This window comes from Erpetoichthys calabaricus, chromosome 12, assembly GCF_900747795.2.
Source record: "Erpetoichthys calabaricus chromosome 12, fErpCal1.3, whole genome shotgun sequence".
NCBI classification, from domain to species: domain Eukaryota; kingdom Metazoa; phylum Chordata; class Cladistia; order Polypteriformes; family Polypteridae; genus Erpetoichthys; species Erpetoichthys calabaricus.
The window spans coordinates 159,969,885-161,052,328 of record NC_041405.2 but is presented as its reverse complement, the minus strand read 5'-3'; the positions used below and the strand labels follow the sequence as shown (position 1 = coordinate 161,052,328).

Below are 1,082,444 nucleotides of genomic sequence, written 5' to 3'. Positions count from 1 at the left end.
ACCCCCGTTTGAGTCTTTGAGATTCTTCTGTACATTCTGTCAGTACAAGTAAGCCCACGATTCTCTAGAGAATCGTAAATCCAAGAATGGCAATCAGTTTCTGTTCCGTCCGATATTTGGATGGATGACATATCATGGAGGGTGGGTGCGTCTGGGGAAATGTCATTTAATTCAATAAGCATATCTGTACTAAGGCAGTTTCGTTTTGTGGAGACGTGATTCTGTTGCCTTTGCTGACACCGACTGCCGGCAGAGTGGAGCACAGCAAGTTTAGTTTACAGGTTGTGGTGTTCGTGTGCCAGCCGCTGGGTTTGAGTCTGTGACCGTTATGTGATCTGTATTACTGGCACAGTGGATTAGAGCAAGTGTAGTGAACAGGTTGTGTTGTTTGGGTGCCACCTACTGACTGGGAAGCCGCTGCGTTTGACTCTGGGGCGCGCGCCACGGTGCAGTACGTATGCGCCTCGGTGGGAAGCCGCTGCGTGATGCAATACCATGGAGGGTGGGTGCGTCCTGGGACAGTTCATTTCAACGCGCTTCTGTTATTGTCTGTCTTCATGCAGTCTCGTTTTTGTTTTTTTATGGCTGTGTCGTCGTATATGCGGTGGTGTGGGCGGTCGCGTCCGGGCAGCTGTAGAACCTGGCGTGCACGCTTTACCTCAGGTTTAGTTCACAGGTTGTAGGCATGGTAAAGTTTCCATTTAATTCAATAACCCTATTTAAACTAAAGCAAAGCCGCTGCGTTTGACTCTGGGGCGCCGTGCCACAGTGCGCATGCGCCACGTCCGCCGTGCATAAATTAAATGTTGTTTAGTAATATAGATTTGCCCACTCAGTCAGACTGGATGGGTGACCGTTGGTGGACTTCAGTCTTCAAGTCATGCCGCAGATTTTCAGTTGGGTTCAGGTGTTGTGGCCACTGTGTGCTTCGGCTTATTGTCATTGGCCCATTGACGACTTTCTGGCGGAGGGCAGCAGGTTTTCCTCATGAATTTGACGTTATTTCGCCCCCTCCATTATTAGTGCTTATACCCTGACAAGTACCCCGGTCCCTGCTGCAGAGAAACACCCCCTGTATCAGGACACTAGCCCCTCCATGTTTTACTGCAGGAATGGTGCACTTTAGATGGCGGGCTGTCCACCTGGTATATCGTTTACCGTTGAGGCCACGTAGTTCCATGTTGGTCTCGTCTGACCTTTAACACTTTTAACACTCTCCCTCGCCACCCAGAGTTGGTTGTCTGCTTTCAGTTGCACTTCCAAGCAGTGGGATGCACCAGGAACAGCAAAACGAATGGGACCGATTAGAGCGGATCACAGGTGGAGCCCAGCTAGCTTGGTGAGCGATGGAGAATGGAGGAGGTTAGTGACACCTGATTGAGTTTACAAGGAGGGGGTGAGTGGTCCTTGAACCCTTTCTGGAATTCTGTTTGGTTATTTCTTACTTTTTCTAAACTGTTGCTATTTTCTCTTTCACTTGACTGTCATAAGTTGCACCGAGTACTCTGGAGACGTATTGTTGTGCGTATCTTCATTTCAGGCTTGAAAGCAACAATATGTGAATATTTTGAAGGGGGGGGGGGGGGGGGATTCTTTTCTATGCCCACCGTAGGTACAAATCTGAAATGTTCTTTCCACCTGAGCGTCTTTACTTAAGTAAGTGAACTTTATTGTTATTTATACCATACAACAGTACAACAGCGGATGCATAGCTGAACGAAATTGCGTTTCTCCAGGCTCAATGTGCGGACATAAAAGACAACATACAGACATTACAAACATTTCACTTTTTACACAGAAAGTAGGTAAGACAGCACAAGGCAGCACAGTACAAACAATAAAAACAAAAGATATATATAAATGTGAGCCAGTCAGTGGGTGAAATATAATATGAAAGAAAATATTGCACATCATTTCACAGTGATTGTGATATTGCACTATATGGATACAATATTTATACATAATATATCCTGTACAATATATACAAGGTAATATTGTATGATATTACAATATAATGTAAACTTAAGACCTATTTGTGGTAATGAAGTGCACAGTAAGAAAGAGAGCAAAAGGTCAAAGGTTATTTAACAGAGTTTAGTATTCTGATGGCCTGTTACTTCTGGTCACTCTGCAGTGCATACTGAGGTAACGTTTTCCAGAGGGCAGAAGTTCAAACAGCCCATGTGCCGGGTGTGTGGGGTCTTTTATGACCTTAATTGGATCTGCTTTTCTTTCACTCGTAATGTCTATTTACACAACTCCAGTGAAGCGTCTTACTGGGCAGGACCAGACGTACAGTGGGTATGGAAAAGAATCCCCCGTTTTGAAATATTCCCATTTGTTTTGCTTTACAGCCTTAACACACAAACTAATATTTCTTTCCAGCTTTGCTTACTCAATGCCGCCTCTAACATCCAAGTGAAAGATATCACAGCTGCAGTTCAGAAGAATTATTAAAAATCAAAAACAATAAATCCTGAGATGAATAAAGGACCCCCCTTCCTAAACTCAGTCAGGTGTCAGTGCCCCCCATTGCGGTTACTGGCTTTCTCCCACCTGTGATTAGTGAAGCTGGTCCATTCATTCCCTTGCTTGGTAGTGCAACTGACAGCACACAACTGACTGTGGGTGGCAGGTCACTTTCAAAAGATCTCAGGGATAGAGTTGTGGATGGACATAAGGCAGGAGATGGAGACAAAAACATCTCAAAGATTTCATCAATCCCAAGGAGCCCAGTAAAGTCCATCATAAAGAAGTGTTTGGTACTACTAGGACCCTCCAAACTGGATGGAAGAGCAAGGAGGAAACTGGTAAGAGAGGCCACTTTGAAGGAGTTACTGGATTTGATGGCACAGAGTGGTCATTAACACTAGAATTACCAGAGCCTACGAAAAAACTCGTAGATCCATCCCACCTTTAAATCGCTTCGCACCTCTCCGTCAGCGTCTTTTGTAAATGTGTCGATCAGCAGAAGCAGCCTGCTATCCCATCCTCCCACCGCCGCTACACAGTTTTCTCAGCTCAAGTCTGTTTACCTGTGTGTCAGTTGCTTGGAGTTGTATAGAGTGAGAAGTCAAGCAAAATGACTCCTTTTATAAATACTATATCGTTATTTGGAACACTTGCATTTCATGTGTGTTCCGTGTCTACAACAATTTATGTACAGTAAACACATCATTAAAACAAAAACGTTTTTCATGTTTTAGTAATAATTGACAAAATGTAGACATGAAGTGCATAATGTGTGAAGCCTGCAGTCCAAATATCAAAACACTTTCACAAAAGATACAAATATAACAGAACAAGTGCACTTCTATTCAAAAATATACCTGCAGAAAAAAGAACCCGCGTTAGGGTGACACGTATTTACTACGACCGCTTTGGTGGCACAACGGTATCAGCTGTTGACTGATAATCAAATCTTCACGGGTTTGACCCCGGACGAGTCCTTTTGAGAAGTGAGCTGCTAGTATTCTTACTATTTTAGAATAAAAACATACATGTGATTTCAGTCTGTAACAGCCGCTGTAAATGTTTGATACTTGTGAAGGTTAGCTTTGTTTTTTTTATTCAGTTTCATTCTCTCAGTCGCGTTCACAATTCCACCCTACCCAAATCTGACACTGCTGTTTTCACATAAAGACGTGCTATAGCTCTGCAGTCTACTTGTGACTTTACGCTGTAAGAAGTAAGTAAATAACATTTGATCTGTGCTCTTACATACAAAGTACAGCGATGGCAGCTTCCACCTGCAGCTATGTAGTCTTCAGTATGCGAGCGACTCTCCACGCTACGGTGTTTGTGCCCTAAAAAGAAGTCTGACTGCATTCTCGTACCAATGCTTGCCAACTGAAGTGTCTGCGTGCACGTTTCATGGCATTACACGTGTACCTTTTGAGCATGGAAAGGAGATGCAGCATCAACAAGCTTCAGTTCTAAGACCTCCGCTTCCCACAGGGAAGAAAATACAGTGCCAGGTGCTCGTTCAGTGTAATAGGAACCACAGCACAGACAGGTGTGTACACATGTCGTAAATGTAGGAAGGATGGTCCTTGCGTGTGTGGGATCTGTTAATATTTGAATGTGATGCTTTTATATAGCACGGAACGGAAATCAGTTCTTAGCATTGCACCACACAAGCTGTCGTATCAACCGCCTACTGTAACTTGCTTCCTTTTTTCTTCGGTTATAGTCTTGAATAAAAGTGCACTTGTTTTGTTATACTCGTACATCAACATTTATATGTTACTTACATAAAAGCCAGATCGAATGTTATTAATTTGGATTTAGTTACTTACTTCCTACAGCGTAAAGTCACAAGTAGACTGCAGAGCTGTTGCGCGTATGTGAAAACAGCAGTGTCAGATTAGGGTAGGGTGGAATCGTGAACGCGACTGAGAGAATGAAACTGAATTAAAAAAACAAAGCTAACCTTCACAAGTATCATATATTTACAGCGGGTGTTGCAGACTGAAATCACATGTATGTTTTTATTCTAAAATAGTAAGAATACCAGCAGCTCACCTCCCAAAATGGACTTGTCTGGGATTGAACCCGTGAAGTTTTGATTACCAGTCAACAGCTGATACGTTGCACCATGGAAGCGGTCGTAGCAAATGCGTGTCACCCTAACGCGGGTTCTTTTTTTGCAGTTATATTCTTGAATAGAAGTGCACTTGTTCTGAAAGTGTTTTACTTGATATTTGGAGTTCAGGCGTCACACATTACAAACTTCATGTCTACATTTTGTCAATTATTACTAAAACGTGAAAAACGTTTGTTTTAATGATGTGTTTACATAGATCATTGTAGACACAGAACATACATGAAATGCATGTGTTCCAAATAACGATCTAGTATTTATATAAGGTGCCATTTTGCTTGACTTCTCCCTCTATACAACTCTAAGCAACTGTCATGCAGGTAAACAGACTTGAGCTGAGAAAACTGTGGCGGTGGGGAATGTGATAGCAGGCTGCTTGTGCTGTTCGACACATTTACAGGAGAAAAGACGCTGATGGAGAGGTGCGAAGCGATTTAAGGTGGGACACATCTATGAGTTTTTTCGTAGGCTCTGGTAATTCTAGTGTTAATGGTGTGTACGTGACAACAATTTCACCAGCACTCCACCATTGTGGCTTGTTCAGGAGGGTCGCACTTCTCAAGAAAGACCACATTAAGGCTCGTTTGAGCTTTCCCAGAATGGACCTTGAAGATTCGGATGCCAAGGGGAAAAGAGGTGTTATGGTCAGTCGAGACCAAAACCAAACTATTTGAACTCGATACCAAACAGTCCACCAATGCAGCTCACCATCCACAGCACACCATACCGACAGTAAAGCATGGAGGGGGGCTGCATCCTGGTGTGGGGGGCCTGGGGGCTCTCGTTAGGGTAGAAGGAAAAATGGGACAAAATAGCGTCAAGTTCTTGAAGAAAACCTGCTACCCTCTGCCAGAAAGTTGAAGATGGGCAGAATGTTCACCTTTCAACACCACAACGACCCGAAGCATGCAGCAAAATTGACCACCTGGTGGCTGAAGAAGAAAGTGAATGTCCTGGTGTGGCCAGTCAGAGCCCAGAGCTAAATCACAGTGACAATCTGTGGAAAGATCTGAAGATAGCAGACCATCAACGCTCATCATCCAATGTGACCGAACTTGAACAGTCAAACTGTAAAGAATGGGGGGGGGGGGGGGGGGGAATATTACTCAATCTAGGTGTGCAAAGCTGATAGAGAAGAATCAACAGACTGTCATTAAAGGAAATGGGGGGGTTAACAAAATGACATTGACATGGGGGGTCCTTTATTAATCTCAGTAGGTCTTGTTTTTGATTTTTTTATACTTCTTCTGAACTGTAGCTGTGATGTCTTTCACTTGGATGTTAGAGGTGGCATTGAGTAAGTAAAGCTGGGAAGAAATATCAGTGTGTGTGTTTACATTGAAGGGTGTAAAGCAAAAAAAAAGGAATATTCTGAAGGGGGGGGTTCTTTTCTTTGCCCACCGTAGGCACAAATCTGAAATATTCTTTCCACCTGAGTGTGTCTTTACTCGCTTTTCTTACACAACTCTGTCTCCTGTGAAGCGCCTTGGTAGCCATTGCAGGAGATCTTACTGGGCAGGACCAGATGTAATTCTTGGAATGAGAAGACACATCTGGAGACGAGTCCCTAAATTCGGTAGAGGATGGCAGCGAAGTCCGCCATTTAAGAAGGGTTCACCCACGGGGCTTTTTACAAAAATCCGCAGCCCAGTCTCCTCCACTCTGAGTAACAAGCAAACAAAAAAACAACATCACGATGTCTGGCAAAACGGGCTGAATCAGTTAAGGCAACATTAACGGTAACCTCTCCGAATGGTAATAGCAAGTCACCCCGTTCACCTCGATTATGTAAAACGGGGCTTCTTAAATTTCTTTGTTTTTCTCTCAACCCAATCTTGTCCTTCTTAGTGTCTTCGGTGACCCAGTCTGTGACAGATCGGGCGGAGAGTTTGTCCTCCTTGGAGAGTCGACGTCATGGCAGAGAAACATGGATTGTTTAACATAGACCTGCGGCAGCCCCTCACGAGACGCTTTGTAAACCGTATGCCGCCCACTGTCATTAAATACAACGGTGAGTCGCGACCCAACCCATAGTTTAAGAAACTGCGATCTACAATGACATCGAGATTTGAAGGTCTCTGCTGTCTGCCACACTACCTGGTCGTTGATTCATCGAGTCTTTGATGCTTCGTGTGAAGAAAAATTGTTTTCCCTTAAAGTTTCCAACCGTGTTCCTGTGATCTCGTTGGGAGGATTTATTATAAAAGTAACAGCTGGGATCAACTGTGCTAATTCCACGGTTGGTCTCCACCACCACTTTAAAATGAATTCCTTAACAAGAACACGGGGACACGGAGAGAAAACCTGCCAAGAGCAAACTTTACACAAATGCCACAATGCTTTAGTGACGGCCCGGTGTGGTGGGCAGCAGAAGCCAAAGTAGACGTGCAGGCCTAAGAACAGAAGACATTCGACAAGCGAGAGGAGACCACTCAGTCCATCGAGCTAACGCCTAAGCTGCCCCAAAAAGTCAGCGATTGACTGGGTGCCCCTGTGGAGTCGTTGGGCACGCTTATCGTTTTGAGTTGACTGACTACAGAAATCCGCGCCTCCGTCTCTCTTTTGTCATCGGCTCACTTGTTGGGAGTCCTTTTTAAAGGGGGAGGAGGGCGACGGCCTGTCGTTTGATTCTCTCAGTGAGGCTGACCACATCATTGTGATTACGAGTGACCAAGTGCTCATCCTTGGCTCTGACCGCTAGTCCGGTGACGTCTTCAAGTGACAAAGCGTAGGCTGGCCTGATGGCAGGTTCTGTTTGGTGTTGGCATATAATATGTTCTGTGCATGCAGGGCACGCATTTACGAAGAGGGACCCAAAAAGTCCTGTTAAGGTGCAATTCTCGAATACACCACTAGATGTCATGTGTTTATAGTGCGGGTAATCAGTCCACCGAGTGGCATTGTGCCGAATTATTAAGTGCGCATTTCTGCCATTTATTGTACAAACATGTAGATGACTTGGGCTTATTTATTTATTTATGATGCTGATCGCGCTTTTCAACATTAACAGACTTTAGCACTCTATTCATAAACCGTTCAGCACAATCAGTGATGTTACACTGAAGTGCTCGGGCGTCTGGGGGTGCATCAGGAACAACTGTTTAGAGGCTCGTCTGTCGCACCTAAAACTGGATTGTGCTTCATGAGGGCCCACCCGCTCACATCGTGCTGTCAGCATGAGCTTTTTTTACACACCACAAGGTGGTTGCTGCTTTGCTCTCCCCCAATACTTCGACAGATCTAATTAGCAGTGACTTCTTTTTGTTCTCAAATATTAAAATTGAGACTGAATGGAAGAAGATTTACCACCATAAAAAAAAAAATGAAGGAAAGGCCCCAGATACTTGTCAGTCTTCACCAGTTTAGCCGTGGTAACCACAGGCCTGCTATTGGTCAGAGGACGTTGACGTGTGCCTTTGCTCATTAATGTTCAGCCCTGACTTTGGGCTCCGCCTTCATCATTGGTTTAAAAACGTGACACTCGGTGGACTGGCTGACTGTTTTCACTCGCATTTAAGCCGAATTCATTCCTGCTGCTCACCGGGTGTATTATTGAGTATACTGTGTGGGCCTGGCCCTGCGAGAGTACTGACCAATGACTGACTGGAGAGAGGTGTGGCCATGATTCAGAAGTTTGACTAATGACTGACTGACGGGAGGTGTGGCCACGATTCAGAAGTTTGACTAATGACTGACTGGAGAGAGGTGTGGCCATGATTCAGAAGTTTGACTAATGACTGACTGACGGGAGGTGTGGCCACGATTCAGAAGTTTGATCAATGACTGACTGGATGGAGGTGTGGCCACGATTCAGAAGTTTGATCAATGACTGACTGGAGGGAGGTGTGGCCACGATTCAGAAGTTTGATCAATGACTGACTGGAGGGAGGTGTGGCCACGATTCAGAAGTTTGACCAATGACTGACTGATGGGAGGTGTGGCCACGATTCAGAAGTTTGATCAATGACTGACTGGAGGGAGGTGTGGCCACGATTCAGAAGTTTGATCAATGACTGACTGGAGGGAGGTGTGGCCACGATTCAGAAGCTTGACCAATGACTGACTGGAGGGAGGTGTGGCCATGACTTAAGAAGCTTGACCAATGACTGACTGGAGGGAGGTGTGGCCACGATTCAGAAGTTTGCCCAATGACTGACTGGAGGGAGGCGTGGCCACAATTCAGAAGCTCCACCTCATTTCTGAACATCTAAATGCCAGATATGATTTGGGTTTTTGCCAACCAAGTACTTTGAACTTTTTTTTGCAGTTTCTTTATCGTTTTCTACTGTTCAAGCCCGTTGTATCAGAAAGTTTATCTCGTTACTCTATGAAAACGTGTTTCAAATTTTTTCTCGGCCAACACTACAAACAACACGGGGTGAGTGGCAGATAATCAAACTTTTAACACTTTTGAATGGAGTCTTCCTTTAACACATTGACTGGTAAATGTGAGTTAACTCGATGGGTGCCCCCTGTGTGTCGTCTTTGGGGATTTAGCGACAGATACGAGCGTGTTGAGGGGTAACGGACGTCAGTAGAGGAGAGTGGGCATCTGAAATGAGTGTGAAAGAGCAGCGTGTGGTCACAGGACAGAAGAGTTCACTTTCACTTATTTGTTTTCTTCTCTGTATGTGTAAAAGGGAGGTCTGCCATGAGATTACGTGTGGACCAGTGGGGCCAGAACTTTGATCTTGGTCTTAATCGAAAGCTTATGACGTGAAAAAAAAATGTGGCTAGTGACCACCTCAGTGAAGTTACCCGAGTTTGACCGAAGTGTTTAAAATGATGAAAGGCATGAGCTCATGGAGAACACGGGGGCACCGCTGTTAAGGGTACATTTCAGACCATCATTAGGAAGTTCTTCGCAAAGAGAACCACAGACACGTGGAGTAAGTGAGCAACTAGTGTGGTGGGCAGCAGGACCTTCAAAACTCAACTTGAGGTCATTTTAGAAGAATTCAGTGGACAGGACTGGCAGGCTTTGTTGGGCTGAATGGCCTGCTCTCATCCCGATTGTTCTGATGAGTCTTTTCTACAGCAAACTAATCAACGAAGGCGACATGGCAGAAAGAAAAAGAAGAGCAGCGGCATCTGCCGAGTGTGAAGCAAACTGCAGAATCCAATTACATGATGGGAAGAAGATGGGCAGCTCTGGCATCTGCACTCTTAATGACGTGATAAGTTCTGGTGAAACAAAAATGTGGCTAGTGGCAACCTCAGCACAGTTAGCAGGATTCACGTCTTTCTTGCAGCCACTGCGGCCCCCCAGGACCAGTTTGAGACCATTGAGCTACGACGACTCGCACCCGCCCCCCACTCTGACGACTTTCAGGGCAGACCAGGTAAAGAAACAAACTGCAGAAACTCGGCGGAGGCAAAGCTGCCAGACCCGCCGGTGCCAACCCTGAAAGTGTGTGCTGGACGACTGCGTCTACTTTTCAGGCGTATCTTTGAACGAGTCCAAATTCTACAAAGGGTCCCAGCCCCCAAGATAGTGCAGCTGGACATCACTCACCTTGGAAAGGCTGGCATTGGCTCACCTGTAAGCCCTGGACCCTCTGCAGTCTGCCTATCTGAACAACACAGAGGGGGGGCGATGCTGTTGGGCATCTGCTGGGTCACTACTGGAGACACAGGGCAGCAAGGTGAGCATCTCGATTGTTGAATTCAATACCCCATACGGCCCAAACTGCTGGGGGAGAAGCTGCGGTCGGTGAGGGGTGATGCCACTACCGTGTCCTGGATTATGGACCACTTAACTGGTAGAATATGGTCGGATGTGGCCATGAGTGGCACAGGGAGCTGTAACAACAACATTTACGTCTATGGCACATTTTCATACAACCAACGTAACTCAAAGTGCTTTACACGACGAAACAAAAGGACAAGTGAACATGAAACACCAACAAACAAGAGCAGGCAATAAGACGTAAACTCCCTTCCTGCTCGAGCGTCCAACCCTTAGATACAAACTCAATCATCCCATTTTAAGATGGCACAGCCACAGTTAGGTGCATCAGAAGAATCGACGACCCAGGGCACCAGTGAAGGTCGCTGGCATCAGTAAGACAAAGGAGATGAGCGCAGACCCCTCTGCCCCCCAGCCAGATCATGCTGGTGGTGAAGATGTGGAGGTGGCGAGGACACGCAAGTACCTTTAATGATGTAAAATTAAATTTGGCCAAAGAGCTGACATTCATATGCCTTTGGTGCGTTCTTAATAAAGTGACTGTGTTTACGGTAATATCCATCCATCCATTATCCAACCCGCTATATCCGAACTACAGGGTCACGGGGGGGCTGCTGGAGCCAATTCCAGCCAACACAGGGCGCAAGGCAGGACACAAACCCCGGGGTAGGGTGCCAACCCACCGCAGGGCACACACACTAGGGACAATTTAGGATCGTCAATGCACCTAACCTGCATGTCTTTGGACTCTGGGAGGAAACCCACGCAGACACGGGGAGAACATGCAAAACCCGGGTCTCCTAAGTGTGAGGCAGCAGCGCTTCCCACTGCGCCACCGTGCTGCCCTATCGTTATTATAAATGTAAGCTGCTCAGTAAAGTCCGCACTTCATTTATTTATAAATTCAACAAAGTGTGTGATGTAAAGGCCTGGCGCCCAATTTGCTCGCTGAAGAAGAAAACGTTGGGATTTTTAAAACGAGCACGTGGCTTAAAGGTACAGAAAGTTTTGATCGTCCACAAATCCTACGCAGGCTCCCCCCAGACCACACCCCACCATAACTTAACAGCCTGTGCTGACTACTGAGGATCTGTTTGCTGACTGCGTCTAAAAGAAGAAACTACTGAATACAAAATCTGCAGATTAAAATCGCTTCTGTCAAGCTAAATCAGAAACGGTGAATTAACCTGGAACTGGCGAGGATTCCTCTGTTTAGCGACGTACAAGTGAGGCAGTTTAGAGCATTCGTTGATCTATCCATCCTCCAAACCGGCTTACTCAGGGCAGGGGCAGCTACAGCCCATCCTAGCCTGCAACTGGCACGGGCAGGAACAACCACTGGACAGGGTGCCAGCTCATTGCAGGGTCAACACACACCAGGGGGCGATTTAGCACCGGCAGATCACCAAACCTGCATATCTTTGGACTGTGGGAGGAGCCGGGCACAGACCCACCTGCAATCTCCACACAGGGTGCATCCGGGATGCGACCATCAGACTCCTTAATACAAGGCAGCAGCGCTGTCACTGCGCGTCTAATTGCTTAACATACTTGCCTTAAAAACTGAGCAAAAATCTCCTTGATATGAAACTCATTTTAGTAACGTAGTGCATCTTTTTAAGTGGGGGGGGGGGGAGACCCCCAGTGACACGTCAGTAACACCTCAAGTTTACATTCTCGGAAGTTTCGTCTTCTGTGTTCTCTCATGGTTTGAAAGTAGACACGTCACTCAGTAACACCGCCAAATGTATATGCTGATTAGGTCATGAATATTCAAACAGGGCGTTACTGGTGGGAGGTGACGAGGAAAGGCTAAAAGCGCGTGCACGAGCGCGTAGTTTGAAATTGATCTCAAGATTTATTAAAGAACATGGCGTGCATATGGATTTAAGAATCTGGGTATTTTATGTATATGTTTTAATGGAGTCTAAGTAGGTTTTCATACATGAGACCCCCGGTTAAAGACGGCAAATCACCGAGTGGTCTTAAGGCATTTATGCCAATTCCACATACTGCCAACGTGTATATTGGGTTGGGAGGATGCTCTGATACAGGAAACATCCAAAAATAAACCTTACCTCGTATGGAGGAATATTTCGGACATATATCCATAAATAAATGTATGTATATACTGTGAAACGTGACAATAAATAAAGAAATAGAGCCCACCCTCTCCGCTTTGAGTGAAAGTGCCAGGTTTAATAATAATAATACATTTTATTTCTATTGCACTTTATATTTTAGCAATCCCAAAGTGCTACAGAGTAAAAATAGAAAATAAAAACTGAGGAATCTATAAAATAATTTAACAAAATGTCTTTCTAAAAAGATGAGTTTTAAAGATGAGTTTAAATTCCGGTCGTATTTCATGCTGCGTTTGGGGGAATATTACGGACAAAATGGAATAAAAAAGCAAACAAAAATCCGTCACACATTTCTTTCTTTATACTCTCGTTTCATTCTCTCATTCTTTATTTACTGTCACGTTTCATTATCATTATTAATTTTCCATTTATGTGGTTAGCAGACGCTTTTACCCAACCCGACTTACAAAAAAAAAGGTGAGCACAATCGAGTAACATCAGTTCGGAGACCTAACATCGCAGTGCTTTTATTTATTTGCGTGTGTATTTACTTAAATGTGTCCTAAATATTCCTCCATAGTCTCGAATCAACGAATAGCTCGGCGATTCGTGAAGCTTCGTGTCACCATCACTAGTTTCCATCTATCTGTTTACTCGATGCTTAAGTTTCAAAATGCAATCAAAATATAAAAACATTTTATGGCGAAGATCGGTTTAAGTATTTTTTATATAAAAACAGCTAAACTGTTACAGAATTGACACCACCAAAGCCAGTTGTATTAAGCTTTCTAAGCCCTCCAGATGCGATGCAGCCTGCCAATGTGAGCGCGCCGGTCCTGCACCGGAAATGCCTTGGACGCGCTGGCGGAAGTGCGCGCCAGTTCCCGGTTATGTAGCATCGCGAGAGTGAAGTTTTTCCTTTCCTGCGCGATCTCGGCAAAATGGTGGGTGATGTGAATTTGTGCTTTAAGTTTTTCAAATGTAATCGTGTTCAATCCTTATAAAAGAAACGTAGACAACAACCATCGAAAGAAAATAGGGGCTTTTTATTGCTACGCGAACATTTTTTGCTTAGCTAGTTTAAGTTCTTCAGAGATTTTAAACGTATTTGCAGCTTTGAGGCACAGCAGTCTCTCTGGCGTAGTACTGACTCGGCGAGGCCGGCCATGGGCTCGTGGGCTTTATATTTTCTAGCTTTACGTATTAACAATGTGAAATTTAGTCGTTTAAATTTGAGGAAGAATGGAACGTGGCCGTGGTGTTTCGGCGTTAGGGGAGCAAATGCTTAATGTGGCCTAAGTGTAATGTGTTGTGTTGGGCCCTTAATCGAGTTGTAAATATGGCTGAATAGACGACTCTGTGAAAACACAAGAGGTTTCAAACGCAGCCGATTTCCAGTGTGCGAAACTCATTTAAAATGTCTGTTTTAACATTGCAGTGTCTCGAGCATTTAGTAGGGCGTACGACCCAACCTCTCCCCGTAGTAGACGGAGGCGCTTACGTCTTCTGAATGAACGCGAGTCGGTGAAATGGTCATTTTCAGGGGTGGACATCTGGGCAGGGGTTTGACGCTGAGCGGCACGAAATGAAGAACGTATTGTAATCGAGACAGTTTCTGGACTCACAGGGTACTTTGTAGCTGGTATGTCAGACATGAATGGGCATAAGTGTTATCTGTTGAGGTGGGCATCTTAGTACAACCTCCACAGATAATCCTAGCAGGTCAGTTTTATACTTGTTGAGGCCCCAAGCTAGAATAAGGTTACACTAAAGCGTGTCGCAGAGGCAGGGGTGTCATTTGGGGGGAAAAAAAGGGAAGGGGTTCATCTTGGATGTGCTGATCACGTTTGAACATTGAGAGGGTTGGAAAATCTACTCCAGAGCCTAAGTCTCTTTTGTCAACTTTCAGTTTACCACTGTGGGCAGCAGGGCCCAATGCACCCACTTGTGTCTTGAGCTGGCAGGGTGTGCATCCATCCAATCATTTTCTTAAGATGGACAAGATCAAGTCTTTACAAGCATGGGACACAAAGCAGGAAGATTACCTGGACTGGGTTGAGTGGCGATGCTAAATTGGCAATATGCGAGTGTCTGTGTATTTACCCAGCTATACTAGAGCCAGGATAAAACGCCAGCTCCTTTTGTAGTCAAAAGATCAGATGTTACTTGGTTGGGGTAAAATAGAATTCTAAATCTTAAACTTCAGTGTATATGAAAATTAGTTTAAGCTTTTGATGTTGAGGTGGAAATTTCAGTTGCAGGCAGAAACAGACTGTCCTCTGCGTATTCAGCATTAGTTTAGTTTTCTGGATGAAACCAAGCCGTGTAGGTTTTAGTAATTGAGTGGCATTGGCAAGCAAGTGTACCAGCTGTGTCGGGATGAAACGTGAGTGTTAAAAAGTCCACTTATTAGATAAAGTTTTGTATGTTAATTTGTGATTGGGAAAAGCTTCTGTCTATCCCTTATGCAGAATCGTTCCTTGTTTTGATCAGAGATTCCAATCTGTTCTCTTCACAGGCGGACGTGGAACAGAAGAAGAAGCGTACGTTTAAGAAGTACACTTACAGAGGTGTCGACCTCGACCAGCTCCTCGATATGTCATAGTAAGGAAATCATTTAACGGCTCTAAATCAGTGGATTTCATAAGTGAATTCTGTGAACATCTCTTTTGTGTGAAGTATTCTGTGGCTGACACACTGGTGAATGTTGTGGAAGCAAAATCAGAATTCCTCATTGCTTCATATTTATGTGCTTGTCCTGCATATGCACTGTCAAATGAACTGAATGTCTTTGAACCCTGGCATTACGGTCTGTTGCGGTGCGAGATTAAACCCAGCTTGCAGATGGGCTGGGCCTCTGATCAGTAGCCTATCCCATTCGAAGGTTGGGAACATTTAACCTGCACATGCAGACTCCAGTGTGTTGTGCTGTCATTGACTTGTGGTTTGAGCCTTTGCTAACTTGTCTTTAATGGCCTGGGGTTTTCAAATGAATACTTTTTATTTTAGAGTCTAGTAAAGGGGTTGTTGAGAGTATCTTGCATTGTTAATGAACATCAGCGTGATCAAGTCCACTTGACCCATTCAGTTTTAGCCTTTCCTGGTCCTGTTTGGAACAGGAACTTAGTGGCATTAGCTTAGTGATCCTTAGCCCTTAACATTTCTATTGCAAGACAAGTCTGGAAATTAAATTGCTGATGGCCTTTATTGGGCTGTCCATTTTATTTATTTACATGTTAATCTTGGGAATTTCATTCAAAAAGGGATGCGTGTGTATGTGGCGCGCTTAATCTTGTTTGCATGTCTAACTATGTATTGGAGCATAAAAACAAAATTCCACCTCCATATTCTGATTTTTTTTCACATGTAACTTAGCCACCCTGTGCCATGAAATCCATAAAGTGAATACTAAAGTTATTCTGCAGTTTGAGCTTAAATTTGAGACGACATGGTGGCTCAGTTACAAGTGTTACCGCTTCATAATTAAGAGGTCTGGGTTTTACTCCTCCATCCCCAAAGATGTGCAGGTTAGGATAATGTGCCAGGATAGGCACAGCCGCACATAACACTAAATTGATTTCAGTGAGGCTGAGAATTTAATGAAAATAAAAGACAGTTTTGTTTCAGACTACTACTTCCACTTTGGTTTTTCTCCCTTATAAAATGTTATGTTCACTTTCTCAGTGAGCAGCTCATGCAGCTGTACTGTGCCCGTCAGAGGAGACGACTAAATCGTGGTCTTCGACGCAAACAGCAGTCTCTCTTGAAGCGTCTCCGCAAAGCCAAGAAAGAAGCTCCTCCAATGGAGAAACCAGAAGTAGTAAAGACTCATTTGCGAGACATGGTCATTCTCCCAGAGATGGTGGGCAGCATGGTTGGAGTGTACAATGGCAAGACCTTCAACCAGGTGGAAATCAAGGCAAGTGTCTTTTCAGCATCCAGCCCTTTCTTCTTTTGATGCCATTTCAGGTCTCTTCAAATCTTTTATGTATTTTTTCCTGTTAAATGTTTGGTTGTCTAAACAAGATCTATGCTGCATTATGTTTGAAGTGGGAAGTCAGATTTCCAACTCGGAATCTCAGGGCTGGTCTGTCAAGTCTGAGTTTGACCAACTTCACATCATGACGTCCATTCAAAATGGCGATGTACACCATGGCCTTTAGTGAAAACTGTAGTATTCTACTGTTAGCATTTGTGTCTAGTAAATCAGTGTACTTTAATCAGTACTGTTCAGCTTCTATCTGTGGACGTGTTGCTACTTTGTTTGGATACACAATACCAGGTGATGTGTTGTTATCAACTGCTGCTTTATTCTGATGAAGTAAGCACAACAAAGATTTTCCTTGACTCGTCCATGTTGGTTTTCCAAATGTTCTACTGGGACATGGTGAACTAGAGTGTGAGTGGGGTAGTGGCTCTGAGTCTAAGGATCTGCGCTGGTATCCAGAAGGTTGCCTGTTCGAATCCCCGTCACTGCCAAAAGAGATCTTGCTCTGCTGGGCCCTTGAGCAAGGCCCTTAACCTGTAATCGCTCCAGGGGTGCTGTACAATGGCTGACCCTGCTCTCTGACCCCAAGGGGTATGCGAAAACTAACAAATTCCTAATACATGTAATAATGTATAAGGCAAAATAAAGAACAAAAAAAAAAAAAAAATAAGACATTATTTGTACCTCTGACATCCAACTTGCAAGGTAAACGGAACATCACTAGTCAGGCTGTGAAGGATGTCGGACGGAGGATCTGCAGTAATGTCTAATGCATATCCTGTTAAGCAGGGGCAGGTGGACTGGTTGAGTGGAAAACTGATGTTAAACTTCCAATATAGGAATAATCCTGAAATGCTGGTACCATACCATTTTAAAATTTGGGTTGTTGGTACTTTTCCTGTACTGGTATGCTGTGCAACCCTACTTTGCAAACTCTTGAGTTCAATATTAAAGTCAAATGTTACTTCAAAGAATTTAGTGCATTTATAAATGTGAAACGCTTCCTGCACATACGTCCTTCATAGTAGTATGCACTTTTGTAATGTTAACACAGTTGAGGTAGCAGAAGGTAGCATATGCCATTTAACTTGACTAATTCTGTTTTATGCACAATAAATACATATAGGCACAACTACTTTATACCGTATAATAATAATTCATTACATTTATATAGCGCTTTTCTCAGTACTCAAAGCGCTATCCACACAGGGAGGAACCGGGAAGCGAGCCCACAATCATTCACAGTCTCCTTACTGCAAAGCAGCAGCACTACCACTGTGCCACCTGGGAGGACTTACTATATACTTTATACTGTATGCATTAATGGGTTGCATACATGGTGACTGGAAAAAAGACACCTGTTGGTGATGGTCTAGTGCTGGGCGGTATGACCAAAACTCTATATCACGGTTTTTTTCAAAATTTATACCAGTTTCACTGTATTTTTTTTCCTCATGCATGAGTGGATGTTAACCACATTTTCCACTGCAATTACTGCAGTAGACTAGCTAAGAATAACCTACTCCACTGTCATGAGAATTGTACAAAAAAACATTTTAATGTGCACACAAGTATTAAAACAGGTTTGCATGGCCCATAAAGTGATCATTTTCAAGGGCTGGCACTAATGAAGAGAAGTAATCACATTGCATAACAGTTGCGGTCAAAATATATAACCTTATTATTGAACAAATTTTCATCCATCCATCCATCCTCTTCCGCTTATCCGTGAACAAATTTTTCAAAACTAAATTTTTGACAACATATTTTCAACCATTCAAAGAGGCATTTAGACTTAGTAAAATATCCAGAGGTGCTTGTCTTAGAAAATGAATAAATAGTAAATATTTTTTGTAAACCAACTACGCTTTCTGTTAATGACAATCTCTGTCCCCAGACAACGTTAAAGTGACTTTTTAACAACTTTACCATCACTAAACTGCATAATAATTTAAACTAATAAATAATAACAATAAAATAAATGAGAGTGCAACTTACAGTAATACTATTATTTCAAGACTTCAAGCCCAGGTGCATTACACAGTATTCACCAATTAAAAATAAAATAAAACCAGTGCAACTTGGTGTTGACTTCTTTACCAACTGAACCATCATTAAGGCAAACTGAATTAATATGGAACTTGCTTCAAGCTAAGCTATAATCATAAATAATAAAACTGCAACTTGCATTTATAATGCTATTTGTGGTATAGCCCTACGGAAGCATATTAGGCAAACGGTGAAGAAGAAAAAAAAAACTATTTCCACTTTATTCTCGCCATTTATGTTGAGATTAAAGTTGACATTTCCACTTTATTCTAATAGTTTATTTTGTCATTAAGGTAGAATGTCGTAAACTAAACTTCATCCTAAAATCAATGTTTAATTTACTAGATTTCTCAAACCCCGTCATAAGTTAAAGTAGCACATTAAGTGCTTTGTGTTGCGTGTTCCCCGACCCGGTCGTTAATCGCTGCGCGCTTCTTAAAATGACTTCTTCTGCACTAAGAGGAGGCGCAGGCAGTGATCGCCGCACAGAATCCATTCACTTCATGATATTCCTGCTCTCTGAAAATTTAGAATGCTAAGATAAATACTTGATATCATTTTCATGATGAAATGCATTAAAGCAGGTATTAAACATGCACGGTAGTGTGGCGGTGGTGCTCCTCCCTAGCAGTAAGGGGTCCCCAGGTGTACGTTCAGTGTAGAGAACTTTACGGCAGGTGTGACGAGGCTCCAAAAAAACTGGATGTATGAATGGGTATCGCACAGGTTTAACTTAAATATCGTGTGAATGTTGGGTTTGTGATCTGGTGGTCGGAGACACGAACACAGAATTCAGTGGATGTTCTTCTGAGCGGGCTTTCTTTATTGCATGTGTGCTGTCTCTATCTGACGTACCAAACCCCCAGTTCCTATCCTTCCTTTTTCTTTCTCCACATAACCAATCACCACATGATACACGTCTTTGTGAACTTTATATAAAAAAATTTTTAAAAAATCTTGTTTAATTATGCCATCCATTCAGGGTTGCACTCATCCCAGTAATCATCGTGTGCAAGGCAGGAGCAAATCCTGAACGGGACGGCAGCACATTGCTGAGTTGTGCCATTTTATAACTACTCGAAGTTAAAAGGTTTATGCCTGTATTTTTACAGATCAGTGTTTTGATTTCAATGGTGTCGATAGAAAAAAAATTGCATTATAAATTTAACTAAACATTGACAGTAGCTGCAATACTATACTATTTAATGCTAAGATTTCTCCAATGACACGTTTTTCTTAAATTTCAGGGTCCCTTCCATCACGACAGACTGAAATTTGTTAGCCTTGATGTTCGTTTATCTTTATTGAAGATGTTGCTTTGTCTTTTACTGAGAACTTTCAAACAGCCTGAAAATGTGAAAGCGACCAATGGGATCTCTGGCCTTTCCAGAAAAAGATCATGGAGAGTTCTGAGTAGTGTAACGTTTTGTAACTTAGGGCTGCAGCTGCTTTGCACATTTGTCTTTAACACAAAGTGACACGTTTGCCTCATTCTTTTGAAACATGTTTTGAATAACTTATTTTTGTTGACAGATGCAAATACTCTGAAGCAGGTCCTGCAGTATCTTTATTGTTGCTTTAGATCCAGGTGTCGGACTGCCTAAATGACGCATCCCTTGCCAAAAATGCCAAATCTAAAATTCCTGGAGGGTGGTGGAGCTCAGGATAGTCTTTGTTCTTCCACTCAACAGTTTTGCTGCATTCAGTAGTTCCAAGAAACTAAGAAAGCAGTTACATTTTTGAAAGTAGTGGGTCTGTGGGGAAATCTTTGTTGGCCTCAGCAATGAGATTTTTAAACTGTAATTGAGACCACATGTGTGATTGACAATTTCCAGCATTGGTGTCAATGTGGTATAAATTCAGCTTTTTAGACACAAGATGCTCATAATGAATGATGTAAACTTCACGATCTTGGAAGTTTGTCATCGGCTTTATGCAGTCCAACCAGGATGTTCGGAGATCTGACTATAGAAGGGGCTCAGCTCAGTTCATAGCAGTTGGTACCTGTTTTGGTAACGGCGAGCTTTGTTTTTCACATTGATACAGTAGGTCCTGTCTTTTAATGAGTTGGTATGCAGTAGTCATTTTATTATACGATCTTCTCACACAAACAATAAAAATATTGTCTTGAACATCACAAAACTTCCAGTGAATGCAAAGCTCACACTGACATTTGTGGAGATGAAAATGCAGTTGTGTTCACTGCTCAGTTCAAATTATCCTTTGTCTTGAGAAAGTATTGTAGCAACATTACTGAGGCACCTTCTTGTAGAGTCGCAGTATGTTTTTGTGACATGGTTTTGTCTGAGTGCATGAAAAACTTGGAACAGTTTGGTCTCCCTTGATGTTTTAAATGTATTAGTTTGTGTGCATGGAGTCCAGTGCCTTTTGAGAAATTCCAAGTTCATGTTAAAATAAAGTGAAGTGAAGTGAGATGTGGCGGAGGATAAGAAGGCTGGAGCATACAAATGTGATGGTGAAATCTGGCGTATCAAGGATAACGGATTTCAGTTCATCAAAATACAAATCCCTCCCATGCTTTTAAAAACGTGTTCATATTCATGTATGTGCTTAGCTTTACGCTTCATGGTCCTGCAACATCGACTGTCTCATTCACCATGACAGTCTGTTCTTGCTCCTTTTTCTCATGATATTAGCATTCATTATAAGGCATATTTTTAAATGAATAATTGAAGCTACAAACGGGCAAATAACACTACTAAAAATAAGACAATGTTAACTAGCGAGTTGCATATAAATAGACAGCTGCATGTGGCTCAGGAGCTCATGAATATCAAGTATCAGAAGATTGGCCCTATTGGTGTTGTCCAAATACGTGCAAAATATGTGTGTGTTGTGTTCAGTGGAAGAGACAATCGGGCATCCATGATGTTCATAGATGTGCTTCAATGGATGCTAGCTAATAAGATTTTAAACAAGATTTTTGAAATGGTCAAAACTGACCTTTTGGTAAATTAAGGTGAATAATCTTCCAGTTATATCGGATCTTGCAAACATGTTTTGCATTTTGTGATATTGACTGGCTTGGTGTTTAGCTTTAGGCAGAATTTTGTTTTTCATTCTTCTACCTGCATGGTTGGGTTTAGTTTTTTTTTTTTTAACACAGGCCTCTGTTTCCTCTGCTTAGTTTAAGCAGCAGCAGCAACATTTATTTATATAGCATATTTTCATAAAAATAATGTGCTTGAGCGAGTCTTGACACTTCTGATGAGTGAGCTTCTGGTGATTATCCATTGTGAATTTTTTTTTTATTGTGCATTTAAGAATAAAATGCTTTGTCTTTAACTGAAGAGATTAAAAGCAACTGTTCAGTATATCAATATATGGGTACTCGTAAGTGAAAGAGAGATGAGAATTCTACCAAACGATATCCCAGTTAGGCAAGTTGTAGACTTTATTCCCACATAGAATATGCTATGCTGTAGGTCTGTTAAATATTATGCACTATTAATACATTTTCAACACATTTGTCGGACTCTTCTTTTATGATCAGGTGAATTGTTTAAAATTTTTATCTTGGTTGCAATAAGTCAAGGAAAATGAGGCATTTTATTGGCTATCTGAACAGATCACCGTATGCAGTGTCATTTTGCTTGACTTCTTTGCATCCATAATGGCACCCATACTGACTAACGCGGTACAACACCCTACTTCTGTACAGTTATCTTGGCTGAAATGTCTTCATTGATGTTGTTAGTCACTATGTGGGGTTTGTGACGTTGTTTTCTTTTCTTCTCTGTTGCAGCCTGAGATGATTGGTCATTACCTGGGCGAGTTCTCCATTACCTACAAACCAGTCAAGCACGGTCGTCCAGGTATTGGTGCCACTCACTCCTCCCGCTTCATCCCTCTGAAGTAATTTTTTACCAACTCGTATGTAAATAAAGATTTACACCCAGAAGTATGGGCTCTCATTGTCTGTTTTTCAATGTATATGTGAGGACCTGGCTAGAAAATGTGTTTACTCCTCCTAGTACTGCCCCAAAAATGTGTTGACGTGTTAAGTTTGATATCTGGATGTCGATAAACTGATCCTTCTTTAGAAGGAATTGATTTATTAGTTTGTTTCAGAATGTATATTAAATGGTAAGCCCCATTTTAATATTTCATTATCAGTAGCAGTTTATGGAATTGATCACATTTTCTGTAGTTTTTCTTGAGTCCCTTTTTGTAGTAGAAGATAATTTTAAAGCTCTTATTGTTGTTAATAATGCTACTCTGAGCCATATTCTCTTCAGTGTATCAGACCCCATAAAGACCCTGTGTTTAGTCCTGGAACTGGTCTGGGGTGTGACGGTGGCTGAAGGCTTTTCTGCAACTTAACCACAGCAAGTAAGCTGTTGAGTGGCACTCGCCTTTTGAATAACCTTCTGTTCCTACGAGTGTACATAGTCATTTTCCACCTGAATGTTTCCTTCTTCCCTATAAATAAAAAATTTACGAAATGGCCTACATAATGATTAACTTACAGGTCAGAGGATTAAGGTTCCTACTTTATCTGCATGATAGTGGTAATGGAGGAATGCAATTCTTAAACGAGAAGAATTAAAAGTGAATTAAAAACTAAAACTGGGTGGTGTCCCGTACACTAACTGTCATGATGGCAGTAACAATCTTTTATCAATTTTAAGGAGGAAAGTTAGTAGTAACATAAATTTGAGGATTTCCTGAGTAAGTCATCTGATTTTTTTATTAATATATAATATAAAATATATAGTTTTACTGTCAAATAATGCAAAGAGTACGCAACACATGTTTTGCCCTAATTCTTGGCTCATCAGGCGTACACACTCACTGCACTCCCTTACAGGAATTGAACCTCAGACGTCAGTGCTAGAGGCGAAGCCCCTAACATTGCGCCACGGCGTGTGGTTCGTTTATTTGACAGCATGTAGATCGGAGTAATTACATTCACGGCATTCGTAGTCTGAATCACAATCTGATTGTATGGGTGGTTACCTACCAGGTAACGCTTGTGGTTGGTCAGCAAGTCGGCTAACATCCGCCATGGTACCCTCAGTTGTGAGAAGAAGATCATTGAATGGTTGACATCCGAGGTTCGACTCCCGTAAGGGAGTGCAGTGAGTGTGTACGCCTGATGAGCCCAGAATTAGGGCGAAACACGTATCGCGTACTCTTTGCATTGACAGTAAACTATTTTCAACCACTCTATGATCTGCTTCTCACAACTGAGGGCATCATGGCGGATGTTAGCTGACTTGCTGACCAACCACAAGCGTTACCTGGTAGGTAACCACCCATACAATTAGATTGTGATTCAGACTACGAATGCCGTGAATATGTATAATATATATATAAACCCTACTCTGGACTTGAAACTCCAGGACTTTATATTTTTGCCCCCCAGTGTGGTGTCACTCACTGAAAGTGGAGACAAATATCCTTCAGCTTTTCAGGCCTGCTTGTCCAAAGCCGGGTAGCTGGGAAAACTGCAGCCTGTCCCAACAAGCATCAGGCGCAAGGCAGGAACGATCCCATGATGGGGTGCCAGTCTATTGTAGGGTGAACATAAGTGCCAACTCAGCAATGCCAATCTACCTAACCTGCATCAGATTGTAATTTATTGATGAATAACTAATTCAATGTGATGTAGAAGCTGTTGGTCATTTTGTTTCTGGCATTCAAAACTCTAAACTTGCCCGTCAGTTGTATGGAGCCCCCTGTAGTTTTATCTGCAGGACTTGAAGATGACTGAAATACCAGCTGGTAGAGCAAAAGGTGTGTGTGTGTGTGTGTGAGAGTGAATGCAACAAAGAATCGGTCGAGGCGGAGAGGAACTGGTGCGGCTGAATCCAGCAGTGGGCACATCAGAGGGTCCTGCGCCTGGGAATTCGGTGGTCACAACTTAATGAATGCCTGATGTGTTTTTCATGCCATGTTGTGTAGTGAAATGTTTCGATTTGCTGTTTTGTGTTTTTTTTGCTGTGGTGTTTTCAAAGGATAAGTGCAGCCATCTAAACCTGCCCACCACATCCACTTAGAGCGGTCAAACTGAGCTTTCATTCCAAACCTCCCCAATCTGGACAATGACATCAGCAAAACTCTATGGTGGGGAGTCAGTGCCAGTCGACGATGTCATTCATGGTGCTGGTCCGCAGTGCCATGAGGTGGGCTTTCAGTTGTAATTGGACCTGGTGACCCCACCGTTCCGACCTGCGGCAGATAAGGACAGGTGGGCTGTGCAAATCCCAAACTTTGGAGATCCTTTCATTTTATTGCTAAATTCAGACACTGAAATCAGTTCTTACATTCAGGCAAGGACAGTAACTCAATTTGAACGTTTTATTGTGTAGGTGCCAGGGAGGAAGGGCACCCATCCTGGCAGGGATAAAGGAGGCTCAGGTGAGTTGGCAGGCCAGGAGCAGTTTGTCTCCCACATGACAGGTGCCAGCGTTTCTCAGGCCTGGGCCAGATTAAGACACCTGCAGGGTGGCATGGGAGTTGGAGCCTGGAAACGCAGCCCTGGTGGAGTCTTTGGATGGCACTGCCAAGAGGAGGAGTGCCACCCTGGTTTCTGTACAAGCCAGAAATGCTTCAGACACCCTGGGTATGAGACTGGAAGAGATTCCCAGGTCTTGTTTAAAGCAGAGCCCACTGCCTCACTAAAACGAGACGGGGGGGCAGCGGGCAGCACTCTTGGAGGTGGAAGTGTGACTTGTGATCTGGTGTGCTGGAGAAGGAGTTTGTGACAAATAAAATCCTCCATTTGCGCCTGGAGTTGTGTTGGCCGTCACTGTGGCTGAGGTTTGGGGCTCAGTGACGCCCCCTTGTGGTTACAATCATTGACAGTGTGGCTTGTATGTTGTTAAGACTTCATTGCTGTAATGTCTGTATCTGCTTGTTTTTCTGCACTCTTCTCAAAATTCAAAACCTCATTACTGTTATTTTTCAGGGTAGCAGTTAGGGTCCCGGGGCGGCAGGGGGATTATGGTGTGGCCCACAGGGACACATCTAGAGCAATGGCCATTTCATTCATTTGAAAGAAACTGCTGCTGTTTGGCTGACCACAATGGACCACAGAGGATGTTCTCATCATCTTCTCAATGTGTCCTGTCTGTGCCAGGGGTCCGCCTGTTTGCTGTCCCTTGTACTCGTTTGTGATTTTCTTGCTTGTTTCCTTCGTGTTTGCTTTTGTTCTTTTCCCTGTGCTTCATGGGTGGGGCCGCCTGTCAATCACCGCCAGAAACTGTCCTGTGAATGTAGAGGGTCTCCGCAGCTCCTGGTGGTCCGAGGTGAGTTCTTGTGCTTTCCTGCTTGGTTTGTGTCTACACCTTGGACTCTCATAAAGGGTCTCAGCGGTGGGTCGCACTCACTCAGGGTGTCCTGGTGGGCCCTGTCAGTTTCTTCAGTTTTTTTTTCTACCTCCTTTAGGGAGACCCCATCACGTCTTTCGTTAAGACAAACCTTTTAATTTTATAAACGTTCAACGAGGGCCCCCCTGAGCCATTGTTGGAAGTGCTTTGCCACTCTTTAGTTGTAGATGGTCCCCCTCGTTGCCCACAGCAGTGGGTTCAGCTTGTTATGCCCCTAGTGCCAGGGATGGTGCCCAAACCTCCTCCACCCTTGCATGCTGGGCTCGGTGGGTGTGTGTCAGTCACAGTGGCAGGAGCTCAGGGGACACAGAGCGAGTGAGACAAAGGACTTGAGGCTATGGCTGACTTGGAGGGGGCATGGTGGTGCAGTGGTTAGTGCTGCTGCTTCACAGCTCCGGTAACATTTCTGGGCACATCTCTAACCCCTAAGGGACTCTTAAAAGACCCCTGCGCCATCATAATCTGCTCGAGACGAGTTCAGTTTCTCAGAGTTTGACAAAATTCCCGAATATTTCCGTGTTTTCACCGAACTCGAAGTGAAGTGAATTCAAGAGGTTTGCTCACCACGACTGAGCCGTCCTGTCCAGTAGACCTCCGAGGGGCTGCAACGTGACACTCCATCTTCTGACTTTTTGGAGACTCGTGTGGCTCTTCTGCTGAACGGCGACTGAGAATTTATAAAGAAATGGACGCCTCATCAGCACGAGTGGGTAACACGATGGGCAGCGTTTGTGCTGGATGGCACACGCAAGCCGATTTCATTCCAGCTCTTTATTGGGGTCCCCCTCGTGCTGTTAGAATGAGTGACATCTTGATGGTGACCTCAGGTTGTCCCCTGCAGGGTGAGTTCCCGTCTCAGGCCTGATGACCTCCAGCTTTCCTGAAGACCCTTAATGGATCAAGAGGGCTTTGAAAATGTTTAAATGAACGGCGCCACCAAGAGCCACCCTGAGGGGTCTGCGCTTCCCGAATTTTTTTTTTTTCTTTCTAGCCAGGGCTTTGTCGGCCCCAAGAATCATCTTCCATCTGCACGGTCAGCAACTTGGCGAGGAGATGAGTGAGATGACGTGAATTGGCATTAAGGGAGCACAAGGTGACAGTGACAGGTGGGTCACTTTGTGAAAAGACTGCAGCAGCGTTTTGAGGGATTAGTGGGTTGAGTCCGTGTTTGGCAAAGGCGCTTACTTGAATTGATTCACTTGGCTTGTTGGGCACAGGTCCGTGATGAGTGGGGTCTCGTACGCCATTTGTGTGGGTGTCACCCCCCTGAGAGCCCCCAGGTGTCACAAACCCCGGTGCTGTCAGTCCGCTTTGACCAAGCAGTTGTTCTGCATTCCTTCTGCTTCTCCGAAGGTTTCTAACTGATGCCAACTTTAAGTGCCCTGTGCCCACCTCGTCACCCTGGTAATCAGGTGACCACACGGAAAAGAGTGGGTGGGGGGGCATCAAGAATACTTAAAGGGTCCAAAATGGTGACAAACAACCAGGGAACAAAAGTAACACAGTAGTGACAAATACTCGTGGCCCCCCTAATTAAACCCATGGACCCCCTGAAAGCTTACCTATTGATGGTCTTGGTGGTCTTGTAGGGTCAATACTGTCATACGTCACACCTCAGGATTAGCAAGTGAGACCCTCTGACGTTTATTTTTTCTTCAAAACTGGCTTCGGACTGAAACCAGGCGGTTTGGTGGCAACCATAACACTGGATTGGGGGTCTTGAAGATCTCGGGGGTGGCATTGCGCCAGTTGCCCCCATGTCACATTGCTGTCTCTGTGCTCTTTTATTCCAAGCTTGGGGTCACGTTTGTCCATCACCATAAGTCAATTTACAACTCTGTGTTGACCCTGAGTGATGGGGTGGGTGCATTCAGGCAGGGGGCAGCTCTAGAGTGGCACCCCCCCCGGTGGCCCTCACCTTTAAACTTACAAGGCACCAATGAGCAGCGCTGCCTGTGATTACCTCCCTTCTCGTCCAAGTCTGTATCTCTGCAGCCTCCACCCTGGACCTCCAAGTAGGTGGCATTGATGCCCATTGGCACCAGTAGAGACTCCAGCTGCAGCCCTCTGGCACTCCGGCAGGTCACATTGTGGTTAAGATTAGAGTTGTGGGGGGCTTATGTAGCTCAGATAATGAAGACCACCCAATGAAGTCAACTCCAGGGTGGAGGCTCCCCAACTCTCCTTGGCTGTGGGTGATTCTGCTCCACTCTGCCCCCTTGAGGTCTGACACCTGCACTGTTAGTGGGGTAGACAGACAGACAGACAGACTACTCCCTGATTTGGAGGACGCTTTGGATTAAAGAGAGTAGCAGTGGTGTGAGGCACTTAATGACCTCCACGGCAGTGGGCTCTTAAAAGGTCTCAGCGGCAGGTGACACACTCAGTCGTGGTGTCCTGGTGGGTCCCGTCAGAGTCTTCAGTTTTATCTCCATATTTAGTGCTTGTGTGTAATTGGGACCCCCGTGTGTCACTTTGGGGTTCAAGATTGAGGATACATTTCAGAGTGACGTTACCACAGTTTAGAAGATGGTTCAGTTATGACTTGCAGGAGGTGCCCACCCTTTGAATGTGTGCTTCACATTTCCATTTATTTGTTTAGCAAAGCGACTTACAAAGGAGGACAACATAATGGAGTAAACATCCATCTGGGAGCCTGGGTAGGACCGACTGGTACAGGACAAGGGTACAAGGTTGGGCATCACAAGTGAAGAGCTCAGCTTGTTACAAGAACCCACCAAAGCCATGGTGAAGGGTCTTCAAATGCTTCTTAAGCCCCTTAAGGGAGTCAGCAGCTTGAATGGAGGTGGGCAGCTTGTGCCACCAGCCAGGAGATCCACAGTCTGCATTGAGGTTTGATGGCATGCAGAGGTGGCATCACCAGATGCCGTTCATCAGCAGACCTGAGCAGAGGACCACTCAAGTGTCTCCATAGCTACGAGTGGACAGGATTTGAACCTAATAGGTGCCGCTGCTGGGAGTTCCTGTTGTGACATGTGACGTCTCAGCCAAGCCCCTGTAGATGATTTCAAATCCACCTGCCAATGTGGGCACACGTCACTCCTCTCCTCAGACCACTGCACTGGCCCCCTTTAGCAGCACCCGTTAAGTTCAAATCCCTGATGCTCACCTGCCCATATGGAGACCCTTGTGGGGTCCTCTGTTCCTCCTTGACTACTCCGGTCTGCTGATGCCACCTCTGCGTGCCATCAAACCTCAATGCAGACTGTGGAGCTCCTGGCTGGTGGCACAAGCTGCCCACCTCCTCAATGTGTGTAAGAAGCGTTTGAAGACCCTCACCTTGTTTGGTGGATTTTGTTGTGAGCTCTTCACTCGTGATGGTCACTGTTGGGCACTTGTCCTGTCACACTTATGTCGACTCCTTTTGTAAGTCGCTTTGGATAAAAAGCGTCTGCTAACCAAGTAAATGTAAATGTGAACCCGAGCCCATCCAGCATGTGATCGTCGCTGCTTTTTCACCTTCTGCTCAGAGGCTCTTTGAGGTCCTAACAGGGGGGCTTGGGCCACTTTGGGCTCCTCTTGGTTTGCGTCGTCGCCGTTTCTTTGGAGAGTTCACCTCGATGACCTTTCATGGCCGCTTTCTCTTTCTCCGCAGGATCTCCTCACTCATCCCCTACGCTCACGAGAAGGATTAGGCGCAGGATGAGATGAGGGCCCCTAATCGCCACTAATCCGCTGATCGTCTTAGACGAGGGGTCCGTCTATATATACACTCACAGGGCGAGAGGGAGGGCACCAAAGACCGTTTAGAGCCTGAACAGCAGTTCATCCGCCCGAGCCGCCATGCTCCATCCAATCATGATCGGCATCTGCACCATCAACACGTACATGTCGCTCTTCTACTGGAAATTCCTACTGGGGCAATTATTTGAGAAAAAGAAGGTCGAGGATGAAGAAAACGTCAAAGACAACCCAGCTTAGCAGACGACAGACGATGTGAGGAGCGCACAGTAGACCGGCTGCAGCTGGACCCCCCCACACCCCTCCATGCTTGGCTTTCTTCTTTCTTCATCTGAGCTCCTTTTGAAAAGCTTTTACTTTCTGTCCCCACGTTGGTCTCTCCGAGCCGGCGAAGTGGAGAAGCTCGTCGCCCCCTTCACCTTCCCAGCACCTCCAGTTTGTCAAATTTCAGGCGGATGCCAACTTCCAGAACGACTGGAAGAAAACGGACGGAGCGCCGGGCTGTCAAGGTAACGTGACCAAAGACCCCCCGGGAACGTTGGCGGGTGGTATTGGGGGGGCGGAGGCGATTCTGGGTGACCTGTCTGATCCCCACCTTTGATCGGAAAAGTGAATTTAATGAAACGCCTGCCACTTAACCTGAAAACGATTCTGATGTTCATTATGCACGGGCAGTTAAAGCTGCTGGCACACGAGTCGGGCGCTGTGGGGTCAGATTGAGAGCTGAGGGGGGTCTGCATGTTCTCCCTGGGACCCTGGGGGGCTTTCCTCCTTATCCCAAAGATAAGGTTAGGAGCAGCACTGATGCAGAGCGTCACCGCACCCGCCACGTGACAAACCAACTCAGGGTCCCAGATTAGGACCCGAGGGCAGCCATGCGACAGGTGACACCACACCAGTTCAGACTGGAATGGAACTGGCGTGAGGTTTGTTATGGTGGCTGTGTAGTAAGAGTAGAAGTCTAATATGTCGCCGTGCTCTGTGCACATCTGTCTTCTAAATCTGCACGCACAGTCGACACAGAGCCAGATTTAGCACCGTATAGAACTGACTGGCAAGCATTAGAAGACAAGACAGTGAGGGGCAACTGGGAGATGGGCAGTCAGACGGAGGACCACTGGGTACTATCTATGTGTGTCAAACTCCGCATGAATGACATTTTGAGGATGACATGCATTTTGGTGTTGAAACTGAACCCACAGTACATGTGCATATGTCACAGCCAGACGTTTGTTGAGTCCCCAATGTTTGCCCGTGTGTGAATGGAGTGCCCAGAGAGTGGGTTACACTTCTGCTTTTCTCTTATCATTATCACCAAAAATAACTGGCAAGTCTTTCCCACTGCCAGGTGCTCTTGGCCTAACACATTTATATTATTATATTTAATTATCGGTATTTGGACTGCTCAGCCCAATTTATATCAGCGTTAAATTAATCTAGTATAAGCAAGCGCAGGTATGCTCGTGGCACAAGTGCAACCTGTCATGGATTTGCACTCCATGTGGGGTTGATGCTTGCCTTGCAACGGCCACTGCCAGGTATGGTTTTGGAGGCCACTTACACCCTTTAAACTGGATTACAAAGATCCATCCATCCATTCATTTTCCAACCCGCTGAATCCTAACACAGGGTCACGGGGGTCTGCCGGAGCCAATCCCAGCCAACACAGGGCGCAGGCAGGAAACAATCCCGGGCAGGGTGCCAACCCACCGCAAAGAAACAATCGGGTATCCGCAAATCAAAATGACCAAGAGGAGCCCACCCCCCTGCTTGAGGAAACAATCGAGTATCTGGGAGTCCAAATGACGGGAGGGGTTGGGGTGGGATGAGGGGGTTGGGGGTCTCAAAGCTCAATGACGTGATTGAGTGTGGAGCCAAAATGATCAATGGGAGCAAATCTGCTCAGTGAAATGATTGAGTACAACCAAGGGGACACCCCCACACCCCCAAGTATCAAGTATTATCAATGTGACTAAAGGGAGACCCCCCCCCCTTAGTATCTGCGAATTGAAATGACAAAGATGGGGGCTACAAAGCTCAATGAAACAATCAGGTCTTGAGTCGAAATGACCAAGGGGGAGTCCACCCTCCCCGGGCAGCTCACCCCCCAAAGTCAATTCAATGACTTGCATTGTTAAAAGTCTAATCAACTCTCAGTTAAAGAGCCAAGTCACCTAGGGGTCTGTGGTGGTCTTAATCCAGCCTTGGAGATGTGCAGTGGACTTTTCTTCTGTCAGTGGCAGAAACTGGTGGGGGTGGCACTGGAAACCATTCTGTGGGCGAGCCACTGGTCTCCGTCACAGTAAAGTGAATGAGTCTTCCTCAACGCCGATCACGCCACTCCGCACCATACCACTCAGGTCTTCAACAGCGGCACACTCTCCAAACTGCTGTGCCCCTTTGCCCGCTCATACAGTACACTCCACCCGGGGTCAGAGGCAACCCGTATGCCGCGCTACTCCCCTCGAGACCATCTACAGGAATCGCAGTTTGCCCTCTGGTGAGGCTGAGAATGCCTCACCAATTCTCTTCTCCAGTTCAATATAACGGGGCGGCCGCTTTGTGCCCTGGGAATCAATCCTAGTTGGAGTGCCAGCTCATCCCAGGGCACACTCAAGGATCATTTAAAACAAAACACACACACACACTTATATTGGAGGACAGACCACCACATGCACATGGCGAGAACTCACAAAGTCCAGATAGACAGCGAGTGGGCCGGGATCAGAACAGAGGGCTACAAAGCTGTGAGTTCATTTGCGGTTCCAATTTATTTGTGCAAACCCGAGAGCGACTGTGGGCCGAGGGGGGCGGGGCCCTCCTCACTCTCTCTCCAGCCTTAAGGGCGTGTCTTACATCCGCTTAGCTAGCGAACGAGAGGACGACTTCACGGATTTAGATTGTTGTATTTTCTAGAATTTTCTTGAACATTCCGTTGATTTTGCAACTTCTCTCATCACACAAAGTACCAGAGTTCGCTTGCAGGTGGGATATATTGGCGCAAAGCCGAGGGGAGGGGGACACGTGACATCAGGGTGGGGTCCTCCTCACTCACATGCCAGCCTCCGTTCCAGTCGGTGTACCTCTGAGTTTTGGGGCGCACCTCGCCTCCGCTTAGCCAGTGATTCCTGTTTGTTTGTTCATTTTTAACGTTTGTCTGGTGTCACTAGGGGGACGGCTAGTACTGTATAAATAAATACGTCAAATTACAAATGTAGAGGGCAGTCCAGCTGTAATGTGCAGTAGGATTTCACATAAACCAGCTGGTGGGTACAGCACTGGGCAGGTAAGTTCAGTGACCTTCTGGCCTGAAGCAGGTGGAGCGAGTGCCAAGGCTTCCCAGAATCCAGAAGTGAAAACGGGATGCGCAGAGCGGCTGGCATCCGAGGTGACGGACTGAGGTCTCCTGGTGGGGTAGGTGGTATGACGGCGTGTAAAGTCGGCCCCTGTGATTGGAGAAGCCGATGGAGGAGTCTGTGATCCTGGCAAGTCAGGCTACCAAACCACGCGGGTCAGGATACTCTCAGAAGTGTTTTGGTTCCCACCCCAACGCTCTTTAGCTTCCTTGGGAAAGCGAGCCGTTTTTGAGAAATCACGTGATGTTGACTGACTGTGATGTGGACACCCAGGAACCCGGAGCTGCTAACTGCTGGACTGATGTGGAGTGGAGCGCGACTGCCTCTGCTCCTTCTGACGTCAGCAATGACCTCCTTTGTTCTGTCGACATTCAGGGAGAGGTTGTTGTTGCGAGAACTTTAGAACAATCCGGATGAGAAGAGGCCATTGGGCCCAACAGAGCTCACCAGCCCTGTCCACTTAATTCTTCTAAATTACATTAAGTTGAGTTATGGCACCATACGGTCAGGTCTTCACTATTGTCTCTGATGAGGTCATCCACAATGGTGTCCTTGGTGATAGTAATAATAATAATAATATTTATATAGTGCCTTTCCCAAGCTCAGGGTGTTGCCCTCACGCTTTGCCACACAGTCACAGGATATCAGCGGGCTGAGGCAGAATGCTGACGTTGGTGAACCCTGACTGAGGTCCATTTTGTTAGGAAGTCAAACACCCAGGCACAGGTAGAGCTGCTCAGACCAAGACCTCTGAACACCAGTGACGGGCAGGAGGGCACAGTGGTGCTGACGTCAGAAGTGTAGTCCATGAAGGGCCTCCTGACAAAAAGGTGTTCTCCCGTTCCAGATATGCCAGTGCAGTGTGAAAGGTGAGTGAGATGACATCATCCACAGATCTGTTATGCTGGTATGCAGCAGACCCTGAACAGCTGGGATGCTGTGGATCATGACCAGTTTCTCCAGGCACTTCATCACCACAGGGGTTAATGCTGTGACAGATAGGGGGCGCCACCAAGCCCCAAACCCTGTTGACGTTTTTGTTATCCAAATACCTCACAAACATTTCTAAGCTTGGACAAGCACAGTTCCAGTCAAGCTCTTCATCCTTCTCTTCTCTTCTCTCTCCATCCACCTCCCTCCCTGGTGGTCCTTCCTCCCGACTCTGACTCCCATGGAGAATGCTGGACGGCTTCCTTTTATGTCGGACCTGGGAGTACTTCCGGTGCCAGGGCATGGCCCGACTTCTGGGTCAAAAGGAAGTCCCAAGAAACTGGGATCATGAATCCCAGCAGCCATGGGACTCAGCCGGGCTGACTCAGAGCACTACAACTCCCATCATGCCCTGCAGGCGTCCACATGGTTACTGAGGCTCTGGGATGCTTCCACCTAGTGGATGTGGCACAAACATACTCTGAAATTGGAGCCTTTGCCCAGTGCTCCTTTGCTTTGTGCTCCTGTCCAGGTGAGGGACTCCAGACGGGATGCCAGGCCAATGCTGTCGTTCCATTCAGGCTTCCCTTCTCAGCAAGGGGGGGTCCCCCTTTTCTCCTGGACAGGATGCTGGATAATCCTGCCTGGCATTTACAAAGTGATGGGCCGATAGTCATTCGGGCAGGAAATGGCACACTTCGTTGGCATAGGCACAACTGTGGTACATAAAGATAGGGACAAATTGAAGATGACAGCTGGGTGGCACGTGGCACGGGAGGCTCAAAACAAGCAAAGAAACCATTCAGCTCGAAAACGAGGTGGTGGTGGTGTCAGTGGGCACAGCTGGTGAGTTTTGTAGTCCATGACCACCAGCAGACCTTTCCACAGTCCATGTGGATCATTTTCCAGCCCCCTTCCATGCTGTGATTGCACCTCCGTAGCTCAGTCCTGGAGCTCTCGTGACACTCGGTGACATTTGAATTAAAAGCAGCAGCCCGCTCCCTCAGGCACTGCCAGCCATACAGCGCTGTTCACCCACCCGGGGTTCTGGTTTGGGTAGGTGGAGGCCATTATGAGAAGTAGAACCGCAGCCTCATGCCTTTTCACAGAAATCATCGTCCCAAAATGCTTGGCTTGCCTTGCAGACGTCTCTCCGTGTGACACCGGGCTGCTTAGGTGGCAGAGTCCCAGTCGCCGCAGTCGTATTCTTGCTGCTTTATGTTGCGCCCGCCTCTGCACAGGCACTGAACATTTGAGGTGGGCTAATTTCCTTGTCCCTGTCATGTCCCACCACCCTTGCTGTCCCGCACTCTAATCTCCATTCCACGGTTATTTCTTGACAGGTGAGGACTCGTCGTTTCCCGGCCCCTCCACATCCACATGGAGCCAGTTAGGTACAGCGAGGACCCCTCCAGTGGTGTCGCCTACAAATTCTTATCGAATTACTCGTCTCTGACTTTTCGGGGGATGCGCCTTTTCCAGTACGCCGACAGTGAGGAGGACGAGCAGGACGTCTACTTCTTGGATTACACCCCTCCGGCCCGAGATGCCATCCACATGCCCAGATACTTCGTCTATGTGCTCGTGGCGGCTCTCATCATCATCACGTTTGCTTACGCCATCGTTGGACATCTCATTGATGATCTGCTGCATGACTTTGCTGGTAGGACTCGTTTTTATTTTGTCTCGTAGCTGTGGTGGGCACAGCCCCACGCTGTGCCAGTGCCTGCTCCCCATCCTGACCCGACCTGACCTGACCTTGTTGTAGTGGCGTGGAGCTCAAGGGTCAGGACTGGAGTGGACATCTTTGTGGTTTCCTTTGGCTTTCCCCTAAATTTGACAAATGAGGGGAGACCACTCACTCCATCAGGCTCACCGGTTTAGCTGAGTGGTCCCAAACCTGCTGGTGGCCGTCACTGCAGATATGCAGTAAAGTTAAGAGGGGACTCGAGTCATTTGGTCGTAACCTGGTCTGTCCCAAGGTTTGAACTGGTCACTGGGGCCATCCCCTTCTAACCTGGAGGTCACAATTTAGGCTTTAAGCCCAAGAATGGAAGCAGCAGGACTTTAACTAGAGCCGTCCTTCTGGTCAGGCAGGTGACAAGAATCCAACTGTCACTTTAACAGAGCTTCACAAGTCCTGATCCATTCAGAGTAAATTCATGAAGTCTTCAGGCTCCTTCACGTTCTGCACACTTTAGTGTTGTAGACTTCATTTTCAGTGGATTCCTTTTTCCATTTTTTCCCAACAATCTGCACTCGGTAGCCCACAATGACACCGTGAGGAGATGTTTTCAGAAAGTTTCACAAATTGATTAACTCTTTGAGGGCCGAATATTTTTTCCAGTTTTCTGAAAAGCACACCAAGCAATGGTTTGACACCTAAGTCGATATTAAACGTCTTTTAACGGCTGCACACCGTGGCTGCTGTTGGTGCCCAGTCAGCGACTCTGGCAGCAGGGGGGCAGCTCATTGACCAGCGGGAATACGCGATGGGCCGGCAGCAGTAGCAGTTGCAGTGTGGGACACAATCTGGTTTGTACCTCTTGTCATCGTAAGAGGTGGTCCGTCCTCCGGGGTGAACGTTGGCGTAGGTGCATTAGCTACACTGGCACGCTCAGCGCCACAATAACTCACTTTTGTCTTCAATCTCCAGATCACGTCCATCAAAATCCGACAACTCAGAGTCTGACTCGGCGATGCGATACGCAAAACGTCGTCCACGGAGTATTTTGCTTTGCACATTCGCTTTGGTCTTTCGCCAGATGTCGATGCCATTTGAGGGGTTGTCTGCTCTTCGTTGCTCATGTGCGGTCAAATCAACAAAGCTAACTTTAAAGAGAGTCGAACTAAAACATAATGGTCAGGTTTGTCACAGTTTACAGCCGATTACCGTCCTCTGTTCCCAAATTTCGACAAAAGTCAACATCCGCCCTGAAAGAGTCAGTCAGTCATCATCCAACCTGCCATATCCTAACTACAGGGTCACGGGGGTCTGCTGGAGCCAACACAGGGCACAAGGCAGGAACAAACCCTGGGCAGAGCGCCAGCCTAAGGACAATTTAGGACCACCAATGCACCTGACCTGCATGTCTTTGGACTGTGGGAGGAAACCCACGCAGACACAGGGAGAACATGCAAACTTCACGCACCTGGAAAGAAAACCCAGATGGGTCTCCTTACTGCGAGGCATCAGCAATACCACTGTGCCACCATGCCACCCCCTGAAAGAGTTAAAACTCAAAAACCTAAATCTCATTCCTAGACCGGCTCAGACCCTTCATTCAGAACTTTGTAGAAGCCCCTTTGGCAGCAGTTCCAGCTCTGAGTCTTCTTAGTTAGTCCCTGCAAGCTTTGCCCACCTGGATTTGGGCAGTGTATCCCATTGTTCCAGCTCTGTTAGATTGGATGGGAAGCATCTGCCATCTTCAGGTGTCTCCACACTCGTTCTATGGGGTTTATGTCTGGACCACCCAATAACACTTACAGACTTGTCTTGAAGCCACTCCAGCACAGTCTTGGTTTATGCTTCAGGATTCTGAACCCTTATCCCAGCCTGAGGTCTTCAAGGGCCTGTCTGGATTGGGCTGCATTCACCGTTCCCTCACTTTTGCTCCATCTCCTTGTCCCCCATAGCATGATGCTATCATCACTATGTTTCATCTTCAGGATGATGTTAGGCAGCTGATGAGCAGTGGCTGATCTTCACCAGACACAGTGCTTGGATGTCCACCCAAGATGTTGAATCTTTGTCATATTAGACCAGAGAGAATCTTTTTCCTTGCTGATAGGACATTGCTGCACCCACCACAGGCTGAACCACCTGGATTGGGACCCGAGTGCTGCGGGTGACATCTCAGCACCTGCCTGTAACTCCAGGGTGCCTTCCATCACACCACTCTACCATAAACACCTGACTGATGGAGTGCTGCCTGGGCACTCGTACTTCTGACTGGTCCTCCCTTCTCAGTGAAGCTCTATTAGAATGACCATTGGGTTTGTGGTCACCTTCCTGACCCAAGGCCCTTCCTTCCCGGTTACTCAAATTGACTGGAAGGCCAACTCTGGGAAGAGTCCTGCTGGTTCCAGACTTCTTCGGTTCACAATTCATGAGGCCACTGTGCTCCTGAGACCACTCAGTGCTTTACAAATGGCTTGATCCCCTTGCCTTGATGTGTGCCTCACCACAGTTTGATCTTGGTGGTCTACAGAGAGTTCCTTGGGCTTTATGGCTTGGTTTTTTGACCTGTCAGACAGTGTGAATTGTGGGAAGGTCCTAATGATGTCCAGTCAATTCAGTTGGCCACAGGTGGACTCCTGTCAAGTTCAAGAAACATCTCAAGGAGAACTAAAGCACACAGGAGACCCCTAAGAACAATATGGAGGGCCACAGCAGAGGGGCGGATGAGGTTTTTGATTTCAGTGTTTAAGAGAGTTGCTTAGGGTCGCATGGATTTAATTATCATATTCGGAGATCATTAGCATATTAACATTAGCTGTGGCCTTGAAAAGAGAAATAATCAAATTAAAGAGAAAAACGGACCCTTTACTGGAGATTGATTTAGTGACAGGGTGGCACGGTGGCGCAGTGGGTAGCGCTGCTGCCTCGCAGTTAGGAGACCTCCCTGCGTGGAGTTTGCATGTTCTCCCCGTGTCTGCGTGGGTTTCCTCCCACAGTCCAAAGACATGCAGGTCAGGTGCATTGGTGGTCCTAAATTGTCCTTAGTGTGTGCATTTGTGTGCCATGTGGTGGGCTGGCACCCTGCCCGGGGGTTTGTTTCCTGCCTTGTGCCCTGTGTTGGCTGGGATTGGCTCCAGCAGACCCCCATGACCCTGTAGTTAGGATATAGCGGGTTTGGTAATGACTGACTGACTGGTTTAGTGACAGAGGGCATCTGTTGCAGGCCCCTCAGAGTTACCCCGAAAACTCTGCCCATGAGTGAGACGCACCACTGGGCTTGTGATGATTTTCTTTCTTTCTTTCTTTCTTTCTTTCTTTCTTTCTGTCTGTCTGTCTGTCTGTCTTCATGTTGAGTAGACATCATGTCAGTTGCTCTCCTCTCCTTTTTATTTTCCGCTAAGGGCTCCGCGCTCCTCTCTTGCCTTTCCAGCCTCCTGAATTCCAATGCCGTCTTTTTGTTTCATTTATTCATTTTTTTGCGCTTTCTCCTCTTCTCCATTTTGTTTTGGACTCACCGATCCCGACGTGTGATATCAAGTTAAACGGCCACAGTAAACTGGGGAGGTGTGTGACGTCACTGACTGGCTCGTCGCCCGTGTCCCACCTTTAAGCTCCGCATGCTCGCCTTATGGAGGTGACGGGTGTGCTGAACTGCGGACAAAGTGCAACGCTTATTGACGGAGTCACCAGGAGGCTTTGATCCGTAATAATCAGTGGTGTGTCAGCAAATGTTACGGGTGCCAAGGGCAAAGTAAAGAAGACAAGTTCATGCCCACCAAATCCCACTGAGGGTCAACAGGGGCTGCTCCGGTAACAAAAGGCAGGAACTGACCCAGGACACATCGGTGGAGTTGGGCGCTTAGCCTTGGTGGGGAACCCTAAAATACAATTACATTTCTTAGAGTCTCGACTGTACTGCGCCATTCCATGTCAAATATGGTAAACTCTTCTTAATGTACCTTTACAATATGAACTTATATTAAGATGTTTACAACTTTGAAATTCTGACTACACTGCATTATCGTCTTTACTAAAACCACTGTGCGCGTCCAGTGTCCGTGTGTGTCTTCTGGTGAAGTGCGCATGCGCGGGTCACGGTGCAACGCTTCAAAGGCCGCCTGAAGCGTCACAGAAGACAGAGAGGGCGGGACCTATGAAATATCGCGCGGCCGATCCAATCGGATTTCGGTAAATGAGGTAAGACCTAAAACATAACGCACGAAAAATCCAATCGGGTACTGAGACGCGGAGACCAGCTTCCCCAAAGAGGTGGGATTAGTGTTTGTGGTGCAAGTGTTCACTCTGAGGATGTCAGATTTGCGATTAAGAAGCTTGGCCCGGTAAAGTGTAAAGTGTCAGTCGTTGAAGGGGTTTTCCTAAATATACAAATTTTCATGATATTACAATACGATGACTTTTAAAAGTAGATTTATTTTTGCACACATTACATCAGTTGCTGGAGAGAATCTGCTGATTGCCCACTGTTGTGACAGAAAATTAAACGCATATTACAGACAGCAAAGCCAGTATTACTGTCAGAGAAAATTACAGGCATTTTACGGGAAAAATTTAATGAGGTAAAAGGTCCCTTACCATTTAATATAGACTGTACCTACTAATGCTTATGGACTACTGCTCTAGCGCCCGTTATTGTAACGGGCTTAATGTCTAGTAATTTTAATAAAAACCATAGACTTTTAGAAGAGCTAAGATGGTTTGGCCGTGTCGTGTCTTGCACACAATCAAAAAAAAAAATGTAAATGGCTGAGCGTACAGTACAGCAGATTGAAGCCCCCAAACAAACGATCACATTTTGTAATGCATCACAAATCAGTCTCACTGACAATACAGTAATTAAAGAATGGAGCACAATGTCTGCGTAAATTCACTAACTCTGATGCCAATCGATCTGTAAACCCGGGCAGACCCCATGGAGGAGATGGCATTGTGAGACATAAATGATGGCCCATCCTTCATATGTGAAGACCTCCGCAGTCAACTTACTAAACGTCAGCCTGATTAAGCGGAGGTGAACTGGCGTTGCTGAAGCCCTCTCATGGGTGTGTGTGTGACCTGCGCTGAACTGGTGGACTCGTTCCTGTCTCATTCAGATTGGCACCAGCTGGACTGCAGCCCTGCCGCAGATAAGTGGGTTCAGAAGAAGGATGGATGCATGGATGTTTGCAGGCCTTGAAATGGGCATGCGGGGCAGGATGTGCGCCCATGACGTCTGATCAGTTCTTGCCACTTCATTGCCTGCTATGCTGCTCAGTGTTTTCTGCATGCTAGAAAACCCTCAAATAAAGCTGAATTACAACAATTTTGCAAAGATGAGTGGGCCAAAATTCCTCCAGAGCGCTGTAAAAGACTCATTGCAAGTTATCGCAAACGCTTGATTGCAGTTATTGCTGCTAAGGGTGGCCCAACCAGTTATTAGGTTCAGGGGGCAATTACTTTTTCACACAGGGCCATGTAGGTTTGGATTTTTTTTTCTCCCTAAATAATAAAAACCACCATTTACAAACTGCATTTTGTGTTTACTTGTGTTATATTTGACTAATGGTTAAATGTGTTTGATGATCAGAAAAATTTTGTGTGACAAACATGCAAAAGAATAAGAAATCAGGAAGGGGGCAAATAGTTTTTCACACCACTGTATATATCAAGGGAAAGCAAGGGTACCGTGGAGTACGACAAACTGGAAAGTTGGCAAAAACGTGAGGCTCCTTTTCCAATGGCTGACTCTCACATCGGTGGTTTGCTTTGTGCTGCTTCTTCCTTTTTAACGACATGGATACTCTGTGTTGCAATGTGCTTGGCATCTCAAGATGAAGATCGATACTCAATGAGATTTTTGGCTTGGAAAATGAGCGTATTCAGTAAGCGTAGACTTGGAGTTCCATAGAGGCCCATTGAAAGCTACAGGAACAGATGAAGTATTCTTAAAACTTATAAAACACCATATAAAATTTTATGTGGCAAATATATCCATCCATCCATTTTCCAACCCGCTGAATCCGAACACAGGGTCACGGGGGTCTGCTGGAGCCAATCCCAGCCAACACAGGGCACAAGGCAGGAACCAATCCTGGGCAGGGTGCCAACCCACCGCAGGACACACACAAACACACCCACACACCAAGCACACACCTAACCTGCATGTCTTTGGACTGTGGGAGGAAACTGGAGCGCCCGGAGGAAACCCACGCAGACACGGGGAGAACATGCAAACTCCACGCAGGGAGGACCCGGGAAGCGAACCCGGGTCCCCAGGTCTCCCAACTGCGAGGCAGCAGCGCTACCCACTGCGCCACCGTGCCGCCCTGGCAAATATATAGATATAGCTATTTATCTACTCAATATATATAAAATCCTAACCCTAAAAGTACAACAATTTTGTGCAACAATTTTATGTGACATTTTCATGTCATGTTTTTTGTCACACTTTAAATCAGGCTTATTTTAAAACCTACATATACTGTATATGTTTGGTATCATTTGAGTACTGAGAAAAGCACTATATAAATGTAATGAATTATTATTATTATTATTATTATTAATGAATTATTATCATTCTTTTCAGAATTAATTGAACTGTAATGTGATGTTGTTAGATTTTCAGATTCTTATTCTGTTTTTAAATTATAAACTAAAATATATGAAGAACTCATGTCTCACGAGACAAGACTTTGTGCCAAGAGATTTAACCCACGACTGGGCCGGAAATAAAAGACAAAGAGTAGGACGGCCGCTGTACAGAATTTAAACGTTCGAAGCGCCGCGTGAGATGAAGATCACCAGCAGCTGATCGAGTAAAGAGGAGGTAAAAATAAAAACTGTATTTGTGTCCCATTGTGTCAGAGGGGGTGTCGGAGGAGCAACTGGGTCTCCTTGGGGTGCGTTCAGCCCACCTCAGTGGCTGGCGAGCGAAGCAAGCAGGGGGGAACCCCATAATATATATATATTGTCACAAACTCCACTCTGAGTCATAGCAAGGTTTGGGGCAGCCACTCATATATTTGGTATCCTGGCCACAAAGTTGCAAAAATGTAAACAGCACTGATGTGCACAAAACCAGAACTGAGGGAGTAAGGAAAAGGGGGAGACAAGAAGTGAAGTCAAAGGGGTCGGGCTCTAAAGGGTCTTCAGCCATAGGCTCGAACCCGGACGTGACATCACAGGTGCCGGGACCGGAAGTGACGTCAAGAGGGCCAGGTGAGATCTCCCGTGAATGGTCTACAGAAAAGGGAGAAAAAGAGTCCGAGCACTCTGTCACATCCTGGTCTGGTTCGGAATTGCCCTTTAGCTGCCTCCCATGCGCACGTGTGTGACAATATATACATGCATACATATCTATATATACTGTATATAGTGCCTTTCACAGGAGGCTACTGATGACACAACTGACTGTAGACATGGGGACACTTGCGTCATATGTGACTTTCTAACCTTCATTATTTTTTTTACTTTTGTTGCAGATTGGATTTTTGGAGCAGAGGAGGATCCTGATGAGAAGCTATGCTCAGTTACAGGAAAGGAGGAAGAAGGCGAGGAGGAAAATGACAATGAAGGAATCAAAGAGATGGATGTGGTGGTCCAGGTGGAGAAGAAGGAGATCACGGCAGAGCACAGTGAGACAGAATCCACAACCCCATTAAACAAATTTGAACAAGTGGGCTATGTGAGTACGCTCTCCACCTGGCCGTGACTCTTTGAACTACTCTGTTTGGAAAGGCTGAGCCTCAGGGAAAATGGCTGCCACACCTCAGGGCAACTCCCTGGTCTGATGTGGTCCCTCACTGGACTCAGCCTGGGAAGGAAGACACAAGACACATGAAATATAAAGCAGACCTGTCCATTAGGGTGGACTCCTTTCATATTCAGGGCTGAAACTGGACAATCTGACCATGAGCGTCGACTTGTTATAATCTGTGTAGGGACGAGGCTATAGACGGTCCTGTTATGCTTCATGGCCTCATGAGTGATGTACAGTATATCATCTCCTGTTATGACAGTTGTGTCAGCATTGTGTATCAGTTCTAGAGTTATTTAATGGCATCATCAGCAGGATCCATCAGGTCCTATCATGGGTCTCATAAAGAACTTCCTGTTATGTTTCATGGCTACTTCAGTGGGACGTACAGTATAATATCTTTTCATGATACATTTAATGGTGTCATCAGAGGGTCCTATCCTGCCCTGTCAGTGTGGTGTATCTGTTCTTGTTGTATTTAATGGCATCATCATCAGGATCCATCAGTTAATGTCAAGATTCCTGTAAACCACACCACCCTATGAAGTTTCACGACTCCTTCAGTGCAATGCATATCTTCCTGTTATATTTAACACCACCATTAGTGGGATCTGTCACTTTTGTCAGTATGGTGTAACACCTCCTGGTGTATTTAGTGGCATTATCAGCAGGATCTATCAGTTCTTATTAGTGTGGTTTATTACTTCATGTCATATTTAATGGTGTCAGTAGTGGGATCTATCAGTTCTTGTCAGTGTGGTTTGTCACTTAATGCCATAGTTAATGGTGTCAGCAGTGGGATCTATCAGTTCTTATCAGTGTGGTTTATTACTTCATGTCATATTTAATGGTGTCAGTAGTGGGATCTATCAGTTCTTGTCAGTGTGGTTTGTCACTTCATGCCATAGTTAATGGTGTCAGCGGTGGGATCTATCAGTTCTTATTAGTGTGGTTTATCACTTCATGTCGTATTTAATGGTGTCAGTAGTGGGATCTATCAGTTCTTGTCAGTGTGGTTTGTCACTTCATGTCATAGTTAATGGTGTCAGCAGTGGGATCTATCAGTTCCAGTTAGTGGGGTGTATCACTTTGTGTTGTCAGTAATAACATCACCAGTGGGATCTGTCAATGTGTGTTAATAGGGTGTATCCCTTCTTCATAAGTGTCATCACTGAGATCTGTCAGTTCCTGTGAGTATGGTGTATCACTTCATGTTGTATTTATTGGCGTCATCAGTTGGATGTTTCAGTGTGTTTTAATAGGGTGTACCAGTTCTTGTTATATTTAACAGTACGGTCAGTAAGATCTACCGATTCCTGCCAGTGTGGCATATCACTTGCTCTTGTGTTTTATTGTCTTATCAACAGGATTCATCAGTTCCTCTCACCAGTTTCACAAACCGCTTCCAGTTATGTTTCTACATTTGTTACATTTAACAGTGTCATGAGCTGGATCCATGAGTCTCCATGCAGTGTGTCACTTTGTGTTCTGTTTAACGGCATCATGGGCAGGAGCAATCATTTCCTGCTATCTGGGTTGATCACTGCATATCGTATCTAATGGTGTCAGCAGTGGGATCTCTAAGTTCCTGTCACAAATACCCTGCAGTACTTCCTATTACATTGAAAGGCTCAATTTGTTGAAGTTGTGCCTAACAGCACATCCAGTTATTCTGCAGTGTCCCACAGGTCAGGTCAGGTAGGGGGGTCATACACAGCATGTTGCCGCACCCACCACACAACGAAACAGCTTGGGATCCTGGTTTGCACACAACTCTACCCTACTATTGGCCGTAGTCCCTCACAATGCAGGTCATGTGCCTCATTCGAGACTCCATGAGCAGCATAAAGTCACACCAGCGGGACCCAAGGATTCTCCGGACAGACACACATGGAGGAGTCCAGTCTTCATCTCAGGTCACTGGAGAGCGTCCATGTCTCACAAACAGAAAGCACCAGGACACTAAAGACTTGGACCTTCGTCCTTTTGCGCCATACACCCCTTTCCAGCGACCTCATGACGCCCTCTATGCCCTCCCAATCCATCTACTGACATCATAGGAAGAGTCACCAGAGTCAATAATGTCGCTGCTGAGGTAAGCAGACCTCTCGACAAGTACCATTATTTACATTTCGCCCCCTGATCAGCGTGACGTGAGACTCTGAAACACAACCTCAAGTGACAGGTAGCACTTTTCGTTGAACCTCGCACTCTCACCATCACTTCCTATAGTTTCATGTCTTACTTCTCATGACCTTCACACTCCCACCTCCACCCTCTACCTTTCCACGGTGTTGTTGACCAGTTCCTGTGAGCCAGGAGAACTGGAATTCCACATACAGATAAGCCTCAGCATTTTGTTGGTTGGGGGGGTGGGAGGGTGGATATGGGGGGGGAGGTGGGGGAACAACACTCTAGATAATCGGGTTCAAGTCAAACTTTTGAATTGGGGTCTCCAGACTGGACAGCTTACTCTTCCTGAGTACCCCCAAATTCCAGTATGGCCAAGGTGCAGTAGAGCCCAGAAACAAGTCCAGGGGGCCTCATTTGCTTTGCTAGGCATTTCAATAAACGCGTTTGGTCAAAACTTTTATTATTTATGTGTGTTTTGTTAAATAAATCAAAGCCCTGAGCCCCAAGCTCTTGAGACCAACTCTGAATTGCCAGCGGGTAATAAACTGGTGGGTGCCAGAGTCCCAGCTGATAACATGGTGGCGTCGCTCCGCCCTGTGACTCTGTACTTTGGACGCAGAGACTTCAGTGAGAGGGGTGGTGAGGGGGGCACGATGGTAAACGCGGTCAGACACTCCAGCACACAGGGCACCATGTCTACCCAGGCTCTCTGTCTCTGCTTCCTGATCTCTAGTGTGGCCGCACAGCAAGGTAAGTCTCTGGCCTGATCACCGCTTCTGTACCCTTGGGGATGGCGGGTAGGGGGGTCCTCATTTTCTCAACCACCTCTGTATCCGTAGGAAGTGAACATGGAGAGCACTGTGCCAGGTTTAGGACAAATGGTAGATAATGCTGGTCACAGTCCAAGCACTCTGTGGTGACATGGAACTTCAAGCTCTGGAGGTGTGCGCTCACCATGCTGAGCTGATTTCTTGAGACCTTGCAGTCTTCCACACACACACTTTGTATTCTGACAGGACAATTTACAGATGGCTACTCCTTCTGGCAGGAATCAAAGACCAAGCTTCCACTTCTTGTTTATGTCTGAGGGTGACCTGAGGGACGTGGGAGAGCACCTAGCATGGCCAGCACTTGGGGGCTCAGTGTGGTATGTGGTGCTGCCTCCAGACAAACTGAACCTTAGTGGAGAATTTAAAGAAAACGTAGGACAGCCATAGAGATGCCATCTGCAGCAGCGCATCACAGGGACCAACGTGTCACCAGGTGCAGGTAATTAGGGGCATTGGGACTCACTGGAAAGGAAAAGAGAAAGTAAAACAACTCAGTAAGAGGTGGGAGACCTTCAGACTGCAGGCCAAGTACAGCGACCCTTGAGAACCAGACCACCAGACCAGAAGGCGAGGCCACCACAGATAAGACAAGACGGCAGTGGAATAAGAAGGAATCACAATAAGATGGGATGGTGACTCTTCAGAACGGGTTCAAGCAGCAGGCAGCAAAGATCCGAGAAAAACAGAAAAGATGGGATGGGCTGGCAAATAAAAAGAAAGAAAGAATAAAAACAGCAGAGGACAGAAGGACCAGTGACCACCAATAATGGCACCTGGCATCAGCCAGCAGTGGGCACCATAAAAAAAAAAAAAACACAAAACAAAATCTAAGAAATATAAACATGGGAAAGGGTGGATAATTATATAGTGCCTTTTGTGTCAAAGTATCTGTTATCTAGTGCCTACCTACGATAGAGCACCTTTCAATACTGTTATTTAGTGTCTTTTCTATCTGTCTGTTAAATAGAGTCTTCACTTTTTAACTATCAGTCATATAATGCCAGTCCATCGATTATTACATGGTGCCTTCTACCCATCTGTTATATAGTGCCATTCAAAGCCATCGAATTGGGTGTTTGTTTGTTTATCTGTTGTTATGCAGTTTCTTCTGTTTTACAAAGCCTTTTCTTTTTATCTATCTATCTGTTAAATAGTGCCTTTCTTATCTATCTAGTTATGAATTATATTGTGTCTTTCAAGACGACATCTATATCTGTTTTATATCTATACTAGTCATTTAGCCCGTTACAATAACGGGCGCTAGAACAGTAGTGCATAAACATTAGTAGGAACAGTCTATATTAAATGGCAAAGGACTTTGACCTCATTCTTTTTGTTGGTCGTATTTTTCTTTCTTTAAGCCTTTCTTTTGTTGATGTTTACTTGCTGAGCTGACCGTTCTTCGTGGGCTGCCGCCGTGTATTGTGTGTCTTTAATTTTCTCTGGCGGTAATACAGGCGTGCGCGTCGGTAATATGCCTTTAATCTCCTCTGACAGTAATACTGGCTTGTATGTGGCTGTAATATGCGTCACTGTATTGTGTACCTTTAATTTCCTCTTGCAGTAATACTGGTTTGTATTTCCGTAAAACGCCTCTAACTCTCTGACAGTAATATCGCGCATCACACCGTGTCCTGCGCATGCGCACTTCACCAGAGGACACACACGGACACCTGGACGCACAAAGGGATTTTATTAAAGAGGATAGTGTCTTTTAAGACCATTATATAGTGCCTTTTCTATCTTTCTATTATATAGTGTCTTTAAGATTTCTATAAACCATTTAGTGCCTTTCAAGACTATTATGTAGTGCCTTTTCTATCTGTTATAGCGCCTTTCTTATTTAACTATCAATCATATAGTGCCTATCTATCATATGATGCCCTTTTCTCTATCCACTTCTGTGTTATATAGTGCCTTTCAAGGTATCTGCTTTACAGTATCTTTTCTATAGATCTGTCTGTGTTATATAGCGCCTTTCTCAGATATTTATCTACTATAGTGCCTTTTAAAAGTATCTGCCCATTTTAATTGATCTGTTATGCAATGCCGTTTTAAACCTGTCTCTATATGTATTTAGTATAAAGTGCATTTTCTATTAATTTGCCTTTGAAGACTATATTTGTTTTATTTGACTTTTTCTCCCTCTCTGTTATATAGTGCCTTTCATATCTATCAATTAATTATATGCAATAATAATCTGTTGTTTTATTATATCTGTTATAGTTTTAGTTATAGTTGTTTGTTGCTTTGCACAAATTAGTTATACAGTTATAATACAAACTATTAGTTATAGTTATTTGTTACTTTGTAACTAGAGTTATTTTGGTTTTCTGTTTGCACTATTACTACTGTTCTTTTAAAACTCTTTACTACCTTATCTTTATTCCTCTTGTTGCACTGAGCATGTATATGACAAAAGAATTTCCCTCGGGATAAATAAAGTTCTTATCTATCTATCTATCTATCTATCTATCTATCTATCTATCTATCTATCTATCTATCTATCTATCTATCTATCTATCTATCTATCTATCTATCTATCATATAGTACCTTTTATCTATCTATCTATCTATCTATCTATCTATCTATCTATCTATCTATCTATCTATCTATCTATTATATAGCGCCTTCTATCTATCTATCTATCTATCTATCTATCTATCTATCTATCTATCTATCTATCTATCTATTATATAGCGCCTTCTATCTATCTATCTATCTATTATATAGATAGATAGATAGATAGATAGATAGATAGATAGATAGAAGGTGCTATCTATCTATCTATCTATCTATCTATCTATCTATCTATTATATAGCGCCTTCTATCTCTCTATCTATCTATCTCTCTATCTATCTATTATATAGCACCTTCTATCTATCTATCTATCTATCTATCTATGTATTATATAGCGCCTTCTATCTATCTATCTATCTATCTATCTATCTATCTATCTATCTATCTATCTATCTATCTATCTATCTATTATATAGCACCTTGTATCTATCTATCTATCTATCTATCTATCTATCTATTATATAGCACCTTGTATCTATCTATCTATCTATCTATGTATTATATAGCACCTTCTATCTATCTATCTATCTATCTATTTATCTATCTATCTATCTATCTATGTATTATATAGCGCCTTCTATCTATCTATCTATCTATCTATCTATCTATCTATCTATCTATCTATCTTATATAACTCATTTCTCGCCCTTTTCATATCTTTTTCATGTCGCGTTTCTTTCACTGGCCACACACATTCAGACTGATTTTCATACCACGGGCCGTCTTTTCACTTTTACCGACTTCATCTTTGAATAGAAATCCCAGTGAAATTCAAACACAAACGTGAGGACAGTAGCAGGTCTGTGTGTCAATGACAGTTGGACCCCCATTTATTTTCTTGTCCTGGCCGGTCTTCTCCTGGCACCCCCTGAATTCACTCTGTGTTTATTCTGCCACATTAAACATCAATCTGAATGAAGTGTAATAAAGTGGACCTTAATGTGGCCAATCAGAGCTCTGGTGAGCGGCTCATGTCACCTGACCAGAGGAGGTCAAGTGTCACTGCGAATAATAAACACACACACACACACACACACACACACACACACACACACTCCTGTCCTTGTTCTTGCACTTTCCTTTCTCTCTCTAATCAGTTTAAATTTCATCCTGGTTCTCGTTCTTCATGTGGACTTCACAGTTCTAACAGTCTGAGCAGTCAAACTGAGCAGCGTCTGCCTCTCTGGTGGGCTCAGTACAAATGGCCTGTGATTCTCCCCTCAAACAGGTTTACATTGTAAGGGTGGTCTTACATGCATGTGACAGATGACAACCAATGAGTGCTCAGCCATGCATGTACTGCCCTGATGAGGAATTAGGAACACCACAGGGGTGTGCTGACCTCACAGACAGAAAGGCCGAGAATGGAGCTGAACTCACCATACCAGTTAACCCTTTGTACACCACTGCCTCTGCCAAGCAGCACACTATTGGCTGTCAGGATACCACTGAGCTGAAAAATCGTCAGGCAGTTGCTAAATTTAATGTTATCTGTTCCTGGGGTGGGTGGGCGGCACGGTGGCACAGTGGGTAGCGCTGCTGCCTCACAGTTAGGAGACCTGGGTGTTCACTTCCCGGGTCCTCCCTGTGTGGAGTTTGCATGTTCTCCCCGTGTCTGCGTGGGTTTCCTCCCACAGTCCAAAGACATGCAGGTCAGATGGATTGGTGATTCTAAATTGGCCCGTGTGTGTGCTTGGTGTGTATGTGTGTGTGTCCTGTGGTGGGTTGGCACCCTGCCCGGGATTGGTTCCTGCCTTGTGCCCTGTGTTGGCTGGGATTGGCTCCAGCAGACCCCCGTGACCCTGTGTTCGGATTCAGCAGATTGGAAAATGGATGGACGGATGATTATAATGTATGTTGACGTGACAAACATTGCATACTCAAAAATGATGAATATGGCATACAGATTTTATTTTAGTTCCCATTAAGGACAGCCAATGCTGGTTATTTGCACTGAAGAACTTTTTTGGCTTTTCATCAGTTTATATCAAGTACCAGTGGTCACTTCTCAGGGAACTGGCTGACAGGTCAGGAATATCTCAGCCAAGCTTCACTCCGTCATGCCTGCTGTGCTGGAAACCATTAACTAACCAGCAAGGCACTACATCAGAAAATTAGAACATCTGGACAAGAACGGGCCATTCAGGCCAACAAAGCTCACCAGTCCTACCTGCTTAATTCTTCTAAAATAACATCAAGTCGAGTTTTCAAAGTCCCTAAAGTCCTCCTGACCACCACACTAATTGGTCACTTGTTCCAGAAGTCTGTGGTTCTCTGTGTAAAGAATAACATCCTAATGTTTGTGTGACACTTACCTTTAAGTTTCCAGCTGTGTCCCCGTGTTCTTGATGAGCTCATTTTAAAGTCACCGTCTCGATCCACTGGACTGATTCCCTTCATCATTTTAAACACTTCAGTCAGGTCTGAATGACCTCTTGGGCACGGCCATCAGCAGTGTGCCTGTCTGCAGAGAGAGCGTCGACCTCGTTGAGAGGTTTACTTACCTCAGCAGTGACATTCATGGCTCTGCCGACTCTTCCTATCAAGTCAGTAGACAGACTGGGAGAGCATGGGGGGGTCATGAGGTTGCTGCAAAGGGGTGTGTGACACCAAAGGACGAAGGTCCAAGTCTTTAAAGTCCTGGTGCTCCCTGTTTGTGAGACATGAACGCTATCCAGTGACCTGAGAGGCAGACTGGACTCCTTCAAGTGTGTCTCTTCAGAGAATCCTTGGGTCCCGCTGGTCTGACTTTGTGTTGCTCATGGAGTCCTGAATGAGGCACATGACCTGCATGGTGAGGGAGCGTCAGGCACTACGGCCATGTGGCGTGTTTCAGCTCGTAAGATCCTCATTGTTGGCTGGACCAGGCCAAGGGGTTACCCACTTAACACCTGGCTGCAGCAGACAGAGGGTCATTTCCAGAGGGTGGGACTGGACCGCGTGTCTGCCTGGGGGGTTGCCAACTGGGATCCCGAGTTGTTTCATCGTGTGGTTGGGGCAGCAATGCCCTGTACCAGTGCATGCTCCCCAACTTGACTTGACTCAGGTCTCCTCTTCATCACTGTAAAGGCTCAGCTCTTTTAATCTTTCCTCATAACTCATCCCCTGTAGCCCTGAATCAGCCGAGTCGCTCTTCTCTGGACCTTCTCTTGTGCTGCTATGTCTTTATGGAGACCCAAACTGCACACAGGACTCCAGATGAGGCCTCACCAGTGTGTTATAAAGCTTGAGCAGAACCTCCTGTGACTTGCACTCCACACATCAAGGTGCTATAAAACCTGACATTCTGTTAGCCTTCTTAATGGTTTCTGAACACTGACAGTTGATAGTGATGAGTCCACTACGACTCCTCAGTCCTTCTCATAAGGTGGACTCTCGATTTTCAGACCTCCCATTGTGTATTCAAACCTCACATTTTTACTTCCTATGTGTAATTCTTTACATTTACTGACATTAAATCTCATCGTCCACAAATCTGCCCAAACCTGTCTGCTATCCAAGTCCTTCTGTGATGATATAACGGATTCCAGATGATCTGCTAATCTACCTATCTTGGTATCATCTGCAATCACCAGCTTGTTACTTACTGTATATTCCTATCATATCATTTAAATTTATTAAAATTAGCAGCCGCCCCCGCACTGCCCTCTGCTGGTCACCACTCTTAACATCACCAATTCTGATGAGGCTCCTCACACCATCACCCTCTGCTTCCTGTGTCTGAGCCAATTCTGCACCCACCTAAAAACATCACCCTGCACTGCCACTTCTTTTAGTTTGATGCCCACCCTCTCATGTGGCACCTTATCAAATACTTTTTGAAAGTCCAGATAAATAATCTCATAAACTGCACTTTGATCGTATCCTTTTGTTACTTCCTTATAAAATCCAGACATGTTAGTCAGACACGACCTCCCTCTTCTGAGCCCACGCTGACTGTTCCTAATAACTCCTGTTCTTGCCATTTGTTGCTCAATCTTCTCCTTGATAGATAGATAGATAGATAGATAGATAGATAGATAGATAGATAGATAGATAGATAGATAGATAGATAGATAGATAGATAGATAGATAGATAGATAGATAGATATGAAAGTCACTATATAATAGATAGATAGATATGAAAGGCACTATATAATAGATAGATAGATATGTGAAAGGCACTATATAATAGATAGATAGATAGATATGTGAAAGGCACTATATAATAGATAGATAGATAGATAGATAGATAGATAGATAGATAGATAGATAGATAGATAGATAGATAGATAGATAGATATGAAAGGCACTATATAATAGATAGATAGATAGATAGATAGATAGATAGATAGATAGATAGATAGATAGATAGATAGATAGATAGATAGATAGATATGAAAGGCACTATATAATAGATAGATAGATAGATATGAAAGGCACTATATAATAGATAGATAGATAGATATGAAAGGTACTATATAATAGATAGATAGATAGATAGATAGATAGATATGAAAGTCACTATATAATAGATAAATAGATATGAAAGGCACTATATAATAGATAGATAGATAGATATGAAAGGTACTATATAATAGATAGATAGATAGATAGATAGATAGATAGATAGATAGATAGATATGAAAGGCACTATATAATAGATAGATAGATAGATATGAAAGGCACTATATAATAGATAGATAGATAGATATGAAAGGTACTATATAATAGATAGATAGATAGATAGATAGATAGATAGATAGATAGATAGATAGATAGATAGATGTGAAAGGCACTATATAATAGATAGATAGATAGATAGATAGATAGATAGATAGATAGATAGATAGATAGATAGATAGATAGATAGATAGATAGATAGATATGAAAGGCACTATATGATAGATAGATAGATAGATAGATAGATAGATAGATAGATAGATAGATTCTTTATAATTCCTTCCATTAATTTCCCTGTGATGTTTCATGTTAACCTTACTGGCTTATAGTTGCTCTGATCTGCCCGACACCCTTTTTATATAACGTGATGATATTTCCCATTTTCCAGTCCTTCAGAATCTCTCCAGTGCTCAGTGACTTCCTAAAAATGGGTGTCAAGAGTTTCTATCTGTACTTGCTAACCTCCTTAAGAACTCGAGGGTCAATATTCTCTGGTCCTGGTGATTTTCTTGATTTCAGCCTATTTAATCTCCGCAGCTCTTCTCTCTCTACAATTTCCAAATCCCTCAGTGCCTCCTTAGCAGTCTGTTAAATTTGGGAGGTGATCGACTTCTTCACACTATAAACTTCAATCAAGTGCAAGTTTGAAACATTTGCTATTTCATGTAGATTTGAGCTTTTTCGTTCCTAATCCTCTTCCCCTCCTTGTTGTTTGTTCTTTTAATAGTAAAATGATGAAAGGGTTTCTTTGGGTCATCTTTCACCTTTTCTGCAGTGTTTCTCTCCAACTGTCTTTTAACTTTCCTAATAGCCTTTTATAAACGTTGCTCTTATATGCCCTGTGCTTTGTGTTATTAATCTTATAAGTTTCTTTTTTAACTTCCTTTTTAAAACCCTTCCAATTCACGTTGGAGTTTTCTTTAAATTCTTACTGCTTCTAAATTTTGGGATGAACTTGTCCTTCATTATATATAAAACACTTTTAAGCCTGCTCCACACTTCAGCTGTCCCCTCACACACTTACTTGTTCCTCTTGTCCCCTCACTTTGTCATCAGGCTTTGACAAATCTTCTCAAAAGAGCCTTCGACCTCTTGCCACCTTCATCCTCCTCTCATGATACCACCTGAGTCCTAAGTGTCACTAACCTGCCATAACTGCTGGTCCCTCTTGTCCTCGAGTGTCCCCTCCAGCTCTCACTCTGTCTTCTTCCTTGCAGGGCGTGCCAGCTCGACATCAAGTACCAAGAGTCTGCAGCCGTGGCTTGTCGGGCTCATTGCGGTGGTGGGCTTCCTCTTCCTTGTCTTCACTCTGATGATCCTCAACAGGCTCTTCTGTAAGAAGGAAACGTAAGTATGTCGATTAGAAGACCAGACTTTAACGTGAAGTGACTTCATCACCAGCCTTAACTCCAGCCAGGGGTGCTGTTAGAGATATTGTGCCCCCCACCCAGACCAAACCAGCTCGTACCCTATGTAAACTACCCCCCTTGACTCATCTGAAGCTTTTTAGAATTTCATGTACACAGACTGGTTTAACTCTAGTTGAGTACCACACTTACTGTACATAGACAAATTAGCCCAAAACATAAGATTTGAGCATTCTAATTAAAAATAAGCAAATATTCAAGTATATTCTAACAGGGCAAAAATTCTAGCTGTTACCTGATAGTACGTGCTTGACATAAATTATTATTATGGTACCAGTGTCAACATCAAGAACAAAAGGCAGCAGAAAAAACATAATAGTGATGTTCTGGCAACTGCTATATTTAAATACAGGCTGCGCTACTCATAAGACGGGTTGAAATCTAAATAATCAACGTAGACCTCCGCATATTCAGCATTAACATCTGCAGGACATCATCTATTGGAATGAATTTTGTAATTCATGTACTAATAAAATGCATTGCATTTGTCATTCTAACAGAGAGCACATTCCAAACATTTGTAGTAATAAAATACATGACTACAAATGGTTGTGATGCGCCATCTGTTGGAATGGCAAGTGCAATGCATGTGTCTCTGTTCCATGCTGATATGGTATAGGATCTGTTGGAATCATGAATTCAACGCATTTTATTACTACAAATGTCTGTGATGTGCCATCTGTTGGAATGGCACATGTAATGCATGTGTCTCTGTTACATGCTGATATGGTACAGGATCTGTTGGAATCATGAATTCAACACATTTTATTACTACAAATGTCTGTGATGCGCCATCTGTTGGAATGGCACATGTAATGCACGTGTCTCTGTTACATGCTGATATGGTACAGGATCTGTTGGAATGACAATTTTTTTATTACTACAAATGTCTGTGATGCACCATCTGTTGGAATGGCACATGTAATGCACGTGTCTCTGTTACATGCTGATATGGTACAGGATCTGTTGGAATGACAATTTTTTTATTACTACAAATGTCTGTGATGCGCCATCTGTTGGAATGGCACATGTAATGCACGTGTCTCTGTTACATGCTGATATGGTACAGGATCTGTTGGAATGACAATTTTTTTATTACTACAAATGTCTGTGATGCGCCATCTGTTGGAATGGCACATGTAATGCACGTGTCTCTGTTACATGCTGATATGGTACAGGATCTGTTGGAATGACAATTTTTTTATTACTACAAATGTCTGTGATGCGCCATCTGTTGGAATGGCACATGTAATGCACGTGTCTCTGTTACATGCTGATATGGTACAGGATCTGTTGGAATCATGAATTCAACGCATTTTATTACTACAAATGTCTGTGATGTGCCATCTGTTGGAATGGCACATGTAATGCACGTGTCTCTGTTACATGCTGATATGGTACAGGATCTGTTGGAATGACAATTTTTTTATTACTACAAATGTCTGTGATGCGCCATCTGTTGGAATGACACATGTAATGCACATGTCTCTGTTTATATCCCCTTTGGTGTAGGATTCATAAAAGCAGTGGCAATGTTTGAGATACATCATCTGTTTGGTTGACAAATGCAATGCATTTATTTACTAGAAATGTTTGTGATGTGCCATCTGTTGGAATGACAGACACACAGCACCTAGACGGGCACAAGGATACACAAATATACAGACACTTGTCACCTGTAAAAGAGAAGCCACTGCACAGCAGTCTTGTCTTCAGTCTGGACCTGACGGTTGGGTGAGTGAGAAGTGTTTAGGGAAGCGACCCATAAAATGAGCCACGATAAGGAGCCCAAATCGATATGAGCCCTGCGTGCTGCCACCGCGCTCTGCTGAATTCTTATTAAGGTTACGTTCTTAAGAATTACTTCTGAATGCTTCCATTTTTTTTTTTGTTCAGCACCTCCTGATTTACCAGTACAAAAAAGCCCCCACATATAGTATACCATTGGACTCATCTCGATGTCTAGGTACACAAGACATCAAGCTTTTTTGGAGTTCCCCATATTTTTGGCCCTCTAGGCCCCAAAAACTCCCCATTGCTTGGCCATTTCTGAATCACGTGTGCAGGAAACGACACCCTTGTGAGAAAAACAAAAAAATAATAAACCAATAGGTGACTTCAGCAAAAATGATCAGGAGGAGCTGAAGTAGTGCAGGCCTCATCAACTGACCCCTAATTAGGATACGAGGGGTCAAAGTCACGCCTTTTAACAAAACTTCAAAAAACTGTAGATTGGTAATTCAGACAATGAGGAGTGTCACTTTATACAATTTGAAGGTTGCTGGTCACGAGTAGAATAATGTTTTTGATATTAGGGTCTTTACCGGTGGTCCTCACCCTGTAAGAGTCATTCACGCATATGGGGTATCACTTATATCATTTCAAGGTCAGTGCTAATGAGTATGAGGTTATTTGAGATTTCTGATCCTTTGTTCGAGATCAAGTCCCCCACGGACCACCCGCACTTCACAACTGGTGATCCACCTGAAGCTAAGCACGTTTGGGCTCAGCCATTACTTGGATACGTGACCACCTAGGAGAAGCTGGGCTGGCTGTTGTTAGTGGTGTTGGTGGGGCCAGCAGGGAGGGCTAACCCTGTGGTCTGTGAGAGGATCCCAATGCCCCAGTGCAGTGACGGGGACACTGTGCTGTCAAAATGGTGCCATCATCCAGATGTGACGTAAAACCGAGGTCCTGACCCTCTGTGCTCACAAAAGACCACCGGGCATCTTTGGAAAAGAGTGGGGTGTATCCTGACCTCCTGACTAAACTCCTCACCACAGCCTTGTCAATTCTGGCCCCCCCTAATCAGTGCCCTCTACATCTCATGTGTGGGGAGCGGACTGGCACAATAATGGCTGCTGTGGCATCATGCAGGTGGGCACTGCACTTTGGTGGTAGTTGAAACGGCTCCCCTCTGTCTACGTAAAGTGCTTTGAGTCCTGAGAAAATAATAATTATGATTACTATTAATATATCAGAGGGTCATAAATAACACATTTCTGTTCCAATCAAAAATATCCATCCATTATCCAACCCGCTATATCCTAACTAAAGGGTCACAGGGGTCTGCTGGAGCCAATCCCAGCCAACACAGGAAACAAATCCCGGGGAGGGCGCCAGCCCACCGCAGGGCACACACACACACGGGACAATTTAGGATCACCAATCCAGCTAACCTGCATGTCTTTGGACTGTGGGAGGAAACCCACGGGGACACGGGGAGAACCCGGAAAGTGAACTCAGGTCTCCTAACTGCGAGGCAGCAGCGCTACCCACTGCGCCACCGTGCCGCCCATCGAAAATATTTACACACCTAAACATATTTCAGATATTGCACTCTATTAGCTCTTCATTTTATACTTCCACCTCATGAAGTAATTCGTTACATTTTTACGAACGCCTAGAATTAGGGTCTCTTACGCCAATTCAGACTTCTCCTTTACTTTATTTTTTGACTGGCAGTGTGTCTGCAGATCATGAAGCGCTTATGACACTGCATGCTGTGTGGCTGCTGCAGCCTTCAAACGTGAGGCCCAGTGGCGTAGCTGGCATGCTGAAGACCCCCATGAGGTGGGCAAACCCCCCGTCTCTCATAACTCTTAGTAATTTATTCACAATCTGATCTTAGGGGCCGGCTGGGCAGTGGTGTCCAGGACCGCGTCACCATCAGATCACATGCTGGGTGACAAACAAACCGGCTCTCTAAATGGAATTTGTAATACGTTTTTTAATCGCTTTATTACAGCAGATGTAAGTTAGCAAAAATAAAATAAATGGTGCGAATGGAATGTGGGAGGTGTGGGTAGTCGTGGTACATAAATATATGGAACATGTGGACCCGCTTACTGTTCCAAGACAACTTTGTGGAGGAAGATGATTAAAATGTAAAGAAAGCCAGAAAGTAGAAACTGTTCTGTGCTATAAATGAAGCCATTTCTGTTTGTGACAAATTAAAATGACAACACCGGCTGACGGGACACCACTGCACAATCGACCCGTTTTACACAAGTTCTGAGAAAACGGACGTCATAAAGTGGTGACAACTCCTCACAGTAGTGACACTAACGCACAGTCTGCCATACTAAGGGACACAATTAATCAGATTACAGATACGTCTGTTAAACTGTTACAGTTTATAAAAATGGAACTCACTGACTGACAAGTCACAAATCATATTACTTATAATATTATTAATATGGTAAAATACTCAACTTGGTAGTAGAGCAGTGGCACCAACTGCCACATGAGGATACTGAGAAGAGAAACAGAACAGAGGAGGACAATGACAAGTTATAAATTAGGACACTTGAACATTAGAACACTCTGGATGAGAACAGACCACTCGGCCCATCAAAGCTCGCCAGTCCTCTCCACTTAATTCTTCTAAAATTACATCAAGTCGAGTCTTGAAAGTCCTTCAAGTCCTCCTGCCCACCACACTACTTGGTCGCTTATTCCAAGTGTCTATCATTCTTTGTGTAAAGTAAAACTTCCTAATGTTGTGGCTTTTCAAGTACCAGTGGTCACTTCTCAAGGAACTGGCCGGCAGGTCAGGAATTTCTCAGCCAAGCTTCACTCCGTCATGCCTGCTGTGCTGGAAGCCATTAACTAACCAGCAAGGCACTACATCAGAAAATTAGAACATCTGGATGAGAACGGGCCATTCAGGCCAACAAAGCTCGCCAGTCCTACCTGCTTAATTCTTCTAAAAAAACATCAAGTCGAGTTTTGAAAGTCTATAAAGTCCTCCTGACCACCACACTACTTGGTCACTTGTTCCAGAAGTCTGTGGTTCTCTGTGTAAAGAATAACATCCTAATGTTTGTGTGAAACTTACCTTTAAGTTTCCAACTGTGTCCCCGTGTTCTTGATGAGCTCATTTTAAAGTCACCGTCTCGATCCACCGGACTGATTCCCTTCATCATTTTAAACACTTCAGTCAGGTCTGAATGACCTCTTGGACCCGGCCATCATCAGTGTGTCTGTCTGCAGAGAGAGCGTCGACCTCATCGAGAGGTTTACTTACCTTGGCAGTCACATTCATGGCTCTGGTGACTCTTCCTATGAAGTCAGTAGATGGATTGGGAGAACATGGGGGGTCATGAGGTTGCTGCAAAGGGGTGTGTGACACCAAAGGACGAAGGTCCAAGTCTTTAGAGTCCTGGTGCTCCCTGTTTGTGAGACATGGATGCTCTCCAGTGACCTGAGATGAAGACTGGACTCCTTCTTGTGTGTCTCTTCAGAGAATCCTTGGGTCCTGCTGGTCTGACTTAGTGTTGCTCTCGGAGTCCCAAATGAGGGACAAGACCTGCATGGTGATGGAGTGTCAGTTACAACACTACGGCCACGTGGCGTGTTTCCCCGAGGGTGACCCAGCTCGTAAAATCCTCATTGTTGGGGACCTGACTGGCTGGACCAGACCAAGGGGGTCACCCACATAACACCTGGCTGTGGCAGATAGAGGGACATTTCTGGAGGGTGGGACTGGACCGCGTGTCTGCCTGGGGGGGTTACCAACGGGGATCCCGAGTTGTTTCATCGTGTGCTGTACCAGTGCAGGCTCCCCAACTTGACTTGACTTGACTCAGGTCTCCTCTTCATCTCCTGTAATCTCTCCTCATCACTCACCCCCTGTAGACCTCAATCAGCCCAGTCGCTCTTCTTTGGACCTTCTCCAGTCCTGCTCTGTCTTTATGGAGACCAAAACTGCACCCAGAACTCCAGATGAGGCCTCACCAGTGTGTTATAAAGCTTGAGCAGAACCTCCTGTGACTTGTACTCCACACATCAAGGCGCTATATAACCTGACATTCTGTGAGCCTTCTTAATGGCTTCTGAACACTGACGTGAAGTTGATAGCTTAGAGATCACTACAGCTCCTTAATCCTTTTCATAAGGTGGGCTTTCGACTTCTTCTCATTTTAAAGTCACCTTCTCGATCCACTGCACTAATTCCCTTCATCATTTTAAACATTTCAGTCAGGTCTCCTCTTCATCGTTCTAAAGCCTCAGCTCTTTTTAATCTTTCCTCCTAACTCATCCCCTGTTACCATCTAATCAGCCCAGTTGCTCTTCTCTGAACCTTTTCTGGTGCTGCTTTGTCCTTTTTGTAGCCTGGAGACCAAATGACTCCAGATGAGGTCTCACCAGTGAGTTATAAAGCTTGAGCAGACCCTCCTGTGACTTGTACTCCACACATCAAGGCGCTATATAACCTGACATTCTGTTAGCCTTCTTAATGGCCTCTGAACACTGTCGGGAAGTCGATAGCTTAGAGTCCACTGTGACTCCAAACTCCTTCTCATAAGGTGGGCTCTCGATTTTCCGACCTCCCATTTTGTATTCAAACCTAACCTAACCAAAGGCTTGCCTGCCTTATGTTGTGCCGAAGTCTCACCAGTGTTTGTCACGTCCAGTTGTCCGACACGCTTGTTTTCGATTGAGAGTCCTGCCGAACCACTGAGTCCGTCTTGTGATGTGGTGCTTCTGAGGCTGGAGGACGATCGTTCACACTCATGCCACAGTCATTGGTGTAGTCAGCAGTAACATGTAAGCCATGCAGACGTCACTTAAAGTAGATGACAGTCCACAGTGACCTATCAGCAACAGTTCAGCCTCTTCAACAACAGTCCACTTGGTTGACAGGATGAGCGGAAAACGCCGGTGAAATGTCGGTGCTGTAGCATTCAACGAGAAGATCGGCAGCAGCATACAATTCATCGTCAGCCATCAAGGTCAGAGTTGATGATGACAAGACATTGAACGATGAAGCCAGTGCTTCAAGTCTGTGAAACTGCAGTTTTAGTTAAGTTATTAAAAACATTTTTAAAATCTATCCAGCCCTGAGTGGGCGCCCCACGCTCGTAGGCCCTTGTGCTTTGCACAATCTGCACAATCGATTGCTACACCGTAGGTGAAAACACCGCTCTGAGTGCACATAGAGACGTGACCACAATGTCCGCATGTGTGTTACTCGCTCGTGTGAAATCACCCAGGATTACTTAAACAAGCTAAATGCTCTCATTATTTGACTTTCTGCCCAGCTGGGCTGCTTTTAGCTCCTTGAGGCCAGAAGATGATCTCTGTGATGACCAGGGGTGGACCTGCCACCCTGACCCGACACAAACGGGCAACGACTGCAGTTCAGTCCAACACAAAGCCTTTCATTCATACCAGCAGTCACAAGCACAGTAAAGCCTTGCAGCCCCCTTCCTTCTCCACACCTCATAGGTGGGCTTCTTCCACCTCCTCCCGATTCAGGCTCTCTTCAGTGAGGTAGTTGACTCTTTTTAAGTCGCACCCAGGTGTCTGGAGACCAGGAATTACTCACAGGTGTGGCCGAAGCCCAAAGTAGGTCTCTGCAGCTCCCCCTGGTGGCACCCCTGGAACCCAACAGGGCTGAGCCGCCCAATACCAAGCGTTGTATAGCCCTGTGGGACTCTGAGGGGCCGTTACACCCCAGGGGACTGCCAAACAGCAGTTTGGGGGAGATAACATCCTTCCATTACAGAGACGTCCCTGTCGGGTAATGGCGCCCGCCGTCATCCATCACATCTCTTTTATACAATGGAGGTGTTGTGACTCAGACAAATAAGATGGTGTCTGTGTCCGCGTCTCCAGGACCAAGTACTGTACTGATATAACGAGCTCAGCCCGCCGGTGAATATCCCGCTGTCAATCACCTGTCGAGACCCCGCCCATCTCTAGAGTCACAATGCTGGCCGTTAAAATACAAACAGCGTGAGTTTAATGCAACACGCTGGTTATTTGAAAAACTATACTCACAGTTTAAACAGTAACAGTAAAGCGCATCCTATAATATCCAGACATGCAGACAGGTGAACACCCCCTTAGTATTCCCAATTTCCTACATTTCTTGACCTATCATACATTTCACACCCTACCGAAGGAAAAATCCTGTAAAAGTCCATCCATCAATTATCCAACCCGCTATTTCCTAACTACAGGGTCACGGGGTCTGCTGGAGCCAATCCCAGCCAACACAGGGCACAAGGCAGGAAACAAACCCCAGGCAGGGTGCCAGCCCACCGCAGGACACACACACACACACACACACACCATGCACACACCGGGGACAATTCAGAATCGCCAATGCACCTAACCTGCATGTCTTTGGACTGTGGGAGGACACCCACGCGGACACGGGGAGAACATAACACAAAAGTCGTTTCGATGTCCTCGATGGCACCTTGAAGGTAAAAGCTTTTCGTCCGGTTGTTGACCTGCAGTTCCAGTTAACGAGGCGTCCGTCACTCCGAAATAAAAACTGCGAAGTCTCATCGAGGTTCCACCGAAAGTCCTCTGTCGGCGTCTTATCCTTGATATCGAAAATAAAGAAAAGAAAAGATCAGCTTCCTCCAGAGACTTTTATAACTTCGATTTGGGGCACCTTGGCATTACCTGTCGGCGGTGGTCGCCCAGCTTTTTTTTTCCTCATAGACGAAGAATATCGCGAGTACTGCTTATAATAAAAACTGCAATGGCGGCACCGAACCCTAAACGCGCTTTACCACGTCGGCCCTTCTTTCTTTCTTTCTTTCTTTCTTTCTTTCTTTCTTTCTTGTTGCGCTTTGCCCTTTCCTATCAAAGGCACTAAACGCACTCGGCTGCCAGTACTGATGTCGCGCTGTTTGTCGCTGCTGCCCCGGTGGTCCGTGCGGGGTCTTCATGTTCTGTATGTTCTGCATGCTGAAGCGACGTGGAGCTGCTGAGAAACACTTTACGTCGAGGAGGTGACCAGGGTGAGCAGTGGGCGCCAGTGCCCACTCTTTGTTTCGTACAGCACCACGCGCTATGGAGCTGGGAGGAATGGCCACCTCTTAGCCGCAGCTGACTAGCCGAGGTGCTTTTGAATGAATTTCGTGGCCTTCCAGTCTCAGGTGGTTTTAAAGGACCCCCCACTGCGTTATTTGAGGGGCTCCACTGAAACGACGGTATTGTCATAACTCTCAGGGGGCGCGAGTTTACTTTGGGATGCCGTGTGGCGCAGTGGTTAAGTTCGTGGGCTCAGATCTCGCTGCGGACACGAGCAGGTCACTTCACCAGTCTGGGCGCCAATTTGAAAAATAAAAACAAAAGGAGCGGAGCCATTCATTGTTGTGAGTCGGGAGTCCCCTGGCATGATTGCTTTTCCTGGAGCGCCCCCTAGTGACAAGATATAAGCAAAGCCAGGCTGCTCTTGTTGCTCGTGGCCATCCATTCTCACATCACTGACCTTCGATGCGCTTCTGCATTTCAGATCTGAAGAAGAAAGCAACATCAACACAGAGGGACGAGACAACCCGGGCCTGGAGACCGAACTGGACGAAGTGGATACGAATAACTGCCAGCATTCTGATTTTTAGCCGAGCTGGGAAAGAGCCATTTGGGAAAAAAAGAAGAAAAAAAACAAATCACTCCTAAAATGTTTCTAACGAATAAAGATGGAGAGGACACAGGAGGCTTCACAAAGGGTTTGTGGGTTGGGGGTGGGTGGGTCACCATTTCCATGGTCGCCATTGCTTTGACTGCCTTCCTCCGCCGGACTCCTCCAATCCAATCGTTCCTTTGAATTTCTGAACGGCAAACCAGGCGAGTCAGGCGGAATGCGAGTTCTGTCGCCCTCTGGTGGTTTCGATGGAGAACTGCATGCCGGCGGAGACGTCCTCGCGCATGCCTGGATTTCGTAATTTAATAAAGGAATCTTATCTGTAGCCAAGTCAGAAGTTCTCATCTTTGTTGTAATTCTGTGTGTATTCGACGAGGGTTGTTGTTGTTTGTTTTAATATTTTGGTTTTTCTTGACCTTCTGGAAAAAGCTAAATTTCCCACTTGGGACAAATAAAGTCTTATCTATGAATGGGGAGCCGCAGACACAAATTCATTCATTCTTTAAGTTTCAAATCTGCTTGTGAGAAACAGCCCTGGATGGAATGGTGGGGCCCATTTAAGCAGCATGCATGGAGCAAAGTATGGGAAACGTGGGAGACACGAGGAGAACAAGCAAGGTGTGAGATCTGAACCCAGGATGATGGAGCTGTGAGGCGGCGGCGCTAACCAATGCACTCCTGTGAAATTCTCGATGCGCAGCCCACTTTGGGACCCCAATGAGTATAAAAGACACCTCAAGAGCACAACAAGCGAGGGGCTTCTCCGTAATCACTGAGACGCCAACAATTCTCTGTTTGGACAAAGCATTTATATGGTAGTGTGAAAAAGTAAATGCACCCTTGGAAATTGCTGACCTTTTCAAATTCTTTGAAGAGGCAAACAGCAGATCTTCATGAAGGCAGTGCCTGCACACAAAGGCGATGTCTGCTATATATATATATATATATATATATCTATTATATAAAAAAATCTTGGGTCAAGATGTGATTTTGTCGGAGACACTTTAACGTCCCACAAGACAAGGAGGACAGCTGCTGTAGGGGCTTTTAAGTGTTTGAAGTGCTGTGAGACCTGCAGATCACACAGTGCGGCACAAGTAGCAGCTGATCGAGCAAAGAGGAGGTAAAACTAAACTGTATTTGTATGCCATCATGTCACCGGTTAAGAGGGGGTGTCGGAGGAGCGAGTGCGTCTCCTTGGGGTGCATTCAGCCCCTGTCTTCACAACATGGCTGGTGTATAGTCCGTCCAGGGGGGAGCGGGACAAGTGAAGCAAGCTGTCAGCCCCCTAGTGTATATATATATATATATATATATATTGTGACTGATGGCCGGGGTCCATGCCTGACCGGGATGCACCTTCACCACATCTGCAAGGGTGGGAAGCCCAGTATCTCCCCCTGGATGCTAGATGGCAGCCTCCCTGGGTTGCAGTGGTGCTTCAGACTCCCCCAAGGCTTCATGGGGGTTGGAGTCCTGTGCAGCTTTGTGGGGTTCCATAGGTGACGCCAGGGGGTGCTGCAGCAGGAACTGTTGGTCCCTTTTGGGCACCGGTTACGCCACACCTGGAAGTGCAGCCGGATGTCAGCATTCAAACACCTGGAGCTCTGCTGAGTACTCAATAAAAGGGAGCCAGCGACCACACCACTCAGCGACTAGTCGGGTGGAGGAGGAGGACGAGGCTGCCAGGGAGGAGAAGAAGAGTAGTGCTTGGTGACTGTACTGTGCTTTGGGACTGTGTTGTGGCTGGAGGGATTACGGGGAAGACGTGCCCTCCAGCTGAAGAAAAAGAAACAGTTTGTTTTTATATGTGTGTCCGTGTCAATCTGTGTCAGGTCGGGCGCAATATAGCGCCTTTCTTACAATATACAGTACTGTGCAAAAGTTTTAGGCAGGTGTGAAAAAAATGCTTTCAGAAATCTAAATAATGATTGTTTATTGTTATCAATGTACAAAATGCAAAGTAAGTGAACAAAAGAAAACTCGAAATCAAATCAATATTTGGTGTTCCTACCTTCTGCCTTCAAACCAGCATCAATTCTTAGAGGTCCACTTGCACAAAGTCAGGGATTTTGTAGGATTCTAGTCAGGTGTCTGATCAGCCAGTTCTACCAAACAGGTGCTGATGATCATCAATGTCACACGTAGGTTGAAACACAGTCATTAACTGAAACAGAAACAGCTTCAAACTGGGTGAAGAACAGCCAAACTCTGCTACCAAGGTGAGGTTGTGGAAGACAGTTTCATGTCATGGCAAGATTGAGCACAGCAACAAGACACAAGGTAGTTCTACTGCATCAGCAAGGTCTCTCCCAGACAAAGATTTCAAAGCAGACTGGGGTTTCAAGATGTGCTGTTCAAGCTCTTTTGAAGAAGCACAAAGAAACGGGCAACGTTGAGGATCGTAGACGCAGTGGTCAGCCAAGGAAACTTAGTGCAGCAGATGAAAGACACATCAAGCTTATTACCCTTCGAAATCAGAAGATGTCCAGCAGTGCCATCAGCTCAGAACTGGCGGAAACCAGTGGGACCCAGGTACACCCATCTACTGTCCGGAGAAGTCTGGCCAGAAGTGGTCTTCATGGAAGAGTTGCAGCCAAAAAGCCATACCTCCGACGTGGAAACAAGGCCAAGCGACTCAAGTATACACGAAAACATAGGAACTGGGGGTGCAGAAAAATGGCAGCAGGTGCTCTGGACTGATGAGTCAAAATTTGAAATATTTGGCTGTAGCAGAAGGCAGTTTGTTCGTCGAAGGGCTGGAGAGCGGTACAATAATGAGTGTCTGCAGGCAACAGTGAAGCATGGTGGAGATTCCTTGAACATTTGGGGCTGCATTTCTGTAAATGGAGTTGGAGATTTGGTCAGGATTAATGGTGTTCTCAATGATGAGAAATACAGGCAGATACTTATCCATCATGCAATACCATCAGGGAGGCGTATGATTGGCCCCAAATTTATTCTACAGCAGGACAACGACCCCAAACATAGAGCCAAAGTCATTAAGAACTATCTTCAGCGTAGAGAAGAACAAGAAGTCCTGGAAGTGATGGTATGGCCCCCACAGAGCCCTGATCTCAACATCATCGAGTGTGTCTGGGATTACATGAAGAGACAGAAGGATGTGAGGAAGCCGACATCCACAGAAGATCTGGGGTTAGTTCTCCAAGATGTTTGGAACAACCTGCCAGCCGAGTTCCTTCAAAAACTGTGTGCAAGTGTACCTAGAAGAACTGATGTTGTTTTGAAGGCAGAGGGTGGTCACACCAAATATTGATTTGATTTACATTTCTCTTTTGTTCATTCACTGCATAAAATAAATGATTAACACGTCCATTTTTGATAGCATTCTTTGTTTACAGTATTTTTTCACACCTGCCTAATACTTTTACACAGTACTGTATAATATATATATAGAAATACACTAAGGAGCTCCAGCTTTTCTCTCCATCGCTTTTGGGTCTCTTTTCAAAGCGCTGCTCTTTCTTCTTTGCTTAGTCGTTGACGTGTCATCTAGAACGTATAAATTTATTATCCTGATAAAACTTACAAGAGCTGAGAGCGCAGTAAGTGTGTCTGCCAAAGGCATTCACACGACTGAGGGGGTGAGAGGAGCGGGACGCCCTTCTAAAGATTGTAAGCATGATGTGACTTTAAAGAGTCTCATGTTAAAAGCCTCCATCTCACAGGACTTCATTCCAAAAAGTCTCATCAAAAAGTCACGTCTCGTCTCCCAAGATTCTTTTAATAACATAGAGAGAGAAATTTGAAACATTGTACGAGATGTCTGTCTGGCACAGCCCTGGCCACTGAAGCTTTTCCTCGGTCTCAATCAACAGCTTATGCTGTGACACTTGCAACGCAACCCACAATTTTGACATGCGGCCCCCAGCAGCCCCAGAGTTGGACTTTGACTCCTTCTCGCCACAAGTGCTGATGTGGGTATGCACTGCATAAGATACGACGGGCAAGAAAAACAGCTGCACGCTCTCCTGGGCCGACAGGTAAACAGCAGCCGCTCAATCCTGGCACATTTCTGGCATGAAACTGAAAGTGAGCTTTGAGTCTTTCAGTGACGGTGACATGAAAACACAATGGGGGCTCTGCAACTACGAACATCTCTGTCAGTACATTATGGTGGCCACTTCGGTGCCCCACTTGTCATCCGTGTTTCCGTGCCACCTGCTGTGCGTCACTTACAAGATACGGACTTCAAACAAAGTGATACACACTAGCGGCGACGTCACGTGGGACCCTCTATCGACGATCCTAATGCAAACCTGTCTCCCCGTTTGCTTCAAAAGGTGCAGGATTTCAATAATCGAGCAGCCCTCACGGGCGAAGTTTAACAAGCAGAGAACAAGTCGAGCAAACACGAAAACGACAAATCGCAGGCAGACGTCACTCCGGTTCACGAAGGTACAACGGACCCCCTCAGCACTTTCACACGACGCCAATGTCGTGATAACGTGCAGTACATTCTGTAGCGGTCACAAGATGCGCAGATTCACATCGTCCTACGACGGTGATTTGTTTAGATTATTTCGGGGACCCCAGGAATGCACCCCCAGTTCGCCCGCTCAAAAACAGACACACATAACACAGAGGCAGAAATAACTGAAAATAGCGAATGCATTAAAGAAATAAAGATGGCAAAGCAATTAAACAAACCCCACCCTGTTTTTCAATGGTGATAATTACTTCAGTAACACCGAACAAAAACGAACAACGATAAGCAGCCCACACAAACACTCCGGGTCTGCAGATGTAAGTGAGGACGATCAGGACAAGTGCCTCCTGGGTGTTACGACTGATGTTTTGTCCTGGCGAGTTGCCGATTTTACACGAAGATTTGAAGTGGTCAGGAGCGCTCAGCTCAGACAAAATCACATGAACACAAGAACGTCAGTCCACCAAAATTGTAATCCAACGGAGGGTGAAGCGTCAAAACACCTAAACAGAGACGACTGCGGTCCTGTCTGGCGTCTTATGGCTCCTCCTTCAGATTGGCGCCTCATTACATTTCGTTCTTCTAGCAAACCCTGAAGTAGCACAACGTGGCACAATGGCTTCCAGGGCTGCTGGGATTTGAAGTCCATACTAAGTAGCCAGCCACGATTTGATGAGCACAACTTCACTAGTAGTGAGGCTATAAGACGTGACTGTGGTAAACGCACTCAGGGAAAGCCCACTTGCAAAGGGCAATCAAATACAAAATAAGCCCCCTCTCAAAGTTTCCCAGAGTGGGGTCTGCACGTGAGGCAGTTGGCGCACTGCGTTTGGAGGATTTAAAGCCCACTCACTAACCTGTTGTCCGGCCCACCCGCGGCTCCACTCCTGTCGCTGCTCCCGAGGAAGACGTCTTCGAGTTCATTAAATCTGAAGGGGGACCACTGGAGTTAGGGAGACCACTAGGACGATGTCAGCTGTTCCCAGAGCCACGACGCCTGCTGCCGAAAGCGAAAATAAGCGCCGTTCTTCAATCAAAATGGATGAAACAAATTTATTGTTATTATTATTAATTATGTTTGAATGTTATTTATTTACATAAACAAATTACTAAACTTTTGATAAAATTAACACAATATATAAAAAAAAATAGTAAAGATTTGGGACAGAACAAAATGTGGCCGTGTGTAAAGAGATGAACGCTTGGCTCCCTATCAGGTGTGACAGGTGACCTCAGTCACTACGCAGTCGGGACACCACCTGGATGGAAGGACCGGGGGGGTGAGGATGGGGGGAGTGCATTGGTGAGGCGGTATGTCCCCCGGGACACTAGGGGGCAGTCCCCTTGGGTGGCTGTGGCACCACGGATTCCCACAGGGCATGCTGGGAGTAGGAGTTTGGTACAGCCCTGTTGGGTTCCATGGGTGCTGCCAGGGGGCTGCAGAGCTCTTTAGTGGACCTCCAACACACACTGACGAGAACACCCAGGACAACAACAACATTTATTTCTGTCGCAAATTTTCATACCAAAGATGAGCTCAAAGTGCTTTACAGGATGAAGAAAGAGAAAAAAGACAAAATAAATAAGAAAATAAAATTAGGGAATCCTAATTAACAAAAAACAAAGTAATGTTCGAAGACCAGGAGGACAGAAAAAGCAAAAGTCTAGGGGGCTGGAGAAACAAAATCTGCAGGGGTTCCAAGGCCACGAGACCACCCAGCCCCCCAAACTTGACATCAATGATCTCAATCAGGGTTTTCAGGCTTCACTTGGAAGAATTAGACGATGATGATGATGATGGTCATGTGGACCTCTGGCCTTCAATCCGTCAATGGAGGGACTGCACTCTGTTTGGAGAGCCAGAGTCGGGAGGAAGGAAGGAAGGAAGGAAGGAAGGAAGGAAGGAAGACGAAGCTGGCTGGGAGAGGAGAGGAGTGAGGAGGAGGAAGAAAGAGAAAGACGGGACTGAGTATTGTGTGCCGAGGATTACAAATTAAAGGAGTGTTGTGTGGCAAATGCGTGTCTGCCTGTCTGTGTCGGGTCAGGGCGGCTGGACGTGCCCTGGGAGTCCACACGGAAAATCTAATGAGCTTCAAAGGACCGAATTTGGAACTCAGATATCAAGTTTCATCAAAATCCGTTGTGGAAGATGAATGTTCTCTTCGTTCTCTTGTACTAATCCTTGTCTAAGGAGTTAAGCAGAAGTAAGCTTTAAAAACATGATTTGCTGAGCAAACAGAAAAAATATTTGTCAGAAGGCCTCAAGGTCTAAGCTTCCACACTGAGACTGCCTTATCACGTTCTCCCTTTGTTTACATCTGAACGCCGTAACAAGGAGCCAAGGAATCAATTTGCACAAGGAGCATTGAAGGGGCTCAAGGATTGTGTATAATAAAGTGTTGACTGTTGCATTTTCATAATGAATATTAAATCACGCATTCTAGGGGTATAAAAACCTGCCCCACCCAATAAGCCAGCGGACGTACAAGACGGTATCCTTCAATAAGGGCGCACAAAAAGGCGAGCCTCAAAAAGACGACCTCAATTGGGCGCAGCGAATAAAGGCGCTCGTAAATAAAGATCTGCACCTTTGTTGCTCTTCACATATTCCAGAGCCATTTGAACTAAATTATCTACGAACGTCTTTATTCGCTGCACTCAATTGAGGTCGCCCTTTTGAAGCTCGCCTTTTTGTGCGCGCCCTTATTGAATAGAGCCGTACAAGACAGTATTACTGTCACAGAAAATTAAAGACACACAGTACACGGCGGCAGCCCACGAAGAACGGTCAGCTCAGCAAGTAAACATCAACAAAAGAAAGAAAAATACGACCAACAAAAAGAATGAGGTCAAAGTCCCTTGCCATTTAATATAGACTGTTCCTACTAATGTTCATGCACTGCTGTTCTAGCGCCCGTTATTGTAACGGGCTAAATGTCTACTTCTTCTATAATTGAAATAAGAAGCGTTTGACTTGACTGATTAATACGACGAGCAGACAGAGAGGACCCCGCTGAGAGCGCAGTGACGGTTTGTGCAGCGCCATCCTGACCGCTCCGTTTTGTGTTTCCAACTTAGTGGCGCATGTGCCGTCCTTCTCATTGTTATTTTACCGAGAGCTGCACTTTTATTTCCAATAATTCGGCTGTGATTGTAAAACACAACATAAACACAATTCAATGTGCAAGTTGTTTACAAAATCATAAAATGGAAACATCTAGAAATGTTTTACTCATTTTTATTAATTTGTTTGTCTTCTTTTTAACCCGAAACAACCACGTCATCGATTGGCGCAAAGTGCGCACCACCCACGCTATGGCGTTGACTGTTCCTTCAAGTGCCAGCGCTCAGGTCCGTTTGCCCAGTTCTCTCCTAATTTTAACAGCGCAGGTGCAGCATCGACATCTCCTTCTCTTTCCCATCCACAGACGATTCTATCGACAATCCACCAGGACGCAGTGCTTTTGAGTTCTGAATTTCTTGGTCATTGGTTCCTGCCTTGTGCCCTGTGTTGTCTGGGATTGGCTCCAGCAGACCCCCGTGACCCTGTGTTCAGATTCAGCGGGTTGGATAATGGATGGATGGATGGATGGATTTCTTGGTCAGGTTCATCCTTCTGCTGGTCAACTGCCCTCCTTCTAAGGCCTATGCCAGCGTGGACCTTCGTGATCTTCATGAAAGGTTCACACAAACACTTTCAAGGCCTCAAACCGACGACGTCTTCTCCTCATTTGTCTTCAAAAACCGCAAGGATTCACTGACACTCACAAAACTGAACGGCACAAAAAGTAAAAATCACAGACGGACGGCACACACGAGCTCAAGGAGTTTTCGTAACATCGATGGCGTCATCTCGTCCTCACTGCAAATGCTGTGCTGATGTGTTCACCACAAACAACAGGCAAACAGCAACAGAAACAGATCCAGTCGTTCACTGCAAAGACGACCAACCCTGACGCCTTCTCGTGTCGACCCCTCTGTGTGTCCCTTTACTGGTGACACTCGGTGAACGTGGCTGGAGTCTTCCTCTTAAAACAACCGATGGCCAACAAGCAAGACATCCCCCCCAAGCTTTTCAGCAGGACAACAACAGCCTCCATTAATAATCCCAGAGGACACGGAGCCTGCATGTCCATAATTCATCATTACATTTATCACTGGGCCACCGGTGGGCCCCAAACAAATAACGGGTTTGAACAGAGTGCCTTATTATTAAGAGATGTTATCTCCACAGCTCAGAAAACAATCATCTTTCTTCACACTCATCCTGTAAAGCCTCGTCCACCTCGTCACCTCACAACAGTTCCAGGACTAGGACACAGTCCATAGGAAGCACTTCTGGGTCAGACAAGAGTCCCAAAGTAAGGAACACATGTCCCCCTGCAGTGACCCCAGGTGGCACCCACAGAAAGTAACAGGGCTGTGTCCAAGAACTCCAATTCCCATGATGCCCTGTGGGTATCGGAGTCCCAGGGATGCTGCCCTCTAGCGTATTGGAGGACGTAGTACCCGGACACTGGTGTCTCTCCTGGTCCTCCCTGCCAGGTAAGGATTCCTGTCCTGTCCTTTCCTTTTCTTTTCTCATGGCGTCCCATCCAGACAAGGAATCACCTTCTGGGACGCCCACCCATCTCCTGCAGCATCCACACACTCCATTCCCCCTTTTCAGTTCCCTTATATGTGAGGAGCAGAGGTCTGCACACTCCACTGGTACCTGAATGCAAACACCAGGAAAACTCGCCTCTTCAATCGTTTATTCAACTGAAACATCACTACATGGAGTGTTGGAAAACCTACAGTAAGTCCACCCTTGGTGTCAGAAGCCCCCTTTAGCAGATATGACTTCCTGTAGGTGTTTGGCTGAACTGCCCACCTCGTCTCTGACATTTTTGACCTCTTGTCCACTGTGCAGATGTTTGTGGGTTTCCTTGCTTGTCCTTCCTGCTTCAACATCTCAACGAGGTTCAGATCAGGACTTTGACTCAACCGCTCCATAGCCCTCCATCCATCCATCCATTATCCAACCTGCTGAATCCGAACAAAGGGTCACGGGGGTCTGCTGGAGCCAATCCCAGCCAACACAGGGCACAAGGCAGGAACCAATCCCGGGCAGGGTGCCAACCCACCACAGGACACACACAAACACACCAAGCTCACACACACACTAGGGCCAATTTAGAATCGCCAATCCACCTAACCAGCATGTCTTTGGACTGTGGGAGGAAACCCATGCAGACACGGGGAGAACATGCAAACTCCACGCAGGGAGGACCCTGGGAAGCGAACCTCAGATCCCCGGGTTTACCAACTGTGAGGCAGCAGTGCTACCCACTGTGCCACCGTGCCACCTAGCTCTCCATTTCTTTTTTTTATTGAGCCATTCCTTGGTGGATTTGCCAGTTTGTACTTCAGATCATTGGTATGTTGAAATGTCCATTCCTGCCCGGGGTTTGTTTCCTGCCTTGCGCCCTGTGTTGGCTGAGATTGGCTCCAGCAGACCCCCGTGACCTTGTAGTTAGGATATAGCGGGTTGGACAATGACTGACTGACTGACTAAAGTAAGGTCCGATGGGCAGGAGGGCAAAAAAAAAAAAAAAAAAACACAAAATCTGCAGGGGGTCCGAGGCCACGAGACCACCCAGCCCCCATTAGGCAGTCTACTTAACATCAATGATGGCGCCGCCCGGTGACCCCATATAATTGAAAAGCTGATAAACAAGCAATAACTGCACAGAATGGCTTATCAGGCGCGAGTTCCACAGTGAACTGACCTCAAAACGGCCGAACTTCAGACTGTCTGCTCTTCTGACAGGAAGAGGCGGGTCCAGGCGGTCGGACACCGGAAGTGATGTCAGAGATGTCACAGCTGTCAGTCATCCAGTCTGCAGAGGGAGGAAGAGGACAGTCACCAGAGCCCTCACGCTGTCCCTGTGCTCACGTGTGTGACGACAGTCAGAAGAGCCTTGTGAGCCGAAGACTCCCGGATGCTAAACGGCAATTAGAAGATTTTCTGCTACGACACTTAAATGGTGCTGGCTATCTATATAGTGCCTTTTATAGCGCACTGTCCTGGGAGGTGATGGATGTGACAACAAACATAAATATTTCAAAAACAGGAGAAAAAGAATTTGGCGATCAACTGACCTGCTTGGCTCGAGGTTCGCTGTTAACATTTGGTTTATTGTCTTAGTTTGAGATTTCGCCCCTCAATGGCCGCTCTGCCCGACTCCTCCGTCTGACCTTGTCACCTTGACACATGACAAGAACTCCTGGGTCCAGCACAAGAAGGGGCTGCCAGTGTCCACTGGGTGGTCAGAGTCGGGAGGAAGTGAGGGAGACTGCATGGGGGGAGAGGAAGGAGAAACTGAGGGCTTGTTGTCCTGTGGGGGGGGGGGGGGGGGGGTTATTATCTGAAATATTTGAACCCAGGACTGTGTTGTGAAGTTGCATCTGGAGTTTTGTGGTGCTGCAACGCCCCCCTCAGGCCACAATGGAAGAAAGAAATAAAAAAAGGGGCAGACATTGAGGCTGAACTCCTGGCACCTGTGACCCCTTCGTATAGCAGCGGGTGTGTCGGGCGCCACGCTATGCCCTGTCAGACGAGAGGGCCGGTGTGACTGTCCAGGAAAGTCGTCACCCACTTGTTCGACGTGACGCGCCCAGCAATTTTCAGTTGACATAGTCTGGTGATGACATCAGCCACTCGATCGGTAAAACTGACATAAGCCCTCGACTAGAAGTCGTGTAATGTGACACCAGGTTAGCCTCCTTAGCGCTGGGTCTGCCCCCGAAAAGCAAGGCCAAAAACCGAGAAACACGTGAATATCAAAACATCAGCATTAGTCACAGTAGGACACGTAGGCTGGGTGTCCACAGCTGTACTGAGGCTGGCTTAGCTCGCGTCCTTCGTGTTTTAGGACAGTCACCAGAGCTCAGCCTGATGTCACAATCAGGGCAGTAGATGCCTGCTTCTTGGCGCACCTTTCTTCGTAAATGTTTCTGTTGCTTGTGCACGAGAGACTAGAAGGTCACTTCCCGATGTCCACGGTGGACACCGCAGCACAACTCTTTGTGACTTCCACAATGACAGCTGTGACACTGTTATCAGTGCCCAGGGGGCTAACATCCTCCTTGTCCTTCCACTTGATCGCACTTGACCGTTTTACGTGACAGAATTGGCCGGGCATATCATGGCGGTTCAGTTTCACTTCATCTGCTGACCGATTCACATCCTCATCCATCCATCCATCCATTTTCCAACCCGCTGAATCCGAACACAGGGTCACGGGGGTCTGCTGGAGCCAATCCCAGCCAACACAGGGCACAAGGCAGGAACCAATCCCGGGCAGGGTACCAACCCACCGCAGGACACACACAAACACACCCACACACCAAGCACACACACGGGCCAATTTAGAATCGCCAATCCACCTAACCTGCATGTCTTTGGACTGTGGGAGGAAACCGGAGCGCCCGGAGGAAACCCACGCAGACACGGGGAGAACATGCAAACTCCACGCAGGGAGGACCCGGAAAGCGAACCCGGGTCTCCTTACTGTGAGGCAGCAGCGCTACCACTGCGCCACCGTGCCGCCCTCACATCCTCATCTCGTCGCTTAATTCAGTTCAGTTTGTTCTAAAACTGACTTTACAGCCTCCGCCCCACTCATGAATATTGATGAGTTAACAGAGTGCATTGATATCTTCATCTTTTTTTGCAGCTTCATGTTAATTTTATCCACTAGAGGGCAGTAGAGTACCATCCTGAGTGTTATTAGGATCATAGCAGCTTAACATGAGAGACCCTCGGGGTTAGCTGTGTGTTCACATAGCAATCCAAGCCCAAGAGACGCTCAGGGTTAATGCCGCGGAGGTTAAAGTGCATGAGGGTCCGGGTCTATGTGTCTTTGTATGGGACACACACCACATGTTGTGAAGGAATAACAGAACAAGGTCAGAGATTTGGGGCACCTTGCAGCCCACCCCGTTATAATACAAAAAGTGAGTTGTCCTGATGTCTGTCTTAGGTAGACTGACTAGGAAGGCGGCTCCTCCAGGTTTAAGGCATTCTGGGAGGAAGGGGCGGGTCCAGGTGGATGAACCCCAGGAAGTGACCTCAGATGGAGCAGCGCCAATCATTCAGCACAAAGGGTAAAAGAGCAGTTGTTAGTGCACAGCGCCACCTCCTGTCTCGGTGGGGAGTTACCGTCACCCAAGCCTTAGAGCTGTTTCACTTGTGTGACAATGTGACATTAAAAAAAAACATGTACTGGTCTCACTGGTGGTGAGAATGAGAGGCGCAAATAAAATACATGTTAAAGATTACACGTTACACGACTGTTAAAAAGAACACGGAAGTGTGAAGGGGGCTTTAGAGGGCAGGATTTACAAAAAAAAAAATCCCTTAAAATACCAAAAATCTTTTTAGTGAGCGTCACGCTTTAAAAGTTGCAAAATCGTCTGTCAGTTTAATGAAGCCGAACTCTCGACTCGCCGTTTTCTTTCGCTCGTCACATCAGTCACAAGCAGAGGATCAGACAACGTTAGCAAAAGCGGAAATCGCAGCCAAACGAACGGAGCAGAAGTGCGAAGAGCTGCGATTTAAGAAAAGTCGAGAATCCTCGGCGGTCACGAGAGGAAGCAGCAGGGCTGTGACGTCGTGCTGCGTCTCCCAGGTAACGGTAAACCAACGGTTACCTCGGCGACAAAACGCGTCTGGCTTCAAGCAACGGTGCGGAAATCCTTCAAACCTAATAAACGTAAAAAACGAAATGCAATCTCCAAATAACCATAAAAAAAAAAAAAAAAAACGTTCGCTCTTCACAAAACGGTCACCGAAAAAAATGACAAGTTAGGCGTCTTGTGTCTTATTTGTGGAAGCGTTTCATTTCTCGATTGATTGCGTTAAATTGATTCCTTTAGATTTCGATTTAATGTTTTAAACTTCAGCCATTTTGCTTTGAGTTGGGGAACCCCCCCCCCCCAACCCCTGCTTTTGACGCCAGTTCTGCTTCACTCTAAATAATGAAAGGGGTGGTCCTGCAAAGCAATGCCATGGGTGATGGGGGGCATTTGTGGTTCCCAAAAGACCCCTCGCTGTGAAGGTTCCAGAAAGAAGGTTTACTTTATTGAGGTCTGAATAGCCAGGACTGGACGGCCAATGGCTCCTGATTTTTATAGGACCCTCACTGCATACGAGATCAAGACCACCTGTCAAGTCCTGCAGCCCACCATACGTGTGAGATTTCAGTTTTGTTTTTTTGTTCCTACATATTAGAAAGTTTTTGAGAGCAAAAAGAGCCAACTTCATACACAAAGACCCCGTCCCAGAATGAGGTGGTCCTCCGTCAGGCAGTGGCATTCCATGCCAGCCAGTAAAGGACCATAAAGAGCCCGCATTTCTGAAAGTGTGGGGCCACCTCTGTTTGAGACCCCTGGCGTGGGGTGGCTTTGTGCCCTCTGCGCGGTCCTCTCCTCATCCAGGGTCTTCAGTCTCACCTGTCTGATTGGTGGTCTCGCCTCAGCTCTGGCGTGCTACACGTGTCCACAGACGACTCCCAGCGTGTCACGTTTGGCGCCTTTGGTTTGTCTTTTTATTTCATGTTCTTACAGAGTCACACCGCAGGACGCCGACTTTTTATGATGTTTTTATTTTATTTTATTATTAATACGCCAGTTTCTCTCTTGGCTTCCTTACAATTCTGAGACCTGATGGATATCACATTGCAATAAAAGGAAAAAAAGAAAGAAAAGCAGCCGGACATCTGGAACCCATCATGGAGAGCAGAGTGTGATTTGAATTATTGAAGTCAGAAGAAGGAGAAGAAAAGGCATCAGTGCGACATCCTCATCAGCGGCTAGCAGGGGGCACTGTGTTCAGCTCAGTGGTGTTGACCGGTCAGTGACCATCAGCGTGGTGAGCCAATCAGTGAGCACTGAAGAGCTGGGGGGTCTTGGGGGGCACAATTATAGTGGGAAGAGGAGATGAGAAATAAATAAATCTTCTTCTTTTGGCTGCTCCCATTAGGGGTCACCACAGCAGATCATCTTCTTCCATATCTTCCTCTCCTCGTCATCTTGCTCTGTCACATCTGTCACCTGCATGTCCTCTCTCATCACATCCATAAACCTCCTCTTAGGCCTTCCTCTTCTCCTCTGGCCTGGCAGCTCTTTCCTTAGTACCCTTCTCTCATTATACCCCTCATCTCTCCTCTGCACATGTCCAAACCAACGCCATGTCGCCTCTCTGACTTTGTCTCCAAACCGTCCCACCTGAGCTGACCCTCTAATGTCCTCATTTCTAATCTTGTCCATCCTCGTCACACCCAAAGCAAATCTTAGCGTCTTTAACTCTGCCACCTCCAGCTCTGCCTCCTGTGCCACCGTCTCCAGCCCGTATAACACAGCTGGTCTCACTGCCGTCCTGTAGACCTTCCCTTTCACTCTTGCTGATGCCAGTCTGTCACAAATCACTCCTGACACTCTTCTCCACCCACTCCACCCTGCCTGCACTATCTTCTTCACTTCTCTTCCACAATCCCCATTACTCTGTACTGTTGATCCCAAGTATTTAACCTCATCCACCTTCGCCAACTCTACTCCCCTCATCCCCACCATTCCACTGACCTCCCTCTCATTCACACACAAGTATTCTGTCCTGGTGGTCCTACTGACCTTCATTCCTATTCCTCTCATATGTCCACCTCTCCAGGGTCTCCTCAACCTGCAGATCACAATGTCATCAGCAAACATCACAGTCCACGGTGACTCCTGTCTAATTTCGTCTGCCAACCTGTCCATCACCATTGCAAATAAGAAAGGGCTCAGAGCCGATCCATGATGTAATCCCACCTCTGTCACTCCTACCGCAGACCTCACCACGGTCACACTTCCCTCGTGCATATCCTGTACAACTCTTACGTACTTCTCTGCCACTCCCAACTTCCTCATACAATACCACAGCTCCTCTCAGTCACCCTGTCATTTGCTTTCTCCAGGTCCACAAAGACACAATGAAAGTCATTCTGGCCTTCTCTAAACTTCTCCATCAACACTCTCAGAGCAAACATCTCATCTGTGGTGCTCTTTTTTGGCATGAAACCATCCTGCTGCTCACTAATCATCACCTCACTTCTTAACTGATCTTCCACTACTCTTTCCCATAACTTCATGCTGTGGCTCATCAGTTTTATCCCCTGTAGTTACTACAGTCCTGCACATCCCCCTTATTCTTAAATATCGGCCCACCAGTACACTTCTTCTCCACTCCTCAGGCATCCTCTCACTTTGCAAGATTCCATTAAACAATCTGGTGACAAACTCCACTGCCATCTCTCCTAAACACCTCCGTGTTTCCACATTGGTCATCTGGACCAACAGCTTTTCCATTCTTCATCCTCTTCATCGCCGTCCTCACTTCCTCCTTGCTAATCCGCTGCACTTCCTGATTCACTATCTCCACATCATCCAACCTCTTCTCTCTCTCGTTCTCTTCATTCATCAGCCTCTCAAAGTACTCTTTCCATCTTCTCATCACACTCTCCTCACTTGTGAGTACGTTTCCATCTTTATCCTTTATCACCCTAACCTGCTGCTCATCTTTCCCAGCTCTGCCCCTCTCTGTAGCCCACAGGTCCTTTTCTCTCTCCTTAGTGTCCAACCTCTCATACAACTCATCATACACTTTTTCTTTAGCCTTCGCCACCTCTCTCTTCACCTTGCACCTTATCTCCTTGTACTCTTGTCTACTTTCTGCATCTCTCTGACTATCCCACTTCTTCATAACCATCCTCTTCCTCTGTATGTTCTCCTGTATTTCCTTATTCCACCACCAGCTTTCCTTTTCCTCCTTCCTCTGTCCAGATGTCACGCCAAGCACCCTTCTTGCTGTCACCCTCACTACATCTGCTGTAGTTTCCCAGCTGTCTGGTGACTCTTCACTGCCACCCAGTGCCAGTCTCACCTCCTCCCTAAACTCCACCTTGTTGTCTTCCTTTTTCAACTTCCACCATTTGATCCTTGGCTCTGCCCTCACTCTGTTCCTCTTCTTAATCTCCAATGTCATCCTACAGGCCACCATCCCATGCTGCTTGACTACACTTTCCCCTGCCACTACTTTGGTGTCTCCAATCTCCTTCAGATTGACTCTTCTGCATTGGATGTCATCTACCTGTCTGCATCTTCCTCCACTCTTGTACGTCACCCAGTGTTCCTCCCTCTTCTTAAAATAAGTAATCACCACAGTCATGTCCATCCTTTTGGCAAAATCCACTATCCTCTGACCTTCTTCATTCCTCTCCTTTACACCACACCTACCCATCACCTCCTCATCTCCTCTGTTCCCTTCACCAACATGCCCATTGAAATCCACTCCAATCACCACTTTCTGTCCCTTGGGTACACTGATCATCACTTCATCCAACTCAATCCAAAAATCTTCTTTCTCACCCATTGCACACCCAACTTGCCGTGTATATGCACTAACAACATTCATCATCACACCTCCAATTTCCAGCTTCATAATCATCACTCTGCCTGACACTCTTTTCACCTCTTGACATGCTGTTCCTTCACAATAACTCCTACTCCATTTCTCCTCCCATCCACAGCATGATAGAACAATTTGAATCCACCACCGATCCACCTGGCCTTACTCCCCTTCCATTTAGTGTCTTCATACACAATACTGTATATCAACCTTCCTTCTCTCCATCATATCTGCTAACTCTCTCCCTTTACCAGTTATACTGCCAACATTCAAAGTTCCTACCTTCAGTTCCACTCTCTTTACCTTCCTCCTCTCCTCCTGCCTCTGGACACGTCTCCCCCCTCTTCTTCTTCTTCTTCGGCCAACAGTAGCCCGATTTCCACCAGCACCCTGTTGGCTAACAGTACTGGTGACAGTCGTTGTTAACCCGGGGCTCGACCGATGCGCTATGGAAATTTGTATTGTTGTCCGCATATTGATTTGGCAAAATTTTACACGGGATGCCCTTCCTGACCTAACCCTCCCCACCTCACAGGTGGTGCAGTGGTGGTGCTGCTGCTTTGCAGTGAGGAGATTGTGGGTTCACTTCCCAGGTCCTCCCTGTGTGGAGAGCACTTTGAGTAGTGAGAAAAGCGCTATATAAATGTGAAGAATTATTATTATTATTTATCAGGGCTTGGGACTGGCACGAAGAAACACACTGGTTTGTGCATCCCCTGTGGCTGGGTTGAGAAATAAATAATTAATAATAATAACGGTAATAATAATAGACAAGTGCAAAGGTGAAAGGTGCTATAATACAAAGGAAGGTCAGAGATGCTTTGTAACAGAAAGGCGCTATATAAGAGACAGACGTCAAAGGAGCTTCTGTGATCAGTAGAGAGATACAAGTTAGTGGGGCAATAAAATAAAGAAACACTCACAAGGAGAAAGAAATATAAAAGGTCCTAAATAACAGACAGAAAGAGTGAGAGAACATGTGAAAGGCACTATAAGATAGATAGATAGATAGATAGATAGATAGATAGATAGATAGATTTGAAAGGCACTATATGATAGATAGATAGATAGATAGATAGATAGATAGATAGATAGATAGATAGATAGATAGATAGATAGATAGATAGATTTGAAAGGCACTATATGATAGATTGATAGATAGATAGATAGATAGATAGATAGATAGATAGATAGATAGATAGATAGATAGAAAGATGTGAAAGGCACTATATAATACATAGATAGATAGATAGATAGATAGATAGATAGATAGATAGATAGATAGATAGATAGATAGATAGATAGATTTGAAAGGCACTATATAGTATACAGAGACAAATGTAAAATAGGAACACTGCTCAATATTGTGCAGTATATGAGAGATATTTTATGAACTATGTAATACAAATGAGATCTATACAGTAAGACGGCACTATAGTAGTAGATTGTTAGACATGAAAGGCACTATAAAACAGATTAAGCTAAAACATACATAGATGTTAGTGTCCAAAGGCATCAGATAGGTGCCATGGGAGATGTGTAATAAATCGACGTGAAAGGCACTATAAAACAAATATTTGACAGAACACACATACAGCTAGATAGCTACTGTAACTGTACTATATATTGAGAGTACTCTGTAATGTAAAGCAGACATTTGCTGCACATCACCCTGTTAACATTTGTCTATCACTGGCACCAAACCCATCCCGCAGGAGGTGCCAGGCCATCACTGTAAGCCAGGAGCATTGCTGAGGTCACACACAGAAGTGACAAACCAACTGACGTCCAAACCCCAAACGCTGGCCCGGAGTCTTAAACTGTTTCTGTCTTCACTCACACCACACATCACACTTTGAGTTTCTTTGTTTATCCACAACATTGGCCGCCATCAAAAGCGCACTGCCAGTTTATAAAGTGGTGTACGGGTGACGTCACATGACATGATGGCCGAGACCACACAAGCCATCGTGACAGCAGGACCACCACGTGGTGTCACCCAAATCCAAACAAAATGAAAACGTAACGTGAAGGAATATTAAGAAAAGTCCAGACACTATGACTCAGAAGATAAAGCCTCCACAGAGCATCCAGCCTGATAGTTGAAACTGCACCGCTGAGTTTCCTTCCCTTCGAGCGCTACTTATGTGTTTTGTGGAGCAGAACAGATTTGAACGTTACGCTCCTTCCAGTTCCTCTCTCATTTACATCTAAACTTTTGTAACGCGGTGCCTCATGTTGTTTCACAGGAGAGCTGCAGGTTTATTGGTTGCCAGCATTTCAGTAATAATTGAAGTCTGGTTAAGAAAACGGGTAACAATTCACAAGTGAATTTCAATAATAAACGCTGCTAAACACTAAAAGAGACAATGAAGGGTTCTGAATTCTGACAACTAAAATGAAGCCCCAAACACGTCTTGCTTTAGTAATAAATAAATGGACTCTAATTATGACGTCTGTAGAAGTGAAAACCTGCAGCCACTGCGGCCCACCAGGACCGTGATGGAGGACCCCTGGTGCAGACTGTGACTCCCCTTCTATACTTGTCCACCTAAGCTGTGACAGTGTGAGCCCCCCATCCTAACCATAAATAATATTAATCCAGTTTATTTATATAGCGCCTTTCCGATGCTATGCTAATATTCTGCCGAGTCCAGCCAAGTGAATTAAGCTTTCTGATATCTGTAAAGACTGAGTTCACTTCTGTAGTCATTTCTTAGGATTGGGGGGCTCCTCTTCTGCATGCTTCAGTCTGTGATCAGAGCATGTGAGGCCCCCCTTCCTAACATGTCGCCACATTTTACAGTTTCAAATATCGTTGTGTGCCTCCCCTTCTGTGCACATCGACCGAAGCTGTCACAGTGCGACTCCCCTTCCTAATGTGAGCGAAGTAATCATCTTCAGACGCTAAGCGTGTCACACGGCTCCGTTTTTTCCTAACATGCGGCCCAACGTGCCAAGAGACCACCCGCAGTGCCCGCGTGAGGATGGCGCCTCCCCTTCTGTATGCTTCAGTCTGATTGTGACGTCAGCGTTCAAACGTTTCCAGCCTGTCTCAGGAGCTCAGGTCGCCCCGCTTTGAGGACTTCGTTCTTTCAAATGTCCTTGCGTGACTCCCCTTCCGTATACGTCAGCCTAAACGGTCACAAAGAGACCCCACTTCTGATCAGTCGCAGTCTGCTACAGATGAGTCGGGTAAATCCCTTTGGCCTTTTAGTTAACTTTGTGTCTGAGCCGACGTGTGAGGACGGTGGATGCCCCTTTCACAGAAAGTGCGCCCCCCTTTCTAACGTTGTCACAGTCGACGGAGTCGCCCCACTTTAATGGATTCATTCTCTCAAGCATCTCTTGTGACCCACGTCTGCATATGTCAGCCTAAGTGGTCACAGTGAGACCCCACCAACTCCAAATAAGTTTGACCTATACCCTCAACATCAGGTAAAGACATTTTGGGGGGGTCTCCCCTTCTGTTAACTTCCATCTATGATGACAGACTGAGACCCCACTTCCTAACATCTCCAGCCTGACACAGAAGACTGCGTTGCTTCATTTTGGAGAACTCCTCCACTCGTTACGTTTCAGCCGTCATAAAGTGACTCCACTTCCTAAGCCCCTCTGTCATTAGGTGAGCCCCCCGGCCAGTTTTATTCCTTTTGAAGTCTGTGATTCCACGATGATCAGGACCTGGAACAACGGGAGGGATGAAAGTCACACGACATTGCAAATATCCACGAAGAGAGGAGTCGCGTTCAAATCTGCAGACGTCTTTCTTAAGTCCATGACTAACTTTTCAGAACCAAACGTCACGTCTTGCAGGCAAGTATCTCGGGTCAGTTCAAGGCTGATAGGACCTCAGTGGAGAAGCCGACACTTTCTGTGCAATGATCCGTTTTTAGGAGTTGTGGAAATTTCAATCTTGACGTTTACGCAGCTGGAATGTCTAACGACGGCTCTGCGATGGAATTTCCTGGCTCCACTGTTCTTGAAATGCGTTTCATCTTCCTCCAGATGGTCTGCTAAGCTGCAGATTCTCCAGTCGACGAACGAGCCCCCTGATATTTTATCGAGGAGCTGGAAAGTCAAATCTGCTGAAGGAAGCCTCTCAGTGTCGACAGGGGAGGACGTCACACTGTCCCCACCGATGACAAATGTCACCTACAGATGGAGGCCAAGTGGTCTGTTGAAGTGAATCCTGAGACCCCCCTATAGTGTCCCTGTTGTTGGACTAAACTTTCACTACACTTTGACCTTCCAGAAGGACAGCAAAGAAAGAGCTCCACAAGTCTCTTCATCCACAGCCTTGGAAAGAATTCACGCTGTGTGTGTGTGAGATACCCAGAGGCAGTCCAGAGGTCCCATTTCTCCATGTGAGTTGGTGGGCACCAAGGATCCACTGTTACTCTTCATCATCTCCATGGACACTGCCATGGGAACACCCAGGTGCTACACCCGTGGACATGATGAGGATGTCCTGTTCATGAAGGAGTTGTGCCAAGACCTCGAGCCCAGCAGTGGAACACGGGACTGGAACTGAACATGTGGGGGGGGGGGGGGGGGGCCTATTATCGGATTGTACAATCAGTCCCCCAATTCCAATATCTTGGTCCACTCGTCCGCACAAGAGCACAAGTCAATGCCGCATGGCACCAAATCACCCCAAGGCAAAGTGTACAAGACAGATGTCCTCCCCCCCAGCCCACCTGTGCTAACCGGTGACAACGAGACTTGCTTCCCACCAAGGATATGTGTTTGCTGGAGTCCCAACCTGGCCCATCTCAACCACATCATGAGTGAGGATGTGACAAGGATCATGGGAGCTGGCCGATCACTGAGGACTCTGGTGGTACGACCGTGTGGCGCACAGTAATCACAAATCACCGAGGTGGGCACTGACAGCTCCTGTTTCACTGAATTTAATCCTCAGTGGACTATGAAGAAGCTTCACCCCCCATGCCTGCCACTTGAGCATCAAGCCCCTCCCCATCACTCCGCCACTCAAACATGTAGCCCCGCCCAACCTTCCAGCCCAACCCCCATTAGAAGTTTTACGCCAACTTTAAACGCCATAACTTATTTTCAGGGTTCCCACACAATTTGGATTTTCATTCTTTCAGGAGGGTCCAAAGGATGAATGGAGGGTGTTATACATGTCACATGTTGCACGTTGGATCCTCATCTACCTCCTCTGTGGTTTGTCCACCTCGTCCTTTCCTTTCCTGATCCTCCTGCTCTCCCTGCACCACATATCCCTTACTGGGACAGTCTAAGGCTGGCGCTCACCGGACCCCCAGTGTCCTTGAACACCTCCAGGTCTCTCTGGGGTCAGAGTCCCCAAGCTGGCTGTGATGCAGGGGTCACAGTAAGGGAGCAGCCCTCAAATCACCCGCCACCTTTAGGGGACTTTTGTGGCACTCTGGGGCTCTTTGTCCAGCTGTCCGCCTTACAGGAGGACCCCGTTGACCTTGGTGGTGGACTAGGGGGGCTCATCTCAACTCAAAAAAAGTTTTTTTGTTGTCTTCATAAGAATCCCATTCATTATATGAACACTTCAGTTTTTTTTGTGCAGCACCTCCTGACCCACCGCTAAGAGGAAAGCCCCACACAGGAGGTACAGCTGGACCCTTGATGTCCAATTATGCGAGACGTCAAAACGTTTTGGCCCTCTGGACTTGAAAAGCCCACATCATTAGGCCAGAAATGACACCCTTATGATAGAAGAGTAAACCAGCAGGTGTCTTCAGCAAAAACGACCAGAAGAACCTGAAGGTGTGCAGGCCACAGTGACAGACCCCAGGGGTTCAGCGATTAAAGTCACTCCTTTCAACTAAACCTCCAAAAAATGGGGACTGGAAATACAGACATGTGGAGCGTCGCGTTACGATATTTCCATGTTGCTGATCATGAATGGGATTTAATATTTGATTCTTTCTCGGTGGTCCAGAAGGTGAAATATGCAAACCTAAGCATGCAGGTCACGGATTACGAATCTGAGGTTATTGTTGAGCTTAGTAGCCCACCACGGACCCCTAACAGGGTAGACAAATGACAACATTTTAATATTTTAAAATATCTGACGCCACTCTTGTTTGTTATGTGCTTCTACCTCATGAGGTGAATCGTTACATTTGTTAGGAACGCCACGACGGTTTATGCAAATTTGCACTTTTTAATTTTTTACATTTTTTGACCTCCTCTTCCCTTCCAGTCCTTCCTCATGAAACCTTTCTGGCTTTCATTTTGAAGTTCGCACATGTAGCACAGTGGCACACACGCAGATAAGATGGGAAATTAGAATACCAAGTCTGGAAGCAGTGGGACTGAAGGTGACAGTCCAAAGTTCTGAAGAAAATCGTATTTAACGAAAAGTAAAATGAACAAACAGTGTGGCGGGCGCGAGAGTCACACGTTGTTTCAGATGATGCTTTGTTTAAAACCTCCTTCCAATGACCAGCCCCGCCACAGCTCCTACCACGTCACCTAGATTGGAATAAGTGACAAGTGCCAAGCCCACCTCCGACCACCAGGGTGCACCATCCATAACTGAAGACAGACGAAGGAGACGACTGAGGAAGCTACCGGGACCCCAGATGGAGTCGGTCCTCGAGTTCTTAAGGCCTGTGCTGACCACCTTTGTGGTGTCCTCAGTCACCTGGTCACTCTGTCCCCAAGACTCCAAAAAGTGTGGCTGCTGGGGAGAAGATTCTGCATTGTAAGGCAGGCTCCTCCTCAGCTAATGACCACAGACCAGACATCATAGAGACCTTTGAGAGATTGGACTATAAGAGGCCTCTTGTGGTAGAGCACCTGGACCCACCGCAGTTAGCCAATCAGACAAAGACTGAAGAGGAAGATGAAGTTATCAATCTGCTCCACGAGGCTGGACAAGCTGTGAGGATGAGGTGTGTGGATTTCTACCAGCATCACACACGTGTGTTTAGGAGGCAGTCAAAGAGCCTAAAGGTGAGTGAAACATCGCGAGACGAGGGGTTGTCACGTGGTACTTACCTGAATCTCTTGATCTCCCAACAGAAAAACCGAAGAAAAATAACTCCATCCATTTCCGGGTTCCAAAATGGCCATCATGACGTCACTTCTGGCCCCCCCCCCCAACCCCCACTGACATCACGTCCGGCCACCATAGATGACTTCACTTCTGGCTCCTGAATTCAATGTCATTTCCTGCCAACCACTTCCTGTACTCCTTTCCCATCTGTGTTTAAATGCCATCTTGTTTCATGAACTTTGTCAAACGTCACCGATCATTTACACCATTTTTCATTGCTTTATTTTGTCCGTTGGACAATATACGGGGACAGTCCCCTAAAACTTTATTTTTGTGGAGCTTCTTGTTTTCGTTATTTCCACACCATCCAGCCATCTCTGTTAAGGGGTCAACTAAGACATGTGGTGTTCTGATGATGACCTATGATGATGGTCAGGCAGACCACGGTGTGTGAGGGTTAAGGACTGAGTGAGCAACGCTGGAACACCTCAAGGAACGGGCCTGTCTGCTTTACTCCTCAGTCTCTACAAATAGAAGAGCAGGTCAGGTCAGGTCAGATCAGGGAGCATGTGCTGGTACACTGCATTACTGCACCCACCATACGATGAAACATCCCAGATGGTAAACCCCCTGGGGCAGAAACACGGTCCAATCCCACCCTCTGGAAATGACCATCTATCTGCTGCAGCCAGGTGTTACGTGGGCATCCCCTTGGCCTGGTCCAGCCATTTGGGTCCTCAACAATGAAGTCATTGTGCCACGTGGCCGTAGTGCCGTAACCGACGCCCCCTCACCATGCAGGTCATGTGCCTCATTCAGGACGCCGAGAGCAACACAAAGTCAGACCAGCGGGACCCGAGGACCCTCTGAAGAGACACATGAAGGAGTCGAGTCTTCGTCTCCGGTCACTGGATAGTGTCCATGACTCAGAAACAGGAAGCACCAGGACTCTAAGTCTTGGACCTTCGTCTTTTTGTGTCACACACCCCTGTCCAGGACCTCATGACCCCCCATGCTCTCCCAATCTGTCTATTGACTTCATAGGAAGAGAGTCACCAGAGACATGAATGTCACTGCCCAGGTAAGTAAACCTCTCAACAAGGTCGACACTCTCTCCGCAGACAGACACGCTGCTGATGGCCGTGCCCAAGAGGTCATTAAAGGCCTGGCTGTTGGTTTTTATCAGGACCCTCACAAGTCCAGACACTCAGACCCCTCACTCAGTCTCTTGAGAGCCCCCATCAGAGCCTCCATTGACTCACAGCATCGTCAGCAAAGTCAAGATCAGTGAATCTCTCTTCACCAACAGATGCCCCACAGCTGCTGGACCCCACAACACTCAGTCCATACAAGCATTGACCAGAGTAGGAGAAGAACACCCCCTGATGGACCCCAGAATCAACTGAGAGGTCCTGCCTCCACTCTGCACAGCACTCACAGTACCAGCGTACAGGCCGGCCATGATATCCAGCAACCTCGAGGAGATCCCGTGAAGTCTCAGGTGGTCCCACAGGGCAACTCGATCAACTGAGTCAAGCAATTTATGAAAATCGACAAAGGCTGCAAAGAAACTCGGCTGATATTCACATTTACAATCTATGAGAACCTTCAGTGCCAGGATGCAGTTGATGGTTGACTTCTTAGGCGTAAAACCAGACTGTTCCGGTCGCTGGTAGGTGAGCAAGTGATCATAGATCCTATTGAGGATGACCCTAGCGAGGACCTCACCAAGAGCAGTGTTATCCCCCTGTAGTTGCTGCAATCCAGGTGATCCCCCTTCCCTTTCAAGACAGGGACCACAAGTCCCATTTTCCAGTTAGTTGGGATGATGCCCGTCTCCCAGATGGAAGCAAAGATTGCTTGCAGTGCAAGGAGGACAGTATGACCACCAGCTTGGAGAAGTTCACCCCAGATACCACAGACCCCTGCTGCCTTCCCTACCTTCAGCTGGTTCACCACCTGTGCCATCTCAGTGAGACTGGGGGTTCACAGCTAATTGGAGGATCAGCCTCAAGGTCTGTGGACTCAGAGATATCCAACGTCCGAGCCGGAGAATCAGCTTAACGTAGGCAGCCAAGCGGTCACAACTGCAGTGTCATCTGTAAGGACCGTTCCATCAGTCACCTGACTGCGACTCTCCGGGGAACAGATTCAGATGTGTGTGATGCTTCGATTCCTCTGTAAGCAGGACGTGGGTCACTAGACCACAGATGGTGGGTCACCTGCTCACAGATTCCTCCTTATGTGTCTTCAGTATGATATTAAACTGCATCTGGTCCTGCAAGTGGTCCTCCAACTGCCAGGGAAAACTTAGGGGTTGGAGGCAGGATTGGCACTCCAGCAACCATAAAAACTTCACGCAGCCCTGAGACTTTCATCCCTAGAAGAGTCGAAACCACTATTGGAGACGTCTCTTCTTCACCACCCAATACCACCACCATCTCTCTCTTCCTCTTTTTCCAGGTTAAATCCCCTTTAGGAAATCAGTCCCATCCACGCTGTGTCTCCTCCATTATGGGGCAACCCGTTTTTTCTGGGATTCATTAAGGAGAGTGAAACTAACAAAAGGCCAACAGTACATGTGGCACCCACTACCCCTCAGCTCAATGGCCACATCCTCCTACCACCAGGCAGCGTTGGGCACACGTCCCATCACTCTTTTTTTATTTGATACACCACATTCATCCCCGAGGAGAAGTTGTCTTTTCTCATGCCCTTTGGGGGTCAGAGCACAGAGTCAGCCATTGTACGGAGTCATTTTCAGATTAAGGGTCTTGCTTATGGGCCCAACAGAGCAGGACCCCCTCCTGGCAGCAATGGGACTTGAACCAGCAATCTTCCAGATACCAGCGCAGACCCTGAGCCACAGAGCCGCCACGTCGAAGTCACTATGGTGTTTCACCGACTCTGTGATGGGAAGGCCGCTGCGGTGGATCTCCGAGCACAGATGTTGAACATCGTTGGGATAGCACGATGAATGTGTCTCTTCGATGTCCCACAGAAGGCGAGTAAAGCTTTCTCTTTAATGGCAGACTGGTATGGAGGTCCCCAGCCACAGTGGGCTTACCCAGGTGAGGCCTATGAAAGTGTGCTGGAGGGAAGAATCCATCCGATGGCTGAGCCAAAGACACAGCAGGGACAACGTGGACTCCGTCTTGGCCATGGGTCAGAAGACCAGTTCTACTCCCTGGCACAGTTGCTGGAGGATGAGAAACCAGTCTACACGTCATTTCATAGATTTGGAAAAAGCATCCGACCGCGTCACTCGGCAGGAATTTGAGGTAACTGGGCCTATGAACGCAGTGAGCGCCGTGTCCGAGTACCTGGCGTTAAGTCAAATTCGTTCACTGTGAGCGATGGACTCCGTCAGGGCCGTGTCGTGTCACACTCCAATCTGTCAAGGTGGGCGGCTGGGTGGCACCGCTGCATTATACATCCGACTGTGACCTTTGGCACGCATTCGAGTGATTTGCTGCCGAGTGTGAAGCAGCGGGGATGAGGACCGGCATCTCCAAGTCCGAGGTCACCGAGATCAGTGAGGGAGTCGGAGTCTGAGATCGACAAGTAAACTGGAGTGGCGCTGGCCGCTCTACAGGCGTCTAAAGACAAATCTCTTGGTTTATCGGCGATGATTAAAAGCGCCTTGAGCATGGGGAAGGCGCTATATAAATAAAATGTATTATTATTAAAATAGGGAAACAAACCAAACAGTATGGAAAATGATAAGGTGAATATATATTAATGAAAAGAAATGAAACGAAACCCCAAACAATATCTATAGACTAGACAAAGAGCCCGTTTGACAACGTAAGATGAGACGGGCACGAGTGGAATAGTAAGAAGTATAAGCACCACAGACCTGATATACAGTAGGTGTATTGAAAGAATGCGTAATTAGGCCTGGAACTGTAGTCGAAATCGCCTTTCAGGCCTCTAGAGCTTTAATCGAAGTCGCCTTTCTCTTTGAATTTTCGTGGGCGTAAATCCGCCGCCTGCCGCGATGTCGGTCTCGTTAAGGTTTTTCGGATGTGCGCAGAAGGCGACTGTGCATCACGGGATGGAAGGACAATCTCGACTGCTTTTATATAGTGAGATACAATTCACTAAGCTGACAGAACAAGCAAGACAACCATGGGATACGCACGGCATGGCCACGCCCTCCAACTCACAGAGCCCCGCCCACCAACGCTAAGACCATGGGATATGAGGACAACTCACAGAGCCCCGCCCACCAACAATTCACTAAGCAGCTGACCATGGCACACGCCCTCCAACTCACAGAGCCCCGCCCACCAACAATTCACTAAGCAGCTGACCATGGCACACGCCCTCCAACTCACAGAGCCCCGCCCACCAACAATTCACTAAGCAGCTGACCATGGCACACGCCCTCCAACTCACAGAGCCCCGCCCACCAGCAATTCACTAAGCAGCTGACCATGGCACACGCCCTCCAACTCACAGAGCCCCGCCCACCAACAATTCACTAAGCAGCTGACCATGGCACACGCCTGACCACAATTCGTGTGAGAGCGAAAGCATTTGCCAAGAATGTTTTCATTAATCAAGAACAAAAGTCGAAAGACGGTCACATACCGTCATAGTTCCGACCATAAACGATGCCGACTGGCAATCTGGTGGCGTTATTCTCATGACCCGCCGGGCGGCCAACTGGGTAACCAAACTCTTTGGGTTCGGGGGGGGGGAGTATGGTTGCAAAGCTGAAACTTAAAGGAATTGACGGATGGGCACCGCCAGGTGTGGAGCCTTTCGCTTCATTTGACTCAACACGGGAAACTTCACCCGGCCCGGACACGGAGAGGATTGACAGACTGATGGCTCTTTCTCCATTCTGTGTGTGGTGGTGCATGGCCGTTCTTAGTTGGTGGAGTGATTTGTCTGTTTAATTCAGAAAATGAACAAGACTCCTGCCTGCTAAAAAGTTACGCGACCCAAGAGCGGTCAGCGTCCAACTTCTTAGAGGGACAAGTGGCTTTCAGCTACGTGACATTGAGCATTAACAGGTCTGTGATGCCCTTGGATGTCCGGTGCTGCACGCGCGCCACACTGAATGGATCAACGTGTGTCTACCCGGCACCGACAGGCGTGGGTAAGCCATTGAACTCCATTCGTCTCTTGGTTTATCACCGATGATTAAAAGCGCCTTGAGCATGGGGAAGGCGCTATATAAATAAAATGTATTATTATTAAAATAGGGAAACAAACCAAACAGTATGGAAAATGATAAGGTGAATATATATTAATGAAAAGAAATGAAACGAAACCCCAAACAGCATACATCTTACTCCCTGACAAGCCCAAAAGTGAACGGCGCTACGTAATAATAAAGAGAGTATCGATGAATACGCAACACAAACCCTCTGTGGTCCCCACACTGAACAAGAACAAACACGACACACACAGAGAACACGGAAACACAAGACAGTCCAGAAGATTCAACTGAAGACGATCACCGAGAGTGGACCTGGAAATGTCCTACGGCAAATCTGACACAGATAACATGCTGCTGTGCTTCTTCCCCAAATGACATAAAAGAGTCTCAACGCATTATCCTCGGCGTGTCGGGATGATCCAGAACCCGGGGGTTTGTGTAGCGATGAGGATGCAGTTAAATGTCTGGCGTCGGAAAGCAGTCAGCGAGAAAAGGGTGCAAATTCTGTATTGGCTTTCCTGCTTTGGTCTTTGGTGAAATATCCGGGTTGTACTGTAAGAGTTGAATTCCTTTTTTTGTTTTCTTTCATTCTCTCGTTCTTATATCTAACTAGCCGCCCCCCGCAGCTCCACCCACTCATGACATCACGCTTGCCCCTCCCCTCGGCCCACAGCCTCTCTCTCAGATTAGCGTGAATATGTCGCTGAAATGAGAGAAGTCGCAAAATCAACCGGAATGTTCAAGCAAATTATAGAAAAAAACGCAATCTACAGTGCGGTCCATAAATATTTGGACAGAGACAACTTTTGTCTAATTTTGGTTCTGTACATTACCACAATGAATTTGAAATGAAACAACTCAGATGCAGTTGAAGTGCAGACTTTCAGCTTTCATTCAGTGGGGTGAACAAAACGATTGTATAAAAATGTGAGGCAACTAAAGCATTTTGTGAACACAATCCCTTCTTCATTTCAGGGGCTCAGAAGTAATTGGACAATTGAAATAACTGGAAATCAAATGTTCATTTCTAATACTTGTTTGAAAACCCTTAGCTAGCAATGACAGCCTGAAGTCTTGAACTCCTGGACATCACCAGATGTTGGGTTTCCTCCTTTTTAATGCTCTGCCAGGCCTTTACTTTCAGTTGCTGTTTGTTTGTGGGTCTTTCTGTCTGAAGTTTAGTCTTCAACAAGTGAAATGTCTGCTCAGTTGGGTTAAGATCAGGTGACTGACTTGGCCATTCAAGAATCTTCCACTTCTTTGCTTTAATAAACTCCTGGGTTGCTTTGGCTGTATGTTTTGGGTCATTGTCCATCTGGATCATGAATCAATTTGACTGCTGTATTTAGCTGGATTTGAGCAGACAGTATGTCTCTGAACACCTCAGAATTCATTCGGCTGCTTCTGTCCTGTGTCACATCATCAATAAACACTAGTGTCCCAGTGGCACTGGCAGCCATCACACTGCCTCCCTCCACCGTGTTTTACAGATGATGTGCTATGCTTTGGATAATGAGCTGTTCCACGCCTTCTCCATACTTTTTTCTTGCCATCATTCTGGTAGAGGTTATCTTGGTTTCATCTGTCCAAAGAATGTTTGTCCAGAACTGTGCTGGCTTTTTTAGATGTTCTCTAGCAAAGTCCAATCTCGCCTTTCTATTCTTGAGGCTTATGAGTGGCTTGTACCTTGCAGTGCACCCTCTGTATTTACTTTCATGCAGTCTTCTCTTTATGGTAGACTTGGATATCGATACACCCGCCTACCCCCTGGAGAGTGTTGTTCACTTGGTTGACTGTTGTGAAGCCATGGAAATGATTCTGCGATCATCCACCACTGTTGTCTTCCGTGGACGTCCAGGTCTTTTTGCGTTGCCGAGTTCACCAGTGCTTGCTTTCTTTCTCAGGATGTACCAAACTGTAGATTTTGCCCCTCGTAATATTGGAGCAATTTCTCAGATGGGTTTTTTCTGCTTTCGCAGCTTAAGGATGGCTTCTTTCACCTGCATGGAGAGCTCCTTTGACCGCATGTTGTCTGTTCACAGAAAAATCTTCCACATGCAAGCACCACACCTCAAATCAACTCCAGGCCTTTTATCTGCTTAATTGATAAGGACATAATGACAGACTTGACCACACCTGCCCATGAAATAGCCTTTGAGTCAATTGTCCAATTACTTTTGAGCCCCTGAAATGAAGGGATTGTGTTACAAAATGTTTTAGTTGCCTCACATTTTTATGTAATCGTTTTGTTTTCCCCACTGAATTAAAGCTGAAAGTCTGCACTTCAACTGCATCGGAGTTGTTTCATTTCAAATTTATTGTGGTAATGTACAGAACCAAAATTAGAAAAAAGTGGTCTCTGTCCAAATATTTATGGACCTAACTGTAAATCCGTGAAGTCGTTCTCTCGTGACAAGCAGACAGACATACAAATGGGTCTAAAAAACTATAAGAAATTTCGTGCTTGGACCACAAAATTTTTAAAACCGTTTCTTACTGAGCACCAATGGGCCGAGGGTAACCTCCATTCCAGATGGAGACTTCGTGATGAGTGAGTCCGTGGTGTTTGACTTTTAGAGACAGAGATTCGCTGTGTAACCCTGTGTTGTCAAACTCCTAGAAACTATGGATTGTGGCACTTCAATCAATCGATCGATCGGCTTGCTTGTCTATCAGCGGCTAAGCGAGTTTCCCTTTTGTCGGCGGTTTGGTGACAGAGTCGCTTTCTTTGAGCGTTGTGCTGTAGCCTCGCACTTTCAGGACGGACAGACACACACACTTCCATGTAGACATTTCTATATAAGATGACCCGGATGAAATCGATGAGATTACTTTGAGAGGCCACAATTCCATAGCGATCTCCTTCCCCCTTTGTCAAACAGACACAACAGACCATATAAATGGGACAACGCTACAAAAGACGCGACTCAGCACAAAGCACCCTTAAGACGCCCCCCATTCATGTAGCACCGCTACAAATCTACATCCCTGTCCTCACCTGTGGCCATGAGCCGAGGGTAAATGACGCAAAGAATGAGATGACAAGTACAAGCGGCAGAAATGACACCGACGATATGACGAGAAGCTTCTCCACATCGAGAGGAGCCAGTTGAGGTGGTCTGAGAAAGTCATAAAGATGAACCCCCTGTGTGACCCCGACTAGAGCTGCTCCAGGCCTATCCCACTAGGGCACACTCGAGGGATTATATCTCTCGATCAGCTTGGGAACACCTGGGAATTCTCCAGGAAGAGCTGGGATCTGTAGGTGAGGAATGGGAAGTCTGAGCTGACCTGCTGCCACCACAACCCACAGCAGCAAAAGCAGCCAAGAAGATGAGATGTTAGGTATATTTATGATGTAGTGTGTATCTACGTTGTCTGAATATTACCCTTGTGTTTCAGGGATGGAAACCCCCCCCCCCCATGATGTCACTACTGTGGGACGGCCTTCAGCCTTTATGATATTTTGAGGAAGTAACACTGGGAGAGCTTCATTGCACATCTGGACCTGGACCTCACCCAGGTCTTCAAAATCCTCAAAGGCGTCGATAAACTTAACGGTGAATGATGAAGGTGAAGACACCGGTAGGAGATAAGGAGTGAAGCCAGGAAGCAATTCTCTACACAAAGAGAGTTGAGAATCAGAAACCAACAATCGAGACTTGGAGTGAAGCAGAGACCTGGACCAGGATGGGACACAAGCAAGTGACAAAGGGACTGAGTGGGCTCCTCTCGTTTGTCACATTGTGGTCTTCTGTTTTTTTATCTCAGGTTTCTGATTTCTGGACTGGACTTTTTAACAGCAAACCCTTTTGGTTTATTTTTGTTGCCTTTCTTTTATTATTTGAGTACATTTTGAAAATATTCTTCATTTATCATTTTTTTCTGAGGCTAGAGGTTTAATTACTTCCTTTCCCCTGTAGCACATTTTGTAGTTTCTAGACATTCTGAATATTTATAAACCACTAAACGCCTTGTACCTCGAGTCTGGGGTCAGGCTCGTGACGCTGCGGGTCCTGCTCCACACTCCGTCTTCTTTGGTTTGGGGGCCCTCGAACCCGACACCGTCGATAATGTAACCGGACGAGCTGTGCAACGAGGACAAATCAAACTGAGGAAGGGGAAGGTGCGAACGGTTCGAGTGCTTTAATTAAAACAGAAACAAACAAAATCAGTGGCCAAATAAAAGGGCAGTCTCCAAAGTGTTCAACCAATAAATAAAACGAGAACAAAAACCTGCAGCTGCCCACCAGCCAAGCACAGCTCACCCAAAGCTCACTCAGCTGGAGAGACTTCAGCCGTTGTGGTCCTCACACTACCAACCAGACCGCTCAGGGTTGGTGGTCCTCCCGTCTGCCTTCTCGCACACGCAGCTGTCCCTCAGGTCTTAGGGTGGACTCCATCGTCCCCCAAACACCGACACTTCGCTCCTCACGGGACCCCTGACCGCACTGACCTCCCTATTTCAGCTGGCTGGCTCGTCCACTCTTTCACTGCCCGATGGTGCTGTAAGCCTCTTTCGTTCTTTTCTTTTACATCCCTCTTTCTCTGTGCCGGCCCGTACTTATATGGGCGCTGGGTCTTAATTACGCACCGCAGGAAGCCGATGAAGCAATTGAGAACGATCGCACCCTCACGTGCAGGTCTGACTCGCCCCAGTTACCTTATTAACTTATCGTGCCCACGGAGACTGACACGGCTATTTGGATTATTTAAAACGCGGACCCGCTATATCTCAAGGCTGCCTTGGGTGAGGCCATCACTAGGCAGACTGGTGAAAGTCCTGCTCTGCTTTTGCTCCTTTTTTGAAGCCTTACACCTGTTGATGCATTTGGCACGCAAGAGAATTGCTGCAAGATTTCAATTCACTAGGAGATGGCTAGCATGAAGCAGAGATGCGGTTAAATCCAGCAAGTGTAATGCCATGAGACTGTATCAGCATCAACAGGGGTCAAAATGAGAATCAGAAATCACGAACAGAAGGAAGCTGAAATGAAAAACGCTAACTACACTATACAGAGACATTGAAAACCACGTGTCCAATGTAGGAGGAGAACGGGCATCCCAGCCGGACCAGACAATGTTTCATTACCTGGATGGGAGGCCAGTACAGGGATGCAAATGAATTGGCCGGTGGGATGACAGAATAAATTTGTACCTGGCTGTGATGATTTAACAGACAGACTAAGAAAAGCAGAGGATCAGGAGTCGTTCCATTCCCCATACACTAGGTGGCAGTGGTCCTCATATGGCAACCCAGTCTGGACACCTGCAGGGGTTGCTGGGAGTTGGAGTCCAGAAATGCAGCCCTGTTGAGTCTCCATGGTATCAAAGGAGGGTGCTTTTATGCGAGGACCCCCCCCCTATTTTTTCTAGTAAAATTGGGGAGTCAGCGGAGGAAGAATCGCGTAGTCGGTATTGTTATTGTGGCTGATTACTGGAGAAGTGCCTTGTGACAATGAAAGTTCTTTATTTTATCACATCAACGTGTGCTGTGTTATGGTGTCTTGGGTTTGGGGCTCAGTGGCACCCCCTTGTGGCATAACAAAAGCTGAATAATATCATGTGGACACGAATTTAACAAACGGTTGGTAGTTGGAGATGGAGGTGGGCAGACTCATTCCACATGAAAAGTATCTGGACTGAGGTTTGATGTCACCACTAGACGCCATTCATCAGCAGACCTGAGTGGCTGAGAAGGAGCACTGGACCTCAAAAGTGTCTCCATATATAAAAGTGCTGACCCATTGACTACTCTGTAGGCAAGGCATCCATGATTTGAACTTAACAGGTGCCACCTCAGGAAGTAAATTTAGTGATCTGAAAAGAGGAGTGACACGTGCCCACCGCTGCTGGTTGAACACCAGATGTGCCAGCACTTTTTGAATCATCGGCAGCGGCTTGGTGACCCATGCCAGTATTCCTGCCAGCGGAGAGTTGCAGTAGTCCAGAGATGAGAGGACCAAAGTCAAATCAGAAACAGTCTGATCTGCCAGACCGAGCAGCAGGCGCGTGTGAATCTGATCTGAGGTGAGAGACACTCAAATAAATTGGGCTTTGTGAGGCGAGGAGATGGAGCGTTGTTGATTTGAAGGCCTTTGTCAGAACGACGTGAAACGTGTCATGTAAGAGTAAATTGATTTCAGGTGGGCTCTGTATGAAAACACGGAAGAGTTTCAGACCCCAATCATGTGTCACGGGGTCAAAAAGTGCCGACAATGGAAATGTCTGGAGTGAGGAAAATGTGAACCTGGAGGAGTCAAACTCCAGCAGAAGCTTCACAAAGGACAAATAGGGAGTGCTGGAAGGCAACCACATCAGCAAAAAAGTCATCCTTCTGAAAAAACAAAAGTCAGCCGTTCAGAATAAACGTGGTAGTCATCACCCACATGCGGAAGAGAACTGAAAGCCATAAAACGCTAATAAAAATGAGAATTATTTTCCAAGAGAAATGTTATTTTTCCATCCAAAGCTCCAAAAAAAGTTGTATCATAGGTAAGAGGATGATTGAAATCAGGTGCCGAGGGCCGGGAGCCAGCGCTAATCCGCAACAGAAGGGAAGAGCAGGCTGCTTAAATGAAATGGGCCATTGACTTTGATTTTAGGAACAGGGGGTCCGAGTCACCTGCTTGTGAATTCACAAAGGGTGCGAGAGATCATCCGTACAATTAAAGAGGCGCCGTCTTCTGTCCCGACTCTGAAAATCTGAGCAAACCCAGGAAAAGGCACAGCGTTACTGAACACACGCACTCCTCTCCACTGTCCTCCCGCGTCTGCATTTGCTCTCATATACACAACGCTGCCGTAAAATTCTCTAAAAGTAAGGTAAAAATGATAAATGAATTATAAATATTAATTATCCATACATAATTAAGTGCCTTGAGCATGGGAAAGGCGCTATATAAATAAAATGTATTATTATTATCCAACCCGCTATATCCCAACTACAGGGTCACGGGGTTCTGCTGGAGCCAACCCCAGCCAACACAGGGCACAAGGCAGGAAACAAACCCCGGGCAGGGTGCCAGCCCACCACAGAATATTAATTATATTTTATAAATTATAAACAAAAAAAAACAAACAAGACATTTGCCAGCTGACAAAAGAGGGAATGTGTGGCAGAATTCCTGGAGCCACCATCCTGTAAAACGTGATGGCTACACAGGTTCAGACCGCCAGCGATATTCCATACTTTGCTAAGCATTTTCATTCATTCTTTCTCAGCTCAGCGTAGGCAGTTCGTGAGAGATCTGTGTTTCTTGGCCCACCCAGGGACGCCAAATAAATGTAGGAAAATGTGTAATGATGGGTGAAGAAGAAATGGTTGAGTGATGTCAAGCAGTCAGTGAATTACTTGTCAGCAATGCCTTTGCCAATGCGGCAATCGATTAAACAATTTGATACGGCGCCCATTTTGATTTCCTTACCTTTCTCTATAGAAAGTGGACTCTGACCATCAGATGCCTGTTAATGTTCAGAAACACAACGATACAATTTACTGATAAATGCAAAGATTACAGAAATATGGTAACTGCATATACATCGACTGTGGTCGAGTGAGGAATCACAAGTGACAACCCATAAATGTTGGGGTGTCAATCCGGTCGTCCCTGTTTACTTTAAACCAAAATGAAAGCAATAAAGAAGCGTCCAACGGCGTGCTGGCAAAACAAAAGCACACAAAAGCCACCAATCGGGCTTTTTGGCTGGTGGACCGCACAGGAGCTCCGGCCTGTGCTGTGCTCTGTTCCCAAAGTGACGCCTCGTCCTGCCATCGACCCAGTGGTCTATAAGGTGGGAGACTGGAAGAGGCGGGCAGCGATCTTGTTTTGAAAGCTTTTTCTTTTGGCACACATAGCGGCCCTAATATTTATTGAATTAACACAAAGTATCCTGTTTGGAATTAAATGCGGACGACCGTGTTGGCGCCCCAACATTTTCCAGTGGTGACCTGCAGTTCCATCTCTCGACCACAGGGGTCAAAAACAAAAAATGTCAAAAGGAAATAAATATTGGGGCCAAAACGTAACCCGACAACTCAAAGGCAGAGCTTCAATGCAAATAACCAGCAATCAAAACTTCAAATTAAAGTAAATAACCAGGCTCGGTCCAATCCCAGATGCCAGTGATGGGCTTGAGGTGTCCTTTACACCAGCGCGTTGATGAGGTCACCAGCACTGGTGCATCATGGGAAAACACAACAGCCACAAAATGATGGCATCCATAACCAAAACTCAATGACGTCGAGAAAGACGTTAAAAAAATAAACAACACCTAAATGGGAGCTCTAAGGAAAATTCTGATTGGGGTTAAGACCCCTAAAACCTAAGATGATTTTTCTTGCACAAGGAAAAACTGAAGAAAAATAAAAATGAAACTCAAATCACAACAGGGCCTTTTTGTTAGTTTTGGCCTTTTGTTTATTTAATAACAGTTCACCGATTGATTTGTTTCTTTTTCATAATCACTTATGGTTAACGAAGGCCTTGGTTTATTATTTGTGCGATGCTTTTCCTGCTGATGAAAACTAACTTATTAGCTGAAAAAGCGAAACTACTTGAGAAACAAGAGAGAGAAGATCCAAGCTTTAATTTAAAGCATCAGTCGAGTTTATTTGTGGATGTATTCTAGAAGTCTGCTGGGTGGTCTTTTGACTTTGGAACCCCAACAGATTTTGATTTTTATCTCCTGTTCTTATCATTGGATTTGTCTTTGGAGACGACTCTCAATTCTATATATAGGGACACTACTTCTCTATTAATTAAATATCTATCACAGGGAAGTGTGTTTTATTTATTTCTTGCATGTGTAGGAGGCACACAAGACGGACAAGTGGCTTGTCCAGAAGATCCCTTACCTGGATGGGAGGACATGGACTTTATACCTTCCCTGGCCGGGGAGGACTGTCCCTGTGGGATTTGTATTCCCTCCAGGTGCTAGATGGCAGCAGCTCTCCAGGGAATGCTGGGAGTTGTAGTCCGGCAGCACAGCCCTGCTGGGGTCTGTGGGTGCCGCAAGGAGGTACTGCAGGGAGATGTGCTACCTAAAATACGGGACTTCCATATGGCCTGGAAGTACTTCCATCAGGCAGTGGCACCAGAAGTACTCCTGGGTCTTTAATAAAAGGGACTGCACTCCCTTAAGCTGGCGAGTTGGTGCTGGGAGGCCGCGGAGCAACACTTGACTGGAGGATGGCAGTGTGGTGGTGAGAAAAGACAGAGCATTGTGACAAGAGAGGACCTGTGATTAGTGCTTGCGTTTTGCAACTTTGGAAGTAATTTTGGTTAATAAACCTTCCATTATTTGAACCCAGGACTTTTTGTGGGTTTGAGGCTTGTTGATGGCCCGATTTCTATCACACTTGTTATTTATTCATTCTTATTCTGTTTAATTTTAATTTGCTTTTCTTTTTTTTTGCAACTCTTTCTTTGACATCTTGAAAAGCTACAGCCTGTGTATGAAGATGTCCGATAAAAATCAAACTTGTGTTGTTGTTGTAGGAGTCAAAAGTAGAAGAAAACGAACAACCTGAACGATTCAAATCAACTTCCATAACCAGGAGAGAGAGACGTGCGTGTGATTCAAAGAGTCCATTCTTCTTAATCCAGCTGCGTTGTCATGACGTTGCCTTGGTTGTCCTCTCCTTCGCTCGTTTCCATTTTCTAGGAGGCCTTGGGCTTTTGCTCTCAGACAGCATGCAGTGTTGGTGCGGCCTCCGCACTTGTGTGTCACACCAACGCTGTGCTCTCACGTCAAGCATGCGTGTCCTCCCTCCATTTCATCTGCCGGCCTCTCTCCACCTAAACTGTCATCAGACACGTGAGGTGCAGCCGTGGCAGTCGGGGTTTAGGACAGCTGATGTTACAGGGAAGAATTTGGATGTGAACTGACATTCGACCACTTTAAAATGGAGGAGTGTGACTTCTGCACAGCTGTTGTGATTGGTGTTCTTTATTAATTTCTTCACTTTTTCCTAAGGAGTTTTGGGACTGCTTGGTGGCTCCTGTGGTTCAGGAATTTTTGGCCGATCCTGGCTCCTCACTATGCTGTAAGTTTTAAGTGTCTCATCACAGCTCTATTCTGACAGGTGGCACAGTTTTATGACTTTCGCAATGGCCTTCCAGAAGTCTCCAGCAGTATGAGGACTCTTCAAGGAGGTCATTTATGCACAATTCGGGCATCCGTGTTTTGGATAAAACTAAATGACTTAACGTGTGTTTTTCAGTATTTTCTGACTGTCTTTCTGGTTTATGAGTCGCGTTTCTGGCTTGACGAGAGATGGGTTTGCCTCTTTGGTTTTGACCCTGGCGTGTACTCTGTTTTGTTTGCCGTTCATCTTGTGGTCCCAGCTTCGGCTGAACACCAGCGTGATGAACTCACCACCCCCTTCCGCTCCACCTCACTATTTAAGGCCACCTGACCCAAGAGATCACTGTCAGACTGGACCAAACACCCAACAAGAGAGGACCTCTCCGAGAGCTAAACAAACTTATGTTCTCCACTTGATATTTTTTTACCATTTTTAAAACTAATCTTGGTCACCCCTGGTGCCCCAACTCTCTTTTTGATTATCTTGTCTCCTTTTACACTATGGACGGCCTTTTATACTGAGGCTTGATGGCTGTTGTTAGTAAGTTAAATCATTCTAAAATCACACAATTGACAATTTCCCTCAGTTTTATGTTACCTGTCCACCTGGAATTATTTTAAGTTAATTATAAGATACAAGTTTGCTTCCCAGGTCCTCCCTGCGTGGAGTTTGCATGTTCTCCCTGTGTCTGTGTACTCCAGTTTCCTCCCACAGTCCAAAGACATGCAGGTTAGGTGCGTTGGCGATTCTAAATTGTGTGTGTGTGTGTGTGTGTGCGCCCTGTGGTGAGCTGGCACCCTGCCCGGGGTTTGTTTCCTGCCTTGTGCCCTGTGTTGGCTGGGATTGGCTCTAGCAGACCCCCGTGACCCTGTAGTTAGGATATAGCGGGTTGGATAATGGATGGATAAGACACAAGTTAAATAAAGTCCAAGAAAAACTTCCATTTCACATCTTCTTACAGACATATACACACTGGTTAGTTTATCTAGGCTTAAACATACAGTAGATAACAGCACATCTTCCTACTGTTTGCTTTAAATTTACATATCCTTCCCATGATGCTTGCCTCATTTTCATATCCAAAACACCTTTTTTATCCTCGTCAATTTGTTTAGCTGGTGGTTCAAAAGAACAGCAGATTTTGCAGAGATCTCTGTTAACTTTTGAACTTTATATGTTTATCTTTTTTCAGTGTCAAAAACACTCAAATGAAACTCCACTGAGACTCAATGTGAAAACTTCCAAGGGGGTTGTGATCAGTGGGTAGGGGACCATTTCAAACCAGCAAGAATTGTTGGGGTACCACCCTGGTAACCCTGTTTAATTCTAGCAAAAGGTTGACAGAAAAGCACAACAAAAAAAGACGCTGACCACAAAATATTTTGATCTTTTATCTCGCACTGGAGCCCAGTTGTGAGTGAGACGCCACGTTCTGGGGACGTCCCTTTTTATGCTGTCCCAACTGGAAGGGGAGGGGCCTAATCCGGGCGTCACAGTTGAATGCCCTCACTGGGTGTCTTCTCGATGCTGTGGGAGAAAGAGAAGATATCATTAGTGACAGCGCCCCCTCTCGCCCCGGAGTGGTATTGCTTACCTCTGCTGAGTCCAAAAGATGATCCCCAGTCGCACTTCTGTGACAGAATGAATACATTTTAATACAATGTTAAAATTTACCTGAGCGTTCTCTTAATTTCAACACACTTACCTAGATGATGGTATCATTTCTCACCCTCTGTACACTAACAAGTAATGAAGGTCTCTCAGCTACATCTGCAATAACTGAATGTTCATTCGCCATTAAGGAGCAGAGTCTCGCTGCTAGAAGCCTGAACGGTTTGATTAGCGGCACACGGCTTTCTGACCATATGAACGTATACACTGAACCACAGGAGGTCCTGCAAGTGTAGCATCAGAATGAAAACAAATGCAGCATCACCAGAACGTTCTTTATATAAGAACCTTTCTCTGTTTTGTATTATCACCAATCTTAAACATACGGAGCCCATGAAGTAACACGAGAAAACAAAAATCTTGTGCGCATGGAGGACCTCTGGAGTGCTCCCGGGATATTTTTGTGTCTGCACAGGAAACGTTTTTGTACTCTCACGACATTTTACACTTTCTGGTGCGCATACAAGACTATCTTGTGAATACGCAAAACTTTGTTGTCTGCATGTGAAACATTTTTTTCTTTTAATGAATAGAACTCTCTTTTTTTGTATTATCGATAGTCTTAAGTATACAAAGGCTGTGAATTGATGTGCGTGAAAAAATATCCTGTGCTCACAAGATAAATGTGTGTGTGGACGAGAAACCTTTCAGCGCTCACAACATTTTACGTTTTCTGTTGAATGCGCAAAAAAATTTCTTGTGCACCCAAGAAATGTTTTATTTCTTTTTTTTTTTTTGCTCATGTACTTTTAGGGGCTCAATATAAACAGGACTTTCTTTATACAGGAACTTGTTTTGTATAATCAACAGTCTTAAACATACAGTGCATCCAGAAAGTATTCCCAGCGCTTCATCACTTTGTCCACATTTTGTTATGTCACAGCCTTATTCCAAAATGGATTAAATTCATTTTTTTCCTCAGAATTCTACACACAACACCCCATAATGACAATGTGGAAAAAGTTTACTTGAGGTTTTTGCAAATTTATTAAAAATAAAAAAACTGAGAAATCACATGTCCATAAGTATTCACAGCCTTTGCTCAATACTTTGTCGATGCCCCTTTGGCAGCAATTCCAGCCTCAAGTCTTGTTGAATATGATGCCACAAGCTTGGCACACCTATCCTTGGACAGTTTGGCCCATTGCTCTTTGCAGCACCTCTCAAGCTCCATCAGGTTGGATGGGAAGCGTCGGTGCACAGCCATTTTAAGATCTCTCCAGAGATGTTCAATGGGATTCAAGTCTGGGCTCTGGCTGGGCCACTCAAGGACATTCACAGAGTTGTCCTGAAGCCACTCCTTTGATATCTTGGCTGTGTGCTTAGGGTCGTTGTCCTGCTGAAAGATGAACCGTCGCCCCAGTCTGAGGTCAAGAGCGCTCTGGAGCAGGTTTTCATCCAGGATGTCTCTGTACATTGCTGCAGTCATCTTTCCCTTTATCCTGACTAGTCTCCCAGTTCCTGCCACTGATAAACATCCCCACAGCATGATGCTGCCACCACCATGCTTCACTGTAGGGATGGTATTGTCCTGGTGATGAGTGGTGCCTGGTTTCCTCCAAACGTGACGCCTGGCATTCACACCAAAGAGTTCAATCTTTGTCTCATCGGACCAGAGAATTTTCTTTCTCATGGTCTGAGAGTCCTTCAGGTGCCTTTTGGCAAACTCCAGGTGGGCTGCCATGTGCCTTTTACTAAGGAGTGGCTTCCGTCTGGCCACTCTACCATACAGGCCTGATTGGTGGATTGCTGCAGAGATGGTTGTCCTTCTGGAAGGTTCTCCTCTCTCCACAGAGGACCTCTGGAGCTCTGACAGAGTGACCATTGGGTTCTTGGTCACCTCCCTGACTAAGGCCCTTCTCCCCCGATCGCTCAGTTTAGATGGCCGGCCAGCTCTAGGAAGAGTCCTGGTGGTTTCGAACTTCTTCCACTTACAGATGATGGAGGCCACTGTGCTCATTGGGACCTTCAAAGCAGCAGAAATTTTTCTGTAACCTTCCCCAGATTTGTGGCTCGAGACAATCCTGTCTCAGAGGTCTACAGACAATTCCTTTGACTTCATGCTTGGTTTGTGCTCTGACATGAACTGTCAACTGTGGGACCTTCTATAGACAGGTGTGTGCCTTTCCAAATCATGTCCAGTCAACTGAATTTACCACAGGTGGACTCCAATGAAGCTGCAGAAACATCTCAAGGATGATCAGGGGAAACAGGAGGCACCTGAGCTCAATTTAGAGCTTCATGGCAAAGGCTGTGAATACTTATGGACATGGGATTTCTCAAGTTTTTTATTTTCAATAAGTTTGCAAAAATCTCAAGTAAACTTTGTGGGGTGTTGTGTGTAGAATTCTGAGGAAAAAAATGAATTGATTCCATTTTGGAATAAGGCTGTAACATAACAACATGTGGAAAAAGTGATGAAGCGCTGGGAATACTTTACGGATGCACTGTATGGAGCCCATGAAGTAACGAGAACGGGGAAACAAATTTCTCTTTTCTCGTGCGTATGAAAAAATATCCCGGGGCTCCCAAGCTAATTTCTTTCTTTTTTTTTTTGATTTTATTAAAATCAAATTAACATTCCATACAAATAAATCAAGTTTTACAAAATAAAAGGGTCAAAACAAATCAACCCTAACCCTCAATTTCTACTGCTCACAAGAAACTTCTTGCAGGCTCACGACATTTTACTTTCTCACGAGAGTGCAGAACTTTCTGTTTTTTGTTTGATTTTTTGCTCACATCCCTTTAGGCACTCGGTATAAATGAGACTTTCTTTATATAAGAACTATTCATTTTTCTTATGTATTATCAATTTTTCTCTCTATTTTTGCGTGAATCGGTTCTGCTTAGAACGTTGCTAAATCTTTTAAAACAAAGACGCCTGCTCACACTCACGGCCTCAATCCTTCTAGAAGGTAAGTTGAAGCTTCCGAATTTTGGAAACCCTGGACAAACACAACTAAACTCTACAGAACTATAAGAAGGATAACAACATAAACTCTAATACTCCAATGTCGTTATTAATAAACAAAGCTTTACAAAATAACCCCTGTGCCCACACAGCCCATACTTACGCCACCTCGCCAAACGCTGGTGATGCCTGCTGATTCCTCGGAGTTTGGGCAAGGAGAGGAGACCATGGAGATTCTGCGGCGCCCCGCACTCTCAAGTCACACGAAGTCACCTTTTGGGACCACCCACAGACCACACGGGAGCGTCGGACTCAGTTTTAGCATAGCTTGTTTATTTTTTTTTATACATTTTGTTTTTTTTTCTTTTTTTGCATAGGGAAACATACTCACTTCCAGTAATTGTATGAAGTTACGAGCATATGCTAACAGTAATGGCTGAATACAATGATATAATCAAATATTGTCAAAGCTGTTTCTTCACACCAGTTGAAAACGAGTGGCCATTTAGTTCCTGTTGATCAGCACTCAAGGAAAGCAAACGCAGCTTTATCTGGAAAATGTCTGCAGGGACCACCGAGGTCCATTCTGAAAAGATAAAAACAGAAGCCCACCCCAGCTAATTGAGGTGGGGCAATATGAACGAAAGTTGGATGAAGGGAAGGCCAATGGAGTGCCGTCAAGTCGGCAGACGTTCTCAATACCTGAGCGAGAAAGGACAATTGCTCTTGTTTGAAACGGTCAACTAAATGGCCACAGGTTCTCGCTGGTGTGTGTGTTTGTAAAGCAAGCAAGCGATAAATGATAATCTACTATGGTAATATTTGTAAAGTATAATGCAAAAAATAAAACCCTTAAAAGTTAACACTGCATCTATGTGTTCTCAGAGAAATATCTCGAAAACCTCCTCAATTTTGTTTTTGTTCCCCCGAATGTTCACAACAACGTCCAGTCGAAAAAGAAAGAGAAGAAGCAAAATAAAATGACATGCTCAGAACAAAAACAAAAAAAGGCTAATAAACCAAAATAAATAAGGCGCTGGCATCGTCATGATAGGACAAGCATCTGCCACATCGGCCCACGTGCCAGGCTGGCTTGAGTCGTTTCCGGGAGGTTTCCAAGAGTGCAGCAGTTTTGGAAACGATGAAGTGGGCTGCAAAGGTTCAAAAGAAATGTAAAAAAATACAATCGTGCCAGCCTGGGGGTGGGCCACACGGGCACCCCGGGCGCTGTGGCGGAGCGGTGCCTTACAGTATCATGACAACGCAAGCCGCACAGGGGTCGGCAAACACAGTCTGAGTATGCAGATGATAAGGCGGCTTTCTGATTACCCAGAAGCCCTTCAAAGAAAAGGTGATGCAACTATCTATGCATATATATATATTATGTTATATATATATATATATATTTGATATATCAGACTGTCAATATATAAAAGAGGAACCAGCAGTAAAATGACAGGCACTGCTTTTTAAATGATTTTTGGTATATTATTTTGTATTGTTATTAATATTTATTTTATTTTTCCTGCTGGCATATTACATTTTTATCAATAAAAAGAACAGAAGATTGCGGAATGCACTGCCATTCCAGAAAGCAATCAGCACAAGTGCTAAATCGAGTCTAACTTGAAGCCAAGGTGCAATGGAACAGGTCAGGCCGAAAGTCAGCCCGAGGAGTCGCCCTGCCGCAGCAGTGGGCTGTGTAATAAAAAATAATAATAATAAAAAAAAAAAAATATACACACACACACACACACGCACACACACCTCACGTTTGTCCAATCGTTCTGAGAAAGAAGCGCTTCTGCCGAATTTGTGAGGAGGAGCAGGGATGAGAGTCTGACATCTGATGACGACCCTTTGCGGGCTCTTCTATGGATGCTCAGCTCTTCAAGACAAAGCCCCATGGCGACATGATGGAGCAATTCGAGAAAGTGGGCTTCAAACTGACTCTTGGATCTGCGACCCCCTTGTCAGAAGCCATCACTTCTTTCTGCTCCCCTACTCGGCGGTGGCACAGCTCCCCACCTGCTCCTCACACGTTCTTAACGTGAGACGGCGCACTTAACCAGACCTTCCAGATTCGTTCTTAGCACCCTTAACATTGGGAAGTTGATAAAGTGCAAAGTTCAGGGAGAAGCGTTTGCTTGCGCGGTGTGAGAAGATGACAACCCTTTCCTGGCTCTTCTGAACAGTTAAGCGGGACCAAACCCCAAGGTGATACGCCAAAACAATCTGGGCCAACTTTGTTTCAAACCCACTCTTGGAACCACAGCCCCTCGTCCCAATTCTCCACTTCGTCGAGCCACATGTCGCCATTTCAAACATGTAGTGAGGCTCTTTGCATTTTCTCATCGCCGGTTGAGCTGAGAAGAGACTAAAATGGCCCCCTGCTGTTGGACACAAGTGGCCTTCCCTCGAAGTGCACGTTCAGGGTTTTGGAGCATCTACAGCCAGACGGAGTTGTGTTCCTTTATAGCCCTTGATATTGATGTCTGCAGAGTTCCCCCCCCAAGGGAACCTCCTTGAAGCAATTGCTTCCAAAATGGCAACATCCGCGTCAAACTGACTCGGACACTTTAGACAATCACAGGCATGATGACCAGACTGAACATGTTTACTAACCTGTAAAGGAGTTTCTCCCAGCTTGGGTGAACCTTGAGTTTGTGGCACATCCAGTTGTCCGTGGAGTTCCTACATCCACAAGCTGTCCTCATCTGCAGTGTCTCCAAGTCCAATATAGTGCCTTTCACATTACTTAATTACTGTGCATGTGCAGCTGGAGGGAAGGAAGGTGTGCTACAGGGTTCACTCAAGCTAAAAGAAAGTCTCTGTGCGATGAATTAAACCGCGCAAAACTCACAAAACCGGCAAATCGCATGTCACGCCAGCAAAGGCACCAGGACCGGGTACGCCAAAGAGCTTGGGTCGCGTACACAAGACAACACGAAATGCCGACTTTGTGTGATGATTGTCAACAACTGATCAAGCAAACATGTCCATCAACTCACAAAACAAAACCAAAAAAAGGAAACAGTAAGGATGTGCACAGTGAAGCCTGCTGTCAGTTTTATAACATTTGGTCAGCCATCTGATTAAGAGACCAGTTAACAAAAGGTTAGCAACGACGAGCTTCTGCTTTCTTTCTTTCTCTCTGAAGGTTGCATTTCAAAGATATTTCTAAAGACTCACACATTTAGGTTTCTTTCTTCTATGAAAAAATATCAATGCCAGTTAAAGTTCACACCTGTACGGCCTTGGCCCGGTTCTCCTCGTCTAACGGGATTGCACATCAGAAAAGAAACAAGTGAATTATGGGAAGGAACGGGAAATATGGGATTTGCATATTCCCTCCAGGCTAACTGAAGCAACTGGCATAGACGGGCGGACAGAAAGGCCGATAAGGCGCCCTTTGTCACGTTTATCTCGATTATAAAAAGGAAGCAAAAAATAAAATAAAATCGGAAATTCAAATATTAGAAAAAAAAAAAAAAAAAATAACAAATTTGAACTCTCGTCAACCTAACAAATAAAATTGGCTCTTCACTACTGCTGTGGCACCTGGCGATGACGGTTGTCCTGCTGCTCCACCGAATGGCACCTGGGTGAAGTGCTACTTTGAATGAACTGGCTGAGAGAAGTGATGGAGTAATGGGGCAGTGCAAATTCTCACAGGACAGGAGGTGAGGGACGAGGTTTATCACAGGCTGCTCTCGGGCAGGGTACAGGTCACCCTCTCAGGTGGTCTCGTCGGCAGTAAAGAGTTAGCTTACGCTTGGTTTGGAACGCTTCTTACATCCTTCGATTGAATCACTGCTACATGGAGTAAGTGAGAAAGCAGATTTTGGGCATCATCAAAACTTGAATTCTAATGGAACGTCATTTTTGTTATCCTCTTCTGTGGTGGCATTGCGTTTCTGCTCAAATATGTACGTGACAGACTAGATAACCTGTGACTGCAAGCGGGCTTTCCAATGGTGATCAAAATGCTGATGCCTTGAAACTGAATTAAAAGGGGCTGAGAATGTCATGTTGGCATAAAGGTGTGGCTGCAGGGGGAAGGCTGGCCGTTTTTGGCTTTAGTACATCAGAGTGACGTTTGTAACTCTTCACAAGGAGGGGTCCGCATTTCACTCGGGACAATCATCTCCACCTTGAGGAGTGAAATGTTCTTGCCACACTGGTAAAGCGAATGCAGGATGGTGCTGCTTGACCGCAAGTGGGCCTCACTGTCAGGGGCAGATCTACCATTTGGGTCTTGTGTGGGCACGTGCTGGGTAGTTCTTACTAATACAAACTCGAGGAAACGATGGTGTACCCGCAGGCCAAAATGGTCAAAGCGGACTCCCCCAGTTTGATGACACAATTGAGTATGTGCAAGCTGAAATTAAGAGTGAAAAATTCTGTGCTGCATTAAACATCCCAGTGTCCGCTCCCAGCGTTGTTCAAAGTGGGATCAGCTTTCTGCTAAGGAGCAAAGTCAGCCAGGGGCCTGTAAGGGTCTTTCTACTGGCCTTACCCACTGTAGAAGAGAGTGGGACTTGGGAGGGCAAAAGTGGTTTTTCACTTACTTAACTTAGACCCTAAAATAGTTGCACTTCATCACCGATCACAGAGCCACACTAACTCCTAATTTACATCAAAAGTGACCTGTCGGCACAGGGTCAGCCGTTATCTGTCCAATTCACTCCAGGGTCATTCCATATGTCACGTCTGCAAGTGGGAATAACAAACAACCATTTCTGGCAATTTCTCATCATTGGTGTATCAGAGCAAGAATGATAATTCTTTTTTGTCTCGAGTCTATGGTCAATTCATTTCGTCTTCAATAATAATAATTCTTTGCATTTATATAGCGCTTTTCTCACTACTCAAAGCGCTCAGCAATTGCAGGTTAAGGGCCTTGCTGAAGTGCCCAACAGAGCAGAGTCCTTTTTGACATTTACGGGATTCGAACCAGCAACCTTCCGATTGCCAGTGCAGATCCCTAATCTCAGAGCCACCACTCCATAGTAGGGGAGGTCAGCTAAAGGCATTAACGATAAGTGGGTTTTCATCTCTAGCTATGCCTGACCCTGCCTTGTCGTAACGTTTTTCCTTTTATTCTTCTGTTCCAGTTCTGTATAACAATATAATAGGAGGCCAGTTCAACATGCGCTGGCTACCTCTGCAAACTACAGGACAGTGTCAACCAATGAGTCTGTGGTGACACCGCAACACACAAGTCTCCTCACAACATCCATGGTTCCTTGTATGTCTGTATGTTCTTTATAAACTGATCTGGATATCCGCGGATGGGTATTGCAATCCTTGTTTTTATTTCTGGACCTTACAGCCTAGTGGGGTCACGGTCTGCAGCCCCCGAACATAACGTATAATAACCGATTTATTCATAGACATCTGCTCAATGAGTTCTAATCAAATCGACTGTGTTGTGTAACAGTAATGAAGTTATTTGCTGGTGTTTTCTCTTTCTCGCTTGCTTCTTCTTATGTGTTGAATTTAAATCGAAAGCTGTAACATAACAATCAACCCTCATCCTTATTTTAATGGTCTTGTTTGACATTTGTTCTTTTACATTGACTTTAGTTGAACTTCATTGGGAGCTCATTGGAAATAATTCTTCATACAGTCCAAACCGGGGTCCCTGCAGTTTGGTCCTGGATGGCCACAGCGGCTGAAGGTTTTTATTCCAACACAATGTTTGAATTTGAAGCCAATTATGGCAGAGAGCAGAACTTGTTGTTTAGCTCTATGGCTTTCATTCTGCCACATCTGAGGAGATCATTCATGTGACTTATGGCCCAGAGCAAATTAATAAATTGAAGTATTTCAGATATATTCTAAATATCGCATTCAATCAGATAATTTGTGATGAACACAAACACAGGTGCAAATGAGACCAACTTAGATGGTGTGCTGCTTGTCACTTTCATCTTATTGCTTATTAGCTGTTGGTTAAGTAAACAAGTAGCAATTAATGGAGAATATCGCTGTTTAAGACCGAAGAAAGCGACGCAGGGAATCTTAAAAAGCAGGTTAACAAAAATAAAGCGCAAAAACGTCACATGGGTAATAAATAAAGAAAATGGGTTGGAATAAAAACCCCTTCAGGACTGTACTTGAGGATCTCTGATTTTAACAGTACTTTTGTTTATGGGATTTAATTAAAATATCTTTAGACCCGGGAGCCTAGGGAGAGTCTTCAGGGATTCAGAGATTAGGGTGACGCAGCTTGTGACTCCGTTTCTCCCCGTCTGTCCACAGACCATAAGACGATTTGCACAGGAAACTCTGATGTCACTTCTGGTGCCGTCTCTCCTGTCCAGCTGACTATTTCAGAATACGTCAGACCGGAAGTCGACGTTCACTTTGTAAAGCGACGGTCTGCAGGAGACGGATTTCATCCTCAGACGTGCCCGAAGTCTTATGGGCCGAATCGTTTCTTGTGTTAATCTTTATGAATTTTCGTTTGGCTTCATTAAACAGGATGACCATGGCAGTCCCCGATCCTTCAATGTGTTCATTTCTCCTTTGTTACAATATATACAGTAACATCGACCTACCCCAGCTTCTCGTCTTACTTATTATTCGGTATTAAGAGTATAGAAGGACTGATATTTAGTGAATCAAATGAGCTTCCTAATTATGACTGAAGTGCAGCATTAACATTTATAATTATGTTGTCCCTGTGGTGGGCTGGCACCCTGCCCGGGGTTGGTTTCCTGCCTTGCACCCTGTGTTGGCTGGGATTGACTCCAGCAGACCCCGTGACCCTGCAGTTAGGATATAGCGGGTTGGATAATGGATGGAAGAATTATGTTGTCTTGAACTATAAATCAGTTAAGGAAAGCGAGTGTTTGAGGGATTCCCTAAGCCTAACCCATACCGCCATGTGAAATATCAATCACATACATAAATAACCAACTGATTTTATGATATCAGATTTCAGCAGTGAGAATTTATTGCCAATTTACGCTTTATTCAGAATGAAAAGTGAAAGTAATTGCAAAAGCTCTGATTTACCCACCTTGGAGTTTAAGGAGGTGCCAGCTCCGATATCCTCATTCAGGTGCAGCTCTTTAAAATTATTAGCTGGTGAAGACTTTTTGAGTTTTATTTGAATGGCTGCACTGTAGTGAGACAAGGGCCAAAATGAACCTGGTGAGTCCAGTAGGCCGCTTTTTCCATTTTGTATCTACTGTCCAATCTGAATTGTATTTCACGGTTGCCACCGTATGTACTGCCTGGCGTTGCCTGCAGTGATCTGACCCTTCCCTGCTCCGCTCGCCGCCATAAGCTGACGTCTCGACTTCTGCCCGCCTAAACCTCGCCCCCACCTCATGTGCTGTTCAGTACGATAGAAGCTGCTACTGGGGGTTGAGCAGCACGTCCGCTTTGTTGGTGAGTCTGAGGTGAGAACACCAAAAGGTACTGAATGCGTTTTCTTAATTATAAAAAAACAATTTCATCAGGCAGGTGCCATGCGGGAGCAGGACGCTCATCGTCATTGCCAACACTTAAGACAGGCATGTAAACAACATCTCTCCTTCTGCCTAATCATCACATATTTATATAAACTACTGTAGCTATCGGCACAGCGTTGCCTTTTTGCAGCTTCACGGCTGCACATTGCATAAACACTTCACGCGGTCGCCTCTCGCAGTTTTACTACAAGATACAGCAAAACCATTTCCCATACACCCATCACGCTTAACAGTTAAAAACTGTCAACTATATCATCATGTCCCATCAATAAAAAACTGAAAAGGTATTAAAATTGAGAAACAATAAATAAATCTCTGTCACACTCTCTCTCTCTCTCCATCTCTTTTTCGTGACAACAGCTTCTTATTTTTATTTTTTGTCTTTTTTTTTTTTTCATGTCCATATCCGTTGGTTCACATCAGTAGCCTACACCTACAACGCAGGAATATACAAAACCAGAAGAGGAAGGTCAGCCTTTTCTAATTTCAACACGCCATCAAAACACCTCAGACATCTACCCACCCCGTCCTTTATAAAGAGGTGGCACTCGACCGTCCAGATGTCTCCCTGAATTCATTTACAGGCAGATGAGAGACGTGCCGCTCTCGCTAGGATTAGCCGACGGCCGATTGGTTATTTTTCATGCATTTTACTGTGACAGTATTTCTTCATGGTTACTTTGCATTTCAATTTTTTCAGGGGACTTCTGAACAGATTCTGAATAGGCCACCGTCAAGCTGTAAGTGGCAGAGCAGTTCGCTCGGCAGAAATACACCGAGATGTAAGGGGAGTAAACGAATTTGCATTCTTCGCAAAAGAATTTGTCTAGACGCTTAGGGTCACAAGTATGTACAAACAAACTACGGGAAAATGAGACGCGGACCAGGTTTGGGACAGACGGAGGTGACTGGGTGAGTTACTATGAGAGCTTTCTTCCACAAGCAGCAGACAGAAGAAGAAGAAGAAGCCCATCCTGGAGATTTATTGGGATTTATGGGAACCCTTGGCAAGTCTGGAGCACAACGGCGACTCTACAACGCAACACGCTTACCATGAATCTGAAATCGTCGAGTTTACGTTGTTCCAGGAACAAAACATCAGCCATTCACCTTTAGCCAATCAGCTTTAAACGCACCCTCTGACATCACAAACCGGGGCGTGCATGAAAAAGAATGCAAAATGTCTAGTTAGAAGAAATAAATCGATGCCAATGTTCTGCTGGCCAGGAATGGAAGTCTTAATGTCAGCAACACAAATAGAATAAATCAAATTGCATAATGAAGCAAAAAATAAAGTCTGAACACTCCAATCTCATTGACCTGGTAGGACAAAACATTGGAATAGAAGACGCCATTCAGCTCAACGAAGCTCGCCTGTCCGAGGAGTACAGACAACAGGGTGGATTTTTTTTAGACGGGACACACCCACTGCATTGTCCATTGCAGTTGTTGCCATCAGGTCACAGGTTTAACATCCCAAGGATAAAAAGCAACCAAAGACTCCTTCATCCCAACTGCTGTCGACCTTCTAAATAAGTTCAGTTTTAATAAAGATGCACAGACTTAAATCAGAGAATGAACATTTGTATCAGTCATAAGTCTACATGTTGGTTTAATTTTTATGTTTAAAACTCTTACTTAGTGTAAGCCGCCATAATTCAGGGTGTTCATAATAAATTAAATGATTCACGATGAGGTAGAAATACAGAATAAACAAGAATAGCTGGGTCAAACATTTAAAATATTCAAATGTGGGCTTCAATTCAAATGTTTTTAAAAGTCTGAATATTCTCGATTGGAAGATAAATGTGTCATACGTCACCCTCTGATAGAGGTCCACTCAGGGCTAGACCCCTAGTGAAGGATCAAAAACCAAAAATAGCATCATATTCGTAGTTACTGAGCCTAAAACAGTGCTTCTCAACCAATGGGTCACAACCAACGTCTGGGTCATGGCTGGCGCTTGTGGGTCATCACTTGGTATTGTGTACAGTGGTAGTGGGTTGCCGATCCGACAACAACCAGGCTCGTCCAATTGACGATTAATCTGCTCTGATGATCAGGCTCAATTCACCAATAGGGACCCCATCGATTGTGCTCGATTTATTAATGAGGACCCCCCCCAACAGTAAAGACACATGAAAAATAGTGGTTCGTGACACCAGGAAGGTTGAGAAACACCCCACATGCCTTATGTTTAAAATTTGTCATTTTTCTTAGAGGGTTAGCGACACTGGTAAAGAATCTCATATCACAAATACGATCATATTCGTGATCAGCGACCTCGAAAGGGCTTGAAATGACACCCTACATGCTTGTATTACGGATCCCCACTTTTTGAAATTTTGTGAAAAGGAGTGACTCTGGGGGGCTGGTTGATGTGATGTGCATAACTTTGAGTCGTTCTGATCATTAGTGCTGAAGACACCTATTAGTTGACTCCTTGTCGTAAGGGTGTCATTTCTAACACAACATATGATCCAAAAGTGGCCTAAAAATGACGGTTTTTCAGATCTACAGGGCTTTGCATAACTAGACGAGCTGAATGGTGTATGATATTTGGGATTTTTGGGATATGGGATTTTTTCTTGTACTGCTGGGTCAGGAGACATCGGTCAAGAAAGGCTGAAGTGAGCTTAAAGCTTTCAAAAGTAATTCTTATTAACACAATACTTTGAAGCCTATCTAAATTCTTAGAGAAATTAGTTTTTTTTCGTTTTTGTTTTAATTCACTGCAAAGAGATTACTGCCTTCAAGGACTACGTCCCTCCTTGAAGACGTCGGAGGCTAACTTTACAGCTGATTGGCTAAAGGTGGACGACAGTCCTAGGGCTAACAACAGAATCCCGAGGACAGCAGATCAACCTACGCTCACCGTGTTCAGAGGACTCGCTGATGTCAGCCGCCATGCAGAGCACGCAGGAGATCACCTGACACCTTATCCAACAAAGACACTGAATGGCTCTCCTCCTCAGACAGATGTCTGATTTCCTTTCTCACGCTCTGATTGGCTGGAACGACAACCACTGTCACTGCAGCCCACCGGGCTCGAGTTTGCCCACAAACTGACGTAAATCAATAAGAGCGAGATCAAAGTGCAGCCAACCTGCATGAATCATAACAGTCAGAGAGCGTTTCATCATCAAGACACAAAAAACGGGCGGACAGAGCAACGAGCACAAAAAAGGGATGGAGAAACAGCTCATTTCATTTAAAAACAGGATTCTAGTTAGTGCCTCTAAAATATTCAAAAAGATTCAAAAAATGTATTTGTTGTATGTATTTAAATTCCTTTTTTTTATATATAAATGGCAACTTTTTGTTTCTAGCCAAGACATCACATGCAGCCGTACGTACTATGCAGTGATTCTGACTACAAGGAAAATAAATTACCAAAAAGCAAGGCACATAATGTGGTGTGTGTGTGTACACACTTATAAATATACGTGTGTGTGTGTGTGTGTGTGTATAGAGTGAGAGATAGAGCGAGCTCCGTGCAAATTATGAAGTGATAAAAACAGAAGTTGGGTGGGTTGGGGACAGGGGTACAATCAGAAGGGACTGGAAGCCAGTAGGCAGAGTCGTTTCCTGGCATAAGCGAGCTGGGCGAAAAAAGGCGTTTGTGCACTTCATCCCAAAAACGGGCTTAGAGCCACATAAAAAAAAAAAAACGGGGCTGGAAAAAGCCCTGGCCAGTGAGGAGTACGCTGTCAGAAAAACAGGCATTGGTAACGGATTACAAAATACCGTCGTGTGCAGCTGTAGGGAGCCACTGGATATCACTGTATTGTCGTCGAAAAAGCACCATGCATTAGTTATTTAATTCGTTTATCTGAGCACCTTTAAAATGAGATTCTCTTAACTAAATACTGATTGTTTGCAGCAGTCCTCCTATTTATTTGCAAAGCACTAACCTGCGGATACAAAAAAACAAAAAATGAACCGAGATGCTCAGGCCATAGCAGTTCATCAGCAGTATATTGCTTCTGATATGTGTCAGTTTTTCTTCTGGTAGCGCAGACAGCAAGAATATAGGCGTCACCACTAGTACGATTCTATTAATTTATTAATTTACGTATCATAGATGAAAGTGTCCAGTTCAGACTTGTTAAAAAAGTGTATAAAAGATACAGTCGACTCAGTCAGCGGGAGAACCGTGCTCTCCCCACCACTGAGGTATGTTTTTTTATTATATATGTATATATCTATATATAGTCTCGTTCACTTTAAGTAGCGCATATATATATATATATATATATACACATACATACATATATAGGCCTTTATGTACACCACGGGAGAGCCAAGTAAGTTCACCTGTTGGTATCTCACAAGCAGAAAGACTACATGCAGAAGCCTGTTACGCCATTCAGTGCCACAGCCTGGATTTGTTTTTTTGTTTCTGATGGCTTTTCGGTGACCACGTGGAGCGAAGGCAGGGGACGTCGGAGAAGCCGTAACAGCTGCATGCAGTTTTGCACTTTCAGTAGCCTACTGGTTGAGAGATAAAAGAGTGCGATGGTCTGGTCGGCTTGCTTTGTGACCAGTATGCATATATCATTCATTTCTTTCAGTTTCCTTTTACTTGATTCTTAATAAAATCTCGAGTTAAGAAAAAAAAAAAAATAAAAATAGCAAGCTTAAAAAAAAAATAAGTTGTATTTATAGGCACTTTTCATGGCTAATGGTAGGGTTTGGTAAAATTGTCTAAAGCCCTGACAAAGTAGTTCTTTCATTTATTTATTAATTTTTTCTGTAGCTGAAAAACGCTATACAATATACACAAACGGGGCCGTCTAACTAGTGTTCAGTCACTAACTAGGAAGGGCAAAGCATCGCCCCTTGCTGCTTGCTCGAATCTACAGCAATTAACGCCTCAGCCTACAGCCCCCATTACGAAATCTGCAAGCGAGCTGAAAGCAGCAAAAACCAAACAAATAGCTTAAAAAACAAACAATACAAAAAGTCTTTAAAATTAATTTCTATTCTGGATTTTACATCACGCTGATAATGTGCCACCAAAATGTTTCTTAGAAAAGTCTCCATAAAGGAAAGTGAAACAGAATTCTGGGGGGGTGGGGGGGTGGAGAGAGGTGGATTATGGGACGGGAAGGTGCAGATGCGTCCGCTAAGGCATCTAGATCTTCACAGATTAAAATGAAATGAGCCCATTTTATTGATGGCTATGGGAACGTTTCGACTAAAGAAGAATGCTTTGCGTAAAGAAAGACACAAAAAAGTACCCTCCATAATTACAGTCCTGGGGTTTTGGGACCATGTTGATGATGACGAGTGTTTTCATTTGATTGCACACACCTCGGTGACCTCAATGTCTTTTATTATTATTATTATTATTAAAAAAACACGCACACTGAGGGTAAACCGGTTGAGGTTTACACATTACGATGAGATGGTTAGCACTCCGAGTCTGAGGTGCTCTCGTGGTTAAATGATAATTTCCATCGTGGACGGGTGTAAGAGGAATGTTCTCGAAATGGCCACAGAGGAGTGCAGTGGTTGCTGTTTGAATACTCGGGTGTCTGTAGAGAATTGGTGTCCTTTGGAAAACAATTCATAAGGAGGCTGGTTTGTGGAGTAAAGGAGCAGCCGAACCTGCAGGGGGCGCCATTTAAAGAGCCAAGGTGCAAGATGAGGGGTCAGTCCAGCAGCGTGAATGTCTTTGCCCTCCGGCTGTGTTTCTCATTGGCTGATTTAGTGTTTGACTGAACTTCTATGTCATGCATGGTGGTGGTGGTGGTGGTGGTGGTGATCGGCTCGCCACTCTGGAACGAGTCCCTCTGTGAAGAGCACTACATCAGAAATTAATTGATCTTGTTGTTGAGTTTTCCAAAAAAAAACAAAACAAAAAAGTTTGGGGAAAAAAAAATAAAAATGACAGACACAAACACAGACTTCATCTTCTGTAGTGAACACCACTCTAAGGTGCATAGTGGGTACGGTAACAAGGAGAGCTGAGGGAATCAGTGGTGGGGACAGGACTGAGAGAGGCCAAACTGCAGGCCACGTCCACCATGACTGTTAATGTCACTTGCGACACACCCACTGTCACCATTTTTAGATGTCAGTTTGTTGAGTAAACGTGATGGAGTCAGAAACGCAATACATACGTGAAGATGTTGGTGTGCCAGATCCGTGATGAAAACTTCAGAGGATTGAAAGTGGGCATCGTGCAAGCGGCACCGTAGGAAAGGGCAATGGGTGTGCCGCGAGTGACACCGTGGGTATTGCGGACTGCAGTACTGGCTGGACCTTGACCACTAGGGGGCCTCCCAGCTTGTCCTTCAGGCTGCCCACTGACTCTCTGCAGGCGTCAATTCCACTGATTGGCTCATTACTCATCAGTAATACAAAGTGGGTAGCCTAACCAAAGCTGTACAGCATATACACATAGATATGTACAGGTACAAAACACAAAAAAAAGGCAGTTAAAAAAAAAAATCACCAAAATGTGGGCAAAAACGCAGCGCATTCATCAAGAGGACACCCTGCTCCCTTTAAATGCCAGTCACTAGATGAACGAAACAAAACACTATGACTAACTCGGACTAGGACTATGCCAAAAAGTGTTTTAGCTGCTAAAGAAGAAAATCTCTCTATATATAGTAGTGCAATCCTTTTCATTTTTTAAAGAACTTTGTACTAAAATACACAAAAAAAAAACTTTTCAGTTCTCTCCTCCACTTCCAATACTGCAGCAACAAAATGCAATCCTGTGCAGCAACACACGCCGAGGCCGCGCTGCTGCGACATCATGCCAAAAAAAAATAAAAAATAAACCAAAGAATTATCATAATAATAATAATCATAATAATCAGTCAGCTAGATTAATGGTTAATCACTGTAGGAAAAACTAAAGAGCAAGTCGAAGGATGGGAAGAACATTCAATAAGACCTTCATTGGCATCGCTTTTTTTTTTTCTGGACGAGTCCCTTTATGTGTTCAGTTGGTGACACCGTCGGCTGCACAAGAGCAAATGGATGTGGCGATCAGACGACGCACAGTCATCGCCCTCCCATTTGACACACCTACCTCCATGCCAAGCTGCGCACAGACACACACACCCGTCACCTCTCCTGGGGGGCACAGGCAGTGGCAGACAGACCCCAAGCAGCATGGACAGCACGGCTCTTCAGCTGCACGTTCCTGATTTGTTTGCCATCGCCTGAGCTGGGTTTGTTTTTTTTTCTTGTTGCTTTGGAGAGAAGGACGTGCAGTCGGTAAAAGACGACTTTCAGGAGCTGAGTGATCAATCAGTGGCTTGGAAAACTTGTGTTACTTTGCATTTTTATTCCGGCTTGTTTTGTGATGTGCTTACTGTGCCAGGTGCCATGTCAAATCAGGGAGGGTCCACTGTAATAATTCTAACATAAAGCATCATGTGATAAGCTCTATATATAAAAAAAAGAACTGAATTAACGTAAGTCACCATGACTTAGGGTTGTGTTAAATATCTGAAATATTCAAATGTGTCTATCAGTTATATAGTGCCTTTCACATCTATCTATCTATCTATCTATCTATCTATCTATCTATCTATCTATCTATCTATCTATCTATCTATCTATCTATCTATCTATCTATCTATCTATCTATCTATCTATCATATAGTGCCTTTCACATCTACCCATCTGTGATGTGCTCATGTGAGTTGCTCGTCCTGAAACAGCGGAGTATGAAGTTCTTGCTCTCCCTGCTACTGGTAAAACTGAGTTAGAAGTTCCAGCCTGAAATGGCGTTCTTGTGTATTCAAACAGAACGCCCCGCACAACTCAAGTCGGATTTGTAGTGATGGAGGTCAGTTTAAAGGCCACTCTGAGAGGCCAGCTGGAGCCACAGGCCTTGGAAGCCCCGATTTAAAGTGCAAAGCTGGCCGAGCTGCAGGAGCACAACTGACTGCAGGGCCGTGGTGAAGGTGGAGTTCCGCGAGGGGAGGTGAAGGAAGTGTGCAGATGGCTTGGTGGCACGTCTTGTGATAGTGGGAGTCGATGTGAGATCCGACAAATGCCCCACTAGCTGGTGTACGCGGAGCTGACTGAATTTTACACTTTTACTGGAACTTCATTCCCAATTCGATGAGCTCCATGTGAAATGAGACGTGGTGGGGAATGGGTGACAGTAAGTGGTGGTGTGGCGGCACTGCAGATAAATTTTGACAGAGGGGCTGATCAAAGCAAATGATGCCAAATATAAATTAAGAGTCCTACTTAAGCTTGACTCAGTGCCCGTTTGTGCCTCCTAGCTCTGTATCGTTCACTCATCCTCAGTACCCCTGGTGCCAGAGAGGGGTGATGTGCTGCATGTTGGCTGGACTTGCCAGTAAAAACCTCATTGTATAAAAAAGACAGTAATCTACCATATTGGCAGTCCAATCAAAACGGCTTTGAAGTTCTAAGGACATGTGGCCTGGCATACTGGTGGAACTAATTATAATTAAATATAAAAAAGGCAGACCAAAAAGCAGTCCAGTCAGAGGCTATGGGGTCGCCTGTCATGGCAGTGAGGCCAAGCCCTGTTCCACAGCCCATGTGCTGGACAGACGTGGTAATCATTAGGTCATATCTGTACATCTATGAAACATCTAGTGCTGCCCTCACTCCTCAGGATGCTTTGCTGCTTTCCTTTGGCACATCCCTGAATGTTAAACGAGTGACACTGATGATCAGCAGTCATCTGAATGAAGACTTCATTACCGCCTGTAATTGGTTTGGTTTGGTTTAGGTTTATTTGTCATATATAGGTTAACACAGGGTCAACATACAATGAAATGTGTATGACGAGAAAAACAAGTCACTCAGCCTAGATCCAATAAAGCTAAAAAAAAATAATAATAATTAATTAATTGGTCAGCAAATTAATAAATAATTGAAGAATGAATGAATCAATTGGAGTTGAAGTCCTTAGAATCTCAAGGGGCCAATCAGAATTTTTTTTTTTCAACTGCGCAGACCAATGGGGAGTGACCTGGAGCGGCCCAGCTCTGCACGTCGTCCTTCTAGTCAAACCTCCTCTAAGGTGGAGGGAAGATTTGGAAAAGCAAACCCCAAAACGTGTGTGTCTGGCATGCTGGGCATAGCGGGTGTCACCAAACTGGGTCTCACAGACCTAGCTGACTGGGACTTGACGCGCCTCAAGGCTGACAGAAAAATGAGCTAAAGCCAAAGCAGTCACTTGAGTACGTACTATGGCGGGTTGCTTTTCATCCCCCCCCCCCCCCCCCCCCCCTTAAATTTGAAAAATAACGTTGTGATTGTCTAGGAAAAATGAAATGTAAGAAATGCTGATGTTTGAGTCGAGATCGTATTGTTTTGTTTTCCCATCCCTTTGTCAAAAGCAGGAATAACAAACAGTTGTCATTTCACTCACGCGCTCTCTCTCTCTCTGTTTTACTTTAAGAAAATAAAGCCTTATTATTGTTTTGCATATATGAGCAATGCGGCACCTGACATGGTGGCCGGGGAAGAAGTGACATTGAAGTCCTTGTTTTGTTTTTTTTTTTCTTTCTTCTTCTTCTTTCATTTCAATTTATTCTTACATAGTGCTCTTCTCATAAGACAGGCACGGTGGGCTCGTGTCGCGGGTGGTAGTGTTCCTGCAGCTTCGCTCTTTTCCTCTTCCAGTTTCACTCTTTTCCGTTTTTTTCCATCTTTTCATTAAAAGGCGGGTTGCAGCATCCTTACAAATATAAATTGTATTCCCTCTTGAAAATTTTTGTTTCTTTTTTTTTTGTTCACGATTTCCCACAAAATTAAAAAGAAAATTGCAAATCTGTGTCCGTTCTCTAAGGGTGCTCCTTAACATTCAGTTACCCAGATACCAAGACTGAAAGACACAAAGAGAGAAAAACACAGGGTTAACATCAAATTGAAAATGACTTAAAAAATAATACAATGTGTGGGTTCATTTTGAAAAAAAACAACAAAACTTTTAAAGCACAATTCTCAAAACCATGCAGGAGTTACAGATATGGTGCACGTGAAAGACACCTCACCTTCTGTCAGCAGGGCACTGGCAACCCAGCATAGCAGACCATTAAGGCACTGATGCAGAAAAGTGACAGCTCAGCGCCATACAATGAAAGACGTCGTACCCACAATAAAGGTACACACACTTAATCAAATCTAACTCACTCTAATAAGTAGGCATTCCAACACAGGGTGCCTGTAAAAAGTGTTCACCACCTGAATCACACTGGGCTTTCTGGACACCGAGCAACATAAAAAGTCAAAGTGAAAACTTTAATTACAAATATGAAACACAAAATTAATGGATCTCATAAGAACTCACGCCCTTTAATATGACAGCCCTAAATCCACCGGGGCAGCCAGCTTTCTATAAGCAGGCCTCATTATTCTTACAGCCAATGAGTATTGTGCATCATCACATGACATAACGGAATGTGACATCACAGCACATTCTTAAGCCCATTTCATTTATTTCAGGGTCACAGGAGGCTGGAGCCCAAACTGGAAGCATCGACTACAACACGTTTTTATGGTTAATTGTAATTAGATTATGGACATATTGAGTTTAACTTATTTACTTCATCTTTGTATATTCTGTGTACTGTTCATGTGCTGGTGGCTGTAATGCTGCAGTTTCTCTTTCGATTAACAATCTCTATCTATCTATCTATCTATTATATAGTGCCTTTCACATCTATCTATCTATTATATAGTGCCTTTCACATCTATCTATCTATTATATAGTGCCTTTCACATCTATCTATCTATCTATCTATCTATCTATCTATCTATCTATCTATCTATCTATCTATCTATCTATCTATCTATCATACAATACCTTTCTCATCTATCTATCTATTTATTATATAGTGTAATTCACATCTATCTATCTATCTATCTATCTATCTATCTATCTATCTATCTATCTATCTATCTATCATACAATACCTTTCCCATCTATCTATCTATTTATTATATAGTGCCTTTCACATCCATCTATCTATCTATTATATAGTGTAATTCACATCTATCTATCTATCTATCTATCTATCTATCTATCTATCTATCTATCTATCTATCTATCTATCTATCTATCTATCAGTACCTTTCCCATCTATCTATCTATCCATTAATTATATAGTGCCTTTCATCTATCTATCTATCTATCTATCTATTATATAGTGCCTTTCACATCTATCTATCATACAATACCTTTCCCATCTATCTATCTATTTATTATATAGTGCCTTTCACATCTATCTATCTATCTATCTATCTATCTATCTATCTATCTATCTATCTATCTATCTATCTATCTATCTATCTATCTATCTATCATACAGTATCTTTCCCATCTACATATCTATTATATAGTGCCTTTCCTTTTTACGTAGTTATCAAACAAGCAATACGACGTGTCTAATGTCTCTACTACTCATAAATCAGACATTTCAAGGTTCTTTAAAATGCTTGTAAAATGAGAAAATCTGACCACAGAGTCTGAGAGGTAAAAGCTGCAGTCCAAACTTTTATGTGTCATGTCAAACCAACGCCATCAAAGGCCACCATATGCCAGCTTATGTGCCCTGTAGCTCTTCCCTTTGGATAGCAGTGGGAATAAGAAACGCTGCGGCATCTGTTGAATGGAGAGCTTTGGCGAGATGTCACACGTGCAAGTTCACGGCACACGTTTTCTGTCGTTAGAAATCATCAATATTTTTGGCTGTTCAGTTGCCCTCGCACTTTAGCCGGGTCACCAAGGATTTCTTTGACAGAGCAGAGGTGCCACTAGGCCCTTGTTTAAACAGAGATGTTATAAGACAGGAGGGCAACGGCAGAGGTCCAGGCCAAACCAAGCCTGAGGTGCAAAGCACACAAAGGAGGCTGGCAGTTATGAATGTGCTTATTTGGACGGTCAAGGGCGTCAGCATTAAAAAGTCGATGTTGCGTACTCACCAGCCGTTGGCAAGCAGCACAAAATAGAATGGCGCGTGGTATGGATCACATGAGTGCAACATGAGGGCCAAACAGAGCACTTTGTCATTTCTAGTGACTCGAGGCTCAAACATGCCTTCATGAAATAAATCAGAACCCGACTCTCAGGTGGCACTTGGCCGAGTTCTCCCCCTCCCTCTCTCGTCTCCTGGCGGGCACTGAGCAGCAGATGACGGTCTGTTTGGTGCGAATGAGGAGATGTGCCCTGGCACAGGCTCCAGTTTATATGGATGTAATAAAGTCAGCTCCATCTCAGCGTGCGTAAATGTTATATTTGTAAAGCGTCTCAAAGTCTGGCAGGCTTCACGCGGCATCCCCTTGAGCCGCCCACTCCGAAGTGAACGTGTCTTTACAGCTTTTGGCACGAGCCGCATGGGACAGAAGGCAAAACTGTTGCAATACAGAAAGGCTGCTAAAACAATCTGAAGGAAAGCCCAGCAGGAGCTTGGGCGCTACGCTTGATGAAATAGGCCTTAATAAGATTTTGGCGTGTCTTCCAGATCATTACAGCCTTTTAATGTTCTATAAAGGCAGAAGTGGGCCATTTTATTTCCCTTCAAGACATTCGTCATTTTGCCAAATGAAAAGCACATCTCTGTAGACACGTCATTGGGGGGCCGGCTGAAATACATGCGTCGTCTAACCTGCTAAACTCAATTTAGGGTCACAAGGGTGGATCTTAGCCCAGTAGCACAGACCCCAGGCAGGAACCAACTGTAAACAGGACACACGTCCATCGCAGCAGACACATAAACACACTCTAGACTTGTGTGATACACTAACATGGTAGAGTGCCAGCAGTAAATGGTCGGCTTGACAGACCTTGTGTTGAGCACGCTGGAGGGAGACCCCATGGGATCCACCACCCGCACTCTTGGCCATTTTGGAGACTCCATGGGGGACACCCCCCCCCCATCCTTTTGACACACTGGAAACTGGGGAACTGTGGAGTGTGTCAAAGTAGCAAGTGCAACAGGTGATGCACGTGATGGTGTGTTTCACTGGATAGGCGTCCCTGAGGGGGTTTTATCTGTCATTTGCATACGCTGGCATCAATAGAGGGGGGACTTCAAGAGGAGAGATGGAATTCCTCCAGTGTGACCTCCCTGTTGGACGTGGCTCAAACAGCTGCCCAGGGAGCTCCTTTTCAACGCGGAGGACCAGAGGCTCTACTGGATACCCTGTGAAAAAAGCTCATTTCTGCTGCTTGTATTTGTGATCTCGTTCTTTCAGTTGCTGCCTAAAGCTTGTGGCCATCGGTGAGGGTAGCAACAAATCGCGCGTGTTGCCTTTCAGCTCAAATCTCTTGTCACCGTGGTGGACCAGAACAAAGTCTGCATGACTGTGGACGCCACTCAATCTCGCTGTCACTCGTAAACATGACCCTGAGAAGCTTGAGGCAGGATGAGGTTCAGCAGAAGTGATAAAACACTCACACATGCTAACGCTCACTTACTGTGACCACCTGAGGACCACTGTGGAATTTTTGGATGAATCACAAATCAAAGCCTCCCTGATGCTAGAATGTCATTGGCTTTTTCAAAGCCTCTTATTGTTTGTGCACGACCAGAAAAATGAAACGTTTCCGAAAGCCAAGCCGACATTCTTTAACCAAAAGCCCATCCTATCTTTCGAGCTGAGCTGAGGGTCCTAAACAAAGCTTTAAACAAGCAAAGATTCTGTTAAATCAGCAAATACACAAGAATGGAGAAAAATACATGTAATCTTGGATACCAGGAATTGTATCTTACATACAAATAAGAATGTCACTGTACTCTACGTGACAACCTGCATTACGGGACTGACACGCTACCATTCACAATGACAGAAGCAGCGTTAAATACGGTAACGGCCATTAGACTCCCAGCAAACCGCACAGCAAGACCCAACGCCATTTCCTGGCTGCCCTCATTATCTCCCTTGGCTATTATACGTCCATCCCATTGCGAGGTATCCATAAATAGGCAACGGTTTCTTTTGTTAGAATTAGTGAGGACCGTGCTTGCTTAATTCTATTGATTACGTTGAACACGACAGGCTCTTGTGTGTCATTAATTCATCTTGGGTACTGGGAGAGGTACGTTGGACCCACAGGAGCACCACAACAGTTGACTCGGGGTCTGTGGTGATTATGGAATGCAAAGCTGACTGGTCTTGTTGCTTAACACAAAGCTCCATTCTTATGAAAGTTGAGGATACGGAGACAAACAGAGGAAGCTATTGGCCTGCTGCATGATAGGACCCCATGGGTGAGCTGACAACAGAAGGGCGCAGTGTGGATGAACTTGATATCAAACCAAGTAAATGCACGACACCCTGAGGAGCAGATCTGGGCGGCCCACACTGAGCAGCAGGACAGCAAAGTGCTACTGAAGAAAGGAAGGGCTGCTAAAGGACATTACTGTTAAAAGATAGATAGATAGATAGATAGATAGATAGATAGATAGATAGATAGATAGATAGATAGATAGATAGATAGATAGATAGATAGATAGATAGATAGATAGATAGATAGATAGATAGATACTTTATTAATTCCAAGGGGAAATTCACATACTCCAGCAGCAGCATACTGATAAAGAACAATATTAAATTAAAGAGTGATAACAATGCAGGTATACAGACAGACAATATCTTTGTATAATGTTAACGTTTACCCCCCCGGGTGGAATTGAAGAGTCTCATAGTGTGGGGGAGGAACGATCTCCTCAGTCTGTCAGTGGAGCAGGACGGTGACAGCAGTCTGTCACTGAAGCTGCTCCTCTGTCTGGAGATGATCCTGTTCAGTGGATGCAGTGGATTCTCCATGATTGACAGGAGTCTGCTCAGCGCCCGTCGCTCTGCCACAGATGTCAAACTGTCTAGCTCCATGCCTACAATACAGCCTGCCATCCTCACCAGTTTGTCCAGGCATGAGGCGTCCTTCTTCTTTATGCTGCCTCCCCAGCACACCACCGCATAGAAAAGGGCACTCGCCACAACTGTCTGATAGAACATCTGCAGCATCTTATTGCAGATGTTGAAGGACGCCAGTCTTCTAAGGAAGTATAGTCGACTCTGTCCTTTCTTACACAGAGCATCGGTATTGGCAGTCCAGTACAGTTTATCATCCAGCTGCACTCCCAGGTATTTATAGGTCTGCACCCTCTGCACACAGTCACCTCTGATGATCACGGGGTCCATGAGGGGCCTGGTCCTCCTAAAATCCACCACCAGCTCCTTGGTTTTGCTGGTGTTCAGTTGTAGGTGGTTTGAGTCGCACCATTTAATAAAGTCATTGATTAGGTTCCTATACTGCTCCTCCTGCCCACTCCTGATACAGCCCAGGACAGCAGGGTCGTCAGCAAACTTTTGCACGTGGCAGGACTTCGAGTTGTATTGGAGGTGGACTTTATAATAAGTGATGGATATTTGTGTACGGAGTAACCAATCGGGCCACTGATCGGGCCTAGTGGTGTCAAAATGAAATGCAATCCAACGTGTTACTTACATCACACTGCAATGCATATGCATGGGGTGCTTTTCATTTTGACCTGTTTTTCATGGCAAATGGTTGACTGCTTTTCAATACAGCATGTAATTTTCATGTCACTTTAAAATGCAATACAAAATTGTATCACATTTTAAGTCATGTCCACAGCTCGAGCGTCATCACTGTGCAATGCAAACTTATTGCACCACAAGCGTAATGTGTTTCAATTGTCAGGTCTGGGAGTCCCAAAGTCTCAAAAATGTCCACTAGAGGGGGCTACACCACCAAACTACAACTAGACAAACATACCAACTTTATAAAAATAAAAAGTGATGCTCTGTAATACCGTGAGGCTCCGAAGAGCACAATGGCAAAATGGAGTGGCCTATGACAGAAGGTGACTGAGCAAACCAAGCCCCCAATTACAAATCTAAAGAATGGCCAAAAGAAATAGAGCAAGAGAGGGTAAAAATTCCAAAATTCTTAAAAGCACAGCAAAAGCTCCAAGTACATTCAAAATGAACTGCTGGGAACTGTGGGAGACCCTCCAGATTGAAAGGGTGGAGGGCAATTCTTGGCGATGATTGGCAGGTGGTCCCGCCTCTTGGGGAACCTCCCACAAAACACATGGAACATCACCAAGGCAGACACACTATGCACATAATACATGACAGTAACATTAACATAAAACAACGGTGCAAAAGTTACGTAAAACAAGACTGGAACCCCAGCTGAAATATAACAATGACACATTAGTCACCAGCAAAGAGAATGTAATCAAAGGGCCATTCAGTGCTTCTCTCTCTCCGTGACATCTGGGTTTATTAGTGAAACAGAGCTACACTTAAGTACTCAACATCCATACTTGTGTTTACACGCACATACATTTACTCAGTGAACCAACGTTTCAGACCTGTGGATCCACCGAGAGACACAGGTGCCAAGATTCTCCACTTCACACCTCCAGCCACAGGCCCCTGAATGATGTCACAGAGGGGTCTCCCATTGGAGTTGTGCAGCCGGACCCTTCTCTTACCGTGAGAGCTGCATGCCACATTAAAGAGTCCAAGAGGTGCGTCACCTTGACGTCACCCGAGTGTTCAGACTTGGGACAAGTCAAATCTGCTTCTTTCCCTGGTAAGTGGGCCAGCAGCATGTAGGGGAGAGAAAACCACTGGGACTCATTTTGTTGTTTCAGCCAGGGCTCCTCTCCTGGTTGAGGTTCATATTGTTTTTTTGTTCATTTTGGATCCTTTTGTTTATGCTAATATTGTTGTTTATGTTTATTATTTGTATAATTAAGAATGAGGGGGAACACAAAAAATTCCCAGAAATGTTAAAAAAAAACTTTATTAAACAACTTATGGCAATTTTCTTTTAGACACAGTCAAAATACTCTGCTCAAGTTGCATGACAGCTTGTCCCAGTGCTTCTTCTACTCATCAACATTTCCTGTACTCGTCTTTTTCTTTACCGTGTTTAGAGCCTCCTGCGATATTTTTTTTCCCCCTGGATTTTTAATATGGTGGCAAATCGTCTTCCCTTCACTCTCAAAATTTAATTTTGGGAACAAAACAAAAATTCACAGGGAGCGAGATCAGCTGAATAAGGGAGGTGTTGATCAACAGCCACGTGTGTGCTCATGATGTGCGTGCAGGTCTGCAGTCAAGCACAAAATTCAGCTTCACGCGTGCCGCTGCTCCCGATGCTTTCCCGCAGATGCCTCAGCAGTTCAGTGTAATGTTGCTGATTAATTGTCTGTTCACGGGGAACACTGTAGGGTGTATCCGGATGTCCTGGTTAAATTGAAGAGCTCAGTTCCAAAATCAGCTAAGTACAAAAGATAAATGTTGGAGATAAATAGGAAAATCTGGGTCCGTAAGCAGATTCTGAAACTAAATCCCTAAAACTATAGCGCTACACTGCTGCAATTAGCAACAGTGTTTGTGAAGCTGAAACATATTTTCGGCGCATGACCAACTGCATGAAAAGTCACAATCACGTGTTCACTAAATTTTACCAAAAGGTGTAATTAGCAGATTTTGGAACTCACATCTTCAATTGCCCACCATGGCCTAGTCATTCTGGACCCCCAATCATTCCCTGTCTCTCTTCTCTTACCTCTTCATCACCTTACAGTTAATGTGTGGTGAGGATTCTGGCACAATAATGGCTGCCATTGCATCAGCCAGGTGGGTGCTACACATCGGTGGAGGTTGAAGTGGCTCCACACTCACCATGTAAAGTGCTATATACAGTAAATGTAATTAACTAATATTATTATTTAGTTTCTATGTGTCAATTTATTTGTTTACTATGTTCTATGTACTTTGTGGGTGTTTCCCTACGAGGCAGGGCCAGCTGTCCATTTCCACCCCTATGAAGGCTGAGCAAACAAGCAGTCCTTTGCGGTTCATTAACACTTAATATTAATAATGGGCCCAAAAAGAAGAAGCCTTTGATTTGAGTCTGTAACAACCAGTGTAAAGTTTAGACACATACACCGTCAGCACAGCGATGTCAGAGCTAAACACTAGTATGGCGAACTGCTCGCGTACTGAAGTGACTTTAGCTGCAGGTGGAAGTCTCATTTTACTTTATGGTGCCAAGCAGAGTTGTGTTACATTTCAGCTGTCTATTAGCCGGTGAAAGTAAGGTGAAGAAGCTGTCTGTTGCTACGGTCCTGCCTTTGTCCAGTCTGATAGCGGTCATGGGACAACAAATAGTTCTGAGCAGGCATCAGTCCCAGCGCTGCTCTTGTAAAAAGAATGGAGATAAATGTCATCAACTCAGAGAGGGAGAGGCAAGTTTGTTGTACCACACGAACGTCACTGAGAGAATAAAACTGAATAATAAAAAAAAGAGCTAACTTTTACAAGTAGCCAAAATTTACACCGGGTGTTATAGACTCAAATGAAATGCATGTTTTTATTATATTGTAGAAATAATAATAATAATAATAATAGCAGCCCCCTCCTTTAACCGCCACCTTATCGTGGTGGAGGGGTTTGCGTGTCCCAATGATCCTAGGAGCTCTGTTGTCCGGGGCTTTATGCCCCTGATAGGGCCACCCAAGGCAAACTGGTCCTAGGTGAGGGATGAGACAAAGAGCGGTTAAACAAACCTCCTATGAAGAAAAACAATTTTGGACGGCGTTTTCCCTTGCCCGGACGCGGGTCACCGGGGCCCCACTCTGGAGCCAGGCCTGGAGGTGGGGCTCGATGGCGAGCGCCTGGTGGCCGGACCTGCACCCATGGGGCTCGGCCGGGCACAGCCCGAAGAGGCAACGTGGGTCCCCCTTCCCATGGGCTCACCACCTATGGGAGGGGCCAAGGAGGTCGGGTGCAGTGTGAGTTGGGTGGTGGCCGAAGGCGGGGACCTTGGCGGTCCGATCCTCGGTTACAGAAGCTGGCTCTTGGGACGTGGAATGTCACCTCTCTGAAGGGGAAGGAGCCTGAGATAGTGCGCGAAGTTGAGAGGTTCTGGCTAGATATAGTCGGACTCACCTCGACGCACAGCTTGGACTCTGGAACCAATCTCCTTGAGAGGGGCTGGACTCTCTACCACTCTGGAGTTGCCCCCGGTGAGAGGCGCCGAGCGGGTGTGGGTATACTTATTGCCCCCCGACTTGGAGCCTGTACATTGGGGTTTACCCCGGTGGACGAGAGGGTAGCCTCCCTCCGCCTTCGGGTGGGGGGACGGGTCCTAACTGTTGTTTGTGCGTATGCACCGAACAGCAGTTCGGAGTACCCACCCTTTTTGGAGTCCCTGGAGGGGGTGCTAGAGGGCATACCTTCTGGGGACTCCCTCGTTCTGCTGGGAGACTTCAATGCTCACGTGGGCAATGACAGTGAGACCTGGAAGGGCGTGATTCGGAGGAATGGCCCCCCTGATCTGAACCCGAGTGGTGTTTTGTTATTGGACTTCTGTGCTCGTCACGGATTGTCCATAACGAACACCATGTTCAAGCATAGGGGTGTTCATATGTGCACTTGGCACCAGGACACCCTAGGCCTGAGTTCAATGATCGACTTTGTGGTCGTGTCGTCGGACTTGCGGCCACATGTCTTGGACACTTGGGTGAAGAGAGGGGCGGAGCTGTCAACTGATCACCACCTGGTGGTGAGTTGGCTTCGATGGTGGGGGAGGATGCCGGTCAGGCGTGGTAGGCCCAAACGTGTTGTGAGGGTCTGCTGGGAACGTCTGGCAGAGCCCCCTGTCAGAAGTAGCTTCAACTCCCACCTCCGGCAGAACTTCGACCACATCCCGAGGGAGGTGGGGGACATTGAGTCCAAATGGGCCATGTTCCGTGCCTCCATTGTTGAGGCAGCTGACCGGAGCTGTGGCCGTAAGGTGGTCGGTGCCTGTCGTGGCGGCAATCCCCGAACCCGTTGGTGGACACCGGCGGTGAAGGATGCCGTCAAGCTGAAGAAGGAGTCCTACGGGACCCTTTTGTCCTGTGGGACCCTGGAAGCAGCTGATAGGTACCGGCAGGCCAAGCGGAATGTGGCTTTGGTGGTTGCTGAGGCAAAATCTCGGGCGTGGGAGGAGTTTGGGGAGGCCATGGAGAACGACTTTCGGACGGCTTCGAGGAGATTCTGGTCCACCATCCGGCGTCTCAGGAAGGGGAAGCAGTGCAGTGTCAACACTGTATATGGTGGGGATGGTGCGCTGCTGACCTCGACTCGGGACGTTGTGGGTCGGTGGGGGGAGTACTTCGAAGACCTCCTCAATCCCATTAACATGCCTTCCAATGAGGAAGCAGAGCCTGGGGACTCAGGGGTGGGCTCCCCCATCTCTGGGACTGAGGTCACCGAGGTGGTCAAAAAACTCCTTGGTGGCAGGGCCCCGGGGGTGGATGAGATATGCCCGGAGTTCCTCAAGGCTCTGGATGTTGTAGGACTGTCTTGGTTGACACGCCTCTGCAACATCGCATGGACATCAGGGACAGTGCCTCTGGATTGGCAGACCGGGGTGGTGGTCCCCCTCTTTAAGAAGGGGGATCGGAGGGTGTGTTCCAACTACAGAGGGATCACACTCCTCAGCCTCCCTGGAAAAGTCTATTCAGGGGTCCTGGAGAGGAGGGTCCGTCGGATAGTCGAGCCTCGGATTCAGGAGGAACAGTGTGGTTTTCGTCCTGGTCGCGGAACAGTGGACCAGCTCTGTACCCTTAGCAGGGTCCTGGAGGGTGCATGGGAGTTTGCCCAACCAGTCTACATGTGTTTTGTGGACTTGGAAAAGGCGTTCGACCGTGTTCCTCGGGGAATCCTGTGGGGGGTACTCCGAGAGTATGGGGTACCGGCCCCCCTGATAAGGACTGTTCGGTCCCTGTACGATCGGTGCCAGAGCTTGGTCCGCATTGCCGGAAGTAAGTCGAACCCGTTTCCAGTGAGAGTTGGACTCCGCCAGGGCTGCCCTTTGTCACCGATTCTGTTCATAACTTTTATGGACAGAATTTCTAGGCGCAGCCAGGGCGTTGAGGGGGTCCGGTTTGGTGGGCTCAGGATTGGGTCACTGCTTTTTGCAGATGATGTTGTCCTGTTTGCTTCATCAGGCCGTGATCTTCAGCTCTCTCTGGATCGGTTTGCAGCTGAGTGTGAAGCGGTTGGGATGAGAATCAGCACCTCCAAATCCGAGACCATGGTCCTCAGCCGGAAAAAGGTGGAGTGCCCTCTCAGGGTTGGTAGCGAGATCCTGCCCCAAGTGGAGGAGTTCAAGTATCTCGGGGTCTTGTTCACGAGTGAGGGAAGAATGGAGCGTGAGATCGACAGGCGGATCGGTGCGGCATCCGCAGTAATGCGGGCGCTGCATCGGTCTGTCGTGGTGAAAAAGAAGCTGAGCCGCAAGGCAAAGCTCTCAATTTACCAGTCGATCTATGTTCCTACCCTCACCTATGGTCATGAGCTATGGGTAGTGACCGAAAGAACGAGATCGCGAATACAAGCGGCTGAAATGAGTTTCCTCCGCAGGGTGTCTGGGCTTTCCCTTAAAGATAGGGTGAGAAGCTCAGTCATCCGGGAGGGGCTCAGAGTAGAGCCGCTGCTCCTCCGCATCGAGAGGTGTCAGATGAGGTGGCTCGGGCATCTGATCAGGATGCCTCCTGGACGCCTCCCTGGTGAGGTGTTCCGGGCACGTCTAACCGGGAGGAGGCCCGGGGAAGACCCAGGACACGCTGGAGGGACTATGTCTCTCGACTGGCCTGGGAACGCCTTGGGATTCTCCCGGAAGAGCTAGAAGAAGTGGCCGGGGAGAGGGAAGTCTGGGCATCTCTGCTCAAGCTGCTGCCCCCGCGACCCGACCTCGGATAAGCGGGAGACAATGGATGGATGGATAATAGCAGCTCACTACTCAAAACGGACAGCACCCAATCTCGAACCCAGGACCTTCAGGTTATAAGGCAGCAGTTCTTAGCTCTGCACCATTCAAGATTACGTGTGTAAACTTCCTGACGATTGACATTTGAGCTCGAGTTTTTAACTCATTGACAGCCACATGTAAACTGAATGATTCTTTTTTCTTTGGTTATATTCGGGATTAATAAAGTATCTATCTATCTATCTATCTATCTATCTATCTATCTATCTATCTATCTATCTATCTATCTATCTATCTATCTATCTATCTATCTATCTATCTATCTATCTATCTATTCTTGAATAAAAGCGCACGTGTTTATGTGATTTTTGGACTGTGGCAGGCGTTTGGCAGCTTATCCCAGTTGGGACGCCCCTGTGATGGAAGGATGGTGGGAAAGGCAGCTTTTTCAAGACACTGCCTCCCCCAAAACGCTAGATGGCAGCTCCCCTGTTGTGTAGCGGTGCCTCGGATTCCCACAGGGCATCCTGGGACATGGAGTCCGGTTTCTAAGCCCTGTTGGGTGCTGCCAGGAGGAGCTGTGAAAGGACCTGGGGAGTCATGCTTCTCTTGCAGCCCGGAAGTGCTTCGAAGTCATGAGGGCTGATTAAAGAGCTGGGATTCTCCATCTGACCCGGTAGTGCTGGTAAGTCACAGAGATGGAAGAACGGAAGCACTTGCAGGTCAAGGACTGTTGGGAACACAGCAAGGGAGCCGGAGTTGGGAGGGAGTGAGACCGAGCTTGCTGGGAGGTGTGGAGGAGAATTTAGTGATTAGTTGTGCCGATTTATTGCTGTTTATTGTGGTGGAGGTGCTTTGGGGCACAACACAAAGAAGAAGAAAGAAAATAAATATCTTTTTGGTGATTTTATCCCGTGTCCTGCGTACTGTCTGTTGGGTAAAGGTGGGCAACAGTGACACCTAGCGTCCACTCTATTACAGGACTAAAGTCTTCACACATTATACACTTCACGTCATTATTAGTATAACACGGAAAAAGTTTCTACTTTAGGTACTCAGATTTTTGTAGACACCTAAAATACATGTCTTCCAAATAACGAGATTCTGTATTATTTACCCTCTACAACTCCAGGAACGTCACAAGCAGATAAGGAGCCTTGACTTGAGCTGGGGGAGCTGTCAGGGTGGGACAGCAGGCTGCTTGCTGCTTGTGCTGATTGACGCATTTACAAAACAAAAGACGCTGCTGGAGTGGTGTGAAGGGATTTAAGGTGGGCCGGGATTACACGTTTTTTCGTAGGCTTTCAGGAATTCTAGTGTTAATTTTTTTTCTGTGCTTTTGTGGATTCCTGGATTATCTGACATTTTTGGAATTGTAATAATAATAATAATAATTCTTTACATTTATATAGCGCTTTTCTCACTACTCAAAGCGCTCTCCACACAGGGAGGACCCGGGAAGTGAACCCACAATCTCCTTACTGCAAAGCAACAGCACCACCACTGCACCACCTGTGAGGAATTGTCTGCTACTGAATTGTCTATTGCAGACAACTTCTTTTGTGCTCATGGCATTTCTGCAAAATAAATATTTTCATTTATCAGCATGCTTTGTTTGCCCCTTCCAGCTGAAGGGTGATGGATCCTTCCACTCATTGCTACCGTTCTTTGTGCTTAGGAATTCTCTTGAACAATTTAAAAAAACGCCACAGTGACGTTGATGCCAGCTTTAGACATTACGGACATCTATCACCACGAATCACCTGCACAGCATGACACGAGGTGACTCACCGGCCCTCACCACCTGCCTGTCGTGCGGCGCCTTTGATGAGCAAACACACAAATATGCGGAGACGCCGCACATGTGCTCGTGTAAGGGAGCACGGGCACAAAAAACTGCTGGGAGAAAATAAAAGAAATGCTAGCAGGTGGGTGGGCCACGGCTTTATAGCTCCCTTTGAAATACAAATTCCCTTTCGACCGCAACCAGAGAAGGGGGTAAGAAAAAAAAAAAGGTATGTAATTTACAAGCCTGCACTGTAATTAGAGTGATTTGCGCCTCTTTTTAAACGTCGCTGCCAAGAACCCAGGGAAGCCTGACAACGAATTCCTGAGGTTTCTTGTTTATTATGCTCTGCGGTAGAGGAGCGCTTTGGTGCGGAGGGCAGGCTGTTATCATTTCTACTCAGATATTCCAACGCCATGCTCTGGCAACGGCTCCGTCCTCCTTCTCCACTCATTTGGGGTTTGACTGCATTCTGGGCTGAAGCCATGGGTGGCTTGAAAGAGATGAAGGCAGACCTCATTGAAGAACTCACTTGCTGAGCCTGGAACGTCACCCTGCAATCAAACCCATCAGGCACAGCGCAGGATTCTGGCGCAGAGCTTGAGGCCAGCTGGGAATGTGTCTGCTGGGCGCGGCTCTCGCCCCAGGATCATGGAGAATGAACTGTGGAGGAAGTATAGGATAGGGTCGCTACCGGTGGACTGCCTAAGGCCCGGGGGTGAAGGAGAGCGTCTTGAGCCCCCATCTAACCACACAACTTTTTTCAGTGATTTTCAGTCTTGGCCTTGTTGTGGATGGATGCCAGTTGTGTACTACGCCAAAGTCTAACAGGTCAGACTTTGTCACAAGTTGTAGCGGTGGACTTCTGTGTGAGGGAGAGCGAGGTGATAGACCACTGACAGCCCAAAGTGCACAACCATACAACCCTGTCTTTCTCTCCCCAATGAAAGTGGTCTCCAGGATTTACAGTACAGCCCATTATATAGGAACGCACAGACATCAATGGCCTGAAGGTTCTCCATGTTGTTTGTTCACATCAGCATTGTGCCCTGAGTTTTACTCCAGCATGTTGCACAATGATTTCATAGCGTTTGATCCTGTCAAGCACGATATGCTACTGTCCAGAACAAGAGAACATTCTGGGTATCTCTGGAACTCTCCGCCACTGGTTTCAGTCCTGTCTGACACATGGCCACAGCAGGTCCAGGTCAGCACTGGTCACACTAGGAGTTCCTCAAGGCTCTGCCCTCAGCTCTTCTGTGTCTACAGGTTTCCCTTGGCCATATTATTTGTAGTTTTGGGATTTGGATTCTTTGGACTATGAAAAGGGTTTTGGGAATCTGGAACAAACTGCCGATTCACGTAGCTGAAGCAGAAGGCTCGATAACCTTTAAGAAGAGACACTGGGACCACTTAGCTATTAGCTGGACAAGCAAGCTCGATGGAGTGACGGTCTCCTGTCATTTGTCAGACTTCTTGTGTTCTTATGGGTTATCATTTTTATGTGGATGACACTCCAATCTGCTTCAGTGTTAAAAGTGAGCGTTCATCAAAGCTTCTTCAGCGAAATTAAAACCTGGATGACACAGAACTCTTTGAAATGAAACTGCAAGAAAGCTGAAATCCTGCTAATTGGCACTAAAGCTCAGCTTAACTTCCCTGGCGTTAACCCCGAGCGTCTCTTGGGCTCAGAATTCTATGTAAGAATGGTTAACCCAGAGTGTCTCTTGTGTTAAGATGTTATGATTCGATGTAAAGTGTTAAGCCCTCATGAACGTTCGGGACAGCATGCTGTTGCTACCTAGTGGATAAAATAACATTGTGCTGCAAAAAAATAAATCATGAATATTGCTCTATGGTGACTCATCAATAGACATGAGTGGGGCCGAGCCTCTAACCGAAATACACAACGGCAGTTTTAGAACAAACTGAAAGTGAACCACTGGTTGAATCAAGCGGTAGTGGTGAGAATCTGAACTGGTCAACAGATATTGACATGGATAGTGGAACTGTGTGACAGTTGACCTGCCATCCCAGTTGGTATGGACACCGTGCCAAGATGACCTTGATCATGGAAGGCCAGGGAGGGAGCGATGTCTCCTTTCCATGCCAGGATGTGGAGGAGGAAGGATGTTACAGCGACTACATCGGGAGTGGCGGCCTTACAACCACTGGATGGCATCTGGGATGGACTACACAGTGATCGACCCCTGTACACTGGGTGGCAACCTTCTGTCTGGCAAGCCCCAGTATGGACATCCGCAGGGCAGTATGGGAGTTGTGGTCCCATAAGCCCGACCTGTTAGGTTTTGAGAGGGCTGCCAGGGGGAGCTCTTGGATACTAATGTTTCAAGGACCATGGTGGTCCTGCCTGACCCGGAAGTGCTTCCTGGAGGCAATAGACTAAGCACTGGAAGTACTCCTGGGTCTGCAGTTAAAAGAGAGCCCCCCATTGACTCAGGAGAAGATGGAGTTGGGTGTGGAGGTGGAGAAAAAGAAAAGGAAGAAAAGAAGAGCAAGAGCTACGCTGCATTAAGAACAAAATAAGCCTCAATTAAAAACACTTTCTTTGAACTGGGATTGTTGTGGTGCTATTGTGTCGGGGGTTAGGGGCTCAGCAGCACCCCATACAGGCCACAAGCTGATACACATATGTCCGGTAAATGCAGTCGCATAACGCTTCAGTGGGGCAAAAGTGCAAAAAGACAGCAATCGGGTGGAAGGACAAGAAAGATAACGTCTGCACACTGTTCACAAAATGCAGCAGCGGTCGATGTTCGTGTCGTTAAGCCTTGTGTTGTGGTAGCCGACAAGAACACAAGGGGGACGTCAATCGTGCAGATCAGGCACTGCCACTCTACCCTCTCATGCACAGGCAACAGAAAAAAATATAAGAAAAGTGTGCAAAGTAACCCACGTCTACTGTCCTGGTTGTGGCATCAGTCTGGGCCTTGGTGACTGTCACAGGAAGGACATTTACTAAGTCTGCATCAGTATGGCACTGGACACGTGACAGACCTCTCCTATGGTATTTAGATAGACAGATAGATAGACAGACAGATAGATAGATAGATAATATAAGGCACTATATGACAGATAGATAGATAGATAGATAATATAAGGCACTATATAACAGACGATAATTTATTAATCCAAAGGGAAAAGCCAAGCAAAATGACACCTTTTATTGGCTAACTAGAAAGATTACAATATGCAAGCTTTCGAGGCAACTCAGGCCCCTTCTTCAGTTACATCTTGCCTGAAGAAGGGGCCTGAGTTGCCTCGAAAGCTTGCATATTGTAATCTTTCTAGTTAGCCAATAAAAGGTGTCATTTTGCTTGGCTTTTCTCTACATTCATAATGGCTAACACGGTACAACACCCTATTAATCCAAAGGGGAAATTCACATTTTATTCATTTAGGTGACCATTTTGCTATTCACCTGTTTCTGTTACACGTTACAACATGAAAACACTTCATATTTTCGGTTCATTTTTCAGGGGTAAACGTTGACGCCAAGGACGTTAAATGAACGGGCTCCTTTTCAATCACTCTTGGCGATGAGCTCATCAGACCTTCATCTTCTGCTAGGAATCTCGTTGTCACTTTTGATTGCTCCCTTTTTTTTTTTTTTTTTTAATCCTTCCCCACATAAATCACATTAACAAACTTTCCTACTTCTGCCTCCATAACATATCCCGTGTTTGTTCATTTGACCTCCTCTTCTGTCCTCTGATTACAGATTACGTCTCATCTTTCTTGGCTCCTTTCTTTTTTTTGGCTTATGATTTTCCACTATAGTTCTGGCTACACGTACCGAGTTTTGTTACTGAATTGTCATTTTCCCAGGGGTTGAATTATGAGGAAAAATTAAAAGAGCTGAGCCTTTATAGTTTAAGCAAAAGAAAATTAAGAGGTGACCTGATTGAAGTGTTTAAAATTATGAAGGGAATGAAACCAGTGGATCGAGACTGTTATTTTAAAATGAGTTCATCAAGAACACGGGGACACAGTTGGAAACTTGTGAAGGGGAAATTTCGCACAAACATTAGGAAGTTTTTCTTTACACAAAGAGCGACAGACACTTGGAATAAGCGACCAAGTAGTGTGGCAGACAGTCAGACATTGGGGACTTTCAAAACTCGACTTGATGTTTTTTTGGAAGAAATAAGTGGACAGGACTGGCGAGCTTTGTTGGGCTGAATGGCCAGTTCTCGTCTCGAGTGTTGTAATGTTCCCGGTACGACCTCTGTGTGTATTTTGACTTCTCGGTGGTTTTTCCCCCCGATTCTGTTTCCTCTCTAACTGGATGTCGAACTTGCAGTACACCGATGTCGTTTTTGGAATGTCCAAGAAAAGAGAGAAGGCAGCTTCAAAAGGGGCACGAGGCGGGGCATACGAGTGTGTAATGGCTGAGGGTTGCCCGTGTGTCTCTTTATTGTAGGGAGTTGTTTGCTGAGGTCTGCCAGCTGGCGTTGGGCAGCTAAGGACAGCTTGGCTTTCTCTACCTGTTCTTTTTAGCCTCTACAGGTGTACAGTAGGGCCCGCTACCATCGGCTGTGTAACAACCTGGTGGGCACTTGCACGGCAGGACAGAGGATTGTGAAGGTGGCAGGACAAATGCCGTCTGTTCAGCCCATACATAAGACAGGCATGCCATAGGAAGGCCAACAGGAGTGTCAAAGGCCTCAGCACAGCCACTTGTCTCACCATTAAGACTCACACCAGCAGATCCCGAGATGGTTGCTATCTGCAGGCTGTAAGGTTACAGTAAGAAGAGGAAGAGGGCGATTGTTTTGTTTTTTGGTCTAATTTTATGTGCTGTAATGTGTTAAGAAGGACTACAGACAATACTAATGGTAGGCTTAAACTGGAAGTGCAGTTTTCTCTGACTTGAAAGCAGCTTATCTAAACATAGAAATGGAAAGTGTTAGTACAGGCAGTGACTTGAGGGTGGGGGGATCAGGACGGGCAGTTTAACAGCGAGGGGGTTTGTCTGCAGTCAGAAGAGCAGACAGATAGACACGTCTAGTAAAACGAAAGGTCAGACCCTTAAACAGCTCCCTTTTTCTGGACTTTCCACACACTCTTGAACCACTGATTACCTTCATGTATGCTCTGGTACTGTCAAAATGACATTGGTCAGAACATGACTGGGGGGCATAGGTCACCTCGGCCATGACAGCCTTTTAAAAGTCAGCTTTCAAGGAAGAAAAGACAGAAGAACCAGGATGGAGGAGAATAGGAAGGGAGAACCAAGAAGAGATGCCATGAGGCCAGCAAGGTGACCTTAAGAGACTCAAAGACACACACAACGAGTGCGTCGGCCAGCATCGTCCTATGACAGGTCCTGAAATATTTTATGGAACTTTTTATTTCCTTTTGATTTTTTAGCACATTAAGAATCTTTAAGAATTTTAAGATCAACAAAGTGTGAATAAAAAGTTTAGCACCTGCTCCTCTTGCCTGTATTTAGTATTCACCCTACCCTGGTGTGTAAATGAATAAAGAGGAGATGTGGAGCACAGCAGCAGTCAGTCCTGGTGAGTGCAGGGATAAGAGAACAAGATCATTAGCTGGGGTGGAGGACATTATGTGTGGATCTACGTAACAAAAGATCTGGGGCTAGGAATAAAAGTTCCTTAACTCTTAACATGTTAGCGTCGTCATGCAACTGCCGGCCGCTACACAAACAAATTCAGCACTACGACCAGCTGATGCTCCAACATCATTTTTGTTTTCGATCTCCAGATCACTTGCCTCAAAATTGGAACGCAGTAAGTCAGAGCCCGACTTAGCAATAATATGAAAAACGCTCTCCACGGAGTATTTCGCTTTGTGCATTTGCTTTGCTCTTTTGCCAGATTCGCCTTTAGCTCCGGTGAACAGCGCCTTCATGAAGACAACTCCGGTGGCTGACAGCTGCCCGAAAAAATATTCAGTGCACAAAGAGTTAAAAAAAGAATAAGCATTTGTGTGTCCATCCGGTTGCTACGTCTCTGTCATTCCAAAAGATGGTGCATCACAAACATTTGTAGGACTAAAATGCATTGCGTCTATCATTCCAACAGATGGCGTGTCACAAACATTAACACTGCTTTTACAAATCCCAAACCAAATGGCATATAACAAAGACATATACAATGCAACTGTCATTCCAACAGATGGCACATCACAAATATTTGTAGTAATAAAATGCATTGAATTTGTCATTCCAGAAGGTGGCACATTACAAACATTTGCAGCAATGCATTTTATTACTACAAATGTTTGTGATGCGCCATCTCTTGGAATGACAAACTCAATTAATTTTATTACTACATGCATTACAAAAATATTCCAATAGACGGCGCACTTTAAACATTAACGCTGAGGTCTACATACCTGTCTTAGATGGTTAGCACAGCTAATGACCCTATAAATGCTATATACACAGTGAAGTGAAAACGTATTTGCCCCCCTTTGTGATTTCCTTATGGGTGTGTCCAATCTAATTTAACTCATTATCATTTCAATTTGGTTCATTGGTTGACTGAGTGATTAAGGAGGCAATTACTTTTTCACACAGGTTATATAGGTGTTGGTGAACTTTGCTCATTCGATAAATCAAATAATTTAAAAACCATGCATTGTTTTTACTCAGGTTGCCTTTTGTTTTAGAGATCTGAAACAATTATGTATTATGAAAAAGCAGAAACAGAGGGGATCAGGAAAGGGCACATACTTTTACATGGCACAGTATGATGCACCCTATATATTTTTTGAGTGCATATGTCTTTTTTGCTATTGTGTTATTGATGGTGTTCTGAGGAGACATGCAAGTAAGAATTTGAGCAGACATGACAAGAAACTTGAAATTTGAAAACAAATTTTTTTTAACTGTACCCCGCCTGGACTACCTGCTGATTCTGTAAAGGCTCTTGTGTTTGCATGAAGCGATTCTGGAGTCCTCAGCTCACATCAGCAATCATCAGAATCGAATCTTCTCAGAAGAAGTGGACTGTGAGTCTGCATCATAGGTGCATCACATGCCTTTGTCCTTTAGGTGGCAGCATTCATCACATATTCAGCACACTTCATGTCTTTATTTCCAGCTGCACGTTGTGGCCTTCTGATTAAACTTGAACAACTTGACTTGAGCTAAAGAGACCTCGCCTCTGTTTTTGGTGCAAATAAACTACTCCTGGGTTGCCATCTTTCTATAAATGTATCTAGTATATAGTCCCTTTCCTGTCTATCTATTGTCAAGGATGGACAGTATCCCAATGGATGTGGACTTCATTCCCTTTACCGAGATGGAAGGCTGACATAGGGGGTGGTCTTCACCAACCAAACAGAAGATGCAGCCAGACTGGTGTCCTAGTAAGGGATGGATGGGACACCAGTATAACGGATGAACTCAGTGCAGGAATCCCGACCGAGATGGTCAGTATACCTTTTCCAGTTGGGACACCAGAATGAGTGAAGGGTACTGGATGGCTGCCTCCCTTGTTCATAATGCTCCCCCAGCTTTCGGAGTAGGGAGCCCTACTTTGTGATTCCAAGCTATGACTTTCAAACACCAAAAGTGCTTCCGGGTGTAACATAAAAGGAGATGGCCGCCACTGCTCAGAGACCCAGAGTCAGGAGAAAGGAGACGAAGCTCGTGTGAGGAGCAGAGGAGGCCATGGCACAGAGAAACTGGAAAAGAAGGCAAAGGGTAGCAAAGTACTTGAGTATCGTGTGCTGCTTTGTGACTGTGTTGTGGGAAATGCTTGGAAGAAGCGTTTCAGATGAATAAAATCCTCTCGTTGAGTGCAACTTGTAGCAGAGCCTGTCTGTAGTTGGGCATTTGGGGAGCTGGAGCAGCCCCTGGTGGCCACTATATAGTATACACATACTGTACACACATACATATATATATATATATATATATATATATATATACACAGTATACACAAATATATCATATAGTGCCTTTCATATCTTTCTATGCACTTATTATGTAGCGTCTTTCAAATCTACCTCTGTATTACATAATGACTTTCCCATCTATCTTTCTATCATATGCAGTCATGTGAAAAAGTAAGTGCACCCCATGGAAACTGTCGACTTTTCCAACATATTTGAACAGGCAAACAGCAGGTGATTAGTGTCTACAGATAAAAGGGACCTACTCAAACAAAAACACAAGGAAAAATGGCCTTTTCAATCATTATTTCAACAAAAATATCAAAAGATGGGGTACAAAAGTGAGTCTACCCTTGGCCTCAGAAGATGGCATTGCCCCTGTTCAGGTGAAAGGACTCCTTGGAGGCGTTTTGCAGTCTGTGACATCAACTCAGTGACATTTTGGACTTCTCCTTCTCTATGCAAAATTCCTTCAGTTCCAAGATGTTAGTGGATTTTTTTGCATGTCCTATCCATGGCAAATCCCCCCACATCATTTCAATCAGGGCTGTGACTCAGCCAGTCCATAAGCCTCCATTTTGTCTTGCTGAGTCACTCCTTGGTGCATTTGCCAGTGTGCTTCTAATCATTATTGTGTTGGAAGGACCATTTCTGGTTCAACTTGATCTTTCAGACAGATGGCCACCTCACATCCTCCTCAAGCACACTTTGATATGATGCTGAATTCATAGTTGATTTGATGACTGCAAGCAGTCCTGACCCCGAGGCAGCAAAGCAACCCCAAACTAGAACATTTCCACCACCAGGCTTCACAGCTGGTATGAGGTTCTTCTCCTGAAACACTTTCAAACGTGTCTGTTACTGTGTTATCTTTGACTCATCTTCTCCAGAGCACCTTATTTCAGAAGGCCTGGTCTTTACCTCGATGTTCAATGGCAAACTGTGGTCGTCTTCTTCTGATGTACTTTTTGGATGGCAAAGACGTTTTCTTGACACACCTGGCATGATGGTCAAATTTGTGCCAACTTCATTCTGAATGTATACGACTGCACTTTGACACCAACTTTTGTAAGAGTTACCTTGAGATCTCAAAATGAAATTGTGGGTCCCTTTGAGACTTCTAGTTTCAAATGGCCAGATGAATTCGCTGGGCTGGTCAGCCCTGGACAAATCAGCAGTCATTTGACATCAACGCCACATGGAGGTGATTTTTCTTACAGTAGGATGGTTGATTTCAGATCATTTGGAGATCTTCTGAAATCTCTTGTCAGACTCCTAGTCATCTACAACCTTTCTTCTGTGGATTTTAGATAGCTTTTTGGACCTTGGGATGATGATGCCACACACATGAATAGCAAAGAGAACACCAGACCCTCAATATCTGCTCTTTAAATAAGACAGTCAGGTCCACCTGCAGGCTCCCTGAGGCGGCTCTAATCATTGGTACCTCACCTAGAGCACCTAATTCAAACATTATGAATTTGAAGTGATGATAAATGTAGTGGTGCACTTACTATTTCCTGGTGACAGATCTGTGTATTTGTTCATTTAGATTATGAGAATGAAGGCACCAGGTCAATGTGATGGTGAATGTGAGGTGTCATTTGTTTGCTATATCACCTTTATCTGTAGGCCTGTCTGAATGAAGATCAAATGTTTGCTTGTTCAAATATACTAAAAAAGTCAACGGTTTCTGTGGGTTGTTCTTACCTTTTCAGATCTTTTCTAACTAGTCTAATTCAGAGTGGTCAGGACTCATGCTGGAAGACTTAGGAAGCCCCTCACCAAGGTCTACTACCTCTTCACATTCTTTTCATCTAATGCTAAACCCAATATACCACTTGCCCTTCAGATCTGATGATCCACCTGAAGCTAAACATATTTGGGCCCGGCCAGTTCTTGAATGGGAGACCCTCAGGGAGAAGCTTGGGATGCTGTCCAGTAGGTGTAATTCATGGAACTGCCATATTCACAGCATCACATGACTTATACCGGTGTGCAGAACCCCCTCAAGACCCCTAAGTATTATGAACACCTAGAGAGGCTGCGCACACACAAGCCTATTTTTAAATGAAATTATTTGCCTCTTTTGTTCTGAGTGCCCAAAAGGAAATGTGCACGGTATAGAAAGATGCAGGCACATGTTTCATTATAGGAGAGGAACGTCACGTAAATCTTGTCATAAGTCACCAGATTTATGTGTTAATGCATTATGCTTCCTGGTTCAAAAGTGTCCACTATAGTTTTGTTTGCAATTTACCTGCTCAAACAGAGCAAAAATGTTTTATTGATATTTGCAAAATATTACCGACGTTTATCGTTTCCATTGCCTGTGCCAAAAAACATTTCAAAGCATTACAACACTTTTCACAAAACATCATATGGATAGAGAAACGGCTGATTGAGTCGAATCCAAAAGTAAGAGTGATAACAGAATCTGATCACTCGATCATGCATGAAAGGCCTCTTGGAATTTTTTTTTCTGCTGTGCATGGCTGTGAATGTAACCCCTGATTGTCCATTCCTGCCTCATCCCGTGGCCTGCAGTGAGGACCGTACCAGTGGACAGGTTCGATTAGACTGCTGGTTTTGTGAAATGAGTTACATTTTTATAATAGTGGATAAGCAAATTCATGGGTACAGCATCAGTGGATAGGGAGGATTTACTCTCTCTGTCTCTAATATATATATATATATATATATATATATATATATATATATATATATATATATGTCACACATGCTTGTAAGAGGACCACCTTCCAGGATCATCAAGGTATGTAATACCACTACGGGACTAGAGGTGGCGCTGTTGCTAACAGTATCATCTCTTTTCTCATCCACAGTACTGTCCCTCTCGGGGATTAACAAATTCTAAGAAATCAAAAATCAAAATCAAAGAAGATGCATGAATGAGGGCACTTGACTCCGCCCCTTCCAGTCAGCACCCTCTACAAGCCAGACATCCCCTGAAGGAGGCGTCTCATTTGGAACTGAGCTGGTCACAGGATGGAGCTCCGCCAAGACAGACCCACTCTACTGAGCAGTGTTCTTATAACTGACCTACCTAAGTCGTCTACTGCCTGATGTTTATGTTGTTTCGGCGATATCGTCTGTCTGTTTTCTTTGTCTACACAGGGCGACCAGACCACCAGACACCTTAAAACTGGCACTTTGTCATTCTTCGGATCCTGTTATTTTTTTTCTCCTTTTCTCTGGTGTCCTTTAAATCCAATTTTATTAAAGACGCAGAATTTGGAGTGCACATTAATAAAAAAAAATAAAAAAGAAACACTAAACAGCCGTGCGCCGGAAGACTGGTTATCTTAACAGGCTACCTATCACATCAGACAAAAAAAAAAAATGAAATAACATCAACTTCCTGTGCTCCGTCTCCAACTCCCAGCTCAGCATGGACGATGGCTGCTATCTTGAAGAGAAGCAGAAGGCATTGATTGCTCTGGCCTACTGCTCCATTTTCCAGTCCCTGGAGTTCAAGTTCACTCTGCAATTACATCATGTCTGGTTTCCCATAGCAACCAGACAACTCCAGACGTGACCACTACGCTGTGTGTGTATAAAGGCTCTCCTTGTCTTACCTTCTCTCCAGCCCGTCGAGACACTCGTGGTGCTAAAATGCAGCTTGGGCAAGAGCACACGGAGCTTAGGAGGCTCTGGTCCGTGGCCTTCATCGCAGGTTTCTAATTGGACTTCGGTGACCTGAACAAAGTTTTTATTACTCCTGGCTGACCTTAAGCAAGCAGACTTACTGTGACAGTCGAAGTGACCATGTGTGGTTTAAAAAGTTTAAAAACGGTGTGGTGAGGCCATGTCAGACTTCATGGTTAGTGGGACAGCAGCCTAGTCTGCCATGTCAGTCCCTGAAGAGAGCAGCTGGATACCGAGACGAAAGCAAGAAACCTCGGCGACAGAGCATCTAGTGTGGAGGAAACAAGCAATGCTTTGTGGCGGCCTTGCTGCTTTAAATAAAACACTTAAAAAAGACTGCAGGCCCCAAGAGGTAACCTGAGGACACACTTGTTCGCCTGATGGACTTAATAAAGAAGGAGTCAAGCAGACCGACAGATAAGAAGCCACCCTGTCCCAGGAGCATCAATGGAAGCAATGTCAAGGCACCAAGGCTCTCTGGGGCCATCACAAGGAAAGTTCTAGATACACTAGATCACTCTAGATACACTTTGCTGTCCAGAAGATCATCCACAGGTGGAAAAGATTTCAAACAGCTGCCAACTTGTCCAGACCAGGCTGCCACAGGAAGTTCAACCCAACAGCAGCATGCAGGACTCTAAGAAGCTCAGAAATTCACCACGGGACCTTCAGATAGTTCTTACCACTGTTGATGTTAAAGTGCATGAGTCTACCATTAGGAAGAGGCGGCACAAATTAAGATCTGTATGGAAGTTGTGCCAGGAGGAAATTAGGAGAACATCAGGGCAAGACTAAAGTTTGCCCATTTGAACACCTAAGGAAAAGTCCAGGGGTTTAGGAACAATGTTCCCTGTAGGGATGAGGAAAAGACAACTATCTGGCCACAGTACCAGAAGACAGGTTTGGTGCAAACAAAAGACAGCAATTGACCAGGAGAACCTGATAGACACTGTGGCACCTGTAAAGCAGTGTGTTGGAAATGGCTGCTTGGCTACATCAGAGCCTGGGTGGTTTACTATCACAGAATCCCCTAGGAATTTTTCATTGTACCAAAGGGTGCTTGAGGATAATGTGAGACCATCTGTCAGAAGACTGAAGCTCAACCAAAAGTGGACATTGCAACATGACAAGGACCCTAAAGATACTAATAAATCCAATCAGGAATGGCTGAAATGAAACAAATGAAGGGATCTGGAATGGCCAAGTCAAAGCCCAGATTTGAGTCCCATTGAGATGACGTGTGGGGATGGGGGGGATTTGAAAGGGGCTCTGCACGTTGGATAGCCTTGAAACATCACACAGCTGTATGAAGGAGTAAGAAAACCTTTCTCCCAGTTGCTAGACAGTTATAAGAAACTCCAACCTGAGGGCGCAATAACAGCTATTAGAGCCAAGGGTGGGCTTGTTTTATCCACAGAAGGAAATGGCATATCTGTAAATGATTCATTGCTTTGTTTCAGTTATGTCACCTTTATCTGTAGATAATGTGGAAATGAAGATCAGATCAAGAAAAATGGGGGTGCACTTACTTTTTCACATGACAGTACATGCACTGTAGAGTGCTCAGAGTAGAGTGTGTGTGGGTCTCCATTGGCAGTCCTTGAACAAAGGCGTGAACATAGAGAGGTGTCTCCACATGGGGATCCTCCTAACCCCTGTGGGATCGGCTGTGGTTAAACGATCTCTAAACAGAATCGGATGGAAGACCACCCCTCACAATACGTACCCCGCGGCCGGAACTGCAAAAGATTACAGACATTCAGAACCAAATCAGGGGAGGATTGAGCAGCTACGTAACACTGTCTGACGAGTTCATTGACAGAAGAAAGGGCTGGCGGTTTTGAACATACAGAACCCACCCCATTCACGGTTTTATTGGAAGATGTGGGCAAGACCCTGAGCAGAATAAACCCATGGAAAGCTGTGGGTCCACATAAACTCCCTGGGCGTCCACTCTGAGCTTGTTCATCAGTGCTGGCAGGCGTCTTTACAGACCTGTTTAATGTCCTCTGAACATGCCTCAGTCTCCACTTGCTTCAGAACAATGAAGAAGAAGAAGAAGACGATATTGCAGTTATATGGCGACATTCAAGACACTCAAAACACTTTACATCGAGAGGAGGGAGCCACTTCAACAAGCACCAATGGGCAGCATCCACCAGAATGACCAGGTAATTTAGCTAATACATTGAGGTACATGGCCCCATCATCACCACCCAACTCTAACTGGCTAACCATCTCTCACCCCTTCACCACCTAACAGCTGATGTGGGCCGAGCATACTGGCGCAAGAATGGCTGCCGCTGCATCATCCAGGTGGATGCTACACATTGGTGGTGCTTGAAGTGGTTTTCCTCTGTCTCTGTACTTTGAGTAGCAAGAAAAGTTCTATATAAATGTAATTCAATATTAATATTATTATTATCCTGCTGGCCTCTCAAACACCTATTCCTGCAGCAACCCCAGCTTTTTCTAGATGGTCTCCCAACCAAGTGCTGGCCCAGCCCAAACATGCTTAACTTCAGGTGGAAGACTTGTTCTGAAGTGCAGGTGGGATGGCTGCTGGCTCTGGTGGGCACTGTGAAGATGAGCATGGTGACTTGTCTCCATGCCCAGACTCCCGTTGTGATGAAGTGCTTCAAAAGTGATGAAGTGCTTCAAAAGGCTGGCTATGACTTACATCCAGAGCATCACGCCAGTCAGTTTTAGGTCAACAGAGGCCGCCGTCAGTACAGCCACATCTGCAGTTCTCTCACACCCTGAGAACAATAGCAGCTACAGGACGTGAGAATGCTATTTACTGATTATACAGTAGCTCTGCATTCAACACAGTGAAACAAACCATCAAGAGTGACAGACGAGCTCCTCACGTCTGGACTGCCATCCAACATCTGTAACGGGGTTCTGGACTTTCTAACAGGCAGACCTCATGTAGTCCTCTACGACCAAGCCTTAAAAAAACAACTTAAGAACATTTACTGTATGTTAGGCAGAACGCCCACCCAATGCGGGATGGATGGTCTTTTGGCCCCCTCGAATCCCTCTAGCTTAAATGGAGTTTTTTCATTTTTGTCTGTTCACCCTGGCTGTCTGAGTTTATCACCAGAATGTCATTTGAAAGAAAAAAAAATACAATTTTATATTTAAAGTCTCTTTTTCTCTTAATTATACAACAATCTTATATTAAGTGTGCTTTATTTTTTTTTTTAATACTACCGTATATACTCATTAGGGAAGCATTTCATCTCACATGTGAACGGTTTGAGAACGAGCGACACTTATCTTATATATAATTTGCCAGTCTCCTCACTCACTCACTCACGTCCGTCCGAAGCCGAATGTGCAGTCGCCTTCTGAGCAGCTGCCCGAAAAACCTTACGAGACCAACATCGCGGCAGGCGGCGGATTTACGGCCGCAAAAATTCAAAGAGAAAGGTGACTAAGATTAAAGCTCTAGAAGCCTGAAAGGCAATTTGGACTACAGCTCCAGGCCTAATTACGCATTCATTCGATACACCTATATCAGGTTTGTGGTACTTATACTTATTGCTTACTATTCCACTCATGCCCATTTCATCTTACGTTGTCGAAACGGGCTGTTTGTCTAGTTTTTAATAAAACTACTGCAGTATGTTGACACCAATAAAAGACTAACCTTATCTACAAGCAGTTCATGCTCTCATATAAGTACAAGTATCTTTAGTTGCGGTAATAAGAGTGTAGAAAGCACAACGTGTCGAGCGTGCGGTCGTCCAGGCGAGAGCGCACCTTCGTGCAGAGTACGCCAGCTGCTGAGAAAGCACGCTCTGCCTCCACTGAAGTAGGCGGCACAGTCATTAGATACTGATACACTTGTTCTAAACAACGCCCGCGCTTGCCGTTGCTCTGAAACACCGCCATTTCAGCTTTTACTGATGCATCCAGTTTCTTGTCATCATTCTGTGATGGCAAGTTTCTTGGCACAGATAATGCCGATGCAACAGACTGACGCATTGCAATTTCAAGCTGCTGTTCAAAGCTGTTGTCTGATGAAGTGCAAGCTGCAGCAATGGTGCCACCTTAATTATTTTCAGCTATAACTCTGCTATTTCTTGATCGATTTTTACACTTTTACATGCTATATATACGGGCTTGGCCGTTCCTATTTTCCCGGGAATTATAGCAGTTTCATTCCCGGGAATGAAAAATGTCCAGAAATTCCCTAATACTCATGTATAAGTCAGGTCTTGAAACCCAAAAAATCGATCATAAAATCAGACCCGACTTGTATGGCACTTAAATTGCCTCCTCCAATCTCGTATCCGTTTCTCAGGTGTATCGAAGTTTGTTGCAGAAGCATCGTTACCAATTTCTTTCGCCACTTCAACGATTTCTTCTGATCGAATGCTCCATCGTAGATAAGGGATGCTCTTACGATAAAGGTGTATGAGGGTGTGAGATACAAAAAATACAAAACAGTGCAAATGTCACCTCGGAATAGGTCGGGTATTAGCGTGTGGTCACGTAGGCACAATACATAGGGAAAAAAAAGGCAGCGTGTGCCGTGGTTACTCTCTCAGGTATGGAAGTGTATTAGGGCCACAGAGAAGAAAAAAAAGTATATGTCGAGAATAAAGTCGAGGAGAGGAAGAGAGCAAGTTTGTTTAAGAGGCATGTACCAAGTAACCTGGCTCAGGGAACACTTCACACAAAGCATTTAATGTGCTACATTACATATGACGGGGTGTGAGAAAATCTAGTAAATTAAATCAGGGCTGTGGAGTCGGAGCCGAAGTCGAGGAGTCAGAGTTGGAGACAATTTTGGGTATCTAGAGTCATTGAAAATGTACTGACTCTGACTCCTAATAAATTTAAATTGTAATGAAAAAAAATACAGCAAGTTTAAATGTCCCAAACAATAGTCCTAATCAAGTACTTCTGTGATGTAAGAATAAAGCTCAGTGCATAGTTGTGTTACTACAAGTGTGAAGCTCATCTGAGCAATTATACAACCTGACACTCACAAACTGTAATCTGGATTATGGGACATTACAAAAAGTGTTTTCATTTGATTTCAGATACAATGTGTTTAACAAGTTCATGTGAGTGTAAACACGTGTAATGATGGAGGTGGAGGTGTGTGCTATGGCCTGACGTGTGTTCAGGGGTTCAAACTGGCCAATACAATAGAGAGTCGGCTTCCTAGCCAGTAGTTCTCTGGTTAAATGACGACGTGCGTGTTGCCTTCCTTCAATCAACATGGAGTCAGAGGTACCAGAAACTAAGGAGTCGGAGTCGAAGGATTTATCTACCGACTTCACAGTCCTGAATTAAACATTGATTTCCAAATGACGTTTTACGACGTTAATGACAAAATAAACTACGAGAATAAAGTCAACATGTCAAGTCTAATCTTGACATAAACTTCGAGAATAAGGTGGAAATGTCGAGAATAAAGTCAATGCGTCAACTTTATTCTTGACATACACTTTTTTTTCTTCTCCGTGGCCCTAATACGCTTATGTATTCAGGTCGGTGTTAGCATATCGTAATCTCGTGGACCAATAGCGTGACTTTTCCGCATTACGACTTACACGATCGACATTATAAAAAAACAGAAATTATACAGTAAAATCAAGCCCTTACTTATCCGCAGGAGAACTTAAATGCGAGTTATATATGGTATTTATGCTTTATTTTCTTATCTAATTTTAATGACCTTTTACTATGCATTGTGGGTGTCCAAGAAGGTGAAAAGGCATCCTGGCTAGGAATAAGGATAGCTTCTTACATGGATGGGTGGCCAGAGCGGAAGGACAGATGGGTTGGCTGGCTGGGTGAAGAGAACAACTTTATGCCCAGTCGGAATAATATGATGGTTAGACCAGTGGAAGCCAGAAGGTGAGAGCAGCTCCATCTTCCATACTGCGAGTGTCAGTGGTCCTCTTGTATGGGCACAGCTGGGACACCCGCATGGGTGCTTGGGAGTTTTGAGTCTAGAAGTCCAATGCTTCTGGGGGCCCTGGTTACCACTAGAGGGCACTGTTGGGGGAAGACCTCTCTACTTTCCATATGACTCTAAAGTATTTCCAAGTGAACACACTGTGGTAGCGGAAAAATGCCAGTATCTGGCTCGAAAAGGAGCCTACCACCTCAAATTGTGGAAACAGAGCCGGGAAGCAGCGGACAACACTCAAAGGAGGAGTGGATGAGGAGAAAGAAGAGGCACCAGTAATAATTATAACCAGTAACGACGCACTGCACCTCATACACTTGACTCGACATTCCTAGTTTTCCTCCTCTTTCTCTGTACGTTTATCATTTGTTTGCTCAGAGGTTGATGTCCTTCCTGAGCAGCTCTTCTTTTCTCCACCCTAGCGGCCCGCTTCTTCTCTTCTTTCTCATCTTTTTGCGTTAAAACTGATTAAGTCTGTGTTTGTGTTGCAATTACTTCGTACGTTTTCTTAATTTTTCACTTAAGCTGGCACTTAAGTCTTCAACCTGCCTCAAGAATGATTTAAGATATGAAGAGGTAGGGGAAGTGACGGCGAAGGTGGTAGGGATGAGAATGGTGCCCGTATGCTTGTGCCGCCCTGCTGGCCGCTGCCGGGAGTTGATTCTACAATAAAATAAAATAAAAATAAAAGGGGAATAACCTTGGAGGTCAATCATCAGCTCGAAAGCGGATAGTAGACGTCATGTAGTATAATGTATGTGTACCAAATTTCAGGTCAATACGTCAAACGGTTTGTGAGCTACCGTGATTTAAAATCCTGGACAGACAAATGGACAGCCACGGTAGCGTATTATATAAGAAGATTATGGTTGGTCATTACTGCATTGGTGATGTATTTATAATAAAAATACTTCATTTGAACCTGGGACTGTGAGGAACACTATTGTGTGTGAGTTTTAGGGACCTCAATGGCGCCCCCTTGTGGTCACGGCCTGTAACTACTTCTTTGAGATCTTGTAAAGCACTTTAAGCTCATTATTTGAATGAAAGTGTGCTCTAGAAATAAAAGTTGTTCGTTGTAGTCTGAATTGGGAACTGCATTTCCAACATATGGGTTGAAACATAACGATTTACTTCATGGGTTAGCCCCTCATTATCTGTCGGAGCTGCTGCTTCAGTCAGACTGATGTGAAAACAAAATTATTGAATATGTGTAATAACCTCACGCTACCTCACTTCACTTATCATGTAAATGACGAGTGAAAAATGTGCAATATTTTAACTGGGCTTTTTTTTTTAAATGTTTTACTATGACTCAGACAGAGCTCTGCACAAGAATTCCAATGTGCTTTAACTGTTGATTTTATGCACAAATGGCAAATAAAAGAACCTTGCTTCCTTACACTCCTGCCCGTGCATTACGATCATCAGACACCAAGTTACTCACTGTACCTAAATACAGGTCAGTAACGATGGGTGGCAGAGCTTTCAGTGTGACAGCCCCCAAAATTTAGAATTCTCTCCCTCTCGGTCTTCGTGAGGAAAAATCTGATATTAATTTCAAACTTCTGTTAAAAACACATCTTTTCAATGAGTATTTTTCTTTTTTGTGTATGTAATTTCTACTGTCTTGTTAATGTGTGTATTGAATTGTAAAGTGTCCTTGAGTGTATGAAAGGCGCGACATAAATAAAACTTATTATTAAATTTATAATTACATAATAAACAAGAAAGGTTGTGTCAAATATTTGAAATATTAAGATGTGTGCTTCAATTGAAATGTTTACAGTCTAAATATTCTTAATTATAAAAGAAATTTGCCATTTTTCACCTTCTGATGGAGGTCCATAGAGGGCTAGACCCCTAGTAATGGACCAAACATCAAAAATAACCACATATTCATAACCACTGTCCTTGAATGAGTCTAAAATGATACCCTACATGCTTATGTTTAAAAATTGTCATTTTTAACCCTATCAGAGTGGCTCTTAGAGGGTGAGGACCACCAGTAAAGAATCAAATGTCAAAAATATGATCATATTCCTGAACAGCAACCATGAAATAGCAATAAATGACACTCCACATGCCTATGACCCCTCTCATGTCCCATTAGGAGGCAAACCCCAGCGGACAGCAGATGTGCCCTGCACAACTTCAAGTCCTTCTGATCAATTCTGTCGAAGACACTTATTTATTGGTTGACCTATTGGTCACTTCCTGCACAAAATATGGTCCAAAATTGGCCTAAAAACAAGAGTGTTTTTGGTCTAGAGTGACAAAAATAGGACGGGAACCCCCAAAGGCTTGATATCTTCCACAACCAGACATCAAGATGAGTTGAACGGTATATCATGTGTGCGGATTTTCTCGTGCTGGTCAGTTAAGAGACACCAGACAAAAAAAACGGAGGCAATTTCAAAGAAAACTTTTAAGGGTTCGTGTATACTTCACACTGAGAATGCATACGCACACACACATCATGGCTGCCACGTGTTCCCAGTGTTCATTTGAAGCATCTCTGAGCAAGTCCTCAGAGGCAGCATTAAGAGGAAAGATGCCTCATGCCTGGACAAACTGGTGAGGAAGGCAGGCTCTATTGTTGGCATGGAGCTGGACAGTTTGACATCTGTGGCACAGCGAAGGGCGCTGAGCAGGCTCCTATCAATCATGGAGAATCCACTGCATCCACTAAATAGTGTCATCTCCAGACAGAAGAGCAGCTTCAGCGACAGACTGCTGTCACTGTCCTGCTCCACTGACAGACTGAGGAGATTGTTCCTCCCCCAAACTATGCGACTCTTCAATTCCACCCGGGGGGGTAAACATTAACATTATACAAAGTTATTGTCTGTTTTTCACCTGCATTATTGTCATTATTTAATTTAATATTATTTATTGTATCAGTATGCTGCTGCTGGAGAATGCGAATTTCCCATTGGGATTAATAAAGTATCTATCTATCTATCTATCTATCTATCTATCTATCTATCTATCTATCTATCTATCTATCTATCTATCTATCTATCTATCTATCTATCTATCTATCTATCTATCTATCTATCTATCTATCTATCTATCTATCTATCTATCTATCTATCTATCTATCTATCTATCTATCTATCTATCTATCTATCTATCTATCTATCTGACGCGTGCGCAAGTTACAGTCCCTGCAAAAAGTCGGGGGGCATAGTGTGATCAAGTCAGAATGTGACGTCAAGAGTCTCTGCTGACTGTCTACAAGCCACTATGCGGATCCTCAGGGATTGATGTGCCTGCTTCCATGTTTGATGAATGGTTCCATGTGGTGAAGCAAAATGCCGACATGCAAATGCATTTGTGGTACTTTTATATCCAAGCGTCGCATATTATCCATCGTAGGAACACGACACATTTTAAAAGTCTCACATACCGTCATCTGTGCCGTCTTTTTTTTTTTTTTGCACCTTCACAGTACCATCAGAATGTATGATGGTGTATTTGAGCCACAGAGGAAAAAATTAAGGACATGGTGAAAAGGTCTATTTTGTGATTAAAGTGGAAATTTCAGCTTTAATCTTGAACTGTTCATTTTAACCACCTCGTAGTTTATTTTATCATTAAAGCAGACTGTCGTAAACGTCATCTTAAAACCGACTCAGTTGTTAATCACTACATGCGCTTCTGGGGCTTCCTCCTGACCTGACAGCAGCAGTCGCCACACGCAACACGTTACATTTGATATGATATTCAAGCTCTCTGCACATTCAGAATCCTGATATCATTTACATGATGAAATGCATTAAATTATTTATGTTAGATTTTACAGATAAGTCATTAACTTCATTTAAATAATGAATACTGTTAATAATTACACATTTGGGGGTGACATGGTGGTAGAGCAGTAGTGCTGCTGTCACACTGGGAGTTACGTCCCTAGTGTTCCCTGTCTGGAGTTTGCATGTTTCTCAGATAGATAGATAGATAGATAGATAGATAGATAGATAGATACTTTATTAATCCCAAGTGGAAATTCCCATACTCCAGCAGCAGCATACTGATAATAACAATATTAAATTAAAGAGTGATAACAATGCAGGTGTACAGACAGACAATAACTTTATAGAATGTTAACGTTTACCCCCCCGGGTGGAACTGAAGAGTCACATAGTGTGGTTGAGGAACGATCTCCTCAGTCTGTCAGTGGAGCAGGACAGTGACAGCAGTCTGTCACTGAAGCTGCTCCTCTGTCTGGAGATGATCCTGTTTAGTGGATGCAGTGGATTCTCCATGATTGACAGGAGTCTGCTCAGCGCCCGTCACTCTGCCACGGATGTCAAACTGTCCAGCTCCATGCCTACAATAGAGCCTGCCTTCCTCACCAGTTTGTCCAGGTGTGAGGTGTCCTTCTTCTTAATGCTGCCTCCCCACCACACCACCGAGTAGAAGAAGGCGCTCGCCACAACCGTCTGATAGAACATCTGCAGCATCTTATTGCAGATGTTGAAGGACGCCAGCCTTCTAAGGAAGTATAGTCGGCTCTGTCCTCTCTTACACAGAGCATCAGTATTGGCAGTCCAGTCCAGTTTATCATCCAGCTGCACTCCCAGGTATTTATAGGTCTGCACCCTCTGCACACAGTCACCTCTGATGATCACAGGGTCCATGAGGGGCCTGGGCCTCCTAAAATCCACCACCAGCTCCTTGGTTTTGCTGGTGTTCAGGTGTAGGTGGTTTGAGTCGCACCATTTAACAAAGTCCTTGATGAGGTTCCTATACTCCTCCTCCTGCCCACGATAGCAGTGTCGTCAGAGAACTTTTGCACGGGCAGGACTCCGAGTTGTATTGGAAGTCCGATGTATATAGGCTGAACAGGACCATAGAAAGTACAGTCCCCTGTGGCACTCCTGTGCTGCTGACCACAATGTCAGACCTGCAGTTCCCGAGGCGCACATACTGAGGTCTGTCTGTAAGATAGTCCACGATCCATGACACCAGGTGTGAATCTATTCCCATCTCTGTCAGCTTGTCCCTAAGGAGCAGAGGTTGGATGGTGTTGAAGGCGCTGGTGGGTTTCCACTGGTTTCCTTCCAAAGACATGAAGGTTTGGGGATTTGGCAATGATGAAATGATGCCAGTGTGTGTGTCTGCTTGTGTTCACCTTGCGATGAGCTGATGCCCTGTCTTTCTCGCACCTAATGCTTGCTGGAATTGGGCACATCCCCGGATTGATGGATGTGTCCTCGGAATTTAATGGATGTTTCAGGCAATTCACAACACAGCAAAGCCAAACGTTTTCTTGCCGTGATGATATCTCGCACTGCCACTTGGTGGAATCTTCCAGATTTACGTAAAGTATGCGTGGAAGTATAAACAGCTCAACACTTCGTAGCAGAAGCGTCCACTGGAGCATGCGTCACGAGAAGTATACACCTACCCTTATGGACATCATTGAAAGAAAGAAAGAAAGAAAGAAAGAAAGAAAGAAAGAAAGAAAGAAAGAAAGAAAGAATAAATGGAAACAGGCTGTGGGCACCTGTGGCGTTAAAGGGAAGGTTTCATTGTCGTCTGAAGCACATTTCTTTCTTTCTGGTCGCACTGTTTTTCTGTTATGATGCACACATTGCAGCCCATGTCGGCATATCAAAGGTCTGTGGCACTTTGCCGCGCGGGTACATGAGCCTTGGTTGTAAGGAATGAAGCGTGACGCACGCTGTGAACACTCCACTTTGCTGTCTCTTGTGGCCTTTTGATGATTACATGGCTGCTCGCTGCTGTGATAATTGCCCGTGTATTATAACCTTGCGTCTTCAGAGAAAAAGAAACAATGCTGTTTAGAAAATGTCACATAAAACAGTGCACCGAAATTGCTGTGTAGACAAACCAAAGACAGTGAAATTAGTAGGCGGCAGGTCACCTCCTGCTATCTTCTGAAGCCGTTCAGCTCCAAGGTCTCTCTCTTTTTTTTTTCGGTTAGACTCTGGCAGTGTGCAGTTTCTTTGAAATGGGGGCCGCCTATTGCTTGTGGCCCAAGTGGCATTACTGCTCATTTAGTGGAAGTTCAAGTTAAACATTTGATGCTGCGTTTTCTGTATTAGGAGTTTCCTGCCCACTTTGTTTCATTCCAGTGAATTGGCAGTCAAATCTTTGACCTCGTATTACCCCAATTTATTAATTTGCTCTTTGACTTGCACACAAAGCAATTAAAGATAAGCTGTCACGTCTTTTCAGGAAAATAAGGAGTGAGTTAAACAGATTAAACAGAGTGCGTCAAGTCACTCCAAATACTATTTGAGCCCCAAATCGCCATTTCTGCCTGACAGGTGACACTCACCAGTGTCTGGGGGAACGTGTTTGCTAATGGTCTCTCTTCTTTCACATGCAGCCGGGAAGGCACAATCCACTGATGCCTCCTTCAGTTTGATCCACCGTGCAGGATATTTAAACAACAGGACTGCCACAAGTCGGCACGTTCAGACCGACCTCGAGACCGATGAGTACGGAGCTCTGCTCGGATGAAACAAATCCCTTAGCGTGAATGGAGTTGCGGAAGGACGCACAACTCCACGATCGTATACTATTTGCATTATATGTGATGTCGGCTGGACGCCCCAACCCTTTGTTTTCTCCCTCTTGGTTATTCATGTTACTTTTTTATTTCTTAACTTTTAGATGATTGACTGAGTTGAAAGTCAGCATTGTGTCACAAGTTGGGGGAATTCAGGTAGCATCGTGTTCGACTCAAAGCATGTTCAAGAAGAAACATAAGAGGAGACCATTCAGTACATTTGTTGCTTGCTTATCAGCTGCCCCCACTCATCTAGATCACTCTTAATGGTTGTCGAGGTTTCTGCTTCAACTCCGTCTCTCAGTAGTCTGTGCATCCTGGCTTCAATCCTAAATGCACATCCCAATAATTTCCAGTGATGTCTTCAAGTATTTGATTCACCATTAAGATGAAAGAATTCTGCTCGATTTTCTTTATCAATGCATTGTGAGAGATTTGAAGACCTGGATGAGATCCTCACGCTATCTCCTCTGCTCGAGACTAAACAGGTTTAATTCTCAGAGTCTGTCACAGCAGGACATGTCCTTAAGTCCTGGGATGTGCCTGGTTGTTCTCCTCCATACAGCTTTAAGTGCTGCTATGTCATTCTTATACCGTAGCGACCACAACTACACACAAAACTCCAGATGTGGTCTTACTAGTGCACTATATAGTTTAAGCATAGCGTCCTTTGGTTTATATTCAACAGTTTTTATGATATAACCCGCCTTTTAAAATCCTTCTGCACCTCACTTAGACAATGAGAACATTGTGCCAACATAACCCAGAGGTTGTTTCCTGTAGCTCAGCGTCTTCCATCTTGTATTGAATATCATTGACGTTCCTTTTGTGCACGTGTATCACTTTTCACTTTTCTTCATTAAACTCCATTTTCTAAGTGTTTGCCCAGTTCTGAAGCTTGCCCAGCTGTTTTTGCTGCCTCTTCAGTGTCTGCTGTGCCTCCAGAATTAGTATAATCTGTGGATTTCTCAACTCACTACCCCGAAATAAATGTCAGCAAATTAATGGAACAAAACCAGAGCTCCGAGGGACCCCACTGACGCTCCCATTCTCCTCTTATCTGTACTCGTTGTCTCCTGCCAGTTAACCGACTTGAGCTCCAGTTTTGTAGGTCGCCTCTGATGCCAACAGCTTTTCATTTCAGAAAGAATCTTCAGTGTGCGATGACCAAGGCAAAGGCTTTTTGAGATTTGAAGCCCATTCTGTTGCATGCTTTGCTTTTCTCAACAACAAACTGCAGTTTCCTGTTCAAAAAGATTGGCAAAGCTCTTATAAGCTCATGCTGGCGGTTATTTAGCACCGTATATACTCACGTATAAGTCGGGTCTTGAAACCCGAAAAATTGATCACAAAATCAGACCCGACTTATACGCCCGCTCAAAAATGTGACACTTCATTTTTTTTTTTTACTTCTTCTTGCCTCCTCTAATCTCACACCAGTTTCTCAGATGCATCGAATTTTGTTGCAGCACTTCAGTTACCGATTTTTTCGCTACTTCAATGACGTTTCATTTAAAACCAGCTTCATATTTTCTGCTGATCGAATGCTCCATCGTAGATAAGGGATGCTCTTATGATAAAGGTGTGTGGTGAGGGTGTAAACAGTGCAAACGTCGCTTCAGAATAGTTTGGGTATTACCATGTGGTCACGTAGGCACAATAGAGAGACAGAGAGAGGTTAGGAGCACACGCTGATACAGCGCATTGCCGTACCCACATAGAAACAAAAGGCCGTGTGCTCCATGGTGACTCTCTCAGGTCGGTGTTAGCATATCGTAATCTCTTGGACCAACAGCGGGAGTTTTCTGCATTCGACTTATACACCCGACATTATGAAATACCAAAAATTATACGGTAAAATCAATTCCCGACTTATTTGAGAGTATATATGGTATCTTATTTTCATATAGTGACTTTTCTAATTGATTTCTTTTTATGGTTTCCATAATTTTGCATGGGACAGAAATAAGACTTACTGGTCTGTAATTACTAGGAATCATTTGGTCTCCGTTCTAAGAGACTGGAGTCACACTTGCAACTTTCCAGTCCTCTGGTATTTCTCTCCGTTCTCAAGTGACTGCTCAAATCTGATGTCTTTCATTTCTTTCTATACGATTGATTCCATCTTGCTTGAAGAGAGGGGCCTGAGTTGCCTCGAAAGCCTGCATATTATAATCTTTTTAATTGGCCAATAAAAGGGGTCATTTTGCTTGACTTCTCTACACGATTGGTTAAATCCCATCAGGTGCAGGAGCTTCATTAGTCTTCATCTTATCGGGGCTTGAAGCACATCTTGTCATTTTTACTTCTGCACGGGACATTCCTTTTGTCCCTTCCTTTACAAGTACTTGGGTTAAACATTCATTCACTCTGTTTGCCATTTTCTTCTCATTTACAATAATTTCTTCTGTTGTGTCCCTGAGGTTTCTTAACTTCTCTTTCTTTTTGCTGGAGTTGTAATCAAAAAATTGCTTCACGCTTCTTTTCGGCTTTACTAGCCATTTTTTTCTCTTTTGACCTTTGTCACACACGTGCGCATGGGAGGCAGCTGAAGGGCTTGAGTAAGGGCAGTTCCGAGTCATACCGGGATGTGACAGAGTGCACTGACTGTTTTTCTCCCTTTCCTGTAGACCATTCACGGGAGATTCTACCTGGCCCTCTTGACGTCACTTCCGGGACTGAGCCTATGGAAGGAGACCTTGCCCCTGTGATGTCACGTCCAGGCTGGAACCAATGGCTGAAGATCTTCATGAGCCGACCCCTATGACCTCACTTCCTGTCTTCCCCTTTAAAAGCCTCCACCTTTTCCCTATTCCCTCAGTTTTGTTTTGGACTCGGTTTTGTGCACAGCAGTGCTATCATTTAAACGACGACCAAATATATGGGTGGCTGCCCCAAACCTTGCTATGGCTCTTTGTGGCTTTTGTGACACCTTTCAAATACTTTTTTTGATCTCTTGCTGTAAAGTCCCATATTTTTTTTTTTAATTTTCTTGTATAATGATCTTTTCAGTTTTACCTTTTAAGTTGTTCTACCTCACAAGAGACCGTAAAATAAAAATGAAAAATGATTAGAAGAAGAATCATAGTCAGGGAATGGGCAAAAGGTCAAAACTGGGAGTCAAAACGATTGAGTGTCAAAACCGAAACGAGAACCAGAAATCATAGTAAAAAAAATAAAATAATCAAGAGCAGAGATCCAGAAGCTGGGAAGAGCACAAAAACAGATTATTTTTCTTTTTTCACAGTGAAACAAGGGTTTATGTTTCAAACTCAGATACCCCGTGTGACGGGCAGCTGGGGCTGATGCCCAGCCTGGGATGCCCCTTCTGCATATAATCCTGGGGAACAGTCATGGGCTGCACAATATCTTCCCTGGGTTGCTAGATGGCAGCCCCCCCTGGGTGGCAGTGGTGCCTCAGATTCCTGCAGGGCTCCATGGGAGATGGAGTCCTCCACAGCCCTGTTGGGACCCAGGTTGGCCACCAGGGGGTGCTGCAAGGATTCCTGAGCCCATCTGGGCGGTTCTTCAGCCACACCCGGAAGTGCAACCGGAAATGGGTGATCAAGCACCTGGAGCACTTCCAGGTAAGACTATAAAAGGAACCAGCAGCCACCACTTCGGGAAGCCAGAATCGGGAGGAGGAGGAGGAGGAGGAGGAGGATGAAGCTGCCTGGGAGGAGTGGTGGTGAAGAGAGTACTGTGCCTTTTGTTTTGCTTTGTGGGACTGTGCTGTGGCTGAGGGGCAGAGTTCGCTTGCAGCACCGAATAATTTGCGCAAATCCAAGAGAGATGCAGTGGGCTGAGGGGAGTGTGGTGGGGCCCTCTTCACTAATGCGACAGCCTCCATTCAAGTCACTCTACCTCTCACCACGTGTTGGAGTGTACCTTGCCTCCTCTTACCTGATGATTCTTGTTTGTTCAGCAGACATTATTATCTAGAGAGTGTTAAGGAGTAACGTTTGATGTTTTTGAGAGACAGAGATCAGAGCTCCATGTGTTTTAGAGGGTAGCTGCTGATTGCCAGAGATATCACAGCCATGTACTTTTCTCCCCACGTAGGGGATGCTCTCCCATCACAGTACCTTCCCCTTAGCCAGAATTACATTTTACATTTTTTTTATTGATTTTTAAAGTTTGTCCTGTTTCATTACTACTTGAGCAGAGCCGCGAGGGACAGCTAGTCATTTACACAACTAAATTTGTTTCAGGAATTTTCTTGCCTTGTTGCACTGCAACACCTAATAGAGACTTACTTTGAGTCATGTGGCTTGAGGAGTGGGCTGTATGGCCAAAAATTCATATCATGGCATACTAAAAAAAAATTGTATGGTACTGGTAGACACTGGTATGATGGTGGGCCTCAGGTTACAATGGAGTTCTGTTCCTGTCTCCATTTTTTATGCAATGGGCAAGTTGCATTGAAACTGTTACTTCACAGAAATACTGTCAAAAATGCAAAATGCTGTTTTATTTATTTTACGGAAAAACATTGCAGACTTATTAATATAACTAGACATTAAGCCTGTTACAATAAAGGGCGCTAGAACAGTAGTCCATAAACATTAGTAGGAACAGTCTATATTAAATGGCAAGAGACCTTTTACCTCATTAAATTTTTTCCGTAAAATGCCTGTAATTTTCTCTGACAGTAATACTGGCTTTGCTGTCTGTAATATGCGTTTAATTTTCTTTCACAACTGTGGGCAATCAGCAGATTCTCCCCAGCAACTGATTTAATGTGCGGGAAAATAAATCTACTTTTAAAAGTCATTGTATTGTAATATCATGAAAATTCGTATATTTAGGAAAACCCCTTACACTTTACCGGGGCAAGCTTCTTAATCGCAAATCTGACATCCTCAGAGTGAACATTTGCACAACAATGGGGAAGCTGGTCTCGGCGTCTCAGTACCCAATTGGATTTATCGTGTTTTATGTTTACCAAAATCCGATTGGATCGACCGCGTGATATTTTATAGGTCCCGCCCTCTCTGTCTTGTGTGATGCGTCAGGCGGCCTTTGAAGCATCTGCTTTGAAGCATCGCATCGTGCCCCGCGCATGCGCACTTCACCAGAAGACACACACACACGGACACTGGACGCACACAGGGGTTTTATTAAAGAGGATAACAGTGAGGCAATATTACTGGCCTTCACTAAAACAAAAAACGTAAACTAAAATGAATCACATTATGTTCACTTTATTCTTACTGTAAATACCTTGCCGTGCATCAGAGTTGGAAAAGGCACAATGATGGCAAGAAAACTCCCCACTAACTGAAGGTTGATCCCTCAGCAGAGATGCACTGTTCCCTCCTGAGTGTCTCTATGTGTCACCCACCCCCCCATCAGCCCCCATGGCTGAAACACTTACTTAGGATGCTGGGAATTGTAAGTAGTGGTGCGTTGCTGTGGATTCACACCATATGGAGACCTGCCAGTGATCAGCTGCACATTTGCGATGTCTGGCTCAGCATCGGACTCCTTACATCATAAGCTAATTGGAGAACTCCTAGTCTTAGCCACACAGGTGCCCCTTGTGAACCCTGGGAGCAGAACGCTTCCTGGTGATGTCAGCTGAGCCACCTCTCCACCACTACACCCCACCCATCCACAGTGCAAATCCCACCCTTGTCACCAAGTGTATCACTGTGGACTCCCAGCACAAAGAATCTCAGTTCCTTGCATTATTTTGTCTGTTATTAAGTGTATCATTTCAACAATTAACGGTTATTATTGGAAGTGGCTTTACCATCAATTATGAAATGTTATGAAAATTTTCATTCCTTTGTCTCTACAATACAGAACAATTGTGCATTAAGATCATGAATGAACGCAGCAGCTGGGGCAAATGGGAAGTCTGGCAACATTGTGCCTTTTAACTTCTAAAAAGGCCTCTTCAACTGCAATGTCAAGGTAGCCTGACGAACATGAATAATTTGTGAGGTAAGAAGGTTTATTTGTACCGGCAATGTCAGCTTTAAAGCTCCTCATTAATATTTATCAGCTATCAGCATTGCACTCTCTGTTGGGCTACACTTAAAAATTTCACGAAACCTGACCTTGGAGTTCATTAACGACACCACTAAGAATGCAAACCAGCACCTCATCGCCATGGCACACATGAAGGTTCTGCGGACAAACTCACAGCGATGGATTGAACGGGGTCCTCAGACCTCTTCTGGAACTGGAAATATAAGATGTAATTCCACCGTGGGTATCATTTGGAGACCACCTTAGGGCACACACATTCACACCAGGCCTGTCAAGTCACCAGTTTACCTGACACACACACACACACACACACACTTGGGATCAGCTGGAAAACCTGAGACACTGGAGAAAAACCTCCATAGTGTAATATTACAGCCAGGGCCGCATCTCTGGTTTAAGCTACTTTTCCATTTGTGTTATTACTTTATTTTTCTTTATGTATTCTTTTATGGATTATGTTTCTAATAATGATTTTGTTTCCCCTCTTCTTTGAATTATTTTGTGTAGTTAAGTTCATGTATTTATCTTCTACTTCCATTTAGTTAACATTTGTCCAAAGGTTAGGTGCACTGGCGAGGATAAATTGGCCATAATGTATGATTGGTGTGTGTGTGTGTGCATTCACCCTGTGATGGACTGGTGTCCTGTCCAGGGTTTGTTCCTGCCTCGTGTCCTACACTAACTTGAATTGGCTGCAGCACCCCACATGAGCCTGTTCAGGACTAAGCGACTTAGAAAATGACATGACATTCCTTGTCCTTTGTGTTTTGAGCCTTAAGGGGCAGGCCCACCACCCTTACATAAGCTGCAGTTTTATACCTCATTAGTGTGTTGCCATTGCCTTGCACTTCTGTTATTGGCTCACTCTTTTTTTTTGATTTTGTATTATTTCTGATTCTTTTGGTTTGTGAACTTTGGCTTGTCATGAATTATGGACTTGTGCATGTACAGTATATATCAAGGGTCTCAGGATTACTTGTAGGAATTCCACTAAAAGTAGGACTGCGATAACAATTTGTATTAAAAGTACAAAGTTGGACATGAGGAAGTATTTATGAAGTGTCCTACAACTACTCTCAGTTAGGAGTAGGAGTTCACGTTTGAGAACAAGCGTCGTCACGATTTTATGGCAACCCAAGCCGCAAGCTGGCACTCCTGAAGGCATTTTGTATTTTTACTGGAAATCATGATGACATTTCGTCATTATACAAAGATAATAATAACCATCAAAGTAGTAAGAGAAGAAAAAGATGAAGAAGAAGAAGGAAAAAATACTAAGGTAGGATACTGCACTATGTTGCACGTAATTGTTACCACTTCACAAAACAACACGAAAAATAATGCTGTAAGAAACACCAAGATGGAAAGACCGAGACGCAAACACAGAATGAGACCAAAGCCCGATAACGGGCACGTTTATTTAACAATGAATGATCCACAGCTGCACTTTCAGAAGAATCACCTGCCCGCTGTTATAGCAATAGGAAACGCCTCATAAAGTAACAATTATGGAAGCTAGCCACATCTAGTGCTGTTTCTAAACTCAAGGTCACACTTCCAGTGTCCCTCTCTGTGATTCCCCCACCTTATCTCCCTGTGTGGCCTGGGAGTCTGAGCCTGTCTTTTTGAGACTTGACGGGCTTGCAAAGCGTAACATGAAAATTGCAGGGATTTGTGGAATTCACAGCTCATCGTACCTGTGTGGCATTTCACTGTCCTCACGCATGTTCAGGGTAACATGCTGTCTATATAATACAGAATGTACCCATGTGTGTCGATTGTATGATTTTACTTGCAATTTACATATAAAGAGGGAAGTGGTACAAAGTGGCGGAGTAAGCGGAGGGGCTTTTAGATTTATCTGTTATTTGCTTCGGAAACATTTTGGGACCAGTGAAGAATTCCGCAAGGTGGTACCAATACCAAAGTCAAAATTGTACTGCTGATCCAACAACGCATTGGGCAGATCTTCACTTTGGTATTACAAAACAGCCAGTTTTCTTCTTTCTTTGCAGTCCATTGTATGCCATGCACTTCAGGCTGAGGGCTCACTGGGTGCCAACTTTCATCTGCCACTATTGTTAGGTTCTGCTCATGTATCTTCTTACTTTCCTGGTCAAGTTCCTTTTTTATGTCTTTGCATTTTTAAGTTCAAGTATTTTTTTTTTGTTTATCGTGTCCATCTCTATTTTATCTCTATATAATCTTCATTTGGATCTTGATCTTTGTTTGTCCGCAAATGAATTAGAAGAAGAAGCACTAGATGGCAGTAGAGAGACAGCTAAAACATAGGCGTTGCATTAAGAATCTCCTCCAGGCTTATACTACTGAAGACTGTAGTACTCCAGTCACACCTCAAAACAGAGACATTCAAACTAAACAAATTGTTGTGCTTTAAATTAACTAATCTTTATATATAATCTTCATTTGGATCTTGATCTTTGTTTGTCCGCGAATTCCACGCATGCGTAGACCACCTTGCAGTTTAGTACGTTGTTGTTACTCACGGATGTCAACAATGTGCCGGAATAACGAAAGGGGTGGTGGACAGTGTTACGCTGGTTAGCTCCTGAGGCCTGGATAGAGAATGAGATTGTCAAAGATAAAAGGTACGTGCCTACGTAACATATGAGTGACAACGTAACAGCACGTTCCGGAAATTATTATTGTTATGTTGTAGCCGGCGGGTGCTGCGCGTCTCACAGTTGTACCGTGGCTTGCTCACATGTCGGTGAAGTGATCCCTGTTTATGCTTTAAAGAGCCTGGATACCTATGTGTCCCCCTTTTATAACCATTGCTCCGTGTATATTGCCTTACTCTTTGGATTGCCACAAAGCAACCTGCGAGATTGGAGAAAGGTTGAGAAGAGATCGTGAGAGGAAACGACAGCGTCGTGAAAACGAGATGGACTGTGAACGGAGAGAAGCAGAAATGCTCCTACACCACCACATAATTACTATTTGGACAGTGATTCCGAGTAGGCTGTTCCTATCAAAGCAATGTCCAAGGGTTTTGTTTTGTAATTTTGTTTCCCTTATAAAAAATCATAATGCTGTGTGACGAAGGGCCCAGTTTACGACTGGCAGCCGCGTTTAAACAGGGAGCCCTTCACAGACAACTTTAACACGCGCAACGTAGTTGGGCGCACATGGCTAGTTTATAATATTGCATTAGTATGTAGTTTAGTTTACATGTATTGTCACGTGCTCTGACATGTCCCTTGTGCTTTATGGGTGGTCTGTGTGGAAACTGCCCTCAACCCTTTAAAAGCTGGGGAGACCAACTGGTCCACTGTGATTCATTCGTCTGTTCTTGCTGTTGGTGAGTTCTCTTGTGTTTTTACAATTACTGGATTTCTGACCTCAGCTCTGTTTTTCACCACATTTATTTCATTTTGTTTCTGGGACTTTGTTTACTCTCAGAATGCCTTTGGCTGTATCCAGTTTTGCCTTTTTGTGCAATTGGAATTACAGCGCCTTGTGATTTTTATAAAGATCCTTCACCTGCCCTTTATCATACAGTCAGAGGTTTACGGTTATCCTCACCCTAGTCAGGGCAATTGCTAATGTATCATGGGTCTTTTAGCTTTGGGGCAAGTTTCCTACTTTGAGGGCCTGCTCCCTGCAGAAGCCAGCAGATGGGCTTCGGGACCTGACCAGATTCAGTGTGGGTGCACCAGTAAGGAAACCAGTCTGCTGTTTCCCAGCCATTGTGGAGGCCATTTTGGCAAATTTTGCTTCGGATGAACTCCCACACCATAACACCTACAACTTAAAAGACTGTTATGATGGGTGGCATTTCTTAATTTTTCATGCACCTCCCTCTATACGTCTATGCTAGGGTTTTGATACACTAAGAATTCCACACTGGTAATTTTTTTTCTCTTTTAAGACATCCTGAGAGAGTCTAATATTTTTAGCACATGTCATTTTATTTTTCATGTGGGTGCCACTGTTTTCTGTCATTTGCCAGGAGTGTGAGGTGTATGACGACGTCATTGACGTGACCTTATAAGGGTCGATGCCGGCACTTCTTTTTCATCTGGATATAAAGTGTACTTTGCAGATCGTTTCTTTGGCGTGTTTTTGGTTTAAAGACTTCATTTTCTGACTTTGACTTGATGAAGGATGGGCTTGATTCCCAGTTAATGAACTCATCACGACTTCTGCTTACGTCTCCTGTCCCGGGCCTCTTACTATTATTCCATATGGTCTCTTTGAGTGAGAACAACAACAAAACCCTGTTTGATTTTTGTCAATGGTGAGATGCAGAGCGTTATGACTGAGTGGGATACTGGCAGTCGTGGCCATGCGTCACCATCACTGTCCACAACTCGATAAGGTTAAGTAAATTGAGGCTACCACTGAAAACCTCAGGAGAAGACACAAATGCAGTGCCAACTGTACTTTGAATGTAGCCTGTGATTAGACAGGCCAGGCACTCCTAAGCATGTGCTTCAGTTAAGGAAGCCTGCAGTGGAAGTCAGATGGCTGTTAGATATCCCAAAACCAGGGCTGTTCCTGCCTTTATTCGTTTTTATCTTTTAAAGGATGACGCTGTGTTTTCAGTGTCTCTTGTTCCTGCGGGATTTTGCTTTGGTCTCAATGTCAATGGTAGGAATTCTTCTATCTGTAGATCGAGGAGTCAACTGGCGGAGACTGCAGGGCCTCAGGTGGCTTCCAGGAGAGAGCTCTGGCCTAAACGCACGTCCTAACAGGTAACATCTATTTGTTTTTAAATAATTTTACAAAAACACATTACATCAGCTCTCGTTTGAACCTCCTTACCAGAACCTTCCAGCCTCAGGAAAGAAGGCAGAGCTGCACAATTTGAGTAACATAAAAGCTGAGGAAATATTAAAAAAAAAAAAAAGGCGTCACTTTTTAACTTTGGATTATGAGAAAGTGAGAGTTAGAATGGAGAGGAAACCATATGGATTTGATATCTCACGTTGGCTGTTCGGGTGTGTCCTGCTCGGTTTTATGTCAGTCTTAACTCGTTGAACACTAAAGTGCCTGAGCTCTGCACGTTAATGAAATTACAAGCACCATGTGGACCCTCACCATCAGCTCAACATGAAACAAAGAGACTCCAAGCCCAGCATACACCCTACAGAATAAAAGGGAAGGAGGAGCACAGGGAGTCACGTGCCAGTCCCTAGATAAGCCGCACTAGGCCTGAATGCACCAAGTGGCTTTTCTTCTATTGTGGTGCATTCACAAAGTCATCAGACCCCTTCATGGCATATTACAGCTGGGGTTTAATGTCTTGTTTTACACCCATTTATTTATGTTAATTATCTGCTGCATTTTCTTTGCCCGTGTTATGCCCCGTGTGATTTGTGGGTGCTCCCCCAAAAGGTTCTGCTGTACAAATTGTCTCCCACAATTCCTGGCGGCTCATTTCAAATGCGCTGAGGAGTGATGAGTTCTTGTGCTTTTCATAAATTCAATGTGCTTTGTGATTTTACGCTCTGTGCTTTGACCTCGCTATCAGGACTTGCTTGATTAGGATTGCCTTCTTGTTTCAGGCAATTCCATTTTGCCTTTGAGCTCCATGGAGTTTCATTGCTATTGGAGAAAATTTTATTGTGAAGAATAAACTTTTCATTTATAAAGATTCTTCAAGGCTCTTTGTGTGTCCGGCTGGGGTTTTTGACTGGAATTCCACCTCTAGGGGGCATATTTGAAAGTGCTTTTGGAATTTACATACTCTGGGACCCTAACTTCATGGCACGTCACTTTTTATACATATTGTTATGCTGTGACCTTGTGTTAAAATCACTTAAATTTATTTTGTCTCTCATCACGCAACACTAAATACCTTAGGGTGACAAAGCAAAAACAAGATTTTTGAAATATTTTCAGATTAATTGAAAATAAACAACTGAAGAAGTCTGAATTAGCATAAGCTGCCCTAATTTGGGGCATTCATAACAAATGCAATGATTTACTCTGTGAGGTAGAAGGACATAATAAACAAGAATAGTTGTGTCAGACATTTGAAATATTAAAATGTGTGTTTCAATTCAAATATTTAAAGTCTAAATATACGCAGGTGAAGTGAACTGGCGACCCTAAATTGGCCCTGGTGTGTGGTTGGTGTGTGTTTGCTCTGCGATGGACCAGCATCCTGTCCTGGGCTTGTTCCTGCCTTGCACCCTTTGCTAGCAGGGATAGAACCTGTTCAGGACTAAGTGAGTTTGAAAATGACTGACTGTTCTCAATGAAACAGAAATTTATCATTTTTTAACCTTCTGATGGAGATCCATAGTGGGCTAGATGGTCCCTGGTAGAGGATCAAACATCAAAAACAACATCACATTTGTAATCACTGACCTTGAAATAGTCCTAAATGATACCACGTCTATGTTTGAAATTCATCTTTTTAATTTTTTTTTACTCTTGGTGGGCTACGATAGTGAGTGTTGTTCGGAAATGAGCTGATTCTTTGTAGTGAATGAGAAGAGCAGACTCCCGTCGAGGAGAGCCAAATTCTCAGCTCTGCTGAGAATCCATGCAGGCAGGGGCGGGACTTTATTTTGATGGGCACACCATGCGGCAAATCACTAAAGACTTTTATCTAAATTGTCATAGTGTTAAGATGACCTGTCATAGTGTTAAGATGGCCTTTACTGATTTGATTTGGTTGCTGTGTTTCTGTGTTCAGTTGTTCATTTAAAGGTTTGATTAAAATGTTAAACAGCAGCAAGGAGACCTGGGTTCGCTTCCTGGGGGCGTGGAGTTTGCATGTTCTCCTCATGTCTGCGTGGGTTTCCTCCCACAGTCCAAAGATGTGCAGGTTAGGTGCACTGGCGATCCTAAATTGTCCCTAGTGTGTGCTTGGTATGTGTGTGTGTGTGTATGTGCCCTGCCCGGGGTTTGTTCCTGCCTTGTGCCCTGTGCTGGCTGGGATTGGCTCCAGCAGACCCCCGTGACCCTGTGTTAGGATATAGCGGGTTGGATAATGACTGACAATAGTAACTGTGTATTTTTTTGTAATGAAAAAATGCATAAAAATAAGGCTTTTATGAAAACTCTGAGTAAAAAATTGCTTACCAACACACAAACCAGTCATAACTGCTAAATCAGGCTAAAACAGAAGGCTCTGAGTGATACTAAATGAAGAGCCATTTGGGAGCCGTAAGAGACGAATCTTTGAAAAGCTCTGGACCTCCCATCACTGGGCGAGGACCACAGCTGAAGAATCAAACATCACAAATATTATCATATTCATGATTAGCATCCTTGAAATAGAATAAAATGACACTCCACATACCAATAGACTGATCTCCATTTTTTTTTTTTAAAGTTTTGAGAAAAGGAGTGACTTTGACCCTTATATGCCATTAGTGGGGTTCAGCTGATGTGGCCTGGACAACTGCAACTCCTTCTGATCATTTTTATTGCAGACAACTATTGGTTGGCCTTTTTGTCAAAATGGACTATTAAGGAGGCTTTCTCTGGTCTAGACAGCTAAAAATAGGAAAGAGCAGCCCAAAAAGCTTGAGGTCTTGCATAACAAGACATCAAGACAAGTCGAAAGTTATAAAAATAAAAAAACTGAAGGGATTTCAAAGCATTGAGAAGTTATTACTATGAGCACAATAGCCCATTGACCCAAGGCTTCAGAGCCTTTGCCTTGGCTCGGGTGCATCCTGCTCTGTTGATCGTTGTTGAGATGTTTGGAGATGTTTTCCAATTATTAGGAAAGTCCCACAGTTAAGCAAAAGCAAAGCCATGTGGTTGAAGGAATTGCCTGCAGAGCTCACAGACAGCACTGTGTTGAGGCACAGATCTGGGAAGGCTGTAGTCTACCACAGAAGGTTCCCAAGAGCACAGTGTTCTCCATCATTCTTAAATAGAAGACGTTTGGAACAACCACGACTCTTCCAAGAGCTGCTGGCCTGAGTTAACAGCAATCAGGGGAGAAGGGCCTTGGTAAGAGAGGTGACCAAGAACCTCAGGCCAAGCTTCAGAGAATCTGTGTGGAGAAACTTCCAGAAGGACAACCTGAGTCTTACCACAGAGCAGCCAGACAGAAGCCAATCATCAGTAAAAGACACCTGAAGGCCCACTTGGAGTTTGAAAAAAGTCAACTAAAAGACTCTCTCATCTGAAGAAACTCAAGACTGGACCGCTTGGCCTCAATTCTAAGTGTCATGTCTGGAAGAAACCAGGCACCACTCATTACTAGGATGGGACCACTATTAAGGACATAATGACAGGGCAAACATTTCTATCAAAGATCATAGCGAGAGGGTCTGGAGTGTGGGAATTCAAAGAGAGGAAACTTAAAATGAAAAAATAAACAGAAAACATGAGGTAACAAAGTAGGAGCAAATGCAGAATCGTCAACGCTTGGAAAACAAATGAGTCTTAGAGAGGGTGGCATTGTGAAAGGTGCTGCTGACCAACAGGAGATGGCTCAGACTCCAATGGGCGTGGCCACTGCTGAGAACCGGCACAGACACCCGTGACCCTAACCAGGAAAAGGCAAGTCAATAAAATGGACTGAGTCAAAATAACAGGAAAGAACTTCATAAATAAGACGCTTCCCGTCTACCCTAAGTTCTTGTCTATAAGCCGGACTCATGTATTAGCCGGAGACCAAAAATCATACGAATTTTTAAAATAAAATCGTATCATAGATAAGCCGGACTCATGGATAAGCCGAACGTACTATAACCTATAACTAATAGAAGGGAGGGAGGTCAGTGGTCTCACTCGCGCCCATTTAATTTCTTTAAGGGGGGAGAGAGTGTGAGATATTGCCGTCTCTCTCACTCCCCGCATGGCGCGGTTGGAGCGGCCGGAGCGCGTTCTTTCTGCTCTGGGCGTCGCCGAGTCAACACGAGCGCGTAGCGGTCATTTAAATTGTGATTTTATATGTAAGCATATTTAAATATATATCGCGGATTTCTGCGGACAATGGGTCTTTTAATTTCTGGTACATGCTTCCTCAGTTGGTTTGCCCAGTTGATTTCATACAAGGGACGCTATTGGCAGATGGCTGAGAAGCTACCCAACTTACTTTTCTCTTTCTCTCTCTTGCGCTTTCTCTGATCCTGACATATGGGGATTGAGCAGGGGGGCTGTTTGCACACCTAGACGATACGGACGCTCGTCTAAAAATGCTGAAAGATTATCTTCACGTTGCTATCTTTTGTAAAGCTGATTCCTGAAAAGACATGCTGCACAGTGCTTCGCATACTTAAAAGCTCGAAGGGCACGTATTGATTTTTGACTGAAAAACAAACTCTCCCTCTCTCTCTCTTTGTCTGCTCCTGACGGAGGGGGTGTGAGCTGCCGCCTTCAACAGCTTTGTGCCGCGGTGCTTCGCATACTTAAAAGCCAAACAGACATATTGATTTGTTTGCTTCACTCCTTTGAAGAGGAAGATATGTTTGCATTCTTTTAATTGTGAGACGGAACTGTCATCTCTGTCTTGTCATGGAGCACAGTTTAAACTTTTGAAAAAGAGACAAATGTTTGTTTGCAGTGTTTGAATAACGTTCCTGTCTCTCTACAACCTCCTGTGTTTCTGTGCAAATCTGTGACCCAAGCATGACAATATAAAAATAACCATATAAACATATGGTTTCTACTTCGCGGATATTCTTATTTCGCGGGTGGCTCTGGAACGCAACCCCCGCGATGGATGTATAAGCCGGACTTATGTATAAGCCGATATTCTATTTTTTCATTTTCACAACTTTTTTCCTTAGATAAGCCGCGGCTTATTGACAAGAACTTAGGGTACTTATCTTAACCGATTCAGGCCTTGTTGTTATGGATTGGCACCGAGATGAAAACACGGCTACTTAACAACATAAAAACAAATCATATTTCATTGTGTTCCTTTAATTCTTCACCCTCTGATGCACTGAACTGTACATGAATGCATCACCAAGTACCTTCAGCTGAGAGTCAAGCCATAGATAAATCGCATTTGATCCTGGCTCTCTAATCCAGGAATCTCAGTCTGTCAGTGGAGCAGGACGGTGACAGCAGTCTGTCGCTGAAGCTGCTCCTCTGTCTGGAGATGATCCTGTTCAGTGGATGCAGTGGATTCTCCATGATTGACAGGAGTCTGCTCAGCACCCATCGCTCTGCCACAGATGTCAAACTGTCCAGCTCCGTGCCTACAATAGAGCCTGCCTTCCTCACCAGCTTGTCCAGGCGTGAGGCGTCCGTCTTCTTTATGCTGCCTCCCCAGCACACCACTGTGTAGAAGAGGGCACTCGCCACAACCGTCTGATAGAACATCTGCAGCATCTTATTGCAGATGCTGAAGGACGCCAGCCTTCTAAGGAAGTATAGTCAGCTCTGTCCTCTCTTGTACAGAGCATCAGTATTGGCAGTCCAGTCTAATTTATCATCCAGCTGCACTCCCAGGTATTTACAGGTCTGCACCATCTGCACACAGTCACCTCTGATGATCATGGGGTCCATGAGGGGCCTGCTCCTCCTAAAATCCACCACCAGCTCCTTGGTTTTGCTGGTGTTCAGGTGTAGGTGGTTTGAGTCGCACCATTTAACAAAGTCCTTGATTAGGTTCCTATACTCCTCGTCCTGCCTGCCCACTCCTGATGCAGCCCACCATAGCAGTGTCGTCAGCGAACTTTTGCACGTGGCAGGACTCCGAGTTGTATTGGAAGTCCGATGTATATAGGCTGAACAGGACCGGAGAAAGTACAGTCCCCTGCGGCGCTCCTCCCCCACACTATGTGACTCTTCAATTCCACCCGGGGGGGTAAACGTTAACATTATTCAAAGTTATTGTCTGTCTGTATACCTGCATTGTTATCACTCTTTAATTTAATATTTTCTTTTATCAGTATGCTGCTGCTGGAGTACGTATGTGAATTTCCCTTTCTATCTATCTATCTATCTATCTATCTATCTATCTATCTATCTATCTATCTATCTATCTATCTATCTATCTATCTATCTATCTATCTATCTATCTATCTATCTATCTATCTATCTATCTATCTATCTATCTATCTATCTATCTATCTATCTATCTATCTATCTCACCTTGTGACATTTCCACATCATCTAGTGCTACAGCATTTTATTTAGTCGTGCCTGTTCTGTTAAATTGTAAACTTGTTTACAATAAAAATTAATAAAATAGGAAAAAAGCAATAACCCTTCTCCTGCAGTATCACTAGATATGCAACATATACCTGCACAAACAGGCTGAGCCAATGCTTAAATACACCTGTACACCTGCTTATATATAAATGCAGTTCTCTCATCAGCCAATCACGTGGCAGCAGTGCAATGCATCAGACCAGGCAGGACCAGGTCAGCAGACTCAGCTAATGTCCACATCAAACAATGTGACGTCAGTGAATACGACTGTGGCATGACCGTTGTTGTCAGAAGGGCTGCTTTGAGTATTTCTGGAGCTGCTCATATACTTTAACACACAACAGGCTCCAGAGATTATGACGAATGGAAGAAAAGCCAAAAAATGTCCAGTGAGAAACACCTTGTTGATGAGAGGTCGGGTCAGGGTGGGGAATAGCCAGGCTGGGTTGAGCTTACAGAAACTCCAATAACCACTCTGTACAAGTGTGGTGAGCAGAAAAGCATCTCAGTATGCACAACATGGCAGACCTTAAGGCAGACGGGCTACAACGGCAAAAGACCTTCTGAGGCAGCAGTGGGCACAGGCTCACCAAAACTAGACAGCTGAAGACAGGAGAAACACAGGCTGGTCTGATAAATGTTCTGAGCCACACAGATGGTTGGGTCAGGATAGCATGAATCCTGCCTTGTGCAGGGTAATAGTCTAGGCTGGTGGTGTAATGGTGTGGGGAATGCCCTCTGGGAACACTCTGGGCCCATTCACACTAACCAATTATCACTTGAATGCCACAGCCTCTTTGGGTATTGCTGCTGACCATATGCACCCCTCTGTGGCCACAAATTTATATGTCTTCCAAAGTTTATCGCCCAGCATGATAATCCATCATGTCACGAAAAAAAACTGGTTTCAAGAACATGACAGTGAGTTCTTCTGTGTCTTTCCCAGTCACTAGATCGGGATGTGGTTCATTTTGCACGGCCCACAAAACCCCGGGGATGACGCGTTTGGTTTCATTTCGAAGCCAGTTATGCCTGCTTTAAATCGAACCCAATTATATGTTTGTGTTTCGATTCACCAGCAGGATGAATGTGCAGCTGACAAATTTGCAGAAGTTATCATATACAGACAACAATCTCAAAGGAATGTTTCCAACATTTTGTGGAATCCATAGCAGTGCCAAAGGAGTCCAGTACACACCTTTGGTACTGCGTCTCTTCGGAGAATCCTCGGGTCCCGCTGGTCTAACTTTCTTTTACTCATGGAGTCCCAAATGAGGCACATGACCTGCATTGTGAGGGAGCGTCAGTTATGGCACTACGGCCATGTGGTGACATTACCCGAGGGTGATCCGGCTCGCAGGACCCTCATTGTTGAGGACCTGAGCGGCTGGACCAGGCTAAGGGGAGGCCCATGTAACACCTGGCTGTGGCAGATAGAGGGTCGTTTCTTAAAGGTGGGACTGGACCACGTGTCTGACTGGGGAGTTGCCAACCAGGATCCCAAGGTGTTTCGTCATGTGGTAGGTGTGGCAATGTGCTGTACCAGCGCTTGCTCCCTGACCTGACCTGTGGAATCCATGCCATTAAGAATTGAAGACTGTTTTGAGAGTAAAAGAAGGCTTAGCCAGTGCCAGTGTGGTGCATCTAAAAATTTGCTCAGTGAGCTTTTGGGGTGCTGCTACTTTATCTACATGGACTTTGATTGTGTATTATAGACTATTCCAATTATAATTATTGTCTTATATTGCACTACATGTAGTTGTGTGTGTAGCGCTCCTGATTTTACATTCGCACTACGTGGCAGTAAAGCTGACTTTGTTATGATCGGTGATTTTCATTTCATTTTTTATCTGAGGTGCTGAAGGGTTTTTGAGCAAATTATGCGTCCCAACCTACCTGGAAAGGGGTCTCTCTTTGAACGGCCTTTCCTGAGGTTTCTTCCATTTTTCCCTACTAGGTTTTTTTGGGAGTTTTTCCTTGTCTTCTTAGAGAGTCAAAGCTGGGGGGCTGTCAAGAGGCAGGGCCTGTTAAAGCCCATTGCGGCACTTCCTGTGTGATTTTGGGCTATACAAAAATAAACTGTATTGTATTGTTTGGGGTTTGATTACCTGAAGAATTCAATTCTAGCCTTTGTTTTTAACCAGGTGCTTAAAAAGTTGATTCATTTTACCGTTAGTGTTTGGATATTATTAGTTTCTATGGTGCGCGGCATGGTGGCACAGTGGTAATAATAAATAATAATAATAATTCATTACATTTATATAGCGCTTTTCTCAGTACTCAAAGCGCTATCCACACAGGGAGGAACCGGGAAGCGAACCCACAATCTACCACTGCGCCACCTGTGAGGACGCGCTGCTGCCTCGCAGTAACGAGACCTGGGTTCACTTCCCGGGTCCTCCCTGCGTGGAGTTTGCATGTTCTCCCCGTGTCTGCGTGGGTTTCCTCCCACAGTCCAAAGACATGCTGGTTAGGTGTACTAGCGATCCTAAATTGTGCTTGGTGTGTGTGCCCTGCGGTGGTCTGGCACCCTGCCCAGGGTTTGTTCCCTGCCTTGCGCCCTGTGTTGGCTGGAATTGGCTCCAGCAGACCCCCGTGACCCTGTAGTTAGGATATAGTGGGCTGGATAATGGATGGATGGATAGTTTCTATGGCAATTTTCCCAGAATGCTGTGGGAATCTGAGACATGTGGCATCATCGGAGTGACGGTGCATGCATTTCTGGGATATCTGAGGTTAGGATAAAAACAGTTCTGGTGTGTGATTCTTGCAATGAAAACATTTTTCAAATGTTAACAAATGTGCTTTAGGTGTTAAGGTCTTTGAATTTTGATTAGTGTTCTGAACGTGAAGAAACCTCAGTGAGACTTTTGGTAACGACTTTGGCCTCACATTTTCACTACGTCTTATTTCCTGAACATTTTGATTAAAGAATCCCCACTGCCTCCTTCTGAGTCAGCAGAGACCTGACTTGAACCCGCACGACGACATTTTGTTTATCAATATACTGTATGTGTGATCACCGCCATTTTGTGGTTGTTATTCAGGGCAGTGTCCATACTGCTTATAGTCACTTTGTCCAGTACTGGTCATGTTGAATGGTGCGTGATGTCAGTTCTGCAGAGCAGATGGAGTGACCCGAGACCAGAAGAGTACATGTGTCACAAGTGAAATGAAGATTAAACGATCTTTCACCAAATTACAAAACAAAACTGTAAATTGTTGTTGAAGTTTGTGCCTAAATGTCCACAGCTAGAAAGCAGACAAAACAACATAACAGCATCACATGAGAGTGACCAGTAATTTCACCAGTATAAAAGAAGGAGGCATGCAGCATTCAAACTCTTGGGATATTATAAAGACTAATCATCTAACCGGGACCTTCGGAACGCACTCAAGTGATTCACCGCTGACTGTGAAGTGGCCGGGATGAGGATCAGCACCTGCAAGTCTGACATCAAGGTTTACTCTTAGAAAAGAGTGGATTGCTCTCTGCAAGGTGAGGGTGGGCAACCGCCCTTAGTGGAGGAGTTGAAAATCTCAGGATCAAGGAGACAAGGGAACGTGAGCTCGACAAGCGGACTGGAGCAGCGGCATCTGCTCTAAAGCGTCTTACTGGTCTGTGGTAGTGAAGCGGGAGCCGAGTCTAAAGATAAAAGTTGATCTGTATCCCTTTCTCACCACTGGTTATGAGCTCTGGGTCAAGACCAAAAGAATGAGAGTGAGAGCACAAGCAGCAGACAGGGCCACTGGGTGGACTCTCCCTTGACAGGGTGAGAATCGTAGTGATTCAGGAGAGCCCCAGAGTGGAGCTGCTGCTCCTTCGGATTGAGAGGAGATACTTTGGGGTGGCTCGGACATGTCGTAAGACGGGTAGACAATCACAAGGCGAGAATTGTAGAGAAAAGAAACATGAGCGAACGCAGCACAGTGGCAAACCAGAAATCAAAGTCAACGTCAACCTGTGTACCCTTTAGCCTCCCTGCAAGAACAGAAAAGGCATTTTTAAAATTTATAAAAAACACAACTTTTTGCGGCAAATGAATACATACCATGTGTCACGTACGCATGTCAGAGGATCTCCTGACGGGCTCTGCTGAGGCATGTAATAACCTGCTGGGATGAGAGAGGGCGCTATCGCTGATGTCACCTTCACCTTCTCTCCCTGCAGCACTGAGAAACCACCCAGTGAAGACACCTGACTCCGCCCCTTCTGGGTCCTCGTCCATAAGAGTGCCGAATTCCTGGAAGGAGGCGCCATATTGCTATATGGACGAACCAGCAATTAAAGGGGCATACAAGGTTTGTGGTTCAATTTTGGTCCGAAACCCTGGCCATTTCAATGCCAAGATGGCCACCCCACAACCCCCTAGCCCCTGTTGGAGCCCCAAATTTTAAATCTGCCAGAATCTGTCATTCCTGCACCCGGCCACCAGGGATTGTGAAAAATACCAAACTTATCCTTTAATGAGAAGGAAGCTCCTTTGTAATGAAGCCTGCATAAAACGCATTGGCGCAAGTGCAGAGTCAAGTGCCAGTGTGCTGCCATTGCCGAGTTAATGTGGTGGGTACCGTAGAAGTCCGTTTTTATATGTCAGTGCTTAGTTATTTTACATATACTGTGGATATATTCATATTTTTTTAAATAAATAAATATAATTTGCCTTATATGTGCTAAAAATATAAAGAAATATCTTTACAAGCTAAAATACAAATTATAAAGAGGGCAGAAATTGGAGAAATAAAACATGTCACGTAGCAGAGTCAGTGGGGTTTGAATAGAACCACTGTGGAGCATTGAGGAAGGGCGTAGATGGACACCACACACTTGCAAACCTTCAGAGACGCTTCTCTGCTGATGGATGTGCAGCCACAGAACTGGGCCACCACGTCACACAGGTGGAGTGGCCTCTGAGCCCAAGTGAGTTGTGAGGTGGAGCTGGTGCTGTGAATGCGTACAGTGAAAGTGGCAGATGAGAGCACGTGCGCCACATGGAAGTTGCTGCTGGTGGTCACACATGGCAGAGGCGCTGTAGGCTGGCCAAAGCAGGAGAAAGCATGAACCTCGTAACATCCACACAAACCACCCACTCCAGCCCCTGGAGCTGTGTCAAGATGTACCCATAATCCTCTTATCAACTCTTTGGCTTTATTGTCATACCATCCATACTCCGTATTGCAGCATACAGTGACACGAAATAACAGGGCCTCGCAGTGTGACATACACAAAACACAGCACAAGTGTAAGACAAGTACAGAACTATACTATATAATATGAATAAATACATTAATAACATAGTAATAATGTGAAATAGTAATAAATAACTCAATAACAAGTAATATTAGAAAACAACAGTAGTAGTAAGTACAACAAATGCTCTGCATATAAATAATCTATTAGGAACAGATCTGAGGGCAAAGGGGGCAGCACAAAGTTCAGAGTCGGGACCACCGAGGTGAAGAAGCTGCCACAGGACTTGCCAGAACTGGTTCATGTCAAATCCACCGAGTCACAATGAACTACAATCCCTAAATATTTTTACGTCATTACCTAAGGTGTGACTTCATTCACATCCAACAACATGCACTACTGCAAAATGACCAGAAGTTGACCTACCTGCGGTTGATAAAGGCTCCCAGGGTCCCGCGGTCCTATTCCCACAAATGAACGGTTGGAAGGGGGTGTGCCCGGGGCTGAGTACGCTAAAGGATGAGGGGAGAGGGAAGAGGAACAGAAAGAAAGAAAAATAAAGACAGTTAGACTGGGACTGCAAGGGAAAGAACACCAAAAATAATCTCATCAAACATCCAGCAAAGGACTTGGATTTAGCTGGAGGGGAACACTGGCTGGGGCAGGTCACCTCTGAGCCCACCTGAAATTCACTTCCCTCTGTAAATAGTAAGCAATGTCTGCCTCAGTGAGGTGCCACCCAACAGAGAGAATTGGCATCTAACCTCGACCCAGAAACCAACACAAAATCTAAGCGAGAAAGAAGAGGTGGCAGTGGACACACCACACTGATGAAGATGAGGAGAAAAACAAAACAAAACGTCACTACCCTTTGGCTCCTACAGATTTGCTATCATGTTTTCGTATTAATGTTTCCTGCATTCTCATTCAAGACATCTATCTATTATATAGTGCCTTTCACTCTATCTGTCTGTTATAAAGTGCCTTTTATATCTCTCCTTTTCTATATATGCCTATCTATCAGTTATATAGTGTCATTCATATGCTGTATAGATGTTATATAGTGCCTTACTTTTCTCTTACTGAGTTTCATCTATCAGTCATTTATTTTTACTCATTTGGCTTACACCTTTAGCCAAGGTGACTTACAACATCTGAGCTGCAACTGGATTTGTTTCTTTGGTTTGACCAAATGGAAAGGTGACGTGACTTGCTCGGGGTCACTTTGCTTATCATGACAGATATGAAAATGTCAGAAAGACCATAGATTCCTGCGGTGGGCTTTGGTGTAAAGTGTCACTGGAGAATGGAAGAACAGGTACATAGAAAATAAAAACAACTAAACAAGAATTCATTCCGGCCAGGTATAAAACAAAATGAGGGTTAGATATGTCAAAAAAAGTCGATGGACACCTTCATGTACTCCCCCATGGGATAGCAGTATTGTACTTCTGGCTAATTAATCCACAAAGGCTTTCTCCAGAAGTTGTCACTTTTGACCCAAAAGATCTACTGCAGATGGCTGCTTTGGCAATCAAATGACCAGATCTCTGCTTTTGGTAATAAGTAAAGATGAGCTGACCACACAGAATGACCCGATGATCTTGATGCCCGCTGTCAAATCTGCACTGTATTTCAACCCAATCATGGGTTCTAGCAGACCTCTCAATGGGAATCTCTTTTCGGCTTTCCTCCCACACCTCAATGCCCTGCAGATTAGGTTGATCCCTCGCTTCTTTCTAACAACTCCACTTCCCCTCCTGCCAGCTCACTGCCATATTGGGCTGCCCATTGTCACCACTGAACTCTTGGGCTATTCTTCATTTTCCCTATAATTGAAATGTATGGTGGATTCAGAAAGCATTCAGACGCCTTCACTTGCTGCATTGTGTTGCACTTTATTGTGTTGTAATTTTCATTTGAAACAGATGCAATTGCCATTTGTGCCCATCAGTCTACACTCAATAACCCATAATGACAAAGTGACAACAACTTGTTTTAGAGAGGTTTGCAAATTCATTAAAAATTAAAGATTGAAATCTCGCATTCCTACAAGCATTCAGACCCTTCATTCAGTAGTTTGTAGAAGTCCCTTTGGCAGCAATTCCAGCTTTGAGTCATCTTGGATCATCTTTACAAGCTTTGCACTCCTAGATTTGGACAGTCTGCCTACTGGCAGAACCTCTTGAGCTCCGTTAGACTGGATGGGAAGTGTCTGTAAATGGCCATCTTCAAGTCTCTCGTTACGCAAGTCCTATTGGGGGGTAAGTCTGGGCCACTCAGAGACTTGTCCCAAAGCCACTCCAGCATTGTTGAACTGTATGCTTCAGCTCATTGAATTGTTGTCCCTGTCTGAGGTGGCAAGCACTAACAAGCAGGTGTTCTTCAAAGACCTCTCTGTATTTGGTTGCATTCATCCTTCCCTCTATTCCGACTGGGGTCTCATGTCATGATAGCATGATGCTGCCACCCACCACTGACACTCTTTGTATTGGGGATGGTACTTGGCAGGTGATGAGCAGTGTCTGGACTTCACCAGTCATCATGTGTGAAGTTCTGCCCAACGAGTTTGGTTTTTGTTTCATCAGACCTTTTTTTTTTTTTCTTCTCAGCTTGGAGTCCTTTGAAGGCAGTTTGGCAAATTCCGAGTGGACGGTGAAGAGTGGCTGCTGTCTGACTGATAAAGTGCTGCTGAGATGGTCACCCTTCTGACAGGTCCTCTCATCTCAACATAGGACTTCCAAAGCATAGTCAGAGAGACCATTAGGTTCTTGGTTACCTCCCTTGACCAAGGCCCTTCTTGTCAGGGTAACTCAGTTTGGCCGGCTGGCCAACTATAGGAAGGATCCTGGTGTCTCCAAATGCCTTCCATTTCACAACTACTGGGGCCGCTGTGCTCATAGAGACACTCACAGCGTTGAAAATGTTCAGCTCTCATGTACACAGAGGCCTGCTCCTATGACTTAAGGCACAATCAGGTCTTGGGCAGCCACTGGGTATGTCACACTACACGACTAGTCATCATAGGCACTCGGAGTGATTACCTCTGACTGACAAGCCGAGTAGTGTGACACGGCCTTTAGTAAAAATCATGGGATGTAAAGTTTCATTTGTATTAGCCATTAGTTGAGTCTTAATGGTTGTAATTATCTGTGTGATATGCAGAATCTGACGTTATATTGTAAGTATTACGTTTAGTGCTATATTATATTTATTTGTGCAAATTTTATGTTTACATTTATGGCTGTGTTCTATGCAATGTGCTTTTAATGTTATGTCACACTCTCTCTGTAAAACCTTCCAGCAAACCCAGTTTCCCTCAGGGATCAATAAAACTCAATTGAATTCAATAGTCTTCCTTTCTTCTTTTTACATATCATCTATAAGCTGCCATTCTGGAAATACAGACATGCATATACAGTAATTTGTACCTTACTAGGTAAACCTGACTAGAATTAAGCATGACCATCAACTGCCTTATTTAAACTAGAAAGTCCATGCTGTGTCAAAGGATGGAAAATAGAAGAAAATGACAAAAAAGACCAGAAGAAGAGGTAGCGTCGGAAAAAAAAGCTAGGATTGTAATTGGGATTTCTATGACCTGGTGACAAAACCAAAACGTGTATTAAAAATGGAAATTGAACAAACAAAGACAAAAAAAAATGTCAACCAGGTAAGTATTTGAACCTCCTTGACGTTAACCCTGAGAGCCTTTTGGGCTCTGATTTCTGTGTAAAGACGGTTAACCCTGAATGTCTCTCTGGCTTTAGCTGTTACAATCCAATGTAGGGCGTTAAAGAATGAGTAATGCAGGTGAGAGTATTCTGCTGCCATCTAGTGGATAAAATAACATCATGCAGCAACAAATAGCAATATTTTCATGTGTTTTACCTCTCAATATTCATGTGTGCGGTGGAGTCTTCAAGCAAAACACAATGGCATGAAAATGAGAAGATGTAAAGCCAGTTTTAGAACAAACTGAAACTGAACCATCAGTAGAGGTGATGATGATGTGAACTGATCAGACACTGACATGGATGGTGGAACTGATGGAGGGTCCTATTGCTATTTTCTGTATAAGACACCATTTTGCATATCATTGCTAGGCTTGCCTTTTATATTTCTAGGGGCATCGTTTCTGAAGTCACAACCACGGGTTCATCAACACAATGGGATTAAAAATCAGCGTAACGCACTAGGCTTTATCCAAAAAATCCTCTTTGTGTCTTGCCTGATTTTTGACTTTGATTCTCACTTCTTGTCTGGGTTTCAGTCTCTGCATTTATTTTTTTTATTTGTTTTGTTATGCTTTTTTCATGCAAGTCTCCCAGTTTGTCTCAAAAATTAATTAATCTGTTTCCTGCTGGGACAAGCAGATACGCCACTGTACAACCAAACTGCCGTAATATGCCTCGTGAATTTGGTCCCATGAAGATTCACTGTGGTGCAAGTACAGTAGCTTTGCAGTAAAAGAGGCAAAATTTCTGCAATCAAGTAGAAGAACAAGAAAGATGTTAGGCTCCTAATCACTGTTCATAATGTCACAACGTTCAATGCTCATGTCAGGGGAAATGTGGAAGTCATAAAGCCTTGGGATATGGTAAGGTATAGTAACACAATGGGCGACATCGCTCGAGCAGATCAAGTGCTGACATTCCATCCTGTCATGCGCAAGAAACAGAAAAAATTATAAGGAATGCGCAAAAATGAAACAGACGTCTACTGTCTGATCGTGATGTTGGGCTGTACGTGGGTGACCGTTTCAAAATATGTCACATGATAGATAGATATGAAATGCACTATATAATAAATAGACAGAGTCAAAGGCACTATATGATAGAGTGAAAGGCACTATATAATAGATAGATAGATAGATAGATATGAAAGGCACTATATGATTGATAGATAGATAGATAGATAGATATGAAAGGCACTATATGATAGATAGATATGAAAGGCACTATATAATAGATAGAGTGAAAGGCGATAGATAGATTGAAAGGCACTATACGATAGACCAGGGGTCGGCAACCCGTGGCTCTGGAGCCACATGCGGCTCTTCAGCCTCCTTGCAGTGGCTCCCTTTGGCCTTGACAAAAAAATAAAAACCATGAAAATGAATAATGGCAATTTCTTAATTTAACTTGTATTTATATATATATATATATATATATATATATATATATATATATATATATATATATATATATATATATATGTTTATTTACTACTACTACTACTGTTATACATTTTAACATCTAATTTAGAGAGTTTAATTCTGCGTGGACAGAAGCATTTGCCTTCACCGCCAACGACGCTGGCTTACCGGTGTGCTTAATATGTGGCGATAAATTATCGAACAACAAAAAATGTAACGTTGAAAAACATTTTCAAAACAAGCTCTCAGCATTCACTGAAAAATACCCAAGTGAAGATAAGCGAAAGAGAGCAATTTCAGAACTGCAACGGAAAGCTGAACAGAGCAAACATACTTTCAAAAAGTGGATCACTTCTACACAGTCAACTACAGCTGCTAGTTTTGTGGCAGCTCAAGAGATCGTAAGGAGGGGTAAGCCATTCACAGACGGAGAATACATGAAAGAATCGTTCATAAAAATATCAGAGCATCTATTCTCCGACTTTAAAAACAAACGGGAAATTGTTCAGAAAATGCAAGCTGCATTTAGAGAAAGATTCAGTGAGTTCAGAAAGGAAAAACACACACTCCCTCCTTCCCTGTCACACCCCTGGACATCGACCCATCCCTGCTGAACACATCCGCATTCACAGGAGTAAGCCCGATCTAGAAATTGAACTGGACGACATAGCAGATAAAGATTAATGGGTGTCCAAGTTCAAATGCCTGACAGCGGATCTTGAAGAAGTCACCCATCAGAAGGCTACTTTCGCTAAAGAGCACAAATGGAGTGATATTGAAAACCTCCCCAAACCCGACAAATTTGTTTTCGACACATGGAGTGCCATTCCTGAAACGTATATGAACATGAAAAAATATGCATTTGGAGTCCTGTCCATCTTTGGCTCAACATACTTAAGTGAGCAAGTTTTCTCAAGCATGAACTTCATAAAGTCCAACTATCGCTCCCGCCTCACACATGAGAGCCTGCAGTCCTGTGTGAAGGTCAAAGTCACATTGTACAGCCCCGACATAGAGATGATCAGCAGCGAACTTCAGAAACAGAAGTCACTTTAAACAGGTGACAACAATAGCATTTAATAAGCTATTATTTTTCAGAAAAACAAAACACATTCATTTCGGACCCGGAGCTGATGTAGGTTTTTTTGTATGTTCAGGTGCTTCAGTTGATTCAGCACACTGAAATGGAATTTAATGTTTACTTTTTTAAAGCTGCTAAGCTACAGCTAAATGTTTTATTTATATTAAAGTGGGCTAGTTTTTATTTTAATTTTACACAGGTATAGGAAGGACCCAAATAGGCCTGCATAGTTCAGTTTAATTTATTATAAAGTAGCCCTACACATGCACACTGCACTTCTGTTTGTTGTATTCCGTGGTTGTAACATGTAAAATCTAAAAAAAGATTAAAACTTTTGAAAGTTTATAAGCTGTGTTATGTTTTGCGGCTCCAGACTATTTTTCTTTGGAGGAAGGGGGGGCAAAATGGCTCTTTTGATAGTGAAGGTTGCAGACCCCTGACAGACAGACAGACAGATGGATAGTGAAAGGTGCTAATCTGGGGTTCTTTTTTTATAGACTTCCTACAGAAAATAAGTCTCTGTGGTTTTTATTGAGACATGGACCTGCAGTCCATGAAAAGTTACTGATATGACGATTCAGACAGGACTAAAATGACTGAAATCCCCCCTTTTAAAATGACTTTAGCCCACCTCCTAATGTAAAGCTAATCTCGATCGAACAGGGCCTGCACTCAGTAAGAAGCTTTACACAAAAAAAAACAAAAAACAACTGAATCCTAACAGTGTCAGGATGAGGCCAGGCCCCGCCCCTAGTCCATCTTGTATGTCAGTGATTGGCTGGGCCTTTCCCCCATCACCCTTCTTTTCCTATCTCATTTGCCCTAGCCCCGTCCATTCATGTCTGTTGCTATGTAACAATTACTGCCCACCAAACACATGATGGTGGGGCAGGTGACATAAATGGAGGGTGCTCAGACAGTGCCTGGCTGAAGTTTTGTGTTCTACGTCTGTGCAGTAGCCCATCTTGTGTCCCGCTCCCTTAAGCGTTTTGTCTAGACTTTTCTCTTTGGCACGTGTTTGGATTTTTTGTGTTTTTTCGGGTGTTTTTCATACCTATTTGGATATCTTGTATTTTTTTTGACCTCCGGCTTAGTTTTTGGTTATTGTTTTTGGAAGTGGCCTCTGTGCCATCTGCTGTTCTGTGTGTGGTCTCCTCATGCCTGTCCGATTATGGACTTCTGTAAATAACTCATATGTACTTTCTGATGAGGCCTGCTTGTCCCATTCTTCAATTTCACTTTGGTGCACAGTTGACTTTACAGAGAAACACATTGTGTAGAGTTTCCCCGTAAAGTACAAACCCCCCCCCCCCAACCCCTCTGTATGTGCGGTGAGTGTGACACATAATATTATCATTATTGTAAAGGAAACAGTGAATTTTTAGAGGTAGACATTACAAATAATTATAATAAAGATATACACATACAGTGCCTTCAGAAAGTCCTCAGACCGACTTCAGTGTTTCACATTTTTCTACTTTGCAGCCTTATGGTAAAATCCTGACATGTCATTTTCTGACCTGCTTTATTCAGACAAGGGTGTTGAGGAGCCTATCCCAGCTAGCCCAGGGTGCAAGGCAGGAACAACTCACAGACAGGGTGCTAGTCCATCGCAGGGCGACAACACATACATACACACACACACACCCTAAACACAACAGGGCCAAATTAGCATCATCAGTTCATCTAACCTGCAAGTCTAACCCACTCAGACATTGGGAGAACGTTCAAAGTCCACACAGGGAGGGCCCAGGATGTGCACCCTGGTTTCCTTACTTAGAAACAACACTCAATACCTCCAGAATGACAAAGTGACAGGATTTTAGATTTTTTTTTGAAAACTACTAAAAATAAAAAGCTGAAATATCTCATTGATTTGGAGTATTGCTTTGGCCCAGGCATATCCCATTCACTGAGATGTTTCAATACCTTGTTTGAAGTCCACTTGTGGTCAGCTCAATTTATTGGACATGTCTACCGAAGGTCCCACGGGTGATCAAAAACAAAGTGATCAGATTGGAGGAACTACCTGTAGATTGTAGGCCTTGAGAGGGGGACAGGAGCAATATAAATAAAATGTCTTATCCATCCATCCATCCATTTTCCAACCCGCTGAATCCGAACACAGTGTCACGGGGGTCTGCTGGAGCCAATCCCAGTCAACATAGGGCACAAGGCAGGAACCAATCCCGGGCAGGGTGCCAACCCACCGCAGGACACACACAAACACACCAAGCACACACTAGGGCCAATTTAGAATCGCCAATCCACCTAACCTGCATGTCTTTGGACTGTGGGAGGAAACCGGAGCGCCCGGAGGAAACCCACGCAGACACGGGGAGAACATGCAAACTCCACACAGGGAGGACTCGGGAAGTGAACCCAGGTCCCCAGATCTCCCAACTGCGAGGCAGCAGCGCTACCCACTGCGCCACTGTGCCGCCCAAATGTTTTATTATTATTATTATTATTTTTATTATAGGATTGTGTTGAGGCACAGATCCAGGGAAGGCTGCAAAAAATTCTGCAAAATTGGAGTTTCCCAAGAGTGCAGTGGTCTCCATAGTTCTTTAAGAAGTTTAGAAACAAACACAATGCCTCCTAGAGCTGTTTGCCTGGCTAAACTGAGCAATTGTGAGAGAATAGCTGAGCTCCAGAGAACCTGTGTGGAAATGGGAGAAATTTCCAGAAGGACCACCACCGCTGCAGCACTCCACTAACCTAGGCTTGATGGAAACATGGCTAGAGGACACATGAAAGCCTGCTTGGAGTTTGCAAACAGGCACCTTAAGGACTCTCCGACTATGAGAAACAGCAAACCGAGACTGAAGTGTGTGTCCTCAATTCTAAGTGTCACATCTGAAGGAAGTCTGGCCCCACTCATCACCTGTGCAATTCCACTCCACCGGTGAAGCATTGAGGTTGTAGCACCAGAGCCTAAGAAGACTAGACAGGGTTGAGGGAAATCTGAATGGACAAAGTACTGGGAGATCCTTAGCAAAGTCCTGCTCACTCCAAAGCACTCCAGTTGTCAGAATGGGCTGAAGGTTTGTCTTCTAACATGACGATGTCCACTAAACACAAAGCAAAGACAACACGGGAGCGACTTAGGGACAACTCTGTGAATGTTCTTGAGTTGCCCGGCCAGAGCCCAGACTTGAACGCAATCAAACATCTTTGGACAGATCTGAAAGTAGCTTTCCGTAAACGGTGACAGGGCTCTGCAGGGAAGAATGGCAGAAACTATCCAGATCCAATTGTGTGGAGCCAGTCATGTCAGACTCGAGAAAACTCCAAGCCCTAATGGCTGCCACAACCACAACACAAAAGAGTGCTGTGAGTGAAGGGGTCCGAAGACTTTCTGAAGGCACGGTAAATACAGTGGTGTGAAAAACTATTTGCCCCCTTCCTGATTTCTTATTCTTTTGCATGTTTGTCACACAAAATGTTTCTGATCATCAAACACAATTAACCATTAGTCAAATATAACACAAGTAAACACAAAATGCAGTTTGTAAATGGTGGTTTTTATTATTTAGGGAGAAAAAAAAATCCAAACCTACATGGCCGTGTGTGAAAAAGTAATTGCCCCCTGAACCTAATAACTGGTTGGGCCACCCTTAGCAGCAATAACTGCAATCAAGTGTTTGCGATAACTTGCAATGAGTCTTTTACAGCGCTCTGGAGGAATTTTGGCCCACTCATCTTTGCAAAATTGTTGTAATTCAGCTTTATTTGAGGGTTTTCTAGCATGAACCGCCTTTTTAAGGTCATGCCATAGCATCTCAATTGGATTCAGGTCAGGACTTTGACTAGGCCACTCCAAAGTCTTCATTTTGTTTTTCTTCAGCCATTCAGAGGTGGATTTGCTGGTGTGTTTTGGGTCATTGTCCTGTTGCAGCACCCAAGATCGCTTCAGCTTGAGTTGACGAACAGATGGCCGGACATTCTCCTTCAGGAGAATGGTAGACAGTAGAATTCATGGTTCCATCTATCACAGCAAGCTTTCCAGGTCCAGAAGCAGCAAAACAACCCCAGACCATCACACTACCACCACCATATTTTACTGTTGGTATGATGTTCTTTTTCTGAAATGCTGTGTTCCTTTTACGCCAGATGTAACGGGACATTTGCTTTCCAAAAAGTTCAACTTTTGTCTCATCAGTCCACAAGGTATTTTCCCAAAAGTCTTGGCAATCATTGAGATGTTTCTTAGCAAAATTGAGACGAGCCCTAATGTTCTTTTTGCTTAACAGTGGTTTGCGTCTTGGAAATCTGCCATGCAGGCCGTTTTTGCCCAGTCTCTTTCTTATGGTGGAGTCGTGAACACTGACCTTAATTGAGGCAAGTGAGGCCTGCAGTTCTTTAGACGTTGTCCTGGGGTCTTTTGTGACCTCTCGGATGAGTCGTCTCTGCGCTCTTGGGGTAATTTTGGTCGGCCGGCCACTCCTGGGAAGGTTCACCACTGTTCCATGTTTTTGCCATTTGTGGATAATGGCTCTCACTGTGGTTCGCTGGAGTCCCAAAGCTTTAGAAATGGCTTTATAACCTTTACCAGACTGATAGATCTCAATTACTTCTGTTCTCATTTGTTCCTGAATTTCTTTGGATCTTGGCATGATGTCTAGCTTTTGAGGTGCTTTTGGTCTACTTCTCTGTGTCAGGCAGCTCCTATTTAAGTGATTTCTTGATTGAAACAGGTGTGGCAGTAATCAGGCCTGGGGGTGGCTACGGAAATTGAACTCGGGTGTGATACACCACAGTTAGGTTATTTTTTAACAAGGGGGCAATTACATTTTCACACAGGGCCATGTAGGTTTGGATTTTTTTTCTCCCTAAATAATAAAAACCATCATTTAAAAACTGCATTTTGTGTTTACTTGTGTTATATTTGACTAATGGTTAAATGTGTTTGATGATCAGAAACATTTTGTGTGACAAACATGCAAAAGAATAAGAAATCAGGAAGGGGGCAAATAGTTTTTCACACCACTGTACCTACAGTATATGTAGACAGTGTCACACGCTTGGAAAACAGCTTAAGGGCCTCAGTGATTGTAATTCTCCTCTGAGACATGAGGTGGCACTGCAAAGTAACAAGCTCTCTTCTCCTCTCTTCTGTAGAAAAGATTACTGATACCATTCAATCTAAGAGGTCACGTTCGGGGAAATCGAGGAAATGCCATCTGATGGCTTTGTTGTGTTGTTAACGTGTTTTTTTTTTCCCAATTCCAATATGTTTAATTATATGGGTTTGGCCACAGGGTGCCCCCAAAACTCTTTCTGTGTCTGCTGTCTACATGACAGTTGTCTGTATGAAGCTGCTTCCATACAACAGTGTATGTGGTGTCATGGCGGTGCTGCTCTGCTCTCTCATTACAATACAAAACAATACAATTTACTTTTGTATAGCCCAAAATCACACAAGAAGTGCCGCAATGGGCTTTTACAGGCCCTGCCTCTCGACGGCCCCCCAGCCTTGACTCTCTAAGAAGACAACGAAAAACTCCCAAGAAAACCCTAGTAGGGAAAAAAAATGGAAGAAACCTCAGGAAAGGCAGTTCAAAGGGAGACCCCTTTCCAGGTAGGTGGGGCGTGCAGTGGGTGTCAAAAAGAAGGGGGGGTCAACAAAATACACAGAACAGAACAAATCCTCAATACAGTATAAAAGTAGAAAGTTTACAAGTACGGAGCAGAATTTAACAGTAGATGATATCACATAATATGACCCTGAGACCCAGCCTATAGAAATGAGGGACGTGACCCTGACAACAGTACACAATATGGCTTCTCTTAAAGGAAAAGGCTCCAAAGCATCTGTCTTCAGCCTAAATCATGACAAACGCAGTGTTTCTAAAACATTTTTTCTTCTTGCAACCCAATTTAGCCCTTCTTAGTGTCTGTGAGTCCCATTAGAACATTAGAACACTGTGGACGAGAACAGGCCATTCAGCCCATCAAAGCTCGCCAGTCCTTTCCACTTATTTCTTCCAAAATAACATCCAGTCAAATTTTGAAAGTCTCTAAAGTCTTACTGTCTACCACACTACTTGGTTGCTTATTCCAAGTGTCCGTCATTCTTTGTGTAAAGAAAAACTTCCTAATGTTTGTGTGACATTTCCCCTTCACAAGTTTCCAACTGTGTCCATATGTTCTCGATGAACTCATTTTAAAGTCACCGTCTCGGCCCACTGCACTAATTCCCTTCATCACTTTAAACACTTCACTCAGGTCTCCTCTTCATCACTCCCTCATAACTCATCCCCTGTAGTCCTCTAATCAGCCCAGTCGCTCTTCTCTGGACCTTCTCTTGTGCTGCTGTGTCCTTTTTGTAACCAAAGACCCAAACTGCACACAGGACTCCGGATGAGGCCTCACCAGTGTGTTATAAAGCTTGAGCAGAACCTCCTGTGACTTGTACTCCACACAACAAGGCGCTATATAACCTGACATTCTGTTAGCCTTCTTAATGGCTTCTGGACACTGTCTGAAAGTCGATAGCTTAGAGTCCACTATGACTCCTAAATCCTTCTCATAAGGTGGACTCTCGATTTTCAGACCTCCCACTGTGTATTCAAACATCACATTTTTACTTCCTATGTGTAATTCTTTACATTTACTGACATTAAATTTCATCTGCCACACATCTGCCCAAGCCTGTCTGCTGTCCAAGTCCTTCTGTGATGATATAACGGATTCCAAATTATCTGCTAATCCACCTATCTTGGTATCATCTGCCAATTTAACCAGCTTATTACGTATATTCCTATCTAACTCATTTATAGATATTAAAAATGTATCCGGTGTTATGGGTCTGAACTCTAAACATGGTCGCTGTCTTTGTGGTTTTTGTATATTCTGTCCAGACATGGTTCCTGCCTGGTGGGACGGGCACTGACTCCTGTAATCCTGTATTGGATTACGTGGGCTTGAGTAGGTCATGTTGGCGGTGCAGCAGGCAGTGCTTCTGCCTCCTGGGTTTGAATCCAATGCCTGGACATTTCTTGTGTAATGTGTGAGTTTTACATCCACATTACCAAAGACGTGCAGGTGAGGTAACATGTCCCTGTGGGTGTACCAGAGGCTGGGCACTATAGTGTCAGTTTTCTGTCCTGTTATGACCCTGAACGGGATTGAGTAGGTAGTAAGAATGAGATTATGTCGTCTAAATACACAGGGTGATTCAAAAAGATTCATCCGATTTCAAAATGATTTATTTCACTTGTAAATCATTACAGAACAATGCAGTAAATTGTAAAAGTTTAGGTGAGCGTAAAGTTTATTATGTAATTTGACAAGCGCTCAATATGACCTCCTCCAGCTCGTACGGACAACATCAAGGCGACAGTCAAATTCAGCCCGGACCCGATTGAGCGTGTCGGGTGTCACTGTACAGTGTGTTCGGAGATCATCCAGTGTTGTTGGGAGTGGTGGCACATACACAGAATCCTTATTGTACCCCCACAAAAAAAAAAAAAGGCACACGGCGTGAGATCTGTGGATCTTGGGGGCCAGAGGTGGAGTGTCAAATGGTTTACGGCCAATCCAGAGATGAGGAAGCTCGTTGTTGAGAAATGCGCAGACTGAAGGGATCCCGCTTACGATGACAGTCAGAAGCTCTAGGACCCCCTCTTTCAATTGGTGTGTGATTGGTTTCTGGGTGCCTCACGGCTGTAAACATACGGCACTTTGAAATCGGATGAATCTTTTTGAATCACCCTGTATATAGCGGGATACCAACGATGACCTTTCAAATATTTCTGCCAATCAATATAGCGCCTTTCACAGAGCCCACCATAAGAAGGAGCTTCAATTATGACAAACTCTTTCCACACATCGGCCTCAATCCCTGACTAATCAAAAGAGAGCATAAATGAGGCTTGTAATGAAACAAAGACGTGAAGTGGCATCAGAATAAGAAATCAATTGAAATTTAAACAGCAGGGAGCAGAAGTTAGTCTATTAAAACTCTTACCGATACATTTATACCCAAAAATAAAAACGAGATCAAAATGAAAAGAAACCACAACAACCTGCATCCCTTCTGAGGCCCGCAGAGTGTCATAAGCGGGTCACCAAGGGGCACAAGGCCTTTGTTGGGTTACGAGATGTTGAGTTTAGTCTGTGCAGGGCTGCCAAGGCTCTGTGAGCAAACACAACATGAGGCGGGGTGGGGGACATAATTAAATAAAAATGTAATTAAATGTCAGTATCTGGTTTCAGGCACCAGTCACCATTCAGATATTTTCCCAAACATAATAGCTAAGTGTATAATAAAAGTATCACCTTGGTGTAAAAGCTCGCTTTAAGGTGTATGAGTCATACGTCTACTTTATACTTCCTTTTGTTTTGTAATTTTTAAGGGTACCCAGAAGTAATTTTAAACGGAGTCAGACTCGAGCAAGAAGCACACAAATTAATTTCATTCAGGATCATTTTACATTATAAACCTGGGTGTCAAACTTCAAAACAGATGCTTTGCCCATGGGAGTCTGTCCTGCCACCTGAGCTGCCCACAGTAATGGCTCTGGCATCGGTGTGACTGGGGCAAGTTGTGCTGTGTTGGGAAAAGAAAAAAAAAAAAAAAAAAAAAAAAGAAAGAAACGGAAGGGGAGGAGAGACACACTGGGGGCGGGGCATAGCCCTTCATCTGCCCTGCACTCGTCTTCACCTTTTAGGATGTCGTTTATTAACTCTTTGAGGGCTGAATATTTTTTGGCAGCTGGCAGGAATGCACAGCAGAGCAGCCTTTTCTTCCCGACCGAGCTGTCTTCACGCGGGCGCCCTCCGGATCTGGTGAGACAGCGAAGCGAATGTGCAAAGCAAAATGCTCCATGGACAGCGTTTTGCATATTACTGCTGAATGGGACTCTGACTTATTGGACTCTGATTTTGAAGTGATCTGGAGATCAAAAACGAAAGTGATGTACCAGTCTCAGCTGACCGGTCCCCAGCTGATCGTAGTGCTGATCACGTTTGTGTAGCAGCCAGCAGCTGTGTGCAGACACTCCTACATGTCATTGAATGTCGACATCCGCCTTGAAAGAGTTAATGTCATGGAAATACAAGGTGTCCACAAAGTTTATCAAAAATACAAAAAACTCTGTGCAATTATTAATATATTAAAAAGTAAGTTTCAAAGTTGCATTTTTTATTGGTCAGCTTCAGATCAATTCAGTAGAAGTGAGTAAAGAAACACGGCAGGGGCTCCTCGATACCAAAAGGGAATACACCAGTATAGCACCTCACTGGGACTGGGACTGGGACTGCTGAGCCAGACGTTTTCATCTTTTTAAAATTTTCTTCCTGTTTAGTCACTCTGGTGCGTGTTCAGACCATAGTGTGTGTCTACCTATCTATCTATGCATATATAGAGCCTTTCATATCTATCTATCTATCTATCTATCTATCTATCTATCTATCTATCTATCTATCTATCTATCTATCTATCTATCTATCTATCTATCTATCTATCTATCTATCTATTATATAGTGCCTTTCATATCTATCTATCTATCTATCTATCTATGCATATATAGAGCCTTTCACATCTATCTATCTATCTATCTATCTATCTATCTATCTATCTATCTATCTATCTATCTATCTATCTATCTATCTATCTATCTATCTATCTATCTATCTATCTATCTATCTATTATATAGTGCCTTTCATATCTATCTATCTATCTATCTATCTATCTATCTATCTATCTATCTATCTATCTATCTATGCATATATAGAGCCTTTCACATCTATCTATCTATCTATCTATCTATCTATCTATCTATCTATCTATCTATCTATCTATCTATCTATCTATCTATCTATCTATCTATTATATAGTGCCTTTCATATCTATCTATGCATATATAGAGCCTTTCACATCTATCTATCTATCTATCTATCTATCTATCTATCTATCTATCTATCTATCTATCTATCTATCTATCTATCTATCTATCTATCTATCTATCTATCTATTATATAGTGCCTTTCATATCTATCTATGCATATATAGAGCCTTTCACGTCTATCTATCTATCTATCTATCTATCTATCTATCTATCTATCTATCTATCTATCTATCTATCTATCTATCTATCTATCTATCTATCTATCTATCTATCTATCTATCTATCTATCTATCTATGAGAGGTATATTAACTGATAGTTGGAAATGGCTTCTCCTAGGGGAATTGTACAATGTGTATTCTAGTTTTTTGAAACAAAATCAGATCCACAGGTTTGAAGGAACTTCAGGGCTAAATATGGAAAAAATCCACCATCAAGTCTGACACACCTCACTGACACCATTATCACCATCAGCAAAGCAATGTTAGAGGAAATACAAATGAAAATTGAATACTGTGTTGATGTTTTATGTGTAAGCAATAGTGCCAATGAATACTCTGTGGGCAAAGGTTTGTGAAAAGTAAATGTGAAGCAAGTGCCGGGGTCTGAATACTTTCTGAGGGCACTGTACACAGACAGATCAAATCTGGATAGACATTGATCCTCCACATCATTGCGTTCAGGTGACTCAGCCGCACACGCTGTTAACAGATCCTTGAAAATGACCTTAAGGAAAGTATCAATGACGCCACTGCCACCACTGATGGTTACAGCAAACATAAATGGAGAGAAGTCTGAATTAGTGCAAGCTGCTGTAATTTGGGGTGTTCATAAGAAATGTAACAATTTATTTCATGGGTTAGGAGTACAAAATAAACAAGAAGAGTTAAGTGAAATACTTGAAAAATTAAAAACTGTGTGCTTTAATTTAAATGTTTAAAGTCTAAACATTCCTGACTGTGGTAGATGTTTGTCATTCGTCATCCTCTGATGTTCCAAAGAGTACAAGTATAGGATCAAAAATCACATTCATAATGACTGGCCCTGAAATAGTCTAACATGATACCCCACATACTTATGTTTGACATTTGTCATTTATAACCTTCTCAGAGTGGTTTTCTCAGGGGGTGAGGACAATCAGTAAAGATTTAAATATCAAGAATATGATCATATTCATGCTTATCAATATCGAATGAGCATCATATGATATTCCACATACTGGTCCTCATCTTTTCAAAGTTTTTTGAAATGAAGTAACTTTGACCCCTCATAGGGGGGTGAACCCAGGCGTCAGTTAATGTGGCCTGCACAACTTTTAAGTCATTCTGATCATTTCTGCTGAAGACACCAATTGGTTGACCTCTTGGTCACTTCCTGCACAATATATGGTCCAAAAACAAGTGTATTAATGAGGATTTTTCTGGTCTTGAGAGCCATAAATAGGGGGAACCCCTTGCATGTCTTGCATTAGGACGAGTTGAACAATATATACACACGGTGGGGTTTTCTAGTACCGGTGAGTTAGGGGTAACCGGATTAAAAAAAAAAAAACTGAAGAGATTTCAAAGCATTCAGAAGTAATTTTTATGAATACATTTGAAACCGTGTTGATTATTCTTCATGCAACCAATGGTACCAACATACAGTACACTAGAAGGCCAAAAGTATGTATGGAGTTCAGGTGTTTAAGCTCATCCATTGTAAGATCAAGCACATGCCCAAGGAATCTCCATTAACAAACACTGAGTGATACTGAAGATCTCAGCGATGTCATGAACTTGAAGTTCCTTAGCACAATTAGTCTCAAAAATGACTCAAAATGTCCACTTGATGGGGGAAACCATCAAACCCTTGCTAGTAATGGCAGGGCAAACACAGCATCTCTACAAATAAAAAATGTATTTTCAACAAAAGTGCTCTGGAATAATCAAAGTTCCAAAGAGCACAAAAGGGTGAGAAGGAATTTTCCAAGACAGGAAACCAAATAGTAAACAATGTCCCAAAACACAAATCCAAGAAAGAGTCGAATAAAAAAGAGCACCGAAGTCAAAAATCCAGCAAGTCACAAGAGCACAGAAAAACCACAACAGAAACTCACCAACTCCATGAGTGCATTCAATGAACCGTAAGGGACTGTGGGCATTCCTCAGCCTTGGTAGGGCTGAAAGCCGTCTCTTGACAATGACGGCCAGGTCGCCCAGCCTGCTGTGGGACCTCCCACAAAACACATGGCATGTTAAATTGTAGCGCTGCCACATAAAGATAATGTTTTCTGCTGTCGATCGGTTGTTGGGGGGAACAGTCTTCCGACAGAGATTGACAGCGGTACCCCAGAGGTGGAACTTCCGGTTGGTTCGGAGATTCATTTTCATAAACAGCGCCGTTTTAGAGGGAAGAGAAAAGAGGAGAAGGGGTGTGAAAGAAGAACATCGTTTGATAAAAAAGGCAGATCAGCTACTGCACTGGCCATGGGAAAAGCCTAGGAGCTCCTACAGTCCTGTCAGAAGGTGGATGGTCTTCTCTTATGTACCTGGGAATTGATCGTTCCGCTATTACCTACGGACTTGGGTGAGCTATCAAAACGGACTTACTATACTTTAATCATGGCGCAAGTCTGACTGTATGTCTTTTATGACGAAGAGGAGATTGGATGTATAGTCTGCTATTTTCAGGACTCTTCATCAGCTCGACGGCCGTTATGGGAGTATTACAGTGGACAATCTGCGGATCTATTTATTATCTCTGGAACGGGAATTGGGGGAATGAATACTGTTGATGTGTAGATACATGTATATGTGTGTGGCGCTGCAAATTAAGGGTTACTTAGGTTCGGGCGGGTCGATCCATGTGTATGGGATTGTTTTTCTATTTGTTGTTTATTTGATGGACTGCAAGGATAAATATGGACTATGGTGTGCAGTGACCTATAAATGCATTGATATTAAGGGATTGTTTTTATTAGAATAAAGGCTATACGGGAAATTTATTAAGGTGTGATATTGGCCTATCCTGTTATCATCTGCCTTTAGCTAGGACAGAATACTGGTAGCAATAATCTCAGGCTAGTGCTCAAGACGAATTGTTACAAAATAATCAACAATGTTATTATAAAAACAGATATGAATGAGAAATTTTAGCCCTATGTCCCGGGGGAACCCCCACTGAAACATAGCTTGTGATGTTAAACATGGCACTTGCATAAGGTACCACCTTTACCACAGGTTGGTATATGAAATGTCTGCTCTGCTAGATCTGTCCGTGGTCAACTGAAAGTGTCCTGTTATTGTAAAGTGATAACACTGAGGAGCAACAACAGCTTAGCCGTGAATTGGTAGACCACAAAAAAACTCACAGTGCAGAAGCACATATTGAGTAAACATTGTCCATCCTCTGTGGCATCACTCGCAACAGAATTCGAAACTTCCTCTGAAAGCAACATCAAGAACTGTGCATCAGGACCTTCATGAAGTGCGCTTCCATGGCCGAGCCTAAGATCGGCTAGAGTGGTGTAAATCACAATGCCCGCCATTGGGCCCTGGAGCAGAGGAAACGTAGGGATGAGTCACGCTTCAGTATTCGGCAGTCCAATGGACCAATCTGGATTTGGCAGATGTCAGGAGGACACTACCTTTGGACTACATTGTGCATAAAGTTTGGTGGACGAGAGATAATGGCAGGGTTTGGGCTAAGCTTTTTGGTTCTGGTGAAGGGTAATGTTAATACCACATCAGAAAAAGACATTTCAGACAGCTGTGGGCTTCCAGTTTGGGGAAGGCCCCTTTCTGTGCCCCTGTGCACAAAATCATCCATCCATCCATTATCCAACCCGCTATATCCTAACTACAGGGTCACGGGGGTCTGCTGGAGCCAATCCCAGCCAACACAGGGCGCAAGGCAGGAAACAAACCCCGGGCAGGGCGCCAGCCCACCACAGTGTGCACAAAACCAGTAACCATAAATTCATGGAGAAACTCAAGTTATGACCTCAACCCTAACCAAACACATTTGGGATGAACTGGTGAGTGTGGTCTTCTCATCCAGTGTTGGCGCCTGACCTCACAAACACTCTTTTGGCTGAATGGGCAGAAATTCTCACAGACACACTGTTGTAGTGGAGGTAACTCCATATTAACGTCTTTAGTTTTGGAAAAGGATGTCCAAAAAGCTCATATAGGCGTGATGGTCAGGTGTCCACAAACCTTAGACCGTATAGTGTAGAAGTTTACTGAAGTTATGGATATGTGCCGAATAAATTCAGGTAACGTCTAACCACATTTACATCCTTGGCAGCAGCAGCCAATCTCACAAACTGCTCGTCTCGAGTGTTGTAGCTTTACCTCGGTTTCATTTTCTAAAAATATTACTGTGAAGTACATCATGGCTCCCAAATGCAGCAACACCAGGCTAAGGAGACGTACAATTTGTAAGTGAAACAAAAGGTTATTAAACAACATGAAGGTGGAAAACAATCGGTGAATGCGACTGCTCATGTCTTTTGGCATATTGCACTTGACCATTATGAGGGTCGTCAAAAGCAATGAAAAAAATCTACAAACCATTAAAGGATCAGCTCCACTGCAAGCTACAAGGCTAATGAAAATGTGAGAGGGATTTGAGAAATGTTGCATACGCACATTTGGGGCCTCTTTTTGTGCGTACGCAAGCTTTATAAATGAGGCCTCTGGCCGACACACTACCAGAAAGACAGAGAAGCACTTGAACATAAGAAATCAGACAAATGAGAGGAGACCATTCCAGTCCATCAGTCGCTAAGCTGTTCCAACATCTCATCCTGAACCTTCTTAAAGGTTGTCAAGGTTTCTGCTTCCACTCCATGTCTCGGTAGTTTGTTCCAGAGTCCCAGAAGTGCTTCCTTGCTTCAGTATTAAATGCACTTCCCTTTAACTTCCTCTGGTATTGGAAGCTGTGCAGAGGAGAAGGACCAGGTACATCTCAGGACCTAAGGACACGTCCTACTGTGAGACACTCAGGGAATTAAATCTCTTTAGTCCCAGGCAGAGGGAGGCTACATGAGGACCTAACTGAGGTCTTCAACATCCTCAAAGGCACTGAGGACACCAGTGGAAATTAAGGACAAGTGTAGCTAACCCGGACGTAAAGGAAGTTCTTTTTGAGGAAAACTGTTGTGGGAATCTGGAACTAACATGCAGAGCCACATAGCTAGAGCAGAAACCTTGAAAACCGATAACCCTTACAATGTCTTCAGGTTAGATCTGACCTGGTTTTGTGTTTGAAAGCAGTAAAAGCACCGAAAATTTCATCTGCTCATCACAAAGTTTTGTGACTTTTCCTACATTTTCCCTAATTAACAATTTATTAAATTGTCATTAATCATTCCTTCACATTAAGCTCACTGGCCTACACCTACTGGTGCTGGGGACCTTTGCCCTGAGTGTCATCACCAGGCACTCTAAAAATCAAACAGGACCACAATGCCAGTCATACGACTGGTTGACCTTCATTTTACTGAACCCTTCTGCAGAATGCTCTACCACAATGCCACACAATCATAAGTTTTCACTCAAAAAGCTAATAAAATATCATGTTGTGCCTGTCCCTGCAGAGAGGACACTGTCACCAGATGCTTTGTCCATCAATCTTCTGTCGTTTTTCTCTGGACTTTCTATAGTGCTGCTTTGTCTTTTTGGTGACCCAGAGTCCTAAACTGCACACAGAACTCCAGATGAGGCCTCACTAGCGCGTTATAAAGCTTAAGTACAACAATCCAACCTCTGCTCCTTAGGGACAAGCTGACAGAGATGGGAGTTGATTCATACCTGGTGGCATGGATCGTGGACTATCTTAAAGACAGACCTCAGTATGTGCGTCTTGGGAACTGCCCGTCTGACATTGTGGTCAGCAACACAGGAGTGCCACAGGGGACTGGACTTTCTCCGGTCCTGTTCAGCCTATATACATCGGACTTCCAATACAACTCAGAGTCCTGCCACGTGCAAAAGTTCGCTGATGACACTGCTATCGTGGGCTGCATCAGGAATGGGCTGGAGGAGGAGTATAGGGACCTAATCAAGGACTTTGTTAAATGGTGCGATTCAAAGTAAAACCAAGGAGCTGGTGGTGGATTTTAGGAGGACCAGGCCCCTCATGGACCCCGTGATCATCAGAGGTGACTGTGTGCAGATGGTGCAGACCTATAAATACCTGGGAGTGCAGCTGGATGATAAATTAGACTGGACTGCCAATACTGATGCTCTGTGAAAGAGAGGACAGAGTCGACTATACTTCCTTAGAAGGCTGGCGTCCTTCAACATCTGCAATAAGATGCTGCAGATGTTCTACCAGACGGTTGTGGCGAGCGCCCTCTTCTACGCGGTGGTGTGCTGGGGAGGCAGCATTAAAAAGAGAGATGCCTCACACCTGGACAAACTGGTGAGGAAGGCAGGCTCTATTGTTGGCATGGAGCTGGACAGTTTGACATCTGTGGCAGAGCGACGGGCGCTCAGCAGGCTCCTGTCAATGATGGAGAATCCACTGCATCCACTGAACAGGATCATCTCCAGACAGAGGAGCAGCTTCAGTGACAGAATGCTGTCACCGTCCTGCTCCACTGACAGATTGAGGAGATCGTTCCTCCCCCAAACTATGCGACTCTTCAATTCCACCCGGGGGGGTAAACGTTAACATTTAACATTATACAAAGTTATTGTCTGTTTTTCACCTGCATTATTATCATTCTTTAATTTAATATTGTTTATTGTATCAGTATGCTGCTGCTGGAAAATGTGAATTTCCCATTGGGATTAATAAAGTATCTATCTATCTATCTATCTATCTATCTATCTATCTATCTATCTATCTATCTATCTATCTATCTATCTATCTATCTATCTATCTATCTATCTATCTATCTATCTATCTATCTATCTATCTATCTATCTATCTATCTATCTTTGACTTGTACTCCAACATCAGGGCACTAAATAATCTACTCCACTTGTTATTAATTGTCATTATTATTACTACATAATTAAGGGAGATGTGAATGAATAAAAAATTTTAAAGCTTAAAGAGAGAGCAAAAACACAAATATTTCTAAGTTTCTTATAAATTTACATACGAACGTAAGAGACCATTCAGTTCATTTGTCGCTCATTTGTTTTGCTAATAGTCAAGCTGTCCCAAATGTCACACTCCTGTTATATTCTAGATACAGAAAAACATTTTTGGCTGACACCTTACCCAAGCTGACATACAACATCTGAGCTGGTTCCATTTTTTTTGTTTTTCCAATTGAAGCACAGGCAGGTGAAGTGACTTCCTCAGGGTCACGGCGTGTCAATATCAGAATGTGAATCCACAACCTTGGAGTCCAAAGCCTTAACCACTGTGCTACACTGCCAACTAACAATGAGCTCAATTAGAGGGACAATGACTGTGAAATGGCCGAGTACCAAAACCAGCAGCCACCCCAGGACTGTATAACGTGGCCCAGTCCTGCCGGGCACATCCACATAATGCCACACCATTCTGATAGTGGGTCTCTGGACTGAAAACACATAACAAGGATGGGCTGCACACTCAAGAATCACACTGGGGTCCAAGTGTTGTGAGATTACTCAGTTTCCCACTGTGGGGGCCCAAGTGTTACGATGTTGTGAGGCCCCACCTGAAGTGCTGTGGTTTCTGGGCTACAAAAAGAGACATAGCAGCACCAGAGAAAATCCAGACAACAGCGACACGGCTGGCTCCCGGACTGTAGGACATGTGATACGAGGAGAGGTTCATACAGAGATTAAGAGGGGACATGATGGAAGTGTTCAAAATTGTGAAAGGAATTAGTAGAGTGGATCCAGGCTGTTACTTTGAAATGAGTTCAATAAGAACTTAGTTTACACCAGTAGCCAATATATGTTCATACTGACCGCTTTTGTGTTTACAGAGTGTGCCCCACTTTAGCTGCTTATCAATCTGGCTGAGGTGAAATCTCCGATTCTGAAAACAGCCGGAAAGGTCATGAGATGAATTATCCCAAGTCAGGGCACCATTTAGACTGTATGTGGTTTGAGGATATGCTGGCAGCTTTGTGACCACTGTCAGTGAACTGTGGCTTCAGGTGCCAGTTTAAGACAAATTATTTTTTTTGACGTTGCCCATCAAACCACGTTGGTGAGTCATTAGTCACTCAGTTCAGAGTATTTGAGTGGCAGCAATTCACTTGGAATGAGAGTAAACAAAACATTTGGCATTAATATCTACAACATATGAATATATAATAATTTATTTCTAAATAAAATATGCACAGTCTCCTCACAGTAATCCAGCACCTTACGTAGTATCTTGCTCAGCATGCAAAGTCATGAAGTGCGTTTGACTGAATGGAAAAATGCAGCATTCCAGGAGCTTATTATTATTTTTCAGCATGCATAAAATGAACAATACTCAGCTGTTTTCATCTTCACAAGGTAAATAATGGAGAAGGATTAGTCTGGGATCATCTGCTTGACTTTCTCATTTTAGTGCTCATCTGTCATATACCTTAATGAAAGGCAAAGTGTCTGTGTATCTGTGTGTCCGTCTGGTTGCTGAGCCTCTGTCCTTTCAAAAGAAGGTGCATCACAAACATTTTTTTTGCAATAAAATACATTGCGTTTTTCATTTCAACAGATGGCACATCACAAACATTAACACTGCTGTTATGAATTCCATTCCAAATAGCATATAACATAGACAAAGGCATTACATGGTGCACTGCAGACATTAAAGGGGACGTTAATCTACGTTGATTACTTAGATTTTAACCTGTCATAGATAGATAGCATACAGTAGCTAGTATATATTATATATATATATATATACTGTATATATATATTTGTAGCTGGAGATCCACAAAGGGAGAAAATGAATCATTTTCTCCCTTTGTGGATCTCTAGCTACACATAGGCAAACCATATCACAGACCTTCACTTCCACTTATATATATATATATATATATATATATATATATATATATATATATATATATATATATATATATATATATATATATATACACACACACATATACATATATACAGTATATATATAATATATACAAAAATTTTGTAACATTTTCTAAACCCACTTAATCCCACGCAGGGCTGCAGGAGCCTATCCCAGCAAGTACAGGGCTCAAAGTGAGAGAAAGACCCTATTCAGGGCGGCAGCCCACCACTGGGTAGCACAATCACTAGAGCCAATTTAGCGTCACCAATCCACCTGACCTGCATGTCTTTGGACTGTAGAAAGAAACCCACGTGGCCACAGGGAGAACATACAAACTCCATGTAGAGAAGAACTGGGACACATATACAGCATTTGTTTAAAAACTAAAATCTATTAATGTGTACAATATCAGTTTTTCTGCATTGAACAATTTTCGTCCTCCAGTAAATGTTGAAGTGGTTCAATTGATAGCACAGGGGGCTGTGTTAGTTCTCCAGCGACAGTCCAGCCATTTGAAGTGATATTCTTACACGGCTATGTGTGTGTGTGTATGTGTGTGTGTGTGTGTGTCTGCACATGTGCACCATGCTTGTATATGACAGGAAACTGTATAAAAAAACAACAACATTTACATTTCAGTTTTGGATTTTTAATACCTTTTCTAAAAACATGTTCCTTCTTTGTCATTATGAGTTCTTGAGATATATACATTTAAAATGAAATTTACGAAAGGATGTGCAGAAAGTGAAGGGGTCTGAAGACTTTCTAAATCTGCTGCATGTAATCCCGTTGTGTCAGGCTGATCATTTCCTAAAACACTCAGAGCAGATTAGTGAGTGACACACCTACGGCAATCCGCCATTGTAAGGCCTCACTCTGTCTGCCGTCTCATCCTGAACGCAGTCAGAGATGTCTTCTTTTTTGCAATTCTTTATGTGTATTTGAGGGGGCTCTTCTTGTTGTTTATTTTGACATTTCTTGAGCTTCAGTAAACCTAAATTTCCCCTTTGGGACAAATATAATCCTGTCTGTATATCTGAGTGAGAACTCCAGTGTGCTCTGCACATGTGACAGTAACAGCCCTCACTTCGCTTGTGTACTCACAGATGCGTTGTGCCTTTTTCAGACTAGACCCTAACAAGTTAATATTTTGTGGTAAAGTTGCTATTTCAGGTCAGTGAAGCTCCTTCAGTCTCGGCATTTAAAGCGAGGCTCTTGTCTCCTTATTTTAACACAGCGCTGCTGCTCAGATCACTAGACTTGTGGTGACAGCACTGGAAGACAACAGTGTTGAGGTCATGTAGTCAGTGCGCCTCTAAAAGGTCTTCACCTCCTTGGAAGTTTCCACATTGTATTGTTATAAAACGTTAAATTACAGGGAACTGAATTAGCCTTTTTTGACCCCGATCAACAGATAAAGATTCTTTGATGTCAAAGCGAATGTCACGTTGAAGTTTCTGTTGATCGGGGTCAAAAGAAAAAAAAAAAGCCAAATCACATCCGCTGTGGTTTAACGTTGTACACGGCTAAATCTGTTAATACTGAAATTGCCTTTACTTTTTGATTTACCCTCGTACAATGTTAAACCACAGTGGATTTAATTTGCCTTTTTTGACACCAAAACTGCGACACAACACTCACTTTGACATTCATTTCTGTTGATGGGTGTCAAAAAAGCCAAATTAACTTCCCTATGATTTAATATACAGGTTGTATGGTGTCATCTTCTATCCATTGTAGTTACCGTGTAATTTTTCAAATTGCCTTTACATTTTGATTTTCCCTTGCATAATAATAAAATATGAAAACTTTCACTTGGGGGTGAATACTTTATATAAAGTAGGCACTGCATACTCGCTAATCATGGCATGGTGGTGACGTGTTGCATGTTGGTTAGCACAAGTAAGCTCTGCACACGTGACAGTAATGGCCCTCTAAACATTTCTTTTCACTACGCTCTTTGTGCCCTTTTCAGACTAGACCCTAAAAAGCAATTATTTCGTGGTAGGGTCCCTATTTCAGGTTAGTGAAGACCCTTCGACCTCAGCATTTATATCAAGGCTCTTAGTTTAGCACAGTTGTTGAGATCGCTAGGCTGGTGGTGCCAGTGATGTAAGACTAAAGTTTTGAGGTCTATAAAAAGTCTTCACCCCCTTGGAAGTTTTCACACCACGCTGACTCACAGTGGACTTCATTTGACGTTTTTGATGCTGATCAGTCGAAAAGGACTCTTTAGTGTCAAAGCGAGCATCATGTGTCAGAGATCTGTTCTCATGTTTGACACCCTGTTGATCAGTAAGGAAGTTTAATTCTCTTGGCCCATCACAGTAGGACATGTCCTTCAGCCTCGGGATGCACTTGCTTGCTCTTCTCAGCACGGCTCCTAGAGCTGCGATGCTGTTAAGAAGATGGGAGTCATGCGCACACAACTGGAAAGGCAGAGCAGATGTAATAGCAGGGAACATGACAGTCAGAACAAAAGAACAAAACTCCATGCAGTAAGCATACACCCGTGGAACATTCATTTCTTCTAAAATATCAGTCTGACCCAGTTTCAAATCCACCCCAATAACGTGCAAGGCTCAAGCGATTTCTAACCAGCGCAAAAGGCGCAGCCTGGATGGCATTAAGGCTCAGAAGAGCTAAGGCAGGGCCTCAGACATGGCGGGGTCCGAGAGCCCCCGGTACAGCCTGGGTAAATCAGCTTGAACCGCAGGCACTTACTGGGTGACGTTGGAGAATTAGCTCCTCCCTCTGTGGTGGTCGTGGAAGATTTGGTGTCGGGTGGTAATGCCAGTCGGGACATGCCAGGGGGAGGTGGTGGCGCCAGCATCTGCGAGGAAATGAAGTGGCCGGGCACTTTTACTTGACCACTGCCGTTTAACTGGAAAGAGAGAGAGACCAAAAATGTACTGACATGAACTAACATGGAAACGATTCAAGGGTGCAGTGGGCCCGTCTGGAGCGGGTGCTTATCATCCTTAACACTGCAGGCACTCCCGGCGCAGGCGCAAAAGACATCCAACTCTCTGGTCTTTGGTTGAATACTGAGCACTCAGACCACCCCAGGCTAGCTTGCTTGCCCTCCATTTGCTAATCTGTTCTTACTGGTCAGAGCTCTCATGCTACTGTGTGGTGACCAATCCCTGACTGGCCTGATGTTAAGCAAAAGAAGATGCGCACCCATCCATCCATCCATCCTTCTCCTATCTCTAATTCTCCTGGTCTAGGTTACGAAATTGAGTAAACCTACCCCTGTCCCACAAGTCAACGTATTTAAAACAAAAAAACTGCATTCTGGGTATGAATGAAGTTAGGAGTGCGCGCCGATACAGCGCATTGCCACAGCCACACGACAAATCAACTCAAGATCCCAGATTAGGACCCGAGTGCAGCCATGCGACGGGTGACACCTCAGCACCACACTAGTTCAGATGGAGTGAAACCAGCGTGAGGTTTTTTATGGTGGCTGGAGTGCCACCAACCCCCAGGTTTTTCCCTGCAGGGTGGAGGGCCTACATGCAGGTTAACGTCATACCCAGAACGGAACAATTGCAGGTTAAGAGTCTTACTCAAGGGTCCAATGGAGTACAGTCACTTCTGGCGTTTACGGGATTCGAACCGTCAACCTTCTGATTGCCAGCGCAGATCCCTAGCCTCAGAGCCACCACTCCCCCTTGGTAAGAATGGAAGTTCACAAATTTGTGGACATCAATAACAAAAGGATTCTGAACATCAATTCTGATACATTTTAGCTCATTTCCTTGTTTGTGTCCGAGGCAGACAGTGTGCCCTCTTAGGAGTTAAGATGCAACAAAGTGTCACTGAAAAGAGTAAATTTGAAAAGCATGGACTAGAAAATGACAGAAATGAAAAGGGCAAGATGGACAAGAATGGTGTAAAGAGGTAAGGGGCTTAACCAGAAATTAAATGGATCGACTGCCAAAGTTTCATTTGCCACGATAGATTTTTTTAATCATAAAAATGATGGAAGATTAAAATGTTCAGGATACTGAGAAATTCATGTATGCGTTTATTTCTGAATTTTCTCTTCAGTGCTGAATTTCTGTATGAATGGGCTGAGTGGTCTGCTCTCGACCAGATTATTTTGATGTGCTAGCAAAATTGACTTCTGCAGTACGTTATTCACTGGCTGCTCTAATCATTTTTAATGCAACTTTCAGTTAATTAAAAATGCTGTGGCAAGAATTACTATACAAACCAGAAAAACAAATTGGGAATTTCCCCTTGGGATTAATAAAGTATCTATCTATCTATCTATCTATCTATCTATCTATCTATCTATCTATCTATCTATCTATCTATCTATCTATCTATCTATCTATCTATCTATCTATATATCTATCTTTCTATCTATCTATCTATCTATCTATCTATCTATCTATCTATCTATCTATCTATCTATCTATCTATCTATCTATCTATCTATCTATCTATCTATCTATCTATCTATCTATCTATCTATCATATAGTGTCTTTAATATCTATCTATCTATCTATCTATCTATCTATCTATCTATCTATCTATCTATCTATCTATCTATCATATAGCGCCTTTCACATCTATCTATCTATCTATCTATCTATCTATCTATCTATCTATCTATCTATCTATCTATCTATCTATCTATCTATCTATCTATCTATCAAATTAACCCTGTCCTCAAGTCCTGGCAATGGTTTCCATTTAAATTTAGGGCAGATTTCAAAATCCACCAATTAGTGTGGCAGGTAGTAGGTCTATAGGGACTTTCAAAACTAGACTTGATATTATTTTGGAAAATGTATGCGGTTAGGACTGGCGAGCTTTGTTGTGCTGAATGGCCTGTTCTCATCTGCACCGTTCTGATGTTCTAATGTTTCTCCTTTAAATAGGCCAAAAATTGGCCTATTTAACTATCTGAAATTATCATAGCTTACAAAAACCAGACTGCACATTGAGATCTCAAGATTCCGGCCTACTTAAGATTCTAGTGATTTATAAAATAACAGCAGGAGGTAGAGATTTTAGTTACAGGGCCCTGAATACACGGAATGATCTGCCTGCTGTGGAAGAATAATTTTAGGGTGACAGAGCATTCGTTTTAAAGAAATGGCATAAAGGGTTAATAAATGTCAGAAATCAGATAAAGGTCAAGTGAACAATAAAATGTACTGAAAGATGACTAAGAAGTCCTGTAAAGAACCAGAATGGACAGTTGTTACATGTACAGAAATTGCAAGGGTGGTGGCTCAACTGAAAGGTATAAGAAGAACCAGAATATAACAGAATAGACTTTTATTTTATATGTCATTTGGGTGTAAACCAACAAACCAACCAGAGTAAATGTATGCATTGATTGACATTGTATGTAAATTCAATAGTTTATAAAATTAACCTCTATCCTTTGTTTCTTTGATCATGCTGGCCATGCTGTAACAGACTGCTTTTGATGAATGCTCCCTCTAAGGCATTTTGCCGAGGAGTAATTAAAAGATACAATGAACAGCTTTCACCCTGCCTGTTTACTGATTTGTCCTGTTAGAGGATGTTTCGTTCTTCAATAAGATGTTAAATTTCTAGCCTTCTACACTGCTTATACAAGTTATGCCCCTTCAGTCTCAGGCTGAAGACCCACGACTTTACTCTGGGATACCCTGACTAGAGCTGCTGATCAGCTGTGCACACTACATTTAGGTCTGTTAGTCATTTGTACAGAAACATAAGTAACACGATATTTATAAACCGTTACTAACCCTCCTCTATTCTGTTTCTCATCTTGGTATCTGTACTTGTATTTTAATGGAGAGCCACAGTGCTCTGTCCCTGCACTCAGTGAAGAATGCTTTTCCAAAAAAATTACATTTACTTATCTGGTTGACGCCTTTATCCAAGACAACTTACAATTGGTTACATTTCTTTTAGCTTTCTAAGAGGAGCACCAGCAGGTCAGATAACTTGCTCAGGGTCACACAGTGTCAATAGCAGGATTTGAACCCCCAAGTTCAAAGCCTTCACCACACTGCCTGTATAAAAATGTGTTGTAATAAATTTCAGAGGTCACGAAACAAGTCCTGTCTACCTGAAAATCCTCTCCATACGTAACTACAAACACAAAGACACACACAAAGATTTGTACTTTTGAATTTCCTGTAAATGTGGACAAAGAACTTACTGCGACGCCATCTTAAATACTCTCAGGTGATGATGTTACACCAGACAACTTCTTGTTGTCACATGGTAACAACTCATAAAATGGTGGTGTCTGTGATCCAAAATTCCAAACAAAATGGTGCTGTGGTAGCATCAAGAAACAACATATTTTTTTAATCAGGCTAACAGAACAATACAAATTCAATGTTATGTTCCAAAAACTTTAAATCGGAACACAAGGCCATAGGGTCACATTGGAGAGACAAACTGAGCAAAGCTCTACTGCCAAGGTGAAGCAAGAGCAAGACTGTAAAGAAAATAGGACCAGACTATGACACCCAGCTCCTAGCTGTTCTGCTCAGGGGCATTGAGACACAACAGGGAGAAGATATTTGCCCCTTTGAGGTTTATGGGCAGATGAATAGCAGAGGGGACCACCATGGGGTTTAATCATATAGAAACCAATATACTGGGGCCCGGGGACTCTTTTAGCTTTATTGCTGGGCCTAATTCCACTACAGAACTCATGAGAGCTTTCTGAAAAGCAACCAGGAGAAAAGACACAGCCAACAGCCGAAGAGAGTCGAAAACTGGGAAGTCAGACGTATCGTTGATCAAAGCTAAACCACAAGACACAAAAGTCTGAATTAGTGTGAGCCGTCCTAATTTGGGGTGTTCATAAGAAACGTCAGGACTGACTTCATGAGGAAGAAGTGCATAATAAACATGATGAGTTGTGTCAAATATTTGAAATACAGTGGAACCTCAGTTTGCAAGCATAATTCGTTCCGGAGACGTGCTCGTAGTCCAAAGCACTCGTATATCAAAGTGAATTTCCCCATAAGAAATAATGGAAACTCAGATGATTTGTTCCACAACCCAAAACTATTCATATAAAAATGATTAATACAAAATATAAAGTAAAAATACATAAAACAAATTAACCTGCACTTTACCTTTGAAAAGAATCATGGCTGGTGTGAGTGAGTTTCTAAACTCTTGTGGGATTGCACCCAACAGGACGACACGCGGAAGAGCGTCCCAAAGTAACCGCAGTCTCCCAGCGCTGTAGCAGTTCTCTGTAAAAGCGAATCCGAAAAGATCGCGGACATGTTATAAGCGCCTGCCGTCGATGGGTGATACAAGGAACATTATAAATGTGCAGGGCCCTGCCTGACTGCTGTGTCTGTGTGTAGGAGAGCGCAGATCCCGCTACAATAAATAACCGCGCTGTTGCTGTTTCAAGCTGAATAAAGCTGCTGTTGCTAAAGTACTGAGACTCAGCTTCGTGTTTTAGGGTGCAAGACGGGGACTCACACGTCACAGCACACACACACACACATACACGAGCACGCACGTGCACACACACATACATGCGAGCGAGCACACACAGTCACAATGACAATGCTGTAGTAAACAGTATACACGTGTATGGATGTTGACTATATGAGTGAGGCACGCCGACTCAGACGGAGAATAGGAGACGATTACCCACAATCCTGCCGAGAGAGAGAAGAACCATCAGCTCAGTTGTGATCACATGACACTCAGCAGACAAAGCGTATACGTACTACTCGTACTGCAAGACCTCGCTCGTTTATCAAGTCAAAATTTATTAAACATTTTTGCTCGTCTTGCAAAACACTCGTAAACCAAGTTACTCGCAAACCGAGGTTCCACTGTATTAAAATGTGTACTTCAGTTTAAATATTTAACGTCTAAATATTCTCAATTGTAATAATAATTTGTCATTTTTCACCCTTGGATAAAAGTAATAATTATAATTAATTACATTTATATAGCACTTTTCTCTCTACTAAAAGCACTTTACATAGACGGAGGGGAACCACTTCAACCACCGACCAAGATAATGTGACAGCAGCCATTCTTGTGCCAGTACGCTCACCACATATTAGCGATTAGGTATTGAAGGGGTGACAGAGACAAATTAGGGGCCAGGATGGACGAGGTTGTGGTGGCTATCAGGATAAACCCTACTCTTTTCCAAGGATGCCCAGGGATCTTTAATGACCGTTTTTACAGCCCAGTGTCCCTGTCACGGCACTGAGATCCACACACAGACCACACAGTAAGTGCCCCGTGATGGCCTCACCAACACCACTAACAGCAGTACCTCAATTGTTTCCTAGATGGTTTTCATTCAAGTACTGGCTGGGCCTGAACGGGCTTAACTTCAAGTGGATCACCTGTTCTGAAGCATAGGTGGTATGAGGTTCATGAAAGGCTATAGGCCCTAGTAGGATCAAAATTAAAAAAATAACACTGTATTCATAATCAGTGACCATAAATTTGTCTAAAATATATTTTTAATTTGACTTGGACAGGAATATAAGTATCATGCTGGTTAAATTTGCAGATGATACCAAGCTAGGAGGATTGGCAGATAATCCAGAATTTGTTAAATCTTTGTAGAGGGACTTGGACAGCAGAATTGAGGATGATGAAATTTAATGTCAGTAAACATAAAGAATTACATGTAGGAAGTAAAATATGAGGCTTCAATACAATGTGGGAGGTCTGAAAATCGAGTGTACACCTTATGAGAAGGATTTAGGAGTCATAGTGGACTCATTACTATCAACTGCCAGACTGTGTTCAGAAGCCATTAAGAAGGCTCACAGAATGTCAGGTTATATAGCGCCTTGATGTGTGGAGTACATGTCACAGGAGGTTCTGCTCAACCTTTATAATGCACTGGTGAGGCCTCATCTGGAGTCCTGGGTGCAGTTTTGTTCTCCAGGCTACAAAAAGGACACAGCAGCACTAGAGAAGGTCCTGAGAAGAGCAACTGGGCTGATTCAGGGCTACAGGGGATGAGTTATGAGGAAAGATTAAAAGAGCTGAGCCTTTACAGTTTAACCAAAAGAAGATTAAGAGGAGACCTGACTGAAGTGTTTAAAATTATGAAGGGAATTAGTCCAGTGGATCAAGATGGTGACTTTAAAATGGATTCATCAAGAACATGGGGACACAGTTGGAAACTTGCTAAGGGTAAATTTTGCTCCAACATTTGCAAGTGTTTCTTTACACAAAGAACGATAGACACTTGGAATAAGTGACCAAGTACTGTGGTAGACAGTAGGACTTTAGGGACCTTCAAAACTCAACTTGATGTTATTTTACAAGAATTAAGTGGCCAGCATTGGTGGGCTGAATGGCCCGTTCTTGTCCAGATTGTTCTAATGTTCAAAAATGACAACATACTTGTGTTTGAAATTTGTCATTTTTAACCTTTTGGGAGTTGCTCTTAGGTTGCTAGAACTACCAGTAAGGAATCAAATATCAAAAGCATGACCATATTTGTGATTGTCTACCTTGAAATGGCATAAAATGACACACCACAGGCCTACATTACCAAATCTCTGTGTTTCTGAGGTTTTATAGAAGTAACTTTGATCATTCATATCCCGGGGTCAGTGGATGTGACACGTACAACTTCAAGTCCTTCTGACCATTTTTGATGAGGACACCTACTGGTTTACTCTTTACTATAACGGTGTCATTTCCTACACAAAATATGGCCCAAAAAAAGAGCCTAAAAATGAGGGATTTTCATGTCTGGGGAAGTCATAAATAAGGGTAAACCCCCAAAAGATCCCATTATTGGACACTGAGAAAAGTCAGATGGGGTATCATATATGGGGGGTTTTCTCACATCAGTGAGTCAGGAGGCACAAGGCAAAAAAAGCTCGAGGGATTTCAAAGCATGCCAAGGTAATTCTTATGAGCACAATAAATGAAAATGAAATAAATCACCAAGTAGTCTGATAACGAGTAGGACTGTTGGGAACCTTCAGAACTCAACTGGATGATATTTTCACAAATTGTATTTTGTGGAATATGGCCGGCAGTTTATCCCAGCCAATACCCCCAAGCCACCAGATGGAGCCATCCCTGCAACATGGAGGGGCCCCGAATTCCAGCAGGGCATCATGGAACTTGGAGTCTTTCATCACAGCCCTGCTGGATACAGTGGGGGCCGCCAGGGGACGCTGCAGGGAGGCTCAAGGACTTGTATTTTCCATATAACCCGGAAGTACGTCCTAGTCACAGGGACAGAGGAAATGGCGTACTTCCGGGCTGAAGAAAAGGAGTTTTCACCCGACCCGGAAGTGTTATAAAGTCACATGGACTGAGAGACAGAAACACTTCCGGGTCAAGGACTTTAAAAGGACTGTGGGAAATCCCAGCAGGGTGCCGAGTTGGGAGGAAGGGTGACTGAGCTGCTGGGAGTGGAGGATTGTGTATTAATTAATTGTAGTTATTATTGATCGTTTATTGGAGTATTGTGGAGTGGATGGTGCTTTGTGCACTTTAATTATTATAATAAATGTAATTATTGGACTTTTATCTGGTTTCTGACGAGTGGTCTGAGGGTTCAAGGGGACAACAGCGCCCCCTATTTGTCACAATGTAAACCGGGTTAACAAACTACTGCATGTTGGCTGGAACGGCCTGGTGGTTTCAGACCAAACTGATTGATGTCGACTTGATACTGCAGACTCAGCTCCACATAAGCCATACTTAGAGGTCACAGCACACTGCAGAGCATGTGCTTGGCGTGGCTAAAGATTTTATTGTTAAGAAATCTCTTACCCTAAAATAGACGCAGAGAAGACGGTTCACCTCAGATGGCTCTCCACAAATCCTAATGGCTCCTTGCAGAAACGACTGAAAGGAGATCTCTCCCCTCTCTGAGAGCGCTTTGTGTAATCGGAGTCAGACAGCAATCAAGAAGAACTCTAACCAGGCCCCGTGTACACAAGTGGTTAACTCTGAGGGAGGCAGCTTTCATTTCTCTTTTTTTGTTTCCAGGCCAGAAGTACAACTCCAGGGCTGCTCACACTATGGAGAAGAAGTCTTCTCCTTTACGCAGGATTTCAGTTGTGTTCAAAACTACCCAAAACCCAACCTGTGCTGCTCGTGGGGTCTACTCACAACCTTGATGGTGGACGCCCACTCTGTGCAGAGCTCAAAGAAGTTAAACTGACCCAGTCTGTCCGTGTGTGTGTGTCTGTGTGTGTGCGCGAGCTCAGGGTGCTCTGTAGTCCTGACTGTACACAGCAGATGGTCTGCATTCACCGGAGATTTAGGGTGACATTACAGACCCTTAAGTTTGGAAAGCCCACCATATGCATACTAATGCAGATATGACACTGGGATAAACAGATGGATAAAAATGATATGGTGTGTATACCATATGTACACTTCATATACATGAATATATGTGTGTGTGCGTGTGTGTGTGTGCCAAAAAATGGAAAATTATTCATATTCCATCAACTGTATCACTAAATCAAGAATATAAACTTTATAAGTTCATACTTAGACTGTTTTAATTGTAATAAACAGTGTATTGGTGTTTTAGAGTCGATTTGTCATTTTTGTACTCATTAGAATATGCTCTGATGGTTTCCTTGTTATTGTATTTTCTGTGTCACATGAAAAATTTAGATATAAAAAATATGATCATATTCATGATCAGCAACCTTGAAATAGCATCAAACGACACTCCATGTGCCTTTATTATCAAATCCCATTTCTTTCAAACATTTTGTAAAAAGGAGTAACTTTAACCCCTTCTATCCTTATTAGGGGGTCAGATGACGTGGCCTGCACAATTGTCAAGTCCTTCTGATCATTTTGGCTGATGACACCTTTTGGTTTACTGTTTTCTTCACAAAACATGATCCAAAAATGGCATTAAAATGTGTTTTTTTAGGCTCAGAGGGGCAAAAATAGGGGGAAACCCCAAAGAGTTTGATGTCTTGCATAAGTAGAGATTGAGACGAGTTGAATGGTGTGTCACATGTGGGGGGGTTCTCATACTGGTAAACTGGGGGTGCCAGAGAAACAAAACAGACGTGATTTCAAAGTCATTCTTATGAAGCTGAGACTTTGTGGGATCCCCCCAAAGTTACTAGATATCATGGGCGGCCTGTACACTGGTACTGTGAGTGCTGTGCGGAGTGGAGGCAGAACCTCTGCATTTTTTCCAGTTGATTCTGTTGTCCGTCAGCAGGGTGTTCTGCTCCTACTTTCTTCAATGCTTGCATGGACTGGGTGTTGGTCAGGGTTGTGGGGTCCAGCGGCTGGGGTGGCATCTGTTGGTAAAGAGAGATTCACTGATCTTGACTTTGCTGACGATGCTGTGATCTTCGCTGAGTCAATGGAGGCTCTGATCAGGGATCTCGAGAGACTGAGTGAGGAGTCTGAGTGTCTGGGCTTGTGAGGGTTCTGATAAAAACCAAAGAGCCAGGCCTTTAATGACCTCTTGGGCACGGCCATCAGCAGTGTGTCTGTCTGCGGAGAGAGTGTCGACCTCATCATTTACTTACCTCCGCAGTGACATTCATGTCTCTGGTGACTCTTCCTATGAAGTCAATAGATGGATTGGGAGAGCATGGGGGGGTCATGAGGTCAAAAGGATGAAGGTCCAAGTCTTTAGAGACCTGGTGGTTCCTGTTTTGCTATATGGTTGCAAGACATGGACGCTATCCAATGACCTAAGAGGAAGACTGGACTCCTTCGGTACTGTGCCTTTGGCGAATCCTTGGCCACTGCTGCTGTTTTGACTTTGCGTCTAACAAGTGATAGCTCATGGAGTCCCGAATGAGGCACACTACCTGCATTTTTGAGGGAGCGTCAGTTACGGCACTATGGTCATGTAAGGCCATTCCCTGAGGGATCCACAGGATCCTCATTGTTGAGGACCGGAGCAACTGGACCAGGCCAACGGGACACCCATGTGACACATGGCTGTGGCAGGTCCAGTCATTTCTGGGTGGTGGGACTGGACCACGTGTCTGTCTGGGGGATTGCCAACCAGCTGTTTCATGGTGGGGTGGATGCAGCAACATACTGTACCAGTGCATGTACCTCTACCTGACCTGACCTGTACCCGTGAGCTCCATTATAAAAGCTGGCTAGTTATTTTTTTGTTTTTTAAATATATAAAATATGCTTCAGTTGTGAACACAATTTCAGTTGGCATACTAATATATATGAAGAAGTAATTTTAACTTGAAGAATACCAAAGTTCACCTTTAATAAAGAGATGCCTTTGCACACAACGTGTATTCACATACACACATTCACGGCCTCAGACAAAATGAGCGCCAACGAGCAGTTAGCTGTAAAACCAAAATTCCACAAGACAAAATGCTTACTTTACGCTTTTCTGCCTCTCCTGGTGCTACAAACTGGTTTGGTTGAAGAAGGCAGAGTAACAGAAAGAAAGAAAGTTAAGTAGAACTTCAAAAGTAAATAATTAATGAGCACAAAAAAAAGATTTAAAATACAAAAAAGGGAAAACTGAGGTAGCCAAGAACAGACTTCAGTTGCCCACGCAACAATGCCTACAAAACAAAAACTGTTCAAAGACTGAACGGCATTACTCCAATGTCTCATCTTAACTTCTCAGCCGCCTTCCCTGGTTAGGGTCATAGAGGTGGCAGCAGGCCAAGCAGCGCATCCAAGACTTCTCACAGATTCCAACTCTAATGGAGAATTCTCAGGCATTTGTAAACCTGCCACTGTGTCCTGGGTCTGCTTCAGGGTTCAGGGTCTTTACCCAGTGGGACATGCCTGGAGCAGCGTTAGGGTTATCCTTGTGACATGCCCGAACCACCTGAACTGGATCCTCTCAATCCAACAACAACAACGTTTATTTCTATTGTACATTTTCCTACAAGTGGTGTAATCCAGGAGCAGCAACTCCACCCTGAGGCTCTCTTGAATCACTGAGCTTCTCACCTTACCATGAAGTGTCAGGTCAGCCACTCTATGAAGAAACCTCATTTCTGGTGTTTGTGCTCACGGTGTCACTCTTTCAGTCATCACTCACAGCTCATGATCATAGGTGAGGACGTGGATGTACATCGACCGGTAAATCGAGAGTTTTGTCTTTAGACTCAGCTCCCGCTTCACCATCCTGGACCAGTACAGCAAACACAGAACAGCTGCTGCATCTCCAATCTGCTCTTTTTTCCGTCACTTGTGAACAAGATCCTGTGATATATGGCGTCCTCAACTAAAGGCAGTTGTTCCCCTCTAAAGAGAGCACCGTGACCTCAGACCTGGAGGTGCCGATCCTCATACCTGCCACTTCACACTCAGCAGTGAATCACTCAAATGTATGCCAAAGGTCACAGTCAGATGACACAAAGAGGACAACATCATCTGCATAAAGCAACAATGCTACCCTTAGCCTCCCCCAAATGGACACCTTCATAGTCTCGACTGTGCCCTAACATCCTGTCCCATTACTCTAATGTCATAAAAATAAAACAAAAAATGTAAACATTTTTGTTAAAAAAACTCAGGCAATTTCAATTCCAACTTTGAATAATCGTCACACTCATTTATTAAAGTGGGCTTAATGGTACGACCGCAAGTCCATCTGCTTTGATTTAAATATCAGAGGCCCTACTTACCTATCTGAACTCATTATTGCATATAAACTGCAGTGCACATTAAGATTTCGGCCTACTAAATCAACCAAGGGTTAATAAAATAACAGTAGAAGCTTACAGTTGTGCTTCAAAGTTTGTGAACCCTTTAGAATTTTCTATATTTCTGCATAAATATGACCTAAAACATCATCAGATTTTCACTCAAGTCCTAAAAGTAGATAAAGAGAAACCAATTAAACAAATGAGATAAAAATATTATACTTGGTCATTTATTTATTGAGGAAAATGATCAAATATTCCATATTTGTGAGTGGCAAAAGTATGTGACCCTCTAGGATTAGCAGTTAGTTTGAAGGTGAAATTCGAGTCTGGTGTTGTCAATCAATGGAATGACAATCAGGTGTGAGTGGGCACCCTGTGTTATTTAAAGAGCAGGATCTATCAAAGTCTGCTCTTCACAACACATGTTTGTGGAAGTGTATCATGGCACAAACAAAGGAGATTTCTGAGGACCTCACAAAGAGAGTTGTTGATGCTCATCAGGCTGGAAAAGGTTACAAAACCATCTCTAAAGAGTTTGGACTCCACCAATCCACAGTCAGACAGATTGTGTACAAATGGAGGAAATTCAAGACCATTGTTACCCTCCCCAGGAGTGGTCGACCAACAAAGATCACTCCAAGAGCAAGGTGTGTAATAGTCGGCAAGGTCACAAAAGATCCCAACGTTACTTCAAAGCAACTGAAGGCCTCTCTCACATTGGCTAATGTTCATGTTCATGAGTCCACCATCAGGAGAACACTGAACAACAATGGTGTGCATTGCAGGGTTGCAAGGAGAAAGTCACTGCTCTCCAAAAAAAACATTGCTGCTCGTCTGCAGTTTGCCAAAGATCACGTGGACAAACCAGAAGGCTATTGGAAGAATGTTTTGTGGACGGATGAGACCAAAATAGAACTTATTGGTTTAAATGAAAAGCGTTATGTTTGGAGAAAGGAAAACACTGCATTCCAGCATAAGAACCTTATCCCATCTGTGAAACATGGTGGTGGTAGTATAATGGTTTGGGCCTGCTTTGCTGCATCTGGACCAGGACGGCTTGTCTTCATTGATGGAACAATGAATTCTGAATTATATCAGAGAATTCTAAAGGAAAATGTCAGGACATCTGTCCATGAACTGAATCTCAAGAGAAGGTGGGTCATGCAGCCAGACAGCGACCCTAAGCACACAAGTCGTTCTACCAAAGAATGGTTAAAGAAGAATAAAGTTCATGTTTTGGAATGGCCAAGTCAAAGTCCTGACCTTAATCCAATTGAAATGTTGTGGAAGGACCTGAAGTGAGCAGTTAATGTGAGCAAACCCACCAACATCCCAGAGTTGAAGCTGTTCTGTACGGAGGAATGGGCGAAAATTCCTCCAAGCCAGTGTGCAGGACTGATCAACAGTTACTGGAAACGTTTAGTTGTAGTTATTACTGCAAAGGGGGGTCACACCAGATACTGAAAGCAAACGTTCACATACTTTTGCCACTCACAAATATGTAATATTCAATCATTTTCCTCAATAAATAAATGACCAAGTATAATATTTTTGTCTCATTTGTTTAACTGGTTTCTCTTTATCTACTTTTAGGTCTTGAGTGAAACTCTGATGATGTTTTAGGTCATATTTATGCAGAAATATAGAAAATTCTAAAGGGTTCACAAACTTTCAAGCACAACTGTGTTTAACTCCTGGGCTCCAAAGATTTGGAAAAATCTTCCTGCTTATACAAGAGATGCCCCTTTAATCCTGGCTGAACACTCACTACCTTAGTCAGCACACCCCGATTAGAAATGCTGATTAGCTCGGCATACTGCACCTCTGTTTGCTAGTTATTTTGTATAAAAATAAAATTATTAAAGTAATTATGAACCACTGCTAACACTCCTCTGTTTCTCTCCGCGGAATCCTGCTGTACCACTGCCCTACTTCCAAGCTGTTTTCCTGCCCATGGAAAAGACACCTGGGATACTTTAGGTATTGGAATCAATGCATGAAAAGATTCTGTGGTCATATTAGATGGTGCAGAGCTGAGTTGTTACACTGTAGTATGATCAGGAGGGGGTGTGCAGCCAGTTGCCCAGATTGACCGTGTCTGACTTTGCCTAATAACTATGGAAGATTATTTGTGCCAAAATTAAATGTAATCCAACATGTTAACTACATTCCAAACATGTGCATGTGGTGAATTTAGTGTTGGTATGGTTTTATTGTTTCATAGCTATGTTATATGGGTTGCAGACGGTGGCACGGACCAGAAAGCAGGAGTCAGAGCTGGAGGTGGCAGAGTTAAAGATGCTAAGATTTGCATTGGGTGTGACGAGGATGGACAGGATTAGAAATGAGAACATTAGAGGGTGAGCTCAGGTTGGACAGGTGGGAGACAAAGTCAGAGAGGCGAGATTGCATTGGTTTGGACATGTGCAGAGGAGAGATGCTGAGTATATTGGGAGAAGGATGCGAAGGACAGAGCTGCCGGGTAAAAAGAAAAAGATGGAGGCCTAAGAGAAAGTTTGTGGATGTGGTGAGAGAGGACATGCAGGTGACAGGTGTGACAGAGCAAGATGATGAGGACAGAAAGATATGGAAGAAGATGATCTGCTGTGGAGACCCCTAACAGGAGCAGACGAAAGAAGAAGAAGACGATGGTTTTATTGTTTCATAATTTAACATATATCAGACAAATGATCGATTGCTTTTCACCACAGCATGTAATTTTTCATGCCACTTTAAAATGTATACAAAAGTATATTGCATTTTATTTCATATCCATAAATAGCACCTCACAACTAAAAAGTAGAAAAAGGGGCTGCTCCAAGTGTATTGAATTTCAATTCAAGACCACCCCTTAATCATTAATTATGCCAAAAGTGAATGTCAGTCAATTGACCAATCAGTGTCAAGAGGTGGGGCATTCCAATCTCGAGTGTGTTCACCCAGCACTAAAGAGGGCGAACAGGGAGCTGATAAGGCAGGGGATCCGCTGTCTCATTGAACATATGGAAGCTGATGATGTAAATGACTAGTTTACTCTCGTCTCTGTTGATTGGTTGCTGGAGATGGCTGGTGAGACAGAAGCAGCAGCAGCAGAATTTCCAGCTGCTACTGTAACATCCTTAGAACACATTCAAGAGCTAATGGCCTGAAGAGGTGCAGCGTGTAGATAATTAACTGGGGTGTCTGTGCACCAATATTCAACTAAATATGGGCTGCAAATACTTGCAGATGGGGATGCCCATACTGACTATTGCTAAACTTGACTTATCGGTCAGGACTAGTCGAAGAAGAATAGCACAACAGCGTATAAGGCAAGCATAACACATTAGTTAGACAATTGAACACAGGAATGAACTTTTTGAGCGAGATCGTAAACATACATGGAGCTGGACAGTCTGACATCCGTGGCAGAGCGACGGGCGCTGAGCAGACTCCTGTCAATCATGGAGAATCCACTGCATCCACTGAACAGGATCATCTCCAGACAGAAGAGCAGCTTCAGCGACAGACTGCTGTCACCATCCTGCTCCACTGACAGACTGGGGAGATCGTTCCTCCCCCACACTATGTGACTCTTCAATTCCACCCGGGGGGGTAAACGTTAACATTATTCAAAGTTATTGTCTGTCTGTATACCTGCATTGTTATCACTCTTTAATTTAATATTGTTATTATCAGTATGGTGCTGCTGGAGTATGGGAATTTCCCCTTGGGATTAATAAAGTATCTATCTATCCAACAGAGCACAAAAATGTTTAGCAATGGAACGTCTCTTATTAAACTGTTGACTCTGCTTGCCCCACTTTTTGATGCCAATTGGCCATTTGATTATAATCATTTTTGGCTGATTAATGCCTGGTCTTGAATCGAAATGCAATCCACTCCGAGCAGCAATTAAGCAAAACGCAATACTTTGAATTGTAATACGCGATCTATGGATATGCTTTTGTATTGCATTTGAAACTGACAAGAAATGTGTGCCCCTTAGTGAGAAGAAATCGCTCCTTTGGTTTATTATGTTGGTAATGATGACACCATAAAGCTGTGTCAAAATGAAATGCACCACCTGCATATGCATAGTATTGCAATGTAATTAACACGCTGACTTGTACTTCATTTTCACGCACATAATCTTCCATCATTAGCTGAATGTGAAGCCCAGGGATTCTGCTAACTTGAGTTTTTATTTTCCTCTCCTATGTTGCAAACTGGCCAGAGTTCAATGCTAGTATTAATGGACAGATATCGTTAGGTTTCACTAAGTGATGCATTTCCTTGTGTTTAAACAAATCTGTACTGTATCTTTATGTGTGTGTATTATGGAATTAGTAATTTGTAAAGTTTGTAATTACATTTACCTGTGAATATATTACAGCACCCTGAGTCTACACTCAGTGAAGAGCATCAGACAAAAATAATCTGAATTAAATTTTGTGTGCATATATCTATTATTATATCTATTATATAAAATAATCCTGGGATGAGACGAGACTTTTTCAGAGAGATAATTTCAAGTCCCGCGAGACGAGACTTTGTGCCAGGTGATTTAACCAGGCCCATGGTCCACTCACCTCTCATTCGTGTGAATGCTATTGTCAGACACAGTTCCTGTGCTCTCAGCTCTTATAAATTTTTACATTTTCCTCATTTTAATACAAGACATACAATCTAATAGTTTCCTTCGATGTAGTCCTTTTCTGGACAATAATTTTATACATTCTACATGAAATGTCAACGACTAAGTGAAAAAGAAAGGGTAGTGCAGCGAAAAGAGGCCCAAAAGCGTTGGTGAGAAAAGAATTCAAAAAAAGAACAATAATAATCCAAGTGCAAATTTGGCAAATAAGGAAAGTAATAATCAGCCCGGACCAAGTGGAAATGAAAACCTAACAGGTCCAAGCCGGGGTGAAAAGACAAAGAGTAGATGACAAAGTAGAACGTAGTAAACAGGTTCAAAAACGTTGGCGCGATACACATGCAGAGCAGGTTAGAGATTATGAAAGTACTAAAATTCGAAAGTCTCAAATAACTGATATTAAAGATCGTATTAGCACTAACAAACGGAAATTATTACTCGTGAAATAACGGAACAGCGAGAAGAGATTGAATATATGGACATAAGTGATATGACAGAAGTATGTAGATATTGTTTGGCTTTAAAGTTTAAGTCGGAGACTTGTAGCTCGTCTAATTCGTGCAGCCATCGGGGAAAAGTAGTGTTTCTACACAATAAAGAGGTGTATCCGCGAGAAATAAAAGATTTGTTATTTGGAGAAAATGAAATCCACAAACACTACAGGCAAAATATTTGAATCTACAATAATCTGTTCACATTTGCATCATTCAATGCTCAACTTGTAGATTTACACGATTCAGGACCACACGCTATGAGAATCTGTGGTCCTGCAACAATTTAAGCTACTGCAAGTTTAATTTCAAAGAAACCACAATTCGGTCAGGTTTATATTTATGATTACGAGAAGCAATGCAACATAGTATCGAAAGAGTTAAATGATCGGACGTATTAGAAATTCTACAGCCAGTAATGGGTACAAATCCATACGTCCAAAGATATCGCACTTTACACGAAATTTATCTGAAAAACACGGACAAAGAAGTTTTCTTGGATTTCCATATGAATCTGAAAGATCACACTCGCATATATAATAAACCACCATGTGATGAATTATCAGCGATAACAGTTTTGAAAGATGGAGATATCAAAGACAGAGCTGACATTCTTGTTTATCCAAAGGTACAGCACGATTCGTTGCAAGCCGCAGATCCAGGAAATGAAGAGCGCGTAGGGCCCGCATGGGGGTTGGCGAGTGAAGCGAGCAGGGGGCAGAGCCCCCTAGTATATAAATAAAACAAACTAAACACACTGTATATACATACACACATATGTATTCAAACACACCCAATGCACACATATGCAAATAAAGAAATACTTTCCTGTACTTGTACTAACACTAAAACAAATTCTTAAATCGCAGAAATACAATAAACACAATAACATCATATAAAGGAGCAAATAAAGTTATCACAAGAAAAACACATCTGTAGCGGTAATGCTGTCCATTTCATATCATCAATATGTATGTCAGACATACTCTGCTTACTTAGTGTAGCTGTCTGTTATTCCAGATGATCAGGCATACAAATATAAAAGAACAGCAGAAGGTCCCACCTATGTATTAGTATATTACACATTTCTATCTATCTATGAATAATATATACATAATATAATCTATCAATCATACTGTGCCTTTCCTATTTATCTATTGTGTGTGGTGGGCAGTGCTGTTGAGTAACCCCTCACATAAAATGACCTACAGACACCAAACAGTCAAATCACAAGGGGTTTTACTTATAGAAAGAAGGGTTCCAGGAAGGTACAGGGCACGGGTTATATGAAGATAGGACAAACAACACTTGCCATTTTAATGCCTGAGGTCACAATTTTTTGTCATTAGCCTCCCTTTTCCACCTCCTATTTACTATCTAAGCAAGGGTACTGGGGGGGTCTCTCCTTTCTCTCCACTTTCATGCTAAGCAAGCCCCTACCTCCACTTCATTCCTGACTACAAGCTGACCTGACTGAGGGAATGAGGCTTCTATTAAAGTGTTGTCCTTGACTTCTTCTGGAGTTACGGCCAACTGGCTGATCAACAGTTAATCGTCACTCCCCCTTGGTTGGTATAAAGTCATCTACTTAAAGGAGTAGGCGCACCTATGTTTGACTACAACTTGAGTGTTGCTTCCTGCTGCTCCCTTGTGGACAGAAGCACTAATAGGTGGTCTCAAGTTCTCCTTTAGCCACCTTCACTACTCCATCCCAGACGGGAACTTCAAGACCCAGATTGCTCCTTTGCATTCCATCCAGGCAGTGGCACTGACCAGCTGCCTGGACAGCACATAGACTTCCTGTCTAGGGCAGTGGTATCAAACAGCTCCCAGATGGCATAAAACATCTGCAGTGTGTCTCTGTGCCCTGCTGACAATCACACTGTCTATCCATTGCATACTGCCTTTCATATCTATCTATCTATCTATCTATCTATCTATCTATCTATCTATCTATCTATCTATCTATCTATCTATCTATCTATCTATCTATCTATCTATCTATCTATCTATCTATCTATCTATCTATCTATCTATCTATCTAATCCTGCCAACTACGCTATCTATCTATCTATCTATCTATCTATCTATCTATCTATCTATCTATCTATCTATCTATCTATCTATCTATCTATCTAATCCTGCCAACTATGCTATTTATCTATCTATCTATCTAATCCTATCTAATCTGTCTATCTAATTTATCTAGCTGTTATATGGTGCCTTTCATATCTATCTATCTATCTATCTATCTATCTATCTATCTATCTATCTATCTATCTATCTATCTATCTATCTATTACATAGTGGCTTTGAATCTATCTATCTATCTATCTATCTATCTATCTATCTATCTATCTATCTATCTATCTATCTATCTATCTATCTATCTATCTATCTATCTATCTATCTATCTATCTATCTATCTATCTATCTATCTATCTAGCTGTTATATCTGTCTGTCTAATCTATCTGCATTTTGTCTATCTATCTATTTAATCATCTATCTACTGTATCTATCTATCAGCTGCCATTTAATATTTGTTGTATATTTTAGGGGTGCAGCTGTCAATGTGGTCAGTGAGTTTTCGGTGTTAACTATTTTAATTCTGAAGGTTAATTTCCTCTGTGTATTCGTGACTTGAATGCAGTATGTATAAATATGAACAGTGAAGTTCCATCACCAGCTTGTCAGCTTATTGTTCTTATCTTTAAGGTTTCTCCGAACTACCAGGTACTGAAATAAGGCAAAGCAGGGATAAAACTTTCAGTTTTGGATGGACAGGCTGATGACAGCTGTCAGTTGAAAAGATGGCAAAAGGATGTTAGCCATTTGGATGAGACGTCCTTTTCAAGAGAGTTTAAAGAAGCACTATGTCTAAAAGACCTTAGGCAGATGGCTATTATGGGCAAACTATGTTTTATGCTGCATTCAAGTGTCCCTATGCTGGGTTCTGTGGTATTCAAAAGACTTCAAGAGGGAACACTTTCTGTTTGTTAACACTTAATTTCAAACCCAAAAAGAGTAATGGGGAAAGTTGGAAATACTTCAGTTCACGCTGACACAGCAAACCATAGTAGTGAACATTCTCCTTGGACCGGCAGGCTCAGTAGACCAGAGAAACTTACGAAGATGAGATGTCCTCGTGAGCAAAAGTAAAAGTGGCAAAACAAAATATGACCGGGTGACTCTTAAATGTTTTATTCATTGTGACAGCCTGGAGGTCCAGAAATTTCTGTCAATCTGCCGCTTTGTTTCCCATTGTAACTTTTACCAGAGTTAAACTCTTAAGAGGTTTCAGCCTCACATGAAGATGTAAACTCTGCTTACTTAGTGCCACAATTTACCTTAAAGTAAACATTTAGCTGTCTGTCGAGGAGCCATGAGCTGCACTGCTCAGCCTCTCCAGGTGAACAAAGCAAGGTGCTCACCTTTTTAGTCACAAAAGCCATGTGACTTCCAAAAGGAGCTGTACAATAAAGGCCAGGTTTGACAGCAGTTACACTCCTCAGTCTCCCTGGATATGCTATGCTAAGGTACTGTAATGAAGAGACTTTGCCTGATAGTAGAACCTCGGGTTCAGAAAAGGCAAAATGTATTCCGCTCTGGCCAAGGAGTGGTGGACAAGTTATTGGTCAATGTACACTTAACTTGAAGTGTAATGGGAGTTTGTCAATCCTGTCCACGTCTGCTTTATGGATTTGGAAAAAGCTCCTGACTGTCTAGCCATGGTATCTTGTGGACATATAATAATAAGAATAGGAGGATAAGGAGCCACTGCTGCTTGCTATCTTGTCCCTGTGTTTGTGGACTGGAAGCTGTGTTTGTATTCTTAGAAGTAAATCAAGATTAGTCAAAGTGGGCACTGGATTTCTGTTCATGATTTTTACAGACACACAATAAAGGCACAGCAGAGGTTTGGAGGGCATCAACTTTGAGGACCTAATGGGTCATCTCTGCCCTCTTCATTTCTCTTCTGTTTGCAGAAGATTCTGTCCCCTTGATCACCTCAGACGATGATCTCTGGTCACAATGGAATGGTTCACAGCTAAATGTTGATACAGTGAGAATGAGAATAAGGATCTTCAAATCTGAGGTCACAATCTTCTCCTCATGGTCCTGTTCTCTTCATGCGAGAGAAGAGCAGCTGCCTTGGGTGGAAGAAATCAAGTACCTCAGGGTCTTGATCATGAGTGAGGGTAGAGATACCCGAGAGACTGACCAATGAATTGGTGCAGCAGCAGCAGTTTTAGAAGCACTATGAGGTGAACAGGAAGCTAACTTAACGGATGGAGCTTTTGATTTACCGGGCAGTGGACATCTGAATCTTCACCCATAGTCATGAATTCTGGGTGGTGAGCGAAAGAATGAGAATGCGCGTATGAACAGCCAAAATGAGATTCCTATGTGGGGTTACTGGGCTCACCCTCTGTGACAGGGTAAGGAGCTCAGCAATACATGAAGACCCTGAAGAACAGGCATGTAGTTCTCACTGCTGCCTCCTATGGGTTGTGTACTGGGTGTGATTTACTGGGAAAAAGCAGGGGCAGATCTTGGACATGCTAGGGAGATCTCAACTGTCTTATCTTGACACCATCTGGGTATTCTCCTGGAAAGGCTGGAGAGATTTGTGGGGATTGGGACACCTAATCAGACCAGGACAGCATGTCGTTACTGCAACCCTCACCAGGAAAAGTTGAACAAAAAAGAAGTTAGTGATTTATGAGAGAGAGAGAGAGAGAGAAGGACAGAAAAATGATACTGGTTTGGAATTTAAGAAGAGTCATAGACCTTTACATACTGTACTTACCTGTCAGATATCGCCTAGTCTTCTGCTTACTGCAATTAACCACAGTCATGCTACACTGTGTATCATGTGATCATTCTGTTACACAAGCTGCCATTATGTACTGGCCCTACCGTAACTAACTCAGTATCTGCCATTAGGAAATAAACAGGCATGTTGCTTACCGGTCCAGGCTGCTGACTCGAGGGATCACAGGCGAGTGATACCAGGTCCTTCAGAGGATCTTGTGTGCTGAGATGGGGTGGATATCGTATTGCCGTGTGTGGAAAATATGAAGACCCCGTCTGGGGCAAGATGGAGGTGGTGGGGAAGTGTAGAGATGATGATGGGTGAGGACTTCTGGCAATAGCTGCAGACAGGAAACAGAAAGAAAAATATTTTTTTCACAAATGTATTTATCACTGAATGTTTAATAATGAAGAAGCAAGTATTATAAAAAAAACATCTGAGGGCAGGTTCATCACCAAGTGTTCACATCTAATCAGAGTTTATATTGACACGTGTACACAGGAAAGGAATTAGTCAAGACTGGAGAAGAAAGACCAAGTGCACAGAGCTCCATGGATCACCCAGTGACCGGTTGGCAGAATCCAAACGCTGGTGTGAACCTACAGGACCGTAAATGGCGTTGCCTTTAACCGTGTCCAGTCTTTGGTATCTCTACAGATCCCTGCAAGAAAACTCCATTCTACCTTATTTGAGAAAGGTCTCACTGCAGACCTCCAGTGACAAACCCCTCGGTGTGTCCTCCAGCCCCAGGACCCTGTGACGTTGTTCAGAAGCCTGCAGCTGGCACGGGTTCTCTTGAAAAACGAGCCATTCAGTTGAGTCCACGTGAGTAAAGCATTGGTGTGGTGGATAAGCATTCGTGTGCATATAAAGGCCGACGTGGATGCTGAGCATACACAAGTGTAGCTGTCTTTCTCTAATAAAACTAAATACCATAAATTAACAAGTGTAGGATTTTACTAACTAAAGATTACTCTTACACTTTCTACATTTGTAACGCAGTGGAAACCTACATTAGACTAGTTAAATTATGTGTGTGCTTAACTAGCGAATATCTAAAGGTCCTCTTAAATAAACTAAGAAAAACTGAGATGGAAAGAGTAAGGCACACTCTGAAGAGCAACAACGTTAAGTTAAGCCCAATGATGGACATGTTTATTTAATGACAAATTGCCTGTCCAGACTTTGGGAAGCCTGGTGTCCTTAGTGGAAGGCAGGCAGTAGTGTGGTGGTTAAGGCTTTGGACTGTAAACCCTGAGGTTGTGGGTTTGAGTCCCATGACTGACAATGTGTGAGCCTGAGCAAGTCACTTCACCCACCTATGCGCCAATTGGAAAAAAAAGTCACTTTGGATAAAAAAAAGCGTCAGCCAAATAAATAAATGTAAAAAATGCAGAGGCACTTTTCTAGCTGTTACAGGGCACAGGACACGCCTCACGAAACAACACGTGTGCACCTATCTCTAACGTGTGTTCTCCACTGTCCCCCAGGATCTCTGATAATCTGTCCTGCTGTCAGGTTTTTTCCCTGCAATCAATAAAAGTCTATCTTCATCTTCAGGATGGGGCTCATGTTTATTCTCTCTTCTGTGCCATGAACTAGGAGTTCTGAAAAGCACGTCACCAAAAAAAAAAAAAGGCCCACTAGAGGGGGAGAGCACCGTCAAACCCTGGCCAGTAATAAGGGCAAACACCAAATCTTTAGAAATAAATAAAGCGTTTATTCTCACGAAATGGTCTTCAATAACAATGAAGCTTCATGGAGCACATGAAGCAAAGGAATTGCCCAAAAAAACCAAAGGCAATTCAATGCAAATCAAGTCCAGAAATGGGTTAAAAACAGAGTACGTAATAATAATACTACAGTAATGGTGCTCACCATGAGCACTGTATTGGAAAGAATCCTGTAATAATAAAAATAACTCATGTGCTAACTATGAAAGACAAAATATGAACTTTGTAACAGCTGTTACTGTAAAAGGAACTACTGTGTATGATAAAGAATTTTGCATAATTGGTCAGCGTAAAAGACACTATATTATAACAAATCAAGTTCTCGTCATGAAAGATGTTCTATGATAAAGAACTACTGTTGTAATAATAATAATAGTAATGCTCACCATGAGCACTATATGTCCATCCATTATCCAACCCACTATATCCTAACTACAGGGTCAAGGGGGTCTGCTGGAGCCAATCCCAGCCAACACAGGGCGCAAGGCCGGAGACAAACCCTGAGCAGGGCGCCAGCCTACCCCAGGCACTATATGTTAAATACCTTAATAATGGTGCTTACTGTGAAAGGCGCTATATGATAAAGAACTTTGTCAAAGAGCTCACTGTGAAACACCTGCAGGATAGCCCACCACACCACAGCGTCCTGCACGTAAGACACAGTTCTGCACTGCTAATGCGCCCCCTCCCTACATTCATTATAAAAGGCACCTGGCTCGTGTACACCTTTTTTTTTTTTTTAATGTGTTTTAGTGTGACTGTTCTCCAGCCATGTTAACCTTGACATTGTTCTTTTCTCGCTGTAGCACCTTTCATAGCATCCATAAAGCACTTTGTAAAGCGATTTGTCCACATGAGAGATCACATCTGTAGCCTCCACCTCAATGTGTGAAGTGCAGGGCTCCAATTTTTCGAGATTCACTCTGCATTCTCAAATGTCAAAGGCATGCAAGACAAATCAACGCGAGGGCCACGGTGTGCCGAGGCAGTAGACTGGCTAACAGACCCCCCCTCCCCCTCGCCCCCCCACCCCCACCCCCACTCAGTTTAACATCCCCTGAACTCCTTGTTCTGGTGTCACAACATGTCTCTAATCAAGAGTGAAACTGGCCATAAGCGAAGTGAGAAGAAGGGGTTGGATAAACTCACCGCTGTGCACAGCGATGACGGGCCGGTGGTGCTGGGTAAAGCTGCTAACCCGTGGAGAGCTGTCCTGTGGAGACGGGCTGTTGAATGGGGACTTGTCCATCTCAGTCTTCTTCACTGTGGGAGAGATTCCTGCAGACCGAGACAGGGCATCAGCATTACAAAACTGCAGCAAGACAGGCACAGAGAAACCTGAGCGTGAATCAATCAACCTGATATAGCGCCTTTCACGGCAAGCCCCACAAGTGAAGGTACAGGCATGACTCTAGAGCTCCTGCTGCAGAAAAACAGAGGGGCTTTAGGGGAATCAGCCCCTCACAACTGTGGGGACAAGCTCTCATTCATCATATAAAATGGCAGGGAGGCGAGGTGGAGTTGGAGTCTGCAGGATGTGCCGTCGGCCATATTTAGTTCCATTAATTTTAATATGGCACCACTTCCTACCTGGCTCAGAATGCTATGTGAAGTAAATGAACCCCCCGCAGAAGAGCAACAGCAGCACTTAAAACAAGAAGAAGTACGCCCTCTGATTATGGGGGCTCCATTCACACTTACATAAAGTATTCGGACCCCTTCACTTTGTTCACATTTTGTTACGTTGCAGTCTTTTGCTAAAATCATTTCAATTCACTTTCTCCCATATCAAGCCATACTCGATACTCCAAAATAACAAAGGAAAAGCAGGATTTTAGAAATGTCGACATATATTTAATAAAAATTAAAAACTTAAATATCCCATTGACACAAATATTCAGGCCGTTTACTATGACACTTGAAATATGGCGCAGGTGCGTCCCATTCCACTAATTATCGCTGAGATCTTTGGTGTCCACCTGTGGTCAGTTCTACTGATTGGACTGAATAGGAAAGGCACACGCTTGCCTGCTGAAGGTCACAGGAGAGGAAAAGACAAGCCATGAGGTCCAAGGAATTGCCTGCAGAGCTTACAGACACAATTGTGTCAAGGCACAGTTCTGAAGAAGACCACCATATTGAAGATTCCCAAGAGCACTGTAGTCTCCATAATTCCAAAATGAAAGAAGTTTAGAACAACCACGACTCCTCCTAGAGCTGGCCAGACCTGGCCAAACTAAGCAGTTGTGGGAGAAGGGCTTTGGTAAGAGAGAAGGCCGAGAGCTCAATGGTCACACTGGCTGAGCTTCAGAATACCTTTGTGGAAATGGGAGAAACATCACTAAGAACAAGATGTTGCAAAAAAGGCACCTAAAGGACTCTCAGGCCTTGAGAAATGAGACTCTCTGGTCTGACAGAACCAAGAACAACATCATGCCTAGAGGAAGTCAGGCGCCTGTGCAAAACCATCCCAGTGGTGAAGCATGAAGATGGCAGCAGCAGGGACTGGGAGACTAATCAGGGTTGAGGGAAAGCTGAATGGGGCAAAGAACAGAGGCATCCTTAATGAAAACCTGCTCTAGAGCGCCCTGGACTTCAGGCTGGGATGAATGTCCACATTCCAGCAGGACAGAGCAAAGACAACAAAGGGGTGGTTTAGGGACAACTCTCAGAGTGTCATTGAGTAGCCCAGCCACAGTGTAGACTTGAACCCAACTGAACATCTCTGGAGAGACCTGAGTGTAGCTGTCCATTGATGGACTCCACGTAACCTGACAGAGCTTGAGAGGATCTGCAGAGAAGAATGGAAGAAGATCCCCAAATGAAGGTGTGTGAACACTCTGGGCTGGAATCGCTGCCACTGGGGCTTCATTAACTAAGCGCTGAACTGACTTAAGGCTTTAATTACTTGTGTCCATGTGATTGTTCTCTTTTTAATTTTAAATTAATCTGCTAGAAATTCTAAAGTCCCGTTTTCGCTTTGTCATTCGGAGTATTGAGTGATGCTTGATGTGTGAAAAAATGGCTGCAATATAACAAAATGTAACAAAGTGAAGGCGTTTGAAGACTTTCCGAGTGCACTGAGGGCACCTGTGACTGCGAAGTGGTCTACTGTTTAGTGGGTGTATCCTCATCTGGGGCATTGGGTGCAGTGCTGGTCACCACAGCGGCACTTGAAGAGACATCTCAGGACTGAATGTCATCTTCTACTCTGACAGGCTCAGAGAACTTAAACTGTTTAGTCTCGAGTAGAGGAGACTGTGTGAGGACCTAATGGAGGTCTTCAACATTCTCAAAGGCATTGAGTAGATCCAGCAGAGGTCTTTCAACTAAATGACGAATCACATACACAAGGACACCAGTGGATGTGCATTTAGGACTGAAGTAAGGAAGCACTTCTTTGCTCCAAGGATTATAGGAACCAGGAAGAAACTACCAAGTCACTGCATCAGAAACTTTCACAACCTTCAAGAAGTACCATGATGAGATACTGGAACAGCATAGCCATTAGCTAAATAAACAAGCTTCATAGTCTCCTGTTGCTGGCTAAATGTCTACAGGAGCTGACTTTGGAATAACCGAATAAGCAGAAGAGCTCAAACACAAAGACCGAATCCTGCTGTTCCTCGATGGCTTGGAAAGTCTATGGCTGTGACTTCTTTATAGCCTGTCGCCTGTGGTGGGACTCAAATTGCTGTGCTTAGCCAGCTGCTCTTTGGCAATGAAACACAGAGTGGCCCTTTCTGGACAATGACCACAATTCAGTGGTGAATAAATTGCTGGACTAAAAAGCTGGGCCAAGGACGGGACTGGCATTGTGGGTGGGGTGACTGGTGGTGTCGAGGGACAGGCTGTGTGAGATTATTGTATTGAGTGGTGGCAGCAGGGACAAGTACTGAGGTAATGAAATATCTGTCTAGGCGACCTGCACAGTCTTCGCTGATGGTGCCAGTACAACAGTAGCACATGTCCCTGCTAGCATCTTTGTCATCAGGATCCTAACCTGTCTGCTCACCTTTCCAAACTGCCACATTTGTACTCTCACTCTTTCTGCTCCCCCTTTCCTTTCCACTGGCTACCTTTTTTTTATCCCAGGCACGTTTCCCAATACATTTTAGCTTACAAAAGATGAACCATGACAAGGGCATCAAACCTAAATCCCGTTGGGCCGCAGTGTCTGCAGATTTTTTGTTTAGTCACTTTCTTCATTAGTAATCAATTACTGCTGCTAACGGAACAGATTGCTAGGCATGTGTGACGGTCCGGCTGGTCTGCGGTTGCCTTAACCCCCTCGAACCCAGGACCGTCAGTAGACATGAATCAAGATGAGCCATTTACAGTACACCATGCAATGCCTATGTCTGTGTTATAGGCAATGTGGGACATGCAGGAGCAGAGTTAAAGTTGGTGAAGCACCATCTGTTGGAATGACAAATGCAACGCATTTCATTACTAAAAATGTTTGTGATGCACCATCTTTTGGAATGAAAGAGACATAGCAACCAGACAAGACACACAGACATTTATCCTTTTATGAAGGTTGACTAACTGTGCTACCCAGCTAAGACAGGTTGAAATCTAAGTAATCAATGTAGACCTAAGCATTAGCATTTGCAGTGCACCATCTATTGGAATGTATTTTGTAATGTGTTTAGAAAAAAAATGCATTGTGTTTGTTATTCTCACAGATGGCACAACACAAATACTTGTAGTAATAAAATTCTTTACTACAAATGCTTGTGATGCACCATCTGTTGGAATGGAAAATACAAATCATGTGTATTATAGGCAATTTGGAACGAGATTCATGAAAGCAGTGTTAATGTCTGTGACGTGCCCTCTGTTGGAATGATAAATGCAATGTATTTTATTACTAAAAATATGATGAGCCACCTTCTGGAATGACAGAGGCATGGACACACAGACACACACACACACACACACACACACACTTATCCTTTTATTAAGGTGGACTAAGGCAGTGTCCTCAAACAAGTGCAGTATAATCTGTCTACAATAGATCATGTCAATAAATAATCCATAAAAACACTGTCAAAGTGGAGGTTAAAAAGTCTAATAAATAAATAAATAAATCAATAAACCTTTGAAGCAGTTAAAATCCCAAGGTTAAAACACTGTCAGGAACTTGTTTTAAACCTACCATGACCCTTAGTGCCTCCCTCTAAAATGAATGTCTCCTCAGCTCACTGTTATCGGCCTCCTCAACATGCACAGTCATACTTCTGTTTAACTTGAGCTCCAGCAACCTCAGGCAGTACCCACTGGTGTACCCCCTGCCCAGCTTGTGCCCTTACCATCATCCCTTGGGGTCAGCAGGGACCCCATGAGCCCTGCTCCTGTCTCCCGCCCCCTTCCCTCAAGCGTCTGCGAGAGCCCACTTGGAGGAGCTGATCACTTCTGCTCCTGGGATGCTGAAGAGGAGTAAGTGATGCTGCCCCTCAAGTGCCAACTGAGGAGTTGTAGAGGACTCACTCATCTCTGGGGGTCTCCCCATAACGGCACTAGCTCTGTTACGATCCTGACCCCTTTTCTGTTTTTCTTCCCTTTAGCCTGCATCTTTACTTTTCCCATTTTCCTCGATGTCATCAGGCCCCCTTTTATATACCTGTGGATGTGGCAACCAAATTACCATCTATGAAGTGCCGATGAGGGACAGTTGACCTAATTTAACTCGCCTTCGCACCGAACACCACAAGGCCATACCCACAGACCCCGAGACGAACTGCTTTTGTTTTTTTTGTTTTTTTTTTGCTATTTTAAGCTTGTGCTACCATTGACCCCTTTCACCACAGAGTTTTAAAATGAAAAGACCCTACTGCAACAGCCATGTCCATGTGTGTTTCTGTTTATTGAATCGGCTGGTACCTTGAAGGTGGTGTAACTGATAGGGGCGTCTCGTACCCCAAACACAGAACACAACGACGCGATACAACAACAGGTCCATAAAAGACTTTAATTTTTATTACTGCTTCTCATTGTCTTCTCTTCACACTTGTGCCTTCTCTTTGCTCTCCCAACTCCAGCTTACCTACCCAAGGAGGAAACATAGACATGATATGGGCACGGATGATGTCTCTGGGGGGGGGGCACATCTCGGAGCAACGCTATGGTGAAATGACCTGAAACGTTCACACCTGGGGTGTTTGAGTCCATATGTTGCTAAAGGCTCCTAAAGCTGCATTTAGACTGGGAGGAAAAAGTGTCTGAATTCTAATGTGTGGCTCAGAACAGTCACAGGGACAGGAGTGCAGCACTGGACCATTAAGGAGCACTCAGTCCTTGTGTCGCTGGACAGAATAAACTAAAAAAATAAAAAGGCAATTATGAAATAAGCAATCACACAGAAGAGTGAAACAGTAAATATAAATGAGTCATTAAACTGAGACAAATCGAATAAACAAACAAAAGTCATCTAACTTTTATGCAATACAATTTTATCAATTTATTTTCTTTCAATAACATAGCTATGGGTTTTGGTTTTACTTTTTTTAAATGGCCTCATTTTTTCCAGATTGGGACTTTTCCGCGCAGCTCTTTTAATTTGTTTCAATAAACAAATAGTGAAGAACAAACAGGATTATTAAAGAGCTCAATGATCCTGCATGGTCGCTAATCCATAAGGCGACATAGGAGGCCACCTTCTGTCTGAGGGCTGACATTTATGAAAGTTAAGGGGAGCGCACTCCAGACACCAAAGGGGACAAACGGGTCGTCAAAGTCTGATGATACTGAGCAGAAAGCAGTTACCAGCTGGGCACTGTTTATAAAAGTAAAAGCGTGCATGCTTCATGTACCAAGGGGCGGGTGCTCCTTAAAGTTCACACTGTATACCAAGTGGCACCGATGAGCAAGCATTTGATAAGGTGCCACAGGAGAGGCTGGCTATCCAACTAAAAGAAGTGGGAGTTCAGGGTCTGCTCCGCAGATGAGGGCAAAATTGGCTCAGACACAGGAAGCAGAGGGTGATGGTGTGAGGAACCTCATCAGAATTGGCTGATGTTAAGAGTGGTGACCAGCAGGGGTCAGTGCTGGGGCGGCTGCTATTTTTTTTAATATATACGAGGGGGAGTCAAGCTAAAGTTAGAAAATGGGATTTATCAGCAATGGAACGAACCTTCACAAAACTGATGCTGTCATTTCTCAATGTCATCTCCACACTTCTCAATGCACTTGTGCCACCTGCCTGGAAGTGCCTGGATTCCAGCAAAATAAAAGGTTTTGTCTTGTCCTCGCCACCACTCGTGCACCGCTTTCTTAACGTTGTCATCTATCTTGAATCGATGACCACCCGGATGTTTTTTGAGCGGTCCAAAGAAGGTGGCAATCACTGGTTGCCAAATCTGGTGAATAAGGAAGATGTGGCAATACCTCAAACTTCAGTTTCTTCAGACAAGCCTTGGTATTCTTAGCAGTATGTTTTGGGGTGGGCATTGTCTTATAGCAAAAGACAGCAGTCCCTGACACTTGGATCGAATAGCAGGCTTCACATTGGTCTCCAGCAAGTCACAGTAACTTGCACTAGTGACTGTAGTACCCCCTCAGCATGTAGTGTCCAACATGAGTGGTTGTGAGGACGAGAGAAAACCTTTTACTCTGCTGGATCAGGCACTTCCAGGCAGGTGGCGCAAGGGCATTGAGAAATGACATTGGCAGTTTTGTTAAGGTTCGTTCCATTTTCTAATAAATCCCATTTTCTAACTTTAGCTTGACCCCCCCCCCCCCCTCGTATAAATGATTTAAATAGCAAAAAAAGTAACAAGTTGGTTGAGTATGCAGATGATACCGAGATATGAAACTCGCTGAATCATCACGGAGGGACTTGGATAGCAGACAAGCTTGGGTAGAATTGTGGACAATGAAATTTAATGTCAGTAAATGTAACATATTACACGTAGGAAGTAAAAATGTGAGGTTTGAATACACAATGGGAGGTCTGAACATTGAAATTCCACCTTATGAGAAGGACAGAGAAGTCCTAGAGGACCTGACACTATCAACTGCCAGACAGAAGGCAAACAGACTGTCAGGTTATATAGCGCCTTGATGTGTGGAGTACAAGTCACAGGAGGTTCTGCTCAAGCTTTATAACACACTGGTGAGGCCTCATCTGGAGTCCTGTGTGCAGTTTGGGTCTTTGGCTACAAAAAGGACATAGCAGCACTAGAAATAGTCCAGAGAAGAGCGACTAGGCTGATTCAGGGCTACAGGAGATGAGTGATGAGGAAAGATTAAAAGAGCTGAGCCTTTACAGTTCAAGCAAAAGAAGATAAAGAGGTGACCTGACTGAAGTGTTTAAAATGATGAAAGGAATTAGTTGAGTGGATCGAGGCAGTGACTTTAAAATGACTTCATCAAGAACACAGGGATGCAGTCGGAAACTTGTTAAGTGTAAATTTCACACAAATGTTACAAAGGGTTTTCTTCATATGGGGAGCCATAGACACATGGAACAAGCAACCAAGTACTGTAGTGGAGACTTTTCAAAACTCAACTTGATATTATGTTGGAAGAATTAGATGGACAGGACTGGCACGTTTTGTTGGGCTAAATGGCCTGTTCTCGTCCAGATTGCTCTAACATTTGTGTTACTGAAAGGACTTTCACGCTGGACACTAAGGGGGTAAACGTCATCCAAGTCTAATAATCCTGACTACCCTCTATGGACAACGAGAGACAACATCTGTCCATCCCGCCTATGGCTCCAAATGGGCTTTGACCGGCAATGACAGTCGCTTTTCTCACTCCTTCTTTATGACCATTGGCATTCGCACTAGTTGGTTCCCAGACAGTTTGCATCTACAAGTTATAAGGTTACCCAGCAGAATAGACGATACAATACAAACCAACACATGACCAGGTCACCTGTGTCTATCACACAATTTCTATATAAATCTATAAAATTATGACACCAACAATTTATTAGCATGCACAACATGAAGTACACTAATGGTTCTTTTTTCCCAGTTGAGACACTAAGTAAAGTAATTACTACAGGAGGACCTCTGTAACTGAATGACAAAATGACAGAAATTTACTGACACGTCTATTTGCACAGGCCTAGTTTGATCTGCGGTTATTGTTAGTGAACCTTTTACAGAATTTAAAAGTCTCTGTAAGTTTTACTGAGATGTGAATGCACAGTCATTGAAAAGCTACTGTCACAAACAAGTCGGATGGGACTAAATTAACAATAAACATGACTTCATCTCATTTCCTGGTATAAAATCTAATTCTGTTCGAATAGGGCTTTAGGCTACCATTTTTTTTCACAGCGCCCCATGATGGTTTGAGAGGCCCACGTGACATCACAGAGCTGTAGCAGCCCTGCACAGAATGTGTATTGTAAGACTGCTGCTCGATCTGCTTCACGCACGCGTGATGTCATGACTTGATCCAGGCTTATTTGCACCCTTCATGCATTTAAAAATAAGTAAATAAATAAAACTTGTCATATTTTTACTTGATGGGTACATTATCTAACTATAATGAGAACATTACGAGTACTGCAAACGGATATATAACACTGATCACATGCAGCACTGCAGTCAAAACAAGCCTTAAAGGAGCCGCCACCTCTCCGAGTCAGAAAACACTTTTGACCTGTGAGAGAATCATACTACTAATACTAATAATATTAAGAAGAATAAGAAAAGATTTTTTACTATTTACAAGGCATTTGTCTCCTTAATGGAAGAAAAAAAGTGTGAAGCAAATACACAGATGGACTGGAAACAAAAGTGATGTTCTAGCTGTACCCAGAGCCACAACCTCAAAGAAATGAACAAGCCAGACTGGCGCTGCCACAATGTCTGCCCCAAGACTGGAATGCTCTGAGTGCAATCATAGTTATTTTTACTTATTGCTAGTTTGCGGTCTTTTGTTGCATTTCGTTTGCGGTCATTATCGTCTGCGTCCGTTGTTATTTAAGGTGTACTGGTGCAGTGGGTAGCAGTGCTGCCTCACAGCTCAGAACACACGTTTGGCCACAATAATCGTTTTTTTTTTATTTATGCAGTTTTTTCACAAATTAACGACACTTTTGTATATACCAATGCATTATTTAATTTGTTATTGAATAATTTCCCTGTTTTTAATTAACACGTTGACTGCCACAGTAATAACAGGTAAATTTGTTCCTAACGCCATTGTAAAATGAGGGTGCTATTTTAATATACTGGATAAAAGCATTTTGTTATTGGGCAAAACTTAACAATAAAAATGTACTTTCTCTAAAACTAAAGTGAATTCATAGTTGGCGTATGGCAAAGAAAAGTCTCAAAACCTTAAGTAGGCAGTCTATGTGTTAATTTGGCACAAGCTGCACACTATTGATTTACTGTTAATGGTAATATGAACAAGGCTGCTTATCAATATTATTGAGCACTGATATTGTAATTACAGTGAATGCTCACATCGTGGATACAGTTGAAGTTAAAGCAGAACTTGTGAGTCGGCCTCAAACACAATGGAGTCTCAGTTTAGCGCAGCCCCTGTTACCGTCTGCAAAGGACCCTCACATTCAGCTGGAAAGCAACAGCTTATGGCATACTTAGCCCGGCGGCCTGAATTATTCAGGTTCTGCTAGACTTTGACTGACGGCTGACCACCATCCATTAGCTGCACGATTGAGAAGTTGGGCAGTAGTTAATGACGGTCCGCTCATGGATGTGTCACAATAAAGCCATTAGGTCAAGGGTGCTTTCTACAGTTCCTTGAAAGACTGCACTTTTATTATTTTTTGAAGTTCTCGAAAGGTTTTTAGAATTTGTAGAATTTCTTGATATAATTTATTTTTGTAGATTGGTTTGTTTTCTGTACATACAGTAGGTTTGGTCTTTTTATTACTGTCATCCAGCTGCATACATTTAGAGCCAATGTGCCACTTAGTACCTTAGAAAGGCCGACTTTAGGCTCCATTTTGGACCCACCATTTGTTCTGATCTCTGACTGGGTCACCGGTATGCATACTTTGGCTGTAGGGAGTCACACAAACTGATCTTGGCGTCTAAGCGGCTGCACACTGGGCCCGTGTAAGGCAGTGTTTCTCAACAACTGGATTACGCAGCAACTGGGGGTTGTGGATTGTTCTCATTGGTTCAGGAGTGGATCATGATGGGTCACATCTGGGCTGCCTAAGTTATCTACAGTGTTGTGCGATATGTTTCCCTGTTTCTAAGTAAGCTCATTTTACTACAGGGTTCCCCGATGATGCTCGTTTCACCAAGGGGGCAGATTGCAATTGCTGCTAGTGAGTTACCAATCATTTAAAAAGGCAAAACTGGGGTGCAGAACCACAAAGGCTGAGAAATTCTGGTGTAAGGAAGGCTGTGTGGGTCTAATACATAGGGACTGGCCCTGTGGAACAGCACTGATAAAAAAAAATGACATTACGTGGTCCCTCAAGAGTCAGAAGACATATCAGACCCTGTGAGATAATAATAATAATAATAAAAAGATATACAACTGTGGATGGTACTGGCAATTTCTAGAACATTCTTGTCCTTTTGTTTTCCCATGGACCTCAGCCGTAATTACGAATCACCTCCACTTGTTCAGCAGTAAACTGGCGCAACTGTACTGTGTTCTGACAAATGGCACAAGACCACCAGCACATTCATAAATATCCACAGGTCATAAGGTTACTGAGCGGCTAGTCTAAAAGGAATATCCCAGCCAAAAATGATATTTTTCTTATATGTTAATTACCTCATTTACTTTGCAGTGGCAGCTAAGAAAAATTTTAATCTCATGTTTTCATGCAGAATGGAGAGAGAGATATTTTTTTTTATCACATTACTGAATGCATACAACAGAAAACAATGTGAAAAAAAAATGTCAGGTTACTTGTGTTGCATAATCCACAGCTCTGTTATTCTGTTGTTTGATCAAAACGTGCAAATCAAATTCCTTTTTCGCTAAAATGTTGTTAAGTAGAAGCTTGCAGAGTCATTTGTGTGTACATCAACAGAAAAACCAAAAACTCACAGGAAGAAGTTTGCGAACTGAAGACAGGTCTGTTGACCAATGATTGATGCGGATTGGTGGGTCTTAAAGTCAAAAATAGCCTTAGCTCCAATTCTGGGCCTGTGTAGACTGTAAGCCTGCAACTAGAGTTTGGGACGAGGCTGCACGAGGAGCTGATGCCAGCTGTTCTGGTCAGACTTTGCTACTTGGGGCCTTTACCCTTTTTTGAGATTTGGAATTGGCAAGATCATAACCACCAGTCCACTTTGAGGATTTGAAAGACCTAAACTAGGTTCCTGTTATGTTTCAGCCATAGTCTCTCCCCTGACTTGGGCTTAAAATGCCTTTTTGTTCATTTTTGATTCTTTTGATTATGACGGTATTATTTATGTTTATTATTTGGTTAACTATGAATTTATCAGTTTTGTGTACCTGTACTTGTCTTGCTGTATTCCATGTGTTTTGTGGGTGTTTACCCAAGAGGCAGGACCACCTGCAAACGTTAGTCAAACAAGCAGTCTCTTGTGGTTCACTGCATGTGTTTGATGGTTTAGGGGAGTTCTCTTGTGATTATTGCTTTGTTTATTAACGATTCTCTGAATTTGTGTGACATCTTGCTCTGTTTCTCGACTTCTCTTTGGTTCTGTGCTTTTTGGGACTTGTTTGCCAGTAGATTGACTATTGTGTGAAGACAACTCCTTCTGGGCCATTTGTGCTCCTCAGAGCACATGGTCTTGTGTTACAAACCATTTTTGATAAATATTTTATTTTATAAGGATTCTTCATTTGCCCTTTTCAATTTACAAGCCAAAGGTTGACAGATCTTTTCATGCTTCCAGAAGCAAAGCATACAACATACAGGTAATCTACTTGGACTTTCAAAAAGCCTTTGATTACATTGTCCAACCAGGAAGATCAATTCTAAAACTAGAAGCTGTAGGCAATCAGAGGTGGCCTACAAAGCTGGATCTCAAGTTTGGTTAACTAGCCATGGAGACAAAGACTACAGAGAAGATGAGCAAGGAGTGAGGTCATCAGTGGGGGCCCTCAGGGGTCTGTCCTTCGTCCCTTATTATTTTTTCGGATTAATATTACAGACAAAGATTCTGGTATTGTTAGTAAACTGGTAAAATTTGTAGATGACACTAAAATTTGAGCAATGGCAGATCCTTGAGGAGGCAGCAAAAAGAATTTAGAAGATATCAAAACTGGTCAAAGACTCAGAAAATGCATTTTAATATAGAAAAGTGGGCAAAAGGGATATCAATTATTGATTAAACATTAATAACATTAATGATCAATTAAAGGATTTAAGGGTTTATGTTAACACAATGTTTTCATCATCTCAGCAATTTGCAGAAGCAATTAAAAATAAAATAATAATTCATTACATATATACTGTATAGCGCTTTTCTCAGTACTCAAAGTACTATCCACACAGGGAGGAACTGGGAAGCGAACCCACAACCTTCCACAGTCTCCTTACTGCAAAGCAGCAGCACTACCACTGCACCACCTGTGAGGACCTCACTCCTTGCTCAAAATGTTAGGTTGTATCATAAAACTGCTGAATAGAAATCAAAGGACATTCTGCCCAGACTACATAATGCAATAATGAGACCACATCTGGAGTTTTGTGTGCAGTTTTGGTCACCACACTCCAAGAAAGACATAGCAGCACTTGAAGCTGTGCAGAGGAGAGCAACCAAGTGCATCATGGGACTTAAGACATGTTCTACTTTGATAGACCCATTGCATTAAGCCTGTTTAGTCTGAGCAGAGGAGACTACATGAGGTTCAGGTCTTCAAAATAGTCAAAGGCATCGATATTGCAGATCTAGCTGAATTCTTCCAAGTTAATGGTGAATCACAGACTCAAGGACACTGGTGGACATTAAAGGGGAGTACATTTAGGCCTGAAGCCAGGAAGCACTTCTTTACATAAAGAGTTGTGGCAATCTGTAACAAACTACCAAGACATGGAGATGAAGCAGATCATCTCCTGTAAGAAGGATCTGGATGAGACATTGGGTGCAGCTTAACTGTTAGCTAAACAAACAAGCGACAAATGGACTGATGGTCTCCTTTTGTTTGTCACACTTCTTATGTTCTTATCTCCTTTTTTCCAAGTACAATTAGACTTGCATTTAATTTGGACCTACAATTTAATCCATTTTATGGTATATGAAGTTTACCTAAAGTGTTAACATATCTACAATACAAGTTGATTTCTTGCAGCAATGCACCACAATTAAATTTTTTGGCTACATTAGAATAAACTGAGCCAAATCCTGAAACCCTTGTAGTTAAAACAGAAACCTTGAAGGAGGATCTGGATGAGATGCTGGGACAGCTTAGGTATTAGCTAAACAAACGAGCAACAAATGGACTGAATGGTCTCCTCTTGTTTGTCACACTTCTTATGTGACTTTCTACTACAATTTTTGGGACTGTGCTAAGGGCTCCCTGGTTCATGACAGCTCCCTCATAGCCTACTGCCCCCAGGACTAAGCCTGCTACAGTAGGACATGCCCCTTAGGCCTCTAGTGCACTTGGTGGCTCTCCTCTGTCCTTCTAGTGCTCTCCTCTCTCTTTTTTTTTTTGCAGCGTAGTGACCTGAAATACACACAGGACTCCAGATGTGGTCTCACTTGTGCCACCTACAGACTGACAATAATGACTCTTGATCTATATTCAACAACTTTTTAACAATAAGGGTGGTAAGTGTAACATGAGGTCAGGCTAAGATTAATATGGACACCTTGAGCTGCATAGGGGGCTGCAGTATAACTGGAGAGGCCTTCACTCTCTTTTCAATTCATCATTAAAGGCTGACATGGGGTGGTGGGTTTAAGACACAACAATGGGTGAGCGTGTCTGTGTATGTTTTTTGGGCCCACTGACTTGTTCCATTGTGGTCTCCTCACTGATTAGAGTGTTACCTCCTCCAGTCTAATGTGGTGCGTCTACTCCTCCACACACAAAGCTTGATTTTCAGAAGTGATTTTTCCAGGACCACTTGGAAGACACAGTGAGTTGTCTGCGTGCCTTGTTCACTTTAGTGTGTGTAACAATATCCGTCCCAGTAATGCTTATAATGAAGGGCCTTTCAAAATTAGGACCTTACACAGAGTATTGAGTTTCTTAACATGTAATCACTGGAAAGCAATTGCATTTGCCAAATCAATCCCATAAGCCACAAATTAGAAACACAAATTCCGAAATCAACAGAAATTTGCCAGCTGAATGTTTTCTGTAGTGGTTGCAGGTGCGTCTGCCACAGTGCAGCATGCTGAGGCCGGGCACTAATCATGTATCACATGGAAGACCGGAAATCACATCTGATGGCTGACAGAGAGCAGCCGGACGAAACGGCAAGCAGCAAATCTTTCCCTCCACTCTTATTAACGCAAGAGGCTAAACCCTCATTTAAGAGAAGCTCATTAGGCCTGTCTAGACAGGAAAGGAGATCCACTGAGCCAGACAGAGGAAGTGGGGACTCTCTGTGGCACTGGGGTCACCAAGGGACAGGACAGTGCACTCAAGTGTCCTTGAGCTGACACACCTGAAATTAGCTGTCCACCAACGGTCTCGATCCAACGTGATAGTGCTTGACAGGAAGAACTGCAGAAAATTCCCAAATCCAGGTGTGCAAAGCTTGTTGCTTCACATCCCAGGAGACTTCTGGCTGAAACTGCTACAACAGGACAGTTATCCCTTGTGATTCACGGGGGTTAGGGGCACAGGACCACTGCCAATGTGGGCCCATGATCATACAGTATTGTACATTCACTGTAGAGAATAAGATGCAAAAAGTTGCGAGAAACACATGATAGAATGATCACGGCTCAAGCAAATCATGTGTGTAAGGCTGGCTGCCGAGACAAACATGCATGGAGCCCCCCAGAAAAAGTGCATACTGTATATACTCTTGTATAAGTTGGGTCTTGAAACCCAAAAAATCGATCATGAAATCAGACCCTGACTTATACGTCCATTCAAAAATACAACACTTCAATTTTTTTTTGCATCCTCTTGTCTCCTCTAATCTCACATCAGTTTCTAAGGCATGTTGAATTTTGTTGCAGCAGCGCTGTCACCGATTTCTTTCGCCACTTCAAATATTTTTAATTTAAAACCAGCTTCATATTTTCTTCTGATCGAATGCTCCATTGTAGATAAGGGATGCTCTTACGATAAAGGTGTATGAGGGTGTGAGATACAAAAACACAAAACAGTGCAGAACGTCACTTCGGAATAGTGCGGGTATTACCGTGTGGTCACGTAGGCACAATACATAGAAAAAACAAAGGCCGTGTGCTCCATGGTTACTCTCTCAGGTGGGCGTTGGCATATCGTAATCTCTTGGACCAATAGTGTGAGTTTTCTGCATTCGACTTATATGACCGACATTATAAAATACTGGAAATTATACGGTAAAATCAAGCCCCGATTTATATGCGGGAGAACTTAAATGCGAATATATACGGTAGTTTTGTAGTTCTTTAGTGAGCTGTGACTTTTTTACAAAATGTAACTTATGATAAATTAGTGCGTATATTTATAGTAGTAAATGATAAAAATTATTCATTTTACAGATACAAAAAAAAATCCAACAAAACACTAAGCACATAACGAAAAACGATAAACACTCACGACACAACCCAGTCTGGCAGATGCAGATTATGGTGGTGTAGTTGTAAAGTGAACAGCCTCTTGAAAGTGATGTGGAGTTTTGCTCTACCGTACTGCCAAAGGTGGGAATGCTCTCCAGACAAAGATGTCTTCCAACCAACACGAAATCACACAAACATGTGGGTACAGGTGATTATGATGATGACTATGTGCCAAAGGTATCACGTCCTAGTGAGCTGAATGACTTCCGGCCTGTCGCTCTGACGTCACATGTGATGAAGACCATGGAGCGGCTGCTGCTTCACCACCTGAGGCCACAGGTCAGACACGCCCTCGACCCTCTGCAGTTTGCATACCAGGAGAAGGTGGGAGCAGAGGATGCCATCATCTACATGCTACACTGATCCCTCCCCCACTTGGACAGAGGCAGAGGTGCTGTAAGAATTATGTTTCTAGACTTTTCTAGCGCCTTCAAACCATCCAACCTCTGCTCCTTAGGGACAAGCTGACAGAGATAGGAGTAGATTCATACCTGGTGGCATGGATCGTGGACTATCTTACAGACAGACCTCATGTGCGTCTCGGGAACTGCACGTCTGACATTGTGGTCAGCACCACAGGAGCGCCACAGGGGACTGTACTTTCTCCTGAAGGTCCTGTTCAGCCTATATACATCGGACTTCCAATACAACTCGGAGTTCTGCCACATGCAAAAGTTCGCTGACGACACTGCTATCGTGGGCTTTTTAATATATTTTAATTTCTTATTTTGTCTTTTATTTTTCTTTTCTTCATTATGTAAAGCACTTTGAGCTACTTTTTGTATGAAAATGTGCTATAGAAATAAATGTTGTTGTTGTTGTTGTGGGCTGCATCAGGAATGGGCAGGAGGAGGAGTATAGGAACCTAATCAAGGACTTTGTTAAATGGTGCGACTCAAACCACCTACACCTGAACACCAGCAAAACCAAGGAGCTGGTGGTGGATTTTAGGAGGACCAGGCCCCTCATGGACCCCGTGATCATCAGAGGTGACTGTGTGCAGAGGGTGCAGACCTATAAATACCTGGGAGTGCAGCTGGATGATAAATTAGACTGGACTGCCAATACTGATGCTCTGTGCAAGAAAGGACAGAGCCGACTATACTTTCTTAGAAGGCTGGCGTCCTTCAACATCTGCAATACGATGCTGCAGATGTTCTATCAGACGGTTGTGGCGAGCGCCCTCTTCTACATGGTGGTGTGCTGGGGAGGCAGCATAAAGAAGAAGGAAACCTCACGCCTGGACAAACTGGTGAGGAAGTCAGGCTCTATTGTAGGCACAGATCTGGACAGTTTCACTTCAGCGACAGACTGCTGTCACCGTCCTGCTCCACTGACAGACTGAGGAGATCGTTCCTCCCCCACACTATGCGACTCTTCAATTCCACTGGGGGGGGGGTAAACGTTAACATTATACAAAGTTATTGTGTCTGTTATACCTGCATTGTTATCACTCTTTAATTTAATATTGTTATTATCAGTATGCTGCTGCTGGAGTATGGGAATTTCCCCTTGGGATTAATAAAGTATCTATGTTGGTTTCAACTCCTAGCGACCACATTGACAGATTTTCTCCAAGATGATCTTCCCTTCATTTGTTCTTTTAAGTCTCTCAATGGTGCACTCATGGCCTCTATAACTGAATCCATCTTGTTGGTGGTTGTCCTCTTCTTTTGTTTCCTTCTGCCTTTCCACCATTAGAGTATTTTCCAGAGAGCTAGATCTTCGTGCAATGTGTCCAAAGGTAGGCTAGTTTGAGCTGGCATAGGAAAAGAACATAAATCCAGAGGAAACTAATCTGATGGCAATTGTGCAATGAAGCATTGAAACAAAAGGACACCAGATGATCTTATTGCTCCCTTTGAAAAGTTGCACTTCATCTTGTATTACCCAGCAGCGCACATGGCAACTACAGAAGCTGCCCAATTATGCATTACCCCTAGGGCTACTGGGATTTGTAGTCCATTTATGCAGCGCTGCTACAGTGTCATCTGTGGTTTTCTGCAAAACACAGGAAATCATTTCCATTTACTTCTTAATGACAAACCCGCGAACAGGCAGATCCACGCATTGCAAGGGCCGACCTGTACTGAGTGAAGAGTCGGAATAATACATTTGCAAACATTCCTAAAATACGGTTCTTGATTTGTCATTTTGGGTTATTGAGTTTTGTGGATGTGGAGAGAAAATGAAACAAAATGGTAGTAGTATAAAGCAGCAGAAGAATGAAGGGGTCTCAAGACTTTCTGAATGCAGTGTGTGTCAGTATATTCAGAATTTATTAGACTTAGAGCCTTAAAGTTTACACACCACACCAGGCCAATGTGTCTCTCCACTGCCATCATCAGCTAAAAACAAAGGGATGGCTCCAAATTCACCAATCAGACTGCTACTTAAAAAAAAAATAAATAAATAACAGAGCCAAAAAAGGAGGGGAGTGGCATCTGTCGACAAAAGTCTGCCAAGAGAGGAACAGCAAAGGCACCTTTGTTAAAAAGTGACATGAGGTGACTGTCTCAGAGCTGGCACAGAAGAGCAAAGGTCCGGAGATGATGCAACAGCTGGACTTTGTCCGTCTGCCTTCCAGCCTGTCATCAAATGGATTACAACCGAGATATAAAAGTTCTGCTTGTCACATAAAACATTCTCAGAAGACTTGTACATCATGGTGGCCAACATTTCACATCAAAAGATTTTACGCATCTACCAAAATTCAGTTTATTTTCAGTTCATCACTGTCAGAGTTTATGGATAACACGTGGATTTGTGAGATTAATAAAGCTGGTAGCCAGAACTCTGTTTTGATTAATCCTACTTCTTACATTCTTAAATCTACTAAAGTATGACTGGTGCAGGATTCCTTTTAAAATGACTCTAAAGGAGGCAGATTTATGATATAAACTGAACGTGGGAACCACCTTCCTGTCTCTGGCAAGACAAGTGATTCCACCCTGGCATGAAAGGGGGCGCTAACGCTAACAATATCATGTCTTTCGCCAGTAGCCTCGAAGGGCACAATGAAGGAATACGTGCAGCTCTGCACCATGTCCTGATGGCGCTGACACTATAAAAAACCAGGGAGTCGGGCGTCAGACCTTGACTGGTGAAAGAGGAAGACAGAACATTTGAATCCCAAGCCACAAATAAGAACATGCGACAGAATGAAACTAACCAGAGCCTTTTTCATTTTTATGTATTTTTTGGTGATGTTAAACAGGTTGACCCCATTTAGCTCCCCAACGTTTAGCCTGCCTATGTTACAAGATTTACAGTAACGTTATCAGATTTTGAATTGATAGCACTATGATGATGGTAGAGAAGGGCTGCAGTTTTTCTCAGGATTTTTTCCACAAGCTTTCAGGTAATGGGAGCACAAAAACAAGAGTAAGGAGTACATCAGGTGAACTGATTTCTATTTTCTATTGCATAAAATGAAGGTCTGTGATTTAATATGTTCTCCTTTACCCTGGTATTGTGTGCACATAAGAATGTTGCCTGTTTGTCAGACACGCTGGAGAGTAGGGATGAGGGACAATCACGCTCGGGCAGGGTACAGAACAAGCGTGCCTAGGCTGAGTACACCCTAATATAGCCGCCGTTCTACCTCTCACAAATGATCTGACAGGTGATGACCAGCAGGATGTTCGTTCTACCATTTCTTCTCTCATCCAGTGCTAAGCACATCAATGTTAAAAACCCACAGATAGCTCTGTTTTACCTTCTCCCAAAATCAACTAATCGGCAATCCTGAAACCCCTTATCGTTTCAGCATGCAACTGTCCAACCATTCACATTTCCAGCTTTCTTCAACAGTCCTATGAGCCCGCTGGTTGAACATCTCCCTTCATATATAAAAGATGCTAACCATGCTCTCCAGTTGTTTGACAGCTTTAGGTTTCACTGTGCTGACCGTGTTATCTTTACCATGGACATCACCTCTCTGCATACACTCATTTCTCATGATGAAGATCTCATTGTCCTCAGCCAGGCATTTGCAGACACCCAGCCCAGGATCGTCCCAAGAACATCTTCATCAGACTGGCAGAATCGTTTTTTACTCTCAATGCCCTCTCCTTTGATAAATCCACCAGCACCTCCCATATTTCGCACCTCAGAAGTACACCAATCAGAGTTTGCTGCTCATCTTCTACACACAACTGTCCCTTTTTCACAAATTTATTATTATTATTTTGAAAACAGGTTCTCCCTTTAAGGAACAGCCATTCATTTTGTGTTGATTAAAAGTTAAGGTTACTTCCACACTGAAAAGGAAAGAAGGGAGAAGACACAACATTTGGGCTCTAAAGCCTTCATCAGGCATGCAACTGAAAAAGGAAAAAGAAGGCGGGAAAGGAAGGGACAAACCCAGAGAAGATGAAAAGAGAAGGTGTGAAAAAGCTGCCATGAGAGAAGATGAAGAGAGAAATTAAAAAGTCAGTCGGTCATTAAGACCTCCAGAAATGTGTGGACCCCCAGACTGAGAATCAGCTGAGCTGTTGTGGTGTAAAACCCACCGCCACTGGGCTCTGAAGCAGCATCTGCAGGGAGCTAAGATATGCAGCCGGTTACCATTCCGCTTTTGTGGAAATATGAACAATAGGTTATTGCATTCTTCTATAGCCATAGTCATTTTTCATTTTATAATGATTTATTTGTGTTCAAAGATGCAGTTACTCTAGCCAGTTACAGTTTTAGCCTCACAATACTTTTGTTTACGGTCTTTTAATTGTTCATTTTTATTTGTTCATATTACACTAATAGATTTTGTTTAAAATGATACAGACTACTGTAGTTAATCCTGCGTAATAAATAAATATACATGTTTCTGATTTAAGGCAATTCTTTGTTTTAATACCATAGGTTATTTCCCATAAGCAACATAGCTTATCATCATATGCAAACAGCGTTATTAACTGACCTTTAATTTCATTCTAACTGGTCCATCTACAGAAAGATGGGTGGAACTCTGGAGCAGGAACATAAAATGATAATTTCTGATAACTGATCAAAATGAAAAGGTAATTGTTTCTAATCCTTGTTCAATATCACCCACAGCACACTCTGTGCAAGACAGACATGCTCTATTTGTCTGCCAGGTCATTACTGCACTAAGAATAAGACCAGAGACAACTGATCGACTGAGTGTTGGCCTTTCCTTGCCCACCTCCTAAATGCAGGTCGGGTTCTGGTCGTCATCATCATTCCCCCTGAAGACAAATAAAGTTCTGTCTATCTTGGTGTTGGCAGGACTTCACAACTCACACACTCCACTTCATTTCCCTTCACCAGCTGCGACATGTGCCAGTTTCTGAGCCCTGCTATTGTCTTACTAAACCCATGCTTCTCCTGAACCTTATTACATCAAATCCACCATGCAGGGCTCTACCAGGGGTGCTTCACATGTCTCCTAATATTGGATAATAAATTAGACTGGACTGCCAATACTGATGCACTGTGTAAGAGAGGACAGAGCCGACTATACTTCCTTAGAAGGCGGGCGTCCTTCAACATCTGCAATAAGATGCTGCAGATGTTCTATCAGACGGTTGTGGTGAGTGCCCTCTTCTACACAGTGGTGTGCTGGGGAGGAAGCATAAAGAAGAGGGACGCCTCACACCTGGACAAACTGGTGAGGAAGGCAGGCTCTATTGTTGGCATGGAGCTGGACAGTCTGACATCCGTGGCAGAGAGACGGGCGCTGAGCAGACTCCTGTCAATCATGGAGAATCCACTGCATCCACTGAACAGGATCATCTCCAGACAGAGGAGCAGCTTCAGTGACGGACTGCTGTCACCGTCCTGCTCCACTGACAGACTGGGGAGATCGTTCCTCCACCACAGTATGCGACTCTTGAGTTCCACTCGGGGGGGTAAACGTTAACATTATTCAAAGTTATTGTCTGTTATACCTGCATTGTTATCACTCTTTAATTTAATATTGTTCTTTATCAGTATGTTGCTCCTAGAGTATGTAAATTTCCCCTTGGGATTAATAAAGTATCTATCTATCTATCTATCTATCTATCTATCTATCTATCTATCTATCTATCTATCTATCTATCTATCTATCTATCTATCTATCTATCTATCTATCTATCTATCTATCTATCTATCTATCTATCTATCTATCTATCTATCTATCTATCTATCTATCTATCGAGACCACTTCTGTGAGACTGCAAATCTGTGGCACTGTCTGCTCCTCAGTATGTGACTTCAAGTCCATTCTATTCACCGCCTGCAGCCTGACACTAGGGTGCCTTGAATGGGACTGCTACAGTCATATGATTCTATGCATAGCCCCCTTCAGCACTTTTAATATAATTTATTGTCATTTTATTGTCCTTTTTGTCAACTTTAAAACTCTTTCTTCTTCTTTCACTTTTGCTAGAAGTAACTTTTTGACCTTTATGTCACAATTTTCATATGATAACCAATAACTTAGGGGCAACATGGTGGCAAAGGGGTACCTTGCTGCCTTGGAGTAAAAACACCAGGGTTTGCTCCCCAGGTTCTCCCCGTGTCTGCATGGGTTTCCACCTCTTGTCCAAAGACATGCAGATTAGGTGAATCGGTGACAACCTAGAGTGTGTCTGGTGTGTGTGTGTGTGTGTGTGTTTGCCCTGTGATGGACTGGTAACCTGTCCAACGTTTGGTCCTTCCTTGCACTCTATGCCAGCTGGGATAGGGTCCAGCACCCCTCACGACCCTGGTCTGGATTAAGTGGGCTATAAAATGACATGACATGACCACTATCTTAGTATTTGCATAGCACCCTTGCATTTGTCATCACATGCTTTAAAAATGCCAGTAGCTTTGGACAAAAGTGATTGCTAAATAAAGAGGTGAAATGTAAGTAAGTAGATGTGCTCACATTTATTCACAGATAAACAGAATGTTTTTTCCTCGCATTCATATTTGTTGCTCACCCGTTATACAAAAATCTTCTTGACCACCTACCTCCCTCTATGTCCTCTGGCCAGTTCCTGCTGCTGCTGGCCGGGGAATTTGGAGACGTGTAAAATTCTCCACTTGGACTCGTGTCGATGTCCTCTTCCATGGATCCAGACTTATGCCGTTTACTCCTGTGGAAAATGACGGACAGACTACAATGAGAATGTAGAAAATATGAGAAAGCAGCACTTGAACATGTTAAAGGGTACAGTGGCTAACACCCTAGACTCTACACTGCCTGCTCAATCCACCATACAGACTTCTCATGAGGCCCTGGAAGAGGAAGTTTACCAGAAAACTGGAGAAATACAGGGAACAATGATGGTGGAGTCCACTAACAATGAAAGTCATTATATAGCATCAAATGGTGTCTCTGATTGGTCTTGTGACCAAGCTGTCGCGTTAGCAGTTTGTTCAGTGCTTCTCTGTTTCTTAAAATGCTTTTTGTTGCGACCTAGTCTTTCCCTTCTTAGTGTCATTGAGGCCCATTCCATGTTAAATACCTGGGCGACTGTCACAACTTACTGGTCCAGTTGTGCTGATGATATTGTGTTGTGTTGCATCAGAAACGATTCAGTGGAGAGGAAGTTTGAAGAAAGGAGAAGGGCTCTGGAAGATGGAGGGTTGAAGACAAATAGGAAGAAGAAGAAGACAGAATACATGAAGTTTAATGATGATCAGGATTTAGGGAGAGCTATTAAAAAATGAGTGGGCATATTTAAATATCTAGGATCGGTGCTAGACCAAGATGGAGAATTAGATGCAGAGATAAAAGACAAAGTGTAGTGTGGATGGAACAATTTGAAGATGGTTATCAGGAGTATTGTGTGATTGGAGAATGAAGGTGAGGGTTAAAGCTGTGGTTTTTAAAACAGTGATAAGACCAACAAAGATGTGTGGAGATGAGATGTGGGCAGTAAAGGGAGTGCAGGAGAAGTTGGATGTGGCAGAAATGAGAATGTGGAGATGGATATGTTGGGTTACCAAGGAAGGACAGAATAAGAAATGCAAAAGTAGGAGAGCCATTTAAAAAAGTACAGCAGCGTAGTCTGAGGTGGTATGGACATGTGATGAGGAGAGACATTGAATATGAGGGCAGAAGAGTGATGGGAATGGAAGGAAAAAATGAAGGAGGCCAAAGCAGAGGTGGATGGATAAAGTAAAATCTGAAGAAAAATGGCTTCACACAGAAGTGGGAAAGAAGAAGCATTTGAAATTGGTGGAGCGTTATTTGGTTCTCCAGGTTATGAACTTTGCTAGCTTATGATTCTGAATCTTCATCTTCATGTTTGCAGTTTCTTCATTACAGATTGCATGCTCACTAACAGTAAGAGGTGAGTATATTGAGGAGGTAAATGTGACAAGAACTCTCTACACACGTGCCCTTTTACAGAATCAAACCTGTCCTGTAGTTTGCCTCTGAACTGCTTCTATTAGCAGCTCCTCCTGTGTGAAAGTCTGCTTGTAAGTTGAAGCAGGAGCACTGAATGGTAGTCATTTCAATAATAACGATAACTCACTGAAACATACAAACTTATCTCTTGCTTTGAGGAGCTACTCTGGTCTCAACTGAGTCGATGGGGATGTCCAACTACACATTATGTAAATGAAGATCGCCCCTGAAAATGGCTGAAAACATTGTTTATTGTGACAGGACATTTAGTTGTTCCTCACTATAAGAAACATGAGCTTCACATTGCTGGAGTGGCCTACTTTGCTTTTTCAGAATGATGAACAGCATCACTTGTTTTCCTGAGATTGTTACCAAAGTCTTTTCTTCTTGGCATGGTCATCTTACCACACACCAGTTCCAGACTGAACTTTCACATGTTTTTTCTTTTATATCTGGTTGGTAGGAAATTAGCCAATCAAGAACATAAGAAATCTGATAAATGAGAAGAGACCTTTCGGTCCATTTGTTGTTCGTTTGCTTAGCTGATAGCTAAGCTGTCCCAATAGCTCATCCAGATCCTTCTTAAAGGTTTTCCAGGTTTTTGCTTCAACTCCACGTCTCGGTAGCTTGCTCCAGACTCCGATAACCCTTTGCATAAGGAAGTGTTTGCTGATATCAGTACTATATGCACTCCACCTTCATTTCCACTTGTGTCCTTGAGTATGAGATCCACACCTAAGTTAAAAGAATTCTGCTGGATCTATTTTATCAACACCTTTAAGGAGTTTGAAGACCTGGATGAGGTGCCCATGCAGTCTCCTCTGCTCGAGACTAAACAGGTTTATTTCTAGGAGTCTGTCACAGTACAACATATCTTGAAGTCCTTGGATGACCCTGGTTGTTCTCCTCTGCACAACATCAAGTGCTCCTATGTTTTTCTTTGAGTGTGATGGCCAGAACTGCCCTCAGTACTCCTGATGTGGTCTCACTAATGCGTTGTATAGTCTGAGCAGATTGTTCCTCGATTTCTATTCAACAGTTTTTACAATATAACCTAACATTCATTTGATGAGCCCCGAATACCTTCTTAAATTCTGTAAAGATTCCTTCTCCAAGTATCAGACCCAACTCCAAGATCATCAGTTCAATTCCTTGAGTGTGCAACTCACCTAACGCGACTGTGCTCTCAATCTGTACAAAAATGCGTGTAAACAACCACATCATAATAGCCAAACAGCAGTAATAATAATAATAATAATAACTCTCCTCTTTTAAGTCAGTGGATAACTGATTTTATATACTACAGTGGTACCTCGGTATACGTCTGCTTTGGAATAAGTCCAACTTGGTATACGTCCTGTTTGGACGCGAAAAGTTTTGCTTGGTATACAACCTTTGTTTGGAATACAACTCGCATGCTAGAACACCACGTGTGGTATAGCGGGTCCGTGGCGTCAAAAAAAGGGCCAGGTTTTAACCCGTATAGCCGGGTCGTTTTCCGTGGGCGCGATTGCACAACCGCGGGGAAGTTAATGAGGTAGTTGGAGCGAGTCGCACCTGCACAGTTGGGCTGTGATTGGGAAGAGTGAGACTGCATTTTTAACCTCGGATTTTATCGGATTTATTTATTGTTGTTTTTATCCCCATAAGAACACTTGTTTTTATGGATATTTATTAAATAATTATTTATTGAAACCAGATGCACTGCACTTTTTGTTTGGACACTGATTTTTGTTTGAAATAAAAGCACTTGGCATTCTTGCACTATCCCCTGGCTTCATTTGAGAATTGTCCTCATTTGTCAGGTCATCTCGGTGACATTGCCGACACTGTCGGGTTCAGGACTCCCTGCAAGGACGTATGGGAGCGTGGAGTGGACCTGCATCGTCACACCGTGTGCTACCCAATGTTGCCCACGAGCGTTATTACATCAGTTGCTAGCATTCAGTGAACAACCCGTGCTATAACTCTATGTGAACTTTCACGTGATTTTGTGTTTTTTTGCGTAAATTTGAATTGATTGTTGAAAAGTATGAAGGTGGCATGTGTATTCGGGACATGGCTGCTGCATACCATATGCCAAGAACGACAGTATCTACGATTCTGAAAAACAAGGACGTTATTAAAAAGTAAAGTGAGGTTAAATTTTAATTTATTTCATCTAATTGCTTTTGTATTTATGTATTTTAGTATTAAGCAGTGTTTAAATTATTTTATACAACCCCATCAATGTATAATATGCCAATAACGATAGGATTTTTTTTCATGGGAACGAATTAATCATTTCCCTTTTATTTCTTATGGGAAAAATTCGTTTGGTATACGTCCTGTTTGGTATAAGTCAAAGGATCTGGAACGGATTAAGGACGTATACCGAGTTAGCACTGTATTTGAAATTGGAAAAAGTCAAATTCTCACTTAGTGGATCTGTGCAAAACCTTGTTAAAACTTGGCAGGATGTAATTAATAACATTTTAGAATACACCTTTAAATTGAGGAAGCGGATTCTCTTCCCTTTTTTATCTTATTTTATTTTTTATTTCTCCTACTATTAAAGTTTTACTCTGTTGGCCTAGCTCTATTTCTCCTGGGTGGGGGATGATTTGACTTGAACTTAGCTCTGTCAAATTTGACTTGCCTGTATGGAATGTGATTTGCTTTTAAGAAATTCAATAAAATGCTAAAAAAAAATAAAATAATAATACTAAAGTGTACTCACCCACTGGACGAGGTGCTGGGCAGGGTTCTTCTCATTCCCGCACCAGAAGGGTTCAAGTCATAGGCCAGGTGACCCTGGAGTTCCCCCAAAGAGAAACTGGGCCCTGTCCCAGTGACAACAGGAGCTGCAGGCAGACAAGAAGGCAAATTTAAAATAATGTATGGAAAGGGTGGGGTGTTGTCTAAGTCATGATCTAAAGAGAAGTGAACAAGAAGAAACCCTTGTGGTCGCGTCACCTAAGTGATCCTTGTGCAGCGGTGACGTCAAAGCCTCACCCCAGGCCTTTCTAAGCTGTACAGAATTTCTCAGCATTTGGTTCTTCATCTAAGGTAACTGGTAAAGGAGTCTCTCAGTGAGGGAGGCACAGTAGACGGGGTCACTGCCTCAGTGGTCCCGAGTCTGAATACTGTGGCCAGGCTTTGCCTGTGAGGAGTTTGCATGTTCTACTTGTGTCTGAATCTCTTTCTCTTCAGGTATTCTTCCTTCTCACATCCAAAAGACAAGAGTGTCAGGTGAACTGACTGCGCAGTACATTTAAGTGTATACGCCATGAGCTGGACTGGTATCACATCAGTGATTCGTCCTTGCCTTATGTTTGATGCAGCGGGTTTCCGTCCCCTAAGAGCAGACACACACTAGGTGACTTTCTCAAGTGTGATGACATCAGGAGTTCAGGTGCCCTCTCACAATGACCCATTTGTACTCACGACCGACTAGAGGTAGGCATCCAGTGTGCAATTTTATGGACTCCTCAAAAGCTGGAGGTCACTTCAACAATCTCAGATGACTTTTCGTCGACACTTTGGGTTACCCCCACAATTTGACATTTTAATGAATTACGTGATACCGTATTTTGACGTATTTCTGTTTTTAAAATGGGCTAAAAATTCTTCATAACTAGTCTCGTGACTATTGCGCTTCATTGATTTCAACAAATTGTCAGAAGTACAAACTCACAACATTATTAGAAATGTATAGCTGTTGGCCAATGACCATCAATATTTCTTCTTTGAAGACCCAATCATGATACCCTCAGAGGAAATATCACATGGTGGATGGGCCTCTTGCCACAGACTGAGGTGTCTATCCTCCCACAACTGTTTACAAAAGAATAAACATGGAGTCGTTTCCTGATTGATTAACCGCACTTCAAATGTAGAATCAGCTCCCAGATGAACTTAGGCCAACGACCCCCGAAATGTTTTGACATGTTAGAAAGCCATAAGGAGTCTGTAAGCTGCGTGGATCAAGTCGGAAAATATCCCATAACTAGCGAGTGACGACTTTATGGTGTTCAAGGACTTTCTTGTGATTTTAAGCTATGTTGTAAAATGTAACTGGGACGTAAATCGTATGTAGGATATGTGTGCCCTAAGATTCTGAACTGGATGGAAAGGTGTAAATAAATTTCTAAATCAAATACCTGGGAAACGCACAACACAGGATTTAATAAAACTTGTTGTTTTTTTTATGCTATCTTGTGCAAACATTGACTTTGCTTTATTTTTGCAGTGAATTTCATATTTACTTTCAGAACACATAACAGCTTGTCAAATAAGACCAACACCATCCATCCATCCATCCATCCTCTTCCGGTTATCCGAGGTCGGGTCGCGGGGGCAGCAGCTTGAGCGAAGATGCCCAGACTTCCCTCTCCCCGGCCACTTCTTCTAGCTCTTCTGGGAGAATCCCGAGGCATTCCCAGGCCAGCCGGGAGACATAGTCCCTCCAGCGTGTCCTGGGTCTTCCCCGGGGCCTCCTACCTGTTAGACGTGCCCAGAACACCTCACCAGGGAGGCGTCCAGGAGGCATCCTGATCAGATGCCCGAGCCACCTCATCTGACTCCTCTCAATGCGGAGGAGCAGCGGCTCTACTCTGAACTTCTCACCCTATCTTTAAGGGAGAGCCCAGACACCCTGCGGAGGAAACTCATTTCAGCCGCTTGTATTCATGATCTCGTTCTTTTGGTCACTACCCATAGCTCATGAGCATAGGTGAGGGTAGGAACATAAATCGACTGGTAAATTGAGAGCTTTGCCTTACGGCTCAGCTCCTTTTTCACTGTGACAGACCGATGCAGAGCCCGCATCACTACGGACGCCACACTGATCCACCTGTCGATCTTACGCTCCATTCTTCCCTCACTCGTGAACAAGACCCCGAGATACTTGAACTCCTCCACTTGGGGCAGGATCTCGCTCCCAATCCTGAGAGGGCACACCACCCTTTTCCGGCTGAGGACCATGGTCTCGGATTTGGAGGTGCTGATTCCCATCCCAGCCGCTTCACACTCGGCTGCGAACTGATCCAGAAAGAGCTGAAGATCACAGCCTGATGAAGCAAACAGGACATCATCATCTGCAAAAAGCAGTGACCCAATCCTCAGTCCACCAAACCGGACCCTCTCAATGCCCTGGCTGCGCCTAGAAATTCTGTCCATAAAAGACCAACACCATCACATCCAAAAGTGCCATTTAAAGAATGCTGATCACATTCCACAGTCACAGAATACATCAGTGCCGAGCCTGGCACAGACTTGGAAAAGTGAACATGAAGAGAAAAGACAGAAGTGCTGTGGGGTCCTCCACTCCTCCAACCCACTGGGCTCGCAGCACAGGGTCTGGGGGGATTTCAACAGAATGTGCTGCTGGAAATATCCAACCGGTTATTTCATCATGAATAACTGAGACTGGGAGGGCATTTTTTTCAGCTCGGCGTACAACAAGATAAGTCCCTCATACAAACAGGAAGAAGCCTCTGGTCTGGAGTCTGCTTACAAAGCAGCGGAAATCCACAGAGAAAACACACAGCACAGGGTCGCACCAAATAAGGACACTGGCTTGTCATGGCTGCTCTGCAACTATTGACCTGTGCTTTTATCTGACAAGCGGATCCTGTTTGAGTTTTATCAGTGCTGGCTCGTTACTCCTCTTCTTTATAAATACAACATGATATGAACACTGTATACATGTACTGTCATGTCATGTCATGTCATCTTCTAATCCGCTTTATCCAGACCAGGGTCGCAGGAGTTGGGGGGGTGCACTAGAGCCTATCCAATCTAGTATAAGGCACAAGGCAGGAACAAACTCTGGACAGACATGGTGCCAGTCAATCACAGGGTGAACACACACACACACGGGCCAGGTTAGTGTCACCAATTCACATAACCTGCATGTCACTGGACGGCAGGAGGAAACCCATGCAGATGTGGGGAGAACATGCAAACTCCACAAAGAAATGCAAACTGGTCTCCTTACTGCAAGGCAGCGGCACTACTGCTGTGCCACCCATGTTTATGTACAGTTTATATTCTATGCAGTGCATATAAAATATATATTTGTGCACAGAAAGGGATGCATACATACATACATGCTGATTCAATTAAAGGGAAAACACACTTTCTCACAGTTGGCACTTTGACAGTACAGGATCAGCTGTGTGCAGCTGCCACCTGGCACCCCACCTTGCATATCTCACGCTAGCAGAAACCTCTAAAGCTCAGAGACTTACTGCATTTTTGGTTCACTATCCAGCTGAGGGCACAGAGTGCATTATGTCTGATAAAGACGCCTGTGAATTCTTTTAATTTCCAGGAAGAGATGACTGGAGTCAAACGAGTCAAGAAGTTTATCCTGATTGTAATCTGACTTTTAAAGACTCCAACACTGTTCTTTCAAGTTCAAGAGCAAAGTGTGTTTAAAAGTATTTTTCTGTGTATTCTTTGTGCAACTCTGGACCCGAAACAAGACAAGCCGTACCAGAAGCAAAATGTCCAGCTATCTCCTAACCCGTGGAGAGGGCCCTTATCCCTAACTGGGCTAGAGATATGCTACAGAAAGTGTCCCTACTGATAACATTTCTGGTAGAACTTGTCGAATTTGGGTGGGGAGGTACTGTGCCGAATAGAAAAGGATCTGGTGGACTACACCCTATGTCTTGATCAGTAGTTAGGAGACACCCCTGCCATCTACTGTATATATATATATATATATATATATATATATATATATATATATATATATATATATATATATATGGCAGCACGGTGGCGCAGTGGGTAGCGCTGCTGCCTCGCAGTTGGGAAATCTGGGGACCTGGGTTCGATTCCTGGGTCCTCCCTGCGTGGAGTTTGCATGTTCTCCCCGTGTCTGCGTGGGTTTCCTCCGGGCGCTCCGGTTTCCTCCCACATTCCAAAGACATGCAGGTTAGGTGGATTGGCGATTCTAAAATTGGCCCTAGTGTGTGCTTGGTGTGTGTTTGTGTGTGTCCTGCGGTGGGTTGGCACCCTGCCCAGGATTGTTTCCTGCCTTGTGCCCTGTGTTGGCTGGGATTGGCTCCAGCAGACCCCTGTGACCCTGTGTTCAGATTCAGCGGGTTGGAAAATGGATGGATATATATATATATATAAATATATATATAAATATATATATATATATATATATATATATATATAAATATATATATATATATATATATATATATATATATTGTGGCAGGCGGCCAGGGTCCATGCCCAGCGGGACGCCCCTGCACACTATATTCAGGGGGAGCATCCCTGGACAGTGCAATACCTCCCCCTGGACGCTAGATGGCCGCCCCCCCTGGGTTGGAGCAGTACCTCGGTTTTCCACAGGCCTCCATGGGAATTGGAGTTGGGTGCAGCCCTGTTGGGTCCCGCAGGCACCGCCAGGGGGTGCTGTGTTTGGGACTCCTGAGTCCGTGTGGGCAGCCTGTCCATCACACCTGGAAGTGCAGCCAGAACTCGGTGAGCAAGCACCTGGAGCACTTCCGGATGGACTATAAAAGAAGCCAGCAACCACCACTCAGCGGCCAGAGTCGGATGGAGGAGGACAAGGTTGCCTGGGAGGATTGGTGGTGCCAGAGAGGTGTGCTTGTACTTGGGATTGTGTTGTGTCTGTGGGTACGGGAAAGACGTAACCCACAGACGAAGAAAAATAAACAGTTTATTTATTATACACGTGTCTCCCATGTGTCGGATCGGGCGCTATATAGCGTCTTCTTACAATAAAGACAAGCAGCCTGCTATTCCATCCTCCACCGCCACAGAACGTGCACAAAGTTCTCCCAGCTCATGCCTTGATTATCTGGGAGTGAAGTGCTGGAGTTTTAGAGTGGAAATAATAGATTGTTATTTGGAACACATGCATTTCATGTTTGTTCCGTTTCTACAATAATCTGTGTAAACACATTGTTAAAACAGAAACGTTTTGGGACGTGTATAAATTTATGGTACTTGTAAAAGTTAGCTTTTTTCAGTTTTATTCTCTCAATCACGATCACGATTCCTCTGCATGTCCTGGAGATACAAAAGAAACAGCACCATACAGCAACATGTGGGGACTGGCAAGATCGGGGTGGGGGAACACCACGCTGTCACGGATTATAACCACAAGATGTTATGCGAATGAATATGAATAATATAAATAATGTTGCATCCGTGCCAACAACAACAACAACATTTATTTCTATAGCACATTTTCATACAAATAATGTAGACAAAAAAGACAAAGTAAGAATTAAAATAAGACAACACTAATTAACATAGAATAAGAGTACGGTCCGATGGCCAGGGGGGACAGAAAAAACAAAAAAACTCCAGACGGCTGGAGGAAAAAAAAAAAAAATCTGCAGGGGTTCCAGACCATGAGACCACCCAGTCCCCTCTGGGCAGACAATGCTTTCCGAAATGTAGTATACAGGTCATAAAATGAGTTATTCCAAATATCATATATACAGTATCTATGTCTGTTTTTTTTGTCAGTGCGGCTTTGACATCATGGACCATGAGGTGCATACTAATTCAGTGTGAGCAGGAACACTCAATAAAACTGAATAAAAATAAAAATCAAATGAGGGTTAGATACAAAGAAGGCCGATTCACCAGCGTTTGTGTGTCAGCTTTAATCCCTCCAGATCAGAGAAGGTCCAGTTCCATTGCCTCAAAACACCACTCACATCTACAGTTATTCCCAGTTTCAGATAAAAACTAACAGCGTCAGATCCCTGGGTGGGGGTGCGGTAGCATGTATCGTGATCGTCACTGAGAGAATAAAAGTGAAGAAAAAAAAAACGGTAACTTTTACAAGTCCTATAAATGTACACCGGCTGCTACAGACGCAAATCAAATGTATGTGTTTATTGTATAACTAGCCATGTGCGCCCAACTACGGTGCACGTGTTAAAGTTGTCTGTGAAGGGCTCCCTGTTTAAACGCGGCTGCCAGTCTTGAACTGGACCCTTCGTCGCACAGCATTATGATTTTTTATAAGGCAAACAAAATTACAAAAGAAAACCCTTGGACATTGATTCGATAGGAACGGCCTACTCGGAATCACTGTCCAAATAGTAATCATGTGGTGGTGTAGGAGCATTTCTGCTTCTCTCCGTTCACAGTCTGTCTCGTTTTCACGACGCTGTCGTTTCTTCTCACGATCTCATCTCAACCTTTCTCCAATCTCGCAGGTTGCTTTGTGGCAATCCAAAGAGTAAGGCAATATACACAGAGCAATGGTTATAAAAGGGGGACACATAGGTATCCAGGCTGACATGTGAGCAAGCCAGGGTACAACTGTGAGACGCGCAGCACTCGCATGCTACAACATAACAATAACAATTTCCGGAACGTGCTGTTACTTTGTCATTCATTTTACCCACTGTCTTTCTTTCATTCATATGTTACGTAGGCACGTACCTTTTATCTTCGGCAATCTCATTCTCTATCCAGGCCTCAGGAGCTAACCAGCGTAACACTGTCCACCACCCCTTTCGTTATTTCGGCACATTATTGACATCCGTGAGTAACAACAACGTACTAAACTGGAAGGTGGTCTACACATGCATGGAATTTGCGGACAAACAAAGATCAAGATGCAGATGAAGATTATATATAAAAATTAGTTAATTTAAAGCACAACAATTTGTTTAGTTTGAATGTCTGTGTTTTGAGGTGTGACTGGAGTACTACAGTCTTCAGTAGTATAAGCCTGGAGGAGATTCTTAATGCAATGCCTATGTTTTAGCTGTCTCTCTACTGCCATCTTGTGCTTCTTCTTCTAATTCATTCGCGGACAAACAAAGATCAAGATCCAAATGAAGATTATATATAGAGATATTAACAATAAGAGCAGCTCACTACTGAAAACAGCAAATATAGGAGGCAGTCGGGACTGAACCGGGGACTCTTGATTACAAGTCAGCAAATCTTACCGCTACGCCACAGAAGCTGTTGTAACGTTCTTGAACCTTTTGTGAAAGTGTTTATTTCATCTTTAGACTTCAGGCTTCACACATTATATAGTTTATGCCTACATTTTGTCATTTACTACTAAAATAAGAAAAACGTTTCTGTTTTAACAATGTGTTTACACAGATTATTGTAGAAACCGGACACACATGAAATGCATGTGTTCCAAATAACAATCTATTATTTCCACTCTAAAAGTCCAGCACTTCACTCCCAGATAATCAAAGCATGAGCTGGGAGAACTTTGTGCACGTTCTGCGGCGGTGGGGGATGGAATAGCAGGCTGCTTGTCTTTATTGGCACATTTACAGGACAAAACATGCTAACAGAGAGGTGTGAAGGGATTTAAGGTGGGCTAGATTTTGTAGGCTTTGGTAATTCTAGTGTTAACAAGAAGTCTGTTAGGAGGTATTCACTGTAATAAACTTTGTGTTTGCACCCGGGACATGTGTCTGGTCTTAAGGTGCTGCAGTGCCCCCCAGTAGTCACAGTATATATAGTACACATTCTGTGTATACTTTTCTTGGTGTGTGTGTGTTTTCTTGGTATTTTTGTCAGTGTTCTGAGGAGACACTTTCACTGCACTGAAGACACTGTGACCGAAGGCCTTAACTTACTTTATCTCATTGGCAGCAGGCAGAAGCTGAGCCGAGTGGGAAGAACATCACTGTTAGGTTTACAGTGCATGCACCGAGGGTTTATTTGTCACTACAGACCCCTTAGACTCTCTTAAACCAAACTGTACATCTGTTAGTCATAGAAAGCACCCCCATAGAGCCTCATCTGCACCTTTGTCACTTTGCTCGCATGCTGAGCATTCTTTCTCATCAGTACTGGCAGGTGTTAAAAGTGCCTAAATGAAACGGAATTGAGAAAGTTACAGGAAAGGAACATGATAAAAGGAAATAAAAAAAAGGATTCTTACTTCTGGAGACTTGAACCAGCTCTGTTACGCTAAAGACTCCTGAAGTCACAAAGCTCTCCTGAAACTCCGGGGTATCTGCAAAAAGATAGCAGAGACATTACAGCTATGGTGTGAGAGGGCTGGCGCCAGGAAGAGTTCTGATGTATTTGTTGTAAAACAAAAAAAAAAAAAAATTAACATTTACGAGAGCGTATTTTATTAAAATAATGGGTCAAATGACTCATAGCACCTTTCATATTAGGCAGCGTTCCAAAGTGTTTTACATGAACTATAAAATCAACTTACTTGCACATTCTGCAGCACCCTTTACTTACAGGTTTGTTGAGTTGTTCCAATCTCACAAAATTCTTACTTACATGTTAATCAAAATCACCAGACTGAAGGATGAATCTGTGGACCTAAATTATGCCAAAACTTGTTTGGATAAAACTTAATTGGTTACAAAATATATGACTATGTTAACCTATAGCCTGATTGGTTAGCCCAAATGCAAACGCCTATGAATTCTTTCAATAGTCACGTCCTTCAGTGGCCCACCCTTCCAGTATCTTTCATATTAATATTTATATTTACTTGCTTAGCGGACGCTTTTATCCAAAGTGACTTACCAAAGAGGTCAACATAATGGAGTAAACATCAGTCTGGGGGACTGTTTGGGAACAAGTGTGACAGGATGAGGTGACAGAATTGACTACTACAAGTGAAGAGCTCAGAACAAATTGCCAATGAGTTACAAATCTAACATTACAAAGTGTAGGTGCCAGGGAGGAAGAACAGGCATCCTGGCTGGGATAAAGTGTGGATTCATACCCAGGCCAGGAGGCCAAAATGGATGGACTGGGCAAAGGGGCTTATCGAGAGCAGTTCATTCCCCCATACAAGAGGTGGCAGTGTTCCTCAAGGCTGGACCAGATTAAGACACATGCAGGGAGTCTGGAAAATGGGGCCCTGTTGGGGTCTTTGGATAGCACCAGATGGCACTGCCAAGGGCAGGACTGCCCTGGTTTCAGGATGAGCTGGGCATGAGACCAGAAGCAGTTCCCCACTTTCATTTAAAAGACAGCCCCACTTAAATCGAGTCAGGAGGCAGCAGGCAACACTCTTGGAGCAGGAAAGAGTGAGCTGTGAATGGTATGGTATTTTCTGGTGTTCTGGAAAAGGAGGTATTTTGTCAAATAAAAAATGTATTTATTTAACCTTGAATTGTGTTGGGTATTACTATGTCTGTGGCTTGGGGCTCAGTGGCTCCTCCTTGTGGTTACAAAACTCTAATAGGCTCTAAGAGGGCATTTAAATGCTTCTCAAACACACTGAGGGAGTTAGAATTTCAAATGGAGGTCAGCAGGTCCTTCCATCAGCCAGGCGCTTCATAAGAAGAGAGTCTGGACTGAGATTTGATGCCACACAGAGGTGGCATCACCAGACTCAGTTCAACAGCAGACCTGAGTGGTGAAGAAGGAGCAGGGGACCTTAGAAGTGTCTCCAAATACTTGGGAGCTGACCCACTGACCACTCTGTAGGCAAGCATCATGGCTTTGAACCTAATGTGTGCCGCTACAGGTAGCCAATATAGTGAAGTGAAGAGAGGAGTGATGTGGGCCTGCCTTGGCTGGTTGAACGTCTGACGTGCCGTTGCATTTTGCCTCATATGCAGCAGCTTAGTGACACACGTTGAGTGGCAATAGTCCAGGCATGACCAAGACCAAAGCCTGGACCAGGAGTTGTGCTCCATCACATACGGTCTGATCTTGTTGACATTGTACAGAGTGAATAATGCCGACAGAGAGACCATAGCAACATGCTCTCTGAAGGACAGCTGGTGATTGATCACCACCTCAAGGTTGAGTAACGACATGGCCAGCGTTAGTGATAATAGGCCAAGCTGAACTGAATAGATGTATGAAATAATAAGAAGGTCTTTGCCAGGTTGAGCTGGAGATGGTGTTCCATCATCCAGGCGTCATATCATTGAGACTGGCAGAGATACTAGCTGATAGTGTGCGGTCCTCTGGGGGGAATTGACAGTTTATAGCTGTGTATCATCAGCATAGCACTGACAGGAAAATCCATGAAATCCCACGACAGGGCTTTGTGAGGAAATATAGAGAGAGAAGAGGAGCTGGCCCAACACCAATCCTTGGATCACCTACGTGTTTGCCTGGAGCATGTGTGACATCTCTCCATGCCAGGACACCTGGCAGAACTCACACCACATTAGGGCAGACCCAGGGATGCTGAGGTTAGAGAGGGAGGTGAGGTGGACCTGGTGGTTGACCAAGTTGAAGAAGAAATCTAAGCAGGATGAGCACAGGTGACAATGCTGGTAGCTCTAGCTTGCTGGAATGTGTCGATGACAGTAACTCGAGCCGTTGGTACTTCACTTTTGTTGAAGTGTGCTCACTTGGTTTGGTGTCGAGTCCACTCAGCTGTGCTCTTATGTACTCTGTGTACCCTTGAGGTCCTCTAATGCAGCAGGTCCACAAGCGGTTTGTCTCAGTATCTTCAACCTTCATAATAATGGAAGCAACATGTCCAGCCAGCTATGCATCTGCATTCCATAATAATTACAAGCACCTACCTTCAAATACATCTGGAATACAGCCTTGTTTCTAATATAATTAAACCTTAATTTTTTGGCTACTTTGAAATCCTTTGCCCTTTACAGTAAAACCTTTATTTGAGAACCTCTTACAATGAGGGTTTCAGGCTGAATGGTAGTCAGCTGGCAATGGACCCTGAACCTGTGACACCTCCTGGACTCTAGTGTGACATTAGTGAGCTCAGCATGTGTACGTGAGACTCTTCCAAGAAGAGACCAAGATAACCGTTCATGAACCACATTGGTGTCACTTTCAGAGCAAACCAAGAACGGCTTACAAACCTCTTTGCCTACCAGAACACATGACGGGCTCCGAGTGTATTTCCACCCATGAACCCTCTGGCACCCTAAACTTGTTGGCACTCTAACGCACCTTGCAGTGGTGTCTTCCTGCTTCAAAAGGAACTGAGTGAGTGCAAAAATTGTGTTACTTTGTGTTTTAATTACCACTTTTTTGTGACATGTTTAAGGTGGCAGGTGTTACCTGCATTATCAAATAAGGCTTTCCTATTCAAGTGATTCACACTGTAATGGCTTTTACTTTGCATAGTGTTATGTGAAGAGTTCATTGTATAATAACTGTATTTGATTCACCTCGTGTTTGTGCCCACTAAGGCGGATTGACTGACTGGTTAAATTATATTTTATCTCCATCCAGTTCCTTTTCCAAATTTTCACCAATTTCGTCTCCATTTATGAATGACTTGTTCTGCAAGATGAAGCTTACTATTTGCGTACTGCACCACACTTCTAAAAATCCTGTCTTCATGCTATAAATCCGGCTGTTATGACATTAACGAATAATGGGTCTGTGTCAGCTATTTTGAAAATCGCTTCTGTAACTCAAACATTAAAACAAGTCCCGTCTTGATGTGACAATTTGAACAATTCCTGGTCCATCTCTCACTTACCTTTTCTGTCTAACATTCTCAAGCGTGTTATGGCCTTCCATGTATTAACTTGTAATCAGGTGATGGAGACCCATCAGTCTGGTTTGAGAGAAACTGCTCTGGTTTGTCCATTGCGGCACTTCTTGTGTGATTTTGGGCTATGCAAAAATAAATTGTATTGTATTGTTTGAGTCACTCATGATTTGCTTATGGCAGCAGACTCAGGGCACACCAGCACATGAATTCTGTTAGACCTCAATGAAGCACTTGATCCTGTCAAGCATGCTATGCTACTGTCCATAATGGAGAATATTCTGGGTATCTCTGGCATTGCTCTTAAATAGTTTGTCTTAGCTGACTGATAGGCAGGAGTTTGACAGTCTTGGCCACAGTAGGTCCAGCTCAGTGCTGGTCCCTCACGGTTCTGTCCTCGGCCCTCTGCTCTTCAGCATCTAGAGCAGGGGTGTCGAACTCCGGGGCCTGGAGGGCCGCAGTGGCTAAAGGTTTTTATCCTAACCCTTTCCCTAATCAGTGAGTAGTTTTCACTGCTAATTAACTCCTTTTCCCTTCATTTCAATAGCCCTGTTTTTAAGGATTCAGTCCTCTGAATTGATTTGTTTCTTCATTAAATGGCAGCCAAACAGAAATGAGACGTGAAACGAGCCAACAGATGACCAGCTAAACTGGGATTTCAAACTCCAACCAATTTCACTCCGACCAGTCTCTTAATGAGAAGCTGATTCTTGCTGTTAATTAAGCCCGTTATTTAATTCAATGGCTTGTTGCTGCTCTCATTCTGCCACAGTAGACATTTCCAAATCTGTTGATTTTTCTGTTTTTTCTGTCATATGGTGGCTTGTTTGATGTCTCATTATTGTTTGGCTACTAATTAAGGAAAAAGAGACAATTAAGGGGCCTGAGCCAAGTTAATTAAAACTAAAGCATAAGAAGTTAATTAGCAGTAAAAACGGCTCACTAATGAAGAAGATGGTTAGAATGAAAACATGCAGCCACTGCGGCCCTCGAGGACCGGAGTTCGACACCTGTGGTCTAGAGCACGGGTGTCGAACTCCAGTCATAGGGGGCCGCAGTGGCTTCAGGTTTTCATTCTAACAATCTTTTTAATTAGTGACCAGTTTTTACTGCTAATTAACTTCCATCCATCCATTTTCCAACCTGCTGAATCTGAACACAGGGTCACGGGGGTCTGCTGGAGCCAATCCCAGCCAAAACAGGGCACAAGGCAGGAACCAACCCCGTGCAGGGTGCCAACCCACCGCAGATTAACTTCTTTTGCCTTAGTTTTAATTAACTTCCCCTCAGTTGTCTCTTTTTCCTTAATTAGCAGCCAAACAATAATGAGATACAAAACGAACCGCCACATGAGCAGCTCAATGATGCTCATCACACAAAATCTGAAAATAAAGAAAGGTGAAGGTCTCAGTAAGGCTGATCTCTCAGGTCACCAAAACATTTTGACGGTGTTCTTAGAAAAAAACACAAAATCAACAGTTTTCGAAATGTCTGCTATGGCAGAATGAGAGCAACAAGTCATGGTATTCAATAACGAGTTTAATTAACAGCAAGAATCGGCTTCTCATTAAGAAAGTGATTGGAATGAAATTGGTTGGAGTTTGAAGCACTAACTTAGCTGGTCATTTGTTGGCTTGTTTTACGTCTCATTTCTGTTTGGCTGTCATTTAATGAAGAAAAGAATCAATTCAAGACACTGAATCCTTAAAAACAGAGCTTTTAAAATGAAGGGAAAAAGAATTTAATTAGCAGTGAAAACTGGTCAGTGATTAAGAAAAGGGTTAGAATGAAAACCTGCAGCCACTGCGGCCCTCCAGGCCCGGAGTTCGATACCCCTGGTCTAGAGGCTTACCCTTGGCCATATTATTCATTGCTTTGCAACAAGTTTTCATTTTTACACAGATAATACTCAGATCTGTTTCAGCATTATAAACACGAAAGTTCAGAGTTTCTTCAGCTTACAATGTGCCTCAGTGAGATTAAAACCTGGATGGCACAGAACTCTTTAAAATTAAACTGTAACAAAGCCAAAGTCCTACTAATTGGCACTAAAGCTCATCTTAAAAACATGAGCTCCTTTGCAATCACTCATGGTGATGAGATCATCACACCTTGGTGTCGTTTTTGATTCCTTCCTTTCTTATTCTACACACGTACACCACATTAAGAAACTTTTGTACTTCTACCTCCATAACATATCCTGTGTTCATTCATTCCTCCTCCTTTTCATGATTTCATTCAGAGCTGTGGAACTGGAGTCAGAAGCAAGGATTTGAAGTATGCTCATTCCAATTACAGGGCCTCAAAAGAGTCCTACGTTGCTACAGTATTTTTCGTCACTACCTCTCCCTTAAGCAACTTGCACACCTGGTGCCTTCCTTGGATGTGGTAGCCATTTCTCAGGCTCCCCCTCCAGAATCAAACCCTGAAGCACTTAATGGGTTACTGGAGTCGGAGCTGGTATATACAGTATATTGTGCCGACTCCAACTTAATGTAAATAGGAATATGTGGACCTTCCAGTCTTTGACTGGATGCTCAGGATGACTTACAATGTTAGTCTCAGATACACAATGGGAGGTCTGAAAATTGAAAGTACACCACATGAGAAGGAGTCGTAGTGGACTCTACGCTATCAACTGCCAGACAGTATTCAGAAGCCATTAAGAAGGCTAACAGAATGTCAGGTTATATAGCGCCTTGATGTGTGGAGTACAAGTCACAGGAGGTTCTGCTCAAGCTTTATAACACAATGGCGAGGCCTCATCTGGAGTCCTGGGTGCAGTTTGGGTCTCCAGGCTACAAAAAGGACATAACAGCACTAGAGAAGGTCCAGAGAAGAACGACTAGGCTGATTCAGGGATACAGGGGATGAGTTATGAGGAAAGATTAAAAGAGCTGAGCCTTTAAAGAATATTAAGAGGAGACCTGACTGAAGTGTTTAAAATGATGAAGGGAGTTTGTCCAGTGAAGTGAGATGGTGACTTTAAAATTAATTCAACAAGAAGACAGGGACACAGTTGGAAACTTGTTTAGGGTAAATTACACACAAACCTTAAAAGTTTTTCTTTACAAAGAGAAGCACAGACACATGGAATAAGTGACCAAGTGGGGTGCTGGACAATAGAAATTTAGGGGCCTTCAAAACCTGACTTGATGTTATTGTTGTGGATTTAACACTAGAATCCCTGAAGCCTATGAAAAAACTCCCGGGCCACCTTAAATTCCTTTGCACCTCTCTATTAGCATCTTTTGTTTTGTAAATGTGTCGATCAGCACAAGCAGAAAGCAGCCTGCTATCCCATCCCCCAACCGATGGAGCTCAAGACGCACAGAAGATTCTCCCAGCTCAAGTCTGTGTATCTGGCTGTGAGGTGTCTGGAGTTGTATAGAGTAAACAACATATCGTTATTTGGAATACATACATTTCATGTGTGTCCCGTGTCTACAACGATCTGTGTAAATGTAGGATGACAGGAAATGAAGGGCAGGAATCGTTGAACACATACCTAAAACAGAAACATTTTTCATGTTTTAGTAATAATTGACAAAATGGAGATGTGAAGTGTATAATGTGTGAAGACTGAAGTCCAAATATCAAATAAACACTTTCACAAAAGGTACAACTATAACAAAACAAGTGCGTTTTTATTGAAGAATATAACCGAAGAAAAAGAAATCAGGTCAGGGTGCAATGCTGACACGACTGCTTGGGTGGTGCAGCGGTAAGTACTGCTGACTCATAATCAAGAGGTTGTGGGTTTGATCCCGGGCTCTTCCTAGATTTACCATTTTGAGTAGTGAGGTTCTCTTATTGTTACTATTGTAGAATAAAAACATACATTTCATGGCATTGTAGTGTAGTGGATAGGACTTGTGAACTTCTGCGGTGGGCTGGTGCCCTGTCTGGGGTTTGTTTCCTGCCTTGCACCCTGTGTTGGCTGGGATTGGTGCCAGCAGACCCCCCCGAGACCCTGTAGTTAGGATATAGCAGGTTGGATAATGGATGGTTGGATGGTTAGATGGATGGATGGATGTACTTGTGAACTTCGTGGGCTGAATGGTCTGTTCTCGTCTACATTGTTCTAATGATTTGCATTAGTATAACAAATTATGTTATGCCCTCTTGTTAACTCCCTCACATTAAGCTATGAAAGTTAGGTTCTCATTCTAGTTATTATTACTATTACAGGTTTAGAATTCTATTAATGATTTTTGAATTTATAAAGTTACAAGGAGGCTTTGCCCCCTGCTTACTTCGCTTGCCAACCCTTGGGCCGGCGCTACGCGCTACCCAGTTTGCGTTTCTGCTGCTCGCGTTTGGGGATGAAGATGTACAATTTAAACAGATTGTTATTTTCATGGGAATTAGTTCTATCATGCATATGTAACAACTATTTTACATTACAGCGAGTAACGTATAACAGCCCGTGAGTGAATTTCGTTTCTTTCTGTCTAACAAATACACCGACTTTTTCAAATGTTTATCTCTGTTATTTGTTAATTTTCTTTGCAAAAGCATTTTTCACAGGAAACCGTTAACGTTTTAATACGAAAGGCATATCAAGATCTCCTTTGGTGTCTAATGCACTACATTACCTTTCTTGGATACATCCTTCTTTCAACAGTAATTGATGTTTTCATCTATCGCACAATCACCACAGACTTTTTCAGCATAGTCTTGATTGATACGCATTTAACCAATGTGCCGTGTAACCGATTGACAATTTTCGTGTTAATTCGTTTGACTTCATCGTTTCTCAGTGCTAGGATTTGCCCGTGTACTAATTTCTTTGGTTGAATACTCTTCGGGATGAAATTCTTCAATAAGATTTGGACATAATAAGTCTTCTTTATTTGGGATCATAACGTGAGTAAAACGTAAAAATTTATAAGAGCTGAGAGAGCAAGAACTGTGTCTGTCAAAAGCATTCATACGAATGAGAGGTGTGAGGACCGTGTGTGTGGATGGATATGGTTTAGAGGAGGGTGGGACTTGATAAAATCTCATGGCGGAAGTCTCGTCTTGCGGGACTTGAAAAAATCTCTCTTAGAAAAACTCTCGTCTCGTCTCAGGATTTCCTTTTATAATAGACAGACATATTTTTATTGTCCTTTTATATTTGTCTCAAGGCACAGACTTAGGAGCTGAGCTGCTAAGCATTTCACTGCATATTGTACTGTATTGCCTCGATTACTGCAACTCGCTGTATTCTGGGATTAATAAATCCCTGATACACAAGTTACAGTTGGTCCAAAATGCTGCCGCTCGCTTTCTGGTTGGGGCAAGAAAGTATAACTCTGTTTCTCCAATATTAGCTTCTTTACACTGGCTGCCTGTCAGTTTTCGAATTGATTTTAAAATCTTGCTGCTAGTTTTTAAATCTTTACATGGGCTTGCTCCTGCCTATTTATCTGAACTGTGTGTTTTACATCAGCCATCTAGAGTGCTTAGATCTTCTGGTCAGCTGTCTCTGGTTGTCCCTCGTACCAAGTGTAAAACTAAGGGGGACAGGGCTTTTGCAGCTGCTGCGCCTCGCCTGTGGAACGCTTTATGTCATCACATAAAGGAGTCGTCGACAATTGAACTGTTCAAAACAAGACTAAAGACTCATTTCTATTCACTTGCATTCCATGACCTTCAGTAATTCTGATGGTTTCCTCTTTGTGATTATATAACATTACTTCTATTTTTTATGTATATAACATTACTTCTATTTATTATGTATTTTATTTTATGTTTATATATTTTATTTCTATTTATGTTTTATGTTAATTTGTTTTGTTTTTCTTTTATTGTAAAGCACTTTGGCCACAGCATTACTATGTTGTTTTAAATGTGCTATATAAATAAATTGACATTGACATTGTATGTTTAATTTGTATGTGACAAATAAATTTGATTTGATTTGTTTGGGGTGTTCTTATAGTGTTTTGTTTTCTTTGTATTTTTATTCTGGTTTATTTTTATTTTTTCAAATTAAAAGCTTTGTGTTCCCTGTAATTATCTTTATTTAGTGTTTTATCATTCGTTTCCAACATTATTTATGCCCTGTCGTTCATTCTAAATTTCTATGAAGTACTTTGAGCATGGGAAAGAGAGCTATATACATAAAATGTATTGTTATTCTTAAACCCCTAACTCTGCGGCTCACACCAGTACAGTTCTGTGCCATCAATATCCCAAAAAAAAGCAAGGGGCTGGAAGTCAGAGTTCAACTCCAAACTCCACACCATTCAGAGCAATGAACAACAGTTCCAAATTCCCCCAAGAGCCAGTGTTTATTTTGTTGGCAGGAGACTTGACTGAAATCACAAAGAGCAGGGCTTTGAAAACATCACAGAAAAAAAAAGAAACTCTGACTTGAGAAAAAGAAAGCAAGTGACGTACTTTCCCAGAGGCCTCTGCTCCCCGAAACAAAGTTAGAAAGCAGGAAGGGGATTCACAGGTCTGCTCTTACTGTAAATTGTTTCAAGAGGCTCCAGGAAAACCCTGTGGACCGAGTGCTGATGCAATGTGGCTTCTGTGGTCTTCCTTATTTGTGAAACTGGTGCAGAGGTTCCACCCGTTAACACACTTTGTTTGCGCGCACGCAGCCGCAAGACAGCTGTCTTCCTGTGTCCCGCTGCCACCACCAGGGAGCTGTCTTCTCAGGCCTCGTGTTTTGTTATATTTTGAATTTTTGGATGCTTTGCATTGAGATTCTTTTGGCAATATCATTACGCTGCTCTGTACAAGATATATAAAATAAACTTATAAACTAATTTGATAAGGTGATTCATTTTGCAAAGTACAAAAAGTTACTGTGCGCCACCCAATTCGGAGTGTTAATAAGTAATGTAATGATTTAATTTTTATTATATTATTTATATATTTATTATTTATTAATTATATTATTTAATATTTCCCCTTGGGATTAATAAAGTATCTATCTATCTATCTATCTATCTATCTATCTATCTATCTATCTATCTATCTATCTATCTATCTATCTAATTCATGAAGTAGAAGTACATAATAAGCAAGAATAGTTGCATTAAATGTCTGCAATATTCAAATGTGTGTGTTTCAATATAAATGTTAAAGTGTAAATGATCTCAACATTAATAGAAATTTGTTATTTGTTACCCTCTAATGGAGGTCCATAGAGGGCTAGATCTCTAGTAAACGATCAAACATCAAAAACAACATTATATTCATTTGACTGTCCTACAAATAGCCTAACACAATACCTCACAAGCTTAAACTTGAAATTTGTCATTTCTGTCACTAGGAGTCGCTCTTAGAGGGCTAGGACCACCGCTAAAGAATCAAATATCAAAAACATGACTGTATTCATGATCAACAACTTCGAAACAGCATCAAATGACATTGCACACAACTAGATCACTGGTCTCCACTTCTCCTGATCCCTCATGTCCCATGACAGGGTGACCCCCTGAGGTTAATTAATGTGGCCTGCACAACTTGAAGTCCTTACAATCATTTTTATCATAAGGGTGTATTTTCCTACGCAAAGATGACCTAAAAGGAGGGGGTTTGGGATCTAGAGGACGAAAAATATGGGAGAAAACCAAAAAACTTGTCGTGCAGAACTAGACATCAAGACAAGTTGAACGGTATATCATATGTGTGGACTTTCTCATTCAGGAGGTACCACACATAAAACCTGAAGTGATTACAAAGCATTCAGAAGTAGTTCTTATGAACACATGTGAAAGATCATTGTAAATACAATTTGAGGGTAGAGATATCCAGCATCGGGTGACACCAGCACAATCTTGGGTTAATCGAGATATTTCTTTTTTTTAGAATTAAGGAAGTTCGTTCTCCCCTGGCCACCACAGGGCAGTGTAAGATACATCCAAATGGTCACCCTAATACACCTCAGTAGGAAAGAGAGCATGCAAGGACACCTGGTCCTGCTACTAGGATAGTCGCCAAAAACACCTTCAGGCTTCTGAATGACCACCTCATGAAGAGTTACCCGGAAGTACCTGATGGAGCCATTTCAACTGGCCATAGCTCAGCAATAATGCTAATGGACTGATATGGTAAGGTCAAAATACAAGAGAGGAATGGTGAGTTTAAGGCCATTTAAATGTGGTCACCGATGGGGCTTCATCAGCAGGCCTAGTGAGAAAGATCCACAAAAGTAAATGACCATTCGCCAAAGGTCTTTGGAACTATGAGAGGTCCAGCGTTGGATAATCTCACAAGCCTAACAGGAAGGTACAACCAAAGATGTCCGGTCATCTGGTAAGAGAAGATACTCTTATGAAATAAGACCATACAGTGTGTATAAAAAAACAACCGGAACTGATGCAGCCACTTGGTGTTACAAGTCCCATCAGCAGTTCAATGAAGAGCACCTGTCTGAGGTTTCAACCGATGGTGTCTGAAAGATCCAGACATGTGGTGAGTCAGTAAGGTGGTCTAACCGACACACTGTAGAAAAAATAAAACTCAAGCAACTTTGTGTAAAGAGCAAGTCAGAGAATGGAGACAAGAAACTCTTCAAGTTGCTAAATATTCAGTTAAATTAAACATTAAGAAATGGAAAGAGTATGTCACAGCTTTAAATCTGAGAAAGCAGGTCTTCCACAAAAATTGAGAAAAAAGAGACCTTTGCGAACTACAAAGGAATCACAATCTACAGTGGCAGACACTGGAGAAACGGGGCAGAAAACAATTGTACCCGGGTGCTTGACCAGTCCCAGCTTTATGGGAGAGTGACAACAGAGAAAATAAAAAGCACATGACACTACAGGTATAGTTTGCCAGAAGACTGGAAGAATGCTCTGTGGCTTGATGAGACCAAGATGTCAGCTTTTTGGCTATTAGATTTGTCACATACTGTATATGTGATTGGGACACAGCTAAAGGGCCTGAATGATAGCAGTACCATGCCAGAACAGGGGATGGCGAGCTGCACTGACTTTCTCTGCCAGATACCGGTGCCATTGATGAGGTCACTTCCAGTCCTGGTCCTGATGATGTCACTTCCTGTCCCGGCCTTTAAAGCCACCATATTCTCACTCTCTCATCAGTTCTGTTCTGGATTCAAACCTGAATACAACTCATCAAAAAACACAACCCTTTTGCAGGCAGGGCACAATATTGGGGTGGCTGCCCCAAATCTTTTTGATGTCTTCGTGTTATTCTTGTGACAGACTAAACACCACCTTTGAACACTGCACATTACCACAAGCACACCATATCCACTGGGAAGCATGCGGGTAGCAGTATCAGGCTGTGGGAATACTTGTCTGCAGTAGGCTCTGCAAGGCTTATGAGGGTCAAATGAATGCAGCAAAATATGGGGAACACCCTGAGAGAAGACCAGAAAGACAATTGGCCCAAACATAAAGCTAAAGGTACACAGGAATGGCTGCAAAACAACAAAGATCTCAATCCAATTCAGAACTTGTGTCTGGACTTGACAATGGATGTTCACTCACAATCACCATGACACTTGACAGAACCTGAGCAGTTTAGCAAAGAAGAATGGAGAAAAAATGGTAGAACCAATAGAGACAGAGAAATATATGAGCAAACAGACTCAAGGCTATTATGTCTGCCGTCTACTAAATGCTGACTTGAAGGGGGTTGTGGTCGGGTGCAGAAATAACAGGTCACGCAAAATTAAAAGTTGGGATGCCAACCTAAACATTCTACCAAAAAATGAATGCCTCTTGGCAATTGTGCATCCTGCCCTCAGGCTCAATACAAACAAACGGCTTTGGCTCTCGTGGCTGATTTAGGATCTATCACACAGGAGCTCGGTCTAGTGGGTCGCTTTGGTCACAAAAGGTGTCTCCTTCTGGGCAGCCAGGTTTCTTATATAGCTGGTGAACTGGAAGGGGCGAGGCTAAGTGCCCTCACTGGGCAGTTTCTTGGTGCAGTGTGAAGGGAATGTCAGCGGCAGCTCCACTTCTCGTCCCGGTGGATTATCACACACCACAATCGAGCCCGGGATGAGATCCTCAGACTCACATGTGTGACACGGTGAATACTTGCACCATCAATTATTTTATGTTTGTAATTAATTTTGACCAATTTGAATCAGTGTGCATTTGCTTTGACATTAAGGAGCCTTCCTCTGTTGATCGATTTGAAAAAAGCCAAATTAATTCCACTGGGATTCAACGTGAAAAAACTTCCAGGGGGCTGAATATTTTTGAAAAGCACTGCACTGCCAATGATATTCCAGGACCACCCTCTCAAAGGTCTTCATGGTGTGGCAGGTAAGTGGGCACTGGTCTGAAGACATTTGGTGAGGAGGCGCCCACCTTATAATGCTGAGTGTTTTCCACAGCAGCTGCACTTTTTTTGGGTCAAAATCTTTCTTAGCATGCTTGTCCTTCACGAAAACATGAGACTTAAAATTATTCTCGATCATCACGGCAAACTACGTGGGATAAGCAACATATCAGAAAACAAAAAATCATTTTTGATGATATATTCTTTTACCAAAGGGAAAGGGTTTGTTTTAATGATTAATTGTATTATTTGAAATAATTGTGTCCATTTTCATGTATTTTTTGGTGTTATCTGAGCAAAAAGGGGGCTTATTGTTGGGTGCCAAGGAAGCTTAAAATGTTTTCCATTTAAAATAATATTCATTTTGTGTTAGTGTTACAGAAATTCAACTTACTTTATAGGAACAACATATCATCACATAAGGGGTGAACCTGCACTAATAATAATAAAAATAATTCATTACATTTATATAGCGCTTTTCTCAGTACTCAACTAAGGCCAACAGCAGTCACTATTCTCTGAAAAATCGCCAACAAACCAATCAGAACACAGACTGTAAACCTGCTTTCAAACAGACTTTGTAGTCGTATATATATATATATAAAATAAAATAACAGCGTGACTTTAAGTTCAGGATGCTAAACGGGTTTAATTCTACTATTATTCAGTTATACACGTAGGTCTACCGAAGCTCAGGTCTCAACAGAGTGAACAGAAGATGTGCCGAGTGCCGTCTCTCACTCCCATTTCTGCAGATAATACAGTACGTTTGCACAGCTGCTGCCAATCTCACATGGCGCTGAATTCAAAGTGACTCCTGGAACGTGTCTGCACCTCTTATGACTGTTGTATGTAGAGTCAGAGCGGCAGACAACATCTGCAAATAAACACAGTGGCCCAGGAAAGGGCAAAAATAGAAACCCCCAAATTATGCATTATCAGGCCACTCAATTAAAGGTATTTAAAGTGCTACAAAAGTCCTCTAAATGGTTCCACATGTTCACTGCTCTTGGCGCCGTTGTGCGAGCTCCACTCTTGTCTTTAGCTGCATTAACATAGCTCTCCAAATCTCCACTATTACGACTCATGTGCACTTGAGAGGTTTCCATTAAATCACTTCTTGGTCCGGAAGACAAAAGCTGATTAAAGCAGGCAAGTGGGCACAATGGTAGGGAAAGGACTGAACAGAACTTGCTATTTGCCATAATGTAGTCAAAATGGATAATAAGAGCCTCGCCAGTCCTATGGTCCCACTCTCATGCTCACTCCGTAACGGCTGTGGAAGATGCGACTGCTTTCAAATGTTTAAGAAGGGTAACAGAAATCTTTGATGAGAACAGGCCACTCAGTTAGCTCACAAATGTCTGTTAGCTTAACATCCCCCAGTGACACCAAATGAAGAGTCGAAAGCAGATCTGGCCCTTGAACCTTTCTAAAGTGGCCTGACTTATTACATACGGCTTGCAATGTTAGTTTATATTCTCAAAGACCCTCCTCACTCCCACCTCATGTTAATCTCATACATAAATTGTGTCCTTATATAATCAGGTTACATTTATACCTGCCATTAAAATGCATTTTTAGTGTCTGCTTGTATTTAACTGTATAATGACTCAAACCACCTACAACTGAACACCAGCAAAACCAAGGAGCTGGTGGTGGATTTTAGGAGACCCAGGCCCATTATTATGGACCCCGTGATCATCAGAGGTGACTGTGTGCAGAGGGTGCAGACCTATAAATACCTGGGAGTGCAGCTGGATGATAAACTGGACTGGACTGCCAATACTGATGCTCTGTGCAAGACAGGACAGAGCCGACTATACTTCCTTAGAAGGCTGGCGTCCTTCAATATCTGCAATAAGATGCTGCAGATGTTCTATCAGACGGTTGTGGCGAGCGCCCTCTTCTACACAGTGGTGTGCTGGGGAGGCAGCATAAAGAAGAGGGACGCCTCACGCCTGGACAAACTGGTGAGGAAGGCAGGCTCTATTGTAGGCATGGAGCTGGACAGTTTGACATCCGTGGCAGAGCGACGGGCGCTGAGCAGACTCCTGTCAATCATGGAGAATCCACTGCATCCACTGAACAGGATCATCTCCAGACAGAGGAGCAGCTTCAGCGACAGACTGCTGTCACCGTCCTGCTCCACTGACAGACTGAGGAGATCGTTCCTCCACCACAGTATGTGACTCTTCGGTTCCACCCGGGGGGGTAAACGTTAACATTATACAAAGTTATTGTCTGTCTGTTATACCTGCATTGTTATCACTCTTTAATTTAATATTGTTATTATCAGTATGGTGCTGCTGGAATATGTGAATTTCCCCTTGGGATTAATAAAGTATCTATCTATCTATCTATCTATCTATCTATCTATCTATCTATCTATCTATCTATCTATCTATCTATCTATCTATCTATCTATCTATCTATCTATCTATCTATCTATCTATCTATCTATCTATCTATCTATCTATCTATCGGAATGGGCAGGCTGGACGATGCCCACACATTAATTCTTGGGTATTAAGTTCTTCTAATGGCTCAGCTCTAGATCAGTAATAACAGTGGCTTGATCTTTTATTGACAATTCTTACAAAAATGACTTCATTGTTATGCATTTAAAAGATAGCAAAATGTGGCTGTTTCCCCTTTAAACTTACCTGTGACAGGTGAACCTAACTGACATGTGGTAAGCACATCTAATTTTTTACACAATTAGACAACATCGGGATTTCCTTGGTTTGCAGTGACCATTGATTTTTATTTGTCTCCCTCATGAAGCAGGCAGGCTGATGTAAAAGTCGATTAAAACATTGTTTGGCAATGTCACTGATGCCACTTACCCAATGAGGCTGTCTTGCTGTCCTCCTGGTCGGAGCCAATGCCAGTTCTGGGGCTGCTGCTCTGCTCGGATTCTGTAAAACAAAAACAAGGAAAAATGTCTCATTAGACACTATAAAGTGTAATAACAATGTCAATAGAACACACCCAAGATGGAAGAAATGGCAGCCAGCACACAGTATCACTGTACTCGATGGAAGACATCCACTGGAGCCACTGATTGGATTTACAGGGCGAGTTTCAGGCAGCAGCCCCCCCACATCTTTCCATGGAGAGTATTCAGTGTTAACTCAGTGAAAGTTTGAAATGCAATCCTGTACAAAAAGTGAAGATGCTTTCAAAAATAATGAAATGAAGTTTTCAAATATCAACACATTTAATATGAAAAGCACAAATCAGTAAAAGACAGAGTCAAATCAATATTTGGTGTGCTCATCCAAAACAAAGCCAGGGGGCAGTAGAGGCTAACAATTCACTCTTCACTGAGGCTGCCTGTGTGCAGCTCACCACATGCCACCAAATCACAAGTGTGAAAAGTTTAAAGAAGAGCTTCAGAACGCTAAGGAGATGCTGGCAGGGTGAGGGCAGGTGGTGTCTCCGACTCTGAGGTGAGGTTCCGGATGTCTCAATGGCACCGACAATGAAAGAGTTTGCTCTATTGATCAGGGAAACCTGGTAGAAGAGGAAGAAGAGGAGATTCAAACAGGAAGCACTTCTTCACAGAGTGAAGCGCCAGTGAGACGCTAAAAGCTGTCCTCTGAGTCATGATTACGACAAGAAGATGAAGATAAAGAAGATGACATTGCATTTATACAACACCTTGAGACACTCAAAGTGCTTCACACAGAGAGAGGTGGGCCACTCCAGCCACCACCAATGTGCAGCATTCACCTGGACGATGCAACGGCAGCCATTTTACACACATACGCTCACCACATTAGCTATTAGGTGGTGAAGAGCAGAGAAAGACAGACAGCCAAATAAAGATGGGGGATGATTAGGAGGCCAGAATGACTAGGACATGATGGGCAATTTGGCCTGGACATCGGGAAACAAACTGGAAACACTGGTGTGATTCTCGAGTAGGTCAGTTGTCAGCTGAGAAGAAGAGCAGTGATACCCAAACACATCTGAAGTCTCATGTCACATGTTCATTTTACCTTTGAGTTTCATGACCTCGCTTTACAGACTGTTAGTTGGATGATCTTATCTGCTAAAGGCGCTATATAAAATGAAAAATTCACTCCTCCATACTATGTGAATGGATGCTATGAAAGTCACAATGCAATATCACCCATTTTGTTTTGTTATCAAATTTTTATTAAGCAAACTAGGGGGCTTTGCCCTCTGCTCGCCAATCCCCCGGCCTGCACTACGCACCAACCACTCCGCGTCTTGGCCGCTTGCGTATGTGAATTTCACTTTCACCAAACAACAAATCTTTTAATTCTCACGGATACGCCTCTTCATTGGGAAGAAACCTTACTTTTCCCTGATGGCAACACGAATTAGACGATCTACAAGTCTCTGACTTAAAGTTTAAAGCCAAACAATATCTACATACTTCTGTCATATCACCTATATCCACATATTCGATCTCTTTTCACTGTTCCGTTATTTCACCGAGTAATAATTTCCGTTTGTTAGCACTAATGCGATCTTTACTATCATTTTTTTGAGACTTTCAAATTTTAGTACTTCCATTATCTCTAACCTGCTCTGCATGTGTATCGCGCCAACGTTTTCGAACCTCTTTACGACGTTCTACTTTGTCTTCTACTCTTTGTCTTTTATTTCCGACCCTGCTTGGAGCTGAGAGCACAGGAACTGTGTCTGACCACAGCATTCACACGAATGAGAAGTGATTGGACTTATTGGTTGTAAATGTTTGAGAGGAGCGAGACTTGTCAATATCTCTTGGCAATAAGTCTCATCTCGCAGGACCTGAAATTATCTCTGAGAAAGTCTCGTTCCAGGAGATCCTTTTATAATAGAGAGATATGCAAATACAGGTTACAGTAAATCAAACATAACCATGAAAATGCCAATATAAAATAAAACATCCAACCCATTGCCCCCAAGTTAATCGTTGCAGCTGCACACAGGACCTACTACAGTAACTGGCCATTAAATAAAGCTCTCATCCAGGTGGGTCCAAACAAGAGGGATATAGGATTGATACTTAGATACAATGACAGGTGAGGCAAGATGACTCCTAACTGAATAGATGACAATATGCTAGCATTTCGAGGCAGTTCAGCCCCCATGATTGCCACTAATTCTAGCAGCAGATAGCTCAAGAAGCATATGGCTGTAAAAAAGAGGATTTCCAGAAGCAAAACGACTGAGAGTCAGGAGATCTCTAACTTAAAACTCAGGCTAACTTTGTAGTGATTGAGCCCAAACAGAACAATCTGCTGCAAAGAGGAAAACAGCAGAAAGAACCCAAAGAAGGAAAATTTGTGGAGTACATGGAACATAATAGGATAGGACAGAAGAAAGAAACTGCGGCAGACAAAAGGCTGAAAGTTTCAGTATGGGCAGTAGATGCGAACAATCTGAGAAACAGCTGGGGTATCAACCGGGTCACCCCGTTTAATTAGAACAAGAAAGATCTCTGTTAGGATCCAAGTGACAAATGATAATAACTGGCTTTTCTCTGTGAGAGCAAAATAAGGTCGGATGTCTACCTTTCGGGAGTGACGTCTTTTTAATATTGCCGGGACCAGAAGGGGCGGAGCCTTCTCAAGACTGAGCGGCTGTTTGATGCTGCAGGGAAAGGAGAAGATACTGTTACGAGTCTGTGCCCCGCTTGTCTCACGATATTACTGCAAACCTCCACAGTTCCTGGATGGTGCTCAAGTGGTGCCCATATATTACAATTGGTACTGAAAAAAATACCAAAAAAAACAATTTTTAAAGGGGTACAATTCCACCATTTCTATATTTTCGAAACTGGAAAGAAACACATCCAGACCCCTTTCCACTACACCAGGGAAAGTTTTAACATGATGAAGACTACACAGGGGAAAAACATAATTCAAGGTACTAGAGGCTTCACGGGGGACTCCTCTGCTTTGACGTTCCTTGTATTGAAGCGGAGAGCTGTCCGATGGTGTGTTGCATCAAGGAGGCTGGAGTGACACAGTGGGGGGATTGTGAGTTATACCAGCTGGTGTCGATACCGAAGTCAAATAATTTGCACGGATCCAACACTAATTCTCAGTATATCTGTAAAAAAGTACCTGGGGGTTTAGAAGAGCAAAGAGAACAGAGGGGATCGTTAGAAAGGCCCAAAAGCAAACGTTTACAGGGAAGTGACACACAGTGGAACCTCAGGTCACGAATGTCTCAGATCACATACAAATCGGGTTACGACCAAAAAGTTCGCCAAACTTTTGTATCTGTTCACAACCACACACTCGGGTGACGAACAAGCCAGTTTCCCTTCCGGTTCGTACGCGCTGATGATTTCCGCACGTGTTCAGTCTCTCCCTGGTTTATTCCTTTCCCAAAGAGAAATACAGACCATGAAATGAAGTGCTGTATCCACCATACACCTTCTGGGCTATTGGGAGATGCAGCACACAGAAGACAGACTAAGGCAGGGGAAAGGTGGCCGGGGGTCACTTGTCCGACTCTTAAATAAACAGAAAGACAGCTGGACCCGCCAGGGAAGATCCCATTCGTCTTCCTTCCCTGATGATAGCTGCCTGCTTCTTGTCGCTAAGCCCTTCAACTCACTTCCAGCCAGCCATCCATCTGACCTGCTTTTACAGGAATAAACTGTAAAGGCCAAAGCCTTCTACAACAGGGGTTTCCCGTCTCCATTTTGGGAAACCCATGTGTCTACAGGTTTTGGTTCCAACCAGTCAAACATTTTTCCTCAAACAGGTCAAATTTCTTAATGCTGTCCTGACTCAGCAGGAAAATAAGATGACTGATTTTGTGAGTAAACCGGGAGAAGCGGGCAAAAGGCAAAACAAAAGAAAATAACCCAGACAGGAGGACTAATAACAGGCAATAAGTCTAAACCAGGCAACACAAGAAGAGAAAACACACAACAGATCAAAATGAAATTAAGGATTTTACCTGCAGATTGGGTAAGATTCATAGTGAAAGGATGACCTTTTACACCGGTTGTTGATTAAGTCACAGTCATGACCCTGAGACCCAGCCTATAGAAATGAGGGACGTGACCCTGACAACAGTACACAATATGGCTTCTCTTAAAGGAAAAGGCTCCAAAGCATCTGTCTTCAGCCTAAATCATGACAAACGCAGTGTTTCTAAAACATTTTTTCTTCTTGCAACCCAATTTAGCCCTTCTTAGTGTCTGTGAGTCCCATTAGAACATTAGAACACTCTAGACGAGGACAGGCCATTCAGCCCAACAAAGCTCGCCAGTCCTATCCACTTATTTCTTCCAAAAAAACATCAAGTCGAGTTATGAAAGTCCCCAACGTCTTACTGTCTACCACACTACTTGGTCGCTTATTCCAAGTGTCTTATCATTCTTTGTATCAAGTAAAACTTCCTAATATTTGTGCGAAATTTACCCTTAACAAGTTTCCAACTGTGTCCCCGTGTTCTTGATGAACTCATTTTAAAATGACAGTCTCAATCCACTGTACTAATTCCCTTCATAATTTTAAACACTTCACTCAGGTCACCTCTTAATCTTCTTTTGCTTAAACTGTAAAGGCTCAGTTCTTTTAATCTTTCCTCATAATTCAACCCCTGTAGCCCTGGAATTAGCCCAGTCGCTCTTCTCTGGATCTTCTCTAGTGCTGCTATGTCCTTTTTGTCTCACCAGTGTGTTATAAAGTTTGAGCAGAACCTCCTGCGACTTGTACTGCACACATCAAGGCACTATATAACCTGACATTCTGTTAGCCTTCTTAATGGCTTCTGAACATTGTCGGGAAGTCGATAGCTTAGAGTCCACTACGCCTCCTAAATCCTTCTCATAAGGTGGACTCTCGATTTTCTGACCGCCCATCGTGTATTCAAACCTAACATTTTTACTTCCTACGTGTAATTCTTTACATTTACTGACATTAAATTTCATCTGCCACAAATCTGCCCAAGTCTGTCTGCTATCCAAGTCCTTCTGTAATGATATAACTGATTCCAAATTATCTGCTAATCCACTTATCTTGGTATCATCTGCAAACTTAACCAGCTTGTTCCTTATATTCCTATCTAAAAATATTTATAGATATTAAAAATAGAATCGGCCCTAGCACTGACAACAACAACATTTATTTATATAGCACATTTTCATACTGACCCCTGCTGGTCACCACTCTTAACATCACCAATTCTGATGAGGTTCCTCACACCATCACCCTCTGCTTCCTGCGTCTGAGCCAATTCTGCACCCATCTAAAAACATCACCCTGAACTCCCACTTCTTTTAATTTGATGCCCAACCTCTCATGTGGCACCTTATCAAATGCTTTCTGAAAGTCCAGATAAATAATCTCATCTGCTCCACTTTGATCGAATCCTTTTGTTGCCTCCTCATAGAATTCCAGCCTGTTAGTAAAACATGACCTTCCTCTTCTGACCCCACGCTGACTGTTCCTAATAACTCCTGTCCTTGCCAGGTTTTGCTCAATCTTCTCCTTAATAATTCCTTCCATTGATTTTCCTGTGATGCATGTTAAGCTTACTGGCCTGTAGTTGCTCTGATCTGCCCTGTCACCCTTTTTATATAATGGAATGATATTTGCCATTTTCCAGTCCTTTGGAATCCCTCCAGTATGCAGTGACTTGCTAAAAATGTGTCAAGGGTTTATATACTGAATGTACTCGCTAGCCTCCTAAAGAACTCGAGGGTAAATATTATCTGGTCCTGGTGATTTGTTTGATTTCAAACCAATGGACCCAGTCCATAAAGACCAGATCTAATTGGGTGGGGGTCCCCCTTGCAGATTTGGAACTGACAGTCATAGCATTACGAGACAATCTGCATACCCTAAGAAAAAGGTGGTGAGTTATGAACCAGGGTGAACCAAAAGGCGGTTTAATGAGCTGGTCATTTATCCTGCATTTAAAAATTAGGAGATTTACATTATGTTGGAGAAAAAAAACTAACATATGTATATATACAGTATATATTTATTATTAATGTCTAACAATATCATACTTTAAAATGCACAGAAGCTGTCTAAGCCAGTCCTTGCTGGAGGGAACATTTACAACTTTCTAGATCTGATGAGAATTTCTCTGGTTATGTGTGATGGGGAGGGGGACAGGTGATAAGTGGGGGCCAGGTGTGCAGGGACACTTTACATTCTATTAGTAACCCCCCCGTCAAAGAAGAAAGCCTAGACTAGAAAGGGACAAGTAAACGTATGACTGTGACATAAAGCAGGTCTAAGAAGGCAGTTTAGGATTTATTAAATCTCGTTTGTCTGAAACTACGTTTGTGCATCCTTTGAAATCACAAGTGATAGGACATGAGCGTCACATGGAATGGGCACCGATTCTACTTGATCGAGAGACGTACCGAGGACGACAAGACTGGGCTTAAATGGAAGGCATAGAAAAGGCAAAATATAGAGGGACATTCTGTCTGTGCCAGTTCCAGCCGTGATGTTCTATGCTGTTGACATGCTGGTTCATGCGTCATACTGGATGAAGCTGGGCCAGAAGCCATTTGGAGAGTTAAGCATATTGGATGCTTAATGTGACCAAAATTGTTTTATTATTATTTTGCTATAGTTTGGGGATATTACCTCTAATGCATGAATAACTTTGTCACTTTTTCCGCTTGTCTACTACTTTTTGAGACCTGACCACTGGTTCTGTTGCTCCAACTAATTTCTTGGAGGTATAGCATGTAAAAGACAGGGGGAGACGTGTTGTAGTCCTGACAGTGTGTAAGTGTATGGGATTTGGGGCCTTCTATTATGGTCTACGCAATAAAGTGTATAAGGAGGAATAGAGTCACCCCTAGGACCATGTCACAACAAAACAACATTCATTGGAAATGTAGACACATTCATATTTTTAATTACTTTACTCTCTTTTTCTCATCTTCCTATTAATGAACCTTTATACTGTTGAGTTTGCTCTCTTAAGTCAATGGCACATTACATGACCTCTACAGCAGTGGCTAAAAGTTTTGGCAGTGACACAAATGTTGTGTTTTGCAAACTTTTGATGATTCAACATTTTCAGATTATTTATTTATTTTTACACATTTCTATGGTATACTGAAGAACAATTATAAACATTTCATAACATAGTGCATCCACTGAACAGTGTCATCTCCAGACAGAGGAGCAGCTTCAGCGACAGACTGCTGTCACCGTCCTGCTTCACTGACAGACTGAGGAGATCGTTCCTCCCCCTCACTATGCGACTCTTCAATTCCACCCGGGGGGGTAAACGTTAACATTATACAAAGTTATTATCTGTTTTTACGTGCATTTTTATTACTCTTTAATTTAATATTGTTTTTTGTATCAGTATGCTGCTGCTGGACAATGCGAATTTCCCCTTGGGATTAATAAAGTATCTATCTATCTAATAGATAGATAGATAGATAGATAGATAGATAGATAGATAGATAGATAGATAGATATGTGAAAGGCACTATATGATAGATAGATAGATAGATAGATAGATAGATAGATAGATAGATAGATAGATAGATATAGATAGATAGATAGATAGATAGATAGATAGATACTTTATTAATCCCAAGGGTAAATTCACATACTCCAGCAGCAGCATACTGATAATAACAATATTAAATTAAAGGAGGAGCCCTCCGGACAGCAAATTCGAGCCCCGAGCTCCAGCAGGGCCTCATGGACTTTGTAGTGTTGTCACACAGCCCTGCTGGATACCTTGGGGGCCACCAGGAGTCGCTGTAGGGGGGCTAGTGGGCCCTTACGTGCCCTATAACCCGGGAGTGCGTCATCACCACGTGACTGAAAGAAACGACGTGCTCCCAGGCTGAAAAGACTGTTTACCCTGACCCGGAAGGGATAAGGACTTGGGGGTTTGGCCAGGAACCACTTCCGGGTCAGGGGCTATAAAAGGACTCTGGGTAAGCCCAGACATTTGAGCTGAGCTGGGAGGTAGGGTGGCGACGTGTCTGGGCGAGGAGGATTGGTTTGTTTATAGAGAGAGAATTGTGATTTATGAATAGTGTGGTAGGGAGAGTGCTTGGTGCACTGTATAACAGTAGAAAAATAAAATATTGTTGTACTTTTACCTCGTGTTCAGAGTGGTACCTGAGGGTTCAAGAGGTGGACAAAAGCCTCAACTGCTACACTATCTATCTATCTATCTATCTATCTATCTATCTATCTATCTATCTATCTATCTATCTATCTATCTATCTATCTGCAAATACATCAAATTTGTGTAAATAGTCAGTATCGGGTCCAAATTTTCAACGTTCTGATCTCCGAGCCACTTCGTTATCACTTGTGTCTTGTGACGTGGTGCTCCATCATGCTGTAAAATACACAGATCATCACCAAATTGTGCCTGGACTGTTGGGAAAAGTCGCTCTTGGAGGACATTTTGATGCCATTCTTTATTTATGGCAGTGTTTTTGGGCAGAATTGTGAGAGGAGAAGGAACCCCACACATGGATGGTCTCAGGATGCTTCACTGTTGGCACAGTGACACAGGACTCATGTTATAGCGTTCACATTTTAAATTCAGTTTTCCAGATGTCCTAAAAAGTCAGAAGGTGGATTCATCCAAAGAAATAACTTTGCACCAGTCATCTGCTCTCAGGTCCTTGTACTTCCTGCAGAATTTCAGCCTGTCCTTGATGTTTTTCTTGGAAAGACGTGGCTTCTTTGCTGCCCTTCTTGACACAAGGCCGTTGTCCAAAAGTCTTCACCTCAATTCACACCCACCTGCTGCCAATACTGAGCAGGCTCTGCACGGGTGGCAACATGATTCTGTAGCGGACTCCTCAGGAGGAGACGAGCCTGGCGCTTGCTGTGCACTTTTAGCTGATCATTTTGTGCCAGGGTCCAAAATAAGTGAAAATGGGTTTTTGGAATAAAGTGAACTTCTTATGCTAATAAAGCTCTTTGCAATGAATGAATATCTATCTGATCACTTGGCACAATAACATAAAAACAATGTGAATTGCCACCACAAAACCTGAAGTACTGTAAAACACAACAATATTTCTGTCACTGCCAAAACTTTTAGCCACTATTGTAGACATGAGGGCACAGCAAGCTTAACAACTGCAGCTACTTGGTCACATCAGCTTAATGAATTCATTTTACATGATTAGGAAACACAGACCTCCATGATGACCTTTTAGTACACTTTCAAATTTCCAGAGTCTCATGAGCTTGCTGCATGTTGGAAGCCAATAAACGTGCTGCTCGTCCAAATGCTTTCCAGGTACGGCGAGTTCATCCAACATCCTGGCACTTAATTTTTCTGTTTTTCCATCCTGTTGTAGAATGACAGGCACGGGACAGCAGAGAGACAGACCCCTGCTCTGTTTGCAGTCCGAAACACCCGTTTTCATTCCTTCCTTGAAGCCGCATTGTACTTGCAGCATTGTATTTGTCGACAGATGAATGTGCCCTTCTGCTCCTCCGCAACGTTGCACACCTCCCTGCCTTGCCTCACTCTACCATTCAATACAAAGAGTGGAGAAAAATGGGGTGATCTGGGTCCTGCTTCAAGTCTCCAGCAACTTTTATACTAATACTAGGTGGTCCAAGCCCCCCTGCCGCCTATGGCGCCCAAACCCCAGTTGCGGCCTGGTAGGCTTCCTCACTTGTGGTCTGGTAGACCCTGGTAGGCTTCTTCGGTTGCGCCTTGGATGAAATAGATTCATTGTAAATATCTCGAACGATGTTTGAAGATTTCCAGCTATCTAGAATTTCTAAAGTCTCACTAATGCCGTCACCGATGTCTAATAGCCAGTTTGCATGTTCGACATCAGACGATCTCATTAAAAACCATGACTTTCTTGATATTTTAGTTTAGAATTTAAAAACGGAATAAGAATCTGAAAATCTAACAAAATCACATTAAAGTTTGATAAATTCTGAAAAGAATACCAAACATATATATGTAGGTTTTAAAATAAGCCCGATTTAAAGCGTGACAAAAAACATTGCACTTTTAGGCTTAGGATTTTATATATAGAGAGTAGATATACATTTGAAAAGGTATGGCCATTCATTTTAGGCTTGTGGCCACATAGTGAACTCTAGCTGGATGAATTGCAAAATAAGACACCAGCAAGTAAGCACTGGATCAGTAACTGGAAGTGAATTTTGTCCAATCATCAGAGTTCATAGGTTCCTTCAAAACGAGCTGCATTCATCTCTTCTGTCTCTCTGTGGTGCTAAAAGTTGACAAGCCTCTCTGTCTGGGCTGAGAAGCCACCCATTCTCTGTTCATAAACTTTCTTTGGTAATGCAAGATCCTCTCCAAAGAGCCCTGGAGATGGATGTCCTGAGCAAGCTCTACGATCCACTGTGCCAGTGACTGGGCCCAGTCTGAGCAGCAGACATTACTTCAAAAAGGGATCTTCAGCACCTACACTCTTGAGCAAGAAAGAGTAACGCTATCCCCTATGAAGTTGCAGATGACACTGCAAAGAGACAAACAGCAGGCTGAGAAAGGCTGCATCACGCCACACCACAAACAAAGGACCATGTAGCAAAAACCAAGAGGGCAATCCAATGCCAAGAACAGTCCTCCACTTGAACACGGAGTAACAACTCCACACAGCATCCTTGAAGGCTCAGTATTGAAAAACTGTTTATTTGTGCCAAGATAAATTAGAACTCTAAAGGCCAAGAAACAGCCAGCCTCTTCTCTAGTGTTATGTCTGTCTGTCTGTCTTGTGTACTGACTTCTATGTCGATGTATATGAAGTTATATTTCTATAGTCTTCATCTTTATCAGTTAATTATATTATTCTGTTTCTTAAAACAAGTGGGCTTCAGTTAACTTGATATAAGTCTAACAGGTGGAGAGCGCCTCCTACAGAGAAAGGTAAGGAAAACAAAGTGGGAGCCTTACTAAAGTACTTATTGGCATTGCCAAAGGTAAAACTGATAATACATTAACTGATTGACTTCAATCAAGCAATTTCTTCATCTCAGATTGTATAAAAAGTCCCTACATTTATTTGGCACCCCTAGATGGGCACTGGCCCCCTAATACAGGACCCCTATATATTATCAAATAGAGCATAAATCTTATTTATATAACTGAAGTGCTGCCTCTGTCGAGTCCTCAGCATGTCCAGAAGAGGCAGAGGGAAATGGCCTAAGTATCGATGTCACTAGATGGGGGACACTTCATGAATGGTGGTATCAATTTCTGTTGTGTATGGAGCTTCTTTTTATTTATTCTTGGATTTCCTTGAAGTTGGAATGTTAATCTTGGTGCCATTTTGGAGGTTTACAAAAGCCGAGGATTCAAGTTCTGAAGCCAAAACAAAGCTTTGGTTCAGAAGTTATATATATATACTGTATATATATATGTATATATATATATATATATATATATACACACACACACACACACACACAGTATATCCATCCATTATCCAACCCGCTATATCCTAACTACAGAGTCACGGGGGTCTGCTGGAGCCAATCTCAGCCAACACAGGGCGCATATATATATATATATATATATATATATATATATATATATATATATATATATATTGTCACATATGTGCAACTAGGAAGACGTTGTATGGACCAAGAAAAGGTAAATCCACGCCAGGCCAGGGGGTGGTGGGGTGCACTAAACCTTCTCCTGTTATCTCTACAGACCAGTCGAGGGAAAACCTGTCTGATTTAAAACAGATGATGTCAGTTCCGGTTTATTATCACTTCCGGCACCTGCTCTGACCAATGGAGAACATCACATCCGGTCCCCTTACATCACTTCCTGTCCTATTCCTTAAAGCCGCCATCTTGACAAACCTTCATCAGTTCTGTTTTGAACTCGATATAGAGAACATCTCTGTATTTTTCAAAGACTCTGTTGCAGCCAGGAATAGATAGATAGATAGATAGATAGATAGATAGATAGATAGATAGATAGATAGATAGATAGATAGATAGATAGATAGATAGATAGATAGATAGATAGATAGATACTTATACGGGTGGCTGCCCCAAACTTTTTTAAGTGTGTCGAGTCAATTCCTTTTAATATATTATATAAATAGTTTTTCTGTCTTTTTCTGACATCATTTTTTGGTTTATTTTCCATGGGTATTTCTCACAAAGCACTCTGGCCCGTTCCTCTTGTCGTCCATATAAAGATCACCCTAAAATATTCACGAGTATCCAGGAGCGTACTCCTTACTTTGAGATTACCGGTATTTTGAAACAAAGCTCCGCCCACCCTTTGACTACAATCTGTTTGGTTTATGATTTGGCTTTGACGTTTCTCCCTTTTTGACCCTGGCTTAGACCTTTGACTCAGTTCTTTGGTTCTGAATCTCACTCGTTAATATTTCAGACCAGTACAGCTGGGGAAGAAAGCAGAGAGACATGTGACATTCTGCCCTCTGTCTGTGTCACCTCAAAATCTACCCCTGTCAGGACCTCAGCCTGGTCACACTAAGGACAAGACAGAGAACAGAGCAGATGATGAGCACCATGGATTTCACATTTAAAAATGAAGACTGCCAAGCCATGTTTGGTTTGTGAAATGTTCGAGATTGTTATTTATGGTCCCATTCACCAAAATAACATTCTCAGGTGTGTTTCCGACCCGGCCTGTTTCCTGCATTGCATTCAGTGTTGCTGTGCCTCTGGCCTCGTTAATCTAATTTAGGGTGGCTGGGGCCAGAATGTACGGCATGCACAATGACGACAGTAGCAACTGACATGTTAAACACTGAATACCTGGATTGAAGGGACGCGGAGGACAGTGGACTGTCCACTCTCATTCCAAACAGAAACACTGAATGGCTACTAGAGGCGCGCACATTAAGCTGGCTGGTCTGCAGTGTCACTCTTCCTCACAGGCGTCCAAGGAGATGCTTGGACGTTTTTCAGATCTGTACACTAAATAATAAATGAAAGTGTCATGAGGCCCAGGACTCATCGTGTTTATTTATTAATGAAGTCTTGTAAGCTCACTCTGTGCTGTCTGACATTCGGGGCACATGTGAGCAGCTCTGCAGATTCCCTGGAATACAAGCGTCATTGTGCGTCGGTGCTTTTCTGTCCCATTTGGATGTCAGGCACTGAAAGGCCACATTGTCCCAACAGGAAGCGAAAGTTCAAGGCAGTAGCCCGCCAAGCAGTGTTTTCTTATGACGATGGGGGGGGGTCAGCTAGTTTTGGGTGCTTTTTTTTTTTTTTAATTTTTGCACTGCCAGCTTATGAAGCAGAAAAAAGAGGAGGCAGTGAACCTTCAGACGAGTTAAAAATAGACAGCCATGAAAGTGTCAGCAGCCAGGGACGGCCACAGACTGGCACTGGAACAGCCTGCTGGTGATTGTTGTTGTTACTTGAGCCATGGCCGAGCAAAGAACTCTGACAATGAGTCAGACCTTGGCAGACGCCCACAGGATGTTGGGCGCTCCCAGCCGTAAGCATGGAGTCCTCACTTGAAATGAGTGCGGCTGCCACGCCACCATGTGCAGTGCTGTCGAAGGAAAGTGCAGAAGGAGAAGGAAAGAAGAAAGTCTGACTTTTAAAAAAGAAGTTTCACAAGGAAGATTATGTGACAGGTTTGAAATGACACCTCCTAAAGGAAAATGTGGGTACTGAATTTCACAGCTGACAATAAAGAAATGGCAACAAAGGACAGACAATAATACAATCATGTGAAAAAGTAAGTACACCCCTATGGAAACTGCTATCTCCTTCAATGTATTTGAACAGGCAAACAGCAGGTGGTTCATACACAGAGAGCCTACAGATAAAGAGGACTGACTTGAATAAAAATAGAAGGAAAATTTCACTTGTTTATTCAACAAAAATATCACAAGATGGAAAGACGGAAAAAGTAAATCCATCCTTGGCTGCCGAAGCTGGCATCACTCCCTTTAGCAGAAATGACGGGCTTGTAGGCGTTCTGCAGTTTCTGACATCGAGTCGGTGACATTTTGGATCACTTGTATTCCATGAAAAATTTGTTCAGTTCCAAGATGTCTGCGGGTCTTCTTACATGTCCTGCTTGTTTCAACATACCAGTGGGATTCAAATCAGGGCTTTGACCAGGCCAGTCCATAATCGTCCATGTCTTTGTTTTGAGCCATTCCTGGGTGGAATTGCTAGATTTTTTTGGATCATTTTCATGTTTCAACTTCAACTTTGGGACAGATGATCTCATGTTCTTCTCAAGTACACGTTGCACAAATTCATAGTAGACTTGACGACTGCAGGCTCCTCAGACCTTAAAGCAGCAAAGCAACCCCAAATCAGAACATTTCCACCACCATACATCATATGGTTTGAGGTTCTTCTCCAGAAATGCTGTTAATACTGTTACTGTGGCCAAACAACTCCATCTTTGATTCATCTATAAAGAGCACATTGTTCTAGAAGTCCTGGTCCTTGCCTAGATATTCAATGGCAAAGTTCTTTTTGGACAGCAAAGGCATTTTCCAGGTACACCTTTCATGCAGATCAAATCTGTGCAAACCTCTTTCTGATTGTAGATACAGGCACTTTGACATAAGCTTTTGGAGACTTCTTTTAAGATCAACAGTCAGCTCTTGGACCAAATTTCCTGGACAAATGAGCAGTTGTTTAAAATTTACACCACTTGTAGATGATGTTCCTCACAGTGGAATGATTTTACATAATTTGGCCATCTTTATGAATTCCTTACCAGACCCCTAGGCATCCAGAACCTTCCTTCTGTGGGCCTTTGATAGCTCTTGGGCCTTGGCACGATGACACCAGCACAGGTCAATAGGAAAGAGAACACCAAACCCTCAATATCTATGGTTTAAATAAGACAGTCACGTTCACCCTGCAGACTGTTTAAGGAGGTTCTGACCACTGACACCTCATCTGGAACACCTGATTTACATTGGTAGATTTGAAGTGATGAGAAATGTAGGGGTGCACTTTTCTTTTCCACATGACAAACCTGCATTTTTTTTTTCATTCAGATTATGAAAATGAAGACAGCATGTCAATGTGATGTGCCATTTGTTCAGGTCTATCACCTTCATCTGTAGACACTGGCTGTTCAAATATGTTGAGAAAGTCATCAATTTCCATGGGGGTGCACTTACTGTTACACAGATCATTGGGGAGCTTAGGGGATGTATATTTATAGTTATTTCACTTAATCTGACAGTTTTACGGATTCCTGAACTTTGTGATTTCACGTATTTTACTTATATTTTCACATATTTTACACATATTAGGCTTTCACACATTTTGTGTGGTGAAAGCAGGGCTGACCTCATGAATTTTACAGTTGACTCGGAGAGTTCAGAATGGCAGCTCTTATTTCTAAAACTTTGCTCTTCTCAAAACTGACAGCCTGAATGAAAAAACATAATTTTTTTTCTCTGCATTATTTGATTTCTTTTTCTTGGCTTATTAAGGCACTTAGAGGCTGGTCCTGGACCACCAGGGCACACTGCAGTTTGCCTATAAGACAAAGATTGGAGTGGGAGACGCAATTTATCTGTCTGCGCCACAAGGCTGGACAAAGCCTGCAGCAATGAGGATGATGTGTTTGGATTCCCTTAGTGCCTTCAATACCGTCCAGTCATTCCTGTTGAGGGGTCAGCTCTGAGATATGCAGCTAGATGAGCCTGTGGTGTCTTGGAGAATGGGCCACCTGTCCAGAAGACCACAGTTTCTGAGGCTCAAGGAGTGTGTGAGCAACAGTGGAGCAACACAAGGAACAGGCCTGTCTCTTTCCTCCTTCACTCTGTACACCTCCGACTATAAATATAACAGAAGACTGTGTCACTTATAGAAATTCTCAGATAATTCTGCACTTATGGGGTGTATAGATAAGGGGGATGAGACAGAGAAGAGGAGACAGCAGAACTTTGAGAATTGTCTGCAATTTAAGAGTCAACAAAACCAAAAAAAAAAATGCATATTGACCACAGATCCTCTATGTCTGGTCACGATTCAGGTAGTGGATGTCGAGGTGGCGTACTGCTACAAGTGGTTGGGGGTCCTCATCAATGACAGGCCGGACTGGTCTTTTAACACAGAGGGGCTACAGAAGAAAGAACATAGCAGACTCTTCTTTCTTAGGAGACTGTATTATTCCTTTAATGTGAGTATTGATATCCTTCACATCTTCTACAACTTTGTGATAGCCAGCTGTGTGCTGGGCTTTTAACATCTCCTCAAGAAAAGCAAACTGAATCAACCTGAGCTAATTAAAAAGGCAGGCTCAGTTATGGGATGCACTCTGGACCCCTGGAGGTAGAAAAGGAGGAGGGAATTAAAACAAAACTGAGTGCCATTATGGCTAATGCTGCACATCTCCTCTCTGACACAACACCACTGATGACTTTCAGTCAACAAATTATTCAGCAGAACTGTGTCAATAAAATGTTGCTGGGGCTTCTTTATACTAAAACGAATAAACCTGTATAGCTCCTCACGGGCACTGCCCAGTCAGTTTCCTTTCTTTTCAATATTTTTCCTTAGTCATTTCAGGGTGTGTTCAGCTCATTGTGTGTTTGTGTGACTATCTATCAATCATATGGGAGACCAACCAGAAAAACTTAGGGTTGCTGCTGGAAGAGATGTTGGCAAGGCCATCACAGGGCACTTGCCCTACTGTTTCAATGTGGATCCCAATGCCAAGGTGCAGTGACAGGGACACTGTGCTATGAAAATAATGTTCCTCACTCTCTGTGGTCATAAAAGACCCATGGGAATACTTTAAGAAGAGTAGGGTATATCCCAAAGTATCCTATTGTCCTGGCTAAATTGCCCACCATGGCCTAGCCATCCTGGCTCCCTTGTCATCCACTGTCTCCATTTGGCTAATTATCTCTCACCATTTCACCACCTAACTGTTAAAGTGTGGTGAGCATACTGGTACAAAAATGGCTGCCATTGCGTCATCCAGGTGGATGCAGCGCATTAGTGGTGGTTGAAATGGCTCCCCACTCACTGCACTTTGAGTAGCAAAAAAAGCACTATAGAAATGTAAAGAATTATCTATCTATCTATCTATCTATCTATCTATCTATCTATCTATCTATCTATCTATCTATCTATCTATCTATCTATCTATCTATCTATCATATAGTGCCTTTCACATATCTATCTATCTATCTATCTATCTATCTATCTATCTATCTATCTATCTATCTATCTATCTATCTATCTATCATATAGTGCCTTTCACATATCTATCTATCTATCTATCTATCTATCTATCTATCTATCTATCTATCTATCTATCTATCTATCTATCTATCTATCTATCTATCTATCTATCTTATAGTGCCTTTCACATATCTATCTATCTATCTATCTATCTATCTATCTATCTATCTATCTATCTATCTATCTATCTATCTATCTATCTATCTATCTATCTATCTTATAGTGCCTTTCACATATCTATCTATCTATCTATCTATCTATCTATCTATCTATCTATCTATCTATCTATCTATCTATCTATCTATCTATCTATCTATCTATCATATAGTAGCCTTTCATATCACTCTATTACATCTCGCCTGAAGATGGGGCCTGAGTTGCCTCAAAAGCTGGCATATTGTAATCTTTTTAGTTAGCCAACAGAAGGTGTCATTTTGCTTGACTTCTCACTTCATTCATAATGGCTAACACGGTACAACACCCTAGTACTACATATCACTCTATCTAAGTTCTAACTGGACAAGTGGTGATAAGTAGTGGTGGTTAGGATGCTGCCACAAATTCAGCCACCAAGAGAATTTCACATGGTGTTCTTTTAGTGTCGTAGTTCAGTAGTGCAATGTCACCAGCAAATAAGAGGCAGAGAGACAGACAATCATGGAGCTGGTCTGACTGTACACACATTCGAACTGAAGGTTTTGTCACAATTTCCTCCACAAAAAAAGGCCACAAATTAGGAGACACAAAGTGAGGCGGCGTTAAAGCAGCACTGGAAACCAGGCAGTATGGCCAAAAATCCATGTCACGTTATAATTAACAATCCTGATGGTTTCAAAAGATGCCAGTGTAATCTATTTATATATAAGAATGGTTCTCAAGTTGTGGCTGCGAGTTTTTGTTCTACTTCTTTGAATTGGACTCCCATCCCAATTATGCAAGCTGTTATTTTCCAATTTCTGTGTTTTAGGGTCTTTCTCACTAGGGTCTCTGCCAAGCAAGCACAGAATAAGACGCAGTGGCAGTTTCAAATCAGCCCCCAGTAACACTCCTGCTTTGCCAATTGTGATTTATCCAATGCAGAGCTGCTGAGAGCTGAGGTGACCTCCACTCACCAATCATACTGAATCGCCCAGAGCATTCTGGGTAATACACTTAAAGGAGTCGGCCCTCTGATCACACAAAAGTCCACACGCAAATACATTACCTTTACGACAATACGACCCCAAATCAGATTTTCCATTTCCTGTTGCGTTCCACAGATTTGCATGCTTTGTCTTGGGACGTGTTTTACATTTAAATGTGTTTGACAAGTGATATCGAAAGATGAAACAGCAGACAACAGAACTTTCAAAGCTTTCCTGGACTGTAACACATATTTATTTATGTGAGCTGGACTGAGCTCATTTAGTGTTTTGTATTATGGTTGACAGGATTATCAACATCATCGTGGATTTTTGTTCTGCTTTGCCAGATTTTCTATTTAATCAGGGGGTCTGCAGGGTTGATACTGGCGGGCTGTAGTAGCTGCTGTTTTTTTTTGTCCAGCCCTAATTTCTTACTGAGAAGTCAATTTTTCTGCTCAATTTTAGTCATCTTGCTTGCTAAGGCTCCCCACCTCTAATTGCTTCCTATAATCTTCGAGATCTGAATTCTCTGTTAACAGCAATAAGACTCCGATGACTAAGACTCTAGTGGTTCTCCATCTAGCTTGTTTCCATTCACACCTGTGTTGTATTCCTCTGGTTTAAATAAAATATTTGGAAAGAAACTGAAGAGAAGAAAAAAGCAAAGGATTGAGAATTACTTGCCTGCTTCGGGCTACAAATCACCTGGACGATAAAAACCTGAGCTGACATGGCTGAATGAAAACACTGGCAAGCCGTAAAATGATCACGTTGACGCATAGATGCGAGTTAACTTGTAGTAGGCCATCTACAGACAAATACCACCTACGGGTTTATCTCGTAAATCATCTTCAGGGCTGCAGAGCTAAATGCCCACGTATTTGTGGGTAACGCATGTAAACAGAGGACAGTGGACATCTGAAATAAGAATGAAAAAATCAGCCGGTGTCACAGAACAGAAGATTTCACTTTCAGTTGTTTTTTCTTATTAGCCGTATACCGGATAACATTTCTTTTTCACAAAACTGATTTACATGTGTAGAGCTATCTGACTATCTCTCAATGATTAGAGTTACCCCACAATGCAGTTCAAATTAAACTGCAGTGTTCAAGTGAAACAATCTACCTGGTCAGACCCGGCCAAGTTATTGTGCCGCTGACGTGCACAAAGAATTTTCTGTTCCATTTCTCGAACTATGAGGTAACTCCAATAGATTTTTTTTTAGAGAAAACAAATGTTGATGGTGTGTTTGGCTCAAAAACAAAATGCATTTAATTGGCATATTAAAATAACACCATGATTTTATATTGACATCTGAAGCAGATTTACTGGTTTTCACTTGACAGTCAAGTGTTAAATCAGATCGGTTATTGGCGAGGATGGGCATCCAATTAAACAAAAACCTGCAGCCACTACAGTGCTCTAGCGCAGACTTTGCAGACCCCCGACTTGAGCCGTTATTTGTTATAGACCACACTAGATGGTCTGATGCAGACATAGTTGCAGCCTTTCATCATTCAGAGTTGCTTGCCCTGTTAGAACATTAGAATGAAGCTCACCAGTCCTATCCACTTAATTCTTCTACAATAACATAACGTCGAGTTTTGAACATTCCTAGAGTCCAATTGTCCACCACACTAAATGGTCACTTATTTCATGCATCTGTGGTTCTCTGTGTGATGTAAAACTTCCTAATGTTTGAGCGAAGGTTTCCAACTGTGTCCACGTGTTTTTGATGAACTCATTTTAAAGTCATCAGTTGCCAGTCCTGTCCACTTAATTCTTGTAAAATAACATCAAGTTGAGTTTTGAAGGTCCCTAAAGTCCTACTGTCTACCACACTACTTGGTCGCTTATTCCAAGTGTCTATCGTTCTGTGTGTAAAGAAAAACTTCCTTATGTGAGTGTGCGAAATTTCCCCTTCACAAGTTTCCAACTGTGTCCCCGTGTTCTTGATGAACTCATTTTAAAGTCACCGTCTCGATCCGCTGCACTAATTCCCTTCATAATTTTAAACACTTCAGTCAGGTCACCTCTTAATCTTCTTTTGGTTAAACTGTAAAGGCTCAGCTCTTTTAGTCTTTCCTCATAACTCATCTCCTGTAGCCCTGAATCAGCCTAGTCGTTCTTCTCTGGACCTTCTCTAGTGCTGCTATGTCCTTTTTGTAGCCTGGAGACCAAAACTGCACCCAGGACTCCAGGTGAGGCCTCACCAGTGTGTTATAAAGGTTGAGCAGAACCTCCTGTGACTTGTACTCCACACATCAAGGCGCTATATAACCTGACATTCTGTGAGCCTTCTTAATGGCTTCTGTTCACCGTCTGGCAGTCGATAGCTTAGAGTCCACTATGACTCCTAAATCTTTCTCATAAGGTGGACTCTCGATTTTCAGACCTCCCATGGTGTATTCAGACCTGACATTTTACTTCTTACATGTAATACTTTACATTTACTTCTGTAAATAATTTCCTTCTGTCACCAGAATGCCAAGGAAACACCAAATGAGGGCAGCTGACTCTGAATCTTCTGGTCCAAGCCCTATAAAACCCAGATGACCCCGTAGGGAGGCGTCTCATTTGGAATCAAGCAGACCACAGCATGGAGCTTCTCCCAAGAGAGACCCACTCAACGTAACACAACTTATCCTCCAATTATTTTCTACGCTCTCGTGCACCTGCTTTATTTTACAAGCCACTTTGACTTAAATTGGGTAACCCAGCTGGCACCCCAACATTTCTTTTGGACTCGCTCCTTGCTTTACTCGACCACATTGTGTTATTGTACAGTATTGTATTGTAACATGACTTCTGCTCATGGAGTATGTAAGATTTGCCAACTACAGTCTCTGACCTCGTTGCTGGACCATGTCAATTTAAATGACTGAAAATCTTTGCCCATGTCTACTTTACCAGCCAACACACCAACACACCCCTTTAAGTGACATCCAAAAGCGTGCCGCCTGACAGAGTTGGCACGTCGCAAAGGGTTAATAGTTAAACATGTATAGCTAGTTTGGCCTCCGTCTCTGCCCTTTTTTCTCTTCTGTTTTAGAACATAAAGCACGAAACATCAGAAAGATGATCCTCTCTTCTGTTTGCAAGGTTTAAAACTCCCGCCGTGTTCCTTATTTCTCCAGCCGTCTGGAGTTTTTTTTGTTTTTTCTGTCCCGCCTGGCCATCGGACCTTACTCTTACTCTATGTTAATTAGTGTTGTCTTATTTTAATTCTTACTTTGTCTTTTATTTTTCTTTTCTTCATCATGTAAAGCACTTTGAGCTACATTATTTGTATGAAAATGTGCTATATAAATAAATGTTGTTGTTGTCACAGCATTATACAGTATTAATTGCACTTCTGGATGAGCACTTACTGGTTGTCAGCTGTCACATGCACACAGCGCACACCCCCTAACTACTAAAAACAAAACCAAACCTGTTTGAGGGGTGAGTCGCATGCTAGTTGGAGTGAGCCGCTGAGTATGTTACATTACACAACTGCTCTTCACAGGAGGGCACCACAAAATGAGGGCCAGGACTGAAAATTGTTGGAAAAGTCACCTAATGTGGACCAGGGACCAAACCCCACAGGTGACAGTGGCTTAATAGGAAAGCAAGTAAAAAAATTCAAAATAAGCACATTTCTTCTAAATGTAAATCTCCCACTACTGTGCTTTATAGTCGTGTCAACAAGGACCAGAAATTCCAAGGAATGTTTTCTAACGTCTTGTGGAATCCATGCCACAAACAATCAAGGCCATTTCGAGAGCAAAAGGAGGTCCTGTCCAATATGAGAGTTGTGGTCCTCAGAATCATCCTCTGCCAGCAGAGGACGCTCTAAAGACCAGTAATGAGAACCGTTTCCCTTCCCTTTACTCTCTGCTCCATCATCCCGCAGATCTATTTCAAACACATTCGCTCCCATTCATCAGCGTAGGGCCTACGGGGGACGGTAGGAGCAGAAGATGTTTTGCCTCCAGCCAATTGAGGCTTAAGAAGGGAAGCCAAAACTTGCAAGTTCAAGAGGCTGCAATGGAGCCGCCTGCCAGCACAGCAGTTGTTTTTAGCTCGGCAGATTTGGCACTCGGTGACAAACCGCCACAAAGCCCTCCCATCTGCCTTCTCTTCACATTCAGCTTGGAAGATATTAAAAAAAAATAAAAAGTTTCAGTTTTTTCGTTCTTTTAAATCCTAGATTTTTTATAAAATGCTTTTAGGAAAGCGATTTTTGCATAGTCGAAAAAAGAATCTAACTGAAGTGTTAAAATGAAAATGGAGAGACAGAGAGAGAGAGAGAGAGAAGAAAGTAAGTGCCTGGCGTTGGCGGCCATTTTCTTGGCAGAGTGAATGGGGCGGCCATTTTGTGCAGAGTCTGGCACCCTTTATTTTGTTTTATATATATATATATATATATTTGTAACTTTCCGGTTGACTGAGGATTTACTGCCTTGCCGTGATGTTTAGCCAAACTAATGTGCAGTACAGCCCTGCTTGTCGCCCTTTATTTTTTATTTATTTATTTTTCATTTAGCCCTCCTGCTTTCTTTTTCTTTCTCTTATATGATGCAACAAGACGGTAAACGGCAAAACAAAATGTCCCTGTTAATCACAGGATTGGGGCTATCTGGATGTGGAACCCATGCTGCAATCCTCTGGGGTGGGCAACAAGAGCACATCAGTATTAATTCTAAAGTCCAAATGGCCCACCGGTCTGGCAGAGCCGGCCTTCTCTCCTGTTTCCCTCAGCATGGCTCACTGTAAATATTTTCTTTTTGCTCTTTTTTTTTTCTTTTTTTTTGGCTGGAGTTTGCAGCGCGCCGGGGAACTTTTCTTGGCAGACATTTCATGTGCGGAGGAGAAGAAAGTGCAGCTGGCAGCCATTTTAGAGCTCTCCCCTCTCCCCCGTCAGCCCCCCTCCCTCTCGCGCGATTGCTCAGTGTACAAAGTAACACCGGCCCGTTGTGCCAAGTTCACATGTGTGCCAAAACAACACCCACTTCCAAAAAAAAAAAATAGACGAGAAAGAGCTGGCAGAGAGAGAGAGGGAAAGGACCCAAAAGAATGAGGCATGATGGGAATGACACCCAGAGACGTCCTGGCAGTAAGTTACCACCGCGAACACATGTGCGCGCCTGTGTGATACGCTATGCCACTTTTAATCAAGCCTTTCCCACTCAGGTGCCTGGCAGTTTCTGCCATTCTCTTGATTACTCGGTTTGCTTTCTGCTATGTCGTGGTGGGGTCCGAAGGTGACCCTGTTCTCTGCTTTAGTACTCCTTGATTATAAAGACTGTGTCTACAAATGTATCAAATCACATACCCTTAGCACACTGTCAGGTACACTGGCTCAGCTCAGCCCCATTCCCTTCTATACTGAGAACCACAGGCAGCCAGATGGAGTGACAGAACTGGTTACACACTTAATTATTTATTACAAAATTCAAATGAATGTTGAAAAAGTAATAATAATAATAATAATAATAACAACAACAACAACATGACTTGGGGAATCACCAGTTCACCTTGCTTATACTTCCAGGTGGCTCATTGCTTGATTAGTCTTTAGACTGGCTTAGTCCAGCATGGCCTTTGAATGGAGTCAGTGAATACGTGGCCTCTTACATGAATGAGACGTGCTTGCTCTTATTGTGACTCTGCATCCCCATACTCACAAACGACTCAGAAAACCACTCAGAAAGACGTAAACCCTCAACCCAAATCCAGGATTTTGTCTAGATTCAAACAAACAATAAGGATAGAATGCAATCCACCTTAATAAAAGAATGTGTGTCCATTTGGTTGCTATGTAAGTCATTCCAACAGATGGCACATTGCAAACGCATTGGATTTGTCATTCCAGCAAATGGTGCATTACAAACCTTAGCACTTCTTTTATGAATCCCATACCAAACAGCATATAACAACAGATGGCATTTTGATGCATTATAATGGGTTTTATTATCAGAAATGTTAGTGGTGTGCCATCTGCTGGAAAAGACAAATGTAATGCATTTAATTAGTACAAATGTTTGTGATGTGCCGTCTGCTGGAACAACAAATACAACATATATGTCTTTGGTATGTGTTGTTTGGATTTGGGATTTGTAAAAGCAATGTTAATGTTTGTAATGTGTCAACTGTTGAAACGACAAATGCAATGCATTTTATTATTACAAATGTCTGTGATGTGGCATCTTTTGGAATGAGAAATACAATGTATAGGTCTCTGTTATATGACACTTGGTATGGGATTTGTAAAATCAGTGTTAATGTTTGTGATTGACCATGTGTTGGAATGACTACTGGAATGCATTGTATTTCTACAAATGATTGTGCTGTGCCATCTTTTGGAATGACAGAGACATAGCAATTTGGACAGACACACAGACATGAATCCTTTTACTAAGGTGGATATTTGTGATATGCCACCTGTTGGAATGACAAATGTAATGCATTTTATTATTATATGCGTTACAAAATATATTCCAATAGATGGTGCACTATAAAACGGTAATGTTAAAGTCTACATTGATTACATAGATTCCAAGCAGTTCTAGATGGGTAGCACAGCTAAGTTATGCCATAAAACTGACCCACTCTGGTCAATTCTTATCAATGAAACCCTGAGGATACCAAAAAAATCAGTTTTCCAGATTTCTTCCATTATACATTTATATAGTGAGGCAATTTTTAAACATTTATATTGTTAGACATTAATGATAAAAAAAAAATCAACCGATATGCCGGATATTATGCTCTCCATTACACTTTCTTTTTCTTCCCAGAATGCTATGCACTTAGTTACTCATCAGCCTGAATGCCCTCGCCCTACCCGCATCTTGCGTAACGTGGCTCAGTGCACTCTAATGAAATGCCAAATGCTGCAAGCCCCATCAAAGAGTCTCCCGTGAATTTATTTGAGCTTCTAGTTAAATTATTGTCTGCCTCACCACCTTGACTTCTTGTGCATTGTCTTCTGTGTGAGAGTGCCCGCTGTGGACAGTGCCATAAAAAACAAAGCCTGACTGATTTATTGCCTCCTGCAACTCTGTGCTGGAATGAGCAGGTCTGGAAATGAATGAATGACTGAATGAATGAATGATTTATAGATGGGAGGAAGACGAGTTGCAGTCACAGACAACGCCGCACCACACCTCGCGGACTGGGCTTTGATTCCTGAGCCTGATCACTATGTGTGTGTGTGGAGACATCACGTCCTCTCCATGTTTAGGTGTACCTTCTCATGCTATTCCACATATGGAACTATGACGTGAGTCAGTGTGTGTGACCTCTCCTGGTTCCTGCTATGTGATGGAAGCTGTAGGGTTAGGCGTTGGTTAGAGGGAGAGAGAGAGGATGGGAGCCTGCGCTGATAGGGCATTGCCTCACCCATCACATGACAAACCACCTGGATTGGGACCAAAGTGCAGCGGGTGACACCTCAGCACTACTAATGTCATACCCAGGGGCTGTAATCTTAGAATTAAGGGTTGAAAAAAGGGATGGATGAATGATTAACAAATTGGTGTAACAATTTTGTGTTCTTTATAACAAGAACTCTAATTTCAGCTCCTAATCTGGGGTGTTTATAAGAAATGAACTCATTTATTTCATGAGGTAGAAGTACAAAATAAACAACAATAGTGAGCTTCAATTAAAAGTCACTTTCTAACCTGCTTAATCCAGGCCAGGACCACTGGGGATGCTAGAACCTATCCCAGCCAGCAGAAGGTGCAAGCAAGTAACAAACCCTGAACAGGATGCCAGTCCATCGCATGGTGAACTCACACCAAAGACACACATGGGCCAATTCACCCAACCTGCATATCGTTGGACAGTGGGAGGAAACTGGACCACCCAGAGGAAAAATACACGGACACAGAGGAGAACATGCAGACTCCATGTAGGGAGGGATAATCTAGAATGTGAACCCTGGTCTCCTTACTGCGAGGCAGCAGCGCTACCACTGTGCCACCCTCAATTTAAATGTTCAAAGTCTAAACATTCTTGATTGTAATTGAAATGTGTCTTTTTCACCCTCTGATGGAGGTCCATAGAGGGCTAGTAAAGGATCAATAATCAAAAATCACATCGCATGTGTAATCACCAACCTTGAAATAGTCAAAACCACTTTTGGGTCACAGGCTGCTGGTAGGTCACGAGTTACTATTGTCGTGGTGGCTCTCAAAGTGGGTTGCCGATTTTGCTGATCATGCTCGATTACATGCCCCAATCTGACGATCACGCTCAATTAAACCCCCTATGCCCCCCAAATGAGCACGTCTATCTATAAGAAACCGCTCTCCTATCATTTGTGAGAGAGAATTGTCTGTAGGAGTAAAATAAAACCGGGAAGGACTTGTGCTACTGTGATGGCGCCACAGACAGAGACAGAGGAGTTGCAACATCCATGTGGAAGGTTCCAGCAGACAGAGCTCAGACCTCAAGTGGTCTCCGAGCCTCAGCGGCGTTGACAGTGTTGACGTCAAGGCCTGTTTCATATTAGAAAAGTTAGTTACATTTTCCTACAAAGCCGAGAAGGGGAAGTGTTGGCTCAACGCTGTCAAATCTAAAAATAGCCTCCTTAGACATGCCATCTCACTTGGTGCCCGCTTCCCTTTTTCTTTATAAATGCTTCCCCTCTCCTCCAGTCTCTCCGACGGGCCGCCCGCATCTCTAAATTTAGTCACCTTCTCTCATTTTCTCCCTCTACTCAGTCCTAGTTTGGAAGAGTTGTGATGGCAGGATGATTAAGGCATCTCCGCTGTGGCAAAGTCTTCAGTCCCAAATCTCATTTGATTTTATCCTTTTTTTTTTTTCTGGTTGAGGGAGGCAGTTGTGAGCACTGTACCATAATTGTCAGTCTAATAAGTGTTCCAGTTGACCTTTTTCTCAAAATTGGACCTTCCATAGCCATTTACATCCAGGGGGCAATTACTGTAATAACACAGAAGGCATCCTAAGGATGTGTTTAAAGGGCACACAGCTGCCAGCTGGAAAGTGAACGACACTCCCCTGCTAAAAGAAAAGATAAGACACGCGGCTTTGGGTTGTTGGGGGTGCCGCCTTCTGGTGTCTTTGTAGCTTTGATACAATGCCCTTAATTAAATGTGCCAATGAATTCAAACACTGGATAGATGACAGACAGTTAGAGAGGAATGCAGCAGATAATGCGAAAGACGGCCCAAAGAGATTTGTTCAGAATTTTAGTTGTAAAAGAACAAGCAAGGAGGAGGTGAAGTGCATCAGGAATAGCAAAAGGGAAAGAAAAAATACAGACAGAGAAACAGAAGATGTTCTAAACTGGCAATTTTTTTGAGGTCTTCACCTGTGAGGAAGTGGATAACCTCCAGCGGTAAAAGGGACTACTAAGTGATTTGGGAATTGTAGAGGGAGAAGCGCTGCTGAGATTAAATAGGCTGAAATTAAACAAATCACCAGGTCCAGATAATATTTACCCTCGAGTTCTTAAGAAAGTTAGTGAGTACAAATATAAAGCAGTGACACGTACATTTAGGAAGTCACTGCACACTGGAGAAATTCCGCAAAATGGAAAATATTATCTTGTTATATAAAAATGGGTGATCAGGCAGATCCAAGCAACTCTATGCCAGTAAGCTTAACATCACAGGTAAAGTAATGGGGAGGAATTATAATGGAACACATGGCAAGAACAGGAGTTTTACTGAACAGTCAGCATGGGTTCAGACGAGGAGATTGTGTGTGACTAACATGCTGGGATTATATAAGGAAAAAGTTAAAGGATACCATCGGAGTGGTGCATATGATATTACTTAACTTGACTTTCAGAAAGCATTTGATAAGGCACCACATGAGAGGTTGGGCATCAAACTAAAAGAAGTGGGAGTTGTAGATGGGCGCAAAATTGGCTCAGGCACAGAAGGCAGAAGGTTATGGTGTGGGGAACCTTATCAGAGTTGGGTGACATGTCCAACTGGGGTCAGTGCTACGGTGCTGCTATTGTAAATATATATATATAAATTATTTAAATAGCAATATACCATATATACTCATGTATAGGGGCGTCACGTTGGCGCAGTGGTAGTGCTGCTGCCTCGCAGTTAGGAGACGCGGGTTCGCTTGCATGTTCTCCCCGTGACTGTGTGGGTTTCCTCCGGGTACTCCGGTTTCCTCCCACAGTCCAAAGACATGCAGGTTCGGTCGATTGGTGATTCTAAATTGGCCCTAGTGTGTGCTTGGTGGTGTGTGGGTGTATATGTGTGTCCTGGGGTGGGCTGGCGCCCTGCCCAGGATTTGATCCCTGCCTTGCACCCTGTGTTGGCTGGGATTGGCTCCAGCAGACCCCCGTGACCCTGTGTTCGGATTCAGTGGGTTGGAAAATAGATGGATACTCACATATAAGTCGGGCCTTGAAACCCGAAAATTCTATCATAAAATCAGACCTCGACTTATACGGCCATTCAAAAATGCGACACTTAAATGTTTATTTATTTATTTTTTACATCTTCTTGTCTCCTCCAATCTCACACCAGTTTCTCAGACACGTCAAATTTTGTTTAAGTACCAATTTCTTTCGCTACTTCAACGATGTTTAATTTAAAACCAGCTTCATATTTTCTTCTGATTGAACACTCCATCGTAGATAAGGGATGCTCTTACGATCAAGGTGTATGAGGGGGTGAGATACAAAAAACATAAATCAGTGCAAACGTTGCTTCAGAACAGTTCAGGTATTACTGTGAGGTCACGTAGGCACGACAGAGAAAGGGTAGGAGCACACGCTGATACAGCGCATTGCTGCACCCATATAGAAGGCTAAGGATCTGTGCTGGTATCCAGAAGGTTGCCGGTTCGAATCCCCGTCACTGCCAAAAGAGATCCTACTCTGCTGGGCCCTTGAGCAAGACCCTTAACCTGTAATTGCTCCACACAGGTGGCGCAGTGGTAGTGCTGCTGCTTTGCAGTAAGGAGACTGTGGAAGATTGTGGGTTCGCTTCCCGGTTCCTCCCTGTGTGGATAGCGCTTTGAGTACTGAGAAAAGCGCTATATAAATGTAATGAATTATTATTATTATTAGGGGCGCTGTACAATGGCTGACCCTACGCTCTGACCCCAAGGGGTATGCGAAATCTAACAAATTCCTAATACAAGAAATTGTATAAGGTGAAATAAAGAACAAAAAAAAAAAGGTCATGTGCTCCGTGGTGACTCTCTCAGGTGGGCGCTAGCAGATCGTAATCTCTTGGACCAATAGTGTGAGTTTTCCGCATTCAATTTAAATGACCGACATTATAAAATACCAGAAATTATACAGTAAAACCAAACCCCGAGTTATCCATGAGTATATGTGGTAAGTAACAAGCCGGTGAAGTTTGAAGATGATACCAAACTGGGTGGATTGGCATGTAATCTCAAATCCATTGAATTGTCACAGAAGAAACTGGACAGCATACAGGCTTGGGCAGATTTGTTTGGATGGTGACATTTAATGGCAGTAAATGTAAGGTTTTTGTTGATGTCAAACAAATAGTAAAGTAACAAAAAAGAAGACATTTCATACTGAAATTATGAAGAAAAAAAAAAAAACACCCCCACCGGGCCCACCCAACACCCTCCCCATCCCAGAGCTATTTAAGAAAATACATACTAAATTAGGACTGATGGTACACACAGTTAATGTCAGGGCCATGAGGCCCGCATGGCTTAAAAGTGTCAGACTGAAATGAAGGGTTTGCAGTCAGCCGTGACTTGTTTTCTCAGGCGGTAAATGTAAGGTACTACACATGGGAAGTAAAAATGTGAGGTTTCCATAGACAATAGGAGGCCAGAACACTGAAAGGACCCCTTATGAGAGTTGTAGTCCAAGGAGGTTATGCTGAAGCTTTATAACACCCTGGTTTCTCAACTTTAAAGACCTTTATTTTTAAATTTCCAGGTCTGAAATCATTTGCTCTTGACTGCGACTATTTTTTGTTACATTTCAGCCAGGGTTCCTATCCATGTTTTATGTGATTTTTTCTTTGTTGAACAATTTATTTATGTTAATTTTACTTGAATATATTATCTGCTGTATTTTCTTTGTCTGTGTTATGTTCCACGTATGTTGTTGGGGGTCCTCCCAGGGCTGTGGAGTCAGAAGTTGGTCAAAATATACTGATTGTGACTAAATATAAACCATAATAAAATGTCTGCTTTTACATATACTCATTCAATTAAACTATTTTTTCTTATAGACTTTTGATAAAAATTTGGTAAGTTTAGTTTTATGTGTAATGTTATTCAGCATTTGTAAGCCATAACCACGTCGCTACAGCCTTTACACCCAAACTTTAACAGGTTAGAGTAACGTAATGATTCCAGTGTCGTGCATCGTGTATATTATGTGCTTTCAATCAATATACAAGTCTAATTACAAACAGAGCAGTCGGAGTCAGTGGTACCACAAATTGAGGCTTTATGTACCGAATCCACAGCCAAGAGGCAGGGCCTCCCACCAATTAACCGCCAGGAGCTGCCCTCCACCCCCTAAAAGCAGAGGATCTCCCACAGTTGTTGGCGGTTCACAGTGGATGTGCTCTGGAGTTGGCGAGTTTGTGTGTCTGTTGCTGTGCTTATGCTTGTGTCACTTTCTGGATTTTTGACCTTCTGCTCTGTGTTTTGGCCTTTCCTATCGGATTCAGTTACAGGACTGTGTCTGCTTTGGATTGTCTTATTGTTAGGCGACTCCTTTTTGCCTTCTGTGCTCCACTGAGCTTCTTATGTGTTACACAGCATTTGAGAAAATAAATCTTTCTATTTTATAGAGGCTCTGTAGTTATATCTAGCTGGTGTTTGGTGGTATAGCCCCCTCTAGTGGACAATTTTGGAACTATGTGCTTTGGAACTCTTAAGTAGTTTGACCTCCCAAGTTTATATAACAGTTTTTTGACTTCATGTATGTCACAGTCCTTTTCATAAAAAATACATGGTCTCTCGTTGAGTTAGTAAAACTTGTATTAGGAGTTAAAATTAAAAACTATAACTATAAATAAATGAATGAAAGTATACAGAAAGTTATAAAAAAAAAACCAACAGAAGCAAACAACATTCAAAATAGGAGTTCATGAAAGCAACAAAAGACAGAGAATCCAACAGAAAAACTAACGAAAAACTCAAACAAGAGAATGACTCCCAACTCCTCAGCCTTCTCAACGTACATATGCATCCAGATGGAGGGCCTAGGACAGGAAAAGTGATGCCAGGGTGGTCCCACCTTTTGCGGCCATTTAAATGGACAGTACATGATTATAACATGACATACTGTATAAAATCAACAGAAATGACACAAACGATAAGAGAAGTACGCATTGAGTATTGACAAAAACAACAATTAAACATAATATACACACAACTTTCGCCTGATACAAAACACTACAGTCACCACAGACCAAGCAGCCCCTCAGATGGCCCTTTCTGACAATTACATGTGAAATATCACTGCAATTGTCTCACAATGAAATTGAACTTTTCTGGGCCTCAGGACCATGAAATTGCCGCATTAGTGAAAAACATTTTTCCTTGGATGTCAGCAAACAGCCAAGAATTTCTTGTCAGCTAGTGAGCGAGTCAATCAGGGACACATTGCCTTATAGATACAGACGTGGATATTTACTGTCAAAGTGATGGTTCAGTGAAAACAGAACATTTTATAACTTCAGGTTATGTTGCAGCCAGACAAAATGAAGGTGCCATCTGATCTTGGTTAATATTATGCTGCACATTTTATTTAATTTACTCCTGTAAATGCGTTCACCTGCTTTCCAGACCAGATGGATTTTTTCCTTTTCGCCCACCTCATTCTAGATTGGGAGCCCCCATGCCCCGTCCAAAAGCTGAGCTCTCAGCGACCATTTTCCTTGTCCTTTTGCACATTCGCACACAGCCCTGCTTGTATTCTGTTGTCATGTCTGTAATCCTCCTAGTCTTTTGACAAAATCTCTAATGCGACAGTTTGGTGGCTGCTGTGTAATCGGCTCTTGTATGGCAGCATCAAACACTTTGGGTGAGGGTTCACCTTGAAAGACGCTATAAGCCGACAGATCTTTTTATTATTTACCTTAATGCATTTGATAAAAACTGGCAACTTCCATGGATGGATTGTAACACTCACATCATGGCCTTTGCATTTTTGACTGTCTGCTCCTTTGCTTAATAATTTTACAACAGAATACCACTGCCAGACAAAGTGCAGTGACTCCATCAAACTACTGCCTGCTTGTCTAATTTGGCTTCTTGTTAGTTACTGAATCATCTGTTCTTATGAAGCTGTCTGTTTTAACGGGTTGCACGGTACACCACTACTGATAACGGAACGAAAATCCTTATTTTTTTAAAAATGGTAAGGTGCCAGCATTTTGTTAATTTCATTACTGGAAGGAAAAGGAGCATAGTTTTCAAATACCTCTTATTTAGTCGTTTATTAGCACAATCGTTGAAATATACATATGACAACTAGCTCAATTTCCCATGGGGGACCCTCCACTAGTCACATGTATAGATTAATACAGACATCCCAGAGACTTCGAGGGGGACTCTGCCATGCATTGATTTGGAGAGTGTGGCAAGGCAGTGGAGCAAAGGGATGCTGTGATGCGGTGGCTATGACACAGGAGATTTGGCTGGTGAGTTATTTCCTTCAGTACTGCTGTCTGAAAGTTGATATGGATGGCAAAGTAGATATTTTAGCACAGATCCAACTTGGTGCTTACACCGTATGAACCCCCTTAGACATGTGGAATCTTCTGAGCCTGGCCATCTTACTGTTTCTGAGGCTTCGTCAAATTCGGACCACCTTTTCAACTGCTGCGCCTTCATTCGTGGTACACTACAGTTACTCATCAATGTGTTATCAGTACCAGGGTGGGCCCTGCCTTGTTGGGCTAAGATATTTACTCTGTGTGTCTACTAACAGAAAAGCTGCATGCAATCCAGCATCTGTGTTATTGCATAATGGCTGTTATGTTACTAATAAATTGGCAGCACAACTGTGCTTTGCCTAGAACATCTGAATGGCAAGTATCGGCCCACTTTTATCATGGGCTAGTCACAGAGAGACCCACCTCACCTATAATATCCTCAATTTAACTTCTACCCATTTATCTATTATAATCAGATGTCAGGCTGCCATATCATTCACTGACACCAATCACAGACAGACCAGCCCAGGACTGACCGCAGTGTCATTTATCCCAACTTACTCAGAGACAGGAAACAGAATGTAAAGAAATCAAGCAGGGGAGCAGGTACAATTTTACTCACTTATTGTAAGTCTTAAGCATAAAATGTCATGAAGTCCTAAAATGTGCCTAAAGCTGAAGCGAAGTGATTACATGTGGATGTGCCTTTTACCCCTAATAGATAGCAGTGTTTCTCATTGAAGGCTAGACACCCAGGTAGAAGGCCTTCTTGCATTACGCAATGAATTGGTCAGGCTTTCTGGCAGGGCCTCTGGCCACAATGGCTTGGGGTGGTCACAGACTGTTAATGTGCCCTGGAATGTACGTCTTTTTCACACGATGCACATTTTTAGGCCAAAGGGTTATTGAAGTATAGGAGTGAGCACAGTTTCCACGGTGGCCTCTAGACCCTTGACTGACCCTGTCCAGGTCCTACTTTTTTTCATTGGCCTCGATTCTCCCCTCAATGAACCTTTATATTTATACTAATGCAGTAAAAACATGGAGATGGACTGACCCACTTCCCTGCTTCTCATTAATATATCAGGAGTGAGGCAGAACCGGGAGGCAGGCGTGTGTGTGTGTGGGTAAGGGGAACAAAGCGGCTGGGAGTTACTTGCATTGGTATCACTTTGGTCTCGGTACTGAGAGGTGAAAACTAGCATCGGCACCAAAGTCAAAATTTCAGTACCGATCCAACAGTTCTGCAGACACAATGATGCGGATTTAAAAGGCTCTGTTTCTTACATATTTAATGTGTCTGAACAGCGATGAAAGAATTCAACATACATAATGGTGGATTTTAGTCATTGTAATAATAATAAATAATAATATATTTTATTTATATAGTGCCTTTCACATGCTCAAGGCACTTACAGAATATAAGAAGAATGGCAGGGTATACAGTATATAGCATTGTACAAACCAGATAAATAAATAAAGAAGATTACGACAGTGAATTCAGAGAAAAAAGCCTAACAGACAACATAATTGGTGGTCTCACACACACACATACAGGTTGCATGAGCATCCTGACAGAGAAGCAAACTGAGAGAAGGTAATAAAGTCAAGTAGAGCTAACAGCCTACCTGGACAGATGAGTTTTGAGTTGTTTTTTAAAAGATTTCATGGAGTCAGCTGATCTCATTAATTTTGGTAGGTCATTCCAGAAGCCTGGGTGCTATACAGCTGAAGGCCCTGTCACCCATAGAGCGTAGATTAGTGTGGGGCACAACAAGATTGCCAGAATCAGAGAACCTTAGTGGGCGGACAGGCACATAGTGATGGAGAAGGTCACTGATGTAGTTTGGTGTGAGGTTATTTAAGGCGTTGTAGGTTATTAGTAGGATTTTATATTCGATTCTAGAGAAAAGCCAAGCAAAATGACACCTTTTATTGGCTAACTAAAAAGATTACAATATGCAAGCTTTCGGGGCAACTCAGGCCCCTTCTTCAGGCAAGATGCTTTTTAGTTAGCCAATAAAAGGTGTCATTTTGCTTGGCTTTTCTCTACATTTCATAATGGCTAACACGGTACAACACCCTAGTACTACAGATATTCGATTCTGTAAGACACAGGGAGCCAGTGGAGACGGAGCAGGATGGGTGTGATGTGCTTGCTGCTGCTGGTCCGTGTAAGGACTCTTGCAGCTGAGTTTTGAATAAGCTGGAGCTGTGATATAAGATTAGAAGGGGCACCTGCCAGTAGGGAATTACAATAATCGATGTGGGATGTGATAAAAGCATGGACAAGTTTCTCAGCATTAGAGAATGAGAGGAAGGAGCAAACAATTGTAAATATATAATGAATTAGATCAGATAGAACTTTATTTGTCCCCAAGGGGAAATTTGGAATTACAACATATCTACCTCCACATTTCCGTTTGATGTGGTCAAATGTTTAACACTTCATTGGCCAAGAAGAATGAGATGTCTGTTGATGCAAGAAGTTGTTAAAGCAGCCTACACAAAAAAGTGTTGATAGCTCAGCTTAAAAGTATTTGGATAGAGAAGCAAAAAACTTGTGATGCCAAGGGCAGTAATGGCAAAATAATGGCTTGCAATGGTTAATGTTTTAAAAAAAACAAGGAAAAACCACAAAGGGCTGTGCCAGTTAAATTACTTATGCCAGCCTATCTTACATAAGGTGTGTCTAAATGCCTGCTGTCGCATAAAACTAAACTGACATTGCGGTTAGAGACCAGCAGAGTGGCGAGCAGCGTCTGGCATCCCTCAAAAAGCACGTTGGTCCTGCCTCTAGTTGGCCCTTCACAATCAGCCTTATGGCAAACAGCCCACATGTGACACACAAGGCCACTTCTGCATCACTACATGCAAGGCAGTACAGGGCACAAAAGCTTGACAAAAAACTGATAGATTTTTTTTTTATTGCTTTTATTAACAAAATGTAAAAGAGAATTCCAAACAGCTTCTTGAAAGACTCAATGCATGGACTAAAATTGTTAGGTTTAAATTCGGTAAGGCAAAGTCTAAGGTGGATAAGACTGGGATAAGCTTTTAAAGGAGAAGCAGTGAAACAGGTTTAAAAAATCTGACATGTAATGCAGGATAGGTACATACCTAAATTTGTATATTAAGAAGAAATTAAAAAAAAAACTCCACATTGGGTTAATAAAGAGTTAAAAAAGAAGCAGCAAAGGAAAAAACAGACAAATAAGACATAGGAGACTAATAACTCCAAGGTGAATCGTAGGGCATATGAGAACATGAGGGCAACGATTAAGAAAAATATCAGGGAGGCTGAAAGGCAGTAAGAGAGAGGAACACAGCAGATAAGGCAAAAGACGACCCAAAGAGATTCTTTCAGCACTTTATTAGTAAAGAAACAGTCAAGGAGGAGGTGAAGTGCATCATAAATAGTAAAGGGGAATTAAAAAGGAAAGACAGTGAAATAGCAGACACTCTAAACTTGCATTTCTCTGAGGCCTTCAAAAGTGAAGAGGTGGATAATCTCTCAGCGGTAACAGGGACTATTAAGGAGGTTCTGAATGATTTAGAAATTGTACAGGGTGGTCCAGATCTAATTATGCAACTGTTTGACTGACAACCGTCCCCCTATCGGCAACAAAAAGAATTTTAAGTAAAATCTCTATGTGCAGGGCAGGTGCTGTGAATTCTCTATGTAATAAACTTAATAAGTTATAGCGTAATGAAATTTGCACAATTAGATCTGGACCACCCTAGAGAAGAGCTGCTCAGATTAAATAGGCTGAAATCAAACAAATCACCAGGGCCACATAATATTTAAACCTCGAGTTCTTAAGGAGTTTAGCGAGTACAGATATAAACCCTTGACACACATTATTTGGAAGTCACTGCACACTGGGGATTTTCTGAAGGACTGGAAAATGAAAATATTATCCTGTTATATAAAAAGGGTGACCAGGCAGGTCCAAGCAACTATAGGCCGTTAAGCTTAACATGCATCACAGAAAAATGAATGGAAGGAATTATTAAGGATAAGATTGAGCGGCATATGGCAAGGACAGGAGGCTTTCTGAACAGTCAGCATTGGTTCAGAAGAGGGAGGTCACAGTTTACCAACATGCTGCAATTCTACGAGGAAGGTACAAAAGGATACGATCAAAGTGGAGCTTATGATATTATGTATCATGACTTTCAGAAAGCACTTGATAAGGTGTCACATGAGAGATTGGGCACCAAACTAAATGAAGTGGCAGTCCAGGGTGATGTTTTTAGATGGGTGCAGAATTGCCTCAGACACAGGGAGTAGGGGGTGATGGTGTGAGGAGCCTGTGAATTTCCCTTTGGGATTAATAAAGTATCTATCTATCTATCTATCTATCTATCTATCTATCTATCTATCTATCTATCTATTTATCTATCTATCTATCTATCTATCTATCTATCTATCTATCAGAATTGGGTGATGTTAAGAGTGGTGACCAGCAGGGGCCAGTGCTAGGGCTGTTGTTATTTATAATATACATAACCGATTTAGATAGGAAAATAAGTAGCAAGCTGGTTAAGAATGCAGATGATACCAAGAATGGAGAATTGGCAGATAATTTGGAATCAGTTAAATCAAGGATCAAGGATTTGGACAGCAAAAGCTCGGGCAGATTTGTGCCAAATGATATTTGTAAAGTATTACACACAGGAAGTAAAAATGTGAGGTCTGAATTGTGAATTTCCCCTTGGGATTAATAAAGTATCTATCTATCTATCTATCTATCTATCTATCTATCTATCTATCTATCTATCTATCTATCTATCTATCTATCTATCTATCTATCTATCTATCTATCTATCTATCTATCTATCTACACAATGGGAGGTCTGCAAATCGAGAGTCCACCTTATGAAAAGGATTTAGGAGTCATAGTGGACTCTACACTATCAAATTCTGGGCAGTGTTCAGAGTCCATTAAGAAGGCTAACAGACTGTCAGGTTATATAGCGCCCTTATGTGTGGAGTACAAGTCACAGGAGGTTCTGCTCAAGCTTTATAACACACTGGTGTGGCCTAATCTGGAGAACTGTGTGCAGTTTTGGTCTGCAGGCTACAAAAAAAGGACATAGCAGCGCTAGAAACAGTCCAGAGAAGGCTCTAGAAGGCTCATTGCAGGGCTACAGGGAATGAATTATGAAGAAAGATTAAATGATGAGCCTTTTCAATTTAATCAAAAGAAGATTACACTCACAGCAGTCAAAGACCACTTCTTCCCACAGGATGCAAGATTACTGAACAGTCAGTCATAACAGGCAGTGAGGCACAGTGGTTAAGGCAGGTGGCAAACTCTGAGGTTGTGGGTTCACATCCTGCTTCTGACACTGTGTGACCACGAGCAAGTCACTTCACTTGACTTCATTTCTTTCCTCCAGGTGGAGCGTAGGCAATTGTATCTCAAAAGTTCTACGCTACCTTGGATAAAGGCGTCAGCCAAATAAAGTCAATGTCAATACAATGCCCAGTTGCTTAAACATGACACTAAAATTGGTTTGTAAGTACAAAAGCTGGAAATACTCATCCCTATTGATATTCCAGTCTCTTGAATCAATTCATAGTCCGTACACAAAACCTTTGACTTTGACTCCTCAGTTTATGGTATCTCCGACTCATATATTTACTCCAGAGCACATTCACAATGAACTGCCAGGAACTATGGAAGACCCTCTGGTTTTAGAGGGTGGAGGCAGATCCTGGCAGTTAAATGGCAGGAGGCCCTGCCTGCCTCTTGGGTGTGGAGTTGGTGCATACAACTCCAACTTTGACTCCTGAATTTATGGTACCACTGACTCAGACTCCTCACATATTTATTGTGTCGATTGAAAGCACATAACAAACACAATACACAGCAATTCATCACTGCCATTGTGAATCATCAGGATACTTTTAGCATGTTAAAGTTTGGGTTTAAAGGCTGTAGAGATGCCACTGTGTTTTTTTATATTATTAATGAAATAATACTTAAAGTTAACAACGAGGCTATATTTTTAACAAAAGGCTAGTAGAAAAGATAGTATAATTGAAATTGTATAAGCAAAATGGGAAATTTTAACATATTTTATTACAATTTAAATTTAGCAGGAATTGTCGCATTTTTACCGACTTCGACTCCAGTAAACCAATATTTGCATCAGACATAGCCTGGGCTCAGACTTTTGTTAGCATAAAAGCCAAATTTGTTAATTTCACATGTGTTCTGGAGTGTAAAATTGTCATATTTTGAAATTTCAGACTGCAATTTTAATTTTGCTCAAACAAACCAGGATGAACTGAATTTACAGGACCCTTAATGTAATTTAACTACGGGGGCAATTCTGTTAAAGTTTTGGTTAAAAGTGATGCCATTTTTATATGATTTATTAAAGAAGATACAAACATTAAGTAACATTAAACAAACAACAGCCTATATTTTTATGAAAAGGCAAGAAGAAAAAAATTTTTTTTGATGCCTATTCCAGTAACCCAGTAATTGGTTTCGACTCCTGCTTGTCAGAAGGGGAGCTTGGTGCTAAATGTCCAGGTGATAAGCAAAAGGCCATTAGGGATCTTCTATAGACCTTGTGGCCAAGGGGCACACAGGATGCTTATGCCTGGTCCAACTCTGGGGTGTGTCAGATGGCAAGGGATGGTGTGTCTACTAGTGGCAGGTTACAGGGAGACAGTGGGTGTCCTTTTTAAATCCGGCGTCTCCAGGTGGGTTACATAATTCTGTGGATAGCTGCCATTGTCATTGCTGGTACTAAGGGGCAATTCACCTTCACACTTTAATGGACGGGACTGATAACTGAGCAAATTTTACTGGTTAACTCATTACATACTCAAACTATCTACAGGTGTTAAATCTATATCCTACATTATAATTTTATATTTATATTGCAACATCGACCTGTTACTATTATTGTTGTTGCTGATTTTGTCATTACGTTCTCCAAATAGATAGATAGATAGATAGATAGATAGATAGATAGATAGATAGATAGATAGATAGATAGATAGATAGATAGATAGATAGATAGATAGATAGATAGATAGATAGATAGATACTTTATTAATCCCAATGGGAAATAACTGCGTCAGTGTTTCCTGTGGTCTAATTTGGGTGACTGCTGCTTCTCTGTGGCAGAATCACAAGCAAAAGTCAAAACAGATTAGACAGACAGACAGATAAAAGGCGCTATATGATAGACAGATAGATACATAGACAGATAAAACAAACTTTATTTGTCCCCAGGGGAATTTTTGCTTTTTATAAAGAACAACATTAAAAATAACCAGTGGGTCAGTTCACTTGTTAATTTACAAATGAGATCAAGTACTACTTTAATTATGAAGGGCTTCAGGAAACACTTGCTAATTCACAAAGTATGAGATAACAAAGCACTTAGCATTACAAAGCTTAAGGAAACACACCCCTGATAGATGCCATAGGCCAATGACTCCATGACACATTCTGAAGAGAGGTAAGCCGCTGGTTGTATGTAATAGTAGGGCTAATAGGCCAATGGCCAACTACATCTCATCATCAACTGCTTTATGTTGGAAATGTCAAGAGTGGACAACCAAAAACAACCAGAAATGCAATGCTGGTGACTGAACAGTTGTGCACAACCTACTATGTATAACTGGCATCTAAAACACTATGACTACCAGCTCATGTCCATATTTAGTATATAGCAAAACACTACTGTCTGTCTGTGTAAGTGTGTGTCCAGTCCTTCTGAGCAATGTGATTGGTCAGTTTGGCCTTGGCTGCTCCCTCACAGCAGTCTGATCAGTCAGCATCATATTGGTCTGATTGGTCGGTTTGGCCTTTGCTGCTCCCTCAGAGCAATCTGATTGGTCAGTTTCATATTGGTCTGATTGGTCGGTTTGGCCTTGGCTTCTCCCTCAGAGCAATCTGATTGGTCAGTTTCATATTGGTCTGGCTGGTCGGTTTGGCCTTTGCTGCTCCCTCAGCGCAATCTGATTGGTCAGTTTCATATTGGTCTGATTGGTCAGTTTGGCCTTGGCTTCTCCCTCAGAGCAATCTGATTGGTCAGTTTCATATTGGTCTGGCTGGTCGGTTTGGCCTTTGCTGCTCACTCAGAGCAATCTGATTGGTCAGTTTCATATTGGTCTGATTGGTCAGTTTGGCCTTGGCTTCTCCCTCAGAGCAATCTGATTGGTCAGTTTCATATTGGTCTGATTGGTCAGTTTGGCCTTGGCTTCTCCCTCAGAACAATCTGATTGGTCAGTTTCATATTGGTCTGATTGGTCAGTTTGGCTTTGATTGCTCACTGGTAGGGATGATGACACTATACTTTAGGAGTGAAAAGTTCAGTTCCTCATTGTGACAAATTTTTTCTTATTCTTAAAAAAAGAAAATAAGGAATTTCAACAACAAAGTAAATAACCTACAGAGCAACGTTCACTCACTAAATTCTAACGGGGCACTACCCAAGTCACCTTCAGAGATGGGAAGTATTCTCATGAATACAACTGATGTTTTCACAGACGGTAGGTAACGGGGGCCGTCTAAAATTGGTGGCAGTCAGAAACCAGAGAGGAGGCAAGTATTCGAAATGACAGAGTTGGAGAAGAAGAACTACTGGGCCATAGAGGATGAGACAGAGGGAGGTCGAGGAAAGGCGACAGAAGAAAACACGTAGTGCAACACAAGTTCAGGCATGTGAAGACACCGAGGAGAGACATAGGAGCAACACTATTTGTAAATTAATTCTATTATCTGTCTTCAATATGGAAGCATTGCTATTTCAAAATAATACTCAACAAAATACCCCCAATGCTAAAAAAGGTACATATACCCTCGTGAATACATTTTTGTGTGCCAGCCTCCATTTCAAATTTTAATCAATAATGCTTTGAGAAGTTCCTATTACTAAAAGGTTTGACATACACATAAGAAGCCAAACATCCGAGCAGACTGCAGCAGTCAGTACTAGGAGGTCTCATGGTTTCAGTTTTCCAAGGGCTCGTTTTTTTTTTTTTTTTATGGTGGGTTTGCTTTCTTGCCATCTTTATATCTCCGGGATTTCTACTTGCAAAATAAATAAACAGAGAATTTTAGGAAGGTTACCCTGCCTGCAAAGAAAACAGAGCCGCACTACCACGGAATCGTTCTGTTTTCCCTCTGAAAACACTTTCATTGATTTCCCAATACATGACGTGTTTATAAAATAAAAGGAAATGAGTGCTTTCTTTCCCAACTTCTGCAATTCATTCAAGGGTGGATGTTATTCTTTCTAAAGTTTAAATAAAAAATAAAATCAAGCCGTAGATTACAGTAATCAGTGGGGCCTCAGAGGACCCCAGCGTCTGTATCATTAACATCTGACAGCGTCGATGGGATTCATGGGACTTGCGCTCAGATGTAAACGCCTATTAAATAACAATACCGGCTGGCCCACAATTGAGTCCTGTCAAAGAAACACTGTCGGTATTGAATGCAAGGAATTATGGAGAAGAAGAAATATATAAATGTGGAATACGCTCACAAACCACAATATAGAAGCCAGACGTGAAGGCTGCGTTATGTTAAAACGGTTATTTCTGGACAGCTTTTACAGCCGATGCCACCCACACTCCTTCCCAAGAGAAGCAGGAGTCAATCCGAGCAACCACAGGCACAAGGCAGGAGACTTCTAGACACACCTCGGTGACTGACCCAGCAGCTTGGGGAAGGAAAACCACCCAAGACCAGTGGGCACCTCGAAAACCTCCACAGAGGAAGGAACCAACCAGCATCGTCAAGTGGCAGTGCTGCCCCGCCGTGCTCTTATTTAATTCACTTCATCTTTACACCCCAGGCTTAGCTCAGAGTGCTGCAACAAATTATGAAAAATAAAAACAGAACAGCAACCAGAGGTGGAGGAAATAAAGCAAATGGAGATTTAGGCAACGTGCTTAAGTTTAAGCGAAGTGTTTAAAATTACGAACGGAATTAGTACTGTGGATCCCAGCTGATGCTATAAAATAAATTCTGCTACAAGAAGACAGGGACATGGCTAGAAACGTGTCAAGAGCAGATTCTGCACAAACCTTAGAACCACAGTAGTGCTGGACTGGAATTAAGACTTTGGTATCGATGCCACTTTTTGGACCTGCACAGCTGGCGCTGAGATGCCCTTCAGACAAGCAGGGCTGGGGAGTTTTCACCACAGGCTGCACATGGAGAGTGACAATCGATTATTTCTGGAACTTTCCATTTAACATTTTCAGGCCATGGCAAAACACAGATAACTGAAACAGCGGAAACTGAATCAGCAGACAAGGAGGATCTACCGCATCAACGGACAGATATTGTTAGGATTTATTTATGTTAATCACTTTGTTTTACTGTGTGCCTAAACAAATCTGTTTTCTTTATGTGATTAGCTCTTTTTAAAGTCTGTCACTCTGTGTAGTCATTTCAGCGCTCTGACCCTTCACTCGACGAAGAGTGGAATTCAACTGAATCAGTGAACTCGACAAAGCCCAGAAAATGGTCATTAAGCTGGTGACAATGAAGATGAAGACGCCACACATTTGTCCACTGCTTGTTCTGCTTTACGATTTTCTCTCATCCTCTGCTCGATGGCACTCAGCCCCTTGCCAGGACACCCTGGTGACGCCTCTCACGGGACTCATCTGAGTGAGTGACGGGGTGGAAGACGTGGGCTTATTCTGTCACTCGCCTTTTTTGCTTGCTGTGCTGAGGTAGCCAGTAAATTTGATTTTCTTTTGCTAATTTGGTCTTATTTTGCAGTAATTAGAAATGCATCAAGAAGTGAGTCATGAGATAAACATGTATGCCTCCAGAAAAAATAGAAGGTTTTGCATTTGAAAGAGACAAAGTGTGAATAATTTAAGTACAACATCTGTTTGCAGGCAATTATCTTCAGGGTGCAGCACGTTCCAGTGCTGGAAAAATGATCTGCTCATCTGGGATTTGGAGCTGCTGCTTGATGCCTTCCATGTGATACAACTGCTTACCACAAAGTCCATAGAAAAAGAAAAGCAGGGGGTGCCAGTGCCGAGTGGTAACTGTCTGCTCCTGGCAGTGCTTAAGGTCTACTGTAACGGAGGAAACAAAGGCGCTATAAAAACCAGCTACACTTTACGGCATCAATTGAAGATCCAGTCCTTATTTCAAAGTCATTTCATTTTTTTTCATGGAATGGACAACACAGTCATCATGCTGGTACACACAGGAACAGAGAAATTAACGAAATACTAATGGGGCACGAATGAACCCGAGTGGTCATTTAAAACTCCCAGCTAAATAATCAAGCCAAAGCAAAACAGACATGTGAGCTGATGAAGAACAATGCAGGACAGGTGAAGATGGCAATGGGTCAGGCTTAAAAGAACTGGTGAGGCGGGTGTTATAATGGGAGTTCTTCTGTCACTTTTTGTGAATCATTGGTTCAGAAATTACACAACGTTTATGTGTATTGTGGAGCTTTTAATCCTCAGGAATTATTTATTTTGCTCCTAAAAATGTTTCTGAGAAGTATTAAATTATCCAGCACTTTAACACAATGCATTTTGTTTATGTTTGGGCACTGAAACTTTCTATTGCTTAGCATCACTTGTTACCATTACACTCGTTCCTCGAATCTCATTGGGAATGTGCGATGTGTGACATTATCAACGTTTAAATTATCCAAGATTAGGAAACTGTGAACAACACATCTTTATTTGGTTACAATCTATGGCTGTATCTGTGTATACTTTATGGGTGTATACAGTATATATATATATATATATATATATATACATACACATAGTATATATGTGTGTGCGAGTGTATATATGCAGTATATATATATTTATATATAAATAAATATATATGTGTACTATATATATGTATTGTCTGTGGTGGGCTGGCACCCTGCCCGGGGTTTGTTTCCTGCCTTGCGCCCGGTGTTGGCTGGGATTGGCTCCAGCGGACCCCCCGTGACCCTGTGGTTAGGATATAGAGGGTTGGATAATGGATGGATATATGTATTGTCACGTGCATGCACACAGGGGACTGCTTAAGGACACTGGTGATTGTATTTACCCGCCTCTCCGAGGGTCGCGATGTGTTCCAACGTCTTTCCTCTTCCTTCCTCTGCAGACCAGATGATTGACAGCTGCACCATCTCTGATGTCACTTCTGGTGTCCATTCACCTGCACTTCACCTCTTCCTGCCAGTGGGACATTTGACTGGACATTCGGCCACTTTGAAGGCAGTTTAGTTTAGAACTCATGTCTGAAAAGACGTTATTGCAAATTTTGCTCGTTTTCTTTTGTATGGCTGCATTCCAATTATGCTCTATATTGTGGTCTATTCTCTCATATATAAATATATATATATGGTATATACTGTATATTTATAGAGAAGGGAGTGTTGAGTGTAAGCATCCACAGTTCATAAATGACATTGAAGAGAGAGTCCGCATTGGAGATGGGAATGCTCGGGACCACATGTGACATCCCCTTGGTGATCATCATGCTTGGGACTGCATGTGACATCGGTTTGGATTGGGGTTTGGCACAAAGTCATGGAACCCTCATGTCTAGAGCTGGCCCTGACTGCAGTGATTGTTTAATGGATACAAGAGACTTAAACAAAGCATTCAGCAACAACTTATATCCAATAATCAGGTGGAGTACGGAGCAGACATTCAGGATTTTTGAACAGCAGCATTTCTTGTTATTTCTTTAAGAACAAAATTATCTTTCAGTGTTTCAATACGTCCTCAACAGATGTACCAAAATCTCTTCAGCTCCGACTGTCTCATTTCTAGGTCTTGTTAATTAATAGCACACCACTGGATAAGAGAACACGAGAAAGGCAGGGAAAAGGAGGCCATACAGCCCATAGGGCTTTGGGTGAAACACCAACACGCAACTTAGCAGGCAAAGGAGAAAGGCACGACAGGGCCTGCATTATCCTGTCATTTTCCTAAATAACTTGAGTTGTGTTGCTTTCAGTTGCATTCTTGTGTGCTTTCTGCAGTGCCTTCTGACGCATGTTTTGATGATCATTATTTTAAATTAAAAAAAAAAAAAAACATCACTGCGTACTGCCTGAAGAATAAAAAAAAGAAAAACATGGACTGTAGCTGGAATCAGCATGACGGGATGCAGAACTTCTGCATCTACATTACAAACAGTATTCTGGGTAGAAATCGTTGCAGCGGTCCGGCGCCGCTACGATTCACACTGTCGATGAGACTGTGATTTATTTATTTGGTGGAGATTCTAGGGACGCACCCAGCCTTGGCTCGACCCGTACACACTCACAAGCAGAGACACAAAACCAATGAATGAATAAATAATATATTAAATGAAAACCCAATACACAACAACAACAATTCGACAAACCTCCCCTTTACACTACGGCGACACAGTTGTAAAATAACAATAAACCGCAACCATAAACACTCACGACAACATCCTAATACAGTCCAATACAGCAAAAGCAGGTGAAATGGTTTGGCGTGAAGATGAAAATCCTGAGAACAGCTTCCGTAGAAAATGAGTGAAACAGTCCTACCGGTGGTCCTGAGCGGCGAGGGGTGAAATTTGCAGGAGTGCTCCTTTTGAAGACACATGACGATTGATCCATCGACAGGCAGGCACGAGACAGTTCATTCATTCTAACGGGAAACGATCTGGGGCACTATTGACTTTTCAGACAACACATTGGGTAGGATACACAACAACACCAATGTCTCGTTGCTACACCAGGCCTCCCTTTTCAACTTTCCCGCTGGTCTCTTTCCTCCCCAGCAGCCCCTGCTTCCGTTTCAGTCTTCCTATGCGGGTAATCCCCCTTGGGCTGCTGGGAAATGAAGTTCTTCCCACGGCAGCACTGCCACACCATGAAAACCACATTTACAGGGCCGTGATGTTGGAGCTTTCCATGAATGGTGCTTGCATCGTCTCACAGTCTCTCTTATACCCCAACACTCTGTAATACTACTTTGCAATTTTCAGAGTGTTTCAAATATGAATGTGAGCAACACTGGCGCACCATCAGAAACAGGCCTGTCTCCTTGTCTCACTCTCTACACCTCAGATCATAAATATGACACCAGGACACCAGAAATTGCAGAAATTCCCAGATGATTCTGCACTAATTGGGAGGGGGTCTACTGATGAAAGGAATGAGAAAGAGGAGAGGAGTCAGGTGGAAAACTTTGAGAATTAACTGCAACTCAGCATCAGCAACACTAAGGAACTGCTTATTGATTTTCACCGCAGCAAACAGCCTCTATGTCTGGCCAATACACAGGGAGTAAAAGTGGAGAGAAGTGCACCCCTACTAGTACTGTACTTGGGGGTCCACATCAGTGTCAGGCTGGAGAGGGCTCGTAATACAGAGGAATGAGAGACTTTGTGACTTTCCAGTCTATCAATCAATCAATTATATACAGTACTGCCTTTCATATCTATCTTTTACATTATATCGTTTGTATCTGTTTATACAGTGTCTTTCATCGGTCTGTATGTCAGATTGTGCCTTTCACATTTACGTATCTAGGCATCTATCTATTATCTATTGTAGCTGTCATATCTATGCTATATAGTACCTGTCTATCTACAATGCCTTTCTATCCATCTACAGTATAGCATCTATCTGTTATATAGTGCCTTTCTGTCTATTCCTCTATCTAACTGTAGTGTCTTTCATTTCTATACCAAAAGTTTATTTATATCATATAATGCCTTTCACATCTATCTATTATTATATAAAATCTTTCATGTCTTTATTATATATTATATATCATACCTATTATACAGTGCCTTTCACATCTATCTATTATTATATATTGCCTTTCATATATCTCTATTATATATTATATCTATTATACAGTGCCCTTCACATCTATCTATTATTATATAAAACCTTTCATATATCTCTATTATATATTATATACTGTATCATATCTATTATACAGTGCCTTTCACATCTATCTATTATTATGTATTGCCTTTTATATATCCATCCATCCATTATCCAACACGTTATATCCTAACACAGGGTCACGGGGGTCTGCTGGAGCCAATCCCAGCCAACACAGGGCACAAGGCAGGAACAGTCCCCAGGCAGGGCTCACACACACACACACACACACACACATATACATCAAGCACACACACACCGGACAATTTAGGATGGCCAAAGCACCTAACCTGCATGTCTTTGGACTGTGGGAGGAAACCCACGCAGACACGAGGAGAACATGCAAACTCCACGCAGGGAGGACCAGGGAAGCAAACCCGGGTCTCCTAACTGTGAGGCAGCAGCGCTACCACTGTGCCACCGTGCCCCCACCTTTTATATACAGTATCTCTATTATATATTATACATCATATCTATTATACAGTGCCTTTCACATCAATCTATTATTATATATTGCCGTTTATATATCTCTATTATATATTATATACCATATCTAATATATGTTGTGCCTTTCACATCTATCCATCCACCTATTCATGTCTTGTTTCAGAGACACACAAGAAGTGGTGTGATCTCCTGTCACAGGTATTAATGCCATGTCTAACCTGCCCCAAACCCATTCAGATGCCCTGGAGCAGTGGGCTGCTACATGGACACCGACTACAGAACTACATCATCTGTGATTACTATCCCAACACTCGGTTTCGGTGGCTCTAATCTATTGTTTCTTCCGCTGTGATGTCATGGCTTGATTGACTCCTTCTACAGAAGGGTCAGAGCAGAAGCATCACACTGTGACTGTGGTGCCATCTGTCAGACTGTATGCCAAACTCTAATGGATTGTCCAAACATTGCCTACCCTGGAGACCTTCAAGATTTTGTTTCATGTTCCCTGGTGCATTAAGATGGCTTCACCATCTAGATATTAATATTTAGATTTCTGAGCACTGCTATGTTGCTATAATGTACTTCTGTGTATTTACATATATTTATTGTAATGTATTTCACTTGCTCATATTTCATTGTGATAACCTACACACTAAACAAAAACAAATATCCCAAGAACTAACCTATTCTTGCATGTACAGCTCATAAATGGACCACTTACAGTAAATCAACAATGACCTGGCTGTGAGTATTTAAAGAAAACGAACTATGGAGGAAGTATCCTGGCTAGTGGGGTTCAGCATGTTGGCTTCTTTGCAAGGGCTGCTTTCCCTGCATTACTTACTGTACTGCCAGAGAGTGCAATGGAACATGGCAGGCCACAAGAGCAAAGTAAAAAGGACCAGAACACGAGAGGGGGTCATTATCAGAAAGAGCAAACCAATGTGAGACAAAGCCCAAAATGCGATCAGAAAGTCAAAGTTGACTATTTCATCCACGGACTTGAATGAGGATCATTTTGGGATGCTGTCTTTTTACACCATCGCCCCGATGATTCTGAGGCAACACCCCTAGCAACAGACAAGCACATCTTGACGACAGGGACTCACAACAGTGGCGGCTACTAAAACCAAGAACACGAGGATCGTTGTGACTAATTCACCTTGCATTTCTGCATTTTACATGGCTGACTTTGGTTAATCACCACCCAGTATTCTTCACTATGAATCGGCCTGTCCATCACCATCCTCATTTCCGGGTCAGACGAGCTCAGTGTTATACTGGTCGTGACACTCGTGTCCTGTTCCGACTCTACATAGACTGAAGGTTGCACTGCTCTTACTTCCTTGTCCACATACAGGACCCATGGTTCACCAAATAATCACAGAAGACCTTTGTTAGAAGGGTGAAGAGTTTTGGCTATAATGATTTTTAGCTAAAATAATACAAGAGTGGTTTTTGGACTGGTAGGATGGAGCGTCACGCATCACGGTACTAGAGACAGTGCAGCCCACTTGTGGTTCATCCCTTGTGTGGTCCTCAGTGTGTCACTTTGTTTCCCAGTGTTTACTTTGCTGTAATCAGTAAGCAGCCTTTCTGCGTCTACACGTGGTTAGAGTTCACTAAGGGATGGTGCTACGTAAACCTATCGTCCCGCCAGTTCAGTGCCCCCACTGCGTCAGTATACAAAACAAATGGTGACTGATGGGCCGCAGCTTGGCATCTCACTTTCATTACTCATCTGTTTTTAATGAGAAGTCTGTCCGTGGTTTCCATCTAACCATTCTGGAAGGATTGCTTTGCATCTCCTGTAAGCGGGATGAGGAGGAGGAGGAAGGGCTGGAGGAGGATCAACAGCCCGTTTGTTGACTTTTCACAGGCGCCTTGGCCAGAATGGGTGATGCTGTTTTTCTTGGGAATGTCAGGAAATCCACTGTGCATGGAGGTGAAGTGAAGTAGCAGAGTCAAAAAAAAAATGGAAATCTCTGCCATGGAAATGAGAGATGCTTGGCAGACAGACAGGAACAAATTAGTTTGCCGAGGTTAGGGTGGTGGAACTCAAAATGTAGACTCCTTGTGTGGTCTTGCTGCTTTCCAGATTGTTCAATTTTTATTTTTGTATAGGTGTCGTTCATCATGCTACATGAATATTCAACGGCAGACAAATCATCAGTCACACAGAGATGATCAAGTGCAGAACTAGCGCACTGTTTCATGATGTGTATCATCAAAAACCTCGCGCTCATTGCTGTTTGACTTGGACTGGCTGTTAGTGGGGAGGAACGGCAGGACCACGAGCACTAATAAGGGGGGTTTATTAATCAGGGGGATGAGACACAGGAGACGAGTCAGGTGGAGATCTTTGAGAATTCTCTGCAACTCAACACCAGAAAAATCAAATGTTGATTTATCAAGCGTTTTTTGTTTGAAACGGTAACACATCTTACAAGACCATCTAAACGTATTTTTAGGACGGTTGAGTGCCGATGCTGAGCAAGCACTTCCTTCTGTCTCTTAAATCCTCTGTCATCAGTCCCCTCTCTGTCCAAATTCCTTGCTCACCCCACAATTTCCTTCTCCAGGACCTTTCCACGCTCCGTGTTCATCCAATCCAGCAGAGATTGTTTTTCCTGGGTAGCATTGGCGCCATGCTGGCGCTGACCTCTCTCTGGAAAGCCCCTCCGTCTTGCTCTGCAGTCTCTTGGAAATCTTCTTTCCACAGTCTGATTCTTGGTGAGCTCTTGCCGTTATTATTGGAAGTTTTGAATCATTATGTCTTGGTTTTGATTTCACTTTCTGGATGTTGCTGTTGTAATTATACCTTAATTATAGCTCTGTGTACGCTGCAGTTTAGTTGTTTCATGTGCGTCACTTCATTTTGTTTGTTGTTTTCCTGAAGGCCAGCTGATTGCCTGGGGAGTGTCTTCATCTTGTATGGCGTCATCGGCATGACATGTTAAAATTGCGGCACCCTGATCACCTCGTTATCTGTGTTTGGCTAAACAAAGAAACAACCTTTGATTTGTATTGTGCATCTTTATTCCGTTTTTCTGCAGTGTCCTACCGACTTTGAGCTCTGTCCTCCTGGTAAAGAATTTTTCCAACCTGATTACATTATCTGTGTTCTTCTTACTAGTTTGGCTCGGCCATGAAGTCTCAAAGCAAGAAGTCCAAATAAGTTCCAAAGGCTCTTCCACTAGAGGGGGATATCACTGTCAAACCCTGGCTAGTAATGAGTGCAAGTATTAAATAAGAAGGATTATTTCACAAAAAGCTCTGTAAATACATGAAGCACACAAGGCAAACAAGTCCTAAAAACTGAAATCCAAGGCCAGGTCAAAAGCTAAGCGAACAGGTTGACAATCAAGAAATTCACAAAAAGCCTAAACAAAGTCAGAAGGACAACTCCACAGTGCATTCACAATGAACCACCAGGAAATGTGAAAGACCCTCTGGATTTATAGGGTGTTAGGCAGTTCCAGTGGGTGACTGAGAGGTGGTGCCCCACAAAAATAACAGAACATAGCAAAGGTAACTGACAAAACTGAACAAAACCAAAAAACAATAAACGAATATTGCACATAATCAACGTAAATAAAAATCAAAAAAGAACAAAAGTGATTTTCAAACATGAATCAGAATGCCAGCAGAGGGAGGAACCCGAGCTGAGAAGTGACAGCGGATATGCGCTTTTGGGACTTGTCTGCTTCTAGTGTGTCTATTTCAGGAAACTCATTCTGTGCATTTGGAGGGTTTTGCTCAGAATAAAACTTTTACAGTAAAGCCTTGGATTGCAAATAACTTAGTGTGCAAGTGTTTTGCAAGACAAGCTAAATTTTTTAATAAATTTTAACTTGATAAACGAGCGAAGTCTCGCAATGCAAGCCCAGGTAAGCAGAGAGCTGAGGAGACTTCGTGCCAGCAAAGCAGCGGGTCCAGATGGAGTATCACCATGACTGCTGAAGGTCTGTGCGCTGGAGCTGGGGAGTCCTCTACAGCGCATCTTCAACCTGAGCCTGGAACAGGGGAGAGTCCCGAGGCGTTGGAAAACATCTTGCATCACCCCAGTCCCAAAGGTATCATGTCCAAGTGAGCTGAATGACTTCTGGCCTGTCGCTCTGACGTTGCATGTGATGAAGACCATGGAGTGGCTGCTGCTTCACCATCTGAGGCCACAGGTCCACCATACCCTCAACCCTCTGCAGTTCGCATACCAGGAGAAGGTGGGAGAGAAGGATGCCATCATCTACATGCTACACTGTTCCCTCTCCCACTTGGACAGAGGCAGTGGTGCTGTAAGAATTATGTTTCTGGACTTCTCTAGCGCCTTCAACACCATCCAACCTCTGCTCCTCAGGGACAAGCTTAGAGAGATGGGAGTAGATTCATACCTGGTAGCAGGAATCATGGACCATCTTAAAGACAGACCTCAGTACGTGGTCCTGTTCAGCCTATATACATCGGACTTCCAATACAACTCGGAGTCCTGCCACGTGTAAAACTTCGCTGACGACACTGCTATCGTGGGCTGCATCAGGAGTGGGCAGGAGGAGGAGTATAGGAACCTAATCAAGGACTTTGTTAAATGGTGTGACTCAAACCACCTACAACTGAACACCAGCAAAACCAAGGAGCTGGTGGTGGAGTTTAGGAGGACCAGGCCCCTCATGGACCCTGTGATCATCAGAGGTGACTGTGTGCAGAGGGTACAGACCTAAAAATACATGGGAGTGCAGCTGGATGATAAACTGGACTGGACTTCCAATACTGATGCTCTGTGTAAGAAAGGACAGAGCCAACTATACTTCCTTAGAAGGCTGGAGTCCTTCAACATCTGCAATAAGATGCTGCAGATGTTCTATCAGACGGTTGTGGCGAGTGCCCTCTTCCACGCGGTGGTGTGCTGGGGAGGCAGCACAAAGAAGAGGAACGCCTCATGCCTGGACAAACTGGTGAGGAAGGCAGGCTCTATTGTAGGCACGGAGCTGGACAGTTTGACATCCATGGCAGAGCGACGGGTGCTGAGCAGACTCCTGTCAATCATGGAGAATCCACTGCATCCACTGAACAGGATCATCTCCAGACAGAGGAGCAGCTTCAGTGACAGACTGCTGTCACCGTCCTGCTCCACTGACAGACTGAGGAGATTGTTCCTCCCCCACACTATGCGACTCTTCAATTCCACCCGGGGGGGTAAACGTTAACATTATACAAAGTTATTGTCTGTCTGTATACCTGCATTATTATCAATCTTTAATTTAATGTTGTTTTTTTGTATCAGTAAGGTGCTGCTGGAGTATGTGAATTTCCCCTTGGGATTAATAAAGTATCTATCTATCTATCTATCTATCTATCTATCTATCATATAGTGCCTTTCACTCTATCTATCTATCTATCTATCTATCTATCTAGTCTGTATACGCTTTGTCTGCTGAGCGTCACGTGATCTCTCTGCAGGTAATCGTGTCTCATGCGCGGTCTCACTCATATAGTTAACATCCGTAGGAGCGTATACTGTTTACTATAGCCTTGTGACCACGTGTGTGTGCTGTAATGCGTGAGTCCCTGTCTTGCACCCCAAAACACGAGGCTGAGTCTCAGTACTTTAGCAACACTAGCTTTTATTCTGCTTGAAACTGGACCAGCACGGTTACTTATTGTAGCGGGATCTGCCGCTCTCCTATACACAGACACAGCAATCAGGCAGGGTTGTGACCAGGTTAGTGGCCAAGTAATACTGTGCCCTGCGCATTTATAATGTTCCTTGCCTCACCCAACGATTGTAGGCGCTTTTCGCTTTTGCGGTGGACTGCTAGAGCACTGGAAGCCTACGGTTGCTTTGGGACGCTCTTCGGCATTGGGGTGTAGTGACTCTTCAGGCAAAAGCAACTGTCATTGGAGAGGTTCCTTGTTAAAGTTGCAAAAAAAGAAAAAGATTCCAGTGAGCCAACAGAGAGCAGGGATTCCGTTAGTTAGAGTGAAAGTCGTCCTACACAATAACCCTCCTCCTCCTCCTTCTCTTCTCTCTCATCTCCCTCACACCAGCCATGATTCTTTTCAAAGAAAGGTAAAGTGAAGGTTAATTTGTTTGATGTATTTTTACTTTATATTTTGTATTAATCATTTTTATATGAATATTTTTGGGATGTAGAATGAACCATCTGAGTTTCCATTACTTCTTATGGGGAAATTCGCTTTGATATACGAGTTGCTTTGGATTACAAGCATGTTTCCAAAAGGAATTATGCTCTCAAACCGAGGCACCACTGCATTTATAAAGTTTTTGTTTGCCCCTTTTTGCTTTGTGCCGAAGGTAGACGGATCCTTCCAACTGTGGATTGGATTTTGGTGCTTAGGAACTCCTTATTCATAACGACAGGGTACGCAACAAATAAAAAAAATGACCATTTTTGGGTGGGTGTTCCTTTAGTGACAGTTGCCAATGTGAGGATGGCACGCAAATAAAGGAGACGCTTACTTCCTTCTGGATGTTTTCTTTACTTTGCCCAATGGGAAAAGCCCATTCCTGATTAGTGATGTTTTCACGTTGTGACAGATAGTGGGTGCTGTCGACCCCTTGAACCCTCAAACAACACATGCTGACACCAGGTAAAAGTCCAAATAATTGAATTTATTATAATAATAGTGTGCACCAAGCACCTTCACTCCACAATACTCCAATAAATCAACAATACACTAGTCAATAAACAAATCCTCCACTCCACCCAGCAGCTGTCGCACTCCCTCCCAACTCCGGCTCAGTCTGCTGGGTTTCCCACAGTCCTTTTTATAGTCCTTAACCCGGAAGTGTTTCTGTCCTTCACTTCCTGGTCAGATGAACTCTTCTTTTCCTTCAGCCCAGAAGTACTTCAGTTCTTCCATCCCTGTGACGAGGCAGTACTTCCGGGCTATAATAGAAACACTTGTGCCTCCCTGCAGCGTCCCCTGGTGGCCCCCATGGTATCCAGCTGGGCTGTGCAGCCGAACTCCATAGTCCATAATGCCCTGTGGGAATTTGGGGCACCTCCATGTTACAGGGAGGACTCCCTCTAGCGGCCTGGGGGTGTTGGCCGGGATAAACTGCCGGCCATCCCTCAATGCGTCCATCATATTTTGCTCGTATTTGGACTGTAGGCTGTGGATGTAAAGTCCAAACAGGGAGGGTTCATTGGACTGCATGGAGGCGAGCTCTTCAAACAGACCAGGGCTTGCTTGGCGAGTCCCACACAGGCCCTTAACACGACGGACGCCCCACGTGTATCTGTTTTCAAAAGTCGAGCTCACAGCTTGTGGCGTGCCACCACACACGGCCAAATGAGGGCCTGCTGCTCTTTATTTACCGCCTCATTACGGTGCTTTATCTCTCACTTGCACTGAACTTGGAGTGACTTTCAAAAAAAAAAAAAAAAAAGCGACGAGATAGAGAAAAAGAAAAAAAATTAAATAAATAACAGCCTGCAGCATCAAGTATGAAACTGATAAGTTAAAATATGGCTGTGGCTGCTCCCTTGTCCTGAAATGCCCTCTGCACAATAAATGCTTGTCTCTCCCCGGCCGGGCCCTCACTCCCCACTGCAGTCAGTCATTCTCCTCTGCCTGCCTGAGTCTTTCTCTCTTTTATTCTTTCTCTCTCGGTCGCCGTGCCAAAGATCTGCTGTGTTTCTGAAATGTGGCAAACATTAGGATCGACCCCAAGCCATCTGGAGGCCTCATTACAAAAACAACAGCTTTTTTTTTTGCTTTTTTTTCTTTTTTCGCAGCCGCATTGACCTAAATTGTCAGTTTCCTGGTTATATTCCAGGTACAAATATTAATTTTGCATTAGGCAGTGAAAGTAGGACAGCCAACTGAGGAGCTGAAGGAGGATGAAGATGATGCCACCTCCATTCAAACAACGTAAGCCTGCCAGCTCTTTTGACGCAGTTCACTGAAACTGACTCAGGAAATGGAGAACTCCACGTGTGCAACTTGTACGCGGCACCGAGTCTCCGGGCTGAGCGCACGTCAAGGGAGCTGACTGACGAGGCTTCTGTTAGTGATGGGCAACTTGGCACTCATTGTTTTGCTACATTCAAGCTTTTGAGTCATCGTATTTACTACACCTTGGCACAGACCCTGGTCATAATAAAGGATCCCAAACACAGACGAACGCTGAGCCAAGACTGCCTGAGCTGCCACCCCCCTGGCAAGTGAGACTGGCAGTCACTGCCAAACATGGAGGTAGGAGAAGGACTGAGCGGCGTGTCAGTCAGGCAGAGGGCAAGGATAACACTGCTGTATAGCATGGCGAGAGACTGCCACTGCCACACATTCAAGGAAACCTCAATAGAAGTCACAGTCCAGATGTAAAATTAACGAGTGGTTTTGACCATACTTATAATTTATGTGGAACTCTTCCAGGTTTTCCCTGCGTGGAGTTTGCATGTTCTCCCCAAGTCTGAGTGGGTTTTCTCCCACAGTCCAAAGATATGTAGGTTAGGTGGATTGCCCATTTTAAATTATCCCTAGTGTGTGCGCTCTGCAATGGACTGGTGCCCCATCCAGGGTTTGTTCCTGTCTTATGCCCTGTGCTAGCTGGAATGGGCTTCAGCACCCCCAAAAACCCTGTTCAGGATGAAGCAGTTCAGAAAACGACTGACTGTTCCTGATGGGACTCCCACTCGGGGTGCCAAATCAATAATAATAATTGAAGAACCCCTAAATGTAACTATTCTGGGGTTGATATTATAATGGAAGGACTGGTGATACAAGAATAGAGGTTCTCCCAGCCTGTAGCTGGCAGCAGAGAGCCCCAATTTATACTTGGGCTTTTACGAGTTATATCATGCAGACTTCTGGCCCTTGTAGGATAGACTAGGGCTTATGGTAAGGACTGCAGGGACACATGGGAATGCTGGAGGAACTCTGTTGGGGGACGGAAGTCTCGAGGAGTTTGACGGGGTACTCTGGGAATGGCTCAGGGTCATGGTCCATAAGTGGCTCCCAAAGGAAGCTTAAGGGTTCCTTCCAATGTGTATCATTTGAGCCTGGAGTCAGAGTGCAAGAGGAGGACAGTTTGGGACATTTGGTTTGGGGCAAGAAGGAACACCTTTGTGGTTCTTGGTGTGGCCAAGAGGTCCTGCTCCCCCACTGTGTAGTCAAGTCATGTGACTTTGTCATACCTTCCATACACCATATTGCAGCACACAGTCACACGAGATTAACAGGACCACTGAAGTGCAACATACAAATAAACACAGGACAAGTGCAAGACAGGTAAGGATCTATACTATAAATACAAAATAAATAATAGGTAAGTGAATAGACAGTAATAATCTGAAGTATAGAGTAATAAACAAACAATTAAAAAATAATAATAGTAAACTAGTAATAAAAAACAACACTGTAGTAGTGACAAGTGTAACATATGTACTGCATAGAAATTCACTACTAAAGGCAGATCTGAGGGCAGAGGGGCAGCACAAAGTTTAGAGTCTGGACCACCAAGGGGTAATAGCTGTTGCAGAACCTCCCAGAACTGGAGTGGATGCTAAAGAACGTTCTGCCAGAAGGAAGTGGAACAAAGAGACCGTGGGAGGGGGTGGCATTAAGTGGTCCTTAACAAAGCTGTGGGCTTTGCGGATGCATCGGTTTACAAAAATGTCTTCAATGGAGGGCAGACAATCTTTTCTGTTGTGCGCACTATTTGTTGTTGGACCTTACACGAGCCAGCTGGTCAGGACCCTCTCGATGGTGGCCCCTAGAGAATGTGATGAGAATAGGATGAGGAAGGCTTGCCTTTTTCGGCCACCAAACGCAGTGTGAAGATGCTGCTGTGCCTGCTTGGCTATGGAGGTACTGGTATTTGACCACGTAAAGTCAGCTGGCAGGGGTACATCAAGAAATTTAGTGCTTTTGACCAATTCCACCGCAGAGCCCTCGATGCACAGGGGTGTGAGGATGGCACGGGCGTTCCTGATTTCAACAATCAACTCTGTGGTCCCGTCCACATTAAGAGACTGATTGTCGCACTTGCACCAGTCCACTAAACATCGCATCTCCATTCTAGTTAGGGTCCCTTTACTATACTAGGGCAGGGCCACAAAGTATAAGGCGCTCTTTTGTTTGGTTATTATTGTTGTACCTGTTCTTTTTTATTTAGCCTGGTTTTCGGGGTCAATGTACTGTACAACTGGCTTTAAGAAGGCCACACTGACTAACAACACCAAATTCCAAGAAGCTTCAAGCTAAAATGCATTTTATACAATAGGGGGTCAATTTTAGGTCCATCATACAGTATATATGGCTACTCAGTCAGTAACAACATCAGTGTCAATAGGTAGGTGACAATTGGGTTTGTCATCAAGGACATTTTCTAGGGACGACCAGCAGGACTTAAAATTTAAGACAGCTGAACATGGCAGAGTAATGGGAGCCAGAAGTATGAGTACCGCTGCACTGGAAGTAGCAGCACGCACAACAGTGTCACGGTTACGTCAGCAATGGATCACAAACAAGACAATATGAACCCGATAGAGTACAGGCTGAAGTATCTGTTTTAAACTATGAAGTCAGAAGCTATTGGGATACACCGTTTTCCAGATGCTGTACCTGTCCACTTTGCTACAAATTGGGGGAAAGACTGCTGTGGTGTTAACAGAAAAATAATGAGTGTTACAGTTTCGCGAGGGTCTTATACCCGGTTCATGTAAAGCTTTCTTTAATTTAATAGTTTTACTGTCTTTGAATGGTTCAAGATGTATCCACCATTCTGCCTCACTAACTGGGGAAAAGACTCCCAGATCATGGACTCCCTGACCAACAGACTGAAGTCTGTGAGGGTGAGGGACTGAGTGTCAGAAATGGTGTCGTGTAACACTTGGGGCACCTCAAGGAACCATCCTGTTCACTCTCGACACAACAGACTTGCAGTAAAACATTGCCGCTTGACATCTACAGAAATTCTCTGATGACTCCTCCATCATAGGCTGTGTTAATAATGGAGTACAGGAGGCTTGTGTGGGCCTCCATCTTGCGGGGCAAGGAAAAGCACCTGCAGCTAAACATCAGCAAGACAAAAGAGCTGGTGGTGGAACTCCATCGTGCCAAGGTGCCACTCAAGGAGAGGACGTGGAACTGGTGCAGAGCTACAAGAACCTGGGGGGTCCACATAAACAACAAACTGAACTAGTCTGACAACACAAGGAGGGCTGGAGCAAACTGGATGTTCTAAGAAGGCTCAGATCTTTTAATGTGTACAGCAAGCTGCTGCAAATGTTCTCCCAGTCCATAGTAGCCAGTGCGGTGTTTTATGCTGTGCTCTCCTGGGGAAGCCACTTGAGTTCAAATGACACACAATGTCTGAACTAACTTAAACAGGAAAGCCTGCACCATCACAGGGCAAACCCTGGACACACTGGATGTTGTGGTGGCAATGTTGGGTGCCATCACGAAACGTCTAATCCATGTCCTCCACGTGACGCTCTCTTGGAGTACGTTTTGCCACAGGCTCATTCCACCACGGTGTGCTAAGAGGCACCTCTTGGGAGTCTTTTCTGCCCGCTGCTACAGTATATCAGGCAATTCAATGCTTGCCTCTCGCCTGCTTCTTTTACTTTGCTCGTTGTTCTCGCCCTGTCACAGTCTTACTAACTGATGTGTATTCCTCCTGATCACAATATGTTTGCACTGCAGGACTCCAGACAAGTGTTGCTAGTGGGACCCAGGCTAAAGTGTCATAAACGCGCTTCATGATTCGAAGATGCATGAGTGCAAAAAAAGTTTAAATTATCTCTCCATATGTAAAGCAATAAGACGTGTGTTTGTCTGGCATCAGTGCCCTTGTCGATTATAATGTCATCCAGCCTATTATCCATAAGAGGGTGGGAATGCCCAATGAACAAATGGAAGTAGCTGGTGTAAGATAGCAAGACGTGTGCGGCATACGCTTGTGCGTTCGGACATTACGCCATCCACAATGGGGCTGAAATGTTCGATGAAGAAAGGCTGTGAAAAGCACCAAGGAGGAGGAGGAGGAACGTAAGAGTTGACATATCCAGGGAACCAAAGTTCATAAATGCAGGACGAGATGGAAACAGAAGGACTTCCCACTGTACCACTAAACCCATTTTAATAAACAGGCTTTTCGCTCTGCTAGTTATTAATAATGTAGCAAAGTGCACAGCCAGCATGTGTGGCTCATATGAATTTCAGCTCCTTTTTCGTGGCTGCTTTTATAGCCCACTGTCCTGAGGAGGATTTTCACATTCAGCTGTCAGTACTGGACTGAAAAAAAGATGCCATTGCAGATGCTTGGGATTTTTATCGCTTTTATATTTAAACAACATTTGCCAGAGCTGTTTGTGTTTGTTCTTGCTGTTGGGTACACTAATAATAAAGTATAAATAAAGCTTGTGCAAACAAATATGTAACATCCATGGATTTGTGCATGTGGGGGTTAAAGTAACAGGGCATAAACATGTTAAAGTATTTGTCTTAAACTGCATTACCCTGGTGGGCTCTCTCGGCGACTCGAACGCAGCTTGAATAGGGACACGTGAGCGGATGGAAAGAACGTCAAAAATCCGTTGAGACAACACTTGCGCATGCAGCATCCAATCGTGAGGCACATTTTCCTAATGGCAGGAATCCCAACAACCCGACAAATACCCCTTTAAGTCTTGAAAGTCTTTCCTGGTGACATATTGTAAATGCCAAGGTCTCACCTGCGGGTTTTTCCGCCATACACAATGCAAAAGCAAACATTACCCAAAAACAAAAGAGCCATCAGAAATCCACAGAGAACAGGCCGCGTCTCCAGTTCCCACGGCAATTCATTAATTAAGCCGCACTCCCCACCACGGCTCGCTTTTCAGCGCCGGTCAATGCCATAATTAGCATGTCTTTCCTTGCTTCTGATGGCTTGTGGAGGGCTTGGGGGATTCGGGGGAGACTCTTTTGCTTTGATGTGGTCTGACGCCCTGCTTCATGGTCAGACGTTTTACGTTAACAGATGGATTTGTTTGTCTTCCATCTTCCTCAGACCCACTCATCTTACCATTCTCTTCACCACACTTTACCTTTAGGGTTCAGCCAGCCTGTGTCAGGGTCCTTCAGTTAACCGTAAAACCCAGAGACTGCCGGGTAAGCTACTAAAACTGAATCCTGGTGGGACTCTGGAAGGTTCACTTAATGTGCAATTATGGATCATGGAACAAATTATACTTTATATGCATGATTTATTTGCTTTGCATGCATACATATGTTTTATTATTTAAAAAAATAGAACTATAGGAATGGGGTGTCAAATCTGTAAAACAAGTACTGATGTCAGGGAGAAAGAGCGAGAATGGTCAGAGTGTGCGGCACACAGAAAAGTGAGAGGCAAACTGCTCATTACATGTCACTATTTTTAGCCTTTCTAAGTGTTTATGACCTACACCTGCTTCTGCTTAGCGAACGCTATTAGATGCCGCTTGCACCCACAGGCATATCGTCCACTTCAAAGCAGAAAATCTTTCATTCATCTGCTAGCCTTGCACAAGCTGACAGAGTTCAAGAGAAGTTTACCCACCATGTTACTATGTGGACAACAGGACAGACACGCTCCTGGCTGATTCACTGCCCAGCTTACACGAAGGCCTGAGTCAGTCAATTCACTTAGTATCTCAATTTGCAGATTGAAGAGTCCGAAGAGAAGGAATTGTTTCTCATTATTTCGCTGTGATGACACTAATGTTCATTTGACAGCTGCTTCATTCTCAGGTTCGGGTTTTGGAATTGGGATGGATGTCCAGCAGAGGGACACCAACAGAACAGGCAAGGGCAGGAGATCGCCTGGGGCCCCAGTACAGCATCGACACACTACAACAACACAGACAGATACCCTGCTAAGAGGGGGGGACCCCCCAACCTCCATAGCGAAAGTGTCAGTGTTTGTAATGAATATTACTTTATTAGTTTTGTTAAATGTAATCCAAGCCTTCTTCATAAATCTTGAAGAGCATTTAGTGTACATGTCTGGAAGCAAAAAATGGATTGACTCGGTTTGTTCAGTTTGGCACTTTCTGATTCTTTCTGAAAACTTGCCGTTCCTAGTTAAGTGATAAAGTGAGTGGATAACAGTGAGATGGGGGTCTACGAAGTCCAAATGTTGTCCGGCACTAGTCCTGAGTCATCCTATCACTGGTGCCATCTTTAAAGCTGTTTAAACCTACCACGAGATCCACCAGGAGCTCCAACTTCAGTAACACACAGCGTTTGAAGGTCCGTGGACCTCAAGGACATGATGGCTGCATTTAATGCGGCCAAATCCTACAAACTACGATTTTGAAAGCTACCTTTATGACCATCCATCCATCCATTTTCCAACCCGCTGAATCCAAACACAGGGTCACGGGGGTCTGCGGGAGCCAATCCCAGCCAACACAGGGCACAAGGCAGGAACTAATCCTGAGCAGGGTGCCAACTCACCACAAGACACACACAAACACACCCACACACCAAGCACACACTCATATTTCATTTCTATTGTGTGAACTTTGTATTTTTGCTTTGCGCCCTCCCCGTCCACCCTATCTATGGGGGAAGAGTGAAAGCTTTAGATTTGTCAAAAATTTCGATCTCCAGTTTTTCGATGAATCTCGACGTTTTAGGGTGCTGAAAACATCAAGCTCTTGATGATGAGTGTGTGTCTGTCTGTCTATCTGTCTGTGTGTGTCACGGTGCCTTGATGAGAGTCTAGAACTCAAACGGCTAGACAGAAAACTGCCAAACTGGAAAATGAAGCCTGTTTTGAGATGACAATGTGCTGATTAGTTTTTGAGCCAAATTGTGCAAGAGAAAGAGGCGCTCTAGAGGGACACTCAAATACAGTAATTCTGCAGTTAATTATGAAGTCTTCTTGTAAATTGCTATCTTAATGACCTATTTAATGATCAGAAAGATCAGCACCAGAGTGGTAAATAATTGCTGAAATGTTAAAGAATAGTCTGGGTAACTTGGTTCCGAAGGCACAAAGCCTACTGACGCTCACATCCAAATTTTTTTTTTTAATACTACAATGTGCAGTTTGTACTTACTTTTTATTACATTGTGCAAGTAACATTTATTTCCATTTTATATATTTTTTCATTTATTTAGATTTTTATAATTTATTATTGTTTTTCTATTTTCTATACAAATGCATTTATTGCCATTGTTTCATTTTATCTGATTTTAATCAAATTAAAATAAAGATGTTGTATGAATGAAATCCTCCATGCTGACTTTATTAATTTATACTTTTCTCTAAAATACACTTTACCACGTTGAGACTCAGCTGAAGGTAAGCTGGAGGTCCCCATTGAGGTTCCTAGAATGGCCTCAGGTGTCCGGTGATCCCGAGCTCCTTATTAATCATCGTGTCCCAGAGCTCACGGCTTGAGCTGTGCACTTTCCCTTGGCCTGGCTGGGCATCGTCAGCCTAGGAATTTCCCACTGCCAGCTATACAGGACTCTCATAAACCTGAGTAGGTTCCAGGGGATTGGCAGCCTCTTATTACCATTATTGAATCCTTTTACTTATCCTTTACTTACACTTGGCCTTCGTTTCTAATACCGTATATACTCACGTATGAGTTGGATCTTGAAACCCGAAAAATTGATCATAAAATCAGACCCCGACTTATACGCCCGTTCAAAAATGCGAAACTTCTTTTTCTTGCCTCCTCCAATCTAGCATCAATCTCTCAGACGCATCGAATTTTGTTGCAGCAGCGCAGTCACCAATTTTGTTCGCTACTTCAACGATGTTTAATTTAAAACCAGCTTCATATTTTCTTCTGATCGAATGCTTCATCATAGATAAGGGATGCTCTTACAATAAAGGTGTATGAGGGTTTTGAGACACAAAAAACACAAAACAGTGCAAACATCGCTTCAAAATAGTTCAGGTATTACCGTGTGTTCATGTAGGCACAATGCATAAAAAAACAAGCCAGTGTGCGCCGTGGTTACTCTCTCAGGTGAGCGTTAGCATATCATAATCTCTTGGACCAATAGCGTGAGTTTTCTGCATTCAACTTATACGACTGACATTATAAAATAAATCAAAATCAAGTCCCAACTTATCCGCGAGTATTAACGGTATTTATTTCTGTGAATCTAGTGCCTTTTCTAGACAAACATTCATTTTGGTTAATGTTTAGCAATTGTGCTCATTGACCTCCTTGGTGTTAACCCTGAGTGTGGCTGGGCCTTTGAATTCTATGTAAATACGGTTAAGTCCAAGTCAGACTCGGGGTGACAGTAATGATCTGCTTTTACAGAGTAAAGCCCGGATAATTCTCAGGACAATATTCTGCTGCCATTTAGTGGATGTAATAACAAAGTCTGGGAAGATACAAGACATTTGGAGTGCTATGCCTCGGCCAGGGTTACTCCCATGGTTGGTGTTCCAATTCATATTTAATGTCTCTTTAATTCATTTTTGATTCATTTATTTATGCTGTTTATGAGCGCAGCATATATAAGCTGTCTTTGTTATGTTCCATGTGTTTTGTGGTGGTCCCCGAAGAGATGGGGCCACTTGTCAATCACTGCTCTATAAATCTGGAGGGTCTTCCACACTTCCTGGTGGTTCACTGTGAAATACGCCAGGGAGCTGGTGAGCGTACTTGTGTTTACAGTGAATTATCGGAGTGCTGGCATTTGAAGATAACCTGCCTACCATGTGGCATAACAGCTGGTGTTGAAACACTTCTTGAGCTGAGCCACTGAACTGCTTCAGCAAAGGGACAAAGAATCAAAGAGGAGGGAAGGATGCAACACCACTGCAGGTACAAAGTTCTTGATGTGCCTCATGGTTAGGAGTTGATGATTTCAGATATCTTGTTCAGTTTCTTTGTTCGCTTCAAATTCATTTTGTGCTGCTGCTATACTGAGGAAGCTTTATGCAACAGTGAATATTGATTACTGTTTTTTTTAAATGAATAAATTAACTGACTTTTACTATTGTTATTTGCTGCACTGCTACTTTGTTACCTTCAAGAGATCAAGAGAGCTGCAACAAAACCCAAGCGTGAAACAAAATCAAAATCAAAATTTCTTAGCAACAGGCAATAATAAGATATCTTTCTAGCAAGGATTTAACATCCCTGAGAACACGGGATGTGTTCCAAGTGTAGACCGAAAAAAAAAAGTCAGTGATCATAAAGAATTATACAACTCCAAAAGTATTTGGAGAATTGAAGAGTAAACACCACAAATGAATTCTCTGGCTAACAAACCCCATGATGGAATATGTGAGCATGCACAATGATGAGAAAATGAGCATAAGAAATTATTAACAAAATCCTTATCACACCACCCAGAAGGCACAATGAGACACAACACAGATGCTTCGCTTTACAACCCTGCACCACATTCAGAGCGGCATCCGAGGTTACGGATCCAAACCTTGAATGGTTTTGGTGTGTGCTTTCAGTTTTGAGCATCTTTTGATTGTTGATTCATTGCAATTCCCCTTTCAGCACCATTTTGTCTTTATGTTTTGGTGACAACATATCTTTTGATTTTTGACTGTGGTCATTCATCTTTCGACTCCATTAACAGTTTTGCTTTTAGTTTTTGGAAACAGTATGTTTTTTGATTTATAACTTATGCCCATTTATCTTTTGACACTTTATTGACAATTTGCATCAAGATTTTAGATGACAGCTTGTTTTTTGATTTTCTTCTTGTCGATTCACCTTTTGACTCCATTAACAATTTTGCTTCTAGTTTTTGAAGACAGTATCTCTTTTGATTTTTGACTTGAGGCGGATTTACCTTTTAACTCCATTAACAGTTTTGCTTCTAGTTTTTGAAGACGGTACATGTTTTGATTTTTGATTTAAATTTCACTGTCATTTTTTGCGCTTCGATTTTGTGACGGCACATCTTGGGATGATCAACTTCTGACTATTCTCCTTTTGAATTGATGGTCCTTTGCCTCTGACAACAGTTCCCCTGACTGTCGATATCAAGCCTCGCTATAGCCCCCTATATAAATGCACATATCATGATCTGGCTACCCCACACTGGTGGTTTGCTTCATTCGAACTTGCCAGCAGGTGACTCAGGAAGGTCTGCTGGAACTAAAAAAGCTGGTGGGCAATGTCCATGCTGAAGATCACATCTGTATAAACAGACTGGCATAACGCTCATGGACAGAGGAGGCTTGTTTCACACTAGGGAGTGAAGTACAGGTGGAAATGCCAGCACAAATGCATGAATACACAAATGGAACAGTTTCATCTTCTGACTCTATACCTTTAAGGAGCACCTTGACTTACTTTACCACATGATATGGCAAAGTGTAAGAAGATTTGTGTATTCATTTGAACACAGCCAGCATCAGACTTTGTAAAACTAGAGTCTTGAAACAATGGAGAATTAATAGGCATGTCTTCTCAGTAGTACCTGATACATAACAGAGGCATGGCATATTATAAACCACTTGATCCAATTCAGGGTTTTGGGGTGCCCAAGACAGTGGGAGGTGCAACTCAGGGAACAATGCTGGACAAGATGCCAGTCCATCACAGAGCCCGCTTAACTGTATGCTTGGCCAACTTAGAACCGCCAATCAATCCAGCATGAGTGGCTTTGGGATTTTGGGAGGAAAATCAAAGCACACCTGAACAAGATACAAGAAGAACTGGCAAGCTACTCAAGAATAGCTGGGCCTATGAGGCAACCACAGCTATACCACGACAGTCACTTTAAAGGTAAAGTGTATTACCGGGAACCATTTTTTTTTTTTTTTTGGACGTGCTTACTTGCTTCATCAAAGGATCTTTTAGGGCTTTTTTGCCGTCCTCATGCCAGATTTCTGTGAACAACAGTATTACATAAACATGTGCAGGGGCCAGGGTGCCACTCCAGGCGATGGAAGCAATCAACAGCAAATCTTCAGTTAATTGAAGCAGAAAGTTACTTTTACTCTGCCGCTCACTGCAGGACACTCCGGCCTCATCGGCGGAAGTCAAAGGGCAAGCCAGCATAATGAAAAGGAAATGAACGAGAAATTTATGGAATTGTCTTTGTGGGAACCACTCATCATATACTGCTGTGGAAATGCAGGAAATGCCGAAAATCACAGAGAATGCTTTTTAAAACTCATAGATTTCATGCTAGAGTGTCACTTTATACAACAAAGGTAATAGAATCGGGTATAAAATGAGGGCAAAGGTCAAAAGAACTATGCTATGAAGGCTGCACTCCTACCTTCTGCTGGGAAACCTTCACCCAGCAAGAAATGAACACAAATGAGACCATAACCACCTGTAAATGTGCTATTAAAGTCTAGGTTAGCCTGAACTGCATTATATGCCACAAGTTAGGAAAAAAAGATTAAAAATCACTTCTATGCGTACAACATTCCCACATTACACTGCACACACTGTATGCCACAAGGTGAATGAGGTCAGCCGCTTACCGCACTTATAGGACCGAGGGGAGGCCACGCGGTAGAAACGGGTAGGCAGTGTGTCGTAGTGGTTAAAGCTTTGGACCTCCAGCCTTGAGGCTGTGGGTTCAGACCCCGCTACTCACACTGTGTGACCACGAGCAAGTCACTTCACCTGCCTGTGCTCCAACTGGAAAACAAGCATAAGCTGTCCTCAACCGTGGAGTTCATAACAAATGATTGATTTCATGAGCTACAAGTTTATAATAAACATGAAGGGTCATGTCATGCTATATAAATGTAATGAATTATTATTATTATTATTATTATATAGTTGAAATATTCAAATATATATATATATATATTTAATGTGTGCCTCGCAGAGGCGCTGCTGGTCCTCCCCATGTCTGTGTGGGTTTCCTTCCACTGTTGAAAGACAAGCAGGTTAGGTGAACTCATAATGCTAAATTGGCCCAAGCGTGTGTGAGTGTGTGTGTGCGTTTGCCTGAGGAGTACCCTGCCTTGCACCGTATGGTATCTGGGATTGGCTCCAGCATCCCCGACGACTCCTGTCCTGGATTAAGCAGGTTAAGAGATGAAAAAAATGTGTGCTTCAATTCAATCGCTTAAAGTCTAAATATTCTTTTTGATTGTAATAGGAATCTGTCATTTTTCACCCTCTGCTGGAGGTCCATCGTGGGCTAGTACAGGATCAGAAATCAAAAATAACCTCATATTCATAACTGCTAAACTTGAAATTGTCTAAAACGATACCCCTCATCCCTAACTTGAAACAACATAAAATGACACTCTACATTATCGATACTTGTTTTATGAAAAGGAGTAACTTTGACCCCTCATATCTCATTAAGGGGGTCACAGTTGATATGGCCCACACAACTTCAAATCCTTCTGATTGCTTTTGTTGAAGACATGTATTGGATTTGCTCTTTAAGTGCTTAAAGTGGAGAAGGACAAACAAACTGTAATGGCCTTTACTTCACGACTGGCACGTAGACTTATCTCGCTCAACTGGAAGAATCCTAACTCTCCTATTCTAAGTCAGCGGGTAACGGATGTTAAATACTCTTTGAAACTGGAAAAAAATCAAATTTACACTTAGAGGATCTGTGCAGAACGTTTTCAAAACCTGGCAGGATCTGATCAATAATATTTTAGAATAAGCATTTAAATTGAGGAAGCAGGTTCTCGCCCTTGTTTTACTCCATTTATCTTTATTCATTTATTAATTTATCTATTTACTTATTTTTACTAGCATAAAGTTTTTACGCTGCTGGCCTAGCTCTCTTTCTCAAGGGTGGGGGCTGATTTGTTTGGAACCTTTTTGTTTTTTTGTAAAAATGAATGTTATTTGATTTTAATACATCAATAAAATTATAATAGAAAAAAAAAACTCATATTCATAACTGCTAAACTTGAAATTGTCTAAAACGATACCCCACATGCTTATATTTGAAATTTGTCACTTTAGATAGATAGATAGATAGATAGATACTTTATTAATCCCAATGGGAAATTCACATTCTTCAGCAGCAGCATACTGATACAATAAATAATATTAAATTAAAGAATGATAATAATACAGGTGAAAAAAACAGACAATAACTATGTATAATGTTAAATATTAACGTTTACCCCCCCTGGTGGAATTAAAGAGTCGCATAGTTTGGGGGAGGAACGATCTCCTCAATCTGTCTGTGGAGCAGGACAGTGACAGCAGTCTGTCGCTGAAGCTGCTCTTCTGTCTGGAGATGACATTATTTAATGGATGCAGTGGATTCTCCATAATTGATAGGAGCCTGCTGAGCGCCCTTCGCTCTGCCACAGATGTTAAACTGTCCAGCTCCATGCCAACAATAGAGCCTGCCTTCCTCACCAGTTTGTCCAGGCGTGAGGCGTCTTTCCTCTTAATGCTGCCTCCCCAGCACACCACTGCGTAGAAGAGGGCGCTCGCCACAACTGTTTGATAGAACATCTGCAGCATCTTATTGCAGATGTTGAAGGAAGCCAGCCTTCTAAGGAAGTATAACCGGCTTTGTCCTTTCTTGCACAGCGCATCAGTATTGGCAGTCCAGTCTAATTTATCATCCAGCTGCACTCCCAGGTATTTATAGGTCTGCACCATCTGCACACAGTCACCTTTGATGATCACTGGGTCTATGAGGGGTCTGGGCCTCCTAAAATCCACCACCAGCTCTTTGGTTTTGCTGGTGTTCAGGTGTAGGTGGTTTGAGTCGGACCATTTAACAAAGTCATTGATTAGGTCCCTATACTCCTCCTCCAGCCCATTCCTGATACAGCCCACGATAGCAGTGTCATCAGCGAACTTTTGCACATGGCAGGACTCCGAGTTGTATTGGAAGTCCGATGTATATAGGCTGAACAGGACCGGAGAAAGTACAGTCCCTTGTGGCGCTCCTGTGTTGCTGACCACAATGTCAGACGTGCAGTTCCCAAGACGCACATACTGAGGTCTGTCTTTAAGATAGTCCACGATCCATGCCACTAGGCATGAATCTAATCCCATCTCTGTCAGCTTGTCCCTAAGGAGCAGAGGTTGGATTGTGTTGAAGGCGCTAGAGAAGTCTAGAAACATAATTCTTACAGCACCACTGCCTCTGTCCAAGTGAGAGAGGGATCGGTGTAGCATATAGATGATGGCATCTTCCGCTCCCACCTTCTCCTGATATGCAAACTGCAGAGGGTCAAGGGCGTGTTGAACCTGTGGCCTAAGGTGGTGAAGCAGCAGCCTCTCCATGGTCTTCATCACATGTGATGTCAGAGCAACAGGCCGAAAGTCATTCAGCTCACTAGGACGTGATACCTTTGGGACTGGGGTGATACAAGATGTTTTCCAAAGCCTCGGGACTCTCCCCTGTTCCAGGCTCAGGTTGAAGATGCGCTGTAGAGGACCCCCCAGCTCCGATGCACAGACCTTCAGCAGTCGTGGCGATACTCCATCTGGACCCGCTGCTTTGCTGGCACGAAGTCTCCTCAGCTCTCTGCTCACTTGCGCTGTTGTTATTATGGGTGGGGATGTTTTTCCTATGCTGGTATCAGCAGAAGGATGTGTGGAGGGTGCAGTACTCCGAGGTGAGAGTGAGAGTGGGTTAGGGTGGTCAAACCTGTTAAAAAAGTTGTTCATTTGGTTTGCTCTCTTCACGTCTCTCTCAATGGTGGTACCCCGCTTCGAGCTGCAGCCAGTGATGATCTTCATCCCATCCCACACTTCCTTCATGCTGTTATTCTGCAACTTCTGCTCCAGCTTTCTCCTGTACTGCTCCTTCGCCGCCCTGAGTTGGACTCGGAGTTCCTTCTGCACGCGCTTGAGCTCATGCTGATCACCGTCTTTAAAAGCCCTTTTCTTCTGATTCAAAAGGCCCTTGATGTCACTTGTAATCCATGGCTTGTTGTTAGCATAGCAGCGTACTGTTCTTACTGGAACTACAATGTCCATACAGAAGTTGATGTAGTCAGTAGTGCAGTCAACAACTTCCTCAATGTTCTCATTATGAGATCCCTGCAGGATATCCCAGTCTGTAGTTCCAAAAAGTTCTCTCAGAGTATTCTCAGCCTCCAGGGTCCACTTCCTGAATGATCGTGTGGTTGTAGGTAGGACTCTAACTTTTGGTTTATAGTGAGGCTGAAGCTGAACCAGGTTATGATCTCCTTTCCCAAGCGCAGGTAGCGGGGTGGCGCTGTATGCGTCTTTAACGTTTGCATACAGTAAATCAATAGTCTTATTTCCCCGGGTGTTACAGTGCACATACTGGGAGAATGCAGGTAATGTTTTGTCCAGCGTCACATGGTTAAAGTCTCCAGCGATTAGCACAAGCGCCTCAGGGTGCTGCGTTTGTAACTTAGCAACAGCGGAATGGATGATGTCACTCGCTGACTCCTGAAAGAGGCTCTTAGAGGGCGAGGGCCCCTCCCCATTGTAACTTCACAAGACCCTGTTGACCAGTCTCCTTATCAGAAGATCTAGATCATACATTGATGTCCTCTCTTGCTAAATGAAGCAGCTTAGGGTGGAGAAGTCTGTTAATGTTTGACACACCTGGTGTGTGTATATAAACACTGAGAACTCCAGTCTCTGTATTACACCTGACATGGAGAAGGGGCCTGAGCTGCCATGAAAACTTGCATATTGTAATCTTCTCAGTTGTCATTTTGCTTCACTTCTTACTGCCTCCATAAATGGCTAACATGGCACAATCACTCCACTATTCATGACAGGACAAATCAGATGCGTACTCTCCCTGCCTTTGGTCAAGAAAAGGATGTCCACAGGGGCACCTGGATAACAGAGAGGGTACTGTAAGGTGGGCCTACACAAACTCCACATTTCTTACATTTTTTTATTTTTAATTCCAGCTAATCATAAGGGGGTCTCAAGTTCATCAGAGGGCACACACCAGTCAACCTGTTGGCATGTCTATGAAGTACAGAGGGAGCCAAACGAGACACAGACTCAGCCGAGGCCTTACTGTGGGTGCCTTGCAAATGAAAGGTTTTGGTGATGGTCGACATGTGTGTGTGTGTGTGTGTGTATGAACGCTGACAAAGCCTCCTTGGGTACTCCCTAACGGTTCAGCAGCTCAGTGACAGGTGTGTGCAGCAGATGGCGGGATTCCTTCTCACTCACGGTGCTCAGCGACTCCTTCTTGTCAGGTGACATAACAGCAAGTGTTCAATCAGCACTTTCTGCTGAATCACCAAGCAATCGCTTGCTGAAATGTTTCTGCTCTCACTCCTCAGGGGGTCGGAGAGGCACTTGAACGAGGACCCCCCACACACACGACCAGTGAGCCGGTTGCCAAGTCTGCACAGCCACCATTCACAGCGCGCTCCCTCCTGCTCCATCTGTTTCTTACCAGCTGCTTCCAATGCTGCTGCCATCATGCTGCCAAGAAGCCATCGTTTGTGTTTACAGTCTGCAGATATCATCTGTCACACACAATTAATGCTGCATAGAAGGTGCACACAATAGCTCCACGAGCTGGCGGCGGGGCGGGAGTGTGTGGTGAGCTAGGAGACTCCCTGCTGAGCCTTAAATGGACGGCATGCTGAGCTCCGCGGGCAGGAGATGAGCCTCTCCACATCAATATTTTCATTCCACATTTTAGCTGGCGTGAGCTGCTGCATCGATCTGTCTGAAATTTCATCATGTGAAGCGGGAGCGGTGCAGACGGGCGTGAAGCGCTTCTCAAAAGGCAGCTCTCCATTCAACTCTGCCTTTTGTGCAATGGGTCTCCCCTGAAATTAAAAGGGGGATCCACTAGAAAGGGCAGCCTTGAAAATGCCCATCCCTCCTCATAATGGTTAGAATAAACCCACACTTTACTTCTCACTTCACTCTTAGCGCCTGCACCGCTTTATCTGATTAGTGCACAGACTCTCAAGTTTTATATAGCGCCTTTCACAGCTGGGAAATTTACGTTCATGACAAAAATGAAGTGAGAAGAAATTCCAGCACTCTGCATTCTAAGTAGGGCCTTGAGCAGGAACACCAAGTACAAAGTTACTTCAGAGTGCAAACTCACTGTACTAAAGTCATGTGAAAATGTAAGTACACCTCACGGAAACTTTGACGGTTTAAAGATATCTGAACAGGCACATAGTGGATCTTCATGGACACAGAGCCTACTGGTAAAGCTGACCGACTTGAATCAAAACGCAAGGAAAATTTGCCTCCTCATTCACTAATTCAACAAAAATATTAGTAGATGTAATGGTCTACTGGAGAACATGAAACCCCACTTTTGGCCTCAGAAGCTGGCATTGCCCCTGTAAGCAGAAATGACTTTACAAATAATAATTTTGCATGACTTCCCACGAGTCCTTGACATCAACTCTGTGACATTTTTGACCACTCCTTTCCTCCATGCAAAGTTTCTTCGATTGCAAGATGTCTGTGGGGTTTCTCGAGTGTCCTGCATCTTTCAGCATTTCAATAGGATTCAAATCAGGGCTTTGACTAGGCCAGTCCATAACAACTCATTGGTGAATTTGCCAGTGTGCTTTGGATCACTATCTTTACATTTCACACAGACGGCCTCACATTCACCTCAAGCACACTTTCTGATACGATGCACAGTTCATAGTTGACTCGATGACTGCAAGCTGCCCAGGCTCTGAAGCATCACAACAACTCCAGACCAGAACATTTCCACCACCATGCTTGACAGACAGTATGACGTTCTTCTCCCGAAATAATGTCAAACATGTCAACTGTTACTGTGCTTGCCAAACAACTCTACCTTGGATTCATCTGTCCAGAGCACATTGCTCCAGATGGCCTGGTTTGCTTAGATGTTCAACAGCAAACATTAGTCTTGCTCTGATATTATTTTTGGACAGTGAAGGCTTTTCCTGTGCCAATCTCCTTCTGATTGTAGATGCAGACAGTTTGACACTAACCTTTGTAAGAGTTACCTGCTGATCCTGTCAAGAAATTCTGTGGCTCTTGGAGACTTCTTTTAGTATCAAACAGTAAGCTCTTGGGCTGAATTTGCTAGGCTGGTCAGTCCTGGACAAATTACATCCATCCATCCATCCATTTTCCAACCCGCTGAATCCGAACATAGGGTCACGGGGGTCTGCTGGAGCCAATCCCAGCCAACACAGGGCACAAGGCAGGAACCAATCCCGGGCAGGGCGCCAACCCACCGCAGGAAACACACAAACACACCCACACATCAAGCACACACTAGGGCCAATTTAGAATTGCCAATCCACCTAACCAGCATGTCTTTGGACTGTGGGAGGAAACCGGAGCGCCCGGAGGAAACCCACGCAGACACGGGGAGAACATGCAAACTCCACGCAGGGAGGACCCGGGAAGCGAACCTGGGTCTCCTAACTGCGAGGCAGCAGCGCTACCACTGCACCACCGTGCCACCCGGACAAATTACATTCATTTGAAATCTGTGCCACTTGTAGGTGATTTTACTTACAGTGGAAAGATTGATTTGGCCAACATTTTCAGTCCCTTGCCAGACTCCTAGGCATCCACAACCTTCATTCTGAGGGCCTTAGAGAGCTCTTTTGATTTAGGCAGGATGACACCACACACGTTGATAGCAAATAGAACGCTAGAACCTTGATATCTGTGGTTTAAATTGGGCAGTCATGTCCACCTGCTTACACACTAAGAAAGTTCTTATCACTGGCACCTAATCTGGAACACCTAATTCTAACTTCATGGATTTGAATTGGTGAGAAATGTAGGGGTTGCCACGTACGTGTATAGGGGATAATTTATAGGCTAAATTCGTGGCGATTCCCTGCCACTCCAGGGGTTGGCGCTGTGTGCTAATGTCATTTCTCTTCTTCCCTCTGGAGAGTGGAAGACTGATGGCTGTACATGGCTGACATGACTTCTGGTGTCTGTCCACCTGGTCCCACCTCCTCTTGCCAGAAGGAGTTAAAACCAGAAGATCCACCATGTTGAGTTAATTCTGTTATGAACTCATGTTTGTGAAGAGGTTTCCTTTTGCTTTAAACCATTCAGGTATACAGAGTTACGAAGGTGGTACCCCAAATCTTTGTTGTGGTCTTGTCTTTCTCTTACAGGATGCACTTACATTTTGAATGTGACAAATCTTCATTTTTGTTCATTTAGATTATGAGAATGAATTCACCATGTCAATTCGATGTTCCATTTCGTCAGCTACTTCACCCTTTATCTCTAGGCCCTGTTAGCATGAAGACCTACTGTTTGCCTGTTCAAATATCTTGTGAAGGTCAACAGTTTCTACAGAGAGCACTTTCTTTTCACATGATTTTAAGCCCACATGTAATTTTCACAGTTGAGTTGTGAGGTGACCAGAAGCTGGAGGATAAAATACGTGACTGAGTCCGGAACCAAAGATCTAGCCTGTCTATCTGTCACACCCCTGATGGGTTGAGAAAGTCACACTTAAGTTATATAACACACTAGTGAGTCTGGAGTTCTGTGGCGAGTTTTGGTCAACATGTTCCAGAAAAGACACAGCAGAAACTACAAAAGATCCAGAGAAGAGCAACAAGTTAGATTTCAGGACTAAATTGTATGAGTTATGAGGAGAGGCTGAAAGAGCTTTTCAGTTTAAGCAAACATAGACAGACAGACAGACAGAGATCATTTATGTGTCCCTCAGAGGAAATTTGGCTTTTTACACATGGTAAGTGTTCAAAATTATGAAGGGAATTAGTCTCATGTATCCTTAATAAATTCCTCTGAAAAACGAGACACTACTTAAGAGCAATTTTTAAAAAAAAAACGTCAGAAGGTTTTTCTTCACAGAAGGAACCGCAGCCACATGGTCTAAGTGTGTAAGTAGTGTGGGTACAGAGTAGGACTTTAGGGACCTTCAAATGTTGTTTTGGAGAATCTGGGAAAATAGGATGGGCGAGCTTGTTAGCTGAATGGCTTCTTCTTATCAAATTTCTTCTAATTTCCTGTCTAAGCAGACTGAACTGAAGCTGTTCGTGTCACAAAGATACAGTTCATATGAAAAAGTCTGGGAACCCCTCTCAGCCTGCATAATAATCGACTCTCCTTTCAACCAAAAAGATAACAGTGGTATGTCTTTTATTTCCTAGGAACATCTGAGTACTGCGGTGTTTTCCGAACAAAGATTTTTAGTGACGCAGTATTTAGTTGTATGAAATGAAATCAAATGTGAAAAACTGCCTGTGCACAAATGTGGGTCCCCTTGAATTTTGCTGATTTTAATGCCTGTCACTGCTCAATGCTGATTGGTTGGATGAGATCGTTAAGCCTTGAACTTCATAGTCAGGTGTGTCCAATCATGAGATATAAAGGGATTTAAGGTGGTCAATTACAAGTTGGGCTTCCTTCCCTTTGACTCTCCTCTGAAGAGCGACAGCATGTCATCCTCAAAGCAACTCTCCAAGGATCTGAAAACAAAGATTGTTGAGTCTCATGGTTTAGGGGAAGGCTACAAAAAGCCATCTCAGAGGTTTAAACTGTCAGTTTCAACTGTAAGGAATGGAATCAGGAAATGGAAGGCCACAGGCACATTTGACGTTAAACCAGCAGGTCTGGCAGGCCAAGAAAAATACAGGAGCGACATATGAGCAGGATTGTGAGAATGGTGACAGACAACCCACAGATCACCTCCAAAGACCTGCAAGAACATCTGGCTGCAGATGGTGTATCTGTACATCGTTCTACAATTCAGCGCAATTTGCACAAAGAACACCAGTATGGCAGGGTGATGAGAAAGAAGCCCTTTCTGCACTCACACCACAAACAGAGTCACTTGTTGTATGCCAATGCTCATTTAGACAAGTCAGATTAATTTTGGAACAAAGTGCTTTGGACTGAAGAAACAGAAATTGAGTTATTTGGTCATAACAAAAAGCACTTTGCACGGCGGAAGAAGAACACCGCATTCCAAGACAAACACCTGCTACCTACTGTCAAATTTGGTGGAGGTTCCATCATGCTGTGGGGCTGTGTGGCCAGTTCAGGGACTGGGGCCCTTGTTAAAGTTGAGGGTCACATGAATTCAACCCAATATCAACAAATTCTTCAGGATAATGTTCAAGCATCAGTCACAAAGATGAAGTTACGCAGGGGTTGGATATTCCAACAAGAGAATGACCCAAAACACAGTTGGAAATCTACAAAGGCATTCATGAAGATGGAGAAGTACAATGTTCTGGAATGGCCGTCACAGTCCTCTGACTTGAATACCATCGAAAATCTATGGGATGATTTGAAGCAGGCTGTCCATCAAATTGAACTGAACTGGAGAGATTTTGTATGAAGAATGGTGAACAATACCTCCATCCAGAATCAGACACTCATCAAAGGCTATAGGACAGCGTCTAGAGGCCAAAAGGAGGCTCAACTAAGTATTGATGTCATATCTCTGTTGGGGGCCCACATTTATGCACCTGTCTAATTTAGTTATGATGCATATTACATATTTTCTGTTAATCCAATCAACTTAATGTCACTGCTGAAATCCTACTGTCTCCATAAGGCATGTCAGATATTAAAAGGAAGTTCAGCCAATGAGAAACAAAAATCTGAAGAATTAAGAGGGGTTCCCAAACTTTTTCATATGACTGTAGATGCAGTATGGGCAGCTCAAAGAAATCTTTATATTTATTAGGTAGATTAAAACAAAAACCCTGTGATGAAAGAATGGGGAATATCCTGAAGTAACTAACCAGTGGATTGGCGTCTTACTTGAAAATGAAGAACATAAAAAAACAGCACCAGCAGTTAATAAAAAAACAGCCTGAAATGAGCCGAAGAACACCCAGTTTCCAAAAGTCAGTCTGCTGCTTACTCCATTTAGAAAAGTGCCACCCTGACGATGGCTGACTGAAGTGTGTGGCAATGTAATAGTACATAACTTTGATTTTAGTTTTATATGGTTATGCACACATCATTTCTGCTATATGTATTTTATAATATTCTGCATAGATAGTGGATTTAGAAATTATTCCCCTTCACTTTCTGCACACTTACTGTGTTTTACATGTAGATTTCATTTTAAATGGATAAATTTACCATTTTTGCCAATCAATCTACAATCAGTTACCCATCATGCCAGAGTGAAAGCATGCTTTCAGAAAGATTTGCAAATTTATAACAAATCAAACATTGAAATCTCTCATTCCTACAAGTATTCAGGACCTCTGCTATGTTCTTCCACATTGTGCTCAGGTGCCTCCCGTTTGCTTTAATTATCCTTGAGATGTTTCTAGAACTTTACTGAAGTCCACCTACGGTAAACTGAATTTATTGGCCATCATTTAGAAAGGTCCACAAGTACCTGTGTGACACCTTTCCACAATTCATGCTGCATGTGAGGACAAAAACCAAGCCATGAAGTTCAAGGAAGTCTTTGTAGAATCAAATTGTGGCGAGGCATAGATCAGGGCAAGGGGATCAATCCATAGCTAAAGCTTCAACTGTTGCCATGAACACAGTGGCCTCAATAATTATGAAATGGAAGACGTTTGGGATCAAGAGCTGGGTGTCCGGTCAGACTGAGTAACCGGGCAAGAAGCGCCTTAGTCAAAAAGGGGATCAAGGATCCAAAGTTCACACTAAGTGAGCTTCAGAAGTCCTCTGCTGACATGGGAGAACCTGTTAGAAGGAAGACCATCTCAGCAGCACTCCGTCAATTAGGTGTATGTAACAGCCCACTTAGAGTTTGGCAAACGTCATTCAAAGGACTATTAGAAAAAAAGGAGGAGCATAAAAAAATACTTACGAGACAAAAATTGAACTCTTTGAGCTGAACCTCAAGCACTATGCCTGGTGAAAACCAGGAAGTGCTCATATCACCCCTACAGTGAAGTATGGTGGTGGCAGAATCAACCTGTGTGGGTGCTTCTCAGCAGCAAGGACAGGGAAACTGTTCAGAGTTGTGGGAAGGATGAATGCAGCCAAAAAACAGAGAGGTCCTTGAAGAAAACTTGCACCAGAGTCCTGCGTGATGCACTTCACCTCCTCCTTGACTGTTCTTTTACTACTAAAATACTGAAGGAATCTTGTTGGGTTGTCCTTCGCCTTATCTGCGGTGTTCCTCCCTAACTGTCTTTCAGTCTCCCTAATATCCTTCTTAATGGTAGCCTTCATGTTCTCATACGCCCTACGATTCACATTGGAGTTATCAGTTTTATACACCATATTCATCTGTTTTTCTCTTTGCCTCTTCTTTTTCAAGTGTTTATTAACCCACTGCAGTTTTTTTTTTAATTTCCCACTAATTCTAGACAGGCTACACCCCGTGTTTGTGTGTTAAAAAACAGTCACTGATTATGTCTAACAACTCCTGCTCTTGTGCTCTGCTATTTGTAAGGTTAGCCCAGTTAATATTCGGTAGTTAAAGTCGCCCATGACTATAACATCCCCCTGTAATTTGCCTTTTTAATATTACTAAAAAGATGTGAACTGAAATTACTGTCTGAATTGGGCGTGTATAACACACTTCTCCATATACCTGCCATAACTGCCTTTACACGGACCAGTGCCTGTCCATGGGAAAAACTGGCTTAAAGCACTGGGGGTATGAAATGCTGTTGCTCTGGTTGTGTTTTTTTGCGCTAACGTTGGTGGGAAGGGTTCATAAATAAGAAACAACATACTGATAGAAAAGTTTCCACGCATGGCCAGCGGGACTTGCAGATGACAAATTGACCTCCTTCTCAGCTGCCCATATAAAAAGCCAGTGACAGTGAATAGCTTTCTACCCATGCACACAGTCTGCTGGTGCTTCATTAACTTGCACTGGAGATCTGTTTGCCGTAAGTAGTGGCTATGGGAGGTGAAAAAGAGGAAAATATAAAAAATATCAAGTTGGTGTATCCACTATTGAGGTAGAATTGAAATACTAAACTGATCTATAGTTGAAGTCTCATGGTTTTAAGATAGACGAGTTCCCAGAATCGCCAATACTTTTTAATAGGTCATTTTGAAATTTTAAAACTTTGTACTGGGCGATCTGTTTAAGATATCTCAATGAAAGCTGAACTGTCTTGACAAATCAAAGATTACTTTTGCCACATTTCAACACAATTGGTCCACTGGGGACAACTTACAGTAGGGGTGTACAAATCAAACATTGAAATCTCTCATTCCTAGAAATATTCAGGACCTTTGCTATGTTCTTCCACATTGTGCTCAGGTGATATTGGCGAAAATTATATCTTGATATTATCTGGGAGTTTGACGATAAAGATAACTAGACGATATTTTGTATCCTTTAAAAAACGTGTTTGTGAAAGTCTTATTGATGTAGCTTGGTCTTGTTAATAGGATATTAATTGTAGCTTACTAATGAGATTAATGGAAACAACAGTTAAGGAAAACAGGTCTTAATTATTTACTTAAAACTGCAGTAAAATAACACACAAACATTAAAACCACCAGTCAGAGTATTACTGAGATCAAACAGTGCAAGTAGGAGTAAACCATTTCAAAGGGGCCTACAGGATTTACACAAATAATTACACTAAGACCAACAAAACTATTATAATGAGACCACTTTAAACAGACACTTACCCTTCATGTAAACAAGATATGAATCCAAAGGGATTAAAATACTAATCATAACTGAACTACAGGGCCTGAACATTACAATCTGGATAAACAAACTGTGCTACTGTAATGTGAATTGTGCAGCATACAAGCAAGAACAAAAATCGAACATACTGCACTGTAGTGCAAAAATCCAAAGATCTGTCAAACACTGCAAAGGAAATTAAAAAAAACAAATTATAGCATATATAAACCAGTTCTGTCTTATATTGCCCAAAGATGGCAAAAAAATCAAACATTTTTAAACAAATGACTAACTTCAAGTTCTGTCCAATATTGCACACAGATATCCATCCATCGATTTTCCAACCCGCTGAATCCGAACACAGGGTCACGCTGGAGCCAATCCCAGCCAACACAGGGCACAAGGCAGGAACCAATCCCGGGCAGGGTGCCAACCCACCGCAGGACACACACAAACACACCAAGCACACACTAGGGCCAATTTAGAATCGCCAATCCACCTAACCTGCATGTCTTTGGACTGTGGGAGAAAACCAGCGCGCCCGGAGGAAACCCACGCAGACACGGGGAGAACATGCAAACTCCACGCAGGGAGGACCCGGGAAGCGAACCCAGGTCCCCAGGTCTCCCAACTGCGAGGCAGCAGCGCAACCCACTGTGCCACCGTGCCGCCCCACACAGATATCAGAAAAAATAAAACACTTTTAAAATTCTACTGAGGAAACGTCCATTTGTGTGACAGAAGCAGCAGTCTGTCCACAGCTTGTGGCTTCACAACAGCATGGCTTCCTGTGACATTTCCTCCCATGCTGAGAGCCCCCTCAGAAGGGCTGCTTAAGGCAGGGATGCACTCGTACTTTTTTGCAAGTTTCCCTACTTTGGGAAAATTGTACTTCTTGTGTTTTCCACCACTCCAGTGGATTTACATCACCGTTCACCTCAGGTATAATCGAGCAGATCTTGACGTTTTTTTTCCCCCAATGGCACAGACTCACCTTCTCTGAATTCCTGTGTGTGTGTGTGTGTCTTTTTGTTTAATAGCCGCTAAAAGGCTTTCTTTTTTTTTGCTCCTTCTCTTGTGTCATCACAGCGGGCCGAGGAGGCGGGTATCTATCTGTACGAGTGTCTTAAACAATGAAAGCAAAAAAAAAAAAAAAAAAAAAACGCTTTAGAATCAAGGACCCCTACAACCAAGACAGCTTGCGAAATAAAACGCGCCAGAGACGGCATATGCTTCTTATGGAAATAAAAATAATCTGTTTGAACAAATTACGTGATTTGTTTGAACTGATTTTTTTTTTTTTTTTGGCCTGACACCACGGGCTCTGTACTAGATCTATTTCACTTCTCAGATGGTGAAACAAGTTAGTTGTTGACCTGTCTTTAGTGGTAAACAAATTCCGACATAGTTTGCAGATTGCCGTCTTTAAAGCAACATCAGTCTTTTCAAAACCAAACCACCTCCACGTGAGTGAGGATGATCCACGTCTTGCAATTAAATCTAATGATGTAGATTGCGAGGCTGTTTATGCCCTGGCACTGTTAGCTCTCTCAGTATTAGGCAGCTACGCTAACTTCACTTGTGGCGCGCTGATTGTGCACACCCACACAGCAGTAGTCTATCCTGGTAGGTTACATGAGACCGTGAATGTGTGGACTCTCAAGGCATCTTTTTGATTGTTTTTTTGCAAAGCAAGTGACCTACTCGATAATTTCAGCTCGCATATCGTTAAAACAACAATGAAGATATTATCGCAGACAATACATATCGCACACTCCTAGCAGACAGACATGGGCTATCGCAATAGGTGCTCTGCATATTATATGCAAATGCACCTAAAATGGGCAGAACAGGGGGGATATGAAACTTTGGCACTTACAAGGTCTTTTGAAAGGTCTGTTGTATAAACTTGGGGTAGGTCAGGATCTTGAAGACAGGGATGCTAGTGAAATAACAGAAGGTACCGATAACATCAATGACAGCTGACCAGGCCAGTTAGGCAGCTTATTCATCACCTCAATGCCATGCCCTTCTGTCACCACTGCACATATGAATTGTGCCCTGCGGCCTGCTGTCCCCTTACAATGGCACTGGTAGTGGTAGCTGTAGCAGTAGCTGTGTTATCATATGTACTGAGTACAGTCAAATCCTCCTACAGCATACTTTACATTCACACAAGAATCCACACATTAGACTGTGAAATTTATTACTGTAACAGGGCACGCGTGGGTGCCACCCTCAACTACAGCAAAATTCCCAAAAGAGAGATCTTCAACTAAACTATTGGGTTTACTGAAGTAGAAATGAAAACAGCCAGTCTATTGGCACACAGCGTGCCTATCAGAAGGTTTGTCTCATTTTCAATGTTTGAGTCTTTTCTTTCAATCAAAGCATCAATCTACTCTAAACATCTTTATTTCTGTATTGTGCTTTTCACAGTAAGTCACCTCACAAAGGCACAAGATGGGAATGTGCATCATCATCATCATCGATTGATAAGCTTTATCACCACAGGGCACCCTATGCTTCAAACATTCAGTGAGCGGCAGCCCTAATGTCTGGACTTGTTCATGCTAACAGGAAAGCCACAATCCTAACATAACAGCCCTTTACAGAAAAGGAGGGTTGAAGCGCATCTGTGAACACACAATGCATCTGACCATGATGTGGATGAGCTATGGCAACAGCAGCAGCAGCACCAAGGGGCCAAGACCCCTTGGACTGCTTTTCAGTACAAATTCTTCAAGCTATGAATTCATAAAAATGATTTACGAGACATTCCTTAAGGATTTTGGTCCATGCTGACTCGACTTATCCCACAGATTTTTTTCAGCCACTAGTACGGGTATGACCAGTTGACACAAGGTAGGATGGCTTTATGAATTAATTCTGTTTACGTCAAATTATGACCCTACTACTGTTAGGGACCTTTCAGAGTCTTACCCTGGCAGCAACGCCAGATGACGGATGATTAGAATACTGTCACACAGTCTCAACTACTGCTGCGTAATGTAGATGCTGTATCAGGGCCAATAAAGGAAGTAAACAGAATGGATTCTTGGACAGATCCTTCTTTAAGTCAACGGTACGGACTGATGGTGGGTAGTGCTAGTGTCCGTAAAAGAAAAGTTAAGTATTTTTCAAGTCACACATCGAGGACTTTCAGTCAACAAATTACCTGACAGAAGTGTGTCAAGAAACTTATGTTGGTTTGTTAATCAAAATTTGACTTTGGTATCGACAGCAGCCTTCAGTACTGGCACCAAAACCATTATAGAGCAAATAATGGATAACTCCAACACCCCATCTTACTTCAGCCTCCCTGGTGTGCCACTTCCCCTTTGATTGCTGTGAAGTCTTGATAATGTTGAAGCAGGCAGTTTTGTTTCATTAACACTGATGGTGGAAGTGCTCATGGTTGCAAAATCTGTGATGAATATGTGATGTTACCGACTTAAAAGATGTTTAGTATTATTCAAGTCACACATTAATAACTTTTAATCAATGAATTACTAATCAGAAACTGGATCAGTTCTCAGATTGTGACTTTGGTATTGACACCAGCTTTTGGACCACGAGTCGATGGTGATATTGCTAGTGGGATGCAAAATCTGTGGGAAAATGTGATGTTATCTCGTTAGAATGGACCAGAACTCCTAAAAGATAAGTTTGGTATTTTTCAGGTTGAAGTTATTTCCTCACAAACATGGTATATATATAATTGCCACATGAAATTGTGTGTTAATGTTAAGCTTTTCTATAAATTAAAAAAAATATTTGTCCACACTGGTGTTTGACATTGGAACAAAAGGGACACTTCTATAGCCGGAAAACAAAAGCTGTAAAACTTAACAAAAATGTTCATTGTCAAATGCTGATTTGCACCTTGTGATTGTACACGCATTGTAAAATAGCTTATACATGTTATTTTTCAACAAAAAAAACACCAACATTATAAGCCTCCACAGTTTTAAATTAAACCAGCTGTGTGCGCTACCTTGTCGCCTTCTGCATTAACTTTTCACCACGGGTGTGGTTATCGCGAAAGACCAAATCACAGTAAATTGTTTGCACCATGCGGTTGGTTTACAGATTACAGATTTATATGAAAACTCACACAAGAGAATAGAAAACATATCACTTACCTTGAGAAAATTAATACCACGAAAATACGGTAAAATAATTATTTCCTGATCCCTTATTTTGTCACAAACGTGTTGGAAACACAGAAGTTCCGTTTTCATACACTGAAACTCAAAGAGGATGTATTTGGTGAGTTTTTGTGCTTTTCTTTTCTGGTGGTGCTTCATACTCCATTGCTTCTGTTGTGGTGTGGAATTTTGTATACAGTGGAACCTCGGGTCACGACCGTAATTCGTTCCAAAACTCTGGTCGCAACCCGATTTGGTCGTGACCCGAAGTAATTTCCCCCATAGGATTGTATGTAAATACAGTTAATCCGTTCTGGACCATACGAGCTGTATGTAAATATATTTTTTTAAAGATTTTTAAGCACAAAAATAGTTAATTATACCATAGAATGCACAGTGTGACAGTAAACTAAATGTAAAAACATTGAGTAACACTGAGAAAACCTTGAACAGAGAAAACTAACATAGCAAGAGTTCACACTATATAGCCTTACAAACCGCTCGCTGTAAACACTTTTTTTTAATGAGTTTTAGGCACAGGGAAAAAAATGAACATTTGAAAAATCCGTAATTTATACAAAAACTAACCATAAACAACCAAGAAAACTAACCTTGCATGAGTTGAGTTCTGGCATGAAGGAAGTGAGGAGGAACTGGGTGGAGAGGATATTACAGTTTTGAGGTAAAGTCCCTCTTAGTGATGCACGTCTGACCGAGAACAATGTACTGTACAGGGAGAGACTGAACACGTGCGTAAATCACCGGCCCGTACGAACCGGAAACGAAATAGAGCACAAAGAGTTCACAGCGAATGCACGGGGAGAGACTGAACACATGAGGAAATCATTGGCGCATACGAACCGGAAGGGAAACTGGCTTGTTCGTCACCTGAGTGTGTGGTCGTGAACAGATGCAACTTAGACAAAGAAATGTAATATTAGTGTAACATTATTGATAACAGCAGCAATCGTTTGATGGTTAAGAAGCAACCCGCATCTTTAGGACTGAGTCTTTGTAATTTTATGACAGGGTCGGGGTTAGGGCCTAAAACCAGCTGGGCAAGTGATTCTCTGCAGGACTCCCTCAATCAACCCCTGCATGGAAGCCAACTACCTAGCTGGTAAGCTTCACCTTAACTAATGGTATTGAGGGCAGGCGTGAAACCCATTGTGAACCCACCAGAATTCTATTGGTCTAAAGTTGCCTGTTTGGTTTTAAATCAGAAGCCATGAATTACTATGACACCCTATTGGCTGTAGGGTTTGGACAGAGAATCTATAAATTTCCTTGCTTTACCCCTCCCTCCCTCTCTCTCACACCATCACCATGAATCATCTCTCTGTCACACCATTGCCATGAGGAGCACAGCTCAGCAGCCATACTGAGACAGGCATACGGCCCATTCTGAAGAAAGCCGACCACAAATGAGGCCTTAACTGGAGACATTTGAAGTAACAAACAAGTCTGTGTGATGCCTGAAACTACACCTCAGCATTTATCAGGTTGTATGGTTGCCAATATTCACTTGTACCTTGCTTATTGTTATTATTTATGAGTATTATCAATAATACATTATTTAAAGTGTAACTTAAATCCTGCTTGTCTTTTACTATGCCTAATTGCCTGAGGTTATAAATGTAGAAGGGAAGGTGCGGAGAAGTTACAGTATATACTAAAATACCTTATAAATGGTGGTAAGTCTGTGAGATTTGAGGCCTTCTGAAAAAGGCTACATATTAATAATACAAAAGTGGAAAGTAGAGGAATAGAGAACTCTACCAAGACAAAACAGCTTCCACTGTAAAGTGCCAAATATTTTTTAAAATTTATTGAAACTGCTGGAGCACAATTCCATGTGTCAAATACATACATATTATATTTGTGAAGAAGAAACGTCAACTAGAAAAATACCAAACTTATCCTTTCAGGAGTGTTTCACACACCTTTTTGAATGTGAGCTGTTCTGGGGACCAAGGGGGTCCTACTGGTTGTAGACAGGCAGACCTTCTAAAGGGGCTACTGAGTGTAATGTGACGTATGGAAGAAGGCCAGATAAGCAGATCACTCATACTTTATAGCAGACTTGCTGAAGACTCCCAATTCTCCCACCTTTAGGTCACAAAAAAAGAAGTAATAAGCCAGCCACTAACTAACGGACAGATATTGTTGGTTTCTATTTATGATTAATAATTCTCTACCTTGTTCTTTTGTGTGTTTTAACTAATGTGTATTTATATATGTACCAGTTCTGTAATTAGTATCATCTGTACTTGTATTTTAACTGAGAATTGTTCACAGCGCTCTGCACCTGCACTCGGTGAAAGGTGCTATACAAGAAATCGATTGCACCCCCAAACACAAATCAAAGCACATTGCACAGCATAGGGGACACGACTGGGGAGCATTCTCAACGTGTAATTATTTTGAACATTTGCCTCTCATTAGGCAGCTGCTACTAGCAGCCAGATGTAGAGGAGAGGACTTTAATCAGCTTAAATGAATTGGGAAAGTCTGGGCTCGGAAAACGCCATGTAATTACCTATTCTGCTGCTCCTCTCTTTCTGTCTCTCATCCTTTTTTTTTTATTTTCCAAAAACTCGGCCACGTGCCAAGAGCACCATTCCATCCATGGCAATTTCATGTTCTCAGTGCCACCAGTACTACCAGCTGCTAAGCTTGGCAAAGTTCCACAGGAGAAACAGACATCTGCTTGTCTCTTATAGGCATGTGAAAGATGCAGGAGAAGCTCAAGAGCATGAAATTGACTCAGACAGAGAGAAAGAAGTGCTGTGCCAGGTCACAAATGCTCAAACAAAAGGGCCATACATCTCACAGAAGACAGTTGGCATGGCGCTCCTTTCCCAGCCCTGGGCTTGCAGTAATGCAGGTGCATGGCCATTGTTACTTGAAAAAGATGCTGCATTAGACAAATACTAAGAGGGGTTGGTTGGCACTGATAGGATTAATGTTAAGTGGTGGCCTGAAAGACAGCGAACATACAGTGAAAATCAGACACAAACCAAAAGAGCAAATTCCAGGTCTCTACAATGGCTGATGGCCGAGGTGATGCCGATGGTCACTAAGATCACGGAGGTCTACTAATTGTTATTGTGTGAAGCAAAACATTAAAATGCACAAAGAGTGAGTGTTAAAGGGCCCTTTGGAAATGGCATTATAAAATAAAGACTGAATCCCAAAACTATAAGCTCGTAATGAAACACTCTTTTTGTAACTTTCACTTTTATTTTCAATCTTGAACTGTGCAGAGTGTAAACTGCCATAGTCTACTTTAACTGAAACTAGAGTGTGAATCAATACACATCATTTATGTCGCCATCACATCACCGTCATCTCTCTTTGTACTTGTACACTTGCATAAATGGTTATGGTACTCTTAAAGTTATCGGAATTCTTTGGGGAATCATTTTTTGCAATAAACATTCAACGATTTTAGATAAACACAGCGAGTTGCAAGGTTGTCACTGTGACCTTCCCTGTCGTTCAAAGAGTTTGCTGCGTGATTGTTGATATTATTCACTGTCGGTAATTTAGTCGTTTTCTGATTCTGAATTTGTTTTTTAGTGTTTCAAAAAACACTTAAAAGTTCTGAAAGCTTTGAAATCACGTCAGTTTGTATTTTGGTCTCACCGGTACGAGGAACCTCAGACATGTGAGTGGTCTTGATGTCGATGTGTTTTTTGTGTTATCTTTTATTTTCGCCTCAATAGACCAGAAAACTCTTCATTTTTAGACCAAACGTTCAACAGGAAATGACAATCTTATGTATTGGTTTTGCTCTTTACCATGTCTTCAACACAAACAATCAGAAGGACTTGAAGTTGTGCAGGGCCAAATCAACTGACCCCCTTAATGAGATATGAGGGGTCAAAGTTACTCCTTTTCACTAAACAAGTATCGGTAATGTAGAATGTCATTTTATGTTATTTCAAGTTAGGCAAGAGGGGTATCGTTTTAGACAAATTCAAGGTCAGTAATTACAAATATGAGGTTACTGTTGATTTCTGAGCTTTTACCAGCCCATTATGGACCTCCAACAGTGGGAGAAAAATGACAGATTTCTATTACAATCGAGAATATTTTCGTTTTAAATGTTTAAATTGAAACACGCATTTTAATTTTTTATTTTTCTAACCCACTTAATCCAGCCCAAAGTCATGTGGGGTGCTGGAGCCTATCCAAGCTAGCAGAGGGCACAAGACAGGAACAAACTCTGGAAGGGTCCCCAAGTCCATTGCAGGGCAAACACACACACACACACTCCTGGGCCAATTTAGCTTCAGCAATTCACCTAAACTGCATGTTTTCGGAACAGCAGGAAGAAACCCATGCAGGCCCAGGAAGAACATGCAAACGCCACAAATTTAAAAATTACATTGACGCACATATCTTAATATTTCAAATATTTTACGAAGCTATTTTTGTTTGTTATGTACTTCCACCTTATAAAGTAAATAATGACATTTCTTATGAACATCTCAAATTATTGTGGCTTCTGCTTATTCAGACTTTTTAGTTTAGCATTTAGGATAAACAAAAGACAGGCCAGATGCTTGGTTATGATCTTTTGGCTTGTACTTTTAGGACACCTTGTTCTTCATTACTCCACAGGTTTGCTCTTTGCTTTGGTAGACACAACAACAGCAATGAAATGTGTCTTCTGAATTACATAAAAAAACATCCTCAGCCCTAATCAATCTAATTCAGGGACAGACCTGAAGAGGTGGTCTGGGCGTTTGGGGAGCAAAGTCTATTCCAGCAGTATATGGTGCAAAACAGGAAAAAACTATGAACCTGGTGGAAGTTCCTCAAACGGCTTGGGAAGAATCTTTTCCCTTAGGAAACCGCACTCCTTAATTGTGGGAAGTGACATCCTTCACATCTTCCGCAACTCGGTGATGGCCCGTGCAATTTTATATGCTGTGGTGTGCTGGGCCGGTAACATCGTTTCAAGAGAGGTCAGTCGAATCAAAAAGCTAATTATGACGGCAGGCTCAGCTATGAGACACACTCTGGAGCTCGTAGTGGAGGACAGAATGAAGACAGAACCGATGGAAATCATGAACAATGCCGCACATCCTCCTTCTGGCGTACATGCACTAAGGACTCTTAGTCAACAAATTACACGTCATAAATGTGTCAAAAAAGCTTGTGTTCGATTGGTACTGAAATTTTGATTTCAGTATTGATACCAGCTTTATGAAATCGATAGCTGGTAACTTCAAAACGTCCAGCCTCTCTGGTGCGCCACACCACTTCCATTTTGAAGTCACAGTCATGTTGAAGCAGATGGATTTGTTTCGTGAAGTCTACAAAACAGATGTTATTCAACATCTACAATTGTGAGTGACGAGGGAAGGGTGGTCAGGATCGATAAGAAACCTGACGTTTACGTCCAGTCTGGAAAATCCCAAAATGATGCCGCAAAATTCATTTAACATTTGTTGTTTTTGGTACTTTTTCAGTAATAGTATACCATGGAACGCTACAAGAACTGCTACTGGAGCTCACTCACTACCTATGGAAATACTCCTGCATAAAACCTCACTGGGACAGCAACTGCCAAGTCAGAGGTTTTCTGTTCTTCCTAGTCATTCTGGTGTGTATTTGAGGGGTCTGTCTATCTATCTATCTATGATTAGGTTCAAATTTAAATTATTTATCATCTCTTTCAGCTATCTTAGTCACACTTTGTGTATCATGTTGTAGGTTTATGGGGTTGTCACCCAATGTTAGCATCAGTTTTTCTGAATAGAAATCATTTTTTAATGGTTGCATGTTTTTTTTGTTAGGCATTGCCATTTTGACATTTTAACACCCTCCAAGGTATGCAGTGCTGATGTTTCATCATTAAAGATCAGCCCGGTCACTTCCTGGTCATCTGAATTTGCAGCATGACTGTTATTTTCCATTGTTGGTTCTTTTGACTAACAACGTCTTCGACTTTGATTTACGGTTTAAGATCAAAGTGAAAGGTTGGGCAGATTCCTGGTTATCATTTTTTGGATGTCTCATGGTCACTTCCGCCACTCTAAAGATTGTCCTTTCTTTTGGTGGACACAGCAGTTGTGACAGAAATGTGTTAAGGACTCAAGTGGCACCTTTTTAATTGTAAATGTTTTAGTGAAGGTCCTTACATCTTGTAAGCACACATCGGATATCGTTAGTGTTTATAGCTAACTGACTTCAAACCTTCATAAATCCCTGAGCAAAGCAAATTCATCGTGATAACCTCGAAGAATTACACCCAGTTGATATTCATGGTCAATTGTACATTATCATAGAAATAAATAATAATCATCATAAGCATAATATAATATTACTACAAAGGCAATAACTTGTACAAAGCTTATTAAATCTCCTTTCAAGTTTCAGTGAATGCTTCGTTTTAGCAGCATGTCTCAACACAAAGCATCATCTTGGAGTCTCCTTTACATAGAAGAAATTCACGATGAGTCTGAATGTTGTTGTTCTCTGTAGAATATCCTAATTCCAAAAAAAAAAAACGGGACAGTATGGAACATACTAATAAAAACATAAAGGAGGAACTTACAAATTCTATTGAGCCTGAACTACATTGAAAACACCACCAGCCTATATTACTCGATGTTTTACGTTAGGAAATTCTTCATTTTTGTTATTATCTACACACATCAAACACGCACCAAAACGTTGGGACAGTCAAGTGTTTGCCACTGATTCACATCACTATTGTTGGTAAGTTGTCCCCATTCATCCATTATGCAAGTCTTCAGCTGTGCAAATGGACGGGGCCTTTGTTGGCATATTCTGCACTTCATGGTGAGACGGACATTCTTAATAAGAGACACGGCAGCACTGCAGCAATGCCAACTGAGTACCTGCACTCTCTGCTCACACAGCCATGCACTGGTAATCCAGCAGAATGTGCTTTGATTTTGTTCTGTCAGAAAATACAGGGATGTCTTTGGGAAAAAAAAAAAAAAAGACGTCTGGATGGCAGCAGATGTTGCTCCAAAATATATGCATATCTTTCTGCTTTAACGGTGCCCTCACAGATGTCATGGGCAATAACACACCCTCACGTCATCACAGACACTGGCATCTGGACTGAGCGCTGATAACAGTAAACTCAGAGATAAGCAGGTGGATGAGCTTGTGGTGTCCTGGATCTTGGACTATCTGTCAGGCAGACCGCAGTTTGTGAGACCCTGGAGCACCAGAAGATACAGGCCTGTCGGCTTCACTCTGTACACCTCCAATTACAAACAGAAGAGCAGCTCAGGTCACTTGTAGAAATTCTCAGATGATTCTGCACTTATGGGATGAATAGATAAGGGGATGCGACAGAGGAATGGAGTCAGGGGGTGAACTTTGTTTCTTGGTGCAAAGAGAATGCCTCCAAGTTAACATAAGCAAAACCAAGGAACTGATTACTGACTTTGCCACACCAAAAAGCCTCAATGTCCGGTCACTCACTATTCAGAGAGTCAATGTAGAGGTGGTCCACTCTTACAAGTACTCGGGGGTTCGTATCAATGACAGGTTAAATTGGTCATGTAACACAGAACAGCAGTAGAAGAAATGGCAGAGCAGGCCATTGTTCCTTAGGAATCTGTACTCCATCACATCTTCTAAAACTCTGTGATGGCCAGTGACTTCACTTCAAGAGAGGTCTACCCAACCTAATTAAAAGGGTAATCCCAATCGTGGGACACCCTCTGGATCCACAGATGTTTGTAGCAAAGGAAAGAATGAACACAAAACTGAGTGCCATTATGAACAATGTTGCACATAGCCAGTAGGACACACCAACACTGAGGACTTTCAGCCAATGAATTATTCAGCAAAAGTGTGTCAACAGCAATATGTCTATAAAGCGCCTCACTGGGACTGGGACTGGCAAGTCAGAAGTTTTATTTCTTTTTAATTTTGTTCTTTGTTCTGACCAAAGTGTAATATATTTATTTATCTATAATATAGTGCCTTTCATATCTGTCTATCTATCAGTTTGTGCGGTCCTTTTTCACCTTTGTCCTGGAGAACACAACTACCACTTTTTCCAAAAAAAATATTCAAAATGTCAACTTGTTGGACAACACAATACAAATCCACTGTGACACTTTCCGACTTGGATGGAGCCCAATGAAGTTGGAGGCACCTTTGGATAGTTTTGATATTTGGATTCTGCTTTGCATAGTCAACCACTAAATTTCATCTGTGGAGGCAGCAGCAAATGGCATTAATTGACAAAAGTTTACTAAAGTATTGCCAAGCCCAAGTCATGATATCCATGACAGACGCTTGTCGCTTTTTAAGACATGGACGTCTGACGTATCAGAAGATGACGTGCATTCAGAAGTGGCCTTGCCCTTTATGGACTGAATCTCTTCATGATTCTGTAGAGAATCAAATGGCCAAAATCTTACCCATCTGTCATGTGAGAACGTTACCTGTGTTGGATTACTCACTGACACATCAGTTGGCACACTGGCAAGCCTCGACCCATCCTTGCTCTTGAAGGACAGGGCCATTTTTGGAGGCTCCTTATATCATGGAACATGATGGTCTCACCTGTTCCACATCACCTTCTTATTTCAAGTCAAAGTAAATTTAAAAATCACAAAGAAAGCACATTTCATACTGTCCCAACTTGTTTAGAATTATGGGCTGTCTTACAAATGCCACGTTGACTGGTGTTACGTTTAACTGCATTCTCATTTATTTAACAAAGGATCAGTGAAATTGGCTAAATAAAATAAAAATGGACAAATTCGTGCAACAATTGATTTTTCGTCAAGCTGTGTTGCCCAATTGTTCATAAAAGGGAAATGCCTTGGGATGAGAAGACGATTTTAATATTATAATAAAACAAAACAACTGAAGGCGTGCATTTGAATAGCCTAACAGACGGTCCTTTCATCCACTGCTGTCTTGTTGATCTGCAAAAATACAGCTGGCTGTAGTGAAAGACGCCATTTAAGATAGCAGGGCTGATTCGTTGATTGATTTTTTAACCTTGTTAGCTTTTTAAACTATTGTGTAGGTGAATGGCAGTGAAATGTGCCATAGAAAGAAAATATCAGTTGATTGATTTATGCAGAGACTTACTCGTTAGAAAGCAAGTCACTAAAAGAATCACCAGAGTGTCACATCAACAAGACTTTGTCTTACTGCGGGCCCATTCTGGGCTAGCGTCAGCCTGGCATCTACTGCTACTGGCGTCTCACAGCCTAGAAGTCGTATCAAACCAATCACGGGAAGTTTAATTTAAACAAGATTTAACCCTTTAATTTAAGAATAGCTGTTCTACCCATTTAAGATGAGATGAAATCTAAGTGGTCAACGTGGAGCTTAGCATTAACATTTGCAATGCACCATCTCTATTGGAATGTATTTTGTGATGCATGTAGTAATAAAATGCATTTCATTTGTTATTCCAAAAGATGGCACATTACTTTAAAATGCATTAATACAAATGTTTGTGATGTACTGTCTGTTGCAATGGTAAATGCAATGCATGTATCTATACTCTATACCATGTGAAAGACGCCCCGAATACAGACAGAGATGGACTCAGAGTGTCCCAAAACACATGCTTTTATTATTTTTCTTCTGCACACACAAAACAGTGCACCAAACAGCCACAATAAACTCACTGTCCTTTTCCTTCTATTATCGTTCTCCATATTCGTCTGCAGCCTCCACTCCTCTCCTCTCCTTGTAAGCTCTGTCCTCTGCCTCCAGACTCCGTGAATGGAGAGGGACGGACCCTTTTATACTACATCCAGATGTGCTCCAGGTGCTCCCTGATTCCTGGTGTGAAGGAAGTGTTGCAGTCCATGGCTCTGGAACCAGCCAGGCACCCCCTGGTGGTGGCCACAGCTTCCTACAGGGTTGAGTGTCCAAGGTCCGTGGCCCCCATGCAATCCAGGGGGGCTGCCCTCTGGCGTCACAGGCAAGATGCTGCCCATCTCCCTGTCTTTCCCTTCTCCAGGCGTCCCAGTGGGGCAAGGTATCCAGTCGTCTATCACAAACATTTGGTATGGGATTTGCAAAAATAGAATTAATGTTTCTCATGTACTGTTTCTTTTTTTATTTTTAAAAACTTATGTGTTTTAGGACTATTAGTCTGTCATTCAGGTAGATGGTGCATCACAAACATTTGTAGAATAAAATGCTCTACTGCAAATGTTTGCAATGCATCATCTGTTGGAGAGACAAATGCAATGCCTTTTTATTACTATAAATGTTTGATGCTCCATCTGTTGGAATGACAAATGCATTGCACTTTATTATTACAAATGGTTGTAATGTACCATCTGATGGAATGACAGAGACATAGCAACCAGGCTGACACACAGGCACTTGTCCTTTAATTACGGAGGACTGGCTGTGCTACCCGTTTAAGACGGGTTGAAATCTAAGTAAACCATGTAGACGTTTTAATGTTTGCAGTGCACCATCTGTTGGAATGACAGAAACATATCAACCGGATAAACAAAAAGATACACAGACACCTGTTCTTTTATTAAACATCACATGAATTTTCACGAAACTAGAAAGAAGTATCAAGTAGTTGGCTGAACAAAGTTAAACCCAAAAATGGTGACCCTACCCAACCAAAATGAAAAGTCACAAATCACACAATCAGGGATAATCAACAGAATACTAAATTAGAGTGAAAGAGTTTTATGTTCGTCAGTCAGTCAGTCATTATCCAACCTGCTATATCCTAACACAGGGTCACAGGGGTCTGCTAGAGCCAATACTAGCCAACACAGGGCACAAGGCTAAAATGATAAATTACATGTGTCCTATAACCCACTTTCTGGTCACAGTTCAAATCCTAAGCTCTAAATTAAAGTATCTATCTATCTCTCTATATATCTATCTATCTATCTATCTATCTATCTATCTATCTATCTATCTATCTATCTATCTATCTATCTATCTATCTATCTATCTAAATGACGTGGCGTGTCACGGCCGGGCAAGAAGTCATATAAGGTGCGTCTGGAGTTGGAGGTGCCAGGTCTGAACTTGAAAGACTGCCCTGCTGTTTAGGAGGGCAGTGCAGAAGGTCTTGTCCAAGTCGAAGATTACAAGACCAAAGCAGGCCTTTCACTGGATTAGGATGTCACCAAGGAGATATGGCACAGGCCATAAACTGCTCTCTTAAGACACTCAGATAAACGGCTCAATAAACCCATTATTAGAGGGAGCTTTGCAAAGTGCAGAAGAATGGCTCAAGTGCGTCACCCTTTCTCTGACTAACCTGTACCCACCTCCCACAACCCCCCACCACTGTCTACACCCCATCAGAGGGTAAAGAAACACAGCTGCTGGTGCCTTTTCTTCCCCTTGGTTCTTACTGATGATTCCCTTTCCCATCAAACCTCCCACTGCACACTCGGAAAGGCTCTGAATATCACTTAGTCAACTGAGGTTCCGAGGGATGATCATCCAGACCAGGCCCAAATCAGCGTCTTTTCACTGTGCTTTACACAGTTATTGTCCTGCAGGCTAATCAGTTCATCCCCCCCACCACCTCCAGACGGAAGAGTGTGGGAAACGGCTGAGGCGGTAATTCAGTCATGAAAGCTCCTGTTTGCTTGCTGGGAGTTGTCGTCGACGTCGTCTCTTTCCAGCTTCTGCCACAGCGCATGATGGCCTCCACTAGTTTCTATGTTTTCGGTGGGGAATACTTGAGGGTATCACTTTGCACTAACCCCACTCCAGGCATCATTCTGCTATTCTTCTAGACAGTCACGCCCACCCCACACTCATTAAGTGCCACCGTCCTGCACCGAGTGAAATTTCTAATTAGCGTGGGAAAGATGTCATTAGACGACAAGCCTCGCCAGCCTCTGTGGTAATGAATATATCATAGCAAACTATGGGGGGCTACAGCAGGTGCCGTTCGCATTGTGCCCGTTTCATCTTTAATTCATGAAGCTCATAAGTATTGACGTCTCACGCATCTTTTCATACAGCAATCTTTTCCCAGTTATCAAAGGTGATGCTCTGTAATTTTAGGCCTGATTAAAAACGATCAGCCTGAGGAATCATTTTGGAGGGTTGGTCAGAGATTCCAAAATGATACCTGAGTGGGTGGCATTAGGAACAGGGAGGTGGGCAGCATACCACATGTTTAATATTAAGAAAATGAATAGAAACCAGGTGAATTAGAGTAGTCTGCTGGAGCAAAGGGGTTGGCTCTGTCCACTATGAAACGGACTCCTTTCTTCACAGCTTTCACATTTGGAAAATCGATACTGTCACTTGTGTGTGTCTGAAGACCACCTAATCAGCTCTGATCAGGTATGTAGTACCACCCCAGGGCGAGGGGGGGGGGGTGCTGATGCTAACTGTCTGGTCTCTTGACCCTCCACAGAACAGAGAAGGTGTCCTGGAAAGCCAAACTCTCTGGTCTGATACATAAAAAGGTGGCGTCTCACTTCGACAGGAACTTGCAGCAGGACGGAGCTCCCAGTTGGGTGAAAGCTGAAGACCATTTTGTGTTCTAGCACCCCGTGCTCCTGTTCGTTTAATTGCAGCTTTTGATCGATTCTGCCATTTCAGTTGTTCACGACATCACATGATCCCACAGTACCTCAATATTGTAATAAATGTTGCTTTTTGAGCACTAGAATGAGTTAAATACTTTTCTCAAATTATGAAACAGGACAAGAAGTTTGAAAATTCTCCTGAGACTTTGTCATTTTATTACACATGGCTTCTGTAAGGGTTCAGCAGGGGGGTCTTATGCTAGATTTGAATTTCCAGCTATCTCAATTGCAACATGGAAAAGAATTACAGCTTTTCAAATTACACACACACACAAAAATGCAGAATATTATTTTGCAAAACCATGCGTCTGCTAATGTCCCAAAAAATCTAAAAAAATAAAGAAAAAAATGCCGGTATGTGTACTTGCCACAGTCAGCTGGCAAAGCAAGCTGCTACTAGTCTGGCCCACAGATGGCGGTGCCTTTGAAATGAAACCCGACACAAAGAAACAAACAGAAAGAAGAGGCCGGGCAATTTGGAGAGCACCCTGCCTATTTGCTTCAAGGCATGAGCTCTGCCCTCTCATTAAGTCGCTCGCTCAGGCTGTGCCCTCACCACAACACAGAACCCAGCCGAACCCCCTGGCACAGAGAGACACCTACAGCAGGTGTTTGCTGACTGCGGCAATGGAGTCTTGCTGAAGGCGGCGTTCTCTTCAGTACAGTACAGCTTTAAAGGCACCACCTTGTTGAAGAGGCACAGAACAGCTTTGGCACTACAAGGGCCTTGGCTTGCCATTTCTTACAAAATAAAGTGTCTTTTCGCAAGACCACATTAGGCAGTTGATTAAGAAGGTGGTGTCAATTAGCCTCAAGTGCCACTGAGTCAAAATAAACCCAGCCTACTTTATTAAGGCCAAAAAAAAAATACCTAAATGCCAATAAGAAGAGCCATTTCCTCACAGGGCACCAGGCACACCTTAAAGACAGGGCAGCAACTGGCACCATAATGTTTTATTCAAATTGCACACCACCCCATTATGCTGTGCTCTGAATAGTTTCACTTTCATCACAAACGGCCATCAAGTAAGTTGTGCCTTCTGCCAAATGTTGCCAAACTGTAGACACAAACACACACAAACTGGATTTTCCAAATCAAAGTTATTTCTTCACAAACATGCTATATACACATTCGACATGCAAAATTGTGTTCCAACAGTAAGCGTGTTTTAAAAGTTTACTATATTCCTGTTATATGCCATTTAACATGGACGTCATAAATGCACCATCTGTTGGAGTGACAAAAGCAAGGTATTTTATTACTACAAATGTTTGCAATATGCCGTCTCTTAGAAAAACAAATGCACTTAATTGTACTACTACAAATGTTTGTGAAGTGCCATCTGTTGGAATGACCAACACAATGCAGGTGTCTCTGGTATGTGTGATTTGCTATGGGATTCGTAAAAGCAGTGTTAATGTTTGTGATGCGCCATCTGTTGGAGTAACAAATGCAATGAATTTTCTTACTACAAATGTTTGTTATGTGCCATCTATTGGAATGAAAAATGCAATGCTCATGTCATTATATATATATGCCATTTAATATGGGAGTCATAAAAGCAGTGTTAATGTTTGTGATGTGCCATCTGTTGAAGTGACAAAAGCAATGCATTTTATTACTACAAATGTTTGAGATGTTCCATCTGTTGGAAAGACAAATGCAATGCATTTTATTACTACAAATGTGTGTGATGTAGCATCTCTTTGAATGACAGAGACATAGACACTGGACACACATGAAGACACACAGACACGTATCCTTTTATTAAAGTGGATAGCTTATACATTTCAGTTTTGAACATAAAAACAGCACTGTTATGAGATTCGGCCATTTTAAAACAGGAGCAGCTATGCACGATAGCTCAGCACTTGTAGTCTTCCTACCCACAGCCTTTGACCCCTCAGTCAAAAAAAGCACAAGAACTCACCAACTCCGTCCTCAAAGAACCGCCAGGAACTGTGGGAGACCCTGCAGATCTATAAGGCTTGGGGGAGAGTCAGTACCTGGCAGTGATTGTCAGGTTGGCCCACCTCTTGCGGGGGTGAACTACCCACAAAACACAAAGGAACATCGCACAGGTATAGAAAGCAAAGTAGATAATAAATAAAAGTCACATTAACATCCATCAATGACTCAAAATTGAACAAAAAAAGACATCAAACAAGACTCTGAACTCCAGTCAGGATACAACACTAGTAAATAAGTGGAAGTTTCCAGAACAGTCTAGGCAGACAGTGTGGTGCAATAGTTAAGGCCTTGGACTTCAAACCCTGAGGCTGTGGTCTCAGATCCTGACACTGTGTGACCCTGAGTAAGTCACTTCAACTACCTGTGCTCCAATTAGAAAAACAAAAGGAACAGAACCATCTGTATCTGAAATGTTGTAAGTCGTCTTGGATAAAAACATCAGCCAAATAAGTAAATAAACAATAAATAATTCTAGTATTAAGTAGGAGCTTCAAGGCCATTCTAGTAGTAAGTAGGGTTTATAATTTAGCCCTTTTTGATGACAGAGTCTTAGCTGAAACAAAGGAAAAGATGGTGCAAACCCTGCAGTGGCCACCTCTACCAGACAACTGTTCTTAAGCTAACAAATTAATCTGAGCAGCTGAAGTCAAAAGTGATGTCATCACGGAAAAAGGCAAAGAACGGGCTCAACCGTTTCTCAAGAAACCACCTGAACCACCAGTGGACAGATGAACCAATCTTCAAGGGATTTCGTGGAACTGTTGGCATGAGGAACAGAAACAGTGGCTTCTTTCAATGGCCACAAATCATTGCACAAACTTTCTAACTTATTAGTTGTAAATGTTAAACATTGTAACAGTTGTGTATCAGTTATCTGCTGTTCACTTCAGATGACATGAAAGCTGCCAAACCCTGTGTAGTGGGAATGATGGCACCAGACTACACACTGGGTGTCTTGTAGTTCAGGACCGGCCGGGATCAGAATGGAGAGAAGTTAGACAGAGTCATAGACACAAAAAGATGGCATTGCAAAAAAAAAAATAAATAGTGGGTTTAATTTATAGGTGCACAAAAAAAATGGGATCAGGTGGGCGTTTGTAACACAGTTCTCATCACAACTAACAAACAAAACACAAAAAGCAATGTCCCAATCAAAAATACTGAATAATATTTACAGTGACTATTGCCAGTCCCCAAAGAATCAAAAACAATAAATGTAACTATACAAAAAATAAGTTGTAGTCTTCCTAAATAGAAAATGCAGTCAGGAAGATTCTACAGAAAACAAAGTCCTTCCAATGATCCCAAAAAATATTTACAAAGACAAATCCATCCATCCATCCATTTACCAACTAGCTGAATCCAAACACAGGGTCACGGGGGTCTGCTGGAGCCAATCCCAGCCAACACAGGGCACAAGGCAGGAACCAATCCCGGGCAGGGTGCCAGCCCACCACAGTACAAAGACAAATAATTGGTGTAAATACAAATAAGACAGAAAAATGCACCACAAACCCAAATTGTATAAATTCCTCCATTAATACTCTTATAACTAGGAGATATCTATGGCTATATACTGAATATTCAAAAAGAAAATCTACACAAAATGAGGCACAAGACGCTACACTCGACGTACTTTGAGATATAAGCTGCACCAAACGCACTCTCCCCACGACCGAGTCAACCGACGACCCCTGTAGGCAGGAAGTGCCGTTTATACTGGGGTGTGAAACTTCCAGCCAATCCTGGGTCAGATGCTGACTGCGTTCTCGGTACGTGCCACTCCCAGGTCCTGTGTTAAATAACACCCATGATGGAGTTACTATGGCAAATTGTCCTTTTCTTACTCTGCAGCGACAGGTGGCTATACAGACATTTATACAGGCTATTTTGACTTGGCAAACGCAAAGTCCAGTAAGCCTTTCCTGGATGTGCGTCTACCCCACTATCACTGTCACACAGCGCTGTCCTGCCGGAGTGAAACTTAATAATCACAGAAGTGCAAGTGTCTTTAATTGTGATAAGTTGAAATCTTTTTCACACTAGTCTAAACGCTTTTCTATTGAACTGGTAATGCCTGGCAAACACATTACCACAAGGGATCTCTAAATGTTGTTCACTTTCTTTAAAATTTTGTATGTCTGTTGTAAATATGATAAAGAATAAAACTAGCATTGTGGAGAACTTGGGACTGCTGGAGGGCTGGTAACCGAATCCTCCAGCGGTCAGTTAGCGGACCTCCCCTTGATCAAGTGCAGGCTTCAGCTCTAAAGCTTCAACAAAAGAAAGTCTTCTTGGCCACCAACAGGATACTCTGACAGCGGGCTCATTCAGCCCCCAAAATTAACATTTACTCTCTGACCCACCACAGATACACCACATGACCAGTAATAAAACTCAAGGCACGCTCTTGTGTGCGGCTGCCTAAATCAAACAATGTCTGTTCATGATTGCCAGATTTCACAAAATTAAAGCAAAGCAAAAAAAAAAAAAAAAAGCAGCCCACCAATTAACATTTCTTGCTCTAAAATAAAAATAAAAAAAAAGTTTCAAGGAGGTCTTCAAATACTTACTGACAGACGTGAACTCACATCGTTGAAGACTGTAGCTTCTGCCACTTCTCTCCTCTGTTCATTAAAAACAAGGATAATCACAATCAATTACAATACTCCGGCTCAGTGTCATTTTTTTTTCTTTTCTTTATATACAGTTAGTGATGCACAGGTTCACTGAAACAAGAAGAAACAGATCAAATGATGGCCGGCAGGGGCTCTCCTTCACAAACCAAAAAACCGCAACATTTAAATGAGAGATGCGGTTGGTTGGGTGTAGCAGCGAGAAAAAAAAAACAAAAAACCTCCGCTTCAAGCGGTCCGCTGAAGACCTCCATGATATGTCAGATGTTAATTAAGCTCTAGGCCTTGGCAACCTGTCTGATGAAAGAAAAAAGAGCAAAACGAACCCTGGACAAAGGTGGAAAGCTTGGAAGAAATGTGACATTCTGAGACGTTGCGTCAAATATACTTGAACTGGCCCAAGACTTTCATTATATTTTTTGGGTACTAGATAGACCCCAGGGAAAATTGCAGCATAAAAAACAACTCTACAACAAAATTGGCATATAAGCTACATATAAAGATGTCTAATAATAATAAAACTAATAATACATTTTATTACTATAGTCATTTATACAATATATTTGAATTGTAAAGAGTAACATGTATTACATCAGTGGTCTGACAATTTCAAATGCTAATAATTCATACAAAGTGTGATAGAGGCAAACAGTTCACCTGTTGATGCACTTTCTGATCCTCTATATTGCATTACATAGTCACAGAAATGTGACAATTGCCCCAACAGCACCCAGCGCAAGGTGAACCCACCTTGGCCAGGATGCCAGTTAATGGCAGGGCTTACTCACACACACATCCACTTCACTCCAGTGAATCAGGCCTGATGGAAATAAAAGCACCTGAAGAAACCCTGCATGGACACTTGGGAGGGAGCTGGAAATGAATAAACTTGGCACAAGCCATTCATGCCCAAGTCCACCAAGCTGTGAGGAAACAGTCCTAACTGCAGTGCCACTATAACAACGTACTTACTCCAGATTAATGGGTGACAACAGAAGTTACCTCTTCTACATGGCTGAGTACTGGTGCTAATTTAACAAACAGGAACTCCAAACTGCCAAGGAAAATGCCTGCAAAGATCACTGGCACTGACTTCACTTTTTTAGTGGTAAAATAGATGATACAGCGCCAGCTGGAGAAATGTAAAGCAGACTGCCTGCCATTAGACTCTGGAGGAGTGAAAACTACAGTGATGAATCAGGCGTCACTATCCGGCAGTCTGATGTTCCAATCTGTGGTTGGCAGATGCCAGGAGAACCCTAACCTTCTGGACTGCCTAGTGCCTACTGTAAAGTCATATCATGGAGGCGATATTAGGGTGTCAAACCCTATCTGTCTGTGTGTAAATCTCTAAAACAAAGCCTGCATCCTGATTCTTAGATTCAGCCAACGGAAAGCTCAGTAGCTGCCCTGGCAGCATCTCCACTGACTGGCACAGACTTGTTATGGCTGAGCGACAAGATGTCACATGCATATAATGGTAATTTAAGACATTTTTTTTTTTATTTTAGTTCAAAAATGCCACTCTTTTCTAACAGAGTTTAGTTGTTGTGGCACCCAAGATATGCTGAAACATTTAAAACATAAAGCTGCAAAGACCTCACCTCAGTGGTGTAATTCATGGAACTAAAACTATAATGAATATTTAGCACTGTGTTTCATGACTTAATCTTGGGTAGGGGGCTGCCGCTGGTGGGTCGCAGGTTGCTATTGTTTATAATGGTAGTGGCTTGTGGTGTGTTGCCACTCCAACAATCGCATTCACCAGTCCCAAGATCTATCGATCCCGCGCAAAGTCACCAAGTGGGAAGCTCTAATGTTCGTACTCAGTTCCCCGAGGGAGACCCTTGTAAGTGTCACAAAGACACTGACTGGGAAAGATGGGTCATGACGTTAGAAAGACTGAGAAACACAAACACCTATGGAACATTCGAACACACTTCACAATGCACATTTTAAAGTCAAAATTTATGAAAAGCAAACTAAATATGTATGTTACGTCTTATAATTTTCAACAATTATGTTGAATTGTTTCAAGTTATTTCCAATTTTTGATTTGATGCTTGGTATAATGTACAACCTTGTTTTAAAAAAACATGGGACACTGCATAAAAAATGTAAATTAAAACAAAATATGACTATTTGTAAATCATGTCAAGTAAATACATGATTTACAATATTACAACCTATCAAATGCTAAAATTGAGAAATATTACCCTTTCATGAGAGATGTATGCTTCTTTTAACTTTTAAATTTAAAAAAAAGTTAGGACAGGGCCTGCTCACCACTGTGTCGCATCTCCTCATCTTTTAACAATGGTCCGTAAACATTCCTGAACTGAGGAGATCAATGCCTGAAATCAAACAATGCCTGAAAGTGAAACGTCATCCCATTCTTGCCCAGTGTAAGATAATAATAATAATAATTCATTACATTTATATAGCGCTTTTCTCAGTACTCAAAGCGCTATCCACACAGGGAGGAACCGGGAAGTGAACCCACAATCTCCCACCGTCTCCTTACTGCAAAGCAGCAGCACTACCACTGCGCCACCTGTGAGGACAATGTCAGCTGCTTAACAGTTCGGGGTCTCCTTGGTTGAATTTTTCGTTTTATAATGCGTCAAACATTTTCAATGGGTGACAGGTCTGGACTGCAGGAAAGCCATTTTCGCACTCCAACCTGGACAGAAGGTTTACCTTCCAACAGGACACAGAAAAGACAACACAGGAGAGACTCAGGATTAACTCTGTGAATGCTCTTGAGAGGCCCACACAGAGCATCTCTGGAGAGACCTGAAAAACAGCTGTCCATTATCTAATGTGACAGAGTTTGAGCAGATCTCCAGAGAAGAATGGCAGAAAAGCTCGAATTTCAGGTGTGTGAAGCTTGTTGCGTCAAACCAAGACAACTCCAGCAAGGAGTCTTTGCCAAATTGGCTTCAATTAGGTAATGATTAACAGGTATGGGTACTTGTGTCAATGGGATGGTTCAGTGTTTAATTTCAAATAAATGTGAAAAAATTCCTACATATATATTGTGGACAGGTCAAAAATTCTTGTATGCAGTATATATTTTGCCCACTTGTGGCTAATATCCAACAAAAAGCTACAGATAGATAGATAGATAGATAGATAGATAGATAGATAGATAGATAGATAGATAGATAGATAGATAGATAGATAGATAGATAGATAGATAGATAGATAGATAGATAGATATTTCAGGAGTGTAGAATGAAAACATGAAAAATAAATTTTAAATGATTTTAGATGAAGGCTGCACAATATAAAAATACCTGCAAACATTCATATATATATATATACACACATACTGTCACAAGAAGGTCTCAAGAGCAAGGAGAAGCTACACAAGGAGAGCTGGGGACATGTGGGACAGTAAATGGCGTTAGTATCTTTGTCATCCAGAAACTGCCTACACACTGGTCATATGAGGCCAGGCATTGTCCTACACCAGGAGGAACCCAGGGCCCATTGCACCAGCTTAAGGTCTGACAATAGCTCTAAGGGTTTCATCCCACTATCTAACAGCAGTCAGGGTATCACTGCCTAGCACGTGGAGGTCTGTTTGACACTCTAAGGAAATGCCCCCCTAGACCGTCATGGACCCACTGCCAAACTGGTCATGCCCATTGGGGGCAATTGACTTTACCCCTTCCAGCCAGTGTCCTATACAAGAGCAGACGCCCCAGAGAATGGCATATCATTTGACCTGTGTATATATATATATATATATATATACACACACACACACACACACACTAGGGGGCTGTGCCCCCTACTTTCACCCAGGGGCGTGCTTCATGCTAGCCATTTCGCGTCTCTGCTGCTCACATTGTGAAGGGGGGGTTTGGGTGAAGCTGAACGCACGCTAAAGACGAATCAGCTGCTGGCCTGCAGCTTGCTGCTACCGTGCTGCATGATCTGCATGTCGCGGTGCGCGTCGATCATTTAAAAGCCTGTACAGCAGCTGTCCTTTTGTCTCACTTCTTTGTCTCGCGGGACGTTAGTGTCTCCAAGAAATTGTTTGTAAGTAGGGCGTGACGTGCAAGTCTGAGATGATCATGTCTCAACCCAAGATTTTTTATAGATAGATAGATAGATAGATAAGATAGATAGACCGACCCTCCATTTCCTCGGACGACCACAAAAGGCTCATATATCTAAAAACTAATAGGCCACACATGTCCGGTTGTTTTCATTTTACTTTTCTGCTTTAGCACATTTCTTTAACACATACTCAAATGTTCCACTGACTGGGGCCTAACTGTAACTAGAATATTGTAAAATGCAATCAGCAGATCATTATCTTGTATAAATAAGTTTTATTAAAATGTGGCCAGGCGTGATATGAAGGTAATCACCTTCTAAACAGAACAGGAATGTGCAGGGAGATAAGCAAGAGAGCGTTGCATCATTTTTAATTGCTGGTGGTCTTATGTATTTTTTCAGTCCTTTTCTCAATATATTGCATATTTTTTATTTCAAGTTTGTTAATGTCATTTGTATGCTACACCTTCGAAGTGATGCACTGTTACAAGGCCATAATAAAACTTAATTGACCCATCTCCACAGTGAGTAAGCACAATGCCATTGCAGCTATGCAGCAGTACTGTGTGAAAGCAGACACTTTTCCTGAAGCACATGTCCAGTATATGAGGCACATGTTACACACACATTTGCATGCATAACAAATCCAAAATCATTAAGCAGGTGAATTAAGGGGCAGGAGAATTTGGTGCTTTTCATTCTAAGATCTTCTTTAAACAGTTAGCAACTATACAAATAATTTGAGTTCAAGCCAGAAACCCAGCCCAAGAAACGAGCTAAAGATACCCACTGCTAACTGGGCCAGGGTGATAAAAAATAGGAAGAGGATTTGCAGCTGCTGAGTATACTTGATTGACTGTTTAATATATACAAGTGATAAGTTGTATCATCAAGAACCAAAAAATAAATAGAAATGCAAAATAGAAAGCTTGAAGCACACTGGAAATGACTGAAAACTTTATGTTGACAAAACACCTTTCGGGAAAACTAGAAATCCAGTTACTGAAGCTAATAAAACCCAAGGTTCTACCAAACAGAGCACTGAATGCCATCGATTTGGATTTACACTGCGATCAAAATCCCTACAGGTAGCTGGCAAATGTCTGGAATGATTTGAAACAACGGGGTGAACAACGGCAGACAAGGCAGAGTTTGACGCCGGCTACTGAATGGCAATCAGCAGCCCCTTGACAAACTCCTTCTTTATCTCTTCCCACATCTGTAGTACTAGGGTGTTGTACCGTGTTAGCCATTATGAATGTAGAGAAAAGCCAAGCAAAATGACACCTTATGCAAGATGTAAGATGTAGATGCCTGAAGAAGAGGCCTGAGTTGCCTCGAAAGCTTGCATATTGTAATCTTTTTAGTTAGCCAATAAAAGGTATCATTTTGCTTGGCTTTTCTCTTCCCACATCTGAAAAGAACTTCAGAAAGGTGAGTGATAACTTTCTTTAAAGTATCAGTGTTGCCTTGTTTTGAAGTTGACAAGAGAGCATTGCCTTTGTTCTCTTTAATGCTTATCACTTGTTTGCTAAAAGGCAGATTACTTGTCCAGGTGAAAGTAAACTTTGTTACTCCACATCTGGAAACTGCCACAGAAAGACAGACTTTCACTTGAATTGCAGTCGGCTGTGCATGAAAGCCATTGGGCCACCACAAACCACTTTGTGCTCCATTTTTAGCTCCACTGTAAAGTGCTATTAAAAAGTGTGGATGTAATGGAGTCTACTAACATGTGGAGTCGCAAGTATTGCTGTTACTTCTGATTATGACTCATTGTTACAAAACTATTCAAAAAACAAAAATGGAACAACTGACTCTTGGATGAAGTAAATAAAAATGTGAAATGCTCCAACTTTCATATCCATTAACTTAGTCACTGCATACAGCTGAATGTTACGCCACTCTTTCATTGTTGAATTGTGGAGCAGCAAAAGACAGAAAATCTTGGCAGATTGGGGAGTTTTGAGCATCCAGATTTTACTAACATTATATTGAAGAACTAGAGGGGCCAAGTCCCCCTGGCGCCTTTGACGTCCAACCACCAGTTACGGCCAGAATATTAGTAAAATCTGTACATGTACAAAAGAAAAATGATTATTTATTGGAGTCAAAAATCACAAAATTCTATAAATATGTAAAAGAAAAATTAATTATTATTTAACGGAGTAAAAATCATGAAATTAGAATAAAATATTTACTCTCTTACCGATTGGAGTATTCCCATTAAACTGAGGTCCACTATGCTCGATGAGCATTTATAAGAGACTAAATAAACGATCCATTCGTTTTAACTGACATTCTTATAGATAAAAAAAAAACTATTTAAAAAAAAAAATCACGTGAAAACTAAAGTGGTATGCAATGGGTCATCGTAACTCGACCTTCTTGATATTTTAGTTAATAATTTAAAAACGGAATAAGAATCTGAAAATCTAACAACATCACATTAAAGTTTGGTAAATTCTGAAAAGAATGATACCAAACATATACAGTATATGTAGGTTTTAAAATAAGCCCAGTTTAAAGCGTGACATAAATTCGTTGCACAAAATCGTTGCACTTTTAGGCTTAGGATTTTATATATATATATATATATATATATATATATATATAGAGAGAGAGAGAGAGAGAGAGAGAGTAGATTTGGGGTTGGAGGGTGGGGTAGGGTGGTGTGGGTGCCCCCCCCCCACAGAGTTTTTGAGTATTAGCATTCACTAACATTGTATCAGATGTCCTCAAGTGTCGATCACCCAGATTTACCAACCTAAGATCGGAGAGCTTTCCTTGGTTTTTCCAACATGGAGGAGATTTAATAACAGATCAGATGTGCGGGTCCTCATGTAAGCGTTGATCATCCAGGTTTAGAAACATTACAGGAGACAGATAGGGGAACGGAGAATCCCTTCGGAGGTCCAACAGTCCAGACACAAACGACATACTGTTTTGACTAAAATGTGATCTTAAAATTGTTTACATTGGCTAACAGATATAGCCAGGCAAGTCACTCAGGGATTTCCACGGACAAGGAAAAAAATATACTAAGGACGAGAACCAGTCCGTAGGTAGGCAGGCAGGTGAGAAACACTACTATAGAGGCTGATGGAAAGTGCTGTCCTTCATGGTACATTTAATGCACCGTGTGTTGGTGAGTTCTCTTCTAATTGTTTACTAGCTGTGCTACCCATCTAAGATGGCATAAAATCGAAGTAATCAACATAAATTTACACATTAATGTTTGCAGCGCAACATGCAATGCCTTTATCTCTGTCATTTGAAATGGGATTTAAATAAATGTGAAAATGAGTTTGACTTTTGAAGAAATGACTTTAGTAGTAGTTGGAGTGAAAGGCATGATCTTGTAAAACTCTTCTAATTTCCTAACTCCCTGCTGTCATAAGTTATCCAAATCTCTTATCCTGAGTAGGGTTACGGGGAAGTCAGAGCCTATCCCAACAAGCAGTGGGCGCAAAGCAGGAAGAATTCCTGGACAGAATGCCAGTCCATTGACAATACTGAAGCAAGCAAACCAGTGCTAACTTAACTTCCTTAATGTTTTCCTTTGTGACTTCACAATTATGCCATTTGTCACTCTTTTGGCAGATTACAAACTCTTTACCTTGACGCCAACGATGCACAGACAGGAAGACGGGAAATAAAACTGTCTGTGATAGTGAGTGGGAGTGCAGAGAGATATGAGGAGACAAAGAGGTTGGTAGGAATGGAAGAGATCAGCCATTTGACAGCTGAATAAAAAAACAAAAAAAGATCACCCCTAACAAAATCCGGTCATGGCCACCTCCAGCTTTTTACTGCATTTTTAAATGTGTTCTTGAAGAAAGCAACCTTTGCCATTACTTCCATGTGCTACAAATGGAGTTTGAGGCTCGGCCTTGACATCAAGTGGCCTTGTTCTACCCAGTGACTCAAAGCTGCCTCTCGCTGGCTGTCATCCCACCACTGAGGGAAGGCCATTTTATTTATCCCGGAACTGGTGTCGTGCAGCTTGGCACCCCATTTGTGTTTTATATGCAGGACTTGCTGTCAGTTCTCAACATTTGCTGCTTCTTCTTTAACTATAAATGTTGTACTCATCAGGCTAACTGAAGCCTTTCATCTCCTGAAGTTTGGCTTTGTCTTTGTTGCCATTAAGAGTACTTTTAAAAAGACAGTTCTGCTTATGACTACAAGACTGGACGTCAAATGGGTTGTGCTAAATATGGCAAAAACAAATTGCACAGCAGGTACCGTAGACTTCAATTAAGCACTTTAATGCTTAGGAAAAGATCACATCCATTTACGTTTGATACGGCTCTTTAAACCATTACTTGGCTCAGAGCAGAGCAGGTCATCAAAGTGCAAATGTTGGAAAGACAAATGTGAAATCTCGAAACCCCCAAGACATGTCTACTTTCTAAAGCACTAATGTGAACAAAGCACCCCCCTTCAAATTCATTGACTGCTGGATGATGAACAAAGAGGAGCTGGAGCTGGCCTGGAAATTTCACTGAAGGTGAAGCAGCCAGCATTCAATAAGCGCACATTCAAACTGGCTTAAGAATATGTTCCTTTATTTTGATGTTTTAAAATCATTGTTAGCAATGGTGTCAGGTGGGCCCTGCCTCCTGGGGCTTCACCCACAAAGATCAAGAAACAGCAGAACATTAAAAAATGTAAAGAGACAGAGCACAGGTATAGAACTGCAAACTAAGACCACAAGAAAACAACATAAATACAAGAAAAATGATAACTCAAAAGTAACAAAACCAACAATGAAACATAAATTACACACAAATTCAAGTTGATACAAAACAGTAAGCATTGTGTTTGGAATTCCTTGATTATTATTTGTTTGTTGTTTTTTTTTGTTTTTTTTTTGCTTTTGGTCTTTAATTACCAATTTTTGATTTGCAACTTTGCCAATATTTTTATCTTTATCTTTCTTTTTGGTTTATTTAAATAAAGTCTTTGAATTTAATGAACACATTTTTGTCTTTTTCATTTCAAGCTGGAGTTTACAACTATCATCTCCTTTAAAAGTTAACATACAAAGATGCCTTTCAAAGTCTGTCACCCCATTTTGGGCCTGTGCAGGCCATGAAAGCCTGCCTTTGAAGTTTGGGGTCTGGAATGAGGCCTGTTTTTGAGGCACACATCAGAGGGTCCTGGTCCTTTTTTGATGTCTGTCATCCCTTTTCCCTATCTTGTGTGCTGTGTCATGATATTAGGAGCATGATAAGAGATAATTACAGAGAAACATTCTTTTGGACACAACCTAATGCTGATCTGAGACTGGGTACCTACAATACAGCCAGGCTAAGCTGTTCTGTTATGTAATCCAGTATGCATACTGAAGGTTAGAGGATCAAAGAGTGGCCACCATGAAACTACCACACATCATCAAATCAGCTCCTTACTAAAACTGGCAGCTTCCATTCTTTTCACAGTACAACTTCTGTGTCCGGCAGGTGGTGTATGCTCCCTGGGAATGTGGTCTTTTTAGAAAAGCAAGTCATAGCTTGAACCTTCAGTAACCATGACAGAGATACAAGACAAGAACACTGTGGTACAAAAGAAAAGATATATATGTATATTTAACTTGCTCTAGAATGCAGCATTCACTCTCAATATACACTGTACTACAATCATGTGTACATACAAATATGGCCAAAGAGGAGACACTGGAACAGTGCAATCATTGCTTGGTTTTTCAGTGGGGATCACTGACGATTGCAGCTGCATTTCATTGGAGTGCGGGAGTCCATCTGTAAGAAGAATGCCTCCTGCACTCGACCGAATGGAACTTCAATTGTCACCGACCCCAAGGGGAGAACCAAACAATGATTACACTGTTCCAAAGCAAATGGAAAGTACAGCTTCACTTTAGTGCACACTTTTTTTACAGCACATTGACTGAACTGGGCACTGTCCAATATCTGATTCTTTTGAGTTGAAACTGAATCACCACCTGAGAACCAATTGCACAATCCTTGTTCATTTGACTCACGAATGAATCATTATCAGAAAACCAGTTGAACCATTCTCATTCATTTGATTTATGAACGAGTCACCACCTGAGAACCAGTTCCCTGATTCTTACAGGAAAACCTGTTGCATGATTCTTGATAATTGGATTCATTAACAAATCATTACAATTCACGTTCATTTGATTTGTGAATGAACTTGTGATTCCGTAACGCAACGTCTTATTTTAATTATGCAGCTTAAATGCGATGTTATGCTTTATGTAGTGAAACAGGGCAAAATCATGTGAAATATCCTAATGTAAAATATGTAACTATATTTAAATACACACACATTTACAAAATAATTTTTGAATAATTAAAGTATATACTGCATTTGCATTGTAGACTTTATGCATGCGCCAGTGTCTAATCCAAAAAATGAATCAATTGAATCAAAGGAATCGATGCCCTTAAATGGGTAGATTGAAAGTATTGATGTGTTATGTTGGGCAGCACAGTGGTACAGTGGGTAGCGCTGCTGCCTCGCAGTTAGGAGTCCCGGGTTCGCTTCCCGGGTCCTCCCTGCATGGAGTTTGCATGTTCTCCCCGTGTCTGCGTGGGTTTCCTCTGGGTACTCCGGTTTCCTCCCGCAGACATGCAGGTTAGGTGCACTGGCGATTCTAAATTGTCCCTAGTGTGTGCGCGCCCTGTTTTGGGCTGGCACCCTGCCCGGGGTTTGTTTCCTGCCTTGCACCCTGTGTTGGCTGGGATTGGCTCCAGCAGACCCCCGTGACCCTGTAGTTAGGATATAGCGGGTTGGATGATGGATGGATGGATGGATGTGTTATGTTTCAGCCAAGTATTTCTTCCAGCTTTGGTTTTAATTCCTTTTGTAGGCCGTTGCTGTGCAGGTTGACTTTTGTTAATGTTAATATGTTTATTATTTGTCTGATTTTCTATTGTTTGTCAGTATTGCTGACCACTTCATGTTGATGTGTCTATGTATTTTTTTTTTTTTTTTTAATAAGGAGGTAGCGCCATCTGTCTCTCTCTCCCATTTGGAATTGCCTCCAGTCCTATAAAGGCTGTGGAGTCCAACTGTCTAACACGGTTCATTTCAATGTGTTAACTGTGTTGGTGAGTTCTTGCAATTATATTAATTATTACTGGCTTTTCTAGATTTCTGATCATTTTGCTCTGTTATTTTGACCTCTCTACTGGATTGTGTTATTGCATAGAAGATGCCTATTTTACGACACCCTTTTGTGCTCTTTGGAGCTTCTTGTTAAGAAAAGCATTCTTGATTAATAAATCATTTATTTATAAAGATTCTTTTTTTTGTCCTTTCATGACTAGTTCTTTGAAGGCCTTACACCATTACAGTGTTCCTGGAGCTGGAAAATGAATCAAAATGTCCATCACTAGCCATCTCATCCACCAGAATGTAAAGGTGGTAGGCAGTCTGTCAGGTGTAACATCATGGTGGCCCCGCCTCTTGAGGCTACACCCTCAGAACACATGGAATATATATAAACTTAAAGACACTATGCAAATATTATTTAATAAACAATTCCATACAGAAAAACAAACCATAAAAACTTGAAAAATAATAATTAAACAAACAAAACACATAAGTCAAAGAATAAAACCAGGCTGAAACTTAACACATATGACTGTGGATCTTTTCATGTTCCCTCAACACCACTTATCTTCATAGAAATCACTACACCTTTGAAGGGTCTCTGCAGATGCCCACTGAATGTGGAGAACATGTTGAATAGCTGACTCAAAGTGTGGCACGGTAACTGAACTTTGGCAGACCACAAAGCCCTGCAGCAGGGGGTTACAACAGACCAGTTGATCATGCAGCACCTGCCCTCATCCATGAAGAATACTTCTTAAAAGAATTACCTGTAGAAAGAACATGCCCCAGTAACCAACTGCCACCCTATAAACAACAGTATGGCATCTGACATAGTGCCAGCGGCCTCACCAACTCTTTTACTGCCGGGCCGTTAAATCGTCAACTGCCATTCAGTCGTCTGCTTTGTCTATGGCCAAGAATCCATTAGGTAAGCATCTGCACTACTGATTTAATATTGCTGACCATTCACAGTTCAGTCACTCGCATTAACCAGTTCACTGGCTACGCCGTCTGATCCATGTTTCACGTCTATATCTGATGTTTGTTCATTTATATGTTTTTATTTTGATATGGTTACATATTTATTGATTTTATTATCTCTGAGCTGTTTAAGTGGTAGCAAAACCAATGTGGCTTCTCAGAAATTTCAGAAGTAGAATGTGGAAGTACCTATGGTACATTGGAGGGGATGCTACTGAGAAGGTCAGCATTGCCACATTCTTAGTCTACTTGCTTTGTGCAGATAGGAGATGTTTTGTTACTTTGTTTCAATCTCCAGTTGATTAGGTTTGCGTTTCACACAGCAAACCAATGCCCTGCGGCTGTGTTGTGGACTTCATTAATTAGGCAGAAACACATTTTTTTCTGGGAGAAATCATCCTAAAGTTTTAACAAGAGCTGTGCTTGTGCTCCAGCACATTTGAGATGATTATGTGGTTTGCTTACCAAGTCTTTTATCTGGTAACTAGAAGAGAACATGAAAATGCATTACTTTAAACACTGCCGAAAGGGCAAATTTCATCTGGAAACTCTAAGAGAAGCACTGATGACAGCATACAGTGGTGTTCCTTCATTTCCTTTAGACACATTGGACTGTCATGCATGTGTATCAGAGAATCTCGTCACAGGCTCGATCAAGGTATGTGACGACCCACTGAGGCACGAGGGGACGCTGTCGCTAACATTCTCTTCTCCTTCTCTCCCTGAACCTCCAAGAAACCGTCCAATGAGGGCACTTAGCCTCACCCCTTCCGGTTTGTCCGCTATAAGAAGCCTGGCTGCCCAGAAGGAGGTGTCTTTTGTGATTAGAGACACCCGCCGGATGGAGCTCAGTAAAACAACTCTCAGTTCTGTGGCTGAAAGCTGAGTACTGTTGTTATTATTTCGCCCAACGGTTGGTTGTACCTACACCAAGAGGCAGGCTTTTTGTTGGATTTTGATCAATTAATTGGGACGACCCGGTTGGGGTTCGAAATTTTTACTCTTTCTGCGACCTGTGACCCGGCCACACAGACAAACAGTTTCACTAAATGATGTTCTGTATTTATTCTCAAACAGAATGAATGTCACCTTTGTTTAGGTTATCTTAAATCACCTGTCCAAGGCTTTAGGACAGTAAATATTTGTTAATAATGTACACTTGGGAATGTTTGATTCCCATTTACCATATAGTATCAGAGTTAATGGGCCACCAGAGTCCACATTGTGCTAGAAGTGGGATCGCATTGAGAAGACCCCCCACCTGTGTGTGTGTCACTCTTGCAGTGTAACATTATGGAGTTTAATCGTCAGCCGCAAAAGGCAATCATTTCTCACCATTTCTGTAAGTGTATGTGGCGATCTTCCCAATCACAAGTGAACCAAAATCTTTTTTTTTTTTTGTGCCGTGGGTAACTGCTATCCAATCCGATGCAACTGTGAGAGAGAAAAAGAGGTTCTGAGGATGAATGAGGTCTGATGAATCTGATTGACTGGTACGAAATGTTTTCATGCAAACTTGTATGTATGTGTGGATTTATTTTTACAGGTAGAAATTCCACAATGCACAGTGTTCCCTGTAGTTAGATTGATCCTGTGTCAGATCATACTCACACTTCCTGCGAACCACTTCACAGTTTGCTTGGTACTGAACAGAGTCCACCATTTCCAAAAATGTATCACTGTGGTTTGAAAGGCGTGTTCATGTCTACCTAAACGAACTGGACAAGGAGGGAAATTACTTCAGAGTTTAAAAATAATGACCTAGGTGTGAAAACTGGTTTTGGTTGGTTGTTACTCTTAGAAAATCACTTCTGATCCTTGTCTCTTGTTCTCCTCAGAGAATCACAGGCGTGGGCTATTTTTTTTAAGCTGCCCACAGCAACCAATCACAAGGCATTTCACAAACCAATCCCAACCCTCTACAATTCAGTACTATCGTGATTCATGACTCGGCGCAACCCAAAGTTAGACAACACTGGGTTACGGAATGGAGCTCACACCTCCTTCCAGCTACCTCAAAGGACCAGAAAGTACAGCAGATGCAAAATGAAAGCCTGTAAGAAACTCAGATTGAGAAACTTCGAGAGATCCACCAGGTAGTGGTCCTCTGTATTACTTAAAACAAAATATGTTGTGAAACCATTCGTTAAATTCCTTACAAGTTACCTCTTATTTCCCTTTCTGTGAGAAGGCGTCTCACATACTACTGAAATCTCACAGCAGATCATTCAAGAATTAGGGACAGAAGTTCGTTCCCAGAGAGCCATATAAAAGAAAGGCAGCCTCTTACCTAATACTCCTCATGTAAAAGTGCAGGAGCTGAGAGATGAGATTATCTCCTTAAAGATGCAATTAGGACCGGTAATTGAATCATCAGTTGGCATCACAGCTAATTAATTAAGCAGTCTCTCTGGAAATGATGTGGAGATTCTGCGCATGTCTCCCTTAACGAGAACATTCTCACCTTCTCATCCTATGTTAGTAATTGTAGGGAAGTGTGAAACTGCCTGCTCGTCTCCCAGAAGATGAAAGCACTCATGTTTGAGGTGAAAAGAAAATGAACAATACACTAGTAGCTGGACGGAGGATGCTGACCTATGTTACCTGATCACATGGTAAACCACCAGAGTGATTGGACAGGGGCAGGTCCAATCATTCTTCTCTGCTGCAATGCCTGTCACTATGGCAAACAAACAATTCAAAGAAACGTTGTAAGGTAGTCACAAATTTCCAAATGAAGATCTAAAATTTGTGGAGTAATAGTGATAAATGATGCCTTAATTAAGAAACAGACAAACAAGCATTTGGGGGTGAAGGCCTAGTGGTCCACCTGTGCTCAGTGGAAGAGTCACTACCAAACTCGGCACAAGTTTGCACTGTCCTGGAGGGGCAGAATGTCTCAGTATGCTTATTTTAAAATTAGGGAACAGCAAGATCATTCATTACAATTCTTAGAAGCAGTAATAATAGTAGTAGTGGTTATGATACTATCATGGGTACAGAGTTCAGTGAAATCCTTAGCTGTGCACCCAGGCGGCCTCTTAATACCAACTGAGCATCATTTAAATGCCACAGCGGTCACACTGGCTCACTGTGCACTTCATTCCTTTATGGGCACAGTGTACCCTTTTCACGAATTGATAATGTGCCATGTCACAAAGCTGCCTCCACCACTGCAACAGGGACAGTACAGTATACTCCAATGTCCTGCACAGTCCCCAAATCTCACTCTTAAAAGAGTACTTTTATGATGAAGTGGAATGGAAGGTTCACAGCTGAAATGCCTGCAGGAGCTGTGTGATACTATCAAATCACCGTGGAGCAAAATTCCTAAGGTAAGTTCCCAGCAAGTTGTTGAATCCATAAAGAAGAAGAAGAATTCAGGCTGTTTTTGAGGCAAATTGGGAGTTGGGTGGCTAACATAACTTATAGCAGCCACCTAATTCCTACTTTGCATCCAGAACAGTCTGAATAATGGGTAGTCTATAGGGGCTTACTACCTGCTACTAAATAGTATAGTGGGGTCGGGACTAAAATTTTGACTTTGGTTATTGATGCAAACTATCAATACCAAAATGGTGCCAGAGCAAATCATGGATAACTCCCCCATATTCCCTCTGCCCGCAAACACAAGCACCTTACTTGTAGGCCACACTCCTCAAAAGTATTGAGAGGGGCCTCACCCATAGAGTCTCCAGGACATTCACATAGATTCATACTTTTAAAGAGCGGGGAGGTAGGTTCCTCTTGCTGCTTCAAGCAAATTATAATACATACTGTCACATGTGTTCTTGGGAGACAACTTCAGGGCTTGTAATCCAACCCCGAGTAAAGGCATGGTGCTGTCTTATAACGCCTCTCCTCTCCTTCCCTCTGCCAATATATCTAGGGCTCATGACATCACTTCTGGTCCTGAGGCTCCTGAGCCCACCCATTCCCCCTCATCGCTTTCATAACTGGCATCACTGCGATCTTACTTCAGTCTGATCATAGATTCACATCTGCAAAGACTTTACTCATTATACAGTACTAGTGAAACCGTGTTTGTTATTCTGCCGGAGGGTGTCCCAAACCCTTTTCTTTGTTCTATGCTTCATTTACAATATATTACATCAAAGAGTGAGTGGTCCAATCAGGCGCTGGAAAACTATGACTTATTTTCTTCATTCACCCACCTGCACCTTCCACCATACAAACGCGTGCCGCACTCTGTGAAACAATATAAGGAGCAGAGGGGGCTTCTTCCATGGAGTCTCCAGACCATTTATATTCACAAAAACAGGAAAGTGGTGGTGGTGGAGGGGTGTCCTCCTTTCTGACTCAAGTTAAAGTAGATGGTATACATATACTAAATCAAAAAGCTGATCTTGAGCTAGCTTATAAACCATGGAACATGAGGTGCTGGAGAACTTGCATTTACTTCTGGTGCCAAAATGAACAAAATGTTGGTACTGTTCCACTATAGAAATTGCTTATTTTCGTATTTTTTGGTAGTGGAACACAGTGCCACTCTACTAGATACATGAACCAAATAAACTAGAGCTTTGAGTGCCACTCAGACTGTACTGACTCGGGAATGAGACAGTAAAATCCTTTAAATGACAAAGGAGACAAAACACACTCAAGAGTCGTAAACCAGAACATTATGTTAAGTCAGGGTCACTACCCTTTTTATGTCATTTTTTGTTAATTTCTTATAATCATTAATATTATCATATATTATCATGTATCATTTATTTATTTATATCATTATGTTTATTATTTGTATAAGAATATATTCTTTAACAATTCTTGTTTAATCTTTGGTTTCTATTTGTGTATACAGTGATCCCTCCTCGATCGCAGGGGTTACGTTCCAGAACCCCCTGCGAAAGGTGAAAATCCGCAAAGTAAAAACCATATGTTTATATGGTGTGAAGGATTGCCGGCTTTCTACTCCTGCCCTCACCCCCAGGCCGCCAGGAGGAGCTCTCCCAGCAGCGTGGACGTGCCCCGAGTTCCAGCAGGGCCTCATGGACTATGTAGTTTTTATACACAGCCCTGCTGGATACCTTGGGGGCCACCGGTAGTCGCTGTAAGGGGGCTCGTGGACTCTTATGTGCCCTATAACCCGGGAGTACATCACGGTCACGTGACAGGAAGGAATGATGTGCTCCCGGGGTGAAGAAAAGGACTGTTTACCCTGACCCGGAAGGGAAAAGGAACTGTGGACTGGTTGGCCAGGAACACCTCCGGGTCAGGGTGTATAAAAGGATTGTGGGAAAGCCCAGACACTGAGCTGAGCTGGGAGGTAGGGTGGCAAGTGTCTGGGCGAGGAGGAGAGAGTATTGTTTAGAGAGAATAGTGTTTATATGAGTGTGGTGTGGAGAGTGCTTTGTGCACGGTTTATTTATAAAATAAATAATATTTATACATTCACCTGATGTTCAGAGTGGTACCTGAGGGTTCAAAAGGTGGACCACGCCTCAATCTGTTACAATGGGTATTTTTATATTGTCACGTTTGGGTCACAGATTTGCACTGCAACACAGGAGGTTGTAGGGACAGGAACTGCAAACAAATATTTGTCTCTTTTTCAAAAGTTTAAAAGTGCTTCGTGACAAGACAGAGATTAAAACAATTAAATGAATGCAAACATATCTTCCTCTTCAAAGGAGTGCGCGATAGGAGCAGATAATGTCAGAGAGAGAGAGAAAAGCAAACAATTAAAAATCAATAGGTGCTGTTCGGGCTTTTAAGTATGCAAAGCACCTTGCGGGAAGCATATCGCGTGACAAAGCAGCCGCAAGTAAGCCCAGCAAGGAAGAGAGCAATGTGAAGGTAGTCTTTCAGCATTTTTTGAGGAGCGTCCGTATCCTCTAGGGGTGCAAACAGCCCCCCGGCTCACAATTTATTTGAGGAGTTTTATTTAATACGTAATACGTGCTCTGATTGGGTAGCTTCTAAGCCATCCGCCAATAGCGTCCCTTGTATGAAATCAACTGGGCAAACCAACTGAGGAAGCGTGTACCAGAAATTAAAAGACCCATTGTCCACTGAAACCCACGAACCAGCGAAAAGTCCGCGATATATATTTAAATATGCTTACATATAAAATCCGTGATAGAGTGAAGCCGCGACAGTCGAAGCATGATTTAGCGAGGGATTACTGTACTTGTTCTGCCATGTCACTTGTGTTTTGAGAATGGCTCCTCAAGTGGCAGGCCCACCTGTTACTCTCCATTAAGGGACTGCTCCCAACCATTTAAAGGAACATATGAAGTGCAGTATGAGTATGTGCTTTGGAGGTGGGCGAGTTCAAATTGCTATTTCTCTGGTTTGTGGTTTACCTGTGCTCTTATTTCTTAGATTATGAGTTAAAAAGTATGGATTGGACTTGTTTGCTGTGTGTTAATTTTTAGGCAAATCCTTTTGCCTACTTTTTGATTTTATTTTTTGAGTATTTTGTTATTTTTGTTAATATTCTTTTTTAATTAATATTTTCTGTTGCTTTGTTTTGTACTAGATAGGGGTTTACGGTATATCCCCTCCCTTGTGGGACATTTTGGGTGTATTTTGGGATAATTCAGAGTATACAATTGAACTTTAGGAGTTAAGAAAATTTTAGCCTAGTGTACGCCAAAGCCACCCACTCAAGTGGAAGCTAGGCTCCCTCTCAGAGCACCCACTCTGGGCTGGCTGGTTAGAGTCAAGCTTGCTTCCCTGACTATCCACACGCCACTTTGGCTGTTTAGTATAAGTGGAGCAGAACATGGACAGTCTAAATGATCATTCATCAAGCCCACAATATTGTGAAATCCTGCCACCAAACATGTTTCTAAGAAGTTGTACTGATGGCGTAGGGCGGCAGTTCTTTGTAATAACTGAATCAGAAGAAAGAGTGAGAAAAAAGCCACAATAATGCACGTAATTGGGTCAAAGCAAGAGACGTGAATTGTAGTTAGGGACTGAAAAGATTTTGAAACAAGAAGCCTTTCAGAAGAACAAACAATCAGAGCGCCAAGTCTTTTTAGTGGAGCCAAACTTGGACAACCAGGAAGTCCAAAGGGCTGATCTTTATACCCCTTGACCTGTGATGTCATGCTGTCTGTGACTCCTGATGTCACCCGTAACAAGCACATAGCAACCATCAACAGTGACAAGCAAACACATTTGCAGAAATATAAACATAAATGAAAACTCCCATGAAACGAACTGCTAAACAAAAATAGAAAGCACACATTAATTGAAAACAAAAGCAACTAACAAAGAGGCATGTTCTCTTATTTACGAACTCGCTCAGCGTCCTAGAGTGCAAAAGACAAAACAAAAGACTCTCGTTAAATGAGCTTCTCTTTTAATCTCTGTTGAGGACATGTCTGTCTTTTCTTCCACTTCATGTTCAGCTGGACAAAACATACTTCTGCTGTTCCCCTCCATGCACAGGACGACTCCTCAGATCCCCCTTTCTCAGTTTATTATTCCACTTTCTTTAATATTAAGGCTGATTCATACTTCTGCAATGATCCTACATTATAGCTTGCTTAGCCTACAGCGTTGTTTGATGCGCACCTCCGCAAAAATGTGACTAAGCATTGGATTGATGCAAACTCTACAAAGACCCCCAAGACTCTGATTGCTGATTTTATTAATAATATATTTCCTGAAATGTGTTTCCATTCATCTTCAATTGTTTGAAACTCTGCGAATGTATGAAAAAGTGGTACGTTTGCCTACAGAAGAAAATATGTAGAAAGAAGGGGGGGGATCCTGAAAGGCAACAACTGACTGCATTTGAATGGGTCATTTGCTTTTCTTGCGTACAACAAACACTGTCAACTAAAGTTCAGGATTGTGCCTGCGGCATGGTGGGATGCAGAAGTATCAGCTGCTTCTGATGGTGTAGTCTACGCACATATAGACTTCCCCTCCTCTTCCCATCCAGCAGTTCAGACAGGCAGCTCCAGGATTACTGCCACCATCCACTCTGAGATGGCTCCGCCTCTTCCAGTCAAGGCACAATGAAAAGGGCCACCGCAAAGGATGGCAGATGATTCTGAGACCTACTATGAAAGTTTGGGCAACTGTTTTGACCACATGAGTGAAACACTTCTGATTTACCTTTTAAGTTTTCTGACAATGATAACAATTCAACCAGGTAGCCCGGCTGGTGCTCTTAGTCTGTCCACCACCACATCTCCCATTTTTCAAGCAGTCACATTTTTGACTACCACCAAGAAGAAGATTTCTTGCATTTATTTTAATTTTTGCCAATTTCCATATATGGGGATTGCTTCAGCACCCCAACTCTTTTTCATCTTGTTTTGCCTTTTATTACAATATACATATTGTGTATATATATATATATATATATATATATATAATATATAAATATCCATCTTACTAACCGAAGGTTGTAAGTTGTAAACCGGATGTCACGCGCACTGCAACGAGCCCGCCACCTGTAAACTACACTTGCTCTAATCCACTGTGCCAGTAATGTAGATCACATAACGGTCATTCAGTTTGGCGTCCACCCCAGAGTTCAGAGTCAAACGCAGTGGCGTCCCAAAACGCTGTGGCGCCTGCTGCGCGTGCCTACAATGCGCTTACGAAAGGAGTCACGGCTCAAACCAAAGAAAACACAGAAACAAGACTACGACCTGTGAACTACACCTGAGGTAAAGCATGCACGCCAGGTTGTACAGCCACCCGGACGCGACCGCCCACACCACCGCATATACCCTCCATGATATGTCTTCACGCAGCGGCTTCCCACGGTGGCGCATATTGCGCTGTGGCGCTCGCCCCACAGTCAGACGCAGCGGCTTCCCAGAGTCAGTAGGTGGCCCCCAAACAACACAACCTGTTCAAGCAGTCGGTGTCAGCAAAGGCAACAGACTCGCGTCTCCACAAAACGAAACCGCTTTAGTACAGATATGCTTATTGGATTAAATGACATTTCCCCAGACGCACCCGCCCTCCATGATATGTCATCCATCCACATATCGGACGGAACAGAAACTGATTGGCATTCTAGGATTTACGATTCGCTAGCGAATCGCGGGCTTACTTGTATATATTAATATACAATATATATATATATATATATACTAGGGTGCTTTGCCCCCTGCTCACTTCACTCGCCAACCCCCCAGCATGTGCTACGCACAAGCCACTTCACATCTCTGCTGCTCGCGTATGTGGATTTCACTTTCACCAAACAACAAATCTTTTAATTCTCACAGATAGGCCTTTTCATTGTGTAGAAACACTACTTTTCCCTGATGGCAACACAAATTAGACAATCTACAAGTCTCAGACATAAAGTTTAAATCCAAATAATATATTTGATCTCTTTTCTCTGTTCCGTTATTTCACCGAGTAATAATTTCCATTTGTTAGCGCTAATGCGCTTTCCAATTTTAGTACTTTCATTATCTGTAACCTGCTCTGCATGTGTATCGCACCAACATTTTTGAACCTTCTACTTTGTCATCTACTCTTGTCTTTTATTTCCAGCCCCAGCCGTGGTTAAATCTCTTGGTACAAAGTCTTGTCTCGTGGAACTTGAAAGTATCTCTCTGAAAAAGTCACGTCTCGTCCCAGGATTTTTTTATATAATAGAGAGAAAATATATATTAGCATGCATGCAGTTGAGTAAGCAGACTAAGGTAAGCAACTGGGCAAACCCGTTTAGTCAAAATAAAGAAAAATCTCAGCTAGCAAACAGTCAGAGGGGCTTCTCAAAGAGCCAACAATTAAAGCATCGATATTAGCTGGAACGAGTCCTCCTTCAAGGCTAGGGTCCAAACCTCCTTCTGGATCAGGGCACCATTTATATCATCTGGACTGGAAGAGGCAGGGCTTCACCTGGGCATTGTCCAGTGTTACAGAAAAAGGAAAAGAGATTGCTAGCCTCTCGTCCCATGGTAGAATTGCTCTCTAGAGCCAAGAAGATGGTCACCAGGTGCTGATGTGTGATATATTATATATATATATAATATATAAAATGCATAAAAAATCTTTTCCTTCACACCTTCCAGCTGTCCCAGAATACAGTGCACACCTGCTCAGCATGACAGTACTTTCAGACTCAGGCCTCTTACCTGAAATCTGTCCGCTATAACAGAGTATTCTCCATTAACCAGATATTTAGCCCTTGGCTATGGGGTTCTCAACTCTGGATGGAAAGGATGCTCCAGTTGTCTCACCATTTAACTTCAATTAGAAGAAAAGTTTCTTTGTCCTAAGATATTGAAGAACTGACTATGATGTTCCCAATGTATTACCATGTTATTCTTTATCCTTAAATAAAATCACCATTGTCAAGGACATCACAGTGGCACAATGACTGCTTTTTCACAGCTTCACAAACCTGACCCAGTAAAGTCTCCATCAGACTTTCACAACTTCTCTCCAGGTCAGTAGGTTGATGTCTGCGGCACTCTGGTTTCCTCTCACATGCCAAAGACGTGCTGAACAGGCGTGTGTGAGAGACACCCTGTGACTCTGATTCAGGGGTAAGCAAGTGAATGAATCTATTAACGCATGAGCAGATGAAAGCAGCTTGACCACCTGTCACTGAATTATATTTCCTTCTTTGTATCATCTGTGATGACTGAGGCCACTGCTGGCTGAGCTACTGTGCTACTCCTGGCTATGGAACAAAACATTGGAAATGTTAGAAACCTTTGGCATCAACAGTGACAGGCTGCTCACAAGGCCATCACGTGGCTATACTGCAGTGGCGGCCCTTTAACACAGGTGGTATGCCATTTTGGGATTCTTTATTTATTCCAAAACACCTTAGGACCAGCAGATGTTTATCTTTAACTTGTCAGGCACTTATTTTTGGTTTATGTGAATCCATCAATGAAGATTTTCATGTTAAAATTGTCCTTGAAAACATTACTTTTCCCTCTGGTATATCGGATAGTTAATTTTATATTATCATCAAAGCCCACCAACTAAAGCACAATAAGAAATGCACAACAACAAAAAACACTGTGAAAAAAAGCATGTATGAAAAAATGGGCTTATCTAGTGGGGTGCTCTCTTCATCTAGGACAGGCGCTATAGTAAAAGGTGCAGGAATTGAATTCAATGGACATTTACAACAGTGATGAAAAGGTCCCCTTGCATGTCTGAATTTTATTAGCATTACGTTTTATGCCTTGTGGTGATGCTGCTTTGAAATTGCATTGATTTGGAAAAGCTTACGGATTCTTTTCCTCCAGAGCTGGAGGCAGCCAAATCGGACTGGGTGATAAACCAGTTAATCCAGTATACTATTTAAAATTTTTCTTGTGAGATAGATAAAAAAAATACTCTTATACTATACATTAGGGGAAAATATGTAAAATATGTTCTTTCACAAAACGTGCAGAAGGAAATGGGAAACGTTGTTTGCTTCTGGGACGCTACAGTGTTAAAAGTTATGTCTTTGTGTGAGGACTTGTGTGTGTAATAAGTGAAATGACCCTTTAGAAAAATATTATTAGGAGTGCTGTAAGGTCCAACCTGATTGATGAATCTAGCCCACTGTGACTCTGTTAAGGGGGTTTGGACATTGTCACGCATGGACACCTGAGTATCATCTTCATGGCTCACCTGAGGCATGAGGTATTACTCCAGGACGACGGGAGCACTGTCACTAACTGTTCTGTCTCTTCACAAAGTGCAGCTCCAAAAAGAGACGAAATGAAGGCATATGTACCATCAACAGTAACCAGAGAAGGCCCCCTGGAAGGATGTGTCACTTTTGGACCCGAGCCTGTGACAGGACGGAGCTCCCAGCCTGACCCACTCAGAGACAACAGTCCTTTTTGAGATGGCCATCGAGGGCCTGTGTGTTTTATGACATACAGTAATCTCTCACTTATCGCGGGAGATAGGTTCCAAGGCCGACCGCGATAACTGAATTTCCGCGAAGTAGGGACACCATATTTATTTAATTATTTAACGTGTATTTGGACGTTTTTAAACCCTCCCTGTATTGTTTACAACCCACCCTTTACTCTATTAATAACAGGGACAACTGCTAAGCAATATGAAATCGGTAGATAAGTTTACACTTACTGTATAGGGAAGTACACGTAGTTATATATGACGTGATGATAGTGATGAATATGCTGCGCAGTAAAAATGAGGATGATGAAGGTGATAATCCCCTGAATGCAGTAGCAGGAGCACGTTAATGCTGAATGAGTGAGGTGAGACTTCCTGGTTAATGCAGCACTCCGTCGCTGAGCCAATCAGCAGCACACAGGAACTTAACTGCATGCTCTGATTGGGTAGCTTCTCAGCCATCCGCCAATAGCATCTCTTGTATGAAATCAACTGGGCAAACCAACTGAGGAAGCAAATACCAGAAGTAAAAAGACCCATTGTCCGCAGAAACCCGCAAAGCAGCGAAAAATCCGCGTTATATATTTAGATATGCTTACATATAAAATCCGTGAAGTCGTGAATCTGCGAAAAGTGAACCGCGAAGTAGCGAGGGATTACTGTATTGCACTTGTTTTTTTTGTTTTTTTCTTGTGCCTCAGAATTAAACAGTAAACCTGTAAACCTCTATTGAAAACAACGGTTTAATGATACACAGTATCTTGGAATGAAATTCATCTTAAATGTACCTCATGTGTTTAAAACAATGAAATCTGAGCACCTCTTACTGCCACCTGTAATCCTGTGACTGGCAGCAGCAGCTCTCCTGTTCAAGCCACAAGTTCCTATGTGTGTTTGGGGGGGAGACTGTTGCTTACTTGTTACATATAAAGTATAAAGAATAAATAAATTAGATCTATCTATCATATAGTGCCTTTCCCATATCTATCTATCTATCTATCTATCTATCTATCTATCTATCTATCTATCTATCTATCTATCTATCTATCTATCTATCTATCTATCTATCTATCTATCTATCATGTAGTGCCTTTCCTATCTAACTTTTCTATTTGTCACTCAAAAATTATGACTTTTGTGTTTTAGCATGTAAAACAAGTAATGAGATTAGAAAGAATAACAAAACAGTAATTAAAAATATTACATACTAGATTAATACAACAGCTTTAGCAAAAACTAGATTAGAAAATGTCTGCATGGTATTACATTAAAGTGCATTTGAGTACTCGGTAACTGATTTGAAAATTGAATCATTTTATATTTTTTTAGTACTTCATCAAACATTCAATTATATTTTGTCTAATAAATATTTTTGGAACAGTGAGTCATATTCAAAAACAACAGTGAAAACAGAATGTAATTGTATGTATTAATCGACAACATTAGATACATGCTTTTAATAGAACTTCCACCTTAATAAAAAGATACATGTCTGTGTAACTGTCCAGCTGCTATGTCTCTGTCATTTCAAAAGATGGCACATCACAAATATTTTTAGTAAATAAATGCATTGTATTTGTCAAATCTCAACATAACAGAGACATATGAATTGCACTTGTTATTCCAACAGATGGTGCATCATAAACAGGAACACTTCTTTTACAAATCCCATACACCAAATAGCACATAACAGAGACATATGCATTACATGGTGCACAACAAATGTGAACACTAAGGTCTACATAGTTGATTACATCAATTTTCAACCCGCCTCTAATGGGTAGCACAGCTAGTGACAATGTAATGCAGATAAAAGCAGAATCCAAATAAGCTTGTGGGAACCCTAACCCTAAACCTAATTTTTTTAAAAAGTAGAGTCCAACTAAAGTGAAAATGACTTATCAATGTGCTGTTGTGAACTGTTGGTTTCTCTTAAACATAACATTTTTAAAAGCCATACATAGAGGAGATTTAAAATCTCTGTTCTGAAGGTAAACCTTTTGGCTATTGTGGCCCATGATGGACAGCAGGTCTGGAGCTTTGCTGATAAATGACAGAGCCAGAAAAACACTGAGTTATTAGAATGTGCAGATTATGTAACTGTAAGGTTATTTTTCAGAGTAACAGAAGTCCTCAGTATGTACTGTTTCGCTGTATGCATGACATGTTACTGAACCACAGCTAGGAAGCTTGTTTCCTCATTCATTCATTTCTGCATAAGTTACTGTAAATTTGTTTATTCTTACTGAGTGATGTTTATATAATTCCTGTCCTGTTACCTTCATTTCTACATTGGTGACACTTCGGTATTTTTTTTTGTAATTTTATGGTACATTTACCTCAAGCAGCAGGAAAACTGAGCTGGTGTAAATCAGCTTGCACACACACACACCTCCCCCTGGTGGTTGGAGATCTGTTTTGCTGATGGCGGGGGGGCAGATATCACTGCCTATCACAGCTATCACTAATACTCAAAACACACAGGTTGAAGTGAACTCTCTCAAGATGAATTTAAAACAGTAAACTCTAACCCAAAATTGGAGTCGCACCAAATGTTTCTCTATTATTCTAAGATAAATTAATTGGCAACCTTGCTAATGTTTTTCAATGGGAGATTTTGAAATTTGAAAAATGCTTTATTTGAGATATCTCAACAGTAACAGAACTTTCCTGATAAATTCCTTGAAGAATACTCTTGCCAGATTTCAACGAAAATGGTCTGGGAGCCGAGTTGTTTTCATGCAGACAGACTAACAGACATGGCAACCACGGTAGGCGCTTTTCACATTATATACGAATGCACCACAAAAACATTCAGAACACTTTTCCAGCTATTGAGTGAAACAGGAATGCAAGGAAAGAAGCAGAAAATTAGGCAAAGTAAACACCATAAAAACAATTCTATATTATGAAGAAAAAAAAAACTGTTAGAAAGAACCCATGAAGTTCAAATCCCGCCATTCTCGAAGACGTTGCCTCCACAAAGGCCTGAATTAACTAGCGGCTCACAAACTGAGCGACTCGGGCAGGCTGCCAGGTTAAGCCCACCACAGACTGACTCCCAGTGTTACCCTGGGTTATTCCCCAATATGGAAATAATTGTAATGTTTAAATGCACTTCATAAGTTGATTTGGAAAAAAAATGTCAACAATAGAAAGGCAATTTATTTAATGCTTCACTGAATTTCTAAAGGCTTAGTAGACATTAACTGAAGGAACTGTTCTCAGATGTCCTTGGACAAAATTAAGGGAACACTGGCATGAAGCAATACACCAAAGGCTAGGGAATGAAATCCAAAGTTATTTTATTCACTGACTTGTTTTACTCAAGATGCAAACCAAAGCGATACGATTTAATTCTCTCAATTAGTGTGTCGGTGTAATTTCATTCTGGCATTTGCTTCCAGCATTTGGTATTATGCTGGCTTATTTATTCTGTTGTCTCATCCAGGGTTAGGGTACCCACTGATGCCAGGACAGTTCCAGTTTCCCGTACTTAATAAAGCAGGTGTAGAAAGATTATAAGCTGATGAATAAATGAATGAATGGCTTATTTGAAAATTGAAAAGAGTGTATTTAAATCCATAGTAAAGACTCAAAAAAATCTGATATTCAGTCATTGTTATTTCAGCACAAGTAACAAAGTGTGTGTGTGTGTTTTTTTAGTCTCCTTTAAAGAAAAAAACATGTTAAACAGAATCTATTAAGTCACTTAGGTCCTCGTGATTTTAATTGCACATTTAAAAGGCAACAGCTGGCTCCATATCGCTATAAATAGAGAATGGGCTTGGCTAAAATCCCACCACTGCCACCACAAAGACATTCCCTCCTATTGCGGTACCCACAGCAGATGAGGTCATTGATGCAAACAGCTCCCAACTGTTGTGTCCTGCCAAAACCTCCAAATATGAAACAACTGACCCAAAACACAATCAGGACCATTCAGTAAACGTCTATTTATTGTTTCTTATTGGGCCACAGGACAATCCTGAACATCATGGCTATCTTGTTAATACACTTATTAATATTGGATTCCCAATGCCATTTGCCTAATTTAAAAGAGAGTCTTGCCAGAGCGCTAATTCTGAAAAAGCTGGTTACTTCAGTTTTGTTTTAGATTACTTTTTGACTTCTTTTAGGGGGAGTTTACAGGCTGACCAAGTGCCAGACCACATTGGAGTCTTGGCACTATCAGAGCCAAGCATGTGATTTTACTCTTTGCCAGATTAATTGCCATTAGGTGTGTAATAATGTGACTTTGTCAGTAATGGATGTATTAAAAAGCCACGGGGCCCTTTCACACACCAGAAGGACACTTTCAAGCCTGAAACCTGTCTGACCGCCACAACTGTGGAAAAACCTTTAGTGCTTCCATAACACGTCAGTGGGTAAAGCATGCATAGATACAAAAGTGTCAGATGCACCTCTGATAAAGAAGCATCAAGACGGTGCACCATCAGTGGCTCCTCTACCCGGCTCTCAGCTTACTTACCAGTAACTGATCCACTCACATGGTGGGCAGTGGCTGAAAAGGTGAGTAGGACCACATTACATTTGTTACATTACATTATTACTATTCTTGATAAGTTTTATTCAGGTTTTAGAACAAATCATCATGCAGAAATGCCATTGGTTAAAGTTGAAAACGGCTTGTGCATTAATTCTGACACAAAGATCTTACTTATCCGTTCTTGTTCACTTAGGCCTGAGTGCATCAATTGACACTTTAGACCACACTACTCCCAAAAATGGCCTCACACAATGGGCGAGTCTTTCTGCAAGTGTCCTAAATTGGTTTCATTCTTACTTAACCAGTAGAAAATTCTTTATTAGTTATGATGATTTTTAGTTCAGGGATCTGTGATATTGTAAATGGTGGACTGCAAGGATCGGCCACTAGTACAAGAGTAGGATGTAGTTATAGAATATGCCACTAGGCATTGTGTGCCTACAGGTTTAAGGGTTCGAGGCTAACATTGTGTGTCATTTAAAACTTCAGACTGTGGTGCACAGCAGAACAAAACTGTGTCACCTGGCCCAATTATGTATAAGAACAGACAACAAAAATAATCACGAACAATAACGAGAATAAACAAGAATAAACATTTCATTTAATACTGTGATCATTATGAGTGCTAAGGGTTGTCTGTCAGGCAAAAACTATGGCCAGATTAAGGGTATATGGCACCCTCTAGGCCACACCAACTAATGGCGTCCACTTTGAGAAATTTGATTCTTTAAAATAATTTTACAAAAAATGTTACAGTGGAACCAAAACACCAGCGATACTCCAGCAGTTTTGTTGGTGCCTTGTTCCTCCTTGCGATGCATGATTATTTGTAAACGTCATATCAGTTATTAGTGCTACCTTGAAGGCGGAAGCGCGTTGATATTAGAATTATATGGCATCTAAGAAAGGCCGACATGATACACTGACATTCAGTCAAAGAGTGGGCCGTGGCACCCCTAAGCTGTAGCCCAGAGCTGGTCCTGGCTTAGGAATTATCACTTTGTTAGTTGGTCTCCTTGAACTTTTGCTAATCTGATTCTGTCCTAGTAATTTGTCATAATTGGTAGATTTCCTTGCCTGAGTTTCCCAACTACAAGTTTGCCTGCTCCCTTGTAACCATCACCTCCTGGTCCTTTTCTTGAAATGTGTTTCCCAGTCAGAGTGTTCATTGCAGCACATTTGTAATGAGTAAATCAGGTTGGCTAAGGTGTCTGATAAATGGAACGCAAATATTCAAGTATGCTTTCCAATCCTGAACTTCCCAGGGGTAGACTTTACTTTCGTACCTAAACAGTATATGTGGGCAGGTGAAGCCTCTCCCAGTAATCTCTGGCTGCAAGGCAGGAACAACACCTGGACAGCACACCAGTCCATTACAGGGTGAACACACGCACACCTATGCACTCACTAGAGGATAAACAGATTAAGGAGATGGATGGATGGATGGATGGTGTCACGCAGGCTCATTGGAGGATCCACTTCAGAGTTCACGTAGAGTAAGACAAGGTAACAGGGAGCACTGTCACTAAGAGTACTGTCTCTTCTTTTTCTCCCACAGCATCCAGAAGTCACCCACTGAGGACAGCTGACTCACTCCATTCGGTCAGAGACTAATAAGATCCAGTTGTCCCTGCATGGTGGCATCTCAGTTGATCACGGAATTACTAAAAGAACAGACCTCCACGTTCCAGACCTGCTCAAACAAGGAGACAGTTTTTACACTGCTAACTCTTTAATTAGCTGCTTGTGCTTTGTGCACTTATTTTGTTTGACCTGCCAAAAGTATTAAAAGGGGCAACCCGCTTGCACCCCAATGCATTTCTGGACAAAATCTGCAATTGTTACACTCATCTACAGTATACAGCTGCAGAGATGAGTGTTAGATGGTGAAGAGGCAGAATCCGGAGTGTTGGCCTATAATGAGACTTAGTGCATTATTCCAGAACAGTAAGGGACAGTGACAAAGAAATAAGTGATAAATAAAGAATATCATTATTAGCAAACTGAATAAATCAATACACATCTAACAATGGACTTTGCTTATGTGTTAACACTTGGACATCATGTCACTTTGTCAATGACAAGTGACACCACATTACAGCCAGCCAATCATATGTGACTCCCATTGCCGGGCTACTGAGAAACGTTCTTGTGTCTTTCAGACTTGTACTCTACTTATGCTCAAACATCCTTCTAAAATAAAAGCAACAGAGCAGACAAGGCATGCTGGATTGCAATATATTTTAGCTATGGACAGACTGACATGAGAGAAGAGTTAACTGCATAATGTCAAAGGTTACAAAAAGGAAAAGCTTGCACAGATAATTAAAGTCACGGGGAAAGCAAGCTGTACGTCGTCTTTAATGGTTTCGGGAGGAGAAATAAAAGCTTTTAAGGCCCAGCAGCACGCACCATAACATCACCCAGAATGTAAGGCGACGTTTTGGGCTGAGCGGCAGTGTTTATGTTTTCACGAGCCATCAAGGAAGCCTGACTCACTTCTGGAAAAGCTGTGCTGCTAACCACCCAGCATAAACAGCTGCTGCCAAAGGAAGGGAATTAAGCAGACGCAATCCTTCACAGGGGCCGTTACACTGTAGGCAGAGACAGTCAAAATCCCATTCCCACCATCCCGCCCCCCCCTTTATCTAATACCCCCCCAATCCCTTCTCACTCTCCTCCACACCATCTGCTCAGGCCTTGTCAGGCCTTAACCCTTGCAAGTAAGTCATGTGAATAGGTACAAAGCAAGTAGGATGAGCAAAGCAATTCAGTGGATGAGACGAAGAGGGGCAGTGGCAGCTCAATCAGTTATCCCACAGATTATTCCAGCAATTAATCAAGTAATTGGATATGAAATACTTTTTCTTTTGCTATTAAACAGAAACAGGAACTATACAAAAGATAAGACAGATTTCTAGTGAAATGAACAGCTAATTGGTTTCCATTTTAGAAAAATCAACACGTGTATTGTTTAAATCTTTCAAAATTAACCCACTTAGTGAATGTACAGTGCCCACCATAAAGTTTGGGACAACAACCGGCTTCTCCTTAATTTCTTCAAAACAATCAAACAATTCAGACATGAAAAATTTCATTTCATTTGCACACATTTTGATCACACAACACTTTATCTACATGGTCCCCCTATTTCAGGGTGGTCACACAGCAATGGCAGGTCTGTTAAAGCTGTCATGTTTAGGACTTTGTCACACTTCCCAGCATGCAATGACTGCTTGAAGTCTGCGATTCACAGACGTCACCAGGTGCTGAGGAGCTTCTCTGGTGATGCTCTGCCAAGCCTCTAATGCTCCTGCTTGTTTTGGGGGCTTGTCCTCCAGTATATGGAAGGCCTGCTCAGCTGGACTGAAATCAGGTGACTGGCTTGGCCATTCAGGAATTTTCCATGTTTTAGCCTTGCTGTGTTGCCTCATCAGTATGTTTGGATCATTATCTTGTTGTAGGATGAAGTGCTGTCCAATGAGCTTGAAGGCATTTACTGGAAATTGAGCAGATCAGATGTTTCTGTATGACTCAGAATTCATTGTGCCACTGCTGTCAGCAGTTCCATCATCAATGAAGAGAAGTGTGCCAGGACCTGTGGCAGCCATACATGCCCAAGCCATAACACCACCAGTGCCATGTTTAATAGATGAGGTGGTCTGCTTTGGATCTTGGGCAGTTCCTACTCGATTCCACACTTTGCGCTTTCCATCACTGCCATGAGGTTCATCTTTGTCTCGTCTGTCCACAAGGCCTTTCCCAGACTTCTGCAAGCTCTTTGAAGTCCCTTTTCACAAACTATAATCTGACCATCCTGTTTTGTGGCTAACTAGTGATTTGTATCTTGCAGTTTGGCCTCTGTATTTCTGTTCATTAAGTCTTCTGCACATAGTGGTCTCTGACATGTCCACATCTGCCTTCTGAAGAGTGTTTCTGATCTGTTTCTTAACCATAGTGAGGATTCTTCTGTCATCAGCAGTGGAGGACTTCCTTGGCCCACCAGTCCCCTTATGATTACTGAGCTCACCAGTATGTTCCTTCTTCTTCATGATATTCCAGACACTTGATTTTGGTTATCCTAAGGTTTTACCAAAGTTTTTAATAGTTTTCATTTTTTATTTATCAGACTCATAATGACTTCTTTGACTTTCACTGTCACAGCTCTTGTCTTCATGCTGAGCAATGGCAACTACAGACTCCAAAGGGTAGAAGCAAACAAAGTTATCTTATGAAGCAATCAAACTGACCTGAGGAATCACAAACACCCATGACGCCAATTGTCCCTAACATTATGGTGCTCTGAAAAGGGGGGGACCATGTTGAAAAAGTGCTGTGTGACTAAAAGGTTTGTAAATACCCTTAAATGAATGTGTGCAATGCGTACTTCAATCTGTCTGAATTGTTTGATTTGTAATATTAAACTGTGGAGCAGAGGGGAAAATCAAGGAAAAATGAGACTGTTTCAAACATAAGTGTCATATTACATTCTCAGTTTTAAAGAAAACATTGTCTGAAATGCATAAACAAACAAATGAAAAAAATAATAAATTAATTTCAATGTACTTTAAAAAGCCATACATAGAACCTAAAAAAAACTAAGGCATAAATTAATAAGAAGAAGAAGAATACATAAAAATTACATTCAAGTTGTGCAATTTAACTTTCAGAACTGTAACTTTGACCTCAGTGCATCTCAGGCTTAACACGGGCCTTTACTGTTTTCTGGGAAGGCTTTGTGGTATTTGAGTTCTGGCATATCATATCCCCGGGACGAGGTAGTGTGTGACTAATATAATAGCAACATGAATGAAGCCCAGGCTTTCACAAATTGACAGCAGCATTTTATTTTCTGTGGTTATTTTCTGGAACTACATAGCAATCATACTGATTTACGTTAAATGCTAACGTTAATGTTACCTTGTGTTGGGTCCGCTCTGTGGACTGGATGCTTTCTGCAAAGATGCTGAAGCATTGACGTAGTGCTATTGTGGTTCTGTTTTATGATAGACGCGAAATGATGCCAAACTCTGTACACTTTCTATCATTTTGTCTGGCCCGTCTTTAATGACATAGCCCCTCAATATTTTCTCTATATTCTGTAATCTGTGCCATCAAATCACGTTTTCTTCATGTCAGGTATCCTTGGCGAAAGCACATTGTGCAGTAGTAATAATCATCTGTGTTAAACACAATAAGCTCACTGAGCTGTAGTGAAATGGATTAAACAAAGCTTTAACGCAAATTGTTTTTAGTAGTTACTTGAGGAATTGTTTCAGCCCTAGTGTTCACCCTGTGACAGACTGACACCCTGTCCAAGTGTTGCTCCTGCCTTGCAACCAATGACTGCTGGGATTGGCTCCAGCTGCACCTTTGAACCGGTCCGCATCAATAAGTACTGTGACACACGCATTTCAGAGAGTCACCAACCAAGTTTTTCACAGGTATGTGATGCCACTCCAAGCCAAAAGGGGGCACTGCCCTTGTGTTCACTTTGTTCCAAAACATAGAAAGACCGCCCAGTGAAGACAACTAATTCCGCTCATTTCGGTCTCTGAGCTATAAAAAAGGCGACCACCAAGGGGGAGGCATCACACATGGCTTAAGAGGCCCGTACTTAGGAGATCCACAGCTTGGCCGTAAGATTCTTGTTAAACCCTTTGATTAGCCCGATTGCTAAAGTGCAAACTTGTATTGTTTAGAACTTTGTTGAATGCCGTCACGTGTTATTTTTCTTTGAATTTCCTGCAAGTAAACGGGGACAGCTGGGTTGGTATCCCAAAATTCTGCAGTTGTACCAACCTGTTATTACTTCTATAACCACAATATGAAATATTAGCATTACATTACAAGTGATTTACTCGTTACCAATGTACTGCTATGAACACTCTGACTGGGGAACACATTTCAAGCAAAAGACTGGGAGGGAGGTGATGGATGAAAAGCAGCAGGCAAACTTGAAGTCAGACAAATCAGGCATAGGGTTTACTGTTCTTTTTAGGCTGAAAATGTATTGCCCTCCTTCCTATTGCTCAGCCATTTGTCTCTCTTATCCACATCTTCAGTTTTATAAGCCCACCTATGCTCTCACAGCCTCATATCCTTCTGTCTTTCTGTTTAGGCCATTCTTCCCCTTCTAATATCACTAATTTGCTCTGCCCTCATCTACCTATGAGGCCAGCTCTATGAAAAGAGCCACAGCCAGCACCTCCACCACCTGTGGCAGACCCACCCTTTTCACTCTAACTGCCCACTTTTGCTGCATGCAAGGAATGTGGACCAGACGCAGAGGGTACATTGTAACAATGCCAAACACAGTGTCATGTCTTTGTGTAATTGTTTTCTATTTTTACTCATTTGAGTTAATTCTGTCGTTTTGCCGATTAAGATCTTTAATTGTGAAGTGCCCTTGAGGTGTGGTCAATAATGTGTTTAACTGTTGGGCAGTCACCTGAAGGGCATCTGATCAATGGCAGAGCACTGCTTTATGTCAACGTCCCTGCATTCACACATCTCACTTGCCAATGCCACCACCATTTTAAGTCTGTGCCAGGGCCTTGCTAGGCCCGTGTCCTTGGATTTAGTTTTCATCTGTTTCCCCCTTTTCTTTGCATTTTTTTTCCTTAATTGCTCTTAGTTGTGGTTTAGTTAATAGTTTTTATTAGGTTTAGTTTTATTTTTTTTATTGCTTTGCCTTAGTTAACTGTGTTCTTCTTTTTCTTATTGTGATTTACAATAGCCTGTTGTATCCAGCAGGGGGCGGTAGCTCCCTTGTTGGAATGAGTTCTTTCATGTGACATGCCAGCAGGGAATTATGGACAGTGGACTTTTAATTCACCGCCCTGCTGGACACCATGGGGGCCGCCAGAGGACTCTGCAGGGAGGAGTAAGGACTAATTTCCCTACACTCCGGAAGTACGTCCCAGTCACATGGACAGAAGAAATGACGTGCTTCCGGGATGAAAAAGAAGAGTTTATGATCTGACCCGGAAGTACTAAGAAGTCACATGGACTGAGGGTTCAGAAGAACTTCCGGGTCAAGGACTATAAAGGACTCTGGGAAATCCCAGACAGATGAGCTGAGCTGGGTGGAAGGGTGGCAACGCATCTGGGAGAGTGGAGGATTATTGATTATTGTGTATTGTTTATTGGAGTATAGTGGAGGGTGCTTTGTGCACATTTATTATTAATAATAAAGTCATTTTGGACTTTTATCTGGTGTCTGACATGGTGTCTAAGGGTTCAAGGGAGCGAGAGCACCCTTATCTATCACACAACCCGAAACTATCCTCTTTAATAAAATCCCTGTGTGCGTCCAGGTGTCCGTGTGTGTGTGTGTGTGTGTCTTCTGGTGAAGTGCGCATGCGCAGGGCACGGTGCGATACGCAATATTACTGTCAGAGAAAGTTACAGGCATTTTTACGGAAATACAAACCAGTATTACTGCAAGAGGAAATTAAAGATACACAATACAGTGACGCATATTACAGCCACATACAAGCCAGTATTACTATCAGAGGAAATTAAAGGCATATTACCGACTGCACACCTATATTACCGCCAGAGAAAATCAAAAGTATATTACGGACGTACAAGCCAGTGGACGTACAAGACAGTATTACTGTCACAGAAAATTAAAGACACACAATACACGGCGGCAGCCCACGAAGAACGGTCATCTCAGCAAGTAAACATCAACAAAAGAAAGGCTGAAAGAAAGAAAAATACGAGCAACAAAAAGAATGAGGTCAAAGTCCCTTGCCATTTAATATAGACTGTTCCTACTAATGTTTATGCACTACTGTTCTAGCGCCCGTTATTGTAACGGGCTTAATGACTAGTATAGATATAATGGTATAAAAAGGCGATACCCCTCTCTTAGTAATACGGCAGTAAGAAATCACATAGGAGAAATAACTTCGCTTTCTTTAATGACGGCTTACACGGCATAACAGACGAAGCAAGCCATGACAAAAACCCATTTTGGGAGTGGGGGCCCAATGTATAGAGTCTGCCATGTTCATCTCTGTGTTGGAAGGATTTTCCGGATCAGATGACGTTATCTCCCATCCGTCCGTCGGCTTCAAAGGTGTGCCGGGCAATGTGCCAAGACTTTATACTCTTTCTTCATGTGCAGGCTCCCACATAAGTGAATCATGCCATTCCAAACAAGGCAAAAGAGCATACAGTTTCATGCTGAGTTTGACACACATAAATAGTATACAATGGTCATCAGTCGCAGTTGTCCCTAACTTGTCTTGTCTTAAAATGCTTGCCTAGCAGTTCTAAATGATGAGCCCCTGTGTTAAATCTGTGTCCACTGTGCATGTGAGTAGAAAGAAAATTTATAAAATATTTGTGTACAGTGACATATTAAACTTATGTTACACCTGTCGAGTGAGGATTCCAAATCATTCAGGCGTGCCGTGACATTGGCCGAGAGGAATGCACAAGTCTAAATGGAATGCTGGGGTGCCCATCAGGTCAATTGGTTTAGTGAATCAATAAATTTAACCAAAATAACAGGTGTATGGTGGTGCAAAAATTGAACAACAATGGTTTCTGCCATTGGCTAAAGCAAAAAGGCTGTGAAGAGCGGTCAGGCATCAGGTTGGAACTCCATCCAGACAGGTTGCTTATACCCAAATGAGACGTCTCCTTCCAGGATGTGCCCTGCTCTTATAATCCCTGGACAGGAAGAGGTGGAGTCACCAGCCCTCATTGAATGGACTCTCAGGTCTGTAGTTGGGATAAAGAGACAAGATGGTTCTTACCTCTGACAAGCGTGGAAAATGACCCTCTGACACTCATGACTGACAACTGCCATAAAGACACTCATTCAAGGCTGCCCTGTTTAAGTAGTTAATAGTTTTTGTTCACTTTCTTTTCATTTTTTTAAGCTTTACATTAGTTAACTGTATTCCTCTTTTTCGTAACGCAATTGTATCCAGGGAGTGGGACCTCCAAATCTTCAGGTGTACGGCAATAAGGACCATCACTGAAGTGCCCAGTGTTGTTGCTGGGGCATTCAATGAGTTCCTTTGTTTCTCTGCTTGGGGCTCCCCTACCCTTAGTGGGGTCTTCCTCAGTTATTATTCCTCTTCTTATTTGCTGGCCATCGCATTAAAACACTCTCAAGACTACAATATGTTCATGATGGTTCATGGCTACTGCTCTCTCCGCTCAGCTGCTCCTACTCTTGCTTTCATTTTTTCTTTTATTTGTGACTCAACAGAGAGGCCCGCAAAAAGAATGTCTGTGTGATTCTCCACTTTAGTCAGCCATAACTGAAGCTGAAATTCACTGAAGTTTCTTTTTCTGGGTTGTTTTCTCCTTTGTTCTTCCATGGTTTGTAGTAAAGAGGTCACTCAGGAACAGGAATAAATATGTATGGTGATTAGATCATGAATATTCAAAAAAGGCGTTTTGCAAGCCATATATGGTTACTGATGGGCAGTGACGGGGAGTGGCTAAGAGTGCGTGGTCAAGTGCATAGTTTTAAGTTGATATGAGATTTATAAAGGAACTTGGCCGTTGCACGTGGAATACATAGTTTTAAAAATGTTATTTTTTTGGCACGCACAATATTTTTGCCTTTCAAGCATAAGTAAAATTTTTATATGGAATCTAAGCAAGGTTTATACATGAAGTCCCTGGAGACCTCGACCAACTGTCTACCCACCCCTTGCTAGTCATCTTGCAGCAGAAGTCTGTCATGAACATCAGAATTGCTTCCTCTTTTGATTCCATGGCTCCTGGTATCACAGATGTCTTTCCATGGTAGTTTGTTAACTATTGTCAGGTGCTTAATTATTTCCTTAATTAGTCATTTTGCTCATTTTTTTCTTAATTAAACAATTATCTGTGTCAGGTGTTCTGAGATTATCACCACAGTTCTCGGCCTTTCATTCAGCCTCCTGTTTCACGACTGTCATCTCTACACATACATATTACATAACATAGTGCTACCCCTGAACATACATCCTGGTTTTTAGACTGAAGAACGTCAGGGCTCTGAGAAGATCGCGCATATTTTCAAAGCACATAAATTTAGGTTTGTGTTTTGAAATCGCATTTTTATTTATTTAGATAATGAGAATGGATATGCCACGTCAGTGTTTGTGCCATTTGTTCAAATAGTTTCCCTTTATCTGTAGACACAGGTTTGCCTGTTCTGATATGCTGAAAAAGTCAACCATTTCCATGGGGTGTACTTACTTATTCACATAGCTATAAGTAACAATAATGACATAAACAAAAGAATCAAAAATAAACAACATTAAAAATTTAAACACAAGCCTATGTGGCAGCCCTGACTGAAACATCACACTCAGTAAACTTTGCACTGTCACTGTCACGTGAAATGCAATGTTAGCCAATGAAGAAGCTGTTACTGAGCTGGACTTGTGACCAATGAATGATGGGGAGGAGTCGGATCTTCGGATCAAGTGCTCGGGCACAACTGAACATCTGATTAAAACTTTTCCTTGTCCATCACTACAACATAGATGGGATTAGAAACAGATGAAAATACTGTATATCATTTTAAGTGGAGTATTCCTTTAATATTAGATCTTTATAAAGAACTCCCAGATGAGCTAATCACTTCAGTCAGGGCCTGGTGCAGATGAATTGGGCCAGTAGTACAATGCCAAACATGAAATGCAATTTGTAGTACAATATGGAGCTCTCATAAGCTGCTGAATAGCAACATGACAATTAAATCCATAAGAAAGGCATCTGAAAATAGGGAGGTGTGATGTGAAACAAGTGAATGAAACACCTCCTTCTAATTCAGACTAGAATAGGGCGTCAAACTCAAATTCAGGAGGGCTGCAGTGACAGCAGGTCATCATTACCATCACTGTAAAAATTGAGTAACCAGTTAAAACTGCTAATTTAACAGAATTCTTTGATCATTTGCACCATACAATTAGTGGATCAAGACCAGTACCAGGTATGAAGAGCAGAGAATACTCGGCCCCAAAGTATAGCCACCTTAATATTAACTCTAATTCTATGTAACTTCAGTTAAGCCTGAGTCAGGCTCGAGGTGACGTGTAATGATACGCTTTATAGTGTTAAGCTCAAATATCTTTTGGAACAGTAGTATCATGCTGGGGAAAAAAAATATTTCTATACTTTCCGCCCCTTTATAGTAACTCTAAGGTAACTCGTCAACATTCGTGAATGGGGTGGAGCCTCCAACAAAAAACAAAATGGCAAATGAAATGCTGTAAAGGTAGTTTTAGAACAAACTGAAAATTAAATTTTGCTCAAATTGAGCGATATTACTATCGATAGGATGTAAATTTGAAAGTGAAACTGACACATTATACGACCCACTGTATGACCAAACCACCGTGATATGCACAGTGAATTCAGCCATGTGAAGTTTCACTGTGGTGCAACAGTAGCTATGTGACAAAAATGCAAAATAACCATGATCAAATGTGGGGACAAACAAGACGCTAGCCCTCTAAGCTCTGTTCACAATGCAGCAACTGTCAATGCTCGTGTCAAGGGAATCATGGAAGTCACTAAGCCTTGCGCTAAGGTAGCCTGTAATAACACAAGGGACTTTCTCCAACTGACCGTATCATTGAATTGTCATTTAGTTACAGTGGAGAAGGAGAAAAAAAAATATCCCATATTTAAGAGCTCTGTTTCTTTTAATTATATACTTGCATTATTTTTCTTTGTATACTATTTATGCTTTATTTTTCTTATATACATTTACTTTGTTTTTCTTTTACATGTAATTACATCCTTGACATGTTGTAATGCACTTTGAGCTCATGTACTATAGAAATAAATGTGGTTATTGTTGTACTAGGCTCTATTTAGGAGGGTATGGGAGTGTGGTTTTGAGGGGGGTATGGGAGTGAAGCTTTAGGGGTTTGGGGGAGTGGCTTTCGGGAGGTACCGGGCACCATTTTTACTATAAGAGATGGCCCTTCAGTCTCAGCTTTTAAATCCCGGCTGAAGACTCACTACTTCAGTTTAGCACACCCTGACTAGAGCTGCTGATTAACTGTACAGACTGCATCTCTGTTGTTAGTCATTAGCACTAAAACATAAGTAACATGATAGTTAGAGTTGGATACTAACCCTCACCTATTCTGTTTCTCTTCTCAGTACTCAAATGTGCCACGGCCCACCTGCCAATTTGTTTTGCCTGCCTAAGGTAAAGACATCCCTGATGAAGGATCGCAGGAATCGTGGGAAAGTGCGGTCCTTTCATCAGATTGGCTGGCCCAGCGCTGTTTCAGCTGTGGAATGGCCAAATGGGGGAGGCAGCTTGATGTCCGAGGTCTCCAGGACTCTAAACAAATCCAAATCATATTATGTGATATCATCTACTGTTAAATTCTGGTCCATACCTGTAAAATTTTTATTTGTATACTGCACTGAGGATTTGTTCTGTTCTGTGTATTGTACTGTATTGTATTGACCCCCTTTTCTTTTTGACACCCACTGCACGCCCAACCTACCTGGAAAGGGGTCTCTCTTTGAACTGCCTTTCCTGAGGTTTTTTCCATTTGTTCCCTAAAAGGGTTTTTTTGGGAGTTTTTCCTTGTCTTCTTAGAGAGTCAAGGCTGGGGGGCTGTCAAAAGGCAGGGCCTGTTGTGAGATATGGCCGGTCATTCATCCCGGCCAATACCTCCAGGCCACTAGATGGAGCTCTCCTTGCAGCATGGTGGTGCCCCGAATGCCAGCAGGGAATTATGGACAACGAAGTTTTTATGCACAGCCCTGCTGGCTACCATGGGGACTGCCAGGAGTCGCTGCAGGGAGGCACAAGGACATATATTTTCCCTACACCCCGGAAGTACATCCCAGTCACATGGACAGAAGGAATGACATGCTTCTGGGATGAAAAAGAAGAGTTTTTGATCTGACCCGGAAGTACTAAGAAGTCACATGGACTGAGGGTTCAGAAGAACTTCCGGGTCACGGACTATAAAGGACTCTGGGAAATCCCAGACAAACGAGCTGAGCTGGATGAAAGAGTGGCAACGCGTCTGGGAGAGTGGAGGATTATTGATTATTGATTGTGTATTGTTTATTGAAGTATAGTGGAGGTGCTTTGTGCACGTATTTATTACAATAAAGACAATATTTGGACTTTTACCTGGTGTCTGGCATGGTGTCCGAGGGTTCAAGGGAGCGAAAGCGCCCCTATCTGTCAAAGTTGGTGTAGTCTCGACAGGATTCTCTGGCCGTCAGTTTGGCAAAGGATCTGTATTTAAAAATTTACTGTGGACAGAACCCTAAGAAGGCAGCGTCACAACACGTGGAAAAAATCGTCACAAGCCCCGTTTTCCAAGACCGTCATGGGGAAAAAGAAGAACAAGCAAAGCAGTAACACAAGTGGAGGTCTAGCACTTGGCATTGCTTGCGCTCAAGACGAGCCATGGAGCGGTTACGTGCTTCAGGAGAAGCATCCAGAAGAGGACGATGGCAATGAGGTATGTGCCGGGAGCGAATTTGAAAACTTATTTAAAATAACGCATTTTGTCCCGTGCGCATACATCCCAGGGTTCTATCCGGAGGTTCTGCGGGAGGCAGGAAAGAATCCCGAAGATGGTGACGGTGACGGGCACTCACAACCATGGAGCCGACGAGCGAGAAAGACTTCCGCATGCTGGGTGCCGGCGACGGACACGTGACCCACCCCGAAGGATTGTGGGAAGGAGAAGGTCCGTGTCCAGCTGCTTGTGGCTTCACCCAGGAAAAGACGGACTTGTTTTTTCCGAAGGGGAAAGGGGAGGCGAGCAAAGCACCGCTCTCCCTACAAAAAGGTAAGGAGGTCCGGGAAGTGACTGATCGGTCCGTCAATAAATTGAGACAGACGGATCGCAGTCAGCCAAAAGCAGCACCGCGGATCTCCAAGGAGAACTCCAAATCCCAGGCTCCTTGCGGAACCTGTCAGAGCACGTGCCAGGAGCGGGCGTGCTCATTGGCTCCCAGCCGGAGGGTAAGGCTAGTGATCTCCTGAGCATACCTCTGGATGAATTAAGTAACTTTTTGGATGTGCGCGAGCTGGAGAAGTTGCTTCAGCCCGTGCACAGTTTCTTACAGGTTGTGCAGACAATCCAGAAGATCGTTGCGGACTTGGGAGCAGCAGCTGAAGCTCCTATAAAAAGATTGGACGAATACCTGCGGCGATCCTCTCGGGAGCCACCTGTATTAATTAATGCGGTGGTACAGGTAAGTGAGACCCGTACCGTAAATCATAGAGGGACACAGTGTGAACCGGGCCCACGATTAATTAGTAGCGGGTGCCAAGTCACTACAAGCCCTACATGAGAGTATGGAGTGATGACAGAAGGGACAGGGGAAGCACCAATCGAACTGGAGCAGCTGAAAAGTGCTGTCTCCCGGAGCGAAGCAGTGCTGAAGACGCCGCCCCAGGTTAATTATAAATCGAAGGGGACGCAGACAGTAAAAGGGCTCTCTTGTACCCATAGAGAGACCCAAACTGTGGTCAAGCCCCAGAGTAAAAAGAAGATCCCAAAAATAAAACAGGGGTCTCCTGACAAAGTAGAGCAGAGAACTGAGAGCTTCTGCGTCTGGGAGGGTGGAGGATTATTGATTATTGATTGTGTATTGTTTATTGAAGTATAGTGGAGGCACTTCTTGTGTGATTTTGGGTTATTGTACAAAAATAAATTGTATTGTATTGTATTGTATATAGTGCTTCTTTTTTCAATTGATCTTCATGTGTATTAAAGTCCTACTTCAATAAAAAATAAATAATCAATAAACAAAAATGATCACAAAAAAAAAAAAAACAAAAAAACAAGACCCAGGTGTAAGTGGGATCAAAGTCAGCCTGGTCATTAGTTGACTCAGTTTGAATCTTATTCTTGTTTGGCTGCTGGTGAAAGAAAAAAAAACAAAACACTTGAGATGCAAGTCAATAAAAATCAAGGCAAACATACGATGTTCCATTAGCATTAGCAATAGGTTACTAATGGAGAAAGTGGCAGTGTTTGGCTGCTGTCAAATTCAGAATCCTAAATCTGAGAGCATGGGAGAAAAATCAGCACTTAACCATTTTAACAAGCAGAAGGATCAACAAGAGCCAACTACTCAAAGCGAGTTCAATCAATCAATGGATATCTTATTCCATTTACAGCACACTTCATGACAAGGCAGGGAAACAGTTGACAATCAAGATCACCCAACACATAATCAATTATAAGGAAGCAAAGTCTGGAGTAAATTGTGAGATAATGGAGTATTTGAGCATGGTATAAAAAGTGCAGGGTAACCAGAAGGATATCTCATTTGAGAATATTTACAGAAAAAGAAGCTGGTTAAAAAGAAAGGCAGATGTGTCCAGCAAAGAGAGTGAGATCCATGGGTGGAGCAGGTTCAGTCATTGCAGCTCCTGAGTCGCCTCCAAGCCACAACAACAACAAAATAACCACAACAACAGAAACCACGCAAATCAATCATAACACAAATAATAAAATGTCTGAATTAGCACATGCCGCCTTCATTTGGGGTGTCCATAAGAAATGTAACGACTGACTTCATGCGGTAGGAGGACATAATGAACAACAACATTTATATCTAGAGTTCATGTTGATGCAAGAGACAAATTCAAAGTGCTTTACAAGATGTCAAAGTAGTAGTTATATGCAAACAAATTCAAATTAAATAAGAAAAATGATGCACAACTAGTATACAAAAATAAGTAACGCACACTTACATAAGACAGATATATAATTAAGAGAAACAGAGTCCTTAAAAATTGATTTTTTTTTTTTTTTTTTTATGTCTCTGAATGACGGATTGATGATTAGGTCAGTTGGCCAGGGTGGACAGACAAAAAATAAATAAAACAAGAATAATCACAGCATAGACTGGAAATACTAAACTGTGTGCTTCAATTTAAATGTCTAAATACTCTCGATTGCAATAGAAGTTTGTCATTTTCACCCTCTGATACAGGTCCATAGTGGGCTAGATGGTGCCTAGTAAAGGATCAAACATCATAATATTCATGATTGTTGACCATGAAATAGTCTAAAACTATCCCCCCACATGCTCATGTCTGACGTTTGTCTTTTTAAACCTTCTAGGAGTAGCTCTAAGAGGACAAGGACCTCCAGTAAGTAATTAAAAATTCATATTCATGATCAGCAACCTCAAAATAACATAAAACGACACTCCACATGCCTAGATTACCAGTCTTTTTCAAAGTTTAGTGAAAAGGGGTAACTTTGACCCTTCGTATTCCATTAGGGGATCGGATTATGTGGCCTGCATAACTTCAAGTCCTTCTGATAACCTTTTTGCTAAAGACAACTATTGCTTGACTTTTTACCATAAGTGTATCATTTCCTGTAAAAAATATGGTCCAAAATTGCCTCAGAATAAGGGTTTTTCAGGGCAAGAGGGCCAAAAATAGGGAGGAGGGGCCACAAAATACTTGATGTCTTGCATAAGTAGACATCAAGACAACTCAAATAGTATATCATACAGTATGTGAGGGTTTACTTGTACCACTGAGTCAGAAGGCTCCGGACAAACAAAAAGCGATTTCATGGCATTCACAATTTTCTGCTTACAGTTAGGCCCATAAATATTTGGACAGAGACAACTTTTTTCTAATTTTGGTTCTGTACATCACCACAATGAATTTTAAATGAAACAACTCAGATGCAGTTGAAGTGCAGACTTTCAGCTTTAATTCAGTGGGGTGAACAAAACGATTGCATAAAAATGTGAGGCAACTAAAGCATTTTTTCAACACAATCCCTTCATTTCAGGGGCTCAGAAGTAATCGGACAATTGACTCAAAGGCTATTTCATGGGCAGGTGTGGGCAAGTCCGTCGTTATGTCCTTATCAATTAATCAGATAAAAGGCCTGGAGTTGATTTGAGGTGTGGTGCTTGCATGTGGAAGATTTTGCTGTGAACAGACAACATGCGGTCAAAGGAGCTCTCCATGCAGGTGAAAGAAGCCATCCTTAAGCTGTGAAAACAGAAAAAACCCATCCAAGAAATTGCTCCAATATTACGAGTGGCAAAATCTACAGTTTGGTACATCCTGAGAAAGAAAGCAAGCACTGGTGAACTCAGCAACGCAAAAAGACCTGGATGTCCAAGGAAGACAACAGTGGTGGATGATCGCAGAATCATTTCCATGGCTTCACAACAGCCAACCAAGTGAACAACACTCTCCAGGGGGTAGGCGGGCGTATCGATATCCAAGTCTACCATAAAGAGAAGACTGCATGAAAGTAAATCCAGAGGGTGCACTGCAAGGTGCAAGCCACTCATAAGCCTCAAGAATAGAAAGGCGAGATTGGACTTTGCTAAAGAACATCTAAAAAAGCCAGCATAGTTCTGGAAAAACATTCTTTGGACAGATGAAACCAAGATCAACCTCTACCAGAATGACGGCAAGAAAAAAGTATGGAGAAGGTGTGGAACAGCTCATTATCCAAAGCATAGCACATCATCTGTAAAACACGGTGGAGGGAGGCAGTGTGATGCCTCCTTGGGCGTGCATGGCTGCCAGTGGCACTGGGACACTCGTGTTTATTGATGATGTGACACAGGACAGAAGCAGCAGAATGAATTCTGAGGTGTTCAGAGACATCCTGTCTGCTCAAATCCAGCTAAATACAGCAGTCAAATTGATTCATGATCCAGATGGACAATGACCCAAAACATACAGCTAAAGCAACCCAGGAGTTTATTAAAGCAAAGAAGTGGAAGATTATTGAATGGCCAAGTCAGTCACCTGATCTTAACCCAACTGAGCAGGCATTTCACTTGTTGAAGACTAAACTTCAGACAGAAAGGCCCACAAACAAACAGCAACTGAAAGCCGCTGCAGTAAAGGTCTGGCAGAGCATTAAAAAGGAGGAAACCCAACATCTGGTGATGTCCAGGAGTTCAAGACTTCAGGCTGTCATTGCCAGTAAAGGATTTTCAACCAAGTATTAGAAATGAACATTTGATTTCCAGTTATTTAATTTGTCCAATTACTTTTGAGCCCCTGAAATGAAGGGATTGTGTTAAAGAAATGCTTTAGTTGCCTCACATTTTTATGCAATCATTTTGTTTACCCCACTGAATTAAAGCTGAAAGTCTGCACTTCAACTGCATCTGAGTTGTTTCATTTAAAATTCATTGTGGTAATGTACAGAACCAAAATTAGACAAAAGTTGTCTCTGTCCAAATATTTATGGACCTTACTGTAGCTCATATCAAAGAATCTTTCATCACAAAAGTAGAAATCCACAATCAGGACCTGCAAGGATAAAATTTAATAGCACTGCACACAGGAGTTAGCTGAGGTGCTGCAGCCATTGTTCTCTTTGGACGGTGTCAAAGTTTGGAGGTTGGAAAGCTACAGATGGCCACAATTCTAAATTCTCAGGGTTACTTACGCAGGTAGTCAGCTATGATTGTTCAGTGTGGTGAGGCCAGGGTGCAGTAACACTTTTTAATAACTTTTTTTTAACTTTAAGAGAATACTCTTGTGCTACACCATGTACCAAAAATTTTAAGAGAAAAGACAAAAAAATGAAGATGATGTTCAAAACCGCAGATCAATGACATAAATGACCAAAACCACTTCAGAGCCAAAGTCAGTTCCAGAAGATTCCCAAAATAAAGCACGACGTTCACAAAAAATGAAACTAATCTCAGATAAATGAGAGGCTGCGAGAGTTAAATTTTAAGCAGTCACACCAAAAACATCCCAACTCGGTGCACTGTCATAAGGATTTTCATGACAACAGACAACGTGCTAACCTTGATACAGTGGTGCATGGAAGAAAAACAAAATGGCTTTGAAAAAGATAGGGGGAAAAATTGTAAACATCAAAATAAAGACTCAGAATACAAAACTGACAGCATAAAATGAATTCCTGGGTTGGAAAACTATAGAACACATGTATTTATGAATTTTTTTTTTTAGAAAAGCCTGACAAAACACTAAATGGAAACAGAAATTATAACACACTAAATCAATGCGTGTTTAACAAGGAGCCCCAAGTTTGTGCGTGGGTTTCATCTCATAGTCCAAAGACATGCAGCTTATGTGGATTGGGAATGGTAAATCGACCCTGGATGTATGTGTTCACCCTCTGATGGACTGTCCAGGGATTGTTCCTGCCTTGAACCCGATGCTTCCTGGGATAAGCTCCACCTTCCCTGCAATCCTGCTCTGGATAAGCAGGTTAGAAAAATGGAATGGATGGATGAAAAAGGACCTTCACTCATTTCCCCACCATCCAATGCTAAGAATCACTGGAAATAAAGCTTAGTGAACATTTCTCCTTACATTAGATCAGACATTAGATGTTAGATTATCCTATATACCCTATATTTGTCCCAAACAAAAAATGAAAACTTTACAGAAGCTCAACAGTGTATTTATACAGTATATCTAATTTGTGGCCATACGACATGAATGAGAGCAGTCAGATTAGAATTCATGAGTTTTTTATTGCCCATACACATGGGCTGTGCTCTGGCAGCACGACAAATCAACACCAGCATTGCAGACTCCTTTCTCGTACCCACACACCTACTGGTGCAGCAATGCCAGAAACAGCTGTGAAAACAGAAAAAGTGAGCCGTCTATCTTCTTATTGCCTTCTTGACCTAACTACGTACAGCAGACAAACTGTTTGATGCCTGCACTAGCTGCTAGTGTGTCAGTTTTGTGGGTTTTAAAACCACGAGTCATCTCACAAACATGATGTTTTTTGCTGTTGGTGACACAGATGACTCATGCACTAACATACAGTATCAATATGCGCATGCATGCCATTTCAGAGGACATACGCATTCACATTACAGTTAGATCCCCAAGTCACTTGTACTTATGAATGAGAACCATCAAGATCTGAGCAAAACTTCTGAATTAAGCAATGAAGCCTGTATGTATCTGAATGTATCTACTCAGCTCTTAAACAGGAGTTCTGTTAGTCAGAACTGTTAGCCACTCCACTGCTAGGGTCATTATAAAAGGGGAAAAAGGAAAGATAAGATGAATAGCATTTGTAAAAACAAGAAAAACGGCTTACTAGATAACAAACAGAAACTAGAAAACTTAATGAAATACAATGACAAAAAAAGGATAACTAAAGAACATACCACCATTAATAAGATTAACAAATCCATTTATTAGCAGATTAAGAAAACCAATAAGATTAACAAGACCAGCGCTCAGAAGTCATTAATAATAATAATAATTCTTTGCATTTATATAGCGCTTTTCTCACTACTCAAAGTGCTCAGCAATTGCAGGTTCAGGGCCTTCCTTGCTCAAGGGCTCAACAGAGCAGAGTCCCTATTGGCATTTACGGGATTCGTACTGGCAACCTTCTGATTGCCAGTGCAGATCCCTAGCCTCAGAGCCAACTTGATGAACGCCCTGATGTGTACATAGAGGTTCTGCTCAAGCTTTATAATGCACTGGTGAGGCCTCAGCTGGAGTACTGTGTTCAGTTCTGATATCCATAAAAACATAGCAGCACTAGAAAAAGTTCAGGGAAGAGCGACCAGGTTGATTCCAGGACTGCAGGGGATGAATTATGAGGAAAAGTGAAAAGAGCTGAGCCTTTACAGTTGAATTAAACAGAGATTAAGAGGAAACATGATTGAAGTGTTTAAAATTATGAAAGGAATTAGTCCACTGAATCAAGATGGTGAGTTTAAAATAAGTTCATCAAGAACACGGGGGACACAGTAAATCTCACACAAACATTAGTAAGTTCTCCTTTACACAGAGAACCATGGACACATGGAATAAATGACCAAGTAGTGTGGCAGAGAGGAAAAACACAACTTTTTGTTTTTTGGAAGAATTCAATGGATAAGACTAGTGAGCTTTGTTTGGCTGAATGGTCCGTTTTTGTCCAGATCTCTCTCTATCTATGTATGTCTACAAGTCCAAGGAGGTTCTGCTCAAGCTTTATAGCACACTGGTGAGGTTTCATCTGGAGTTCTGTGTGCAGTTTTGGTCTCCAGGGATCAAAAAGACAATGCAGCTCTAAAAAAAGTCCAGAGAAGGCCGGCTGATTCCAGGACTGCAAGGTATGAGTTATGAGAAAGGCTGATGAGTTGAACCTATTCAGTTTGTGCAAACAGAGATTAGAAGGAGACATGATTGAAGTGTTTAAAATTATAAAGGAAATTAGTACAGTGGATCGAGACTGTGACTGTACATTGAGTTCATCGAGGACATTGTTGGACACTTGTTAAAGGTAAATTTTGCACAAATATTAGGAAGGTCTTCTTCACACAGAGAACTATAGACCCTTAGATAAAGTGACCAAGCAGTGTGGTAGAGAGGAGTACTTTAGGGACTTTTAACACTCGACTTACGTGGATAGGACTGGCGAGCTCTGCTAGGCCAAATGGCTTGTTCTCATCCAGATTGTTCTAATTTGCAAAAAATAACAGAATAAACAAATGAAACTAATTTAGGACAAAGTCCAGGCAAAACCATAGCAAATGGAAGAATAACAAAAAAGCATAATACCATTAAAGGGGACAAGAGTACTCCCCTCAAACCAAAGGCTTGTGGTCCCGTATCAAAACCCAACCCCAGTAATCTTATTCCAGGTACAGCTGTTCGTTTTTTGCTTCTTGGAGAAGCAGAGGCCCAAAGCCAGTGGCCTTCTTAAAGACGGCAGCAGCACAGCCCCCTTTGCTGCCCGATGTATTTTCAGCAAAGTAGTTTGGTAAAGTGACTCAAGTGAAACCATAATCCTCTGTGTTAATTCCACAGGGTCGGCCACTAAGATAAAAGACTGTAAACTGCCTCAGTAGGCTGAAGAAAGAAAGAAAGAAAAAAAAAGCCGGACTCGGACTTCCTCCCAGTGTCCATTCTCTCCCCCTCCAGTTCCCTCTCAACCCCACTGTTATTCTTTTGATAAACAGACTTGAAGAATTTGCTGGGCCATGGAAGACAAGAGTTATTTGTTGCAGCAAGGAAATCCTTTCACAGACCCTCCTGAAATGTTGCAAGTGTCAGCAGAGATTTCTAAACCGGCTGTTTAATCAAAAGCATTCAAATGTGGAAAGGTTCCGGCTAGTCTGCTACGAGCAATCCAGAGGAAACCCACTGCAAACTGTAAAGTGAAGCCTGCGTGCATTACTTTAACTGTGCTATGTTCTGTAAACGCAACTGTATGTGACAAGATATTTGTCTTTAATTAAATAAAAGATAAAACACAAAAATGTCACAGGTAAATTATCTTCTTTAAAACTGTAGTGCACTCATAAGGACTCACAAACACACAGGGCTTGGACTTGATTGATTATTTCCATTATAAAAGGCAGTGAGGCTTAACGGTGAAGGCTGTCAGTTCAATCTCCTTCACTAAACTCACTACAGGACTCTGACAGGGTCACTTCACCTGATAGTATTTACATAATTATTTTTGTGAAGTGTCAGATTCGATTTCGGTATAATTTATGTTTTACTTGATGTCATTTATGCTCTGTGTCTTTAAAAGTTTTTCTGTTCCATATTCTTTGTGGGTAGAGCCTCAGGAGGTGGGGGTCACCCTGACATCACTGCTACTGCATCCTCCCTCTAGCTATAAAAACGCTGAGAGCTGGAGAAGTCCAGTGGAGATCCACCAAAGTGTACTTTGTGTTGGTGTTGGGCCAATGCTAAAAGTCTGACTTCGGTACTGATACCAGCTTTCATACCTCAGTACCGGTACCAAAACAGTACCAAGATGCTTCATTCTCTCTGCCTCATCTACGCCTGCACCCTAGGGTTGCACGGTATACCGATACTGAAAGAGTACCAAAAAAAAACAATATTTAAAAATTTACGGTACCAGCATGTTTATTAACTTAAGTACTGGAAGTAAATGGTAGTTTTCAAGCACATTGCACTCAGTTGTTTATTAGTGCAATTAATTGCAAACCCACCACCCCACATTTTAAATAAATATATAAATTACTGTATTAAATCCAGCCTGATTCATCCCGGGGGAAACACTCTTTGAACATATATTGATATAAACGTGCTGGAGACTCCTAAGAGAGAAATCCAAAAATACACCCCCAACCGCACCCCCACATACTGATTTATGTGGTTTGTCCAAGCAGAAGGCACGTGATTGTGTGGCAGAGGCTGCAGCGCCTCACCGGGACTGGGACTGCCAAGTCAGGAGTTTTCTTTCTTTTTAGTCATTCCAGTGTGTGTGTATTCATTTATCTATCTATTTATGTATTAATTCATTTAAAAAGCTTCTGTAAAAAGCCCAACTTCACCCTGGGGACAAATAAAGATCTATGTATTTTTCTATCATACAGTGCCTTTCCTGTCTATCTATCTATTATATAGTACCCTTCCTATCTATCTATTATATATCTAAGTTTTCTTTTTTTTAATTTTCTTCCTTTTTTAGTCATTCTGGTATGTGGTCTGTGGGTGTCGTTTTTGGTGATTTCAAAGTCAGTGATTACAAAAGTGATGTTATTTTTGAATTCTGATGCTTTAGTAGGGACTATCTAGCCCTCTATGGACCTCCATCAGAGGGTGGAAAATGACAAATTTCTACTATTCTACTGTAATATAAAGAGGTGTATTGGGTGAGGATCAATCGAGAGTGAAATTGCAGCACGACACAAAGGAGAATCCAAGGGCTGTAGTTGAACTCTTGCTTTGTTAGTTTTTCTTCATAATGTAAGCACTATAAAGTGTCCACCTTGAACTAAGAGGACTAGTCAGACATGACAGCATGCATTGTTACAACCAGCAAAGGGGTTACTATAATTTTGGAATCCAGCTGGACCCAAAAAGAACAAATTCTTGACTTCTGAGTACAGAGACATCAAGGGAGAGGCTGTGTGGATGACTGATGGGACAGCTAGCAATAACAACAGGGTCACCGTTTAAAACTGCATAAACCTTTGCTTTCTTTCCTCAACCCATTCAACAAATAAACCTGGGCAATGCCGGCTATTTTGACTAGATATGGTAATTAAATGTCTTGGCTGTTCCAATATTTAATATATTTAATAAATAATATATGGCAGAACAACTGGGTGAAGGGGTGGAGGGGTATAACCTGGAAAATGGCTGTTAAGTTAGTGATGATGATAATGATGATGATGATGATGATGACAGAAGCAACAAGGATAAAACCACAGTTCGACAGTCACGAGCCTGCAGCATGACCTGTTGAAGCATTTTGCTGTTCCTGCTCCTGGATTTATATCTGTAACCGAGGGTTTGAATAAATGGATTTTTTTCACTCACTGTGTTCATTACATTCAGCCTCACACCAACAAGCTCAGATTAAGATCTCGGACTGCCATGTCTGATATGTTGCACCACTTTCTACTGGACTAGTTGCCCAATGGAAACTTAACTACTTTTTAACTCCTATTTGTAATAATAGTATAAAATTGTTTTGCCTGGAAGAACAGCATCTCAGACTTAGAAGGTGAACCATTAAGTAGCAACTTGGCAGCTCCCCTCCTAACCCCCCTTTGTCAGTTCAGTCCCCTCTAAGTTTTTTTTTTTTTTGTCCAGCACTTCATGTTTCAGATTTTTTATCCTTTTTTCTCCTTTACCTCCCTGCAAAATGACTGCAGCTCAGATCATTTAGTCAGCACAATCTTCCCTCCCTTCTGCCTGGCTGGGCACATCTCATCGATCTGCAAGGCATTACTGTAACACTGCAAATGTCTTTGACTTTCATCAATGACCTTTCTGTCTCCCGGCCCCTTTTACTCCTCCCTCCAAGAATGAAGATCTCTGCTTCTAGCAGAAGGCGGACTGGGACATGTGGTGTCTATGCTGCTTCTGGCAAACAAGCGCTCCCTTCATTCAGTCACAGATTTGCTTTTTGGACCCCTTCTGGGTAGTGCTGCCCAGAGAGGCTGACTGAGGTTCATGGAAGTGTACAGTAAAGGCCTGAATGGCAGATGGAAAAAGAAAATTCACAAAAAAAAATTAAATTAAAGCCACTGAGATAAAGAAAAATAGGTAGATGGGTACTGGATAATCAAGATATTAAAAAGCCAGGCACGTGTGGCTGTACAGCTTGTCCTCTGTGTCCCACATATGGTGGGTTCTCAGCTACTGAAGAACAAGGAAAAATATTCAGAGAAAAGTGGCCCCAGTTTGCCAAAACAGCTTCTCTAATCCGAGCCCATCTACCCCCAACTGCCTCTTACTGTGGCATTGTAAAGGAACTCACCATGTGGTTAGACCCTGATGAGTGGGACACAGTATCCGGGTGTCGCATTATCTTTCATCAATTGACGCAGTTGCTCTGTGGCCCACTGATAAAGTCACTAAACAGGAGGTAGAGATAAAGTGTGGATTTTCTCACCCTCAGCCATAGAGAGCTGTGAATCTGGACAATAAGCAGTTTACAGGACTCACACCGTGACTAGACATGACACAGTTCAATGTCAGGGCCAGTGATCTATTTAGTGAAGCTGTCCTCATATGAACCTTCAGGTCAGCTTCTAACTTAATGAAGGAGCAGGGTCATGGTCACAATATTATGTTTATTTGACTTCAACAACAGTCCGAGACAACATTCTGGACCAACCTAATGTGGGGGGCACTGTGACAACTTTAATAAGCTGAAAATGTGAACATATTTTATACATTTAAATATAAAGCTGAGGTGCAAGTACAATCTGAGCAGGTCGGGCCTCATCTTACAAGCCTGGTATGGACAGCAGCTCTCAGATATCCAAGGCAAAAGTTGTGATGGGTGTTTTTGGGGGTCAGGGGATTTGTTGTTTGTTTGTTTGTTTATTTATTTGCTGGAACTTCTGTAAAATTTTGACTTTCCCTTGGGAACAAATAAAGTATAATCTATATATCTATCTATAATGACTTCTTAACAGCTACAGTATGTGTTCAATTTCAACCAGGGTTTATTTTCCTTATTATTGTGGTGCCTGTGTTACACTCAGCAAGAAGCAATGCACAAAAGAGGAAATGGAGGTGCCCAGGAGAAGAAACATCAAGAAAGCTAATAATAATAATGTTAACAAAAAGTTTGAACACATATTTTATCACAGCAAAATGCTAGAATTGTAGTCTTTATTGCCTGAAGTAACAGTTGAAACTGAAACATCGGTCCAATCTACTAGGCACACCTGCACAGACGATTCTTTGTTTCGAATCCAGAAACTCAGATGACTAGGAGTTCAATAGAGCAAACCTTTTATTCTACTGGGACAATGATGTCAGTACCACACTCTCCTGGGTGAAGCTGCATAGCGACTGTTGTGAATGAGGAGTCCCAAGCACTAAAGAGTTCCAAAGCATGAAGTTCCAATCACTTCCAGCAACGTAAACTAGAGGGCGATATAATCTGTCAAACCTTGGGTAGCAAGCACCGAATCTTTATAGAATAAAAAAGGTGTATTTCTCAAAAAGCCCTGTAACTACATGAAGCTCCGCAGAGCACACAAGGCAAAATGGGGTTGCCAGCAAGATCAATCCAAGGTGAGCAAGTCTTAATACATAATCCACTGGCAAAATCAAAAAACTGAGCAAAATGATCAAAAATCCAAGGAATCACAAAAGCACAGAACTAAACTGAGAAACACTCACCAAACTCCCAAGAACATTCAAAATGAAGCACTAGGAACTACGGAAGACCCCCTGGATATACAGGGCAGAAGGCAGTTCCTAGTGGTGATTGGCAGGTGGCCCCACCACTTGGGACCAATCACAAAACATAATACAGCAGAGTCGAAAACAAGGAACAATGTAAATAATTAACAAAAGTAAAAATGAACATCCCGTGTCTGCGTGGGTTTCCTTCGGGTACTCCGGTTTCCTCCCACAGTCCAAAGACATGCAGGTTAGGTGCATTGGCGATTCTAAATTGTCCCTAGTGTGTGCTTGGTGTGTGTGTGTGTGTGTGTGTGTGTGCCCTGTAGTGGGCTGGCGCCCTGCTCGGGGTTTGTTTCCTGCCTTGCGCCCTGTGTTGGCTGGGATTGGCTCCAGCAGACCCCCGTGACCCTGTAGTTAGGATATAGCGGGTTGGATGATGGATGGATAGAAAAATGAACATAAAGGACATGAAACAAGGACATGAACCTCAGTCAGGGGAAGAACCCTGGCTGAAATATAACAGCAATGTTAAAGCAACAACTGCTGAAAACAACGGCAATAAAACCAAAATGGTACCAGAAAACTTACAACTACCTGAAAATAAACAAAAAAAATGTCAGAATTTGATACTGCAAACCAAAAAAAAAACCCTATATTTACAAACAGCGCAACTCAGAATAAGTCCTGGAAGACGCATAAAAAAAAATGAGTAATGAATAGGAAACATAACCCAATCTTCATTTGTTTTTAGGTATTATGCAATTTTTGTTAATATTGTTTGATGTAAATATTGTTTAGTTTGTGCATATGCATCAAACTTTTGTGGTAGGATTCCCCAAAATGCAGGGCCAACATGACATCATTACTAAGAGACCGCCCCCAGTCTATTAGAAGTCAGGTACATGACATGGTTCTGAGATGCCCTGAGCCTGCAGCCATGGTCACCCACTCCAGCTGGGGCATCTAGTAGTTCATGAACTGGCAGCCAGGGATGAGGGAGACTCCAGTCTGAGGTGCCAAAAGGAAAAGTTCATTCAGGAAGTGCTAAATGTGCACACAGTGTGATACGATTCAATTTAAATAGCACATCATGTTTTTTTAAAATCCTAAATATTCATTTCAAATCATGGGGGACACATATTTATTATTATTATTATTATTATTATTATTATTAGTAATAACAGGGGCAGATCTTTGGCATGCACCCTGTAACTTGTTAAAGCACTGCTCAGATAGTCTGGGCAAAGACCTCAGCAGTGGCCGGAGCCAACTCAGCTGACAGCTTTGCCTTTGGACTCTTTTAGCTCTGAGGATTTCCTCTTTGCCTCTTGTGGCTTTCTGTGCTCTCTTTAAAATTCTCGACAGATCAGTGCAACCCATGCCAAGAACACCTGAACGCAGACGCTGTCTGTCTCCTCTCTTTCTTTAACGGTGCACCACATTGATCGCGCTGTCGCTACTTCTCAAAGGTCTCAAGGCAGGACGTCTCCTATCTCTTCTCCCAGTGTTAACATTCAGCTTGAATGTTTTTATTTATTAAATAGTTTTGCAACAATGAGTCACATCCAAAAGTAATCATGGTAACAGAATGCAACTCTGTGTGTTAGTAGGTGATATTAAACCTGCACTTTTTAACAGTACTTTACAATGGAGTTTAAAATGAAGCACAAAGAGGCTTGTGGTGGCTCAATGACTTTCATATACAGCAGACTGCAATTACAGTCACATGAAAATAGCTTCAACTGTTGTGTATTAGCAGTGAAGTGTCTGTGACTTGTTTAATTTTCTTAAACATAACATTTTAATTTTCTTAAACATAATATTTTTCAAAGTATACCCAATAAAGTAGTACCTGATAATTACCAATTGAAAAATATCTACTTATACAAAATGACAAACACTAGCATAAAATCCGTATCAATATAAGTCAAAGTGTCAAAGTCAAAGTGAACTTTATTGTCATCTCAACCATATACAAGTATACAGATAGACGAAATTGCAAAGCTCAGGGTCCACAGTATAACAACATGACGTGCAAATAATAAATTAAAAATAGAATTAAAATTTAAATTTAAAATTAAAAAACACAAACAAGATATTTTGCAAAGACAAGACAAAGAAGTAGCAGCAATATTGATATGTAAGATATGTAATATAATAAATAGATAAATAAATAATAGATATAGATAATACAGAAGTGATCAGTGTATGATAATAGTTGTTTAAGATGTGTAAACAATGACAGGTCAGAATGTTTCACAGCTAAAGGATTTCAAGAGTGTCAAAATACTGAAAGGTCAGTAGGAGATTTTCAGTTCTTTTCTACCTGCACACTCGTCTTTGCAGGACAGTGGCTCGCATGTATAAAAGTTCTGTTTTTAAAGGTGGTTGAGGCCGTGTGGAAGATCCCAGGGAGCAGCCTGGTGTTAAGGAGTCTAACAGCTTGGTAGTAAAAACTCTCCTGCAGCCTGGCAGATCTGGCTTTGATGCTGCAGTATCTTCTCTTGGATGGCAGAAGTGTGAAAATTCCATATGAGGGGTGTAATGGGTCCTGCACAATGCTGCAGGCCTTGTGGACACTGCATTTGTAAAATATGTCCTGTAGTGAAGGGAGAGGCACCCTAATAATGTTCTCTGCTATCTTCACTATCCTTTGCAGGCACTTGCGGTCAGATATGTTGCAGTTGCCATACCGGACAGTGATGCAGCTGGTCAGAACACTCTCAATGGTGCCTCTGTAGAACATGGTGAGGATGGAAGAGGGAAGATAATTGCATAAAAGTGGAAAAGGGACTGAAATAAGTTTCCATTTAACTATTATAATTAGTTAAAACACAGTAACCCATTAAAATTACATAAACGAGTAAGAACTTGGAAAGGAACTGATTTGTCATATAACGGGATTGCGATTGGCACATGAAAGGCTTGCCGTGATTGTTCATGCACATCTGGGACAGAGATCAGAGTCTTAAGCCACTGAAGGCGCCCGCCGCTTGACATCTCTGTCCATTTTTAAACCCGTCCTGTGTTTATATCAGTTAGGGCAGCTGCGCCTTTTCCGTGATATTAATGAGTTCAAACGGCATTTAGGTGCAGGATAATAATGTTGGTTCTTTGCAAAAATAATACACAAATAACACTGTATAATCAATTCAGTCTTACATGTGTTGACATAATCGCTTACCTCTTCCATTTATCTCCAGAGAACTGACTTTTTTTGTGCTCTACTAAACTATTACTAAAGCACCAGGAGAGCGCGCTGCTGTGTGAGCTGTTTGTGCAAGTGTGGCCTGCCCTGGTGTCTGACTGACTTGCATTGAGATGGGCCTAACTACAGCCTGCAATAATTATGATGTAGGACAGGTAATGCCCACAAAGTCCATCATGAAACGCCCTTTGAGTCAGATAACCCTCTTACAGCTCTAATCTTAACCAGGCATGCGATGGGTGTTTTGTGATGTTGGGGTGTTACGTGACTGACCTCACAGGCACTGTAGTCTGAAATTACACTCTGTTGCTCGCACTGGGCATCCGAATGGCAGTCATAAGAGCAGGAGGAAAATACACAAAATCTACACGTCCAAGGTAAAACTGAAAGAGAAAACGCGTTCCTAATTGAAGTCACACAGAACGTTTTTCTGCTTTAAAATGAATGAATTTGCAAATTCTCCAATGCTTTCAATAGGAAATTTTGAAAATTTTAAACTTTGTACAGCGTAATCTGTTTGAGATATTCAGAACGAAAAATCAAACTGTCTTGACAAATTTCTTGGAAGAACAAGTGTGCCACATCTCAACAAAATTGGTCCACAGGGGGCCGAGTTGTTTCATGTGGACAGACTGATGGACAGACAGACATCGCCTTTTGCAATTGGTGCTTCATACATTACATGCGGACGCACCTAAAAACAGTTATGGCAACTCTTCATGTGATAGAATGTATGATGAAGCCACTGATGAAGAACAGACTCACTGATTGATGAAGAGCCACAGAAATGCACAGCAGACTGTTTCCAGAGATGGAAAATGTTGGTTCTGTTCCTACAGGGGATCACTTGTTAGGCAAATTTTAGAATACCATGCCACCACTTACAAAAATGAAAGGACACTATAAATGTGGCACAAGAACAAGAAGTCCTGCTTTTTTTTCCACTACTGTTTTGTAACTGTGGATGTTAAAAGTGAAACATTTTGGTGACTGCACCTTTAAATTTGTCCACCCTTCCCCAGAGCCTACCTAACAAAAAAAAAAAACCACCAAGCCTCTTATCAGTGGCCAAGCATTTTTAAACCTATTATGGAGGTCAAGTAACCTACAGGCTATCCCTGGGACCCAAACATCTTGGGTTAAGGGCACATAGGGGGGAGGGAGAAGAAAGGACCCGGTGGCAGCAGCCGAGGGCCCTCAAAGCATCACAGACAGGAGGCGGCTTGAAGGAAAAAGAATGCCATTTGTTTCCACTGCCAACGCCTGTATGATATTTACAGCTAATCAATCATGTTGCAGAGTAAACGTAAGTCAGTTCAGATTCAGATTATTTTCTTAGCCAAAAACAAATAGGAAGACATTTATTAAATAAAAATGCAAGCCATGCATTTAATTGTGTAGTCCATCAACTTAATAATCACATCACTGAAGCTGTCTGCAATCAGCAGCGCTAACAGAACTCTTAAAAGAGCATGCAAAACAACTTCACTCAATAAACAAAAAAAAATAAAACAGCCTGCATACTGCTTTTGTTTCGCTGTCACAATTATGGACTGCTTTGCCACATAATAAATGGCAATGTATAAGAACCTGAGAACTAATTACTATCTTGCAGCCGGAACTGCTCATCTTTTGGTTCACGCTAACTGATCCTGTCAAATCTCAGTGACCTGTGTGAGTTCTGAACTGCAAAGCGACCGTGACGGATTATCGACTGCAGGAGAACTTCATCCTCTCCGTCATTCTGCAAGGACTGTGATACTGTCAGACCTGAGTGAGACTCATGGATTTTGAATGCTCTATAGATGGACTCGGTCAGAACTTGGCATGCTTCTGTCTGATGCCAGAGTACAGGACTTCTGTCAGATCTCACAATCAAATATTTTCATACACTACCAGTCAAAAGTTTTACAACACCTCAGTTTTTTTTTCAGTTTTAATGGAAAAGCACACAGTTTAACGACTTAATGTTTCATGAAATCAAGGCATACAACAAATAAAAAATAAGTCAAGGAATCATTAAGTGTACAAAATTGTATTCATATTTTTAATCCAACACAGTAGCTACAGTAGTAGGCAGACCCTCTGTGTTTTTCCCAGTTGATTCTGGGGTTCGTCAGGGGTGTGTTCTGCTCCTACTCTGTTCAATGCTGGCATGGACTGGGTGTTGGTGTTGGTCGTGGGGTCCAGTGGCTGTGGGGCATCTGTTGGTGAAGGAAGATTCATGGATCATGACTTTGCTGTCGATGCTGTGATCATTGCACAGTCAATGGAGGCTCTGATCAGGGCACTCAAGAGACTGAGTGAGGAGTCTGAGTGTCTGGGCTTGCGAGTGTCCTGATAAAAACCAAGAGCCAGGTCTTTAATGACCTCTTGGGCACGGCCATCAGCAGTGTGTCTGTCTGCGGAGAGAGTGTCGACCTTGTTGAGAGGTTTACTTACCTCGGCAGTGACATTCAGGTCTCTGGTGACTCTTCCTATGAAGTCAGTAGACGGATTGGGAGAGCATGGGGGGGTCATGAGGTCGCTGGAAACGGGTGTGTGGCACTCCCAATATCTAAGTCCAAGTGTAAGGAGTCCTGGTGCTTCCTGTCTTGTTATATCCAGTGACCTGAGACAAAGACTGGACTCCTTTGTACTGTGTCTCTCCGGAAAATCCTTTGTGTTGCTCACGGGGTCCCGAATGTGGCACATTACCTGCATTGTGAGGGAGCGTCAGTTACGGCACTACAGCCATGTGGCGCGTTTCCCCAAGGGTGATCCGGCTCGTAAGATCATCATTGTCGGGGACCTGAGTGGCTGGACCAGGCCAAGGGGTTACCCACTTAACACCTGGCTACGGCAGATAGAGGGTCATTTCCGGAGGGTGGGACTGGACCACGTGTCTGCCTGGGTGGTTGCAAACCGGGATCCAGAGTTGTTTCGTCGTGTAGTGGGTGCGGCAATGTGCTGTACCAATGCATGCTCCCCAACTTGACTTGACTTGACAGTCGCCACCATTTTCTGATATAACAGCTAAACTGTACTAGCCCTTTTGACTCAGAGTGCCAGTCACTCTCTGCCAGTCACCAAGTTTGCCTCCAGCAAAAGAATCACAGACCATCACACTTCCTCCTCCATGTCTGACAGTTGGTGTCACACACTGAGGAACCATCACCATCACCATCTCAATGATGTATAAACACCCTGCATGATGAACCGAAGATTTCAAAGTTTGCTTCATCAGTCCATAAGACTTGCTTCTAGTCTGCAGTAGTCCACAGCTGGTATTTCAAGGCCCCATTTTGTCTTTTAAAGAATGGCTTTCTAACTGCCACTTGCCCTGTCAAACCTGCAGCACAAAGTCTCCTCTTCATAGTAGAAACTGAAACTTGCTTTTGTCAACCCGCTCTGTTAAGCTGTTGGGCTGTGAAGTGTGTACGATAACGCAAGCCTGTGACCCTCAGAAACGTGTCTTCTGATTGGCTGGTGACTTTGACTCTGACAGATCTCTTCCAGTTTTCAATTGCCATGGGATTGTGTAGGACACCATTTCTCTAAATGAAAGGCCTACACTTCTAAGGGTGATAATGCTCTGTCTAATTTCATTTGTTAACTGCAGTTTTCCTGCCATTATACAGTGTAATATTGTCCAAGTAGTACTTCAGAGGGTGTAGCAACACGGCCTGTTCCGACTCTGCTTTAAGAGAGACAGAGGGTGTTTAAGGAACCAACGAAAGTTGGGACACCTCTGCAGACTGTTTGCTTCAACTTGCAAGGCTTCATTTACTTTAATTTACTATAAAACATCTGTAGGCTGTAACCTATTAGTTGCTCCCCGAAGAAGGCTCATTTGTAATATTCTAAAATTTACTATATTTTCAGTTTTTGCTAACATAAATTTTAAATTTAAACCTCTAAGAGTTTACTGATTACCTTTCCACCATTTTAAGCCATTCATTGCATTTCAACTGATTACATTTGTAGAAAAACTGGAGTGTTCTAAAACTTTTGACCAGTAGTATACATATTGTAGTGGGCTTGATCTTGGTTACACAGGGAGATGGAGTCTGTGGCTGAGCTGGAAACCTTGTGGACCCCAGCCCACTCAAGCACACTACAGAATCATACATTCTAACTTCTTTTAGACTGATCTTGGCAAATCTCAGTGTCCTGCACTGATGTAGGGTAATAACCAGCAAATGGTATTCTTGCTGAAGAGAATCCTCCCAGCACCTTCAGAGACTCTCATGAACTTAGACCTCATCATCCAAGAAATTATCTACCCACAATCAAACTGACTACAGCAGGTCCCCTTAATTCATGTATAAATTCAAGAGGAGGATTAAATCCTGTCTTACCTGAACACCCATGTGAAACTGCAAAGCAGTCCTTACAAGCAACAACAGTCATGGTTGTCTGCTTTTAACTACTAAGTCTTACAAACCCTCTACGACCCCCAAATATTGTGTTTTAATTTTTATCTGCTGGACTACTTTGGCCAAAGCAGCTTACCGAATCATAATACTGTTGCTACAACTCTTTAGATATACTGTATACATAAATTTGAGCAGCCCAAGCAATTTCAATTTAACTGACATGGATGCCAATTAGGCCAAATCTCAACACACATTCGGGTTTATTAGCTTGATGAAGATTATGTACTGAAAAATGGAAGTCAGGACTGAGCAGAAATCCTGGTAATTTGAAGTTCAACTTTTGCAGCAATAAGCCCAGATGGCTTTCAAATGGATCCTGTTCGATAGATATGTAAGGCAGTATATATAGATATACTGTAGAGAGATATAGATAGACATATATAGATATAGCTGCGGTGGGCTGGCGCCCTGCCCGGGATTGGTTCCTGACTTGTGCCCTGTGTTGGCTGGGATTGGCTCAAGCAGACCCCCGTGACCCTATGCTCGGATTCAGCGGGTTGGAAAATGGATGGATGGATATATAGATATAGATAGATAAATATGCCTGTTGGGGTAATGTGCCAGTCTAGATTCTCGCAGGGCTACATGGGGTTGTAACTGGGGCAGGCAACCCTGTAGGGGGGTTCAGGGCCCACTAGAGGGAGCTGTTGGGGGTGATCAGTTTCCCTGCCCTGTTCTGTCTGACCTGGAAGTGCTTCCAGTGCTTTGTTACCCACATTTGTTATTTCGGTGTTTTGAGTACTGAAATCTGTGTCTCCTGTGACTCTTTGTTATCAGCTCTCTCCTCTTAACAGCAGTCCTTTTGATGGAGTGTGATGCATCGCTTAATTCAAGTGCATATTTTGCAATTAATATTTCCATGAATAACGCTGCAAATTCTATCAAACATACATCAACTACTACAGTATCATAACGCTGAACAGAGAGCACACAAAGCACCTGCCACACAATATAGTTCATGCTTACCATTCGTCTGTTGATGCTGTTGAATGCCAACATATAATCTGATGCTTCAGAGAAGTGTTTCCCTTGCATTAGGTTATGTTTTTTTAAGACATGTAATGTGCTCTCTGCACATGTAACACAATTTAAATGTCTTGTAGGGATTTTTTAGGAGACTTTACAAGTGCAGATGGCTCTTTGCAAACAGAAGATGAGAGCACCTCTGATCTTTGCAGTTCAGATTCACCATCCTACTTTGAGCACTGCCTTCATGAAGCTTTGGACTGGTTTAGAAATGTTACACTCAGTGAGATGTTTAATTGTCCTCACCCAGTTTTAAGCAAAATCACTTGTGGTTGTTTCCAGATATGTATATTATACATCTAGCTTCAGTGACACTAGCTCTGACATTTCCAATATAGTTCCTCTGTGTTATGGCACTAGTCCAGCCTGTCACTGATGTAGACCCCCAAGTATAAATATTTGGACTTCAGTGCTGCTGTCAAAACACCACCTGTACCAGGATTAGAACTACTTAATTCTACCATTAATTCTTCAAGGAGTCTCACCCTCTCAGATCTCATTGTCCTGTGCATTTTTTCTTTCTACTTTTAAACTGATTAGGCATCTTGTGCCACCTTTACCTTCCTCCTTTTGAAACTGACATTGTCAAATCTTCCTGTCCTGCACCAGAGCAAAACAGCCAACCAATCCTGACAGATATCATTATCCAGTACATTTTTTTCCTTAATCCCACAGCGACAGTAATCCTGTCAGACATTAATATCCTCCACCACTGCCAGGCTGCAAATCAGTTTTAACAGATTTCAAGTACCCATCTTGCATTTAAAGGCCCAGCCACCCACAGGTACTGCTGTCCTCCATCATCAAATATCAAGTGTAAAGGGACCGTCTTCAGAGACAGGTCATGCAACTCTCCCCCAAGAGCACTTCTTTTCAAAATGCCCTTTTCTTTGGGGATCAGACAGTCTTCTGGGTGATTGCAGGCCCTTTTTACATGTTGATTCTCCCAGAAACGTTTCCCTTTACTGTGTCCTCATAATGTCATCCCCAAACACTCCCCCACCCCCAATTCACACACAAACATCACATACACAGTAGTACACAAAATTTTTCAAATGATGCTTACAGGTCTTGAATGTTTTTACGAACTCACATGCTAAAGAAGCAACTTTATAAGACACGTTTAGTTCATTTTCAGTAAGTATTTTGAATTTGCCACACTAACGACATTAACCCTTTAAATTTAGCCTTATTTGTGTCTGTTTTCTGCTACTTTGACTTAACTGGCTATAATATCATCATCATCTTTCACTTAATATTCATCTTCTACACCCCAAAGTAAAGGTCAGACACTACTCTTTCAGAATGCGTTTAACCCAAAAATGCACTTTGAATGTTATTCTTATTTTCATAAATGTTGGAGTAAGCTTCCAAAAACAACAAAAGTCAGTCATTGTCCAACCTGCCATATCCTAACACAGGGTCACTGGGGTCTGCTGGAGCCAGTCCCAGCCAGCACAGGGCACAAGGCAGGAACAAATCCCAGGCAGGGCGCCAGCCCACCGCAGGGCACACACACACATACACAACAAGCACACACACTAGGGACAATTTTAGGATTGCCAATGCACCTAACCTGCATGTCTTTGGACTGTGGGAAAAAACTGGAGTATCTGGAGGAAACTCACACAGAATGTTGGACTGTGGGAAGTGAACACAGGCCTCCTTATTGCGAGGCAGCAATGCTACCCACTGTGCCACCGTGCTGCCCCCGCTACAAAAGTGTCACCAAATATGTCAGGAACACCCAGAAAAAACTATTATTAAATATCTACAAGTATCATGTCTAGTTTTACTATTTGGAAGTAGTACAAAAAACAAGATTTTTTTCCTCTGCTCTTACTGTTTTCAAAGAAGTGTCCACAGCATAAATAGGCATTATTGAAGATCATTGGCATTGTACCATATTGAAGGGCAGAACTTACTGTCAGAGTACATATAGTTGGTAAATATTATATATATATATATATATATATATATATATATATATATATATATATATATATATATATAGTTGAAATAGTTTACTGTCAAATAAATGCAAAGAGTACACGACACATGTTTCGCCCTCATATATATATATATATATATATATATATATATATATATATATATATATACACACACAGTATATATATATTATATATATATAAAATCCAACATCTGTCTGTCTGTCTGTCTGGTTTTCACAAGAGAACTACTTAACAAATTTAGATTGTTTTTTTTTCTAGAATTTGCTTGAACATTCTGGTTGATTTTGTGTCTTCTCTCATATATAATACACTACCGTGGCTGTCCGTTTGTCTGTCCAGGATTTTAAATCACCGGTAGCTCGCAAACCATTTGAAATATTGACCAGAAATTTGGTCTACGATCCTCTTTCGGGGTGATGATTGACCTCCAGGATTATTCCTCTTTTTATTTTTATTTTATTTTATTGTAGAATCAACTCTTGGCGGGGCCAGTAGGGTGGCCATGCGGCGCATGCATACGGGCACCATTTTCATCCCTACCACCTTTGCCATCACTTCCTCTACTTATTCATATCTTAAATCATTCTTGAGGCAGCTTCAAGACTTAAGTGCCGGCCTAAATGAAAAATTAAAGAAAACGTACTAAGTAATTGCAACACAAACACTGACTTATTCAGTTTTAATGCGAAAAGATGCCGGCAGAAGAGAAGACGCGAGCCGCTAGGGTGGAGAAAAGAGCTGCTCAGGAAACAGCAAGTGCATCAACCTCTGAGTAAACGAATGGTAAATGTACAGAGAAAGAGAATGAGAACTACAAGTCAAGTGTATTCACTGCACGTTATCATTATAGCAGTGCGCCGTTACTGGTGTATCATAGTTTGCTTGTGGCACCGATTTATTTGCACGAATCTGAGAGAGACCAGTGGGCCGAGGGTAGGGGGGCGGGCACCAGCCTCCGGGGTGCTCCTTACCTCTGCTTAGCTAGCGAACGAGAGAACAGATTTAGATCAGGTTTTTTTGTATAATTTGCTGAAAATTCTGGTTGATTTTGTGACTTCGCTCATTGCGCTAAGAATCACAGTTCACTTGCAGGAGCGATATGTTCACGCTAATCTGAGACAGAGGCTGCAGGCCGAGGGGAGGGGGAATCGCAATGTCTCCTCGCTCTCCTGTTTCACTATTACGTGGGTGGAGCTGCGGGGGACGGCAAGTATTATATAAATGATACTGCATATCCAAATTACAACACAAATAGTTGCAAGATTCAAAAACATCTTTCAATCCTATTTTTTGTAAAAACTGATTTATTTGTATGGAATGATAAAAATTACACAAAAAAAAAAAAAAACATCTTTACAAAATAAAAAAAATCCTTAAATATAGAAAGCTGAAAATCCCCTCGCCGTCAGCTTGTATGCATTTCCATCAGGATGTTCAAGAAAGCCATTAGGAAGGTTGGAGTCAGATGTAGCCAGGATTACAAAAATTCAGCAGTCTTTGAGGGGAAAAAAGAAAAACATTGCCACGTGGCATCGAGTATGCAATATGGACAGCATTTTAACAGCAAAATACTGTGCTTTAATTACAGCAGTGAGTACATTCATGATTTCATGTAGTTTAAAAAAAAATATGATGTGACACCATTTCCAAAACAATGCGGCTGAGTTTAAAGGGTTAAGCTTTTGGGACGTCTATAAATCTATGAGCTCATTCCTCTTATCACGTATGGTCTAGCTTATCTGAGTTTAGGATTTTGAGTGGGAGACTAAAGGACATTCATCAATTTAAAACTGGGGTGCCCTATGCTTGAAATCACAATTCTAGTGAGAGCAGAATCCTCCATTTATTTACCAAACTAAAACAAGTTTCTTTGCAATTTTTCTCTGGATTTCTAACAGGACCCGGCCTCTGCTCTGATCAGAAGCACCTCTACACCACAAAGCTGTCCCCGCATACTTCACTGTAGGGATTTTGTTTCTTCAGGGATGGTCGTTTTTGATTTGAGCTTTGAATTTTGTCTAGAAAGCTCAGTCTCATCTGACCTCAAGGTCTCTACTCAAACGTATTTCTGTCTACTCTTGCGCTTTCTGTCAAACTACAGATGATTCTTCTTGAGTTACCGTCTCTGTAACACTGGCTGCTGTTACTCAGAGCCCCTTAAATCACTGACTGATGGGCTTTTACTCCAATCTCAACTTGGGAGGTCTTTTAAGGTGACTGGTGGCTTCCTGACAAGTCTCGCTGCTCAAAGTTTTGCTCAGAGTTTTGACAGATGTGTTCAGGTGGTGTGGACTTTAGGGGTGCTCAACAGCTGACCCTGAACTCAAATGATCATTGGGAAGACAAAGGTAACAACAAAAAATGGGAATGTATTAACTAAAAAAGAAAACGTAATGCAATCAACAGGGTGCAGAGTACAACAGGGCATAAACAGCAAAGCCTTTACCTGCATGGCCCACAGTGCTCAGCATAAATGAGTATGACCCTTTGTTCTGATGTTCACTGAGAAATGAATGAAAATGTCAAGTTTTCAATTTGCAGAGTTTTGAAATGAAATTTATTAAACATTTATTTAATTAACAACATAAAAGCCTGGTCACCAAAAATAATAAAATTTATTGAAATAAGGTGCTGCAAAAATGAACACACTCTATAACAAATCCCACCAAACATAATATCTAATACAGCCTCTATTATTTTAACAACAGTACCAACTCTTCTAGACACAAGTTGTTGACATACTGCCACGTTTATCATTAGAACTTTAGATCAATCTATACGAGCACAGGCCATTTAGCTCAACAAAGCTTGCCAACTTGAACCACTTAATTCCTCAAAAATAACACTAGGTCAAGTTTTAAATGTCCCTAAATCTCTACTGTCTACCACACTACTTGGCCACTTATTCCTTGTGTCTGTGGTTCTCTGAGTGAAGAAAAACGTCCGAATGATTGTGTGACATTTAACCTTAACAAGCTTCCATCTGTGTCCCCGTGTTCTCGATGAACTCATTTTAAAATCACAGTCTCGATCCACTGGACTAATTCCCTTCAGAATTCTAAACACTTTTATCATGTCTCCTCTTAATGTCTGAAAAGGCTCAGCTCTTTTAATCTTTCCTCATTACTCATCTCCTGTAGTCCTGGAATCAGCCTAGTTACTCTTCTTTGGACTTTTTACAGCACTGCTATGTCCTTTATGTAGCCTGGAAACCAACAGAACTCCAGATGAAGGCATCACCAGTGCATTACAAAGCCTGAACATAACCTCCCTAGACCTGTACTATGTGCATCAGGGCACCATATACATCTGTGAGACTTCTTAAAGGTTTCTGGAACTGTCTGGAAGTTGAGATCACTTCTACTCCTATATCTTTTTCATGTGGTGACTTTTCAGACCTCCCATTGTGTATTCAAACCTCACATTTTTACTTCATACTGTAATTCTTTTCCAGCTGTGTCCCCATGTTCTTGATGAACTCATTTTAAGATCACAGTCTCGATCCACTGGACTAATTCCCTTCATCATTTTAAACACTTCACTCATGTCACTTCTTGATCTCCTTTTGCTCAGCTCTTTTAATCTCTCCTCATAACTCATCCTCTGTAGCCTTGGAATCAGCCTAGTTGCACTTCTCTGGAGTTTATCCAGTGCTGCTATGCTGTTCTTGTAGACTGGAGACCAAAACTACACACAGTACTCCAGATGAGGCCTTATGAGTGTGTTATAAGGCTTGACTAGAAACTCCTTGGACTTGAACTCCACACATCAAGGCGCTATACTGTATAACCTGACATTCTGTTAGTCTTCTTAATGGATTCTGAACACTCTCTGGCAGTTGATAGTGTACACTACAACTCCTAAATTCTTCTCATAAGGTGCTTTCAATTCCATACATCCCATTGTGTATTCAGAGTTCCTATGTGTAATATTTACATTTACTGACATTAAATTTCATCGGGCACAAATCTGTCCAAGCTTGAATACTATCCAAGTTCCCCCTGTGATGATTCGACACATTCTTGATTATCTGCCAATCCACCTTGCGTCATATCATCTGTAAACGTAACCAGCTTATTATTTATATTCCTATCCAAATCATTTATAAATATTAAAAACCGCAGCGGCCCCAACACTGACCCCTACTGGACACCATTCTTAACATCAGCCAATTCTGATAGAGTTACTTGCACCATCACCTTCTGCTTCCTGTGATTTAGTCAATTCTGCATCCATCGACACAACACACCCTGAGTTCTCAAATCCTTTAGTTTGATGCTCAACTTCTCATGTGACACCCTATCAAATTCTTTCCTAAAGTTAAAAGAAATAAAACATGAGCTCCACTTAAATAGACAGACAGACAGACAGACAGACAGACAGACAGACAGACAGACAGACAGACAGACAGATAGATAGATAGATAGATAGATAGATAGATAGATAGATAGATAGATAGATAGATAGATAGATAGATAGATAGATAGATAGATAGATAGATAGATAGATAGACACTTTATTAATCCCAAGGGGAAATTCACATACTCCAGCAGCAGCACACTGATAAAGAAAATATTAAATTAAAGAGTGATCGCATTCTTTTGTTGCTTCCTCACAGAATTCTAGCATGTTGGTAAAACACGACCTCCTCATCTGAACCCATGTTCACTGTTCAGTAGAACTCCCCTTCTTGCCATGTGTTGCTCAATCTTTCCCTTAATAATTCCTTCCATTAATTTACCTGGGATGCACGTTAAGCTTGCTGGTCTAGAGTTGCTTGGATCTTCCCGGTCGGTCTTTTTATATAATGAGATAATATTTGCCATCCTGTTCTTCCTCAGAAATGCAGCGGTGACCTTGGATATATGTTTTATGTCATTATCATGTTAACAGAGTACTCGGTGACCCAGGGCATGGGCAGATGGAAGCAACTTCTCCTTCAGTGTTTCACTGTTCAGCTGTGAATTCGTGATACATAATAAACTCAATGAAGCGCAATTCCCCAACACCTGCAGCACTCACACAACCCCACAGCAGAACACTACAACCACTATGTTTTATTGTGGGTGCCATGCATTTTTAATTGTACTCCTCACCCTTTGTGATGCCATCAGTTCCTAAAAGATTAACCTTTGTCTCCATCATTCTCAAGTATAGAGTCTCAGCCATCTTCACCTTTGTCAGCATGGGTCCTGGCAAATACTAAACTGGCTTTTTTGTACATGGACTTTAACAGTGTCTTCCTCCTTGCATGCTAGTCCTCTGCAGTGTTGTGTCATGGTAAACAGCCATCCCGGTTTGCCTTTCTACTGCTTTAGTTAACTGTGATGAACTTGCATGGAAATTTTCCTCAACTGTTCTTGTCACAAATCTCTCAGGTTGAGGTGTTCGCATCAGTGGACAACCTGGACGTCTCAAATCCATCCTTTTGAAGTTCAGAATCATTTGTGCTGCTGTATTCCTGACTGACTAACTAGCAAAGCTTTTAATAATTTTCTTGAAACCGTGACCTTTTTTCGTTTGAAGAAATGACTTTATTTCTCAAGTCTTGTGACATTTATCTTGGTGGTGCAATTATGATCAACACTGAATGGAAAGGGATTTAACTTGTTAAAGACCACCCTTAATTATCAGTTATCTCGTGGTCTCCTGTGTAATGATTGATTTGACTCATTTGTTGTTGAATTCCTGTTAATGAACATTTTTTTCAAGTGTTATTCCTAAGATCTTCATTGGAGTGGACCCATTTTGGCACCCTGGTCTTAAATCATTTTGTTATGACGGATTCCAATTTTTTTGTACTGACAAATCTCATTTGCAATCACTAAACCAGACTTTTTTTATGATACAGGAGCCCATAGAAAGTGTTCATTCTAAAGGGAGACATGATTTTTTTGAAAAATCTTTGGGGGGGGGGGGTCTATTCACTTATGCTGGGCTCTGCACAATAAAAGACCCTAGCTATGCTGCAGAAAGACTGGTCTACTTACCAAGTGCTATGAACACTCCTGCTCCTCAATTCTTCAGTCTTCTTTCCTCCCACCAGTTGAGCCCTTGTTGCCAAACTAAGCAATTTAGGCCTCTGACTGGAAGAACCTTTTAAGGCCAGAGTAAGTAAAACTTTAAGGGTAACCCATGAGAAGTTCTTCTGGGTTAGAAGGTTCAGTGTCCAGGTAGTGCTTATGAGGAGCTCCTCTAGTGTCAACAGGTGTCCCTGCTTCTTTGTCACCCCACACAGTTGTACTGGGGAGTGCCAGACTGGCTGTCCTCCCCAATAGCCTTGCGTGCTGGACACACACCACACCGTTCTGATTAATTGTATTTACAGATAGATAGATAGATAGATAGATAGATAGATAGATAGATAGATAGATAGATAGATAGATAGATAGATAGATAGATAGATAGATAGATACTTTATTAATCCCAATGGGAAGTTCACAATATATATCCTATGGGGGAAATTACTTCGGGTCATGACCAAATCGGATTGCGACCAGAGTTTTGAAACAAATTACGGTCATGACCCGAGGTTCCGCTGTATTAGGGAAAAAGTTACATACACTCTCTCTCTCTCCTACAGGTCATTAAACAAAATTTCACCATTTTGCAGACTGATCCTGCCACAGAAGCCCTTCTTTCCTAATTCTGCCTTAATCTCCTTCCAGTGACCACATAACCTACGCAAACTTATGGTCCACAGCTTGCTTCACAGAGGAGAGCTACCAGGCAATAGGGCCATTGCGCCACTTGCAAATCTGTCACCAACAATATCATCATATCTAGTAAGTTCAATATTAAAATATAGGCCTCTGGCCAGTCTAAAATTCAAATGTACTGCATTTCTTGTAGGACATGTCCAGCCATTCACAATCTTGTAGCAGAGATCGTTTCAGAAAGAATGTTTGAGCCTTTAAAATGAAAGATCTTATAAAGCCTTTTGTAGCACACTACACATCCCGTGATCACAGCCACACTTACCTTTCTGTTTGTGTTCTTTCACAAGACTTAAAGACACTTTTAAAAGAAAATCAGGATAAGCTCAGCTCATCCTCACATTGGGATCACACCTTCCTCCAGGTCTCAATGACAGACTAACTTTTTAATCTCTCATTTCAACTTCTCTTAAAGGTCTTATGACTGAGAGCCCCAGCGCACTACAGAGGGGAAAATCCCTTCAAAAACCCTGGCTAGATACAAAAATGGGCCACATAGATGCTTTACAATAAAAAGTATTATTATTGCAAAATTGCTCAGTAAATACATGAAATGTACTAATATGCTGCGTGGCAAGCTACTGCTGCTCCACTTTGGATTCTTACAGGGATACATGGGAATGGTAGTTGAAGAGGGCAGCCCAGTTAGGGATCTCTGGGGCCACTGGAGGGAGATGTCTTGGATTGGGGGGGGGGGGGGGGTCTTGGAGGGTTGCGGTCAGATTCCCTAACCTGTTCTGTCTGATCAGGAAGTGTGAACACATATGAAAGGCACTACATGTTAGATTGACAGATGGATGCGAAACACGCTATACTATAACAGACAGATGTAATATACAATCATTTTATTTTTTTTAACAGAAAGGCGACATATTTTAATCATTACTTCTACAACTTCAAGACATACAATTTACAACAAAACATCTTATATCTGACAAATAAAATAATATAAATAAATCTCTCTCTTAAATCTATCTTTATTTAAGCATGCATTATTTATGTTTTGTATGCCATTTATTCATTATTATTCTTAACTCATTTTCATGTTTTTTCTTTTCTTGTTATTGTTTCTTTGTCATCATGTAAAGCATACTGAGCAACATCCATTGTATGAAAAGGAATTATACAGTAGAAAGAAATGATGTTGTTGTTAAAGATCACTTTTTGAGCAGGAGTTCTGCTTGTTACTTACAAAACAAAATCTACAGCCAACCTTCCCTAAAACTCCTGTGTCATAGTGACATTTTTTTACATTTATATTTTTATTTCAGTACATTTACCCCAAAAGACAAGCCTGTAAATTTAAAAAAGCAAAGGACATTCATATTTGGAGTCTTTTCTTCACTGTCACGCTCTCGTCTTTCCAGAGCTCTTTGAAAGGCTAAGCAGCCTTGTGCACCCACACAAGCAGGCAGCTGGCCTGCAACACTTTTCTTCTTTCATACTGTGAAGCGCACTGTTTATAAAATATTTTCAAAGAATGACACAACAACATAAACACAGCTTTCAAAAAGTTATTTTCTCGCGCCCACATCAGAAGATCCCTTTGCATGCCTAGAGTACACACTCTCTGTTTCTTGCTTAGACTGCAGTGCAATGTACAATTCAAAAAGCTGAACACGCAAAACAGAAAACAAAAACCACCTGATTTGCATCATTAGTAATTTCATGCTGAAGTGACTGTGCCAAGCCAGGCGTTAGCGGGCTTCTGATCTCACACTTTCCTTCAAAGAATGTCACTTCAGATGGGTCCTGAGGCAGAGGAGAGACTTTGTCCTGCTCTACTTTAACTAAACGCGTGCCCTAGTTTACAAAACAAGCGTGGGCCAAGCAGACTTTCATTACCACATGCATGCACCCATACTTTGATCATTCTATTTTTCCTTTCATTCAGCAATTGCAGTGTTATTCACCATTTTTGTTTTGTATTGGTTCTCTGGGTATCAGCCCCAGGTTAACAACGACCGCCATCAGTACTGTTAGCCAACAGCGTGCTGGCATTAATTGGGCTACTGTTGGCCGAAGAAGAAGAAGGAAAAGAAGAGGGGGGTGATGTGTCCTGAGGCAGGAGGAGAGAAGGAAAGTAAAGAGAGTGGAACTGAGGATAGGAGCTTTGAATGTTGGCGGTATGACTGGTAAGGGGATAGAGTTAGCAGATATGATGGAGAGAAGGAAGGTTGATATGTTGTGTGTGAAGAGACTAAACGGAAGGGGAGTAAGGCCAGGTGGATCGGAGGTGGATTCAAATTGTTCTATCATGGTGTGGATGGAAGGAGAAATGGAGTAGGAGTTATTCTGAAGGAACAGCATGTCAAGAGTGTTCTGGAGGTGAAAAGAGTGTCAGTCAGAGTAATGATTATGAAGCTGGAAATTGGAGGTGTGATGATGAATGTTGTTAGTGCATATACACCACAAGCTGGGTGTGCAATGGGTGAGAAAGAAGATTTTTGGATTGAGTTGGATGAAGTGATGGACAGTGTACCCAAGGGACAGAAAGTGGTGATTGGAGCGGATTTCAATGGGCATGTTGGTGAAGGGAAAAGTGGAGACGAGGAGGTGATAGGTAGGTATACTGTCAAGGAGAGGATTGAAGATGGTCAGAGGATTGTGGATTTTGCCAAAAGGATGGACATGGCTGTGGTGAATACGTACTTTAAGAAGAGGGAGGAGCACAGGGTGACGTACAAGAGTGGAGGAAGATCACATCCTATGCAGAAGAATTGATCTGAAGGAGATTGAAGACTACAAAGTAGTGGCAGGGGAAAGTGTAGTTAAGCAGCATAGGATGGTGGTCTGTAGGATGACGTTGGAAATCAAGAAAAGGAAGAGAGTGAGGGCAGAGCCAAGGATCAAATGGTGGAATTTGAAAAAGGAAGACTGCAAGGTTGAGTTTAGGGAGGAGGTGAGACAGGCACTGGGTGGTAGTAAAGAGTCACCAGACAGCTGGGAAACTACAGCAGATGTAGTAAGGGTGAAAGCAAGAAGGGTGCTTGGTGTGACATCTGGAAAGAGGAAGGAGGAAAAGGAAACCTGATGGTGGAATGAGGAAATACAGGAGAGTATATAGAGGAAGAGGATGGCAAAGAAGAAGTGGGATAGTCAGAGAAATGCAGAAAGTAGACAAGAGTACAAGGAGATAAGGCGCAAGGTGAAGAGAAAGGTGGCGAAGGTAAAGAAAAGGCGTATGATGAGTTGTATGAGAGGTTGGACTCTAAAGAGAGAGAAAAGGACCGGTGGGCTACAGAGAGGGGCAGAGCTGGGAAAGATGTGCAGCAGGTTAGGGTGATAAAGGATAAAGATGGAAGTGTACTCACAAGAAAGGACAGTGTGTTGAGCAGATGGAAAGAGTACTTTGAGAGGCTGATGAATGAAGAGAACGAGAGAGAGAAGAGGTTGGATGATGTGGAGATAGTGAATCAGGAAGTGCAACGGATTAGCAAGGAGGAAGTAAGGACAGCCATGAAGAGGATGAAGAATGGAAAAGCCGTTGGTCCAGATGACATACCTGTGGAAGAATGGAGGTGTTTAGGAGAGATGGCAGTGGAGTTTCTAACCAGATTGTTTAATGGAATCTTGCAAAGTGAGAGGATGCCTGAGGAGTGGAGAAGAAGTGGACTGGTGCTGATATTTAAGAATAAGGGGGGATGTGCAGGACTGCAGTAACTACAGGGGGATAAAGCTGATGAGTCACAGCATGAAGTTATGGGAAAGAGTAGTGGAAGCTCAGTTAAGAAGGGAGGTGATGATTAGTGAGCAGCAGGATGGTTTCATGCCAAGAAAGAGCACCACAGATGAGATGTTTGCTCTGTGTTGATGGAGAAGTTTAGAGAAGGCCAGAAGGAGTTGCATCTTTGTGGACCTGGAGAAAGCATATGACAGGGGGCCTCGAGAGGAGCTGTGGTATTGTATGAGGAAGTTGGGAGTGACAGAGAAGTATGTAAGAGTGATACAGGATATGTACGAGAGAAGTCTGACAGTGGTGAGGTCTGCGGTGGGAGCGACGGAGGTGGGATTACATCAAATGGGATTACATCAGCCATTTCTTATTTGCAATGGTGATGGATAGGTTGACAGACGAGATTAGACAGGAGTCCCTGTGGTTAATGATGTTTGCTGATGCCATTGTGATCTGTAGCGATAGTAGGGAGCAGGTTGAGGAGACCCTGGAGAGGTGGAGATATGCTCTAGAGAAGACAGGAATGAAGGTCAGTAGGAACAAGACAGAATACATGTGTGTGAATGAGAGGGAGGTCAGTTGAATGGTGAGGATGCAGGGAGTAGAGTTGGCGAAGGTGGATGAGTTTAAATACTTGGGATCAACAGTACAGAGTAATGGGGATTGTGGAAGAGAGGTGAAGAAGAGAGTGCAGGCAGGGTGGAGAAGAGTGTCAGGAGTAATTTGTGACAGATGGGTATCAGCAAGAGTGAAAGGGAAGGTCTACAGGACGGTAGTGAGACCAGCTGTGTTATATGCGTTGGAGACAGTGGCACTGACCAGAAAGCAGGAGACAGATCTGGAGGTAGCAGAGTTAAAGATGCTAAGATTTGCATTGGGTGTGACTAGGATGGACAGGATTAGAAATGAGGACATTAGAGGGTCAGCTCAGGTGGGACAGTTGGGAGACAAAGGCAGAGAGGTGAGATTGCGTTGGTTTGGACATGCGCAGAGGAGAGATGCTGGGTATATTGGGAGAAGTGTGCTAAGGATAGTGCTGCCAGGCAAGAGAAAAAGAGGAAAGCCTAAGCAAAGGTTTATGGATGTGGTGAGAGAGGACTTGCAGGTGATGGGTGTAACTGAACAAGATACAGAGGACAGGAAGATATGGAAGAAGATGATCTGCTGTGGCAACCCCTAATGGGAGCAGCCGAAAGAAGAAGATTGGTTCTCTGGGTATCACAGCCCATCAGGGCAGACTCTCCATTGTCAAGCTACTTTACCCTTTTTGCTAATGTGATAAAGCTAATCAAATGTAGAGTATTGATCCTGGTCTGTCCTCTGAGCCCAAGTCTGCCTGATGCCTTTACTAATGCCCACCACTTACTATAACTGGGCACCATGACACACTGTTATTAATGGACAAATATAACTTCCGGAGACAACTCACCACCATTTCTTTACTTTATGTAGCACTTCTCACATCTACCCATTAATATAATGAAATCTGAGGTATTGGTCAAGACTACTGACTGATTGAGATTAGCTCATATTTATTCCTTTTTCAGTCAGTCAGTCATTTTCCAACCTGCGATATCCTAACACAGGATCACGGGGGTCTGCTGGAGCCAATCCCAGCCAGCACAGGGCGCTAGGCAGGAACAAATCCCAGGCAGGGCGCCAGCCAACCGCAGGGCACACACAAACCCACCCACACACACTAGGGATAATTTAGAATCGCCAAGCCACCTAACCTGCATGTCTTTGGACTGACTGTGGGAGGAAACTGGTGCACCCAGAGGAAACCCACACAGACACGGGGAGAACATGCAAACTCCACACAGTGAGGACCTGGGAAGTGAACCCAGCTCTCCTTACTGCGAGGAAGCAGCGCTACCACTGCGCCACCGTACCGCCCTATTCCTTTTTCATTTATTAATTTTCTATTACTTGGCTGATGCCTTTATCTAAGGTGACTTACAACGTCTGAGATACAGTTGGTTCAGCTGGTACTATCACACAGTGACAGCAGTGGGATTTGAACCCAAAGTCCAAAGCCTTAACCACTACACAACACTGCATAAGCATTAAAATTCTATACAAACCCATCTACATAATACTGACTTTAACATCTATCATTATGCAGTCTTTCTTATATATTTTCCAAATATTGTACCATTCATATCTAATTATTATTATTATTATTACTTATTTGACCCCTTTAAACAAGGTGACTTACAACATTCGAGACATGGTTGTTTTTTGTTTTTTCAATTAGAGCAGAAGGAGGTGAAGTGACTTGCTCAGGGTTATATAGGGTCAATGGTGGGATTTGAACCAGCAACCTCAGGATTTGAAGACCAATGTCCAAAACCTTAACAACTACATCACACTTTCTGATACATACATACACCACTCATCGCTAACTCTTATGTCTCGTTTCACAAACAGTTCTGAGAGGATTCACATTGAGGGCAACTGATTCCACCCCTTCTGGCCTTGGGAAGCCTGACCGCTCTTTAAAGCCATTTGGCCACAGTCAACGGCTAACCATTGCTTCTATTTCTTATCATGAGATCATGCGCCTGTTATTATTTTTAGTAAATGGGTTGGCCCTGCTGGCACCCCAAAATTTAATCGTTCATTTCATTTTATCTTAAGTCTTGTTTTACTCACAGTTGACAATAATATATATATATTGCCACATGCATGTGCTTAGGGGGCAGCTTAAAGGCTCTTGTGATGGTAATTTCCTGCCAAGTTCTGATGCTTTCAGTCTTCCTTCCTTAACAGGACAGAAGATTCACAGCTGTTTCACCACTGACATCACTTCTGTTGTCCACCCTCCTGGACCCACCCCTTCCTGCCTGGAAACCATATGACTGGAGGTTTGGTCATTTGGAGTCAGTACACTCTTGGACTCCAGTCTGAAAAGACAGCAATTTTATCTTTGCAAAAATATTTCTGCTTTCATTTCTTTTCATTATATATATATATATATATATATATATATATATATATATATATATATATATATATATATATACACACACACACACACACACACACAACATGTAAATACAGTAAATAGTGTAAACTTAGGGCTGATGGCAGGCACTCTTAGAGCTGTGTGTGAAAAAGAAGATAATGTTAGTGAGTGTACCCCGTCTTGTTGTGGGGTGGTACCGCTTACCTTGACTGAGCCATGAAGGTGATTGCCAGGCACACACGTGTGAATATATATACTGTAAATATAAAATAGTCACGGTAACTGTCGAAGAAGAATCAATTAAAATTATTTCCTATCTCTTGCCCTATGTGTACCTTAAGCAGCTTTCCTCTGTTGTCATCTGTTTCTGAACGTCTCTTCAATGGTACTCCCTTTCTCAAGTGTGTTCCCGCTGTTTTCGAGGCACCTATATTGCCTTCCATCCGGTTTAATACTTACCGTCTTTGAAGACAAAGCTCTCCTTTTTGTGAGTCTCCCACTCCCCCTTCCACCTTTCATCAGGCCACCAAAGCCCAAATTGACCATCAAACTGCTCTGAGGGACTTTACTCACAGACCTTAATGTGTTAATAGGTAGTCGCTAGATAGATGTACTGTGGTGGGCTGGCGCCCTGCCCTGGGTTTGTTTCCTGCCTTGCACCCAGTGTTGGCTGGGATTGGCTCCAGCAGACCCCGTGACCCTGTAGTTAGGATATAGCGGATTGGATAATGGATGGACGGATGGATAGATAGATAGATGTACTTATAGGGCACCAACAGGAATTGCAGAAGACACATAATATTATTCTGTGTCAAGAGGGGGTGCTGTTGCTAACACACTCCTTAAGGACGTCAACTAGAAGACACTTCAAATCACTTCATCTCTAGCCCAGGAAGTCCTGCTCCTTCCTTAATCTGTATAAGCAAAGCATTCACTCCTGGATCTGTGTGCAGGGTGGAGGAGCTCCGGCTCAGAAGCAGCTCTTTTAGCCCCATCTTTCTCAATGTCAGTGACAGTATTGTAAAAGGGTCTTCCTCAAAACGTGTCTGAGTCCAAAGAAGCAGCTAAGTGCAAATCTATTCAACATGTACAGCATGTTCTGAACGGATTTTACTTTTGAGTTGTTGCTCCTGTGTTTACTATTTATATTTTGTACTTTATATGTACTAAAGCCTTTGGTCCAGAAAAGTCACGTTACAACATTTAATTTTCATTTTTACTATGTTAGATGTCACTGCAGAAATGGACACCAGTTATTCCTGATTTCCCACAAGTCCACACCCTGTTGGATGCCATTAGAGCTTTGCAGCACATATTTGGGCAAGCAGACAGATGGTCTGAAGTAATTTACTAAAGATGGAGGTCATGAAGAACTTGTGGTTTATACTCTTTGGAAATGTAAAACACAGATGTATCTACATTTAGTCCCTGACCCAGTGTTTCCATTCACACACTCGCTCACAGGATTAAAAAAAAAAAAAAAAAACTTGGAATTGCAATTATTCAGACAGAAATTGGACCATTTTGCATGTGCTACTAAATCTGTGATAGAAACATGCAACTTCAACCTTTGTTTGAATGTTTGAATCAGATTGGTCTGGACATTTGCACTTTCCCACTAATCTCACATCACCGTTTCATGCTATTTTTGTACTGAAAATAAAGATGGATGACAGCAGTGACTTAGCATGCCAATAGAGAGAAAGCAAGGTGGTAGACTTCATAAGCACTTGGGGTGCCTGTTCCTATTCACTACACTCCAAATGCTTAACACTGTGTGATGAAATGATGCGCCTCAAACATGTATTTCATCTGAGATCTTGTGATTAGATCTTGACATAAGTAATTGAACGTCCACCTCTGCACCCTGAAATTGTCAATCCACTGTTTCCAATCACAATCCTCCACATCTTAGGCGCCTCTCTCACATTTCTATTAATGGCTACCACAGTGATAATTGCGCTCTAAGAAACAGGCACAACATTTGGTTTTCTATTTCTTTTCCTTGCAATCGTGAGCTGATGAATTCACAAATATCCTGCATCAAAAACAATGTGAAATATCGCTTGCAATTGGCATTAAGGTGGCTCTATAAGGAGGCATCTCTTTGAGGAATTTGTCGTTATTAATTTTGCACACGCAGGGCACGTTCAGAGTAGATAACTGTGCACGCTTATATCAGATTTGGATTACTTGAAAGGTTAATTTGAGTGGTCAAACAGAAAAATCGGAATTGAGTCACTTTTAGATACAGTGTGAAGATACAGTAGCCATTTATACTAACCAGAAGCAGGCCAAGAAACATCTGTGGTGAGGAGTCATTACCAGAGAAAAATTAGAGAGTTAAAGAATCCCCTTATATGTGTCTTGTGAAATACCAAACACTGTATCACTTCTAGTCACAAATTCAAGTCACACCAATCGGGTGGTTTAAAAAGGCTGAAAGTGGAAATAAATTCCAAAGCAAAACAACAGCCCTGGCCTCTTCAGGAGACCTATCTGTTCTTCTGGTGGTGAAGCTGAGATCCTGACAGCATGAATTATGTCTCAATATGATTCATGAAAGAAAGGGAAAAAGCAAACAATTGAGGCAGCACTTGTACAGACCTCTTCCTATTGAGCGGTCATACTGAGCGCGTGCGTCAACTCGAGGCAGCATTATTTAGAGAGGACTCGGTCACTGGGGCATCTGCCTGAGCCAAATGTGATTTGGATTTATACATTGCCTAAGGCTAATGAAGGTGTGACAGAGTGAAACACCAATGGTGCTTCAGGCAGCTTGACCTCTCTAAGTCTTTGTTTGTCATGACAGAGCCTAAGAAAGTTGGCGAATGAAATGGCAGCCTGCAGAACCTGCCATCTGTACTTTGGTACTTGGCCTGGCCTCAGAGCTGAGGCTGTAGCACATAGAAGCCAAGGAAAAGATCAGTCGGTTGATGCTTAGATGGGCTTTTCTGTAAGCATCTGGAAAACTAACCTGAAATACTGGAAAAAGGAAGGAATGTAAAATGAACTGCCACAAAACCACACAAGCAGGCCATGCCAAGAAGAGGGTACTTTATTTCTTTCAAAAGCTGGTATGAGTGAAGGGAGGGAGGGAATACCGTATTACAAAGTAACCCAAATTCACTCTCGTGACATATTACAGGGTCATTTAGAATTACCACTGAGGCTGGAGGAACAACTGTTTTACGACATAATGGGAAATACAGAGTGGCTGTATGTGTACTTTATGTGCAAATTAAATACACCACAGATCACATCAAAATACAATAAATATAGAGCCGATGACAAGTGTTCACCCCCTTGAAGGGTCTCACATTTTATTGTCACACAACACTAAGTCCACTATTTTTCAATTTGGCTTTTTGACGCTGATCAACAGCAAGACTCTTTAAAGTCAGAATGAAAACACATCACTGCAAAGTGATCTAAACTGATTAAAAATAAATATTAAAAGTAATCAATGATATAAGTATTCACCCCCTTTGACATTTATCTATTAGATAATATAAATAGTGTCTTTCATATCTAATAATCTATATATATAATTCACTAAGTCCATGGCAAGCAAGACAGCCCCGCCCACCAACAATTCACTAAACAGCTGACCATGGTGCGAGAGCGAAAGCATTTGCCAAGAATGTGTTCATTAATCAAGAACGAAAGTCGGAGGTTCGAAGAAGATCACATACCGTCGTAGTTCCAACCATACACGATGCCGACTGGCGATCCGGCGGCGTTATTCCCATGACCCGCCGTGCAGCCAACCGGGTAACCAAAGTCTTTGGGTTCTGGGGGGAGTATGGTTGCAAAGCTGAAACTGAAAGGAATTGACGTAAGGGCACCACCAGGTGTGGAGCCTGTGGCTTAATTTGACTCAACACAGGAAACCTCACCCGGCCTGAACGTGGCTAACAGGTGTATGCGACTGAGGCGGTGTGTGGAAAATGAACAGTCAACGTGACTCACAAGTGCATGTGGACTGTACACAGACGAAAGCAATTCAGGTGAGGAGTTGGGGGCGGACACATGAGCAGGCAGTGCGTACTGAACGATGACTAAGAGATGACTTAAGAAATCGGCAGACTTGAATGGCAGGGGCGGAATGGGCGTCAGACGATCAAACGTGCCTATCTAGAGGATGTAAATGTCCTAACACGGGTTCCGTAGGTGAACCAGCGGAAGGATCGTTACCGGTTGTGTCGTTGGACGGTTAGGACCCGAAACCTCTCGGGCCCGCTTCCCTGCCCTCTCTACAGAGTTAAATAATAATAATTCATTACATTTATATAGCGCTTTTCTCAGTACTCAAAGCGCTATCCACACAGGGAGGAACTGGGAAGCGAACCCACAATCTTCCACAGTCTCCTTACTGCACAGCCATGACACCCGATAAAGCCTGAGCAGTTGCACAAAGAAGAGAAATGAGAAAGATGAGAGACTTGTGCACATAGACTAAAGGCTGTCATGGCTGCCATCTACTAAAAACTGACATGAAGGGGGTCAATTACTTATGCCAGCAATGATCTTGTGTTTTATATTTCCAATTAGTTTGGACCACTTTTCACTTCGACATTAGAGTCTTTTTCTGCTGATTGGTGTGTTGTACAACGACAATATAGAAGATGACAGTGATAAAGTTATTGTGATCCACCCTGTAAGGATATTCACAACTACATCAAAAATTGTAGATACGTAAAAAGAGAAAAAAGGAAAGAAGCCAGACTCTTGAGCCAGTGGAAAAGGTCAATGTTTAGTATAAGGAAGGAACAGACCGTCTGTTGTAGAGTCAAGTGTCAGTAATATGTTGACACAATCCAAATGACACATTTTCACCAAGGTGTCTGCTGGGAAGGCTACTTACAGTTTTCAGTTTTTCATTGTGACTAATGCCTTCTGGTAAGTGCCGGCCACACTGTATACAGTAAATTGACACTGTGAATTCACACGGAGACCTTCTTTATTAAAATGTGTAAACAAACAATGGCCCCCTATATGTGAAAGAGAAACTGATGTGATCATCAAAGCACAAAGCACACCCGGGCTTTGTATCTGAGGCATTTACCACAACAGGGGAAAACACATGACAAGTTTCCCCTCAACAAAATGCCAAAGGTGCGCTCTTGCTCAGATATACAAAAAAAAAAAAAATTGCGTTAATAAGTTCTGAGTGTGATGAAGACTTGTGGCAATAGATGGTTAACACGCTCCCAATTTTGCGAGTCTTGGAATTCAAAAACTGACTGCACGCATCAAAAATGCATTTGTAACAAAAACTACAATAATAAACATCTCCTAGGCATCACTGCGTTATGTCTCAGCCAGAGTTCCTCCCCTGGTTGGGGTTTCGAGGTCTAGTTTTATGTCCTTTCTTGTTCAATTTTGACTGCTTGAGTTACATAAACATTGATTGTGTTTAATGTCTTCTTTTTAAGACTGTGCTATGTTTCATGGGTTTTGAGGGTGGTTCCCCAGAAACAGGAGCAAAATGCCAATCACAGCCCTCCATCCTATAAATCTGTAGGCCCTACAGTGTAGGGTCTCCCTCAGTTCCTGACGGTTCATTTTGAATGTGCTTGGGAGTTTAGTAAATGTTTCTTAGTTTAGTTCTGTTCTTTTGTGATTCGATTGTGGACCATTTTGCAGGCGGAGTGGTGACTCTGAGGCTAGGGATCTGCACTGTCAATCGGAAGGTTGCCGGTTCGAATCCCATAAATGCCAAAAGAGACTCTGCTCTGTTGGGCCCTTGAGCAAGACCCTTAACCTGCAATTGCCGAGCGCTTTGAGTAGTGAGAAAAAGTTCTATATAAATGCAAAGAATTATTATTTTGTTCTGTTTCTTTGACTTCGCCTTTATAGAACTGAAGCCAAGATGCTAATCCACAAGCTAATGGTGACATTGGATCCAAGGGTATAAAAAAATACGCAAAATGAGTCCAAGAGCTCACAAAAGGCTGGTAGGTTTTATACAAATAAAATATAAAAAGAAAAAACATATTATAATGACAGAGACCTCACACACACACAGAGTCATGTCTCAGCTTGGGTTCCTCCCTTGCCTTAGGTTCAAAATTATGTTTGGTGCTTCTTTTGTTTATTTTTAATTCTTTTATTTATGTTGACTATGTACATAATTCTTAATTTTTGGTTTTGTCAATGTACAGTATATCAGTTGCCTTTGCTATGTTCAGTACGTTTTGTGGGTGGTCCAATCACTGTCAGGAACTGCCCTCCACCCTAAAATTCCAGAGGGTCCCCACAGTTCATTTCGAATGTGCTTGGGAGTTTGGTTAATGCTTCTTAGTTTAGCGCTTGTGAGATTCACTGGATATTCGGCCATTTTGCTCTGTTTTTTCAACATTAGAAAAACAGAACAATCTGGACAAGAAAAGGCCATTCAGCCCAACAAAGCTCATGAACCCTGTCCACCAAATTCCTCCAAAATAACATCAAGTCGAGTTTTGAAAGTCCCTAAAGTCCTCCTATCCACCATACTACTTGGTCACTTATTCCATGTGTCTAAGGTCCTCTGTGTGAAGAAAAACTTACTATTGTTTGTGTGAAATTTACCCTCAATAAATTTCCAACTGTGTCCCCATGTTCTTGATCAACTCATTTTGAAGTCACTTCATAATTTTAAACACTTCAATCACGTCTCCTCTTAATCTCTGAGAAGACTCCACTGTTTTAATCTTTCCTCATTACTCTTCTCCTGTACTCCTGGAATCAGCCTAGTTGCTCTTCTTTGGACTTTTTACAGCACTGCTATGTCCTTTTTGTAGCCTGATGAAGGCCTCACCAGTGCATTAAAAAGCCTGAACATAACCTCCCTAGACTTGTACTATGTGCATCAGGGTGCCATATAGATCACTTTTACTCCTATATCTTTTTCATGTGGTGACTTTCCAGACCTGCCATTGTGTATTCTAACCTCACATTTTTATTTCATACATGTAATTCTTTATGTTTACTGACATTAAATTTCATCGGCCAAAAATCTGCCCAAGTCCCTCTATAATCACTCAACGTATTCTTGATTATCTGGCAGTCATTTGCAAACTTAACCAGCTTGGTATTTATAATATATCCAAATCATTTATATATTAAAAATAGCACAGGCCCCAGCAATGATCCCTGAGGGGGATCATCACTCTTAACATCAGACAATTCTGTTAAGGTTCCTCACACTATAACCTAAGTAACCCAAACGTGTCTGCCTTCAGTCACAGCTACATTGCACTGAGAAAAAAGAAGACACTGACAAATTTGTGACAAGATAAGAATAAAAAAAAAAAAAAAAAAGGAGTGACATTGTAGATGGACATTATTTTAAAGCCAATGGGAACTTCTGCAGTTTGCATTCACTTTTATTCAATTAGCAGATGCTTTAATCCAAAGCGACTTATAAAAGTGGTCAACCTAATCAGTGTTGCCAAGTCCATGGCTTTCCCACCCAACTTGGTGATTTTTGATTTGGACTTTTACATGTTGTGGTTTTCTTTTAGACTGTAAATTGTGAATTTCCCCTTGGGGATTAATAAAGTATCTATCTTCTTTTTAAAATAAAACACAGCATTTTGGGACATTTTTCAAACGTGTTCCTCCACGTTTTCAGAATGCTCTTAGCCCATTTTGAACTCCCTCCCCTGCACTTCGGACCTTTATACTGCACATATTTCATTGCTCTCAAATCTCCAAAGGGGAACCATCCACTGCTTTCCAAGGGGTTACTTTGTACACATTAGGAATTGGGCTAGCTTCTTATGTCACTATGTTGCTTTTGATCTGTCCATGGACCAGGCAACACTGAACTTAACAGTTAAGCAATAATTGAGATTGGACTGAATGGTTGAGTAATAGTTGAGATTGGACTCAATGATAAAGAAGAGCCTAAAATCTTAAAAGACGCTATAAAGGCAGTCGTCAAATTTTCAGATACACGCAATTTGTGGGCACACGTCAAACACAATGGCCTTAATGCTTTGCGCCGTCAATGCTCTCCACTTTTTCCCCCATCGGCTTCACCATCCACGATAACACATCATAAGTTTATAACGTGTCTGACTGTATTATTGTTACGATTCATTTATATAAAAAGTTACAACTTGTTTATTGCCTGTAGGCAGATTCTACCACTTGCTTGTTTAAATAAATAAATAAAAATCACACCTTTTGTAATATAAAATATTCTAAAGGCTACTTTTACTAGTCTGACGCTCTAATGATCATATGGTAACCACACCCGATAATCACACTAAATTCCCACTCCCCCCTCTCAGACAATCACGCTAAATTCAGGGAGGGGGGCAGAACCCCAAGGTTGGTTGCAAACACACTGCCATGTGAAAAAGTGGGTTGTGACAGCACAAAGATTGGGAAATACTGAAATTGACTTAACATCTAAGGAAGAGTGAACATTCTAGCATTTAATGGCAATCCAGGTGATTTTGATTAGATAAACTTTATCAATTCCTGAGGTGAATTGCCTTTTCACATGACACTTTTGTGGTCAAATCACATGGTCAGCCATTGTACAGCACTCCTTTAGCAATTGTTCAGGCTAAGGGCCTTGCTCAAGAGCACAGTAAGCTCCCTTTAGGTAGAAATGTTATCTGAACCGGCAATCCTCTTCCAGATACCAGCGCAAATCCAGGAGATGCAGTTCAGAACTGGGAATTCTACATTTCAATTATGCATTTTTAAGTTTCATTAAATACATAATTTAGCTGAACATTTCTGTAGCAGTAGTTCTGAGATGTATTGTACATCTTGTCTGTACTTTACTCCTTTCTAAAATACTTATCATCTGTCACTCAATTTTAATAAAGCATATGGCCCACACAGTCAACAGGGAGATGTTATTAAGATATAATGGCACTTCGCATGCTTATTTGCTTACAATATCATGGACTGCACTGCTCACAACTGCAACAGACAGCTCCCGCTCATCTCACGCATCTTCTCGTTTTTAATTTGATCTCTTTGCTATAGGCCAGTGTATCTATCTCACCAAAACAATTTGACAAAGCCATCTACTAAATATTGTCTTGAAGGGGCTGTAATGCTTATGCCATCAATTATTTTGTGTTTTACATTCGTAATTACTTGATGCCACTTTGCAAAGTTCTGTTTTCACTTCGACATTAAAGAGTCTTTTTCTGCTGATCGGCAACAACAATTGGGAAAAATTAGGTAAATTGATAAAACGCTTTTACCAAATTTGCATAATTCTGGGATTTTTGAGCTAGCTAGGACCATTTTCCTACAGAAATGCTTGATAAATACAGGCACAGATCTCAGGTTAATGGAGAATTTGTGGCCAAACTTGACAAAGGCTGGTTGCTCATGACCACCATGACAGCTGACACAGCTTGAGCAGTTTTGCAAAGAAGAAAAATGAAGGAAAATGGCAGAGCTGCTAAAGAAAGACTTGTGCACACAGACTCAAGGCAGGCTGCCAAAGGTGTATCTACTAAATACTGATGTATAGGGGGTGAATACTTACGTGAATGTGCTTTATATTTGTAATTAGTTAAGACCGCTTTGCAGAGACTTTGACTTTAAAGAGTCTTTTGGCAGTTTTGACATTGGTCAACAGATAGAAAACTAAACCCACTGTGATTCAGTGCTGTACATCAATACAATGTGGAAACTTCTAAGGGGTGAATACTTTTATAGGTGCTGCATATTGCCTTAACAAGCATGGGATTTATTTTAGATAAAAGCATCACCTACATAAACTTTTACAAACAAAAATATTTTCATCCACAATCAATTTCAGATTTTATTTATTTATATTCCAAACCTAAAATATACAAATCGAAAACAATCCAGCCCTTTTTCAGTAAAGAGCTGTGGTAGGCCAGAGCCTATTCCAGCAGCGATCTCATAAGGCAGGAAACAGACGTGCAGGGATGTGCACCCACTGCAGAGCTTATGTGGACACACACACAACAGGAAAATGAATTGGATGGTGGAAACAGACACACAACCACACTTTGTACAAGCATTCAGATGACACTCAAGAAACTAGGTGTCATCCCATGGTCCAACCTCTGTGACATATCTGATATAGCAATACATTTTATTGCACTTTTGATATAGACATACTCATATATAGTAAATATTTTAAGAAATGTATGATCAAGCATGTACTGTACATCAAAAGGCCTTTTAACTGTCTTTTGCACTAGTATTAAAACATTACATTTTAATCTGGTGATTACCCGCAAGATTTTTGCAGAACAAAAGCTTCACAATTCAGTATGGACTTTAAGCCAAAACCAAATTCTTTATAGCATCATGGAAGAATATCAGTCTGCAATCTGACAAACTATAAAAGTAAAAGTTTACGTCTTTCTGTAGTACCTGACGAAAAATGTGCTGCCACTGGGGAATGATAATCTTAGGAATGCAGATGATTTCCATCCTGCGCATTCTTCCTGTTCTTTATGCTGCACCTAAAAGTCAAGCTGTTTCACCAACAGGTCTTGCTTAGCAAAGCTGGCAAATGTAACACGTCTTGTGATTTAATTTTTTTCCCTTCTTGTGATTTAATTTTTTCCCCTACCAACCGTAACAAGATTGAACTGATCTGGTTGATCTATGCAGAAGAACAATCAATGAAATCTCAAGAAGCCCCTGTACACATCACCTTATAATCTCAATGTTATGTGATAAGAAGGACCACCGCCTTACCTCTTTCTCGCACAAAGTACGCCAGGTATAAGTCCAGCTCCTTGACTGACACGCTGATGTGCTGTGGCTGTACACACAGGATTGGATTGGTGCACTGGCCTGCTTTGACCAGTCTTTCTCCATCGGTGCTCTCCAAAGGAATACCTTTGAAGAGGATAACCATAACCAGGTCTAGCCTCCACACCTTATCGGCCTGACGTAGACAGTCAATGCGCCGCATTTTGCCCTTCTGGTCAGGGTTAGAGAGGACACAACAGGAGGCCTTCTTGCCAGTGATGGAGAGCACAAAATCCTCACGGCATTCTGGTCGGATGTCCTTTCGGAGCTTTGCCAGCAGTCGTGATGCCCACTTCTGCTTAACCTCTGGTTTCTCATTGAGCAGCTCGTCCTTGACCGCCCGTTCTTCATCCTTGGTCATGCGCTTCTCGTGCTTTTTGAAGTACTTGCGTTTGCGGGCCTGAAGGTTAAACCATGTGTAGGCAAAAGCACGTACATGTGGAAGAAGAGCCTCAATGAAGGGATGAAACTCATCCTAAAAAAAGATAATAAAAGAGAAGATCAAAATCTGACAAACAGTACAGAGCACAGTGTTTTGTTATTGTGAATGGAATGAAACAGCAGAATCATTTGTTGTTAAGAACTGTCACACACATGCGCATGGGAGACAGAGAGGCTCAGGTGATGGTAATACTCCACCAGTCCAAGGGCTGGTATGGAGAAATAACGTTTTCTAAGACAGGAAGGTTGACAGCTCTCTTACATTAACATCACTTCTGGTGTCCATCCACTTGGACTCGCCTCTACCTGCCAGGCTGCCATATGACCAGAAGACTCACTATCTTGTGCAGTCAGATTAGAACTCAATTTTGCGTTTTCACATACTTGACTTAAATCAAAATAAACTTCAATTATACAGGGTTTGTCCACAGGTGCCCCAACACTCTGCCTGTCTCTGTTTATCTAATTACAGTATTTATATACTCTTCTGCCAGTTCTGCTACTGTTGGGGCACAGACATGTGCAATAAAATGCAAAATCATCACCTCTGTAGAGCAAAATCTCCATGGCTCAATAAACTTCTAGCCTTGCATAGTTTTAACAACTGAGCTGAGCTTCATTTGGACTGTGCGATTCATTTTCAGCTACTGTGTCCACAGAGCTCACAGTGTAACACACAGACACACTCAGAGAGACATCACTTCAAGAGTGTTCAGCGATGGCTAACACTTGTGTATTCGCAGAAAACTGACAAGTGAACCTTATATGATTTTCCGATATATATGCACCTGAGGTATATGAGTAAAAGGAACGTAAATAGGAACAAAATAAGGGCAGCAATCAAGAGGTTTGGAAACTTGGCCAAAAACTTGCTTTCATTGCAGGCCCCATGAAGCAATGTGATGAGGCCTGACAGAATACGAACCCCACCCAATCCAAGCGCTCATTTGTGCGCCAAGACAAATCAAGAAATATGCCGGTAAATAGGAAATGGGGGAGGGGGCAGAGGGGCTTGCAAAGATTCAAGTAGACTCAATAAATCCCCCTTTAATCCCAAGGTGCATAGTAATCTCAGTCTAATCTCCGGAAGGACTCACATATGTTGAGAGGTAGAGCTGGGGGCGGCAGGGGCAGGTTTAGTTATCAATGTGGGAAGAAAGCATTCAGGCATCTGTTCTTTGCTTGCTTTACAGGCCGCAGGATTCCATTCAGTTTAGGCTGGAAACTGGACTGAGGCCACGTCCACACAAAAAGACGAAACACTAAACTGCTGGCTATTAACTGTGAAGACTCAGAGGGTGCATAAAAGAAAACAAAAAAATAACAATATGTGATGTGACTTCAAGTATCAAGCCATTCATTTCAAGGTGCTTCTCGATGACAACACAACAACTAGGTGGCATGTCTCTGGTGAAAACCACATGGACATCTGCAGAACATGCAATCTGTGTGTATATGTATTTGGATGGATTAGCATCCCGACTGGGATGGAGGACGATTATTTGCCTGGGCAGGGTACCATAATGAAAGAAAATGGATGAATGGTTGGTTATTGATATCATAGCAGGAGGCCATAGTGGAAGGACACTTGATGTCTGCTTCACAGGGTAATATATTTCCCTGATAAACTGAGTAACAGCATTCCACTCGTGGAGGTCCCATTTGTACACCCGCTGGGCATGATAGATAGATAGATAGATAGATAGATAGATAGATAGATAGATAGATAGATAGATAGATAGATAGATAGATAGATAGATAGATAGATAGATAGATAGATAGATAGATAGATAGATAGACAGACAGACAGACAGACAGACAGACAGACAGACAGACAGATAGATAGATAGATAGATGTAAGGCACTATATGATAGACAGACAGACAGACAGACAGACAGACAGACAGACAGACAGACAGACAGACAGACAGACAGAACAGAACAGAACAGAAAGATAGATAGATAGATAGATAGATAGATAGATAGATAGATAGATAGATAGATGTAAGGCACTATATGATAGACAGACAGACAGACAGACAGACAGACAGACAGATAGATAGATAGAAGTGAAAGGCACTATATGATAGATAGATAGATAGATAGATAGATAGATAGATAGATAGATAGATAGATAGATAGATAGATAGATAGATAGATACTTTATTAATCCCAAGGGGAAATTCACATGGTTGTAGTCTGTTGGGGTACTTAGGTATCACCAAGGGGAGCTGCAGGGGAGTGATGGCTCTACCTTAGAGGTGCTTCTCCTTCACCCGGAAGTGCTCCCAATGTGAAACGTCAATGAATCAGGAGTTCTGACAAATTAAATAGGGGAGGGCTGGTGGGTCTTTATGTCAAATGCTCGTTCGCGTGGGAACAAGCACATTCCAGAAGCAGATTATTTAAAAATTACAAACTAACTGAAGAAGGAGCCTGAGTTGCCTCGAAAGCTTGCATATTATTATCTTTTTAGTTAGCCAATAAAAGGTGTCATTTTGCTTGACTTCTCATTACTCATGGCCAATGTAAAGTTGGGTCTTCAGTTCAAACGCTTGTTTTATATGTGTGTGCGTGTGTGCACATGAGTTATTCTTTCTGGAAATTATTTATTTAAAAATATTTTAGTAAAAAAATATGTCTTGGACGTTGTAACTAAATGACTGAATGACTTTGCATGTGGGTTACGAGTAACACGGGACATTTTTCATGGAAGTTTTGATATTGTTTGCTGTTGTACTGCATTGTACAGCCGAATCAAAAACTTTGTTCCCTCTTTTATGCATGAAAACTCAAGATTAAACATTTTGTCTTGGCCATCACTACTACGCACATGGGGAAAGCAACATTTAAGAAAAATACCTTTTTTGGTTGGAATACTCATTTAAGACCCCACACAGGCCCCGGGGGACTTCGCTCCTTAACACAAAGTAGATCATACTTTAAACAATGTAACGCATGAACAACACAGTCATGTCAAAAGCAGCAATTTTTTTCTCATTTTTCATTGTAGCATGAATAATCGATTACTTTAATCGAGCAGTGAGAATGGCCCTTGGACATTTTGACTCGCTGATACTCAATCGTTCCATCAAGCATGAGGGGCCCAGTACCCCTTGATCATTTAAGTGGACAGATACTCAATCATTTAGACAAGCGTTCATGGTGAAAAAGCACCTTTACATCATGGGCCCCTGGGCAAGCACCAGGAACACCCTGGTGGTAGGTTCGTCTATATACTGTATATTAGGACTATTACATATAAATGAGGTCTGGAAATCAAATAAAAAATATAATTAATGGTATACATAAATCATGAAGTAAATACATGCTGAATCACAAATTTAATGTAGAATCAACACAAAGGAATTAAAAGATTTAATGGCATAGTTTAAACTTAAACAATGACCTTAAACCTGAACTTTTAACAAAGCACTACTGGAGCAAGTACAACCTGAATTTGAACGCCTTCCTAAAAGGCAAGTTGAAAAGAAGGCAAAATGAAAAGTCCAATGTATTAATTATCAAATTGGCATAGCAAATGAGACACAGGTCTGTCAAAGTAAAAATTAAACGACTGTTGACTTTGAATGCGCTGCTGAAGACTGCTTTAATTGAAATAATAAATATCTCTTAAATTGGCATACATTAAAATGTGTTAAAACTCCGTAAATACTCTCCTCAGTACACCTGGTGAAATAACAGTGTAGTGCCCCTGGGTCCAGACCTGACACAGTCACGCTCCTCAGGTGGTCGAGACTTGTCTGAGCACAGTGGGACGACCTGGAGAAGCCAACATAAGAGCAGCTCTGTGATTGCCGTTTTGCACGTGTGCAGATTTAATGCTTTTGTGGTTGGTAGAATAGAATCTTGGTGTGCCTTGGGATTTCTTGGGCTACAAAAAATGTGCAACCACAGAAATATGGTTGGAAAACACTGCTCTACCTACATTACATCGTAGCTGCTATCTTGCCTAAAAGCTGAAACTATGCATTACTTGGATGGTTATATTACATTCTTTGCATAAATTAGTGAAGATACTGCAAACTTGTATCATGGGTAGGGATAATCATTACACTTTTATTTCATAGAATTCTGTCACTATATTAGGGCTGTCAGCACTTTAACCTGGCTGGCAGACCGGCGAGTTAAATACAGAGATACTATAGACTTTTTGGGTTTTAGTGCCACTCAAAGATACTGTAACTTATTTTAGTACTTATGTGATATGACTTTGATTTATCTTTTTACAGAAATATGAAAAAAAAAAGAGAGAGAGAACGTAAATTTTACCTTCGCAACTTTTCCCTAGCATTGCACCAGGACTGCTGTAAACCCACCTCCCCGTCCCCTTTCCTCCCACTCCCCTGCATCTACGTCAGTGCTACGTATTGAAATGGGGTGGATTGTTGTAATACAAAATGTTAAACCTTTAAATGAAAATTTGATTTCATGAAATTTGAGAAGGTAGTATATATATACAGTACTAGATGTGTGTAATTCTTTAGGTACACAACTTAAAATTATTTGTATTAATGTTTTGTATTGTTTAAAAAAATAAAAATACATGAAAATGCCACCCTGACCAAACACTGCCAGGGACAATTTGCTTCATTGCTTGCCCAGGATATGACAATATATATATATATATATATATATATATATATATATATATATATATATACAGTAATCCCTCCTCCATCGCGGGGGTTGCGTTCCAGAGCCACCCGCGAAATAAGAAAATCCGCGAAGTAGAAACCATATGTTTATATGGTTATTTTTATATTGTCATGCTTGGGTCACAGATTTGCGCAGAAACACAGGAGGTTGTAGAGAGACAGGAACGTTATTCAAACACTGCAAACAAACATTTGTCTCTTTTTCAAAAGTTTAAACTGTGCTCCATGACAAAACAGAGATGACAGTTCTGTCTCACAATTAAAAGAATGCAAACATATCTTCCTCTTCAAAGGAGTGCGTGTCAGGAGCACAGAATGTCAATAGATAGAGAAAACAATCTCTAGCAAACAAATCAATAGGGCTGTTTGGCTTTTAAGTATGCGAAGCACCGCGGCACAAAGCTGTTGAAGGCGGCAGCTCACACCCCCTCTGTCAGGAGCAGAGAGAGAGAGAGAGTGAGAGTGAGAGTGAGAGAGAGAGAGAGAGAGAGAGAGAGAGAGAGAGAGAGAGAGACAGAGAAAAACAAACAATCAAAAATCAATACGTGCCCTTCGAGCTTTTAAGTATGCGAAGCACCAGGCAGCATGTCGTTTTCAGGAAGCAGCTGCACAAAAGATAGCAACGTAAAGATAATCTTTCAGCATTTTTAGACGAGCGTCCGTATCGTCTAGGTGTGCGAACAGCCCCCCTGCTCAATCCCCATACGTCAGGATCAGAGAAAGTCAGCACAAGAGAGAGAGAAAAGTAAGCAATCTAGCTTCTCAGCCATCTGCCAATAGCGTCCCTTGTATGAAATCAACTGGGCAAACCAACTGAGGAAGCATGTACCAGAAATTAAAAGACCCATTGTCCGCAGAAATCCGCGAACCAGCAAAAAATCTGCGATATATATTTAAATATGCTTACATATAAAATCCGCTATGGAGTGAAGCCGCGAAAGGCGAAGCGCGATATAGCGAGTGATCACTGTGTATATATATATATATATATATATATATATATATATATATATATATATATATATATATTTTAATCTTAATAATAATTAATCTTGTTTATTACAAAATGGTAAAACATTATAACCTAAACTCTCCATTGAAAATGAACATTTAAATTATGTCATTCTTTTATCACCTTCTTTGTCAAATTCTAATTATTGCTGTATAGTCACACTTTTGTTTCAATTAATAAGTCATTGTGTATTACGAAGAAGGCCTTTAAACCAGCAACACAAATAAGGATTTGAAAGAAAGGCCAATGTCACTTATGGTACAAATCATTACAGTATTTGTATGTACATTGTGAAATAATAAATAGTAACAAATATATAGATTGATCTGCACACCTCAATAATTAAATGCATTTGACCTCTTTATTATTTTATAATAGGACTATTATTTTTACCACTAGTAAAATATTAAAAATGCAAAAAGTTCAGTAATTGGGGAAGGGTCTGTATAATAGTAACATTCACAATAAAATTTGTCATCACTGGTCTGATACTCGTCCTGACGATTCTCCCACGAATGCTTGTGGTTCAATTCAATGCCTAAAAAGTCAGGTTGCTTTAAACAATATGTGGGATTATCTGTGGCGTGTCTGTTTCTTAAAAATTCAATGAACAAAGAGCTTGGATTGTCTGTACCAAATAGTTGATGGACAGCACAGACCCCTTGGCATTTCCTAACAACTAGAAAATCAGAAGAAACAATTTTATATGCAGTTAGTTGAAGCCAAAGTGAAGTCAACTTACCACAGTAAATGCCTGACCACTGACCAAACAGTTCACATCAATGTGATTTTTTTTTGGACTCTGTGTAAAACATATTTATTATTCCCAAGCATTATAAACGCAATAGACTGCACTCATGTGTGAATGATGACACGGCCAAGCTAAACAATATTTTTTAACACATTAAACATTAGTCACAAAAATTAACGTGTTAACTTTCCCAGGCCTAATATATGCAAAATTCACTCACTCATCGACAAAAACACTATTTCCCATTTAGTTACGAAGCTGAAATGTGGCAGGATTGTATATCTAAGGCAGAAGCCATCTGCTAAGAGAAAGACATTTCGATAGATTGATATTTAGGGGTCAAACCCTCCACAACTATAGAAAATGTAAATACCTCAAAATCTCAAAACTGCTTTGACCGATTTGATTTCAATTGGGTGATGTTATAGAAAAAAGAAAATAAGCAGATCTGCATTTTATTTGTCGACATTTGTCAATATTATGCTAATGTACATGCTCTGCACTGCCCTGAAAGGGGGATTTATGCAAACAAAGGGCACCCCAAAAGTGTCTGACTATATTTTATATAGTGCCTTTTCCATCTATCTATCCATCCATGTAATCAACATGAAGCATCACCAATCTGCAGTGCCATGATTAGTGAGTATTACTACAATACCTTAAAACTTACGTCGTCCTTATCTGAAATGACTACGTGACCTTGAAGTTAGAGTTTTAATGGGATGTAAAGTTTTAAAGTTGGTATGTATACTTCTCAAGACATGGACCATCATGATCTTGGGAATAAACAAGATTTATGGAAGAATTCTTTTATTTTATTTTCAAACAGACCAACTAACCCGTTTTTTATATTTTTTTTTATGTTACACTAGCCGTTCCCTACAGATCCGCCTGCGTAGTAGTGAAACAGGACAAACTTTAAAAATCAATAAACAAAAAGGTATTGCTAGCTAAGCAGAGGCAAGTGATGCTCCAAAACACAGAGGTAGACCGACTCCCCCCTCCTGACGTCACGCTTCCGCCTCCCCTCGACCCGCAGCCTCTGTCTTGGATTACTGCGAATACATCGCTCCTGCAAGGGAACTATGATCCTTAGCGCGATAAGAATAGTTGCAAAATCAACCAGAATGTTCAAGCAAATTATAGAAAAAAAATCTGATCTAAATCCATTAAGCAGTTCTCTCGTGAAAAGTGGACAGACATACAGGCGTTGGATTTTATATATAGAGAGATTAGCAAGGATACCGGGTGGTGCTCGGAGTGGAAGCAATGGGTGCACTCACAGTAAAGTTCAGAATGAAACCCAGCCAGTGGTGCTCGTCTGTAAAGATGGGGAAGTCTATGCAAAATGTGGTGGATAAGGTTAAATGGTGTGAATTCGCATTCTGAACAAACACAAGCAGGGGTACTCGGCACTTCCCAGGATGGGAACACTGACTACATTTTGGAACAAAACATAGCCTTCATAGTTCTTCCCCTGTAGAAATGGGGATCTGTGCACAACGTGGTGACAACAGATTCAAACACACATTCAGCTTTGAATATCAGAGTGCCTTTAACTAAGCAAAGCAGATTCTAAAATAAGAGAGCACACTTTCCTACCTACTCTTTTTAAGCATTGCAGATACAAATTTGATTTTGTTTTCCCCTTTTTCTTGGCAGCTTTCTAATATAAACACTAATTAAGACCCCACTTTGTGCCCCAGACTTGTCGCTTGACATCTTGCACAAAGAGTGGAAAAGTTGCTGTTATATATATTTCAAAGTAATGAGTCTCGGTGGCAGCTTGGGAGGGGACTGAAATAAGGAAGATGGGCTCCTCAGTCTGCATTTCGTTCCCCCAGGAATGCCAGCCTAAAGGTGCCTCAAACCAGGCACACAAGCTGTCTGACTGATCTGACAAAGCTGAGCTTTTAAGATGAAGAAGACAGAAATCAGAGCTGGAAAAAAAGAGGGCTCTGCAGTAACCTAATCCATCCGCTGGTGAGAGACAAGTGAGGCGCCATTGATTGACTGTTTTATTCTTTATTGGGCTAAGAATCTAACACCTTTAAACATGGCGTGGAGTGTGTGCTTCTGCACTTACTGTGCATACATTTAAAGCTATGTCCACTTTTAAAATTAAGGGGGCAACCAAAAAAATAAATAAATAAAGGACATTAAAAAAAAAAGCAGAACACTACCAGTCTGTCTCTATGGCCAGCTGCCACAATCAGAGAGGTGTTTACTGTATGGGAAAGAGTTTAGGAGCATCATGGAAACAGGCGCATGAGGGCTTTGAATTCTGTTGGAACTGTGAAGACGTTAAGCCTTTCAGACCAAGCCTGACGCCCAACTCCTGTTCCATCTTTTATTTTATAACTTCTTTTCCCAGTAATGAATTCTTGCTTAATTGACTCTGGGATCCGCTGTGCCATCAGTCAACTCTGGATGACATCCAATTCACAAACCTCAGGCTGCTGTTTTTAAAAGGGTATTCATCTTGGGTTTTAATTACCGCATATTCAACCTTCTTTTGTGCATTGCTCTACATGCGATGGGACCTTCTGCAGAGAGCACTATATTGAGAAAACAATTGTTCATTATTAAATTAGCCAAGACATAAAATGCAAATACCACTGTTGTATGTGAAGCCACCAGTGGACCGATGGAAATGACTTCAATTTATTTAAAAAAGTTTAGAAAGGATTCAGATGTCTTTACTTTTTTCACATTTTGTTATGTTATGATAAAAACATTTAAATTCATTTTCTCCCTCATCAAGCAACACTCCACACCCCAGAAGGAAAAAGCGGAAAAAATATCTGAATTTTTCACAAATTTATTAGAAATAAGAGCCTATTATTTCCACTTTTTGAAATATGAGCATGAGAAATTTGACAAACAAGAGGAAACCATTCAGTCCATCAAGCCTGACTGGTGGTTTTGCTGGTAGCTAAGCTGTCCTGGTACCTCATCTAGATTCTTCTTAAAGATTGTCAGGTTGTCTGCTTCAACTCTATGTTTCAGTAGTTTGTTCTAGAGTCCCACAACTCCTTGTGTAAAGAAGTGATTCCTGGCTTATTTTTAAATGTAATTTCCACCAGTGTCCTTGAGTATGTGAACATGAACATCATTAACAAATATTTACAGGCCTAATGAGCGTAGACGTGTGAAGTTCCGATTATATAGTCAGCTAATGTGGAGAAAATATGCAACATCACAGAATAAAATGAAATTCAGCGGATATGTCTACGTCTGAATGAAACAGAATCCCATCGTGGAGTGCCCTCTTGCCTTCTTCTGTCGAGTCAAAGTAGCAAAGTTGCTCATCATTTTCACATACTCTTCGAGTTATGAGATAATAGGCATTCTGTTCACCGAGCTGCAGTTCACAAATAAACTGCTTACCACCTACTTAATGTACATGCAGTGGTGGGTGACCCTCCAAGTTGATTTTTTTTCCCCCCGGATAAAAAAATGTTTTGTACCCAATGCAAGAAGCCCATGACACTCCTGAGAGGAGTTTATTGTCACTTTTGATTCATGTGAAAGTTTACTGGGTGAAATACAACCAAACTAACTGGAGACTGAAATAAATTAAATAATCATGTTCTCGTTCAGCCCAAAGCAAAGTATGCGTATGAGGATGCCTTAAGACTCACTGTTCAGAATTTGCCCCTTTGAAGCTTTTTAAAGTAAAAGGTTTTTGCCAGAAGACTAACTTTTATGTTATTACTGATGTTTGGTAACACAATTCTGAATTCTGCCTTTCTACGGTGCCTTTGCATGAAGCACATTTTGTGAAAGCCCATGTCTATCTGTCTGTCTGTCCACATGAAACAACTCAGCCCCCTGCAGACCAATTTTATTAAGATGTGGCACATATATCAATTCAGTTTTCATTCAGATATCTCGAAGAGATCACAACGTAAAAGGTTTTAAAATTTCAAAATTCCCTATTGAAATGCATTGGCAAATTTACAAAGTCGTCCATATTTTACAGCGGAGAAATGTTCTGTGCAACTTTAATCAGGAATGGTCAATGGTTTCAGTTTTACCTAAAGATCTGTTGCCTGAACTTGTATATTTTGAGTATTTTCCTCTTTTACTCATTTGGCAGCTGTTCGGATGCCCAATTCAAGTCAGTCAGATGCTGGGCAAAGTACATGGGCACGGCAGCGCCCTCTCCTGGTGCTTCAGGTATAAGTTAACTAATAGAGCACAATAAAAGTCACTCTGAAAATAAATGGAAGGGGAAAGCAATTATGTAAGCATAAATAAAACTGAATTGATTGAACGAATATTACATGCAGCTTACTACTGTAAAGAATTGATGCTATCGACCTGCAGCTTAACAGTGTTAAAACTAATTAATAACACAGAAAAGGTGCAGCTGCCCTAACTGAACTAAACAGAGGATGGGTTTAAAAATGGACAGTGGCTCCTGGATGTAGGGGGCTACAGTGACTTAAAGCCCCTGATCTTTTAGTCCCAGGTGTGCGCTGACGATCTCAGCAGACCTCTATTCATTTTGCCCATCATGTACCATTCACATTCCCGTTATACAACAAATCAGTTCCTTCCCAAGTTCTTACTTATTTATTTATGCACACATCTGTTGATGCCATTTTCACATCATGTGAATTACTGTCTGCTGTGTATGAAAGCCAAACCAGTGAGCCTCCATGAGCTGCCTTGTGCTCCATTTTCACCTGCACTGTAAAGTGCTGTTAAAAAGTGTGTTTTTAATGCCGTCTAAGACAAGGAGTTGCATTGTGTTATCACTATTACTTCTGAATATGACTCATTGTTATAAAAATACTTAATAAAGAAAAAAGTAACAGACAGCTCACTTAGTCGCCGAACACACCTGAATGATACAAACGTACCAACATTGTGTCATTTTTTTTGGTAAACATGTACTTGTACTGGCGGTGGGGGGTGTGGGGGGGGGGGCCGGGCTGCAGCAGTTTAAAGTACAATGGAATCGGAAGATGGATCTTAATAGCAATATCGAGCCAAGGTTGTAACCTAGAAGACCAGAATTAAATAAGCAAAGGCCAGGACATGAGGCAAAACTGCAGATCAAGAAGCCTAATTGCAGTATTTCATGTAGCGGAAGTGCAAAACATAAATCACAGTCAAAGAACAGAAAGAATCTGTAACCAGAAATGTCTCCACAATAATAACGTAAAGGTTTTTGATTGTCTGTTTCAATTTACTCGCAAACATGGACAGTTACAAAGTGCACGACGCTGACCTTCAGACCATTGTGGTAAGGATGTAAAGTGCTGCACACGCCTGATCATCCCACCTAGCAACAGTCTGGTAACCCTGCGCCACAAACAACCTTAGTGAACGTGTCTGCGTGTCCATCCGGTTGCTATGTCTAATAATACATGGAATTGCATTCTGTTATTGCCATTACTTTTGAATATGACTCGTTACAAAACTACTTAATAAATAAAAATGTAAGAAGCGACTCTTGGATGAAGTAAATGAAAAATGTGAAATGCTCCAACTTCTATATCCGTTAACTTAGTCGCAGACACACCTGAATGTTATGCCATGCCAACATTAATAATAATAATTCTTTACATTTATATAGTGTTTTTCACTACTTTAGTGCTTCTCTAGTGCTTTAGCCAGTGGGGAGCCACTTCAATCATCACCAACATGTAGCATCCACCTAGATGATGCACCGGCAGCCATTTTGTACCAGTACGCTCACCACACATTAGCTGTTAGGTGGTGAAGTGATGAGAGACAGTGAGAGACAATTAGAGACAGTGAATGATTAGGGGGCCAGAATGACTAGGCTAAGGAGGGCGATTTAGTCTGGACATCGGTACACCCTGCTATTTATGAAGGATGCCCTGGGATCTTTAATGACTACAGATAATCACCTGAAGGGCGGCACTGTTTTTATAGCATAGTGTAACTGTCACTGCACTGGGGCATTGGGATCCACATTCAGACCACAGGGTAAGCAACACTGCTGGATTCATTAACACCTCTTCTGGAAGCAACCCAAGCTTTTCCTAGATGATCTCCCATACAAGTTCTGGCCAGGCCCAAACGTGCTTGGCTTTAGGTGGATGACCTGTTCCGAAGTTCATGTGGTACAGCAGCTGGCAATGTCTAACTTGTCCGTCACAGAATGTTCCATCCAGACAGAACCCTCACTCTTGTGGTGATTAGACCTACTGAGTTAAAGAAAATCACTCACTACTTCCCACTTAAACAAAATTAAGTTTAGTCATTCTGACGCCATGCCCATCTTCATCATGCACTGCTCTGAATTGTTGCACTCATTTACAGATTTAACAAGATACTAGTTTGCCTGTCAGTGTTAGCCCCTTTTTTTTCAATACCAGGAATCTCCTCAAAAATATCATTAGGTCAAATCTTTAAGGTTGTGTGAACATGTGTGACAAGACATCTCATACTCATAACCATTCAGAAACTCTTGTAACGTCAGTCGAGGAGATCCCCAGTGACTCATGTGGTGAAGACTCAGCCGCATGATTCAAATAAGGAGCAGCACCAGATGCATGACGGTGCAGAGTTTCAGTACACAAACAAAGATTTTCCAAATTTGAATTTGCGCCTACCTCTCTGTCTACCTATAGACGTGCGTCAGCCTTCACGGTTAAGTACCATGAGCAATCAGCTTTAGAGTAAGAAAAGCTATGCCCAGACCAACATCTGCTAAAATGAAAACTTAGCATGGGGGTGTCTAGAGAACAGCATGCAGAAATGTGCTTAGATACGCCATCAGTGCCAAACGATAAATCACTGACCTTTATAGCCAGTCAGTTCTTAAGTGCTTAGATACCATTAAGGACTGCAAAAAGTTTGGAGCAATAAGCTGACTCTCACTTTGGGTCAAACATTTTTTTTTTTTGCCTTTGCAATGTGAGCAATGCAGGCAGAGTGGATTGGGTGGAGAAGAGTGACAGGAGAGATTTGTGATAGATAAGTACCTGCAAGAGAAAAAGGGAAGGTCTATAAAACAGTAGTGACACCAGCTATGTCGAAAGGTTTGGAGATGGTGGCACTGACAAAAAGACAAGAGGCAGAACTGGAAGTGGCAGAGTTGAAGCTGCTACAATTTTCGCTCGGAGTAATGAGGGTAGACAGGATTAGGAATGAGCATAATAGAGGGACAACACACGTACAACAGTGAGAGGGGAGAGACTGAGATGGTTTGATCATGTGCAGAGGATGGAACCACCAGGCAAGAGGAAAAGAGCAAGGCCAAAGAGGAGATTTATGGATGTGGTAAGGGAGGACATGAAGGCAGACCGGTGTGGCAGAAAATGATGTAAAAAGACAGGGATAGATGGAGACGGATGTGGCAAACCCTAAATTGGAGCAGTCAAAAGAAGAAGAAGAAGAAGAAGAAGAAGAAGAAGAAGAAGATAGAATTAAAAAGAATGAAAATCTCAAATGGAAAATGGGAGTCTAACACTGTGACATTAAAATTTCCACCTCAATCTCAGGGAAATGGACAATAAGTTGTAATAATAAACAAACAAACAAACAAATGAAATAAAATAGCACAATGAGGAAAGGGCCAATTTTAAAGATCTGTCTAGGTAAGATACATGGGCATATGATAAGGAAAATCCATCAGATTCCTGTGAGAGGAAATAGAGAGGCCTTCAATTCACAAGGTCATTATGAAATCCTATCAAGAAGATATTATCGGAAGGGACACACACCCGCATGCAGAATCAAGGCATTTGCTTAATCGGACTTGAACCCCAAATAGATCAAGGTGCTCTTAGACCACATTGAAAAAGTGACAGAGAGAGAGACTATTATTATGACGAAAGTATTATGTAGTAAAACTAGGTGTCCAGTCCCTAAGAGCACTCTGATTGGTCAGTTTGGCTCTAATGACACAATAAAAGAGGAAGTGCAAGTGTGAGACTCAAGAGCACAAGAGGAGGAGTACAGGCATATAAGGCACACCGAGAGAGTCGCTAAGTACAAAGCCAGATAGGAGACAAAGGCGCCTCAAAAATGACAGAATCTGAGAATTAGGCTTTACGGGAACATGCTTGAGAGAGGAAGTGTCTGTGATGAGACATTGAGACGCACGCAGATACAGAGGAAACACACTGAAGGTTCACGTAAGGTTATAGACTGCAAATATATTTTAACTATTCTATTACTTGCCTTCAATGGGTAATGTGGCTAGTATTACTATAATTCATCCTCCTGCCTGCTTTTGGCTGTTTCTGGGCAGTCCAGACATCAACAAGACATCAAAGTGTTCCACCCGAGCACCTTTCTGAGAATGTGTGCAATGCCCATGAGTGCAGTCTTCTGCTTTTCACAAGCTGATGGATGGCCTGGGAGCACTCAAAGCTACTTACTGAAACCCTTCCTAAGTGTGCCTAATTCTCCCACTGTCAACTGGAACCACTCTTGTCTTCACATTCCAAAACCAGCTGATCTTGATTTCCAGATGCTTGTAATGGCTGAGCATCTCTGACTCTTTCAGCAAGATGTTCACATCGTAAGAAATTTGACAAACAATAGGAGACCATTCAGTCCATTTGTCGCTTGTTTGTTTAGCTAATAGCTGAGCTACCCAGTGTCTCATCCAGATCTTTCTCAAAGGGTCTCATGGTTTCTGCTTCAACTCCATGTCTCAGTAGTTTGTTGCAGATTCCCACAACTCTTTGCATAAAAAAAGATTTTCTGATTTCACTCCTAAATGTGCTTCCCTTTAATTTCTCCTGGTGTCCTCAAGTACGTGATTCACCCCTAAAGTTGAAAGAATTCTGCTGGATCTACTTTATCAGTGCCTTTGAGGATTCTGAAGACCTGGATTAGGTTCCATTGCCGTCTCTTATGCTCAGATTGAACAGGTTTAATTCTCTAAATCTGTACAACATGTCCTTAAGTCCCATGACGCACTTGGTTGCTCTCCTCTGCACAGCTTCAAGTACTGCTATGTCTTTCTTGTATTGTGGTGACCAGAACTGCATAAAGTACTCCAGATGTGGTCTCACTTCTGCATTATATAGTCTGATTAGAACGTCCCTTAATTATTATTCAGCAGTATTTATGATAGAACCTATCTTTTTATTTTATTTGCCTTTCATTCCCTTCTGTACATTGCTTAGATGAAAATGTTATGTCAACATAACCCCCTGACTCCTTTCTGAGGTTGCTTCCTGTAGCTCAGTGTCTCACATCTTGTATTTATAACTGATATTCATGTTTGTCCATGTGTAGCATTTTGCACTTTTCTTCATTAAACTCTGTTTTCCAAGTGTTCGTCCAGTTCTGAAGCTTGTCCAGGTCTTTTTGAATACATTTTGCTGCTTCCTGGGTGTCTGCTATTCTTTCTACTTTAGTATCATCTGCTAATTTCACAAGTTTACTGACAATACCGAAATCAATGCCATTAATATAAATCAGAAAAAGTAATGGACCAAGGACAAACCCCGAGGGTCTCCGCTGATGACTTCCCTCCATTTTCTTCCATCTGTACTTTTTGCCTCCTGCCAGTTAACTAACTTGAGATCCAGTTTCGTAGGTCACCTCTGATGCCAGCAGCTTCTAGCTTAAGAATTAATCTTCAGTGTGGGAAAACAGAGTCAAAGGCTTTTTAAAAGTCCAAATAAATTATGTCATAACTATGTCCTAATAATTGAATTATATATTAATATATGGATCAGTAGGCATGTCCTATCTTTCTTGTTGTGCATTATAATATCCAGATAGCTGGCTAGCATCATCCAGTCAATAAATATGGGTAAGCCCCACATGATGCTGGTGGTGAAGTTGACTACCTTGACTGGGATGTATTTATCAGGCACTTGTACCCCTAACATGCTTGCACAAGTCTCAAAAGACATAACTGCCCACTTCTGTAAGTATCTTGAGATGGTGTGAGCAATGTGCACCCAGTGACTATCTTGAGATGGCATGAGCGTTGTGCAATTAGCATCTCTGCTTTGTGGCACATCCTGCACTGGCCACCAACTGCCTGCTTTAGGATGTCCTTCTGTTGGTACCTGGTGCTGAGTGCTACGATTATCAGACTTTCTGCTTCTCCTTTGAGACTAAAATAGCACAACTATGCCATGGATTCTTCTGTGTCGACTGCTGGTCTATTGAGATCCCACTTCTAGAATCTTGACAGACTAGCAGTTGACACTGAAGCGTCCATGGCACGGCTACACTGTTCTGGTGGCAGTTCCATCTTCTCTTATTATTATTAGTAGTAGTATTAGTAGTGGTGTATGTAACTGAAAACAATTACATCATCATGGTATTCATTTTCTTGGGTTGGTAAATTGCTTTACTAAAGGTGACTTTCAAAAATCAGAATTCAAAGAAATAAGCTGAAATCCCATTCTTGCCTCAAACTGTAAAGCCCTGGGTTTGATTCCCAGCCAGAGGACCATCTTTGTGACATCTGCTTGCTCTCCTGCACTCCAGAGGTAAGGTGATTTTTGAGTTCTTGCACATGTACACAGTTTGCTGAATGGTGAATTAATATTAAGGACCATCAAGAGTTCTGCATTCTTATTTGTACAAATCTTACAGGGCTGTCATGTAATGTCTCTTGGTTTATCTTCTTATATATGTTTACCAGTGTCCTGTGTTTTGTATTTTTCTGCTGCAAACAAATTTTCCACTGGAATAAGGAAGGACTACTGTCACACGCAGAAGCCTCAGGAGTGCTCCACCGACTCTGGTCACATATTAATGATGGGGAAGGAAAAGGATGTAGCACAGACAGTAACAGCCTTTACCTCATTTCCTTTAGAATGGAGGCAGACACTGGCCTCACCTTCGCCATGTTGCTGGAATTTCCACCGCGTTTGGCCTATTTAAGAAGAAGGACAACCAGATGTCAGCATTCATTTTGGACCGTGATCCTGAACAGCACAGACCTCTCATGGAGACAACTTGATCAAAGTACACTGGAAGTACCAGAGCAGTGCAGGATTGACATTCCTACGCTTTTTGTGATTGTGTTTCATTTGGATTCTCTTTGCTTTATTGTCTTTTCATTAAACAGGCTTACCAAGCTGGTTCCCAAAATCTTATCTCTACACTCTTATCTTACAGTACCAACCTATGTAATATGTGTGTGTCGAGAATGAGATGTACCAAAGCTCACAAGACTCAATAAGTTCCAAAAGCATTTGCAATAATACTGACTCAAAATGGGATATTATCATCAAACCCCGGCTAGTAATAATGGCAAGCATCAAATCAAGGTTTTATTTTTATAAAATGATCATCCGACAACAATGAATCTCCGTGGAGCACAAAAAGCAAAGAAACTTCCCAAAACACAAAGCCAAACAAGTTTCAAAAAACATTAACCCCGTAACACAGTCAAAAACAAAACATTAAGGTTTGTCATGAGTGGGCTCATCTAAGGTATGCAATACTCTGCTGGGGCGAGAGGGAGCACTGACCCCAACAGTGTCACCTTTTTCAGTTGGAGGACTTTAAGAATCCAACGCCCTGAATGTGGTCGTATCATTTGGACTCAGAATTACCAACGATCGTAGCTCCTGCTGATCAACACGCATGTTTAGAGAAGTCAAGAAGGCTATGTTATTTCACTTTTATGCCTGTTTTGTTTAAAGGTTTGCTTTGCAGTTAAAAGAAGAGACGCAGATGGCACATTAACACTTCTTGGGATTCGCTTTGTGTTCCTTCCACCTGTCCACAGGTTAAAAAATCCAGGAATACAAAAAAACAATGAAACACAAATAAATTCACCAACTGTCTAGCATATTGGAAATTAACCACCAGGAACTCTGGAAGACACTTCAGAATTGTAAGGTGGTTCCTGGGTGTGACTGACAGGCAACTGATATACACAGACAAAACCAAAAATAAAGAATGATGTACATAATCAGCATAAATAAAGCAATCAAAAATGAATGACAGTGACACCAGACATGAATTTGAACACAAGCCTGCTGGTGGAGGAACCCTGGCTGAGATATGACTGTGTGTGTGTGTGTGTGTGTGTGTGTGTGTGTGTGTGTGTGAGAGAGAGAGAGAGCTACCTGTGGCTATGAGTTCTCTTTACATTTTTTGTATAAAATCCACCACTTTTTGTGAGTTCTTGGACTCTTTTTTTGGATGTTTTTCATTCCCTGAGAACTCGATGAAACTGTTCATTTGTGGATTAGCATCTCGGCTTCAATTCTATAAATTTCTTTGGACCGTTCTCCCCACCCATTTTGGTTGTTTCACTGTCATTGCCATTTGCACTCTATAGTCATTGGGAAGTTTCCCTTGTTGTCAGCGACTTGTTCTCAAGGGCTGCAATGATGACGCTCCAATTCTGGTTTCTTTTTTTGTTTTTTTAAAGGCCAATACTTATCACCAATTTTCATGTTGCTTCATCAGCTGATTCCGATATTTTTTCTTTACCCTTTTAAAAAGCTCCTGCTTTTTAAGAAGCCTCATGTCCTATATTAAAGTCAGTAAGTTAGTCATTTTCCAACCCGCTATATCCTAACACAGGGTCACAGGGGTCTGCTGGAGCCAATCCCAGCCAGCACAGGGCGCAAGGCAGGAAACAAACCCCGGGCAGGGTGCCAGCCCATCGCAGGACACACACACACACACACACACACACACACACCAAGCACACACTAGGGACAATGTAGGACCGCCAATGCACCTAACCTGCATGTCTTTGGGCTGTGGGAGGAAACCCACACAGACACGGGGAGAACATGCAAACTCCACGCAGGGAGGACCCGGGATGCCAAACCAGGTCTCCTTACTGCGAGGCAGCACCACTACCACTGCGCCACTGTGCCACCCTATATTAAAGTGTATTTTTATAATAAAACTATAGACCACAGGTGTTAACTGTTCATTTTTATTAACAAAATTAAATTCTGTAGGCTTATTGTTCTGTGACCATGAAATACTAAAATAAATAATTTCCTTAAAATATATACTTTAACTAATAAAATATGTACAAAAATATTAATCCATAATACATATAGCATAAAAGAAAAGGAAATACTTCTCATAATTACAAGATGTCATATTGTCTCATTTTTTCTGAATAGTTTTCACCATTTCTCTTAACAAAAATATATAAATATACTAGCTGTGTAAGCCTGTGCTGTTAAAAGCCCAGGGTCCTGGAAATGATTGAAATTGTCAGAAAAATAAAAATGAAATGTAGCGATGTCAGGTAATTGAAAGGAACTACTCTGGGCATCTCTCTCCTAGGAGGTTCCGTTTTGCTGACATGCTGCTCGCATTGCTTGTGCATAAGCGGCTAAGCAAGTGTCTCTTTCTTCAGAGGTTTTGTTTTGCCGATGTGCTCACCTCGCTTGTGTATTAGCAGCTAAGTGACTTTCTGTTTCCTTGGAGGAACTTACGCCGACTCCACCTCTCAGTTCTGGGCTAAACAGTCAGACACACACACTTCCACGCATAGACGTTTATACAGTATATACCCTCTATATATAAAATCCTAAGCCTAAAAGTGCAACGATTTTGTGGAAATGATTTTATGTGACTTTTTGTATGTACAGTATCTGGCTTTATTATGATGATTTTTATCTAGCTTACTTTAAAACCTACATATATATGTTTGGTATCATTCTTTTCAGAATTTATCGAACTAGATTTTCAGATTCTTATTCTATTTTTAAATTATAAACTAAAATATCAAGAAAGTCGTGGTTTTTATTTTTGATCAAGTAAACTTTCTTTCACAGGAACAAACTATTAAAAAAATTATCTACTCATAACACCAATGTTTGTATTTACGTGATTTAGTTAGCTGAAGGTCGAGGAGCAGAAGGTACCAGGGGAGCTTGCCACCCTAGTATAAGATATATGTATATATATATATATATATATATATATATATATATATATATATATATATATATATATATATATATATATATATATATATATATTCTCACAAAATCAATTAATTGATATTGGCATTTGAACACTGTTTAAATTTAAATATACACGCACTCATAATTTTCAGTCATTTTAATTCATTAATTGTACTAAAGCTTTTTGCTGTTAAAATATACATTTAAATATATTTATACAGGTATTTTATTTTTCCTTCAGTGTATCAGGTAGCTGCGGTGGGTTGGCACCCTCCCCGGGATTGGTTCCTGCCTTGTGCCCTGTGTTGGCTGGGATTGGCTCCAGCAGACCCCCGTGACCCTGTGTTCGGATTCAGCGGGTTGGAAAATGGATGGATGGATGGATGTATCAGGTAGACATTCATAATTCTTGGATGTAATTATAAAACCTGAATTTCCATTTTAATCATGTAGTACTTGTTTCTTAACAAAATGTATGATGTATGACACACAGCAATAAGTAATAAACATGGTAAAACTCTTAAAAAGAGCCTATTGTTTACTAAGCAGCAATTTCAAATTCATTTTTATCTTTTCTTTTTCCAATTAAAAGCGTAAGCTGCTGCATTTTAAACAAGTTCACTGTTCAAACTCAGGCGGTGTCCGTTTTAATTTAAAGGGCAAAATAAAGGTCAGAATTCCTTAAAGTAGCTTTTCTTGTTGTTTGTCTGTTTGCACAAGACGACTTCTCAGATTACCGTTTTCCAGTTTATTACTCCATTTTCTTTAACATAACCTCATTCACTGATAAGACAAGCCTCTACTTGCTGCTGTTTGTTTTTGCTGCAGGAAGTTTGCTGCAAAAGAAAATGCTGGCTCAACTACCGTACTACCTCGCAAAAAAGGGGCACTGCAACTAAATTACCATAAAGCTCAGAAAAGCGGAGGCAGAAAATATTGGTTCTGGTGATCAGACTTTTTACAGATCGAGACTTTTTTTTTTTGTGAAAATCGTCCGATTCCGATTGGTGGCCAATCAATCAGAGCATCCCTAGTTGTAACATTAACCAACGACAGAATGGTTTTAAAAGGTCATCTTAAAGTTACCGGTAATTTCTTATTCGAGTTGGCAGATACCAGAATCCTTTTTTTTTTGTCAATTGCTCATTTGTTGAAATCAAATCCTTTTAATAAAAGTTTCCTTCTGGTTTCATTCATGCTAGTATTTTAGTCTCACAATTTGGCTTTAGTAACAGTACATCCAACTTCCTGGCTTTTAATTCTTTTTGGATTTCAGCTATGGCTTTTCTCACAATTACTTGTCAAAAAGTTCTCACCTTCTCTAGCAGAAGATCATTGATGAGCTCCTGCATCCTGTGAAACTTGGATTTGCTTTACCATAGAGTAACTCAGACAGGGTTACGGTGGCATTGACAATAGTGAACAGTAACAGTGGTTCTAAAAATGGAGTGTCGTGGCACAGTACAGTACCACAAGTGGCAGCCACAAATATTATGGAAGTAATAAACTCCCCACACCAGTCCAACACAAATATCAATCTCCAAGGGTAAATTAAAAATGTCCATATCTTTATCAGTGCGCTGAAAACAAAAAGGTTATATGCATATTACACGCGTGCATTGGGCGCAACTTAAAGACCCAGATAATGGTCATTTCCCACTAGAACACAAGACAGCACTGTTGACTAACATCTCATTTCTTTCTTCCTTTGCAGACTGGAACATTGACGGCTTTACCGTCCTTGACGTCACTTCCAGAAGAGGCCTGGACCCGCCTCTTCCTGCTGGAAGTCCTTATCAGAGAAAGCTCCACCATCTTGAACTAGTCTACTTGGAGACTTGTGTCTGCAACAACTTTTTTTTTTAATTTCCAATGCATTTTATAACCCGTGTTTTGCTTAAATTAAATGAGGTTTACCTTCACACTTGTCTGTGTTCTTTCTTACAGTATATAATATGAATTTAGTGCTGTTGCTTCACAGCTCCAGATATCTGCGTCTAATAGCCTGGCGTGCTGCTGTCTATTTACTGGTCTCTGATGATTGTAGTAGGACTGTCCGGCCAATAACTGAATGTTTCAGATTTAAAATGTGTATGAACTAAATATACAAAAATAGTTTCAAATTAGTAACATATACAGTATGTTGTTAAAATTCTACCTTCACAATAAATTATTGATTGAACTGTCACATGTAGAATGCTGTTAAGCTGTTAAACACCAATGTAAGTTTGTTCTCAATGATTCCTGTGGGAGAAGCATCCTGTGATGGTTCACATCCTCTTGCTCATTGTCTTTTGATTCTCTCAGCTACAAATTACAGTTGCAGAGATGAACTCTGGCCATTCATTGTGCAGGAACACTGTGGCTAAGTATGATAATAGATTTCAGCCAAGGTTTTCTCTACAAAAAATACTCATTTTATGTGCATGACGAAAAACAAGACCATTCTCTTTAATTGTGCACATGACAAAATGAAAAATTCAGTAAAATTCAGTGTCAAACTGTTTGATTTTAAATGATAATGCTTTCAAATTGTACATTTCAAATCAAGTACTTCATGCAAAAAAAAAACACTATACCCAAACCTTTGACTTAAAAGTGGAGTGAGCATTTATTATGGAATTTCAACAGCATTAGAAGAGTTGATGATGGCCAACTTTAGCACTTTCCTTCGTGTATGAATGATGCACAATACCCTCCCATAATGTGTGAGACAAAGACATGCTTCTCCTTGATGTATCCCTCTGCTCACAGTTTCAAATTACAAATCAAAAGTTCAGACTTGTGATTAAAGTGCACATGGCAGACTTTCATTTAAGGGGATTTGCACACAACTCTTTTCTACATGTATCATGTTATAAGTGTATTGTCTCATGCCTGGTATCGGTGCTAAACACCTGATCAGAGCATCCTTAATGCTAAAATGGTTCATTCCTTTCTTGCGTCTCTTAGTTAGTGTTGTGTTTTAGCAATGCCTGTGCCACCGTGATTAGGTTGCATGGAGGGTTTTTGTTTTCTTTTGTTTAGAGTGCATTACTGAGTTGAATTATGTAGATTTGCACTTTGTAGTGTTAGGAGTTTGTGTATTTTTTTAAAGCACAGAGTTAATTGATTGACTTTACATGTGCTTTGTAATTATAGCTCTAATTAAACAGGGTGGGAACTTCATAGAAGAGAGACTCTGAGAGAGACAGACAAACATGGAGGAGCTCTTTTGCGAAGCGGTCACCATGGAGGAGGCTGGAGGTATTGTCAGAGCACCACTGAAGGAAATCTGACTGCTGAAGATTTGTTCCCAATTTGCTGAACGTGTGCTACAATCAGGGCTGGATTTTGTGCTGGAAGTGTGTAGCCATCATCGTAAATGTAAGTGCTTTTGAAATCGGGGATCGAGTTTCTGATAGCGGCCAATCGATACCCTGTTTTAACTGGTGGTTATTGGTGGCTGTGACCTGTCAATGTAAAGGTTTTCTTTAGTTTCTGTCTGTGGTGCAGTCTTCTTCCTTTATACAGACAACATTCGCAAGTGGGCAACGGAGGACACTAAAATGTCAGGATCAAGTTCTTCTCTTTTAGTCAATTAGGACTTTTTGGCTTGCTTCTCCAGGTATTGAAGCTCCATCCTACACCCGAGTGTAACTTCATTCACCAATATAGAATCTTGTTTGTATCTCATGGTACAGTGATAAAATTTTGCCGGCCAACCTAAAGATTGTAAAAATGTGGATTTTGTTGGTGGATTGTAAATTTTAATTTGGGAAGTGTGTTTATTAATTATTATTAATTTATTTTATTATTTTAAATAAATTTGGTGAAAAGGGGTTTTGACTGGTCTGCTCTTCATATCGTGTGCCAGTTTCCAGTTCCCAGGGTTGAACAAACCAAACAAAAGGGGGAGGAAGGTTCCCAGTACCCACAATTCTTCTAGGTGGTACAGTCAGGACTGACTGGTGACCCTTGTACGACACAGTAGTTTGTATATTAGAATAAGCTGAACTGAAATCGCAGGTGGCACAGTGGTTACTGCTGCTGTCTCACAACTGCCTTTCTAATCTGCATCGCGTTTTCACATTTCCCAAGTGAGCACATTTTCCCCAGGTATTGAAGTTCCATCTGACTGTACTTGCTTATTCCCCCATTCATTTTCCATTATGGACTCCTGTATGCATCTCATGGTGCTGTGATAAACCCTCATATAATGTAAAAAGCACTACAGGAAAATGAATGAATGTTGCTACAAGATTATTGTATGGAATGTGCTTAAAATATGAAATAATAAAAAGAACTGTTAAGGCATATAAAAAAAACAAACAAAAATGAATATTTTTCCTAAACTTTCTATTGACACAAAGCAGCACAAACTGTTTAGGATATCAAGTGCAACCTAAAATTGAGATAGAAATGTGATTACAGCACACAAATTCCAGAGTTACTCAGCGTGAAGTGCTTTGAACTTACTGAACCTGATATGCCAATAACAGTCAAAAAATAGGAAGTTTATGAAGCCCCTAGCAGAGCAGGGCATGTCAGGCAGCCACAGGATGTCACCAATTGGATTGTGAAAACAGTTTAACAAGGATTTTAAATTGCATTCTATTAATGGCCCTAAAAAGTCCTTAACGGTATCCTGTTGTACTCGTTTGAGAGTAAGCTGGCAGCCTGCTAGCCACACTGCTGAGTCATGGGGAGAGGCCAAGTGCAGGCTGGGCACCGCATCACATCACTCTCACTGAGATAAAAATGACAGGCCCTCTGGGGTTGCTAGCTTGGTTCACGTTGTTCTCTTGCATGGCAGTGGCCTGAGTCAGCGAGTTGAAAAGTGAAAGGCAATGGATGACTCAGAAGTAGGAAGGACGCAAATGGTCCTCTTTAACCTACTGTATAACAGTGAGTTACAGGGTTGGAAGAGGAGTGGGTGGTAACGAGTTCCCAACAGGACTTCACCCTGTGACCTGTGAAAAGAAAACAGTCCAGCTGCCAAAATGGCGCAGCTCCCCTTAAAAATGATGCTGGCGGGCTCAGAATACTTTTGACAGTGACAGTAGCAATTTCAAAAATGCCATAATAACCCTCTATGTTCAACTATGGAGTTGCCCGCTTAGATTGCACAACTCTTATTTATAACAAAACAAAAAAAAAAAACTGAAAAGACATGAGGGATGAGGAAGACTGAATTTAAACCTCAAAACGAGGAGTGCTGGGAGATCAGAAAGCCTTGGTCATAGCCAGACTGCAGAATTTCAGGAGCCGCATGGTATGAGTGTGTATACTATGGATGGCTCCATGCAATATCCACCTTCACCAACCCCAGTAATTTATAAACACTGCTGCAAGCTCAAACGTGTCTTGCAGGCTTCCAAGCACCTTATCAACATAAAGTTATGACCTGTGAAATTGTTGCTTAAAATTACATAGGCAGAGCAAAGGAGCAGCAAATACAAGCATTTCAATTATCTATCAGGCACACAGATGTAGTGGAACTTATTGCCACCTCACATATCTGGCATCCTGGCTTTGATTTCTGCACCTGAACTGTGACCATGTACAGTTTGGATGCTCATCCATTGTCTGTTTGGGTTTTTCTCCCATAGCCCCAAAAATGGGCAGGTTATGTTAAATAGCAATTTGAGTCTGTGGGTTTGTGCGTTAGTGGGCTCAGTGATGGCCTGGTGAACCCTCCAGGCTTGCTTTCTGCTTTGCACCCGTTATTTTACAGTCAGGATTTGTTCATTTTTCATATTTGTGTCTTTTATTTATTTCTAAATTATTAATCATACAGTATATTTATGGCAATTATGCACTTTTTGTTAACCTTGTTCAATCTATGTATTGTGTTTTTATGCTCTCTTGTGTTACTTGCATTTTGTGGTTGGAGCCACCCTGATGTCACCAATATATTGCAGGGTAGGTTAGTAGGGAACGAGTGGGTAGGGAAGTGGACCCTACAGTGGTTCATTGATGTTTGGAGTGTGCTTTTGTTTTCTTGTGAGTACTGATTTTTTTGGTTTCTTGGATTATTGATTCTGTTCTCGGGTTTTACTCTTGTAAAATGGATTTCAAAATTTTTAGGAAAGTCCTTTTGCCGTTTTTGTCATTTTTGTCTTTTTTTATGCAAATATATTCTTTTATAAAGATTCTTTTTGCACTTGTTTCTCAAGCGTTAAGGGTTTGTTTTCCTTTCCCTTGAAATACATTTTGAGCAATTTTAACATAATTTGTCCTTTTTGGGGCCTGGACAGGTCAAATTCTACATGTGGAGTTGGAAGGTCAGGCTGAATAAGGTGAGGCTTATTCTAGACAGGCCCTGGTTTTGAGCATTTTTTAGAGGTCTTACACCATTTCTGCTTCCATAAGAATTCCTTCTGCACACTTTGAAATCATTTCAGTTTTTTGTGTTGTCCAGCACCTCTTAACTCACCAGTATGACAAAAACCCCACATATATATATATGTATACCTTTTGACTCATCTTGATGTCTAGATAACAATGATACAGTTTTTTAGTGTTCCACTCTTGGCTCTCTAAACCCCAAAAAAATCTAATGTTTAGACCATTTTTGGAAAATATTTTGTGTCGGAAATTATACCCTGTCACACACGTGCGCATGGGAGGCAGCTAAAGGGCTTGAGTGAAGGCAGTCTGAGGCATGCCGGGATGTGGCAGAGTGCACGGACTCTTTTTTTCCCTTACCTATAGACCATTCCCGGGAGATTCCATCTGGCTCTCTTGACGTCACTTCCGGGACCGAGCCAATGGAAGAAGACCTTACCGGCTCTGGCCCTTGTGATGTCACGTCCGGGCTCGAACCAATGGCTGAAGAACATGAGCCAGATCCCTATGACCTCACTTCCTGTCTTTCCCTTTAAAAGTCTACACCTTTTCCCTATTCCCTCAGTCTTGTTCTGGACTCAGTTGCATGCACATCAGTGCTGTTTATTGATAAAAAACGACTTTGCAGCCAGGATACCATATTATACGGGTGGCTGCCCCAAACGTTTATCTGTTTATGTCTCATTTTTGTGACAACCCTCATGATAAGGAATAAATGCATTACTTAATCTGATTACTTTTTAAATCAATAATGTAATGAAGTATTTATCTCATTGAAGTAAAATTACCTGCGCTATTAATTATTCCAGCAGCACTGGGTGTAAGGTCAGAAGCACATGTATCTGTATGCTGGTCCTTTGCAAGGCTCAATTGCACAGCAAAGCAGGAAATAGTGTGCTATGTGCAATTCGTTAAGAGCAGCATCAATTTCACTAAACATATTTATAAAACACAACAAAATGGTGTCAGGCTTATTTTCAAATTCACAGTGGCCAATGATGATGTTTAACTCATTTTTGTGCAGTTTAATGAAGCTGGAGTGTTTAGTCAAATGAGAACTCCAGAAGATTTGCCCATGTAAACGCAGATTATGAAGAAATCAGGTTTCTGCCTTAGCTGGGTTATTCGCCTTAACCCGGGAATGTGTGTACATGTAAATACACTGATTGAGATCAATTAGAGGGAAAATGACCGACTGATTGGAAAACTGGGCGCTTGGGGGCCAGACAGCCACAAGGGGTTTCTAGGACTGGGGTTGGGAACTGTTGATGTAGAGTAAATAAGTCACACCAGAATGTACAGTGCCAACCATCTACATCATCAGTGATTGACATATACAGCTCAATGCCTTTGCTGCTAAAGGGCACATTCTTTACTTCTGCCAAGTGTGCCCATTTTTCTCTCCTCCTTCAGGTCCAGTCATGAGTTAGTGTACTTCTGTTTTTGTAAATGTGTACCTTCGTCTATTTCCTCCGGAGCTATAAGGTAATAAAATTTTAAAGAAAGGAAAAGCACCATGAAAGTGAGCACATACGGTGCATTGCTAACCAGTGATGTAATGCTCAGTATTGCCAAGTGTTTAAAAAGCATTGAAACAGAAATAAAAAATGTAGAATAACATGAAGTGCAACTAAAATAACAACAATAACAAATTATTTTCTTGACTGCCCCCCAGCCTTGACTCCCTAAGAAAAGCAAACTGTCCCCACTTGAAAGGCATGTTAGCTGAGATTATAGCATGCCTTATCGTCACATGGGAGTGGGCACACCTACAGCCCTGGGACAGGCTGGCTCAACTCTGCCATGCTAATCAAGGTGGTTATCAAGTCTGGATGATAAGGATGACTGTACTTTACAGGCTGGAAATAATGGCCTTCAAATTCACTCTGACATACAGTACATATACAGAGGTGGGCCAGAGTCTTCAGACAAATTCTATGTTTCAGCCTGGCTTATACTTTTATACTCTGTTTTCTTGTTTTTGTTAATTTTGAGTTATCATTTTTCTGTTATTAGATATGTTTATTACTTGTTTATTATGTGCTGTCTCTTTAAAGTGACATTCTTTCCTTGTTCTTTGTGGATGGAACCCTAGGAGGCAGGCCCACCCTGACGTCAATGCTGCTGGGTCCTCCCTCTAGCTTTATAACATTTTTTATGATACCATTTATATCCAGTACTTCCTCCTGATGTCCTGTATGAAATACTTGTACTCTTTAAGTTTACTCAGATTTACTTTGCTGTTTCTGTACAATCTATACCATACACCATGCTATTTTCTAAGCCTACTTAATTCTGAGCAGGGTTGGAGTTGGGTTGGAGCCCATCCTAGCAGGTATTAGGGCTTTGTATTGGCAAGAATTTTGTGATACGATACGTATCATAATAAAGGGGTTACGATTCAATATATTGCGATATACTACAATATTCTAAGCAAGGTGATATATTAACATTTTTTTTTAATCTAATTTTAGGAAAACTATCATAGTATGATGAACACACCACTATATGCATTAAAAAATTAAAAAAACTTTAAAGTTAAAAAAGTTAAGAGTTAAAAAACACTACTTTTTTATGCAATCAGAACAATGGGATCTTCAACAGCAGATGTTGTCTTTAATTAGTTGTGTTAGCGAATTAAAGGAGTGGATGAATGAGAATTACTTGTCTTTAAATACAGATAAAACAGAGATGTTAATTGTTGGAGGGAATGATGCTGATCACAACAATATTTTGTCATCGTTTAACTCCGTTGGAATCCCAATTAATTTTACTGAATCAGCCTGCAATCTAGGAGTTATCTTTGACTCTAGCATGTCATTTAAAGCGCATATTACAAAGTTGTCCAAAACATGCTTCTTCCATCTTAAAAATGTTAGGAAATTAAGGCGCTTTCTAAATAAACAGGATTCTGAGAAATTAATTCATGCATTTATCTCTAGTAGGATTGACTACTGCAATGCGGTGTTCACTGGATGTTCAAACTATTCTTTATACAGCCTCCAGTTAATACAAAATGCGGCTGCAAGAATTATTACAAGAACAAGAAAATACGAACACATAACTCCAGTTCTTAAATCCTTACACTGGCTCCCGGTTGAGTTTAGGGCAGATTTCAAAATTCTTCTTTTAACATATGAAGCATTAAATGGCGGAGGTCCGGCTTACTTGTCTGAACCTATCATGACTTACAAACCTGAGCGCACATTAAGATCTCAAGGTGCTGGTCTGTTTACGGTTCCAAGGATTAATAAAATAACAGTGGGAAGTCGAGCTTTTAGTTACAGGGCCCCTAAACTGTGGAATGGTCTGCCTGCTACTATAAGAGATGCCCCTTCGGTCTCAGCTATTAAATCCCGGCTGAAGACTCACTACTTCAGTTTAGCATATCCTGACTAGAGCTGCTGATTAACTGTACATACTGCATCTCTGTTATTAATCATTAGCACTAAAACATAAGTAACATGATAGTTAGAATTGGATACTAACCCTCACCTCTTCCGTTTCTCTTCTCGGTACTCAAATGTGGCACTTGGTGCCACGGCCCAACTGCCAAGTTGTTTTGCCTGCCTAAGGTAACGTCATCTCTGATGGAGGATCGCAGGAATCGTGAGAAAGAGGGGTCCTTTCATCGGATTGGCTGGCCCAACACTGTTTCAGCCGTGGAATGGCCAAATGGGGGAGGCAGCTTGATGAATGAGGTCTCCAGGACTTTGAACTAATCCAAATCTTATTATGTGATATCATCTACTGTTAAATTCTGCTCCGTACTTCTAAAAAATTTTTATTCTTTATTTTTTATTGAGGATTTGTTCTGTTCTGTGTATTGTATTGTATTGACCCCCTTCTTTTGACACTCACTGAACGCCCAACCTACCTGGAAAGGGGTCTCTCTTTGAACTGCCTTTCCCAAGGTTTCTTCTATTTTTTTTTACCTAAAAGGTTTTTTTTGGGAGTTTTTTTCTTGTCTTCTTAGAGAGTCAAGGCTGGGGGGCTGTCAAGAGGCAGGGGGCCTGTTAAAGCCCATTGCGACACTTCCTGTGTGATTTTGGGCTATACAAAAATAAATGGTATTGTATTGTATTGTATTTATGACAGTCCCATTAACTTCAGACATCATAGCAATCAATATCTTTTGTGCAATCTGAGGAAAGGAATTAACATGTTCCTATATCACTAAAAAAATCACTGTACTTTTTGATCCTGCTTTAAAAGTTCACAGTATGCCACACTATGTTTCAAGTAGTTTATAAGAAAATGCATAACATCATAGCACTGTAATCTGAACAAAGGAATTAACATTTGTTTACAGTATATCAGTAAAAAATAAAAGTGCTTGCAGGATTCTTTAAATAAACAAATTGAGTAAATTAAAAAAATCAAACAGTATTACATATAAATTCAGACAGTATATATATTAAATTCTGCTTTAACGGTTCACATTCTATTGTATGTAGGCCATTTTTTAATTTTTCAATCTCAAGTGGTTAATAAAAGAAAATGCATTGTCCTTGTAACATCTAACATCATAACACTATATTTTCTGAAATCTTAAAAAAGTAACTACATCTGCCTATATCAGTGAAAATTAAAAGTGCTTGCAGGATTCCTAAAGAAAATATTAAACAAATGTAAGAAAATACGTATATATTGATAGTGAACATTTTCAGATCTTAAACTTAGATTGCACATGTTATTTCAGTTTGTATGTATGTCAGTGTTTATTTTTTAATGTCAAGGTTTTTGTGGAGGAAAATGAGCAGGTCAACATGCCCAGCTTTCAGAACACTTTTCTGTGGTAACAATCTCTTGTGGTGGAGCTGAGAGACTCCAATACCTTCATTTTTAACTCCTCGTACAACTTGGGCACAGCGATGTCAGTGATGTGTTGTCGGGAGGGTATAATATAACGAGGCTCCATTGTTTTCACCATATTTTGGAAGGCTTCATTCTCTACAACACTCAGAGGGCGCATATCTTTGCAAATGAAATAGAGTATTGATTGAGTTATTTTGTTAGCATGACTTGAGGACTGTTTGCTAACTTCAATGTGTGAACTTGTTCCATAGTGAGTAGAGAGGGACCCACTTTTTTAACGCTTGCCGTTTGCTGCTCCTTTATCTGTATATCAAAATGGTGTCTTGCTAAGTGTGCTCTCAGATTCATTGTGTTCCCCGAATATTTGATTTTGGCATGGCACAATTTGCAGATGGCATGGCTCTTATCTATCTCATTAGTGCCTTCTTTATTGTGAAAGCCAAAATGAGTCCACACTTCTGCTTTGTACACCGCAGGAGCCGGTCTAACTCCTCTGGATTCAGTCATCGGTTGTCATGTTACTAGTCAGCCTGGTTTGTCACTGTACGATGCACATTGTCTGCCAGTATTGAAAGCCTACATACGTCAACTCTTATGCTATTTCCTGTCTCAATTTATGTTGTTACGTTAGCTGCTATCTTGCGATCGGGGATTTAAACGCAAACTGAACTGTGTGCCTTGAATCTTTGAATGTAAACTAGTAATTAAAAATCGATACTATGTTTTTGAGAATCGATGCACTATCAAAAAACATAATATTGCAATACTGAAGTGTATCGATATTTTTTTACACCCTAGCAGGCATGGGGCACAAGGCAGGAACAATCCCCAGGACAGGGCACCAGTCCATCACAGAGGAACACACTGACTCACACACAAACTTATACACAAGGGACATTCAACATAGTCCCCTTCATTTGTGATGCAATTTTCCCAGCGTCATACCAGCTTTTTAATGCCCAATTACTACTCCTCCTTACCGTTTCCATCGAACACATAAAAGTGGAGAAAATTTTTGAACGTCCCTGGTATTTACACAACAACATATAAATTGTCATGCATGTACGCAAGCCTTCCGAGCTTGTCAGAGGTAAGCAATACCACCTTTGGACATTAGGTAGTCAGCCAGTAGCCAGTCAAGTAAGCCACAACTGACTCCACCCCTTCCAGTGTGTGTGTGTACAGTATTTTATATATATATATATATATATATATATAGTGATGAGTTGCATGTTGATCAGCACAAGGACTCTGTATGCATGACAGTGGTGACCATATAAGCTTAATAACTATTTTCTCTCAAAAATCTTGTGTCACCTAGCTTTCAAGTGAAATGTTATTATCTGTCGAATGAATGTTCTTCATGCAGAACAATCTGTACAAAATTAAGTTAAAGAAACCTTGACGAAGGAGATAAAAAGCATGAAAATACAGAACACAAGGTACAATGTGGAAGCGATGATTGATTGTACAGACTCTCTGCCTTCTGACAGGCTCTGAGTGAACGTATATAGTAAAACATTCTTATTGAGTTGTCCTTCCTCTTTTTTTAACTTGATTTGAAATCGAAGCCATTGACACTTGATGGCTTTGTCCACTTAAGGTCACCATGGCCAACGCCTGTCCTCCATTTCAGAGTATCGCTTTTTTAGATTGATGCTTTATTCAGTGTCCCACATAAGATGTCAGGAGATAAGTACAGTGGTTTCTTAGTCTCATTATAAATCGGTCCAGATGGGAACAACTTGTCAATATACAAATAAGAAACAGGCTAAGCTCTCATGACTTGTAATTCAGAATCATGCGCCATACTTCAAAGCTTTGATCTTGTGTTTTCTCATTAAATAATCCAACTGATGATCAGCATTTAAGAATCACAGCCTCAATCAATACATGAAGATCTGCTCAGTAGCCAGCTCAATTGCTCAACCACATTTTGATCTTGAATATAAACTTGGGTATCTCAAGAGTTTTCACGGCTCACGTGAAGTTTCTTTGGATTGCACTTAATAATAATGATACTATTGATAAATAATAATCAATATTAATTGTGTTTTTCTATGTAAGGATAGGCAAAGCAGCATTCTTTGACACCCAGGCCAAGGAGTGTCCTGTGCTCTCAATTTGAATAATGAATGGACCCTGGGAACAATTCACTAGAGAAACCAGTCAAGTCTTATGCAAGCCAAATAACATCTAGAATGAAGAAAATATATATCTAATTTTTACTGCTATGCCAATGCAGATCTATCCATAAATATTCACTGTCTATCTGGGTGGCGTTTATGAGTGAGAGAAAGCTTTCATTAGGGTCAGAAGTCAAGAACAGGTCAGAATGCTAGAACTTGAGATCAATCACCATGTCATAAGGTTGTAACGACAATTCAAATGTGCTATTATGAAATTTTTAAAGAGATTTTACTTTTGAAAGCACAAAGTAAAAACTTCTTTTAACCTAACCCTACCTTAAAAATGGCTATAGTGACGTCTCAGACTGGCACTTACAAATCCGTTGTCATCATGCAAACAAAAGGTGATAGATAATAATAGGTTGATAAATATCATACAGATAAGCATTAAAAAAGGACACCAACAAAACTGTAGACATCTGCAGAATGTGACATTGACAATCAGCAAACTGTATGAGTAAAGTCTAAGAAAGAATCAGACTACAAACATGAATAGGATCAAACAAAGGTAATAAAACAATAAAAGGACAATCACCCTAAAGTGCCCAGTAACATCACACTGCAGTCATTGACGGTGTCAGATTTGCACAAAATAAAGGCAGGGAAGTGATGTGATTCACTCAGGATGGCATACTGAAGGAGTTGTGGAGACTGAACCTTTGATTTCATGGTTTGTAGTCCAATGTCTTACTAACCGGAACACCTCACGCAAATGATAAAACCTTTCATCTAAAAGATGACAACTTAAACTGAAGTGAACTGCTTTATAAAGGTTTATCATTTGTTGTGAGATACGCACTCAGACTTTCCCATTCTTCACAAAATTCCAAATGTTTGCACCTTTCAGAAGAACACAGTTGTGCAAATCACCATTCCCCCTGGTACAAATTCAAAGGTAAATGGAAAGAACGAGGTCAAAGTGGCCAGTCATGGATATGAATGGCAGATGGACGGATGAATGAATGCATAAATGAAACCTATATGCCTCTGCTAGCAAACACCAAATATAAACCTCTTAAGACCCATCTGGCTGATGCAAGATGAACTGTACAAGCTTTTTAGCAATGTTTTTAGAAAAGAAGCAACAAAAGTATGAAAGTATCATCATTGTTGTCTGATCATCACTGAAATGTGTCAAGCGAGTTTTCCTCTATCCAGCACATACAACATCGCAGCAATCTACATTCTCTCTGTGGTAAGCAGAATGACATCAAAATGACTCTATTACTTTCACAAATTTAACAGAATGAATGAAATGGATTAATTTTACATGAATATTGAAAGACTCCCTAAATGTTAAAATTCCATGAGATTTCTCAGACTCAACTATCATTTAACAAAATGCAATTCCACCTTCACTAAAACGTAAAAAGAAAAAAGATCAGAAGAAAGGCATCAGAATTAGAAGAAGCATGACAAGCTAAGGTTCTCTTTCATTCATGCATAAACAAACGTCACCAAATGACAAAAAGTCGGTTGTGATGGGCAAACCTACAATGTTACACTGTCATTTGAGATCATTCACCTTCTCCAGAATGACTGGGTGACTGATACATGCTTTAAATCAACCAGGAAACTGACACAAGTTATTTTTCTTGTCAACAATGATTCCTGCCTGAATACCACCGAGTTAGGCTCTCATTCTGCCACGTCTCAAAAACTGGATAAAGAGGGAGGAAACCAAAAAATAATAATAATTAAGAAAAGGGTCCAATTAAAAGCAGACATTGGTTGGGACAAAAATCAGCAGCCACAGTGGTCCCCCGGGCCTGAAATTGGCAACCACTGCATTAAGCAAAAACATAATTGGAAACTGAGGACAAAACACAAAGACAAAGAGCACAACGTAGGCAACATCACATCAGATCAAATGAAAACTGAATTACAGACAGACAGATGGACAGAGTCACGCATGAGCATTTGGGGTTTGCCTTCCAGGCTCAACTCTGGGACATGAGGAGGCACTGTTGCTGATGATAGCATGGACTTGACTAGAAGAATAATAAGAAGACACTTAAAATAAATTCCTCAGACCATAAAGCAGTAATAGAGTAAAAGCAGCAGTGTTAGGACAGCTCTGACAGAACACAAACTTCAGAATATTTCTGACAGAAACCACATCATCAGGACAGAAAAGGGAACGGAGGGGAAACACAATTAGTGGTAGGAACAAAACGATCACTTCTTGAAACTGGAAAAAGAAAGCATTGGGTAATGTTTTCCTCCAGGCTGGGAATGTATAACCCAACATTAGGAATTCAAATGTCTATGGTGCCGTTTTCCTCAGGACTGGTAACAAGTGAAACAAAACAAGGAGACAAAGATTCAGGGATAAGGCACCTAAACTGCTGCCTGGTACCTGTAATTCAGAGGTGTAAACTCCACACAGTGTGAAAAAAATGATGGAAGACAAACTATAAAAACTGGGAAGACAAGAAAAACAAAGTGCATAGCGAGCCATCAGCTGTCCTTCTATGTTCAGACATTTTCACATCTACCAAAAGTTCCTGGATCCCAGATCATCACACCTGTATGAGCTTGTTGGATATCACATTCCAAAACCATGGGTGTTAATATGGGGTTGTGATCCTAGAATTGCACCTAGAACAGCCTCCACATCACTAGGAAGGCTTTCTATAAGATTTCTGGAGTGTAGTGTGCCGAGGGGAACTTGTACCCATTTGTGAGGTCAGGTACCGAGGCTGGATGAGAAGACCTGCCTCTCAATCAGCATTCGAATTAATTCCAAAGGTGATCAGTAGGGTTGAGGTCAGGGCTCAGTACAGGTCACTTTGATTGCTCTGTGTAACAGTCATGCTGAAACAGAAAAGGGTCTCCCCCAAACTGTTGCCACAAATCAGGAAGTGCACAGATCTCTACAATGTCTTTGTACGCTTACCAAACTGGGGTGGTGGTCCCATTCTTTAAGAAAGTCAACCAACTTCTGGAGGAACACACTCCTCAACACACCCTATGCCAGGGTTCTGAAAAGGAGGGTCCAGGTGTTAGATGAACCTAACGAGGAACAATGTGGATTTCATCCAAGTCATGGAACACTGAACCAGTTTTTTACCCTCACAGGGATTCTGGAGGGTTCATAGGAGTATGGCCAACCATTCTATACGTGTATATTGGACTTGGAAAAAGGCATCACTATCCTGTGAGGGGTGCTTCAAAAATAAGGGGTACCGGGCCTGCTGTTAGCTATTCAGTCCTTGTACAACCAAAGAAATTGCATTGCCGGCAATAAGTCAGATTTGTTTCGGGTTGGGTATGGCACTTTGTCAGGGCTGCCCTCTGTCACTGATTCTGATCATAATTTTTATGGACAGAATTTCAAGGCGCAGCCAGGTGCACACTGCACTCAACATACACAATGGATGATAAGTCTTGCATCAGTCAGGGATGATGTCAGTGCTGAGTCAGCAGCAGCATGAGCTGACATTCCATATTGAAATGTGACTTCAGTGCCAACTGCCGAGGAGCCTATAAAAAGAGTAAGCCTGTCGCAATCACACAATTCCTAACCAGTGTGGCAAAAGTGATTCGTCCTTCTAAGATAGCAACCTAATAATAATAATGATTTTTTACATTTATATAACACGTTTCTCACTACTTAAAGAGCTTTTTTTCCCATAGTGAGTGGTGAGCCACTTCAACCACTACTAAGGTATGCAACACCAGCCATTGTTGCACCAGTACAGTCACCACAAATTAGCCATTAGGTGGTGAACTGGTGAAAACTACTTAGCCAATTAGAGTTACCTAAAAGAGCAATGAAATAAGCAAAAATCCACTGGGTTGGTGCTAGCAAGCACTGCACAGTGCTAAATTGGTGTAAGGAGCGAGACGTGTTGAAGACCTACTGCAAGAACAGCAGAAATGCAACAAATGACCTTGTGGGCTTTTCTGAGTTATTAATGGATATTTGTTGGGCTGAATGAATGGCCTGCTCTTTTCAGGACTGTCTTAATTCTTTAAAAAAACTGAATAAAATCATCATTTCCTTGCTGTTATAATTAAAATACAGTGTTTTATCGTTAAAATGTCATATTGCATACCTGGTACCACATTGCAATGTTTTTTTTTTTTACCTTCTCTCAAAGATGGCCAAATTGCAGCAGCTGTACACAATGGCTCTCTTGAACGTCCCGATTCAATTTATACAATTTAGCGGACAGACTATCATCTACTAAATCAGAGTGGTGTTTCATCTTTCAAATACCATATTCCACTTTCTATGTTTTCCACTTCCTATATTTTAGAATTTTTTTAAGACATTTTTGAATCTTACAGCTATTGGTGTTGCAATATGGATACACAAGAGTAATTTCTTTATCAACTGTACATGTTCAGACAGAGTAAGATCTGCCCTTCACAATGATACATAAGCCAAGGGTCTTCAATAATAGATATTTATGCTATGAAAACAGTGAAAGCAGAGGGGAAAAAAAGAGTCCTGTTTCCTGTAATGCTTCATAGCAGTAAAACAAGACGTATTACTTGTAGATAATTCATGACCATGTTTTTGACACATTCAATGAAACTTTTATAGTTTTTGGAAGCTTATTCCAACACCTATGAAAACAAGAATAACGTTTAAAGTGCATTTTTGTTTTGCTAATTATTCTGCTGTAACATATGTGTACAGCATAACTAATTCTCCAACTTTCTGACCCTTACTTTGAAGTACAGAAGACGAATATTCAGTAAAAAATGATGAAGTTATGGCCAATTAAATGAAAGTAGCAGAAAACCGGCGGGAAAAAAGGGGGCTGAGTTTAAAGGGTTAATGCTCTAACTCCAAGGGGCACTAATCATACTAAATGTCTCACCCTCAGATTGGGGGTGAGAGCCTGTAACCTAAGGATTTTTATATAGCGCCTAGGCCTAGTAAACAGTATCCACAGGAGGTCAAAGATACAGCTGAATCCTTTCTATGTTACGCACTGTAGGAAGAAGTGACCTACACAGTCAGTGATGGGGATTAAATCTCCAATATTATGATCTTACTGTATATTATGCCTATACAAACTGAAGACCCTACCGAAATATCTTACAGAAAATTTCTCCCATATTTCTGCAGTTTTAAAGCCAAAGCAATCTGTTTGGGATCATAATATGCAACGAGTGAGTGATGAGGAGTTAAAACTGTGAGCTTCTGGCTTTACTATCCAGTGCCTTATCCATCAGGCCACACTGTCTACCAACATATGAGAATAGCAGAGCTTCATTTGATACTTGCCTGAGTGGGGTCAGGGTGGGGTAACACAAATGACAGTATTGCCAGTACACAATCCTTATGATCTCCTTTGGTTAATTGCCTGCTACTGATTACCAAACAACAGCCAATTTTATTCAGATAGCCAAATGAAGCCTAAATAAGTTCTGTTGTACACTTGCACCTGAGCTTCATGGCAAGAGTTGACCTCTGACCTGTACATGAAAGGTGCTTAAACCTGAGGTATGGGCTCAACCTAGAATACCATGTAACACTAACAGGACGCAGCAGTCCAGATGATTACTGTCTATGTAGGTCAAACGACACAGACTTGAAGGGATACGCATCTATGACAGGAGATTTATTTTTCTGGTATTATATTTTATTACACGTGACGGATTTAAAATTTCTGTACAGTCTCTCTCTCTCTCTCTCTCTCGCTTTTTCTTCATTCTGCTAGTTAATGTTTTGGGTATGGATGACTCACAAATATCTACTAATGCACATCAGTAGTCATAAAAAGGCAAAAAATATGTCTGGAAATTCCACACCTACTTATTCATGACTCCATTTTGATGCCTAAAACTCAGGAGGATAAACATGCTAACCAGTGTCCCTCTTATATGGTGTGTTGCTTCTCTTATACGATCCTCCTAGAAGTGTCATCAGTGACACTTCCCACTGTGGATGAGTAGAGTTTGTGGCCCCTGGTACAGCTTTAAATCCAACTACATAATCCACCAGCACTAAGCTCCAATTGCTTTTATATGCCAGGGATCTGAAAGGATCAAATTTCAACAGCAGTACGCATGCAGCCACTCAAAGATCTAACAACATTAAGAATCCAAAGTAAAAAAAACACAAAACCACTCAGCCATGATAATGCAGCCCTTTAAAATGAAGCACAAGGAATCGATGGACTGTTCCAAATGATCACTGGTGGCCAAAGCTCTCCAGAGGAAGGCATCAGACAAATCTTTAATCTGCTGCACACAACCTCTCCACCATCAAAAAGAGACTTTACTTTATCACTTTAGGGCGACTAACATCAAACTGTCCTGCTGCATCATGTGATGATAACGTCCTGCATGAATCAGCATTCAGTTATCCACTACTTACACACAAGGATTAGATTCTGTGCTTTTATAAATTAGAGGTTAAAAGTATGATTTTTAATTAGACCGTTATTTCTTTTGCAATGAACTGGCACTTCATCAAGTGTTGATTTCTACTTCTGGATAGGCAGGCGCTACCTCACCATGACATGAAACTTACTAGATATTACTTCACTAAAATGCAAACATTATGCACATAACTTCACACTGTTAGTCAATGTTATCATTATAGCAGTTATAATGGTTCATTAATTTAATATGCAACTGCCATGCATCAATTATTTTTCACTTTACCTTTGTAGAAGGGTATCAAATTTCACAACCAACACATGTTTTTCCATAAACCACAACTAAACACATAAAGAAATTACACATTAGGAACATAGGAAAATTGTTGACAAGACCCAATTGCTTATTAATTTCTGTTGGTTTAAAGTTTAAAAGAAACTGTCCACTATATTATTTGGTAGCTTATAAATATACAGTATTACAATTGTCTTTGTGTTATGAATTATACAAGTAAGCCCGCGATTCTCTAGAGGATCGTAAATCCAAGAATTGCAATCAGTGTCTGTTCCGTCCGATATTTGGATGTATGACATATCATATATTACTGGCACAGTGGATTAGAGCAAGTGTAGTGTACAGGTTGTGTTGTGTGGGTGCCACGTACTGACTCTGGGAAGCCGCTGCGTTTGACTGTGGGTTGTGGTGTTTGGGCGCCACGTACTGACTCTGGGAAGCCGCTGCGTTTGACTCTGGGGCGCCGCGGCGTAGTGCGCATGCGTTTCGATGCGTCCGTGCATAAATTAAAACTGTGGTTTAGTAATATAGATATAAAGTAGAATGTCTGTCTGGCTGTCAGTATGACCCCTATACAATCCTATCTGGACCAAATCTGGCATAGTTCCTCTCTAGGACCATATGGACAAGATAGACTATTTTGGAACCCAAATTTTTGACCACAGGGTGTCAGTGGGTTTTTTGTTTGCTATGTGGTACAGTTTTCACACTAATGTCAATGTTGTATAGTTGTTCTCTAGGTCTACGTGAACAAGAAAGACTATTTTGAAACCCAAATTTTTCTTCCCTGTGGTTTCTGGTGGGTTTTTTTCCCCCTGTGTGCTACAGTTTGCACACTAGTGCCACCTGCTGGCTCTGAGCAACACAATAACCAAACAAACTGAAGCCAGAGTAGCAGAAAAAATGACCAGAGCTTAACATTACTTACCCATTCAACACCACGTGTTGCTTCTATCTACTGTAATATAAAAAGGAATATCACACACTTTTGGTTGGGTAAGGCTTGATTGAGAGTGGAACAAAGGAGAATCAAAAGGTTGCTGTTTCATTCCTGCATTGTAGCCTTGAACTAAGTGGGCGAGTCAAACATGACAGCATTCATGGTTCCAACCCAGCCTTACCACAATTCTTTAATCCAATCATACCCAATAGAGAAGAAATTCTCAACCTCATGAAAGCACGCACAGACAGACAGACAGACAGACAGACAGACAGACAGACAGACAGACAGACAGACAGACAGACAGACAGATAGATAGATAGATAGATAGATAGATAGATAGATAGATAGATAGATAGATAGATAGATAGATAGATAGATAGAGCTAGGAATAATAACAGGGCCACCATTTATAACCCATTCTACAGATTTAACTGGACAATGCTGGGTACTTCAGCCACTTAGGTAAAAACAACAAAGGATTTTAAATAAATCTTTCTACTAAAGACTGTCTTACGGTGCTGCAAAGACAAAAATCACAATGAATTGTCAACTGAACATAAACAATCAAATAACTATTACTTAAACAGCTGCAAACAGAAGATGCTAGCCAGATACTGAATCCCGAAGCTTACCTTTTGGGAACTATATAAAAGGCAAAAATGTTGGCTGCCAAAAAGGCTGCCTGCAGTTGTAGCTGATGAAATAATAAAATAAAACTCCTGCATTCCACCAACTTATACATTCCAATATGAGAAGGTTCTCATTTAATAAATGAGGGCAACTGCACATAAATTCCTTCACGCTCATTGCTTTCACTCCCAGCACAAACTCAGTGACAGAGGAGGAGATTGTCTGTGTTGTACTTTACTTTTTTCTGTCCTACTCGTGAACAGCAAGTACAGTTCTTGACCTTTTCAACTCTGGTCACAACACACAGTACTTTGGCCTTCATAGAAGGCAAGAAAAAAGTAAAATTAATGATGACATCTAACATGGAAATACTCAAGAGTCATATCCTCCTGATTGTCTGCTATTGTAATCCCAACTATGCTCTCTGAGTCATTTCATTTTATAGAGGTTTTAATTTGTAGACAAAACTGCCTTGTTATGCATTACAAAAATTGTGAAGAGAACAGGCCATTCAGCCCAACAAACTCATCTATCGTATTCACTAAGATTGTCTAAAATAACACACAAGTCGAGGTGTGAAGATCACTAAATCCCTACTCTCCATCACACTGTGGCATTTTGTACTTTGTGTCTATGGCTCTTTACATGAAGAAAAACTTTCTAACATTTGAACAAAATCTGCCCTGAACAAGTTTGCCTGTCTCCATGTTCTGATTGCAAAACTGATTTTAAACTAACAGCTGGGATCCACTGTACTAATTACTTTCATACTGTAATTTTAAACACTTCAGTCACACCATCTCTTGAATCTCCTTTTGCTTAAATGGAAAAGGTTCAGTTCCTTCAATCTCTCACCATAGCACATACAACTTAGTCCTGGAATCAGCCTAGTCACTCTTGTCTGGAATTTATATGGCATTGTTATATCTTTTTTTCTAATAAGTAGACCAAAAGTTTACACGGTACTCTAGGTGAGGCCTTACTAGAGCATCAAATAACTTAAGCATAACCACCTTTGACTTATACCATTGGCAAGTCAAGTCACTTTTATTTATAGAGTACATGTAAAATAACAGATGTTGACCAAAGTGTTGTAAAGCTTCCATAAATACACTAATACATTTTATATATGCAGTAAATAAATTCACCAAAATAAATACTCACATACAAGTTTAAAAAGCTAAGGCAAAAGGTTTTCAGGCAGGATTTAAAAGTGACCAAAGTTGCTGCTGACCTAATATTAACAGGTCAATTATTCCAAAGCTTAGGGGCTGCTCTGCAAAAGCACGATGTCTTTTAACCATATGTCTAGAACTCAGCACAACCAATAGTTTCTGGCCATAGGACCTCAGTGACCATGAAGGAGAGTAAGGGTATAAGAGGTCAGTAAGATAAAAGGGGGCTAAATCATTCAGGGACTTGAAAACAAACAGTAACATTTTAAACTCAATATTGTAACAAACAGGAAGCCAGCGTTCTGGACTAGCTGAAGATGAGCAAGGGATGACTGATCAACACCAATGTATAAAGAGTTGCAATAGTCATCCTATGTCTTGTTAATGGCTTCTGTACACTGTCTGGATGTAGACAGTGACTAGTCCACTGTGGATCCTAGGTCCTTCTCATTAGGGGTACTTTCAAGTTTCAGACCTCCATCCATCCATCCATCCATTTTCCAACCCGCTGAATCCAAACAGGGTCACGGGGGTCTGCTGGCCCCATTGTGTATTCAAATCTAACATCTCCCTTCCTACATGTAATGATTTACATTTACTTACATTAAATTTCATCTTTCACAAAGCCTAAGCCTGTATGCTATGTAGGTCACTCTGTAACAGTTCTACCAAGTATCCATCATCTGTATCCTCCAAGTTTAGTGTCATCTGAAAGCTTAACCAGCTTGTTCTTTATATTCTTATGTAATTACAGGTGTGTGCAACTTAATGTCTGGATGGATGAATCAAAGATAGAGTTCTTTGGCCAAAATAACAGTAGACATGTTTTGACAGTATTTTAGGAGAAGAACCTCATACCAGCTTTGAGGCATTGTGTTGGAAATGTTCTGGTTTGGAGTTTCCAACAATCTAGATGAGAACAGGCCATTATGGCCAACAAAGCCTGGCATTCCTATCCACTAAATTCTTCTAAAATAACATCAAGTTGAGTTTTGAATGTTCCAAACATCTTATTGTAGCCCTGGAATCAGCCTCCCCACTGTCCTCTTTTTTCTAGCACTGCTATGTCTTTTTGTAGTCTGGAGACCAAAACTGTACACAGGACTCCAGATGAGGCCTCACCAGTGTGTTATAAAGCTTGAGCAGAACCTCCTGTGACTTGGACTCCACACATCAAGGCGCTATATAACCTGACATTCTGTGAGCCTTCTTAATGGCTTCTGAACACTGCCTGGCAGTTGATACAGTTGAGTCCACTACAACTCCGAAATTCTTCTCATAAGGTGGACTTTCAATTTTTTGACCCCCCATTGTGTATTCAAATCTCACCTTTGTACTTTCTACATGTTATACTTTACATTTACTGACATTAACTTTCATCTACCACAAACCTGCCCAAGCCTGTCTGCTGTCCAAGTCCCTTTGCGACGATTCAACGGAGTTGCATTGCCACCTCAAGGTCTGGGCAGTTGCAGTCAACTATTAATTCTGGACTTGAGGAGAATGTGAGACCATCTGTCCCAAAGTTGAAGCTGAATCAAATATGGACTTTTCAGCACAACAAGAATCTGAAGCACACTAGCAAATCCACTAAGAAATTCGTCAAAAAAAAAAAAAAAAAAGAAATGGAGGATTATGCACTGGTGTAGTCAATACCCTGATTTTTAATCCTATTGAAATGTTGAAATGGGAAGAACATGGAAAAGAAAAACCCTGCAAACATCTTGCAAATGAAGGAATTTTGCATGGAGGAGAGGAGTGTAAAAAATTTCAATAAGTTGATGTCAGAGACTGCAAAACGCCTACAAGAAGTAATTTCTGCTAAACACAGCAACACCAGCTTCTGAGGCCAAGAGTGGACTTGTTTATTCGCCATTTCATCTTTTGGAATTTTTGTTGAATAAACAATGGAAAAGGCTAGTCTTTCCTGGTGTTTTTATTTAAGTATGTCACCTTTATCTGTAGTCACTGTTTGCGTGAATATCTTCTGTTTGCCTGTTCAAATATGTTAAAAAGTCAACTGTTTTCTTGGGTTATACTTAATTTTTCACCTGGCTGTTCATCATAGAAACTAAGGGATTATGTCAGGATAAGGAACCATGACAGCTCCTGTCTGCAGCTACTGTGATTTTACATTGTGAGCAAAAAAACAAATTATTTCGTTTTCATTACATTACAGCGAAGGTACATTGGCTAGGAATGTGCAAAGCTTAATTTTACCTGTGGACGATTTTATTTTTAGATGTTAGTTTCAAATGTACTGTCAGATCCATAAGTATCTGGACAGTGGCACAATTTTCATCATTTTGGGTCTGCATGCCACCACAATGCATTTGAAATAAAATAATCAAGATGTGATTGAAGTGTAAACTTTCAGCCTTAACTGATGGTCATTCTTCTGGACAATCTCCCCATTTTCCAGGGGTCCAAAAGTATTTGGACGTTTGACTGACAAGCTGTTTCCTAATCAAGTGTGAGCAGGTCCCTCATTATTTCATTAATTGTTAAGCAGGTAAAAGGTCTAAAATTGATTTCAAGTGTGGATATTTGCATTTGGAAGCTGTCACTGTGAACCCTCAATATGAGGTCCAAAGAGCTGTCCGTGCAAGTAAAACATGGCCATCATTAGGCTGAGAAAACAAAACAAACCCTTTTGAGAGATAGCAAAAACACAAGGAGTGGTCAAATCAAGCATCTGGCACTTTCTTAAAAAGAAGGAACACACTGGTGAGCTCAACACCACCAGAAGGTTTGAACAATCATGGAAAACAACTGTGCTGGATGATCACAGAATTCTGTCCTTGGTGAAGAAGAACCATTGAATGACATTTAACATAATGAAGAACACTGTCCAGTAGGCAGGCCTATCATTGCCAAAGTCTACAATCAAGAGAAGGCTTCATGAAAGTAAAGACAGAGGGTTTACCACAAGGTGCAGACCACTGGCAAACATTAAGCATAGAAAGGATAGATTAGACTTTGCCAGAAAACATTTTGTAAAAGCCAATCCAGCTGTGGAAAAAAAATCTTTCCACAAAGGAAACTAAGATCAATATGTACCAGAATGATGGAAATAGAAACGTATGGAGAAGAGAAGAAGCGGCTCATGATCCAATGAATACCACATCATCTGTGAAACATGCTGGGGGCAGTTTTATAGCATGACTGTGCATGGCTGCCAATGGAAGTCAGTCACTAGTGTTTATTGAGGATATGACTGTTGACAGAAGTAGCAGGATGAATTCTGAAGTGTACAGGGCGCTATACTGTCTGCTCAGATTCTGACAAACTGATAGGACGACACTTCACAGTACAGATGGACAATGAGCCAAGTCATACTGTGAAAGCAAACCAAGAGCTTTATAAAGCAAAGCAGTGGAATATTCTTCAAAGGCCAAGTCAATCAACTGAGCTCAACCCAACTGGACATGCAGGTCACTTACCGAATACAAAACTCAAGGAAGAAAGTCCAATGAACAAAGAAAAGGCCTGGAGAAACATCACTGGAGTGGAAACCCAGCACTTGGAGATGACCATGGGTTCAGACTTCAGGCAGTCACTGACTGTAAAGGAGTTTCAACCAAATATTATATTTATAGTTATGTTAGTTTATCCAATACTTTTGAACCCCTGAAAATAGGGGGACCATGTAAGAAAATGGCTGTTTTTTCTAAACAGCTCGTGAATTTTTTTGGTAAACCCCTTGAATTAAAGCTGAAAGTCTACACTTCAAACACATCTTGTTTGCTTTGTTTCAAATCCATTGTGGTGATGCAGAGTCAAAATTATGAATATTGTGTCACTGTTCAAATACTTATGGACCTGATTGTATGTGACTGATTTCACCACTAAAATAAAAGTAACATTTAAAACTAACCTGGGTGCATAGCATACAGCATGCCACTCTCAGTGTGCACATTTGCTGTTCTCACCATGCAGACTCTTTGTTTCTGACCACCTGATGCTAATATCTACATCGTTACCCATTGTGATCTATTTCTCCTGACGACTGGCATGCTGATGAGTGCTCCCCAAACTGCCACAAAGGGAGTCTCCATGAGCTTAGTGCAGCCACTTACTTTCACAGTTAGGAATTATTTGCATTAGTCCTTGCAGTCTGAAATCAAGCACTTGGGTCAAGTGCATGGTGCTATTTTAAGCAAATCCTGATCGCTGATGAGCTACTGTTGTCTAATAATTCACACACCAAATCCAAGTGAGCTCACAATATACGCTTGGCTAAAGTCTGCCCACCATCCTTTTTACTTCAAGCATTTTAATGCTGAATCACTCCATCTAGTAGTTCAGCACAGCTTTGCTCAACAGAAAGCCTGTATGAAAAGACAACTAGAAGTCTGACGTTCATATTCGTGTGAGGTGGGAGGGAGTTTGTGGGGGGTGAAGGGTACAGACGTCTATGCAGCAGGGCTGCACATGGCATCATTCTCTTGGGAGCTGACTGCGGCCTAGCAGCAGCCTGATAACTTAACACAGACATTTTGGAGTATGGCTTCTCAGATAAACAGCAGTCGGCAAGCTCTTTTCTGGCTTGCACTCCCAAATGTACGAGGCACCCGATGGGAGCTGAAGGCCGTTCATATTCTCTACTGCCAATTTCAACCCAGAATTACTACAACAGTTTCTTCTCAATTCTGAAGCAATCCTCTCTTTTAACTACACCCAAAGTGAGAGAATGATGGAAACAGGGGAACCCAGAAAGACATCAGCAGTTAAAGTGTTCGTAGGGAAGAAACTCAGCTACATGAGACAAGTATTTGTAAACTAGACACCTTTATTTTATACACTACATTTCAGATGGTGCATCTGCAATAACATACTTATTTATTTCCTTACATGTATTTATTTGACTGACGCCTTTATCACAGGAGACTTACAACATCGGAGATACATTTGGTTCCATTTCTTTCTGATTTTTTTCCAGTTGGAGCATAGGCAGGTGAAGTGACCTGCTCATTGTCACACTGCATTAAGTAGCAGGATTTGCACCCACAACTGCAGGGTTTGAAATCCAAAGTCTTAACCACTATGCCACATAACTCAAAACTTGTCGAGTTAAAGAGAATTATTCCTGAAAGTTTTGAAATCACTTTTCAAACAATTTTATTTTGTGCTTAAGAACCAAAGTGATCATTTTAGACTGCTTGCATAAATCATTGTGCTGGAGCAAGTCAGACAGATAAAAAAAAAGACATAGGTGGGACTTACAGTCAGTCGTGCTACCACCTGTGCTGCTCTGCTACTGCCATGAACTTGCACTAACATTACATTTTTCACCTATTAAATTCAAAGCATTGTCAAGGTTGTCTTAAAATGTTTTATGAATACATAAACTTTTTGGTGAGTTTAAGTTTTTCTGAGCCTCAGGGCCAAGAGATTGATCATTTAGTGAAAAAATGTTCCTCCTTAGTATGTCTCCATGGTTGTACATATACCTAAGAACTCCTTGTTAGTCAGTCACTGGTAAAATCAGGGATATGTACCATTATACCTATACTGCATATATTGTCAGGCATGTGTGTCAGAAGATCACTTTCATTCTGAGGTGTGTAAACACCACCCCAGGGCACAGGGGGTACTGTAGCTAACTGTGTTGTCTCCCGTTCCCTGCACAGTGCCAAGAAGGGCAACCGACTCCACCCATTCCAGTCCAATGGCTATAAAGACCGGGCGCTCCAAAAAGGTGGTGTTTACTTTTGGGCTGAGTGCACCGCTGGAGGGAACTCTGACACAAACACACCAGCTCAAGAGAATTGAATAAGAGCTGCACAAAGGCTACACTTAGTTATTCTTGCCCAAAGTCTTTTATTTCTCTCTTGTTTTCCCTTAAGTATTTTTAAGGAATTAAACCAGATGACACGTTTGGTGTCCCAACCTTTCTTTTGGATTTGGTGATTCCATTGCCCAGTAATGACAACAATGTACATGCATGTAGTACTTCAGCTGGGAGTGCACACAGTCTGATAGCTGTGCCATGATGTCCACCACCACAGGGTTTTGACCAGCTGCTCTATACACAGTGTGTGCTCCTGGTGAGCTGAGAGTTAGTGCAACAACAGCCAGCTAACTGCATATGAAGAAGCATGATCACAATTGTTCTCTAATGAATAGGTGCACACAAACATATGGTGAAAAACGAGTCCTGCATTCATTCAGCAGCAGACAATTACAGATAGTAGGACATGAGGACACTAGGGAATGAGGGAGTAGGTCAAAATTCATGACAGAAGCTTGGAACACTCTGTGTGTCTCAATGTTAACAGTTTCAACACAAAAAATGACATAAGGTTTCTTCTACTTTTTTCAACTTTTCAACTGAAATGAAAGGATTGCGTTCAAAAAATGCTTTCGTTGCCTCACATTTTTATGCAATCGTTTTGTTCACTCCGCTGAATTAAAGCTGAAAGTCTGCACTTCAACTGCATCTGAGTTGTTTCATTTAAAATTCATTGTGGTAATGTACAGAACCAAAATTAGAAAAAAGTTATCTCTGTCCAAATATTTATGGACCTAACTGTATGTTGTAATCAGAGAACTAAGCTGACTTTCAGCACCAAGGTTATTATAGTTAATGAAAACTAAAATGAAAACTGAAACTAATATTAAAAAAACATTTTCGTAAACTGAAATAAAATAATTAAAGCCAAAATGAAAAACTAAAACTAAACAAAACTATTAATGTAGCTGGAAAGACTAACTGAAACAAAATAATAATATACTAAAATATTTTTAGTTTTCATTTTTGAATGAATATTCTTCCCATTAGTCTTTAACCCTTGTAACTTTTAACTCCAAAACAGAAAGTAGTCCTCCCTGAGCCACCTCTATATATTCATTCAGTGAACAGAGGCTGGTGTCAGGTGATCATACAGTATTTGTGGTGACAAATCGAGCTGAATACGGGCATGTAAAGCTTGTGAAATAGAAAGCAAGTTACTGTGCCGTCTTTTTTTGTACTTGTTGTATATCAAGACGTAATTTAAACGCCAAAAATCGAAATGTGCTGGTCAATAAAACCTGTACCATATGGATGGAAAAATCATGAGTGAATAACATTTCAATTTATTTCTCAGGTGCCTGCTTTTTGTTGACAGTAATTTACCTGCCACTTCGCACAGAAGAATCCTTCCTGAAAATAAAACAGCACTGATCGATAGACTGAGTAGGTCATCATACAAGATCAGCATATTGTTACTGACCAATCACTTTTGCTTTAAAAATAGTCGCTTAACAACGAAGCGATACAAACTTTGGAAAATTCCAGAGTTGGCAATGTCTCTACTGAACTACAGGTAGTTAGGCGAAGAAAGTCTGCCAACTGGTGAAAACCTAAACAAACTAATGTGTTTTGGTATTTATTCTATATTTACTAATGTATCTTTTTTTAGTTTCCTATCCCATCTGACACTGCTGTTTTCACATAAAGACGCGCTATAGCTCTGCAGTGTATCACGATACATACGACCGTGTGTTTTTTTTTCCCCCAATCTTGCCAGTCCCCACACGTTGCTGTATGCTGTTTCTTTTGTACTCCAGGACATGCAGAGGAAAGCATAGTAAAGAGTATTAACTTCAGCACTATATGCAATCATCAGACACTCCCCATCTGACACTGCTGTTTTCACATAAAGACGCGCTATAGCTCACCCAAGGAGCGCCCTTCCTACATTTACATGTGTACTTGTTGCAGTGTACACACCTCTCTGTGCTATGGTTTCTATTACACTGAGCAAGCACCTGTAATTCGCAGCTCTATTCATTATCTCAAAACACCACACACATTCACAGTAATTCCCAGTTATGTCCACCACTCACACCCACGCCCACAACCATACAGAACTGATTCCACATCAGAGTATTTCAAGTTCCAGCATAAATTCACAAACGATCTGACGCTGTTCGTTTTCAAATAATATTGCATTAGTGCGATGTTTTCACATATATTGTCTTTCTTTCAGGTGTGTAATAGAAACCACAGCATAGAGAGAAGTGAATACACTGTAACAGGTACACACGTTGTAAATGTAAGAAAGACGATCCTTGCGTGTGTGTGAACTGTGAACTGTTAACATTTGAATCTGATGATTGCATATAGCGCTGTCTTATTCAGTGCGCTTATTCACTGCGTGCAAGAACATGCAGTTCCAGTTGCTATGTGCTACAACATGCTGGTGGTGATCAACGCACATTTTTAAAAAAGAAAGAGACAAATATATGTGACATTTTGAAGAAATCATTTTATGACGACGCGAATAGTACCAATCAGAAAACATCATCGCACTAGTACAATATTATTTGAAAACAAACAGCGTCAGATTGGGTGTGAATTTATACTGTGGCGCTGTTAGAGTCAGATCAGAAGCTGAATAAGCTCCTGTTCTGACTCTTAAGTAAAAATGTATGAATTAATCAACAGAAATAACTGCGATCGACATTTTAAACGTAACGATTTACAGTGCATACCAATTTATAAATTTTATGTCCGTTTGAGGTTACAAAGAAAAAAAAACACTTCCTCCCCAGCGGGGAATCGAACTCGGGTCTGTAATGCACGGCAAGGCTGCTGTAGCACTAAGTCAGCAAATCTTACTGCTACACCACGGAAGGTGTTGTAGCATCGTTGAATCTTTTGTAAAAGTGTTTATTTGATGTTTGGATGTCAGGCTTCACAAATGCTATAGTTTATGCCACATTTTGTAACATTTATTACTAAAATATGAAAAAGTTTCTGTTTTAACAATGTGTTTACACAGATTACTGTAGAAACAGAACACGCATGAAATGCGTGTGTTCCAAATAACGATCTATTATTTCCACTCTAAAACTCTAGCAGTTCAGTCACTCCCAGATAATCAAACAAGGCATGAGCTGGGAAAACTTAGTGAACGTTCTGCGACGGTGGTGGATAGAATAGCCGGCTGCTTCTGGCTCGTCTTAATCGGCTCATTTAGAAGACAAAAGAGAGGTGAGAATGGTTTTAAGGTGGGCCAGATCTACGAGTTTTTTCGTAGACTCTGGTAATTCTAGTGTTAAGGGTTTACTGTTCTTATGAATGGGCTATTCAAGTTTCACTGCCCCTAACCTTGACACTCAATGCTTGTTTTTCTTTGTTTCCCTCAAAACAGCTAAGTGGGGTCTGCTCACTGATTCAAGCCTAAGAGCCATGTTCTTCCTAAGCCTCCATGAGTTTCATGATCACACCTGTCAGAACAAAGTAGAATCTATTTTTGATGTTTGATATCTTTTCAGGCCTGCAGCTGGCAAAATTTTGTCTATAAATTGTATGTGCTTGAGATAGAATCAGAGATCAATATGGCTGGCAGAAAATAAAAAAGCCCAATATGGAAGATTTTTGATTGCAATATTGAAGGCATTCATTATAAGCACATTGTCTTGGAGCGAGATATGTTTTGTGGTATAGACATTTAAAGTAAAAAACCCCCAAACCTTAAAATTCACCTAAATTTCATTACAAATTGGCCCATTTTGGGCAATAAATGGAAAAGATAAAAAGTGCCAACAATCAGTGCAAATTTGTTCAGCACAAATGACATAGAAAACATTTTAAAAAATTATAAAATTGTATAAAATTGTTCATATTCAGTATCTGGTTTTGATTATGCTTGTTTTTATCAGACAAAAAACAAAACCAGATAGTAAACCATGTAGTGGAGTAAGCGTCCACTAACATACCTAAATCCATTAAATCTACAGTTCTGCCTGATTGTGACACAAAACTAAACTCTATAGTAGCTCTTTAACCATACCATAATTGCTAAATCTAAAACTGAAACTAATAGATATAAAAATAAAATAGAAATGTCTTTGTGACATAAAATCTACATTAAAACCAAAAATACACAATAAAGAACAACTAAAACTAAACTGAATTTCCAAGTAAGGTAAGAAAAAAATATAAAAATAAAAACTCATATAAGAAGGCAAAACTATAATCACCTTGTTCAGCACCATTCATGTGCTCACTAATGTAAATCTCTCTATAGTTTTATAACACTGACATACAGTATTGTTGCACTGTCATAGATAAACAAGGCTTAACAAAAATAATAAAATGTCTGTTTTAAAAAAAGGAAGTCATGCCCTCTGCATTAGATCCAAAGATGCAACCCTTTCTAATGATTAGAAAGTTTCGCTCAATTTCATTTCAAATATTTTCTGTGTTTCCTCCAGGTATTCAGGTTTCCCATGTACATTCCAGAGATGTGCAGATTACACGCTGAATTAATTACCAACTCTACCATGGCCCATATTGGGTGTGTTTGTGGGTGGGCCCTATTTAGGGATGGCTCCTACTTAACACAGTTGGGATGAGCTCATTTCATCCCGCCACTTTGACTGAAGACAGCTTCACAAAATTAACAGGTGTCTATCAACACATACTAAAAGCCATGCTTGCCACAATACATCATGGCCTTTCATATTTATCACAAGGATAGCCAACAGCTAACCTGTCCCCATATCTCATCCAGATCCTTTATAAAGGTTGGGAGGTCTGAATATCAAAAGTACCCCTTCTGAGAAGGATTTAGGAACTGCAGTGGATGTGTCATTTTTAACTTTCAGACAGTGCTCAGAAGCCATTAAGTAAACTAGCAGAATAGCAGAGTACAAGTCTGAGCCTTTTCAGTTTAAGTAAAAGAAGATGAAGAGGAGACATGACTGAAGTGTTTAAAATTGTGAAGTGAATTAGTCCAGTGGAGTGAGACTGTGACTTTAAACTAAGTTCATCAAGATCATGGGGGCACAGTTGGAAACTGGTTGATGGTAAATTTCACATAAACATTAGGAAGTTTTTCTTAACACAGATAACCACATTGAATAAGTGATTGAGTAGTGTGGTGGTCTGTAGAACTTTCAAAACTCAAGTTAATGTTATTTTGGAAGAATTAACTGGACAGAACTGGCAAGCTTCATTGGGCTGAATAGCCTGTTCTCTTTCAGGTTGTTCTAATTTTCTTGCCAAGTTTTCTGCTTCAACTCCATGTCTCAGTATTTTGTTTTTGATTCACACAACTCTTTGAATTAAGAAGTGGTTTCCAGCAACAGTCCTTTCGTTTCATTTCCACTGACATCCTCAAATAAGAGATTCACTATTAATTGGAACAGATTCTGTTGGATCTAATTTATCAATGCCTTTGAGGATTTTGAAGACCTGAATTAGGTCCCCACACAGACTCCTCTGATTGAGACCAAACAGATTTAATTCTCCAAATCTGTCCTGGGATGCACTTGGTTGATCTCCTCTGAACATCTTCAAGTGCTTTTCTGTCTTTTTTGTATCGTGCTGACCACAACTGCACACAATACTCCAGATGAGGTACCATCAGTCCATAATATGGTCTAAGCAAAACATCCCTTGATGTATATTCAACAATTTTTAAGATTAAGTCTAGCATTTTATTTGGCTTTTAAATCATTTCTGCACATTACTTAGATCAGGGGTGAGCAAAATCGATCCTTGAGGGCTGCAGTGGCTGCAGGTTTTTGTTCCAACCAAATTTCTTAAGAGTGGTTTTACGGGTTTATGTTGACACATCTTTAAGAAATACAACTCAACAGAAGAAGGGGAATTAAAAAGAAAATGGCCAGGAGAAAAAAAACATTTCAGGTTTTGACAAAAATACAAATATTTCAGAATTTTCTAGAATAAGAGAATGAAGGGGCCCTTCACTAAACAATGAAATCGATTAAAAGTAACAACGATTACTTAACTTTGTTTTTTTTCTCAATGTAATTACTTATCCAGAAACATCTTGTAATATGTGAAACTGACTGGCCTGTAGTATTCTCTATACCCTAACCAACCTGAAATTTCAAGCTTAGCAATGGGACTTGTAAGTCATTAACTGTTTTAAAACGGGGACCACCAGCTGTTCTTGTTTTAATTTTTTTTTTTTTTTTTTTTTATTGTTCTTGCACTTCCTGTTCAAGCTTTTCCCAGTCAAAGCCAAGCAGTATACACCAGTAAAGAGGTAAGGAAATCCAGGACCGTTTGCTCCCTTAAAAGTAACCACAATAATTTAAAAAAAAAAGAAGGAAAGATCAATATCAGCAATGCATCATTCAAAAGATTAAGCTGCATTTTGATTTTCACCTACTGTCACCAACTGAGCTAAATTTGAAAAAGGCACCAAGGATTCATATGTGTGCTCCTTCACTTCATGGAAAAGAAAACAGGAGTGTAATAAAGAGGTCTGCTTGGAGAAAATCATTTTATCAAAAAAAAAAACACAAGTGTATTTGCAAGCTTCATGTTGACCCAAACACTTGGCCACATGGTTTTATAGCGCTAGTGCCAAACATGCAGTGTGCAATTCGAGTTGTGGAGTGTATGTGGTCAGCATGTTGCATTTGTCATTGTGGCTTGTCCTTCTTCACCTTAAACCTGCTTGATCCTAAACATGAAGTGTTGGCTGCAAGGCTCTCACTTTACTTTCATGTTTAAATCTCTATGGCTGTATTTAGTCAGATGGGTGTCACAATGATCCGTGTCAACTGAGACAGACCAGACACCAGCATCCCATTGTTTGTCAGATTTTGTGTGGCGTGAAAGGTGCATGAAATTGCGTGTTTTGCTAGTCATTAATCAAAGAGGGACATACATGATTGCTCGGGTAAGAAAATGCTTACATTACAGAAGTCTGCACTCATCTATGAAATTATGTACCAATATTTACAGGGTTGTAAATCCAAGACTAAATCTGGTTTCCTCCAGGTGCTCCAGTTTCCTTCCACATTCCAAAGACATGCAGGTGAATTGGTGACAGTACCTTGGCCTTAGTATGTGTGTCCGTCCAACAATTGACTGACACCCTATCCAGGGGTTGTTCCTGCCTTACGCCCTATGCTAGTTGGGACAGGCTCCAGCACCACCGTAACCATGGTCTGGATTAAGCAGATTAGAAAATGACAAATGACATGACAAAGTTCTAAGAACTACTTCATCAGGTTCAGGGTGGTAGAGGAAAGGGCCTGTGTCTGCAGCCTCAGGCAAGATGCAAATCAACCACTGGGACAATTCATGCAAAGAACCTGTAAAATATGTAATAGCCTATAATACTTCAATAAAAGTCACTGAGTCTCGACTGGCTATTAGTTACAATGTTCTAAATCTGAGAACTCTAAAGCAGTCAGGAACATTGGCGTCATCTACAACATCTAAAACAATGCATCAGTACAAAGTAGTAATTTGGTGAATGCACCAACATCTCATCATGTCCTCAAAGCAGCTGGTAGTTTTCATCGTCCCTACTAATGCCAAGATTCCCTGTCTGTGCCAAGCAGACCATTATAAATCCTTTAGATGTTTTCTTGGTGTACAACCAATTACTATACTCAATGTTATATTTCACTTGACCTTCTTCCACTGGATGCCAGCTATAGTCTGCCACGATTTCAAAACATTTGTTCAGCAAACTGGCCATGAAAGAGTATTCTCCCTACTTATTTCAGACCATGGTCACTCAGTATGTTTCAGTCATATCCCTACAATGAACTTCTACTGGCCATTTGGAATGACCGAATTTGCTCAGTGATTTTCAGCCTCAGTCCCATACTGTGAAAGAGCCTGCCTGCCCTAACAAAGGCCTCATATGCTGTTATTTATCCTCTGAGACCTCACACCATAGCATTTCTAGCACTGACCACTGTGGTTTTCTCTTTCCTAGTTTTTAACCTTTTGTTACACTTTTAATATTTTTATTACTATTATTTAATTTTTTTGTACTGAATATGTCAATAGCCTCAAAAATATTTTTGTTTGTGGTTTATGCATAACTGATGTGGCCATCACAGAAAAAAAATGTCTGAAACTTAACATCAGTAAAACCAACGAAGTGGTTATTGACTTTTGCAATACCAAAGAACCTCTATGTCCAGTCACTTATTTGGCGAGTGGATGTAGTGGTGGTCAACGTGTACAATTACTTGGTGGTCCACATCAATGACAGGTTGGGCTAGTCTTATAACAATTAAAATATAAATCAGGGAACTTTATGCTCAAACTATACAATACACTAAATGAGTACTGAGTACTGAATACAATTCTGGCAACCATGCTACAAGAAAGACATAGCAGAACTTGAAGCTGTGCAAAGAAGAGCAACCACGTACATCCCAGGACTTAAGAACAAGTTCAACTCAAACAGACTCATAGAATTAAACCTGTTTAGTCTCAAGTGGGGGCCTAACCCAGGTATTTAAAATCATCAAAAGCATTAATAAAGTAGATCCAGCAACATTCTTTCAGCTTAAAGGTAAATCACATACTCAAGAATATCAGTGGAAATTAAGTGGAAGTGCGTATAGGACTGAAGCCAGGAAGCACTTCTTTACACAAAGAGTTGTGGGACCCTGGAACAAACAAGCAAGACATGCAGTGGAAGCAGAACCCTTAACAACCGATCGATCGATCGATAGATAGACTTTATTAATCCCAAGGGAAATTCACACACTCCAGTAGCAGCATATTGATAAAAAACAATATTAAATTAAACAGTGATCAAAATGCAGGTATAATAGACAATAATCTTGCATTGTGTTAATGTTTACAAACCCCCCCCGTTGCTCTTCCACAGATGTCAGACTGTCCAGCTCCGTGCCTACAATAGAGCCTGCCTTCCTCACCAGTTTGTCCAGGTGTGAGGTGTCCCTCTTCTTTATGCTGCCTCCCCAGCACACCACTGTGTAGTAGAGGGCGCTCGCCACAACCATCTGATAGAACATCTGCAGCATCTTATTGCAGATGTTGAAGGACGCCAGCCTTCTAAGTAAGTATAGTCAGCTCTGTCCTCTCTTGCACAGAGCATCAGTAAGAAGAAGTTTAAGAAGAATCTAGATGATATATTAGGACATCTTAGCTATTAGCTAAACAAACAGGCTTGATGGACTGAGTGGTTTTCTCTCGTTTGTCAAATTTCTTATGTTCAAAGGATTGTAAGCTAGCTCCTTCTTTTTTGGTAGTCAATAACATGATGCCTTACCACACTAGTGGCACACAAAGGCTTTTTGGGTTCGGCAAATTCAGACACAATTTCTGCTCTTCCCCCCCCCCCATTCTGTCGTGGCATGTAAAGCATGAGACAGACTGAGCAGTCTCTTCTGTTTGCGAGGTCCAAAACATGTGATTCTCCTGTCTAACTTTAGAGGCACTGCATGAATTGAGCCTCCAGGTGAGGAGTTATTGGTTGTCAGCTCTCACATGCACACACGGCCTACCTCTACAACTTAACACCAAAATCAAACCTGGGAAACCATCCCAATAGTACTCATATCTATGTATATATCAGTGCTGTAAACATTCTTTTCATTTTATACTTTGGTGTGCTTCGGACATTGTCAAATCTGGCACAATCTTGACAGTGGGCCTGAGAAACCGTCATTCACAAACCTTCCATAACAGTAAACAATGTAAATCCAAGTAAAGAGCAACACGTTTGGGTGGCTCATATGCATGTAAATAATACATCAAAACTTAATATTATGAAACCCATTTATTTCATTTCAGCTTCGAGGGGCTGGAACATACCCCAGGCACACCACATAGATACCAGGAACTGAGCAAAGACAAGGTGACAGTCCATCACAGGGTCAGCTCATCCACATACAATCATGCTGGGCCAAATTTAAAGTCACCACATAACCTAACCTGTATGACCTTTGAAATGTGAAAGGAGAAACGGGTAACCAGAGGCCCAAGAAACAAACTCTACATGGTCGACAAGCACATGTGGTGCGCTCTATCAGCACTAGCCCCTGTGCCACCATGCCAACAAGCAGGGCACCCAATGCTTCGAACATTTCCCAGAAACTCAAGTCAAAATCATGTGACATCCCACTGCCCAATAAAAATGGAAATGTCTGACATTTGAAATCATTATTATGGGACACCATGTTCAACTTATGACATATTCAGACAAAATTATAAGATGCTACATCAAAATTATGAAGTAGTAAATAATGAAGTACTAAGTCAAAATTACACTTTATATGTCATGATTATACAATACTAATACAAAATTATGAGATTGTATGTCATAATAATAAGATATTAAATTGGAATTATGAGTTGGTAAGTCATAATAATGAGATACTCATCTAAAATGATGAGATAGTAAGTCATACGTTTGAGACACAAACTCATAATTATAAAAGAGTAATTATTTATTATATGATGTACTCATTTGTTATTTAGTTGAAATATGTTCTGTACATGACAGCACACATCTAGGCCCGAATAAACTTTACTCTTACCTGTACTTGACCTGTCACTGAAACCAGGACTCAGAGACTCATTAGAACAATCTAGATGAGAACAGGCCATTTAGCCAAAACAAAGCTCACCAGTCCAAGCCACTTAATTCTTCTAAAATAACATCAAGTGGAGTTGTGAAAGTCCCTAAAGTCCTCCTGTCTACCATACTACTTGGTCACTTATTCCATGTGTCTGTGGTTCTCTGTGTAAACAAAAACTTCCTAATATTTGTGCAAAAAAAAAAAATCACCCTTAAATTTCCAACTGTGTCCTAGATGAACTCATTTTAAAGTCACAGTCTCGATCCACTGGACTAATTCCCTTCATCATTTCAAACACTTCAATTATGTGTCCTTCTTAGCCTGCTTTTGCTTAAACTGAAAATGTTCAGCTATTTTAATCTTTCCTCATAATTCATCCCCTGTAGCCCTGGAATCAGCTAGTTGCTCTTCTCTGAACTTTTTCTATTGCTGTTATGTCCTTTTCACATCCTGGAGACCAAAACTGAACACAGAACTCCAGACGAAGGCCTCACTATTGCATTATAAAGCTATTTAACCTGACATTCTGTTAGCCTTCTTAATGGTTTCTGAACACTGTCTGGCAGTTTATAGTGTTGAGTCAAATGTGACTCCTAAATCCTTCTCATATGATGTATTTTCAATTTTCAGACCTCCATTGTGTGTTCAAATCTCACAATCTAACTACCTATATGTAATAATACTTTTATATGTAACAATACCATTTACTGATATTAAATCTGCCAATCCACCTAGCTTGGTAGACTCGGTCATTTTGGTTTTCTCAGTGGGGTTCACTACCCCAGTCCATCTACTGATTAGGATTTTCTTGTATATTTCTACCAGAGTAGTAAAACTGACTGCCAGTAGATTTTTATCATAGTATGTGTGACAGAAACAAGACATTGCCGTTTTCTAAGTTCACATTACGCTCTTTAATGCTTTTATTGATTGCCTTATGCTGCAATATTTACATACCTGCATTACAATGCATGATTAGCTTGCCAGTCCCTGCTGCTGACTCGGCTGTCTGATGACAGTGATGGAGTAAACGAGAGAGGTGAACTGCTGGAAAATTACTGGAGCAATTTCATGCCGGGGACATCCATACAATCTTCAGCATTGTATGATGAGAACAGGAGTGGTGAGTGAGCAGTGTGTGTTTAACAAGAGTAAACTGTTTTTTTATTGGGTGTTGAAGGAAAGGTTTGAGAATGGAGCTTGCAGTTTTGACATTTTTAGGCACATAATGCACTATAACTCATTATGATGTTTACAGTAAATATCTTTTTCAAAAGAACTCCTATTAATTCATCAGCCCACTCTGTAATCTTATTTTTCTGATATCTTAACGTTATCAAACTGCATCTGTGGGCACCAAGTATGGAACCATTAAAAATTACTTAATATAATATTTATCAAGCTGCTATGCAGTCCATCAGTTAATACCTTAGCTTGAAATCAGAGGATTAAATGTTTTTTCAGTTAAGCAATGACTTGCTGTGAGACTCCGAGTCAGATTTGTATTTCCATAAAATAAAAATTCCCCCTTTTGAATACCACTAAGTGTGATAATTGATTATGGTTCAATATACTCGTGACTTTACAAATGAAAATTTAAGCATTATGTTTCAAAATTCCTCAAGCATGGTCAATACAAACTGTAGATGACAATCCACTCACACATTCATTTTCTAAACTTACTTTGTCCACCACAACAAATGTTGTCTGAGCATCAGTAGGCACGTTTACATGCATCTCTCATTATTCACTAAATCTGTTTCTAAAATGACATGTAAAAGAGAAATCGGGTTATTGGCCTCTGAAAAACCTGATTAATGGACATGGATTTCTGTTTGAATAATCCAATTTAATGACCAAGTTAACCAGGTTACTGTTCATGATCTTGTAGTCTGTACATGTCCATTGCACTCTGTCAGTCTGCACATGTATTTTCCTCACGAATGCTTTCAGCAGCCACAGGTAGAAATGTCCACAAAAGAAGGCAAACGTTTGGGTGATCACAATATTCCTTCTCCTAGCTAAAACAATCTGTTTCAGTATTTCAGAAATTGCTAAATTTATGTTGAGCTGAACATACAATGCTAAATTCAGCAACACAATCTGAAGAGCAGTAGGTAACACAGAAACGCATTACATAGTCTTGTAGCGGTCAGGGGCCGCTAAGATTCACACCGTCCAGGCTGACGGTGATTTATTTATTTTAATACAAGAGATCCCAGGAACGTCCCCAGCCTTGGATCGACCCACACACACTCACGACAGAGACCAATAAAGCACACTGGGAAAGGCAAACAATTAAGAGTATAATGAAACACAATTAACTAAATGAAAACAGTAATACCACCCCTGACCCCTTCGGCGATATTACATTTAACATATATACACACAAACACCACACAGCAAAGTCCATGAAACCAAACTGGATGAAATGAGAAGTGATGAAGTTAAGTCCAGCGATCTGTATGTTGAAAGGATGAAAGAAAACACAGTCCTACCGGTAGTTACTGAAAGGATGAAATCGGATGGATGGTTCAGGAGCGCTCCACTCTTCCGGAAAACCAATGAATCCAAACGCAGTCTTCAGTGCACAGGTAGACAGTGATCCAGACTCCAACAAACGAATACAGTCCAGGACACAATGATTAATTAAAAGTTCCAACAATAGCAGGCAGCACAACAGATAAACGCAACACACAACGCACCAAACAAAACAAACTTTCTCCCTTTCCTTTTGCCCTCTTTTAAACCTCTTTTGACCACCTTTGACCCCAGCAGCCCCTGCAAGGACTGCTGGGAGATGCAGTTCTTAGAAAGTAGCACTGCTACAGTCTAAATACTTGTTTAAAGTAATGAGTAACCTAACGGAATACTTATCTTGTTAAAGTAAAAATACCTGAGTTATTACTCTAGCTGCACTGGGTGTAAGGCCAGAAGTACATTTATCGTATGTCAGTCCTTTGCAGAGCTCAACTGTACAGTCAAATACAAAAAAGGTTTGCTGCATTGCTGCATGCAATCCAGTAATAGAAAACTTTTAAACAAGAGTCAGTTTGACTAACCATATTTATAAAGCATAAGAAAATGATCACAGGAGTCAGGCCTATTTTCAAATACACGGTGGCTAACAAAGACGTTGTGACTCTTTTCTGTGTAGTTTAATGACATCAGAGCATTCTGACAACAGTGAAATCCAGACTACTTGCCCATGTTAACACAGATTATTAAGAAACCAGGTTTCTGGGTTTCCTGGCAGAATTTATTCACCTTAACCTGGTTTTACAGTATATCTGCATGTAAACGTGCTCAGTGAGTGCAAGGCAGCAACACAGACTTGAACAAGCCACCAGTACATGACATTCAGACTTAAGATTATTTAAAGTCAACTATTAATCTAAAGTGCACATCTTCTGCATGTGAGAAGCAAGCCTGGATTAAGATGCCAACAGGCACCTGGGTGACTTAGCACGTTAGCAGAGAGTTGATCATTTTCTTTAATAGTTCAGTATGTGGACACCCGGTTGTTTAATGCAGTGTGGTATTTACAACTCTTGCTTTCGGTGTGCAAAGACTCGATTCTTTCACAGAGCAGCAGGGTTTGGAAAATTGGTGAAAAGCCCCTTGCCATCACAGGCCCCTGGGCATACACACTGAATACCCTAAAGGGAGATCCACCCCTGGTGGGTAGAAACCAAAGTACCTGGAGAAAACCCAAATAGGAAACACAGGTACCTTAAGAAACCCCATGCAGACACCACACAGGCAGAAGATGGCTTGAGAAATGAACTGCAGCACCTTGAGAAGTGAGGCAGCACTTCTAAATTCTGCACCATTTTACATTTACATTTATTGTGTTAAGTAAGGTTAACTTCTGAATGCTTCAAAATCACTACAAGTTTTTTTTTGTCTGGTACCTACTGATTAACTAGTGCATTACAACCTCAACACATGAGATACAATTCTAGTTGTCTTGACGTCGTTATGCAAGACATCAAGCTTTTTTAGGGGCTCACCCCTACTATTGGGCTTCTAGACTCGAAAAACCCTAATTTTCAGGCCAATTTAGGACCATGTTTTGTGCTAGAAATTATAATAAGAAGTAAACCAATATGTGTCTTTAGCAAAAAAGATCAGAAGGACTTACTGACCCAGGGATTCACTCTCTAATGGGATGCAAGGGGTCAACGTTACTCCTTTTCACAAAACTTTGAAAAAATGGGGATTAGTTATATAGGCATGTGGAGCGTCTTTTTATGCTATTTCAAGGTGGCTGATCACAAATATAATACTTTTGAGATTTTTAGACTTGATTCTTTACTGGTGGTCCCTCTAACAGCCACTCCCAGAATGTTCAGAATGACAAATGTCAAACATAAGCATGTGGGTGGGGGTCATGTGTTAGACAATTTCAAGGTCAGTGATTATGAATCTGATGTTATTTTGGATTTAACAAACCTTACAAACATCCAGAATAGCCAAGTTGAGAGATTTCTGTTCAAGATTGTCAGTAGTCTGATCTCTGCCTGGGTCCCCAACCCCCAGTCCGCAGCCGTCTGACAGCCGGGCCGCGAGAGAACTGCCGGCAACGGAGACTCACTCAGACTTTTCAGAACGCTTGGCGGGCGGGGCTTTGCAGAGGCGCAGAGAGAGGAGAGAGACCGAGGTGAGAGAGTATTACAACACAGTATTTTTATGGTCCCGACAGTTTCTCCATATGACGCGAGTCTATAGAAATCGCGTTACTATGAAGTACATTCAGCAGATGCTTTCATTACAACGAAGTGACCTTGAAATGCTTGAACGAATCATCCACAGAGCAGTTAGATCTGTGGTCACAGCTCAGTTGTACACGTTTGCACAACGATCCCCAAACAGAAACATTGTACTTTTTTTTTTTTTTTTTGCTGTTTTGGTTTCTGTGGTTTTCAGTGATACCTTTTGCTTATTGCTTGTCAACATCTGAAAAACATCCATTGGAATTTAACTCATTGTCACCCTCCTATAGAAACGGCAGACACGAAAAAAAGATTGCAGTGTTAATGTTTGTGATGTGCAATCTGTTGGATTGGCAAATGCAAAGCATATGTCTTTGTTATATGCAAAAAAAGAAGAAAAATCTCGGGTTGCAAACGTATGCGAACTGCTTAATAACTTAATAATAATAGAAATGTTATGCAAATTGTGTATAAAACTGCTCCCCCATCTAATAAAGTGGTCCCTGCTGTCAAAAAGGTTGGGGACCACTGCCCTAAAGTATTGGATTTCACATTAATCAGGCAATTGTTAACAGTGCAGTAAAACTGTGAAATTATTTTGTGATTAATATTAATTTGTTCTACAGAGTAATCAATCCAGCTTACTATCTTACTAAGAAGAAATGAAGTCAAAAACTAATAAAGAAATAAAGTCAAGAAGTCTTTTAGAGGTGGGGACACATTACAAATGTGCGTTGACAAAAAAAAAGAATTTGGAATTTCACTGGTGTATATTGTGCAAAGTAAATCGATACATTAAATGACAAAAACTTTCAATAACAACCACTACAAGGTGACACTACAGGCAGCCAGTTTTTGTAATGTTGCATTTAAGTGCCAATCCAGTGCTAGCTAACATCGGTGAATAAAAAGATTATGTAAGAGAGATGGTTGAAGTGTTTACTATTTCCACACAGATGCTGCCTACCCCATGACCCTGAACTGGATTAAGCGGGTTTGATAAGCGTAGACTGAAATGCTGCCTACCAGCCATCATAATACTCAAAGCAAAACATCTGTGCACCGAGGAATATGACGAGAGTTCAAATGGAATACAGTAATACTAAAAAATACTACAGGCGATACATTAGTGAAATATAAACAGTATGCACCACTCTTCTTGCTTCTTTTGCTCATTAAAAGTACAAGGAACAAAGAGTATACCAAAAAGCCTTTCTCAATAGATACATATTTATGATGACAGAACAGTATTAACAATGTGATTAACTGGAAAAAATAAAAGCAAAATATGTCAAAAGCAGAAAATACTATTCTACTTACTACATATTTGAATTAAGACTACTTAGACAGTAGTTTTATTATCACAGATGGAAATTTGTAGACTAGTACAACACAGAGGAAAAAAGACTGCTTCATTTTAACTATTTAATTCAACAGAATTATTGAAATACTGTACGCTGACATGTGAAGACAATCATTTAATTTTGTTTTTATATGAAGCAAAGAATCAGAAACGCTACTGTGGCTCCTTCATATCCCAGACAGTAAGCCTTTGTGCAAATTTGACTGAGGTTGTTGGTTGTTTGTTATAATGTTTCTTAAGCTTCTGTAAAATGTCAAATTTACCTCTTGGGACAAATAAAGCGGTATCTATCTATTATACAGTGCCTTTCCAATCTATCATCTGCTATACAGTGCCTTTCATATTTGTCTATCGGTCTTTTACATAGTCTAAATTCATTCCACTATATAGCACCTTTCATGTCTGTCTATCAATCAGTACCTTTCTATTTATTAAATAATGCCTTTCACAACCACAGTTGTATTATACAATAATTTTTATTATATATTATATAGATAAACCTGTCTACCCATCATATACTGCCTTCCCTATACTGTATATACATCTATCTATTACATAGTGCCTTTATCTATCCCTCTATCTATCGATCTATCTACTTAAGCATTATCATTACAAGTTGGAGGAAGCCTCTTGTTCATCTCTTTTGTGGTTCAGGGACAAAGGTACTGGAGGGGCAGGAGATTCAGAAGCCAGGGCCCCTCATTCATTAGCCAGACCCCTCCCTAATGTTTTTATTTGATTTAAGTTAGTCGTCAATTGAGAATTATTTTAGTCGCTCACCGCAAATGGGGGACAAGGACCTTAATTCAATCATCAATATAATGAGCCACTCTAACATACAGAAGGGAAATCTTCCATTCCCAGCTGTGTCATTGCTTGTCTACCCAGTTGTTTCCAGGCCCACCCACTTTGAAATTTCTGGCTTTTGCCACCGCTGTATGTAAATCATTTTGTATCACTACTATTACATCCCTAATATAAAATTCAAGTACAGAATACATAATACTGTACATTGTCAGGCATGGAGATCAGAAGGTAGTCATCTTGGCTCAACTGAGGTATATAATACCAACTTGAAATGAGAGGGAGCACTGCCACTAACTTTGTCACCTATTTCTACATCCACAGACAACAAGTGAGGACAACTGACTCCACCCCTTCCAGGCCAAGTCCTATAAAGCCAGGCACCCCAAGAAGGAGGAGTCGCACTTTGAGTCGAGCCAGATCGAAGGATGGAGCTCCACAATAAGACAAGACCCGCTCAATCGAACAGCATTACTGAATTAAAGAAAAAGCTAGCATACATGTGGGATACAACGACCATAAAGCAGAAGGCACAGAACACGATGAGTGCTTTGTTGACTGCAGCACAACTGTGGTCTCCTGCTCTGCACAGTTCTTCATAGATCATTCTTGATAAATCAGTCTGCTCATACACAAAGTTGAAAGGTACATTCAGTTAATACTTAATGGTTCTCCCCAGTGTTATTTCTTTCCCCTCAACTGCACAAATTGCAGCCATTGATATAATCAAGGAATATCATTGTCTGACAAGAGATGTCCTTACTGATGATGACCTTCTCTCAGAGATTTATGCTGACATTGCCTTATTGAGAAGTTCCTTATAAAATTTCAACAAGCTGAAAGCAAACTTTTGTCATAGTTGCTGAACTACCTGCTGAATCCAAACACAGGTCACGGAGGTCTGCTGGAGCCAATCCCAGACAACACAGGACACAAGGCAGGGGAACCAATCCTGGGCAGGGCGCCAACCCACCGCAGGCCACAAACACACACACACACACACTAGGGACAATTTAGAATCGCCAGTCCACCTAACCTGCATGTCTTTGGACTGTGGGAGGAAACCCATGCAGACACAGGGAGAACATGCAAACTCCACGCAGGGAGGACCCGGGAAGCGAACCCAGGTCTCCTTACTGCGAAGCAGCAGCGCTACCACTGTGCCACCATGCCGCCCTATTATTGATACTTTTATAACAAAATGCATTACCTCTGCATTTCCATAGATAGCACATTACAACTAAAATTAAACTAGATAAATTTATTAATCCCGAAGATAAATTCAGAATACACTGCTTCTACTGTCAGAAGAGTTTAAAATCTTTTGTAATAAAAGGAAGCAGAAAAAACAAATAAAATTCAACACTTTTGTTTTGAACATTAGAACAATCTGGAACAGGCCATTCTGCCTAACAAAGCTTCTCAGTCCTATCCACTTAATTCTTCCAAAATAACATCTAATTGAGTTTTAAAAGTTGCTTAAGTCCTACTGCCTACCACACTACTTGGTCACTTATTCCAAGTGTCTTTGGTTCTCTCTGTAAAGAAAAAGTTCCTAATGTTTGCGCGAAATTTGCCCTTCACAAGTTTCCAACTGTGTCAGAGTGTTCTTGATGAACGAATTCCCTTCATCATTTTAAACACTTCAGTCAGGTCTCCTCTTCATCTTCTTTTTCTTAAACTGTAAAGGCTCAGCTCTTTTAATCTTTCCTCAGAATTCATCCCCTGCAGCCCTGGAATCAGCCTAGTCGCTCGTCTTTGGAATTTTTTAGTACTGCTATGTCCTTTTTGTAGCCTAGAGACCAAGACTGCATACAGGACTCCAGATGAGACCTCACCAGTGTGTTATAAAGCTTCAGCAAAACCTCCTGTGACTTGTACTCCACACATCAGGGCGCTATATAACCTGACATTCTGTTAGCCTTCTTAATGGCTTCTGAACACCATCTTGCAATTGCTAGTGTTGAATCCACTACAACTTCTCAATCCTTCTCAAAAAGGTGTATTTTCGATTTTCATACCTCCCATTGTGTATTCATACCTCACATTGTTACTTCCCACATGTAGTACTTAACATTTAGTTACATTAAATTTAATCTCCCATAAATCTGTCCAGATCCCTCTGCCATGATTCAAAGGATTCTTGATGATCTGTCAATTCACCTAGCTTGGTATCATCTTCACGAGCTTGTTACTTAAATTCTTATTTAAATCATTTATATATATATATATATATATATATTAAAAATAGTAGCAGCCTTAGCACTGACCCCTGCTGGACACCATCAAATTCTGATAAGGTTCCTCGCAACATCTCTCTCTGCTTTTCGTGTCTGAGCCAATTCTGCACCCATCTACACACTCCCACTTCTTTTACCACAGTATCAAATGCTTTCTGAAAGTCAAGATAAATAATATCATATGCTTCACTCTGATCGTATCCTTTTGTGTTATCCTCATAGAAATCCAGCATGTTAGTCAAACATGACCTTCCTCTTTTGAACCCATGCTGACTGTTCAGTAATACTACGGTTGTTCAACCTTTCCCTTAATAATTCCTTCCATTAGTTTCCTTGTGATGCACATTAAGGTTAATGGCCTATAGTTGCTTGGATCTGCCCAACCAACCCTTTTTATATAATGGGATGATATTTGCCATTTTACAGTCCTTCGGAACTTTTTCCCCGTTCCTAAAAATATGCGTCAAGGGTATACATGTGTACTTGCTAACTTTAAGAAATTAAGGATAAATATTCTCTGGCCCTGGTGATTTGTTCAATTTCAGCTAATTTTACCTAAGCAGCATTTCTTCCTCCTTAGTAGCCACTGTTACCACCGTGAGGTTATCTACATTCAGACCTCAGAAAAATGTAAGTTTAGAGTATATGCTATTTCACTGGGATTTACATGAAATTGTTGTTTTTCCAACTGCTTTTTTATGCGAAACCTCATCATGCACTGTATATTTGTAACAGTATAAGATCTGTCATGGTCATTAAAATAAGGGTAAAGTATTCGGCCGCATCTTACAGATGATGTCAATCCTACATTTTAGTGGAAAATAATGGTGCCTGTGATGTTCCTATGATATAAGGACTATGGAAGACAATGCATAAAGAGGTACACATTTTCTACAGGAAGCAGTATGCTGTTACATTGTTTTATGTTTTTGTCTCTTCATGTCTATTTTTATTCAGGTCCCTGTAGGGCTGCCTAGACCTCAGGCTTGCAGGGAAACCCAAGTCTGCCACTGGGAGCCCGGCAGGTTTAAGTGAGGTCCAAAAGTACTTCTGAAGATATCAGAAATGGCTCCGGAAGTGCTCATGGATCCAGGCTTAAAACTTCAAAATCAGTTGTCAAGGGCTTGCCTGGTGGGAGAAAGAGTGGCCAGTATTATTCTAGGAGGAGGAAAAGGAGATGACAGAGTGCTACTGAGCTACATCGGTGGGCAAGAGGACCAGTGGCAACTCTACTGTAGTGTGTAGGAGAGAGAGAATTAGTCTTGTTGTTTTGTGTACATCACGTTGTATTGTGTCTCTTGGTATATTTCTTCCTCCTGACAGTACTACTACTTTCACTACCATCCCTCAATCTTTACATAGACCTCCTTTGTCACTTTGGGCTTTGAAATTTGCTTGACACAGCCACTTATAAGCCACAATGTTTATACTTTTGTGGCTCTGTTGGATTGTTACGTTGATGGATATACTGTATTTGGTTATTTGTAAACCACCCTGAAGACATTCATGCTTAATCATGCATATAATAAAAGCTGAACATGTTGTAAAGAGGGAGTGCTGCTGTAGTCACAATGACCCTGAATGATACTGAGGAAGCTAAAATGTGCAAAAATAATAAATTTATTAAATAAATAAACACAAAGAGGAAAGAACTGTGGAAGAAAATGTACACAATGAACACCATAACCAAATAAACCAAGCTGATGTTATAGAAATATACCTACATGAATATTACTGGTTATTTTTATATACAATCATACGGGATAAGTAAAATAAGTGCTTAATCATGGTATACATTCTACTATCTGTGCATACTATATTCGGATAACCCAGTGTGATTCTACAGTATATAAAAATATCCAGTAAATATTCATGTAGATATATTTCCATATGCTATACTTCACCAGTCTACATACTCCACAGAAATGTAATGTGACAGGCCACTAACAAACCCAACAGCATTTTCCCTGAAAGTACTCTCCCTTCTTAAGGCAGATTTCTAATGAAATAGTGATAATACAGTATTAAAGGATTATTACTAAGGAAGAATCAACCATTGACACAGCGACATGACATGTAATGTCATATCACCCCAACTGCAAAGCTATTGTGAACAAATCGCTGCAAAATAATTACAGTGACCATAAAGCCCAATGACTTCCCAAACATCTGCCAGTCCTTGTAAGTCTTATTAAGGATTGTATAGTAGAAGAAATATCCATCCATCCATTATCCAACCCGCTATATCCTAACAGGGTCACGGGGGATCTGCTGGAGCCAATCCCAGCCAACACAGGGCGCAAGACAGGAAACAAATCCCGGGCAGGGCGCCAGCCCACCACAGGGCACACACACCCACACACCAAGCACACACTAGGGACAATTTAGAATCGCCAATGCACCTAACCTGCATGTCTTTGGACTGTGGGAGGAAGCCGGAGTACCCAGAGGAAACCCACGCAGACACGGGGAGAACATGCAAACTCCATGCAGGGAGGACCCGGGAAGCAAACCTGGGTCTCCTAACTACCCACTGCGCCACCGTGCCGCACTAGAAGAAATATGCAGGTAATAATTGGAATGGACATTGAATGGTAATTGGCTTCTGGGAAAACAGGCCCTGTCCTGTAAATAAAACAAGTTATAGCTCATCTGAACAAACAATTCTTTGTTCAGCCACGTGGAGTTGCTTAGATAAAGCTGAAGGCCTGTTAACCTGGTAAATTAAATTTGCCACAACTATGAAATCTTCAAAAAAAAAACCTAGAATCTCCTACAAAATCCCTTCTTGATCTTATAATCCACAATTGTGGTTGATTGCTTAATTACAGTAATGCCAGTTGCTGATCCTCTTTTCCTTCTTTCCTCTCTTCTTCACTGTTTAAAAATGGTGTTCTTTTTTATTGTGGTTCATTGATACCTTCAGAACAATGAAAGTTCACCTGGAAGTTCTACATCTAAAGACTCCACTCTAAATCATAAAACTTCTATTCTACAGCTTAACCAAGGCTAGGAAATACATTGAAATATGTCATCTTTTTTCTTTTTTAGGTGCGTTCGCATATAATGCACAAAGTACCTATTGCAAAAGCCAATGTCTGTCTGTCTGTCTGTCTGTCCACATGAAACAACTAAGCCACCATGGACCAATTTTGTTGAGATGTGGTGCACTAATTTTTCAAATAAATTTGCTGAGACAGTCTAATTTTTGTTGCGATATCTCAAACAAACCACACTGTGCATAGTTTTAAAATTTGAAAATCTCCTGTTAACAAGCTCTTGCGAATTTGAAAACTCATCCATCTTAAAACAGAGAAACATTCTGTGCGACACTCAACTGGGAATGAGCTTACTGTTTTCATTTTACCTTCAGAGTATTTCTTAAACTTGTATATTTTGTAAATTTTCCTCTTTTACTCATTTGACAGCCGCTTGAATGCCCAAAGCAAATGAGTCAAATGCCAGACAGACAGCGCAGACATAAAGATCACACAGCAGCGCCTTCCTCCTGCTGCTTTAGATAAGTTAACTAAGACAGCACAAAAAAGTCACTTCTCTGGAAATAATTGGAAGGGGAAGCAGTTAAAAAAGCATAAATAAATAATAATTTGAATTGATTGAACTAATATTACCTGCAGATTGTTATTGTAAAGAACAAACATCATCAACCTGCAGCTAAATGGCATTTGAACTAACACAGGAAAGGTGCAGCTGCCATAAATGATATAAAAACAGGACAGGTTTATAAACTAGACAGTGCCATTGTGTGGTTGTGATATAAAACAAACAATCACGACAAAGCCCCTGATCATCTTGCCCATCATGTGCCAGTCGTACTCTCCGCTATACAATAAATCAGTTCATTTCCAAGTTCTTACTTATTTATATAATTTTGGTGGATTACTGCATTTTAATTAATATTAACAGCTAGATGGGGAACTTATTTCAGTTCCTTTCAGAGGATAATATCGATAAGGATTATATGCTAGCATTAGTCTTTTTGTATTAATAGATATTTTTCAATTGCTAATTATTTGATAGAACTCTATTGGGTATACTGTTAAAAACTGAACACCTATTAGCGATAGACCCTCCAACACTACCACACACCAATCAATGCCATTTTCACATCACTTGTATTGCAGTCTACTGTGTATGAGAAGCCATTGAGCCACCACAAGCCTCTTTGTGCTCTCCATTGTAAAGTGCTGTTTAAAAGTGCATACTTAATGGCGTCTACTAATCCATGGAATTGCATTCTGTTATTGCTGTTACTTTTAAACATGACTCACTGTTACAAAACTATTTCATAAACAAAAATGTAAGCAATCCCTCAAACCTATTTGAGCAAAGTAGTCTTTTCTCTCCCAGCCTGGGACCATGCGTTGACCAGGATCTTCGCAGTCACTGTTTAATCCCTGTATGGCCTCATCAGGTGGGCCAGGTTCCCATAATAACTGGCACTTCACGTCCTCCAGGCATTCTGGGGTAATGTTACATACTTTGATTTGTGATTATGAGGAAGCAACTGATTGTCTAAACTGACAGATACTGATAAAGGCAATAAAACAGATACAGTAAGTGCAGATTGAAAAGATGCAAGGCTGAAAGCACACTTATTTATAGAGCAGCCTGCAAGAATAAGAATAAAAGAAGGGCTAGGACTATCATGGTCTAAAGGGATGAGGGCATGGCAAGGTGACAGAGAATGTAAAGAAGAGAGTGAAAGTAATAAGGAAATTGCTAGAGATGCAGCGATTTGCTGATTAATTTTCTGCCAGGTTGATGAAAGGCAGAAACAGATGAAAAAGGACCAGGAAATGAAGTGAGGAAAAAAAATCAAGGTCAGAAACTAACAAGGCCAAAAGCCAAAGAAGTTAAAACTAACAGCTATGCCAAAGCCCAAAATGAAACACAAAAATCTTAAACTGCAAACACTTAAAAGTTGTGATTCAGTGAAAAGATTTGACCACTAACTACACTTATGTTCTGCTAGGAGTGAACAATGGGGGCAAGGTGAACAAAAAAAAATGGGTAAGGAGAAAAGACGCAGTTCAGAGACAGACAAGGATTAAAACCTGAAAATCAAAAATGTGTATGTCCTAAACTTAAAACATGAAGGAAAAATCAAAGTGAAAAGAATATGGCAAAAATTTGTTAACTAGAAAGTCAGGAAACTATTTTATACATTCAGAACAAAGTGTGGACTTCTCTGTAATCTAACAAACGACTAATAAAATGAAAGTGAAACAGACTTCAGGTTTCTAATTAAGCAGCTATGTTGAAACAAAACCCTGCTCCCACTGCAGCCCACCAGGACCGATGTTGCTCAGCACTGCTGATGGATGTCAAGGCAATGCACCCCAGTATTATCCCAAGTTCCACTTCAGTGTGAATTTTATCGATACAACCACATAAAGGTTGACGCAACCACTAGGTTGTACCCAAGATTGAATAAGCCATGTTGTTTTTTTGTGATGGTACTTTTTCAGGTGAGAGAGTTTTCTGAACTCTTTACTTTGATTCATGTTCCACTCCCTTGTTATTACAAAAACTAGGCTTGATTCATGGTTTTCAATTCTTGTACAGCTTTGGCCATGGTCCTTTACGCAAAATGTGTAGAGAAAAATTAACCTTATTCTACCAGGAGGTGGTGGAGTCAAGGCTTAGAGATACTTTGCTACTTCAGTTTTTACCCCTCTTGTCAGCATTGAAGGAATTAAGGTTTTAGCTCTTTATCAGGGTATTCAATTTACCTAGGATGTATGGCTAATGCACAACTAAATAATGCAATAAGACCTTAATTCAATATACAAATCTCTAAGCCAACACTAGAATGTTTTACCAAAAAAAAAAAAAAAAAAATCTTCAGTTTTAAATACAGTAGTCATGTCAAAGTGCAGAACTAAACCCAGTAAGTGTTACTGCAGAACCTGGAACAAGCAAACCTTTAATCTTACCCAGACTCCCTCGGGAACTGCTCACATACTTGCTTTGTTTTTAACTGCCTACTTTCTTTAAATAGCACTGTCGGTCATTGATGGAGCAGTCAATTACACAGGAAGGGTAAGTGCAGGTGCACCTAATAAAGCGGCTGCTTAGTCGAATACGCCACGTGGGGAGTGAAATGGGGGAGCACTGCTTCTGGAAGAAAGCGTTACAATCTGTATATCACTTAGCACAACGAGGGAAGACATTAATTTACAAACCATTAACCTTTCCTAACAAACATATAAACTGACAGCTTGTAAGCAGCAAATGCTTCCCGTAATTTTCAAGCAAGCATATGTAGAGTTGTAACAACAAATATGTACATCTCGCACTATTATATTCTATTCTATTCTTTCAGGTTTCTTCCCACTGAGTTGTTGAAATTCCAGGGACGCTTTTGGCTTCAATGTATAAGCATATAATGATTTAATACAATGCCAGTGGGGGTATGAGAGCATGTGTATGTGCCAGTATGTCCTCAGATGTTCATTTCTATGCTATCCCTGATGTTTCCAATGCAGGTTTTAGTTTCCTGTGACCATGAACTGGACTAAGTATGTTTCTGAAATACAAAATATACAGTACTGCTTAAATAAAATTAAGGGAACACCTAATCATCACAGTCTAACACCAGGTCAGTTAAGCTTCAGGGATATCAACTTGCCCAGTTAGGAAGAATAAGCAGTATCTGCTCCTTTGTGTACTGCCAGAGCCCTACAGAATGACGTTCACACTGAGCACACGTGACAGACTTGTAAGAGCCTGAGACACTGTGGTGAACATTATGCAGCCTGCAACATCACTGGTATGACCAGTTTGGTGATGAGTCACTAATGATCGATCTATCCTTGGAGGGTCACACAGACCTCCACATGCTAGGCAACTTTACCCTGATTACTGTTAGGAACTGGAATGAAATCCTCAGAGCCACTGTCAGATCTTATATTGGTGTAGTGGGCCCTGGGTTCCATCTGGTGCAGAACAATGCCCAGTCTCATTGTGGCCAGAGTGCAGAGGCATTTTCTGGATGACGAAGGCATTGATGCCATTGACTGGCCTACACATCCCTCAGCTCTCCTCATGTAAAGCCCCATCTCCTGGTATCTCCTCCATGCTCTTCAGACTCTGCTGGGAGACACTGCAAACTTTCCTGTAACAGCACGTATGGATGTTCCATCCTGGAGGAGCTGGACTATCTGTGCAACATGAACCAGCTGCAGGTACAGCCTCATGTTATCAGTACTGACGACGACAATAGCACAACACAAAACTAGAGAAGAATCAGTCACGAAGGATAAGGAGAGAGCAATTGTCTGTGGCCAGCATTCCTATTTTGGGGTTGTCTTGCTGTTGCCTCTCCAGTGCACCTGTTGTCACTTTCATTTGCACCAAAGCAGGTCAAGTCAATTCACAATCACTTATACTTCCTAACTGAACAAATTGATATCTCTGAAGTTTCACTGACTTGCTGTTAGACAGTCATGATGAAGTGCTCCCTTCATTTTTTTCTGCAGTGTATTTGTATTTACTTAGCAACTTGATCAGAAATTACTTAAAAAACATAGGTGCATGTTGATGACAAAAGTATTAGGACCATACAAGAACTAAATCCTAGGAAATCTGTTTACACATTTTTTAAAGTCAGTCTGTTATAAAGAAGTAAAAATAACAAGTAATGAAAGCTTTATGTACAAAAGAAAATAAAACGACCAGTTCTTAACCTCCTTGGGGTTGTCTCAGGCTCAGAATTCTATGTAATTAGTTATTCTCAAGTAACACTTGGGGTTGACATGTGATGATCCACTTATGAGTGTTAAGCCCGAATAACCCCTGGGACAGTATTGCTCTGCCATCTAGTGAATACAATAACATCATGTTGCAAAATATCATGAATATTCTTATCCATTTTGTCACTCTAAGGTAACTCATCAATAATCACGAGTGGGGTAAAGCCTTCAAACAAAACAAAACGGCATTTAGACGAGAACAATAAAGCCAGTTTTAGAACAAACTGAAACCGAACCTTTAGTTGAATCAAGCAGTAGTGATGACAACATAAATTGGTCATCAGATGTTGACACAGATAGAAAAGGTGATGCACACGGCACTGCACGACCGAACCTGAAGTCTGTCGGTCACCTGAAGGTCCACTTTGGTGCAAGTAGCATGGCAAAAATGGAAAATGATTGCAATTTAAGGTCAAAGGACAAGAAAGATGTTAACCCCCTAAGCACTTCACAAAGCATCTGTCATTTGTGTCAGGGGAAATATAGAAGTCACTAAGCCTTGCACTGTGGTAGCCTAATAACACAAGGGACTCATTGATCATTCAGATCAGACTGACATTCTACACGTTTACATGCAAGCAACAGAAAAAATATTATAAGTGCTCAAAGAAACAAGCATCCACTCTCACAACTGCTGCATCAGCCTGTATGCTGGTGACAGTTCCAAAACATGAAAGAAAAAGACTTGTAGGTTGTTTACTTAATTTGCTTTGTTACAGCAGTGGACAATCGACACACGTTTCCTATTGTACATATGTTGACATTTGGGTATTTGTATGTTTCTGTTACATATAATAATTTTTTTTATTGAAAAAAAAAATCATTGTATTTGACTTGTTCCTGGGAGTAAACATCACATTAAGGAAGCTACATGGGTCATTGCAGACAGTATGGTGTAGAAGTTAATGGTCTAGACTTCAGACCCTGAGACTGAGGGTTCAAATTCCACTATCAGCACTATGTGAGCAAGTCGCTTTGGCTGCCTGTGCTTCAATTGAATAAAACTAAAGAAATGGAACCAATTGTAACTATCCAATATAGTAAGTCACCTTGGATAAAGGTGTCAGGCAAATAAAAATAATGTTATTGTATTTGCTTCTGATAGAAAGTACATCTTGCCTGAAGAAGGGGCCTGAGTTGCCTCGAAAGCTTGCATATTGTAATCTTTTTAGTTAGCCAATAAAAGGTGTCATTTTGCTTGGCTTTTCTCTTCTGATAGAAATAAACTTTTAAAAGAGAGAGCAGTAAAGAATTGAGAATACAGCTTGGTTTAAATGATTTATTCACATTATTTGACACCGATGTCTTACTTATCTTGGACATAAATGAAAAACAAGTGTTGCTACAATCTTCCCCTTCAAGTATAACACATTTCAATATAATGTAGGCAACACCTACACATTCTTTTAATAAGCTATTAATAATCGCATAATACATTATCTTTTATTGTCTTCACACAAACTGGTACCTCACTATATACTGTATGGTTAAATCTGCAATTCATCAATTTTCCACCCTTACTTTTTTTTTTCCCTAGCCAACATGACTAAAAGTAAGGGATATGAGGCTAACAACTGGAAACCACAAAGCTCCCAGAGAGATGTATGCAACTATGATTTGGGTTGTTCTGCCTCAGGCAAGATCTCTTCATTTGCTATTTCAGACTGCTTTTCTAGCCCAGGGCTGCCTAAAAAAAATACAAGCTGCAGAAGATTAAAAGAGGGAGCACGCTCAACATACTTTGAAATATGCTTAACATAAGCTTTTCACATAAACAATACAATTGCTCTCTTTGTATCCAGCCTCATAATTTGTTCAACACCTGTATATCAGGTGACTCTAATCAAGTGAGACAAATGCTTGGTCTGCGTATTGTACTGTCAGACTGTTACGCATTAATTAAATGGTTTTTTTTCTATATGTTCTGGAAGTCTAATATTGAAGCATGTGTCTCCCAATTTATTGAAATGCACCCCATCGTGTTAGCCTTTATGATTTTCAAAATGGCCTTTTTAAACATATATCATGACAAATTGTGCCTTTGCATAATTGAAAATTTCCCCAAGGGAAAACAGCCACAATGCAATTGTTTCCACATACTTACAACTGAACAACTTTGTGCAAACACAAAGTACTGTATACTTCAAGCACATACTGCATGTCTACAGATAATTACAGAATAACTACTTTACTTCTGACAGTTTTGTCATCACATTAAGTTGAGATGTACTACATCTCACTACTCTATCCTTTAAAATGTGTCAATCATTATCAGTGTCACGCATGCATGCCAAGGGCTCCCTGACAAGCTCAGACGAGTAAAGCAGTACCACTCCCAGGTGAGAGGGGGCACTTTCGCGAACGTCCTCCTCTGCTTTGTCCACAGCATAGAAAACATGCCCAGTGAGGACAACCAAGATTGGCAGTAAGGTCCCAGGCCTTCCAATTCAAGAGACATAAAAAGCAGAACTATGGAAAGGTGGTGTTGTCTTTGAGGGAACCAATGAAAAAAGGAGCTCCGAGAAGCATTACTTGATTTGCCTGGAAATTTATTAATTAATTTTTTTGATCCTGAGTTGTTTGACTTTTGGGACTATTTCTGTTATCGTTTTCCCTTTATTTTGTGTTCTGATGTAAATGAATGCTGTTTTACATCCTCTGTTGTTACCTGGCTTTATTCTTCATTAGATGGATCTCCATAAATACAACGTCAGTAAAACTTTAGACGGAGTTTATGGATCTCTCTATTACTTGCGATTTATCTTTATATGAGCGTAGTATGTATAGTAATGTCATTTCCTACTGCTGTGTTAAATTTTGTTAGCACACTTTGCATGTTTGTTTACTGAAATAACCATACAAAAAATATTTGAATTGCTAAACTTGGCCTGGAGATATAGACACCATTCACTTATATGTTATTTTTATTTTTTGGTATTGCACTATAGGTTCCTGCCTTGCGCCCTGTGTTGGCTGGGATTGGCTCCAGCAGACCCCTGTGACCCTATACTTAGGCTTCAGCGGGTTGGAAAATGGATGGATGGATGGTAAACTTGTTGCAAAACAGTATGTATAAATGAACTTAAAAAATCTCCAAAAACTGTTAGCCTGCACTCTTCTTAATGTTTGATTTCAAAGCCAAAACATTCGTAGCTACTGTATATTAATTTACAGACCTCCCAGACCATATTTGTTATGTTAAAATCAAGGTGCGTTTCCTGGCTTATGTTGATTTTCCTTCTTCTTTCTTTATTCTAAAACATTATTTTTTGTGTGTTCATTGTAACTATGCAGAGGTTAACACCACTCTTTATTTATTATTTACAAATGATGCGTTTATTCCCCCAAGAGTTGGGACCACCCTGATGTCAAGAGCCACCCTCAACCCATATATCTGAGGCTGGTGAGCAGGTTCTTCAGTAGGTCACTGTAATTAATTGTGAACATTTGGAGAAAGTGCACTATTTTGTGAGCATTATCTTTTTCTGGCTTTTCAATTTTTTTTCTGTCTTGGGTTTATGATTACTGGATTTAGGATTAGGAATTGTTTGCTGTGAGATGCCTTTTTAGGAAAACCTTTACCGGTATATTATTTTGATCTTTTTTGATTACAGTAAAATTATTTTTTTATATAAATATTTTATAAAAATATTAATTTTGGACTTGTTCCTCAAGGCAAAGTTTTGATGGTCATTCCTCATTAGAACTACTTTATAATCATTCTGTTGATCTCATTACCACTCAATTGTTGGTGTTTATATTAAAAATGTTAACTAAAATGAACTATCCTTCTGTTAATTAAACAATTTAGATCAATAATTGATTACTTTAATCTGATCCTGCCCTTGCCAATTGTTCTGTTGAGAACCAGACAGGTGATTATTTTCTCAGCTAAACCAGGGGAAGAGAGTAAAAAATGAAACCAAAACAATTTATAATAAGCCTAGCTACAATTCCCAATTAGAGACAAGAATTGAAGTCAAAAAACAAGCCAGTGTCAAACCAAACGAAACTCACAAGAAGCACAATAACAGAAGATTTAAATATTTTTTTTAGCATAACAAAAAGAACCACCAGCCAAACTTTTATCCCATCATGCTGATTATCCTCTGGTCACAACCCCAGAAGCCACACCTACTGCAACATGGGTAGCGGTGCCAACGACAAACCCTCAAAAAGGCGGCAAAGACAGACCTAAAAAACAACGTTCAAGCCATTTAAAAATGCTAAATAAATTCACACACACTTTAATCATAACATCAATTAATTCTCAGTTAAGGATCAAAACTGTATAGCACCTCAATAATAACAGCACTTCAAGATTTAATGATTTCCAGAGAATCTCAAACATAAACTATGTGGTTAAGTCTAATTGTGCATGAGCTTACAAATAAACCTTAAATAGGAAGGTTTTCTCAGAACAAGAATAATTACAGTGAACTATGTTACAATTTAAATAGAAAAATGTAACATGTTCATTTTATTTACTATTTGCTTATTTATTACATTTGATCATCATTTTGAATTCTGGTCACTAAGATGCCACTGGGTGTGAGGGAGTATGGGCGGAGCTGGTCTAGGCAACACTGGCAGCTGCCAAGGATGACATTACATAAGGTGTGCCATTTATGAAAGTTAAAAGGGTACCAAGGTGGTAGTCGTCAAACTATGATGATGCTGAGTGGCCATTGTTACTGTTTACAGACAAAAAGTACACCAAGGGGCATGCACTCCTTATAGTCTGTAGTATATACAAAAAAGGGGGGCTGTTTGTGCTAATGGAGGGGCGTGTGCTCTGGACACCTGGGGAGAAGTCTCCAAAGTCTAATAATACTGACTACCTGCTATGAACAATGAGGGGTGATGTCCATTAGACCTGCCTAGGGCTCCAAATGGGCTTTGACTGGCACTGGGTATGGGTATGTGTCGATTTGTCTTTGTGGGGTCATTGCAGCTCTCTAATTTAAGGTTACGCCATATGTTCTGGAATTGTCTGAACCTTTAGTCAAAGGTAAGACCATTAGTGATATGAAGCCAGTTTCTCTACCGATTTCTGTTCAAATACTTTGCAGTTTTGGCTGCTGTTTGAGCCTAATGTTTCTCTCCTGCTTGAATTCTGCTCAACGTTAACTCCTTTTCTTCTAAGCCCTCATCAACCACAGTGTTTCATTCAAATACAGTTTACATTCTGTTACAAAAGGTTAAATCACTTATAACAAAAAGAGAATCACTGTGTTTAATGATGGCTTAGACTAAAGAATAAATGAAGTACAAGAAAACTGAATGGGCTATAAGTATTACACAATCTAAGAAAATCCACTACGTGGCTTGCTCTATGTAGAGGATGAAAACATTAAGAAACCTCAATAACTTGGTAACAAAACCCAACTTGACAAATAAAAAGCTGGATCCAGAAGCCTGGCATCATTTCACTTCATATTAGCAGATTAAGTGAATTGACGTCTTTCTAAACAAACTACAAAGAAGAAAGTGGAAAATGAATTCAAAGTCTAAATCTAGCATTGATGAATCACAGTACGACTCCTACAGTACGCATACTTTCTGAAATTAATAACAGAACAGGAAATTTTATGACTGATTTCTCAAATGATACCCACTACTGGTAACACAGCCCATGCTCATTCAATTAATACACCATTGTCCAAAATTCCTTCAAAGTACTGAATTTGTTTAACCTTAATTAAAGAAATAAAATTTAGATATGAATGATCCAAACAATTTTGGGTAAATTTCAAACTAAATATTTCGTTCTTAAACATTTAGAGTAAATTATAATCTTACAACTCAAACTTCACCTTAAAACACTACATCTTCATCAACAGTATTAGTGCATCATTCATTTTGGTAGAGGTAACATAAAGACAGTTATCTAGTATTTTAATCCCCTCAGTTACAATAATTATACAGTGTGTTATTTTTGATTAAGTATTTTCTGTCAAAAGAGCATCATGAAACTACATTCTCTACCCTCCTCTACCCACACTGTAAGCGCTTTGTCAAACCCACACAAACGCACGTCCAACATCACCTCAACCCCTAGCACCAAACCGATTTCTTCAGCCATGAAATCTGAAGTGCAGGCCTTCAAGGCCTGTGGGGTTTCAGCTTGATCACTTGCCTTGAAATGTCAATCAAGTGCTATGTAAATTCAGTGACATCTTAGTCAGAAACTGTTCCCATAGGGTCAAATATCTTGAGCATAAAGTCCAAACGTTTATTTATTGATTTATTTGTTTGCTGTACATTGAGGTCACATCTGTGTTTATTATGAATGTATGCCGAGCTTCTTCTTTTAGAGGAGCACATGATGTAGTGTATTTATGGCCTATTGCATGTCAATACTTTAATACAGACACTGCACAAAGTAAATGGCTGCTGGTTTCTTCTCTTATTAATAACAATATAACATTTACTGCAATATTACTGATTTTTCTTTTTATATTCTAAAGTGTTAAAATTGTGATTTTTGAGAGAGTTTTCAACAATTACAGCAGTTTTTTTTTAGCAACATGCATCCTCCCACTAATTTAAGTACAGCTTCTGAAATCTATTGTTTTCGCCATCCTCAGTGCCAATAGTTCTGGTAGACACTTTGAAAACTGTGAGCTGTAGTTTTGATTTCAGGCAGGCACAAATAAAAGTGACACAATTGGTACATAAATCCAAAAGTCATGGTTTTCTTCTGGAAAAGGGTGAGCATAGTATCTGTAATTAAGGGGACAGCCCTAAATAAATGTGTTAAAGCATCTTAAAGTCTTTGGACAAGGGTATAAAATGAGATTTATGAACTTGCAGTAATTATGCTGGGTGCTGTACCAATATAAACTTAAAGAAAGGCTTTAAATAAGATTGGAAACGATCATACACCAATTAAATAAGTCATTGGAAAATGGAAGGGCCTTCCAAATCATGTACAGTTGCTTTGTATCATAATATGAATTCATAACTCATAACTGTATAACGTCTCAAAGTGACTGTGGCCGCCAAGTCAAAGGTTTTCTTTTTTTGTTTAATTTTCTTTCTTTTTAGTCATTCTAGTGTGTGTTCAGGCCGTAGTTTGTGTCTACATACTGTATCTATTTATGTATTTATTTATTTAAAAAGCTTCTAAAAAGCTTCTGTAAAAAGCCAAATTTCTCATAATGTAGTGCCTTTCACATCTATCTATCTCTCCATTATATAGTGACTCTCACATCTCTCTATCTATCTATCGAATGCCAATAATCAGTTGCTCAGTGATTGCTCTCAATTCTATGAGACACATATAAACCTTGAACTTGCTCAGCTATCCACCGTTTGGATTAGATGAAGGTTTGTTCAATCAAGAGAGTAGAACACTTTTGGAAGTTTCTGAATTTCAGTTTATTTCCTTAGCTGACCTGAATGGGTGTCTTTTATTAAACAGAATAAGTGAACATCTTCAAGAATGTTTCAACAAGCCAAGCTCAAGCACCTGTGATCCCATCTTATCGAAAGCTACCACCACTTTATATTTAAAGCATGTAACTGTACAGAATTCTCAAGGCTGAGTGAAGCACAGGGACTGTGGTAATTTACTAGCAGATGGCATATGCTGGGTGACGTGCGGCGGATGTGAATCTTTGGTCAAGTTTCACTTAGCTGAATTGTTGCTTTTATTTGATGGTGTGCATTACGTTAGTTGATCGACAGTAAATGCCACATGCGTCAGGTATTTTTCCAGACTGTTTTGTTTTCTTTTATGGCAGATATGGTTATGTAAACAAGAAGTATGTTTTAGCTTTCACGTCTAATTTGTAAGAAGGCAATTTTCTCAAACTCTGAATCATTTCACACGTATTATTTGGTTTATTTATTCAAGGTGTTAAATCTACATTAGAACAGACACAGGCGCGGTTCAGTTTCAAAAAGCCCGTACAAAAAGCTGTGCAATTTCCAGTTAGTCAGTGAGCACACTTAGGAGCAGGGTGAAATGTTAACCATGAAACAGCCCTGGCGGCAGACACAGAGTCAAGAGGAACTTTGTCTTAAAAAAAAAAATCGAAAAAAAAACCTCACAAATTATATTAAACAATGTTAATATTACCCAGTATGCAACACATTTGATTCTGACAATTTAAATATTATGATTGTAGGAACAGTTACAATTAAAGCAATGTGAAACCTATACCTTTATCAGTAATGCAATAAATTTAGCCGTCTCTAACTTACACTCACAATCTACTTTGTGTTTTTTGACTTGTACCAGACGAGTCTATTTTTTTTTACCCCTCTTAAATAGCTGATTTCATAAAGAAAAGCACAAACTCTAAAGGCAGCATTCTGGATTGACAAATCCTTACACTCATACAAACACAAATACTGATTCCTTACATTAGACAGATTTTTGTCCTAAAGGGGAATTTAGCTTTTTACAGAAGCTTCACAATAAATAAATATAATAACAAACAACAACCACCACCACCTTCAAATGCACACTACCATTAATTAAAAGAAAGAAAACTTTATTTGTTCCTGGGGGAAAATTGGAAATTACAGAAAGCAGGTATGCAATTACAAAAGTATCTCATGATGCAGAGAAACTAAACTGTGCTGCTTTATTTTCTTATTATCTTTACTATAATTTTAAGTAAACAGTGAAAGAGTTATTAAGATACCAAATCAGTGAATAAAGGAAAACCAAAGACATTTCTTTTAAAAATTTAAAACTTGAAAAAGGAGAACATAAAGTCAAGACAAAAGATGCAGAAATGAAATCAAAGGACTCTGTGTGTGAAAAACTCCATCACAAGATTAGGGAGTTAGTTTGCTCTGCTCTGCTCTGCTCTGCTCAGCTTGCAATATGAAGAGACACATCAAGGTTTCAACCATAGGGAATGGGAACACTGCAACCTTGTATTTGATGAAACCCAGTTTAAATAATGAATGGGCTGTATTTATAGTATTGAGTGAATATCAAAGAAAGGAAATGTATTATCTGCACCAACCTGACATAACTGTTTGAAAAGGGCATCAGTGCTGCTGGGATAGGCTTTGGCTTCCTGTGACCAAAACTGGATTTAGTAAGGAGAAAAGAAAAAAAAATAAAAGAATGTGTTGTTGGACAAAAACTTCATGCATTTAAAATTGTGTCACAGTTTTTTGCTTTTTTTTTAATTTAGATTAGCAAAACTTTATTAATCCCATAGGGAAATTCAAATGCATACAGCAGCAGAAACATAACAAACAAGAATACAGACTCATAGGATAGATAATACATCCAATCAATCAATAAAAATATATTTAACAGGTACATCGAGTGGAAGCATTGAATGGCCGGAAAAGACCCCCAAAGAGGCGCTTCTTAGCGTACCGTGCTGGGATAATGCTGTGGCCAAAAGTGCTTTAAAAGAGCATCTAATAGCGTTGAAATGTCCTCATTTTTTGTGTGTTTGCAAATAGGTTTCTCCTAAAATAAAATTGTTAACTGTGATACTTTTTATTGATTAAAGTGATTAAAGGTTTATAAGCAAATTCCTGTGTAATGGAAATACAATCATAATTTGTCTTTTCATTTATTATCTTCTTCGTCAGTTTCATAATGTCTGGAGATTTAGTTATACTGTATAAGAACATCTGACAAACAAGAGAAGACCATTTAGTCCATCAAGTTCGTTTGTTTAGCTAACAGCTAAGCTGTCCCAATAACTCTTCTGGATTTTCTTAACATTTGTCAAAGATTCTGCTTCAAATCCATGTCTCAGTAGTTTGTTCCAGTGTCCCACATCTGTTTTATTAATGAAGTGGTTCCTGGCTTCAGTTTTAAACGCACTTCCCCTTAATTTCCATTGATGTCCTCGAGTACCTGATTCACCCTTAAGCTGAAAGAATGTTTGCTGGATTGACTTCATCAATGCATTTAAGGATTTTAAGAACCTGGATTAGGTCCCCATGCAGTTTCCAGGTTTAATTCTCTGAGTCTATCACAGTAGGACATGTCCTTAAGTACTGGGATGCACTTAGATGCTCTGCTCTGCACAGTTTCAAGTGCTGCTATGTCTTTCTTGTACCGTGGTGACCAGAATTGCACACAATACTCCAGATGCAGTCTTACTAGTGCATTGCTTAGTTAAATGTTCTCCTACAACTACGTGATGGCCACTACAACTTCCTACCCTGTGGTGTGCTATACTGGTAACATCACTTCAAATGAGATCCACCAAATCAAAAAAATAATTAAAACGGTAGACTAAGTTATGGGATACACTCTGGACCCCCTGGAGGTAGTAGAGGAGAAGAGAATGAAGAGAAAACTGAGTGCAATTATGAGAAACACTGCACATCCTCTCTCTGACACACCAACACTGAGGACTTTCAGCCAACAAATCATTCAGCTGAAGTGTGTGAAGAAACACGAGGGGGCTCCTTTACAACAAAAGATAATACGCCTGTCAAGTGTCGCACTGGGACTGAAACTGCCATGCCAAAGGTTTTCTTTTTCGTTACTCATTCTGGTGTTTGTTCAGGCCATACTGTATGTGTGTATATTTATTTATTTATTTATCTGAAGAGCTTCTGTAAAAAGCTACATTTCTCTTTGGGTACAAATAAAGTTCTATTTACAGTTACCTATCTGTCTATCTAAAGGACTTACAGCATCTTATTTAAAGGTTATACCCAACATGCACAGAGTGGTGGTGGGATGAGGTTAACTGCTACATTTGAAGAGGTACATTGTGCATGAAAAGTCATGAGTACTGATCTAACACTGAGAAAACGTGCAGGCTGAATAGAAGAAAGCAGACCAGGAAATGAAATGCAAGTCAAATAGAAGTCAAAACTATTCGTTGTCAAGCCAAAGGAGTAATCAAAAATCAAGGTCATGAGGAAAAGTGCTAGGATTTTTTTGCCAGAAATGAATTACAAAAATTAGAACTTTTAAAAAATATCCACAAACTTGGACAAAGAATGCTATGTGGCACCAGCTTATTAAAAATTGTGCCACACCCCTAGTAAACCACCCTTGCATCATAAATATAGAGAGACAAAACACAGTCACTATGGCACTTAAGAGAAAAAAAAATCACTAAATAGATTCAATTTATAAAAAATAACTTCTAAATATGTCAAATAACATTAAATCTAAAACCTCTTTTTGTTCAAAACATAAGATAGCACCAAAATGAATCACCAAACATATATTAAGCGCAAAAAGAAATGAAAACAGAAATGAAATCTCAACAGGTAGAAGTATCTAAATACCATTCTTTATCATTATTACAATATTTCTATTAGCAAAGCTTTGCCAAGCCTGGCGGACACAGGTGGAGATAGTGGTCTATTTGAGGAATATGTCAAAAATATGATTTTTATTTATGTTATCTGCATGATGGTGGCTTTCAGTTCTTGTTACTGATTTTATGCATTTTCTGTGATGGTTTCCAACAACGTTACATTTTCCACAGGGATCTTCTGATTTCAAATGCCAACAAGTTCACCTACATGTTTATTCCCCCTCGTAATTTACCCTCTGACTGACTCTGTGTGATTCCAGTCAGCTCTGACCTGAACCAAAACTACTGAATCTGCAGTTAACAATATGGTAGTAATCCTGTTCAGCACCATTATTCTAAAAGAACTAATATCTTCTACTCTGTTTTGACGTCCTTCTATTGCATTTGGAAAGTCCTTTACTTTAACTAATGAGAAATACAGTATGCTGTTAATATATTTTTGTCACTCATGCCGATTATTTAAGCAAAGAACATATATACTTTCAGTATGTTTTACTTTATTATCTTTTTTGGGGTATTGTGTATTTGTACCAGTGTCTTCTGAGTTGATGATGAAAGCTTAATATTCATAGATATATCCATTATATTTTGTATAATACCCATTACTGAACACATATTGATACAGGCTATGGGTGACTACCATAATAAATTGAATTTTTTATTTTGAATATATATTTTACTACATGCACAAATGAAAACATCTTTCTTATGATACAGTACTCTATATTTAGTATGATAAAACTTAAAAACTCCAACATCATAACTCTTGACAATCAGAACACTGGAGGTAGGATCGTGTCATCATCTCAATTTGTGCTATTGTTTGTCTTTGTTTTAGGTTCTTATTTATTCTTTTTTTTGTATTAGTATTTTGGCACTTGTAGCCCACAAAATAAATATACCATACGACCATATACGTGCCATGAAGGACACATTCCCACATCAGGTGTGTTACTACCAAACACTTTGACTTGGTATGTCACAATGAGCTTTATCATACTTGCTGTCGCATACATGCCCTTGAAGGTCATCTACAAGGATCCAACAAGGTAGGCATGCTGACACCAGGGAAGTGCCACTCTATTCTTTCCCCCACAGACCAGACAATGAGTCCCCCGACGAGATCCGACTTCACTTCAAGTTTTGTGGAAGTCCTACCCCTTCTGCCCTTGGGGCTATTTAAAGAGTGGAGGCACTGGAAGTCAGCACTCATTGACGAACCCAAAGACAACAATTGTGAATTTCCCCTTGGGATTAATAAAGTATCTATCTATCTATCTATCTATCTATCTATCTATCTATCTATCTATCTATCTATCTATCTATCTATCTATCTATCTATCTGTCTATCTATCTATCTATCTATCTATCTAATCCAGCCAAAGGGAAAGGCTTAGGGGACATGTGCCGTCAACAATATAGTTTGAACTTTATGTTCACATTTTTTTGTTTCATAATACACTGGAACAACACTTTATCATCTCCCCGTCATTTTTCTTATAATTCACAAAATGATCTCTGCATTCCTGAATGGGTCTCTGAACTGTGATGACTGCAGAAGCTGTTGCTGTTCTATACATTTAAAAATTATTTATTGTTTTATTACAGGAAAATGTTTGGCTTTAAATAAAGAAGAATTTTACTTTTGCTTCAGAGGTTTGGATATTCCTCTTCATTTTCAATATTTACAAAGGCTCAAAAAATGTCTTGTTGACACAGCCTGCTTTTTGCTACTAGAATCTGATTCTATCCAGTAGGCCAGTAGTTAATATCTGCAGGTGGAAAACAAAATTAGTAGTACTAGCGTGTTAAAATAGCAAATTTTTTATTATTGAAAGAGTAAAATTCAGTTGCCTGGGAAATAAAAAATAGGTTTGGTGGGTAAAAACAAATGTCAGTGATTGTTTCATGAGAGTTGTTGAAGGCTGTGTAGAAAACTGTCCACAATTGGAAAAAATATGTTTAGCCCCAATCCGTCTTTCTCATTTCCTTCGCTCCAATGGTTGTCAGAATACAGGCAATGCAAGAATCATTTCCTAAGTGATTCACAAAACTTTGTACTCCATGTCACTGAAACACATAAACTTAACAATTTATAGAAAAAAAAATGTAAGCATCAGATTAAGAATGTGTTTGTGTCGTTTGTTACTGAAAGCTTAAATACTTCAACCATTCACACAAAATCTGTTGATAGATTCTACCTGTGTGGGAAGTCAGTGAATCGCCTTCTTTAAATTAATCTGTGTGGATAAATCACTCTCTCTGTTAAGTTCTCCCCGGCACGGCAGAGACTTGCAAATGAAAGCTTTGAAACAAAGACAAAAGAACACTCTAAGCAAGTCAGAGATCTGATTCAAGAGAAGCACAAGCCAAGGGAAAAGTACACAACTATCTGGATGGCGGTGAATATCCTCCGGCGCTCACAAGGCCATTCATTCTGCAATTAAAAATTATGTTTACAGATCAACAATCACCTAGGCTTTCCCCACAAAAGGACCTTTGTGGAAGAATGGCAGGGTTTGAAAACGTTATCCTGAAGATGACTCTTCAAATACTACACATGGTGGAATGGAGGTCTGAAATCTTGAAATAGGACTTTGTAATGAGCGTGTCTGGTCACATCATCTCCACCATGAAATGGTGTTATTTTCCTCATGCTATGGTGATAGTTTACAGAAGAAGACTGGGGATCTCATCACAATTGAAAGAATAGCATGAACAAAAATACTTCATGAGACTCATGAGAATCTGTGTCCGACTGACACAAAAGTGAAAAGGTGCAGGAAGACGCAGCCACACAACATCAATTAAAAATGAAAAAGTAAAGCGTTGCTGAGTTGCAAGTCCATTGAGAGTGCCAACTTTAAATCCACCTAAAATCTGTAATATCTCAGAATGTCTGTTCATCCCTATTTCTCAGTATGAGAGGCTCTGTGAAGAAGAAATAGAATTTCCCCGTAGCTTGTCCTAGTAAGACAGACCCTCAAGTCTCCAGGATGTATTTGATTGCTCTACATAGCTCCTAGTCTTGCTTTGTCTTATTTGTATTATGGTGAGAAAAACTGCACGAAGATCTCTAGATGTGGCCTCATTTGTGCCCTTGAGTTTGTATCATTAAACATTCTCATTTTATTTACACAATGAGACTGTTCTGTTAATGTAAACCCCTAAATTCTTTTCACAGGTTGGTTCCTTTAGGTTAATGCTGCCTACCTTATTTTTCATAATTAATATTAATAACACTTTAGATACTGTATAAATTTATCTATTCCTCATTTACTTTTATGTAACAAAGCTTTCACAAGGGCTTCGTTTTGGTCTTCCTAACACTTAAACATCAGTAGACAGTTTATTCAGCTATATGCAGTGTGGCATATTATCATGATGATAATTTACTTGTTCAAAGGAAGTCTTGTACTAAATATGGAATATCTAGAGACATGTGTCTCAGTTAGGCTACCTCAGACCACTCCAAAGTGAAGTTTTGTTAGTTGGCCACATTGCAGAGATGAAGAAACGCTTCACTGATGCTTTGTAAGTGTCATGAAGACCCAAAAAAGTACCAACTAAGGTCTTTTTCCACAGTAGTAAATGTCAATGTCAATTTATTTATATAGCACATTTAAAACAACATAGAAATGCTTTGGCCAAAGTGCTTTATAATAAAAGAAGAAAAAAACATACAATTAACATAAATAGCATAAATAGAAATAAAATAAATGAACATAAATAAAATAAATAATAAATAAAAGTAAGATTACATCATCCTCACAATGAGGAAATCATCAGTATTACTAAAGGTCACGGAAAGCAAGTGAATAGAAATGAGTCTTTAATCTTGTTTTGAACAGTTCAATTGTCGACGACTCCTTTATGTGATGAGGTAAAGAGTTCCACAGATGAGGTGCCACAGCTGTCCACCTTAGTTTTACACTTGGTACGAGGGACAACAACAGAAAACTGACCAGAAGATCTAAGCACTCCGGATGGCTGGTGTAAAGCACACAATTCAGATAAATAGGCAGGAGCAAGCCCATGTAAAGATTTAAAAACTAGCAGCAAGATTTTAAAATCAATTCGAAAACAGACAAGCAGCCAGTATAAAGAAGCTAATATTGGAGAAACAGAATCAGACTTTCTTGCCCCAACCAGAAAGCGAGCGGCAGCATTCTGGACCAACTGTAACCTGCATATCAGGGATTTGCTAATCCCAGAATACAGTAATCAAGGCGAGAAAAGATAAAAACAGGAGTAGCTTTCTCAAGATCCCTAGAAGATAAAAAAGGCTTAATCTTACCTAAAATACGAAGCTGGAAAAAGCAACTCTTGACTACAGAATTAATCTGTTCCTCAAAAGAGGGGTTACTGTCAAAGATAACACCAAAATTGCGGGCTTGAGGTTTGCAAAAGACAGAGAAAGAGCAGAGAAGTCACAGACCAATTTGGTCTTTACCTGATGGAACCACTATAAGCACCTCTGTTTTATTTTGATTCAGATCAAGAAAATTATTAGCCATCCAGGATCTTAGTTCAAAAAGACAGTTGTGCAGTTGATTCATTGCAGAGTTACAGAAGGGAATATAAACCTGTGTATCATCAGCATAGCAATGAAAAGAAATGTTAAATTTCCTAAAAATAGCTCCAATAGGGTGAAGGTATATAGAGAATAAAATAGGACCCAAAATGGATCACTGAGGAACACCACATTTAAGAGGAGCAGTAGACGAAAAAGAGGAATTTAAAGTCACTGAAAAGTGTCTACCAATTAGATATGACCTGAACCACTTAAGAACGACCCCTTTAAGCCCAACAAGATGTTCAAGCAGCAATATCTCATGGTCAATAGCGTTAAAGGCAGCGGACAGGTCAAGGAGGACAATGACTGTAGCGCCACCTAAGTCAGTAATAATAGAGATGTCACTGAATACTTTCAGGAGGAACATCTCAATACCATGATAACGCCTAAAGCCAGATTGGTAGATCTCAAATAAATTATTGGAGTTAAGGTGATCACCAATTGATTATAAATAATTCTTTCTAATATTTTAACCAGAAGTGGCAATTGGGAAATTGGGCAAAAACTGGCTAAAATTCCAGGATCTAATTCTGCCTTTTTTAGACAGCATGTTTAAAAAATGAGGGCACAACCCCCTCACTAATAGAACCATTGACAATGGCTAGTAAAGATGGACCCAAAACATCAAAGGCTTCCACAAAGAGGCATGGTTGTACAATATCAAGAGGACTGAGAGTTGGTTTAAGGGGGTCAATAGTACTTTTTAACTGTGAAAGTGAGACAAGATCAAAAGATTCCAAGACAATGCATGATTAACAGTAGGACGTTCATAGCCAGTTTGAACAATACCACAGCGGATTGTATCAATTTTTACTGACAAAGAATGAAAGAAACTGCTCACATGAAAGAACAGTACTATTTAATCCCGTCACTGAATGAGGGTGAATGGCCGCATTAATTGAATTAAATAAGACCCTAGGATTCTTAGAATGACGGGATGCTAAATCAGTGAAGAAATCATGATTAGCTTTCTTAACTGCAACCTGGAAGTTGAATAGAGAAGTCCTAAAAATCTGTTTAGAAACAATCAGTCCATCTTTTTTCCAACGCAGTCCTGCAGTTTGACAGGCGCGGCGTAGCAGTCGCGTAGTTTCATTTAGCCAGGGAGGAGGTCTTCCCTTATTACTGCGTATCTTGAGCAGGGCAATTGAGTCTAAAACCGTATTACAAGAAGAATTAAATTCTAAAACAGAATCATCGATACCATCATACTGAACATATACATCAAGACTAGTGAGTACATCAAGACTAGTGAATATGGTTTTAAAATCGGATATAATAGAAGAATTTAAAAAGCGAGAGCCATGTGGAGGACAACTAGTAGTAGGAACATCAACAGTAATATTCAAATGCATCATTATAGAAAAGTGATCAGTAAAAGAAACATCACATAAATCAATATTATTAACTGAAATATCACGTGTAAGAACGAGATCAAGGGTGTGAACGAGAGAGTGAGCTGGCGTATTAATATGCTAGATAAAATCAAATGAGTCCAATAGTGATAAAAAGTCATTAACAAAAGGTTTTGATTGACAACAAACGTGAATGTTAAAATCACCAACAATAAATACTTTGTCATGGGAAGGGGTGATATCAGCCAGAAGATCAGAGAATTCAGAAATGAAGATATCATTATTAATTACAGGAGGTCTATAAACCACAGCAAACAACAAAGAAGGAGAGCTGCACACTTTGAAAAGTTGCAGTTCGAAGCTACTAAACGGACCCCTTGTAAGGCTTTGACACAAGAACATACTTTTAAAAAAAGTGGCAATGCCCCCACCACGACAAGTCAGCCGAGGAGAGTTTAAAAATGAATAATCTGATGGTACCATGTCAGTAAAATATGAAGAGTCATCATTTACAATCCAGGTCTCAGTGATGAAAAAGAAATCCAGTTTATTTGAGATAATAAAGTCTTGCAGAATAAAAGTTTTATTAGACACTGATCTCACATTCAAGAGAGCAGCCTTGAAAGAAGTAGAAGAGCTTGCTGTGGGACGAGCATGGGTGAGCGTGCGAAGATTAGCAGCGTTTACTCCCCGAGAGCACACAGAGGAAGAGTGATGCCACCTTGAGATGGAGAAATTAAATCTGGTATTCAGTGCCCATGGACCAGGGATGGAGTCCTGTGCAGGAGAAGATGGGTCATAGATGACTCACAGGCATCGGGAATCCAAGCTCTGGGACTTGAGTCAGCATTGTTTAACAGCAATACTGGCTTTTTTTCCACAGTGGCAGCGGGAGCGTTTGCGTCTCTGAGAGGCATACAGCTCACTGATACAGGTGAACATCGGTGACCAGGTGAAGAAGTGAGGAGATGAACAAAACAAAGGTGGAGGTTCACCTAATATCACATCAGGAAATGAAAATTGAGAGGAAAGCAAGCAAGAAAATATTTTAAGTAAAGAATCACGATCATAGGAAAGTTGCCGTTGAGATAAACGAATACATAAAAACAAAGTTAAAACATAGATTAGCAAGACGAGCAGACGACCAGCCACACCAGTCAGCGCCATCTTGGTATCTATCTAAATGAGTAACAGATACATTTTTGCAGTACCTAAACTAATGTGCTACCTTAATATTATGTTTGCCTACTTTTTACTTTTAAGCTTTATGAACCCTATCCTGGTCTTGTTCAGTATGTGCCATCTCTCCATTTTGGTGTCATCTTTAAACTTCCTAGTCTTGCTAACTATATAAGAATCAAAGTTCTGAATATCCATCCATCCATCCATTTTCCAACCCGCTGAATCCAAACAGGGTCACGGGGGTCTGTTGGAGCCAATCCCAGCCAACACAGGGCACAAGGCAGGGAACCAATCCCAGGCAGGGTGCCAACCCACCGCAGAGTTCTGAATATAAAATATCAAAAAGTAACAGTCTGAAAAGGGACTTCTGGGGGACTCCACTGATGGCCTCACTCTACACTCTTAAACACAGAGACCAGAGTGATTATATAAAGAGATGCCATATGAAGGTTCCAGAAAGGACGTCAATTTATTTAGATCTGTAACAGGCCCCTTAGAGTAAATAACCATGAACAGATGGCAACAGATTTGTGAAATACCAATGGATTATGAGTTTAAAAGGACTCTCACTGCATACAACAGTGCAGGCCAAGTTCAGGTTTTCTTAATCTGCTAGGTAACCTGCCATATATTGAAAATTTCTTCATTTTTCTACTTATTAGGATGTTTTTCAAAGCACAAAGAACCAACTTCATATGCAAAGATCCCCTCCTAGAATGAAATGGTGTTTGGTCAAGCAATGGTTCAATGAGGAACCACACAACCCAGTAAAGAAGCAAAGTTCCATTAAAAACCCAGAATATATTAAGAGTGCATGTGGAACATTCTCTTCTTATGTGTGCCACCAATTAATCAACAGCTGAAAGAGTCAAGAGCTGGAGGACTGCTCTTACTTAGCTTTTTTTTTTTTTCAATCTGACTTGAAGTACAACACGCCTTTATATTTCCATTTTAATTGAACAAGAACATCTGCATATTATTTGAAAAGCAGTGGGCCATTTGACTAAGGCATGGATAGTCTCCCATAATTTGTACTCAAGTTACAATCAAAACATCAGAGTACAAAATCCTATTGATTTCCTACAGTATAAAGGTTTAGCTAGCCACCACTAATCTCCGTTATCACTATAGTTGCGTCTGCACACTCCAGTTAACCTAGATTTGTAAGAATTTCTAAGATGTGTCTTGCTCAACCAATCCTCCATTTATCTGAGTAGATTGGACTAGTGTCTTTATTTCTAAAGCCTGTGGCCATCTCATTTCTTTTCTTCACATTTACCTTGAGACTGTACTATTTCATAAAATTTGATGTTTGAGCTAAAAGTGTCAGATTTAAGAAAATAGAAAAAATAAAATCATGAGTCATCTATGAAACTTATCTGTGTACTTCATTCATAATACTTTAAAGAAAACACAATTCAATTTTGAGCCATTTTTAATACTTCAGATTAGAAGTGACAGACCTAAATCTTACTTATTGCTATTCGAAAAGAAATTGTAAAACCACAGAATTAGTTTGGAATTACCTGGATGTTGCATTAAATTCTCAGTTAGCAGATGCATCAGAACTCAACTGAAAACCGTGCTGAAATATATAAAGAGAATCTTCACTGGATATCATCCTTACTCTAGATATTCAAAGGATACTGTCTGGCATTATTAATGGTGCATCTTCAACTCCCCTTAATGCTTGACAGACATACTAGGTGGGATCTACAGCTGGAGCAGCCTCTGGGAAAATGTGTTTCAATGTGAATTCCTCAAACCATTTAATTGCTACTGCAGTCTAACCAACTGAACTTGCATCATTCATTTCATTTGTTCTTTTGGGACAATCACTGAGTGCATTCACGAGTACACTCATAACCAGTTTACAGGTGAATAACCCACTTAAGGCAGAAACGCCATTTCTTAAAGATCAACTTTTACATGTGAAAGTAAACTTCTGGAGTTCTCCTTTGTCAAAACACTTCGACATCATACACTTCAGAAATTATATGTCATCTTCGGACACCAAGAATCCAGAAATAAGAATGACACCTAGAAATATTTTCTTGTGCTTTATAAACAAGTCAAACTGACTATTTATGAATTTCTGTTACCAGTTTGCACGCAGCTCACTATTTTCTGCTTGACTGTGAGACTAAGCCCCGCAAAGGAGTGGCATACCGGTATGTGTGCTTCTTGCCTTACACCCAGTGTTGCTTGAATAATAACGTAGGTATTTGTACTTCAGTAAGACACACGTTAGGTTACTTGTTACTTTAAAAAGTAAACAGGATACTTGAGGCATGCGATTCTTACCCTACTGCTCTCAAGATTGTGTTGCAGAGTTTAGCACTGCACATTCAGTTCATTAACATTAATTTAGCCATTTCTGAGATTCTGAGACAGATTACTTCAGATAGTAGAAGAAACAAGACGATTACCTGAAAATATCCCTTGTGGACATGTCTACCTGAGGCTGCTGAAACTGTGTGCAAAGCAAATACAAGCACAGACTGACAAGGTGCCACGGACAAGTGCAGACTACAAAATCCTGAGCAGTAATCCAGTTAAGGGTTTACAAGGCCTCATAATCTGATTATTCACAGAGAAATCCACCTGTTAATCAGGTTTCTCAGAGGCCAATAACCCAATTTTTCTAACCAAAATAAGAGTTTTCACAGCATTTTAGAGATCAGGTTTCTGTGAATAACCAAGTTATTGAAGCCAATGTCATTGCATTGACTGATGACTTCCAAAGGTCAGGTGCTGTTAAACTACGAAGGTAAATTAAAAAGTGAAGGCAATTTGAAAATGACACAGTAACCATAATGGAAAGAAGCTGACATAATACAACACACTCACGATGGCTTATGGGTAGTTCATCCATGCACAGCACATCACTCTATCATTAGTCTAGTTGAAGCCAAGGTCAAATGAACATGGACGCTCCACTGCAGGATTGCACCACTGTTGAACAACACATCATAGTGAGATTTCTTTGGGTAGAGGGAGTTAAAACCTGCTGAAATTCACATTAGGATATTGGTGCAGTACAAAAGTGAAAACAGCAGGACTCAACATAAAGTTTATAAAAGGGAGAAAAGTTTTAAGAGGGAAGAACAAATGTAACTGATGAAGCTCAGTCTGGTCAACCATCAACATTGTGCACACAAGCCCACATTGACATGGAGAATGCTTTCATCAGAGAAGACCGACGGATTATGTTGTCTGCTGTTGTAGCACTTGTGGATATCAGCTATGCATCTTCACATGCCATAGTGCAGGATGACTTGCGGTGCCGTAAAATTGCACAAGATGGGTACTCACAAAGCTTACTGATCTGCACAAGCATTTGCACATGGAAGTTGCGACTCAATTCCTGAAATGTCATGAAGAAAATCCAAGTGTTTTGTAGTGGATTATTATCAAAGATGAGACATGGGTCCATCACTATAAGCCGGAAAGCAAAAGACAAAGCATGCAGTTGAAACACCCATCGTCTCCAAAAGAAATTCAAACAACAGCCCTTGCTACATGAAGGATCCTATTCTGGGGCATTTTCACGAACACTGACAATCAGTGATCAGTGCAACGAACTGTGCTATGCTTAGTGAGAAAAGGAAACTTGAATTTCGCAGAGAAGGAAGACGAAGGCTGTCAAAAACAATCTAGCAGCTCCAAGATAGCACACGACCCCATGCAGCGGCCACAAAGGTAGAGTCAGTGCAGCTTCTGCGGTTTGAATGTCTTCCGCTTTGTCCGTAGTCTAGCACTATGCGACTATAACGTCTTCCACTTAAAGAGGCTCTATGCAGTTGCAGGTTCACATCTAATGATGAAGTTAAGGAAGAGGTGCAGACCTGGATTTGGGAGCCACTAAAAAGCTTCTTTTCCCAAGGAATGAAGAAGTTAGTGGAACAATACAAGAGCACATCGACCTGGTAGGGAGACGATGTGGAGAAGAGATAGAATTGTGAGGTCTATCTGCTCATAGTTCCCGGATTAAAGGGTAAGTTGCCTTTACTTTTGATTCTCCCTCGTATCTGACAACCAGTAAACCAGCTCCTCTAAAGGGTGCACTACTTGGCCTATACATACTTGTGAGGAGTTTCATCTGATGCCATTTGAGTTATGAGCTTTTGTGGGTTTTAACTATCGAAATTCTAAACTTACAATATCAGTATTTTACCAACTTGATTCAGTTAAGGGTTATGGGAGCTGCAGCCAAGTGCAGGTATGTGTTTGTGCATGTTGCAATTGACAGCTTCAACAGTTATTTCAATAGCTTTACCAAAAAATGGGAACATAAGGTAAAATTTGTTTGCAACTGTTCTGTTATTATAAATGAGGATCAATAAATACAAACCAATAAATAAACAAATAAATGTCACTTGCAAGTCAGAGGATTAATGACATACCTCCCTTTAATGTCTGCTTGAGAAAAAGGTGATGTAGGATCAGCTGGCAGTTTGTGCAAATGTTTTCCCTCCATACTGTTCCCATCTGTAGAGCTGTCAGCAAACAATCTGTTAGTATCCCATTTCTTTCTCCCAAAGAGGGTAACCAATAACTGTGCAGATGAGCAAGAAGCCCCAGTTTCCTTTCCTTTCCTTGTGTTCCTTAATGTGCTGTACCAATACTGACAGGCCAGAGGGTATTTACTGTATAGTTGACCATTTCTGTAGAACTGTGCAGCAAGAACAGTGAAAGCAGCTATCCAACGAGCAAGCCACCTTTTATAAATCCTGTTTTGATTTTTAAGCATTCCATTAACTTGAAATTGTACAGTATTGTGTTAATAGTGGCATTGCACAGACCTGCCTTTGTTCTTCAGATTTTTAATTGTGCTTTGGCTTGCTCAGTCAGGTTGCTGGTATTGAAATGTCTTGGAACAGAAGAAAACTGGGTCAGTAGAAAATGTTTTGCATCAGCATGTTTGATAGGCTCTACAGTATAATCTAACATATAAAACTGAAGGAGTTTCTAGTTTGTCCAGTATACAACTCCACACCGTTGGACCCATATCTGCCAAATTTTTCACAGATTCCCTATTTGTACAGGGGGAGATGAAAGACTGTTTTGGTCAAAAATTGTGGCCCTTGGGGAATTTTATTTAATGACCGCACCTAGGGAAGTGCTCCAGGAGGTATTTATGGGACTTCAATTAGATTAGATAAACTATTTAAACTTTAAAATGATCTGTGGCTAAAAGTGCATCAAGAGAGCGCCTCATGGAGGGAATGGTTTGATGGCATCCAATTTTGCCACCATCCTCTTCTCCACACAGCTTATGGTGTATCCAGGGTTCACCCTGTGATGGAGCAGGGTTTCCTAATAAGTTTGCTCAGGTATTGTGCATTGTCTGAGCTCAAGTTCCTTCCCCAGGAGACCACAGTATAGAGCAACACACAGGCTAACAGCAGTTTGCTGCAAACATCAAAAGACCCGAGTCTCCTTAGGAAGTACAGTGAGCTCAGGCCTTTCTTGCCCAGCACCACTGTGTTGTCAGAGCAGTCCAGTTTGCTGTTTATGTGGACCCCCTGGTACTTGGCAGAGGTATGCAAAGTTGCTCCCCACAGTGGGTTTAGTCAGTAAAAGTTTGGTTTGGGTTCAGAATTTTTACACTTAGGTTAGTTTTTTAGCATTAGCACCTGCATTATATTCCACCCTGGGCAGCACACACATTACAAGCTACTCAGGCTGACAGAGGTAGAATACACAGGAAATAAGCACAATTTCCTCACAGTGTAGTAGGTATCTGTGAAAAAGAAATGGAATCCTCAGTGGAAGAATTTGCATTGAACTTCACCAGCCAAATCACTGGAGGAGCCAGATTTGTGAGTGGGCTGGAAATGAAACTAAAAAATTATCCCTGAGGTTGCCTCAATAGAAGGGACTCCTGTCTGAGCAGGTAGTAATTTAGAGATGTTTTTCGTCTCATTTTAATTTATGAAGCAAAACTGGAAAATGCTAACTTACTACTCATCGCTTGTGTAAAAGGGACAGTGTGGAATTTTAGTTAAGGTGTTAGACAATAATAACTGGTAAGATCTGTGCTGACCCTGACTCACCATGTGCCATGAGCAAGTCACTCAAAATAAGACACAGAAATAACTGCAACAGATAGAAATTCTCAGGAAAAAAAAAAAGTTGTCACATACATGCATCTATGGATCATCTTGTCTGCTCAAATCGGACATACAATACCACTCTGGGAAGAGAGGGGGTACTGTGGCTAATAGTCTTGTCTCTTCCCTCTGCAGCTCCAAGAAGACACCCCATGATGGTGATTGACCCAGCCCCAGGTGCTCCGAGATGTCCCATCCTTTGAGGTCCAAACCATATAAAGGTGCCATTCCCTGAAGGAGGTGGCGCAATCTTGACCTGAGCCTGAAACAGGACAGAGCTTCATAGACAGACCCTTGGCACAGAGCCATCTCAGGATAAGGATCTTTTGTTGCTTGCACCATTGAGCATCAATTTTTTTTGGTTGCCAAGTGTTTTTTTTTTGTTTTTTTTTTTGCTGCTTGCAATTAAACAGGGCAAACATTTTTTAAACTCTGCCAGTCACTCATGTTCCTCTATATATACTCTTATATATGACTGTCTGAGGCCTACCATCCTGACTCTGGTGAGGTAAGCACCCCTACACAAGAGGTGGCACTAACGCCAACATTGTCTTCCAACCCCTGTAGCCAAGAAAGAATGCCCAACAAGAATGTCTAACACTGCCTTGATGCCCAGAGATGTATCTACCCTTTCTAGTACCAGCCCTATAAAACTGGTCTGCTCCCTGAAGGTGGCAAGAGATGTTTGACTGATACTTGACAACAACAGAACTACTAGTACTTTTTTATGTCCATAGCGAGAGAACAGATTGTTACTTTTTACTTTTTTTTTTTTTTTGAGTTGTTGGGCAGATGTCTTTTCAGTTATTACTAGGCTGTTATTAAAAGGGGTTACCAGGCTGTTACCCCAACCTTTCTTGGTTGTCTCCCACAGTCTGTCTTTCCCAGTGCTACATTTACTATATTTACACATACACAGTATATATTGTCATTTTTATTTTAGAAGAATTAAGTGGATAGGACTGGCGAGCTTTGATGGGCTGAATAGCCTGTTCTCGTCTAGATTGTTCTAATGTTAAGGGTAAATTTTGCAAAACATTAGGAAGTTTTTGTTTACATAGAGAACCATAGACACATGGAATAAGGTACCAAGTACCGCAGTGTTTTAGACGGTAGGACTTTAGGGACTTTCAAAACTTGACGATGTTTATATATATTGTGAATTTCCCATTGGGATTAATAAAGTATCTATCTATCTATCTATTATACATATATATACACATACACACATATAGTCGCAACCGAGACTTCAGCTCCTCCCCTTCTCTGCCTTTCACATTTGAACAACTGTGATGAGAACGGGCCCCTTAGCCCAACAAGCTCTTAGATTCCATTGACCTACATTGTTCAAAATAACATCAAGTCCAGATTTGAAGGTCTCTAAAGACCTACTCTCCACCACACTACATGGTAATTTACTCCATGTGTCCATTCTTCCATGAAGAAAAACTTTCTGACATTTGTGTGAAATCTGTCCTCAATAAATTTCTAAACCATGTCGCAGTGTTCTTATTCCAGAATGTATTTAAAAGTAACAGCTGGACTCCACTATACTACAGTAATTACTTTCATAATTTTAAACATTTCGATCCTGTCACCACTTAATCTCTGTTTGCTTGCAGGTGCAGGTTTCCCCCTTCCTTCTCTGTTTATTATTCAGCTATGTTAATCTTATAGTCATGTGATAGGAGGGAAAAGGAAAATAAAATAGAAAGCCTGACTGCAGCACTTTGCTCAAACACTGTTCCTCATTTGCCTTTACAAAGTTCTGTTGCTTTCCTGTTTAGTATTTTATGGGCCTTTTGTCTGGTTTTGATCACCTGGCCTGCATTTGAATTTTACCCTTTGGTTTAGGAATTGTGTTGCTTTAAACTTTTGCTTTGCCTGATTGCGATGTTGGACACACTGCCTATTCTCAACTCTGCTTTTGGATTTACAGACTTACACAAAAGTCTTTCGTGTTCTTACATTCACTCCATCGTCAATGCTACCTGCCAAGCATGACAGGACCAGGCTCTGTTCTCATGCCTCATGGCTTGACTTGCTCTAAAGGTGTATTTTGGTATCAACAATATTGACAGATATGAGCTCATTTGCACCTTCAGCAATTGGGCAATAAAGGGTTTTTTTAAACTATGGGTCGCGGCTTGCCATCGTTGGGTCGCAAGTCAGTGTTGTATTTTATGGGACTGGTTTATGCATATGGTTTGTGAAGTGTTTAGCCGTGGGCTGCTGTGGGTTGATTAAGCACTTGACATTGCTCTGACAATCATCCTCGATTTCCCAACGATCGGCGGTGATTCTCCAAGGGGAAGCCTACACCCCCACGTCACCACTCTGATGATCGGTGATGATTCTCCAAAGAGAATCTGTTCACTTTTGGATTGTCTTGCAGAAACTTCAATGCTTCCCCTAGAAAAGTTTCTATTAGCAGGGTATCATTGGTTGACCGGAAACTGGGGTGGATTGGTATGTTCCCTTTTAAAGAAGTGCCATCAATAATCAATTAAATAATAGCCATCACAAATAAATACTGCCAAAAACATGTTCATGGAACAAAAAAGGAATACACACGATTTTTCATTCAATTATAATAAATGCATATACTCAAAAAACTATACATACAAATTTTAAATTGAATCACATTTTCTAACCTTGTGTGAGGTGTGAATAATATTGTTTACTTTGCATTACACATTACATTTTTGAAAAGGTTTTAGAATTGTGGGAATGTGTTTGGTTTGGCAGCAAGGGGGGGGTTAATGTTATTACCTAAAGGCACTGCCAGATTTTCTGTAGATCTCAAAACAACTCACAGAAGAAACATCACATTTAAGGAATGAAGTTGCTGAAACCTCACCACTCCTCAGATGCTGGAGCATTATCTTTAGTGAATTGCAGTGTGTTAATAGCTGCAATATCATTTCTGAGTTTTCATATTCATTCTCAGATCCATATTGTATCACTTCAGTAATGCAAGGTGTGGACCACTTTGGCAGCCAACTGACATAAAGAACCCTGGTAAAATGCTGCATTAACCATTCAACAGAGCTGGGAAGTCACAATTGCATCATTTGCGACATCCACCCATTTGGTACATATGGATGCCTCTATGAAAGCTGCTGCTTGGCTGGTGGTTCAGTAAGAAATGCTACGTAATAGCTCTATAGTCCAGATTGAAGAAGAAACCAATGCATAAGAAAGGTGCAAAAAATATGTTGTCATGTCTCAAAAAGATTTTTATGCTCCTGGCTACGATAAATAGTACTATTTGTGCTTGTAGGCTGCAATTAAAAAACTGCAAAAAATAACAATTGAGTGCAATGAAGGAACAGCGGCACACATAAAGCTAACATCAGGTAATCCTTTATTATTTGTTCTAGTAATGTTAACGTTTACCTTCTCAATATTCAGTACTAGTTGAAATACCCAGCGTTGCCTGGGAGGAAAAGAAAGTGTTTTTTTTTTTAATTATTTGAGAAAAATATAATAAAAAAAAACTTTAAAAATAAAAATAAATTAACAAACAATGAAGACTCGTTAATGTGCTTGTCTTACGGTCTTGTACGTATGTTATCATCCAGTTGACTGTATTAAAATGCAAAAGCAACAGGAGCATGGCGGTGCTCAAACAGAGAATGCTGGCAGTCACCTCCAGTTCGCCCTCTGGTGGTCGTTCCGAGTGTCAATTGGATGATAACATGCATACAAGACAGAAAAAGATCATTCCCCCTCCCGCCCCCCTACCCTACCCAGAAGGGGGCGGGTTAGGGTTGATTTCACCCTACAGTATTTGTAGTCGACCAATGAGAAACATGTGTACCAAGTTTCATGAAGATCACACCAGCCATTCAGGAGTGATGCTGGAACGAACATACATACATACACACACACACACACACACACACACACACGTACATTGATAAAAAGTTGGAAATTGCGAGTTCTGAGTCTTAATCGAACGCAGCATGAGAACAAGGGCACTAGACGAAAGTAAGCAAACACCACAGACAACTCAGTTACAGTATGGGATGGAATTGCCTAACTTCCAGTTTTACTACTGGGTGGCAAATATACACATTCTGAGGAAAACAAATCCTGTTAAATTCCTACTTTTGTGTCTGTATACCCACAACTACTAAAGACAGCTAATTAAGTAGGTGTTTAGTTTTTCAGAGTATGCTACCTAGTACATGATGCCACTGTCAATCCTCAAACTTTAAACACAGTCGGAAAAGGATGTTCTACTTAGCTTAAAAGACAGGAACAAAAAATAATTTTTCACCTGAGAAACTCTCCAAAGCTTCTTTGGAAAAAGCCAAGAACCTTTCAATACTTTAGTATCTCACCACTTCATTTTGGGTTATCCAAGTGCAAAACTCTCCTAATGGGTAATTTTAAATTAAATTTTAATTAATCAAAGTATCAAGGTTTTTATTTAGCCATGCTTACAAAAGACAACATGAAATGTGCCTTATTATTCACATTTAATCACTTACTATATGTTCAGTTTCTCTATCATATTTAAAGTAATGTAATTTTATAAAACTAATAATTAAAAATACAACCGGGTGGTAAAAAATAAAATAAAGGAATGGATTAATTACTGTATATGTAATGCATTTACTTTTACTCAGTCACTTCCCAAACTTGTTTGTTCTGTAACAGAAGCCAGATATTATTAACCCAGAGTGTTCATAAGTCATTGCCGTTTCTCTATTAGGGGGACTCCCACACAAAGCAGCACACATGGTCAATTTTAAGGCTGCAATTAACCCAACATCTACATGTCGGGATGTGGGAGAAAAATATCTAGGAGGACACAAGGAGAACAAACTCCACCAAACCACAGACAAGACCAATAATCAAGCCCAGGCCCTGGAAAATATGGCTCAGCAAAGACTTGCCCATCTACTCAGGTTTGACATTATTTTAGGTTAAATTAAGAATACAGATTATTCTAGAGCATTAAGGAGGTTCTTGGTTATAAATGCAGCACACTGAGCAGTTAATATACATTACTCTGTTGCATTCAGACATTTACATTTACAATGGTTTGCAGTACCTATACATTAACATTTACAATTACTTCAATCAACAATGAGACAAGCTTGTGAATGAAAACTTACAGAGAGAGTTAAATCAAATTTAAAATACTGAATGAAACACCCAGAACAATTTAAAGTAATAGCATGGAGTCCAAAGGTTTTAAATGACTATTGAATCAAGCCTAAGCACCAAATGTAGTAATCGGTATAAAAGCAAAGTCCAGATTAGATAGATAAAAAGTGTACAAAAAACTTTATTTCAAAGAATATAAATTACCCCCACAATAGTTAACAACAGCAGCTCTATGATCAATAAGAGAAGCAATATCCAACATCCTGTACTGCATTCTTGAGAGGAAAAGCTACAGTGTCAGTGTTAAGGAGATCAAAATTGCACCCAAATAGATTTAAAAATCTTAAATGTGTTCCTGCTTCCCTCTCTCGTAGTCACTTCATCTTTGTCTTTACACCCTCAGCAACATTCCAAGTAATGCCTTGTTAAATCAGACTACTAACTGTTACAGATTAACCTTTAAACATTCTATGAGGGGGGTGCCCTTGCCTCAGGTAACCTCATACCAGTTAGACACTTCATCACTTCCTCGCAGCTTGTTTAAAAAAAGCCCAGAAAAAAAAGAATGTTTCATTATAATATGCATCATTGATGCATCTAGAATTATTAAAAATTGCTATAATGTACATCAAATGCTTATAAAGAATTGATAAATAGATAGATAATTTCCCAATGGAGAATTTACCTTTTTACACAAACTTAATAATAAATAAATATTATAGCAAAAAACAAAAATCACCCTCAAATACACACTACCATTACAAAAAGGAAAGAAAACTTTTGCCTTGGCTATTGATAAAAGAGCACTCACTGTCAAAGTGAGATGATTGATAGATAGATAGATAGATAGATAGATAGATAGATAGATAGATAGATAGATAGATAGATAGATAGATAGATAGATAGATAGATAGATACTTTATTAATCCCAAGGGGAAATTCACATACTCCAGCAGCAGCATACTGATACAAAAAAAAATATTAAATTAAAGAGTAATAAACATGTAGGTAAAAACAGACAATAACTTTGAATAATGTTAATGTTTACCCCCCCCCCCGGGTGGAATGCTATATAGATGTATTATAAAACTACAATATGAAAACAACTTTATAATGCAGTATGTGTACAGTATATTGTGTCTCTCCAAATACATTGTGTTTTAGAATGACGGACCATCCTTCATTTATATACAAACCACTGTCCTCTCCATATCTTCATGCATATTTCTCCTCCACCTACCAACAGTGCAAGTTAACCTCCCCTTCTCAAACTTTATTTAAACATTCATGTTTCAAACAGTATTCACCTGTTGACTGTCTCTTTCTAAGGTTGTCTAAATTTTGCAATTAATAAGTATTACTGCACATTATTAGAACTAATATTCATTACAAAGTCACTTGTTATGTACTAAATAATAATTACAGACCAAAATTCATCACATCATGAAATACGCAAAGCAAAGCATTTTGGATATTTAACACAAAAGTTAATCTGAAGTTAATTAACAACATACGCAATGTGAATCTTTAATGTTAGATGCAGAAACAATGGACTAAAATAGCATAACACTCTCAGAATTGGTTAGGGATAGGCAACAGCACTGAGTGCAATGCATGAAATAACCCTGAATGGAGAACCCAAACATAGGGCCAATTTAGAATCTCCAGTCAGTTTAACACAAATGTCTTTGGCAAGTGGGAGGAAATCTGGAGTACCTGGAGTAAACCTGCACAGACACAGCGAGAAGTAACCAAGCACTGTGAGGCTGCAGCAGGCCACTGGAATAATACATTCTGGGGTTGGTCAGATGTATCCGGATGTTGGTCGGCGGGAAATGACTGGATTTCCAAATACAATTTGCAAATCCACAATCCACAGTATTCTCTATTGCCCAAAGCACTTTATACTTTATCTGCAGCATGGATATGTATTCATACAATTAGACTCCAGAAGTTTACTGGATTTTATTACAGGTTGAGGCCCAAATCTATGACCTACTAATTTGAATGTGTATCACTTAAAACAAACTGATAAAAAAACTTAGGTATCTATTACATGAAAACCAGTATGACAGGCTAACAGCCTAAGTCACATGCACAAACAAGAGAACTAACTGGAATACCAGTACATTATCTTGTAAAGAACCATCTAGAGCCAATTCTAAGAATTCTACATACTGCACAGTGACATATTTGTCAAGGAATGTTTTCAAATAGTACACTCATCTTAAACTGCATTTGCAATTCATCCAACAAGATTTAAACAGCCAAACTTTTTGGCATAGGGCTATTAGTTACTTAATGCAAGTCTTTTTGAGTTATAAAAAAAATGTATTAATTTAATTAAAAACTAAAATAACATAAAGCACCTTTGAAATATAAGCCCATAGGTAAATAAACAAATAAAAAAATGTTGCACTAAAAACATGAGCATCTTTTATTTTATTTGATTTTATGTTTGATGTCCAAAGCAGCTATTTAACACCATAAACATAACAATTATATGGCGATACTAATTGTAGGTGACAGTTATTATACGCGACGCCTCTGGTTATAGATTTCAACAAACTCGTTTTCTGAGACTTCTAATAAACTGAAGTGGCCCCTCTCCAACTTGCACAGGGGCGCAAAAGAGGATAAAAAAATACAGTATAGTACTGAGGTAAACTGCCTGTGATTAAAATAAAAATGCTCTCCACAAATGGTTTACACTTTTAAAGATATAAGAAAGATCTCCATTTTACTTGAATGACTTGCAATTAAAAAATATATATAATTTGTGTGTTGTATTTGGCCTCCAATTGTAATGATAATTAGGGGCAGACTCCAGATCTGTCACAAAGCCATTTGATATAAAGCAGGTACAAGCATTTTACGCACACATGCTTAGTGTAATTTCCATCTGATGCAACAAACATTTGCTCTTTATTAGCGGAGTACCCATTTGATAAATATTCTTTTTTATTGTTTTTGTTAATAAAAGCATGATTCAGGTTATTTTATTTTGCTCTGTTTTACTTTGTTCCAGAGAATACAAAACTGAAAACTGCTCTCATATTTACTGCTTCCTTCAAGACTCTTTATCTCTTTCACAAGAAAGGGACTGATAACATTTAAGTAACTTTGTTCTTAATATTAGGTTACTTAAAGACTAAGCGGCTCTGGTGTGAATGTGGGTATGAGAGTGCCCCAAAATGGACTGGTACTCCATCCAGGGCTAGTTCCTGCCCCAGGATCCTGAATTGGACTAGACACAACAGAAAACAAATGGATGGATTTTTGTTGTTAGTCTCGTCTAAGTTACATGAAAAGAAAAGAAGAAAAAAAAAAACCTCACTTGCGTGGCTCATCTTATTACAAACGCTCACAATGCCAAAGAAGAATCTAGACAAGAAAGTGAGCAGTAAAATAAAAACTTTTTAAATGTCTGCTACTGTGGCCTTTGCAGTCAAATAGAGAACAAAGATCCACTGCTTTTAGCAAGCTAGGCATTTCATTAGGTGGCTGAGATTGCACATTTTCATAATGTTGACAGTAAAAGTGCACTTGAAAAATTTCTAGTGTTTTTTCCTTCCTCCCAGTACACTTTCAATGCTCTCACTTGTCCATCCTGCTGCTCAGCCTATTGCAGCTGCTTCAACATAGAAGAATATTCAAAGGATTAGTGGGTTTGCAGTGACTTTTTTCTGTTGAAATTTGCACAGCAGACCTTCAAACCCCCACCAACTTGGGCTCAAACAGCAACAGTGAAATTTAAAAATATGAGACGCTAACACAAAGTTCATATTATCAAAAGCAGCATGCAACGAAAGTTTGCTTCAGCAGCACATTCCCTTAAACCCACCATCACCAAAATGAGATTTACTGTGGGTAACTATTGCAAGCCCTGCACCACCTCAATAGGACGACATTACTGCCTTGAGGGACATCACACATCAGGGAGTTGGACTGTCTTAAGAAAGCAGTTTAGTCAACAAACACTACCAGAAGGCGGACAAGTGGCTTTTCCAGTGTTGCTTTCCTTTTTTAATGATTAAAAAAGCAGTGTCTTTAAGAACTACAAGAGTAAAGTAGGCTGTTGTGAGTTTACCAATGTAGTGGACTTTAGCCATGCTTAACTGGGCATAGTACCAATAATTAAAAGTAGATGAAAAGAAGAAAAAAAATTATTTTGGAACCAATCACCTTTAAAAGAAAATTGATATAAACAAAATAATTTTATACTGGAAAGACGCCAGAGAGTATACTAAAAACATAGCCAAGTCTTCTGCAATATTACATTCTATGGATTTATGCTTTAATTTGCCGACAGACAACATACTTTACCATTCTTTTTATTTTTTTGTTTGCTTTAGGAAAAACTAAATATACTGCTTTATTTATTGTTTAAGATTATGGAGATTTATAAAACACATATACAAATGATGCTCTGCAAACACTCAATTACACAGTGCTAAAATAGACAGATGTGAAGTTGTGCGATATGAAAATGTCTCACAAAATTGACATTTCAAATTGAAAAAGTTTGAATTAATTCCGTAAATAATAATTTACATTTTCTTTCATGACATTTATACTGCAGCACTTTTATAGTGTAGTAATATATTCATAATCTTGATATAGGTCAACAGCTGAAGGTCTACATATTTTTGTTTTGTTTTGCATTGTAAAATTAACCTTTACTTCACGTCATATATCCCCCTTCCTGGACCTGCTTAATCCATAACACGGACACAGTAAACAACCACACACAGCCTATCACAAGGTATATGAATATATAAATATATATAAGAGGATTTATTAAACGTTGTCAACCTTATTTTAAAGTCATTGGGAAGCCTGTTTCAGCAGCACTGGGGTGCCAGTCTGCTACACAGCACGATCACACATACACACAATAACACACACGGCCAAACATGTACAAATATGCATGCCTACAGGATGTATAAGGAAAACAGGAGGATCTGGAGAAGAAACAAGGTGCCCAGAAAAAAATCCAGCACAATCACATGGAGAACATGCCAACTACAAACATGGACTGGCCAGTCTGGGTTTCAAACCCAGTCCCTGGCCTGGCATACATACAGATGAATATACACACACACTAAATATATATAAAAATTCACTTATACTTTGGCTGCTGTGTTAGGCTCCCACTCCCCCACGATCCTCGTCAAGATTATGCATGCTTAGAAAATGGCATGGTATTAAAAAAACTGCATGTAATTTATATATATGTTACACACGTGGTTTGTATACTTGTGTGCTTCTATGGCTTCTTTGTATTTGTAAGCCACGTTGGATCAAATCATCTTCTAAATAGAGAAATGAATGTAAGATCATACATATCTAAACACACACGGACACTTAGCAAACCCATACATGTACATGCAATAGTCACTGACTGTGTTTACTACTTCATCCAAAATCCAAACTGTTTCCCGCCTATTTTTAAAGTTGAAGGTATTTATTAATATACATGCGGTGCTTAAAGCATTAAACTCATTTAGGAAAAAATATATGTGTGCATGTGTATCTTAATCATTAGGTATAATATTTGGTAAATATGTAGAATTTATTAAGATAATTGATGTGTCATTGAAACAAGTACACTTGGTATAATCTTTTTTAGATATAACAATATGCTAACATATTTTCAAATTCATCATGTTTGAAATAATACCGAGTGTTTCACTTAAAAACATGCTTGCTTGCTCTGTCTTTTTATATATATGTATGTATATATTTACATATTTTATACATACATATATTTAAATCATTATTTATTTTTCTCATTTTTCTTATACTAATTCTGAACTTTGTGCTTCATATATTAATCTATTTGACGTATAATATGTGACATTAGTTTGTATGCACAGTTAGTATTTTGATCTTTTTCTGTGCTATTATTCCTTCCCATTCAAGCATTTGTGATGCCCACTGAGCACGGAAAAGGGTACTATATAAGTAAAATGCATGATTATATGTTTATCCATGTTTATTCTCTAATAAATGAGAAGGAGGTGCACAATTTGTTCTAAAAGACATTTTAGTACATTGGCATCACAACAAATGTATTAAAGCAATGAATTTCAGTATCATGTACATTTTTTAAAACTTAAAAAATGTTTCCATGGGTTTTTAAATATGGAAGAAAGAAAAATCATCTTTGTGTCAGTTTTAGTAAAAACCATCAAATCAGAAGCAGAGAATGGAAGGCTCCCTTAATCTATGAAACTCAACAGCAATGGACACTTTTTATTGCATTAAGAGTAATAAATGAGATGAGCGGAGGTGGGGTGGAGATCGTCAAGAGGGTAGAGTAAAGGCATGTGGGAATGTTGAATGCGCAATCATCGCCTCCCTTCGGGGGGTCAGTTTTACGTTTTCTGAGATAGATAGATAGATAGATAGATAGATAGATAGATAGATAGATAGATAGATAGATAGATAGATAGATAGATAGATAGATAGATAGATAGAAAGGCACTATATAATAGATAGATAGATAGATAGATAGATAGATAGATAGATAGATAGATAGATAGATAGATAGATAGATAGATAGATAGATAGACGCAGTACGTTGACGACTAAAGAGGTGTTAGGCCCCTTGATAGCACCATGCAGGAACCACAGAGACACACACACACACACGCGCACGCGAGCGCGCGCTCACACACACGCTAAATATAATCAGGCATAACCGTAAAGGCAGCCCCAGCCTGCGCAGCGCGAATGTTGGCTGCCGTAATGCAAACAAAGGCCACGCACGTTCAAATAAACAGCAGTTAAGAGTTTGCCGAGTTGTCCGATAGGAGCGCAGCATTGCTAGTCTGCTTAAACTTGAAGCTCCAAGCCAAGAAACATCCCGCCCTTTTTTCAACTGTAAACCAATTTGCATTTTGAACAAGCCGTACCGCAGTCGAACAATGCGAAATAAAATCACAAGACAATTCGATATATACAAAAATGCATCTTTTACCTGCGTTAGACAGAGTGGAGAATACATCATGGTTGTGCGAAACTGCTTAGAGGCAGCTACTAGTTTAGCCGAAAAAAATAAAAATAAAAAGGGAAAAAGTTACTGAGTCATTTTGCACATTTCATCACCGTGGTGGTTGCCCAGCTCCGGAAAGTCAGAAGTAAAGAAAAATCAAAAAGCTACAAAAGAAGACCACTGAAAAGCGCGAAGAAGTGGAAGGTTGAAAAATCTGTTCCATTTAGGAAATGAGGGAGAGAAAGAATTAAAGAATGAGAAAATGAAAAAGAGGGAGGAATGAAATGACGTTATGAAAATAGCCCATCCCAAAAAAGCGACATCAGACTTAAAGATGCAGTATCCCAGTTTCCCAGAGCCAGTCGACGAATCGAGTGCGTTAAATGCGACACACACGACGTGAGTTTGTGTAACCCATGTTTTGTTTTTTACATTACGGTGTTCAAACACGATTGCATCGCTTACGTCGGCTTTTACCCCCACAGGAAGGTTAACGTTTATTTTCAACTGTAGGCGGTACGTCTTTAAGACAACGGATGACACGTTTTACCGTATCGGAATTCCCAGGCATGGGATCTTGTTCACTATCCGGGCAAAGAGCTGTATTAACACCATCTGTACACTTGACAGTGAACCATTTTACTTCAATATATACAAATATGTATTATAAAATGACACGTATCCACCTTGTCATGTATAGCAGTTAGAAAAAAAAATAAGTTGGAATAAACAAGTGGTTTTCCTAAAGCAGCATGAACAGCCTTCGATATTCTATAGAAACACTCGCACTTGCGTCTTTTTAAGACAAGAAGAGCAATCATCTCATTGACAAGCCACCTCACGTCGTTTCCGTTTAGAAAAAATGCCACGTTATCTTTATTTGGACGTTGAGCAAAAGGAAATCTGTGAAACCTTAACCTGACATCTTAAAGCTTACAGCAATAAACTTTTCGAATATGCGCTCCCAAAAAAGAAAATAATGGATGGTGAACGACGGCGTCGGGGTACACAAGTTAACTAATGAAATAAGGAAGCGGTGTGGGGGGGGCGTGTGTGTGTGTGCACGGCACATGTGCTTAGTATGATCCAGTAGATTTATATATATATATATATATATATATATATATATATATATATATATATATATATATAGTCAAACTGTACAATCTGACCTTTAAAGTATTAAATTTCACAACGTGAAACGGCCATCTACGCTTCTTATGTATGTAAAAGGTACAGTAAATGATTCTAAAAAGGTCACAACTATGCAAAACCATTATCAAAGTGTTATCACAAAAAAAAAGTAAATAAAAACAGCCAACATTTGTGTAGTTTCCCCTCAAAGATCAAGAACCAAAAGTTGGAAGCTCTGATCGGCCGACTAATCAGACCCATAAACTCCACCACTTTGCACTCGCATAACACGGCGGCTGCGCTCCTTTCTGCGTGCTTTCAACCTCTAATCAAATCAATGCCCGACCGAAACTCGGCAACTGAATTAAAAGCAAAAACAAACAACAAATATATAAAAAGGTGATCAAAACACACGTTTCTCAAGTTTTCACATTAGTGATAAACCGGGACCAGTGGGCTTCAAGGTGCAATGACACTACTGTAAATGAATAGCTTCTATAATTCCACGAAATAATAGCGCAACAAATCGTCTGTTTCTGTCTCTCTCTGGGACTTAAACACTTGGAGAAGGTTAAAAAAACGCTACACAAATGTATTTAATAAAGATAGTTCTTATTCTTAATTTTAGGGGTCTCCAACCGGATAATATGTTTTCCTCATGAGGAAGATGTGGCACACACGAATTATAAAATTATATTTGTGTCCTTTATTATCAATTCTATGTGGTTTTGTAAAAATTTAAAGTCACTTGCTGCATTAATAATTTTCATCAATATAAAATGAGTGGATCCACAGGAACAACACAATGAGAAAGTTTAAAAAAAAAAATATTAATAAAGTGAGGCCTGTATATAGGACTCAGTCTTATACCAGCTCTACCAAAGTAATTGATTTTTTTCTTTACAAATGATAAATTATTGCAATTCAAAGTTTTATTTTTATGAATACATATTATATTATATATATATATACACACACACACAGTGCATAGATAGATGTGTACGTGTGTATACTGTATATACACAAAAACACAGTATATCGCTGCATTTTTAAAGTGTACATTGTAGACATCTTTCTTTAATAAAAACACTTTAATGACTAAATACAGTATACATTATGTCTAAAATAACTTGCTGTCATATATAGAAAACTGTCCACATTCATTTACTAATATATATGTCAAAACATTTTTATTACACTTAACAACTTAATTCTGTTACACCTAGATATGCATATAAGCAAGAGTATTCTTTTATTTATAAACATTCATAGCCTTCCTAGTTTAAAACATTTGCCACTTCAGTACGTCAGCGTCTAAATGATACATGGATATTGTTTGTTACAAAGTAAAATGACAATCTGTCATCTAGTTGTATCTGCAGAGATCTAATCATACTTGTGTATTTATTTAACCGTTGTCTGGTTTCTGCCTTGCCCCGAATGCCGACAAGTTAGATTCACAACTAATCCTTCCTCCTGAATTGTCAAAAGCTCTCCAAAATGGATACATATAGTTTTAAATTTTATATTAACTTGTACAGCTATCTCATACTGAATATCTAAGGTATTAATATGTACGTCCAAGTAATTGTGTTTCTGTAAACAGTAATAAATGTGAATAAACATAACTGTCAACCAGTCTGCAGGGGCAACCACCTCATCATTAAATTGCAGTGTTAAATTAACACCTTACCATATTATATTATATATTATATAATATACACACACACAATTAAAATTTGGGTCCACTCTCTCTTATTTTTTAAATTTACTTTAGGTTACCTCTCCATTTATACACTTTACAAATTTACTTTGGGTCTCCTCTCTCCATATACACACATTTTAAATTTATTTTATTTTACTCTGCTTATTCATTTCCACATATGCACTTCTAAAGGTTACTTTGACACTACAGGAGTTCATTTGACCCTGGTGATTTTACTGTGAACACGTGTCAGATCTGGAAATGCACATACACCTAAATATCGGAAACTTCCATCACTCAGAATTCATCCATATGTAGGCATAACAAGCTGCATACGTGTTTATATAACTGTATATAAAAATCAACCGTGTGTGTGCCTATCTATCCTACACGGCAATCTATAGGTGTGCACACATATTGACACCTTTCTTGGATTTCACTGAATGTTCAGTTTTATTTTAATTATATTAATAATAATTATATTACAACATAAATTTATATGCTCTCCGACTGGAAATGACAAGCTGGCCACATACAAGTTAGTCTAACTTTTTATTATTTTGACAAACTGCACAATATAAGTTAGTTGAACTTATTTCTACTTGTTCAGCACCTTCATGCTGCATTGATAACTACGTGTAGCTAAAAACTTCAGTCATTGCCTTCTACTTTTTTAAGTGAAATTAATGAGATCAGCCGATTCATCTTATTCTTTTCAAAGATAACTTCAAACTCCTTTGTTCAAGAAGGTATTGAAATGACCCTGACATGCTGACCCTTCTTTCCGTTTACTCTCTCGGTGTCCATAAAGATCCTCGAGATGATTTGTGTTTGTATCACAAATGATGTTATTTGTTTGGGGTTTTCCTGCAGTATTTTGTATTTTTATTCTGCTCTCTCTTATTCTAGTACAAAGCTTTGTGCTTCCTGCATTTATCTTGATTTAATGTTTGTTGCGGATATCATTTGTTTGAATTGTTAAATATGCCCCTGCTGTGCATTTTGAATTTGTGCATGGGAAAGGCGCTATATACAATAAATGTATTATTTCCAGTAGCAGTAGTAATTGCCCTGTCTTAAATGTATTTATTTATTTATTGAGCCGTATGCATGTCTGTTGAACATGTGTTATCTCTTTCCGCACAGTATGCACGTAACTGGATTTTTAATCCGGATGACACGCGCTTGTTCGCTGGCCTGCTTTAGTGTCTCATTTAGAGAATAAAGTGTAGCCGTCTAGTAAACAACGAGCGAGTTCTTCGATATATGATGTGCTGAGTGCGAGTGGGTGACTCCAATTAACGGAGCCCAGCTGGGCTGTCGGATATTAAAGCGAGGACGGCGGTGGTGGCGGCGGCGGCTGTTCCGTTTAGTTAGCTGATATTTTTGTTGATGCTTTTACATTCAGCAGTGGGGCCCACCGTGCAGTGCCATTTAAAGTAATGAAAGCAAAGTGACAACGACGTGATTGTTAACTGTTAATTATAGATTCTTAATATTCTGCTGGTGTTCAAACGCACGAGTAAAGACGTAAGGTTTACCGAAAGCCGTTTCGCATACAATGAAGACTCCAGAAAGTACAATTACCCAAAGCCGAGGATGGGCCGTCTTTATGAATTAGGTTTTTTTTTTTGTGTGTGTGTGTAATAATGTCGCTGTACAGTAAATACTGTACTTTGTACAGAATACTCGGGGACTTTCAAGAGTGGCATTTCCTGACGGCAGCAGGCTTTTCAAGTCGCTCATCCGGCGCGCGGTGAAACGAGGGCTCTTCGAGGAAAACAGCGAGGCCCAGCTGCAGCACACCTCCGCCGGGCGTGAGGTTCAAGTTGAAGCCGCTGCGCCTCTGGCTCCGGCTGCGGCCATTTTCCGCTAGCTCTTCGACGACTGCGTCGACGGGGTAGGGGTGGGGGGGGATGAGGAGGAGGGGGGCACGCCTGTCAAGTCAGGACTCGGCCTTGCAGCTTCCACCGGCTCGCTTCGACGACGCTCGAGCTCCCCGCGGCCGAAGGGAAATGGACGAGGTGACACTTGGGCTTCTGTATGGTGCACAACATCGGTGCTCGAGCCCTGACAGAGAGAGAGACACACACACACGCACACGGCGGCTACATTTTTATATCCTTTACCGCAAACCTTCCGGTTGGCAGAGAACCAATCGAGTAACTGTCAGAATTATTAATAATAACAGACTTGTGCATTAGCAAAAATGTGAGCCGAGAGAGAAGACAGCCCGTGGCCTCCACGCCGTGCACTTTCAGTTTGACTAAAGACAAAAGCAATAAGAAATGGACAGGTAACGTACCATTGCCAAGTGAAAGTGACACAAAAAGTTGCAGCTGAAAGGCTTTAAGAACGCCGCAGTTCAGTGCCTGGCCATCTGGTCGCTCCTGATTTTTAAGAGCTCGTCCATTTTTTCTCTTCACGAAGGAAATTCACCGTCCCCACGTCTTCGAGGAAAAGCCAAAAAAAAAAAAAATAGATGCCAAAAAAAAAAATGTTTACAACATTTAAGTGTAACCGTGAATTATGACAACTGGTTGGACACTTAAAGCCCCGCTGCACGATCTACGTTTGCTTCGTTGTAAGACCCCAATAATGAATAGGAAAAAAAAAAAAGGTTCAAATGTAACAACAACAACAAAAAAAAAAAAAGTAAACGCTAAGCCGAGTGCGCGGGAGAGACTGTGGGGCGCGCGCGGCGTTCCGCGCGTGATGCGGACTTCAGCTGGCGGCCCGTCGCGCCAAACGATCACACACCGCCTGAGCCGCGCGCTCCGCAGGCTGGGTTGGGCTGGGCTGACCAGGGGCTGCGCTACAAGTCCGAAGGGGCTGAAGTGAAGCCTTCGAGCGGAGGTTCCATTCGTCCTTAGGAGGCACAAGAAGACGGCCGTGATGGCTACTGGGGGGGGGGGGGTAGGTAACTGGAGTGTGCAGCGGATCGGCGTCGGGGGGGGGCTGGCTGGCTGTGTCAGCGCTGCACTTGATGGCGTAGTTTACATTTAGAAATAGCGAGCGCGAACGAACACACCTTCGGAGATTAATTTCCGGAATTTGTCTGGGACATTGCGTCTTTTTTTTTTTTTTTTTTTTTAAAGCTTTCTCCTTCTGCTACAGAAGCGGCCGATTTCGCTCTTCGTACTTTCTGTTTTTTAAACTTAGGGAGAGGCTGCCTGTTAGTGCGTGCCGAGGAGAGCCGGGGTTATTTGAGGCCAAAGGCAGGCGGCATCCCCCTCCCCATTTGCAGCAACAACAGCCCGGCGCTCCAGCTGCTAAGACGCGGCGCTGCCTTTTGAACTCTTCCACCTTAAACGCAGGTGCTGCTCGCGGGGGTCACAAGTTAGCCAGTGGGGGTGGCTGACAGCTTGGAGTCCTCAACACCAAAACATTAAAAAACAAACAAAAATTCTCGGTGTGCTCAGGAAAAAATAAATATCCCGAGGCCTTTTTAATCTGCAACAGTGAATGTCATTAACTGCAATCCAGACTGCGTCCGGCAGGGATCATCGACAACATGACCCAATACCTCAAACTCCCCCCGGTTTATTTATAATCTCCTCGACCACCGCTGTCATGTATTCTTTCACGCCAGGCAAAAATGTATTGAAAACGGGAGCAAAGCGATTAGGAGCCGAAATGTCGGCACTTGTCAGAACAAACGCACTTGTTAGTTCAGCCGGCTGCCGAGAATTCCCATCAAATTGGATTTAACATCGCGCATCGCTTATTCCTAACCCCCCGAAACACCCCGCTTTGGACTGTGATCCACGTGTCTTCAAGTAAAACTCACTGGCCGTTCATTTGCATCGTTACTACTCTCGGATTGCATTTTAAACATGGACTCAGTTTAAGGCTGCATGTCTTCCGATTTCATGGCAGCTGCTTACGAATTTAATATCTGATTGTTACATTTGAATTTATTCAGTTATTGTAAACACGGAACTTTCTTTCGACAGACACTTGTGGTTTTTCTTTATTAGTATTTTATGTCCATACTCGTATTCCCACTTGATTATAACTTGTAAAGGATTTGTTGTTTCTTCAGTCCAAGCTGTGTTATTAAAAATATATTTTTATCTTAAGTCATAACTGAAAAACGATTTCATTTTGAACAGACCAAATTCATTGATAAGGGATATATGCCAGCCCGACTTGGGTTTCACAGAATCCTCCAAGTTAATGGTAAATTATTGTTTCATAAAAATAAGATAATACTGTAACATCCAAGCACTTATGAAATATTCAACAACATTTATTTCAGGTAGTCTGGGCATCCACAGCCCGCTTTGTGAATTTCCCATTGGGATTAATAAAGTATCTATCTATCTATCTATCTATCTATCTATCTATCTATCTATCTCGCTTCTCAGTGGGAGTTTGACTTTTTCTTTCTTTACTTCTTTCATTTTTTGTTTTATTTATCTTTCCTTCTTTAATTCATTTTATTTCTTAATTTAGTTCATTTTATTTCTTATTTTTCTTTCATTTTTTCTTTTATTTCTTTCTTTTGTGTTTCTTCCTCTTTGTTTCTTTCTTTTCATTTCTGCTCCATCATTGTATTTATGTTCTTTCATTTTAGTTCTTTTTATTTTTTTCTCTCATTTTTGTCATTTTATCTTTCATTTTTTCTCTTATTTCTGTTCTTTCATATTTTATTTCATTTTTTATTTTTTGTCTCTCATTTGCTTTCATTCATTGTTTCTGTTTCACTTTATTTTTCTCTTTTTTCTTTCATCTTTTAATTCTTAACCTGTCTTATTCCCACTTGCTTTTTGCTATTTCTCTGTTTTATTGGGTCCCCTGACCTGTTTTTTTTAGTGTCTCTGTTTTAATTCTCTCTTAATGTTTGTTTTTTTTTTTAATTTTTTGCTTTTAGTCTTGCTTGTTTTAACTGTACAGCGCTTCGGTCAGTTGTAATGCTGTGTTTTTAAGCGCTTAACAAATAAAAATGGTATGGTATGGTATCTTCACTTTAATGTACTGTATATCTTACAAAAAGTACATGCTCTCAGCTCCAGTATACACTTACATCTGTAGTAATGATGCTATAATATTTTTCTTTTTTTTTAATGAAGGTCACTATAAAGGACATGAATTGAATAAAAGAAGTGGTTCAAATAAATTATAGAGGCCTTTTAGTAATTTTTTGATGCTTTGTAGGCCTCACTGTTCATTTTTTAAAATAATAATAAAAATATTTTATTGGAATACTGTATGCCTGCATTATGTTGAGTAACTCCAGGTACCAACAGTATGTGACTAAGTCAGAACACTGCAGCCCCACGTTATTAATGACCTGAGCCATGTGTGTTTAGAGTTTCCCCATCATTATTCTCATTAGTTCTCATAATTGTTGAAAGTAAAAAAGTGGCAATTTAAAACTCACAAAACACAAAGGCTGCCATATGCCGCACTTGAACTCCGTGATACTGCAGCCGTCGTCGTCTTTTTGTTTTTTTATTATTTTATTATTTATTTCATTTTGGTGCACAAGCCATGCAGTAACTTGGACGCTAACTGATTTATTTCCATTGCAATCTGGGAGCGATTAAGCTCAAAAAGTAAAATCCTCATTGTTACCGTGCACTATGATAAACATTACCATTATAATATTTTAAAGTAGGTATGGACAGTACGTAATTTTTCCATTTTGCCTAATTGAATTTATTTTTAATCCCCACATATCGGGGTGATTTTGGTCCATCTACCAGTTTTTATCAACTTCATGTCGCGGACTGTGTTCGGCATCACTTTTTAAATCCTCTTTTAAGTGAAATCAATAACGATGTAACAAAAAGGGAAAGGAAAGCAAGTCATATGAACTTCAGGTCCGCCGTTATGTTATAGAAATGACCTGCTTTAGCTAATAATTGTTTAAAAGCAGCAAGCCATAATATTTTACCAGTTTCTCTTATTATTTTATTAGGTTTATTTTCAAAGCATATCCACAGTTTTACGTTGTGTTAGTAAAGAATTTCGTCATCGGGTTTCCCTTTCTATTTTACGCCGTGCAGAAAATCAACTTACTCATTGAAGATGCTTTCTAAAGCTGTTGTCTATTTATTCTTCTCATGTCTAAAATACTTTATATTACTGATTTATTACGTGCAATATCCGTTGTGGAGCAACTGTTGCTTTGTAGGCTTTAATGTTTATTTCTTATTTATTAAATACACATGCTTGTATTTGGTATGAGTGCTCGTCCTATAAGTATAACTGTTCGTGATGTGCCTTCTCAAAACGAATAAAAGATCAGATAAACTGTAATATTTTCAGTTCATCATTTAACTTTTCTTTGTAAGAAATAAATTATTTTAACGTATGAATTTCAAGTGCAGGTAAGAGAGAACCGACAAACAAAAAATATGCGAAATGTTCTAAAAGTTTAAATGGTTTCAGCTCGTGCAGTTACTGGGATACCTGACTTGATTTAACTTTTTTGAAAAATCCCAATTGCACGCACATTTGTCTTCATTTAGCAGCAGCTGCCTTGACTCGGTGCGCGTGCAGCCATAAGCCGTAATGCCGGCTTCACAGCGCTCAAATTATTCCCAAAAATGACAGTTGACACTTCAAAAATTGCCTCAAGATATGTTTTTTTGTTAAAAGCAATTTCTGTCTTTAATGGAATGTCGGCTGTTTTGCTTCACGGTTTGTTTTACACGGCTGCTCGTGGTTTTTGGGATTAAAAAGAAGAAAGGTGTAAATATACCGTTTTAACCCTTTATTGTTCAAAACAGTCACCCATCCAACTAACCGAGCCCGACGTTGCTTAGCTTCCGAGATCGGGCAAATTCAAGGTGGTATGGCCGTAAACTGTTGTTGATGCCACATTTTGTAAATGCATCAACCCTTAATCCTTTTTACCAACAATTTCCAAGTTTACTTCTTTGACAAATAGCCAAGAAGCTACCAAACTGCTTTTCCCATTGAACATATGCAGAACTCATACAATATCACGAATATCCCATCATGAATGCTTTATTTTAAGAATGAGTATAAAATAAAACTGAACAGAATGACAGACTGGATTTAAGGACTTTCCTTTGCGATTAGCTTCTTGCGGAAAAAAACAAATTAAAGCGTTTTACAGATATAATTCGCCTTTCAGCAGCTGAAAGTTATGTATATTTCACATAGTTGTTTGTTTGTTTAAACAATTTGTGTGTTGTGACAGCTAATAAACATCAATATGGAACTTGTTATTAGTTCGTTTGTTATAACGAAAATGAATCTGAATGGGAGCGACGAGGCTTTAGCACAAATCTGCAGCATTACGCATCAACTCGTGGTCTGTTTGCCTTAATTTAACAATTATTACATTACATTGTTATATGTGGTTATTTTAATATGGCTCTAAATTAAAAAAAAAATCTTTAAAAAATAAGTGAGAACCTTTGACCAAATTACTTTGGGCGTAGTTGAAAACAAAATCCACACTATTTTCTCTATTATATTTTTATGCTTTTTATAAGTGCTGAAATAAAACCTATATCATTTCCTGAAAAAAAATCTAGATAGTCCAGTTTTTACAATCTTAAAACAGTCATTGGTTTTGGAAATCAATGCGTTTAGAGAAACATTCAAGTTCTCAAAGAAAGAGAGACCACGTTCTGCCGTGTATAATGAAAGACCAAGTTTATGGATTACCATGACCTTAACCACTTTAGAAAAAGGCGTATATTTAGCAACAAAAATGTTTATGGCAAATCAGACAGTCCTATTTAATTTGTATGATTTCTTAAAATAAAAACAAGTAGTTTAAGTTGTGTATTTTTTTCCTACCATGCTACCACAGTCCCATTAATTCCCTATAGGCCAGCTTCATCTAGTCTGTAGATGTTTGAAAGCATTGACTCCTTAAACCCAGTTTGATGTCTGACTTAATTATCTTAAGCATTTATACATTTGTGATAGTAAATTATACATATAGATAATATGAATGGAGGTGAGTTTTGGCAAAGAGAAGTTTTGTGGTTTATAACAAATAGATAACAAAGGCACTAGATAGATAGATAGATAGATAGATAGATAGATAGATAGATAGATAGATAGATAGATAGATAGATAGATAGATAGATAAAACATATAGAAAGGTATGAAAGACTTTATATAAGGCACGATATAAATAGATTAATAAGGTTGTGTAAGTTAGACAGATTTGAAGGATTATATATATATATATATATAGTAGGTAACTGAAACAGACCGACTGATGTGAAATGGAAGGCAGTATAGGATAGATAGACAGGTGGACAGAAGTACATTTTAACTTGGCTACGTGAACCATACCGTTTGTCGTGGTTTACTATAAACGGGCGCTGAATTGACTTCACATTAACAACATGACGCTGTTATCATATTTTCTTCTGTTGTATGGAGTGTTTACACGTTACTTTTACACTTCTTCGTTGTTAAATCTTTCGTATCATATAACGACCCAAGAAAACACGTCCCCGTGTTCAGCAACACAAACATCGATTTGCGTTTCCACTCGTCGCGAGTGACCCTAAGCTTGGATGGCCTTTTTTTTTTTTGGTAGTCGTTTGAATCCTCGTTAAGAAATCGGAGATTTAAGTTTAAATCCCAAAGATGGACTTTCTTGGCGACTTGCTACTTTTTCTATTCGAATAACTCCTTTCGGGCTCCCTGATGAAGATTGCGCTTTTCTGTTGTTTTTTTCCCTCCCACTACTGTTGTGTATTTAGGGAAAAGTCAATAAAAGCTCCTTTCAACAGTGGTTACATAAATCTTTTTTATGTACTTTTATAAAATGCTAAAAGAAAAATCTGACAACATTTGCTAACATTTACTGCAGCAGAAGGCATTTCTGTGGCAAATACTGCAATTGTTTAAAAGACGATTAAACATGATGTGATGATCCCGTGGATTGCCGCTCTGGTCCTTTATTCTGAAGATCTTCATGTTTGTATTCTCAGGGTACATTTTTGCTGGCTGTAGACGCGCAATTACAAACTGGCAGGAAAAAAAAACTTCCAGCGAAAATCCTTTCAATTAATATTTTCCAGTGCCGTCTATTTTGCGCCTTTGCCTGTATTCCTGTACTTGTTGGACATTTTTACTCCTCTTGATTGTAGTACCAAGTATTATATGTTTTTTTATTTATTTTTTTTTACATTTTTGTCTTCTAACTCACCTGAAATGAAACTCAATGCCAGGTGAACGCCGACAATAAACAAAGATGCTTTGGCACTTTTATTATTCTCATAAAGAGCAGGGGATGTGCTTTTATTGAATGCGCTGCACAGGCAGGATTTATGAGATCAGGGATTTCTTAGTAATGTTTACACAATCATAAATCCGCTTCATTCTGTTGCTGTTTAGGGCAATACATATAACCCCATCCGAACCTTCTGTTAAATTACTACTTGTTGGATGATGTTCTTGTAGGTGAGGAAAGTGGTTTTAGCAAACGTTTAGCATCTGGAACAAAACAGGTATGATTTCCAGTGGTCTTAATTAGAAACATCATACAGTATAGAAAATATGATTTATTAGATAAAGAATTGTGCCTCAGATCTGGAGTTTGGTCCAGCATACCTATTATCTGTCTTGTATATAGTGCCTTTCTTATCTATCTTAGACTCCCTGGTGAAGAATTAAAACAAAACTGAGTGTTCAACTGGAAGAAGCCCACCACTTTCAAGTCAATGGGGAACCGATGTTCTATACTATTTGAAATTGAAAAAAATCATATTCTCACTCAGAGGATCTGTTCAATACTTTTTTAAAATAGAATCTAATCATTAACATTTTAGAATAAACTTCTGTTTTGTGGAAAACAATGCTTTTCTATTCTTGCTGCTTTTAAAGATTAGCTTTAGTTGTTGGTTCTCCTCTCTCTCTTGGGTGGGAGTTGAATTTTGCTTTGTTAAGTTTGACTTGATTATATGGAATGTTATCTGCGTCATAATTAAAATCAATAAAAAATAAAAACAGAGTGCCATTATGACCAAAGCTGCACATCCTGTCTGCGACACACCAGCACTGAGAACTTTTAGCTAATCAGTCATTCAGCAGAAGTGTGTCAAGAAACCTAACTGGGTTTATATAAGCAGCACTACGCCTGTATAGCGCCTCACTGGGACTGGCACTGCCAAGTTAGAACTTTTATTTCTTTTCATTTTTTCTTGCTTTATAGTCGTTCTGGTGTGTGTTCAGACCAAACTGTATGTATAAAATTAATTTATTTACTTTATCTAACAATTCATGTATGTATTTATTTAAAGAGCTTATGTAAAAAGACACATTTCCCCCTGGGGACAAATAAATTTCCACCTGTCTATCTTTTATATAGTTCCTTTATTATCATCTATTTAATTATCTTGTATATAGTCCCTTTATTATCTATTTACTTAACTTGTATATAGTTCCTTTATTATCTATTTTTCAATTACCTTGTATATAGTCCCTTAATTATCTATTTATTTATCTTGTATGTAGTGCCTTTGTTATCATCTGTCTATTTATCTTGTATATTTCCTTTTATCTATTTTTTAATTACCTTGTATATGGTCCCAGGCGGCATGGTGGCGCAGTGGGTAGCGCTGCTGCCTCGCAGTTTGGAGACCCGGGTTTGCTTTCCAGGTTCTCCCTGTGTGGAGTTTGCATGTTTCCTCCCACAGTCCACAGACATGCAGGTTAGGTACATTGGTGATCCTAAATTGTCCATAGTGTGTGCTTGGTGTGTGTGTGTGCCCTGCAGTGGGCTGGCACCCTGCTCGGGGTTTGTTTCCTGCCTTGCACCCTGTGTTGGCTGGGATTGGCTCCAGCAGACCCCTGTGACCCTGTAGTTAGGATATAGCAGGTTGGATAATGAATGGATGGATGGATGGATGGATGTATATGGTCCCTTTACTATTTATTTAATTATCTTGTCTATAGTAACTTTACAATCTGTTGAATTACCTTGTATATAGCCCATTTATTATTTATTTAATTACCTTGTATATTGCCCCTTTACTATCTGTTGAATTATCTTGTATATAGCCAGTTTATTATTTATTTAATGTTCTTGTATATAGCCCCTTTCTTATCTATTTGTCTGTCTTGTATATAGTGCCTTTCTATCTCTCTACATTCATAAAAATGTCACCTTTCTGAGTTGTGTGGTCCCCTGTAAAGCCATTACTTGGCCAAACACCATTTCATTCTGGAGAAGGTTCCTTGCATATGAAGTTGGTTCTTTGAGCTTTGAAAAGTTTCCTAATATGTGGATAAAATGAAAACCTACAATGTCTGGTAGGCTGCTTAGCAGGATGCTAACAGATAAGAAAAAAAAATTAAGCTTGTGTTGTAGTATGGAAGACTCCTTTTAAAATCAGGAACCCACTGGGATTTCACAAATCTCATCCCTATGATGGATCCAAAGAAAAAAAGTATCGTTCTGGAACCTTCATGGGCCCAAAAGGCAACCAAAGCTAGTTCTCCAATGGCATCCCTCTGCATAACTGCTTTTACACCTTTACTTTTAAGAGTCTATCAATTATATAGTGCCTTTCACATCTTTCTTTCCTTCTTTTAAATATACCCTTTTTGTTTGTTTTTTTTTTTTTTGTTTCTCTCTCTCGCTCTCTCTTTCTTTTTCTCCTGCCATATGAAGATCAGCCTTCGCCGTTCTGCCTTGCTACACTTTGGCCTGTGGACACTTCTTGAAGACTTAATAGAAACTCCCCATTTCTTGTTAAGCCTTCACTAATAATCACCTTGTGCTGCCTGACTGGCAGCCCTCAATTTGCTAAGTGCTTGTCTATGACATAAACCTGCTCCTGTAAACTGGTCGTGGTGTTCTTTTGCCAGAGAACCTGCGTTTGGCAATCCCTCCGCTCGGAATCACCAAAGGTTTTTGCTGCGTTTGTGGCTTTCTGTGACCACGGATACTTATTATCTGGAGTTTGTGCCAAGCAGCAGGATGAGAAGATGGCTTCTGGCCAGTCCTTCAGCTCCAGTTATATCAGTTCCACAGGAACACTTGTGAAATTAAATGTTAGATGCAACGTCAATTCTTTTTTTTTTTTTGTATGTTTGTTTTGTGGGAGACTTTCTGTTTGTTAAAGAGAAGGAGAAGAAGGATTGTATGGAGTGGGGGGGGGGGGGGGGGGGACATGAGGGAATAGATCCATCCATCCATTATCCAACCTGCTATATCCTAACTACAGGGTCACAGGGGTCTGCTGGAGCCAATCCCAGCCAACACAGGGGGGAAGGCAGGAAAAAAAACCCTGGGGAAGGCGCCAGCCCACCGCAGGGCACGAGAAAATAGATCTGAAACAGTAATTATAGCACTACTGTGACTATAAAATATAATAAAATATCAATTGGTCCTTTCATACAAGGCATGGGTTAGAGTTTAAATAAAAGAGTAATCCACAAGGCTGCAGCCTCTTGGCCTTTCTGTCCTTTGTAACCCTGAGCAAGACTCCTGCCTTATAAATATGGAAACCATTGTACTGTTATTTATAATGAAACTAAAGAGTTTAGCACCTTTCAGAACAAACAACATCACACTGTAGCTTGAAATCAAGAATATGAAATATGTAATAAGTGTGGCCTAATGCCCAAAGCACAGCTTCACAGGTTCAATCCTGCCAAATTTCAGATTTTTATAGAGTTCTTCTTGATAAATGAGTGAGTCAACTTTGCATATTATATGTAAATTGTTTTAAATTAACAATTATTTGCATTCAACTTTCCTTTAGTGCACACTTTTTTGTGACTTATTGAATCCAGCAGGCGTGCATCAAATTTTAAGGTTAAATTGATAAAATTTAAATATCTAGGATTAGCGGTAGCTCAAGGTGCAGAATTAGAGGCAGAGATAACCCACCGAGTGCAGTGTGGATGGAACAACTGGAAGAAGATATCAGGAGTATTGTGTGATTGAAGAATTATGGTGACAGTTAAAGAGAGAATTTTAAGACAATGGTAAGACCAGCAATGATGTCTGGATCAGAGACATGGACAGTGTCACACACGTGCGAGTGGGAGGCAGCTAATGGGCCTGAATAATGGTAATTCCACGCCAGACCAGAGGGTGGCGAGGTGCACTGACTTTCTTTCTCAATCCTTTGCAGACCATCCATGGGAAATACCGCACGGTTCCAGACCCCTCTGATGACATCACTTCCTGTCTCGGCAAATAAGGCCGCCATCTTTGACAACCTTCCTCAGTTCGGTACTAGTACTGAAAAAAGAAATTTTTAAAATGCGACAGTACAAGCATTTCAACATATTAGTTAAACTACCAGGGTTTTTAACTATCTTGCACTGTCAGTCAGTCATTTATTAGCGCAATCAGAACTCCAAGGGGGTGACTGCCACACCCTCACTCATGCTAGTGGTTTCCAGCATGCAGCGTAGCAGGGAGGCACACGTGTTTGCAGGATGGAGGAAATGATGCTGCAGTGAGGAGGAGGAAACGGAGCTGTCCATTATTTGCTTCAGAACAGTTTTGGTGCTGGTACTGAGGGTCCAATGCCCTTTTTGCTTAAACTGTAAAGGCTCAGCTATTTTAATCTTTCCTCATAATTCATCCCCTGTAACTCTGGACTTAGCCCAGTTGCTCTTCTCTGGACTTTTTCTTGTGCTGCTATGTCATTTTTGTAGCCTGGAGATCCAAACTTCACCCAGGACTCCAGATGAGGCCTTACTAGTGTGTTCTAAAGCTTGAGCAGAACCTCCTATGACTTGTACGTCACACATCAAGGCGCTATATAACTTGATATTCTTTTAAACTTCTTATTGGCTTCTGGACACTGCCTGGTAGTTGAAAGTTTTGAGTCCACTACGACTCCTCAGTCCTTCTCATAAGGTGTATTTTCGATTTTCCGACTACCCATTGTGTATTCAAACTTCACATTTTTACTTCCTATGTGTAATTCTTTACATTTACTGACATTAAATTTCATCTGCCACTAATCTACAAAACCCTGTATGCTGTCCAATTCCCTGTGTGATGATTCAGTGGATTCAAGATGATCGTCTAAATGTCCTAATTTTGGTATCATCTGCAAACTTTATCAGCTTGTTATTTACATTCCTACCCAAATCATTTAAAAATATTAAATATAACTGTCCCCTGCAGCTCTGCCTGAGTAGTAGTGAAACAGGACAATTTTAAATATCAATTAATAACAAAAAATTGTAATAATTTGTATTGAGAATTTATATTGATAGCTTTTGTAACAGATGGCCTCTTGATATCCAGTATTTTTGGTTTTGCTATCAGGAGTGAGAATGTAGCTCTAATCTCGGTGCCAAAAATGTAAAAAGTTGGCAAAGTATCTCTGGTCAACCAGAAGGTAGGTACGCTCTAACGTCAAACGTTGGCACTGTATCTGATCATGTGCAGCTCCCCCACTTGGGGAGAAAAGGATGTGACCGTGATATCTCTGCCAATGAGCAGCTACCCTCTAAAACACACATAGCCCTCAAAAAAACGTGAAACGTTACTCCTTAATCTCTAGATGATAATGTCTGCTGAACAAACAGATATCGCTAGCTAAGCAGAGGCGAGGTGCGCTCCAACATGTGGCGAGAGGTAGAGTGACTCAAACTGAGGCTGGTGCATGAGTGAGGATAACCCTGCCCGACTCCCCACTCCTGAGGCCTCTCCCCTTGGCCCGGAGCCTGTCTCTCGGATTCGCCTGAATTAATCGGTGCCGCAACCGAACTATGACAGTGTGATGAGAGAAGTCGCAAAATCAACCGGAATGTTCAAGCAATTTACAGAAAAAAACCTGATCTAAATTCGTTAAGTAGTTCTCTCGTTTAAAGTGGACAGATAGACGTTGGATGAGATACATATAATATAGATATACATAATATAGATATATATAATATAGATATCTATATATATAAAATTCTTTTCGCGTTTGAAACGGAAATTACGTATGACCACAGAGGAACAGGAAAAACATTCTTAATAAACCTGATTCTTGCCGAGAGAGCGAATGGTGACATAGCTCTGGCTGTAGCGTCATCGGGAATCACATCTACATTATTAGATGGAGGCCATACAGCACATTTGGCATTGCAATTACCATTAAACCTTACTCACGGCGAAAATCCAATTTGTAACATACGCAGGGGCTCTGGAAAGGCAAAAGTCTTACAACATTCAAAGATAATAGTTTGGGATGAGTGCACCATGGCATATAAAAGAGCTTATGAAGCCTTGAACCGAACAATGCAAGATCTCAGAGATCCTAGCAAAATAAAGGAGGTAATGTCGTTTTACTCGCTGTAGATTTTAGTCAAACATTACCAGTTATTCCACGAGGGAGACCAGCAGATGAACTCAACGCGTGTTTAAAATCCATGCTTCTCCCACGGTCAGTTATATGTCGCGTGTTCTTGGGGAGGTACACCAAAAAATGTATACATTTATGCACGTAATAGGCAAACAAAAAATGTAGTATACCCGAAAGCACTGCAGTAGTACTCAATGTATCTTTACTTCTTAAATGTTAATGTTTTACTGTTTAATAATTTATACGCTTCTTATATGTTGTTCAAATTCTTTTATCAAAATACCAGTATATATATATATATATATTTTATATATAGATTATATATATAAGTATATATATATATATATATATATATATCTATACTAATAAAAGGCAAAGCCCTCACTCACTCACTCATCACTAATTCTCCAACTTCCCGTGTTGGTGGAAGGCTAAAATTTGGCAGGCTCATTCCTTATAGCTTACTTACAAAAGTTAGGCAGGTTTCATTTCGAAATTCTATGCGTAACAGTCATAACTGGAACCTCTTTTTTGTCCATATACTGTAATGGAGGAGGCGGAGTCGCGTCATCACGCCTCCTACGTAATCACATGAACTGAAAACAAGGAAGAGCCCCAAAGAGCGCTGAAGAAAACATTCTCTGTCAACCCCGCACATCACGGCATTTTCGTTAATGAAGTGACGTAATACTCCAGCTCCACCTTCTTCACAAGTTCATTCACCAAATTATTTGTCAATTATATTTCACAGTAAGAATTTACAGCACGACTCAAACGTGGGAACGAAGGTAAATGACGTTAATTGTTGAGTGTCTTTTAATACTGTGGAAGCATACATATTAACACATGTGCAATTAAACGTGTGCATTTACGAGGTGATTTCTCAGGCTTAAAAGCTCGCCTTTTATTAAAAAGGTAAATGCAAACTGTTTTCATTCTGAAGGGCACAAACCACGTTGAATTTCAGCCGTTAAATGCGCAAAAATGTCGGTACACCAGATAAATAAGCGCAACATATTATCAGTTGTATTGTATGCTTACAATACATATAGAAATCTGTTAATCGTTAACTAATAGTATGTGATGGTGTTTTTCGACTCAGCTGCAGATGCCGATGGAGACCAGAACTGCTTTGGAAAAATATGAACGCCTTGGGGCTGATCTGGAAGAAGGTAGCGCAGCGCCTTGATTTAAACGATTCCATTACTGAAGAAAGAAAAAAAAAAAAAAAACTAAAACAGCCAAATGGGGCTATGCATACGAACTTAAAAGGTTTAAATAAAACAGAAATATATACCTTTATTTTTACTTCCTTAACTTGTGGAGGGTGTATCCTGTAGCAAAGCCCTAACTTTTTTCATGAAAGCCCCTTTCTGTCAATAAGCCTTAAAAACAGGTGTAAAGCTAAACTTGCAGCACCGCTATTCAATTACACTTGCCTAACGCCTCTCTTAAGGGGAGATTCTGTGGGATCTGGGCATCAGTCAAAGCACCAATCACAGGCCCGATTAGAAAGCGGGAAGCTGTGATTTGTCGTCTCCCTCCCATGTAACAATCACAGCCCGTGTTACAATGCACTATGTATGTATGTGTATATGTATATATGTATATGTGTGTGTGTGTATGTATGTGTGTATATGTATGTGTATATATATGTTGATATGTGTATATATATATATATATATATATATATATATATATATATATATATATATGTATATGTAGATATGTGTATATGTAGATATGTATATATATGTATATGTATATATATGTTTACATAACCTCTTTAACACACTACTTCTCCGCTGTGAAGCGCAGGTATTTTGCTAGTATATATATATATATATATATATATATATATAAAAGAGAGAGAGAGAGCAGTGGCCCCAGCACTGAACCCTGAGGGGACAAAACTCTTAATATGACCAATTTCAGATCTCAGGTTACTCTTACCTGCACACATCTACACACAACACCCTAACTCACATCTCTAAATTTGAAGTGATTGTTTTGGTTGTACTGCAGTGGGCTGGCGCCCTGCCCGGGGTTTGTTCCCTGCCTTGCGCCCTCTGTTGGCTGGGATTGGCTCCAGCAGACCCCCGTGACCCTGTAGTTAGGATATAGCAGGTTGGATAATGGATGGATGGATGTTTTGGTTGTAATTGGAGTCTCAGCTATGGTAAACGTATGTGAGGCCTCCTAAATGTCCCCCAGAAAAACAGGCAAGGACCCTCACCAGCCTGCCCAGATATGGCCTTAGCCCAGACGGCCTGCCACCAACTAAACACACAGGCTTTGGCTTATGTGGGCCCCAAAATGGAGAGATGACTTTGAAAGTTCAAAAATCTCTTATGAGGGAAAGAAAAAGCATAAAACTCAGGCTTTTAACTACAACCCAAACAAGAACCTTTTATAAAAAGAGATCTATAAACAAAAACAAAAAAATCAAGAAAGAGCACAAATAAGACAAAAGGCATAAAAAACCCAATCCAAAGCGAACATGTCCGAATATGCAATTCAGAAAGCAAATACCAAAAACAGAAGTGAAATAATCCGATTATCCAGAAATCGACAGAAAAACAATTTGTAACTCACTGATTCTGTGGATTTCCTGACACAATTGCTATGTTTGAGAACAGGCAAAAGTTTGAGAGTGGACCTGGAGAAGAATGAAGCCAGAACTCGAGACCAAAAGATCAAAAATAACAAGCATCTGCGACAAAAAGCGAGACCAAAATTCATGGTCAAAAAGCAAGAGCTAAGTGTCAATAATATGAGGAATCGAAGAAAGAGAAAAGTTAGCAAAAGTAATAAGAGATGTGGGTTTTGAATCCACAGCTCAGATGAGGAAGTGTTTTCATGGGTGACCTTTTAGCAAAGGGTCATGACTTCCAAGGATGAACCCCTACTAACAATGGGAACCTAAAATTGTGATAACTGTGAATTTACAAAAGAGTCCAAAAACATTTCATAATTTAAACAAAAAACGAATAGAGACATTTGGACAGTAGAATTCTATTTAATGGTCCAACAAACCTTCAAAAGGAGTATAAAATACCCAAACTGAAACAGCAGCTTCTATTAAACTAGGAACAGGGAACAAACAGCAGCAACAAAACACACACATAGGTGCAGGCCTCCAGAACCACAAGCCGGATCAGTGCCCATATTTATCAAGCAGCAGTCGTACCACCTGAACTTCTGAACAGGTCATCCACCCGAAGCTACGGGTCTGGCCAGTACTTGGATGGGAGACCATCTGTCCTGAGAGAGGTGTTCTTGAGGCCAGCAGGGGGCGCTTACCCTGTGGTCTGAATGTGTACACTGTAGGGGACACTGTGCTGTATAAATGGCACCATCCTTCAGATGAGACCTAAAACCAAGTTCTTGACCCTTTGTGGCCATTAAAGATACCTGGGCATCCTTTGTAAAGAGTAGGGGTTATCCCAATGTCCTGACTAAATTGCCCACCATGGCCTAATCATCCCCTGTTTCTAATTGTCGCTCTCTCCTCACTTCACCATCTAATAGCTAAGGTGTGGTGAGCGTACTGGCACAAAAATGGCTGCCGTCACATCATCAGGCGGCTGCTGCACATTAGTGGTAGTTGAAGTGGCTGCCGAATGCTTTGAGTAGTGAGAAAAGCTGTATATACAGTGGGTATAGCAAATACCCCCCCCCCTTTGAAATATTCCCATTTTTTTGCTTTACAGCCTTAAATGTAAACACACAAACCAAAATTTTTTCCAGCTTTACTTACTCAATGCCACCTCTAACATCCAAGTGAAAGATATCACAACTACAGTTCAGAAGAATTTCAAAAAATCAAAAACAAGAAATCCTGAGATGACTAAAGGACCCCCCACCCCTAAACTTAATCAGGTGTCAGTGCCCACCATTCCCATTGCGGTTACTGCCTTCCTCCCACCTGTGCTCAGTTGTAATGAGTGTGATTGGTGAAGCTGTTCCTGGTCCATTCATTCCCTTGCCTGGTAGTGCAACTGACAGCAAACAACTGACTGTGGGTGGCAGGTCACTTTCAAAAAGATCTCAGGGACAGAGTTGTGGACGGACATAAGGCAGGAGATGGAGACAAAAAAATCTCATAGGCTTTATCAATCCCAAGGAGCTCAGTAAAGTCTATCATAAAGAAGTGTTTGGTACTTCTAGGACCCTCCAAACTGGATGGAAGAGCAAGAAGGAAACTGATAAGAGAGGCCACTTTGAAGGAGTTACAGGATTTGATTAATGGTGTGCAGGTGACAACAATTTCACAAGCACTCCACCATTGTGGCTTGTTCAGGAGGGTCACACTTCTCAAGAAAGGCCACATTAAGGCTCGTTTGAGCTTTGCCAGAATGCACCTTGAAGATTCTGATGCCAAGTGGAAAAAGGAACTTATGGTCAGAGGAGACCAAAATCAAACTCTTTGGCCTCAACACCAAACGGTACACCAATGCAGCTCACCATCCACAATACACCATACCTACAGTAAAGCAGGGAGGGGGCAGCATCCTGTTGTGGGGGACCTGGGCTCTCGTTAGGGTAGAAGGAAAAATGGATGGGGCAAAATAGCGTCAAATTCTTGAGGAAAACCTGCTACCCTCTCCCAGAAAGTTGAAGATGGGCAGAATGTTCACCTTTCAACATGACAACGACCCGAAGCACACAGCAAAATTGACCACACGGTGGCTGAAGGAGAAAAAAGTGAATGTCATGGTGTGGCCAGTCAGAGCCCAGAGCTAAATCACACTGAAAATCTGTGGAAAGATCTGAAGATAGCAGACCACCAACGCAGTAGCCCTGTTGGGACCCGGGGTGGCCACCAGAGGGTGCTGCAAGGGTTCCTGAGCCCATCTGGGCGGTTCTTCAGCCACACCCAGAAGTCCAACCAAAAACGGGTGATCAAGCTACTGGAGCACTTCCGGGAGCCGGCAGCCACCACTCCAGGAGCCAGAGTTGGGAGGAGGAGGACAATGCTTGCCGGGAGGAGTGGTGGTAAAGACCAGTGTGCTTTGTGTTTTGTTTTATTTAATTTGTGCTTGTGGGACTGTGCTGTGGCTGAGGGACACGAGGAAGACTGAAGAAAAATACATTTCTTTTATTTTTACGTGTGCCTCCGGGTCTCTGTGTGCCAGGTCGAGCGCCCATATAGCGCCTTTTGCTACACCATATCATTATTATTTACAATTCTCAGTCCTTACATAATCATAGGTGCCAAATTAGACAAGCGAGTCTCAGCTAGAGACTCAGAACTCATCTCACATGAGCAACTTTCTCAGAATGGGTGCTGTGCCCAGGAGTGCAATCGTCTGAACCTCTCTGGCTCCTGATCTTCTACGGAGCAGTTCAAGGTAGTTGTTGAGGATACCAAGGAATCCAGTGCCAACTGGCATTATTGTTACTTGCATAGCGAAACGCCCGTTTATTAATGCAGGCTTAGTCTGTTTCTGTCGCCTCTGTTTTCCAGATATGCCTTACATCCCTTTTTCTTTTTCCATTGTAATTTCTCGCCCTTACATTATAACCCCTAATCCACACTCTGATGATTGTTCTCAATTCACTGAGGGGACCAACACCTCCACCACACTCTGGCACAATACAACTTATTTTTGTATAGCCTAAAAATCACAAAAGGAGTGCCACAGTGGGCTTTAAAAGGCCTTGTCTTTTGACAGCCCCCCCCCCCCCATCAGGCTTGACATTTTAAGTAGACAAGAACCCCCCCCCCCCCCCCCCCCAAAAAACCCCTTTGTTTTATCAGCGTGTGCTCCTAACCTCCTCCTCCTCCCCTTAGGGAAGAAAATGGAAGAAATGTCGGGGAAGGTAATTCAGAGTGAGACCCCTTTCCAGGTAGGTTGGGTATACAGTGGGTGTCAAAAAAAAAGGGGGGTCAATATATAATACAATACACAGAACAGAACACAAGTAATGCTCAATACAATGCGATAGTACAATAGAAGTATTACAAGTACAGAGCAGAATTCAACAGTAGATGATATTACATAATACAATTTGGATTTGTTCAGAGTCCTGGAGACCTCGGCCATCAAGCTGCCTCCTCCTACTGGCCATTCCATAGCTGAGTCAGTGCTGGGCCAGCCAATCAAATGAAAGGACCCCTCTACAGTGCATCCAGAAAGTATTCCCAGCACTTCATCACTTTTTCCACATTTTGTTATGTTACAGCCTTATTCCAAAATGGATTAAATTCATTTTTTTCCTCAGAATTCTACACACAACACCCCATAATGACAACATGAAAAAAGTTTACTTGAGGTTTTTGCAAATTTATTAAAAATGAAAAAACTGAGAAATCCCATGTCCATAAGTATTCACAGCCTTTGCTCAATACTTTGTCGATGCCCCTTTGGCAGCAATTCCAGCCTCAAGTCTTGTTGAACATGATGCCACAAGCTTGGCACACCTATCCTTGGCCAGTTTGGCCCATTCCTCTTTGCAGCACCTCTCAAGCTCCATCAGGTTGGATGGGAAGCGTCGGTGCACAGCCATTTTAAGATCTCTCCAGAGATGTTCAATCGGATTCAAGTCTGGGCTCTGGCTGGGCCACTCAAGGACATTCACAGAGTTGTCCTGAAGCCACTCCTTTGATATCTTGGCTGTGTGCTTAGGGTCGTTGTCCTGCTGAAAGATGAACCGTCACCCCAGTCTGAGGTCAAGAGCGCTCTGGAGCAGGTTTTCATCCAGGATGTCTCTGTACATTGCTGCAGTCATCTTTCTCTTTATCCTGACTAGTCTCCCAGTTCTCCACAGCATGATGCTGCCACCACCATGCTTCACTGTAGGGATGGTATTGGCCTGGTGATGAGCGGTGCCTGGTTTCCTCCAAACGTGATGCCTGGCATTCACACCAAAGAGTTCAATCTTTGTCTCATCAGACCAGAGAATTTTCTTTCTCATGGTCTGAGAATCCTTCAGGTGCCTTTTGCAAACTCCAGGCGGGCTGCCATGTGCCTTTTACTAAGGAGTGGCTTCTGTCTGGCCACTCTACCATACAGGCCTGATTGGTGGATTGCTGCAGAGATGGTTGTCCTTCTGGAAGGTTCTCCTCTCTCCACAGAGGATCTCTGGAGCTCTGACAGAGTGACCATCGGGCTCTTGGTCACCTCCCTGACTAAGGCCCTTCTCCCCCGATCGCTCAGTTTAGATGGCCGGCCAGCTCTAGGAAGAGTCCTGGTGGTTTCGAACTTCTTCCACTTACGGATGATGGAGGCCACTGTGCTCATTGGGACCTTCAAAGCAGCAGAAATTTTTCTGTAACCTTCCCCAGATTTGTTCCTTGAGACAATCCTGTCTCGGAGGTCTACAGACAATTCCTTTGACTTCATGCTTGGGTTGTGCTCTGACATGAACTGTCAACTGTGGGACCTTCTATAGACAGGTGTGTGCCTTTCCAAATCATGTCCAGTCAACTGAATTGACCACAGGTGGACTCCAATGAAGCTGCAGAAACATCTCAAGGATGATCAGGGGAAACAGGAGGCACCTGAGCTCAATTTGGAGCTTCATGGCAAAGGCTGTGAATACTTATGTACATGTGCTTTCTCAATTTTTTATTTTTAATAAATTTGCAAAAACCTCAAGTAAACTTTTTCACGTTGTCATTACGGGGTGTTGTGTGTAGAATTCTGAGGAAAAAAATGAATTTAATCCATTTTGGAATAAGGCTGAAACATAACAAAATGTGGAAAAAGTGATGTGCTGGGAATACTTTTGGATGCACTGTACCTGATGATTCCAGTGCTCCTCCGTCATTCGATTCACAAAGGGGAACCAACCCCTCCACCCCGCTCTGACAATCACGCTTGATTTATCGAGGATGGCCAACCACTTCCCTTGGTGGGTCACAAAGACACTACAATGGAGAAAAGTCGGTTGTGACACCTGAAAGGGTGAGAAACACCGGTCTAGCAACGGAGCAGAGAGAACCAAGGATCCACAGAGTAAGATGAGTCTGGAAGTGGGTGAGCATTCAGGAGCCTCACATGAGACACAGCTGGACTCGTTTTAAAAATGGAGGAATTTCTTATGGTCGCTGTCCTCTCAGGGATTCCATATACAACAATGGTTTGCTTTTTATCCATTTTAAAATGATATTGATAAGCTGCTTTGTATTAGGTGTGTAATCTCAAGATGCTGGTCAAAACGTGATAACATTTTTGGCTTGAAAAATGAACATTTTAGGGCTTTTTGTATCATATATGGATGTGGGGTTCCATTGAGATCCACTGTAAGCTGCAAGAACAGACAACTTACTTTTACAATTTATAAAAATGCTTCACTTTAGAAGACAATTTTATCTGGCAAATTAATACATATATTTATATATACACAAACTCACTGGCTACTTTATTAGGTCCACCTATTCAATAGCTTGTTAACGCAAATCTCTAATCAGCCAATCACATGGCAGTAACTCAATGCACTTCGGCCTGTAGACATTAGGGTTAGGATTAGCCTTAGACCTGCTGAAGTTCACACCGAGCATCAGAAGAAAGGCGACTGAAGTGACTTTGAACGTGGCAGGTGGTTGGTCCCGGACAGGCTGCTCTAAATATTTCACAAACTGCTGATCTACTGCAGATAGATAATGGTCTGAAAAAGAGAAATTATCCAGTGAGTGGCAGTTCTCTGGGTGAAAATGCCTTGTTGATGGCAGAGGTCAGAGGAGAATGGCCAGACTGGTTTGAGGTGATAGAAAGGCAACAGGAACCAAAATAAGCAACCGAGGTGTGCAGGAGAACATCTCTGAACACCTTGAAGCAGGTGGGCTACAGCAGCAGGAGACCACACCGGGTGCCACTCCTGTCAGCTAACAACAGGCAACTAAAGCCACAATTCACACGGGCTGACCAAAATTGGACAAGAGAAGATTCAAAGAAAAAAAATAGCCTGGTCTGATGAGTCTCGATTTCTGCTGTGACATTAGGATGGTGGGGTCAACAACACGAAAGCAGGGATCCATCCTGCCTTGTATCAAAAATTCAGGCTGCTGTTGGTGGTGTAATAGTGTGTGTGTGTGTGGGGGGGGGGGGTATTTTCTTGGCACATTTTAGATAGATAGATAGATAGATAGATAGATAGATAGATAGATAGATAGATAGATAGATAGATAGATAGATAGATAGATAGATAGATAGATAGATAGATAGATAGATAGATAGATAGATAGATAGATAGATAGATACTTTATTAATCCCAATGGGAAATTCACCCCTTAGTACCAATTGAGCATCGTTTAAATGCCACAGCCTACCTGATTATTGTTGCTGACCATGTCCATCCCTTTATGACCATAATGTCCCCATCTTCTGATAGCTCGTTCCAGCAGGATAGCATGCCATGTCACAAAGCTCAGATCTTCAACTGGTTGCTTGAACATGACAGTCAGTTCACTGGACTCTAATGGCCTCCAAAGTCACCAGATCTCAATCTAGTCAAGTACCTTTGGCTTGTGGTGGAACAGGAGATTTGCATCATGGATGTGCAGCAGACAAGTCTGCAGCAACTGTGTGATGTCATCATGTCAATATATGGAGCAAAATCCATGAGGAATGTTTCCAGGACCGTCTTGAATCTACGCCACCAAAAATTAGAGCAGTTCTGAAGGCAAAAGGGGGTCCAGCAAGGTGTACCTAATAAAGTGGCCGGTGAGGGTATATATTATATGTCCGAATTCAACAAGACTAGTTTTATCCAAACACAGATATCAAAGTGGCACATAATGCCCCTTTAGAGGGCCGTGCTGATGATGTCACGTAAGCACACTCTCTGAGAGACTTCTGGGAGCTTGCCCCGGCAACGGTCAATGTGAAAATCACCAAGACTGTGCTGCCTGTAATTATTCAAAACTACATCACGATAAACTGTTAAATGACATTAAGTCAAGAAGCAAGACGGGATATAATACTTAGGTGATTTTTATTCCTTAGCCTTTAGAAACCCCATAATAACCACCATAGAGTCTCAAAAATTCCTTTGGAATACCAAACACAATAATGAGAACATAAGAACTTTGACAAACACGAGATCTCAATCCAGTTGAGCACTTCTGGGTTGTGGTGGAACAGGAGATTTGCATCATGGATGTGCAGCAGACAAATCTGCAGTGACTGTGTGATGATATCATGTGAATATGGAGCAAAATCCCTGAGGAATGTTTCCAGCACCTTGTTAAATCTGCGCCACAAAGAATTACGGCAGTTCTGAAGGTAAAAGGAAGTCCACCCCAGTACTAGCAAGGTGTGCCTAGTAAAGTGGCTGGTGTGGGTGAATATCTTATATATAAACGACTACGTGTGTGTGTTTGTCCGGCCCGGAAGTGAGAGGTGGAGTCGGGGTGATGGCTCCGCCTCCGAGGAAACAGAAAACGCGCTTAGCCGCTAATACACAAGCGAGGCGAGCACATCGGCAAAATGAAACCTCAGAAGAAAGACAACATCACTAAGTCGCTAACATCAGCAAAACTGCATCCCTTTTACTTTTCCTCTCGCGGCTAATGCACAAGCGAGACGAGCGCGTTGGCAAAACCAAACCTCCTAGGAGAGAGACGCCCAGAGTAGTTCCTTTCAATTACCGGACATCTCTACATCAGTCTTTTCTTTGACTCTTTCCTTCTGCCGCCTCCACTCATCTCTCGCAAGCTCTGTCCACTACCACCCGACTCCGGCTCCCTGAATGGAGTGAGGTGGCCCCTTTTATGGCACACCCGGATGTGCTCCAGGTGTTCCCTGATGATCTTCTGGTACCACTTCCTGGTGTGCTGCCCTTGCACCCATAAGCACTCCGGACGTATCTGCTTCCTGTTGTGGCAGCACTTTCTGGTGTTGGCAGAAGTGCTGCAGTCCAGGAACCATCCAGGAACCCACCTGGCAGTGGCCACGGACTGCCACAGGGTTGAGCTTCCAAGCTCTGCATCCGTGGCCCGGATGCTATCTAGGGGTGCTGCCCTCTTGCACGGTCTTCTCCTGGTCCTTCCCTTCTTGAGGCATCCTGGTGGGGCAAAGTCCCTGGTCATGTGCCACACATATATACTGTATTATATTATATTATTATACATACAGTCATATGAAAAAGTTTGAACCCCTCTCAGCCTGCATAATAATTGACTCTCCTTTCAACAATAAAGATAACTGTGGTCTGTCTGTCATTTCCTAGGAGTACTGCGGTGTTTTCCGAACAAAGATTTTTAGTGCCGCAGTATTTAGTTGTATGAAATGAAATCAAATGTGAAAAACTGGCTGTGCACAAATGTGGGTCCCCTTGTCATTGTGCTGATTTGAATGCCTGTCACTGCTCAATGCTGATTACTTGGTGTGATGAGCTCGTTAAGCCTTGAACTTCATAGACAGGTGTGTCCATCATGAGATATAAAGGTATTTAAGGTGGTCAATTACAAGTTGTGCTTCCTTCCCTTTGACTCTCCTCTGACGAGTGACAGCATGGGATCCTCAAAGCAACTCTCCAAAGATCTGAAAACAAAGATTGTTGAGTCTCCTGGTTTAGGGGAAAGCTACAAAAAGCCATCTCAGAGGTTTAAATTGTCAGTTTCTGTAACTGTAAGGAATGGAATCAGGAGATGGAAGGCCACAGGCACAGTTGCTGTTAAACCCAGCAGGTCTGGCAGGCCAAGAAAAATACAGGAGTGGCATATGAGCAGGATTGTGAGAATGGTGACAGACAAGCCACAGATCACCTCCAAAGACCTGCAAGTACATCTGGCTGCAGATGGTGTATCTGTACATCGTTCTACAATTCAGAACATCTGTATGGCAGGGTGATGAGAAAGAAGCCCTTTCTGCACTTATGCCACAAACAAAGTTGCTTGTTGTATGCCAATGCTCATTTAGACAAGCCAGATTCATTTTGGAACAAAGTGCTTTGGACTGATGAGACACCAATGGAGTTATTTGGGCATAACAAGAAGCGCTTTGCATGGCGGAAGAAGAACACCACATTCCAAGAAAAACACCTGCTACCTACTGTCAAATCTGGTGGAGGTTCCATCATGCTGTGGGGCTGTGTGGCCAGTTCAGGGACTGGGGCCCTTGTTAAAGTCGAGGGTCGCATGAATTCAACCCAATATCAACAAATTCTTCAGGATAATGTTCAAGCATCAGTCACAAAGTTGAAGTTACGCAGGGGTTGGATATTCCAACAAGACAATGAGCCAAAACACAGTTGGAAATCTACAAAGGCATTCATGCAGAGGGAGAAGTACAATGTTCTGGAATGGCCGTCACAGTCCCCTGACTTGAAGATCATCGACAATCTATGGGATGATTTGAAGCAGGCTGTCCATCAAATTGAACTGAACTGGAGAGATTTTGTATGAAGAATGGTGAACAAGACCTCCATCTAGAATCAGACACTCATCAGAGGCTATAGGACGACAGCGTCTAGAGGACAAAAGGAGGCTCAACTAAGTACTGATGTCATATCTCTGTTGGGGGGCCCACATTTATGCACCTGTGTAATTTTGTTATGATGCATATTGCATATTTTCTGTTAATCCAATAAACTTAATGTCACTGCTGAAATCCTACTGTCTCCATAAGGCATGTCAGATATTAAAAGGAAGTTCAGCCAATGAGAAACACAAATCCGAAGAATTAAGAGGGGTTCCCAAACTTTGTCATATGACTGTATATACACACACACACAGGGTGGCCCATATTTATGTATATGATTGGTAGTTGCCTGACAATAACACCTTTTCAATGTTATTATCAAGTAACATTATAGAACATGAACATTAAGAACCTTAAATGTTTTTTCATCCCTTGTTCTCCATGGTGTGGTCCACCAATGTGCCATCCAGATCGATAGACGCCTGAAGAAGAACCCAACTTTGATAGACATTCGCCACAAGAGCTGTGTTGGCATCGCTACGCACACTTCTGGGCCTACCCACTCCCTTCACTTGCAAAACAGTCCTGCTGATGTAGAATTTTGTGTTTTATTCTTCTGATGGTTAGCACAGTATGGCCACCACCTCCAAACTCAACTGCCATCCTCTCTTTCACCACCACGTCGTTGTTTGTTATGGAGTATAAACGCACACAACCTATGCACTGCTCTAGCGCCAATCGATTCGCCGCAATTCTGTAGTCAAACACAGCAGGGGTTGCCCGGTCCCAGATATCATTACTACTTTTCTCGGGCTACACAGTGATGTTATTTTCGATACTTTTCACACAGTAGTTTAAATGCTACAGCCTGTGAAATGTCATATGCAGTACATAACTATGGGCCACCCTGTGTATATCATGATTATGAAGAAATAATGTTGACTTGAAAAATGCAGAAGTTATCTTAATTGTGAGCAGTCCACCTAAGTACAATATCTTTGGGATTTGGCAAGAAAAGCCACACAGACAAGGGGAGAACCTGCCGACTCCACACAGAAAGGGACAGGACCGGGACTGGAACACAACAGAAGTAACTCAGGTTTGATACTTTGGCACCTCTGTGTCTCCATCTGTCTTATTTCTACCGTTCTTCTAAATTTTTGCCACTTTGGACATTTTCTTTTCTTTTTTTGGCCACACTCAGTTTTCATACACACCAACTTCTCAAAGCTGTCCTTTTTTGGGAGGAGTGACACAAATATCATTCCAGTGGAGACGTCCATAAAAGGAAAAACTCGGCAAAACTGCCAACATCCCATCAACTCAGACAGAGTTAAATGAAGCAAGAGATTGTATTCAAAAACATTTATCATCTATTTTTCAGAGGTCATTGCTACTGGGGGGATTCCTAAGGGAATGAAAGCTCGCCTGAGTTGTGCTGTTACATACAATGGAGATCAGCTCAACCATAGGAATTAGAGGCGAGACAAAGTTCAGGTTTGGATAAATATTTAGAAAATGAAGTTCAGGGTATAATATAACATAACATAACATTCTGGAGAGTCAGACGTGCAAGTAAGAATTCTGCTCTGCTCTGTACGTGTGCCAGTAAATTTAAGCGTCTATTTCATTTCTTTTCACTCCAGTCTGGGGCCAAAGCCGATCCTGGCAGCATGGGGTGCAAGGCAGGACGGAGCGCTGGACATGGCACCGGACCCTCAGTGTTGCAGTATTGCTATGAATCAATTTTGGCTTTAAATAATTTTAGCAGTTTTGTACGTTAATGATAATCACCGGTATGGATGTTTTACACTATTATTATCATTTTTATTGTTACATTTCTGTTATGTTGTCTCCCTGTATACGTCACGATTTTTTGGTTCTGTTACCATGCAGCTGTGCGGGGGCATGTCTTATGGGGGTCTCACCACACGACATCACTGGTACTTCGCTTTAAAAGTCACCGCCACACAGACGGCGTCCAAAGTTGCGGATTCCTTAAAATACTTTCGTAACTAATTTTGGTGTAACTTTTGCCTCCTGATTCACCAGTACAAGAAAACTCCGCATAAAGGATTTGCCCAGACAATAAGGCAATCCCACACAAACTGAGTTCCCAGAAAACAAATAATTCAAAGCACGGTCAAAACAAAAATATCGAAAAGCCCATTTAAAACACAGGAACTCAATTAAACTCACAAGCATATTCACCAGAAATTGTGGAAGACCCTTCAGATTTATAGGGCAGTGAATGGCAGGTGGCCCTGCCTCTTGGGGAGCCACCCACAAAACACATTGAACATAATAAGACAGGGAGAGTGTATAAACAAAACCAAAAATAAAGAAATAGATGCACATGATCAAGACAATAATAATCAAAAATGAACAAGAGAGACAAAAAACGCATGAATTTGAACCCCTGACGTTAACAAGGTTCAACTCCTTCAATCCTTCCTCATAACTCATCTCCTACAGTCCTGTATTCAGCCAAGTTGCTCTCCACTGGTCTTTCTCCTGTGCTGCTTGGTCTATTTTTTTGTAACATGGAGACCAGAACTCCCGGGATCTGTTCCCCAAAGAAGGATTAGTGTGAAATCCAGCTAAAGTAAATTAGGATTTACAGAAATCAGCCTAATTCCATTTCAGAAAACCTGGATTTATCCAAACCTGGAACATATTAAACCAGAATTACGTGATCCATGAGGCCAAAGATTTGGACATTTGGTTCTTCAGAAAGAAAGATTTAACGAACTCCAGCTCAGATACTGGGGCAACCAATGCACTGAAACTAACCTGCAGAAGAGCAAGATTAAAACGTGAAGAAGTCGCACTTTACAGCCTTAATAATTAAGAAGCAAAGTATCACACACATTCACATTTGCACAGGGCTGGGTTAGAATTGCGTTTTTGGGGATATGGGAGGAAAACACACTTGGCCACAGAAACAAACATGCAAACTCTAAAATTTATATATACAGTAGAACCTCTGGTCACGAATGTTTCCAAACACGTACAAATCAGGTTACGATCAAAATGTTTGCCAAAATTTTCCATCTGTTCACGACCACACACTCTGGTGGTGAACAAAAACACTGGCAGCCAGTTTCCCTACGTGCGTTCGTACGCACCAATGATTTGCCGTTCTCCATTTCCCATTTCTTTTGCTTGCGTATAAAGAGCCTAACTTAAAAGAAGTGGTGAGGCGGGCGGCCTTCTGCTGTTATGCACCTAAAATCTGGAATAGCCTGCCAGTAGGAATTCGCCAGGCTAATACAGTGGAGCACTTTAAAAACTACTGAAAACACATTACTTTAACATGGCCTTCTCATAACTTCACTGTAATTTACATCCTGATACTCTGTATATCCAATTCATTATAATAACTATTCATTCAAAATCTGTACTAACCCCTACTCTCTTCTGTTTCTTTTTCCAGTTTCCTTTTGGTGGTGGCTTGCGCTACCACCATCTACTCAAAGCACCGTGATGTTCCAACAATGATGGATGGATTAAAAGCCAGAAGTCTGTATGACCATCATCATCAAGTGACTCCATGAGAACCCTAAATACAAAGAGGACTATTTCATTTATGTTAGGTAGAATGCCCAGAGGGGACTGGGTGGTCTCGTGGCCTTGAACCCCTGCAGATTTTATTTTTTTCTCCAGCCTTCTGGAGTTTTTTTTTTGTTTTTTCTGTCCACCCTGGCCATCGGACCTTACTCCTTTTCTATGTTAACTAATGTTGTCTTATTTTAATTTTGTATTTTGTCTTTTATTTTTCTTTTCTTCATTATGTAAAGCACTTTCAGCTACTTTTTGTATGAAAATGTGTTATAGAAATAAATGTTGTTGTTGTTGTAACAAAGCAGCTGATGTTGCAAAAGGAGTTACAGTGTTAACCAAGCAGTGCTGGAAGAGGTGGAAAAACTGCTGCTAGTGTAGATGAACGAGAAGCAACTTGCAGGGGACAGCGCAAGTGAGCCGATCATATGTGTGAAAGCCAGGTAGATTCATGGCGATATGCTGAAAAAAAATCCTTCTTCGAGTGGCAAGGGTGAGGAATTTAAAGCCAGTAGAGGATGGTGTGAAAAGTTTCGCAAGAGAAGTGGCATTTAATTTTTTTTCCTGTGCTTAAAACTCATAAAAAAAGTGTTTACAGCGAGCGGTTCGTAAGGGTCACTTGCCAACTCTCACAATGTTAGTTTTCTCTGTTGTTCAAGGTTTTTACATTTAGTTTACTATTACACTGTGCATTCTATGGTATAGTTAACTATTTTTGTGCTTAAACAAATATATATTTACAAACAGTTCATACGGTCTGGAACGGATTAATAGTATTTACATATAATGTTATGGGGAAATCACGTTTGGGTTGCGACCAAATCAGGTCGCGTCCAGAGTTTTGGAACGAATTATGGTTGTGACCAGCGTTATCACTGTATATCAATCCGGTGGATTCAGAAACTGTTCAGACCCTTCACAGAGAGGGGAAGTGCGTTGAGGACTGAAGCCAGGAAGCTCTTCTTTAAACAAAGAGTTGCGGGACTCTGAACAAACTGCGGACACATGAAGCTGAAGCAAAACCTTGAGAACCTTTAAGGTGGCATGGATGAGATATTGGGACAGCGAAGCTATTAGCTAAACAAACGAGCATCAAATGGACTGAATACTCTCCTCTTGTTTGTCAAATTTCTTATGTTCTCATTGTGTGATTGGTGTTGTGATTATGGGGCTTCTAAAGGCTGAGGAATACAAATCACATGAGTATGATATCCTATCTTGGTTCCTGACTTAGATAGATAGATAGATAGATAGATAGATAGATAGATAGATAGATAGATAGATAGATAGATAGATAGATAGATAGATAGATAGATAGATAGATAGATAGATAGATAGATAGATAGATAGATAGATAGATAGATAGACTTTATTAATCCCAAGGGGAAATTCACATACTCCAGCAGCAGCATACTGATACAAAATAACATGCACATTTGTAATGTTTTATCGTGATGCAGTTTTGAATATTGACAGGCAGCACAGTCTTGGTGGTTTTCACGTTGACCATTGCTGAGACAAGCTCCCAGAAGTCTCTCAGAGAGTGTGCTTACGTGACATCATCAGCACGACCTTCTAAAGGGGCATTATGTGCCACTGTGATATCTGTGTTTGGATACAACTAGTCTTGTTGAAGTCGGACATATAATATATACACTCACCGGCCACTTTATTAGGTACACCTTGCTGGACCCCCTTTTGCCTTCAGAGCTGCTGTAATTCTTCATAACGTAGATTCAACAAGGTGCTGGAAACATTCCTCAGGGATTATTGCTCCATATTGACATGATGGCATCCCAAAGGTGCTCTGCTGGATTGAGATCTGGTGACTCTGGAGGCCATTTGAGTCCAGTGAACTCATTGTCAGGTTCAAGAAACCAGTTGGAGATGATCTGAGCTTTGTGACATGGCATGTTATTCTGCTGGAAGGAGCCACCAGAAGATGAGGACACTGTGGTCATAAAGGGATGGACATGGCCAGCAACAAGACTCCGGTAGGCTGTGGCATTTAAACAATGCTCAGTTGGTACTAAGGGGACCAAAGTGTGCCAAGAAAATATCAACCACGCCATCACACCAAAACCACCAGCCTGAAACGTTGATACAAGGCAGGATGGATCCAAACTTTCATGTTGTTGCCCCAACCATTCGAATGTCACAACAGAAGTCGAGACTCATCAGACCAGGCAACGTTTTTCCAGTCTTCTGTTGTCCAATTTTGGTAAGCCTGTGTGACTTGTGGTCTCAGTTATCTGTCTTTACAGACAGGAGTGGCACCCGGTGTGGTCTCCTGCTGCTGTAGCCCACCTGCTTCAAGGTTCGACGTGTTGTGTGTTCAGAGCTGCTCTTCTGCACACCTCAGTTATAACAAGTGCTTATTTGGGTTCCTGTTGCCTTTCTATCAGCTCACACCAGTCTGGCCATTCCCCTATGTCTCCTCTGTCGTCCACAAGGCATTTTCACCCAGAGAACTGCCACTCACTGGATATTCTGGGTTGAAAATCCCAGTAGATCAGCACTTTGCAAAATACTCAGAGCAGCCCATCTGGCACCAAATACCATGCCACGTTCAACATCACTTCAATCCCCTTCCTTTCCCATTCTGATGCTCGGTGTAAACTTCGGCAGGTGGTCTTCACAATGTCTACAGGCTGAAATGCACGGAGTTGCTGCCATGTGATTGGCTGATTAGAGATTTGCGTTAACAAGCAGTTGAACAGGTGGACCTAATAAAGTGGCCAGTGAGTGTGTGTGTGTCTGGAGACAACCACGAGTGAATTGTGCTAGAAACTGGGTGGGGACAATTTGATGGCTCACTGAGTGTCACATTTCTAAACCAATCCAACGGCTCACGAAGGCGGCGCTCCAAGTAGAGGCGGTGATTTTGAACCGCAGAGATCAGAGGTGCCCTCGTTAGCCTGGACTGACAGACAGCAAGCTTCTGATAAGTATTTTGACTTATTTTGTGGCTTACGACTCTGATTCTTATCTCATGTTTCTGACTTAGTGAAAGTTTGGTTCGTCTCATTGGCTTTGACCTTGGCGTGTTGTTCCCATTTCATCTTCTGATCCCAGAATAAAAATCATTCTGCTTCGACAGAACACTTACAGTATGTAATAAAGTCTGTTGAAAGAGATGTGGCCTGAATATTTTCTGAATCCACAGTATGTAACTGCAGTCTTGGCCTTAGAGTCCCGTCCCTTTTGACTAAGCATCGTCGTTTGGAGTTACGCAAATCTGTGATGGCCATGATAGTCCATTACAACCTGTACCACTCTGTGATAAGTGGTCCATGGCATTTGTCAGATTTTAAATAATCCACGACCCATGCAGTGCAGACTCCAATCGGGCATGGGTGTTCGTGTGCCCACTTCAGTCCAGGGATGGCTGGCTGATCATGCATACACATACGATTACGAGGGTCTGTCAAGTGCCTTATTCTTACCTCGGAGGGAGCGTCACATTGCACATGCGCCCAATTAGGCAAGGCAGCATAGAGGAGCCTGCACGGCAGAGGAGAGGCAAAGACAGGAAAGAGAGAGAAACAGAGATGGAGGTTAAAGACCAGAGCAGGAACGAGAGAGAGGGAGGAAGCAGGCAGATGGGAATGTGAGCCCTGGGTGTACAGAGTGTGTGGCCGGCGCTCAAGAGGGGGCATGCTGGGAGCAGGAACAACCTGGAACTCCAGGAGGACTCCCCCCAACACAAGGCGGGTGAGGGCCGCAGCAGTCGGAGGAGCTCCATGGAACATGAGGAGATTGGCGGCCAGGACTAAGGGTTGTCTGCACCTGCTGGAGGACATCTCCTCACGCTGCGACATCTGAAGAGGGTAAGCTGGGGAGATGTTGGAATTTAGAGGGATGGTTTAGAAAAGATGGTTTCCTGCTGGATTTTTACCTCAATTTGAATGAATATGTAACGGCCGACCCCTTTCCCAGACCTGCCAATACTACCTAGACTTATTCCTTGGATCACCTGAGGCTTCTTGTTCTAATAAGAAGCCGTACTCCTTACAAGTTGTCTTACTTTTCCCGGCACGACGAAAAAAAACAGAAAACAGTAACAGATATGTAAAATCAAATACGGATATATTGTTAATTGAACAGACGAACAAATATTCAGTAATATGCACTGTATCTATGTGTGTGCACAAAATACCACTATCCCAAAAACACCAGCGACTAATTCCTATATAAGAACACAAATATACAAATATTTACATTGAACCCTCCCTCGCCGCTACACAATAAACAAAAAACACGAAACACAAATACAAAGACGGATTAGATAAACACAGCGATTGAAATGTGGAGAAAAATGAGTCCAAAATAAAGTCCGGCAGTAATGAAACTGGCTGTAGTGTTCTTGTGCTCCTTCCCAAAAACAAAGCAACCTCACCGTGAAAAGTCCTGGCAATGGCTGGTAGGAATCCAAACCCTGGGGTTTCTCTGCTCTGGCTGTCGTGATGTTGAATCAGCTGTAGAAAAGCAAGCAGTGGAACGCAGGTTAGGTGCATTGGCGATTCTACATTGGCCCTAGTGCGTGCTTGGTGTGTGGCTGTGTTTGTGTGTGTCCTGCGGTGGGTTGGCACCCTGCCCGGGATTGGTTCCTGCCTTGTGCCCTGTGTTGGCTGGGATTGGCTCCAGCAGACCCCCGTGACCCTGTGTTCAGATTCAGCGGGTTGGAAAATGGATGGATGGATGGAATGATGTAATAAACGGCAGTGAGGAGTTTGTACAGTAAATGATTGGGTAACTTGTCTTCTTTCTCCTCTCTCTCTCTCGCCTTCGCTCCTCTTTTTTAAATACAGAATGTCCCGGATGTATCTGGTGAGTTTAATAGGTGATTTCCGTCTCGGGACCGCGGCCTCTCTCCATCATCCTTCCCCTTTTCACTTACTGGGACAACATTCACTGACACACATATAATGGACACTGCGGTGGCTTGGCACCCTGCCCAGGATTGGTTCCTGCCTTGTGCCCTGTGTTGGCTGGGATTGGCTCCAGCGGACCCCCGTGACCCTGTGTTCGGATTCAGCGGGTTGGATAATGGATGGATGGACATATAATGGACAGTAAACGGGACGATGAAACGAAAGGCACTCAGCACAAACATAGAACATACTATTATTATGTATCTGCTACAAATATTCATTTGAAAGTGGTTTTAACTTTCATGCTTTTATGGATTATTGATTCATGCAAAGATTTTGAGCACTGTACTTTTTTTTTATTGTTTAATAAACTTTTGCACCAACCTCTAGGCTGTGTGTGTGTGTCCTCATTTGCCCGGCTCATCTCGGTACGCGACTAATCAACATTTCGGGTTCAAGAGGGTCTCAAACGCTACAGGGAGCACAGAGCCAACCCTGATCATCACAACCCCTACACTGATGTGTCCTAACCCACTACTTATGATGCAAATTGCTCCATAAACTCTAGAAGCCCACCTGTAGGAATGCACCCACTCTCAGAAGTGGCATCCCCTTTTTACTTTGGCGGTTCCACTCCGCATCCACCGGTTTCATGGCATTAAAATGTGATGATGCCCACTGGCTACCTTCAGATTGTGAGGCGAGGCCAACCATACAAAAACGAGCTCAGAGGAAACATTCACGGCCAGACGTCCAGGATATTATATCTTGGGTTAGAGCTCACAGCATGGCGTCACAGGATGAGGGTCAGCCATCAGTGAAAGCTGAAAACTCACCAAGGTCGACTCCTGAAGAGTGAGAAGGAAGAAAAAGAGCCTCAAAGCGCTCTGACTTCCCAGTGCCCAGTGTGTGTGTGTGTGTGTGTGTGTGGTGGGCAGCTGTAAACAATTAGCAGAAATCCCCTATGAGTCCACAGTGCCACCTGTGCAGCCAGAGGGAGTCCAGAGCCCGAGACACAAAACGCTGCCGGCACACCTCGTCCCTACCGTGTTCCAAGGCTGCCAGCTGCTTTAGCTGGCGCAGCATTTTCTTGAGAGAGGAAACATAAAAATGAGTCAGTGACAATTATGATAATCATTAACATCAATTGGAATCCACGCTGATCTGCCTGGGCCGCAGCGCAGAAGAGGATGAAAGGAGCTCAACTGGAGCCCACGGTAACAGCAATGTCCAAGTCACTGGTGCTTTTGGAATGAGAATCCTTGTGAGGCCACATGGACCTGGAAGAGAGGTATGCTGTCCAAGGGGGCGGAGCTCTTCTGAACGGTCAGGCAGAGGGAGAGGTGTGTGAGAGAGAGAAAGAAATCCATTGGTCGGGGTACACGGCTGACACAGAGTCGCGGGAAGGACCCTGAAATGGATTGGCTGACAGAGTTGAGAAAACTGGCTGCAGATGGTGTCGTGTTTGACGCATGGACCATGGAAAACATCTTCAGTAGGGATGCCCAGAGGCAGCAGCAAGGGTGTGGGGAGTGTTTATGGTGGGGGGGTAGGCAGCATGCGGTTGAGCTCCATCGTATAATTCTCAGAATTTTTCTGAACATGCAGGCAGACACGCACACTCACAATGTGCCACGTATGATGACATAATGCAAATTTAGTACCGATATGAGGTTGGACAAAGGCACCGGCTCTTTCAGAAATGTAAGGCTTTACTTTTGATAAAAATGTAATCAATTCATTTCAGATTTATTGTCATGGGCACAAAGTCCAATGAAACTCCTATTTGCAGGCTTGACCAACATGCACCACGTCGCCATTGACCTTAACATACGGACCAAGATCTGAGCTGCTGGACCTGGAAAACATAACGACTTCTAATTCTGGGTGCTACACCGTGTGGAAACCTTTGGTCTACCCATCTAATATATGGTGTCTTTCTTATCGATCTAGCTATACTGACTTTCATTCTCTATAGATAGATAGATAGATAGATAGATAGATAGATAGATAGATAGATAGATAGATAGATAGATAGATAGATAGATAGATAGATAGATAGATAGATAGATAGATACTTTATTAAATTCCCATACTCCAGCAGCAGCATACTGATAATAACAATATTAAATTAAAGAGTGATAACAATGCAGGTATAACAGACAGTAACTTTGTATAATGTTAACGTTTACCCCCCCGGGGGGAACTGAAGAGTCGCATAGTGTGTATAAACTGAATGTATCATATAGTGCATTTGTCTATCTACCCAATATATAGTGCCTTTCCTACCTATCTGTACTGACTTTTATTCTATATATTTATGTATTGTAGTTATTTTCATCTATTCATCCATTATATCGTGCCTTTTGCCCTCCAAGTCTTATGCACGGCAAGGCAGGTCACCATCTAAGTCTAGTCTGTGGTCAGAGGGAGAAGAAATAGAATATTGCAATTAAATTCAGCTTGGGGGGGTTATAAAAACTTCTCATATGTTATGCACTAATATATAGGCAAACATTTAATAGAACTTAAATAACTAGCAAAAGGCTCTTACAATTGTTAGAAGTACTAGGGTGTTGTACCGTGTTAGCCATTATGAATGTAGAGTAAAGCCCAGCAAAATGTCACCTTTTATTGGCTAACTAAAAAGATTACAATATGCAAGCTTTCGAGGCAACTCAGGCCCCTTCTTCAGGCGAGATGTAAGATGTAAGATGTAGATGCCTGAAGAAGAGGCCTGAGTTGCCTCGAAAGCTTGCATATTGTAATTGTTAGTATTAATATTATTATTTTGTGCCTTTCATGTCTATCTATCTATCTACTGAGTGATGAGTGAAACAGCCAAGTGTCTCTTCACATACAATTTTCTGAAACTGACACAAAAATGTGTTTTTTGTGTAATTGTGACGCACACTGAAAGTTTTTTTTTTAATTTTTAAACTTTTCTGGGCCGTGTAAAGAAGAGAACTTTGCTTTTAAATTGTCAACCCCGTCTTGTTCTTCTGCCTGACTCAACTCAGCTTGCCTGCCCCACTTCTGGATGAGGGAGGCTGGGAGGCGCACAGGACGTGTTGTGTTGAGCTTAGTTGATTTTTGGTCCTCAGAATGATGCGTTTATAGTAATGGGTACCAAAAGTGTACAGTGAATGGGGATCCACTGGGACCTACTGTAACCTCATTTTGCCCATAGGATCAAAGCTTCAGTATCCGCGGTTTCCGTATCCGCCTGTGGATGATGAGAACTGATCATCTACATGTATGTGTGCTTTGTAGTTCTCTTATGCTCCTTGTATTGTGTGGGTGGATTACCAAGATGCGGGGGCCACCTGTCCAGCACCCCCAGTCCATTTCTCAACTTCTGTTATAGAAGTCCAGGTGGGTTCATTCCAAATGTGTTCTGTTTGGTGGAATTGTACATTATGTGCTTTTTGTAATTTAGGATTTCTTTTTTGGTTTTCGACTTTTGTGTTGCTCGAGACTCTTTCAGATGATGTTTTTTGGGATTCTGCATCGCTGAATTGCTTTAGTTCTACAGTTCTTGTTAATAAAAACACTTCTATATAAGATTTTGTGGACTTGTTTCTGTTCCAGCCAGAGCGTTTACATGGTTCTCCCACTGGAGAGATGTATTTCAAGGTTTTTGGGACTCTTTTTCTATTGTTTTACATATAAATGCCTTGCCTCCCTTCAGTGGTGTACTTAGTCCTGAAGCCCCCTGTTTCCCAGACACTTCCCCAGCCATCAGGCACACAAAAGACCCCCGCGCCATTATAATCTGCTCAAAACTATTTCAATTCCTTCTTCCTTGTCAGCAGGTTCACTGAAATTTGCACACCTTTCTGTGTTATTTCCCCCCGATTTCAGCAGGGTTCACTCATCACAATGTATGAAGGATGGATTCAGACCCCCACAAGCCCCTGGTTGACTTAAGTCCTTAAGAGACAGCTCATCCTACTTTTAACAACGCAGTATGTGGACACCGGGTCTTTTAACGCACTCTTGATTTTGTGGTGCAAATACTTGGAACGTTTCACCGATCTGGCAGGGGGGTCCCCCTTGACCATCTGCACATACTTCATCATTCCATTGGGCAGGAAGGGAGAGTATTGATAAAAAGGCAATCCTGGACCCCCGTATGCACACCCAGAAGGCCCTGATGGTAGATCTGCACGTGACTAAAGTATGAACAGCTTTGCCCTAAAAAGGTCCACCTTCATACAAGCGGGTGCCCACCCTCGCCCTCTTTTTCCTCCCTCTGTGGGTCGTAACTCGTATCAATCTCACCTCTCACCTACTCCATTAACGTTTTCTCCCCCTCATGTCGTTTTCCGGCAGATTCAACACCAACCTTCAGATCTTATTCTTTTTTTGTTTTGCGTTCCCAATAGGTGACGTCCGCCTTCTCGCATACACGCCATTCCTTGAGGGGTTTCATTTCCAATTAAGCGGAGGGTAATTATGCAGAGAGCACATGCAGGCCCTCGGCTCGGTTTCTTCAGTGTGGCTTCACACATCTGCAGTGGTAAGCAGTTTTTTGTTTTTTTTTCTTTTTTGTTATGAAAAGGAAAAGAAGGAAAATAAAAAGGCAAAAAGCAGTCAGTGGGAACGACTTCTGAAAGCTGGCTTTGTATCCTCGAGAGCCAGCCAGGACTCCTGGTACAAAGGGCAGAACCCAGCAGCCATGTGGAACTGACTCAGAGCCACCACCTTAACGTTTAGGAACAACGCAGAGCGGGCAACTGAAAAGCATCGACACGTTCAATAAGTCAGGCACGAGTTTCTAACGGAACACAACAGCAGTACACGTCTGCCACATTAAGGGACTCGGTCACAAAGCGGATAGCCGTAAATGACAAATTCAGGTCTAGGAGCAGAAACGCTCATCAGGACTCGCCCTCACCCAAGTCAACAGCTTCGTCTCGATTGTTCCAGTTTCTCACAATGTCATTTATAATTTACCAGTAACGGCGCACTGCTAGAACGATGACGTGCAGTGAACACACTTGACTTGAGCGTTCATAGTTGTCCTCCTCTTTCTCAGTAAGTTTACCATTCGCTTGCTCAGAGCAGCGTTTCTCAACCTTTAAGTATTTGCGACCAGAGTTTTCATAACAGTTTTAATTGCCCCCCTAACGTTTTTTTGAAAGGAGCCCACTAATACCAATTTGTTCTTTTTTAATTAATGATATATCATAGATGCATGTTTTATTATGGGCGGCACGGTGGCGCAGTGGGTAGTGCTGCTGCCTCACAGTTAGAAGACCTGGGGACCTGGGTTCGCTTCCCGGGTCCTCCCTGCGTGGAGTTTGCATGTTCTCCCCATGTCTGCATGGGTTTCCTCCGGGTGCTCCGGTTTCCTCCCACAGTCCAAAGACATGCAGGTTAGGTGAATTGGCGATTCTAAATTGGCCCTAGTGTGTGCTTGGTGTGTGGGTGTGTTTGTGTGTGTCCTGCGGTGGGTTGGCACCCTGCCCGGGATTGGTTCCTGCCTTGTGCTCTGTGTTGGCTGGGATTGGCTCCAGCAGACCCCTGCGACCCTGTGTTCGGATTTAGCGGGTTGGAAGATGGATGGATGTTTTATTATACCTACTTAACTTTTATCGACATTCACCTAACTCTGTATTTATTTTTCTAGTATCAGAATGGAGTTTAAGTTAATTTGTTTTGGTTTCAATAGATGCATTTTTCATATTTTCGATTCTTGTTTTTAATTTTTCACATCTTCACGCCCCCCCTTTTTGTTACTTCGCACCCCCCAAGGGGGGCCTGCCCCACAGTTTGAGAACCACTGGCTCAGAGGTTGATGCGCTTGTTGCTTCCTGAGCAGCTCTTCTTCTCTCCACCCTAGTGGCCCGCTGCTTCTCTTCTTCCGTTGTCATCTTTTCATATTAAAACTGATTAAGTCCGTGTTTGTGTTGCAATTATTTAGTACGTTTTCTTTAATTTTTCACTTAGGCCGGCACTTAAGTCTTCAATCTGCCTCAAGAATGATTTAATATATGAAGAGGTAGGAGAAGTGACGGCGAAGGTGGTAGGGATGAGAATGGTGCTCGTACGCATGCACCGCCCTGCCCCGAGAATTGATTCTACAATATAATAAAATACATATAAAAAGAGGAATAACCTTGGAGGTCAATCATCACCCCGATAACGGATAGTAGACGTCACATAGTATGTGTGTACCAAATTTCAGGTCAATAGGTTAAAGGGTTTGCGAGCTACAGGTGATTTCAAATCCTGGACAGACAAATGGACAGCCACAGTAGCGTATCTTAATACATAATTCGCCTGCCTCCTCACTCACTCACTCACTCACGTCCGTCCGAAGCCAAATGCGCAGTCGCCTTCTGCGCAGCTGCCTGAAAAACCTTACGAGACCGACATCCAACCCCAACATCGCTGCAGGCGGCGGATTTATGGCCGCAAAAATTCAAAGAGAAAGGCGACTTCGATTAAAGCTCTAGAGGCCTGAAAGGCGATTTCGACTACAGCTCGAGGCCTAATTACGCATCCATCCATCCATTTTCCAACCCGCTGTATCTGAACACAGGGTCACGGGGGTCTGCTGGAGCCAATCCCAGCCAACACAGGGCACAAGGCAGGAACCAATCCCGGGCAGGGTGCCAACCCACCGCAGTCTAATTACGCATTCTGATTCAATTACGCATTCATTCAATACACTTATATCAGGTCTGTGGTGCTTATATTTATTACTATTCCATATTGTACTGGAACATTCATCATTCAATATTATACTATAGGCCTGGAAAATTCATCAACTAACAGTACAAGCCTGTACAGTAATGAGTAAAGTGGACTACAATCATTACAAAACAACTTCTTCATCACTTATCATTTGTTCTTCATACACTGCTGACACACTCTCGTGCCCGTTTCATCGTACGTTGTCGAAACGGACTCTTTGTCTAGTTATATAAGATAACGTCCCTGATGAGTTTTTGCACGTTCATGCACACTACGCAGGATGTGATGTCAAGGCACGAGTCACCAGTCATCCTGCTGTGGTGGCTCTGAGGCTCTAGGGATCTGCACTGGCAAATCGGAAGGTTGCCAGTTCGAATCCCGTAAATGCCAATAGGGACTCTGCTCTGTTGGGCCCTTAACCTGCTATTGCTGAGAGCTTTGAGTAGTGAGAAAAGCGCTATATAAATGCAAAGAATTATTATTAACAGTTTCTTTAACTAATTTTTTTTTCTCGCTATGCCCATCTTAGTGCATTCAAGACCCAGTCCATGATGACCGTCAGATCAGTGGGGGAGGTGGGTTCCCCTTGGAGTCGCCGACTACAGTCGTAATGGTGGAGAGAGTTTGTCCATCTTGGACAATCACTGTTGACAGTCATAGAGAAGCAATGTCGACCTACTTAGACAACCCATCGTGAGACGCTTGACAAACCGTAGGCAAAGTTTTGCCAGGTCAGTGGTTTTCTCGGCCAATTGGGCTATTTTTGATTGCCGTTCTTGGGTAAAAAATTCAGACTTGAACGTCAGTAGGCTTGGTGCCTTATATCTATCTATCTATCATATAGTGCCTTTCATATCTATCTATCTATCATTATTTTCTGCTCTGATGCTGATCTTTCTGATCATAAAATAGCTCATTACGATAGCAATTGATGAGAAGAATTCCTAATTAACGGCAAAATTATGATATTTGAGTTTCCCTCTAGAGCAGGGGTGTCGAACTCCGGGGCCTAGAGGGCCGCAGTGACTAAAGGTTTTTATTCTAACCCTTTTCCTAATCAGTGAGTAGTTTTCACTGCTAATTAACTCCTGGATGGCAGGTAGGGACTGCATATTGTGCTTATTTGTACCCTGGGCTTCACAGCAAGGTATGGGTAATCCACCTAACCTGCATGTCTTTGGACTGTAGGAGGAAACCCACGCAGACACAGGTAGAACATGCAGACTTCACGCAGGGAGGACCCGGGAAGCGAACCCAGGTCTCCTAGCTGCGAGGCAGCAGCGCTACCCACTGCGCCACCGTGCCACCCTAAGTGACAACTAAGTGGGAACAAAATATCGAAATTTGGGGCCCATGGCCGGGAAACTCCCCAGACCTTTAATCCCATGGAGAACTTGTGGTCAAGAGGTGGGTGGACAAACAAAACCCCCTAATTTCTGATAAACTCCAAACATTGATTCTGCAAGAATGGGCAGCTGCCATCATTCAGGATTTGGCCCAGAAGTTGACTGGCAGACAGCCTGCCAGGGCGAATTGCAGAGAGGGGTCTTGAAAAAGAAAGAAGAACCAACACTGCACATAAACGTCATGTCTTTGTCAATCAAAGCCTTTGAAACTTCTGAACAAAAAGAGAAACATCTGACAAGAAATCAGTGAAGCAGCAGACTTTGTGCAAACCAACACTCAACGTCATTCACATGTACAGTATATGGGTAGCATCTTAATTATACCGTTCCATACAGAGGGCATAACGCGGCTCAGGGAGATTCCTGACCAGCCCGCCAGTTCACGCTGAAAAGTGCCCATCGCCAGTGTTCAGACCTATGGGGGATCATGAGATCTCTGCATGATGCCCGTCAGTCATATCAACTCCAAGAGGTCGGCTCCAGGAAGTCTAAATCGGGTTATAAGTCCATCAGTCATCATCATGAGCCAAAAAAAATAAAAAACTCTTTGGCCTGTCAAAATGGCGATACCCTCTAAAAGAGCCAACGCTGCCATCGCCAGTTATGTCGTAGAACACACAGCACAGCCTTTTTAGAGGCACAACAGACACCGTAAAAGAGGCAGACATTAAGAGTAAGCGTTCGGCAGGACTACCAACACTGCATGTCAGTTAACGGTGACAGATTGAGGTCAAGGATGTCGAAATGAGACTGGCACATCACTGAACCGAACGATGAAATGACATTATCTGTTCACTTCAGAGTCACTAAAAAAGTCTGCGTAGGACTTACGGTGGGTCACAGGTTGCGGTAACTTTAAGCCAAGTTTGTGTTTAATAACTGCAGTGGGCTGGCACCCTGCCCGGGGATTTGTTCCTGCCTTGTGCCCCGTGCTGGCTGGCATTGGCTCCAGCAGACCCCCTGTGACCCTGTAGTTAGGATATAGCGGGTTGACAGATGACTGACTGACTGACTGACTGTGTTTAATAAATCTCAACTTGTGTGTAAGAAATGGTTTATGAAAATTTCTTTCACAAAATAAGTGTAGCGGGGCTACATAGTAATCGTGTTTTCAATGTTTGTGCCGAGTACGTTTTGTTTCCATCGTCCCGTTTGCTGTTTATAATGTGGTGTGTCAGTGAATGTTGTCCCCGTAAATACAGAGGGGACGGATGAGGGAGAGAGACCGCAGCCCCAAGATGGAAAGCACCTGTTCACAATCAGCTAAATCTGGCTCTTTATTATTTAAATGATCAGGAGGAAAGGAGAAAGACTGAGTTTTCAATTAACGACAACGAACCACCATTACCTGCTCTTGTTCACATCGCGCTTTGTATCCAGTTTGTTTTTCATTCCGCCGGATTTACTTCAGTTCAATCATCGCCAGAGACCCTGGGGTTGGACTTCATTATCCACCACACGGTGAGATTGTTCCATTTTTCCGGGAGATTCAAACACGGACCAGTCACCCGTATTCAGGACAGTAATATACCCAGACTCAAGTTCACGATCATTGTCATTGTCATTTCTGTATTCATCCATTATTGTTATTTGTGTTGTGTGTTTTATACGTTATAGGGGCGAGGGAGGGTTTGTTATCGTATACTGTATATGGTGTTTGCACGTTTTGCTTTGGTGGTGGCATGTACATACAGTGCATCCGGAAAGTATTCACAGCACTTCATCACTGTTTCCACATTTTGTTATGTTACAGCCTTATTCCAAAATGGATTAAATTCATTTTTTTCCTCAGAATTCTACACACAACACCCCATAATGGCAACGTGAAAAAAGTTTACTTGAGATTTTTGCAAATTTATTAAAAATAAACAAATTGAGAAATCCCATGTACATAAGTATTCACAGCCTTTACCATGAAGCTCCAAATTGAGCTCAGGTGCCTCCTGTTTCCCCTGATCATCCTTGAGATGTTTCTGCATCTTCATTGGAGTCCACCTGTGGTAAATTCAGTTGACAGGACATGATTTGGAAAGGCACACACCTGTCTATAGAAGGTCCCACAGTTGACAGTTCATGTCAGAGCATAAACCAAGCATGAAGTCAAAGGAATTGTCTGTAGACCTCCAAGACAGGATTGTCTCGAGGCACAAATCTGGGGAAGGTTACAGAAAAATTTCTGCTGCTTTGAAGGTCCCAATGAGCACAGTGGCCTCCATCATCCGTAAGTGGAAGAAGTTCAAAACCACCAGGACTCTTCCTAGAGCTGGCCGGCCATCTAAACTGAGTGATCGGGGGAGAAGGGCCTTAGTCAGGGAGGTGACCAAGAACCCGATGGTCACTCTGTCAGAGCTCCAGAGGTCCTCTGTGGAGAGAGGAGAACCTTCCAGAAGGACAACCATCTCTGCAGCAATCCACCAATCAGGCCTGTATGGTAGAGTGGCCAGACGGAAGCCACTCCTTAGTAAAAGGCACATGGCAGCCCGCCTGGAGTTTGCCAAAAGGCACCTGAAGGACTCTCAGACCATGAGAGAGAAAATTCTCTGGTCTGATGAGACAAAGATTGAACTCTTTGGTGTGAATGCCAGGTGTCACGTTTGGAGGAAACCAGGCACCGCTCATCACCAGGCCAATACCATCCCTACAGTGAAGCATGGTGGTGGCAGCATCATGCTGTGGGACTGGGAGACTAGTCAGGATAAAGGGAAAGATGACTGCAGCAATGTACAGAGACATCCTGGATGAAAACCTGCTCCAGAGCGCTCTTGACCTCAGACTGGGGCGACGGTTCATCTTTCAGCAGGACAACGACCCTAAGCACACAGCCAAGATATCAAAGGAGTGGCTTCAGGACAACTCTGTGAATGTCCTTGAGTGGCCCAGCCAGAGCCCAGACTTGAATCCGATTGAACATCTCTGGAGAGATCTTAAAATGGCTGTACACCGACGCTTCCCATCCAACATGATGGAGCTTGAGAGGTGCTGCCAAGAGGAATGGGCCAAACTGGCCAAGGATAGGTGTGCCAAGCTTGTGGCATCATATTCAAAAAGACTTGAGGCTGGAATTGCTGCCAAAGGGGCATCGACAAAGTATTGAGCAGAGGCTGTGAATACTTATGGACATGGGATTTCTTAGTTTTTTTCATTTTTAATAAATTTGCAAAAACCTCAAGTAAACTTTTTTTCACGTTGTCATTATGGGGTGTTGTGTGTAGAATTCTGAGGAAAAAAATGAATTGAATCCATTTTGGAATAAGGCTGTAACATAACAAAATGTGGAAAAAGTGATGTGCTCTGAATACTTTCTGGATGCACTGTATCTATATATATTTTCTACGTGGAGAATGTGCAGCATTGTTTTGTTATTGTGTTTCATTTAATATATTTATTCACTTATTTGACATTCCTGCATTTGTGTGCTTGTGATTCACTGTCGATTGAGGGGTAAATCTTATTTGTTAGAGGTACGGCTTGGTATACGTAGCTTAGCCTCAGTAATGTATCCCGGCCACAGGTCCGGCTGGGTAAGGGGTCGGCCGTTACATAAGGAAACCCCACTTCTTAACGTTTCCGAGCATAAAAGATTTACAGATGTGGACTAACGCGCCAGTCCTCTCACATCACGTTGACAACGTACAGTACGCCTCCTGCAAAGTGAGGACATGAAAAGCCACCGTCTCTTATGTACCTGCATGCCTCTGTGATGTCATCGAGTAAAGCACGGCAAGCGAGACAAGAGATCACGTACTGCCGATTCTACAAAGACCTTCTTTAATGACCTGCACACATTTGTTGGGACCCTTAGAGAAGATCCTAAATCATTGGATCTTGTGGGGTTTTCCCCCAAACTCGCCGTTCTCTTGAATTCGTATCACACACACAAGTCTGAAGTCGTGCCACTGGGTATTCGGCAGATTTAAATGGAGACAAGTCGTCACTCTGCTGTTTGGTGTCATCGTGTGTCCCACACAGAACATGGACAAGAGAAAGCAAAGGAGAGGAGATCTGTCTGAGGAGATCAGAAGGGAAATGATGGACAAGCATGTGACACGCAAAGGCCAGTAGACCACCACCTCCAAGTAGCTTGATGTTCCTGTGACGACACCTATTTTTAATATCTATAAATGATTTAGATAAGAATATAAGGAACAAGCTGGTGAAGTTTGCAGATGATACCAAGATAGGTGGATTAGCAGATAATTTGGAATCCGTTATATCATCACAGAAGGACTTGGGCAGATTTGTGGACGATGAAATTTAATGTCAATAAATGTAAAGAATTACACATAAGAAGTAAAAATATGAGGTTTGAATACACAATGGGGGTCTGAAAATCGAGAGTACACCTTATGAGAAGGATTTAGGAGTCGTAGTGGACTCTAAGGTATCGTCTTCCAGTCAGAAGCCATTAAGAAGGCTCACAGAATGTCAGGTTATATAGCGCCTTGACGTGTGGAGTACAAGTCCCAGGAGGTTCTGCTCAAGCTTTATAACACACTGGTGAGGCCTCATCTGGAGTCCTGAATGCAGTTTGGGTCTCCAGGCTACAAAAAGGACATAGCAGCACAAGAGAAGGTCCAGAGACGAGCGACTGGGCTGATTCAGGACTACAGGGGATGAGTTATGAGGAAAGATTAAAAGAGCTGAGCCTTTAAAGGAAGTTGAAGAGGAGACCTGACTGAAGTGTTTAAAATTATGAAGGGAATTAGTCCAGTGGATCGAGACGGTGACTTTAAAATGAGTTCCTCAAGAACATGGGGACACAGTTGGAAACTTGGACAGCTGCAAATATTATGAAGATGTTCAAGGTCCATGGGACTGTAGCCAAACTCCCTGAACCAAACCTTAGAATGGACAGAAGGACAGTGAAAATGGCAGACAAAAAGCCAAGGACAACTTCCAAAGAGATACAAGCTGAACTCCGAGGTCGAGGTCCATCAGGGGTCTGATCGCACCATCTGTTGCTTTTTAAGTGACAGTGGGCTCAATGGAGGATTCCCACAACTCTGTGCATAAAGAAGTGCGTTTTGTCTTCAGTTCTAAATGCTCTTCCACTTACGTCTATTTTTATGCCTTATCTATGGAGTAGATGTACGACATCTAGTGGGTCATATGACGAGGTATAAATATATGTAAATATATTTATTTACATATATAAATAAATGTTGTTGTTGAGGTGTTTTGGGGGGTCACCTTACAGTTTAAGGAGATATGGGATAGTGGTCGATTCATTGCAGTTCTTTGCTTTCCTGGTTATAAAGTCATGATGATGCCACAACACTTGGATGACCTGATGTGTCCCCCAAACTGTCGGGGTGCGTTGTGGTTCTGTAGTCCCATATACAATTTACACCATTTATGTACACAACAACTCTAAGCATGGCCACCAGGGGGCGTATCAGAGCCCCAAACCCCAGGCACAACTGAAATAGCGCAGTTTGGTTTTCAAATAGAATCGTTTTGTTTGCCAAGTACTGTTGGTGCTCTGCTCGACGGGGATTAACCATCAAGGAAGCCAAACAGCGGGTCTTTGATGATGTGCGCTACCTGGCTGTGTGGGCTGAATTCCAGCACAATGAGCAGGGGGCCAGCCATAGCCATATTCTTTGCAGTGTTCCCTAGTTGTCCTAATGATGCCTTCTGCATCCCAATTTGCTGTTTCTCCTGGCCGACTATTTGCCCACATTATCAAGGAACCTCATTTCTGTTTGTGCCAGTGGTTCTTTGGTATGGCAGCCAGGAATCCTGCCGACTACACCATATGTAGAAACTAGGGGGCATATCCGAGACCCAAACCTCAGACATGCCTGATCCACCCCATTCACGGGTTTAAATACAGGCTATTGTTACTCTGAAAGGTACCTCAGTCCAGGATGGCACAAAACAATTAACAATTGTCCCTTTTCTGTCCTTCCACTCTTCCCAGACAAACCTTGTCCACTTCCTCCACCCTCCTCCTCCCTGGGTGAGGCAGACCAGGAGTACCTCCAGTGCTACAGCATTGCAGCACAGAAACACTTGTGGACCAGCCATTAAGTAAGGAGGACGCAACTGGGCAGTGTCCACTGGTGGCCTCTAGGGCACCCAATGGGGCTGCACTCCCAGACAACAGCTCCCATGAACCCCTGAGAGAGTCCAAAATGGAGGGAAAAAAATCAACAGAGCACCACCACTAAGACCATTGTTCTTCCATTATCCCTGCCTTACACCTGAGGCAGGAAGCGGTACTCATCCTGGCTGGGATGCCCATCCATCTTGCTGCTCCCTTCAGCAAGGTGTCCTTCTGGCCTGGCAAAGTATGACCTTCCAACCCAGCAGGTCGCTCAGTCCATCTATGTGCATTACAGAAGAATCAAACCAAACCAATCCAGCCTTCAAAGCCACTCCTGTAATAAGGTACTTTATTACTTGTGGACTTTAGACAACACCTCATGCGCTTGCTGTGTCATGTCACACTGCTATCTACGGCCACTTTTATGCTGCTTACACATACGATCATACGATAACTCAATCCACTTTAATAAAAGGACAAGGGTCTGTGCATCTGTCGCATCACAAACATTTGTGGTAATAAAATGCATTGCATTTGTCCTTCCAACAGATGGCGCATCAGAAATACTAACAATGCCTTTATGAATTCCATACCAAATGGTCTATAACAGAGACACGTGTATTGCATTTGTCATTCCAACAGATGGCGCATCAGAAACAATAACAATGCTTTTATGAACTCCATACCAAATGGCCTATAACAGAGACACATGTATTGCATTTGTCATTCCAACAGAAGGCGCATCAGAAATACTAAATGCCTTTATGAATTCCATACTAAATGGTCTATAACAGAGACACGTGAATTGCATTTGTCATTCCAACAGATGGCGCATCAGAAACAATAACAATGCCTTTATGAATTCCATACCAAATCGCATATAACAGAGACATATGCATTACATTTGTCCTTCCGACAGATGGCGCATCAGAAACATTAACAACACTTTTATGAACTCCATACCAAATGGTCTATAACAGAGACACGTGTATTGCATTTGTCATTCCAACAGATGGCGCATCAGAAACAATAACAATGCCTTTATGAATTCCATACCATATCACACATAACAGAGACATATGCATTACATTTGTCCTTCCAACAGATGGCGCATCACAAACATTTGTGGTAATGCAATTTATTATGCTGGTTGCATTATAAAACACAGCCACTCGGATCACATTTCATTTATGATATACAAACAGCCCCACACTTGCACGCATTTTGTCTGCTTTGGAATGTTGTCTATTAACAATAAAACTGGGCAGACCCTGGCACATGTACTGTTTTTGATGTCTTTATGTTATTTGGTAGTGACTTGCTGCGTAATATTTCTGCGTCTTCCATGGGAACCCGAAAATGTACTGCCACATGTTTGGCATATCAATTTATTGTTCTGGGAATCTGAAAGACCTTTTCTCTGAAATCTCAAATCTCTCTCAAGTTCTTTGTTAAATGAGCCCAAACACGAAGTGTTTGGCTGGTGATGATGACATTGTGTTGTGTAGCACCAGAAAATAGGAAGCGGAGAAGTTAGAAGAATGGAGAAGGGCTCTGGAAGATGGTGGACTGAAGGTAAATAGGAAGAAGAAGATGATGACAGAATATCTGAGGTTTAATGAAGATCAGGATTCAGAAGTTAACCTGCAGGGAGAAGAGCCACTGAAAAGTATCTAGGATCAGTGGTAGCCCAAGATGGAGAATTAGATGGAGAGATAGACCACAGAGTGCAGTGTGGATGGAGCAATAGGAAGAAGATATCAGGAATGTCTGCAGTAGGCTGGTGCCCTGCCTGGGGTTTGTTTCCTGCCTTGCGCCCGGTGTTGACTGGGATTGGCTCCAGAAGACCCCCGTGACCCTGTAGTTAGGATATAGCGGGTTGGACAATGACTGACTGACTATCAGGAATGTTGGGTGACTGAAGAATTAACATGAAGGTGAAAGGTCAGGCTTTTAAGTCCAGCAATGATGAACGGAGCCGAGACGTGGGGAGTAAAGGGAGAGCAGGAGGAGACGTTGGCTGTGGCTGAATGAAAATGTTGAGATGGACGTGTTGAATTACAAAAAACGACAGAATGAGAAATGAGATGATCAGAGGGGCAGCAAAAGTCCAAGAGTCCCCATCCAAGAAAGAACTGGAAAATAGGCTGAAGTGCAATGGACATGTGATGGGGAGGGACAACACGGGTCAAATAGTGCAATGGGAGAGAAAGCATCCACCATGGCTGGTCCTACCACCGTCTTAAAAGTCTTCACCCTTCACCCTAATCTTTCAATCCTACAATTCTCTAATTGTACCATCCACACTGCACTCTGGGTTACATCTGCAAAAATTCTCCATCTTGGGCTACACCACTGATCTTAGATAATTAAACTTCTCCACTCTTTTCAATGGCTTTCCCTGAATCTGAATCCTGATCATCATTCATCCTCACATACGTGTCTTCATTCTTGCAGCTTCCTATCCACTTTCTATGGCCGTAGTGGCCGTAACTGACGCTCCCTCACAATGCAGGTCATGTGCTTCATTGGGGACAACCACGAGAAACACAAAGTCAAACCAACAGGACCCAAGGATTCTCCAAAGAGACACAATACTGATGGAGTCCAGTCTTCGTCTCAGGTCACTGGAGAGCGTCCATGTCTCACAAACAGGGAGCACCAGGACTCTAAAGACTTGGACCTTCGTCCTTTTGTGCCACACACCCCTTTCCAGTGACTTCATGACTCCCCATGCTCTCCCAATCTGTCTACTAACTTCATAGGGAGAGTCACCAGAGTCACATGAATGTCACTGCCCAGGTAAGTAAACCTCACAACAAGCTTCCTGCCTTGCTATATGGTTACGAGACATGGACGCTCTCCAGTGACCGGAGATGAAGACTGGACTCCTTCCTGTGTGTCTCTTCAGAGATTCCTCAGGTGCCACTGGTTTGACTTTGTGTTGCTCACGGAGTCCCAAATGAGGCACATGACCCGCATTGTGAGGGAGCGTCAGTTACGGCACTACGGCCATGTGGCGCGATTACCCGAGGGTGATCCGGACCCTCATTGTTGAGGACCCAAGTGGCTGGACCACGCCAAGGGGATGCCCATGTAATACCCGGCTGCGGCAGATAGATGGTCATTTCCAGAGGGGTGGGACTGGACTGCGTGTCTGCCTGGTGGGTTGCCAACCGGGTTTCTGAGCTGTTTTATCATGTGGTGGGGGCAGCAACTCACTGTACCATTGGAGGCTCCCATAATCTGACCTGACCTGACGACACCGTGTCATCAGCACCAGGGGCTTTGGTCTTTTACCCCTCGAATCTGAATCGAATTTGTGACTCACCCTCACCTGTTCTGTTTCTCTTCTCGATACTCAAATGTGGCACTTGGTGCCCACTGCCCACCTGCCAAGATGTTTTGCCTGCCTAAGGTAAAGTCATCCCTGATGGAGGAGCACTGGAATCACTGGGTAGAGGGGTCCTGTCATCGGATTGGCTGGTCCAGTGCTGACACATCTGTGGAATGGCCAATAGGGGGAGGCAGCTTGATGCCCGAGGTCTCCAGGACTTATCTGAATCGTATTATGGGATATCATCTACTGTTGAATTCTGCTCCGTACTTGTAAAATTTTTATTTTTATACTGTATTGAGGATTTGTTCTGTTCTGTGTATCACATTGACCCCCCCTTTTCTTTTTGACACCCACTGCAGCCCCAACCTACCTGGAAAGGGGTCTCTCTTTGAACTGCCTTTCCGGAGGTTTCTTCCATTGTTTCCCTGTAACTGGGGGGCCGTCAGGAGGCAGGGTCTGTCAAAGCCCATTGCGGCACTTCTTGTGTGATTTTGGGCTACACAAAAATAAGTTGTATTGTATTGTATTCAAGCTGACACATTCTGCCACCTTCCCATTTGTCTCCATTCCTTTAAGTTCTTCATTTTTCCAACTTCCTATCCACTTTGTACTTTCTGGTGGCACACAACAGAATGTCGCCCTTAGGGGAAGTGGTCTTTAATCCCCCCCTGAGTCAGCACATCCATAACCAGACCAAAGAGGTGAGCACGTCAGGAAGATCCCTGGTGCAGACCTCCTCTGACTGGGGGGGTCTTGTCTGTTTGATTTATCCAACCCATTATATCCTAACTACAGGGTCACGGGGGTCTGCTGGAGCCAATCCCAGTCAACACCGGGCACAAGGCAGGAAACAAACCCCCGGGCAGGGCACCAGCCTACCGCAGACATTCCCGATATCTTCTTCTTATTGCTCCATCCACACTGCACTCTGTGGTCTATCTCTCCATCTAATTCTCCATCTTGGGCTACCACTGATCCTAGATACTTTTCAGTGGCTCTTCTCCCTGCAGGTTAACTTCTGAATCCTGATCTTCATTAAACCTTAGATATTCTGTCATCTTCTTCTTCCTCCAAGGCAGGAAACAAACCCCGGGCAGGGCGCCAGCCCACTGCAGGGCACACACACACACCAAGCACACACTAGGGACATTTTTTTTTTTTTTTTTATGAATTGCCAGAGACCTGGGGACCTGGGTTCGCTTCCCGGGTCCTCCCTGCGTGGAGTTTGCATGTTCTCCCCGTGTCTGCGTGGGTTTCCTCCGGGCGCTCCGGTTTCCTCCCACAGTCCAAAGACATGCTGGTTAGGTGGATTGGTGATTCTAAATTGGCCCTAGTGTGTGCTTGGTGTGTTTGTGTGTGTCCTGCGGTGGGTTGGCACCCTGCCCGGGATTGGTTCCTGCCTTGTGCCCTGTGTTGGCTGGGATTGGCTCCAGCAGACCCCCGTGACCCTGTGTTTGGATTCAGCGGGTTGGAAAATGGATGGATGGATGGATATTTCATAATGTCATTGTCATAAAGTCATATTTTCATAAATCACATTTTGGGGGCGGGGCTTACGGCCATCCATCATCCATTTGACAGTTTCTGTCCGGTTTTTCTATCACATTTATAAACAGTCAATAAAAATATCAAAAAACACGTAATCATCCATTAGATTCAGAAAACTAGTAGCTACATAGCATATAGGTTTCATTCCATATAGCGCCTTTCCGGATGAGTATTACAATCAAATAATTAATAATGCAATATTAAATAAAAAAATGAAAAAACATGCAGTTATCAGTTTGATACAGAAAACAAGTGGCTACATAACATCCCCAGGTTTCATTTCATATAGTGCCTTTCAGGATGAGCACGGTAATGCGATGCTAACGAACAGTTAATTAATGGAGATACAAGTCTACAGTCACTGCAGTGGGTTGGCACCCTGCCCGGGATTGTTTCCTGCCTTGTGCCCTGTGTTGGCTGGGATTGGCTCCAGCAGACCACCGTGACCCTGTGTTCGGATTCAGCGGGTTGGAAAATGGATGGATGGATGGATGAATGAATTGTCAGTGCACCTAACCTGCATGTCTTTGGACTGTGGTGAGGAAACCCATGCAGACACGGGGAGAACATGCAAACTCCACGAAGTGAGGAACTGTGAGGCAGCAGCACTACCCACTGCGCCACCGTGCCACCCCAATGTCTATTACTTCTAACCCGAGTCCTCCGTTCCTCCCAACATTCCTCACACACTTCTCTGGGTTAGGGTGTCCCATGAGCCTCCAGACCTCTCGATGTCCATCATTAACACCCCATGACAACCTTTCTTGGTTGTTCTCGGTGCTTCTCTCCGAGGCGTCTCAATGCAATGACTGCACGTGTCGTACTTGGCGCATCAGGGCGCTATATAACCGGTCACCTCACTAGCCCTTCTGCACACTGGATGTACACCAGAGTGAGAAGAGGAGGCAGACATGTAGATGTTTACGATGTTTAGGTGTCTGATTTAGAATTTTTTTTTTCTTCCCTCACTGCAGGAAATAAACAACGGAGAGTATTAAGGCTACACACAGACACACACTGAGACGCATTAAACTACATTTCAAAATAGCAAAAAAGGATGAAAAAAGAAAGAGAGAAAGAAAAAAAGAAAATCCAAAATGTTTTCCAGATTGCCGCTGCCAAGGCCTGCAGGCCACATTCGGGTTTTTTTTTTCTTCCCCCTTCGTCTTGGAAAGAATCGGCTTTTGTTTTTACTCCGTGTGCCATGTGAATACATAGTAAGTGCAAATTGTGTGTAATTTTCTCAATTTGGATCATTTATGGCACATTCTGCGCTGCCGCCGGCGCTGCCAAGTGATTTCATTGCACACAACTGGTTTAAATAAAAGGAGCTTTATTTATTTATTTATTTATTTAAAAAAAAAAAAAAAAACCTCAGCTGCAGTCGATAAAAAAGGCAAACTGGGGGGTGAACGGGGTGAAGTGAGGTGAAATGTGTTTTGTCTGCGGCGCTGACGACATTCCTCACGCATCGGGTCTGCGCACGTCCAGGTGACACTTTTTCAGCTCGCTTCTCGCTAACGGAGGACACGACGCGTGAGGAGTAAACGTCGAGATGTGGAGAAGACGAACGTCGAGAGGAAATTCTTACAGCCATGTGGGAGCCGTGAGGTCAGCGTTAACACATTAAGGTCTGACGCGGCGCCTAAAATAGCCTCATAAATTATTACAGAAGATGGCCTTACAATAGCAAGAGTGCGGGATTCTTGTCTTGCGTCTGGTTTGTGGCGGGGGGGTTGGGGGGGGGTTACAGGCAAAAGTCTACACAGTGGTACAAGAAAGCAGCCCCCCACACCTGACGTACAGTGCATCCGGAAAGTATTCCCAGCGCTTCATCACTTTGTCCACATTTTGTTATGTTACAGCCTTATTCCAAAATGGATTAAATTCTTTTTTTTCCTCAGAATTCTACACACAACACCCCATAATGACAACGTGAAAAAAGTTTACTTGAGGTTTTTGCAAATTTATTAAAAACAAAAAAACTGAGAAATCCCATGTCCATAAGTATTCACAGCCTTTGCTCAATACTTTGTCGATGCCCCTTTGGCAGCAATTCCAGCCTCAAGTCTTGTTGAACATGATGCCACAAGCTTGGCACACCTATCCTTGGCCAGTTTTGCCCATTCCTCTTTGCAGCACCTCTCAAGCTCCATCAGGTTGGATGGGAAGTGTCGGTGCACAGCCATTTTAAGATCTCTCCAGAGATGTTCAATCAGATTCAAGTCTGGGCTCTGGCTGGGCCACTCAAGGACATTCACAGAGTTGTCCTGAAGCCACTCCTTTGATATCTTGGCTGTGTGCTTAGGGTCGTTGTCCTGCTGAAAGATGAACTGTCGCCCCAGTCTGAGGTCAAGAGCGCTCTGGAGCAGGTTTTCATCCAGGATGTCTCTGTACATTGCTGCAGTCATCTTTCCCTTTATCCTGACTAGTCTCCCAGTTCTCCACAGCATGATGCTGCCACCACCATGCTTCACTGTAGGGATGGTATTGGCCTGGTGATGAGCGGTGCCTGGTTTCCTCCAAACGTGACGCCTGGCATTCACACCAAAGAGTTCAATCTTTGTCTCATCAGACCAGAGAATTTTCTTTCTCATGGTCTAAGAGTCCTTCAGGTGCCTTTTGGCCAACTCCAGGTGGGCTGCCATGTGCCTTTTACTAAGGAGTGGCTTCCGTCTGGCCACTCTACCATACAGGCCTGATTGGTGGATTGCTGCAGAGATGGTTGTCCTTCTGGAAGGTTCTCCTCAATCCACAGAGGACCTCTGGAGCTCTGACAGAGTGACCATCAGGTTCTTGGTCACCTCCCTGACTAAGGCCCTTCTCCCCGGATCGCTCAGTTTAGATGGCCAGCCAGCTCTAGGAAGAGTCCTGGTGGTTTTGAACTTCTTCCACTTACAGATGATTGAAGGTCCCAATGAGCACAGTGGCCTCCAAGCAGCAGATATTTTTCTGTAACCTTCCCCAGATTTGTGCCTCGAGACAATCCTGTCTCAGAGGTCTACAGACAATTCCTTTGACTTCATGCTTTGTTTGTGCTCTGACATGAACTGTCAACTGTGGGACCTTCTATAGACAGGTGTGTGCCTTTCCAAATCAGGTCCAGTCAACTGAATTTACCACAGGTGGACTCCAATGAAGCTGCAGAAACATCTCAAGGATGATCAGGGGAAATAGGATGCACCTGAGCTCAATTTGGAGCTTCATGACAAAGGCTGTGAATACTTATGGACATGTGCTTTCTCAAGTTTTTTATTTTTAATAAATTTGCAAAAATCTCCAGTAAACTTTTTTCACGTTGTTATTATGGGATGTTGTGTGTAGAATTCTGAGGAAAAAAATGAATTTAATCCATTTTAGAATAAGGCTGTAACATAACAAAATGTGGAAAAAGTGAAGCGCTGGGAATACTTTATGGATGCACTGTATGTAAGGGGATTCATCGAAGAGGGGGATAAAGTAGGTATAAAGATTAGAGGAGTCGGGGGGTCCCTGATTGTTGAAAAATGGGCTAATAAAGTGGAGGGGGGGGGATTGAAAAATAGCCCATCCATCCATTATCCAACCCGCTGAATCCGAACACAGGGTCACGGGGGTCTGCTGGAGCCAATCCCAGCCAACACAGGGCACAAGGCAGGGAGCCAATCCCGGGCAGGGTGCCAACCCACCACAGGACACACACACACACACACCAATCACAATTTAGGATCACCAATCCACCTGACCTGCATGTCTTTGGACTGTGGGAGGACCCAGGAAGTGAACCCAGGTCTCCTAACTGCGAGGCAGCAGCGCTACCCACTGCGCCACCATGCCCCAAGGTTTTAAGAAAGAAAAAAAAAAACGCTCACTCAGTTGGGTGGGAAAACCGCAGACCTGACAACAATGGAGACCCCAAGTTTCATTTGTCTCATTTCTTAACAGGCGCCAATTGTAACCCCGCCATGTGGTGAATTTGATTTTTTCGTTATCTGTGCTGTGGTTTTGTTTTGCTGTTCTGGCTTCAGAAAGTGGGAAAGCGTTGAACGGCTGCCCTTATTCCACAATTGCCCCCCGGGTGGAGGTTAGGGGTTGTCATGGACACCAGGTTTTGGGACCACTGGCAGACCATTAAACAGGGCTGTGGAGCAAGAAGAAGATGAGGAGCACAGGTATGAAGACTTGCTACGGAGAAAGACGATATTCACAGTGGTGGATGCAAAGGGCAGCAATTTCCCCAGGTGACAAAATGACTGGCTGTCACCGTTTTGGGAAAGGTGACCAACTCGTGTAGCACCTTCAGTGTACAGCTGGAGCACTTTGTGGAAGGCCAGCGGGACTCGTTCAGCGTTAAATATGGCGAGGCCATGAGCGTCTGTAGGCACAGGAGCCACGCCCAAGGGGGCACCAGAAATGTTGTTTCATATATGATGGCGAGGATGCTGAACTCCTAGGGAGGCCTTCATCCAAGTTCATTGATTTCAGGTACTGATCCGGCAGTGTGGACTCTACTTTGGGTGTCTCTTTTTGAGTGCTTGTAAGTGAGTCTGCCAAGGGGTGCAATGTACCCTTAAGCCGACCCTGGGTGAGGCAACAGGGGTGTAAAGCCTGGGAGAGTCATTCAAAAATACCATAAACTGTTAGCCGGACAAAAATTTAAATGTAATAAGCACATAGTGTTCAAAAAATACACATTTTATTAAAAGATAGTAAACATGCTAATTAAAAATGTAAAGTAAAAGAACTAGGCATACATATGAAAAAATGCATAGCATGTGGGCACTGGTGTCTTTACCAATTGCCCCAAATGTACCATCGGGAGTAGTGCTTCAAAATGGCGTGAAAGGAACAAGAAAGAAAAGGAAAGGATTGTCCTAGGAAATTAAACCGCTGTTCCAAAAATCACAAACACAAGGTGGGACTTCCATCTAGACGTTTCATGTTCTGCTAAAATGATCACTGTAGCTAAATTGTAGTCTAATTATCAATCACTGTTGGGCTGCAAAGAGTTGTGCAAAACCATTATCTAACCTTAATAAAAAGATAAGTGTCTGTACATCTCTTTATCAGGCCAGTTCCTATGTCTCTGTCATTCCAACATGTGGCGCATTCATGAATCCCATACCAAATAGCATATAACAGAGATATCTGCATTGCATTTGCCATTCCAACAGATGATACATCCTAAACATTCGTAGGAATGCAATTTATTTCTGTAAAGGTTTATGTGATGTCATCTGCTGGAATGGGAAACACTATACATTTTATTACTACAGGCCTTACAAAATACATTCCAGGAGAATGTGCACTGCAAACATTAACACGAAGGCCTAGGTTGACTATTTTGGTTTCATCCTATCTAAAAACGATAGCACAGCTAGTCCACCTTAAGAGGTGTCTGCATATTTCCATGTCCATCCAGTCACTATGTCATTCCAACAGGTGGAGCATCACAAACATTAACACTGCTTAGACGAATCCCATACTAAAAATAGTATAACAGAGACATATGCATTGAATGTCTCATTCCAACAGCTGGTGCATCACAAAACCATTTGTAATAATAGAACGCAATGCATTTTTCATTCCAAAAGATGGTGCATCACAAACCTTAATGCTTTTATGAATCTCATACCAAATGGCATATAACATACATAGTGCTTTGAGTACTGAGAAAAGCGCTATATAAATGTAATTAATTATTATTATTATTATATGCATTGCATTTGTCATTCCAACAGATGGCACATCACAAACATTTGTACTAATAAAAATGAATTACACTTGTCAATTCAACATATGAAACATCACATTTAACCCTGCTTAGATGAATCCCATACTAAATGGCACATAACAGAGACATTTGCACTGCATGTGTCTTTCCAACACATGGCACATCATTTAAAATTTGTATTAATGTATCACAAACTCCATTGACTTGCACTCTGCATAGCGGCTGAGCTAATAAACTAATCCAACATAACATTTCCATCATGTCTTCTGTTAATTGCCGTTTGCTTAAGGCTACAAATAGTAAAAGTTGCAGGATAAGATGGAGTCAGTCCTCGAGGTCTTAAGGCCTGTGCTGACAAACTTTGTGGTGTCCTCTGTCACCTGTGCAAGTCTGTCCCCAAGGCTCCAGAAAATGCCACTGCTGTGGAAGACATCCTGCATTGTTCCTGTTCCAATGAAGGCAGGGCACATCTTCACCGACTACAGACCAGCGGCACTTACCTCATGAAGACCTTTGAGAGGCCGCTCCTGGACCATACGAGTTCCCTTGGGGTAGACCACCAGGACCCACTGCAGTTTGACAATCTGACAATGATTGGAGTGGAGGATGCAGTTATCCGTCTTCTCCACAAAGCTGGCCGCACTGTGAGGATGACTCCAGGACCCTCAGTACCACCCAGCCACCCTTGTTAAGAGGTCAGCTCAGAGATACGCAGGTGGAGGAGCCTAACGACGGACTGTCTGTCAGGCAGACCTCAGTTTGTGAGACTGTGTGAGCAACGCTGGAGCACCACAAGGAGCAGGTCCGTCTGCTTTACTCTTCACTCTGCACACCTCGGGTCAATGAGGAAATTCTCAGGTGATTCTGCACTCATGGGGTCCATTGATAAAGGGGATGAGACAGATGAGAGGAGAATTGTCTGCGACTTAACATCAGCAAACCAAGGAACTGCTTATTGACCAAAGAGCCTCCATGTCTGATCACGATTCAGGTAGTGGATGTAGAGGTGGTCTACTCCTACAAGTACTTGGGGGTCCACGTCAGTGACAGACTGGACTGGTCTCGGAACACAGAGGAACTATAAATCAAAAAGGGCACAACCAGCTGTCTTTATCTTTGGAGACGGCGCTCCTATGATGTGGACAGTGACATCCTTCATGTCTTCAGTAACTCTGTGATGGCCAGTGTGGTGTGCTGGGCTGCTAACATCACTACAAGAGAAGCCCACTGAATCATCCAACTAAATAAGAAGATATAGGACACACTATGGACCTCCTGGATGTAGAAGAGCAGGAGGGAATGAAGACAAAATGGAGTGCCATTTTGATCAATGCTACACATCCCCTCTCTGACACACCAACACTGAGGACTTTCAGCCAACAAAGTACTCAGCAGAAGTGGGTCAAGGAACACTAGGGGGGCTCCTTTAAACCAACACCAGTACGCCTGTACAATGCCCAACTGGGACTGCCAAGTCAGAAGATCTTTCTTTTTATTTTTCTTCCTTTTTTGTCATTCTGGTGTGTGTGATCAGACCATAGTGTGTGTCTGTCTAGTGATCTAAATGTTGAGCTCTGTCAGTCTTTCTTCCTCTTTTGCTCCCCGTGGTCTAGCTTCTCTTGGTCAGACTGTCTTTAGTTCTGCTGTGTCATTTTGTAATATGGAGACCAAAACTTCACACAGTACTTCAGATGAGGCCTTACAAGAGTTCATACAACTTAAGCATAAACTCCCCTGATGGGAACACTTTACTTCAGGGCAGTTACGGGTAACTAACATAACCTCCTAATTCTTCTGCTTTCGACTGCTCCTGTTAGGAGTTGCCACAGCAGATCATCTTCTTCCATATCTTCCTCTCCTCATCATCTTGCTCTGTCACACCTGTCACCTGCATGTCCTCTCTCACCACATCCATAAACCTTCTCTTAGGCCTTCCTCTTCTCCTCTGGCTTGGCAGCTCTATCCTTAGCACCCTTCTCTCATTATACCCCTCATCTCTCCTCTGCACATGTCCAAACCAACGCAATCTCACCTCTCTGACTTTGTCTCTCAACCGTCCAACTTCAGCTGACCCTCTAATGTCCTCATTTCTAATCCTGTCCATCCTCGTCACACCCAATGCCAATCTTCACACCTTTAGCTCTGCCACCTCCAGCTCTGTCTCCTGTCTCACCGTCTCCAGCCCATATAACACAGCTGGTCTCACTACTGTCCTGTAGACCTTCCCTTTTACTGTCGTTGATACCCGTCTGTCACAAATCACTCCTGACACTCTTCTCCACCCTGCCTGCACTCTCTTCTTCACTTCTCTTCCACAATCCCCATTACTCTGTACTGTTGATCCCAAGTATTTAAACTCATCCACCTTCACCAACTCTACTACCTTCATCCTCACCATTTCACTGACCTCCCTCTCATTTACACACATGTATTCTGTCTTGGTGGTCCTACTGACCTTCATTCCTCTCCTCTCTTCCTCATATCTCCACCTCTGCAGGGTCTCCTTGACCTGCAGATCACAATGTCATAAGCAAACATCACAGTCCACGGGGACTCCTGTCTAATCTCATCTGTCAACCTGTCCATCACCATTGCCAATAAGAAAGGGCTCAGAGCCAATCCATGATGTAATCCCACCTCTGTCACTCCTACCGCAGACCTCACCACGGTCACACTACATATCCTGTACCACTCTTACGTACTTCTCTGCCACTCCTGACTTCCTCATACAATACCACAGCTCCTCTCAGTAACCCTGTCATTTGCTTTCTTCAGGTCCACAAAGATGCAATGCAACTCCTTCTGGCCTTCTCTAAACTTCTCCATCAACGTCCTCAGAGCAAACATCTCATCTGTGGTGCTCTTTCTTGGCATGAAACCATCCTGCTGCTCACTAATCATCACCTCACTTCATAATTGATCTTCTACTACTCCTTCCCATAACTTCATGCCGTGGCTCATCAATTTTATCCCTTGTAGTTACTGCAGTCCTGCACATCCCCCTTATTCTTAAATATCGGCACCAGTACACTTCTTCTTCACTCCTCAGGCATCCTCTCACTTTCCAAGTAACCTCCTAATAACCATCTTAATTGCTTCTGTCCTCCTGAGTCTCCATTTGCTCCACCTTTAAAGGTTCAACACCTTCAGTCTTTCCTCCTTGGTCGCTCTCTCCTCAGGACTTTCTCTGGTGATGCTATGTCTGTTTTTTCTAAAATGAAAACCAAACCTGAAAACAGCACTCCAGGTGAGTCCTCACTAATGTATTATATACAGTAGCTTAAGAATAACCTCCATAAAGTGTCCTCTACATATCACAGACACTTCACATCCCATTAAAAAAAAAAAAAAACCCTTCCGTCATGTCCTCTGTCACTCTGTAAATGTTCAGCTCCCTCAGTCTTTTCACCTCAGCTGATCTCCATGGTGCTGAATCAGCCCGGTTTGTTCTTCTCTGGACTTTCTATGGTGCTGCTATGTCCATATGGAAACCTAGAGACCAAAACTGCACACACAGTACTACAGGTGAGACCTCACTATTGCAGTATATAACTTCTGACTTGTATTCTGCACATGAAGGGCACTATATAACCTAACAGCCTGTTAATCTTCATAAGACTTTCAATCAGGTACTGCGTTTATCTCCATTTGCTTTAAAGCAGGGGTCCCAAACTCTGGTCCTGGAGGGCCCCAGTGGCTGCAGGTTTTCATTCTTATCATTTTCTTAATTAGTGACCGGTTTCACTGTTATGTCATATTTTTCCTATTAATCTATTATATAGTGCCTTTCATGTCTATCTCATATGAAGTGCTTTTTATATTTACTGATCTATTATAGGGCGGCACGGTGGCGCAGTGGGTAGCGCTGCTGCCTCGCAGTTAGGAGACTTGGGTTCGCGTCCCGGGTCCTCCCTGCGTGGAGTCTGCATGTTCTCCCCGTGTCTGCGTGGGTTTCCTCCCACAGTCCAAAGACATGCAGGTTGGGTGCATTGGCGATTCTAAATTGTCCCTAGTGTGTGCCGTGTGTGTGTGTGTGCCCTGTGGTGGGCTGGCACCCTGCCCGGGGTTTGTTTCCTGCCTTGTGCCCTGTGTTGGCTGGGATTGGCTCCGGCAGACCACCGTGACCCTGTAGTTAGGATATAGCAGGTTGGATAATGGATGGATGATCTATTATATAGTGAGTTTCATTTCTATTGCTATCAATCTATTGTATACTGCTTTTCATATCTACTTATCTATCATAGACAGTTATATAGACACAAAATGTTCTCTGTTCTACTGCATTTTTCCTATTTATCCAAACAAGAATGATATAGTGCCTTTCACATCTCTTTATCCATGTTCTGACTGGTTTGTGCTGCTAATGAACCTCTTTTGAATTCATTTTAATGGACTTGTTTTTCAAGATTTGTTCCTCTGAGTTGCTCCATTGCTTTCCTTAAACGGCACCCAAACAGAAATGAAACATGAAGTGAGGGAGCCAACAGAAGACCAACTCAGTCAGGGCATCAAACTCCAGCCAGTTGCTTCATTAGGTGCTGATTCTTGTTGTTAATTAAACCCGTTCTTTAATTCCAAGGCTTGTTGCTGCACTCGTGGTCCATTAGCAGTGTAAAAGGCGCTATATAACGCCCGACCCGGCACAGACTGACGCAGAGGCACATGTAAAAACACACAAGCACTTTTATTTTTCTTCAGCCAAAGGGCACGTCTTCCCCGTAATCCCTGCAGCCACAACACAGTCCCAAAAGCACTAAAGGCAACACAAAACACTTCTCCTCTTGCACCACCACCACTCCTCCCAGGCAACCTCGTCCTCTTCCTCCTGATTCTGGCTCCTGGCCCTTTTTATAGGCCACCCAGAAGTGCTCCAGGTGCTTGATCACCTGCTCCTAATTGCACTTCCGGGCGGGGCTGTAGAGATGTCCACAAAGGGCTCCGGGATCCATGCCCAGGGTTGTGGAGAACTCCATCTCCCATGGAACCCTGGGGGAAACCGAGGCACCAACGTCACCCAGGGAGGCTGCCACCAAGCATCCTGGGGGAGGTACTGAGGAGCCCATGGCTGCTCCCCCGGAACATATGAAGCAGGAGGTGTCCCGGCTGGGCATGGGACCTGGCCACCTGTTACAGCAGACATTTCTCTTTTCTAAGAGCAGCTCTGTTAAAATGTTTTGTGGACCTGAGCAGATCCCTGAGACCTTCACCTTTCTTTATGTTCAGATATTGTATGATGGACAGTTGTTTTGGCTCATTTTTGTATCTCATGATTGTTTGGCTACTAAATAAGGAAAAAGAAACAATGAAGGGGTCTGAGTCTTCAAGAGCAAATCAATTCAAATGAATTCAAAAGAAGTTAATTAGCAGCACAAACAGGACACTAATTAAGAAAAAGGGTTGGAATGAAAACCCGCAGCCACTGGGGCCCTCCAAGAGCGGAGTTGAGGACCCCCACTTTAAAGGTTCTTCTCCCTCAGTTGCTCCTGCTTTGCCGCTGTCCATGGTCCTGCTCCTTTCAGGACTCTCTCTGCAGCTGCTGTGTCTTTTTTGCAATATGACGACCCAAACGGTCCCCAGTACTTCAGGTGGAGCCTCACTGGTGTGTTAGGTCACTTAAGCATAACCTCCATTGACTTGTACTTCACATATCAGGGTGCTGTGTGACCCGACATCCCATCAGCCTTCCTAGTGGCTCATGGCCTCATAATCCTGTCAGCTCTTGGTCTCCATTTCCTTCACCTTTAAAAATTGAGCTCCTTTCAGACTGCCCACCTCTTCCTCCTCCTCCTCTTCCTCTGTTCATGATCCTGAGTCAGCCTACTTGCTCTCGTCAGGCCTTTCTCTGGTGCTGCTATGTCTTTTTTGTAATAAGGAGAGCAAACCTTCACACGTTAGTTCTTATCATGTGCGCAGTGGACTGTGACTACCGAGTCTGCCTTAAAATCTTATTTTAAAGACACCATTTTTTCTAGGATTTGTTACAAATTGTGTTTATTTTTCTGTTGTCAATACTGCAAATGTAACCCTGCTTTTCACTCAGTTGGGGAGTTTTTGGCTCACAGAATTAATTGTTTACATTTGAATTCTTTCATTTTTACGCAGTTAAAAATATTCTACATTTTCTGTGCCCCAATTCTTGCGTGTCCCCATTTTGTGACTATGTACGTAGTGACGATCAGGGTCACACTGCACATACGTATGTCGAAGTGTAGAAAGGTCAGCCCCTCAGACTTTAGGATTATCCGAGTTTGTGGACCTAAGGATTAGCACTCGTGTTCTAAGGTGTTTGACAAGAAGTTAAGATTTTGCTTTCAGTTTTGTTGCTGGCCTTTTTGATCTTTTTTGGTTTTGTTCTTTCTTTCCAGCTCTCAACGTCGGTGCTTCTCTCGCTCCGTCACGTGTTTTCAGAAAATGACCCCCCGTCATACGTCTCAGACCTGTGACTGAGTGGTGGTCGCATGTGAAGTCACAAAGAGGCGAGTGTCAAAGTTACAGAATAAGGAATCAAACTGCGTCATAGCACGGACAATTTAGACGTTGGACTCTAAGGCTGTGAGGACTTATCGGGCGGGCAGGCAGGCAGGCTTTGCTGACCTTCGAGTTTGGCTTTGTGTTTTAGTGCTTTGATGACCAGGCTGTCTGACCTTCTGCTCTTGACCCTGGCCTGTGTCTTCATTGTTTTTAAGTTTTGCCCCTGAGACTTCGTTTCCTGCTTCATCCTTCCATAACTCTTGTCCGTTGAAAAGTACGCTTCAAAAGATCAGACGGAGATGACATGCAGCGTGGTGGTGTAAGTTAAATATGAAAAATACAAATGAACTTCAAGTACAAAACAGTAACAGGGATGGCAGAGGACCGCCAAGGCCAGCTGGAGAGGCCACTTAGATTTCCAGCAGTGGAGCAGACGGTCTGCCAACGCAAGGTCAAGTGTTTGACATGTTGTGGTTATATAGTGCCTTTACTATTTATCTAGAATACGGAGCGTCTTTCTAGTCCATCTATCCACCTATTATAGAAATGCCAATTTAAAATAGGAAAGGCACTATATGATAGACATATTAAGACAGTGATTTGAAAGTGCCTTTCCTATCTCTTATATATAGTGGCATGTATATTTTACAGTGCCTTTTACATTTGTCTGTTTAGTATCTACAGTATGCCTGTTTAAAATGTCTGTTTATCCAACTATCATATAGTACCTTTCATATCTATTTCCAAACATCCATTGTACAGTATACTGCCTTTCATCTATCATATATTGCCTTTAATCTCTATTATATTATACTTGTCCCATCTGTCCATTCATGAATGATGCAGTGCCTTTCACATCAATCTGTTATATTGTGCTTTTCCTTTTAATCATCTATTATATAGTGCCTTTCATCTATTATAGAGTGTCTTTCATACTGTATCTATCTCTTTATTATATAGTGCTTATATCTATCATACAGTGTCTTTAATGTCTATATATTTATCTGTTATATTGTCATTTTCCTATCTATCCATTCATGTATTATATAATGGCCTTTCACTGTTATGCCTTCATTTTCCTATTAATCTATCATATATTGCCTTTATATCTACTGTATCTCATACGAAGTGCGTTTTATATTTAAGTACTGATCTATTATATAGTGAGTTTCATTTCTATTGCTATCAATCTATTGTATATTGCTTTCATATCTACTTATCTATCATAGACAGTTATATAGACACAAAAGGCTCTCTCTTATACTGTACTTTTCTTATTTATCCAAACAAGAATGATATAGTGCCTTTCACATCTCTTTATCCATGTTAAGTTCTTCTTTTCCTTTTATTTGAACTATTATATAGTGCCTCTCTCTACCTATTTATCATATAGTGCCTTTAATGTGTTATATTGTAATTTTCCTCTCTCCATGCATGTATTATATAGCGCCTTTCACATCTATTTATGTTATATCATTTCAGTTTCTGTTCACCTGTTGAATACTGCCTATCATATAGTGCCTTTCACATCCATCTATCTGTTATTTATCTCATATGTAGGGCTCTTCATATTTATTTATTGATCTATCATATAGTACCTTTCATATCTATTTCCAAACATCCATTGTATACTGCCTTTCATCTTTCATATATTGCCTTTAATCTCTATTATATTATACTTGTCCCAACTATCCATTCATGAGTGATGCAGTGCCTTTCACATCAATCTTTCTTTTTAATCATCTATTATATAGTGCCTTTCATCTATTACAGAGTCTTTCATACTGTATATATCTCTTTATTATATAGTGCTTATATCTATCATACAGTGTCTTTAATGTCTATATATTTATCTGTTATATTGTAATTTTCCTATCTATCCATTCATGTATTATATATTGGCCTTTCACCGTTATGTCTTAATTTTCCTATTAATCTATCACATATTGCCTTTCATATCTACTGTATCTATATTTATGTACTGATCTATTATATAGTAAGTTTCATTTCCATTGCTATCAACAACAGTATATTGCTTTTCAGAACTACTTCTCTATCATAGACAGTAATATAGACACAAAAGGCTCTCTCTTATACTGTACTTTTCCTATTTATCCACACAAGAATGACATACTGCCTTTCACGTCTCTTTATCCATGTTATGTTCTTCTTTTCCTTGTATTTGAACTATTATATAGTGCCCCTCTCTACCTATTTATTTATCTATCATATAGTGCCTTTAATGTGTTATATTGTAATTTTCCTCTCTCCATGCATGTATCATATAGCGCCTTTCACATCTATTTATCTATGTTGTATCATTCACCTGTTGAATACTGCCGTTCATACTGCTCTATCATATAGTGCTTTTCACGTCCATCTATCTATTATTTATCTCATATGTAAGGCCCTTCATATTTATGTATTTATTGATCTATTATATAGTGCCTTTCATTTGTTTCTGTCCATCTATTTTATGCTGCCTTTCTTATTGCTATATTATATAGTGCCTTCACATCCATCTCTCTGTTATTCATCTCATATGTAGGGCCCTTCATATTTATTGATCTATTATATAGTGCCTTTCATTTCAGTTTCTGTCCATCTACTGTATGCTGCCCTTCGTGTTGCCCTCTCATATAGTGTTTGCCATAGCTGTTCATTTATCGGTTATATGGCTCTTTTTCTATTTGTCCCTCATGTAGTTCTCTTCACCTCTCTGTCATATTGTGCCTTTGAAGACATTTGAGGTGATTTTTGTTTTGGGTGCTAACAATCCCCCCCACGCCATCTCCACCATCACCCACCTTTCCTCAAAAGTGCCAGGGCAGATTTAGTGCCCGCTCTCAGACACTTGTGTAAATGTAGTATGTGCCAGGTAGACAGAGGCCAGAGAAGAATGGCAAGCGTCAGCCTTGGGCAGTGGCGCGGTCGGACTTTTGGCTGCCTCCACTTGATTGATTTCTAAGGCCATGCCATCTGGTGCTTTTCGACGCGACGCCGCTGGCATGTTGTGCAATGCCCGTGTTTAATCTCCGGCCTGCAGCAGGCATTTCACAACATCCACATGCTAATGTCTTCTATTTCAAAACTTTGATCAACCATTAATTTTTCTTTGCAGGTTCAAGGTCATATGGAAAGTGAGTTCCAAAGCCAAGAGAACAGTTTAATATTAATAAGATTTTAAAATAAAAGAGTATAAAGAATGTGAGCAGCAGCAGCAGGGTCCAGAAAGAGCCATCACTCTCAAGGTGACTGTCCCGAGTTATTAAGCCAGAGGACGTTCCTTTCTCTCTGATTTATTTCAGGTCTCCTTGCTTCATCAAGGCTGTTGGTTTTCTAAAAATATCAATGGGGGGGGCGCAGGGCTCCATAGGCAGGCCTACCACATGTCACCTTCTCCTGTAGTGTACAGTGACCACCACTAGAGAGCAGCACTGCACTGATGACACGTCCACCCTGCACATTACCACCTTTACTATGCAGGTAGCCTCACTACATAGGAAGTCCCGCCCCTCACTGTCACCTAGCAACCACCCCTTCCTGTTTCTCGAGTCCTGTGGATGAGGAGGTGGTGATGTGCACACTGCGATCGGATTGCAATCGCCAAAGCTGTCATCATTATTGATAAACTGGGCATTGATTTGCTAGAACGTCCACAACGCGCATCTGAACAAACTCTAGAGATTTGTTTTGCTTCACAGGACTACTTAGGAGTTGCATTTTTTGCGATTTTTGTCCATCATTTTCGGAGATGTGGCGCCCGTTTGGTATGTGACGTCTGTGCTTGAATGCTCCATCTACTCCAGTTGTTGTCAAATATATTTCTGACTGTTTTGGCGGCCATTTTGTGTTCTCATGCTGGGGTCCCGTCATTAGGACAGCATCCCCCATTGGCAGGAGTGTGTCTTTGGAGGCTGTGACCTTTGGGAAATAACACAACAGATTAAAGGGGTCATCCGAGGGACCACATGCACATATTAAGTCTCTTTTTGCTGGAAGATTCTTTGGTAAAGCTTCCGTTTTGAACCTTCTTCTAGTTTTTGACTTTTGTTTTCGAATTCGGATCTCCGTTTTTGTTGTCTTGTTTTGACATTTGTGTGGTTTGTGTTATAAAGTGACCAAAAGTGTGAAGTTTATATATTTTTTTTAAAGATTTTCAACCATTTTGAATTTTATTTACTATGTTTGGAAATTTTAGTTTTATTTATTTATTTATTTGATGCGATTGGCATCTCGTGTTTAGTAGTGGAGTGTCACATGACGGCGATCATTGCACTTCTGACCTCAGACTTCTGATATAAATATGGACAGGATTAAAAATCTTAAAAATCCCTTGGTTGGATTAAAAAAATGAATAAATAAAATCTTTTAGCCTGCGGTGGGTTGGCACCCTGCCAGGGATTGGTTCCTGCCTTGTGCCCTGTGTTGGCTGGGATTGGCTCCAGCAGACCCCCGTGACCTGTGGTTGGGATTCAGCGGGTTGGAGAATGGATGGATGGAAATCTTTTAGCGATTCAGTAAATAATTGTTCTCTGAAGAATCCATTTTCATGGATTTGCTTCTCCACTACTAGCCATCCCCCGTGGCTCTGCCTGCATATTACTGAAACTGGACAGTGAATTTTCAGAAATTTGTGAATTTCCCCTTGGGATTAATAAAGTATCTATCTATCTATCTATGTATCCAGTGAAGAGGACCCCCGCCCGGCTCCCCACTTCTGACGTCCCGCTTCTCCCTCCCCTTGGCCCACAGCCTCTGTCTCAGATTAGCACGAATATATCGCCCTGTAAGCAAACTCTGATTCTTAGCGTGATGAGAGAAATCGCAAAATCAACCAGAATGTTCAAGCAAATTCTAGACAAAAGCGATCTAAATCCGTTAAGTAGTTCTCTCGGAGGAGGTAAGGAACGCCCCGAGGCTGGAGAGAGAGAGAGAGAGTAAGGAGGGCCCCGCCCCCCTCGGCCCACTGTGTGTCTCTCACATTTGTGCAAATAAATCGGTACTACAAGCAAACTCTGAAACTTACTGCAATGAGAGAAGTCGTAAAGTCAACCGGAATGTTCAAGCAAATTATAGAAAAAAAAACCCGATCTAAATCCATTAAGTAGTTCTCTCGTGAAAAAGGGACAGACATACGAACGTTGGATTTTATATTAAATATTATTAGTGATATTATATATGAGAGATTATAAAACTGTAAATCGATCCCGCAAAACGCGTGAAAATCTGAGATGCCTATCGTGTAGCCGCACAATGCCAGGCTGAGCTATCATAGCTCTGTGATGCTCTTAGATTTCCAGGACTCCACGCCTGGATCAATGTGTGCCTACCCGCTGCCGAAGGGTACCCGGTCAGTTGGTCGTTGATCCCCATTCGTGATGTGGACCGGGTGGGGCTTGCAATTCTTCTCCTCAAATCCCATAATCTGGCACTGATCAAGTCCCTGCCCTTGGCACCCAACGCTCATCTTTACTACCAACTGGATGGTTTAGCGAAGTCCTCAGTTCTTCACAATCTCCTCTAATGGAGCACCTAGATGAAGATCAAGTCTGATTATGATGGAAGTCAAAGTCGTAACAAGGTTTCCATAGTTAAACCCGTGGAAGGAGCCTTCAGGATCGAGAGTTAAGATGTAAGTTTTATTATTCTGTATGAGCTACAAACCAACAATCGATCATTAAGTCTAAGGTTAGATGTGCAGAAGAGCTGGAGAAGGACGGACCCCTCGCTAAGAGAGGGAACGTGAACTCTTTGGCAAGCACTGAGCTAGTAGAGAGTACAGGGAGGCTTTGTCAAACAAATGATGGACAGAGAGGGGTTTGCCACCCCCTCAGCTGAGAAAAATTGGAAGAATGAATTAGACGCAAGATTAGAGCAGTGAAATGATAGGTTAGTCAGAAGAAGATGAATAATAGCTTGTGTGGTAAGAATTGTAGTCAATGTAAGAGATGTCTATGCCAGCCCTGAGACCCCGAGTGCCTGCTTTGGGGCTTAGAGTAGCCATGCTGCTTGCACCAGTCTGCAGACATATCTGCCTGACCCCCTTCTCCATCCGAGGGTCCCACTGAAACCTAAAATCAATGTTTCAGTGCCGACTACGATAAAATCGACACCACTACTCACTACATCGTTTGTCGTCCAGTGTTATGATTATTGAACTTTGATTATTATTTCACGGCTTCAGAAGTTTTTCTGTCAGGTCTATTTCTTGTGTTTTTGGAGTATGTGCAGAGGTACGGAATATTTTTCATATATTTTATTATTTGGAACTCATTTACAAACAATTTGAATTTTAAATTTTTTCCATTTATCATTTGTATAATGCAAATTACGGGTCAAGTGGCAGGGGTTGTCATACCTGTGATGTAACTGGAAATGCTGCCATAAACACGCTCACATCACGGGGTGACGTTTTCCAACACTACAACCTCCAGCATTAGTTTCAGTTCTAAGGAGGGAAAGTGCGACGTTCATTTTGGTTGCCATCTATTTTTTTTTTTATCTTGACTCAATTTTTGGTTTGCGCCAGTGTTTTGGATCCTTATTGCTTTTTTGACCTTTTTCCCTGGCAGTGACTAGGATTCTGGTGACCTGCTCTTTGCCATTCACAATAAATCTCAAGACTTTCCTCTCATCACAATGCAGTGATTCTAACTACAGTATTGAGTTACTTTTAAACTATTATTTTGGCATAATAGAAATTCATTATTGCTTGTTTTGGATTTGCTGTGATGGTACTTAATTATCATTAAGGGTGCTATCGTTCTGCGTACCCTTAGTTATGGACAGGCTCGCGGGGTGCCAGGCGACGTCTCCCAGAGATTGAAATGAAGCTGGCAGCGTGGAGCACTCGTTATTAGAATCTGGACGAGAACAGGCCATTCAGCTCAACAAAGTTCTCCAATCCTGTCCACTTAATTCTTACAAAAACATCAAGTCGAGTTTTGAAAGTCCCTGAAGTCCTACTGTCCACCACACTACTTGGTCGCTTATTCCAAGTGTCTGTCGTTCTTTGTGTAAAGAAGAACTTCTAAATGTGTGCGTGAAATTTACCCGTAACAAGTTCTCAACTGTGTCCCCATGATCTTGAGGAACTCATTTTAAAGTCACCATCTTGATCCACTGCACTAACTCCCTTCATCATTTTAAACACTTCAGTCAGGTCTCCTCTTCATCACTGTAAAGGCTCAGCTCTTTTAAATCTTCATAACTCATCGCCTGTAGCCCTGAATCAGCCCAGTCGCTCTTCTCTGGACCTTCTCCAGTGCTGTTACCGTATAAACTCGCAGATAAGTTGGGATATGACATTATCGTATTATTTCTGGTATTTTATAATGTCGGTCATATACAGTGCATCCGGAAAGTATTCCCAGCGCTTCATCACTTTTTCCACATTTTGTTATGTTACAAACTTATTCCAAAATGGATTCAATTCATTTTTTTCCTCAGAATTCTACACACAACACCCCATAATGACAACGTGAAAAAAGTTTACTTGAGGTTTTTGCAAATTTATTAAAAATAAAAAAACTGAGAAATCCCATGTCCATAAGTGTTCACAGCCTTTGCTCAATACTTTGTCGATGCCCCTTTGGCAGCAATTCCAGCCTCAAGTCTTGTTGAATATGATGCCACAAGCTTGGCACACCTATCCTTGGCCAGTTTGGCCCATTCCTCTTGGCAGCACCTCTCAAGCTCCATCAGGTTGCATGGGAAGCGTCGGTGCACAGCCATTTTAAGATCTCTCCAGAGATGTTCAATCAGATTCAAGTCTGGGCTCTGGCTGGGCCACTCAAGGACATTCACAGAGTTGTCCTGAAGCCACTCCTTTGATATCTTGGCTGTGTGCTTAGGGTCGTTGTCCTGCTGAAAGATGAACTGTCGCCCCAGTCTGAGGTCAAGAGCGCTCTGGAGCAGGTTTTCATCCAGGATGTCTCTGTACATTGCTGCAGTCATCTTTCCCTTTATCCTGACTAGTCTCCCAGTCCCACAGCATGATGCTGCCACCACCATGCTTCACTGTAGAGATGGTATTTGCCTGGTGATGAGCGGTGCCTGGTTTCCTCCAAACGTGACACCTGGCATTCACACCAAAGAGTTCAATCTTTGTCTCATCAGACCAGAGAATTTTCTTTCTCATGGTCTGAGAGTCCTTCAGGTGCCTTTTGGCAAACTCCAGGTGGGCTGCCATGTGCCTTTTACTAAGGAGTGGCTTCTGTCTGGCCACTCTACCATACAGGCCTGATTGGTGGATTGCTGCAGAGATGGTTGTCCTTCTGGAAGGTTCTCCTCTCTCCACAGAGGACCTCTGGAGCTCTGACAGAGTGACCATCAGGTTCTTGGTCACCTCCCTGACTAAGGCCCTTCTCCCACGATCGCTCAGTTTAGATGGCCGGCCAGCTCTAGGAAGAGTCCTGGTGGTTTTGAACTTCTTCCACTTACGGATGATGGAGGCCACTGTGCTCATTGGGGCCTTCAAAGCAGCAGAAAATTTTTCTGTAACCTTCCCCAGATTTGTACCTTGAGACAATCCTGTCTTGGAGGTCTACAGACAATTCCTTTGACTTCATGTTTGGTTTGTGCTCTGACATGAACTGTCAACTGTGGGACCTTCTACAGACAGGTGTGTGCCTTTCCAAATCAGGTCCAGTCAACTGAATTTACCACAGGTGGACTCCAATGAAGCTGCAGAAACATGTCAAGGATGATCAGGGGACACAGGATGCACCTGAGCTCAATTTCAAGCTTCATGGCAAAGGCTTTGAATACTTAAGTACATGTGCTTTCTCAATTTTTTTTATTTTTAATAAATTTGCAAAAACCTCAAGTAAACTTTTTCCACGTTGTCATTATGGGGTGTTGTGTGTAGAATTCTGAGGAAAAAAAATGAATTTAATCCATTTTGGAATAAGGCTGTAACATAACAAAATGTGGAAAAAGTGATGAAGTGCTGGGAATACTTTATGGATGCACTGTAATTCTTACAAAAAAACATCAAGTTGAGTTTTGAAAGTCCCTGAAGTCTTACTGTCCACCACACTACTTGGTCGCTTATTCCAAGTGTCTATCGTTCTTTGTGTAAAGAAAAACTTCCTAATGTTTGTGTGAAATTTACCCTTAACAAGTTCTCAACTGTGTCCCCATGATCTTGATGAACTCATTTTAAAGTCATCGTCTCGACCCACTGCACTAACTCCCTTCATCATTTTAAACACTTCAGTCAGGTCTCCTCTTCATCACTGTAAAGGCTCAGCTCTTCATAACTCATTGCCTGTAGCCCTGAATCAGCCGAGTCGCTCTTCTCTGGACCTTCTCTAGTGCTGTTACCGTATAAACTCGCAGATAAGTTCTCCTGCGGATAAGTTGGGACATGACATTATCGTATTATTTCTGGCATTTTATAATGTCGGTCATATAAATCGAATGTGGAAAACTCACCCTATTGGTCCAAGAGATTATGATCTGCTAACGCCCACCTGAGAGAGTCACCATGGAGCACACGGCCTCGTTTTCCTCTGTGGGAGCGGCATGCGCTGTATCAGTGTGCGCTCCTAACCGCTCTCTGTCTCTCTATTGTGCCTACGTGACCACACAGTTACACCAGAAGTATTCTGAAGTGACTTTTGCACGGTTTTTTGAATCTCTCACCCTCATGCACCTTTATCGTAAGAGTATCCCTTATCTACGATGGAGCATTCGATCAGAAGAATATGAAGCTGATTTTAAATTAAACATCATTGAAGTAGCGAAAGAAATTGGTAACCGCGCTGCTGCAACAAAATTCAATGCGCCTGAGAAACTGATGTGAGAGATTGGAGGAGAAGGCAAGAAGATGTCAGTCAGTCAGTCATTATCCAACCCGCCATATCCTAATGCAGGGTCACGGGTGTCTACTGGAGCCAATTCCAGCCAACACATGGCGCAAGGCAGGAACAAAACCCCCAGGCAGGGTGCCAGCCCACCGCAGGGCACACACACACACCAAGCACACACACACACCAGGGACAATTTAGAATCACCAATGCACCTCACCTGCATGTCTTTGGACTGTGGGAGGAAACCCATGCAGACATGGAGAGAACATGCAGACTCCATGCACCCGGGAAGCAAACCCGGGTCTCCTTACACCACTGCACCACCGTGATGCTCCGCAAGAAGATATAAAAAAAATGTAAGTGTCGTATATTTGAACAGATGTATAAGTCGGGGTCTGATTTTATGATTGATTTTTCAGGTTTCAAGACCCGACTTATACGCGAGTATATATGCTATGTCCTTTTTTTTTGTAACCTGGAGACCCCCAACTGCACTCAGGAGTCCAGATGAGGCCTCACCAGTGTGTTATAAAGTTTGAGCAGAACCTCCTGGGACTTGTACTCCACATATCAAGGCACTATATAACCTTCTTAATGGCTTCTGAACACTATTATTAGCAATGAGCAAAATGCTTTGCACAAATTTAGACTCGAACTTTGCAAAAAAAAAAAAAAAAAAAAATATAAAACAAATTGTGTTTCACCCCACTTGCAAACCGCGCCATCGACACATACAATATATTCTCATCTCATTTTCAGAATTGTTCTTAATGAGCAAATGTATGGCAGAGTTTATCATGGTACAGAGCATGGAGTGGGGGCTAGAGAGCAAAAACCTGCACGCCCCCTAGTGGACACCGTGTATTATGATTTAATTTCCCAACATTACTATTTCTCAGAATGAATGAGTCGTGAGTTAAGCCTCACCACAACAACATTAATGGGACTCATGTTCACATCACAGATACCGTATATACTCGTGTTTAAGTTCTCCCGCGTATAAGTCGGGGATTGATTTTACCGTATAATTTCTGGTACTTTTATAATGTCAGTCGTATAAGTCGAATGTGGAAAACTCCTGCTATTGGTCCAAGAGATTATGATATGCTAACGGCCCACCGGAGAGAGTCACCACGGAGCACACGGCCTTTTGTTTTTCTATGTGGATGCGGCAATGCGCTGTACCAGCGTGTGCTCCTAACCGCTCTCTATTGTGCCTACGTGAGCACACGGTAATACTCAAACTACGGCAAAGGACATTTCCACTGTCTTGTGATCTTTGTATCTCATACACCTTTATCGTAAGAGCATCCCTTATCTACGATGGAGCGTTCGATCAGAAGAAAATCTGAAGCTGGTTTAAAATTAAAAATCGTTGAAGTGCCGAAAGAAATCGATAACCACGCTGCTGCAACAAAATTCGACATGTCTGAGAAACTGATGTGAGAGATTGGAGGAGCAGGCAAGAAGATGTCAGTCAGTCAGTCAGTCATTATCCAACCTGCCATATCCTAACAAAGGGTCACGGGTGTCTACTGGAGCCAATCCCAGCCAGCACAGGGTGCAAGGCAGGAACAAATCCCCGGGACTGACTGGAGGAAGCAAAAAGATGCATTATGTATTAATAAAAACTAGCCAACCCGCGGCATAGCATACGCCACATAATTATGTATTGATGAGTGAACACTTGCTGAACGACACAGTTGTCCAAATGGCATGGGTTTGAGGATATGACTGTGAGTGAATGAAAAGATAGACCTCTGGAGAGAGCAACATACAATTGTCTGTGACTGAAAGCGGGATCGTCTGTGACGAAGAAGGCACGCTGGTGAAAGTTACTTCGTCGGTAGGGATAAGTGTCAGTACTTGTAGATTAAGGTGTAGCGAGTCTTCGTTGTTGACGCTTAATATAGCTTGAAAAATGCCTAAGACAAAAGTGTGCTCTGCGAACTGGCATTGCCTCATGGCCAGAACTGGAAAAAAATCACATCACCGAACCTCGATCTACAACCATTCAAAAAATGTAAGTGTCGTATTTTTGAATGGGCGTATAAGTCGGGGTCTGATTTTATGATCGATTTTTTGGGTTTCAAGACCCGACTTATACGCGAGTACACACGGCAATTTGCACATTAATGGAATGGAAATGCTTCAAGCAAAATGACAGCTTTTATTGGCTAAGTAAAAATGATTAAAATATTTAAGCTTTCACAGTGATTATATCGGGCCTGAAGAAGGGGCCGGAGTTGTTTCAAAAGCTTGCATACTGTAATCTTTCTAGTTTGCCACATAAAAGGTGTCATTTCACTTGACTTCTCATTGCATACATAATGGCTAACACAGTACAGCACCCTAATACCATTTCGATAAGCAAATTCATTCTCTGAAGGCGCCTTTATAGCAGCGTGAGTGCAGTCGGCCGCTCCGATTACATTTGGAAAATTAGACGTTGCTGCGCATTGTGCTTTGATGTTTCGCGGTTCAACCCCAGTGTAAGGAGATCTTATATACCTGGATGACAAGCGGATAATACCATCCTATACAGTGGTCAGGGTGCAACCTGATCAGTCAGCCAGTTCAAATCGAGACGTTCCTGTGGCTAAAAACCCGAGGAGAGTGGACAGAACTTGCAAAGCAGCAGGTAGAGCACAACTCCTCAAAGTCAGTTCAGCAAAAGAGGAGAATTCTGGGAAATCGACATCAACTTAGAAGGCGGTCATCATCATGGGACAGGAAATCAGTAGGATCTCTAAATAAATACGCGCTCGCTTCTGATTCTTCCATTTGCGATGTCTGCTAACAACGCTAAAGCAGACATGGAAGTTGAAATAATTTGGCCATTCCGTGCTCCATTATATGGTTACAGTAGGATTCCAAATCAAGTGAGTTCAATTTGGAAACAATATGCAATAGGTGTATTTGATAAAACCCGCGTCATGGATGCCAATCTAAAAAGTAAAGGGAGACCAGACAGAAACAGGAGCACAGCTTTGACACTGGGTGCCACCCGTTTACAAAACCGAGCAAAAATGTGCGTATGTATAGTGCGAGGCTGCCGTAAAAATGTGCGTAGCATTATGGCAGGTTTCATTTTTATAGATCTCGATGTGAGCGTACCAATTATACATGAGGCCCCAGGAGTACACACTTAGACCTCGTTCCTCCTGTGCTGTTGAGGGCATTGGCCAATAAACGTTCTCCATTTTTGTCAATCACTTGTAACTGTATCCGTATCTTCCCACTTGATGGTCTTCTTGGAATGTCCAGTGCCAGGGTTTTACTGGTCCTTCCTCTTCCCCTCTGGTGTTGTCCATGTCATTGCTATCCTGTAAGGTCTATGGTCAGGTGGGCAAAGAGTATGTCTTGCTAATCGTAACTTCACTCACAGTCACAAACCGTCCCGGTGCATTCTGGAGTTCGCAGCCCGATGAAGCCATCAGGACCACGTCATCTGCAGAATGAGAACGGGACTAAAATCAAGGATGTCAGAAGTGCTGCTATAAATATGAACAGTGACCACACTCCATAATGTCCACTGATTAGGCTTTGGCATCTGTAGAATGGTCCATTATGACATCCTCCAGTCTTTTCATGCCTCTACGTTGCAGAATTTCTTCATTTGTGAATAAGGAGGAGTACACAACAAGTACAGAAAAAGGTCATCCGCGATTGGATCTCATATGCGTGATGTGCGCTTTGCTTTACGTTCGTTTTGACTTGTATGAATTCACATTTCACACTTTTGTTTTCTCGACAACACTTTTTGGTCTCCGGTTAGGATTTGGCCAAAGATTGGACTGACGTGAACTGCAATGTTAACCAAGGACTACACTGTTCCCACCGGGCTGGACTTCTGACCAATGAATGAGGCGGGGAGGCGATTCCACAATTGAAGAGCTCGTTTGTGTTTGAGCGCATGTCATTTGTCTTCATGGAAGTGTTTATGGGAAGGGGCTTATTGAACGATATTTTAGCAGAAATACATACGTTGGAGATGTTATGAATATACAGCTGGATGACGTCATGGTAACGTGAGATTTTTGTCACGGACCGTTCATTAGCGTTTGCTGCCATCCACCTTTGGTCACCACAGACGTCTGTTCTAACAACCTGTACAGAATCTCCATTCTGTACAAAAACATGACATTAAAAATTTCTCTCCACCATCACTACAAATAAACATTAAAAAACCCCAATTTTGTGTGGAATAATCCATTACTTTCCTTTATTTACACAATAAGATTTTGAAGATAATCCTTCATTCATTTTTCACTGCTTATCCAAAGCCAGGTCACAGGGTCAACAGTCCTAGCAGTGAGGCCTACACTTCCCTTTCCCAGCCACCCTTGCCAACTTATACTGTGGGATCCCAGGCCGTCTGGTAGGCCTAATCCTCCCAGCATGCTCTGGGTCTCCTCCCACCTGGTTGTGCCCGTAAAACCTCCACAGGGAGGTGCCCACATCAATTGGATCCTCTTTATGCCGAGGGTCAACAGCTCTCTCGGGTGTCACCCTATCTCTAAGGGAGAGCCCAGTGACTCTGCGGAGAAAGCTCATTTCGGCCACTTGTACCCGCAATCTCATTCTTTTGGTTGTTACTCAACACTCATGACCATAGGTGAGGGTATATGGACTGGTCAATCAAGAGCTTTGTCTTCTTCACCATTACAGATCAGTATGGCATCCTTATAACTGCAGCCGTAGATCTCACCCTCCCTTTTCCCTCCTCACTCATGAACAAGACCCCCGAGATATTGAAAATCCTCCAACTGAGGTAGTAACCCGCCTCGCCTCCCACTCGGAGAGGACAGTCCATCTTTTTTTTCCTACCGAGGACCGTGACCTCAGATTTGGAGGTGTTGATCTTCATCCCTGCCACGTCACAAACCGTCCCCAGCGCATTCTGGAGTTCGCAGCCCGATGAAGCCATCAGGACCACGTCACCTGTAGAAAGAGAGCGGGACTACAATCAATGAGGCAAATACGAACAGTGACCACACTCCATGATGTCCACTCATTAGGCTTTGGCAGAAGAGTTTTTTGGGTACAAACTTTCACTCCATCTGTAGATTTCAGTTTTGTACAGAAATCTCTGGGAGTCAAGGGGGGGCTCCGCACTGCCAGCAGGTGTCGACTTCCACTCATCCAATTCATACGAGACTCAGTGGCCGCCATCTCCTTATTTTCCTTTGACTCTCATATTGGCAACACCTCACATAATTAGAAAACTCTCCAAATTTATTTCAATGCAATGAGTGGCTTTCAAAACAAAGCTCCTCGGCTGTGATGCCCACCCCGGTGGAATGATTAAGCCCGACTAAAGGCATTTTAATAAAGTCGGTCGTAGGCGCCAGACGGGACAGAAAGGCTGCTGTAGATACCGCCGTCCATTCAGCCTTTGTTTGTCTTGATATTTAACCTTTATGTTATTGATCGGTGCACATTCCGCCACTTGGGCATTTTAATTTTTTATAAGGCCAATTTGTGATAAAGATGTGCTTGGAGATCCGGGGCTCCTTCGCTCTCTCGCTTAGCCACATTGCTTTTTGCTTCGATGGCACTCACTCTGCAGACTACAAAGAGCCTTTTAACTGATCGGCTGCTCACAGACAGTTTGAGCCTCTCATCCTCCTCTTCTCCCAGCGAGTGTTAAAGGAAACCAAAGTGCCAGGCCGGCCTAACTGGTGCCACCCAGTAGCAACACACCATGGGCTGGGAGAGGCCCTTGGAGGGTCCCTGTGGTCCTTGGCACCACACAGGTGAGGCAGTCGAGTCCACATGTAATTCATTGGTCGGTGCACAGATGTTAATATTAATGCCCCTCTAAGTAAGCCTGGCTCACTTCACTTCATGTGTGCAGAAAAGCGCCGGACATTCCACATCCCACTCCGCAGAGCCAGAGCGAATGGCGACGAGCAAAACCAATCCAGTAAAACTTGTTTTCATGGCTCTTCCCTGTGAATTCAAAGTTAAATCCGTGCCATTGCCACAAATGTTTATCTCATCTGCAACCACTATGTGCAGAGCACGGGAAAAGGGGCGTGGCCAAAGAGCACATAGGAGGAGCTTCATATTCATTGGCCTGGTCAGGTGACCTGCTCCATTTGGGACGTCAATCCTTTCTTCATTTTCTTCCTTGCATTTATTCCTTTATTAATGCAGGGTCCACTTTTCGACACATCGTTCTCCATCTTCTTCCCGTCTAAGACATCTTCAGGTGTTTGGTGTCCTCGTTCAACTGATCCAGCCATCACTTGTTTGGTCTTCCACACAGTCTTTTGCCACCAGGATTGAAGTGAAGGGCATTTCGTGACCACTGTCTGGTCGCTGCTCCGCATCATCTGACCATACCACTGCCCGCGGGCTTCTCGCATCTTCGCCATGATGGTGCCACTCCCATCACTCTTTGTATGCCTTTTGTTCATCACCGGGTCAGGTCCAGACTCCAGCATAGCATCTGCATTTCCAGGACATTCACTGCTTGCTCGTGCTTGCTTGTCGTTGGCCAACATTCCGTACTGTAAAGGGCAACTGGTTGGATGATGGACTTGGACGTCTTCACCTTGAGGTAATTGGGCATTCTACAGTTGCAAAGGACACTGGTGACCCAGCGCCATTCCAGCCAGGTCACATAAATCCTCTCTCAGTTGTCAGGAACAGAGTCACCGTCTGACGAGATAAGTGAGACGAGTTATTTGAAGTCGGTGACTTTGAGGTCTTGTCTGTCAACGCGTATCGTACCAGGGGTCTGCCAGCCACATGTATTCTGTCTTTTTGATGTCGAGACAAAGTCCATTTTCTTCCAGCTGCTCTTTCCAGTGCTGCGTCTTCACTTCCAGCCCTTGGTGCATTTCGTCTGAGAGTAGGACGTCGTCAGTGTTGAGGAGCGTCCATGGAATCTCCATTTGTATATGTGCAGCTGTGGTGTCCATCCGGAGGATGAAAATCAGTGAAGACCGGGCCAATCCTCGGTGGACGCCAATGTGCAGCTCCTTGTTCTTTTCCCTGACGGTATTTTATTGTCATGCCGTGTGAATGGCATCTGCTGTTGTGCAGCCTTTGGTTTGGCGACACACTGAAGCTGTTCCTAAACGGACTCTCAAGCAGGCGGATCAGTTGGTAGTTTGTGCAATCAGTGACGTCACCTTTGCCTTTCCAGATTGGCATGGTCATACTGGTCAACCATGATTGAGACACTCTGCCATGTTTGGTGATTCGATTGAATGATACAGAAAGAAGTTTGGCTCCTCAGTATCCTTCAGGCCACAGCTGGGATGCCGTCAGGACCCATTGTCTTCCCATTTTTCATATACTGGATTGCTGCCTCAGCATCTGATGCCTGATAAGACACTAATCTTTCACAGTGCAAAAAAAAACACAATAGGATAGGATAAATTACAACACAGCAGCATCTCTTTTGCCGCATCGTGCGCTCATCTGGTGTTTGTGGTTTTCCCTCCTGGCCCAGTCAACTGCCGTGTCTAACTTCCGACTAGTCTAGAGATTGAACGGCACTAAAATCTTGACTCCTGTATCAACAGCAGATTTTGGAACTCCGTACCGGTTCTGAAGTAAATAACGGATAACTCAACGTGTCAAACAGCGGCCTCCATGCTCCGCTACACAATCGCGTGTCCACTGCCTTGCCATAATCTGCAAACCAATCCAAGGACCTTTTCCACTTTTGGGATGTCTTTGCGGGGCAGCTTTGGCAGTTGCGGTCGCACAAATAAAAGACTGAGAGCGACGTGCTAGAAAACTTCCATTCATTTACTTCCAATGCTAAAATGAATGAAATGCTGGTAACCGTACTATTTTTAAAAATGTGATTTTTCAGTATTGCTATACCACACAACCCTTGTCCACAGTAGACTCGCACTCAACACTCACACTCAACCAGTCCAGAGTTGCAAGGAGTCAGAAATGATTGCATTAAAGATGGAAGCAATCATAAGATGGAGAGCAACGTTATGCCCATGAGGTTCATAACTTTCACGATGGTGCAATGATAAACTTTCCTTGTATGCACTGTGATAGACGGCCGGCCGGGACGTCCCAGAATGGAAAGAGTGGAGAAGGGCAGCCTTTCCAGAACAATGCCTCCCCCAGGACGCTAGGTGGCAGCTCTCCCTGGACGGTAAATGTATCACGGATTCCCGCAGGGCACCATGAGACATGGAGTCCATTTTCTCAGCCCTGTTGGGTGCCATGGGTGCCTCCAGGGGGAGCTCATAAAGAACCTGGGGACTTCTACTTCTCCTACAACCCGGACGTGCTTCGGAGTCACGAGGATGGAAACCTGCAGTACTTTCGGGAGTCTTGAGGAAGGATGATGTGGCGTTTGACCCGGAAGAAGAGGAGAAGCACTTCTGAGTCATGGACTATATAAAGGACTGCTGGAGACCCAGCAAAGAGAGACGGACTTAGGAGGTAGGGTGACGAAGGTGCTGGGAGTGGAGGATTGTTATTGAATTATTATTGATTATTGTTATTGGTGGATTGTGGCGTGTGTGGTGCTTTGTGCACTGTATTGAAGAAAATATTACAAAATTCTTCTTAGTGCTTTTATACGTGTGTCCTGGACGTCTGCCTGTTGGGTTTCACAGGCAAACAGCGACCCCTAGCGTCTACAGCATTTTAAGCACATGAATGCCTTGGCTTGGGGGTATCTTTAGGGCTCTCTCAAGGTAAGCAATACCACTCCAAGACAAGAGGTGGCACTGCTGCAGTGACCATTGACCTCAAATCCTTGCCAGCCCAGGAAGCTGCGCCCATTCTGGGATCCCTCTATATAAAATGGGACAGCCACCGGAAGTAGGCGCTCAGTTTCAAGCACTGCCCAGAAGCAACCTGAAAGAACTTGGACCTGTCGTTTCATGTCATTTTTGTTTTCTTTGTCTTGGTAGGGTTTTAGTTCAACGCTGCTCTCCCCTTTATACTCTTTATTATATGGACCTAAGCAGCATGCCTCAGATTCTTGCCATGGCCCTCATATGTTACACCACCTTTTTTTATCTCAGGTAATAAGCTAGAAGAAGAAGTCGCACATCGAGGTACTGATGTGGTGTCCCAGACCAGGAGGTGGCTTGTAATTTGGCTTTTGGATCTTCTCTCTCTCTCTCTCTCTCTAAATTTCAGGAAGTGACAGAATTGAGCCTTTCAGGACTTCATAATGGTGGGCACACACCTGACCCCCCCCCCCCCCCCCCTTCCTTCGTTTACGCCCATGTTCCTCTCACAGCTTGCGAGCTGCCAGGTAAAGCAGGTAATAGTGAAGAGCAGGCATGTCATGACATTGCACATCGCGTCTGCTTGCCAAGTGGGGCTTGGGGTTCGGCACGTGACGCCATCGGTGCCATGCCTCACACTTCTTCCGGCATGTCAAGAGGAGTGATGGCCTTGTTAAGGCCTGTCAATGCGGCGAGTACAAACTGGGCGGGTGACGTCACTCACGCCTCAAGTTGTGGCATATCTCATGTTTAACCATTACTGTCTATCTCTGCTGCCACTCAGGTGCCACCTGAACTCGTATAAAGTGTGCCAATGCCATCCCTCTTGCGTGTGCCGTGTCAGCATGCAATTCCAGGACCCCAGGGGGTTTAAAAATAACACAAAGTGGGCAGGAGCCCTGACAAGGACTGGTGGGAGCTCCAGGCCAAGTGTTGGGTCTCCTCTTTACCAGAAATGGACCCTTGACTCAATCCAGACATGGGCACTTTACCAGGGACACAGAGGTGGACAATCATGGGAGAACCCATCTAGAAATAGGGAAGTGACCTGAAGTGCCACTCCGGGATCATTATGAGTGAGGCCAAACCACAGAGAGGTGGCCATGGGGAGAAAGACTGAAAGAATTTGTGTGAATGAGACCCCCAGCCAGGCCAGATCCAGCTGGAGAAGAGAAGTCTGGGGGCATCCAAGAGCAGGAAATATGAGTGGTAAGGCAAGCAAGGCCCAGCTTACTTATAGATTGTGCTTATTTTGAAAGGCGCCATATATAGCGAAAGGACCGTTTGAGCTGCATTGTCATCGCCCGGTGACAGCAGTGACTCCACTTGTTAATTTGGACCCTCATTGGTGACCTGGCTTTGTAAGGTATATTATGGGTCAAGGTGCCATATCAAGTGAACAGATGTGTTGATGTTGCCACCCCTAAGCTAAGCAGTGCTGTTCATGGACTCCTCAGTGACACCCTGAAAGGCGCTATAAAGTGAAATGATTGGGTAAGGGGGGGGGGCTCATTTTGAAAGGCGCCATATATAGCGAAAGGACTGTTTGAGCTGCGTTGTCATCGCCCGGGAGCAGCAGTGACTCTACTGTTAATTTGTCCCTCGTTGGTCACCTGTCTTTGTAGGGTGCTATATATTTGTGCTTATTGTGAAAGGCGCTATATAAACTAAATGGACTGATTGCTGCTCCCAAGCTACGATAAACACAGCTCAGAGATTCCTTTGTTTGTTTGTTTGTTTGTTCTTTATTTCGTCTTATACGATTTCTCGTATTAGAAATTTGTTAGTTTTTGCATACCCCTTGGGGTTAGAGCACAGGGTCAGCCATTGTACAGCGCCCCTGGAGCAATTACAGGTTAAGGGTCTTGCTCAAGGGCCCAGCAGAGTAGGATCTCTTTTGGCAGTGACGGGGATTCGAACGGGCAACCTTCTGGATACCAGCGCAGATCCTTAGCCTCAGAGCCACCACTCTGCCCTATCCTTCTGTCAGTTTGTACCCTTTTTCTTACCTAGCTTTGTAAGGTGCATTATGGTTGTGCTTATTGTGAAAGGCGCTATATAAACTAAATGGATCTGTTGAAATTGGCACAACATCACAGCTCAGTGACAACATGAAAGGCGCTATATATACAGTGAATGGAACAACTGATCTTGTGGCCCTCAAGCTAGAACAGCAGAGCTCACTGACTGGTCCTGCTAATGTATACCCTTGTTTCTCACCTGCCTTTGTAAGGCGCTATATAAAGTAAATGGACTTGTTGAAATTGCTGCCTCCATGCTACAACAGCACTGCTCAGTGACTCGTCGGTGACAATGTGAAAAGCACCAAGTAAATGGGACAGTTGATCTGGCAGGCATCATGCTGCAATAGCACAGCAACAGCGACCCCTGCTGGTACTGTGCGTATTCTTTGGTTACCTGGCTTTGAAAAGTGCATTACGTTTGCACTTGTTGTGAAAAGCGCCATATAAAAACTGAATGGACTGGGTGCTGCTACTAAGCGAGGACTCGGGTGAGGGTATTAATGTCTACCCTTTTTGGTTACCTGGCATTGTAAGGTGAATTATGTGAAAGGCACTATATAAAGTAAATGGACTTGCTGAAATTGCTGCCTCCTAGCTACAATAGCACAGCGACATTGTGAAAGGCGCTATATAAAGTAAATGGACTTACTGAAATTGCTGCCTCCTAGCTACAATAGCACAGCGACATTGTGAAAGGTGCTATATAAAGTTAATGGACTGCTTGCTACACCCAAGCTACAACAACACGCCTCCTGTTCATTTGTACCCTTCATTGTCACCTGCCTTTGTAAGGTGCTACAAGATGTAACCTCTGCAGACCCCAGCGACTCTTTGGACACTTTGTGAAAGGCGCTATATAAAGTGAATGAACTGGTTGATCTTGGCCCCCCCCCCCAAAGCTACAATAGCACAGCATCAGTGAGACCCCTACTGTTAATGTGCACATTTTTTGGTTACCTGGCTCTGTAAGATGCACTACGGCTGTACTTATTGTGAAAGGCACTATAGAAATTGAGCAGACTGGCAGATATTGGAGTCCTGCTATCCCCTTCAGAAAATGGAAAAAAAAAAATCCAAAATAAAACAGAATTATAAAACACAACCTGTGATCCCAGATGGACAGGAGCAGGTCCAGATAATAAGTGAAGGAGTAAAGCACAAGGCTGGCAAAGACTCCCTGGCACCGACTCAAGTGCTGCCCCGTGTCCCATATGCTCTCATATAGCGCCTTCACGGTACACAAACGGTAAGCAGGTCACACATTTTTAGATTCAGATTTCCATTGTGACACAACATACATGTCCACTCATCGGGGTCTATAACCTGAAAGAGAGGTCGCAATGTGCATGGTGAAAGGCACTATATAGCACAAAGACCGATTCTTCAATGTGCATCCACCTATCAGCCGTTTATTTTAAGTTCCGAATCATAATGAACTGGTGGCTATCCAAGTGACCCTGGGTGGGCACAAACCCAGGATGGGATGACACTTCATCCGAAATTGCAAAGATTCACGAGAAGACACAAAGGGGCAAATTCCTTTTCTTTCTTTTTACTTTCTCATATAGTGAAAGTATTGTAATCATCCAAAAATTCAAGGTTAAGATTTTTATGATGTAGCGCTGCTGCCTCGCAGTTGGGAGAGCTGGGGACCCGGGTTTGCTTCCCAGGGTCCTCCCTGCGTGGAGTTTGCATGTTCTCCCCGTGTCTGCGTGGGTTTCCTCCCACAGTCCAAAGACATGCAGGTTAGGTGGATTGGCGATCCTAAATTGTCCCTAGTGTGTGTGTGTGTGTGTGTGTGTGTGCCCTGTGGTGGGCTGGCGCCCTGCCCAGGGTTTGTTTCCTGCCTTGCGTCCTGTGTTGGCTGGGATTGGCTCCAGCAGACCCCCGTGACCCTGTAGTTAGGATATAGCGGGTGGGATGATGGATGGATTTTTATGATCATCATTATTTTGCAATATTTAAATTATGTGCAATAATAACCCAATAGTGCATTAGTTATTCTTTCCATATCTATATAACATCGCAGAACTTCTTTGCAACTTTTTGCACCATTTGTTTATTTACTTGTTGTGTTCTACATATATGTCTGCACTGAAGGAGATGCCTTTAATCTCATTGTACATGAGCATGGGAAAGGCGCTATATAAATAAAACGTATTATTATTATTATTGTGTATAGTGACAATAAAAGGCATTCTATTCTATTGATGAATCTCGATATTTTAGACCTCGCCGAGTCCGAAAACACCATTTTTGAAATGATGTCTGTTTGTGTAAACACGATAACTTCACTTAAATCAACCAAATTCTGCACACAAGTATGAGGTACAAAACGGAGATTTCTGTCAACTTTTGGGCGATTTCCGCTGACCGGACGTGGTACTTTACCTTTTATTCATAAGCTGTAGAGTCCGATTTATTCAGCTTTACTTGTATGATAATTGTTCATAATATTAATTCAATTCATTATCGATGGCTCTTTAATGCACATAATATCTTGTCTTGCGGTTTACTCGAGGGGAGACCCTTCCCGATTTTGTTTTTCTTTTTTGTTCTCAGATCGGCTGTCAATACGACCCCACGCCACATCTCGTTTTCCTGACTGGCTGCCGGCCGTGATGGCTTTCCAGAGTTTTCCCCGAGATTCCGGTTGCCAGCCTGGCCGGTGCCCCCCCTTTGCCCTCTCGCTCTGCCGCGGGACCTCCGCCGTGCTATGTGAGGACACTCGGCGCGCGTCTGCTGTGCTTATGGTATAGCAGGGAGTCGAGCTAAAATGCCTTCCAGACTTGTGGCTCCGCTCCAGCCCGGCAATTGCTGCCTCCATCGGGAGACAATGCGAGGTCTTAATGCCTTGTGGAAGTTTCCTTGCTGAGCGGACATTTTTGCCTGTTAATTTATTTATTTTCGACTCCTTTGATGACCTCGCTCTCTCTTTTTTTTCTGAATGATTACAGCATTAATAAAAGGACACCAGCCGAGTGCTTAAAAGGAGAAGTGGAGGCGTTTTTCATTTATTTTTTTTTTTAGCTCCAAGTTATTCCTTCACATTTATGGTATATTAACTGACCACATAAAACTGTTCAAAAGTGAACCTTTTCTTTATTTATTATAAATTTTAATGTCACTTTGTCTATTTTCACAGCTTACAGTGGGGGTTAAGGTCACCCGGGTCCAAACATAAAACAAAAATCGGGCCTAAACTTACCAAGTACGTTCATTTTTTAAGGCAAGCGTGTTTCCAGATATGAATCCGCGTCTCAAGAGAACATTAGATAAACTTTTACTAATCTCAAAAGGGAATAAATATAAAAAGCGAGTCATCGGATTAATAACCCAACCTATCAAATGATGCATAAATAAATAAACCAATAAGTGCGACTAACTGTGTGTGTACCTCGACACTGGTGGCTTCTGTCACCTTCAAAAAGTCCCCTTCTGTCACAATGCGTGTATTTAGATGACACGGCCATTGCAGGAAACACACCTGGACCGGTTTATACCTTTGTCACGTTACGCTGGACATCACAAATGTCTGAAGATCTTTGTCCTTTCGTGTCAGTTTTACAAATCACAAAAAGTTGGGTGAAAAGGGCCGATGGTCCAATCTGATAACCGATTGCTTATCCTATGCTGAGCCCATCATGGCTTTGGGGGACAGTCATCCTCTTCTGGAGTCGTCATTCACATCTTCTCTTCATTTCTCACAGGTGGCGCAGTGGTAGTGCTGCTGCTGCTTTGCAGTAAGGAGATTGTGGGTTTGCTTCCTGGGTCCTCCCTGTGTGGAGAGCGCTTTGAGTAGTGAGAAAAGCGCTATATAAATGTAAAGAATTATTATTATTCGTTGAGCCTCTTATGCCACCCACTTGACATTATCAGGGCACCCTCATCATATGACACTTTCAACGGCGCTGATGTTTCTGCAGCCCTTTGTAGCAAGGGGGCAACACTTTAATTTTGGGAATTAAACGGTCAATTTGATGCCTAGGTGGCATGCATCAGCACGTGAATGTGTGACCAGCTAAAATCTACAACACCATCCCGAGGCCGCCCGGTCATATTAGCATGTACACCTGTGCCCCCCTAATAATAAAAAAAAAAAAAACACACACCCTGCCATGGACACCCCTCAACACACATCACCACATCTTCTTCTCCCCACAAGCTGCCAGTCACACGGGTACAATTGGTGGACAGGGTCTGTGGCAATGGTCCTTTCACACCCACACTTAAAATTACTAGAAGCACTTTAAAACCCAGGCGGCACAGTGGGTAGCGCTGCTGCCTCACAGTAAGGTGGGTTCGCTTCCCGGGTCCTCCCTGCATGGAGTTTGCATGTTCTCCCCGTGTCTGCGTGGGTTTCCTCCCACAGTGCAAAGACATGCAGGTAAGGTGCATTGGTGATCTTAAATTGTCTCTAGTGCGGGTCTCCCTTATGCCCGGGGTTTGTTTCCTGCATTGCGCCCTGTGTTGGCTGGGATTGGCTGCAGCAGACCCCTGTGACCCTGTAGTTGAGATATAGCAGGTTGGATAATGGATGGATGGGTGGATAATAGCAATCAATAAATCGTTTCTTAAAAAGTTCTCTTATTCATTCAGTCCCTTCTGGATTCTTCATTTAACAGTCTGGCACCAGACCCTCTTACTGTTCATACCTGTCATCTTTGTCCCTTACTGCCACTGGTCCATCCCACTGCTAACACCATTTGTGATGCCGAGGCTCCCTGCAACCCGCTACTCCCCTCCCACCTCCAAGCCTGTGATTGACAGCAGCAGCTCACTTATTCAAGCCAGAAGATCTCATGTGTGTTGGGGTGTCATTTATCCTCTTTAATAAAACCCCTGTGTGCGTCCAGTGTCTGTGTGTGTCTTCTGGTGAAGTGCGCATGCGCAGGGCACGGTGTGGCGCTTTCAAAGCAGATGCTTCAAAGGCCGCCTGACGCATCACACAAGACAGAGAGGGCGGGACCTATAAAATATCGCACGGCAGATCCAATCGGATTTCGGTAAATGAGGTAAGACCTAAAACAGAAAACACGAAAAATCCAATTGGGTACTGAGACGCGGAGACCAGCTTCCCCATTGCTGTGCAAGTGTTCACTCTGAGGATGTGAGATTTGCGATTAAGAAGCTTGGCCCAGTAAAGTGTCAGTCGTTGAAGGGGTTTTCCTAAATATACGAATTTTCATGATATTACAATACAATGACTTTTAAAAGTTGATTTATTTTCACGCACATTACATCAGTTGCTGGGGAGAATCTGCTGATTGCCCACCGTTGTGACAGAAAATTAAACGCATATTACAGACAGCAAAGCCAGTATTACTGTCAGAGAAAATTACAGGCATTTTACGGAAAGACTTTACTGAGGTAAAAGGTCCCTTACCATTTAATATAGACTGTTCCTACTAATTGTTATGGATTACTGTTCTAGCGCCCGTTACTGTAACAGGCTTAATGTCTAGTAATAATAATTTACTACACACACACACACACACACAGAAGAGCAGAGAGACAAAAACTATACTTCACCCGCCCCGGAGCTCCCACAGTATGTGTGCAGCAGGAAGATTCTTAGAACTTCCATACGGTAGCAGGCTCCATTATGCCTTAATGTGTTTATCAAGTTACTTACATGAAGATTTAGTCACCAGTATTCTGTAACTCTTTCAATCTTGGATCCATTCATGGTAATATTTTAAAAAATAAATATTCAGATCATCTAATTTCATTTTGTTTCATCTTCTGAAACTGCATTTCCTGGTGAGGGTCACAGTCAGATTATCATAAACTAGCTGTGCTAACCATCTAAGGCGGCTTCAAATCTAAGCAATCAACGTAGACCTCAGTGATAACATCTTCAGTGTGCCATGCAATGTGTAAAGAAGAATAATAAATACATTTACTGTATGTAGTGCTTTTCCCATGCACAAGATGCCCTCTCATGTGTATGTTTGGTATGAGATTTGTAAAAGCTATGATAATGTTTGTGATGCACCATCTGCTGGAATGACAAATGAAATGCATTAATACAAATGCTTGTGGTGTACCATCTGCTGGAATGGCAAATGGAATGCATTTTATTACCATAAATGCTTGTGATGCACCATCTGTTGGAATGAGAAATACAATGCATTTTATTACCACAAATGTTTGTGATGCACCATCTGTTGGAATGAGAAATACAATGCATTTTATTACCACAAATGTTTGTGATGCACCATCTGTTGGAATGAGAAATGCAATGCATTACTACAAATGTTTGCGATGCACCATGCTTTTGAACAGCCAATGCAATGCACATGTCTCTGTTGTATGACATTTGGCATGAGTTTCATAAAAGCAGTGTTAATGTTTTGAGATCCATCATCTGTTGGAATGACAAATGAAATGCATTAATACAAATGATTGAGGTGCACCATCTGCTGGAATGACAAATGCAATGCATTTTATTACTACAAATGTTTGCAATGCACCATTTGTTTGAATGGCCAGTGCAATGCATATGTCTCTGTTGTATGTCATTTGGCATGGGATTCATACAAGCAGTGTTAATGTTTTGAGATACATCATCTGTTGGAATGACAAATGAAATGCATTAATACAAATGCTTGTGGTGCACCATCTGTTGGAAATACAAATGATTGAGGTGCACCATCTGCTGGAATGGCAAATGGAATGCATTTTATTACCATAAATGCTTGTGATGCACCATCTGTTGGAATGAGAAATACAATGCATTTTATTACCACAAATGTTTGTGATGCACCATCTGTTGGAATGAGAAATACAATGCATTTTATTACCACAAATGTTTGTGATGCACCATCTGTTGGAATGAGAAATGCAATGCATTACTATAAATGTTTGCGATGCACCATGCTTTTGAACAGCCAATGCAATGCACATGTCTCTGTTGTATGACATTTGGCATGAGATTCATAAAAGCAGTGTTAATGTTTTGAGATCCATCATCTGTTGGAATGACAAATGAAATGCATTAATACAAATGATTGAGGTGCACCATCTGCTGGAATGACAAATGCAATGCATTTTATTACTACAAATGTTTGCAATGCACCATTTGTTTGAATGGCCAGTGCAATGCATATGTCTCTGTTGTATGTCATTTGGCATGGGATTCATAAAAGCAGTGTTAATGTTTTGAGATACATCATCTGTTGGAATGACAAATGAAATGCATTAATACAAATGCTTGTGGTGCACCATCTGTTGGAAATACAAATGATTGAGGTGCACCATCTGCTGTAATGACAAATGCAATGCTATTTATTACTACAAATGTTTGCAATGCACCATTTGTTTGAATGGCCAGTGCAATGCATATGTCTCTGTTGTATGTCATTTGGCATGGGATTCATACAAGCAGTGTTAATGTTTTGAGATACATCATCTGTTGGAATGACAAATGAAATGCATTAATACAAATGCTTGTGGTGCACCATCTGTTGGAAATACAAATGATTGAGGTGCACCATCTGCTGAAATGACAAATGCAATGCATTTTATTACTACAAATGTTTGCAATGCACCATTTGTTTGAATGGCCAGTGCAATGCATATGTCTCTGCTGTATGCCATTTGGCATGGGATTCATACAAGCAGTGTTAATATTTGTGATGCTTCATCTGTTGGAATGACAAATACAGTGCATTACTACAATTTGTTAGTGATGCACCATCTGTTGGAATCATTTTTATTGATAGAGCATGTTTAAAACAGAAGTTGACCAGAGTGCCGTACAGCTTTCATAAACATATGTATTGTATATAGATAATATAAATACACCAAAAATTCAAATTAGTAAAAAAAAATAAATAAATAAAAAAGTTTAAAAGGCTAAGGCAAAAATATTTAAAAGTGATTTGCTGCTGACCTAATATTAAAAAGTTGACCGTCCCAAAGCTTAGGGGCAGCTCTGCAAAAGCACTATCTCCACTAAGCTTAAGTCTAGAACTCCGCACGACCAATAGCTGCTGGTCAGAGGACCTCAGTGATCATGAAGGAGATTAAGGGGGTAAGAGGTCAGAAAGGTAAAAGGGGGGTAAATCATTCAGGGACTTGAAAACAAACAGTAAAAGTTTAAACTTATTATTGTAGCAAACAGGAAACCAGTGACGAGACGCTAAGATGCACGTGACGTAGCCGTTTGCCTTCACTGGGCAGGAGCGCATCTGCGAATACTGGAAGAGGACACGTCCTCCTTGAAGGGATGGTTACACCGACCACCATGGCATTTATTGCAAAACTGCAGCAGCCGGGGAGTTGTTTGCCTTTTGCACACGTACGCAGCATTCAAACTTCACAAAACACAATTCAGACGCACACAGGCAAGCAACACCACAGGTACCAAGGAACCAACTCGTCTATGCTGGAATGCGGTCTTCTCCCATGAATCAAGGAATGAGTTGTTTTAATGAGCAGGAGGGACTTTGTAAGACCTACAAACCAATCAGAGGGCACTCAGAGTGGGCATCTGCAAAGCTCTTCGTTTTCGCCCGTCCACCACATAATGTTGAGCCGGCATTCCCTCGAGAGAGTTTTCAAAAGTCTCCGTTTTCGTAGTGTCGATGAAATGGGAAAATGGAGACTAATGCCCGTGTAGTGTCCATGTAGTAGTGTGGATGGGACCAACGTTTACCCCTTTAAGTGAACATTTTGTGCATAAGCCATTCATTGTGACAAATATGGGCAACAACAGAGGATACCAGGAAGGGGCAAATACTTTTACACAGCACTGTGAGTGAGCAGGTGGCCACGGAGTTCCTCCAAATGGATGTTAAAGTTGACAAACATGGCTCGATGATGTTCAGTTTTGCAGCCGGTTTCGGACTTGGAGAGCATTTAACGGTAAACTTGGCCGCAAGACAGACAGGTGAGTCAGTGGGGCGGAAAGAGTGAAACACCGCGCGTTGTCGGTGACTCAAAGTCGTGTGACTCAACCCTGTGATTCGCGCTGGGCACGTTAAAGGGACGCGGACCCCCCCCCCCCCCCCCCCTAATCACCACTCTCCAAGTTCATTAAGGGAGCGCCGGCGGCACGCAGGGTCCGCAGTTTTAATCAATTACGGCGGTCTGAACTCCCGTCCAACGCCAGTCTCCGCCAAGGCCCCCTCCACATGCCGGAGTCCCCTCGCTGGGCGCAATTCTCCAAAATAAAAAAGAAAAAAAAAAGAAAGAAAGAAAGAAAGTTGGCAAGAAGCAGCCGCGGCTCTCGACAAACCCAAAACAGCGTTTATGAGACCCCGAGGTCTGATCCAAGTTCCAGTCGAGCGGCTTGGACCGAGCAGCGCCGCCGCCGCCGGGCCTTTGAAGTGGCTGCGTCTCTTTAAAAGGCTCTTTACGCTCGTCACACGATCGGCTGCAGCGGCCCTTGAAACACAAGGGACCGTTTAAAAGGATTTGGAAAGGCTTCGGGATCAGCCCGCCTCACTTTTGAACTGAAAAGAATTCAATTTGGATTTGTTTATCGTCGAAAGTGCCAGGGTGGCAGGGCAGGAGCACCCGGCGTGCCGCTTAGTCTTTTTTTTTTTTCTGCTCATTTGCAGATGAGCTCATCGGTGAATTCGACGCTTTGGCACTCGGAGACTTTCACTTTTTTACATTTTTTTTTAACCCGTCAACAGCCACTTGGAGACAAAAAAAAAACCCGAGGGGTGTCGGTGTGACGGCGGTGGGCGAGAAACGGCGATTTTGAAACTAAACTGGCGCGGCGCAAATCAATCAATCAATCAAATTAGCGTCAATCAATCAGTCTTTGGAGTACTATTGCAATGCACTGTAAACGGATGCAGAGTACTTTATATAACTCCTTTCACAGACAGTACCGTTACAAAACGATGCACCCGTTGACTTTATATGGCACCATATAAGAGACTCTTTACAACGGGCGGCACGGTGGCGCAGTGGGTAGCGCTGCTGCCTCGCAGTTGGTAGACCTGGAGACCTAGGTTCGCTTCCCGGGTCCTTCCTGCGTGGAGTTTGCATGTTCTCCCCGTGTCTGCGTGGGTTTCCTCCCGAAGTCCAAAGACATGCAGGTTAGGTGGACTGGCGATTCTAAATTGTCCCTAGTGTGTGCTGTGGGTGTGTTTGTGTGTGTCCTGCGGTGGGTTGGCACCCTGCCCAGGATTGGTTCCTGCCTTGTGCCCTGTGTTGGCTGGGATTGGCTCCAGCAGACCCCTGTGTTCGGATTCAGCGGGTTGGATAATGGATGGATGGATTTTACAATGGCCTATAAAGTGTTGTGATATAATTATCTTTACTATGTATACACTTTGGCTGACACCTTTGTCCAAGGTGCCTTACATTAGAAATACAGTTGATTTCTTTTGTTTTTCCAGTTGTAGCACAGGCAGGTTAAGTGTTAAGTGAAGGTCAAATGGTGTCACGAGTGGGATTAGAATCCACAACCTCAGGGTTTGAAATCCACAGTTCTATCCATTACACCTAACACAGCACCCTTCACAAAGAGTATCATTACAATCGGCTGTACATGGATACAGAAAACCTGCCTTTCCTTTATATAGTGCCTTTCATTACAAAGGGCTGGAAAATGATGTACATATCTTTACTGTATGTAGTGCCTTTTGCCGTATCAAGTCAAGTTGGGGAGCATGCACTGGTACCCACCATACAACGAAACAACTCGGGATGCCGATTTGCAACCCCCCCCCCCCAAGCAGTCCAGTCCCACCCTCCAGAAGTGACCCTCTATCTGCCGCAGTCAGGTGTTACGTGGGTGACCCCTTGGCCTGGTCCAGCCACTCGGGTCCCCAAAACAATGAGGATCTTACAAGCTGGATCACCCTCGGGGAGACGCGCCACATGGCCGTCAGGGCTGGATTAATCATTAAGCAAAACAAGCACATGCTTAGGTCATCAAGTGAAGGGTGGGGTCACCACTGAAATTTGTCATTGCCAGATTTACCTATATGGTGCAAAAGTGCAAATGGTGCAGTGGGACCAAGTTCTACAAAAAGGGGCACCCAAATTAAATGAAAAAAAATACATCATAATAATAATCCATCCATCCATCCATTTTCCAACCCGCTGAATCCGAACACAGGGTCACGGGGGTCTGCTGGAGCCAATCCCAGCCAACACAGGGCACAAGGCAGGGAACAAACCCTGGGCAGGGTGCCAGTCCACCGCAGGGATCTCATAATCATCCATCCATCCATTATCCAACCCGCTACATCCTATCTATAGGGTCAAGGGGGTCTGCTGGAACCAATCCCGGGCAGGGTGCCAATCCACCGCAGCATAATAATAATAATAATAATAATAATACAATAGTAATAATAGTGATTAATATCATATGTTAATCTTGAGAATACAACAAAATTTGAATCTGGTAAGTGCCACACGGTCCACCGAGGCTCACGTGATTGTTCTTGTCTTGGTCACGTCGACCCTCCTGTTCAGTTGTCCGCTGACAGTGAGCTCGTGTATATGGGGGCGTCAACATCTTTTAAGCGCTTAGCTTCTCTAAAGATCTTAATCTTAATTTACAAAAACCTCAAGTAAACTTTTTACACGTTGTCATTATGGGGTGTTGTGTGCAGAATTCTGAGGAAAAAAATGAATTGAATCCATTTTGGAATAAAACTAACATAACAAAATGTGGAAAAAGTGATGCGCTGGGAATACTTTCCGGATGCACTGTATATCGCAATGCGTTTTTAAATACAGTATTTTTATAACCATAGCAAAATATTCTTAAAAATTCATCCATAAGCGTTAGTAGGCTTTGCGCCTTAGGCACCAAGTTACCCCGATCTATTCTCTAACATTTCAGTAATGATTTACCACTCTGATGTGGACCATTATGATAGTTATGAATTCTTCTCATCAATTGTTAATTGCAGTATTTGAGGGTTCTTCTCGAGCTCCTCTTTCTCTTCCACCCTTTGGCTCAAAAACGAATCCGCACATCGTCATCTCATAACAGGCTGAAGTTTCGAGTTTGGTGTTTTTTCCATCCGGCCATTTTAGCTCCAGACCATCCTAGAGAGGCACACACACACACATCATCGAGATATCAATGTTTTCGGTATCAGGATCCTAAAAAGTCGAGATCCGTCAAAAACCGGAGATTGAAAATTTTGACAAATCTAAAGCTTTCGCTCCTCCCCCGTAGACGATAGGTTATGGTGGGGGAGGGTGCAAAGCAACAAAATCTTAAATATATTTCAGTTTTATAAATTATTTGATTTGGTGGTCTTTGTTGTGCTAGGTGTTAGCAGCCCACCGTGAAGTGTTGTGCTCACCCACTTCTTCAGTCGTCTTAGCCGAGCGCCTTAGGATCATAGCTTTTTTTTTTTTTTTTTGGCCGACACTCCGTACATCAGGTGATTGAATTATTTTGTGATTGTATTTCATTGTTCCTGTGGTAGGCTGGCGCCCTGCCCGGGGTTTGTTTCCTGCCTTGCGCCCTGTGTTGGCTGGGATTGGCACCAGCAGACCCCCGTGACCCTGTAGTTAGGATATAGCAGATTGGATAATAGATTGATTTCATTGTTCCTCAACTCTCTAGCGTTCAGCAGTAGTCCACTTTTGTTTTAAAACCAGCCTTATAAGAACAGAAGAAATCTGACAAACGAGATGAGACCACCCCGTCCGTTTGTCTCTTGTTTGTTTGGCTAATAGCTCAGCCGTCCCAATGTCTCGTCCAGATCCTTCTTTAAAAGCTTGTCGAGGCTTCTGCTTCAACTCCATGGCTCGGTAGTTTGGTCCCGATTCCCACAACTCTGCGTAAAGAGGATGATGGCACACGTGACAAAAGGCGATATGTGAAATGAAAAAAAGGGAAATGGATTCATGTACTCATCGCGATAATTCAGCTACGCCAGGTGAGCAGACATTTGGACGTCTGGGGCTTGTTAAAACTGTGCACGTTGAAACAGTGGATTTGTTTGTGCTGGTTGGGAATATTTGGTAGTGAAAGTTGATGCCTAATGGATTGCCTCACTCCCGGCAGCCTGACCCCAAACACTCCACAGGCAGGCTTTGGCTTGCACAGGCCCAAAAATGGAGACTTTCTCTGTTGTCTCAGAGATAATGTGAACGGACAGACAGTGTTGGGTTCCTTTTTTAAACACACTGAGAGGTTTCTAAACTCTTTTGGGACTCGCCTCCCTCCTCCAAATGGGACGACACACCGAAGAGCATCCCAAAGCGTGATCGCCATGTCAGTGGTAGACAGCTTATCGGGGGTAACTGCAGGGTCCCAGTGAAGCAGATCCGAGTCAATCGCGGTCACACTCTAAGCACCGGTCGTCAGTGGGTGATGCAAGGAACATCATAAATGCAGGGAACAGGACTACTTGGCCACGTCTCTGCCTGACTGCGGTGTCCGTGTATAGGAGAGGGGCATATCCCGCTATGATAACCGTGCTGTTCCGGTTTCAAGCTGAATAAAGTTGGTTTTGCTAAAAGTCCTGAGACTCAGCCTCGTGTTTTGGGGTGCAAGTCAGGGACTCACACGTCACAACACCTCCAAACAAGGCTGTGTCTTTGCGTGTATAGTGCCTGTGAAACTACTGGAAAGAGTAAAGATGAATGTGCATCACAGCCACCAGGGGGCTCCCTCACTAATTCAGCCCATTGTCCAAGGTTTAGGCTTTCATCAGTATACAGTCACATATCACAGCAGAGGTCAGAGTGGGGGTGCCACCAGGGGGCAGTAGAGTAGAGCCGCCCACCACTGTTTAACTCGAACTGCAAGGGTTCCAGGGACCAATAGGAGATGGTGGGGGTCCCTAAACTGCAGGATATTTAAGGTGACTGCCAACCCTAAAAGCGACCCTCCAAGAAGAGCACTAAGAAACCCGTGAAATGGTGCGGGAAGCGAGGGGACCCATGTTTTCACATAGGAAAGAGTTTCAATGGGACCCTGGAAGGGAAGGGTTTTGGTGGGACACACTGGCTTATCCATCTTCTGTTTCACCCACAGAGAGAAATCATGAACCCCCCCACCAGTCTTCCTCTCCTAGGTTCCCCACCACAAGACTGGACAATGCTGACACCACAAATCGTCTGCCAAGCTCCACATTTACTCACCTCAGCAGTGAACAAGGCTTGCTCCTTACCTCTGATTGGTCGATTCTTTTAAAGATAAGAATAATTTTTTTTGTAAATGACTTATGGTTGATTTAAGAAGATGTAAGTTACTATTTGATTTTTCTTTTTATCATGTTTTATGAACTGACTTTGCAGAAGACTTGTGCTGCTGTCTCACTGATTGACACTTAATGACTGCCTGGCCGTTTCTTACCGAGAAGCTGAAAGTTCTGTGGCACAGCAGCACCCTCTAGTGGTAAAAGAGTGCAATCTCCACGCCCGGGAGAAACTCTCACATCTGTCTTTGGCCAGCAAGTCTGGAACTATCGGGCAGGACAGAGGGCCCAGCAGCATTGGGATTGGACTTTGGCACTAACTGTGCCACCTCTCCCACCCATCCATCCATCTATTTTTAGCTTTCCTTATTTTTATTTCAGTTCCACATGGACTACAAGTCTGTTGGATGTCAGACAGCAAACAAGAATGCATAAGATACCCCATCCACAAGACTAGAGACCAACTGGACCTCATCCAACCACAAAGGTGGAAATGTGTGGGAGCAGCAGCCCAGGAACGCTCCTCTACTGGTATCCTTAACAGCAGAATACCTCGCCAAGCACAGTGTGTTCTACAGGAGTCAGATTGGCTTCCATCCCAGCCATCGTACTACAGACCACATCCACACACTGCACAGCCTCCTCAGCAAACCTCTCCGCAAGATCAAATACAGGGAAAGGCTTTGCATGCTTTGTCGCCAGCACTCTTTGTCACTCAGGACTGCTAGACACCAGCATCTGAGAGGAGGCCTGATGTCATCAAAAGTATGAAGCAGGAAAACCAATGCAGTGTGGAGAACAACAGAAGACCTGAAGGCCATGGAATGAGACAAGACCCCCACCCCACCCATTTAACCTATAGATCAATAAGTTGCCCCCAGTGCTGGAACAGACCTCTGATGTGATGTGAGCTCACCAACTATGGAACGACCTCGTATGTCACATCTTTCAAGTTTTTGGCAAATAGAGGAAATGGTGTCGCCCCAATAATTAATGACCTCTAGATTTCATTTTTCCTGAGCTTCATGTATGCAATATTGCTTTTCCCCACAAATCAACAGCACCAGCCATTTAAAATGCACAGTCGCAGCATTTAAATCACGTGATCATAATCAAACGTTTTCATTGGTAGGCAGTCTATCCTCATTGGTCAGTGGAGTAGCTAGGTTTTTGTCTTGCAGTATGTAAAATGCTGTATACAGTCATATGACAAAGTTTGGTAACCCCTTTTAATTCTATGGACTTTTATTTCTCATTGGCTGAACTTCCTTTTAATATCTGACATGCCTTATGGACACAGTAGGATTTCAGCAGTGACATGAAGTTTATTGGATTAACAGAAAATATGTAATATGCATCATAACTAAATTAGACAGGTGCATAAATGTGGGCCCCCCAACAGAGATATGACATCAATACTTAGTTGAGCCTCCTTTTGTCCTCTAGACGCTGTCCTCCTATAGCCTCTGATGAGTGTCTGATTCTGGATGGAGGTCTTGTTCACCATTCTTCATACACAATCTCTCCAGTTCAGTTCAATTTGATAGACAGCCTGCTTCAAATCATCCCATAGATTTTCAATGATATTCAAGTCAGAGGACTGTGATGGCCATTCCAGAACATTGTACTTCTCCCTCTGCATGAATGCCTTTGTAGATTTCCAACTGTGTTTTGGGTCATTGTCTTGTTGGAATATCCAACCCCTGCGTAACTTCAACTTTGTGACTGATGCTTGAACATTATCCTGAAGAATTTGTTGATATTGGGTTGAATTCATCCGACCCTCGACTTTAACAAGGGCCCCAGTCTCTGAACTGGCCACAGAGCCCCACAGCATAATGGAACCTCCACCGAATTTGACAGTAGGTAGCAGGTGTTTGTCTTGGAATGCGGTGTTCTTCTTCCACCATGCAAAGCGATTTTTGTTCTGACCAAATAACTCCATTTTTGTCTCATCAGTCCAAAGCACTTTGTTACATAATGAAGCTGGCTTGTCTAAATGAGCATTGGCATACAACAAGCGACTCTGTTTGTGGCGTGAGTGCAGAAAGGGCTTCTGTCTCATCACCCTGCCATACAGATGTTCTGAATTGTAGAACGATGTACAGATACACCATCTGCAGCCAGATGTACTTGCAGGTCTTTGGATGTGATCTGTGGGTTGTCTGTCACCATTCTCACAATCCTGCTCATATGCCTCTCCTGTATTTGTCTTGGCCTGCCAGACCTGCTGGTTTAACAGCAACTGTGCCTGTGGCCTTCCATTTCCTGATTCCATTCCTTACAGTTACAGAAACTGACGGTTTAAACCTCTGAGATGGCTTTTTGTAGCCTTCCCCTAAACCAGGAGACTCAACAATCTTTGTTTTCAGATCTTTGGAGAGTTGCTTTGAGGATCCCATGCTGCTTTTCAGAGGAGAGTCAAAGGGAAGGAAGCACAACTTGTGATTGACCACCTTAAATCCCTTTATATCTCATGATGGACACACCTGTCTATGAAGTTCAAGGCTTAGTGAGCTCATCAACCAATCAGCATTGAGCAGTGACAGGCATTCAAATCAGCACAATGACAAGGGGACCCACATTTGTGCACAGCCAGTTTTTCACATTTGATTTCATTTCATACAACTAAATACTGCGTCACTAAAAATCTTTGTTTGGAAAACACCGCAGTACTCCTAGAAAATGAAAGACAGACCACTGTTATCTTTTTTGTTGAGAGGAGAGTCTATTATGCAGGCTGAGAGGGGGTCCCAAACTTTTTCATATTACTGACAGACTGAGGAGATCGTTCCTCCCCCACACTATGCGACTCTTCAGTTCCACCCAGGGGGGTAAACGTTAACATTATTCAAAAGTTATTGTCTGTATACCTGCATTGTTATCACTCTTTAATTTAATATTTTCTTTATCAGTATGCTGCTGCTGGAGTATGTGAATTTCCCCTTGGGATTAATAAAGTATATCTATCTATCTATCGTGGTGGATGGCTGGCTAACTATTCCAGCCCTCACCCCCAGGCCGCCAGGTGGAGCTCTCCCAACAGCATGGAGGTTCCCCGAATTCCAGCAGGGCCTCATGGACCTTGTAGTTTGTATGCACAGCCCTGCTGGATACCATGGGGGCCACCGGGAGTCACTGTAGGGAGGCTCAAGGACTTATACGTGCCCTATAACCCGGAAGCACGTCATGATCATATGACCAGAAGGAACAACGTGTTTCTGGGTTGAAGAGAAGGACTTTTTATCTGACCCGGAAGTGTTTCCAATCCTACAGTCCATGTGATTTCTATCACTTCCAGGTCAGGGAATATAAAAGGACTGTGGGAAAGCCCAGACGCTGAGCTGAGCTGGGTGGAAGGGTGGCAACACGTCTGGGAGAGGAGGATTGGTTTGATTACTGATTATTGGTGTGTGTATTGTATGTGTAGTGTGGAGTGGAGGGTGCTTAGTGCACATTATTATTATAAAATAAATAATAATTGGAATTTTACTGAGGGTTCAAGGGAGCTCTAGCACCCCCTACTGTTACACTATCTATCTATGAGCTTCTTCCATTGACATTGGAGGGGGGTCCTTTATTAATCTCAGGATCACTTGTTTGTAATTTTTTATAATTCTTCTGAACTGTAGCTGTGATATCTTTCACTTGGATGTTATAGATTGCATTGAGTAAGTAAAGCTGGGAAGAAATATTATTTATTCATTCATTCATTCATTCATTTTCCAACCCACTGAATCCAAACACAGGGTCATGGGGGTCTGCTGGAGCCAATCCCAGCCAACACAGGGCACAAGGCAGGAACCAATCCCGGGCAGGGTGCCAACCCACCGCAGGACACACACAAACACACCAAGCACCCACTAGGGCCAATTTAGAATCGCCAATCCACCTAACCTGCATGTCTTTGGACTGTGGGAGGAAACCCACGCAGACACGGGGAGAACATGCAAACTCCACGCAGGGAGGACCCGGGAAGTGAACCCAGGTCCCCAGGTCTCCCAACTGCGAGGCAGCAGCGCTACCCACTGCGCCACCGTGCCGCCTGGAAGAAATATTAGTTAAATGGAAAACACAAAGGCTGTAAAGCAAAAAAAAAAAAAAAAAAAGGGAATATTTCAAAGGGGGGATTCTCTTCTATACCCACTGTATTTGACCATCACCACTACCTTATAATATCAGGAAAGACCTCATAACTCCAAAAACTAAAAAAGAAATGGCATGTGAGCGAGTTTGAAAGAATTCACCCAAAGTGTATGGAAACTTCTGGCTTCAAGTGCATGTGAACAGTGCCTACAGTTAAAGGCGACATACTTCAACATACGACACAAATTCACATGGTGTATTCTTCATTTTCATAATTTACATGAACAAAAAAAAAAAAAACAGATTAGTCACGTGGAGAAAGTTAAAAGCACCCCTACATTCAGATCCATCCAAGTGTTCCAGGTGAGGTGCCAGCGAGTAGAACCTCCTCAGGGAGACCCCACTTAGGAGTGTGTGATAATATCTTCATTGTTGTTTTAATGATATGTGAGCTAAAATTATCGAGTAGGTCAGTCACTTTCCAAAAAACAATCAAAAACTCGCCTTGAGAGTCCACACATTCACGGTCACATGTAACCTACCAGGATAGACTGCTGCTGCGCGGGCGTACACAGTCAGCGCTCCACAAGTGAAGTTGGCGTAGCTGTCCAAAACTGTGAGAGCAAACAGTGCCAGGGCATAAACAGCCGCGCAATCTACGTCATTAGATTTAATTGCAAGACGTGGATCATCTTCACTCACGTGGAGGTGGTTTGGTTTTGAAAAGACTGATGTTGCTTAAAAGACGGCAATCTGTAAATTATGCCGGAAATCGCTTACCGTTAAACGCAGCTCAACAACTAACTTCTTTCACCATCTGTGAAGTGAGACTGTTCTAGTATGGAGTGGAGCCCCCATAGGTAGGCGTCAGGCCAAAAAAAATCCATTCAAACAAATGACTTCATTTGTTCAAACATATTTATATTTCTGTAAGAAGCATATGCCGTCTCTGGTGCATTTTATTTCACAGGCTGTCTTGATTCGAGGGGGGGGGGGGTCCTAGATTCTGAAGTAAATATTTTTTGCTTTCATTACTAGGGGCGGGCGCCTAGCTGAGGCACTTGAAGGGCATCTGGGTGTACCTCTGTTAGGGAAAGCGATTGGATTTCAAGAGATGGCGTATAGAAAAGTGAGCAGCAGGATGGTTTCATGTTTGGAAGGAGCACCACAGCTGAGAGGTTTGTTCTGAAGGTGTTGATGGAGAAGTAGAGAGAGAAGGCCAGGAGCTGCATTGTGTCTTTGTGGACCTGAGAAAGCAAATGACATGGGGCCTCAAGAGGAGCTGTGGTATTGTAGGAGGACGTCGGGAGTGGCAGTGAAGTACATAAGAGTTGTACAGGATATGTACGAGGGAAGTGTGACCGTGGTGAGGTCTGTGGTGGGAGTGACGGAGGTGGGATTACATCAGGGATCGGCTCTGAGCCCTTTCTTATTTGCAATGGTGATGGACAGGTTGACAGACGAGATTAGACAGGAGTCCCCGTGGACTGTGATGTTTGCAGATGACATTGTGATCTGTAAAGAGAGTAGGGAGCAGATTGAGGAGACCCTGGAGAGGTGGACATACTGTATGAGAGGAGAGGAATGAAGGTCAGTAGGAACAAGAGAGAATACATATGTGTGAATGAGAGGGAGGTCAGTGGAATGGTGAAGATGCAAGGAGTAGAGTTGGTGAAGGTGGATGAGTTCAAATACTTGAGATCAACAGTACAGAGTAACAGACTGTGGAAGAGAGGTGAAGAAGAGAGTGCAGGCAGGGTGGAGTGAGTGGAGAAGAGTGTCGGGAGTGATCTGTGACAGACGGGTATCAGCAAGAGTGAAAGGGAAGGTCTACAGGATGGTAGTGAGACCAGCTATTTTATATGGGCTGGAGACGGTGGACCTGACCAGAAAACAGGAGACAGAGCTGGAGGTGGCAAAGTTAAAGATGTTCAGATTTGCATTGGGTGTGATGAAGATGGATAGGATTAGAAATGAGGACATTAGAGGGTCAACTCAGATTGGACGGTTGGGAGACAAAGTCAGGGAGGCGAGATGGTGTTGGTTTGGACATGTGCAGAGGAGAGATGCTGGGTATATTGGGAGAAGGGTGCTAAGGATAAAGCTGCCAGGATAGAGAAGAAGAGGAAGGACTAAGAGGAGGTGTGCAGATGTGGTGAGAGAAGACATGCAGGTGATAGGTGTGGCAGAGCAAAATGACGAGAACAGGATGATGTGCAAGAAGGTGATCTGATGTGGTGACCCCAGTGTGGGTGGGGAGAGAGAAGATCTCAGACGGTCCACCAACACCACAGTGTTGACTATGAGAGCACAACAAAGACTTGACTTTGTGTGCATTAAGGAAGTTAATTCCTGGTGGTCTTTCTCATGACCCTATGAAGAGCATTCTCACCCTAATCTGATGAGCTGGTATGACAATTGCTCCACAGCAGACAAGGCAACCCTGCAGATGATCATAGGGCACACAGAAAACTCCTCCAGTACTTCACTTACTCCTCTGCAGGCCCTTTACAATGCCTTCTGTCTACGCCGAGCTACAGATATTCAGATGGACATCTCCCACCCTGGCCAACATCTGTTTGGCCCTCTGCCATGTAGAAGGTACAGGGACATCAAAGCCCACAAGTCCAGACTGAAAAACAGTTTCTATGCAACTGTGGTCATCTGGTTGAACCAGGAGTCAAACCAAGTCCAGTCATACCAATGCACTTATGGTTTTGTATTTTGTAATATCTTGTTTTTCACTTTAGATGGTGTTGCACACCTTCTTGTTTGTAGCCACTTTGGATTAATTTACAGAGTGAAACTTTGTTGCTTGTGCTTTACTGGCACCTTGTGGTAGACTGTGGAACAGTCGGCACTCTTTTAGTTTAATGCTGTTCCCCCCAACCCCGTTTTTCACGTATACAAACATCCATCCATCCATTTTCCAACCCGCTGAATCCGAACACAGGGTCACGGGGGTCTGCCGGAGCCAATCCCAGCCAACACAGGGCACAAGGCAGGGAACCAATCCCGGGCAGGGTGCCAACCCACCGCAGGACACACACAAACACACCCACACACCAAGCACACACTAGGGCCAATTTAGAATCGCCAATCCACCTAACCTGCATGTTTTTGGACTGTGGGAGGAAACCGGAGCGCCCGGAGGAAACCCACGCAGACACGGGGAGAACATGCAAACTCCACGCAGGGAGGACCCGGGAAGCGAACCCAGGTCCCCAGATCTCCCAACTGCGAGGCAGCAGCGCTACCCACTGCGCCACCGTGCCGCCTATACAAACATTTGTTTGGAAAATATTTTAAATCGCTATTAAAAAACATCTTTCAAATAAATGCAAAATAAAGAAGGCAAGGAAGTGGACTTTATAATCAAACGTATGAAAGGTGCTTACAGGACTGAAAAACAAAAGTACAACATAAGTTTATTGAAAGGCACTATATAAATTATAGAAAAGACCGATATGAAAAACAATATGCCATTTTAATAGACCAATAAGAAAGAAAGAAAGAGACTATATTAATGATAAAAACTCACTACATAATTGATAACTTGATAGAAAGATGTAAAAGACAATGTACAGAATAAAAATACACCTGGAGGGCACTACATACAGTGGGTATGGAAAAGAACCCCCCCCCCCCCCCTTTGAAATATTCCCATTTACTTTGCTTTACAGCCTTAACACAAACTAATATTTTTTCCAGCTTTACTTACTCAATGCCACCTCTAACATCCAAGTGAAAGATACCACAGTTACAGTTCAGAAGAATTATAAAAAAATCAAAACAAGAAATCCTGAGATGACTAAAGGACCCCCCCCCCCCTCCTAAACTCAGTCAGGTGTCAGTGCCCACCATTCCCATTGCGGTTACTGGCTTCCTCCCACCTGTGCTCAGTTGTAATGAGTGTGATTGGTGAAGCTGTTCCTGGTCCATTCATTCCCTTGCCTGGTAGTGTAACTGACAGCACACAACTGACTGTGGGTGGCAGGTCACTTTCAAAAGATCTCAGGGACAGAGTTGTGGACGGACATAAGGAGATGGAGACAAAAAAAATCTCAAAGGCTTTATCAATCCCAAGGAGCCCAGTAAAGTCCATCATAAAGAAGAAGTGTTTGGTACTACTAGGACCCTCCAAACTGGATGGAAGAGCAAGGAGGAAAACTGGTAAGAGAGGCCACTGGCCACATTGAAGGAGTTACAGGATTTGATGGCACAGAGTGGTCATTAATGGTGTGCAGGTGACAACAATTTCACAAGCACTCCACCATTGTGGCTTGTTCAGGAGGGTCGCACTTCTCAAGAAAGGCCACATTAAGGCTCGTTTGAGCTTTCCCAGAATGCACCTTAAAGATTTGGATGCCAATTGGAAAAAAGGTCTTATGGTCAAATGAGACCATAAAGTTTGATTTTGGGCTCAACACCAAACGGTACACCAATGCAGCTCACCATCCACAACACACCATACCTACAGTAAAGCAGGGAGGGGGCAGCATCCTGGTGTGGGGGGCCTGGGGGCTCTCGTTAGGGTAGAAGGAAAAATGGATGGGGCAAAATCCCGTCAAATTCTGAAGTAAAACCTGCTACCCTCTGCCAGAAAGTTGAAGATGGGCAGAATGTTCACCTTTCAACATAAAAACGACCCGAAGCACACAGCAAAATGGACCACACGGTGGCTGACGGAGAAGAAAGTGAATGTCCTGGTGTGGCCAATCAGAGCCCAGAGCTAAATCACACTGAAAATCTGTAGAAAGATCTGAAGATAGCAGACCACCAACACTCACCGTCCAATGTGACCGAACTTGAACAGTTCAACTGTGAAGAAGAGTGGGCGCTCAATCTAGATGTGTAAAGCTGATAGAGAAGTCAAGGCTGTCATTAAAGCAAAAGGGGGGGGGGGTCAACAAAATGACATTGACATGGGGGGGGGGGTCCTTTATTAATCTCAGTAGGTCTTGTTTTTGATTTTTTAATAATTCTTCTGAACTGTAGCTGTGATATCTTTCACTTGGATGTTAGAGGTGGCATTGAGTAAGTAAAGCTGGGAAGAAATATCAGTGTGTGTGTTTACATTGAAGGCTGTAACGCAAAAAAAATGGGAATATTTCAAAGGGGGGGGGGTATTTTCTATACCCGCTGTATCAACAGATCTATAGAAAGACACTGCAACAGACTGATAATTATGAAAGTTAGTTTGTAATCAATAGTTGAGTAAAAAGAGAGCTACAATAATGTGAAAGAGACTAGAGAGATGAACAGCAGTATATGAGACTGACCGCTCTATAGGAGTCCGCTAGACCACCAGACAAGGAGGGTCCTTTAAACCACATACAGAATGAAAAGGCACTACATAGTCGATTGACAGCTATAGGAAAGGTGCGATAAACATACATAGAGAGAAAGATGAAAGGCACTAGATATAACCCTAACCCTAACCTGTCTTATTCCCACTTGCTTTTTGCTATTTCTCTGTTTTATTGAGTCCCCTGACCTGTTTTTTAGTGTCTCTGTTTTAATTCTCTCTTAATGTTTGTTTTTAATATTTTGCTTTTAGTCTTGCTTGTTTCAACTGTACAGCGCTTCGGTCAGTTGTAATGCTGTGTTTTTAAGCGCTTAACAAATAAAAATGGTATGGTATGGTATAAATCAGATAAAGACGGTATATAACAGATGCTTTCCTCCATATTTGCAGTAACTGTATAAATTAAATACTCTGAGATAGGAAAGAAACTTCACATCATAGACAAGTATAAAATGCACCATACAGTGGATAAAGACAGCAGATGTGAAAGGCACTATATAAATCAGATGGTAGATACCATCTATAGATAAAAAGCACACTATGAATTAAAAATGGACAGACACAAAAAGGAACTTCATGTCAGCTGTAATTAGAAGAGGCACCATACGATAGATAGATGTGAAAGGCACTATAAAATAAATATATGTGAAGGCACTGTATAAAATTAGGTAGTGGCTGCCTTTGTACAAAGAGTGAGGAGCAGATGGACGGACAGACACCCAAGTCTGGAGAAGTTCAAAGTCATTTGGGCAGTTTCTCGTCTTTTCTGCATTTCTGTTACAAGTCCTGCTTAAACGTTTAGCGTCTTACATATTCATAAGTTGATCTGCATGTTTATGAGCCATCGGCTCAGCTCAGCTCACTCTTCTCCTTTTCCTACATCATGGCACTCGTCTGAAGGTCATGCCCATGGTCCGCTCTCATTCACCAGACAGTGAAGGTCACCATCACCAACAGCGAGTGACTGCACTATTAAATCACCTCGACTTTTTAAGCACCTCGCTCAGGTACCTTTTTAGACTAACAGTTTCTACATTTTAACAGAGAGCTGGCAGGTGAAGTGACTTAGTCAGGGTCACTCAAGCGAGTCATCTGTCCCTTATGCCAGTTTATTTCAAGTCAGGGGACAGCAGTATCAGGTGTGATGCTGGGTCCAACTGTGAAAGGATGGCCAGTGCATAGGGTCATTGTGGGCACATCTGGAGTGGTCAATGTACTCACATTACATGCTGTTACAATGAAAAGCAAAAAACCATGCAGATTACACAAAACGGGCAATGGTCTGAGCAGGATTCAAACATGGCAAGCAGCTGGCAGCTATGGACTGGCACTGTGTCCTGACCTGCTCCGTGCTTTATGCCTAAAAGTGTGAAGGGTGTAATAAAGCGCTGACACAGACTGACAATGGAGGCATGTTAAAATGAAACCAAAAAGAATTGAATTTTTCCTTTTTCAGCTGGGGGCCCACATCTTCCCCGTGTCCCTCAGCCACAACACAATCCCACAAAAGCACACGCACACCTTTAAGTCCACCTCCTCGAGTGGCGACTATCGGCTCCTTTTATAGCCCACCCAGAAGTGCTGCAGGTGCTCGTTGACCTACTGCCAGCTGCACCTCCAGGTGTGGTTGTGTTCCCACCCAGACGGGCTCGTTAGGCCATGCAGCTCCCCCTGATGGATGCTACAGAGCCCAAAAGGAATGAGCTCCAGTGTTCCAAAATATTAGCCCCGATGTTACCCAGGGGGGCTGCCACCATGTGTTCCAGGGGAAGTAATGTGTAGCCCATGGCAATTCCCCCGGAACAAGTCTCAGAGTCGTCCTGGCCAGGCATGGGCCCTGACCATCCATCAGAAGGGTAATGACCGAGAGACAGGAGGAGATCGATAATCTCTTTTTATTAATGGCTAACCCGTCAGCCAGGTGTAGAGGGTTTTAACACGGTTAGGTCCCTGAAGAAGGTCCATTTGTAATATTCTGATATTTCCTCCGTTTAAATTTAGAGTTCAGATTAGCAAAAAATGAAAACTTCCGGCAGTTGACTGCTTACCTTTTCACCATTGCAGGTCATTCATTGCATTGCAACCGATTACATTTGAAGATAAACTGGAAAAACCCGAGGTGTTCTAACACTTTTGACCTTTAGTGTATATATTACACTTGATTATTGTGATGGGCGGCATGGTGGCACGGTGGGTAGCGCTGCTGCCTCGCAGTTAGGAGACTTGGGTCCGCTTCCCAGGTCCTCCCTGTGTGGAGTTTGCATGTTCTCCCCGTGTCTGCGTGGGTTTCCTCCCACAGTCCAAAGACATGCAGGTTAGGTGTATTGGCGATCCTAAAATGTCCCTGGTGTGTGTGCCCTGTGGTTGGCTGGCACCCTGTCCAGGGTTTGTTTCCTGCCTTGTTGGCTGGGATTGGCTCCAGTAGACCACCGTGACCCTGTAGTTAGGATATAGTGGGTTGGATAATGGATGGATGAATTATTGTGATCCTCCCTGCGTGGAGTTTGCATGTTCTCCCCGTGTCTGCGTGGGTTTCCTCCCACAGTCCAAAGACATGCAGTTTAGGTGGATTGGCGATTCTAAATTGGCCCTAGTGTGTGTGCTTGGTGTGTGGGTGTGTTTGTGTGTGTCCTGCGGTGGGTTGGCACCCTGCCCGGGATTGGTTCCTGCCTTGTGCCCTGTGTTGGCTGGGATTGGCTACAGCAGACCCCCCGTGACCCTGTGTTAGGATTCAGCAGGTTGGAAAATGGATGGATGGAATTATTGTGATGGTTATGTCACCTCAAATTTGATTGATTTTTCACGTCAAAGTATTTCTAAAGCAAAATACAGGTGTGCAGGTGCTGAATGCGCAAAGTGATGAATGTTATTCTAAACACTTGCTGTATATTAACAAGTTGGTGATTTTGCTGTAACTTCACTCCTATATTAGGGAGAGTATTACACAGAGTCTGAAAGGAAACTCCAGGGTCACCCGAGGACCCCAGCACAATAAAAATAGTCCATTAGTGCCATCTTGTTACTTAATAAAACCTTTAGCGAAGAATTCTTCTGCTCTTAATAACAATTACAAGGCACTGGTGAAGTGAGTGCTCGTCTCATTTACAATGTGATATGGTGTGCTGCTCAAAGGACTGTGAACTCCACTGAATTCACTTTGGAGGGGCCACTGCAGTTTTTAACACACACACACACACACACACAAATATAGGAAAATAAATAAGCCAGTTAAATCTGCAGATTATACCAAACTAAATGGAACAGCAGATAATCGAGAACCTGTTGAGTCATCACAGAGGGAGTTGGACAGCAGACAGGCTTGGGCAGATTTGTGGAAGATGACATCAGTGGTCAGTAAATGTCAAGTTTTTCACATAGGAAGTAAAAATTAGAGGTTTGAAAAAAATCGAAAGTCCACCTTATGACAAGGATTTAGGAGTCACAGTGGACTTGGAAGATGTTTGCTCTGATGGAGAAGTTTTGAGAAGGCCAGAAGGAGTTACATTGCATCTTTGTGGATCTGGAGAAAGCAAATGACAGGGTGACAGAGGAGCTGTGATATTGTACGAGGAAGTCGGGAGTGGCAGAGAAGTACGTAAGAGTTGTACAGGATATGAAGTGTGACCGTGGTGAGGTCTGCAGTAGGAGTGACGGAGGTGGGATGACATCAGGGATCGGCTCTGAGCCCTTTCTTATTCGTAATGTTGATGGACAGGTTGACAGACGAGATTAGACGGGAGTCCCCATGGACTGTGATGTTTGCTGATGACATTGTGATCTGCAGGTTGAGGAGACTCTGGAGAGGTGGAGATATGAGAGGAGAGGAATGAAGGTCAGCAGGACCACCAAGACAGAATACTTGTGTGTGAATGAGAGGGAGGTCAGTGGAACGGTGAGGATGAGGGCAGTAGAGTTGGTGAAGGTGGAGGAGTTTAAATACTTGGGATCAACAGTACAGAGTAATGGAGATTGTGGAAGAGAAGTGAAGAAAAGAGTGCAGGCAGGGTGGAGTGGGTGGAGAAGAGTGTCAGGAGTGATTTGTGACAGACGAGTATCAACAAGAGTGAAAGGGAAGGTCTACAGGACGGCAGTGAGACCAGTTGTGTTATATGGGTTGGAGATGGTGGCACAGGAGTCGGAGCTGGAGGTGGCAGAGTTAAAGATGTTAAGATTTGCATAAAGTAGAAGTCTCCATTTGTTTAGTGCAGCTATCCACGTGTAGGTACAGGTACAGGTGGGGTGCTCTAAAAAAAGTGGTCTCAGTTTGCTTAAGGCAGCATGTGAGCCATGCACGTGGGGCGCTATAAAGCAGAAGTCACAGTTTGCTTTAAGTGTCTATGTCTGCATAAAGAGGTACACGTGGGGCGCTATAAAATAGCAGCTGTGCATATGTGGATAAGCCATAGATATGGGGCCCTATAAACTGGAAAGCTCAGCTTCCTTGTAGGAGCAGACATGTGGGAGAGCCGTACACGTGGGGCGCTATAAAAGCAGACGTCTCAGTTTGCTGAATGCAGCTACTCATCCACCTTAAAAGAACAAGTGTCTGCATATCAGCCTGTGTGTCCATCCAAAAGATGGCACGTCAAACTTTATAAAATGCATTGCAGTTGTCATTCCAACTGACAACAAGTCACAAACATTAACACTGCTTTTAGGAATCCCTTACCAAATAGCATATAACAGACACATGTGCACTGCAAATGTTAACAGTGAAGTCTAACTGGATTACTTAGACGGGCAGCACTGCTAGTGTCCAGATAAAGCCGCTCTAAAAAGTAGAAGTCTAAGTTTGCTGAAAGCAACTGTCCATCCACTGTAATAAAAGGATAAGTGTCTGTCTGTTCATCTGTCTGTCATTCCAACAGATGGTGCATCACAAGCATTAACACTGCTTTTATGAATCCCACATGAAACAGACACCCGTATTGCATGGTGCACTGCAAACGTTACCGCGGAGTGCCCGAGTCGATTACACAGATTTTAAAGCATCTTAGACGGGTAGCTCGCCTAGGGTCCAGATAAAGCCGTACACATGGGATGTTACAATGCAGAAGTGTCAGTTTGATTTAAGTAACTGTCCATGTCCAGATAACGCTGAATACATGGGGCGCTATAAAGCGGAGGGTGCAGTTTGGTTAAGTCAGTTATCCAAGTGTGGCGCTATAAAGCAGCTGTACAGAAGGCTCATTGTGTTAAGACCACTGCCCACGTGCAGGTACAGCTGAAGGTGTTAAAGCAGAGACGCCTTGCATTCCCACAAACAAACACCATAGTCGGCTATATGTGGTGTAGGTGAACTGAAATGATGAGGTGAACTTTCAATCTAGTATGGGCACAAATGCCAGCACATAAGGGTACAGCATTGTTGGTGCAATACCAATTGTGTGCTAAGTCATTGACATTAAATGAGTATGTGTTACTACAGTAACTCCAGTTTTCCTACCTTTAAATCTCAATTCACTGTAAGTACATGTAGGTGAGTGGGCACAACCCAGGCCTGGCACCACGTCCAGCGACGGTTCCCGACTTGCCAGCAGGATCACTGGGGTTATGCACCTGACCCAGGTAAACAGGCTGGACGGATGGCTAACGGGTCTGCCTGTGGTTTTCCAGCATTTAAAACGCGGACACGCGCACTCGTACAGTGGATTTGCGGTTGGCAGCGGCTGGAGGCTCCCGATGCCCGAGTGTGGTCAGTATCGCCCAACAAAGACAAGGCCGCCTCGAGCCAAAACCCTTTCCTGAGCAGAGCCCGTAATTAAACAAGATAAAAACAGGCTGCTGGCCCTTCGTCTGCGCATTCCGGTCACTCGTCTGGGCAGCACTTCAAAGCTGGCATCCGCGAGAACGTGGCGCCTGCTGACCGCGGCCGGACCCCCACGGGTGATGCTCGACAGAAAGACGCACAGAATTCCGCTTTCGTGGTCTGTTTAAACCACTGTTTCTTTTGTAGGTTCGTTTGACTTAAAATTATGAAAGTACCGCTAGTCCCGTCTGTAACCCCCCCAGTAAATGTGCCGATAAAGTTCCGTTCTTGTGGACACATACAAATGTAGTAAGTTTTAAAAACTCGCTTTTACAAACCCCGGCGAATTTTTGAAATCGTCCACTTTTGAAAACACCAGCTCACCTCGGACGGGCGGTTTGCGCTCCGCTTTACGTCCTGACGGCCACGCGCGGCATTGAACTTATGTGGGAAAAGAGTCGCGTGCACGCGCGCCGCCGGACTTCACTGCGAGTTTCAAGGGCGTTCACACTCCGAGTCCGTTTGCTTTGTTTCAAGCGAAATAAACACATCAACAAACACCCATCGGGACCGCTTCTGGCCTATAGGGTGGTCCAGATTTAATTATGCAATTTTCATTACGCTAGAACTTAACGTTTATTGCATAGGCAGGGGTGTCGAACTCCAGGCCTGGAGGGCCGCAGTGGCTACAGGTTTTCATTCTAACCCTTTTCCTAATCAGTGACCAGTTTTCACTGCTAATTAATGGCAGCCAAACAGAAATGAGATGTGAAATGAGCCAACAGATGACCAGCTAAACTGGGATTTCAAACTCCAACCAATTTCACTCCGACCAGTCTCTTAAGGAGAAGCTGATTCTTGCTGTTAATTAAGCCCGTTATTTAATTCCATGGCTTGTTGCTGCTCTCATTCTGCCACAGCAGACATTTCCAAATCTGTTGATTTTTCTGTTTTTCTGTCATATGGTGGCTTGTTTGATGTCTCAGTATTGTTTGGCTACTAATTAAGGAAAGAGAGACAATTAAGGGGCCTGAGTCAAGTTAATTAAAACTAAAGCAAAAGAATGGTTAGAATGAAAACATGCAGCCACTGCGGCCCTCGAGGACCGGAGTTCGACACCTGTGGCATAGAGAATTCACAGCACCTGCCCTGCACATAGAGATTTCACTTAAAATTCTTTTTGTTGCCGATAGATGGCAGCACCTGCCCTGCATTCCAAAATGGCGGGGAGACGGACCACCCTGTATTTGGTGTCCAGGGCAAGAAAATCTGTCCAAATACACACACTATCAAACACACACACGCTACTAACGCTGCTTAATCACCTATTTAATTAACACAAAAATAATAATATTATGGGCGGCACGATTGCGCAGCGGGTAGTGCTGCTGCCTCGCATTTAGGAGAAACGGGTTTGCTTCCCTCCCTGCGTGGAGTTTGCATGTTCTCCCCGTGTCTGCGTGGGCTTCCTCCCACAGTCCAAAGTCATGCAGGTTAGGTGCATTGGTGATCCTAAATTGTCCCTAGTGTATGCTTGGTGTGTGGGTGCCCTGCCCAGGGTTTGTTTCCTGCCTTGTGCCCTGTGTTGGCTGGGATTGGCTCTAGCAGACCCTCATGACCCTGTAGTTAGGATGTAGCAGGTTGGATAACAGATGGATATTAATAATAATAATAATAATAAGTCCCTGCGTAATGTCTCCCTTGAGTGTACGTACGGTTTAAAAAACCCTGCTGGTGTAGCGGCCACAGTGTCCCAGCTGGAGTGCCAAGTGCTTCTGCCTCCAATTCCTCCTCTCCTTAGGCTGGCTTTCTCACCTTAGTACCCCACGACCCGAGGAACAAGCCAAGCGAGCGGCAGTGGCGATGACCGGAGGAATTTCCATGGACTCGGTCACTCACTGGAGTCTGGACTGCAGCCGGGTTGGGTGCCACTCACACTGAGGTGCCACACTTGAGGATGGAGGTGAGGGATTGGTAGGGACTTGACTGGGACTCTGCTGTGCTTCCATCTGGCAGGTTGTGGGTCACGTGGGAAGACCAGGGGGTGAGTCGTGACTCCTGGTCCTGGCAGCGGCAAACTGCTAATGTTCAAGCGGCTCTGCCTCAGTGTCACACGAGATGCCTGGCAAGCTGCCTGCACTGGTGTATGAAACTGCAGACAGATAGTGCAGTGCAAGCGCTGCTGAGGCGCACAACACTTCTTTATACTTTGTGCTCCACTCCGGTTGAAGCAAATTTTTCCAAACAAAATAAAAAATAGAAATCTCTACAGAGGGCTGCAGTAATGTGCCCTGACCACAAGGGGGCGCTCTAATCAATTGCCTAGATGGCCTGTGTCCAGAAATGGCTCTGCACCCCATGCAGGTAGTGAGGGGGTTCTTTTATTGCCCCAAGTGTAAAACTGAGTGTCAACTGTTGTGTTGTGCTCTGCCACATTCTAATTATTTACTTCCATTTTCCTGAAACATGAGCAAAATGACTTATCAAATAAATCGTCGGCTTCTGGTGGGGGGTGAATAAAAATTACACACACACACACACACACACACACACACACTATTGTTATGTTTAAGCCAGGGGTCCCCAAGCTGAGCAAGGCTGGGATTCAAATGCGGTTTGCTGTACTTTTTGATTCCTTTATGTTAAGGTTGCTGGTCATTTCATTTCTACATATCTAAATATTTACTGTTATATCTGATGTATCTTTTGTGTGGTCCCACCTGCCATTAATACAACCCTATGAAGGCTGAAGAAAACCCACAATCCCTTGCAGTCTGCAATGCCCAAGACGTAGACCAGGTAACGTCCACCACACCGCCATGAAATGTCCTTTAAGGCATAAGCCTCCCACAAACCCTAATCTTAACCACAACGTAACTGGTCTTGTGATTGGTTTTTTGAGACGGACGTGGTGGGCATTTTGAAAGGTGGGGGTGTAACGTGACTGACCTCATAGGCTCTGCGGTCTACAATTACATTCAGAGGGTTCATTTTGTAAGCAAAAAGTCCCTTTTTTTTTTTTTTTAAATCCCAAAAATGCCCACTACAATGGCAACACTGGCAAACCCTGGTTAACGTCTACAAAAAAAAACACCCCTTTATAAATAAAAAGGCCCCGTTAAACAAATAACCTCGGAGGAACAAAGGCAATGCCTTTAAAATAGAAAATCCCAAAAGTGAACAAGGCCCCAAATTAAATCCTAATGAGTGGTGAAGAAGGCGGTGGAAACACGACTGGTTCAGGAGTATTGACTGTCAGTTTGTAAGCATACTTTATTAATTTTGTGTGCGTAAAATGTGCCTTCTTTATATACAGTATAATACGCTACTGTGGCTGTTTGGTTGTCTGTCTAGGATTTTAAATCACCGGTAGCTCACAAACCATTTAAACAATTGAGCTGAAATTTGGTACTCATATACTACGTGACGTCTACTATCCGCTTTCGGGGTGATGATTGACTTCCAAGGCTATTCCTCTTATTTTATTGTTGAATCAACTCTCTGCAGTGTGGCGCATGCGTATGGGCTCCGTTCTTATTCCTACCATCACCTCTTCATATCTTAAGTCTTCAATCTGCCTCAAAGATAATTTAAGTGCCAGCTTAAGTGAAAAATGAAGGAAAATGCACTAAGTAATTGCAACACAAACACTGACTGAATCAGTTTTAAACGCAAAAAGATGGCAACGGAAGAAGAGAAGAAGTGGGCTGCTAGGGTGGAGAAAAGAAGATCTGCTCAGGAAACAGCAAGCGCATCAACTTCTGAGCAAACGAGTGATAAACGTACAGAGAAAGAGCTCAAGTCAAGTGGATTCACTGCACGTTATCGTTCTAGCACTGCGCCGTTACTGGTAAAGTATATTATCTGTCTGCATGTGAACTATTTGTTTTCCATTTATACCACTGGTTTGGCTGTGTGTGAAAAGCCAGGCAAACACGTACGTAAGTTCAGTCTTGTGCTCATTTCAGACATCAGAGAAAATACTGCTAAAATAAAGTCCCACCAAGTACTTTCAAAAACGTATCATGTGGAAAAGAAAAGGTGGAGTCATTTTAATCTTAGGCTAAAAATAAATATGCAAAGTAACTTAAATTCTAACCCAAAACTTAAGTGCAAAAATAAAATGAGTCGTCTGCTTCTTTCGGCTGCTCCTGTTAGGAGATCATCTTCTTCCATATCTTTCTGTCCTCTGCATCTTGTTCTGTTACACCCATCACCTGCATATCCTCTCTCATCACATCCATAAACCTCCTCTTAGGCCTTCCTCTTCTCCTCTTCCCTGGCAGCTCTATCCTTAGCATCCTTCTCCCAATATACCCCTCATCTCTCCTCTGCACATGTCCAAACCAACGCAATCTCGCCTCTCTGACTTTGTCTCCCAACCATCCCACCTGAGCTGACCTTCTAATGTCCTTATTTCTAATCCTGTCCATCCTCATCACACATAATGCCAATCTTAACATCTTTACCTCTGCCATCTCCAGCTCCGACTCCTGTGCCACCGTCTCCAGCCCATATAACACAGCTGGTCTCACTGCCGTCCTGTAGACCTTCCCTTTCACTCTTGCTGATACCCGTCTGTCACAAATCACTCCTGACACTCTTCTCCACCCACTCCACCCTGCCTGCACTCTCTTCACTTCTCTTCCACACTCCCCATTACTCTGTACTGTTGATCCCAAGTATTTAAACTCATCCACCTTCAACTCTACTCCCCTCATCTTCACCACTCCACGGACCTCCCTCTCATTCACACACCTGTATTCTGTCTTGGTGGTTCTACTGACCTTCATTCCTCTCCTCTCATATCTCCACCTCTCCAGGGTCTCCTCACCCTGCTCCATACTCTCTCTACAGATCACAATGTCATCAGCAAACATCATAGTCCATGGGGTCTCCGGTCTAATCTTGTCTGTCCATCACCACTGTAAATAAGAAAGGTCTCAGAGCCGATCCCTGATGTAATCCCACCTCCTGCACTCCTACCGCAGACCTCACCACAGTCACACTTCCCTCGTACATATCCTGTACAACTCTTACGTACTTCTCTGCCACTCCTGACTTCCTCCTACAATACCACAGCACCTCTCTCCTCACCCTGTCATATGCTTTCTCAGGTCCACAAAGATGCAATGCAACTCCTTCTGGCCTTCTCTAAACTTCTCCATCAACATCCTCAGAGCAAACATCTCATCTGTGGTGCTTTCTTGACATGAAACCATCCTGCTGCTCACTGATCATCACCTCACTTCTTAACTGAGCTTCCACTACTCTTTCCCATAACTTCATACTGTGGCTCATCAGTTTTATCCCCCTGTAGTTACTGTAGTCCTGCACATCCTCCTTATTCTTAAATATCAGCACCAATCCACTTCTCCACTCCTCAGGCATCCTCTCACTTTCCAAGATTCCATTAAACAATCTGGTTAAAAGCTCCACTGCCATCTCTCCTAAACACCTCCATGCTTCCACAGGTATGTCATCTGGACCAACGGCTTATCCATTCTTCATCCTCTTCATGGCGGTCTTTACTTCCTCCTTGCTAATCCATTGCACTTCCTGATTCACTATCTCCACATCATCCAACCTCTTCTCTCTCTCGTTCTCTTCATTCATCAGCCTCTCAAAGTACTCTTTCCATCTTCTCAACACACTCTCCTCTCTTGTGAGTACATTTCCATCTTTATCCTTTATCACCCTAACCTGCTGCTCATCTTTCCCAGCTCTGCCCCTCTCTGTAGCCCACTGGTCCTTTTCTCCCTCCTTAGTATCCAACCTCTCATACAACTCATCATACGCCTTTTCTTTAGCCTTCGCCACCTCTCTCTTCACCTTGCACCTTATCTCCTTGTATTCGTCTACTTTCTGCATCTCTCCGACTATCCCACTTCTTCTTTGCCGTCCTCTTCCTCTGTATCCTCTCCTGTATTTCCTCATTCCACCATCAGCTTTCCTTTTCCTCCTTCCTCTGTCCAGTTGTCACACCAAGCACCCTTCTTGGTGTCCCCCTTACTATATCTGCTGTAGTTGCCCAGCTGTCTGGTGACTCTTCACTGCCACCCAGTGCCCGTCTCACCTCCTCCCTAAACTCAACCTTGCAGTCTTCCTTTTTCAACTTCCACCATTTGATCCTTGGCTCTGCCTGCACTCTCTTCCTCTTCTTGATCTCCAACGTCATCCTACAGACCACCATCCTATGCTGCTTAACTACACTTTCCCCTGCCACCACTTTGGTGTCTCCAATCTCCTTCAGATCACCTCTTCTGCATAGGATGTCATCTACCTGTGTGCATCTTCCTCCCCTCTTGTATGTCACCCTATGTTCCTCCCTCTTAAAATATGTATTCACCACAGCCATGCCCATCCTTTTGGCAAAATCCACTATCCTCTGACCTTCTTCATTCCTCTCCTTGACACCATACCTACCCATCACCCCCTCCTCTCCACTGTTCCCTTCACCAACATGCCCATTGTAATCCGCTCCAATCACCACTTTCTGTCCCTTGGGTACACTGCTCATCACTTCATCCAACTTCTTTCTCATCCATTGCACACCCAACTTGTCGTGTATATGCACTAACAACATTCATCATCACACCTCCAATTTCCAGCTTCATAATCATCACTCTGACACTCTTTTCACCTCCAGAACACTCTTGACATGCTGTTCCTTCAGAATAAACCCTGCTTCATTTCTCCTTACATCCACACCATGATAGAACAATCTGAATCCCCCTCTGATCCACCTGGCCTTACTCCCCTTCCGTTTAGTCTCACAATATATCAACCTTCCTTCTCTCCATCATATCTGCTAACTCTCTCCCCTTACCAGTCATACTCCCAACAGTCAAAGTTCCTACCCTCAGTTCCACTCTTTACTTTTCTCCTCTCCTGTGGCCTCTGGACACGTCTCCTCTGTCTCCTTCTTTGGCCAACAGAAGCCCAATTTCCGCCAGCACCCTGTTGGCTAACAGTACTGGTGGCAGTTGTTGTTAACCCAGGGATCGACCGATCCGCTATAGAAATTTGTATTGTTGTCCGCTTATTGATTTGGCAAAATTTTACACCGGATGCCCTTCCTGACGTAACCCTCCCCATTTATCCGGACTTGGGACATTAAAATAGCTGGCCTTAATGCTAGAAGTAAGTAAAATAACAGGGGAGCTTGAGCTGTATGCAATCAAGCACAATTATGATGTTATAGCAATAAAAGACACCTCGATAAATAAAGATATTGAGAAGAACAACACAGAGGGACACACATTTATTAGGAAGGATAGACAGAACAGAAGTGGGGGGGTTGTCATTTATGACAAACTAAAGTTAAGTGAAAGTCCTCTTCAGTTGGACGATAAGCTTCATCTTAGTGAGGACGTCTGGATTCAAATGGAAAGCATTAGATAAAGAGGCCTTATTTTAGGAGTGTGCTATAGACCCCCAATGCAGACAGTAATTTCAATGCACATCTTTTTAGTAATATTAAAAAGGCATAGGGGACTTTAAGTATCTGAATATTGAGTGGGATTACCTTGCAAATGGTGGAGCACAGGAGCTGGAGTCTGTAGACGTGATCAGTGACTTTAACAGTATGTTAAAGCACCAACGCGGGGTGAAGCCTTGTCTGGATTTGGTATTTTGCAATAATGAGGATAGAATTGAGGGTGTAGAGGTGACTGAACCATTAGGGTCACGTGACCATAATAATATAATAGTTCTCAGTGGTTTGTAAGAGTGTGGATGCAAAGACTGAAATTGTTAAGATTAACTTTGGTAGGTGAAATTTTGAGAAGATGCAGCAAAGTCTAAGGAGGATAAGACGGATAAGCCTTTAAGTGTGGAGACAGTCGAGGAGCAGTGGAACAGGTTTAAAAATGTTTTACAGTGTGGCACCTGGCTGGGGTTCTTGCCCGGCCGGGATGCCCAGGAGGACCGGAGGAGGACGACTTGTGCCTCCTCCAGAACACGAGGGGGCGACCACCCTGGTTGCTTTGGGGGCCACGGGTACAGAGCTTGGAAGCTCAACCCTGTAGGGGCCCGTGGTCACCGCCTGGGGGCGTCCCGATGCCTTGGGAGCCCTGGACCTCAGCACTTCCGCCACACCTGGAAGTGATGGGGCGGGGGGGGCGAGAGGAGCAGGAACACCCGGAGTCCTTCTGGTTGCACAGCCGGCAAACTGGGGAGTGTCGACGGAAGAGTGTCGGGAAGCACCTGGAGTCCATCTGGGGTGTATAAAAGGGGCTGCCTCCCTCCAGTCATTGGCAAGAGTCGGGTGGAAGTAGGACGGAGCTCAGAGGAGAGGAGTGGAGGCGGACCAGAGACTGAAGGCATTGGGTTGTGTGGCCAAGGACTTAAGGGGTGATTGGTGCTGCGGCACTGGGTTTGTGCTCACGGAACAACTGTAAATATGTATAATAAACATGTGTGTGGTGAAACCAACATGTCTACCTGTCTGTGTCCGGACTGTTCCCCACAACAGGTAATGCAAGACAGATACACACCTACATTTGGAATAAGAAATGTTAAAACACTACAGACCGGGAAATAGCAGAGGCTCTACACTTGCATTTGTCTGAGATTTTCACAAGTGAAGAAGTGCATAACCTCCCAGCAGTAACAGGGACTACTAAGGAGGTACTGAAGGGTTTGGAAATTGTAGAGAGAGAAGAGCTTCTGAGATTAAATAGACTGAAATAAGATTACTTGGACCAGATATTTACCCTCGTTAGCAAGTAGTCCTATAAATGCATAAGTTTTTCTTTCACACACAGAAACATGGAGTAAATGACTGAGTAGTGTGGTGGACAAGGGGACTTTAAGGGCTTCAAAACTCAACTTGATGTTATTTTGGAAGAATTGAGTGGATAGGACTGGTGAGCTTTGATGGGCTGAATGGCCTGTTCTCATCCATTTGAAGCGGTAAGAAGTCAGAATTTTCAATTGAAAATGACCCCTTAAATAGGATTTCCAACTCAGAATCTCTGGGCTGGTCTGTCAAGTGCGAGTTTGACTTCAGCTCATGGTGTCAATCCAAAACAGCAACATACGCCACCAATTTAAGTGAAAGCTGTAATATTATAGTGTTTATTAGCACTTCATTAAATCAGTCACGCACAAAGTACACTCCAATGTCGGCGGACATGATGTAATGCTATTTGGATATACAATACCATTTAATGCATGGTTGTTAACTGCTATATATTCCGATTTTCCTGGATGCGTCCATTTTGGTTTTCATGAACATTTTACTGGAATACATTCATCTCGGGTGTGACGTCATTCCAAGCTCCGACATCGGAAGTTAATGGAACGCAGCACAAGACCCAAGATAGAGTCACCATTGCTACTCATTCATCTGCAAGGTTCATATGAACTGACACTCGTAGCTAGAATAACCGGTGATTTGACGTGTTCAGATTTAATTATCCTCGATTCTCTAGTGAAGTTCAAATGCTAGTGAACTGCAAGGCCAGCGTATTGTTACTTTGCTAAAGGAAGGCATGACGCACCGGCCATCCCATGCAGCGGCAGTTGGAATAGTTGAAGGTTACATTTTAGCTGGTTAGGTGATTTTCAGTGGTGAGGCCATAATCGCACTATTTGTGTTCATTAAAGAGTCTGGATGTGTGTCAGAGTCAGCACCAAACAAATCACCAGGACCAGATAATATTCACTCTTGAGTTCTTAAGGAGGCCAGCAAGTGCAGATATAAACCCTTGACACATTTTTAGGAAGTCACTGCACACTGGAGAGATTCTGAAGGACTGGAAAATGGAAAATATTATCCCATTATATAAAAAGGGTGACAGGGCAGATCAGAGCAACTACAGGCCAGTAAGCTTAAACGTGCATCACAGGAAAATTAATGGAAGGAATTATTAAGGATAAGATTGAGCAACACCTAGCAAGGACAGGAATTATTGGGAACAGTCAGTGTGGGGTCAGAAGAGGGAGGTCGTGTTTGACTAACATGCTGGAATTCTATGAGGAGGCAACAAAAGGAGATGACCAGAGTGGAGCAGATGAGATTATTGATATGGACTTTCAGAAAACATTTGATAAGGTGCCACATGAGAGGGTGGGCATCAAATTAAAAGAAGTGGCAGTTCAGGGTGATGTTTTTAGATGGGTGCAGAATTGGCTCAGACACAGGAAGCAGAGGGTGATGATGGGAGGAACCTCATCAGAACTGGCCGATGTTAAGAGTGGTGACCAGCAGGGGGCAGTGCTGGGGCCGCTGCTATTTTTAATATATATATATATTTTTAATATATTATATATATAAACATTTTTATATATATATATATATTTTTAATATAATTTAGACAGGAATATAAAGAACAAGCTGGTTAAGTTTGCAGATGATACCAAGATAGGTGGATTAGCAGATAATTTGGAATCCATTATATCATCACAGAAAGACTTGGACAGCAGACAGGCTTGGGCAGATTTGTGACAGGTGACATTTAATGTCAGTAAATGTAAAGAATTACACATAGGAAGTAAAAATGTGAGGTTTGAATACACAACGGGCAGTCGGAAAAATCGAGAGTTCATCTTATGAGAAGGATTTAGGAGTCGTAGTGGACTCTCAGCTATCAACTTCCAGACCGTGTTCAGAAGCCAATAAGAACGTGTGGCAGGTGGCCGGCGTCCATGCCCAGCCGGGTCGCACCTGCACACTATATTCAGGGGGAGCAGCCTTGGACACTGCAATAACTCCCCCTGGATGCTAGATGGCCTCCCCCCTGGGCTGGAGCAGCACCTTGGGTTCCCGCAGGGCTCCATGGGAATTAGAGTTGGGGGCAGCACTGCTGGGTCCCACAGGCACCGCCAGGGGGTTCAGTGTTTGGGACTCCTGAGCCCGTATGGGCAGCATATTCGTCAAATCCGAAAGTGCAGCCTGAACTCTGATCAAGCACCTGGAGCACTTCCAGGTGAACTATAAAAGGAGACAGCAACCAACACTCAGGGCCAGAATCGGGAGGAAGAGGACGAGGTTGCCTGGAAGGAGTGATGGTGCCAGAGGAAGAGTGTGGTCTGTGACTTAAGTGCTTTGGGACAGTGTTGTGGCTGGAGGGTTCACAGAGAAGACGTGCACTCCAGCTGAAGAAGAAAAATAAAGGATTTGTGTTCCTTTTATACGTGCGTCTGTGTGAGTCTGTCGGGTCGGGCACTATATAGCGTCAATACCAAAGAAGGCTAACGGAATGTCAGGTTATATAGCGCCTTGATGTGTGGAGTACAAGTCACAGGAGGTTCTGCTCAAGCTTTATAACACACTGGTGAGGCCTCATCTGGAGTCCTGTGTGCAGTTTGGGTCTCCAGGCTACAAAAAGGACATAGCAGCACAAGAGAAGGTCCAGAGAACAGCGACTAGGCTGATTCAGGGCAACAGGAGATGAGTTAGGAGGAAAAATTGAAAAGCTGAGCCTTAAGGAGATGAAGAGGAGACCTGACTGAAGTGTGCAAAATGATGAAGGGAATTAGTCCAGTGGATTGAGACTGTTATTTTAAAATGTGTTCATCAAGAACACGGGGACACAGTTGGAAACTTGTTAAAGGTAAATTTTGCACAAACATTAGTAAGTTTTTCTTTACATAAAGGACGATAGACACTTGGAACAAGCGACCCAGTAGTGTGGTAGACAGTAAGACTTTAGGGACTTTCAAAACTCGACTTGATGTTTTTTTGGAAGAAATAAGTGGAGAGGACTGGCGAGCTTTGTTGGGCTGAATGGCCAGTTCTCGTCTCGAGTGTTCTAATGTTCCAACGATATAAGTGACAGAACTATACCCGCTTACTAAAGGTTGAAATACACACTTTGCTGCGATGTTTCCTGTAATTTCTCAGTCTGCTACTGTGACCACGAAAGGCCAACACGTTGCCCGTTTTCTGCACCACTAATCCTGCTGATGCCCAACAGCTGCCCTACACCACTACTTGCAGCTCTGTGGAGAGGAGTAAACTCGGACAACAAGGTTTGGGTACGACTAGCGGTGGACGAGTTAGCTCTGGGTAAACGGGTTCATGAGGGCTGGACGGGACATTTCTGTGAAAAACAAAAACGTGTGCACGTCTGTAATGTCAAGAGTAAAATCAAGCACAGCACCATCGTGACTGGGGAGTCCCAAAAGCACTTTTAAAAATAGCTCTCTTGCCCCAATAAATGCAAGATAATCGCCAATATACTAACAACCCAAGTGTGTTTCACTCACTCAGAATCTGGAGTCCATGTAGGAAATACTTTACGACAGAGACGCTTTTATCTGTGGCACCTATGCACAAGAAACACCTTTGACCACCCTCTCAAATGTACACAGTTTAATATCTGGAAAACACTCAGGATTTAAACAACTTAGAGATCTGTACACAGACAACATCTTTGCATCCTATGAACAATTACACTCCAAACGGAACTTTCCAGTAACACATTTCTTTCACTATCTTCAAATTAGAAATTTTGTTAAACAGAACCTGCCCGATTTTCCACACCTCCCACTATGCTGGAAAAAATATCAGTCAGTCTCAAGGAGTCAGACAGCATTTCTGTAATAAATAAAACCATTTTACAGTCCCTCAATTTCAAAGATCCAAGAGGACAGTCAACATCTCAGAAAAGGAGTGGAAGGCAGCAATGCAGAGAATTCACTCGAGCTCCATATGCACAAAGCGTACAATTATTCAACTCAAAATGATACATCAAGTGCATCTCTCTCGTTTAAAACTGTCTAAAATGTTTCCAGGGCGAGATCCACCCTGCGAACGTCGCCATCGAGCTCCAGCCTCACTGGGTCACATGTGTTGGGCCTGTGCCAAACTAACATCATTCTGAACCAAATATCAGAGAGCCTGGGGGTCCCAATCCCTCCTAATCCACTAACAGCTGTGTTTGGTGGGCTCACAGTGGGGTTTAAAGTGGAAAAGGACAAACAAACAAACTGTAATGGCCTTTACTACACTATTGGCACATTGACTTATCTTGTTCAAATGGAAGAATTCTAACTCTCTTCTTTTAAGTCTCTGACGTTATTTACTATTTGAAACTGGAAAAAAAAAAATCAAAATTCTGACTTCGAGGATCTGTGCAGAACTTTATAAAAACCTGGCAGGATCTGATTGAGAACAGTTTAGTATAAGCTTTTAAAGCACGGGGCGGCACGGTGGCACAGTGGGTAGCGCTGCTGCCTCGCAGTAAGGAGACCTGGGTACGCTTCCTGGGTCCACTCCATGCTCCCGTCTTGCATCTGGGAGCCCTTGAACCCGTCACCGTCGGTAATGTTACTGATGAGCATGGCAGTGAGGCACAACAATAGAGCAAGGGGATGGTGTAAAAAAAGTGCAAGAGTGCTTTTATTAAAATTCAACAAATCAAAAAGTGTCCAAATAAAGAAGTGCAGTGCATCAAAGATCATTAAATAAATAAATAAATAATCCATAAAATGGGTGAACTACTGGAGGTTAAAAAAATCCAATAAAATAGAAAAAAAAACAACAATCCTTTAAAACAGTGCTGGAAGCAGTCTCTTTAAAAACAAGCTCGGGGTCTTCTTTTATCAGTCTTCTCCCATACGGGCTTCTCAACAGGGGAGTCGCCCTTCCTGCTGTCCAGTTGCTTTCTGTTCCCTGGCTCTGTACGGCTTCCTTACCGGACCGAGACTTGGGTTCCTCAACACTGAGGCACACCTTCCCAAGACTCCACGACTCCCACTGCCATCTCGGCCTTACGCGGCCAGCCGTCCTCCATCCCTGGTCACTCCAGCTCCTTGTTCGCTCAGCTGGAGTGGCCGCTTCCTTCTGCCCCACCGAGTGTCAGCCAAGCACCACTACTAGGGCTCACCATCCAGCTGCCTGCCCGAGATCCTTCGCTTGCTCTCATTCACACCGGTTCTCTCTCTCCATACTGCTTCCTGCAACCTCCGGCTATTTCTTTTTCTCCCTCCTTAGCCACCTCGTGCTTCTCTTTATGAAGAGAGTGTGGCAGCTGTGGCAAATCAGTAGCCCCTGGGAACAATTACGGACCGCTTCTCACCTGTGCACTTAGGTGAGAAACACCAACATCACAAATCCCCCACGACCTACTGCAGCTACACAAGCACACCCCTCACTAAGCCGTGAGTGCGGTGATTATTTAAAACTGGCCTTTGACAGGAGCTGTGGACCCGCTATACCACACCTCCCAGTGTGGAGTTTGCATGTTCTCCCCATGACTGCGTAGGTTTCTTCCGGGTACTCCAGTTTCCTCCCACAGTCTAAACACATGCAGGTTAGGTGCATTGGCAGTCCTAAATTGTCCCTAGTGGGTGTGTGTATGTGTGCCCTGCAATGGGCTAGCACCCTGCCCGGGATTTGTTTCCTGCTTTGCGCCCTGTGCTGGCTGGGATTGGCTCCAGCAGACCCCCTTGACTCTGTGTTCAGATATGGTGGGTTGGAAAATGACTTTTAAAGCACTGAGGAAGCAGATTCTCTCCCCATTTCTTTTTCTTCTCCATTTATCTTTATTATTCATTCATCTACAGAGTGGAGGCTCTGAGGTTAGGGATCTGCACTAGCAATCGGAAAGTTGCCGGTTCGAATCCCGTAAATGCCAATAGGGACTCTGCTCTGTTGGGCCCTTAACCTGCAATTGCTGAGCACTTTGAGTAGTGAGAAAAGCGCTATATGAATTAAAATCTATTTACTTATTTTTACTAGCTTTAAGTTTTACTCTGCTAGCCATCTCCCTGAGCAACGCCATCGTCCCAACCTGCTTCAAATCCACCACCATAGTTCCCGTGCCAAAAAAGTCACAAGTGTCCAACCTCAATGACAACAGTCCCATTGCACTCAGACAGAAGCTTGTCATGAGGCACATCAAAACCCTGCTGCCCCCCCTCACTGTCCCCCTGCCGTTTGCTTACCGCCAGAACCGTACAGACGATGCAATAGCCACCACTCTCCATCTGGACAATGAAGACACAAACCTTCAAATGCTGTTTATTGACTTCAGCTCAACATTCCTCAGCAGCTGACAGAAAAGCCGAGCCTGCTGGGACTGAACACCTCCCTCTGTAACTGGGATTCTGGACTTCCTGACAGAGTGGTGGCTCTGAGGCTAGGGATCTGCACTGGCACTCTTAAGGTTGCTGGTTCGAATCCCGTAAATGCCAATAGGGACTCTGCTCTGTTGGGCCCTTGAGCCCTTAAGGCCCTTAACCTGCAATTGCCGAGTGCTTTGAGTAATGAGAAAATCACTATATAAATGGAAAGAATTAACATCTACAATAATGCAGTAACGAGTACCAAGATGGAAAAACTGAGACCCATACACACCGAAAGAGATTAAAGCTCAATAGTAATAATAAGTGATGCACATCATTCAGAAGAAGCACCTTCCTGCTGTTATAGCCACAGAGAATGTATTGTGAAATAACAATTACTGAAACAAGCCATGGCCGTTTCCATACTGTCACTCTTCCAGTGTTTCCAATTGTCTTCTGGACTCTGTGCGCCATGACTATCTCCATGATCCCCCTTCTGTGAGGTTCTGTTTCACTAATGCCCACCGAGTCTCCACCTGCCCGGGCTTGTAAAGTGTAACACAAATGTTCCAGGGGGTCTGTGGAATGCAGGGCTCGGTGTACATTTCGCCGACAGTCATCCATACGGCCCTGCCTAGCTTCAGGGTAATATGCCGACTACTATGGTACAGTTTACATCCATGACCACCTGTGTGCTGCTACTGTGATATCACTTATGATCCACATATGCTGGTCAATGCTGTACTGGCATGGAGTGCAATGAGTTACCCGGCTGGGAGGACATAATGAACGGGTTACATACAGTAAGTGGAGGTGGAACCCGACTGAGATGGCTCTAGGTTCCTATCCCAGTCAGGGCATTCATGTAATGGTTGGATGGAGGGGGAGACTGGTTTTCGGGGACAGTTTATCCCCCAGGACGAAAAGCTGACAGTGTTGCTACAATCCCAGTTTGTGACCGCAGCAGTGTTTCATGGGATATGTAGTTCAGAAGGGCACCCCTGTTGGGATCCCTGTGTACCACCAGAGGGTCTCCCTACTTTGGGGAACTTCTGCATGAGCCCAAAGTGCTTCTGCCATGCTATGTTGTGACATCGGGTCTAATATAAAACCTGCAATTGCTAAGTGCTTTGAGTAGTGAGAAGTGCACTATATAAATCCAAAAAAATATTAAAAAAAAAAAAAATTTAATTATAATTAATTAATTGGATTGGAAACAACATCTCCAGAAGCACCACACTGAGCACTGGAGCCCCTCAAGGCTGGGTGCTCAGTCCATTACTGTTCACACTGCTGACTCAACGCACAGCTCTAATTACATCATAAAATTCGCCGATGACACGACTGTGGTGGGTCTCATCAGCAACAACAATGAGTCCGCATACAGAGAGGAGGTGCAGCGGTTAACGGACTGATGTAAAGCCAATAACCTGTCTCTGAACGTAGACAAAACAAACAAGATGATTGTTGACTTTAGCAAGACTAAGAGTGACCATCTGCCACTGAACATTGACGGCTCAATTGTGGAGGTCGTCAATAGCACCAAATTCCTGGGGGTCCACCTGGCAGAGAACCTCACCTGGTCCCACAACACCAGCTCTTTAGCCAAGAAAGCCCAGCAGCGGCTCTACTTCCTGCGTAGGCCGAGAAAAGCCCCTCTTCCACCAGCTACTCTAACAACATTCTACAGAGGAACCATAGAGAGCATCCTGAGCAACTGCATCACTGTCTGGTTTGGAAATCAGGGATTGCAAAGCCCTACAACAGATAGTGAAGACATCGGAGAAGATCATCAGTGTCTCTCTTCCCTCCGTCATGGACATTTACACCACACGCTGCATCCGCAAAGCCACCAGCATTGTGAATGATCCAACACACCCTTCACATTCACTGTTTACAATCCTGCCATTGAGAAAAAAGGAACCAAAGTGTTCAGGCCCTCACCTCCAGAATGTGTCACAGTTTCTTCCCCCAAGCAGTCAGAATCCTGAGCACTCATGGACCGGACTGATATCCGAGTTCTGTTCTGCGGTGTTGCACATGTGACTCACATGCACCTTGTTATATATTATGTGTGTGTGTCGTGGATTCTTCGTGGTCCTGTGTCTTATGTAGCATCATGGTCCTGGAGGAACCTTGTTTAATTTCACTGTATGCTGCACTACTGTGTATGGATGAAATGACAAAACTCTTGAATCTCAGGGGTGGAGGTGGATTTGTTTTTGATCCTCTTTTTTTGTAAAAATTGATCTCTTTGTATGGAATGTTGTGCGATTTCAATAAAAAAATAGTTCTCTAGTGAGGTTAATACCGTCAAACCCTGACTAGATACAAGAAAGGGCCTTGGCAAAACTTTATAACATAAAAGGCTTATTTAATCAAAAAGGTTCTGTAATACAGGAAGCTCCAAAGAGCTCAAGACAATCACAGCAAACGAGTCCCAAGTCCCAGTACAGAATCCAAAGATTTGGTCAAAAGACAGAGCACAGGTTCAAACATCTGGAAAAGACAAGAAGGAATAGCAAAGGACACAGGAAATACACAAGAAACTCTCCAGTCCTGCGCGATCGAAATGAACCACCAGGAGCTGTGGAAGGCCCTCCCAGAAACGGGGCGGGGGGCGTGTCTGACGGTGATTGGCAGGTGACTCCACCCCTTAAGGAATCCACCCACAGGACATAATCTGGGTCTTTACTACTTACAAATAAACACACAGTCGTACCCAAAAAAAAGTTTAGAGAATGACACTGACACCCTGTGTAGTGGGAACTGGGAGACACTCTAGGTGTCTAGTAAGTGGGACCAGGATGATGGTGTAAGACAGGGGAGGCACAGACACAATAAGGTTGGGTTTTTGCAAAAAATAAAAGTGAGGTTTTTATTTACAAGTGCACAAAAATAATATCCTGAGGAAAATATAGATTAATACACAGTCCAATACCACAAAGGACACACAAAACAGTTATAAAATCGGAGTCCAAACATTGCAACATTTACAATGCTGACTAAAAGTCGCAAAGAAAGAAAAATGTACACAAATTAATGAAACCCATATATACACAAAAATAAACTGTCATCCTCCACCGAAATCCCAGTCAGGAAGCTACTCCTCCAAACAGTGTATAATACAGGGTTTACTAAAAAACTCAAAATACAGAAAAATAAAAATAAATAAACAGTGCACCATTAACCACAACCCAGTAAATACCTCCACCAAAGATAATCCAGAGAGATTTACACTGTATAAGAAAATTTTACAAAAATCAAGACACAAGCCGCAGCGCTTGGTAAACTCAAGACAACATTCTACCAAGTACCCCCCCCCCCCCCCCCCCCCCCCCCCCCCCGTCTGCATGCCCAGGGATGTCAAACTCACTACCATTGGTGGGCCGCTTCGTCTGCCATACGTGTGTCAGCGGGCCGCACTGTAACAAATACTATTATACAAAAGTTACTGTAGCTTTCTTTCCAATACTGAAAACTTTAAAAAAAATATATAGCACTTAAAGTTTAAAGAAAAGCAATTTATTTCCATACAATCTCCGTACAACAGCATATAATTAGAGTCTTAGCCAGGTCCTTATATAGGAGCCTTACAGTGTGAGATTTCTTTCTTTTGTCCCGACACTTGGCATCTCTTGTTAGTCACCAGTTCGTCGATACCAGGCTTGAAATCTTGTGCAGCTGCAACTTTTATGAGGGGTGAACGGTGCTCGATGGTAAGTCTTGGGTGATGTGGGGGTTTTGGTAGCTTTCATTAACGAAAACAATTGCTCACAAAAGGTAAGTGCTTCCGAACACAGACAGTACTCTCGATGCCAACTTACGGATCTGCACATATGAGGGTGGCAGGTAAGCATACAAGCCTGGCAAAGCCAACTTCGTTGTATTTTGCCTTCAGAATAGAATCTGACTGCAGTTCAATCAACTCCATTTGGATATTCTCAGGCGCATTCTCAACGTTGTAAGAGTACGGTGATGTAAACAGCGCAAAGTCCTGTTCGTGTGAACTGAAATCACGAAAACGCTCACTGAATTCATTGCTCATTAATTCAAGTTGGAAAACAAGTCCTCCAAAAATCAAAATCACAAAAATTTGTTAATAAACATCTCACCAACTTCTCGTGTCCACTTCAATCGTCAGCTGTAGTCTGCACTAACTGTTCGTTACAATACTAGCACAAAATTACATGAAACTAGAGCAAAAAAACGTGAAAATATGCGAGCTATTACTACTCGTGATGGTCAGTTCTGCCCAGTGGCCAGTCTCGGCAGCCAAGCCAGTAGTGTAGTCTGCCAGGCTGCTGCAGCCTAGCACTTCATTTGCGACGTCGCGGCTCATTAACTTTGGTGAAGGCTCTTGGGGGGCGGGGGCAGTGCCATCAAGGAGCGGACGCCGCAGCTGCAACTATATTAGCAGATGACGTTTCCGGTACCGTAATGCCATTTGAAAACGCGCTTTTATCAGAAGGCGAAAGTAACAAAAGTCAATTAGTAACGCCGATGATGATTAATATAGTTTGTGATTAAATCATTCTGCATTTTGTACAAGTTTAGTGCTACCTAGGATCCGTCATGCGGGCCGCACAGATTTATGTTGGGGGTCGCGTGTTTGACATGCCTGATGTTGCCAGATGACACGGAAATTCCCTTTTGTATTCGGCGCCGACAAAGTATCCTGCTAAACGTCACCCCTCCACGTGCACGCGATGACGTGAACGCGTCTACGAAGAGTGGCGTGCCCTGCCCTGCAAAATTCCTACAAAACTGCGAGCAGCAGGCGCGCGCATGCGCACATACCTATACCGGCATTTCAGACGCGTACTGCGCTTCTCCCAAAACCTGAAAGTAAGCACTTTATTATTTCTCTTCCCTTCCCCGAGCTACTGCCCAGACAACTGCCGATACGGGTTCCCTTTTAAAAGCCTCGTCAAGGTGATGCTAAGGTGCTTCACACTTTCACTCGCCTAGCGTTAAGAGGTCGCGGGAGGCCCACTCACGAGTGGAAGACAGAGACAGACAGACAGACAAAGACAATGCCATCCCGGCCGGTCAATGGCAGGACCGCCTTTCCGCCCTACACGAGACCCGCCACGACGCTCCCCAGAAGGTGTTCATATTGTCAGCAAAGACGTCCCTCTGCACTTTCTAAATAGAAACGAAAAGTTTTATTTCTTCATACCTATTTGTCTTTTTTTTTGTCCCCCCCCACCCCCAAACAAAACTAATTTTTTTGTTTTTTGTTGGTAATGCCAGTGAAGCACATTACCACAGACCCAATCACCAAGTTTGCTGCTTGTGTTTTTAGATCTTTTTCTCGGATGTTTCTCTGCTCCACTGAAGTCGAATTACAGGCAGTTCAGAAGTTTCAAAGGCTTTTATTGACAACTAGACATTAAGCCCGTTACAATAACGGGCGCTAGAACAGTAGTGCATAAACATTAGTAGGAACAGTCTACATTAAATGGCAAGGGACCTTGACCTCATTCTGTTTGTCTTAATTTTTTTTTTGTCAAAAATATTTTTGCAAGAAGCCTTAAATAAAATAATAATAAAAATAAAATAGAAACGTATATGACAATACAGTAAGTATAATTAATATTACATTTATCCTCTCCTCTGTGGCTGTTGATTGATGTGTTGCGTCTGTTTGAAGATCTCCTATCCTGCCTCTTTATTTTAGCTCGCTGTGGCGTCTCTCCAGCAAGTACTGTGCAGTTGCCCAGCAAGTATTTTAATCTGTGCTGGTGTGCAGCTGATCATCATGTGTGTGGTGTCTCCCCAGCAATGGATTTTGTGTGTGAAAATAAATCTACTTTTGAAAGTCATCCTATTGTAATATCATGAAAATTCGTATATTTAGGAAAACCCCTTCAACGACTGACACTTTACTGGGCAAAGCTTCTTAATCGCAAATCTGACATCCTCAGAGTGAAGACTTGCACGACAACACACACTAATCCCACCTCTTTGGGGAAGCTGGTCTCCGCGTCTCAGTACCCGATTGGATTTTTCATGTTTTGTTTTAGGTGTTACCTCATTTACCAAAATCCGATTGGATCAGCCGCGCGATATTTTATAGGTCCCGTCCTCTTTGTCTTGAGTGACGCGTCAGGCGGCCTTTGAAGCATCGCACCGTGCCCCGCGCATGCGCACTTCACCAGAAGACACAGACACAGACATATGGACGCACACTGGGGTTTTATTAAAAAAAGATGACATTCAGTTTATGCGCAGAGTCCATATTTGCAGTGTTGGCCCTTCTTTCTTTTTCAAGACCTCTGCCATTCGCCCTGACAGGCTGTCATGCTGCCAATCAACTTCTGGCCCCAATCCTGAATGATGGCAGCCCATTCTTGCTAATCAATGCTTGGCATCCATATTACTAACCGAGAATAAACCGGATATGGACGCAGGAACACGGCGATGGGACCATGAGATGTACTGCGCAGGCGCGCGTCTCATAAACCGCAAGCGAAGTCTTATCCACCGCGAACGAAGGAGTCACGGCCCAAGAACGAAAGAGCTCAACTAACGTGAATGAGAAATGAAGCAACAACGCGCCCATAGCTACCACTAACGACACAACCACACAAAAAAGAGGATTCTGTGCTGCACCCCAGAGTCAAACGTGAGAGGCTACGGAGGCCCCACAGGTCCACAAAGATAGTACGGAAGGCGCAGGCGTCACCGCCATATTGTGAGTGGCACTACTGCGGAGTGAAGTTAGGAATAATGTGCTGCTTGGGATTGTACAAACCGCTGAACGCTTTACACCAAATTCAAACACAACACAGCTCAATGATACACACACGAGCCCACCTGGATAAGATCAATGAACGCAGGCGCCTACAACAAGCGTCAGAAACTGCGGAAGCAAAGCAGTCACGGGTTCAAAACGAACAAGCTCGACTGACGGATATACAAACACGAGCCCGCCTGGATAAAATCAATGAACGCAGGTGGCTACAACGCGCGTCTGAAATGGCGCGGGCAAAGCGGGCACGGCTCCAAAACGAACGAGCTCGACTAATGTATTTCAGGATACCCAACGCCGGGGGTAGGCGAGCGAAGTGAGCAGGGGGCGGAGCCCCCTTGTTGGTCAGAATTGGTGGGGTTTTTGTTTGTCTGCCCGCCTCTTGCTTCCTGGCCATGGACCCCAAAACTTTGATGTTGTTTTGTTCCCCAAGCCACTTCATTCTCAGTTTTGCCTTATGGCCCGGTGTGCCATCATGTTGGTGACCAAACTGTTCTTGGATGGCTGGGAGATGTATTACCAAAAACATCCTCTGAGAGCAACAAGTTAAAGGCCATAAAATTTGACAAGAGATGGATACTTTATTAATCCCAAGGGGAAACTCACATACTCCATCAGCAGCATACTGATACAAAAAATAATATTAAATTAAAGAGTAATAAAAATGCAGGTATAACAGTCAATAACTTTGTATAATGTTAACATTTACCCCCCGGGTGGAATTGAAGAGTCGCATAGTGTGGTGGAGGAACGATCTCCTCAGTCTGTCAGTGGAGCAGGACGGTGACAGCAGTCTGTCGCTGAAGCTGCTCCTCTGTCTGGAGATGATCCTGTTCAGTGGATGCAGTGGATTCTCCATGATTGACAGGAGTCTGCTCAGCGCCCGTCACTCTGCCACAGATGTCAACTCCATGCCAACAATAGAGCCTGCCTTCCTCACCAGTTTGTCCAGGTGTGAGGTGTCTTTCTTCTTTATGCTGTCTCCACAGCACACCACCGCGTAGAAGAGGGCGCTCACCACAACCGTCTGATAGAACATCTGCAGCATCTTATTGCAGATGTTGAAGGACGCCAGCCTTCTAAGGAAGTATAACCGGCTCTGTCCTCTCTTACACAGAGCATCAGTATTGGCAGTCCAGTCTAATTTATCATCCAGCTGCACTCCCAGGTATTTATAGGTCTGCACCCTCTGCACACGTCACCTCGGATGATCACGGGGTCCGTGAGGGGCCTGGTCCTCCTAAAATCCACCACCAGCTCCTTGGTTTTGCTGGTGTTCAGTTGTAGGTGGTTTGAGTCGCACCATTTAACAAAGTCCTTGATGAGGTTCCTATACTCCTCCTCCAGCCCATTCCTGATGCAGCCCATGATAGCAGTGTCGTCAGCGAACTTTTGCACGTGGCAGGACTCCGAGTTGTATTGGAAGTCTGATGTATATCGGCTGAACAGGACCAGAGAAAGTACAGTCCCCTGCGGCGCTCCTGTGCTGCTGACCACAATGTCAGACCTGCAGTTCCCAAGACGCACATACTGACGTGCAAACAAGAAAACCCTGAACTCTGAATCGCAGCCAGGGGAGGAACAGGACAAGCACACATGGACTGAGAGAAAGTGAAATTGGCTTGTTAAATCAATGCCCTCCAGAAGATGGCACCCTAGAGAGCTGCCTGCATCATCTAACACTTTGTACTTTTTTAAAAAAAAAAAACAAAAAGGTGGCAAGATGGTTCTTCAGAGTGATGTCATAGGGAAGCCATTTTTGGTTCCCAAAAGATCCATCCACATGAAGCCTCCAGAAAGAACTTTCATTTAGATCCAAAACAGAATCCTTACAGTAAATAACTAAATAGACAGCAACAGATTTGTGAAATACCAGGGACTCCTGGCGCATACAAGAACACGGGCTCAAAACACAACAAGCTTTATATGTAAAAGGTCCTTTCCCAGAATGCAATGCTGCTTAGTCAAGACCCAGGAGGGGCTCTCAAACCTTTTAATCTGGGCATCCAAATAAGACAATCATTAGCACACCAAGAAAGCAAGAAGAGGATTAATGGTGTAGTTACAGCCATACATAAATTAAAAAGTTTTCCATTCATGCCCGTTTCTCACATGAATCTCTATTATAATTAAAAAAAAATTCTTGGAAGGAGACAAGACGTGACTTTCTCAGAGAGACACTTTCACGTCCCGTGAGATGAGACTTTGTGCCAAGAGATTTAAGCACGGAAATAAAAGACAAAGAGTAGATGACAAAAGTAGAACGTTGTAAAGAATTCAAAAATGTTGGCGCGGTACGCAGGCAGAGCAGGTCAGAGATAATGGAAGCACGAAAATTCGAAAGTCTCAAAGGCTGATAGTAAAGATTGCATTAGCGCTAACAAATGGAAATTATTACTCAGTGAAGGAACAGAACAGCAAAAAGAGAGCGAATATATTGTTTGGATTTAAACTTTTAAGTTGGAGACTTGTAGCTCGTCTAATTCATGTTGCCATCGGGGAAAAGCAGCGTTTCTACACAATGAAGAGGTGTATCCGCGAGAATTAAAACTTTTGTTGTTTGGTGAAAGTGAAATCCACAAACATGAGCTGCAGAGACGCGAAGTGGCTGGTGTGTGGCGCAGACGGTGGGGTTGGTGAGCGAAGCCCCCTAGTATTACTAAAAGAGAAAAGTGGAAAAGAAACCTACTGTTAAAAACAAAATGATTATTAAAAATTGCAGAGGCGCATCACTGCCAGCGGAGACACTCAGAGTTAAATCTCGTAAAGCTGAGAAAAAAACGTCAGGTTTTTGTGTGGAGTGCAGCGAGAGGATTAGACGAGTTTTGAAAGGCCAGTGTGGGCTGTGGTTGCCAAAAAACAATTGTGGTGAGTGGCTGGGGGTGGCACCCAGCCGGGATGCCCGGAAGGACTGGAGGAGGGATTACGCCTCCTCCAGACCACAAGGGGGCGACCGCCCTGGTGGCTTTGGGTACCACGGGAACAGAGCTTAGAAGCTGAACCCTATAGGGGCCCGTGGCAACCACCAGGGGGCGCCCCGATGCCTGAGGAGCCCTGGCTGTGGAGCCCGGGTGTGGCGGAAGTGCTGGGAGGAAAAAAGACCAGGGACACCCGGAGTGTTTCCGGGTGCACAGCCGGCACTCCCGCCACACCAGGGAGTGCTGGCAGGTGCTCATTGGGAAGCACCTGGAGCACATGAGTGGGTTTAAAAGGGGCCGCCTCCCTCCATTCGATGGTTGGAGTCGAGTGGAAGAGGAGAGGAGGCGGACCTGAAGAGAGAAAGGCATTGGGAGAGACCAGGGGCCTCATGTATAACGCCGTGCGTAGAACTCACACTATAACATGGCATAAGCACAAAAGCGGGATTGTGCGTACGCACAGAAAAATCCAGATGCAGGAATCTGTGCGCACGCAAACTTTCACGTTCTTCCACTACATAAATCCCGATCAGCGTGAAAAGTAATGCACGTGCACGCGCCTTCTGTCCCACCCCAACTCCTCCCAGAATTACGCCTCTTTGAATATGCAAATCAATATAAATAGCCTTCTGTGAAAAGACAATGGGAAAAGCACAGGGGAAAATATAAGAATTTCAGCGAATACCAAGTGGAGGCAAAGGAAAAACGTACTATTTGTTGGTTTAAACAGTGGAATAATCAACAAAAGAAAGTTGATCAAGTTACAGAGTGTCGGAGAAACTCGAAAGCTCAAGTTCACAAAGTCGCACAATGCCCGAAATAAAAAAGAAATCACATATCAAAGTCGCCGTGAAAAGGCGAGTCGTAGCCCACCGTCTGAGTGTCATATGAAAGCATATTAGGGTACAAACAAAAAACATAGGCACACAGTGGGGAAAAAAGCACGAAATGTCAACTTTAATCTCGAAATTTCCGCTTTAATCATGTAGTTTATTTTGCCATTAAAGTAGAACATCATCTTAAAATCGTTTATTTTACTAGTTTCTCAAGTAGCACGTTAAATGCGTTGTTCTGTACTTGATCTTCTATGTGCTCTGTGTGTGAATCACTACGTGCTTCCGTTCTTTCTCTTTCTCCGACAGGACACAGAATCCATCACATTCGAGATATTACAGCTCTCTGAATAATTAAAATACTGAGATGTATACGTGATGTGATTTTCATGATGATAGGAATGAAAGCATGTTATTAAACATGGGAACACGGTGGCGCAGTGCTTGTTCATATCTCACGCAAGAGGCTTGCTGCGCCACGTGCAACCTTTGATGAAATAATTTATTACAGAAGTACTGTCCCTTTCAAACATACTTTTCTTTCTCCAAATACCCAATTGCCACACAATCAGCTCTGTAATAGACGTTAAGCCATCTGTAAGCTTAGAACGCCGATTCTTCAAAACTTTTAAGGAACATTGAAATATCTTCGTAGTACATGTTTAATTATTCTATCCGTTTATCCTTCTAGTTTCGTGTCAGCACCAGCAATAATACAGCGCAAGGCAGGAGCTATCCGTGAACTAGCTATACGCTGCGTCACCGTGTCCTCACATGTTTAATTATTAACAATACAGATTATTTAAATGAAGTTAAAGTTTTATCTGTATACTATAAGCAACATATTTTGCTGCATTTCATCTTAAAAATGATATTGTCATCATACGCGCTTTATAAAGTGGCACAGGTTGTATAATATTATAACTGTAGTGCAAGTTTACAGTGAGGTGATTGTACTTATAAGTACTAACAATTCTACAAGGAGCACTTGATGGACTGATTGAGTGTGTTTAGAGTTCTTGGGATGAAACGGTTTCTGAAACGCGAGGTCTGTACAGGAAAGGCTTTGACGCTTTTTGCCGTGGTTGAGGTAGTGTGTACTTGAAACTGTATATCGATGATTCTCTTTCCGATCAGCTGCTGCTGTGATTCACACTCAGATACAGTGATATAAATACTCCGAGTGGTGCAGTGAGAGTAATATGGAAAAAGATGATCCGCTGTGGTAACCCTTAACGGGAACAGCAAAAAGAAGAACAAGATGCAGTGAGCGTAACAACGCTAAAGCAGTTATGGTGTTTGGAATACTATGGCTATTCCCTGGCCCATTATATTGCTGCAGGTTAATTACAATCAGATGCATTACACTAATAAACAATATGCAGTTAATTTCAGTGTATTTATAAAGCCGCGTCAGGAATGTGGAGCCAAGAAAGAAAGGGTGACCACACGGGAACAGTAGCACTGCTTTGACGCTGGGTGCCGCCAGTCTGCAAAACCGAGCGGAGAAATTGCGTACGCCAAGGTATGAGTTACCATGGAAATGTGTGTGGCTTTACGCCAACTTTAGGTTTTATACATCGCGATTTGAGCGTGGAAACATTCGCACGCAACATTTCTGTGCATATGCACCGTTTATACATGAGGCCCCTGGACTTTGGGGGTGAAAGTGGGATGTGTGTGGTGTCACTTTGATTATGTATAATAAACGTGTGTTGGGTGTTCAACCTACGGTGTCCGCCTGTCTGAGTCAGGGCTGTATCCCACACAATCAATCAGTCTTCGTCAATAACGAATGGCGACGGGAAAGAACGAGCGAGTTCAAGGAGTGCTTCGTTTTCAAGCCAAAATTAAATGTAATCCAATGTGTTAACTACATTGAAATGCAGAACATACACAAGGGGTCTATTTAAATGTTGGAGTCCTGGCACACCTGCGACCATTTCTAAGGGGACCTCATCCTCAGTGGTTGAAATAGTGGAGCTGAAACGCGACTATCCAATGGAAAACTCCATTAACAGACATTTGGGCAGGATGCCCGCATATGCAGGCTTGAAAAGAAGAACAGGGACGTAATGAGGAAGACTTGTGAGGAGCAGCTGGTTGTGGCCGGTTTATGGTGACATGATGTTCTTTCCACTTGCGGATTACGGCCTCAACTGGAACATTCAGAGGTTTAGAAATACGTCCGTCACCAATAAGGTTGTGAAGGTCTTGAGAAGAGCTCTTTGTTTTTCCCCCCATCATGAGATGTTTCTCTGCGGTGGGTTGGCACCCTGCCGGGGATTGGTTCCTGCCTTGTGCCCTGTGTTGGCTGGGATTGGCTCCAGCAGATCCCCGTGACCCTGTGTTCGGATTCAGCGGGTTGGATAATGAATGGATGGATGAGATGTTTCTTGTGTGACACCTTGGGAATGTGAAACGTTTTTAGAGGCCATCAATGAGGACTAAAGCAGCGGATATTCATTTGCACTGACAGGGGGCTATCAGGACTGACAGATGTCAGCTGCTTTCTTGACTTTCCAGGCCTTTTTGCACCTCCTTTTCTTCATGTGTTCAATACTTATTCCCTCTGTCATTCCACATAACTTCATTTATGGACTTATTTGTTTTGATTTGTTTGAATGTGCGGATTACTTGGGTTGTTAAAAACATCTGGTGAAAATTTCCTGTCAGAAGCCCCATTAGAAAAATATTTCCTGAGAACAAAGTTGACGTGTTCAATACTTATGTATGTATTGTGAGGGATGGCCGGCCATATATTCCTGGCCCACACCTCCAAACCGCCAGGTGGAGCCCCCACAGCAGTATGGAGGCTCCCCGAATTCCAGCAGGGCCTCGTGGACCATGTAGTTTTTATAAACAGCCCTGCTGGATACCATGGGGACCACCAGGAGCCGCTGTAAGGAGGCTTGCGGAATGCTACGTGCCCTATAACCCGGAAGTACGTCCTGATCACATGACCAGAAAAAACGATGTGCTTCTGGGATGAAGAAAATGACTTTTAATCTGACCCAGAAGTGATAGCAAATCATGGACTGCAGGGTTGGAACCACTTCCAGGTCAGGGGATATAAAAGGACTTTGGGAAAGCCCAGACATCGAGCTGAGCTGGGAGGAAGGCTGGCTAAGTGTCTGGGAGAGGAGGATTATGTATTAGTATTGATTAGTTATTGTATGAGTAGTGTGGACTGGAGGGTGCTTAGTGCACTTTATTATTATAAAATAAATAAGTCTTGGACTTTTACCTGGTGTTTGGCGTGGTACCTGAGGGTTTGAGAGGTCGATAGCGGCCTCAACTGCTACAGTATGTATGTATGTGTGATACATATACACACACATTTAAACTCTCATATCATTTTGATATCATGCACGTTTATGAAATTTGACATTAACATCCTCAAAGTTGATATCAGATTTTAAAAATCGCGATATCAACTTTAAATGCGCCATATTAAGTTCCGTCTCACAAAATTATTATTTTGTTTTATCTGGCAATGCTATTTGTGTAACAATGACCATTACTTAATGCACGCAGTATCTAATTTTAAAAAGGTGGAATGAACATCTGGAAACTGGATATCATATTTGGAAGGCTAGATGTCATATTTCAAAATCATGAGATCAAATTTTTCCAAAACGGATATCGAATTTGAGAAGCTTGATATCAAATCTATTAGCCTCGATATCTCATTTAAAAAGCTTGATATCAAAACACTGCAATGTTGAAATCCATTTGTAAAACCTTGATTTCAAGTTTTGGAACAATGTTATCCGATTTCAAAATCCATCCATCCAACCCACTATATCGTAACTACAGGGTCACAGGGGTCTGCTGGAGCCAATCCCAGCCAGCACAGGGCGCAATGCAGGAAACAAACCCCGGGCAGGGCGCCAGCCCACCGCAGTCCTGTAATTCATTCAATTATAAATAACTAAGAACGTGCATGGCAAAGGCCCAGTTTGATTGTATAATGAGGGTCTCTTGTCATGAAGGACTCCCCAAGAACTACAGAAGTAAAGCCACAGCCCCCGTTCAGCCCTCGCCGCTAATAAGTTACTTTCTGACCGCTGTGCAAGTCCCCCTGCACTCTGCAGTGCAATCCAGCAGCTACTTTGGTCCCATCAGAAACCCCCGGGTAGCTCTTGCTGTACATCCTCAGTTCTGAGCCTCCCCACTTCACGAGTCCTCTGTGTGTGTGTGTCTCAGTTTATGAAGACGTTGGCCAAATTTTGTATTTAGCGATGAGCGAAAACTGCAGAGTTAGGTTTGCCGGGTGCAGCGAAATCACGAAAATGTTCAGGAACTTCAGCAGACTCCATGAAATGAATGGCTTTTGAGGGGGTTATAAGGGTGCGAGGGTCATTAAAAAGTGTCTGAGGGCTTGGGAAGCAGATGCTGCACGGATTATTCAACTCCGACGTGTGCTGTAAGAGAAGAGTGCTAACCACTGTGCCACTGGGCCTCAAACGACAAAAGATGTGCATGGATGAAGCAATAACCACGAATAAAATACAACAAATGACCACAGATTAGCAGTCTATAAAACCGAATGTCTGTCTGCATGTCTAATCCTACACCGTAAAACCGATCAGGGCCAAATTTTGCAAATAGCAGGTGTTCTCCAGGATCACCTGGGAATAACAATTACGAATTAATAATACCATAAATTAAAGTCAAGTATGAACTGAAAGAAAAACAACAAGTGCCTAACGTACGTCCTGCCTTTAACAAGAGAGAGAAATAAATGTTCAAAGTTTCTCAGAAGTTCCGTTCGCACTGCGGGCCTCCGAGCACGGAAACGACGCATGCGCATTTCAAAGCTGCTGCTCCGCTCCAGATATTGCCGTTCGTTTTTTTGATTTTTATTATACTGTATTTTGTATTTATTGATTGTCATGTTGTAATCAAATCAAAGTGTTTTTATTTAACACTAAAAAATGTCAGTAAATATAACGGTAAACATACTGTAAATGGTGAAAGTAAAATACCACTTCCGAAAAAAAAAAAAAAAAAAAAAAAAAAAAGGAAAGTTACCTTATGTCCATCCATCATCCAACCCACTATATCCTAACTACAGGGTCACGGGGTCTGCTGGAGCCAATCCCAGCCAGCATAGGGCGCAAGGCAGGGTGCCAGCCCACCGCAGAGTTACCTTATGTTCTACTGACAATGACCTGTACATCTTAAACAATACACTTCATTTTTTTTTACAGCCAACTTCTGTAAAATCAATATTTTACTACCTTCAGAATTTGCGACATACCGTTTACTGATCCATTACAGTTACACTAAAAGCCAAGCAAAATGACACCTTTTATTGGCTAACTAGAAAGATTACAATATGCAAGCTTTCGAGGCAACTCAGGCCCCTTCTTCAGGCAAGATGTAATACAGAAACTGAAGTTTCCTATGTTTATATACACACTCTAGGACAAGAAACAACATTGGTAAATCTTTAAATGAGAGATTTTGTATGTAAAAAATTAATAGATTCATTCAGGCTAGGGTTAATTTAGCAAGAGAGAAAAGAACAATGTATTGTCAAGATCTCTGGATAAGATAACTGTCCAACAAGGTCTTTTGAAGTTTGTAATGAGTTTTTCAAAACAATGTGGGTCTGTAGACAGGTTGTCTGTCATTCTGAGAGAATGAAAAAAATCGCTGTTAATGTTACAATGTAAAACTGTTAAATAGCGAAGTTAAGCAACTGTAAAATGTAAAAACGGTAACGCGATATTTACATAAGGATACGCCCCCTTTTACCATATTGTGCCTGCTGAAGCGCATTCTTATTTTTCCCGGCGTGCTGAAGGTTTTTTGAGGTTATGGAAGCCAATTTCTGGTGGGTTGTATTCGATAAGCTGGCACACCTGTAAGGACACCAAACACCACAAAAGCAAACTTTACTTCTCCACCAGACAATGTGCCATAACGTTCTTAAACGCAGAATTCTTTTAAACGTACAGTATACACGAAATACAACTGAGCATCAACAAAACACACAGTAAAACCCATAAAAAACGGCAACGGATGAAATGTAATGACGAGAATTGAGAGTCCAGAGAGCCGCACGTTGAATGGGAATGTACAGATAGTCCTACCGGTAGTTCCTGAAATGGTGAAGACGGGTGGACGGGTTCAGGAGCGCTCCTTTCTTCGCAGGATGACCATGAATCCACTTAATAGTCGTCATGTCCACAGGCAGACAGCAGACAATCCAGACCCCAACCACGAAACGATTCAGGACAAAACGAATAAGCACAGAAGGCAGGCAGAGAGACAGGAACTTGAAACACAAATTACAAAAACTTTTTTTTTCTTTTGGTCGCCGACCCCCTTTTTAAAAGCCGCGCTGACATCCTTTGACCCCAACAGTCCCCGCACCCTCAGCAGAAGACCAATCAGAGCCACTGCAGGGACTGCTGGGAGTTGTAGTTTCAAATTCTAGTAGAGTACAACGCTCTCGGATTGGCTACTTTCACCATCCCAAGCCGCGTTTTCCTCCACGGCTGCTTCCTGTTCTCTCTACAGTGCAGTATTGCCACAAAAAAGCCATTAAAAATTGCGGAGGATGTTTGCGGTTTCCGCTAACAATTATTAGTTAGGTTCATTTATACTTATTATGTTTATTTTATTATTTATAGTGTACTGTATTGTGTATTTTAAGTATTCTGCCTTGAAGCCGAGTCCTACCAACAAAAAAAATCGTTATGTGTATGGATAATGACAATAAAGAATTCTATCTAAGGAAAAATCAACAAACGAATGTGGCCGTGAACCCTGAACCGCGTCTTCATGTGGGTCTACTGTATGTAATGAAATGATACATGTTCGCTGTTGGTTGTTGTTACTTAACTGATGCAAATTGTGTACTGGTGTTTGATCCTAGGGTGGCGCAGTGGGTAGCGCTGCTGCCTCGCAGTTAGGAGAACTGGGTTTGGTTCCCGAGTCCTCCCAGAGTATCTGCGTTGGTTTCCTCTGGGTGCTCCGGTTTCCTCCCAAGGTCCAAAGACATGCAGGTTAGGTGCATTGGCAATCCTAAATTGTCCTTAGTGTGTGGTGGGTGTGTGCCCTGCGGTAGGCTGGTGCCCTGCCCAGGGTTTGTTCCTGCCTGGTGCCCTGTGTAGGCTGGGATTGGCTCCTGCAGACCCCCATGACCCTGTAGTTAGGATATAGCAGGTTGGAAGATGACTGACTGACTGTTTGATCCTGCCAGTATTTTCTACTGGTTTATTGACTGGCATATTTATTACAGTATATGAATTTAAGGTTAGGGTTAAATGTTCGCTTCTATTGGAAAAACTGGAATGTGTTGTAAAGAATAGACAGCTGTTTACTACAAATCTGTAAAATGTTGGCAACCACAGCTGCCAGTTTTTTACCATTAATATAACATTTTTTTAATGTGTGGGTAAAACTCTAGCAACCACGTTATTTTTTTTTAGTGTATGGTTGTTGAGATGTACTAAGTCAGGGGGGCCGGGGGCTGATCTATCAGTCAATTAAGGTCTGCAGCGTCGTGATTGCCTGCTCTGTGCTATGTGGCGTGGCACAGCCTAATAGTCCCCCACCCCCTGACCTCGCTGGCACCCCGCTCCATAGCCACCTCCTGACACCTGCACATGTTGCACTAGCATGGCTACTTCACACAATGGCAGACATGAAGCGTCTCCCAGACTCGGCTCTGACATCTCCAACGACAGATGCCATTTTGGATTTTTTTCACACTCTGCTGGTGACGAGTGGTCTGCTTCCTCTCTTGTATCGTGGACCAGCTTAGCGGTGAGGCCCACACGTCCATTTCTTCGGGCCCACTTGCTGACTGTGGGATGTCAAGGTGTTCCCATACCATCTGAGAGATACAATCCTCTCAGCAGACCCTGGGTCTTACTCGGGGGTCTACTTCTGGTCGTGCCTGTAAAGACCTTTGCACAGAGGCTCAGATGTGATGCTCACATGCTCATGGTGGGTGGACGGTGGTCAGCATGGGCACTCTGACTGGCCTGCGCCTACACGGCATGCTGTGATGCTCTGTGTGTCCCGACACGTTTCTCTCATGGCCAAAATGAAGTTTTTTTCAGTAGTTTGTGCTCCAGTGGCTCTTCTGTGGGGTCGGACCAGGCAGGCCAGCCTTTACTCCCCACGCACTTCAGTGAGCCTGTCATCGGTGCACCAGTTGTCCTTCCTTAGACCTCCTTTGGCAGTGTCACACACGTGCGTTTAGGAGGCAATCAAAAAGCCTAAAGGCGAGTGAAACATCACAAGACGAGGGGTTGTCATGTGGTACTTACCCAAATCTCTTAATCTCCCAACAGAAAACCGAAGAAAAATAAGACCTTCCATTTCCGGGTTCCAAAATGGCCGCCAAGACGTCACTTCCGGCACAAGCCATGACATCATGTCCGGTTCCGTTAAAAATCACATCGCTTCCGGCTCCTGAATTTGACGACATTTCCTGCCAACCACTTCTTGTCCTCATTTTCAATACTGTATATAAATGCCATTTTGTTTCATGTACTTTGTCAAATGCTACCGTCACAAGTACTTTTGATCATTGCAACCGTTTTCTTGCTTTGTCCGTTGGACAATATATGGGGATGGTCCCCAAAACTTCTTTTTTTCTTTCGTTTTCGAAGTATTTCCACAGCAGGTATACAGGAGCTGCTGTCTTGGAGATGCTCTGACCCAGTCGTCTCACCATCACAATCTGACCCACGTCAACGTCACTCAGATTCTTACACTTGGCCACTTTTCCCATACCCAACCCATCACCTTCCATCCACCTTCTACAAAATAAGAACCTAACATGGTAGACAACAAGCCCTAAAATTAAATAAGGCCTGAGACTGGCAATCATTGGTTTGGAACGAAGCAATTGGGTTGGAATAAAAACCTGCAGCCACTGCGGCTCTCAAGGACCAACTTTGCCCACCCCTGTACTAAGTGGTTCGCCCCCCTGCTCTCTTCACTCGCCAACCCCCCTGGCCTGTGTCTCTGCTGCTCGTGTTGTGAAGAGGGGGGCTGAACGCACCCCAAGGAGACACGGTCGCTCGTCCGACACCCCTCTGATACAATGGGAAAGTGGTAGTGCTGCTGCTTTGCAGTAAGGAGACTGTGGAAGATTGTGCGTTCGCTTCCCAGTTCCTCCCTGTGTGGATAGCACTTTGAGTACTGAGAAAAGCGCTATATAAATGTAATGAATTAATGAATTATTATTATTAAATACAGATTTTATTTTTACCTCCTCTTTGCTCGATCAGCTCCTGGTGATCTTCATCTCACGCGGTGCTTCGAACGTTTAAAAGCCTGATCAGTGCTCTCCTACTCTTTGTCTTTTATTTCTGACCCCAGGCCTGGTTAAATCTCTTGACACAAAGTCTCGTCTTGAGGGACGAGAGTTCTTGATATTTTTTAGTTTATAATTTAAAAACGGAATAAGAATCTGAAAATCTAACAACATCACATTAAAGTTTGAGAAATTCTGAAAAGAATGATAATAGATAGATAGATAGATAGATACTTTATTAATCCCAATGGGAAATTCACATTCTTCAGCAGCAGCATATTGATACAATAAATAATATTAAATTAAAGAATGATAATAATGCAGGTGAGAAACAGACAATAACTATGTATAATGTTAAATGTTAACGTTTAAATATACAGTCATATGAAAAAGTTTGTGAGCCCCTCTCAGCCTGCATGATAACTGACTCTCCTTTCAACATAAAAGATAACAGTGGCCTGTCTGTCATTTCCTAGGAGTACTGCGGTGTTTTCCGAACAAAGATTTTTGGTGACGCAGTATTTAGTTGCATGAAATTAAATCAAATGTGAAAAACTGGCTGTGCACAAATGTGGGTCCCCTTGTCATTGTGCTGATTTGAATGCCTGTCACTGCTCAATGCTGATTATTTGGTTCACTGTTGGGCAACCGGTGGAATTTTCTAGGGGCGCCGCGAAAACTTTTGTAAAATATTTAAAATTGCTAGTGTTTTTGAACTTTTGGTTGATTAAAAAGATAATGTTTTAAAAAAAATATTTTATGTTGGAAAAACAGATAACGGTTAATCAGAGTGTTGAATAAACGAATGTATTTATTTTGAATGCAAGTTAAAATTTTCGCTGTTCACCATTCATCATAATATCAACACCAGTGGTGTCAAAAACACATCTCGAGACTTAAAAAGTCTCGTTGTTAGAAGATCTCGCTCACTGGAAGCGCTTATCTCTGTGAGCAAGGTTTTTCAACACTTACAGAAATGAAGTCTAAGAAACGCGAGAGACTTCAAATGATTGACAAGGAAATGCGCGTCTGTCTTTCGAAAATTGATCCTCGCATCAACCTCAATGTGCTGAAAAACAATCTCAACGTTCACATTAATTACATTTAAGAGTTATCCTTTGATTCCTTTATTAATAAAATGTCTTTCAAACTTGTAAAATTAACTGTTTTTATTGGCGATTGTCCATAGATTGTGTCGTCACGACTTTATTTATGGGCGGTCCCTCAGGTGCGCCGCGAAAGAAAATTTTTGGACTTAGTGCACCGCAACTCGAAAAAGGTTGCCTTTCACTGACTTAGTTGGATGAGCTCATTACGCCTTGAACTTCATAGACAGGTGTGTCCATCATGAGATATAAAGGTATTTAAGGTGGTCAATTACAAGTTGTGCTTCCTTCCCTTTGACTCTCCTCTGAAGAGTGACAGCATGGGATCCTCAAAGCAACTCTCCAAAGATCTGAAAACAAAGATTGTTGAGTCTCCTGGTTTAGGGGAAGGCTACAAAAAGCCATCTCAGAGGTTTAAACTGTCAGTTACTGTAACTGTAAGGAATGGAATCAGAAAATGGAAGGCCACAGGCACAGTTGCTGTTAAACCAGCAGGTCTGGCAGGCCAAGACAAATACAGGAGCGGCATATGAGCAGGATTGTGAGAATGGTGACAGACAACCCACAGATCACCTCCAAAGACCTGCAAGAACATCTGGCTGCAGATGGTGTATCTGTACATCGTTCTACAATTCAGCACATCTGTATGGCAGGGTGATGAGAAAGAAGCCCTTCTGCACTCAGGCCACAAACAGAGTCGCTTGTTGTATGCCAATGCTCATTTAGACAAGCCAGATTCATTATGTAACAAAGTGCTTTGGACTGATGAGACACCAATTGAGTTATTTGATCAGAACAAAAAGTACTTTGCATGGCAGAAGAAGAACACCACATTCCAAGACAAACACCTGCTACCTACTGTCAAATTTGGTGGAGGTTCCATCATGCTGTGGGGCTGTGTGGCTAGTTCAGGGACTGGGGCCCTTGTTAAAGTCGAGGGTCAGATGAATTCAACCCAATATCAACAAATTCTTCAGGATAATGTTCAAGCATCAGTCACAAAGTTGAAGTTACGCAGGGGTTGGATATTCCAACAAGACAATGAGCCAAAACACAGCTGGAAATCTACAAAGGCATTCAAGCAGAGGGAGAAGTAGAATGTTCTGGAATGGCCGTCACAGTCCCCTGACTTGAATATCATCGACAATCTATGGGATGATTTGAAGCAGGCTGTCCATCAAATTGAACTGAACTGGAGAGATTTTGTATGAAGAATGGTGAACAAGACCTCCATCCAGAATCAGACACCCATCAGAGGCTATAGGAGGACAGCGTCTAGAGGACAAAAGGAGGCTCAACTAAGTATTGATGTCATATCTCTGTTGGGGGGCCCACATTTATGCACCTGTCTAATTTAGATAGATAGATAGATAGATAGATAGATAGATAGATAGATAGATAGATAGATAGATAGATAGATACTTTATTAATCCCAGGGGGAAATTCACATACTCCAGCAGCAAAAAATATTAAATTAAAGAGTAATAAAAAAAAAAAAAATGCAGGTAAAAAACAGACAATAACTTGAATAATGTTCAACGTTTACGTTTAAGTTATGATGCATATTTCATATTTTCTGTTAATCCAATCAACTTAATGTCACTGCTGAAATCCTACTGTGTCCATAAGGCATGTCAGATATTAAAAGGAAGTTCAGCCAATGAGAAACACAAATCCAAAGAATTAAGAGGGGGTCCCAAACTTTTTCATATGACTGTATTTGTAGGTTTTACAATAAGCCCGGTTACAAAAAATGTGACATAGAAACGTGACATAAAATCGTTGCACTGTTCGGCTTAGGATTTTATATTTGGAGAATCGATATGTGGGGTTGGTTGGGACTGAACGTCCTTTCTAAAGAAAAGTGGGGATTCAGGGAGTTTGAGGGGAGTGTTTATGTTATGGGGTGGGGATTTGCTTGAGGGACGGTTAAAAGGGACTTTATTGTCATCGGCAGTGGATGGGCGGTGGCGCTCGCAGTGTGATGCAGTCTGGTTTGTACCTCTTGTCATTGTCCTCACAGGTGGTGCAGTGGTGGTGCTGCTGCTGCTGCGTAAGGAGATTGTGGGTTTGCTTCCCGGGTCCTCCATGTGTGGAGAGCACTTTGAAAAGTGTGAAAAGCGCTATATAAATGTGAAGAATTATTATTATTAATTATTGTAAGTGGTGGTCCCCCCATAGGAGCATCAATTACACGAAAGTGTTCAGCCCCACAATCAGCTGATGCCGGTACCACACCTTTGTTTTAGATCTCGATCTCCAGATCACTAGCAGACAAGTCAGAGTCCAATTGAAAATGATTGAATATACACAGGGTGGCACGGTGGCGCAGTGGGTAGCGCTGCTGCCTTGCAGTTAGGAGACCTGGGGACCTGGGTTCACTTCCCGGGTCCTACCTGCGTAGAGTTTGCATGTTCTCCCCGTGTCTGCGTGGGTTTCCTCCCACAGTCCAAAGACATGCAGGTTAGGTGGATTGGCGATTCTAAATTGGCATTTAGTGTGTGCTTGGTGTGTTTGTGTGTGCCCTGTGGTGGGCTAGCGCCCTGCCCGGAGTTTGTTCCTGCCTTGTGTTCTGTGTTGGCTGGGATTGGCTCCCTGTGATACCCTGTGTTCGGATTCAGCGGGTTGGAAAATGGATGGATGGATGAATATACACATAACATCGTCCACTGAGTAGTTCGCTCTCTCCCCATTTTTGCCGTTGTGTGCTCATCGCTACTCGCAAACACTCAGGATTCAGACTTCAGGTCAACGAGTCTAACGTTCCTCCAAGCACACAGAGTCTTCCTTTACTGTAACAGTGAACATTTACAGCTGATTATCGCCCTCAAAACTCCTGTCTACAAAAGTCAACATCCACTCTAAAAGAGTGTGGGAGACGGCTGGCAGTTCAACCCGGCCCGGGACGCCCCTAAAATGGAAGGATGGGGGGAAAGCAGCTGTTTGTCGACACGGCCTCCCCCAAAACGCTAGTTGGCTGCTCCCCTGGAGTGTAGCGGTGCCCCGGATTCCCGCAGAGCATCCTGGGACTTGGAGTTCGGTTTCTCGGTGCCGTGGGTGCTGCCAGGGGAAGCTGTCAAAGGACCTGGGGACTCATGGTTTCCCTATAGCCCGTCACGAGGATGGAAGCCCCGAAGTACTTCCAGGCTGATTAAAAGATCTTGAATTCTCCAGCTGACCCTTGACAAGAGCTGTGGTCGCACTTCGAACTGCCAGATGGCACTATACCAGAATGGGCATGCAAGGGATTCTGGGATAGATACTATGGCTCATAAAGGGTCCTCAAGGACTATTTAAAGGACTGCTGGGAGCCCAGCAAGCGAGTCAGAGTGGGGTGGAGGTGGACAAACCATAAAGAGAGATATTTGTATGGATTGGATTTATCGCCTGTAATGTGGCTGTGGTACTTAGGGCACAGTTACTAAGAAGAAAAGGATTCTTATTGCTTTTACTTTGTGCCCTGAGCGGTTAAAGGGGTGACAGCGACCCGTAGCGTCTTACAAGATTTAAGGCCCTCCTTGCCTGGTTACTCAGTTTGGCCAGATGGCCACGTCTAGGAAGAGTCCTGGTTGTTCTACACATCTTTCATAATTACTGAGCCTACGGTGGTCCTGGAGCCCACTGAGCTTTAACAAGTGGCTTTATCCCCTTGCCCTGATCTACGCCTCGCCACAACCTGGTCGATGTGGGGGTCTACAGGGTGTTCCTTGGACTGGACGGTTTGGCTTTAGGGCGAATTTCTAAATGACGTCCAATCAGTTCAGTTTGCCACAGGTGGGCTCCAATCAAGTGCTAGAATCGTCTCAAGGATCATTCAAGGAAACAGGTGGCAACCCTGGCACAATTTACAGTGCCACACCAAAGAGGATGGAATACTTTCAGGAATTGGAGATTTCAGTTTTTGATTTCTAATAAATTTGCAAACCTTTCTGACAACACGCCTTCACTTTATTGTGATGGGTTGTTGAGTGGAGACTGATGGGCAAAATTGGCAAACAAATCCATTTCAAATGAAGTGTACAACACAGTAACGTCTGACTATTTTTTGAATCCACTGTTATGGAGGAGTTGGGGGGGGCACAGCTTCAGTACTTCTATGAACAACCCCCCCCCCCCAAGGCCAAAGTAAAGAAGAGGACTGTGGTTTTAAGACTCGTGGACTGCCTTTGAACGGCACAGTTACATGCAGATTGTTTGCTATGGAACCAGCAGGGGGCAGTGTTGGTCCACATTCACTGTGCACTGCAGAAGGTCCATTGGAGGCCTAGGAGAAGATCTGCGATGCACAGCAGAGGGACAAAGGCTGTGGTTGCACTTCGAACTGCCAGATGGCGCTATACCAGCATGGGCATGCAAGGGATTCTGGGATAGGTACTGTGGCTCTCCCAGCCAGGTCATAAAGGGTCCAGAGTTCTCCAATAAGGAGGTGGTGGAGTCAGGGTCAGTTTTTTAGAGTGGGGCAACAGAGCAGCAGTCTTTATTTATTTATTTTTTTGCACATTAAGACCCCCACATTTCTGGTGCATCTGTTACTATTTCCTCAAAATCCAAATAAGGATCTGATAGTAGGGGCTCTGCATTACATCTTCAGGGTGCTGGGCAATGCCCATGGTGGGCACACATACACACAGTGGGGTCCATTGCTGTATCTGGAGGTGTTTGTCTGTGTTTTGGATTCTTTATTCCACCCTAAACTCAAAAAGATGCAGACCGACGACAAATAACTTTTAGGAAGCATAGTGGGGGGGGGGGGGTCTGCGTTCCTGTCCCTAGGCCCCCAGCTATTCTATTTATGGCTGTCACACTTCCTTGAGGTGTGGTCCACATTGGTCATTCTCTCTGTCCCTCACACACACACAGCCCACCCTCAAGTGTCAATTCTTAAACCCAAAATCCTCTTTTTTAATTATGCCCGAAAGGGCGGGGCTAAAAGATACCCATGGCTCCACCCACACTCCCTTCTTTTAAATGCGGTTTGTCCCTGGACACAAATTGCTCTGTTTGTGGTGGTCGCTTTCCTCAATCTGCGGTCCATGTTGCCGATGATGATGATGGTCATCCAAACACACGCACACGCACACACACACACTCCTCTTGTTGACTCTGCCCTGAGAGGTGTGGCCAGTACAATACTTTGCCCCACCCCAGCCCCTCCTTCTTTGCCATTTGTCCCAGCCTACAAGTCCCTCTCGTTGTCGTGGTTACTTAGCATGGTGTGTGGTCTGCTTTGCCACTCTTGGCTCTTCACACACATGGCAAGTCCTCTATTTTTTTTTTTTTATACCGTGCCCTATGCTATGTGGTCAGGAAACATTCCAGACTTTGCCCCCCAGTTCCTTCTTTTACATGACATTTGTCCTTGGCAACAAGTCTCACTCTCTTCTTAGTGGCCAATTTTCTCAGTGTGGGGTCCACTTTGCCAGCACTGCTCATTCTCTCACACACACACACACACACACACACATGGTCAGACCGCAAGTGCTGATGCTCAAAATCACAAGTGGTGTGGTCAGAAAATGTCAGAACACTCCACCTGCAGCCCCCTTTTTCTGTCCCAAAACCCCCCCAAAAAATTGCTCTCTTAACGGTGGCCACTTGATCCACATTGACACTGACGGTTATTTACACACAGACAGGTGCCCACCAAGTTCTGGCTCCTCACCCCACAATCCACCTAAGGGGTGTGGTCAGGCATTTCTGAGGCCCCTCCCCATCTCATCTTTTGCATGTCACTTGTCATCCCTGGTCCAACGTTCTCTCTTTGTGGTGGTCATTTTCCTCAATGTGTGGTCATTCACACACACACCCCCCCCCACAATCCTCTTGTTTTAGCTGCCATAAGAGGTGTGGTCAGTGCATTGCTTTGGTTCCAGCACCTTCTTCTGTGCCATTTGTCCCTGGCCACACTCGTTGTGGTGGTCATTGTGCCACTTTTGGCTGCAATGCTAGTTCTTAAACCCACACTCGTCTTTTTTTCCCCCCACACTGCCCTAAGGGGTGTGGTCAGGAATTTCTGATGCCCCACCCTCTTACTTATTTTGCATGTTATTTGACCTGGCCCCTCCTACTTGTTCCTCTGACGGTGTCACGTGAGTGTCATAAGTTCCTCATGTGGCAGTCACTACTGGATGTAGAATTTGGAATTTCGTGCGTTTCGGCTCCCCTTTGTCTCTGTTTGCATTCTGATCTCTAGCATCGTGTCGTGTGTCTTCTCACGGTATTTCATGGATGGCTTGTGGATGACCAGCTGCCTGTTTTGCATGATTGTCTCATTTAAGTCACATTTACCAGATCCTCTTTTTCATTCTGAGCCACCTACCCATCAGTGAAGGCAGCAGGTATGCCCACCAGGCACCCCATGAGCTGTCTAGGTGGGCACACTTCATCAGATTGCTTTGTGAAGGATGTGCGGAGGGCCTACACTAGTCTGTGACACTTTGCTCATGGTCATTTCTGCTGTGTGTGTCCTCCAGATTGATGCTGAAGTGACAGCATTTTGTCTGCAGACCACCACACACAGAAATCAAACTCAGAGATGGCTGGCAGTGTTCTGTGTCACACACATGAGCGTAGGGGACAGCTGAAGGGCTCTGGTGACCGTAACTCTGTTATCACTCCAGGTGGCACTGTGTCCCAGTGCCATTCTCTCTTCCTCCCTCTGCAGACTGGATGATTGACAGCTGTAACACCTCTGATGTCACTTCCTCTTTAAGCTGGACCCGCCTCTTCCTGATGGAAAGACTTAAATCCGGAAGCTTGGCCATCTTGAGACAGATCTGTTTTGAACTCAGGTCTGTAAAGATGACCCCACAATAATTGTCCATATTTTTGTTTATTCTACTCAACTAAGTATAGGGGGTGACCAGGCTGGTACCCCAACTCTTTATTGCTCTTTACCTGCCGAGGAGGGGTGAGGACCAGGCATAACGTAGGGCAGAGTTTCTCAACCTTTAAGTATTTGCGACCCGAGTTTTCATAACAGTTTTAATCGTGCTCCCCCCTAACGTTTTTTTGAAACCCTAATAAAATTTATTCCTATATTTTTTGCTGCCGATACACCGCTACATGTTTAAAATTTCCCTATGAATAGCAAAATTACGCCACATATGGCAACATTCGCACCCCCTTTTTTGTGGGGCGTGCCCCACAGATTGAGAACCGCTGATGTTGGGTGCAATAAATGATAAACAGCAGCAGGTTATCCATGAGCCCCAATGGTGGTCACTGGATTCTTCCTAAAATCCTCTTGTTCTCCCTCACTGGGTGGTCCTCCTCACGTCAAGTATCACACTCCTTGTGTTTTAATTTGCCTCATCATACAGTGACTGCTGTGTTTTAATGCTGACCCTTGTCCAAAGTGACTTGCAAATCGCAGGCGCACCCCTCTCATACCTCACAAGCAAGTCAGACCTCAAGTCTGGAGGATGACATGGGTGCCATTTAAAGGAACAGTTCAGCCCTGAAGCCACTAGGGGGCCACACTGCCTGCTCACTTCATTCGCTGATGATGAAACCTGCCCTCTAAGCAGGTGGGCAGTGAGAGCCGATCCTGGATGGGATGGACACACTCACACAAGGGTGACATGCACTTCTGGGTCGAGTCTACGCCATCAATACCAGTTTATACTTCTCGCTACGAGACTTGACTGAATGGTAGTGGGCCATGGTTTGAATGAAGGTGACAGAGGAGCTCTGTAAAGCCACTGATGACTGGTGACCGGTGACCTGTGACACATCCAGTAGCATGCAAGAAAAGCAAATGATCCATTAAACGCCTGCAAGTTTTTGCCCTCCAGGATCAGCGCTCCTCTTGCTGCACATTTTCTTCAATAGGCAGACGTATTTGTCCCTCACATTTTCTCCACTTTTTCATCCATTTGCCAACTTCCAGACTGAAAGATGAATGGAAACCGTATCTCAGGAAATCCGTCCGCAGTTACCGAACTGGCCAATCAGAGTCGAAGAGGTCTACGTAGAGCTTGTGTCGATGTGATGTGTGGTCACATTTTTGCTCGTTGGGCTACGCCGTTGGTGACGGAGACTTTGGCGCTGGCGCAGCGCAGAAGCATAAATCAGCATTTAGATGGTATGGTGGTCTGTCTGGATGAAGAGCCTTGTAAAGACGCGGGTGGCCGGTGACCTGTAACAACACCCCGTTGGGGTACCTAGTAGTTTGTGAGGCAAAGACGGATGAGGGGGGGGCAAGTGGGGAGACCACCACGAGTTTTGTAAGTGCAAAAGGTGTGTGCGTTACTTCAAACAATAAAGTGACAAGGTGCAGTCGTTACTTAAGGATTTATAAATCTTCTTCATTTGGTTGCTCCCATTCAGGGGTCTTTGACATCATTTTCTGCCACACTTACTGCCTTCAGGTCCTCCCGCACCACATCCATAGACCTCCTCTTCCTCTTTATGCCTTCCTGAACTTCCTCATTGCACCACCAAGTCCCTTTGTCTTCCTCTCTCTGTCCAGTTGTCACACCAAACCCCTTCCTGCCCCTCTCCCTTACCTACTTCAGCTGGGGTGTTCCAATCATCTCTCCCAGCACTCGTCTCACTTCCCCTCTGAACTCCACACCATAGTCTTCCTCTTTCAGCTTCCACCACCTGATCCTCTCTTCCATTCTCACCCTCTTCCTCTTCTTCAACTTGAAATTCCACCTCCATACCACCCTTCGATGCTCTCTTAGCTACACTATGCCTGCTGTCACCATCTCACAGTCTCTAAACTCTTTCACATTTCCTCTCCTCCACTCTTACACATCGCCCTGTGCTCCTCCTCTCTCGTCAAATATGCTTCACCGCCGCCATTCCCATCATTTATGCAACGCCAACCGCCATCTACCCCTCCACATTTCTCTCCTTAACGCCATACCTGCCTATCATTCCACTGTTCTCTTCTCCGGCGTGCCCGCTAAGGTCCACTCTCTCCCCATTTCGCCTAACTCCCTTGCTTATTTGTGGTTTTTCCCCAAAATCCCACAGATATGGAGGTGAAGTCGACAGGTGAGCAGCCTGTGCCAGCGTAGTCATGTCCCGGACCAGCAGGAGGTAATCCACCTGAAGCCAAGCATGTCTGAACCTGGCCAGGACTCTGATGGGAGACCAGAGACCTCCAGAAATCGTCTTTCTCGTCAACCATCCCATCCCACAGGTCCCACTTGACCTTCAACATCGGCCCTTGGACTTCCAGCTTTGTGCTCTTCACTTGGTCAGACATCTTCACCTCCAAAACACTCCTCACACACAATGACCCCTACGCCGTTTCTCTTCCCATCCACTCCCTGGTTAATATAAATATTGATTTCTAAGCAAATACTGTCATTAAAAGCAAAATCAACTGAATTGTGGGGGGTCACCATCACCACCATCAAAATCGTGAAGATCCAGGATCCCAAGTAGTCCTCCCACCAGGGCGACATGAACCACAGAACTCATTTGATACATGTGGCCCCCCGTCGCCTCCTCTTACCGCACTCCACCATCACGCCACTTCACTATTGAAATAGTTAAGACCGCCATTCTCATCCCAGGCGATCCTCGTGTCATTACAGTACCCATCAACAGCCTTGACATTCGCCATGGAACCCGTCTTTGCCCGCTCCATTGGTACCTGCAGTGGGTCACCAGAGCCCAAAGTCTCAGCACAGCAGGATAGCACTTGAGTGACAAGGGAATGCCCACCACATCAGTCTCTCCACGCTCCTCCTCTCTGCCACCTCAACTTGTCTCCCATTTCTTCTCCTTCCACCCTCCTCTGTGATTTTGCCTACTTGATGAAGGCTTTGACGCCCCCCTTGCCACCATGAGCTATTAAGGAGGGGTGGCTGTGCTGCCTAATTTGTCGCCGTCCTCACCAACTCTTCCGATTGGTGCTCCTCCCTTTGTCGAGTACTTAAACTGGAAATTTAAAAAACGCGCTTGCCGTTCATAACGTGGCCCCGTGACATGAAGTGTCACAAGCACGGGGCTCCACAGAGCAGGTGGACGTCAGAGGTGTAGTGAATTCTCGAGCTCCTGTGGATTTTTTGCTTCCGACTTTCTATTTATCCATGGGGGTTACTTCTGGAAAACCCATAGATACTGAAGCAGAAACACAAAGCACTAAACTTATAGGGAGTTAGGCTTGGGTGGGATACCGGCTCAGGGTGAGGACCGCCGGGAGGAGATGGATATACCAGCCCCCCACTCTTGCTTTTCAAGCTCGGTAATGACTTTACCTACAGGGGTCTTCTTACAACTTACACTTCCTCTACAGTCAAGCTGCTCTGCCAGAGGCTGTGATCGACCGCTGCAGGGCCAATTGGAGGACCTCACTAAACTGTCCAATCAGTAGTAGCGACTGCGTACAAAAGGCGGGGACTCAATCAGTGTGAGCTTTCGACCTGCACTTAGTGGGAATTCCTCGTTTGTGGGGAACAATTGCAAGTCCCGGTCTTGGGGGGGGTGGTTAACAACTCACCCACAAGTCTCAGTGCTGGGTAGACACACGCTGTGTGAGGCGCATGCAGGCCTGGATATCTAAGGGAATCACAAGCACAGTGGTGTAAGTCTGAACCCGAGCAATCAGAGGGGGTCATCAATCGTAATGTCCTGGGTGTGGTTGCTGCCCGCTAAGCATGGCAAAGGAGATTTTGGATTTTCCGTCCAAGCACTTGGTCAGAGTTGGTCCGCTGGTAATTCTTTTCATTTATTGGTGTCTCAGGGAAGCAGAACATCACACACAACCTGGAAGCACCACTTTCACTCTTACCAGGCCACGAGGACCATCGAGCCAAACTTGACTGGATGTCATAGTGACAGATCCACCGAAAAAATAGAAATAGGGTGCCAAAAATCAGCACCGGTCCCCCAAGCTCTATAACTGTCCTCCCACTGTTTCACCTACAGCATCCTCATTACGACTTCTCCTTCCTCAGTGGTCAAGTTCAGTCGTCTTCTGGGTGCTCCGCCAGAGGCTGTGATCGACCACTGCAGGGCCGACTCGAGGACCTCTCTAAACCGTCCAATCGGTAGTAGTGATGGGTGGTGCGCACAAAGGGGCGGGGACTTAATCAGTGTGACCATACGACCCACACTTACTGGGAATTCCTTGTTTGTGGGGAACAATTGCAAGCCCTGGACCCCATCACAAATGGGGGGTTCACTGACTTACTAACACATCTCGGCTGATCCATTCAGTGTGGTGCATGTGCAGCCCAGGGCATCGAAGGGCATCACAGACTTGTTATTTCCCAATCTCACGTTTTGCTGCTGCGCGATGGACTGTTCGGAAATTTTGTTCTGTTTTGCCCTGACCAGGAATATTCGGGAATAGTCGATGAGTGACGCAAAATGGATTCCACTTCTGTAATGGCCGATAAGTGAATACACAGATAATATTGTGACAGACATAATGGATGGACTGGCATCCCATCTGGGATGGAGTGTGGTACTTTAACCGGCCAGGAGGCCATCATGGAAGCACCAGATGGATTCGGAACAGTTCCTAATCCCTAACTGGGATGAAAATATAATGGATGGACAGGTGGAGACTGCCAGGTAAAAACAGTTGTTCCCTCAATGTGATAGGTGGCAGTGTTCCTCTGGCTTGGCTTTGGTTTGGAAACCTGCAGTGCAGCATGGGAAACGTAGTTCTGAAGGACATCCCTGTTTGGGTTCCCCAGATGCCCCCCAGGACTTTTTGATTTTATCAACCATCTCACCTGAAAATGCTTCCTTGATGTAATGTTCTGTCGCCAGAACTTCTCTCGGGTGCAGCATAAAAGGAGCTGCCGGACCACCATGTGGGACTCGGGGTCTGGAGGAGGTGGACAATGCACACCTGGGAGGAGTGAAGAAGGAAAGAGAAAGAATTGTGTACTGGAAAAGAACCAGTTGAGGCATCGCTGTGGATGAAAGGTCAGGCGTCTGTGCAGTTGGGTCGGGGGTTTGGTGGCTCTGAGGTGCCCCCTGCAGGTCACACTGTGAAGGATTGTGTGGGGAGAAGCATGTGGTGACGCAGCTCCTCATTATTTGTGTGGTGTTGTTAATGTTCTCCTTGTGCACCTGTGTGGTTTGCTTATTTGTGGTTTTTCACCAAAATCCCACAGATATGGAGGTGAGGTTGACAGGTGAGCAGCCTGTGCCAGCGTAGTCATGTCCCGGACCAGCAGGAGGTAATCCACCTGAAGCCAAGCATGTCTGAACCTGGCCAGGACTCGGATGGGAGACCATCTGCTGCTGGGCATCTGAACTGGTAAGCCAGCTAGAAGATGAATGGATCCACTGGCACCCACTCAATAAACTCTGGACAAAGGGGGCATATGCCACCCCCAGCACGTTCAGCCACTCAAGGGTCATGGACAATGGTGCTGTGGCTTTGCATTACATTCTCTTTGTGACCACATGTTTTTAAAGTGACAACAGAGGAACAGACCCCCAAATGCTGGCCACATTTCACAAGCAACAATTGCGGCCCACCCACCATAAGACGCCACTGCCAGAGTGACCCAGTGTGTGTATGTGAGTCGTGTACTGGAAAAGGTACTGGCGAGACCAGCAGGGGGCGCTTATCCTGTTCTTTCTGTGTGGATCCCACCAGCCCAGTGACAGTGACGGGGACAAAATGCTCTAAGAATTGGCGACGTCCTTCGGATGAGACATAAAACCAACATGGTGACTCTCTGGGCATCCATAGGAGGGTGTACCCCGATGTCTCTAAACTCTCTCTCAGCTCTTCACCAACTAATAGCTCATGTGTGGTGAGCGTCCTGGCACAAAAATGGCAGCCGTCGCCTCATCCAGATGGGTGCTGCACATTGGTGGTGTTTGAAGTGGCATCACACCCGCTGTGTAAAGCGCCTTCAACAGCGAGAAAAGCACAAGGTTAACGTGACTAATAATTTTATTATTCCTGCCTTGTACCTGCTGCTGCCAGGTTGGCCCCTTGCTCTTGCATTGGTTTTCCTGACGCATTACGAGTCCAAGATTGAGTTTCAAACCTTTGTGTATTTGAATAGAAATGAACAAAAGGGGGTGTCACGTGAAATGGAAGGAGCGGACGCACAGAACTGCATGAAGGTTGGCACAGAGGGCTCCCTGGAGTGGGCAGGTGGTATGATGGCAGTGCAGTGGTTTGCATGGCTGCCTCACCGCTCACGAATTCAGAGTTCGGCTCTCCTGCTATCTGTATGGAGTCAGCATGTTCTGCCCGTGTCTCTTCGTGTTTTTGAGATCACCTCTCACATTCCAAAGACTGTGCCCGTTTGGCTAATTGGCATCAATGTGCACCACGTCTAGGGTTTCTTCTTGAACCCCCTGCTGCTGGGCACCTGAACTATTTAAACCAGCTAGAAAATGAACGGATCCACTGATGCCCACTTAATCAATGCTGGACATGAGGGCATGTGCCACTTTCAGCCACTCAGGAGTCACTGACATTGGTGCCAAGGCTTTGCATTACATTCTATATGTGGCCACACGTCTATGAAGTGACAAGAGAGGGACAGGCTGGCCGTATTTCATACACCACGATGGCCCACCGTGTCCAAGGTCAGAGTTCTCAACAACTGGACGGATGGACACCTCAGTCAGAAGCAGACGCCCACTTGCCAACTCGAGTGCCAACATTTTATTAGAGTCTTGAGGGGGCACCCAGATGGCCAAACCAGCAACAGAGAGGGGCAAGTCTGTGCCTGACCAATAGAAGGGGGCATCGATTGAAATGTCCCTGGCATGGTCACTGGCCTTTAAGCCTGGCACAGGAGATCTTAGCTTCCATCGAAGCACTTGATCAGATTTGGCCCACCAGTGCTTTTTTTTTTTTCAGTAAACGTGTCCCAGGGAAGCAGGACATCAGACACAACACGGAGGCACCTCTTTCACTCCTACCAGACCACCAGGACCACCGAGCCTAACCTGACTAGATGTCTCAGCTTTGAATCCACCAAAACAAAGACCCCAAAATCTGGCAGACAAATCGTCAGAACCCCATCAATGACGAGCAGCTTCACGATACCCAAGCTGGCACTGCCTAACTTCTCCATCTTCCATCATCTACAGAGTGTGAACAAACTCACAAAGTGCTCCCAGTTTATAGCGCCTTGCATCTCTCAGCGCATTCTCACTCACAGCTTCCTTCCCAATTAAATGAAAGACCACGGCGGCTAACATCATCAACATGGCCTACGGAGACCACCCAACGAAACACACACTCACCGATGGCCACGGCGGGCCCAGGGCTGGACGACGAGATCCGTGGCGGGACACCCCAGGAGGGGAAGACGGGCAGACTTACCATCCACCAAGTCTTGGCCGTCATGTCGTAGCACAGCTGCCACTTGACCGAGCCGTCAGCCGCCTTTGATGCCATGTCCTGGGGGAAAAAAGCGGGAGCGGTCACTCAGTGAACCACGGCATCGGCCGGAGGGTCCCCACTTCCTGGGCGCCTCGCTTCATCCTCGCCAAGAGCGCCAGGGGCGCTTGTGGTGGCACCCGGTGCCAGGCCCCAACCTCAAATATCCAAGGCTGCCCTTCTTCCAACTGAGCGTGTGCCCTTCCTTGCAGCTCCAGTGGGTGACTCGCTGGGACTGCCGCCGCTGACGAGGAGGCTGGCAGGCTGTGAGCCTTTGATTTGCATATGGGAGCATTAAAAAAAAAAAAAAGTGGACTCGTGTGCCGCGGCTGGCTGGCTGGCTGGCTGGCGCGCCCGCTGGCTCTCCCTCCCATCACGACGCTCCGCGCCTCTTCACCTCTTGTCCTCCGTCGCTCTTTCTTTTTTCTCTTATCTTCTTTTTCTGTTATTCACCTTCTTCTCTCTTCCTCCTGCCCACCGTCTTGTCAGCCTTCTTCGCTCATCTTCCTCATTTTCTTTCCAGTCCTTTTAATCGCCCCGTCATTTAAAAAGGGGCTACAAAAAGAGAACATCCATCTGTAATGCTGCTTGGGAGCGACAGGGGTCTGTGGCTCTGCTATATAGCGCCTTTCTTACCTAGTGTTACGTCTGCCATGTTCTGTTCAGCTCCATCTCCTGTTTGTCATACTGTTGTGCCATTCATATGTTATCTACCTGTGAGTTACGGCGCCTTCCTTACCTCTCCATGGATCTGTCATATCTGATGACGTTTATCATATGGTGCCTTTCTTCTGCTATCTCTCTATACTCTATGGTGACTGTCTCTGAAGAAAAGAGCACAATTTGCACTTGCACAGGTGGCACAAGGGCTCACGCAACTGCCTTACAGATCGTTTGGGTCACCGCCTGAGAATGTGCCACCCAACAAACCCGATAAATAGCATAAACACACTGGCCATATAGCGCCTCAAATACGGATCTGTCTGTTTAGTTGTTATATAGTGCCTTTCTTATCTGTCTGTCTAAGCTGTAGATTACACCCTTCATATCGTATCACCAGTACCATTTACATCTATTATACGTTGCCTTCCATATCTGTCTGCCCTTTATATGGCATTCACTGCATCTAGCTATTCTATATAGAGTTCTCATCAGGTCTGTTATATATAGTGCCTTTCTTATCTACGTATCTGCAGCACTTTTTACATTTATTACATGCAATGCCTTTCATCTCTGTTATATATCACGCATTTCCTGCCTGTTATATTTGTCTGACCTATCTATCTGTTATATAGCGCCTTCCACTTCTGTCTGTTTATCTGTCTTAAAGTGCCTTTAACATCACTCTGCCCTAAAGGGATCCTACTCTGTTGGCCCTTAACCTGAAAATTGCTCCAGGGGCCGCCGTGTAATGGCTGACCCTGCGCTCCGACACCCAAAGGCCCTGCCCGGGGTTTGTTTCCTGCCTTGCACCCTGTGTTGGCTGGGATTGGCTCCGGCGGGTTGGATAATGGATGGATGGATATTATATAGTGCCATGCTTGTAATATAGTTCCTTTCTTGACTATCTGTCTATCTAATCATGCCCTTCATATCTGTTTATTATACAGTGCTCTTCATTTTCATATACTGCAGTGTCTTTCCTATCTATCACTCTTGCATATAGTGTTACCATAGCCAGCTATTCTATAGAGTTCTCATCAGATCTATTATATGGTGCCTTTCATATATACCTATCTATCCTCTATATAGCACCTTTTTACATCTATTACATGCAATACCTTTCAGATCTATTATATGGAACACTTTTCCAATCTATTATATAGTGCCTTTCACTTCCATCTATCTATCTTGGAGTGCCTTTCATATCTATTTACTGTATAATATAGCTACTCTCTTGGCTATCTGTGTTTCATATAATATCTGTTTATTATATTGGGCCCTATTTATCTATCATATAGTGCCTTTCAATGCTAATTATCTGTCTATCATAGAGTGCCTTTCATTTCTACCTTCTTGTCATATAGTGTCACTCTTGCATATACTGAAGTGTTTATCATACCTAGCAGTTCCATAGAGAGCTCCCTTCTCTTGTATAGTGTCTTTCCTATATGCCTTCATTCTGTATATAGCACCTTTCATTTGTGTTATGTACAATACCTTTCAGATTTCTCTATTATATACAAGGACTTTCTAATCTGTTATATAGCACCTTATTTCTGTGCAGCTGTCCCACATATGGTATAGTGCCTATCATATCACAGCTTTTTTCACATTGAGTTCCCTTCAGACTTACTTATTATATGGTGCCTTTCACATTTACCTGCCTATTTATCATATATACAGCACCTTTCATATCTATTATGTATAATGTTATACAGATTTATCTATTATATACAGTATGCTGGCTTTCCTAACTATGATGTATAGTGCCTTTCATATCAATGTAGTTATTCATGCACAGCCACCTGTGAATTTCCTGTGAATGTGAATTTCCCTTTGGGATTAATAAAGTATCTATCTATTATATAGTGCCTTTGACTCTGTCTATCTGTCTATTTATTATATAGTGCATTTCATATCTATCTATCTATCTATCTATCTATCTATCTATCTATCTATCTATCTATCTATCTATCTATCTATCATATAGTGCCTTTGACTCTGTCTTTCTATTTATTATATAGTGCATTTCATATCTATCTATCTATCTATCTATCTATCTATCTATCTATCTATCTATCTATCTATTATATAGTGCCTTTGACTCTGTCTATCTGTCTATTTATTATATAGTGCATTTCATATCTATCTATCTATCTATCTATCTATCTATCTATCTATCTATCTATCTATCTATCTATCTATCTATCTATCATATAGTGCCTTTGACTCTGTCTTTCTATTTATTATATAGTGCATTTCATATCTATCTATCTATCTATCTATCTATCTATCTATCTATCTATCTATCTATCTATCTATCTATCTATCTATCTATCTATCTATCTATTATATAGTGCCTTTGACTCTGTCTATCTGTCTATTTATTATATAGTGCATTTCATATCTATCTATCTATCTATCTATCTATCTATCTATCTATCTATCTATCTATCTATCTATCTATCATATAGTGCCTTTGACTCTGTCTTTCTATTTATTATATAGTGCATTTCATATGTATCTATCTATCTCAAACTCAACAATCTATCAGCCAACAAAAGTCAAAAATGAGTAGTAAATTGAGTAAAGATTTATAAATACTCAAAAAAAAAAACCATCAAGCCAATTGGAAAGAAATAGACATCAGCAGTTAGAATAAATACAAATGGAGGGGATTTTGAATGGCACGGTGGTCCATGGTGGTCCTGGCCTGAAACCAACCAGGTGTGTACCTGAGTGTGCTGGACTGGCATCCCCTCCAAGGATGAACTTCTGCACTGAACCAAAAACTGCTGTCGGGGGTCTTGCTTTTTTTTACAGTTCTGTAATACGTGTATGAAAGGCACTATATAGCTGTATAGATAGCTAGAGACAGAGAGAGAGATGAATGGCACAGCATATGATGTATCTAAATAATCAGGCGCTGTAGTGAAGTGGTTAAGGCTTGGAGCTGTGGGTTCAAATCCCACCACTGAGTGCCCCTGAGCAAGCATTGGAAAACACAAAAGAAATGAATTTGATCTAAATGATGTAAAAGCGTCCCCCAAATAAATAATAATAAACTGGTATGAAAGGCACTACATGAAAGTGAGAGATATGAATGGTGCGGTACAATAGGCACGTAAATAGATATGGATGGGTAGGTACAGCGACAGAACAGAAAGGCGCTATATAAGAAGCCTGAATCAATGAGAGCAGAAATAAATCAGAAAACTAACACAATACCAGGATCTCCTCGCACGCACGTTGGGATTAGCGCATCAAAGGTGAAATTTGTCTCTCATTATAAAAGTGCAAGTAAACAAATAAATCTGCGCGCGCCTTTCGCGCTCCCCCCTCGCCATATTGCGTGATGGGACCCCGAGCTCCCGTCTGCGCTCATCTGGAGTTTGTTACGCGGCTGTCATTGCATTTGGGTCTGGGGTGGGGGGGTTATGTCGTTTCGTTTTCGGTTCCCTTCGCCTTCGGATCTGGAGGACGGGTTTCCATGACGACAGGAGTCGGGATGCCCACCCTATTTTTTTTTTTTTTGGTGTTCCGAACTTTCTGTTTAGTAAAACGCGAAGATACTGCAGTGGGCTTTCGGGGGCCGCGCGTGCGGCGCTATACGCCAACCGCTCGTTCTTCTTCTTCCTCCTCTTCCTCGTCAGCCATATGGAAGTGAACACTAAAACCCCCCCGACCCCCCCCCCCCCCCAAACCCCCCCCCCCCCCCCCCCAAAGCCATTCCTCGGCACATCTGCCCGCTGCCAGGCCGGCCGGCCACATGAATGGCGCGCGTGCGGATGTCCTGCGGTCGCGCTCGGGGTTTTCTTCTGCTGCTTTTTTCTTGTTTGTTTTTCAAAGGCTCCTGCCAGCCTTGTTGCGAGAATGAAGAGAAGTGCCAGCAGTTGAAAGGGGGCTACGGAGCCGACCATCAATCACTCACTCACTCGGGACTGGGAATGCGCCTTGTGTCCGGGACGAGGACGTTCGTCACCAAGCCATGCGACACACTTGGGCTCTGCGCCCAAACTACAAACACGAGCAGACCCCGCACAGAAATGGAGTGCTGTGTTCATGGACAGCCTGTGGGTGGCGGTACACACAGCAGGAAATCTGCACTGGGGGGAGTAAATGAACCTGCTGTTGGGGGGTTTGGTGTTCCTGTCGTGTGCTCCATGGCTGCTGGGTGGCTGAGACTCCTGCTGCCCCCCCCCCCCCCCCCCCCCCCCCCGACCCTGCTAAGGATAAGCAGGAATGGAAACAAGTGGAGTCCCATGAATGACTCCCCCTAGTGGTCACATCAATAATGGCAAGTGATCCACCGTCACAACACAACGGGCTTTCGGCATTGATTTCTTTTTATTTTTGGGCCAAGGACATGCTGAGTGAGCCCCCTCTCAAACTCGGTCCACCATTATCAGCTTTTTCTACGTCCCTCTCTTCAGAGGGTCCACTCTGTGTTACAGTGTCAGATGTTGTTGCTTGATATGGCGGCACAGCATTTAGCGCTGCCAAGTCGCACGCCTTGAACTCAAGTCTGTCTGTGCCAGCCTTGTGACAGACTGGTGTGCCATCCCGGGTCATTTCCTGCCTTAAACCTGATGCTGCCCAGAGGGGCTTCAGCTTCGAGGTCTGCATTTGCGTGAAAATCCTGCAGGTGGACTCAACGTTTTTTGGGGTACAGAATTAAAGGGGGAATACCTGAAAGTTTTCAGTTGTCTCTTAGCATGTAAATAATTTAAAAAATACCTAACTGGATACTGGGGGTGAGCAGGGGGGGGGGTCGATTAATGTACAAATCACACTTCTATAGTATGGCGATCCGCAAAAGTTTGATATTTTTAAATGAAAAAGAAAGGCCGACACCCCAGTCGACAAAATGTAACTGTGGGTGACCAGTGGGATTGGGGGATCAAACGTACACGGAGAAGGGCGACAGTCAGGCGAGAGATAAAGCCGATGAGACACACACAGAGGGGATCACAGAGACAAGGCTTAGGGAGAAGACCACCATAGCGGAGGAGTTTATGTGTAGAAAAGTGTGTTCTTAAAATCGATAAGCTCTACATATAGAAAAGTATTAGAAGCACACGAGAAAAGCAGACATCTGTTTTACTAAGCATTCAAATGTGAGAGTTTAACTCTAGGATTAGGCCTCCATATTTTTTTGATTATTCTGTATGAGGCAGAGACCACCAATCGATCATTAAATCCAAGGTTGGATGAGCAGGAGAGCTGGAGAAGGACGGACCCCTCGCTCAGAGAGAGAAGGTGAACGCTTTGGCAGGTTCTGAGCTAGTGAGGAGTAAGGAGAGGCCTGGTCAGACAGACATGACGGACAGAGAGGAGCGGAGACTAATGAGCAGAAATAATGAGAGAAGTGAAATGATTGGAGTCACAAGAGAATGAATGGCAACTTGCATGATGGGAACTGTAGTCAATGTAAGAGATGCCCGCGGCTCAGGGTCCGAGTCATCTGAAAGTGCGTCGTTCTGCTGCCAGCCCTGAGACTCCAAGTGCCTGCTTTGGGGGTCCGGGTGCCCGGGCTGCCTAATCTGCTTCAACAGATGCCAGTGAGTGGAAAAACTGAGGCAGCCAACAGCAAAACATCGAGAAAAACAGAAAGGCCTGCATAGGGTGGTCAACGATTTGGAGAAGACATATGATTAGAGGGACACGTCAAGGGGGTCTGGAGGTGCCTGAGAGACAAAGGAGGACCCGAGAAGAGTGTGAGGGTTGTGTATTGAGGGAGCGAGGACAAGACCCCAGTTAGCGGAGGTCTGCACTACCTCTTTGTTCTGGCGATGGATGTGTGAAGTTGTGGCATGAAAGACCACCCAGTGTATGCCTTGTATTGAGGACTTTGTGTTGTGTAACACCAGGAAAGAAGAAATGGAGGGGAAGTTGGAAGAAGGACTTTGGAAGACAGAAGGTTGAAGATAAATAGGAAAATAACAAAACATTTGAGGTGTAATGATGAGTAGAATTCAAAGGGTGGCCTGCAGGGGGCGCTAATGGAAATACAGGGTGGTCCAGATCTAATTATACAATTATTGCATTGCATTAAAGGTTGCATAGTTAGATCTGGACCACCCTTTAGAGGAGGAGCTGAAATATCGAGGATCAGTGGTAGCCCAAGATGGAGAATCAGACGCCAAGGTGACCCACAGAGGGCAATGTGGATGAAACAATAGGAAGAAGACATCAGGAGTGTGGTGTGTGATTGAAGGATTAGGGTGAGGAGTTTAAGAGCGGCCATGATGAGTGCAGCGGAGACATGGACAGTAAGGGAGAAGACGCTGGAATATGGCAGAAGTGAGAAGGTGGAGACGGAGAAAAACAAATAAAAGGACAGAAGAAGAAATGAGACGACACCAGTGGGAGAGACAGCAGAGAAAGTCCAGGAGAGTTGGTGATGCTGTGATGAGGAGGCACGATGAAGAATATCTGGGCAAAGGAGTGATGGACGTGAGGAAGAGGAGAAGGTGAGGGAGGACAAAGTGCAGGCTGATGGAGAAAATAATAGGAGATCTGAAGGTAAAGGGGTCCAATGGGCAAGGGGGTGCAGGACCCGAACTGCTCGGAGAAGGAAGATCCAGCGCATCCATTGAGGAATAGATGGGAGAATATTAAACTAAAACCGAGGCCCGTGTTTGGATATCTCAGGTATTTGACGCAGCTCTTCTCTTCTCGCCCTCAGTCTCGGATTTATCTTTGACTCTAGCAGGCCATTTAAAGCACATATTACAAAGTTGGCCAAATCAGGTTTCTTCCAACTTAAAAATTTTGGGAAATTATGGCACTTTCTAAATAAACAGGATACTGAGAAATTAATTCCTGCATTTATCTCTAGTAGGATTGACTACTGCAATGCTGTGTTCATTGGATGTTCAAACTGTTCTTTATTCAACCTTCAGTTAATCCAAAATGCTGCTGCAAGAATTATTACAAGAACAAGAAAATACGAACACATAACTCCAGTCCTCGCACCCTTACACTGGCTCCCGGTTAAGTTTAGGGCAGATTTCAAAATCCTCCTTTTAAGATATAAAGCATTAAATGGTCGAGGTCCGGCTTACTTGTCTGAACTTATCAGGACTTACAAATCTGAGCGCACATTAAGATCTCAAGATGCTAGTCTGCTTAGGATTCCAAGGATGAATAAAATAACAGTGGGAGGTTGAGCTTTTAGTTACAGGACCCCCCTAAACTGTGGAGTGGTCTGCCTGCTACTATAAGAGATGCCTCTTCAGTCTCAGCTTTCAAATCCTGTCTGAAGACTTACGACTTCAGTTTGGCACACCCTGACTAGAGCTGCTGATTAACTGTACAGACTGCATCTCTCTTGTTAGTCATTAGCACTAAAACAGAAGTAACATGACAGTTAGAATTTGTTACTCACCCTCACCTGTTCTGTTTCTCTTCTCGGTACTCAAATGTGCCACTTGGTGCCACGGCCCACCTGCCAAGTTGTTCTGCCTGCCTAAGGTAAAGTCATCCCTGATGGAGGATCGCAGGAATTGATGGGTAGACGGGTCCTTTCATCAGATTGGCTGTTTCAGCTGTGGAATGGCCAATAGGGGGAGGCAGCTTGATGGCCAAGGTCTCCAGGACTCTGAACAAATCCAAATCCTATTATGGGATGTCATCTGCTGTTGAATTCTGGTCTGTATTTGTAAAATTTTTATTTTTATACTGTATTGAGGATTTGTTCTGTTCTGTTTATTGTATTTTATTGACCCCCTTTGTTTTGACACCCACTGCACACCCACCCTACCTGGAAGGGGGTCTCTCTTTGAATTGCCTTTCCAGAGGTTTCTTCCATTTTTTCCCCTACGTGGGTTTTTTTGTCTTCTTAGAGAGTCGAGGCTTGGGGGGGGGTTGGGGGGGTCGGGGGCTGTCAAAAGGCAGGGTCTATTAAAGCCCATTGTGGCCCTCCTTGTGTGATTTTGGGGTCTACAAAAATAAATTGTATTGTCTTGCATTGTGTTTTTCACGCCCTTCCACCTCATGCATTTCTTATGAATGCCCCACATTGGGGCGTCTTACGCCAATTCAGACTTTTGTCTCCTGGAGAGCCGCCGCTGATCCTCTCCACTGATATTTAGTGCAGGCTGAAGAGTAAAAGGTGTGGTAGAGAAGGTCCAGTTTGGTTGTATACTGCAGTGGTTCTCAATCTGTGGGGCGGGACCCCCTAGGGGGGTGCGAAGTAACATAAAGGGGGGGTGCGAAGATGTGAAAAAAAGAAAGCAAGAATCAAAATATGAAAAATCCATCTATTGAAACCAAAACAAATGAACTTAAACTACATTCTGATACTAGAAAAATAAATATAGAGTTCGACAAATGTCAATAAAAGTTAAGTAGGTATAATAAAATATGCATCTATGATATATCATAAATTAAAAAAGAACAAATTGGTATTAGCGGGCTCCTTTCAAAAAAACTTTAGGGGGGGGGCGATTAAAACTGTTATGAAAACTCGGGTTGCAAATACTTAAAGGCTGAGAAACGCTGGTATACTGGGAGGCCGGTGTGGGGTGGGCTTATCACACCAGTCTGGTCAGCGGCTGGCCGATTGTTCTTTGCCATATGGATGGATGGTTTCTTGCGGTTGGTGATGCCCAGCAGACCTTCCTACACCAATGGAGGGTCTTTGGCTGAAGACGTCTTTATGTTTTTCAGCTTTTCTTCTTCGCCCATCTGATCGATTCCTTTTGTCAGTGTGTTCCTGGCCCACCTAAACCGCGTCCTGTGCCCACTTTTACTGGCAGCTGCCAAAGCTGGCCGAGTTCTGCTGTGAAGCTGGACTAGGTGTTTGTTAAACTGTAACCAGGTCTTGGCGGACAGGCACACGTCCTCACAAGAGCGGACTCGAGGCGTGACAAACACACCAGATGAGCGCAGCTTCAGCTCTGCCGCAGCAGTCCACGTCCTCACGGTGCGACTTACAGGCTTAGACAACTCGAACTTAGGACTGTAGGCCGGGAGCAGGAGAATGAGGCAGGAAGTAGACAGACCTACAGACGCACAGGGGGACAGTGCCATAGTTAGGCAGTCATATAGATGTGCTGGACACCAGGGGGACGTGCAGCTCCCCAAACCACAGAGCCAAAGAGCCCACCGGTCCAGCAACACACACTTTTATTTAGAGTACAGCACAAGCACCCAGTGGCACAATCTTTCTCTTCTTCTTCTTCTTCACTATCACTCCTCCTCTTCCTCCTCCTCCAAACAAGCTTCATCCCAACTCTGGCTCCTCGCATGGAGTGAGGCAGCTCCTTTTATGTTACACCTGCGAGCGGCTCATCAGGATGAACTGGTGTGATGGAAACCCCAAGTAGGATTCTACAGCTCTCCCTTGGCGGCCCCCATGGAACCCAACAGGGCTGTGCCAAACTCCAACTCCCAGCATGCCCTGTGGGAATCTGTGATGACAGAAGCAGGCCAGGAGGTCTACCCTGTAGTGTCCCCTTGCGGATGCTGTCACTCCTGGTCCTTCTGTTCCGTGGCCGTCCATCCCATTGTACATACACACCAATCAGCCACAAGGTTAACACCGCCTGCCTCATATGGTGCAGGTCCCCCTCACGCTGACCTCCACAGGACCTCTGAAGGTGTCCTGGGTTATCTGCACCAAGATTTGACCAGCAGATCCATGAAGTCCTGGAAGTTGCGAGGTGGGGGTCTCCATGGATCAGACTTGTTGTTCCATCACATCGGATTGAGATCTGGGAAAGCTGCGGGCCAAGTCAACACCTTGAACTCCTCATCATGTTCCTCAAACCATTCTTGAAGAATTTTTCCAGTGTGGCAGGGCACATTATCCTGCTGAAGGAGGATACTGCCGTTGCCAGGGAGGGTTGGACGTGGTCTGCAACAGTCTTTATGTAGGTGGTACATGTCAAAGTAAGAGCCACGTGAATGTCAGGACCCAAGGTTTCCCAGCTAAGCCCAGAACATCCCACTGCATCCACCAGATGGCCTTCTTCTCAAAATGGATTCTGCTGCCATCTCTTCCTCAGATAAACGATCCACACGTACCTGGCTGCCCACAAGACTTAAAAGAAAATGCGATTCATCCGACCAGGCTGTCTACTTCCAGTTCTGACATTCACATACTCATTGTAGGCACCTTCGATGGTGGACACAGATCAGTATGGACACACTGACCAGTCTGCGGTTACACAGCAAGATGCTATGCCCTCTGAGTCTAATGGCCTCCATTACGTTGTTCTGTGGGATCAGACCAGGTGGGCTAATCTTTACTCTCCACGCATGTCAATGAATCTCAGGCACCCGAGACCCTGTGGCCAGTTCAATGGTTGTCCTTACTAACCGCTGCACAGGACCTGCCGCTTCGAAGAGGCTCTGACTCAGTCATCTTGTCGTCACAGTGTGGTCCTTATCAAAGTTGCTCATATCCTTACGCTTGCCCAACACGTCACCTTCAAGACCTGCCTGATGTGTCCCACCCTTTGACAGGTGCTACTGGATGGAGATAATCCATGCTGTTCATGTCACCTGGCACTGGCTTTAATGTTCTGGCTGGTCGATATGTGTATCTCAATATGGCCTGCTAGGTGGACTTTCTGTTTATTAAATTTAATGACCTTTCTCTATTTTTGTTATCATTGTATTTTTGTCAACTGTTTTGAACAAGCAAATACAAATGTCATTGTATTAAGGAGATGTGACAACCTCTTGAACTTGAATGTGTTCCACCCATGCACATGTATGCACTGTGACAGACAATGTAGGCCGCAGGACCACACTGAGCACCTACTCCAGACCCCCCACACTCACACACACACACAGACACAGACACACACACACACACACATAGAGGTTGTCCAGCTCCAGATGGTCTGGTCAGGACTTTGTGACACACCTCAAGGCTCTTAGTGACCTTCTAATTTCATGGCTTCATCTGTTCAACGTGCTTGTGGGTTTTCAGCTTCTTGCCAAACGGTGCTGCCATGTGTGTGTCAACCTTCTACAAAGAGTACTATGGAAAGGTGGAAAGGAGTAAAGGGAAACGAAAAGACTGACAGTGATGGAGCAAAGACTCTGAGGTGCACAATAAGAGAGGATCAAGAAAGTGGCCAAGCTGGGAGTCCAGTGAAAGGCCATATGACGACCTCATGGGCTGATGTGGCTCAAGGGTGTGTCTACATTCATCCTCTGATGGATTTTAACACACACACACTCAACTCTCATGCCAAGGGCTTTTTGAGACCATGACATTTTCAAGCTGCCTGGCTACAGACCATGAGCACTGGAAAAGGTCAGTGGGGCCAGGGCTGACATCTCAGCTGAAGCTGGACAGACCACCTGTCACTGAACTCCTGATCAAATGTCAACCACTACCTCACCTCTGGTCACACAGGAGTGGTGAAGAGAGCAGGCAGACCACTGGACATTAGGGTGACGGTGGTAGGAGGTTAGGGGTTCGGTTCAATAACGCACTGGTGAGGCCTCATCTGGAGTCCTGTGTGCAGATTTGGTCTTCAGGCTACAAAAAGGACATAGCAGCACAAGAAAAAGTCCATAGAAGAGCAACTAGGCTGATTCAGCACCATGGAGAGCAACATAAGAGGAAAGATGGAACGAACCAAACCTTTAAAGAAAACAAGATTAAAAGGAGACGTAACTGAAAAGAACAGAAGATGTTAAGAAGGATAATAAGATGCTAGGTCATATAGCATCCATAATGTGTGGAGAACAAGTCAATGGAGGTCTTGCTTAAGCTATGTAGCACACTAGGGAGGTCTCATCTGAAGTACTGTGTGCAGGTTGGGTGTTCATATTCCAAAAAAGATAAAACAGCACTAGAGAAAGTCTGGAGAGGAGCAACTAGACCATGGAGAGGAACTGCAATGATTCTGGACCATGGACAGAAACTGAGCAGGAAAACTGAAGGGGCTGAATCTTTAAAGAAAATACAAACTAAGAGGTGACATGATTGAAGATGGCTGTTATGCTGTACACATCAGGGGCACCTGACAACGTAAGTCAATGGAGGTTAAGCTTAAGCTGTTTAACACACTAGTATGACCTCGTCTGGAGTCCTGTGTGCAGTTTGGGTCTCCATGTTACAAAAAAGACATACAGTGGTGTGAAAAACTATTTGCCCCCTTCCTGATTTCTTATTCTTTTGCATGTTTGTCACACAAAATGTTTCTGATCATCAAACACATTTAACCATTAGTCAAATATAACACAAGTAAACACAAAATGCAGTTTTTAAATGATGGTTTTTATTATTTAGGGAGAAAAAAAATCCAAACCTACATGGCCCTGTGTGAAAAAGTAATTGCCCCCCTTGTTAAAAAATAACCTAACTGTGGTGTATCACACCTGAGTTCAATTTCCGTAGCCACCCCCAGGCCTTATTACTGCCACACCTGTTTCAATCAAGAAATCACTTAAATAGGAGCTGCCTGACACAGAGAAGTAGACCAAAAGCACCTCAAAAGCTAGACATCATGCCAAGATCCAAAGAAATTCAGGAACAAATGAGAACAGAAGTAATTGAGATCTATCAGTCTGGTAAAGGTTATAAAGCCATTTCTAAAGCTTTGGGACTCCAGCGAACCACAGTGAGAGCCATTATCCACAAATGGCAAAAACATGGAACAGTGGTGAACCTTCCCAGGAGTGGCCGGCCGACCAAAATTACCCCAAGAGCGCAGAGACGACTCATCCGAGAGGTCACAAAAGACCCCAGGACAACATCTAAAGAACTGCAGGCCTCACTTGCCTCAATTAAGGTCAGTGTTCACGACTCCACCATAAGAAAGAGACTGGGCAAAAACGGCCTGCATGGCAGATTTCCAAGACGCAAACCACTGTTAAGCAAAAAGAACATTAGGGCTCGTCTCAATTTTGCTAAGAAACATCTCAATGATTGCCAAGACTTTTGGGAAAATACCTTGTGGACTGATGAGACAAAAGTTGAACTTTTTGGAAGGCAAATGTCCCGTTACATCTGGCGTAAAAGGAACACAGCATTTCAGAAAAAGAACATCATACCAACAGTAAAATATGGTGGTGGTAGTGTGATGGTCTGGGGTTGTTTTGCTGCTTCAGGACCTGGAAGGCTTGCTGTGATAGATGGAACCATGAATTCTACTGTCTACCAAAAAATCCTGAAGGAGAATGTCCGGCCATCTGTTCGTCAACTCAAGCTGAAGCGATCTTGGGTGCTGCAACAGGACAATGACCCAAAACACACCAGCAAATCCACCTCTGAATGGCTGAAGAAAAACAAAATGAAGACTTTGGAGTGGCCTAGTCAAAGTCCTGACCTGAATCCAATTGAGATGCTATGGCATGACCTTAAAAAGGCGGTTCATGCTAGAAAACCCTCAAATAAAGCTGAATTACAACAATTTTGCAAAGATGAGTGGGCCAAAATTCCTCCAGAGCGCAGTAAAAGACTCATTGCAAGTTATCGCAAACGCTTGATTGCAGTTATTGCTGCTAAGGGTGGCCCAACCAGTTATTAGGTTCAGGGGGCAATTACTTTTTCACACAGGGCCATGTAGGTTTGGATTTTTTTTTCTCCCTAAATAATAAAAACCACCATTTACAAACTGCATTTTGTGTTTACTTGTGTTATATTTGACTAATGGTTAAATGTGTTTGATGATCAGAAACATTTTGTGTGACAAACATGCAAAAGAATAAGAAATCAGGAAGGGGGCAAATAGTTTTTCACACCACTGTATTAGCACCAGTGAAGATCAGTCAGGCTGATTCAGCACCATGGAGAGCATCAGAGGGCAGGAGACTGAAAAGATGAACTTTAAAAATACATGAAGACTAAAAGTAGACATGACTGAAGAGGACAGAAGACATTAAGAAGACTAAAAAGATGTTAGGTCATATAGCATCCATGATTTATGGACTACAAGTCAATGGAGGTTAAGCTTAAGCTGTTTAACACACTAGTATGGCCTCATCTGGAGTCCTGTGTGCAGTTTGGGTCTCCATGTTACAAAAAAGACATAGCAGCACCAGAGAAGATCAGCCTGACTGGAGACATAGGAAGAGACATAGGAAGAAATATTGAAGGAGCTGAAACTTTAAAGTAAAGGAAGACTAAGTGGAGACATAACTGAAGAAGACAGAAGATATTAAGAAGGCTAATAGGATGTTAGGTTACATAGCATCCATGATTTATGGAGTTAAAGTCAATGGAGATTATGCTTAAGCTATTTAACACTCTAGTGAGGCCTCATCTGGAGTTCTGTGTGCAGTTTGGGTCTCCATGTTACTAAAAAGACAAAGCAGCACCAGAGAAAGTCCAGAGAAAAGCAACTAGACCATGGAGTGGAACTGATCAGGAAAACTGAAAGGGCTGAACCATTAAAGGAAATACAGACTAAGAGGTGACATGATTGAAAATGGCTGTTAGGTTTTATAGCCCCCCAGGGTGTGTACAGCATATGTCAATGGAGATTTTGATTAAGCTGTTTAACACACTAGTATGGCTTCATCTGTAGTTCTTTGTGCAGTTTGGGTCTCCGTGTTACTAAAAAGACATAGCAGCACCAGAGAAAGTCCAGAAAAGATCAGCTGGGCTAGTTCATGGAGAGCAATGGAGAGCAGAACACTGAAATAGATGAAATTTAAATTAAATGAAGACTTAAAGGAGACATGACTGAAGAGGACAGAAGACATTAGAAGGCCAATAAGATGTAAGGTCATACAGCATCCATGATTTATGGACTACAATCCATGAATTTATGAATTCCATGAATCCATGATTTATACACTGCATCCACTAAACAGTGTCATCTCCAGACAGAAGAGCAGCTTCAGCGACAGACTGCTGTCACCGTCCTGCTCTACTGTCAGACTGAGGAGATCGTTCCTCCCCCAAACTATGCGACTCTTCAATTCCACCCGGGGGGTAAACATTAACATTATAAAAAGTTATTGTCTGTTTTTACCTGCATTAGATAGATAGATAGATAGATAGATAGATAGATAGATAGATAGATAGATAGATAGATAGATAGATAGATAGATAGATAGATAGATACTTTATTAATCCCAATGGGAAATTCATTATTATTACTCTTTAATTTAATATTGTTTTCTGTATCAGTATGCTGCTGCTGGAGAATGTGAATTTCCCCCTGGGATTAATAAAGTATCTATCTATCTATCTATCTATCTATCTATCTATCTATCTATCTATCTATCTATCTATCTATCTATCTATCTATCTATCTATCTATCTATCTATCTATCTATCTATCTATCTATCTATCTATCTATCTATCTATCTATCTACATGTCAATGGAGGGCATGCTTAAGCTACGTAACACACGAGTGAGGCCTCACCTGGAGTGTCGTGTGCAGTTTTGGTCTCTAAAAGCGGCAAAGCAGCATGAGAGAAAGTCCAGAGAAGAGCGTCAGGAAAGTGGTTCAGGAGGAAAGACTGAAGGAGATGAACCTTTAAAGGAAATGAAGACTAAGAGGTGACCCACTGAAGTGTTCCAATGGAATGTGAAGTTATATAGCACACCGAACATCTAGAGTTAAAGTCAAGGGAGGCCATTCTTAAGCTACATATCAGACTAGAGAGGACTCATCTGAAGTAATGGGTGCAGGTTTGGTCTCCATGTTACAAGAAAAGACAAAGCAGCACAAGAGAAAGTCCAAAGAAGAGCAACTCGTCTGATTCAGCACCATGGACAGCAGCTAAAAGAGGGAAGACTGAGGGAGGTGATAATAATAAGAGATGACACAACTAAAGTGTATAAAACTAAGGGCATTAGTAGAGTGGATCCCAGCTCAGTGTTGCAAGCTATAAGGGAGGCTCTAATTCAGATGTATAATGCACTGGTGGGGTCTCACCTGTCTGTGCAGTTTTTGGTCTTTGGGCTACAAAAAGGGACAAAGCAGCACCCAGAGAAGGTCCACAGAAGAATGACCAGGCTGACTCAGTAGCACAGAGAGCAAGCAAGGAGGAAAGAGTGAAGGAGCAGAACCTCAAAAGGAAATGGAACATTAGAGCTGTTGTGACTGAAGTGTTTTAATGGGATGTAAGGGGTAATGTGGTGCACGTGATGTGTGGAGATCACATCAAGGGAACGCGTCCTTAAGCTTTGTCTGTCTACAGTTTTAGTCTCCAAATTACAAAAAAGAGACAGAGTAACACAAGAGAAAGTCCGGAGAGGAGCGCGTGGGCTGATTCAGGACCATAGAGAGCAACAGAAGACGTAAGAATGAAGGAGTGCGGCTTTAACAGTTCAGGCAAATGGAGAGTAACAGAAGGCATGATGGAAGTGATTAAAAAGAATGTTAGGTTATAAAGCTCAACCAAAGTTATGAGGGTCACACTCAGAGTTAACATGTCAGTCTGTGCCGATTAACAAAAAACCACCACAGTAGGTGCCTTCTCAACGGAACACGACTAGGCAGCGTATACCCAACGTGGTCAGCATAAACCGTACAATTTAGAGTAACAGCAATCTTATTACATTTTTTTGGACTTGCAATATGAACCATAAACTTAAATGCTGTGTGTCTGAATTGAAGAACTCTGTCAAAGATGAGACAAGAGCCACATAAAAAAGATTTGGTGCAGCCACCCGCATCATATTTCCTGACTGCCAAACAGATGTGTACAGGCTCAAGTGCAAAATAAAAGTAACCAGTGAGCTTGAGATGGTAAGTTTTTAAAGTGCGGCAGAAGAAGTGAGGTAATTATGACCAGAACTGGAAGTGACATCATCGGGCTTGTGACTGGAATGGTCGTCTTCTGGACTGGAAGTGACGCCATGGAGGCCAAGTGGAATTTGCCATAATGGGCCTGCAGTGGAAAAAGAGAAAGGATCAGTGCACCCTCGCCACCCCCTGGTCTGGTGTGGAATTACCTTCCTTCGAGCCCTTCAGCTGCCTCCCATGTGCACGTGTGTGACAACTCGTTAATAACAAACATGGAGAACCTTTTGAAGGCAATGTGATGATAAATGGTTGCTAGGAAAACAGATCTAATGCGGTTGTTTCATAAGATTACAACTCAGTTGCCACATTTATTCTATACAGGGGGTCATCGGTTACGATGTCTTGACATACGACGTTTCCAGTTTACAACGCTCACTCCTGTAAAAACTTAAAAAAATTGAGACGTGAGTGTTTCGGCTTACGCCATTAGCGTCGTAATTACAGACTACGCGGGTGAACTAGTTTGGTTGCGCGCAGCAGAAGAATACGCAGTAACGTGGCGTATGAGTGAGGGAGTTGGCAAACGGAGGAAGCGTTCCGTTTGTGTTGCTTTGTTTGGTGACTTTTTGGGCCTTATCATGGCTCCTAAACGAAAGTCAGAGTCTTCAGATGCTAGTGCTTCGAAGAAGAGGAAAGCCATCACGATGGAAGTGAAATTAGACATCGTAAAGAATTAATAAAATAACAGTGGGAGGTTGAGCTTTTAGTTACAGGACCCCCCAAAACTGTGGAGTTGTCTGCCTGCTACTATAAGAGATGCCCCTTCGGTCTCAGCTTTCAAGACTCACGACTTCAGTTTAGCACACCCTGACTAGAGCTGCTGATTAACTGTACAGACTGCATCTCTGTTGTCAGTCATTAGCACTAAAACAGAAGTCACATGATAGTTAGAATTTGTTACTCACCCCCACCTATTCTATTTCTCTTCTTGGTACTCAAATGTGCCACTTGGTGCCCACGGCCCACCTGCCAAGTTGTTTTGCCTGCCTAAGATAAAGTCATCTCTGATGGAGGATCACAGGAATCGTCGGGTAGAGGGGTCCTTTCATCGGATTGGCTGAATCAGTGCTGTCTCAGCTGTGGAGTGGCCAATAGGGGGAGGCAGCTTGATGGCCGAGGTCTCCAGGACTCTAAACAAATCGTATTATGGGATATCATCTACTGTTAAATTGTGCTCCATACTTGTACATTTTTTTATTTTTATACTGTATTGAGGATTTGTTCTGTTCTGTGTATTGTGTTGTATTGACCCCCTTTTTATTTTTGACACCCACTGCACGCCCACCCTACCTGGAAAGGGGTCTCTCTTTGAAGTGCCTTTCCGGAGGTTTCTTCCATTTTTGCCCTACAAGGGTTTCCTTGTCTTCTTAGAGAGTCAAAGCTGGGGGGCCGTCAAGAGGCAGGGTGTGTTAAAGCCCATTGCGGCACTTCTTGTGTGATTCTGGGCTACACAAAAATAAATTGTATTGTCTTGTAAAGAGATCAGAAGGAATAAAGATAAGGAATGTTTTTTTACACATTTTCTGTTACTACAGTACCGTGTACAGTACAGTATATTTAGGTCCTTTTCCTTTTTCTGTGGCTTAGTTGTGTTTTTATGTTCTAGATTATGATTTTGCAAATGTGTTATGATAGGTAAGTGACAGGCCAGTGCTGTGATGTGAAATTATGCATACAAGTTGATAAATGTTTTGTATGTCTTTATTTGTAATTTAGGCAAAGCCATGTAATATTAGTGTTACATTAGTGAGAAGCATTCATGTTTACCCCTGCCTGTTAGGAATGAGTCTCTTTGAATTTTACGATATGTTTGGGGGTCAGGACTTCCTGAAACAAGTTTGGTGAATGTTTCTCTGAAGTCTCTCAACTCTCACAGGCTGCCCAACTGCCAAGCTTTACCTTAACATACGGTTTTGGGGGATGGCAGGTGTGAAGGTGTTCTGTCCCCCCATTGGCTGGCTTGTATCAAAAGACTTTAAGTACCACGACGCCCTATTGGCTGTAGGGGTTGGACAGAACATCTATACATTTGATCACTCATTCTCTCTCTCTCTTACCAAACTGATGAAGACCATCACACCATGAACTGAAAGTACAACACAATGAAGAGCACAGCTGGGCAGCCATATTGAGACAGGCATGTGGCCAGTTCAGAAGAAAGCTGACCACCAATGAGGCCTTAACTGGAGACATTTAAATAACTAACAAGTCTGTGTGCCGCCTGAAACTACACATCAACATTTAATCAGGTTGTATGGTTGCCAATATTCAAATGTACTTTGCATATTGTTATTATTTATGAATATTACCAATAATACATTATTTTATGTGTAATTTAACTCCTGCTTGTCTTTTACTACACCTAATTGCCTGAGGCTATAGATGTAGGAGGGAAGACGTTATACAGTGCGTCCGGAAAGTATTCCCAGCGCTTCATCACTTTTTCCACATTTTCTTATGTTACAGCCTTATTCCAAAATGGATTAAATTCATTTTTTCCTCAGAATTCTACACACAACACCCCATAATGACAATGTGAAAAAAGTTTACTTGAGGTTTTTGCAAATTTATTAAAAATAAAAAACCTGAGAAATCCCATGTCCATAAGTATTCACAGCCTTTGCTCAATACTTTGTCGATGCCCCTTTGGCAGCAATTCCAGCCTCAAGTCTTGTTGAATATGATGCCACAAGCTTGGCACACCTATCCTTGGCCAGTTTTCCCATTCCTCTTTGCGGCACCTCTCAAGCTCCATCAGGTTGGATGGGAAGCGTCGGTGCACAGCCATTTTAAGATCTCTCCAGAGATGTTCAATCAGATTCAAGTCTGGGCTCTGGCTGGGCCACTCAAGGACATTCACAGAGTTGTCCTGAAGCCACTCTTTTGATATCTTGGCTGTGTGCTTAGGGTCGTTGTCCTGCTGAAAGATGAACCGTCGCCCCAGTCTGAGGTCAAGAGCGCTCTGGAGCAGGTTTTCATCCAGGATGTCTCTGTACATTGCTGCAGTCATCTTTCCCTTTATCCTGACTAGTCTCCCAGTTCCCCACAGCATGATGCTGCCACCACCATGCTTCACTGTAGGGATGGTATTGGCCTGGTGATGAGCGGTGCCTGGTTTCCTCCAAACGTGACGCCTGGCATTCACACCAAAGAGTTCAATTTTTGTCTCATCAGACCAGAGAATTTTCTTTCTCATGGTCTGAGGGTCCTTCAGGTGCCTTTTGGCCAACTCCAGGTGGGCTGCCATGTGCCTTTTACTACGGAGTGGCTTGCGTCTGGCCACTCTACCATACAGGACTGATTGGTGGATTGCTGCAGAGATGGTTGTCCTTCTGGAAGGTTCTCCTCTCTCCACAGGGGACCTCTGGAGCTCTGACAGAGTGACCATCAGGTTCTTGGTCACCTCCCTGATTAAGGCCCTTCTCCCCTGATCGCTCAGTTTAGATGGCCGGCCAGCTCTAGGAAGAGTCCTGGTGGTTTCGAACTTCTTCCACTTACGGATGATGGAGGCCACTGTGCTCATTGGGACCTTCAAAGCAGCAGACATTTTTCTGTAACCTTCCCCAGATTTGTGGCTCGAGACAATCCTGTCTCAGAGGTCTACAGACAATTCCTTTGACTTCATGCTTGGTTTGTGCTCTGACATGAACTGTCAACTGTGGGACCTTCTACAGACAGGTGTGTGCCTTTCCAAATCATGTCCAGTCAACTGAATTTACCACAGGTGGACTCCAATGAAGCTGCAGAAACATCTCAAGGATGATCAGGGGAAACAGGAGGCACCTGAGCTCAATTTTGAGCTTCATGACAAAGGCTGTGAATACTTATGTACATGCGATTTCTCAGTTTTTTTATTTTTAATAAATTTGCAAAAACCTCAAGTAAACTTTTTTCACATTGTCATTATGGGGTGTTGTGTGTAGAATTCTGAGGAAAAAAATGAATTTAATCCATTTTAGAATAAGGCTGTAACATAACAAAATGTGGAAAAAGTGATGTGCTGGGAATACTTTCCGGGTGCACTGTATCCTACCATACCTTATAAATGTTGGTAAGTCTGTGAGATTTGAGGCCTTCTGACAGAGGCTGCATATTAATAATACAAAAGGGGAAAGTAGAGGAATAGAGAACTCTACCGAGACAAAACAGCCAGGGTGTGTTTCGACTTACACCAAAATTCGGGTTACATCACTATTGTAAGACCGGGACTGTGTCGTAACCCGAGGACCCCCTGTATTAGTGTAGGAGGAGAACGGGCATCCCAGATGAGACGGGGATAAATGTACTACACGGACAGGCGGGCAGAATGACAAAAAATTGTCCAATGGAGCGGAGAAATAACTTTGTGTCCAGCTGGTGATGGATGGACCAGTGGACGCTGAGATTCAGGAGAGGTTCTATCCTCCATACACAAGGTGGCAGTGGTCCTCGTATGGGAACCCAGTTGGGACACCCACAGGGCTGTTTGGGATACAGAGACCAGAAGTGCAGTCCTGTCAGGTCCCTACGTTCTGCCACCGGCCTCAGAACCTGCGTCAGGTACAAGTCGCTGTTGGTACGGGGTGTAGCCTCAGCGTTATGGTGAAAAGCTTAAAAGTAGCAGGCAGCAGTCCCGAGTTTCAAACCAGACTTCTCTGTTCTTCTTTATTCTCATTTATCTAGAAATAAATCAAGGCTTCAATCTCTGCAGAGACCAACATGACGATCAGTTAAAACAATGGTGCAAGCCAATTTCCTCTGCAAATAGCGTAACACGTCGCTCATGAGCTTACCGGTAGCTCGCCACCCCTTTCCAAGTAGCTCACCCAAAGGGTTAGTGAATCCTACATAATGTAGAAAAAAGCACAAGGTCAAGATAAAGGTTTGGGGTTTCCGGCCCCGTATAGTGAACAGTTTGCAAAAAAACGTTTTACAGACAGTCACGATCGACATTCCACATTCGACAAATTACAGGGTATACTGGAGAGCTTTTTATAGTGGTTGGACCAGCCCCAATCAGAGGATTGCTGGGTAAGGAGGTGCAGTGTCTTCTGGGAATTGTGATGTCATCCGGGGAAAAATTAGAGAGGTGTCGGTAGTGATGAATTGTCAGGGTGTTGGCGTTTCCTTCTTTCTAGGAAAATAAAGAAAAAGAAGTTAGGTGTCTCATCATTTCCTTTTTGGCCTCGGGTTTCGCGCTCGCTCTAGAGTCCTTCCTCGGCTCCCTAAGCGCTCGTGCGTGACAATAACTTTGAAAACTTGCTTAGTCACAATAGGGGTGGGCGATCTTTCCAAAAAATCATATTTAACACAAACTGACGATCCACAATCTGAATTGCAATCTCTCTTTTCAGTGTGGCGTACATTTAAGAGAATATCTGGACTCAAACTCATCACGACCTAAGTAACACTTGATTTTAAATCTCAAACAGCTTTGAATTCGATTGTTCTCTCGTTCGCTAGCTAAGCGGAGATAAGGCACACGCCTCGAAGATGATGAGCAAGTGAGTGAGGAAGGCCCCTCTCCTCAGCCCGCTGCGTGGATCTCAGATTCGCACTAATAAGTCAAACTCTGATAACATAGCGAAAAGAACTTATTCCAACCAGGGAGCTAGCGCCCCCTGCTGGATAGAACTCCTTAATCTGTAGATGATAATATCTGCGGAACAAACAGGTATCGCCAGCTAAGTGGAGGTACGGTGCGCTCCAACATGTGGCGCGAGGTAGAGTGACTCGAACGGAGGCTGGCACATGAGTGAGGAGGGCACCACCCCCCCCTCCCCTCGGCACGCTGCCCCTCTCACAGATTCGTGTAAATAATTTGGTACCATCAGTGAACTCTGATACTTAGTGCAATGAGAGAAGTCACAAAATCAAATGGACCCTTCAAACAAATTATAGAAAAAAACCCGATCTAAATCCGTGAAGTGATTCTCTCATGAAAAGCAGACAGACAGACAGACAGAGAGATGTTGGATGTTATATATCATATATTAGTAAACCTTCAAAATAACATGCAGTTAAAGTCTCAACAGCATTTGTGGAGCTTAGTAGAGCCTGATGACTATAAGAATCGTCACCAATGGGCTCTGAAACTGTCTCCACACCTCTGTGAGTCTGACGTGAAAGTCATGAAGTCAAAGTTCAGAACACGACTGACAGACGAACGCTGAAATGACTCCAGAAGAGTGAACCTCAGAGGCTCCACTCCACCAGACACCTCAGTGCCAGTCATGTCACTAACTAAAAAACACATCACACGTGCGACTGGACCTGTGAATAAAGTGACACAGTGACATGTGACAAAATGACAAAGGAAGAAGTCAGATCTGTGGCTTTGGAATTGCATTGCTTGGTTTTGACAGCATTCAGGTTTTAACTCTTTCAGGGCTGATGTCGACTTTTGTCCAAAGGAGGAGTTGACGATGATGGTAATCAACTGTAAACTGTGACAAAACCAACCGTTATCTTGGAATCTCGTTGCTAGAAAGAAAGTTAGATTCATTGGTTTGACCGAGATTCCCTGAGCTCACGTGAGTAGCAAGGCGCACACAACGGCAAAAATAGCACTGAGATCTGGCAAGAGATCAAAGCGAATACGTAAAGCAAAATGCTCCGTGGACAACGTCTTGCCTATCATTTCTGAACTGGACTATGACTTGTTGGACTCAGATTTTGATACAAGTGATCGAAAATGAATGTTAGGTTCCAGCTTCAGCTGATCGGTTACTGACAATGTTCACCAGGGAGGACTGCCACTTAAAAATGACAAGAGGTAGAATCTGGATTGTAATGCACTGCGACCGTGACCGCCGCCGTTGCTATCCCAGCCATGTGAAGACAGCCTGGCAGCAAGCCTGCCGCTCATTCTTGGCAAACTGGCAGCCGCAGCATGCAGCAACAGACATTTTATGTTGATGTCTGTGTGAAAGCATCATTTTTTGGAAAAAATATTCAGCCCTCAAAGAGTTAATTCAATGGTGTGAGATACACCAGACATACAAAGTGCACTCGCAGGTGAATGATGTGATGTTTTAATGCTAAAATGAGTTGTGGACACCAACATTTTGTGAAGGTTCAGGCAAAACAAGCGTATTCAGTTGGTTTGGGTTGAAAGAAGCGATGAGAAGAAACGTTAGAAAACACGAGGAGCTCTCGGCCATTTTCATTTTGTAAAAGGAGCTCTCAGGGGAGCTGGTGTCTTTGGTTCAGCAGCAGTGTTGTGGTCAGCTACCAAGACGTACCTGACTACAAGCCAATGTCCCCAGAAGTCGTTCATTTTCAAAGGACGCAGGCAGTTCAGATTCACCACATTGTCTGTGAATGAGACACAAATCCAAGCAGTCTGACAACTCAAAGCAGGTGACTCTTTTCTAAGACAGGTAAATATTTACGTCCTGTTGAGAGCCATCATTGATAATCTGTAGCAGAATGTTCTGGAAACGTTGCCTTTTCCTGCGGTGGGTTGGCACCCTGCCCGGGATTGGTTCCTGCCTTGTGCCCTGTGTTGGCTGGGATTGGCTCCAGCAGACCTCCTGTGACCCTGTGTTTGGATTCAGCGAGTTGGACAATGGATGGATGGATGGATGTTGCCTTTTCTTTCAAACACGGGTTCTATAGTCCATGACACTAAGCAACACACAGAAATGTCATTTTCTTTAAAACACTGCATTCTAGACCCATCACAGTTCCAGTCGAAGGACCCCACAACTTTCATTACGGCCCGGGTCCGGCATTAAAGGAATCCCACTGCCACACACGGACGAGTCGGAGCTGGGAGGAAGGAAGGTAACACTCAACTGGAGGAGAGCAGGGCGAAAGAAAGGAGGAGAGAAAGAGAGATGAAGCAACAAGATATTTATGTAATGAAACAGCCTTTGTTTGAACCCGGGACTGTCTTGTGTGGTCGTGTTTGGCGCCCCCTGGCCTTCACACTGGCAATGTTACGTGTCAAAGACGGGTAATAACATGGAGTTCAGAATATTTGCGGTCTCTTTCCTTACTTGTGCCCTCAGCATTCATCCTACACCTTTCTTTGGTATCCTGGTGTGTCTCGGGCTGTCTTGGCCGGCGCTTCCTCTGCCAATCATGTGCCCAAACAGGCCGCTTTGCAGACTCGGTCCTTTTGAGTCCTCTGTACATTTTTTGACAGTCCCCCGTCACCTGCTATCGTAATGTCATTTGTGTTCTTGTGACTCTCCGCATCCTCCTATGACATTTCCAATCTCGATCACATTTGACTGAGCAAAGACAGCAAACTGACCAATCAGATTACTCTGACGGACCGCACACACACACACACACACACACACACACGGACCTTGGTGATTCATTACATGTAGTAGTAGATTACAACAAACTCAGATCTGTCGAAATGGAGTGAGCAAACATTAAATACAAAAACACAGGCTACCTGAAACTGGCGTAGGAAACGTAACAAACTTACCTTAGAAATTATAAAAGAATTCCTTACTAACCTTAAATCTTCAAATGAGGGTCTGCTTAGAATTCCAAGAGCTAAACTTAAAGGAAGTGGTAAGGCGGGCGGCCTCCTGCTGTTAGGGACCTCAAATCTGGAATACGAGTTTACGGACAGAAATTCACCAGGCTGATACGGTGGAGCAGTTTAATCAAACTGATAGACACTCGTTATTGTAACACGGCTTTCTCACAGCGTCATTTCAGTTTAACCATGAAATTCTGGATATGCGGGTGGCACGGTGGTGCAGTGGGTAGCGCTGCTGCCTCGCAGTTAGGGGACCTGGGTGTTCGCTTTCCGGGTCCTCCCTTTGTGGAGTCTGCATGTTCTCCCCGTGTCTGCGTGGGTTTCCTCCCACAGTGCAAAGACATGCAGGTTAGGTGGATTGGCGATCCTAAATTGTCCCTAGTGTGTTTGTGTGTCCTGTGGTGAGCTGGTGCCCTGCCCGGGGTTTGTTTCCTGCCTTGTGCCCTGTGTTGGCTGGGATTGGCTCCAGCAGACCCCCGTGACCCTGCAGTTAGGCTATAGCGGGTTGGATAATGGATGGATGTGTCACCGTTTAAGAGGGGTTTCGGAGAGGGGGGCAAAGGGGTTGGTGAGCGAAGCAAGCAGGGGGCAAAGACTCTTAGTATTATAAATTTAAAAAAAAAATGTAGTAAATGTCTCTTTGTACTCCCCAGTGGGTATGCAAAGCCAGTCGGCTAACAAAGAAGGTCTTAGCTGGGCGACTCAAACGACGATTTTATACCTCTTGGTGCTTCTGAGGGTGAGTGCGTCATTCCTCTGGAACATAAACTCCATCACAATTAATGCATCGTTAATATAAATATTAAAATTTTGTACACCAGTTATAGGGTGGCATGGTGGCACAATGGTAGTGCTGGTGCCTCGCAGTAAGGAGACCTGAGTTTGCTTCCCGGGTTGTCCCCGTGTCTGCGTGAGTTTCTTCCCACAGTCCAAAGTGTCCTCACAGGTGGCATTGCAGTGGAGGTGCTGCTGCTTTGCAGTAAGGAGATTGTGGGTTCGCTTCCCGGGTCCTCCCTGTGTGGATAGCGCTTTGAGTACTGAGAGAAGCGCTATATAAATGTAATGAATTATTATTATTATTATTAAAGACCTGCAGGTTAGGTGCATTGGTGATCCTAACTTGTCCCTGGTGTGTGCTTGGTGTGTGTGTGCCCTGCGGTGGGCTGGCGCCCTGCCCGGGGTTTGTTTCCTGCCTCACGCCCTGTGTTGGCTGGGATTGGCTGCAGCAGACCCCCATGACCCTGTATTAAGATATGGCGGGTTGGATGACGACTGACTGACTCCGTATATCATTTAATTCTCTTCTCGTGGCTCCACACTCTGCACTCCCCCCTACTTTCTCTGCTGTTCTTTTTTCCGGTTTTCTGCACCCCCACCACCTGATCAGGGTGCCATGCAGTCCCATACATCGATGGATTGAAGGCCAGGAGGTCCACATGACCAGCATCATCTAATTGTTCCACGTGGAGCCTGAAAACCAGGAGGACTGATTGAGATCATTGATGTTAGGGGGGCCGGGTGGTCTCGTGGCCTCAGCACCCCTGCAGATTTTGTTTTTATTTTTTTCTGCAGCCTTCTGGAGTTTTTTTTTTTTTTGTGTTTGTTTTGTTTTTTCTGTCCTCCCGGTCCATCACACCTTACTTCTATTCTATTGTAGCTGCTGGAATACAGTGATCCCTCGCTATATCGCACTTCGCCTTTCGCGGCTTCACTCTATCGCGGATTTTATATGTAAGCATATTTAAATATATATCGCGGATTTTTTGCTGGTTCGCAGATTTCTGCGGACAATGCGTCTTTTAATTTCTGGTACATGCTTCCTCAGTTGGTTTGCCCAGTTGATTTCATACAAGGGACGCTATTGGCAGATGGCTGAGAAGCTACCCAGCTTACTTTTCTCTGTCTCTCTTGCGCTGAGTTTCTCTGATCCTGACGTAGGGGGTGTGAGCAGGGGGGGCTGTTCGCACACCTAGACGATACGGACACTCGTCTAAAAATGCTGAAAGATTATCTTCACGTTGCTACCTTCTGTGCAGCTGCTTCCTGAAGCGACATGCTGCACAGTGCTTCGCATACTTAAAAGCTCAAAGGGCACGTATTGATTATCTCTCTGCTCCTGACGGAGGGGGTGTGAGCTGCCGCCTTCAACAACTTTGTGCCGCGGTGCTTCGCATACTTAACAGCCAAACAGCCCTATTGATTTGTTTGCTTTCCTCTCTCTATCTATGTGACATTCTGTGCTCCTGACGCGCACTCCTTTGAAGAGGAAGATATGTTTGCATTCTTTTAATTGTGAGACAGAACTGTCATCTCTGTCTTGTCATGGAGCACAGTTTAAACTTTTGAAAAAGAGACAAATGTTTGTTTGCAGTGTTTGAATAACGTTCCTGTCTCTCTACAACCTCCTGTGTTTCTGCGCAAATCTGTGACCCAAGCATGACAATAGAAAAATAACCATATAAACATATGGTTTCTACTTCGCGGATTTTCTTATTTCGCGGGTGGCTCTGGAACGCAACCCCCACGATGGAGGAGGGATTACTGTACAAGGTGTTACCAGGCCCGGGTAAAATGCGTGTCGAAAGAATTCTCACAGTCCAAGAGTTTATTTTAAAAATATTTAGTGAAAGTTAAAAGTAAATAATCCACAAAAGAATAAAGGAGAAAATAATTATACACGTAGAATAAAAGGCAAAAAATAAGGAAAAATGTATCTTCTATAAACTTAGCTTTTCCTGAAAAACTTCAGTTATTTCTACTGTATATTTAAAGGTTCTTAATTTCTTCTTCTGTACGCCTTAAGCTTACAGTATTGTACTTAAATAAACAAGTTTTCTTTACGTGTTACTTCACACATTCAAAGAGCCTGTAGGCCATCAAGCACGGTCACGATCACAGTTAAAAACCGTATGCCTCTACACCTTACACATGGCAAGGCCGCCACTAACTGAACAACAACAACAACAACAACATTTATTTCTATAGCACATTTTCATACAAAAAGTAGCTCAAAGTGCTTTACATAATGAAGAAAAGAAAAATAAAAGACAAAATAAGAAATTAAAATAAGGCAACATTAGTTAACATAGAAAAGGAGTAAGGTCCGATGGCCAGGGTGGACAGAAAAAACAAAAAAAAACTGCAGAAGGCTGGAGAAAAAAATAAAATCTGTAGGGGTTCCAGGCCACGAGACCACCCAGTCCCCTCTGAAGCATAAGGTTTACTTGAAGCTGTTAGGAATGGCAAGAATATACCAACACAATTCTATTTACGGGGTTTTAGGAACCTCCCATAGATTATGCAGCACCCTGCAACCGTCTGATAGAACATCTGCAGCATCTTAGTACAGATGTTGAAGGCATCCTCCGCTCCCACCTTCTCCTGGTATGCAAACAGCAGAGGGTCAAGAGCGTGGCGGACCTGTGGCCTCAGGTGGTGAAGCAGCAGCCACTCCATGGTCTTCATCATTCATTCAGGCGACAGGCCAGAAGTCATTCAGCTCACTAGGACGTGATATATCTTTGCTAGGTCGACAAGCGATTCGTGTGCCACATTTTTCTGCCTTGGAACTAATTTTTCATGGAGTGGCCTGTTCTGTCGACTCTTTGGCACGGCGGTCCCATTCACAGATGAGATAGCAGTACTTTGTATAGCCGAGCTGCAGTCCTAGTAACAGAGCAACGACTTTAAGATCTCCACAGATACTCCAGTTGTACCTGCTCTACTAGATGTGCTTCAGCCACAGTTCCATATTCTCGTATGTTTCTGTCATGTGTGCTGCATAGCGAACAGGTACTGAAGGATAAACGTTGCCATTGTGGAGCAGAACAGCTTTCAGGCTTAACATTGATGAATCGATGAAGAGACACCACTCTTCTGTTGTGATCACAACCCAAGGCCGAGAAAAATCCTTCAATGTCACAACAGAAACAGAGACTGCCACGTGCAAAAGTTCACTGACGACACTGCTATCGTGGGCTGCATCAGGAGTGGGCAGGAGGAGGAGTATAGGAACCTAATCAAGGACTTTGTTAAATGGTGCGACTCAAACCACCTACACCTGAACACCAGCAAAACCAAGGAGCTGGTGGTGGATTTTAGGAGGACCAGGCCCCTCATGGACCCCGTGATCATCAGAGGTGACTGTGTGCAGATGGTGCAGACCTATAAATACCTGGGAGTGCAGCTGGATGATAAATTAGACTGGACTGCCAATACTGATGGTCTGTGCAAGAGAGGACAGAGCTGACTATACTTCCTTAGAAGGCGGGCGTACTTCAACATCTGCAATAAGATGCTGCAGATGTTCTATCAGACGGTTGTGGCGAGCGCCCTCTTCTACGCAGTGGTGTGCTGGGGAGGCAGCATAAAGAAGAGGGACACCTCACGCCTGGACAAACTGGTGAGGAAGGCAGGCTCTACTGTAGGCATGGAGCTGGACAGTCTGACATCTGTGGCAGAGCGACGGGCGCTGAGCAGACTCCTGTCAATCATGGAGAATCCACTGCATCCACTGAACAGGATCATCTCCAGACAGAGGAGCAGCTTCAGTGACAGACTGCTGTCACCGTCCTGCTCCACTGACAGACTGAGAAGATCGTTCCTCACCCACACTATGCGACTCTTCAGTTCCACCGGGGGGGTAAACGTTAACATTATACAAAGCTATTGTCTGTTATACCTGCATTGTTATTATTATCAATCTTTAATTTAATATTATTTATTGTATCAGTATAATGTGAATTTCCCATTGAGATTAATAAAGTATCTATCTATCTATCTTGTGCAAGCACTGTGGTTATATGATGATGTCGGCCTCGAAACACAGAAAGTTTCGTACCTGGTGACAGCACACACCATTCCTGCAGTCTCGAACCCAGCAGCCCGGCTTTTGCTTTTGACTGTCCCAGATCTCTGACCAAATCGTTCAATTCGGACTGTGTTATCAGATGTGGATCACCTGATGAGCAGGGTTCAAAATCCGGATCAATGTCACTGTCAGTACCCTGCATTGCAGTTTCTTCATCTGGTTCATCTAAGGTCCAGTCCTCTGGTGGTTTTGGAATTGGAGGACTGTTGTCATGTGGCACGGGTCTCATTGCTGAAGGCAGATTAGGAGATTCAATTGACTTCTCGTTTTTGGCAGAGAAACCAGACACAGTTGTCAAACAGAAGTAACAGTTGGTCACATGGTCTTTCTGTTCTCGCCATATCATCGGAACAGCAAACGACATCGTCTTTCGAGTGCCTCTGAGCCAGGCTCTCAGACTGACAGCACATGTCGCACAGCAAATGTCAGGCACCCATTCCTTGTCTTGATCACCAGCCGAAATACAGATGATAAGCTGTCTTCACAAGAGCAGTCATCCAACGTCTCTGAGGCACAAGCGTATATTCACACACACAGATATAGCAGAATGTGTTAGGACATTGATGAGACATCTCGCCCGACACCAAAACGTCTACAGCATCAGGCTTACTTACTGTTATACTGCTACAGATACCATACTTTACTATACTGATACTCCACATACACACTGACTATCTGGATTAACTAAATGACAGGATCGGTGTATGCAAACCACCTTTATAGCATGCTGAGAGCATCAAGCTCCTTCAGACCTGCCCAGGATGTCCACTTCCACAGAACAGCTTCCAACCGCACCTGATTCCATGGCTGTACAAACCATTGTTGATAAGTCACTTATGGGAGTGAACATGTTTGGATACAAATAGAAGAAAAAATCAGGACAAAACTGAACAAACAGTACATGATGGATAAGTTGTGATGTGATATCCGTGATCAGCACCCAAAAATCTACAAGAAACACCCAACGGTGTTCAAGAAGCAAAAACTTTGTTGTGCAGTGTAATCACTCAACGCACACATCTCATCAAAACTGCACTCACAAATAGGGTGCAAAACATAGCTATTCCAAAAATCCTGCCGACTGCGCCAAGTGTTTTGTTGTGTTAGGGTCCTCAAGAGACTTTCTGCTCCCCCTTATTACGTAGACCTTGTGGTGGCAGATGAGATCCGGTCTGGGATTTTTAAAGAAGCGCGGGGCTCAGATTTTATAAGTGCAGAAGAAGACTTGCGGCCATGAAGGGCCTGATGGGGGAATTGGCCATCACAGTCATCCCTCATTAGTGCTCTGTGGACCATTCAGAGCCGTGACTCCCAACTGACCAGCATGGGCCCGTAGAACGTTTTTTGCCAGTCCATGAGAATCAGGCAAGGAAGCTCCAGAAGCTTGAAACTTAAGAGCCCATCAACACTCAAGATGTCCCCCACCCAGCTTTAATGAATCACACTGCTCAGAGGTCCAGGATTGGGGGGTTTGGGAGCTCCTCGATCAAATCTTAGTACAGCAAATGTAGATACATGAAATGCCGTAAAGGTTAGTGGGGAATTTCTCAAACTAAAACCAGTCAACAAGTCCAAAACGTTGGAGTGAAGGGACCAGTGGTCCAGGGGTGGATCAGACCACTGGGTGACCACGGGTTCAAGGAGTCTGAGGACAGTACAAGAGGTGGCAGAAAGAGGGTGCCGGGCTTGGTGGGGATGCCCATCAGCTCAGTATGGTGTTGGTGCCAGCAAGCTGTTGTGAAGCTGAGGGAGTCCCAAAAGCATCCATCCATCCATTATCCAACCCGCTGAATCTGAACACAGGGTCATGGGGGTCTGCTGGAGCCAATCCCAGCCAATGCAGGGCACAAGGCAAGAACCAATCCCGGGCAGGGTGCCAACCCACCGCAGGACACACACAAACACACCAAGCACACACTAGGGCCATTTTAGGATTGGCAATGCACCTAACCTGCATGTCTTTGGACTGTGGGAGGAAACCCACGCAGACACGGGGAGAACATGCAAACTCCACGCAGGGAGGACCCGGGAAGCGAACCTCAGGTCTCCTTACTGCGAGGCAGGAGCGCTACCCACTGTGCCACCAATTCAAAAAACACTTTGTATAGTCACCCACTAGTGTCGGGGGGGGGGGGGGGGGGGGGGGGTCACTGTCATAAAACCCTGAATAGAAACCCAAAAGTCTGAAAACAAACCTTTATGAAATAAAAAGGTTTAATTTAACAAAAGGATCCAAGGAGCACAAAGGAATTGCCTGAAAGTTAAGGTAATACACAGCAAACACGCAGAGTCCAGCAGCGTCGTCAAAAACGGAGCAGAGGTTAAAAAATAAATAAATAAAAACAGTAAACACGGCCCTGATACATAATCCAAAGATGAAGTCGAGAAACAAAGCACGGGTTCGAAACTCACACCAACTCTTCAATTCCTAGCACGTTCAGGGAGCCGCCAGGAATTATGGGAGGCCTTCCCTTAAATGGGATGGAGGGCCGTCCCTGGTGTTTGCCGGTCAAGTGGCCCCGCCCCCTGGAGAACCATAATTAAGGTCCTTTTCAAACATACACTTAGAAAAACGTACATAATAAATGAAATAAACATGAATACAAAGAAATGGCCTAAAATAACACAAAAACACTTTGAACCTCAGCCACGGGAGACATGCTGGCTGAAACAGGACACAATTCTCAGATGAAACCCCGGACTTGGGTCGACTCGTAAAGATTTGGTGTGAATAGTGTGGCGTGCGGGTTGCCTCTGACCCCGGGCGGTGTGCATGAAGGGACAAAGGGACAAGTGGCTGCGGCACTGCTGAAGATGTTAGTGGCGGGCGGAAACAGCGCTGAAGATGCCAATGGTTCTTTTTTGACATCCATCCATCCATCCATTTTCCAACCCGCTGAATCCGAACACAGGGTCACGGGGGTCTACTGGAGCCAATCCCAGCCAACACAGGGCACAAGGCAGGAACCAATCCCGGGCAGGGTGCCAACCCACCGCAGGACACACACAAACACACCCACACACCAAGCACACACCAGGGCCAATTTAGAATCGCCAATCCACCTAACCTGCATGTCTTTGGACTGTGGGAGGAAACCGGAGCGCCCGGAGGAAACCCACGCAGACACGGGGAGAACATGCAAACTCCACGCAGGGAGGACACGGGAAGCGAACCTCAGGTCCCCAGGTCTCCCAACTGCGAGGCAGCAGCGCTACCCACTGCGCCACCGTGCCACCCTTTTTTGACATTAAGATGTTAATTCCATTCCTCCGTGTCGTTACAATATGAAAACTTCTTGAATATTTTTCGGCCAAAGGTGATTACTGGGACGCTCTACAAACGGTGGACACTTGAGCCCCAGTCAATTCACACTCCTGGTGTACCTTCCACTTCAAGTGCTTTAAATATACAAATGAAAGAAACATGAACATTCACACTCATCTACACCAGCGGGAACAAGAGCGAATCGAAACGGCCGGCCTTTCCAAGTTTCAAGGCCCATCGAGTAGGCGGGCGGGCACCACGACAAGACAGCGGCACCCCAAACAGCCGACGCCATTCGCTGAACCCTCAGCATGCATCAATTAAAAGTGCCCAGAGCGGCTTTCTGTAAGCAGCTTAGGAGAATTAAAAAGCGGCACACACGTCCGACCACACAAACTCCAGCCCCACGAAGTCCTGCAGACTTAGAAAGAACATCTGCGTCCCAGCTTTCGGTAAAACAAGAGCCAATTATCAGCCGGCTGGCACACACTGCTGGACCTCAGCAGCCTAAACCGCTCGGCTTAATCATAAAGCAGGCGCTTCAGAGCTCAGCGTGGGAGAAGAAGTTCAGGCTGCGCGCGCAGCCTTTGACCTTTTTTCTTTTTCTTTTAATTACCGAACCCGGGAAGGGGGGGGGGGGGTGGGGGGGGGGGGGGCAACAAAACTCCCCCAGCTGATGAAAACGTAAAACTCCGCACACCGAACACCTCGTACATGAGCTCAGTCATGATGGCTGGTGGACTCCGGCTCGGCACTCGGCTTTGGGTTTGAGGGGCTTCATTAGATTTCGTGTGGCTCGTCACCTCGGACTTCCACTTTGTTACGACACAGACGGGCTGTCGAGTTTCTTTCCCTTTTTTATTTCGTTTTGAAAATTATTTGGTCATTTTTACTTTGCGGCCTCCCCCACCTTCACCAATTCGTCAAAAATTTTGATCTCCGGTTTTTGACATTTTAGGGCCCTCGGAGTTCGTGCCTCTCGGTGCTTCAATTCAATTCCTTTATCTGAATATGTTAACCCATTTAAATAGAAAATTAAAATTACGTATAGAGAAAAATGAAGATAAATTTTGCATAGATTTATTCATTAGAGAAACAGCAATAATTTTTCACATATAATTATTCACAAGCATCAACCAGACACAGTGGCGTAGCGTAGTGGGGGCGGCCCGCCCCGGGCGGCACTTTAAGGGGGCGGCAAAATTTCACAATAAATAATAATAAAATCTTGTAAAAATTTGAACCATACCTAAATAAAGGGGCGGCGGAATTTTTTTTTTGACACCCACGCTACGCTACTGACCAGACATTCGTATAGACGCACTGATAAGCCGGTTTTGAATTATTAGTTAATATAATGACGCTGCGAAAACCACCACCAGTATAGAGTACAAGTGATTGGTGGAGCATTCGGATTGATAACGAAACGAAATTATAAATAAGTTGTTCATCTTCCTAGAGAAAAGCCAAGCAAAATGACACCTTTTATTGGCTAACTAGAAAGATTACAATATGCAAGCTTTCGAGGCAACTCAGGCTCCTTCTTCAGGCGAGATGTAATCAATCTTCATCTAAAATTCATCTTCCTAGAAATTCTTATCGGTGTGATGTTTATGTGGATTTCTGTAATTGCCTCGTAAATTCCAACCGCCGTGTCTGATGCCGTCACAGAAGGACCGTCTGAAAATTATTTTTGAAGCATTTGTGGATAAAAATCAGAGAATTTTACTTTTTTCATTCACGAGTGATAATTTTTCTGAACCCTGCAGCTTACACACGAATTGTACTGAGCCTTTGGGCCAATAATGCCGACCCCAAAAAATGTTCCGCCCCCGGTACCTCGATACCGAAAACATCTCGATGATGGGTCTGTCTGTCTGTCTGTCTGTTTCTCGAAGACGGTCTACAGCAGGGGTTCTTAACTTGAACTCCGAGGACCCCTAGGGGGTCCATGAGGGTCACATTTATATAAACATTTATATTCACTATACAGCCGGGTACTGTTGATTTAGAGTCGAGTAGTAATCCATCCATCCATTTTCCAACCCGCTGAATCCGAACACAGGGTCACGGGGGTCTGCTGGAGCCAATCCCAGCCAACACAGGGCACAAGGCAGGAACCAATCCTGGGCAGGGTGCCAACCCACCACAGGACCGAGTAGTAATGGTAGTAGTAAACACAGTAATAAAAGATCTGTTTTAATCTGCACAAGAGGATTGTAATTCATAATTATAATGAGTGGCCTTTACTTTTTGCATAGAATAGGAGTGTTTTATAGATTGTTTAAAGTGTAATAATACTTTGTGTTATGTCATATATGCATGAGACCATCAAGTCTATATAAATAAAGTACATTATATTCATTGTATGCAAAGTTGTGTTTATGTGAATATTTCTGGGGAAGGGGGTCCATATCTTTCATCAGATTCTTAAAGGGGTCCGTAATCTCAAAAAAGATTAAGAATTACTGCTCTAGAAAATCGACTGGACAGAAAAACACCAAACTAGAAACTTAAGCCTGTTACGAGATGACGACGTGCTGAAGAGATTTTGAGTGAAATGTTGCTAGAGAAAGCGGCGGCGGCTCTCTACCGTAATTCTGCAATTCACTATGAATTCCACTCGTCAATGACTATCGTAATGACTCGTTTTATGATCAGAAAGATTAGCAGCAGAGTGGTAAATTATTACTGAAATGTTATAAATTGTTCGGGTGTCTTGGTTTTTAGGGCGCAAAGCCTGCTGCCGCTCACGTCCGAGTTTTTGTTGTTATGTTCCTGCTTTGAAATCACTGCAGTGGTTTTCTTTGACCCGAGGGACTCCCAGTGATTTGCAGTTCGTCTCGTCCCGATGCCCAGTTATTTAAGTCGTCGGTTCCTCACCGCCTTTTCACCATTACGGCATACACTCCGTGCATTTACTGCACATGCGCACTCATCACCACGGCGCTAAGGCGAAGAACTCGGTTATACCGGCTGAGTTTTAATAATCCGCGTTTAGATGCGCACGTAAACTTCCTGCGTTCTCTGTTGGCAAAACGGTCTGCCGTCATTAAAATGCGCAAAAAAAAAAAAAAAAGAAAAACAGTTAAACGTCCCCATCGGTCACCATGAATCTGAAGCGCGACGCATGTGGTTATTCTTTGTGTTTTATAAATCTGTTTAATCAAACTGTCGTTTCATTTACGTGTTTCTGTTACCGGATGGCACGCAGCTCCCTCTTTTCTGCTCGGCTGTGTGATTGAGCCCTGCAAAGGACCGGGTCAGGTGGGCTTCTCGTCTTACACGCAGTTCTGCTGTCATTACAATATCGCAGGGATTTTACTCCAGAGATTAGTATCGCGGGCGGCAAGGTGGCGCAGTGAGTAGCGCTGCTGCCTCGCAGTCGGGAGACCCGCCTGTGTGGAGTCTGCATGTTCTCCCCGTGTCTGCGTGGGTTTCCTCCCACAGTCCAAAGACATGCAGGTTAGGTGGATTGGCGATTCTAAATTGTCCCCAGTGTGTGTGCTTGGTGTGTGGGTGTGTTTGTGTGTGTCCTGCGGTGGGTTGGCACCTGCCTTGCGCCCTGTGTGGTTCTATTCAATAAGGGCGAGCACAAAAAGGCGACCTTAATTGAGCGCCGAATAACTGCGCGCATAAATAAAGGAGTGCTTCAAAAGGGTGTTGTCAATTGGGCGCAGCGAATAAAGACAAACGCGACAAAATTATTACAGAAAATGTATTAGAAAATTTCTTGCGTGTACAATCATTGCCTTTATACGCAAGAAATTTTCTAATACATTTTCTGTAATAATTTTGTCGCGTTTGCCTTTATTCGCTGCGCCCAATTGACGTCACCCTTTTGAAGGTCGCCTTTTTGTGCGCGCCCTTATTGACGGATACCCCCTGTGTTGGCTGGGATTGGCTCCAGCAGACCCCCGTGACCCTGTGTTCGGATTCGGCGGGTTGGAAAATGGATTAGTATCGCGTTAGGTAAACGTAATCGGACGACGTGACGTTATACGCTACCACTCTCGAGAGTTTAGCACTACACGTTCAGCTCAGCAACATTCATTTAGCAAGTTGTGAAATATAATCAGCAAGTAGAAGGGGTGACAGGCCAAACATGGAGACCTACAGGGGAGGACAAAAGCAGGTTTACATTTGTTTGTATGCAGGGTTTAGTGTAACATCAGACAGAAACTGACAAATGGATGATTGGGGACCTTAAGCCCCGCCCCAAATTATGATTTATGAAACATGATGTGTGAAAAAAATGATTTATGAAAATTATATACTATCCGTTACCTTTACATTCCTTACGACCTTTCTATATTTTGATATGAATGATGGACGCCATCCAAATTATTTTAATAACAGCTCAAAGGTGCACACTTGCTTGGCTTTGTATTACAAACAGAAGAAGTGCGGCTCCTGTTGTTAGTTTTTACAATGACGTTATGTGTCAGGACAGGGGGGCATAAGTATAATTCATAATTTGGGGGTAATTGTATAAATTTCATAATTTATAATTTAGGGTGGGGGTAAATTTCATAATTCATATTGTTGGGTTGGGACTAAATTTGATGCATCATATTTCATAATAATTTCTCATAAATCAGTTTCAGGCAAAGTTTAACTCTTTGAGGGCTGAATATTTTTTCCAAAAAGCAGTTTCTGAAAAGTAATGGTTTCCCACAGAAATCAACATTAAACATCTGTTGCTGATGCCAGCAGCAGCATACTGATACAAAAAGAAATGTATGGTCCCCAAACCCAGTTTTGCCTTTTTAACTTCATTGACAACCCACTAGCAGTGACTGCAGACAACCCCATTGGTGAAACAAGCCTACTAAGAAATGGGGAGACATCGGGCAAGGCTGGCAACTGCTTAAGCGATTCATCACAACAACAACATTTCATTTCATACAAATGATGGAGCTCAAAGTGCTTTACAGGATGAAGAAAGAGAAAAAGAATGAATAAGAAAATAGAATTAGGGAAAACTAATTAACAGAGAATAAAAGTAAGGTCCAATGGATTTAGGAGTCGTAGTGGACTCTAAGCTATCGACTTCCCGACAGTGTTCAGAAGCCATTAAGAAGGCTAACAGAATGTCAGGTTATATAGCGCCTTGATGTGTGGAGTACAAGTCACAGGAGGTTCTGCTCAGTCTTTATAACACACTGGTGAGGACTCATCTGGAGTACTGGGTGCAGTTTGGGTCTCCAGGCTACAAAAAGGACACAGCAGCACTATGCCAATCATGCCACCAATCACCAAGTTTTCACTGCAAGGTGGAGGACCACTTGCAGGGATGGAAGCAGTTGAAGATCATACCCAGGACTTTTTACAACCCCTAATCTTGGGGGTTTAAGTCAGATAAATATACGGGATGTATGGAAATATGAATATTGCACAATATAAAAGAAAAACACAAATCAACATCCATTTAACAATTAATCTTCAAGAAAAAGTTGCAGAGTCGGTGTCCCCAATCAGGAAATTACCAGCTGCTGACTCAGGAAGCGCAGATCCCAATGTCAGCTCAGTCTCTAGTAGCTTTCTGTGTTGTGATTTTCGGTTGAAGATGGAGTTACGTCCATAACTGTTTAATTTGCCAGAATACAAAACATGTACAACAGGGAAAATAAGTATTGAACGTGTCAACATCACTAAACGTATTTCTAATGGGGCTATTGACATGAAATTTTCACCAGATGTCGGTAACAACCCAAGTAATCCTCACATACAAAAACAAGTAAGTCCATAGATTAAATTATGTGTGATAAAGTGGAATGACACAGGGAAGAAGTATGGAACACGCATACTGAAATTTAGTAGAAAAGCCTTTGTTGGTGATGACAGCTTCAAGAAGGCTCCTGAATAGAGAAATGAGTCCCATGCATTGCTCAGGTGTGATGTTGGCCCATTCTTCCACACAAACGGTCTACAAATCTGGAAGGTTCCAGGGGGTCTCTTCTGTGAACTCTGATCTTCAGTTCTTTCCATAGATTTTCATTTGGATTCAAGTCGGGTGACTGACTGGGCCATTCTAGCAGCTTCTTTATTTTCTTTATTCTATGAAACCAACTGAGAGTTTCCTTGGCTGTGTGTTTGGGGTCCTTGTCTTGCTGAAATGTCCCCCCTCGTTTCATCTTCACCATCCTGGTAGATGGCAGCAGATTCTGCTCATGGATGTCCTGCTACATTTCTCCATTCGTCCTTTCTTCAATTCTATGAAGTCTGCCAGCCCCACACCATGATGGTCCCACCTCCAAACTTCACTGTTGGTGTGGTGTTTTTGGGGTGATGTGCAGTGTCATTTCTCCTCCAAACATGGGGTGTGCAGCGACATCCAGAGAGTTCAATTTTGGTCTCCTCTGACCAGACTCTATTCTCCCAGGATTTCAGTGGCTTCTCCAAATGTTGTGTAGTAAACTTTAAACTAGCTTCAACGAGCTTTATCTTCAGCAGTGGAGTCTTACGTGGTGAGTGTGCAATAGAGGTCACAGCGGTGGAGTGCATTACTTCTTGTTCTCTTTGAAACAACTGGCCCTGCTAATTCCAGGTCTTTCTGAAGCTCTCCACCAGTGGTCCTTGGCTCTTCTGATTCTTCTTTTTGACTCCTCAGTTAGAAATCTTGCGGTCGTGGCTGGTTTATGGTGACATGATGTTCTTTTCACTTGCGGATTACAGCCCCAACGGTGTTCACTGGAACATTCAGAAGTTTAGAAACACGTCTGTCACCGATAAGGTTGTGAAGGTCTTGAGAGCGCTCTTTGCTTTTCCCCATCATGAGATGCTTCTTGTGTGACACCTTGGGAATGAGAAACCTTTTTAAAGGCCATCAATGAGGACTAAAGCAGCGGATATTCATTTGCACTGACGGGGGGCTATCAGGACTGACAGACTTCAGCTGCTTTCTGCTGTTTTTGTGCACCTCCTGTTCTTCATGTGTGCCCCTGTGTCATTCCACTTTATTACACATAACTTAATTTCTGGACTTGTTTGTTTTGATGTCTTTGTATGTGTGGATTACTTGGGTTGTTACCAACATCTGGTGAAACTTTCATGTCAGTAGCCCCATTAGAAATCTACAGGTGCTGGTCATAAAATTCGAATATCATGACAAAGTTGATTTATTTCAGTAATTCCATTCAAAAAGTGAAACTTGTATATTAGATTCATTCATTACACACAGACTGATGTATTTCAAATGTTTATTTCTTTTAATGTTGATGATTATAACTGACAACTAATGAAAGTCCCAAATTCAGTATCTCAGAAAATTAGAATATTGTGAGAAGGTTCAATATGGAAGACACCTGGTGCCACACTCTAATCAGCTAATTAACTCAAAAGCCTTTAAATGGTCTCTCAGTCGAGTTCTGTAGGCTACACAATCATGGGGAAGACTGCTGACTTGACAGTTGTCCAAAAGACGACCATTGACACCTTGCACAAGGAGGGCGAGACACAAAAGGTCATTGCTAAAGAGGCTGGCTGTTCACAGAGCACATTAATAGAGAGGCGAAGGGAAGGACAAGATGTGGTAGAAAAAAGTGGACAAGCAATAGGGATAACCGCACCCTGGAGAGGATTGGGAAACAAAATACATTGAAAAATGTGGGGGAGATTCACAAAGAGTGGACTGCAGCTGGAGTCAGTGCTTCAAGAACCACCAGGCACAGACGTATGCAAGACATGGGTTTCAGCTGTCACATTCCTCGTGTCAAGCCACTCTTGAACCAGAGACAGCGTCAGAAGCGTCTCGCCTTTGGACTGCTGCTGAGTGGTCCACAGTTATGTTCTCTGATGAAAGTAAATTTTGCATTTGCAATTTTTGACATCCCCACATCTAAACTGAGAAATGAATTCTGATCCTTACTGGACTGCTTTGACTTGACACCACATGTTGATCCCCCCACCTCCACTCTGGCGGTCATATATTGGATCTGATCTGCACATCTGGACTATCTGTTTACAGCACTGATGTGGGACTCTCTGGCCATACAGCAGCACTTCTCACTGTCTCATTACCTTTCCTTCCTCTTACCTGTTGTTGTGATGTGACATTTTACATATAACTTGATAAATATTTTGTATGTCTTTATTTGTAATTTAGTGTTTACCCCTCTTTAGGAATGGGTCTGTTTGAATTTTACGACAGGATTTGGTTGTGGGATGTGTCTTAAACCAGTTTGCCGAGTGTTTCTCTTCCACTTATCCGAGGTCGGGTCGCAGGGGCAGCAGCTTGAGCAGAGATGCCCAGACTTCCCTCTCCCCGGCCACTTCTTCTAGCTCTTCTGGGAGAATCCCGAGGCGTTCCCAGGCCAGTCGAGAGACATAGTCCCTCCAGCGTGTCCTGGGTCTTCCCCGGTTGGATGTGCCCAGAACACCTCACCAGGGAGGCGTCCAGGAGTCATCCTGATCAGATGCCCGAGCCACCTCATCTGACTCCTCTCAATGCGGATCTGCTCTGGCTTTGGATTTTTCCGACTTAACATTGTGCTCTAAAGTGAATCGATCTTTCGTTTTCCGAGTCCTGACCCCTTGCCTCTTCCTATGAACACTCTCTTCAGTGCTTTCTCTTATCACTCCATGCTATCTACTATTCCATCCTTCGGGAAAGGCTCACATCATCAGGAGCACATGGTCTGCTATTCTGAGAAAGATAAACCACCACCAGTCACGTTTACTTGAAAAAAGTCCCCTGGGACAACCCAGACCAAACCATGGGTGTGGCCGCCAACAAACCACACAGAAACCCTCTGACTCCACCAGGCAGGTCACCTTATATGTCATGACCTTTGACCTTCTCAATGTGCTTGACAATGATGGGAAAGTCGAAAAGCCGAAACTGCTGGCAGACAGAAGAAAAAGCAGGAGACTCCAGACGCCCCGCCAGAGTGCCGAAGCTCTTATGCCTCAAATGTCTGCCTCGGAACTCCTCAAACGCTGATGGGGGGCGGCAAAGCCTCTCAAATAAATTGTTCACCACTAGCGACGTCGTTCCCAGCTTCAATTTGTGGCTCCTCTAATGAGCCCGGATGACGTGTTTGCACCGATTGCTCGACCGCTTTTCTAAACAATGTGCTGTTGGCCACTCTTGTGTGTACCTCAGGCCTGGTCCAGGCTCACGCCGAGCGGGTGGGCGGCCTAATTAGAGGCCTGCAGTAATTGCCTCAATTCTGAACTCGGCCTGCGTGTTTAAATACAGCTTGAAAGAATAAAAGGCAGCGGCCGTGTTGGGCGGGCCGCCCCCACGCGGCCTTCATGCAAGATGCTGCTGCTTTGAGGGCTAAGGCCGGGGATCAAAAGTGGAAAGGGGGGACACAAAATAATAATAAAATAAATGAAACCTATCTAACAAAACTGACCTCAATACGTGGAGAAATAAAGTGACTGAAAGGAAATGAAAGCAGTGGGACCAAGCGGCTGAGGCACCAAATTATACCATAGATAAACATGTCAGAAAGGCGCTACATGATTATAGATATGAATATAACTATAGAATTGATACATAAAGAGAAAAGGGTCCACAAACTTTTCACTGGTATATAATATACTAGCTGCGCCCCCATAGTAATGAAACAGGACAAACTTTAGAAATCAATAGACGTTGGCACTGTATCTGATCGTGTTCAGCTCTGATGGGAGAGTGTCCTCCATGTGGGGAGAAAAGCACTTGGCCGTGATATCTCTGGCAATCAGCAGCTACCCTCTAAAACACAAGGAGCTCTGATCTCTCTCTCAAAAACGTCAAACGTTACTCCTTAACAATCTGTAGATGGAGTCTGTTGAACAAACAGGTATCACTAGCTAAGTGGAGGCGAGGTGTGCTCCAACAGGTGGCGAGAGAAAGAGTGACTCGAACAGAGGATGGCGAGTGAATGAGGAAGGCTCCGCCCCCTGTTCTTGGCCCACAGCCACTCTCTTGGATTTGCATAAATACATCGGTACCGCAAGCGAACTCTGGGACTTACCGCAATGAGAGAAGTCACAAAATCAACCCAAAAGTTCAAGCAAACTATAGAAAATAACCAGATCTAAATCCGTTAAGTAGTTCTCCCGTGAAAAGCGGACAGAGCATACAGACTGAATGCGCTTGGACCACGAAATTTTTAAAACCGTTTCTTAGTGAGCTCCTATGAGCCAAAGGTAACCTACACTCCAAATTTCAAGTCCCAAGTCCTCAAGGTTCGGGAGATTTTGTGATGTGGGATTTGGCTTAGACAGACAGACAGATAGATAGATACTTTATTAATCCCAATGGGAAATTCACATTCTCCAGCAGCAGCATACTGATACAATAAATAATATTAAATTAAAGAATGATAATAATGCAGGTGAGAAACAGACAATAACTTTGTATAATGTTAAATATTAACGTTTACCCCCCCAGGTGGAATTGAAGAGTCACATAGTGTGGTGGAGGAACGATCTCCTCAATCTGTCAGTGGAGCAGGACGGTGACAGCAGTCTGTCACTGAAGCTGCTCCTCTGTCTGGAGATGATCCTGTTCAGTAGATGCAGTGGATTCTCCATGATTGACAGGAGTCTGCTCAGTGCCTGTCGCTCTGCCACGGATGTCAAGCTGTCCAGCTCCGTGCCAACAATAGAGCCTGCCTTCCTCACCAGTTTGTCCAGGCGTGAGGCGTCTTTCCTCTTAATGCTGCCTCCCCAGCACACCACCATGTAGAAGAGGGCGCTCACCACAACTGTCTGATAGAACATCTGCAGCATCTTATTGCAGATGTTGAAGGACGCCAGCCTTCTAAGGAAGTATAACCGGCTCTGTCCTCTCTTACACAGAGCATCAGTATTGGCAGTCCAGTCTAATTTATCATCCAGCTGCACTCCCAGGTATTTATAGGTCTGCACCCTCTGCACACAGTCACCTCTGATGATCACAGGGTCTGTGAGGGGTCTCGTCCTCCTAAAATCCACCACCAGCTCCTTGGTTTTGCTGGTGTTCAGGTGTAGGTGGTTTGAGTCGCACCATTTAACAAAGTCCTTGATGAGGTTCCTATACTCCTCCTCCTGCCCACTCCTGATGCAGCCCACGATAGCAGTGTCGTCAGCGAACTTTTGCATGTGGCAGGACTCCGAGTTGTATTGGAAGTCTGATGTATATAGGCTGAACAGGACCGGAGAAAGTCCAGTCCCTTGTGGCGCTCCTGTGTTGCTGACCACAATGTCAGACGTGCAGTTCCCGAGACGCACATACTGAGGTCTGTCTGTAAGATAGTCCACGATCCATGCCACCAGGTATGAATCTAATCCCATTTCTGTCAGCTTGTCCCTAAGGAGCAGAGGTTGGATTGTGTTGAAGGCGCTAGAGAAGTCCAGAAACATAATTCTTACAGCACCACTGCCTCTGTCCAAGTGAGAGAGGGATTGGTGTAGCATGTAGATGATGGCATCCTCCGCTCCCACCTTCTCCTGATATGCGAACTGCAGAGGGTCAAGGGCGTGGTGAACCTGTGGCCTCAGGTGGTGAAGCAGCAGCCTCTCCATGGTCTTCATCACATGTGATGTCAGAGCAACAGGCCGAAAGTCATTCAGCTCACTAGGATGTGATACCTTTGGGACTGGGGTGATACAAGATGTTTTTCCAAAGCCTCGGGACTCTCCCCTGTTCCAGGCTCAGGTTGAAGATGCGCTGTAGAGGACCTCCCAGCTCTGATGCACAGACCTTCAGCAGTCGTGGCGATACTCCATCTGGACCCGCTGCTTTGCTGGCACGAAGTCTCCTCAGCTCTCTGCTCACTTACGCTGTTGTAATTATGGGTGGGGATGGATGGATATATATCCATCCATCCATTTTCCAACCCGCTGAATCTGAACACAGGGTCACGGGGGTCTGCTGGAGCCAATCCCAGCCAACACAGGGCACAAGGCAGGGAACCAATCCTGGGCAGGGTGCCAACCCACCACAGGACACATGCCAAGGCCAATTTAGAATCGCCAATCCACCTAACCTGCATGTCTTTGGACTGTGGGAGGAAACCCACGCAGACACGGGGAGAACATGCAAACTCCACGCAGGGAGGACCTGGGAAGTGAACCCAGGTCTCCTAACTGCGAAGCAGCAGCGCTACCACTGCGCCACCGTGCCATAGATGTGGATCAGGGCATTTCCTCTTCTATGAAACAAGACCAGGGGACAGCAAAGTAATCCCTGCCTGACTCACCTCCTGGATCCCGTCTCCTGGGGTGTACTTCCTCTGGGTGGCCTCTTCAGCCACTGTGCTAACCCGGGTTGTCCACGATGATGACGCTGGTTTGACAGTTCGCCGCTCTCAAGGCTCGTCTGTTCCTTCTCCCCATTGGTAGGCATGGTGCTTCTGTGGACCTCTGGTGGCTTTTAGACTGAGCTACTTGCTGCGGTGCATGGTGCTGCGTGTGCGCACCTTCATCTGCTGTGCCGGGCTGTCCACAAATTATTTTTATAACGGGTCCCCTGCCCCTCTGGGATGCCATGTGGAAGATCAGCCCAACTACAGACAGATAGCAGGACACACAAGTCCAAAATACACACATTTATTTCTCCTTTGCTTCTACAAGAGACTGTGACGATGCGGGATCGCTGCATGCTCCCCCCTCGAACCCGACACCGTCGGTAATGTGCCTCACTGCTGAGCTCGTCGGTGACAACAATGGAGCAAGGGGATGGTGCAAAAGTGGAAAGAGCTTTTATTAAAATCAAACAACAATCAAAAACAAAGTGCAGTGCATTCAAAATATCTTCAATAAATAAATAATCCAGTAAACGAGTGAAGGGTTAAAAACCAATAGCAGAAAGACAATCCTTTAAAACAATGCTGGAAGCAGAACTCCTTTAAAAACACAAAGCCTGCTGCTTCTTTTACCTGGCGGCTCCCCTGCTTCTCCCATCTGGGCCACCCAACAGGAGAGTCGCCCTTCTCTCCCCACACGACTGATCTGGAGGCTCCCCGATCCCGGGCTTCGGTTCCGCTCTCCCGATCGAGACTTGGCTTTAAACCCAACGGTCAGGACGCTCACGCTGGGGCTTCTACATCCAAGCCTGCCGTTGCCTTCTTGGCGTTACGCGGCCAGCCGCCATTCTTCTCCGGTCACTCCAGCTCCTTGATCGCTCAGCTGGAGCGACTGCTTCCTTCTGCCCCACCGAGTGTCGGCCAAACACTCCTGCTGAGGCTCACTGTCCAGCTAACTGCCTGCCTGCGAGCCTTCGCTCGATCACACCGGCTCTCTCTTTCTCTCCATGCTGCTCTCCTGTAACCTCCGTCTGGTTTCCTTCCTTTTTTTTCTCCTTAACCGCCTTGCACTTCTATTTATGAAGAGGACATGGCAGCTGTGGCAAATCAGCAGCCCCGAGATCAATCACGGATGCGGACGATTTCTCACCTGTGCACTTAGGTGAGAAACGGCCACATCACGAATCATCTCGGGAACTTCAGCCACACAACCACCGCAGCCCCTCGCTAAGCCGCGAGTGCAGCGATTATTTATTTAAAACTGGCCTTCCTGATGGGAGCTGTGGACCTGCAACACCACAGAGACATTCTGCTCAGACTATGAAAAGCACAGGCGAGACCACATCTGGAGTCCTGTGTGCAGTTCTGATCACCACACTACAAAAAATAAAAAAGACATAACGGCACAGGAAGCCATGCAGAGGAGAGCAACCAGGTGAACCTTGGTCAGAGATGTAGTGAAAATACGCATGTTCTCCAATCAAGGTCTCTTTTATAAATCCTATTGTGTGTGTGGAAAGCCACATAGACACACTCTGCCCTCTTCTACGCGATGGTGTGCTGGGGAGGCAGCATAAAGAAGAAGGACGCCTCACACCTGGACAAACTGGTGAGGAAGGCAGGCTCTATTGTTGGCACGGAGCTGGACAGTTTGACATCTGTGGCAGAGCGACGGGCGCTGAGCAGACTCCTGTCAGTCATGGAGAATCCACTGCATCTACTGAACAGGATCATCTCCAGACAGAGGAGCAGCTTCAGCGACAGACTGCTGTCACCGTCCTGCTCCACTGACAGACTGAGGAGATCGTTCCTCCACCACACTATGCGACTCTTCAATACCACTGGGGGGGGTAAACGTTAACATTTAACATTATACAAAGTTATTGTCTGTTTTTTCACCTGCATTATTATCAATTTTTAATTTAATATTATTTATTGTATCAGTATGCTGCTGCTGGAGAATGTGAATTTCCCATTGGGATTAATAAAGTATCTATCTATTATATAGTGCCTTTCATATCTATCTATCTATCTGCGCTTTTGTTTGCTGCATACACAAGCTTTAACAATGAGGACTTTAGGACGTGTCCTACCGTGACAGACTCCAAGAATGAAACCTGTTTAGTCTCAAGCAGAGGACACTGTGTGGGGACCTCCTCCAGATCTTTACAATCCCCAAACGCACGCAGCAGAGTTCATTCAGTATCAGGGTGAATCTCCGATGAGAACAGCAGTGCAAAAGAGCATTCAGGACTAAAATACAAAAACACTTCTTTACTCAGATGGATGGATGGAATCTGGAACAATCTACCGATACTTGGAGTTGACCCGGAAACCTTGACAAGCTTTAAGGAGGATCTGGAGGGGACACTGGGACTGCTACGAGCTAAACAAATGAGTAGGAAACAGAGAGAGAATGGTCTCCGCTCGTTCGTCAAGTTCTTAATGTTTTGTGTAGACAGGAGTCTTAGCTGACTGGGTGGAGCAATATGCTTGAGTGGCAGCAGGCTGGGTGTGGTTAAATGCTTGAGTGGCAGCCGATTGGGTGGGGCTATACGTCATGCACAAACCACCAAGATATGGAGATTCTGGAGGAGCACAAATGGACAGCTAAACAAACAAGCGTCAAATGGACTGCAAGGGCTCCTCTGTTTTGTCAGATTTCATATCAGACTTGTTAGCTGCTCAAATGGCAAAGACTTGTCCCTTTCATACAAATCTCTTCTATGTGGCACAACTGACTTATTTTATGGGAACATTTAAGAACTGTCAGACCTTGCTGAATGACATCTCTCAGCCGAATTATCTTTAGTTATTTTTACAGGTTTGCTTACTTGAAATCCAACTAATCAATGTAGACATTTGCAGGGCACCATTTATCAGTAAAGCATGCAGTTAAACAATGCACTACATTTATCATTCCAACAGATGGTGCATCACAAACATTTGCAATAATAAAATGCATTACTATAAATGTTTGCTGATGCACCATTTGTTGGAATGATAAATGCAAGGCACTAAACAGCGGTAGTTAACACTTTAGGGTTCGTCTCACTCATGGACACAAGACGAGTTCCAACATTCATGGACTGTAGCTTGTGTATGCACAGATTGTGCTGCCTAATGATTTTGTGTAACAGTAGACCAACTAACTGAAGCAAATGCTTGACTCTAGCAGATCATTCACACACTCAGCATATGACTAAATATCACAAAATAAGCCTGGGCCAGGGGTTCTCAACGTTTTTTTCTTGGTGTGGTACTTCCAGGCACTGAAATATTTTGAAGTAGCACCATTTTCTTTCAGTCTTGAAGTCTTATTAGAGAAAACTAAAAGAGACTTTTCTTAACTCCACTCCTGCCTGTCATATTGCATCTGAGGGCTTTAACAAGTGATTACTGAGAACCTGCTGTGCAGCTGCGCGTGTATTTTGGTTTTTCTTATGCACATCAAATGCTTTTTTTAATTGAATTATTTTATAATGTAAGACCAGTAGCATGGTTTGGTAAAGAATAAATATTAGCCTAAAATATCTGTATTTGTAATTTAAAAAAATACACAGTTGCATATGAATCCAGATCACAAAAAACAGTAAAATAATCCAAGTTACATATAACTGCAGTCTCAAAAAAGAGGAAAATAACTCCAATGTCAGTTGTAAAGGATTATGTTTTACTAGCTATGTACAGTAGGTGGACTGAAACCTAAAGTCAGCATTAATGTTTGCAATGCACCGTCTATTGGAAGGTATTGGTAATGCATGGAATTAGAACACATAAATAATAATAATACTGTAATAATAATTCATTTATATAGCGCTTTTCTCAGTACTCAAAGCGCTATCCACACAGGAAGGAACCAGGAAGCGAACCCACAATCTTCCACAGATGGCGCATCACAAACAATTATATTGCACTAATAATCTGTTGTTTTATTATATCTGTTATAGTTTTAGTTATAGTTGTTTGTTACTTTGCACAAATTAGTTACATAGTTATAATACAAACTATTAGTTATAGTTATTTGTTACTTTGTTTAGAATTACTTTGTTATTCTGTTTGCACTATTACTACTGTTCTTTTTAACTCTTTACTACCTTATCTTTATTCCTCTTGTTGCACTGAGCATGTATATGACAAAAGAATTTCCCTCGGCATAAATAAAGTTCTTATCTATCTATCTATCTATAGAAGTAAAATGAATTACTACAAATGTTTGTGATGCTCAATGTGTTGGAATGAAAAATGCAGTGCATATGTCTCGGTATATAACATTTGGTATGGGATTTGTAAAAATAGTGTTAATGTTTGTGATGAAATGACAGACTCAAAGACAGTAATCCTTTTATTAATGTGGACAAGCTCTACCACCATTGTAAGGGATGCTGAAATTGAAGTAATCAACGTAGAACCTCAGCACTGTCTGCAGTGCACCATCTACAGGTGCTGGTCATAAAATTAGAATATCATGACAAAGTTGATTTATTTCAGTAATTCCATTCAAAAAGTGAAACTTGTATATTAGATTCATTCATTACACACAGACTGATGTATTTCAAATGTTTATTTCTTTTAATGTTGATGATTATAACTGACAACTAATGAAAGTCCCAAATTCAGTATCTCGGAAAATTAGAATATCAATTAAGACCAATGCAAAAAAAGGATTTTTAGAAATGTTTGCCAACTGAAAGGTATGAACATGAAAAGTCTGAGCATGTACAGCACTCAATATTTCATTGGGGCTCCTTTGGCCTGGATTACTGCAGCAATGCGACGTGGCATGGAGTCGATCAGTCTGTGGCACTGCTCAGGTGTTAGGAGAGCCCATGTTGCTCTGATAGTGGCCTTCAGCTCTTCTGAATTGTTGGGTCTGGCGTATTACATCTTCCTCTTCACAATACCCCATAGATTTTCTATGGGGTTAAGGTCAGGCGAGTTTGCTGGCCAATCAAGAACAGGGATACCATGGTCCTTAAACCAGGTACTGGTAGCTTTGGCACTGTGTGCAGGTGCCAGGTCCTGTTGGAAAGTGAAATCTGCATCTCCATAAAGTTCGTCAGCAGCAGGAAGCATGAAGTGCTCTAAAACTTCCTGGTAGACGGCTGCGTTGACCTTGGACCTCAGAAAACACAATGGACCAACACCAGCAGATGACATGGCACCCCAAACCATCACTGACTGTGGAAATTTTACACTGGACCTCACGCAACGTGGATTCTGTGCCTCTCCTCTCTTCCTCCAGACTCTGGGACTTTGATTTCTAAAGGAAATGCAAAATTTACTTTCATCAGAGAACATAACTGTGGACCACTCAGCAGCAGTCCACAGGCGAGACGCTTCTGACGCTGTCTCTTGTTCAAGAGTGGCTTGCCACAAGGAATGCGACAGCTGAAACCCATGTCTTGCATACGTCTGTGTGTGGTGGTTCTTGAAGCACTGACTCCAGCTGCAGTCCACTCTTTGTGAATCTCCCCCACATTTTTGAATGGGTTTTGTTTCACAATCCTCTCCAGGGTGCGGTTATCCCCATTGCTTGTCCACTTTCTTCTACCACATCTTGTCCTTCCCTTCGCCTCTCTATTAATGTGCTCTGTGAACAGCCAGCCTCTTTAGCAATGACCTTTTGTGTCTCGCCCTCCTTGTGCGAGGTGTCAATGGTCGTCTTTTAGACAGCTGTCAAGTCAGCAGTCTTCCCCATGATTGTGTAGCCTACAGAACTCGACTGAGAGACCATTTAAAGGCTTTTGAGTTCATTAGCTGATTAGAGTGTGGCACCAGGTGTCTTCAATATTGAACCTTCTCACAATATTCTAATTTTCCGAGATACTGAATTTGGGACTTTCATTAGTTGTCAGTTATAATCATCAACATTAAAAGAAATAAACATTTGAAATACATCAGTCTGTGTCTAATGAATGAATCTAATATACAAGTTTCACTTTTTGAATAGAATTACTGAAATAAATCAACTTTGTCATGATATTCGAATTTTATGACCAGCACCTGTATGTGAATGTGTTTTGTAATGTGTGTAGTAATGAACTGCATTGCATTTGATATTCCAACAAACATTTGTAGCAATGCACACACAAGAAATATTTGTAAGGTGCCATCTGTTAGAAAGACAGAGAAACTGGATGGACACACACTTATCTTTTTATTAAGGTGGATTAGCTGTGCTACCCGTCTAAAATGGGGTGAAATCTGAAGAGTCAACATATGAATGTTTGCAGTGCACCATCTATTGAAATGTTTTTTGTAATTAAGTAGTAATAAAATGTACTGCACTTCTTACTCCAATGGATGGCACAATACAAACATTTGTAGTAATAAAATGCATCACTCTAAATGTTTGTGATGTGCCATCTGTTGGAATAACAAATGCAAGGTATTTTATTGTGACAAATGTTTGTGACACGTCGTCACCTGTTGGAATAACAAATGCAATGTGTATGTCTCTGTTATATTGTGTTTGACACGGATTAACTACTGGGGAGGTAAGTGTTTGTAATTTGCCTTCTATTAGAATGACAGAGACAGAGCAAGAGGATGAACACACAGATACTTATCCATTTATTAAGGTGGACTAGATGGGTTGAAATAGAAGTATTCAACAAAGTCCTCAGCAGTAACGTTTGCAATGCACCATCTGTTGGAATGCATTTTGTTATATGTCATGCGGATGGCACATCACAAAAATTTGTAGCAAAAAAATATGCATTACTACAAATGTTTGATGCACCACCTGTAGGAATGACTAATGTAATGCAATGCATGCGTGTATTATGTGCCATTTAGTCGCAGATTCGTAAAAGCACAGTTAACGTTTGTGATGCACCATCTGTTGGGATGTGAAAGGCAATGCATTTTATTTCTACTAATGCTTGTTTTGTGCTATGTGTTGGAATGAGAGAGACAGAGCAACTGGACAGACACACAGATACTTACCCTTTCATTAAGGTGGATAGGGTTCTTATTCTCAAAGTCGGGTTCCAGTTTTGAAAACTCCAATCAAAGTTCTGCTTCTAGCTTCAGCTTTTCCCTGCATTTATTTCTAAAGGAAACATGGACGTTATCAAATATTGGCAAAAACAGTAGCTTTCTGCTGTTGATTAATAACACTAAAACACAATGTTATAGACGTCAATTTTATTATTGTTAAAATTCACCTTTGCTCTTCATTACATATTAAAACAATGAGTGTAATCTCAGTCTAAAACAGTTCTATAAATGATTGTTCATCAAGTTCATAAAAAATAAAAATCTTGCATCGCAAGTCCAGTTGTGGCCAAAAGTTTTGAGAATGAGACAAATATTAATTTTCACAAAGTTTGCTACCTCAGTTTTTGTGACAATTTGCATCTACTCCAGAATATTCTGGAGAGAGCAGATGAATTACAACAAATTGTAAAGTCCCTGTTTGTCATGAAAATGAACGTAATCCCAAAAAGCCCATTTCCACTGCTGTTGTGAATGGCGCCTAAGAAAGTCCAGCAAGCGCCAGGAGTGTCTCCCAAAGTGGAATCCGCGGCGGGCACCACCAGGGCAGAGCTTGCTCAGGAATGGCAGCAGGCAGGTGTGAATGAGGCGAAGACTTTTGGAGGATGGCCTGGTGGGTGTCAAGAAGGGCAGCAAAGAAGCCATCAGGGACAGACTGATATTCTGGGATTGGGCTGCTGGGGGAAAGTCATTTTCTCTGATGAATCCCCTTTCCGATTGTTTGGGGCATCCGCAAAAAAGGAAGGGCGAATGTTTCCTTAGGAGGCATTAGCTCTCCGGAAATGTGCTCTTTTGAAATTGCGGCATGTTAAGTAACCGAAAAAAATAGAAATATGATATAAAAGGCGATATCCCTCCCATAGTGATTACGGCGATACAAAAATCACATGAGAGAAAAAGATATACTTTAGCTTTCTTTACTGACGAGGAAGCTTATGACGGACTCTATCAAGGTGTGGGAGTCTTGATCTACGCAGTCTGCCATCTTTCGTCACCACGCTGAAAGGATTTTTCCGGATGGATGACAGTATCTTCTGCCTGACAGCTTCAAAGTGTATTGGCCGTAGGTCCATCCTTATATACTGGTTGCTCCACATGCAGGCTCTCTTTCTGGTCTCCAAACAAGGACAGGACTCAAACCATCCATCCATCCATTTTCCAACCCGCTGAATCTGAACACAAGGTCACGGGGGTCTGCTGGAGCCAATCCCAGCCAACACAGGGCACAAGGCAGGAACCAATCCCGGGCAGGGTGCCAGCCCACCGCAGGAAGGACTCAAACCCCAGCTTCAAAAAATACAGGAATAGCACAATGCCTACATACAGTTCTCATTCTCCCAACTAGGAAAGAGGATTTTGTGCTGATAGAGGACAGAAGTATACCATTCTGTCTTTAGGCTGACTAGATAATCCTCCAGGTGTCTTCGGCTATCTAGTCCTGTGCTTGGCTCAACAATTCTAAATGCTGAGCCCCTGCGTACCATACTGGGTCTGCCTGTATGAATGAATCCATAACAGTGTGCACAGAGACATTAAACTTAATATTATAACAAACATATTCTAACAGTGAGCAGCGCTATCATCATCAGTCCTGTGTCAGACCAATAGTAAAGCATCCTGAGACCATTCATGTCACGTGGGGTTGTTTCTCAGCCAAGGGTGTGCAGGGCTCACTCACAATTTGGCCTAAGAACACAGCCATGAATGAAGAATGGTATCCAAACATCATCTGAGAGCAACTTCTGCCAACCATCCAGCAACAGTTTGGTGACCAACATGATGGAGCACCGGGCCATAAGGCAAAAATGAGAACTAAGTGGGTACAAATCATCGAAATGTGGGGTCCATGGCCAGGAAACTCCCATTGAGAAGGCAGTTGGACAAACAAAAACCCACCAATTCTGATTCTGCAAGAATAGGCTGCCATCAGTCAGAAGTTTTTGGATTTGGCCCAGACAGCCTCCATCCATCCATTTTCCAACCCACTGAATCCGAACTACAGGGTCACGGGGGTCTGCTGGAGCCAATCCCAGCCAACACAGGGCACAAGGCAGGAACCAATCCCGGGCAGGGTGCCAAGCCACCGCAGTGTCCATTATATGTGCGTCAGTGAATGTTGTCCCAGTAAGTGAAAAGGGGAAGGATGACGGAGAGAGACCACGGTCCTGAGACGGAAATCACCTGTTAAACTCACCAGATACATCCGGGACATTCTGTATTAAAAAAAGAGGAGCGAAGGTGAGAGAGAGAGAGGAGAAAGAAGACAAGTTACCCAATCATTTACTGTATAAACTCCTCACTGCTGTTTATTCCATCATTCCATCCATCCATCCATTTTCCAACCCGCTGAATCTGAACACAGGGTCACGGGGGTCTGCTGGAGCCAATCCCAGCCAACACAGGGCACAAGGCAGGAACCAATCCCGGGCAGGGTGCCAACCCACCGCAGGCCAGACAGCCTGCCAGGGCGAATTGCACAGAAGGGCCAACACTGCAAATATTGACCGTGCATAAACGTCATGTCATTGTCAATAAAAGCCTTTGAAACTTCTACACTGGTTGTAATTCTACTTCAGTACACCAGAGAAACATCTGACAAAAAGATCTAAAAACACTGATGAAAACCAACACTGGGGTCATTCTCTGAACGTTTGGTCTCGACTGCAGCCGTCCACAACTGAAAAAGAGGCACAATGTACAGGAGGAGGGAGGTTGGGGAGATAGAAATCACTCACCTGAGAGGCGCTCGTTTGTAAAAATCCATCAGCGTATGATGGAAGACTTTGATTTGGCTCATGCAATGGACACAAAGGTGGAAGAGAAGAGAGTGAGTGTGGCAGCAGAAGTGCTGTAGGATGGCTCAGTGGAGTCGAGCGCCGACACTCGACTTCAGCCTCCGTGTAACCAACAGTCCTTTGAGGTCCCACCGTTCACCTGCTTTTGTTTTCTTGCACATCAGCAGACAGCTGTTTGTGTGCCGACCGCTGCTCTCGGTACATCAATGTAGTTATACACACGACTTTTATATAACACTTTCAAGTTACCCATTTGTTTATTTAAAAAGTACATCATTTAAAGACAATCTTTAAAATTGGAATTGATGTTTTTTTTAACCAATGTCAACCTCAGGAGGGACAAAAGCCCCCAGTATGAAAACCACTGGCCTGGATAACATGAGGTTTAAATTAAAATGATTAAGAAAAAAATAACACGACTGACTTTCCAAGGTAATTTCACGTGTTAACACATTAACTTGGACAACGCTGGCTGTGACTCAACAAGAATTGACTTTTGATGTTTATGGTGTACATAATACTGGCACCCCCTGACTCACTGGTATGAGGAAACCCCCGCATATGATACATCGTTCAACTCATCGAGATATGCCAGAATCTGGGTTTTGTTTTTTTTGGGGGGGTCCCTGTATGTGTGGCACTCCAGACCTAAAAAAAAACCTCTCATTTTCAGGCCATATATTGTGTGGGAAATGACGCCCTTATGATAAAGTAAACCAACAGGTTTCTTCAGTTATGCATACAACATTAACCGACCCCAGGGGTTCACCCCCTCATAGGATAGGAGGGGTCACAATTACTCCTTTTCACAAAATTGCACAGTACGGTTAGGCCAGGGTTCAGAACCCCGACATTTTAGCTGTGAGAACAACCTCAGCCCTGTACTCTAGAAGATCTTTGAAGCCTCAGTGCTGTTGTTGAGCCGTTACTTGCTACATGTGTTGTTCAGCTTACCTTTCTTGAATGCCTCGAGTCTTTTTAGATTTCGGATTTAGTGTTTTTTTTTTTTTCTCTCGAGTTGCCTTTGTTAAGGCTACTTTATGTAGTTTTGCCCTTTTCAGATTCTGTGCCAATAGAATTCTATTATTGTTTAAGAAACGTTGTTTCTTGTTTTGGGCCAGCGGCTTTTACATTTGAACTTCTCTTTTTTGAGTTTTATGTTTGGCATGTTTTTGGGTTTACAGGCCACAACGCTACTTCTTGCTTTCTGAGGGCCAGGCTTACTCCATTTCTACCCAATTGTGTTCTACCAGTGAACCGATAGGTATAGGAGAGTGAGATAGTATAATTATATATATATATATATATATATGGTTGAAATAGTTTACTGTCAAATAAATGCAAAGAGTACACGACACGTGTTTCGCCCTCATTCTGGGCTCATCAGGTGTACACACTCCACTGCACTCCCTCTCGGGAATCGAACCTCGGACGTCAGCGCCAGAGGCGAAGCCCCTAATGTTGCGCCACGGCGCGTGGTTCGTTTATTTGACAGCATGTGGATCAGGGTAATTACATTCATTGCATTCGTAGTCTGAATCACAATCTGATTGTATGGGTGGTTACCTTCCAGGTAATGCTTGTGGCGGATGTTAGCAGATTGCTGGCCAACCACAAGCGTTACCTGGTAGGTAACCACCCATACTATCAGATTGTGACACAGACTACGAATGCAATGAATATATATATATATATATATATTGTGAGGGATGGCCGGCCATTTACCCCGGCCAATACCCCCAGGCCGCTAGATGGAGCCCTCCCTGTAGCATGGGAGTGCCCCGAAGACCAGCAGGGAATTATGGACAATGGAGTTTTCATTCCCAACCCTGCTGGACACCGTGGGGCCCACCAGAGGACGCTGCAGGGAGGCTCAAGGACTTACACGTGCCCTATAACCCGGAAGCACGTCATCATCATGTGACCAGAGGGAACGTCGTGTTTCCGGGTTGAAAAGAAGGACTTTTTATCTGACCCGGAAATAAGATGGGAAACACTTCCGGGTCAGGGAATATAAAAGGACGATGGGAAATCCCAGACGTTGAGCTGAACTGGGTGAAAGGGTGGCAATGCGTCTGGGAGTGGAGGATTGGTTGTTTATTGGAATTATTATTATTATTTGAGTATTGTGGAGTGGAGGGTGCTTCGGGCACATTTATTATTAGTATTATTATTATTAATAATAAACTATTATTTGGACTTTTATCTGGTGTCTGACGTCTAGTCTGAGGGTTCAAGGGGTCACGGAGACCTTAATCTGTCACTATATATATTATATATACACACACACACACACACAGTACAACCTCAATTATCCAGTTTAATGACCGGCGCCCGTCATCTGGATAATCGAAAATAATTATAAAAATTCGCAAATGCTAGAATAGGTGCTGCACAGTGAAATTCTTACCTTTCTTGTGTTGTTTATGAAGTTTTCTTGACAAAATCAGATAGGAGACGCTGCTTTGTGTTCTTGCAGACACTTCAGTTTTATTGACGTGCGGAGCTTACGAAGTGTTAGGATGTCACTAAAATTTGAATCCGCTTCCTGCTCAAGAAAGTCTAGCAATGTTTCGACACAATTTAGCGCTTCTGCAATCAAAACTTTCTTTTCTGAAGGTTCATCTTCAACTGCGTCATCGTCACTTTCTTCCGGCAATTCCGCACTTGACTTTGCTTCTGCAGCAAGGGCGGCGTTGTCGTCTTTCACTTGATATCCAGGCTGATCATTATCAGAGAGTAGCCATTCTTCGATATTTTCTCTGTCAACGTCTTCAAACAAGGCGTCGCCTACATGGACCGTGCGACCCATACAAAAGTTATTGACGAATGGTAGTCGTCTGAATTTGGAAAAAGGGGAGGGAGAGTGTTTGGAACGAGTCCTCTGCATTGGATTAAGTCTAATGGTTTTTCATAGCAGGGGATCGCCTGGCTGGTGCACAGATGCTATACTGTACTTTCAATCCTTTTAGAATAATTCTTAGAAACCCATCGACAAAGAAAACTTAAGCTGTGACACACATAGTGTACATTCCTGTAGTCAGAATTCTGGGCGGCGATATCTTGGCGGTCTTGTGATGTCTCACACTTTTTTTCTAGGCGATCCCGGATAACCAAATACACGGTTAATTGAAGACCAGATAATCGAGGTTTCACTGTGTATATATATCTATCCATCCATCCATCCATTTTCCAACCCGCTGAATCCGAACACAGGGTCACGGGGGTCTGCTAGGGCCAATCCCAGCCAACACAGGGCACAATGCAGGAACCAATCCCAGGCAGGATGCCAACCCACCACAGGACACACACACACACCCCCACACACACTAGGGCCAATTTAGAATCGCCAATCCACCTCACCTGCATGTCTTTGGACTGTGGGAGGAAACCCACGCAGACATGGGGAGAACATGCAAACTCCACGCAGGGAGGACCCAGGAAGCAAACCCAGGTCCACAGGTCTCCCAACTGCAAGGCAGCAGCGCTACCCACTGTGCCACCTACATATTATATATGTATATATATATATATATATATATATATATATATATATATAGAGAGAGAGAGAGAGAGAGAGAGAGAGAGATAGATAGATGAAAAGGCACTATATGATAGATAGATAGATAGATGAAAGGCACTATATAATAGATAGATAGATAGAGAGATAGATGAAAGGCACTATATGATAGATAGATAGATAGATAGATGAAAGGCACTATATAATAGATAGATAGATAGAGAGATAGATGAAAGGCACTATATGATAAATAGATAGAGAGAGAGAGCATAGTTTACTATTAAATAAAACAGAGTACGCGACACGTGTTTCGCCCTCATTTGGGCTCATCAGGCGTACATACTCTACTGCTCCCCTCTCGGGGAATCGAACCTCGGACATCAGTGTCAGAGATGAAGCCCCTTTACGCTGTACCACAGCGTGTGGTTCGCTTATTTGACAGCCTGTAGGTCCGGAGTAATTACATTCATTGCATTCGTAGACTGAGTTTCAACGACCTGAATTGTGTGGGTGGTTACGCCATGGTGCAGTGTGAAGGGGCTTCGTCTCTGACGTCCGAGGTTCGATTCCCCAAGAGGGGAGCAGTAGAGTGTACACGCCTGATGAGCCCAAAATGAGGGTGAAACATGTGTCACGTATTCTCTGCTTTATTTGACAGTAAACTATGCAACATTCCATGATTTGCTTCTCGCAACTGAAAGAGGGCACCGTGGCGGATGGCAGGCCAACCACAAGCGTTATCTGGTAGGTAACCACCCACACAATTCAGGTTGTCGAGACTCAGTCTATGAATGCAATGAATATATATATATATATATATATATATATATATATATATATATACATACACACACACATACATATACACACACACTAGCCGTCCCCTATGGCTTCATGTAGTGAAACAGGACAGTGAGAAGGACCCCACCCAGCTCTCTACTCCTGACGTCACTCTTCCTGTCCCCTCGGCCCGCAGCCTCTCTCTCAGATTAGCGCGAATATATCACTCCTGCAAGCAAACCATGATTTTTAGCGCAATGAGAGAAGTCGCAAAATCAACCGGAATATTCAAGCAAATTATAGAAAAAAAAAAAAAGATCTAAACCCATTAAGTAGGTCTCTCATTCGCTAAATAAGCAGAGGTAAGATACACCTTGAGGCTGGTCCCCCTCCACTTGGCCCGCTGCGTCTCTCTCGGATTTGTGCTAATAAATCAGTACCACAAGCGAACTTTGATACTTAGCACAATGAGAAAGTCACAAAATCAACAGAATGTTCAAGCAGATTACAGAAAAAAATGCAATCTAAATCTGTTAAGTAGTGAAAAGAGGACAGACATACAAATGGGTCTAAAAACTATAAGAAATTTCGCCCTTGGACCATGAAATTTTTAATAACTGTTTCTTAGTGAGCACCTATGGGCCAAGGGTAACCCACATTCCAAATTTTAAGTCCAAAGTCCTCATTGTTCGGGAGATTTCATGATGAGTGAGTCAGTGGTATCTGGTTTATATTATATATATATATATATATATATATATAGATATAGATATAGATATAGATAACTGGAGTGTGAGTCAAACTCCAGAAGTCAAAAGGCACAATCAAAAAAACAAAACGAGAGGCAAAATTTGTGGTCAAGCATTTGTTAGCACAAACATCAGAACCACAAAGACAGAACCAGAGTAAAATGATCAATTAAAGGACATTTGGAAAAAGTAGGATAAGGAAATGGACTTTCAGCCAACCCTTTAACATGTGGTGGGGTTGACCTATGAGTCACAATGTCTGTGGACACTTACCTATAAATGCAGAACATTGTCCTAATAATGGGTGTCCAAAATTGCGACGACCACTAAGAAAACAATATAGCAGACAAAATGGCGGAAAAAAATTAAACAAGTATTATAACAGGAGGGTAAACAAGGTGAAAAACACAGCAAAATTGAGTTCAGAACCTCAAAAATGACCAATATCAAGTGCTAGATTATTGTGAATGATTGAGATGAAACAGATAAAATATTTTTAAAAATTCTAAACCATAACAACCTGCTATTTTATAGGCTTTCCGAGCCCAGGAATCACAACAGTGATTCAGTCGGATTTGAACAATGACTTCCTTTCTTGGGCCTGAAACCTCAGACAAGTGACAAGACCAGTAACCCAGGAACGTCTCAGATTTGGTCTAAAACCGCCTCTTTGGTACTAACGACTGCTGTGACACTTTCCTCAGTTTTCTGCCCATTTTCATAAGTCAACCATAAAACAATACAGGACTGAATTTAACATTTTTAATTGAAAAAGGGAGAGCAATTAAAGTGCACTGATTGTACAGAGTAGTAAAGTGTGACCTCAAAGTCAAATGGTTGCACATCTATGACTTTAACAGTAATTTTACATTAGAGGAAAAACAAAAAAGTTTGTACATCTGAGAGATGTTCACCTTCTCCATAATCAATACCTGCATCAGGAATTCCCTTTCGACACTTCTGAAAGTAAGATTCCCTTTGTTATATACCTGAAAACTGGTGTCAATAGGAGCATCCAGTTTAGAACATACAAAAACAGATTCAAAAAGAAATCAAATCAGATCAAGTTAGACAGAAGGGCCTGATTATACCCAGACAGTAAATTGTGTGAGTGTGCTTATCAAACCCTCCCTGCCAAGGCTGGTGCCAGTGCATTAAAGCCTGCATTGAAATGTGCCGCCTTAAAGCTGTTGGCCTGTCACATTTATAATTTTTTAAATTAGGAATGGACCCAGAGCTTAACGTATTTCACACTCTAGGAAAAAGTGGAATGATTCATAAGAGAGAAAGCAGCAACAAACCATTGGAAGAACAGCGTTAAGTCCACTGCAGCCCAACTTGGCAGCAAACTAGCAAAAATTAAAGTCAACTTCCAGTGTTGATTTTGTAAGATTTTTCTGAAATTTATCTGCATTGACCTTCCCACTATCATTCCCCCAAAAATGATCTTGACTTCAAAAATAGAGCTTTTGCGCAAAGGAGGGTATAGTAAGACCTGCATGTTAATTACAAATCAAAAGCAGATGTGTACGTAGTTAGAGTGCCATGGTGCACCTCTGAATTTTCCCTTTTAAATGTAAAGTCCAGACAGAAACAAGTGAACAGGAGAACATTGACTTCCAGCCACATGATCACTTGTGTTGCTTCAGTCTTCAGCCCGCTAGTTTACAGCTCCGCTATCATCCAGCTCTTCTCTCTGCGGGGACCCAAGCACACCAGAGATTGAGGGTTTATCTGAAGAACAAAAGAAACAAGATGAAAGAAAACATATGAATGTATTTCTGTAATGGCCGTGTCACACCTCCTCTGTTAACTATACAGATGTTAAACAGTACAAAAAAATGAAAAGCCCAGGGATGGGAGGGATGGGTGGCATGGTGGCACAGTGGTAGCGCTGCTGCCTCGCAGTAAGGAGACCTGGGTTCGCTTCCCGGGTCCTCCCTCCGTGGAGTTTGCATGTTCTCCCCGTGTCTGCGTGGGTTTCCTCTGGGTGCTCCGGTTTCCTCCCACAGTCCAAAGACATGCAGGTTAGGTGCACTGGCGATCCTAAATTGTCCCTAGTGTGTGTGCCCTGTGGTGGGCTGGTGCCCTGCCTGGGATTTTTTCCTGCCTTGCACCCTGTGCTGGCTGGGATTGGCTCCAGCAGACCCCCGTGACCCTGTGTTTGGATATAGCAGGTTGGACGATGGATGGATGAAAAGCCCAGGGATGTGCACAAAGGAGTGGCTACCGTGACTTAAGCCCCTGCCCCTTTCTCCTCATTGGCCCAAGTGCCCTTTTCTTCAGTTAGGACCTAATCGCTCACATCTCAGCACAAGTGTGCTCCAAGAAATAGACAATAAACAGCGATAAGAAACATGCTTTGTTAAAGCTAGCTGGGGGGTACTGCCTACTAGGCCACATGCAACTAAAGTAAGGTCTATGATAATGAATTCCACATAAAACGTACAACAAATATATGTGTGCAGCTTATGTTGACCTGTTTAATTGCTAACGTGGAAGGTGTTCTATTAATGTGAACTGAGCAGGTTGAAATGTTTTAAACCGGACTGAGCAATAAAATCACATGTCATAGCCAGAAATGAGTGGAAAACCAAAAAACTTAAACATCAAAATTTTAAGACCCAGAATTCACTATAACAACAAGCAACATGCAATCTTTACTTTTATCCACAATCTAGGATGATTCTACATCTGGGCATCAGCTTAAAGCATCATCACAAGTGTTGTCACAATGTGCGACTTGTGCAGCCCTCAACAGAAGTTCCAAAATGTTGGCACTCACAAAACAAAACAGTGTCATAAAAAATGGCAATTTCAAAATTAAATGCATGCACAATAACAGTACAAAAATAATCTATGAACTTGACAAAAAAAAACTGTACTGGTTGTATACTAAATATTTTAATGGTGTTTCAATCACAACAAAAGGTTAATAATAAGTAATGTCTGTGCTCAAGGTATCAGCTTTTCTAGAGGCTTGTTACAGCTATTAGGTGCTCCCCACTTTGAAAACCTATTAGAGATTTGTTTATTATTTTTCGCAGCGCATGGCATTTTCTGCCTGTCAACTCAGGCACACATCAACCAAGAACAGCTTTGTAATGCCACACGCATCTGTGACTACGTGACTCCTGTTCTGCAGATGTGTTCGCTCACTCCGAGAAGGAGAAAAGGGACACATTTTGGCACTAAGAGTTGGGTCAGGTCTACTCATAGAGCTGCATACATCTGCCCAACGAACTGTGCCCAAGCAATGCTCCATATATTCAAAGAGTTTGATGTTCGTTGAATGGTGTAAATACTGATTCAGCTGCTGATAACTGATGCCATGTTGCCTGTATTAGCAACAACTAATGAACAAAGTCCCCCCTACCACAAACTCAATTCAAGTTCAAACTTAAAAATTTATGCAGGACAAGAGCAACACTCTTACGATTCTATCCACAGAGAAATAAATCAATATTAACAAAGGAGAAAGTCATTGCAATCTATCAAAAATGTGTCCTAAATGCTGCATTTTGCTATAAAAAGCAAAAGTGGATAACGCACAAAAAGCAAAAGTGGTTGTATAAATAGACGGATTGATCTTTATTTCTCACTAGGAGGAAATTTGCCTTTTTTCAGAAGGTCAATAAATAAATAAAGAAATACATGTTTATTTTTTTTTTTTAGGGTGGGGTGGTGGCTATCGGGCAAAAGGATCGGGGCTGGTAACCTGAAGGTTGCTGGGTCGAATCCTGGCAGTGACAGAAGGAATGCTACTCCATTGGCACATTGAGCAAGGCTCTTAATCTGCAATTGTTCCAGGGGCGCTGTTCAAATAGCCGACCCTGTGCTCTGACCCCAAAACTCCGTGCATCTCTGTTGGGGTATGTGAAAAATGCCAAATTCTTAATACAAGAAAATTGTATATGGTGAATAGAGGATTAAAAATAGCCAAAAAATATCAATAAAATTGTTTATTATAATATGACAAACAACTACTGACAGCTCTCAAAAAACACTTCTGGATGATTAACAAGAAAGTTACACTGAGGCACAAACATATTGCTGTTGGTATGAAAGGCGCCCCACTTGCATTTCTTGACAAACTTCTGTTGAATAATTTATTGGCTAAAGTGTCAGTGTTTCACATATATATCTTAATACATAATTCGCCTGCCTCCTCACTCACTCACTCACGTCCGTCCAAAGCCTTCTGCGAGGTCGCCTTCTGAGCAGCTGCCCGAAAAACCTTACAAGACCGACATCCAACCCCAACATCGCGCCAGGCGGCAGATTTACGGCTGCAAACATTCAAAGAGAAAGGCGACTTCGATTAAAGCTCTAGAGGCCTGAAAGGCGATTTCGACTACAGCTTGAGGCCTAATTACGCATTCTGATTCAATTACGCATTCATTCAATACACCTATATCAGGTTTGTGGTGCTTATACTTATTACTATTCCATATTGTACTGGAACATTCATCATTCAATATTATACTATAGGCCTGGAACATTCATCAACTAACAGTACAAGCCTGTACAGTAATGAGTAAAGCGGACTACAAGCATTACAAAACAACTTCTTCGTTACTTATCATTTGTTCTTCATACACTGCTAACACAAACTCCTGCCCATTTCATCTTACATTGTCGAAACGGGCTCTTTATCTAGTATTTAAATTATATTATATATATATATATATATATATATATATATATATATGTTATACTGTATTGAGGATTTGTTCTGTTCTGTGTATTGTATTGACCCCCTTCTTTTTGACACCCACTGCACGTCCAACCTACCTGGAAAGGGGTCTCTCTTTGAACTGCCTTTCCCAACAACCCTACAAGGTTTTTTTTTTGTGAGTTTTTCCTCGTCTTCTTAGAGAGTCAAGGCTGGGGGGCTGTCAAGAGGCAGGGCCTGTTAAAGCCCATCGCGGCACTTCTTGAGTGATTTTGGGCTATACAAAAATAAATTATATTGTATTGTATGTGTGGCTTTGTTCATAATGGCACTCTGTTTTGGATTCAGTGTTTCCTCCACTACAACTACCTCCAGGGGGTCAACAGTGTGTCCCATAACTCACCCTGAATTTTCTTTTTTTTATATTAGCTTGTGCTTTTGGTGAACATCTCTCTTGAAGTGAAGTGACCAGCCCAGCACACCAGAGTAGAAACATTGACATTAGCCAACAAAGACACAGACAGACAGAAAATTCAAAAGACAGAAAAGTTCTGACTTGGCTTTCACAGTCATAGTGAGGGACTATATAGGCGTATTGCTGTTGGTATAAACTTGTAGAAGTTGTATTAGATGTAAAGGATATCACTACCCATATTAAGAGCAACACACTGGCACAGTTATAGCACTGTTGCCTCGCAGTAAGGAGACCTGGGGCCTCATGCATAACGCCGTGCGTAGAATTCGCACTATAACATGACGCAAGCAGAAAAGTAGAAATGTGCTTATGCACAAAAAATCCCAGATGTATAAATCTGTGCGAACGCCAACTTCCACGTTCTTCCGCTCTATAAATCCCGGACAGCGTGAAAAGTAACGCACGTGCACACGCCTTCTGTCCCACCCAAACTCCTCCCAGAATTACGCCTCTTTGAATATGCAAATCAATATAAAAAGCCCTTAAGCTCAGCCTTCTGTGAAAAGACAATGGCAAAGGTACGAGGAAAAATAGAAGAATTTCAGCGAGTACCAAGTGGAAGCAAAGAAAAACTTACTATTTGTTGGTTTAAACAGTGAAAGGAAGTTGATCGAGTGACATAGCATGTCGAAGAAACTCAAAAGCTCAAGTTCACAAAGTCGCACAGTGCCAGAAATAAAAAAAAAGTTGTCAGATATCAAAGTCGCCATGAAAAGGCGAGTCGTAGCCCACCGTCTGAGTGTCATATGAAAGCTTATTAGGGTACAGAGAAAAAAAAAGGCACACAGTGGGGAAAAAAGCAGGAAATGTCAACTTTAATCTCGAAATTTCCACTTTAATCACGTAGTTTATCCATCCATCCATTTTCCAACCCGCTGAATCCGAACACAGGGTCACGGGGGTCTGCTGGTGCCAATCCCAGCCAACACAGGGCACAAGGCAGGAAACAATCCAGGGCCGGGTGCCAACCCACCGCAGGACACACACAAACACACCCACACACCAAGCACACACTAAGGCCAATTTAGAAATGCCAATCCACCCAACCTGCATGTCTTTGGACTGTGGGAGGAAACCGGAGCGCCCGGAGGAAACCCACGCAGACACGGGGAGAACATGCAAACTCCACGCAGGGAGGACCCGGGAAGCAAACCCAGGTCCCCAGATCTCCCAACTGCAAGGCAGCAGCGCTACCTACTGCGCCACCGTGCCGCCCTAATCACGTAGTTTATTTTGTCATTAAAGTAGAACATCACAAACTTCATCCTAAATCGTTTAATTTACTAGTTTCTCAATCCCATCGTAACATAACACGTTAAATGCTTTGTTTTGTATTTGATCTTCTTTGTGCTCTGTGTGTGTGAATCACTACGTCTTTCCGGGCTTTCTCTTCCTCCGACAGGACACAGAATCCATTACATTTGTGATATTACAGCGCTCTGAATAATTAAAATACTGAGATGTATACGTGATATCATTTTCATGATGATAGGAGTTAAAGCATGTTATTAAACATGGGAACACGGTGGCGCAGTGAGTGTTCATATCTCATGCAAGATGCTTGCTGCGCCGTGCGCGACCTTCGATGAAATGCTTTATTGCAGCAGTACTGTCTCTCTCAAATGTACTAACCCCCAATTCCTGTCCTTCCTTTTCTTTCTCCAAATACCCAATCGCCACATAATCAGCTCTGTAATAGACGTTAAGCCATCTGTAAGCTTAGAATGCCGATTCTTCAAAACGTTTAAGGAACATTGAAATATCTTCGTAGTACGTGTTTAATTATTCTATCCATCTATCCTTCCAGTGTCGCATCAACACCAGCAAGAATACAGTCCGAGACGGGAATAATCAGTGAATGGAGTGGAAACGGCTCACTAGCGCTGTGGCACCATGTAGTTAAAGTTTTATCTGTATAATAAACATATTTTGCTGCATTTCATTTTAAAAATGATATCATCATCATATGTAAATATGCGCTTTATAAAGTGGCTCAGGTTGTGCAATATTATAACTGTATCGCAAGTTTACAGTGAGGTGATTGTACTTATAAGTACTAACAGTTCTACAAGGAGCACTTGATGGACTGATTGGGTGCATTTACAGTTCTTGGGATGAAACCGTTTCTGAACTGCGAGGTCAGTACAGGAAAGACTGTGAAGTGTTTGCCGTATGAGAGCAGTTCAATAGACAGCATGGCTGAGGCTGCGTGTGCTTGATGCTGTATACCGATAATTCTCTTTACAATCAGCTGCTGTACAGTTGTGATTCCCCACTCAGATACAGTGATATAAATACTCCGAGTGGTGCAGTGAGAGTAACATAGAAAAAGATGATCTGATGTGGCAACCCCTAACGGGAGCAGCTGAAAGAAGAAGAAGGTGCAGTGAGAGTAACAACGCTAAAGCAGTTATGGTATTTGGAATAGTTTGACCATTCCGTGGACCATTATATTGTTACAGGTTAATTACAATCAGATGCATTAAACTAATAAACAATATGTTCATTTCAGTGTATTTATAAAGCCGCGTCAGGGATGTAGATCTAAAAAAGAATGGGTAACCACACAGGAACAGTAGCACGGCTTTGACGCTGGGTGCCGCCAGTCTGCAAAACTGAGCGGAGAACTTCCGTATGACAGGGTATGAGCTAATGTGGAAATGTGCGTGTCTTTATGCCAGGTTTAGGTTTTATATATTGCGATTTGAACGTGGAAACGTTCTTACGTAACATTTTTGTGCGTACGCACCGTTTATACATGAGGCCCCAGGACTGATGACCCGGGTGCATGGAGTTTGCATGTTCTAAAAGAGAATTTAATTCGGACCTTGCCCTGATCCTTAGGGAAGGGCCTGCTCTAGTACAGAGTTCTGTACAGGCCCTGATTGTGAAACATCACAGATTTCAGTGCTCGTCATTTCTGCCTCAGGAACTGAATAATGAGCTCCCTTTGCATTTGGTGCATATTTTCATTGCTTTGCTTAAAAAAAAAAAAAAAAATAAATAAAAGTTTTGTTTTGCAATCGTGTCCCCAAGGCGCAGTGCAAGGCCTTCGGGCTCTAAACATCAAGTGTTAAGTCAGTGATGAGGCTTAGTGAGAAACAGCAGCTAATGTCTGCTGCAAGTTTGGTGTTAACAACTTGACCAGATGGCTGGAGACATCGAGGCTGTTGATTCCATCATCGACTGCAACCTCAAGGTTTTAAACATCAGCTCAACTCTGCTATGCTCCCATATGCCGAGACATTTAAAGATTCTTTTTTTGAGATGTTTCCACAAAAAGATCACTGTAGGAAATGACTAGCAAAATGTTTTTTTTTTGTACGTTATCAACTGTTTTTCCATACTGCATTTTATGGGTTTCATGGTTACTGTGTTATGAAAAGGGCATATGATCAACTGTGGTGGGCTGGCGCCCTGCCCAGGGTTTGTTACCTGCCTTGCGCCCTGTGTTGGCTGGTATTGGCTCCAGCAGACCCCCGTGACCCTGTAGTTAGGATATAGTGGGTTGGATAATGGATGGATGGATATTATCAAAAATAGTGTTGTTATAAAGGGTTCCAAAGAAAAGAAAAATGTATTTTGAGTAATCTCTAGCAAAAAAAAAAGATTACAATTTTTGGTTTAACCTCCTATTTCTGATGGGCTTAATATATTAAAATTGACATCTTTGAATTGTAATAATAATTCTTTGTATTTATATAGCGCTTTTCTCACTACTCAAAGCGCTCAGCAATTGCAGGTTAAGGGCCTTGCTCAAGTCTCCCAACAGAGCATTGTCCCTTTTTGGCATTTATGGGATTCAAACCGGCAACCTCCCGATTACCAGTGCAGATCCCTAGTCACAGAATTGTGCGTTGCTTCTTAGGAACACTGCACCCGGCAAATGCTGAGAATTGACTGTATGTATAACATCATTTTATAATGTACTGCAGAGTCCTGGAACATCATAATTTTACTTTTACTTGCTGAAGGTCTAATGCACAAAAACGAATGGTGATCTATGGATCTAAATCTATTTCTAGACTTCGTCCTGTTCTTACACAACACAGTACTGAAGTATTGATTAATGCCCGAGTCACCTCACATATAGATTACTGTAACACTATTCATCTCTTACAATTTGTTCAAAATTCTGCTGCCAGAATAATAACCTGCTGTTCTAAATCCATTGAACATGTTGCACCTCTTCTCTCTCAACTTCACTGGCTCCCTGTTAATGACCGAATACAATACTAAATACCGCTCTTAACATTTAAAACTCTCTACTACCTCACTGATCTCCTCCAGACTTACACTCCCGCTCGCTCACTCAGATCCTCATCTGCAGCTCGACTTTCCGTACTGCACATCAAACTCTGTTCTATGGGAGCTCGAGCGTCTCTCCTAGTGCTCCTCAACTCTGGAATTCTCATCCCTCTCATATCCGTCAGCTCGATTCAATAACACATTTTAAAACTGCCCTCAAAACTTATCTTTTCAAGTTGGCATACCAATTGTGAATTCTATACTGTTACTCCCTGTTATCTTTGTTTGTTTGCTAATTATTGCTTTGTGATTTATCATTCTCTTGTTTTTATTTTTCTCATGTTGTTTAATTTTATTGTAAGGTGACCTTGAGTGCTAAGAAATGCACCTATTAAATAAAATGTACTATTATTAAATCATGGGTGGACAAAGTCAGTCCTGGAGGGCTCCAGGTTTTTGTTCCAACCCAGTTACTTAATTAAAAACCAATCCTTGTCAATTATTTAATTTCATGGTTTGTTTGGTGCTTTAACTCTACTATGTCAGGTCATTCTCATATCCTAGATTTTTTTTTCCTTTCTAAGAATATCATCCAAATGATTTGAAGTCTAAAACAGACGAGTTATTCTCAGTGCTTCACTTTCCTTCCAAGTGTTTAATTAAACCAAATAGTGCATGATAAATATACACAGGTGTAAATGGAAACAAGCTAAATAGAGAAATGCTGATTTCTTTTGTCATTTGCCTCTTATTGCTAATAAGAAGCAATTAAAAACCAAGACTACAGCTGTTTAAGACTAAAATAAGCAATAAGGGTTCAAAATCTTAACAAGTGAGACAACTAAAGTGAAGCAGAAGTGTTACTTGAGCAATAGGTGTTTCTTATTAGGCCATTGGGTTGAAGCAAAAACCTGCAGCCACTGCGGCCCTCCAGGACTGAATCTGCCCACCCCTGATCTAAATGATTAGTGGAAAAAAAAAATCTTTGATTTAATGTGCTGTGATGTGAACCTTTAAAGGCTCATTTGTTATTTCATGTAATTAGGTTCGCACTTCACTCTTTCCTTTTGTTAAGATGTGTAATATTTGGAAAACCGAATATGTTCAGCTGAGTGCATGTAACAATCTTGGACAAAACCTTGGAAAAAAGTTTCAGAATATTCAAATGCCTCTGAAGTTCAATTTTCCTGTGAGATTAAAAAAAACACAGCAATAAAAGTTGGTACTTATTTGTGTCCAGAATTAAAATGTAACTAATGTGCCCCTTTTTCCCTTACTGGGCCACTGCCACACAAAAGTGATGTCTGTGCACATCACTGCATCTTACCAATGTGTTCCTGTGCCTTCAAGCGGTGAGAACACCATGAACCATACAACGTTTAAGAATTATTGGTATCATGTGCAAGGGAAGAGTAGCCTCTAACTGTTCAAGGAAAAATAATCTGAACACCTTCAAAAAGGGCATGTTGGCTTTTAGGCCTCTCTCTGCATCACTCGTTACGCAATTAAAAGTGCATAAAGCATACAGTTGAAAATTTTTTTTTTTTTCACTCCTGCCACACATGCGCATCACTGGATCCCTCTCCATACTCATCTGAGGTATGCACTACCACCCCAGTGCAAGAAGGGGTGCTGGAGCTAACTAGGTCCTATTCTATTCCCTCCGCAACGCTGAGAAAATGTCAGTAATGGCAACTGACTCCAACCCTTCCGGTCCTCCACCTGTAAATCCTGAGGCCACCAGGAGACATCACAATGAGAATACAGCGCACCGCAGGATGCAGCTCCTATCTGGTGACTGACGGCTCCTTTGTTTTGGTGGTTGCTTTGCACACAGAATGGCTACTTTTGTTTGAATTATTTTCATTTTGATTAAATAGGGATGACTAGGTTGGCGGGCAGCATAGTGGTGCAGTGGTAGCACTGCTGCCTCGCAGTAGATGCTTCCCGGAGCCTCCCTGCGTGGAGTTTGCATGTTGCGTGGGTTTTCTCCGGGTGCTCTGGTTTCCTCCCACAGCCCAAAGACATGCAGGTTAGGTGGATCTTAAATAGTCCCCAGTGTGTGCCCTGTGGTGGGCTGGCGCCCTGCCTGGGTTTGTTTCCTGCCTTGCGCCCTGTGTTGGCTGGGATTGGCTCCAGCAAACCCCCGTGACCCTGTAGTTAGGATATAGCGGGTTGGACAATGACTGACTGACTAGGTTGGCACCCTAACATTTCTCCATAGGACTTGCTGTACTTTCCTCGTCCACAACTCCGTATCTTTAGTTCCGGATGGGGCCAACTTAAAATCACAGATCAAAATGACAAGCATGTCTTTAGGTACACAGGACAAATATCAGAGTGACTGAGGAAACGTACAAATTCCATATAATAAGTGGATTTACATACACTTTAATAACACAGTTATTCACAGAAACCCGGTTTCAAAACTGCCATGTATAACCTTATTCAGTTAGAGAAACTGGAATAGTGGCGATTGAAAAACCGGGTTCACACACATTGATTTTTCCATTAGTGATCCAATTATTTGGTCATGCAAACCCATAATCTGGTCACAAATAAGGATTTTGTAATTTGTGCACATCTCTGCTTTGCACACACATCCAGCCACCACCCTTAACCAAGGCAAGTTAGAAAATGGATGGATAAGAAGTAGAAGCTACAGGGTCCCTAACAGACCAGGGCTGAAAATGACTGTATTCAAGAAAAAGGACTGGATACTTACGAAACCGGACCACGACTGGCCAAATGAAGATGCTGCAGAGACAAAGTGATGCGACAAATGCTACACCCCCTGTGACAATTACCATGATGTTACGATAGTACCAGGCACAAGCAGGACAGCATGCTTGTGTGCTATTTAAAAAAACAAAAACAAAAACAAAAAAACATCAAATTACAAACCAAAGACTTAAAAAGTTGCCAAACATAATGCCTTAAGCATTCATTTTGGGTTTAAGATCTGGACAATATGTCATTTAAATATCACTCTGAAGTAGATGGTGTCATACACGTGCGATTGGGAGGCAGCTAAAGGGCCTAAATAATGGTAGTTACATGCCAGACCAGGGTTTGTCGAGGTGCACTGACTTTCTCTCTCAATCCTCTGCAAACCATCCACGGGGAAATCCTGCACGATTCCGGTGCGATTGACGACGTCACTTCCGCAGCTGGTGTGATTGATGACGCCACTACCGCTTCCAGCGCCATTGATGACGCCACTATCGTTCCAGCGCCGTCTATGATGTCCCTTCCGCTTCCAGCGCCGACTATGACGTCACTTACTGCCTCGTCCTTTAAAGCCACCATCATTACAGCCTTAAAATCAGTTCTGTTTTGGACATGAACCTGAACACAACTCATCAACCAAACCCATTTTGCAGCCAGGGCACAATATACAGGTGGCTGCTCCAAAACTTTTTGATGTCTTCTGTCTATTCTTGTGACAATAGTTAGAGTCTTTCATTTAGGAATTATCAAGTCCACTGAGCTCCTGGGAACCTTCCATTCTGCAGAAATGTATTGTAGTCTCCCCCACATCTTTATCTTGACACAATGTGGTCCTCGATCTTGTGGCTTGGTTTTTCCTCTGGTAGACATTGCCAACTGTGGGACCTTTGACAGATGGGTATGTGTCTTTTGTAATCATGAGCTATCAACTAAATTTATTACAGGTGTACAGTGATCCCTCGCTATATCACGCTTCGACTTTCGCGGCTTCACTCTATCGCGATTTTTTCTCATACACGCTTACGTCACTATGCATGCGCTTTCTGAGAACTTTTATCTAAGCCCCACGATGGCTCCTAAACGTGCTGCTTTTTCTAAGCCTTCTGACAATAAAACTAACCGCCGGAGGAAGATGCTTACTATCCAGGAGAAGGTGAAACTCTTGGATATGATCAAAGATGGCAATACCCTACAAAAGCCTCCTCATGCATATGAAAAGACAGCGCCAGCAACTGCCTATCACGATGTTCTTCAGCCGCGCATCCAGACTCCCACTGCCTACTCCTAGTACTCCTTCAGCGGAAGAAGACAACGACGCACCTGCTGAAGATACTGCACCTGCTGCCTACTGAGGTTGTGCCTTCATAGGTTAGTGGTTGTGTGTAAGAACTGTGTGTGTGTGTAATTAAATGTACTGTACAATAATCTACTATATAAAAGCGGTCGGGATTGTCCTTCCGTCCCGTGAGTGCAAAGCGTAGCGGTATTCTGCTTATCACAAACTTACACTTGCGGCTTGCGGTATGAAGCAACGCGATGTGAGCACAGTTCTGGTGCTCCCATCGTTCCCTTGCTTTTGTGCGCGATGCGCTGGAAAAATAGACAAAATTATGTCTCTGGAAATAATTAATGTTGATGGAGTACAAATGCCACACCGCGTAGTAAATATCGGGGGAGATGGTACTTGCTTATTCTCATCTATAGCTAATTTAGTGCATGAAACTCCGTCTTTAGCGGTACAGATTCGGGCTGACATTGTACGACATGTCTGAAGTAATTGGTCAAGGTTTCAGCCATTTACAATGATGCCGTCAGGAATCTCTTAAAACAAATGAGCTTCAGTATCTCACTGAAATGTCAAAGTCTCAAACTTATGGTACCATTTCTGAGCTAATGACAGCGGGAGAGTTGTTCCCCTATGAGTTTCAAGTGTATTATTATGGAGTCCTACACTCCAAGTTTGGACAGGCACTCGAGAGGATAAAAAAACGTAGGTTTTCGGGAGATGTTATGAATGGGCACTTTGATGTTCTCATTCCCTACACTGACATGCCTGATGTACACATGGAGTGCACACAAATTGAGGATAAAAGTCGGTCGCCTTAAAAGGCAGATGAGTCTAGTAATAATATGATATTTGTAACGTCTAATATGTCTTATTTTCTCTTATTTTGTCTAATATATTGGGTAATACGAGTGTAATGGTGACTAAAGGGTGTTATTTCATGTCCAGAGGGCTCTAATAATGTTAAAAAACGTATTTAGAAAGTCGTAAACAGGTTTTCTATACTCTAACTGCGAAAATATTCGATTTATAAATAAAGAATCCTACTTTGCGAAAATTCATTTATCACGGTAGAGTCTGGAACGGATTAACGAGGATGAACGAGGGTTCACTGTACTTCAACAAGTGTAGAAACATCTCAATGATGATCAATAAAATGGGATGCTCATCTGCCAGATTTCAGTTGTTACAGCAAAGGGTCTGAATAGTTGTGTTAATGTGATATTCCAGTTTTGTTTTTTTTAAATAAATTTGAAAAAATTCCTAATATTCTGTTTCCACTTTCTCATTTTGGGGTATGGAGTATTGTTTGATGAGAGAAGCAAAGGTGAATTTAAATTATTTTAGTATAAGGTTGCAACAGAACAAAATTTGAAAAAAGTATGCTGGCTTCACATGGATTAACCTTTAAAAACGTTCTGTAATTACGTTAAGCACAACTCTAGGTAATCCCCAAATTTTACATACACAGGGTGAGCCAAAAAGAAGTACCACATTTCAAACGTTTCTTCTACAAAAATGCTGCAAGATAAAATAAATTTCATTATGAAACAAGTAAGGATATACAAAATAGATTTTTTTCTCCACTGTGTTTTACAAATGACGTCTTTAAGATGGTGGCGATCATTTGCGGTACACTCTTCCAGATGATTTCTGAACGCTCGCATGACTCGTTTGGCCATTTCAAGGGGAATAGCATCCTTGAGACTTCAAGGTTTTAGGTCAGTGTGTGGATACCTTTGTCTTGAGATACCCCCTACAAGAAGAAATTGCACGGAGCTGTGGTATAGCAGGTCCGCGGCTTCAAATAATATGGCCAAATTTTTAAATCCATAGAGCAGTGTCAGTCTCCATGGGCACGATTGCATGACCGTTGGGAATTAATGAGGAACTTGGAGCGAGTCGCACCTGCATGTGTGGTCGTTCTCAATTGCTTCATTGGCTTCCTGTAGCGTGTGATTAAGGCACTGCTCCCGCGGAGACGTGTATATACAGTGGTGTGAAAAACTATTTGCCCCCTTCCTGATTTCTTATTCTTTTGCATGTTTGTCACACAAAATGTTTCTGATCATCAAACACATTTAACCATTAGTCAAATATAACACAAGTAAACACAAAATGCAGTTTGTAAATGGTGGTTTTTATTATTTAGGGAGAAAAAAAAATCCAAACCTACATGGCCCTGTGTGAAAAAGTAATTGCCCCCTGAACCTAATAACTGGTTGGGCCACCCTTAGCAGCAATAACTGCAATCAAGCGTTTGCGATAACTTGCAATGAGTCTTTTACAGCGCTCTGGAGGAATTTTGGCCCACTCATCTTTGCAAAATTGTTGTAATTCAGCTTTATTTGAGGGTTTTCTAGCATGAACCGCCTTTTTAAAGTCATTCCATAGCATCTCAATTGGATTCAGGTCAGGACTTTGACTAGGCCACTCCAAAGTCTTCATTTTGTTTTTCTTCAGCCATTCAGAGGTGGATTTGCTGGTGTGTTTTGGGTCATTGTCCTGTTGCAGCACCCAAGATCGCTTCAGCTTGAGTTGACGAACAGATGGCCGGACATTCTCCTTCAGGATTTTTTGGTAGACAGTAGAATTCATGGTTCCATCTATCACAGCAAGCCTTCCAGGTCCTGAAGCAGCAAAACAACCCCAGACCATCACACTACCACCACCATATTTTACTGTTGGTATGATGTTCCTTTTCTGAAATGCTGTGTTCCTTTTACGCCAGATGTAACGGGACATTTGCCTTCTAAAAAGTTCAACTTTGACTCATCAGTCCACAAGGTATTTTCCCAAAAGTCTTGGCAATCATTGAGATGTTTCTTAGCAAAATTGAGACGAGCCCTAATGTTCTTTTTGCTTAACAGTGGTTTGCGTCTTGGAAATCTGCCATGCAGGCCGTTTTTGCCCAGTCTCTTTCTTATGGTGGAGTCATGAACACTGACCTTAATTGAGGCAAGTGAGGCCTGCAGTTCTTTAGACGTTGTCCTGGGGTCTTTTGTGACCTCTCAGATGAGTCGTCTCTGCGCTCTTGGGGTAATTTTGGTCGGCCGGCCACTCCTGGGAAGGTTCACCACTGTTCCATGTTTTTGCCATTTGTGGATAATGGCTCTCACTGTGGTTCGCTGGAGTCCCAAAGCTTTACAAATGGCTTTATAACCTTTACCAGACTGATAGATCTCAATTACTTCTGTTCTCATTTGTTCCTGAATTTCTTTGGATCTTGGCATGATGTCTAGCTTTTGAGGTGCTTTTGGTCTACTTCTCTGCGTCAGGCAGCTCCTATTTAAGTGATTTCTTGATTGAAACAGGTGTGGCAGTAATCAGGCCTGGGGGTGGCTACGGAAATTGAACTCAGGTGTGATGCACCACAGTTAGGTTATTTTTTAACAAGGGGGCAATTACTTTTTCACACAGGGGTGAAAAAGGTTTGGATTTTTTTTCTCCCTAAATAATAAAAATCATCATTTAAAAACTGCATTTTGTGTTTACTTGTGTTATATTTGACTAATGGTTAAATGTGTTTGATGATCAGAAACATTTTGTGTGACAAACATGCAAAAGAATAAGAAATCAGGAAGGGGGCAAATAGTTTTTCACACCATTGTATACGGGCTGGTACAAGAGGTGAGGGGGGGGGAAAAGTAAAGGAGAAATCAAAGATGGGGATCGATCGAGGAGAAGAAAACGAAAAAGATCGAAACGGAAACAGAGGTTAAAGAAAGTGAAAGGCAGTCTTAGCAGGAGGATCTGGCCACCTGAAAGGAGGAAACAGTGCGAGCTGGGGCCCCGTGAAGGAACATTAGCTGTGGCGCTCTAGGGGCTAGTTGGCCCCACTGAACATTCGGGTGGAGAGTGGTGAGCAAGGCAAGTGCCCTCCCTAGGCTTCCGAGGTGCGACCACGTGAGTGTGAAGGAAGAAGGGAGGAGAGCCAACCTCGGACGGTCTGGCCATGATGCCTGGAGGCAGCCAAGACGGAGGTCGGCCGAAAGGAGCTCGTGGCTGCTGGGTCTCTGCTGGCTACGTGAGCTATGGGTGAGCTGGGGAGAATGAGAGATGGAGGTGTGCCGAGATCGTGAGGAGAGAGACTGCATTTTTAACTTCTTATTTTTAACGGATTTATGTATTGCTTTTTATCCCCACTTTTCACTGCTTTTATGGATTACTTATTGGAACTGTGGAGCACTGCACTTTTTGTTTGGACATAACTGTTTTTCTTTGCTGGTTTTAATAAAAGCACGTTGCACTTTTTGAACCATCCCCTCGCTTCATTGTTGATGTCTTCACTGCCTAGCTCATCGGTGACATTACAGATGGTGTCGGGTTCAAGAGCTCCCAGAAGCTGGATAGGACCATGCAGCAGAGCCCGCATCGTCACATTTGGTGGCAGCGGTGGGATGAGCTAGCAGTGGGGACCGAAGAGCAGGAGACCAATGGGCCAGCGGGATAGGTGCCAGATGAAGGGAAAACAAAAGAACCCACGGACCCAAGCCGGAAGAGGACATTTTAAAGGACTGAGCTTTTTAATGGACATTTATTTCATTCCTTGTTTTATTGTCTTTTAAAAGTTCTTATTCTTTTAATGTCCTGGTTTTACAAAGGGGGCTTGGGTTGGTTTTATTATGGGATTGTTTTTAGTGGTTTTATTATTTTAGTGCAGAGGTAGTGTGGTTGAGCTGTGGACCTGTGTCGCCAGTTGCACTGGGTTGGTATTGGCGTGGAGCGAGATCAGGCGAATGGGACGGCCACCCAACATCGCCGCGCTGGGAGATCAGCTTCCCCGGAAACATTTACAGCTCTCCCATCCCAGTCTCTCTGTCAGTTCCTGCACTACTATCATTTTGTATGGATGGAAATTAAGGTCCTTGTGCAAAATCTTCCTCATAGATGTGTTGGAGATACCAAAGGCAGAAGCAGGTTTGCACACTGAACGTCTAGGGGACTGCAAAATTGATGCCCTTACAGGTTGGATGTTTTCAAGCGTTCATATAGTCTGAGGATGGCCTGGAGATTTTCTAATAATAATAATAATGTTTTATTTATACAAAGGCGCCTTTCTAAGCACTCAAGGACACCAAACAAACAGTAAATAAAAACACACATTATAAACAGAACTTAAAACAGCAGAAAATACAGAAAGTATAAAAAGTTAAAACCAAACAAAGCCATTGTAATCATTGAGGAAAAGCGATTTTGAACAGATGGGTTAAGTGGGGTTGAGAATGATTCAGTATTTCTAAGCTCAGTAGGTGATGAGTTCCAAAGCTTGGGAGAAGAACAGCTGAATGCTCTGCTCCCAGTGGTGGTTAGACGGGCGGGAGGGACGGTCAGGTGGATGGAGGAGGATCTAAGGTTACGGGAGGGAAATGCAACATGAAGAAGGTTGGACAGATATGGAGGGGCGAGGTTATGAATGGCCTTAAATGTTAATAAAAGAACTTTAAAATCAATTTGAAACTTAAATCGGGAGCCATTGAAGCTGCTGCAATTTCTGTTCAATGTTGTACCCGCCTGTCTAAATTTAGCAACCCGCTGAAAATTATTTTCCGATTTGGGACGTCACCATTAGGAGGAATGCTGAAGCACGTTTAGAAGGTGCATTACGTAGTGATGATGGTTTCGTTGTTTTTGAAGAATGCTTCAATAGTGAAAGTGTGGTGCGCACCTGACCAAGGCATGTTGCAGACTGAAAACTACAAGGGATCTCACTTGTGATGGATGGCCGGCGTTTCAGTCAACAGAAGAAAGCAGCCTTTTCAGGGCACTACCTTCCCCAGGACGCTAGATGGCAACTCCCCTGGATTGAAATGGTTCCCCGGATTACCGCAGGGCAGCATGGGACATGGAGTCCGTCTCTTCAGCCCTGTTGGGTACCGTGAATGCCGCCAGGGGGAGTTAACCAAGAACCCGGGGACTCTTACTGTTATGCTAACCTGGAAGTACTTCGGGGTCACAAGGATGGAAGCCCACAGTACTTCCAGGACACTTGAGGAAGGATGATGTGGTGTTTGACCCAGAAGAAGAGGAGTAACATTTCCAGGTCATGGAATATATAAAGGACTGTTGGAGACCCAGCAGAGAGAGCCGGAGTTGGGTGGTAGAGAAGGATTATTATTGTTATTAATTATTGCTTTATTATTGGAGAATTGTGGAGTGTGTGGTGCTTTGGGCACTTTATTGAAGAAAAATACTAAAGAATCTTCTTGGTGCTTTTAACGTGTGTCCTGGATGTCTGTCTGGTGGGTTCAACGGGGCAACAGAGACCCCTAGCATCCATATACTGTGATGCTCTCTTTACGGGTTTCAGCAAGTCCTCTCTCTCACGTCCTCAGTTAGTTCAAAATGCAGCTGCCAGGCTCACTATCTCGCGCTTGCAGAGTGATCATATAACCCCCATTTTGCACACACTGCACTGGCTCCCAGTGTTTTATAGAATTCATTTTAAAGTTTTGGTACTTACTTTCAGAGCTTTGCATGGATGAGCTCTTGAGTACCTAACCAGTTTGCTCCAACGCTCGTCGGACTCTTAGATCTGGGCATCAGGGCCTTCTAGTTGTGGGGATTGTGCTTTTCAGGCTGTAGCACCAAGACTATGGAGTAGCCTGCCTTGTAGTCTGTGCGCAGCAGAGTCTGTGGATTCTTTTAAAAAACAACTGAAAACGTTTCTTTTTAAACAGGCTTTTAATCAGTGCTGAATAGTTCCAGTTTGTATATTTATTATTTGTATTGGTTTTGTTTATGTTGTATTTGTTCCGTATTTACTGTTCAGCACTCTGTGATCTTTTGTCTGTGAAGGGCGCTATACAAATAAACTACTACTACCTCCACCCCAACCCACTCAGGTGCCTCTACCTCACTCAATGACCTTGAGAAATGTGGTACTTCATTTTGGCTCACCCTGTATTTCAAACTTTTAAAACCAATTCATATTTTCTTTGTTAATGCATAATTCCAAATAATAAAAGTTCTGTTAAAAAAAATGGCTACTAGTCAATTGCTGAAAATTACTTACTGACACGGATGGAGGCTCTGTATCATCAGCACACCAAGGCCATTGGCTACTTTATCGGTAAAGCTCATTGCACCATACACGAAGGCACCACTTTGCTGTAAAACAAAATAAAGTACACACAGAAATATTCAGTTGTCAGAAGTACGCCACATTACTGGATAATCAAAGAGTCTGGGGAGATACAACAGCAATTAAGTAAAACTAATAGAACCTGGGAAGAGTTGGGGCAACATGAACAGTGGAGATCTGCCAGCTGGAATTGCGAATGATGCAGTACCACAACATAAAAATCATAATACAATAATGTTGTGAGTTTATATTTTGTATTGTAATTAGCATTATGAATTGATCCCAAGGGATGTTTCAGTTATTCATTCCCTTTTCATAAAATTTAACTTGTAATCATGTCCTTGTGAGGAGAATGCGTCAACCTTTTAAATTAATCAATTCATTGGACTTAAATCTTTGTTAACAGTAGAAACACATTTTAAGTTCAAGTTCAAAGTTTATTGTCATGTGCACAGTAAGGAAACACGTTTTCCTGCACAATGAAATTCTTTCTTTGCTGTCCACACCAAATGCCAATGGTTAACAAACCAACGTATAAAGATAAACATAGATAATAAGTAGCAAATAGATAACAAGTAACAGAGGCAGCATAAAGTATAAAAACAGAATAGAAGTATAAAGTGTAATGTGCAGGTAGGTGTGTGATGGACAAGTCAAATACAGTTGTGTCAGGTAGATAGAATGAGGTGGACCACGGTTATAAACTCCAGTCAGCTATTTAGGAGTCTAATGGCATTGGGGAAGAAAGAGTTCTTTAGCCTGGAAGTCCTGCATTTCATACGTCTATACCTCCTGCCTGAGGGTAGAAGTGTGAACAGTTCGTGTTGGGAGTCCCTAAGGATCGAGGCAGTTCTCCTTCGGACTCTGCAGTTGTAGATGCTCTGCAGAGAGGGCAGTGGGGTCCTGGTGAACTTCTCAGCAGTCTTTACCACTCTCTGCAGGCGTTTGCGGTCCATAGCAGTAGTGTTGCCGTACCACGCAGTGATGCAGCTGGTGAAGATGCTCTCAACAATGCACCTGTAAAAGTGGCCAAGGATCTTAGCTTACATACCAAACTTCTTAAGCCTCCTCAGAAAGTACAGCTGCTGTTGAGCACTCTTGACCAGCTGTGTGGTATGAAGTGTCCAAGTGAGGTCCTCATTGATGTAGACGCCCAGGTATTTAATGCTGCTCACCCTCTCCACTTCAAGCCCCCGGATGAACAGTGGCCGGTGAGGTCTCCTCTCCTTCCTCATGTCCACTATCATCTCCTTCATCTTGTCTGTGTTGAGGATGAGGTTGTTGTCCTCACACCATGACACCAGACTGGACACCTCCCTCCTGTAGGCCGCCGATGTTATCTTTTTGGGAGGTGACACAGTCGTGGGTGAACAGGGTGTAGAGGATGGGGCTGAGGACGCATCCCTGTGGGGTGCCTGTGTTTGTGATAATGGTGGCTGAAATCCTATTACCAATCCTGACAGACTGAGACCATGACATTTTAAGAATGTCGAAAGTGTCCACACAAGAACAGGAACCATGTTCAACACTGTCCAAATTTTGTCGATTAGAAATTATCTAAAATTTTAACCCAGCCACAGGGGATGCACAAACCAGTGTGTTTCTTTGTGCCGGTCACAAGCCCGGATAAATGGTGAGGGTTACGTCAGGAAGGGCATCCGGTGTAAAATTTTGCCAAATCAATATGCGGACAATACAAATTTCCATAGCAGATCAGTCGAGTCCCGGGTTAACAACGACCGCCACCAGTACTGTTAGTCAACAGGGTGCTGGTGGAAATTGGGCTACTGTTGGCCGAAGAAGAAGAAGAAGAAGAAGGGGGAGACGTGTCCGGAGGCAGGAGGAGAGGAGGAAGATAAAGAGAGTGGAACTGAGGGTAGGAACTTTGAATGTTGGCAGTATGACTGGTATGGGGAGAGAGTTAGAAGATATGATGGAGAGAAGGAAGGTTGATATATTGTGCGTGAAGAGACTAAATGGAAGGGGAGTAAGGTCAGGTGGATCGGAGGTGGATTCAAATTGTTCTATCATGCTGTGGATGGAAGAAGAAATGGAGTAGGGTTTATTCTGAAGGAACAGCATGTCAAGAGTGTTCTGGAGGTGAAAAGAGTGTCAGACAGAGTGATGATTATGAAGCTGGAAATTGGAGGTGTGATGATGAATGTTGTCAGTACATATGCACTGCAAGCTGGGTGTGCAATGGGTGAGAAAGAAGATTTTAGGATCGAGTTGGATGAAGTGATGAACAGAAAGTGGTGATTGGAGCAAATTTCATTTCTTTAATTTCAGATATTGTGTGATGGACACCAGTTGTTTTGGCTCATTTTCTATCTCATTATTGTTTGGCTGCTAATTAAGGAAAAAGAAACAATTAAGGGGTCCAAGTCTTCAACAGCAAGTCATCCATCCATCCATTTTCCAACCCGCTGAATCCAAACACAGGGTCACGGGGGTCTGCTTGAGCCAATCCCAGCCAACACAGGGTGCAGGGCAGGAACCAATCCCGGATAGGGCACCAACCCACCGCAGTCAACAGCAAGTCAATTAAAATGAATTCAAAAGAAGTTAATTAGCAGCAAAAACAGGTCCCTCATTAAGAAAAGGGTTCGAATGAAAACCTGCAGCCACAGTGGTCCTCCAGGACCGGACTTGGCGACCCCTGCTCTATACCACACTGCCTGCATTGTATGAATCACAGCTTTAAATTGACAGCAATGCTCCTCAACTGTCTCTAGATCTGAAGTTCCTTCCCAAGATTGATTAATTTAACATTTTGTTCCAAATCTGCCCTTACTAAAGTGAAATGTTACAGTTTTTGCTTACATCGAAGAGGTACTCCTAAGTCTTGCAAGGGGAGGGTTGGGGGAAACCTTTGGAACAAAACAGGGCTTATCATCATCTCTTGGACATTCTGTGCAAAATCTAGTGGAGATCGGTTCAAATGTGTGGATTCGCACATCAAAACAGACAAACACACACACACACAGCCACCGTAATAAGTTTAATGACCTCTGCGCTCTCCAGACTATTACAGCTCAGCAGGCTTCTCCTCTTGGTGGTGTCCAATCATTACATCAATGATTTGCAATTCCTGTGCTCTTTATTTCAAAGGATTTCCCCCACACTATATTTTGGTAAACCAAAGTCCCTCATTACTATGACAACCCAAATGACTTAATTATAAAGCTGTATATTGATACTCTTACCTGTTTTGGGGGGATCAGTAACACACTCACATTATCAAGCCTTAAAGGTTTTTTGTTTTTTTAACCCAAATAGTTTTACTAAGATGCAGCTTATCTGTGAGAAATGGAGCTTCTTCTTGTGTCTGCATGTATTTTTCTCCAGATACTCCAGTTTTCCTCCCACATCCTAAAGACATGTGTTTTGGGTTATGTTTTCAGTTTGGAAATTGTAAACTGTTCCTGTATGTGTGTGTATGTGCTACCCTGTGATGTAATTATATCTACCCTGCAGTCGTAATCACTGGATGTTTTTTGACACAGTATACTAACGCACCAACATGATGGTTGGGGTGGTCCTGTCTAGATCTACTATTTGTAATAAGCAGGATCAAATTCAAGATGTACAGGCAACTGAACCACCAGGCTCAAGTGACCATAATATAATACAGTTCTTAGTGTTTTGGACACAAAGAATAAAACTGTCAAGTTTAACGTTGGTAGGGCAAAGATTAAACAGGTGTGAAAGTCCAAAATGGATAAACCTGGATAAACATTTACGTGTGGAGACAGACAAGAGCAGTGGAACATATAATGACTAACCGGTACACCCCAAAATTTAGAATTTGGAAGAATTAATAAACATCTCTGCAGTGGGTAAACAAAAAGATGAAAAGAAGCTGCAAAGGGGGGGAAAAAAAAAAATAAATAAAAAGCAACAGTATACAGTAATCCCCCGCTGTGTCATGCAAAAATTCAATAAGTACATCCTACCTGTAGTGTACTTTGCAGCCAATTCATAACAAAGCATACGGTTTTCAGCAGACAAAGAGTTTTGTGTTACAGCACCCAGATGATTTCTTACAAAGCCCGTTATTGGCTGAAAGAGCAGACTCAACCAATCAGAGCGGATTTTATTCTCTTGGGTTCTGATTAGCTGCTGTTAACGTGGCGTAATCTCGCAAGAACAGCGAGCGTGGGTCCCCGATGAATCACGTACCTTGCTTGTGGTCCGACTTTTCTGAGCAAACTTTTCATTTTGTTTTAAGCCTTATGATGGCTCCCAAGCGTCCTGCATCTTGTAACCCTTCTGGTAGCAGTGAGCCTAAGCGCCAAGAGGAAGACCTTGACCATACAGGAGATGGCAAAACTGATGATTATGTTACTCATATCTTTAGCCCGATATCCGTGTATCATACGTGTATCCAAAGTGTGTTTTAACAAGTTTACATGTGTTTAAAGCGTGTGGGAGGGGTACTTTAAGGCTGGAACTATTAAAAAAAAATTTGGTCTTTCTATATCGCGGATTTTCACCTATCGCGGATGAGTCTGGAACGTAACTTACGCAATAGGCGGGGGATCACAGTAAGGCATCTAAGACTAATTACTCCTGTGCTAAACACTTTTACAGGGTGGAGTGGTGGATCTGAGGCTAGGGATCTGCACTGGTTTTGCTGGTTCAAATCCCATAAACTCCAGAAGTGACTCTACTTCGTCAGGCCCTTGAGCAAGGCCTTAAACCTGCAATTACTCCGTCCTGGGTAGGACATTAATCTGCATCCAGCACTGCATGTAGGCCCTGCAGGGAAAAACTTGGGGGGTTGGTGACAGAACTGGCACTCCAGCCACCATAAAAAACCCTCCCACTGGTTCCATTCCAACTGAACTAGTGTGGTGCTGAGGTGTCACCCGTTGCATGGCTGCACTCGGTTCCTAATCTGGGATCCTGAGTTGATTTGTCATGTGGTGGGTGCGGCAATGCGCTGTATCAGTGCAGGCTCCTCACCTCTCTCTCCAAACACTTTTCAAGCTGAAGTTTATTTTCACAATCATGATGTTAATTTTTGTCCTGGGTATGACGTTAAACTGCATTCGGCCCTGCAAGCGGTCCTCCAACCTGCAGGGAAATCATGGGGGTTGGTGGCAGGATTGGCACTCCAGCCACCGTAAAAAAACTTCACAAAGCTCCGAGACATCAGAAAGGACTCTCCGGGGGAGTAGCTCTGCTGTGCTTGCATCATGAAGGGGATGGGGGGAAAAGCCCTCGGGAGCTCCATCCCCGGAATAGCCGAAACCGTTGGAGAGCCAAGAGGGTCAGGTCTGTTGGGGATCGGAACTGGTGTGGTGCTGAGGCGTCGCCTGCTGCACGGCAGCACACGGGTCCCAATTTGAGGCGCATGGAACGTCGTCTCTCTTGTCTCTGTCGGACGAGCTGCGTAAACTCTGCATTTCAGTGGCGGCTCTCTCTGAGATGCGCAGACCGGGGACTGGCCAAATCTCTGCAGGTGGATACACCTTTTATTGGTCTGGTTGGTCAGATGGCTGTCATACTCGGGGAGTAGCTGTTGCTGTAGCAGATTGGCTTCTTCCGATAGGTGTCCGATGTCACTCCTTTCAACGAGCGTATTATGGGACTCAGATTACGCCACTCTGTGGGTGCCTTGTCTGTTGTCTCAGTGTCTGCTCCGACCGCGGTGAGTGACGTCTCGGTGAGGGAGACATTTTATTCACAGCTTCGCTCGGTGGTTGATGGGTGCCCACAAGGTGAAACTCCTCTAATCATGGTTCAGTGCAACCACTGGCACTGACAGGGCTGGCTATGAGGATTGTCTCTGTCCCCATGGGTCTGGTGACCGTGGTAAAAGTGGCTCCATGTTCCTTGACTTTGCAAAAGGTCGGGGGCTGCGAATCGCTGGATCATGGTTCCAGTGGCCTGAACCATATCGTTGGACTTGGTACTCCAATATTGGTGGTGCGGTGAAGGAGATCGATCACATCCTCGTGGGCAGACACTGGAGGCTCTTGCAAAACTGCAGGGTCTACAGAAGTGCCCAGTTTGTGAATTCTGACCACAGACGTCTTGTTGCTACTCTTAGGATCCAGCTTAGGTCCAGTAGGTTACCACCTACTAGGAAAATGAGGCTGGACTTGGCCAGACTCCAAGACCAGACTGTTTCTAATGAGTTTGTATGCAGTTTGTGTGAGGAACTTTCAGATTTGGGTACGACTGCCGATCTTAATGTGATGTGGGAGACCTTCCGTGACAAGACCCTGAAGACTGCTGAGGGTTGTGTAGGTGTTACCGGTGTTGTTTAATCTCGCAGGGCACCCTGGATATCATCAAGAGGAGTTGCAGCGCATGGCTCAATGGCAACTCTGGTCTGTACCGGGAACTGAGAAGGACGGCTGCGAGGGCAGATAAAAAGGCGTTTGTTAGAGGAATGTGTGAGAAAGTGACACACCATCTGTGGTCTAGCGACCCACGTCCTGCTTACAGAGGAATCAAAGCATTACGCACATCTGAATCTGTTCCTCGGAGAGTCGCAGTCAGGGCAGCTGATGGAACAGTCCTTATGGATGACACTGCAGTTGGGACCCGCTGAGCAGGCTACTTTGAGCAGTTGTTCAAAGCTGATCCTCCGGCTAGGACGTTGGATATCTCTGGGTCCACGGTCCTTGAGGCTGATCCTCAAATTAGCTGTGAACGCCCCAGTCTCACTGAGATGGCACAGGTGGTGAACCAGCTGAGAGAGGGAAAGGCTGCAGGGATCTGTGGTATCTGGGGTGAACATCTCCAGGCTGGTGGTAAGGCTGTCCTCCTGGCATTGCAAGCAATCTGCTTCCATTTGGGAGACTGGCATCATCCCAACTGACTGGAAAATGGGACTTGTCGTCCCTGTCTGGAAAGGGAAGGGTGATCGCTGGATTGCAGCAACTACAAGGGGATAACACTGCTCTCGGTGCTGGGTGTATTCCTCGTTCGGTTTCGACCTCAATTGGATCCGTGATCACTTGCTGACATACTAGCAACCGGAACAGTCTGGTTTTACGCCTAAGAAGCCTACCATCAACTGCATCCTTGCACTGAGGATTCTCATGAAGCGCAAACACGAATATAGGCCGAGTTTCTTTGCAGCATTTGTCGATTTTCGTAAAGCGTTTGACTCAGTTGATCGAGCTGCCCTGTGGGACATCCTGAGGGTTCGCGGGATCCCCTTGAGGTTGCTGTATATCATGGCCAGCCTGTACACTGGTACTGTGAGTGCTGTGCAGAGTGGAGGCAAGACCTCTGCGTTTTTCCCAGTTGATTCTGGGGTCCATCGGGGTGTGTTCTGCTCCTACTCTGTTCAATGCTTGTATAGACTGGGTGTTGGGCAAGGTCGTGGGGTCCAGTGGCTGTGGGGCATCTGTTGGCGAAGAAAGTCGCAGATCTTGACTTTGTTGACGATGCTGTGATCTTCGCGGAGTCTGTGGAGGCTCTGATCGGGGCATTTGAGAGACTGAGTGAGGAGTCCAAGTGTCTGGGCTTGTGAGGGTCCTGATAAAAACCAAAGAGCCAGGTCTTTAATGACCTCTTAGGCACGGCCATCAGCAGTGTGTCGGTCTGCGGAGAGAGTGTCGACCTTGTTGAGAGGTTGGCTTACCTGGGCAGTGACATTCAGGTCTCTGGTGACTCTTCCTATGACGTCAGTAGATGGATTGGGAGAGCATGGGGGCGTGGGGTCATGAGGTCACTGGAAAGGGGTGTGTGGTGCTCCCGATATCTATGCAAAGGGACGAAGGTCCAAGTCTTTAGAGTCCTGGTGTTTCCTGTCTTGCTATATGGTTGAGAGACATGGACGCTATCCAGTGACCTGAGATGAAGACTGAAGATCCAGTGACCTGAGATGAAGACTCCTTTGGTACTGTCTCTCTCTGGAAAATCCTTGGGTCCTGCTGGTTTGACTTTTTTGACTGAATGAGGCACATGACCTGGGGTCAGCACAGGTTGGACGGTTGAGAGACAAAGTCAGAGACGTGAGATTGCGTTGGCTTGGACATGTGCAGAGGAGACATGCTGGGTATATTGGGAGAAGGATGTTAAGGATAGAGCTGCCAGGAAAGAGGAAAAGAGGAAGGCCTAAGCGAAGGTTTATGGATGTGGTGAGAGAGGACATGCAGGTGATGGGTGTGAAAGAGCAAAATGACAAGGACAGGAAGATATGGAACAAAATGATCCGCTGTGGCAACCACTAACATGAGCGGCTGAAAGAAGAAGATTATCATAACTTTAAAAACACATTACATGGAACACAGCCATTAAACCAACATTTAGACTTGACTGATGATTGATGCAAATGCTATCTGCTCATCCTAGGATTTAAATCTGAATGTTTATTAAAATTTAATTCATTTAGAAGAGTAATAGCAGTTAGAATGAAAAAGGATTTGAACCAGTGGCTTTTTATCATTGGAATAGTAAGGTGCAATTAAGATATACAGATAGTGAAATGGCAGATGTTATAAACTTTTAAAAGTTTATAAATAGTTTTCTGAGGTCTGTACATGTGAAGACGTGGATAACCTCCCAGTGACTACTGAGGAGGTACGGAGTGATTTGGAAATTGTAGACGGAGAAGTATTGCTGAGATTAAATAGGATAAAATCAAAAAAAATTACCAGGACCAGATATTTATCATCGAGTACTTAAGGAGAGTAATGAGCGTGTATATAAACCCTTGACACATTTTTCGAAAGCACAATGTAGAAATTCCTGAGGACTGGAAAATAGCAAACTTTACTCTGCTATATAAAACAGGTTTTTGGGCAGATCCAAGTAACTGTAGGCCAGTAAGCTCAACATGCATTAGAAGTATGTTAATGGAAGAAATTATTAAGGAGTTGATTGAGCAACACGTGTCTAGAACAGGAGTTTCAGGGAACAGTTTGCATGGTTTCAGTACAGGGAGGTCATATTTTACTGTTAACACAAACTGGTTAAGGCTGCAGATGATCCAAGTTTGGTGGATTGGGACTGAATCATTAAAGAGGGTCTGGATAGCATACAGGCTTGGGTAAGTTTCATCTGCACAAATCTAATACCAGTAAATGTAAAGAATTACATGTATGAAGTGAAAATGTCAGGTGGATTACCTGTTCTGAAGTATAGGTGGTATAGTTTTTGACAAAAAAGGGAAGGAAAAAAATGTCTTATGACAGTTACAGTAATTGTTTAAAAATGCAAGAACATCAACATACAAGCCTCTGAAGGTCCCATGTATGCCATTAAATGCTCCATATTTTAGTGAGAGAAGAAACATACGCTTGGTCTTTACTGGAGCAATTGACAGGAGCACTTCTAACATAAGATGCAATCTACACTTAAACCAGATTCTCTATTGCATTCAGAATCACTCATTTTTTATTTATATGGATAGCATATAAAGAGTGTAAGCATGTAAGATGCTAGATCCTTTTTTTTTCTTCAAGTTGCGGCATACTGGTAACGGGCCCCTCAGCCCTTAGTTTCATTGTTTTGCTGACTTCCACAAAAAAAGTTGCACATCGCCCTCTTGTGGACAAAAGATGACAAGCCATGGAAATTGATTAAGAAAATGAATATTTTCCTATGAAGTAAATGTTAATGACTTAAATCCTTCTGGTAATTGTTAAAAATAAAAGAATGTTCATTAAATTACTTGCCATTATGGGGTAATGGGAAGTTAATGGCTATCTCAACATTAGCACCTTGAAAGCGGAATCAAACCCTGATGTATCATACAGCACTTTCACCTCCATATCTCCACTACAGTATTCATACTGGGCCAGTCTAACTAATCTATGTTTTTGGGAAGAGGGAAGTATCTTGACTATCTAACGAACACAGGGGAGATCAAGCAAACTCCACAGACACTCGGTGCTTCTGAAAGAGGAAATGTAAAAGAAGTAAATCTTAACAAGTCTACTGGAACACAATTGATTCACATAAGGTTACATTTTAGCTACAAAATTCAGTTTCTATGTCCTATAGCAGGGGTGGCAAACTCCAGTCCTGGAAGGCCGCAGTGGCTGCAGGTTTTCATTGTAACCCTTTTCCTAATCAGTGACCAGTTTTCACTGCTAATTAACTTCTTTTTTCCCTTCATTTTAATAGCCCTGTTTTTAAGGATTGAGTGCTCTGAATTAATTATTTTCTTCATTAAATGACAGCCAAACAGAAATCAAAGGTGAAACAAGTCAACAGTTGACCAGCTAAATTGGGGCTTCAAACTCCAACTAATTTCACTCCAACCAGTTTCTTTAATGAGAAGCTGATTCTCGCTGTTCATTAAACTCGTTATTTAATTCCATGGCTTTTTGCTGCTCTCATTCTGACACAGCAGACATTTCCATAACTGTTGATTTTCTGTTTTTTCCCCAAGAACATTGTCAAGATGTTTTGGGGACCTGAGAGATCAGCCTTACTGAGACCTTCACCTTTCTTCCTTTTCAGATATTGTGTGATGGGCACGGATGAGCTGGTCATGTGGCACCTTGTTTTGTGTCTCATTATTGTTTGGCAGCTAATTACAGAAAAAGAAACAATTAAGGGGCCTGAATCAAGTTAATTAAAATTAAGGCAAAAGAAGTTAATTAGCAGCAAAAACTAATGAAGAAGATGGTTAGAATGAAAACCTGCAGCCACTGTGGCACTCCAGGACTGGAGTTTACCACCCCTGACCTATAGGCTTCCTTCCTGCATATTCAGCTTTTCTGGGCACAGTACAAATTATATATGTGTGTGTGTGTGTGAGTGATATATATCTATATCACACACACACTATGCGCCAGCCACTTTGCATCTCTGCCACTTGCATACGCAGATTTCACTTTCACCAAACAAAAAATCTTTTAATTCTCACGGATACGCCTCTTTATTGGGAAGAAACACTACTTTTCCTTGATGGCAACACGAATTAGACGATCTACAAGGTGCTGCTGGAGTATGTGAATTTCCCCTTGGGATTAATAAAGTATCTATCTATCTATCTACAAGTCTCCGACTACAAGTTCGATCTCTTTTCGCTGTTCCATTATTTCACCAAGTAATAATTTCCATTTGTTTCTGCTAATGCGATCTTTACTATCATTTTTTTGAGACTTTCGAATTTTAGTACTTTCATTATCTCTAATCCTGCTTTGCATGTGTATCGCTCCAACGTCTTTGAATTCTTTATGATGTTCTACTTTGTCATCTACTCTTTGTCTTTTATTTCCGGCCCCGGGCCTGGTTAAATCTCTTGGCTCAAAGTCTTGTCTCGTGTGACGTGAAAGTGTCTCTCTGAGAAAATCACGTCTCATCCCGGGCTAAAAAGTCTCGTCTGTTCTCAGGATTTTTTTTAATAGAGAGAAATGTTTTATTTTCTCTCCCTGTTTTCCTGAAGGGAGTTACTGCTGCATTTGAGCGTTTGTGATATGTTTACCTGAAAATTTTGATTACACTGAATTTCCAAACCGACCGTTTATAGCTTCATCTTTGATATGGTTTTAAATAAAAAAATGAAATGAGAAACTATTCCAACAGCTGTAGAAGTAAAAAAAAAAAAAATATATATATATATATATATATATATATATAGATTATAAAACAATTTGGCCTTACTGTGTTGGTTCCAATGAGGTCTGCAGTCATGGACAGTGATGTCACCAAAATGGTGGCTGAACCAATCCCCAGTAACACAGAAGCACCATAGACTGTCACTCCCATATTCAAGTCTAGTAGCACCCAGGAGGCAAATGCCAGAATGAAGATCATGCCAACGAAGTATGTGAGCTGTTGCGGGGGGTGAAAAAGAAATAAATTGGTGACAATAAAACAAATAAATCAATCAATGGACAAGCATGGAGAAATGACTGATTACAAGCCTCAGGGAGCAGAATATAAAAGGTGCTGACTCAATTTACACTATAACAAAGTATTTGTTGGTACTTATTTACATTTTCAGATTCATTTTTAAAACAATTAACACAAAATAATTACTGACAAAATCCTAGTGAAAATAAAATCCCAGTATAATGCCAAGAAACTTACAGGTGAAAAGAAAACTAGAAGGCCATGTCACAGTTCAACTGACTTTCAGGAGAATCTTAGAAAATGACGAGGGGCTCCTGATGCCTGAAAGTTTGATTTTTTTTCCCCATTGCAGTAGGGGGAAAATCTGCCCCATAAAATTGTAAACAGGGGGCAACACATCACTTCTTGTCTTGTGACTCAGGACCAGTTTTATTTGTGGCTTTCATTAAAAAAAGGAAATCTGCTAGGAAGATCCTGAGGAGTAATTCATGCTATAAAGAGGAAACTGTACTCTGAAAATCAGGGCAAAGGCCATCTTGATCTGATTGAACATGGTATTTCTATTTATGCTTAAACTAAGCAACTACTCTGATAAATACATAAAATGAAGACACTAACTGGTGCTCATTAATCTTCTCTTACAAAAAGGCCACCATTAATATGTCTGGGATGGAGACAGCACTTTTCTTTTGTTGCTTGAGGCCTCCACTGGACGAAGCCATGGCCAAAAAGGGGATGAATTAACATTTAAGGTTCTTAATGCTCATGTTCTGTTATGTTACTTGATAATAACATTGGTTGTATCCTGACAGTAACTCCTTTTCAATCATATACAGTGCATCCAGAAAGTATTCACAGCGCATCACTTTTTCCACATTTTGTTATGTTACAGCCTTATTCCAAAATGGATTAAATTCATTTTTTCCCTCAGAATTCTACACACAACACCCCATAATGACAATGTGAAAAAAGTTTACTTGAGGTTTTTGCAAATTTATTAAAAATAAAAAAACTGAGAAATCCCATGTCCATAAGTGTTCACAGCCTTTGCTCAATACTTTGTCGATGCCCCTTTGGCAGCAATTCCAGCCTCAAGTCTTGTTGAATATGATCCCACAAGCTTGGCACACCTATCCTTGGCCAGTTTGGCCCATTCCTCTTTGCAGCACCTCTCAAGCTCCATCAGGTTGGATGGGAAGCGTCGGTGCACAGCCATTTTAAGATCTCTCCAGAGATGTTCAATCGGATTCAAGTCTGGGCTCTGGCTGGGCCACTCAAGGACATTCACAGAGTTGTCCTGAAGCCACTCCTTTGATATCTTTACTGTTTGCTTAGGGTCGTTGTCCTGCTGAAAGATGAAATGTCACCCCAGTCTGAGGTCAAGAGCGCTCTGGAGCAGGTTTTCATCCAGGATGTCTCTGTACATTGCTGCAGTCATCTTTCCCTTTATCCTGACTAGTCTCCCAGTCCCTGCCACTGAAAAACATCCCCAGAGCATGATGCTACCACCACCATGCTTCACTGTAGGGATGGTGCCAGGTTTCCTCCAAACGTGACGCTTGGCATTCCCAGCAAAGAGTTCAATCTTTGTCTCATCAGACCAGAGAATTTTCTTTCTTATGGTCTGAGAGTCCTTCAGGTGCCTTTTGGCAAACTCCAGGCGGGCTGCCATGTGCCTTTTACTAAGGAGTGGCTTCTGTCAGGCCACTCTACCACACAGGCCTGATTGGTGGATTGCTGCAGAGATGGTTGTCCTCCTGGAAGGTTCTCCTCTCTCCACAGAGGACCTCTGGAGCTCTGACAGAGTGACCATCGGGTTCTTGGTCACCTCCCTGACTAAGGCCCTTCTCCCCCGATCGCTCAGTTTAGATGGCCGGCCAGCTCTAGGAAGAGTCCTGGTGGTTTCGAACTTCTTCCACTTACGGATGATGGAGGCCACTGTGCTCATTGGGACCTTCAAAGCAGCAATTTTTTTGTAACCTTCCCCAGATTTGTGCCTCGAGACAATCCTGTCTCGGAGGTCTACAGACAATTCCTTTGACTTCATGCTTGGTTTGTGCTCGGACATGAACTGTCAATTGTGGGACCTTCTATAGACAGGTGTGTGCCTTTCCAAATCATGTCAGTCAACTGAATTGACCACAGGTGGACTCCAATGAAGCTGCAGAAACATCTCAAGGATGATCAGGGGAAACAGGATGCACCTGAGCTCAATTTCAAGCTTCATGGCAAAGGCTGTGAATACTTATGTACATGTGCTTTCTCCATTTTTTTATTTTTAATAAATTTGCAGAAATCTCAAGTAAACTTTTTTCACGTTGTCATTATGGGGTGTTGTGTGTAGAATTCTGAGGAAAAAAATGAATTTAATCCATTTTGGAATAAGGCTGAAACATAACAAAATGTGGAAAAAGTGATGAAGCGCTGTGAATACTTTCCGGATGCACTGTACATAAATATGGGACACCCTGTAGAAGCAAGGCTGCCCCCCTGAAGAATGACATTTCTCAAAGAAGCTACTATGACACCAATTATCTCTTTGAGTTACAGTGTCAGTAACTGTAACTGGAGAGGATGGATGTTCACTAGTCAACAATCTACATTAGAAAAAAAGGGTCTCTGTTGAACAGTGGCAAGGAAAGTCCTAGCCTGTAAATTATCTGCAAGACACTGCAAAGATGTGGTCTGATAAGATGAAAGTGCGACTTTTAGTCTTGAACACTAAGCGGTACATGTATGTGGTGTTAATTTAACACCACACTATGTAGTTGTGACAGTGTCACATTGTGGGGATGCCTTTTAGCCGCAGAGACTGTCAATCTGGCCAGAACTGATGGGAAAATGAATGCTGCAGAGTACAGACAACAAACCTGCTCTCCTCTACCAGAGAGCTTCAAGTGAGGAGGAGGTTTGTCTTTCAAAAGAATAATGAGACAAAGCACACTGCCAGAGCAACAATGGAGTGGTTTGAATAAAGAAAATTGATGCGCATATGTGGCCCAGTCAGACTCTTGACTTGAAGTTTCGCCAAACATCTGCGGTAAAGACTAAAAACATTCTGTCCACAGCCCCTCCACAACTCACCTGTCACAGCTTGAGAGATTGTGCAAGGAGGAATGGGTAAATCTTGTTCCATCATGTTGTGATGGTTCAGTATTAGAGGGGAGTTTGGTGGGCTTAGGGGTGAATATGTATAAACTGTTGTCATTTTAGTTTTTGCAGTTCAATTTAATGATTCATAATTTTCTCTCTTTTTTGGGCAGCACTGTGAAAAATAATTTGATTTACAAATAAAAATTCCATTCCAAGTCAAATGTACAGTGGTGTGAAAAACTATTTGCCCCCTTCCTGATTTCTTATTCTTTTGCATGTTTGTCACACAAAATGTTTCTGATCATCAAACACATTTAACCATTAGTCAAATATAACACAAGTAAACACAAAATGCAGTTTGTAAATGGTGGTTTTTATTATTTAGGGAGAAAAAAAAATCCAAACCTACATGGCCCTGTGTGAAAAAGTAATTGCCCCCTGAACCTAATAACTGGTTGGGCCACCCTTAGCAGCAATAACTGCAATCAAGCGTTTGCGATAACTTGCAATGAGTCTTTTACAGCGCTCTGGAGGAATTTTGGCCCACTCATCTTTGCAAAATTGTTGTAATTCAGCTTTATTTGAGGGTTTTCTAGCATGAACCGCCTTTTTAAGGTCATGCCATAGCATCCCAATTGGATTCAGGTCAGGACTTTGACTAGGCCACTCCAAAGTCTTCATTTTGTTTTTCTTCAGCCATTCAGAGGTGGATTTGCTGGTGTGTTTTGGGTCATTGTCCTGTTGCAGCACCCAAGATCGCTTCAGCTTGAGTTGACAAACAGATGGCCAGACATTCTCCTTCAGGATTTTTTGGTAGACAGTAGAATTCATGGTTCCATCTATCACAGCAAGCCTTCCAGGTCCTGAAGCAGCAAAACAACCCCAGACCATCACACTACCACCACCATATTTTACTGTTGGTATGATGTTCTTTTTCTGAAATGCTGTGTTCCTTTTACGCCAGATGCAACGGGACATTTGCCTTCCAAAAAGTTCAACTTTTGTCTCATCAGTCCACAAGGTATTTTCCCAAAAGTCTTGGCAATCATTGAGATGTTTCTTAGCAAAATTGAGACGAGCCCTAATGTTCTTTTTGCTTAACAGTGGTTTGCGTCTTGGACATCTGCCATGCAGGCCGTTTTTGCCCAGTCTCTTTCTTATGGTGGAGTCGTGAACACTGACCTTAATTGAGGCAAGTGAGGCCTGCAGTTCTTTAGACGTTGTCCTGGGGTCTTTTGTGACCTCTCGGATGAGTCGTCTCTGCGCTCTTGGGGTAATTTTGGTCGGCCGGCCACTCCTGGGAAGGTTCACCACTGTTCCATGTTTTTGCCATTTGTGGATAATGGCTCTCACTGTGGTTCGCTGGAGTCCCAAAGCTTTAGAAATGGCTTTATAACCTTTACCAGACTGATAGATCTCAATTACTTCTGTTCTCATTTGTTCCTGAATTTCTTTGGATCTTGGCATGATGTCTAGCTTTTGAGGTGCTTTTGGTCTACTTCTGTGTGTCAGGCAGCTCCTATTTAAGTGATTTCTTGATTGAAACAGGTGTGGCAGTAATCAGGCCTGGGGGTGGCTACGGAAATTGAACTCAGGTGTGATACACCACAGTTAGGTTATTTTTTAACAAGGGGGCAATTACTTTTTCACACAGGGCCATGTAGGTTTGGATTTTTTTTTCTCCCTAAATAATAAAAACCACCATTTACAAACTGCATTTTGTGTTTACTTGTGTTATATTTGACTAATGGTTAAATGTGTTTGATGATCAGAAACATTTTGTGTGACAAACATGCAAAAGAATAAGAAATCAGGAAGGGGGCAAATAGTTTTTCACACCACTGTATCTAAATATCAGGTTGGGACATTTGTTTATGTGGAAAAAAAAAGGTCTGGGAGTTGAACTTTTTTTTTGTATGTATTTAGCACTTTAAAAAGTTCTCAAAACTGAAAAACCATAATGTATGGTATCATGCTTAAAAGTGTTCATGGGATGTGGGGCAAGAATCATTTTGTTAGCCTAACATCAACGTTTCTGAGGATAATACTCACATTTCTGCCAATCAGCTTGTTCACTGGCTTCATGACCAGGGAAGAGAAAAAGCCACTAAGGTACATCACCAGAGGGATGGTGGCAATGTAATTCTGCCAAGAAAGAAAACTTGAATGAGTTATCTGCAACAGCTAGCATGTTAAATCTGTCATGAGAACACATCAGGTGAGAGATGAGACCATTCAGACCATCAGCATTGCTTGGTTATCTCATGGCTGTGTTTTTACCTTGTAAGAGCTGAACTGGAATCTTGGTCCAATGTGCACCTAGCATGTGTCTGAGTCTCATATCCTTCTGAGCTTTATGCTTATTCACTACTAGCAAAATACCTGCGCTTCGCAGCGGCGAAGTACTGCCTTAAAATTGTTATTAAGAAGAAAAGTAAACATTTTTAAACAGAGGGAAAATATACAAATAATTATTTGTTAAGGATCTCTTTGTATACCACGTTGTCAGTTCGGCCCTCCGGTTGTAATATGACCAAGCTGTGCGCTGAGCTTACTCTTGAGCATGCAACGTACAGTTGGCCATGTGAAAAGCAATCTCGCCTCAAATCAATGTCAGCCTTTTGTAGGGTTTGTCCCTGAGACTTATTGTCATTGCAAAGCAGAGCCTTACTGGAAATTGAAGGCGTTTGAATTGGAATGGGAGATCAGAGGGTATAATGGGGATGCGAGGAATAAAAACTCTCTCCCATGAGCCACCGCCAGTAAAAACAGTTGCCTCAATTAGGTGCTTTTGCAGACATGTGACCTGAAGTCTCGTGCCGTTAAAGTTTCGGTGGCTGTACGCAAATCCACAACCAGCTTTTTTAAGCCAAACCTGTTGTTTTCGTTTGAGCCGCTTTTTATTATTGGGATCGTACCTAGAAACAGAAGCTCTATTAACTTCTGGATTTGCGTGTGAATATTTAGCGGCAGCGTCTCTATGAACTTGTGGATTTTTCTGCAAGTATTTGGCGGCAGCGTCACGAAGTTGTTTCCGTCTAGCTGCATTAGAAAATGTACCACGACATCTGACATGCCTCCTTTTTACTGTTTTCTCACAGCTTGGATTGCTACTGTCATAATCGGTTTGAGTTTCATGGTTTGTTTCAATTACGTTAGTATGTGCAGGTCTTGTTGTGTTGAAGTAACATTCGGCATCTGTCAAGCGTTGTAAGCATACAACCGGTTTCATCGATAACTTCGCATCCAGCTTTTGAGAGTTGAAACATTCATAAACATCAAATTGTCCACTACTCAAATCATCACCTGTGAATCTAAGATGTTTAAGAGGCATTGCCGGTTCTCCAAAGGTGTAAAATTGTCAGGCAGCCAACTACGTGGGAGGCCGGGGGACGCAGGACGCAACCCCGCCTCACAGGTCGACCGAGCTGCAGGCTATGGACGTCTATATGTACGGAAGTAGGATTCAGTTATGACCGTTACGCGTAGAATTTCAAAATGAAACCTGCTTAACTTTTGTAAGTAAGCTGTAAGGAATGAGCCTGACAAATTTCAGCCTTCTACCTACACGAGAAGTTGGAGAATTAGTGATAAGTGAGTCAGTGAGTGAGGGCTTTGCCTTTTATTAGTATAGATGATGATAAATGCATTTCCTGTTATTTTATATAACCCCTTAAGAGAAAATGTTATATTTTATCGCATAACCATTCTTCTATAGTACTAAGTTTCCTGTTTTTCATAAAAAATTAGACCATTGTTCTATAAACCATGTGAAACAGGAAGAAATGTGGCGAAACTCGCACATCTCCTAAAAAAAGAATAAAAATAATACATTTAAAAAGTCGCGTACATCCTAAACTAACAGGACTATCAATCAAATTGTGGCCATTTAAGGTATCAACATTTGCCATGTCCCGTTAGCAGCTAGGTGTAACTAATCATGTTAAAAGTTTTCTGATTATGTAATGAATTCCTTTTTTTGAGTAGTGACCTGATCAACGAATTGTATCAATATAGTGCAGAGGACACTTTTTTCTTTGTAAAAACACTATTATGACAAGTTTTTGCCTCTTGCGAGATTTAGATAAAGAATAATGATCGACACTTTCTGCCTGCCTGTGTTTTATTTCTTAAATCGAGGCATTCAAGTTCTGGGGGGGTAGGGTGTCTGTATTTAAAATTTTCTTCCACAATCCTAATCTCACTCCCAGATGCTGTCACTGTACTATCAGCCTTAACTTTATACCCAAATCATTCATGGTGAACACCATCCTAATGCCTGCATGTCTTTGAAATGAAGGAGTAAACTCGAATACCTGGAGAAATAATAATAATTTGACCCCATACTGCACCCCCCCTCCCAAAAAAACTGTGCTCAGTCTAAATGTTTTACGTGTGTTCCACCAGACACAGGATTGCACTGACAAGCCCTTGGTCTTAAGCATCATACCCCAAGATTTGAAACAGCAGTGGTGATGATTCAGAGTAACGTACTAATAATAACAATAATAATAATACATTTTATTTATATAGCGCCTTTCCCATGCTCAAGGCACTTACAGAATATAAGAAAGAATGGCAGGGTATACAATATATAGCATTGCACAAACCAGATAAATAAATAAAGAAGATTACGACTGTGAATTCAGAAAAGAAAGAAAAAAACAGACAACATAATTGATGGTCTCTCTCTCACACACACACACACACACACACACACACAGGTTACATGAGCATCTTGACAGAGAAGTAAACTGAAAGAAGGGTAATAAAGTCAAGTAGAGCTAAAAGCCTTCCTGAACAGATGAGTTTTGAGTTGTTTTTTAAAAGAATTCCTGGAGTCAGTTGACCTGATTAATTTCGGTACTAGGGCAGTGATGGCGAACCTTTTAGAGACCGAGTGCCCAAACTGCAACCCAAAGCCCACTTATTTATCGCAAAGTGCCAACACAGCAATTTAACCTGAATACTGAGGTCTTAGCTTAGAAAAAACAACTCATACATTAACATCTTTTGTCTTAAAAGAAAAACACAACAACAGAGCTTTCAATGATACAAACAACTTTTTATTGAAAGGTAAAAGTTTGCATTTGGCGTGCTTTTGAATAATTAATGTGATTTTTGCTGTTGTATGCATGCTGACAATTTGTCTAACCTTGGCTCATACTTTGTAAGTTTGACAGCAACATATGCAGCACTCCGGTCATCTGTGAGTCTGTTTTGGCATCAGATTTGATGTAATTCAAAGCTGAAAACAGCTGCTCACAAGCATAAGATGATCCAAACAAAGTAAGGAAAGCAATCCCAAGTGCTTTCATTGACTTAAAATTATTTGGCAGAGAATTCCACACTTTAAGGATTTCATTTTCAGAACAAAGTGTGCTGTCCTTTTTCATCCCTTCTATCTTCTCAAGTGTTTGACGCAGGTCTTCCCCATTAACCTCCATTCCCGTTGTCTCTCTCTTCTTTTTCCCCCTTTCCATCCACCTCGTGCTTCTTGTGATGGATGGCCGGCTAAATATTCCGGCCCACACCTCCAGGCCGCCAGGTGGAGCCCTCCCAACAGCATGGAGGTTCCCCGAATTCCAGCAGGGCCTTATGGACCTTGTAGTTTGTATACACAGCCCTGCTGGATACCTTGGGGACCACCGGGAGTCGCTGTAGGGAGGCTGTCGGACTCTTACGTGCCCTATAACCCGGAAGTGCGTCATGATCACATGACAAGAAGAAACGACGTGCTTCCGGGTTGAAGAAACAAGACTTTTACCCTGACCCGGAAGTAATGAGAACTTGTGGATTGTGGGACAGGAACACCTCCGGGTTGGGGAATATAAAAGGACTCTGGGAAAGCCCAGACGTTGAGCTGAGTTGGGAGGCAGGGTGGCTAAGCGTCTGGGAGTAGAGGATTGAGTATTGTTTATTGTATTGATTATTGATTGGTTATTTAGTATAGTGGAGTGGTGGTGCTTTGTGCACTTTATTATTATAATAAATATTCATCTTTGGATTTTACCTGGTGTCTGACGTGTGGTCTGAGGGTTAAAGGGGCCATGGAGACCTTAAACTGTCACATTCTATTATATATTACGGGGATCAGGTGTGACGATTAGCAGCTCTTGGCAACAATTACTGATGCGGATGACTCCTAATCTGTGCACTCATGCGAGGACTGCCCACATCACGAAGCTCTCGTGAACCGCTCTGGCCACACTACCACACCCCCCCCTCTAAGCCACGAGTGTGGCGATTATCTATTAAAACTGGCCTTTTCAATTTTGAGTTGTGGACCCGCTATACCACATTCTCTCCAAACTAGCTCCTCTCCAACCCCACCACGGGAATCACCTTCGCCACAGACTCAACAGGCTGCCATCCGTGCCGCATCCTCACGCTGCATGTGAGCCGCCCTCCTTACCCCAGACAGGGGAGGGAGGAAGCGATCCCATTGGGCTGCTGGGCAGAGGAGCGGGTGATGCGAGAAATGTCCACAGGCGCGTGTGGAGAGATGGAGGGGAGCAGCCCGGCCCCACATCCCTCTGGCTTTCTAGTAACGAATTTTGTGCTGGGGTGATGGCGCGCACGCCCACAGAGAGGACTCTGAGTGTCCCCTCTGGCACATGTGCCATAGGTTCGCCACCACTGTGCTAGGAGTTAGTTGTCCTGCTGAGGCAGGACAGACTGATGGAATCGCTGCACACTTGTCAAGGGTGCTGCAGGTGACCTTATCTGACACAGCAATGCAAACACATCAGTAAGTAATAACCGTAACAAGTATGCATCTGTGAGTGATAGTTTTGACCTCCTTAAGCATCAAATGAAGATAAACTGTAGGTGAAGACACCAAAACATTTCAGAAGAAAGCAGATGGAGAAACTCATAGCATAAAAAGAGAAAGCCAAGGGAGATGGTGAATTCACTGTCCAGAGAAATGTGTTAAAATTTAATCGTAATATACAGTACTTTTACACAAGCCTATCTACTAGTACTGTATATATTATTTATAACCTTGCAATGTCTAATCAACACTTACAAAGCTAAAGAGAAGAACAGGTGGAGTGGTGGGAAGGTTTCCGGTTCGAATCCCGTAAATGCCAATAGGGACTCTACTCTGTTGGGCCCTTAACCTGCAATTGCTGAGTGCTTTGAATAATGAGAAAAGTGCTATATAAATGCAAAGAATTATTAACAGGCAAAGTACAGTACATGGATAATGTACATGCAAATTACTTTACATTACACAAATGCAGAAATTTGTATTTGGCCTTTGCCCTAAACAAATATTTGAAAGTGCAACTATATTACATATTGCAACACGTCTCAAGGTATTTCAGGGTGTGTTGCATCTCTCTTACCACCGAGTTGCCAAATGTTCTACAAAGGTTTCCAAAAATGATGCAACATATGACTGCCGAAGTGAGAAATGACTTATGGCGGGTCAGCAAATTACCTCTGATTAAATTTAACTAATAGTAATGGCTAGACTATATTAAAGATAAATAGGTTTAGGCATCTTTTAGCCAATATGTGCTCAGTGCTGTGAAAATGTACTTGCCCCCTTTACTAATATCCTCTGTTTTTGCATCTTTTACACAATCAATGGAGGCTGGGACTTTAGACAAAATGCAGCACCAGGGAAAGGAAACATAAGTCATTCTATAAATCGATACTTTCTTTATTCAAGGAACAAAGTTATCCACCACCACTGTCACCTGTGTGAAAGAGTCAATGTCCTTATAGTTTCAGTACTTAGTTGCAGCACCTGTCTAAATGCTGAATCAGGTTTAGCTGAGATCACTTAACTTTGGTCAGCTCTTTGCCATTACCTTTCAGGTGCTGGCTAACGTTATTACTTAAATGTTTAAAGTAGCAATTTACAAATGGGGTTGTGTGTTTACACTCTGGTTCCTCCTCAAGTAATATTGCATTTTGTCTAAAACTCTGAAGCCACTTACTAGGACAAATGTACACAAATCGAGGATATCAGTAAGGGGTAAACACTTTTTCACAGCATTGTATGCATGTATGAAACAAACCAATTCCAAAAGCTATACAATACACTGTAGTAATATCATCCTACTCAGATCATCCTATTCAGAAATGCACGGTCATTCTTGTCCAGTGTATATGTGAGTGAAGAGCACCTTATTTTGATTTTTTTTATTTTAACTCCAACATTCCTCAATGTGATGATTGCTCTGAGGATGTTGATGGAGAAGTAGAGAGAAGGCCAGAAGGAGCTGCATTGCGTCTTTGTGGACCTGAGAAAGCATATGACAGGGTGACTGAGAGGAGCTGTGGTACTGTATGAGGAAGTCGGGAGTGGCAGAGAAGTACGTAAGAGTTGTACAGGATATGTACGAGGGAAGTGTGACCGTGGTGAGGTCTGCGGTGGGAGTGATGGAGGTGGGATGACATCAGGGATCGGCTCTGAGCCCTTTCTTATTTGCAATGGTGATGGACAGGTTGACAGACGAGATTAGACAGGAGTCCCCGTGGACTGTGATGTTTGCTGACAACACTGTGATCTGTAGCGAGAGTAGGGAGCAGGGTGAGGAGATCCTGGAGAGGTGGAGATATGCTCTAGAAAAGGAGAGGAATGAAGGTCAGTAGAAACAAGACAGAATACATGTGTGTGAATGAGAGGGAGGTCAGTGGAATGGTGAGGATGAAGGTAGTAGAGTTGGTGAAGGTGGATGAGTTTAAATACTTGGGATCAACAGTAAAGAGTAATGGGGATTGTGGAAGAGAAGTGAAGTGGAGAGTGCAGGCAGAGTGGAATGGGTGGAGAAGAGTGTCAGGAGTGATTTGTGACAGACAGGTATCAGCAAGAGTGAAAGGGAAGGTCTACAGGACGGTGAGTGAGACCAGGTATGTTATATGGGCTGGAGATGGTGGCACAGGAGACAAAGCTGGAGGTGGCAGAGTTAAAGATGCTAAGATTTGCATTGGGTGTGACGAGTATGGACAGGATTAGAAATGAGGACATTAGAAGGTCAGCTCAGGTTGGACGATTGAGAGACAAATTCAGAGAGGCGAGATTGCATTGGTTTGGACATGTGCAGAGGAGAGATGAGTATATTGGGAGAAAGGTACGAAGGATAGAGCTGCCAGGCAAGAGAAAAAGAGGAAGGCCTAAGAGGAGGTTTATGGATGTGGTGAGAGAGGACATGCAGGTGATGGGTTTAACAGAACAAGATGGCAAGGACAGGAAGATATGGAAGAAGATGATCTGCTGTGGCGACTCCTAACTGGAGCAGCCGAAAGAAGAAGAAGAAGAAAAGAAGATTCCTCAAAATATTACCACACAGTGTGCCTCTTTTCTCATGTACCTTGAATTTTTTATAATGGTGATCACTAGGTTTAAAGTGTGCCATAAAAGTTAGTGATTATTTTTTTTTAACATAGCGTACACTAACTACTTCTAGACAATTTTCTTTTCTATTGCCTGTCTCTTGGGTTCCTCCTGAAACGCTTTACTGGCTCCATTTATTACCTTGAACTTCAAATTTATTGCAAGACAATATAGTAGCTAGGAAAACAAACAACAATGCAATGTACAATGTACGACATTGTAATACTACAGTTGCAAACAATACAATAGGGCAATAAATACACAAAACAATATGAAAATACAAAGAAATGTACACCTGCCCTGTACAACTCTTTAAAAGTAAACTTGATTTAGGTTGCAAGACTGCAGCGACTGAAGATCTGTGATGAATCAAAAGTTCTTATAGACCAGAGGGAGTACAAAAGGAAGCTATAGTACATGCCGACTGCCCCCCCTCCCTGAGTAACCAGTAATGATTTACACGGATGGCTACCCGGATGAATCTGAACTTTTACTGGACAAGTGTGTTGGTTTTCACGTTCGCTAGCTAAGCGGAGGTAAGACATGCCCTGAAGCTGGCGTGTGAGTGAGGAGGTTTCCACCCTCCTCCCCTCGGCCTGCTGCATGTCTCATGGATTCACACAAATAAATTGCTCCTGCAAGCAAGCAATGAGAGAAGGCACAAAATCAACCAGAATGGTCAAGCAAATTATAGAAAAAAACCCGATCTAAATCCATTAAGTAGTTCTCTTGTTCGCTAGCTAAGTGGAAGTAAGGAACTCCCGAGGCTGGCACGTGCATGAGAGGGCTCCCCTCAGCCCGTTGCATGTCTCTTGGATTCGCACAAATAAATCTGTACCACAAGTGAACTATGATATATAGTGCAATGGCAGAAGTTGCAAAATCAACTGGGATGTTTAAGCAAATTAAAGAAAAATACCCAATCTACATCCATTAAGTAGTTCTCTCGTGAAAAGTGGACAGACAGATGATGGATATTATATATATTTTATTGTAAAGCACATTGGCTACAGCATTACTGAGGTTGTTTTAAATGTGCTCTATAAAGAAATTGACAGTAAATCAGATTTTTCAGTCTAGCTGCTTTCTTGAATTCGTATCACATGTCTCCAATTGCGCTATCAGTCATTCAGCCAATTTAAATAGAGAAAAGTAATCTCTCTTGTTTAGATAGATAGATAGATACTTTGTTTAGTATCATCGTGTGTCCCACACTAAAAATGGACCAGAGAAACAAAAAGAAGAAGTGGTCTGAGAAGATCAGAAAGAAAATTATAGACAAGCATGTTAAGGACAAAGCCTAGAAGACCATCTCCAAACAGCTTGATGTTTTTGTGTTGACAAATGTCAATGTTGTTGAAGGTCCATGGGACTGCGGCCAACCTCCCTGGATGCAGCCGCAAGACGACAATCAACCGTAGAAGGACAGGAGGACAGTGAGAATGGCAGACTAAAAGCCAAGAACAACTTCCAAAGACAGGGGTGCGGAAATCCAACGCCCGACTCGTCCAACACGGGTAAATTGACCGTCGGACAAGCGTGTTTTTCTGTTTCAGTTGTCCGCGGACAAGTGCAATTTTCCGGAGAAAAAATATATGTGCTGTGCAGGGCACATTTTACCACTACTTTCACATTTTAAACATTTGGGTACGTACTTTGTGCGGAAACAGTCTACTTAGGCATGTTCATGATGTCTCAAATTGGTCTTCAATATTGTTTACAAAATGACGGCTGATTTTTCAAAGGGGAAGCACTCTTACGGTCTTACATAAGTATTTTACCCTAATACTTACACGCTTGGAGATGCGGTCATTTTTTTCATGCCGACATTACGATGTAATCTGATGATTTTTCATTATAATCAATAAACTTTTATATATTACCAGTAACGGCGTACTGCACGATAACATGCAGTGAATAAATACACTTGACTTGAGCATTCATAGTTTTCATCCTCTTTCTCTGTACGTTTAGCATACGTTTGCTCAGAGGTTGATGTGCTTGTTGCTTCCTGAGCAGCCCTTCTTTTCTCCACCCTAACGGCCCGCTGCTTCTGTTATTTCGTATGCATCTTTTCGCGTTAAAACTGATTAAGTTAGTTTTTGTGTTGCAATTACTTAGTACGTTTTCTTTAATTTTTCACTTAAACTGGCACTTAAGTCTTCAATCTGCCTCAAGAATGATTAGCGAAGGTGGTGGGGAATGAGAACGGCTCCCATACGCATGTGCCGCCCTGCTGCGCACTGCCGAGAGTTGATTCAACAATAAAATAAAAATAAAGAGTAATACAAATCATCACCCCGAAAGCGGATAGTAGACGTCACATAGTATACTGTATGTGTACCAAATTTCAAGTCAAAAGGTGAAATGGTTTGCGAGCTACAGGTGATTTAAAATCCTGGACAGACAAACAGCCAGCCACGGTAGCGTATTATAGAAGAAGATTGATAAAATTCATTGTTTCTACATAAAAATGCAGTCATTTTACTTACAATACAATTGTTTTCACCACATAAAGCTTGTTAGGCAGTTAATCTTTCCTGAAATTTGCGATTTCGTGTAGGTTGTGATATATCGAGGAGTTAAGAAATTTATTGCGTAACAACATCAATTTTGATGAGCTGTCAATAGATCGTTTTTGATTAGCGAATATTTCATATAAAACAAGTTGGTTTCGCGCTGTCAGTTTATTAAAAATAAAGAAGAAAACATTCTAACGGTTTCCAAAGGTTATGAAATATCTATAAAAATCTTCACTGTAACTGTAATATGTGAAACAGAACTAGAGTAGCTATAATGAAGGCATTGTTTATTAGTGAGTTAAAATGATAAGGGAATCTTTTATAAAATGTTCTAGAGCAAGGTGGCAAAATACTGATCCCTGAAAGAACTTTTTTCAGTTTTAAAATGGAAGGCAGTTTTGGTATCAATAAAAGAGATCAGAAAAAATAAACTATTTTTCACTTTTATTTGTTTATGGACAAGTAAATTGGGAGGCACGGTGGCGCAGTGGGTAGCACTGCTGCCTCGCAGTTAGAAGACCTGGGTTTGCTTCCCGGGTCCTCCCTGCGTGGAGTTTGCATGTTCTCCCCGTGTCTGCGTGGGTTTCCTCCGGGCGCTCTGGTTTCCTCCCACAGTCCAAAGACGTGCAGGTTAGGTGGATTGGCGATTCTAAATTGGGCCTAGTGTGTGCTTGGTGTGTGGGTGTGTTTGTGTGTGTCCTGCGGTGGGTTGGCACCCTGCCCGGGATTGGTTCCTGCCTTGTGCCCTGTGTTGGCTGGGATTGGCTCCAGCAGACCCCCGTGACCCTGTGTTCGGATTCAGTGGGTTGGAAAGTGGATGGATGGATGGACAAGTGAATTTAACTGGCGGACAAGTGGATTTTTTAAGTTTACTTGTCCGTGGACAAGTAGAAAAAAATTTGATTTCCACACCCCTGAAAGAGATACAAGTTGAACTCTAATCAGTGTCTGATTGCACCATCCGTCGCTTTTTGAGTGACAGTGGGCTCAATGGATGTCAACTTAGGAGGATTTGTTGACAGAAAAACATAAAAAAAAAAAGCTAACTGGAATCTGCTAAAATGCATCTTGACAAGCCAAAATGCTCCTGGGAAAAAGCCCCTTGGACAGATGAGACAAAAATGGAGCTTTTTGGCAAGTCACTTCAGCTTTATGTCCACAGATGAAAAAAATGACCTTTTCTAAGAAAAAAAACCCAGACATGGAAGTGAAGCATGGAGGAGACTCAGTTACTATATGTTTGGAGACTGCTTTGCTGTGTCTCGCACAGGGTGCCTTGAGTCTTTGCAGGGAACAATGAAATCTCAAGACTATCAAGATATTCTGGAGCCAAACATATTGCTCAGTGTTAGAAAGCTCTGTCTCAGTTGTAGGTCATGGATCCTTCAACAGGATAAGGAGCCAAAACACACAGCTGAAAGCATCCTAGAATGGCTAAGAATAAAATTACTGGACTGTTCTAAAGTGGCCTTCAATGAGCCTTGACTTGAATCCCATTGAACATTAATGGAAAGAATTGAAACATACCGTCTGGAGAAGATCCCTTCATACCTTACACAGCTGGAACAGTTTGCTCAGGACAAGAGGGCCAAACGACCTGTGGACAGGTGCAGAAGTCTCACTGAGAGCCCCACGTATGCAGGGGTATGTTGTGCCACAAAACATGAGATTAAGTGTGCCATCATTTTTGTCCATGTCATTTTCATTTGTGTTATTATTTGAAATATTCTGTTGAATCAAAACTCGAAAGCAAAATCTTCTTTTTGTTAAATATGGGATAAACAAAGATGGGCACCAATTACTTCTGTCATTTGCAAGTTATTTCAGAGACAATTGTGGGTTGTTATCTATTCGCGGAGGGGTGTCAACAAATTAGCCAAGTTCCAGGCAAACAGTCCTTTAGCCTATTTGAACATAACAGTTTTTTGTTTTGAATAAGTAGACAATGCCAAACCACACCTTTATTGAGCAAGGATAATTGCAATGTCAAATCTATAAAACTATACCAGCACTGAATGAGACAGGTTAAACTTTAAGCTGGCGGAGGAAACAAAAAACACATACATTGAGCTAAGTAAGGAGTGTGAACAATAGGACTACGAAGAAACACAAGGGATTCCACCATTTATTTTGACAGGGATTTCATTTATAACCAGGGGAATATGACAAGTTGGTGTCTCCTAAAATTTGCAACCATTTATTAGGGTCCAGACTGACAAAGGCACCCAAGCCAGCCAATCAACCTCCATCTGATATATCACTACATTCCAATCATTGATTAATCCAATCAGGTTAGTGTCATTAGCACTTTGAGCTACTTTTTGTATGAAAATGTGCTATATAAATAAATGCTGTTGTTGTTGTATTCGTGTTTTACAGACAGCTTAGTCATTGGTGTTGAGGGAGAAAAGGAAAAGAAGCAGAACCCATCCCTGAGGGGATCCAGTGCTCAGGGCCAGGGAGTCTGAAGAATGTGACACCCAAGTTCACTGTCTGACATCCGTTTCTCAGAAAATCAGATTCCTAGAGGCATGTAGCACAGTCTAAGTTCATACTGAGGAGGTTGCTGCAAAAAAGAGTTGGCATAATTGTATTGTAATAAGCATAAGTTTAATATGTCACCGTGCTCTGTGCAAATATATTTCATACATCTGCCTTTTTCGACTTACATGCACAGTTGACACAGAGCCAGATTTAGCACAGGGGTTCACCATATATAACTGCTAGGTAAGCATTATAATAGAATACAAGACAGATAGACACAACTGGGAGACGGGCAGTCAGACTGAGGACCACTGTATACTATTTTTGTCTGTCAAAGTCAGCATGAATCTGTATCCTTTTTGCCTTGTTTGGAATGGCATGATTCACCTAAGTGAGGCCCTACACGTGAAGAAAGAGTATAAAGCTTTGGAACATTACCTGGCACACCTTTGAAGCTGACGGATGGATGGGAAATAACGCCATCCGATCCTGAAAATCCTTCCACTGCAACGGTGAAAATGGCAGACTCTACACATCGTGCCCCCAATCCTGAACTGGGTTTTGTCACTGGCATCCTTTGTCTGTTTTGCAGTGTAAGTCGTCATTAAACAAAGCTATTTCTGCTATGTGATTTCTTACCGCCGTATCACTAAGGGAGGGATATCGCCTTTTTATATTATATCTATATAGTTTTCAGGTTATGCAACACACCACAATTACAAAAGAACTCGTTCCAAGGGAGCTAACGCCCCTTGCTTGATACACGTATTTAATGTCAAACTAAAATCCACATAAAGAAACCTGACATAAGTACAGGGGAGAGTAAATGCTTTATCCCTTGACTAAGGCTGGGTGGGTTGAGTTACTTTGCATGCCATGTCCGTTTATTGATATATCCTGTCAATTTGTTTTTACTGAATAACAAGTTCATCATAAAAAAAATATACAGTGGAGAGCCATGTTAATTTTGTCTTCAACAAATGTTTTGATGCAGTAATCAAACTGAGGGGCGCTCAAGAAAAGAGTCTGTTACAGACACGAGATCAAGAAGAATTAAGACTTTAAATGTCTTCACCATAACAGAGGTTTGTGTCTCAGGTCAGTAATAACATTTTGCTTTTTGGGTACCAAGATAATTGTGGTTCAGGTGATTGGCTAGAGAATATCAGCCACAGGCATAGGAGACTTACATTTGTGCTAAGTTGTCATTTGTCGCTCTTTTCTAACATGGAAACAATTGCTGGCGCAAAAAAATAAATTCTGCTCAGGTGTGTTCTTGTACTTGCATTTGCCATTGTTAACTTCTCTGCCTAGCCTTATCACACTTTCTCCAATACCGGCACCATCTCAATGTAAAATATGCAAATAATTATCACTTACAGATGCAGACCCATTATGGTGACAGCTTTCAGCTTTGGTCACATTGGCATTCCAAAGGAAACAGCTTGAGAACCTCTTTATTCATTTAGGTTCACCAGAATCATATATAACAAGTCAGGCCATCGTGAATCCCACCCCACTATCCCAGCTACTTTTATGTGGGCCCTTTTTTATGCACAACTACTCGTGGGCATTAACTCCTCCCTGACACCATTTCTCATGGCAGTTATTTTTCCCCAAATATTTCCATGATACTAAATCCAGTTTTTTGTTATGATTTGGGATGTTTAGGTCATGTATTTTTTTATTGTAAATACCCTGAGTCTTATTTTACTTACTGATCATTTTTGAAGTTTAAAGTGTATTAGACATAGCAGTAAATAAAGGAAAGTTTTGTTCTTACAGGTGTTGACATCAGTGCTGACTTTCAAGCATACCTTTGGTAACATGAGGGAGTTGATCAAATACATGGAAATGTAGGTTTGAGACAAGTTCACAATCAGTCGAGTGCACATGTAGAGTAAGGCCACCTATGAAAAAAAAGAACACAGATGAATATTGTGTCACATTTCTCCCAATGCATGTGTTTAGAACATTAAGCTAGTGGAGGAAAGGGGCCTAACGGTCAGCCTCATGTGACCATATTCTGCACCTTATAAGGCAAACGCAGGACTTTTACGAATAATGTTGCTGTTATCTTTTGTTGTTAGGGTATTGAACAGCTTTTCAGACATATTATGTACAGTGATCCCCCGCTATATCGCGGTTCAGTTATCACGCCCCCGCTACATCACGGATTTATTAATATTATTATTATTACTAGGGGGCCGCCCCCTGCTTGATTCGCTCGCTGACCCCTGGGTTTGGTTTATCGGATAAACAATTTAAAGAGATTGTTATTTTCATGGGAATTGTTACATATGCATTATTTTCATTTTTACTTTAAAACTTTTGTAAAAACAATATTTATCCTTCATTTCCTGCCCTGGGCATGGTTAAACCTCTTTCGTGCGGGACTTATAACGCTGCTTGTGTTGTGCAGGGTGGGGTCTGAATGCATGCTAAAGAGATGCGATTGGTTCAGCTGGTGTCTTGAGGCTGGCCAGCTGTGTGTTGTGCCTGTCACGCTTTGCGTCAATCACTTAAAAGCCTGTACAGCAGCTCTCCTTTTGTCACTTCGTGTCTCTGCCGCTAGTGCACTGAAGGAGAAGGAGGAGGAAGAGGTGGGGTGTGAGGACTGAACGCACACTGGCTTGCTGCAGCTGGTGAGCTGCATGTTCTGCTCGTTGTTGTTTTAAGAGCTGGAAGCACCTGAAGTGTGTCTGCCAAAAGCATTCCAACAACTGCTAGGTTAGATGTCCGTGAACTTATTTTAAATTGTTTGTAAGTAGGGCGTGACGTGCAAAAGGTCACCGTCTCACGGGTTTTGCTTCCTAAGGTTGTAATGTCTAGTCTTGCGTGTCGTCAAAGTGTCTCTCCGAGATGACCAGGGGCCTCATGTATAAACGGTGCGTACGCACAGAAATGTTGCGTACAAACATTTCCACACTCAAATTGCGATGTATAAAACCTAAACTTGGCGTAAAGCCAAGCACATTTCCACGGTACCTCATACCCCGGCGTACGCAATTTCTCTGCTCAGTTTTGCAGACTGGCGGCACCCAGCATCAAAGCAGTGCTACTGTTCCTGTGTGGTTACCCTTTCTTTCTTAGACCCACGTTCCTGACACGGCTTTATAAATACACTGAAATTAACTGCATATTGTTTATTAGTGTAATGCATCTGATTGTAATTAACCTGCAGCAATATAATGGTCCAGGGAATAGCCATAGTATTACAAACACCAGAACTGCTTTAGCGTTGTAACTCTCACTGCATCTTCTTTCAGCTGTTCCCGTTAAGGGTTGCCACAGCAGATCATCTTTTTCCATATTACTCTCACTGCACCACTCGGAGTATTTATATCACTGTATCTGAGTGGGGAATCACATTAGCAGCTGATTGGAAAGAGAATTGTCGGTATACAGCATCAAGCACACGCTGCCTGAGCCACGGCAAAACACTTTGGAGACTTTCCTGTACTGACTTCGCGGTTTAGAAACAGTTTCATCCCAAGAACTCTAAACGCACTCAATCAGTCCATCAAGTGCTCCTTGTAGAACTGTTTACTTATAACTACAATCACCTCACTGTAAACTTGCACTACAGTTATAATATTGCACAACCTGCGCCACTTTATAAAGCGCGTATTTACATATGATGACGGTATTCATTTTTAAGATGAAATGCAGCAAAATATGTTGATTATATTATACAGATAAAACTTTAACTTCATTTAAATAATCTGTATTGTTAATAATTAAACATGTGAGGACACGGTGCCGCAGTGCTAGCTAGTTCATGGATAGCTCCTGCCTTGCGCTGTATTATCGCTGGTGCTGACACGACACTGGAAGGATACACGGACAGAATAATTAAACATGGACTGCGAAGATATTTCAATGTTCCTTAAAAGTTTTGAAGAATCTGCGTTTTAAGCTTACAGATGGCTTAACGTCTATTATAGAGCCGATTGTGTGGCGATTGGGTATTTGGAGAAAGAAAAGTAAGGACAGGAATTGGCAGTTAGTATGTTTGAAAGAGACAGTACTTCTGTAATAAATTATTTCATCGAAGGTCGCACATGGCGCAGCAAGCCTCTTGCGTGAGATATGAACAAACACTGCGCCACCGTGTTCCCATTTTTAATAACATGCTTTCATTCCTATCATCATGAAAAAGATATCACGTATACATCTCAGTATTTTAATTATTCAGAGAGCTGTAATATCACGAATGTGATGGATTCTGTGTCCTGTCGGAGAAAGACAAAGAACGGAAGCACATAGTGATTCACACACATAGAGCACATAGAAGATCAAACACAGAACAAAGTATTTAACGTGCTACTTGAGAAACTAGTAAAATAAACGATTTTAAGATGAAGTTTATGATGTTCTACTTTAATGACAAAATAAACTACGTGATTAGAGTGGAAATTTTGAGATTAAAGTTGACATTTCGTGCTTTTTTTCCCCATTGTGTGCCTATTTTTTTCTCTGTACCCTAATAAGCTTTCATATGACACTCAGACGGTGGGCTACGACTTGCCTTTTCACGCCGACTTTGATATGTGACAACTTTTTTATTTCGGGCACTGTGTGACTTTGTGAACTTGAGTTTTCGAGTTTCTCCGACACTCTGTCACTTGATCAACTTCATTTTGTTGATTATTCCACTGTTTAAACCAACAAATAGTACGTTTTTCCTTTGCCTCCACTTGGTATTCACTGAAATTCTTATATTTTCCCCCGTGCTTTTCCCATTGTCTTTTCACAGAAGGCTATTTATATCGATTTGCATATTCAAAGAGGCATAATTCTGGGAGGAGTTGGGGCGGGACAGAAGGCGTGTGCACGTGCGTTACTTTTCACGCTGATCGGGATTTATGTAGCGGAAGAACGTGAAAGTTTGTGTACGCACAGATTCCTGCATCTGGATTTGTCTGTGCGTATGCACATTCCCACTTTTGTGCTTATGCCATGTTATAGTGTGAGTTCTACGCACGCCGTTATACATGAGGCCCCTGGTCTCGATCTCTTCGCTCAACTCCCCCGGAGGCACACTACGCTCCTGCCACTTCGCGTCTCTCCTGCTCGCGTTGTTAAGGGTGGGAGCTGAACACGCGCTAAGCAGAAGTGGACGGATCAGCTACTGGCTTTGCGCTGCTTCTGCCAAGATGGCTGTTCTGCTTGTCGATCTGCGCGTCGATCATTTAAAAGCCTGTACAGCAGCTGTCCTTCTGTCTCACTGCCTTGTCTTGCATGACCATTAAGTCTCTCGTGGGATGTCAAATTGTCTTCTGAGAAGATCAAGTCTCGTCTTCCTGGTCTCCCTGTCAAGATTTTTTTTACAATAGAGATGTTACTCATATCCTTAGCCCGACATCTACATATCATATGTGTTTACAAAGTGTGTTTTAATACGTTTACATGTGTTAGTTTAGTGTGTGGGAGGGGTATTTTAAGGCTTAAACTATAAAAATATGTTTATTTATATGGTCTTTCTATATCGCGGATTTTCACCTATCGCTGATGGGTCTGGAACGTAACTTCCACAATAAGGGGGGATCACTATATATTTAAGTAAAAACTGTTATTTCTGCTTGTTTGGTAGTAGCTTGTAAAGCAAAATTTGGACACTACAATGAAGGACTACAGATGCCTTACCTGAAGAGGTCCTCACCTGGTAGAATGCAGGTTCAAAGAGCCAGTGTTTCCACCTGAGCAGCTGCTGGGGTTGAGAAATCAGAGGCTGAGTTTCACCAACAATTGAAGGTTCAGTCTCAAAATTTGGCCCATTCTCTTTGGTTCCAATGTGGAACAGTATGGAGAATATGGCTCCTATCCCTACTACTGACAGTGCCAAATTCTGGAAAACAGAAAGAAAGTAAAAGGAAAATAATTAAGGCAATGACTGAATAAGCTTAAATTCATCTTTTTAATTTAAATTCAACAGTTGTTCTGGGTAAATAAAAAAAAACAATGCTCTGTACAAATTAATTACAATTGGTGCAACTGCAAAAATTGCATTAAATAAAACCATGAGCATGAAAGCTTTTACAAGCAGTCTTACAAGATGGTGCAGATTGCCAAGATAACATAAACCAAAAAGACTAAAACAGGCTGGCAAAAAATTGATTATTGTGCTGATGTTTGTAGGGTCACCCATGAAAGTAATATTTTAAGATTGCAAGATAAGCATTCAAACTTAAATATTCACACTTTTATTGAATTCTGGCTTTGGCTGTTTAGTGCGGTCAGTAAGGCCATTCTGACTATCACAAGAGCGGTCACACTCATAAGGCATCTTGGAAATGAAGGGACTAGTCCTTGAAATCAGCCAGGGCAGAGACGTGAGCAGATCCATCCAGGCTGTTGCTTGCCCTCTTGAAATGAGTTACACTCTGGGATCTTAGAACACCCATCATACATTTCTTCTGTATGTGTTCTTCACGGTTTACCTCAGCAGATGGTGAGCTATTCAACTTTAAAAAGCCTTTGTGAAATGCTGGAGCAGGCGTGCTGAAGCTTGGAAAACAATGTTGAAAAATTATGTGTGCTCCCCTAATAAAATGCATCATCAATACTTCACAAATGGGGGGACCGGATATGTGGCAAAAGAAGTCTCTCTATTATATAAAAAAAATCCTGGGACGAGATGAGACTTTTTCAGAAAGACAATTTCAAGTCCTGAGAGACGAGACATTGTGCCTAGAGATTTAACTACGCTCACAGTCCACTCACCTCGCACTTTGTGTAAATGCTATTGTCAGACACAGTTCCTGTGCTCTCAGCTCTTATAAATTTTTGCAGGGGTGGAAATAAAAGACAAAGATTAGAAGACAAAAGTAGAACATCGTAAAGAGGTTCAAAAACATTGGCGCAATAAACATGTAGAGCAGGTTAGAGATTATTAAAGTACTAAAATTCGAAGTCTCAAAAAACTGATAGTAAAGATCGCATTAGCGCTAACAAACAGAAATTATTACTTGGTGAAATAACGGAACAGTGAAAAGAGATCGAATATATGGTCATAGGTGATATGACAGAAGTATGTAGATATTGTTTGGCTTTAAACTTTAAGTTGGAGACTAGTAGCTTGTCTAATTCGTGTTGCCATCTGGGAAAAGTAGTGGTACTTCCCAATGAAGTGGTGAATCCGTGAGAAATAAAACATTTTTTATTTGGTGAAAGGGAAATCCACAAACACTACAGGCAAAATATCTGAATCTACAATAATCTGTTTGCATTCGCATCATTTAATGCTTAAAACGTAGAGTTACACGATTCAGGACCATACGCTATGAGAATCTGTGGTCCTGCAATAATTAAAGCTACTACAAGTTTAATTTCAAAGAAACCACAATTCGGTCAGGTTTAGATTTATGATCACGGAGAAGGGATGCAACAAAGAATCGAAAGAGTTAAACGATCAGACGTATTAGAAATTCTACAGCCAATAATGGATACAAATCCATATGTCCAAAAGTAGCGCTCTTTACACGAAATTTATCTGACAAACACAGACAATGAAGTTTTCTTGGATTTCTATATGAATCCGAAAGATCAAAGTCACATTTATAATAAACCACCATGTGACGAATTGTCAGTGATTAAAGACGGAGATATCAAACACAGAGTTGATATTCTTGTTTATCCAAAGGCATAGCATGATTTGTCGCAAGCGGCAGATCCGGGAAATGAAGAGCGCATAGGGCCTGCACGGGGGTTGGTGAGCGAAGCGAGCAGGGGGCAGACAACCCCAATTCCAAAAAAAAAAAAAAGTAGAAACAGTATTGAAAATGTTAATAGAAACAATAAGGAGCAATTTGTACATTTACAGTGCTGTGAAAAAGTATTTGCCCCCTTCCTGATTTCTTTTGTTTTGCATGTTTATCACACTTAAATGTTTCAATTCATCAAATAAATATTAGAGAAAGATAACCCAAGTAAACACAAAATGCAGTTTTTAAGTGATTATTTTATTTATTAAGGAAAAAAAACTATCCAAACCTACATGGCCTTATGTGAAAAAGTAATTGCCCCCTAAACCTAATAACTGGTTGTGCCACCCTTAGCAACAACAACTGCAGTCAAGCATCTGCAATAGCTGGCAATGAGTCTTTCACATCGCTGTGGAGGAATTTTGGCCCACTCTTCTTTGCAGAATTGTTTCAATTCAGCCACGTTGGAGGGTTTTCAAGCATGAACTGCTTTTTGAAGGTCATGCCACAGTATCTCAATTGGATTCAAGTCCGGACTTTGACTAGGCCACTCCAAAACCTTCATTTTGTTTTGTTTTTTTTAAGCCATTCAGAGGTGGACTTGCTGGTGTGTTTTGGATGATCATTGTCCTGCTGCAGAACACAACTGCGCTTCAGCCTGGGGTCATGAACTGATGGCCAGACATTCTCCGTCAGGATTTATTGGTAGAGAGCAGAATTCATTCTTCCATCAATCACAGCAAATCGTCCAGGCCCTGAAGCAACACACTACCACCACCATATTTGACTGTTGGGATGATGTTCTTTTTCTGAAATGCTGTATTACTTTTACACCAAATGTAATGGGATGCACACCTTCCAAAAAGTTCAAGTTTTGTTTTGTCAGTCCACAGAATATTTTCCCAAAAGTCTTGGGGATCATCAAGATGTTTTTTGTCAAAAGTGAGACGGGCCTTTATGTTCTTTTTGGTCAGCAGTGGTGTTCGCCTTGGAACATTTTTGCCCAATCTCTATCTTATGGTTCAGTCATGAACACTGACCTTAACTGAGACAAGTGAAGCGTGCAGTTTTTTAGATGTTGTTCTGGGTTCTTTTGTGACCTCTTGGCTGAGTCGTCACTGTACTCTTGGGGCAATTTTTGTAGGTCGGCCACTCCTGGGTAGGTTCACCACTGTTCCATGTTTTCTCCATTTGTGGATAATGGCTCTCACCATGGTTCGCTGGATTCCCAAAGCTTTGGAAATGGCTTTGTGACCTTTTCCAGACGGATTGATGTCAATTACTATGTTTCTCATCTTTTCCTGAATTTCTTTAGATCGCCGCATGATGTCTTCCTTTTTGTGATCTTTTGGCCTACTTCACTTTGTCTGACAGGTTCTATTTAAGGTCTGGCAGTAATCAGGCCTGGGTGTGTGGTGATTGAAATTGAACTCTGCTTTCCAAAAATGGGATTAACCACAGTAACTTCATGATTTAACAAGGGGGGCAATTACTTTGTCGCGTAGGGCCATGTAGGTTTGGATGGTTTTTTTTCCCTTAATAAATAAAATCATCACTTAAAAACTGCATTTTGTGTTTACTTAAGTTATCTTTGTCTAACATTTAAATTTACTGATGATCCGAAACATTTAAGTGTGACAAACATGCAAAAAAATAAGAAACCAGGAAGGGGGCAAATACTGCACTTTATATTATTCATTGAATACAAATCAATCAATGGCACTGTGCTTTAAAGATACAGATGTATTTTAAAATTGATGAATATATTCCAAAATAAGTTCCTGTTTTACCCTCCACACAAAAGTCTTAAAGTATAATAATACCAGACGACTTGCCCATCACAGTCAACATTAATAATGGAGAGGAGTTGGAGTACAGGAAGGTTATGGAGGACTTCATCTTGTGCTGCACGGAGAACAACCTGCAACTCAACTGGTGGTGGACCCCCGGAGTGCCAAAGAGCTTCTGAAAACATTCAGGGGGAGGACGTGCAGAGCTCTAAATGCCTGGGGGGTTCACATAAATGACAAACTGGACTGGTGTGACAACACAGTGGCAAGAGTCAGAGCAGACTGGACTACCTAAGGAGACTCAGGTCTTCTGATACATGCAGCAAGCTGCTGGAAATGTTCTACCAGTGCTTAGTATCCAGGGTATTGTTCTACACTGTAGTCTCCTGGCAGAAAGCAACTTGAGCTTAAAAAATGCACAATTCTTATTAACAAAGTCTGCTCCATCAACAGGGCGAACATATGGGAAGCTATTGTGGGAAAAAAAAGAAGAGGATGGCAACATTGCATGCCATCATGAAAAATCCCCTCCATCTCCTCTGGGGGGTGCTCTCCTGGAGCACTTTTAGCCACAGGCTCATTCTACCACGGTGTGCTAAGAAGCACCTTCTGGGGGTCTTTTCTGCCCTCTGCTATCAGGCAATTCAATGCTTCCTCCTGAAGTTCATTTTGAAATACAGTAATCCCTCCTCCATCGCGGGGGTTGCGTTCCAGAGCCACCCGCGAAATAGGAAAATCCGCGAAGTAGAAACCATATGTTTATATGGTTATTTTTAGAATGTCATGCTTGGGTCACAGATTTGCGCAGAAACACAGGAGGTTGTAGAGAGACAGGAACGTTATTCAAACACTGCAAACAAACATTTGTCTCTTTTTCAAAAGTTTAAACTGTGCTCCATGACAAGACAGAGATGACAGTTCTGTCTCACAATTAAAAGAATGCAAACATATCTTCCTTTTCAAAGGAGTGCAAAGCAAGCAGTCAAAAAAAAAATCAATAGGGCTTTTTGGCTTTTAAGTATGCGAAGCACCGCCGGTACAAAGCTGTTGAAGGCGGCAGCTCACACCCCCTCTGTCAGGAGCAGAGAGAGAGTTAGAGAAAGATAGAGAGAGAGATAAAAAAAATCAATACGTGCCCTTTGAGCTTTTAAGTATGCGAAGCTCCGTGCAGCATGTCCTTCAGGAAGCAGCTGCACACAGCCCCCCTGCTCACACCCCCCTACGTCAGCGCAAGAGAGAGAGAGAGAAAGTAAGTTGGGTAGCTTCTCAGCCATCTGCCAATAGCGTCCCTTGTATGAAATCAACTGGGCAAACCAACTGAGGAAGCATGTACCAGAAATTAAAAGACCCATTGTCCGCAGAAACCCGCGAAGCAGCGAAAAATCCGCGATATATATTTAAATATGCTTACATATAAAATCCACGATGGAGTGAAGCCACGAAAGGCGAAGCGCGATATAGCGAGGGATCACTGTATCTGCACAGCATACATTTATTTATTTAATTACTAATTGATTGACGGACTGTGAGTTTGTATCCTTGTTTACGTTTCTGCTGCTGTATGCATCTGAATTTCACCTTGGGATTATGTCATTTTTAGTTAATATATAACAACCTTTTACAATTTATTACAGGTATATATGACGCCATAACTGAATGAATTATTAGACCAGGAGGAAAAGGACTGAATGTAACTGAAGTGTTAACTAAATGTAACTAAATGCTGAAAGCGCAATAGGACTCGGCCTCATCACAGAGAAACTACCAACATCATTTTCCAAGGTTAGAATGGGGTAAATGAGTAACAGACAACCCTCCAGAAAGCGGGGATAAACTGATGGGCAAGCCGAGACCCCGCTCTTATGAAGTGGTGCTAACGAAGGTAAATAAAGTGATCACAATCGAAACGAAGACATTTTGTGGAAATATGAGAGTGGCGTTCGTGTGACCGATCTCGCTAATATGTACAGCATGTCGAAATCCACCATCTCGACAATTTTACAAAGAAAGGATTTGTATAAGGAAACTCCTTCCAAACAATAACCACCATTCCATTTCATTCTCCTCCCCCTCCCTTCAAGGCAAAGATGTTAACTTAAATGGTGAGTACAGTATGAAATTGTTGTTTCTGGTAGGCTAGGCAGTTTTTATAACTTTTTGGTTAGTATATTAGAAAAATTACTGGTGTTTTTGGTAAATTATGCACATTATACAACTCTTTTTTATTAAAAAAAGTTAAGTGTTGCTGTGGGAGGTTCGGAACACATTAAGGGCACTTCCATTATTTCTTATGGGAAAAATAGTCTTGACTTACAACCAACATGAATTACAACCAGCCCTCGTGAACGAATTGAGTTCGTAAGTCAAGGGTCCACTGTATGTGGTAGTTTAAGGATTAAGGAGTGTCCTGAGGAGAGCTACGGAAACTTTACAGGACTGATGAAAGATCAATCACATAGGACTGAATAATTGTTTCCCAAACAGTCAGCATTTTTAAAATAAACGTGTCAAAACAGACATTAAAGGAGGGTGCAGGTGTCCCACCAAAGGAACACGTTACTTTACTCAGAGGAAAACAAACACTTAAAACAAGTTACCTAGAAGTGTGGCTGAAAGGGGTCTCTTCCAACTTTCCATTTAACATCATTTTAGACAGATTTCCTGAATAGGAATTGACTATTGACTGTGATTGTCCAATTAAATTCTTTTCTTATATTGTTTGACTTATTGTTGAAATCTGGATGACAGTTTCATTCAGGATATATATATATATATATATAGATATATATATATATATATATATATATATATATATATATATATATATATATATATATATATATATATATATATACACACATATATCTATACACAGTGGGGCAAAAAAGTATTTAGTCAGCCACCAATTGTGTAAGTTCTCCCACTTAAAAAGATGAGAGAGGCCTGTAATTTTCATCATAGGTATACCACAACTATGAGAGACAAAATGAGAAAAAAAAATCCAGAAAATCACATTGTCTGATTTTTGAAGAATTTATTTGCAAATTATGGTGGAAAAAAAGTATTTGGTCAATAACAAAAGTTTCACCTCAATACTTTGTTATATACCCTTTGTTGGCAATGACAGAGGTCAAACGTTTTCTGTAAGTCTTCACAAGGTTTTCACACACGGTTGCTGGTATTTTGGCCCATTCCTCCATGCAGATCTCCTCTAGAGCAGTGATGTTTTGGGGCTGTCGCTGGGCAACACAGACTTTCAGCTCCCTCCAAAGATTTTCTATGGGGTTGAGATCTGGAGACTGGCTAGGCCACTCCAGGACCTTGAAATGCTTCTTACGAAGCCACTCCTTCATTACCCGGGCGGTGTGTTTGGGATCATTGTCCTGCTGAAAGACCCAGCCACGTTTCATCTTCAATGCCCTTGCTGATGGAAGGAGGTTTTCACTCAAAATCTGACGATACATGGCCCCATTCATTCTTTCCTTTACACGGATCAGTCGTCCTGGTCCCTTTGCAGAAAAACAGCCCTAAAGCATGATGTTTCCACCCCCATGCTTTACAGTAGGTACGGTGTTCTTTGGATGCAACTCAGCATTCTTTCTCCTCCAAACACAATGAGTAGAGTTTTTACCATTTTGGTTTCATTCCTCCTCTGCATCATCCAAATGCTCTCTAGCAAACTTCAGACGGGCCTGCACATGTATTGGCTTAAGCAGGTGGACACGTCTGGCACTGCAGGATTTGAGTCCCTGGCGGCGTAGTGTGTTACTGATGGTAGCCTTTGTTACTTTGGTCCCAGCTCTCTGCAGGTCATTCACTAGGTCCCCCCCCGTGTGGTTCTGGGCTTTTTGCTCACCGTTCTTGTGATCATTTTGAACCCACGGGGTGAGATATTGCGTGGAGCCCCAGATCGAGGGAGATTATCAGTGGTCTTGTATATCTTCCATTTTCTAATATTTGCTCCCACAGTTGATTTCTTCACACCAAGCTGCTTACCTATTGCAGATTCAGTCTTCCCAGCCTGGTGCAGGTCTACAATTTTGTTTCTGGTGTCCTTTGACAGCTCTTTGGTCTTGGCCATAGTGGAGTTTGGAGTGTGACTGTTTGAGGTTGTGGACAGGTGTCTGTTATATTGATAACAAGTTCAAACAGGTGCCATTATTACAGGTAACGAGTGGAGGACAGAGGAGCCTCTTACAGTAGAAGTTACAGGTCTGTGAGAGACAGAAATCTTGCTTGTTTGTAGGTGACCAAATACTTATTTTTCCATCATAATTTGCAAATAAATTCTTTAAAAATCAGACAATGTCATTTTCTGGATTTTGTTTTTCTCATTTTGTCTCTCATAGTTGAGGCATACCTATGATGAAAATTACAGACTTCTCTCATCTTTTTAAGTGGGAGAACTTGCACAATTGGTGGCTGACTAAATACTTTTTTGCCCCTATATATATATATAGATATATATAAAGATAGATAGATATATATATATATAGAAAGATATATATATATATATATCTATCTTATATATATATTATATATATACATGGTTGAATAGTTTACTGTCAAATAATGCAAAGAGTACGCGACACGTGTTTCACCCTAATTCTGGGCTCATCAGGCGTACACACTCACTGCATCCCCTCTCGGGAGTCGAACCTCGAACGTCAGCGCCAGAGCCCGAGAGGGGATGCAGTGAGTGTGTACGCCTGATGAGCCCAGAATTAGGGTGAAACACGTGTCGCGTACTCTTTGCATTATTTGACAGTAAAACTATTTCAACCATTCTATGATCTGCTTCTCGCAACTGAAAGAGGGCACCGTGGCGGATGTTAGCCGACTTGCTGAACAACCACAAGCGTTACCTGGTAGGTAACCACCCATACAATCAGATTGTGATTCAGACTACGAATGCCATATATATATATATATCAATATCTATTTGGCACTAAGCTTAGTCTAAATAAAAATTCTTCAATAAATTATTCTTGGGTATCGTACTACATCTTTGTGTGGATGTGCAGTACAGACAGGATCAAGCTACAGAAGAATTTGTTTTTCATTTGTGCTTCTTATTTTGAATTACTTTAGCGGCACACTGCAGGAAAATGAACAGTATAATTGCTGTAAGAGCCATTGGCTAGTTACATAACATACATAAATGTTTTACTAAATGATAGTGCATAATCTATGGGAGGTTCCTATAACCCCATAAGTTGAATTAGTATATTCTAGCTATTTCTAGCTTATCAGACTAAACATTATTCTCAGTGATCAGCCTTGCCATGTGTAAGGTGTAGAGAGCACATGGTTTTAAACCGTGTCTTGCGTACCTTGTGTGCCAAGTAACATGTAAGACAAAGCACTTAATTGAATGTGCTGCGCCGTACGTTTAAAGCATACAGAAGAAGAAGTTAAGAATCTTTAAGTATAGAAAAAACTAAAGTTTTACAAGAAAAGCTAAGTTTAGAGAAGATACATTGTTTCTTTTTTTTTGCCTTTTATTCTACATGTTTAACAACTTTTTTCTTTATTCTTGTGTGGATTGTTTGCTTTGAATTTTCGCTAAATATTTTAGAACAAACTTTTGGACAGAGATTTTTCAGCATGCGTTTTACCTGTGCTTGAACTCGCCTTACACTCCTGGGGTTAACAATAGCAACTGGGAGGGAAAAAGATCTGAAACAAATATTTTGCATCCAGTCAAAAACTATTGGTTTGCCTGAGCAAACTTTACGAAGGAGCTGATGAAACCTTCTCTTACGAACTCACCCTAAAAACAGGAATGTCCACACTTCCTAGACTGTCGGCCAGTGAAGGATCGTTAATCTGCCCATCTTCAAAGTGAAAGAAGAGCCAGGCCACAGCGTAGACCATGATGTTGGCAAAGACTGTGAAGGCGTATCTAAAAGCAAGCAACAAAATCAAGTGATCATTAAGAAAAGCAGAATTTATAAAGTGTATAAGTCACCCAAATTCTTTTACTTTTTCTCCACATAACATTTTTAAAGCAGTCAGTCTCTAGTTCATTTAAAGTGTTTACAACAACAACAACATTTATTTCTAGACATCAATGGATTGCAACGAGTGTAGAATGCAGCTGCTAGAATCTTAACTAGGAAAAGAAAATCTAAGCACATCACACCAGTCTTAGCATCACTACACTGGTTACCTGTGTCATTTAGAATTGACTTACTGCTTATGGTGTGCAAAGCCTTCAATAATTTGCTCCATCTTATATTTCAGAATACCTTACACACCAAATCGTAACCTTAGATCTTCAAATGAGGGTCTGCTTAGAAATCCAAGAGCTAAACTTAAAAGAAGTGGTGAGGTGGCCTTCTGCTGTTATGCACCTCAAATCTGGAATAGCTTGCCGATAGGAATTCGCCAGGCTACTATTGTGGAGCACTTTACAAAAACTGCTAAAAACTCATTATTTTAACATGGCTTTCTCATAGTTTCATTTTTTTTTTATTTTATTGATTTTACTGAAATCACACAACATTCCATACAAATAGATCAATTTTTACAAAAATAGGATCGAAAACAAATCAACCCCCAGCCCTGAGAACGAGAGCATGGCCAGCAGAGTAAAACTTAAAACCAGTAAAAATAAGTAAATAGATGAATTAATAAGTGAATAAAGATAAATGGAGAAGAAAAAGAAATGGGGAGAGAATCTACTTTCTCAGTGCTTTAAATGCTTATTCTAAAATGTTATTGATCAGATCCTGCCAGGTTTTGAAAAAGTTCTACACAGATCCTTTAAGTGCAAATTTGATTTTTTCCAATTTCAAATAGAATATAACATCCGTTACCCACTGACTTAGAATAGGAGAGTTAGGATTCTTCTAGTTGAGCAAGATAAATCCTGATGCTCTGTATATCCATCCATCCATCAATTTTCTAACCCGCTTGGACCACGAAATTTTTAAAACCGTTTCTTAGCGAGCACCTATGAGCCAAAGGTAACCTACAATCCAAATTTCAAGTCCCAAGTCCTCAAGGTTCAGGAGATTTTGTGATGCGTGAGTCAGTGGGATTTGGCTTATATATATATATCCATCCATCCATCTTCCAACCCGCTGAATCCGAACACAGGGTCACAGGGGTCTGCTGGAGCCAATCCCAGCCAACACAGGGCACAAGGCAGGAACCAATCCCGGGCAGGCTGCCAACCCACCACAGGACACACACAGAAACACCCACACACCAAGCACACACTAGGGACAATTTAGATTCACCAGTCGACCTAACCTGCATGGCTTTGGACTGTGGGAGGAAACTGGAGCACCCAGAGGAAACCCACGCAGACACGGGGAGAACATGCAAACTCCACGCAGGGAGGACCCAGGAAGCGAACCCAGGTCTCCTAACTGCGAAGCAGCAGCGCTACCACTGCCACCGCTACCACCATGCCGCTCTTGCTCTGTATAATAATTTAATTATCAATATCATTCTTGGTGGCTCCGAAATCTGTTCTTTTTCTGGTTTTCTGTGGTGGCGATCTGCATCATCACCACCTGATCAAAACACCATGATGTCCCTACATTGATGGATTTAAGGCCAGAAGTCCACATTACTGTCATCATCAAGTTCTTCCATGAGAACCCTGAATACAATGGGGACTGATTGAGGTCATTTATGTGAGGTAGAATGCCTAGATGGGGCTGGGTGGTCTCGTGGCCTTGGAACCCCTGCAGATTTTGTTTTTTTCTTCACCCGTCTGGAGCTTTTTTGTGTTTTTTCTGTCCTCCCTGGCCATTGGACCTTATTTTTATTCTGTTAGTGTTGCCTAATTCTACTTTCTTCATCATGTAAAGCACTGAGCTACATCATTTGTATGAAAAATATAAAAATAAGATTAGGCAATGCTAAGTAATAAAGAACAAAGTAAAGTCTGATGACCAGGAGGACAGAAAAAAACAAAACTCCAGGGGGCTGGAGGGGAGAAAAAAAAATCTGCAGGGGTTTCAAGGCCATAAGACCACCCAGCCCCAACTTGGCAGCGAAGAGGAGAAAATGATAGATGTAGTGTGAACGCAGGTATGGGACGATAATACATCCACCTTGTGAACACACGTTTACCTGGTCAGAGGTACATATGGGGTGGAATGGATCAATTATCCGTTAGGCTCAGTTATGGGACACACTCTGGACCCTCTTCAGGTACTCTCAAAGAAGAGAATTAAAACAAACAAAAAACAGTGCGTCAGAGAGGGGATGTGCAGCATTACCCATAATGGCTCTCAACAGCGGAGGACCTGCAGTCAACAAACCGTTTAGCTGAAGTGTGTCAAGAAATGCTACTGGGGCTCCTTTGTTTTTCGTTTTTAATTTCAGTCATTCTTGTGTGTTTTCAGACTATAGACTGTGTGTGTGTATATTTGTTTATTTAAAGACCATCTGTATAAAGTCAAAATTTCCTCATGGGTACAAAAAGTGTTCTATTTCTTTACCTATTCCACCTGCAACACAGCCTAGCAAACACCAGATATGGGATGCCTGTCAATAACGGAGCAGACTCACTCACTCACTCACTCAACAACAAATTACAAATGTGGACTTTGCAGTCAAGCTGCCTTCATGTCTCTGGGCTGTACAAATCTGCACTGAGAACCCACATGAACATGACAAAGCTAAGTTTGAAAGATAGGCTAAAAAAAAATAAACGGGAGTTAAAGTGCTGTGAATTGACAAGAGTACCTGATGCACCACAATTTCATCCACCGCACAAACAAAAAAAAAAAAAAAAAAAAAACAACCCTGAACGGCAGAGAGACCAACAATGAAGCAAACTAAACAACAGTAATTGAGATCACAAGACGCATTTCACAGAAGACATGATGTGTAACCCCTGACTCGGTTCTTCTCTTACTGCATTCCTAGTTAAAATGTATCTTAACTTCCATCATTAAGATAAGAAATTTTACAGGAGACGTGCAGGGAGATAAAATGACTCGCTCCAAGTCACCGAGCGTGTCTGTTATAAAATGTGTCTTATGATTTCAATGCCAACTCTAACTACAGTTTCTCAGTCAATAAGCTACGCTGACTGCCCATCTGTAAGCTTTACATTTTGATAAGTTGCAAGTCACTTCAACAAACATTAGGTGATGGCGTCACACGTACCGTACTGAAAATATGAAAGGGCCATTTGTTTAACCAGCATCCTTTTGCCAAATTCAAATGTGATCCTTTGAATACAGAGCTTCACAAGCTGAGCTATAAACTAATTTAAAGGCAGCCTGCACTCTTTATCACGGCACGCCATCTCATCTCAAGTCTAAATTTTGATTTCAAAGACGAGACAAGTGGATTTATTATCATACCATTCATATACCAGATTGCAGCAGAGGGTGGCACGAGTCAATGTTCCCCACTGTGGGGCAACACATACATAAACACAGGACAATGGAAGACAGGTAACGAACTATACCATAATAGATAAAAAAAAGAAAGAAAGAAATATCTATTCACTTAACTTTATTTCAAATCAATACTAAGTAAATAATAATAACAGTAAAACAATAAAACACAGTAGTGACAACTGTTACAAATGTACTGCATATAAATTCACTACCAGTGATTATGCAAATGGGCGGCACGGTGGCGCAGTGGGTAGCGCTGCTGCCTCGCAGTTAGGAGACCTGGGTTCACTTCCCAGGTCCTCCCTGTGTGGAGTTTGCATGTTCTCCCCGTGTCTGCGTGGGTTTCCTCCCACAGTCCAAAGACATGCAGGTTAGGTGGATTGGCGATTCTAAATTGGCCCTAGTGTGTGCTTGGTGTGTGGGTGTGTTTGTGTGTGTCCAGCGGTGGGTTGGCACCCTGCCCGGGATTGGTTCCTGCCTTGTGCCCTGTGTTGGCTGGGATTGGCTCCAGTAGACCCCCATGACCCTGTGTTCAGATTCAGCGGGTTGGAAAATGGATGGCTGGATGGATTATGCAAATGAACATCACTTTGCCTTCAAAACCAAACGACTGCACACAAACTTGGCATCCGTCGATTCATATTCAGTATGCGGTTCTGCTCGTACTTCTTTAACTGCGAGACTTTGTGACGCGACCTTTTAACAAAGCACATGCATCACTAAAGTGACCTGTTTGGTGCTAGCAAACAACCACATTTATTTCTGTAGCACATATTCATACAAACAATGTAGCTCAAAGTGCTTTACAAGTTACAAGAAAAAAACAAGATTAGGGCAATAATATTAAAATAAAAAAAAACAAATCTAAATCCATCCATCCATCCATCCATTTTCCAACCCGCTGAATCCAAACACAGGGTCACGGGGGTCTGCTGGAGCCAATCCCAGCCAACACAGGGCACAAGGCAGGAACCAATCCCGGGCAGGGTGCCAACCCACCGCAGGACACACACAAACACACCCACACACCAAGCATACACTAGGGCCAATTTAGAATCGCCAATCCACCTAACCAGCATGTCTTTGGACTGTGGGAGGAAACCGGAGCGCCCGGAGGAAACCCACGCAGACACGGGGAGAACATGCAAACTCCACGCAGGGAGGACCCGGGAAGCGAACCCGGGTCCCCAGGTCTATTTCATAAAACAAATTAATATCAAGTAGAAGAGTGGCGTCCTTTTATACAATATCATGATGCAAGTCTCTAAAGGTGAGAAGGTCAGATGGCTGGGAGGACCAAACACAAAAAAGAGCCCAAAACACCACTGAGTCCTCATTGGGCAAAATCAAAATGCTAAATAATTTATATTTTGGGATAAACAAATGGAGCAGCTCATTTCATCCCCAGTGTAGACCAGCCAAATAGCCATTTCTTTTGAAACTTGCCTCAAGTTTTATATGCTCATTGCCAACACGGAGTTTTTCCTCCCATATTTCACATTTTTGACCCCAACACTGCTTAGAAAATGGAAGACAAACAATCAGAGAAGTCTCTTTTAGTCAGGACTGAATAAGACATGGTATTAAAATCAATAAACCTGTGGTATAGTGGGTCCACAGCTCAGATGAAAGGCCAGTTTTTTAAATAGATAATCGCTGCACTCACGGTTTAAAGAGGGGGCGTGGTAGTGTGGCCGGAGCGGTTCCCGGGTGCTTCGTGATGCGGGTGGTCCTTGCTTATGTGCACAGGTGAAGAATCATTCGCATTTGCAATTGATGTCGGGAGCTGCCAATCGCTGCTCCTGAACCACATCCCTATTTTATATATACAGTTGTGCTTGAAAGTTAGTGAACCCTTTAGAATTTTCTATATTTCTGCATGAATATGACCTAAAACATCATCAGATTTTCACTCAAGTCCTAAAAATAGCTAAAGAGAAACCAGTTAAACAAATGAAACAAAAATATTATACTTGGTCATTTATTTATTGAGGAGAGTGACCGAATATTCCATATTTGTGAGTGGCAAAAGTATGTGAAGCTCTAGGATTAGCAGTTAGTTTGAAGGTGAAATTCGAGTCCGGTGTTTTCAATCAATGGGATGACAATCAGGTGTGAGTGGGCACCCTGTGTTATTTAAAGAACAGGATCTATCAAAGTCTGCTCTTCACAACACATGTTGGTGGAAGTGTATCATGGCACGAACAAAGGAGATTTCTGAGGACCTCACAAAGAGAGTTGTTGATGCTCATCAGGCTGGAAAAGGTTACAAAACCATCTCTAAAGAGTTTGGACTCCACCAATCCACAGTCAGACAGATTGTGTACAAATGGAGGAAATTCAAGACCATTGTTACCCTCCCCAGGAGCGGTCGACCAACAAAGATCACACCAAGAGCAAGGCGTGTAATAGTCACAAAGGATCCCAGGGTAACTTCTAAGCAACTGAAGGCCTCTCTCACATTGGCTAATGTTCATGTTCATGAATCCACCATCAGGAGAACACTGAACAACAATGGTGTGCATGGCAGGGTTGCAAGGAGAAAGCCACTGCTCTCCAAAAAAAACATTGCTGCTCATCTCCAGTTTGCTAAAGATCACGTGGACAAACCAGAAGGCTATTGGAAGAATGTTTTGCGGACGGATGAGACCAAAATAGAACTTTTTGGTTTAAATGAAAAGCGTTATGTTTGGAGAAAGGAAAACACTGCATTCCAGCATAAGAACCTTATCATCCCATCTGTGACACATGGTGGTGGTAGATATCATGGTTTGGGCCTGTTTTGCTGCATCTGGGCCAGGACGGCTTGCCTTCATTGATGGAACAATGAATTCTGAATGATATCAGAGAATTCTAAAGGAAAATGTCAGGACATCTGTCCATGAACTGCAATCTCAAGAGAAGGTGGGTCATGCAGCAAGACAACGACCCTAAGCATACAAGTCGTTCTACCAAAGAATGGTTAAAGAAGAATAAAGTTAATGTGTTGGAATGGCCAAGTCAAAGTCCTGACCTTAATCCAATCGAAATGTTGTGGAAGGACCTGCAGTGAGCAGTTAATGTGAGGAAACCCACCAACATCCCAGAGTTGAAGCTGTTCTGTACGGAGGAATGGGCGAAAATACCTCCAAGCCAGTGTGCAGGACTGATCAACAGTTACTGGAAACGTTTAGTTGTAGTTATTACTGCAAAGGGGGGTCACACCAGATACTGAAAGCAAAGGTTCACATACTTTTGCCACTCCCAAATATGTAATATTCTATTATTTTCCTTAATAAATAAATGACCAAGTATAATATTTTTGTCTCATTTGTTTAACTGGTTTCTCTTTATCTACTTTTAGGACTTGAGTGAAAATCTGATGATGTGTAGGTCATATTTATGCAGAAATATAGAAAATTCTGAAGGGTTCACAAACTTCCAAGCACAACTGTATATATACATATACACACATACATACACACAGGTAGTCCCCAGGTTACGGACATCCGACCTACGACTTACGAACGGGCCGCAGCTGCGATGCATGCGCCTCAATAACTGCCGCTCCGTCATCTTCAGCCTGGGGACACTGCAAGCGGTGGCTGGAGGGGGGCGATTTTGCTGCTCGTGCAGTGTAGTGTCCCTCGGGCGGCTCCCGGTGGCAAGTGGTTTCACTGCCCACGCACAACACACGGCTGCCCCGTTTGTTCTCGGTGGGCAGCTGGTAAAGCTGCAAGCGGTGACCCGGTTGTGGTTGAACGGAGGCCATTGAGGGTGAACAGGGTGGCGGGGGGTAACATTGTAGTGTGCCTCGGATGGATGCCTATTGAATGGGGGCGATTCACTACCCGCCTTTGGGCACACCGTGTTCGTTCTCGGTGGGCGGACGCTGCAGGCAGCATACTGTAGTGGAGGTGACTGTGAGGTGGGCTGGTGATGAACTACCCGTTGATGCCCCCATTTATTCACAATAGCAAGCTTGCTTGTACTGTTATGTACAGCGCCCAGACTCTGGAATGACCTACCAAAATTAATCAGGTCAGCTGACTCCATGAATTCCTTTAAAAAACAACTCAAAACTCATCTGTTCAGGAAGGCTTTTAGCTCTATTTGACTTTATTACCTTTCTCTCAGTTTACATCTCTGTCAAGATGCCAATGTAACCTGTATGTGTGTGCTAGACCATCAATTATGTTGTCTGTTTTTTTCAGAATTTACTGTCTTAATCTTCTTTATTTATTTATCTGGTTTGTACAATGCTATATACTGTATATTCTGCCGTTCTTTATTATATTCTGTAAGTGCCTTGAGCATGGGAAAGGCGCTATATAAATAAAATGTATTATTATTATTATTATTATTACATAGCAGGAAGTTATCTCTTGTCAGTACATCAGACGTGTTGACGACTGGTGCCTTCAGGCTGTGATAGCGTGGACAATGCTGTGCAGAAGAGCTCATCTTAACCTTTTGTTTTCACCCTTCAACATTGTCTCTGAATCACAAATCTGATGCAAGTGCTGGTGATACAGTAAAGAAGAGAAAAACCATCGCCATGGAAAATAAAGTAGAAATAATAAAAAGGTCAGAGAGCGGTGAAACTCCATCATTCATTGGCAGAGCACTTCATTACAGTCGTTCAACAATAGCATTTATTAAATTTATGTACTTGTTCCGACATACATACAAATTCAACTTAAGTACAAACCTACAGTCCCTACCTCGTACATAACCTGGGGACTGCCTGTATATGTATATGTGTGTGTGTGTATATATATATATATATATATATATATATATATCTATAGATGTGTATATATATATATATATACACATATAAAATAGTAGGGGCATGAGTGCGGAGAGGGGTGAGGAAAAAAGAAAAAAAAAGAAAAAGAAGGTGAACGGAGGTTAAAGGAGAAGTAGGAGGCAGGAAGGAGAAAGCCGGTGTGTGAGCGAGCGAAGGCATGCTCTCCTTCAAGAGCAGAAGGCAGCTGGGCAGTGAGCCCTAGTGTGGTGTTTGGCCAGCACCTGGGGGCAGTCAGTAGTGGGGAGCGTTAGTGAGGAGCAGGAGTGACTGGAAGGAGGATGTCTCGCCGCATAAGGCCGGGAAGCCAGCGGGAGTCGGAGAGTTGGGAAGTGAAAGCCCCAGCGTGAGCGCCCTGGTCACTGGGGAGTCCAAGTCATGGTCTGGTATAATCAACCAGAGCAAGGGATCGGAAATTGCAAACAGACTGGCAGAAGGCAGAGGTGGTCAGCTGCAGATAAGATGACTCCCCTGGTGCATAGCCTGGATGGGAGAAGCAGGGGAGTCGCCAATAGAAAGAAGACACCAGGCTTTGTTTTTAAAAGGACTGCTTCCAGCCATTGCTTTAACCCCCTTTTTAACTAGATTTATTTATTGGATTTTAACCTCCACATTTGTCACTTGTTTTTAATGGATTATTTATTTATTGAACTTTACGCACTGCACTTGTTTTTGAACACTTTGTTTTTTGTTTTAAATAAAAGCACTTTGCACATTTTGCTTCCTTGTTGATGTCTTCACTGTCCAAGCTCATCCGGTTACATTGCCTACAGTGTCGGGTTCGAGAGCTCCCCAGTAGCCAGATGCTCTCAAAGCAAGCGCACATCTATTTCTATGCTAACTCCATAAATGGCAGTTTTGCCTTTTTAAAAAAATAAAAAAACAGCATGCTTTCACCAATTACGTACTGAATTTATCCTACCTCATAGAAGGAATTCCAGACACGTCTTTTGCCGTTTTTCTTTTTGAGATGTGTTAATGTTATGTGCCACAGCACTATGGGCCATTTTTAATAGGTAGTTTTCACTCATCTTTATCACATATTAGTGCGTTTTCTGCAGTCATCCATCTACTTTGGGGGTTTCTATGTGCTACTGAATCTCACTTTGGTACCCTCACAGGTGGCACAGTGGTAGTGCTGCTGCTTTGCAGTAAGGAGACTGTGGAAGATTGTGGGTTCGCTTCCCAGTTCCTCCCTGTGTGGATAGCGCTTTGAGTACTGAGAAAAGCGCTATATAAATGTAATGAATTAATTATTTATTATTATTTGGTACTGATACTGTAAAATAAGCTCATTTAGGTATCAACTTGGTACTGAAATACTGTTTTTTTGTGACATCCCTAATTGACAATAAAAAGTCATTTTCTGTATTCAACAGAGGGGTAATTCAAAACAGAAATACCACTGTATGTATACCCCCAGTTACAAGAATGTCACAAAAATGACGACCACAGCCATGTGATGCAATACTTGTATCACGTAAATAAGGAATAAAACTTTACCAAAACAAATCAACACAGAAAATGTATAATTCTTCTTTTAAAAAAAAAAAGCACAAAATAACTCAAAACAAACATATAAAAACCTTTTAATATGAACACTACCATACTTTTCAGGCATACAAAATGTGAACGGAGTCAGCAATACTACAAATAAGCAGGTGAGGAAACCTGGCATGAAAAGCATGCGATTCTGAAATGGCTAACAGAGTATACGAGTCGTCTTTACTACGAGTCATCTGATCTTAAGCCACAGTCTGATTCAGTCAAGTTTCAATGTCCACAAAGGTCAGGAGAAAGTCGCCTACCAAATGCTTCTTTCCTAGTGATTGCACTTCTCTTTTTTAATTTTGTCTTTTATTTTTAATTTTGCAAAATCATCCGACATCCAGTTTTGATGGAGTAACCGCGGACTCATCACTTGATTCACTAACTTGACGTGCCACCGTTGGAGGTAGTGACTGCCAACACACACTTCCTTTAATTATTAATGTGTCAGTCACATTTACCAACAAGTCCATTCTTCCACATCAAGCTCCTCTTAAGCTTAACCAAGGCTTTACTTGCCTGAGCAGCTGATAGTATTTCAATGAAGTTTAGGCCAGTGCTTTGACTCCGCTATTCTTAAACACTGAATTACTTCTTCATTTGCAGACCTGCTGTTCTGTAAAGACCCGTAAAGACCTCGTTCAGGATCGCCACAGCGAATCACCTGCTTCCATATCTTCCTGTCCTCGTCATCTTGTTCTGTCACACCCATCACCTGCATGTCCTCTCTCACCACATCCATAAACCTTCTCTTAGGCCTTCCTCTCCTCCTCTTGCCAGGCAGCTCTATCCTTAGCACCCTTCTCTCATTATACTCAGCATCTGTCCTCTGCACATGTCCAAACCAACACAATCTCAGCTCTCTGACTTTGTCTCCAAACCGTCCCACCTGAGCTGACCCTCTAATGTCCTCATTTCTAATCCTGTCCATCCTCACCACACCCAATGCAAATCTTAGCATGCATAGATAGATAGATAGATAGATAGATAGATAGATAGATAGATAGATAGATAGATAGATAGATAGATAGATAGATATGAAAGTCACTATATAATAGATAAATAGATATGAAAGGCACTATATAATAGATAGATAGATAGATAGATATGAAAGGCACTATATAATAGATAGATAGATAGATAGATAGATAGATAGATATGAAAGGCACTATATAATAGATAGATAGATAGATATGAAAGGCACTATATAATAGATAGATAGATATGAAAGGCACTATATGATAGATAGATAGATAGATAGATAGATAGATAGATAGATAGATAGATAGGATACTTTATTAATCCCAAGGGGAAATTCCCATACTCCAGCAGCACCTTACTGATACAAAAAACAATATTAAATTAAAGATTGATAATAATGCAGGTAAAAACAGACAATAACTTTATATAATGTTAACGTTTACCCCCCCGGGTGGAATTGAAGAGTCGCATAGTGTGACGGAGGAACGATCTCCTCAGTCTGTCAGTGGAGCAGGACGGTGACAACAGTCTGTTGCTGAAACTGCTCTTCTGTCTGGAGATGATCCTGTTTAGTGGATGCAGTGGATTTTCCATAATTGATAGGAGCTTGTTGAGCGCCCGTCTCTCTGCCACAGATGTCAAACTGTCCAGCTCCGTGCCTACAATAGAGCCTGCCTTCCTCACCAGTTTGTCCAGGCGTGAGGCGTGTTTCTTCTTAATGCTGCCTCCCCAGCACACCACCGCATAGAAGAGGGCGCTCGCCACAACCGTCTGATAGAACATCTGCAGCATCTTATTGCAGATGTTGGACACCAGCCTTCTAAGGAAGTATAGTCGGCTCTGTCCTCTCTTACACAGAGCATCAGTATTGGCAGTGCAGTCTAATTTATCATCCAGCTGCACTCCCAGGTATTTATAGGTCTGCACCATCTGCACACAGTCACCTCTGATGATCACGGGGTCCATGAGGGGTCTATGAGGGTCTTTAACTCTGCCACCTCCAGCTCTGTCTCCTGTGCCACTGTCTCCAGCCCATATAACATAGCTTTAGACCTTCCCTTTCACTCTTGCTGATACCCGTCTGTCACAAATCACTCCTGACACTCTTCTCCACCCATTCCACCCTGCCTGCACTCTCTTTTTCACCTCACTTGAATTCTGATTCTGATAAACATATAAATTAAATGTAGGCACCAAGTATAAACTGCCTAGCCTCATATAAATGTAAAATTCAATGACCCCAAAACAGGACTCTCTTTAAACATTTAGCCATGATTCTAGTGTACTGTATGCACGTCATCTTATGCAAATAATACAGTATCACCATTCTATAAATGCAAAGGCAGTCTTTTTTTTCCAGCAAAAGATGCACTATGGCGATCTTGTTTAACGTGCCTGGAGCAAATGGGAAATGGTGGTGAGTGGCAATGCAAAATATCTGGCAAATTTCAGCTCAAGCTTTACTATAAGACCAATTGAGGGACAATTATAATATGAATCAAATCAGCCTCTAAAATTGCATTCAAAGTGTACAGTTGCAGTCATGTGGCCATTTTAAGCATATTTGGCCTTATTTGTGTCTCCTGTGCTACACCATTTTGAGGAATATTGTTTTTATTGGTTGTTCTTGGATAACTGTAGATAACACCCCCACCCTGTTTATGACAAGTCACTGATCATTGATGTAAGATAAAAAAAAAAAGAAAGTCGAATCCTCTTCAGAGTGGCATCTACACTTTCAGTTCCAGAAACAAAACAAAAGCAGTACTATTGTGCCTTAAGCAGAAGTTGTCACAAGACTTGATTTATTTTTTCCACTGCAGGGAAGGAGATAGCAAGTTCAATAACAAAGAAAAATTCCAAGAATCATCAGTGGTGCTTTAGACCAGCGGTCGCCAACTCCGGTTCTGGAGGACCACTGTGGCTGCAGGTTTTCATTCTGACCCTTTTCTGAACGAGTGTCCTGTTTTTGCTGCTAATTAACTTCTTTTGAACTAATTTGAATTGATTTGCTCTTGAAGACTCAGACCCCTTAATTGTTTCTTTTTCCTTAATTAGCAGCCAAACAATAATGAGATATGAAATGAGACAAAACAACTGGTGTCCATTATATAATATCTGAAATAAAGAACAATGAAGGTCTCAGGAATGTTGGTCTGCTCAGGTCCACAAAACATTTGAACAAAGCTGCTCTAAGAAAAAAGAAAATCATTAATTTCAGAAATGTCTGCTAATGGACCACGAGAGCAGCAACAAGCCACGGAATTAAAGAACGAGTTTAATTAACGACAAGAATTGGCAGCTGGTTGGAGTTTGAGGCTCTGACTTAGTTGGTCTTCTGTTAGCTCCCTCACTTCACATTTCATTTCTGTTTGGGTGCCATTTAAGGAAGGAAATGAAGAACTTCAGAGGAATGATGAAGAAATTCAGGGAAACAAATCTTAAAAAAGCAATTCAATTAAAATTAATTCACAAGAAGTTAATTAGCAGCACAAACAGGGAACTCATTACAAAAAATGGTTAGAATGAAAACCTGCAGCCACAGTGGTCCACCAGGACTGGACTTGTAGATCCTTGCTTTAGACAGATTCTCTGTACTCCCTAATTCAAAACATCAGTAAAGGCTGAACCAACCAATACCAATTAAAGTTATGTCTTTAAAGGACAGACAGCTCTGCAGTTCGCATACCAGGAGAAGGTGGGAGCGGAGGATGCCATTATTTATATGCTACACTGATCCGTCTCCCACTTGGACAGAGGCAGTGGTGCAGTAAGAATTATGTTTCTGGACTTCTCTAACGCCTTCAACACCATCCAACCTCTGCTCCTTAAGGACAAGCTGACAGAGATGGGAGTAGACTCATACGTGGTGGCATGAATCATGGACTATCTTACAGATAGACCTCAGTACGTATGTCTCGGGAACTGCAGGTCCGACATTGTGGTCAGCAGCACAGGAGCGCCACAGGGGACTGTACTTTCTCCGGTCCTGTTCAGCCGATATACATCGGACTTCCAATACAACTCATAGTCCTACCACATGCAAAAGTTCACTGACGACACTGCTATCGTGGGCTGCATCAGGAGTGGGCAGGAGGAGGAGTATAGGGACCTAATCAAGGACTTTGTTAAATGGTGCAACTCAAACCACCTACAACTGAACACCAGCAAAACCAAGGAGCTGGTGGTGGATTTTAGGAGGACCAGACCCCTCATGGACCCCATGATCATCAGAGGTGACTGTGCAGAGAGTACAGACCTATAAATACCTGGGAGTGCAGCTGGATGATAAATTAGACTGGACTGCCAATACTGATTCTCTGTGCAAGAGAGGACAGAGCCAGCTATACTTCCTTAGAAGACCGGCGTCCTTCAACATCTGCAATAAGATGCTGCAGATGTTCGATCAGACGGTTGTGGCGAGTGCCCTCTTCTACACGGTGGTGTGCTGTTGAGGCAGCATAAAGAAGAAGGACGCCTCACGCCTGGACAAACTGGTGAGAAAAGCAGGCTCTATTGTAGGCACGGAGATGGACAGTTTGACATCCGTGGCAGAGCGATGGGCGCTCAAAAGGCTCCTATCAATTATGGAGAATCCACTGCATCCACTGAACAGGATCATCTCCAGACAGAGGAGCAGCTTCAGCGACAGACTGCTGTCACCGTCCTGCTCCACTGACAGACTGAGGAGATCATTCCTCCTCCATACTATGCGACTCTTCCATTCCAATCGGGGTGGAGTGGACGTTAACATTATACAAAGCTACTGTCTGTTATACCTGCATTTTTATCACTCTTTAATATTGTTTTTTATTAGTATGCAGGTGCTGGAGTATGTGAATTTCCCCTTGGGATTAATAAACTATCAATCATAGAATGCAAAAAGCACCTACTGCAGTCACCATGTCTGTTCACACGAAACAGCTCTGATCCCAGGGGACTGATTTTGTTGAAATGTGGCACACTTATTCTTTAAGGAAATTTGTGACGAAGGTTCCGTTTTTTTGTTGAGATATTTACTGTGCAAACGTTTAAAATTTTTGAATCTTCTTTGGGAAAAGTATTGGCGAATATGAAAACGTACCTGCTGATCTAGGAGAGACTGCTGGATGGGGGGAAAAAAAAGAAAAATATACGAAGAATACAAGATGAATGGACCTCTTTCACTGTAAATTTGAAACAGCAATCCGTAGTTCAAGCTGTACAGAATTTTTATGACTTGCTGCCATTTGACAAACAAAAAAGACGCACGTTCATTGTAGTGGTTCTTTTTTTTTTTTCAATTTCTTGAACATCACCATATTGTTATCCTGTGACCTTTGCAAACAAATACAAATGGTTAACCGTAAATCGAAAAGAACACATACAATACACATATATATTTAATATGTTACTTACCCCATATACAGTAGTTTGTATGGGTGGCTGAGAAAAAATTTGAATCTCATGACTTCATTGAGAAAAGGCATAATGGAGATTGAAATTGAAAAGAATACAACAGTGACAAACTATACCACCCATCTCTCTATTATAAAAAAAAAATCTTGGGACGAGACGAGACTTTTATTCTTGCGATGAGATGTGATCTTTTGAAGAGAGACAGAGAGACACTTTCACGTCCCGCGAGACGGTCAAGTCACATCATACTTACAACCTTTGGAAGCAAGTCCCCTGAGATGGTGACTTTTGCAAGTCATGCCCAAATTTCAGTCATTTTCAAATAAGACCACGGTCATCTAACCTCTCAGTTGTTGGAATGCTTTTAGCAGACACACTTCCTGTGCTCTCAAAACTTAAATTTTTTTTAAATTTTATACTTTCTAGATGATACGTCAACGACTAATCGAAGAAGAAAGAGCAGCGCGTCGAAAAGAGACCCAAAAGCGTTGGAGAGAAAAGAATGCAAAAAAGAAAGCCTAGGGCCAGAAAAAGACAAAGTAGAAAAGTTGTAAAGAATTCAAAAATGTTGGTGTGATACACACGTAGAGCAATTTAGAGATAATGGAAGCAGGAAAATTCGTAAGTCTCAAAAAATGATTGTTTGTGCTAATATGATCTTTACTAACGGAAAATATTACTTGGTGAAATAACGAAACAGCGAAAAGAGACTGAATAGTGTTTTGAGGATGTCTGGAGGAGAAGAGAGACAAGGCAGTGAGACAAAAGGACAGCTGCTGTACGGGATTTTAAACGTTCGAAGTGCCGCATGGCAGCAACAGCAAGCCAGCAGCCGATTGAGCAAAGAGGAGATAAAAATAAATAAGTAAATAAATAAATAAACTATTTGTTTCCCATTGTATCACCGTTTAAGACAGGGTTTGGAGGAGTGAGCGTGTCTCCTTGGGGTGCATTCAGCCCCCCCTCTTCACAACGGTGCGTAGCGTAGGTGGTGGGGGGGGGGGGGGGTGCGCATGTGACGATGCCCATTGAACCCAATACCATTGGTAATGTCACCGAGATGAGCTGACAAATGAGGACAATTCTCCAATGAAGCCAGGGGATAGTGTAATCAGTGCCAAGGTGCTTTTATTAAACAATAAAAATCAAAACAGTCTCCAAAGTGCAGTGCTCCACAGTTACAATAAATAAATCCATAAAAACAATGAAAAGTTGGGATAAAACAATAAATAAATCCGTTAAAATCTGAGGTTAAAATCAGAAGTTAAAATGCAGTCTCTCTCATCCCAATCTCAGCACACCTCCGTCTCACCCATTGCTCGTGTAGCTGACGGAGACCCAACAGCCATGAGCTCCTTTCGGCTGACCTCCAGGCATCATGGCCAGACTGTCCGAGGTCGGCTCTCCTCCATTGGGAGGACACCTGCCTTGCTCACCCCACTCCACCCGAACATTCAGTGGGATGGACTAGACCCCTAAAGCGCTACAGCCAAACGCTCCTTTGCGAGGCCCCAGCTCATGCTGTCTCCTCCTTCCAGGTGGCCAGATCCTCCTGCTAAGACTACTCTTTCACGTCCTTTAACCTCAATTGATCCATCCATCCCCCTTTTTCTGCTGCCGACCCGTATATATATATCTCCATTTCCGTGGGCGCAGCGCCTTAATCACATGCTGCAGGAAGCCAATGAAGCAATCGAGAACAAACGCACCCACGCGTGCATGTGCGACTCACTCCAACTACCTCATTAACTCCTCATGGTCATGCAGTCGCGCCCACAGAGAGTGACATGGCTTTACGGATTTAAAACCTGGCCCATATCTTTTGAAGCCGTGGACCCGCTATACCAAAGAGCAGCCCCTAGTTATAATAAAAACAATAAATATGGTTTTAAAATACTAATGTAATGCTCTCGATTATGTAAAAAACTCTTTTGGAGTAAATTATGAGATGACATAAGATGACAAAGATGACAAAATACATTTACTCTGAACCCACTTATTCCAATACTGGGTTGGGTCACAAGGGGCTAAACAATCTTGGCGCAATGACACAAATGGCAAGAAAAAAAATAAAAACCCTGGACTGGTTGACTATTCAGCATAAGAAACACACACCAGGCCAACCCAGAGGTATCCATCAGTTTGTGGGAAGATGAAGAAAACCGCATATTCTAAAGAAATCTCATATATAGTGGAACCTCGGGTCACGAACATCTCGGAACACATACAAATCAGGTTACGACCAAAAAGTTTGGCAAACTTTTGCATCTGTTCACGACCACACACTCGGGTGACGAACAAGCCAGTTTTCCTTCCGGTTCGTACGGGCTGATGATTTACGAATGTGTTCAGTCTCTCCCTGTACAGTACATTGTTCTCGGTCAGATGTGCATCACGCAGAGGGACTCTCCCTCAGAACTGTAACCTCCTCTCCACTCAGCTTCCTGCTCACTTCCTTCATGCCAGAACTCGACTCATGCAAGGTTAGTTTTCTTGGTTGTTTACTGTTAGTTTTTGTATAAATTACGGATTTTTCAAATTTTCATATTTTTCCCTTTGTTTAAAACTCATTTAAAAAAAGTGTTTACAGTGAGCGGTAGCGAGGCTGTAGCGTGAACTCTTGCAATGTTAGTTTTCCCTGTTGTTCAAGGTTTTCTCAGTGTTATTCAATGTTTTTTTAGATTTAGTTTACTATTACACTGTGCATTCTATGGTATAATTAACTATTTTGTGCTTAAAAATCTTTAAAAAATATATATTTACATACAGCTCGTATGGTCCGGAACGGATTAATTGTATTTACATACAATTCAATGGGGGAAATTACTTCGGGTCATGACCAAATCGGGTTGCGACCAGAGTTTTGGAACGAATTACGGTCGTGACCCGAGGTTCCACTGTACATGGACAGAAGGAGATTGGAGCCCAAGACTCTAGAATAGTACTTCCCGATTGGGGGTGCCAACTGTTGCTGGGGGTGCCAGAATCCATCGAGGAAGAAAAATGAAAAACATTATTTGTACAAAATCTTAATTTATCTATCCACTCCTAAATAATTAAATGGGCAGGCCATTTCGTATCAGTGCAATACGCTGCTTGTTAAAACGGATGACTTCCGCTCTTACGCGCACTTAGTGCTGCGTGGGTACTATGAACTATCGTATCTGTTCAAGTTCTATTTAAATTGTAAATATAAGTAAGTTTTATTTAGTCAACAGAAATATCTTTGGTAGGAATGTAAGTTAAATTTAGTCATCATTGCATACATTTTTCTTCACCCTAGAAATTTAAAGACTAAATTCAACTTACATTCCTACCAAAGATATTTCTGTCAACTAAACAGAACCTACTTATATCCAAATAGAATAAATATCGTAACGCACTGAACCCCGAAAATGACCTACGCATTTCATTAACACATAAAGAACCATGTTTCGAAGAGATAATTACAAAGAAGAGGCAGGAGAAAAATCAAAGACCCTAAACAACATAAAATTCTCAAACTATTTATTCCTTCTATAAATTTCTTTATAAAGAACATCATTTCATACTTGTACTGTGTGTGGTTGAGGTGTGGAAGGCTGCTCTTTCCACCCTCTTGTTAGCTGTGAATAAAGTATCCATTATTCATAAACCTTCAATTGGTGATCTGTTTTTCTGCGTTAACCTCATATTTTTTCATACTTCTTCTCAAACCAAGGGGGTGCAAAATTGGCCTCGTCCGTCACAGGGGGTGCGAGGGTAAAATGAATCGGGAAGTGCTGCTCTAGAATTGCTGCTTCAAAGCTCTAAATGCTATACCACCCAAATACAATAAACCAGGAAGCCCTTAAATGCAGAGCAAATGCTTACCTGTAGGCAGTGAGCTCCACCTTGTCGTGATCACTGTGGACAAGCTCTGGAATGAGGGACAGGTGGGAAATCTGGGTGGCTGCCCATCCAAACTGGAAGATGATGATGAAGGGAATGAAATAAACGAGTCCGACCCATGGTGGTGTGGCATAGTCACAGCCCATGCAGGGGTTAAAGATAAAGGGGAAAGACAGCAGTACGCAGATTGTCCCTGAGGCGGAGAGAAAGAGAGATGACACCGTAAGTGATGAGAGATCAACACAAATGAGACAGCAGACAAGTCTTTTTCAAGATTTAAAAACCTATCAGAGCATTTCCATAGTCTCAGGATCAAGTTTAGGGTTACACAGGCCCAACAACATTAGTTAGCTACAAGTTAGTAACCATCCCTGGATGGGTAACTAGTCCATGGCCACACTAATTCACTCACCCATTCATACAAGGCCAATTTACAGGGGCCAATTATCTTACCACACATGCATTTGAGATTTAGTGCACCATTCAGTTTTGTATAGCACACTTCACAGAGTCCAGACACAGAGCACTGTGACAAAGTCTCAGGTAAAATGTAAAATTTATAAAAATTACATAATGAGTAGACATAAACACACAGATTTGTTTAAACAGACAGGAGAGCAAAGCAGTTTGAAACTGATTAACATAAATGAAGTCCAGCAATATCCATCTATGAATTAATTGTCAAAAGAATGTGCAAGTTCAACACAGACCAGGATTAGGTTGAGATTTGGTCACCTGGTGTTCGATTTTTATCTCACTGTAAGACTCTGTAGACGGTTAATAGTTTAATCTCTCTATTATAAAAACAAATCTTGGGAGGGAGACGAGGAAGACGAGATGTGATCTTCTCGACGTCCCACGAGACAAGGCAGTGAGACAAAAGGACAGCTGCTGTACAGGCTTTTAAATGATCGACGTGCAGCGTGACAAGCAGAACACGCAGCTCGCCAGCAAACCAGCAGCTGATCCGACTGCATCTCCTTACCATGTGTTCAGCCACCCCCCCCCCCCCCCCCCTTCACGATGCGTGCAGCATATTACATCCTTCAAGAAAGAAATGTAACCACGCCCGGGGATGGAAATAAGGACAAAGAGTAGATGATAAAGTAGAACGCTGTAAAGAATTCAAAAACGTTGGCGCAGTACACATGCAAAGCAGGTTAGAGATAATGGAAAATTTCGAAAGTCTCAAAAAAAAAAAGGATAGGAAAGATCGCAGTAGCACAAACAAACAGAAATTATTACTCTGTGAAATAACGGAATAGCGAAAACAGATTGAATATATTGTTTGGATTTAAACTTTAAGTTGTAGACTTGTAGATTGTCTAATTCGTGTTGCCAGTGAGAATTAAAAGATTCCAAAAATGTTGCCGCGGTATGAATTCCTGTGAGACGGAGACTTTTAACATGAGATTCTTTCAAGTCACGGCCTACTTACAACTATTTTCAAACAAGACCACAGTCATCTAACCTCAGTCGTGTGGATGCTTTTGGCAGACACACTTCCTGTGCTCTCTGCTTTTATAAATTTTATCAGGACAATAATTTTATACGTTCTAGATGACACATCAACGACTAAGTGAAGAAGAAAGAGCATGGGCAAACATACAAGAAAAGTTGTTTTATTTATTACTGAGAAAGAAACGATATTCACTCACAGGCAGGTACTATATATGTTGCGTTGTCACGATGCAAGTCTAAACACGGAACCAAAATTCAATGCGATCGTGAAGAAAAGTTAATTCCAAATGTTGTTTTTACTAAAGTTTTAAAGTAAAAGTGAAAATAATGCATATGTAACAATTCTCCTGAAAATAACAATCTCTTTAAATTGTATATCCAGTAAAGCAAACCCGGGGGCTGGGTGAGTGAAGTGAGCAGGGGACAGAGCCCCCTAGTCTTTAATATGTTAAACCAGAGTATTGATAGGAGGAGGCACAGACAGTTTTACAGGACTGTCAATGAGTGCCTATTTAAAGCGGACTTGTTTGAATACATCTGTATTCGCACAATTATAAAATGTTAAATGTGTGTTTGCAGGAATCGTCAGGTAGAGGGGTCATTTCATCGGATTGGCTGGCCCAGCACTGACTCAACTGTGGAATGGCCAATAGGGGGAGGCAGCTTGATGGCTGAGGTTTCCAGGACTCTAATCAAATCCAAATCATATTATGGGATACCATCTACTGTTGAATTCTGCTCCGTACTTGTAATATTTTTATTTTACTATTATATTGCATTGATGATGACTTGTGTTCTGTTCTGTGTATCGTATTGACCCCCTCTTCTTTTTGACACCCACTGCACGTCCAACCTACCCGGAAAGGGGTCTCTCTTTGAACTGCCTTTTCCAAGGTTTCCTCCGTTTTTACAGAAGATGACTGGGAGGCTGGAATGACCCGACGGGACGGCTTTCATTTTTACAGCACAGTGTCCCAATCACAGCACTGGGGCAATAGGATCCACGCATGACAACAGGGTAAGCGCCCCCTGCTGGCCTCACCAGCACCTCTTCTAGCAGCAACCCAAACTTTTCCTAGAGGGTCCCCAATCCAAGTACTTGGGACAAAGTAATCAGCTCTGTAAAGGAGTGGCATTTTTGTTTTGAAAAGTAAATTATAAATGACTTCACCAAATGTGCCTAAGTAAAGCTACCAACAACTTCATAGCTTTGTTTCTCATTCACCTCTGATGTTTGGAGTCTCCAGCCACAGCTTCAGTTTTTCCCTGTCATTATTATGGCAAGCAAGTGTACCATAGTGGTTAAGACTTTTGACTTAAAATGCAGAGGTGGGGGGGGGGGGGGGGGGTGTTCAAATCCCACTACTGAAACTGAGTGACCCTGAGCAAGTCGCTTCACCTGCCTGTGCTGCAAATGAAAAAAAAATAAATAAATAAAACAAATGGAACCAATTTTATTTCAAATACTGTACTAGACATGGCCTTGCGTAAAAGGTCAAATAATACCAATAAGATAATAACATTACATCTGTCCATTTTGGCTTTGCTGTGTTGATTGGAGTTCTGCTCAACATGAAAATCAATATATAAAAACTTTACAGGACTAGAATGATGCAAAACTTAAGTGGAAGACATTTTCATGAGATACAACTGGGTGCCATCTGTTTCATTAACAGTACACTGGTGAGAGATTGAGATGGTTTGGGCACGTGCAGAGGAGAGATGAGGGGTAAATCGGGGAAGGAGGATGCAAACGCCAGGCAAGAGGAAAAGAGGAAGGCCAAAGAGAAGGTTTACAGATGATGTGAGGAAGGGCACAAAAGCAGTCGGTGTGGAAGAAAATGTAAAAGACAGGGACAGATGGAGATGGGTGATCTGCAATGGCGACCCCTGAATGGGAGCAGCCGAAAGAAGAACACCACCACTGGCATTTCCCTCACAGTGAGCAAAACTTCACCATTAGAAAAATAATAAAGTATTGTTCATTTTGGAGGCCTTCTTAGTGTGCTCACAACAGTTCAATGCCACCTCCCACTGTGCCTCCAAACGTTTCATGTGTTTCAAGGGGAATTCCACATTTTAACTTGTGTGTGTCTCTCTCTCTCATATTACTTCTCAGTGTCTACAACCCAGCTTAAAAAAAAGGCCAAAAAACAAAGCTCCTGGCACAGCATCAAGCACCAGCTACTCTGAAACTGATCCAATGACGACGCTGTCGGGAATTGAAAGTGAAACTCTTAGCATTGAACTCTACAAGCAAAACTAAACATGCAGGTGGTCCAAGCGACTCTTATGATCTAAGCCTGCTCCCCACCCCACTCTCTCCGCAGTGCCTCAAAAATTAATTCAGCGTTTAATTAAGAATCGTTGTGTGCAGGCAGAGGCAGGTAGGGCAGAGCTGGACTGAAGTCTTCAAGGGTGAAAGCTGTGAATCGCCATCTTTCCTGAAGCCTGAGGCTCTACAAAATGTATTAACGTATTAAAGTTAAGATGTTATGTAACGTAAAAACTGAACTTCATTTCACCTTTTAGTGTCTCAGCTAGATGAAGTGCCTGGCAGAATGTTGTTTTGCTTGACTTCAACACACGTTTTATTATGATATATAACTGAAGGGACCAGGGGCCTCATGCATAACGCCGTGCGTAGAATTCACACTAAAACATGGCGTACGGACAAAAGCGGAAATGTTTGTACGCACAAAAAAATCCAGATGCATAAATCTGTGCGTATGCCAACTTCCATAAATCCCAGTCAGCCTGAAAAGTAACGCACGTGCACGCGCCTGCAACCACTCCCCAACTCCTCCCAGAATTACGCCTCTTTGAATATGCAAATCAATATAAATAGCCCTTAAGCTCAGCGTTCTGTGAAAAGGCAAAAGCACGGGGGAAAATATAAGAATTTCAGCGAATACCAAGTGGAGGCAAAGAAAAACGTACTATTTGTTGGTTTAAACAGTGATATAAACAACAAAGGGAAGTTGATCGACTGACATAGCATGTCGGAGAAACTTGAAAGCTCAAGTTCACAAAGTCGCACAGTTGTCAGATATCAAAGTCGCTGTGAAAAGGCGAGTCATAGCCCACCGTCTGAGTGTCATATGAAAGCTTATTAGGGTACAGAGAAAAAAAAATAGGGACACAGTGGGGGGGAAAAAAAAACTCCATGTCAACTTTAATCTTGAAATTTCCACTTTAATCACATAGTTTATTTTGTCATTAAAGTAGAACATCATAAACATCATCTTTAAATCGTTTAATTTACTAGTTTCTCAAATCCCATCATAACTAAAGTAGCACGTTAAATGCTTTGTATTGTATATATTCTTCAATGTGCTCTGTGTGTGTGTGAATCACTACGTGCTTCTTAAACGGGTTTTCTCTTCCTCTGACAGGACACAGAATCCATTACATTTGTGATATTACAGCTCTCTGAATAATTAAATACTAAGATGTATAATTGATATCATTTTCATGTTGATAAGAATTAAAGCATGTTATTAAACATGGGAATATGGTGGCACAGTGATAGTGACGAGCTGGCGCCCCATCCAGAGATTGTTCCTGCCTCCCACAAGATGCTTGCTGCACCGTGCGCGACCTTTGATGAAATTATTTATTGCAGCAGTACTGTCTCTTTCAAACGTACTAACCTCCAATTCCTGTCCTTCCTTTTCTTTCTCCAAGTAACCAATCGCCACACGATCAGCTCTGTAATAGACGTTAAGCCATCTGTAGGCTTAGAACGCCGATTCTTCAAAAATTTTAAGGAACATTGAAATATCTTTGTAGTAGGTGTTTAATTAATGCTATCCATTTATCCTTCCTGTGTCGCGCCAGTCCCAGCAAACATGCAGTGCAAGGCAGGAACAATCCCTGAACGGGGCGCCAGCTTGTCGCTAGCACTGCGACACTGTGTCCTAAAATGTTTAATTATTAACAATACAGATTATTTAAATAATGTTAACATTTTATCTGTATAATGTAGTAAACATATTTTGCTGCATTTCATCTTAACAATTATATCGTCATCATATGTAAATACGCACTTTATAAAGTGGCTCAGGTTGTGCAATATTATAAGTGTAGTGCAAGTTTACAGTGAGGTGATTGTACTTATAGGTACAAACAGTTCTACAAGGAGCACTTGATGGACTGATTGAGTGTGTTTAGAGTTCTTGGGATGAAACTGTTTCTGAACTGCGAGGTCCGTACAGGAAAGGCTCTGAAGCGTTTGTCGTATAAGAGCAGTGCATGGCTGAGGCAGCGTGTGCTTGATGCTGTATACCAATAATTCTCTTTCAGATCAGCTGCTGTAGAGCTGTGATTCCACACTCAGATACAGTGGGATAAATACTTGAGTAGCAACGCTAAAGCAGTTATGGTATTTGGAATAGTTTGGCCATTCCGTGGACCATTATATTGTTAAAGGTTAATTACAATTACATGCCTTAAACAATATGCGGTTAATTTCAGTGTAATTATAAAGCCGCGTCAGGGATGTGGATCTAAAAATGAAAGGGAAACCACACTGGCACAAAAGCACTGCTTTGACGCTGGTTGCCACCAGTTTGCAAAACCGAGCAGAGAACTTGCTTACGCCAGGGATTGAGCTAGCGTGAAAATGTGTATGGCTTTACGCCAAGTTTAGGTTTTATACATCTCGATGTGAGCGTGGAAACGGGAGTACGCAACATTTTTGTGCATACGCTCCGTTTATACATTAGGCTCCAGGGCTGTGGAGTCGGTACATAAAACCTTCAACTCCAACACAGATGCCTCAATTTCTGGTGCCACCGACCCCAACGCGTCAATTTGTAATTTGAGTCTTACTGTGTTGATTGAAAGCACATAACATACAAGATACAAGGCACTTCATCACTGCCAGAATGAATCATCAAACTATTTCTTAGCACCATAACATGTGAAAGTTTAGTTTTAAAAGACTGTAGCAATGTTGTGGTATACAAATGCTGAAAATCGCATGAAACGTAAGACTAAACTTATAAAGCTGTATTGTTACGAAAAGTCTAGAAGAAAAGTAATTTGATTGAATCGATATATAAGAGATTGGAAATTTTAACTCATTACAATCTACATTATATTTAGTCAGAGTTGGTACACGGTCTCCCCTCGATTTTCTCATATACTCAGATATGGGGATGGATATCTGAGGAGTAAACTGCAATACAATGATTATATTTTTATATTATGTACATTAAAGAACCATCAGCAACAAATCAAATCAAATGAATAATATATTGAACAATTATTCTAAAAGTAAAGTTGAATAAATTGGACTCTGCAGCTGAATGAATAAAAGGTAAAGTACCGGTTAACGGACATAGCCCAAAAGTTGACAACAAATCTATGTTGTGCACCTAATACTTGTATGCAAAATTTGGTTGACCAAAGTGAAAGCGCACTCAAGTTATCGTGTTTACACACACACACACACACACACACACACACAAACACAGACATAATTCCAAAAATGGTATTTTTGGACTCGGGGAGGTCTAAAATGTCGAGATTCATCAAAATCTCGATGTTGAATTTTTGGACGATTACAATGCTTTCCTTACGAGAAAGTAAATCAGACTCAGGTAGGTCTAATACGTCGAGATTCATCAAAATCGTGAGATCGAATTTTTGGACGATTACAATACTTTCCCTGTACTTCGTATACAAAAAAGTAATAATTGATTCCGACTCTGATTCCACAGCCCTCGAAGGAACATGCACACCGGACACTTAAATCAGCTGGGAGGCATATAAACAGTGGCAATACCACCGGCACTGCTCTTAGGAGGGCTGTCATTACCTCATCATAATGGAGTGTCTGTCGGGCAGACCGCAGGTTGTGAGGTTCCAGGACGGTGAGAGCAACACTGGTGTGTCATAAGGAACAGGCCTGCCCGTCTCTATTGCTGTTAGCCCTGAACATCTCAGACTATTGAACAGAACAGGAGGTTGTATCACTTGCAAAAAAATCTCACGATTCTGCACTTATGGGGTTATACAGACACGGGGGAATGAGGGAGAGGATAAGACTCCAGTGGAAGTCCTTGTTTCGTACAGCAAAGAAAAATGTCCGAAGCTTAATATCAGTAAAGCAAAGAAACTGGTTCTTGACATTCAACATTCCAAACACCCCCAGTCACTATTCTTGCATAGTCATGTGAATAAGAAAGTACGCCCTCTTTCAATTCTAAGGCTTTATGTATCAGGACATAATAAAAATCATTTGGTCCTCAGCAGGTCTTGAAAAGTAGGTAAATAGAACCTCAGATGAACAACACAACATGACATATTACACCGTGTTGTTATTTATCTAACAAAAGCCAAGCCAAAATGCGGAAGCAGTGTGTGAAAAAATAAGTCCATCATTACTGCTTCCATAGGAATTAAGAAGGTAAGTAGCAGCCAGGTGCTGTTAATCTAATGCACTCGATTAATTGACCATCAGCAAGTGTGACCACCTCAATAAAAGCAGACGTTTTGGCAGTTTGCTGCTCTGGAGCATTCGGGTGAGTGTGTGTGTGTGTGAACACAATGCCAAGGAGGAAAGACATCAGCAATGGTCTCAGAGAAGCGATTGTTGCTGCCCGTCAATCATGGAAGGGTTATAAGGCCATTTCCAAACAACGTGAAGTCCATCATTCTACAGTGAGAAAGATTATTCACAAGTGGAAAACATTCAAGACCACTGCTAGTCCTTCCAGGAGTGGATCTCCTGGCAAATTCACCCCAAGGTCAGACCATGCAATGCTCAGAGAAACTGCAAAAAAGAAAACAACCTAAGAGCTCCATCTCAGAGTCTACAGGCCTCAGTTAGCATGTTAAATGTTAAAGTTCATGACAATACAATTTGAAAAAGACTAAACAAGTCCGGCTTGTTTGGAAGGGTTGCCAGGAGAAAGGCTCTTCTCTCTAAAACAAAAACACATAGCAACACGGCTTAGGTTTGCAAAGTTCACCTGAAGAAACCACAAGACTTGTGGAACAATGTCCTTTGGACAGAGGAGAGCATAGTAGAGATGTTTGGCCATAATACACAGTGCCACATTTGATGAAAACCAAACACAGCACATCAGCACAAACACCTCAGACCAACTGTCACGCATGGTGGTGGAAGGCTGATGATTTGGGCTTGTTATGCAGCCATAGGACGTGTGCACCTTGCAGTCAATGAGTCGACCAGGAACTCCTTCTGTGTACCAAAGTATTCTGGAATCAAATGTGAGGCCATCTGTTAGACAGCTAAAGCTTAGCTGAAATTGGGTCATGCATGGTGATCTCAGACACACCAGCAAATCAATAACAGAATGGCTGAAAAAGAAAAGAATCAAGATGTTGCAATAGCCCAGTTAAAGTCCAGACCTCAACCCAATTGAAATGCTGTGGCAGGACCTTAAGAGAGCTGTGCAGGAACGAATGGCCACAAACCTCAGTGAATTGAAGCAACATTGTAAAGAAGAGCGGGACAAAATTCCTCCACAACGATGTGAGAGACTGACAGTCAGACAGAATATGAGGACTTCAAGTTATGGCAGCTAAAGGGGCTTCTATAAGCCATTGAATCGTGGGGTCTACTTAGTTTTTGCACACATGGCTTCTGCATTTTGGCTTCATTTCTATTAAAAAAAATAAAGACATAGTGGAATCTGTTATGTGTTGTTTACCAGGATCTAAAATTATTTAAATGTAACCTGAGGTGGTAAGGACCATATGATTATGTCCTGATACAGTATCTCACAAAAGTGAGTACACCCCTCACATTTTTGTAAATATTTTATTACATCTTTTCATGAGACAACACAGAAGATATGACACTGACACAATGTCAAGTAGTCCGTGTCCAGCTTGTATCACAGTGTGAATTTGCTGTCCCCTCAAAATAACTCAACACACAGCCATTAATGTCTAAACCGCTGGCAACAACAGTGAGTACACCACTCAGTGAAAAATGTCCAACTTGTGTTCAATTAGCCATTTTCCCTCCCCGGTGTCATGTGACTCGTTCATGTTACAAGGTCTCAGGTGTGTTAAATTTGGCGTGATCGCTCTCACACTCTCTCATACTGGTCACTGGAAGTTCAACATGGCACCTCATGGCAAAGAACTCTGAGGATCTGAAAACAAGACTAGTTGCTCTGCATAAAGATGGCCTCGGCTATAAGAAGATTGCCAACACCCTGAAACTGAGCTGCAGCACGGTGGCCAAGACCATACAGCGGTTTAACAGGACAGGTTCCACTCAGATCAGGCCTCGCCATGGTTGATCAAAGAAGTTGAGTGCACCTGCTCAGCATCATATCCAGAGGTGGTCTTTTGAAAATAGACGTATGAGTGCTGTCAGCATTGCTGCAGAGGCCAGCCTGTCAGTGCTCAGACCGTACGCCCGCCGCACACTGCATCAAATTGGTCTGCATGGCTGTCGTCCCGGAAGGAAGCCTCTTCAAAAGATGATGCACAAGAAAGCCCGCAAACAGTTTGCTGAAGACGAGCAGCCGAAGGACATGGATTACTGGAACCACATCCTGTGGTCTGATGAGACCAAGATCAACTTATTTGGTTCAGATGGTGTCAAGCGTGTGTGGCGGCAACCAGGTGAGGAGGACAAAGACAAGTGTGTCTTGCCTACAGTCAAGCATGGTGGTGGGAGTCTCATAGTTTGGGGCTGCATGAGTGCTACGTGCACTGGGGAGCTACTGTTCATTGAGGGCACCATGAATGCCAACATGTACTGTGACATACTAAAGCAGAGCATGATCCCTTCCACCCTGCCCGGGATTGGTTCCTGCCCTGTGTTGGCTGGGATTGGCTCCAGCAGACTCCCGTGACCCTGTGTTCAGATTCAGCGGGTTGGAAAATGGATGGATGGATGGATGGTGTACTCACTTTTGTTGCCAGTGGTTTGTTGCCAGTGGTTTAGACATTAATGCCTGTGTGTGGAGTTATTTTGAGGGGACTGCAAATTTACACTGTGATACAAGCTGTACACTGACTACTTTACATCGGATCAAAGAGTCATATCTTCAGTGTTGTCCCATGAAAAGATATAATAAAATATTTACAAAAATGTGAGGGGTGTACTCACATGAAACCATCCAAATGTAAGACTTCTTAGAAGACTCTAATGTGGGTAGTGACATTCTTCACATGTTCTGTAACTCTGTGACACCCAGGTATGTGTGGGGGGCCGGGAACATCGCTTTCAGCGAGGCCCACAGAATCAACAAGCAGGCTCAGTTATGTGACACACTGTCAGGTCCTGCTGGAGGTCACAGCAGAGGAGATACTGAAGACAAAACTCAGGGCCAATAAACTGAGAGTTAAGACTTGTGAACAATGCTGTACATCTTCTCTGCTACACACTAGCATGGAGGACTTTTAGCTAATTAATTTTTCACCACAAGTGTGTCAAGAAACTCTACTGGAGCTCCAGCATACCTACAGCTGTAGCCTACAGCTCTCCGCTTCACTGGAGCTGCTCTCTTATCATAATCACAAGTCAGATGTTTTGGTCCTGTTTTGTAATTTTTGACTGCATTGAGGATGTTGTTGTTTGTTATATTTCTAGAGCTTCTATAAAAATCTACATTTCCTCTTTGAGCAAAACAAAATACTGTCCTCACTTTGTGTAAACATTAAAGCTGGTGGCTAACAAACAGAAGCTGGTCGGGCCTTCATTTCTTTAAAACAAAGATGACATTGAATTAAATTTTTGGAAATGTAATTCTGAAAGTGTCAACAGCAGCAAATTTTAGTGTTAGGATATCAGATATAAGCCCTTTTATTGCTGACATCATTAAGCGGCTTAGTCCCACTGACCTTGAAAACCACAAAAATTAGACCTCATTTAACTCTTTTAGGGCTAATTTTTTTTTGTTTCTTTTCTCCCAGGGCTGAATATTTTTCCAAAAACTAACTTTTTTTTAAAAAAAGAACACAAAGCAATTGAAATCAACAAAAAATATTTCCTTTTGACAAATGTCACTGTCTTGCACGTTGCATGAGCCTGCATACTCTATGATTTCACATACATATTACACAGCAAAGTCCTGCAAAGTCTGATCTCGCTCAAAGCAGCCCATTTCAGTCATTGCCACATTGCGTGTTGCTTTGGTGCCTACTTTTCAATTGTCTGTTGCTGCACTTTCTCACATATATTGTTAGTGTGTACTGTAGAGAGACAAGTCACCCGTTTGCCATTGTGCCATGCCACTGCCACCAAGTTTTCTGCCCGCATGAAAACTGTATTGTCACCTCTTTTCATCTTCAGCCTGTCTGGCCTGTGTCTCCTGTTCTTACCCTCACTGTGCCACAAGCTCCAATTCCTCTGCTCTGTAGCTCCATGAACAATTCTGGGCATGTATAAAAATTGTCCAAATGTACACAACATGACCCAAATGTTCATAGCCCTGAAGCAGCTCCAGCACAACCTGACTTGTCAAGGGACAGTTCTCTCTTTGAAAGAAATACTTTCCTGTATATGTATATTGGGACTGCAATGGGATGTCGGTTTGCACCTCACTATGCAAATCTTTTTATGGCAAAATTGGAGGAAGATTTCATGTCAATGTGCATCGTAAAACCAATGTTGTATGACATCTTCATAATCTGGACTGCCAGTGAGAAGGACCTGCTCCATTTTCATAATGAATATAATTGTTTTCACCCCAACATAAAGCTGAAGCTGAATTACTCAAAAACAGAAGTCAGCTTCCTTGACACCACCATTCAACTGAAAGACAACACCTTTGTAACTTCTATTTTTCACAAACCGACAGACGGACCTACCTGAAAAGTGATAGCTTCCACCCCAAGCATATAAGGCGCTCCATTATTTTCAGCCAAGCAATACGGTACAATCGTATTTGCTCAGACCTGACAGACCGGGATCAACAACTGCAGGAGCTCAGACAAGATTTCATCAGACAAGGTTACACCCCCAAAACAACAGACACTCAAAGAAGAAGAGCTACTGCCATACCCAGAGACAACCTTCTGGAATATAAAAACAAAGACAACAAGGATCGCATCCCCCTTGTTGTCACCTACAACCCACATCTTGAAACACTTCGAAAAATTATAAAAGAACTTCAGCCAATACTAAACAATGACCAAACACTAAAAAATGTATTTCCTGAACCTCCCCTCCTGGCATACAGACAACCACCAAACCTTCAACAATTAATTGTCCGAGGCTCCCTAAGTGAACCAACAGAAAATGGCACATCTCCATGCCTACAGAAAAGATGCAAAACATGTGCCCACATCTATGATACAGACCGTATAGTTATACCACACTGCCGACTTGAACATCACATAAAGGGATCATTTTCCTGCAGATCATCTAATGTAGTCTACCTAATTTTCTGCATGAAATGTCCTGACACTGCACTCTATGTGGGAGAAACTGGACAAACACTCCGCCAGAGAATGAATTTACACAGGTTCCACATTAAACATGGCAACACAGATGTTCCTGTGGCGGCCCACTTCAACAGCCATGGACACTGTGAGAAGGACTTTAAAGTCACAGTGCTTATGGGCAACTTCAAAACACAGCAAGACAGAAAAGAATGGGAAGTTAAACTCATGCTAAAATTTAATACTTTACAACATGGATTGAATAGAGACATGGGTCTTATGGCCAGATATGAGGATTGTTTACATCTCTCAGAATGACAGACAACCTGACTACAGGCCCACATTGTTTTGAAAAAACTCATTACAAACTTCAAAAGACTTTGTTGGACAGTCATCTTATCCAAAGATCTTGACAATACATTATTCTTTTCTCTCTTGTTAAATTAACCCTAGCCTGAATGAATCTATTAAATTTTTACATTTAAGATTTCTCATTTAAAGATTTACCAATGTTGCCTCTTGTCCTAGAGTGTATAAAACACAGGGAACACCAGTTTCTGTATTACATCTTGCCTAAAGAAGGGGCCTGAGTTGCCTCGAAAGCTTGCATATTGTAATCTTTTTAGTTAGCCAATAAAAGGTGTCATTTTGCTTGGCTTCTCTCTACATTCATAATGGCTAACACGGTACAACACCCTAGTACTACTGTATATGTAGTTACTTTCAGGCAGAAACCAGTGTTTGCTTCTGCCAGTACAAAATCCTTTATGCCATACTTTGTGGGCTTGTCTGGCATATATTTACAGAAAAAAAGGTGTCCCTTTTATTTTATCATAGATTCATGCACAGACAAATCACAGCCAGGCTGATCAAATTGTTTCTATGTTGGTTCCACAATGTCAAGCAGGGGCTGAACTTTATGCATGGCATTATAGCCTGGCTCACCCCATGGGATTTGCTTCTGTTTATTACAGAAGTGAATAAAACTGCGGCATCACGTACCTATCATCACACTGCATAACCTGTCCAAAGCCACCAGGGGACAAAACACGTTTGGACCAATGCTCCCTGAAGTTATATCACCAGTTCTGTCCCATCTCTATTTGTAATTACACAGCGCGCTTCATCTCGTCTTTTGTTGTGGGTTTGCACTTTGAAAAACGAGAATGCGATGCAAGCGCAGCCCGCGATTCAAAAAATTTATCTGCCTACCTGTTTGTCTCATCTGACAGTAGCTGAAAAGCAGCATCAGGAGAGAGCAGCCTGAAGTAGTTCAGCAGCTGGTGATCTGTCGTGTCCAACAGCAAGCCATGCCGTCTTGTGAAGTCTGGTAGCCAGTTTGGCTCTCACGGATTAATGTCTGTGTATTCCTCCCACGCGAACCTTGCCGTAGATGCATCGGCTGCGCGAATGTGCTCAGCTGGCAGCCGATCAGCTGCCGCGGCATCGGCTGGTGTCCGATCAGCTGATGCCGGCTTCTCACTCTCTTGTTCGATCTGCTGATCACTGTCAATAAAATCCGATTCTGAAAAATCAAGAGTCCGACTCCGCGATAAGGCGCAAAACATTGTCTGCCGAGTGTTTTCTTTTCTGCACTCGCTTCGCTCCCTTGTGACATGTCGATGCCATCTTGCCATTGTTTACATTTCGCAACTCACGCACACGCAAGGATTAGTTGCCGAGTCAACGAGTCTAGCATTCCTCCAAGCACAGAGGGAATGCCTGTGACGTGACAGTGAGTTTTGTCGCCATTAACAGCTGATTGTCGCCCTCTATCCCTGGATGTCGACTTTTGTCGACATTCGTCCTCAACCCCTCCTGTCGACAAAAGTCGACATCCGCCCTAAAAGAGTTAAAAAAATCCTCTTTGGATTCTGAATTGATAGCAAACTATCGTCCGATCACCAACCTTCCATTTTTGTCTAAGGTTTTGGAAAAGGTTGTTTTGGTTCAGCTTCAGGATCACCTCAAAAAATTCAATCTGTTTGAAAAATTTCAGTCTGGTTTCAGAACTTCTCACAGCACAGAGACAGCCCTGATTAGAGTCACCAATGACCTCCTGATGGCTGCTGACCAGGGCTCTCCATCACTCCTTATCCTCCAGGACCTTACAGATGCATTTGATACAGTAGATCATAATATTCTCCATCATCTTCACTATACAATTGGACTTTCTGGCATTGCTTTGGAGTGGTTCAAGTCCTATCTTACGGACAGGACTGAGTATGTGGCCTTGGGGGATGCTAAATCTCATACCCACACTGTCACCTGTGGAGTCCCACAAGGATCAGTCCTTAGGCCGACCCTCTTTAATATCTATATGCTACCCCTGAGTCACATCATCCACAAGCATGGAGTTTCATTCCATTGCTATGCCGATGATACGCAGCGCTGTGTGAGACTGGATTCGACTTCTCTTACACCTCCATCAACTTTTTCCTCTTGCTTGGATGAGATTGAGGCCTGGATGTCCAAGAACTTCCTCAAGCTGAACAGCACCAAAACTGAAGCTCTTTTAATTGGCACCCCTATCAACTTCATTCCTCTGTAAATTGTATTTCCTTTTCTAACTGTAACAATACCCTCTACCCTTCTGTTACAAATCTGGGTGTCAAGTTAGACTCCCATCTGTCATTTGATATACATATCCATCACCTTTGTAAAACTGTATTCCTTCATCTCCAAAACATAGCCAAAGTCTGTCCCTACCTCTCCCTCTGTGATGCTGAAAAGCTGGTTCATGCCTTTGTCTCATCCAGGGTGGACTATCGTAATGCACTCCTCATCGGGATACCCAACAAGAGCCTTCAAAAGCTCCAACAAATTCAAAATAGTGCTGCAAGAATCCTGATGAGGGTGCGGAAATATGAACATATCTCACCAATCCTTCAGTCACTTCATTGGCTCCTTATCCATCTCCGTACCGAATACAAACTCCGTTCACTCACCAGTTTATCCATGGAAATGCTCCACAATATCTGAAGGAACTCCTTATACTACAATCCACTGCAAGAAACCTCCATTTTGCAAATACCTACCACCTTCGCCCCCCTGTGACCAAACAATGGGAGACCGAGCCTTTGCAGCCGCTGCTCCACGGCTCTGGAATGGCTACCTGAGAGCCTAAGAACACAGCAGATTGTGGGCTGTTTTAAAAAACAGCTAAAGACTTTTCTATTTAGGAAAGCTTATTAACAAGAATGCTATAATTATTGCTGTTTTATCTTGCCTTGCCTTTGTTTAATCTTTTTATGTTGCACTTGGAGATTTACTGCTAATGTAAAGTGCCCCTATAAATAAAATAAAATGCATGTTATTTTAGACTGCAAAAAACAAAAAAATGAACTAAAGTCCAAAGCAGGGCTGTGGAGTTCGGAGCTGAAGAAGTCGAGGAGTCGGAGTCAGAGACAACTTTGGGTACCTGGAGTCGGGATCGGAGTCAGCAAAAATGTACCGACTGACTCCTAATAAATTTAAATTGTAATTGGGGGAAAAAAAAAAAAAAAAATACAGCAAGTTCAAATGTCCCATTTCACAAACAATAGTCCTAATTAAGTACTTCTCTGATGTAAGAATAAAGCCCAGTGCATAGTTGTGTTACTACCAGTGTGAAGTTCAGCTGAGCGATTATACAACCTGACACTCACAAACTGCAATCTGGATTATGGTACATTACAAAAAGCGTTTTCATTTGATTTCAGATGTAATGTGTTTAACAAGTTCATGTGAGTGTAAACACGTGTAATGATGGAGGTGGAGGTGTGTGCTATGGCCTGGTGTGTGTTCAGGGGGTTCTCGTCTTTTGTTTAAACTGGCCAATATGGTACAGAGCTGGCTTCCTAGCCAGCAGTTCTGTGGTTAAATGACGGCGTGTGTTTCCTTCCTTCAATCAAAATGGAAAATAAAACTACATTAGCAGATTAAATACAGAGGAGTCGGAGTCAGAGGTACCAAAAACTAAGGAGTCGGAGTTGAAGGATTTATCTACCGACTCCACAGTCCTGGTCCAAATCAAAACAGTCTGGGGCACCAATCACAGTGCAATAATGAGCCCATATGCCAATCTAAAGGAGAATTTCTCCTTCATGGTAAACGCTGCTTGATTTGGTTGGCGTCTTTCGGCAAAGGGATTCCAGGACTTTTTCCAATGCCTTAACCATGAGGTTACGTCTATACCAAACAAGACTGGATTAAGACCCCCCCTATAGGTCCCCAAGGTGACTGAACTCCTTAACAGAGAGTTGATCGTACTTTTCCCAAGGCAGAACCTGAATGCCTGGTAGTTAAAAGCAGTGTGCGCTATTTCTCACACTTGATTTCAGTGCAGGCGGCACGGTGGGTTGCGCTGCTGCCTCGCAGTTAGGAGACCCGGGTTCAATTCCTGGGTCCTCCCTGTGTGGAGTTTGAATGTTCTCCCCATGTCTGTTTGGGTTTCCTTCGGGTGCTCCGGTTTCCTCCCACAGTCCAAAGACATACAGGTTACGTGCACTGGCGATTCTAAAATTGTCCCTAGTGTGTGCTTGGTGTGTGTGCCCTGCAGTGGGCTGGCGCCCTGTGTTAGCTTCCGCAGACCCCCGTGACCCTGTAGTTAGGATATAGCGGGTTGGATAATGGATGGATGGATGGATTTCATTGCAATACCCGAGGGCTCCTTCAAGCCCTTTCCCACTTGGTAATTTCGAGTCACGGATGCTCGTTCTTTTCATCGAGCAGGAGAGGGAAGGTCCTCCTTGATTTGTTAGCGAGTGTGCAAACCGCATCACTGCATCGAGCAGTGGGGATGGATTGTTGAAAAAGGCCCCTTGCTGTCAAAGGGCATAGGGCACATACCCATGATAGATCTGCCCGGTGACCAATTTTGCACAAATGGACGAATGCAATTTTTTCACATTCTTCTTTGCAAACGGTCTGAAACTTTGCAAGTTGGGATTGGGTGAACAGGTATTTTAGAATTTCTAACCGGTATCCTTATCAGTAAAATAAACACTTCTAGGACAAATGTACGGAGATTTTTCAGGGAAGATAATAGTTTCGACTCACTATTCATGACGCTGCAGAGTAGCACTGTGGTGAATGTTGATTAGCACTTGCAAGCACACAGGACAGTAAGGACCTTAATAAACTTGTAAAGAACTGCTGCTTCAGTCTGTACGTTACATTGTGTATGGGTGCCATCAGCAACCGAGGAGAAGGGAACACAAGCCACTCATCAATGCATAGGTTAGGAGCCCCACACCCACCACATGACAAACCAACTCAGGGTCCCAGATTAGGACCCGAGTGCAGCCATGCGATGGGTGACATTTCAGCACCCCACTAGTTCAGATGGAATGGAACCAGTGGGAGGTTTTTTTATGGTGGCTGTGTAATAAAAGTTTAATAAGTCACTGTACTCTGTGCAAACATATTCTACCAGTAACGGCACAGAATCCACTGGACTTGACATTCCCAGTTCTCATCCTCTTTCTTTCTCTGTACATTTATCATTCGTGTGCTCAGAGGTTGATGTGCTTGCTGCTTCCTGAGCGGCTCTTCTTTTCTCCACCCTAGCCGCCCGCTTCTTCTCTTCTTCCATTGGCAACTTTTTGCATTAAAACTGATTCAGTCAGCGTTTGTGTTGCCATTACTTAGTACACTTTCCTCATTTTTTCATTAAAGTTGGCACTTAAGTCTTCAATCTGCCTCAAGAATGATTCAAGATATGAAGAGGTAGGGGAAGTAATGGCGAAGGTGGTAGGAATGAGAACGGCGCCCGTACGCATGTGCCGCCCTGCTGGGCAATGCCGAGAGTTGATTCTGCAATAAAATAAAATAAAAATCAAAAGAGGAATAACCGCGGAGGTCATTCATCACCCCAAAAGCAGATACTAGATGTCACGTAGTACAGTAGACCCCCGTGAAGTCACGGTTCAGGGTTTGCGGATTTTTCCTTATTAAAATTATTAATTATTAACGGAAAGCACAAATAATCTCCTCAATTTTTAGATAGATAGATAGATAGATATGAAAGGCACTATATGATAGATAGATAGATAGATAGATAGATAGATAGATAGATAGATAGATAGATAGATAGATAGATAGATAGAGATACTTTATTAATCCCAAGGGGAAATTCAATTTTTATGGCTTTTTCGTGGCAATACTGTGCTGTAGAGGGAACCGCCGCTTGGGATGGTAAAAGTAGCCAATAGAATTTGAAACTGCAACTCCCAGCAGTCCCTGCAGTGGATCTGATTGGTCTTCTGCCGAGAACAGGAAGCAACCGCTGAGGGAAACGCGGTTTGGGATGGTGAAAGTAGCCAATCCGAGAGCGTTATTCATTTCTCCTTGCTGCTGATTGACTGCTGCCCTGTGACGCGTCTCCAGCCGAGTGTCCTTGTGTTTTCCATTTTGTTATTGTATTCATTTTGTTATTCTTAAACGCACAAGATGTCGCCTAAACGCCCTGCACCTTCTAAGGCTTCTGGCACTGAGCCTAAGCACTAGAAGAAGCTTAAAACACTCCAGGAGAAGGTTGAACTACTGGATTTGCTCCGGGATCTAAAAAGTTCTGCTGCAGTAGCGCGACACTATGGCATTAATGAAAGCACCGCACGCTACATAAAGAAGAACAAAGCAGCGATCTGGAGTACCGTATCTAAGTTTCTGTGCCAAAAAGGTAACAACCGTAAGGAATAAAAATATTGTCAGGATGGAATCTGCCTTGCCATTGTGGATCACCGATTGCAGGAAGAAGAACATCCCCTTGGACGGTAACATCATCTGTTAGAAAGCACAGAAATTGCACCAGCAGTTTGCTACAGGAGACAATGTAGCAGCTTCCCATCACAGTGTTTCTGAAACCTATAAAGAAAAGCCAACACGAAACCCCACCAGAAGAAGACCCGTCCAAAAATACGACTCCTCCTGAAGAACAGGCGCCACCTGAGGAGTTTTAAATCCTCTGCATTGTACTGCACAGCTACTTCATCATCAATATCATTCAGAATTGGTGAGTACCCGTACCTTTTACTGTATTTTAATTAAATTAAATTATTATGTACTAGACATTAAGCCCGTTACAATAACGGGTGCTAGAACAGTAGTCCATAAGCATTAGTAGGAACAGTCTATATTAAATGGTAAGGGACCTTTTACCTCATTAAATTTTTCCCGTAAAATGCCTGTAATTTTCTCTGACAGTAATACTTGCTTTGCTGTCTGTAATATGTGTTTAATTTTCTGTCACAACGGTGGGCAATCAGTAGATTCTCCCCAGCAACTGATGTAATGTGCGCGAAAATAAATCTACTTTTAAAAGTCATTGTATTGTAATATCATGAAAATTCGTATATTTAGGAAAACCCCTTCAACGACTGACACTTTACACTTTACCGGGGCAAGCTTCTTAATCGCAAATCTGACATCCTCAGAGTGAACATTTGCACAAAAATGGGGAAGCTGGTCTCCGCGTCTCAGTACCTGATTGGATTTTTCGTGTTTTATGTTTTAGTTCTTACCTCATTTACCGAAATCCGATTGGATCTGCCGTGCGATATTTTATAGGTCCCGCCCTCTCTGTCTTGTGTGACACGTCAGGCGGCCTTTGAAGCATCTGCTTTGAAAGCGTCACACCGCGCCCCGCGCATGCGCACTTCACCAAAAGACATACACACACACACAGACACTGGACGCACACAGGGGTTTTATTAAAGAGGATTATACAAAAGAAAATGCGCTTGCATGAATTACAGTACGTATAGCGGTAACATTGGGATTTTACATTCTAGCACCGCAGGAGACATAGCAGTACAGTACTGTCCAGTAGACGGGTTTACCTTTACATTCTGTTTTTAGGTAATGTATTAAGCTGAGTTTGCAACGAAATTAAAGTGCTTTGGGGGCATACTGTATTTAGGGTTTAATCTATAAAAATAGGCATTTAAAAGGCATTTTTTAACCACATCCAAAAGTTGCTGTTTATCACAATTCACAGGTGCTCTAGGAATGTAACCCCCGTGAATTTTGGGGGTGTACTGTATAGGTGTACTAAATTTCAGGTCAAACGGTTTGCGAGCTACAGGTCATTTAAAATCCTGGACAGACAAACGGACAGCCACGGTAGCGTATTAAATATAAAGATAAATCTGCCTTTTTCTACTCACATGCACAGTCGACGCAGAGCCAGATTTAGCACAGGGGTTCACCGTATAGAACTGCCAGGTAAGCATTAGAAGACAAGACAGTGAGGGGCAACTGGGAAACGGGCAGTCAGACTGAGGACCACTGTGTACTATTTTTGTCTGTCAAAGTCAGCATGAAACTGTATCCTCTTTGCCTTGTTTGGAATGGCAGGATTCACCTAAGTGAGGGCCTGCATGTGAACAAAGAGTATAAAGCCTTGGCACATTACCCGGCGCACCTTTGAAGCCGACGGACGGATGGGAGATAACGTCATCTGATCCTGAAAATCCTTCCACTGCAATGGCGAAGATGGCAGACTCTACACATCAGGCCCCCACTCCCAAACTGGGTCTTGCCATTGGCTTCCTTCATCTGTTATGCTGCATAAGCCATCATTAAATAAAATTAAGTTATTTCTCCTATTTGATTTCTTACCGCCGTTATCACTAGACAGACAGACAGACAGACAGATACTTTATTAATCCCAATGGGAAATTCACTAAGGGAGGGGTATCGCCTTTTTATCCATCCATCCATTATCCAACCCGCTATATCCTAACTACAGGGTCACGGGGGTCTGTTGGTGCCAATCCCAGCCAACACAGGGTGCAAGGCAGGAAACAAACCCCAGGCAGGGTGCCAGCTCACCGCAGGGCACACACAAACACACCAATCACACACTAGGGACAACTTAGGATCGCCAATGCACCTAACCTGCATGTCTTTGCACTGTGGGGGGAAACCAGAGCACCCGGAGGAAACCCACGCCGACACGGACAGAACATGCAAATTCCAAGCAGCGAGGACCCGGGAAGCGAACCCAGGTCTCCTAACTGCGAGGCAGCAGCACTACCACTGCACCATCATGCTGCCCGCTAATTATTTCCATCCATCCATCCATTACCCAACCAGCTATATCCTAACTACAGGGTCACGGGGGTCTGCTGGAGCCAATCCCAGCCAACACAGGGTGCAAGGCAGGAAACAAACCCCAAGGCAGGGCGCCAGCCCACCACAGGGCACACACACACACACACCAAGCACACAATTTAGAATAGCCAGTGCACCTAACTTGCATGTCTTTGGACTGTGGGAGGAAACACACGCAGACATGGGGAGAACATGCAAACTCCACGCACCTGGGAAATGAACCCGGGTCTCCTAACTGCAAGGCAGCAGCACTACCACTGCACCACTGTGCCGCCCTCGCCTTTTTATATTATATCTATATAGATTCGGGTTATGTAACATGCTGCAATCATGAAATAACTCATTCCCAGGGAGCTAACGCTCTTTGCTGGATACAGTGCTAATTCTGCCACCAACCCTGCACCCTGCAGGCCTACATTCAGGGCTAGATGCAGATTAATGTCATACCCAGGACAGAGCAATTGCAGGTTAAGGGCCTTACTCAAGGGCCCAACGAAGTAGAGCCACTTTTGCGATTTACGGGATTCAAACCGGCAACCTTCCGATTAGCAGTGCAGAATCCCAGCCTCAGAGCCACCATTCTGTTGATGCATAAATGTTCATAAAAAACAACAAACCCAAACCACTTCATTAACATAACCAGGTGCTTGACAGTTACAGATAAAAGATGACAAAGTTGAAAATATCTGTAAGAACAAGATAAGCCGGGTTTCAATAGCCACCCCATGTGCAGTAAGGAGCAAACCGTATCAAGCAAATCAGCTACAGCACTGCAGGCACGTCTCAAAACAGCTGCTGCAGAATTTCCACCACGGTGTTGCCAACATGTGCAGAGATTCGACAGAACTGAAACAAAGAACACAGCAAAGGCTTTGACATGCAAAAGTCTTTCAGCCTATTGAAGCTCACTTTCACCTACTCAACCAACACTGAATATTAAAGTCAGGTTTCAGATGATCCTCTGGGTGCTAACCTCAGTCTGCTACTTGGTTTGCTTTGCTTTGCGTCTGCGGTTCCCTGTGTGAAAAAATACTTTCAAAGCGAACATAACATTCTCAAACCTACATAACTCTGATTTGGGGTCAAAAGTGGACAGGGTCTATCCTGGCAGCACCTGGGACAATGCAGGAAACCAACCAACAGGAACTAACCAATCAACATTCATGTTTGTGAAGATGCAGAAGTCTGACCAGAGTATCCACGCAAACTCCTCAAGAATAATGAGCACGTGCAGGATTTGCACCCATGAGCACTTATCAGTAAAACAGCAGCAGCGCCAACCACTGTCCCGGCAAATACTTCCTAACAGTACAAGATTCACCAAATGTGTTAGTCCCCTTACAGCTCACTGACAAAGTAATGTATGCCTGCTGAAAAGTGATGACATGAAACGCAATTGTCACACAGCTGCACATGGGATGCAGCTAGAAGGACCAAAAGAAGGTAAACCCACGACAGGCCAGGGGGTGGCGGGATGCACTAACTTTCTTCTCCGTTATCTATGCAGACCAAAAAATGGGAAACTCTGCCTAGGGCTGATGACACCACTTCAGGTTCCAGCCCAAAGACGTCACTTCCAGCCAGACAACCACCTTCAGCTATCAGTTCTGTTTTGGCCTCAAATCTGTACACTGCTGTATTACCTATCCGGCAATTGTGCAGCCTTATTCAAATATACAGTGCATCCGTAAAGTATTCCCAGCGCTTCATCACTTTGTCCACATTTTGTTATGTTACAGCCTTATTCCAAAATGGATTAAATTCATTTTTTTCCTCAGAATTCTACACACAACACCCCATAATGACAACATGAAAAAAGTTTACTTGAGGTTTTTGCAAATTTATTAAAAATAAAAAAATTGAGAAATCACATGTACATAAGTATTCACAGCCTTTACCATGAACCTCAAAATTGAGCTCAGGTGCCTCCTGTTTCCCCTGATAATCCTTGAGATGTTTCTGCAGCTTCATTGGAGTCCACCTGTGGTAAATTCAGTTGACTAGACCTGATTTGTAAAGGCACACACCTGTCTATATAAGGTCCCACAGTTGACAGTTCATGTCAGAGCACAAACCAAGCATGAAGTCAAAGGAATTGTCTGTAGACCTCCGAGACAGGATTGTCTCGAGGCACAAATCTGGGGAAGGTTACGGAAAAATGTCTGCTGCTTTGAAGGTCCCAATGAGCACAGTGGCCTCCATCATCCGTAAGTGGAAGAAGTTCGAAACCACCAGGACTCTTCCTAGAGCTGGCCGGCCATCTAAACTGAGCGATCGGGGGAGAAGGGCCTTAGTCAGGGAGGTGACCAAGAACCCGATGGTCACTCTGTCAGAGCTCCAGAGGTCCTCTGTGGAGAGAGGTGAACCTTCCAGAAGGACAACCATCTCTGCAGCAATCCACCAATCAGGCCTGTATGGTAGAGTGGCCAGACGCAAGCCACTCCTTAGTAAAAGGCACATGGCAGCCCACCTGGAGTTTGACAAAAGGCACCTGAAGGACTCTCAGACCATGAGAGAGAAAATTCTCTGGTCTGATGAGACAAAGATTGAGCTCTTTGGTGTGAATGCCAGGCATCTTGTTTGGAGGAAACCAGGCACTGCTCATCACCAGGCCAATACCATCCCTACAGTGAAGCATGGTGGTGGCAGCATCATGCTGTGGGGAACTGGGAGACTAGTTAGGATAAAGGGAAAGATGACTGCAGCAATGTACAGAGACATCCTGGATGAAAACCTGCTCCAGAGCGCTCTTGACCTCAGACCGGGGCGACGGTTCATCTTTCAGCAGGACAACGACCCTAAGCACACAGCCAAGATATCAAAGGAGTGGCTTCAGGACAACTCTGTGAATGTCCTTGAGTGGCCCAGCCAGAGCCCAGACTTGAATCTGATTGAACATCTCTGGAGAGATCTTAAAATGGCTGTGCACCGACGCTTCCCATCCAACCTGATGGAGCTTGAGAGGTGCTGCAAAGAGGAATGGGTGACACTGGCCAAGGATAGGTGTGCCAAGCTTGTGGCATCATATTCAACAAGACTTGAGGCTGGAATTGCTGCCAAAGGGGCATCGACAAAGTATTGAGCAAAGGCTGTGAACACTTATGTACATGGGATTTCTCAGGTTTTTTATTTTTAATAAATTTGCAAAAACCTCAAGTAAATTTTTTTCACGTTGTCATTATGGGGTGTTGTGTGTAGAATTCTGAGGAAAAAAATGAATTGAATCCATTTTGGAATAAGGCTGTAACATAACAAAATGTGGAAAAAGTGATGAAGCGCTGGGAATACTTTCTGGATGCACTGTACAGGTGGCTGCCCCAAACCTCTTCCTGTGTCAAGGCATTTCATTTTCACACCATGTAAACCTACAAGCACTTTGAGATGTCATCAAGTCAAGTAAAGCAAGTGTGACAACAGATCCAGTACTACTTATTCAACAACGATACTCTAAAATGGCCTGGATGCATTTGCTGGGAACTTTAATACAGTAATTGAATTGGGGGAATTTTTCCAACTAGTTGTTCTCTTGAATTCGTATCACACACACGTCTCCAATCGTGCACTCAGTCATTCAGCCAATTTAAACAGAGAAAAGTCGTCACTCTGCTGTTTGGTGTCACTGTGTGTCCCGCACTGAATAATGGAGCAGAGAAAGCAAAGGACAGAACCGTCAGAGAAGATCAGAAAGAAAATGACAGACAAGCATGTGAAAAAGACAAAGGTAGAAGGCCGTCTCCAAGCAGACTGATAGTCCTGTGACAGCAGTGGTGAAATTTAAGAAGATGACAGTCCATGGGACTGCAGTCACCCAACCTTTCTGGATGCAAAGCCAGAGTGGCACAAGGATAGTGAGAAAGGTAGACAAAAAGCCAGAGAGATACAAGCTGAACTCAAAGGTTGAGGTCCATTGGTGTCTGAGCACACAATCCCTTTGTTTTTGAGGGACAGGGAGCCTCAAGGCGACCTAGGAGGACTCCACTGTTGAAAGAAAAATCTAAAAACCCCAGACTGGAATTGGCTAAAATGCATATCGACAAGCCACAATGCTTCTGGGAGAATGTCCTTTGGATAGATGAGACAAAACTGGAGGTTTTTGGCAAGTCACATACGAAAAAAATGAAGGTTTCAAAGAAAAGAACATCAAACCTCCTGTGAAACATAGAAGAGGCTCAGTGATGTTTTGGGGCTGGTTTGTTGTGTCTGACATGGGGTGCGTACGGAACAATGAAATCTCAAGACCACCAAGACATTCAGGAGATAGATGTACTGCCCAGAATGCTCCGTCACAGTTGCAGCTTATGGATTCTCCAACAGGAAAATGAGCCAAAACACGCAGCTGAAAGCACCCAAGAATGGCAAAGAACAAAACACTGGGCTGTTCTGAAGTGGCCATCTAGGAGCCCTGACTTGAATCGTATCGGACATCTATGGAAAGAACAGAACCAAACTGAAGACTTCCTGCAAAGCTAACAAAGCTGGAGCAGTCTGCTCTGGAAGAGTGGGCCAAACAACCTGTGGACAGGTGCAGACGTCTCGTGGTCAGCTCCAGGAAGTGCTTGTGTGCAGTGATTGCCTCTAAAATGTTGTGCAACAAAACATTAGGTGAAGGGTCCCATTAATTTTCTCCATCTCGCTTTCATTTGTGTCATTATTTGAAACTAGAGGTGTAAGCCTGTGCTGTAAAAAGCCCGGGCTCCTAGAAACTATTGAAATCGTCAAGAAAAAAAAATTGAAATGCAGAGCCGGCAGTTTCGTTTTGTGGACGTGCTCACCCCCCTCGTCTATCAGCGGCAAAGCGAGTTTCTCTCTCGTTTGTCTTTACTTGGCGGTTTCACTTTGGCTCACTTTGAGTCGCTTTCTTTCAGCTTCATGCTGTCGTCTCGTACTTCTTTCTTCTTCCGACTTGTTAACTTTGGACTGCCTTGCCGGCTCTTTGAGTTTCACGCTGTAGCCTCGCATTTCTGGGCCAAACAGACAGACAGACAGACAGACAGAGACACACACACACACACACACACACACACACACATACTTCCATGCGTAGACATTTATATGTGAGATATCAAAACTCAAAAATCTATCCATCCATCCATTTTCCAACCCGCTGAATCTGAACACAGGGTCACGGGGGTCTGCTGGTGCCAATCCCAGACAACACAGGGCACAAGGCAGGAACCAATCCCGGGCAGGGTGCCAACCCACCGCAGGACACACACAAACACACCAAGCACACACTAGGGCCAATTTAGAATCGCCAATCCACCTAACCAGCATGTCTTTGGACTGTGGGAGGAAACCCACGCAGACACGGGGAGAACATGCAAACTCCACGCAGGGAGAACCCGGGAAGCGAACCCAGGTCCCCCAAATGCGAGGCAACAGCGCTACCCACTGCGCCACCCCTCAAAAATCTATTTTTGTATTATTTTGGATAAACAACAATGGGTGGCAATTACTTTTATTAGATTATTTCAGAGACAATTGTGGGTGGTTCTTTTCTCATGGAGGGGTACCAACAAATTTCTCCACATCTATGAGCAGCCTTTGTCTGTGGTCAAATGCACTTCTCAAATTTTAAAGTTAACAGCAACTATCAACTGTACTTCCTCCCGTCACAATCTTAAACTTTTCACTTGTGTCTCCTCTTAAATCTTCACTTGCATAAACAGAGAAGATTCCACTCCTTAACTCTTTTGTTTTAGAGCAGCGCTTCCCAAAATCGGTCCTGGGGTCCCCCTGTGGCTGCAGGTTTTTGTTCCAAACAACTTCCGTTTTTTCATTGGACTCTTAGCCTAATTAAGTGATTTGCTATTTCCCAGTTTCTGTGTTTTGGAGTCAATGTAGAAATTACAAATTACGTTTGGTAGATTGTTATTAAAATGTAATAAGCAGTTATATGGGGAATACGTCATTTTTTTTTTAAGTCATTAACATTATTTTCATTCTGCTTTTCCAGGTGTTCTGGTTATTTAAATGATTATTTACTAATTAGGGGATCTGACATTGAAGTCGTCGTTTGCTATCATCATCCTGGGTGTCTGCTGTGCTGCTTGTTAGGTGTCACTATTCGGGTTAAATGAAGGGAGCAAACTACACAGGAAAATAATAGGAATACAACAAAAGAGTTGAGCATTTATAGCTTTAGAAAAAAATAGAAATATTTATAAATGTGGTATAAATGTAAAAACCATACTGTTGTTTTTTTCTTAATGCAGAATAAGAAGAATAAAAAACATAGGCTAATTAAATTAGATGAGTTGTTATCGATAATTATCACCGATTGTGAATCTGGTTGGACTAGACCAGGGGTACTACATTATGGTCCTGGAGATCCACAGTGGCTGCAATTCTTAATTAATACCCACTTATTTACTAATAAAGCAAATACTGAAATTTGGAATTAATAGGAAATTTAAAAAAACTCCACAGTGGATTAATAAAGATTTTAAAAAGAAGCTGCAAAGGAAAAAACTGCTTTATAAAAGACTAATGATGGCAAAGTGATTCGTAGAGCATAAGGGCAACCATTAAGAAGGATATCAGGGAGGCTAAAAGACAGTTGGAGAGGAAAATAACAGATAAGATGAAAGACGACCCCAAGAGATTATTTCAGTATTTTAGTAGTAAAAGAACAGTCAAGGAGGAGGTGAAGTGCATCAGAAACAGTAAAGGGGAATTAAAAGATACAGACAATGAAATAGTGGATGCCCTAAACTTACAATTTTCTGAGGTGTTCACAAGTGAGAAAGTGGATAACAACATTACAGCAGTAACAGGGACTACTAAGGAGGTACTGAGGGATTTGGAAATTGTAGATGGAGAAGAGCTGCTCAGATTAAATAGGCTGAAATCAAACAAATCACCAGGACCAGATCATATTCACCCTCGAGTTCTTAAGGAGGCTAGCGAGTACAGATATAAACCCTTGACACATATTTTTAGGAAGTCACTGCGCACTGAAGAAATTCTGAAGGACTGGAAAATGGCAAATATCATCCCTTTATATGAAAAGGGTGACAGGGCAGATCAGAGCAACTACAGGCCAGTAAGCTTAACATGCATCACAAGAAAAATAATGGAAGGAATTATTAAGGATAAGATTGAGCAACACCTGGCAAGGACAGGAGTTATTAGGAACAGTTAGCGTGGGCTCAGAAAAGGGAGGTCGTGTTTGACTTACAGGCTGGAATTCTATGAGGAGGCAACAAAAGGAGATGATCAAAGTGGAGCAGATGAGATTATTTATGTGGACTTTCAGAAAACATTTGATAAGGTGCCACATAAGAGGGCGGGTATCAAACTAAAAGAAGTGGCACTTCAGGGTGATGTTTTTAGATGGGTGCAGAATTGGCACAGACTCAGGGAGCAGAGGGTGATGATGTGAGGAACCTCATCAGAATTGGGTGACGCTAAGAGTGGTGACCAGCAGGGGTCAGTGCTGGGGCCGCTGCTATTTTTAATATCTCTAAATGATTTAGATAGGAATATAAGGAACAAGCTGGTTAAGTTTGCAGATGATACCAAGAGAGGTGGATTAGCAGATATTTTGGAATCCATTATATCAGGGGTGGGCAAATTCATTCCTGGAGGGCCACAGTGGCTGCAGGTTTTTGTTCCAACCCAATTGCTTAATAAGAAGCACTTATTGCTCTAGAAACACTTCTGCTTCATTTTAGTTGTCTCCCTCGTTAAGATTATGAACCCGTATTGCTTATTTAAGTCTTAAACAGCTGCATTCTTGGTTTTTAATTGCTCCTTATTAGCAATAAGATGCAAATGACAAAAGAAACCAGCAGTTGTCCATTTTGCTTGTTACCCTTTACACCTGCGTGTGTTTATCGTGCACTATTTGGTGTAATTAAATACTTGGAAGGAAAGAGAAGAGAAAAAAGTGAAGGACTGAGAATTACCCATCCGTTTTACACTTCAGAGTATTTGGATGATATCCTTAGAATGGAAAAAAAAAATCTAGGATATGAGACTGACTTGACATAGCAGAGTTAAAGCACTAACAAGCCATGAAATGTAATTATTGGCAAGGATTGTTTTCTAATTAAGCAACTGGGTTGGAACAAAAACCGGGAATGAATTTGCCCACCCCTGCATTATATCATCACAGAAGGACTTGGACAGCAGACAGGCTTGGGCAGATTTGTGGACAATGAAATTTAATGTCAGTAAATGTAAAGAATTACACGTAGGAAGTAACAATGTTAGGTTTGAATACACAATGGGGGGTCTGAAAATCGAGAGTACGCCTTATGAGAAGGAGTTAGGAGTCGTAGTGGACTCTAAGCTATCGACTTCCAGACAGTGTTCAGAAGTCATTAAGAAGGCTCATAGAATGTCAGGTTATATAGCGCCTTGATGTGTGGAGTACAAGTCACAGGAGGTTCTGCTCAAGCTTTATAACACACTGGTGTGGCCTCATCTGAAGTCCTTTGGTCTCCAGGCTACAAAAAGGACATAGCAGCACAAGAGAAGGTCCAGAGAAGAGCAACTGGGCTTATTCAGGATTACAGGAGGTGATGAGTTATGAGGAAAGATTAAAAGAGCTGAGCCTTTACAGTTTAAGCAAAAGAAGATTAAGAGGAGACTTGACTGATTGAGACTGTTATTTTAAAATGAGTTCATCAAGAACACGGGGACACAGTTGGAAACTTGTTAAGGGTAAATTTCCCACAAACATTTGGAAGTTTTTCTTTACACAAAGAACGATAGACACTTGGAATAAGCGACCAAGTAGTGTGGTAGACAGGAGGACTTTCAAAACTTGACTTGATGTTTTTTGGAAGAAATAAGTGGAGTTTTGGGCTGAATGGCCTGTTCTCATCTAGAGTGTTCTAATGTTTTTAAGTTTAGTTTTAGTTAACTCATTTATAAATGATTCAGATAGATAGATAGATAGATACTTTATTAATCCCAATGGGAAATTCACAAATTCAGAACTCTTAACTGCCTAGTTTAGTTTTAAACTGCTGCATTTTGATTTTAATTGCTGCCCATTTTCTTAACAACCCTAAGCAAATGAGGTGCAAATGACAAAGGAACCAGAAGCTCTTTAGCTAAAATGCTTCTAGTTAAACTCGAGTACAAGCGTCATGAAGTATCTGTGGTAATAAAAGAGTTTGAAATTAATGAGAGAGAGAAGGGAAACATTAACAAGCCATATAAGTTAATACCAAGTTTCATTATCAGTTATCCCTGGATTCGAATTACAAAAACTGTCAGCCGGTGCAGACCTCCAGGACCACAACAGAGTACCCCTGAAGTAGACAATTATTTACTAATGGGAAGGAGTTGCTCCTTTCAGAGTCATTACTGGCATTTGCTCTGCTCATCACTAATTGTTGGCATTCAAAGAGAGTTAAGAAAGACAACTCTGCAGAAAAAATAAATAAAACACACACAACAAAGTAAGCATTTAGAGATACACAAAAATACCCCTTAACTTCCCGTAAGTGTAAATCTGACATTAATGCATTTTTCTAAATGCAGAATACGTGGACAAAAACAGTCAGCTAGTGCAATTAAAGTAACAATGACTGGTTGAGAACCTGGTTGGAACAAAACCCCTCCGGACCAAACGTCTAATTTTTACCAGTGGTTCTCAAAAACCAGGGGTGTCCATCTCCGATCCTGGTGAGCCGTAGTGGCTGCAGGTTTTCATTCTAACTCTTTTCCGAAGTGGTGACCAGCTTTTGTTGCTAATTAACTTTATGCCTAAATACCTCTCAGCACTGCTTTAAAAATCTTTTTTTTTTTTTTTAAATGTAATTTGTATTGTAAAGAATTTATATTGATAGCTTTCGTATTCAATGGCCTGTTGATATCCAATATGTTTGGTTTTGCTGTCGGGGCGAGAATGTAGCTGTGATCTCATTGCCAAAAATACAAAAAGTTGGCAAGGTGTCTCTGGCTAAGCAGAAGGTAGGTAAGCTGCAATGTCAAATGTTGTCACTATATCTGATCGTGTTCAGCTCTAATGGGACAGCGTCCCCTGCATGGGGGGAAAAAAGCATGTGACCGTGATATCTCTGCCAATCAGCAGCTACCCTCTAAAACACACGTAGCTCTGATCTCTCTCTCTCTCAAAAACATCAAACGTTACTCTTTAACAATCTCTAGATGATAATGTCTGCTGAACAAACAGGTACTGCTAGCTAAGCAGAGACAAGGTGCGCTCCAACACGTGGCGACAGGTAGAGCGACTCGAACGGAGGCTGGTACATGAGTGAGGAAGGCCCCATCACCATCCCCTCGGCCCACAGTCTCTGTCTCGGATTCACGCAAATAAATCGCCACCGCAAGAAAACTATGATACTTAGTGCAATGAGAGAAGTCGCAAAATCAACCGGAATGTTCAAGCAAATTAAAGGAAAAAAACCTGATCTAAATCTGTTAAGTAGTTCTCTCATGAAAAGCGGACAGACATAAAGACGAGTCAAAAAAGAGGCCCAAAAGCTTTGAAAAGAATTCAAAAAAAGAACAGCAATAATGCAAGTGCAAATTCTGAAATTAAGGAAAGTAATAATCAGCCCGGACCAAGTGGAATTGAAAACCTAGCAGGTCCAAGCGGAGTCGGAAAAAAAAAGACAAAGAGTAGAAGACAAAGTAGAACATCATAAAGAGGTTCAAAAACGTTGGTGTGATACACATGCAGAGCAGGTTAGAGTTTATGAAAGTACTAAGATTCGAAAGTCTCAAAAAACTGAAAGTAAAGATCGCATTAGCGATAACAAACGGAAATTATTACATGGTGAAATAACGGAAAAAAGTGAAAAGAGATTGAATATATGGACAGGTGATATGACAGAAGTATGTAGATATTGTTAGGCTTTAAACTTTAAGTCAGAGACTTGTAGATCGTCTAATTCGTGTTGCCATCAGGGAAAAGTCGTGTTTCTTCCCAATGAAGACGCTTATCCGCAAGAATGAAAAGATTTGTTGTTTGGTGAAAGTGAAATCCATAAACACTACGGGCAAAATATCCAAATGTACAATAATCTGTTCGCGTTTGCATCATTCAATGCTCAAAACGTAGATTTACACAATTCAGGACCATACGCTATGAAAATCTGTGGTCCCGTAACAATTAAAGCTACTACAAGTTTAATTTCGAAGAAACCACAATTCGGTCAGGTTTACAGTTATAATCACAGAGAAGTGCTGCAACAAAGAATCGAAAGAGTTAAATGATCAAACCCACTAGAAATTCTACAGCCTTTAATGAATACAAATCCATACGTCCAAAAGTATTGCACTTTACACGAAATTTAACTGCAAAACACGGACAAAGAAATTTTCTTAGATTTCTATATGAATCCGAAAGATCACGCTCGCATATATAATAAACCACCATGTGATGAATTGTCAGCGATGATAGTTTAGAAAGACGGAGATATCAAAGAAGTTTAAAAACTATTTGCGTGTTAATTTCAAAGCCAAACAGAACGAAAACGTGTAATGCAACGAATACCTCTAACGCAACATGAAACAATTTTATTTCAATTTATTGTTTTACTATTTTTTACAATGGTTAATTACTTGCTGTAATGTAAAATAGTTGTATTATGTATATGTAACAATTCCCATGAAAATGTGCCCTGTGTTGGCTGAGATTGGCTCCAGCAGACCCCCTGTGACCCTGTAGTTAGGATATAGCAGGTTGGAGAATGGATGGATGGATAACAATATGTTTAAATTGTACATCTGCTTCCCCATACGCGAGCGGCACAGCCGTGAAGTGGCTACCACACAGCGCCCACCCGGGGGTTGGCAAGCGAAGTGAGCAGGGGGCCCCCTAGTGTTTTATATTATATATATATATAACATGGTACTGTGGCTGTCCATTTGTCTGTCCGGGATTTTAAATCACCTGTAGCTCGCAAACCGTTTGAACTATTGACCTGAAATTTGGTACACGTATTACTTGATGTCTACTGTCCACTTTGATTGACCTCCTCTTTTTAATTTTATTGTTGAGTCACCTTTCCGCAGAAGCCAGCAGGGAGGCCGTGCGGCACATGCGTATGGGCGCTGTTCTCATTCCTACCACCTTCATCGTCACTTCCTCTACCTCTTCATATCTTAAATAGTTCTTGAAACATATTGAAGACTTAAGTGCCAGCTTAAGTGAAAAATTAAGTAATTGCAACACAAACACTGACTTAATCATTTGTAACGTGAACAGATGACAATGGAGGAAGAGAAGAAGTGGGGCGCTAGGGTGGAGAAAACATGAGCTGCTCAGGAAGCAGTAAGCAAATCAACCTCTGAGGAAATGAATGATAAACGTAGAGAGATAGAGGAGGAAAACTAGGAATGTCAAGTCAAGTGTATTCACTGCATGTTATCGTTATAGAAGGGCGCCGTTACTAACTATATATATATTTTATATAATAATAATTCATTACATTTATATAGCGCTGTTCTCAGTACTCAAGCGCTATATATATATTATATATATATAGAGAGAGAGAGAGAGAGAGAGATTGAGATTAAATAACAATGGAAAAAAATGAACCTAAAAAAGCTCTTCAAGAAAAGAAAATCAACAATTTTGGAATTGTGGCAGAGTAAATGCAAGAACGAGCCATTTAATTAAATAATGGGATTTAATTAACAAGAATCGGGATCTAATTAAAGAACAGTTTGGAGTCTGAGGCCCTGACTTAGCTGGTCGTGTGTTGGCTCACTAACTTCACATCTCACTTTTGTTTGGCTGCATTTTAAGGAAAATAGAAGAATATCAGAGGATTGAGTCATAAATAAAAAAAGCACAGCATTTAAAATGAAGGAACAAGAAGTCACTTAACAGCAGGAAAAGAGTCACCGAGTAATAAAGTGTCATGAAGGGAAACCTGCTGCCACTGTGGTCCTCCAGGATTTGAATTGGACAATATTGTCAAGGTCATCATTTTTATCTTATTTTTTAACTTTTTATATATATATATATATTTTTTTTTTTTAAGTCTTACCCACCCAATTCACCAGGATAATATGGTGGAGTACTTAAAAAAAAATGCTAAAAACCCGTTATTTTAACATGGCTTTCTCAGCTTCATTTAAGTAACCCTGATATTCTGGATACGTATTACGTTTATCACGCCTCTTCAGTCTGTAATAATCTCTAGTATTCTCTGCTGTTCTTTTTTCATTTTTTTCTGTGTTGGCGATCAGCGCCGCCACCACCACCTGCTCAGGGCACCACGCAGTCACTACGTTGATAGATTGGAGGCCAGAGAGCCACATGACCATCATCATCATCTAATTCTTCCATATGAAGGCTGAAAACCACAAGGACTATCTGAGAACTCTGATGTTAGGTAGAATGCCCAGGGGGCCGGGTGGTCTCCTGGCCTCAAAACACCTGCAGATTTTTTTTTTTGTTTTATCTGTCCTCCCAGCCATAGGATCTTACTTTATTCTTTATTTAGTATTGCCTAGTCATAATTTGATATTTCTATTTTTATAAACGTTTCTTCCTTCCTCTTGTCCTCACAGGTGGCGCAGTGGTGGTGCTGCTGCTTTGCAGTAAGGAGACTGTGGATGATTGTGGGTTCGCTTCCCGGTTCCTCCCTGTGTGGATAGCGCTTTGAGTACTGAGAAAAGCGCTATATAAATGTAATGAATGAATTATTATTTGTAAAGCACTTTGAGCTGCATCATTTGTATGAAAACATGCTGTATAAATAAATGTTGTGGAGTGGTGGCTCTGAGGTTAGGGATCTGCACTGGCAATCAGAAGGTTGCCAGTTCGAATCCTGTAAATGCCAATTGAGCAAGGCCCTTAACCTGCAATTGCAAGTGCTTTGAGTAGTGAGAAAAGAGCTATATAAATACAAAGAATTATTATTACCTAACACATACAAATCCCTGCCTCACTCAGTAAAAATATTACATCACCATTTTGTAATTTCTAGAAATAACGGCTTACTTGATTAAAGTTGGAGTCCAATTATGCGAACAAATGGGCTGAGACAAAGGGGTCTGTCTGGACGTTGAGAGCCGCTACATTTGAAGACCCTCTCACATATGGCCACTGCAAGAACTGCTGCTCTTCCCAGCTCCTATCTTTGAGTTATGGGAGGTCAAGCAGAATACCCAGAACAAAAGCCACAAGACACGAGGAGAACATTCAGAATCCACACCGACAAGAAACAGAACAGCAGACGGGATCTGTGAGGCAGCAGCATTAACGACCACCCAAAGAGAAACGTGAACGCTTCGGTAATTCAGGAGCCCACCGTGTCACATCAGATGCTGACTTTGCTCCGAGAGTCTCACGTGCTTTGTGGTGTGGCACCCTGACTCACCAACTTCTTATTAAGTTTATAAAGTAACTCACGCTGGTACCATTTAAAGGAGGCCAGGGGGATAACCCCCCCTCTGTCCCTCGCACACTTCCACTCATCTGCTCCCTCTGTTCTCTCCCTTTCATCCGACGCTCCTGCCCCAAGTTTCAAGCTGGCATTTCTCGTCACGTCACTTCTGCCCTCCATGCCCGGTCACTTACCCGTCAAGTGCCAGGTCTTCCTCTTGCCGTACTTCCCACACCCGGCGTTCCTGTCCGACTCGAAGCCAACGAGGGGTGTCGAGATGCCGTCCGCTATCTGCCCGATGAGCAGCAGGATGCCAGCGTAGGCGTTGTTGAAGCCGAGCACGGAGTGGTAGTAGACGAGCAGGTAGGTGAACCACATAGAGGCGCACAGGTCGTTGAGGAAGTGCCCGACGGCATAACTTAAGCGGCCGCCAAGGCTGAGAGACGACATGGTGAGCCGCGGTGCTGTCAGCCTCACTCTCGGTGCACTTCCCTTTCAACTTGGCGGCTCATTGATGAAGTGAACGAACGAACGAGCGCGCGCGCAGTAGTGCAGGGGCGCGCGCGCGGGTCGTCCTGGTCTTCCAATAATTAACGCGCGCGATTACAGCTGCTGGCGTGGACTCAACGGCGCCCAACTCAACGCCTCTGCTCGGATGTTCAGACCGCGGCGCCTCTCGTCACTCCGCCAATGTTCGGGAGTTGCCCTTCGTGGGGGTTTCCATTCTTCTTAGCGGCCGAGGATCGCGAAAAGTGAAGGTAACATTGAGTTTCAGTGTTGTGAACGCCGATTAACAGGCGCGTCATGTGTCCTGTCACGAGAGGAGGGCGGGGCCTTCACGATGTTCTTAAAGGCGAAGCGCGCCAAATGCAATTCAAACACAGCTTTATTGGCAGAACAGTCGGCGGCATAGAAATGTTCATCGCCTTTATCACTTCACTGGTATGACATGTTATAAAAGCAAGATCATATCTGAGGAAAATGAAAACATTAGAACAAATTTGTCGAGAACAACAAATGCGGGTCACTCCAACCACCCATCTTCTCTACCCTCTTCACCAGGGGGTCCCCATCTCCGGTCCTGGAGGGCCCCAGTGACTGCAGGTTTTCATTCTAACCCTATTCTTAATCAGTGACCTGCTTTTGCTTTTCAATGGACTTGCTCTTGAAGACTCAGACCACTTAATTGTTTCTTTTTCCTTATTTAGCAGCCAAACAATAATGAGATACAAACGGAGCCAAAACAGCTTGTGTCCTTCATACAATATCTGAAAATACTGAAAGATGAAGCTCTCAGAAATGTTGATCTGCTCAGGTCCACAAAACATTTTATCACTGCTCTTAGAAAAGAGAAAAATCAAGAATTTCAGAAATATCTGCTATTGCACAACGAGAGCAGCAACAAGCCATGGAATTAAAGAACGAGTTTAATTAACAACAAGACTCGGTGCCTCATTAAGCAACTGGTTGGAGTTTGAGGCCCTGACTTAGTTGGTCTGCTGTTGGCTCACTTACTTACATTTCATTTATATTTGGGTACCATTTAAAGAAAGAACTGAAGCAATTCAGAAGAACAATGAAGAAATTCAGGGGAACAAATAATAAAAAATAAGTCAATTAAAATGAAAGGAAAAGGAGTTAATTAGTAGCAAAAACTGGTCACTAATTAAGAAAAGGGTTAGAATGAAAACCTGCAGCCACTGGGGCCCTCCACCCTGAGTAGAGACAGGGGACCTCACCTGTCATCATGAAAAGTAAAAAAAAAAAAAAAAAAACTAATAATGACAACATAAAATAAATGTGTCCACTGGTCTGTGCTATAAATTTGTTTTCTGTAGGATTCCAAAAACTTTGATTAGTATTATAGTTAAAATCGCTCAATTGGCGCATTTCCTGTTTAAATACAATGGAGAGGCGCGAGGTGCAGCAGCAACAAGTCTCGTCTCCCCTCGGACTGCGCGCTCTCACACACTGACGGGGTTAATGCGCGTGCCTGTCGCTGTCTCCCTCTGTATGCCGCCAATATAATGTTAGCAGACACGTTTATTATACACCCAGAGTTTCTACAGTCTGGCTAATATCTTTAATTAATGTGTGTGACATCTTTAGTGTTGCTGATCGGACATTAAACCTCAGTGAGAAGACACAGGGAGAGGCCGACAGTACCGGGCCGTCCTGTAGAGGGCGCATGTGAGCCCAACAGCTGCTCGTGGCTGCTGTTCTACGCAGAGGCGCCGATAAGTTAGCGACATCAGCAAGTCAAGTGCGCTGCGCTGCGGTGGGCCGTTTATTTTTATTTTTTGTTCTGACTAACTGCAGAAATAGAAGATTAAGATTTTTAAAACTAAAGGAAAATGAGGAGGACTTTTACAAGAAAGTGACGGAGATTTTCGTGGAGAAGGACAGGCGCATGGACTTCATTTACAAATAAAGGTAAGACCATAAACGGTTTTCAATTTTATACAAAATGGGATCAAAGAAAAAAAACAATCCAATATTTAAAAACTGAATGTTGACCTTAAATATTTAAGTTATATATTAAGTTGACCTTAAAATGTTTTTGTTGCTATCCATTTGTTGAACAGTCTCTATTAAAATCGATTAAAACATCTGAATTAAAAGCTTTTAAAAACAACTAAATATTGCAGTTAAGGTCAAAATTGAAACCCTTGTTTTTTGTACACCACTCTATACTTTTATTTGTATTGAATGAGTTTGAATTGTGGAATTGCAATGGCAAATTTAGAACACATGGAGGGTGAGGAACAGATGCGCTCTTTCTGGCCGCTATAAATGTAACGTTCTTTCTTATCCAAATATGCGCCTTACCTGTGTGTGTGTGTAAAGAATGAGATGAGATATGAAACATAACCAGTAGTCAATGTACATGTTGCCTGCCAATTGCATAGTCAATCAGCTAATCTTTGGAGTTCATAGATTTGTAAATCTCACTCTGAAGGAGTCACCAGCCATGGACCTCACCGCACGTCACTGAGTAGAGAAGCTGGAGCCCATCCCAGTGAGTATAGTGCACAAGGCAGGAACAATTCCTGGACAGGACGCCAGTCCATCAAAGGGTGAACACAAAGATAATTTTAGAACAGCAATCCACCTAACCTGCATGTCTTTGGAGTGTGGGAGGAAACAGATACGAATACAGGGAGAACAGCAAAACAGCAGCAAATCGATCCGCTGTGCCAACTCTACAATATAATACTACAAAAATACAAAGCGTTCCGCATTCACTTCAGTGTTAATTATGACGTAGTAAAGGCTAACTTCGGTTATGTTAAATATCGTAATTAAACTGCACATAAATTAATTCAGAACTACAATTACCGTATAGACTCGTGTTTTAAGTTCTTCCGCAGATAAGTCGGGGCTTGATTTTACCGTATAACTTCTGGTATTTTATAATGTCGGCTGTAGAAGTCGAATGTGGAAAACTCACGCTATTGGTCCAAGAGATTACGACATGCTAATGCCCGTCCACCTGAGAGAGTCACCACCGAGCACACGGCCTTTTTTTTTTTTCTATGTATTATGCCTATGTGACCACACGATGATACCCAAACTATTCTGAGGTGACGTTTGCACTGTCTTCTATTGCACACCCTCATACACCTTTATCTACGATGGAGCGTTCGATCAGAAGAAAATAGGAAGCTGGGTTTAAATTAAAAGTCGAAGTGGCGAAAGAAATTGGTAAGTGCGCAGCTGCAACAAAATTCGATGAGTCTGAGAAACTGAAGCGAGATTGGAGGAAGCAAAAAGTCATATTTTTGAACGGGCGTCTGATTTTAGGATCGACTTTTCGACTTATATGTGAGTCTATACGGTATGTGAAGTCTTCGGATTTTGTGAGACGGTGTTGCTGTGAAGATCAAAATCACGTGAATTAAACACAGTCAGAGTGACGAGTATTCTAACGACCAAAGTGGCCACAGCTACAAAGCACAAAGAATTGTGGGAAATCGAGGTGCAAAGCCCCGCCCACTGACCCACGCTATCTGCATGTTGAGAACTTGAAACTGAAAGTGCAAAGTGGAAATGCGTTTTACTTTTCAAGTTTGCAGCTTCACTGCTGGTCAGGCTGATAAGGACGTAGTCAATGAGGTTGTTTCATTTTAATTTGATTTTTGCAGCATTCTTGCACACAAAGAACGATAGAGACTTGGAATAAGCGACCAAGTAGTGTGGTGGACAGTAAGACTTGAGGGACTTTCAGAACTCCACTTGATGTTTTTTTTGGAAGAAATAAGTGGATGGGACTGGTGAGATTTGTTGGGCTGAATGGCCTGTTCTCGTCTCGAGTGTTCTAATGTTCTTGTGTGTAGATATCTTTGAGATTTCAAAAGAGAGATTGCAATTGCATTTTATAATGTTCATTTTTCTGTTTGGTGGTGCTCCACCAACACTGTGGACAGTGGAGATGGGGCCCTGCTGACTTCAACTGTAGACGTTATTGACCGGTGGAAGGAATACTTCGAGGATCTTCTCAATCCCACCAGCATGTCTTCCTTAGAGGAAGCAGAGCTTGGAGGACTCCAGGGGGGGCCCGTCCATAACAGGGGCCGAGGTCACCGAGGTAGTTAAAAAGCTCCGAGGTGGCAGGGCCCCTGGAGTGGATGAGGTTCACCCTGGGTTCCTCAAGGCTCTGGATGTTGTGGGGCTGTCCTGGTTGACACGTCTCTGCAACATCACACGGACATTGGGGGCAGTGCCTCTGGATTGGCAAACCAGGGTGGTGGTTCCCCTTTTTTAAGAAGGGTGACCGGATGATGTGCTCCAACTATAGGGGGATCACACTCCTAAGCCTCCCCAGTAAGGTCTATTCAGGGGTGCTGGAGAAGAGAGTTCGGTCGATGGTCAAATCTCGGATTCAAGAGGAACAATGCAGATTCCGTCCTGGCCGTGGAACACTGGACCAGCTCTACACCCTGGCCAGGATCCTGGAGGGGGTATGGAAGTTTGCCCAAACAGTCCACATGTGTTTTGTGGATTTGGAGAAGGCATTTGACCATGTCCCTCGAAGCATCCTGTGGGGTGTGCTCCTAGAGTACGGGGTACAAGGCTTGTTGTTATGAGCCATCCAGTCCCTGTACAGGAGGAGCAGAAGTTTGGTTCGCATTGTCAGTAATAAGTCGGACTTGTTTCCTGTTGAGGTTGGACTCCACCAGGGCTGCCCTTTGTCACCGATTTTGTTCATAAGTTATATGGACAGACTTTGTAGGTGCAGCCAAGGAGCGGAGGGGGTCTTGTTTGGTGACCTCAGAATCTCGTCTCTGCTATCTGTGGATGACGTGGTTCTGTTGGCTTCATTGGACAGAGACCTCCAGCTCTCACTGGAGCGTTTCACAGCCGAGTGCGGCGGGGAGGAGAGTCAGCACCTCTAAATCCGAGGCCATGGTTCTCAGCCGGAAAAGGGCAGAATGCTCTCTCCAGATTGGGAGCACAGTGCTGCCTCAAGTGGAAGAGTTCAAGTATCTCGGGGTCTTGTTCACGAGTGAGGGAAGAGTGGAGCGGGAGGTCGACAGACGGATCGGTGCGGCATCCGCAGTAATGTGGGCTCTGCAACAGTCTGTCGTGGTGAAGAGAGAGCCGAGCCAAAAGGCGAGGCTGTCGATTTACCAGTCGATCGACGTTCCTACCCTCACCTATGGCCACGAGCTTTGGGTAGTGACCGAAAGAACAAGATCGCGGATACAAGTGGCCAAAATGAGTTTTCTCCGCAGGGTGGCTGGGCTTTCCCTTAGAGACAGGGTGAGGAGTTCAGTTATCAGGGAGAGACTCGGAGTAGAGTTGCTGCTCCTCCGCATTGAGAGGAGTCAGTTGAGGTGGTTCGGGCACCTGGTTAGGATGCCCCCTGGACGCCTCCCTGGGGGAGGGTGTTCTGGGCATGTCCCACTGAGAGAAGGCCACGGGGCAGACCCAGGACACGCTGGAGGGATTATATGTCACGGCTGGCCTTGGAACGCCTCGGGGTCCTCTCAGAGGAGCTGGCCGGGGAGAGGGAGGTTTGGGCTTCCCTGCTTAGGCTGCTGTCCCCACGACCCGACCTCGGATAAGTGGTGGATAATGAATGGATGTTTGGCAGCACAGTGGTAGTGCTGCTGCCTCGCAGTTAGGAGACCCGGGTTCACTTCCTGGGTGTGTGGAGTTTGCATGTTGTCCCCGTGGGTTTCCTCCCACAGTCCAAAGACATGCAGGTTAGGTGGATTGGCAATTCTAAATTGTCCCTGGTGTGTGTGCACTGCGGTGGGCTGGCGCCCTGCCCGGGGTTTGTTTCCTGCCTTGCCCCCTGTGTTGGCTGGGATTGGCTCCAGCAGACCCCCCGTGACCCTGTAGTTAGGATATAGCGGGTTGGATAATGGATGGATTTTTCTGTTTTGCAGACAATACCTCCCCATACACCTGTGCCCAACTGAACTGACTGGACATCATTTAGTATTTTGCACGACGACCTGTGGATAGAAAATCCCCCCCACCCCCAATAAGGGATTTACCAAGAAGGGCTTAAGGAGGCAAGCGAGTGCTGAAATTCGAGTAAATTTAAAAAGTGAAGGCAATTTAAAAATTCCCCAGTAACCACAGCAGATAGAATCGGACGCAATGTGACGTGTTTGCAATGGCTTATGGGTAATCTGGACAAGCACAGCGCTCTGCCGCTAGTCTCGTTTAAGTCAAGGCCATGTGAACAGGGACCGCGGCGCCATCGTGTCAGCCTCACATTACAGTTTTCCATTTTTAGTAACTCCTCTTTTCGTTGTCATTTTGGTGTATCGAGTGTTGCTTGATGACGGACAAAATGAGCTGAAAGGATTTTAGCACAAGACTGGGGGGTAAGAAAATGCGAAAAAGTGAAGGCGCTGTGTGTACTCTTGGTGACAAGATGAAAATGAGGCTCAAGTACAGAATGACGACTTTCATTTTTAGGTATTTTTTTTATATAGATCATCAATAAATACTGGGTGGGGGGGGAAAAAAAAAAAAAAAGCAAACACACATTTGTTGTGTTCAGCCCCCCAATTCCAGTCATAAACCTCTTTAAAGTTCACCCAGAGTCGCAGAGACTCAGAACTCTGTAAACACGGTGAACCCCAAATGTCTCTTGGGATTTAGTTTGTACAATGCTATCTACTGTATACCCTGCCGTTCTCTCATATTCTGTAAGTGCCTTGAGTATGGGAAAGGTGCTATATAAATAAAATGTATTCTTATTATTACTAGCAAAATGCCCGCGCTTCGTAGTGGCGAAATACGGTTTTAAAATTTTTATAAAAAAGAAAAGTAAACCTTTTTAAACTGAGGGAAAATATACCAATAATTATTTGTTAAGGATCTCTTTGTATACCACGTTGTCAGTTCGGCCCTCCGGTTGTAATATGACCAAGCTGTGTGCTGAGCTCACTCTTGAGCATGCAACGTATAGTTGGCCATGTAAAAAGCAATCTTGCCTCAAATCAATGCCAACCTTTTGTAGGGTCTGTCCCGGAGACTTATTAATTGTCATTGCGAAGGAGAGCCTTACTGGAAATTGGAGGGGTTTAAATTGAAATGGGTTTCATCGATAACTTGCCATCCAGCTTTTGAGAGTTTAAACATTCACAAACATCAAAGTGTCCACTACTCAAATCATCACCTGTGAATCTAAGACGTCTAAGAGGCATTGGCGGTTGTACAAAAGTGTAAAATATTTGGCCATTTCTGTACACTTGAAAGCGACAACCGAACAATTCAGCGGCAGCCATCAACTCACATGCAGAACCATAGGTGAAGGGCTTAAGCATTTCACTCTTCTAGTGCTCCTGTGTAGTATAATTATCTCCTGTACCGTCATCAGTCCACACTTTGAACCTGTCCCAGTCATTTAATACATAAGACACAATGTTCCTCTGGATATCAAGAGTGAGCCTGATATGGCCGTGCAATATGTAACACAGAGAATGGAAAAGGCAGTCGCCATCTCCGGGCATGGAAACCACTCGGTAAGTGACAGTTCTTTGATCGATGGTGATCACCTCCATAGACATGTTAATGGGGGTACGGTTGGAACGATAAAGCAAATGGGTACCTGAACAATGTAAAGTAAGTCTAAAATACCTACACAATAACTATAATCGTAATAAACGAACAATAAAACAGCGGAGAAGCCATGGATTAAATAAAAAGGCTGCAGTTATCAGCAGGGAGACGTGAATACCGTGGCGAAGCAAGAAAGGGAATGAAGAGACCAGAGCGACGGACGGCCTTATATTAGGCAGGCAGCCAACTACGTGGGAGGCGTGGGGATGGGGGACCCAACAGCACCTCACATGGCGAACGAGCTGCAGGCTATGGACGTACAGTGCATCCGGAAAGTATTCACAGCGCATCACTTTTTCCACATTTTCTTATGTTACAGCCTTATTCCAAAATGGATTAAATTCATTTTTTTTCCTCAGAATTCTGCACACAACACCCCATAATGACAACGTGAAAAAAGTTTACTTGAGGTTTTTGCAAATTTATTAAAAATAAAAAAATTGAGAAATCCCATGTACATAAGTATTCACAGCCTTTGCCGTGAAGCTCGAAATTGAGCTCAGGTGCATCCTGTTTCCCCTGATAATCCTTGAGATGTTTCTGCAGCTTCATTGGAGTCCACCTGTGGTAAATTCAGTTGACTGGACGTGATTTGGAAAGGCACACACCTGTCTATAGAAGGTCCCACAGTTGACAGTTCATGTCAGAGCACAAACCAAGCATGAAGTCAAAGGAATTGTCTGTAGACCTCCGAGACAGGATTGTCTCAAGGCACAAATCTGGGGAAGGTTACAGAAAAATTTCTGCTGCTTTGAAGGACCCAATGAGCACAGTGGCCTCCATCATCAAGGGACTTAGTCAGGGAGGTGTCCAAGAACCCGATGGTCACTCTGTCAGAGCTCCAGAGGTCCTCTGTGGAGAGAGGAGAACCTTCCAGAAGGACAACCATCTTTGCAGCAATCCACCAATCAGGCCTGTATGGTAGAGTGGCCAGACGGAAGCCACTCCTTAGTAAAAGGCACATGGCAGCCCACCTGGAGTTTGCCAAAAGGCACCTGAAGGACTCTCAGACCATGAGAAAGAAAATTCTCTGGTCTGATGAGACAAAGATTGAACTCTTTGGTGTGAATGCCAGGCGTCACGTTTGGAGGAAACCAGGCACCGCTCATCACCAGGCCAATACCATCTCTACAGTGAAGTATGGTGGTGGCAGCATCATGCCGTGGGGATGTTTTTCAGCGGCAGGGACTGGGAGACTAGTCAGGATAAAGAGAAAGATGACTGCAGCAATGTACAGAGACATCCTGGATGAAAATCTGCTCCAGAGCGCTCTTGACCTCAGACTGGGGCGACGGTTCATCTTTCAGCAGGACAAGGACCCTAAGCACACAGCCAAGATATCAAAGGAGTGGCTTCAGGACAACTCTGTGAATGTCCTTGAGTGGCCCAGCCAGAGCCCAGACTTGAATCTGATTGAACATCTCTGGAGAGATCTTAAAATGGCTGTGCACCGACACTTCCCATCCAACCTGATGGAGCTTGAGAGGTGCTGCAAAGAGGAATCGGCCAAACTGGCCAAGGATAGGTGTGCCAAGCTTGTGGCATCATATTCAAAAAGACTTGAGGCTGGAATTGCTGCCAAAGGTGCATCGACAAAGTATTGAGCAAAGGCTGTGAATACTTATGGACATGGGATTTCTCAGTTTGTTTATTTTTAATAAATTTGCAAAAATCTCAAGTAAACTTTTTTCACGTTGTCATTATGGGGTGTTGTGTGCAGAATTCTGAGGAAAAAAAATGAATTTAATCCATTTTGGAATAATGCTGTAACATAGCAAAATGTGGAAAAAGTGATGCACTGTGAATACTTTCTGGATGCACTGTATGTACGTAAGTAGGATTCAGTTAGCGTTGGGAACCCGCGTACCAAATTTCTTGAAGATGGGCCCATAAGTAACAAAGACCGTTGGAAAGTTCAATATGACGGCCGACAGTGGCGTCATACCACCAAAATAAGTATGTACATCGGTTTCAGTTAGCACAGGGAAGCCGCCTAACAAATTTCGTGAAGATGGGACCATAAATAAGAAAGTTTAACATGGTGGACATTGTCAACTATTATGACCGTTACGCGTAGAATTTGAAATGAAACCTGCTTAACTTTTGTAAGTAAGCTGTAAGGAATGATCCTGCCAAATTTCAGCCTTCTACCTACACAGGAAGTTGGAGAATTAGTGATGAGTGAGTCAGTGAGTGAGGGCTTTGCCTTTTATTAGTATAGATGATAATCCAATGTACAGTGCTAAACCCACATCACAGGCAGGATGGCGTTCTGCTGCCATCTAGTGAATAAAAAAAATATCACACTGCCAAAAAAAATAAGATTTCTATGCATGTTGTTGTTCTACGGTAACTCGATCAGTAATCACGAGTGGGGGTGAAGCCCCCAAAATGCACAATGGCATGTAAACAGGAAGCTGTAAAGGCAGCTTTACAAAAGAAAGTGAGCCATTAGTGGAGACAAGCGACAATAACGATGATGTGAACGGGTCATCGGGCGTTGACACAGATAGTGAAACTGTTAAAATACACCACTGCACGACCAAACCACCCAGTGATCTGCCTGGTGTGATAAAATGGCAGACACTGTGGTGTAGTGGTGAAGGCTTTAGATTTCAAACCCTGGGGCTGTGGGTTCAAATCCAGCTAGTGACCCCGTGTGACCTTGAGCAAGTCACTTGACCTGCCTGTGCGCCAACTGGAAAACCAAAAATCGGGTGTGGTCTCCCCTCAACTTTCTCGTATGCTCAGATATGGGGATGGATATCTGAGGAGTAAACCACAAGACAAGGATTATAATTTTATATTCTGTACATTAAAGAACCATCAAATCAATTCTTTGCAGCCTTTGTCGATTTTGTTCGACTCAGTTGCTCGAGCTGCCCTGTGGGACATCCTGAGGGTTCGCAGGATCCCCTCGCGGTTGCTGGATATCATGTCCAGCCTGTACACTGGTATTGTGAGTGCTGTGCTGAGTGGAGGCAGGACCTCTGTTTTTTTCCCCAGTTGATTCTGGGGTTCATCAGTGTGTGTTCTGCTCCTACTCTGTTCAGTGCTTGTATGGACTGGGTGCTGGGTAAAGTCATGGGGTCCAGCTGCTGTGGGGCATCCGTTGGTGAAGAAAGGTTCACGGATCTTGAATTTGTTGACGATGCTGTGATCTTCGCGGAGTCAATGGAGGTTCTGATCGGGGCACTCGAGGGAGGAGTCTGAGGGTCAGGGCTTGTGAGGGTCCAGAGATAAACCAACAGCCAGGCCTTTATTTACCTCTTGGGCACAGCCATCCGCAGTGTGTCTGTTTGAGGACAGAGTGTCAACCTTATTGAGAGCTTTACTTACCTGGGCAGTGACATTCAGTCTCTGGTGACTCTTCCTATGAAGTCAGACAGATTGGGAGAGAAAGGGGTGTGTGGCGCTCCAGATATTTATGCAAAAGGACGAAGGTCCAAGTCTTTAGAGTCCTGGTGCTTCCTGTTTGCGAGACATGGATGTTATCCAGTGACCCGAGATGAAGACTGGACTCTTTTGGTACTGTCTCTCTCCGGAAAATCCTTGGGTCTCGCTGGTTTGACTTTGTGTTGCTCACGGAGTCCCGAATGAGGCACATGACCTGCATTGTGAGGGAGCGTCAGTTACGGCACTACGGCCATGTGGCACATTTCCCTGAGGGTGATCAACTCGTAAGATCCTCATTGTTTTGGGGACCTGAGTGGCTGGACTAGGTCAAGGGGTCACCCACGTAACACCTGACTGCGGCAGAGAGAGGGTCATTTCCGGAGGGTGGGACTGGACCGCGTGTCTGCCTGGGGGGTTGCCAACCGGGATCGCAAGTTGTTTCGTCGTGTAGTGGGTTCTACAATGTGCTGAACCAGTGCAGGCTCCCCAACTTGACTTGTACTTGTCACACTTACTCTAATGTTCACAAATAATAACTGACATTCTGTTCTTTATTTTTATGCTAATCACTTCATTTAGAATCCATGTTAAGACTATATGACAAAAATAACACGCATTACCTTTTTTTCCAGCATTTCTGATCCTCACAGTATCTTATGTCGAAATATCAGTCATCCTTACCTGAAAAACAAATCTCGGAAAAAGGAAAAAATTTGTTTTAATCTACATTAATACTTTAAAATCTTTCATCATTTTTCTTTTCATCTGCTCAGTTGATGCTTTACTCCCTGTGCCCCCCCCCACAATACAAACCTGTTAATGAAAAACAAGCAAACATTTGAGCCTAAACAAACTCTTAGGGTTTCCATTTTTAATTTAATTTAAAGACTCAAAAGTAAACAGAGGAGACGACACCTTAAAGCAAACTTTTTTTATTGAAACAGGGATTTTGCTATGTCTGGATTTCACACAATTTACACTAAAACAGCCACCTGAGGAAATCTACAACTTTAAATTAAAAACAAGCAAAGCGTACAACTTCATCGTACAAAAATCTTTTTTTTATAAAACTGCGCTTCTTTAAAGGTGTGTGTGTGTGTATATATATATTTTTTTTAATCTTTAACTTGTTTTAGACTGTGGTAAAAGGCTCAGGAAATAAACCACAAAAGGGGGAAAAATAATAAAACGGTGCTGTGTGGAGGAGTTTAGGCTGGGAGTCTAAGAAACCTCGGAAAGGCCATTTTATTAATGACGTTCCTCACTGCTGCTTCTAGTTGTGCTGAATAATGAAGAGTGTCACTTGTAGGAGTTTCAGTCATCCCCAAAAACAGCAAATCTTTAAAATTATAGTAAAGAGGAGAGAAAAAAGTTGCAAAACAAACCCATCTCTACTCCACGAAATAAGATTTCCCTCCCCTAACTCCAATTTCCATCAAGTATGTGATTGTCACAAAAAAAATAAAAAATAAAAATAAAGTCCTCAACTTGAGAATCCCCGGCCCTCAGAGACCAGAAATGCAGTTGTGAACAGAAAACGTATTCCCTGACATCCCCAGTGCTGCTGGCTCCATCAGCGCCGGTAGGGATGGAATCCCTGCACGTTGTGGTTCTGCCCGCGGCCGAAGCTGGTGCTTCCTTGTTGTGGTCCCCCTGATGACTGAGTGGGCGGCGTTGTGTAGGGAGATTGGACTTGCTGACTAGGGTCTGGGAAGCTCTGACTAAATCCAGTCATCTCCTGTCCGTAACCTGGTTGGGTGAAAACAGAAGACGAGATTTAGAAAAAAAAATAAGCAGAGTGCACCATAACAAGGAGCTCAAGTGGTCAGCGTTCAGTAGACATACAGTGACCCCCCCATCCACCTCCCCTCCTGCCCCCGGTCTGTGAATGTGCCTGCTCTCATGTGATACACTACATAGCATTTCCCAGACATTTTCATTTTCTGCTCTCCTGCCATCTCCAGTGTGTCACTCTACTTTAACTGCTTCAAGCCTACAATGCAAGGGAAGCCATAAGCTAAGAAGCATCAAGTGAGATGACGGTTCAGCATAAAATAGACAGACCACGTAGTGCTCATGAACAAGAAAAATGTAACGATTTGTGAAACAAGATTAAAATGAAATGCCCGTCACTAGACATCAACATAAGACCCTGGCAAAAGTCCTCATTTAATGGAGGTATCTTCCAAGTTCATGCCACATGCATGTTTGTCTCCAATGAAATGTTTAAAATGTGCCACAAAAACACACTAAAGTGAGGAGAGAGACTCCCACCCCTGTATCCTAATGACATTTGTTTCAGTTGCCCCATCTGCCTTTTTAGATATCACACCGTATTCAAGGACTTCTCTAAATGATAGATCTTTATTTAAAGAAGTGCAAATTTTTGTATTGTTATTACCCACCTAGAGGATGGGGATGGGGGAGGGGGGGGTTTCGAGAAAAAAAACAAACAAAAAAATAAATAAATTGTAATTAAAATAACTTACAAAAGTCACAGGCACCCATTATTGAGTGGAAGTGTATTTATTTCTGTATATTTAAAGAGCTTCTATAAAAAGACAAATTTCCCCTTGGGGTTGAATGAAGCTGCATCTCTCCATTACGCATTCAGTAAAAATCAGACCTTGCTTTACAGTTTGGATTCAAATGAAAATTTCAAATAACAATACAAATGAAAACACCATGGACACAAATGATGGGACCCTTAATCTAATATTTTGTGGCACAACCTTAAGAGTTTGCAATCCCGGCACTCAAGCAATTCCTGGAGCTCTGTCAAACAGGTCATTTAGCCCACTTGTCCTGATCAAACTGCTTCAGCTGGGTCAGGTTTGAAGGGGGTCTTCTCCAAACTGCATGTTTCAGTCCCCCCCCGCCCCAACATTGATTTTCAATGGGATTCCAATCAGAGCTCATAGACGGCCACTTCAGAACAGTCCGATGTTTTGTTCTTCTCCATTCTTGTGTGTTTTGGCTCCTTATCCTGTTAGTCACCAGTGATTGATCCTCTGAGACAGAGTGCCCTGACACTGGTCAGGACCTTTGGCTCCAGAATGCCTTGAGATTTCATTGTTCCCTGCACAGACTCATGGCACCCTGCGCCAGACACAGCAATGCAGCCCCAAAACATAACTGAGCCCTCTCCATGTTTCACAGTATTCTTGGTGTTCTTTTCCTTGAAAGCTTCAGTGATTCGGTCTAGTTTGTTCTAACACTGCCTTTACGTCTTCCCGTTTGCATTGTGTTTTTAGTTGGATGCTCCATCCCACGTATGAATATTAATGACTTACCTCAGAGTGGCAAAACAGACAAATATTTAAGATTTTTTGCAGCATGAAGTTTTCATCCACTAGATGGCAGCAGAATACAGTCATGAGAGTTATTTGATTTTGATATACTTTGTTAATCCTCAAGGGGAAAAGTCTTTTCTCATGACCTTTTTTGTTTGGGGGGTGGGGGGTGCTTAAAAATGTAAAGAGGATCATTAGATGTCACTGCAAGTCTAACTCGTGGTTAACCATAACTGCACAGAATTCTGAGCTTAAGGCTGATGGTTAATACCATGGATATTACGAAGGTGCAACAGCAAACAACGGCAGGCTTTCAGTCTTCACTTTCAAAGCTGTGCTTTGATTAAAAGGTAAGATCATCACGCATTTCGGCCTTTTTGCCCTGGTAATCACCCGCAGTTACAGAAACTCCACTGGGACCCATGTCCGTTATTTGTGTGTTGGTACTTCACAACACATGGTATTTCACAGGTGAGCTTCTCTTCTACTTGTGTAGTGAGTGCTTCATGCAGTTTGAAATTTGAAGTGGGGTAAGGTGGCTTAAATAAATTGTTTGGAAACCGTAAGTACCAGCTCATGTGTTTTTCACATCCATCGACTCATCAGTAAATAGGACTGGTCAGACAGAGCCCCTCAGGGGTAAGCGAGGACTCGCTTGTGAAATTTTCCACATGTGAAGTTATGTTGGCACTCAATCAGTTTCAGATTTTTGGAATTTCTGATTGGGGATGTTCAACCTGTACATGACAAGATCCACTTGTGAAGATGGGGGGGGAGGGTATGGGGGGGCCACTGACTATAGCCTCTGCTTGCAGTCCCATTTTAAAACAGATATACAATGCATGTGGCTGTAACAGACAGTCAAACTGACTTACTGACACTGCGAAGCATAACATGAAAATGTTTATTAAACTACTGGGGACAAACCAACTCAGAAAGTGAGATCACCGATGCGAGGGAGTGATGACCATGCTGCCTAGATGATAAATATACATACCATACTGGTTGTAGGAAAACTCTGGTTGTCCGGTCTGGGATTTGCTTATGTCCTGAGTCGGCGTCGGAGGGGGAACAAAACTCATGGGTGTTGCACCTGGTGTGGTGGGAGGTGGTGGTACACCTGGTGGAGGGAATTGGTCAGGTGGAGGGGGAGGGGCTCCAAAACCAAAACCTAAGAAAATATGGTGGAAAAGGGGGCATTCAAAATATCAGCAACAGAGCAGAAGAACTGGAAGATCAAGCATCAACAGAACTGACCAGGCCCACATGTCGGCAGTCATTTGTAACATGGAGCTCAGTGCCTGCTGTGAAAAGAAACTGAAGACTGACCCGCTGATATCGGAGGCTAATGAACAGCAGGCACATGAAGACCATGACATGACATGAGTTGAAAACACCTTCTTTGGATTATCAGCATTCTCGATTGGGTTGTACAGTGCATTGTGACACTTTCTGCAAACGGCATGAAATAAATGAATTTCTGAATTTCCCCCATGGGGATTAATAAAGTTTGTCTAATCTATTAACAAATGACTGAAATCCAGGAAACACCAAAAAAACGAACCAGTAACAGGGACACGATGTTCTTTCTCTGAAGCAGTGACCACTCCGAGTGCAGGTAACGTGAAGCATTTGACCACATCTGTAAAACTAAGCTACAAAAAGGGCCCACAACCATAAAAAAAGTAGGAAAGAGAGGGCGGCAGGGAATTGTATGAATACAGATGAACACATCTATAGCAAATGAGTGGATTAAAACTAAACTATATGCTGCTGCTGGAGTATGAATTCCCCATTGGGATTAATAAAGTATCTATCTATCTATACCGATGCTTTCTTTATAGGTTTTTGTTACCGGGTGGCACACAGCACACCCTTTTCTGCTTCGTTGGGTGACTGAGCCCTGCAAAGGCCTGGCATAGCATTACGTGTGCTTGTCTTACACTGGGTGCTGCTGCAATAACACCACCACAAGAATTTTTACTTCAATAAAATAAGTTGTGTTAGGATACACATTACGTTACAGAACAAATAAAGCTAAAATGTGTGATTAAGACATTGAAATGCCAACTAAATTCGTCCATGTCACTGCTGACTCATCAACAGAAATCATTCACTCTGTACCAGCGATGTTTCGATGAATCATTCTAAATGCTGCGGTCTTTAAACGTTGAGTCAAGTGTGTATTAAGCACGTTCCAATTGTTGACACTGCTAGGGGGAACTGCTCTATCCAAACGTTAACGACTTTACATATAAAGCTGTGGTACAATCTGAGCAGGTCTACAAGCCCGATATTGACAGCAGCCACTCTCCACTATCCAAACCATAAGTTTGTGTGTGTTCTTTTGGTGGTTATTTGTTTTTACTATATATTTATTTTTTGGATCTTCAATAAAATTTTAATTTCCCCTTGGGGAGAAAAAGTATGATCCATCTACTTAAAATAGTCACGTGATCACTTAATGCATGTTGCTTTTAACGTGTTACCCCACTGGTCCAGAGTTTGTGCTGCAGCAGAGCTTAGCACTGCACGTTCAGCTCATCATCATAAACTTAGCGATTTCTGAAATATTGAGACAGAAGAAAAATGTATGTAACGATCAGCCAAGCATATTGCCTCAGGAAAATGATCTTTGCTGACACTTCCACTGTTTTCCACCTGTGGCTGCATGTGTGAAGTAAAGACTGGTGACTAAAGACAGACACACACACACAAAATACTTGTGTGTAACCCATTTAAGGGTTTACATGGCCACATAACCAGGTTATTCATGGAGAAAATCTATGCGTGTTAACTTACTTCGTTCCAACACCAATAACTTACTTCTGTAACTGGAGTAAGAGTATACAGGGCTTTTTAGAAACCAGGTTTCTGTGAATGAACGGTTTATTAAAGAGCACATAAACACACTCACTGTCACGATTACAAGGACTACGTTATTGTGATAGGCAGCAGTGATCTGAAAAATATGGCCCTCGTATTTTATAAATAAAGTCCTGTCAACACCAACGGCAGATTCAGGGTTTCGCAAGTCCCAGTTCTATGGTCCCCCCTGTGGCTGTGGATTTTCATTCCAACAAGCTTCACAAATAAAAGGTTCACTCTTACTTCTAAATGATCTAATTATTTAATTCGTCCTGTTATTCTTGTCTTATTTTGCATTCAGAAATTTGCTAGTACATTTATATGGAAACAAAATTCTTTAAATGTTAACATTCTTTTATTCACATTTTCAAATGAGCGTCTGCTTATAATTCTAAGAGCTAAACTTAAAAGTGGTGAGGTGACCTTCTGCTGTTATACACCTAAAATCTGGAATACGAGTTCACCAATAGAAATTCGCCAGGCTAATATAGTGGAGCTGCTAAAACCCGTTACTTTAACTCTTTTAGGGCTAATTTTTTTTTTTTGTTTCTTTTCTCCCAGGGCTGAATATTTTTCCAAAAACTAACATTTTTTAAAAAAGAACACAAAGCAATTGTTTAACATATCAAATCAACATAAAATATTTACTTTTGACAAATGTTACTGTCTTGCATGTTGTATGAGCCTGCATACTCTATGATTTCACATACATATCACATACATTTTACACAGCAAAGTCTGATCTCGCTCAAAGCAACCAATTTCAGTCATTGCCACATTGCACTTCTTACAATATGTGTTGTTTTGGTGCCTATTTTTCAATTGTCTGTTGCTGCACTTTCTAACATATATTGTTAGTGTGTACTGTAGAGAGACAAGTCACCCATTTGCCATCGTGCCATGCCACTGCCACCAAGTTTTCTGCCTGCATGAAAACCGTATTGTCACCTCTTTTCATCTTCTGAAACTTTATGAACTTTATGTATGGCACTATAGCCTGGCTCACCCCATGGGATTTGCTTCTGTTTATTACAGAAGTGAATAAAACTTTGCAGCAGCACGTACCTAAGCCAGGGGACAAAACACGTTTGGACCAATGCTCCCTGAAGTTATATCACCAGTTCTGTCCCACCTCTATTTGTAATGCCACAGCGCGCTTCATCTCGTCTTTCGTTGTGGGTTTCCACTTTGAAAAATGAGAATGCGATGCAAACGCAGCCCGCGATTCAAAAAAAATCTCTGCCTACCTGTTTGTCTCGTCTGACAGTAACTGAAAAGCAGCATCAGGAGAGAGCAGCCTGAAGTACAGCAGCTGGTGATCTGTCGTGTCCAACAGCAAGCCATGCCGTCTTGTAAACTCCGGTAGCCAGATCGGCTCTCAACGGATCAATGTCTGTGTATTTATCCCATGCAAACCTTGCCGTAGATGCATCGGCTGCGCGAAGGCACTCAACTGGCAGCAGATCCGCTGGCGTCTGATCAGCTGATGCCTGCTTCTCACTCTCTTGCTCGATCTCCTGATCGCTGCCAATAAAATCCGATTCTGAAAAATCAAGAGTCCGACACCGCGATAATGCGCAAAACATCGACTGCCGAGTGTTTTCTTTTCTGCACTTAACTTCGCTGCCTTTTCACATGTCGGTGCCATCTTGCCTTTGTTTACATTTCGCAACTCACGCACACGCAAGGTTTAGTTGCCGAGTCAACGAGTCTAGCATTCCTCCAAGCACAGAGGGAATGCCTGTGACGTGACAGTGAGATTTGTCGCCATTAACAGCTGATTGTCGCCCCCTATCCCTGGATGTCGACTTTTGTCGACATTAGCCTTCAACCCCTCCTGTCGACAAAAGTCGACATCCGCCCTAAAAGAGTTAACATGGCTTTCTCATAGCTACATTTTAGTGTAACCCTGATATTCTGTATATGCATTGAATTTTTTTTTTTTTTTTTTCATGGTTCCAAAATCTGTACTCGCCTCTTCTTTCTCTGCTGTTCTTTTTCCGGTTTTCTGTGGTGGCAACTTGCGCCTCCACAACCTGATCAAAGCGCTGTTCAGTCCCTACATTGATGGATTGAAGGCCAGAGGTCCACATGACCATCATTATTGTGCAATTCTTATACGTGAAGCCTGAAAGCCATGAGGACTGATTGAGATCACTGATGTTAGGTAGAATGCCTAGTGGGGACTGGGTGGTCTCGTGGCATTGGAACCCCTGCAGATTTTGTTTCTCCAGCCCTCGAGTTTTTTTTCTTTTTCCTGTCCTCCATGGCCATCGGACATTACTTTATTCTTTGTTAATCAGTATTGCGTAATTTTTATATTTTTTTCTTTCTTCATTTGTAAAGCACTTTGAGCTACATCATTTCTATGAAAACATGCGATATAAATACATGTTGTTGTTGTTGTTATAGTTCACTCCCTTGTCTCCAAATACTGACGAATAGCGATGACCAGTACATAAACAGGTGCAAATGTCTATGACAAGTAAAGACAGGCAGCTGCTTCAGAAAAATATTCACTTGTGAGCTATAATATAAGAAAAGGGTTCAATGACCAGAACAGAAGAGCAAAATAAGTAAAAAGAACAATAATTCATGTCACACACACATACATACATTCTTGCTATATTTCCCCAAAATTTTAGCAAACCAATTTTGTAATTTTTGGCTAATAAAGGCAGGGGTCCAGTTAAAACTAAAACTTTGTTGGGATGAAGATGTGCAGTAATGGTGGTCAGCCGGACTGAACTTGAGGACCACTTTGTAAAGCTTTTTATTACTAACTAGCTGTGTCACCAGGCTTTGCCAAGGAAATTTCAGAAGACTGAGGTCATCAGTTATGGTGCCGTCGGTTAATCGGTTGTATCAGAACTTCCAGGTTAACTAAGTGCTTTTCTGTATACAGTCAGACTGCCATATCTGTGGGTTTGGCATTGGCAGTTTAAGGGATCTCCAACTTTCCTGCGGTTTGGCATCTTAAAAGTTCAGGTATTGCAAAAATGCATCTATTACTCATTTTCTCTTAAAGTTAAAAGAACTTAAAGGCTTCTTTATGGCTTGAAGTTATAAAGCAGGTGTGAGGCCTACTAACATAACTTAACTTTAGAATAGTCCGAGGTGGTTTAAGTCAGTCATGTGTCTCTTGATATTTCAAGACCTGTGAATCCTTCATAAGTAATTTTATCAGCATTTCAAGTGTCACACTGTGCAAAGATGAATTTACTTATGCTTTATAACTACAATCAAGAAGCCTTTGTTATGGTCTTGTTGTGTAAGAGTAAATGAGTAATAAATGCATTTTTGCAGTACCTTAACTGTTACCAAAATTACTTTAAAAAAATTCAGATATTCTGGAATTCCTGTGTGCAGTACTGCCCACTGAATACGCACAACAAACAAGCCAAGCCGACCCTCAAGTCCCGCTGTATCAGCCCTTGTGTTTGCTTCATTTTCACAATCATCTTTATGCAATCATAGAAGTCCTGAATTTGAGATTTTTGTACATCTCTGGTGTCTTGGAACCACAGATTAGCTGGGCCAATGTGTACAATTTTTTAAAATTTTTATTTTTACCCAAGGGTTAATATTATTGACTGGCAGTGTGTTGAAGTGGGAAACACTCCGGACCTGAGACTGAATCAGTAGGTTCAAATCTCAATACTACCCTGAGCAAGTCACTTCACACGCCTGAGCTCCAACTGGCAAAATAAACATAACAGGCAGGCAGTATGGCACAGTGGTTAAGGCTTTGGGCATGAGGTTGTGGGTTTAAATCCCACCACTGACACTGTTTGACCCTGAGCAAGTCTCTTCACCCGCCTGTGCTCCAATTGGAGAAACAAAAGAATAACCAATTGCATCTCAAATGTTGTAAGTCACTTTGGATAAAAGTGTTGGCCAAATAAGTAAGTGTATATGCAATAGCATCTCAAATACTGTAAGCCACCTTGGAAAAAAGGCATCAGTTAAATAATAAGGAATAATAATAATAGGTAGCTGAAGTGTGCTTGATGCTGACCCTGCACTCAAGACACGACGGTGCACTATATGAGAAACAAGAGGCAGAACAGAAAAGGTTACGAAACCACAGCACAATAATTCATACATTTATATAACACGTTCTCACTACTCAAAGTGCTTTACACAGAGTGGGGAGTCACTTTGACCACCACTATTGTGTAGCATCCACCTGGATGATGTAACGGCAGTCACTTTGCGTCAGTACACTCACGACACATATGCCGTTAGGTGGTGAAGGGTTGAGAAGAATACTTAAGAGACATGGGATGATGAATGAGTAGGCTATGGTGGGCAGTTTAGCCAAAACATCAGGGTAAACCCCCTACTCTTTATGAAGGATGCCAAGGGATCTTTAATGACCACAAAGGGCTCAGGACCTTAGTTGTATGCCTCATCCAAAGGACGGCCCCATTTTTACAACACAGTGTCCCTTGTCACTGCATTGGGGTCCATTTTTAGAACACAGGGTAAGCACCCCCTGCTGGCCTCACCAACACCTCTTCCAGCAGCAAACCCAAGCTTTTCATGGTTGGTCTCCCACTCAGGTACTGGCTGGGCCCAGATCTTCAGGTGGATTTCCTGTTCTGAAGTGTATGTGGTATGGCTGCAGGACAGAGGTTTCCACTCATCAGCAGATCTATGCCAGCAGTTAAACATTAGACAAGATCAGAACTTGAAGGCCAACTCTTAACCAGGTAAACAAGCTTGTGCTTAAGAGAAATACGTAATTAAAGTTCATATTATATAATGCCTTACTTATCCAGAAAAGTCACAATGCACTTTTAAAAGCAACCCAGAATATTCACTGTTACGCCAGAGTACTACAAACTCCTAACTGCTAATGTAATAATAAATCAAAGCAGATTCATTCACTCAGTCGCTGCAACTGAATAGCTGATTTGTTAGATACATGGGACAAACAGATGTGTGTTCAATGTTGTTTTCGGTTACCTAACCAGTAATCATTTCTTATTTAGTTGTATACTAAGCTAACTATCAAATCTTGGATAAAATTTTGACACTCACCATACTGAGTGGGCGTCCCATAGCCAGGCGGAGGAAATCCCGGAGGTGGCCCGTATCCTGGTGGAGGTGGTGGTGTGGTCACTAAAAACGTATTAAATGGAGAAGGTGGTGGCGGTGGTGCTGGCCTCCCGGGTATGGGTGGGGGAGGGGGAGGTGGGGGAGGGCCATATCCACCTGCAAGACAAAACAGCACATTCTGCATAAACTGAACGACATTCTGAAACCGCGCCCACAGATCTGGACGATCACATGACTTTACATACATAAAGATGGGGTACAATTGTGACGCAGCAGGCGTGTTGTTGATTCATCTCACCAGCCACTTGCCAGTCAGTCCTGTTTTGGACACAGTCTTTTGAGACAACTTCTTTCGGCTGCTCCAGATAGAGGTTGCCACAGCGGTGCATCTTTTTCCATATCTTCCCGTGCTCTGCACCTTGATCTGTTATACCCACCACATCCATAAACCTTCTCTTAGGCATTCCTATTTTCCACTTGCCTGGCAGCTCCATCCTTAGCATCCTTTTCCCAATATACCCAGCATCTCTCCTCTGTACATGTCCAAACCAACAAAACCTCACTTAATGTCCTCATTTCTAATCCTGTCCATCCTCGTCACACCCAATGCAAATCTTAGCATCTTTAACTCTGCCATCTCCAGCTCTGTCTCCCGCTTTCTGGCCAGTGCCACCGTCTCCAACCCATATAACATAGCTGGTCTCACTACCGTCCTGTAGACCTCCCCTGTCACTCTTGCTGATACCAGTCTGTCACAAATCACTCCTGACACTCTTCTCCACCCATTCCACCCTGCCTGCACTCTCTTTTTCACCTCTCTTCCACAATTCCCATTACTCTGTTATTGCTAATTCCAAATATTTAAACTCATCCACCTTCACCAACTCTACTCCCTGCATCCTCACCATTCCACTGACCACCCTCTCATTCACACACATGTATTCTGTTTTGTTCCTACTGACCTTCATTCCTCTCCTCTCTAAAGCATACATCCACCTCTCCAGGGTCTCCTCAACCTGCTTCCTACTCTCGCTACAGGGACTCCTGTCTAATCTAGTCTGTCAACCTGTCCTTCACCATTGCAAATAAGAAAGGGCTCAGAGCTGATCCTGATGTAATCCCACCTCTGTCGCTCCTACCGCAAGACTTCACCACTGTCACACTTTTCTCGTATATATCTTGTACAACTCTTGCATACTTCTCTGCCACTCCCAACTTCCTCATACAATACCACAGCTCCTCTCGAGGCACCCTGTCATATGCTTTCTCCAGGTCCACAAAGACACTTGGCAGTATTCACAATATATTGGGTGGAACCCCAACACCTTTCTCTATCTGTGTTTCTTTTTTACTATATATAATCATATCCAACACATATACACACACACGCGCACTTTTGGTTTAGTAAAAGTTGCAATCTCTAACATATTCCTAGGGAGCAAGCACCCCCTGCTGGATACAACTGGCACTGTCGGCAGAAGTATGCTAAACATGATGTACAGTAATCCCTCACTTATCGCGGGAGATAGGTTCCAAGGCCGACCGCGATAACTGAATTTCCGTGAAGTAGGGACACCATATTTATTTAATTATTGAACGTGTATTTGGACGTTTTTAAACCCTTCCTGTATTGTTTACAACCCACCCTTTACTCTATTAATAACAGGGACAACTGCTAAGCAATATGAAATTGGTAGATAAGTTTACACTTACTGTATAGCGAAGTACACGTAGCTATATATGACGTGATAATGGTGATGAATATGCTGCGCAGTAAAAACATTGTGATCGGCAGTTGCTGCCGCTGCTTCTTTTTCACACACAGCACAGTGTAAAGTAAACCGCTTTTATTAAAAGAATCAAAACAGTTGTCCAAAGTGCAGTACAGCATTCAATAAATCTTTAAATAAATAATCCTTAAAACAGTTGTGAAGTGGAGGTTTAAAATACACAAGAATAACAATCCTTTAACACGAGGTTAAAACGTCAACAGAAAGCAGCCTTTAAAAACAGCATCAGCGTCTGACCTGCTTCTCCCATGCGGGCTCTGCAACAGGCGAGACGCTCTTAATGCAGCTGACCTTCTCTACACTGTCCTGCTACAGCTGTTTGGCTCGCCTCACCGGTCATCCACCTTCCGGTCACTCTTGCCCTTCAGAATATTCTGCGAGAGCGACCACTGCTGCTACTCCTCGGGTGTTGGCCATACACCCAAGCTACCTGTACAGCTGCACACGAGCCTGCACTCGCTCGCTCGCACCGACTCTCTCTCTCTCTCTCTCCACTGCTTCCTGCCTCCTCCATTTCATGTTTCATCTTTCCTTTTCCTCTTTTACTTCTCCTCTCCCCTTAACCGGCTCGCGCTTCTCTATATATGCGGGGAGGACATGGCAGCTGCAGCCCATTGGCCACAGGAACAATCATGGATGTGGGCAGTTTCCCACCTGTGCACTTAGGTGAGAAACACCCACACTGCAGATCGCCCTGCGGCTCGCTACAGCTACCACGCCCCCTCGCTAAGCCGCGAGCGCGGCGATTATTTATTTAAAACAAAACGGCCTTTGCTGGAAGAGCTGTGGACCCATAACACCACAGAGATACTGTGGGATCTAGGCATCAGTCAAAGCACCAATCACAGGCCCGATTAGAAAGCGGGAAGCTGTGATTTGTCGTCTCCCTCCCATGTAACAATCACAGCCCGTGTTACAACGCACTTAGTCACCGAACTTGTTTTGTTGTTCTTAGACTAGTAAATACTACTACATGTACTATGTTTAAAAAACCGCGAAGTCGTGAATCCGCGAAAAGTGAACCGCGAAGTAGCGAGGGATTACTGTATTATTTTATTTTTTAATAGGTGTTTCAGATGATATTGCCATTGGAGGGACCATCTTCATGCAGGTGGTAGTCCATGGACACCAGTAACCGAGTGAATTTAAATCGACATTCTCGCTTTAACGGGAAAGGGAGCTTGGTTACATGGAGCCATCTGCAATGATGCCAACACTGAAGGAAGTCTTCAAGATCAAGGTGGTTTTCAATACAGTGTCAGCAGAAGGCGGAGAGATTAATGGATTAAACTGAAGTATAATGCAAGACCAAAATTGAAGCATGGGCAATAGAGATTACCATGAAAGCGTTCTGGCAAAAATTTGACAACTCAGGAAGAGTAAGCTCTCACCTTTGGGTGTTAGAAAAAATAGGCATATAAGAGGGAGACTGGGAAAGCCTTTTCAGAAAATCCTGAACTTGGACCCAAGTAACAGTAGCTAGTGTCAGAAGAATCCTGGGGAATTTGGGCCCATACCTTAGGTGGCTGTGAAAACCAAGAGACCATGCAGTGTTGTGCAAAGACAGACATTGGTCCCAGTTACTTTAAAGGAAGACCACATGTTTTGCTCCCAAATGAGAGGAATCACACTTCTCAACTTATGTCTGTAGACTGGAATGGATGATCCTTACAGAGCCACTGCATGACTACATCAATAATAAAGTGTGCACTAAAGAAAGGCAAAAGCACAGAAAACAAAGGACACTTGCACTGCACATAGTAAAATACTGAAGTGACCAAATGTGTACAATGGGGTAAGAGGAGGGTTTGGTGACAAAACTACATAAATAAATAAATAAATACTTACCCATTGGCTGACTTGGGGGAATCCACATTCCTGAAAAAAAGATAAAAACAATTATTTATACGTATTTAGCCAACATATGTGTATCAAAAGTGAGTAACAAATTACAAGCACTTAGCACAACTGTTTTAAAATTTTTACAGGGTAAAAAGGCAGCACAATTCGGTTAAAGGGTAGAGCTATGCAGATGGATGAATGAACCTGTGGTGTCCTGATAATGGACTGTCAGGCAGATTGCAGTTTGAGAGACTCAAGGACTGTATGAGCAACACTGAAGCACCTCAAGGAACAGTCCTATCTCCTTTAATCTTCACTCTGCACACCTCCAACTACAAATATAACACCAGGTCATGTCACTTGCAGAAATTCTCAGATGGCACTGCTTTTTTGGTGTGTATTAATAAGGGAATGAGAGAGAGGAGAGGCGTCTGGAGGATCTCTCTGCATCTTAACATCAGCAAACCCAAGGAACTTGTTATTGACTTGCGTCGCACCAAAAAGCCTCTATGTCCTGTCACTATTTAGGGAGTGAATGTAGAGGTGGTCCACTTCTACAAGTACTTGGGGTCCCACATTAATAGCAGGATGTACTGGTCTCAGAACACACTGGAATTAAAAGATGAAAGTAGGCTGTGTCCCTTTAATGTGGGAACTGGCATGCTTCACATATTCTACAACTCTGTGATGGCCAGTGCAATGTACTAGACACTGGGTGCTGGGCTGGTGACATCATTTCAGAGAGCTACATCAAATCAACAAGCTAATTAAAAGGGCAGGCTCAGTTATGGTGTGCACTCTGGACATCATGGAGGTAGTAGCAAAGGAAAGAATGAATGAATGAAGACAAAACTGAGTGCCACGATTAACAATGCTGAACATCCTCTCTCTCTCTCTCTCTCTGACATACGAAGACTGAGGACTTTCAGCAAACAAATTATTCATCTGAAGTATGCCAGGAAACGCTACGGGTGGTTCTTTATACCAACAGCAACACACCTGCATAGCGCCTCACTGCAACTATCAAGTCATAAGTTTGTTTTCTTTTTAGCCTCATTATCAATAGCTCACTATTTATTGCATGGCGGAGCACCTGATGCACCAAGAATTTCAGTCATTAAATCATTACATAAAGTCAGACCTAGACCCACATACACTTAATTGTAGACAAGTTTCAAATTTACCCTCTCTCTAAAGTACTTGGGGGGAAAAAAAGTTGCCAATCAGCTTCAATCTCACCTTACACATCATTATTTGAGGAATTCCAGTCTGGCTTTCGCATTGGTCATAGTACAGAAACAGTACTAACTCATGCAGTAAACAATATAATCTGATTCTCTGATAAAGGAAATTTTACTGTAATTACGTTGATAAACAAACATAGCGGTTGACACTATTGACCAATCTATTTTACTACACTGGCTGGAAAATGACATTGGGCGTACAGGCTCTGTCCTTGCCTGGTTTATTTATCAAATAAATTGGGCGTACAGGCTCTGTCCTTGCCTGGTTTATTTATCAAATAAATTTTACAGAATATGCTGACAGGACTCCATCATTATACACAGAAATGAAATATGGTGTCCCACAAGGCTCAGTACTGGGACTTTTATTGTTTTCACTTTACATGCTTCAACTGGGATCTATCATTAGAAAACACGTTAATGTTCACTCGTACACAGATGGCACCCAGTTTTACCTCTCTTTTAGACCAAATGATGTTTCTCCAATGTTATCCTTAACACTAGAATTACCAGAGTCTATGAAAAAACTCGTAGATCTGGCCCACCTTAAAACCGTTCTCACCTCTCTTTTGTCTTCTAAATGTGCCGATTAAGACGAGCCAGCAAGCAGCCGGCTATTCCATCCCCCACCATTGCAGAACGTTCACTAAGTTTTCCCAGCTCATGCCTTGTTTGATTATCTGGGAGTGAGTGAACTGCTAGAATTTTAGAGTGGAAATAATAGATCGTTATTTGGAACACACGCATTTCATGTGTGTTCCGTTTCTACAGTAATCTGTGTAAACACATTTTTAAAACACAAACATTTTTCATACTTTAGTAGTAAATGACAAAATGTAGGCATAAACTATATAATATATGAAGCCTGAAGTCCAAAGATCAAGAAAACACTTCCACAAAAGGTTAAAGAAAAAACACAGTTTTCATAGAGTAGTGGTAAGATTTGCTGACTTGTAATCAAACGTCCCCGGTGTAATCAACACTACCAACTCGCCAACACTACACTGTCCAGATCTAAACACTAGCGTGGTGTATGTGCCCAAAAAAAAGTCTAACTGCATTCTCGTACCATTGCTCGCGTACTAAAGTGTCAGCAGGTATTTTTCGTGGCATTACACATGTAATTTGTGAGCATGCCCTTGACGATCAAACAGAGGAAGCTCTGCAGTATACTTGTAGGAAGATAAGTAAATAAAGTAAAACTAGTAAAACTAAAAAAAAAAAAAAGACACTAGCTTTGACAAGTAGGCCTACTATACATTTACAGCGGCTGTTACAGTCGCAAATCAAATGTATGCTTTTATTGTATAATATTAACAATAAGAACAGCTTACTACCCAAAACGTTTATTTTGGAAGACGTTACGACTCGAACCCAGAACCTTATGAGTTGGAGTCGGTAGTTCTAACCAGTATACTACCCAAGAAGGTAGGACAGTAAGCAGCACTAACCTGATTTCTTTTTCTCCAGTTATAGTCTTAGAAAAAAGCGTATTTGTTCTGTTATACTTTTATCTTTTGTGAAAGTGTATAAAGATATTTGGAAATCAGGCTTCACACATTATACACTTCATGCCTACCATTTTGTCAATTATTACTAAAACATGAAAAAGGTTTCTGTTTTAACGATGTGTTTACTGTGCATAGATCGTTGTAGACACGGAACACACATGAAATGCAAGTGTTCCAAATAACGATATAGTATTTATAAAAGGTGTCATTTTGCATGACTTCTCACTCTATACAGCTCTAAGCAACTGACAAGTAGGTAAGCAGACTTGAGCTGAGAAAACTGTGTGCCGGTGGAGAATGTGATAGACTGCTTGCTGTTTGCTGCTTATCAACACATTTAAAGGACACAAGACGCTGACAGAGAAGTGCGAAGCGTTTTAAGGTGGGACGGATCTATGAGTTTTTTCGTAGGCTCTGGTAATTCTAGTGTTAATTACATGCGTCAGCAAGTTAAAGGAGTGGATGGATAAGAACCACCTGTCTTTAAACACAGATGTTAATTACTGGAGGGAATGATTTTGTCATTATTTAACTCAATTGGAATAACCATTAGGTTTATTGAATCAGTCTGCAATCTAAGCATTCTCTTTGACACTGGAATGTCTTTTAATACACGTTACAAAACTGTCCAAAACCTGTTTTTTTCCCCCACATCTTAAAAATGTTGGGAAATGAATGAGTCTTCTAAATATGCAGGATACTGAGAAATTAATTCATGCATTTATTTCTAATAGGATTCACTACTGTAATGTGGTGTTCACTGGATGTTCAAATTCTTTATACACCTCTCAGTTAATCAAAAATGCTGCTGCAAGAATTACTACAAGAACCAGAAAGGACAAACACATAACTCCAGTTCTTAAATCCTTACCCTGGTTCCCAGTTAGGTTTGGGTAAGATTTCAAAATTCTACTTTTAAAATGTATAGCCTTAAATGGCTGAGGCCCTGCTTACTTATCTGAACTTATCATTACTTACAAACCAGAGTCCACATTAAGATCTCAAGATGCCGGTCTGCTTAGGATTCCAAGGATTAATAAAATGATCTGCTTATTATTATAAGAGGTGCCCCTTCACTCTCAACTTTTAAATCCCAGCTGAAGACTCAGGACTTCAGTTTAGCATACCCTGACTAGAGCTGCTCATTAGCTGTGCATATTGCACCTCTACTGTTAGTCTTTAGTTCTAAAACATAATAGGAGTTATAATCTGTTACTAACACTCACCTACAATGTTCCTCTTCTCAGTACTCACTTGTCACATTTGGTGCCACTGCTTTACTGACAAGTTTTCTCCCTGCCTATTGAAAAAAGTAATCTCTAATAAAGGAGTACTGGAATCATCAGGTAGAAAGAAGGGCACTTTCATCAGACTGGCCGGCCTGGCACCGACTCAGCTGTGGAATGCCCAGCTGGGGGTGGGACAGCTTGTTGTCCGGGGTCTTCAGGAAAAAATCCATAACCTCATATGTTATAGTTAAGTATTTACGTAGTTGAGTGTTATATTCTATTGTTGCATTTTGCTTTGTAGTTTGTAATATTACTATTATACTACTGTACTGTATCCCTGAAGTGATGATAGATTGGCCAGCTAGCTCTGTGAAGAGGATTACTTCTGTTCTGTTTATTGTATTTTCCACATTTTATCTCACCCATTGCACACCAAATCCATCTGCAAAAAGGTCTCTTCTCTGAAGTGCTTTTCACAAAATGTTTAGTCAGCCTACTCTCCCACAAGGTTATTTTGTTTTCCTCCTCTTCTTAGGGAATAAGGGTGCAACAATCCTTGTGTGATTTTGGTCAAGAGAAGAAATAAATTAGGAATCTCTCTTCTATTTGTGAGGTAAAGAACACCAGCATTACTTATTCCTCACTGTTGCATTCAATGAACAGCGGACTTACTTCCAGATGTGCAGGAGAGCTGACAACCAATAAATGCTCAAGCACTCACCCCTACATCTAAAGACAAAGTCAAATCTGTATTGATTTTGACAGGGCACACTGCAGATTAGTTGAAACAAATCACTGGGTATGTCAGACTAGGTGGCCATTACGGGAGCATGACGCCAACGGTCTCCGACTTTCTAAGATTATGGAAATGTCTTCTACAACTGAAAAATCACTGGAAATGTCATCTTAATGTGACACGGCCCTAACAGGTTAGCAGCTTCCCCCAAAAATCAGTTGTGGCAAAAACACCAACTCTAACCTATGGCGAAAAAGGTCTGAAATTGATTTTTTTGAACTTTGTTAAACTTCGAACAAAACCTTGTTAGTCCATCAAGGTAGTGTCTGTGGCACCTAGGGGTTGTTTAATGTTAATGCACTTTGAAACATTTTAATTGCTGCGTTATTAGATTTTTCACTGTTCACAATTTGACATATCAAAAAACAAAGGTCTGGTAAGTCAGAGTTTATACACTAAAGATCTATATCGCTAGTTAACAGTCTACTGCAGATTTTCTTAAAACTGTTTTTATTCCTCTTCTTAGTGTCTTGGAGATCCAGTCCTTGACAACTGTCAGTTCAAGGATGGTGGGATACCTCTGAGAAAACTGTTGGCAGTCATTTCTCGTTTGGAGAATCATCTTCACAGCAGAGCAATGTGGATTGCTTAAACTGCCCCTTGGCGACCTATCGCGAAACACTTCACAAACCATAAGCAACCATTTCCCGTTAAATACAACAGCCAAAAAAGTGGAAACATGCAACTAGGACAAATAGTTTAAGAACCTAAGTCTACTGGTTCAGGCCTGACAAATTTATTGACATTATTAAACAGGCTTCATCCATACCCTCAAAACCTTAAAACTGTAATATTAATGCCACATGAAGACTAGGATTACCCAGGAAACTCATTTACAATGCATATTTTCAAACTAAATTTTAATGCTGAATTTGTGTAACAAGAGTATTCAAATCAAGTCTGCAAATTGGTAACCGACAGGTATTCTGACATTCGGTCTCTGGTACCCAATCCATCAGTCCAGAATATGCGTCTTTTGATGTTTTTGCTAAAAAAGCATTACACATTGCATTAGGTTAGATAAACTATTAATTCCATGCGAAAATTAACATGGGTCAAAATCCGTCAAATTGTGAGGGCACCACCTGCATACAAGTCTTTTTCGGGTTATCCCACAGATTTTCAATTAGATAGGCCATATCTTGTTTCGCTGAAGCAATTTCTTTGGTGATTTGGATACTTTGAGTTGTTGTAGTGATGAAAAGGTCAAATTCCTCTTCAACATTAGCTTCCTAGCAGGAGCCTTATGGCTTTTGCTAAAAATCAATTGGTATTTCCACCTTGACAAAAGCTCAAGTCCTGGCTGAAGAAAAGCAGCCCCAAAGCAAGATGCTGTCATTGCTTCAATGTAGGCATGGTGTTGTTTTGGTGATGTGCTACATTGTTTTTGCGCCAAACATATCTTTTTGGAATTGCTGCCAAAACGTTCAACCTTAGTCTCATGGGAACTTAATATATTTTAACCCATATGGCTTTGGGAGAGTGGATGCAAAAATCTAGCATTCCTTGGATTTTTTTTTTTTTGTGAGAAAACCCTTCCATCTTGCTACCCTGACCCACAACCAAAAAATATGAAGAGTAAAGGAGACTGTTAGTACAGGGAGCAACCAGTCCTTGCCAGAAAGTCCTGCAGCTCCTTTAATGCTGTCGTAGGCCTCTTGGTAGTCTCCCTGGCCTGTTTTCTCCTTGTCTTCTCATCAATTCCGGAGGGACATCCTGTTCTTTGTAGTGTTCCTGCTAGGGGTCATACTTTCTCCACTTGGTGATGGTTGTTCCCACTATGCTCCATGGTATATTTAATGCCTTGGATATTCTTTTGACTGGTAGCTTTCAACGACAAGATTCCGTTCCTGTTTTGAAAGCTCTTTGCTGGCCATGAAGATGTCAGGATAATCATCCAGGAGCAGCCAAGCTTAATTTGGGGTCACTTGACTTGGAATCATTTTAATTGATGCAAGTGTACACTAACTACTATTTAATACAAGACAAATGTCATCGGTCAACTCTGAACAAAGCCACATCCTTAAGTATACTAGGATGTGCATACTCAAAGTATGCAACCATATTTAAATTTTTTTCCTTCAAGTTTATCTAATTTGCTTCCACCCTCTGTGTATAAGTTGCAGTTGCACAATAAAAGCTGAAAAAGCTCTGACATGACTCATCTTGGTTTCATTTATCACAATCTGCCATTTTAACAGGTGTGTGTAGACTTACATTCACAGTATGCATTAAATGTATTCCTTCATTTCTTGACATTTAAATCATATTAATCACTCCAGTGCTTTAAAAAATTCAAGTGAACTGCAAACTTTGCACGTGCCAATGCAGCCAAACAACTACATGTCTTTGTGAGCCCAAACTGCCACTAAAGCTAAGTCACATAAGCGTCTGGTCAATGTGAAACACCACTTTGCAAATTTTAATCTTAAATGTGATGAATGTGAAGACAGTTTTCTTATGTTGGTAGTTTTTTATTTTTAATAGTTAATTTTGATAACTTAAGACCGTAAATGTTAAAACAATTATCGCTGACAACTGATTGATAAATTATCAAACTCTTATTTAACTCTGAAGCTTATATAGAATAATAAGCTTATTTCTGATCTCTGAATAGAACTGGAAAAATAGTGTAAAGGTAGTGACATTTGGCACATAGTGAATGCAAGAAAAAAACAAAAAAAAAAAACATGACTTATTAAATAGGAGTCTGTGGCAAATACTAGGACAGCGGTTCTCAAACTGGAGCGCGCCCCCCTAGGGGGTGTGAAATAACAAAAAGGGGGGCGCGAATGTTGCCATATGTGGCATAATTTCACTATTCGTAGGAAAATTTTAAACTTGTAGCGGTGTATTGACAGCAAAAAATCTAGGAATAAAAAAAACGTTTTTTGCGATTAAAACTGTTATGAAAACTCGGGTCGCAAATACTTAAAGGTTGAGAAATGCTGTACTAGGACATTATGAATGCAAGGTGCGGCTTTTGTGCAAAATTATTTTAATGTTCATGACATAACTTCAACACAAATAAAAAAGGATCCATTTCATACCGAGGTATGTTTTGCAGATACACACGAGTACAAGTTTAAACACCATTCTGTATAAATGTTAACAAGAGCACTGATAACTGTATCAAATCATCTGTTTGCCGATTTTGAGCAACTTTTTCCCCCATTGTAAAGTGCATTTCAAAAATATATAATAAAAGGACCAGAAATGAGCACAGAATTGTGGCATCTCTCACAATGGGTAGACAATCTTAACTGGGTTTTACGGAAATATACCCACATGGATATTTTTTATATACAATCACACTGAATAATCAGAATGTACTATAGACAGATTAGAATTTATTATATGATTAAGCACTTGTTTTACAATGTCATTCTGCACCTAATAAGATGTTATTTATAAAGTATATTGTAATTTCACCATCAATGTAGTTTCAGCACTGTTAAAAACTGAATCATACTGAGCTTTATAGTTAGAACACTGGAATGCACTGATTTACACTGAGTCTCACATGTTACCACTCCACCAATGTAAAATGACACCATGAAAGCCAATGCCAAAGACTGGGTGGAGGATTAACAATAAGGGGGGGAATGGCTGAAAAGGACAAGAGACAAAAAGGCAAAATGCCAAAAGGCGCTGGCTATTAGCATAATGAATACTTGGCATGGATAAGCATAACGTTAAAGTGGGCTTGACTGAAAGGTGGCAAGATGCCATTACGTGTTCTCCATTAGCGCAAGCAGGAGTGTCAAAGTATCTTATGTATGTTAAGCTATGTATAAAAATGTCTCCAAGTTCAGGAACAGCGGCTCACTCCACGGTCCGAACACAGCTGTTACAATCGTTCAATAAAAGGCTTTTGGGCTCTCCATGATTTCCTGGCTTTGTTTATTAATGGTTTGGGATTTTATTCTGCGACAGCTTCTTCTTTGTCATTTGTCAAAAGCATTGATGGGCTTGTGGACCTTAAACATCATGTTTAACTCAACATCCTACACAGCTTTTAATGTATTCCCGACAATTCTGCCAATTTTATGCATATAAACAGGGCATCGTTTGCCTGCTGTTGGTGCCAGTGTTTGTGAAATCACTGCATAATAATGACAAGTGGTCTGCATAACAAACCAACACTGCATGTCATGTGTTGTGAGGACTGGTCCATTCTTGCACCTCCAACAATTGACAGTAAACAAACTAAGGCAGCTTACTGCGACATCTAAACATCCAAGTGTTGCGAAAGACCTCTTATGTCTATCAAATTCAAGTCACAAATGGTGTCCTAAGTTAAAGGAATTGAAGTGGAGAAATTTGAAACTTTCACTTCCATTCAAACTGTAAAAAAACATTCAAACACACTAAAACTCTGATCTGCATGCGACAGCCCTATTGGAGGAAAACCAGAATCCCCTGAAAAAACTCTCAAACACAAGTGTCAACATATGTGAATAGTAGATCAAACTTGCATTTAAAGAATCATGCAAATAGTAATTGTTTATCCAAGACTGGCACCATGGTCATTACCAGTATGGACTGGGAAATGAAGTTGTGTCTTGCCATCTCACCAATATGGGTGTCTTACAGATATAAACTCTCATTTTATACTTCTACTTTTTCAACACGCAATGATTTGCTGTCATTCAAGTCTTTATGCTTGTGCTCTATGCCTGCTGCTTTACATTTTCTGCATTTTAGGGTAGAGTGCCAGCCTAAAATTGTGCAACTGAACACCAGCAAAACCAAGGAGCTGGTGGTGGATTTTAGGAGGACCAGGCCCCTCATGGACCCCATGATCATCAGAGGTGACTGTGTGCAGAGGGTGCAAACCTATAAATACCTGGGAGTGCAGCTGGATGATAAATTGGACTGGACTGCCAATACTGATGCTCTGTGTAAGAAAGGACAGAGCCGACTATACTTCCTTAGAAGGCTGGCGTCCTTCAACATCTGCAATAAGATGCTGCAGATGTTCTATCAGACAGTTGTGACGAGCACCCTCTTCTACGCAGTGGTGTGCTAGAAAAGCAGCATAAAGAAGAGGGACGCCTCACGCCTGGACAAACTGGTGAGGAAGGTAGGCTCTATTGTAGGCATGGAGCTGGACAGTTTGACATCCGTGGCAGAGCGACGGGCACTGAGGAGGCTCCTGTCAATCATGGAGAATCCACTGCATTCACTGAACAGGATCATCTCCAGACAGAGGAGCAGCTTCAGCGACAGACTGCTGTCAATGTCCTGCTCCACTGACAGACTGAGGAGATTGTTCCTTCGCCACACTATGCGACTCTTCAATTCCACCCGGGGGGGTAAACGTTAACATTATACAAAGTTATTGTCTGTCTGTATACCTGCATTGTTATCATTCTTTAATTTAATATTGCTCTTTATCAGTATGCTGCTGCTGGAGTATGTGAATTTCCCCTTGGGATTAATAAAGTATCTATCTATCTATATAATAAACATAAAATAGGGTAACGAGGCGTTTAGGGGTAGTATACGGAAAGGATATGCTCGGCAGTCCACAACATTTTCGTCTTCAAGTGTTCAGACGGATATCCATGTTGGGCTCATACAAGCTATCCAAATGCCCTGCAAACCTGTGCTCGTCTATCTTACATTAGAAAAATAGCCATGCGGCTGAGAGGTTAATCATGGCCACCTTACGTGGCCTCATGCATTAAAAGAAGAGCCTATTGACAGTCCTGCTACTAAGGTTGCCATCTTGCTCTTTCACTCAGTCATGCAGAACGAAAATCACTACCTGCATCATTTGGTCTGATGTGGACAAGAATTGGTTGTGCCTCAGCCTCGAACAAGAGCTTCAACTCGCACCAAAAACATTCTCCTACCTGTGCAACTGGAGTGAATGCTAAACATCCTGTATTAATCTCCTTAACAAGTATGACACCTTCTTTGTACATGGAAGTTAACATAATGTTGTGCTAAGACTCCTCTGCACTGCGAGATGTTTAGTAAATGCCCATTAAAAAGCTTCACCTCTTACTCAATTCAGTTTACACAAACACTTGATTGTCAATTGAACATGAATGTGTGCTGATTTGTAAAACCCACTTCTCTGGTCAGTAAGCTGTGTTGCTGACATGGACAAACAAGAATCTAAATGCCATTAATTCCTGTCAATGCTTTATATATGCATCGCCAGTACAAAGTTGGTTTAATAGCATCTTTTAAAACTATCATTCTGTTATTTTCAAATTGTTCAAATTCATCCAGTCATCCATCTGTTTTCCAGGTCACAGAGGCAGCATATAAGCAATGATGCCAAGAAGGTCCCTTTTCCCCTCCACCTCCTCCAGAGGGATGCAGAGGTTAGCGAGGCCAAGAGATATAATCTCTCCAGCATGTCCTGGGTCTGCCCCGATGTCTCCTCCCAGTAGGACATGCCTAAGGAAGGTATCCAGAAGGCAACTTAATCAGATGCCTGAATGACCTAAACTGACTTCTACTAAATGCAGAGAAGTAGAAGCTCCATTTTGAGCTCTTCATAAATTTCTGAGCTTCTCACCACATCTCCAAGGCTGCACCCTGATATGCGGGTCAGTCTCCCACGTCCTCCTTCCGTCACACATGAACAAGATTGCAAGATACTTAAGTCCCCTACTTGAGGAATCACACTCTCCCTCCATCCCTGAGAGGGCACTCCACCTGTTTCCAGCTGAGGACCATGACCTTAGACTTAGATATGCTGGTCCTCATCCTGGCCACTTCACACTCCACTGCAAACCATTGCAAGACAAGTCTAAGGTGTTAGCCCGATGAAGACAACAGAACCACATCATCCATAAAAACCAGAGATGTAATCCTGAGGCTGCTGAGCTGGACTCCCTCCACTCCTTGGCTGTGCCTAGAAATTCTGTCCATAAAAATTATGTACAGAATTGGTGAAAAAAGACAGCCCTGGTGAAGTACCATACCCACCAGGAACAAGTCTTAGTGCCTGCAATGCAAACCAAGCTTTTGCTTCGGTTTTACAGAGACTAAATAACCTGCAAGAGCTGTCCTAGTATCTCATACTCCCAAAGCACAAAACTCCCAAACTACATTACCCCCCTGAGGAACACTGATGTATACCTTTTCCAAGTCCACAAAACATATAGACTGGTTGGGCAAAATCCCATGAACCCTCTAGGGTAAACGGGGCAAAGAGCTGGTCCATTCTTCTACACCAAGGGAGAAATCCACATTATTGCCTGTGAATCTGAGCCTAAACCAACAGCCGAATTCCTCCATTCCAGAGCCCTGGCATAAACCTTTCCAGAGAGTCAGAGGAGTGCGATACCCCTAAAGTTGTTCAACTTCAAGGAACAAACCCGCATTCACTGTAGTTAATTTCCATTTTCTTTAATTGGTGCATATCTAGCTACAAAATAATGGAGAATTATTCATGGGGTACTATGTCTTAGAAAAGGGGTCTGATTTGAAAACAGAAACTGACATTGGATCACAAATATGGTCATAGTCATATGCACCAAGTAGCACAGAAAAATCCATACTTGATATTATTAAATGAAAAACACCGAAAAAGATAAGATTTTTCAGCTTGGAAATAAGATTTATATTAAACTAAGCAGGAGAGGAAGATTCATTCAGTATACTAGACCAACTGTGTAACTCATTCTGGAGTATGGACTTTGAACAAAACATTTTACCAGTATGCTAATTTATGTGAACATATTTAAACAAAGCACATTCTATGTTAAAATTTGGAATTCTGTACACTCAACAGAAAATGGCAAATGTGATTTTAAATGGGTGTATTAAGGTCTTGAAGGTATTATCTGTGTGCATGGGCTAGTATGTGAACTGTGTAAAGTACATACATGAGCTGACCCCTTTAAGAATAAACCCCCAAGTAATGCACAGTTCTGCCTACTTGGTGAGTTAATGCTTTCCCCGGCTGCTGTGAATGTTTACTGAATTAACTAGGTCTGACAACATATATACATTTACAGTCGGTAATTTGATTCAGGCAGGAGGACAGGAATGAGCCTCGTCTTGACCTGTGTTTGGTTGGTTAGGGTATAAGTGAAAAAGAAGCTGCTCTGTTAATTAGTTTGAGATGGAGAGGTGAACACCTACAATCGAATTAATTTGAAGAGCAGAGCTCAAGCAAGTCTTTTGACAGTTAAGAGGTGCACAGTGTGCATAATGATCAATATACTTAGTAATTGTTTAAAATATACAATTGTTTGAAAAATATTAAAATGCTTTATTCCAGAATATACTGAAACAGTTCTACTTTTTTTTTTTTTAACTATGATACGGATTTCTGTCCATTCTGCCCACTCCTATAGGCAGTAAATAAGCTGTCTGTGTATCATCTACAAGTTTACCAAATGATGGCCGGTACAGAATAATTTGGCAATTCACAGGCAGCTACTAATAACTTTGTTCATTAGATCGATACCAGAAGGTACTCCTTAATTACACTTCACCTTTCTTTCAATCTTATTAACAAATATTATATATAGACTAGGGGGCTCTGCCCCCTGCTTGTCAATCCCTGGGCGGGTGCTACGTGTTAGCCACGTCGAGGATCTGACGCTCGCATATGGGGAGGCAGAAGGGAATTGTTACATATGCATAATAGACCTAACTATTTTAAATTACAGCGAGTAATTAACCATAGTAAAATGTAATAAATTGATAGAAAATATGTTTCATGTTGCGTTAAGAGGTATTTGTTGCATTATACGCTTTTGTTCTGTTTGGCTTTAAAATTAACATGGAAATACTTTTGAAACTTACACTTTTACTGTAAAACTTCAGTAAAAAACAATTTTTTGACTTAACTTTCCGGCGATATCGCATTGAATTTTGATTCCGTGTTTGGACTTGCATCGTGACAACGCAACGTATAACTGTCCGTGAGTGAATATCGTTTTTCTCTCTCTAATAAATAAACCGACTTTTTCGAATGTTTGTCCCGGTAATTTGTTAACTGTCATAGCAAATACTATTCTAATGTGAAACTAGACGTTTTAATATGAATGGCATGTCAAGATCTCCTTTGGAGTCTAATGTTATCCGCGGAAGATGTACTACATCACCTTTCATGTCGCCTGTTAAAATTTTACGTCAGAATTGTTTGACCAATTTTGAATACAACTAATCTTGTCCTATTGCATAGCCCATCACTCATACATAAATTATGCAATAACATTACTGTTGAAAGAAGGATGTATCGTAATTTGGCTGCTGGAAGACCGGATGGTGTTAACGGTTGTAGATATTCTCCGTGATATTGTAAGTTGATGTTTTCATCTTCCGCACCATCACCACCAACAATCTGCCATGTAACCGACAATTTTCGCGTTAATTCGTTGGACTTCGTTTCTCAGTGCTAGGATTGCCTGTGTACTCATTTCTTCTGTTGATAACCCTTCGGCATGAAATTCGAAAGCTCATGTAAATTTATACCGAGTAATAGCACAGTTACAAACTATTTCTGTAATTCTAGACAGGGCCACTACATTATAAAAACAGGCAACATGTTTTCCTGACAGCGAATGTGCAATTTTGCATTTGGTGTGCAACAAAGCTGGCTTGTACAAATAATGGCACGCGTAAGCAAAAGATACCAAGAAATCATAAGGGGAAAAAAAAAACATGTTTAACCTACTTAGCTTCACAGTTTTTTTTTTTTTTTTTTTTAAAAAGTAACAAGCTTTGCTTTGTTGGCTTGAATTTTTTTTTTTTTAATCTCATCTTTCTACTGTAAAACACTACAAGTACAAATTCAGAAGTGTAAAAAGTACACTTCTAAGGGTAATAATGCTCCGTCTCATTTAATTTGTTAATTGTCATTTTCTTACCATTATATAGTATAATATTGTCCAAGTGGTACTTCAGAGGGTGTTGTAACTTAGTGTGTTCCAACTCTACTTTAAGAGAGACGGAGGGTTTTTAAGTAATCAACAGAAGTTGGGATACCTGTGCAAATTGTTTGCTTCAAATTGCAAGGCTTCATTTACTTTAATTGCTACAGAACATCTACAGGTTGTACCCTATTTATTCCCTGAAGAAGGTCCATTTGTAAGATTGATATTTCCTTTTTTCAGTTTTTGCCAACCTAAACTTTAAATTTAAACCTCTGACAGTTTACTGCTCACCTTTTCACCATTTTATGTCATTCACTGCATTTCAACTGATTACATTTGAAGAAAAACTGGAAAAACAGGAGCTCTAAAAATTTTGACCAGTAATGTACATAACAGTTGGGAGTATATGAGAGGATTTTATAGAAGACTACAAATCTATGCAATGGTCAGGAATATTAAATATCCAAGTTCCAATAAGCAGCTTTGCCTACTGTGCCACAAAAAAGACATAGCAGCACTTAAAACTGTGAGGCAACTAAACATATCCCAGGATTTAAGGATGTCTTATACAGACAGTTTCAGAGAATTAAACTGTTTAGTCTCAAGCAGAGGCGGCTATGTAGAGACCTAATCCAGATCTTCAAAAATTCATCAATAAAGCAGATCCAGCAGAACACTTTCAACAAAATGGTGAATGTTATACTCTATGACAAAAGTGTTAATTTTGTGCATTTAAACCCGAGACCGTGAAGAACTTATTTACACCAAAAATTGTGGGAATCTGGAACAAACAAGTGACAAGTAGTTGAAACAGGAACCTTGACAACTTTCAAGAAGTATATGGACGAGATGTTGGGGAATCATAGCTATTGGCCAAACAATCTAGCTAAATGGACTGAGTGGTCCTCTTGTTGGCAAACTTTCTTATGCAAGATTTTAACCTATAGTGTCTGTCTCACACTGAGACTCAGCCTCTCATCACTTCGTACAAGGATTGCTTGCATCTATCAGATTAATTTCACAAGCAAGACTTCTTGAAAAACAAATCTCTGAATTTCCAAACTAATGATTTGGTTAAACTTATGTTTGATTTGATATCCTAGATGTACAATATGTGGAGAATTGATTCTCATACACTTGGTTGTGAGCTGCTGCCAGTGGGTCAAGTTCCTATTGTTTATAGCAGTAGTAGGCCACAGCTGATTGACACTCTGACGATGAGCTTTAACAATCACGCTCAGCGATCACACATGATTCACCATGAAGGACCTCACCCATGGGTCACAAAGATACATGATTACAAAGAAGGGCCAACACCATTTTCAATAGAAGTGGAGATGAAAAAGAAACACGTGAAATGTACTTCAACTTCAATAAACACATCCATTATAAGCTTACATTTTCAAACTATATAGGTAAACAAATCTCATTCATGAAATGAATAAATACAGTAAACACTACTGCTAATGTTACTTTCCTTTTACTATTTATTCCAATAAAAACACTTATTTTCAGAAGATATTAAAGGACTGACATACCACTAAAATACACTCACTGAGCAAATTCTTGCACTCACTATCCTAACACTGGGTGAGGCCTCCCTTTAACTCTCAAATCAGCTTGAATTCTTCATGACATGGCTTCTACAAGTCGTTGGAAACATTCCTTTCCGATTCTTGTCCAGGTTAACATGATTGCATATCACAATTTCTGCAGCCGAGTCTACTGCACACTCACGTAGCAAATCCCCCACTGTACCACATCCCAAAGATGTTCTACTGGAATCAGATCCAGTCACTGGTGAGGCCACTAAAGAAATAAGAACTCACTGGAATGTCATTGAAACCAGTCGGAGACTACTTTACTTTGTGACATGGTGCATTGTCATGCTGGAAATAGCTGTTAAATGATGGGTAAATTGTGGCCATGTTCAGCGACAATACTAAAAAACAGTCTGTGGCATTCAAGTGATGACTGATTATTGGTATTAGCAGGCCAAAGGTGGGACAAGAAACCATTCCCCACATAAATACACCACCACCAGACTAAACCGTTGACAAGTTGGGTGCATGGACTCATGCTGATTGGTGTGAAATTCTGACCCAGCTACCTACAGTGGGTATAGAAAAGAACCCCCCCTTTGAAATATTCCTATTTTTTTGCTTTAAAGCCTTAAATGAAAACACACACACTTTCTTCCCAGCTTTACTTATTCAGTGCAGCCTAAAACATCCAAGTGAAAGATATCACAGATGCAGTTCAGAAAAATGATAAAAAAAATTAAAAACAAAACATACTGAAATTAATAAAGGATCACCCCCCAATGTCAATATTTTGTTGAACCACCTTTTGCTTTAATGACAGCTTTGAGTCTGTGGTGATTCTTCTCTATCAGCTTTGCACATATAGGTATTTGCCCCCCACTCTTCTTTACAGTTTAACTGTTCAAATTCGGTCACATTGGATGGTGAGAGTTGGTGGTCTGCTATCTTCAGATCTTTCCACAGATTTTCAGTGTGATTTAGCTCTGGGCTCTGACTGGCCACACGAAGACATTCACTTTCTTCTCCGTCAGCCACCATGTGGTCAATTTTGCTGTGTGCTTTGGGTCGTTGTCGTGTTGAAAGGTGAATATTCTTCCCATCTTCAACTTTCTGGCAGAGAGTAGCAGGTTTTCCTCAAGAATTTGATGGTATTTTGCCCCATCCATTTTTCCTTCTACCCTAACGAGAGCCCCAGGCCCTGCAGCAGAGAAACACCCCCACAACAGGATGCTGCCCCCTCCATGCTCTACTGTAGGTGTGGTGTGTTGTGGATGGTGAGCTGCATTGGTGTACGGTTTGATATTGAGGCCAAATAGTTTGATTTTGGCCTCAACTGACCATAAGACCTTTTTCCACTTGGCATCAGAATCTACAAGGTACATTCTGGCAAAGCTCAAACGAGCCTTAATGTGGCCTTTCTTGAGAAGTGGCTTTTTCCTTGCAACCCTTCCGAACAATCCACAATTGTGGAGTGCGTGTGAAATTATTGTCACATCACACAATGACCACTCTTTGCAATCAAATCCTGTAACTCCTTCAAAGTGGCCATTGGCCTCTTTGGCAGCCTCTCTTATCAGTTTCCTCCTTGCTCTTCCATCCAGTTTGGAGGGATGGGAGGGTCCTAGTAGTACCAAACACTTACCACTTCTTTATTATGGACTTTACTGTGCTCCTTGGGGATGATAAAGCCTTTGAGATTTTTTTGTCTCCATCTCCTGCCTTATGTCTGTCCACAACTCTGTCCCGGAGATGTTTTAAAAGTGGCTTGCCACCCGTAGTCAGTTGTTTGCTGTCAGTTGCACTACCAAGCAAGGGAATGAATGCTCCAGGAACAGCTTCACTAATCACACTGATTACAATTGATCACAGGTGGAAGGAAGGCAGTAACCACAATGGGAATGGGGGGCACTGACACCTGACTGAGTTTAGGAAGGGGGGGATCCTTTATTAATCTCAGGATTTCTTGTTTTTTATTTTTTAAAATTGTTCTGAACTGTAGCTGTGATATCTTTCACTTGGATATTATAGATTGCATTGAGTAAGTAAAGCTGGAAAAAATATTGGTTTGTATGTTTTCATTTAAGGCTGTAAAGCAAAACAATTAGAATATTTCGAAGGTTCTTTTCTATGCCTATTGTATGTACCACAGCAGAAAAAGACATTCATCAGACCAAGCTGTTTTTTCAGTCTTCACTTGTCCAGTTTTTGTGAGCTTGTGCCCACTGAAGCCTCAGCTTTCTATTCTTGGCCAAACAGAATTGAACCGGACATTGTCCTCTGCTAGAATATCCCATTCTCCTCAAGGTTTGGTGGATTGTGCATTCTGCGATGCTTTTCTGTTTACCACAGTTATAACAGAGTGGTTATCCAAGTTACAGTCTGGCCATTCTGTTCAACAAGACAGAACTCGCCAGATGTTTTTTGTACTAATCTGTGTAAGCACTAAAGACTGTTGTGCATGAAAATCCCAGGAGGTCAGCAGCCACAGAAGTAATCAAGACTGCCCATCTGGCACCAACAATCAAGCCACGGTTGAGACCACACACACCCCCCTCCCCCAATTGTTTGATGCGACGTTCCTATCCTGTTGCTGCCTAATTTTACGCACTGTGCTGCTGCCACATGATTGGCTGATTAGATAGTTGTAAAAATAAGCAGGTGTACAGGGGTTCCTAATAATTTGCTCAATTACTGCATGCATTACTCTCTGGCAGTTCACCATTCAATGAAACAACTGCATGTTACAGTGTCGGCTCAGTGGTTAAGGATGTGTGCTGGTATCTAAGAAGGTTGCCGGTTCAAATTCCATTTCTGCCCGAAGGGATCCTACTCTGTTGAGCACGGTCCTTAAACTGAAAAATTGCTCCAGGGACGCTCTACATCATTTCGTTAAACCGAGCCTTGAATGTAGTAGGAAACATGTATCCCTGTATAGTGTTAGCACAAGTGATTTCTAAGCCTTTTTTTTAGCAAATGAAAGAGGCAAATCTATAACGCACAAGGGACACAGCCGAGACCTTTAATTTTTGTGCTGTGTCAGTGAATGAAAGTATGGAGTAGTACTTGCTCAGCTGCAGCCCAAGGTAACTGCAGGAGTTTAGGTTTAAAACCTTCTATGACAGATTCTTACCTTGAGGGCCAAATCCCTGTTGCCAGCCAGGTGGAGGTTGAGCTGCCCAGCCATTGGCTGTACTTAACATTCCCCTGGGTGCCCACTGACTGGTACTTGTCTGGAGGTTTGGAGGTTTGCTATCACGAGGTTCTGCCCTCTTTACTTCCACCTACAGAGAGGACAAACAAGGAGAAATTGGCACAGAAAAAGGTTCAATGACACAAAAACACACACACACACAAACACACAAGAGACGCACACACACCCTTCCCCAAATAAATAAAATAGTCACACACTTAAGTAATATTAGTCTTAGCACTTTAACTTAAAACTAAGTTTATATATCAAGACTTTATAGGGGCCTTAATAAGGTTTTCTTTGTTCTTAATACATTAAAAATATGTTTCTCAGGTAGTTAAATACAACAAATGTATAAACTGTCTAAAATTTTAAATGGGGATGCGAGAATCCCTCTCTTCCAAAATAAAGAAAGAGGAAACAAGTAGTAGCCATCCTCAAAAGAGTCCACTTTAAACCGTCTCCAGATTAAAAAAAAAAAAAAATTAAATCTGACTTAACTTTACTCAAACTAAAAGAGCTTCATCAGACAAAAGTATCTGCTCCTTTAATAAAGCCCACTCATCTACTTAAGAAACATATTTTTATTTAAAAGGCAAATTTTTAACTAACTTAATTATTTCTATTTTTTAATACAGGCCCCTTCATGACTATCATAAAAATATGATACAACTAATGGAAGATTAGGACTTACCTTAACCAGGCTAATGCTTAAAGAATCTCAATTTTATATAACTTGCAATATTATTTCAGAAGGGAATGGTTGTGGTAAGAGAATCTTAACTTATATCTAACAGGAAAAAGTAAACAAACATGCAGATAATAATAATAATAATAATAATAATAATAATAATAATAATACTACTACTTATTATAACAACACAAATGGACAAGTTGAAAGTCAAATCAGAAAGAAACTTCATATTGTGTTGACAAATTTAAACATGGCAAAACTTTAAAATTAGTTAACACTGATCAGTTAGACACCCTGATTAGAAGTTTTTGAATATCACATGACAAATTCTTCTTAACGTTATTCTGGAAACTTTTCTTCTAAAATTAAACAGGAAAGTCTAAAATCACTCACTACGAAAAATGCCAAGGAGCTTTGACAACATGGCGCATGCCCCCTAGTGGCTAAGCTGGAGAATTGTAACCCATAGGCGTGCAGGCTAAGGCTGTGCTCACACGCTATGGAAAATACATTTCCCAGTGGGAAAATTCACAAGAACACAATCCAGAGAGAATATATAAAATAAAAATTCATCAGCTCAACCCAAAACATCATTTGAAGGCCATACTGTATTTTGGGCAATGCAATAGTCAATTTATATTTATGTCGTTTCAAGAAAGTTAAAACAGCTATTCTCATGTGATGAACTGCAACCTTTCATTTCTCCCAAAGCTTCAACTGGAAATATATGTGAACAGAACAACCTGGAAAAGTGTGATGTCACAAATGGTAACTCAGAATTCATGCTCCGAGAATGCAGCCCAGTTGTCTGAACGTGCAACCCACCACTGCTCAGTCTGTACAACAGATTCAGCTAATTAAATGTTTATGAGGAGACTAAAAAGCTCCATGCAGGTCAAAAAAAGAAATTAAGTTAAGGATATATATCTGGGGGGTTGACAGCAGAAGGTTTGTTAATGTCAAATGATTCAGCCCAGGTCAGCTAGTTTACATAAAATACCTAAAGGCAGCCCCTGTCTGTGGAGACAAGGCGAGTGATGGAGAGAAGGTTCTGTAACTATTTTGGTTACATTAGAAACCAAAGGGCACTTGGCTCATTAAATGCGGAAACTCTTAATAGCTCAATTTCAGCTCAAGGGACACACAGAGCACATTTCACAAATGATGAAATTAATGAGTCTTTTCCACTGCCTAGAGCCGCAGTTGGAACATTTTTGCTGTTCTTCTCTTGCTCGGGAAGTACAAGCTTACTAGCATTAGCAAAAAAAAAAAAAAAGTACTGATGGGTAAAAGTCACGCTAGGCTCAGCAAGAGCATGTTTAGAGGCACAGATCAGCAAATACTGGCCTTTGCTCAAGTCACAAAAAGAACAAACATTTGGATATCTAAGATGCCACATTCCTTTCAAGGACTCACCACCCCTTATATATGAGCAGGGTAGTCGGGCAAAGAAAGACGCTAACCTGGGGAAACCCGGAGTACTGCCAATAAGCAGCCCATGATGAACTGAAACATCGCAAATACTGGCCTTTGCTCAAGTCACAAAAAGAACAAACATTTAGATATCTAAGATGCCACATTCCTTTCAAGGACTCACCACCCCTTATATATGAACAGGGTAGTCGGGCAAAGAAAGACGCTAACCTGGGGAAACCCGGAGTACTGCCAATAAGCAGCCCATGATGAACTAAAACATCTGTGTAACTTAACATTTTCACAATCTTTTACATTTAAACTGGAATGAAATCTAGATAACCTTAAAAATATACAGATTGAGAGATTTTTTATCAGGAAAGGAAGATATGAGAGTCAAGGTAGTTATACTCACTAATCATGGAGCCCAAGAGGAGCAGCACCAGCTCAGTTTTACGGCCCACTTCCCGGATAACCCGGGTTGGCCGTTCTACCCCAGATTTCTCTTATCCATTGACAGCCATCATTTTCTTCATTTCTCTCTTTCTCAACAATCCAAAGTTTCTTCCATCTACCTCTAACCATTCCAGAGTCTGGCCACTTGGGGACGGCACTGAGCCCAAAGGTCCAGACACCGCTACACAAAGATGGGCCCGGGCTTAAACAAACTTATTTTACTTTCATAAAAGTATCTTAGACAGGCTTCTCTTAACTCCACACATACACAATCCAATCGTTTTCCTTTCTTTCTCCTCCACACCTCTCAGGAGAGTGTTGGGTCCTTCTCCACTCCAGATTCTAACACCCTATGCATAGTGGAGGGCTCCCTTTGAAACCAGACCTGTGAGTGCTTCCAGTGCTCAATTCATTGTCTCCAAAAGCACTTACTAGTCAGGTGGAACCTCCTTAAGCCTCCAATTCACTCAATTCCAAATGGGAACACAATTCCTATGCTGCCCTGCAGGCATCCATACCACGGCTCACCAAAAAGAGATACTACCACAAAGTGTATAACTCAGCAATCTGCCTTGATCTCCCACTGTTCCAAACGTCTGGCCTTCTGACTGGGAAAGGGGCTGCTGACCATTCCAGTCGGGCTGCTTCCTTCTGCAGGATGTCTATTTACGACTCCCGGGATGTCAGACCCAGTATACACCCTGCCATAGTTTCCCCTCCATGCCCATCATCTAGCCAGGCAGTGGAAGACTGCACCTCCCCTTCCTGACCATTGGGCCAAGTAAGTGATCAGGGTCCATCCGGGCTGGGACGCTGGACCATTCATTACAACAAACATCAAGACTTTTTCACCCAGTCATTATTGTTCTTTTGCATCACATACATGCCCATATCACCTAAGGCAGCGATTCTGCAAGATGACACTTGTAGGTTCAACATTCACTGTGCTGCACAGATTGACTTTCTTACACATCATACATCCATCCCATTATACACATCTCAGTCTCTCGAACTTCCTCAGGGGTTCAGATTTTAACACAGGGTCTCGCTACCATACAGCATGCAGGCACACACATAAGTGGAATAAATTCTCCCTTTTAGTGATGTCATCTTGGACTTTACTAATGCGAGTATTTCTCTAAACTTTTGCCAACTGCACAATAATCGGGTGGTCACTGCTAAATAAACTGCTAGTACAGCCTAGCATATTGCCAAAATAACTTAAGGACACATCCTAATTTTGTATCGCCTTCAATCATACAGTCTGCTGTGTCACCATTTGTTATGTCTAAAGAGGAATGTCCTGCATGTTGAGAACTTCACAGACAATATTGACTTTAATAACAATCATGTATTAGAAACAAGGCCGAAACAACAAGTCAAATCATAATGTGATCAGATCAGCCCTTAGGTGGATCTAAGATGTCCTCTGCTCCGCAAGGGTCAGTCTTCAGCTGCTCTTCATCTTTTCTCATGTCATTCCTTACTGAATATCTAATCTTATTTTCTTTGCTGTTCATCATCTTCTCTGCTATCGCGTCTCAATTACTTCCTTCATCAGGACATTCTTTCTCAGCACAGAATGACTGTTTCTTCCACTACTGGACATTGCCTACTCTAATAAAATGTACTAAATCATCCCCAGTAATCTGCAAATCCATTACATCATGTTACAAATGATTACTAATGAGACAGAAAAATCAGAAAGTGCCAGAGTCAGAAAAATATGGACCCTAAAAAAAATTACATTTCAGGACAGAACTCAGAGCCACACAAGCAGCAAAGGGTGGTGGAAAACAAAAATTCAAAAAACTAACAAATGAGGAAGTTGAACACCTAAATAAGCCCATACAGTGGAACCTCGGTTCATGACCATAATTCGTTCCAAAACTCTGGTCGTAAACTGAGTTGGTCGTGAACCAAAGCTATTTACACATAGGAAGTGAAAATGAGGTTTTTAATACAAAATGGGAGGTCTGAAAATCAAAAGTCCACCTTACGAGAAGGATTTAAGAGTCACAGCAGACTCAACACTATCAACTGCAAGACAGCCATTAAGAAAGCAAAAAGAATGTTAGATTATAATAGCAGCCTGATGTGTGGAGTACAAGTCTAAGGAGGTTATGCTGAAGCTTTATAACACACTGGTGAGGCCTCATCTGGAGTACTGTGTGCAGTTTTGGCTCCCCAGGCTAAAAAAAGGACATAGAAGCACTAAAAAAAAAAAAAAGTCCAGAGAAGAACGACTAGGCTGATTCCAGGGCTATGGGGGATGAACTATGAAGAAACATTACAAGAGATTAAGAGAAGACGTGAAGTGTATAAAATTATGAAGAGAATTAGTGCAGTGAATTGAGACAGTGACTTTAAAATGAGTTCATCAAGAACACTGGGACACAGACACTTGTCAAGAGTACACTTCAAACAAACATAAGCAAGTTTTTCTTTCACAGAGAACCACAGACAACTGGAATAAGTGACCAAGCATTGCTGTAGACGGTAGGACTTTAGTGACCTTAAGATCTCAACTTGATGTTTTTTTGGAAGAATTTACTGTTTTGGACTGGTGAGCTTTGTTGGGCTGAGTGGCCTGTTCTCGTTCAGACTACTTGAATGTCCTAATATTCTAAACTCAAACTTTAACAGTTTACGATGCTAAAAAGCAGCCTGATGATTCACAGTGGCAGCGATTAAATAAATGCCTTGTATCCTGAATGCTTTCAATCAACAAAGTAAAAAGAGGAGTCAGGGGTTTTGTGTACCGGCTTCACAACTGGTTTAATAATAAAGTTTGGGCCACTACCACAAACCATTTTTATGTCAATTGCTTATACAATAAGGTATACTGCGATCTACACGTTACCCCCACCCTATGAAGAAACGCATACCTTTTCAAACACACTTTTCTTTCATCTTTTTCACTAACTTTATATGCAGTTGCTGCTATGGCAATACATCTCCCCTTTCCACTCTGTTTGTATTACACCCAATCTCCTGCACGTCCGTCTTTACCCCACATTGTTCAATCTGGTTTTGGTCTCCCCTCCTGGACTGCCCTGACACATTCATCTTTAATACTCTTATTATCACACCATTTTCATCTCGTCTCCACACATGCCCAGTCCGCTGGAGTGTTCTCTCAGTCATCTTCTGCCATATCCCTTTCACATTTATGCCCAATCTAATTATTTTCTACTCAATCCATTTTGTTCCCACCTGCACAACCACCATGGCATTTTCATGTCCTTCCATTCTTTTAGTCTCCCTGCTAGCTGCTCTCTAAGATTCTTCACCATTGCTGGTCTCACTATCGTTTGGTATACTTTTTCTTTCATCTTGTAATAATTCTAAATATTCATAATTCAACAGTTAATATGGGAAATATGCCATTGAAAATGCTCCACTGTGTACATGGTATCTGGGGGTGAGACAAGCAGTCCTCTTGTCACATCTCCAGCAAATGTAAACATAGGCCCACTAAAGAAACTGTGGTAGACTTGATTTAGCTTAAGTAGTTCTTGTCCTACCAATAACAAATATTTCTAATCAGTACAAAGACAGTAAAGACATAAGAAAACCTGAAAATGCATGTTTTGAAGACAAACTACCAATTAACACATTGACTGGTACAGTGAAAATACTAAATATGTTTCTGGTGCCACAATAAAAAGAAAACAAAAATCAGGGTGTTATTTTAATATGCTAACTGAATGCATTTTTAATTGAGCAAACCTCACAAGAAAAATGTATTTTCTCCCCAGAAAAAAAAATTGAGTTCACTAAAAGATGGCACATGGTGCCAGTTGTGCAGTAACTCAACTGGGTCTAACAAGTTGAATCTTCCACGAGCCATTGCACTTGAATATCACAGCGTCCTTTTGAACGTCTTAGTGCTGAGACGGTAACCATTAAAATATTCACATGGTTGTGGTTGTAACATACATAAAACATTTCTGTGAAAAAGTAGCACTGCAAAATGCCCAATTTAAAAAGCAAGCACCATGGCAAGTACGTTAGTTTCAATCACGCCAGGCATTTAGGAACCTTGGTTGACCAGACATGCTAGTTCTTATGTTGATGCTATACAACAATATGTTTGGCCACAGACACACACAGGTCACTGTACATGTCACAGACAGGCAATATAATTAAAAACTGTTGCCCTACGTGTACCTTCAGTGCCTTTCTCCCATATTCACGTCTGTGTGAATGCCTCTTCACCGCTGCTCCCTCTGTCAAGTGGGTTCCTGTAAAGTCTGCATCTCATACTCTTCCATTATTTCTGTGGCACCTTTCTCGCCTCCTGTCTGGTTTATACTTGCAGTCTCCGAAGGAAACTCGGTATGGTTCATACGCCTTTATTCCTCTTTGTGCATCTCACACTTGCACTTCATCTTTCATTGAGCCACCAAAGCCAAACTGACCAATGATATTGGAGACTGGACACACAGACCTTTGAGTTGTATTGCTCTACAGAGGTGGGCAAAAGCAGGTTTACAGTTGCAAGTACACAGAACAGTTTATTCTTGTATTAGTATTATTTATCTTCTTATATGCTTTCTTATTAAAGTGTGCTCAAGTGTAGCAGTCATAACCTGTATGTCTTTTTCCATATGACCAACTGCCCCTGTATAGTAGATATTCTCTCACACACACACACACACACTAGCAGTGCTACCCATCCTGGATGGATTGGGATTGAATCAATTTAGGCTTTAGTGTTAATGTTTTCAGTACACCATCTACTGTAATGTATTTTTTAATGCATATAGTAATAAAGTGCATTCCATTTGTAATTTCAACGGATGACGCACCACAAACATTTGTAGTAATGAAAGGCACGTCTTTTATGCCATTTGGTACGGGATAAGTAAAACTGTTAATATTTGTGATGCACAATCTGTTGCAATGATAAAGACACAGCAAACGAATAGACAGAGATACAAAGACAATTGTCCTTTTATTATGGCAGACATATTGATATGTGTGCACTTGCCTGACCGGGATGTCTGTATACTGGAAGGACCGGGAGAGAGTATGCAAAGGACAGTCTCTCTCCCAGAATGCTAGCCCGTGGGGTTGCTGCAGCATGACAGATTCAAGCCCTGTTGGGTCCCGTGGGTACCACCAGTGAGTGCTGCAAAGACTGGGGAGCCTACCGCCTCACCTAAAAGTGCTTCCAGACAACGTTAACAGTCACTGGAAGTACTGCTGGGTGTCATATAAAAAAAGCCAGAGTTCCAGGAGCCAAAGTCGGGACGAAGGTGACACAGCTTGCTAGAGTTCGAGTGGAGGTGGACAGAGGCAGAGAAGGAAGACAAAGTGCTATGGGCTTCATTTGTGCTTTGTACTGTGCTGTGGGAATTGCTTAGGGAACCATTTCTCAAGTAATAAGCTGGAGTGCCCCATTCAGGTCACAAGGAATAAACAGAGTGAAATATTCTGTACTGTGACACCACTGACAATTTTATTTTAAATGCCCACAATCCTATTTACTTGTATCACCCATGAATATGGTTATATTTAGAGCTACTGAGACAAAGACTGTCTACAAGATAACTCGGAGGTGGCATCCATCTACAGATCACTTATTTTGCAGTCAATGCTGTTAATAAAAATCCAAACAGTTATAAAAATGGCTTACATTATAAACACATGACCTGGCAGTGATGTAATGAACTCCGGCATCACCCTTAAATTGCACTGTACAGTCATACATGTTTTCTGTGAACGGCATATCTTACTAAAGAAGACTTAAGCGTATCTTTTTTTTTTTTTTTTTTTAATCTTAGCTGACACAATCCACAACGGGTGTCAAACCCCTAACCAATCCTGCCTTTTTTTTTTAGTCAATATTCATCAAGACGCTACAAATATATTCTTTAACAGTATCCAGGTGAAGTAGGGCGCAAACTGAGGCTATATAGTCCTGTGTGTTAACAGTCTCATTAAAATGTGTAAAACAAATAATCAGCAACAGTAAATGTTCACTCTGTCCATAGCGGTATGCTACCTTTCATGTGATGCTATTAGGACAGGCAACGGTGCTCTGCCGCTTTAATGATGGATTATGAAGGGCTGAAAATACAAATGGACCGGTGATACAATCTAATTGGTTAATTTTAGCATCTCACAACTCTAATGTAAAGCTAAACGTATTTTCTCAGTACAGACTATGCATTCCCATGCACATGCAACACCTCTCTCAACATGTACACTGCTTTAATTTCTATCTAAATTTGTATATGGCTCTTAAAAGCAGCAGGCCAATCAATGTTTTATATTTAAAATGTACGTTCTCCTTGAAACTGAGGTTTAGAGGGAAGCATCAAAAATATTAAGCATTTGCCAAATCTAGCCTATAATAAGGTGCTAATGAAAACATACGAATGAAAGGCAACTTCAGAAACAAGATTAACTACTGAAAACCAGGTCTTCAGTTTGACCCAATTAGTGGGCTGATAACAATGCCACCTGCCCGCAGAGGTAGCCATTTTCAAGTCTCCAAGGCATCTTTGATCAAGTGATGGATTCCTGACCCTTGGCGATCTCTTGCAGCTAGGGACTTGGATGTAGAACATACTGTTGCCATTTCTAATTTTAGGTTTTATAAAAACTGCAGCTTGGGGGAATGTCAAAACAAGAACGATGGCTTAGGATGAAGTGCCACTTTACCAGGAAAAACGGATATTGCAGGCATACTATTGATTTGCATGTATATACATGGCCATTGATTTTTTTTTTTTTTTTTAAATATATATATATATAAATATATATAAATATATATAAATATATATATATATAAATATATATAAATATATATATATAAATATATATAAATATATATATATAAATATATATAAATATAAATAAATATAAATATATATATATAAATATATATAAATATATATAAATATATATATATATATATAATATATATATATATATATATATATATATATATATATATATATATATACACACACATATACAGTAATCCCTCCTCCATCGCGGGGGTTGCGTTCCAGAGCCACCCGCGAAATAAGAAAATCCGCGAAGTAGAAACCATATGTTTATATGGTTATTTTTATATTGTCATGCTTGGGTCACAGATTTGCGCAGAAACACAGGAGGTTTTAGAGAGATAGGAACGTTATTCAAACACTGCAAACAAACATTTGCCTCTTTTTCAAAAGTTTAAACTGTGCTCCATGACAAGACAGAGATGACAGTTCTGTCTCACAATTAAAAGAATGCAAACATATCTTCCTCTTCAAAGGAAACAGAGAGTAAAGCAAACAAATCAATAGGGCTGTTTGGCTCTTAAGTATGCGAAGCACCGCCGGTACAAAGCTGTTGAAGGCGGCAGCTCACACCCCCTCCGTCAGGAGCAGGGAGAGAGAGAGAGAAACAAAGTCAAAAATCAATACGTGCCCTTTGAGCTTTTAAGTATGCGAAGCACCGTGCAGCATACTTAAAAGCTGCACACAGAAGGTAGCAATGTGAAGATAATCTTTCAGCATTTTTAGACGAGCGTCCGTATCGTCGAGGTGTGCGAACAGCCCCCCTGCTCACACCCCCTACGTCAGGATCACAGATAGTCAGCGCAAGAGAGACAGAAATAAAAGTAAGTTGGGTAGCTTCTCAGCCATCTGCCAATAGCGTCCCTTGTATGAAATCAACTGGGCAAACCAACTGAGGAAGCATGTACCAGAAATTAAAAGACCTATTGTCTGCAGAAATCCGCGAACCAGCAAAAAATCTGCGATATATATTTAAATATGCTTACATATAAAATCCGCGATAGAGTGAAGCCGCGAAAGGCGAAGCGCGATATAGCGAAGGATCACTGTATATATATATATATATATATATATATATATATATATATATATATATATATACACACATATACATACAGTGGTACCTTGGTACACGTCCTTAATCCATTCCAGATCCTTGGACTTCTAAAGTGCCAAACAGGACTTATACCATACGAATTTTTCCCATAAGAAATAAAAGGGAAAAGGATTAATCCGTTCCCATGAAAAAAAATCCTATTGTTGTTGGCATATTATACATTGATGGGGTTGTATAAAATAAATATCATGTGTATTAGCAATCTGGGATTGAAATTCTTTATAACAATAACACATTTTATTTATATAGCATCTTTCCCATTTTGATTTTTTTTTTCATTTTCCCACCCCAATCTGCTGCCATGCCTACCACCTGTTAGTGCTGCTTCACACATACTTCACAAGTATCACCTCAATTTCTTTTTATGGCCATTTTAGAGCCTCTTTTTTTATTCCCTTGCCAACGGCAAGCTGCTCTCAGCTGCCAAATATCCATCCATCCATTTTCCTACACCGCTGAATCCGAACACAGGGTCACGGGGGTCTGCTGGAGCCAATCCCAGCCAACACAGGGCACAAGGCAGGAACCAATACCGGGCAGGGTGCCAACCCACCGCAAGACACACACAAACACACCCATACACCAAGCACACACTAGGGCCAATTTAGAATCGCCAATCCACCTAACCAGCATGTCTTTGGACTGTGGGAGGAAACCGGAGTGCCCGGAGGAAACCCACGCAGACACAGGGAGAACATGCAAACTCCACGCAGGGAGGGCCCAGGAAGCGAACCCGGGTCCCCAGGTCTCCCACCTGCGAGGCAGCAGCACTACCCACTGAGCTGCCAAATATTCAAAATGAAAATAGGAGACATTGGGCACCACCACAGCCAACTTTTTTCACCATAGTTTTCTTGTTAGTAACAACTGTGGACAAAGACATCAAAAACATCTCGTATCACAAACTCAAAAATCAAGGTACACAAGGCATTTCAAGATTTGTTGTATAATTACACCCCGACCGTAACCCAGTTTTCAGTGGAGAGGGCCTGAGGTCTACCAGAAGCACCATGTGCAAGGAACCAACCAATTCTGAACAGGGGAAAGTCCACGTATTGTGCATTCATTTTTACTTCAGTTTTTCATGTGGCTTGTTAAACGCTAAAGATAAGGATCTCAAACCTACGTGCGAGTATAACATCTGAAACCTCAACACTAGAAAGAAAAGCTTCCAGAATATATATATTTTTATATATGTATAATTAAATTTCACACATATATCCTCAAAATAGAACTTAGAAAGCCCCGAGTTCACATTTCAAGAAAGCAGGCAGGCCAGCCAGCTAAGGTGCACAACAACACAGTATGAAGTTTCCACAATTGAGGTCACTTCATTTATATTTTATATAGCATGACTTGTTATTAACTAGTAAAGTGATCAAATAGTAAGTGACCCGATAAAAATTAAAAAAAAAAAAAAAAAAAAAAAATCCACAAGGGTTTTTTTTTTCTTTTTCTTTCTGTAAACATAACCAGTCCTTAAGGATTTTCCAGATTTTTCTTTCTTTCTTTATGTTAAATAACAGGATATACATGTCTATGAGTGTGTGCACAAAACATGCATTTTAACAGACTCAGAGGTAACAGAGGTATATCCAAAAGAACTGGTTTTTATAAAAAACCAAGTCTCGGGCGACAGAGGAGAGTTTCGAGGGGGGGTGGAAGCGTCAATGCCAGCAGGGTCCAGTTGCTCTGCTGGAAAACATGTACTTGATTACTTCTGACCTAGCAGGCCATCAAATGATAATTCTTCACATTTATAACTTTAAAAAGCTGACTGACGTAACAAGGAATATTTTTAAAGTTTAAGCATGCAGGACTGGAGAGATCTGCTTCACTCCTGAGGCCACTGAGGTCTTAAAGTGGTCCCACACACACAACTTTACACAAATTCAATGCTGATTTGGTGCAAACATCCTCTACAAACTATAAGAACAAGAAAACTTGCCTTGAGATTAGATGCCCATATGACAGTGAGGCCACAGAGCCTTAATATGGAAACCTCCTTGTCGCCCAAGCCTTAGTGCGATCTTAAGGGTAAAATAAAACTACAACTACACACTTTTTTGCCCATGATGTCGTGAAAATGCATGTTGACAGCCTGGTCCACTGATTGTTCGGCCTCGAAAGTAATAAATCCAAAACCTAGCCAACGACCAAGAGTGAATCAAGGTAGCAGGGTGTCGTGACACAACACAGGATGAAGTACAGTACAGGGGCAGCCTAGGGTTCCATCAAGGGCGGCTGGTTAGGCCCAGTTTCGGATAACGTCGCAGGCTTGGCAGGCCTTGGGCATTTTGACATTAACTTTCCTGACTAAAGTATGGCTTCAGTCTTATTCCTGTGCTCACTGTGAAAGGTAGTGTAAGGTAGGATGGATCAAGTTGCCACTTTGTAGCTTCCTAATCTGGATATGCATATTTCATAATGTAAATGAATCATGGGTAATCTTTGCCTGGGGACACTAAAAGTTATTAAAAATGAAAAGTAGAAATCTTCTATGGCTGGGGAACAGCAGGTCAGCCTATTATTCTGTAAACAGCATCGGTTTTAATTTAGGAGCAAGAATATTAGACTAAAACAAGACCATAATATTGAAATTGATATATCCTGATGGGAGCCATCTGGCTCTTTTCACCAGTGTTCAGAAGACACAGCCAGACGACAAGACTCAGTCTGTTATTTTTATGGCAAGCAATCAGTTACTAGACACTAGTGACGGGTAGCACAGAAGTGCTACACCATCATTACATGCAAAAATTCCGTGATGTTGTCTTTTTTGTGTCACAACATTCTTTACAATGGATGACACTTTACAAAACGCACTGTGTGAATTGTGCTTCTACCCAAAGAAACACTGAGTTTTGAGTGAAGATTGAAGGGGACTGCCCTAACCATGCAGGTCAGAAAAATGGTGAACAAGTAAAACACCTTTTTCACTGTATCATAAAAATGGTAAATGTCATTTGTGTAAAAGGAAAAGGGTTTCTGGCTTGATATTTCTAAAGTTCCTTACAGAAGGTCTGCCAGGAGAGTGAGGTGCCTGGCCACGCCGTCTTATCCGAACCACACCCTTGCTTTCCCCCTTGGCAGACTTATTTGCAGATAGTGCTGACATTAGCCATTACTGTTCTGTTAAATGTGTTACAATACAAAACCATGAGGAAAAATACATCAATATTCAAGAGAAATAAAAACATTTTTTTACTCCAAGCTTTCCCAAAGGCTGCAGTTTGGGTAAGCCAGGAGAGGTGCTTTGGGAAAAAAAAATGAAAAGAAAACAAGAGCATTTAAAAAAAAAACAGCATTACATTAACACATAGATATAGGCCAACACAGAGTGCAGGAGATCACCTAGAAGAACAGCATCAGAACAACAAAATGCTCTATTGAGGTGAACTGACTACATCATTGGACAAGGCCAAATTGATGTCTCCATACAAACTAGAGGTGTAAACAAACTGCACTTTTGACTGTTAAAAGACAAAGATAAAAACGAAACTGTACATAATTATCAAAATCAGAAACTTCTGTACTGCATAAGGAGAGGACATATTGCATTCAGTGCATTTTACATGGGGGAGAAGAGAAGGGGCTAAGATGTCTACACGCTACCACACACATTTTTGCCCCCAATATGCCCACATTTCTGTGTAACCTGCCTATGCCCAGATTGCAGATCTACAGAACCACCTGCAAAACGCACTTTTTCGACTTGAATGGAGATAAGTGAAGAGCGGCGTCAAAACACATATATACTTAAGGTAAAATAGAATTGCCATGCTGGAAAAACAAAAAAACGGGCTTAACTTTTACCAATATGTAAGTATTCATTTTCAATTAGTTAAACATCATGCGTCAGTGGGTGTTATATAAGTGCACTAATTGGAATAAAAAGGCAATCCTTGAACTATTATTGGTTCTAGGCTGAGAACCCTGAAGTCTGACAACACTTTATTTTTAGTTTCTTTTGCACCTACACCCTGATCTGTCCTGTTAGGCAGGTAAAGGGCAACATTTCACAAAGTAAACAAAGCCTAGGATTAGTTACGGCAACAAATATGTTTCATATAAATAAAACCGAGCATAAGCAGATCACAATGTAGATAAATTAAGAAGGTGCAGACAAAGCTGCATACATGTTTGAGATTAATTTGACTATATCTATTCCAGTACTTGCCACCCTGATTGGAACATCTGTCTTCTTTAAAGGTCACGAGTACAGCAAGGTTACTTTGCCTAGTATCTTTAAATGCACAAGCTGTACGGTGCATGCCATTAACAGCTAATTTACCAAGCATTTATGTAGATAAACAAGTCTGAGAGGACTGCAACTCATCCCCTTTGAACACTACTGCAGCTAGGAAAACGGCTACAGCCCCTCTACGAGGTGCGATCAAAAAATACGGTGATTCCATTGGATGACGCTTGGCAAAGGCAGGGACCTTCAATACAGGAAGCGGCACGTTGAACCTTAGTAACAGTGGGTGACAAGTTTCAAGCCGTTTGGTGCAGTCAGTCTGTTGTGAACTTTGGTTGAGAGAAGGTGTGTTTTTAAAGTGTGACGTTAATCATGGATCGAGAACAACACATTAACGTGAAATTTTGACAATGCTCTGTGTCACCCATCGCTTCTGGTATGGCAAGTTCTCTCAAATAAAAACATTAGGGCGTGTCCTCATCTCACCTTAGTCACCTGATCTGGATCCGTGCAACTTCTGACTCTTCCCCGAAGTCAAAATGACCCCAAAACGTAAATGTTTCGAATCGATTAGGACATCACACAGCGCAGCTAAAAACATTCACGAATGAGGACTTCCAGAAATGCTTCAGAATGTGGCAAGAACGATAGGATAAGTGTGTCCAAAGCGAGGAGGAGTATTTTGAGGGGGGTTCATGGCAATTTGTCTTTTACTGTAATTTTTTTTTCAATTTAAACATTCACCATATTTTTTGATCTCACCTCATATGTATAAAAATCTGCAATATTCTTAACTAGTTGAGGATTTGTTCTGTTCTGTGTATTGTGTTGTATTGACCCCCTTCTTTTTGACACCCACTGCACACTCAACCTACCTGGATAGGGGTCTCTTTTTGAGCTGCCTTTTTCCCAAGGTTTCTTCCATTTTTTTCCCTACAAGGGTTTTTTTAGGCAAGTTTTTCCTTGCCTTCTTAGAGAGTCAATGCTGGGAGTGGGGGGCTGTCAAGAGGCAGGGTCTGTTAAAGCCCATTGCGGCACATCTTGTGTGATTTTGAGCTATACAAAAATAAATTGTATTGTATTATAGTTGTGTTACCCAGTTTCACCCAAGCCTCAGTTTAAGTGGGTGTATCAGAAATACTATGTAAGTAACTGAGTACTTTTCTGAATACAATAATACTAAAACTCGGTCATACAGAATTTGGTGGACATTGCAGTCGGATGCAAAGTAGTAATCTAGAAGCCTTTCACTAAAGCGTAACTGGAGCTAACTGGACAGCACTGTGCTCCCACAATGGCTATGCCATTCCACATTTCACGTAAATATGACAAACATTTTAATGTTTAAGCAAAAATAAAGATAATGAAACACATGAATGAAAAGGATGGCAGGTTTGTTTACACCTCTGGTATTGACAAATTTCTACCCGCTGTCTGACTTCAGAACTGGCCTGTACCTGTGTGATACAATTTAGCTTAAAGTAACCTACAGGAGGAAAGAAAATCTAAAGAGAGATTATTAATCATATTCAAACAATTCATAGAAAGAGGACACATATGAGCTTACTTAGAACATATCTTAACTTATTTTAAAGAACTTAAATATGTAACTTAAAATATCTACATTAAAAACAAAACCACAATTTAAGACTTAACTTATGCAATATGCTATACACATGTATAGAAACATTACAAACAGCAGTGAAGTAGAGAAAGGTTAGGAGAGGAAGTTCAGATGACAAACTATTCATTTCTTTGTCCCATTGGGGTAACTGGGCAAAATGCTTCAACCAGCGTTGCACTGTACTTGTGCGCTGACTAGCGTACATGTTTTTAAAAAATAAATTCAAGGTTAATTAAGGCACTTGTTTTCTTTCATTTCTGGAGTGCCGCAATGAACAGACCCACAGCGTTAACACATTTTTGGTGGCAGATATATGGTATGTTGTTATAAGCTATATGGTTGTGAGACATGGACACTATCCAGTGACCTGAGACAAAGACTGGACTCCTTCAGTACTGTGTCTCTTCAGAGAATCCTTGGGTTCCGCTGGTTTGACTTTGTGTCAAATGAGCAGTTGCTCATGGAGTCCCAAATGAGGCACAAGACCTGCATTGTGAGAAAGGGTCAGTTATGGCACTATGGTCATGTGGCGCGATTCCCCGAGAGTGATCCGGCTCATAGGACCCAGATGGCTGGACCAGGCCAAGGGGATGCCCACATAACACCTGGCTGCAGCAGATAGGTGGTCATTCCCAGAGGGTGGGACTGGACCGTGTGTCTGCCTGGTGGGTTTGCCAACCAGGATCTTGAGCTGTTTTGTCATGTGGTGGGTGCTGCAACACGCTATACCAGTGCATCCTCCCCAACCTGAACTTGATATACCAGCCAGATATATTGACACCACCAAATGTAAAATTAGGAAAACCTGACTGTGAGAAAAGACTATACTCATTCTGCATACTAACATGTGAGAGAGTCCAAGCATGAAACACTAATGAACCTGACTGAACCAACAGCATGAATAATGAAGTGTAACAAACCTCCATCTAATATAACTACAACAAGACCAATGGTCTTGATATTCTTCACATCTGCCAGGCATCATTTCAACCTTAAATAAGCAGTGCCCTCCAGAAAAACAACATTTGCCAACATTCCTATAATATTCTTAAAATGGATCCTCAGTGGACAATCAGTGCCATGCACAGCACAATGCTAAATGCTGGTATAAGATGCAGCACTGCAGCTGGGCTTTTTTTTCTTAGGAGGAATCATGCCACTGTAGCACAAAAAAGCTGCAATGTGACAAAGAGTCGTGACTAGGGCTTTATCAAATTAAGGTCCTGTATAGTTTTCTCAAAAAAAGTCAGAAATGTGACCACCTCTGCAGCACAATACAATTTATGGTCACTGCAACATCATAAAAAGTACGAAAAGCTCTTTTGAAAGAATACCAGGCTCCAACCTGGGAATGGCCAAGTGAATTTACTAGCCGCCTACTAACTGCAGAACTTCGGGTAATAAAACAGACAATGAACTTGCACCTTCAATGTAATGAAGATGGTTAGCACTCTTCCTTAAATCTTTATTAATCACCACACTAGATGGCCAATATTCTTAACTAGTTGTGTTACCCAGCTGCGCATGGGAAATTTCCTCAGACAATGGGCCTCTGTTTAAGCGTCGAGGTTTAATATGAACGCAACAGAGTACTTTCTATATACAGTATTTGTTGTGAAGTGGGTCTGTGTGCTGTACCACAGTTCTCTTCCTGATTTGTGAAGCAGAGTGTAGCAGGATATCAGTTTGACTTACAAGTAGACACCGTAGTTCACAGCAATGTTACACATATTTAAAATTTACCAACTGCACTTTTGTTTCTGTATACAAGAGTGCTTAACAATCCAATCTGACTTGAGGTTGTATGCTCTTTGATGCATTGTGGGGAATAGGAGGAAGCCAACAGAAAAGGGAGTACTGCATGTACCCAAGAAGCCACTTATTTACCACATCTTCGAGTTTGGCCTAACTTTTGTTTGTCTATTTCACATCTCGTTTCTCATGCTACTCACAACCTCGCCTCATTTACATCACTTGCCGCCAGCCAATTTCTCTGTGTGTTGTCAGCTGCATTTTGTACAGTGGCGCTGTTCTGCCTGCTAACCTCATTTGTGTGAACAGCATGCCTCATTTCTCTGCACTATCACACCTCTGGTAAAAAAGGGGAAGTGCTGCCTTAACACCACACTTGTTAATGCTTTATTACTAACAAATCAAAGTATTTTTGAGATTTGGGGTATTTAACTATTCATCTATTAAAATGTCCTTTCTTGGCAGATATCTACTGCCCTAGATGTACCACCCTGCTAAATCTCAGCTTTTTAACTGAATAGGAAACAGTGAGTGAGTCAGTAGAACCTGCATTACATATACACAGATTTAACCGTCGTAAATTGAAAAAACAATTCCGCTTAACGAGATTAAAGGGTAAAGTTGAGAGAGCATAAGGAAAAAATGATTTTACCTGAGCAACACATGATCTGAAGAGTGTACTCTTTAAAAAGAATCTCCATTAATTGTAGGGGAAAAAAAAAGGATACCATCCAAACAAAACACTGATATTTATTCAAGTTACTGAAGTGGAAAGCATTTTAAACTATGTTGTGAACTAATCACTATAAGATGACACAAATAACTTTCCTAAAAACCTGCCACAAGACTTTCACCAGGTTTGTGGTAAAAAAAGAAGCAGAAGCTACACTACATGAACTTTTAAATTGATGCTGGCTTATTTGACAACTGCAGGAACATCACTGCAGCCTCTAACCACATCTCAACAACTTTCAATGCCAGTCAATGTCAGTTACGGGTGAATCTTCTTAGATCAGAATAGTTTGTCATGAGAATGTAGCCAGGAATGAAAGCAGGAAGGACAAACAGGAGAAGCTTTTACCTCGGGGCCTCTGTTTCTCTGCGTCGTAAATCATTACTACTTCAGTGACCTAAAACAAAAACGGAATAAAAAGGAGGCAGGATCAGATACAGATGTTAAGATTTACATATACACCGCTGAACACTGTCTTTGCTGGCCAGTCTTGAAAACAAATAGAACCAAAGATGATATACTAAAGTGGAAAACCAATACAGAAGAGAAAGTTCTAAAAATAAAAAGAAGTCCAAGACTTATTCTGATTTTACCATATCGTTCCTCCCAAGTTTATAATTATTTATTTCTTTCAATTGTTTCCTAACAAAAGGAAGGAATCTACTTAAAAACATAAGTTGGTTGGGACTGTATACCTGCAGTTATGTTGGTCCACACTTGATAACCACTGAGTAGGCCTTGTCTTACCATATAGCACACCCAAGCACATGACACTGACGAAGTGACTCCCCTTTAATATTTAGTGATATCTGCCTTTGTGTCCACACAGCTCATCAATTAACTATCAAGATTTGGATAGAAGTAATGCAGTAGACTCCAGAAAAAGAGGTGAATTAGAAAGAAATAAATCTGTTTTAAAAAAAAATGATTTAAAGCCATGGGGGAAAAATATGTTTAAGTTTCTTTCAAATGTTAAATATTACACCACGGCATTTACCTGAATGCAAAAAGAAAAAGACAAAAAGGCAGATAACTGAACAATTAGATTATTTCAAACAAGAGGGACTCACTGACTTATGCTGGAATAAAACCAGCAGCCAGAGCAGCATCTCAGAACTGAACCCGAGAACCATCAATGCAAACAAATACAAATTTGATCACAAAAAAATTTCTTCAAAGAAATGCAACTTGGGTCACATAAATTAATGTTCTCACGATTAAATACATATATGTTTAATCAACACTGTAACAGATATAATTTAGCTTTTATCCCCTATCTCATAAACAAGCTCACCTAGCGCAGACCACAGAGTTTATTTTACACTTGATGGATTACCTAATAGCCAAGATTTTTTACAAAAGCTATCAAAGTTTTACGTTTTAAATACATTAACTCTGCAGCATGTTCCAGATACCCATGATCCTTTGTGTGAAGACACATAACTGCTGCAGGAAGGATCATTCAGTGACACAAAACAAAATATTCACAAGCTGCTAGAAATTAACTTCAGGTCCCAATGCAAGAACCAAACCTTAAAAAATGACTGCAAAATGTGCAATCTGAAAATATACTTTACATACATATACATATATTTTTAAAATAAAACCACAACTTTTTTGATCCACTCACAATGTTTCAAATTTCAAAAACTGACAACAGGCCTTGATGCAGCTACAGAGGAAATGACGGTCATCTCAGAGAATGAGAAGTAAAAACCGGCAGGTATCTTGGGAAACGAGTCAGGAGACGGACTAATGTGATCACTACCTGTGGCGGCTGAAAGTGCGTGTAAAGCAAATACATACACAGGCTTACAGAACGCAATGGACATGCACAGACTACAAAATCCATAACAGCAACTCAGTTAATGGTTTACATGGCCATAATAATTAGGTTATTTGATGAGAAAATCTCTCTCTGCTAGTCAGCAGCACTGATCATCTCATGTCTTCAACTAAAATCTACAGGATCTCTTACTCAATATTTCAGAAAAGGAGTGGAAAGTAGCAATGCACAGAATTCACTCAAGAGACAGAGACAGACATTTCATTAATCCCAATGCGCAAAGCATAGAATTATTCAATTTAAAAAGATATATCGAGCGCATCTCTCTCATTTAAAATTGTCCAAAATGTTTCAAGGGCAAGATCCAACCTGCGAACGCTGCAATAAAGCTTCGGCCTCATTGGGTCACATGTTTTGGGCCTGCGGCCAAACTAACATCATTCTGGACCAAAATCTTTAAATGCCTCTCAGACAGCCTTGGTGTCACAATCCCTCCTAATCTACTAACAGCTGTGTTTGGTGTTCTTCCAGATGGGCTTAAAGTGGAGAAGTACAAACAAACTAATAGCCTTTACTACACTATTGGCACGTAGACTTGTTCTGCTTAACTGGAAGAATCCGAACTCACCTATTCTAAGTCAGTGGGTAACTGATGTTATTTAATATTTGAAACTTGAAAAAAAAATCAAATTTGCACTTAAAGGATCTGTACAAAACTTTTTCAAAACCTGTCAGGATCTAATCAATAACATTTTAGAATAAGCATTTAAATTGAGGAAGCAGGTTCTCTCTTTTATTCCATTTATCTTTATTCATTTATTATTTTATCTATTCATTTGTCTTTACTAGCATCAAGTTTTACACTGCTGGCCTAGCTCTCTTTCTCAGGGGTGGGGGTTGATTTGTTTCAAACCTTTTTCTTTGTTTTTTTCTTTTTGTAAAACTCAAATTGTGTATGGAATGTTATTTGATTTTTTAAAAATTCAATAAAATTAAAATATACTAAAAAAAAAGAGACTTCAATGCTTGCTTTTTTAATAACTGTCAAACATTCTGAATACGTTTTCACTTTGTCATCATGTGTTATTGTATAAAGTGCAGATTGATGGTCAAAAATGGTAAATGTGTCCATTTAATATTAAACATACAGCATACAGTCCTCTCCGAAAGTACTGGAACAGCAAGGCCAATTTGTTTTGCTGTGCACTGAAGACATTTAAAGTAACAAGCAAATGAAAGTCAAAAATACTTCATATTTGGTTGCATATCCCTTACTCACTAGCAAAAACTGCATCAAGCCTACGACCCCACAGACTCCAGCAGATTTCTTGTGTCTTCATTGGTTGTGCCTTTCCAGGCTTTCACTTCAGCATCTTTTAGTTGTGGTCTGATTTGTGGAGTTTCTTCCTTCAGTCTTTTCTTCAGGAGGTGAAATGTTCAACTGTTCTGCTGATTGACTTGGGCTGTCAAAAAAACCCCATGAAGTCCTTTGTTGAGGTGGCAGTGTGTTTCGGATTGTCTTCTTGCCGCATAATAAAGTTCCTCCCAATTAGTTTGAATGCATTTCTCTGTAAATTAGCAGATATGTTTCTGTAGCCTTCCGAGTTCATTCTGCTGCTACCAATCGTGAGCTACGTCATCAATAAAATTATTGAGCTTGTTCCAGAAGCAGTCATGCAAGCCAAAGCTACAACACAACTTCCATCATACTTCATAGATGAGTTTGTATGTTTAGGATCATGGGAAGGTCCCTTCTTTCTCCATATGTTAGCCCTTCCAACACTTTGGTAGAGATTAACCATTTTCCCATCAGTCCATAAAACTTTGTTCCAGAAATATAGTGGCACATCTCTATTTTACCGCAAACTCCAATCTGGCTTTCCTATTTTTACTGCCAATGAGTAGTTTGCATCTTGCAGTGTGGCTGTTCTCCAAGTCTCCTTCTAACAGTGCACTGTGACATTTCCACCCCTGCTCTCTGGAGGTTGTTCGTGATGTAGTACCATTTGTCCGTCATCAGTTTTCCTTCAACGACCGGCTTGTTGCCTGTTGCTCAGCACCCCGGTGGTTTCCTTCTTTTTCAAAAGATTCCAAATTGTGCTACTGACAATGCCCAATGTTTCTGAAAATACCCCAGATGGTATTTCCCTCCCTTTCTCAGCTTCAGAATGCCATGCTCTTCTCCCAAAGACAGCTCTCTGGTCTTCGTGTTGGTCTGCCCTTCTTAGCTACAAATGCAGTCTTCACAGGTGAAAACCAAAGCTTAAACTGAGAGGGGACACCCAGGGTTACTTAATGATTAAACCAGCGGTTCTCAAACTGTGGGGCAAGTAACAAAAAAGGGGGCGCGATGTGGCGTAATTTCGCAATTTGTAGAGAAATTTTAAACTTGTAGTGGTGTATCGGCAGCAAAAAATATAGGAATAAATTTTATTAGGGTTTCAAAAAAATGTTAGGGGGGGCGCGATTAAAACTTATGAAAACTCGGGTCACAAATACTTTAATCCAGCGTTTCTCAACCTTTAACAATCAGTCTTATATAACAAAAAACACCTGTCAGCCTGTCTTGTTGCAACACTTTTTGTATCGAACCACAGTTTTTCAAGTGAGCAAATGTGCTGCTATGTTCTATGTTGTTTAACATATCGAGGTGTAAATACCAGGGAATAAAACCTGAAACTCTAATCGCTCTTCGTATAATCATTTGATCTCGCACACAAATTCATCAGTCTTGCTGTTCCTTCTGGAGGGAACTTTTAACTGTGCGGAAAGGGTTGAACACTTTCTGCATTCACTACATTCGACAGTGTATCAGATAAAATACATCTGTGTACTGTAAAAGCACAGTTTTAAACTTGCTTCATTAAGTATAAAAAAAACTGACACTGCATGAAAAAGTAGCTGCTCCCAGTTAAAGGGATGAGCCAGATGACCAAAAGCAGCCAGGCTGAATGTAAACCTTACATAAGTTGACCCTTGACATCAGAATCAACCTCATAGCATTAAGGTTCAACAAGCAAACAATGCAATGGGTAACTGAAACCAACTGAAGACACCAGAACAAATGTTGATATCTATCAGTCAGTCTCTAGGACTCCAGCAAACAAAAGCGACAGGCCCCGTCTACAAATAGAGAACACTAGAATCGGCAGTGAACCTTCCCAAAAATGGTAAGCCTGCCAACATTACCTCAAGGATAGCGAATAAAAAAAAAATCCAGAAAGCCATAATGCTAAATATTTGTGCAGCTGTTAAGTGGCTACTAAACAGTTGTAAGACCTGTGGATAAACACCTGTTCTTGAACCTAACAGAGTGAATGTTATTGGTTGTAGAAAAGTGACTTTGACTGAGACGTGTAACAAGACGGTCAGTCTTTAATAACTTACAGTAGCTTGTGCTTTACATTTTACATTCACCTTTTGCATTACTGGATTACCATCTGCCAAAATCTATTTTCACGTCACAGTAAACGCACATCACTCTCCTCTAGCTATTTTAGTTTTAATTTCAGCCGTCAAATTTCAAAATGTCAACATAACCTAGCACAAGGGGACAGTTCACTCACTGGTTAGCGATTGTTCAAGTATGGATCGTTTTGGAGCCGCATCTGACCCTTCCCCTTCTTCCTCTGATGGAGTAATAAGCTGTCAGATGCTCACATCCTGAATGATTACTGAAATCCACGTTCAACAATCGCCTCGAGTAAATTAAGAGGTAAGAAAATCACGTTCCAAATGCCAAAACCAGAACTCCTAATCACGGCGGGCATAATGAGCAATTCCCTTAGTCATTAATATTGGCTTCCCGTATGATGTTATTTTCAAAACTCTACTAATAATTGACGATGCTGATGACTCCCATTTCCTGAGAAGAACCGCCATTATTGATTTCCTTAGAACAGCCTGCCAAACACCGGATATCTTCTGACGATGGCCATCAAAGTATTTTTCTTTTCTTTTTTTAAAATCATTGCTATTTTTTATCAAATTGCTAAGTCAGTTTTCAATAAGAACCTTACCAGCATCAAGAATGAATCCAACATCAGAGGGTCATAGCATTTTGTCAGAGATAAGTTTTCTGAAACTGTGAAGCTGTGAAGGAAAGGTCTTGAAAGGGCTAAAGAAGCAGCTTAGCAAGGGCACAAGGGCAGAAAGAGTCCACATTCTGCACACTGAAATTTTGGTTTTCTCTTTTCTGAATTAAGGGATTATTAGTTTAATACATTTACACTTTAAAATTAGAAATATTAGGGCACAACACAATTACTAAAAGAAACCAGATGTGTGTGTTTCAGTGTACACAACGAGCAATACTTAAGATCAGCTGTGTTTGTGTTTCTTTGCACATAACATTCTCAAATCTGCATAATCTAATGTTGTCAAAATAAAGTGAATGGCTGTGCAAAAAATAAAATAAAATAAATAAAAAAATAAAAAACATGCCCACAACATACAAAAACATACACAAGCACACACTCTGGTCACAAATAGCATACAACAGAAAATTAAAAATATACTTAATGATATTAAAACACAAAAGTACTCTTAACAAAATATAAATGTGTAAAGCGTTGTACTATACAAGTATACAAGTAAATACTACATTTATTTTCATCCTTTATAGCTATTTTGTTTTTTTTTTTTTACATTCTTGAACCACCACAACTCTTACTACTAAAGCTTCAATGCAAGGGCCACAGATCTGCCAGAGTGTCCACAAAAAAAAAAAAAAGGGCCTGTTAAAGCCCACTGAGGCACTGCATTATTTTGGGCTCATTTCCATGTCATTTTGGTGGATCACTAAAACTTATGAGATTGATAAAACAAAAATTAAAAGTTTAAATTACTTACCACTCCAAATCTATTGAAATAATCCCTCAGTTCAGGCTCTCCACAATTGTGAGGGATCCCACCAACGAAAATTTTCTTTGACTTACTGCCATCAGTTTTGTTGGTTTTCTGCTTAAAAATCAAAAAACAAAAACAAGTTTGTCAGCTGTTCAAGATTCAAAAGTAAATCACTCAAGCCATCAAGACAAACTGTCTGACTACATGGAAACAATGCTCAAAAGACCAAGATGTCTTGAAGCTGTCCCAAAGGCACCAGTCACAAAATCTGGTATTCAAAAAGCACAGTAGGTACACTGTTGCTGAAGCCTTATTTTTTATATTCATATTATATATATATATATATATATATATATATATATATATATATATATATATAGCGAAGGTCTGTTATACAGTTTGCATATTAGCAGTTGGAGATCAGAAAGGGAGAAAAAAAAAAGAATCACGTATCAAAGTAGTTTTTATTACTGAGGGTCAGCTCATGTTAGACGGTTGGGAGACAAAGTCAGAGAGGCGAGATTGTGTTGGTTTGGACATGATGATACGTTCTAACATTACTGCCTAATTGTAAATGAAAATATACCGTGATAAAATAGCTTCCGCGTCTTAACACGTCATACAGCTAGAGCACAATGCTTGCCTCAACTCGATTTCATGTCATACAGCAATGCAAGAGTTAAAATGACAGACACTTTTCAAACGTGCAGTGGTCTACATGTGTGTCCATCTCCACTGTTGCAGTGTATATTATTAAGATCTCAGTTTCCTTGTGCTACTGAGCCCCTGGATGGATAACAGCAATTTTGAATTTTTATTTTTTTCTTCAGCATCAAGTCTTTTCTTCAATCTTTGAAACCCCAGAGGTGGATTAAAACACACGGACTGGAGAAACTGGAGGAAAGTGTTTTAGGAAGAAGCCTTGTGGGTGTAGACTTTGCAGCAAAGGACTTTACAGCCATTTACCACAAACTTTTTAAACAGGGTGGCCATAGATTGAGATTCTTGTTTGAAAGTCATGCCTGGCCTCACGAGAACCCTGAAAATCTGACATAATGGCTGAAAGTTGAAATAAATCTGCCTCATTATTTCAGAGAGAAATTCTTATGGAAATTAAGTATATATAACACTAATTGACAACGCATGAATTGCTTGGTAACATCATTTGTGTGTGAAGACAGGGTATTTTGAGTGAAACTTTTTAGCTAAGATGCCATTAAACATATAGCCTCAAGTATAAGCACGGAGGGATACAAAACTTTTAAATGCGAGTCTGTGTTCCATTTTTTGTTTTAGATAAACATAAGAGAAAACTGCTTTTCTGCCAAATATGTGTCTTATTTTCAGTTCTGGAGGAAGATCAGTGGGTGCAAGGCAGAGGACTTTAGCCTGCAAAACACACTCAGCCAGACTGAAGACTGAGAAATCAATTTTAAAGAGACAACGGTGTTTCCAGAGACTAAAGCACTGGCATTCATTAATCCTCATGCAGCTCATGCATACACAATAACACAGCACTCCATAATTATGTTTTATACAAAGAATATATCTGTTTTTTTAGCAATGCTTGTATAATAGAAGTCAGTCTTGGGATTGATTACAACTATAAGCTAACCACTTGGTGGTATTTGTTTTTATGAACTCAATGAATTGCTAATTCTTAACACTTGAAACTGAATCCAAGCTCACTATTAAATTTAATTTGTTTTTTTAATGATTTTACTACTGACCGCCCTGAACGATCCCATTGAACCTTCCACCCAATGGCATCAGTCTGATTCACCAATTTATTTTCTTTTTTCTTTTCTGTCTTTGGACTTTTAAACCACACTCCATTTATAAATAAATACTGATTGACATATGTGCATATGTGCATTTGTGCATATGATGCAATTCATTTTTCATATTATATTTCTGACTACAATATTGCATGCTGAGCTAATAAGTGGAAGTGTGCTTAATAAAAAAAAAAGTAGAAATTTCCTAACATGTCTCTCCCGTTCAAGGACAGAGAAAGCCAGTACTTAAATCCCAACAGCACCAGGCACAAGGCAAAGCATAAGTCAGGCACGAGTGACACAAATTACCACCCACCAGGCCAATTTAGAGCTTCCCATTAATCAAATATGCACATCCTTGTAATTTGAGGGAACAACTAGAGCACTGACAGAAAAGCTTATGAGTGCCTGGTGAAAATATGTACACTCCGCAAAGGCAGCGTTCAGGACAGGATCTGATCCCAGGACACTGGAGCAGTGAGACAGTAGCTGTAAACATTAACATTCTCAGTTCAGGGCCTTGTGTCTAAAATAATTAGCTAACCTGGAAGTGCTACTTCTAGAGCAAGACCTTTTTTATTTTTAAAGATAATTTAACAGAAGTAGAGGTGCCAGTTCCTGTGGAATGGTATGTATGTGCTGCAGACTATCTTGGGCTTTCACGTCAAAATGAGTTGTTCAGCAGCACTATGACTTATTTTGGAAATAACTCTGGAATTTCACGCATCTCTTTGCTCACACAATTGAGCTACTGGCACACAAAGTTACTATTTCCTTCAGCACTTGACCAGATTATGGCAAATGAGAATATTTCAGACTGACCTCTCAACAGTTGGAGAACCAGTATAAGAAACAAGACCTTATAATAATAACTCTTGACATTTATATAGTGCTGGTCTCACTACTCAAAACACTTTTCATAGTGAGCGCAGAGCCACTTCAACCAACACTAATGTGAGGCATCCACATGGAGGATGATGTTCAAATATGAAAGTCAGTGAGCCGTCCAACTGCTCCCACCCAGTTTTAAGCAAAATTCACTTGTGGTTGTCTCCAGGCTTACAGATTATACGTCTGGCTTCAGTGATGCACATGGTGAAAGGGCGATGATTAGGGGCTTGGAATGACTAGGCCATGGAAGGCACTTTATCCTGGACATCGGGATATACCCTACTCTTTGCAAAGGATGTCCAAGGATCTTTTATGACCACTAGGAGTCAGGACCTCCATTTTAAATCTCATTCAAAGCAGAGCACCATTATTACAGTAGAGTGTGTGTCCCTGTCACTACACTGGGGCAACGGGATCCACATTCAGACCACATGATAAGTGCCCCCTGCTGGCCTCACCAACACCAAAGCAAGTTTTCCCCAGATGGTGTCCTATCCAAGTACTGGCCAGGCCCGAACATGCTTAGCTTCAGGTGGATGAACTGTTCTGAAGTGCAGGTGGTACGACTGCTGGTCAAGACAAATGGCCCTTAAATTGTTCTCATGCAAACAATTCACATTTCAAACAATTCTAAATGAGGAGCTTTTCCAGTTTAAGAAAAGGGGAAATACAAGACGTTAGGGAACTACTTTGAGCAGACGGAGCTGCTGCCGTGGAACCTTTTATCACAGGCTTGTGTGACTCAGCCTTTCCACGGCTGTTCCCTTTCACAGGTCCCCATTAGTTAAAAATGCAGCACTAGGTTACAGGATCACAGTTGCTCCTAAGAGGCCATGAAAACAGTCCAGAGGTTCTTTCAGTAATTAGCTAAAGATAAACTGTAAGTCGTTTCCTTGAACACTTGCAGAGATCACCTGGAGATGGTCAATGTTCATTTTTATTTACATAAACTCCAAAAGGGACAAAGTGTATCTGAAGCATTCACATTACCGTCAGTTAAAAAGAAACTCCAATCAAACAAGCCAAGTGACAAAAGGCCCTACGAGAGGATTTCCTACCCCATGGACTACGTTATCGATGGGGCTGCTTGAGATAAAGGGGTTCCAAGGCAGCAGCTCCATCATCTCTATTTTGCTCCCCTAGTCAGACAGGAGTTTTGTTGCTTCTTTCAAGTTGAGTCTTTCTACAAAACAGCATATTCTTCTCATTGCTGGGGTCTGTCGGCTCTCACTCACTCAGTGTTGTGGCTAAATACTCAGCTCTATTCCGTGCAGTTGCTCACAGATTTACTGAAATATTTTCCCTGACGTTAGTCTGAACAGAACTGACAAGTACAGTAAGTCGTCAACATTCACGTAGCCCCAGGTGCATAACAGATTGAAAGATTTCCCAAAGTACATCAACTCTCTCAAATGGGATTTTGTCCATATGATTCATCTCAAAAGGTCTTATGATATTGATTCAAATGCTAAAACACTGTATATTTATTCAAATGTTCTTCCCTTCATTACTGTTCTTGTTTTTTAAATGGCACTACTGCAGAAAACCAGGCTGACATTGCAAGTTGTCCTTCAGTGGAGACATGTTAGAAGTTAAAAAAAAAATGTAAATTTAATAAATAAATCCTGACTTACCCAGCCTTCTTTTGCACGGACCTTCTCAGTTTGCATTCCTCTTGGCGTGCACGGCTTTGGGTCAATCTGATAAAACAGAAAAATAAAAAGTAAGAAGTTAATAAACAACTCAAGACAGTACTGGGTTCTGCAAGCCTGGGGTGGGGAGGGAGCATCACCACAAAAACATGGATTCAGGGTTTGAAATTATGTGAGTGGGTGGAATGCAAGACACCAAGTCTCACGCTTTTGAAAGCCTTCTGGGATGATGTGCATTGCTGGGAGGAAGTGGGCAGAGTACCTTCAAAACGGAATCAATCCGCGTTTGGTGAGATCAGATCACCCGAGTCTGCTGTAGTGTTTTTCAGGTTCGACCTTAGAGAGGAGACTAAGGCTACAGGACTTAATGCCAACCATTTACACAAAAAATGCATCTTTCATGTTTATAAGTTTTATTGTTTAATTTGCTGCCTTTTATTGTGCAAGACACAGCACTGGTAGTGTGTGGCTTGAACTTAGTTTTTTTTTGGCCATTGCTTTAGGGATTTTCTTAATTTACTCTCGGCTGATCCTTTGAGGCCATGTCACACAACATGATTTCCAGTGGATTTCAGTTGCAGAATTTACATAATTTCTGCAAGTCAGAGGCAGTCACGACACGCTCACATGTTTGCCATTTATGAAGTCTGATATGCCCAATGACTCAATCTGACCAAAACACACCAGATTTGATTTTGTACTTTAGTCGTAGGAGTAGGCTTGTGTGAGTGTGAGAGCTGACAACCAATGAGCACTTACAGTATATACTCGCGGATAAGTTCTCCCGCGAATAAGTCGGGAGTAGATTTTAATGTATAATTTCTGGTATTTTATAATGTCGGTCGTATAAGTCGAATGCGGAAATGTCACGCTATTGGTCCAAGAGATTATATGCTAATGCCCATCTGAGAGTAACCACGGGGCATACCGCCTTTTTTCCCCCCTATGTATTGTGCCTACGTGACCACACGGCAATACCCAAACTATTCCGAAGCGACGTTTGCACTGCTTTTGTGTTTTTGTATCTCACACCCTCATACACCTTTATCGTAAGAGCATCTCTTATCTACGACGGAGCATTCGATCAAAAGAAAATACAGTATGAAGCTGGTATTAAACATCGCTGAAGTAGCAAAAGAAATTGGTAACTGCGCTGCTGCAACAAACTTCGATGCTCCTGAGAAACTGATGAGAGAATGGAGGAGGCAAGAAGATGTTTAAAAAAAAAAAAAAAATTAAGCATCACATTTTTGAATGGGTGTGTAAGTCGGGGTCTGATATTATGACCGATTTTTTGGATTTCAAGACCCGACTTATACGCGAGTATATACGGTAATCAAAAGTATAATATGTATAATGCAGCTACAAGAAATAAGGAAAACTTGTGTTTTGAACCCGTCAAGTAGATGAGATGCACCCGTCTAATGTTGCATGATTTCTGTTTGGTCATTTTGGGCGGGGCAGAGTTCTAGAGATAATAGCTGAATTTGCTGTGGCTATAAAGTCATTGGTCATCAGCAAAAGGGGCAAATTCACTTTGATATTTTTGAAAATGTGAAACTGTACTGGAAAGCCATCATGGAGGAGCCTCACTTCACATATTCTGCAATTGTGGAACGTGACATCGTCAAGTGACGAGATCATGAAACTACAATCATTGGGTTTGACATCCCCTTCAACTAGAAGTCATGCAATGTAACAACAGCTTTAGCTGCATCTCAAGTACTGACAATTAAACACGTGATTGTAAAGGACTCCTGGGCCCTGTCCACACTGCTACATTTCTGTTTAAAAACACTGAAATTTGTCTACATTTTCAGCTTCCACTCACACATCATCTGCGTTTAAAACCCATGAAAAACAAACACTTCTGAAAAACGTGCCCCAGAGACGTATACAGTATCTCATAAAAGTGAGTACACCCCTCACGTTTGGAAATATTATATCTTTTAATGGGACAACACTGAAGATATGACACTTTGACACAAAGTTGTACATGTACAGCTTGTATAAAAGTGTAAATTTAATGTCCCCTCAAAATAACTCAACACACAGCCATTAATGTCTAAACCACTGGCAACAATAGTGAGTACACCCCTAAGTGAAAAATGTCCAAATTGTGCCCAATTAGCCATTTTCCCTCCCCGGTGTCATGTGACTCGTTAGTGTTACAAGGTCTCAGGTGTGTTAAATTTGCTGGTATCGCTCTCACTCTCTCATACTGGTCACTGGAAGTTCAACATGGCACCTCATGGAAAAGAACTCTGAGGATCTGAAAACAAGAATTGTTGCTCTAAATAAAGATGGCCTTGGCTATAAGAAGATTGCCAACACCCTGAAACTGAGCTGCAGCACTGTGGCCATGACCATACAGTGGTTTAACAGGACAGTTTCCACTCAGAACAGGCCTCGCCATGGTTGATCAAAGAAGTTGAGTGCCTGTGCTCAGCGTCATATCCAGAGGTTGTCTTTGAAAATAGACATATGAGTGCTGCCAGCATTGCTGCAGAGGTCACCCTGTCAGTGCTCAGACCATAAGCCCGCCGCACACTGCATCAAATTGGTCTGCATGGCTGTCGTCCCAGAAGGAAGCCTCTTCTAAAGATGATGCACAAGAAAGCCTGCAAACAGTTTGCTGAAGACAAGCAGACTAAGGACATGGATTACTGGAACCATGTCCTCTGGTCTGATGAGACAAAGATCAACTTATTTGGTTCAGATGGTGTCAACCAGGTGAGGACTACAAAGACAAGTGTGTCTTGCCTACAGTTAAGCATGGTGGTGGGAGTGTCATGGTTTGGGGCTGTATGAGTGCTGCCAGCACTGGGCAGCTACAGTTCATTGAGGGAACCATGAATGCCAAAAGAAACGGAGGGTAAAGGTGCTGGACTGGCCAAGCATGTCTCCAGACCTAAACCCTATTGAGCATCTGTGGGGCATCCTCAAACAGAAGGTGAAGGAGCGCAAGGTCTCTAACATCCACCAGCTCCGTGATGTCTTCATGGAGGAGTGGAAGATGACTCCAGTGGCAACCTGTGAAGCTCCAGTGAACTCCATGCCCAACACGCAGTGCTGGAAAATAATGGTGGCCACATAAAATATTGACGCTTTGGGCACAATTTGGACATTTTTCAGTTAGGGGTATACTCACTTTTGTTGCCAGCGGTTTAGACATTAATGGCTGTGTCTCGAGCTATTTTGAGGGGACAGCAAATTTACACTGTGATACAAGCTGTACACGGACTACTTTACATTGTATCAAAGTGTCATATCTTCAGTGTTGTCCCATGGAAAGATATAATCAAATATTTACAAAAACGTGAGGGGTGTACTCACTTTTGTGAGATATTGTACTTCTAAGAACACCAAGCAGCGTTTCAGAGTAGATGGGCAATAATGAATCATCTCACTCTGGTTGGTTTGTGCTTATTATGTGGCTCTTCCCTGGTTGGATCCTGTGTATTACAACATCATATTCCCTGACTGGTCAGCTTTCATGGAAGAAACACACATTCTGACACAAATGAAGCTGGTCAAGCGACAAGTCAGACTGCAAGACAGAGCTGCCAGTCATTTATGTGCTCAAGCTGCACATACGGTCTCATTGATATAGTCCGAGCATTCACATCATGGCCTACGTGGACAATGTACACAAACTGCCTTCGTTGAACAATGAATTTCAGGAAATTTAATGGCTTAAACAGATCAACAAATCGGCTTGCGAAAGTGCTCACATTACGAGACCGCCATCTGAAATTTCAAATATGACAGAAACTCTTCCCATCATGTGAGTGCCCCATGGCAAGATGCAAAATCGGGCATGTCAACCCCTTTCATACTGCATGTAAAACAAAGGCTGATGAGGTGGAAATTCAGAAGGACTCAGTAAGTCAATCAAATAAATCAGGCTTAATATCATGCCCAAAATAAGTACATAAAAATCACAGAGTGAATGCCCGCTTCAAGGAGGCTATGTTGCGTGCATACCCAGCATGGGCAGACAATTACATCTTAAGGATTTTCAGTTGTGTTAGTATGGATGAAAACAGACTCAAACACAACATGAAAATGCAAGTGTGGACAGTTTTTAGGCAGCCATTTTTAAATGAAAATGTAGTAGCGTGAATGTAGCCCTAGAAAGAAATCGTTCTATTAGTGCTACTTACATCCATCTATGAGCTAATCATTAAGCAAAGGCTTAAACCAGCATTACTTAAATCATAGGTTGTGAGATGTTAAGTCGTGAATCTCAATAGCACTGAATGGGAAAGGGTCGAGACCAGTTTGCAGAATACCTTGCAATGGTTAGCCGTGGGCAACTAGAAGTCATCATCCCACCCCATCCCTGGGACGACAACAGGCGGCAAATCTCCAAGGGGACAACCTTTTCCCCAGGACGATTATGAATAGTGATTCTATAAAAATGATGTTACATGGAAACTGTGGCTTGCGAAGATGCCAAATTGGCTCGCAAAAAAAAAAAAAAAAAAAATTCACTGAACAACACAAAATATTAAAAGTAGGAATATTTTAAAGGCTACACAAATACACCCTTTAAAAATGCTTGCTATAGAACTATAAAAATGGAATAAACCCTGTTTGAAACTTCTAGATTGACACCAGAAAGGCCAGTTAAAAACAATTGAAAAATCTGCAGCCACAGTGGTTTCCCAGAACGGAACCCGAGAACCACTGCACTATTAATAGCAATGGAATTAAAAATAGATGTCTTAATGCTCACATACAATAAACCATTAAAACATATAAAAACTATTAAGTGAAAAAACTTAGAGCTGAGAAGAGTAGACCCCATTTTTGAATGAAAATATGAATCTCTATTTTTTGTTTTGTAATAAAAAAAAAGATCTGGAGGAGAAATAAAATGCTGTAAAACAAAACATCTCATAGAATACAGAGTATGTCCAAAACCAAGGCGGGCATATTGTCTCCTCATTGCTAATTTTGGTGTCACCGTTTATAGAAAACTTCTTTGGTCACAACTGACATGAGAAAGTGTCAGATACATTTTCCTCTTACGCACATCTTCAAGTGTGTATCTTTACAGAGAGAAGCGAAGAAAACAGGCATTTATAACAACATTTAACACTGATGAGTATTCTAGAAAATGTAGAGAGGGAGACTGAAAAGGAATTTCTAGTGACAGAAGCTCTGAGAGGCCATTCAGCCCAACAACGTTCGTTGTTAAAAGTTCTTTTCCCAACTTTTGCAAAACAACTTGGGAGTCTCAGGGAGGCAGTAGTACAGTTTTCTGAAAGAAAATTTTTCTTAAATTAGGAAAACCATTAAAACCATTGTCTTATACAATGTTCTACTCACATTTCTTCCATCTAGTGAGTGGGGTTTTGAATCCAGCACAGTCCGGACACAATTGGGATCCTTGAATTTCACAAAGCCAAAGCCTCTGGACTGGTTGGTGTTTTTATCTTTCATAATTACGCAGTCTACTACCTCGCCATATTGAGAGAAGTAGTTTCGTAGTGTCTCTGTTGAGAGTGAAAGAAACTTGCTTAAGGAAACAGAACTTTGCAAAAAAAAAAAAAATTTAAAATAAAATAAACAACAACAATGATTAAATAATTCATGAATTGAAGACTTAACAAATGGCATATGTAGCCCAGTCAAAAATGGGCAAGAAATTGAGCTCACCATGAAGTTTTTCTTCACATCATTTTGAAAAGCTGTGCCTAAGAACTACAAAGCCATAGCAGAGTCCATACGGAATATTATGAAGCTCACCCAGGATCATGGCCACTCACACAAGATCATACAAACCGCCATGCGTCACCCTGATTGTGTCCACTGGCTGCAGATTATACTTTGCTTGCTTTTAGCACTAGTCCAGTGATGTCTTTGAATGCCAATGTGCTGCCATCGGTTATCTGTGGTCTCTCTTGATCACAGTCAGAGGAAATGTGATGTTGAAAGAATTGGCAACTAAGTCCGAAAAGATGAACTGTAGAATGTGTACTTGAGCTAAATGGGACACTGTCATACACATTTAACAGGAAATGAAGAAAACTCATGTTGAGCAAGTGATAAAGAGCCACAGAAGATGTAGATTTGTGTAGTCAAAACACCCAAAGAAGTAAATGTGTTTAACAACCCTGATACCAGCAGAACCACAGACGAGGCTACACAGCATCCAAGATCCGACTACACACCTGAAGGAGTAACTGAAGGAAGTTAAAGTTACTGTTCAATTGTAAATGCCAAACTTATGTAGCAGAACATATTAAGAATTTATAGACCACAATACTGAATCAGACATTATTCTGAACACATCATTTTTGAAACATTACTGTTAATGCAGCCTTGACAAATTTAACACAAGTTTTTTTTAGCCGTCAACAGGTTACTTTGCTTGTGTTCTCAGTTATATCCCCAAATGTTTATAGTGTACAGTGTGGAGGAAACTAGGCGTGGGGACCAATGGGTATGACCTTTTCAACAGCAGGGTTTGCGGTTACCTACAAACAAAACTCTATGGAAGTTATTCCCCAGACACACATTCACATTTCAAGAATCATGTCTGGTGCCATAAGCCTTGTGTTATGCCACCACTCGGAAAATTGGGATACCCTTTCTCTTCTCTGAAATATCCGACTGAGCTGAAACTTCACAAATTGCTCATGTGGAATTTCCAATTTGGAAACTCATTTGTTCGATAGTACATGAACACTGCATGCGTGATGTGTTTTGTTGGGAATTGGTTTGACTTTTTGAATTTTTCTTGCTTTATAGTAATTCCAGTTTGTGTTCAGACCAAAGAGAGAGTGTGTGTGTGTGTGTGTGTGTATATATTTACTAACTTATCTATTTATGTATATTTATTTAAAAGGCTTCTATAGTACTGAGTTGCCTCAAAAGCCTGCATATTGTAATCTTTTTAGTTAGCCAATAAAAAGGTGTCATTTTGCTTGACTTCTCACTACAAGGACTTCTGCGAAAAGTCAAATTTCCCCCTAGGGGCAAATAAAGTTCTATCTATCACCATAAAATGGCTTACACATATAGTTCTGGCTGGTTCTGTAGTAACCAACCAGTACAGCAAAACACCCATTTCCCAAAACTGGCATTCTATGGTTAAGTGTCTGTTTTGATCAGGATGTGTCTTGCTGCCTTTGTCTGAAAATCTTAACTGTACATCCCTCTTTCTTTGTGGTTTTTGTTGCCATTGTTCATCAGCTATTCCCACCTTCTCATTGATGCCATACAAAGTTACACCTGTGCACAGAGCAATACCAAACAAATTATCAAATGTTTGTTGTAGCTCTACTTTCATGTCAATCAATAATATAAAATAACCAGGTCAGTCTGAAATGCCATTTTTGTGATTACATTTGACGTAATAGATACTTAATGTTTTTAGGATACTTTATATCTCTCTATTACATAAAAAATCCTGAGACAAGACGAGATTTCTTTAAGTCCCACAAGACAAGACTTTGGCCATGAGATTTTTTCAAGTCCCGCCCTCCTCTCAACCATATTCAACCACGCACACGGTCCTCTCACCTCTCATTCGTGTGAATACTTTTGATAGACAGTTCCTGCTCTCTCAGCCCTTATAAATTTTAACGTTTCCCTCACTTTAAGTTCACAATTAAAGACTACGTATTATGTCCAAATCTTATTGAAGAATATCATGAAGGGTTACTAACAGAAGAAATGAGTACACGGGCAATCCTAGCACCGAGAAACAAAGTTAACTGAATTAAGGCCAAAATTGTCGATTGGTTACACAGCAAATTGGTTAAATGCATATCAATAGACTCTGCGGAGACCGTTGGTGGTGATGTTGTGGAAGATGAAAACATCAACTTACAATATCTCAAAGAATATCTACAACCATTAACACCGACTGGTCTTCCTCCGTACAAATTACTGTAGAAAGAAGGATGTATCCAAGAAAGGTAATGTAGTACATCTTCCGCGGATAACTCCCGTTAAAATAGCTTTGGCAAAGACAATTAACAAATCTCAGACAAACATTCAAAAAAGTTGTTTATTAGAGAAAGAAACGAAATTCAATCACGGGCAGTTATACGTTGCATCGTCATGATGAAAGTCCAAACACAGAATCCAAATTCAATGCGAAATTGTTCAAAAATTTTTTTACTGAAGTTTTACATTAAAAGTGTAAGTTTAAAAAGTATTTGCATGTTAATTTCAAAGCCAAACAGAACAAAAATCGTATAACGGAACGAATACCTCTAACGCAACATGAAACAATTTACTTTCAAATTATTACATTGTACTATTTTTTACTATGGTTAATTACTCACTGTAATATAAAATAGTTCTATTATACATATGTAACAATTCCCATGAAAATAATCTGTTTAAATTGTACATCTGCATCCCCATACGTGAGGATGGCAAGTAAAGCAAGCAGTGGGCAAAGCCACTACTATTAATGAAAAATGCAGGATACATGTAGGCTACTTACAGAAAATGTTAGGGTAAATACTATACATGATGAAGATTTAAATACATGAATAACAGCACTTTTCTGTTGGATTCTGTTCAGATACACTCCTGAACAGCACGATTGTGCTGCTTCATGGATCCTAGTTATTGTCCAGGAAGATTCTGGCTATTCTGAAAAGGGGTCTCTCTTTGAACTGCCTTTTCCAATGTTTCTTCCATTTTTCCCTACAAGGTTTTTTTGGGAGTTTTTCCTTGTCTTCTTAGAAAGTCAAGGCTGGGGGGCTGTCAAGAGGCAGGGCCTATTAAAGCCCATTGCGGCACTTCTTGTGTGATTTTGGGCTATACAAAAATAAATTGTATTGTATTCTCCCTGTGATAAAAGTGAGTCTTCTTCCCATAACTTCAAAAATGTGCATGATGTTAACTGGCATTTCATACTGTGCTCTGTGTGGGCGAGTACATGGAGGCGTCCCGTAATGGCCAACATTGTACCACAGCCTGAGAAGAAACACTTGGGATGACCAGTCATAAGAGTATTGCAAAGGTAGCAAATAATGTTTTAGTTTTGTCATTTAGCTACTTATTACCTTTAGAGCTCAGCCAGATATGTGGCTGTATTAATTTCACAGTGTTTGGATCCATTTTATGTAGGCACAACCATTTTTAACTTAGCATATGAAATTAAACCAATTGTACTTCAAATATTGCAAGTCACCTTGGATAAAGGCATCAGCCAAATAGCAAAAAATAAAATAAGTAACAGAAGGTGTGAATGAGCACAAGACTGCAGGTGGTTGTGATTCTCCTCCACAACTTCTCATACACTGCCTTTTTTGCACTTACCTTCATGTCCCAATAAGTTCACCAGACGTATGCCTTATTTATTGTGCATCCTTACTTGTTGTCATTTGATATAAAAACCCAACAATGTCAGAAGTGGCAAGTAGTGCCACGCAAAGGGAATCGGCAGAGATTAGTGGAAAAAATGGTACTGAAGACTTGGACTTCTGATCTTTTTATAAACTTGGCACAGGCAGGGAATAAAAAAAAAAAAACCTTACACTGCAAATTTGTTTCCATTGTCCTCGGGTTTCTCTGCCTTGCCTGCCATGAAAGAAAACAATGCAACACTAGAGGCTGGCCAGCACAGAGAAAGCACTGAGGACATTTGCATTGGTCATTGTAAACATCACATCCTAGCTCTGAATAGACCAGGAAACCACTGCACATGATAGATAGACTAAGGGAACAATGACGGGACTAAGAAAAGGGGTATAAAAGAATAAAAACCTGCTTTACATGGGAAATGCTACATCAGAAAACCACCTCACATTGAAATTTCCTGAATGGTCAGACATACTAAAATTAAGGGAAAGCCAAGAGGTTACTGTTATAATGGTCTGCACAAGGACAGAGAAAAAAATGCAATATAATAATAGATAAAACCAAGATGGGGTGTAACATGTTACCCTAAAAGTTTAGCTTGTACAGTAAAAACTGCAGCCAATGAAGGAATAAAGGGTGGACAGAATAGAAACATGGCATACATTAAGGTATGGCTCTTCTGAACAACAAAAAAAAGATGCCAGCCAAAAACTGTTAAGGGTTATATAAAAAAAAAAAAAAAAAAAAAGGGGGGGGGGGGGGGGGGGGTCAGCCGAATTCAGCTAAACCTGAAAGTCCAAAGTGATGGAAGTTAAAGGATACATTCAAAAATTTTCAGGTGAAAGTATTTTTTCACAAATACGACATGTATGCAGTTGCTATTAGAATTGTGTTCTGTAGTTAAGTGGTTTCTATACATTCAAAATATATATATAAAAAAAAAAAAAATACATTCCCTGCCCTGACATTTATAATTGAAGAAACAGAGCACAGAGAATCACCATAAAATAAAAACTTAAAGCTTTATATTCTAAATGTTTAATTTTATGAGCCATCTGTTCCCAATTACAGGTAGTTGGAAACTAACAACCACGTTTGGTTCAGAAGGGCCAGTCGTAAGACGGACCAGTATATGTATTTAAACCGCACCGTGTGTATAGTACTGTGTAACAAGTCCCTTAAGTCATTCTGTATGTTTTATATCTTTTTCTATCATCATTCTTAGCACATTGTATAGATATTTTTTGTAAATTTTATTGTTTTGTTATTATGGTTGCTCACGTGGATGCCGAACCCTTAACAGCTTCACAAGCCCTTTCTTTGTCTGTGTTGTGTCATATCATGTCATCAGTGTGAGCCTCTCCCAGTGTTCATGGTGTTTTCCATTTTAACATTTCAGCCTGTTAAAAGTAAACATTAACAAATAAAGCAGTTCAGTGTGGTTACATTATCCCTTTGTGGTGGTTGGTGGTTCGCACAAAGCGGAACATCGCGAGTCACAACACAGAAGTTTCAGATGTTAACCAGATTCAAGTACAATGCATGCGGTGCAGCAAACACCAGTTACAATGGGATAAAAATCACGATTGCACTCGCTTTCCTTCCTCCCTCATGCTGCTTGATCACCTTTATGTTTGTGTCGAGGTCAATTGCCTATGTAGCCGCAGGAGTGTTAAGGAGAGTTCAAGCCCAGGTAAAATGCGTGCCGAAATAAATCTCTCAGTCCAAAAGTTCGTTTTAAAATATGTAGTGAAAATTCAAAGCAAACAATCCACACAAGAATAAAGAAAAAAGTTGCTACACACGTAGAATAAAAGGCAAAAAAAAAAAAGAAAAAAATGCATCTTCTCTAAACTTCGCTTTTCTTGTAAAACTTTAGTGGTTTCTATACTTAAAAAAGATCAACTTCTGTACACTTTAAATGTATGGCACAGCACATTCAATTAAGTGCTTTGTCTTGCATGTTACTTGGCACACAAAACACGCACACAAGGTACGCATGGCTCAAAAGGCACGGTTTAAAACCATGTGCCCTCTACGCCTTACACATGACAAGGCTGATCACTAACAGAATAATGTTTAGTCAGAGAAGCTAGAAACAGTTAGAATAAACCAATTCTATTCAACTGATGGGGGTTTTAGGAACCTCCCATAGATTATGCACTAACATTTAGTAAAACATTTATGTATCTTATGTAACTAGTAAATGGCTCTTACAGCCTTGTTACCTGTAATTTTAAGACAAATGTAACTGAAAGTAGTCGAAACTACTGCAGGTAATAAAATGAGATCGAGATGAATGAGTCCCAGCATACGGAGCAAAAACTATTGCTTGCCAATTTGACTGATAGCAGTCGTAAGATGCATAGGTTGTAAGCAGTTTTTTTTTTTTTGGTCTGAAGCCGATGACCTAAGGTGTGATGGGAAGGCAGCATCTTTTCATTCAAGGTTTTTGCAGTACTCCTGTGAATCTGTGAAACTATCAAAGTACAGTTTCTCCCACACCTTTAGAACTCATACATCTCCTATTGAAGAACTCACTGGCATGCTTCACTGTGGGAAACCACACACTTCTCGCTGTACCCCTCCCCTTTGTGAGGCCCAACATTTTGGGCACCGTCTGAAAAGAATTGATTTTGGTCTCATCGGACCAGAGAATATATTTCTAAAAGTCTTCAGCTTTGTTAATAAATGTCTTGACTAAAGCTAAATGGGATGCCTAGTGCTTTGACTTCAGCAGTGGCTTCCGGAGTGAACCACGACAATGTATTCTGCTTCTGTGCAGGGTGCATTTAACTGTACGAGATGAGACACTCACTCCAGTTTGGCTTTCCACAGCTTTTGCTTAGTGATTTTTTCCAGCACTTTTCTCAGCAAAAAAATAAATACTCATCACAAGATGATAATGCATCACAACAGCCTGAACAGTTCAAGGTGCTCGTCACAAAAGTCTATACTTTGATTTTTTTTTTTTTTGATATACTTTGTTAATCCCCAAGAGGAAACTGCCTTTTTGCATTACCTTTGGGGGTCACAGCTCAGGGTCGGCCATTGTACAGTTGCCACTGGAGCAGGTTAAAGGCTTTGCTCAAAGGCCCAATGCAGCAGGGTCTCTTCTGGCAGTAACAGGATTTGAACCGTAAAACTACCAGACAGCCTGGAAGTCCATACCTTATGAATTTCTGCATTACTACCATGTTTTGGATTGTTAACAATGACTTGCTACTGTTCTTGTACCCTTGTCCTCTTTTGTGTAATGAGCTAATTTTCCTACTTAAGTCTCCAGACCAGCATTTCCCAAACTATGGGTCGCGACCCACTGGTGGGTCGCGAGCGAATATTGAGTGGGCCCTGAAACATAAGACGATGTTCTGACCGATCGGGCTAACAGCCGGACGTCTTTTGTTTTTGTGACATTCTTTATCGCGTTGTGTTGTGTTCGTTAGCGTACGCCCTTATAATCTTTTTAAAAACAATTATTAACGTTTGAATATAATAATGGAAAAGTGGTTGAAACGGATAGCAAAAACTACGTTGCCGCCGCCGGTTGATTGTGATGAAAAGACAGAAGATATTCTTATAAATGACAAAAGTGGCACTGAGGCTGACTTCCAAGCTCCCTCAACGAGTTTGCATGAATCGAAACGAAGGAAAGTTGTAAGAAAATATGACCCTGAATATCTAAAACTAGGATTCACTTTGAATCATGATGCGATAGATCCGCGTCCTCAATGCGTGATTTGCTACGAAATATTAGCGAACGAAAGTATGCGCCCAAGTAAGTTGACGCGTCATATAGAAACGAAGCATTCCCATTTTACGAATAAGCCAGTAGATTTTTTTCAAAGAAAATTGTTGGATATGAAATCTTCAAAAAATATTGTTTCACATTTCATTAATATTAATGAAAATGCTGTATATGCCTCGTACCTCATTAGCTTAAGGATCGCCAGAGCAGGAAAGCCTCATACCATTGGCGAAGATTTAGTGTTACCATCGATTAAAGATGCTGTTGGAGCGATGTTTGGAGAAAAAGAAGTAAAGGAAATCAAGCGCATACCACTGTCCAATAATACTGTTGCACGACGAATCGACGAAATGGCTGAATGGGCAGAGGACGAATTAATCCGGAGGGTAGTTTGTAGTAAATATTATACGCTACAACTAGATGAGTCTACTGACGTGCAAGGCCTATCTCAACTACTTGTTTTTGTGCGTTATATATGGCAAAACGACGCACATGAAGATATCTTGTTCTGCAAGCCAATTAGTTGTGGAACGGCCGAGGAAATTTTCAATGCAATTGATTCCTATATAAAAGAGAAAGGTTTACAGTGGAAGAACTGTTTCGGTATATGCACTGACGGTGCGCGGGCTATGTGCGGGAAAAATAGCAGTGTCGTTACAAGAGTTCTTAAACAAAGCCCCTGTGCTTTGTGGACACACTGTAGCCTTCACAGAGAAGCACTGGTTTCAAAAGCATTACCTAATGATTTCAAAACAGTACTAAATACAGCTGTGAAAATTGTAAATTATATTAAAACAAAACCCTTACAAGCACGTTTATTTCAAAAGCTGTGTGAAGAAATGGGTAGTCTTCATACATCTCTTCTTCTGCATACGGAGGTACGTTGGTTATCCAGGGGGAAAGTACTGACACGATTAGTGGAATTACGCAATGAAGTTACAATTTACTTGGAAGGAAAAACTGAATATATTGAATCTCTACTGGATAAAGAATTCATTCTCAAGCTCACATACTTGGTGGATATTTTTTCAAAATTAAACGAACTCAATTTGTATTTGCAAGGTTCAAACGAATCAGACATTTTTGCAGTTCACGATAGAATTTGAGCGTTTATGAAAAAGCTTATGTTGTGGAAAAGTTGTATTGAGGATGGCAAGTATGATTGCTTTGAAACTCTTGAAACTTTTATTATAGAAAACCAAGTGCAGCCAAAGACGAACATACTGTCTGCAATTTCCACTCATTTATCATTGTTAAAAAATAACTTTGATGCCTATTTCGGGGAAGAGATGAAAAAGCTCGACTCGTTGAATTGGATTTGTAACCCATTTCAAGACCGCCTACCAAGTAGTATGTCAACAAAAGCAAGTGAAGAACTCATTGATTTATCAGAAGATACGTCACTGAAAAATAGTTTCAATCGCAAGCAGTTAACGAAATTCTGGCTCTCAGTTGCTGGGAACTTTCCTTGCCTGTTTGATGAAGCTATAAAAGTCCTCCTCCCCTTCAGTACCTCATATCTATGTGAGGCCGGATTTTCGGCTATGATCAGCATTAAAACTAAATACCGAAATAAATTGGACGTATCAAACTCACTGCAATTAAAAGTAACTAAAATTGAAATTGATGCTAAAGCTGTAATGACAAAAAATAGGAAAGAAATACACCCTTCTTATTGAAATAACAGTCCTTGTAAGTATTTAAGTAATAAAAAATTGTAACTTAAAGTTGTTTTTTTTCTTATTTGAAAAGTCCTTCATTCATATTGGTGACGCTTAAATTTCCATAGTGACTGTTTGTGAGCTAAAGTACAATATATGTTGTCTGTGATGATAACAAATTAATGTCAAATGAAAAAAATACTTTAAACAAAATAAACAGCCCGAACAAATAAGACACCATTAAGTAGTTCCGCGACTCGCTACTAGGGAATCTGAGCGTTACCAATATTTTATGCCCCCTTTTTAAGACGGCTAAGAGGTGGGTCCCGAATTTGGCAGTTTTTGTTAGGTGGGTCGGAGCCCAGTCAACTTTGGGAACCACTGCTCCAGACAATTCCCTCCCATGTGGCACCATTAACAGCATTAATTCTGGGAGTCATTCAGTGAGTTAAGTACCACTCAACTAAAAATGACCTAATTACACCGGTTAGAGTAGGATGGTTCACAGGCTCAGTGTCTCACAAATTACCCTTTATGATTCTCAGCAAATATATTCTGAGAATGTTCATTGTTCAGATTGATTTGAAACATGCACTTAAAATGCTGATTGGCCAATTTATCAGATGCACGTTTTGAACATTTAAGGGATGTTAGAGGTACCATGTCAAGTACAAATGTCAGAGTGCAGGAGGTATAATGGCAGCAGAAGACGCTGAACACCCTGAAGGTACCATCAGATCCTCCTAGCACTGACTCAGCTTGGTGGGGAGGTACGATTAGCAACGTGTGTGATTAGTGGGCAAAAACAGACAAATTCGGAGAGAAGCTGAGCTGCCTCTCAGCCTCAACAGGGGTGAATTTTAAAACTGAAAGAGGAGACACACTTTGTGGAAGAGACTATCCAAGTCAGGGATTTGCTTCCCCCCCACTAGCAGAACCATCTGCAACTGAACACCTAAAACATTTGAGGCAATGAACACCTCACTGTTGTCACTGCGTCACACTTTTTCTGCACAGAGGAAAGAGATCGGCGCTGGCAAAATCGGACGGTTGCTGGCTCAAATCCCATAAATGCCAGAAGTGATTCTACTCCGTTGGGCCTCCGAGCAAAGTCCTGGGTAGGACGTTAATCTGCCATCCAGCCCTACAAGCAGGTCCTCCAACTTACAGGTAAAACTTGGGAGTTGGTGGTAGGATTGGCACTCCAGCCAACATAAAACACCTCACACTGTTCCAGTGTGCTGCTGAGTTGTCACCCATTGCACGGCTGCATTCGGGTCCCAATCCGGGTGGTTCGTCATATGGTGGGTGTGGCAACGTGCCATAACAGTGCATGCCAATGAACTGCCATGCCTTAGGCCAGTGTGAACTTCCTTTGATGTAAACTGAAAGTGAAAGGTCAGAACCTTTCATTATAGGAACACTTTCATCCAAGAAAAGCAGAAGATTTCTAAAGGTAAGAAAGTTTATTTTTCTTTATGGTCGGCCTATGCAGGAACAAAAGCGCAGTACCTCTTTCCATAATCCTCTGGCCTTGCTTCCTCTTGCTAACTGAGCCCTGGCTCATCTCACTCTCTGGACTCCAAGCTCACCGGCAGTCTAAGCGGAAGGCTTTGGACCACCACTGGAGGTATTTCTTGTAATCACTTTTCTGGAGTCAGGAACACCATCTAAGCTCTTTTCCATGTTCCTTGAAGTGACCAAACTGGACCCAGTGACCCTGCAGTTCTGAGCTTTAGCTCACATGTAAAAAAGGGACAATGAACACCCAGGAATCCTGTGTGGGTTGACACCTAGCTGGAGAGCGTATCTATTGCCAGTGGCCTCCTTGTGGGCACCCATCAGCCTTACGAATTTCTATTAAATTAACTGAACTCCCTCAAGTGATCTTCTCTGAATTCTGTGCCCCAGAAGAAATTAAGCCCGGGGAAATCTCCAGAGCTATCCTGCTACAGGTACTGCAGTATACCTTGGTTTTGTATAAATCAAAAAGACCTGCGCCATTTCTGTAGCACACTCCACAATTTTGTTCTCCACCAGGAAAATATCTGCATCCATGTTACTGGCTTTCGCTTTTCACTTAAAGCTTGTTACTGTTACAACAAATTGCTGCTGGACCTTAACCAAAAGTGGGCACAAAAAGCAACAAAAACCAACCCAGACTGGCACCCCAGTTCATTGTGTGGTACACACTTTTAACACTCGGTCGGAGCCAGTTTACAGCAGATTATGAACCTAACACTCATCTTTGTCACATCGTGTCACGCGGGTGTAACCGAGATCACCTTCCAGGCACACCTGAGGTAAGCAATACCTCCCTGGGGGGTGAGAGGGGGTGCGGTTACTTAACAGTATCCTCTCTTCTTTCACCTGCAGCAGCAAGAAGATGCCAAATGAGGGCAACAGGAACTAAAACTTCTGATTGGATCCTTATAAAAGTCCAGATAGGCGGAGTGGTGGCTCTGAGGCTAGGGATCTGCACTGACAATCAGAAGATTGCTGGGATGAATCCCATAAATGCCAAAAGGGACTCTGCTCTGTTGGGCCCTTAAGCTGCAATTGCTGTGCGCTTTGAGTAGTGAGAAAAGCGCTATATAAATGCAAAGAATTATCAAAGAATTAGATATCTCAATAGAGAGTCGCCTCAATCTGGATTCAAACTGCAACTACAACAGAGCTCCCAGACAAATCCCACTCTATCGAGCTGTTAGACCAGGGGTAGGCAACGTCGGTCCTGGTGAGCCGCAGTGCCTACAGGTTTTCATTCCAACCCAATTGCTTAATTAGAAACCAATCATTGCCAATCTCAGACCTTATTTACTTTTATGGCTTTGTTAGTCTGTGCAATGTAAGGCTCTTATATTGTAGATTTTTTTCCTTTCCAAGGATATCATCCAAATGATTTGAAGCCTAAAACAGATCATTTTCAGTCTGTCACATTTTTCTATTAAGTGTTTTATTAAATCAAACCGTGCATGATGAACACACACAGATGTAATTGGAAAAAAGGTAGCTGGAGAACTGCTGGCTGCTTTGTCTTTTACATCTTATTGCTAATAAGGAGCAATTAAAACACTGAATGCAGCAGTTTAAGATTGAAATAAGCAATTAAGGTTGGAGAACCTTAACAAGCGAGACCACTAAAATGAAGCATCAAAATGTCACTTAAGCAATATGTGCTTCATCTTAATACATAATTTGCCTGCCTCCTCACTCACTCACATCCGTCCGAAGCCGAATGCGGAGTCGCCTTCTGCGCATCCAACCCCAAAATCGCGGCAGGCGGCGGATTTAGCCTACGCATTATACAACTGTCTTCAACAGGTACATTCATGACAAACATTTCAAAGTTCATCTCACTTCCAACTTATACAAATGCCTCCAAAGAGAAAATTTGCTTCACCTCACTCACTCACTCACTCACGTCCATCCGAAGCTGAATGCGCAGCTTTAGTTGCATACTGACAGGCCTCCAGTATACAAACAAAAAACGTTGTAATAGCATGTATTTTTTAAGTGTACAGTATTTTTTGCTGTGATAAAGTCATACATATCCCAAACCTCTTAAGTTAATTATCATTACTTACATCACTTTCTTATTTCTTACTTATAATTTGTTCTTCATACACTGCTGACACAAACTCGTGCCTGTTTCATCTTGCGTTGTCGAAACGGGCTTTTTGTCTAGTCAGCAATAATTGAGTTCTCGTTAAGGAACTGGGTTGGAACAAAAACCTGCACATACTGCAGCTCACCAGGACCGACATTGCCTACCCGTGTTAGGCCATGCGAGTCAAGACTTTAATTTCTATTGCTTTTGCTAGTTTTGCTCCATCAAGCTCCCGTTTTCTTTAATAACAAACAGAGTGAGGTCCTCAAGTATACTTCCACCCAAGCACAATAATAAGCACCCAGAGTACCCAAGAAATCCTAAATGAACTTTGCAAAGAATACGTAAGGTGGATGGTCTTTGAATCAACATCTTCGAGCTGTGAAACCAAAGACTAAATACGAGAGACGTTCAAAAAGTTTCTGCACTTTTATATCTTCGTTGGAGACGGTGAAGGCGGGAGGGAGGAGTAGTAATTGGTTGTGTCTGAGTGTCATGTGACTAGTTCTGTCTGGCAAGTCAGCTGCCCTTGCAGTTTAGTATAAAAGTTGTCATCCTGTGCTGAAGATGGCCACAAAACTTACAAATTGCACCAAAGAGGAACAGCATTCTGTCATACGCTTTTTGTGGGCAGATGGTGTGCCGGGAGCACAAACTCATCCCTGCATGTGTGCTCAGTATGGGGATAAAGTTCTCTCTCCTAGAGTCGCCTATGAGTGGATTGAAATATTCAAAAATGGCCAAACTAGTGTGACGGATGCAGAGTGCTCCGGATGTTCAGCTATATGTGATGATGTGAAAGCAACGGCGTAGGGCTGCACGATTCATCTTTTTTTTCTCATGATAACGATATTTATGACCCACGATCAGTTAATAAATATCGTCGCGATTTTACAGTATAAAGACCAAACTGTTTTTTATGGGCTGAGTTTACGGATTGGACTGCGTCACTATGACGTTACTGCGTCTAGATTGCAAGCGCTTTCTGAAGCAGTATAAGTCAATAGAAGCATTAACAGTCAGTCAGAATAAACATATGATGGCGGAGCAACGTGAGGAAGGTGCAGAAGTGCGATCGTTAGTTCCTAAAAAGGGGTCATACTCAGTTGTCTGGAACTATTTCGGTTTCGAGGAATGTGATGTTGATCAGGTACGAGTCTTGTGCAAACTTTGCTCCTGTTCCGTCCAAACGTCCCAAGGTAACACAACAAACCTCATCAACCACCTTAAAAGCCACCACAAAGTACACTATCAAGAATTTCAACGACTGAAGGCACAAACAGCAACAACAAAAAATTACCAGCCATCCACAACACAGACAACAATATCAGGGACATTGTTCAACGCAATACCATATCTGCCTAGCTCGCAAAGACACTGGGAAATAACAGAGGCGATCACGTACCATATAGCCAAGGATATGTGTCCAATAACCACCGTGAGCAGTGAGGGGTTTAAAAAAATGATCGCAACACTTGATAAAAGATATAGCATTCCCTCACACAACCATTTTTCCAATGTTGCGCTGCCCTCGCTGTATGCGAAATGCCGAAAAGAAATAGAAAGAGAAATTCTCAGGCTCAGCCTTGAATATTTTGCTGCCACGACCGACTTATGGTCAAGCAGAACTGCGGAACCGTATTTGAGCTTGACAGTTAATTTTATTGACAGCGAGTCTGAGATGAAAAGCAAGCTTTTGCAAACTTCGTTTTTCCCACAAGACCATACAGCGGAGTTTATTGCAGTGGGCCTCAAAGAAGCGATGTCCGCTTGGGGCTTGGTGGAAGAAAGACTTGTGTGCATCACAACGGACAACGCAGCTAATATGATTAGGGCAGCATCTGTGAATAACTGGCTGAGGCTACACTGCTTTGGTCACAGACTTCATTTAGCCATCGGTAAGTTGTATGTTTTTTTCTCAGATATACTGAGACAATTTGACAATTTAAAAATATTAATTGTTGTTGTTTTAGTGATATTATAATCAGGGGTGCACATAACTGGTACGCAGGTACGCATGCGTGGCAAAAATGATGAACGCGTAACGTCATTTTGTTACTACAGCGCTTTCGCGTACAAAACAGAAGAGCTCTTGACTGTGACCGCTTTTTGACAGCGTGCGATTAAAATTTCACCTTCACCATTTGTTTTATGTCCTTTCGGTTTAGATACTGCGTTTATGTTCGAAAAGTGTTTATTCCTCCGACTCAGGACCCTATTCTGCACCGGCGGAAAGCACCATACAAAGTGGTTTCATTTTGAAATAAAATAATTTTGCGTGTTTTCCGCTTGTGGCAGTGGTAATTTTTAAATGAGGCGCAGCTGTGCGCATTTTCGGCTACTTTAAGACGGCCAAATGACAGTGCGCTCTTCACCAACAGTCTTTAGTCAGTGACGTTATTTATTAAACGATATTTAAGCACCACGCACTCACGTGATATTAGATACGTACTCAAATAGCATTTTATTTTATTTCGGTTTTATCACAAAAGAACAACTGATTCTTTCATACCATTTTTAATGAAACGCAATACATTTGTTTAATGCATATTACGCTCAAGACGCAACCTTGTGTTCCGTCAAGTTGCACAATGACGATAAAAAACCACAAAACCTTAAGGGAGCGATCTGCACTTATTAAGACCTCGCTGCGGAGTGCGTACCAAACACCAGCTCCTGCTACTCACCTGAGGAACACACTCAAAAAGTTATGTGCACCCCCGATTATAATGACACATTATAATGACAATGAGTCATATGTCTACAGTATAATAATCATCATTTTTATTCTGCTAATCTATCAAATTAGATACATTTAAAAGTTAAAAAATATTTGATTAGTCAAATACTATTATGTTAATGTTTGTGAACCCAGATGAGTTTAGAATAAGTGTTTATTATTTATTAATAAATGTTTGATAATTGTCTTATGTAGGTGTATATAATTAGTGAAATAAAAAACTTTTTTTTTTTTTATTTCTGATCAAAAGTTGCATAAACAACAAGAGTCTTCCTGTGTCTTACTGTTTTTTTTTTCTGATCATGTTTATTTCCTGAAGAGAATGCCATGAAGGATCCAAGATTTGACCGGGCTGTGGGGCTCTGTAAAAAGTTGGTGAGCTCCTTCTCTTACAGCTGGAAGCGTAAGACAGAGTTTTTAGCTGCACAAAAGGAGATGAAACTCCCAGAGCACTCACTGAAAACAGTGTCCAACAAGGTGGGGATCACGTCAGGCCATGACAGAGAGAATCATCGAGCAGCAAAAGGCCATTGCACATGTCCTGTCCTCTGACAAGAAGTCTCGTCATCTTATCCCAACATGGCAGGACATGGATGTACTAGAGGCAATCAACAAATCCTTGCACCCTCAAGTTAATTTTACAGATGCACTGTCTGGCGAGAAGTACGTCAGCGTGTCATTTGTTAAGCCAGTTCTTCATCTTTTTAACACATCAATCTTGAAAGTTAAGGATGATGATATTGACCTATCAAGAGCAATCAAGTCTAAAATTTTGGAGTACCTAAATGAAAAATACAGTGACCCAGACATCCAAGCTCTATTGGACATGGCATCTACAGTGGATCCACGATTTAAGATGAGATACACGGCTGAGGACAACAAAACAACAATTCAATCCAGACTCAAAGCTGAGATGCAGACTTTGGCAATGATGGTAATAAAAATGAGCTGCACTGAGATCTATATTAGTGTTTTGAGTCTCAATTAGTTAAATTTGTTCTAAATGCCTTTTTCTGTGTATAGGTGCCACCCCAAGAAACAGCACAAGAGATCAGCGAGGAGGATGCCGAAGCTGGATGTGCCCCAAAGAAAAAGATGACTTTAGGAAGCTACTTTAAAACTGCTGAACAAGCCTTGCCACCTAACAACCAGAAATCCAGTGTAGCCTGTGAGCTGGAATCTTACTTGCAGTCAAGCTACCTGGATAGTGAGGGGGACCCATTAAAATGGTGGAAAGAACATGAAAAGATCTACCCAAGGCTTTCAAAAGTGGCAAAAAAATACTTGTGCATACCAGCCACAAGCTCTCCTTCAGAGAGGGCTTTTAGTTCCGGTGGAAATGTAGTTACTTGCTTGCGGTCTTCCCTAAAGCCCGATCAAGTTGACAGGCTTGTGTTCTTAGCCAAAAATCTGTAACATGTTGTAAAAATTTTTTATTCTTATTTGATTTTATTACAAGTTGATGTAAAAGAGGCAGTTTAATTTTATTTATTTACCACAGCTAAGAAAAACTCTCCATTCTAAACATGTTTGGTTTGTTTGTTTTTCTTTATTTGTGGCTGTAAAGTGCAATAAGAATACACAAGTGAATAAAAGTTCATTACCAAAGGAATAATCGTCATTATTAATCGTGATAAAAATTTTGAACAAAATAATCGTGATAATCATTTTTTCTGTTATCGTGCAGCCCTACAACGGCGCATCAGTGACTACGCGCTCAACCAAAAACATTTGTTTTGCTGAAGGTATTAAAATGTTGGTACAATGCTGGAAAAAATTGCATCGCAAAGGAAGGTGATTATGTAGAAAAGTGATGTCCTTTGTTTTTGAAATTCTAAAAAAAAGTGTGGAAAACTTTTGAATGTCCCTCGTAATGGCATCATATGCAAGAACTTTTGCCAAAAAAAAACCTCTCAAAGAGCAAGTGTGCACACAAGAACACATAATAAACGAGATTCACAGTAGACGAATGTAGATTGAACAGTCAAATACTCCCTTTGCTCCATATTGCTAAAGCACAAGAACAGATTCCGTGAAGATCAAGCTGAACATGTCTTCAAAGGCAGACAAAGCTTTCACAAACAATTGAGAACCACACTTAAAGCTTGCTACTGTTACAACAAATTGCTGCAGGACTTTAACCAACAGTGGGTACAAAAAGCAACAAAAACCAACCCAGACTAGCACCCCAGTCTTCGAAAGAAAGCAATGAAAATTCAGAAATCAATCCAACAAATATAAACAGACGCTCAATGCCTGTGGCCTGGACAGGCACACCTTTTGATGTCGCTCAGTTCCAGTTTTGAGTTTTCTTGTATAATGCATGTTCATAAAATTCTTGCTGTAGCACCTGCTGCATGCACATCCTCGGTAATCAGACCTTTTTAGACATGAAATGCTGAATGAGGCTAAAGCACTTCAAATAGTCTCATCCCCAAGATTTCAATTCCAGCTGGTCCAAGGTGGAGAACAGAAACACAAATGCTGAGGACAACAGGAGTTTATCAGAAGCATGAATACAACAGAAGATACTCTTACAGAACCAGATACTGGAAATCATGATGTGCTGCATGCATCCCTCTATTGGTTTAAACCAGTCTTACAAGAATTCTGACCCTGCTCTCAGACAAAATAATGAGGAGGAACTGCATTCATGATTTCAGACCGGAAGACAAGAAGCAAGTTAACATTCACACCATGCAGATTATTCATGTAAATGGACAATTACTCGTTTTTAACATCACCAGCCCCTGAAATGGAATATCAAAATAAAAAAAAATAAATCAACTTAGTCAAATCGACTATTAGAGAATTGATAGCCCCTCTCTGCCATGGTCTGAAAACATACAGAAAGCTGAAAGGATTTGCATAACTATAGCCGGTAAGAAATAACTGCTGTGAAATTCATCAAATGTTAAGGTAGGAGCCATGACAACAGAGGCTTATAATAAAAGTAAGAATGTTCGGTGCAGTGGCACAGGCAACACTTCAACAACAAACTTAACTGGATATTTAAACAGACACTCAATACACTTACCCTGTGTGGTACTCCAGTCAAGGCCACCCACAAAGAGTTTTCTAAAATAAAGACAGAAGAAAATAAATTAAATATAGCATGAACAAAAAACTATCCTTAACAGTGGGCTACAAATTCTACCATCCACCTTCAATTCTTTTGAAAAAGCTACAAAAGGACGCATCAGATGCCCGTACCAGATGTAGAAACACTTAAGTCATGATGGTAGGAAGGTTTGATTGTGCAGTTTTGAACATTATTTGACAATAGAAGGTGACACGTTTATATTTACTTATTTGTCTAACGCCTTCATCCAAGGTGATTTAAAACAATAATGATACAATTGGTCACATCTCTTTTGGTTTTCCAATTAGAGCACAGGCTGGTCAAGTGACCTGCTCAGGGTCACATAGGGTCAGTGGCAGGAAGTCCAAAGCCTTAATCAGCTACACCACACTACCTGCAAGGGTAAACATTGGTAAATAAGGTGCCATGCCACATTCAGCTACATTACTTGTAAAATGAGTAACACTGGACAAATTATTTCAAATGTTCTGCTTCTTGAAATAGCTTTGGTGACTATGACAGACGGCTTCAAGATGAATACAAATAATTTTAGACAGACTATATGGTAGGAATTTGTAGAAACATTAACTTTTATTGAATTTTGTGTTGTTGCTGGATGGCTTTAATGAGGTTAAGACAACTATCTGCATTCCTGAGGTGAAAACCATCGCCAATGACCTCTTCTCTCTTTCCCACAGACCAGAGGATGAGTCCCCGGATGGGCCAAGGTGTTACTTTTAGTACAGGCCTGGCCATCCCACCTCCTCTTCAACAGGAGCCATTTCCACAGCAAAAGACACAGGAAGTCAGTGCCCATTCAGAACAAGCTCGCTTCACAAACGCAACTCCATGATAGAGAAAACCTTACGTTTTATCAAATGAGTACCTAGTCAGCTCCAAACCCTCTGCCACTCTGGCGATACACGAAAAGCAGAATTGACCATGTGTTTAATTTCTTAATGATGCGGAAAAAATTGTGTTAGATCAACAGAACTAAATCTTTTTCTTGCTGATTTTTGTTTGTACTGCTTGTCTGATGCTTCTCTTTTCAGTGTCCAGCATCAATAAGATTCCACTTGCTCTGATCCTGCATTTCTATCATTGCATTGATCTGGTGAAACATTTAACCAATGTTAGCCAAGTGTTCAAGTGTTTATGCAGAGGTGTTCGAAGCCTAGAGGCCTGTAACTGCCAGGACAACTGTCAATGTCATTAAATGCCTCCCATGTAAATTTCCTCTGGCCCCATTAGCAGATCTTCAAACTGCTGGACATTCAACATGTTTATTCACAGAAACCTGAAACAGCCCGATTAACAAACAGCCCAATATCTCCACAAACAGCCCGATTATGTGGCCATGTAAACCCTTCACCAGGTTATCGTTCAGCATTTTGTAGTCTGCGCATGTCTGTCAGCCTGTGCGTGTATTTACTTCACACTCTTTCAGCAGCCACAAACAAAAAGTCCAGAGACAAATGTCTGGGTGATCGCAATATTCCTTCTCCTGGCAGAAATAACCTGTCACAATGTTTCAGAAATTACTAAATTAATGTTGATGAGCCGACAGTGCTAAACTTGGCAACACAATCTCAAAAGCAGTGGCACAACACATTAAAAGTAATGCACATGACATAGTCAGATTACTTTTTAAAGTAACAAGTATCTTACTTGTTACTACTTTTCTTACTATCCTAAGCATATCTTATTAAAGTAAAAATATCTGCAGTATTATTCCAGCAGCACAGAGTGTAAGGCAAGAAGCACACACAGCTGTATGGCCGTCCTCTGTAGGGCTCAATCATATAAGCAAAGCAGAAAAGTGTGTGCTGTGTGCGATCCGCTAATAGAAACCTATAAAGCATCTCTTCGAGTAGATGTAATCAGAATATAAAGTTTAATATGTCATTGTGCTCTGTGCTAATATTTTAAATCTGCTTTTCTCTTCTTCTCACATGTACCAGATTTATTAAAGGGGCCCAAGCATTTAGAACTGCTAGGCAAGCATTTTAACACAAGAACAACTGCAAAATGGGCATTGTACGATTTCTGTGTGTCAGAGTCAACATGACATTGGATCCTCTTTTCCTTGTTTGGAATGGCATGATTTACCTAAGTGGGACCCTTCACACACACACACACACACACACACAGAGAGAGAGTGAGAATAAAGCCTTGGAACTTTGCCCAGCACACCTTTGAAGCCGACAGACGGATGGGAGAGAACGCCATCCGATCCTGAAAATCCTTCCAGCGCAGCAACAAAAATGGCAGACTCTAAACATCGGGCCCCCACTACCCGAAAGGTCTTGTCATGGCTTCCGCGTCCGTTATGCCGCATAAACCGTCATTAAAGACAGCTAAGTTATTTCTCCTATGTGATTTCTTACTGCCATATGACTAAGGGAGAGGTATCTTCTTTAAATATTAAATCTATAGTTTCGGGTTATGTAACACACCGCAATTACAAAAGAACTTATTCCAACAAGGGAGCTAGCGCCCCCTGCTGGATACAGTAGTGGTTTTTATAAAACACAAACTATCACAGGCTTCATGGTTATTTTCAAATTCACGGTGGGCGATGATGACGTTTAACACTTTTTTGCGCAGTTTAATGATGTTGAAGTGTTTTGCCAATGGATAACTCGACAAGATTACTTGCTCTTAACCGGGTTATTCACCTTAATCCATTACGGGTGTGCATGTAAACATTAATTGATGACATGTCTGACTTGTGGCCTTCCTTAAGTTATTTGTGGAAACATTGGTCCCGGATATCAGAATCCTTTGCCATCCTTGTTTATTGCTCTCATAAAATGTTTCAACAGCCAAGCTTTATGTTTCATTTTAATTATAAAGCACTTTAAAACAGAAGTTGAACCCAAAATGCTGTACAAACCATATACAGTGGAACCTCGGGCCACGACCATAATTCGTTCCAAAACTCTGGTCGCAACCTGAAGTAATTTCCCCCACAGGATTGTATGTAAATACAATTAATCTGTTCCAGACTGTACGAACTGTATGTAAATATATATTTTTTAAAGATTTTTAAGTACAAATATAGTTAATAATACCATAGAATGCACAGCGTAATAGTAAACTGTAAAAACATTGAATAACACTGAGAAAACCTTGAACATCAGAGAAAACTAACAATGCAATAGTTCACGCTATAGCGCTACAAACCGCTCGCTAAAAACACTTTTTTAAATGAGTTTTAAGCACACAGGAAAAAAATGAACATTTGAAAAATCCATAATTTAATAAACAACCAAGAAAAGTAACATTGTAACAATGCACGCTACGAACCAATCGCCGTAAACAGAAGTGAGGTGGAGGTTAAAATCCAACAGAAAAAAGTCTTCATTAAATACGAGGTTAAAACAGTACTCAAAGCAGTCTCTCAAAACAAGCCCGGTGCATTCTTTAACTGCCTTATGGCAGAAAAGTGAAGATGAGAACCTTAAAACTTATCCTAAACTGAACTGGAAGCCAATGCAGGGATGCAAGATTGGGGTGATATAGTCACACTTCTAATAGTGCACGGTAAGAGATGTGCTGCAGCGTTCTGTACCAGTAGAAGGTGGGAGAGGGAAGCCTTACTGATCCCAGAATACCAGGCACGACAGTAATCGAGCTGTGATGAGATAAATAAATCACTATCTCAAAATGACAATAAAGGGCGTGACTTTAGATAAAAATTTGACTATCACCAAGCATGTCCATGTCAAAATCATCTTTCACAATCACTCTCAAAGTACAAGCCTTAAAAGAAGAAGAGGCAAAAATTTCTATGTTGGGTCATCGTGAGGTTTATGTGACATTCTTCTACTCTGGATCGGCCAGTTCTTTTTAATTTAATAAGACTTTAGCACAGCCGTCCCCATTTGCAAATGAAACAGGACTTGGTGTATTCACGTTGCAGTGGGACTACTTTAAGATCAACACACTTGTTCCAGTTGTTGTAGTGGTCTTCTTAGATAATACGCTACCGTGGCTATTAGTCTGCCTGCCCAGGACTTTAAAATCGCCTGTAGCTCGCAAACCGTTTGAGCTATTGACCTGAAATTTGGTACACGTACACTATGCGAAGTTTACTATTCGGTTTCAGGATGATGGTTCACCTCCAAGGTTATTCCTCTATTTTATTTTATTGTAGAATCCAATCTCGGCAGCTGCCAACAGGGCAGACATGTGGCACATACGTACGGGCGCCGTTCTCATTCCTGCCACCTTTGCCGTCACTTCCTATACCTCTTCATATCTTAAATCATTCTTGAGGTAGATTGAACACTTAAGTACCAGCTTAAGTGAAAAATTAAGAAAAATGAAGTAATTGCAACACAAACAGACAAGCAGTTTTAACAGAAAAAGATGCTGACAGAAGAAGAGAAAAAGCGGGCCACTAGGGTGGAGAAAAGAGCTGCTCAGGAAGCAGCAAGTGCATCAACCTCTGAGCAAACGAATGATAAAACGTACAGAAAAAGAGGATGAAGACTTTGAATGCTCAGGTCAAGTGGATTCACTGTACAACGTGCAGTATATGTACTGTCATGATATACTTGCAATGAGAGGAAATCACAAAAAATAGTCAAATGCATTTAAACAGTATGGGATTTTTGTGATCAGCAGGCCGCAGGAACATACCAAAAAATGTTCAGGAAGCAAAATCTTCATAGTGCAGTGTAACTAGGAAAAATGTTTGTTTTTAGTGTAATTAATGTGACAGTACTCGGTAAACATATCGTGAGTTGACAGGCACAATTTAATGAAGGTGACTAGGCAGTTGCTCTTACTCTGGGGGTTCCGAGAAGTGATACATTCAAGTCACATGCCCAGTTTCAAGGGAATCCCTTCCAAGGAGGTCACATAAAATAACACATGTAAAAGGGACAAGAACTTCTTGGAATAGAATATTCCAGAACTGAATGGGGGAATGGGGGTCTGACAATGACTTTGCAGCATTTTAGACACACACTTTTCAGATTTTCTATTATTTTCCCTATTGTCATGTTTATTTCTAACCATTCTGGAATAAAACCTCCTTAAATTACTGGAGCATGTTAACTCCCTACTGTGTGGCCTGCAGCGCTACGGCAGGCAACTAAAAATCACAGGCTCACCAAAGCCATGGCAGTACAGCAGACATGAGGCGAGGTAAGCGAGGCAGAAAATAAAATGTCGTTGTCTGTATCAGCCAAATATTTTTAAGTTTGCGGTAGGCATAAACAACAATGAACAATTAAAATGCTAGCCTAATATTTGTTGATGCATCTACTGCAACTGAATGTGTGTATCTGGCAAGGAGTTGCATTTCTGTTGTTGTGATGTCACCATGTAGCATTGCTAATGCAGCTGACAGATGGCCACCGTTTCAACTGGTGTTCCGGTCAGGGCAGAAATATGAAGCCAGTCCTACAGAGTACCTATAACATTTAAAGTTCACAAGCCACTCAGACTGGAGTGAAATTGCAAATGTAGTAACTCTACCTGGGGACTTTTAAAAAAAAAAAAAAAAAAAAAAACAAAAAAAAAATGTAGTACACTTACATACTCAAATGAGACATCTTTCAATAATTTACACACTTCTTCAGTTTTTACCACTCTTTACAGAAACTGGCAGGCAGTCACTATATCACAAGTTGGACTGCTACTGGATTCACCATTGTCTCTTTTGAGTAATGAGCAGAGGTAGAGCTCACCTCTTTATATTCTCTTAGCTCATTAGGACAAAGACGTACTTGACAAACATTTATATCTCAAACTTCAACATGTGTTAAGATAACGTCCTTTATATTACAATGCAAACAGTAAATGCTTCTGTATTTGTGCTTGAATTTTTATGCTTGCCTTGTCAGACCTAGTGCATACAAATGACAACTTATTAATAAAAGTCAGATGCAGGTTGAATTTATAAAATGCAGACAATTTTTTTTCCACAGGACAATATGATTTATGGAGGGGGGGGAAACCAGGATTGACAAAAACAAATCACTGTATGAATAGTCGATCTTGGACAACAAAAAAAGTCAAAACATCAAAAACAGGTTGACATACATAAACATATGCAGGCCCTTACAGCTTGTCCAAGGACACCTTAAAAATAAAAAAATTTCCTTACTCTCTACCCCAACCACTCATTCTTAGGTCATTTTTGGACCAAACTATGTGCAGGAAATGACACCCTCAAAATAAAAAGTACGCTAACAGGTGCCTTCAGCTAAAATGGTCAGGCCAACTTGGAAGTTGTGCAGGCCGCATCAACTGACCCAAGGATTCACCTCTAATGAAGGGGTCAAAGTACAGTCGACCCTTGATATACGACCAGCCTGACATGCAAACAACTTAGTTTACAACCAAAATTGTTGTTTTGAATTACGACCAACATCTTGCATTACGACGAGAATGCAGTCACGTGTATCCACTTGTGCGATTGTAAACAAACACCCGAGAGCGTTTGTAAGCGGCAGTCAGAGCCCAGATACATGTGTTTGTGGACGTAATTTTGGTCAGTGCAGTGATTTATATAATTTATATTCCGATAATTGCTAAGGAAGGAAGAGAAGGTAATGAAGGTAAAGAAAGCGATCACAATCGAAACGAAGAAGGAAATTGTGTGGAAATATGAGAGTGGCGTTCGTGTGACCGATCTCGCTAATATGTACAGCATGTCGAAATCCACCATCTCGACAATTTTACAAAAAAGATTTGTAGAAGGAAATTCCTTCCAAACAATAACCACCTTCCATTTCATTCTCCTCCCTTCCTGCAAGCCAAAGATGTCAACTTAAATGGTGAGTACAGTATGAAATTGTTGTTTCTGGTAGGCTAGGCACTTTTTAATAACTTTTTGGTTAGTACATTAGAAAAATTATTGGTGTTTTTGGTAAATTATGCACATTACACAACCCTCTTATTAAAAAAAGTTAAGTGTTGATGTGGGAGGTTCGGAACACATTAAGGGCATTTCCATTATTTCTTATGAGAAAAATAGTCTTGACTTACAACCAACTTGAGTTACAACCAGCCCTCGCAAACAAATTGAGTTCGTAAGTCAAGGGTCCACTGTAACTCCTTTTCACAAAACTAGAGAGACAGGCACCGTGTTCCGAGTCTAGTCCTGCCTTTGCCAGCTGGGACAGGCTAAAGATCCCTTTTATTGTTACAAACGTGTCAGAAACACACAGAAGGCATGTTTTGCTTATATCGCTTCATCGGATTTTAGGCTTTTATTTTCAAGTGGTGCCACATGGGCTCGCGCCACTGTAAAGCGCCAGTGCAAAAAAAAAAAAAAAAATCTAATTTTATAGAAAACATTTAACTTTAGAACAGAGTTTTCTGTTGGATATATACAATTCATATATAGATAGATTATATGCAATGTTTGTGAAGAAATAACCTAAACTTGAAAATTTACCAGACTTATCCTTTACCCTTTAATGAGAGTAATACCCAAGAGACACAGCTGCATTACACCTTTAACAGACTCTCCTGTTTGTCATAAGGTTTACATAAAAGTTACCAACATGTGCAGTGTTGGGCTGTTTAATGGCTCAAAAGTATATGAAGAGTGCTCAAAAAGTGCACAAAACGATGCAGGGGTTTAAGACCCAAGTGCTCTGTGTCACTGTTTGTTTCCTCCAGTAGTCCAAAAGGCATTCAGGTTTGTTGAATTGGCCATGCTAAACTGGTTGTGTGTGTTCACCTTGTAATGGGCTGGCATGCAGTCCTGGCACCCAATTCTTGCCGGGATAGGCTCAAGCATCCCCGTGACCCTGCTCAGATTGTGCATGGGGAGAAGGTGTGTAAATACAAACTCCATCTGTAAGCAGTGCAGAGATCATTTAATCCCTCATATGTTCTAAAGCAAATAAATACAAATCACAGAAAAGGGCAAAACCACAATCACAAGCACGAATTCTGCAGGCATTTAATGCCAATAAATAAAGGCCTAATGAAGATGGAAGGTAAGCATTCAAAATAAAGCTATATACATTTTGCCTCAACCCCTTCTGTCCCGACATCCCCCGATTAAAACAAGTCTTCCATTGCCAGCTACTACTGAAGTATAAAAATTTGCCAGTTACACCTAACACATAAAACCCCAACCCCAACCCATTTACACCACTTAATTTCTATGGTAAGCTTTTTCATCACGGCTGTGTCCCACTTTCTGACTTCAGCAATTCTTATTTGGCCTCTTAATGCAAACAACGTCCCAGATTTCACAAGAAGATTAATCTGTGAATATCCAGGAGGCTCTGCTTCAACTGGCTATCTGCGATTTCAGTGACAGTACCGGGAGGAGGCTACGCTTACTGAATTCCTCCAGGAGTCCCCAGTTGGTGCTGGTGTCCATTTATCAAGACGACGCCATCAAAGAAAAATCTTCCAGATCGAGGGCAGCTGCTCCTTTGCCCTACTTGAGTGTGAAGGAGAAACAGGTACTTGGAGGGCACACCGCCTCTTTAAAAACTTCCAACGTAACCTATTTTCGTTTAGTAGGGCTTTTCAAAACCATAATGTTTAGGACACAGCACAGGCAGGTCTACTAATGCAAGGGATATGTGACTAAAAATACTGCATGTCAAGATGACTGCAAAAAGTCTATGATTCACAGACATCACCAGGTACTGAGGATCTTCTCTGGCAATGCTCTGCCAAGCTTTTAATGCAGCTGCACTTTGCTCTTGCCATCACTCTGATGCAGGGCCATCTTGGTCTCATCGTTCCACATGACCTTTTCCCAGAATTCTGCAGGCTCTGACGTCCTTTTTTTTTTTTTTTTTACAAACTGTAATCTGGCCATGTTTTGGTAGATAACTAGTGGTCTGTAATCTTGCAGTGTGTCTTGTCTATTTCTGCTCATGAAGTCTTCTGTAGATAGTTGCCTCTGGCGCACACACATCTGCTTTCTGAAGACCATTTCTGATCTGTCAGACAGGCGTTTTCTTTACCATAGTGAGGACTGTTCCGTTTAACAGTGGAGGCCTTATTTGGCCTACCAGTACCTTTGTGATTACTGAGCTCACCAGTGTGTTTCTTCTTTTTTATGATATTTCAGACAGTTGATTTTGGTCATCCTAAGGTTTTATCTATGTCTCCAATGGTTTTATTCTTGCTTTTGAGCTTTCTTTGACTTTCATTGCCACAGTTCTTGTCCTCATGTTGAACAATGGCAAGTGCAGATTCCAAAGAGTAGAAGCAGCAAGCCGGGGTATCTTATAAAGCAATGAAACAGACCTAAGTAATCAAACAACTGAAATGGGGGGATCCCATGTAGAAAAGTGTTGTCATTTTCTACACGGTGTGACCGAAATGTATGCAAACCCCCTTATATGGCAGTCTAGAATATGCACTTTAATCACACCTGAACTGTCTGATTTATGACATTAAACTGTGGAGCAGAGCAGTAAATCAAGGAAAAAATGTGTCTTTGTCGTAAACAGTATGGAGGGCACTGTATGTGGGCTGTTGTTGTGGTGCTGGTGTAGCAACATTTTTTCTGGCAACTCTGCTATTCAGATCATCTTTGTTTAAATATCGCCCTGTTGTGCAAGTTCAAACACCTGCACCAGTTTGTTTCAGAGAAGCTTATATTTCAGCTGAAGCTGATTGTGGGTTTAATCTTTACATTCACAACAATTTTTCGGGCAGTTGTGTCTGAAATCTTTCTTGGCATACCTGACTCTGGTTTGGTAATAAGATGAACCTCTAATCTTGCAATCCTTGATCAGTTTGAACACTACTTGTCTTCTTGAAGATCCTTTCGCAGTTCTATTGATTTCCCCTTATTTCAGGAACAATCAAAGACTGTACAGCCATGTATGAAATAATCAAGGTCTTTTTAAGAGTTAAGAAAGTTGACTATTTATACACAGACACTGACTACAATCAAAAAAGGCACAGGTATGGGGCCTCGTCCTTCATAGTCATCTCCACCGGTCTATTCAACATTAAGTGAATATAATAAAGGTCAATCATTCAAGGAGATATAAACCTTTCATCAGGGTACTCTGTGATTGCAGTTATGATTACTAAAGGACACACACACACCAATTCTGTAAGGATAAACTGCCACTAATCTATAAATATCTATCTATAAAAGCCAAATACCACTGACTCACTCATCACGAAATCTCCTAAACCATGAGGACTTGGGACTTGACATTTGGAATGTACGCTATCCTTGGCCTATAGGTGCTTGCTAAGAAACGGTTTAAAAATTTTGTGGTCCTTTTTTAGACCTGCTTGTATGTCTGTCTGCTTTTCACAAGAGAACTACTTAACGGATTTAGATTGGGTTGTTTTCTATAATTGTCTTGAACATTGTTAATTCTGCAACTTTTTCATTGCGTAAAGTATCATAGTTTCGCTTGCGGTACCAATTTATTAGTGTGAATCCGAGACAGACTCAATGGGCTGCGGGGCCCTCCTCATTCACACGTCTGCCTCGGAACGTAACCTTAACTCCGCTTAGCTAGCGAACAAGAGAACTACTTAACAGATTTAGACCTGTTTTATTTTTCTATAATTTGCTTGAACATTCCGGTTGATTTTGCAAGTTCTCTTATCACGTTAAGAATCATAGTTCGCTTGCTGGAGCGATATATTCATGCGAATCCGAGACAGAGGCTGCAGGCAGAGGGGAGGGCGAAGAGTGACGTCAGGAGTAAAGACTTGGGTGGGGCCCTCCTCAATGTCCTGTTTCAGTAATATGCAGGCGAAGCCGCGGACGATGGCTTATCACTAATATATTTTCCAAAAATTGCTAACACTTTGCAAATTCTGCCCACTTTGTCAATTTATGAGCATGAACTGGCAGCAGAAAAAGCAAAAAAAAAAAAAAAAAAAAAAAAAAAACCAAAAATAAAAATGGACACACCACGATTTTCTTTATGATCATCCATAACTTCACTAAGTCTTAGTCAATGCAATGGGCAAAGGCGCAATAAAAACTCCATCTCATCCAGAGAAGTGTAAAAAAGCTGCGACAAGCAAAATGTATGCCACCTCTACTACTGTCTCACTCAAAGTTTGCATCTTCTTATATGTATAGATTTCACGTGCCTAAGTGTGATGATGCAAGTCTGACTGCACAGCACGGAAACAACGAGCTATGTGTCTGCTGAGTCATCAGCAAAATAAATTACTCAGGTGTGCTTAAATGATAACTATTGCTTTTTTGATTTAATCGTAGCTATTGATGTATATGCATAATGTACACGTTAATGGGTTTAGGCAAAATAACATTTGCTTTATTTCATGAGCAATGAAAGCAGTTGTAGAAGGAAATTTCACTAAATGTGTGTCTATGGATACTTTATGTAAATTGACGATCTGCTAAATATGCGAGTGTATGTGGAAATGATTTCATCTTACTACACGGAATTATTTTCAGATAAATGCTGAATCACAAAGACAAGGTTATCTCATGCAAAGTAAGGGTTATAAGGCAGTAACCACAAGAACTACTTCACACAAAGGGTTAAACAAGTTCAAAAACATTGAAACTGACACTTTGGATGATATACTGGGATGGCTTAATCATCAGACAACATCTCGGACTAAATGGTCTCCTCATTTATGAATGGCACCTGACTGGTCTCTACCTCCTCTCCCTCTACAAAGAGACCATATGTAGCTTCACCTACATTCTGTTTAAACAACAAGCAACAATGAGGCAAATCTCCAAATGTCCAGTACAGAGGTAACTGCAGCTGTGCTTTCCCATTACCACCACAAATTCTCTGTTGGTTTCCATTAAATACACACTGGCACTCCACACGTGTTTGGTTCCAAACAAAGCTGCACACCTTGTTTTTCTGAACTGATGTTTTGCCACCATTTTCATCATGCAAATATCAAAGCATGACAAGGAACAAGGGAGTTAATAACATTGCTTGCTGTATACGTTAATGGCTTCAGACACGGTTAAAAAATGTAAATGAATTATTTGGTTTTGTACTACTTCTGCTCACAAAAATAAAATGAAAGACCATCTTGCCTCTAATGACCTGTTTGTGGAAGTTCAGTCTGGTTTTAAGGCCAATCACAATACAGAGACAGCACTCGTCAGAGTGACTAATGATCTCCAAACTGCAGCAGATCGCGGTCTTTTAACACTGTTTTCTTTAGACCTTACGGATGCTTTTAAATATGGTATATCGTGACACTCTTTTGTTTAGACTTGAGAATGAGTTAAATATTGCTGGAAATGCTCTTGCGTGGTTTAAATCGCACCTTCAGGACTGACAGCAATTTGCTGCCATTGGTAGGTTTTGATCTGACCCATCTTATTTATTCCAGGGTGTCCCGCTCAGGAATCAGTTCTTGGCCCCCAGCTCTTTATCATTTATAGGTTTCCTCTCTGTGCCATTATTAGAGAGTATAGTCTACGCTTCCATTGTCATAATGATGACAAACAGATTTATTTACACATTACGCCAACATCACCTCCTCCTGAATTGGTTGATTGTTTGGCTGACATCAAACACTGGTTATCGGAAAACTTTCTCAGACTGAATAGTGATAAAACTGAGGCTTTAAATTAGTGCATCTCCAGGTGCTTTAAGGAAAATAGGCAACATTTCCGTAAAAATCCCGGGCTTTAATGCATCTTTGTCTGTGCAAGTTAAAAATCTTAAAAGTGTTGTTCTTGATACCACACTCTCCTCTGTTTCCCCAATAATAAGATTTGGTCTTATATTAATTTTTCCTCAAAAAGACGAGCTAGGGCTTATTTTCAGAGGATGTCTCATTTTCCATGAACAAAAATCTACATTTCTCTCAATTATATATAAAAAAAAAAAAAACATCTTGGAAGGAGATGATACATGATTATCTCTAAGACACTAACAACCCGCAAGACAAGGCAGTGAGACAAAAGGACAGCTGCTGCACAGGCTTTTAAATGATCGACACGCAGCACAACAGCAGCTGATCTGACCACGTCTCTTTAGCATGCATTCAGTCGCGCCGCGCCCCCAACCAATGCGAGCGGCAGAGATGCTGAGTGGCTGGCGTATCCCAGGGGGGGTGGGCGAGTGAAGCGAGCCAGGGGGTTGGGTACAACCCCCTAGTATTCTGGAACAAAAATCTACATTTATTCAAATACAGTCATATCATCATCTTCTGGAACATCATCATAACTCTCCAAACCCCGAATTGCATTATGAATTTCTTGCGACTCCATTTCCTTTAGAACAATTGGCCCCAATCTCTTATGTCTAGCAATAGCGCTGTCCTTAAATGAGCACCTCTTGTCCATGTAGTGTAGCCTGCTCATACTGCATTTGGATATTCAACTTCTTCTCTTTGCATAAAGCAGTAAGATTTTTGCCCTGGGACTCCTCCACAATTCCTATCTTGTACTCGACAGAATAGCTCTTGTTGCACTCATCTTGTCGAAATACCGGTATTATTTTCTGGTCATGTGTGTGCATACAGTAGCGGCAGGCATTTATCGCTCATCCAAAGTCACCTGCGCGGGATCGTAACTAGGGCTTATTTTTGGAGTAGGGCTTATATTACGAGCATCCTGAAAAATCATGCTAGGGTTTATTTTCGGGGAAACATGGTAATATAACCAAGGTTGCCTTTATCCACTTTATACAAACTTTAAGGCTGCGTCCATTGCTCTCTGATAGTGCAACCGAGACACTCATTCATGCTTTTGGTACCTCGCAACCTGACTACTGCACCGCAGTGTTGTCTGGTATCCTTGCTCAGAGCCTAAACAAGTACAATATATACAAAATTCAGTGACAAGGACAAAACAACTTTTAGGAGGCCGAGAAAGGGATTTCATAACTACACCACTGTGAAACTGGTCTTATTGTTTTGTGGGATTTCTTTTACCAGTAATATGAATCATTTTTGTCATTTACAACCAGAACTATACAAACACATTTATTATAATAAATGACAGCATCTATCTTGTACCAATGGTGCATGTCAAGGTCAGGGATATACAAGACAATAAGCACACATGAGCAACTCATAGCAGACCTGTTCAATCCATAATATGTGGGTGGGTCTGAGGAACGCAGAGAGCAGGCCAAGGAGGGAAAAACCACTAACCATCAGACGAGCATTAATGAAAAGCATCACATCTGGTATGAACCAATAGAAGTGCAACTGTGGCACAAACTGCAGATAACTTTCATGATCATTACAGGACGTGTCATGACAAAATCTGCATCAGACCTTACTGCAATACTTACGAGATTGCGTAACTGCAGACCAGTCAAGAGGGCCCATGCTAACCTCTGCCCCAAAGTTGAATGTGGTTACAATTTGCAAGCAGGCATTGGAACTGGCCCGTGGATCAATAGAAAAAGTTTGCCTGTTGCAATGAATTTCTGTTGCATCATGTGGATGGCAGGGTACCTGTGCATCATTTACCTGAAAAAGTGATGGCTTCAGGATGCAATATGGAAAAGACGACAAGCCAGTGGAGGGTGTCTGATGGATGCTGCCAGAAGACTTGACTCGAGGTAACGTTAACATTAGTATTTAACATAAAACGATATGAGTGCTAGTTAAGATGATAGCTAGTATAAAATGTACGCTAACTACGGCTATATGTAATGACTAGTCTAAGAACGTAAATCAATATGTTAGTAATATCTTATAGTAATCTAAGTTTTGTTCAAGAAAATAACCACAGAAACTAATATGCTGCTGTCAATGCGACAGAGCTTGAGCTTCTTTCGTGTTATTATGCAAGTCACACACACCCCTACCTCACAGTGGTTCATAAAATACTACAGAAATCAAAATATTAGGTGGTGTAAAAAGCAAATGGAGCCTAAAATACACCAAATCCAATACAGCAGAAACATTCAGTTCTGCTTGTTTGCAGAGAGTTGATTCAGCAGGTGTAGGGCAACCCTTCAACATAGTTAATGTACATCAGCCACTCTCCTTAAGTACTTACAGTATGATATTTACGCCTAGTAATAAGTATCAATAATTACATAGTTCATCTCTAATTACATAGTTCATCTCTTTTATCAGTAAATCACAGAACTGTAAGGAGAGCACTGTGCAGAGATTTAGCACTACCATGTTCAGTTTCTGCAAGCAGCCGAGTTCACAGCCTGCATTTTGAACAAGATTATCACAGACATGTGCCCTCTGACCATGGTGGAGGATGAAGGCTTTCAGAAGAGGATTTCCACTTTCAATGCCAGGTACACACTTCCTTCAATAACACACTTCATGAACATGAAGGATAAAAAAGTAAGAAAAAAATCAAAGGTAAGCTGAAGAACACCCTTAAGGAGACTGACGGCATTGCACTCACAACTGACATTTGGACGAGGGCTGCTACAGAGCCACATCTGGAGGAGGACTAGGAAATGCAGTCCCACGGCCTGACAACAATGCCCGTTGGAGAGAGATACACGGCTGCAAATATTGCAGAATGGCTTGAGGATATTATTGCCAAATTTGACATTTTACCAAAGAAAAACAAAGCTCTTATCCAAGACAACGGTGCTAATGTCATAGCAGCGGTGATGATTTTGGCAGGTCACACCTGAATTTGGTTGTGCAAAGTGAACTACACCAAGCTATCTCTAGTGTGTGGCTGCTTCAAGATGCCCCGAATGTTTTAAAAATGTGAACTAGCCTGCACCAGCTATAGGATAAGCATTAACAAATGGTCACACGACAACATGCTGGTGCAAGACGCACGTACTCGCTGAAACAGCACATATCAGGTTATCCAGGCTGCTGGAACAAAGATGGCCAGTGACTGCTACACTCTCTGACCCTGCTGTGATTCAGAGGAAAAAACAACTACCTCGATCTCAATCCTGAACAGTGGAACCTGACTGAGGTGCTACTGTAGGTCAGGCCTTTGAGCCATTTGAAGGAGCTACGGTGTTTCAGGGGGCAACAATATTATCCTCTCTTCACTTCTACAAGGTAGGACAAAACCTTAAGAAGTCCATACAGAGTTCAACTTTTGAGACTGCGCCAGTAAGGTCATACAACGCTCATGTGGCACACTGGATCACAGCAAGAAATGTGTGTTACAACCTGAATCTCCAAACACAGTTCTAATTACTGGTGCTGCTCTGGATCCCAGCTTTACAAAAATTAAGTTCCTGCCTGCTGATGAAGTATTCAAGGTCCAAAGCACAGTACAAACCATGGCACTTGATGTCAAAAAGGAAAATAAGTGAAAATGGGGCCTCTAGCACAAAATAAGATAACCCTTTAAAACATCTCAAAGGTGCCACTTTGTTCCTGGACAACATACTGGGATCATCATCAGGCTCCAGCACCAGTGATGAAGATAAGGAGCAGAAGTTAAACCAAGCTGTGCAGAAAGCCGTCTTGATGTATTTCAGAGAACATCCCCTTGTGCAAGAAGGAAAATCCACTGTCATGATGGAAAACAAATGCAGCATGTGATCTAACGCTGGCAAAGCTGGCAAACTTTTTTGTGTATTCTAATAACATCCAGCCATCGGAGCGTCTCTTTTCTGCAGCAGGAAACACTTCATCGAAGCACAGAGCAAGCCTCGGTTCTGAGCATGTTGATATGCCGCCACCACTTCATGCTCCTTTAAAGGGCTACACACACACATACACACACACACAATCTTCCTCATCCAGAAGATGCCAGAATTTCTTTTTTTTTAATTTTGGCTCCTACAAATGCTAGGAGGCCTTCCAAGAAGACAGTAAATGCTTACATTATGCTAAAGCTGTAATTAGGTTGAAACATGTAGCTCTATAAGTTGTGCAACTTAAAGGCATTCTTTATGTGTTATTATTTATTGATGCCTTAGTTTTAGGCTGTATGTATACTCTATTTTGAAAGACATTTTGTAATTGATATTATTTCTGCATTCATTAGTTTTTGCATTTCAGGCAATGTTTTCATTAAAAACCCAGAATGTAATAAGCACTTAAATGCACTAAATGGGTTTAATTTTGACAAAATAATTTTATTGTATGTAATTTAAGCAATAAAAATGTTTTTTCTAAAAAGGAAAATCAATTAGCTGTTAAGACATCTCATTTTTTTTTTTTGTATATTTACTATTGCTCTTAAATAAAACAAAAGTATATCTTATCCAATTAATATCAACTGTACATGCCCAGCTAAGGGCTGCTGAAACTTTCACACTTAAATAGGCCCCTGGGGTGAACTAAACATGAGAGGTCAAAGCTTGCTTTGGGGGTGTTTAAATACTTAAATATGGTGTCTTATGACTTTGGCTATGTTTACTTGCAAAATGGGCATAGAAAGTTGCTAATCCCTTTCAAAATGTTCACCTTTTATTATCCTAAAAGCCAATAAGATGACCAAAACAAAATGAGACTTCTATTGTTATTTACTAATTGAAGCGAAAAATTAAAGGGAAGTTTCTGAACAAAATAAATCAGAACTGTGCTGCATAAGAAAACACCCCCTTCAGTCTAAGTTGCTGTAATTACAGCCATGTGCCTGTTCAGGTCCACCTCGATTACCTCTGCACACCCTCAGCCAGGTATTTCTGCTCTGTTCTCCTTACAGAATTGCTCAAGCTCGGTAAAACAGGATGTTGACCATTAAACAGACTACCATCTTCAAGTCATTCCAAAGATAATGAATAGGACTTATGTTGGGGGTCCTGACAAGGCCAGTTGAGGATATGGACCTTCCTGTCCTTCACCCACCATATGCTTGGCTTTGGTAGTGGGTTACTGTCATGTAAAAAAAGATTGAGATATATATATTTTCAACCATTCTATGATCTGCTTCTCGCAACTGAAAGAGGGCACCGTGGCGGATGTTAGCCGACTTGCTGACCAACCACAAGCGTTACCTGGTAGGTAACCACTCATACAATCAGATTGCGATTCAGACTTCAAATGCCATGAATAAAAATATATATAAATTGCTGTTTATTATCAATGTGATTTAAAAAAAATTGGGAGTTAACTTTTTTTATGCTACCCAGGGTAGCACAAGGCAAAATAGTAGTAAATCATCACTTAAGTGCAAGTCTGACTTAACGCGCCACAAAGCTGTCATCGTAAACACCAAAACGGTGAAAATTAAGGGGTCCTAACCCACTCCCTATGAGGTTCATCCGCTGCTAGAACAGATTTCTGTGGGAGACACAGTAGGATCTTATCCAATAAAAAGAAGGTCAAACAGGACTGAATTTAATGTACTGTATTAAAGTTTAATACAAACCTCAGTTTCAAAAAAAATGGGGAGTTTAAGGTCACAGAGAAACACTAGAGCTGCTATTTTCATCAACCCATTTTGAAAACTTAAATAATTTTTGCATTTATTTGCCATTACTGATTAAATTACAAGCATTACCTCATTGTACAAAGTAAGAAAACTAACAGTCATTTAGAAATTCAGTATTTTTGTAATACTAAACACACAAATAGTCTTTGTTCACAACTATCTCATCTTAACTATTCAGATTAACAAAGAGCAGACACAGACAATGAGGAGACATTCACTGTGGAGTAGCTCAGCCTGTAACAGATAGGTTATCATGACAAAACATTCACAAAATGTCAGAAAAAGGTCCCAAGAAAAGTGAACAATCAAGCCCATCCTGAGGCATGCAGTGCGAGATTACAAACTGTTCATGGATGTTGCAAAATAAAATGAGCTCATTTATCAACTCCAGGCACACCAAGTAATTAGAAATTTAACCGTATCTGCCATTAAATTGAGGCCTACATATTCATATCTGAAGCATTACAGAAGATAATTTTGCTGATGATCTGTAAAATGAAATACTGTCAGGCATATTACTTATGCCTACAAATCTATCATCATAAACATAATGCGAATGCCCAGCTGACACATTAGCAACAGAAAATTAGCTTTGCTAGTAGAGATTACCACAAATAAAACGAATGTCCTATAAACACTTGAGTAAAGGCTGCTCCAATAGCTGCACCTGCCCATGCATGCATCTCTCTCTCTCTCTAAGAAAAGTTCCAGAATCTCTCATTCAACTTCCTGCATTTAAACACAATTCAACACTTCAGGTGTCTATTGTGCCAGTCAAACAATACGTGAAGGAGGAACAACAGACGTGGCACACGCAGACAAGTTACACAACATGCTGCCACTGCCAAGTTTGTGGTTTTCAAGGTAGAAGACTGACATTTCTAAACAATGGCAACACTTTTTCCCACGGAGGCAGACAGATATTTTTCATAAGATACAGACATAAACTACTATAATAAATAATGACTTATTTTATGTATTACTATCTACTTTAAATTATTACCATTCAATCAAGCAAACATCTATTTATAATATGGTTCTTTACCAGTCTTGGACATATCCTGTGTTAATGTATATGTTGCACGGTAAGATACTATTTCATGCCACTGTATGCAGCAACACAGTATGGATGGTACGATGATAAAGCCACTTGACTAATAATGTCTAATAAATATATCATCCCGTACCAAAAGCAGTAGAACTACATATTACTTATAACAGTAATATTCTAAGTGAAAACTGTGGCCAATAACAAGGGAAGAAAAAAAATGAACAACTCCCTAATGCACGTTGTATTTTTCAGATAAACCTCCATGCTTGAAATTGGAATATGGGTGGCATGGTGGCTTACTGGTTAGGGATGCAGCCTTATAGAATCTTTGCCCTGGGCTTAAATGTCAGTGTGGAGTTTGTATGCTTGCCCCATTTCTGTGTTTTCCACATTTACAGCCAGCACTCCTTAAGAGAGTGTCAAAAGTGGCACCATACAAGGGTACATGTGTGTACAAAAGCGGGTAGGGCTGGTTCTTAACTTGTTGCCAAAGCTGCCCCAAAAGTCTCTCTCCCTGTAACCCTGATTTGGACTTAGCAAGTTACAGAAACACAGTATATGTTGTCATGGATGGACTGGCATCCCTGCCGAGACGGGCCCCATATCTTTGCATGGCCTGGAGGACCAGTATAACAAACAGAGACCGGCATTGAGGGACACTGTGACTGAAGACACGGCAGACCTGGCATCTTGGCAGGGATGTGTAAGAATGCTACCCTACCAGTAGGCCAATTTAGCAGGTGAGCAACATAGGAACATTCGACCAGGATAGTCAGCATTCCCCTTCCTGGTTGGGAGGCAAGTATATTAGGACAATCTAGGAAAGAAAAGGCCATTCAGCCCAACAAAGCTTACCACTCATATCCACTTACTTCTTCCAAAATAACATCAAGTTAAATTTTGAAGATCACTACTCAATGTGTCTGTGGTTCTCTGTATGAAGAAAAACTTCCCATTTTTGTGTGAAATTTAACCTTAAGCTTCCAACTGTGTCCTCATCTTCTTGATGAACTGATTTTAAAGTCACCAGAACTGCTACCCAGATACAAAGGTTTTGGCATCGCAAGAATTTACAGGTAGGGTCTTATAAGGGTGCCCTCCACACTGCACATGCAGTCCGAGTCAAAGGACAAAGCTTGCCTTAGAGGAATGGCATAGGGAGAAGAAATTGTGTTTGTTCCGATTGTGAAAAAAGAAGCCTGTTGAAAGATATTTACTTTAAAATAAAAACACTGGGGTCACCGTGGTTGTACCTGGGGTTGTGATGCATCCTAGTGACCAAAAACTCCACAATGAGCCTCTGCGCTTCCCCTTTCTCCACTCAAGTTTTTCAGGATCATATATTACTTACATTTTCAGAATGAAACGAACAAGTGTGCAATATTCATTCATTGGGAATGAGAACACTCAGAAGAGATGGAAACAAAATATATATCTAATGACTAACCTATTCCATTTACTGTGAGTGCAGTCAATTTTAAGAGTCAAATCATTAACACCTGCTACATGCATCAAAATAACCAGAACTGAGGTGTTTTTACTTTTAAACTCAAATAATTCAGGCTGCCAGATAACTTAATAAAAATCATAAAGCCCAATCAACAATGGTCAGCTTATTTACAGCTGGTAGTGTGAGGTGTGAGGAATTGCAATCAGCCTGACACCCTGCAGTTAGAAATGAGAAAGCACTCTGGGAACAAGAAAGGAAGATGGCATGATCTTCACCGAGAGAAACCATCCTACTTGAACGTTTGTGAAACAATATGGCACTTCTGTAAATTTTATATTCTTAAAAAAACACCTTAAGAAAAATCTACACTTTGCTAGCTATTGTAGATCGACACTAAAAACTCAAGGTGTGGTTGTGAGAAACGAATGAATGAATCATCGCAAAACTAAGGAATGCTTCTGTTAATTTGCCCCACCTAAGTAAATATAATCCGGCGATCAACCATTTAGTAGCAAGTCAGTCAATCACAGACAAGTGGCAACAGAAAGTCTCGGGTACTTCTCACAATGCACCAAATCAAACCCCAAAGCCTCCAGGTGAACTCAGGAGGAGCGTTTGCCCCACCTAAGTAAATACAATCCGGCGATCAACCATTTAGTAGCAAGTCAGTCAATCAGAGACAAGTGGCAACAGAAAGTCTCGGGTACTTCTCACAATGCACCAAATCAAACCCCAAAGCCTCCAGGTGAACTCAGGAGGAGCGTTAGAAACGGAGATTGGATTGAAAAGGATTAGGAAAATGTTTAGCATGCAGTGTTTTGGAAGATGGACAGTAGCCATGACACTATCTAAATTGGGATCGCCAAGTCCGGGCCTGAAGGACCACCGTGGCTGCAGGTTTTCATTCTAACCCTTTAATGAGTGCCCTGTTTATGCTGCCAATTAACTTTTTGTGAATTCATTTTAACTGAATTGCCTTTTTAAGATTTGTTCCTCTGAGTTTCTTCAGTTCTTTCCTTAAATGGCACCCAAAGAGAAATGAAATTTGAAGTGAGGGAGCCAACAGAAGACAAGTCAGGGCCTCAAACTCCAACCAATTTCACTCAAACCAGTTGCTTAATGAGGTGCCGATTCTTGTTGTTAATTAAACCCGTTCTTGAACTTTGTGTCTTGTTGCTGCTCTCGTGGTGCATTAGCAGACATTTCCAATTTTTTCCTTTTCTCAGAACTCAAAATGTTCTGTGGACCTGAGCAGATCGACATTCCTGAGACCTTCACCTTTCTTTATGTTCAGATATTGTATGATGGACACCAGTTGTTTTGGCTCATTTTGTATCTCATTATTGTTTGGCTGCTAATTAAGGAAAAAGAAACAAGGGGTCTGAGTCTTCAAGAGGAAGTCAGTTAAAATTAGTTCAAAAGAAGTTAATTAACAGAAAAAACAAGTCACTCAAGAAAAGTGAGAGAATGGAAACCTGAAGCCACGGTGGTCCTCCTGGACTGGAGTTAGCGACCCCTCATCTACATAGTGCCAGCCATTCAACAAAATGCTCAGAAGGACCTTGGAAGCAAATCAGCTTGTACTTGCGTTCATTCCAAAAGGTTTATGGTATTAGTGAGTGTGTACAAAAAAAGAAAAATGTTCTGTAAACATATAATCACTAGTGAAAACCTGGCAACAGTTTTTCATCACAATAATCTCTTCTGTATCACAACACTTGTGGTAAGGTTTCGCCCAACAACATTAAAAATGTGGCCAGAGAAGGGAATTCAAAATGCAATGTATTGAGTATTTAGTAATAGCAAGGAACTCATTCAATAGAGTGAATAAAACTACAAATGAACTCAACAAATATTGAAAATGCTAATGAAAAGTAAAAACCACCAGTGCCACCTTACACGAGTTGGCTGCATTTCGCTTGATGCAGTGACAAAGCTGCTCGCTGTGTCTGTTGCTTATGCACTCCCAGACATATTTGTTGTGAATTGAAAATAAGGTGGGCTTTATTTGTATTGTAATCATGAACTTGCCCCATGAGAAAATCCAATGCCCTCTTGCTAAACACAGCTTTGCTGTCAAATTATTTACGGCCATCAGTAGATTTCCTCTGATGCTGAAAGTGTGCTGGCTACAGCATTATTTTATTAATTCATAATATAATGTAAAGCTCTGTTTTCCAGCTGATCTGCTCCCTGTCCTCACCTATTGAGATTACCCATAGCACATGACCAAGAATGAGATCGCAAGCAGAAATAAGCCTTCTTTGCAAGGTTGCTGGGTTGACACTTGATGACAGAGAGAGGTTTAGCAGCTCAAAACGAGCCTCACAGTACAGCTACCGCTTCTCGGGATCGAGAGGAGCCAGTTGAGGTAGTTAGGACATGTTGCAAAGAATGCCCCTGGGCAGCAGCCCCGTATCTACTCCAGGAATGTCACATGGGGCGGAGACCCTAAACCGTCTGGGGAGATTATATTTCTCGTCTGTCATGGGACCATCTGGGAATTGCCTTAGGAGGAGCTGGAATTTGTAGTTGGGAACAGAGATGTATGGGCTGACCTACAAACACCTCGACCCCACTCAAGAGAAGTAGTTTGAGAAGCTAAGATGATGATGATGATGATGGGGAACAATTCAAATTTTGATACATGCCGGGATTGTATAATAAGGTTGTCAAATAACAGTGCATCTTGGATTCGGATTAAGAATAAGCAGTCAAACTCAGCATTGACATTACACCTCTAAGCTTTTCAGCATACAGATTAAAAGTAAAATGACAATCACTAGTTGCAAAATGAATTGCATGTATCAACTGTATAAGACAGGTATTAATTATAAAAGGCTGTTAATTATATAAAAGGATGCAAACACAACACGGTCTAACCCAATTTAAAAATCACTAAAATGGCTCACCACACAAACTGTAGAGTCCACATAAGGAACACATTGATCAGTCGTCCACAAGAGAAAGTGAAACAAACTTGAGGTTGATTTGAGAGATAAAACACTTCCTCAGGGAAGATAGGCCTGATAGATAACAGGCACACTCACACAGTTCACGGAAACCTGTTCTCTCTCAAAAAAAGTGAAAACTCACCAGTGCTGCAAAATTAAACACAAAGCATTTTGGTGTTTTGTAATCTAGGACCTGTATGTGGCATTCAAACGTTAATCAAACACTTCTCTTTTCAACACATAATAGCCGGACATTAAGAATTCATTGAAGGGTTGCATGGAAGCTGTGAAAAGGATAGAACACAACTTGGATGTTCCAGTCCACCTGCACCAGCATTGAAGCTAAAAGGCACTAGAAAATCTGGTAGGGCAACCACAGACTCCAACACACGGTCAGTATGAAAAGAAAGAAAAAGACTGGGGGCACAGAATGCCATTAGTTTGCCTCTTCACAGAGCTCAGCTAGCAGAGTGCAGTGACAAAAGTGCTACAGGTATGCAGGTTTGAAAGCTGCACAGTTATTTACCTACCAAAGGACAAGTTTGGTATTTACCAAGTTAATCCTTAACAAACATGGCATATATGCATTTGTCAAGTGAAATTGAGTTCTAAAGTTAAGCTCTTTTCCATAAATTCTTAAAAATACAGTACCATGCCTACACTGGCAATTTACAATGGAAGCAATATGGCACAAAGCACCACAGGCAAAATCCAAGTATAAATATTGATTTACTGTATGCAAACGTTAAAGACGCATACAGCGCCACCCCGCTGCCTGCTCTTGGGAAAGGAGATCATAACCTGGTTCAGCTTCAGCCTCACTATAAACCAAAAGTTAGAGTCCTACCTGTAACCACACGATCATTCAGGAAGTGGACCCCGGAGGCTGAGAATACTCTGAGAGAAATTTTTGGAACTACAGACTGGGATATCCTGCAGGGATCTCATAATGAGAACATTGAGGAAGTTGTTGACTGCACTACTGATTACATCAACTTCTGTATGGACATTGTAGTTCCAGTAAGAACAGTACGCTGCTATGCTAACAACAAGCCATGGATTACAAGTGACATCAAGGGCCTTTTGAATCAGAAGAAAAGGGCTTTTAAAGACGGTGATCAGCATGAGCTCAAGCGCGTGCAGAAGGAACTCTGAGTCCAACTCAGGGCGGCGAAGGAGCAGTACAGGAGAAAGCTGGAGCAGAAGTTGCAGAATAACAGCATGAAGGAAGTGTGGGATGGGATGAAGATCATCACTGGCTGCAGCTCGAAGCGGGGTACCACCATCGAGAGAGACGTGAAGAGAGCAAACCAAATGAACAACTTTTTTAACAGGTTTGACCACCCTAACCCACTCTCACTCTCACCTCGGAGTACTGAACCCTCCACACATCCTTCTGCTGATACCAGCATAGGAAAAACATCCCCACCCCATAATAACAACAGCGCAAGTGAGCAGAGAGCTGAGGAGACTTCGTGCCAGCAAAGCAGCGGGTCCAGATGGAGTATCGCCACGACTGCTGAAGGTCTGTGCATCGGAGCTGGGGGGTCCTCTACAGCGCATCTTCAACCTGAGCCTGGAACAGGGGAGAGTCCCGAGGCTTTGGAAAACATCTTGTATCACCCCAGTCCCAAAGGTATCACGTCCTAGTGAGCTGAATGACTTTCGGCCTGTTGCTCTGACATCACATGTGATGAAGACCATGGAGAGGCTGCTGCTTCACCACCTTAGGCCACAGGTTCAACACGCCCTTGACCCTCTGCAGTTTGCATATCAGGAGAAGGTGGGAACGGAAGATGCCATCATCTATATGCTACACCGATCCCTCTCTCACTTGGACAGAGGCAGTGGTGCTGTAAGAATTATGTTTCTAGACTTCTCTAGCGCCTTCAACACAATCCAACCTCTGCTCCTTAGGGACAAGCTGACAGAGATGGGATTAGATTCATACCTAGTGGCATGGATCGTGGACTATCTTAAAGACAGACCTCAGTATGTGCGTCTTGGGAACTGCACGTCTGACATTGTGGTCAGCAACACAGGAGCGCCACAAGGGACTGTACTTTCTCCGGTCCTGTTCAGCCTATATACATCGGACTTCCAATACAACTCGGAGTCCTGCCATGTGCAAAAGTTCGCTGATGACACTGCTATCGTGGGCTGTATCAGGAATGGGCTGGAGGAGGAGTATAGGGACCTAATCAATGACTTTAAATGGTGCGACTCAAACCACCTACACCTGAACACCAGCAAAACCAAGGAGCTGGTGGTGGATTTTAGGAGGCCCAGACCCCTCATAGACCCAGTGATCATCAAAGGTGACTGTGTGCAGATGGTGCAGACCTATAAATATCTGGGAGTGCAGCTGGATGATAAATTAGACTGGACTGCCAATACTGATGCGCTGTGCAAGAAAGGACAAAGCCGGTTATACTTCCTTAGAAGGCTGGCTTCCTTCAACATCTGCAATAAGATGCTGCAGATGTTCTATCAAACAGTTGTGGCGAGCGCCCTCTTCTACGCAGTGGTGTGCTGGGGAGGCAGCATTAAGAGGAAAGACGCCTCACGCCTGGACAAACTGGTGAGGAAGGCAGGCTCTATTGTTGGCATGGAGCTGGACAGTTTAACATCTGTGGCAGAGCGAAGGGCGCTCAGCAGGCTCCCATCAATTATGGAGAATCCACTGCATCCACTAAATAATGTCATCTCCAGACAGAAGAGCAGCTTCAGCGACAGACTGCTGTCACTGTCCTGCTCCACAGACAGATTGAGGAGATCGTTCCTCCCCCAAACTATGCGACTCTTTAATTCCACCAGGGGGGGTAAACGTTAATATTTAACATTATACATAGTTATTGTCTGTTTTTTTTCACCTGTATTATTATCATTCTTTAATTTAATATTATTTATTGTATCAGTATGCTGCTGCTGAAGAATGTGAATTTCCCATTGGGATTAATAAAGTATCTATCTATCTATCTATCTATCTATCTAAAAGCTTACCGAATAAGTCTATAGTCTAAGTCAAGGCCGTTGTTGAGTTTTGATCCATATCTTGAGGTTACACACACATTAAAAAATAGCTTATACACATTTTTTAGCAAAAAAAAAAAAAAAAACATATTACGAGATTCTGCCATTCTGAAGACTTTGCACGCTAAATCATAGTTTGTCTACACTGATGGATTAAAGACCAGAAGTCCATGTGACCGTCATTATCAAGTCCTTCCATGAGAATCCTGAATACAATGAGGACGGATTGATGTCATTTATGTTAGGTAGAATGCCTAGAGGGGGCTGGGTGGTCTCATGGTCTGGAACCCCTGCAGATTTTATCTTTTCTCCAGCTGTCTGAAGCTTTGGTTTTTTTTTTTTTTCCGTCCTCCCTGGCCATCGGACCTTACTTTTATTCTATGTTACTTAGTGTTCTCTTATTTTAATTCTTATTTTGTCTTTTTTTTTCTTCACCATGTAAAACACTGAGCTACATTATTTGTATGAAAATGTGCTATAGAAATAAATGTTATTGTTGTCTTCTTCCGTAATAACCTTTCAACTCCTGGAGCGCGGTTTCTTCTCAAAAGACAAAAATCGCAGTGAACTTTTCGTGCCATGTGGTTGGGATTATTTTGATTTTCTTCCATATGTATGCAAGAAGCAAATAGAAAACGCATCCTTACCTCTAGGAAAAAAAAATAAAAAATAGTACCAGGAATATGCAATGATTATTTCTAGATTCCTTTTGCGTCATAAACATGGAAGGCATGTTTTCATTTATAGAAACTTAAAGGATGTTCTCAGTGAGTTTATACTTTTCCGGTGGTGCTTAGCACCTCACTGACTCAACTTTTTTAAATGTATAGAAAACAGTTAACTTTAGAATACAATTTCACATTCATAATGCATATACACCACATGAGGAGAAATAACATTCAACTAGAAAAATGCCAAAGCTGTAAAAAAAAAAAAAAAAAAAAACTTTGAAGCTTAGACGTTTCTCATTTGTTTTTACTTTCTTGTATACGAAGTATAGGGAAAGTATTGAAATCCTCCAAAAATTCCACTTCAACATTTTGATGAATCAGTCAGAAAATACCATTTTTAAAAATTGTCTGTGTGTCTGTCTCTGTGTGTGTGTGTATATATATGTAAACACAATAACCCAAGTACACTTTCACTTAAGTCAACCAAATTTTGCATGCAAGTATTAGGTACAACACAGATTTCTATTAACTTTTGGGCTATTTCCACTAGGTACTACTTTACCTTTTATTCATCCAGCTGCAGTCCAATTTATTCAACATTACTTTGATAATAATTGTTGAATATATTATTAACTAGGGGGCTTTACCCCATGTTTGCTTCGCTCACCGACCAAGCACTACGTGCCATTGTGAAGAGGGTGGCTGAAAGCACCCCAAGGAGACGTGGTTGCTTCTAAAAAAACCCTCTTAAACGGTGATACATTGGGAAACAAATAGTTTTTTTTTTTTACCTCCTCTCTGCTCAATCAGCTGCTGACTTGCTACTGCCATGCGATCTGAAGCTCGCTCGCATACCCCTTATGCCCCCCACCCCTGCCTGCGTTAAGCGCCGTTTTGTGAAAAGGGGGGCTGAACGCACACCAAAGAGACACGGTTGCTCATCCGAAACCCCTCTTAAAACGGTGATACATTGGGAAACAAGTAACAGTTGGTTTGTTTTTACCTCCTCTTTTTACATTGCTGCTGCTGCTGTGCCACGAGATCTGCATTTCGTGCAATCTCTTTTCGCTGTTCCGTTATTTCACATATTTTCCGTTTGTTTGCGCTAATGTGATCTTTACTCATTTTCTTGAGACTTTCGAATTTTCCTACTTCCATTATCTCTAACCTGCACTGCATGTGCATCACGGGACTTGTTTCCAAAGGTTGTAAGTACAACGTGACTTGTCTATCTCGCGGGAAATGGAAATGTCTGTCTCATATTGTCGCAAGATTTTTTTTTTTTTTTTTTTTAATAATAGAGAGAGGATTTGTTGTTAATGGTTCTTTAATGTGCATAATATAAAAATATAATCATTATCATGTGGTTTACTCCTCAAATATCCATCCCCATTTCTGAGAATACAAGAAAGTGGAGGGGAGACCACTCCCGATTTTTTTTCTTAAAGCAGAATGTTTCAGCTATCAGTTATACATGGCAGATAACAAGCTTACCAACTTCACTCAGTAGAAAATTGAGGCATATCACCAAGTTATATTCAGCAGCTAAACTTCTAAGATCAGTAACCAATGGAGGTTCCCATCATAACCTGTGCCTTAGGACAGCAAAAAGCACGGTGCTGGTCCACCAGGGTCTCTTGTAGACGCTTGATCAACGTGTCCTTTGTGCGGACTCCACAGTTTGTGTGGTGACCCATTTTAGTGATTTTTAAATTGGGTTAGATTGTGTTGTGTTTGAAGCCTTTTATATAATTAAAAGGCCTACATTAGTTAGTACAGTTGTCCGTCTTCACACTATAGCAAAGTGCTTCTTCACAACTCTTGGTCTACCAGTTTATTGTTGCCTAACTTCTGAACTGTTTTTCCTGACAGACTTAAATTTAATGAATCTTTCTGGAAATTTTCATTTCTTCAATGTAATGTTCTCAATTCTACAAATTACTTTAAATGTTGTCAATGTTGCACTGGTCTTTTTGCTTTTACTGCACTTTTAATCTTGTGCTTCGATTATGTAAGCTCATATACAAGTAGAAAATGCCACTACATAAGGACGAGTGCAGAAAGTTCAGTTGCATCTAGTGCCTTTAAGACAGAGTAAAGAGTGTCAAAAAGAATCTGCTTAATCTTATAAAATAGCTAAAAATAATACTGGATTGGGATTTTTACCTAGTCAACAGCCCATGAAGGGCCACAGTGGCAACTGGTTTTAATTAGCAAGTTTTAGATACAGTTACCTAAGTAGTAGCACAGCGTAACATCCTACATAATCCAACTCGGAATCACAGCATAGCAAGAACTTACCTTGGCAGCCTTAAGCACAAGACATGAAACAATCCCAAATAGGGTGCCAGTCCACTGCTAGTCAAACAGTGTTTCAATTTAAAGCATGGATGTGAGAATGACAATGGTCATACAACAATTTCAGTTTGTGAATGATCAACACAATGGGCACCTTTGACGTTTTGTCGACAACTTTAATGGTTTTAACGCTTATCACTGGAGCCTGAAGGAATGGAAATTTAGCATGGGTACAGCATTGAGCTCGTACATTCTCTTCCTGCCTATGAAATTCCAAACACATGCGTGTTGCGTTACTCAGCAGTTCAAAACTGACCCCTGGATGGAATGACGCACCATCTACAGTTGCTTCCTGCCTTACACCCAATGCTGCAAGAATAGATGTTGGCCATCACTTTCACCGCATAGGATTAAGGTGGTTTACAATATGAGCCGAATGTAACTAATAACCTGGGCTTCCATTTCATAATGCTACATTGGCTGAAAGAAAAAGAAATTCCTCCTAAGATAGGAAATTACCCACCACGCTATATTTTGCTAAATGTCCAATTTTTAGCAATTTTTCAGACTAGAAATCTGCAAACTGAAGGAAGAATTGTACTTTATGCAAACCTACTGAGAAAAATGTAATACTTAATGATATGCACTAACATACATGTTTCACGCAAGTACTATGAACATTTCCCTTCACCATGTGGTACTTTTATTTTTCGATACAGTAAGCCAAGATGTAAATTGTTGAATGCCAGTCTTCTGACCATTTACTGAACCTCCTTATTCTGACTGTAGGGTCAAGGTATGACATGACATATCTAGCCTAGTCCAAAAGAATCAGAATGTCATTGTAACAGTACGGTGCACATACAATTACCTACTCAAACGGGGGCAAATTAGGAGCTGAAACGTAATTTAGGATTACATCACATTTAAGTACTGTCTCCTGCAATAGATCTTAAATAAGGAAATTACCATTTAGGTGCCCAACGTTGTGCAGAAAGAGTGTCTCTCTGCCTGTACCTCTGATTTGAATTAAACAAGTCTGGGAATATGTCATGTTGTCACTTGGTGTAAGGACCCTAAAAACATGAGGGGAAAGAAAAGTCTGGAATAAGAGCCAATATATAGATCAGATTACTCTTTTCAACTGAATACCATGCTTGTACTGAAATACAATGCATTTTTAAATGTTTATGGTATTAGTGGGCTGGTAGAAAATGTGGAAAAAATACAAAAGCTACTAGTGCCATCTTACATGTGGCACCACACTAGATCTTGACTTGGGAAATCACCCATTTACATTTCTCAGGATAATACAAACTTTTACACATAAATGCCCAATACCTTATAATTTAGTATTAGATGATGTCTGCAACCTTTCTCTTTAACTAGAAACATATTTGTGGGTGTAATTACTTTCTGCTAGACCATTTCTTGTTCTACTCTCATTTATGCACTTAGTGTCAAATTATCCATAGGTATCAATCTTAACAGAGCTGTATATCCGTGTCACAACAAGTATGTGTGCCCAGCCACATTCAGTCTCTAACAGGTTTGCTAGCTTGGCTCAAAGAATGCATCTCTGATGTGGATGTGAGCAACACTGAAGTACCACACTGAACAGATCCTTCTCTAGCTCTTCACTCTTTACACCCCAGACTACAAATATAAAACCAGGTCATGTCACTTTTAGAAATTCTCTGGTGGCTCTGTGGCTAACAATCTGCGTGGGTTGCCGGTTTGAATCCTGTTACTGCCAGAAGGGATTCCACCTGACCAAGGCCCTTCACCGGCAATTGCTCCAGGGGTGCTGCACAATAGCGGACTCTGTGCTCTGACCCCCATGGGGTATGCGATAACCACATTTCCGTTGTGCTTATAATGACCATAGAAGCTGAATCATGATTCTGCACTAATGGGAAGAGAAAGAAGATGAAACTCACATCGATAATTGCCTGCAACTTAACATCAGCAAAGCCATTGACTTTTGCTGTACCCAGATGCCTCCATGCACTTCAAGTGGCAGATGTGGCGCACTGCTCCAAGTACTTGGGGGTCCATATCAATGACAGGTAACATAAAGCAGGGGTTTTCGGACTCAGTCCTGAGGATCCCCTGTGGCTGCAGGTTTTTGCTCCAATCAACATCTGTTTTTAATTGGACTTCTGGGCTAATTAAGTGAACTTATTTCTTAGATTCTGTGTTTTGGGAAAAATACAGAAATTAGAAAACCAAGTCTGGAAAAAAAATTAAAATGAACTAAGCAGTTATATAAGAATAATGTACTGTTTTTCTTTTCCAGGTACTTTTTAATTAATTCATTATTTACTAATTGGTGGGTCCGACTCTATAGTAGTTGCAGCCTTTCATCATTCAGTGTTGTTTGCCTGGGTGTCTGCTCTGCTCGTTTATAATTGTCATTATTAAGATACAATGAATGGAGCAAACTGCAAAAAGAAATGGTAAAAAATAATGAAACCAACAAAAGGGTTAAGCATTTAAATGTACAGCAAATATAGAAATATTTCTAAATGTTTTATAAATGTAAAAAACAAATTGTGCGACTGTGCTTTTATTAATGTAGAATAAGAGGGGAAAAAAAGATGCCAGCTAATTAAATGAGATCAGTGTTAACAGTTGTTATCACGGATTATGAAACTAGCTGGAACAAAAACCTGCAGCCACATGGGGTCCCCAGGACCGAGTCTGAAAAACCCTGACATTGAGAAACTAGTGTATATAAGAAAGGGCAGACTTTTCTCCTTTAACATGGTGCATCCGGCTATAATAAAAATCACACTAAAAAACACAAAACATTGACCCCACAAAGAAGTGGAAACAGATGAAGAGAAAGGAGAAGTAGCACCCTTAACATGTTGTACAACCCTGTGAACAACTTCAGTAACAATATGGCCGTCTTTTGCAAAATTCCCAACATGCGCCTGTGACACACGAGTGCTTCTATTCTCTTATTATATGGTTTAGCACCCTGTCCAAGGTCGTCTCCTCCAATGCATCCAGAGCTACAAAGACATACCCCAGCCTTCCACAACCTGAACTGGACTAAACTGGATAGATAGACAGGTAGACTTTATTAATCCCAAGGGGAAATTCACAATAGCACACAAGAACATAAATATGACAAATGAGACGACCATTAAGTCCATCAAGCTTGCTTGTTTAGTTCGTTAACAGCTAAGCTGTCCCGATACCTCATTCGGAAACTTCTTAAAAGGTTCTATTTCAACTCCACGTCCTAGTAGTTTGTTCCACATTTCCATAACTGTGTGTGTAAAGAAGTGATCTCTGGCTTCAGTCTTACATGCACTTCCCCTAATTTCCACCGGTATCCTGCTTAATTAAAAGAATTCTGCTGGATCTACTGATGACCTAGATTTGGTCTCTTCTGCTTGGGATTAACCAGATTTAATTACGTTTTAATTCTTGGAGTCTGGTACAGTATGACTTGTCCTTAAGTCCTGGGATGACTTGGTTGTTTTCCTCTACACAACCTCAGGTGCTCTATGTCTTTCTTGTAGCACTGTGGTCATAACTGCACACAGTACTCCAGATGTGGCCACACTAGTGCATTAAATAGTCCAAGCTGAACTCTCCATTTACATTCAACAGCTTTTATAATATAACATTTTATTTCTTTTGTTCAAAACTTGTGCACAATACTTACGATGGTGGAAAATGTATCAACATAAAGCCCTAAATTCTTCGCAGAGGTTGCTTCCTTCTCCCATCTTTTATATATAATTGCCATTCCCAAGTGTTCGCCCAGTTCTGAAGCTTACCCAAGTCTTCCTAAGCTGTATTTGCTGAGAACAATTCAAGACCACCTGGACAAGCTTCAGCACTTGGTGAACGCTTGGAGAAGACAGTTTACCATAGAAAAGTACAACGTGCTACACGAGGCTGAAGGAACGGGTCGTGTTCAAAATGGACAGGAGAAAAGAGACAAAGGTCTGTGAACAAAAATGTGAGAGCTGGTCATTCCACATCCGGGGCCTGGACTTAAAAATTAAAGAGGCAAAGTCCAAAAATCTGTACCCACTGTAGCGGTAAATACTTAAAAAAAAAAAAAAAATAATATTATATATATATATATATATATATATATATATATATATATATATATAAAAGCAGGTCTCAGATGGGAAATAAAGTGTAACTTTAGGTAGCACAGTATTAAGACCCCTGCACCTCGGTACGTCCACGGCCTCGGTGTTTTGTATATAGTGTCTTTCAAAGCACGTGCCAAGCTCGGAACTCGTTTAAACCACACCATTGTACTCGAACACAGAAATCGTGCCAACTAAGCATTAAATGCTGAACGTTAACTGAAAGAGACAACACAGGGGCATCGGCTCCAGAAACTAAACAAAGCGGATGCACGGGAACACTTACGGCACACAAAGCGGCGCCCATTCGCACGCATCCCTTCCGCCGGGCTCAGGGAGAGAACCGGAAAGCGAGCACTGCTCACCTGGGGGTGTCGACTTACCTTCATCCAACTACCGAACAAGTGTGAAAGAAAAAAAAAAGTCCCAATGATCGGCGATACGCGAATGAAGAAAACGCTGAGGCGGCGCGAACGAGTGCCTCAAAAAGGGAGAGCCACGTGAGGGAGTAACACAACAACAACGCCGCCTAGCCACCTCCGAGTCCGGCACGATAGGTCTGAAGCCGAAAAGCTCAATATGGAGGCGATGAGCACGCCGCGAAGATGATATGCAGGCAGACGAGTACGCGCACTCAACAAACGGAAAAGTTGCAGTAAGTAGTCGAAGGCCAAACTATGGTGGCAAAATACCGCCAAGCTCCGAGTTCCGCGGCTGCATCACCCAAAAGGAAACTCCGGGGCCGCTGAGGCCAGTCGCACGAACTGCGGTCACAGAAGGCGCATTTAACTCGGCTCCCGTCCTGAACTGCTTTACTTACCCGATTTCGTCTCCGGCTAAGCTGCTGTTCATGTCTGTGGACTGTACGGGAATGAGAGAGCTTGTACCGGGATATCAGGCTATGCCTCTGGCGCGCTCTCGTTGGCTTGCTCGTTCACTCTCCCTTCAAATCCCCGGGAAGGTCACTTCAACTCCGCTTCAGGTTCAAACTGAATCTGCGCAACAGCGACGCGGTGCCACGGGGTCTCCTTGCAGGGGGTTTACGTCACAGCGTCACGTGCGGCCTCTTGGGAAATGTAGTCTTTCAAAGAGGAAAGCGCATTCTCACGCTTCCGGCCAAGCTGCATCATGGGGGTTGTATTTTCCATCGATCGTTTCTCCTCACGTTCTGTCCTGGCGGCTGGCTGCGGCTGTAGATTTTTGGCCATACCAATTTCTTCTTTTTAATCGCACTTCTGCCTTAATTTAACAAATGTTTTAGTAGTAATTTCGATGTTTTTAATGTTTTTGTAAAAATTGTAAAAATCCAGAAAGTACACATTGGTTAAGCTAAATATTTAGTGAATGGAGTAAAAAAAAAGTGTGTTTAATGGGTAAGAAAGAACACATTTTGTTTTTCAATATTTTGTTCTTTTTTAACGCTCTGGTTATAAGTATTTACAGGTGTTGAGGTATTTATCTGTTTATTATATGTATAATGTTAATCTATATGTTTATTTATTTGTTTATTTATTGGTCTTCTGTGAAAAAAATACAGTACATTTGCTACAAATCTTAACTTTTGTCTGGACACTGTGACACAGTTTATGAGTCTCAAGGACAGTGTGAGCCATCACTGGAGCACCATGAGGGACAGGCCTGTCTCAACTTCTCTTCACTCTGCACACCTCTGACTAGAATAAAACAGCAGGCCATGTCACTTGCAGAGATTCTCAGATGATTCTGCAGTTAACGGAGTATACTGACAAAGGGGATGAGACACAAGAGAGGGGACTTAGGGGGAGAAAGTTGTTTTTGGTGTATAAAGAATTGTCTGCAAGTTAACATTAGCAAAGTCAAAAAGCCTTTATGTCCAGTCACAACTGAAGGAGTGTCTACCAGAGTGGTGCACTCCTACAAGTACTAGGGGATCCACATCATTGGTAGGTTCGCGTGGTCTCAGAACAAGGAGGAACTAGAGAAGAAAGGGCAGAGAAGACTCTTTTTTTCCTTAGGAGACTGTAGTTCTTTATTGTGAGAAGTGACGTCTTTCACATCTTGTAGAACTCTGTGATGGCCACTGTGGTGTGCAGGGCTGGTAACATCACTACAAGAGAGGACCACCGAAGCAACAAGCTGATTAAAAGGGCAGGCTCAGTTATGGGACACACTCTGGACCCCCTGAAGGTCAAGATCATACTGTAAGAAAGAATTACAACAAAACTGAGTGCCATTATGAACAATGCTACACATCCTCTGTCTGACACACCAACATTGAGGACTTTCAGCCAACACATTATTCAGCAGAAGAGTAATTATATAGTACCTTTCACATCCATCTATCTATCCATCTATATATTATAGAGTGTCTTTCACATCTATCTATCTATTATATAGTGCCTTCCTATCTATCTGTCTATCTATCATATAGTGCCTTTCTATCTATCTATTATATAGTGCCTATCTATCTATTTATCTATCTATTAT

General features: G+C 42.3%; 6 protein-coding genes and 1 non-coding gene across 19 annotated transcripts; 4 read left to right on the top strand and 3 right to left on the bottom strand.

Annotated features, from left to right (window-relative positions):
* Window positions 1-13,245: 13,245 nt before the first annotated feature.
* rps15 (ribosomal protein S15) lies at window positions 13,246-22,335 on the top strand. Its single transcript, XM_028816645.2, has 4 exons — window positions 13,246-13,320; window positions 14,895-14,980; window positions 16,061-16,295; window positions 22,180-22,335. The coding sequence occupies exons 1-4, from the start codon at window positions 13,318-13,320 to the stop codon at window positions 22,291-22,293; spliced, it is 438 nt and encodes a 145-aa protein (XP_028672478.1). The 5' UTR covers window positions 13,246-13,317; the 3' UTR covers window positions 22,294-22,335.
* On the top strand, window positions 15,141-15,273 carry LOC114663298 (small nucleolar RNA SNORA35). The gene has a single exon (XR_003718112.1). It is a non-coding gene; the product is annotated as a small nucleolar RNA SNORA35 (small nucleolar RNA).
* A 23,548-nt stretch (window positions 22,336-45,883) lies between the features above and the next one.
* On the top strand, window positions 45,884-64,205 carry LOC114661588 (PDZK1-interacting protein 1). The gene is made up of 3 exons (XM_028814717.2): window positions 45,884-46,073; window positions 54,615-54,744; window positions 64,087-64,205. The coding sequence occupies exons 1-3, from the start codon at window positions 45,899-45,901 to the stop codon at window positions 64,190-64,192; spliced, it is 411 nt and encodes a 136-aa protein (XP_028670550.2). The 5' UTR covers window positions 45,884-45,898; the 3' UTR covers window positions 64,193-64,205.
* A 44,110-nt stretch (window positions 64,206-108,315) lies between these two features.
* Window positions 108,316-599,998, bottom strand: nfic (nuclear factor I/C). Of its 9 annotated transcripts, none has more exons than XM_051934995.1 (14): window positions 599,859-599,876; window positions 567,079-567,144; window positions 481,337-481,868; window positions 391,488-391,541; window positions 289,296-289,367; window positions 279,608-279,691; window positions 272,662-272,736; window positions 264,469-264,592; window positions 260,363-260,487; window positions 237,891-238,019; window positions 235,164-235,348; window positions 213,158-213,317; window positions 185,801-185,886; window positions 108,316-125,331 (listed from the first exon to the last, which is right to left on the bottom strand). In XM_051934995.1, the coding sequence occupies exons 1-14, from the start codon at window positions 599,859-599,861 to the stop codon at window positions 125,311-125,313; spliced, it is 1,716 nt and encodes a 571-aa protein (XP_051790955.1). In that variant the 5' UTR covers window positions 599,862-599,876; the 3' UTR covers window positions 108,316-125,310. The 9 variants fall into 9 exon arrangements, with proteins under 9 accessions (XP_051790955.1, XP_051790954.1, XP_051790958.1 ...); XM_051934994.1 differs by lacking the exon at window positions 599,859-599,876 and adding an exon at window positions 594,700-594,962; XM_051934998.1 differs by lacking the exon at window positions 567,079-567,144 and having other exon boundaries at window positions 599,859-599,998.
* A 226,809-nt stretch (window positions 599,999-826,807) lies between these two features.
* On the bottom strand, window positions 826,808-947,329 carry LOC114662906 (major facilitator superfamily domain-containing protein 12-like). Its single transcript, XM_028816637.2, has 10 exons — window positions 946,693-947,329; window positions 910,221-910,431; window positions 891,051-891,183; window positions 881,448-881,633; window positions 877,600-877,692; window positions 863,477-863,569; window positions 858,140-858,310; window positions 846,488-846,582; window positions 838,183-838,313; window positions 826,808-827,793 (listed from the first exon to the last, which is right to left on the bottom strand). Exons 1-10 carry the CDS (start codon window positions 946,946-946,948, stop codon window positions 827,720-827,722), a joined length of 1,443 nt encoding a protein of 480 aa, XP_028672470.1. The 5' UTR covers window positions 946,949-947,329; the 3' UTR covers window positions 826,808-827,719.
* Window positions 947,330-958,895: 11,566 nt separating this feature from the next.
* Window positions 958,896-1,080,994, bottom strand: dazap1 (DAZ associated protein 1). Of its 5 annotated transcripts, none has more exons than XM_028816634.2 (12): window positions 1,080,799-1,080,985; window positions 1,046,085-1,046,125; window positions 1,027,290-1,027,456; window positions 1,021,935-1,022,000; window positions 1,017,635-1,017,745; window positions 1,011,346-1,011,394; window positions 1,004,750-1,004,832; window positions 992,145-992,295; window positions 972,843-972,872; window positions 969,187-969,267; window positions 962,270-962,443; window positions 958,896-959,728 (listed from the first exon to the last, which is right to left on the bottom strand). In XM_028816634.2, the coding sequence occupies exons 1-12, from the start codon at window positions 1,080,828-1,080,830 to the stop codon at window positions 959,553-959,555; spliced, it is 1,161 nt and encodes a 386-aa protein (XP_028672467.1). In that variant the 5' UTR covers window positions 1,080,831-1,080,985; the 3' UTR covers window positions 958,896-959,552. The 5 variants fall into 5 exon arrangements, with proteins under 5 accessions (XP_028672467.1, XP_028672464.1, XP_028672466.1 ...); XM_028816631.2 differs by having other exon boundaries at window positions 969,187-969,360; window positions 1,080,799-1,080,984; XM_028816633.2 differs by having other exon boundaries at window positions 969,187-969,360; window positions 1,017,635-1,017,742; window positions 1,080,799-1,080,984.
* On the top strand, window positions 1,043,841-1,044,686 carry LOC127529873 (E3 SUMO-protein ligase ZBED1-like). Its single transcript, XM_051935032.1, has 2 exons — window positions 1,043,841-1,043,981; window positions 1,044,071-1,044,686. The coding sequence occupies exons 1-2, from the start codon at window positions 1,043,874-1,043,876 to the stop codon at window positions 1,044,461-1,044,463; spliced, it is 501 nt and encodes a 166-aa protein (XP_051790992.1). The 5' UTR covers window positions 1,043,841-1,043,873; the 3' UTR covers window positions 1,044,464-1,044,686.
* Window positions 1,080,995-1,082,444: the final 1,450 nt, after the last annotated feature.

What these genes read in the sequence shown, in the direction of transcription:
- rps15 (XM_028816645.2), top strand. An exon ending in CAGCTCCTCGATATGTCATA is followed by an intron (nt 14,981 to 16,060) that starts GTAAGGAAATCA and finishes TCACTTTCTCAG; the next exon opens with TGAGCAGCTCATGCAGCTGT. An exon ending in TCAACCAGGTGGAAATCAAG is followed by an intron (nt 16,296 to 22,179) that starts GCAAGTGTCTTT and finishes TCTCTGTTGCAG; the next exon opens with CCTGAGATGATTGGTCATTA.
- LOC114661588 (XM_028814717.2), top strand. Translation starts at nt 45,899, where the DNA reads ATGGTGGCGTCGCTCCGCCCTGTGACTCTGTACTTTGGACGCAGAGAC. An exon ending in TAGTGTGGCCGCACAGCAAG is followed by an intron (nt 46,074 to 54,614) that starts GTAAGTCTCTGG and finishes TCTTCCTTGCAG; the next exon opens with GGCGTGCCAGCTCGACATCA. An exon ending in CTCTTCTGTAAGAAGGAAAC is followed by an intron (nt 54,745 to 64,086) that starts GTAAGTATGTCG and finishes TCTGCATTTCAG; the next exon opens with ATCTGAAGAAGAAAGCAACA.
- nfic (XM_051934994.1), bottom strand. Translation starts at nt 594,729, where the DNA reads ATGATGTATTCTCCACTCTGTCTAACGCAG. An exon ending in CTCCACTCTGTCTAACGCAG is followed by an intron (nt 567,145 to 594,699) that starts GTAAAAGATGCA and finishes TACTAAATCCAG; the next exon opens with TTTTGGTCACAGGAAGCCAA. An exon ending in GGAGCCTTTATCAACCGCAG is followed by an intron (nt 125,332 to 185,800) that starts GTAGGTCAACTT and finishes TGTGTCTTTCAG; the next exon opens with TCTTGGTATCTGGGTAACTG.
- LOC114662906 (XM_028816637.2), bottom strand. Translation starts at nt 946,948, where the DNA reads ATGTCGTCTCTCAGCCTTGGCGGCCGCTTAAGTTATGCCGTCGGGCAC. An exon ending in ACCTCATTGGAACCAACACA is followed by an intron (nt 846,583 to 858,139) that starts GTAAGGCCAAAT and finishes TTTGTTTTACAG; the next exon opens with CAAAGTGGTGCCTTCGTGTA. An exon ending in CAGAGCCTCCATCCGTGTCA is followed by an intron (nt 838,314 to 846,487) that starts GTAAGTAATTTT and finishes TTTTTTAAATAG; the next exon opens with CACACAAGCATGCTGTCCTG.
- LOC127529873 (XM_051935032.1), top strand. Translation starts at nt 1,043,874, where the DNA reads ATGGCATCTACAGTGGATCCACGATTTAAGATGAGATACACGGCTGAG. An exon ending in TGCAGACTTTGGCAATGATG is followed by an intron (nt 1,043,982 to 1,044,070) that starts GTAATAAAAATG and finishes TTCTGTGTATAG; the next exon opens with GTGCCACCCCAAGAAACAGC.
- dazap1 (XM_028816631.2), bottom strand. Translation starts at nt 1,080,830, where the DNA reads ATGAACAGCAGCTTAGCCGGAGACGAAATCGG. An exon ending in ACTCACTAGATGGAAGAAAT is followed by an intron (nt 1,022,001 to 1,027,289) that starts GTGAGTAGAACA and finishes CTGTTTTATCAG; the next exon opens with ATTGACCCAAAGCCGTGCAC. An exon ending in AGAGAAACAGAGGCCCCGAG is followed by an intron (nt 1,004,833 to 1,011,345) that starts GTAAAAGCTTCT and finishes GTCGTTGGCTAG; the next exon opens with GTTTTGGATTTATTACTTTC.